The sequence below is a fragment of the Microcaecilia unicolor genome, chromosome 1, assembly GCF_901765095.1.
Source record: "Microcaecilia unicolor chromosome 1, aMicUni1.1, whole genome shotgun sequence".
NCBI lineage: Eukaryota > Metazoa > Chordata > Amphibia > Gymnophiona > Siphonopidae > Microcaecilia > Microcaecilia unicolor.
The window spans coordinates 270,234,385-271,330,097 of NC_044031.1; the positions used below are offsets into that span (position 1 = coordinate 270,234,385).

General features: G+C 43.4%; 4 protein-coding genes and 2 long non-coding RNA genes across 14 annotated transcripts; 3 read left to right on the plus strand and 3 right to left on the minus strand.

Annotated features, from left to right (window-relative positions):
- Positions 1-52,572: 52,572 nt before the first annotated feature.
- ACPP (acid phosphatase, prostate) lies at positions 52,573-150,008 on the plus strand. Of its 2 annotated transcripts, XM_030206490.1 has the most exons (12): positions 52,573-52,792; positions 93,004-93,099; positions 102,211-102,297; positions 107,839-107,991; positions 108,057-108,059; positions 109,129-109,224; positions 115,225-115,320; positions 121,667-121,799; positions 135,902-135,984; positions 136,752-136,858; positions 144,999-145,168; positions 148,808-150,008. In XM_030206490.1, the coding sequence occupies exons 1-12, from the start codon at positions 52,694-52,696 to the stop codon at positions 148,921-148,923; spliced, it is 1,239 nt and encodes a 412-aa protein (XP_030062350.1). In that variant the 5' UTR covers positions 52,573-52,693; the 3' UTR covers positions 148,924-150,008. The 2 variants fall into 2 exon arrangements, with proteins under 2 accessions (XP_030062350.1, XP_030062357.1); XM_030206497.1 differs by lacking the exon at positions 108,057-108,059.
- Positions 150,009-160,733: 10,725 nt separating this feature from the next.
- On the plus strand, positions 160,734-703,491 carry DNAJC13 (DnaJ heat shock protein family (Hsp40) member C13). 5 transcript variants are annotated; one of them, XM_030206535.1, is made up of 58 exons: positions 160,734-160,907; positions 160,993-161,051; positions 173,955-174,035; positions 207,039-207,114; positions 223,546-223,695; positions 226,049-226,090; positions 227,807-228,007; positions 231,744-231,950; positions 232,046-232,141; positions 246,512-246,603; positions 264,434-264,600; positions 266,054-266,133; positions 266,221-266,390; positions 279,254-279,353; positions 286,093-286,200; positions 287,933-288,088; positions 296,534-296,590; positions 310,544-310,665; positions 317,549-317,624; positions 330,519-330,614; positions 339,104-339,247; positions 344,227-344,241; positions 358,313-358,395; positions 374,098-374,251; positions 389,545-389,648; positions 389,753-389,912; positions 395,330-395,392; positions 396,993-397,094; positions 417,574-417,678; positions 420,782-420,984; positions 422,310-422,394; positions 422,745-422,899; positions 430,697-430,742; positions 454,850-455,004; positions 456,568-456,769; positions 467,020-467,135; positions 470,463-470,541; positions 470,711-470,846; positions 478,000-478,181; positions 478,697-478,771; positions 493,009-493,128; positions 501,136-501,315; positions 502,361-502,528; positions 517,591-517,704; positions 530,187-530,303; positions 540,170-540,347; positions 553,813-553,904; positions 556,963-557,062; positions 557,407-557,481; positions 568,717-568,829; positions 576,675-576,844; positions 584,256-584,298; positions 594,918-595,091; positions 602,514-602,693; positions 615,345-615,485; positions 641,424-641,574; positions 643,362-643,454; positions 702,685-703,491. In XM_030206535.1, exons 3-58 carry the CDS (start codon positions 173,968-173,970, stop codon positions 702,780-702,782), a joined length of 6,735 nt encoding a protein of 2,244 aa, XP_030062395.1. In that variant the 5' UTR covers positions 160,734-160,907; positions 160,993-161,051; positions 173,955-173,967; the 3' UTR covers positions 702,783-703,491. The 5 variants fall into 5 exon arrangements, 4 of the variants coding, with proteins under 4 accessions (XP_030062395.1, XP_030062368.1, XP_030062378.1 ...); XM_030206508.1 differs by having other exon boundaries at positions 641,424-641,571; positions 643,357-643,454; XM_030206518.1 differs by lacking the exon at positions 160,993-161,051 and having other exon boundaries at positions 641,424-641,571; positions 643,357-643,454.
- A 7,168-nt stretch (positions 703,492-710,659) lies between these two features.
- TOPBP1 (DNA topoisomerase II binding protein 1) lies at positions 710,660-961,768 on the plus strand. Of its 4 annotated transcripts, none has more exons than XM_030206546.1 (28): positions 710,660-710,710; positions 712,386-712,472; positions 746,250-746,384; positions 757,639-757,782; positions 758,498-758,679; positions 763,902-764,095; positions 768,166-768,345; positions 783,352-783,521; positions 784,022-784,185; positions 801,663-801,904; positions 811,399-811,700; positions 820,243-820,415; positions 834,708-834,919; positions 835,919-836,208; positions 861,131-861,304; positions 861,479-861,588; positions 861,759-861,882; positions 878,815-878,958; positions 879,131-879,245; positions 888,226-888,418; positions 896,310-896,536; positions 898,462-898,625; positions 902,288-902,396; positions 905,259-905,422; positions 938,856-938,996; positions 953,021-953,110; positions 953,300-953,461; positions 960,960-961,768. In XM_030206546.1, exons 2-28 carry the CDS (start codon positions 712,392-712,394, stop codon positions 961,101-961,103), a joined length of 4,530 nt encoding a protein of 1,509 aa, XP_030062406.1. In that variant the 5' UTR covers positions 710,660-710,710; positions 712,386-712,391; the 3' UTR covers positions 961,104-961,768. The 4 variants fall into 4 exon arrangements, with proteins under 4 accessions (XP_030062406.1, XP_030062412.1, XP_030062422.1 ...); XM_030206552.1 differs by having other exon boundaries at positions 835,925-836,208; positions 898,459-898,625; XM_030206562.1 differs by having other exon boundaries at positions 783,427-783,521; positions 898,459-898,625.
- On the minus strand, positions 871,969-884,559 carry LOC115472334. Its single transcript, XR_003942507.1, has 3 exons — positions 884,548-884,559; positions 879,766-879,769; positions 871,969-872,082 (listed from the first exon to the last, which is right to left on the minus strand). It is a non-coding gene; the product is annotated as an uncharacterized LOC115472334 (long non-coding RNA).
- A 31,977-nt stretch (positions 961,769-993,745) lies between the features above and the next one.
- CDV3 (CDV3 homolog) lies at positions 993,746-1,069,162 on the minus strand. Its single transcript, XM_030206587.1, has 5 exons — positions 1,068,539-1,069,162; positions 1,054,917-1,054,993; positions 1,023,953-1,024,089; positions 1,001,445-1,001,601; positions 993,746-994,135 (listed from the first exon to the last, which is right to left on the minus strand). The coding sequence occupies exons 1-5, from the start codon at positions 1,068,749-1,068,751 to the stop codon at positions 994,009-994,011; spliced, it is 711 nt and encodes a 236-aa protein (XP_030062447.1). The 5' UTR covers positions 1,068,752-1,069,162; the 3' UTR covers positions 993,746-994,008.
- A 20,162-nt stretch (positions 1,069,163-1,089,324) lies between these two features.
- Positions 1,089,325-1,090,853, minus strand: LOC115460729. Its single transcript, XR_003940547.1, has 3 exons — positions 1,090,770-1,090,853; positions 1,090,195-1,090,196; positions 1,089,325-1,089,355 (listed from the first exon to the last, which is right to left on the minus strand). It is a non-coding gene; the product is annotated as an uncharacterized LOC115460729 (long non-coding RNA).
- Between the last annotated feature and the right edge of the window lie 4,860 nt (positions 1,090,854-1,095,713).

The window sequence follows — 1,095,713 nt, forward strand, 5'->3', positions numbered from 1 at the left end:
GCTGTAGCACCCCTCTGTAGCGAGCATAAAATATAACTGCATCAGACCACATGTAAATTTTCTAGTAGTTTTATTCAAGGCCAACCCTGCTAGTAGACAGACTAGGCATCTGCCTAGGGTGGCAGAGTTTGGGGGATGGATGGCCAGGCCTGCCCCGTTCCCCTGCAAGCAGATCTCCTGTCGTGGGGGACATAATAGCACTTATGGGCCACACAGTGCTCATTATTCTTTAACTTGGGGCCAGCACAAGAGGAGGTAGCGGGGACGGCAGTGGCCCAGAAACAGAAAGGGAAGGCAGTAGAGATGCTGGACATGGGATGTGGGTAGGGATGAGGAAATGAGATACCAGGCAACTGGGTGGTGTATGGTTGTGAGGCTGAGAAACTTTATCTTTACACCAAAAAGCAGGCATTAGAAAAGGCATGAAAAAGCTGCCCATGGCCTGCATACAACTCTGCAGCACATCACAGCAAGTTACGGGCAGGCCAGGGATGTCTGCTCACCTCACCAAGCTGGGACAATGTGCTTCTTTCTTGCCCCAAACATCAGTATCTTGAATCAAACTCTAAGCTCGCCCTTGCTCCTCTTCTTGGTCCTGTGATTGCATTCCTGATTCTGCCTGTCAGTATCCCTCTAAGCCAGTGTTCTTCATTGCAAGGCTCAGGGGCCAGTGGCAGCCCCCATTGTCTTTAGGTATGGCTCCTTAACTCTTCTCACTTATGACATTCTTTCCCTCGCTTTGTCCACTGTCTCTAGAACAATTGCTGTATTTTCCTTCAGGACTCAGTGAGCTTGAGTTATGCAGCATACAAACTCCCATGCTATTTTTGTGTGACTTTGCAATCAGTGAAGAGGTTTGCACACCACAAGGAACAAGCTCACCAAGAGCCACATGATGAGACAATCCCACCAAGAGCAGACAGCGCATGCTTTTAAGACTCTGGGAAAGGTCAAGGGGCTTTAGCAAACTGGGAGGGGGGAGCTTGAAGGGACTGGGGACAGGATAATGACTACCGACTTGGAAAAGAAGCTGGTGGGAGTTTAGAATGATTGGAACAGAGTTGGGGAGAGTGTGTATTGGGAGAAGGGTATTTTGGAGATTGGAGCAGCTGGACTGGCTACATTACTAGACAGAGCCCCCCCCCCCCCCCCCACCCACCCACCCACACACACACACACCCCTTTATTACACTTTATCCAGCACTAGTCCTGGCTTTCATGTTCTCATGTTGAAGTTCTTTTGCCAATGTGGCCCCTGCCGCTTTTGATATAGTTAATCACAACAAATTAATTGAAATGCTATCTGACTTAGTTTTCATGGCTACAGTGCTTCTGTGGTTTAGTTCATTTCTTTGAATAGACAGTACTCAGTTATGACGGGTGGAATGTTTTCAAGTTCATGTCAACCAATCTGTGGAGTTCCGCTGGGGTCACCGATATCTCCGCTATTGTAATACATATATGAGTTCACTTGGTAGAGTAAAACTTGAGGATGGAATGAAACTACTATCTTACGCAGATGATATTTTCATATTGGTTTCAACTGGATTATCTTAAGATAATTTTTTTACTAAAATCAATTATGGAGGAAATTAAGTGCTGGTCTCTCACTGTTAAGGAGGAGTGGCCTAGTGGTTAGGGTGGTGGACTTTGGTCCTGAGGAACTGAGTTCAATTCCTGGCACAGGCAGCTCCTTGTGACTCTGGGCAAGTCACTTAACCCTCCATTGCCCCATGTAAGCTGCATTGAGCCTGCCATGAGTGGGAAAAAGTGCAAAATGTAACAAAAAATGAAACGCAGACAAAACAAAGGCTTTACGGTTTAGTGTAAATGAGACTAATATTCCAAATTATGTCTCATGTCTGGATGGATCCCAGTTGACTGTAGATTGTAAATCAAGAGTGCTAGGGGTTATCCTAGATTCTACTATGACTATGGGTGCTCAGATTAAAAATCTATCACAAAGGGTCTTTTTTAAGATGAAACAGATACGGCTGGTCCATTCTTATCTTAACCTGAGCCATTTTAAGGTGTTGGTGCAGCTGTTGATCTTCTTGCAACTGGACTTCTGTAATTCTCTGAATGTAGGAATTACAGAAAAAAAACTGCAGAGGTTACAGTTGATCAAGAATACAGCTGCTAGGCTAATTTTTCACAAAGCTAGGTATGATCATGTTTCTCCTTTGCTCGTTAAACTGCATTGGATTCCAAACAGAACAAGAATAATTTTTAAAATATGTTGCTTTGTTTTTAAGATTTCAGAGGGTTTTTGCACATCTGATTTAACTTCATTAGTCACACTATTGTATGAATGCAGAGCACAATGTAACTGTCATATGCTGAGAATTCATTCATTTAGAGGAATCAAATTTAAAAGTTTGCAGGGAAATCTGCATTATTTTGAATAACTAAATATTGGTTTGCACTTCCTGTAGATAATAGAGCATCTTCATCCTATTCTTGTTTCCGGAAATAACTGAAGTCTCATTTATTTTCTAAATTTCTGTTATGAATTGCAGGAACTCTTGTTGTAATGTAGCTATTTGGTAATTATTGTATTTACCTAGTATAGAGTTCTTTTGTTAACCCACTCTGAATCTAGTTTTAGAGAGAGTAGCAGGCTATAAGTACCCATCAACATCATTAAACAGAGAAGACCACTATTCTAAGCTTTACATAGTAGTCTGTGCATGGTCTGGGTCATCATCATTATAGAAGTAGGAGAAGAAGGAATGTTATTAAGTCCAATGCCTTTTCTGGACTGATGAGAAGCAGAGAATGAGGAGTTTAGTTGATGGGGGGAAGAGAAGGGATGGAGTCAGTGGAGCACAAAGAGATGAGTGTGGGATGGGGTTTAGTCTTAGAATAGTAAGAGAAAACGAGTGGGAAGCAATAGGGAGAAGAGAGAGGATGGTAGGGCAGGACGGGGTTGAGGATATAAAAAGAGTTTGGGGGTAGTAGGAGAGAAAGAGAGAAAAGTATAGGATTGGGCAGAAGGAAGACATCTTAAGGTTGAAATTAGTAGATAAAATGTTGTTAGCTGTATTGTTGGATAGTTGATTTAGGGGGCATAATCGAACATCGCCGGCCAAATAGATCGCCGGTGATCTATGTTGGCAGCGGCGCTACAGCTGGCTGGAACCGTATTATCGAAAAAGATGGCCGGCCATCTTTTTTTTCGATAATACGGTTTAGCCCGGCCAAATGCCTTGGAGTTCGCCGGGTTTGAGATGACCGGGTTTGTTTTTCAGTGATAATGGAAAAAAATGCCGGCCATCTCCAACCCGGCGAAATACAAGGCATATGGACGTGGGAGGAGACAGCATTTGTAGCGCACTTGTCCCCCCTGACATGCCAGGACACCAGCTGGGTATCCTAGGGGTCAGTGCGGTGGGCTTCAGAAAAACCTCCCACATGCATAGCTCCCTTACTTTGGGTGCTGAGCCCCCAACCCCCCCTGTTGCAAAATAACTCTCCTCTCGTGTGTCTGGGCAAAAAACTCTTTATTTGGGAGTCAATCCCCTTCTTATATACTCTATGAATATTCATGGATATTACATGTATTATCATTACTATTGGTTACATTTTGCTTACACAACCATGATCATGCATTGCTTACAAGAACAACTCTACATGAACAGCTCGTGAACCTGCTCAGGAATGTACAAACATCACCTGCTATTCTGCTACTTTCTCAGGAAAGAACAAAAACATCACATGCTAGATTCTCAGGAATATACAAAACATCATCTGCTGCCTGTATCCAAATACATTCTATCTACATCTCCACCTTTTTTTTTTTTTTTTTTTTTTTTTTAATGAAATCTCCGTGGTGTGCCAGCTGGAGATGGAGGTGGAGATGTTTGTAATAGCTTATAAACATATTGAGCAGAGTGACGTGTTGGAGCGAATGGACGAGGAAAACATAAAGAAAAAAGGTTAGGAATGCATTGTATACAACAGCAAAAAATAGTGAAAACAAAAATACCAATGACTAAATACTGGATAATAGGGCGGAGCCAGGTCCAAGGGATCCATTGCCACAATTGATCCCATACATCAGAGAGTAGGTTATTATGAATAGTAATATGAGTAGTTAAATTCCGTAGGAAAGCTAATTGTTTGTCAATGGCCTTTGAATTGTCAGATAAATTAAAACAGCACATGTCCTGAAACTCTTCGCAACCATGATGGTTAATTAATAAAAGATAATCAATGGCTGCTCGATTTTGTAAAACTCCATGACGTAATTGCTGTTGCTCAGCATTAAGTAAACTAATAGCAGTGGAGGTTGCATTGATTGATTTAATTGCCCAACAGGCTAATTCACGAATATTTTTTGCATTTGCCGCTGCCAATGCAGGGACACCTATTAATGAAAATGCAAGTGCCAGATATTCAGTTTGACTCAGAAATTTAACATTATCATTGCAATTGGCAGCAAGGGTCATACGCTTGGATCGCATATGTGAGGAGTTAGAAAATAAAATATGTTTACTGGGAAGTACCATAGTGAGTCGACTTAGACAGCATGTAGTACCATCAGATATATTAGCTGGAATATAATTAAAGGTATACATTCCACATGACCAAAACCAGCCAGGGGGTAAATGAGTAAATTTATAAATATATGAAACATTTTCGTAGGAGCTACAATTTAACAAAGTTGGTCCAAAATTAACACAATTTGATCGGGTACAATTAACCATACGAGCACATGTCATATTGATACTAGCTATTTGATTGGTTCTCACATGCATTGCCAAAGTAGGCGGCAACAGGGTTTGTGTTCCCCAATTATGGTATTCATAAGAAGCATTTCGATAGGATGAATTAACAGGAAGCTGTGAATAAAACCAAGTATCATTTTGCATATCTTTAGGATCATGACATACTGGAATCAGGCAAGTTGCCAAAACTTCTCCAACTGCCTTTTGATGAGAAAGACAGAAATCAGTTTGGTTCAGTGAAATTGCAAACGCTTCCCAAATATTTTTTGTGGGAAGTAATTGTGACTGTCCACAAGGTATGTACAAACAACAACACAGTAGAAGCAATGTAATGGAATTAGCATTAAGCGCTGCAATAATAGCCACTACGAAGTTATCATCAGTCTTTTCAATATGAGCTTTTTCTAAAGTCTCTGTAGCTTGTTGACTCAAGGCTTTAATTTGTCCCCAAGTAACAGGAGCATTAGGTTGACGAGTCACTGACCGTTTGCGTGTTTGCATCTGCGGTCCTTGAAGGGTGAGTGTGAAATTGGGAATTGGGTTGTGAAGACCTTGATGCCACGACATGAGGTTTCACCCACTTTGCTGGAATCCACACCGGGCCAGAATCTGTTTGAACAGCAGCGTAACCACGACCCCAGGTAAGGAGAGGCACAGGGGAACTCCACTGATCAGAAGGTAGTTGTCGGTATATGACCAAAGGACGAGATAAAGGTGGGGCAGGAGTACGAAAATGTTGTTCAAATCTGGAAGAAAAAGTTTTTGTAGCAGGATTATTGATGAGATTGAGATGATTCAGTGTGTAAAGGATTTGTGCTAAGCATTCATCAATGCTTACTCTATGACGGAGAATACCGTCTTTTTTTGTAGTCAGATTACTTAAAGCAGTTTTCAGTGTGCGATTAGCACGTTCAACAATAGCTTGACCAGTGGAGTTATAGGGGATACCAAAAAGGTGCTCAATATGCCAGAGGGTCAGGAACTCCTGTAAGGAGGTGGAAGTATAAGCAGGGGCATTGTCTGTCTTGAGAGTTTTAGGAACACCCATAACCGCAAAAGCTTGGAGAAGATGAGAGCGGACATGAGATGTAGTTTCCCCTTTTTGTGCAGTGACCCACAAAAATCCAGAATGAGTATCAACAACCACATGAAGCTTAGACCATTGACCAAAAGGGGGAAAGTGAGTAACGTCCATTTGCCAGAGGCTATTAACTTCCAGACCACGAGGATTAACTCCAGGAAAAAAGGTAGTAGGAGCTGAAAAGGAACATTGTGGACAATTTTTGATAATAGCTCTAGCTTCTTCTAAAGAAATTTGAAACTGGCGAGCTAGGCTAGGTGCATTTTGATGATGAAGTTCATGACTGCAGTGTGCTGTGGAGAAAAAATGAAGATGGCGATCCGCTCGAGCATTCCCTTCAGACAGACCACCAGGAAAAGGTTGATGACTGCGGATATGACCTATAAAGAGAGAAGAAAGGCGATTCTCCAAGTAACCTTGGAGGGTTAACAGTAAAGCATAAAAAGAGGCATCCATTTTGAATGATACATAACTGTCGGGCATGCGACGGACAAGATTAGCACAATATTGACTGTCAACAATAAGATTCAGTGGTTGATCTGAAAATAAAGAAAGAGCCAGGATGATGGCAGCAAGCTCTGAACGTTGAGCAGAGGTTTGTGGAGAGGTAAATTTGACGTGCCATTTGTTCAGATTGTACCAAGTAACCACCCCACGAGTGGGACTACCATCTGTAAAGACGGTGAGAGCAGTAGGGAGTGGACGTAAAGAAATGGGATCATGAAGAGTGATTGGCAAAATGGATGTGCCCTGTATACGAGGGTCTTTAGGATAGTGGCAATCTATAATACCAACATAAGTGGCTAAAATAAATTGCAAGTCGTCGGAGAACTGAATCATTTTTTCCCACTGCCACAAAGAATGAGGAATGATGAGTTTAAGAATGTCGAAACCAGTCATGAATGTTGCTCGCTCTCGAGCTTTAGTAATCAGCAAGGCTAGTTGCTGGGGCCATTGTGTAATAGTAGAATGGAGAGTATTCTGTAAATAGACCCATTCTATCAATTTCGGAGGAGTTGTATCTTGATATAAGACACCAAACGGTTGTCGGTGGGTGGGGTCTTTGAGAACGCAAAAACAAAAAAGGGCAAATGCATCTCGTCTATCTGTCCATTTTGTTTGTAAGATTTGATCCAATTGTGACAGAATTGTTTGTTGCGATGCAGTGAGTGTAATTAATTCAGCAGGTGTTTTATGACCTTTTAATGCGAGAAACAGGGGTTGTAAAAATTCTGTAGGAAGTTTCAAGTAGGGACGTAACCAATTGAGATTTCCTAAAATCTCTTGTAATTGATGTAATGTCGTGGGAGACTGTAAATTGAGATGAGGAGCGACAGGTTGGGCTGCAGCTTTAGTCATACGGAAACCTAGATATAAATAGGGTTCCTTTTCTTGAACCTTCTCTGAGGCAATTGTTAATCCTGAGGAGGCCAAGATAGAAATTAAAGTAGATTTCCAAGAAGGGGGAAGAGTTATCCCTGCAATTAGTATATCATCCATATAATGATATACCAAAAGTTGAGGGAAATAGGCACGAAATGGTTGCAAGGCTTGATGAACATAGTATTGACAAATAGTGGGTGAATTTAACATTCCCTGGGGCAAAACTTTCCAACAATACCTAGTAGTAGGGTGTGCATTATTGTAAACAGGTACAGTAAAAGCAAAGTATTTATAATCTTTTTCCTGGAGAGGAATTGAAAAAAAACAATCCTTCAGATCTATAATAGCTAATTGATAATCATAAGGAATCAAATTAGGATTTGGAATACCACATTGTAACGGGCCCATTGGTTCTAAAATCGCATTAATAGCTCGTAGGTCATGTAAAAATCTCCATTTTCCGGATTTTTTCTTGATCACAAATACCGGAGTATTATATGGAGAATTGGTAGGCTCAATGTGATTTAATTGTAATTGTTCTTCCACCAATTGATGTAAAATCAACAGTTTTTCTCTGGTAATCGGCCACTGCTCTACCCAAACAGGTTTGTCAGTTTTCCATTCCAAAGGAAGAGAAAAAGACATATTTATGAACTGTTAATCAGGTAGGATCAATGATGCATCTAATTGTTCCAAAAGGTCACGACCCCATAAATTAAAGGGTACTTGTAAAATACAGGGCTTAATATGTCCTAGAACCTTGGTATCGTTAGGATATGTAATAGATAACCATTGAGAACTTTGGGAGGCTGACTGAGTTCCCCCTATTCCTGTCACATGTGAAGTATCTTCAATGGGCCATTCCACAGGCCATTGTTTATAAGCTATGACAGAAACATCCGCCCCGGTATCTAATATACCAACAAAGGGCTTTTGTTGCAATAAAAATTGAGCAGTGGGTCGTGCATTAGAAACCGGTTTTAAAACTGCACTTACCTGTCGCGTAGATCCAAAGCCCCCTGTACGAGAGACAGTAGAAGGAATAGGTGCTGTAAAATATGGTAAAATAATTAATTGTGCCCACGAGTCCCCGGGAGAAATTGTTAAAGGTGATGAGGACCATACTTGAATTTTAACAATGCCTGTGTAATCAGCATCAATAACTCCAGGGATAACATGAATACCTGCCTTCGATGCAGAGGAGCGAGGTAATACTAAACCTACAGTAGCCGCTGGAATGGGTCCTTTAAAGGTAGTATTATATACCAAAACTTCATGAGGTAAGATGGCAGTTTTACATTCCGCTGCAATAAGGTCAATTCCTGCACTACCTTGTGTAGCAGTAGTACTATGAGCAAAAGACCCTTGCACTCCCTTTGGACCGAGGTTAGGAGTTAACCCGGAGCAAAGTTTTTTTTTTTGGGGGGTGGCGGTGTGGAATTAATTGGATTAGAGCGACATTGATTGGCCCAATGATATCCTTTTTGACATCGAGGACATTTTCGAGAAGGTCGAGAAGGTCCTTTTGCAAAGTTGGCACCCCCTCCTGGGGCTCTACACTGAGCTCGAAAATGTCCTGGTTTCTTACAATTAAAACACGTCCCCTGTGGCTTATTACCTTTTTGTATAGCTCCTGCTAACAAATTCATAGAATAACCATGAGTCCCCACATCTGCACATGCGCTCAATAAATCTGCTAAAGTAATTCCTGGGCGATGAGCTACAGTCTGCAATGCCTTTTTGCAATCTGAATTTGCATTTTCTTGGGCTAATTTAATCAATAACTCTGTTTGCGCATCAAGATTATCAATTTGCCTAGTTACAGCTTCCTGCAATCGATTAACAAATTGAAGGTAAGATTCGGTTGCACCCTGTTTAATTGATGCAAAAGATTTTGTTGGTTTATTCCCTTCTGGTGTTCTTTTAAATGCTCGCAAGATACAAGTGCCTATGGCTTGAAAACAGGTATCGTTTTGTTGAATTTGCATATCAAGGGTTGAAAATGGTCCCGATCCATAAATTTGATCAGGCACCAAATTAGTCCCAGTGATAAGTTGTGCTGCTTGCTTATATTCATTATCCCACACTACATATTGCGCAGGAGTTAACAGCATACGGAAAAGGTCTTTCCAATCTTTTGGAGTCATTAAGTAACCGTTACTAATCCCTTCTATCATGCCTTGAACAAATGAACTTTTTAAACCTGATTCTACGATAGCTCTACGTAATTCTCTCAAAACTTGATAAGGTAGAGCAGTCCATTCTGCATGATGTGTTTCGTTCCCTGCCTCTATTGTTGTAGTTCTAGTAACTGGGTATAAATTAGGATTAGGTTCCGAATTATCCCATAGATCATCGTTCCAAATGAATTCATCATTTTTTCGTGCTTGCTGTATACCTAATTGAATTAAACTAGGTCGTTCTACGCTCTTTGGTGTTTTGGTAATAATAACGCTATCATTAGCGTTGTTGTTTTGGATATTTTCAATTGGTTTATTAGGGGTAGTAGTAGTAAAGTCAGGAGTTTTGTTTTGCTCTTCCCTTCCCATATCGGTGGCCAGCCGACAAGAAGGAGGAGAAGGTGTAGGTCCAAGAGTCGCGGGAGGTAAAAGAGACCAGGTCTTGCCTGGCAATTTGTTGGATATATTTTCGTTAGTAATGCCTGTCAATCCAGAAGAGAGAATTACTATAGTAGAATATATCTCTCTCCAAGTCAATAATATAGGAGTCGAAACTCTAGGCTCTAAACGAAACTGCTGCCCTATCTTTTCCCATGTTTGAGGATCGAATGATCCCTTCTCTGGATACCAGGGACATTGACAAACTATTTCCTCAATTAAACGCTCTATATCTTTAAGAGTTATTGGATTTCGGGAGGAACCATATCTTTGCGTTATAGTATATAGCTCCTGTGCATGTTGTTTATGTGATGATGTTAAATTTCCCCCCATACTTACAGTGTTCCGTAGAAGGAATGGCGCGCTGACTGTTCCAGTCGTAGTAAGTACGTCACGTTTTCACCGATCACGTCGGGGATCACCAGATGTTGCAAAATAACTCTCCTCTCGTGTGTCTGGGCAAAAAACTCTTTATTTGGGAGTCAATCCCCTTCTTATATACTCTATGAATATTCATGGATATTACATGTATTATCATTACTATTGGTTACATTTTGCTTACACAACCATGATCATGCATTGCTTACAAGAACAACTCTACATGAACAGCTCGTGAACCTGCTCAGGAATGTACAAACATCACCTGCTATTCTGCTACTTTCTCAGGAAAGAACAAAAACATCACATGCTAGATTCTCAGGAATATACAAAACATCATCTGCTGCCTGTATCCAAATACATTCTATCTACACCCCCCCCCCTCCAAAACCCACTACCCACAAATGTACAACACTACCGTATCTATTAGGGGTAAAGGGAGCAACTACATGTGGTTACAGTGGGTTTTGGAGGGCTCCCATTTACCAGCACAAGTGTTAAGGTAGGGGGGGGATGGGCTTGGGTCTGCCTGCCTTAAGTGCACTACGGTACCCACTAAAAGTGCTCCAGGGACCTGCATACACGCAGGCCTCTAGGACTTGTTGCTGCTGTATAACCTTGGCACACCAGTTGATACCTGAAGACTAATCTCTTTGAAAAAGTCCTTTATTTGAATAAGCACGTTTACTCACAGTTAACTGCAAATCAGAGGTTGTGCCCCACTGGCAAAGAGTCTCCCTGGTACTGAGATTAGCAGTAGGTCAGAGCTGGCAGAATGGTGTACAATGCCCTCTTTCAGCCACATTCAAGGTAATAACGTTTCTAACATGGGTGACACATGAAAGGGATCTAAAACTGGCTTACAAAAATGGCCACTACCTCATGGACTACCGGAACCAAAACAGGGTACACTGTGAACCCAGTTAGCAGGGGGAAAAGCATCATGGGAGTAGAGCCCAGTACCCTACACCCACCACAATGCATTGCTGATGTGACTCTGCAGGGCACCTAACAGAAAAGGTGTCACACTCACCCGAGAGCCATATCGCAACCAGGGAAGGGCTGTCGGAGGATACAATACATTCTGCTGTCATGGAGGTGGGTACAGGCTGGCAAAAAAGGTTTTTTGTTTTATTTTTTTTAGTATGGGAGGGGGTTGGTGACCACTGGGGTAGCATGGGGAGGTCATCCCCCATTCCCTTCAGTGGTCATCTGGTCAGTTCCGGCACTTTTTTGAGGCTTGGTCGTGAACATAAAAGGACCAAGTAAACCCGGCGATACCCTGCTTATCGCCGGGTTTTTTTCCATTATCGTCGAAAGCTGGCCATCTGGTAGCCACGCCCATGCCCGCCCATGTCCCGCCTTCGCTTCGCCACCGACACGCCCCTTTGAACTTTGGCCGGCGACGCGATGGGAAAGCAGCGATGTTGGCAAAAAAACCGGCTTTCGATTATACCAATTTGGCCGCTTTTCCAAGATCGCCGGCCATCTCCCGATTTATGTCAGAAAATGGCCGGCGAACACTTTCAAAAATGAGCTGGTTAATCATATATTGATAATGAAAATTACTATGCTGCAGCCAGAATAATAAAACCACTTTTCATACTATTGGCATGGTATTGTGGTATTATGTTGTAAGATTGCATTATATATAACTGCCTATATGTGGGTGCATGGTGGCAAATTGCTGACTGCCCTGTTTGTGATGCCAGTGCTAAATCATGATCAAGAGTAACCTGTACAGAGTTCCAGATACAACTCTGGCTGCCTTGATGGGCAGACTGGGTGGACCATACAAAATCTGCCATTGAGATACGGGCTGCTGTGAAAAAAAGACTGGGGTACTAGGAAACTTAATCTGGACAATTTTTCCTGTTAGACTATTTCAGTTTGGATTTAGAGCATTTCATAGTACTGAATCAGTATTATTAGCCTTGATTTCAGATGCTAAATGCTTTATGGAGAAAGGGGGTTATTTATTGTTACAATTTGATTTAACTGCCACATTTGATAAAGTAGACCATGTGATCTTACTGTATAAATTGAGCTTGATAGGTATTTCTGGCACAGTTCTTCAGCGGTTCAGTGAGATTTTGTCCAACAGACAGTATTCTGTCAAAATGAGTGGTGAATTTTCTGATTCATGGATAATGCCTTATTCAACATCTATATGACTAATATGGATGTTGGCTTTCGTCCTTAGGAATGAACTTTTATTCATATGCAGATCATATTTTGTTGCTTGTACCAGTTTGCAAAAACTGGTCCAAACCATTTCGAAGGTGGTCAGTTGTATTCATAAGATCAAACATTATAGTTCTATGCATGGTTTTAAATTAAATGCAAGACCAAGTTACTCTGGCTAGCATGCAAGGGTAGCATTATCCCCGAGTCTCTTCATTTATTGAAGGATCTCGCTCTCAAAATATATTTAACTTCTAAAATTCTTGGTTCTAAAATTCTTGGTGTCATTGTGGATTCCTCTCTCTCTTTAGAACCCCAGATCAATCATCTAACACAAATTGTTTTCTTTACATCAGTTGAGTTGTATTAGAAAATATTTTGATAAATATAAAGTTACCACTTTAGTGTAGGAATGTATTTTGAGTCACTTGGATTACTGCAATGCTTTGATTATTACAATGTTTTGTATGTTTCTCTTATGTTAAAACTTTGTTTCAAACTATAATTGATACAGAATACAACAGCCAAACTTATTTTGAGGCGGAAAAGATCTGACAGCTCAATAGCTGCTTTAGCTGCTTCACATTGGCTTCCTATCCATTCTAGCTTTTTGTTTAAATAAGCCTGTTTAATTTTTAAAATGTTTGATGGCTCTGCTCCAGAATACTTTTTTTAATTAATTTCTTTTCCGTCGAAAGTTAGGGATCCATTTTGTTTGTTACTCCCTTCTTTTATTGGTATTTGATTTAAACAGATTTTGTAAATGTCCTTTTGCTTTCAGGCACCGCAATTCTGGCTTTTTCTCCCTCAGGATTTGCATGGATCTTCCAGTTATCTTTTAGGAAATGGTTAAAGACATATTTATTTAAATGATTTATGTCTTAATTCTCATTTTTTCTTTACATTCTTTTTTATTTCATTTTTGTTTTCATCTTTAGTTTGTTAAACCACTTTGAACCTCTGTCCAGGGGGAGTTAGCAGTATACTAGGAACATATCATATCACATCACATCACAAAAGAAATGTGAAGTGAAAGAACAGTATCCTTCATAACAGTGGTAACAGAGAAGATGTGGGAAACTACAGGCTGGCAAACCTTACCTCAGTGTCTGGAAAAGTAATGGATAAGCTGCTAAAGTGAAGGAAAGGATAGTGGAGGACAAGAAGGAGAAAGAAGGAATGTAAAGACCAGCATTGCAAGTCTGGAGGGGGGAGTCTCCATTTCACTTTTTGTGTACATGGTTTTTGTGGTCTCCCTATTTTGTATCAGGTGAGGATCTATCCGTGTTCCATATGTGCAACTATGGTGATGGATTGTGCTAGCATGTAGTGTCTGTGTAGGAATATATAACAACAGTACAGCTTGTTCTACTTTCTCAGTAGTAGGTATATCAGTGCTCTAGAGCCCAGTGTAATATTTACAGCATTGTCTTTTCATAGGTGGGTTAGTGCTATTATGTTTTAGTAAATTTCCTCTATAGATTTTGAGTGCCTTCTTGCAGGATTTTTGTGTTACTTTGCAAAGTATCTGGCCCTATTTGAAAGCAGGCTCTTGGCACCCCAATATAAAAATGCTCATGTGGAGGGGCATAATCGAAAGGAATGCCCAGGTTTTGCTGAGGACAACCTCACAAAATGTCTCGATGGAGGGGCGGGGATACCCATAGTATCTAAACAAGATGGACGTCCATCTTTCATTTCGATAATACGGTTGGGGATGCCCAAATCTTGACATTCAGGTCGTCCTTAGAGATGGTCAACCCTAGACTTGGTTGTTTCTGATTTTCGGCGATAATGGAAACCAAGGATACCCATCTCAGAAACGACCAAATGCAAGCCCTTTGGTCATGGGAGGAGCCAGCATTCAGAGTGCACTGGTCCTCCTGACATGCCAGGACACCAACCGGGCACCCTAGGGGGCACTGCAGTGGACTTCATAAATTGCTCCCAGGTACATAGCTCCCCTACCTTGTGTGGTGAGCCCCCCAAATCCCCCCCCCCAAACCCACTACCCACAACTGTACACCACTACCATAGCCCTTACAGGTGAAGGGGGGCACCTAGATGTGGGTACAGTGGGTTTGTGGTGGGTTTTGGAGGGCTCACATTTACCACCACAAGTGTAACAGTTGGGGGGTGGGCCTGGGTCCGCCTGCCTGAAGTGCACTGCACCCACTAAAACTGCTCCAGGGACCTACATACTGCTGTGATGGACCTGAGTATGACATTTGAGGCTGGCACAAAATATTTTTTAAGAATTTTTTTTAGGGTGGAAGGGGGTTAGTGACCACTGGGGGAGTAAGGGGAAGTCATCCCCAATTCCCTTCGGTGGTCATCTGGTCAGTTCAGGCACCTTCTTGTGCCTTGGTCGTAAGAAAAACAGGACTAGGTAAAGTCATCCAAGTGCTCGTCAGGGACGCCCTTTTATTTCCATTATGGGTCGAGGACGTCCATGTGTTAGGCATGCCCAAGTCCTGCCTTCACTACACCTCCGACACGCCCCCGTGAACTTTGGTCGTCCCCATGATGGAAAGCAGTTGGGGACGCCCAAAATCGGCTTTCGATTATTCTGATTTGGGCAACCCTGTGAAGGACGTCCATCTTACGATTTGTGTCGAAAGATGGGTGCCCTCTTTCGAAAATGAGCCTGATAGAGTCACTACAGAAATAAGAACACATCTAATTTTTTAAAAAGTGCCTGGCAGTAGAAGGAATGTGTGCTGCTCCTGAGATGATGATTACAATTTGAATATTTTTTGTATGATGAGTTGTAAGAGGGATACAGAACTGGAGGTGCAAGGTTTATATTCAGATTCTAACCCAGGATGGCAAACTGTGGCCCGCCATTGAATTGGCCCACAAGACCATACAAAATATACAGAAAACAGCCCACAAAAATGTAATTAACCAGAGTTTTGGTGATTTTAAATACTGAATAGCGGCATAGCCACTCTAGGAGTTTCTTTCCATCATTCTTAGTTAAATATTTACCTGTTTATTTGTCACAGGAGGTCTATGGAGCTCTGTGCATTTCCAGTTCCAACATTACTTAATGTTATCACTTTTATCATTTTTATTCATATCTGGAAAAGTCCATAGACCATTATTAAATTGGACTTGGGAGAAAATCCACTATTTCTGGGATAAGCAGCATAAAATGTTTTGTACTTTTTTGGGATCTTGCCAGGTATCAGTGACCTGGATTGGCCACTGTTGGAAACAGGATGCTGGGCTTGATGGACCTTTGGTCTGTCCCAGTATGTACTTATGCTCATCTGTGAGCCACTGGGAATAATACTGACATTTATGCAGCCCACTGTGTATAAAGGTTGCCCACCCCTGTTCTATCCAACCCTGCAGAGAATCCAGATTTCACTCCAACACAGAAGAATTTGTTGAATCAGTTAAAATGGTGGTTTTACCTGGTAGCTGAAACTGGCTGGAGGGGAAGGGTTTCTTTATCTAAAGAAATGCCTGGTATCTTCTGTTGCTAACTTAAAAATGGGGGTGGGAGGAGGGGTATGTGATGTGGTGGATTTGACATTTAGAAATATATTGATTTGGCTTGCCCCCTTCTAAAGCTAACTTATCCCCCTGTTGCTACCCCAAAATATTTCTGTCTAGAGATGCCACTGCAGCAAATGCATGCAATGTGCTATGGAATTTTTCAACACCTGAACATAATCTACCCTCAACCTGCAGCAGGACACAGGAGGGGTGCCTACATCTTTCAGTTTCTAGCTAGTAACTGTTATTTTCTATCCTACAGCAGGCTCTAGTTCATTTTTTTTAACTCACTTTCCTGGTTCATATCCTGCTTGTCTGTTGGCATTTGCTGTGATATTTAAAGTCCTGAATACAAAGTAATAGCCTGTTTTCCAAGACTGGCAGATTAGTCATTTGGGCAATTGTATAACTGGGTAAACCTCCAATTAGGCACTCCAGAGGGTATGTGGTAAAGCTGGAGTCAGACCAATGGTCCATCTAGCCCAGTATCCTGCTTCCAACAGTGGCCAATCCAGGTCACAAGTACCTAACAGAAACCCAATTAGTTGCAACATTCCTTGCTACCAATCCCGGGGGCAAGCAGTGGCTTCTCCATGTCTATCTCAATAACAGACTATGGACTTTTTCTCCAGCAACTTGTCCAAATCTTTTTTAAACCCAGATACCCTAGCCACTGTTAACACATCCTCTGGCAATGAGTTCCAGAGCTTAACTATTCGTTGAGTGAAAAAATATTTCCTCCTATTTGTTTTAAAAGCATGTCCATGTAATTTCATTGAGTGACCCCCAATCTTTGTTCTTTTTGAAAGAGTGAAAAAATCAATTCACTTCTACTTGTTCTATACCACTCAGGATTTTATATACCTCAAACATCTCCCCCCTCAGCCGTCTCTTTTCCAAGCTGAAGAGCCCTAACCTCTTACCGTCGGGTTCGTGTGAGAGCCCTTATCGCCACCTCAATAGGTGGCAGTAAGGGCTCCCTGATGAATGGCCGTGCAGTAAGAGTTCTCTCACCATGTGGCTATTTTTCCCGCAGCTTAGTAAAAGGACCCCTTAGCCAGGTCAATATTCAAAAAGGTTTATGTCTACAGTCTTATCCCAGGACTCGAGAGCCACCAGCAGGTCAAGTTATCAGAAAGGCCCTAATTAATACTCAAGAGAAAGATTTCTATGCCTAGTACCGCCACTATATGCAAATCTCTCTTATGTACAGTGATGTGAAAAAGTTCTTTTCCCTCTCCTAATATTGCACATATGTCACACTGAATGGTTTCTGATCTTTAAACAAAATGAAATATTAAACAAAAGGAACCTGAGGAAACACATAACACAGTTTTTAAATTAGTACTTCATTTATTTAAGAAACCAAGTTAGCCAACACACATATCACGTATGTGGAAAAGTAACCACTCCCTTAGTTACACAACCAACTGACCAAATTTCAATTAATAATTAGATTCAGCTGACTGAGTGGAGGAGTGGCCTAGTGGTTAGGGTGGTGGACTTTGGTCCTGGGGAACTGAGGACCTGAGTTTGATTCCCGGCACAGGCAGCTCCTTGTGACTCTGGGCAAGTCATGTAACCCTCCATTGCCCCATGTAAGCCGCATTGAGCCTGCCATGAGTGGGAAAGCACGGGGTACAAATGTAACAAAAAAAAAAACACAACCAGGCTTGACTACAGCCAGCCCTGTTGAATCTAAACCATACTATATATTGCACCACAAACTTCCTATAAAAACGCTATGCCACAATCAAAAAAAATTGGAGAAGAGATGAGAAAAACATTTGATGAAATATATCAGTCTGGAAAGAGTTATAAAAAGCTCTGAGACTCCACCAAACCACAGTAAGAGCCAAAAAACTGCAGGCCGCTATAGTCTCAGCTATGGTCAGTGTTCATGAATCCTCAATGAGAAAGAGACTAGGCAAAAATGGGATTCATGGGAGAGTGGAAAGACAGAAACCATTACTATCCAATAGCAACATTAATGCTCATCTCACATTTGCAAAAAAAAAAAAAAAAAAGAAAACCCACACACTTGGATGATCCCCAAGCCTTTTGGGATAATATTCTGTGGGTAAACAAGTTTAAAGTGCAGGGGCATAGCTACAGGTGGGCCCAGGCCCACCCAGTTTTGCCTCGGGCCCACCCAGAACAAAGCACAGTCCCTCCTGCAGTTCCAACACCTCTGTGTCTTCCTCACCCTCTCTCCCACCCCTGCCGCAGTGCTTGCACTTGGCTATCAGCGCTGGCTGGCAGCAATTCACAGACACATTGTCCTGTTCCGGGGCCTTCCCTCTGCTGCGCTGATGTAATTTCCTGTTTATGCAAGGCAGGATGCAACAGAGGGAAGGCCCCGGAGCAGGATGCCGCATCTGTGAGTTGCTGCCAGGATGTGCCGATAGCGTTAAATGCAAGTGCTGCAACGGAGATGAGAAAGGGTGAGGAAGATAGTAGGGTGCTGGCCCTGAAAGAGGAGGGGGCAATATCAGGAGCCGTGTTTGAGCTGTCTCTACTAAATGGATTTTAATTGCCACAAAGTGTTCTTGAGGGAGTATCATTCTGTTACTGGCTTGGAACTGGTTATCTCACAGATATCTTGTGTCTTTTTCATCTGCTGCTGCTGCAGCTGATGAAGCTCCAGGGAGGCAGAGATGCTCTGCAGGGTGGTTTTCTTGTTGGAAATAAATAGCAAGGAACATTTTCCATAGAAAGAAAGCAATAGATCTTTAAGCTTATTCTAGGAATTTGCAAATTTTCACTGCTTGGAGTGCAGATATTATGTAAGATAAGAGATGGAGGGGATAATTTTAAATAGGTTGGGTGTCTGAAAAATAGACCACCTAAATGTGCACCTGTTGTAAAGTGGATCCCCCTTTTCAGCGTTGGCAACTCTCCACCACCTGAAGAACACCCTCCAGTACTGCTCCTTCTTTTCTTTCTCAGAACAATGAAGCTTTTTATTGCATAGGAGGGGCTTCCCCCCTTCCCTCAGTTGTGGCACCAAAACACAAAACAAAGCACAGTTATCGTTCACCTTTCTCAAGCCGGTTAGTTTCCCAATCCAGGCTTCCACAGCTGCTTCCTCTCCCTCCCTCCTGGGGAAGAGTAGCAGCAAATAATAAAAAAAAAGAAAAAAATACCCTGTTCAGGTTAGCGGGGTTTTCCAGAACACAGTTCACTTTTAGCCAAGCTTTACCCCACTGCTCAGTTTAGCCAGGCTTTCAAAAAACAGTTCAGTTCTAGCCAAGCTTTCAAAAACACAGCTCAGTGTAGCCAGGCTTTCAAAACACAGTTCAGTTCTAGCCAAGCTTTCAAAACATAGCTCAGTTTAGCCAGGCTTTCAAAACACAGTTCAGTTCTAGCCAAGCTTTCAAAAACACAGCTCAGTGTAGCCAGGCTTTCAAAACACAGTTCAGTTCTAGCCAAGCTTTCAAAACATAGCTCAGTTTAGCCAAGGTTTAAACCACACAGTAATGGCTTTGCGCGGGCTCAAAGCCTAGGGTCCCACCCTCTTGGCCAGTCATACTCCTACCTGACCTCCTCCCGCTTGACCCGGCTTGGCCCCGCTACTTCCTTGGCTTTCGCTGAGCCAGAGCTGAAAAGTCCATCGGCTCTTCCAGGGCGTTCTCCGGTTCAGTCAACTCCATAGGGCAAGGCTCACTCTCTGCCTCTCTCTCCTCAGGAGCCCAATCCATATTCTCTTCACCCCGCCCTTCTCCCAGCTGCTCACCCTTTCTTTCATTAAAGCTCTTTGGTGTCTCTTCTTTCTCCACCCACCTGTTCCACCACCTCTTCCACCAGGTTGGAGAATCAGCCTTATTCCTTCCCCTGCGGCCCCCCCCCCCCCCCTCTGGAGACTCCTGGGAATGCACATAGTTTCTCTTATCCTCAGGTTCCCTTGGGGCATGCTGGGAGTTGTAGTTCCTTATTTCTAGTTCTTTCTTGGGGAATGCCTGCCTATAACGGGGGTATTCTTGCTTAGCCCAGGGTTCCCCTGAGGCATGCGGGGAGTTGTAGTTCCTTATTTCTAGTTCTTTCTTGGGGAATGCCTGCCTATAACGGGGGTATTCTTGCTTAGCCCAGGGTTCCCCTGAGGCATGCGGGGAGTTGTAGTTTCTTGCTCTCCTCTTTTCTTTCTGTTCCCCAGAACTGCCTACATACTCTTTACACTGTATTTTCTAACTGTACAGAAGGAGTTGCATATTTTACAAAACAGGTGTATATCCAGCTCCTCAAAGTATGCATGAACTTGTGAAAAGGGTGCTGGTTCTGTGCGAGTGCACATACTTGCTGCCAAGGATATGTGCAATGGTTGCCAAAAGAGAAGAACATTTCAGGAAGGCCAATTTTGCACCAGGGAAGATTGCCTTCATGCTGGAAGAGGTAATTCAACATTTTAAGAACATAAGAATACACAGACTAGATCAGACCAATGGTCCATCTAGCCCAGTATCCTGTTTCCAACAGTGGCTAATCCAGTTCACAAGTACCTGACAGAAGCCCAATTAGTAGCATCATTCCATGCTACCAATCCCAGGGCAAGCAGTGGCTTCCCCCATGTACATCTCAATAACAGACTATGGACGTTTCTTCCAGGAACTTGTCCAAACATTTTTAAAACCTAGATGCGCTAACTGCCGTTACCACATACTCTGGCAATGAGTTCCAGAGCTTTATTATTTGTTGAGTGAAAAAATATTTCTTCCTATTTGTTTTATCAACCAAAAAAGAGTGAAAAACCAACTCACTTGAAAAAAAAACTGAATAATGGAGGGAAAAGACCTCAGTTGACTGTGGTATCAATCGAATGTCATAATACTCGAACTGCAGTTCACAGTTTCTATCATTGGTCTAAAAAACCTCCAACAAAGCACAAAAACTGTTTATTGTTAATTTTTATAGAAGAAATTGTTGTTAAATTTTGCTGAATTTAATTTGTGACATGATTAATTTGTTCAAACATGTTCTCACAAAAACAACTTTCACATGAAACATAGAAAAAGTGTTGCCTTAAGCTAAGTTCAGCTGTTTAGCAATTGGATGATCCCAGATAATCCCAACAGGGACCCGTTTCACCACTCAGCTTCCTCAGGGAATTAGATTTACTAATTCCATGCTGTCAAGGATTCAAATCCCAGGTTAAAAAAAAAAACATTTTGTATTTAATGTAGGTGGGTTTCTGGGTGGCGGTGGGCTCTGTAGTGTGCAGGACATTTAAAACAAAAGGTTTTATATTTAATGTTGGTGTGCTTTAAGGTGGGGTGGGGATGAGATTAGGAAGGGCAGGGGAGATGCCAGACCATGGGGGTATGGGTAGGGCTTAAGACAGGGCTGATGCTAGGCTAGAGGGAGGGATGAGGGTAGGGTTGGGCTAATGCCTAGCTACAGGATGGATGGTGGGGATCTTGTCATATGTTGAGGTGTTTGCTATTATAGTAGACCTATGTCTGGTCAAGTTTAAGATACAGGATAATGTAACTAAATAAAAATATTGTTTTTTTCCATTAAGTATGTATGTGGTTTATGTTGATGCAATAAATGTATATAATAAACCAGGGACCCACTGGCGAGAGTACTAAATGAGAGAATGGCTACGTCCTAATCAACACAAAAAAACTAAATCAAATTAATATGTATGTGGAATAATCTCAGAGTAAAGTCTCACCCAAGCGAGGCTGCACTAGTGTGTTATATGCATCTAGGGGTGAATAAGCTTCTCAATCATTGATTAACTCCACTTTTTAAAATATTTATATGTGAGCAAACGCCCAGTGCTCTAATTAAACAAAAATCTCACCTTCAAACAGAAATAACCATTCTCTTATGGTCCCCCTTCAGTGACTAAACTCCCACTAGTACCTAATGCTGATACTGTGGAGTTAAACTCCTAATCTTCTTAAACTCAGGCACTTAGCTCATACGGAACGGGTCCACTGTGGTCTCGCTCTTCAGTCCCAGATCCATTTGTATAGTAGCGTCCAAAACTTCCGCCTATACTGCCACTTAAGGTTAGTAGTGTGCACTGGTCCAAGGTATACTCCAAATGCTTAAATCACTCTCACGCGTTGTTGAAAACTTTACAGTCCAAATCATCCACACGCAACCATTCCAAGTTGAAATTTAGCAACCCGTACTCAAACCTCTGCAAGTTCGACTCTGCAGGGTTTCGATTTAACTTCATCAGGAACTCCAGAGATATATAGGTAAAGTCAACCTGGAAAAACGTGCCTCTCCAAGTGCTGAAGTGCAAGTTGATGCAAGGCAGCTGTTGGGCAGACTACTTAGAAATTCATGATCAAGTGCATTCTAGGACATTATTTTGTAGTATCCCAAGAAACACTACTCATACTTATATACATAGTGCCCACCCTTATTAGATCTGGGCCCACCCAAAATGTCAGGTCTGGCTGTCAGGTCTCAAAGCAGCAACTAGGTTTGTGAGCCCTTGGGCCACTGCCAAGGAGCGGCAGTGGCAGGCAAACCCACTCCAACCAGCACTGGGCTAACACACACACAAAGCAGGGACTGCAGACAGGGATAAGCAAAGCAGGAACACACTGGACAAGAACCCTTGGACTGGAACACAGAACTGGAGCAAGGCTTCACCTGCACTTGACCATCCTTCCCCAGGAGTTGAGCCCCTGGGTGCAGACGGCCGGCCAAAACCCTGAGTCCCCCCCTCCCCCGGTGCCAACCACCTTTCCCCAGAGTTTGAGCCCCTGACTGCAGGTAGCCAACAGCAGAGAGAACAAAGTCCAGCACAAAGTCCACAGGGTAAGACCAGGCAGTGAAAATCGTAGATCCAGGGACAGGCAAAGGTCAGTACCAGGCAGCAGTCAATAGCAAGTCCAGAGCCAGGCAAAGGTCAAAACCAGGCAGCGGTCAATAGCAGATCCAGGGACGGGCAAGGGTCGATACCAGGCAGCATTCAATAGCAGGTCCAGAGACAGGCACAGGTCGAAACCAGGCAACGGTCAATAGCAGGTCCAGAGACAGGCAGAGGTTAATACCAGGCAGTGGTCAATAGCAGGTCCAGGGATAGGCAGAGGTCAATACCAGACAGTGGTCAATAGCAGGTCCAGAGACAGGCAAAGGTCAATACCAGGCAGCAGTCAATAGCAGGTCCAGAGACAGGCAGAGCAACTATCCAGCGAACTGAGTAGAAGCCCAAGCACAGAACTGAGGATAGGGCCTAAAATAGCCTACTCCTCTGTTCCTTATTGTCTCATTATTTCTATTCCATTTCTGTATTGGTTATATGTGTATTATTTTCATTAGTGGGGGACCAACATAGCACTCCCTCTTTCTAAATTGTTAAGATAGCCATGCATAATCATCAATTAAGAAATGTATTTCATTTCCAAATAAAAACACACCACTAATTGCCTAATCAGTTTTGAAAAGCAGAAAGCTGAAGCAGAAGGGAGAGGTTCTGAAGTTGCGGGCACAGTGATGTAACCTCTTAGTGTGGAAAGGGCAAAGATGAACCAAAAAGATTTAAACCAGACTGAAATAGCTTTGAAGTTGTTTACCAAAAATTCATTAAACTGACCACAGGAGGCCACTAGTGTGTCAAGAATGAACACGCTTGAAACTATTTACAAAGTACACTCTGCTCCTCAAAAGCTCGTGCCTCAATAAGCAAGTTGGTCTATCTGATTCTATCAATTTTAGCATCCTGGAAAGACTATTTCCTATGGAATTATTAATAAGGTGAGCCAGAGACATGTTTGGAAAAACCAGGTCTCATTAACAGCCAGAAAAATAAAAGCCTTGTTTAAAAAAAAAATCCTAAGGGGCCCTTTTACTATTCATGAAAGAGATTTGCATGCACTGTCTCCACTACATGCAAATCTCTCTCATGAACAGTCATTGTGGATATCCTGAAAAACTGACTGGCTGGGGTGCCTTCAGAACCAGATTTGGAAACCACTGTACTAAGCAGTGGTAAGCACTAATGCATGCTTACCCCACACTAAAAAAAACAGTACCACGGGCAGGGCCGTGCCAATACGGTAAGCGAGGTAAGCATGGCAGGGGGGCGCCGTCATTTGGGGGGCGCCGCCGCACCATGCTTACCTCCTCGCCCTCCCACTCCCATTGCCCAACTGCCCGCACTATCTTCTCTCCTGCAGCAAATCCCTTTTTCTTTTTTTAATACTTTTAATTTTACCTCTGTCCGGCAGCGCAGCGTCAGTGCAGGATGCGGCGCTCCCGGTCTAGCCTTCCCCTTCGCTCATGTTCCGCCTTCTTCTGACATCAGATACTGGGCCAGCATGATCAGAAAAAGAAAGTCACCAGACAACAAAGGTAGAAAAAAATCATTTTATTTTCATTTTAGCGTTTGGAATATGTCCACTTTGAGAATTTACATCTGCTATCTTATTTTGCAATGTATAGCAATTTGTTTGTGGTAAGTGGTGAGCGATCATTTTCACCGGGGGGGGGCGCCAACTGATAGTCTGCAGGGGGGCGCCAGAGACCCTTGGCACGGCCCTGACCACGGGACATGTTCAGGCATTCCAAGGTAGTTCTGATTTTGGTGCATGCCAATCTCATGCTTTGTTTGTGCTCGGAGAGTCACCTCATGCTGTCGATTAGTGTAGAGTTAGCATGTGAGCCCTTCCTGCATATAAAATAGGTGGCAGTAAGGCTCCCACTAATGGACATGTGCTAATTGGGAAATTAGCATGTGGCCATTAATGGAAAAAAATGTGGCTATTTTACTGCCGAGCTAAAAGTGGCCTTAGCGGTTGTCATGTTAGTCCACTTTTAAAGTAATAAATAGAAATTAAAAAAAAAAGAAAGAAAGAAGGAAAAGAAGATGATATCTTTTCTATTGGACTAAGGTTATTTTTGGACTGCCTTCCAAAGGCAGAGACTTCTTCCTCAGATCAGGACAATATGAGCAAAAGATAATAGTATTAAAATGTACCTGAAACATAAAAGCATTCCAATGAGTCTTAAATGAAAAATAGGAGGGGCTGAGCAACAGGGAGATGTGGATGGGTAATCAAAAGGTGACAAAGCAGTATAATTTTATGGGAGTTAATATTCAGTTAGCAGTGTCCCTGGATATTCAATGCTGGGCCATGTCCAGGCACCAGCATCGCATATCCGGCTATACTTAGCCGGAAACTACTTATCTGGTTGTGTGATATTCAGAACTAAACTGGATAAAAAGATAGGACTGTGTTTTATGTGATCCTATTTATTTATTTATTGGGATTTATTTTATTTTTATTTTTTTATTTTTCTTAGTTCCCTCACTTTGGAATTGTCTTCCTAAAGAACTTAGGCTTGAAGATTCTTATACTCATTTTTGTAAAGCTTTAAAAACACATTTCTTTCGAGAGTCATTTGAAAAAAACGCTTAAAATAGAAATAAAGGGAAAAAAACGTTTAGTTTTTTTATTTTTATCAATGTTTTTATGATTATAGCTTGTATGTATAGCTGTATGTGTGTTGATTTTTTTGCAGTGCTTTTCTATCATAAATGGATTTCAGAGTATGTCTATTTATTGTCTTAATGTTATTTTATATTGTAAACCGTTCTGATTTACCTTTGTAATAAGTGACAGTCTAGTAAATAAATAAACGATAAACTGCCTTTATAAAGAGATTCATCCAAGGTAGTGTACAGCAGGTACAATTTAACATCTAACTTACAATTTTGTTACCAACATAACAATACTAAAATAACCAAGAATAAACATAAATACAATAAGTGAGGTAAACTTGAAAACAGTAAATTGAAACCTAATATTAGAACTAACATGAAACAGTATCAAAAATATACACATTTAACAGCACTAGAATTCAAATGCCAGAGATATAATACGATGTAAGCATAATACTAATGAACACCTAATAACTTATACGGTTAACTAATCCGGTTAAATGCTGAACATTGGTACTTAACTGGATACGTGCTGACTCTACCCCCAGACCTGGGCATATTCAGTGGCATTCTCCTGCTAGCCCCGGACTAGCAATTTAAACTGCCAGAAGCCTCTCCTGTCCATTTAAATCACTTTGAATATCGACCCTATGGTTTATAATGTAATAGGAGACTCAAATCTCTATTAAGTCCTGTCTCATTAGTGTCAAAATATTTTATCATCTTCATTTCAAAGGACTTATGTTCTTGCATTGGTTTGAAATGTCATCTCAGTATTCGAAATCCACAGGAAAACAGGAAGAAACCTCTATGGAGAAACAAGACACAACAAGGCGTAGAGGGTGATTCATGACTCTCAAGAAGGGAGTAACCAATGAAAAAGTCTTTATTGAGGCACCAAAGTAACATCTGACATAGATCCATGTTTCTGCGTCCTATAACGGCATTGCTTTGTCCTTGGTTACTGCTTGGCAATACTGTCTTCTGCCCGCAGCTCTTTTTGTGCTTACAAACATATATATTGTTTCAGGTACCATACACAATGCAGTGGCTTCAGAAGTTCTGTGACCCCTGAAGCAGACAGCAAGTCCACCGAAACACGGACCCATGTTGAGTCTTACTTTGGTGCATCAACAAAGACTTTTTCCATCTGTTACTCCCACCTTGAGAGTCTTGAGTCACCCCAACTCTTTGTTGCTTCTTAGTATTCTGTCCATAAGGTCACTGATGCAATGCTCTGGTCTTCAAAAGTGCTCTCCAACAGAGGTGCCATCTTGTTTGCTTTATGGTGCTTGATGTGGCACCTGTATGAGTTGATTCTTATCTTTAGCATCTGGTCCATCTCCCCAATATAGCATCCTTCTTCACATTTTCTGCATTAAATAATATATACAACATGTGAGGAAGGTATTTCTATTTGTCACAATAGTCTCTGTTCTATACATTTTTCAGCCACATAAAAGAATGAATATCTGAAGTTATTCAGGCCAACACATTTTTTCTCATTCTACAAACAAAAAGAAAAGATATTCAGGCCGACTCAGGGAATGTTTGACTCCCAGAATATTAGATAAGCCATACACAGTATGATCAAGATCCATCGAGTCCAGCATCCCACTTTTAATAGTGGCCAAGCCAGGCAACAGGAATCCAGCAAATTCCAAAAGTAGATCTGTTTCTTATAGCTAATTCCCATGCAAAAGAGATGATTTTCCCTTTCCTGAATCTACCCAGGTAATAACATTTTTATGGACTTTTCTTCCAGGAACTTGGTCAAATCTCATTGGAACACTACAGTAGTCACCTTGACCATATCCTCAGACAATGGATTCCACAGCTCTGTATGGTTTGTTTTCATTCTGCTGGTAATTAGTTTCATGGAGTACACTCTTCTTAATATTGCTTGATAGGGGAAACAATCATGATATTTGTAGTTTTGTACTCCATTCTGTTCTATTTGATTTTTTGGCAACTATGCAGTATACACGGCCTACAATTTCAATGTATTATCCACAAAAACTCCAGTGCTGCTCACCTGTCATATATGTTTTCCATAGACAGTGAGATTGATAAGGCAAACAATCCCTCTCATTTTGACAAAAGCTGCCTAACTGTGTTGATTATGGGAACTAGTTGAGGAGCTGAGAAGACCACTGCACATGGGAAGGGCCACGCATGCATAGAACTGTTCACTACAGTTCTGACTCTGAGAGAGGAGTTTCATTCTGTTGCCATCAGATGATGTCATCCACTTGTGTACTTTATCAATCTCATTGTCTATGGAAAACACCTTTTAGAGGTGAGCAACATTGGGTTGTTTTTTTTTTGTTTGTTTTAACTGTTCTTTCACCTCTCCAGGAGCCTGCATGAAATTTCACAGCCTGTTAATGGACTTTGGGGTCCACTTCCAAATTTCTGCCCTGGGCCCCGGACATGTTTAACACTGGCTCTGTATATTCCAAAAGTTGACATATTCCAATCACTAAATAGAAAATAAAATTATTCTTTCTACCTTTGTTGTCTGGTCATTTTATTTTTCTAATCATGTTGTCCTAGCCTCTGTGTTCCTCTATCTTATTTTAACTCTCTATCTTATTGATATTTCTTCTCTCTCCATGTCCACCATCCATCTGCCCTCTGTTTGCCTGTCCTAATCCTCCCCTGTGTCCAGCATCTCACTTCTGTGTCACTGTCCTTACCCTTCCCTTCCAGACAGGGGTGTAGCCAGATACCCAATTTTGGATGGGCCTGGGCCCAAGATGGGGGGTGGGGGGCAGAAGAACTCTGCCTTGCCTCACAAGTGATTTGGTCTCTCACTCTCTCGCCTGCATGCCATATAGAGTCATATTTTCAAAGCACTTAGCCTTCCAAAGTTCCATATGGAACTTTGACTTTGGAAGGCTAAGTGCTTTGAAAATATGCCTCATGGTCTCTCAAACATCCCCCCTTCCTGCATACCTTTTAAGTAGCAGATTTTCACCGGCAGTGAGCAGCAACTAATACACACTACTCATGTTGGCCCCACAGCCTTCCCTCTGATGCAACTTTGTTTCCATATAGGTGGGACTAGATCAGAGGGAAGGCTGTGGGGCCGGTGCGAGCAGTATGTATCAGTCGCTGCTCGCTGCAGGTGAAGATCTGCTATTTACAAGGTATGCAGGAGGGACAGTTGTTGGGAGTTTTCGGCTGGTGGGGCTTGGGGATCCCTGCCAGCAAAATCATAGGTGTGCTGCTTCTGGGTGGGCCTGAACCAAAAGTGGGTGGGCCTGGGCCCACCCGGGCCCACCCTTAGCTACGCCACTGCTTCCAGAATCTCTCCCATTCCTTCCCTCATGGCCAGCATTCCCTCTCTGTGTCTAGTCTCACCCTGCATCCAGAATCTCACCCTGTGCCTACCCTTGTCCAGAAATCCCCTCTCTGCATCATGTCCCTCTTTGTGTCCAGAATTTCCTCATTCCTTTTCTCATGTTCAGTATCCCCTTCTGTGTCCTGTTTCTCCCTGTGTCCAGAATCTCCCCATTCCTTCCCTCGTGTTCAGCAACATTTCTGTCCTTCACTGTGTCCACAATTTCCCCATTCTTTTCCTCATGTTCAGTATCCCCATCTGTGTCCTGTTTCTCCGTGTCCAGAATCTCCCCATGCCTTCCCTCGTGTCCAGCATCACATTTGTCCTTCTCTGTGCACAGAATATCCCCATTCCTTTCCTCATGTTCAGTATCCCCTTCTGTGTCCTGTTTCTCCCTGTGTCCAGAATCTCCCCATTCCTTCCCTCATGTCCAGCATCCCATCTCTATATCCTCTTTCTTCATCACCTGATCCAGCATCTTATCTTTATTTACTTCTTCTCCTGTGTGTCCTTATTCTCCCTCCTTTCCCCTCTCTTTCCCTTGTGCTCTAGCATCCTTTCTCTGGGTTCTTATTTCCCAACTGCCCCTCCCTTAATGTTTCCTCCAAATCTCCCTATCACCCACAGCAGCTCCCTTCCCTTTGGCCCCACCAGTCCCTCACCCATGGCTACCTCTGCACCAAGCCACCCAAAGACCCGTAACATCTCCCTTTCCTGCACTCCCACTGGCCCCACCAGTCCCTCACCCATGGTTGTCATGGGCTGCCCAAAGATCTGTAAAGGTAATATGAAAATCAGAAGGCAATGCAGGACCTCACAGCTTCATACGCACTAACAGCTCTGCCATATCCCATCCCCAAAGAAACAAGAAGCCTGCATCCTAGGGTCCGGATGCTGCAGAACCATCAGTGCACACACGGCTATGGGATGTTCCATGCTGGCTTCTAATTTTCATATTACCTTTGTAGATCCTAGGGCAGCCTGATGTAATCTGCAGTGTCAGCAGAGGAGGGAGAAGGTTGAGAGGGAGCACTCCCTGAGTCCACCAGTCAGCAGAAAATCAGCATTTATAGTGGCCGTTTTTCTCTTCTGACAGCTGCTGGTCTCCTCCTGTGAATATCTGCTAGGCCAGAGGCAAAAGTGGGTGGACTGAACCAACCAGCAGCTACGCCCATGGTTCTTTGTTGAGAGCCTTCTGAATATCACATTCTTTTAACCTTTCTTCTTTATTAGTCTTTGCTAGTAATATGGTATATTTTCCCTGAAAGGATTTGGTAGCATATGTAGCTACAGTCAAGTTGATGAACGGCATGCTGGATTGTTCTTTCTGTATTTGTGAGGTTCATGAGGTGAAACATATGCTCTGTTTTATCCCATGCTTTTTTATAATTTCTCCTGATGTATTCTTTTCTCAGCCTCATATATTGCAATGCCTTCTGTTGTAAGGTGAGAGTATATTTAGGCTTGAGCATGGTGCCCTCTTGTGTTTGCTGAGATTGGCCTAGGAGGTCAGTGTTAATTATTTCAGAAGTCACAGGTTTTTTTTTAAATGCTGACTGCTCCCAGCTGAATTATTTACCTAATTTCAATGCTGGGCCATGTTCAGGCACCAGCATTGAACATCCAGGGCCAAGAGGGCATGTGCTGCCCAATTGATCTTATGTGGGTCCTGGATGATATTTAGCTGGGACCCACATAATATTGCTGTGCTTAATATACCACCACTTCTAGAGAAAGATCACAGCGGTTCACAAAACTAATAAATAAAAATAAGAAAGAAACTCCAAAAAACGGACAGGAAAGATTCAATCAAACAAGAGCAACACACACAAAAAACATGCTTATATTAAATAAAGATAAAATTAAAATTAAAAATGAAATTAAAATCTGCTTCTGAACAGATTGGCTTGGTGACCATCACTAGATTGCATGAGGGGGAAAACCAAAAGCAAGGGTGAAATAGTGCATTTTCAGGAGCATTTTAAAACAAGGAAAAGAAAGGAAAGACAGAGGGAGGTCATTTCACAATTTCAGTGCTAGAATCACAGTTTCGATGATAGAAAAAAGAAGGCAGAGTGACAAGCAGATTCACAAGCGATGAGAATCGAGTGATTGAAGAGCACAGGAAAGTGTGTAAGGGATGACAAAGGATGAAAGATAGGCTGGTGAGACAGAGTGAATTGTTTTATGCGTGAAACAAATAATTTTAAAACAGGGCCAGAATTTAATTGGAAGCCAGTGGAGAGAGATGGTATGAGTGGAGAAACAGAGTCAAATTTTCAAGCCTTGCAAGGAAAGCAGGCAGCTGCATTCTTTAAAGTCTGCACTTACGTGGGCCTGACTGAATATCGCTGAACAACCACCAGGGTGGAGAAACAAGATCTGCTACAGATAGGACAATTCTGAAGCAAAGAAGTAGTGTGATCAACAAGACTCTTCCAAAAATCCAAGGAGACGAAATAAAGAAATATGGTCTTTATTCAATACTAAAGTTGGATTCGACACGGCACCTGCCTTAGGGGTCTAAAACATCACAAATAAAGAAAAATAAATACAATTACATGTAATAAATGTAATAAACATAAAAAGAGAAAAAACTTAAATCTATAAAAGCATTAAAAACATTACATGAATATATATGTATATATATTAATTGGCATATGATTAAAAATAAGAGCTAAGAAGGAGTCATAAATGAGCCAACAGTGATGAAAATAATGTTACAAATGCGTGTATGTGTAGAGATCTAAAAAAAAAGATCAATTATGGATAAAATAACCTGTATATAGTGGTGACTAAAAGGAAGACTATGAAAATATGCAAAAGAGAAATGAAGAGGATCAAGTCTGAAAAAATGTATAAAATATAAGGTTTCAAAATTTTTCAATAACAGCATAGGTGCATAAAGAATAATAAACATACATATAGTTGAAACAATAAAATATATAAAGTATCTTAAAAAGACTGACAATGCTAATAAACAGTTAAAGTCGCATCTGCAACAATGAAGAAACTAGGTAAAAAGGAGAAGGAGAACAACTGAGGTTGATAAAAAAGGTCAAAAAATTCCCATGGTTAAAAAAGTATCACATGCTGAACAGATGGAAGTGGTGGAGAAGAGAAAAGGGCAAATGCGAACAGATGCTAAGGAGAGAGGAAAAAAGGGGAGCGCAATTACTTAGAAGTGCATGGTGTAGTAAAAGCGGGGTAAATTAGGACATAGTCGAAGGGCTACTAGTGCATCAGGTTGCTGAAGAAATGGGAAGAAGGGACAGATATGTCAAAAATAGGGGATACTAATGTCTAAAAAATAGGGGATGGGCAAACAATGCTTTTCTGCAGAAGTGCTGTGAATATACGCTGACAGTTAAAGAAGAACTCTGTAGCGCATAGTGTAAACAACACAGTAGATATAGCATGTGTAGAAGACATCATAGAAAAGGCAACTACAACAGTTGCATGGGCGAAATAAGAATGTGAATGCAACAAGATTAAATAGAACATAATGAGAAAGCTTTGAATGCGCATCATATTTTAGCAAAACGTGTGACAGCTATCTAAACAGGAAACAGAAGAGAACACTATTCTACAAGAATACTGTCAGCTGTATAAACATATGTCAGCAGTAAAACGGGTGCTCTATGACATATAGGACAAACAAAGTGGTGATAGGTAAAAGTGTGTCATGCAGCAAAAAGATATGAAAGCGTTATATCTAAAAGTATGTGACCACAAATCACTAGACTGGGTAAAATATATTAATAGTTGCAACCTGTATACCAATACTCAACCATATACCAACTATTCCTTTAATTGCACTTTATTATATATCACAAGTATATCAAACCTTTAAAATCACATTTCAAAGGTAAAGCAGCTACACCCACACCCACATTCATCCAAACCTTACACCTAACCTATCTAATACATTACCCATGCCTGCCTACAATATTTAAAACGTAGCAGTAAACTCCCCCTCCAGTTGAAAGTTCCTTCATAAAACTTCCTCTCAGAAGTTTCACTAATTGTCCATATTATCAGCCAACACTGTTATTGCTGTTCTTGTTGCTACTTCCGGATGTGTCCTCCTCAACTCCACATTTAGCTGCTGGATACTGACAAATTTCTCTTTAACTTGGCAGGCATTCAGTTGTAACGTCTGGGTCCTTGAAACAGATCTTCACAAATCAAAACCCTTTATCACAGTTTTCCCATACAGGATTTGTGAAGATCTCTTTTACTTGAAACACTCATGTCCCTTAAGAATGTGCCCACGTTGTCTAATGCTCTTTTGAATGTATTTGGACAGATATGGAAACCAGAGAGTACACACTAGGTCTGGTGTTTCTTTAATTTTCATCTGATGAAGTAAGTCATCTCTGTTTTCCATGATGGCTCTATGGTATCCACTTGTAATGTGTCTTCTCGGATAGCTTCTATTTTTAAACCTTTCTTGCATACTGCCTGCTTCGTGATGGTAATCTTCCAAATCTGTGCAAATCCTTCTTAGATGCAAGAATTGACATGGGGTAGATTTTTCTTGAGCGCTGGATGGTGGTAACTGTTATAATGAAGATAGGCATTGAGGTCTGTGGGTTTCCGAAAGAGACTAGTTTTCAAATGATCACCTTCTTTGGTAATAAGGAGTCCAAAAAACTGATCTCCAATGGCTCTTATTAAAACATCAATGACTCAACACGAGCCGTGTTTTGTCCACAAAGGCCTGCCTCAGGAGACTTCTCTCTGGATGTTTCTTAACTCGCTAGCTCTCTAAACCAAACAATGAATAATACACATCTTATGCAACAGAAGGATTCTCTATGCCAAGAACTGTGTCGTACTGACTACAAAAACAGTAAAACTATTGGATGTTTTAATAAGAGCCATTGGATGCTTTAATAAACTTTCTATACTTTGGACATCATCTAGCTTCCATTTTCTTGTAATCTTCACTATGTTTAGTGTAGCTATCTGGACACCAACACTGAATATTGCCAGTGTCCAGATAAGTGCCAGTTCCATCCAGACTCTGTCCCTATAACATCCCTCTCCTGCCCAGAATTCAGATGGGTAGTTAGGGCTCATATTCAGCAGCACTATCCAATTAAATATCAGCAGATAACCCCACACAGGTGATTTAACCAAGCAGGAGCTTATTGTTTTCGGATATATAGTAGCAGATCAGCCCCACTTCAGTCTAGCAGCCTCCATGATGCCTTTGAGAAAAAGATTGTCTTGCTGCACCATATGCCTGGAATAGACTTCCTAAGCCGGTACGTCAAGCTCTATCTCTGGCCGTCTTCAAATCTAAGCTAAAAGCCCACCTTTTTCATGCTGCTTTTAACTCCTAACCCTTATTCACTTGTTCAGAACCCTTATTTTATCATCCTCGCCTTAATATTCCCTTATCTCGTTTGTCCTGTTGGTCTGTCCTAATTAGATTGTAAGCTCTGTCGAGCAGGGACTGTCTCTTCATGTTCAAATGTACAGCGCTGCGTACGTCTAGTAGCGCTATAGAAATGGTAAGTAGTAGTAGTAATTTACGTCTAGATTCTGGAGAACTCTGTGCTCTGCTTTAGGCATCACCACCCATTTTTCATCCGCGTATCACCCTCAGACTAATGGGATGGTAGAGCGGGTCAATCAGATACTCAAGGCCTTTCTACGTATGTATGCAAATAATCGACAGGATGATTGGTCCACATTGCTCCCCAGGGCGGAATTTGCTTATAACAATGGCCTCCACTCCGCCTCTCGAACATCTCCATTTTTTACTGTATATGGACGCCACCCCCAACTACCCCTTCCAATCCCACTGACCCAAGCCTCGCCTCAGCTCCAACAGACCCTCACGGATATCCAGGACATTTGGAGTAAGGTCCAGCATCATCTTCAGCAAGCCATGGCCAAGTATAAGCTTTTCGCAGACTGATGAAGACAGGCTGCGCCGACTTTTCAACCTGGGCAGAAGGTTTGGCTTAGTTCCAAGTACTTGAGACTCCATTTACCCTCTTTCAAGTTCGCTCCCCGGTACACATCCCTAATAAAACAATCTTTATCTTACTTCAAAGGAGTCAGGATTCCGTTCTCACAGATCCTACCCCTGTCGGTCGGTCGAGCATGCGCAGAGCAGCCAAGAGTTATGCTGGCTGCTCTGCGCATGCCAAGGACGTCCTTTATGGACGTCCTTCACTAAATAAACAATCAAACCCCGTGCCTCACAGCTTATCTCTCTCCTCTTTCCCTGAGCTGCCAAGACAAGGAGGAGTGACCCAGCTTCCACCCTTATGCCTGGGGAAGAGGGACCAGCTGTGCACCAAGAGGTGGGGAAGGAGCCGTGGCTAATAAGGAGATGAACCCAACCCTCTCGCGAGTCGCCCGCGCTGGAACAGCAGTGCAGGACCAGACACAGGCTAAATCACTTTAAAAAAGCAACAAAAAAAGGATGTCCCTAATGGGACTTTTTTTCCCCTGCAGATTTTTTGATAGGCGTCCTTCTTGGACGCGTTTTTCTTACGATTATGCCCCTCCTCCAGATCTCTCTCAGCTAATCACAGCGCATTTAGCTGTCACTGGTGTCAACTAAACGCACTGTGATTGGCTGAGAGAGACCTGGAGGAGGGGCATAATTAGGGTTACCATATGGCTCCAGAAAAAGGAGGACGGATTGAGCCAGCCGGGTTTTACTTCCATTGCTTTCAATGGAAAGCAATTGCTTTCAATGGAAGTAATTGAGCCAGCCGGGTTTTACTTCCATTGCTTGAAAGCAATGGAAGTAAAACCCGGCTGGCTCAGTCCGTCCTCCTTTTTCTGGAGCCATATGGTAACCCTAGGCATAATGGAAAGAGACATCCAAATAGTTTTTTGATTTGGACGTCCTCGCATGTCCCGATTCTCTCCGGCGGTGGTCAGTACAGGTCTGGGGGGAAAACGTCCAAGTGCTCGCCAGGGACATCCTTTTTTTTTAATGTTTTCGTGAAGGATGTCCATGTTAGGCAATTTAGAAGGATGGCCCTGACAAGCACTTGGATGTGGCTAGGCAAAGGTTTCCGGCCAGTTGTTTTTTATTTTTTTTGAGTGAAGGATGTCCATAAAGGACATCCCTGATGAGCACTTGGGATGTTTTTTTCCCCAATTTTTTTTTTGGTTAAATTTATAGACGTTTTTAGAGGCGAATAAATCCCGCACAGCCCCAACAAGAGGTACAGACCTCCCGTTAGATTTTCCACGGTTTGGCAATCGGAAAATGGTAGTGCATCTCATTACAATACGATTTCCACACATTATAATACTATTTTGCTCATCTGCATTTCATTTTCGTTAGCTGCTACTGTGATCAGAAAATGGCTCGGAGAAGCCTTTTGTGCATGCCACGGCTTACTACTTGCTCGTTAATGGCTCGCTAAGTTTAGTGCATCTGGCCCCTTGTCTCTCTCCTCTGCCAGATGCCCTTCACATGGAAATTAGTTCTGCAACCTAAAATTCTCCAATTAGCCTCCTTGAACACACTTGTCCTAAACAGTGACTTGCATGACTCACTGTCTTTCAATTACCTGGCCAGAGGAAGGGGGTGGGGTACTTGCTTGTGCTGAACACCAGCACCAAATGGCCTTGTTTATTTCTTTTGTAATCCACAGAAGAAAAAAAGGGGTCTCCACACCTTACCATCTGTAGATTAAAATTAGTCTTTATTAGATATTACCAGCACTGGGACTGCATGGTCTAGGCCTTCACAAGTGCAACTCCACCAACACAGTTGACAATGATAATTTGGAATCTTCCAACACTGTCTGCTATTTAATTAAATGTACCTGGGCTACTTTTACCTTTATTGCAACCTCTCCATCGGTATTCTCTAATTTCACTGTTTTGTTAGCATCCTTTCAAAATACCTCATTCTGAACTACATGCCACTGAGCAACTGTCACCTTTCCACCATATTCTAGTTTAAAAGCTGTTCTATCTCCTTTTTAAACATTAGAACCAGCAGCCAGGTTCCACCCTAGCTAAGGTGGAGCCAGTCCTTTCAGAATAAGCTCCCCCTTCTTCAAAATGCTGTCCAGTTCCTGACAAACCTAAACATCTCTTCCTAGCGCCATTATTTCATCCATGCATTGAGACTCTGAAGCTCTGTCTGTCTCTGGTGGTCCCACCCTTACATTATAATGAAGAGCATCTCTGAAAATGCTAGCCTGGAGGTTCTGGATTTCAACCTAAAAGCTTCCAGAACCTCCCTCCCACACCTACTGATATCACTGGTATCCATGCCTGTCTCCTCCCTATCACTGTCAAATATTATGTAGGTAATGCATGAGGTCTGCCATCTTTGCACCAGACAGGGAAGTTACCAAAGAATCCTCATGTCAGCCACCCACTCAGTTATATACAGTGCCATACTACCCTTCCCTCCTGGGCACAAGCCCTTGAAGATCCATCCTTGGTGTGAGAGAATGCAAGCAGATCCACTGAAGTAAAAGACTGTGAGAGAGTATAGCAAGCATCCCTAGAAACACTCCCTCACTAAGGTTGCAGTTCAGCCACCTTTCAGCAGGTGGCTCTAGTCTGCTGAAACTGAGGCTGTTGGAGAGGCAGGGCTCAGGCCAGGAAAGCATTAAATGCCCTGAGTCAGTGAGAGAGAGAAAGGCCCCACCAGAGAGGTTTTCAAGAGAGAGAGAGAGAGCAGGAACCTGAGTGCAGAGAACTCCCAGAATCCTGTAATTGACAGCAGGTCAAGCTTCAATGAGGCACAAGAAGTATCCTTGAATGTTAACTCACCCTGTGGAGTGTATAAGAGAGAGACTACAAGAGCCTAAGTTAAGAAGAAGTGACTGTATATTTACCCTGTGAAGTCTGTGTCTGGGAAAAGAAGTCTTTATTGAAATGTGGAACCCGTCAGGGACAAGGTTCCAGGATTATGTTTAAGGGACTTTATTGAGAGTGAAAACCCTGTGAGGAAATAGGTCTATTTCCCTTTTTGTACAAAATGAAGCCTTTCCTTTTGACATTGCATTGCCCTCTGTCTGTATTTTATGAGGACTCCATGCCATCCCATCATTCACATTGCCACAAAGACCATGGAGTGGCTTTGAAAACTAAGCTGAAATTTTGGTCTAATGTGCTGTGACTGCCAGAATAGCAAATATCATAGTAGGGATTGTTTGAAAAAGAGTGAAGAACAAACCTGAGAATATCATTATGTAGTTCAATAGGTTCATGGTGAGAAGGCACAGCAAATATTTGCATACACTTCTGTTCACTCTATCTCAAAAAGGATGTAGAAGAACTAGAGAATGTTCAAAAAAGAGCAATAAAATGATAAAAGGGATGGAAGGGAACACTCCCCTTATAGAAGATTGAACAGGGCTCTTCGGCATGGAAAAGAGAAAACAGAAAGAAGATATGAAAAGTTTATAAAATTGTGAATGGGGTGAAACAGTTAAATAGAGAATGGTTGTTTACTCTTTCAAAGAGGGCCCTGCATGAAACTAAGGAGCGGCAGATTGAAATCAAATTGTACAACGTATTTTTCATGAAGTGCATAATTATCGTAAGTTATGGAATCTGACACCAAAGAGTATATCAAGGCGTAGCCTAGTGGTTAGAGCACCAGTCTTAACATCCAGAGGTAGCTGCTTCAAATCCCATTGCTGCTCCTTAACAACCAGAGGTGGCTGGTTCAAGTCCCACTGCTGCTCCTTGTGATCTTGGGCAAGTCACTTAACCCTCCATTGCCTCAGGTACAAAATTAGATTGTGAGCCCTTCAGGGACAGAGAAATACCCAGTGTACCTGAATGTAACTCACCTTGAGCTGCTACTGAAAAAGGTGTGAGCAAAATCCAAAATAAAATAGCAGGTTCAAAAGAGGTTTGGACAAGTTCCTGGAGTAAAAGTCCATTAAAAAATTAGTCAGGGAGACTCATCACTTATCCCTTGAATACAGCTACTTTTTGGGAGATGCCAGGTTCTTGTGATTCAGATTGTACGTGATCAGGGACAGGATACTGGGCTTGCCTGACCTTGTTCTGCTCAGCATAGCTTGCCTTATGTTCTTATGTATAGAGTGGGCTCTTCTTTTGGGTGGGTAGATGGATAGGTTAAATAGTCTCTTTCTGCTGTCATTTCTATGTTTCACATGCCACAGAGTGGCAGTATAATACAAGCGTATGAGTTGTCTAGACAGAACACTCACCATTTTCAGGAGACTCGTACCCAAAGCAAAGGAGGGAGCAGAGGTAAGATAAGTGATATGACTACTGGTAGTGGTCTTGCATGGGACCTCCTTCATTAAATGGTAATTTTCAACCTCCCCTTCAGTATTCAGAAGTGAAGGTTTGAAAGATTAAGAAGGCAATTCTATAATGAACGCCCACATATAGGTGCCGATTGTGCACACTAATTTATAGAATAGGAGCACTTATGCATATGAATGATGTCACAAATTGACATTTATGCTATGTGCTAGGTGCTATTCTATAAAATTATGCTAGTTTCATGGCACATAACAGCCAATGGACTGTACCAGTGAGGGCAGCATGGACATGTGATAGGTGTCCTGTCTAGCAATGTGTGCACCTTATAGAATAGAATCAGATATGCACATTGCAAGGCGCATGCCAGCTAATACCAGCCATTGACCTGGTGTAAGCTGTCGTGCCTAAGTTTTGGTGTGCCGAAGTGGATTTACACTACTATTATGTAACAGGTAGGCAGGCCTTAAAGCTGTTACAGAATTGACATTAAATGTGCTTCTTTGTCACACACCTATATTTAAGTGCCACTTTATAGAACTGACCCCCACAGAATTCTCTTTTCAAAACAGGATGATACATTGAAAGATCACAATGGGTCCCCATGAACAAAATTTCAATTTAAGGGGTAAAGAGTAATTGATTTGATATAATACCAAAGTGGTTTACATTTATTATATGCAGATACTTTCTCTGTTCCTAGTGGCTTCACAATCTAAGTTTTTTGTACCTGGGGTCTTGCCCAGGGTCACAAGAAGCCACAGTGAGAATTGAATGCAGTTCCTCAGGTTCTCAGTCCACTGCCCTATTAGGCCACTTCTCCACTTGCTTAATGCCAGCACTAGGTTTTAACTCAAAGAAGTTTGGGACACACTCATTCTGTATAGGGGCAGTAACCAGCACTGCTTAAGCAGGTCTACCTAGGGAATCAAGTACAGTACTTGCAATACAATGCATCAAAGTATTACCTAAGTAATATGGAAAGCATTGGATTTTATCACAATTCTACAAATTTGTACATTGTCTGTTTTGAAGCCAGAAGGATGGATTAAGTGAATATTTTTCGGAGTTTAGCCCTCTATAGCTCTCCCAAGATCCTCCCCCCCCCCCCCCTTCTAGTGCAGAGACTGGGGTAGGATCCAGCCAATGGGAAGGCTGCACTAGTCACAGGGAAGAAGAATTAAGCTGCAAATGCTTTGGAGACAGAACTAGTAAGTGTCCTTGGGGTGGGAAGAAGGTTGCCAATTCTGCGGGTTTCCCGCAACCCATCACAGGTTTTTTTTAAGCCGCGGGTCGCAGGTAATTGGGCAGTTTTTTACCGCCGCAGTCGTGGGTTGGGCGGTTTTCCTGCGGTGACTTCTATTAGTGGGCACCAGGCTTCTTTTAAATGCCTGAATGCACCTGCGCCCCCATCTTTTGAAATTCCACGCCGACCACCACCACTGTAGGAGGAAACGGAGATGAGACAAGAGGAGCCAGTCTCCGCGTGGGAGGTTGTTGAGAAGGGGTAGGAAAAGAGGAATGGAGGAAGTTTGAGGGGGCTTTTACAGGCTGAGAAAAAGAGCTGGCAGAAAATCCAAGAACTTTTGGTGATGGATGGCACTGACTGAAAGAGCAGCACAGTACCAGAAGAGAGATAAAATGAGTGTGTGTGCTTGCAAAGTGAGATGGCTAGAGTGGAGAGATTCACTGGTATAAATGTACCTGTGCACATACTAAGAAAAGGTAAGTATTCAGCCTGAGAACTTACCAAGCTAACTATAGTTAAGTGGACAAATTTTTTTTTGTTACATTTGTACCCTGCACTTTCCCACTCATGGCAGGCTCAATGTGGCTTACATATTGTATACAGGTACTTATTTGTACCTAGGGCAATGGAGGGTTAAGTGACTTGCCCAGAGTCACAAGGAGCTGCCTGTGCCTGAAGTGGGAATTGAACTCACTTCCTTAGGACCAAAGTCCACCACCCTAACCATTAGGCCACTCCTCCACAATTGACCTCATACTGCCTCCACTCTGCCAATATTCTATCTAAAGCACCAAAGAAAGCTAAATATAATCTTCATTTGCTTCTTCCATGTGTGAAGTTTTTCTCACCAATAAAGCATGTTGTAAATTTATATTTCAGATACATCTCTTGTAAATCTCATTCACTGGGGCAGTCCACCCTTAGCATCTCTGGTTTGTATTAGAGGCAATGAAGAGTGAGAATGACTTGCCTAATTTCCCATGTTCTCAGCCCACTTTTCCAGAGCTAATTTACCCAGTTCCAGCAGGGAGACCTTTTGGCCAGACCTGTTGTTGAATTTACATCCCAATTCAGTGTGCTCTTTGTAGTCCCTGATATTATCCACTGGAATTACTGCTGCAGGTCCCCATAGTGCACTGGGATAGGGTTGTCTGAAATCCAGGACTGGCCTAAAACCTCCTTCCTGGAACTGGGTAACTTGGCAGCTCTTCAAATCTAAGCATAAAACCACTCTGTTTGAAGCATGTGCCTGCCTGGACCCCATACTCACTCATAAATTTAATGCTACCACACCCACAGCAAGACTCTGCACGTTCCCTAATAATTCTGGAGAGGTGAAATGTGAAAGGAATGCAATGAATAAAAATAATGGAAGCGGGAGGGCAAGGAAAGTGAATATGACTTGGGGGGGTGGGGGAAGAAACCAAGTAAATAGAAGTCCATGGTAGGGGGCCTACACATATATCTATTTATTAGGATTTATTTATCACCTTTTTGAAGGAATTCACTCAAGGCAGTAGGGTAAGAATAAATCTATTGACCCCTCTATTTCAGTTAAGCTGAATCAAATCGAAAAACTAATTTATATGAGTGAATCAAATAAAAAAATGTTTGACTAAATTGGACAGCGCTAATATTTACACATTCATGTATGTTTGCCTAAGGCTCAATATAGCGTTAATCTGGTACTGGATGCAAGCATGCTGATAGAGGACCTCTAGCATGAACTGTGGTGAGAGTCTGAGGGAAAATGGCCCAGCCTAATGTGAAATGAACTTAATAAGGTGCAGGAGGCTGACTAGCTGGATTTGCTGTGGGCAGTCAAACAATAGTGAGTATGGATCAGGATAAAGAATTGCGCTGTCTAAATGTATTGGATTAGATTCAGTAAATGCAGGGCTTTTTTTGATGGGGTACTTGGGGAGTACTAAGTACCAGCACCTTTTCCATTGTCTGCTAAAATTGACCCATGGTTCCCAAGTTTTAATGAAAGAGCTCATGCTCTACACACCAATACCCTCATGATCAAAAACAAACGCCGGCGCTAGAGGCTGTTAGCGCCGTACTAGCGCCGGTGTTTGCTACCATCCCATGATTAGAGCCCTCAAGCGCGTGAAACAATGCGTTCGAGGGCTCTTTGCACAAGTAGCATGCAAATGCATGCTAAACAGGACTTAGCGCATTCATCCCCAATGATCAGCGGCCAGCACACCAAAATTTGGGGGTAACTTAGACCAATTCTTCATATCTTATTCAATGGTACATACAATTTGCCTTCAGTTTAGCCACCTATGTACTTATCTTAATTCACTTTGTATTACTTATCTGGTCCCCTCTGTATAGTTCAATTGCACTTGGCCGCTCAGCTACATAGTAAGATATTTCATTCTGTTGTAAGAAGAGCATTATATCATATCTATGTTATTTAAACAATCTAATACGTACCTGCTAAGTGTTTCATTGGTATTATGCTGACATTGTATCATATCTGTTATTTGAATGTTCCTCCATTTTGTTTATTATGGTATTATTTGTATTGTACAGATATTTTTCATATTTCTGTTATATGATTACTCTACAGTGCTGTTAAATATCTGTACTGTTTCAAATTAGTCCTATTACTAGGTTTCAGTTTACCATTTCCAAGTTTACCTCATTGATTATATTTATGTGTATACTTATATTTATGCTTACTATTGTTATGTTGTTAACAAAATTGTAAGTTTTAGTTTAAATTGTACCTGCTATACAGTGGCCTTGGGTGAATCTCTTCATAAAGGCAGTTAATAAATCTCAATAAATAAATGCAACTGGTCAATAATAATGTGGAAATTCAAAATAGCAAGCAGTAACATGATCCATGCTTATAATTAGGGCTATAGGGGTGCCAACAGAGGTATATTGCAAGTGATGGCATATAATAACCCAGAATGAAAATCAGAACAAAACAACACAAAATACTCAGTTACACAGCTTCAAAATTTGTTTTAAACTGCTTAAAAACAAATTCCGGCCAAGTGATGCAGGACTTAATGAACACCACTGTACTGCCTCATTGGGAATCTCTTTGTAGACAATACAATACAATTATTCTTGCATTCCACAAAAGCCTATTAAGGTTCTATGTGGATAACAATAAGAGGAAAACCAAACAGACCTTGGGATGTGCAATATTGCATTAGAATGAACTACATTGAGAACACGCATTTACTTAAAAACTAAAAAAAGTCCATTTGACCTCAGATGAGACCCCTCTAAGACAGAATCTCAAATAAAAACCATGAAATCTGGGGGGGTGTGACAAGATGGCAGCATGACTGCTGATGGCATGAAGCTATTGTCTAGCTAAGCTGCAATAATTCTCTTCGTTTTACCTGTTCTTTGTGCTGCTTTGCTAATTTCTCATACAAATAGGAAAGTTCAAGCCGGGACCTCCTTGCCAATATAGCAGAGGATAATTTGTTACGCCATTGGTACCTCTAGTAGTATGTCTGGAGGTCCTGCTGTAGTAGACGATGTAGGTGTGTTTCCCGCTCTAGGAATGAAAGACTCTTTCACCTCCAGACACCAAACCTCCTTTGTGTCCGGTGGCTGCTCCTACCACGCCTGTGGTGACTCAGGAAGTTAAAGTCACATTACTGAGTCCATCTAAGAAGGGGGCTGGTTTGGAGAAGAAGCTTGCCATGAATTCCATTGAAGAGGTTGGCGGTATATCACTCCCCTCCACGGGGATGACCCTGGATCATATCTGGAGAGGTCTTCAGTCTTTGAACACCACTGTGGCTGAATCTATTGTTGAGGTAAAATCTTTATTGACTAAATTGCAAGAGTTGGCATCTGCTGTGGATAGTATTAAGTTGGATTGTGTTAATCAATTTCAACATTTAAAGGAGGAAATGAAAGCTCTACAGGACTTTAAATCAACCATGGCTAAGGACAAATTGTTTTTGCATAGAAAAATGGAACAGTTGGAAAATTATAATAGGAGATTAAATCTCCACTTGCTTAATTTTCCTAAACCTGCTGGCATGCTCCCTGGTGATTTATTCAGGAAATATTTGATTGAAGTTTTGCATTTTACTTCTGAAAGTATACCTCCTTGGAATAAAATGTACTTCATACCTACTGCCACTAAGAAGCCGGGGAACATTGGATCAGAGGTTGTACAAGCTATAGAAAGTGATTTGCATCTGAACAATTTGTCCGCTGTGTTAGAGGAATCAATATCAGATCAGTGTGCTGCTGCGGCTAGGAAAGCGAATAGAATGTTGGGCGTTATTAGGAAGGGTATGGAGTCCAGGTGTGCGGATGTTATAATGCCGTTGTATCGCTCCATGGTGCGACCGCACCTGGAGTATTGTGTTCAGTACTGGTCTCCGTATCTCAAAAAAGATATAGTAGAATTGGAAAAGGTACAGCGAAGGGCGACGAAAATGATAGTGGGGATGGGACGACTTTCCTATGAAGAGAGGCTGAGAAGGCTAGGGCTTTTCAGCTTGGAGAAGAGACGGCTGAGGGGAGATATGATAGAAGTGTATAAAATAATGAGTGGAATGGATCGGGTGGATGTGAAGCGACTGTTCACGCTATCCAAAAATACTAGGACTAGAGGGCATGAGTTGAAGCTACAGTGTGGTAAATTTAAAACGAATCGGAGAAAATTTTTCTTCACCCAACGTGTAATTAGACTCTGGAATTCGTTGCCGGAGAACGTGGTACGGGCGGTTAGCTTGACGGAGTTTAAAAAGGGGTTAGATAGATTCCTAAAGGACAAGTCCATAGACCGCTATTAAATGGACTTGGAAAAATTCCGCATTTTTAGGTATAACTTGTCTGGAATGTTTTTACGTTTGGGGAGCGTGCCAGGTGCCCTTGACCTGGATTGGCCACTGTCGGTGACAGGATGCTGGGCTAGATGGACCTTTGGTCTTTCCCAGTATGGCACTACTTATGTTACAGAAAGAGCCACCTTGGTAATATCTTTTGTGTTTGAGCAAGATCTTAATCACGTAATGAGACTTTATTTTTGGAATGTTGACCTTGTTCCATGGCCAAAAGATCTGGATTTATCCAGACATTACAAAATAAACTCAAGAAGGATGAAAAGCATTTCTAGCCATGAGACAACATGAGACAAGAGACCAAAGATATTGGGACTTCTTTTCTATTATCATATTCATGCAAGTGTTTGGTTAAATATGGTGGGATTGGATATGTTTGTTTTAGCCAGGAAAAACTACGGTCCTTTCTAGACAAGAAAAGTTCCAGGAAAGAAGATTCAAGTTAAGGTTGAACAATAAGGACCCTGTTTATTAAGGCGCACTTGTGTTTTTAGCTCACGCTAAATGTTAAAGACACTCATAGGAATATATGGGTGTCTTTAGCGTATGCTGTTTAGCACGTGCTAAAAACACTAGCACGCCCTTAGCTCAGCTTAGTAAACAGGGCCCTGAGTATTTACAAGGTGTATTAGTCTATGTTAGGCATTTACCTTAGATCATTTAATAGTACTCTTTTATTTTTCTGTTTCACTCCTCCCAAGTTTTTGAGGTCTAAGAAGAAGTTTTTGAGGTCTAAGAAGGGATATTTCTTCTATTTTTGCAATGACTCCATTATAATTTTTGTCTGCCTCGTAAACATAATTTTATTTATATCTTTAAATGAGTCTTATTGCATATAGATGTTGTTTGCCAATTTTCCTAAACAAGTGGATACTTTTCGATTGTATTTTTGAAAGCTAAAAATAACATTAAAAAAAAAACAGGACATCTGAAACCCTTCCATTAAGAAAGGTATCTTTTAAATAAAAAGGATTTTAAGGCTTTCCTGAATGATAAACAATGACAATTTCTTCTAATATCCAAAGCTTATTCCATGCTGAGGCTTCCTGGTAACTAAAACTCAGCATGAAAACATTTTTGGAATGTTGCCCTTTGGGAGTATGAGATAATGTAATAACATTGAATCCCAGAGACTTGTATTTTGCATCAGAAAGCATATTCGTCCTGTTAAATAGTCAGGTGCCAAACCATACAAAATTTTAAAAGTCATAAAATGAATTCTAGCCTCTATGGGAAGCCAATGCAATTGGATGAAGAACGGAGTAACTCATAATTATAAGCAGAGACATTCAATTGTTCCTCACTGCTTGTTTATATAATATATCACAATTTGATTGTCAACATTAATACAATTTTTTGGCCACCCGCTGCCTTTAGAGCATTCCAGACTGCTCTCAACTCTAAGAAATTTATCTGATGAAGTTTCCACTGGGAAGATGACAGTCCCTAAGTATGTAGCCCAGTTTGGGCGCATCTGTCATGAGTACTAATTGGAATGATGGAATTTGGAAGGAGATTCCTTTCGCCAAATTGGATTAAACTGTCCACAGCTCAGAGAGTCTGAGGATTGCAGTGACAGAAATATCTCAGAACTTGTGAGTGGCCTGAATCCACTGCGTACTCAAGCTTATCTCATCTTGAGACATGTCAACAGAGTTACATGAACTGTTGAGGCCATGCAGCCCAATATCTTTAATATGCTCCTTTTGACTCCTTTGAATTTCCTCTGCTACAGACACTGGAGTGGTGATCATTTGCTGTGGAAGAAAGGCATTTTTGCCCAAGTCATATCTAGAAGAACTCCTATGACTTCCAATTAGTTGGTATGCTTATTTGGAGTTGCTAGGCTTCATCATAAATTATTCAGCACCTGGATAGTGGTGCACACAGATCCCTGAGCTTATTCCTGAGATGTGCTCTAGCCAGTCATCCAGATGGGGAAATACTTATACTTCCAGTTTGTGTAGGCACTTTGTAAAAACTCAAGGAGCTGATTCTAGGCCAAATGGCAGAATCCAGTACTGCAAGTGGTGTTTCCCCATTACAAATCTGAGATGTGTCCTGTGACTGGGCTGAATCTCTGTGTGAGTGTGAGCATTCTTTAGGTCCACAGAGCATAACCAGTCTCCTTTTTACAGTTAGGGAAAGAGGATACCTATTGGAAATCACCTTGCAGTTTTCTTTAACTATATACTTGTTCAGGGACCTTAGATCTAGGATGAAATGAAATCCTTTTATGATCAAAAAATACTTGGAGTAAAATCCATGCCCTCTTTTCCCTGGTGCAATGGGTTCAACTGCATTAGCCACTAAGAGGGAAACTAGCTCCTTGATAAGTATTTCCTGAGGCTGAGAGCTTGACCAAGATGCTCTTGAAGGACAATGATTTCTAGTACCCACTGATTGCAGGTTTTAAGGAGCCAGCAGTTTGCAAAAAACTTGAGCCTCCTTCCTTCTGGAAGTTTGTCTGGTACTGATACTATGATCTTGCAGGGGCTGCCAAAACACTATACCTGGTTTTGGTTGCGGAGCTGGTTGAGTTGTCTGGGCTCTTTGCTTTCAAGACAAGAGCAAAATCCCTATCTTGTCTGGGTAGAACATTCAGTGTACCTGAATGTAACTCACCTTCAGCTAGTACTGAAAAGGTGTGATCAAAATCCAAATAAATAAATAAAATAAATGAGACAAGGGTATCTACACCTGTGTGAGTAATGGGATTGCCTTTATTTTCCATTCCAATACCTCCTAGCAGATAAGGAGCCTGAGTAAGAAGTGGGCTAGGAGAGGGACTTAAGGATATTCACTGTTCCTCAGTGTTAATTTGATGAAAAGACTCTTCATACTTTAATTCATGCTCTGTTTACCTCATATATAGATTATGGTAATGTAGTGTATGCTGGGATTTCTGCTTTTAATTTTAAAAGATTGCAAACAATGCAAAATGCAGGGATAAGGTTTTAGGGGAACTTAAGGAGTTTTGACCATATCACTCCATTGTTTTTGAAATTCCATTGGTTACCAGTTCAATATAGGATATGCTTTTAAATTGTTGATACTGATACACAGAGCATATTATACTCACCAACCAAACTACCTACATTCTCAAGTAATTCCTTATACACATTCTAGAGTATTATGAATTTTACAGGATCATAGGTTAGTTGTATTGCATTTGTCTAGAGGCAAGTGGGAATCAACCCACTTGCCACTTTTTATTGGTTGGCCCCTACATCGATTAATAACCTTCCTTAAGAGATAAGAGGAGAAGGAAGTTTTATTAAGTTTAAGGTGTTAAAAACATATTATTTTGAAGATAGGAGGAAAATATACTGGTTGTTCTGCAAAATATGATTTCATGTTAGATGTAATTTTATATCATGATATGTTTGTGTCTTGTATGAGTGTAATATCTTTCCTATCTGAATTAATGGAGATCTTTTTAATGATTGATTATATTTTTTAATTGTAAACCGCTATGTACTGTATAAGATTGGCAGTATATCAAGTTTAATACAACATAAACTTAAATGGGCCTCAAATGAGAGCATCAAGACTCTGAAGATCTCCAATGTCTTGATGAAGCTTCCTTCCCCAATGTACTAGAGATAAACAATGGTACATAAATCACCGACCCCAAGGATCTTTGAGGTCTTAGTGTCCATGTCTCAAGTATGGGCTGGGTATCTTGATGCTCTAACATTGACAGTATCAAAGCCACAGCATTATGTCAAGCAGAGAATCATTCCATCCACTCATCGAAATTCTTCTTAAGCTGCTCTTCGAAGGCTGCCATCACTGTGTTTTCAGTCTGAGACAGGTTCCCTGGAGTCCTGCATAACTTGCCTGTCCCTCACTATTGAAAATGTGACAGTGAAACAGCACCCCCCCCCCCCACCTCACTGGCAGGACTGTAGATGGAGGACCCCCACTCTGCTTAGAAAGAATAATGATGGCAACCTTGGTGCCTCATTGCTTTCACCATTGTGCTCTGATTTTTGTGCCAATGTTGACTGGTCTTGAGTGCCTGAGCTTTATTATCGAACTGTGGCATTTCTTTTGTTTTATATCTTGTTGTTTTAATTTGTTTTATTTTTATATTGTAAACCATTTTGGTTTGATTACAAGAGAAATGGTATATCACGTGAAATAAATGACAAACGATAATTGAAATTTTGATAATGATACATTCCAGCCTCTGCCTGATGCCCAGCATCATGAGCCCACTACATTGATACAAATGAGGATAAATCCTTCCTTTTAAAAATTTAATACGATATTTATATTCTGCATTAAACCACAGCTAGCTCAGAGTGGATCACAAAAGATAAAGGAAACATACTAAATACAAATTCATAAAAATATATATCATCTTAAAAGAAATTTTAAAACAGAAACAAATATCAGGAATCAGTGGATGTCTATTCCCATGGCTCTATCAGTGCTCTCTCAGTTGAGGGTAATTGATGCTCTCTGTCACTGCCATTGCATCTCCGTGGACCAGGGGTTCTCAACCCAGTCCTAGGGACATACCAAGCCAGTCTGGTTTTCAAGATATCCAAAATGAATATGCATGAGATACATTTCCATGCATTGCCTTCATAGTATGCAAATCTGCGTCATGTATATTCATTGTGGCTATCCAGAAAACCTGACTGGCTTGGCGTATCCTCAGGACTAGATTAAGAACCCCTGCCATGGACCCATGTAGATGGACTCCCCCAAAGCTAGTATCGATGGACCAGACTTAGAGGCACCAAAAATTCATTCACACTGCTTCTTTTAACCCTGAAGAGCTCTCTTTAGCACCTGTGAATACAAGTTACATCAGGAAGTTTCATGCTGTGAACCCAGACCCTACAAGCACCAGTTGTGATTATCCATGATGGATAGGTCTTGCCACACTGGATGCACTTTTTAAAACCTCTTGTGGCCTTTCTCTAGGTAGGACATGTCACTGAAAAATACAGGCACATCAAAATCAAATGACTCAGTTTTGAAAAAGTATCCAACTGGAAAGCCCAGGGCTTGCACTGGAGGCCAGTGTCAGATAAATGCAGAAAAAGAAATAAGCTTAGAACTGGTTGAAAGCCTACTTAAGGTGCTACCAAAGTATTGAGAACTGTACAACAGTGACAGGACTTATGAAAAACAGTAAGGAAAAAAAGGCTGAAAATCTATTAAAGCATGAAAAATGTAAGTCTTGATGTGAACATCTATCAGATCCACAGAAAGGCAGACTGAAGTGGACCCATTTGACAGCAGGTGGGAAATGACATGCATGCATGATTTATGGTTTATTTTGCTTAATATACCCATTCTTCAAAATGTCTCGTAACGGTGCAGTGTACAACTTTAAAAATATTATAATAAACAATAAAAACAGTGCAAAGAAATGCTATTTCAAACAGGAAAGAGGAAAAAGGGAACAAAACGGTCAGCAAACAGTATAGATTTAGATCACTTCTGGGTCAAATATTAAAGGCTTGCTGAAAAAGAAACGTTTTCAAGGTTGATTTAAATTTTTTTAAAAGATGGCTCGATTCTCATATCCAGAGGCATTGAATTCCATAATAATGGGGTGGCAGTAAAGAATGCATGCTGACGGGTTGAAACCAAGTAAACAAGATGGGCAGGGGGTATACATAAACCCCATTGTGAAGACAGCACAGTACTCTAGGGTGAATAGAAGAAGCCAAGTAGGCTGGTGTACCAGTGTCAAGAACCTTGTGTACTAATATAAGAATTTTGAACTGGATACAGAACTGAACAGGGTAATCACTGATGAAGTGGAGTGACACGATCACATCTTATATTATGAGAAAGGATTCTAATGGCTATATATTGTAATGTTTGTAGAAATTTAACTAAGTAATGTGGAAGCACAGCACAGATGATGATGTTGTAGTAGTCAAGCTGAGACATTAAAATGGCATAAAGTATTCTGGGAAGTGTTTCATCCAGATAGGAACAAATGCAATGAAACTGCCGCAATGTCCAAAAACATTTTTTTGACAGAGGAGCAATTTGATTTTAAAATGATAGCTCAACACCTAACAGTATGCCTAGGTATTTAAACTGTGAAACGAGAGTAATGAGGATGTTATTCAAGGTCAGAGCCTCTGAAGGAGAGATATAGGCCAATCTGTGAGCCAAGCAGATACTGTTTTGGATGAATTTAATACTAAAAGATTCTGAAAAGGCCTTTTTGCAATGGAATGTACACATGGTTGAATTTTGGTTAAGTCAATGTTGATCCTTCTAACATTTTCAAGTATGAGAATATCATCTGCATAATAAAAATGCACTGATTCCACAGTCTTGAACAAGCACAGTGAGAGTGCTTAAGAAAACTCTGGAATTTGCTGCCAAAGAATGTGGTAAAGGTGGTTAGCTTAGCGGAGTTTTAAAAAGGTTTGGCCGGTTTCCTAAAGGAAAAGTCCATAGACCATTATTAAATGGGAAAATCCACTATTTCTGGGATAAGCAGTATAAAATGTTTTGTACTTTTTGGGGATCTTGCCAGGTATTTGTGACCTGGATTGGCCACTGTTGGAAACAGGATGTTGGGCTTGATGGACCTTTGGTCTTTCCCATTATGGCAATACTTATGTACTTATGTACTAAAATGTTAAATAGTAGTGGGGCTAAAACCAAGCCCTGCGGGACACCTTATGAGAGAGGATGTTGTCCAGGTTCTGTCTTTCAAGAAAGAAGAAAAGCAGCTAAGGACTGTGCCAGTGATTCCAAAAGATTTTAATCTAGCCAAAAGAATTGAGCAACGACAAGGTCCAATGCCACTGATAGGTCGAGAGAGAGATTACCAGTGCAGTATGTCCGCAATTGAATGTGGAATGGATCTCATTTAGTAATGCTGAGAGAATGGTTTCAGTACTGTGAAAAGGGCAAAAGCCTGACTGGCAAGGATGCAAAATGTTAAGGTTCTCTACATGGTGAAGTAATTGTTGGAAGACTATTCTTTCTGTTCATTTCCAGGGGTTGTCAACCCAGTTCTCGGGACACCCCTAGCCAGTCAGGTTTTGGGGCTATGTACAATGAATATGCATGAGATAAATTTGTATCCTGTGCAGATCTATCTGTGCATATTCATTGTGGGTCTCCTGAAAACCTGACTGGTTAGCTGTGGTTGAGAACCCCTAATTTAGACAGTAAGAGAGGTCGGATATAGGAAGATAGTTTGAAATTGCTGAAGGATCTGGAGCCTATGGTCAGGATTCTTAAAAGCTGCTGGTAATCCAAGCTGGAGTAGCTTTCTTGTGCCAGGTTCCATCAGTAGCATCACCCATCCTACTTGCTATCCTGTTTGTCTTCAAATAAACAGGGTTTTTTTTTTTTGCATAAGGAATGTTTTGTTGATCGGTTAAAACCTAAAATCAGAAGCTTTATTTATAATGCTAATTGTAATGAACTCCAGAGCGATGCCTTCAGTTACTCTGAATAGTTAACCTAAAGTTTCATCACTAGCTTTGTTTGCCATGTTACAGTTCAGGCCAGTAGAGTGAAAAGCCCCGAGGGGTTACTGCATCAGGTCGCTGCATCACATGATCATATTACTCTGTCTCAGAGACGCAATTGAACAAAACTTGTGTTCAGTTGCATAATGGTTGGCTCTGCCTCTCTGTTTCTGCTGTGCCTTTGATGTGCCGGAGCTTTTTAGCTTGTCTGTGTAGTTACAGTACGCAATCCTCCTAACGTCCTGCCGAAATGAAAGTGACAAGTCAGAGTCTGCGCTCAATCCTGCTCCTTCTTTTTCACTTGTTTCATCTAAGTCCTGCAGAGAGAAGACTGAAGTTTGTGGTGTTAGTGAGTACATATAGGAACTCTCATTTACTGCCTTTCGATGATACCACCAGTGTGTTTTCTTTAACTTTTAACTTCCTGTTTGATTAGGGAACAAGGGAAGACCGGGAAAAAAATAAGTATTGTGGTTGCTTTGCTTTACTTGTAATGCGTCAGATCTCAACCTAAAGAATCTGTTTGTCGATTTACTTTCTTTTTAAGTGCTTCACTAAATGCTGTCATTCACATTGGTATGTTGACCTTCTGATATACGCTTCCGCTCCAGATGCACTCTTTAACAAATGAGCTGAGTATCAGTTATGAATGAGGTTGTTACTGGGCAGTCTGTTCCTACAGAATACAAACATTGCCCAACAATAGGCTATAACTTATGGCTGTAAAGGTGTTTATGTTTTTAATCTATATTTTTATTGTACAAGTTTGTTTTAAATTACAAATATGCAAAAGGAACATAACAGGGTCAGACTCTCTAAAAAGATATACAGACTCTATGCCAAATCACAAAATACATAAGTACTTTTTATATTTTTGTTGTCACAGCAGAGAATAAACTCAACATCATAACAACAAAAGTAAACAAATAGAGCGAAATAAAACCTTCCAGAATGTACAAGTCAAGAATCTAATGTTCTTGTGCAAAAACGCTGGTAATAAACAAGACAAGTGGTGATACTGGATAGGGGTTTTAAGATTCATTAACAGAAAAACTAGAGACAATTTACTAAAGTATAATCGAGTCAAGTTTGTTGTCCAATTTACATTATAGTAGGGGCACAGACTTGGCCACAATAATGTGACTAATAGCATTGCTAACGTTATTCCTTCTGCATGTTTGGCGGGAGAATCGCTCGATGCATCATTTATGTTTACCTGCATTTGCAGCTTCAGACGTTGATAACAGACATTGATTGTTCAACCAGGAAAGGTTGATGACTCAATTTTTATCGACCTTGTCTGATCCTAGACCTATATCCTACTTGTGAGAGTAAAAGACTCCTGGTGCAGGCCCTGTTGCCGAAACACAGTCCGTGTCAAGTCAGTTTGAAGAATTTATAATTAAAGATCTCCAGTCATTTTCATCAACTCTGCTGTTGTTCCTTGCTTGCTTGCTGTGTGCAGAGTGTGGACTCTTGTTTATTTGCTTTTGCTCTTAATGTTACAAAACAAGAACGTAAGAGTAGCCATACTGGGTCAGACCAATGGTCCATTTAGCCTAGTATCCTGTTTTCCAAACAATGGCCAAGTCAGGTCACAAATACCTGGCAGAAATCCATTTAGCAGCAATATTCCATGCTACCAATCCTGGGGCAAGCAGTTGCTTCCCCATGTCTGTCTCAATAGCAGAATATGGACTTTTCCTCCAGGAATTTCTCCAAACCTTTTTTAAACCCAGATATGCTAACTGCTGTTACCACATCCTCCAGCAAAGAGTTCCAGAGCTTAACTATTCGTTGAGTGAAAAAATATTTCCTCCTATTTGTTTTAAACATATTTCCATGTGACTTCTTCGAGTGTCCCCTAGTCTTTGTACTTTTGGAACGAGTAAAAGATCAATTTACTTCTACTCACTCTACACCACTCAGGATTTTGTAGACCTTAATCATGTCTCCCCTCATCCATCTATTTTCCAAGCTGAAGAGCCCTAACCTCTTTAGCCTTTCCTCATACGAGAGGAGTTCCATCCCCTTTATCATTTTGGTCACTCTTCTTTGAACCTTTTCTATTTCAACTATATCCTTTTTGAGATACGGTGATCAAAACTGAATGCAATACTCAAGGTGCAGTCATACCATGGAGCAATACAAAGGCATTATAGTATAGTTGGTCTTATTCGCCATCCCTTTCCTAATAATTCCTAGCATCCTGTTTGCTTTTTTGGCCGCCATTGCACACTGAGCAGAAGATTTCAGCATATTATCTACAATGACACCTAGATCTTTTTCTTGAGTGCTGACCCCCAAGGTAGACCCTAGCATCGGGTAACTATGATTCGGATTATTCCTTCCAATGTGCATCACCTTGAATTTATCCACATTAAATTTCATCTGCCATTTGGATGCCCAGTCTTCCAATTTCCTAAGATCTTCCTGCAATATTTCACAGTCCGTGTGTGTTTTAACAACCTTGAATACTTTTATATCATCTGCAAATTTAATCACCTCACTCGTCTTTCCGATTTCCATGTCATTTATAAATATGTTAAATAACACCGGTCCCAAAACAGATCCCTGCGGCACTCCACTGTTCAACCTCCTCCATTAAGAGAGATGACCATTTAACCCTACCCTCTGTTTTCTGTCCAATAACCAATTCCTAATCCACACCAGAACCTTGCCTTGGCACCCAGTCATAATAGCCCTAACAAAATAGCCCCAACAAAAAAACCCTGACAAAACAGCCTTGTAACAAAATAACCCTTGACATTTCACACCCTAACAAAATACCCCTTGACAAAATGGCCCCTCCCATAAAACAACCCTTGACAAAATAGACTGTACACAAAATAGCCCCCTTAACAAAACAGCCCCCTAAGAAAAATAACACATCACAAAAAATATAATAAACTACAACTGAAATCTTCACTGATAAAGACTTCTACCAGCATTCAGTTGCATAAAGCATATATAAATAACTAAAATGCTATAGCTACAAACTGGTATTCATGATCTGCTCTGCTATTTAAAGAAACTATTCTTCCATCAACATGCTAATTAAAAAAAACAATATAGTCATCATTCTCATAGTCTTACCAACCTTATCCTGTTTGGCAAGGTAAGATTATTAGGAAAAAATGCAGTCCCAGATTCTGGGCAGCCTGATTGGGCCCTTTTGTCATGTGGCTAACTTGTCAAGGGTTATATTGCGGGCAGGCCGTTTTGACAGTGGCTGTTATGTCAGGGACTATTATGTCAGGAGTTTTTTTGTTTGGAGCTTTTTTGTTGGGGCTATTTTGTCAGGGCCATTTTGTTGGGACTATTTTGACCAGGTACCCCTTGCCTCCTATCCCATGACTCTTTAATTTTCTCAGGAGTCTCTCATAAGGAACTTTATCAAAAGCTTTCTGAAAATCTAGATACACTACATCAACAGGCTCACCTATATCCACATGTTTATTCACGCCTTCAAAGAAATGAAGCAAATTAGTGAGGCAAGACTTCCCTTGGCTGAACCCATGCTGACTCTGTCCCATTAAACCATGTTTGTCTACGTGTCCTGTAATTTTATTCTTTATAATAGTTTCCACTATTTTGCCCACCACCGACGTCAGGTTTACTGCTCTGTAATTTCCAGGATCACCCCTAGAAGCCCTTTTAAAAATCGGCATCACATTGGCCACCCTCCAATCTTCAGGTACTACGAATGATTTTAACGAAAGGTTACATATTACTAACAGCAGATCAGCAATTTCATGCTTGAGTTCTTTGAGTACCCTTGGTTATTTGCCAAGTGATTTACTACTCTTTAATTTGTCAATTTGGCTCAGTGCATCTTCCAGGTTCACCAAGATTTCTTTCCGTTCCTCCGCATCATCACCCTTGAAAACCATTTCTAGTACAGGCAGATCTCTTACATCTTCTTCCATAAAGACAGAAGCAAAGAATTCATTCTTTGTTATTCCACACCATAGCTTAATGGTTCCCAAACCTATCCTGGGGGGAACTCCAGTCAGTTGGGTTTTCTGGATACTCACACTGAATATATGTGGGAGAAATCTGCATGCAATGGAAGCAGTGCATGCAAATCAATCTCATGAATATCCAATGTAGATTTCCTAAAACCCTGACTGGCCAGGTTACTATAGCTCGTTAGAACAGTTTGTTCCAGTTATGATAAATCTGCATAGTCTGCCTGTCAGACCAAATGAAGCATACGGACTGAGGTTGAAATGTAGCTAAACCTGAAAAGGTGAGCTTTTTCTGTTTTGCCTTAAACCTGCACATGCATTGCTATGTAGTGAGTGGAGGAGTGGCCTAGTGGTTAGGGTGGTGGACTCTGGTCCTGAGGAACTGAGTTCAATTCCCACTTCAGGCACAGGTAGCTCCTTTTGACTCTGGACAAGTCACTTAACTCTCCATTGCCCTAAGTACAAATATAAGTACCTGTATATAATATGTAAGCCACATTGAGCCTGCCATGAGTGGGAAAGTGCAGGGTACAAATGTAACAAAAAAAAAATAAAGGTTGCCTTACATTCTGAAGTCACATTTTCCTATCCTCCTTGCTTAGCAAATGGTGCATATTCCAGATTTAAGATTTTATTTCAGTATTCCTTGGAAGAGAGCTTATGAACCACAATCCAGCTAAATATCTACAAGATTCATGAGGTCTGTTTGCATTCACTGCCTCCATTGTATACAAATAGATCTCATGCAAATTGATGGGGGAAATCCTGACAACCTGACTGGGCTGTGAACCGAGGTTGCCCACCCCTGTCTTAAATCAATCAGATGCTATAGTGGACCTTACAAGGGGGTTGTTGCACCTCTTTCTCAGTGTCAAAAGTTGAGTAACTCTTTGCTTGTGAGAATACTGCAGAAAAGGGGCCATTACTGTCTGAAGCCCACAGTGCTTGGTCTTCCACTGTGGTCCCCAAGCTACATAACCAACCAGATTTGTGCCTTGGGCCCATATGATTCATAATGTGGGCAGTATGCTTCTCTGTGGTTACTGGTACAAATCCTGCTATACAGCTCTAAATCAGAGTTTCCCAACCCAGTCATCAGGACACACTTAGCTGCGTAAGCTAAATGTGCATACACTGCCTCCATTCTACGCAAATCTATATCATGCGTATTCATTGTGGGTATCTGAAGACCTGATTAGGTAGGTATGTCCCAAGGACAGGGATGAAAACCCCTGCCTTGAAGGAGTGGTTCCAGACTGGTCCGCAGGACGACAGTGGCCAGGTATAAGAGGCTTGGGGAGAACCCACGCTGGCAGACAAGAGCAGGAGTTGGACCATTTAGTACTGATAGTAAGGCTGAGGACATGCCAAATACCTGAATAATGACCAAGGTAGGAAGTTGAATTGATTAGCTCCTGTAGTGACAACAGAAGGAGGCACAGAGAAGAGAGTGTAAGACACTATTTTGTGGAAGGGGCAGTAAGAGGACACAGTGTTCCACAGGCACCATCAGCTTTAAAAGTGTGTGTCGTGCACCATCAAAGTCCAGGGAGTTTAGGGTATGAGAAAATGATGCTGTTTGAACTACAGGTGATAGGCAGGGAGGGGGGTCTATATAGGGTTACCATACGTCCAGATTCCACTGGACATGTCCTTCATTTCATGAGACTGTCAGGGGTCTAGCGGTTTTTACCAGCCTGCCCATTTGTCCAGGTCTCTGAGAGGATGGGCTGGCTGACAGATGGGCAGGCGAGCGGGCGGGCAGATGGACAGGCTGACTGGACTGGCTGGTGGACAGGCAGGCCTCAATCTCCCCCACCTGAACCTACTGTAATACACCCTGGTGGTCTAGTGGCCTGCTGCTTCTTTAAAATGGCTGCTGAGACTTCAAGCGACGGACTTGCGAGACTTCTGCGAAAGTCTTGCGAGGCCACCGCTTGAAATCTCAGCAGCAATTTTAAAGAAGTGGTGGCACGGCACAGGCAGGAAAGAGTGGGGTTCCTTACTGCACTAAAGAGGTCCCTAAACCACCAGGGCTGTAAGGAGGTCTGGGAGGGAAGGGAAAAGGGGGAAATGCAGCACAGGAGAAGAGGTCATGCTGCTCATAGATGGGAGGGAAAGGAAAGGAAACGGGGATATGCTGCTCATGGGTGCTTGCTTTTTTGGAAATGTACATATCACAAAATGCCTAGTCACCCGCCTGGGGTTACCCCGTGGCCACTTAGAAGGTCTATCCCCAGCACAGCTCAGATCTGCCTGCACCTGCTGCTTGTGTTCTCCACTAGCACCTTCCTTCCTCCGACTGGGTCACAACCACCTCTGGGTGAGTCTCCTGCTCTCAAATTATCCCCAGTGATTTCTAGGTTACTGGGGCCACACTCCCAGTGGTCCCACACTTCCCAGAAAGCACCCACAGACCCAACACACAAACCACCAGGATTCTTTATCAGTCCAGACAAGCAGGGTGAACAAATGATTATGTTTATTCTCATAAAAATATTGAACAGTGCAATCAACAACAAGTAACTGAAATATGGATCAATTATAACACTAACTAAACATTTGTTTACTTTCTTAAAGTACTTGGGGAGATCAGGCATATAGCTGCTCACCAGTTATCAAATATAATTGTTTTACAGGGCTTTAGCAAATAGCTTTCTCTCTCTCTTCTCTCAGGCTGAAACTGGGGAAGATAACAGTACAATCCAAATGGAAAAAAGCTCCTGGGCCAATCAGAGCCCAGTCAATAAGTTTTAAAAGAAAGCTGGTTACATCACTATAGGCATTTCCTTTATCGGTGTGCTAACTAAAAGAAAAAAAGGTCAGTTCTTTGTAACAGCTTAAAATATAACATGCACCACCTGCTGGTCAAACTAGAGAAATTCACTTCAAAAATTAATAAAGGCAGTTTTACAGGCTTAAAACACACTGTTCTGTCACAGTACATATTTTCTAATTTTGTATTTAACAGAGTACAGAAGAAAATGCATTTGTTACTTCTATCAGTATTTTCACTGCTTATAGAATCTGACTTCTTTGTGGGGGGGGGGGGGCAAGGTGACTGTGTGGCAGGGTGTAGTTCGGAACGCAGGGCTGGGGGCTGATTAGGGGTGGGGCTGAGGTAGGCTGGGGGTAGGGCAGCATTTTATTTTTTTGTGTCCTCTTTCTTGTCTCCGCAAATATGGTAACCCTAGGTCTATAAGCTCTCAACCTTTCTTAATGCCTCTTACATGGTTCTTGGGCATGGGGGATGGGGGGTGTCTCTGAAAATCTCCAAGTGCTGGTCATTCTCTTCTCATTCCCTATAGCTGCCTAAGAAGGGAGAGACTAGAGCAGGAAGCACGGGGGTGTTCTCTGTACAGGCCAACTGAATTTCGGTTTTGGTTAGGGTGCAGAAACTGGCCCCAAATTCTTTTTCTGCCCAGTTTCGGTTTTGACCAAAAGGTTATTCTAATTTTTGGCCATGTTTTCAGTTTCAGCTGAAAATGATCATGTGTTTTGGTGGAAATTGCAAATTTGTGCTTTATCCCATTTGTCTCCCTCTCTCCTGAACAGGAGTTCTCTTTCCTCCTAGACCCCTCCCCTCAAGTGTCTCCTCCCCCTTAACCCCCCTGGGCCTATCTTACAATCTCTGGTGGTCTGGGAGTGTAGCTGGGACAGGAGTGGTCCTCAGTTACTCCTGTTCATTCTGGCTGTGCTCTCAAAATGGCCGCCATGACTGGGGCACCACTCCTGCTCTGACTTTACTACTAGACCACCAGGGATCGTAAGGTAGTCCCTGGGGAGAGAGGTACTCTTTTTTTTTTTGTTGTACAAAAATTACTTCACCAATCCACACAGTTATCACAGTCCACCTTCAACCTTGCCTAACAACTTCCATCTCTCTTCCATTACATAATCTTTGAACACTACTAATTGTAACAGACATCACAGAATGATTATGTCATAACCAAACTCTGTAAGCCACATTGAGCCTGCAAATAGGTGGGAAAATGTGGGATACAAATGCAATAAATAAAAATAAATAAATAAAATCTTGTACCATAGTTTATATGGTAAACTGATTGCTCCAAATAAATGCTTTAGATACAACATTTTAGTAGGAATTTAAATCTTCAAAATTTGGGGTGATAAGCTCCTTAAGAATTAGCCTGTCTTTGGAATTATGACGTCAGCTGTCACTCTGTGTGTGGTGCAAAGTGAGCCACTGTAAGAGCACTGGGTTTTTAGCTTCAATTTCAATAGCTTATGTGTGGAAGCTATTTTGCATGGAGGTAAAATATGGTCTTTCATTATCTGAATTATATTCTGGCTTGGTTACTATCCAGCCGATATTCAAAACGATTAAAGCAGGCAAAAGAGGCTCCTGCCCGCTTAAATCACTTGTCTGTGGCTAACTGCCAATAATCAGTGGCACTTAACTGGTTAGTGCCACTGAATTTTCACTGTTTGTTTGTTTATTTATTTATTTATTTGGATTTTTGCTCATATTGAGTTACATTCAGGTAGCTCAAGGTGAGTTACACACTGGGTATTTCTCTGTCCCTGGAGGGTTCACAATCTAAGTTTGTACCTGTTAGCACCTACATTGAAACTGGCTAATTTGTTGGCATTCCAGGGTGGAGCTGACACTTATGCAGTTAAGAGCCAAGTTAAGAGCATAAGAAAATCGCTTAAATTGGCCCAAATAAATAGCTATTCTATCTTTAAGCAGTTTAGCTTGGGCGGTCAAGGGCTGAATATTGCACTTAACCGCATAAGCTTTAGTGGCCAACCTAGAACTGTGTGGGTGCCCGGACATGGCTGACACTGAATATCTGGAAATACAGCTGGCAGCAGACATAAGAACGCTGACCACCACTGGTTGAGGATTGGTCGGTTTGGGTTTAGCAGAGGAATACAGACTGCAAACTCTGACAGTCCCCAGCGGCCCAACTCTTCAGGAGCAGCATCTTGGGGGGGTGGCTTCACAGCGTTTTACCTCATCACGGTGACGTTCCAAACCTGGCAGTGGCAGCGATTCCCATACGCTGCCCTGCCACTGCTGGCACCTGCCTCTTCCCTTTATTGCGGCAGCCTGAAGTAACTTCCTGTTTCACTCAGGCAGCCGGTGGGTGCCAGCGACGGCAGGGCAGCATATGGGAATCACTGCCAGGTTTGGAACGTCACTGTGATGAAGTAAAACACCCGGAGGGGGGCGGCATCTCAGCCCTGGCAGGGGGGGGGGGCAGCATGCAAACTCCACCTCAGGCAGCATGTTGCCTTGGGCCGGCCCTGCTCATTGGTTCACATTCACACAACCAAACATGAGTTTTCAGTTTCAGCTTTGGTTCAGCTGAAACCAAATGATGATTTTCTGCTGAAGTTTCGATTTTGGCCAAAAGCTTTGAGATAGTTTCAGTGGCAATTTTGGTTATGGCCAAAACTGAAAAAAGCAGTTTCAGTCAGCCTCTAGTTCTCTGCTGAGTGAGTTGCCTAGCAAGCAGAGATGGGTTCTTTACTTTTTAAAAGTACTTAAGTAAAAAGTAAAAGTACTGGCTTCAAAAGTAGTGAAGTAAAAGTAGAAAGTCATCCAAAAAAAAAAAAACCTCATGTAAAAGTAATAAAGTAGAGCTCTTAAAACTACTTTTTTTTTTTTTACTACAAAGTAAAAAGTATTCTGAACAACTTGGACCACAGAATCTAGTATGTTTACAAGCTAACTTCCAGGGGGTCACACAAGGTCCTTCCTAGAAAACAAACAACACCCTGAGCATTGCAGTGGGCAGAACATTAATGCACCTAGTGGAAAACAAAACAGGCTGGATTAGTTTATTAGCGCAAGCCGAACAGAGGTGCAATGGGATTTGTTTATTAGCACAAGCCCAGCAGAGGTGCAATGGGAAGGAGGGAGCAAGACTGCTGCAGGGCCATGGTGGATGGTATGGGAAAGTGCAGCAGGTGTGGTTCAGGCTGGGGAGGCAGCTGAGCCTGACAACAACAAAGAAATAGCCAAATAAAGCTGTTCTGGGCAGGGGTAGAGGGCAGGGACTAGGGTTTCCAGGTAATGTCAGACCCTGGCTTGTATCTAATTGGGTCTGAACTTCTGGTCCAAGCTCAGCTTTTTTAAACTACTTTCCAAATTTTGTACTGTGTTACTAAGTACAAAAGTACAGTTTAATTGTAACTCATTACAAGTAAAAATATTGCAAAAAAAAAAAGTAACATTACAAGTAAAAGTACTGCCAATTGTACTTAAGTACTGTAACAAAGTACAAGTATTATAAAGCACTTTCTCCTCAGGCATTGGGTGCGTTATTGGCATATTATGACGAGGTGATAGAGAGTGGAAGGTTTCCTATTCATGCTAATGCTGCTTTGATTACACTTATACTAAAACCTGGGAAGACGCCTGAGGATGTCAACTCGTACTGTCCAATAATCGCTGCTGAATGTTGTCAAGTTGCTTTCCAGGATACTAGCTGAGCGACTGGCTCACTGTCTCCCCAGATTAATTGGTTCTGAACAGGTAGGATTTGTGCGTAACCACCAACTGGTACACAATGTACATCGACTGTTATTGGCGATGGCTCACTGCCAAGTTACGAAGACGCAGTCCTTGATTGTGAGCTTAGACGCGGACAAGGTCTGTGCCCTGAAGAGCATAGGTACAAATCAAAGTAGGGTATACACAAAAAGTAGCACACATGAGTTGTCTTGTTGGGCAGACTGGATGGACCGTGCAGGTCTTTTTCTGCCGTCATCTACTACTTTGTTACTACCCATCTCTGCTAGCAAGGGGGAGACCCTTAGGTCAGGGAAGATGGATGGTACTGAGGTCAAGCAATCCACAAAAGCAGAGTACACACATCTTCTGGAAACTTTTCCAGTTATAGTCTGGTGTGGAGGAGAGGCCCACACACTTTTTCTTCCTTCTTCCCCCCATCCCCCCCCCCCCCCAACCTTCAAACCAAGGATGACTTCAGCACTAGGCAAACCAGAAGAGGAAACAGTAATCTGCAAGTAATGCAAAGCAGACCACAAAAGCAGAGTACACATCTTTCTACTACTACAATTTATCATTTCTAAAGCGCTACTAGACGTACACAGCGCTGTACACTTGAACATGAAGAGACCGGCTCAGGAAGTCTATTCCAGGCATATGGTGATTTAAAAGGCTTTTATTCCCACTTTAAAACACACAACGCCCAACATGGTCACGTTTCGCCTTCCTAAAGGCTTCGTCAGTTGCTATAACTATTAGGGTCCCAAAGGGCACTTGTACCTAATAGTTGTTATAAATCTAGGAATGGCCCATAACAGGGGCATAGCCAGACAACACATTTTGGGTGGGCCTAGGCAAGAAGTGGGTGGGCACCAAGTGCTCTGGCCCCCCCCCCCCCCCCAAAAAAAAAAAATATATATATATATATCAGCTGGCAGGAAAACGCTTCTTTCCACCTAGGCAGTCTGAAGCGGGCATGACTGAAAACTGAGAATGCACAGGTGCCGGTATCGTGGAAAGTAGTGTTTTCATTACCATCAGGGGGAAGTCTTCAGCTGGCAGAGCTTGGAATCCCCACCAGCTATGGCTAAACATGTGCTACTGTTGGGTGTGCCTGAGACCTTAGTGGGTGGGCCCTGGCCCACCCAGGCCCACCTGTGGCTACGCCCATAATCTCCAGCCTGGGACTGGGTAACTTGGCATCTCTATGTGAGCAGAGGGATGGAGAAAGAAAGGAAGAAATGTTTGGCAGCAGGGTCAGAGTCCTTATACCAAAAGATTTATAATCTAAGATGCTGAGCTGATGAAAAGGAAAGGAAGACACTTATAGCACTGCTGGAAGTATGTGGAGCCTTACAATGTTGGTAAGTACTGAAGTATGAAAAGCCTCTTTCTGAACAGCTTACAGTAAGAAGCAAAGCAGAGCATGAAGGGAAGAAGGAAACAAATGGCTACAGGCTAGGCCTTGGAGAGAGGTGAGACAGTTATAGAGGAGAAAGTGAGAAAAAGCTGTAGACTGGATCAGGCCAGCTGCAAGATCAAAGATAGCTATGGTCTGTGCCCTGAGAATGGCAAGGACAAATCAAACTTGGGTATACATATAAAGTATCACATATCATGTAAAATGAGTTTATCTTGTTGGGCAAACTGGATGGACTATACAGGTCTTTATCTGCCGTCATTTACTATGTTACTGTGATAGGATTGCCACAAATCAGTCCAACAGGCTGATTCAGTTGTGGTTTTGCCCCACTGCATGCATGGATTTGTAGTTCTGATTTGCTCATTCATTGCCCCAAGAAATCAGAACTGCATGCAATTGGAGGGGGGGGGGGGGAGGGAGCAGAGAGAAGATCTGGAGGTTTGGTTGACCTGGGTGAAGTGGCAATCCTAAATAAAAATATTTATTTTGATTATGTGGCTTTGGTTTAGGTTATTCTACATGCGGTTTTAAAAATAGTTATAAATATTTTAGGCAGGGTCATTGACAAGGGTGGCTAAGACAGGCAGTTACCCAGGGCACTGATGTGCCTCCATACTGCCACTGCTGCTACAGAAGCAGTAGCAGCTCCTTTAACTCCTAACACATCTGCTAGAGTGTGACAATGGAGTTCATTTTCAAAAGAGAAAAACATCCAAAAAGTGGCATAAACCTGCATTTGGACATTTTTCTCACAAAAATGTCCAAATTGGTATTTTCAAAAACAATTTTTAGACATTTTTCTATGAAAGCCATCAGAAGTGCGTTCAAAGTTGGGCAAGACATATACATTTGTAACCAGAGGTTAACGTTTTTTACCTGGGGCTTCTGGAGCTTTAATCAGGCTCCAAGGGGGTCCTGGGAGAGTGGTGGGTGGCTCCTGAGCAGTTCTGTTTCCCCATACAGTGGCAGGAGCACTGCTAGGGCTTGCATTTAGTTAAATGAAAGAATCAATTACAAAATTCTAAAGAGCTTAAATTGTGGGAATTTTTTCATACAAGTAAAGTTTAGCGTCTGCTGACACGTATAACTGAAGTTTAATGCCAAAATGAAGTTGTTTAATATTATTTTAAAGCTATATTAAAATTGGGGCGTATAGCTATGCTGTAAGTCATGAGAGCTTGATACTGATAGGCTGCACTACTCCCAGAGAGAACCTGTGTCACAGAACTTTGTTTTTTTTTTTATAGCAAGGTCAGATGGGGAGAGAGGAGGAGCTGAACAAGCAGGAAGTGCTATGTAGGAGCGCGCACAGCAGTGAAGTTACGTCACACTGACATGAACGACCCGGCATTCCAATAGCATAAGCTCTAAGAAATTTTAAAACGGAGCATGTTCAATAATTCCCACCTAATATACAGAATAAATACAGTAGAAACAGATGACAAACCTCAGTTTAGTGAAAATAGAAAATGACAACTTAGGGAGGGTGGGAGGGATGGTATGGCTAGAAAATACAGTAGAAACAGATGACAAACCTCAGTTTAGTGAAAATAGAAAATGACAACTTAGGGAGGGTGGGAGGGATGGTATGGCTAGATCTTCTGTCCATGGAAAACCACCACTACAGGTAAGAAACTATTATTTTTCCATGGACACGATCTAGCCACATCAGTTAAGACTCCCTACATAACAGTATAATGAATAACAAATTAATAAACAATATTTTATATAGAAGAAGTATTAACTGGTACCTGTGTGAGGAGGAGGAGGACAGTTGTCATTTAGGTTGCCTCCTGAAGAATTGTCTGTCCAAAGTTGGAATCAGCAAGAGATGCAACATCTAGACAGTAATGTTTAGTGAATGTATAGACAGATGTCCACGTTGCCGCTCTGCATATGTCAATGAGTGGTGCTCTGTGAAAATATTCAGTCGAAGTAGCCATGGCTCTTAGTCTATGAGCTGGAACATGTGGAATAGATGTTCTTGAATACCTGATTTGTTGTAAAAACTTGAATATAACTTGCATTATATCCAGATCAAGTTAGTTTAGAAACTGGTTGATGATGGTTCGAGATAAAAACAACTGAGAAGGTCTGTTGGAGTAAGCTGTACGTTGCAGATAAATTGATAATGCCCTAGTACAGTCTAGAGTATGGAGACAGCTATCGACGGTAGACTGATGTGGAGGTGGATGAAATACTGGTAGTAAAATAGATTGATTGACATGAAAAGGTGACACAATCTTGGGTAAAAAATTTAGGATGAGGATGTAAAATGGCTTTCTCATGCAAAATCTGAGTGTAAAGCCTGCAATTCTCCAATTCTCTGAGCTGAAGTATTTGAGATTAGAAAAATTGTTTTCCAAGTTAAGAATTGTAAAGATGTAGATAGTAATGGTTCAAATGGAGGATCTATTAGAGCTTCTAGTACTAAGTTCAATTCCCAGACAGTAGGTGGAATCTGAAAGGGAGGTTTTAAATTAAGTAAACCTTTCATGAAGCGCTTAGTAATGGGATATGTGATCACCATAAGACTATCAATAGGGTTATGAAAAACAGAAACAGCTGCTATATGTACCATAAGTGAAAAACAAGCTAATCCAGAATTGGAGAGATGAAGAAAATATTCTAATAAAGTAGAAATAGAACACAAATTTGGGTTAATATTAAGTAGTGTACACCATGATTGAAAACGAGTCCATTTAGTTGAATATGAACGTCTAGTTGATTGTTTCCTTGAAGCTAGCAATGCATTTAGAACTGGTTTAGAAAAAAAATTGAAGAATTTGAAGTGGAAACCAAGGTTGCCTTGGCCAGTATGGAGCTATTAGAATTAGAGTTGCTTTGTCCTGAATCACTTAGGGGGTCTTTTACCAAAGCTTAGCTCGAGTTATCTGCAACAGGGCCCATTTTATTCCTATGGGCCCTGCAGCAAATAACTCGAGCTAAGCTTTAGTAAAAGACCCCCTTAGTTACTTTGCAGTAGAGGTATTGGAGGGAATGCATAATAAAGAGTGTTTGTCCAAGGTATTGCAAATGTGTCTTCTGATATTCTTTTGTGAGTGGGCCACCTGGAACAAAATCTGGGACACTTGTTATTGAGTGGGGATGCAAATAGATTTATTTGAGGTATTCTCCACAGATGAAATTTTTTTTTTAATAACTGTGGTCTTGATGGACCACTTGTGAGAGTGTAATTTCCTGCTTAACGAATCTGCTATTTGGTTGTTGGAGCCTGGAAGATATATCACTTGGATAATGGACTAAAGTGAGAGAACTAGGTTCCATAGCTTGACTGCTTCAGAGCTTAGGTTGAAAGAGCCTAATGGGCTCATTTTCGAAAGAGAAGGACGCACATCTTTCGACATAAATCAGAAACGACCAAGTCTAGGGACGACCATCTCTAAGGATGACCAAATTTCAGGATCTGGGCGTCCCTGACCATATTATCGAAATGAAAGATGGACGTCCATCTTGTTTTGAAAATACGGGTTTCCCCGCCCCTGGATGGGGACGTTTTGTGAGGACGTCCTCATCAAAACTTGGACGTCCCTTTCGATTATGCCCCTTCATGCCTCCTTGCTTGTTGGTATAGACTATTGCTACCTGATTGTCCATCCAAGCTTGTATTATCTGACATCATAGATACTGTTGAAAAGTTCAAACAGCAAATCTGATTGCCCTTGGCTCTAGAAAATTTATGGAATAAATTTTCTCTTAAGAGGTCCACAGTCCTTGTGTTGTATGATCATCTAGATGTGCTCCCCAACTATTTTGGAAGCAGGACATCAGACTCAGAAGCAGAACGAAGCCTTGCGCCAGAAGAAGAGGGCCTCGGCTGGTGGGGGTTGGGGTCCCCCGTCAGCAAAGGTAGGCGGCAGCTACGCCCCTGGTCTGAGCATTTAGTTTTTCTATTCGCTTTGGTCCCAGTGTCTTCTCTTTTATGGTGACTTCTTTCCATTTGATATTTTTTGACTCACCATGTCCACCATCCTCCTGTGTCCTTATGCGTTCTGTCTACCATCTGTAGCCCTGTCCCTATCCTTCCTCCAGTTGCAGCATCAGCCCTCAAAGCATTCCAATCCAGCCCTTAAATTCAGCAGTTTACCCTCCATCCATATTCAGCATTTCTCCTCACTCCCCTCCCCTCCATTCATGTGCATTTACTTCCTGTGTCTTCCCTTTCCTCCATCCATGCCCAGCATTTCTCCTCTCTTCCCTGCCCTCCACTCCATCCATGTCCAGATTTCTCCTCTCTTCCCTCCCCTCCATCCATGTTCCATGTGCATCTCCTTCCTGTCTTCCCTCCCCTCCATCCATCCATGCCCAGCAACTCTCCTCTCTCCCCTGCCCTCCCCTCCATTCATCCATCCATGTCCAGCAACTCTCCTCTCTCCCCTGCCCTCCCCTCCATTCATCCATCCATGTCCAGCAACTCTCCTCTCTCCCCTGCCCTCCCCTCCATTCATCCATTCAAGTCCAGCAACTCTCCTCTCTCCCCTGCCCTCCATCCATATCTAGCAAATCTCCTCTCCCCCTGGCCCCTCTATCCATCCATATCTAGCAAATCTCCTCTCTCCCCTGGCCCCTCCATCCTTCCATATCTAGCAATTCTTGTATCTCCCCTGCCCTCCCCTCCATGTCCAGCGATTTCTCTTCTCTCCCCTGTCCTCCCCTCCCATGCATGTCCAGCAATTCTCCTCTGCCCCTGTACTCCCCTCCATGTCCAGTGACTTCTCCTTTCTCCCCTGTCCTCCCCTCCCATCCATGTCCAATTCTCCTCTGCCCTCCCCTCCCATCCATGTCCAACGATTCTCCTTTGCCCCTGCCCTGTTCTCCCCTCTCATCCATGTCCAGTGACTTGCCCCAGCCCCCCTTTTCAGCCCCCCAGTTCGAGGTGTAACCCAGCCCCACCTGCCTGTTCTCAGCTCCCCGACAGCCCACCATTCCGTTCTTGCCGCAGCCGCCCTGGCGTTTAAACCTGTTATTTTAAGTCACAGCGGCAGTCGCCTCCAGCCTTTCCCTTCCCGTTCAATGTCCCGCCCTTGTGGAAACAGGAAATACCTCATCAGAGGAAGACGGGACACTGAGCGGGAAGTGAAAGACTGGACTCGAGCTGCCACTGCAACTTAAAATAACAGGTTTAAATGCAGGGCGACTGCGTCAGGAATGGAATGGAGGACTGTCGGGGAGTTGAGGGCAGGCTCAGCTGGGGCGGGGTGGAGGCGGAAGATACAATTTGTTCTTGGCTGTATTGGCGGGGCCACATTGGTGGAGAAAGCAGGAGGGGAAGGTCACAACTGGGCTGGGGAGGCTTAGCCTCCCCAAGCCTCTTATACAGGGTGCCTATGCTCGAGGCCTTCTGCTATGCAGGCCCCCCACCCCGACCCCAAGGAGATGTGAGGATTCCACGTCGTCCTCATTGGTGATGGGCATCGAGCGACGGCGAAGAAGCACTGTCACCGATATCCTTCGACACATGGTGTCGGGAGCTCCGGGGCATCGAAGGATTCGGCACCAGAGAAGAATCGGCACTGAGAGGATCTTGCCCCCTCTATACAGGAGGTAACGATGTGTCGGTCTCCTGTCATCCCGGTGCCTACTCCCAAACCTCAGCAGATTCTGCCACCGGCTGTTCCACTGACCCCGCAGCCTTTTCCGATGGCGGCTCTCAACAAGCGCATCCGGGCCCTGCTTCCAGAGCTTCTGGAAGGACTGCTGCATCGGTCTGCTTCAGTGTCGGAGGTGCTTGTGCCTTCTGTACCATCTGCTGCAGTGTCGTCTGGCCCTTCTCCTATGGTGAAGTCTCCATCCTTGGTGCCGCTTGTGGCACCGGTGTTGGCTGCCACCCAGGTCGATTCCCTTTCGACATCAGTGGAGGAAGCTTCGCTGCAGCCAATGTGGGCATTGGCGTCTCGGCATCACTACCGAGGATGTCGATCCTCGGCGTCGAGGCAGGCTCAGTCTTGAAGTTCCCTGGGAAAGGCATTATCCGATACTGAAGAGGAGTGTTTGTGGGAGTCAGAGGGAGATCCCAGATACTTTTCTTCTGATGAGTCGTATGGGATTCCCTCTGAACCTTCCCCTCCATCTGAAAGGAGACTATCTCCTCCAGAGAGTCGGTCCTTGCCTCTTTTGTTTGAGAAATGGCTATGGCCATTCCATTTCCAATGGCGGTTGAGGATGAGCCCAGGGCTGAGATGCTCGAGGTCTTGGACTATCCTTCTCCACCTAAAGAGGCTGTGACAGCTCCTCTGCATAAAGTACTAAAGGAAGTCCTTATGTGGAACTGGTTGTTTCTTCTGTCTGTCCCCATGATCCTGAAAAAAGCTGATTCCCAATCTCGGATCCACAGTGAACCTGGATTGATGAGGTCTCAGTTACCCCACAATTCCATGGTGGTGGACTCCGCCCTCAAAAGAGCCAAGAGTACTAGAGACTATACCTCAGTGCCCCCAGGAAGAGAAGCTAGGACCCTGGATTCTTTTGGGAGGAAGAGGTATCAGGCCGCTATGATTGCCGCCCGAATCCAGTCTTACCAGCTCTTCACGAGCATCCACTTGCGCAACTCAGTGAGGCAGCTGTCTAGTTTGGGTCATGCTCTCCCTCTGGAGCAGTCAAAGCCTTTTTGCCATGTGGTCAAGAAGTAGAAGGTGTGTCATAAATTCCTGGCCAGGAGCGCTTACGAATCTTTTGATGTGGCATCCAGAATCACTGCTCAGGGTATAGGGATGCGCAGACTCTCATGGCTGCATGTCTCTGACCTGGATCATTCAGTCCAGCTGCAGATGGCAGATGTACCTTGCCGGGGGGGAAACCTTTTTGGTGAGAAAGTAGAGGATCTTGTTGATCCCCTGGATGACCGAGGGGTAAAAGGGGCGATCAAGGAAGACAAAGACGTAGCGGAGAGACTGAATGAATTCTTTGCTTCGGTCTTCACCGAGGAAGATTTGGGTGGGATACCGGTGTCGGAAATGGTATTTCAAGCGGACGAGTCGGAGAAACTTACTGACTTCACGGTAAACCTGGAGGACGTAATGGGGCAGTTCGGCAAACTGAAGAATAGCAAATCTCCTGGACCGGATGGTATTCATCCTAGAGTACTGATAGAACTGAAAAACGAGCTTGCGGAGCTACTGCTAGTGATATGCAACTTATCCTTAAAATCGAGCGTGGTACCGGAAGATTGGAAGGTGGCCAATGTAACGCCCATTTTTAAAAAAGGCTCCAGGGGAGATCTGGGAAATTATAGACCGGTGAGTCTGACGTCGGTGCCGGGGAAAATGGTAGAGGCTATTATTAAAAACAAAATTACAGAGCACATCCGAGGACATGGATTACTGAGACCGAGTCAGCATGGCTTTTGTGTGGGGAAATCTTGCCTGACCAATTTACTTCAATTCTTTGAAGGAGTGAACAAACATGTGGACAAAGGGGAGTCGGTTGATATTGTGTATCTGGATTTTCAAAAGGCGTTTGACAAGGTACCTCATGAAAGGCTACAGAGGAAATTGGAGGGTCATGGGATAGGAGGAAATGTCCTATTGTGGATTAAAAACTGGTTGAAGCATAGGAAACAGAGAGTGGGGTTAAATGGGCAGTATTCACAATGGAGAAGGGTAGTTAGTGGGGTTCCTCAGGGGTCCGTGCTAGGACCGCTGCTTTTTAATATATTTATAAATGATTTAGAGATGGGAGTAACTAGCGAGGTAATTAAATTTGCTGATGACACAAAGTTATTCAAAGTCGTTAAATCGCGACAGGATTGTGAAAAATTACAAGAGGACCTTACGAGACTGGGAGACTGGGCAGCTAAATGGCAGATGATGTTTAATGTGAGCAAGTGCAAGGTGATGCATGTGGGAAAAAAGAACCCGAATTATAGCTACGTCATGCAAGGTTCCACGTTAGGAGTTACGGACCAAGAAAGGGATCTGGGTGTCGTCGTCGATAACACACTGAAACCTTCTGCTCAGTGTGCTGCTGCGGCTAAGAAAGCGAATAGAATGTTGGGTATTATTAGGAAAGGTATGGAAAACAGGTGTGAGGATGTTATAATGCCGTTGTATCGCTCCATGGTGCGACCGCACCTTGAGTATTGTGTTCAATTCTGGTCGCCGCATCTCAAGAAAGATATAGTAGAATTGGAAAAGGTGCAGTGAAGGGCGACTAAAATGATAGCGGGGATGGGACGACTTCCCTATGAAGAAAGACTAAGGAGGCTAGGGCTATACAGCTTGGAGAAGAGACGGCTGAGGGGAGACATGATAGAGGTATATAAAATAATGAGTGGAGTGGAACAGGTGGATGTGAAGCGTCTGTTCACGCTTTCCAAAAATACTAGGACTAGGGGGCATGCGATGAAACTACAGTATAGTAAATTTAAAACAAATCGGAGAAAATTTTTCTTCACCCAACGTGTAATTAAACTCTGGAATTCGTTGCCGGAGAAAGTGGTGAAGGCGGTTAGCTTAGCAGAGTTTAAAAAGGGGTTGGACGGATTCCTAAAGGACAAGTCCATAAACCGCTACTAAACGGACTTGGAAAAATCCAAAATTCCAGGAATAACATGTATAGAATGTTTGTACGTTTGGGAAGCTTGCCAGGTGCCCTTGGCCTGGATTGGCCGCTGTCGTGGACAGGATGCTGGGCTCGATGGACCCTTGGTCTTTTCCCAGTATGGCATTACTTATGTACTTATGTAGATCAAGAAGCATAATGATGCTATGGATTCTCTCTCACGCCGGGCACCTTCTGCTACAACCTCCTCATCTAAGAGGTATTTTGGGGGGAAGCGGAGTACTCCCTATTCCTATGCTAGGCGTAGGTATACTCTGGATTCTCGGCAGCCTAAACAGGCTCAGCCCCAGCGTGCTCATTCTCGTCAACAGCGTGTGCCTAAGGCCCCAGCTGCTCCCCAGCAAAAGCAAGGGACAAGCTTTTGACTGGCTCCAATTCAGCATAGTTACTGTAAAAGTGTCCATACCGGATGACTTGCCGGTTGGAGGGAGGTTAATATTTTTTCACCAAAGGTGGCCTCTCATAACCTCCGACCGGTGGGTTCTACAAATAGTCCGGTTAGGATACACACTCAGTCTGGAATCAAACCTCCAAATTGCCCACCGGGGGTTCATTCTTACAGCTCCCAGCACAAGCAGGTACTTGCAGAGGAACTCTCCGCCCTTCTGAAGGCCCATGTGGTCGAACCCGTTCCACCAGGGGAAGAAGAGCTGGAATTCTATTCCAGAACTTCCTTGTGCAGAAGAAAACAGGGGGAGATGCATCCCATCCTAGACCCAAGGGCCGTGAACAAATCCTAATCCAAGAAAAGTTCAGGAAGGTTTCCCTGGGCATCCTTCTCCCCATGATTCAGGAGAACAATTGGCTTTGCTCTCTGAACTTAAACGATGCTTGCACACACATCTCGATACTTCCAGCTCACAGGAAGTACCTTCGATTTCGGCTGGGAACACAGCACTTTTAGTACCGTGTACTGCCCTTAGGCCTGGCGTCTGCGTCCAGAGTGTTTACAAAGCGTCTAGCAGTAGTTGCAGACTGGGAGTGCATGTGTTTCCTTATCTTGATGATTGGTTGGTGAAGAGCACCTCAGAGGAAGGTGATCTGGAGTTCATGCGAATGACTATTCAAGTGCTAGAGCTACTGGGGTTCATAATAAATTATTCCAAGTCCCATCTCACTCCTGTCCAAAGATTGAAATTCATCGGAGCACTGCTGGACATGAAAACAACTCAGGCTTATCTTCACGAGGCAAGGGCAGACAACCTACTGTCCCTGGTGTCCACAGTTCGAGCATCTCAGCAGATCACAACTAGGCAGATGTTGAGACTTTTGGGCCATATGGCCTCCACAGTTCATGTAGTTCCCTTGGCACGTCTACATATGAGTTCAGCTCAATGGTCCCTAGCTTCCCAGTGGTATAAAGCTACGGCGGATCTAGAGGATGTGATCCAGCTGTCCACCGATTTTCGAAATTCTCTTCAGTGGTGGACAATTCTGTCCAATTTGACCATGGGACAACCATTCCAACTTCCTCAGCCACAAAAAGTGCTGACGACTGATGCATCCCTCCTAAAGTGAGGAGCTCATGTAGATAGGCTTCACACTCAAGGAGCCTAGTCCTTCTAGGGAACAGGTCTTCAGATCAGCCTCCTGGAATTATGAGTGATCTGGAACACTCTGAAGGCTTTCAGAGATCGTCTGTCCAACCAAATTATCTTGATTCAAACAGACAATCAGGTTGCAATCTATTACACAAACAAGCAGGGGGGCACCAGATCTTGCCCTCTGTGTCAGGAAGCTGTTCCAATGTGGCTTTGGGCACGCCGTCAGGGTATGTTTCTCCAGCCCACTTATCTGGCAGGTGTAAACAACAGTCTGGCCTACAGGCTGAGCAGAGTAATGCAACCTCACGAGTGGTCACTGAATGTGGGCATAGCCCGCAATATCTTCCGAGCGTGGGGCACCCCCTCGGTGGATCTTTTTGCCACTCAGATCAATCACGAGGTCCCTCAGTTCTGTTCCAAGGTTCAGGCCCACAACTGACTAGCATCAGATGCCTTTCTCCTACATTGGGGAACAGGTCTTCTGTATGCGTATCCTCCCATACCTCCAGTAGGGAAGACTTGGCTGAAACTCAAGCAAAACCACGGAACCATGATACTGATTGCACCCTTCTGGCCGCGTCAGATTTGGTTCCCTCTTCTTCTGTCCTCCAAGGAACCATGGAGATTGAAGTGTTTTCCAACTCTCATCACTCAGAATGAGGGGTCGCTTCTAAATCCCAACCTCCAGTCTCTGGCTCTCACAACCTGAATGTTGAGACCTTAGAATTCGCCTCCTTGGGTCTTTCAGAGGGTGTCTCCAGAGTCTTGCTTGCTTCCAGGAAAGATTCCACAAAGAAGTGTTACTCTTTCAAATGGAGGAGGTTTCCCATCTGGTGTGACAGCAAGGCCCTAGATCTTCTCTCTTGTCCTACACAGACCCAGCTTGAATACCTTCTACACTTGCAAGAGTCTGGTGTCAAGACCAACTCCGTAAGGGTTCACCTCAGTGCAATTAGTGCTTATCATTGGCGTGTAGAGGGTAAGCCTATCTTTGGACAGCCTTTAGTTGTTCGCTTCATGAGAGGTTTGCTTTTGTCAAAGCCCCCTCTCAAACCTCCACCAGTGTCATGGGATCTCAACGTCGTTCTCACCCAGCTGATGAAAGCTCCTTTTGAGCCACTGAATTCCTGCCATGTGAAGTACTTGACCTAGAAGGTCATTTTTTGGTGGCTGTTACTTCAGTTCATAGGGTCAGTGAGCTTCAGGCCCTAGTAGTTGATGCACCTTATACTAAGTTTCATCACAACAGAGTAGTCCTCCGCACGCACCCTAAGTTTCTGCAGAAGGTGGTGTCTGAGTTCCATCTGAACCAGTCAATTGTCTTGCAAACATTTTTTCCACGTCCTCATGCCCACCCTGGCGAAAGCAGTTTGCACACCTTGGATTGCAAGAGAGCATTGGCCTTTTACATGGAGCGGACGAAGCCCTTCAGACAGTCTTCCCAGTTGTTCGTTTCTTTCGATCCCAACAGGAGAGAAGTCGCCATCGGAAAATGCACAATCTCCAATTGGCTAGCAGATTGCATTTCCTTCACTTATGTGCAAACTGGGCTGACTCTGGAGGGCCATGTCATGGCTCATAATGATAGAGCCATAGCTGCGTCGGTGGCTCACTTAAAGTCAGTCTCTATTGAAAAGATTTGCAAGGCTGCAACGTGGTCATCAATCCACACTTTCACATCTCACTACTGCCTTCAGCAGGATACCCGACACGACAGTCGGTTTGGGCAGTCAGTGCTGCAGAATCTGTTTCTGGTTTAGAATCCAACTCCACCCCCCTAGGCCCATTTTTGTTCTGTTCCAGGCTGCACTTTCAGCTAGCTATATATAGTTTCAGGTTAACCTATGTTATGTCCTCGCCATTGTGAGGCCCTAATGACCAATGTTCATTGTTTTGAGTGAGCCTGGATGCTAGGAATACCCCACATGTGAGAACCAGCAGCCTGCTTGTCCTCGGAGAAAGCGAAGGTAGCAGGTATTCTCCGAGGACAGCAGGCTGATTGTTCGCACAAACCCACCCACCTCCCCTTTGGAGTTATTTGTTTATTTCTATGCTTTTTGATTTAACTGAAGGGACACACTCACGCGACGGATGGGAAGTCGTCCGCGCATGCATGGGGCACGCTGCATGCATGCCAGAAGACTCTGGCAAAACTTTTGTGTCGACCCACATGTGAGAACAATCAGCCTGCTGTCCTCAGAGAATACCTCCTGCAGGTAAGTATCTTCACTTTATGTCCTCGCTGTTGCGAGGCCCAATTGACCAATGTTTATTGTTTTGAGTGAGCCTACATGCTAGAGATACCCCACATGTGAGGACAAGCAGCCTGCTTGTCCACGGAGAAAGAGAAGATACTTACCTGTAGCAGGCACTCTCCGAGGACAGCAGACTGATTGTTCTCACAAACCCTCCCACCTCCTCTTCAGAGTTGTTATTTTCTTATGCTTTTTGATTTAACTGAGGAGACACACTCGCGCGACAGGCAAGAAGTCAGTCCACGCATGCGCACCAAAAGACTCTGGCAAAACATTTTTTTATTTTTGCTTTTGCAAAATGCCGATTCCCGGGCCAACGCAGACGTTGACCCACATGTGAGAACAATCAGCCTGCTGTCCTCGGAGAATACCTGCTATAGGTAAGTATCTTCACTATATTAGGCAGGAATTATTGAGCATGCTCAGTTTTAAAATGCTTAGAGCTTATGCTATTGAAATGCCGGGTCAGTCACGTCAGCATGATGTAACTTCACCGGTGTGGCTAGAAGATCTTGTCCATGGAAAACTATGTTCTGCTAGAAAGAAAATTGTACTCTTGCAGGGCAGACTCAGAAAGTAGATTTTAAGCCTGTAACTTAGTCACAGTGACCTTAATTGGATGCAATTAAGAGGCAGTTATATAGCCTCCAATCATAGCTGGTTCTCTCTGAAAGAGGACCAGATCCTGTTCTGAGAGAATTTAAACCAAGAACAGGAGTTAGTTTGCTTCACAGCAAATTCTGATACTATTTCATAGTTCTGTTTGGTTATAACAAAAGAGAGGGAACGAAGTACAAACTAAAGTCCAAACAAAAAAACAGCACTACGGGCCTTTAAAAATGGAACACAGTTCAAGGCTCATTCATTAAAGAACTGTGTTCCATTTTTAAAGGCCCGTGGTGCTGTTTTTTTGATAGGTCTGTTTGGTGAAATAGTTTTTGAAATAGCACAGATCTAAGGACTTGATTTAATATCAAGAGAAAGTAATACCGAAAGACATAAAATTACAGTTTTGCAATGAACACTCATTTTAAACCTGTAACTCAAGTACAGTGACTTTAATTTGGTGTCATTTAAGAGGTGCAGCTATACATAATCCAATTATAGCTGGTTAACTCTGGAAAGAGGACCAAAACCTGTTCTCTAAGAAATTAAGACAAAACCATCCTATATAAAGAATTCATTTGAGTAAGTGTGAAGTCTGAATGCTGGTGTGATATAACTGCAGACCCTGTCAGAAGCTCTTCCTATTAGAACAGGGAAAAGTGAAAAAGATAGGCTTTAATAGAAAGGGATCTTGAATCATCCCTTGATTTTCTTATTCTAGATATTTCACAGTCATTACAAAAATGAGGATTTTATAATGCCTTTGTATCGCTCCATGGTGCAACCGCACCTCGAATATTGTGTTCAATTCTGGTCGCCGCATCTCAAAAAAGATATAGTGGAATTAGAAAAGGTGCAGAGAAGAGCGACGAAAATGATAAAGGGGATGGGACGACTTCCCTGTGAGGAAAGGCTAAAGCGGCTAGGGCTCTTCAGCTTGGAGAAAAGGCGGCTGAGGGGAGATATGATAGAGGTCTATAAAATGAGTGGAGTGGAACAGGTAGATGTTCACGCTTTCCAAAAATACTAGGACTAGGGGGCATGCGATAAAGCTACAATGTAGTAAATTTAAAACGAATCTGAGAAATTTTTCTTCACTCAACGTGTAATTAAACTCTGGAATTCATTGCCAGAGAATGTGGTAAAGGCGGTTAGCTTAGCGGAGTTTAAAAAAAGGTTTGGATGGCTTCCTAAAGGAAAAGTCCATAGACATTAAATGGACTTGGGGGAAATCCACTATTTCTGGAATAAGCAGTATAAAATGTTTTGTACATTTTTGGGATCTTGCCAGATATCTGTGACCTGGATTGGCCACTGTTGGAAACAGGATGCTGGGCTCGATGGACCTTTGGTCTTTCCCAGTATGGCAATACTTATGTACTTATGGAATAGGAAGAAACACCAATAATTGCACACATTGAGGGAGGATAGCTTTTCTTCCGTTTTATTTAAGATTAAAGCTAGAATGTTTGTTTGTTTATTGCACTTGATAAACTGCCTTTCTGAGTAATTAAGGCAATATATAAAAATAAAATTCAATTAGAAATAGAAAAAGAACTGCAATATATCCAAAAGGAAAGAGGGTACAGGGAAAGGCGGGGTGGGGGGGGGGGGGGGGAGGCCGCTGTCAGAATACCTAATTGCAAAGCCGAAAACTAAGTTCCAAATGCAAGTCCAAAGAGATGGGTTTTTAACCTCACTTTGGGGCTGTTTTACTACATTGTGGTAAAAGTGACCCACACTAGTTTGAGCGCATGAAATTGGCATATGCTGGACCATTTTTTACTGCAGCAGGTAAAAAGGCCTTTTTAAAAATGAGGCAGTAACTTGCCGTATGCTAATATTAAAAGTAGCACATGGCTATTTACTGCCTGAGCCCTTACCACCACCTTATCTACTGGACGGTAAGAGCTCACTCGCTACTCGTGCGATAATCAGGCAGCGAGCGGCAATGTGACTGCACTGCCGATTACTGTTGGGAACGCCCCCAGTGGTACAAAATAGAAAATTATTTTCTACCACGGGGAAACTGTATGTGCCAACTTTGGAACTACCGCACCGGGTGCCTGTGCTACCACAGTGGTAGGGTCGATTTGGCACACACTACTGACATGATAGCCCTACTGCAGCTTAGTAAAAGTGTCCCTTTATTTTTGGTGAAGGAACACTCAAAACGAAGTCCCAAAGGGCAGGGTCTAGGCAAAAGAAAGCATGTCGCCAGGTGAATATTAAGTGGGATTGGGAAACAGATGGAACAGACAAGCGGTGATCTTGAGCTGAGTGCAGAGGCCTAGGAAGAGTGTAAGGAGAAATCAAAGCTGCAAGATAAGGCAGAGTTTGAGTATATAATGCCTTATGCACCAATGTCAGAATCTTGTCATGGATACGGAAAATGGCAGGAAGCTAGTGATACTGGCACAAGTACCAAGTAACATGATTAAACTGACTCGTGTGGCAAGGAGACGAATAGCATTGTTTTGAATTAATTGTAATCTCCTTATGAGTTTATTTATTTATTTATTGCATTTGTATCCCACATTTTCCCACCTATTTGCAGGCTCAATGTGGCTTACAGTAATTTGTTATGACGTAGTCATTCCAGGATATCAGATACAATTGGTAGTGTACAAAAATTAAGTAAAGGAAGAGAGAAGGAAGGTGTTAGGCAGGATAGTATAGAAGGTGGACTTTCATAGCTGGGTGGTTAGTGAGGTAGTTTGTGAGGTTATGGGTTCTCTTTGTAGGCCTTGTGGCTATGGGCTCTCTTTGTAGGCCTTGTTGAAGAGATGTGTCTTCAAAGATTTGCGAAAGGCAGTTATTTCGTCAATAGTTTTCAAGGCTGTAGGCAGTGCATTCCACAACTACATGCTCATGTAAGAGAAGGTGGTGGCGTGTGTCAGCTTGTATTTTAGTCCTTTACAGTTTATTTGAAGGCCCAAATAAACCATATTACATAATCAAGCTTAGATAAAAGCAAAGGCACAGAGGAGAGTGTGGCAATCAGAGTTATCCAGGTAATGGAGTGGAGGAGTGGCCTAGTGGTTAGTGCAGTGGACTTTGATCCTGGGGAACTGAGTTCAATTCCCACTGCAGCTCCTTGTGACTCTGGGCAAGTCACTTAACCCTCCATTGCCCCTGGTACAAAATAAGTACCTGAATATATGTAAACCGCTTTGAATGTAGTTGCAGAAATCTCAGAAAGGCGGTATATCAAGTCCCATTTCCCTTTCCCTTTCCCTAATGACAAAGCAAAGGAAAACAGCTTAGGGCTAAAAAGCTCAGCCTAACAACCGAACCCACCTGTTGGTCAAAGGCAAGAGTAGAATCTAATATCACCACCCAAATATCGAAAGGAGGAGACCAAGGGGATCTGTTTTCCAAAAAGTGTGGAAACACTAGAAGGGCTGGAAGGAAGTTTAAGTTGACCAGTGATCCAAGCAACCTGAGACCTGGCTGGGTTAAGAACCAGCCCATGGGAAGAGAGCCAATTTACAGCACAGTGCAAGCATGCTTGGAAAGGTGAGAGATCCAGTGCTGCAGTCATGTGTGGAGGCCATAACTATGTCATCTGTGTACATATAAGCTTTTACTGGAAAAGAGGTATTAGAACAGGTATAATAAGTCCAAGCATGAAGAAATAAGAACTTTAGAGTCAAAACAAATTTTAAAAAAGAAAGAAAAATGAGAAAGCTGGAAAAAAAAAAAGATGTCGGAAAACATAAAACGTATATGGACATTTATTTCTTCTTAAAGCAAAAAAACAAAAAAACAAAAAAACAAGGCTTCTCAGCACACACACAACCTGAAAGACAGTAATACTTACCTGTTTGGTTCTTATAGGGACCTGAAAGAAAGAAAACAAGTTTAAAACAAAAGAATCTCATTTAACTCTTAGATATACAAAGAAGGCTATCATAAAAGAAAGGCTGATACTTATCTGACTATGTTAAGATTTCCTTCAAGGGAAATTGAGTAGTACAAATATAGTTCCTGATGTAAGAAAGGAAATGGAAGTTTAGTGAATGCAAACTGGATCCAGTACTAGATTGCTAAGATTTCATTTTCAAATTTGTGAGCACACTTAATGTTGTAACCTGTTTTCAAACTGTTCAACTGTTACTGGTTTTCTTCACATGAAATATTAAATACAAGTTTGTGCAATAAATACATCTTTTGCACTTTATTTAACCAGTGTCTTTACTATTGCACACATTGCTCAAACGAGATGGAGAGTCTTGCAACACCATTTGATTCTCCATATTACATAACATCCCCAGATTTTCCAGGAAGATCTGGTGTGTTGTCTGCCCCATCTCACTCTATTTACTGAGGCACTGCCCAAGGTAATCAGCTACATAGACTAAAATTTGGTATTTTGGGTAGAGAATAGGTGGAGTGGGTTAGATTAAGTTGACAGGAGAGGCTCCTGGTTGGTTAAAATCATCTGCTGATATTCAGAGCACTTAAACCGTAAACTGAAAGATGACTATTTTGTGGGTGATCTGGGGGCAGAGTCGGCATGTATGCCATTTAGTGCCAATATTCAGCACTTAACCACCTAAGTGACCAAATCAGACCTTATAAAACTCAGTCCTATCTTTATGCAGTGTCCTTAGGCAGTTAAGTGCCGAATATCACACTTAACCACATAAGACCACACAAACTTGGACATAGCCCAGCATTGACTACCCGGGAATAACTCTGGTGGCAGCTAAAAGAACTCTCTCCACCACTGGCTCAATATCTACCCCTTTAATGCCTCCTATTGAAGCACTAAATTATAGAACAGTGCGTATTGCTGTTTTTTGCATCTAACTTTAGGTGCCAGACTTACGCCTACTGAATCCTGGTGTAAATGCTGGCACCCAAGTTAGGTGCACTGAGGCAGTGTTCTATAACTACACATACAACTTTTCAGAATTCCCCTGACACACCCATGGCTACTCTAAGACCCAATGCTCAGAAGCCAACATGAGTGCTAGAGGCCATTAGCGCTGGACTAGTGCCCATGTTTGCCGGCATACCATGCTTGAGGGCCCCCACTATGGGGAATAGCAAGCGCGCTGAGGGATAGCGCATCAAGCATGCAAATACAAGCTGATAAGTTAATTCCCTATTCCTCCCAAATGCTCAGTTGGCAGCATACCAAACAAGGGTGCTCCTCGCGCAGCAAACCCTATGGCAGCTCAAAGCTGGCATTAAGGTTGTGCCAAGCCTTTGGAGAGGAATGGTGAGACTAGTAAGGGTAAGGAATCATTCCCCCACCCCAAAGACATGAGGGCCTGGTGGTCCGGTGGACCCCATACCCACCCCCCAAAAAATAAAACCCTTGTGAAATGGTGGGACTCCTGGCCAGGACACCTCCCCCCCCCCCCCCCCCCCGCAGACTAGCCCCAGTGGTCTAGAAGTACCCTTCCAACTCCCTCCTACCTTGAAGAAGGAGGAGGGACTAGGACTCCATCCCTCCTCCTGCTGGGCATATCCTCAAAATGGTGGCCCCCCTGCCCATTGCACCCTGGGAGTTTCTCCCTTATATGGTAGTTAAAAGCCTGTGCTCATCAGACTGTCTTTCATATCATAATGCACCTTGATGTAAAACAAAGTTTAAACACAGTGGGCCCGATATTCAGACGGACGGCGCTGAGCCCAGATATTCAATGCCGGGCCATTTCCAGTGGCCACCATTGAATATCTGGATTATTTTTGGTTCATTCAAACTTAACCACCAAGCCAATATTCAGCACTAGCCAGTTAAGTTTGAAACAACCAAAGATAAGCCTGGTATTCACATGGCCAAACATGGCTGCAAGGCTCATGCTGAAAATCGACGGATAGCAGGTTATATCACATGATGATATAACCGGCTAGCCACTAACTGCAAATTTTCAGCGGGTCATGGCCGGCCATGTCCCGCTGAAAATTCGCAGTTAGCTGGTTATGGGGCATCTAACTGGCCATGTACTGATCCTGGCTGGTTAAATATTTTTGAATATTGGTGGAGTATTTCTATTGAGTAAGAATGTCTTCCAATGTCACTGTGAATTACTTCTTGGTCCCCGGAATGCAACTCCATGCTAAGTTTCATATTTAATGCATTAAGGGCCTCTTTCACTAAGGTGCGCTAGTGTTTTTAGCACACGTTAATATTTGGGGCAGGCTAAACATTAGAGACGTCCATAGGAATAAATGGACGTTTCTAACGTTTAGTGTGCCAAAAACGTTAGCGCACTTTAGTAAAAGAGGCCCCCAAAGAGTTGAGGGAAGAGTGCCATAGCAGCCAAAGAATATAACTCTGAATTATTAGAAATGTGTCCAAACTACTGATGATGTGTGCTGCTTATTCACACAACAAAGTAATCTGTTTAAATAAACATGACATTACAGCATTCCCAAATATAATCTTTGTGTGCCTTGGATACATTTAATAATTCATTATTAGAACATATTTAGGCTAAACTAGTGTATTCGGTAATTCCTACCAGTTATCAAGAAGTCCAAGAGATCAAGGGTAATCGGGATTGTGGCCATAGTACTTTTTGTGGAACGGTAAAAAAAGCAGCATTTGGAATCTGATTACTCATAAATCATATTCGCTACAGCCATCAACCACTTGAAGTTCATGTTATTTATGTCATATTGATTTCCTTATCCTAAGATTTATATAGGATGAACCATGCAACCTATGAAAGTGCACCTTTCTGGATTACTACTAACACTGTCATGGCCCCTTGGGCCACACATTGCCAGGACTTCAATCATCTTTTCCACACTTACATGGTGTGTCGTATATTATTGACCATGTGCCCATTCCCCTTCGTGTGTGTACGTATGTGAGGGGGGATGAAATTACATTATCAAAATTGCGAAATGTGAACAGTTTGGGATTTTTGAGTCTCATTCTCGAGCCCCTTAAGACTAAATGAAGACATTGAATGGAACTGCATCTTATGATAGCATTCTTGAAGAAGCCTTCTGGGTTCAAGGAAGACATTTAGAGGCATTTTCAGTATGACATCTAAGTCGGACTGTAGACGTTTTGCACTAAATGTCCCGAATCTGAACAGGAAATATAGCCATTTTTGAAACAGCAAAACATCTATCTTTTTTTCTAAAATTACCACATGAAAGATGTTTTTGTGCTCTGTGCATTTATCTTTTTGGTCCATTTTCGGGGAAAAAAAGTCCAAGTGAAAAGCGCAAAAATCAAGCCATTGGGATGTAGGAGGAGCCAGCATTCATAGCAGACTGGCCACACAGACATCCCAGGAGAGAAATTGGGCACCCAAAGAGATACTACTGTGGACTTCCTATTAAAGCTCTGTGAGCTGGTCACCCTTACAGGACCTGGCCAGGGCTGACCCTACTTAGCTTCCTTCACACACAGTCACTGCTGGGCTCTACACTTCTCTGTAATTCACCAGGACTCTGCCTCAAACACAGGGGAGTTCTCTGCCTCCTCTTCTCCTTTCACAAATGTTCCTCAACACCAGGTATAACCAAAGGCTTTATTAGTTGCCATTTAACACAATCTTCATGGCTTATTTCTTCTTTAACTCAAACATTTCTTCTTCAACTCCAACATAACAAAAGGCATTTACTCAGAGTCTTCTAATTAAACCCTTTTCAGACTTAAAGCAGTTCCTCACACTTTCACAGTTTAAACAGCCAAACAAAAGCATTTACTTTTCCTTCTCAGAGGGTAGTGCAACTGTCACCTTTTCAGCAGAGAGCTTCCCCGGTGCTTCCATCTCTCCCCTCCAGCTTTCCACCATTGTCTTAATAAAGCTGCCTGAAAACCTCTCACACCTGGTTCAATTTCCCAATCAACTCCTGGCTTCTCACTCTCCTGCCTAGAGTCCTTCCCCTGACTCTGCTTCCCTTCCTGCTGCAGTGCATTCTGAACTTTGTAGTTTCCTGCCTCCTCACAGCTCCCAGGTACACATCGTACCGTTGCTCCTTTATCTTGTCTGCTGAGCCCTCCAACCCCCTCCCCAACTGCACACCACTACAATAACTCTGATGGGTGAAGGGGCACCTATATGTGGGTACAGTGAGTTTCTGCTGAGTTTTGGAGGGTCACAGTTTCCACCACAAGTGTAACAGGTAGGGGGAGGTATGGGCCTGGGTCCACCTCTTTACAGTGCACTGCACCAACTACTACATTACTGCAGGGACCTGCTTGCTGCTCTAATCGAACTGGCTATAACATTTAAAGCTGTCATAGAAGCATTTCAATTTTACTGATTAATTTATGAGAATAAAGTCCACTGATATTGGGTGAATTGAGAAACTCTGTTGTATACAAAGATTGGCGATTCTTTACTTCTTTTAAAGATACATAAGTTCTATGGGAAGCATTATTTTAATGCCTGGTTGCTGTAGGTTGAGTAGTTCAGGAGATAATGTGAACATAGACAACAAATAATCAAAAATTGTTTTTAAAGAAAAGAAATCACTAGAAAATGTGCGATGACCTTTCTGTGTGTGAAGACTGGGAGACAAAATTCAGAGTAAATATGCAGATAAAACTGCAGGTTGATTACTGCCGCCCCCCTCACATGTGGGTAAATGTATGTGTGCTGACTACAGCATCCTCAGGGAGTTTCATTACTGGCTTCACTGAGTCTCAGTACGGACCTGGAATATGAAACTTCTGTAGGAAAATAGTTTGAAATGGAAGGGGAAGAGAAGAAAGAAAAGAGGGGTAGATATGTGGAATTTCAGGAACTGAGTATGGCAAGATGAGCCCTAGGAGGATCATGGAGGAAAGAGTGTAGAGGCACTCATGTTCTGCTTTCTAAAAATGCATCAAAATGGTAACCCCCCCCCCCCCCCCAAAGGATAAAAAATGAATAAAAAAAAACTAGCAACAGACCTGAATATTCAAACACAACAATATAAAGTAGGAGAGGCCACACTCACAGCCCAAACTAAAGCCATGCACAAAGACTAGCACTTTATGAGGTCCTTTTACAAAGGCGTAATAGCGTTTTTAGTGTGCACTAATGATTAGCGCTCGCTAAGTGCTAGAGATGCCCATAGAAATATATGGGCATCTCTAACGTTTAGTGAGTGCTAAAAACACTAGCGCACCTTTGTAAAAGGACCCCTATATAGGTACTCTCCAATGTGGTGCCAACACTCTTTCTTACCTACACCACTAGAACAATTTGTGAATATGTGTGTTATGGGTTCCCACATGTGCTTCTCAAAGCACTTAAATTTTTGTGATATAAACAATGTTTCATCTAAGTAAGGCTTATCAAAAATCTGTGCTCTTCCGGCTATCTATGCTGAAAACCCATCTTTTCACTGCTGCTTTTGGCTCCTAGCCACTTCTCATTTGCCCTCCCCTTGTTCCTTCCCTCCTTCTCACCCAGTACTTCCCTCACCCGTAACTATCTTGTCTGTCTGTATTACTTAGATTGTAAGCTCTATTGAGCAGGGACTGTCTCTTTGTGTCAGGTGTTCAGCGCTGCGTGCGTCTGGTAGCCTTATACAAATGCTAATAATAATAATAATAGTGTCATTCATATCATAATGTGCCTTACTGTAAAGCATAGTTTAAACATGGTACTTATCTTGAGTGAGAATGTATTCCACTGCTGCTATACATTATTCAGTGGTCCCTAGAACCCGACTCTGTGCTAAGTTTTGTATCTACTGCAAACAAAAAATATAGTTCTGAAGTATTAGAAACATGTCCAGACTGCTGATGGTGTGCGTTCCTTAGTCACATGCCAAAGGAATCTGCTTAAATAAACATGGCGTTGCAGCATTTCCAGTAGTGATTTTAACCATACCCACAGGTGTAGCCATTCACTGTGTAACTTAATCTGCATTCAACCATTTTGCCAGATTTTAATATGCTTGCTGTGAACCATTTTTTACATAGACTACTCTCTGCGATGCAATTAATTTTTCACCTAGAGAAATTCCTCTCTCAGGTTTTGATCAATATGAGATTGCTAATGTAACTATGTCCATTTCTCATTATATTTATTCTGCTTCTTTCCCCACCTGTTCTGGTGGATTCTCACTCACTCATTCCTTCCAGGGCTGCCGAGAAACTGAACCAGGCCTGGGGCAAAATCATCATCACTGCCGCCGTCGCCCCCCCCCCCCCCCAAAAAACACGCACACACACCTCTTGAAGTAGATTGGCTGGCCCTGCCAGCTGCAGGCAGCGCGGTTCCTTCCTCTGCCCAGCATTGCCTGCCCCTGCAGCTGCTTTCCTTAGGCCGCACATGCTCAGCCTCAAAACTGAACGTGTGCGGCCTGAGGGCCCAGCAGCTGCTAGGCAGGCAATGCAAGGGGGGCCCGGAGTTTTCTCTCTCCTGCTCCTGTCGGGACGCAATCACCCGAGTCCTCTCAGAAGCAGGAGAGAGAGAAAGAGACCCCTGCGCCGGGCCCCCCTGGAGGCCTGAGAATTTTGCCCCCCCCCCCTCCCTCTCGGCGGCTACGATGCCTTCCATTCATTGGAATACTTGTCCAGGTGTAATGATGGAGATCAGGAGGAGCATTTTCGACCGGAGATACCCATCTCCGAGGACGGCACCGCGAAGGGGCGGGGCTGACCGTATTTTTGAACGAGATGGCCAGCCATCTTTCGTTTCGATAATACGGTTGAGGCCAGCTAAATGTCAGAGATGGCCGGGCTTGAGATGGCCGGCCTCAGTTTTCGCTAATAATGGAAACCGAGGCCGGCCATCTCAAACCCGGCCAAATCCAAGGCATTTGGTTGTGGGAGGAGCCAGCATTTGTAGTGCACTGGTCCCCCTGACATGCCAGGACACCAACCGGGCACCCTAGGGGGCACTGCAGTGGACTTCAGAAATTGTTCCCAGGTGCATAGCTCCCTTACCTTGGGAGCTCAGCCCCCCAAATCCCCCCCCCAAAACCCACTCCCCACAACTCTACACCATTACCATAGCCCTTATGGGTGAAGGAGGGCACCTACATGTGGGTACAGTGTGTTTTGGGCGGGTTTGGAGGGCTCCCATTTACCACCACAAGTGTAACAGGTGGGGGGGATGGGCCTGGGTTTGCCTGCCTGAAGGCCACTGCACCCACTAAAACTGCTCCAGGGACCTGTATACTGCTGCGATGGACCTGAGTATGACATTTGAGGCTGGTATAGAGGCTGGCAAAAAAGGTTTTAAGTTGTTTTTTTGAGGGTGGGAGGGGTTAATGACCACTGGGGGAGTCAGGGGAGGTGATCCCCGATTCCCTCCGGTGGTCATCTGGTCAGTTCGGGCACTTTTTGGGACTTGGACCTGAAAAAAAAGGGACCAAATAAAGTGGACCAAATTCTCGCCAGGGACGCCCTTCTTTTTTCCATTATCGGGCGAAGCCGGCCATCTCAAAGCACGCCCCAGTCCTGCCTTCGCTACCCTACTGAAACGCCCACTTGAAGTTTGGCCAGCTCCGCGATGGAAAGCAGTTGGCGCCGGCCAAAATCGGCTTTTGATTATACCGATTTGGCCGGCTTTAGGAGATCGCCGGCCATCTCCCAATTTGTGTCGGAAGATGCCCAGCGATCTCCTTCAAAAATAAGCTGGCAGGTGTAGCCATTCACTTTTGTACTTCAGCTGAGTACACCTTGAGGCCTATGATAGCAGTTCTATATGTCTACCTATTTCTATATGATCATACTGCCTTCAGCTCTTGAGATGTACAATTTTTCACATTGATGAACATGGAAGAATTTTCTTGTTCTTTCATCCAGTTTTCCAAGCCTTTATGGGGCCAATCTACAGAGCTGCCAAGTTGCCCATTCCAGGAGGGAGACTTTTTGGCCAGTCCTCATTTTTACCAAACTCATCTTGGTGTATTATGGGACCTGCAGCTCTGATCTCAATGAATAGAATCATGGACTACAAATACTACACTGCTTTGGGATGTAAGTTTAAAACCAGAACCGGACAAAATGTCTCCCTCCTGGAATGGGTAACTTGGCAGCTCTGAATCTATGGCTGTAAAAGCACTGACACTGCAAGCTGATTGATGGCTTGTAACTTATTCAGTGCTGTTAAAGCATGTTTCAGCATCAGTTTCAGTCTCCAGTACTACACCTGCAGATCTTTTCACACAGAGGCCCTTTTACTAAGCTGTGTAGGCACCTATGCACGCCCAACAATTTTGAGTTACCGCCCAGCTACTGCGTGGCCCTTAGGCTAATTTCATTTTTGGCACGCGTCCGCTACGCACAACGGAAAATATTTTTATTTTCTGGTGCGCGGGTGGTAATTGTCATTCTATGCACGTAGACCATTACCGCCCAGTTACCACATGAGACCTTACCACTAGAACAATGGCTGGCAGTAAGGTCTCAGACCCAAAATGGACGCGCGGCAATTTTCATTTTGCCGCACGTTCATTTTCGGACAAAAATTTTGAAAAGGCATTTTTTACAGGTGCGGTGAAAATTATTCTGTGTGCGCCCAAAACACGTGTCTACACTTCAGCAGGCCATTTTTCAGCACGCCTTTGTAAAAGGGTCCCACAGTGATTTGTGATGGATGGATACACCTTTCTCTACTTCTAGATATTTATTTGCTCTTTTATATTACACTCTTCACTCACAGTCATGATTTGTGACTGTTTTCCTTCATTTTCCAAGATTGCCTTAGCATATTTGTCCAGGCCAAATGTCTTTCATGCTCAGTTAATTTGAGAAATTCTTCAGCATTCGCAGTTGTTTCACTAATTGATTATCGTAGTAGCTGTAAAGATGAGCCAATGGATACTGTGTATCTGGATCTTCAGAAGGCATTTGATAAAGTATCTCCTGAGGAAATTTAAAAGTTATGGGATAGTAGGTAATGTCCTATTGTGGTGCAAGATTTGGCTAAAAGATAGATAACAGCAGGGTTAAATGGGCAATAATATGAATGGAGAAGAGTAAATAGAGGGGTTCCCCAGGGGTTTGTGCTGGGACCACTGCTTTTTTACATATTTTTAAATGATCTGAAAATGGGAATAATGAGTTAGGTGATTAAATTTGCTGATGACACAGTTATTTAAATTGCTAAAATCACAAGAGGATTGTGAAAAATTGCAAGAGGACCTTGCTAGGCTGGGCATCCAAATGGCAAATGACTTTTAAAGTGAGCAAGTGCAAAGTGATGCATGTACGGAAGAAGAACCCAAACCATAGCTATGTGATGCAAGGCTCCACATTAGGAATCACCGCCCAGGAAAATGATCTAGGTGTCATAGTTGATGATACTTTGAAACCCTCTGCTCAGTGTGCAGTGGCATCTTAGAAAGCAAAAAGAATGTTAGGTATTATTAGGAAAGTAATAGAAAACAAAAAATGAGAAATGTTATAATACCTTTATCGCTCCACGGTGCAACCGCACCTCAAATGTTGTGTGTAATTCTGGTCACTGCAGAATTAGAAAAAGTACAGAGAAGGGCAACAAAAATGATAAAGGAAGTGGGATGACTTCCCTATGGGGAAAGGCTAAAGTGACTAGGGCTCTTCTTGGAGAAGAGATGGCTGAGGGGAGTTATGATAGAGGTCTATAAAATACTGAGTGGAGTGGAGTGGAGTGGAGTGGAGTGGAATGGGCAGACATAAATCACTTGTTTATTCTTTCCAAAACTACAAGGCCTGAGGCCTCACAATGAAGTTATGAAATAGTACATTTAAAACAATACAGAGAAAATATTTATTCACCCAACATTTAATGAAGCTCTGGAATTCATTGCCAAAAAAAGTGGTAAAACCAGTTAGCAGGGTTTAAAAAAGGTTTGGACAGGTTCCAAAAAAGAAAAGTCCATAAATAACTATTAAGTTGGATATGGGAAAATCCACTGCTTATTTCTGGAATAAGCAGCTTAAAAAATCTGTTTTACTGTTTTAGGATCTTGCCAGGTACTTGTTTTAATTTGTTAAACCACTTAGATGTTCTTGTGCAGATAAGTATTGTATTGCTGATATCTTATCCCATAAAATATGAGATAGATTGAAGTAAATATACTCCATCATTGAGAGAAAGTGTTAGAGAGGTGATGGAAAGGAGGGTACTGTGGGGCACATATGGTGAGCAGGGATAGTAGGGTTCTTGAGGCAAATTAGGGGGAAAGGTAGAGATTCCTTACTGGTGGACCTGGTGTGGTCCTGTTGTTTATTTTGTCTTGGGAAAGGGGGACTACACTCCAGCAGTGCAAACTAGAAAATCCAAAGTGATTGGCCACCTATTAGCAGCTACCAAGTGCTGTACTGCGGCAAAATATAGGTGTGTATATCCTCCATCACTGTTAGAGTGGCTGGACAAAGTGTGAGAAGTGTAGGCATTGGATAGTAATTGTATGCACTAAGAGAAAGCAAGATGAATAACTAATGTGATGCTTTCTGGAATAGTGATAAATTAGAATATAAGCTCCATGAGATGGAGGCACTTAGGTAACAGAAAAGTAGGCCAATGGTCAGCTGACCTACGGATCAAAGCTTGGAAGCCTCAGTAATGTGAAAGGGCTGATAATAGATCCTGAGCTTGGCAAGAAACAATCCTCTAGAAATGAAATAAGATAAACTATAATGTTCTATGCCGGAGCTGCTGTTCATTTTATTTTTCTTTATCATTTTTCTTTTTTTTATCACTATTTGTCTAAAGAAGTGCTCTATAGGTACTGATAAGGATTGATTCTATGTTACAATAAAAAATAAATTGTGAAAATTAGACTCAGGAGCAGCATCAGAAAATATTTCTTCACGGAAAGGGAGATGGATAGATGACAAATCTTCCTAGTGATTTTAGTTTTCAAATATACATAGCAGGGTTGTGGCCATGGTCCCACCACTTTGGATCCAGGCCTACTCAGTCAGTGGCAGGTAGCCTGGGTTAGAAGGAAGAGAACTAGAAGCTGTGTTTACACCCCTACTTCAGGCCCCACCATAAAATCAGTCCTGCCAATGCCCCTGATACATAAGCTATTATGATCTATTCAGCTATTTAAACAGGTAGAAGGTGCAAAACACATACTGTAGGTGATTGTTTGCACATGTATATTATAGATGCAAATTTTCAAAGGGAAACAACATAGATGATTTCCTTTTGAACAATGGCTGCAATATATATAGAATAAAAGACAAACGGCATGACCTTTTCAAAATTGACCCTTTAAGCTATGAGTAGATTAGTGCTAATTGAGAGACCCTTTTACTAAGCAGCGGTAGGGCTAATGCGCGGGTGGCGGGCACAAAAGCGACATTACCGCTGGGGTAGTGTAGGCGCCTGATGGTAATTTGAAGTTGGCGCACGCTGTTTCCCGTGGTAGAAAATATTTTTCTATTTTCTACCAGAGGAGCATTCCCGGCGGTAATTGGCAATGCAGCCACATTGGTGAGCGCTGCATGATTACTGCATAAGTAGCATGTACTGTATGTCCTTACTGCTAGGTTAATGGGTGGTGGTAAAGGCTTAGGCAGTAAATAGCCATGTGCTACTTTTAATTTTGGCTCATGGCCATTTACTGCTCCATTTAAAAAAGCCTTTTTCCCAGCCAGGGTGAAAAATGGCCCAAAGTGCACCAATTTCTCACATTCAAACTGTCGCAAATCGCTTTTTAGCACCGCTTAGTAAAAGGGCCCCTATATGAATTGAACTACTTTCCTTAATAAAAGTGAAATAATATAAACAGGAAGGTTGTATATGTATTTTAATTTATACAACTTTATTTTGGTCAGTTGTATCGCCATGGTGATCGAAGCCCTCTTGAAGCCTATCCGACGGATCCACACAAAGAAGATGCTTGGCCACAGGGATTTGAACAACTTTCACAGGTTTGCCTCTCCTTCCAAATATACTGCCTATGGGCATTTTAAAGGTTTTTAATTCATGTAAATTTGCAGAGATGTTATGGAAAAATTCATAGTTAAAAAAATAAATAAAATGAAGCCAAGAAAATGTAAGGAGTGGCCTAGTGGTTAGGGTGGTGGACTTTAGTCCTGAGGAACTGAGTTCAATTCCCACTTCAGGCACAGGCAGCTCCTTGTGACTCTGGGCAAGTCACTTAACCCTCCATTGCCCCAGGTACAAATAAGTACCTGAATACAATATGTAAGCCGCATTGAGCCTGCCATGAGTGGGAAAGCATGGGGTACAAATGTAACAAAAAAAAAGTAATACTCATCAGTGGCGTTCCTAGCCTGGATGACACCCGGGGCGGATCGCCGATGTGCCCCCCCTGCGAAATGACACCTCCTCCCCTGGCAAAATGACACCCCCCCGGGTGCATGCCACTGGGGGGGGGTGCCGCAGCACACGCCTGTCGGCTCCGAGTTCACTAACTTCGCTCGTTCGCTAACTTTGCTCGTTCGCTGCAGCTCCCTCTGCCCCGGAACAGGAAGTAACCTGTTCCGGGGCAGAGGGAGCTGCAGCAAATGAGCGAAGTTAGCGAACTCGGAGCCGACAGGCGCGCACCGCGGCACCCCCCAGCAGTGTGCACCCGGGGCGGACCGCCCCCACCGCCCCCCCCCCCCCCCCTTGGTACGCCACTGATATTCATGACCTGATCCATCACTCGCTTTCCCATAAGTTTGCATCTATGGGCCAAAGCCTTGAAGATTGATTCAAACTATTTGTGCACCATGTCTTATTCAGCAAAGATAGCTGCATCAGCCCTTCATACTTTTCCAGTGAAAAATGCTTACATGTGCAGCTCTGTACTGAGCACACAAATACATCAAACCTGAAAAACAGACTACTGTAACCATGCAACTAAGGATACTTTGATTAGTATGTGTATGTTGGGGGTTCTGTTAAGCGCACTTTATTTACATAAGTACATAAGTATTGCCATACTGGGACAGACTGAAGGTCCATCAAGCCCAGCATCCTATTTCCAACAGTGGTCAATCCAGTTCACAAGTACCTGGCAAGATCCCTAAAAAATATAATGCATTTTACTCTGCTGATCCTAGAAATAAACAGTGGATTTTCCACAAGTCCATTTTAATAATGGTCTATGGACTTTTCCTTTAGGAACCCATTCACATCTTTTTAAACCCGCTAAGCTAACTACTTTTACTACATTCTCTGGCAACAAATTCCAGAGTTTAATTACACGTTGAGGGAAGAAACATTTTCTCTGATTCATTGTAGCTTCCTTGAGTGCCTCCTAGTCCTAGTATTTTTGGAAAGAGTAAACAAGTAATTCACGTCTACACGTTCCACTCCACTTATTATTTTATAGACTTCTATTATATCTCCCCTCAGCCTTCTTTTCTCCAAACTGAATAACCCTAGCTGCTTTAGTCTTTCCTCATAGGGAAGTCATCCCATCCCCTCTATCATTTTCATCGCCTTTCTCTGTACCTTTTCTAATTCCACTATATCTTTTTTAAGATCCGGTGACCAGAATTGAACACAATATTTGAGGTGCAGTCACACTATGGAGCAATCCAAAGGCATTATAATGTCCTCATTTTTGTTTTCCATTCCTTTTCTAATAATGCCTAACATTCTATTTGCTTTCTTAGCCACCACCGCACACTGAGCAGAGGGTTTCAACTTATCATCAACGACGATGCCTAAATCCCTTTCCTGGTCAGTGACTCCTAATGTGGAACCTTGCATTTATTTATTTACATTCTTATATACTGACAATTATAATAATAAGTTACACACTGCAGTTTATACCCGTAACATGAAATACTATAAGCACTTATTACAGTACCAAAACGAATACAGTACAGTAACAACCCTTTACAACCCAATCTCCAAGCATAACCTGTCAAAATGCCTTATGAAAATAAGCTTTCAACCGCTTTCTAAAAATTATAAAATGAGTTTCTAGTGTAACCAGGTACCTCCAGGTGCAGCCAAGGATAGAACAATCTCCTCCAGCCACAGGCTCCCGGTACAGTCAAGAAATAAATGTCCACCAGCAACTTCAATCTTAAGGACTTTATTCCATGCAGGTTTCTAGTAGACTTGATACACAGTTCCGACAGCAGCATTCACCTTCAATCTTAAGCACATATAAGCCACCTGAAAGTGTGTGGCAAATAGTGCCCTTTAAGCAGTAGGCTATCAGCACATATCAGGATTCAATACAGGCTCACAGTCAGCTCCAGTCTGGGCTCTTTTATCCAGTGCACAATAAACAGTAGTTCAATTCCAAAAAGAAGTGGTTCATTCAATTCATCATCACAGTTAAATCACAAAGCAGCAGTTTCTACCTTCTACTCTCTTTACCTTCAGGAGAGTTCAATACTTTAGGGACTTCTCATACCCAAGGGATTTCACCCTGCATCAGCTTCACTGGTAAATTCAATACTTTAGGGACCTCTCTTACCCAAGGGTTTTCAGCCTGCAACTGCTTCTCTCCTCTGGGACTCCTTCCCACCTGCCTAATCAATCCCTGGCTTCTACTCTCACAACCAATCATTCTCCTTCCATTAGCTTCCCCCACACCCATACCAGTTGAGTTTAGCATTAGACTAATGATGAGCTCCTGCACACAGGGTTTCCTAACTCTCTTTCCCCCTAGTGGCAGCTAATCTACCCATCCTGCCAGCTTACACCCATGTCTTCCCCTATTCCAGCTAGGAGTCCAGTCCGGGTTCTTCATCTCACCCCCTGGCTCCTTGCTTGTATTTCAGATTGAAACTGCCTTAACCCAACTATCCTGGATGTGACTTTATCACACTAGCCATAATCCTACAGGAAGCGCATTCCACCGATCTGCTGCAGCCACTGAAAAAGCTCTGAAACAAAAACACATTGAGCTAAATTCCCTCACTGCGAAACATTCGACATATTGGGAAAGTAGTTCTCACTGGAGAGCATACCTCCATGATCTGTCTTGAAGGTGCATAGGTGCTAAACCCAAATATATGAGGGTTAAATGAGAAGTAATGCCTCCACCTCCATAAGTTTTATTTAAATGAATATTTTTAATTAATAAAAAAACAAAATAATGCTTGAAACTTGCTCTTGTATTACATGCATTTACTTTTCTATGTAGTCGCCACCATTCACCATACATTTCTGCCATCAGTGGACCAGTTTTTGAAAGCCTTCGCAAAATAACTGTACATCTTATCTCTTCAACCAGTTTCTCACAATCCTTTTCACCTCTTCATTCGAATCAAAAAGATTCTCCTGAAGGTATTCCTTCAATTTTGGAAAAAAGATATTGCATAGACTAAGTCTGGGCTGTATGACTCTGAGACCCATTTTTGCAATTGCCTCTGTGGTGTTTTGTGCTGTGTGAGGCCTAGTGTTGTCATTTTGCAACAGAATTCCCTGAAGGTATTCCTTCAATTTTTGGGAAAAAAAGATAGAATTACATGGCACTAAGTCTGGGCTGTACGACTCTGAGACCCATCTGTGCTGCTTTGTTTGTGTAAGGCCTAGTACTGTCATTTTGCAACAGAATTTCCTTCATGTGTTTCGTAACTCTTCTCAATCATTCTTTCAAAGTTTGCAAGGTTGCACTGTAACACTTTGAGAGCCCCTTTTACAAAGGCGCACTAACGTTTTTAGCGCATGTATTAAATATGCGTGCGCTAAACACTAGAGATGCCCATATATTCCTATGTACCACAATTATCTCCCAAACATCCACTCTTTTATAGTCTGTAAGTATAAATTCATATATTCAATCTGCTTTCAAGAATGCACTAAAGAAACTTTTTATTTATATATCTATATGGAGATCATCAGAATCTTCATCAGCAAATCCCTTGCGGGCACAGCGTCCCACATACTTAGGGCGCCGTGTAACTCTTCATAGATCTACCCAATATTATCCATTTTTTCTTTTCTTTCTTTCTCTTCTTTCTTTTAAATATACATAATCTTCACTCAACAATTTAAACAAATCCTGAACTTTTCACTTTTACTTATAAGTAACAAAGTACTTAGCTTTTTAGCAGCAATTTTTGCAAACGAGCCAAACCTCTGCCAACATGGCCAGGTTTCGAAGTTCTTCATCAGGGTAGAGGTTTGCACTTCATCGTCTGCTCTGTAACTACAACAAAAATGACCGCCATATATATTCCTATGGACATTTCTAGCATTTAGCGTGCAGTAAAAACGCTAGTTCGCCTTTGTAAAAGACCCCTTGAGTGATTTTCTGATTGTCCTTTACAAATATGTCAACCTTTCTCATGTGCGACTAGTTTTTTGCTGTCATGGGTTGTCCACTTCATTTTTGGTCACATAAATCAGCTCATCCCAGTCCACAGTCTTTACATTTTTGGCCCAGCAATGCACAGTACTCATATCAACACAGTCATCCCCATAAACAACCTGCATGCATTGATGAATTTCAATTGGAAGGACTCCTCCAACAGTCAGAAATTCTATCATGGCATGTTGCTTAAATCCTACTGACGAATGCTTACTGCATGCTTCCATTTCACAAGCAATAGCAAAGCAGCTTCTTCACATAGACACTTCTCGCCAACTCAGGTCACGGAAAAGATTTCAAAGAACAAGTGAACACATTTAGCGCATTAGTGCTGCTATCTGTTGATAAACTATGATGGAGGCATTGCTTTTCATTTAACCCGCATACCTTAAAACCAAAGTTAATATTTTAAACTGTATTTGGTATACTACAGGGAGTCAATATGATCAGACTTCCTTAATCTGCCCATTAATTTTGCAGCCGTATTCTGGATCAGTCAGTATGCTGATACAATAATCTACCAGAGTCAAAATCCTCAAGTCCTGGAGCTCTAGGTAAGGATGCAGCTGATGTGCTGTCCAAAGATATAAAAAAGGACAGCTGAACAATATTAGCATTATCATTGAGATCTCAAGATTAGACCATATATCTACAGTTTTAACTGCCTCTTTAATCTCAGTCTGTTCAGCCCCCAAATCTAAAACTGTCAACTCATTCCTCACCTTATTCCCAACCCACAGTGCCTCAGTCTTACCCAATCCACCCCCTAAATTGTCATTCACAGGGAACAAAATTTGAACAACACCTTCAAATAAGTAATATTGTACCCCCAACACCTGCAACATTGATCTTGTATTGTAAAAATGCAGAGCAAACATGGCACCTTGCAGCATTCTACTCTTCAGTGACCAAAATAAAGACAATTATCCTTCCACCAACACCTCCTCAGAATGACCAGATTTTATATATATATATATATATATATATATATACATCTAATATATCACCATAACATAACACAGTTCTGGCTCAAAACATGAAACAAATCATCCCTCAACAAGACTAAAACTGTTTACATATATGGAGTTTATGATTTAATATGGGCTTTTTGGGTTTTACATAGTTTTATTATCCACAGGGACTATATTATCTAGATTTTTTTTTCATACTGCAGCTCCTCAGTATCTCTCCTCTCTTATCTCTCCCTACACCCCTCCCCAGAAACACTGTTCATCAGGTAAGTCACTCTTGTCTGTACCCTTCTTCTCCACTACCGTTCCTTCCATCTTGCTGTGTTGTAGGCCTGTAATAGACTTCCTGAGTCGGTGCATCATGCTCCATCCCTAGCTCTATTCAAATCCAGGCTAAAAGTCCACCCTTTTTAGTTTTTAATTCATAACCCCTTATCCACTTGTTCAATACCCATGTTGTTTTAATCATTCCCAGAATAAATGTACTTCCTAATCCCTTATTTTTTAACCTATAAGTGCATTCACTCTGCCGCTCCCCAGTACCTCTCCACTCTTGTCTCTCCCTACGTCCCCCCCCTCGAGTACTCCGTTCTGTAGATAAATCTCTCTTATCTGTCCCCTTTTCCTCTACTGCTAATTCCAGATGTCATTCCTTTTATCTTGCTGCACCTCACGCCTGGAATGGACTTCCCGAGCATGTACATCTAGCCCCGTCTTTGGCCGTTTTCAAGTCCAAACTTAAAGCCCACCTCTTTACCACTGTTTTTGACTCCTAACCACTACTCACTTGCCCTGTCCTTTTATCCTCACCTCTTTATTCCCTTACCCGTAATTGTTCTGTCTCTTTACCTGTCTTATCTAGATTGTAAGCTCTTTGAGCAGGGACTGTCTTTTTTTGTGTATGGTGTACAGCGCTACGTATGCCTTGTAGCGCTATAGAAATGATAAGTAGTAGTAGTAGTATTTGTCCTGTTTTGTCTGTCTTGAATAGATTGTAAGCTCATCTCAGCAGGGACTGTCTGTTACATGTTTGTGTTCAGTGTTGTATTCTTTATTCCTATTACTGTGTAAGCCGCATTGAGCGTGCATTGAGTGGGAAAGCGCGGGATACAAATGTAATAAATAAATAAATAAATAAATGTCTTATAGCACTGTAGAAATGATTAGTAAAAGTAGTAGACTGGTATCCAGTCATTTTTTTGTTAAAACATTTTTTTTTAAATAATAAACCTGTGGGTAGCAGCAACAAAACAAAAGTTATGTATGAAAGTTGAACCGACAAACAATATTTCAGTCTTCTGCCTCCTATCTTCCCCCTCCCAACACCCTTCTACCCCATTCCCCGTAGACATCTGCAAAGAGCACAGAGGGCTCATGTTCTTGTAGCCCCCATAAACTCTCTCCCAACCCAATAATAGCAGCAGGATTGCACAGGCACACAAATATCTAGAAAAGCATGTCTCACAAAATATTCAAGATCAAACCATGCCCTCTTGGATTTAAAGATTGAAGCTAAGACTCCCAAACCAGCAGGAATTGTTTCCTCCTCTTAGGGGATCCCTTGGCATCTCTAGCCTCCCATGTCACCAAAAGATAGAGTTGATTTTTCCGGTGCCAAAAGTTCGGGAGCTCAGGAGACAATCAGTGTTGCAATATGTATTTGCGCACCACCAAACTCATCTTATGAAATAACAAGGTGTTGCCCCTGTGTCTACGGTGATACGCCCCCAGGTTATCTAATAAAAACTGCTCCACTGTACCAGTCACCCCTCCCCCCAAGAGAGGACCTTTGTAGTTTTTAAGGGAAATCCAAAAACCATGGTATCCAGTCATTTTTAAAAACAGATCTCAGTAAAATATATTTAAATTAGGAAATCTACGTTTCCCCTGACTTTATTATTTATTTATTTGTAACATTTATACCCCGCACTTTCCCACTCAATAGCAGGTTCAATGCGGCTTACATAGAAATCATATTAACAAAGTGATATAAAATGGATGTAGCTATGATATTTTAAGTAAAGCGGTACTCGTTTATGTGTGGATAGGTAAGATGGGCAAGAAGGAGGATGGAAGAGTTAGGGGAATGGTAGGTGGGAGCGTATAGGGATTAACATGTAGTTTAGTATGGGAAAATGTTAGGGAGGGATAGGATGGGGGATGTATTAGATAGTGTAGAGAGGGGCAGGAAGAGGGATATAATAAAGGAAAAAATGTGGGGGGCAATATTCAAAGTGATTTCCTTGAATATTGCCTCACCCACCCTCTTCATGGAGAAAAGTATAAATATAATTTTGCTGCAGGAAAAGGAGGCAGGGGCAGGAGGCAGGGCAGATTGGGATAATTATGCATGGGGATTTAATTTTGAAAGCCCTGTACCTGTGTTCTCTCATTTATCCATGCATAATTTTTGTGCCTGTCAGGTATACAGGAAACAGTTTTCGTGCAACAATTAATTTTCATCTCTACAGGAACAAAGCACATGTGGAACTGCAGGCTCCACCTCAGATCCAAAATTGCATTCATTCTGTTTACTGTTTTGGCAAAAAAAAAAAAAAAAAAACGGTGTATATATGACTTTGTGGCAATATTTATAGTACATTTATTTATAACATACAAATCATTTAGGGGCCCTTTTTCTAAAGCTTAGCGTGTGCTAAATGCTAAGAAGCCCATACATACATAGGACCAAATTCTGTATGTGGTGCTGAAAAAAATGTGCACACAATGCTATTCTAGAAACGGATCGGAGTTGGGTGTCGTTTATAGAATAATATTTGGCATCAGGATCCACACCCAATTTTGGGCACAAGGATTTACAACTACTGAAACCTGGTATAAATTCTCATGCCTAAATTAGGTGCAGATCAACCATATTCTGTAACACTACATTCAAATTCCAGGAACACCTCCGAACTGCCCATGCCCCTCCCATGGCTACATTCCCTTTACAAATTCACACATACAACAGTTTACATTATTGCCAATTAGTGCCGATAATTGATTAGCGCCCAATTATCAGAGATGATTGACTCGTTATGTAATTAAATTGCACATGCAAATTGGATCTGTGCCCAAATTTTTGCTTGCAGTTTTCAGTACCATAAATAGAATTAGGTTGATAATGGGCTTTTTAGCACTTAGCGCATGCTAATGTCTGTTAGTGCACAAAGCTTTAGTAAAATGGCCTCTTAATAAAATGTATAAATCAATGTAAAAATACTTTAAAGTCCCTAATAAAAATACACTTACAAAGGATAAAGCCAAAAAACATCACACTAACCCACAATGGACAGTAACATAATCATCATAAGTAATAATTTATCAAGGGACCAAAATGAGCCACTTATCAATCCAATTCAAGCTGAGAGCATCCTATTTAAGGACCAAGGGGAAAAAAGCCATGAATTACTTATCTTTTGTAAGGAAGCCAATGATTGTACAAATTTGAGATTCAGCAGAATGCAGTTCATACAAATGGACCCTGTGTTAAAAAACAAGTACGGTGTCTTGTTTCAGTAAGTTTTATCTTATCGAAAATTTGAAGAAAAAATTGCTGAAAAGAATGAAGAGCCTGTGCTGGTAAGAGGAATTTGTTACCTGGAAATACCATCCATGCCTTTCACAGAACTGATTTTAACTGTACACAAAAGAAAAGCCAGAGAAGGGTTCAGAATTAGTGCGGAGGGTCGCACTACAAAATTATCAGATGGTTAGAAGCATATGACCGTTGTATGTGCACTTCAGATTAACACTTCTGGTCTGCACTTTTTTTCCCACAGATTGGAATGCAACAGCATTATGAACTTGGAAAATTTTTACGGATACGGTACTCAGGATTTCTGAATGACACGTACAATCGACACGAGGCAAGTAAACGATCAGTTCAAAACAGAAAAGCAACTAAAATGCCCTTTGTTTTTGAAACATGTATTATAGTTTTGAAAAATGTATTATAGTTGTTGTATGGAACACTTGGTATGAAGATAAAGGTTTTAAAGAGGCCTTTCACTGCTATTAAAGTGGGTTTAGAGCCAGGGCCAGAGATTCAAAAGCAGATATTCAGATACTGTCTATGAATTTCGAGGAGCGTTAGCCCCCCCCCCCACCCCCCCACAATTCTATAATCTTGTGCACACATTTTTGCTCATAACACACAAACTTGCACATGCAATTAAACTCTGGAACTCATTGCCAGAGAATGTGGTAAAGGCGGTTAGCTTAGTGGGGTTTAAAAAAGGTTTGGATGGCTTCCTAAAGGAAAAGTACATAGACCATTATTAAAATGGACTTGGGGAAATTCCACTGTTTATTTCTGGGATAAGCAGCATAAAATATATTGAGCTTTTTGGGGATCTTGCCAGGTTATTTGTGACCTGAATAGGCCACTTTTGGAAACAGGAGGCTGGACTTGATTGACCTTTGGTCTATCCCAGTGTGGCAATACTTATGTACTGATGTAGGTTATAGATTAGTGCCAGTTATGTGTGTAACTTAATTGATAAATTAGGTGTTAGTTGGCACTAAAAGTAATTGCTTAGAAATGGAGTTAATTGGCACTGTGGCATTAATTTGCACTTAATTATAATTGTATAACCTTAACACTGAAATCCTTTAGCATGTTACTGTGTGTGAGGGGAGGGGTGTTGATACAGGAAGGGCATGGGAGAGTCAGGGGCATGCCTAGCACTTATGCGCTAAGGTTACACAATACTTACATTTACATCTGTAACTGTAACATGTACACACGGACATTTACACCAGCTATTGCCACAGTGTAAGCAGCTGCACCTAAAGTTGGCACATAAATACTGACTTATGCTAGTATTGCATAATAGCAATTACATGCGTGATTGCTGATATAGAATTTGTGCTTCGTGTGTAACATCGCCTAACTTTAGGTGACCTGTACTGAATTACCCCCTATGGCCTGGATTCTATATATGGCGACTAAAGTTACATGCGTAAATTTGGCAGTGGTGCCAAATTGGGTGCGCAACTTAATTAAGTAACAAGCCTGTGATAGTGTGGACTAGCGGCCAGGCATGGACCCTTCACAGAAACAGGCAGAAGACAAGGTAAATCACAAGAAAAGTCTTTATTGTGAACAAAATTTACCAAAAGTCTGTTACTGTCACAGATGCAAGTGGCCTTCATTTCACGGAACTACCTGTCTTCTGCCAAGGCATTCTCCCTTTGCTCCTCTGCAACCCGCGTAAATTTCATTGCCTTCTCCACTTCAGCAAGCAGCTCCTCTGCCTGCTTCTGCCTCATCACACAGGTAACCTGCTCTTGCATCTGGGTAACCTCCTCTGTCTTCTGCTTCAGACAGTTCCTCAGCTCTGTGACCTCCTGTTCTCTGTCACAGTGTAAAGACAGGACTTCCTGGGTCTTTGCCTTCAACTGGGCTCTCAGCCATACATTCTGGCTCTGTGACCACACTCTCTCCTTCTCCAGCTGCTGCTGTCTGTAGCTTAAGGAGATTTCCAAAGCCTGGAGTGGAGATTTCCAAGGCCTGGAGTGGAGATTTCCAAGGCCTGGAGTTCCTCTTTCCAAGGCCTGGAGTTCCTCCAGCCTTGCTTGTATTCCTGTCTCTGCAGGGTCGCTTCCTTGGGACTTGGCACTCAGTTGCCTTATTTCTTCTGCCTGCTGTTCAACGGTTTCACGTAAACCTTTCTGTTCTGCTTCTACATCAGTGCAGATAGACTGTAGCTTCTCCATGTACTCAGTTTTCTCAGCAAGAGCTCTCCTCAGTTCCTCTTTCTCTTTTGCCAGATCCTGCAGCCTGGTACTTAACCTCTACCAGTTGATGTTGGAGGGACTTCTTTTTCTCCCATAGTTGTTTCACATACCCAGTGGCTTGCTGCAACTCATCTGTCAGCATCTGAATATAGGGGTCAGCCTCCTCCAACTCGCTAGCTAGATCCCGCAGTGGGTCCTGAACCTCTACCGGGTGATCCTCAATGTGGTCTCTCTCTTCCCCTGGTTGAGACACCATGGCAGACAACCAGTCCAGATCTTTGATCACTTCCAAACCACAGGAGTGGACTTCCTTCCACTTCTTGGGCTGCATATGAACAGGCACTTAACCTCTACCTGTTGTGCATGACAAGCCCCCTTTCCCTTCTTGGGACTTCTGGACTTGAATTGTAGCTCACTCCCTCAGTCAGGCATCACTCTTCCATGCTGCCCAGCCACTTGTCTTACTTTAAGCTTCCTGCCTTTGTCAAGACACTTAGACGTATTTTCAAAGCACTTAGACTTACAAAGTTCCATAGTAACCTATGGAACTTTGTAAGTCTAAGTGCTTTGAAAATGAGCTCCAAATTTACCTCCTAAAGCCCTTTGACTTCTGGCAGGTCACTTAACTTGCTCCCTCTTGGAGTCTTCATTATCATCCTTCCTCCTGGGCATTTCTCAGCTACCCCAGTAGACTCTCTGCCAGTCACCCCTTGTGACTTTTCCATGGCCCTCTTCTTGACCTTTCTCTGTTCCTCAGCCGTGGCACACTCCCAGGGCTGGTAGTCTGAATTTACAGGGCATTGCTGCATGGCTAACCAGATTTCCTGCCGCTCCTGATCCCAAATGTCCATCCTAGAGTTTTTCTTCTTTAATCCTTAATGCACACTCACTGGTCCCCACCAGTATATACTGCAGTACTGACTTGAAACAGCTACTGCACTCTAGGATTTCCACCTGCTCCTGTTGCAGCTTACAGCACAGCAGCTTCTATCCTCAGCCCACAGCTTGGAGTCTCTTACTCCCTCTGGTCTGTTGTGTATTCAGGAGCTGGCCTTGTATCAGGACACTAAGCTCCACCTCTGGCTGTAACTTCTACTCTAAAATCAAAATTCCTGAACTGCCCCAGCTGCAGCTTCTCTGGCAGCAGTTCAGCCTTTACTGCTTTCTCTGTGCACAATATTTTTCCTTTATGCTTCTTTGCTCTGCAGTCTCCCAGAGCCAGCGTCTCAATAGCAGCTTCTGTTCCAGCTACACTCTTGGATCTGGACTGGCTTTTCCTAGGTGCTCCAGCAGCAGCTCTTCTTTTCACTTTTGCACAGAAGCTTTCTCTGCTTCTGAGCAGCTGGCAAACAGCTGTACTCACTGTGCTTAATTAGGGAAGCCTTCCAGCCCAAACACTTTCTCTCACAGGTACTGCTCACAGGCTATCCCTATACTTCCTTTGCACCAGGTGTATTCAGCAGCTCAATCAAGCTTCCAGCTTTCAGCACTGTGCTGTTTGTAGCTCATTCTGAAGTCACAACACACTTTTTCTCACTGTGCTTTCAACAAGGAACAGCTTCCAAGTACACTTTTAAATCCTTTTCCTTGTACGCTTTTAAACACTTTGTCTCTCTCACTTTGCCAGCTCTCCTGGCTAGGTGTGGCATGCACACAGCCCGACTTCTCTGGCCTCTCCTGGCTAGTCCTCCTCCTGTGAACTCCAAGACAGAGTTTCTTTGCTGCAGTAAAGCACTGCACACTGTTTAAACCCCAGAAAACAAAAACCTGCTTGTCCAACTCTTAATAACTCTTTAGTTTTTCCCTGTCTCTCTAAGGCAGAGCTACTCTCTTTGCCTTTATACAGATATACCCCCCCCCCCCCCACACACACACACACACACACACACACACACACACCTACCTATACCAGAGCTGCCAAGTTACCCATTCCAGGAGGGAGACATTTTGTCCAGTTCTGGTTTTAAACTTACATCCCAAAGCAGTGTAGTATTCGTAGTCCATGATTCTATCCATTGAGGTCAGAACTGCAGGTCCCATAATACACCAAGATGAGTTTGGTAAAAGTTAGGACTGGCCAAAAAGTCTCCCTCCTGGAATGGGTAACTTGGCAGCTCTGCTATACTGAGGCCCCAATCTCTGAAGATTACATGGGTTGTCTCTTCTGACAGAGACAAAAAAAATCTCTAAGCTGCCACCATAATGTGATAGTGTGGACTAGTGACCAGGCATGGATCCTTCAGAGACACAGACAGCCGACATGGTAAACAAAAAGAAAAGTCTTTACTGTGAGCAAATTTACCAAACATTTGTTACTGTCACAGATGCAAGCAGCCTTCATTTCATACAAAAAGAAACTTCCTTGTCTTAGGTATCCTGAGTAAATTCTAATGCACGGATCTCAAGAGGGAGTGTGGCCATAGGAGGGGCATGGGTGGGTCATGGGCGTTCCAAAAAATTATGTACACTTTTATAGAATGTTCCCAATTCGCGCCTAAGTTAGATGCAGGCATTTACACCAGGTTTTAGTTGGCGTAAATGGTCACCCCTAAATTTTAGTCATGAGGACGGGCATTACATATATTCTCTACGCTGTGCTTAAATTTATGCAAGGTATATAGAATAGTGCTAAGTGCATTTTTTTTCCGTGCCAATTTTTTCAGCACCATATATAGAACCTGACCTGATATGGCTAGTCCCACCACCATGACATAATTAGGGCAATTCTGTACAGAAGACACTAACATTTATACTTGCATTATGGAAGTAATTCTATAAAAGTAGGCTAAAGCTAGGCATTAGGATGCTGTGCTCTAAGGTTGCAGCACGACACAACCCCCCCCCCCCCCCCCAGCGCATCACTGTCCGCCTCCCCCTGATGCACCACCTCCAAGACCCCCCCCCCATCCTGGGTGCACGCTGCAAGAGGGGTGCAGGGAGCAGCTGCGTGGCTGTCGGCTCTGATGGTTCCCTGCTCCCTCTGCCCCGGAACAGGAAGTAACAGCAGAGGGAACAGGGATCCAGCGGAGCTGACAGCCGCGTGGCAGCTCCCTGCACCCCTCTTGCAGCATGCACCCGGGGTGGACCACCACCCTGCCCTCAGTACGCCACTGGCGCTAAGTGCAGATTCTGTATTGGTAGTTATGCACGTCATTACCATTCTAGAATACTAGCATTAGTAGGCATTTACCTGCTTACGTTTCGACACTTATTTATTTACATTTTGCTCACACCTTTTTTAGAAGTAGCTCAAGGTGAGTTACATTCAGGTACACTGGATATTTCTCTGTCCCAGAAGGGCTCACAATCTAAGTTTGTACCTGAGGCAATGGAGGGTCAAGTGACTTGCCCAAGATCACAAGGAGCAGCAGCGGGATTTGAAGAGGCCACCTCTGGATTGCAAGACTGGTGCTCTAACCACTAGGCCACTCCTCCACTCCACATGAACACTTATGCCATGTCAAAAGCTGGTGTAACTGCTCACGCCTAAATGCTGCCAATTATGCACATTATTGACAGTATTCTAAAATGTTAGTGCGCAAGTACTTGGTACACACATGCCCCTCCCATGCCCCAGGTTTTCATACATACAGCATAATCATAGACTATAACTCTTACACAAATGTAATGTTGTTTTTGTTTGTTTTCTTTCCAAATACTGATGCCAGGTCTATGTTCAAAGCACAGATTATGACCGAACTCTTATGAGTGCCCAGGCCAACCTGGCAGGACTGTTTCCACCAGTTGATAAGGAGATTTGGAATCCCAACCTCAAATGGCAGCCCATTCCAGTACACACTACACCAGTGTCACAGGATCAGGTTAGTATGTAGGATGTTTACATTACCTCGATGCTTCACCCTGACTTCTTTCTACTCTTCAGCAGTTGGTGGCTCCGAAGCACAAAATGGCAGCTGTGATATCTTACAGTAATCTCGCGAGAATTCAAGGCCACCATTTAGAACCATGGAGCCAGCACGGAAAGTAGCAACTGGGGATAGATGCTGCCAAACTTAATACCCTAGACCACCAGGGCAACATTCGGGCAGGTCTGGGGGTAGGTAGTGGGAGGTTTCAGGAAGGAGGTTTTTTTTTTCTGGTGGAGGCCAGCATGAAAGGAAGGGGCTTTGGCGTGTGAGTTGGAGAACAGGGCCGAATGCGTATATCACACACCAAATGCATGTGACTTGGTATATCTGAGCTTCTATCTTCTGCTCTCCTATGCTGGCAGTTTATTCCACTTTTCAGCAACAGCCCCCTCCTTTATTTCCCCAAACAGTTTGCTCCAGCAACTTCAGTGGCCTTTGCTGACACTGAATGATGAGTTCCAAGAGAATTGGAGGGTATAGTATTCATTGACACTTCCCAGTGGGAAGTGTTAACTAAGGAGTGTGATTCTACAAATAGGTCATCCCTCCTCTACCCCTCCTAGCTTTTTGAGAAGACACCTTTAAACAGCTCGAGAATATGGTTAGTTGATGGAGTAGGATACAGGCTGTTTGCAGAAATCAGCTTTCTGGGGTGTTATAAATATTTTATATAATACCTGTTAAAAAATCTAAAACCATTTTGTAGTTCTTGACAACATTGTTCTGGGGTATCTATGGAATTTTCAGAAACCCAGAACTTGTAAGCATAGCAAAGACGAAGAATGCCTTTGGCTTCCCAGTTTTTATAATACCATTTAGCTTCAGTCTTCCAAATTTCTTACCACTGGCACAAAGTCGATACAAGTCCATATGGAGGAAAATTGGACATGTTGAATATAAAACATTTACAGGTTGATTGTCAAAAGATCTAGGTTTCCTTACTCAAGATGTTACATGCCAAGATTAGTGTAAATAAAAATTTTCCCTACTGAGAGACAAAACGATTTTGAAATTATGCATTTACACAAATTAGAAATTAATCTTTCTTTTCTTCTACCCACCTAACATATCCTTCTTACTCTTTTTCAGTTGCTTCTTCCCTTTCAAAACTGTCCACGTGTTAAGGAACTTTTAAAAGACACGTTGGCATCAAAGGAATTTCAAAACTTACTTCAACCCTACCAGGTAAATGGCAATTGAATACTTGGACAATTCTCTGTTATTCTGAACTTTTAAAACAACATTTCTAAGGTTAGATTCCTAGACAAATATTAGTTATTGAGTAATAGCAGCCCAAATCTCAGGAGTCTAATATTAATGATTGAGCTAAGCCAGTGGTTTAAGGGTTAGAGCCCAGTGTACATTGTATATTTTAATCTGCAGTACATAATGCAAAATACAAACAGACCATAATAGGACACCCGGGCACTCTTTCTGGCTGCTGTGTAGAATGTCTTTAAGTTTTACTTTGGGTGCAGCCTAAATTTGTGTAGGATATCTAGTCAGAAAATGGACATGCAAGTAGGGACACTAAAAATGTCCAGTGTATTTTACATAAGACTCATGAATGCAGAACTATTTGCAGAATACATACAGTGCGTGGGATGGAGGGATAAATATGTGTATTTGGTATGATGCACATAAGAAGAAGCCATCTTATAAAAGGAAGCTTCCAAAAAAGTATGACATCACTCAGGGTTTTGAACATAAAATATCAGATTTTGCCAAGCTGCATGTCCAAGGAAGCCAATCAAGATAAACCATAGAAACTATTGAAGACATTTCAATGGACTTCTGTAGATATGTATTTTACTGTTTTATTATGTATTATGTTACTGATGTACTTTGTTGCTGTTAAAGGTGACCCAAAGCTGTGAGGAATGTGGTACATAAGCCAAAAGCAGAAATAGAAAGAATCAAATTTTTATAAAACTGTATTAATTTTTTATTTTATTTATTTATTTGGATTTATTTACAGTCTTTTTGAAGGAATTCACTCAAGGCGGTGTACAGTAAGAATAGATCAAACATGAGCAATAGGCAATTACAGCAGTAAAAATATTCAACAATACAAAGTGTGGCATACTACACTACTTACAATGTCAACACAATATGTAATAACATTTTAATTGACAGTGAAGGGTATAAGCAAAGATTGAAAATTTAGATAGGTAAGAGAGTAAGAAGAGTTAGAAAGTAAGGTGACTGATCTAAAGAAAGTTGCACATGAGGTCAGAGAGGGTTAAATAATCAATGAATGGTGAAAAAAGAGCTTTTCATTTGACAAAAGAACACTAAATGTCTAGAAAAAAAACTCATTGAGGAGGAGTTACACTGTGTTTCTAAGAATGCTGGCTTTTCTGAAACTCTTCCTTGTATAGCTGCTGTCCACACTATACATGTACATAATTGTCATGTTACTGAATAGACACTCATACTGACACACATGGACATACAGTACTCAGTTGTATATAATGATCACACAAAGGATTGGCAAAACCAGGGTACCCATCCTAGTCTTATGGATATAGCACAACCAGTCACAAACAGAAGGACAAAACCTCCACGGATGGGAAACACCGGATATAAAACAGTTGAGGAACAAAAAAAGAACAACCTCTTGCAGATGGTGTCCAAAATGTTCTAGTCTTCAAAAAGGGAGACCCGACGCGACTCGTATTTCGGCCCAACTGCATCAGGGGTCTAGGAATTCCTATTTTATATAGACATCTGTGTTGCCTTTATAAACAAAACGAAGGGACCCCTTTACTAAGTGATCTAATATTTGCAGTTAATACGGCTTAATACAAAATGTTTACTGCGCACTAGAAGCAGATCTAACACAGCAATTATTGGAGGCACATATAGTACTTTTTTTATTCAGGCTATGTGTTTTATGGTCCCATTAACAGTTAACGAGGGAGCATTTACCGCCTCATATTTAGAAGGTGCTAAGTGCTCCCACATTAACTGTGTCTTGGCCAGACTGGATAATGTTTCCACACCCATTCCTCTCCATTTCCACGCCCTATGAGAAATGCATTAATGTGTGGTTTACCACACAGTAACAGGCAAACCACTGCAAAACTCCATAATGCAATTGCACGTTAGCCTGTTTTTGTACGTTTATCTGCACATTAAGTACCGAATGCGTTTTAGTAAAAGGACCCCATAGTCTGGATTTACAAAGGGGGTCTTTCACTAAACTATGGTAGCTCGCAGTAGAAATCAGCTGGCGGTAAACGCAGAGATACCCATTATATTCCTATGGGAGTCTCGGCATTTACCACGAGCTAAAAACGCTACAGCGGCTTAGTAAAACACACCCAAAGTTATTTATTCATGTTTTGTGTCCAGTGGAAATTATTTGAAGAAATGAACATGTGAATGATCAAATTACAAGTATTAAGATAAGTACTATTTTTTGCCTTATACTGGAATTGGTTTACAGTAGAAGTCCAAAAATCTGGATGCCGGAAATCCGGACCGGCCAAGAATCCAGATTACACATTCTCCCTCCCCACCACCCCCACACATGGTCCTGCATCACTATTTCCATTCCCTGCCTGCTTGCTCTCACTGCCACTCTCACCTGTTCAGAAGTCTTCTGTGCTGTCTCGTCAGCCGCAGCCTTACTCACAGGCTGCCTCCGGCATTCAGTGAGCCTTTCCCCACTCATCCCTCCTGCCCTTCTGAAAACAGGAAGTTGCATCAGAACGGGGTGGGATGGGTCAGAGGGGAAATGCCCGGTGCATTCTGGAGGCAACCTGTGAGTAAGGCTGCCACTGATGTAGCAGCACGGAAGACTTCTGAACATCTGAGAATCACAGTGAGAGCAAGTGGACAGGACCAGGAAAGGGGGGGGGAGATGTCGGACTATGCAGGGATGGAGGGAGAGGCATACCACCGGGGGGGGGGGGAGTATGGTGAAGAGAGGGAGGAGAGACGCTGGATGGGAAAAGAGACACAGAGACACTAGATGTGGAAGAGAGATGCTGGATGGAGAGGAGACACACAGAGAGATGCTGCAAGGGGAGGACAGACTCTGGATGGGGAACACAGATGCTGGAAGGGAAGGAGAGACACTGGATAGGGAAAAGAAATACTAGAAGGGAAGGAGAGATGCTGGATGGAGAAGAGAGATGCTGGAAAATTGCATGGAAACAAAATTTGCCTGTTCATCTCTTTATTCTTCCTTAAATTTGAATTTTAAAAGTACTGCCCGAGAATCCAGAAAATCAAAAAATCCAGACTGACCCAATTCCTGAGCAGCCTGGATTTTTGTACTTGTGCTGTAATTTTTGGGATAAAAGTTATTTGTGTGCCGTGTAAAATATTTGGACCGACTTTTCTGTACGGGACATTTGATTATATTGATGATAGAGCCTTTCTGACATAATGTCTGTGACTCCTCTTTCTTTGACAAATATAGACATTTGTTAATTATATTGAGCTTTATGCTGCTATTACAGTAATGTTTTGAGTCATTTGATTTAAGCCTTTATAAAATAGGCCTAAAATAGAGGGGGGGGGGGGGTTCAAATTTCTCACTTAGAGGGGCATAATCGAAAGGCACTAACCATCTAGATGTCCAGCGCCACAAAAAGTGTATTATTGAAAAAGATGGACAGCCATCTTTCGTTTCGATAATACGGTTGGGGCCGGCCAAATGTCAAAGATGGCCGGCATCGGTTTTCACCCATAATGGAAACTAATGCCTGCGATCTCAAACCCGGCCAAATCCAAGGCATTTGGTCACGGGAGGAGCCAGCATTTGTAGTGTACTGGTCCCCCTCACATGCCAGGACACCAACCGGGCACCCTAGGGGGCACTTCTAAAAATTAAAATAGCTCCCAGGTGCACAGCTCCCTTACCTTGGGTGCTGAACCCCCCAAATACCCCTAAAACCCACTCCCCACAACTCTACACCATTATCATAGCCCTTATGGGTGAATGGGGGCACCTAGATGTGGGTACAGTGGGGGTTTTTTTTTGGGGGGGGGGGGGTTGGAGGGCTCCCATTTACCACCACAAGTGTAACAGGTAGGGGGGATGGGCCTGGGTCCACCTGCCTGATGTGCACTGCACCCACTAAAAACTGCTCCAGGGACTTGCATACTGCTGTCAGGGAGCTGGGTATTACATTTCAGGCTGGTATAAAGGCTGGCAAAAAAGTTTATTTTTGGGTGGGAGGGAGTTGGTGACCACTGGGGAAGTAAGGGGAGGTGATCCCAGATTCCCTCCGGTGGTCATCTGGTCAATTGGGGCACTTTTTTGAGATTGGTCCTGAAAATAAATGGACCAAGTGAAGCCGGCAAAATGCTCGTCAGAGCCCATCCCGCCTTCGCGCCCCCTTGAAGTTTGGCCGGTTCCGCGACAGAACGCAGTTGGCGCCGGATAAAATCGGCTTTTGATTAAACCAATTTGGCTGGGTTCAGGAGATAGCCGGCCATCTCCCGATTTGTGTCGGAAGATGGCTGGCGATCTCTTTCGAAAATAAGCTGGTTAGTCATCCTGTTATAAAATTATCCCCAGCATGTGCACACAGTTATCCCAGGAAAAACAACATTTAGGGGAAAATCTAAGGATATCTTAGAATAACAGCAACTGGAGAAAAAAGTAGTTGAGAGAAAAAAAATATTGATGTTTAAGAATATAAACACAATTCTACAAGCAGTTGTCTACATTTAGCCGTCAATAGTGCGCCTAGTTTATAAGATAGTAGGGCTTATGCGTGTGATGTCAGGTGTTAGAACAAAAGGCCAATAGAGTTCTTTGTATGTAAACTAAATACTTACGCCACCAAAAACAAAGAAAACTGATTTTGCCCTACCACACAGGCTAACTATTGGCAGCATTTCACAAGGTATAAGTGTTTTGTTTACATACAAAGAGCCCTTCTGGCCTTTAGTTCTAAACTCCTGACGCAGGCAGAAATGCCGAAACATGGCACCATGTCGAGTCATAGAGATGTTTTTTACAGCAGTAAACCAGGTTGGATTGGACAGGACCTGACTCCTTTGTTTGTTCATTGGGTTGGAAGTACCGTCAGACACCCTACTCCCTTGTTTTCTCTTGCCTAAAATGAGGTGCCAGTTTATAGAATTTGTTTAGTGGGAAGAGGCTTTTAACATGGATTAATATTAATCAAGAAAATACTTAGCAACAGTGGTGTGCTGGAGCCGGCTCACACCGGCTCGTAAGTGCCAGTTAAAAGTTTTGGCATCTTGCAAGCCGGTTGTTGTGGGAGTGCAAGCTGAGCTGCAGGGTCACAGACTCCCAGCGCATACCTGAAGGCAGCATCCCCGGTGGTCTAGTGGAGTCTTACGGGTAGGAAAGATCCCCAGTCTTTCCTGCCCGCTGCCGGTGCTGACCCTCCTGCACCGCATCACTCTTTAAAAATGGCTGCCAAGACTTCCAGGGGCGGCCTTGCGAGACTTTCGCTGAATTTTAAAGAAGATGCAGGGATCTTTCCTGCCCCGAAGAATCCACTAGACCACCAGGGACGTTGCCTTCAGGTATGCGCTGGGAGTGGGATCCTTCGGCTTGGGAGAGCGGGGAGGAGGTCTGTAATAGGTAGGTGAGGTGAGGTGGGGACTGTAAAAAAAAAAGTTACATTTTTAAAAATGCCGCTGGCTTATACATAGGGATGTACATAGAGGAAGTATAATAAGGGCATAACTTTTCAGAGGTAGAGTAGTAATTTGTTATAAATCGTAATCAGTGTGTTATTTGGAGGGGCTGGTTATAGGGACACTTAACCCTGTTATTGGTGCAGATATTTGTTTTTCTCCTGGTAAAGGGCTACTAAAACAGACATCATGTTGTGGGAGTCAGGTGCTGAACATTCAGAGTTTCTATCTATTTACTTACTTATGACATTTTTTTTTATCCTGCATTAAACATGAATTAGATTGGAACCTGGGAACATTTTTAAAAAGATTTTCCCCAGAGAGAGTAATGCATTGCTTCAACCCCCCCCCCCCCCCCCCCCCCCAGGCTCTCACCCTGGGTATAGCCAGCTCTGCAATTTGGGTGGGGCGCATAGGTGGACCGGGGAGAGACCCTGTTAAAAATTTACCAGCACACCATTGCCTGGCAATTCCATTTATCCAATAAGCCATGAGTCTACAGAAGCAGTTTTGAAAGTGCTAACCTACTTCCTTTGTGTGGTTATTTTTCAGGATGTTTTAAAAAACGTCTCTCATGAAACAGGATACTCTGTTACAGAGCTGACAAGCGGCAAGCTTTGGCTTGTATATGATACTTTACTTTGTGAGGTACAGTATAAAAAAGAAACAACATCCAGATTTCAAGAAACACAACAATTTGAGTATATAAACGTTCCAGGTAATTTGGGGAAATACCGAGACAAACCTTGACTTTTCAAAATTTCCTCCTCCGCACACTGTGGACTAGCTGAATTTTGTTTGAACTTGTTGGCCAGATTAAACTTATCTGATTAAGAGGTGGCACTATGAGCATTTCAAGCATAGTTTTTTTTTTACATAACAATTTAATTTTACAAGCACTAAAATAACTTGCCAGAAATACAGACAAAATAATACAAGAATTATTTCAATCAGGTAATTCTATACTCTTCCTTAGACCACAAAATAGGGAGAGTGAAACAAAACAAGGAGATCAATTAAACAACAGTAAACAAAGAAAACGTGGTATTAACCTGATTATCCCCAGTTATTATGTATCTGAATCATTATTCCACATTGATCGTCTGGTTAGCTTCTTCAAACCCAAAACGGTGTATAGTCAATTTATTTCATTGGAAACATACTTATTGTCCAATATTAGTGGAAATAATACAACTGATTTCATTTTTTCTCTTTTAAAACCAGAAATTATTTAACAATACAAACGCTTGAGTCTCTAATCCAATTCCCACTGATTAAGGTAATCCCAGTTTCACAGGCTTCACTCCTTTTGAATAAATATAGTAAGAGGAATCATTTCAGAGGAAAAAACTTTAGGAGTCATACCCGGAACTCTGGGAAAACAACAATCTCAATATTAATCATCTGTAATAATATTCATTTTGTTCAAATTTTTCTGGTCTATTATCATCTTCAAAATCTTAACCATTTTCTACTCCTGTAGAACTTCATGTGCCGTATCAATTTTTCATTCTCAAAGGATTCGATTAGATTATCCATGTGGCTCACTAATAAGATTATATCTGAAGCAAACTTATTTACTACCACCATTAGGTCCTGGAGCGCCTTCCAGATGATATTCAATGTAACCTCCACGGGAGCCAAAAAATCCAAGCTGATAGCTCTTACAGGTTTAGGAGTGGCACCGCTGACACGGGTTCAGCTGTAAACGACTTCCATTTCAGCATACACTCCTAACTCACTATTCCACTCCTTTGGGCATGGTGGTTAAATGATTCGGGAGCGATGAAGTTGTTTCCAGGTCCAAAAGCGTCGACGCTCCTTCGCCGGCGCTAATCAAAGGACTCACCAACCCAGTCATCTGTGGGCAGCTCATCACGCAGCGGTCCTACACTTGCTGCACAGGGGACAAAACGCTGGCCATCGGCGGCTGACCCCCGATTGTCCCCTTCCTCTCAGTTAAGATAACTGCAAATGCAGAGAGGAAATTTCAAGTAAACAAAGACAGAACTTCAGAGGTCAGCTGGGCCGTTGAGCGTACGAGTTTCAGGTCGCCATCTTTCCACTCTCCCTAGGTGGGGACACTCTTTGTCTGGTTTCTCCTCAGAGGCCTGTCTGATATGGGTAACCCTTCAGCATAGCCCTCTGAGTCATTGAAACACAGAAGCCCCCCCCCCCCCCACCACCACCACCACCACAACCACCACTACAAGGTGGTGTCCCTTCGGAGGGGGCATAGTTTTAATTTAGGTTGGGTAAGTCTGGCCACTGAAATAGCTGTCATCTGGATAAGTTTATTCAGGTAAGTTTAACCCATTATAACCAGAGAACTTTAACCAGACACCAGCCCCCTGAACACTGGATATTGTAAAACTGACTGAAACAATAAATCATTCATCTTATTAGGAAAGCAGTTTATTTGATACTAAATATGACAGAATATATATAGAGAGAGAGATAGATAGATATAGTGAAGGAGTAGCTTAATTTAAGAACAGCAACCTGGGAACCAAATAGACCAGGGTTTGAATCCCACTGACACTCCTTGTGGCCTTGGGCAAGTCACTTAACACTCCATTGCCTCAGGTACAAACATAGGGGTACTTTTACCAAATTGCAGGAAAAGTTGGCCATAGCATGCTCCATAGGCACCCCGTATAAGAGGCTTAGGGAGGTAATAAATAAATAACAAGCTCATTTTCGAAAGAGAAAAATGCCCATATTTCGACCCAAATCGGGAGATGGGCGCCTTTCTCCCATGGGCGCCCAAATCGTTATAATCGAAAGCCGATTTTGGGCGCCTCCAACCAGAGGAACCAACTTATCAAAATTATTTGGGGTGCTAAGCCCAGTAGAAATAACCCCTCCCTGGACACATACAAGGAATTTTCTCAATATTGGGGGTGCTCAAGCACCCACAGCACCCACAGAGTCGGCTCCTATGCCTCCAACTGCAGACTGTTGCAGGAACGGACAAAGATGATGGGGGCGTGTCGGAGGTGTGGTGAAGGCAGGACTGGGGCGTGTTTATCGGCCGAGGAGAGATGGGCGTGCTCGGCCGATAATGGAAAAAAGAAGGGCGCCAGAAGCGAGAATTTGGGTCACTTTGGTACCAGAAGATTGGAGGGTGGCCAGTGTAACACCCATTTTTAAAAAAGGTTCCAGGGGAGATCCAGGAAATTATAGACCGGTGAGTCTGACGTCGGTGCCGGGGAAAATGGTAGAGGCTACTATTAAAAACAAAATTACAGAGCACATCCAAGGACATGGATTACTGAGACCGAGTCAGCACGGCTTTTGTGTGGGGAAAAGGGGAGCTGGTTGATATTGTGTATCTGGATTTTCAAAAGGTGTTTGACAAGATATCTCATGAAAGGCTACAGAGGAAATTGGAGGGTCATGGGATAGAAGGAAAAGTCCTATTGTGGATTAAAAACGGGTTGAAGGATAGGAAACAGAGAGTGGGGTTAAATGGGCAGTATTCACAATGGAGAAGGGTAGTTAGTGGGGTTCCTCAGGGGTCTGTGCTAGGACCGCTGCTTTTTCATATATTTATAAATGATTTAGAGATGGGAATAACTAGTGAGGTAATTAAATTTGCTGATGACACAAAGTTATTCAAAGTCGTTAACTCGCGACAGGATTGTGAAAAATTACAGAAGGACCTTACGAGACTGGGAGACTGGGCGGCTAGATGGCAGATGATGTTTATTGTGAGCAAGTGTAAGGTGATGCATGTGGGAAAAAAGAACCCGAATTATAGCTACGTTAGGAGTTACGGACCAAGAAAGGGATCTGGGTGTCGTCGTTGATAATACACTGAAACCTTCTGCTCAGTGTGTTGCTGCGGCTCGGAAAGCGAATAGAATGTTGGGTATTATTAGGAAAGGTATGGAAAACAGGTGTGAGGATGTTATAATGCCGTTATATTGCTCCATGGTGTGACCGCACCTTGAGTATTGTGTTCAATTCTGGTCGCCGCATCTCAAGAAAGATATAGTAGAACTGGAAAAAATGCAGCGAAGGGCAACTAAAATGATAGCAGGGATGGGATGACTTCCCTATGAAGAAAGACTAAGGAGGCTAGGGCTCTTCAGCTTGGAGAAGAGATGGCTGAGGGGAGACATGATAGAGGTATATAAAATGAGTGGAGTGGAACAGGTGGATGTGAAGCGTCTGTTCACACTTTCCAAAAATACTAGGACTAGGGGGCATGCGATGAAACTACAGTATAGTAAATTTAAAACAAATCGGAGAAAAGTTTTCTTCACCCAACACGTAATTAAACTCTGGAATTCGTTGCCAGAGAACGTGGTGAAGGCGGTTAGCTTGGCAGAGTTTAAAAAGGGATTAGACTGTTTCCTAAAGGACAAGTTCATAAACCGCTACTAAATAGACTTGGGAAAAATCCATAATTCCAGGAATAACATGTATAGAATGTTTGTACGTTTGGGAAGCTTGTCAGGTGCCCTTGGCCTGGATAGGCCGCTGTCATGTATAGGATGCTGGGCTCGATGGACCCTTGGTCTTTTCCCAGTGTGGCATTACTTATGTACTTGTTGGGCAGACTATGTTTATTACTATGTTATGTTACCTTCTGCTCAGTGTGCTGTGGTGGCTTAGAAAGCAAATAGAATGTTATTATTAGGAAAGGAATGGAAAACAAAGAAGAGGATGTTAAAATGCCCTTGTATCACTCCATGATGCGACCGCACCTCAAATATTTTGTTCAATTCTGGTCACCGCATCTCAAAAAAGATATAGTGGAATTAAAAAAGGTGCAGAGAAGGGCGACAAAAATGATAAAAGGGATGGGATGACTTTCCTATGAGGAAAGGCTGAAGCAGCTAGGGCTCTTCAGCTTGGAGAAAAGATGGCAGAGGGGAGATATGATAGAGGTCTATAAAATAATGAGTGGCGTGGAACGGGTAGACATGAAGTGTCTGTTTACTCTTTTCAAAAATACTAGTACTAGGGGTCATGCGATGAAGCTACAAAATAGTAAATTTAAAACGAATCAGAGAAAATTTTTCTTCACTCAACATGTAATTAAACTCTGGAATTCATTGCCAAAGAATGTGGTAAAGGCAGTTACATTAGCAGGGTTTAAAAAAAAGTTTGGACAGCTTCCTAAAGGAAAAGTTCATAGACCGTTATTAAAATGGACTTGTGGAAAATCCACTGCTTATTTCTGGGATAAGCAGCATAGTGGCCTAGTGGTTAGCATGGTGGGCTTTGGTCCTGGGGAACTGGGTTCAATTCCCACTGCAGGCATAGGCAGCTCCTGTGACTCTGGGCAAGTCACTTATCCCTCCATTGCCCCAGGTACAAATAAGTACCTGTATATAATTGTAAGCCGCATTGAACCTGCTATGAGTGGGAAAGCACAGGGTACAAATGTACCAAAAATAAAATGTTTTGTACTTTTAGGGGGATCTTGTCAGGTATTGGATTGGCCTGGATTGGCCACTGTTGGAAACAGGATGCTGGGCTTGATGGACCTTTGGTCTGACCCAGTATGGCAATACTTATGTACTTACTAGTAAAAAAAGGCCCGTTTCGTAAACAAATGAAACGGGCGCTAGCAAGGCTATAGAGAGAGTGAGAGTGTATGTATGTATGTGTGTCTGTGTGTGTGTGACACAGAGAAAGTGTGTGTGTGTGTCTCTGTGTGAAAGAGAGTGTGCACAGGTAGGGTGAAAATGAAGAGACAGCAGTGAAATTTTACATAGGACAGCTGAACCATTTGAGGCATGTTTGTGTGAGAGAGTGTGTATATGTGTGTGGGTGCGTGTGTGTGTGAGATACAGACAGTGTAAGTGTGTGTGTGTACGTGTGTGTGAAAGTGAGTGTGAAAGGGTAGTGTCAAAATGAAGAGACAGCATTATAATTGTACATAGCACAGCACAAACATTTGAGGCAGTTCTTGCCTTATCTCCCCTGCCGCCCCCTCCATACCCAACGATTCGTTCCTTGTCTTCCCTCCCCTCTGTGTCCCGTGTGTATGTGTGTGTGTGAGAGAGAGAGAGAGAGAGAGAGGTGCTAGCAGTCCCTGTGATAGTGGCAGGTCAGTTGCTCATTATAGCCAGTTAAGAGTAAGAGTGTGTGTGTATGTGCTGGTTTTTTTTTCTTCCCTCATATGCCCTCCATGTCCGTTGTTTGTGTGGAGAGCAGAGATCTATATGGTCCTTTTAGCGTTGCTGTTGACGTCGCGTAGCAACTGTTGCTGCTGGTTTTCATTGTTCCGCGATGGGTCTTATGTCACGTTCCGTCGCATAGTAATGGGTTTGCGATGCGATTGGTTGAGTGTCATTGTTCTGTCCTCGACGTCATGACGTTTTACGTGGGGGGCGGGGCCAACACTCATGGGTGAATTCCTGGTTTCACCACCATGCATTTAGAACGTTGGGACTTGTGGAGGCTTCAGAACGTTGGAGGTGTGTTTTATATAGAGAGATGAGTTAACTTGTTAACTTGTTTATTGAAATTATCTGTGATATGTTAATTTAGTTAATTTAGTTGATTACATATGATATTGTAATTTTCCTAGTGTTGTCCTTGCTCTTTTATACATTGTAATCCACATTGATCCAGTTGTGGTTTATAGTGAAATAAAAATTTTATTGTAATTGTAAATTTTTTTCCTCTACTTGTACCCTTTTCTTTTCCTTGCTTTCCTGGCCAATTCATCATTGCAGTTCTTTTCCCCATCTCTGTTTCTTATATTTTATGGATTGTAAACTGCCTTGAAATATTCCTCCTGGGCAGTATATCAAATCTGAATAAACCTGAAACCTGATCTAGGTCCTTATTAAATGAGCGAGGGAATATCTTAATTGTTTGTGTGATTACATTTTGTTGTTTAAAAACAAAATGGAGAATTATCCCTCGTAAAAGAAAACAGCTGCAAATACTGCAGGTATCAGCAAGAGGAAGCAGAGCAAAAATAATAAAACAAGCCAGAAAACAATGTTTATCTGTTTCCCTGATGCAGGATAAACACAACTTTACCTTACCTAATTGGGTGACTCCAGACATTAAAGCAAAGCTACAAAAGCTATCGGAATTCTTTTTGCTGGCACTGTTTGGCCTTTCGAATCAACTGGAGAAATCGAAACTTCAGGGAGGTAAGCAAAAAAATAAAATATTTTTTAAATTTATTTATTCATAAATAAAGTCTTATATCCCACACATTTACAAATTGAGGAGCCCTTTTACTAAGCCACGTAGGTGCCTATGCGTACCCAACATGCACCAATTTGGAACTATTGCCCAGCTACCACGTGGCCCGGGTGGTAATTTCATTTTTTACACGTGCGCCGGAAAATATATTATATTTTCCGGCGCATGGCGTGAACCGAGTAGTAATCGGCATTGTAATGTGCGAGACCTTTCCGCTACGTGAATGGGTGGCGGTAAGGTCTCAGGCTCAAAATGGGCGCATGCCAATTTTCATTTTGCCGCATATCCATTTTCAGCCAAAAAAAAGCCTTTATTGCAGGTGCATTGAAAAATGAGCCTGCGTGCATCCAATACACGCGTCTACACCAGCGCAGGGCATTTTTCAGCGCACCTTAGTAAAAGGACCCCTGAAAAGTTTCTCTCAATTCAGAGCTTCCCAAACATGTCCTGATGAGCCTACAATATTTGGGTTTTTAGGATTATCAATAGTGATCATGTTTACGATAAATTTGCAAAGACCCAGATCTCTGACATGATTTTTCATTGTGGAATCCTGAAAGCCCAAATGGCTGTGAGATCACCAAGACAGATTGGAAGCCTGTTTCTAATTAGTTACTGCCACGTCTGAGAATCTAAATAAATCAGAAGGTGCTGCTGTACTGATCCTCAACAGAACTGTATATAGTTGAGAGAAGCAAAGCTTGACTATATTGGGCAGATTAAGAACAGAAGAAGTTTAAAAGCTGGAACACAGCTTTGATGAAAAGGTAGAAACTTTTATTTCAAGCATATTAAATATAAGGGGTAATATTTAACCAGCGGCAGTCAGCTTTTTATTCTAAATGTCTGCCATCGCTGAATTAGACCTGGACATTTAGCGTTGCCCCTGTTTGATGGGCTGAGATGGCTACCAGGAGTTTCCAAGGTACCGCTTGTATTCAGCAGTGGTACCTGGATAGCTACCTGGTTAACTCAGAAGGACCTTTTTGCTGTCGGGGTCCCACTGCTGAATGTTATCAGTGCCCAATGACTCGCAACTCCACCTCCACTCCAACCCCAGACCACCCTGGCACTGACCGGAAAGTCAGAAAAGATGTTCAGTGTCAGTTAGGTGTGACTGATTATCTGCTCCTGGTCTGGCCAACATGGCTTAACTGGGCAGGAGCCTCTCCTGCCTGGTTAAACTAGGCTGAATATTGACCCCATAATAAATTGGGGAGGTCTTTTTAGAAGGTTTTCACAGCATTTACACATCTAAATAGTGTGTTTACATGTGTCAGACGGTGCAATACATCTACAAACATAGTAACATAGTAGGTGACAGCAGAAAAAGATCTGTACGGTCCATCCAGTCTGCCCAACAAGATAAACTCATATGCGCTACTTTATATGTCTACCTGACCTTGATTTTTATCTACCATTTTCAGGGCACAGACCGTAGAAGTCTGCCCAGTACTAGCCCCGCCTCCCAACCACTAGTGCTGCCACCCAATCTCCGCTAAGCTTCTGAGGATCCATTCCTTCTGAACAGGATTCCTTTATGTTTATCCCACGCATTTTTGAATTCCGTTACCATTTTCATCTCCACCATCTCTCGCGGGAGGGCATTCCAAGTATCCACCACTCTCTCCGTGAAAAAATACTTCCTGACATTTTTCTTGAGTCTGCCTCCCTTCAACCTCCTCAATCTAAGTAGTGTTTTTAGAAGAGCTATTATATGCACATATATGCCCATGGCATACACCATTTTCAGATGGGCATGGTTTAGGTGTGCCTGAAAAGTATACATGTATTTCCTTTCTTGTAAAATCTAAACAGTGGCATTTACACCAGTTCTGAGACGTGTGTTAGCTAAATACGCGTATGGACCTTAAATAAGTATTGTAAGGTCTCCACCACCGGGAGACTCTTGGAAAAGTCTCCTGCACCGGGAGGCTCTTGAGTCCTTCGGCCCTTTAGCTGAGCTGCGTGCTGTAATCCACTGCTAAAGAGCACACAGCAATCCACAAGGTCAGATCATTATACTTTATTGTAATCCCTTTGTGTCAACTGCTCCTCCAAAGGTAGTTCCCACCACAGTATTTCTCAAGAAGCATAGCAGTTCAACAGCATAGTATTCAAAACAAAACAAAACAAAAACCCAAAAGGTTCCAAAATCTCAGCAGTTCATATAAAGCAGTTATGCAAAGCAATTCTTCAAACAAAGTAGCAGGTATGCAAAGTAATTCTCCAAACACGGTAGCTCCAGAAAGGGTTCAAACCCTCCCCCAGCAGTTCATGTCAGCAGTTAGACAAAACAATTCCCCAAACACAGCAGTTCAGAAAGGGTTCAAACTCCCAGCAGTTCATGTATAGCAGTTATGGCCAAAACCACCACTCCTCCTCTCTCACTTTCAAAAGAAATCAACCTAGGGAGAGTGGCAAGGGTCCCTCCCCAACCAGGCCAGCATTATACCCTGACCACCACCCACATGACCCTTCCATGGTAAACCTGTTCTCTCAGCTCCTCTCGTGGAATAGCCACCTTTTCCCTTCTTCTACCAGGCTCTCCTCCCAAGCAGCCCTCTGCTGTTTCACCTCCTTTCCTTCCAGTTTAGTCACAGCAGCAATCTCCATCGGCTCGTCTTGCTCTAGTTCTTCCTCCTTTTCTTCCCCTTGCCAGTCCATAGGTTCCCCCCCGCCCCCCCCCCCCCCCCCCCCCCCCCACACACACCCATTGCTCAGCTGCTCTCCATTTGCTTGATTGGGCAGGTTCAGAATGCCTTCCCTCATCCTGCCTCTCAGAGACAGGTTTTTCCAACTCCCTTCTCTTGCCCTTCTCCTGACCTCCTCTGGGGGCTGTTGGGGATTGAAGTCCCTGTTTCTACCATGGGACCTACACAGGGGCTGCTGGGAATTGTAGTCTTTTCCTTTTCTCCAGTCCCCCAGGGGAAAAGACTCCTTCCTTTCTCTACCCAGTCTCCATCCCTCTCGAGCCTCCTCGTTCCTCCGTGTGCCTTCATTCTCCCTCTCACCCTCACACTCCTCACAGTATATAAGTATTACCATACTGGGACAGACCAAAGGTCCATCAAGCCCAGCATCCTGTTTCCAGAGGAGTGATGGTGGGTCAATAGTGCTTACTTCTCTTGCATTAACACCTCCAAAAAGCAAAGGACTGCCATTGACATGCGCTGCTGGATTTGGCAAAACTCAACATCCAAGGAAAGTTGATTAAGGAGAATAAAACTCTTTATGCTCCTTAATCAACTTTCCTTGGATGTTGAGTTTTGTCAAATCCAGCAGCACATGTCAATGGCAGTCCTTTCACACACAGTACTGGATTCAGTAAATGGTGCAGGGAAAATGTGCTCTCAGCGCCATTCTATAAAAGGCGCTGAAGGCTGAGCACTCATTATAAAATTGTGCCTAGCAGGGATTCCCATATCCAGCTTTGTGCACGAGGACTTACACCAAGTGAAACCTGGTGCAAATCCTGGCGGACAAGTTGGGTGTGGATCCTTGGAATTCTATAACACTACATGCATCTCTTGTGAATGCCCCTAACCCACCCATGCCCTCCCATGCTATGGGGTTTCTGTGGTAGAGAAAGTGCACCAACATGTCCCACTGACAAAAGAACACGACTAAGCAGCTCCTTAGGGCAGACGGGTAGTGAGGGGCTAGGACCTTGTGAAGTCCAGCTTCTGTTCCTTTTGTTTCCCTGTCACAGAAGAGAGGGTAAAAACAGCATACAAGCATAAACTGAAACAGAGAAAAAGCAAACTGGGCCTTCAGGACAGAGATAAGGGTCATCCTTTTAATCTGAAAATGACCCGACCCGGGCCATGTTTCGGCGTACAAACGCCTGCCTCAGGGGTCAGAATGGTTCTTATGTGTTTAATATGGAATAATGGAAATGAACCACAAAGTTAGGACACATTGCCCACTACGTTGTGATTGGCCTATTAATCAAACAGAATGCGGTCTGTGAAAAAAACGCCCAAAATGCCCCCTTTTCAACTGTGCGACTTAGAATTTACGCACATCGCATTACAGAATATGCTTGAACAGTTCTGGATTTTAACTCGCAGCTTAGGTCACGCTATATAGAATTCAGGGGAAACTACATAAATCAAACAAAAACAACACAAGATACATAAACATATACACTGGGGCTGATATTCAGAATGCAGAAGTTAGACCGACTAACTCCTGCAGTCGTCTCTAAACCCAGATATTCAATGCTGGGCCATTTCCGGTGACCGGCATTGAATATCCGGTTTATTTTTGGCCGGTTTAAAGATTACCAGCTAAGACGATATTTAGCACTAGCGAGTTATCTAAACCAGCCAGAGATATCCCACATTGTCATACAGCCAAATGTGGCCGCTAAACCGGCTTTAAAAATTGGTGGACAGCCGGTTATATCGGGCAATATAACCAGCTATCTGCTAGACACTAACCAGAGATAGCCAGCCAGTTATCCCCCACTGAATATCGCCGGATAACCGGCTATGTACCATTTAACCAGCCAGGTGCTGTTCTTGGCCGCTTAAATGGTTTTCAGTATTGGAGGACTGTCTTCAATTGGGCACACAGTTCATCAGTTATAATCCTAAATATTATACAAAGCCAAAGGCTCACTGAAATTAAAAAAAAAAAACAGTTTTCAAGCATTATTTTTAAAACATCACACTTTTAATATTCCTCTTAGTATGGGTATTCTTGGGAATGGGGGTGTAGGGACTTCAGACAAGGGGGTGGGATGCTAGTGATGTTTCATGCGTTGCTTAGCTTCAGTAAAATTTCTCTGATTGATAGCACCGCTGATATTATCTTGTTGTCAAATTCAGAAATTGCATTATATATTGCTTATTGTCCTCCAGGGCTGTTGTGTTCAGATTGTTCTATCTTGTTAGACTTTATTACCTCCCTAAAGATTGATCTCGTACAGTTGTGCATTGTAGGTGATTTTAATATTCCCTATGATCCCACTGCATTTCATTTTATGGAACAGGTTTGTGTACATTTAGGTGCACTGTCTGCTGTAGGCTTTACACAGATAGTTAAGAATGCTACTCATGTGGCAGGGCACATTTTGGATTTATTTTTTCTCACAGACATACTTTCCCTAAGTACTGCCTATAGGCCTACAATCATGCCTCTTTTATAGTCTGTATAACAGATAGATGGCTATTAAATTACATGAGATTGTTGGAAAACAAATAACAAGATAGAGTAAACTTCAGAATATCCAACTATTGTATATTTCCAAGAAAAATTGTTTAAATCATTTAACTAATTTCAATATTTAAATGACCTCAGCGATGTCCGTTGCCATCCTATTTAATGTAATGGCAGCGTTAAACAACATCCATCATCTTCATCGGTCCACTAACACATCGTGTAGACTATTGGATTTTTTAATTTATAAATTTCAAAATGACTTAGCTTTCAAAGAATTTTTAGAGTCCATCTATTTTCGGACTCCGGGGGTCATCGCTGAGGTCATTTAAATATTGAAATTAGTTAAATGATTTAAACAATTTTTCTTGGAAATATACAATAGTTGGATATTCTGAAGTTTACTCTATCTTTTATAGTCTGGCCATTTTTGTATTAGCTTCAAAATTTAAATAACTTGTGGCCTTTGCAGCAAAATTAAGAGAATGGCTCATCTTCAGTCAATAGAAAGCGGGAATACTAGAAACACAGGAGAGGGAATCTGAAGTACATTTACACAAGAGTGAGAAACACTGCCAATTCCTGGAAGTTTTTGCCTATGTGGGTTCTTGCTCATGAAGCTACTAGTTGTACCCGCACTGCTTTTTGGCATCTTTTCACGCTATGAGTACCATATGGCTCTAGAAAAAAAGAGGACATATTGAGCCAGTCCGGGTTTTACTTCCATTGATGGAAGTAAGCTCTGGACTGGCTCAATCTGTTCTCTTTTTTTCTGGAGCCATATGGTAACCCCAAGATTACTACCCTTGACTTAAGGGTTTTTGATACAACTGACACATTTGAACACCACCCGTCTTGTTAGACTCCTGACGCAGGTGGTTTTGCCGAAACATGGACCGTGTCAAGTCTGTTCAATAAAATATTGAGTTGACGCCCCCACTCTCGAAGGCTCCTTGTGCTTTGTTTTTCTTTCTCTCCTCCTCATTCAACGCCAAACTATTAGCTGACAATTGGGCTCCCTGTTTCACAAACATACAGTCCTTAGATATGTCAACAGCTGTCTTATTAAGGAATGATTCTCTCAGTGCCTCTCTTTATTTTGTGGCCCCATTGAAAGAAATGTTCATTCCTCTGTATTCTAAAAACCACCTGAGGTTCAATGCCACACTGTGTGACCTGCGGTATGAACTTAGACTTTAGAAATGCAGCTGGAGGAAGTTGTGAAGGAAGGACTCTCAACTATCTTTGTCTCTCAAGTTGGAACAATACAAATAGACAGTATCCTCAGACATACCTATTATCAGTCTAAGATCAAGGAGGCAATTAACATACCAAGAGGCTGATGCTCAGAAAGCTGGATTTAAGCACACATTTTAAGTGCCCAATGTTCAGAGGGCTCAAGCACCCGTGTTAATTTTGGGTGCTAAAGATGGCTACAAATTACATTAAAATATATTTAAATGGATTCTAATGAGGTCAGTAGGTATTCCCTCCCAATGCTCAAAGAGAAGCACTGCAATGTGCAGAAGCAAATGATGGCCTATAACACCAAAAACTTACCACCAGCTCAGAGGTTGCATAAAAAGTTTTGAGGACAAGATTTCTTGGCAAAATCTCACATTGAACTGCAGGGGAAACAAAAGATGTGCATGTCTCTGCTCAAATCTGAAAGAGAAAGCACATATCGGGGCCTGTTTTCTGTGCTTAAATATGAGCCTTTCAAAAATTTAAAGTGCAAATTTTTTTTGAAAGGCTCATATTAAAAACACAGAAAAACAGATGTGTGCTTGCTCTTCTGGTTTTTGCTGGGCATGTGCACAAGAACCGTGCTTATCGCTAAAGCTTTGTGTGCATGTGCCAAGCGTATTCCTCCCTCTACTTTCGGTTCACTAGTGCACTGCAAATTTATTGCACATATCATTTGCATATGTTTTCCTTTGAGCACCACTTAGCTTTTTTTTTTTTTTGCAATGTTCTTGCGTTGTGGGCTTTAGTGCCCAGCTTTGAACATCGGCCCCCAACAGAATTGTTTCAAATAGTAAGATTTAAACCCAGGATAGGAATCCTTTGTCAGTGTCTGAGAATTTATCCCCTTTGAGGAGAGGACACCCAAGATGGCCAATGGTGCAGATCACTAGGCAGACTGCTCCAGAATACCACTAATATTTTTCCTTTATTTATTTATTTGAAAACTTTTATTCCAAGCAATACAAGCATTCTAGATAGATCACAAATCAAACATACATAATATATCACACAATACCATATATAGAAAACAAAACATCTCATAACATATACAGTACTATACAAAACAGAGGGGCCTGCTCCTCAATCGACTCAATCACCAACCCCTCAAATGCCTGCAAGAAAAAGAAAGTTTTTAATTCTTTTTTAAACTCTTTCAAGTCCTGTATTCTTTTAAACCACAAAGGCAGCATATTCCATAGTAAATGACCCGCAATTTAGAAAATTGAGTTTCTAATTTGACTATCACATGGTCTGAAGGAACTTCCAATAAAGATCTACTCGCTGATCTCAGCAAATGTGGAGGTTGATATACTGTATGTGTTATTTTGCCACTAAGACAGAGGGGGAAAGTTAAATATAATTTACCAAGTATCCCTCCATCAGGACACCCATCGTTACTTCTTTATGGAGTGACTGTGGTGGTTCCTCCCCTGGTGTTCAGGCACAGGGAGAGCAGGAACACCTGGAGGAAACTGTTTCCCTCAGTCCACCTGCTTGTACTCTACCTCAGCCTCTGGCAATTAGCACCCTGGTGCTATTAGGAGCAGCACTAAACCAGCCATCTTTTCAGCTTGAGAGTGCGGATTTTGGAGCTGTGGCTTCCCCTTCTGGAGCCAGCGAGACTCTGGTTGGAAGACCAGGCGGTGAAGGATTGCCTGAAGAGTTAGTATCAGCAACCTCAGGGGTTTCTATTTGGGAGAGTTTGGTACCTTGTTTATCGAGTGGTGGAGGAATACTGAAGAAGCCTGTAGAAATCACTCTAGCTTCGAGATGGAAGGCAATAACCAAGCTGGATAAAACACTGAGTAGCTGATTAGACCAAGTTGAGGATAAAGTTGGCAATTTATCTACTCAGATGACTTCTATGGAACAAGTTAAAGAAGAGGTGGATAGGAGGATCTCTAACATGGAGGAAAGAAATAAAAAGTCTCGGAAAAGTCAGCTTAAGATTTTACATGAATGTGGTGGTATGCAGTGAAAATTGGAATTGTTAGAAAATCAGATACATGTGTGGAACCTATGGGCCCTGTTTACTAAGCAGCATTAAGAGCACGCTAGCATTTTTAATAAGTGCTAAACAGCGCACGCTAAATGCTAAAGACACCCATAGAAATATATGGGTATGTCTAGCATTTAACAGGTAATTTTAGGCTTGCTCTAAAGACGCTAGTGCATCTTAGTAAACAGGGCCCTTATTTTTTAAAATTTCCTAAGACCCGGATGTTATCACCTAGGGAATTGTTTAGAAACTTCATGCTACAGGTATTAAAACTGCTTGCCGAGACATTACTCCCTATTAATAAAACATACTATCTGCTCTCTAAGAAGCAGCATGTATATGAGATTCTGACGGAATAGTGTCCAATGAAGAGGAGGAATTAACAACTCCAGTTACTTTAAACATAACTGAGATATTGGAGTCATCTATGAATGTAGTAGATACTCATGTTACCCTACTTGTGTCTTTTGTTTTTGAAGTGGATAAAAATTTTGTGTTAAAAATGTATTTCAAGAATTGTACAACTTTATTCCTTGGCAAAAAAAAAAATGGTGTTTTCCTGATGTATGCAGAGAGACTCGGGAATGGCAGAAGCTTTTCCTGACTCTATGAGTTCTTCGAGTTAATAGAGAAATTTATCTCCATTTTCCTTCAAAATGTTTGATAAAATTACAGGATGGGTGTTATGCTTTTTATGATCCAGAGCAACTTAAAATTTTTCTAGATAACAGATTTCCTATCAGAATGGAGAAGAGACTCCCATAGAAGCCTCCATTGTACAAACAGGCTAGGTTTGACAAGCATAATGCATAAATCTGCAATCTCAGCCTTTTTTAGTTATATTTTTTCTTGAGACATTATCCCTGCTATAATTTCTGTGGTTTTGTTCCCTTTCTCTTTGGAGACTGAAAGAGGTTTTCAACTCAATGGTTTTTCATAAAAAATTGTACCTTAATATGTATTACTTGTTTGAGTTTGGAACCTATTTACCTGATACAGATGTTCATTTCTTGTTTGTATTATATTAAATTGCTAATTAAAAAAAAAAAAAAAAGATTTTTTCCCCTTTGACTTTTTTTTTTTTTTTTTTTAGCTCATTTGGAACTCAAGCATCTACTGTTGTTATCTCCCTCGATTTTATGCATTCATGGGGGACACTCTTAAAGATTTGTTTAACATATCCTTGCAGACGGGAGAGGTTCCGAAGGATTGGAGAATGGCGGAGGTGGTCCCTCTTCACAAGAGTGGTGATAGGGAAGAAGCTGGAAACTACAGGCCGGTAAGCCTCACTTCGATTATTGGAAAAATAATGGAAGCGATGCTGAAGGAAAGGATAGTGAATTTCCTGGAAGCCAATAAGTTGCAAGATCCGAGACAACATGGTTTTACCAAAGGGAAATCGTGCCAAACGAATCTCATTGAGTTCTTTGATTGGGTGACAGGAGAATTGAATCAAGGACGAGCTATGGACGTAATCTACTTAGATTTCAGCAAAGCTTTTGACATGGTTCCCCACAGGAGGCTCTTAAATAAACTGGAAAGGCTGAAGATAGGACCCGAAGTGGTGAACTGGATTAGGAACTGGTTGACGGACAGAAGCCAGAGGGTGGTGGTGAATGGAATTCGCTCGGAGGAGGGAAAGGTGAGTAGTGGTGTGTCTCAGGGATCGGTGCTGGGACTGATTCTGTTCAATATATTTGTGAGTGACATTGCCGAAGGGTTAGAAGGTAAAGTTTGCCTATTTGCGGATGATACTAAGATTTGCAACAGAATGGACACCCGGGAGGGAGTGGAAAACATGAAAAAGGATCTGAGGAAGCTAGAAGAATGGTCTAAGGTTTGGCAATTAAAATTCAATGCGAAGAAATGCAAAGTGATGCACTTAGGGAATAGAAACCCTCGGGAGATGTATGTGTTAGGCGGGGAGAATCTGATAGGTTCGGACGGGAAGAGGGATCTTGGGGTGATAGTATCTGAGGATCTGAAGGTGACGAAACAGTGTGACAAGGCAGTGGCCGTAGCTAGAAGGTTGTTAGGCTGTATAGAGAGAGGTGTGACCAGCAGAAGAAAGGAGGTGTTGATGCCCCTGTATAAGTCGTTGGTGAGGCCCCACCTAGAGTATTGTGTTCAGTTTTGGAGGCCGTACCTTGCGAAGGATGTAAAAAGAATTGAAGCGGTGCAAAGAAAAGCTACGAGAATGGTAAGGGATTTGCGTTACAAGACGTATGAGGAGAGACTTGATGACCTGAACATGTATACTCTGGAAGAAAGGAGAAACAGGGGTGATATGATACAGACGTTCAAATATTTGAAAAGTATTAATCCGCAAACAAACCTTTTCTGGAGGTGCGAAGGCAGTAGAACGAGAGGACATGAAATGAGATTGAAGGGGGGCAGACTCAAGAAAAATGTCAGGAAGTATTTTTTCACAGAGAGAGTAGTGGATGCTTGGAATGCCCTCCCGCGGGAGGTGGTGGAAATGAAAACGGTAACAGAATTCAAACACGCGTGGGATAAACATAAAGGAATCCTATTCAGAAGGAATGGATCCTAAGGAGCTTAGCCAAGATTAGGTGGCAGAGCCAGCCGGTGGTGGGAGGCGAGGATAGTGCTGGGCAGACTTATACGGTCTGTGCCAGAGCCAGTGGTGGAAGGCGGGGCTGGTGGTTGGGAGGCGGGGATAGTGCTGGACAGACTTATACGGTCTGTGCCCTGAGGAGCACAGCTACAAATCAAAGTAGGGTATACACAAAAAGTAGCACATATGAGTTTGTCTTGTTGGGCAGACTGGATGGACCATGCAGGTCTTTTTCTGCCGTCATTTACTATGTTACTATGTTACTATTTGATTGAGTTATTGAATCAGAGATATATGATATTCTGCATGCTTTCAAGCCTACAATGTATTCTTTACATCTCTACTCTCCTTTTGTGCTTTGACAGATAAAAGATATAGTCTGCCCTGCTTTAACTTCTATCATCAATGCATCCTTACAGATGCTAGATGCATTGAAATTAGCAACCGTTCATCCTTTGTTGAAAGATAGTTCATTGGCTCTTATGTCCATCTTTAATTATTGCACTTTTCTTTTGATCTTATCCAAGGTTATTGAAAAAGGGTAATTTTAGGACAGCTTTGTGAGTATCTAGAGGTTCAGGTTCCAATGGGCCCACAGCACCAAGCTGCTACTGGTGTCAACTCTTGACATTTTGCAATAGGAACTTGACTTGTCCTGTTTGTCTGTCTTGATTAGATTGTAAGCTCTGTCAAGCACGGACTGTCTCTTATGTATTCAGTGTACAGCACTGCTTACGTCTAGTAGTGCTATAGAAATAAGTAGTAGTAGTAATAGTAGTAGCAGTAGTGGACTACTGTCAAAACTTCTTTCTGATTCTGTTCAACATTTCAGCAGCCTTTGATACAATAGACCGCCAGATTCTGTTGAAGCATTTTCACTTGTTTGGCTTCATGGGTAAATCTCTCTTATCTGCACCCTTCTCCTCCACCGCTAATTCCAGACGCCATTCCTTTTATCTTGTTGCACCATATGCCTGGAATAGACTTCCTGAGCCGGTAAGTCAAGCTCTATCTCTGGCCGTCTTCAAATCTAAGCTAAAAGCCCCCCTTTTTGATGCTGCTTTTAACCCTTATTCACTTGTTCAGAACCCTTATTTTATCATCCTCGCTTTAATATTCCCTTATCTCTTGTTTGTCCTGTTTGTCCTAATTAGATTGTAAGCTCTGTCGAGCAGGGACTGTCTCTTCATGTTAAGGTGTACAGCACTGCGTACGTCTAGTAGCGCTATAGAAATGATGAGTAGTAGTAGTAGTAGTAGTAATGTTCTCAGGTGGTTTGAGTCTTTTTTTTTTTTTACTAGTAGGACACACAAAGTGAGAATAGGCGAACAATGCTCACTGCTACAGAACACCTCATTATCTGCTATCCTATTTAATGTTTATCTGGTACCACTCTTCTGGAAATTTAAAGAGCATAATCTTTTTGTTGATGTACCACCTTTCACAACAAATCAAAGCAGAGTACAATACAAAAATTAAAAGCAAAAAGAAAGGAATGCCAATATCAATAGGATAGAGGAAATAAAGGACCTAGGGTACAGAGAAAAAGGGATTAAAAATGGGCAGGGGAAACAGAGAGACAATCGACTGTCTGCTACTACCTGTTGCCTACAAATGATTCTCAAGATGGAAATTTATGTAAACGCCTGAGAAAGAAAATGGGCTTTAAGGAGACAGCAGAAGTGAGGGAACGAAAGTTCAGCTTTCAGAGCAAATGGCAAAGAATTCCAGAGAAAAGGAGCCAAACAAAAAAATGCAGAAGTGCGAGTGGAATTAAGATGGGCACAATGAACAGATGGTTTGAAGAGGTGTAAGTCAAAAGCAGAATGCAGCTCACATGTAGGACAATAAGGAGTAACAAGACTTGCCAGATATGAAGGAGAGCTCAAATGGAGGGCTTTGAAAGTGGTGGTGAATATTATAGTGAGCCAATGATGTTCTTTCATCAATGGCATGACATGATTGCAGCAACAGGTGTAAGAAAGAATACGAACAGTATTCTGTACTCTCTGAAGTTTGCGAAGAGAAATATCAGGAAGACCAGCATAAATGACATTACAGTAGTCCAATTTCATGGCAACCACTGCATAAAGTAATGTAGCGCAGCTTTCATCAGTGAGAAATGAGTGAACAGTGTATCAGATGAAGGGAGCAAAAACATTTTCTAACAGTAGCAGAGATATGGAAAGAAAAAATTAAAGCGCTATCAAAGTGGATTCCAAGGTATTTCATAAATTCTATCAATTGGATGGGAGACCCATCAATGGTAGGAGTGTAAGAAGGATAGGAACAGTGGCCAGTGAGCCAGATTGCTGAGATTTTCTGCTTATTAAGGTGAAGATGATGGGAAAGAAGCTTCCACATCTCCCACCAGCTCTTTTCCAACCACTCCCAAGCCAGGTTACAGGGAAACAGGTTTTCTCTCTCACTCTCTCTCTCTCTCTCTCTCTCTCTCTTTCTCTCTCTACTCTCCATGCCACACTCCCCTCACTTCACATACTCCACTCAGCACAGTCCATTCAGGTCAAGCTTGGGATTGGGTCAAGGTCCAGGATAGAGATCCTGGGCTTTTGGGAAAGATTAAGTGGGGCTTCTCAGTAAGGCTTTACCAGTCCCAGGAGTAAGCGTCCCCAAATATGATTCCTTTCCTGTTAAACTATGACTTTAATACAGGATGTCAGCATAATGAACCAAACAGTCAGACATGTTGGAAAGCTTCCACTGGGGTCAACAAAGAATGCTATAGGGAAGAGGCTAGATGGAGATTAGAAGGCCTGAGAATTATAGTATAATCACTATTTTTTTCTTCTCATTTGCTATGTGAAAAGATGTGTGTGACTAAGTTACAGTTTCAGATACCATCCTGACATTTTATCAATAATGTTGAAATTCTGCTTTTAACACCTTCCAATGCAGTAATGTAAAGTAACATACTAATTTAGCATTAACCATTTCAACTCAGAGATTGTGAATTTGTATTCTAATACATGTGTGCTAGTCCTACAAATCTACCTTCAGGATCATCATCTCTGTGTGTTCTCTCAACTTTTTTGAAGGTGTCATTATGAAAAGCATTCTGAAAAATATCACAGATGCTACAATACCTTCAAATCTACGAAAAATGATTATCTATTCAGCAGTGAGTATCTTAATTTTTTTTTTAATGTTGAATTGCTGAGCATAGTACAAAAACCAGACCCAAAGGTTAAGGTTAAAACTTCTACGCATGCCAGAGTTGGTAGGATCCCAGACACAGAAGGAATGGGAAGAGAGATGACAAGGTCTAAGAGAGGCAATCTCTCCACTTCCCTTTGTACATTTCTTACAACTCTGCCACTAGGTGGACCAGAGTTTGGGAGTCGCAGCTCCTCCCCTTACTGCTGCCACCCTATCTCAGCCTTGAAGTCCTGTAAAGCAATGAGCACAGCACAGGACCTCTGAGCATAAGTGCTTGCTCAAACTCTGCTGGGTCTTGCCCCTTCTGACACTGATGTGGGATGATGTGGGAGAGTTTCTAAACACAAGAGGAGGGGCAAAGAGAATGGGGAGATGCTGGATACGGGGAAAAGGGGAAGAGAGAGAGATGCTGACTATCTTATGGATAGATATGAAAGGAGAGATGTTGAGCACTTGGAGGGTAGGGAGGGAAGGAAAGATGTTGGACTACATTGGGGAGGGGCTGTTTGGCTCTAGGTTTGCTTATGTCATCAAATACCCTTGGGTCAGCTTGCATTCTTCTCCTCTTTTATCCATCAGAAATCATCTCTGAGGGAAAGATCCCTTTCTCTAACAACTGAATTCAGTCAAGATTTGTTCTGTAATCCTTTTCAGTTCCAAAACAAAACATCAGCTAAGCACATATGCAAAACACTCACCTGCTTCATCAGCTGTAACTTGTTTTTTCAGCACGACACAACCATCGGTGGTCTCCAGATGGCACTCGATGTTTCTAATGGACAGTTACCTCCCTATGCTGCCTGCCACTTCTTTGAGCTCCATCAAGAGGAGAATGGGTATGTAATAATCTTTGCTCAGATATGTGCAGTGTTTTTGTTGCAACTATCTCATAATTTTTTTACTGTTTCCTTCTTCATTTCTTTTTCCCTCTCATAATAAAATTTGCTAAGTTAAAGCCAACTGGATGGGAAAGGCTAGAAGGAAAGGGGAGGCCAGTCTGCAGCACTCATTAGGCACTAAAAGAAGAGTTCTATAACTGGGGGTCCCCTTGTAGGTATTTCAGTGTCGCAAGAGGAACACCCATTTACACCAGTTCAGCGACAGGTGTAAACGAGAGCACCTAAGTATGGCATGTAACGCACGTGACTAACAGTATTCTGTAAATTGCATGTGTGTCGGCCTCGCCCATGCCCCTCCCACACTCCATCAATGTGCACTTAGCACTTACATATGTCCTTATGAGCAGACACTTAGTTATAGAAGTGGCTTTCACTTACATATGCTATAAAAACTACCTGTAGGAATAGCTATGTGTGGGATTCTGCTCTATCATTAAGTTCATATATTCTTGGTTTGCTATTAAAGAGAAAAACCACCTGTAAAACATTAGCAGATTAATAAGGATTCTATAACCCCTTCCTGTCTGACCTCAGCATTCATGCCTCTAACCCAAGTGCACTGTGTCTGTGGCTACTGATGTCTCCCTCTGCTGATCTGTGTGAGCCAGTTGAGCTATTCCAGGTATGTGCTCTATCCGGCAGCCTGTACAGGTTGCGTGTTTTGTCACTGATTCACCGGACTCCTCTGCCTGCAGGGGCTGGAGGTAAATACATGAGCCTCATTCAAGTCTGCATGGCTGCTGGAGCCATACAAATGTGCACCTCAGCAGTGTGTGCAAACACACCATGTGCTCATGCTCACCCCACTGATCACTGACTGAAGAGCCCACCACACTGGTGCCTAAGCGTATATTATAGATAAGTAGATTCAAACTATTGTATAATTAAAGACACAATACAAAGGACATGTTTTTATGCAGTAGTTGTAGTTATCAGACTATGAGCTGACATCATTATACAATGTCTATCTTTTTGTAAGTTGACATCTACAGAAAGAACACATATTCCACTTTTGATGTATATATAAAAAAAATTCAACCCAGTTATTTACAGGGTATCTAGGCTGGAAAAGAGACATTCAAAGTTTACAGCGTATTTTACTAAAGGTGTACATCAAAGGGAAGTTATCAACGTGAGCTACTCTTATGCATGTCTAACATCAAATCAAGAATGTGCTAAACACAACAAACTTTGCTTGAACCCAGTGGTGTGCTGGAGCCCGCTCGCACCGGCTCGCAAGAGCCGTTTGTTAATTTTCCTTCCGACTTGCGAGCCAGTTGTTAAACACCGTGAGCCGGCTCTCCTCCCTCCCTCCTTCCCTCCGGATCCGTCCCTCACCGACCTTCGCATTTTTCGGGGCAGGCAGTCTTGCCTGCCCACTACCAGCGCTGATTCTCCCCTGCTGCTGGTTCGCGCTTTAAAAATGGCCACCGAGACTTCCAGAGGCGGCCTCGCGAGACTTCTGCTGAAGTCTCAGTGGCCATTTTGAAGCGTGAACTGGCAGCAGGGGAGAGTCAGCGCTGGTAGTGGGCAGGCAAGACTGCCTGCCCCGAAGAATGCAAAGGACAAGGAGTTGGTGAGGGACCAGATCCGGAGGGAGGGAGGAGAATTCGTGGAACAACTCGGGAGGGGGTGGCAGGGGAGAGAAGGGAGTCGCTGGGCATTTGTGGATGAGGGAAGAGAAGGGTTGCTGGGTATGGGTGCATGCAGGGCAGGGGAGAGGAGGGTCACTGCTGGACATGGGTGGATGGAGGGCAGGGGAAAGGAGGGTCACTGGGTATGGGTGCATGCAGGGCAGGGGAGAGGAGGGTCACTGCTGGACATGGGTGGATGGAGGGCAGGGGAAAGGAGGGTCACTAGGTATGGGTGCATGCAGGGCAGGGGGAGAGAAGGGTCGCTCGACATGGGTGGATGGAGGGCAGGGGAGAGGAGGGGAGAGAGAAAAATGCTGGACATGGATGGAGGGGAGGGGAGAGTGAGGAAGGAGATGAGATGAGGGGAAAGGAAGAGAGGAGAAAAATTGCACATGGATGAAGAAAATAGGCAGAAGCTGAGGACCAGAAATGAAGAAGAAAGGAGGAAAGGAAAGAAATAAATGGAAAGGAAGCCCTGGAAACGGTGTTAAGAGGACAGATAGCAGCAGAATCGGATACTGGGCCAGTGTTTGGAATATGTTCACTTTGAGAATCAGGTGCTCAACATTAAAAGTTTATATTTATTTACTTATTTATGGTATTTTATCGCACATTAAACATGAATTAGATTGGAACCTGGAATCATTTAATTGTTTTTTCCTGGAGTAATGCATTGCCACCCCCCCCCCCCCCCCAGGCTCTCTCCCCGGCTATAGCCAGCTCTGCAATTTGGGGGAGCGCAGAGGGGGACCGGGGAGAGAGCCTGTTAAACATTTACCAGCACACCACTGCTTGAACCCAAGTAAAACCGAGATTCTCTGGTTCTCAAGCACAAGTGGATACATACCTGACATCAAAATCTCTTTTGGGAAGTACGAACTCCCCCAAAAATCACAAGTCAGGAACCTTGGAATACAGTTTCAATAAAGACCTTGTTCAGGAAGACACTCATTGTGAGAGGACTTTTTTGGATCCACTGTTTGTTTTGCCTGTCTTGGGTTCCCCTGTGGAGAGCTCACCTTCTGTGGGCGTTTGCTTTGATACAGTTAGATTCAACACTTACTTTGATTCCCCAAATTCAAGCAACCTTCAAGAGCTGCTTCTACTATTTGCGAGAGCTATGCTGCCTCTTTCCTTACATCGAGAAGGTAAATCTTATCCCAGTTGTGCATGCCATGATAACATCAAAATTGGCTCACAATGGTCTGACTACAAAGGGCCTGCACCAGCTCCAATTGATTCAGAATGCAGCAGCAAGACTCATAGAAGGTTGCAAGCTACGTGACCCTATCACACCATTTTTGCAAAAACTTCACTGGCTACCAGTACAATATAGGGCTAAATTTAAAACACTATCCTGCTTATTTTCGAAGGAGATCGCCGGCTATCTTCCGGCACAAATCGGGAGATGGCCGGTCATCTCCTTAACCCGGCCAAATCGGCTGGCTTCAACTGCGTTCCGTCGCGGGGCCAGCGAAGGTTCAAGGGAGTGTGTCGGTATGGTAGCGAAGGCAGGATGGGGGCAGGACTGGGGCGTGGTTTGAGATGGCCGGCTTCACTCGATAATGGAAAAAATAATGCCGGCCCTGACAAGCATTTGGCCGACTTTACTTGGTCCCTTTTTATTCACGACCAAGCCTCAAAAAGGTGCCCCAACTGACCAGATGACCACCGGAGGGAATCGGGAATGACCTCCCCTTACTCCTCCAGTGGTCACCAACCCCCTCCCACCCCCCAAAAAATTTTTTTTAACATTTTTTTGCCAGCCTCTATGGCAGCCTCAAATGTCATACCCAGCTCCCTGATAGCAGTATGCAGGTCCCTGGCGCAGTATTTAGTGGGTGCAGTGCACTTCAGGCAGGTGGAACCAGGTCCATCCCCCCCCCCTACCCGTTACACTTGTGGTAGTAAATGGGAGCCCTCCAAACCCCCCCAAAACCCACTGTACCCACATGTAGGTGCCCCCCTTCACCCCTACGGACTATGGTAATGATGTACAATTGTGAGGCGTGGGTTTTGGGGGGGATTTTCATTTTGCTGCACATCCATTTTCAGCAAAAAAAAGGCCTTTTTTTTACAGGTGCACTAAAAATGGATCGGTACATGCCCACAACCTGCGCCTACACTACTGTAACCCATTTTCAGCGCGCCTTAGTAAAAGGACCCCTTAATGACACTGCCCCTCAATTCACATTAGTGTTTACAAAACCATCAACCCTAAGTGGATAATTCAAATAATGCCAAACAGCTCATATGAAAAGAAAGGGAAAAGCCTCAGAGGTCCGTGGTAATACAGCACCGTTGCAGACTGGTCTGTGGAATACTCCTTTTGTGTTCAGTAAAAGTTCCCTTTGGGCTGTTCACACTAGACCTTAATCTATCATTGGCAAAAACCCTTTCATCACATTTTTACAATTATACTCAATTTATTCAACCTGAAAGTATTTTCATTTTTTCTATATTTAAAATGTACCAAGACATGCAGCGCACTTATCTGTACCAATGGGGCCCGTTTTTCACCCCCAGGCTTCCACAAGGACATAGTGCTTTAACTGAAGTCCGCCAAGACCCAGAAAGAAAATGGTGGACAAGAGGAGAAGGTCTTCAGCTGGCAGTGTCTGAGAATCCCTGCCAGCTCAAGTATTTATATTTTGCATTCTGGTGGGGTGTGTAGAAAATTTGATGCCCACTTACTTTAGGCTCATGACCCCCTCCCCACCAAATCAGCCACTAAACACAATACATCAACATCTGCAATGCACATATCCCAAAGCTAATATATTCCAGTAAAATTCAAAGTAAAAAAAACTTTTTTCTACCTTTGTTGTCTGGACATTTTATTTTTCCATCTTCTGCCTTCTTGTCTGTCTTCTGCTAAGTCTCTTTCCAGTGTCTGCTGCCTGTTTGTCTTTTGTCCTCTCATAAGAACATAAGAGTAGCAATACTGAGTCAGACCAATGGTCCATCTAACTCAGTATCCTGCTTTCAACTTTGGACAATCCAGATCGCAAGTACATGGCAGAAACCCATTTAGTAGCAACATTTCATGCTGCCAGTCCCAGGACAAGCAGTGGCTTCCCCCATGTCCTTCTCAATAACAGACTATGGACTTGTCCAAACCTTTTTAAAACCCAGATATGCTAACTGCTGTTGCTACATCCTCCGCCAGCGAGTTCCAGAGTTTAACTATTCTTTGAATGAAAAAACATTTTCTCCTATTTGTTTTAAAAGTATTTCCATGTAATTTAATTGAGTATCCCTTAGTCTTTGTACTTTTTGAAAGAAAGAAAAATCAATTCACTTAACCGTTCTACACCACTCAGGATTTTGTAGAAATCAATCATATCCCCCCTCAGCCGTCTCTTTTCCAAGATGAAGAGCCCTAACCTCTTTAGCTTTTCATCAGATGGGAGGAGTTCCATCCCTTTTATCATTTTGGTTGCTTTTTTAAACCTTTTCTAATGCCACTTGAGAATTGGACGCAATACTCAAGGTGAGGTAGCACAATGGAGTGATACAGAGGCATTATAATATTCTTGATCTTATTTTGCATCCCTTTCCTAATAATTCCTAGCATCCTGTTTGCTTGTTTGACCACTGCTGCATACTGGGCAGAAAATTTCAGCATATTGGGCCTTATTCTATAAAGGTTATACTCCTAAATTTATGCTCCTAAAATTTAGGCTCCTAAATTTATGAGCATGATTTATGCTCCTCAATTACAAGTATAATCAATGATCCAAAATAGATTTTGCTCATAATTTAGGATCATAAATTTAGGAGCATAAATAATGCACCTTATTTTATGAGTTTAACTAAAGCCCATTGTCTACAATGACACCTAGATCTTTTTCTTGACTGCTGACTCCTAAGGTGGACCCTAGCATCAGGTAACTATGATTTGGCTTATTCTTCCCAATATGCATCACTTTACATCAGTCCACATTAAATTTCATCTGCCATTTGGATGCCCAGTCTTCCAGTTTCCTAAGGTTTTCCTGCAATTTTTCACAATCTGCATGAGTTTTGACAATTTTGAAGGTTATCAATAGAAATCAAACAAAATAAAACATGGAAAAGAAAATAAGATGATACCTTTTTTATTGGACATAACTTAATACATTTCTTGATTAGCTTTCGAAGGTTGCCCTTCTTCGTCAGATCGGAAATAAGCAAATGTGGTAGCAGATAGTATATATAAGAGAAACATCAAAGCATTACTTTGACAGTCTGACAGAGTGGGAGGGTGGGGGTATGCATGGGGACATCAAAGCATTTCATTGATATTCTAACAGGATGGGTGTTGGTAGGTGATAGGAGGGTGATAAACAGAAATAAACAGAGAAATACAACTTTATGGTTTATAATGGGCTAGAAAACCCAGATCCTTATTAAGTCCTGTCTGTTGGATGTCAAATGGTTTGAATAATTTTGTGTCATCTGCAAATTTAATCACCTCACTCATCATTCCATTTTCCAGATCATTTATAAATATGTTAAATAGCACCAGTCCCAGTACAGATCCATACAGCATGCCACTATTCACTCTCCTCCATTGAGAAAAATGGCCATGTAACCCTACCCTTTGTTTTCTGTCCAATAACCAATTCCTAAGCCACAGAAGAACATTGCCTCCTATCCCATGACTTTTTAATTTTCTCAGGAATCTCTCATGATAAACTAAATCAACCAGCTCACCTTTATCTCTCCAATCTTATTCCATTCCCTCACTATACCTGTCTCTTACATATTGATCTTTCCCTTTCAGCTCTTTCCTCCCTTTTGTCTTTCTGTCCAGTCAAGTTTCATGCTTTCTCACCCTTTTCCTTCTTTTTAAATTTCAGCTATCAACTTTCCATCTCCTTCTCTCATATCCTAGCTCTCTCATTTCCCATCTCATGCCTTCCCCAGCCTCCTATTCCTTTCCATCTACTCCCCATTACCTCATTTCTGCCTCTGCACTCACTACCCCCCTCTCACTCATCTTCTTGCCACCCCACCCCCCTTGGCCTCTCCCACATGGTTCCACCATTTCCAGTGTATCCTTTCCCTCTCTTGTAGCTCAGCATCTCCCTTTCCCACATCACCCCACCCTCATAACCTGACATCTTCCTGTCCTACCTCTCTTCCCTCCCCCTGAGGGTCCATCATCTTTCCTCCTCCCCCCCCCCCCACCATAGTCCAACATTGCTCTCTTTCTTGCTCTTCTTCCTTCTCCCTCCCCTAGATCCAACATCTCGTTCTCTTTCCTTCTTCCCTCCTAACAAATGTTCAACATCTCTCCCTCCCTTCCACCTCCAACATTTCCTCTCTTCTATCCCCAGATCGAACATCTCTCTATCTCCCTGGCTGCTCTCCTATCCAGCATCTCTCCCTCCCTCCCCACCACTCCCGGGTCCAACATCTTTCTCTTTCTTCTCATCTGCCCTCCCATCCAGCATCTCTCCCTCCATCCTTTCCACCCACGGGTCCAACATCTCACCCTTTCCCCTTCCTTCCCTCCATCCCATTGTCCACCATCTCTCTCTTCCCTTCCCCTCTATTCCATAATATCTTCCTCCCCCCTCTGCCCAGTCTACCTTTAAACAGCTCCAGGGGCCCCTCATGGTCCAACATCTCTTCCTCTCCCCCCCTCCCCCCCACAGCCCCTCACCCTCCCAGTCTACCTTAACATGCATTTCTCTTCACATGGGGTTGCCAGGGTGGCAGCAATTCTGATATAGTACCTGCAGCTTCCCTGGAGCTTTCCCTGTGTTGCAATTCACCCAAATGGAAACAGGAAATTGGGTCGGGGGGGGGGGGGGCGGAATGTGACAGAGCGAAAGCTCCAGGGAGGCTGCAGGCAATGTGCCAGAACTGCTGCCACACCAGCAACCTTGTATGAAAAGAAATGCAAGTTAAGGTAGACCAGGAATGTGAGGGGCAGCAGGTGAGATATCGGACCAGGTGAAGGGGAAGAGCTATGAGACCATGGAGGCTCCCCAGAGCTGTGGAGTCCAGGCCTCCCCCCCCCCCCCCCCCCCCGCCCCCAACACCGATCCTGTGCACATACCTAAACACTTACGTTCTGATTTAGAAGTTCTATGCAAAATTATTCTCTAATTTTTATTATCTGCCAGTAGCCAGAGCAAAGTACCGTCATAGCATTGCCCTCATGTACTATAAATTTCCCTCAAATTAACTGAAAATACATTTTATTTTTCAAATGAAGGCTCATGGCATCAGACACCAACCTGGAGAGAAAAAGAGAACAAGAAAGAACAGCTGGATGATTAAAAAAAAAAATACCTGTTCAAATGTTTCCAACTCATTTAAAAAAGTAAACATACAACTACATGAGTAACCCATTTTCTATATTTCCATCCCCGAAGAAAAATCTGTTGCTAGCCTATGAAACCTTGGTTCACTCTAACCTGTTTCTTACTTTTTGTGGTATCTATCAGGCAATACAGCATAGAAATGTTCTACCGGAATGACTCATCGGAGAAGCCCTATGTACTCACTCTGCCAGGTTGTGCCTCTCCCTGTCCTCTGCAGAAGTTTACAGAACTCATTTCCCCAATTATAGTAGAAGACTGGGCTAAAGAATGTGGGATTATAAACAACAGTGAAGGTAATGTAAGATGCAATGTTTATAAAACGTATACATACCTCACCCTCCAGATTCTATATATGCTACTTCGAGTGGCGCATGTAAATTTGGGTGTGCACCCAATTTAGGCATGTGACTTAATTGAATAATAAGCTAATCAACGCTGCTAATTGGGCAACAATTGGCACTAATTGGTAATAATTAAAATTTAAGCACACATCTTTTTAGGCGTATTCTATAAAGAGGTGCGCATAAGTTCTAGTGTATGGACCCAAAAAGGGGGTTTGGCCAAGGGAGGAGCATGGGCAGGTCAGGTGTGTGAACTGACCAGATGACCACTGGAGAGAATCAGGGATCACCTCCCCTTACTCCCCCAGTGGTCACTAACCCCCTCCCACCCTCAAAAAACATCTTTAAAAATATTTTGTGCCAGCCTCTATGCCAGCCTCAAATGTCATACTGTCACGGTTGTGGCCGTGCCCTTACGTTCAGACCTACTGTTTCTCTGTATCTAGCTCTGTGACCTCTCCAGTCTGCTTCATTTCCTGTTGTTGTTCTTCCTGTTAGCCAAGCCTCGCTTTGGTCTCCCTGCTTCTGCTTCTTTTCCTACTTGTGACATCATCAGCCTACTCTTTTATAAGGACCCAGGGAGCTTTCCTACCTTGCCTTTGCAAGAGGTCTCTTAATCTTGTGTTACCTGTTTAGAGCATTTCCCTGCTAGGCTTGGTTCCTGAGAGGCTTGCATCTGAAGGTCTGTTCTGTGTTCTTCTGAGTCTTGTGTTTCAGTGCTTTGCTTTGTTTCTGTGTGTTTGCTTTTTGTACCTTGATCCTGAAAGCCTGGCTCTAGAGCCACACCCTGCCCTTGGTGTCTATATCTGTTTAACTCTACCCTTGGCTCCTGCTTTTAGCCTAGCCCTGCTTTTGACTCTTGCTGTAGTTAAGCTCTGTGTTTAAGCCAAGCTCTGTTCCTGTTTCCCCTGTTCTGTTTCCTGTGTGTGTAGTTCTTGTCTGTTAATTCTGAGAGTCTGTAGAAGCCAGCATTGTCCCTAATTACCTCACTGCTATGCAGCTGGGTCTGCTGCCTCTCAATCTGCCTGGCCTCTCTCTTTCCAGCTGTGGATGATGGTAAGCACATTGCTTCTTTGTTTGGTTGTCTTCCCTTAGTCTGCTTAATCCTTTGCCTGCCATGTTTTTTTCCTGGCACTTGAGCTCTGTTTCTGCCAAGTTCTGCTCCTGCTCTGTGTTTGAGCCAGGTTCTGCTCCTGCTCTATGTTTGACCTAGTTCTGTCCCAGTTCCCTGCTAAGCCAAGTCTCTTTCAGTATCCTGTTCCAACCAAGCCAAGTCCCTTTCAGTATCCTGCTCCAGCCAAGCCCGTTCCAGAATCCGGTTCCAGCCAAGTCAAGCCCATTCCAGAATCCTGTTCCAGCCAAGCCTGCTTGAGAATCCTGAATCCTATTTGAGAATCCTGAATCCTGTTCCAGCCAAGCCTGTTTGATAATCCTGAATCCTGTTTGAGAATCCTGAATCCTGTTCCAGCCAAGCCTGTTTGAGAATCCTGAATCTTGTTCCAGCCAAGCCTATTTGAGAATCCTGAATCCTGTCCCTGCCTTGTTTATTGTCTTGCTTCTGTTATTCTTCTTGCCTAGCTCCTACCCTGTCTTGCCCATCTAGTTGTGCTTTGTCTTGTCTCTATCACTCGAGTCCTGCCCAGATCCAGTCTTTGCCTTGTCCTGCCCTTTTCTGGACCCAGTTTTAATCTACTTCCGTGTTTTGCCTTGTCTTGCCTTGTCCTGTTTGGGTTCCAGTTCTGGCCCTTTGCCTTCTATTCCTTGCCTCATCTAGATCCAGTTCTTGTGTTGTCCATTGTGTTTTGTTACCTCTGTCCTGCCTTGTTGAGTCTGTTAGTTTATCCTAGTCCAGTCTGTTCTGATTCCTGCCTGTGCCAGCCCCAGTGATTTGTCTGCCAAAGCTCCGGTTTGGTCCAAGGGCTCACCATTCCTGACAATTGTGACACATACTCAGGTCCATCACAGCAGTATGCAGGTCCCTTGAGCAGTTTTAGTGGGTGCAGTACACTTCAGGCAGGCGGACACATGCCCATTCCCCCTACCTGTTTCACTTGTGGTGGTAAATGTGAGCCCTCCCAAACCCACCACAAGCCCACTGTACCCACATCTAGGTGCCACCGTTCACCCCTAAGGGCTATGGTAGTGGTATACAGTTGTGGGTAGTGGGTTTTTGGGATGTTTTGGGGGGGCTCAGCACACAAGGTAAGGGAGCTATGTACTTGGGAGCAATTTCTGATGTCCACTGCAGTGCCCCCTAGGGTGCCCGGTTGGTGTCCTGGCATGTCAGGGGGACTGGTGCACTAGAAATGCTGGCTCCTCCCACGACCAAAGGGCTTGCACTTGGTTGTTTCTGAGATGGGCGTCCTTGCTTTCCATTATCGCCGAAAATCAGAAACGACGAAGTCTAGGGATTACCATCTCTAAGGATGATCTAAATGTCAAGATTTGGGCGTCTCCAACCGTATTATCGAAAGTTGGACGTCCATCTTGTTTTGATAATACGGGTTTCCCCGCCCCTCCACCGGGACATTTTGCAAGGACATCCTCAGCAAAACTTGGGCGTCCCTTTCGATTATACCCCTCATAGTCAACCCATTCCCTTCTGAGATCGAAGCTTGACATCAATATCCTGGCTTTATAAAATCAGGATTTGGACGTCCATGCAATATGGACATCTAAATGCTGGTTTTCAGACGTCCAAACCAAGAAAGAGCTTCTAAAATAACCACCATAGGCTCATATGTTGCGTTTAAAAAACAGTTGTAACACGTGTGCAAGTGCCTTGATAGCCTAGACGTTTTGTTATAAAATTACTAAGATTCATTATGTGCCCCTTTTACCAAGCTGCAGCAAAAGGGGGCCTGCGCTGGTATTGTCGCATGTTTTTAATGTGCACCGAGGCCCCCTTTTACCGCAGCAGGTAAAAGGTAGGTCTTTCTTTTCTTCAGGAAATGGCCATATGGCAAGTGAAGCACAGCCATTTTGGGGGAGAACCCTTACCGCTACCCATTGAGGTAGTGGTAAGGGCTCCCGCGCTAACCCGGCAGCAACCAGGCAATGCATGGCACTGCCCGATTACTGCTGGGTACACACTGCCGCTACAAAAATAAAAATATTTTTGTAGCGTCGGATATGACAGCACACTGGGGGTGGGAACTACTGCCAAGCTGCTGCGGTAGCCTGGTTGTACTTCCTTTTTAGCGAGCAGTAAGCCCACGTAGGGCTTACTGCCACTTTGTAAAAGGGCCCCTATGTTTGGTTAAACATTATTGCCTCCCTCTCTGTCTCTCTCTTGTGCCTTTATGGAGTGGAGGAGTGGCCTAGTGGTTAGGGTGGTGGACTTTGGTCCTGGGGAACTGAGGAACTGAGTTTGATTCCCACTTCAGGCACAGGCAGCTCCTTGTGACTCTGGGCAAGTCACTTAACCCTCCATTGCCCCATGTAAGCCACATGGAGCCTGCCATGAGTGGGAAAGGGCAGGGTACAAATGTAACAAAAATAAATAAATAGTGATCTTTTAACTGAAGCACAAGCTTCTTTCTTTCAAGCGTATATAAACTGAATTCTAATTTACGTGTTTATTTTTTCTAGGAGTGATCAAAGGACTGGCTGTAACAGTTGGCTTTCTGGGCCTCGCTGTTATCATACTGCTGTCGCTCTTGTGCTATTTTGTGATCCAGACAAGGAGAACCTACCAAAATATCTAAGCTCACACATGCAGAAAGCAAGCATCATATGATTCGGAGCAACTGTATGGTCATTGTTGCATTTAACTTCTCTTCTGAAGACATGTTTGTGCAACCATATGCAAAAAGACAACGGAAGAACCATTTTCCATAGAAAATAGTCACAATCAAAAATGTGTCAAATTTCAGCACCACATACAATTGAAGCACTGTCAGCCAAATCAAAAAATGGAAACCAGAGTACACAAGAGTCTATGCAATATATATATTTATTAAATATCAGTAAAAGGGCAAAGCTTGTGGTCCACCAGCAGGGCTGTGCACTGCCACACTAAGGGGGTAATATTATAACTTGGTACCTCATCTTAGATGCCCCAGTGCTGCTCACTGAGTGCCAATTCTATAACAGCATCAAGGTGCCAAGATTCCAGTTTACAAGTTAGCATTGGTGCACCTTGTTTTAGGCATGCCCACCTAAACCAGCTCAATGGCAGTTGTAAACAGCCACACTGAAGTAAGCATGCATGTAACTGATAGTATTCTATAAGTTAACATGCATAAGTTGGAGACATGCCCATAGCCCACCCATGCTCCGCCCACATACACACCCCCTTGTAGTTATGCACGATAGCACTTAGGGACGATCTTATAGAATAGCCTTTAGTGCACTTGCGCACATGGTTGATAATTTTGGTGCCTCAGTGCACAGAAGTGGTGCTCAAGGGTAGGCAACAAGTTATAGAATTGCCTTTTAAAGACTCAGGTTTGATTCCCGAGCCTGCCTTTCAATTTTGGGGGGCAATGTCTCCAAATAGATTATTGCCTGAGGCTAGTAGTTCTATGGCTACAGTGTTCATAGCTTTACGTGGGAACAGAGTTCCAGCCATTGCACAATGGTGACACCAACTAGCTAGGACAATGGAGCAGGCATACTGGGTTCCAAAGGGAGCCTTGTTCTGTATCTCCTGGCCAATAGCTGGGCTAGGTAAATTTATAAAAATAGAAACATACCATTAGTTGAGAATTAAGGCATTGTTGCTCAGTAGAGGCTGGTACTGAATGAGCTAAAAGCCCTGGCTAAAAAAAAAATAGGAAACAAAAACACAGTAAAACAAGAGAGAATGAGAACATAAAAAACAACTCACGGAGGTAGAGGTAAAGTGTGAACCCCCATGAGCATACTAAAATGACATCTTCAGAGTAGGGGAGTAGCCTAGTGGTTAAATCACTGGGCTGAAAATCAAGGAAGCCTGATTCAAAACTGCTACTCCTTTTGCTCATGGGCAAGTCACTTAACCCTAATGTAACAAAGAGAGAGAACCAAGTACAAAAAAAGACCAAGCACAAAAAAACAGCACAAAGGGCCTTTAAAAACAAAAGGGAACACAATTTTTTTCATTTAAAAAATCCTTTAATAGTGAATTTTGATTGAAGAAAGACCCGACACGGGCCGTGTTTCGGTGCTACCGCACCTGCATCAGGAGTCACACCAATGACAAAGGAGGATTCAATAGACCAATTTCAAAAGGCTGATGCTTTCCAAAATTCTGTGTGATATAGTCCCTTTGAATGAAATGTAGTGCAAAGCTCACACAGCAGTAGCTCATTTATGCTACTGCTGTGTGAGCTTTGCACTACATTTCATTCGGAGGGAATATATCACACAGAATTTTGGAAAGCATCAGCCTTTTGAAATTGGTCTATTGAATCCTCCTTTGTCATTGGTGTGACCCCTGGTGCAGGTGCGGTGGCACCGAAACACGGCCCGTGTCGGGTCTTTCTTCAATCAAAATTCACTATTAAAGGATTTTTTAAATGAAAAAATTGTGTTCCCTTTTGTTTTTAAAGGCCCTTTGTGCTGTTTTTTTTTGAGCCAAGTCACTTAACCCTCCATTACCTCATGTACAAACTTAGATTGTGAGCCCTCTGGGGACAGCGACATACCTAGTGCATCTGAATGTAACTCAGCTTGAACTGCTACTGAAAAAGATGTGAGCCAAATCCAAATAAATAATTTCTAAAGAGCTTTTTCTGTGGAAAATAAAAAGGTCAATATTCAGCAGGATGGTCTCTGCATGAAGATAAGTGGATTACTCATAGGTAGAGAGATAGAGTGGGCTGTAGCCTGACCAACCTTGACCAGCACCCTGGGTGTCCTGTAGTTTTGCTATAGGAGATGGAGCCAGGTCAAGCAGTGCCAGCAGTAACATTGCCAGTGGCCACCACATCTCTCCCTTTTCCCATGAGCTACGAATCCAGGCATATTATTCCAACAGCAGCAGTGGGAGCACTTTGAGCCACTTCCTCCCCAACATATGGGCTGCAGTATTGCACTAATACACTTTGCACTGTATGATTATAAGAGTGACACTCCAATCCATAAGTAGGGGAAGAGGAGTCAGTTTAAAGAGCTAGTACTGCTGCTGCTGTTATATTAGGATGCATGGATTGGTAGCAAGTGGGAAATGAGAGGGATCTGGGTGTCGTCGTCAATAATACACTGAAACCTTCTGCTCAGTGTGCTGCTGCGGCTAGGAAAGCGAATAGAATGTTGGGTATTATTAGGAAAGGTATGGAAAACAGGTGCGAGGATGTTATGATGCCATTATATCGCTCCATGGTGCGACCAAACCTTGAGTATTGTGTCCAATTCTGGTCGCCGCATCTCACGAAAGATATAGTGGAATTGGAAAAGGTGCAGCGAAGGGCGACTAAAATGATAGCTGGGATGGGACAACTTCCCTATGAAGAAAGACTAAGGAGGCTAGGGCTATACAGCTTGGAGAAGAGACGGCTGAGGGAAGACATGATAGAGGTATATAAAATAATGAGTGGAGTGGAACAGGTGGATGTGAAGCGTCTGTTCACGCTTTCCAAAAATACTAGGACTAGGGGGCATGCAATGAAACTACAGTGTAGTAAATTTAAAACAAATCGGAGAAAAGTTTTCTTCACCCAACGCGTAATTAAACTCTGGAATTCGTTGCCGGAGAATGTGGTGAAGGCGGTTAGCTTGGCAGAGTTTAAAAAAGGGTTAGACGGTTTCCTAAAGGACAAGTCGATACACCGCTACTAAATGGATTTGGGAAAAATCCACAATTCCAGGAATAACATGTATAGAATGTTTGTACATTTGGAAAGCTTGCCAGGTGCCCTTGGCCTAGATTGGCCGCTGTCGTGGACAGGATGCTGGGCTCGATGGACCCTTGGTCTTTTCCCAGTGTGGCATTACTTATGTACTTATAATCGCTGACAGATGTATTGGCAATGAGGCAATATTTAAGGTCAGTGAGCTGCCACAGGATTTATAGGCTATGTACAGAGCCAGCTCAAGAAGTTAGGGCTTTCTCAGCCAACTTTTGCTTTGCACCCACATCTTTGGGACAATCTTATGACAAAAGCCACAAAGTGGAAGAGTGGCCTAGTGGTTAGTGCAGTGGCCTGAGAACCCAGGGAGTTGTGATCAATTCCCATTGCAGTTCTTTGTGACTCTGGGCAAGTCACTTAACCCTCCATTGCCCCAGGTACAAAATAATAAGCATCTGTTTATAATATGTAAACCACTTTGATTGTAACCACAGAAAAGCAGTATATCAAGTCCCATCCCTTCCTGTCCCTTCCTCAAATAGGGTAAATTTACAGCCAGTGTGGTTACCAGCTTAAGTTAAATGCCAACATTGGTGCCTAATTTAATTCATAGATTTAGCATTGTGAGAGGGTTGCGGTGGCGGCGGGGGGGGGGGGGGGTCGGCAACACCGCGCGGCCGAGAAGAGGACTTCAGCTGGCGGGGGTTGGGGTCCCCCGCCAGCAAAGGTACGCGGCGGGAGAGGATTGGTGGCGGGAAGGAGGGGTCGAGAGGGTTGCGGCGCCGGGGGGGGGGGGGCTAAAATGTGCCCTCTCATCTCGGGCTCTGGACTCCCCTCCCGTCCAAGTCTGGCTACTCCCCTGTCTGGAAGTAAGCAACAGGGAGTTACTTTCCTCATTACAATCTGCCAAGCACTTTCAAATAATCCATACAGTCCACTGTTGGAAACAGAATGCTGAACTTGAGGGAGCATTGATCTGACCCAGTGTTGCACTTCTTAAAGACAGCAGACCATGATCAAAATTGGATTTTAGAGGGCAATTTTATAACAAGGCACCTGGAAGAAGCTAAATCTATAAAGGAACTTAAGCACCTAACTTTCCTTTAGATAACACTAACCTAACTGGTTATATATGCACTTAACATTTAAACACGAGTGCTTATGCCAGCCATAGAGCTGGTGTAAGAGTTAGTATTTATATGCTGTAATCAAAAAAAGACTAACAAGCAGGAAACAGACCCGTGTCTAAATCTGTAGTAAATGCATGCCTTGATATAGCGATTTTTTTGCGAAACTGAGGCCTCAGTCGGTGTGTTTGGAACCCATGACACTTCTTCATCTATACCTGCATGCTTAAAAGTTAAGTTCAACTTGTTATTATTAGTTCTTTTGATATGGATCCCCTCCTTTTTTGATTTTGTGGATTCTTTTAGTATCCTTTACCTTTTGAAACACAAGGGTTTTTCTGTCTGTGATGAGAACCCCCTCCGATGTTAGAAGAGCACTATGGCTCTCAATGTGAAGCCTTATATATATATAGGCTGGAGGTTGGGGAATTCTGAGGCTTTTCCCTTTTTGCATTTTCAAATTTAGAACAGATACACTCCACAGAATCTTTAGTGGGATAGATTCAAGTACTTTTTTCTGTGCCACAGCTATTTTGAGAGCTTTTTTCTTTTTTTGATTGTTTAGTAGTATTGCTGTCTTTCGTGGTATAGTACTTATATGCTGGACATATGTGTGTAAATTATACTAGTCTATAAATTGATGTGCACCTGAGTCCCAGGCATGATCCATCTATGTGTATGTTCTCCTTGCAAATACCTGCTATGTTAAGCAGGTACTTGTTGAATTGCAATTAGGCAGAATTTTGGCATTTACGCTTGTATGTATGCACATACATGCATAAATGCTATTATTCTAAACACTTATATGAGTAATGAGTGTGTAGCTGTTAGTGCCTGTGTTATAGAATTCCCCCTTTGGTGCTCGCATTGATGTTGTGTGAAGAATAAGGGACTGTCCTATCCAGGGTAGGCCACTAGATGGCGCTGTTCATAGAAATGGGTGAAAATGTCCAGGAGGAGTCACTAGAGGGATCCTGTAGGGAAATGTACAGGTGGAGGTTGCTAGGACCAAGGAGAGTCCTGGGCTGGAAACAGGGGTAGGTGGCTATGGGCTGGGTCCTGCCTGGAATTAGGGGGAAGAGCCTAAAGGGGTGGAGAAGCTAATTAACCACCTTATACCTGCCTGTGTGGTGAAAGAAAAGCGAGGAGCTGGAGACCTGGCAGCTTGAGGAAGAAGATCCCCTTGAAGGTACTGGCTGAACTCTGTGGACTTTTGAAGCTCTCTGCTGAAAAGGTGACAGCTGCACTACCCTCTGAGACAGAAAAGTAAATGTTTTTGTTTGGGTGTTTGAACTGTGAAAGTTTAAGGAACTGCTTTAAATGTTTGAATTGAAGAAGAAATGTTTAAGTTAAAGAAGGAATAAGTCATGAAGATTATGTTAAATGCCAACTAATAAAACCTTCAGTTATAAGAAGCCTTGTGTTGGTGAACATTTGTGAAAGGGGAAGAGAAGGCAGAGAACTCCCCTGTGTTTGAGGCTGAGTCCTGGCAAATCACCAAGGAGTGTAGAGCCCCACCGTGACTGTGTGTGAAAGAAGCTAAGCAGGGTCAGCCCTGGCCAGGTCCTGGAAGGGTGACCAGCTCAAAGTTGCATAGCTATATTGTAACACCCCAGGAGTACTCATGTGCTGAAGGCTGTCTTGTGGCTCCTGTCCAGCCTCACTCACTCTCAGCCAGGGCTCACTAGTGCTTTGCTCCCGAGAAAGGCTCAGAGACTAGCCTCCTATATGGCCGCCTATAAACTCAGTCTCAATGTTTGGACTTCCCCTTTAACTCAGGGTGACTACCTCATTTACCACCAGTTCGTGGACATGCCTCCCTGCTGTATCCTCTGGTAACAGGTCACTTTTCTGATACCCCTGATGGCCCCCTGTCACCCTTCTTGGGAATATAACCCCGGTTTCTCAGCTTTCATCAATATGCAAATTCACTCTACACCAGATGCAAATCCACTTTATTAGCACCCTGCTCCAGTCTTGTGGGGAATAACTTCTTTCCAGCATATCATTCAACTTCCAGTAATACACAGTTCCATTACTACCAAAACGCATGCCAGGTAAGTACCTTCTTGGTTTTTAGAGGAATCCTTCTCTCTCCACTTCCAGGGGATCTTCTCCAGCAGGCTTCCAGGTCCCCATCTCCTCTCTCCTTCTGTCTTCTTGGAGGGTGGCTAATTATCCTCCCCACCTCTTTAGGCCCCTCCCCCTGGTTCCAGAAAGGTCCAGGCCTAGAACTATCTCCTACTTTCCCTCACCTACTCTGAGAGCTCCCCCTGGTGGCCTCTTCAGGGAAAGGCAGGTCATATACCATGAGCACCCCCTAGCTGTCCCTTCAGGTCATTACTTGGACCTACCCCTTTGGCTCCCTCTAGGGACCAGATCAGGGCATTTTCCAGACTTTTCCTAGGACAGTGCCCTCTGGCGGCCTCCTCAGGGTAGGGCAGTCCTGTGCTTATCACAATATTGAACCTCATGTAATAACTTTCAAAAATGTTCATGGGTTAATACTCACTGTTGTGAAATTTAGCTATAGGATGCAAATGAGCTCCTTGCTCCTCACATCTTGTAGCTAAATTTTGCAGTTATTTTTCATATATTGCCACGACTGGGAACTCCATGTATTCCTGGCTGTGGTTGCATGTTGACAATCTTACAAAAATAAGGCCCATCTTGTGCAATAGTGGTGGGATAGTGGCTTATGCAACCTTCCCTCCCCAGTTCCACTGTGGGGCATAAATAAAAATATATAATGTTTAATGTTTAATTGGTACTTGATATACCACCTTTTCTAAGAAGGTCAAAAACGTTTACAATTACAATGACAATAATAAGAATATAGCACGAAGAGGCTCTTTGAAGCATTGTGAAACATAAATATAGCTCTTAAGCTATAGTTAAATTTTATATCAGAATGGGTTCACAAAGTCTTTTTCACATGCTCATTTTTGCAAAACCCCTTATTAATAAGCTCCTTTGCATGAGTGTGCACCATAGCTTATCATTAATGAGAAACTCTTAAACTTTGTACAAAACAGAAATTGGGTGAAAGTTTACCATTGCAAAGTGTACTTTATGTGAATAATAGCACAATCCTTCTAATTCTATAAAAGTTGTCAAAAATTGCATGCGTAAATTTGGGCACATGCCCAATTTGCATGTGAAATTTAATTAAATAACAAGCTAATTAGCTCCAATAATGAGCTTTTTAACAAGCAATTATTGCCACTAATTAGATTTCATTGGAACTCATGCATGTAAATTTCTATACCTAAATTTTATGCATGAGTTTAAAAAAGGGGCGCAGAAATGGGTCATGGGCAGAACAGGGGCGTTCCTAGCATTGTTATGGAATATGGGGGATATGCGCCAATTTAGGCATGTACATTTGGTGTAAATGGCCACGTCTAAGTGCGGCTTATATAATAGAACCTTTTTTTGGTGCCATTTATAGAATTCACCCCAATACGACTGAAACTTGGGGTTTTTTTTTCTGTTTCCAGGCTTTTTAATAGAAATCTTAAGAGTGGACTAACACGGCTACCACACTCTTCCAGGCTTTTTAAAAAATTTTATTTGCTATTTTTCATGCAGAGCATATTTTTAAAAAGTCACTTAGAACTTTAGTACATGAGCAATGATATAGCATCAGTAGTACATACTGGTGCATATACATTATCAACTTGAAAGCATCTAGCAACAGAACATTTTATAGTGCATCACCAACTTAAGCAGTCAACCTACCTCCTGTACATGAGGGCTATTGACAGCAAAACCAGTTACCTAGTATTGTCCTCATTTGATATGCACTCCTGCTAATCTCATGTAGATTGGCAGGACACTAGTTGTTTTGTACTGGTCCTGAAACAAGTTTCCAGTTATTTGTAGGATACGTCTTTACCAAACAAATCTGAGATTAATAAGATGCTGGGAGAGAAGGCTACATTTTTTTTGTGTAAATCATCTTTATTGAGGTTTTTGTAGCATAAGAAAAACGTACAGAGCCGAATTATAAGCATTACTAACTAGTTATGTTTGCATATAATAAAGAATCATACGGTTCAAACATGAAGCATAAACTATAGAACAAATGGGTAGATGCAAGAAAGATGCATTATGGTACATCGGTAATTGTTGAATGATTGGATAAATAATTATCTAGCTTAAGCCATTTACGCTTACAAGCTGGAGAAATAAACTTCAGAGAAATATCTTCGTATTCCACCATAAAAAAATGGAATTGTCTTTCCAATGTTGTACCTTTAATTTTAATGCTACAGAGATAAGGAAATCAAACAAAGAGGCCCCTTCATCAGAGAGAGAATGTGACACTACAAGAGATTTACAAACAATGGGGTCAGTTTACGAAGCAACGCTAGTGGCTGTCAATGCGCTACTGCCGACATGGCCCATTTAAAGCGAATGGGCCATGTCGACACTAGAGCATGGGCAGCTGCTAGTGCTGCTTAGTAAACTGGAGTGAATGTGTTTAGGTTTCAACTTTTTTACTGATGGTAGAACATAACAAACAGATACTTTTCCCAAAAGGAGAAAGGAAAATGATACAGCATTAGAAAATACAGTATCATTCTGCATCAACCAATTTTAACATTAAACTCCCCCTACCCTTGAGAACCCTCCCCCCTACACCCCTTCACCCCTCTCTATCCCCCTTCTTTCCAAGCCCCCCCTTCCCCTTTGTCCCCCTGGACCTGAGCTCTGATAGTCCAGGTGGGACTACCCCCCCCCCCCACCCATGGAGCCCACTACTATGCAGAGAACACAAAGGGAGACCTGCCCGATCTCCTGGGGATTATAACAAGTTGAGGGGTGTGCCGCGTCCATGAGGGCTCAATCCATTTATGTACGGGTTCCAAGTTTGCATAAACTTTTGCTTCCTTTTCAAGGATCCCCTTGCCTCTCTGGCTTCCCACATCACCAACACATGTATCTGATTTCTCCATTGCCAATAGGCTGGTTGGAGGGAATGTGTTTAAAAGTTAAGAGTTCTGAAAACTTTACAATTTCTTGAATTTTGGTCCAAATATCAAGCCAGAGGGCATTTACATTATTATATTTAAATAGCATATGTTTAAGTGACCATTTTTGCTTGGAACAGGACCAGTACATATGTATCAGTAGAAGAGAGTTTCTTTTAAAAGGTCTGATTGGGGTCCAGTGAGCTCTATGTTGAAGGAAGAACAGAGATTGGGTGATGGAGGGAGAGAGAGGGTCTGGGGCCAAATAGCCAGAAAAGAGATCATTGTTTGTCGGACAATAGTTCACCAGTATCAGCTTCCCAAGCTCTCTGTGAAGCGATACAAAATTGTTTAGAGTAAGTTTGGTGAATCTTGTAAAATAGCGATGTGGAGTAAATGCCAGTATGGTGAGAATCAAGAAGAGATTGAAAGGGAAGAGAAGGAAGTAAAACTTTAACATTGAAGTTAATGTGTTGTAAGGCTCTACGCAATCTGAACCAGTTAAAAAACTGAGAGTCAGGGAGGGAAAAATCTTGTTACAAATGTGTAAACGACTTAAACTCTCCATTAGATATTAATTGAGAAAGGAGCCATCAATTATTTCTATTATGCCAGTGGGGCCAATCAAAGGATTTATTATCAATGTTAATTAAAGGATTATTCCAAATTGGCATATCATAAAGAACATTTGAATTATTAGGGAGATAAAATTTTAATTCTTTAATATTATCAATAGTAGCAGAAATAACTAATAAGGGAGTAACTTTTTTAAGTGCAATCATCTCAGAGAGTAGGTGCAGTGGCGTAGCCAGACCTGACATTTTGGGTGGGCCCAGAGCTAATATGGGTGGGCACTATGTATATAGGTATGAGTAGTGTTTCTTGGGATACTACAAAATAATGCCCTAGAATGCACTTGATCATGAATTTCTAAGTAGTCTGCCCAGCAGCTGCTCTGTATCAATATAAGTAAAGCACACCAGCTTGGGAATTTATAATCATAGAAACTGAAAACACTCAACAATTCCCACAACACTCCACTACTCAGGACTGACTGACTGACACATAAAAAACTCACTCACATAAAGTGGAGGAAAAAGCCTCAGTTATGCCGCTCAGCCTGTACTGGTGTTTTTCTGATTTTTTTTTCAAGCATATACTTGAATGTTATGTTGAAATTCTAAAATAAAACTAAAAAAAAAGAAAAGAAAAGAAATCCAACGCTGTCAAAGAAAGGGCTTTGATGGAAATCTAAGCAAACAACACGTGACAATTATCAAATTGTGGACTGAGACTACTATTGTATGAATGGGTTAGCCAAGTGAATCACAAACCTGGCCCTGGAGGCACCCCAAGCAGTCAGATTTTCAGGATATCCACAATGAATATCCATGTGAGATATTTGCATGCACTGCCTCTACTGCATGCAGATCTCTCTCATTATTTATTCATTGTGGATTTCCTGAAAACCTGACTGCCTGGAGTGCCTCCAGGGCCAGATCTGGGAACCACTGGGTTAGTCAAACTACCATCAGAGGCAGACATGGTCATATAATTAACATTATAACTGTGTTCGCATTTGGACAATAACAGAAAATACTGCTATCAAATCATATTAGGGTGCTTGAAGTCGACTTGGTTAACTTGCTGAATATCAAACAGCTAATAGTTTAAAGGCTAGATTTTGTTTGCTGAACTCATGCTGACTAATTTCCCCTCCACCAGATTTGTTCCTCCTTGATAAAAAAAAAAAAGCTAAGAAATGATTTTATTCAGGTCTTACAACAAGGACATCCCATCAAGCTATGCATCACCATTTGGAAAACATAAATGCCATTCAGCTCCAACTCTTCATTATTCCCAGGACACACACATCTATATATATTATTTGATATCTCTTTTATAAATAGTAGTGCATTTGTATAATATACTGCTGTATTCCACAAAACAAAGGAGCAAGTTACCACAAACCATCGTTCTCTTTTGATCTAGGCACAGTAAAAAAAAAAAAAAAGAGAGATTTTAAATGCTCCCAGGTTTCAACCTAATTCATGTTTAATGTGGGATATAAATGTCATTAATAAGCAAATAAATAAATAAATAGAAACTCTAAATGTTGAGCACCTGATTCTCATAATATGATGTGTGTTTTAGTGACCCTTTACCAGGAGAAAAAAAAAGTCTGCACGAAGACAATACGTGCTAGGGAGACCCTATAACCAGCCCCTCCAAATGACACACTGATTATGATTTATAAGAAATGACTACTCTACCTATGAAAAGTTATTCCGTTATTATACTTCCTCTGTGTACATCCGTATGCTGCACAAGCCGGCATGTTTAAAAATATAAGTGAGAATTAAATAAAAATGCTACCAAAAATTAAGAACGACAACGAGGGTGCAGCTGCTCAGCTCACAGGTTTGCTTCCTTGCTTGCTTTGTTTTGAGTGTACTAGATGACGACTGAGCACGGTGAATGGGAAACAGGGACTTCCCAAATTGGCTTCAACGTTTTGACGTCATCCCGACTCCTGTTCCTTGGGCAGGGTTACCCTGCCTAAGCCCCACCCATTCACCCAGGTCAGTCAGCTCAGCTGACTAAACTCCTGACTCGCGGCGGCTTCGGAGAGGGTATCGGGCGCAGGCGCGCTGTTGTCGCTCCGTCTGAGGAAAGATGGCGGCCTCCAGCGCCAGCTTTTGAGGAACTGAAGGAGGGAGAAACGTGCGAGAGACAGCGTGTAAGCTCCAGTTCCGGGGAGGTGGTGGGCTACCCCTATCACCCGCCTCCTCGCTCCCGGCCACCACCGCTTGCGGTAATTGAGCTATTTTCAGTATTGCCTCTACTCCCTCCCCCCCCCCCCCCGCTTTTCTTCTTATCACCGTTCTCCCCTCCCCCAGGAAGGGAGTAGTAGGACGGGAAAAGCAAAGAGAGCGGGAGAGGCGGCCGCTCGGCTCAGGTAAACAAATATACACGCTCTCTTATCTTTTTCTCTTAGGGGTTCAGCGAGATCCCTCTGCCGGCTGGACTGATGCTTTTTTTCCCGGCAATGTTGTTTTCCCAGATGTTCTTCAGTTCGGGGATAGTAGGAGAGGGAGGTGAAACGTTATCATGGTTTCTTATCCAGTGCGGCTCTTATTAGCTTGGTTCCTGGGTCGGTTTGTGCCATGTTTCAGCTCTTTTTCTTTATCTCTAGGTAGTGCTGTTGCTTCTCGCTCCGTTGCACCACCTATGGAGGTTGAAGACTGTCCTCCCTCCCTCACCGTTATTCGTTTGAATAGCTGTCACTTCTTAGCGAGTGCAGAAAGTTGTTGTTGGCCCTTAACTTTCCTGCCGTCTTTATCGGGCTTGGTCTTCCAGGAGCCCGATTTCTTGTTGACATTGGAATCTGGAACGCTGGGTGCAAAAGAGGGTGTTGCTGACGCTTATAGAAATAGTTAAAACCCAGGAACATTGGGAAAGTTTCAGCTTCATTAAGTAAAAGCTCTCTGAAAAACTGGGGCGTGGAAAGCAGAGAGGCAAGCTAGCCGTTTGACAGATTAGTTAAACCAATGACATCCCATACTGTGAGAACTTACTTTGTGAAAAAAAAAAAAATCAAATTTTGATTTGTTTTAGAATCATGTTTTTCTTATGATCTGAAAATTGGGTTGTGAATGACTAAAGATGGAAAAAATTAGTGTGGTTGTGTGTTAGGCCCATGAACAGGAAAAGCCATAATTTGACAGGGGAAGAGCTGTATCTCAGAACTGACCTCAATAGTTTGCAAGTTTGAAGTAAACGAGAAAGTTGTTGCTCCGGTTTGAAGTCACCAGCTTTATTTTATCTTTTGCTGGAGTAGACAATAACTTTGAAATAGTGACACTAAAAGGTTATTTTTGGATTTGGATATAGTAGTAACTTGAACCAGCAAATAGAAGAGCATTCAGACTTTTAAAATGAAGGATTTGAGCCATTCTTTTCTGCATGGATTGGTAAATATTCAAAAGCACTTACCTGGGTAGCATCACCTGCAGTCTAGATAAGTGCTGCTGACTGAGATATTCAGAGGCATTATGGGGTCTGTTTCATAGTAGCCAGCTCTGTGGGTGCTGAGCTTCTTCATTGTGTCCTTGGAGGGGTAATTTGTTTTGTTTGCCACCCCCTGTCATTTTGAAATGTTGGCACCTATGATCAATTCTATAAAGTCTGCCAAGTTTTAGGTGCATAAATGAAGCACACGGAGTGCAAATTCTATAACTGCAGCTGGGCACCTAGATTCTGTTTTAGAGTTCTAGTGTGAGTTGACATTTACGTTCTGTTAGGCTTGCCCACTTATGTGAATAGGTGTAAATGCATGTGCATAAATGTAACAATTTAATGTGTAAATGCAAATATTCTACATGACAACCATTTCCACATTCTCACGCACCTTCCCCCGTTTACATGCTATGTGACTTGTGCACGCTTACAGTATAGAATAACACAGCACAACACTTATACATGTGAACGTAATGTTCATGTGTAAAAATGCTAGTGTCCTGTAATCTTAATGTGCAAATGGTGCTTACATCTAGGTATATGTGGCTAGGCCTTCAGTGAGACGATTCAGAAGCACTCTGCTCTATGTGGATAATGCCAGGGTAGTCCTGGAACTTATTCGGATAGTGGCAATATTGAGTCTGCTATCCAGATAACATCACAGATCAGTTATCTACATGGTAGACTGAATATTGCCATTATTCAGATGTTCTCATGCTATCTTATGTGGCTATTTAACTCTGATCATTATCTGGATATTTTTTGCCTGCTGCAGTCAGTGTTTAAAACAATTGCTGACTGCAGCAGCTGAATATTGACCCCTTAGTGGTGTGAAGTTCTTTGAAAAATTAAAGGAAGTATTTATTAAGCACTTTTCCCATACACACAAAATGGGAAATAATCTTCAGCAGATAGGGACCATTTGTCTCAGATTGTTGTTATTTTGAGATACTACTAACGTTTAGGGCCTCTTTTACCAAACCGCGCTAGTGATTCTCTTGCGGCAGTGCCAAGGAAGCCCGTTGAAAGTGAATGAGCTTTGTCTGCATTGCAGCACTAGGAATCGCTAGCGTGGTTTAGTAAAAGGTACTCTTAGTTACTATTGAGGAGTCTTAAGAATATTTTAGTTAGCATATATACAGTACATTTTCAAGTCAGTCATATCTCATGCTCTTCGTCCCATTCTAATGTCTGTAGATAAAGGCCTTCTTTAAATATGCTGCTTTCAGACTGACCTAGTGTTTGTATGCTGGGATACAGAGGTGGTACTGGCACAGGAGGAGGGTGTTGAGGGGGAGGGTCTTTTGCTCTGCTTAAGCCAGTGGTTCCCAGCCTGGTCCTGGAGGCACCCCAGCCAGTCAGGTTTTCAGGATACTCACAATGAATATTCATGAGAGAAATTTGCATGCACTGTCTCCACTGCATGCTAGTCTATCTCATGAATATTCATTGTGAATACCCTGAAAACCTGACTGGCTGGGGTGCCTCCAGGACCAGGTTTGGGAACCACTGGCTTAAGCTGTTTTTTTACTGATGTGAATGTTTTTTTTTTTTTTTTTAAGTTCTGATATGCCAGTATAGATAAGGTTTTGAATAAGTATGCTACTTTCTTTGATCTTGGCAATCATTTCTCATTGATTCTACTCCCTTAGTGTAATAATTTCCTATGTTTTTCAAGCTTTCATTTTTTACCGTTTTCTTTAAATGTGAGCTAATAAGCCTACTTTTGTTATTGCTTTGCACATTTTGCAAAGACAAATGGTTGAAATTGACATTCTGCTATTTTGTCTTATTGGGTCAGTTTAATATCAAACTTTCCTCCTCAATAACCACACTGCCTGGACTGCAACAGAGTGGTAGTAAGTATGAGACTAGTGTTTCCTTTCTGATAGTCTGCTATTCTGCTTCCTGCATACCTTTGCCTCTGCTTGTCACGCTCTATCTCTTTGTGCCAGACAGTGTGGGTACTCCCCATACTTCTTGTCAGTCATGAGAGCAGTGTGAGTAAGTCTGTGTAGAATCAAGAGTTGACAGTCCAGTGTTGCTGTGACTTGCTATGCTTTGTTCTTCATCTTCCCTCCTCTTCCTCCTCCTCTCTCAAAAAAAGCCAATTTGATATGAGTTGGAGCGGAGTTTGTGATAGGGAGTTTCAAAAACACAGCTTTAGATAGCTTAAAATTAGGGTGAAAAATTATTATTAAACAATGAAGGATCCTAAACTTGTGTACAAATATAGAAAATGTTTACAATGTTATTTTGCATACTTTCTAGCAGACATGGGCAGACTTATTCCCAGTGTGTTCAGCAAATGTTGGAGAGCTTGTATTGATGATGGATGTGCTCAATAACATAGTCCTGATGATCAGATTGTAGTGAACATGAGAGATTGGATGTCATGTGGCATTTAGTTGGTTTGGTCCAACTTCATGGAATTTATTACAGCAAGAGTTGAAAAAGGAAGCAAATTTTCATTTCTAGAAAGAAGCTTTAAGGCCTGATGGAGTGGGCTAGTCTTAAGCAGGTGTGACAGGGGTAGATGCACAGGGCTCTGCTTTCCTAGGGGCCCCACACTTAACTGAATTAGCTTTGTAACTGATGGCTGACCAAAAGTTAAAATAAATGCCAAGTTACCCAGTTCCAGGCTGTAGATTTTGAGACGGTCCTGGATTTGACCATCCTGTTCTGGTGCATTGTGGGACTTGTACTGCTTTCAATGGGCAGGAACAGGCACTATAAAACCCACAGTGCTTTGGGATATGTTTAAAACCAGGAGTGTCCCAAAATCTCCAGCTTGAAACTGGCAACTTGGCATCTCTGTTAAAGCTTCCTTTCCATCTCTGTCTCCTTATATCCATTCCCCCTTGGTAATTATGAGCCTCGGCACATGCTCTATACTCTGCCCACCACACTGCCTGCCAGCCTTTATGTCTCCTCCCTCTCACGCCCCTTGCCCTTTGGTTTTGCACTCCATGGAGGGATAATGCTGTTTTATTGCCTTTTCAGCTTCCCATCCCTGACACCTCATTTGAAATGTTGGGGCAACAATACAGGTCAACGCAGGGCAGTGCAGTTGCTGAGGCAGGCCCTGAGAGAAGGCATAGGTGGAAAATTAGGTTCTTGAGTTAGATAACTCTAATGGGGGATAGGGCATAGAAGAGGGGCCCTGGGTTATCACTTTTAATCTGCAGTTGTTATAATGGATAATTTAATGTTACTTTTTATTGTACTCCTTCACTGAAGCTTAATTATATCTGACTTTATACAAATATAAATTAAAACAATTCATTCAGCCTGTATTGACAGAAAAGTCTCAGACATCGTATTTCCATATGTATACTTGGGAGTTGTCTCCTGTTCCTTTCTGTCCCCCATTCTCTATTCCTTTAGAGATTTTCTGTACCTTTGTAGTCCATGGTGTGTTCAGTATGTAATTGGAAATGCATATTGGATGCCCTTTTCTTTGAGGTGTGTCTTTTTTGGTACATCCTGTTGACTTTTTTCACGTTTTTTTTCTTTATTATACTTGGCACAGTAAGGATTAGACTCTATATATCACGCCTAAAATTGGTGCCAAAATGAAGTTTGATTTAATTTAGGTGTATTTATAGAATAGGCCTACATTTCTGTATGGTTTATAGAATGCACTGGTCCACACTACTAAATTTAGTTGTAGTCCATTACAACCTGTTGTAAATCCTGATGCCTAAATTGGGTGCGGAGTGGGCGTATTCTATAACAGCGCACATAGTCTTTAGATATGCCCCCTTGCCAACTATGTGACCTAGAATTTACACACACCACGTTACAGAATACGCTTAGCAAGTAGTGAGTGTAAATTCTAATTAATGCCTATTAGTGCTGATAATTGGTTGTTATCCAGTTAGCGCTGATTAGCTTGTTAACCAGTTAGCTTAAATGCGCATTGTTATGGAATATGCTTCGATTTCCACGTGAAAAACTCGGCATGCTATATAGAATCTTTGGGAATGTGTTCTATATTTCTTTATTATACCTGGCATAATACATTCTCAGGTTTAAAAAACAAACAAAAAACCTTTGGCTTAAGAACAGTTGTTTTATGTAACTCAGGGTTGTTCAACCTCAGTCCTCAAGAGCCACAATCCAGTCATGTTTTCAGGATTTCTCCAGTGAAATATACCTGAGATCTATACCTCTATTCAGGAAATCTAGACTGCCCAACTTGACATTTCGTACTTTAGATTGTAAGCTCCTTCGAGCAGGGACTGTCCTTCTTTGTTAACTGTACAGCGCTGCGTAACCCTAGTAGCGCTCTAGAAATGTTAAGTAGTAGTAGTATTTGCATGCATTACCTCCATTGTATTCAAATAGATCTCATGCATATTCATTGGGGAAATCCTGAAAACCCATCTTGAGGAGGGCCGAGGGTGAACTCCCCTGATCTAACTAGTATAGCAGCCTTCAAGTATGGTCTTTCTATTTGACTTGTCAAAGAATAACGCTAGTGGTGGCAAGTATTTCAAGAAAAGGGTGGTTGTAGGGGATGGATAGACATAGGGGGGAAATTTCAAAATTATCGATATTTTCATCATTGCTAAAAATCTGCATTCTTGGATACCTCTGCAAATTGTCTGTCTTCATTATGTTTCATTTTTAATGTTTAAAGACTTATGGGCTGTTCTGTCTTGTGCCTGGAAAATATGCACATTTGGAAATGGAAAATGTGTTCTACAGATGCAATTTATTTACGCAACTCAGGATATATATAGACATCACATTGTTTTTTTTTCCTCAATGCAGTCACTTGTATATCTAAATCATACTTCTTGTTAGTATCCAGAATTTATCCAGCTAATCCTTCTTTTGTTTTGTTTTGATCTGATGGAGTGCTGACTCCTAAAAGCTAGTCAAGAAACATAATAATAGCCTTTTATATTTCTACATATGCTCATTTTTTGGGGGGTAACTTATTTGATAAGTGACTACTTTGAAGGCTTGCTTGCTTTAATCTAGTGATATGCACTTGTGGCCCAGTGTTCAACAATGTATGTAATATGTCCACAAGCTTTGCATTTTTGATTACTATACTGATAAGTATAAAAGTTTGAAAATTTGCACCAAAATTTGCACCAAGATTAGTGCTTCAAACTACATAAAACTGCTGGGTGTTGCTTTCCATATTTATGATTTTCCTTTACAGTAGCATAGTACCTCAGTTATGTTTTGTTTTTAAAGAGAGAGGTTTAATGTCTGTGAGGGAAGGTGAAAGAAACTGTATGTATTATGGGTTTCATGTTGCAGTGTATTGTCGTAGCAATACCGATGACTCAATATGGCAAAACTGAAACTTAAGAGAAGAGGAAGGAAACTTGTTTTTTATTTGAACTTGAGAAAGTTGGAAAATCCATGTATTCTATGTAAAAATGACTTCTCTGGAATCCTGAAGAATGTCAGGATAGGCCACATTTCTCTGCTCTCCCACCATCTCTGTTTTGATGGCCAAGTACCATGCAAAATGTTTGTATAATAATCAAACAGCTTAGGGGAGTCATGAGCTGAGAGAACAGTACACTAGCACAGCTTTTAGGATCCCAGAAAAAAAATTAATTTAACATTTTCAACCTTTTTGAATTTATAAAGCATTTTTTTTTTAGCGTAGATGCTTAATCCATGTTCCTTAGAATCTTGCTTTTGTAAATTTGAGATGAAGCTGTTGAAGCCCAGGACAGTCCTCTGCCACCTGGCCATAGGGAGAGAATAAAAACCTGCTGTAGCACGGGCAGATCTCTGATATTAAGACTGCAGGCATACGGGAAACTGTTACAGCCTGGGGTAGCAATGCTGTAGAGCATTAATCCAGATCAGAGGCAACATAATCGGAAAGAAGCAGAAAAAGTAGAGGGAGATGAGAAAGGAAGTTGCAGAGAAGCTTGAAATTGTATTTGTTTTTAAGCATAAAGAATGGCTTAAGTAAGAATGGAAAGAAAAGTAAATGTTGGCTGGTGGCTATGATTATCTTGTGTGTGTGATTTGGGCCTGTTTAGTAAAGCACAGTTGAACATTTATTATGTGAATCAGCATGCAGTAAATCACGGCATGGTCAACATTTTACCATGCATTGATTTTGTGTGGTAACCACAACAGCAGTGTTGGCAAAGGGATGGAGAATAGACTGTGCTTACACTTAGTCCATGGTAAGTTACCGAGTGCCATTATTGCTGCAGAAAGCATGAGTGAATTGGGTCTTTTACTAAGGTGCGCTAGCGTTTTTAACGAGCGCTAAACGCTAGAGACGCCAAGGTATTCCTATGGGCGTCTCTAGCGTTTAGCGCACACCTATTTTTAACGTGCGCTAAAAACGCTATCGCGCCTTAGTAAAAGACCCCTTTTAATGATGATTTCCCTGGTAGGTTAGTAGTGGGGCGATGCGATCCCTGGACACTCCTGCCCCTTTGCTGGCCTGGGTTCAAATGTCAATTCTGATCCCTTGCGGTTAGTCTTGCAGTACTGCAGTTAAATGTCAAGTTGCCAAATAAGGGCAAGTTCTCCACAGTTTTGAGGAGATGGTGGAAAATTCCTTATTTACTTTTTTATTATGCTCATTTTTGGAAGAATTTGTTTTTATATTTTCCTCTATGCTTCCTACCCTCACTCCAGAATATGTTCTTTTTTTTTTTCTTTTCTCTTCAGCCTGTTCCCTCACCCCTTTATTAGCTTTTATTCCATATAACTTGGTATTCTCTCTGGCCAGGTGCATTTATGATGTCCCTTTCCTGTGGCCTGATTGCATGGGAGGTACCTTGGTTTTCTTTCTCATTGACAGCTTTTTTTTCGCTTGAGTGAGATTCTTCAGGGTTGCTTCTTAGTACATGCGTTCTTGTTAATCATTTGCAAGTCTGACAGTTAAAATCAATTTTTCATTTTGTTCTGTCACGGGGGGGAAGTGAGTGGTTATGGAAGTTTGATAGTGAACTTTGAACCTGGAGAGTTTCCAAGACAAGAGTTAAGATTACTCTCTCCTGCTAATTTTCCTTTTGAACTTGTGCACATCAGTTTGTCATTCTGTACCATAACTGTAACTCATTAATATTGTATTCTACTTTTCCATTTGTGGATATGTTGAGTAGACCAGGCACTAATACAGGTAATTGGGATTTCCATAATAGAGATGATTTATGAAGGGAAATAAAAGAAAATTGAAGTCATTTGTCCACTGCTGAGCTCCTTTTAGCACTCTGAGTTGTTCTCTCCAAGATGCTGTATTATACAGAAGCTAGCCTTCAGCAAAAAGGGTGACATAGTTTCAGTCACACCACAGTCACAAGTCTGTTGTGGTAAGGTTTCTCTGTTTTGCCATGCTGGTTTTCAATCTTCTAACCAGGGTGTGTTCAAGTGATTTAAGACTTTCCACATAGTCCGTTCTTCCATCAGCCTTGCAGGAAACTGTAGTTGTGCTGATACCAATCCTGGTAACAAGATTTCCAAGTCATGGATTTGACTTTCTGTGGTACAACCAAGTGGTTTACATTTTATTATATTCGGGTATTTTCTCTGTCCCTAGTGGGCTCACAATCTTAACCTCCATTGCCTCACGTACAAAACACTTAAGTGATTGATTTGTTCAGAGTTACAAGGTGTTGCAGTAGAAATTGAGCTCAGTTCCCCAGGTTCTCAAGCCCATTGCACTAACCATTAGTCTGCTAATGTGTGTTAGGTCTCTTCACAGGCTGTTTCAGGTATGGATTTATTTATACAGGAGCCTTCTCAAGGCAGCAGAAATCCCGTCAGATGTATTTTGCTATTTTGGGACTTTATGGAGAGTGTCTGGCATGCAAGGTTTTGCCAAGTATAGCATTAATTGTATTGAAATTCATCATGGATGAAAGATTCTCTGCAAATGACACCTTTGAAGAGTTCCATATGGGTAAAAGTAGCTGATTATCAGAGACTCTTTAGAAAATGAGAGTTTTGAATAGGAGGCAGTTTCTTAGTAGGTCAGGTTTTTTCCCAGTGCAAAGATATGAATGGTGGAATGCCTAAGGAATCCTTATTAGGACTAATGGTGTTTACCATATCATTAGAGTAAGGCATGAATGATCAAATTTACAGATAAAGTAAGTATCCAAAGTAGTTCACACTTAAGCAGGCAGTGAGGAACTGCAGAAAGATCTGGGGAATTAGATATAAAAATGGCAGATTTAATTTTATGTGGGCCAGTGCAAAGTGACACATATAGGGAAAATAATACTGACTTGTTGTATAAAATTTAAGGTTTTGTTTTGGGAATCATCACCCAAGAAAAGTATCTTGAATCATTGTGGGCACTGTTGAAATCCTTAGCTTAGTTTGCAATGGCAGTCAAAACATCTATGGAATTTAATCTGGAAATGAATGGAGGGTAAAACAGAATACCAGTGATGCCTCTTTGAACCATGTGATTATGTCTTGTGCAGTTCTGGTTGCCCTGTTTTCAAAATGAAACTGGATAAGATAAGGAGAAGGGTGACAAAAATGATAAAGGGGATGCAACAGCTCCCTTATATGAAAAGCTGAACAGATTAAGTCTCTTCAGCTTGGAAAAGAGTTGACTTCATTTAATATACTACTCGTAAAAGAATCTTAAGTGGCTCACACATTAAAAAGTTATAAAAGAGTAATAAAATAAATAAATGCATAGCAGTAACATACCCTGCCAACTCTACTCTTCTCCATAGTACTTCAGTTGTTTGTCATACAAAATTCCATTCATCATGCAAACACCAAGAAAATAAATTCTATAGACTTGGATCCATATAACAAAAAGGAATCAGTCCATGTAAATACAAGATGAACTGTAGTGGGTGCTGGCAAACTTAATTGAGAGGAACATACTCTAAGAGGGGATAGCTTTATAGTTTGTTAAATAAAGCTGCCTCAGGTCATCTCCACTTGTGGTCCGGTCCAGTTCTTGGGAGCACTCTTAGTTCTGATGGTCCTTGGTCAACCCAGAGGTGGTTGGGTGATTCTCACGCGACCATCTCTGGGCCAAGGGCTCACAAACGTCACAGTAGTAGGGCCAGTTATCCCAATCTACACGCTTGGCATTATCTTAGTTATTTTAAAAAGCAACTAAAAACATTCCTTTTTCAAGATGCTTTTTGACCCCTTAATTTCCGAGGATAATAGCATTGGTGGATATCTGCAGTGATGACTGGTACAAGGACCTTAAAAAGAGGATAACTTTTTTTTTTTTTTTGTGCTTCTTTCTTCTTTGGAAAGATGTAACTTTATTTCTTTTTATTCTGTTTTAAATATGTTAATATAAACCGCTGAGATAAATCTCCAATACAGCGGTATATCAAGTTGAAATTAAACTAATTTATACCTTCAAATAGTATTAGTTTTATGGAGCTTCCCCTTTTCTAACAGCAGATTTTAAACAAATTATAATAGTTTTTTATTTCCTTATTAAATCGAATGTCCCAGGCTGTTATGGGCTTAGGGTTCTGCTGCTGGATTAGTTCTGTATCTTTCAATGTTTGCACCAAAATTTTGAGTTTTGGATTCAGAAAGAACTATCAGTACACACACAGCCAAAATATAACCTAAGTGTCATAATGAGTGACAAATACTGTAAGCCACTGAAGGAGGAGGGTACAGTCTCTCCTGGTTGGGCATTGAGAACCCGAGTCATCTGGACCATTGAAGGGCTCCCCCTCTTGATGACATCGAGAGAGGGTGAACTGCTCTATTAAAGCATGCCATGGGTATGGTGTACAGTGCAGGGGTGTTCCCAAAGGGGTAGGTCTAGCCCCTTTGGTGGACTGTCAGTCTGACTCTTTCCTTTCCTGAATTTGAGTCATTAAAGCTCTGGTGGCAAGCCTCCCCCCCCCCCCCCCCCCCCCCCCGGTACTGCCAGCCAGCTCTCCATTGTTGGAGAGAGATGGGTTTGCCTATCTGATTTTGCCGGCTTTTCAGAGAGGTCTGTGAAAATCTTCCATTCTAGTGTCTCAAATCCTTGCCTGTTCCTGTTTGTGATGCCACATTCTTCTCTGGATATTCTGTCACTGCTAGATTATTCTGTGGAACTTTTCCTACCTCATATCTAGCATGTAGTTACCAAGACAGAGAGGATATATGTAGATCTTCTGTGGTGCAGTTATGTGACTTCACCAAGGAGTACGCTGAGAAATTTAATCTTTCATGTAATTACTAAGACAGAGAGAGGGTATATGTATATCTGTGGTGCAGTTATACGACTTCACCAAGGAGTCTGCTAAGAAATTTAAGTAGAAGATTTAAATAAGCATTTATTTTCGGAACCAAGTTAGTCATTCAAAATACTTAGGACTGTATTTACTTAGGTGCGTTAGTGTTTTCAATGCGTGTTAATGGTTGACGCGCATTAAACTCTAATGTGCTCATTGGAATGTATTGGCGTATTAGCGTTTAATGCGCCTTAACTTTAAAGACGCGTTAAACAAATTTTGACTTTACTAGGTTCTTGGAAAATACCTAGGATACAGTTGCTAATAGAGCTACCCATTTTGTCTCCTTTGTGATGCAACAAGATAAATTACTGGTATTGAAGTCTTATTTCAAGAATGAAGATGCTTTATTTTGTGGTCGTAGTCCAGCTTTTCCCTGTTGTGGCTTGTGCCATTTATGCTCAAAGAAGGGCCTTCCTGCAGTCAAAGCTTCATGTGCTGTTTGCAGAAGGAATCTTTTTAAAAACTTTCCTTGTATGTATCTCATGACTTTCCAGAGGAAGAGCTATGTCTTTGACCCTAGCAATTAGAGGCATTTCTGTGTGAGCATTCTGCATTATGTTCATATTGGAATTTGGTGATAAGCAGAAATTGTAGGAATTATGGATTACTAGTAAAAAAAATGCCCGTTTCTGTGAGAAATGAAACGGGCGCTAGCAAGGTTTTGCTGTCCAGCGACCCTGCTCTCCCCCTACTCCCCTCCAGCCACCCTGCTCTCCCCCTGCCCCCCCTAAGGCCACCCATGTTGTGCGACCGTCCTCTCCTTCTGCCCCTTGCAGCTTCCTATCCCCCTGCCCCCTTGCAGGCACCTTTGTGCAGCGGCGACCCTGCTCTCGCCCTGCCCCTCCAGCAGACACCCATGTCTAGTGACCCTGCTGTCTCACCTGCCCCTCCATCCACTGCGGTTGTTTTTTAGGAAATGTTCGTGGCAGGCAGGAAAGATCCACGTTCCTGCCCGGCCGCGGCTGTAGCTGGCGCTCTGTGATGCCGGTTGCCTGTTGAAAATGGCCGCCGAGGGGCAAGGTGAGATCGTGATTTGTCGAGTGTCATTGCTCCGCTTCGACGTCATCACGTTGTGACGTGAGGGTGGGGCAGACACTCATGGGGAAACCGGATATCTAGACCGCTTCAAACTTCCGGCTGAGGCTTCATTAGAACATTGGAGGTGCCTTTTATATATAGAGATTATGTAGGGGTACCTTATATCGAAGGATTTATCCTTGATTTCTGTGTATTTTTTTAATGTTGCTCTTCTCCATTATTTATTAATTTTTCTTTTTATTTAATGCTTTCGAGTTTATGGTACTTCATAGGTTCTGGGTTTTTTTGTTTTTTTTTTGGGGGGGGGGGGTGGGGTTGTACTTTGTGCATTGTAATGATTTAAAAGTAGTGGTGAAAAAAATAATTCTACAACCAGTTGGAACCTGAATCAGTTGGTGTTAATCAGTAGCCTTCAAAAGTGCAGAGCTCTACATATCTATGATATGTCTTTTTCTTTGCATTCTTCTGAAAATTTAGTCCTAAATGAATATTAAATTGGTCAATAGATGTTATGAACAGGTAACATATTAAAACTTCTAATAAGAGTGAATACTAATTCTGTCTTATGTTAACAGGTCTCTGCACAAAATGAATGTAATTAGGGAAAATAAAGACCTTGCCTGTTACTATACAACAAAACATTCATGGAGGGGAAGGTAAGTGCTTTTTCTTTACTGAAAAGTGAGGTGATCCTCCATTTTTCATATTTATTGGCAATAATTTATAAGATATAATCCATTATATAAAATATGTTCTGTGCTTTTTCTAAATTCTGTGTTGAAACCATGTAACTTAATGTTATCTAGCAAAAGTCAAAATAACATTGTTTATTGTTAACTTTTGACCTTTCAGGCATTTCTAAGTTACTGTATTCACACTGTTAGCTAAGGGCTAAAATTCATACATAATTATTTCAAATACCGATATCTGATTTAAAATTTTTTTTTTACCTGTTTCACATGTTCCCTCTCATAGGATAAAGATCCTTGTATTTTGATTATTCTTTAGGTTAGGAATCTGTTTACAGTATTTTTCATTGCTTGAACACATCCAGGGTAATGTGTAGTAATGTTTTTCTAAATGTACAGTTAGGGGTATATTCAAGAAAGCATGCTGAAAATATGGGTGCTAAGTGCCAATTCTATAACTGCAATTGTGTGGCTTCTTTGTAGTTGTTGAATAGCACCAAAGTGCAGTTAAGTGTGTAGCTACAGATTAGTGCCAGTTAGTCACTTAAGGGATGCTATTGGTACATAAGGCCAATTGGCGTCTTAATTTAACAATTTAAAAGTTAGGCAACTGGCACTATTCTATAACTTGTGTCCAAATGTGCACGCCAGTTGGAAATTTGGGTACGCAACTTTATAGAATTTGGCTCTTAATGAAAATATATAGAGCATTATTTGCTGTCATATTTATCACCACAATCACATTATCTTCTTGTGTGTGCCATTTCAGAAACTCTTCCATATAGCATATAGCGAGACTGGGAGAATGGGCGTGCAAGTGGCAGATGAAGTTCAATGTTGACAAGTGCAAAGTGATGCATGTGGGTAAGAGGAACCCGAATTATAGCTACGTCTTGCAAGGTTCCGCGTTAGGAGTTACGGATCAAGAAAGGGATCTGGGTGTCGTCGTCGATGATACGCTGAAACCTTCTGCTCAGTGTGCTGCTGCGGCTAGGAAAGCGAATAGAATGTTGGGTGTTATTAAGAAGGGTATGGAGTCCAGGTGTGCGGATGTTATAATGCCGTTGTATCGCTCCATGGTGCGACCGCACCTGGAGTATTGTGTTCAGTACTGGTCTCCGTATCTCAAAAAAGATATAGTAGAATTGGAAAAGGTACAGCGAAGGGCGACGAAAATGATAGTGGGGATGGGACGACTTTCCTATGAAGAGAGGCTGAGAAGGCTAGGGCTTTTCAGCTTGGAGAAGAGACGGCTGAGGGGAGATATGATAGAAGTGTATAAAATAATGAGTGGAATGGATCGGGTGGATGTGAAGCGACTGTTCACGCTATCCAAAAATACTAGGACTAGAGGGCATGAGTTGAAGCTACAGTGTGGTAAATTTAAAACGAATCGGAGAAAATTTTTCTTCACCCAACGTGTAATTAGACTCTGGAATTCATTGCCGGAGAACGTGGTACGGGCGGTTAGCTTGACGGAGTTTAAAAAGGGGTTAGATAGATTCCTAAAGGACAAGTCCATAGACCGCTATTAAATGGACTGGAAAAATTCCTCATTTTTAGGTACAACTTGTCTGGAATGTTTTTACGTTTGGGGAGCGTGCCAGGTGCCCTTGACCTGGATTGGCCACTGTCGGTGACAGGATGCTGGGCTAGATGGACCTTTGGTCTTTCCCAGTATGGCACTACTTATGTACTTATGTACTTATGTACTTATAAACACCACTTTGAGGTCTCTGAAGGGTCCCCTGGTTGTCCTGCCTAGTATCTACTATAATAATTTGCACCTCCAACGTTCTGAAGCTGACTTCGTGGCAGACTGCAGTGAAGGGTTCACAACTCTGTAACCATCTCTCTCTGTCCCGCCCTCGCGTCAAAACGTGATGACGTCGAGGGCGGAACAGTGAGAGGGAAGGGAACGCTGCAGAGTTGCTAGGCAAAGGAACGTGACGTCACACGCATGACGGACCTATCAAAGGGAAAGAAACGGTACGACAGCAGCACAAGGCAACCAACCAACAGCCTCAAAGAATCGCGCCACTCACGTGCCCACACTGACATCCTCAAAGAACTACACTGAAGAAGAAGGCTGCATAGCAACCCACAAACAAATGTTACCGTCCCGAACAGCAGCAGCTGAGTCCCAGCCGTCACAGGTCTCTCCCGAGCCAACCAGCCATTCTCTTCTCTCCCCGCCCCCCCCCCCCCCCCAGCCACCCAGTGATTCTCCTCATTCCCCTGATTATCTCCGTTGAAACGGCCGCGTCATTGAAAGCCCTGCCCGTCTGCAGCCTTTCGTTCGAGTTCGTTCCCTCAGAGTCCCACCTTCTGACGTCATTTCCTCTTTCCTCCTTATCCTAATTCTTCAATCTTAACTTCCTCTGCTATTGCAGAGCCACTGATATGTTCCAAGACAGGCTCTACAGGGAAAGGTATTATAGTGTAAGAAATATTTAGGAAACTGCATCAGCCAAAACTTGTTGGATCCAAAAGAAAAACTAATTTTTGGCCATTACTAAGCAGTAACTGCAAAGTGTTTAACACAACTTAGTACAGGGAGGCCTTAGATCTATGCAGCTGTCACTGCAGGCTGTTCCTCAACAATGTCAAGCTTTTTCTATAAAGTTCATCAATGCTGAGCTTGGAAGTCCCGTTCCCCCCGCCACCCCCAGTTGTATGAATGATCATATCCTAATTGTTGGTAGAGAAGGCAAAGTTGCTTTCCTGTAGCAAGTGATCTCCATAAACAGTAGGGTTAGTCAAGCACACAGTCCTTCCCACCTCCCCCAGAGATGCATTAATTCTTGATCTGTGAAACTAACTGAGATGACTGAGGAGGCTTGTGCGCAGCAGTGCTGCCGTTGCTTAGCACTTTAACACTAGTTCTGAGCTGTTGATGGGCTATTCTGTCCCACTGTTGTGTGTTATCACTTGTGCACCTGATTTGATCCTGCTGTCTGTAGAGAACACCTGTTAAGAGATAAGCAGCTTTGCTTTCTTTATTCCCTCTCTTTTTCTGTGATTAGTCTGTTAAGAATAATATTGGGTGAACCTAATGTATGATACCACAGTGCACCTCCAAGGTTGCTAATGTCCTCCCAAGGAATATCTCTAACCACACCCTCTCGAAAGGAATTAACTAGCTAGTCACATACACAAGGACTAACACAATTGGCACATACTGTACAGGACTTGCTTATTTACTTCTGCTCTATCTGAGATTTTCATACACCTTTTCTGACTCCATGTGCAATTTTTATTTGTCACCCTTTTTTTCTGTTTAATTTCTGTTCTCTTACCTGTCTATATATTCCACCTCCGTTAACTATACTGCTTAAGCTGTTTTAATGTGTACTGTGTTGACATTGTAAGTAGCATACTATGAAACTCATTTTCAAAGCATGTAGACATAGAAAGTTACATAGGTTACTGTATAACTTTTTAAAGTCTATGTACTTTGAAAATGAGCACCTGTGCTATAATTGTTTCTCTTATTCTTGTTGTACAATGCCTTGGATGAATTTATTCAAAAAAGTGGTTAATAAAAACAAAAAATGAAGAAAACTTGCATAGCATATTTTGGGTTGAACATTCTTTACTGAGTGATTACATTTTTGTGACTTAAGGCAGATAAAAAGATAGCTAAATGGATAAAATTCAATTTTTACCAACCATATAAATTGCTGATACTTTCTGTGAAATACGGTTGCTTTTAGAGTATGGAGATGGATATATATCATATGCAGTACTCGAGTTCTGAACCTTAACCTCATCTGTATGTATGGGAGGTGAAAGCCCACCTCTTTAACATTGCTTTTGACTCGTAACCACTCGCCTCCACCTACCCTCCTCTCTTCCTTCCCGTTCACATTAATTTGATTTGATTTGCTTACTTTATTTTTGTCTATTAGCTTGTAAGCTCTTTGAGCAGGGACTGTCTTTCTTCTATGTTTGTGCAGCGCTGCGTACGCCTTGTAGCGCTATAGAAATGCTAAATAGTAGTAGTAGTAGAGGTGAAATAAGGTTGAAAGATAATGCTTCAAATACACTTATACATTAAGTTTTATCTACCAAATATTAACTGAATAGTTTAGATGATGATGATCATGATTGTAGGGAGAAGGGGGGTGGTTTGTTATCCCCGTGCTGTTAAGTGCTGCTATTTTAACTTCTTAGGGGGAGGGAGAGAAGCCAAAACAGCGTCCATTCAGTTTGAAATACAAACCTCTTTGGAGGAAATAAGATAGAGGCTACTAATGTTTTGAATGGTGTAAAATGGTTGCTGCTTCATTGCTATATATATATATATATATATATATAGGTGGGAGGCGGGGCTAGTGGTTGGGAGACGGGGATAGTGCTGGACAGACTTATACGGTCTGTGCCCTGAAGAGAACAGGTACAAATCAAAGTAGGGTATACACAAAAAGTAGCACATATGAGTTTGTCTTGTTGGGCAGACTGGATGGACCATGCAGGTCTTTTTCTGCCGTCATTTACTATGTTACTATTTTAGCCGTCAGCATCCCCGGTCATTCAGCCCAGCTGGGAGAGCAGTGCGCCCTCTAGGGACCAAACTGCTGGAGAAAGCTTTAGTTAAGGAGGAAAACTACTCTCCCCAGAAGCCAGTGCAGGGTCAGCTGGACTCCCAGGAGATGGAGGAGGGAATAACGGATTGGGAGATGAGGTCTGATCCTGGAAATTAGTACTACTACTATTCAGCATTTCTATAGCGCTACAAGGCATACGCAGCGCTGCACAAACATAGAAGAAAGACAGTCCCTGCTCAAAGAGCTTACAATCTAATAGACAAAAATAAAGTAATCAAATCAATTAATGTGTACAGGAAGGAGGAGAGGAGGGTAGGTGGAGGCGAGTGGTTACAAGTGGTTACGAATCAAAAGCAATGTTAAAGAGGTGGGCTTTCAGTCTAGATTTAAAGGTGGCCAAGGATGGGGCAAGACGTAGGGGCTCAGGAAGTCTATTCCAGGCGAAGGGTCCAGCGAGACAGAAGGCGCAAAGTCTGGAGTTGGCAGTAGTGGAGAAGGGAACAGATAAGAAGGATTTATCCATGGAGCGTAGTGCACGGGAAGGGGTGTAGGGAAGGATGAGTATGGAGAGATACTGGGGAGCAGCAGAGTGAGTACATTTATAGGTTAGTAGAAGAAGTTTGAACAGGATGCGAAAATGGATAGGGAGCCAGTGAAGCGACTTGAGGAGAGGGGTAGTATGAGTAAAGCGACCCTGGCTGAAGACAAGACGGGCAGCAGAGTTTTGAACCGATTGGAGAGGGGAGAGGTGACTAAGTGGGAGGCCAGCAAGAAGCAGATTGCAATAGTCTGAGGAACAGCTGGGGGAGCTTAGGGAGGAGGAGTATATGGTTTGTGATAAAGAGGAGGTGGAAAAAGAAGGGGAGGAGGAGTGTATGGAAGTGGCTGATTTTGCTCTAACCCGGGCAGACAAGGTAGCTTTTGTGGCCTCAGCATTGCCCTGGCTGTGGAGTTGGGGAACGCTGGAAGTAAAACAGTGGAGAAGAGACTGGAGAGCACAACTTGCTACAGTACTGTCTGCTCACAAAAGGTAGTGCTGTTAAAAGTTAGATTGTTTCTGAGCAGGATTGTGCACTGGAAAACTCAGACTGATTGTGTAAGAGATGATGTGGCATCACCTAATCACCAAAACTGTCTGCTGATAAGATAGTGCTGCTGGAGGTTTGTTGGGATTTGAAGCAGAAAACTGCAGTTGTCAAGGGGAAAATGAGTCTGCAATATGTAAAGATGGGAGGACGACCCATTAGGAGATAGTCGACTGATTGAAGGAGGTGTTTAAGCCAGATTAATCTGGTGTTAAGAGAGCTGGAACAATAAAGAACTTTGATTGTTTTACCGCTGTGAGTGTGCAAGAGTTTCTTAAAATCTACAAGAAGGAGAGAGAGAGGAAAAGTGAGGTGTCTGGCTAGCAAAACTCACGGAAGGCAGTGGAAGCTAAGCAGGGACGAACTTGGCCCCAATTGGAAGGGTGACCTGGTTACAAAAAGAAAAAAAAAATATATATAAGTAGCCAATATGCATATATACGCATATACTGAAATGTGCTTTGTGTTTGTGTTAAAAAAACATTTTTTTTCCTCATTTCACTCACCGTTTGAAGTAGCATATCTCATATTCTTTTGTAAGACAGACTATGAGATATGGTACTTCAAACAGCTACTGAGTTGTGACTACTTTTTTTTAAGTGTTAGTGTCTTTATTGAATTTTAGCATAAACAATGGGAAAAGAAACAGTAACATCAAATAACAAGGAAAAAGAAAAGATCATAAGGACAGCAATCAATAGATAGACTTGCACATACAACACATGAAAATGACAAAGGTATTATAACCGTTCTAGGTAGGAAACCAGGGGAGAAGGTTCTGACCACAGATACATCCAACCAGAGATGGGCTGCTCCATGTAGATGGGCTTCACACCCAAGGTCACTAGTCTGCTCAGCAAATCCACGTTCATATCAGTCTCCTGGAGTTTCATATAGGTTGAATAAATCAAATTCCACCATGAATGGTGGGTTACTTGATCCAGGGGTTTCCAAGATGTAAAAATGACTTTTAAAGCAATAGTAAGCAATGTGTTAAATAATGAACATTCATAATTATTTAAAAGGTGCTTGAACAACAGATCATTAAATAACACATTTGTAAACCATTGGGCCAGAAAGATTAAATAAGCAAGTAATAGTATTCCAAACATCTGTTCAAAACTTCAGTATGCAAGAGCATTCAAAAATCGTGTGTCTAAAAGAGCCTGTCAACTGTTTACAAGACTGAAGGAGCTAGGAGCAGAGTAATCAATAAGATGAGACTTGAGAGGGGTCCAAAAGGATCTGTGAACAAAAAATACATAGATTGTACTATAGAAGAGGATCTGGAGCTTTAAAAAAATAAAACAAAACAAAGAGCTCCAAATTGTCTCCCATTCTGCGTCAGTGATAGGTTGATGGATATCTTCTTCCCCAAATCTATGTAAACGGACACATTTAGTAGGAGACTTATTGGTCTGATGGGGGTCTCTGATCACTCTCTTATTTGGCTACAGCTTGATATTTGGGGGGGGGGGGGGGGTACATCTCAAACTATCTCTGGTTGGAGATTTCCTGCTTATTTGCATAACTTTCTGACCTATTTGTTTCAAATTCCCTCATCTCTGTCCATCTGGCTTGAGTATTCTTCACTCTTCGAGGCAGGATAAACAGGGTGGAGGATTAGCAATCATTTACAAAAGCTTTTCTCCTGACCTTGATTGACTCAGTTGTCACTTCTTCTGGTTTAGAATATATGCTCTGTAAATTTCAATATGATTCAAACATGATTCATAGTAGTATTGGAATTTTGTTGTTTTATAGACCTCCTGGATCCTGGCCTCATATTCAAGAAAATTTATATGAAATATTGTCTTCATGTCTTTCTCAAATTTTTAAGCTTATTATTGTTGGAGATTTGAATCGCCCACTTGAGTTAGATCAAGATGTTAGGGTTATAGATTAAGTCTTTTTTTTTGGGGGGGGGGCTTCATGTAATTTATCACTTGGTTCATGAAAAAGTTCATACTCTTGATGTGACTTTCTTATCCACTTTCCTTGTCTGAAGTTACGTGGACTTCAGTTCCATGGTCTGATCATTTTTTGGCTCAGTTTACTGTAAATATTTGTATGTCTTTTAATTGTGATAAACATATTAAGCCTATTATAAAAAAAAAGAGGGACATAGATCCTGTTGCATGTTAGAATCTGGTATCTGAGAAGACCAATTTTTATCAAACAGATCGTATTGCAATGAAATCTGAGTGGGATCCAGTTATTAAAGATTCTCTGGATACAATGTCTCCTTTGGTATACTGATCTGTTAAGAGATCTAAGAAAACTTGTAGATGTCTTGAAATGATTTGAAGGACTTCTATTCTGCCTTTAACTACTACTACTACTATTTAGCATTTCTATAGCGCTACAAGGCGTACGCAGCGCTGCACAAACATAGAAGAAAGACAGTCCCTGCTCAAAGAGCTTACAATCTAATAGACAAAAAATAAAGTAATCAAATCAATTAATGTGAATGGGAAGGAAGAGAGGAGGATAGGTGGAGGCGAGTGGTTACGAGTCAAAAGCAATCTTAAAGAGGTGGGCTTTCAGTCTAGATTTAAAGGTGGCCAAGGATGGGGCAAGACGTAGGGGCTCAGGAAGTTTATTCCAGGCGTAGGGTGCAGCGAGACAGAAGGCGCGAAGTCTGGAGTTGGCAGTAGCGGAGAAGGGAACAGATAAGAAGGATTTATCCATGGAGCGGAGTGCACGGGAATGGGTGTAGGGAAGGACGAGTATGGAGAGATACTGGGGAGCAGTAGAGTGAGTACATTTATAGGTTAGTAGAAGAAGTTTGAACAGGATGCGAAAATGGATAGGGAGCCAGTGAAGGGTCTTGAGGAGAGGGGTAGTATGAGTAAAGCGACCCTGGCGGAAGATGAGACGGGCAGCAGAGTTTTGAACCGACTGGAGAGGGGAGAGGTGACTAAGTGGGAGGCCAGCAAGAAGCAGATTGCAGTAGTCTAAACGAGAGGTGACAAGGGTGTGGATGAGGGTTTTGGTAGAGTGCTCGGAAAGAAAGGAGCGGATTTTACGGATGTTGTAAAGAAAGAAACGACAGGTCTTGGCAATCTGCTGGATATGAGCAGAGAAGGAGAGAGAAGAGTCAAAGATGACCCCAATGTTTCGAGCTGAGGAGACAGGGAGAATGAGAGAGCCATCAACAGAAATAGAAAACGGGGGGAGCGGGGAGGTGGGTTTGGGGGGGGAAATGAGAAGCTCGGTTTTGGTCATATTTAATTTCAGGTGGCATTGAGACATCCAGACAGCAATGTCAGACAAGCACGCTGAAACTTTGGTTTGGATGCAAGGTGAGATATCAGGGGTAGAAAGGTAGATTTGGGAGTCATCAGCATAGAGATGGTAGGAAAAGCCATGGGATGAGATTAATGAACCAAGGGAAGAAGTGTAGATAGAAAAGAGGAGGGGACCAAGAACAGAACCCTGAGGTACGCCGACAGGCAGAGGATCCACCAGAGTGAACACTAAAGGTGCGGAGGGAGAGGTAGGAAGAGAACCAGGAAAGGACAGAACCCTGGAATCCAAGTGAGGACAGGGTATCGAGAAGTATGCTGTGATCGACAACTAAGAAGCTTCTCATTAGAAGGAATTTGCAACTCATCACAGTCTATGCACTAACAATATTTTTTAAACAAAAATTACAAGAATTTTCATTCAAATTAGTATAAATCACATTCTTTGTCTAAAATAAATGAGTTTTTAGAACTTTTCTAAATAAAATATACGGAGTAATCTGATGAACTTGAACTGGGATACTGTTCAGAGCCTAATACTTTGGAAATCAAAAGAACGCTCTCTAATAAGTTCACAATGAATATTCTTTGTAGATTGAAAGTCTTGACGACATCTTCAGTTTGAGTTTAACCCATCGAAACATTTGCAAATCAAGCATGCGAACTTAAAATAAATTTAGCTATCAATCCTAAACCAGTGCGGTTCATTTAGCAACAGAGAAGCTTCAGAGTATGTCCCTACACCAAATATCAATCTTGCGGAGGTGTTGTGAAGCAATTGAAGCCTCGTTCTAAGCTGCAGATTCAGAGAACAGTAGAGTGAGTTACAATAATCCTAAATGTGGCAATAAAATAGCCTAAGCTATAGTTCTGAAATTTATAGGTCTCGGAGAAGATCTAATAGACCTCAAATGGTGCAGTACAATTAGAAGGAGGATTGGTTATGTGTCCCTTGTGTAGCCAGTTTAAAATGGAACACCCCTTTTGTTCCCAGAATGTTCTCTGATTTACAGCTTTTTAAAGATTTTTCAACACTTCCTGCAACCATTCTTTGTTCACCTGAAAGAATTACTAATGTGTTTTTCTTGGCATTTGAGTAATACATAGTTTGTGTATAGTGTTCGAGTATCTTTTTGTATTGTCCACCAAAATTCTTAGTCATCAGTTTAGTATGATCCAGGCTTGGTTTGAAACTCATAGGGTGGAAAGCACCAGACTTTCCTGAGATGATGTGAATTTAGTTACTTGTGACTCTCTGGAAAAATGTGATTAATGTTGCAGATCCATTCTGAACTTTAATGCTCAATTTCTCAAAAATTACTTTAAGCAATTACGTTTGAATTTCTGTAACTTTCTTATTTTTTCGCATAAAAGGATGATGTTTGGACTGTTGTATTACAAATTGTTTGCTCTAATGGAATTTATTAAACCTCATTCTTTGTTTCTGGTGACTTTAGTCATGTTTTCCCAGAGATGGTCACATTGTTCTTACTTATAGAGGACTATTGCACAGTATTGCAATTCTTAGCTTTGGAGACTCCTCTTGTTCTCAGCAGGTTCCTCCACATTTTTGTAACATGAACTTTTATTGAATTTTCAATTTAGTCTACAAACAAACTTAGTAGAGCTTGTAGAGAGAGAGAGAGGCACAGCTCACATATTTATTTTTCAGGTATCTTCGCATATCTGCATAAAATACAGTAAAGATATTCTGAGAAATATATAAACATTCTAGTTTTGTTAATAATAAAACTTTCCAAACAGCAACTATATGAAAAATAGTTGGGAATGCTAAATAATCATTCACTAGTAACATGCAATGACATGGGGAGCTGGTGGACATGTAACCAGTTAGGACAGAAAATAAGAATATCTACTCGACTCTGTTAAATGCCTTTCAGTGTCTAGCGCAAGAAAAAGCATCTGATTTTCTGAGTGGAAAATTGAAACTGTTGGCCCTTCCCCCAGATCAAAAGTGGGATGCATGGTCTCTCCCAACCCCCTCAACAGAAAGCAGCCCCTGCCCTCCCCAGGCCTGCCTTAGCCCTGGTGGGCTAGTGGCCCAGTCAGGACAGGAGCGATCCCGAGTTGCACCTACCCATGCCAGCTCTGCATTCAAAATGGCTGCTGCATCCTCTTGCGAGACTGGCACTGGAGGTCCCAGCAGCTGTTTTGAGATTGGAGCTGGCATAGGCAGGAGGAGTTGAGGTTTTTGCTGAAAAGTCTTTTTCCCCCTCCAGGCTAGTGTGAGGAAACATAATTTCAGGAGTACCAGCCTCAAAAAAAAATTGAGAGAGCAGATGATGTACTATCAAAATACCCGATCCTCTGGGAGAACTCCCTTTGCATATCTTGTTCCTGATATTTATATTTTTCTAGCTATAATGATTTACATCCTCCCCTGTAAACGTGCTGTTGGAAATTTAGATGATTATTGCCTATTTCATTGGTGTTTTAATGTTTACGTTTTTTGTCAACTAAGGCATTATAAAATTATCAAGATATTTGATACCAAAAGCAAAATAATTCTGTTTTTATACTTTTTACCTGGTGTTATCCCTTATGCTGTCAGACTAGTAGGTGCTTGACAGGACTTCCCAAAGCTGTCCTGAGGACATCACAGACAGTGAGCTTTTTAAGATATCCACAATGCATATGACATGCCTGTTCTAACTCCACTGTGGCAACAGAAACAAGCAGATCAGATATAGAAAATAAACTTTTATTAGTAACATGCAAACCAAGAGATCCCAACACTGACTGTGTTTTGCCCACGAAAGGGCTGCGTCGGGCTTGAAAACATTAAAATATATCAAAAGCATATTAGTAAAAACCATAATAAATAATTTTTAAAAATAATACAACCATAAACTATAAAACCCAATGTAAAACCCACATAAACCATAAAACCAGTGTTGAGCTCTCTTGGTTTGCATGTTACTAATAAGTTTATTTTCTACATCTGATCTGCTTGTTTCTGTTGCCATCTTGGAGTTTGCAGATTGCCCTGTTGCTTTCTTGGACCTACCTCAATTGTGTGCAAATTTCTCCTAAATATTCCTTGTTTTGTATGCTGAAGACCTGACTGGCTGAGGGTTTCCCTGAGTAGGTTTGGGTATCCTTCTATACACATATTAATGCATTAATAAAAAACAACAACGAAATCACCGACTACCGACCAGTAGCATCTATCCCACTGGTAGTCAAACTGATGAAAAGCATGGTAACCAAACAACTTACTGATCACATAAACAAATTCTCAATATTACATGAATCACAATCAGGATTTCGCCCCCTCCACAGCACTGAAACAGTACTAATAACTCTCCTAGCCAAATTCAAGAAGGAAATAGCAACAGGTAAAAGCATACTTCTTCTCCAATTCGACATGTCTAGTGCATTCGACATGGTAAACCATAACATACTACTAAGACTACTAGATTACTTCGGGATTGGCGGAAACATATTTAGTTGGATCAAGGGTTTCCTAACCAATAGAACATACCAAGTGAAGTCAAATTCAAACATATCACAGTGGAAAGCAGACTGTGGAGTACCTCAAGGATCACCACTTTCACCGATTCTCTTCAACCTAATGATGACCCCACTAGCCAAGTCCTTATCCAACCAAGGCCTTAACCCTTTCTTCTGTGCAGATGATGTCACTATATACATTCCTTACAAATATGAACTGACAGAAATCACCACCAAAGTCAAGCTCAGCTTGAACATCATGGATTCATGGGCAAATACATTCCAACTAAAACTCAATACAGAAAAAACACAGTCTCATCCTCTCATCCCAATACAATGCGGAAAACCCCACAAGTATAAGCACACCAGATTACACCCTCCCTGTCTCAGACAGCCTGAAAATCATCGGCGCTACATTGGACCGTAACCTTACACTAGAGAGCCAAGTGAAATCCACAACTAAGAAAATGTTCCAATCAATGTGGAAACTCAAAAGTGTGAAACCATTTTTCCCGAGGGAAACATTTCGCAACTTGATACAATCAATGGTACTAAGCCACGTAGATTACTGCAATGGAATTTATGTGGGATGCAAAGAACAGATCCTAAAGAAACTTCAGACTGCTCAAAACACGGCAGCCAGGCTTATATTTGGCAAAACTCGATTTGAAAGTGCAAAACCCCTACGTGAAAAACTGCACTGGCTCCCAATCAAAGAACGTATTGCTTTCAAAATATGCACCATGGTTCACAAAATTATCTACGGCAAAGCCCCAGGCTACATGACAGACCTCATAGACCTACCAACCAGAAACACATCTGGATCTACATGAACATACCTAAATCTCCACTACCCAAGCTGCAAAGGACTTAAATACAAATCAACTTATGCATCCAGTTTTTCCTACTTGAGCACACAACTGTGGAATGCATTACCAAAAGCCGTGAAAACAACTTACGACCACTTAAACTTCCGGAAATCACTAAAAACTAACCTGTTCAAAAAGGCATACCCTACCGATCCAACTTAAATGCCTGAACTCTGCAACACAACGAAACCAAAGCATGTAATGGCATAACATAACTCTTCCGCTGTACAATTCCCTATGCGTGTGTTCCACATGAACCTTATCCTACCACATCATCACTTTGTATCTGTTCATACCGAAGTCGGCGAACGCCTCTCTGGTACTATGTAAGCCACATTGAACCTGCAAATAGGTGGGAAAATGAGGGATACAAATGTAACAAATAAATTATATATTTTAATAGATTCTGCTAGAGTGCAATGGCAGTACCTACACAGTTACTGAGAGCATGAGCAGCATTCATGAACTTATTTTAAAATGTCTACCTGTTATATTTTAGGTGTTTCCTTCATCTCTAACTGGATTATTTTAGCTGTTGTTTTGTTGCAGGCACTGACAGTGTAAGAGAATTAGAGAAACAAAAAAAGTAGCATAATCAACAGGACACTTCCAAAGAAACCGAGGAAATGAAAAATAAAAAAGTGTTCTTTAATAGTAGATAAGTCTTATCTACTATTAACGAACACTTTTTTCAAAATTATTCTAAGTAATCAGAGTATTCCAGCTAACATGGTTCATAGGCCAAATGTATGGAAATGTCTCTTGAATGTTTACTGTGAATATCTAGACAACTGAATCAGTTCACTTTATTTAAACACCAGCTGAACAGCCTTGTCCTTATGCTCCATACTTTAAAAAGGGGAATGGGATTTGATATATCGCATTTCTGTGTTTACGATCAAAGCAGTTTTACATATTATATGCAGGTACTTATTTTGTACCTGGGGCAATTGAGTATTTCAAATCATGAAGGAAACCTTAATGTGTTTAACTGTTGCTTAATCTTTTTCATATTACTTTTACTTAGTAAATTGTATTTTAGCCCTACATTGTGTCATTTGGACAACTTATACCCCATCTGCTCTTTTATTGCCAGTTCGTGTTGACACTTTTTGTCCTTTTCTTACCCTGCCTTTCGAATTGGTAAATACTGAGAGTCCAGTTCAGCAGGATTTCATGCAGCATGTGAGATTTTCAGCGGATGTATGATTCAGCAAATATCCATCTAATCATTAGAAGAGCCTTTATATAGAAGCACAAACAAGGAAACAAAGATGTTTTGTTTCCAGGCTTGCAGTCTTTCTAGTTTAATATATGAATGTTATCTATAAGTTTTCTTCCTGTGCAATATGTCATGAGGCCTTATTTGCAGCTACTTGGTATGCTCCCTCCTTTTTAAGGTTTTCCTCCTTTCTATTTATTCTAGTCACTACAGTGACAGCCTCAAGCCGAGGCCACAGATTTTCTCCATAGTTTAGCAAATATACACACCGAGACTGATCACTAGGTGTCACCATTATGCTATGGCTGGGGCTCCCTCTTAGAGAGCTGAACAGGGACACCAGGAATCCCTTGGGGATGGAACCAGCTCCATAGATCCCACAGGAATGGATCCAGGTCTGCGGGAATCCTGCTGTCCCCGTTCAGCTCTCTAAGAGTGTCCTGTGGGGTTCCTTTGGAAGCATAGACCAGGTATCCCCCCCCCCCCCCCCCCCCCCCCCGAGCCTCAGGACACCCTCCCTGCACATACCTCTATACACCCTGGTGGACTAGTGGCCTCTTTAGGGCAGGAAAGATTCCCATTCTTTCTCGCTCCACTGCTGCCGATCCAAATGCCTGTCAAGATTTCAAGCAGCAGCCTTGCAAGACTTCCGTGGAAGTCTCGGCAGCCATTCTAAAGAAGCGGCGGCTGCAGTGAGCAGTTCAGTCGCAGCGGGGTAAGAAAGAATGGGGATCTTTTCTGCCCCAAAGAGATCACTAGACCACCAGGGTGTATGGAGGTATCTTTTAGATTGTAAGCTCTTTGAGCAGGGACTGTCCTTCTATGTTTAAATTGTACAGCGCTGCGTAACCCTAGTAGCGCTTTAGAAATGTTAGTTAGTAGTAATATGCGGGCATAAAACAGTGAATTTTTGGTTTGTCATTGGGGTGGTTGCCTGCAGAAATGAAGAGGGAGAGATGGAGAGAATCATATGGGTGGTGGGTGGATTGAATGGATGGATGGAGTCATTCATGGGTGGGAGGGGGCTGTAAAAAAAGATGGATGGGTGAATGGATGGGGGGCGGAAAAAATATTGGGAAGATAGGTGGGAGGGGGCTGTAAAAAATGGATGGAGTGTGGGTGCAGGGAGGGAGGCTGGAAAAAGAGTGGTAAGGGGGACGTACATGGAGGGGGGAAGGGAAAAGGGGAAGTAGAGCACGTGGGATTGAAGGGGATGGGAGGGAAAGGAAAGGTGAACATGCTGCTCATGGATGTTTGCATTTTTGAAAATGTACATCTTTTAAAATTTTGTATTTAGCAGAATACGATGAAAATGCATTTGTTACTTTTACCTCACTGCTAATATAATCTGTATTTTTTTTGAGGGGGGGCTGGGTTGGCCCAGGGATCGAGGAGATTACTTGTGGTGGGACTGGTTAGATTTTTGTCCCCATGCAACTCTTACTCCCTCTCCCCAGGGGCTCTGAACACTTGACAGAAAGGGTTTCAAACTGCAATCCTGGAGGGCCACAAACCATCCTGATTTTCAGGATATCCCCAAGAATAGACACGATATATTTGCAGGCTCTGCCTCCATTGTATACAAAAACCTCTTGTGTAATCATTAGGGGTATCCTAAAAACTTGCCAGGTTTGTGACCCTCCAGGTTTGCACTTTGAAGGTGCTGCAGAGCAGCATGTTTGTTATGTCTTCTCAGGGATGCTCACAAATTTTGAATTGGCAAAGTCAAAGTTCCAACCTAAATACTAATTAAATTTTCTAGCAAGACCTGAAATAAACTGTTAATGCAAAGAAGCCCTGAAATGTCACAAAGTTGAAACACAAACAATTGTGTTTGGAAATTGAAATTGGGACTATCCTAACCCCTTCCCCATCCTGTGTTGCTGCTCATCTTCTGATTTGGGTGTCCTGGCAGATTTGTGTGTATTATGTATTTCTTAGTAAAGCTGAGTTCAAGGTTGCACTGAATATAGGAATGTGAGCTCGTGTATGCTTAGTTCTTGCTTATGGGACAAGGCATGGAAGAAAACCAGTGGAAAGAGACCTTAAGTTCAAAAATGGGCAAGATTGGACAAGGAGTTCCATGGATGTAAAGACTGTTTCTCTCCCCCCCCCCCCCCCCCCTTGCTGAAAAATGGCCCAATGCATTCTATGGGAGAAGCGGTTTCAGTGTTCCTCACTAAACACCTTTCCCCCAACCCAAACTGCTGTTATACCCCATACCTTCTGGGCTGGCTCTTAATGGTTCAGATGTGCATTTCATTTTGTTTGTTATAAGTTTTTCTGTGAAACCTAGTGACTGAGCTGTATAGCTTTCTTAATTGCTGTGTATGGTGACAGTGCCACCTATGGATAACTGCAGCTGGCCCCATGCCAGGAACATTGCTGCCTTGCCAAGAAATCATTAAATGTTCACCAAACAATGCTAACTCATCCAGGGCTTCAGCTGATGCATTGGCGTTAGTAGATTACTGAGACCAGGGTGCCAATGAAAAGTCAACTACTGGTCAGAACCAGTGATAGAAAACCATCAACCCAAAGAAGCAGCTGACACAAGCTGCCTGGAACATCTGAAATATAAAAATAAAAAGAGGCACAGATCTGTTCTCAAAACTACAAAGAGAAAACAAAGCAGATCAGAATAAAAATAAGAAGTATGCTATTAAAACAGTTACCGGACATGCCCACATTTTGCCCTTGGGCTGCGTCAGGGGTAAGAACTAAAAGGGGTTAAAATATACCCCTAAAAGTTAACTTATTACTTAACCAAACTTCTCTAGTCAGTCTGCACTACTCCTCTTTTGGGAAAGCAGCCACGTTGGGTAATCGTTTTAATAGTTGGTGGACATCCCTTTCCGAGGAGGTAACCGTTTTGAGGACAAGGTGGAGGAAGAAGTAAACCTCATCAAAAAGAGAACTGATAACATCAAGTCCCTTTCTCGGGCCACGCCTTCTGCAGCCTTCACTTCTTGGAGGTTTTCAGACAGAGACAGAAAGAGTGCCTACTCTCTTAAAGGAGTAGGTTCACTCCTTCCTCCTGTTCACAGAAACAGGCTGAGTCTCAGAATTCCTATCCTTGGCAGCAGAGGTCCTGAAAGTCTCAAGCAGTTTCCCAATCTAAGCAAGCGATGAGCTTTTGACTGGCTCCATCAGAACAAGCCAGCATCAAAGCACCTGTTCTGGAAGGCCTATTGGTAGGAGGGAGGCTCCCCCCCACCAGAAAGCTGCCCTTTTGTAGCATAAGACCAATGTGTCCTTCAAATAGTCTGGGAGGGTTACACACTCGATTGGCGTCAACCTCCTCTAAGTTGCCCACTGAAAGCAAAACAATTCAGCTCTGAACACCAGGAAGAACTTGCAGAGGAACTCTCCTCCCTTCCAAAGGCCCATGCAGTCCAGATATGTCCCACGTATCTCAGATTTCGAGTAGGGAACACCATTACCAGTGTTTAATCTGTAGAATTTGCATCCCTTCAACTGCCTGAGGGTTTCTCCAGAATCCTGTTGGCTTCCAGGAAAGATTCCACCAAGAAGTGTTATTCTTTTTAAATGGAGGAGGTTTGCTATTTCGTGTAGGAGCAAGGCCCTAAATCTGCTGTCTTGTCCTACACAAAAATTGCTTGTGTACCTTCCCCACCTTAAAGTCTGGTCTGAAAACCAACTCTGTAAGGGTTCATCTGAGTGCCAGTAGCGCCTACTATTCCTTTTGAAGAAGGTAAGCCCATATTCGTTTAGCCTTTAGTTTTTCAATTCATGAGAGGTTTGCAATTGACAAAGCCCCCCCCCCCCCCCTTCTGTCATATCTCTGACTGTGTCATAGGTCCTCAACATTGTCCTCACCCAGCTGATGATAGTTCCTTTTGACCTATTTAATGTCTGTCATCTTTATCTGACCTGGATGGTCTTATGTTTGGTGGCGATTACTTCAGCTTTTGGAGTCAGTAAGCTTCAGGCCCTAGTAGCAGAGTAGTTCTCTGCACACATCCTAAGTTCCTTCCTATAGTGGTGTTGGAGTTCCATCTTAATCGGTCAATTGTTCTTCCAACATTTTTTCCCAAACCTCATGCCCACCCTGGTGAAAGCACTTCACACCTTGGACTGCAAGTGAGCCTTAGCCTTCTGGACTAAGGCCCATAGGTAGGCCACCCAGATTTTTGTTTCTTTTGACCCAAACAGGATGGGGGCAGCCGTTGGTAAACACATCTTATCCAATTGGCTAGCAGACTGCATCTCTTTCACTTATGCCCAGGCAGGGCTGGCTCTAGAGGTTCATATCATGGCTCACAAATCAGAGCCATAGTGGCATTGTTAGCCCACTTGGACAGCATCCATTGAAGAGATTCATAGAGCTGCAACATGGTCTTCGGTCAACACATTCATATTTCACTATTACCTTGAGCAGAATATCCGTCATGACAGCCGGTTTTGTCAGATAGTACTGCAGAATTTGTTTGGCGTCTAGAATCCAATTCCACCCTTTTCGATCCATTCTTTTCTGTTCCAGGCCGCACCTTCACAATAGAACTCTGTTGTTGGTGGTTTTGGTTCTAGTTGGCCTTGCTGTTGCAAGTACCTTTTGACTTTTTTTTTTTTTTTTTTTTGGTGAGCCTGGTAACTAGGGATTCCCACATGTGAGAATCTATGTCCTCCTTGTTCTTGGAGAAAGTGAAGTTACTGACCTGTAGCAGGTGTTCTCCAAGGACAGCAGGACAAGTATTCACATACCCTCCAACTTCCTCCTAAGAGTTGCGTTCTCTCTGCTTTTTTAACCTACAATGAGGCACATGCACAGTTGGGGCATGCCAAAGGTGTCTTAATTTCAGAATTCTGGGCAGTGTCTGCACCAGGGCTTTGTTGATGTCACCCACATGTGAGAATACTTGAACTGCTGTCCTCGGAACATCTGCCACAGGTGAGCAATTTAGTTTCATTGGAATTGTGACTACCTGGTTCAGGTAGCATGCAAATCAAAGTTCTGGACAATGAAGTTTGGATGATGCTAGCTTCCTCAGGTTGGCACACAGAATGCATCAGGTTCACAGTTGACCAAAAGCCTGTGGCTTTTCAACCTATTTTGAGTCAAATGGCTGTGCTTAGATTATTAGGTACTATCCGAATGCACATGGTTGCTGTTGATGTACCAATGGAAGAGAGCACAGATGAAACAAAGGATGAATTCTACCCCCAGCTCCAAACCACATTGGACTCCCTACCACACAGCGATGTGATCATTATTTCAGGAGCCCTGAATGTTCACATCATGGTAAATTGGCAATGGTTGAAGGGCACCGTGGGAAATTTTAGGCATAGAGAACTAAATACAGGTTTGCTATTTGAAGCAGAAAATAGTCTAATCCAGTGGTTCCCAAACCTGGTCCTGGAGGCACCCCCAGCCAGTCAAGTTTTTAGGATATCCACAGTGAACATTCATGAGAGAGAGAGAGAGATTGTATGCACTGCAAGTTTTCAGGATATCCACAATGAATATTCATGAGAGAGGTTTGCATGCGCTGCCTCCAAATCTAATAAATATTCATTGTGGATATCCTGAAAACCTGACTGGCTGGGGTGCCTCCAGGATCAGGTTTGGGAACCACAGGTCTAATCATTACAAACAGTATATTTCATCACCTTGTAAAACAGTAACTTACATGGTATGCATCCAGTAAAAAGGATGCTTCTGTTCTGCACTACGTCATTATACCCAGATGCTCAGGATCTCATTTAGAGACATTCATGTGATGTGCAAAGCAGACTGTGGAACTGATGACCATCTTGTGCATGTGACTGTGCAACTCCGGTTGGAGACTCAGCTGAAGGCATTCTGCAGGGAAGGGTTTCAATTGGCTGATTCTGCCTGCAAGCAACAATTTGTTAGTGTCATCCAACCACTTTGCAATTGTTTTAAGAGGCAGCTACATATCAGTTTACCGTATTCATAAGTGAATTTGCAAAGTTTGTCCTCTGTCAATGCATCTAGGTGTGGATATCAGACAAATGTGAAATAATTGATCAAAGGATATAAATTAGTTGATACAGCCAGCTACTGACAACTTCTCTAAGTCATCTACCTTGTGAAAAGTTTGTTGAAGAACTGTAGGAAATTACACACCAATGAGAATACCAGAAAATTTGCACTGTTCCATGCCATCTGGCAGGCTGTTTTCAGTGTATCAATATCATCTACAACATTTTTTTTTTTTTTTTTAAATTTTTGTTACATTTGTACCCCGCGCTTTCCCACTTATGGCAGGCTCAATGCGGCTTACATGGGGCAATGGAGGGTTTAGTGACTTGCCCAGAGTCACAGGGAGCTGCCTGTGCCTGAAGTGGGAATTGAACTCAGTTCCCCAGGACCAAAGTCCACCACCCTAACCACTAGGCCACTCCTCCAGCTCCAGTGGTGCCTTTGTATGTACTAGCTCTGAACATCTAAACTGATGGAAAGAATATTTGAGCCATTTATATAACCACCAAGCACCAGATGGACTATCAGCTGAGTCACCAAACATCAGTTAAACTTATATCAGAGGAGGTGCCTAGCATTATGAAAATCAAAGTTGCTATAAAACAACTAAAGTAAGGCAAACCAGTGGGATGTGATGAAGTTGCTGTTGAAGCATTGGCATCAGGAAGTGACACACTGCTACAATGACTGCACTCACTAATTCATTTGATTTGGATATCAGAGCAAATAGAAAGCATTTGGAAGCAGGCCATTATAATTCCCAATTTCAAAAAAGACAGCTACAAGTGCAAAAATATTCCATGGAATCAGTCATCTCTTTCTAACTGGAAAAATGTTCATGTGGATAATTCAAAAGCGACTACAAAATCCAAAGAGAACAAATGACCGACAAATAATAGGCTGGATTCTGCTCATACTGGGATGCTGCAACCAGATATTCTCTCTATGAAAAGTCATGGAAGAATGAATTTGATGCAGTAAAAAGCTTGTTTATAGAATTCCTTGATTTTCATAGCAGCATTTGACAATATGCATCGACCTGCTGTATGGAAAGCACTTGCTGCTGAGGGAATGCCTACCCTTGCATAATATGAGTCAACAAGGCGGTCTGCTTTTTAGCCCTCAAGCTGTGGAATGACCTACCACCGTGGATTAGATTAGAATTTGCAAAAAAAAAAAAAAACCCTTTTATTTCCAGCAGACTTTTGGATTTGCTCTTCCTGCCATTGGTTAGGGTTGTGTGAGCTGTGGGTGGCGCTGTAGCATGTTTGTTTTATGTGATTGGATTTGCTCTTCCTGCCATTGGTTAGGGTTGTGTGAGCTGTGGGTGGCGCTGTAGCATGTTTGTTTTATGTGATTGTCTTTACTATTTAGGTTACGATGTAGTTATGTAGTGACTACCTCTGGTATGGATGTTAATACTTTTCTGTTTTCATTATGGAGTTCTTTTACACCAACTTAATCTATATATAAAAAAGGCAAGACCAACGTTCTATGAAGCCTCAAGCCGGAAGTGTGAAGCGCCAGAGATATCCGGTTTCCCCATGAGTGAAGGAAAACAGCATAGCAGGAAATCCCTCTCTCTGTAACAGTGAAGGACTCAGAGGGGGGAGGAGAGAGATGCCCTCACTCCCTCTGTAACACAAACACAGCACAGCAGGAAATTTAACACTGAAGGACTGGACTCGGAGGGGGGAGGGGAGGGAGAGAGGGCAGAGGGCAGGGACACTCCCACATGCACACTCTGAAGAAAACCTTGCTAGCCCCCCGTTTCATTTGCATCAGAAACGGGGCTTTTTTACTAGTATTATAATAATTTTAAAGTAAACCACTATGATCTGACTTGCCAGTAATGGGGTATAGCAAATGTTCAATAAACATAATCATATGGCGCTTACATCAAACCTAGGATGGCTCAAGTAGCAGGATACACATTATTAAAAAAACCCAAAACTATCGGAAGACTTCACTATTTGCTTTGGGTATGCCAGAGATATGTTCTGTTCTCATTGCTCTTCAGCACCTTCCCTTTGGAATTCATTACCAAAACACTTCCACTTAGAAATGTCTTATCCAAAATTTAAAGCTGGTTTAAAAACTCACCTCATCTTTTCTAATTTAATTTGTAGTGCTTCTTTGAAAATTTTTTTGTAAACTGCCATGCAGTATATAAGAACACTAGTAAAAAAAACCCGTTTCTGATGCAAATGAAACGGGGGCTAGCAAGGTTTTCTTCAGAGTGTGCATGTGGGAGTGTGTGTGTCCCTGCCCTCTCTCCCTCCCCCTCCCCCCTCCGAGTCCAGTCCTTCAGTGTTGTTTCCTGCTGTTCTGTGTTTTTGTTACAGAGAGAGTGAGGGCATCTCTCTCCCCTCCCCCCTCTGAGTCCTTCACTGTTTCCTGGGATTTCCTGCTGTGCTGTTTTCCTTCACTCATGGGGAAACCGGATATCTCTGGTGCTTCACACTTCCGGCTGGAGGCTTCAGTGGTGCCTTTTATATATATAGTTCCGGCTGGAGGCTTCAGTGGTGCCTTTTATATATATAGATAGATAAGGATGGCCATACTGGGTCAGACCAATCAGGTCACAAGTACCTGACAGAAACCCAAAAAGTAGCAACATTCCATGCTATCAATCCCAGGGCAAGCAGTGCTTCCCCATGTCTATCTCAATAGCAGACTATGGATTTTCTCCAGAAACTTGTCCAAACCTTTTTTTAAACCCAGATACTCTAAGTGATTTTACCACATCCTCTGGCAGTGAGTTCCAGAGCTTAACTATTTGTTGAGTGAAAAAAATGTTCTTTGTTTTAAAAAGTATTTCCCGTAACTTCATTGTGTCCCCTAGTCTGTACTCCTTGAAAGAGTAAAAAATCAATTCACTTCCACTTATTTTATACAATTCGGAATTTTATAGACCTCAATCATATCTCCCCTCAGCTGTTTCTCTTCCAAGCTGAAGAGCCCTAACTTCTTTAGCTTTTCCTTATATGAGAGGAGTTCTATCCCTTTTATCATTTTGATTGCTCTTTGAACCTTTTTTAATTCCGCAGTATCTTCTTTTGAGTTAATGCGAGCAGAATTGACTGCAGTTCTCAAGGTGAGGTCACATACTGTACACACCGAAATGTGGATATATTGGCCACTAATATTGCCAGCGTACTGTATGGAGCCAAATTGTGAACACTTTTCAGACATCCAAAAACTGGAAACCTACTAAAAGTGTTTCTTCCAATGTATCCTCGGTATTAGTCTAAGGAACTAAGTAAGAAATGAGGCCCTTTGCCAGGAATGCTGCAAGTGGCAAACTTAGCTCATGGAATACCAACAGTGGTGAAATGGTATGGGTACGTTTGCAGAATGGATCCATTACAATATCCACACAGGCTTCTCTAGAGAGTACATCTACTTAGATGGAAAGTTCAAAGAAGCGCATTAATGAAACTTGGATAAAACAAATTTGAAAAACAATGTGCATGCATAGTGACACCTAGTCACTGAGCACTGTTGTTTGCCACTGGTTGCTAGGTGTATTGCTGCATAGTGCTAAAGAAATACAACAGTACATGTTGCTTTGGAATACTGGTACCTTGTGGTTACAACAGTAAATCAATCCTTAGAAATTTTTGTGAGTGACATCTAATGATTTGATATATTCACACTATTCTTTTTAATCCATAGGAATGTTTGAATACCACTTCATTCATACAGTACAATTCCTTTCCTCTCCAGGACAGAGTTGGAAGAAATTTTATCAGCCAAGCTATGCATGCTTTCCCACTTGTAAAAAAAAATAAAATAAGTACATGATTTTTTGGGGTGGGGGGAACCCCCTAGACTTTGTCATCTAATTTTAACAGTGTAATGTAAGCAAATTTGGGTAATTTGTACCAAAATAAGCGTTGGGTAATTACATAGTAACATAGTAGGTGATGGCAGAAAAAGACCTGAACGGTCCATTCAGTCTGCCCAACAAGATAAACTTATATGTATACCTGACCTTGATTTATATCTGCCCCCCCCCCCCCTCCAGCCACCCAGTGATTCTTCTCTCTCCCCTGCCCCCCCCCCCTCCAGGCACCCAGCGATTGTCCTCTCGCCCCTGCTCCCCCTCCAGCCACCCAGCGATAGTCCTCTCTCCCCTGCTCCCCCTCCAGCCACCCAGCGATTCTTCTCGCTCCCCTGCCCCCCTCCAGCCACCCATCAATTCTCCTTATTCCCCTGTTTACCACCGTTGAAGCGGCCGCGTCTTTGAATGCCCTGCCCGTCTGTAGCCTTCCCTTCGACTTCGTTCCCTCTGAGTCCCGCCTGCTGATGTCATTTCCTCTTTCCGCGCGAGCAGGACTCTGAGGGAACGAACTCGAAGGGAAGGCTATAGATGTTGAGGTTGTGCCTCGTGCTGTTTGTGACGAACCCAGAAGTGCGTGACGTCAATTCAGGAGATGGATACAGCGTTAGAGGCAGCACGAACCCTTCAAACTTTCACTGCCACGGAGCCAGCTTCAGAACGTTGTCGGTGCTTTTTATTATTTAGGATTAACTGCCTTTATGAAGAGATTCACTCAAGGCTATGTACAGCAGGTACAGTTTAACATAAAACAACTTTATTAGCAGCATAACAATAGTAAAATGACCAAGTATAAACATAAATACACTTAAGGGCCTCTTTTACAAATCCTCGCTACCAATTCTTGGTGCAGCAAATGAGAGGAAGCCCATTCAATTCCTACGGGCTTCCTCTCATTTGCTGTGTGAGAATCACTAGCGCAGCTTAGTAAAAGAAGCTCTAAATGAGGTGAACTTGAAAATAGAAAATTGAAACTTAATAGGACTGCCATAAAACAGGATAAAAAATATACGCATTTTAACGGCACTGAAATTAAAATAACAGAGATAGGTCAGCATAACGCTAATGAAATATCCAAAAAGCACATGTTAGAACATTGCCAAAAGCTTGAGTTTTGGAGCTCAGCTCCTTAATCATTTCACCTGCCAATGTGCGGTTTTACAAAATCTGCAACTTGTATATATAAGTATCACTACTTGTGTGGAAAACTCAAGAGCAATGTTACTTCTGTTTTATTGAACGTTTTCTTTCGTATGTTGGCTTCTTATTCCTCCTGCCAAATACATATATGATGCAGGCATTTACAGAGCCTTTATTTTTAAGTTTTGTTATGTGCATGGACCTAAACATCTGTTTTACTGCATAGACATTATATGGTGTTAACTTCTCTTTGTTTCACAGCTAAGTCTATTGTATAATAATTTATCAAGATGTGTTATAACTGCGTGTTATATTTATGAAGGAATATATAGGTAATCCTCATTCTTCATTACTTAATAACCAACTTCTCAATTTTCTCTTTAATACTTAAGCAACTTCTCAATTTTGTCTTTAATACTTCAGAAAGAAATACTGGTAGCAAAAAAGAGAACTGGGACAGTTTTGTAAGTTAGGAAATATAGATGTTGACATCTGTGACAGTTTACTGATTTTTGAAAAGCAGCAGCTGTTTTCCAGACAACAACCACCCCTGCAGCATTTTGACTAAAAAATATCATAGTCTGTTTTTAGTCTTCCACAGTGCATTCTAGGTTTACTGAAGCCTGACCGGGTCTGAGCAGCAAAGTATAGCTGTTTTAAATGTGAATGGTTTTCAGGCTGGGGGATAGGGAGGGAAGTTAATTGCTCAAATGTAGATGCCGCAGTAGTAGGTTGAAACCTAAGAGCTCAGATTTTGAGTGACAAGGAAGTTAATTTTCTGCCACAAATATAACCATAATTTTTCTGCTCTTGAGTGGCCAAGTCAAGGAACAGGTTGAAATTTAGACCTGTCTTATACTCTTCTTTTATACAGTATACAGAGTTCAAGGAGGATTACAGCAGTATAAGAGAGAACACTAAATACATACTCCCAGGGGAATTCTACACAGTAACTACAATTCACATGCTTGTGCACCCCCACCTTCCCATACTGATCATGACCTGCCACACCAGTCATACAGCAAGAGGAGGAGAGCTGCTACACATTAGGCTCTGTATTTTTCCCCCCTTCTCCTCCTCTTCCCCATCATCAGCCACTCTGGGCCTGATGGCTAACTTGAACCACATGGCTGTGTAGTGTTCCTTGTGGTTCAGATCAGCAGTCTAATTCTGGGTGGCAGAAGACAGCCTGATGTTTATTCACACCTCCTCTTATTACATGGATAGTGCAGACATATCAAACTGGTATTGTGAACTAGGGGTGAGGGGAACAGAATAAATTGGAAGTTCTGTTGGATGCAGAGGGGAGGGAATGTGTTTGAGGACTGAAGGAAGGGGAGAGAGGGTCCTGCTGGGAGGTAGAGAAGTCTGAGGGTGGGAAGAAAATTGCAAAACAGAGACCATTGGGAGAGGTTTCAGGCGGATGGTGTAGGGATAGAGCTGGGAGTAAAGAGAGGCAAAGAAAGCTGGGGGAATGTGGATAAAGAACTAGTAAGTAGAGCTTGGGGGTTGACCATCCTGGAGAGAGGGAAGGGGAGGGAGATCAACTATAGAGAGGTTCAAGCTAAATTTTAGAGGGGTAGTGTGGAACCTGGAGTGTGAAAAACATTAAAGGATGTTGGGTGGGGGGAGGGGCGCAGATCTTATGGGAGAATTCTCTGTAAACAAATAGCAAAATATTCAGAATTGTATTTAATTTTTCTTTCAAAATTGCTCAAGGAATAAAATCAGACCCTAAGTGTTCTCCCTTTAGCTCAGACTGTTACACTTTTGTAGTAAAATAGAAACTATTTTGTAAATGATATCTCTAGTTTATAATATTTAAAATGAATTAGCAGTCAAGGCGATGCAACTAGAAGGGACAGAATAAGACATCAATAGCCAGACCATGGAAGCACACTCCTAGAGTGGCAAAAGGGATTTGATATACCGCCTTTCTGTAGTACAACCAAAGTGGTTTGCATTTATTAAATGTAGGTACTTTCTCCGTCCCTAGTGAGGTTACACTTTAAGTTTTTGTACTTGGGGCACTGGAGGTTAACTGACTTGCCCAGGATCACAGGGAGCTGCAGTAGGAATTGAACCCAGCTCCCCAGGTTCTTAATCCACTGCACCAGCCATTTGACTGTTACTGGGTGGTCAGTAAAATCAGCCAAGCAGCAGATCCATTCAAAAGGGCTTTGGGAGAACATTGTATAGAGTTCTGCAGTCTGAAGGCAAATTGCCTGAACTGGGTGGTATTCATCCCAGAGTTCTGATGGAACTGAAAAAAGAACTTGCAGAGCTGCTATTAGTAATATGTAATTTATCTTTAAAATCAAGCATGCTACCAGAAGATTGGAGGGTGGCCAATGTAATGCCAGTTTTTAAAAAAGTTCTACAGGTGATCTGGAAAATTATAGAGTGGTGAACCTGAAGTCTGTGACGGGCAAAATGGTAGCGACTATAAAGAACAAAATTACAGAGCATATACATAAGCATGGATTAATGAGACAAAGCCAACATGGATTTAGTCAAGGGAAATTTTACCTCACCAATCTACTACATTTCTTTGAAGGGGTGAATAAACATGTGGCTAAAGGTGAGCCACTCAATATAGAGTATCTGGATTTTCAAAAGGCATTTGACAGAGTACCTCATGAAAGACTCCTGAGGAAATTGGAGAGTCTTGGGAGAGGAGGTAATGGCCTATTGTGGATTAAGAATTGGTTAAAGATAGAAAATAGAGTAGGGTTAAATGGTCAGTATTCTCAATGGAGGAGGGTAGATAGTGGGTTCCGCAGGGGTCAGTGCTAGGCCCACAGCTTTTTAAATATATGTATAAATGATCTAGAGATGGGAGTAACTACTGATTTAATTAAATGTGCTGATGACACATAGGGCCCTGTTTGCTAAGGCGTGCTATGGGTGTCTTAGTGTTAACACATGCAAAAAATGTTAGCACTGCAGTCACTGTCTTATTGAGTGGTATAGCAGACACTCTGGCTTTAAAGTCAATATGGCTAAATTAGAACTTTTAAATGTGACTCTTATCCAGCCTTGGTTCATGAGGTGAAAAACAAATTTCCCTTTGGCTTTATACCACTGATTTCAACTTGAAAGAGGACCATTACCTTGATGTATCGAAGTAAAACATATCATGTTGGGAGATTACCTGAATTTAATCATTTTGGGAATATATTGCTCAGATAAGTGCATGCATTTTAAGTTGAAACACTTATATAGCTGTGATTTATGCAAAAGATTTGAAAAAATGGATCTGTGAAGAAGTTATGGTGGATATTGTTGACCGAGGGTTGTTTAGTGAATTGCTGTTGGAGCTCATTTTCTAGCATCTCTATGCAAGAGTTAAAATATTTGGTTTAAAAGTTGCAAAATCTCATTGTTACTTAGATATTTGGCCAATTTACTTGATGAAGTCAATGCCCGTAGTATTTGAGATGGCTTTATTGTATTGGGAAGAGGATCATTTTTCTTCTGGAACTTTTCCTAAGTCTTTGTCTCAGATTATTTTGACACCTATATTAAAAAAAAAAAAAAAAAAAAATCCTGCAGCCACCAAGAAAGATACGGCTAATTATAGACCAGTGGTGTCTATCCCTTACTTTGTTAATGTAATGGAGGTCGTAGTGATAAGACAAGTAGTGGCTCATTTAGATCAATTTAATTTGTTACATTCATCACAATCAGGATTCCGTGCTGATCACAGCACGGAAACCTTATTGATCTCATTGTTGGATTACATCAGATCCCTTTTAAGTATTCAGAGAGCTCTTATTATGCAATTGGATTTATTGAGCATTTTTGATTTCATTGATCATAAGGTTTTATTGGAAATTCTTGATAATTTTGGTGTCACGGATAATGTTGTGTCCTCGTTTAACGGTTTCTTGACTACTAAGTCGTATTGTGTTAAACTTCAGGATTAAATAATCTGGACACTGGTCAAAACAGTACTACTCACTCCAGTCTGACTAAGCCTATTCCAACAGTTGATCATGGCTCACCGCATCAAAGATGGCTGATATATCGAATTGTATCAAAATAATTTGCTTCCCCCCCCCCCCCAGCACAGTCTGATTAGTTACCATTTTCAGCAACAAAGTTTCAGTACTATGTAGTGGTCTGAAACTGTGTTGTAAAATATGAAGAACTAATAAATAATGCCCGTTTCTGACACTAATGAAATGGGCGCTAGCAAGGTTTTCCTCGGAGTGTGTATGTTTGCGAGAGTGTGTGTGAGAGTGACTGTGTGAGAGAGAGAGTGAATGTGTGAGTGTGTGTGTGTGACAGAGAGAGTGAGTCTGGGTGCGAGTGTGTCTGTGAGAGAGAGAGAGTGTGTCTGTGAGAATGAGAGTGTGCGAGTGCGTATGTGAGACACAGTGACAGAGAGTGTGTGTTTCACACAGATACACTGTGTGTGAGAGAGTGTGTGAGAGACGTGGAGGGGCCTAATCAAACGCGAATGCCTATCTTCATGGGCGTCTATGTCCGAAAACGGGTACGTGAAGAGGAGGGACAGACCGTATTTTCGAAAAAAATGGACGTCTTTTTTTTGTTTCGAAAATACGGTTTGTACGGACCAAATGCCATGGATTTGTTCGTTTCTGAGCTGGGCGTTTATTTATTTTTTTTTTTTTGCGATAATGGAAACTAAAACCGGCCAGCTCAAAAACGTCCTAATCCGAGCCATTTGGTCGTCGGAGGGGCCAGGACACCAACTGGGTACCCTAGAGGTCAGTGCGGTGGACTTCAGAAACAGCTCCCACATGCATAGCTCCCTTACCATGGGTGCTGAGCCCCCAACCCCCTCCCCCAAAACCCACTACCCACAAATGTACAACACTACCATAAATCTTAGGGGTGAAGGGGGCACCTACATGTGGGTACAGTGGGTTTTGGAGGCCTCCCATTTACCAGCACAAGTGTTACAGGTAGGGGGGATGGGCCTGGGTCCGCCTGCCTGAAGTACACTGCGGTACCCACTAAAAGTGCTCCAGGCCTCTAGGACTTGTTGCTGCTGTAGAACCTTGGCACACCAGTTGACACCTGAAGACTAATGTCTCCGAAAACATCCTTTATTGGAATAAGCACGTTTACTCACAGTTAACTGCAGATCAGAGGTTGTGCCCCATTGGCAAAGAGTCTCCCTGGTACTGAGATTAGCAGTAGGTCAGAGCTGGCAGAATGCTGTACAATGCCCACTTTCAGTAACGTGGGTAACACATGAAAGGGAGCTAAAACTGGCTTACAAAAATGGCCACTACCTCATGGACTACCGGAAACAAAACAGGGCACACTCTGACCCAGTAAGCAGAGGGAAAAACACCATGGGAGTAGAGCCTACCAACTACCAACATTGTGAGCATTTAACACAAGCTAGTGGAATCACGGAGCCCAATACCCTACACCCACCACAATGCATTGCTGATGTGACTCTGCAGTGCACATAACAGAAAAGGTGTCACACTCACCCGAGAGCCACATCAGAACCAGGGAAAGGCTGTCAGAGGATAGAACACATTCTGCTGTCATGGAGGTGGGTACGGCATTTGAGGCTGGCATACAGGCTGGGAAAAAAAGTTTGTAAAGTGTTTTTTTTTTGGTGGGAGGGGGTTAGTGACCACTGGGGGAGTCAGGGGAAGTGATCCCTGATTCCCTCCGGTGGTCATCTGGTCAGTTGGGGCACTTTTTTGGGACTTGGACCTGAAAAAAAAAGGGTCCAAATAAAGCGGACCAAATTCTCGTCAAAAACGCCCTTCTTGTTTCGATTATCAGCTAAAGACGCCCATCTCTCCTCGGCCGATAACCACGCCCCAGTCCCGCCTTCACCAAGCCTCCGACATGCCCCCGTCCACTTCGTTCCTGCGACCATGTGCAGTTGAAGACGACCAAAATTGGCTTTCGATTATACCGATTTGTTCGCCCAAAGATGCCCATCTCCCGATTTGGGTCGAAATATGGGCGTCTTTCTCTTTCGAAAATAAGCTGGAGAGCGTGAAAGAGTATGTGTGCGATACACAGACTCTCTGTGAGACCGAGAGAGTGTATGAGGCCGAGTGTGTGTGAAACCGAGAGTGTGTGAGAGTGACTGTGTGACACATAGAGAGTGAATGTGATACAGTGTGAGACATAGTGTGAGAGACTGTGTGAGAGTGAGAGAGAGAAAGACACTGACTGTGAGAGAATGTGTGTGTGTGACAGAGATATCTCCCCCTTCCCTCTGTGGTCCCAGGACCCGCTTCCCCCCTCCCCTCCCCTGTGGTCTCAGGACCCCCTGCCTCTCCCCCCTCCCTCTGCGTGGTTGGCAGCACCATGCGAGTGTGTGTGTATGACAGAGACTGAGACTGGGTGCGAGTGTGCCTGTGTGAGAGAGAGTGTGTGTGATTGTCCTCTCTCCCCTGCCCCCCTCCAGCCACCCAGCAAATCTGCTCTCTTCCTTGCCCCACCTCAAGCCACCCAGCGATCTGCTCTCTTCCCTGCCCCCCCCTCGAGCCACCCTGCGATTCTCCTGTATCCCCTGCCCCCCCTCGAGCCACGCAGCAATTCTCCTCTCTCCCCTGCCCCCCCTTGAGCCACCCTGCGATTCTCCTGTATCCCCTGCCCCCCCTTGAGCCACGCAGCAATTCTCCTCTCTCCCCTGCCCCCCCTCCAGCCACCCAGCGAATCTGCTCTCTCCCTTGCCCCACCTCCAGCCACCCAGCAATCTGCTCTCTTCCCTGTCCCCCCCTCGAGCCACCCTGCGATTCTCCTGTATCCCCTGCCCCCCCTCGAGCCACCCTGCGATTCTCCTGTATCCCCTGCCCCCCCTCGAGCCACGCAGCGATTCTCCTCTCTTCCCTGCCCTCCCCCAGCCACCCAGCGATTCTGCTCTCTCCCCTACCCCCCCCTTTCAGCAACCCAGCGATTCTGCTCTCTCCCCTGCCCCCCCCCCCCCCAGCCACCCAGCGATTGTACTGTGTCCCCAGATAGCTCCGTCGAAGCGGTGGCATTATTGAAAGCCCTGACCGTCCACGGAGTCAGCTTCAGAACGTTGGAGGTGAGTTCGTTACCTCAGTCCTGCCTTCTGATTACCCGCCCTCGATGTCATCACGTTTTGACGCAAGGGCGGGGCAGAGAGAGATGTGACACCGTTACGAACCCTTCACTGAAGCCACGGAGTCAGCTTCAGAACGTTGGAGGTGCTTTTTATTTTAGTAGATGTCAAATTTGCTCAGGTAAGTTGCGTGATTGAGTATTCACAACAGATTCAATAAGTTCAGCAAGCCATGGTATGCTTGCCCACTGGTCTTTAATTTTCAGGCGTAGACAAATCAGCTCCCATTGATTTGAGAATAGGAGCATAATATATGCTCATTTAAGGGGGTATCACCCAGCACAGCCATTAGATTATAGTGTTGCATATGTAATTATTGGTAAGACTGAAAATATTTGTTTGTAATGACTAAAATTAAATTGTACTTTCTCCTGTTTAGTAACTTAGCCAGATGTTTCATTTTCTTGAATTTCAAAAAAGTTGTTTTTTTAATAGCTAAAGTAAATATGCCTTCTTTTGCTTTTTATTCTTCAGGTACAAGCGGATTTTTTCTGTAGGAACCCATGCTATAACTACGTATAATCCTAACACACTGGAAATTACAAACCAGGTGATGTCACAAGCACTTGCATGGTTTAATCAACATCCTATAGCACTGAAATAGATCAGCCAGCATTCTCATAAATGGGAACAGATAGAATTATTTTGTTGGATAATTGTATACTTTGTATTCAATCTTCTGGTTTACATTTTTCAGGATTATACCACTGAATTACATTATACAGTAAAATCTCCCCTCTTCCTCCCTGTGATTTGCATGTTTGTCATTGAGTTGACTAGCTGATGTACAGAAATTTCTTTGAAGATTTAAACATTCGTTCTACTGCCTGGCAATATGCATTGCAATTGTCCACTTCATTTCTGTTGCAAACCATTTTGTGAGATATTACTTTACTGTGTCCATTCCTCTGAGACCAACTGAGATGCTATTTCCTCCAATTATGTTTTTGAATCCTGTAAGATTTTTTTTTTGTAAGGCAGAGGATATATATGTTGGTACCCTGAGCTTTCATGCTTTGATACTTCCTATGTAGTTGACATTGCACATTTAGGGCTAGATTCAGTAAATGGCGCTAAGACATGGGCACCAAAAAAAAAAATCAGTGCTCAATGCAATTCTATAATGGGCACTAAAAAATGAGCACCCATTATAGAGTAGCATGAAGTGCCAATTTGGGCACCAGGATTTACACCTCCTGAAACTAGGTGTAATTCCTGGCACCCAATTTGGGCACAAATCCCTGATATTCTATAACACTGCATGAAATTTTATGAATGCCCATGTACCTCCCATGCCCCTTTTGGGATTACGCTTTATGGGATTTGGGCGCACATTGTTACAGAATAGTGTATAGCAAGATGTGTGCACAAATTCAAAGTTAGTAACAAGTTATTGGCACTAATTGGCTCGTTAGACAACTTTGGCGCACAACTTGTATCGACACCCAAATATCGGGTGTCAGTTTTGGGAGCCATATATAGAATCCAGGGGTTAACACAGAAAATAAACTATATATGAAGGTGAAGGGAGCAAATTTGGGATACTTCCATGCAAACCAAAATACAAAGGAAAAGGCCTTAAAATATACATGTTCAAGTATTGTTGGCATAATCATGTCCAATTAAAAAGATGGCAAATTGGGAATTCATATGTTAGTCACTCTCACACTCAAGCATTGGACATGCTGATTTATGGACCATTATTTAAATTGCTAGGAAAAAAATCCTCAAAATACTGACTTGTAGTTTCCATAGCATCCCACAGATCAATCCAGAGACGAGTGGGTTATGTCCCTCTACCAGCAGGTGGAGATAGAGAACCTCAGAGGTTTACTATATGTGGACCTGTACATCCATCTAACCTCAGCATTCTCTCTGTAGCAGCTTTGCTCCTATTCTGTTCCCTCAGGTTTAGTTGAGCTGCGGCTATTGGCTGGGCTTGGCCACTTTGGGATACACCAGGTCCCTCCCCTGCCCCTTCCCTGTCTGTTTCCTAACAGCATGCTCAAATTCTGCTATATTGCTCGCCTGCTTACAGGTAAACAGTCTCTAGACCCTGGAGTCCTGGCTTCAAACCCTGGTGTTCATGTCACTATTTCACTGGCCTGGCAACAAAGTGCACTTCTGCTAAGAAATAACTGTGCACTGTCTGACAGCAGGGAGTTTTTTATTTCCTGATTCTCTCTCTAAGGAATCAAGGCTATGAGTATTTGTCCGGGAATCTTCATGGTGCCGCTTAGGTGGGAGCGTGGTGTTTGGCGGGCTCGTTGGCTATTTGTTTGCTGGCGGCCACCATTTTGTTTGTATGCTTTGGCAGTGTAATCGTTGTCCTGGACATTTTTTTTTTGGGGGGGGGGGGGGGGGGGTGCGCATGCTCATGCACTTCCCGTCCCGTTCTCCTGGCTTCCCATTGCTTCCCTGTGGCTCATTGGCGTTCATTACAGAAGTTCTGTTGTGGTGTAATTTGTCATTCCCTGGCGCTTCTGTGGATTTGATTTCCCGCACTCCTTCTGTTGTCCTTAGGCATTGCTTCATGTGGAGTCTCAATCTCTTCTTTAGGTGCATCTATTACTGTAATTGGCAATCTTGGGCTGTAAGTACAGGACAGTTCATTCTCTTTATTTTAGTTGTAAGTGTATGGGGAGATGTTCTCTTTAATCTTTGACAGGGATTGGCAGGAGAAGACGGGTCCTGCATCAGTATTTTTGGTTTCCTGGTTATGAGAGCAATCTAGTTCACTCTGATAATAAGGTGAGATACAAGTGAGGTGAAGAGAGAGTTTTGCTCTATACTGCCATTTTATTTTGGATGTCTGAGTGTCCTGATAACATCAATTTCCTTGTCATCAAGCAGATGAAGCCATTACGTATGGGTTGTGTCCATCAACCAGCAGGGGGAGATAGAGAGCACTCAACTTTTCACAGTGCCTCATGGCCAGCTAGCTCCACTGCCTCTTCAGTATTCTCTCTCCCCAAGCAGGGTGGCTTCAGCTTCTTCGAGCTCCATCAAATTCTGCCTGGGGGTGGCTCCTGACTTGCTAGTTGTTAGCCGGGGTGTTAGAGGCTATAGCAGCTTCACTTTGAAGGCACATAGGTCAGCCCTTTCCCTGCCTTACCCATGCCCCCGTGGATGTGGACATATTAGCTTGCTTTTCCCTGTCCTTTCCCACTCAGTGGATGCAGGCACATTGGTTTGCATTTCCCTGCCTTTCCCACTTATCTGAGCCTCCAGAGTGATTTAATTTACCTCTTTTGCCTCTGCTTTCCTCACAGTGTTAAAAAAAAAAAAAAAAGTCGTGTTACGCTTTAGCGCAGTGATCTTGGAAAAGAGGTTTTTCTTGAGATTCTTCTGCAGGACCGGAGCTGTGATACTTGGTCTAGTGAGGTAAGAGTGTTTTCTGGCTCCTCCGGGGTGGGCCCGCGATTGGGACGTTTTTGGTGCGAACTGCCATTTTGAATTTTACCACCGTTTCGGCGATGGCTGCGGAGACTGTAAAGCGCTGTTCTAAATGTGGCAAGCGCAAATCAGCAACGGGGCTCTGTAAATCGTGCTGAACAGACGGTAGAGCTGGCCCGAGCATGGCGAGCGGCGATCTTTTGCGCTCTGAGCTGGCAGCAGACGCCATTTTGGATTTTCCACATGGCGCGGCCTCCGTTGCGACGGAGAGCCCTGAATCCGGGGGAGGGGGGGGGGTCCTCTGAGTGAGGCTAATAATAGAGCTGATAGCCCTGGGCAGGATCCGGGCGGTCAGGGAGCGGTTTTCTCCCTTGATTTTGTTTTAATGCTGCATAGGGCATACATGCTTAAAAGAGCTCTTCCACAGGGATTTTCGGAACCTCTGCCTACCCTCCCCCGGTGGATCCTGACCTTTTGGAGTTGGCGTTGCCTGTTTCTTATCCTCCTGATAAACGCAGAAGGGCTAATTCCCCTTCTGAGTGTGGCGCACCCCCCTTTTCCCCCCCGTGGTCGGGCTGTGAGGATTCTGAGGGGTCTGGCAGAACTTCTTGGGCTGAGGAGCCAGAGTTGGGTGCAGAATTGCCACAGGAGCTTGATGATCCGTCTGCGGTGAGGATTTTCCATTGCGAGGAGCTGCCAGCGCTTATTTCAGATGCCTTACAAGCCCTCTTGATTGAAGATCCTGGGAGTGGCACAGCCTCCTCTGTTAATCCAAGGATGGCTAGTACCAGAAAGCCTGCTCGAGCCTTTCCTTTGCATGACTCCATCCAAGAGCTTATTTCGGCTCAATGGGCTGACCCCGAGGGACCTTTGAAGGTTGCCAGGGCTATGGGGCAATTATACCCTCTGAGTGAGGAACATTTGGCTCGCTTTGCAATGCCTAAAGTGGATGCCCTGGTCACGGCTGTGACAAAGAGAACTACCCTCCCTGTTGAAGGAGGTGTTGCCCTGAAGAATATTCAAGACCGCAGGCTTGATTCAGCTCTGAAGCGGGCCTTTGATTTGGCAGGTCTCACTGTTCGGGCGTCTGCATGCAGTTGTTGTGCTGCTAGAGCCTACCTGGCTTGGTTACAGCAGGCAGTGGAACAGCCCGGTGATGGAGCGGAGACCTTAGAAGTGGCTCCGCGGATGGAGTCGGCCTTGTCCTTTTTGGCTGGCGCCCTTTATGATATGGTCAGAGCTTTAGCTAAACAAATGGCTGTAGCAGTGGCGGCTCGCCGCACTCTTTGGCTACGACATTGGGCGGCGGACATAGCCTCTAAGCAAAGGTTGGTGAAGTTGCCCTTTCAAGGCCTTCTCCTTTTGGTGAGGAGCTGGAAAACATTGTTAAAGGCCTGGGGGATTCCAAACCTCAGCGCTTGTCCGAAGATAGGCCGAAGCCTTCCTCTAAGGGTCAGGCGGTCCGCTCCTCTTACAGACCTCGCTTCCGTGAAGCTAGAAGGTACCGCCCGGGGCGTGCTGCTGGGTTCACTTCTCTTGCCCGCTTTCAGCAGAGAAACTCCTTTCGCTCGGACAAACGTTCCGCAGCTGCCGGTTCAAGACCTGGAGTTCAAGGGCGACCCTCTCAATGATGGTGCGCCGGCCCCTTCCTCGTTTCCTGTCATCGGAGGAAGACTTTCCCTCTTTTTCGAGGAATGGGCCAGAATCTCTGCAGATCAGTGGGTCTTGGACCTGATCAGAGACAGATACCGAATAGAATTCGATGCCCCGGTGAGAGACGTGTTTGTGGAGTCCCGATGCGGTTCTGCCGCCAAACGGGCGGCGGTAGAGGAGACTTTGCACAGTCTGTGCCAGATAGGGGCTGTGACCCCGGTGCCTCCCGCCGAACAAGGTCTAGGCCGCTACTCCATTTACTTTGTGGTGCCACGAAAAGGCGGGTCTTTTCGCCCGATCCTGGACTTAAAAGAACTGAACGTCCTTAAGAGTGTGGCATTTTTACATGGAAACCCTGCGCTCCGTCATTGCGGCGGTACAGCCAGGAGAGTTCCGCACGTCTGGACCTGAAAGAAGCTTATTTGCACATACCAATTTTGCCCCCACACCAGAAGTTTCTGCGGTTTGCGGTGTTGGGAAAACATTTCCAGTTTCGGGCCTTGCCTTTTGGCCTCGCCACAGCTCCCCGAACCTTCTCCAAGGTAATGGTGGTAGTAGCTGCTTTTCTCAGGCGAGAGGGTATCCGGGTTCACCCGTACCTAGATGACTGGCTCATCAGAGCAGACTCAGAAAAAGAGAGTCATCTAACTACAGCCAGAGTGGTTTCAGTCCTTTAATCTCTGGGCTGGGTCGTCAATATGGCCAAAAGTTACCTGACCCCCTCGCAATCTCTAGAATATTTGGGGCCAGGTTCGACATAGCCTCGGGTTATGTGTTTCTTCCCGAGCAAAGGTGGTGCAAGCTTCAGAATCAGGTCCGTCTGCTCCTGAGGATGCCCCGCCCGCGAGCTTGGGACATTGTCCAGCTGTTGGGATTGATGACGGCCACCTTGGAAGTGGTGCCCTGGGCGAGAGCGCACCTGAGACCTCTACAGTATTCTCTACTTCAACAATGGTCTCCAGTATCTCAGAATTATCAGTGCAGACTTTCTTGGCTCCCTGTGGCCTGCCTCAGTATGGAGTGGTGGCTCTTGGACAGCATGTTGCGGCGGGGAATGCCGCTGGCGCTCCCCGATTGGTGCTTAGTGGTGACAGATGCCAGCCTGAAGGGCTGGGGTGCGCGTTGCCAGGGGAAGCATGTCCAGGGTCTGTGGAAGCCCGACGAGTCGGGGTGGTCTATCAACCGCCTGGAATTGAAAGCGGCCTTTCAAGAGACCCTGGAAGGATTGGCGGTCCGAGTGATGTCGGACAACACGACAGCAGTGGCCTACATAAATCGACAAGGCGGCACTCAGTGCAGAGCTCTAGCCGCGCAGGCCGAACAAATTTGCCACTGGGCCGAGCTGCAAATACAGTCCCTGTCAGCAGCTCACATTGCAGGTCAGAGCAACGTGCAAGCCGATTATCTAAGCAGGCATCAGATCGATCCAGCGGAGTGGGAACTAGCAGACGATGTATTCCTGCAGATATGTGCCAAATGGGGCAAGCTAGTGATGGATCTTATGGCGACCAGTTCCAATGCCAAAGTCCCGTGCTTCTTCAGCAAACGGAGGGATCCTCGCTCTGCCAGGTTGGATGCCTTGGCTCAACCCTGGTCCCTGGGCTTGCTATATGTCTTCCCTCCGTGGCCCTTGATAGGGTGCGTGCTCCTGCGGATTCGGCTGCATCCAGGAGAAGTGGTGCTCATCGCCCCGGATTGGCCCAGGAGGCCTTGGTATGCGGACCTCCGACAGATGCTGTTGGAGGCTCCTTTTCCATTACCTTTGGTTCCGCACCTGTTGTCACAGGGTCCGGTGGCCATGGAGGACGCCTGCCGTTTTGGTCTTATGGCTTGGCGATTGAGAGGGCGCAATTGAGAGACAAAGGCTACTCAAATAAGGTAATTTCCACTCTCCTGCAGGCCCGTAAGCGCTCCACTTCCGTGGCTTATGCCAGGATTTGGTGCCAGTTTGAAGTCTGGTGTGTTTCAAGAGCGCTTTCTCCGTTGCGGGCTCCTGTCTCGCCGATTCTGGACTTTTTGCAGGATGGTGTACACAAAGGCTTGGCCAATAATTCCCTGCGGGTGCAAGTGGCAGCATTGGCCTCCCTGCCTGGCAAGATTGAAGGCGTGTTCGTAGCTGCTCATCCAGATGTGGCACGGTTTCTTAGAGGGGTACTTCGGCTCCGTCCTCCCGTGCGGGCACCTTGTCCAGCTTGGAACCTGGGGTTAGTATTGAAGGCCCTTCAGGGGGCTCCCTTTGAACCGCTTCGGTGGGCTTCAGAGAATGATTTGACACTGAAGGCCGTCTTTTTAGTGGCCATTACCTCGGCGAGGCAGGTGTCAGAGCTCCAGGCGCTGTCCTGTAGAGACCCTTTTCTGCAATTATTAGAGTCAGGGGTCACGGTTCGGACCGTGCCTTCCTTCATGCCTAAGATGGTTTCAGCGTTTCACCTAAACCAGCCTGTTTTTCTTCCCTCCTTTGTTGAGGAGGAGTTTCCAGATTCATTTGGGCAGTTGCACCTTTTGGATGTGCGCAGGACTCTGTTGCAGTATCTGCGAATTACAAATTCTTTCAGGACCTCTGATCATCTTTTTGTGCTGTTTGCAGGTCCTCGTAGAGGGTCTTCAGCGTCTAAAGCCACTATTGCCTGTTGGCTCAAAGAAGCTATCTTTTCAGCATATCTGCTGTCAGGCTGGGCTCCGCCTGCAGCCTTTAAGGCACACTCCACAAGAGCGATTTCCTCTTCCTGGGCGGAAACTGGAGCACTATCTCTTCAGGAGATTTGCAGTGCTGCAACATGGGCTTCTAAGCTCTCTTTTGCCCGACATTACAGGCTGGATGTGGCTGCCAGGAGGGATGCGCGTTTTGGAGCACAGGTGCTAGCGCGTGGTGTGGCTTGTTCCCACCCTATTTAGGGATTGCTTTGTTACATCCTATACATAATGGCTTCATCTGCTTGATGACAAGGAAGGGAACATTAGGTTCTTACCTTGGTAATTTTCTTTCCTTTAGTCATAGCAGATGAAGCCATGAGCCCTCCCTGTATGATTGTCTGTATTGTAGTGATTCTGATTTTAGATGCTGTTCTTGTTTCCTGAAGTTATATTTCTTCCTTGGTGAGTCGGAAAACAGTCTTCAGGATTCTTGTTACACTTATAGGAGGATGAGTTCATTCCCTCCAGTTCATGTTTTGGGAGGATGAGTTTATTCCCTCCAGGAGGATGCAAGTATTCCCTCCGTTTATACAAAGTGGAGGACGAGTTTATTCCCTCCAGGAGGATGAGTTCACTCCCTCCGTTTTTGAGTTCATGCCCTTGTTAAGGGGCCATCGTTCGCTGTGAGGAAAGTTCATGTTATTCCCATTGCGGTTTGCCATACTGCTTTGGAAGCTTCAAATACTGAAGAGGCAGTGGAGCTAGCTGGCCATGAGGCACTGTGAAAAGTTGAGTGCTCTCTATCTCCCCCTGCTGGTTGATGGACACAACCCATACGTAACGGCTTCATCTGCTATGAGTAAAGGAAAGAAAATTACCAAGGTAAGAACCTAATTTTCCCATATTATCTCTATTCAACTTTTCACTTGAAAGAATCTGGCCTTTGTTTACGGTGTTGTGTGTGGCTCTTTAGTTCATAACATTCTGCTTTGCATGTTCCAGTGCATTTTGATTTTAACATGTGCTTATTGATATTCATTTCTCATATGTCTTCCTTTATAAATATGGATATGTTAGGATATTGTTCATCTGTTCATAACTTTTAAATATGCACCTATGGTTCTTTTTATTATTGCTATTTGTTTTTACCAAATTTTGCTCCATGTTCATTTTGTATTTTACTTAAGTCTCTTATTTATTTTATTCATGCATATCTTCTATATATAATTTTTTTTTAATGTATACCCTGTTATTCATGTACATTTTTATACATAATGTTTATATATATATATATATATATATATATATATATATATATATATATATATATATGTGTGTGTCTGTGTTTGTGTGTATATATGTATGTGTATATATATATCTTGAATTTTAACTTTATGTATATCCTGATATTGCTGTCACACATCACATCTATTCTTCTGGCATTTTCTATCTCTGTCCCATTTTTACTTTTGTTTTTATTCTTATGGTTTCACTCTTCCTTTTATTTGATTCCTCTTCTCCTCCATAGATGCCGGCTCATATATTCCCTTCCTTCTAGATTTGAATCACGTGCTTCTTACTATATTCTTCTGGTTTTCCTTTTCTGCTGCATGTCACATTTTATTTGCATACACTTCATATGCATCTTCTTTTGTGTACACTCCATATGTATTTTGTGCTTGACATTTGTGGTGTACATTGTTACGTCACCTTTCACCGTATTTTTGGCAGGATTTTTCTCCTTCAGCTTCCTTCACAGAGACGACTGTTTGTTCTGCTCTGCAGGTTTGTACTGTTCTCCTATCTTGCGGTTTTCAGTCATTTCATAGCTCTGATTTATGGTAGGGCACAATTATACTGTTGGCTTGCATTCTGCTTAGTTAATTTCTATCTGGTGGCTCTCATAGGTGTATTGTCATTTTTTCTTATTCATTTTTGTATCATTCTGCCCAGCCTTACAGCACCAAGGATTTTTCACTACATATACTCCTTCACTTCATATAAATATTTATTTATACTACACGCTTTGTTGCGGCTTATCACTCCTACACAGATTTATGTACTTTTTCTCGCTTCCTTTTCCAACAGTGATATGTCGAGTCTTTTTTTATATCTATTTTTTAATTTTTTATATTATGTTTACATTAAGTTACGTGACTCCTGTATTAATGCGTTCACTTTTTTCACTTTTTCAGTTTTTTTCATTTGCTATGTCACCGGTGGCAATACAGCATATGCTGTCTACACATGGTCTGGGTGTACTCCTTTTCTCAGATTCACTAGAATTTTGGCTTTATCACTTTGGGGTTTTATGTATACTGTGGGCGCCCTAGAGGTTTACATAGGTGTGACTGATTTTCTGTGATTCTTGGTTTTGTGCTCTATAGACTTGCTCATCTTACCCTCTCCGGCTTCCGGGTTTGGTTACTTTTGGCGACACAGCATACGCTGCCTACATATGGTCTGGGAGAGCTCCGTTTTTTAGATTCACTAGTATGTTGGTCTTGTCACTTTGGGTCTCTATGCATACCTCGGTGCCCCAGCTCATTACATAGGTATGGCCGACTTTCTGTGACAGCTCATATTGTATTCTGTAGACCCAATCATCCTACCGTCTCCGGCTTCCGATTTTGGTTTGTATCTATGGTTTTCTCATCAATATTTCCTTTCCACAGATATTTGTAATAAGTGTGTGGCAGTTTCAATTTAGTCTCTTGACTAACATGTCGCTCAGCTTCTGTGTGGTATTTTTACCTTGAATGGATGGTTCTATGTACCCCTCTGGTTGATCTGTTCACTTTAGCTAGCCATAACAGGTCGGGTTCTTGTGCCTATAGGGTCAAGTGAGATGGTTTTACACATCCTGTTTATACTTTCTGTTGTACAAGCTGATTATTTTTCTTATTCTTTTTAGTGCATACTTTACCAGTGCATTTTTGATGCCTTTCTATTTGTAACTCTGTGAAGCTGACTTGCTTTGAATTGCTACGATATGTGCCTTTCAGGCTTTTTTATTTATTTATTTATTTATATTTTTCACATCTGCTTCTGCACATTTCATCATGTTCATCAATCCCTTTTACTTTTACTTATATCACATTTAATTTTCACTCCCGATTAATCATGTGTACACTAGTTATGCCTTAAACTTTATTTCCTCACATTTGTTTTACATTTTTACTTTCTCTCATCCCCGTCACTATTTGTTTACAGTTCTTTTTACTCCCTGTTCTGACTTGCAAGTTCTATTTATGTCAATTTTGTCAATTTTTATTTGTCTCATTATGATACATTTCATACAATTTTAATATTTGTGTGTTAATGTTTGTGTTTTTATCTCATTATGTCAATATCCATTTAGACCCCCGAGGAAGGCTTTGTGCCGAAGCATAGCCCGTGTAGGGTCTTGGAGTCTACTTTTTGGCAAATAAACTTTTTGTTGCTTTTACTGCTGTTTGCCTTGGTCATTTGGTACTTGCCTCACTCTCACCCCTGTTGGTGTTGCTTGACTCTTTTGTAAGACCTGTGAGGACCCATTTTTGTGTTTGTTTGGAGATGACTTTTAGCAGTGAAATTGGAGACTGGCATTTCAACTGTTGATTTAGCCCTCGCTTCCCTCCTTTGCTAGTATTTTGTGACCACAGCTGACACAAGATATTTTAAATTTCTCTATGCTGGCAGTGATTACTTCTGGTGCCCAAAGGCCTGGCTTGGGCATTGAGCTTCTGTCATTTGCCTAGCAGCTATGCAACCTGATCATGTCCTGCTTTTAATTTTTTTTCACACGATGCCCTTTCAGGGTATGGCAGTACACATGGTGTTTACTTAGTCAGGCTGCCTGTTGGGGCTTGTTCAGTATCTGTGGTCCCACCCTACTTCGGGACGGCTTTTGTACATCCCACTCATCTCTGGATTAATCTGTGGGATGCTATGGAAAGTAAAATTAGTCCTTACATGATAATTTTCTTTGCATTAGTCCTAACAGATCAATCCAGAGTCCCGCCCTTGGTTGATATTGACTGACTCTTTGGTTTCTCATGGGTTAAAAAAAAAAAAAAGAATTATCAGACTGCAGTTTACCACTTTGGATATTTCCCTCCCGCAGGAGCGGTGGAGGAGGAGCCTACTTGACCTTGATAGAGGCAGGTGAGGACTTCCATGCTGGATTTATTCTTCTTCTTCCATTGCTTTGGTATCGACAATACTGAGGTTAAGATGGATGCAAAGGTCCACATATAGTAAACCTCTGAGGTTCTCTCTATCTCCACTTGCTGGTAGAGGGACATAACTCACTCATCTCTGGATTGATCTGTTGGGACTAAAGGAAAGAAAATTATCATGTAAGGAATAATTTTACCTTACACAGGTGGGGGGATGGAGCTCTACTGGTGAACTAGATATATTTATGCTGATTGAGTTTTACACCTTTTTATAAATTCATCTTGTTAAAACTTCTACGTTGGATGTTTCAGTGACTCTAGATGAGGTCATAATTGATGTCTTTTAAGTATCTGAATAATTCTTCATATTTATATGTTGGAGAAATGTGTTGCAGTACAACTCATATTATTTCCATTGAGCAATGCACTATGTGTGTATTTTGGGGTAGAAGGAGCATAGAATTTAAGGAGTCCTACAAATATCTATGTGCATTCTGTGTTCAAGGAGGTAACTTTATAAATTACCTTTTTTAAAAAAAACCTTTTTTTTTTTACCTTTTTAAAATTGATTACATGGTGATGCAAGTGGGCTGCCTCTTTTAGGAAGAGCCTTAACAGAAAGAACAGACGACCCTTAAATCTTAGAAGTATGTCTTGTAGAAATGCTGTGACCTGGGTGTTTACTCAGCCATATGTTATTTTTCAACAAGAATGCAATTATTTTTTTCCTTTTTGCCCTAGACCAATCCAGACCAATGGGTTGTGTCCCTCTACCAGCAGGGGAGGTGTAGAGGTTTTCAACTGTTCCTGTGACATCACCAGTTTAAAGGCCAGTGCAGGCTGGAATCCTTCAGTATTTACTACATCAGATGGTGAGGTTGGGCTGGTGTAGTAGGAGGAGGGAGAGTACTTGCGGTCAGTGACTCAGATGTTTGGGGAGGCTAAAGTGGGGCAGGGCTAGAGAGGGGCTAGGTCAGGATGGGATAGAGCGTGATATAGCAAGTTTCATTCGTTGAGGTGGCAACACCTGTATCAGCATTGCAGAACATAGCAGGGAAGGACTTCCCTCCCCCCATACCTCTGTTAATAATTCTAATGTGTAAGCTAAACAAACTCAAGAGAATTATCTGCCAAAAAAATAATGTTCTATCTCTCTCCTCCCTCTCAACATCCAACCTTGCCCCTGTCTCTCACCTCCCACCATCATCCGGTCTCTTTCCTCCAATCCTCTATTATATTGTCTTATTTTTCTCTCACCTCATCTTTTTTTCTGTCCCCTCTCCCCCCCCCCCCCCCCCCCGGTCATTCACTCCACTTGCACTTCTGAAGGGGCCGCTACTTAAAAAGAAATAGAATCCACAACCTTCCCCTCTGTTCATCCCACCTGCTCCCTCACTTGCTCACTTTGCCTGCCGGGCTGCCGACTCCCTGAATTGGTAGTTGCAAACCATAGGACCATAGCCCTCTGCATACCACTAGGAGCTCTGTTGATCCCACCCTCCAAAACAGGAAGTTAAATCATAGGGGATGTAACCTGCAGGGCCACTAGTGATGTTCAGAGGGCTATAGTCCTGTGGTTTCTAGTTGTTTGCAGCTACTGAGTCAGGGAGTAGGTGGCCCAGCAGACAAATTGAACAGGTGAGGGAGCGGGTGGGATGCATAGAGGGGAAGGTAGTGATTTCTTGTTGCCTTTCCAGTAGAGCAAGTGGCCACAGGGAGGGGCAGGTAGTGGCTGTGGCTGGGGAGACTTAACCTCCCCAAGCCTTTTATATGGGGTGCCTATAAGTCTCCCCGCTGTGTCATGATGGCAGGTGGCCAAAGATATGATTCTCTGGTGGTTAGGTTATTTAGCAGGAAAGAACTTGGTCATCATATTGAATTGATGCCCACAACTCTCCAAATTCCAGAAGCACCTCAATAGGAAGTCTCAGATGGAAACCCCATTCTAGAGGGCCTTAGAAGTCCATCCAAAGCCTTTCCTGCTTTATAAGACACTCTCATATGGTTTTCTCTGAGTGGGAATTCCCAGTGAGTTTTGCAGTGTATGAGGCTCCCTGGCAAACTCTACCTGCTGCCTCGCAAGGAATTGGAAAAGTTTTCATCTTCGGAAGATGCATTCTGTAGTCACAGTTGTGACCAAGAAGACCACTATACCAGTCGAGAGGTTTAGCACTGAAGGATGCGCACAATAGGAATACGGAGCAACTTCTAAAGCAGGCCTTCTCTTCAACACTGGGTCTACAGGCTTCCGTGTGTGTTTGTAAGGGGGGGAGGTATGTATGCCTGAGTGCCCAGAGGCTGCTTGGCTGGAGTTGGCTGTGGCCATCATAGCAGATATGATCTTTGATCTTATCCACATCTTCACCCACTTGGTGGCCTCATTGGTAGTTGCCCAAAGATGGCTTTGGCTGAGGTGTTGGTTGGCTGATGCATTCATCAAAAAGCAATTTAACTAAGCTTCCCTTTGGTGATGATTTGGAGAAGCTGATTAAGGACTTGTGTGCAGCAGATCCACAGAAGCTCCCAGAAGACCATTCTCATGGGGCTGTTAAAACTTTGGGGCTGTTAAAACTTTGGGCAGCCAGGTCCGATCTAAGGAGGTGGGGCTGCTTTTGTCTCAATAGGTGAGCCATAGGATTAGCCACCAGAGCAGTGCCCCAGAATAGTGTACCTTTTTGAGGAGGGTAAGAGATTCAGGCTCCCCTTCTTAGCAGCCAAGGGTCCAAGATGAGGATCAGAGGTGTATGTACACATAATCATCAGGGTGTCCTCAAGCACTTTTTTTTTTTGCATGATGGGCAGATATTTTCAGTTCAGGGCCATGCTTTTTGGATTTGCCACAGCATCTCAGGTATGCTCCAAAGTCAGGGTAGTCATGGCTGTGCACCTCTGCAAGCACGATCTAAATTCACCCCTCTCTGCACAGCTGGCTGATTCAGGCTGAATTAGAAGTAGTCCAGGGAGGTAGTAGTGGTAAGTCGTTGGAACACTGCAGATGGATGGTAATATTTGGCAAGAGCCACCTGGTGCTAGTGCAGGAGATGGAATACCTTGGAGTGTGGTTCAAGACCAGGCAAAGAATGATGTGTGTTCTGGTACTGTAGGTGTCAAAACTCTAGTCGCAGAAACAAAGTTTATGTACAGGAGGGCTCAAGTCTGGGATTACTTGCAACTTCTGGGGACTATGGTGATCATGCTAGAAGTGGTTCCCTGGGTGCGAGCCAAAATGTGGCCCTTGTTGGGCCCCCAAATCGCGGAACTTTGATGCTCCTCTGGTACTTCAAAAAGCAGCTGTTATAGTGGGACAGTGTGCATGACCTGCTAAAGGGGATCCCACTGGATCCACCTGATTGGGTGGTCCTAACCTCCAACATGAGGTTGGTGGGGTGGGGTGGGGTGTCTATTTTCTTGGCTGGGTGGCACAGAGGCTGTGGTCCATCAACCGGCTGGAAATAAGGGGTAAGGTCCAGGCAGTCTCTGTGCTGCAGATGTAGTTGTGGTCAGGTTTTGAAAGGGGGGATACTTAAGCACATTTGACCCCCCCCCAATCTGGTTTTCCATTTGAAACTCTGAAGCAAGTATCCTTGAGGAATCTCATGCTCAAGATGTTTTTTTTGTAATGGTTGTCTTTTCAGTCAGTAGGATTTCGGACCTCCAAGCTCTCTCTTGCCGAGATCCTTTTTTGTAATTCTCAGATGATGCCATGTTCCTCTGAACTGTACCATTATTTTTGACTAAGGTGGTCTCCCCTTTCCGTGTGAGTAGGGTGGTTTCTTTTTACACGTTTTTGGAGAGGTGAGATGTGGACGCCTTGCAAAAATTAAATAAGTTGGATGTCCATTATAATACCTGAAAGTTATTAATCTCTTTTGGAACTTGGATAGGCTCTTCATTTTTAAAGTATAGGCCTTTGAAGGGGGAGGCCTTAAAAGCCTCTATAGCTCACTTAAGATGACAATTGAATTGATGTATATTCAGTGATGGAAGGTGGTACTAAATGGGCTACAGATCTCAGGCAGCTTCTTCAGCCTTGGCCCAAGCAGTGACTCCATAAGATATTTGTAGGGTGGCGACTTGGTTATTGCTGCATTTCTGCATTTTTTTTCATAAAGCACCTCAACATTAATGTTCTACTAGGCATGACGCGAACTTCAGCAGGGCTGTCTTAAAGGGGAGGGGTCTTGTCTTCCCCAACCCAATAAGGTATTGTTTTTGTATATCCCATTGGTCTGAACTGGTCTAGCAGAATGAAAAGGAAGGTGAAATTTATTCATACTTAATTTCATTTCCTTGAATTTTGCTAGCCAGTCCAGAACCTGCCCTGGAAGACAGCAGAGCTTGGATTCTTTAGACTCTTTTCTGCTCTGTCTAGTAAGTATTTATAACTTTGGTATAGTTGTGTTAGTCGTTTTTGCAGTGGCTTCCCCATGGGGTATCAATTCTGGTATTAAACCTTTTGGCTCTTTGGCAATAGCATATTGAATGGTTTCAATCTGCTCTAGCCCTTATGCCAATGAAATCTGGAACAATTTAGAGTCTCTACCATCTGCTGGTAAGGGGACATAGCCCATTGGTCTGGACTGGTCTGGCAGGACTCAAGCAAAGGAAATTTAGCAGTATGAATACATTTCACCATAGTTGTCTTACTCATGTTACTATATTGGTTTTAGCTTACACATTTGCTTTGGTAGCTCAAGGCAAGTTAAATTCAGGTTCAAAAGGTATTCCCCCATTTCTAGAGTGTTTGCAGTCCATGAAGGGTGGACTGACTTGCCCAAGATCACAGTGAGTTTTAGGGGTATTTGAACCCTGGCTTCTAAGGCTGTTTCTGCAATCACTCTGCTCATTACCCGCATGAAAGAATTTTTGTACTATTAATGACTTGCTCTAACAGAACCATCACATTGATAAAACTGTACCCATAATACTGCCAACCAAGTGACAGAAAGTCAGATGGTACTGTGTCGGTATAGAAGTGCATTTTATAAAAAGGAACATTTTAAAATGTTAACCATTTAGCTGATCTGCAAAATATTTGTCCCTAAGGTCTTTTCTTGGAAGCTAGCCTTACACAGAATGCAAATGTGTGTTTCTTTTTAGTATAAAATATAATTATTTTGTTGTTGTTTTTATTTTAGTGGCCTTATGGAGACATTTGTAGTATCAGCCCTGTTGGAAAGGGACAGGGCATGGAATTCAATCTCACGTTTCGGAAAGGAAGTGGAAAAAAATCTGAAACCCTAAAGTTTTCCACAGAACACAGAACAGAACTACTAACAGAAGCACTGGTGAGATGCTTCTGGAGTTGAGGGAGCTGAAGTCTCAGTTATTTGGAAGTGTCACTGCATGTTTTGTTTATTCCATGCTGTTAGGTTGTACTTTCTGGAAACTATAAGGAGATAATTTTATAAAGTTCCTTGGTGCTCAGATATGTTTGAAAGCATTCTAAATTTTGCATAAATAGTGCTTAGATATACATTAACATGCACAGTGCCAAACCAAGTGTGTATTGTAAATATACCACTTATTTTTGTGTTATGGACCATGAGCTGTGAATTTGCATAGTTGATGGAATAGAGGTGTAAGGGAGCCTCTCACTAAAGATGGTGAGGGTATTCCCAGAGCTAGTACGTTAAAAGAAAAGACACTAGTATTTAGAAAATAAGGGGAAAACAGCAAAATGAGTTCAACAAAAGCAGGCTATAAGCTTTTAAAACAAATAGAAGCAAAAGCTCCTGGTAGAAAAGGGGTGGCATGTGTGAAAAAAACACAAATCTCACAAAACACACTTAAACACCAAAGATATCTTACAGGGCCAACAGGTGCACGACATAAAATTCAGCAGCAGCTGGTGAATTGCTGTTCATCTCTGTTGGGGAGACAGTATATTTTTCTCCAAGTCATAAGAACGTAAGAATAGCTGTACTGGGTCAGACCTATGGTCCATCTATCCCAGTATCCTGCTTCCAACAGTAGCCAATCCAGTCTTGTGGAATAACTTCAAACAGATAAAATCTATAACAAATCCCAAAGGCAATACTACAATTGAAATATGGTAAAAACAAATAGGAAGAAAACATACTGGCTTACATTGCCCTGGATAAAATGGTACTCTCCCCCCACCCCCCATAGCTTATGTTCTAGTGATAGAGATGGTGAAGTGATAGTGCAGACAGTGTGGATGAAGGTAAGACCTGCTGCAGATGAAGGCCATGGTAAACTTATTCATGGACCCACTGAAGTGGGGGAGAAACCACAGAAGTTGATAAAGTTGAAGATTAGCTACAATTAAGTGGACTGTACAGATAATGAAGGGAGACCATACTGCTACCGTTGTGCTGCAAACCCTATATTTAAATCAAGAGGGTATACCAAGAAGGTCCCCAAAAAATAGAGGCGGGGGGATCATTGCCATAGGAAAGCTGCAAAAGCAACCAATGCAAATTTAAGATATCTAATTTTAAAGATCAAATTAATGAACTATGACTACCATCTTAAAACAATTGAGAGCTTCTGAGAAAAGAGAGAAAGAGGACACCTAGACGGAGGCTCCATAAGAAAGGTATATGCAGAGGAATATAAAAGAGCCTTAGAAAGGAACAATGGAGAACAGTGTGGAAAGAGAGAGGATCTGAAAAAAGAGCACCAGAAGAAAGGCTGGTGCACAGGGAGGAGGGCATTTCGAAATAAGTGCAAGAAGGGCTGTAGTAGCCAGAACTTATTTTGTAAAGAAAAAAAAATGCTTTTACTTTGAAAGCAGCCTTATTAGGTAGCTTTCAAAACTGTTAAACAGAAATATTTCCTTAAGAGTGAACAGACACAACAAAACATGGAATCTTAATTATTAGATTATAAGTTTCCACCAAATCATAAATCTTATTTGCTTTAGACTGTAAGTATGTTGAAGTCAGTAACTCTGAAAATAGACAATATGGACTGGTGAACTTGTTCCCATTTTGCTGCTGCTGTTCTCTTAGGAGTCATTTAAATTTTTTTTTGGCCTTGTGGCTTTCTACCTCTTTGGGATTCCAGCTCTCTACCTGTCATCCCCAACTACTTGGATCTTCATGTTCACTATGTTCCCATCTAGCCTAGCTATGTAGCATTGTCCTTGGCTGGCTCCATATACCATAGGCATATTTAGTCTGTTCAGTAAGTGTCACTTCCAAGTGGTAGATTCTTGGGACTCTGTATATTATTTCTGCCACATCTGCAATCCCAACAAAGCAACAAAAAAGAAAAAGGTAAACAAAGCGAAAACTGATGCAGTTTTATTGTGGTCTCAAAAACATGTATATTAAGTTGCTAAAACAGTTTTTGCTTTGGCTGTCCTTTCTTTTGATGTGTTTACTTATATGACTTTTTACTATTTGACTTTTGTGATATGGTTACGTCCAAAATCCTAGTCTACCTCAGGAGCAGAAGCCAAGCATAAAAACTCAAGCTTGGATCTCCCACATTGCAATGCAAAGCACTGATACAGAGCCTTTCAAATGTAATCATCCAGTTGTAGTTTATTATAGTTAAGTTAATTTCAGCCAGACAGATGTATTCCCTGTCCATGAACTTAGAACTTTTGCTTAGGTTATTATCTCACTTAAACTTTGTTCACCAAGTTTTTAATTTAATTTTTTTCCCCAGCGATTCAGAACAGACTTTGCTGAAGGAAAAATCACAGGAAGGGTAAGTATCTTGATTATCTTGTTACAAATAACTTGTCAGTTGCCAAGTTTGGTTTAGGCATGTCGCAGTATTCTATAACTACATGCACAACATTTTGGAAAGCCTGTAACACACCCATGCCCCCTTTTGAGTTACATACCAATATAGTTAGGCTCAATGCCTTATAGAATAGCATGCAGCCAGATGTGCACCCAATTATTGGTAGTTAAGGGCTTGTTACTTAATTTGCATTCATATCTTGAGTGCACAAAATCTGGGTGCCATATATGGAATTCGGTGGTTAGTGTCTTGCTGTCTGGGCAATTATACAAAATCGTAAATGTTTGATTTACTTTTTGGTTAAATATTTCAGAAAAAGCAGACCCTGTGATTAAGGCACTTCATTTTCGGGTTTTGAGTAGTTAACCCTAGAAGCCTAAGAATTCTAGAATCTCTCAGTGAAGTGTTCATCAAATTTTTAAGCATATCAGCGCATTATGTAATTTGACATTTGAGTGTTAGAACACTTTTGCAACCCTGGTGCTGGTTTTGAAGTCTCAGTGTCCCTTGATGTACACTGTACTGCTCTGCAAATAGCTTTGGTTCATTGTAAATTCCTTGTTACCTTATTCAGTGTTCCTTGATCTTGGCTGCCTCAATAGATATAAAATATAGAACCTAATCCAATACATTGATTTGGCTATGAGTAGCTATAATTTTCATGGTAAAAAATGTGAAATTACTTTTACATGATAATTCCTAGGACTTTTTTTTTTTTTTTTTTTTGTAAAGAAGTGAAAAAAGGGGTTTTGTGTAATACCCTGCCTTTGATGGAAGATTAGTAACAAACAGTAGATGAAGCTTGAGTGGGGTGATTTCTGCAGCTCTTGGGAAGGAAGAGGGATGACATTTTAGGCTAGATGCCCTAGCAATGATGCCAGTCCAAGGCTTGCGCCATGAGAATTAGGAGACACACACATTAGCCTATTGCTGCTCTCAGAGAAAGCTAACTGCACCTCTTTAAGGTATAGTTAAGTTCTGTAAGTGTAAATGGATCATGAGATTTATGATGTGTTGAGCTGTTTAACATTAATGTGTTGTCTTATAAGCATTTGTATGTGATGCAGCTTATTAATTTTTGCCATGTGTTGCCTTTGTTTTATGCTATTCATAATGCCTCTCCCCACTGCTGCAAAACATCTCCACAACATAATGCTTTCATCAATTACCATGCTTTACTGTAGAGATGATGTTAGGAGGGTGATTTCTGTGTGTTATGTCACACATCTTAGGATTGAAAACAGTTCCATTTTGGTCTTGTCTTGGATCCCAAAACATTCTCTGACATGTGTACAACGTCTTGTAAGTGTTTCTTTGCAAATGCTATACAGGACAGGCAGAATGAAAACTGCTAGTGTTCCATATATATGTCTTGCATTTGAGATTGAGGAGACGCTTGTATTATAAAGACTTAAAATAGTTAGTGTAATTAATATTTTCTGCTGTGTATTCTTTACTAAAGAAAGGCTTATTCCCATATGTTTGACATGTGCCTTTGAAGATCACTGTGGTAATGTTTAATGATTTCATATAAGGCTGTGAAGTAAAAGTGAGTTGTAATAGCATTTTAATAGTGATGGTTAACTTAAAACTATTTAGCATGAAATGTCACAATCTTACAGCTATACATAAGATGTTTTCTTGCCTTGAAAATAACACTTGCCTCTCATCCATTAGAGATATAACTGTTACAAGCATCACTGGAGTGATTTGAGAAAGTCTGTGATACTTGAAGTGACTCCCGGAGGCATTGATCAGATTGATCCTGGAAATAATCAACTCCTGTGCTCCTATGACTATAGAAACATTGAAGGGTTTACTGAGCTTTCTGATTATCAGGGAGGATTCTGTATACTCTATGGAGGATTTAGTAGATTGGTAAGGAGTTGATTCTTTCAGATAGTTTATCTCTGTCGTGGGTATGAGTTACTAACTGAATTTTGGATAGATTGTAACAAATGTGGATTGTCTCTTGATATCATCCCCCTTTGGCTTTGCTTTAAATATCACGCAGTATGTTTTCTCTCTAAGCAGCCTCTTTCTGCTGTTGCATTTAATTTCTGATGACAGGATAATGATCCAGATTAATATTAAGAGGCAGGAAAATCAGCACAACACTCCAGATTAAGACTTAAGAAGAGAGAAATGACTATCCAGCTTATAATCGAAACTTTTCGCCGGTGATCTTCCGACACAAATCGGGAGATCGCCGGCGATTTCGCAAAAGCGGCTAAAAGCGTATAATCGAAAGCTGGCTTTTTAACAGCATCGCTGCTTTCCCGTCGCCTCGCCGGCGAAAGTTAAAGGGGGCGTGTCGCTGGCGAAGCGAAGGTGGGGCATGGGTGGGCATGGACGTGGCTACCAGATGGCCGGCTTTCGGCGATAATGGAAAAAAAAAAGCGGCATTAAGCGATATTTGGCCGGGTTTACTTGGTCCTTTTATTTTCACGACTAAGTCTCAAAAAGGTGCCCCAACTGACCAGATGACCTCCCCTTACTCCCCCATTGGTCACCAACCCCCTCCCATACTACAAAAGTTAAAATGAAAACCTTTTTGCCAGCCTCAAATCCCGTACCCACCTCCATGACAGCAGAATGTGTTGTATCGTCTGACAGCCTTTCCGTGGTTGCGATGTGGCTCTCGGGTGAGTGTGACACCTTTTCACATCAGTAATGCATTGTGGTGGGTGTAGGGTACTGGGCTATACTCCCATGGTGCTTTCCCCCCCAGCTAACTGGGTCAGAGTGTGCCCTGTTTTGTTTCCGGTAGTCCATGAGGTAGTGGCCATTTTTGTAAGCCAGTTTTAGATCCCTTTCATGTGTTACCCACGTTAGAAAACGTTCTTACCTTGAATGTTGCTGAAAGAGGGCATTGTACAGCATTCTGCCAGCTCGGACCTACTGCTAATCTCAGTATCAGGGAGACTCTTTGCCAGTGGGGCACAACCTCTGATCTGCAATTAACTGTGAGTAAACGTGCTTATTCAAATAAAGCACTTTTTCAAAGACATTAGTCTTCAGGTGTCAACTGCTGTGCCAAGGTTATACAGCAGCAACAAGTCCTAGAGGCCTGAGTGTGTGCAGGTCTCTGGAGCACTTTTAGTGGGTGCACATTTGTGGGTAGGGGATTTGGGGGGGGGGCTCAGCACCCACAGTAAGGGAGCTATGCATGTGGGAGCTGTTTATGAAATCCACCACACTGACCCCTAGGGTGCCCAGTTGGTGTCCTGGCATGTAAGTGCACTACAAATGCTGGCTCCTTCCACGACCAAATGCCTTGGATGTCACTGGGTTGGAGATGGCTGACATTTTTTCCCATTATCGCTGAAAAACAAAACCGGCCATCTCAAACCCAGCGACATCCAAGGCATTTGGCCGGTCTAAATCGTATTATCGAAAAAAAAAAGATGGCCGGCCATCTTTTTGATAATACGGTTCCGGCCAGCTGTTGTGCCACCGCCAAAATAGATCGCCGGCGCCGTTCGATTATTCCCCTCTATATGAAATGAACTTAACCCCTCTCTTTCAGCAGTGACATGTATATAAGTAAAAAGGATTTTAACGTTCATTTGAATTAAAGTATCAAACACACAGTACTCCTCATGTTAGTCAAAGAACATAACATCTGATATTGAAGTAACAATTAAGCCACCTGAACTTTAGAAGGAAACAAGGTCTGGATTTTGAGGTTAAAGTTTTATTGTTAATGATAGATAGGGTTTAATAGCTTTGCTATAACTATAGAATTAGCTTCTCTGCTGTTGTGACTGTTTTCTTGCCCTTTGCTTTTCTTTAAAAAAAATTCTCAAATTTCCCTGCTATTATTTGTCCCAGGTTTCCTTTGCACATAATCTTAAATCAGATTGTACAGGCTGTAATTACTGAAACTGAGCAAGTAGGAAAGAACTTGTAAGGGGTCAGAGCTGAAAATTTCTATCCTGAAATCATAATTCCCAACTTAAATGCTTGAAAATACATGAACATTTATTTTCTACATTAGCCTTTGTTAAAATGGTTTCTTTGCTACCAACTAGTGCTTAGCTAGGTGTGCAAGTGGGGTAGAAATGATAAATTGAGTAAATTAATTCGTTTACATGTTGGGTACAATAATATAATGTCCTTTAGAACTTCCCATATGCTGATTTTGTTTTGGTTAAAAATAATGCTGTGAATTTAATCACTGTTAACTTTCATGGTTAATCTGCAAGTCCTAATGATTAAAATTATTAGCGTACTGATTCCCTGAGCTGAATTGAGCATCTGCCTCCCTCCTGAAGACCCCCCCCCCCCTCCCCTCTTCCTCCATAGACCTCCTGGGCGTACTGTAAAGATCCTGTGGTGGTCTAGGGTGGGGCGAGCAGAAGCGATCCGCAGTTGCTCATGCTAGATCTGGGTACAAAATGGTGGCCAAAACCTCTAGTGGTAGTCTTGTGGTATTACTGCTAATGTCCTACTAATACTACTTATCATTTCTATAGCGCTACTAGACATACGCAGCGCTGCACACTTGAGCATGAAGAGACAGTACCTGTTTGACAGAGCTTACAATCTAATTAGGACAGACAAACAGGACAAATAAGAGATAAGGGAATTACTAAGGTGGGAATGATAAAATATGGGTACTGAACAAGTGAGTAAGGGTTAGGAATTAAAAAGCAGCATCAATGGCCCTTAATTGGCTGTATTGTGAGACTGCTGTTGCAGATCTGTTTCAAACCCAAAGCTGGCACGAGCAGGTATAACTGGGAATGGCTCCTGTCCACCCTATCGTAAACTTCAAGATCATCCTTAATGTAGGTGGATGGGCTCTATAGGGGAGTGAGGAGTGGATGCTTTTGGGGGGGGGGGGTATCTTCAGGTGGGACTGGATACTCTGAGGGTGCTGGCTGGGACAGCGATTAAAAATTTCATTAACTGCAATAGAAATGTTTAAGCAGGTGATTAAAATTTTGGATCAAACAATAGATATAGATAAAAGTAAATTGAATTATAAAAAAAGCAACTAACTAGCTAGTTGTATACACAAGGACCAATACTAGCTCCACATACTGTAGCAGGACTTGCATATCCACTCCTGCACTAGTTGAGATCATTTCATGCACCTTTTCTGATTCCACATGTAATTTTTCCTTCAGTTAGGTAACAGAAGTTGGCTCTTATTTTCTGTCTGTCTGTCCTATATGGTCCACCTGTGCTTTTATACCCTTTGCTGTCTATTAAGATGTTTTAATGTGTATTGTGTTGACATTGTAAGTAGTATACTATGCTATAGTGTGTACTGTTTGAATATGTTTACTGCTGTAATTGTCTATTGCCTATGCCCATTTTATTCTTGTTGTACATCACCTTCTCTGAATTTCTCAAAACAAATCAGTAAATAAAGCCAAATATATTTTTGAAACTCCAATGTAAATGTTTTAGATAACATCAAGTTAAAATGTTGCATGCATGTCTTTTGTGACCTGAGCTTTATTGTAAGAGGAAAATAACTATGAAGTAATTAACTTACTACATGTACATGGATAGTTTTTTTTTTCGTTTTTTTTTTTTTTTTTTTTAAATGCAGCACCAGAAGTATTGATCTACCCCTTTTTTTGTGTGTTTTTTTTTTAAGCACCTGTTTGCTTCTGAACAAAGAGAGGAGATAATCAAAAGTGGAATAGAACATGCAGGCAATTTCATAGGCATCTCCCTGCGGATCAGAAAAGAACCCATAGAGTTTGAACAATATCTATCTGCCCGTTTGGGGAAATACAGCAGTGATGAATCCATTACGTCATTGGCAGAGTTTATTGTTCAGAAGATAACTCCTAGACATTCGGTAAGATTTTCAGCCCTGAAGTACTGTTCTGTTTGGATTCTGAATGAAACCTAAACGCTTTACATTATCTCTTCTCTTTATTTTCATTGTCTTAGGAACCTGTGAAAAGACTACTTGCACTTACGGAAACCTGTTTAGTAGAACGTGATCCAGCCACTTATAATATTGTAACACTGAAACCTTTAGGAGAGGCAAGTGTCAAGCTTTTTATTCTTGGGGATGAGGGAATGTGATCTTTTAGAAGACTAAATGTTGCATAACATAATGTAGGAGTAAGTTAACCAAAAATGATGTGATGTGATGTAGTCTAGCCTGATGACTCGGTGGCAGTGCTTATTGGGTATTAACTGCATTCTGGAGAGATCTAGGGTGGATTCCCAGTTCAATCTTGCACTTTATGGGTTGACTGGGGATGCTGTGGAGGGCAGCATGTGTAGCCTCTGATAGCATGGAATTCAAATAGCAATATATAGTCCAGTATTCTGGAAGGAGCTATGGGCATGGCTCCCTGCAGTAGATTGTCATAGGAATGACTGGACTAAAGTAAGATGGGAAGGGGATATAATGTGGAGGAAATGACATGTTTCAAGAGTTCTGAATGAAATCTCATGATGAAAATTCCAAACCCTGGTTCTGCTTGAGCTTGGAAGCCCAAAGGAATAAGAGGAAGCTGAGTCGCATTTCATAAATATGTTTTTGTTCTCACACGTGCTCAGTTGACAGAAATTTTGAATAAGATCCAACCAAAAATGAAAAGCATTGGTGAGGATTCTTTCTGTGGTGGCTGCATTATTTCTGCATGGACAAGCAGGACTAATAAATACTTGCCTATGGGTGACATCACTGAGGGAGCCCATTGTGAGTAGATGTACACTAGCAATCTTTTAAAACAGGCTTATCCTCGAGGGCTGCAAACAGGCCAAGTTTTCAGGATATCCCTAATGAATATATATTATCATCTACTGAGTATACTCTATTGTTACAATTTTCATTTCTTATTTCAGTAACTTATTTTTTTAAATTGAAAAAAATATTTTATTAAATATTCCAAACAAATATAAAATCCCTTACCTCAATATCAATCATGCACTCCTCGCATTCATACCAAACTAACAATAATATAATTTGCTAATAATCCCTCTGTTACTGGCATTCCACTCACAATGCTTTAATTATTTAACATATTTCTTAAAAAACAAACAAACCTGTATTACTCACTGTAATTCTTCAATCACAGAAAAAAGTTCTTTTTAATTCAGTAGTTCTGCTATATAAAGCACTATTTATCCAAATGAAATACTTAAATACATAAATACCTTACTGCTCCAAAGTTCACTTATATTCAGTGCTTCAGTATCTTCAGACATCTTTCATATAAATTCCTGCTTCCGAGGGCAATCTTGTGTTCTTTAAAAAAGCTTCCTCTGTCACATTTACTAGGCAAAAAACTATCATCTCAATGTATCTTATCTTTCTTTTGCTCCAGATGTCCTTGCATTATTCCTTCGATAATGATTTCGTTTTGCTTGCAGTCACACCCTCCTGTGTTAAACCCAACACAGTCACTGCGTTTCACTAAGTGTCGACAGGGGTTCAACTGTAATAATGCCAAACCTTTTTTCCTTGAACCGCATAACCAAAGCAGACCTCCTTTTGTGCTGAGAGAAATTGCGCCTTGCACACTCAAACGCTGTTTTCTGGTTGTGGAGTTTTTCTCCTTCAGGTGTTTGGAGTGTTGCTCCTTGTCTGGTTGGCGGGAATTGTCTTATTAGGGTCCTGCATGGATCCGCTGCTTCCTGTCTGGAGGGTGTCTTTCCTGCCATTTCGGGAGGGTGAGTCGCTTTGGGATTTTGGGTCTAGTTCTGACTCTGCTCTTGAGTTTGGTTCTGGCGCTGCATTTTGGAGAGTGTCATGTCTTGGTGGTCCTTTCTGTGTTTTTTTTGCAGTCCCACCCCACTTAGGGGACTGCTTTGGTACATCCCACTCGCCTCTGGATTGATCTGTGGGTCGCTATGGATGGTAAAATTAGTCCTTACCTGATAATTTTCTTTCCATAATTAGTCCCAACAAATCAATCCAGAGGCCCGCCCTTTTCTGTTCTTGTCTAAGACATAGTGTGTGAGTGTATGTCATTCCTTTCAGGTCAGGATTCGCCTTACTTTAGAGGTTGCTTTGCATGTTATGAGGATGTTGCTTCAGTGGACGGATGGTACAGGAGGCAGACTGCGGTACCTTGACCACAGGGCCGCTGGTTCTCCGCTCGTTTGTGTCAGAGGCAGGAGTTTGCTACCTGGTGTCCTAGTCTTTTTACTGCTTTGTTATGGATCATACTGAAAATGAAACTGCTGCACAGTACCCTTTATGGCAGAGCTCTGGCATTCTCTCTATCTCCACCTGCTGGTAGAGGGACATAACCCACTCATCTCTGGATTGATCTGTTGAGGCTAATGGAAAGAAAATTATCAGGTAAGGACTAATTTTATCTTCATGAGATCAATTTGCATACAGTGTTCTTTTGGTATGTAAATCTTTCTCATGCATATTCATTGTAGATATCCTGAAAACCTGACAGACTGGCATTTCCCCAAGACAGCTTTGGGAATTACTACATTAGAGTCATAGTGAAAATCTGGTCTGTGGTGCTTAAGGACTGAACTCGGACAAACCTGTTCTAAAAGCTTTTGAGTAGGTCCACAGTGCATACATGCCTATTCCTGCCTGCCACTTCCCTGCAGGACCCCCTTATCTTTTTTGCACACCTAATGGATCATTTCAAAGTTATGGTTACCTCAGAGCTGTATTTTGTTCAGTCCTGTTGGCTGTTATGTGGGTTCGTGTCAGTTATCTCATTCTACTACTACTACTTATCATTTCTGTAGCGCTACAAGACATACGCAGCACTGTACATCATACACAAAAAAGACAGTCCCTGCTCAAAGAGCTTACAATCTATATAAGACAGGTAAACAAGCAGAACAATTAAGGGTAAGGGAATAAAGAGGTGAGGCTAAAAGGACAGGGCAAGTGAGTAGTGGTTAGGAGTCAAAAGCAAGGGTAAAGAGGTGGGCTTTAAGTTTGGGCTTGAAAACGGCCAAAGACGGGGCTAGATGTACATGCTCGGGAAATTTATTCCAGGCGTGAGGTGCAGCAAGATAAAAGGAACGAAGTCTAGAATTAGCAGTAGAGGAGAAGGGGACAGATAAGAGAGATTTATCTACAGAACGGAGTACTCGAGGGGGGGGCGTAGGGAGAGACAAGAGTGGAGAGGTACTTGGGAGCGGTAGAGTGAATGCACTTATAGGTTAATAAGAGAAGTTTAAATTGAATGCGTAAACGGATAGGGAGCCAGTGAAGTGACTTAAGGAGAGGGCTAATATGAGCATAGCGACTTTGGCGGAAAATGAGTCGTGCAGCAGAGTTTTGGACTGATTGAAGAGGAGAGAGATGGCTAAGAGGGAGGCCGGTGAGAAGCAGGTTACAATAATCAAGACGAGAGGTGATTAGAGTGTGGATAAGGGTTCTGGTAGAGTGCTCAGAGATGAAGGGACGGATTTTTCTGATGTTATAGAGAAAGAAACGACAGGTTTTGGCAATCTGCTGAATATGAGTAGAGAAGGAGAGAGAGGAGTCAAAGATGACCCCAAGGTTACGAGCTGATGACACAGGGAGAATTAGAGTGCCATCCACAGAAATAGAGAAAGGGGGGAGAGGAGAGGTAGGTTTAGGGGGAAAAATGAGAAGCTCGGTCTTGGCCATGTTAAGTTAAAGATGACATTGAGACATCCAGTCAGCGATATCAGATAGGCAGGCTGAAACACTGGTCTGGATGCTGGTTGAGATTTCAGGGGTAGAGAGGTAGATTTGGGAGTCATCAGCATAGAGATGGTATTGGAAGCTATGGGATGATATCAGAGAGCAAAGGGAAGAAGTGTAGATGGAGAACAGGAGAGGACCGAGAACAGAACCCTGAGGTACACCGATTGGTAGAGGGATAGAAGTGGAAGAGGATCCACCAGAGTGTACACTAAAGGTGCGAAGCGAGAGGTAGGAGGAGAACCATGAAAGAACAGAGCCCTGGAATCCAGATGAAAACAGCGTATCAAGGAGTAGACTGTGATCAACAGTGTCAAAAGCGGCGGGTAGATTGAGAAGGATGAGGATAGAATAGAGACCTTTGGTTTTGGCCTAGTTAGTTTTATTTCTTAGCTAGGTGCGGGCTGACTATTGGCCTCTAGCTCCTGTCCAGGAAATTTTTGGTCACTGTTCAGTTGTTTGATTTCACTGCAGCTATTTTTCCAGATGAAGCTACATGGGTGGTGGGGAGGTGGGGAGGATCTTCTGTTGGAACATATCAAAAGGTGCTTTTGGTGCAAAAGGACCATATCCAGTATGGATAATCAGTTTGTACCTGCAGTGACTGGGACCCAAGCATGATCCCTTCCATTGTATTCTTTGATCAAAGATGTCAAAGAGGAATTTGTAATGGAGAAAAACAAGTGGAAAAGCTTTTCGGTGATAAGACCTGTCCATTAGCATTGGTCTTATAGGTCCAGGAGCTGCATCAGATGCTGTGGGGATGTGTTGAGTGTCTCTTTCACCTTCAACATTGACCATTTGTAGAGCCCATCAGCTTACCAGCTGATTCCGGTCCCTCTATTGGCACTGAGGGAGCATGATAGAACATCAGGCAGAGGCTGACACATTTCAGCATCGCTCCTAGTTGAAATGTAGAACTGGGGTCACTGGTGTCCTCAAAATGAGGTTTCTCATCTTCCATGCAATTGGAGGAAGAGCAACAGCCTCCACAGACCCAAGACTCTGGTTCCAGTACACCCCAAGTAATTCAGATGGATATGGCAACACCTGCCCATGCCTTTTATTGATGGCGGCCTTCACAGAGCAGCTCATACAGAAATTCGAGGAACAGATGGAGCTCTTCTTGACTTGGCAGTATCTCATAAAGCCTCCTGCTGTGTCATGGGATGTCAACATTGTACTTAACCAAGTGATGAAAGCTCCATTTGAGCCACTAGATACCTGCTATTTGAAGTACCTGTCCTGGAAGGTCATATTTGTGGTGGCAATTAGTTGGGGGCTGAATGATATGCCTTTAAGTGCTTCCTATTCTCCCAGGCCTTCTCAGAAGTCAAAGTTTATGCACTGACTTTTTTTTTTTTTCATGGTATGTATTTGAGAATTGCCTAAAGGTTTTTGTTTTTGTTTTTCTAATGTATTTTATTTTTTTTGTGAATCTGTTTTATGTATAAATCATGTTTATTGATGACTAAAGACAAGAAACAAATATAACAGAAGAAAACGCAATAAAGCAGTCGTCCATTTTTGCATCAAGTATCCCTCCCCCCCCCCCCCCCCCCCCCATATGGTGACGAGCAATAATATAGCAACATTCCGGACATAGAAGGACAATATGAAACTGTACCCCAAGGCCCTTCTGAAATAGGATAAGCACACCAGCCTTCTATTGCACATTGGGGACTCCACCAATGAGCCTACCCACCATTTCTGAAATTTATTATGTTCTACGGAAGGAAAGGTGTGTGTCTCCTGCAGGAGTGCTTTGTCTACCTTTTGTTGCTGAAGGGACTAAAATTGTTTCCCTCTTTATAAGAGAGGTCACCCCCCCCCCTACATTCCAACATATTTTAAGACTAGCCAGGATCACAAATCTAAAAAGATTATGTAACAGTATGCAAGAGTTCAAATGGAGGAGCCATCCCAGCCAGCGACTCCACCGCACAGCCACCAAAACAGTAAAGTCTCAGGACCAGAGACCCTGGTGTGGCAAAGAAAAAAAAATAAAGGAAAGGAATCAAAAAATAAAACAGGATCCAGGGCATAATGATTACCAGTGCCTGAAGACCAATAGGTGTATACAAAGATGCTTGGTAGAAGCCAAGATATAAGCAACATTTGCAAGAGAAAACCCAGCCAAAATACAATGGATAAAATAAAAAGAGAAACACAAATATAATAAATCCACCTCTCCCATCCTTCTGCCCCATAACCTGCCATATTCCCTCCTACCACCCTAGGACCCTCCCACACTGAATTCCCTGTACCCAAAGTCCCATAGACTCAAATCCATGAGTCCAGTTGTTAAGACACCTGCCCCCCCCCCCAACCCCACCCCCAGTTCAAACAATATATCCTGAAGAGAGAGCAAGCATAGAAAAAAAAAAGAAAGTGTTTGTTATGCAAGCTCCACACCCTGATGATCGATAGAGTGGTCTCCCCCAAGATAAGCAGAAAATTCAAACAGTACAATAGGGAAACAGTTGGAATAAGTCCTGTGGGTTGCGTGATGATCACTTACAAACATCCAGGAAACAGACTAGAAATGATGAGGGAGCCCTTCAGTGCCCCAAAACAGGTCGAAATGGCCCTCATGAAAGAATGAGACTAAACAATCTAGCATTCAAAGTCTATCTGAGGTCAAAGACATGCATCCAAAACACTCCCCATAAGGACTTCAAGAATTGTCACTCAAAGGTTACAGCTACGCGATAGTTCTCCTGCAACCAGAAAGCTGTCTCCAGAACAGTTATGATCCTGAGGACTAGTCCCTGGAGGGACCACTAGTAGCAACTAATCCATCTACAAATTGTTGCGCTGCGTCCATGGTTTCAAAGAATTGAACCTGATTATGGCAGTGAACCCATAGACGCGCTGGGTAGAGCAAAGCAAACCTGACTTTAGCTGCAAATAGAGCAGAGCGTATGGGGGCAAATGTTTGCTGCTTAGATGCAACTCCTGCAGAATAATCCTGGAAACAAAGGATCTTCTTGTTTTGGTAAGTTAGTACTTTACTCCTGTCAAGAGCTTGCATTATATTGAGCAGTAGCTTGTGGAGAAAGTTTGCTTCCATGTCGCAAAATTGGGGGCTTTGCAGGTAGGCAGCAGGAGAGGTTCTGACTAGTGTCCTCTTCCTTGCATGGTGTCACGTGACCCCCCTTTTGTTTTTTTTTAAATTATGTACATGTAGAAGTATAAGCCCCTCAACTTTAAGCAGTACACTACTGGCCCTGACTGAGCATGCACCTATTACAGACTACCAATATGCATTGCTGTGTCTTCACGGAAGCAGAGACTTTGAAAGGCCTTGGCATGAACTGTGTACAGACCTTGCTATCCTTCATTGCTAGTACTTGTGCCACAGAAAGAAACCTGTGAAACAGCCACAATTGCTGAGATGGAATGTCAAGGGATATAAAAAGAGAAAAGAATGTGGCAATCAGGACAAATTCGTGGGGAGGGGTCTGAAGGTAGACTAAGGGACCTTACCATTACAAGTCCCTATTGACCATTGTTTTTAAGTGAGCCTGGTAACTAGGGATTCCCAGATGTGAGAATACAACTGGTCTGCTTGTCCATGGAGAAAGTGAAGTTACTTACCTATAGCAGGTGTTCTCAGAGGACAACAGGACAAGTATTCTCACATACTCTCCCTCCTCTCCTAAGTGTTGTATTCTTTATGCTTTTTATCCAACTGTGGGTTCTGAACGACTCAGGCAGGCTGGAAGGCATGCACACGTGCACAGGGGGGACCTGCCGAAGGCTTCTAGAAGTTATATGATGCTTGGCAGTATCTACACAAGGGCTTTGATACCACCCACATGTGAGAATATTTGTCATCCTGTTCTCAAAGAACACCTACTTACAAGTAAGTAACTTTGTTTTACATGTAACAGGTATTTGTTGTGGACAAATAATAATCAGGCACACAATCCCTCAGAGCTGCATTATTTCTTGAGTTACGGAACTGACGAGACAACTGCACACTGGAATGGGCCACATATGCTCAAACTGTACATGGGCAGGATTAAATATGCAGCACAATTATATGTTAGTCATGTACTTGTTGTTATGAATGGTGGTTCAATAAGCACTGGTGTTTGTTATCTTTTAGAATGGTTGTCTTAGTTTGCTTTTCTATCAAATTGATGGAGTTCTTTTATGTTTGCTTTTATTATGATTTTTATATTACTATGTAAACCATTCTGTTTTGTAAACACAATTTGAAACAGTATAGTAAAAAAAAAAAAAGAATAAACGAAACATGGAGATCTGAGTTTTGGGAGAGAGGTTTTGCCCTGGTGACATGCGATGTCTGTTTAATCCTATTCTCCGAGGACAAGCAGGCTGCTTGTTCTCACTGATGGGTGACGTCCACGGCAGCCCCTCCAATCGGAAACTTCTCTAGCAAAGTCCTTTGCTAGTCCTCGCGCGCCCGCGCGCACCGCGCATGCGCGGCCATCTTCCCGCCCGAAACCGGCTCGAGCCGGCCAGTCTTCTTTTGTCCGCACTCGGTACGGTCGTGTTTCGCCATGTCGAGCCCCGGAAAGTCGACCTCGCGCGTCCAAATTTATTTTGACGTGTTCTTTTTCTTCGGAAAAGTCTTTAAAAATGTCGGGAAGTGCTCCGGAAACCCCCTCCCGGGTTTCGGGCCAACCCCTTCCTGTACTTCCAGCTTTTTGCCCCGAAAAGTTTTCTTTCGTCGTCGGGGTAGGCCTCTTTTTGGCCTCGGTCGAGATTTTCTCCCTAAAAAAGTTTTGGTGCTCTTTTTCCGTCATTTCGGATTTTGATTTCGCCGGCGTGATTTTTCCGCCCATGACATCGAAGCCTTCCAGCGGCTTCAAGAAGTGCACCCAGTGCGCCCGGGTAATCTCGCTCACTGATAGACACTCGTCGTGTCTTCAGTGTCTGGGGGCCGAGCACCGCCCTCAGAACTGTAGTCTGTGTTCCCTGCTTCAAAGGCGGACTCAGGTAGCGAGATTAGCCCAGTGGAACGTGTTGTTCTCGGGCTCTTCGTCGGCATCGGCACCGGGATCTTCGAGTGCATCGACGTCGTCAGCGTCCAGACCATCTTCCTCGGCTGCCACTGCATCGAGTGCATCGAGGCATCGGGCCTCTGCATCGGCGCCAAGGTATCGGGCGACTGCATCGACGTCGGTGGTACCGGGACCTCGTCTGCTGATGTCGTCGGACGGTGGTGCATCGTCAGGAGTGCAGGTGAGGGCTGTCCATTCCCCTGCTGGTGGCGGTGAGCCTTCGGGTGGGTCTCCTCCTACCCTGAGGGCTCCTGCGGTACAGCCCCCCCGAGACCGACCTCCTTCGGTCTCGGCCCCGAGGAAGCGACGGCTGGATTCTACGTCCTCCTCGTCGGTGCCAGGGAGCTCCGGTGACATGCTTCGGAAGAAGTCGAAGAAGCATCGACACCGGTCGCCTCCCCGCGTCGGCACCGAGAGCTCTGGGTCGCCGAGGGAGTCGGCACCCAGCAGGCATCGGCACCGAGAGGACCGCTCACCCTCTGTTCAGGAGGTGTCGATGCGCTCCACTCTGGACAGCCCGGAACAGCCTCCTCGCCCGAAACAGGTTCTGACGTCGATGCCTGCATCGACCTCTTTGCCTTTCTCTGCAGCCGCTCTGAACGAGAGCCTCCGGGCCGTTCTCCCAGAGATTCTGGGAGAGCTGTTGCGCCCTACCCCTCCGGTACCGGCGGTGCTTGCGCCTCCGGTACCGTCGAGCGTGGCGCCGGCTGGCCCATCGCCCGGGGTGAGGTCCCCGACGTCGGTACCGCGTGCGGTGCCGACTGCGGCCACCTCCCAGGAGGGCTCCCCGACTACGTCGGCGGAGGGAGCTTCGCCGATGCGGGCGAGGGAGTCTACCTCTCGACGCCCCCATCGTGGACGTGGCTCCACGGAGTCGAGCTCGGCGAGGTTGCAGACACAGGTTCGTGAACTTGTGTCTGACACCGATGGTGAGGCCTCGTGGGAGGAAGAGGAAGACCCCAGATATTTCTCGGACGAGGAGTCTGAGGGTCTTCCTTCTGATCCTACTCCCTCTCCTGAAAGGCAGCTTTCTCCTCCTGAGAGTCTGTCTTTCGCTTCCTTTGTCCGGGAGATGTCTACGGCCATCCCCTTCCCGGTGGTTGTGGAGGACGAGCCCAGGGCTGAAATGTTTGAGCTCCTGGACTATCCTTCTCCACCTAAGGAAGCGTCCACTGTTCCCTTGCACCATGTCCTAAAAAAGACATTGCTTGCGAACTGGACCAAGCCACTAAGTAATCCCCACATTCCCAAGAAGATCGAGTCCCAGTACCGGATCCATGGGGACCCAGAGCTGATGCGCACCCAGTTGCCTCATGACTCTGGAGTTGTGGATTTGGCCCTAAAGAAGGCTAAGAGTTCTAGGGAGCATGCTTCGGCGCCCCCGGGCAAAGACCCTAGAACCTTAGACTCCTTTGAGAGGAAGGCCTACCATTCTTCTATGCTCGTGGCCAAAATTCAGTCGTACCAGCTCTACACGAGCATACATATGCGGAACAATGTGCGGCAGTTGGCGGGCTTGGTTGATGCTCTTCCCCCTGAGCAGGCCAAGCCTTTTCAGGAGGTGGTCAGGCAGCTGAAGGCGTGCAGAAAATTCCTGGCCAGAGGGGTGTATGACACCTTTGATGTTGCGTCCAGGGCCGCTGCTCAAGGTGTGGTGATGCGCAGGCTCTCATGGCTGCGTGCCGCCGACCTGGAGAATAGACTCCAGCAGCGGATTGCGGACTCGCCTTGCCGTGCGGATAACATTTTTGGAGAGAAGGTCGAACAGGTGGTAGAGCATCTCCACCAGCGGGACACCGCATTCGACAAGTTCTCCCGCCGGCAGCCTTCAGCATCTACCTCTACAGGTAGAAGATTTTTTGGGGGAAGGAAGACTGTTCCCTATGCTTCTGGTAAGCGTAGGTACAATCCTCCTTCTCGACAGCCTGCGGCCCAGGCTAAGCCCCAGCGCGCTCGCTCTCGTCAGCAGCGTGCGCCTCAGCAAGGCCCCGCGGCTCCCCAGCAAAAGCAAGGGGCGAGCTTTTGACTGGCTCCAGCAGAGCATAGCCGACATCCAAGTGTCAGTGCCGGGCGACCTGCCAGTCGGGGGGAGGTTGAAAGCTTTTCACCAAAGGTGGCCTCTCATAACCTCCGACCAGTGGGTTCTTCAAATAGTCCGGCAAGGATACACCCTCAATTTGGCCTCAAAACCTCCAAATTGTCCACCGGGAGCTCAGTCTTACAGCTTCCAGCACAAGCAGGTACTTGCAGAGGAACTCTCCGCCCTTCTCAGCGCCAATGCGGTCGAGCCCGTGCCATCCGGGCAAGAAGGGCTGGGATTCTATTCCAGGTACTTCCTTGTGGAAAAGAAAACAGGGGGGATGCGTCCCATCCTAGACCTAAGGGCCCTGAACAAATATCTCGTAAAAGAAAAGTTCAGGATGCTTTCCCTGGGCACCCTTCTCCCCATGATTCAGCAAAACGATTGGCTATGCTCTCTGGACTTGAAGGATGCCTATACACACATCCCGATACTGCCAGCTCACAGACAGTATCTGCTATTTCAGTTGGGCACACGCCACTTCCAGTACTGTGTGCTACCCTTTGGGCTCGCCTCTGCGCCCAGGGTGTTCACAAAGTGCCTAGCTGTGGTAGCAGCGGCACTTCGCAGGCTGGGGGTGCACGTGTTCCCATATCTCGACGATTGGCTGGTGAAGAACACATCCGAGGCAGGAGCCCTGCAGTCCATGCAGATGACTATTCGCCTCCTGGAGCTACTGGGGTTTGTGATAAATTATCCAAAGTCCCATCTTCTCCCAGTGCAGAAACTCGAATTCATAGGAGCTCTGCTGGATTCTCGGATGGCTCGCGCCTACCTCCCAGAGACGAGAGCCAACAACTTGTTGTCCCTCGTCTCGCGGGTGCGAGCATCTCAGCAGATCACAGCTCGGCAGATGTTGAGATTGCTGGGCCACATGGCCTCCACAGTTCATGTGACTCCCATGGCCCGCCTTCACATGAGATCTGCTCAATGGACCCTAGCCTCCCAGTGGTATCAGGCTGCTGGGGGTCTAGAAGACGTGATCCACCTGTCCACGAGTTTTCTCGAATCCCTGAATTGGTGGACAATCTGGTCCAATTTGACTCTGGGACGTCCTTTCCAAATCCCTCAGCCACAAAAAGTGCTGACAACGGATGCATCTCTCCTGGGGTGGGGAGCTCATGTGGATGGGCTTCACACCCAAGGAAGTTGGTCCCTCCAGGAACGCGATCTGCAAATCAATCTTCTGGAGTTGCGAGCGATCTGGAACGCTCTGAAGGCTTTCAGAGATCGGCTGTCCCACCAAATTATCCAAATTCAGACAGACAACCAGGTTGCCATGTATTACGTCAACAAGCAGGGGGGCACCGGATCTCGCCCCCTGTGTCAGGAAGCCGTCAGCATGTGGCTCTGGGCTCGCCGTCACGGCATGGTGCTCCAAGCCACATACCTGGCAGGCGTAAACAACAGTCTGGCCGACAGACTGAGCAGGATTATGCAACCTCACGAGTGGTCGCTCAATTCCCGAGTGGTGCGCCAGATCTTCCAAGTGTGGGGCACCCCCTTGGTGGATCTCTTCGCATCTCGAGCGAACCACAAAGTCCCTCAGTTCTGTTCCAGGCTTCAGGCCCACGGCAGACTGGCATCGGATGCCTTCCTCCTGGACTGGGGGGAGGGCCTGCTGTATGCTTATCCTCCCATTCCTCTGGTGGGGAAGACTTTGTTGAAACTCAAGCAAGACCGAGGCACCATGATTCTGATTGCTCCTTTTTGGCCGCGTCAGATCTGGTTCCCTCTTCTTCTGGAGTTATCCTCAGAAGAACCGTGGAGATTGGAGTGTTTTCCGACCCTCATCACGCAGGACGAAGGGGCTCTTCTGCATCCCAGCCTCCGGTCCCTGGCTCTCACGGCCTGGATGTTGAGAGCGTAGACTTTGCCTCTTTGGGTCTGTCAGAGGGTGTCTCCCGCGTCTTGCTTGCTTCCAGGAAAGATTCCACTAAGAGGAGTTACTTATTTCTATGGAGGAGGTTTGCCGTCTGGTGTGACAGCAAGGCCCTAGCTCCTCGTTCTTGTCCTACACAGACCCTGCTTGAATACCTTCTGCACTTGTCTGAGTCTGGTCTCAAGACCAACTCTGTAAGAGTTCACCTTAGCGCAATCAGTGCATACCATTACCATGTGGAAGGTAAGCCGATCTCGGGACAGCCTTTAGTTGTTCGCTTCATGAGAGGTTTGCTTTTGTCAAAGCCCCCTGTCAAGCCTCCTACAGTGTCATGGGATCTCAATGTCGTTCTCACCCAGCTGATGAAACCTCCTTTTGAGCCACTGAACTCCTGCCATCTGAAGTACTTGACCTGGAAGGTCATTTTCTTGGTGGCAGTTACTTCAGCTCGTAGAGTCAGTGAGCTTGAGGCCCTGGTAGCCCAGGCCCCTTACACCAAATTTCATCATAACAGAGTAGTCCTCCGCACTCACCCTAAGTTCTTGCCAAAGGTCGTGTCGGAGTTCCATCTGAACCAGTCAATTGTCTTGCCAACATTCTTTCCCCGTCCTCATTCCTGCCCTGCTGAACGTCAGCTGCACACATTGGACTGCAATAGAGCATTGGCCTTCTATCTGGAGCGGACACAGCCCCACAGACAGTCCGCCCAATTGTTTGTTTCTTTTGATCCCAATAGGAGGGGAGTGGCTGTAGGGAAACGCACCATATCCAATTGGCTAGCAGATTGCATTTCCTTCACTTACGCCCAGGCGGGGCTGGCTCTTGAGGGTCATGTCACGGCTCATAATGTTAGAGCCATGGCTGCGTCGGTAGCCCACTTGAAGTCAGCCTCTATTGAAGAAATTTGCAAAGCTGCGACGTGGTCATCTGTCCACACATTCACATCTCATTACTGCCTGCAGCAGGATACCCGACGCGACAGTCGGTTCGGGCAGTCAGTTCTTCAGAACCTGTTTGGGCTTTAGGATCCAACTCCACCCCCCGAGGGCCCTGTTTGTTCTGTTCCAGGCTGCACTCTCAGTTAGTTGGTAAATTTTTTTAGGTCAATCTCAGTTATGTCCTCGCCGTTGCGAGGCCCAATTGACCATGGTTGTTGTTTTGAGTGAGCCTGGGGGCTAGGGATACCCCATCAGTGAGAACAAGCAGCCTGCATGTCCTCGGAGAAAGCGAATGCTACATACCTGTAGAAGGTATTCTCCGAGGACAGCAGGCTGATTGTTCTCACAAACCCGCCCGCCTCCCCTTTGGAGTTGTGTCTTCCCTTGAAGTGTATTGTCTTGCTACATACTGGACTGGCCGGCTCGAGCCGGTTTCGGGCGGGAAGACGGCCGCGCATGCGCGGTGCGCGCGGGCGCGCGAGGACTAGCAAAGGACTTTGCTAGAGAAGTTTCCGATTGGAGGGGCTGCCGTGGACGTCACCCATCAGTGAGAACAATCAGCCTGCTGTCCTCGGAGAATACCTTCTACAGGTATGTAGCATTCGCTTTATGGAAAACAACTATTATAGCTAAGCAACTTTCTTTATGCAATTACCAGTGAATCGAAGTTACTAAAGTGCATGACTGCAGCTTTTCACTTGATTAGCAGGAAATTAACTCCATAATTAAAGAACAGATTAGAAAAATGTTAGATTTTCATAGCTGCATTTTTAAAAAATTTGAATGTTGCATTTTTTTTTCTTCTTCTATAGATATTTGCACTTGTAAGTGACTCTGAAAATCCACAGCTTTTTACCATTGAGTTTATTAAAGGGCAGATTCGAAAGTATTCTTCAACAGAAAGGTACTTTTAAATCAAATGCATATTTTTGTAAGCATGGGATCTTCTGAGTGAGTGAACTGCCACATAGTGATTTTTTTGTTTTAAATAGTTGCTCCCATTCTAATGTTTCTTGGTCTTGCTTCTCTCTATTGTAAAATGTCCTTTACTTTTGCAAGCAGTGAGGTAGTTGCTTTTGTCGGCATTTGAAGTTGCTTCTGATTGTTATGCTTGATTATTTGTCTGGTTTTGTTTTCTAACTCAATGTTTTATAAATTGGTGGTCCTTAAATCATTGTTATTAATCACTCTGTTTGAAATATAACATTGATAATGAGTTTTTCTTTTCTTGCCAGGTACTTTGTGACCTGGACTGGCCACTGTTGGAAACAGGATACTGGGCTTGATGGACCTTCGGTCTGTCCCAGTATGGCAGTTCTTATGTTCTTAAATTACCCCTTTCTGGTGTTCCATGGGCTCCTTTTGTGTATTGTTTGAAAGCTAAAGAGATCTGTATTATGGGGAGAAACTTCTAAGTTTTTCATGTGCAACTTTTTGTTTTCTTTTTAAGGGTAATTATGTGTGCATGCTTATGTTGGCTTTCTGTATGTAAATAGAAATATGATTACTTTGACTGGCACACACTTAGTACTCTGGCAAATTAGTTAAGTGACTTAATGATTGGTGCTTAAGTAGCTTGTGGTCTCTAAAAATTGGTTACTGTAGTCTTACATATTGATATTTTCAGCTTTAGCCAAGAAACGTACTGCTAGAGCAAAAGACACATTTTTCTACCCATGAGATTTTCAATGCTTTTGGTTTCTTCCCCCCCCCCCCTACCCCTCCTCATGAGATCATCACAAGTACCCTGTTAAGGATCACAGTGTGTATTGCAGTTTGTGCTCCAGGATGTTGCCTAGGGCCTTAGCATCCACAATACAAGACTCTATCATCTTGGAAAAATTGAAGAAAAAGTCCAAATTTACTTAATTGGTGGTTGCTGGAGGCAGGGAGTTATTGAATAAAGCATGAATGCTTTCAGCACCAAAGCCTTAGAACAGGGACCAAAACTGAGGCATGTTTTGATCTCTCAGCATGCACCCATTATCAGGTTTCAAGTGCTTGAGTACAGAACAGTGGAGAGATGGTGCCAAGGCTTCACTGAAATGGAAAGTCTATTGTTGATAGTGTTCCTGTGCTTAGAAGCTCAAGGGGATTCTAGAGTGGACTCTAGTCCCCACGTCATGGAGGAAAGCTCTACCTTCTGCCAATTCTGTTCTGCATGCCACTGGCTTTCAAAGGGCCAGTATCAAAGTTTTGATTCATTTCAACACATGTTGAAGGACAGCAGCTTTCCTTCTGTGGTCCATTGTGTCTTTAGTTAGGGAATTTTGAGGAGGAACTCTAGGGGCAGCAGTAGCATTTATTGATTACATGAAGTGTGTTGGGCAAAGGCATCGACTAGTTCAGCGCTACTCGGTGTCCAGTGATTTACTTTCTGCTGCCTATCTGTACTGCTGAGTATTGGCATTTAGTGAGCTTCAAACATCAAGAGTTTGTTAGTCTCAAGAAGCTTCTCTCAGATAGTGTTTGACCACATGCTCTGTACTATCAGCAACACTCTGAGACCCCAGGAGTTGACCTTAAGCCCTGAAATTCAGTCAATCCATGGATCCAGTGCAAGCTCATAAATATACACTGAAGGCGCCTCTTGAAAGTTCACAGGAATCCTCTTCAATTCCTCTGCATGCTTCTTTTCCAGGGACAAGGAATAGGTCATTAATTTGACCTCTGGTTTTCACATAGTCAATTCTATTCTATTTGAATTGCAAGTCAGAGAAGAGCGCGGGACACCTTGGTTCAGCATCTGAGAATTAGGATGCTCCAAAAGAGCTATTGGAAATTCCTGTTGATCAAGGATGTGTGCAAGCAAATGAGGAAGATGGCCTCTGTTTGTAGTCCCAGGGAGCAACAAAGGAAGAACAACAAAAATCATATTAAGTGCGACTGAAGGATTCAGCTAGTCTCAGTTGCCATGCTTGTCTGTAGTGGTCATGTCCCTTAAATGTACTAAGAAATATAAGACATGTAGGAAGCAAGTGTCTTGTCTTGAGCTGTGTTAGGAGAAAACATTTTCTGAATGCTATGCAACCGTCTTGCATTGCATCCTTTGAGACTTGTTCAGCCCCATTTTAAATAAATCATAAGCGTAGGCAGGAGTGCGTGTGCAGCAGAAGCAGCCATTTTACAAACATACACATTGAAAACCTAAATGGTGAGAAAACAGCAATTTGCATGTGTAAGTGCTGACATTTATATATGGAAGTTGGTATTCCACAATTTACATGTGTAAATGATAGCACCTTTTTTATTTGTACTCTAAGCTTATAATCTTAGTTTGTATGTGAGGCAATGGACGATTTAGTGACTTGGCCATGACCACAAGGAATCATGCTGAGAGTTAAAGCAGGCTCCACTGGTTCTCAAGCCTCTGTTCTAAAAATTAGGCCACTCCTTGCTTACATGTATATGCCTTCCACTTTGCAAACCTACATGGGTATAATTAACAATAGAGGCCTCAGTCCTTGTTTGTTTTCAAATTAAAGAAGGAAAGAAGCACCATTTAATAAGGGAGAGAGCGCCCTTAATACTTCCTGTTAAGTTGTTGTTTGGACCAGCCCTTGTTACAAACTTACACATGCAAAGGAGCAGTTGTAAATACAGACTTTGATACTTAGGGACATATATGTGCATTCTCTTTCCGAACTGGGGGATTCATGTGTAGATTTTAGCTTGCAGAAGACTTACCAAAACCTCACCCAAATCACTCTTCCATTTTACACATTTTGCACTTGCATACTGTTTTGGAAAGTTGAAAGGTAATAAATTGGAATGAAACAAAACATAGAAAACAGAATAAGGTACCTTTTTTATTGGACTAACATTACATTTTTTTTTATTCGCTTTGAAGGCAATACCTTCAGTTCAGAAATGAGCAAATAATGACATATCATAATATATATGTGAAACATAAAAGCATTCCAATGACAGTCTCATGGGGAAAGGTAGGAGTGGGGGGGTGGGGAGAGAAACAGGGAGAGACGGATAGGTGATAAGGGAGTGACAGAGGCGTATTTTCAAAGCACTTAGACTTACAAAGTTCCATAGTAACCTACTTGTAAGTCTAAGTGCTTTGAAAATGAGCCCCAAAGTAGTATAATTTTATGGTTTATGAAGTGATAGGAAACCCAGATCTTAAGTCCTGTCTGGTGTGTGTCAAAATATATCATCATTTTAACTTCAAAGGTTTAACATTCCTGGATGGTTTTGAAATTTCCCTTTAGTATTCTCACCATAAAGTCATTCATGCAGTGCTCTGGTCTGTCAAAACTGGTGTCCTACAGAGGTGTCACCCTAGTTAGCACTGTAGTGTTTAATGTGGTGCCCATGTAAATTGAGAATTAAGCATTTGGTCTGGTCTCTTCCATATAGCATCCTTCACATTTTTTGCATTGAATAATGTATACTACATTTGAAGATAAGTGTGTAGGATCCCCCTTATTTCCTTGCATTGTTTTATTTCTATTTATTACCTTTAAAAGTGGACTAACACAACTACCAAACCACTTCACTCAGGAAAGTTGAAAGAATTTGCTGATAACTTTTCCTCAATGGGATCAGCAAGAATTTGTTCACTGTTGTGAGAAAGTGAGAAACATAAGAACGTAAGACTTGCCAATCGTCCATCTAGCCCTGTATCCTGTTTCCAAGAGTGGCCAATCCAGGGCACAAGTACCTAGCAGAAACCCAATTAGTAGCAACATTTCATGCTACCAATTCCAGGGCAAGCAGTGACTTTCCCATGTCTGTCTCAATAGCTGACTATGGACTTTTCCTCGAGGAACTTGTTCAAACCTTTTTTAAACTCAGATATGCTAAATGCTTTTACTACATCATCTGGCAAACAGTTCCAGAGCTTAACTAGTCTCTGAGTGAAAAATTTTTTCCTCCTATTTGTTTTAAAATTATTTCCATGTAACTTCATTGAGTGGCCCCTAGTTTTTGTACTTTTTGAAATAGTAAAAAATCTATTTTCTTCTCATTCTACACCACTCAGGATTTTGTAGACATCAATCATATCTCTCCTTAGCAGTCTTTTCCAAGCTGAAGAGCCCTAACCGCTTTAGTCTTTCCTTTATGAGAGGAGTTCCATCCCCTTTATCATTTTGGTCGCTCTTCTTTGAACCTTTTCTAATTCTGTGTCCTTTTTGAGATACGGTGGCCAGAACCGAATGGAATACTGAAGGTGAGATCGCACTATGGAGTGATACAGAGACATTATAGTATTCTCAGTCTTATTTACCATCCATTTCCTAATAATTCTTAGATCCTATTTGCTTGCTTGGCCACCACTGCTACACACTGGGCAGAAGATTTCTGCATATTGTCTACAACGACACCTAGATCTTTTTCTTGGGTGCTGACCCCTAAGGTGTGGGCCCTAGCATCAGGTAACTATAATTTTGATTATTCTTCCCAATGTGCATCACTTTGCATTTGTCCACATCAAATTTCATCTGCCATTTGGATGGCCAGTCTTCCAATTTCCTAAGGTCTTCCTGCAATTTTCACAGTCCACATGTGTTTTAACAACCTTGAATAGTTTTGTGTCATCTGCAAATTTAGTCACCTCACTCACCGTTCTGATTTCCAGATCATTTATAAATTATGCTACATAGCACACTTGGCATACTTGAATACAGACTTTTATGGTACATGCATCTAGCCTTTCTGAGTATATGCAAGAATGTTCTGCCAAAGTATCATGTACTAGGGGGCAGGGGGGGGGGGGTATGGGCTTTAAAAGCTAATTGAACAAATTGAATATTCTGAGATCCTCCACAGAGTGCCTTAGACACTTACCCATACTTCCTTTTTGCTGGTTACCATTGGAGGAGGTCTGGGCATTGAACCTAGCAAGCACTTTATCCATCAGAGACTAAACTTGTAGGGTCCACCTTGCCTATTAGTATTGGCCAATCAATTATGAATTTTCACCAGCAATCAATATTTTAGGGATCTTGGTTGATAGTTCATTATCTTTAGAAAGCCAGAATTCTTTTTTGGTGAAAAAAGCTTTTTTACAATGCAAAAGATAAGATGTGTCTGGAATTACTTTGAAGTAGACGAGTTTAGATTTTTGGTTCAGTCATTTTTGATTTCACAGTTTGGATTACTGCAATCTTATTTATTTGGGCTGCAGTAAAAACCTTTTGAGAAAAATTCAGACAATTCAGAACACAGCTGTTTGCTTAATTTTTGGCCTCAACAAGTTTGACCATATTTCTTCAAGCTATGTTAAACTTCATTGGCTTCCAATTGAAGCTAGAATCATCTGTAAGTTGGCTTGTTTTCTCTTTAAGATATTGTATGGTTTAGCACCCAGTTATTTATATAATCATTTTCAGTTTCCTAATGTGCTGAAGTCTAGACACAACGGTGACATGTATTTTACATTTCCATCAGCGAAAGGAGAAAGATTACATTTATTTGAATTAACTCTAGTATTTCAAGCAGCCAGATATTGAACAATGTTAAAGGTTATATTTCATTCCACCCTATCTTATTTAGACTTCAGAAAGAAAGTCAAAACTCTCCTGTTTCAAAAAATATGTTTTAGACTGTTTCTTGATCTGATTGTTATAATAATCTGTTTATTTCCAGGGGGTTGTCTCTGGCTTCTTAAGATGGTGTTACCCACTTTGAACTGTTGAGGTATTAGCAGGATGTAAGACTATCTATCTATCACAGCAGTAGCATGTCAAAACTTGCCAGTGTGGAGGTAGAAGCTGTAAGTCCTACATGGCTACCCAGTAAAACCCGTGCACTGGTTTATGACTGAATTCAGAGACAATAAACAAAATAACCAGCACTCCCAGCTTATTTTTGAAGGGCCACCTTCTAGGACACAGGCTCGTGTTTTGTGCAGCTTATTAGTCCATTATATCGTCATTGCTCAGAATCTCAAGGATCTACAAGTTATGCCTCTTGGAATGTGCTTCAAATCATACCCTTGTGTGGGATTTTACATATGGCAAACACTAGGAGCTATTCGTCATAAGCTCATTGCAGATCAAGGCAGTTGAATCTGTCTCACTAAGAGAGAGCCAGGAATGATACACCTTACGTTTCATAGACTTAAGGACCATAAACATATATTTCATGAAAACAAAGTTTAAGAGAATTATCCTGGACAATTTTAATACAAGGGAAGTCTTACCTTATCTTTTTCTTTATCTCTTTGAAGGTGTGAATAAACATGTTAATTAAAGGTGAGCCAGCTGATGTAGTGTATTTAGGTTTTCAGAAAGCTATTGACAGAGTTCCTCAGGAAAAACTCCTGAGAAAATGAAAGAATCATGGGATAGGAGGCAATGTTCTGTTGTAGATTAGAAATTGTGATTATTGGTCAGAAAACAGTGGGTAGGGATAAATATCCATTTTTCTCAATGGAGGAGGCTGAATAGTGGAATGCTGCAGGGATCTGTACTGGGACCGGTGCTTTTAACACATTTATAAATGATCTGGAAATTGGAATGACAAGTGAAGTGATTAAATTTGCAAATGACACAAAACTATTCAAAGTTGTTAAAACACATGAGGACTGTGAGGAATTGCAGGAAGACTGGGCAACCAAATTGCAAATGAAATTTGATGTGGACAAATGTAAAGTGATGCACACTGGGAAGAAAAATCTAATTATAGTTACCCGATACTAGGGTCCACCTTGGGGGTCAGCTCTCAAGAAAAAGATCTAGGTGTCAATGTAGACAATATGCTGAAATCTTCTGCTCATTGTACGGTGGCAGCCAAAAAGACAAATGATGCTAGGAATTATTAGTAAAAGGATAATAAATAAGATTGAAAATACTATAATGCCTCTATCATTCCATGGTGCGACCTTACCTTGTGTTCAGTTCTGGTTGCCGTATCTTAAAAAAGATGTAGCGGAATTAGAAAAGGTTCAAAGACTGACCAAAATAATAAAGGGGATGGAACTCCTCTGATATGAGGAAAGGCTAAAGAAGATAGTGTTCTTTGGCTTGGAAAAGAGACAGCTAAGATGGAGATATGATTGAGGTCTGCAAAATCCTGAGTGTTGTAGAACGGGTAAAAGTGAATTGATTTTTTTTTTCAAAAAAATACAAAGACTGGGGGACAATCAATGAAGTTACATGGAAATACTTTAAAAACAAATTGGAAGACATATTTTTTTCACTCAACGAATAGTTAAACTTTGGAACTTGTTGCCAGAGGATATGGTAATAGCAGTTAGAATGTCTGGGTTTGAAAAAGGTTTGGACAAATTTCTGAAAGTCTGTAGTCTACTATTGAGGTAGACATGGGAAGCCACTACTTACCTTGGGATTGGTAGCATGGAATGTTGCTACTCTTTGGGTTTCTGCCAGATACTTGTGACTGGATTGGCCACGATTGGAAATAGGATACTGGGCTAGATAAACCATTGGTATGGCTATTCTTATGTTTTTATGTTCTTCTGTAAGCCTATACCTATTTAGAGATGTGTTGAAATCTCAGGACGTATGTAATACTGTCTTTGGGAAATATCATCTCTTATATGTACATCTTTATAGCTTTGCTTCACCTTAATGGGTGTCCACAAAATATTTTGCTGCTGCTTTAGCATATCTCTGCAAACTGTGTGTCAATGTGTGTTACTGCTTGGTTGACTGACTGTTCAATTTTACATCTCTAACAGGCAGACAAGCATAACATAAGCACTTGAATTACTTGCATTCATCATCAACACTTCCTAATGCAAACTAAGCCTGACACTTAACTGGAGTTCATAGGAAGTCTGTTAGATATGATTAAAGCTCTTACCTTTGTCCCTTTCAGCAGAATTTCAGATCAGCGGAGAGCTCGAGCTCTACATGCGGCTGGACGTGTGAGCTGTGAGCTCCGGAGATTTCTCCTTTAAAACTGTTGTATCTAGATCCAGATCAAGTATAAATATATCAACTAACCTTGTCTAATGGCTTCTCATCGGCAAGGCAAACTTGAGTCGGCTTTTGTTACAAGTTCTGCTACCAAAATAGTGAAACAAGACCTGTTCCCTTTGCCATGGAAAGAGAGAGAGAAGACAAAGATGGCACTGACTCAGCTACCGAGGTTACGACGAAACTGCAGGAAATAATTGCAGTACTGTCAGAAAATGCTTTATCAATAAGAGAGCTCAAAAATGAAATGTCAGTTTTATCTGAGATATACAACAATGGAAAACCGTATATCGGAAACTGAGACCAGGATAAGTGCTCTTGAAGATGACAGCGTCAACAACAGGAAACTTCAAAAGTCCATTCTGGATTTTAAAAATGCAATGGAAGAAAATAACATTTGTTTATTGGGGGTTCCAGAGAAATCTGAGCAAGATAACTTAAATTTTCTGGAAGTTTTAATATAATCTCTGTTATCCTTGTGCTTCACACATGCATTTGAAATTGAAAGAGCTCACTGTGTACCCTCGCGGGCTGCCTCAAATAAAAAATACTCAAGGCCTATTGTGTTAAAACTTCTTCGTTTTTCCCAACTGTTGGATGTTCTTACTGCTGCTAAGTCCAAACAACCACTTCTCTGGAATGACCACAAGATTACAATTACTGGGGATTTTACTAAATCTACTGTTGACAGACGCAAGTGTTTTTTGACGTTTTTTTCAAGGCTCAAATCTTTAAATGCTAAATATGGTCTTTTTTCACTGGCTACCATGAAGATTACTTATTGTAATTTGACAAAAACTTTCTTGGATCCAGCCATGTTAGAAAGATTTCTGGATGAACAACAATCTCAAGGAATGTCTTCTACTTGATCATGCAATGATCTTTATATCTAGATCACAGTATTACTAAGAACAGTGGAGATCTCTGTTGACTTGCATCTCCCTCCACCTTTGCTTCACTTTTGCTCTCGGCCCCTGTCTTCTACCTCAACTGAGGGGCAGGTTTCTCTGTAACCTGATGTTTCTGTTTTGTTATACCCTAGCATTTTTTTTGGCTTATACCCATTAGTGTCTGACTTATGCTTATGATAGCTTACTAGCTGTTACAGATTTTACATATTGCACTATTTTATTTTATTATATGATAATTGTTACTTCTTAATACTTTATCTGCTATAACAAAGGATGTTAACATCTTGTCATAGAATGTTAAGGGGGTATCTCATTCGATAAAGTACAAAATAATTATTACTGTACTTTAAAATAACTTCACCCTGCTGTAGTGTTCCTGCAAGAAACCCATCTCTCTAATATTAAGGCTATAAAGTTAAAACAGGATTAGGTTCAGGACTGTTACTTTTCACCTAATCTAGTCAAGAAAAATGGAGTTGCTATCCTCTCAAAATCTCATCAATATACAGTTCTGTCTCATCTTTTGACACAGAGGGTCGATGGATATTAGTTGTTCGCCAAACAGCGCAACTTAAAATTGCATTACTGAACATATATGCACCTAATGTTGATAATCCTTTTTTTGACAAATTATCCTCTCAATTAGCATTAATAAATGTGGACAGTATAATTTGTGGAGTTTGTGAACCTGCTTCTTGACTCATTACTGGACCACAAATCCAAAGTGATGTATAGACCACTTAAAACCACAGAAACTACGCAGTTTACTAGTTAATTGGAATCTCATTGACTCCTGGAAACTACAACATCCCACAGATTTGGATTATATTTTCGGTTCCACACCTCACGATTCACATTCCAGATTGGACTATTTATTTCTCTCTAAATCCCTGGTGCAGGATATTCAAAGGACAACTATTGAACCAATCCACTTCTCAGATCATACCTGCATTACACTGTCTTTGTGTTTGTCTTCTATTTCTTCTTCACAACGGAGTTGGAGATTTAACTCCCTTTTATTACAAGATATTGCCTTTTGTGAAAATATCATAAAGTGGTCAACTAGTTACTTCTCTACAAATATGACAGATGATGTAAATAAAGCTTACCTTAGGGGCAAAATTATTAAGTATAATTCACATCTTAACAAAACTAGGAGAGGAACTCGTCTTTGGAGAAGGAAATTAAAAGCTTAGAAAATGAATATATAAAACACCCTAATCCATCTGTATTAACTGAATTACAGAAACTAAAATTTTGTTTTAATCAAAAATTGAGTAAATAAGCAGACATTGTTCATTTTTCTCAGCAGGCATCTTACTACCATGGGTCAAATTTGGCAGGTAAAATGCTAGCTCGTTACTTAAAAGAAAAATAGAAACATACTCGTATTGCAGCTATCCTTAAAGACCCAAATACTCTTCTAATAAAGAAGAAAGATATTCTTCAACACTTTGTTGATTTTTATATGGAAATATATGTGTCATAAAAATCCATCTGATAACCAAATTTTCAATTTTTTAGATAGGTTAGAAAAGCCTATACTTCTGTAAAAGACATTGAAAAACTCAACAAACCTATCACTGTTAAGGAAATTGCTGATGCAATTAAATCTCTTAAATCAGGAAAAACTGGCAGTGATGGTTTCTCTGTTGAATATTATAAATATTTCTCTAGCTGTGTCTCCCCAAAATTGCTCACTTTATATGGTCATTTCCAAAATAAGAAAGAGAGCAGGGGATCCTTTTCAGAGGCTAATATAATTATTCTTGAAAAACGTGGCACAGACCCTTTGCTAGCTAAAAACTATAGACTCATATCACTCTTAAATTATGACTGTAAAATCTATGCCAAAATATTGGCTGAAAGATTATCTACAGTAATATGTATGCTTATACATTCTTCACAGGCTGGTTTTGTCACAAATAGATTGGCCTTTGATAATACAAGGATCTTTTCCCATGTTATCTCTTTGGTTCGTAAAATGTCAACACCTGCATGTTTAATATCCTTAGATGCAGAGAAAGCTTTTGACTATATTGAATGGAAATTTTTATTCTCAGGATAACACTGGTTCAACCTAGGTGAAAGTTTTATAAACGTGATAAAAATTCTATATGCTAACCCTACCGCTCGACTTTTTATTAATAGCTCCCTCACTAGACAATTTTCTCTTACACGAGGAACATGACAGGGCTGTCCCTTATCACTGATACTTTTTATTTTAGCTCTTGAACCCTTACTAATAATCATTCGAACTTCATCATTAGTATATGGTATTACGGTTGTGGACTCTACAATCAAACTATCTGCATAAGCAGATGATGTTTTACTGTATAGCTCATCACCAGACATTTCAGTTCCTCATGTTTTCAAAATAATTGAAAGCTTTGGCTCTCTTTCAGGTTACACAATAAATTAGTCCAAAACTGAAATTTTCCCTCTAAATGTCCATTGTGGAAAGGACGATTTCCCTTCTATCCCTATTTGCTGGTGTTCTGCAGAGTTAAAATACTTAGAATTAATTTTTAAATCCTCTCTTTAAGAAACAATAACTGAAAATACTACTAGTGTGTGTAATTTGATAAATTTTTCTCTTCTAAAATGGACCCCACTATTCCTCACTTGGTGGGGAAGACTTGCAGCTATAAAAATGACACGCTCACCTTTAGTTTTCTATGTACTAAAAATGCTTTCTGTGCAGTTTTCTAAGTTCTTTTTTTAATGATGTAGAGAAATCATTCGCTGCATTTCTATAGCAACATAAACCCCCACAAATAGCTCTTAGAAATTAAAAGCAAATAAGGATAAAGGAGGTATTAAATTCCCTGGCTTTGAGGCCTATAGTCAGGCACTTCTATTAAGGGGAGCTGCCTGGTGGATGGTGGAAACTCCTGATGACAATTCACCTCTATGGCTTACAGTAGAACATAAACTATCACATTATTACCTTTGAAAATCAGAATGAGTACCTCTCCTTCATGGCTTTATTCCTCTGATACAAACATACTTGATGACACTATTATTGCCATTAAAAAATTAGATTCCACTCAAAGTTCTATTTTTCATTCTAATTTCATTTCCATTTGGAACAGTTCTAAAATTAGGTTCAACAACTCACCTATTCTTTGGAATTCATGGCTATCATCTGATATTCAATGTGTAGGTGATTTGATGGATGGGACTCATTTAATGTCATTTTCCTCTATACACACCAAATTCTCTATCCCTAATACACAATTTTATCGGTATTTACAACTTAGATCAACCTTGGGTGCCTTTTTGTGTTCTAGTGATGTCTATTATTACCCCAGATATATATACTATTTTGCCTGAAGCATTTCTTAAAGGTAATATTGCCTCTAAATATTACTTATGTTTTCTGTCTTTATATGATCACAACATCGCTTCTTTACAAAAATACTGGTCTGATGCTCTCTCTGTCTCCCTGACTAATCAACAGTGGTCTGATTTTTGGGTAAAGTTTAATAGACCATTGGCTTCAGCACCCATATTGTAATCATTTTTTTTTTATGCATAATGCTATTTGGACACCGGTTCAATTAATGAGATTAAGTAGTGCTTCTAATTTATGTTGGTCCTGTAATTCTACATTAGGTACACTTGACCACATGTTATTTTTGTGTCCAAACTTAATTATTTTGGAATCGGGTTTGAGACAGGATTTCAACGCTATTACACATTCAGATATAGAATTTCGGATGATTGTGTTAAGATCCCTTGGTTGTCAGTTCACTTTGTCTCAAACTCAAAGTATTAGATATTTTATTAGCTATAGCTATTAAAACAATTCTATTGGAATGGAAGGATAACACTAAAGTTTCTTTATTTTTTGGGTGGAACGCTATTTGTCTTATTTACAAATATAAAAGGAAATGGGACTTGATATACCGCCTTTCTGAGGTTTTTGCAACTACATTCAAAGCGGTTTACATATATTCAGGTACTTATTTTGTACCAGGGGCAATGGAGGGTTAAGTGACTTGCCCAGAGTCACAAGAAGTTGCAGTGGGAATCGAACTTAGTTCCCCAGGATCAAAGTCCACTGCAGTAACCACTAGGCTAAGATTGCTGAAAAATCAAATAACATTCATTGCCAATTTTCTCAGTCTGGGAATCTGTTGATCAGTTTTGTTTGCATAATTCTTAGCTGCTTATACTGGATTCTCATCCCTAGGGGCATGTTTACTAAGGTGTGTTAACATTTTTAACGGTCCTGTAAATTTAAGGCGCGTTAAATGCTAATGCGCCTATACATTTCTATGGGCACGTTAGTGTTTAACGCACATAAACCATTTACTTGCGTTAAAAATGCTAATGTGCCAATAGTGCTGCTTAGTAAACCTAGCCCCTACTGTTATCAATCTGGTGTTCCTTTATGATTGTACCCTTAAGCAAGAACAGAACACTTTCTTTAATTGTATATTATAATACCAATTGATATGCTATATTATGTGAAAACTTTAATAAAGATGATTTGAACATAAAGAATTTCAGATCAGTTGTCTGTAGTGGAGAAAACTAATGCAGTTAGCAAGTAGTCTTGACCTTATTGTTCATGTTGGACCTTATGCACTCAACCTACATAGTGCCCATGGTGTATATTCATAAGAGAGATGCCAAATGGAATCAAGTCATTCAATTTTAAGAATACATCATTGTACCAAAGAAGCCCGGACTGTCTTGGTGGCTTTCCAGTTCAAGTCTGAGAACATGTGATATGTCATACAAGGTGGAACCAAGTCTATCGAGCCCAGCATCTTGTCTCTCAGTAGCCAATCCAGTTCCCAGGAACCAAGAAGTTAGACCCATTTCTTATTTGTCACACGTAGAGATAAATGGTGCCTAGCTGACAAAGGGCATAGCTCTCCAAATTGCACCACACTGTGTGGTCCTGATCACAGATGCATCAAAGTTGGACTGTAGACCCTCATCTAAATGCACTATAAATCAACTTTGAGGAGCTAACGGCAATGCACGTCACTCTAAAAGTTTCGCACACATCACATGGCCAAATGGACAGCAAGTTAACAATTTTCTGCTTAAACAAGTGTTATATGCCAGGATGCTGCCAAAATGTGAAACTGGGCTGTCTTGAACAGGACAACACTAAGAAAGATAGAAAATGATGGCTGATAGAGGCCGTATGGCCCATCCAGTCTGCCTATCCACATCATCCACTATCTCTTCCTCCCCTAAGAGATCCCACATGCTTGTCCCACGCTTTCTTGAATTCAGATACAGTCCTCATCTCCACCACCTCCATTGGAGGTCATTTCATACATTCACCACTTTTTCATTAAAGTGTTTCCTTAGATTAGTTCTATCCCCTTTTAACTTCATCTTATGCCCTCTCATTCCAGAGCTTCCTTTCAGTTGAAAGTGACTTTCCTCCTGTGCATTTATACCACGGAGAAATTTAAATTTCTCAATCATATCTCCTCTCTTCTTTCTTGCAAAGTATACATATTGAGGTCTATATCTTTCTGAAGGTTTAGTCTCCAGAATGGTACATAGTACTCTAAATGGGGCCTTACCAGAGATTTATACAGAGGTCTTTTTCCCTCTGACCATTCCTCTACTTATGCAACAAAGCATCCTTCTGGCTTTGGAAGTCACCCTTTGTATCTGTTTGGCCATCATAAGATCATCTGAAACTATCACTTCCAAGTCTCACTCTTCTTTTCAGCACAGAAGTACACCCCCTCCCCAAATGGATCTGCTCCCTTGAGTTTCTTTAATCCAAATACATTACCCTTCATTTTGTAGCATTAAATCTTAGTGGCCAATTTATGGACCATTATTCTAGCTTCATTAGATCTATCCTTATGGTATCTATACCATCAGGGGTATCTACCTATTAGAATTTTGTATCACCCTCAAGGAAGCAAATTTTACCCGACAGCCAACGTAACATCACTCTCAGAGATGTTAAAAAGAGCAGGCCAAGGACCGATCTCTGCATTACACCACTAGTAACCTCCTTTACCACTACTCTCGGTCTTCTTCCACTTAACCAGTTTGTAATCCAGTTAATCACTTTTTGGCCCAGACCATGGGCACCTAGTTTTTATCAGTTGCCTATGTGGAATCATGTCAAAGGCTTTACTAAAATCTAAGTACACCACATTGAACATTTCCTCTAAATCCATCTGTTTGGTCACCCAGTCAAAGAAGTTAACCAGATTAGTCTGACAAGACCTTCCTCTGGTAAAACCATGCTGCCTTGGTCCTACATTCCATTTGATTCCAGAAATCTCCCTGTCCTCTGTTTTTGAAACATGTCCATTAATTTACTCACACCAGAGGTAAGACTTAATTGGCCTGTAGTTCTCAACCTCCTCCTTGCATCCGATTTTTGTAAAGAGGAACAACCCCCACCCTTCAGTCCTCTGGGACAACTCCTGACTCTATAGAAGCATCGAAAAGGTCAGACAGTGGAGTTGTCAGAACTTCACTACATTCCTTCAGTACCCTCGGATGTATCCCATTGCTTTCTCTACCTTTAGTTTAGCTAGCTCCTCACAAACAGAGGCTTCTGAAATTTGGTCAGGGTCTACCACACATCCATTCTTATTAGCATTTGTCTTCTGCAGTCCTACTTCATGGTCCTTCATCTGTGAACACAGAACAGAAATTTGTGGAGAAATTCCGCTTTATCCTTATCAGCTTCTGTGTATTGCTCCCCTTCACCTTAGAGCCTCACAATGCCACTTTTGCACTTCCACCTATCAAATTACATACCTAAAGAATGTCTTGTCACCAAATTTTACCTTATTGGCTATTTCTTCTTCTTATTTGCATCTTTGCTTGCCTGACTACTTTACCAGTTGCTCTTAGCATTTCTAGGTATTATAGCCTGTCATCTTTCTATGATGCCTTATAATTTATGAAGACTAACCTCTTTTCCCTTTTCAAGTACTACATTTGAGAACCAAAGTGGCCATCTTTTCCTCTTACTTTTGTTTACTTTCCTAACAAAAAGGTTTGTTGCCCCTAAAATAGTTCCTTTCAGTTTTGCCACTTATGTAGGAGGCAGAAAAAGATCTTGCAGACAGGTTGAGCCACTAGTCCTCACCAATGATCCCTGAATGAGACAAGTGAACAGCAGCTTCTGTCATGGAAAGCTGCGACTAGGTGGTCAGAAAGCAGATTACTTTTCTTCACTTGAGAAGGGGGCATTGATTTTTGTTTAAAATAGATTTGCTGTTCTATATTTGTATCTGATACCTCATGACACAAACCTTGGAAGAACTTGAAGGTACAGGAGTATGATTTCTCATAGCTCATTACTGGATGAGACAGGTTTGATTTCTGATCATTCTGGATTTATCCATAAGGAAACCAGCCAAGTTGGACATTTTTCCAACTCTGTAATATTGTACAACTAGGATATGTTGCTTCACCTCATTCTCTAGTCCTTCACCCACGCAGCGTGGAAAGAAACCACTCAAAATAGAGCAGGTTTGCTGTCCTACCTAAAAACTGCTTGGATACTTTCTACATATCTCAGTCAGGATTCAAAATTGTTAGGGTATATTTTAGTGCATCTGTCATATATATAATGTAGGAGGAAGTTTGATTTTCTGTACAACCCTTACTTGCACAATTCATGCAGCACTTGCTTCATTTGAAGCCTGTCATGGGACCTCGGTAAAGTTTTAACAGAACCGGTGAAAGCCCTTTTTGAGCCTTTGAAGTTTTGCAGGGTAAAATATCTTACTTAAAATGTTGTTTATTTGGTAATAGTAGTAAATTCAGCCTGCTGAGCTGTAGAATATCTGACAGAAGTAACTTATCCACCTTATGCTAAGTTCAATCATCCTATCATTTTGAGAGAGACCATACAACAACAAAGGCAAATGAACCCATCACAGTTTGGGTGGTAGGAGAGCTATTGTATCTGAAACAAGCTGAAGTTCACCCAGCTATTGTGTCTTAGCTGTAATAAACCTTGGTTTGCTGGCATAAAGCAATCAACATTTAGCACATTGCACATACTTCAAACTTGTTTGAGTATAAGTGGTCTTAGAAATGGATATCATGTTCTATAATTCAGATTCATTACTGCATCAGTAGCCCATCCAAGACTAACTTCTTTAAAAGAGAGTTAAGTTGTAAAGTGGAGTTTTGTTCATATCTCCACGTTCCTTTGTTTAGATATGGACTTTTAGCACAACAGGTCTGAAAGTCCATTCTTCAGACTCTGTGAGGGTGAGACCAGTTCTATCCCCTCTATAGCCTATTTTAGGATGAAGGTTTCTTTCTATTTGAATCTCAATTTTTTTTCAACAATTGTTCCATCCCACTGGCATGTTTGTTTTTGTTTTCCTTTTTGTTAGAGATGACCTTTAGCCAGTAAGTCCTGTGTATTTGGCCACGGACAACTGTTTTCAGAGAAAGTGAAGTTGCTTACCTCTAATGGTTGCTCATTCTGAAGAGCAGTTCACCAGTCACACAAACACCCTTTCTCTTTGTGGAGTTGAGTGTATTAGCTTAAAGATCCGAGGCATGTTGTGTTTCCACAGGAATTGCATATGTTCTGAAAGCTTTCTGTATGTTTTTTTTAGTAGGAAACTCTGGAAATATTTTGCATGGCTGGTGCTGTCAGATGAGGTCACTTGTGTTTGACTGCTAGAACTGCTGTCTTCAGTGAACATCTGTTATAGGTTAGCAACTTTGCTTTTTGTGAGACTTTTAGGTTTACTGTTGTGTATTAGTAGAAAAGTCATAAACTAGAGCCAATTAGATTTGTCTGCAACTTGTCTTAAAATTGTATTTGTGTTTTAAGATTGATTTTAATTATGGATGCTTTAGAATTCATTTGTGTAAGTTTAGTTCTGATTACAGCTTCCTGTGTCAGCATACTGGGAAACACAGCACATTTCTTAATTTTTCTTAGAGATTCCTTGTTGGCTAGCTTGCTGGATGGAGTTAGAGCCTCTGGTAATAGAGATGTCTGTGTAAAAATGATACCAACACAGAGAGGTCAGCGATGGGGACTGATGAGCATGCCCGTAGATGAAGAAGTTGAGAGCCTTCATCTCAAATTCTTAAACACTCCTCCAAGTAAGGACATTTTTGATAGTTTATTGCATGATACTCTAAAGTTGTGTGCAACTTTTGGCTATGTTGAATGTTTCAGTGAATCCGCAAGCAAGCAGAAGCTTGCATAACCTCGTGTGGTACAACATTAAACACAATATCCTTCTGCAAACCTTAATGCATAGTTACTATTTGTAGTTTACAGATTCAAAATAAGAAAATAATTTAGCAAGATTGGACACCCATAGCAAGATTGGACACCCAGTTGATTCATTACAAAAGGCATCTAAGGTATGCAAAAGAAAACCATGACTACCTTGAACGAAGTGCAACAAAAATTGAACTGTTTACCAAAACCACACAAGATTAAATTTGAAGGGAAAAAAAAGTGAAGCATTTGAAGAAAAGAACACTTTGCCAACCATTAAGCACTGAGTGGCTTTATTTTGTTTGGAGTTGTGTGGCAGCCAGTGGCATGGGGCATGCTATGCAGGTGGAAGGAAGAATGGCTTCAACTAAATATCAGTACATCTTAGAGCTAATGCCCAATTTCACTGAAGAAATTGAAGCTGAAAGGAAGTTGATATTTCAGCAAGACAGTGATCCTAAACATACCTTAGCATCAATATGAAGTACTTACAGGAAGAAGAAATGAAGATTTTGGAATAGCCTTCAGGGTCTCTAGACTTGAACATTATTGAAATCTGTGGGGAGATCTCAAACAGAAGTATATGCAGTGAGACGCAATAATTTCTGAGCTAGAAGTTCAAGGAGGAAAATGGGAATAAATTCCAAAAGCAAGGCTAGAATGAAGAAATATTTGGAAGCTGTAATTTTGCTGAAGAAAGCGCTATAAAGTACTGACTGAAAATGAGTTCAAATTTATACAATTGCCACATTCAGTCTTTTTCTATTTTGAATCTGTAAAAAAGAAATATACAAATAATGATTTTGCATTAAAATATGCAGAAGAATGCATCACTACCTTTTGAGTCAGTTGGGGGGGGGGGGGGGGGGGGGGGTAGGGGAGTGGTCGGTGCAAAGGAGCATACCTTGCCTTGGACACCATATCAGCAACTGCCCTGGGTTTCAGGAGGAGATGGTAGCAGTAGCACTTGAGACGTACTCGTATCTGCAGCCACCTCTGGTATAATATGCAAGAGAAGAAGCAAAAAAAGCAAAGGACAGCTGAAAGGCATAGAGAAAGGGAGCGGGCAAAGGAAAGTGGAGAGGGACAGTACATAGAAGAAAGAGGTGTTTAAGAGATATTCTTGTACATTTCCCATGCTACCACATCCTTTAGTGTATGAGAAGAGCAAATATGAGTAGAGGGCAAAGAAAAAGGAAGCAATCAAAAAAGGATCTAGAGATAACTAAGGGATTATATGGGTTTGGGGAAAAAGAGCAGTCTTACACTAACATCTGGTAGGTCAGTTTCATCTAAATCTTTTTTTTTTTTTCTTGTGTTTCTTTACAGATGGCAACTTTGCAGATGCAGTGTTCAGATTCAATGCTAACATTTCCTACAGTGGAGTCTTGCATGCAGTAACACAAGATGTAAGAACCAATTAAGTTTTCTCCACTTTGGTTCCCTTTTGAGATTTTAAAGGTTTAAAAAAAATTAATTCTTTATTTATAAACTAGGGTCTCTTCTCGGAAAACAAAGAGAAATTGATCAATAATGCTATTACATCCTTACTGTCTCAAGAAGGAGACCTCACAGCATCAAGTCTAGAGCTTGAGAGCCAGTTCCAAGCTGTAAGACGATTAGTAGCTTCTAAAGCTGGTTTTCTGGCCTTCACACAGCTGCCGAAGTAAGTAACTTAATCAGTTTTGCATGCTTCAGATCTATCACTTTGCAGGTTTTTTTCTTCATGGCTAAATGGTGGTTATTTGAGTGGAGATGGATAGGTCTACTTTCTGTCATGGGCTGTGCTTTCCCCTCTGCAGCCTTGATCATGAGTTTCCATATCTAGTGACAAAGCTTTTTTTTTTTGTAAAGGACCACAGTGGTCAGTTTAGTAATGATAATCCTTTTACAAAAGCTATTGTGTCAGGATTTTAGACTATAATGTCATAATTTAAATCAGCATAACTGAGTTTTAAATGATTCTGTGTAGATGTGAAGTTGGACTACGTCATGAGAATCTTATAGTGGAACATGCTTTGGCTAATAAGAGTTATAAGCAAGAATTTAACACAAGTAGCTAGCAGGATCCCAAAGTGTAGATAGATTCCGTGGTGGTTATGTCCATGTATATAGGCAGCAGCTTTTCCCAGATCTTCCTGATTAATGATGATTATCCAGGATTTTAACACATCTTCTAGCAATGAATTCCAGAGCTTGATTGTGTTGACTGAAAAAAACAAACATTTTCTTTTATTTGTTTTAAATGCATTACTTAATATCATAGAGTGTATCCTAATCTTTGTACTTTTTTGAAAACTAAAGTACTTATGTACATTTACCCATTCACTCCACTCATGATTTTATAGACCTCTCTATCTCCCCTCAGTTGTCCCCTCAGCAAGCAGAAGTCCTAACCTGTTTAGCCTTCCTTTATAGGGGAGCTGTTCTGCTCATTTTATCATTTTAGTTGCCTGTCTTTGTACCTATTTTAGTTCCACTATATCTTAAGTTTGTGCAACCAAAATTACACATAGTGCTCAAGGTGTGGTTACACCATGAAGTAATAGGCAGATCCATCTTGTATGTGCTGCGCTGAGGTTCTTCTAGCTGTTCCTCCATACCATGGCCTATGTTGGCATTGTGGCAGCTACAGTATAGGAAGATGCAGAATCAGCAGACATTCACTTGCTGTATACTGAGATTCTGAACCTGTTGGCATCCACAATGCATGTGATGTCTATGCTAATGTTTCCAACGTCAGTCCTGGAGTTTCCCCTTGCCAGTTAAATTTTTGGGATATCCACAATGAATATGCATAAGAGATTTGCATACAATGGAGGCAGTGCATACAAATCAATCTCATGTATATTCATTGTGGATATCCTGAAAACCTGACTAGCAGGGGGGCCTCCAGGAACAACCCGGGACATTGCATAGACGTTACATGCACCGTGGAAGTCAACAGGTTCAGAATCTTGGTAAATACCAAGTTGATGTCTGCTGATTCTGTAGAGGTTCCCAGGCCTGAAAAGCTTTTCTTTGCAATGCTTGTTTGAGCCTGAGAATAAGGTACCCAAATGTGGGCTTCAGCAGCACAGAGGATGCAGCAGAAAGGAATTGCTGAGACGAGACAGCACAGTAACCCCTGCACTATGCTACTGTCAATTTCAATGATGCTGCTCTTTCAGTGGTATCAAGCTGTTTTTGTGCAGACAGTGCATTAAGGTGCCTCTCCTGCGCAGATGATGACCAAGGATGGCCAGTGCAGTTGTCTCTGTACATTCTCCTGTTTGCACAAGCAGCACTTCCTTGCTGTACTGCAGAGTCCTGATTTGTGGCTCAGTGCTTACCACTAGGTACTCGTGCTCACTGCCTACATATTCCAGTCTGGCTCTTGTTTCAACTTGCAGTCTTTCCTGCATGGGCTTTTAACAGAGAGATCTGCAGGATCTGCCAACCCCTTAACGTAAGGATCTCCTGCAAGATGGAGCAGATACTGATTCTGGTCCTGCATGCTTGTTCTTACAAGACATAAGTCTACCCTTCAGATAGCCCTTTCCATAATGATCTATATTGTAATTACAGTATCCCCCTTCTCAGTAAACACATTATATACCTGTTTGGGGAAAAGAAACAAGGAGAAGGAAAAAGGAGAATGCTGTTTAGATCTTTAAAGAGCTCTTTTACCAATGCTGACTTTTTATTTTTTAGCTTTAAGGGTTTATGCCTTTTTGGGCTGTTTGTTATGATAGATCTTTCTTTTCCAACATCTCAATCTGTTGAAGAGTAACATGACCCTTGCTTCATCCATTTGCTTTACTTTGTACCTAACCACAATAAGTCAAGTGCTTTTAGTTGAACTGCACTGTGATTAGCAATCTTCTTTAATGCAGGCTGCCGCAAATTTTGACACTACTTAAGACTTGAGCAGCCATAAGCTTGGCAATCATCCAGATGTGCCTGACTGAATTCTGCTTGTCAATGGAAAACCATTGTTGCTTACCTGTAACAGATGTTTTTCCTAGACAATGGAACTGCTTAGGCACACGGTCTCTCCCACCACCCCAAGAGTTGCCAAGTGCTTTGAGCTTTGGAACTAACCAAGTAGATGGGGAGACCACTGTACTCGGGAATGGCAATGTGTTCTCAGAACTTTGCACTAAGTTCTGAGCTCTGGGAGAGCTGTTTGTCCAGGTGATATGTGATGTCGTCCATCCATGTGCCTGATTTCCTGCTGTCTACAGAAAAAACAGTTAAAGGTAAGCAGCAATGCTTTTGTTTGCACACCAGGTGACTCATTTATGTACTGTAGACTCTAAATTACTTTTGCAGAGATTGCAGTCTCATTGGGTGGCTGGTTCTCTACAGGGTTGGCTTAGTTCATTTTTAGAGGGACACTCTTAGTAATTTGGGAGTTAGGCATTATCATTCGTAGAATTAGGATTCAGGGTTCCTCGAGGGTTAGTTTAATCTCCTCTATTTATCTGGTTGGGTATCATCATATTGGTCATAAAGAGTCATATTTCTCGGCTTACTTTATTCAAGTGATATTCAGCTATGGCTACTAGTAATGGATACTCAAGCAATAGCTGCCACTAAGCTGAATAACATGATGATATGGTGGTTTGGTTCAGGGAAAATAATTCAACATTAAATCATGAAATATCTGACTTGTGGTTCAGTAGGTTGGGGAAAAATCTGGAGGTGCTGGTGATTCTTATGGTAGTAGCCAAATGGTAGCGCTTTAGAAATGTTAAATAGTAGTAGTAGTAGTGTATTCTGTATTCAGAATCTGGGTGGTGATCCTGTGGTTCTGGAATCATCTAGAGAGATGCTTTTAGGTCTAGTCCTTAGTGGAATACAGGACTTGCTGCAAGAGATAATGGACCACTTGGCCACAGTGATCAGAAAATGATCATATTTGAGATAACTCGAGTGAAGACACTAAGGAATCAACTTCATTAACATTTAACTTTCAAAAGAGTAGCTGTGGTAATATGAGGAAAATGGTAAAAAAAAAAAAATCTAAAACAAATAACTATAAATCTTGATTTTAAATTAGACATGGGTTCTGTTTAAAAATACGATCTTGGAAGCCCAGATCTATATTCCACACCTTAAAGGTGCAATGAAGGCCAAGTGACAGCTGGCATGGTTGAAATGTCAAAAAATAGAAAAAGGATTTGAATGAAGAAAACAGGAAGCAGTAGAAGCACTGGCAAGATAGACACAAAGTTTTGATAACGAAGTAACAAGATAATTTGAAAAGCTTACCATAGAGCACTGATTTCCAAACCTGGTCCTGGAGGCATTCCAGTCAGTTGGGTTTTCAGGATATATCCACAGTGAATATTCATGTGAAAGATATTCATTATGGATATCCTGAAAACCTGACTGGCTGGGGATGCCTCCAGGACCAGGTTTGAGAATCAGTGCCGTAGAGGCAGAATCTCATAATAAAAGCTTTCAGGTCCATTACAATCAAGAAACCTGTTGAGGAAGTCAGGTAGACCATTAGATCATCATAGAGTAAAAGGAGCCCTCAGGGGAGGACAGGGCGATATCAGGGAGTCTAAATTATTTTTTTATGTCAGTCTTTGAGGAAGGGAGCTACCCATACCAGAAATGGTATTTATAGATGATAATTTGGAGGAACTGTAACAAATCAACAAGCTAGAGAGCAGCAGATCATCTGGGCTGGATGGTATACACCACTTGGCTATTTGGGTTTTCAGGATATCCACAATGAATATGCATGAGAGAAATTTGCATACCGAGAAGGCAGTGTATGCAGAGCTCTCTTTCATATTCATTGTGGATATCCTGAAAAGTGCCCAAAGTAGTCCCTGAGGACTGGGTTGAAAACCATTGCTATACACCACAGCGTACTGAAACTCAAAAATAAAATTGCAGCTCTATTAGTAATCTGTAACCTATTGTTAAAATCACCTTCGACACCTGAAGATTGGAAGGTTGCCAACGTCAAGCGGGCTTTTAAAACTGCAGACCAATGAGCCTGATGTCAGTGCTCAGCAAAATAATAGAAACTAAAGAAAAAATTTTACTGAACACAGTCATATTTTAAGGAGACGTGGAGGGGCATAACTGAAAGGGGTGCCCAAGTTTTCCTGAGCGTCCCGGCGAAGGGGAAAGGAAACCCGTATTATCAAAACAAGATGGGCATCCATCTTTCGTTTCGATAATACGGTCTGGGACTCCCAAATCTTGACTTTTAGGTCGTTCCTAGAGATGGTCGTTCTTAGACTTGGTCGTTTCTGATTTTCGGCGATAATGGAAACTAAGGACACCCATCTCAGAAACCACTAAATGCAAGCCCTTTGGTCGAGGGAGGAGCCAGCATTCATAGTACTCTGGTCCCCCTGACATGCCAGGACACCAACTGGGCACCCTAGGGGGCACTGCAGTGGACTTCAGAAAAAGCTCCCAGGTACATAGCTCCCTTACCTTGTGTGCTGAGCCCCCCCAAAACCCACTCCCCACAACTGTACACCACTACCATAGCCCTTACGGTTGAAGGGGGGCACCTAGATGTGGGTTTGTGGTGGATTTTGGAGGGCTCACATTTACCACTACAAGTGTAACAGGTGGAGGGGGGATGGGCCTGGGTCCGCCTGCCTGAAGTGCACTGCACCCACTAAAACTGCTCCAGGGACCTGCATACCACTGCGATGGACCTGAGGCTGGCATAGAGGCTGGCACAAAATATTTTTAAAGTTCTTTTTTGAGGGTGGGAGGGGGTTAGTGACCACTGGGGGGGGGGTGTAAGGGGAGGTCATCCCGATTCCCTCCAGTGGTCATCTGGTCAGTTCAGGCACCTTTTTGTGGCTTGGTCATAAGAAAAACTGGACCAGGGAAAGTCGTCCAAATGCTTGTCAGGGACGCCCCTTTTTTTTTCCATTATGGGTAGAGGAAGCCCATGTGTTAAGCACGCCCAATTCCCGCCTCCGCTACGCCTCTGACACGCCCCCGTGAACTTTGGTCGTCCCCACGACGGAAGGCAGTTGGGCACACCCAAAATCGGCTTTCGATTATGCTGATTTGGGTGACCCTGTGAGAAAGGACGCCCATCTTCTGATTTGTGTTGAAAGATGGGCGTCCTTCTCTTTCGAAAATAACCCTGAGAGTCAACCTGGATGTAGCCAAGGAAACTCTTGTCTCAGCAATCTATTACAGTTTTTGAAGACATGAATAAACGTGGGTAAAAGTTAGTCAGTTGATATTGTATCTCTGGAGTTCTAGAATACTTTTGACAAAGTTCCTTATGAGAAACTCTTCAGCAAATTAGACAGCCATGAATTAGGAGGCAGTTCCCTGTTGTTGACTTGGGACCTGTTTAAAAGATAGAAAACTGAGTAGGATTAAATGGCCATACTTTCAATGGTAAATAGTGGCCTACCAAAGGGATATGTACTATCTGTACCGAATAGCATATTTTGCTATTTGTCCGAATATGAATAATGGGCATTGAGCTTTAACATAACAAATAAATAATAAAAGAAGCAACGTGAAATCAGATCCTGTTTATTTCAGTAGGATTTAGCACAATGGCGCTCTGGATTATTCGTATGTAGTTTGATTCACTATTCGGACGAATATGAATAATGTATTTGGGGCCAAATCAAATACAAATATTTGGTACAGCCCTAATATATACTGGGCCCAGTGCTTTTTAATGCATTTGTAAATGATCTGGAAATGGGAATGACAAGGTGATTTCCAGATGACATTATTCAAGCTTGTTAAATTACTAGAAGAATGGCAATCCACCATTTTGATTGGTTTGATTTGTGCCAAGGAGAGGCTATATAAATTTTAATAAATATCCAAATGACAGATGAAATTTATTGTGGACAAGTGCAGAGTGATGTACATAGGGAAGAATAGCCTAAATTATAGCTACACTCTTATCTGTACCTTCCTCCACTGCCAGCTCCAGACTGTGTTCTTTCCATCTTACTGTGCTGTATGCTTGGAATAGACTTCATGGGTCAGCATGTTATGCTCTCTCTGGCCTAGTCAAATTCAGGAAGTATAGAAAAACAAGAAGCTGTCCTCAGCACAAAGGATGAACTACAGTGGGTATAGTAAAATAACAAGTATACTTTAATGGATGACCCAACATGTGTTTCAGCTTTAGCTCGCATCACGGGTCTAAATATGTACATGAAAACACATAAATAAAAATATATTAATACATTAGGGGCCCTGTTTACTAAGGTGCACTAGCGTTTTTAGCATACGCTAAAAGCTAGAGACACCCATATTCAGGAGTCCTAGTTGGGAAGTTCATATATTGGCAAGGTTTTAAAAAGGTTTACCAAATAAGTTATTGTCAAACAATCTGAGCAATCATTAGCACAGAGATGCTTCTTTCTTGATCTGCAGCTACCGTATCTGATCTTATTTCTAAAAAGGAACAAATATAAATATTAGGATTAATAATTCCTATCTTAAAGAAGTTATCCGTGACAAAGATGCATTAAAATAAGAGTTTGAAAACATTGACAATGTATGTTAAAAGCTGAGGCAATACATGCTTATAAGCAATAGTAAACTCCATTCTAAAAGTGTTAGCCTTAATATGTGTACAGTACTAAGAGTGAAAATGTTATCGGGACTGCTGGAACCATGGGACCTAAAAAAATTGATGTCAAATTAGCCTGCAAGTTATATACAGACCCATTTTAGACAGGTCATAGAAGTAGGTACTGTGTAGGTCAGTGCATCTCAAGTTTCATCAGTATTTTCAAATAGAATCTGCTGACATTGAGCCTGCTCTAAAATAAAGCAGAAATGGACATTTTAAATGTATATAATATCAACGGCTTCAAAGCTAGCATATAACACGTACCTGGTTATGCTATACCTTAATATAACCTGGTATGCACGGGCATATAACCGGGTATCTTTGCAACCTTAGAAACATAACCAGGTGTTATCTTGACACTGTCAGTGACCAGTTTCTCTTGCTAGTTTGGCATTTGGGTGGGGGGCACACAAACTACTCGGGGATTAAGGGGATAACCAACCCCAATCCCTCCAGTGGAGTGCTGCTCAGTAGCAGCTGTTTACCAACTCGTAAATGTGCTTGATAGCAGGTGTAAATTCTGAGGTCGATCTTATCAGGTTGCTTCACCATGCAACTTTCTACCATCTTGTTTGAGACTGGAAACTGATTATGAGGCCTTTAGAAGTAAGTTGAAAACATTTGACTCTCTTGATTATTCTGATTATATTGTAATTTGTACATTCAGAAACTTCTGTATATTTGTAGAAATGTTCTAGTCTGTCCTTTTGTAATCTGCTTTTGACCATTGTCTTAATTTGCGGAATGGAAATTGATGATTGTGTTTGTATAGACGTTTAATCCCTTCTGAAATGGGGAATAATCTATGAACTCCCCCTTTTCATGGGTTGGAAAATTGATCACTTGTGTGAATCCTAGTGCTGTCATCGTGTTTAGAAAGGCAGCTGTGGTGGTATCTGGTTTTTCAATGTGTAGATTGAAATCTCCCATGATCACCAGCCTAGGGTAATCTAGCGTCACTTGAGTAATCAGGTCTAGGAGTTCTTGCACAGATAATGTGTTATGAGGTGCTTGGTATACCATAAGCATCCAGATTGGTTTCTCCTCTTCAAGCTGGTTTAAAAGAGATTCTGATTCATTAGCTGGGGGATGGAGATTCTGCGCAGTTTGATTGTATAAAGGGCGACCAAAATCATTTAAGGGGATGGATCCACTCATATGTGGAAAGGCTATGGCAGTTGGGGCTCTTCAGGGTAGTGGAGAGATGACCGAGGAAAGATGTGATAGAGGGCTATAAAGTGGAACGGGGAAACACAAATTGTTTCCTTTTCAAAAAGTATAAAGATTAGGGCACACGAAGTAGTATGGTGCATTTAAAACAAATTGGAGAAAATAGTTTTTCATGCAACACATAGTTAAGTTCTGGAATTCATTGCCAGAGACTGTGGTAAAAACAGTTAACGTTGCTGGGTTTAAAAAAAGATTTGGATAAGTTCCTGGAAGAGCAGTCCATAAATTGTTACAATAGACTGCTTATCTTTTGGGTAAGTAGCATGGAATCCTGTTTTTTTGGATCCTGCTAGGTGTTTGTGATCTGGTTAGCTGCTGTTGGAAACATGATGCTGAGTTAGATGGACTTTGGTCTGACCTAGTAGGGCAATTATGTTCATAAGCAAATTTCTGGGGTGGTTTGGGTATCCTTTGCCAATTTATACTTGATCTGTTGTTTCTAGTCTTTTTTGTGGAGATGAAATATAGTAGTTATTATAGTGCATTCTGTAGTAAATAACAAAATTGATTATTGCAATGCTTATATTGAGTTTTTTCAAAATATTTGAGGCATTTACAAATAGACCAAAATACCACAGCAAAACTTCATCAAACAAACCAACCCTCAAGTTTATTGAGCCTCATGGCAGTGCCGACACAGCCCATTCAAAGTGAATGGGCTGCGTCAGCATTAGTGCATGGCAGCCACCAAGGGATCATGTGCCTGGTTGCCTGTATCAGATAGTGATGTGAAAAATACTTACCCTCTCCTAATTTCCCCTATTTTTGTATATATGTAACACTGAATAGTTTCCAATCTTTAAACAAAATGTAATATTAGGCAAACGCAACCTGAGTAAAAATGTAAGTGTTTAAATTATTACTTCACTAGTAAAAAAGGCCCGTTTCCAAAACAAATGAAACGGGCGCTAGCATGTAGTTTTTTTTTTGTTTTGTTTTCTTTTTCTGTTTGATATTAAGGGATATATTTTTTTAAAAAAAGGAAGAGAGTTTTTTTTTTAAGTTGTAAAGTCTGTATGAGCGTTTGTGGTTTTGAGGGGGGGTTGTGGGGGTCTATGGATGTATGCTATTTTTTTTTTTGGGGGGGGGAGGGGTGTTTGTGGGGTAGGGTAGCGTTGTTCTGTATGAGTGTTTGTGGTTTTGAGGGGGGTTGTGGGTGTCTGTGGGTGTGTGTGCCATTTTGTGGGGGGGTGTTTGTAGGGGGGTGTTTGTGGGGTAGGGTTGTTCTGTATGAGTGTTTGTGTTTTTTTGGGGGGGGATTATGGGATTCTGTGGGTGTTTGTAAGAGAGAGATGTAGGTTTTTACTGTTTCAGTTTTTGTATTAAGGGGGTTGGGGGAGGGAGTGTGTGTGTATGAGTGTGAAAGCAAGATGTTGTCTGTCCATGGCAGTGTGTGGCATTTTGGGTGGTGGGCAGTGTGGTTGTATGTATGTGTGTTAGTGAGTGATGCTGATTGTCCATATTAGATGTGGGGTTTTTTTGTGGCTGGTAGGGGGTGATTCTCTGCGTATGAGTGTGATACAGTAATCTTAATTCAGCAGGGCACTCTGATGTGGTATTTGTAGGCACTTGTATTTTTGTTGAAACCAGAGGGATCCGTTGCAGGCAGGCAGTAGGAGTAGATATGGGTTTTTTTTCGAGTGTGGAATGTGGGTGGTGTTCTGTAGGGGGGGACAGGGCTGAGGGCGCATGTGTCTGGAGGTTTCCTTGTAGGCACTGATTTCAGCTGGGCACTCAGGTGGGCTATTATCCGTTTTTATTAGGGGGGGGTCGGGCGCCGTAGGTTTCCGTTTGGGTGTTTTTTTTTTTGGGGGGGGGGGGTTGGTTTGGTTTTAGTGTGGAATGTGGGTGGCGTTCTGTAGGGGGGGCGGGGCTGAGGGCGCATGTGTTTGGAAGTCTCTGTTGTAGGCACTGAACGCCGGCTTGGAGACTCACCGCATGAACAGCTTGCAGAGTAAGGTCCGCGAAGTAGTGGCTTAGTGGCGTTCTTCGTCTGCGCTTTCCTCGCGGTTGGTCCCCGTGCTGGTAACTACCCCCTCCTCAGGAAGGGGCGGGACTCGTGTGTGTTTGTTTGTTTTTTCCTGAACGCCGCTGCATTTTCTTCGCTGTCCCACTCCTGCTCCTCTGCAGCACTGGTCCCATTCAAAGGCTTGGTGGTTTCTAAGTCCATGTGAGTGTTTGGGAGGTGGAACCGTACTTTGTGTGCATCACCTGAGGCACAGCCAATCAGCAGCGCGTGGGCGGGGCAAACACTGATGTTCAAAAAGTGGTCTCTGCCGCCTCACTTTAGAACGTTGGGAAAGTGAGGCTTCATTAGAATGTTGGAGGTGTGTTTTATATAGAGAGATTATAGCCAATGAGCAAATCAATCCAACACCCATATCACCCATGTGGAGAAAGTAACTACCCCCTAAACCTAACTGGTTACATCATTTTAGCAGCAATAATGCTTCCTATAATGCAATATCAGTCTTTCACATCACTATTGGGGACTCTTAGCCCCCTTTCTCTGTAGAACTGCTTTAATTCAGACACATTTTGTAGGTTTTTGTGCAAGAACTGCTCACTTCAGGTCCTGCCACAGCATCTCTATTCAGTTCAAATCAAGACTTTGACTAGGCCAGTCCAGAACTTTAATTTTGTATCTCCTCAGCCATCCAGATATAGACTTGCTTTTGTGTTTTGGATCATTGTCTCACTGCATAACCCAATTGCGCTTCAGCTTACGGATAGGAGACCGGATATTCTCCTTAAGAATTTTCTGGTACAGTGCAGAATTCATGGTTCCTTCAGTAATGGCAAGTTCTCCAGGTCTTGAAGCGACAAAACATCCCCACACATCACACTACCACCGCTATGTTTTGACTGTTTAATTTTATTTCATTTGTTGTCATTTGTATTCTACTATTACCCAAAGTGGATTACAAAATAAAATACATAATTCTCAGTGGAGAAGGGTAGATAGTGTGGTTCCACAGGGGTCTTGGAACCGCTGCTTTTTAACATACTTATAAATGATCTAGAGATGGGAGTAACTAGTGAGGTAATTAAATTTGCTGACGACACAGTTATTCAAAGTTGTTAAATCGCAAGAGGATTGTGAAAAAGTACAAGAGGACCTTACGAGACTAGGAGGCATCCAAATGGCAGATGTCATTTAATGTGAGCAAGTGCATAGTGATGCATGGGGGAAAGAGGAACCCAAACTACAGTTACACGATGCAAGGTTCCACATAGGAGTCACCGATCAGGAAAAGGGATCTAGGTGTCATCGTTGATGCTACGTTGAAACCCTCTGCTCAGTGTGTGACGGTGGCTAAGAAAGCAAATAGAGTGTTGGCTATTGGCATGATGTTCTTACTTTGGAATACTGTGTGCTTTACACCAGATGTAATTTGACCTTTGTTTTTCAGAGTTCCACTTTTGACCAGTTTATCCATTGAACATTCTCCAAAAAGACTTGGGGATCATCCAGGCTTGCTTTTGCAAATGTGTGAAATAAGCATTGATGTTACTTTTGGATAGCAGTAGTCTTTCCACTCTCCCATGAATTTCATTTCTACCCAGTCTTTCTTATTGTGGAGCCATGAACACTGACCTTAGCGATTCTTCTGGGATGTTTTGTGCCCTGTGCCCTTGGAATAAATTTGCAGGCCAGCCATTCCTGGGAAGATTCACCATTGTTTCAGGCCTTCTCCACTTTAAGATAATGGCTGTCACTGTAGTTTGATGGCGTCCTAGAGCTTTAGAAATGGCTTTTTAACCCTTTCTAGACTAATTTCAATAACTATTTTTTGTCTCATCTCTTTTGGAAATCCCTTTGGTTGTGGCATAGCACTCTTGTAGAAACTTTGTTGTGGCTACTTTATTCTTATAGTAAGGTTCAATGTATATTGAGATCAGGGCTGGCTGCAATCAGACCTGGCTATGTTCAATCAAGCTGAATCTAATTATCAATTACATTTGTTCAATTGGTTGATTAAGGGGGGCAGTTACTTTTCTACATGGGTGACATAGGTGTTGGATAACTTTGTTCCTTAAAGAAATGAAATAATTTAAAAACTGTCTTAGTGTTTACTCAGGTTCCTTTAATCTAATATTACGTTTTGTTTAAAGATCAGAAACCATTCTGGAGGGGGTAAATACTTTATCTCAGTGTAGGTCAATATTTTGTTAATATTTAAATTATAGCATGGTGGATCTCCTCATCTTGCCAGTCGTGTTCCAGTTATGAGCTATCTTTATGGTCTTCACAGCTATCTTTACTCCAGGTTATAGGTCTCACCAAAATGCAGGATGGGAATATTTTGGTTATTTTGCTCCATCAATCTGGAACTCTCTTCCATTGGAACTGAGACTAAAATTGAATTGTATGTGCTGGAAAAAAAGGCTTGGTTATTCTGCCTAGCATTGCCTGATATATTAGAAAAAATGATACAAAAGGCTAGTGAGCAATCAAGCATAGGATCAGATTGCTATTGGGAGATGGGCAAGGGTGCTGGATTATGGTGGTTTGCCAGTTTTATTCATATATAGATTGTAGTAAATCTGGTTGTAAGCTGCCCTGTACTGTTCTGCAAAGGGCAGGGAATCAACTGTAATAAATAAATGTAACTAGTCAATTGCTGTCACCAGAGAATATCTGTTAAAGTAAGCAAATTTACTTTGTTTTATTTCATAAATGCATGTCATGTATCTGCCTTTGTAAGGTTTCGGGAGCGTCTAGGAGTAAAGGTGGTGAAAGCTCTAAAGAAGAACAACGATGGAGTCACCCATGCTGCTATTGATATGCTGTGTGCTCTCATGTGTGTAAGTCTGTTTCACTTAAATGTTAGTATGCAAAATAGATGTTTTGCTTTTCTAAAATTTTGGACAGATATATAGGCTTCTCCCTTTAAATATTGCTGTGCATCTCATTCAGTGAACTTCTTCAATAAAGGCAGTAAATAAATCCAAATAAATATCTGTGACAAAATGTTTTATAATGGTGGTGGTTGCTTTTCTCTGAAATTTATTTAGCTCCATAAACAACTGTAAGGCTACTGTTTTAGTTTCTCTACTAAAACTTCACTATCAACCTCTAAGAATTGCACACATCACTGTTTAAGTTGATAAAATAATCTTGTAATGTAAAACTTTCACATCTAGCACATGTTAACCAATTTCTGCTCAGAAACACCTTATATTCACAGCAGTGGCGTAGGAAGGGGGGGGCGGGGGGGCTGTCCGCCCCGGGTGCACGCCGCTGGGGAGTGTCGGCTCCGCACTGGTGCACTGCTCTCTCTGCCCCGGAACAGGTTACTTCCTGTTCCGGGACAGAGAGAGCAGTGAACCAGCACGGAGCCGACAAACCCCAGCAACGTGCAGTTGGGGCGGATCGGCCCTCCCGCCCGTCCCTCTCCGCAGGTATGCGCTCCGGGGGGGGGGGTGCGCTCCAGTGGGAGGAGGGTACGCTGTGCTGCACCCGGGGGGGGGGGGTGCGCAGCGGCGACCCGCCCCGGGTGTCAGCTCCCCTCGCTACGGCTCTGATTCACAGCACATTTTAGAGCGTAATGCATAAATGACCATCTTTAATAGTCACAAAAAATTTGTTAGTATCAAAAAGGCAGAAACAAGGGTGAAAGTGAGGAACATTCCAAATGACCAAGGCAAACAAAGAGTAAGAGCATCTAAAAGTTTATTAGCCAAAGTAAACTGACCCAAAACACCCTACGCGGACCATGTTTTGGCACAGTGCCTTCCTCAGGGGTCAAGATGGTTCAAATAAGTCAGCTTCACAGAGTATGTAAATGGAGAAAGCCATTAAAATACTGGAGCAAAATACGCTTTACAGCAGGGCTCGGGGCTATGCTCAGCATTTACCTTTACAACTGAGCTCTGGATTTTTCTCCTTCCTCACTGCCTCAAAGTATCAAAAAGGTACCAGGCACTTTAGCCAAGGAATATTTATTCCAGAAATTTCAAAACAAACACCGAAGAGACTGAAGTTTCAGATTTCACTGGAAGGATTTACTTGGACATGATTTTGAAACAAACAACTCTGTAATGAATTGCATGATGACTGCTTGATAGTAGCCCATTAGCCATGTGGCAGTTTTGTTTCCTTTTTATCAATGCTAGTACTGTGCAGCACAGCATAGTTATTAGTATGATATTTAGTTTTTGTTAGTCTGGCTCTAAAATGGATCAGCTAACACTGGGATAAGCCCTGCCCAGCCCTGCTTTTAAATAGATGTAATAAATATTTCAGTTAGTGGTGTTATCACTTTTAGCTCAGTCAGAATTCCTGCAGTTCAGTACACAAGCAAATTTGCAAGTGAGAGCAACAATCGGTGTGGACTCTTTTTCTATATCTTGTTTTTCATAGTTAAGATGTTAGCATGTTAACTTTGTTTTTTGTGTTTTTTTTTTTATTGTGATTGCCTTAGCTTGATGCCACTGAAATATATTTAGTGTTTGCAGTGTGGTTGTGATTTTTTTCCCATGTATCTCTTCATTAGAAATGTTCCTTTTTTAACTTATTTTCTGACCTGTAGCTGATAAGCAAGTTAGTGACGACAGGTTTGCCCAAGTGCTACTACTACTACTACTACTACTTATCTCTAAAGTGCTACTAGACGTACGCAGCACTGTACACTTGAGCATGAAGAGACAGTCCCTGCTCGACAGAGCTTACAATCTAATTTGGACAGACAAACAGGACAAACAAGAGATAAGGGAATATTAAAGTGAGGATGATAAAATAAGGGTTATGAACAAGTGAATAAGGGTTAGGAGTTAAAAGGGGGGCTTTTAGCTTAGATTTGAAGACGTCCAGAGATGGAGCTTGATGTACCGGCTCAGGAAGTCTATTCCAGGCATATGGTGCAGCAAGATAAAAGGAACGGAGTCTGGAGTTAGCAGTGGAGGAGAAGGGTGCAGATAAGAGAGATTTACCCAGTGAACGGAGTTCCTGGGGAGGAATGTAGGGAGAGATGAGAGTGGAGAGATACTGAGGAGCTGCAGAGTGAATGCACTTATAGATCAATAAGAGGAGTTTGAACTGTATGTGGAAACGAATAGGAAGCCAGTGAAGTGACTTGAGGAGAGGGCTAATATGAGCATAACGACACTGGCGGAATATTAGTCGTGCAGCAGAATTTTGAACAGATTGAAGAGGAGAGAGATGGTTAAGTGGGAGACCTGTGAGAAGCAAGTTGCAATAGTCTAAGTGCTCTGATAGGATATCCCTCTTGAATTCATGAATTCTTACTAAGAGTGCTTCAAGTATTTGTCAGGTTCACAGCATCTGAATATACAGTTTCGTTGACAGGATGTTATTATGAGCAGTTTGGTACCAGTAGAAGATGTTCCTTACTTTACCTAATCAGTTTATTTTTCTTCTATTCCGCTAATTCCATTTGCATAGTTCAAAGCGGATTACAGAAAGACATTAGAACACAAAGTATCTAGGATGAAACATTTTTAAAGAATATAAGAATCAAAACACACTATTTCCTTTCCATGTATTGAGAAAACCAGCATGGATTAAGTACAGCTCAAAGCTAGCCTTGAAGACAACAAAAAGGAGTTGATAGTGTTTGCAGTGGTGACATTGTGTATGTGTTTGACCTTTGGACTTCCAAAGCACAAACTCTCACAACTTCTGTAACTGAGATGTCTGGCTCATTCTTATGGTAGAATTCACAGTATTTGTAGTATTGTGTCCTGTTTTTATCAATTTCATTGGAGTTGGAGTCGGTTTTAGCTTAGTTACTAGGTTTTGGTTTAAGAAAGAACACTGGCAGAGGAGGAAGCGGCAAGTAAGTGTAGCTTACTATCTGTTGCTAACTGGAGGGCAATGCTCAAGGGTAGGGAGCATATACAGACCTGTCTAGGTGGCAGTAGCCCTGGCCACCTCTCCTCTCCCTACAACTTCTAATAACTAACTTACTAAGCAAAAATGTTCCTTGGGGGAGTGATTTGAACTAGCAGAACTGCAAAGGCTTTTTCTAAACATTTGGGCCTTAGCCCCATGCCAAGTTTTCCAAACCTCCACTGGGTGGAAAGGTTTTTCAACCCTGATCCCACTGTTGCTTTCTTTCTTTGAAACTGTGCCTCATTACCAGTCTCCACCACCTTATTCTCCCCATTTCCCCCTTGCAAAAAAAATTCTAAGCCAATCTCATGTTCCTCTTAGCTTAACCTGTAGTAGATAAAGACGACAGACATGTTTGACAGGATTAAATGAGGTAGACTATATAAGCACTCTCTGAAGCATGGTGTCCAACATACAGCTTGTTGGCCAAATGTGGCATTTTTTTTCTTTAGCACAGACATTATACCTAATTAGCTAGAAAATATGGTTTTGATGTATTAGAGTGGTGGATATGAAGTCACAGTTTCAGAAGAGATTCATACAGTTTGAGTAAGTCATGCTGTAAGCAGCTAGAATATTCATGTGGCCTATATACACGTGGATTTTTGTTCATGTGTCCCACTGATGAAAAAACCTGGACTAATGTGCTCTAAGGATGTATCCTGGCTGACGGCCACAGGGGTTTGATGTTCTTATCCAACCCAGATTTTGCATTCTCCTAGGTACTCTACCATGCTCTATCGCTACACTTTGCAATCTTAAACAGATACCAAATTGTTTGATATAGCTTTCCTGTATCCCTTTAAAAATCAGCAAAAAGAATCAATTTTGGGTACATTTTAAATATTCCTTTTTTGTAGTTTTGGGGGGGAGGGAATTTATTGAACATGCTGTTTTGTGTATCTTGAAGACCTTGATGTTCATGAGGTTTTAGACTCATTTCAGTAATGATTTTGGAGAGGTCATCCCACAAGAGCAGTGTGCTCTCAACATAACGTTCTATCTGCCAAGACCTTGACAAGTGTGACGCAGTCGTGGAGGGGAATAATCGAATGGCGCCAGCCAAATAGATGGCCGGCGCAGCAAAGAGCAGTCCCGAACCGTATTATCGAAAAAGATGGCTGGCCATCTTTCGTTTCGATAATACGGTTGTGGCCGGCCAAATGTCAGAGATGGCCGGGTTTGAGAAGACCGGCCTCTGTTTTCGCCGATAATGGAAACTAAAGCCGGCGATCTCAAACCCAGCCAAATCCAAGGCATTTGGTCATGGAGGGGCCAGCATTTGTAGTGCACTGGTCCCCCTGACATGCCAGGACACAAACCGGGCACCCTAGGGGGGCATTTCTAAAAATAAAAAAAAAAAATAGCTCCCAGGTGCATATCTCCCTTGGGTGCTGAGCCCCCCAAATCCCCCCAAAAACCCACTCCCCACAACTCTACACCATTACTATAGCCCTTATGGGTGAAGCTGGGCACCTAGATGTGGGTACAGTGGGTTTGGGGGGGGGGGGGTTGGTGGGATCCCATTTATCACCACAAGTGTAACAGGTAGGGGGGATGGGCCTGGGTCCACCTGCCTTAAGTGCACTGCACCAACTAAAAGCTGGTCCAGGGGCCTGCATAATGCTGTCAGGGAGCTGGGTATGACATTTCAGGCTGGCAACATTTTTTTTTGGAGGGGGGGGGGGGTTGGTGACCACTGGGGGAATAAGGGGAGGTGATCCCCGATACCATCCGGTGGTCATCTGGTCAATTGGGGCACTTTTTTGAGACTTGATCCTAAAAAAAAAAAATAGACCAAGTGAAGCCGGCGAAATGCTCCTCAGAGCCGGCCTTTTTCCATTATCAGCTGAAGCCGGCCATGTCTTAACAATGCCTCCGTCCCACCTCCCATACCCTTCCAAAACGCCCCCTTTAACTTTGGCCAGCTCTGTGACTGAAAGCAGTTGGAGCCAGCCAAAATCGGCTTTCCATTATACTGATTTTGCTGGCTTCAGGAGATGGCCGGCCATCTCCCGATTTGTGTCGGAAGATGGCCTGCGATCTCTTTCGAAAATAAGCTGGCTAGTATTTTTAGACATTTGTATTGCCTTTGACACTATTAGTCACGCCAGTCAAAGCAATTAAGAGAGAGTGGCCTTACCACCTTAGTTTTAAACTGGTTTGAATCCTTTCTAACCAGTTGAGTTCAGCATGTGAGGCTAGGTGGAATTTTGACTAACTGGATAACCCTTCTTTCAGCATGAAAGAGCAGAGCGCCGTGTGACACTTCTGACATCATTTGGAGTACAATATTGGCTTTATCTTGACAGTAACCAGTATTTCTCGCCAACAGATCATGATACTGATGTTATTTTGGCATTGTCTGACTTTATGATGGCACTCTGGCACCTGTCAACATGTTACTAGCAGCGCTGTGGAGTCGTTACACCAAACCTTCAACTCTGACTCTTACTGATGATATGCTTTAAATTTTTTTGTACTGAATCTAAAGTACTGGTAAATTATATTTACCAGTACTTTAGATCCAGGACAAATATGTGTATATTTAAGTATAAAATGGTAAATTTGAGGAGTAGCCTAATGATTAATGCAGCGGTCTTTGATCCTGGGGAACTGGGCTCTATTCCCACTGCAGCTCCTTATGTCTCTGGGCAAGTCATTTAACCCTCCATTGCCCCAAGTACAAATAAGTACCTGTATATACTATGTGAACCGCTTTGAATGTAGTTGCAAAAAAAAAAAAAAAAGGCGGTATATCAGGTCCCTTTCCCTGTATTATAATTTAAGTTGGTATTGTGAAGCTGGAGTCGGTACATTTTTACTGACTCCGACTTCAGCCAAAATTGCTTCAAACTCTGACTTCACAGCCCTGGTTACTAGAACTAAAAGTTAAAAATATGGAAATAATTTTGATCAGCTGCTTTCCAGTTGTGAACACTCCATCTACAGGTTTTTATGACCATGTTGTAACCATCTCACCTACAGTAAGAAATCTAGGTGGTGTTAGAGTCAATTTTTACTCTGAGATCACAGGTCCAACAGGTTGCTAGGTATACTTATTATAAACTGAAGTTAATACCTTTTGCCTTAACCTGGCAATCTTTGTTCTGGCATCAGGCTAGTATCTTCTAAAATGTAAATATATTTCAACTGCTTTGTTGCATTCATTTGTGTTTGCTACTTAAGCCTATTTCAAGTAAAACAAAATTTGATTTGAGCAGAGAACTGCTTCATAAGGAAATGAAAAAAAATAAAGGTGTTTACTGCTTTAAATGCATGTACAGGTGGCTACAGGAACTTCTTGATCATGACACAAGAACATCAGTGTTAACTGCTGTTCTGTCCTATGTTTGTCATTTCTTTACTTGCAGTGCTATGAGGAAATTATCTTGTGTACACAAAACCCTATTAGTCCAGAACTCAAACTTGTCTTCATGTTTTCCAACTAGCTGGATATTTAGGATATTCACAATGAATATACGTAAATTTGTATCTCGTGCATGTTCATTGCAGTTATTCTGAGAAACTGGTGGAGAGATTTAAGATACTTTGTGTAGCATCCAGACTTTTAGCTAGTGCTAGCTATGTTATGTATTGCTACTGTAATATGAAAATCAATTTTATTAAGAATCATGGAAATTTATTTTTAATGCTGGAATTTGAAGTTACTGAATCTTTCTTTAATAGCCTATGCATGATGACTATGACTTGAGGCAGGAACAACTGAACAAAGCATCCCTTCTTTCTTCAAAAAAGTTTCTGGAAAACCTGCTAGAAAAGTTTAACTCCCATGTGGTAAGTTTTGAAAAGGTATAATATGTTGAGACGAACAGAAAATATGATCTTGTTTTTGTATTTATTTGTACGAGGGTTAAGTAAAAAGTAATGCCTCCACCTCTAACTTTTGTTTCAGTAAAGATATTCTAATGAAAATAATGCTTGAAACTTGCTCTTTATTTACTTTGCTGCATAGTCGCCACCGTTCACCACACACTTTTGCCAACAATGGACACGTTTTTGACAAAGCAGGATTTTTGGCAGTTGCTGTTTTGGGGCTGGCATTTCAGTGCAGCTGTCAGGGTGCAGAACTTCTAGCCTTAATAATTTTGGACACTGGCATTGAAAAGTTCTCACCCCACCCCCAATGTATTGATCTCTGTACTCGCTGCTGCAGCTGGGGGACCTTGATCAGAAGGGGAAATGTGGGCTGCCCTAGGCAGTGCCTGTGAGGGAGGACAGAAAGGCTTCCTGAAGATCCTTCCTTTCTCACAAGCATCACCTAGGGCAGCCCATATTTCCCTTTTGGTTAAGGACCCCTGACTATATCAATGAGCATGCATGGGCCCTTCAGAGTATCGGAGGTCAGTGCATTGTGGGGGTGGGGGTGGTGGGAGAGCTTGTGGATGCCGAAGTCAAATATTCCAGTGCAGGCAAAATTATTGTGGACAAAAGATCTGTGCCCTGGCATCCAAAGCTCACTTAACAAGTTTTGAAAGTCCTTACAAAGAACTGTACATCTTGTTCCCAACCATCTACTCAGCTCTCTCCACCTCATCATTGAACAGATGCCCTCAGAGGTATCCCTTCAGTTTAGGAAAAAGATGTAAATCACATGATACGAAGTTGGGCTGTGTGGCACAGTGGGTAAGACAGCAACAAAAATAGAGAGGTAATATTTTAACACACAAAGTTAAAAAAAAATTATCCACTACAGTTCTTTATTCCAGCGTTATGCAAAAGATACTAAACCAATCACTGTAAATATATATAATGAATACAAAACAAGAAAAATGGGGCTATGGAGGAAAAAAGACCTCAGATTCCACCTTTTCACATTAATAATGTGTTGTACCACTGAGGCCAATACAATCATTGTTCAAACAAACTCCATCTTTTTATAACAAAAATTCAAAAACTTCATATTCAAACAATTCAGTGGAATAAAGAATCAATAAAAGCACAAACATGAGAAAGACCAATATGTGATCATAAAAAGTATAAAGTACTTACCTAAGGTTCAGAAATCTTTTTGCATAACCATCTCCAGTGATTGTATTGACCACAGTGGTATAACACATTGGAGGCATTAGTTTTTCATTTTAACCTTCGTATATAAATGTGTATGTTTTTAATCTGCATAAGTGTGTATCTTTACATTTTCAAACGTAGTCGTGTATCCTGTGGATGCAGATGTAATAGCTTAAAGCGTAATACAGAACTAAATAGGAGTTGTAAATAGGTTGGGATAAGAATCTTCTAGTCTAGATGAAAACTTCTGAAATTAGGCATTAATAATCCAGCAATGTTCTGTATCTATGTCTCCCCCCCCCCCCACCCCCACCCCCCAAAAAAAAAAAATCATTCTCTTTAATAAAACCATTTTCTCTGCAGGGTGAAAGGTTCACACATAAGTTATATTGTTCCTTGCTTCTGGCAAGGCATTGGGACTTTTTCTGGAGAGCAGTTGGGGAGAGAGAAGAAAAGACTGAAAAATGATTAGTGATATGTTGCCTTCTTTTACTTTTAGGATCATGGGACAGGTGCTCTAGTTATTAGTTCTCTTTTGGACTTCCTGACGTTTGCCCTCTGTGCTCCGTATAGTGAGACAACTGAAGGACAGCAGTTTGATATGTTGTTAGAAATGGTAGCTACCAATGGAAGAACTCTCTTCAAACTATTTCAGGTAAGATGCATATTTCTGCTACATTTATTATTATTAAATACTAACCCTCTGTTTACTAAGCCATTTGTCAATGCCGACGCAACCCATTCTAACTGAGTGGACTGTGTCGGCAGCCACTAGCGCAGCTTAGTAATCAGAGGAGTAAGTTTGATGAAAGCATTATTGCTTATTAAAGGCATTTTGTAAAATCTCATCTTTCTTTCAAATACATCTAAATGCTTTGCCTTACGGTGTAAATGAAATGTGCTATTAATTTCTTGACTAAAGTTTTTATTGAAATATATGGATGTTAAATATTTGGTAGAATATTGATTTATTAAAAGGTCTTCCTACAGAAGCAAAACAGGAAAAAATCTTTATAAACATAGCAAATAGCTTATATTTAAACATGCTGACAAGATGGCAGGCACTTGTACACGCTGTGCATAGATATTCTGAGAGCAGAGAAGGTAGAGTTGGGGCAGTTGCAATATACATGCATATTTTATAAAACACAAATGTAAATAAATAGGGCCTTTACAGCAGAGTGCTTGTGGGTGCCTGCTTTATAAAGGGACATAAGTAACCTGTTAAAAAAATTACCCCCCTCCCTAACTGTGGGCTAGATGCACTAAGCTTTCCGAGCTTAAAACGTGGGTTTTAAACTGGTTTTAGCCAGTTTAACGTGCAAGTAATAAACAGGAACATGCACAAAAGGGCATTTTCCTGTCACGGTAGCAGCTAACGAAAACGGAATGCAAATGATTATAATGAGCTGCACTACCGTTGCAAGGCTATTATAATGAGATGCACTACTATTTTCTGATCCCCTCACCGTGGAAAACCTAATGAGAGGTCTGCACCTCTCGTTGGGGCTGCTGTGAGGGAATCGGAAAGGAAAAAGGAAAGAAAAAAAAAACGTCCAACTAGTTCTCAGAAGAGCAGAGCCCCTTATCTGTGAGGGAAGGAAAAAAAAAAAAAGCAAAGTGGTCGTCAGGAGGCATTGAAATCACAGCTTCCCGCGGCCCTGCCCCCCCCCCCCCCCCCCCCTCCGTCTTCTACCGGGCCGGGCCCTCACAGCGCCTCTCACCTCTGTGTGAAGACGCAGCAGCGGGCAACAGCAGATCGCCTCCCTTTGGACTTCCCTTCTTCCTTCCCTGTGTCCCGCCCTCACAGAACTACATCAGACGAGGGTGGGCCAGGGATGGAAGGAGGGAGGCCTGAAGGGAAGCGATCTGCTGTTGCCTGCTGCAGCGCCTTCACATGGAGGTGAGAGGCGCTGTGAGGGCCTGGCCCAGTGGCAGACAGAGGGGGGGGGCCACGACAACAACCCTCGATCTCAGGGGGGGGCAGGGCACGGAGGATGCCGGGAAGCTGTGATTTTAATGCAGGAGTGAGGGGGAGCGGCGACCTCGGGCAGGGGGGGAGGACGGCGGAAGGGAAAATAAAAGGAAAACCAAGTGCTCGTCAGGGATGTCCATAAAGAACGTCCTCCACCCCTCCCCACCCCCGCAATAATAAAAACGTCCTTTTTGGATGTCCTTCACTCAGCTGAGAGACCTGGAACTCTGTGAGCCAATCACAGCGTGTTTTCTTAGCTGAGTGAAGCACGTCCAAAAAGGACATTTTTTGGGGGGTGGAGGGGTGGGAGGACATCCAAAAAGGACGTCTTTTTGGATGGACATCTTCAACTGCACTCTCCTGCTACGATCGAGCCGCATCGATTCTTCCTTTCGGGCGGCACAGAGGCGTATTTGGCATGCGCAGAGCAGCCAGCATAATGCTTGGCTGCTCTGCGCATACTCGACTGGCCGACTGTTTACCGATGGAATAGAGAATTCAAGTGAGCTACAACAAGCAGCTCATTTGTATTCCTTTTCCTTGATGCATGCCCGTTCCTTACTGATTCACTAAGGGAATCGGTAAGGGAAGGGATTTAACGATTTTTTAGTGCATCTTGTCGTGTGTATAGCTCCTTTTGTGTCAACAAGCAAGTGCAATCGAGCAAACAAGTGGGTGCTGATGTTGTACATTGTGGGAAACAGCGGGCCCAGAACTAGGAAAAAGTCTTGAGTATGTACTGTCCTTTCCATGTACAGTGATCCCCTTGGTCCCTTTTTTGTTTTTCAGCTTTGCTGAATGGATGTAAAAAAACAATGCTCTCCCACTTTTATGACTATGGTGAAATGGTGGATTAATTTTAGTTTAAAAATGTATATTCCACTTTTTCAATTTAAATGATTATATGAAGTAGATTGTAGTTTAAAACATAAATTCAAAATAATACAGTAAAACAGAATAGGCATTAAACAAATTATACTTATTCATTAAAACTAATACTTCAAGTACACTCATGTTCATCGTTTTTCCAGCACCTTACCCACCCCATCTTTATCTCTTGCCCCCATTTAATCCTTCTACTCTTCCCTAATGGCTCTAACTGGTAAAACTGTAAATAATCTGGTGCTGCTTTCAACACTGTTGATAGCATATTCCAAAGAACTGAAGCCATCCAAGAAAAACATCTGTGTGGTGTTTTTTTTCTTTTTGTAAACTGTTTATTTAATCAACTTCCATTCTCTCCCTGGGCTACCAATTATAAACCTGACTAGATTGTAGTCTCCTGTTTGGAGCATACTTTTTGATCTTGTCTTTCAGATACTGAGGCTTGAAGCCATGGAATGCTTTAAGAGCTAAACACAAGATTTTAACCTCAATGTGAATTACAATAGGGAGCTAATGAAAGGCCTTTAATAATGGGGAAGCCCTATCCCAGAAAGATACATGAATAACCATCTTAGCAGTGTAATCCTGAATTTGTTGCAATTGACCTAATATTTTCTTTGGTAGTCTCAGATAGTGTTAAAATAGTCTAATTGTGAAAATACTAAGGATTGTGTCATCATTTGAACATCTGTTGCCACAGAATGTTTTTCAGCCAGCTCATTCAAAATATGCTTTTTGTGTTACTTGGTCCACTTGCATTTCCTCTTTCAATTTTTCACAATCCTCTTGCAATTTAACAACTTTGAATAACCTTGTGTCATCAGCAAATGTAATTATCATACTAGTTATGCCCATCTCTAGATCATTTATAAATGTTAAAAAGCAGCGGTCCCAGACCAGACCCATACGAAACCCCACTATCTACCCTTCTCCATTGAGAATACTGACTATTTAACCCTACTCTCTGTTTTCTATCTTTTAACCAGTTTTTAATCCAAAATGGACATTTCTTCCTACTGATGTAGACACAGAAGTCTTTACAGTGACTTGCCTGCTTTTTATTTAAAGACACCCGGTCTACTATGGTTTCTATTCCAACCTCGCTATCGGGGTGTCCTACCTTCCCTATTATGATGGCATCTTTGAAAGATACCTTGTTCCAAACCATACAATTTTGAACGACTTTGGGCCTTCCCTAGATTCTAGTTTAAAAGCTGTTTTATCACCCTTTTTAATGCTGTTGTTGCCAGCAGCCTAGTTCCACCCTGGTTAAGATGGAGGCCATCATTCCAGAATAAGATTGGCTATGCTTTCTGTACTTAAAGGATGCTTATACCCACTGATCCTTCCCTGTCACAGAGGAAGTATCTAAGATTCCAAGTAGGGAAGAACAACTAAGTTTCATGTTCTGCCTTTTGGCATCATATCAACTCCCAGGGTTTTTAAGAAATGCCTTGTAGTAGTCAGTGTCGCTACACAGACTGGGAATTAACATGTTTCCTTACCTGGACAATTGACTGGTAAAGAGCACATCAAAGGAAGGAGCTCAAGAATTTGTGTCCAGAACTATTCGGGTACTGAAGTTGCTTAGGCTGATTATCAACTACCCAAAGTCCCATCTGTTTTTAGTCCAGAGATTGGAATTCATAGAATCCCTGCTAAACACAGTTCAGTCCAGGGCTTTTCTTCCAGACTAGCATGCCAATGCCAGGTCCACTAGAGCCAGCAGTTCACAGTTCGACAGACGTTGAAGTTGTTGTGTCACATGGCCTTCACTGTCCATGTGACACTCGTGGCACATTTCCACTCGAGACCGGCCCGGTGGATCCTAGCTTCCCCAGTGGTTGTGAGCCTCTGGGAACATAGCAATATCATTACCATCATTCCTATAGTGGACAGTTTGGCCCAACCTGACATGGGTACTTCCATTAAAATGAAACTCCTTACATAGTTTCAAAATGTTTAAACATTTAGTATGACCTTTGAAAATGCATTAGTACAGTGGGTTTTCTCTTAGCTAATTCATAATTTCTGTTCAAAGTGTTCGCCTTCAGCCTTGACACATTCACAAAGTCTTTGTCACTGAGTTGTTGGCTCAATGAATTCTGGAATTTCATTAATTAAGAGCTCAACTGTTTTGCAAGCTTGATGCGCTGGAACTCCATTATATTGAAGAATAAAGTACTCAGAAATCTCGCAAATTTCAGGAAGAAGTTTCTGCTGTAGTAGAACGTTTTTGGGTTATTTGGAAAAATGTTGGGGGTCCCTATTTTTCTGGACACCATGTATATTAATAAGCAGGAAGGCATGAGATTGTACCTCTTGTGTCAGGAAGCACTGGGGTTATGGATCTGGGCATCTGAACATGGCATAGTTTTCAGGGTCTCTTACTGGCTGGAAAGAAAAGTATGGCAGACAAACTGAGCAGGGTGATGCAACCGCCCAAATGGTCACTCAACAGGCATAGCCTGAAAGACCTTCCAAGAATGGGGCACCCCCTTGGTAGATTTCTTTGCCACTCATCAAAATAACAAGGTCCCTCAGTACTGCTCCAGACAGATCTCATGGCACACTAACCTCAGATATCTTCCTCCTTCATTGGGAGGCAGGTCTTATGTGTAAACTTCCATACCTCTCATTGCAAAACTCTATTGGAAACTCATCAAGACAAAAGGGTCTGTGATCCTGATCACACATTATTTGCTGAGGTAGATCTGGTTCCCTCTGCTTCTGGACTTGGCCTCCATGGAAAATGGTCTTTTCTGACCCTCATCACTTAAAATGAGTTGTCGCTTCAACATCCCAACCTCCAGAAACTAGATCTCATTGCTTGAATGTGGAGGTTAAAAGTTGACTTTCCACTTGTATGAAGGTGTCTCCCATGTCCTGCTTGCTTCCAGGAAAGATTTCACTAAGGTCATATAATTTTAAATGGAAGAGATTTGCTATCTGATATGTGGACAAGGCTATAGATCCTTTTTCCTATTCTACACACAAACTGCTTGAGTACCTTCTACACGTGTCAGAATCTGGTCTCAAAACCAACTCGGTTGGGGTTAACCTCGGCATGATCGGCACTTAACTATCAGAGTGTAGAAGGAAAGTCCATCTCTGTACAGCCTGTAGTTTGATTCATGAGAGGTTTACTGTTACTTAAGCCCCCAGTCAGACCTCCCACTATCGGCAACACAACGAACTGAAGTACGCTATGGACCCAACACAACTCCACTGCCATATGATTCCGTAATGTGACTGTGCCACATGAACTTTACCTTACCCCTACTCACTATGTATTTGTTCACATCGGAGTCAGCAAAAGCTTCTCCGGTACTATGTAAGCCACGTTGAGTGTGCAAATACAGTAGGTGGGAAAATGTGGGATACAAATGTAATAAATACATAAATAAATGGGACTTCAGGGTCATCCTCACCCAGCTGATGAAAGCTCAATTTGAGTCACTTGATGATTGCCACCTGAAGTTTTTGACCTGGGCCAAATGATGGTGGTCATGTTGGCCTGCAGGATTAGTGAATTTCAGGTTCTAGTGGATGATCCACCTTACATAAGGTTTCATTAGTGAGAGTAGTTCTTTGCATGTATCCTAAATTCCTTTCCAAGGTTGTTTCAAGTCATCTTAACTAGTCAATTGTGCCAATATTCTTCCCCAAACCCCATGCCCATCCTAGTGAAAGTGCACTCCATACCTTGCACTGCAAGAGAGCATTGGCCTTCTGTGTGGAGCAGACAAAGGCCCATAGAAAGTCCACCCAGCTTTTTGTTTGTTTTGACCCCAGTAGGATGGGGACTGCTGTTGGTAAACATACTCTATCCAGTTGGCTAGTGTACTGCATCTCCTTTACTTTTGCCCATGTAGGTCTTACCCTTACAATATCAGAGCCATGGCTGCATCGGTAGCTCACTTGAGATCAGCCTCAGTAAAGATGATTTGCATGACTGCAATGATGTCTTGAGCCCACAGATTTACATCCCACTACTGTTTAGAGCAGAATTCCTGACATGACAGCTTGGGCCATTACATCTATTTTGGGTGTAGAATGCAACTCCATCACCCAGGCCCCTTTGTTTCTGTTCCAGACTGATCCAAAATAATAACCCCCCCCCCCCCCCCCCCCCAAAAAAAAAAAAAAAAGTTTTCAAAAATGTTCTAGCCTTAGCCTGTTTCAGGCCTTGTTCTTCCCCTGTTTGGTTTGTCAGCCTGGTAGCTGTCCTGCTTGTCTCTGGAGAAAGCAAAGTTACTCACCCTTAGCAGATATTCTTGAGGACAATAAGACATGTACTCTCCTACCCGTCCATCTCCTCTAAGAATTATATTCTTTTAGCTATCTTAAGAGATTGTCTGCTCCTGAGCAATGGCAGGTGGAATTTGCACGTGCATGTGTAGTGGCAGCACCAAAAGCTTCCAGAAAGATGTTGGAGGATTGCTCCATGCCAGGCTCTGTCAGATAATGTCACATATGTAGAAGAATGTGTCCTTGTGTTCTTGGAGAACACCTGCTACTGGTGGTGAGTAACTTTGCCTTCTTGCTGTCGATGGAAAGCACTTGTTACAGGTAAGCAGTCCAGCTTATTAAAATTCTCATAGTTCAGTGCACATTTTTGCATGCTATAATTATTTCTACTGTTCTAACCACTAGCCCAGTGTTTCCCAAGTCCAATCCTGGAGTACCCCTTGTCAATCAGATTTTCAGGATATCCATAATGAATATGCACGAACTTGATTTGCATACACTGCCTCAATTATATGTAAATCTTTTTCATGCATATTCATTGTGGATATCCTGAAAACCTGACTGACAAGGGGTACTCCAGGACCGGACTTGGGAAACACTGCACTAGGCTATCACTTGCCTTTGATCCAAACATTGAATGTGTGAAAATGTATTGGAAAGTACTAATTTGGGTTATGGAAAGTGTACAGATTGATTGTTTGTTTCTTTATTCCATTATTTAGCCCATCCTCCCGATAATACCCAGAACGGGTCACAGAGTTACATAATGAGTAAACATAAATTAAGCAAATAGGCTTTTATAGCTCTACAGAACACTAATAAATCATCAAGTAATCTTACAGAGGGAGAGACTTTTACACAACCAGGTCATAAATTAAGAATATGCTCGAACAAGCACACTCAAGCTGGAAAGACCTAGCAGAAGGCAAAAGAAAGTGTCTCTCGCTCTTGAGAATGCCACAAACATCCAGGAACATAGATTGGCAACTTATCAGAGGCATATTTTGGTGCCATTCCATAGAAAACCTTAAATGCTGACCACCAGCATTTTAAAGTTTCCTTTCTCAGTTGGAAGCCAATGCAGAGTAAAGGATTGGTGTAATGTGATCTTGCAAGGCCAAGTTTATCAAAAGATCAGCAGCTGCATTCTGAACACCCTGAAGTCTCCTCAGTCTTATGAGGTAATTCAACAATGTTACAATAATCAGTAGGCGAGATCACACAGTCATAAAGCAGCTGAGCAAAATCAGATACAGCAAAATAAGGATGAATCTTACGAAGTTGGTGTAGATAGTAAAAGGAAGAAGAAACCAATTGTGATTTGATTCTCAAAAGTCAATCCAGAATAAGTCCCAAACTACGTATCTGGTCCTTAGCCACTATATCGGAGGGGAGAATGGACAACTGTCGCTACGAATCCAGAAATTACACAGTAAGAATTTTTAAATTAAGATTATATGATAGTTGTGATTTATTCACTTTACTATTTTTATATGATGTCTCAAGTTAAAACGTGCTTGGGATTTTCTTGCTTTATCCTGCCTTTCTCTTTAAGAAAAGCAGAATTATTCAGCCACTCAAGTGGCTGTCATCATTAAATGGTACTAATGCAGAGCATTTTTCCAAAAAACGTAAATGCTTTTCTAGTCATACATAAGACTTCCCGTGCCTGAAGGGGGAGCAGTGAGGGTATGTGTACACAGAGATCATCTGTTAAATGTTTTCCCTTGTAGAGAAGCAGGACGAGCCTTAGATGGCTATGGATTTGGTCTATTTATCTGTGAAATCCTGAAGGACTAACTGATTAAACGTACTGTAGTGTTGAGGCTTGGTGTCTGTAACTGAAAGCGTTTGCATTTTGTGACACATAAGATGCAAAATATGTTTGTAACTGGTATACTGCTGTCTTTTGAAGACCTTTTTACAGACAAGCAAGTTTACTGTGTTTTGGATCTATTTTACACAATTTATGAATGTTCTTACTTCCAGCACCCTTCCATGGCAATTGTAAAAGGAGCTGGTTTGGTTATGAAGGCCATAATTGAGGTGAGCCTTTCTGTTAATTTTTATTAAAGTGGTTCTGCCTTGAAACTTAAAGCTGAAAAGTTTGTGTATTTTCAATGCGACGTCGGTAATTGGGAAACAGAATGAGAGCTGGGCAGACTTTGACGGTCTACGCCCTGATCATGACTGAATAGATAGGGATGGGCTGGAGTGTAAATTTTAAGGGGCTTCGACGTTAGCTTCAGAACTTAGTACAAGAACAGTACTAGGCAGACTTCTACGCTCTGTGCCCTGAGAAAGGCAAGGACAAATCAAACTTGGGTATACATATAAAGCAATACATACCATGTAAAATGAGTTTATCTTGTTGGGCATACTGGATGGACCGAACAGGTTTTTATCTGCCATCATTTACTATGTTAAATGTTAGATAATGAGATCACTTAGGGCCCTGTTTACTAAGCCTCGCTGTAGGCGTGCTAACTTTTTAGCGTGTGCTAATTGTAGAGACACACATAGGAATATAATGGGTGTCTATCATTAGCATGTGCTAAAATGTTAGCACGCCTACAAGTGCAACTTAGTAAACAGGACCTTTAGTTGAATAATGTCTGATGGCTTTTAAGTCTGCTAGGAGCTTCTTATACTAACATGACTAGCAAACGTTTATTGAAAGAGAAGTATTTTTACCAAATTGAACCATTGGATTTAATAAAATAAACTTTCAGTTTTCAAGCACAATCAAGATTAAATCTGAAGGCAAGATTTGACTTTGGTACCTTTATATCCAGAAATGGGAAATCCTGTTGGACAAATGAGCTATTGATCATAAGGGTCAAGATTCCATTGTAGAACTCTGCATTTTTGCTCAGCCTTGGTCATGAAAAGTCAGCTGCCTAATAGATTTTCTAAATGTTAAGCATCCATAGTTATCCCAGTATGTTTATAAACTGTATTGTAAAATTGGATTCTTACAACAAATTACTTTCTTATGCATTATTCTTTGTTATGTATATTATAATATTTATTGTAAGCCACATTGAACTCAAACTTGTTTGGGATAATGTGGGATATAAATGTCACAAATAAATAAAAGCAGCAATGTTAGAACAGGTGCTGCTAATAAGTATATGTCACAGCACATAGTAATTTAAAGAGGGCATGTTCTGAATTGGCCTTCAAAGTGTATATGTATTTCATATTTTAGAGCAATATACATATATCTCACAAACTTTCACTGCATTTATTATTATATTATTTTATTTTTTTGTACCCGGCACTTTCCCACTCATGGCAGGCTCAATGCGGCTTACATGGGGCAATGGAGGGTGACTTGCCCAGGGTCACAAGGAGCTGCCTGTGCCTGAAGTGGGAATTGAACTCAGTTCCTAAGTTCCCCAGGACTAAAGTCCACCACCCTAACCACTAGGCCACTCCTCCACTAACCTGTTCCAGTCATTGGCTGACTTAATTTAGAATACATTATTGAATAGTCCAGTAGTATTACAAAGACATATATTACTATTTTTGCTTAAAATGAGGATAACGCCTCAAAACACCTTAACGCTTACTTACATTTTAGTGTCTTTCACTGGGGTTGTAATATTCATCATTGGTCTAAAAACCTCATGATATTTTTCTTGTTGCTATTCAAATTTATTTTTATTTATAATTATCACTCATTTTTCTAAAAAAATGTTTATTTTCTTCTTAACTTTATACAAAAAACATTCCTTTCCTTTTTTTCAACAATGACTGTATGTATAACTTATTTCATAATAAAAAAGTCGAGCACTTAACTAACACCTGACGGTGGCCAGACCCATTTCACTTCCACGACTTCCTCAGGGGTTGTGCATCGACGTGTGAAAATTTCCAAAGGATGGTGTCATTTATTGCAATGATCACATTTCATCCTGCTTGTTCAGCTAAATGACATGCACATTCACTTTGGTGTCCTGCTTACCCCTTCACTAATACTGAAAGATCAGGTTTCAGCCATTACTGAAATTGCTTTTTTATAGCTACTATATATTCACCTGCTATGACCATTCTAGTAACAACATCCTCTGTGAATAACTCCTTGTGCATTAGTTGTAAGAAGGAAGAGGCTGTCCTACTCTGGTTAGGCCCCTAGAGGGCGCAGTACCCCTAAAATGTCCAGGGAGAAGGGCTGGGTGAGTCTCAAAAAGGGAGCCAGAAAGGGGAGGTATAGCTGGAGGTCGCTAGGACCGGGGAGAGTCCTGGAGGTGGAAACAGGTACAGCCGGTTAAGGGCTGGGTCCTGTTGGGCCAGTGACTACTTAGTACCCCGCCTGAGGGAGAGGGGGAAAAGGAAGAGAGCTGGCAGCTGAAGAAAAGAGCTAGTAGCTGGAGCTGGGAGCTGGAGATCCCCATGTGAAGTACTGGCTGAGCCCTGTTGGCTGGTGATGAACTGTGTGCAAAGCAAGGAAGCTGGCTGGGGTAAGAAGGCCCTAGATAACCAGGTAGTAGAACTGTGTGTTCTGAAGAGATACTGTGTGTCCAGGAACTGAGTAAAAGGCTGTCGGTCTAGAACAGTGAAGAGGAACTGTGGGTCCGGGGACTGAGTTTGTGTCCGGGGACTGTGGGTCCGGGGACTGAGTTTGTGTCCGGGGACTGTGGGTCCGGGGACTGGGTGTCCGGGGACTATATGTCCGGGGACTGAGTTGGTACTGAGCCCAAATGCCTGTGTGAGAGGGCTCAGGGGGAAGAAATCTATGGATAATGAACTGTGCAAGAAGAAATGTTTAAAATGGAAGATTGCACTGAGTAGGAAGAAATGAAATGGTTAAGCTGGAAGAACTGTTGAAGCTGGTAGCTTGTGAAAGTGTTTTAAGCTAAAAGAAGTGTGCCCCAGAGGCTGGAATAAAGTTGGGTATGAAAATAGCCTGATTGGTGAAACCTGACTGTGTTTGCTTTTTGAGAAGCAGGTCACCCTGAGCAGAAAAGGGTGGTAGATTAATTTGCATAAATCTGCATACTGAGAACCAGCTCACCCTGAGTGAAAGAGGGACCTGGGATCCTGAGGTGGGAACTACACCATCTGCACATTAGCCTCATCATTTTCACATAGTGTACTATAAAATAACATTTTGAAGCTATTTTGACACCTTGCCTCAAAAACCTTTTACAATTAGCTACAGGCGAAACTCTGCAAATTACAATTAAATCTAAAATCTTAGGAGTAATATTTGACTTAAGTTGATCCTTTGATGATCATATTACAGCTCTTGTAAAAAAAATAATTTTCGCTTGTGTCAGCTTAGAGCAGTTTGATGTAGTCTTAGTAAGTGCACAAGTGTTACTAAGATTAGATCGAACTGCTCTGACACAAGCGAAAATAAATTTTGGTCAGTTCCATACTGAGAATGACCAAAGGTCCATCAAGTGCAACATCCTTTTTCTAACAGTGTCCAGGTTACAAGTACCTGGCAAGATCCCAAAACAGTACAATATATTTTATGCTACGTATCCTAGAAATAAGCAGTGGAATTTTCCCATTTCCATCTCTGTGCTAGCTGCAGCCTGTGATCACATCACACCTGTTCTACTATCCCAATGAATGAATGAATGAATGTAGGTTTATACTAGTTCCTGATCTGTTGTAGATTTAGATTTAAGTACTAAATTGTCAAGAACCCCACAGTATCTTACACCCTGTATGTTCAGGTATTTTCCTAGTAGAGCCCTTCAATCCTTGCTTGAGAATCGCTTGTGAATTCCATGACCCAGAAAGCAAGACTCGCTGCTGCCAGAAAAAAATAGTCTTGCTCTGCACCCTATTGCTGGGATTTACTCTAAACCTCCTCCCCTGTTATGGTCATTACTCTGTATCTGTTCCTTAATTCACTACAGTGTGTTCTTGTCTTGGCTTTCTTGAGAGGGAATTTGACTACAACTGATTAGTGTGGTAATTGTGTGTGTTGAATTTAGGAGCCTTCTTGACTCAATATACAGTGGGGGAAATAAGTATTTGATCCCTTGCTGATTTTGTAAGTTTGCCCACTGACAAAGACATGAGCAGCCCATAATTGAAGGGTAGGTTATTGGTAACAGTGAGAGATAACACATCACAAATTAAATCCGGAAAATCACATTGTGGAAAGTATATGAATTTATTTGCATTCTGCAGAGGGAAATAAGTATTTGATCCCTCTGGCAAACAAGACCTAATACTTGGTGGCAAAACCCTTGTTGGCAAGCACAGCGGTCAGACGTCTTCTGTAGTTGATGATGAGGTTTGCACACATGTCAGGAGGAATTTTGGTCCACTCCTCTTTGCAGATCATCTCTAAATCATTAAGAGTTCTGGGCTGTCGCTTGGCAACTCGCATCTTCAGCTCCCTCCATAAGTTTTCAATGGGATTAAGGTCTGGTGACTGGCTAGGCCACTCCATTACCCTAATGTGCTTCTTCCTGAGCCACTCCTTTGTTGCCTTGGCTGTATGTTTTGGGTCATTGTTGTGCTGGAAGACCCAGCCACGACCCATTTTTAAGGCCCTGGCGGAGGGAAGGAGGTTGTCACTCAGAATTGTACGGTACATGGCCCCATCCATTCTCCCATTGATGCGGTGAAGTAGTCCTGTGCCCTTAGCAGAGAAACACCCCCAAAACATAACATTTCCACCTCCATGCTTGACAGTGGGGACGGTGTTCTTTGGGTCATAGGCAGCATTTCTCTTCCTCCAAACACGGCGAGTTGAGTTCATGCCAAAGAGCTCAATTTTTGTCTCATCTGACCACAGCACCTTCTCCCAATCACTCTCGGCATCATCCAGGTGTTCACTGGCAAACTTCAGACGGGCCGTCACATGTGCCTTCCGGAGCAGGGGGACCTTGCGGGCACTGCAGGATTGCAATCCGTTATGTCGTAATGTGTTACCAATGGTTTTCGTGGTGACAGTGGTCCCAGCTGCCTTGAGATCATTGACAAGTTCCCCCCTTGTAGTTGTAGGCTGATTTCTAACCTTCCTCATGATCAAGGATACCCCACGAGGTGAGATTTTGCGTGGAGCCCCAGATCTTTGTCGATTGACAGTCATTTTGTACTTCTTCCATTTTCTTACTATGGCACCAACAGTTGTCTCCTTCTCGCCCAGCGTCTTACTGATGGTTTTGTAGCCCATTCCAGCCTTGTGCAGGTGTATGATCTTGTCCCTGACATCCTTAGACAGCTCCTTGCTCTTGGCCATTTTGTAGAGGTTAGAGTCTGACTGATTCACTGAGTCTGTGGACAGGTGTCTTTCATACAGGTGACCATTGCCGACAGCTGTCTGTCATGCAGGTAACGAGTTGATTTGGAGCATCTACCTGGTCTGTAGGGGCCAGATCTCTTACTGGTTGGTGGGGGATCAAATACTTATTTCCCTCTGCAGAATGCAAATAAATTCATATACTTTCCACAATGTGATTTTCCGGATTTAATTTGTGATGTGCTATCTCTCACTGTTACCAATAACCTACCCTTCAATTATGGGCTGCTCATGTCTTTGTCAGTGGGCAAACTTACAAAATCAGCAAGGGATCAAATACTTATTTCCCCCACTGTATAAGTTCCCCTTCATGTTAATATGTTGTACAGAAGGGGAGGGTCTTAAGATCTTGTACATGAGCACTGTAGTACCCTCTTGGATGGAAGGGGTAGCTCGATATACTCAAGAAGTCCAAATTTTTACCCTGAGCTCATACTTTCTGTCAAGGAAAATGAGCATTTTAACCTATTACCCATTCAGTCTGGAGGAACAGAGATCCTCAACTGGAGACTTTGTCCTTTCATGGAAAAAGATGGGAGTACAGTTGCCACCTCATGTTCAGAAGCTTCCACACAGTTCTATAAAGAGGACTCCAAGTGCTCAGACGTCATGTTCAGAAAACCTTTCTGTGAGGGAAGTTTGGGTCTCACTAGCAGACAGTTTGGTGGTCTAGACCTCAGTGGAAATCAATGCCTTCTTGCAGCTTCAGGTCTAGTTCACTACACATAAGCATCAAGGCAGCCAGCACTGTCAGTGTACTTCATGTTCTGGTGTTGATGTTGCAGCTTCAGGCAGTGAATGAAGCTAAAGAATTGGAGCCTACTTCAATGACAGTGCTGGGAATTGAACCAGGCACTGACACAATGTACTCTGAATCCTTATCTACATATCCTTCTAAAGGACTGCTGGGATTGAGACACTGTGAACTACAGCATGAGTCTGTATTATCCTCTTGCTTCACCTGAGTTGGATCAATGGCTTGAACTAGAACTCTTGGAGGCTACTGCCTCCACATGGGGGTACTTTGATGGAGTGATGGCAGCTCCCAGCATCATGCTCTGAGGACTGATTTAGAAGTTTCTTAGCCTCTGTTCAGTGCCAGAATCTTTTCTTTAGACAGTGCGTCATTGATGGATAGTACCGATGCCCTCTAGTGATATTTCTCACAACAAAGCTAGAGTGATGCGTCACAAAAACTCATTTTAAAAAATGCATGTGAAATAGAAGAGCCCTCAGATTCAATTCATCCATGCAGTGGCTTGTTTTAGAATAACCGCTATTTCGGGTTTCTTACTTCCTTTCATCAGTCATACACCATGTGACAAAATAAAACAAGTGATTCAGATTCACACTTAAAAGTCCAAAAATTATACGCTTTTAACAAATAAATGTTCAAAAATCTCAAAGAACTTATCTGCTGAAAAACACTGCTTTCAAGTGGTGGTAAGTAACTTCTGATTCTTCATCTCAATACCATCTGTAACAAAAGTCCCCCCCCCCCCCCCCCCCCCATGACAACGCCACAGGTTTCGTCTATTGCGACTACTTCAGGGACTCAGGTGGGTCTGCAAGTTCCACTCACTTATACACAAAGAGCGCCCGACAATGGACACCCCTAACTACGGACTCCAACCAAAGCTCCATAGAAGGAATGTTGCCTGCAAATGATGTCAGACCAAAATTTTATTAATTTGGCAGTGAAATGCAACAGCAAAGATGTAATTGCAAATAAAAATGAAAATATAGCATTTGTAAAATGGATTACTAAATGCACAATGCTTAACCATAAAAAATATATACTAATTTACATTAAAATGGGTTGGTAGCCATGTTAGTCCACTCTTAAAGGTTATAAATAGAAATCTAAAGGGGAACATAGTCACCTTTACTTTCTGACAATCTGCCAGAAGAACAACATCATTCCCAAAGAACTCGAGATCAAAATTCCTTACAATTCTGACTACGTAGACAAACTCTGCAAATGCTCTAGTCAGAAACTAAGAAATTAAATTATACATCAACTTTACAAAAAGAAGAAAATGATAAAACCACCAAAAGAAGAAATCATAAGGAATATGCAGGAACTAAATTCCTACCGTATGAGCCAATTGAAGGACCTGCAAGAAATCCAAGCAAATTAAAAAAAAAATATGTATGTGTGTGTATATATATATATATATATGTATGTATGTGTGTGTGTGTGTGCGTGCGTGTGTATATCTACCTATCTATATATCTATATTTATATTTATATATATATATATATATATATATATGTATGTATGTATGTGTGTGTGCGTGCGTGTGTATATCTACCTATCTATATATCTATATTTATATATATATATATATATATATATATATCGTATTTTTTGGACTATAAGACGCACCGGACCATAAGACGCACCTAGGTTTTAGAGGAGGGAAATAGGAAAAATTTTTTTTCCTTTTTCCCAACTCTAAAACCTAGGTGCTCCGGTGCGTCTTGTCCGAATCCCTCCCTCCCTCCAAGTTCGGGATCGCCCTCCCCCCGGCCCTGTCACCAGTTCTCCCTACTCACGCGATCTTCCCTGGTGGTCTAGTGACGTCGGGGCAGGAAAGAGCTTCCTCTTTCCTGCCCAGCGCGCTGCTCTCCATCCTCCTGTATGCATTGCTGCCTGATGGTCTCGGCGAGATTCAAAATGGCCGCCGAGAACTGAAGTCTCGGCGGCCATTTTGAATCTCGCCGAGACCGTCAGGCTGCATACAGGAGGCTTTCCCAAAGTTGTTGAAAGTAGACAGTAAAACAGATACAACCTGAGAGGCTAGAATGATTAGAGTACGTGTTCAGTTGTTATCACCTGACTAACTGAAAGTGCAATAAGCCAATACATTTTTGTTCCTTTATTAAATTAAAAATAAATGTGGTGATTAACTGGATATCCAAACTTCTGCATATGCAACATTCAATTGTAATTTTTTTTCAGTGTGTTAAAAGCAGCAAATATATAGTAATTATGCATTAATGTTTGCACCATATTGATGTTTTTGTTCATTGAAGCATACAGTTTGACCTGGGGTGCTTAAAAATTTGCTTAGAAATATATATACTTCTCCCAATGTATTTGGAGTTTCCGATCAGATACCGCATTCAATTCAAGCTTCTCCTTCTTACCTACAATTGCACTCAGTCTGCTGCCCCTCACTATCTTTCTACCCTCATCTCCCCTTACGTTCCCGGCCGTAACCTCTGTTCACAGGATAAATCCCTCCTCTCAGTACCCTTCTCCACCACCGCCAACTCCAGGCTCCGCTCATTTTGCCTCGCCTCACCCTATGCTTGGAACAACCTTCCTGAGCCCTTACGCCAAGCCCCCTCCCTGCCCATCTTCAAGTCTTTGCTTAAAGCCCACCTCTTCAATGCTGCGTTTGGCACCTAACCCTTACCGTTCAGTGAATCCAGACTGCCCCAACTTGACTGCCCCTATCAGACCGACCGTTGACTTGTCTATTAGATTGTAAGCTCTTTGAGCAGGGACTGTCTCTCTTTGTTAAATTGTACAGCGCTGCGTAACCCTAGTAACGCTCTAGAAATGTTAAGTAGTAGTAGTAGGTGGTCTTATACTTGAGGCCACAATATTCTGGGTAATGGAGATTTAGGTACGAACGAGCTGATCTATGAGAATTCCTAGGTGGCAAGTTGATAAGGGTGTCCATATAAGCTGGGGCTTCACCGTAGATGATTTTATGTACCAGAGTGCAAATTTTAAAAGTGATCCGGTCCTTAACAGGAAGCCAGTGCAGTTTCACACACAGTGGTCTTGAACTTTTGAATCTTGATTTACCATAAATAAGCCTTGCAACTGTATTCTGGGTAGTGTGTAGTTTTTTTAGAAGCATATCTTTGCACCCAGCATATATTCCATTGCAGTAATCAAGGCGGCTTATGACTAGTGATTGAACTAATTTGCGAAATACTTCTCTAGGAAAATAAGGTTTTATACGTTTTAGTTTCCAAAGAGAGAAGAACATTTGTCTGGTTGTAGAGTTCGTTTGTTGCTCCAGTGTTAAGTTTCTATCAACAATCACTCCTAATATTTTTAGTGTCTCAGAGATTGGTAAGGCAGGCTCAGGAGTGATTAATGTTGGGGTCGTGAATCTGTTATAGGGAGAGGAGAGTATAAGGCAATGAGTTTTCTCAGTATTGAGTTTGAATTTAAATGAGTTGGCCCAATCTTGCATGGTGTGCAATCCAAGTCTTATTTCATTGGTTATTTCGCTTAGGTCTTTTTTAAAAGGAATAAAGATTGTGATGTCATCTGCATAAATAAACGGTTTGAGATCAAGTTTGGAAAGGGCTGTGGCCAGAGGAATCAACATTATGTTGAAGAGAGTTGGCGAAAGTGGGGAGCCTTGTGGCACACCACAGTCTGCCTTCCAAAGAGGTGATAAGCTTGAGCTGGAGATCACTTGGTAGGTTCTTGAGGTTAAAAAAACCTTTCAACCATGCTAATACATTTCCACTGGCTCCAAAGTAATCGAGGAGCTGCAGTAGGATGTTATGATTCAACATGTCAAAAGCGCTAGACATGTCGAATTGTAAAAGTGGAATACTCTTTCCTACAGCTATTTCCCTTTTAAAGTTGGACAGTAGTGTGACAAGCATGGACTCAGTACTATGGAGCGGATGGAATCCTTACTGAGACACGCAAAATATTGAACTTGTCCAAATACTCGTTGAGTTGTTTGTTCATCATACACTCCAGTAATTTCACGAAAAGTGGAATAGATGCAATCGGCCGATAGCTGGTAAGATCATGGCTTTTTTTCTTGGCATCTTTGGGAATTGGGGTGAGTAAGATGTTTCCATAGTTTACAGGGAACTTTCCATTACCAAGCATGAAGTTAAAATGTTGCGTCAGATCAGTAAGGAAGCAGGTAGGGGCACATTGGAGTAAGTAGTTTGGGCAAATATCTAGTTTGCAAAATTTCCTTGAAAATCTGCGGAACTCTTGCGTGACAGAATCAACAGAAAGAGGTGTGAAGTGTGAAAATGATCGGTCAACTGGGTGCTCTCCTGTTCCCGGATCCAGGCCACTGATAAAATCACTAACACTTGAATTGTTCTGAGGTAGGGAACTCTAATTTTATGAGTTTTTCTTTGAAAAACGTGGCCCGCTTTGTAGCAGATGGGATATCTTTACTGGTAGATGTGAGCACAGTAGGATCCGTTAATTTGTGAACAAAAAGGTAGAGTTTTTTCATGTCATTGTAATCCGGGCCTATTTTTGTTTTATAGTAGAGTTTTTTAGATTGTATAATTGCATATTTGTACGTTCTCTGAGATTGCTTCCATACATTGAGGTGATGAGTGTCCTGGTGCTTTCTCCAGGCCCTTTCTAGTCTTCTGCTGTTGGTTTTGAGTTTTCTGAGATCATCATTAAACCATGCGGCAGCAACGTTCCTTTTGGTTGTCCTTGTTCTGAAGTGAAGAATCGGAAGTTACCACCACTTGAAAGCAATGTTTTTCAGCAGATAAGTTCTTTGGCATTTTTGAACATTATTAGTTATAAGTGTATAATTTTTGGACTGTTATGCGTGAATTTGAATCACTTGTTTCATTTTGTCACATAGAATATTTGTGATTTATCACGCTAGCTTTGTTGTGAGATTTATTGCAATCTACTGGAGTATTTTTGGGGATATTATAATATTGTTTGCTCTAGCGATGTTTCACAAAGGGTGACGTATTCTTTGATGCATCCCCTGCTGATATGCCTTTATTAAACTTAATTGAACCATAGAGCTGTCTTTTTGCATTTTTCATGGCCACTAAGTCCTCTAGGGCTTATGACACTTAAGAAATCACGAATGGGCCAAAGACAGGTCAGATATCAGTTAGATGTATCAGTAGCAGACCTGATCTTGGTGCACTGCCCATACTAACTGAAGCCACGGGGGACTCTTTTTCTTTTTTTTTTTTTTTCTGAAAAATTAATGAAAAGTGGCCACAGTGAAATCAAATGGCTCTATATTCCAAAGTTGGACTGGCATAGGTTACAATTGCACAAAAATTTTAAGAAACTTAAACTGAAAATTGATCTAGGGTTAACCAGATGGAGGAAGGAAACTGAGGCAATCAAATATATACACACAATAGAAAAAACAAAGATTGTGTTTCAGACACATGCAAATAGCTTCATAGAATAAAAGCAAGAATAAAAAAACACATGGGCTTTATGACAACACCAGCATGCTAAGTCCTGTCTTGTTGGACTACACTGCTGAAACATTTTGTAAATTTCAAGAACTAGTAACATTTTTCAGTGCATTGAGCTCTGTCAATCACCACCACCTATCAGAGAGGACTTCATAACCTGCTTGTCTTCTGAGAAAGTCTGTTCACACTACTCAGAATAAACCCAGATATTAAACTTTCACTCAGTCTTCAGATTTATGTTCTGCAGTTTTAAAAGTTTGGAATTGATTGCGATGAATACAATAATTAACAAGGTAGAAATACAATAATAAACTCACAGCATTGTGGCCATAGAATGTATCAAAAAGGGTGTTTTACACAATTACAATAAATATAGAATGAATACACAGTGAAATAAGCCTACAAGGCAACATGATTTCAGATGTATTGAAACAACATATTGGAAACATGTTGGCTAGGGTAAGCAGAAGTCTAAGGATGCTAGGTTAGGAGTCGCAGGAGGAGACAGGTCTCCAGGTGTTCCTGAAACTCTTGTGACTTGAATTTTGCCCCTGATCCCAAGAGTCTCACTCACCTGCTTCTCAACTCTTCCATTGCCCACACTTGCCAATGTAATGAGCTGTTTTTACTTCAAATTTTCCTGCATGAATTGTACTCTTGATGTAATAAGGCTTTTAGCACAGAGAAATCTGCAGTAAAACCACCATGCTAAAGGGTAGCACGATCAGCATGCAAAAGGCTTGTATGCTGAATAGGAAATGGCTCCTGATGTTAAAAAACAAACAAAAAAGAGGTAGGCAGCTAAGCTTTGGCATAATTGTTTTACTTTTATTATAACCCTGAACTGTTGTATTCTAGTACAGTCAACAGTGGTTCCTACTAGCCTAGATGGGCTCCAAATACCTTCTCGTTCCACATCCCCAACTCATCTTTTGGTTGAGAGGCAGGAGCAATGCCTCCACTGCTACTATTTTGAAAAATGGTTCTTGACCTTTAGTAGTATTTCTGATAGGGTCAGCTACCACCATTTTTCACAATTTTGGCATAGGGAGAGGCCACTAGATACTTCTGTGATACCTGGGAAATATCAGAGAGGTGTCTAGTGAGGGTGCCACAGCTTTGGAGGCTATCTGGTTGAGAGCTTTCCTGTGCCTAGGTGCTCTGGAGCAGATAGAGAGAGTCTCTCTCCCCCGCCACACATTTTCTTTTTTTTCAGATCCCAAAATGTGTTATAAAAGAAAATTGCCCCATCCTCTATTACAAAAAAAACAACAACATACTGTTAACTAGTTCCCCCCCCCCCCCCCCACCTCCTTCAAGCACCCTAGGAGCACCATTCTAAGAGGGGAAAGGAGTAATTCCTAGTTGGTTCTACCCCAGTGATGTCATTTTCCAAAGTGGTGCTGCCTGGCTAATAGCAGTGGTCTCAGTACAACTGCTAGCCTTGACCTCTAATAATAATACTGAGAGATTACCGCTAGAGGGGAGGCAGCACCATTTTGAAAGGTGATACTGATGGGCATGAACAGATCACTCCAGTCTCAAATTGGACTGCCAAATGTGCCTCCCATTGTGGACGAGGGGCCAGTGGAGTTGTGTTTTTTGTTTTGTTTTTTAAATAGGGATGGGGATTTGTTGGGGGAGAGGCAGTTTTTAATATCACATTTTGAGACCAAGTTTGGGGGGAGGGGAGTAGAATTTTTCACCACTAGGCCACCTGGGAGTTTGGCTCAAGGAAAGGAAATTTCTTACTTTAAACTTGACAGCTCCTTTAAGTTCCTCTCTAGAAGCATTGGTTTACAGGTGATATTCCTGGGGAAAAGTTTCTGTCTCTGGAGATTTTCTAATCTTTCATGGAATAGTACAACTAGTGAAGTTTACTGTGAGTTGTGTTATCCTATTTGTATGTGACAGCTGATTTTTTTAAACATGTGCAAAAACCCTAATTATCAGCAAACAATGTGTATTTTTTTCTAATAAATGCGTATTGGGCAGTAACATTATTGCCATAACTTTCTTAGGCATATGCCTCTTAACTTGTAAGCCTTCCAGGGAAAGAGAAATACATGCTGTACCCAGTGGCATACCAAGGTGGGGGCAGTCCGCCCCGGGTGCACGCCGCTGGGGGGGGGGGGGGTGCCGCGCGCCTGTTGGCTCCGCTCGTTCTCTGCTCCCTCTGCCCCGGAATAGGTTACTTTCTGTTCCGGGACAGAGGGAGCAGGGAACGAGCGAAGCCGACAGGCGCGTGGCACCCCCCCCCCCCAGCAGGTAAAAATGCACCGGGGGGGGGGGGGGGGGGCGCATCGGCGATCTGCCCCGGGTGTCAGCCACCCTAGGAACGCCACTGGCTGTTCCTGAAAACTTCTTTGCATTGCCTGTGAAAAGGTGTGAGCTATATGTAAATAAAATCTTTAGTAGGAAAATTATTCATTATGGGTAAGTAATTGCTGAATATGCTACATGAATTGTACATGTTAGGTAAAGCTATGGAAATATAATTGTAGACTTCAATTCTTTTTTTAAGGAAGCAGATAAAGAAATAGCTACAAAAATGCAAGATCTTGCCCTCAGTGAAGGTGCCTTACCTCGTCACTTGCACACTTCTATGTTTACAATAAGTACAGATCAAAGAATGCTCACAAACAGGTAAGTCTGACAAGTAATGTTTTATTTTATTAGCATTTCTTATTTGCATGATAAAGTTGTAGTACTGCTGTATTTTAATTTATTTTCTGTTTAGGGAAGACAGCTCATTTGGGTGCACATTGTAGCCTCTCTTGTATTGAAAGAGAAGCTTATGAGATCAGAAACTGAAGTCAGGTCTGCAGTTTTGGGAGTGCTGAGTGGCTGGGGCAATGAATGTGATTATTATACCTTTTGATGCTTGGGAAGTATTTTATGAAGGTGGTTTTGTGGTAAGAAATGTGTTTGAGAGGCCATGTGCAGAGTCTTTGGTTAAAATCCCAAGTCAGCACTTTGAAACCCAGGGAATGCTGCGCATGAAAACTTATGGCATTAGTTTTAACTGAGCTGGAAAAAGAAGAGAGTGGCTGGCTAGAAAAAAATTCTTCAACATAGTCAAGCATGTGTACAAGGGCAAGACAGTACCTTACCGTTCAGTGAATCCAGTCTGCCCCAATTTGACTGCCCCTATCGGACCGACCGTTCACTTGTCTATTAGATTGTAAGCTCTTTGAGCAGGGACTGTCTCTCTTTGTTAAATTGTACAGCGCTGCGTAACCCTAGTAGCGCTCTAGAAATGTTAAGTAGTAGTAGTAGTAATATACAGTGTGTGTGGATTTTCACAGCAGGTTCCTTGTGGCAAACTTCTGAATTGGTTAACAAGTCTTTGAATAGGAACAGTGCCTATAGGAACTATAGACTAGAACTAGATGATCAGTTTTCCCAGTGGAGAGAGGCAAATGGTGGATTGCTGTAGTGATCTGTACTAGGACTAATGGTGTTTAATTTATAAACACATAATCTGGAAAAGGGAGTAGTGCATGATGTGATTAAATTTGTTCCTGGCACAAAGTTGCTCAAAGTAGTACACACAGCCTAGACTACTGAGTAATTGGAGGAGGACCTTATAAAACTGCACTTTGTGCTGTTGATTCCCTCTGGTCTGCTTACACACAATTTTGAGACATTTTCTGTTCATAACATATGCATTACACACAGAAAATGTTCAGCAAACACACAAAGCCCAATATCTATATTTGTAAACAGCCTTCTTAGTTGAGCTTAGAAAATATTAAATGCAGTAGAACATTCAAGCAAACCATACTTGGATCTTGCCAAGTATTTGTGACCTGGATTGGCCACTGTTGGAAACAGGATGCTGGCTTGATGGACCTTTGGTCTGTTCCAGTGTGGTAATACTTATGTACTTCTGGCCACTGTAAGACATGATGGTCTGCTTGTCTGATACAGTATGGCTAATATTGTTTTATTTGACAGCATTCTTTGTTATATACCCAGCTAACTCCTGAAACATAAAAGGTTTTCCCTAGAAAGTAAGTCCTTGAGGATCATTATTATAACCGGGACTTCTGAGATCTCCCATGAGGCTGCGATAAGGACCACAAAATTCAGAGCTCAGTAGCTTTGTGGTGTTTGTACACATACCTCTCCCCATCCTGTTCTAGCAGGAAGAGGATGCTAAGTCCTGTCTTGTTGGACTACACTGCTGAAACATTTTGTAAATTTCAAGAACTAATAACATTTTTCAGTGCATTGAGCTCTGTCAATCACCACCACCTATCAGAGAGGACTTCATAACCTGCTTGTCTTCTGAGAAAGTCTGTTCACACTACTCAGAATAAACCCAGATATTAAACTTTCACTCAGTCTTCAGATTTATGTTCTGCAGTTTTAAAAGTTTGGAATTGATTGCGATGAATACAATAATTAACAAGGTAGAAATACAATAATAAACTCACAGCATTGTGGCCATAGAATGTATCAAAAAGGGTGTTTTACACAATTACAATAAATATAGAATGAATACACAGTGAAATAAGCCTACAAGGCAACATGATTTCAGATGTATTGAAACAACATATTGGAAACACGTTGGCTAGGGTAAGCAGAAGTCTAAGGATGCTAGTTAGGAGTCGCAGGAGGAGACAGGTCTCCAGGTGTTCCTGAAACTCTTGTGACTTGAATTTTGCCCCTGATCCCAAGAGTCTCACTCACCTGCTTCTCAACTCTTCCATTGCCCACACTTGCCAATGTAATGAGCTGTTTTTACTTCAAATTTTCCTGCATGAATTGTACTCTTGATGTAATAAGGCTTTTAGCACAGAGAAATCTGCAGTAAAACCACCATGCTAAAGGGTAGCACGATCAGCATGCAAAAGGCTTGTATGCTGAATAGGAAATTGCTCCTGATGTTAAAAAACAAACAAAAAAGAGGTAGGCAGGGTTCCTCAGGTTGTACCTTTCTTCTCTTCGACTGTGGATTAGCTGTGTTAGAACAATCCATCCTAGTCATAATTAGTGTGTGGAGGTTTGTGGCCAAATTGTTTTATACCAAAAAGGTACATAAGCTGGACTACACACGAGCATCCAAAAAGAAAATTTTGAATTACAGATGAAAAATTTTGCATTCCACAAGGAGAAGTTAGTTTAGGGATACCCCCAGGTCATGTACTACCTCAGCAGTTCCCAAATCTGTCCTGGGAGTTCCTCAACCGGCCATGTTTTCAGGATATCCACAATGAATATTCATGAAGTTCCCAAATCTGTCCTGGGAGTTCCTCAACCAGTCATGTTTTCAGGATATCCACAATGAATATTCATGAGAGATGTGGAGGCAGTGCATTCAGATCTCTTCATGAATATTCATTGTGGATATTCTGAAAATCTGACTGGCTGGGGAGCCTCCATGACAGGTTTTGGGAACCACTGTTAGTACCTCATTTGGTCCCCCTCTCCCCTACAACCAGTAGGAACCCCAAGTCCCTATTCCTCCTTTGTACTTCTAATTTTATTGGATTCAGTTTCAGTCTAGCTGTGGCTAACCATGTTGCAACTGATGCAGAACAATCATTCAAATCATAAGGCTGCTGACTAATATGTCTCGACACATTTGGCAAATAGAATGTTACGTGTTATTAGGAAAGGAATGGAAAACTCCTTGTTGATTCTGATACTACAGATTGTATTCTCTTGTTACTATGTAAGCTGCATTGAGCCTGCAATAAGCGGGAAAGTGTGGGATACAAATGTAATAAATAAATAAAACAAAAATGAGGATGTTATAATGCCTTTGTATCGCACCATGGGGTGAGGAGCTCATTTAGACAGGCTTCACACTCAAGGTACTTGGTCTAGCCAGGGGAAAGATCTCCACATCAACCTTCTGGAGCTTCGGGCCATTTGGAATGCTCTGAAGGCTTTCAGAGATTGACTGCACAATCAAATTGTACTAATTCAAATAGACAATCAAATTGAGATGTACTACACCAACAAGCAGGAGGGCACCAGATTACACCCTCTTTGTCAATATGCTTTATGGATGTGGCATTGGGCAGTCCAGCATGGAATGCTCTCCAATCTGTTTATCTGGTGTGCAAATTCAACAGTCTGACTGACAGACTGAGCAGGACATGCAACCACACGAATGGTCTATCAACATGGGCATTACCTGCAAGATCTTCCGAATGTGGGGCACCCCCTTGGTAGATCTTTTGCAACTCAGTTCAATCATAAAGTCCCTCAGTTCTGTACCAGGCTCCAGGCCCATGACAGACTAGCATCTGATGCCTTCCTCCTGCATTGGGGGACGGGTCTTCTGTATGTGTATCCTCTCATACCTCTCGTGGGGAAGACTTTGCTGCGTATGCTTTGTAGCGCTATAGAAATGCTAAATAGTAGTAAACTCAAGCAAGTCTGTGAGCGTATGATTCTGATTGCTCCCTACTGGCCCCAGTAGATCTGTTTCCCCTCTTCTTTTGGAGTTATCCTCCAAAGAACCGTGGAGGTTGGAGTGTTTCCTGACCCTCCTCATGTAGAACGAGGAATATGTAGGAGTATTTCCCTGTGTGTCTCACCTTGCGGGCCTTGGCCTGTATAATCCTATGACAGCAAAATGGAGACTGTAAACTCTGACCCACACATCTCTGTGTCAGCAAGAAACAGCTTTGCAGCTTGTGGAAAATTACAGCAGAAGCTCAACACCAAGGACATGCTGTGGGCAAACCAGGCCCCCCTTATCTCCCTGAGAGGCTGGCTCCAGCAAGGCGGGTGAGAAACAGAAAATGCATACCAAAATGTAACAACTTGAAGGTCAAGAACAACGAACTGTTCTTGCCAGGCAGTGAGCTGAGAAAGAACCTGATTGGTTCCTGCAGCCACCGGACCAAGAGGTACGGGGAGAGCGGGAACAAAGAAAGGGTTATTCGAAAGCCTTGGAAGAAGGTGGAGGTGAAAATAAGACCAGTGAGACCTAATAAGGTCCACCCACTGATGAACTGTGTATCTGGAGGAAAGTATCGTGGTTCAGCTGTACCTGCCCTGCGTGACCTGTGACCTCCTTATCTGCTGCAGAGTTCCCTTCCAGCTCTGACTAAGACTCGCTGCTATATCAGCTTGAGTCTGTGAGGTGTCCCGTGCCAGCTCCGAGAGAGAGACGACCCTGAGGTCTCAGCCTGGTGAGAAACACGGTGATTCATTTCCTACTAGTCGGGGGCTAGTTAGTGGTATTTACCTGAGCAGAAGGCTGGTGCCGTTATACTTGTGATCAGGAGAAGCTGCTAATAACTGTACTACCTCGTAACATAGTGTGACTGATCAGTGGTGTAATATTATCTGGTAACCAATAAGAATTAGTGTTTAGTGGTGTGACGTATGAGTGTAATTTTTATCAGCCAGTGATTTTGTATTCAGCCAAAGCTTGCAGAGTTCTATTTTGTATACCTTAGCGATATTTTCTTACCTGATCTACCATAATAAATCTAATATATATATATCAGCCTACAGTCTCAGCTACAGTTCTTTCTAACGGAAGTATTTGGCTAGGTTCCAAGGTTCCCACCCCTAGACATAATTCAGGATTATTTGCTTGCAGATAGTTCTGCTTAGGGGAACCTGGACACAGGTAATTTATTATCTGTGATTTATCCTACAGATCTCTTCTGCATCCTAACCTCCAGTCTCTGGCTCTTACAGCCTGGATGTTGAGACCCTAGTATTTGCTTCCTTGCATCTTAGAGGGTGTTTCCAGGGTCTTGCTGGCTTCCAGTAAAGATTCCACTAAGAGATGTTACTCTTTCAAACGGAGGAGGTTTGCTATCTGGTGTGAGGGCAAGGTCCTAGATCTCATTTCCTGCCCTACAGAGACCCTACTTGAATACCTTCTATGCCTTTCCGAGTCTTACCTTAAGACCAACTCAGTAAGGGTTCATCTCAGTTCAGTTAGTGCTTATCATTGTGTAGAGGGTAAGCCCATCTCTGGACAGCTTCTAGTTGTTCACTTCATGAGAGGTTTGCTTTTGACAAAGCCCCCTGTGAAGCTTCCACTTGTATCATGGGAACTCAAAGCCATTCTCACCCTGCTGATGAAAGCTCCTTGATTCCTGTCATCTGGAGTACTTGACCTCGGCGGTTGTGTTTTTAGTGGCTGTTACTTCAGCTTACAGAGTCAGTAAGCTTCAGGCCCTAGTAGTGGATCACCTTATCCTAAGTTTCAACACAACAGAGTAGTTTTCCACTTGCACCCTAAGTTCCTGCCTAAGGTTGTGTCAAGAGTTCCATCTGAGCCAGTCCATTGTTTTGCCAACATTCTTCCCCTTCCTCATACCTATCCTGGTGAGAGCGCATAGCAAATCTTGGACTGCAAACGAGCATTGGCCTTTTCCTTGGAGTGGACTAGGCCCCACAGATAGTCCATACAGCTTTTTTTTTTTTAACCTAACAGGATGGAGGTCGCCATCAGAAAATGCACCAGTTGGCTAGCAGGTTGCATTTCTTTCACTTATGCCCAGGCGGGCTCGACCTTGAAGGTCATGTCAAGGATCACAATGTCAGAGCTGTGGCTTCATCCATAGCCCAATTGGTCAGCCTGCATTGAAGAAATTTGCAAGGCTGCAATGTGGTCTTCAGTCTGCACATTCACATCTCACTGCTGCCATGAGAAGCATACCTGACGTGACAGTCTGTTTGGCAGACTGTTATGCAGAATTTGTTTGGGGTCTAGAATCTAACTCCACCCTCCCATGCCCATTGTATTCTGTTCCAGGCTGCACACTTGCACAGTTTGTATATAGTTTTCAGGTTAATCTGTGTTCTGATCTCGCCATAGCGAGGTTCTATTGACCAATGGTAGTGGTTTTTAGTGAGCCTGGTAGCTAGGGATTCCCACCTGTGAGAATTATTGGCCTGCTTGTCCTCAGAGAAAGCAAAGGTGCTTACCTATAGCAGATATTCTCCTGTGACAGCAGGTTATATATTCTCACATACCCTCCCACCTCCTGTTGGAGTTGTCTTTTTTGTGGTATGCTACACCATGCATGCACTGTGGGGGCGCTGTGTACTCGATTGAAGCTTTGTAAAGCTTGTTTCAAGCTCTGGACTGGGCTATGCGAACAGCATTAACCACATGTGAGAATATATAGCCTGCTGTCCTCAGAGAATACCTGCTACAGGTAAGTATCTTTGCTAATTATTTAATATGCACATTTTTGCAAATACGCTGTAGAGTTGCCAAAATGTCAGAAACCTTGTTGCAGAGTTCTATAAATCCAGTTGCAGAATCAATCTCTGAGCTGCCATAATAAATTAGGGCTGTGGTTCTCATATGATTGTGATGAAATAAACTATAGTTGCTATTCTTTAGAACTGTTGTGCTTTCCTTTGAAGTGGACAAAGATTAAGCACTTTTACTATTTATTTATGAAAATTCCTTTCAGAATATAACTTATTTTATTGCCAATTCTTATCTATTCGGTTTTCAGCTGAAAAATTGTTAAAGATTTTAACTTGATATTCATATACATATTTCTCTGTGGCTTTTCTTGTCTTTCAGACAGCTAAGTAGACATTTAGTTGGCCTTTGGACAGCAGAAAATACAACTGCAACAAATTTACTGAAACGTATTTTGGTAAGTGAAGGATGAAGGAACAAATGAGATTATTCTAAACTTCATATTTTTCTGCTTGATACTTCAATAGTCCTATGTTTAAAATGAATTTTCTTGTTTGTCTTACCTGATGGCAGTTCCTTACCTTCTTTCAAACTGGTGTTTGGACAATCTTGTTGTGTGTTGGCTATTTTCTGTTAGTACAAGTCATTTAGGATTATTTGGACTCTATTTAGTTGTTTTCTAACTCTTTGCCTGCATAGGACAATTTTCAGTGTTAACCTTTATATAATGCCTTGAAATTAGAGACGAATTCTGAAGTTTAATAGTGAGAGGAGATTGTAATCCAGAATTTCCAAGCTGTCTTTCTTGGAAAAGCTTGTTCACACATAGGAATTAAGGAAAACTGAGTTCTGGAGTCACAATGCATGGATAAGAGAATGGTACAGGAGGAGGGCCTTGTTAGGAATTGGGAAGTATTTTTGTGGAATGGACTTAATCTTAATTAGATCAACTGCCTGCACTAACAAACAAAAAGGATTCTGTGGAGCACATGGTTCAGGGTGCAGTATCTTCTAAGGGTACAACTGAAATAGGGAAATTAGTATCAAACATATAAATGGCGAGTGACCGACTCACTCGCAAATGCGCAGTAGAGACTTCCCTCTCTGTCCCACCCCCGCGTCAATACGTGATGACGGGGGGGGGGGTGCGGGACAGAGAGGGAAACTGCGCCGCCGAGGTTGCTACCGCTCCCCCCCATTCGGAGTCGCCGCCGCCACCCCTCCACCCGGCCCGGGCCCTCTCTTCCCTTCTGAACTTACACATCCATTCGCCGAACCCGGCACGCACATCAGCTGAGCTGCAGTGAGCCCTTCCTTCTTTGCCTGTGGCCCCGCCCTCCTGTGACGTAACGTCAGCGAGGGCGGGACACACACAGGCAGAAAAGGAAGGGGCAGCTCAGCTGATGTGCGTTGCTGCGTTCGGCGAATGGATGTGTAAGTTCAGAAGTGAAGAGAGGGCCCGGGCCAGGTGGAGGGGCGGCGGCGGCGACTTCGAGGGGGGGGAGCGGTGGCGACCTCGCAGGGGGGAGGGGAACGGTGGTGACCGCGCAGGGGGGGAGGGGAACGGTGGTGACCGCGGGGGGAGGAAAACCTCAATACCAGCCCGTTTTTACGGGCTCAACGGCTAGTCCTTATAGAGAGGGTGTGGGAATAGCTGAGTTCATATGGACTTAAATGAAGAACAAACATGAATTATTTCAAATTACCTGAGTCATCTGATAAACGAGTTGTGAAAATAATGAATATAATATGCTAGTAGAGAAGTTTAGAAAATAAAATTAGAGAGGGTATTGCATGTCACTAAATGAAAACATAGAATGGGAATATCAGGCCTGGTGGAAAGAGGACAACCAATGGTAAACTCATACCATGGTTTAAAAAAAAAAAGTCAAAATAGCTAATCAGACTGAACTTGTGGGTTAAAACTATGTTAGGGATGGCTATCATATCAGGATAAAAGTTTTGCAGAAGAAAATTGCACTCTAGAATCTGTATGGATAGAAATCCCATGTGTAATAGGGAAGAGTATAGCAGTAAGGATATGAAGAGAGGAAGTGACATCATTTTCCGGAATGGAAGCTTATTCGCGCAGCTCCGCAGGGGCTATTAAAAATTAAAACAATTCCCGAGACATTGCTAAGCCTGCCAGGGTCGGAGCTGTTGTGGGAGAGGTCCCAGAGTCATGCTGCTGAAAAAGATCTTGGAAAGATTTCGATATTCGGCAGAACAGATTGCGAAACAGAAGCCGGATCCAGCAGTGCCAGGGGTGAGTGTAAAAAAGATGGCATTGATTCCCTCTGACTCAGAGGAGGAACATTGTAATGAAGGCTCAGAGAGCGCTGGAGAGATAACTAAGTCGGATGTGGTGGGCTGGTTCCAGGATTTGAAAGCCGACCTGGCGGGGGTACATAAGGATGTACAAAATACATTGAAGGATATTAAAGCTGAAATCAGAGAATCAGGCACCCGAATAAGCGAGGTGGAGAACGGGATCAGGACTGTTAAAAACGATGTAGGAACGCTTCACATAACTGTGACTACGGATACTATGGAAATACAACAGCTGAAAGAGCAGTTGGAAGACCTGGAAAACAGGTCTTGACGATGCAATTTGAGATTTAAAAGAATTCTGGAAATGGATATTTTCAGTAACTGTGCGGCAGTAATACAAGAGTTTTGCTCGTATTTATTAAACCAAGCTGGCAAGAACCAGAGCGCGCATCGGGCCATGGGCCCCCAACGAGACTCCACCCTGAGGGACATTGTGGTTTGTTTGCAGACTACCCCACCAAGGAGCAGATCCTAGCTAAAGCAAGGCAGCAGAAGGAAATTCTATGGAAAAATTGTAAGATTGGGGTATACCAGGACTTGGCATGGTCTACTCTCCAAAAGTGCAGATCTTTTCGAGAGGTCACGGAGTTCATAAATCCAAGGGGATCCGATATAGGTGGCTATTTCCATTTGCTGTGTGGCTTACTGTGGAAGGGAAATTGCGTAAAGTGAAGACCCCGGATGAAGCATGGACAGCATTGCGGTCCCTGGGATGTATTGGGATTCCTGAATAGACAAAGCAAACGGTGTCCTCTATGATGCCCAGAGCGGATTCGGCATGGCAGCAAGTGGTGGATCGCGGGAAGAAATCATATAGACATGTATCTTGAGGAATGCCCACTATTAAGGATTATCTGACGGCCTTCTAGAACATTGAGCAGATAAGAAGATACCAGAGGGCTGCTTTTGCATGTGAGATTGAAGTAGATTGGGGGGAGGGGTGGAGGACTGTGGAGGGAATTTTGGAGGATAGTAAATGTTTTGAGGTTACGGGGAAGAGCTGAGGGGATGCTAATCATTCTGGAGCATTATTGGAAATGTATATACAGTGGGGGAAATAAGTATTTGATCCCTTGCTGATTTTGTAAGTTTGCCCACTGACAAAGACATGAGCAGCCCATAATTGAAGGGTAGGTTATTGGTAACAGTGAGAGATAGCACATCACAAATTAAATCCGGAAAATCACATTGTGGAAAGTATATGAATTTATTTGCATTCTGCAGAGGGAAATAAGTATTTGATCCCCCACCAACCAGTAAGAGATCTGGCCCCTACAGACCAGGTAGATGCTCCAAATCAACTCGTTACCTGCATGACAGACAGCTGTCGGCAATGGTCACCTGTATGAAAGACACCTGTCCACAGACTCAGTGAATCAGTCAGACTCTAACCTCTACAAAATGGCCAAGAGCAAGGAGCTGTCTAAGGATGTCAGGGACAAGATCATACACCTGCACAAGGCTGGAATGGGCTACAAAACCATCAGTAAGACGCTGGGCGAGAAGGAGACAACTGTTGGTGCCATAGTAAGAAAATGGAAGAAGTACAAATGACTGTCAATCGACAAAGATCTGGGGCTCCACGCAAAATCTCACCTCGTGGGGTATCCTTGATCATGAGGAAGGTTAGAAATCAGCCTACAACTACAAGGGGGGAACTTGTCAATGATCTCAAGGCAGCTGGGACCACTGTCACCACGAAAACCATTGGTAACACATTACGACATAACGGATTGCAATCCTGCAGTGCCCGCAAGGTCCCCCTGCTCCGGAAGGCACATGTGACGGCCCGTCTGAAGTTTGCCAGTGAACACCTGGATGATGCCGAGAGTGATTGGGAGAAGGTGCTGTGGTCAGATGAGACAAAAATTGAGCTCTTTGGCATGAACTCAACTCGCCGTGTTTGGAGGAAGAGAAATGCTGCCTATGACCCAAAGAACACCGTCCCCACTGTCAAGCATGGAGGTGGAAATGTTATGTTTTGGGGGTGTTTCTCTGCTAAGGGCACAGGACTACTTCACCGCATCAATGGGAGAATGGATGGGGCCATGTACCGTACAATTCTGAGTGACAACCTCCTTCCCTCCGCCAGGGCCTTAAAAATGGGTCGTGGCTGGGTCTTCCAGCACGACAATGACCCAAAACATACAGCCAAGGCAACAAAGGAGTGGCTCAGGAAGAAGCACATTAGGGTCATGGAGTGGCCTAGCCAGTCACCAGACCTTAATCCCATTGAAAACTTATGGAGGGAGCTGAAGCTGCGAGTTGCCAAGCGACAGCCCAGAACTCTTAATGATTTAGAGATGATCTGCAAAGAGGAGTGGACCAAAATTCCTCCTGACATGTGTGCAAACCTCATCATCAACTACAGAAGACGTCTGACCGCTGTGCTTGCCAACAAGGGTTTTGCCACCAAGTATTAGGTCTTGTTTGCCAGAGGGATTAAATACTTATTTCCCTCTGCAGAATGCAAATAAATTCATATACTTTCCACAATGTGATTTTCCGGATTTAATTTGTGATGTGCTATCTCTCACTGTTACCAATAACCTACCCTTCAATTATGGGCTGCTCATGTCTTTGTCAGTGGGCAAACTTACAAAATCAGCAAGGGATCAAATACTTATTTCCCCCACTGTACGAATCTAGTAATAGGGATGGGATGATTGGATGAATTGATGGAGAGAGAGGAGGGGGTTGTGTATGTGGGGAGGAAGTAAGGGAAGGATATGTGTAGGGGGGGTCTCGGGAATTGGATTAGGGAGGTTCAAGCCTCCGGGAGAGAGAGTTTACTCCTCTGGGGATGGCTGATCTCACAGGGCTGAGATCAGCAAATGTGAAGGGAAGGGGTGGGTAGGGGTGAGGTTTGGAGTAAGGAGCAGAGTGGGGGACAAGGTCAACAAAAAGGGGTTAATAAGGGGTCTAATTTGGGGAGCATTCTAGGGTAGAAGGGAGGGAGCAGGGGAGGGAAGGGGGAATCACTAACAGTGAGGACTTGGAAAGTAACTGGGCTCAGTAATCAAGGGAAGTGCAGTGTGGTATTTAAGGAGCTAAACAGATCCTTTATCGCCCCACTTCCTTACCTATCCCTATCCTTTCTCTCACACCTCTTCTATCCCATTTACTCCTTGTTCATTTGTCCTGTCACATACCTCCTTGTTGATTCTGATACTACAGATTGTATTCTCTTGTTACTGTGTAAGCCGCATTGAGCTTGCGATAAACGGGAAAGCGCGGGATACAAATGTAATAAAAAGAAACGCATTTGAGACCACATGATGCCCATATGTTACGTCGTAGGCCTTTTTGGGAAGTAATGGTTCATCAAGGGGCAGGAGCTAAATGGACTGGGAGAGTGGCTATCCTAATTAGGCAAAGTTGTGGGTTTGTTATACAGCATCAGTTTAGGGACTCGAGTGGAAGATGTGTGGCCCTGCAAGGAACATTGCAGGGCAAGGAACTTACACTGATCAATTTATATGCCCCGAATACGGGTCAGAGGAGATTTTTTCAAACCCTGTTAGGGGAGATTCAAGGATTTGTAAGAGGACAGATGGTGGTGGGTGGCGATTTTAATGTCGCCCCTGATGCACGTCTAGATCATTCCACCGGGGGTGGGCAGCATAGCGGTCCCAGTCGCAAAGCACTAATGCATTTCTTACGGGCCTTGGAGGTGGTAGATTGTTGGAGATTGCTACATGGAGTGCAACGTAACTACACTTTTTACTTTCATGTGGCCCAATCCTACACTCATATAGATGGATTATGGATCCACCAAAATGCATGGCACATGGTAGAGGAAGCTGACTTTGGGAGCATACAAATCTCGAATCATGCCCCAGTGTGGGTTAGATTTAGTGGGATGGGCCATATCAAGCGGCAGGATTGTTGGAGACTTAATGAATCACTACTTGGGGGATGAGATAGTGCAGGAAGAGATTAAGCTCAATATGCAGGAATTTTGTCAATTTAATGATAATGGGGAAGTCACGGATGGTGTACTATGGGATGCACTGAAGGCTGTGGTGAGGGGGACCCTGATCAAGTGGGGGGCATGAAAGAAATGGGAAAAAGGGCAACATTCATTTACCTTACACACACAACTATTACGCTTAGAAAAACAACATAAACTGAACCCTACACCGCAGATATGGGAAGACCTTAAAAAAGTGAGAGGCGACATAGCGCAACTACAGATGGTGGAAGTAGATTTTATGAGAACTAAGCTTAAGCAGCACTATTTTGAATTTGTCAATAAATCAAATGCCATGTTGGCCCGCTATTTACGGGCTAGGAGAGTGAGGTCTCTTATTCAAAGGATGAGGGACATCAGGGGTGGCTGGCAATATGCTGACTCTGAAATTGCAAAATGTTTTCTGAAGTATTATCAGGATTTATACAGTGCCCCCAATGGTGAATCTGCGGCCAAAATAGCTCGCTACTTGGATCGCATTCCACTAAAAAGCTTAAATGAATCAGAGCACAGCTGGGGGAACCCATTAGACTAGGAGAGGTTTAGGGGATGATAAAAAGGCTCTCAAATGGTAAGGCTCCGGGATTGGATGGCTACTTGGCAAGGTTTTATAAGTGCTTGGTGGAGGAGCTGGAGGACCTGTTGGTAAGGGTGGGTAATGGAGTTCTGGCTGGCAGTGGGATACTGGTCTATGTCTGAGGCTGGTGTGACGGTCCTGCCTAATCCTGGGAAATACCCCACTGTGTGTGGATCATATAGCCCTTTTGTGAATGTTGACGCAAAGATTTTGGCTAACAGATTGGCTAGGGTATAGACCAATCTGGGTTTATCCCAAGGCGGCAGGTGGGGGATAACATCAGGCGTACCCTTCATTTGATTTGGGAAGAGCAATGTTCCATACTCGGAACAGCCCTGTTGGCCATAAATGCAGAAAAGGCTTTTGAACGAGTTAGTTGGACGTTCCTGTGAGAGGTGATGCACCGCATGGGCCTCAGAGATAATTTTGATACTTGGTTGGTGGCCCTGTATGTGGCCCCAAAGGCTTGCCTTAACATTAATGTGGGGTACACATCTTTCTTCCCAATTGGTAGAGGAACTAGGCAGGGATGTCCCTTATCACCCCTTTTATTTGCATTGTATATTGAGCCTTTAGCAGAACTGATACGTCACCATCCAGATATTTGGGGCATTACGGTTGGGAGGGTGGAACATCACATCGTTCTTTTTGCGGACAATGTGCTGCTTTATGTTAAAGACCCCGAACAGACATTACCCACGGCAATGAAGATTCTTCGGGAATTTGAGAGATATGCCAGCTTAAGGGTCAATATGGATAAAAGTGAATTGTTGGGGATTTCTTTAACCCAAATGGAGGAAGGTAGACTGAGAGCAGTGTTTGCTTTTAAATGGGCTTTGAATAGCATTCGCTATTTGGGAATCCAGATCCCCAAGGATCTGGGTAGAGTTTATTGTCTAAATTACGGTAAGATATTAGATCAAATACGGACGGAGTTATCCCAATGGAAGGGATTGTGGATTTCCTGGTGAGGGCGCATGGCAGTAGTGAAGATGAATGTGTTGCCTAGGTTGTTTTTATTTCAATCACTGCCGGTGGTGGTTCCAAGATGGATACTTAAACAATTGCAGGGATCCCTATCACAGTTTATCTGGGGAGGCAAGCATCCCCGCTTGGCAGGAAGGGTTCTGTGGGGGGCTCCTGAACGGGGTGGGAGAGCAATGCCTAATATTGAATGGTATTATCTGGCTGCTCAAATTCAGATGATCATGGATTGGGAGAGGGAAAAAAAAGCCTGCTAGCCAGGTGGAGCAATCTTATTACCCTCATCGATCACTGAGTTCTAGCTTATGGACTACTGAAGGAGTGGGATTAGTATTGGTTGGGATACAGAATCCATTTGTAAGGCATCTGATGGGAGTGTGGGGAGAAGTGTGAAGGAGATGGGGGCAGGTGGACCGGATGTACTCACTTGCTTCTCTGCAGTGGGAGGCAAAATTTGGGGCTGGGAGGGAGAATGCTACATGTGCACGGTGGGAACAAATAGGATTATCGAGTTTTCAGGATGTTAATCAAGGGGGAAGGGGGAAGAATTTTGAAACGTGCTCCATGTATGCTCTCCCTGAGGGAGACTTTTTCTCGTACTTACAAATTCAGCACTATGTAGGAACATTGGGATGGAAGCTGCTTGATGCACCCTCCCTGGCTCCTACCCTGCTAGTTCGCCCTGTTAGATGCTTCTCCCCCTGCTTACTCCTTGTATATTCTTCTAAGTTTTCCTATTCTGTATTTTATTTAATGTTTGTAAGCCACATTGTGCCTGCATGAGTGGGAAAATGTGGGATATAAGTGAACAATAAATAAATAAATAAAGCGAGAGGACCCTCAAAAGATGGAAAGCTTGGAAATGGATCTTGTTGAGGACAGTGCCTAGGCCAATTTCTGTAATATAGAGATATATTAGGGGATGGGATCCTTAGCCATTTAGCTTCCAAGGAGCTTGGGAAACAGATTTAAACTGCAGATTTACTGACCAAGATTGGGAAACAAGGTTCAAAAAGCTTCAATGTGTGTGTTGGTGCAGGAAAATGCTTATAAGGTATTACACACCTGAGCAACTGAAGCGGATGTATCCTGGTACATCCGACGTATGTTGGAGGTGTAGGTCTCAAACAAGTACTTTCCTACATAAATGGTGGACCTGCCCCCGGATAGTCCCGTTCTGGCAGGAAGTTATGAAAGCATTAGTAATTATGATGGGAACATCTTTAGCGTGTAGTCCCTCAGTCTGCCTCTTGGGTTTGCACAACAAGAGGGACTCTTGGGATAAGGGTAAACTGATGCGTTGGGGGCTGGCAGCATCTAAGTGCTTTATAGCGCAGCACTGGAAGAATACGGACCTCCTGATTTTGGGAGATTGGAAGTGCAAGCTGGGACAGTTGATACAGGTGGAACACCTTGCGGCATATCGCAGGGAAGGGCTTTTACGACACAAAGGGGAGTAGAATAGATTTCAACAATGTTTAGCGCGCATTTAATAAGGAGGGCATAAAGAGGTGAGACAGCTCTGATGGAATGGGGGGGAGGTTGAGTGGGGGGAGGGGGATGGGGAGAGGATGTCCTGAAGAACCATGGGGCATTCCCATGATATAGTGGAGCATGGCGGGGGGGGAGGAGAGGGGGATAATAAATAATGATAGCAAGATTAAGGCTGAGGAGCATGTGATGATGATATGTAAAACATGGTGCTGTGACTCATAAACATTCGCCCCTGCGAGGGTAGCAGCGGGAAAGTTGTTCACTTTGTGTATGTTGGAAGATGAAAGTACAATAAAAAAAAATGTTTTAAGTGGAAAAAAAAAAAAAAAAAGAGAATATGAAGAGAAACTTGCTGCAGAGGCTAAAACTCACAGTAACAACTTTTTCAGGTACATCAGAAGCAGAAAACCTGCCAGGGAATCTGAGAGACCATTAGATCACGAAGGAGCAAAAGGGGCACTCAGGGAGGACAAGGCCATAGCGGAGAAATTGAATGAATTCTTTGCTTCTATCTTTACAGAAGAAGATACAAGAGATCTGTCTGTACCGGAAATGGTTTTCAAGGCTGATGTGGAGATAATGAAAGAAATCTCTGTGAACCTGAAAGATGTACTGAGCCAAATTTACAAATTAAAAAGTAGTAAATCACCTGGACCAGATGGCATACATCCAAGGGTACTCAAAGAATTCAAGCATGAAATTGCTGATCTGCTGTTAGTAATACGTAACCTGTCGTTAAAATTGTCTGTAGTACCTGAAGATTGGAGGGTGGCCAATGTCACACTGATTTTTAAAAAGGGTTCTAGGGGTGATCCGGGAAATTATAGACCTGTAATCCTAACGTAGTTGCCAGGCAAAATAATGGAAACTATTATAAAGAATAAAATTACAGAACACATAGACAAACATGGTTTAATGGGACAGAGTCAGCATGGTTTCAGCCGAGGGAAGTCTTGTCTCACCAGTTTGTTTCATTCCTTTGAAGGCATGAATAATGTGGATAAAGGTGAGCCAGTTGATGTAGTGTATCTAGATTTCTCTGAGGACAAGCAGGCTGAGTTGTTCTCATAACTGGGTCGATGTCTGTGTTGGCCCAAGAACCGGCATTTGCATAGCAAAAAACTTTTGCCAGAGCCTTCTGGCGCGCATGCCATGACACACCGCGCATGCACGGACTGATTTCCCGCCTGTCGTGCGACTGCGCTCCTTGGTTTTCTTTCTTCTGCGTGAGGAGCAACAGCGTTTTTCTGTGGCTCCTTTTAGTGCCCAGGAATGAGCCTTCACAGTTCTGAAGCTTTTCTGCTTTGGTTTTTGATTTCACTTTGTTTTTTGTTTTTTTTTAAATCATTTCTTTAAAATTTCTTAGTTTAATTTTTTCCCAGTTTGGAGTTTCCTTTGTTTTTCGCAGCGGCCCTTTTTTGGGCCGCACGGTCGTGTTTCTCTCTTTTTGTGCCTTTTTTCTTGGTACAATTGAGCCATTTGATTTCGCCGGTGCAGTTTTCCCTTCCATGTCATCGAAGACTCCCAGCGGCTTCAAACTTTGTACTTTGTGCAACCAGACCATCTCAGGTACAGATGCACATTCTTTGTGTATCCAGTGCCTTGGGCCCGACCGTAGCCTGGCTCGTTGTGCCCTTTGTCTTCGTATCAAGAAGAGGACACAACTTGCTCGAAAAGCCCAGAGAGAGAAACATTTTGGGGTTCGGTTCGGTCCTTCGACATCAGCATTGGCACCAAAGTCGGCGGAGTCGACATAGACATCAAGGTACGCATCGACGTCAAGACTAGAGGTACGCATGACTGCTGAGAGGCCACGGCACCATTCCCCCTCGACACACGGTGCTGGGAGCTCCGGGGCGTCAAACGATTCGGCACCCGAGAAGCGTCAGCACCGAGAGGACCGCTCCCCGTCCATACAGGAGGTGCCGATGTGTCTGCCTCCTAGCAGTCCAGTTCCTGTTCCCGAGCCTCAACCAGTTCTACCACTGACTGCTCCAGTGGCCCCACAGCCTTTTCTGATGGCGAGTCTCGACAAGTGCATCCGGGCCTTACTTCCAGAGCTTATGGAAGGACTGCTGCACCACAGTGCTTCAACGTCGGGGGTGCTTGCGTCTGCTGTGCCGTCTGCTGCAGCTGTGTCTGGCCTTTCACCTGTGGTGAGGTCCCTGACCTCGGTGCCGCTTGTGGCTCCAGTGTCGACTGCCACCCAGGTGTCATCCCCTCGACATCGCCATCGAAGACATCGAGTGTCGAGGCAGGCTCAGTCTCGGAGATCCCTAAGGGAAGTGCTTTCCGATACTGAGGAGTGCTCGTGGGAGTGAGAGGAAGATCCCAAGTACTTCTCCTCCAATGAGTCCTTTGGGATTCCCTCTGAACCTTCCCCTCCACCTGAAAGGAGACTGTCTCCTCCTGAGAGCCTCTCCTTTTCCTTGTTTGTATGGGAAATGGCTGAGGCCATTCCATTCCCTGCAGGAGAATAAACCCAGGGCTGAGATGCTCGAGGTCCTGGACTACATTTCTCCACCTAAGGAGGCAGTAACGGCTCCTTTGCATAAGGTACTCTGAGAAATCCTTATGCGAAACCAGTCGCTCCCTCTGTCTGGCCCCGTGATCCCTAAGAAGACTGAGTCCCATTATCGGATCCACGGTGGACCTGGGTTGATGAGATCTCAGTTACCCCATAACTCCATGGTGGTGGACTCTGCCCTCAAGAGAGCCAAGAGTACTAGAGACTATGCCTAGGACTTTGGATTCTTTTTGGAGGAAGACATATCAGGCCACTATGCTCGCTGCCCGTATTCAGTCTTACCAGCTCTTCACAAGCATTCACTTGCGGAATCTAGAACCTTGGACTCTTTTGGGAGGAAGACGTATCAGGCCGCTGTGCTCGCTGCCAAGATCCAAACATGCCAGCTCTTCACGAGCGTCCACTTGCAGAACTTGGTGAGGCAACTGCCCAGCTTGGTCAATGCCCTCCCTCCAGAGCAGGCCGAGCCTTTTCGCCAGGTGGTCAGACAGCGTGTTGTAAATTCCTGGCCAGGGGCGCATACGACAGTTTTGATGTAGCATCCAGAATCTCTGTTCAAGTTAAAGCGATTCCTGCTTCTCTGGGCCACTATCTTGAAAATGCTATCGCCCCACCCTGCGCATTACTGGGATGTACTGGGTGGGGCCTAACTACCATATAACTCTTCTAACAATTTTGAATGTAGCCTGTCTCCTCTGTTATATTTTTGTTCTACTCATGGACTATTTTACTTACAGCCTCTTCAGGAATGTTTTCCTTTTCATCTATGATTCTGATTGTTGTAGTAATGTTTAGATATGAAACTTTGCAGAAAAAAACCTATGAGAAATTTTGCATCCAGTTTTTCTGAGACCAGTTTAGGAAACAAACTTTTTTTTTAGGGGGGGGGGGGGGGGGAATAAGGTATGCATTTAGTGCAGAATCAACAGCAAGGACATTTGATGTATTACAAATTTTGTTTCTGTTGGATTAATTTTATCTCCTTTGCAGAGCTAGTGCTATCCCTTACCTTTAGCTGGCTGTAGTACTCGCTTACTAGGAGGTTTTTCATATTTTGTTCCTTTATCTTGATATAAAATTCTCAAACTCTGATTCTGAAATTCATGTTCAATTCATTTATTAGTTAAAAAAGCTTTCTTTTCAATGTGAATAAATCCCAGTAAAATAAGAAATAACAAAGATATTAACACTTTTTTAGGAGCATAGACTGATATATTAGCAATTTAAAATAGGGAACTGTTGAGAAGCAAATTACTAAGAATCACAGGCCTCTTTATCTGGAGATGTATTGTGCAATGATGCCCTGACAGGCCACTTTCAACAAGTTCAAGAAATCAGACCAGTACTGCAGTAAGCCACTACACTGGTTTTAGGATTGTATGGGATGGTTTTGTGGGGTTTCTCTTATTAATTTAGAAAATGTACCACACTTGGACTTAATAAATTTCTTCTGTTTTGGTTTTAGCCTTCAGGTTTGCTGGCATACCTGGATAGCACTGATTCAGTTCCTGAAAAAGATGTTGACCGAATGCATGTTAGAGATAATCTGAAACTTGCAACTGTAAGTAGAATTTAAAAAGAAATGTTGAAATTCTCCCTGTGGAGTTTAATTGTGATATTTAGCTATACACCTTTTCAGAGGGAGAAGAAAAGTCACGGTTTTCTTGTTCAGAATGAACACACATGTATTGTCTAGCAGTCTATAGGCTGTCAGGTTGGCACAGAAAATGATTTGCTGCCTTTGAACACAAACAGGCTTACCATGTCACACAGGTGTCACATAACTATGTGTGGTGCCAAGCATGACAAGATTCCACATTTTTCTGAAAAAGATTTAAAATATTTTTGTGCATAGATGGGATATCCCATGCAGCAGCTAGTTTGTATTAACAACCTCAAAGAAATAAATTAAAGGGGGGGAGTATAGGACGTAGATAGGGAGAAGAACTTATCCCAAGGTGTCAACAAATATAAAGAACATTTTCTTCCAGAGACTTTAAAGATTGCATATAACAGTTGAGACACTTAGAAGAGACTGCACCTAAGATAGGAGAAGATGGTACTCTGGAACTGAAGGTTTCCTAGCCTCCAAAAAATTTCTTAGATGAGCTGGATCAATGAACACAAATGTTTTCCTTCCCCCCCCCCCCCCCCCCCCCCCCCCCCGAGTTTTATAACACACTTACATGGAAACTGCAGTAAATATGTATCTCTTAAGGCTAAGACTTGAAGTTTAAGGGCCAAAAAGGCCTGCCTCCTCATCTGCATAGATCTGGAGAGATCAGGAAATACACAGATTTTTTTGACATAAAAACATCTAATCATTATAGCGGAAATGCAAATGAACGATCCAGACATGGTCTGGTTCTAAGGCAAGCATTGGCAAGAATCTTATCAAATTTACTCAGTATGGATTTCTCCAATGATCTCATTGCAAGCCAGTACTTCTCTAATACAGGTGATGCCTTCTACAAATACACTTCCCACGTGGTTCTGAATACCCTGTCCGAATTTGCATTCTTCCAACACATTCGCCACTGCAGCACTTCTGGCGCCAATGGCATCCTCTCTCAACATAGAGCTGCCCATACTACTGGGCCTGGGAGATGGGCTGGTATTCAGCGTGATGTCAAACACTGCAGGAAAAGGCCCACCTTTGCCCAGCTCCTGTTCACGGCCCAAAGATGCAGCCAGAGTAACAAAGTTCATTAATGTCTGTTGGACCAGGTTTGGCACTGGTTGATCCGCAGCTGGGTATGTTTAACCATAGTTGTCCCTGCACAACCGATCCAAAACTCAGGCGCACAGGAGCAATGCGTTCAAGCCTCTATTCGATCCGCCATCTTCCCGTCCTCTTCTTTCTTTCTTTTTTTTTCCTGCCAGCTGCACTTGGTATGTATTACAGGTTCTGCAGTTGGCTTTTCAGCATTTGTACTTTTGTTCTGGGTTTGGTTACAAACAACCCAAAAAAAATGTAGAGTACAGAAGGAAAAATCATACAATTACATGTAAACTTCTCCAAACTACTAGAAGCCACTTGGTATTCGTGCCCAAACTTTTAAAAAATAATGGAGCAAAATGACCTCAGTGTAGCTTGTTGATGCTATAAAAACATGGGTCTAATTCAAACACCATCATTGGTCCTAAAAAAAAACAAACCAAAAACCTCTATTAATCTGGACAATCTTTATCAATAGTAAATCTGTTAATTTATGATCTTTAACTTTTAACTCACAATCTGTTAATTATATTTTTAATATTTTCAAATATAGTTTTATTTAAGCAGGAAAAAACTTTCAGTTCAGCTTGTTAATTTACAGTTCCACAGTATGTAAAAGAAGGTTTGCAGACAGTCGTACAAAGCCACTTTATTGAACTTTCCTGCAGTGCTGCAAATTCAATTAAGCAATTAAGCGTCCTGACAGAGACTTTTTTTTTTTTGCCCTTTCAGGCTGCCTCAGAGGACTTCAACTATGTAGTTCTATTCTCCACAGCAATATATATATTAATACTTCTTTTTTTTTTTTTTTTTTTTTTTAGCATTTGTCTCACCCTTTCAAGATCAAGTGCAGCATGGCTAATGGTTGAAAAAATGACCGCTAGGGATTGGTCAGAAATTGTAATATTTTCATTTTTTAGTTGTCAGGATTTGGCCTTTACTGTTTGTTTTTGGTGTCCAGCTTAATCAATTTTCAGCAGGAAACAAGATATTGATTAGGCCTCTGGTAGTTTTCTTCTGTAAAGAATGTTATTTCTTTTAATTTTCTCATATCTGTTTTCCTCACCATGTCAAGCAAACCTGCAGTTTCAAATTCTCATCTAAGTGTGTATGGAAGACAGGCTTATAAAGGTGTGCTGCTTTTATCTTGGAATGGGCTACCATACTGATGACTGAAAATTGCTACTACTACTTATTTCTATAGCACTACTACTTATTTCTATAGCACGTACACGCTCCAAACACAAACATGTAGGGGAGAGTCCCTTCTCGATAGAACTTGCAATCTTTTCAAGACAGATAGACAAGCAGGGAAAATAAGGGATTAAGGAATTTCATTAAATGTGGGAATGGTTAAAACATAGTTAATGAGCATGTGTATAAGGAGTTAAAAATAGTTTCAAAAAAGTGGGCTTTTACCTTGGATTTAAGTAGGGCCAGAGGTGGAGCATGACACACACTCAAGCTATTCCAAATGTATAGCACAGCAAGAAACAGTCTAGAACTGGCAGTAAAAGAGAAGGGTACAGATAAGAATGATTTTTCTGGGGAGGGGTGTAGAATGAGATACTGAAGAGCTGTAGAAAGAATGCACTTATCAGTCAGTAAGAGGAGTTTGAACTGTATATCAAAACTGATAAGGAGCTAATGAAGTGACTTGAGAATAGGGGTTATGTGAGTGTAGTGACAGTGGTGGAAGATAAGTCGAGCAGCAGAATTTTGAGCAGATTGAAAGGGAATGAAATGGCTTATTGGGAGACCTGTGAGGAGCAAGTTGTAGTAGTTAAGTGGTAGGGAAGATAGTATGGATGAGTTTTGGTAGTGTGCTCAGAAAGGGATGAATTTTGTTGGTGATACAGAGAAAGAAATGACATGTTTTAGTAGTGTGTTGGATGTGTGCAGAGACAGGAGTCAGATACCCCAAGGTTATGAGCTGAGAAGACAAAGAATGTGAGTGTTATGCAAAGAAATGAGAATGAAGGGAGTAGTGGTTTTAAGGGGAAATATAACAAGCTTAGTCTTGGGCATGCTCAGTTTCAGATGATGGAGGGAGGGTCAGGCAGCAGTGTCAAACAAGCAGGCTGAGATTTGGGCCTGGATTCAAAGACTTTGTTGAAACTCAAGCAAGACTACGGAACCATGATTCTGTTCACGCCGTACTGGCCGCGGCAGATTTGGTCCCCTCTTTTTCTGGAATTGCCCTCCGAAGAACTGTGGAGATTGGAGTGTTTTCTGACCCTCGTTACACAAAACGAAGGGTCTCTTCTACATCCCAACCTCCAGTCTGTGACTCTCACGGCCTGGATGTTGAGAGCCTAGAATTTGCTTCCTTGGGTCTTTCGGAAGGTGTCTTCCGAGTCTTGCTAGCTTCCAGGAAAGATTCCACTAAGAGGTGATATTCTTTTAAATGGAGGAGGTTTCTTTCTGGTGTGACAGCAAGGCCATAGATCCCCTTTCTTGTCCTACACAGACCCTTTTTCAGTACCTTCTACACTTATCAGAGTCTGGTCTCAAGACCAACTCCGTAAGGGTTCACCTTAGTGTAAGTAGTGCTTATCATCAGCATGTAGAAGTTAAGCCTATTTCTGGACAGCCTTTAGTTGCTCACTTCATGAGAGGTTTGCTTTTGTCAAAGCCCCCTTTCAAACCTCCACCGGTGTCATGGGATCTCAACGTTGTTCTTACCCAGTTGATGAAAGCTCCTTTTGAGCCACTGAATTCCTGCCATCTGAAGTATTTGACCTGGAAGGTCGTTTTCTTGGTGGCTGTTACTTCATCTCATAGGGTCAGTGAGCTTCAAGCCTTAGTAGTGAATGCACCTTATACTAAGTTTCATCACAACAGAGTAGTCCTCCATATACACCCTAAGTTCCTGCCGAAGGTGGTTTTGGAGTTCCATCTAATCCAGTCGATTGTCTTGCCAACATTCTTTCCCTGACCTCATGCCCATCCTGGCGAAAGCAGCTTTCACACCTTGGACTGCAAGAGAGCGGACAAAACCCTTCAGACAGTCTGCCCAGCTTCTTGTTTCTTTTGATCCCAACAAGATGGGGGGTCCCCATCAGGGAACGCACCATATCCAATTGGCTGGCAGATTGCATTTCCTTTCCTTATGCCGAGGCTGGGCCGACTTTGGAGGGTCATGTCACGGCTCATAATGTCAGAGCCATGGCTATGTCGGTAGCTCACTTGAAGTCAGCCTCCATTGAAGATATTTGGAAGGCCGTGACGTGGTTTTCAGTCCGCACGTTCACATCTCACTACTTCCTTTGAGCAGGACACCTGACACTACAGTCGGTTTGGGCAGTCAGTCCTGCAGAATCTGTTTGAGGTTTAGAATCCAACTCCAACCTCTTAGGCCCATTTTGTTCTGTTCCAGGCTGCACTCTCATGTAGTTTGTATATAGTTTCATGTTAATCTGCATTAAGTCCTCGCCGTTGCAAGGCCCAGTTGACCAGTGTTTGTTTTGGGTGAGTCTGGATGCTAGGGATTCTCCACTTGTGAGAAGAAGCAAGCCTGCTTGTCCTCGGAGAAAACGAAGATACTTACCTGTAGCAGGTAGTCTCTGAGGACAGCAGGCTTCTTATTCTCACAATCCCACCCACTTCCCCTTGGAGTTGTCATTTTTATGTTTTTATTTGTTATTTTTGTTTTTGTATTAAACTGAGCCAGCGTGTTCGTGCTGCGTGAGGAAAGGCACTCACGCATTTGCACTGGCGCTCTGCTCACACTCCAAAAAGCTCTTGATTTTTCTATGGCATATTTGCCAAACCGGCTTCTACCCACTTGTGAAAATAAGAAGCCTGCTGTCTTCGGAGAATACCTGCTACAGGTAAGTATCTTTGCTTTTCTTACAGTTATTCCGTGCCATCACCTTCCATAAAGACAGAAACGAATAATTCATTCAGTTTCTCCGCTATGATCTTGTCTTCCCTGAATGCCCCTTTTGCTCCTTCGTGATCTAATGGTCCCACAGACTCCCTCGCAGTCTTTCTTCTTCTGATGTACCTGAAAAAGTTGTTACTGTGAGTTTTAGCCTCTTTGGCACGTTTCTCTTCATATTCTCTTTTGACCTTCTTTATTAATGCTTTACATCTGACTTGCCAGTGGTTATGTTGCTTCTTACTTCATTTGTGTACTTTTTCCATTCTTTGAAGGACAATCTTTTGGCTGTAATGGCCTCTTTTACTTCATTTTTTTAACCACGCTTGCTGACGTTTTCTCTTCTTTCCACCTTTGCAAATATGTGGAATGCATCTGGACTGAACTTCCAAGATAATATTTTTGAATAATGTCCACGCCTGATTTCGTGTCCTAACCTTTGCAGCCGATCCTTTTAGTTTCTTTTTAACCATTTTCCTCACTTTGTTATAGGTGCCCTTTTGAAATTTAACTGCAGCAACAGTAGATTTCCTCTGCGGGTTCATCCCAGATAGTAGCTCAAACTTGATCATATTATGATCACTGTTTCCCAGGGGACCCAATACCGCCACCTCTCGCACTGTACCCTGCATGCCCCCAAGGACCAAATACAAAGTGGCTCCCCCCTCTTGTCGGTTCCTGGACAACTGCTCCAAGAAGCAGTCGTTTATTAAATCTAGAAATGTTGACTCCCTGGCACGCCTTGATGTAACCTTTATCCAGTCAATATCGGGGTAATTGAAATCACCCATTATTATAGCATTGCCCAATTTGCCAGCTTTCCTAATATCTATAAACGTTTCTTCATCCGTCTGTTCGTTCTCCACTGTTCAGTGTACATATACAACCTTTAGCATTCATAATCAAGAGTGGGGGATTTTGTTGAATATTGTATACAGGTGATATTCCAGTTTGTTGTGAACTGTGGTGATGTGAAAGTTTTTCCTCTCTCCTGATTTCCCCAATTACATATGTGTCACTAAATGGTTTTTGATTTTTAAACAAGATGCAATATTAGACAAAGGAAACCAGAGTAAATACAACACCATTTTAAAATTACTTCACTTATTTAAGTAACATCGTTATCCACACTCTTGAAAAAGTAACTGCACCCTAAACAAAATGCTTCCTATAATTTAATATCGGTCTTTCACATCGTTGTTCAGGAATCTTAGCCCACTCGTCTTTGCAACAATGCTTTAATTCTGACACATTCTTAAATTTTTGTACATGAACTGCTCGTTTCAGGTCCTGACGCAACATCTCTAATAGGTTCAAGTCGGTACATTAACTGGGTCACTAGGCTGATCCAAATCTTTACTTTTGTTTTTCATTAGCCATTCAGATGTAGACTTACTTTTGTGTTTGGATCATTGTCTTGCTGCATAATCCGATTATGCTTCAGCTCCTAGACAGGTGACCCCATAAGCATTTTCAAGTACAGTGTAGAATTCAGGGTTCATATCTTGTTAAGGATGTAAAAAGAATTGAAGCGGTGCAAAGAAAAGCTACGAGAATGGTATGGGATTTGCGTTACAAGACGTATGAGGAGAGACTTGCGGAGCTGAACATGTATACTCTGGAGGAAAGGAGAACGGTTGATATGATACAGACTTTCAAATATTTGAAAGGTATTAATCTGCAAACGAACCTTTTCCGGAGATGCGAAGGCAGTAGAACGAGAGGACATGAAATGAGATTGAAGGGGGGCAGACTCAAAAAAAATGTCAGGAAGTATTTTTTCACGGAGAGAGTAGTGGATGCTTGGAATGCCTTCCCATGGGAGGTGGTGGAAACGAAAACAGTAACGGAATTCAAACATGCGTGGGATAAACATAAAGGAATCCTGTTCAGAAGGAATGGATCCTAAGGAGCTTAGCCGAGATTGGGTGGCAGAGCCGGTGGCGGGAGGCGGAGATGGTGCTGGGCAGACATATACGGTCTGTGCCAGAGCCGGTGGTGGGAGGCGGGACTGGTGGTTGGGAGCGGGGATAGTGCTGGGCAGACTTATACGGTCTGTGCCCTGAAAAGGACAGGTACAAATCAAGGTAAGGTATACACAAAAAGTAGCACATGTGAGTTTATCTTGTTGGGCAGCCTGGATGGACCGTGCAGGTCTTTTTCTGCCGTCATCTACTATGTTACTATGCTACTAATTCAGGGTTCCTTCAATAATGGCAAGTTTTCCAGGTCCTGAAGCAGTAAAGCATCCCCACACCATCACACTACCACCACCATGGTTGACTGTTGGTATGATGATCTTATTGTGGAATGCTGCGTTTGCTTTATTCCAGATACAATGGGACCTGTGTTTTCCAAAGAGTTCCACTTCTAATTTGTTTGTCCATAGAAAGTTATCCCAAAAGGCATGGGGATTATCCAGGTGTGTTTTTGCAAATTTGAGACAAATATCAATGTTACTCTTGAATAGTGACGTGCCACTCTTTGCCTCAAATTACCCTTTTGTTCCTTGCTACATCTTTATACCAGCTTTGAACTGGCATAAAGATTTAGCCTTGCTATTCTCCCATGAATCTCATTTTTCCCAGTCTTCCTTATTGTGGAGTCATGAACACTGACTTTAGCTGAGACTAGAGAGGGCTGCAGTTCTTTGGATGTTCTGGAAATTTAGTTGACTAATTTTGGTAGGCCAGCCACTTCTGGGAAGATTTTCCACTGTTCCAAGTCTTCTCCATTTGGAGTTAATAGCTCTCACTGCGGTTGGTGAAGTCCCTGAGCTTTAGAAATGGCTTTCCAACCCTTCCAGACTGATTTAATTCAACAACTTTTTTTCATCTCTTCTGTAATTTCCTTTGATCATGGCATAGCATTCTTGTAGAAACTTTTGTTATTTATTGGTAATTTATATAATTTGATTCAGCTGGCTCTGTTGAATCTAAACCTCACTATATATTGAACCTTACCATGAGTGTGAAGAAGTCACCACAAAGTTTCTTCAAGAATACCATGACATGATCAGAGGAACTTCCTGGAGCTTTTAGAAAAGTGGAACTCCTTGGACAACACACATTTATAATTATGTACATAGCTTTAGAAGTACAAAATTATTTGAGAACTTGTTTTGAATGTTACATCAGTGGTTTTGTGTTTTGGAGGTATGGTAATAGCATATAGTAAAAAAAAAAAAATTAATATGACTAATCCAACAAAAATTTGACTATAGCTGAAGTGAGATTTGCATTCAATAAAAGATAAAAAGTATTAGAGGATGTCCATAGATGAGGTTGATTGATTATGATACGTGTTCTTCTAGTTTTATTTATTTCAGAAATTTTCACAGGCAAGCTAATCATTATCTGGGGTAACTTATTTAATCTAACATTACATGATAGCAATCTCTCTTCTTAAATAAAATTGTTCCTTATTGTGTTATGTTCTTATTGTACAGGATCAGTATGGAAAATCTAATAAGGTACCAGAGTGGCAGAGGCTTGCTGGGAAAGCTGCTAAAGAAGTAGAAAAATTTACCAAGGAAAAAATTGATCTGGTGTTGATGCACTGGCGTGACCGAATGGGAATCACTCAGAAAGAGGTAAATAAAATTTTGAATGCATTTTTAACACTTGTAATTACTCACTGTAGCAGCCTTGGCAAACCCAGCCCTTATTTGCTGTGACATTGATTAGTTTAGCAAAGAGATATTATACCCATTCAGGTCAAATGATGATAGGATACAAATAGGTTCTGTTGTTAATAGAATGGTAAAAGTAAAATAGAAAGTCAAATTAAACACTAATTTCAATCCAAAATTAACAAATTACAAAATAGAAATGTATTAAACTGAAACAATAATACATTAATGATAAAAAGCGCACTGAAGTCTATCCCCCTGAGGAGACAGTTTAAAAGCTATTAATGATTTTAAAGAGCGGATACAACCATTGGATACTTTTGTGAGAAAACACTGTTTCTACTATTTGAAGAACTGATTTGATTCAATAAAGTGGTAGTTGCATCTCGGACACTGGAAAGAACTACTGGTGATGTTGAAGGTTCAATTTTGAAAGGATTCTTCAAGAATTATATATGATGGACTAATTTTTGTAGGAGGATATACTTCAGTGCACTTTTTATATTAAATGTATTATTATTTGAGTCTAATAAATTTCTACTTTGTTATTTTTAGATTGAAATTAGTGTTTAATTTGACTTTCTATTTTACATAAGAACGTAAGAGTAGCCATACTGGGTCAGACCAATGGTTCATCTAGCCCAGTATCCTGTTTGCCAGACATTGGCCATGCCAGGTCTCGCGTACCTGGCAGAAACCCAAATCATGGCATCATACTACAAATCCCAGGGCAAGCAGTTGCTTCCCATGTCTGCCTCAATAGCAGACTATGGACTTTTCCTCCAGAAATTTGTCCAAACCTTTTTTTTTAACCCAGATACGCTAACTGCTGTTAACCATATTCTCTGGCAAAGAGTTCCAGAGCTTAACTATTCATTGAGTGAAAAAATATTTCCTCCTATTTGTTTTAAAAGTATTTCCATGTAACATCCTCGAATGTTCCCTAGTCCTTGTACTTTTGTAATGAGTACAAAATCGATTTACTTTTACTTGTTTTACATCACTCAGGATTTTGTAGACCTCAATCATATCTCCCCTCATCCGTCTCTTTTTTAAGCTGAAGAGCCCTAACCTCTTTTGCCTTTCCTCATACGAGAGCAGTTCCATCCCCTTTATCATTTTGGTCACTCTTCTTTGAACCTTTTCTAATTCTGCTGTATTTTTTTTGAGATATGGTGACCAGAACTGAATGCAATACTCAAGGTGCGGATACACCATGGAGCAATACAAAGGCATTATAGTGTTTTTGGTCTTATTCACCATCCTTTTGCTAATAATTCCTAACATCCTTTTTTACTTTTAGTATTATTTGAGAAAGTTATCGGTAGTGTTTAGATTCCTAATTTTGTATTATTGTTAATAGCATGGTAGCCTGACCAAGTTTGCACTTGAAGACTGTTCGTCTATCCTTTCTCCAAGATATTTGAGTTTCCTGTTTGTAAGAGAGTTGCATTTTATAGTTCTGGACAGTAAAAGAAATACCAAAGAATTGCCATAATATCTGAAATTGATCTGACTTTTGTTATGTTTCTATTTCATGTTTTGTAAAGCAGAATCTGTGTTGTTAATTGTGGCAGTACTAATAGAAAAATAGATAATTCACTCTGAAGTCACTATAAGCAAAAATTAATGTTTTCTTAAAACTATTCCCGAGGAAATGGTATGTTTTTAAGTTCCTCCTCTTTCGTTAGTCTTGCCATTATAAATTGGAGTAAACTGTGACTCTGCAGTACTGATTCTTTTCTTAATCTGTTCAAATATCACATTAATAAGTTTGCAGTATGAATAACTGACAGCTCCTCTTGCTTAACCAGTTTTATCTAATTAGGAGGGTATGCTTCTTTGATTCTTACTCAAACCCTATGTAGTCATCACACTGAAATGTGAAGAATGATTATAGCTGAATTAATGGAAGGGAGCTTAAGAAGTAGATTTTTATAAACAGGAAACATATGCTTCAAAGAAGAACTTAAGGTTAACTTACATAAGATAGCAGGATGACAGAACGAGACAAAACTTATAATAGAGTTAACAGTATAGCCAAGAAAGAAGTTAACCTTTTAAATAAACATTCTGCATTTAAACATTGATTACAGTGCCCTGCAAATTTATATTTAAAACAATTCCATCAACTTTTCTAGGCAAAGTACAATACAACATAAAAACCAGTTAAAGATAATAGACAAAAATAAAACTTAAAACAAGATGACATAAAATACAAACAGCAGGTCTGCAGTATATTTAGCCAAAGGCCAAGAAGAAAAAGTTTTTTTTGTAGAAGTCAGAAAAGTCCGTTTCAAGGTGCACCTCAGTAGGCAAGGTATTCCACAGTAATGGTGCTGCAGCAGTAAAAGTCATCCAAAGTATTCCAGATGAACTTGTCCAACAGCCAGAGCTAATAAGAGACCTTGGTTCTGAAACTGTAATACATATGCTGGTTGACAAGCAACCACCGGTTCTTTCTGATGTGTGTGGCTTTTCTTATTCATGTCTACCTAAATTTCTGCTACTTTAGCTTTCCTTTATTACAGTGCATTCCTTTTTGCTTTTTTTATTAGATGTACACCACCATGCTGTTGTCTTAGGAAAGGTGGTATATAGAACCCAATAAACCATAAACCACTGTATCTTTCAAATACTTTGGGAACTCACTTAGTGATTTAAACCAAGATTGCTCAATGTCCTCAAGGGTCGCAACTCAGTTAGGTTTTTCCCTAATTAATATACATGAGATCTGTTTGCATGCACTTCCTACATTGTATTTAAATAGATCTCGTGCATATTTATTGTGGAAATCTTGAAAACCCAACTAGGTTGCGGCTCTTAAGGAGCGACATTGAGCACCTCAGATTTAAACCATCACTACTATCTTGCATTTGATCTATTTCTCTACCGCAGTGCTTCTCAACCCAGTCCTTGGGACACATCCAGCCAATCAGGTTTTTCTGGATATCCACAATGAATATGCAGAGTTGTATAGTAACTAAGTAAAAGTTTTGTCACTTGTAAATAAGTAAGGAAAAATGTGTTACTTTTACCAAAGTAATAATTTCACCAATTTGTATTGCATTTACTCAGTTACATCTGATGCTTGCAGGCAGAAACAGGAAGTTGCGGCAGAGGGAAAATGCTGAGGAAGCCGAAGGCAGCATGTCTGAATCGCTCCCACACCAGAAACCCTCTGTTTAGAAAAAACATTTTTAAGTTAGACCTGGCAGGTGAGGGAGACTCCAGATAGGGGTGGAGAGAAGGAGAAAGACATATTTTGCAGTTCACACCATTTCTGGTGCCCCCAAATGTTGGTGCCCCACTGCCATGCATACCCTGCTTACCGTGTTCCACGGCCCTGTTTGGTGCCTAATGTTATGTGCCATTTCGGTTCAGAAAAGTGTTATAATAGAAGCAAGGTACCAAAATGGACCAAGATTGGCAGATTTGCATGGAACTACACTTGAGCGCCCAGTTATGGAATAGTGCCTAAGCATTTCTGCGCAGATCTTAAAAGGGAGCATAATGATGAGAGGGACATGGGCTGTCAGGTACGTTGCATTAAAACGTGCACAGTGTTGTAGAATTAGGAGGACTGGAATTTACACCATGTTTTAGTTGGTGTAAATCCTCACAGCCAAAACTGGATGTAGATTCTGGCACTATGAGCTGTTCTATAAAGGACGCCCATTTTTTTTTTTGTCACTGACTTTTCAGTGCCATATACTGAATTTAGCTCTTAATGTCCTTGCATCAGTTTTCGAAGATATTCAGAGTTTGCTATCAGACAAAAAAGGTTAGAACAACAACAGACAATGATACCGACTTTGTGAAAGCTGCCTCTGTAATTATACAGCATGATGTGATAATAAAGATGAAAATGCAAGTGATGAGTTAGACAGCACTGTTCCTAAAGTCAAGTTGATCAATCTACAGATGTTGTCAGAAGACATCAGTATTAGTGCAACCTTGCCTGATTGAAGGAACGTTTATCAAACTGAACAATTCACTTTCTGCTAGTGTGGTTGTTGAACCTTTTTAACTGTGCTGAATTAATGATTCACAAATGCAGTTGCACAAGTGACAATTATTTTCAAATTTTAGTTTTATTAAAAGCAATGTGGATTGGATTGTAGAGCAGTAAAGTTATTAGGATAAAAATATTAACAATAGTTGCATTTATTGTAATTGCAGTACAGTAATTTTACTTTTTACTCAAAAAGTATTTAAGCAAGAACTTTTTTACATGAGAATTTTTTAATGTGTTCTTCACTATACTTTTTACACTTTTACTAGGTACTTTGACCTAGTACTTTGCACAACACTGTGAATATGCATGAGAGAGATTTGAATATGCATGAGAGAGATTTGCATACCAAGGAGGCAGTGTATGCAGATCTCCTTCATGCCTGTTTGTTGTGGATATCCTGAAAGCCCAACTGGCTGGGTATGCCCCAAGAACTGGGGTGGGAAGCACTGTTCTACTGGACCTCAGCCTTGTTGTCACATGGCCTTTACATGTTTCGCATTCTGTTGTAAAAAACAAAAATTCAAAATGAATGATTAGAACAATTAATTGAAATATTCACGGAGCAATTAAGAATAAAGAAATAGAAGTGTGAAACCAAGAGAGAGCAGGCTTCAATCTTGAGAGGATAAATGCAAGGAGAGCAAAAGGTTGATCTATTTTTAAATGGAGAAGGCAATGTAAAAGTGCGGAGAAAATCCATACAAGATTTTCATCTTAAATAAGACTCAAAGCCAGATTGTTGGAAGAAAGTGATCAAGGATAAAGGAAGAAAGTTTTGGAATATTTTACATGTCAGATGCTTAGTGTAAGCAAAATTGAAACCGCTGCTGTCCTGAAAATACATTGGCTGCTGTTGTTTAAATTGCTTTCTTAAAATAAATATTCCTTTTTTTTTCTTTTTCCACTTGTCATTCGCAATCAGGACAGAAACAATATGGTGAGTCTTTGTTCAGATTGTGTTGTATTACATTACATTGTTTGCTGTATAGTGCCATCTTTGCTGTTCAGCAACTATGATTGGAATATTTAATTATGTATTATGTATCTATCCCTACTGATACAACATTACAACAGCTGATCATGTGGGAAATGATCATCATGATGATCAGGATGTGGAGGAGTAGCCTAGTGGTTAGTGTAGCAGACTCTGATCCTGGGGAACTGGATTCGATTCCCACTGCAGCTCCTTGTGACTCTGGGCAAGTTACTTAACCCTCCATTGCCCCAGGTACAAATAAGTACCTGTATATATTATGTAAACCGCTTTGAATGTAGTTACAAAAACCACAGGCGGTATATCAAGTCCCATTCCCTTATCCTTAATACCACTTTTGATATAGGTTTAAATTTCAATGAATCAACAAAGCAATTAGCTTCTATATCAACACAGAAACTTAAAGAAATTCAGAGGCACAGAAGGTGAAAATCCACTTTGGCTAGTCAAGCGTTTATTTTAATTTTGTTTGCATTATAAAACAAGCAACATGGAATCAACAAAGCTAGAAAATAGTAAAAACTTGTTCCCTAGAAAATAAGCACGTTTTACAGTATTCTGCAATAGTTACTGTAAAAAAAAAAAAAATATATATATATATATATATATACCATAATTCTCCGAGGACAAGCAGGCTGCTTGTTCTCACTGATGGGTGACGTCCACGGCAGCCCCTCCAATCGGAAACTTCACTAGCAAGTCCTTTGCTAGCCCTCGCGCGCCCGCGCGCACCGCGCATGCGCGGCCGTCTTCCCGCCCGAAACCGGCTCGAGCCGGCCAGTCTTCTTTTGTCCGCACTCGGTACGGTCGTGTTTTCGCCGTGTCGAGCCCCGGAAAGTCGACCTCGCGCGTCCAATTTGTTTGAACGTGTTTTTTTCCTTCGGGAAAGTTTTGTCCTAGTCGGGAAGTGCTCCGGAAACCCCCCGCCGGGTTTCGTGTAAATCCTCCCCGTACTTCCAGCTTTTTTGCCCCGGTAAGTTTTCTTTCGTCGTCGGGGTAGGCCTTTTTTTTCGGCCTCGGTCGAGATTTTTTCTCCCTCTAAATTTGGTGCTTCGAATTTCGCCATTTCGGCTTTTGATTTCGCCGGCGTGATTTTTCCGCCCATGACATCGAAGCCTTCCAGCGGCTTCAAGAAGTGCACCCAGTGCGCCCGGGTTATCTCGCTCACTGATCGACACTCGTCGTGTCTTCAGTGTCTGGGGGCCGAGCACCGCCCTCAGAACTGCAGTCTGTGTTCCCTGCTTCAAAGGCGGACTCAGGTAGCGAGACTAGCCCAGTGGAACGTGTTGTTCTCGGGCTCTTCGTCGGCATCGGCACCGGGATCTTCGAGTGCATCGACGTCGTCAGCGTCCAGACCATCTTCCTCGGCCGCCCCTGCATCGAGTGCATCGAGGCATCGGGCCTCTGCATCGGCGCCGAGACATCGGATAGCTGCATCGACGTCGGTGGTACCAGGACCTCGTCTGCTGATGTCGTCGGACGGTGGTGCATCGGGTGGAGTGCAGGTGAGGGCTGTCCATTCCCCTGCTGGTGGCGGTGAGCCCTCGGGTGGGTCTCCGCCTACCCTGAGGGCTCCTGCGGTACAGCCCCCCCGAGATCGACCTTCTTCAGTCTCGGCCCCGAGGAAGCGACGAGTGGATTCGACGTCCTCCTCGTCGGTGCCGGGGAGCTCCGGTGACATGCTTCGGAAGAAATCGAAGAAGCATCGACACCGGTCTCCTCCCCGTGTCGGCACCGAGAGCTCTGGGTCGCCGAGGGATTCGGCACCCAGCAGGCATCGGCACCGAGAGGACCGCTCACCCCTGTTCAGGAGGTGTCGATGCGCTCCGCTCTGGACAGCCCGGAACAGCCTCCACGCCCGGAACAGGTACTGACGTCGACGCCTGCATCGACCTCTCAGCCTTTCTCTGCAGCCGCTCTAAACGAGAGCATCCGGGCCGTTCTCCCAGAGATTCTGGGAGAGCTGTTGCGCCCTACCCCTCCGGTACCGGCGGTGCTTGCGCCACCGGTACCGTCGAGCGTGGCGCCGGCTGGCCCATCGCCCAGGTTGAGGTCCCCGACGTCGGTACCGCGTTGCGGTACCGACCGCGGCCACCGCCCAGGAAGGCTCCCCGACTACGTCGGCGGAGGGAGCTTCGCCGATGCGGGCGAGGGAGTCTACCTCTCGACGCCCCCATCGTGGACAGGGTTCCACGGAGTCGAGCAGGGCGAGGTTGCAGACACAGGTCCGTGAACTTGTGTCTGACACCGAGGGTGAGGCCTCGTGGGAGGAAGAGGAAGATCCCAGATATTTCTCTGACGAGGAGTCTGGGGGTCTTCCGTCTGATCCCACTCCCTCTCCTGAGAGACAGCTTTCTCCTCCCGAGAGTCTGTCTTTTGCCTCCTTTGTCCGGGAGATGTCTACGGCCATCCCCTTCCCGGTGGTTGTGGAGGACGAGCCCAGGGCTGAAATGTTTGAGCTCCTGGACTATCCTTCTCCACCTAAGGAAGCGTCCACTGTTCCCTTGCACCATGTCCTGAAGAAGACATTGCTTGCGAACTGGACAAAACCATTAACTAATCCCCACATTCCCAAGAAGATCGAGTCCCAGTACCGGATCCATGGGGACCCAGAGCTGATGCGCACTCAGTTGCCTCATGACTCTGGAGTTGTGGATTTGGCCCTAAAGAAGGCTAAGAGTTCTAGGGAACATGCTTCGGCGCCCCCGGGCAAGGACGCTAGAACCTTAGACTCCTTTGGGAGGAAGGCCTACCATTCCTCTATGCTCGTGTCCAAGATCCAGTCTTACCAGCTCTACACGAGCATACACATGCGGAATAATGTGCGGCAGTTGGCGGGCTTGGTTGATGCTCTTCCCCCTGAGCAAGCCAAGCCTTTCAGGAGGTGGTCAGGCAGCTGAAGGCGTGCAGAAATTCCTGGCCAGAGGAGTTTATGACACTTTTGATGTTGCGTCCAGGGCCGCTGCTCAAGGTGTGGTGATGCGCAGGCTCTCATGGCTGCGTGCCGCCGACCTGGAGAATAGAGTCCAGCAGCGGATTACGGACTTGCCTTGCCGTGCGGATAACATTTTTGGCGAAAAAGTCGAGCAGGTGGTAGAGTCTCTCCACCAGCGGGACACCGCATTCGACAAGTTCGCCCGCCGGCAGCCTTCAGCTTCTACCTCTACAGGTAGACGATTTTTCGGGGGAAGGAAGACTGTTCCCTATACTTCTGGCAAGCGTAGGTACAATCCTCCTTCCCGACAGCCTGCGGCCCAGGCTAAGCCCCAGCGCGCTCGCTCTCGTCAGCAGCGTGCGAATCAGCAAGGCCCCGCGGCTCCCCAGCAAAAGCAAGGGGCGAGCTTTTGACTGGCTCCAGCAGAGCATAGCCGACATCCAAGTGTCAGTGCCGGGCGACCTGCCTGTCGGAGGGAGGTTGAAAGCTTTTCACCAAAGGTGGCCTCTTATAACCTCCGATCAGTGGGTTCTCCAAATAGTCCGGCAAGGATACACCCTCAATTTGGCCTCTCAACCTCCAAATTGTCCACCGGGAGCTCAGTCCTACAGCTTCCAGCACAAGCAGGTACTTGCAGAGGAACTCTCCGCCCTTCTCAGCGCCAATGCGGTCGAGCCCGTGCCATCCGGGCAAGAAGGGCTGGGGTTCTATTCCAGGTACTTCCTTGTGGAAAAGAAAACAGGGGGGATGCGTCCCATCCTAGACCTAAGGGCCCTGAACAAATATCTCGTAAAAGAAAAGTTCAGGATGCTTTCCCTGGGCACCCTTCTCCCCATGATTCAGCAAAACGATTGGCTATGCTCTCTGGACTTGAAGGATGCCTACACACACATCCCGATACTGCCAGCTCACAGACAGTATCTGCGATTTCAGCTGGGCGCACGCCACTTCCAGTACTGTGTGCTACCCTTTGGGCTCGCCTCTGCGCCCAGGGTGTTCACAAAGTGCCTAGCTGTGGTAGCAGCGGCGCTTCGCAGGCTGGGGGTGCACGTGTTCCCATATCTCGACGATTGGCTGGTGAAGAACACATCCGAGGCAGGAGCCCTGCAGTCCATGCAGATGACTATTCGCCTCCTGGAGCTACTGGGGTTTGTGATAAATTACCCAAAGTCCCATCTTCTCCCAGTGCAGAAACTCGAATTCATCGGAGCCCTGCTGGATTCTCGGACGGCTCGCGCCTATCTCCCAGAGGCGAGGGCCAACAACTTGTTGTCCCTCGTCTCGCGGGTGCGAGCGTCCCAGCAGATCACAGCTCGGCAGATGTTGAGATTGCTGGGCCACATGGCCTCCACAGTTCATGTGACTCCCATGGCCCGCCTTCACATGAGATCTGCTCAATGGACCCTAGCCTCCCAGTGGTATCAGGCCGCCGGGGGTCTAGAGGACGTGATCCACCTGTCCACGAGTTTTCTCGAATCCCTGTATTGGTGGACGATTTGCTCCAATTTGACTCTGGGACGTCCCTTCCAAATTCCTCAGCCTCAAAAAGTGCTGACCACGGATGCGTCTCTCCTGGGATGGGGAGCTCATGTCGATGGGCTTCACACCCAAGGAAGGTGGTCCCTCCAAGAAAGCGATCTACAGATCAATCTTCTGGAGTTGCGAGCGATCTGGAACGCTCTGAAGGCTTTCAGAGATCGGCTGTCCCACCAAATTATCCAAATTCAGACAGACAATCAGGTTGCCATGTACTATGTCAACAAGCAGGGGGGCACCGGATCTCGCCCCCTGTGTCAGGAAGCCGTCAGCATGTGGCTCTGGGCTCGCCGTCAAGGCATGGTGCTCCAAGCCACATATCTGGCAGGCGTAAACAACAGTCTGGCCGACAGGTTGAGCAGGATTATGCAACCTCACGAGTGGTCGCTCAATTCCCGTGTGGTGCGACAGATCTTCCAGGCGTGGGGCACCCCCCTGGTGGATCTCTTCGCATCTCAAGTGAACCACAAGGTCCCTCAGTTCTGTTCCAGGCTTCAGGCCCACGGCAGACTGGCGTCGGATGCCTTCCTCCTGGATTGGGGGGAAGGTCTGCTGTATGCTTATCCTCCCATTCCTCTGGTGGGGAAGACTTTGTTGAAACTCAAGCAAGACCGAGGCACCATGATTCTGATTGCTCCCTTTTGGCCGCGTCAGATCTGGTTCCCTCTTCTTCTGGAGTTATCCTCCGAAGAACCGTGGAGATTGTTTTCCGACCCTCATCACGCAGGACGAAGGGGCTCTGCTGCATCCCAACCTCCAGTCCCTGGCTCTCACGGCCTGGATGTTGAGGGCGTAGACTTTGCCTCTTTGGGTCTGCCAGAGGGTGTCTCCCGCATCTTGCTTGCTTCCAGGAAAGACTCCACTAAGAGAAGTTACTTCTTTCATTGGAGGAGGTTTGCCGTCTGGTGTGACAGCAAGGCCCTAGATCCTCGCTCTTGTCCTACACAGACCCTGCTTGAATACCTTCTCCACTTGTCTGAGTCTGGTCTGAAGACCAACTCCGTAAGGGTTCACCTTAGTGCAATCAGTGCATACCATTACCAAGTGGAAGGTAAGCCGATCTCAGGACAGCCTTTAGTTGTTCGCTTCATGAGAGGTTTGCTTTTGTCAAAGCCCCCTGTCAAGCCTCCTACAGTGTCATGGGATCTCAATGTCGTTCTCACCCAGCTGATGAAACCTCCTTTCGAGCCACTGAATTCCTGCCATCCGAAGTACTTGACCTGGAAGGTCATTTTCTTGGTGGCAGTTACCTCGGCTCGTAGAGTCAGTGAGCTTCAGGCCCTGGTAGCCCAGGCCCCTTACACCAAATTTCATCACAACAGAGTAGTCCTCCGCACTCACCCTAAGTTTCTGCCAAAGGTTGTGTCGGAGTTCCATCTGAACCAGTCAATTGTCTTGCCAACATTCTTTCCCCGTCCTCATTCCTGCCCTGCTGAACGTCAGCTGCACACATTGGACTGCAAGAGAGCATTGGCCTTCTATCTGGAGCGGACACAGCCCCACAGACAGTCCGCCCAATTGTTTGTTTCTTTTGATCCCAACAAGAGGGGAGTGGCTGTAGGGAAACGCACCATATCCAATTGGCTAGCAGATTGCATTTCCTTCACTTACGCCCAGGCTGGGCTGGCTCTTGAGGGTCATGTCACGGCTCATAATGTTAGAGCCATGGCAGCGTCGGTAGCCCACTTGAAGTCAGCCACCATGGAGGAAATTTGCAAAGCTGCGACGTGGTCATCTGTCCACACATTCACATCTCATTACTGCCTGCAGCAGGATACCCGACGTGACAGTCGGTTCGGGCAGTCAGTTCTTCAGAACCTGTTTGGGCTTTAGGATCCAACTCCACCCCCCGAGGGCCCTGTTTGTTCTGTTCCAGGCTACACTCTCAGTTAGTTGGTAAATTTTTTAGGTCAATCTCAGTTATGTCCTCGCCGTTGCGAGGCCCAATTGACCAATGTTGTTGTTTTGAGTGAGCCTGGGGGCTAGGGATACCCCATCAGTGAGAACAAGCAGCCTGCTTGTCCTCGGAGAAAGCGAATGCTACATACCTGTAGAAGGTATTCTCCGAGGACAGCAGGCTGATTGTTCTCACCAACCCGCCCGCCTCCCCTTTGGAGTTGTGTCTTCCCTTGAAGTGTATTGTCTTGCTACATACTGGACTGGCCGGCTCGAGCCGGTTTCGGGCGGGAAGACGGCCGCGCATGCGCGGTGCGCGCGGGCGCGCGAGGGCTAGCAAAGGACTTGCTAGTGAAGTTTCCGATTGGAGGGGCTGCCGTGGACGTCACCCATCAGTGAGAACAATCAGCCTGCTGTCCTCGGAGAATACCTTCTACAGGTATGTAGCATTCGCTTTAAGGCCAGTATGATAAATACTATGTTGAATGATGACTGTGTCACCATGGTATATATATATGGAAGAATACAGCAAAGAATAACAGTTAACCAAAACAAGGATCAACATTAAAGATATCTAACACTTGTTACTACCTGGGGAGTACAGGAACTTAATTGTTCACAAGTCGTAAACAGGATCTCAGGACAGAGATGTTTTTCCTCTGTACCCCTACACTGAGATTAAAGAAAGATCCAGGACCTCCAGGCTAGATTTGAACTCCAGAACCAATCAGAGCTTAGAGCACCAACCTTTGAAAGTATCTGGCCAATGGTACTAAAAGTTCCCCTTTTATCAAGGCTAAATTGGAAAAGAGAAAGTAATATTTTCTGCAACAGCTTTAAAACTGTAATAAAGTGCCATCTGCTCTCCAATTAGAAGAAATACATTTTCATGAAATTATTTACAATTCACTGGCCAGAAAACCCACTGTTTTGTCACAGCGGGCCTACATCAGAGAGAGGGCTCTGAGCCAGCGCTGAGTAGCGTTCATCAGTCTCTGCCTGCAAAGAAGTAGCGTTTAAAAGGATGGGGGAATGGGATGAAACAGATGATATGAGCAGCGAGGCACATGCTGATGAAATTCAACAACCTCCTGTCACTTTTGCAAGAGCGCTGGAGAGTCTCAACACCGTGCGGGCCTATCTGGAGGTCACTGGATGTCAGTGCTATGACAGTTTTTACCGTCTGGCAGACAATAGGGGCTCATTTTCAAAGCAGTTAGCCTTCCAAAGTTCCTTAGGTTTCTATGGAACTTTGGAAGGCTAAGTGCTTTGAAAATATGCCTGATAGTCTACGGAACTCACAGACACAATAGTGTACAGAGTAGACTGTATACTGTACGTATAATAAACAGTGCTGTACATATGTTTATCAGATGTCAAGCTTCTTTGGGTCACAACGGTTAAGTGCACGCTCCGGTTAACTGCATGTATTTCTTTGGTCCCAGACTCTTGCATAAGCGGATTGCACTGTATATATAATTTAAAAAAAATAATGAAAGACCGTATTTTACCTCCAAGCAAAATAGCCCCCACTCGTGGACCTCAGCTAATGAAAACTTAAACTGAAAGCCACAGTGCTTTTACAGTGGCTAACTTTATGCCACATTTGGAGTGACAGCTGATGTCATATCTCCACAGACACTCTAATTCCTAAGAAGCTCAATTTACTGACTTTAATTCCTGCTAAACTTTTGTATCAAAAAGATTTATTTGAAGCACTTGTTTTACCATATATACCATATATACTACTATATATACTACTATGCAAGATCATAACTACATTACATATTATCGCATTACATATGCAGAGAGTAGCCCCCCACCACTACCAGACTACCTTACAATCAATAGTTGTCTATTGGTATATTCAGGGAAGGCGTGATCACTAGTCACTGTTGCCCATGGCAGCTGTTTTCTCAAAATGGCTCCTGTGACTCTTGCTCAAAATCAATATATAGACACTCTTTCAGCAAAACACACGTCAATGACAAAACAATGAGCTGAAAATTAAACCATATTCTTGTAACTCTTCCTGTGAAATCCAGAAACCAAAGTGGTGATATATTTTCATACTCAGGAATTATTAAAAACTATATTTAAATGGAGGAAAAGACCTCAGATGTCCTGGCTTGGTAGCAAGTGTAATATTTTAGTGCTAGCTGATAGTACACCGCAATCTTGTCATTGGTCAAAAAACCTCCAAATATTAAATTTTTAAATTTGCTATTGTTCACTGTTTAGTTATTTTTTTTATTGTTTTTATTTAATTATATAAAAACCTTCGAAAGCTAATCAAGAAATGTATTAAGTTATGTCCAATAAAAAAGGTATCATCTTATTTTCTTTTCCATGTTTTAATTCTCCATCTCATAATTTATTACAGTTCAATGCAAAAGGCATTTAGCTTGTTTCTTGTACTCAACAGGGCTCTCCATTTCACTCTTATATCAGTCTTTATCAGGGGACTAAGTGCTCTTAGAACCTACAAAAAAATATACAGTGTAATCCATCAGTGCATTCGATGTATGTTACTAACAAAAAAATCATAGTAGAGTATACTCTTTCTCATGCTGTGCCAGTCTTGCGAGATTTCCTCTAGAGGTCATGGCAACCATGTTGACAGAAGAGCTAGCATGGACAAGAGCAACTGGAGATTACTCCTAGACTGTCAGGAATTATAAGATAGGCCTGAGGAGGGCACCTACAGATGGGCAGGGGGGAGAGGCAACTCCTTAGAGAAAAAGGAGAAAAATAGGGCAAAGCACACATTTTTGGCTTCATGGCTGTAGCCTTTCAACCGAAATAGGCAGAAAGGATTTTGGGCCAGTTGTTGTTGTTACATTTGTACCCCGCGCTTTCCCACTCATGGCAGGCTCAATGCGACTTACATGTTGTATACAGGTACTTATTTGTACCTGGGGCAACAGAGGGTTAAGTGACTTGCCCAGAGTCACAAGGAGCTGCCTGAGGTGGGAATTGAACTCAGTTCCTCAGTTCCCCAGGACCAAAGTCCACCACCCTAACCACTAGGCCACTCCTCCACTTTTTGCACCAAAACTAAAATTTGGTCAGCCTCTACAGGAATACATCACAGGGAAGTAAGTCCCTTTAAATCTGGCTGTATACCCATGGAGATACTATAATACTCTGAGTGAAGAGGCAATTTTACAATACTCAGTGCAGCCTTTCAAGATTTAGTTACACAATCTGGAATATAAAGCACTTAAAAATTAAAGTCCTTGGTGCTGATATTCAAAGCAATTTAAGTGGGCTAGAGAGGTCCCTTCCCGCGTAAATTACCTGTCCCCGCCCAACCGCCAGTATTCAGCGGCACTAAACCAGGCTGTGCCACTGAATTATCACCTCTGACTGGCCCCCCAAAAAGTAGACCAGTCAGGGGTGGACTGAGGACATATTGGGGAGGAGCTGCAGATTGTGCGGGTGCTGGCGATATTTGACCGAGGCCTGCATAGTAGAGAATGACACATGGACAAAGTTTGCTCCACCCATGCAGGTTCTATCTCCGTCTCCTCCCCATCCCCGCAGGTTCTGTCTCCATCCCCGCCCCATTTCCGCAGGCCCTGCCCCATCCCCGCTCCTGCTGGCTTTTCTCCAGCCCCGTGGGCTCTGTCCTCATCTGCAGAAGCCTCAAACAATTATGATTTTATATTTAAATCTTTTTATTAAGGTATAAAAGGAACAATATATGCTGTGCAACTGTTATGTATAAATTAGAAATAGAAGACAATAATAACAGCGAGCAGCTATAATAACCCTCCTCACCACCACCCTCTACCCTTCCAACCCCCCAAATAACTGATTTCTACTACCCCAAGGAATCCTAATCCACCCTGTTAAATTGTCCAGGGCTACAAAATACAACCTGTCCTGTATGCCCTAGAGGGGAGAAATATGCCCTATGATGCACTGTTAATGATTTTTTAGTCTGTGGATGAATAAGAAGTCATCAACAATCTCTGGATTCAATCTAGCTCTCCTGTCTTCCACAGTCCTTCCTGCAGTAGAAGATGTCTTCTTAGAAAATGTGCTGGTAGCAGGATGTACAGGATCCCCCCATGCAAATTTTACTAGTTGTGGCTAGCTTTTTCAAAAAAATCAAAATATCGTTGTCTGCATCACTCAAACATAAATAACAGTCCAGTTCATTAACAGGCTTCAAATTGGAAAATGACATAGGGATAAAGTTTGTCCCTGTTCCCCTGGGCTCTGTCCCCATCCCTGCCCTGACCCGACCCTGTGGGATATATCCCTGTCCATGCAATCTCTGTCCCCACCCCATCCCCACAATCTCTTTCCCTATCCCCATCCCAGCAGTTACTGCTGGTCCCCATCCCTGTGTCATTCTGTACCGCATAGCTTAAGAGGGTAAATTTAGGGCTATCTTACACACACCCACATAAACTTTTTTTTTTTTTTAATTGAAGCTCCACTCCTCAGTCCGCGGCCACAAGCCACTCCTTCCCCCGGCCTCCAACACCTCAGTAGTTCATGTAGCCTCCCTTCGGGCCTCCCTTGATCCTTGGTGGTTCAGTGGTGGTCATTGGGGGCAGGAGCACAACTCCCTCATTCATAGTAGTTCATGTAGACCCCCCCCCCCTTGGGCCTACCTTGATCCCAGGTGGTCCAGTGGTGGTCATTGGGGAAAGAGCAGAGTCCCCTCCTCATGCCCCTTGTGGATCAAGGAGGTTGTGCTCCTTCCCCCAGCGACCACAACACGACCACCAGGGATCAAGGTAGACCCGGGGGAGGGCTACCTGAACTACTGAGGAGTTGGGGGTTGAGGCGTTAGGTAGCCACCTAGCTTGTCCACGTGTAGCCCCAAATATTTAGTGCTGGTGCCCATACACGGCCTAGCACTGAATATTGGGGTGCTAATTTTGCTGGTGACGGTAAGCATTTTTTTAAAATGCTGACCGTCGCTGGCTGACTATTTGGGGGGGGGGGGGGGGTTCTCATAACTGGAGATGTTTGTCTTTTTAAATGTTTGGTTTTGTTTAGGAGCTGCTTCCACAATCATTGGTATCTAGTCATATATAGAGCGATATCTGCAAAATAGGAGTTAATTGTACATTGTTTGAAGGCTACACCTGCCATAATTTTAAGAATGTTAACTGACATTTGAAGCTAGTAATTAAAATATTGATTTTATTTCCAGAGGCCACCTGTTTAAGTATAAAGTGTGAAATCTTTAGCTCCAATATATATTTGCTGATTACCTTGTGAAGGAATACTTTAATTGCTTGCATGCTGTATCTCTCTACTGGATGACTATAGGCGCCGCATTCACTTTATTCAAAGCTTAGTGCTGCCTTTTTTATTAAAAAAAAAAAAAAAGTTTCACTTTGAGCACACCTAAATTAGTTAATATGGAATAAGCAAACTTTCAGGATAGTTAGACATCCTTTATAAAAGTAGACATTGATTAAGTACATAAGTAATGCCATACTGGGAAAAGACCAAGGGTCCATCGAGCCCAGCATCCTGTCCACGACAGTGGCCAATCCAGGCCAAGGGCACCTGGCAAGCTTCCCAAACGTACAAACATTCTATACATGTTATTCCTGGAAATAGGAAAGTGGTGTTTGTCTATTTCCTCCGCCCCCCCCCCCCCCCCCCCAAAAAAAAAAAATCATCAACCTTTGCATCCAATAGTGTTTAGCTGACCTTAATATCTGTGAAGTTCCTTCTGATAAATTGGTTGGTAGAAATGGAATTCCTATATATTGAGACCAAGACCATCTTATTGGTGAATGGATGGATTCAGGCCTCCTGACATATTAAAGTGGGATGGGGGGGGGGGGGGGGGAGCAGGGGGCTGTACTGTGTATTCTGGCCCGGTACAAATATGTCTGCCTGTGGGCTGCTGAAGCTCCTACCCCTCTGCTGTTCCTGAGAAAATGTAATGTAGTAAATGCTAGCAGATAGACACAAATAGTACGTTTATTCTGCCCAGTACAATGGTTAGGGTTGTAACTGCTGCTCTGTATAGGTACCCCACTTAAATCATTAGCTGTTTTGAACTGAAGTGCAGCTCCATGCAAGTTTACCCCAATGCTTGTTATCCATTCTCTTGCCATTAGGGGGTCCCCTGTATTTATCCCATATCTTTTTGAATTACATCAGTTTGTCTCCACCACCTACTATGGGAAAGCATTCCAGGCATCTACCACTGTTCACGAAAAAATATTTTGTGGTACTGCTCCTGAGTTTATCTCCTTGCAGCTTCATATTGTGTCCCTTAGTTCTACAGCTTCCTTTCCTTTGGAAAGGGTTTGTCTTGTTTGACAACCTTTTAAGTATTTTTATGCATATATCTTCAGTCCCTATTCTGTGAGATATACATATTTAGGTTCCCAAGTCTCACCTCATGTGTCTTTTGGTACAGACTGCACCATTTCTCTGGAGTGCTTCTAGCTTATATTCTTACTGAGATACTGTATCCTCACCAAGAACCTATTCAGGCAGCATCTTCTCCCTTTTTATTCTGCTAATTACACCTATATACAGTCCAGCATCTCTCTGGCTTTAGGCACAAAGCTTTGCTGTTTTGCTACTGTGAGATTATCTAACACATCACCTCAAGTTGTAACATCTGGTCCATGCACAATACCTCTTCCCTCCCACCACATACCAGGACCTTTGGATATTTCTGTACCCCAAATGCATTATCCTGTACTTGGTTTGCCAAGAATTTCATCAGTCTTTTTTTTTTAGTTCTCATTTCATGTATACCCTCAAGGATATGCACTCTGTTGCTGACCTTTGTGTCTTCCATGAAAAAAAACAATCTTTTCCTCCTTATCCTTCTGGAATATCACAAAAATATTAAACAGAACTGATCACCGAGGCATCCATCTACTCATCTTTCTATACTCTGAGTGAATTTCATTTACCATTCCCTTTGTCACCTGGGGCAGAGCAACTGTGGCAAGCTCCCCAGAAACACTCATAGGTCAGCCTTCAAGGATGGCTATACACAGGGAGTGGTGGGACAGAACTTAAACCAACTTTCAAAACATACTTTACAATCATAAGATTTTTTTTTAAAAGAAAAAAGTGCTCTTAATGAAATTTTCTTTTAATTACCATTATATCAAATGTTTCCTCGCCCCAGACTCTTATTTGCTTGTTTTTTCTACTCATTTGCATTTCGTGTTTTTGTTTCATCCCATCTTGCACCTGTTTCCACAAGGCACCATAAACATAACATATCTTATCCTTGCACTGTCATGACTTTATTCTTTTTTCTGTTCTAATATTGTGTCAGTGTTGCTGTTTTTGCTCATGGTTTTGCTAATTAATGTTTTGCACTATATTCACCTTTTTTTTTTTTTTTTATTAAAGAATTAGTCGTTGAGTGGTTTTCCTTATTTGGAATCAAATATCCATTGTACAAAGAGGTTCTTCTATATCCTTCTCTCCCCCTTTTGCTCCTCTTCCCTCAAGGATTTCCCTTTTAATTCTCTTGTACAAAATAATATTCTATACTGTTGATTTTAAAATAAATTTGAATTTTGGATACCTAGTCAGGATATGGTTGTAATCTGTGACTAATAATCTTATACCATTGCATAGGACAGACTGTTTTACTCCTAAATTTGTCAAGTTATCTTTTTTTCTTTACAGAATATTAACCAAAAGCCTGTCATACTGAGAAAGAGAAGGCAAAGAATAAAGATAGAGTCAAACTGGGATCTTTTCTATTACAAGTAAGGGTTTGGCATACATTTTTATTGATGTGCATTCTCAGGGTTAATAATCTGTTGGGTTACCAGATCAGATTATCCTGGCATTTAACTATAAAAAATGCTTTTGCATAGAGATTTATAAGCTTTATCTGAAAAAAGGGAATGCTAATTCTGCTCATAAGACACCTCTGAAATGTTTGGTCTTTCATTAAACTCAGTCTTGAGAGGGGAGTTTTAGTTTTCAAACTAGAGAGAAGAGGAAATAATAGAGACAAAAGAAACAGTCTCTAGGATTGGAAGGAGTGGAACAATACTGGTAGAACTTCCTTATCAGTATTTTCACATGCTTAAGCTGTTTCTAAAGAAGAAGTAGGAACTAGATTATTCTAAACAGCCTTGGTTCTCTTCACACACACATTTCTTTGCCTCACAGCTTCCCTGTTGAAACCTGAAGCAGAAAAGCCAGGTGCCCTCCTTAAGTCTTTCCCTGGACCCCTATTTAGTACTTCTGTTTCCAAGTTATATTGAAAGCAGACATTCAGAGAGACTGTGTTAGATAATTAAATCTGTTCAGATAGAACCAAAGCTAAAAAGAAAGATTGTCTCTTGTACTTGTGAATGTCTGTTTCCTCATCTGGAAATTTAGAGAGTGAGAGGGAAAGGTAGTACTTTGCTTTTAATATATTTTAAAAACACATGAACCCGTCGCTGTATAATGTTGTTCAAGCTGTATTAGCCACAAGATAATTTTGAACAAGCATCAGATTTACTATGCTTCTATTGGAAGAATCTTCCTTTTTTCCTTTAGCCTACTTTATTGGCCGTTAATATGCAACTAAGGAGCCCCAGCACCTACATAGACATTTCTGGCTTTATCATGTGTATCAGAAAACAAATTGTTATTCTCTTCCATATTCCTTCCTGGGTTTCTCCTCATTTCCTACTTTTCTACCAATAACTTTCTTCACCTATCATCTTCTCACCTTCTCTGTCCTCTTTTCTTTTTGCTCCCTCTTTCCCCTTCCTGCTCTACTGCCTTTTATATTCTGATTCAATTTCATTTGATTTAATTTAACTTAATGTTCCATTGTTCACAATACATCATAGTGGATTAGAGTTAAAAACACAATGCACAGTTCAGTCATAAATGATAGAACAAATTACGTAGGGAACCAGCGCACCTCCACCCTTTGTGTGGTTTCCCCTTGTTCTAGAACAAATTACAGAACATTAAAAACCAAGTACAATAACCACCTACCCTTGCTTGAAGCATTCTTCAAACAATATTGCCTTGAGCAATTTCCTAAGGTGCAAGTAATTAAGGTTTTTTCTCAATACAAGGAAGAGTTTATTCCAAATGTAAAGTCATACTTGGGAAAATAACCTTGCTCGAGTTCATGACAAAATGAATCGTGCACAGAGATAGTAATGGAATGTGCTCTTGCTTTGAGAAATGCAGAAGCTGAGTTAGCTCATAACTTTAAATGATCAGCTAGATATTTGGGGGGTTTATTTCTTATGATTTGGTATACTGCTTTGCAAAGGAAGTATTAAAGTTGTTTAGAAAAATAAGTTAAAATAAAAAAAAGACTTAGATAAACTTTCAGCAGCAGGTGAAAACCCTACTTATGGAAAGAAGCAACAGGAGGAAGGGTAAAACAGTAACAGAATAGTTTAATTCCAATACGATTGACAGTAAGAAGAGACATAAAAGGAAGAGCAAGGATGTCTGTTTCCTGCAGCCAGGAATTGAAAAGGCAGTAACTCAAAAGGTCAGTATTCTAATCAAAATAAGTCATAGCTTTCCTGAAATAACCATGTTTTTATAGCTACTTTGAACTTCTTAGAAGAGCTTTCCTGGCATCCTAGTAGGAAGCAAGTTCCAAAATTTTGGTGCTAGGCAGTTAGTCAGTAGTTTGTTTATTTCTGCTTTATATACTGCCATATTGTCTGTACTAGGTTTCAAAGCGGTTTAGAATACAATAAAATGAGAAAGGAGGAGAGAGAAAAAAAACACTAGTGAGAATCGGAAGCAGAGACTTGAGTGAACAAATGGAGTATGAGTGATTTCTTAAAAGCGGAAAGAATGGGTACATTCCTAATATGAAATGGAAGCTCGCTCCACAGTTTTGGGTCAACATAGTGAAAAGTGGTGGAACGTGAAGAGGTGAGGTGGAGTTCTGAGGGTGACAGCAGTCGGAGGAGATTGGGATTGGCAGTGCGGAGGAAACGGAGGGGAATGTAGGGGATAAGGAGTTTATGGGGGTAGGCAGGGGTGGAAGGCAAACATGATTTGTGAACTAGACTGAGTAGTTTGAAAGTAACAAGCGTGGTGAGTGCAAGCCAATGTTCGAGCTTAAGCGGGGGGGGGGGGGGGGTAATGTGATCAAAATGACATGCATTGTAGAGCATCTTAACTGATTTGGATTGAATGAGCTGTAGGTGCTTGAAAGACTGAAGTGAGATGCCAACATAGAGAGAGTTACAGTACTCAAGAAGAGAGAGAATCAAGGCCAGGATGAGTGGGTGAATAAGAGATTGGAAGGAGAGGGGCATACTGAATGGATATGATGAAGAGAAAAAAATGAGGCACAGATGACTGAGTCAATTTGTGTTTTGAAAGTGAGTTTGTTGTCAAAGATGAAACCTAAGATCTTGGTGGCCTCATTGAAAGGAAGAGGTTGGTTATTAATGAAAGGGAGGTTGGATGAGGAATGGGGCCACGTGGTGGGGAAAAACAGATGGTTTCATGATAGTTTATGAGCTCTCTAATCGATGTACATCTGTACATCGAGCAGGCAGTTTTAAACCAAACTTTTCTTTTCACGGGCAATTGGTGTAGCATTTGCAAACTGGCAAAAACTAGATTGGCTTTTTAAACCCATAAGGTGTGATACCTTAGGCAAACCAATATAGATGGTATTACAGTAATCTAGTTTAATATGTGATTTTATTTAGGTTTGTCTTATCCAAGCATCCCTGTAGTTTAAGGTGTAAAAACAGACTACCACTGAAATTTGCTTTACTCATGAAAGGTGAGTGTCCAGTTGGCACCCCCAGACTTATAATGCTTTCATTTCCTGTAAATGTGCACTCACTAAAAAGGAAGGCTTGGACAGTGTTCTGTTTTTTTCAGACAGTCATAGAATAGTTGATTTCTCTGCGTTCATTTTAAAACTGCTGACCCAACCAATCTATGATGGTATGCAAACATTCCTGCAAATGACCGAGGGCCACATTGGGAGTGAAACATATGTTTATATATCATCTGCAAAACAAATACTCATAGTAACATAGTAGATGATCGCAGATAAAGACCTGCATGGTCCATCCAGTCTGCCTAACATATGAATACTTAGTCTTTAGATGTCCTTGCTGTTTTCAGGGCACAGACCATAGATGTTTGCCTTGCTCTCAAGGTCAAATTTTTCCCTTTAGCTAAAGGTGCCACAGCATTGGTACATAACATAAGCATAAGTACATAAAGCACTGCCATACTGGGAAAGACCAAGGGTCCATCAAGCCTAGCATCCTGTCTCCGACAGCGGCCAGTCCAGGCTTCAAGAACCCGGCAACCCCCCCTCCCCCCCCCCCAAAAAAAAAAAATTAATAATGTTCAATGGACTTTTCCCTCAGGAATCTGTCCAAACCCCCTTTAAATTCCGTAAGGCCAGCTGCTGTCACTACATTCTCCGGCAACCAGTTCCAGAGTAACTGCACGCTGAGTAAAGAAAAACGTTCTCCTATTTGTTTTAAATCTACCATATTCTAGCTTCATCTTGTCCCCTGGTTTTGTTGTTGTTTGAAAGTGTAAACAAACGCTTCACATCTGTCCGCTCTACTCCGGTCATTATCTTGTAGACTTCTATCATAACACCCCTCAGCCGCCTTTTCTCCAAGCTGAAGAGCCATAACCTTCTCAGCCTTTCCTCATAGGGAAGTCATTCCATTCCCTTTATCATTTTTGTCGCCCTTCTCTGCACCTTTTCTAATTCCTTTATATGTTTTTTGAGATGCGGCGACCAGAATTGGACACAGTACTTGAGGTGCGGTCGCACCATGGAGCTATACAACGGCATTATAACATCCTCGTGTTTGTTTTCCATCCCTTTCCTAATAATACTCAACACTCTGTTCACTCTCTTAGCCGCCGCAGCACACTGGGCAGACATATTTTTCATTATTTCTACTTCTCTGTATCCAGGCTTGATACCCCATTCCAGGAAAACTCAAGCAGTGGGTACAGGCTCCCTGGATCTATTGGCTAACACTACCTCCACAGTGCGCCCTGGAAGAATAGCATCATCTGGCACTAACTCTGGTCATAATAAAGTCATGCTAGAGCCAGTGTCCACAAGTCCAGCTACATGGGTCTGATTCACAGTTACTGGGGTGCTGTAGTATTGGGACAACCAATCTACTTCCATGCTTGATGAATGACCAGTAACTTTCTGTGCTGCGGCAACTGTATGTGCCCCCTTTGTGGAACTGAAGCCACCCACAAAAGCCACCAGCTTTGCTGTAGGAACTGGAATGCTTTTTAGTGCAGGCTTGAGATTATCTGGGCAATCCGCTTTGAAATGTCCTGTACATCCACACTGGTAACAAGAATGTTCATGCTTAGTCGTTAGGTTTTTGGGGAACACTGGAGGGCTTCCTGACTGCCTCTGAGGTTGTAGGGATATTTGATTTAGGGCACTGGCTGCCCTTATTTTCCGGCTGCTACGGATAACGATGGCTTCTCTTTGCCAACCAGGGACAGTTAGATATCAGCCAACTCAGCCACCTTCTCTGGAGTTATGGGGCTGGTGATCTTGAACATGTTCCCTCACCTCTGGACGACAACGCTGAAGAAACTGCTCCAGGACCATCAGGCTGTTCTCCAGGTTTTCAACATTGGTTCCAATGAGCCACCGCTGATGCTAGTACCTTAGCTGAGTCACGTATTAGCTGTGAATATCATCTGCCCCCTTTTGAAAGTCCGGAACTTTAGGCTGTAGGTCTCGTGGGTAATGGCATAACGGTTCAACAAAGCTTTGCGCACCTCCTCAAAGTGGGAGCACATCTCCATGGACAGTCCTTGGAATGCCCCAACTGCTCTACCATTGAGCTTTCCTCCCAGATAGCACACCCAGTCTTTCCTGGGAATTTCATTGAAGTGGCAAATTTTTTCAAAGGTAGTTAGATGTCTGTGTCACTTAGGATATCATCAAATTGCGCAAACAAGTTAGGCCCAATCTGGGCTGTGGATCCTACCTCTGGCCTCTGCACATGTGTTGGGCTGGAGCTTTGGATAAGGGCCATTTCCATCTCCAACTTCAGTTTCTGTAGCTGAAACCTCCGCTCCTCACGCCACTGTCGTTCTTAACATTCCTCTCGCTGCTGTTGGTCTAGCCGCTGTTGCTCTACAATGTAGATTGTAGAGCGGCTTGGGGATGCGGGATTGTGGAGCTGGACTTGGGGGTGATTGTGTCTGACGACCTTAAAGCTTTCAAACAGGTAAAAAAAAAAAGTGACTGCCAAAGCCAGAAGGATACTTGGGTGCATAAAGTGAGGCATGACCAGCAGGAAAAAGGAGGTGATAGTGCCATTGTATAAGTTTCTGGTGAGGCCTCATTTGGAGTACTGCTTGCAGTTCTGGAGACCACACCTATGGAAAGATATAAACAGGATGGAGTTGGTCCAGAGGGCGGCTACGAAATTAGTAAGTGGTCTTGATTGCAAAAATTATAGGGACAGGCTTATGAACTTCATGTATACGCTGGAAGAGAGGAGGGAGAGAGGAGACATGATAGAAACATTTAAATATCTCAAGGGCATTTATGTACAGAAAGAGAGCCTTTTTCAAATGAAGGAGAGCTCTGGAATGAGGGGGCATACAACAAAGTTAAGAGGGAATAGGCTTAGGAGTAACCTAAGGAAGTATTTCACAGAAAGGGTGGTGGAGGCGTGGAATGGCCTCCTGGTGGAGATGGTGGAGTCGAGGATTGTTCCAGAATTTAAAAAGGCATGGGATAAGCATGTGGGATCGCTTAGGAACAGGAAGAATTAGGGGTTACAGAGGATGGGCAGACTGGATGGATCATATGGCCTTTATCTGCCGTCATGTTTCTATGTTTCTGTCTGCCAGATCTCAGTGGGTGTACATCCGGCCCTGCCAACTCATGGGCCTCTGCCCATAAGGAATCTGGTCTCCCCCCAGGAGAACTCTACAGGTAGGTCCTACCGCTCCTCCTTGCTGAGGTTATCTGGTCATTCTTGTGTTAGGTCAGGCATATCCAGTGTCTGAGGGCTGCTACCAATTACCATCAGCATGCTGCTAATCTCCTAACACTAAACTGAACAAGAAAGTTACCTCACTGCTGCACTTATTCACTGTGCTCTGTGTCTGGAGGTTACATATTTAAAAAAGAAAAACCCTTTGAACCACTCTGTGGATGGTGACCTTCACTCCACGCCCTGAGCCTGACAGGCATGTATCAGACGCACGCCAAAAATGAAATTACAGCAAGAGCCACGTTGTAGCTGAGTAGTAACTCCATTTTGGCGCTCGTTGGGCTTACGTGTAGAGCCTTATGCGACTTAGTAAAAGGGCCCCTTTGTGTCTCTAAGTGCTTTGAAAATGAGCCCCCTAAAAATTAAAGTAAAAAGGTCATGTTTAGAGAGAACTAAGTAGCAAGTTCCATAAGAAAGGAATAGTATATGAAAACACCTTGCTACTTGTTCTAACTAGCTTTTCCATGTAGTCAATGTAAGTACTTTCAGGTAGTATAGTATTTTAGATTTCTCTGAGGACAAACAGGCTCTAATATTCTTACATGTGGGTCGTCGTCCGCGATGGCCCAGGAGACGGAAGAAACTTCAAAAGCTGTAGAACCTTCCCGAATGTTCCGCTGTGCAAGCCAACCCACCGCACATGCATGGGCGGCTTCCCGCCCACGACGTGAACGTGCAGCTCTCAGTTTTCTTTCCTCCGCGGTTCTACACAGTCGGGTTTTTCTACCACTGTAGTTTTTCGGTCACAGGAGACGACAACATTGCTTATCGCTGTTTCTTTTTCTTTTCACATTATATTAATCCCAAAAATAAAAAAAAGAATTCCTTTATTTTTTTTCCTTAGATTTTCTTCATCCTTTTAAGTTTCCTTTGTTTTCATCGTGGCCGCCTTTTAGGCCGCTCGGTCAGGTCTTGTTCCCTCTTTTTGTGCCTTTTTGATTGGCACCATCAAGCCCTTTGATTTCGCGAACACTATTTTTCCACCCATGTCATCGAAGACTCCCATCTTCCAGCTTCTTGTAAACTGTGTAAGTTGATGAAGAAGCGGACCCAAGTGGCTCGAGAGGCTCAGCTTGAGAAACGTTTTCCTGAGGGTATGGGCGTCGACGTCGATGGAGGCAGCGATGCCGAGAGCACAGGTAATGGCTGCCGACAGACTGCATCGAGCTGGGAGCAGCAAGGCATCGAGTGGGTCTCCACCCATCTCGAGGCCTACTGTTATGCAGGTCCCCCGGGACTGACCTTTGTCAGACCCAGCCTCGAGGAGGCGTGAGGATTCCATGTCTTCCTCTTCGGTACCGAGGAGTGTCAATGATGGGCGTCAAGCGAAGGTTAAGAAGCATCGTCATCGATCTCCTTCCAGACACGGTACCGAGAACTCCAGGGAGCCGAGGGAGTCGGCACCTGAGAGGCGTCGGCGCCAAGAGGACCGCTCACTCTCCTTACAGGAGGTGCTGATGCGTCGGTTGTCTGGCAGCCTGGTACCAGCTCTCGAGCCCCCTCAGATTCTGGCACCAGCCCCACAGCCTTTTCCAATGGCAGCTCTCGATGAGCGCATCCGGGCCCTTCTTCCAGAGCTTCTGGAAGGCTTGCTTTGTCAGTTGGCCTTGGTGTCAGGGGTGCTTGTGCCTCCCGTACCGACTGCAGAGACAGCATCTGGGCCATCACCTGTGAGGGGGTCCCCACCCTTGGTACTGCTTGCCACACAGGTCGACTCCCCCTCGACGTCGGTGGAGGAAGCTCCACCGGAGTCCAGGCAGGGGTCGACTTCTTGACATCCCCCATGAGGTCGTCAATCCTCGAGGTCGAGGCAGGCTCGAGTTCGGGCTGCTCTTAAGGAACTTCCGATACCCAAGAGGAGCGCTCATGGGGAGAAGAGGAAGACCCCAGGTACCTTTCAGAGGAAGAGTCCTGTGGGCTTCCCTCTGATCCTACTCCGCCGATTGAAGTAAGGATATCTCCACCTGAGAGTCTTACTTTTTCATCCTTTGTACGGGAAATGTCTAAGGACATTCCATTTCCTATGGAGGTTCTGGATGAGCCCAGGGCTAAGATGCTCGAGGTCCTGGATTATCCTTCTCCACCTGCAGAGGTTGCAATGGCCCCCCTGCACAATACATTCAGGGAAGTGCTGATGCGGAATTGGTCTTGCCCTCTCACTAATCCAGTAGTCCCTAAGAAGTCTGAGTCCCAGTACAGAGTCCATGGAGAGCCTGTAATGGTGAAAGCCCAACTTCCTCACAATTCCATGGTGGTGGACTCTGCTCTCAGAAGAGCCAAGAGTACTAGAGACTATGCCTCGGTGCCCCCAGGCAGAGAGTCTAGGACCTTGGATTCTTTTGGGAGGAGAATGTATCAGGCCACTATGCTCGCCGCCAAGATCCAGACGTACCAGCTCTACACGAGCGTCCACTTGCGGAACTCGGTAAGGCAACTGTCCAGTTTAGTTGAAGCACTTCCTCCGGAGCTTGCTGAACCTTTTCACCAGATGGTCAGGCAGCAGAAGGCGTGTTGCAAATTCCTGGCCAGGGTGTCTTACAACACTTTTGATGTAGCATCCCGAGTAGCTGCTCAAGGTATAGTGATACGCAGACTCTCATGGCTGTGTGTCTCTGACCTGGATCACAAGACCCAGCAGCGAGTGGCGGATGTTCCTTGCCGGGGGGATAATCTCTTCGGAGAGAAAGTAGAGGATGTGAAAAAGCATCATGATGCCATGGATTCTCTCTCCCGCTGGACGTCTTCTGCTACTGCCTCCTCATCCAGGAGGATTTTTGGAGGGAGGAGGAGTGCTACCTATTCCTATAATAGGCGTAGGTACAATCCTGCCTCTCGGCAGCCGGTCCAGACTCAGTCCCAGCATGCGAGTTCTCGTCAACGCCGTGCGCCTAAGGCTCCTAGGGCTCCCCAGCAAAAGCAAGGGACAGGCTTTTGACTGGCTCCAGTGCAGCATAGCCGCAGTAAAGGTGTCCATGCCGGGCGACTTGCCTGTCAGGGGGAGGTTGATATTTTTTCACCAAGGGTGGCCTCTTATAACCTCCGACAATTGGGTTTTTTAAATAGTCCGGTTAGGATACACACTCAGTCTGGCATCCAAGCCTCCAAATTGCCCACCGGGAGCTCAATCCTTCAGCTCCCAGCACAAGCAGGTACTTGCAGAGGAACTCTCCTCCCTTCTAAAGGCCAATGTGGTTGACCCCGTTCCACCAGGGGAAGAAGGGCTGGGATTCTATTCCAGGTACTTCCTTGTGCAAAAGAAAACAGGGGGGGAATGCGTCCCATCCTAGACCTAAGGGCCCTGAACAAATTCCTATTTCGAGAAAAGTTCAGGATGGTTTCCCTAGGCACCCTTCTTCCCATGATTCAGGAAAATGATTGGCTATGCTCTCTGGACTTAAAGGATGCCTATACTCACATCTCGGTGCTTCCAACTTACAGGCAGTGCCTTTGATTTCGGCTGGGAACTCAGCACTTTCAGTACTGTGTACTGCCCTTTGGCCTAGCATCTGCGGCCAGGGTCTTCACAAAGTGCTTAGCAGTTGTCGCAGCATCGCTACGCAGACTGGGAGTGCATGTGTTCCCTTATCTCGACGATTGGCTGGTGAAGAACACTTCGGAAGCAGGGGCTCTACAGTCCATGCAGATGACTATTCGACTGCTGGAGTTACTGGGGTTTGTAATAAATTATCCCAAGTCCCATCTTGTACCAGTGCAGAAATTGGAGTTCATTGGAGCTCTGTTGGATATACGGACGTCTCGAGCCTATCTTCCCCAGGCAAGGGCAGACAATCTTCTGGCCCTAGTGTCCTTGGCTCGGGCGTCTCAACAGATCACAGCTCGGCAGATGTTGAGACTTTTAGGGCACATGGCCTCCACAGTTCATGTGACTACCATGGCACGCCTACATATGAGATAAGCTCAGTGGACCCTAGCTTCCCAGTGGTGCCAGGCCATAGGGATCTAGAGGATGTTATCCATCTCTCCACCGACTTTTGCGGTTCCCTTCAGTGGTGGACCATTTGATCCAATCAGACCTTGGGACGTCCATTCCAAATTCCTCAGCCACAAAAAGTGCTGACGACGGATGCATCCCTCCTAAGGTGGGGAGCTCATGTAGATGGGCTTCACACTCAGAGAGCTTGGTCCTTTCAGGAGAAGGATTTTCAGATCAACTTCCTGGAATTACTAGCGATCTGGAACGCTTTCAAGGCTTTCAGAGATCGACTGGCCAATCAAATTATTTTAATTCAGACAATCAGGTTGCTATGTATTACACCAACAAACAGGGGGGCACCGGATCTCGCCCTCTGTTTCAGGAAGCCGTCAGGATGTGGCTTTGGGCTCACCACCACGGCATGTTTCTCCAGGCCACATAATTGGCAGGTGTAAACAACAGTCTGGCCGACAGACTGAGCAGGATTATGCAACCTCATGAGTGGTCACTGAACATGGACGTTGTCCGCAAGATCTTCCGAGCATGGGGCACCCCCTTGGTAGATCTTTTTGCCACTCAGATCAATCACAAAGTCCCTCAGTTCTGTTCCAGACTTCAGGCCCACGACAGACTAGCGTCAAATGCCTTTCTCCTACATTGGGGAACAGGCCTTCTATATGCGTATCCTCCCATACCTCTAGTAGGGAAAACTCTGCCGAAACTCAGGCAAGACCACGGAACCATAATTCTGATTGCACCTTTCTGACCCTGTCAGATCTGGTTTCCTCTTCTTCTGGAGTTGTCCTCCGAAGAACCGTGGAGATTGGAGTGTTTTCCGACCCTCATCACTCAGAACGAGGGGTCTCTTCTACATCCCAACCTCCAGTCTCTGGCTCTCACGGCCTGGATGTTGAGAACTTAGAAGTTGCCTCTTTAGGCCTTTCAGAGGGTGTCTCCCGAGTTTTGCTTGCTTCCAGGAAAGATTCCACAAAAAGTGTTATTCTTTTAAATGGAGGAGGTTTCCCGTCTGGTGTGACAGCAAGGCCCTAGATCCTTTTTCTTGCCCTACACGGACCCTGCTTGAATACCTTTTACACTTATCAGAGTCAGGTGTTAAGACTAACTCCGTAAGAGTTCACCTTAGTGCAATTAGTGCTTACCATCAACGTGTAGAAGGTCAGCCTATCTCTGGACAGCCTTTAGTTGTTCGCTTTATGAGAGGTTTGCTTTTGTCAAAGCCCCCTGTCAAACCTCCACCAGTGTCATGGGATCTCAACGTCATTCTCACCCAGCTGATGAAAGCTCCTTTTGAACCACTGCATTCCTGCCATCTGAAGTACTTGACCTGGTTGATGGCTGTTACTTCAGCTCGTAGAGTCAGTGAGCTCCAAGCCTTGGTAGTCCATTCACCTTATATTAAATTTCATCATAACAGAGTAGTCCTCCGCACACTCACCCTAAGATCTTGCCAAAGGTAGTGTTGGAGTTCCATCTGAACCAGTCAATTGTCTTGCCAACTTTTTTTCCCCGTCCTCATACCCGCCCTGGTGAAGACAGGTTGCACACCTTGGACTGTAAGAGAGCATTGGCCTTTTACTTGGAGCGGACAAAGCCCTATCGACAGTCCGCCCAGTTGTTTATTTCTTTTAATCCCAACAGGATGGGAGTTGCCATCGGAAAACGCACCATCTCTAATTGGCTTGCAGATTGCATATCCTTCACTTATGCCCAAGCTGGGCTGACTCTGGAGGATCGTAATGTTAGAGCCATGGCTGCGTCAGTGGCTCACTTGAAGTCAGCCTTCATTGAAGAGATTTGCAAGGCTGCAACGTGGTCATCAGTCCACACATTCACATCTCACTACTGCCTTCAGCAGGATACCCGACGCGACAGTCGGTTTGGGCAGTCAGTGCTGCAGAATCTGTTCAGAGTTTAGAATCCAACTCCACCCTCCTAGGCCCATTTCTGTTTTGTTCCAGGCTGCAGTCTCACTTAGCTGTGTTTCTTTTCAGATCAATCTAAATTATGTCCTCTCCGTTGCGAGGCCCAATTGACCAATGTTCTTTGTTTTGTTTTTGAGTGAGCCTGAGGGCTAGGGATACCCCACATGTAAGAATATTAGAGCCTGCTTGTCCTCGGAGAAAATGAAGATACATACCTGTAGCAGGTATTCTCCGAGGACAGCAGGCTCAATATTCTTACAACCCTCCCTCCTCCCCATTGGAGTTGTTTTCACTTATATTGTTTTGCTTTTTTATAAAACTGAGAGCTGCACGTTTGCGTCGCGGGCGGGAAGCTGCCCACGCATGCACGGTGGGCGGCCCACGCGGCGGAACATTCAGGAAGGTTCTACAGCTTTTGAAGTTTCTTCTGTCTCCTGGGCCGTCGCGGACGACGACCCACATGTAAGAATATTGAGCCTGCTGTCCTCTGAGAATACCTGTTACAGGTATGTATCTTCATTGTACAGACAAATACGTGTGCTTTCACATGCAGAATTCGAAGAGCTACTGACCAACTTGAGCAAAAAAAAAAGTGGGTTGCACTGAAGTTATTTTTTTAAGATTGAGATATATGATCGGATTTGTATATGTCCAACCAAAAAAATCTACCTATCTGTTTGTGGATATTATGTAATTTTATTAATGAATCCTTGAGAAAGACCTATGAAATCTGCATTATAATAATCTAAATAGTTTATCATAATGGATATAGAAAAGTTACTACCTCATTTCTCTCTAGTATTGGTTTCAGCTGATGAAGCTAGTGCTGGTAAGGATGTCTGTTCTGTTGCAGAACTTTGTGTCATCCATGAAAAGACAAATCTTTTCCTTCTAAATCTTCGGCAATATCACTGATAGTCAGTACTTGTGTGTGATTTCCTTCTGAAACCAAGCTCTATTCTGTTCCCCAAAGAAGATTGTTCCTTTATCGTTCTGTCATCCTTCTACACTCTATTTCATGCCATGAAAGCCTTTATTAAATGTCTTTTCTTTCTGAAGTCCAAAATGTTCTGCTTTATTCTGACCCCCAAAGGGAGGCTATTCCAAGGAGTAGGTGCAATTACAGAATAAAAATACAGCATCTTATGGATGCCAAGTGGACTACTACCCATGCTACACATTCCAATGAATTCTGTGAATTCAAATGTACAAACCTTTCAAATCTATATTCCTGTATCTATCTATATCTGTCAGATTTGGAAATGTATACACCTTTGTATATTTTGTGTAATGTGGAATTTCAGAGATGTCTTATGTTTCAGTATTTTAATAAATCCTCTAGTAATATCAAATAGTAGAGTGGGTAAGGACAGTGGCTAAGTGAAAGGGTCTAAGCAGTTTTGAGAAACAATGAAACTCAAAAGCACCGGTATATTAAGTATTCTGTGGAATAGATGTCTTAAGCATTTTTTCTCATGGATACAAACTGGGAAAAAACATTAGTTATATTTGGTCCTATAATAGGCATAGAGGGGCATTTTCGAAATAAACGTCTAAGTCGGAATTTGTACATTTTACAAAGACGTCCAAATTCCGAGGCGGGGAGTAGGTCATTTTCGAAAAAGATGGACGTCCATCTTTTGTGTTCGAAAATACCATGGACTTCCTTGGATTTGGACGTTTTGCGATTTGGACCTCTTTGATTTTCGGCCATTTTCGAAACAAAGACGTCCAAGTTTAAAACATCCAAAGTGAAGCCATTTGGATGTGGGAGGAGCCAGCATTTTTAGTAGACTGGTCCCCCTGACATGCCAGGACAGCATTCGGGCACCCTTAAGGGGCACTGCAGTGGACTTCATAAAATGCTTCCAGGTACACAGCTCCCTTACCTTGTGTGCTGAGCCCCCCAAAACCCACTACCATAGCCCTTACGGGTGAAGGGGGCACCTATATGTGGGTATAGTGGGTTTCTGGTGGGTTTTGGAGGGCTCACAGTTTCCTGCATAAGTGTAACAGGTAGTTGGGGGGGATGGGCCTTGGTCCACCTGTCAGAAATGCATTGCACCTACTACTAAACTACTCCAGGGACCTGCATGCACTGTAATGGACCTGAGTATGACATCTGAGTCTGGCATAAGAGGCTGGCAAATATGTTCTTCATCACAATTTTGGGGGGTGGGAGGGGGTTAGTGACCACTAGGGGAGTAAGGGGAGGTCATCCCTGATTCCCTCCAGTGGTCATCTGGTCATTTCGGGCACCTTTTGTGCCTTATTCGTAAGAAAAAAGAGGTCTAGCTGAAAACGTTGAAGTTTTAGTCCTGGACATCTTTGCTTTGTTCCATTATGGCTCAAAGACGTCCAAGTCTTAGGAACGCCCAAGTCCTGTCTTAAACACGCCTCCAGTACGTCCCCTTGAGATTTGGACGTCCTTGTGATGGACTTTGGAGAAAGACGTCCAGAATACGGTTTCGATTATACCGATTTGGACGTTTCTGTGAGATGGACGTCCAAGTGCTGATTTATGTCACTTTTTGGACATCCATCTCTTTCGAAAATGAGCCTGATATTGGACTAGATTTAGTAAACAGTGCTGAAAAAAAATCTGTGCAGCGCACTATTCCATAAGCAGCACTTAAGTTGGGCACCATTTATAGAATAGCACTTAGAACCAGTTTACATGCCAAATTTGGGGATGAGGATTTACACCAGCGGAAACTTGGTGTGGATCCCTGGTGTTCATTAATACTGTGTGCATCTTTAGTGAATGCCCCTGATCTGCCTGTGCCCTTCCCATGCTCCTTTTGAATTGCATGCTATTAGATTTGTTCATGGATCTTGATAGAATAGTGCTTAGCAATATGCGCGTGCAAATCCAAATTGTTGCCAATGAACTCCAATTATTAACACCCAGTTATTGGCACTAATTGACTCGTTATTCAGTTTAGTTGCATGCATTTCTCAGGTTAGCACATAATTTTGCGTGCCATTTATAAATCCAGGGTATTACACATTCTTACAAAAATTGATGCAGGTATCTGACGGGCAGATAGGTGATCAGCCAAAATTGATAGGTACTTTCTTTCTTTATAGGAAAAGAGTGTGCCATAGTGGCACTGCATAAAAGTGATGTTTTATTTATTTATTTATTTATTGCATTTGTATCCCACATTTTCCCACCTCTTTGCAGGCTCAATGTGGCTTACAATACATCATGGATAGTGGAAATATAATAGAAAATAGGCATTTAGTGTTACAGAGAATTTTTGGCAACATGATAATGATAAGACATGATAGTAGTTTGGCAAGCAGATATCATAAGACATTTCTAACTATGTGTGGAGGATTTATGTTTTGAATTCACCTTGCAAAAAGAGCAGCGTGGGGAAGCTGTTATAGCATGGCTAAGAAATAGAGTGTCCTCTTGGGTGGGACATTTAAAATGACACTCAAATAAGTCACTATTACAGATGTTTTGGGAAGAGAGAGAGAGCTTTCCACAGATAGTGTGGACCCTGCAGTGTCTGTGATCTGATTAAACATGTTTAATGAATTCCTTGATTTTCTTTCCAGATTTCATCAAGATCATGCTCGATCAAACTTGATTTGGAATTTTAAAACCAGAGAAGAACTGAGAGATAATCTGGAAGCAGAAATGAGGGCGTTTAACATTGATAGAGAACTTGGTAGTGCCAATGTGATCTCATGGAATCACCAAGAATTTGAGGTAAACCTTTGTGCATCAGAAATAAGCTCACCTAAGAAAAGGTTGCAAAGTTTTGGGGTTTACTTGTCTCCTCTTCTGTTCTCTAAATAACTATGTTAAGCAGTCATTTAAATCCGGTAAAATTAGCAGATGTGAGTTAATTCATATAATATGCCTCTCTAGTAATAAGTCATCATGCAATAGTCAGACCTCAAAGCTGTATGTCTACTATGTGACTTTTAATTCATGACTGCTAATTTTACTGATTTGAATGACTGATTCACATAGTTACTTAGATCATAAAAGAGGAAATAAGAAACTTGAGGGAAGGGGTAGTATGTGAGGGGTAGAAGGAAGTAGGGGAGAGGAAAGAATGAGGACATCCCTAAGCATATACGGCCCAGCCCCATTATAACACAATCCGTTACAATGCAAATTTGCTTATATAACACAATGCAAGTGTGGCTCCAGATTTAATTAACGTGAAACAATGTAACATCACAAAGCCTAAGCCGCCTCCGCCAACTCAGGGCCGAGCACACCATCTCATGTTAATCATACCTCCCTGGGTTAAAGAAATGTCTGAAATCTCAAACAGAAGTCCAGCAAACCCAAATGGCTAGAGGGGTGTGTTATTTCGCACTTAGCCACCCATCTGGTACCAAACAGCTGACACGCATAGGCAGTACCTAGACTATACATTACTCTCTTTTCTGCATGCTTCCTTGCCCACAACCAAACAAGGCTGAGGACTTTGGAAGATGGGCAAACAGCTGCTTCATATTTACTTATTTACACAATGATCAACATTGGAGGGGAGGAAAGGTTAACAAACTAGAGAAAACATATACATGAAGAGGAAAAGGAACTGTCTGTTGTGTCAGAATAGCGACCAGTCAGGTAATAACCAGCAGCGCCCCCCCCCCCCCCCCCACACCACCACCACCACCACCATGGTGCTTCCATCATGTGAGCATGACCTCTGTGCCTTTTACCTATGAGTTTAGCAAAAATGTATGGATGACGTCCATGTAAGAAGAGATGGCAAAAGCTACTTGCCCAGCAACACCATATCAAAAATACAGCCACGCGATCAAGGTATTATATCAACGTTCAAGATAAACTTCCGAAAGATGCTGATACAGCAAATAATCACAAGTTAGGATTCAGTCACTGTGTTTGTAAAGAAGCTAAACCTAAAAGAAGTTTTTAACATTGATGGTGAAACCTGGGATGTGATCACAAAACTTTGCATTTCTAAATGTTGGAGAAGCCCAACTGGTGCAAGTAGAGTCATGGATAAATCACGGGTAGCCAGTGACAGCGATGAAGAGAGTGACTTTGAAGGCTGGACAGAGGATGGTGCTGCCGCTGAACAGTTTGGAAAGATACACTTCTGAAGGCCTCAAAGAAAATGTTGTGTCCAATGCAGGAACGGGGTTGGAAGCGACATTGATTGGGAGAATGGGCCACTACATAGGAGCACGTGACCGGAAATAATGAGGATGAGGAACTTGAGCTGCCACCTAAGATCACAGAGGCACTTGCAGGTTTGCAAACGGGACTTCTTGATTGAAATCATTAAAAAGAAGCAAAGAGATGCAATGAAACAGTCAACCCTCAATATTTTTGTTTAAAGTAGACTCTAAAGTTCATTTGTTAATGTATGCTTAGATGACACACAGTTCATTTAACAACCATTATTGGTGTGTTATTTACTTTATTTTATGCACAAGATGGTGGTTTGATACTCTCATTTATTCTCATTGGTTGAATAAATACAGAGTGCATTATGTTTTCCCTTTTCTTTTTAATTTTATACAATTGCACAATGCATCAATAAAAGATTGAAACATGATTTATACAGTATTACCATTCTGTAGTGCTGCAATTATCACGTACATGTGAAATTGATAGCAGGTACTTTATAAGTTGAATGCAGAAAAATGGGTTGAAATTTCTAATTTGATCCACATATACCAAGATTTGTTTCTTTGGACCCCAAGCACCTTGTTATAATGGGGTTGAGCTGTATATATATGTATAAGTATGTGTATGTATTTGTGTGTGTATATATATATGTGTGTGTGTTTGTGTATATGTAAAAAATATGTAGATCGACACATTCCCCCAGCATCCCATGCCACTGTACACAATTCTCCACAGCATCTCACACACACCCCTGCCAGATATTTCTGCAAATATATACAATTTTCATACACTGCCAATCACAACATACAGAAACCTTATGTGTCCCTAGTAGTCTGAGCCATACTTTCCAACATCTCTTATCACCAAGTCGTACATGGAGACTGCCTGAATCTGCAAATGGAAGAAGGAGAAATGCATCATTGTGTCATAACTGTGCAGTTCTCAACTTCTTTAACTTTTGAATTTAAATGTGTTGAGTCATTTATTTACAAGACATATCTGTTGAACCGGAAATAGTCTTAAATTTATTTTCTGTAGTTTTTTCACTATGTAGATATTTGAAAATCTTGCTTAAAATTATTTGACATCAAATCATTATTCTGTATAGTGAAAAAATAATCAGTTTTGCCATAAAGTACATATCTATGAAATGATTTATTTAAATGAATGTCTAACAATTTCTCAGGTAGGTTTTGAAGTTTGTCTTTATATGCTGGTTTCATTTTTATTTTCTTGTCTTAATTGGCAGGTTAATATCTTTTGAAAAATTATTGGCATTTGTCTCTCAGTGGAAGAAAAAAGCTTGGCTCTTTTTGGTTATAAAATCTGCTTAATTGTATGTTGAGTAATAATAATAATTATATATATACTAGTATAAAAGGCCCGTTTCGGTAGGCAATGAAACGGGCGCTAGCAAGGTAATCCCCCCCCCCCTGCAGCGTCCTTCCTGTCTCCCCTGCCTCCCCTGCAGCCACCCATCTGGTCTCAGGACCCCCTCCCCACTAACCCTCCTCTGCCCCTGCAGCCACGCATGTGCAGCGGCCCTCCTCTCTCCCCTGCTCCCCCTGCAGCCACCCATGTCCAGCGACTCTCCTCTCCCCCTGCAGCCACCCATGTCCAGCGACCCTCCTCTCCCCTGCCCCCCTGCAGCCACCCATGTCCAACGACCCTCCTCTCCTTTCCCCTTGCCCCACTGTAGCCACCCATATCCAGCGACCCACCTCTCTCCCCTGCCCCCTCCTTCAGCCACCCATGTCCAGTGACCCTCCTCTCCCCCTGACCCCCCTGCAGCGTCCCTTCTGTCTCCCCTGCCCTCCCCTGCAGCCACCCATCTGGTCTCAGGACCCCTCCCTTCTCCCTCTTCCCTGCACCCCCCTGCAGCCGTCCATGTCCAGCGACCCTCCTCTCCCCCTCCAGCCACCCATGTCCAGCGACCCTCCCCTTCCTCCTCGGCACATCACCCAAGCCCCTACCCCCCCCCCCCCTCGGGCACTTCAACCCCCTCGCCACCTGCAGCCGCCAATACTAATGCTGTCCGGCTGCTGCTGCATCTCCTGTTGAGCAGCAGCGGCCGGTACAAAAAGAAAAAAGCCAAAAAAAGATTTTAAACCTGAAACACAGCTCCGTAAACAGCCATCTGGCATTGGCTGTCATCTCTGCAGCCGCTCCTCCTCTCCCCTTTGACGTCGCTGCGCTCCTCCGGGGTCTTCCTGCAGGGGCAGTGACGTGGAGGGGAGAGGAGGAGCGACTGCAGTGACGACAGCCAATGCCAGATGGCTGTCTAAGGAGCCGCGTTTCAGGTTAAAAATCTTTTTTTGGCTTTTTACTTTTTGTACCAGCCGCTGCTTCTCCTGTGGAGAAGCAGCAGCGGCAGGACAGCGTTAGTATTGGCGGCTGCGGGTGGCGAGGGAGTTGATGTGCCCGAGGGGGGGGGGTAGGGGCTTTGGTGATGCGCCGGGGGGAGGTTCTTGGGTGATGCGTCGAGGGGGGGGGGGTAGGGGCTTGGATGTTGCGCCGAGGGGGGGCACTGAGAGCTGATTGGTAGGCAGGGGGAGGAGTAGGGAAACACGCGGAGCGTGTTTCCCTACTCCTCCCCCTGCCTGGCTCGCGGTTTTGCAGGGCAGGGGCTTGGGTGTTGCGCCAAGGGGGGGCACTGACAGCTGTGCTCCGCGTGTTTCCCTACTCCTCCCCTTGCCTTGGAATCAGCTGTCAGTGACATCACTGACAGTGCATTCTAAACTGCCTAGCAGACCACCTCCAAAGGAGCCACGGTACCAAGCACATTAGAACGTTGGAGGTGAGAATTATTATATAGGATATATATATATATTTTTTTTTTCATTTTATTGGCAGAATTAAAGGTTTTCTGTTTCTTTGCAGCACATTGGAAAACACCTGTCTCAACTTTTCTGAGGTCTATAAAATCCATATCAGGACCCCCCTGATTTAAGAACATACACAGAATATAGACAAACTCTCACCTCATATAGAATAAGAAACTGACAAATTAGAAAAAGAAATACACAGACCAAAACTGAAATGGAGCCTCACCTCCCAAAAAAAGTCACTATAAGTACTGCAGTACTCACAAAAAAAGCCATACTTTTCATCCTGTATTTTGTAAAATGCACAAATCATAGATACGCATTTCCCAAAGTTCACATAATCCCTAAATATCTTAAGTGATATTTTTCTTTTCTGTTTTTGAGCATTTTAGTTTTCTAACTGGGTTGGTCTTAGTTTCTTCTCCACTTTACTTTTGTTGGTCGTTTTCTGCATCTTTTCCCTCATCATATTCATTTTCTCCATCTGTCATCTTTTCCTCCTTTACTTCAGAATGACTTCTCCATTTGTTTTCTTTTTCTTTGTCTCTTTAATCGTATCTAGTTTTTAAGCCTCATTTTCCCTCCCCCTCTCAACTTGAAAGTATGTAAGCATCACTGTACTGGAACAGACTTGAAGGTCCATCAATCCCAGTATCTTGTATCCAACAATGACCAATCCAGGTCATTTCTCAACTACAGTACATGCCTGATTCCTGTCTCCTGCTCTCTCTCCCTTTGTCCTTTTATTGCCCCTGTTATCTGTCTTTTTCCTTTCCCATCCTTGTTCCCATTCTTTCAACTTACTTCCTGGTTGCTGACTTCTATCCTCTGTACTCTTTCTTCCCTTTCGAAACCTCAATACCTTCCTTTGATACTCTTTCCTTCATCACTGCTGGCTCCTTCCTTGCCATTTAGCTGTTCCTAGCATCCAGATCCTTTTTTTCTCTTATTGCCTACCAAGCATCTCATTCCTCCTCTTACAGCTTATACCCACCACGCTCATTAAGGTCATCAATGGGTGGTGATTTGCTGGTACCTGTATTGCAGAAATTGTTACTAGAGCTGACAAGACGACATGCTTTTTCTTTCATGTGTCCTGTGGAGTAGAATAGATTGCTATTACAGCTGAAAAGGGAATAAAGTCTGTTGATGTTTAAAAAAAACAACTGAAGGAGCATTTATTATGTTTAGCTTACTACACTTCTGGTTAAGGAGAACTGCTTGGAGTTTTGAACTTGGACTCTTCGGACTGAACTTTTGAGTTTGGATTTTTGAATAGAACTGCTGGACTCAACCTTATTGGGATGTGTTAACTATTTTTTTAAAGCATGTTTTTGCTGTTGTACAGCTATTGTGGGTTTTATTTTTATGTATGTTTTGTTGTACTCTACCTTGGATAAGGGTAAACTAGAAATAATAGATTATACATATTCTAATTCTATTCTATTTTCACATTCTTTCATTCCTTCCACAGTTGTCTGGCATTTTATGCTACTTTTCAACCCTTCCTAGCTCTTCCATGAACATACCCTTTCTCTGTGCCCCCTCTTCACTTTTCCCTCCCCTCCCCCTCATAATTTAGAGGCTCTTTCTACTTCACACCAGCTTAGTCCAGATGCTCCCCCCTTTTCTCTCCAGACTGTTTCCCTTTACAGCCAGTACCTTCTTTCTTCCTTCCTAGAATACTTCCCCCATATTCACATGCCCTATTTCCATTGCTTCTCCCCTCCCCCTTTGTTACCTATTCTAGCAAAGTGCTGATAAGGAAAGCTAAGAGGGACTTCGAAAAAAGATTGCGTTGGAGGCAAAAACACATAATAATTTTTTTTTTAGGTATATTAAAAGCAGGAAGCCGGCAAAAGAATCGGTTGGACCGCTTGATGACTGAGGAGTAAAAGGGGTGATCAGGGAAGCCAAAGCTTTAGCGGAGAGATTAAATGAATTCTTTACTTCAGTGAGGAAGATTTGGGTAGGATACCTGTGCCGGAAATGGTATTCAAAGCTGACGAGTCGGAGAAACTTAATGAATTCTGTATAAACCTGGAGGATGTAATGGGGCAGTTCTACAAACTGAAGAATAGCAAATCTCCTGGACCGGAAGGTATTCATCCCAGAGTACTGATAGAACTGAAAAATGAGCTTGCGGAGCTATTGTTAGTAATATGTAATTTATCCTTAAAATTGAGCGTGGTACTAGAAGATTGGAGGGTGGCCAATGTAACGCCGATTTTTAAAAAAAGGTTCCAGAGGAGATCCAGGGAAATTGTAGACCGGTGAGTCTGACGTCAGTGCCAGGCAAAATGGTAGCGACTATTATTAGGAACAAAATTACGGAGCATATTCAAAAGCATGAATTAATGAGACAAAGTCAACATGGATTTAGTGAAGGAAAATCTTGCCTCACCAATCTACTACATTTCTTTGAAGGAGTGAACAAACATGTGGATAAAGGTGAGCTGGTTGATATTGTGTACCTGGATTTTCAGAAGGCGTTTGACAAAGTGCATCATGAAAGACTCCAGAGGAAATTGGAGAGTCATAGGATAGGAAGTAGTGTTCTATTGTGGATCAAAAACTGGTTAAAAGATAGAAAACAGAGAGTAGGGTTAAATGGTCAGTATTCTCAATGGAGAAGGGTAGTTAGTGGGGTTCCCCAGGGGTCTGTGCTGGCACCGCTGCTTTTTAACATATTTATAAATGACCTAGAGATGGGAGTAACTAGTGAGGTAATTAAATTTGCTGATGACACAAAGTTATTCAAAGCCATTAAATCGCGAGAGGATTGTGAAAAATTACAAGAGGACCTTACGAGACTGGGGGTATAAATGGCAGATGGCGTTTAATGTGAGCAAGTGCAAAGTGATGCATGTGGGAAAGAGGACCCCGAATTATAGCTACGTCATGCAAGGTTCCATGTTAGGAGTCACCTCGAATATTGTGTTCAATTCTGGTCGCCGCATCTCAAAAAAGATATAGTGGAATTAGAAAAGGTGCAGAGAAGGGCATCGAAAATGATAAAGGGGATGGGACAACTTCCTTATGAGGAAAGGCTAAAGCGGCTAGGGCTCTTCAGCTTGGAGAAAAGGCGGCTGAGGGGAGATATGATAGAGGTCTATAAAATAACGAGTGGAGTTGAACGGGTAGATGTGAAGCGTCTGTTTACGCTTTCCAAAAATACTAGGACTAGGGGGCATGCAATGAAGCTACAATGTGGTAGATTTAAAATGAATCTGAGAAGAGAGCATGTAAAGCAGGGTTTGGCAGCTGAGGTGCATGCCCCAGATGTAGAAAGCCCAATGCTGCTCTCGGACACATGTTCTGGCTTTGTCCACGCATTCTACATTTTTGGGCCCAAATGATAGCAGAAATAGAAAGTTACTGGGGCTGCACTATACAGAAGCAGCCACTGATGCTCTTTGATGTACACAAACACAAGAGACCCATACTCCCGGGATTTAAACCTTTTCTGCAGAGGGTGACATATTAGTGGGGGAAAAAGTCATCCTACTTAACTGGAGAGAACAGATGCCACCTTCCATCGGAGTGTGGAGGACACATGTGATCGAAGTACTAAAACTGGAGAGGAGTGAGATTAAGGATCTATCATCAAGCAAGGGCCAAAGTCTGCAACAGATCTGGGAACTTTTTTGGGACACTTTGCAACCCGCAGCTCGAAGCAGAATTCTAAACTAGACAGTACATTTTGCATCTGTGATCTGGATGCCTGTGCTGATGGGAAGGGGGAGGGATTTGGGGGGGGGGGAGTTTAGAGGTTGGGGTGGAGAGGGGGGAGAGTAGCACGGAGGTTTTTATAGTTGTTTGTACCGCAATTTGCCTGTTCAGTATGGCACCTCGTTGTTAATACTAATAAAGATGATTTAAACATAAAATGAATCTGAGAAAATGTTTCTTCACTCAATGTGTAATTAAACTCTGGAATTCGTTGCCAGAGAATGTGGTAAAGGCAGTTAGCTTAGTGGAGTTTAAAAAAGGTTTGGACGGCTTCCTAAAGGAAAAGTCCATAGACCATTATTAAATGGACTTGGGGAAAATGCACTATTTCTGGGATAAGCAGTATAAAATGTTTTGTACTTTTTTGGGATCTTGCCTGGTATTTGTGACCTGAATTGGCCACTATTGGAAACAGGATGCTGGGCTTGATGGACCTTTGGTCTTTCCCAGTATGGCAATACTTATGTACATCCTGAAACCACTTCCTTAGCCCCTTTTATCCTCCCTCTAGGGTCTGACCCTTCTTATGTGTCCCGCCAGATACTCTTTACCACCTCCTCCTTCCCCTCCCAATCTCTTCCTGGGGATATTTGTCTTTCTCCGAGGACAAGCAGGCTGCTTGTTCTCACTGATGGGTTGACGTCCTCGGCAGCCCCCTCCATCGGAAAGTTTACTAGCAAAGGCCTTTGCTAGTCCTCGCGCGCCCATGCGCACCGCGCATGCGCGGCCGTCTTCCCGCCCGAAACCGGCTCGAGCCGGCCAGTCTTCTTTCGTCCGCACTCGGTACGGTCGTGTTACGCCGTTCGTGCCCCAGAGAGTCGACCTTGCGCGTCCTTTTCGACGTGTTTTTGTCCTTTTTTTACCTTGCAAAAGTTCGGGAAGCGCTCCGGTAGTATTCCGGAAGACCCTTTCGGGTTTTCTGCCCTTCCCGTATTTCCAGTTTTTGCCCCGTAAGTTTTCTTTCGTTGTCGGGGTAGGCCTCTTTTGGCCTCGGTCGAGATTTTTCTCCCTCTAAATTTTGGTGCTTCAATTTTCGCCATTTCGGCTTTTGATTTCGCCGGCGTGATTTTTCCGCCCATGACATCGAAGCCTTCCAGCGGCTTCAAGAAGTGCACCCAGTGCGCCCGGGTAATCTCGCTCACTGATAGGCACTCTGCGTGTCTTCAGTGTCTAGGGGCCCAGCACCGCCCTCAGAACTGCAGTCTGTGTTCCCTGTTACAAAGGCGGACTCAGGTAGCGAGATTAGCCCAGTGGAACGTTTTGTTCTCGGGCTCTTCGTCGGCATCGGCACCGGAGGCATCGAGTGCATCGACGTCGTCAGCGTCCGGACCATCTTCCTTGGCTGCCGTTCCATCGACTGCATCGAGGCATCGGACCTCTGCATCGGCGCCGAGGCATCGGGCGACTGTATCGACGTCGGTGGTACCGAGACTTCGTCTGCTGATGTCGTCGGACGGAGGTGCATCGTCAGGAGTGCAGGTGAGGGCTGTCCATTCCCCTGCTGGTGGCGGTGAGCCTTCGGGTGGGTCTCCTCCTACCCTGAGGGCTCCTGCGGTACAGCACCCCCGGGATCGACCCTCTTCGGTCTCGGCCCCGAGGAAGCGACGGATGGATTCTACGTCCTCCTCGTCGGTGCCGGGGAGCTCCGGTGACATGCTTCGGAAGAAGTCGAAGAAGCATCGACACCGGTCTCCTCCCTGTGTCGGCACCGAGAGCTCTGGGTCGCCGAGGGATTCGGCACCCAGCAGGCATCGGCACCGAGAGGACCGCTCACCCTCTGTTCAGGAGGTGTCGATGCGCTCCACTCTGGATAGCCCGGAACAGCCTCCTCGCCCGGAACAGGTTCTGGCGTCGACGCCTGCATCGACTCTGCAGCCGCTCTAAACGAGAGCCTCCGGGCCGTTCTCCCAGAGATTCTGGGAGAGCTGTTGCGCCCTACCCCTCCGGTACCGGCGGTGCTTGCGCCTCCGGTACCGTCGAGCGTGGCGCCGGCTGGCCCATCGCCCAGGTTGAGGTCCCCGACGTCGGTACCGCGTGCAGTGCCGACCGCGGCCACCTCCCAGGAAGGCTCCCCGACTACGTCGGCGGAGGGAGCTTCGCCGATGCGGGCGAGGGAGTCTACCTCTCGACGCCCCCACCGTGGACGGGGTTCCACCGAGTCGAGCAGGGCGAGGTTGCAGACACAGGTCCGTGAACTTGTGTCTGACACCGAGGGTGAGGCCTCGTGGGAGGAAGAGGAGGACCCCAGATATTTCTCTGACGAGGAGTCTGAGGGTCTTCCTTCTGATCCCACTCCCTCTCCTGAAAGACAGCTTTCTCCTCCCGAGAGTCTGTCTTTTGCTTCCTTTGTCCGGGAGATGTCTACGGCCATCCCCTTCCCGGTGGTTGTGGAGGACGAGCCCAGGGCTGAAATGTTTGAGCTCCTGGACTATCCTTCTCCACCTAAGGAAGTGTCCACTGTTCCCTTGCACCATGTCCTGAAAAAGACATTGCTTGCGAACTGGACCAAGCCACTAAGTAATCCCCACATTCCCAAGAAGATCGAGTCCCAGTACCGGATCCATGGGGACCCAGAGCTGATGCGCACCCAGTTGCCTCATGACTCTGGAGTTGTGGATTTGGCCCTAAAGAAGGCTAAGAGTTCTAGGGAGCATGCTTCGGCGCCCCCGGGCAAAGACCCTAGAACCTTAGACTCCTTTGGGAGGAAGGCCTACCATTCTTCTATGCTCGTGGCCAAGATCCAGTCTTACCAGCTCTACACGAGCATACACATGCGGAACAATGTGCGGCAGTTGGCGGGCTTGGTTGATGCTCTTCCCCCTGAGCAAGCCAAGCCTTTTCAGGAGGTGGTCAGGCAGCTGAAGGCGTGCAGAAAATTCCTGGCCAGAGAAGTTTATGACACTTTTGATGTTGCATCCAGGGCCGCTGCTCAAGGTGTGGTGATGCGCAGGCTCTCATGGCTGCGTGCCGCCGACCTGGAGAATAGACTCCAGCAGCGGATTGCGGACTCGCCTTGCCGTGCGGACAACATTTTTGGAGAAAAAGTCGAGCAGGTGGTAGAGTCTCTCCACCAGCGGGACACCGCATTCGACAAGTTCTCCCGCCGGCAGCCTTCAGCCGCTACCTCTACAGGTAGAAGATTTTTCGGGGGAAGGAAGACTGGTCCCTATGCTTCTGGTAAGCGTAGGTACAATCCTCCTTCTCGACAGCCTGCGGCCCAGGCTAAGCCCCAGCGCGCTCGCTCTCGTCAGCAGCGTGCGCCTCAGCAAGGCCCCGCGGCTCCCCAGCAAAAGCAAGGGGCGAGCTTTTGACTGGCTCCAGCAGAGCATAGCCGACATCCAAGTGTCAGTGCCGGGCGACCTGCCAGTCGGGGGGAGGTTGAAAGCTTTTCACCAAAGGTGGCCTCTCATAACCTCCGATCAGTGGGTTCTCCAAATAGTCCGGCAAGGATACACCCTCAATTTGGTCTCAAAACCTCCAAATTGTCCACCGGGAGCTCAGTCTTACAGCTTCCAGCACAAGCAGGTACTTGCAGAGGAACTCTCCGCCCTTCTCAGCGCCAATGCGGTCGAGCCCGTGCCATCCGGGCAAGAAGGGCTGGGATTCTATTCCAGGTACTTCCTTGTGGAAAAGAAAACAGGGGGGATGCGTCCCATCCTAGACCTAAGGGCCCTGAACAAATATCTGGTCAGAGAAAAGTTCAGGATGCTTTCCCTGGGCACGCTTCTCCCCATGATTCAGCAAAACGATTGGCTATGCTCTCTGGACTTGAAGGATGCCTACACACACATCCCGATACTGCCAGCTCACAGACAGTATCTGCGATTTCAGTTGGGCACACGCCACTTCCAGTACTGTGTGCTACCCTTTGGGCTCGCCTCTGCGCCCAGGGTGTTCACAAAGTGCCTAGCTGTGGTAGCAGCGGCACTTCGCAGGCTGGGGGTGCACGTGTTCCCATATCTCGACGATTGGCTGGTGAAGAACACATCCGAGGCAGGAGCCCTGCAGTCCATGCAGATGACTATTCGCCTCCTGGAGCTACTGGGGTTTGTGATAAATTACCCAAAGTCCCATCTTTCCCCAGTGCAGAAACTCGAATTCATAGGAGCCCTGCTGGATTCTCGGACGGCTCGCGCCTATCTCCCAGAGGCGAGAGCCAACAACTTGTTGTCCCTCGTCTCGCGGGTGCGAGCGTCCCAGCAGATCACAGCTCGGCAGATGTTGAGATTGCTGGGCCACATGGCCTCCACAGTTCATGTGACTCCCATGGCCCGCCTTCACATGCGATCTGCTCAATGGACCCCAGCCTCCCAGTGGTATCAGGCCGCTGGGGGACTAGAGGACGTGATCCACCTGTCCACGAGTTTTCTCGAATCCCTGTATTGGTGGACGATTTGCTCCAATTTGACTCTGGGACGTCCCTTCCAAATTCCTCAGCCACAAAAAGTGCTGACCACGGATGCGTCTCTCCTGGGATGGGGAGCTCATGTCGATGGGCTTCACACCCAAGGAAGTTGGTCCCTCCAAGAACGCGATCTACAGATCAATCTTCTGGAGTTACGAGCGATCTGGAACGCTCTGAAGGCTTTCAGAGATCGGCTGTCCCACCAAATTGTCCAAATTCAGACAGACAACCAGGTTGCCATGTACTATGTCAACAAGCAGGGGGGCACCGGATCTCGCCCCCTGTGTCAGGAAGCCGTCAGCATGTGGCTCTGGGCTCGCCGTCTCGGCATGGTGCTCCAAGCCACATATCTGGCAGGCGTAAACAACAGTCTGGCCGACAGGTTGAGCAGGATTATGCAACCTCACGAGTGGTCGCTCAGTTCCAGGGTAGTGCGACAGATCTTCCTAGCGTGGGGCACCCCCTTGGTGGATCTCTTCGCATCTCGAGCGAACCACAAAGTCCCTCAGTTCTGTTCCAGGCTTCAGGCCTCCGGCAGACTAGCATCGGATGCCTTCCTCCTGGATTGGGGGGAGGGCCTGCTGTATGCTTATCCTCCCATCCCTCTGGTGGGGAAGACTTTGTTGAAACTCAAGCAAGACCGAGGCACCATGATTCTGATTGCTCCTTTTTGGCCGCGTCAGATCTGGTTCCCCCTTCTTCTGGAGTTATCCTCCGAAGAACCGTGGAGATTGGAGTGTTTTCCGACCCTCATCACACAGGACGAGGGGGCGCTTCTGCATCCCAACCTCCAGTCTCTGGCTCTCACGGCCTGGATGTTGAGGGCGTAGACTTTGCCTCTTTGGGTCTGTCAGAGGGTGTCTCCCGCATCTTGCTTGCTTCCAGGAAAGACTCCACTAAGAGAAGTTACTTCTTCCATTGGAGGAGGTTTGCCGTCTGGTGTGACAGCAAGGCCCTAGATCCTCGCTCTTGTCCTACACAGACCCTGCTTGAATACCTTCTGCACTTGTCTGAGTCTGGTCTCAAGACCAACTCTGTAAGGGTTCACCTTAGTGCAATCAGTGCATACCATTACCGTGTGGAAGGTAAGCCGATCTCAGGACAGCCTTTAGTTGTTCGCTTCATGAGAGGTTTGCTTTTGTCAAAGCCCCCTGTCAAGCCTCCTACAGTGTCATGGGATCTCAATGTCGTTCTCACCCAGCTGATGAAACCTCCTTTTGAGCCACTGAATTCCTGCCATCTGAAGTACTTGACCTGGAAGGTCATTTTCTTGGTGGCAGTTACTTCGGCTCGTAGAGTCAGTGAGCTTCAGGCCCTGGTAGCCCAGGCCCCTTACACCAAATTTCATCATAACAGAGTAGTCCTCCGCACTCACCCTAAGTTCTTGCCAAAGGTCGTGTCGGAGTTCCATCTGAACCAGTCAATTGTCTTGCCAACATTTTTTCCCCGTCCTCATTCCTGCCCTGCTGAACGTCAGCTGCACACATTGGACTGCAAGAGAGCATTGGCCTTCTACCTGGAGCGGACACAGCCCCACAGACAGTCCGCCCAATTGTTTGTTTCTTTTGATCCCAATAGGAGGGGAGTGGCTGTAGGGAAACGCACCATATCCAATTGGCTAGCAGATTGCATTTCCTTCACTTACGCCCAGGCGGGGCTGGCTCTTGAGGGTCATGTCACGGCTCATAATGTTAGAGCCATGGCTGCGTCGGTAGCCCACTTGAAGTCAGCCTCCATTGAAGAAATTTGCAAAGCTGCGACGTGGTCATCTGTCCACACATTCACATCTCATTACTGCCTGCAGCAGGACACCCGACGCGATAGTCGGTTCGGGCAGTCAGTTCTTCAGAACCTGTTTGGGCTTTAGGATCCAACTCCACCCCCCGAGGGCCCTGTTTGTTCTGTTCCAGGCTGCACTCTCAGTTAGTTGGTAAATTTTTTAGGTCAATCTCATTAATGTCCTCGCCGTTGCGAGGCCCAATTGACCATGGTTCTTGTTTTGAGTGAGCCTGGGGGCTAGGGATACCCCATCAGTGAGAACAAGCAGCCTGCTTGTCCTCGGAGAAAGCGAATGCTACATACCTGTAGAAGGTATTCTCCGAGGACAGCAGGCTGATTGTTCTCACAAACCCGCCCGCCTCCCCTTTGGAGTTGTCTTCCCTTGAAGTGTATTGTCTTGCTACATACTGGACTGGCCGGCTCGAGCCGGTTTCGGGCGGGAAGACGGCCGCGCATGCGCGGTGCGCATGGGCGCGCGAGGACTAGCAAAGGCCTTTGCTAGTAAACTTTCCGATGGAGGGGGCTGCCGAGGACGTCAACCCATCAGTGAGAACAATCAGCCTGCTGTCCTCGGAGAATACCTTCTACAGGTATGTAGCATTCGCTTTCCATTCCTTCCCTTCAGTTATTCTTCCTCTACCTCACTCTCCCTACCTCAACATTTCCCTTTAATGGCACAGCACTATTGCTGTTCAATTCCCCCTTTTCACTCCCATCATTTAGATAATCTCTTTCCCTTCTCACCCTGAATGTAGTGTTTGGAGATCTCTGATTTTATTCTCCTTCCTGGTGCCAAAGTATGTCTGATACCCAAGTTCCAGTATTCCCAGTGGACAGAGGACTTGAAAATTAAGTAAAGCTGAGCTACCATGCCAACCATGTTTTACATTGGGCTTATTTAAATAAATGCATAAAGTGAATAAAATTACTCTCACATACCCACATGCTGATGATAAAATATTGTCTGTACGATGTAATGAAGTTAGCAAAAATATATTGACTGACAGGTGACAGGTCAGCCCTAGTGGATATTTTTTTCTTTGCTGGAGACCAGTATTTGTTTCTGTTGAACAAATTAATGATTAATTTTGTGTATACTGTAAAAATAAATTTTATATATACATTTTTTTTTCTTTCTTTAGGTTAAATATGAGTGCTTAGCAGATGAAATTAAGATAGGAGAGTATTACCTTCGTTTATTATTGGAAGAAGATGATAATGAAGAGAGTGGAGCAATCAAAAGATCGTGAGCCACTTACCTTTGCTATATATATTTTTTGTTGTTGTTGTTGCTGCTTTTTCAGTACTTTGAAGCTTATCTTTGAACTTTGAACATTGATTTTTTTTTAGGTATGAATTTTTCAATGAACTCTATCATCGCTTCCTGCTCACCCCGAAAGTGAATATGAAAAGCTTATGTTTACAAGCTTTGGCCATTGTTTATGGAAGATGTCATGAAGAAATAGGGCCATTTGGGGACACTAGATATATCGTTGGGATGCTAGAAAGAGTAAGAAATTTTTTAAATAAAGAAAAAAAATCAATTTTTGCAGTCACTGAAATTAGAGATGCTTTGTAAAGCTGATCAGACTGACAATAGTAGTAGGGCTGACTTGCTAGAACTAGCTAGGCATTGGGACGTTTAAAAAATATAAAGGAAGCATTATTAAGTTATTGAAATGATGCATGCCTGTATTTATAAAGGTATTTTCAATGGTTTGTATTAATAAGTCTTATTGTAAGATGCAAGAAAGGAGGGCATCTGGAAGATGTTAGTGAACTGGAGGGTTCAAAGGCTTAATATTGAATTATATTAAAGTACAGTATATTATCTGTAACATGTATGTCTCTAAACAAATGAAATATAAACCTAACAATTCTGAGACTAGCAGTGTCGATGATACCATCTAACCAACTTTGATCCTATAGGCTGTGTGCACCTTTTGCTTCAGCCTAGTCAGCAGTTTCCAAAATTTTGTTTTTAATTTTTAAGGTTTAATAATTCTGGTTGAAGCTTTATGCTGTCTGCAGATCCTATTGATTGCTTCCTTGATAAGTGGTGTTTAGGCTTGATAAAAAATTGTGTGTGTTTGATCATCATTTAATAGGACTTTTTTTTTTCTTATGAGAGACAATTTTCACTAAGCTGACTATATAAAAATTTTTCATTTAGGAATAGAAGCTTCCTTCTCTTTGCAAGGCAGGCTCAACGTCAAAATTGTGCAAGGCCCTTTTAGGCATCAACGTACCAAAAAAAACTATTCAAACTCAGCCAAAGCAACTCTCAACCTTTTGACTAAAACATCTTACTACTGTCTGTTGCCTTACAAACCCAGAGGCTGTCCTACCCATGAGATGTCAGGTTCAATTTTTTCTGAAGGCATGGAGGAACATAACAGATTCCTGGGTGCTAAGCATCATCAAATCAGGATATTTCTTCTGTGTTCCTCTGAGAAGACCATTCAGCTGAGTTCAGCCATTGTAGCCCTATGCACGACTTCTCTGAAACGAAGTAAAACTACTTTTTCCAAATCAGTGCAATAGAGCCTGTTAGTTCTCTAGAGAAGAATTGAGGGTTCTGTTCCAGATACTTCCTTTTTATAAAGAAATTGGGTTGACAGTGATCCATTCTGTATTTTGAGGAGCTCAGTTTTGTTCTCCAAAAGGAAAAGTTCAAACACTTTCTGCCACTCTTTTTTGTTTAACTAGAGGGTATTAGCTGTGTTTCCTGTGTCTAAAGGATACTTATGTTCATATCTCCACCTATCCCAGTTGCAGAAAGTTTCAGTTTGACCTTCAGACTGACAATTAAAAATACAGAGTCGTTCATTTCAGTCTGTCTTTGGCAGGATATTCACTGAGGCACTTTTTTTTTTTTTTTTCAAAACACATGGCCATCCCAAAATGATGTCTGTGATTGAACTGTCCAAATCCCAATTTTGCAAAGGCAGATTTAGATGCCCAAATAGTAAGGGGGGGTTGTTTGTGGGCACGTTTTGGGCAGGACTAGAGAGAGCTATAAATCAGGATTTCTAACAGCGATTACCAAAGGGGAGGAATAGTCCAATCCTAAAAAGGGCGTCCTTATTTAGACCACTGTACTCTTAAGCCTAGAATGGAAGGTTGTAGTGAACCATAGGCTGGTCCTCTCTAGAGCTGGCTTGACCAGTTGCAATACAGGATTCTGAAATCTTACAAATCGTGGAGGATATTAGGAAGGGCTGGCTCAAGGGATTGGTGTCCTGACTCCTGAGCCAATTCCAGCCTGCCCATCTGCCTACCCCACATCAGCTCCTAACCACCAACTTTCCCTCCCCACCCCCCACCTGCCTGCAGGCAGATTCCCATCCCATTTGCCTACATATCCTCACTCATCCCAGGGATCCCGGGGGCAGTGTGGACAGGAGCGATCCCCCATTCCCTCCTTCCCCAGCAGCTGCCTTGGGAGCACATTGGGATCAACAAAGAAAGGAAGGGGAGAACAGTGGGGGTTGGTAGAGAGACAAAATAGGAGACTGATGGTATCACCAGTAGGATAACCAGAGTGCTCCTGGGCATTAGGAACAGGATGAACCAGTCCTGGTTTTACTTTCTTTGCATTCAATTAAGGAAGAATCAGGACTGGCTCATTCTATCCCTGATGACCTGGAGCTATTTGAATTAGCTGTTTTGGCTCCTACATCATCCTCCAGGTGAAAAATCAGCCTCTTCTATCCTCTCGCCCCACCAGTGCAGCATTCCCCTTCAAAGTTAAATCTACCTATTTCTCTTCTGCTGCAGTCACTACCATTGCTGTCCACTGCAGCAATCAAGCTGCAATAATAAATGCTGGGGAGCCCATGTACTTGCAAAGGCCCTGCCAGTGAGGGGGAAGGGCCTTCTCAGGCCATAATTTGAGTATGCTAAGGCAGGCCAAAATTGGACCTAATGGAAATAAGTAATTAATCCTCCATTTTCTTAAAACCCCCTCCACTAGTTGTTGGCAGCATTACAGCCAGTCAGATCCCTCTTCTAGATGTCTGTTCTTTAGAATTGGGCACCCCTTGTGGTCTTTGAGAACCTCTTCTCTATGTCCATCCAGTGTTATCAATCCTCAGTACAATTCCATTGTGTTAGAATTCTGAAAACAGGTGCCAGATAATAGTTATGAAAGCCTGGCAGATCCAAACCCTCTTTTCCTTTGCACACTACAGCATCTCAAGGCTAACTCAAGCTTTGGATTTCCTAGTAGCGATTTCTTGATTACTTAAATCATTTTTATGTCATGGAGAAAAGATGTGGAATACAGAGGAGCTGGTTCATCTTCACTACAGATCCTTCCTCCTCTTTGTATTTTCTAGTAAGGTTGACAACAGGGCAGTACAGTTAAGACTGTAGCTTGTAGTTAGATGACAGAAAAATACCAAGTACTTTGTTTGAATGAACCCTATCAAATCTTTAGTTCACTTTCAGCTACATCCCCCAAACAGACAGGGATAATTACTGATTTATTAAGGTTGACCCTGTATCCAGATATTGTATGAAGCAATGCTGGCGGAGAGGATAGAGGTAATGATATTCAACATTAAATTTCAATGTACAGAAAAATCAGAAGAGCAAAAGACCAGATCGAGGACATAAAGGTGGGCATTTGTTTGTGCATGTATTCTGTTATCTCTTATGCAGGCAAGTTGCCGAAACATGTACATAAGTATTGCCATACCGGTAAAGGTTCATCAAGCCCAGCATCCTGTTTCCAACAGTAGCCAATCCAGGTCACAAATACCTGGCAAGAACCCAAAAAAGTACAAAACATTCTATATTGCTTATCCCAGAAATAGTGGATTTTCCCCAAGTCCATTTAATAATGGTCTATGGACTTTTTCTTAAGGAAGCCATCCAAACCGTTTTTAAACTCCACTAAGCTAACTGCCTTTGCCACATTCTCTGGCAACGAATTCCAGAGTTTAATTACATGTTGAGTGAAGAAAAGTTTTCTCCAATTCATTTTAAATTTACTACATTGCAGCTTCATCGCATGCCCCCTAGTCCTAGTATTTTTGGAAAGCGTAAACATGACTGTTCTGTGTCTTCTATAAGTTTAATTTCTATACTTATTTATTTTTATGTAGCACCCACCTTTGTTTCTAGCCTAGATCTGGTCCTTTGCTCTTTTGATTCCTCTTGGTGATCTGAAGAGGTGATATTCTTTCTCTATATTGGTACCAATATAAAGGGCCAACTTTTACTCAATTCCTCCAGCCACCATACCTTTAATGGCCCCAAATCAAAAATCCTCAAACCCAATTTTATGTCTCCAAAGCAATAAAGTATGTATATACACAACAGAGACCAAAAAAATCTTTTCACCACCCTCAATTGTTTTTTGAATTACATTATCTATTTTAAAGGGGCAGTCATAGCTGAAAACAGATTGATATGTAAGATATGCCTCTATGAACTTGTGTAATCATTGCTCCAACTTCATGTTGGACAACTATCCCAAAAGCAGCAGCATTAAGGAGAACAAAGCAATGCTCCCTATTATCAAACACAAATAAATTCATGTGATTAGCCATGATTGCTGTCTTTGGTGTTAGTGTCATGATCCACTCAATGAATGTTTGTATCACACATACCAGAGGGCTTCCTTCATTAAGGACCATTCTGCCAGGGCAGAAGCCACAAACTTTCCTGCCACTTTAGTAGACATTTAATGACTCCTAAATATTTTCTTCTGCCACCATCTGGGACAATTCTGGGATGCCCAACCCCTGGTTTAGACCCTGCCCTTTTGTAGTTACTTAAGGATTGTTCCTTGGACAACAACCAGTAGGAACTCCACTTGCGCTTTTTTAGTGTTTCATTCCCAGGATTCTCTTTTTTTTCCCCTCTATGATTTTAATAAAAATCAGAAAACTTGCAGAAAAATGTTTACATGTACCATTCAGCTTTTGTATTCAGCATTCTATTGGTGCTTTTTTTTTTTTAACCTTAGCATTCTATGGTACTAGGTTATCTAACAATGTAAAACCATCAATAGAATGCTAAGGTTAAAAAAAAAAAAGCAATAGAATGCTGAATACAAAAGCTGAATGGTAGACGTAAACATTTTTCTGCAAGTTTTCTGATTTTTATTAAAATCATAGAGGGGAAAAAAAAAAGAGAGTCCTGGGATTGAAACTTTTAGAAATGGTAATAATCTTTGGAGAAGAGGTCCATTGACTTGAAATGTGTTGGTACCTACTACTTATTTCTGTAGCACTACTAGACGTACACAGCGCTGTACACTGGACATAGTCCTTGCTCGACAGAGCTTACAATCTAATTAGGACAAACAGGACAAATAAGAGATAATGGAATTACTAACGTGGAATGATAAAACATGGATACTGAACAAGTGAGTAAGGGTTACGAGGTAAAAGCATCATCAGAAAGGTGGACTTTTAGCCTAGATTTGAAGACGACCAGAGATGGAGCTTGACATATCGCTTAGGAAGTCTATTCCAGGCATATGGTGTAGCAAGATAAAAAGAATGGAGTCTGGCGTTAGCAGTGGAGGAGAAGGGTGCAGATAAGAGAGATTTACCCAATGAACGGAGTTCCCGGGGAGGAGTGTAGGGAGAGAAGAGTGGAGAGGTACTGAGTTGCTGCAGAGTGAATGCACCTGAAGAGAGCATCCAAGAAGTCGACAGATAATTGTTCTTCCTTTTCTCTCATTACCAGAACAAACCTGAATACTAGTGATGCATAAAATTTTAGAAAGTTTTAACACTTAGCAGAAGCTCATCTTGCGTGCAAAGGTTTGTGACTCATCAGTGAATCTGTTTGGGTGATGTCTGTGAAGAGAGAAAATTATTACAGATAGATCAGTTAGGTAATGTGTTTTATTTCTCAAAGTTCTCATGCACTATTTCCTGAAATGTTTTCTCACCTTTGTTTTAATAGTGTACAGACAGACTTGAGAGGGATCGGTTGATTTTATTCCTAAACAAACTGATTCTCAACAAGGTAGGATAACACTATATTTTCTTCAAAAAATGTACTTTATAAACTGTCATTCAATCACAAAATTCATGTGTTTCATATAAATCTGAATGAGCCAGGTTACCTTCCCTTCACTAGTGGTTCACTGAAAATGTGGATGTTTGTTTATAGAACTAATATAAGGCTCCATGTGTTGCATTTTGTATTAATCTCTCATAGTCATTTAATTTTATTTTGACACAAGGATATCTGTCTGTCTTCTCCATGTATGCCCTATATGCAGCAGACTGTGGTTAAAAAGTATTCAAATAGACATTTCAAGTTCAAAAAATATATATTAATGTTTCTTTATATAATTCTACTAGGTACTTGTAAAATAGTGGGATACAGTTCTACCTAAACATTTGAAAAAAAAATGGATGAAGGAACAGGAAAAAAAAATCAATTGGATCTGAAGTATCAAATGTTGCTGTTTCTTTGCTGCATATATGGCATGCTCTTTGATATTTTATATATGTTTTGTAGAAACTGAGTTGCAGTACCCTTGCTTTGAGGTACTTGAATCATTGACCTTCATCACGTTATGGGATACAGAATATGTCAGTTTTGTTGAATAATATGTTCTACAGTAACAGTTCCCTTTTTTCTTGATTCACCACTATTCATAATGTACATTACAGTGGTTTATAATTAGACATAATTCAAATAGAATTAACAATTATGAATGCACTAATTTATATCAGATGAAATAGTCAAAATCCCCAGAATCTGTCAATCCCCAGAATGAAGATATGTTTATCTAAAAGCTTAAGACCCTTCCTAAAATACTGGCATGAAGATTCTAATTTAAGATTTAAAGGTAATAAAGTCCAAGGAATTAGAGCTTGGTAGGAAAGAGCTTGTGACAAGAAAAAAGACTGATGATTGTTAAGAGAAGTGGAAAGCTGCAAATACAACCAAAATATAAACACAGAAACCTAGGACCAGAATCTCTGTTCTAAAGGCTTGAATTGAAAGAGAATGGAGGGGAATGCCGTATCCCTACTGTAGGCTGAAGTGGACGACTCATCTGGCATGCAGACAGCTTAAATCTCCTTGTTCTTCTAGGAGAACACCAGGCATTCTGTTCCTCTGGCCACCTTGTCTGCAGCCCTGAATTCTGCTTCCTTCAGTGCTGCACAGGAACAGAAAACAAGATGAATGCTTGTATTCCCCATGCTTTGCTGCTTTCTCTATATATGCGACCATGAGCTATTTAGACAGAAAACAGTGACAGCTTCAGCCTAAGCCAGGGGTATAGTGGAATGTTGAAGGAGAATGATGTGGACCCGGGGGGAGAAATGAAAGGCACTTTTAGCACTTATCTAGCTTCTTTGGCCATATGAATCCTCCATGTTCTCACTGGCTGCTTTACCCCGGACACTTGAACATGGTTTGGCTATCTGTGCCTTTGATCCACTAACCCACTGCACTGCATTTCCCTTTACAATTTTAAAACTTAAATGAGCCCTTGAGATGCAAAAGTGTAATTTGCAGATCTAGGGTCAGAAAAAAATGTTCTTTGATCAGAAAAATAGTTTCTTTTATTCTGTCAATTGATGTGTTTTTATTTTTATACATATAGAAAAACGTGAAGGATCTCATGGATTCAAATGGAATTAAAATTCTTGTGGATCTGCTAACACTGGCTCATCTTCATACAAGTAGGGCCACTGTTCCGCTACAAGTATGTGCTGCTTTTTGAACTTTATACTTACTATGCATATGCATTTGAATGGAAAGACATAAGTAGCAGAATAAATAAGTTTCTGTGGTATAGGTGGAGGAGTGTGGTAGCCGTGTTAGTCCACTCTTAAGGTTATCAATAGAAATCAAACAAAATAAAACATGGAAAAGAAAATAAGATGATACCTTTTTTATTGGACATAACTTAATACATTTCTTGATTAGCTTTCGAAGGTTGCCCTTCTTCCTCAGATCGGAAATAAGCAAATGTGCTAGCTGACAGTGTATATAAGTGAAAACATTCAAGCATTACTATGACAGTCTGACAGGGTGGGAGGAGGGGGGTGGGTAGGAAGTATGCATGGGGACATCAAAGCATATCATTGATATTCTAACAGGGTGGGTGTGGATAGGTGAGGGGAAACTAACTGAGGACCCCACACAGGATTACACAAAACAGCTGAAAGACCTTATCAAAACATTTCCTACACAAGCGCAACCTCACCTGAAGAAACTCATACCAAATCAACCTTCCGTGGGCACATTTTACATGCTACCCAAGATCCACAAACTGGGAAACCCTGGCAGACCAATCATATCAGGTATTGGCACACTCACGGAAGAAATATCTGGATTCATAGAGGGAATTCTGAAACCTCTCGTACACAAAACTAACAGCTTCATACAAGACACCACAGACTTTCTGAATAAATTGAAAAATATCAAGCAACTACCACCTAACACCCTTCTGGTCACGATGGATGTAGAATCACTATACAGCAACATTCCACATGCGGATGGCATAGCTGCATGTGGAAGACTCCTAAAAAAATCCACACTGGACCATCAATACTCACCAGAATCTATTACAAAATTAATCAAATTCATTTTAACTCACAACTACTTCCACTTTAACAATGATATCTATCTGCAAATAATGGGCACTGCGATGGGCACCAGGACAGCACCCCAATATGCCAACCTTTTTATGGCTGAGCTGGAAGAGACATTTCTGAATACACACCAGACCAAACCTCTAAAATACTACCGGTACATCGATGACATTTTTATGATTTGGACGGAGGGTGAAGAAACTCTGAAACAATTTTATTCTGCATTCAATACATACCATCCTACAATCAGGTTCAAAATTGACTACTCCCCAGAAAAAGTCAATTTTTTGGACACCACGGTCTCAATCAGTGATGGCTGTATACAAACATCTATATACAAGAAACCCACAGACAGATGTAGCTACCTCCACAACTCCAGCTTCCATCCTTCACATACAAAAAGATCCATCATTTACAGCCAAGCCACAAGATACCACAGTATCTGCTGTGACCCAGGGGACAGAGACAGACACCTTAAAACCCTGACTGAATCCTTCAAACAGAAGGGCTACAACCCCAAAATAATCTCCAAGAATATTGCCTCCTCCCTCAAAACACCCAGGGAGAATCTGCTACAGTACAAAAAGAAAAAATCCACAGACAGAATCCCGCTTGTAGTGACATACAATCCAGAGCTGGAAAAACTGAGGAAAATCATAAGAGATCTACAACATATACTCCAGGAGGATGAATTACTGAAAGAGATATTCCCATCCCCACCAGTACTGGCCTTCCGACAGCCACCCAATTTAAAACACAAGCTAATCAGAAGTAAACTTCCTTCAAAGACTGAAAAGGAACAGAAGGGCACACTTCCCTGTAATTTATCCAGTTGCAAACTATGCCAAAATATTTCACAGGACCCCAAAGTCATCTACAAAGGAAAGATATTCAACATAAAGGGATCTTTCACTTGCTCATCTTCCAATGTGGTATATATCATTCAGTGTAAAAAATGTAACGAAGGATGCTATATTGGAGAAACAGGCCAGATGCTTAAGACAAGATTCAATTTACATAGACATCATATGAACAATACTGGTGCCAGCAGGGTTCCCACGCCTGTTGGTCAACATTTTACAGGACCAGGACACTGTACCAGTGATTTCACAGTGAGAATCCTCAAAGGTAACTTTAAAACCATACAAGAACGTAAGACCTTTGAAGTAAGAATGATTGAATATTTTAACACCCAACAGAAAGGACTTAACAAGGATCTGGGGTTCCTAGCCCAATATAAACCATAAAGCTGTATGTCTCTGTTGATCACCCTCCCCTCCCCTCACCTATCCACACCCACCCTGTTAGAATATCAATGATATGCTTTGATGTCCCCATGCATACTTCCTACCCACCCCCCTCCTCCCACCCTGTCAGACTGTCATAGTAATGCTTGAATGTTTTCACTTATATACACTGTCAGCTAGCACATTTGCTTATTTCCGATCTGAGGAAGAAGGGCAACCTTCGAAAGCTAATCAAGAAATGTATTAAGTTATGTCCAATAAAAAAGGTATCATCTTATTTTCTTTTCCATGTTTTATGTGGTATAGGTGAAAACAGAGAGCATAGATACAATGACTTGTTTGTGAAAGGTTTTCTGCCATTACATGTCTGTAGGAAAAATCCTTGATAAATTAAGTGTCTATATTTGTAAAAGTTTGAGATTGATTTCACCCAAATTATTTTTGACCTGTGGAGGGCAAATAAGCGGAAATAGCTGTAATAAAAAAATTTAGGAGCTACTCAAAAATAATTTGGCAGCTTGAAAATAGACAAAAGCATGGGAGCAGTTGTCACTATAGACACTTCTCTAATACTATGCAATCTGTCCAAGTGATGTGCCCACAAACAACTAAATTTACTAAATACATACATCACTCAGAGTAAAATAGATATCACAGGAGTGAGTAACCATTGTCCTCGAGGGCCAGAACCCAATCAGGTTTTCAAGATTTACACAATGAATATGCATGAGATTGATTTGCATGCAATGGAAACAGGGTTCTGGCCCTTGAGGATCGTGGTTACCCACTCTTGAACTCTCAGGTAAAATCTTCAGCTTTCCATTAATTCACAGGAGTCACCTGTATTATACAGTGTCTCTTTTTTTTCGGAGGACAACTAGATGTTTTACTTGCAGGTCCCAGCTTTTTAAAATTATTTCAGTTTCTTCAGAATTCTCAAATTCAGAGTGCATCAGGCTTAATTTTGTCCTCTTGTTAATTATATTTTTTTTAAGTTAGATTTATTAGCAATTCAAGTTTCATTCACTTTTCATTGATACAGTGGGCCTGTTTGATCCCACTGACTCTTCTGGCATTTCAGTTAATAAACATAAAACCAATCAAATTTAAGACATGTAAACAAATATAAAACTAATACATAGTGAGGGGCATTTCCGATATGATTTCCAAATGGGAAAAAATATTTTTATCGAAAAATGAGCAAAAAAAACCAAACCTAAGTCCAGAATGGAAGACATAAATAAACATTTTCAAATATTCGAAAATACATTTAAAAAATGTTTCCTAAAAGAGAGACTTTTTAAGATAAACGTCTCCGTCAATCGGAAATTGTGCAACGGTAGTAGTGATCTCTGTGCCGAGAAAACAGCAACACTGGCAAACATATGCGACTCAAATCTACTTATTACTACTTCTGTATATCCTACTCAGTGGTAGATTGACTAACTCGGAGTTGGTTGCTGTTATATTTTTATTAGAAGAAAATCTCATAAATGGTCACAAGATGATCTCTTGCTCCCTCACTCGTGGGACTTATTCTGTGCCGGTTTATAATCATCGACAAAACCCCCTACCTCTTTATATCTATATTCGGTCACAAGGAAATGGATAAATTTTTTCTCTTTATCAAATTTTTTTTCTTTTTTTTATTTCTCTTGTGCCGACGTGTCCATTACTATTCACGGCAATTCATGCCCTTATTTATGTTTATATCTACAGCATCCATTATAACAATTCTACTGTTAGGCAGGCTCACAATTATCACTTATCTGTGCTCTTCTGGTGTGCTGCTATATTTTCACACCCTGATAACGAGTTTCTGCTCCCTGATCCTGACACCCCAACAGGTGCCTGTTTCGCTGTTCCAGCTTTGTCAAGGGGACTGCCTGAATATCAGGACTCTGTTGTATCACCTTCTTCTTTCAACTGCCGTCTTGAGGAAGCAAGAGATCATCCTGTGACCATTTATGAGAGAAAACAGCAACAGCAGGACATTCCCTCCATGTGCAAAACGTGCATATACACTTCTGCACCTGGAAGAATGTTCCACATTGTGGACAGAAATGTCACTGTGCAGAGAGCCCAGTTTCTCTATGGAAGAGTCTGGTCTGAGCTTCTGGTCCTACTGTGGGCAGGAGAGAAATATTTAAGCACTACCACCACTACCTGCTACCCCACAATGTCTCCATGAGAGCATCAGGAGCAGCCTGGAAAGGTGAGTGTGAATCAGTACCCCCCCTCCCCCCTAGTATCACATCACCAGACGTGCAATCACCATATCTAGGCAGGTTCAGATACAGTGAGTTCTGAATTAAGACCATCAGGCCCCTTCCCCTCTGCCCATGGCCCATCTCTCCAGAGCAACCCAGAAAATGTTCCCCAAATCCCACAGGGCCCCCTCCACTGACCATTAAATGCAAAAATGAAGGGCTACATGCTGCCCCACACATTTATACTAATAAGGACATTAGCTGCAGCTCACAAAAGTACATGCAACAATCCAAGTACACACCTGCTTTAACCCACTGCCCAACCCCTCCTTTCAGCAACAGTGCATATGCTCCATAGAAGGGGCACCATGCCATCTTCTGTTTCTGTGACCATCTCAGCTCACAAAGCACCTGTGTCTGTGTACTTCATACCCCCTGCCCTCCCTCCCACCCAAAAAAATCTGGCTATTGCCATCCTTCACGGGCTATGTGAGGAGCATTACATGTGTGCACATGTCATTAAAAAAAATATCTATGTCAAGGCAAGAAGCCCCATCACCTGAACTCTGTGTCCACCAACTTGTTGCAGGCAATTTGGCATCTATCATGACCTTGAAGCACTCAGGCGCCAGCACAGGCGCATACGGCGGAAAGACCAGGCCTCATCCGGTGCATGAGGGAGCACCTCAGGGGCCCAACGTAAGTACCCCTGACATTGCACCCCTATAATAGCTGTTTCCTGGATGAAGGCCCGAGAATACAGCTACCCTCATTACTGACAACCCCCATATCCGCTAGAATGTGTGGCAGCCAACCCCAAACCTATAAGATGACATGAAAGGAAATGGGGAGAGGGGAAGGGATGTTGGACAGCAACCACCTGTGACCAATTGAAAAGTGACCAGCATGTCACAGCTACCTAGCACATTGCAGCATCTGTGGAAGGGGAAATACAACAGTACACATGAAGAGCCATAGTGGGAACCAAATCTACATCCCCTGCATTGAGGGTGCACAGCCCTAACTCCTACACTACATATATACCTGACAAAGAAGTGTTCAAGGAAGACAGTACACTAACCATAAAGGGCTGTGAGAGCACAAGTTACCACCCAAATGGCTGGCCTTTCATGCCCCAGAGCTCATACTGATTGTATATATCTTGTGAGGACCAAAGTTATATATGCTGCCCTTTGAAACATCCCTCAAGGCCAGAGGTGGGGGAACTTGAAACCTGTACATGATAAAGGGGTACAAACCACTCTTTACAGAAAGTACTACTCTGTAAACTCCCCCCCCCCCCCCCCCAAGAGCATTCCCGTGAGTTGTTGGGTGATGTGCAGCCCCTGGCATCGGTGAGGGTCCCAAACCAACTAGCATAATTACATCACAGATAGGTGCTCCCAAACCTAGGTTTACCACCTTGCAGTATGTAAACTGCCGTCCTAGCAGAGGTAGCCAGAAGAATGGGAGAATCTAACCAGGTCTCCTGCCATCTCCCAGCCATCTGTAGGCCACATAGGGGACACACACACCCCCACATCCCTGATGACCTATAACAGTGGGCCCATCCCTGCAACAGCGTAGTGGCATACCACCTCCCAGCCAGTGCCTGATCACCCAGGGCCCTTCAGCAGGGCCAGGGTATAGGGAGACAGCCCTCTCAGGGGACAAACAGCTATCATATCATTGGCTCCGGGGTTCACTGCTATGCCATCTTATTGGTGCCACAGATCATAGATGTCCCTCAGGTAACAACCAACAACTCTTCCTGTCCCTGCCTGCCGATAGCTGCTCCACTATGTAAGCTATGTCGGATGTGTTGATCTCAATTGCAAACCTTTTAAACACACAGATCACCCTCCAGCTGCCGACCAGCCTGACTCAAGACAAGCCTGCTGCAAAGAGGGCCTGGGAAAAAGTGATGTTGGACCCTGGGCAGTAGAAGGTGCCTCTCTCCCCACAACAGGGCCACCCCAGTAGCATATGGAGTTAGAGGAGGAGGAGGACCCCTAGAGGGACATACCCCCACTGGAAAGAAAAGAAGTTCTCCGAGGACAAACAGGCTGCTTGTTCTCACATGTGGGTCGACATCCTCGTCGGATCAGGAATCGGATGGCATTTTGCAAGCAAAATATAAAAAAAGGTTTTGCCAGAGTCTTCTGGCGTGCATTCGCGGACTGATTTCCTGCCCATTGCATGAGCACGTTCCTTCAGTTTTCTCTTTGTTGAGGTGTGGTAGAGTTTTTCTGCGCTCCTCTCAGGCCCAGGAAAGAGTCTTCAACACTTTTTTAGCTTTTTGCCTTATTTTTCTTTATTTTATTTTCCAATTCTACAGTTTAAAAAAAAAAAAAAAAGGTTCCCGTAGTTTCCTTTACTTTTGTCCACCTTTTAAAGTTTCCTTTGTTTTCGACCCGCAGTCGGGTTGTTCCTTATTTTTGTGCCTTTTTTCTTTTAACAGGCACAATGCGTCTTTTGATTAAGCCGAAGCCGTTTTTCCTTCCATGTCATCGAAGACACCCAGCGGCTTCAAACATTGTACTCAGTGCAACCAGACCATCTCAGGTACCGATACCCACGTCTGGTATATCCAGTGCCTTGGGCCCGACAATAGCCCAACCGCTTGTAGTCTGTGTCTTCGTATGATGAAACGGACCCAAGCGTCTCGAGAAGCCCAACGAGAAAAGCTCTTTGGGGCTCGGTCCGGTCCTTCGACGTCGACATTGACATTGGTACTGAGGTTGGTGGCGTCGACATGGAAGCATCGACGTCGGGAGCAGAGGTAATGGCTGCTGAAACACCTATTCGCTCTGGGAGCAGTGAGGCATCGAGTAGGTCTCCATCTGCCTTGAGGCCTCCTGCTATGCAGGCCCCCCGGGACCACCCTTCGTCGGGCCCAGCTCCTAAGAGGCATGAGGATTCCACGTCCTCATTGGTATTGAGGAGTCTCAATGACGTGCGTCGAGCGAAGGCAAAGAAGGACTGTTATTGTTCTCCTTCGACACACTGTGCTGGGAGCTCCGCGGTGTCGAGGGAATCGGCACCCGAGAAGCGTCGGCGCCGACAGGATCTCTCCCCCTCTATTCAGGAGGTGCCGATGCGTTGGTCTCCTGGCAGCACGGTACCTGCTCCCGAGCCTCGACAGATTCTGCCACCGGCTCCTTTACCGACCCCACAGCCTTGTCTTGACTAGCGCATCAGGGCCCTGCTTCCAGAACTTCTGGAAGGATTGCTGCGCCAGTCTGCTTCAGTGTCGGGGGTGCTTGCGCCTTCCATAACGTCTGCTGCAGTGGCATCTGGCCCTTCACCTGTGGTGAGGTCCCCAACCTCAGTGCCGCCTGTCACCCAGGTCGACTCCCCTTAGACATCGGTGGAGGAAGCTTCACCGGAGTCCAGGCGGGCTTCGACTTCTCGGCACTGCCATCGAGGACATCATTCCTCGGCGTCGAGGCAGGCTCAGTTTCGGACAGCTCTGAGGGATGTCTTGTCCAATACTGAAGATGAGCGTTCGTGGGAGGAAGAGGAAGATCCCAGGTACTTTTCTTCTGACGAGTCCTATGGGATTCCCTCTGAACCTTCCCCTCCACCAGAAAGGAGACTTTCTCCACCGGAGAGTCTATCCTTTACCTCCTTTGTCTGGGAAATGGCTGTGGCTATTCCCTTCCCTATGGAGGTTGACGTTGAGCCCAGGGCTGAGATGCTCGAGGTCCTGGATTATCCTTCTCCGCCTAGAGAGGCTGCAACGGCTCCTTTGCATAATATATAAGTACATACATAAGTAAAGCCACACTGGGAAAAGGCCAAAGGTCCATCGAGCCCAGCATTCTGTCCACGACAGCGGCCAATCCAGATCAAGGGCACCTGGCAAGCTTCCCAAATGTACAAACATTCTATACATGTTATTCCTAGAATTGTGGATTTTTCCCAAGTCCATTTAGTAGTGGTTTATGGACTTGTTCTTTAGGAAACTGTCTGACCCCTTTTTAAACTCTGCTAAGCTAACCGCCTTCACCACATTCTCTGGCAATGAAATCCAGAGTTTAATTATGCATTGGGTGAAGAAATATTTTCTCAGATTTGTTTTAAATTTACTACACTGTAGTTTCATCGCATGCCCCCTAGTCCTAGTATTTTTGGAAAGCGTGAACAGATGCTTCACATCCACCTGTTCCACTCCACTCAATATTTTATATACCTCTATCATGTCTCCCCCCAGCCGTCTCTTCTCCAAGCTGAAAAGCCCTAGCCTCCTTAGTCTTTCTTCATAGGGAAGTCGTCCCATCCCCGCTATCATTTTAGTCGCCCTTCGCTGCACCTTTTCCAATTCTACTATATCTTTCTTGAGATGCGGCGACCAGAATTGAACACAGTACTCATGGAGCGATACAACGGCATTATAACATCCTCACACCTGTTTTCCATACCTTTCCTAATAATACCCAACATTCTATTCGCTTTCCTAGCTGCAGCAGCACACTGAGCAGAAGGTTTCAGTATATTATCGACGACGACACCCAGATCCCTTTCTTGGTCCGTAACTCCTAACGTGGAACCTTGCATGACGTAGCTATAATTCGGGTTCTTTTTTCCCACATGCATCACCTTGCACTTGCTCACATTAAATGTCATCTGCCATTTAGCCGCCCAGTCTCGTAAGGTCCTTCTGTAATTTTTCACAATCCTGACGCGAGTTAACGACTTTGAATAACTTTGTGTCATCAGCAAATTTAATCACCTCGCTAGTTACTCCCATCTCTAGATCATTTATAAATATGTTAAAAAGCAACGGGCCTAGCACAGACCCCTGAGGAACCCCACTAACTACCCTTCTCCATTGTGAATACTGCCCATTTAACCCTACTCTCTGTTTCCTATCCTTCAACCAGTTTTTAATCCACAATAGGACATTTCCTCCTATCCCATGACACTCCAATTTCCTCTGTAATCTTTCATGAGGTACCTTGTCAAACGCCTTTTGAAAATCCAGATATACAATATCAACCGGCTCCCCTTTGTCCACGTTTGTTTACTCCTTCAGAAAATCGAAGTAAATTGGTCAGGCAGGATTTCCCCACACAAAAACCATGCTGACTTGGTCTCAGTAATCCATGTCCTTGGATGTGCTCTAAAGGAAGTCATTATGCGAAACTGCTCGTTTCCTGGATTGATGAGGTCTCAGCTGCCTCACAATTCCATGGTGGTGGACTCCGCCCTCAAAAGAGCCAAGAGCACTAGGGACTATGCCTCGGCGCCACCAGGTAGAGAATCTAGAACCTTGGACTCTTTTGGGAGAAAGACGTATCAGGCCGCTATGCTTGCTGCCAAGATCCAAACATACCAGCTCTTCACAAGTGTCCACTTGCGGAACTCGGTGAGGCAACTGTCCAGCTTGGTTGATGCACTCCCTCCGGAGCCGGCCGAGCCTTTTCGCCATGTGGTCAGGCAGCAGATGGCGTGTCATAAATTCCTGGCCAGGGGTATGTTCGACACTTTTGATGTAGCATCCAGGGTTGCTGCCCAAGATATAGTGATGCGCAGACTCTCATGGCTGCGTGTCTCTGATCTGGATCATTCAGTCCAGCAGCGGATGGTGGATGTTCCTTGCCAGGGGAATAACCTTTTTGGTGAGAAAGTAGAGGATCTTGTTGACCAGATCAAGAAGCACAATGATGCTATGGATTCTCTCTCCCGCCGGGCGTCTTCTGCTACTACCTCATCTAGGAGGTTTTTTGGAGGGAAGAGGAGTGCTCCCTATTCCTGTGCTAGGCATAGGTACACTCCTGCTTCTCTGCAGCCTGCCCAGGCTCAGTCCCAGCACGTTCATTCTCGTCAACAGCGTGCGCCTAAGGCCACTTTAGCTCCCCAGCAAAAGCAAGGGACGGGCTTTTGACTGGCTCCAGTTCAGCATAGCCTCAGTAAATGTGTCCGTACCGGACGACTTGCCAGTTGGGGGGAGGTTAATGTTTTTTTCACTAAAGGTGGCCTCTTATAACCTCCAACTGGTGGGTTCTTCAAATTGTCCGATTAGGATACACCCTCAATCTGGAATCCAAGCCTCCAAATTGCCCACCGGGAGCTCAGTCCTACAGCTCCCAGCACAAGCAGGTACTTGTAGAGGAACTCTCCGCCCTTCTGGCCCAAGTGGTCGAACCCATTCCACCAGGGGAAGAAGGGCTGGGATTCTATTCCAAGTACTTCCTAGTAAAAAAGAAAACAGGGGGGATACGTCCCATCCTAGACTTAAGGTCCCTGAACAAATTTCATTTTCGAGAAAAGTTCAGGATGGTTTCCCTAGGCACCCTTCTTCCCATGATTCAGGAAAACGATTGGCTGTGCTCTCTGGACTTAAAGGATGTTTACAAACACATCTTGATATTTCCAGCTCACAGGAAGTATCTTCGATTTCAGCTGAGAACACAGCACTTTCAGTACCGTGTACTGCCTTTTGGCCTGGCATCTGCGCCCAGAGTGTTTACAAAATGCCTAGTTGTAGTCACAGTGTCGCTACGCAGGCTGGAAGTGCATGTTTTCCTTATCTCGAAGATTGGCTGGTGAAGAGCACCTCCAAGGAAGGTGCTCTGGAGTCCATATGAATGACTATTCGGTGCTAGAGCTACTGGGGTTCGTCATCAATTATCCCAAGTCCCATCTCACCCCAGTCCAAAAATTGGAATTTATTGGAGCTTTGCTGGATACTCAGACAGCTCGAGCTTATCTTCCCGAGGCAAGGGCAGACAACCTTCTGTCCCCTGGTGTCCATGGTTTGAGCGTCTCAGCAGGTCACAGCTCGGCAAATGTTGAGACTTCTGGGGCACATGGCTTCCACAGTTCATGTAACACCCATGGCACGCCTACATATGAGATCAGCTCAATGGACCCTAGCTTCCCAGTGGTTTGAAGCTGCGGGGAATCTAGAGAATGTAATTCAATGTTCACCAAATTTTGGAATTCTCTTCAGTGGTGGACGATTCGATCCAATTTGACCATGGGGCGACCATTCCAAGTTCCTCAGCCACAAAAAGTGCTGACGACGGATGCATCTCTCCTGGGGTGGGTGCTCATGTAGATGGGCTCCACACTCAGGGAGCCTGGTTCTTTCAAGAAAAAGGTCTGCAGATCAACCTCCTGGAATTAAGAGCGATCTGGAACGCTCTAAAGGCTGTCAGAAATCGGCTGTCCAACCAAATCATTTTAATTCAGACAGACAGTCAGGTTGCCATGTATTATACCAACAAGTAGGGGGGCACCGGATCTCGCCCTCTGTGTCAGGAAGCCGTCCAGATGTGGCTTTGGACTCACCGTCACGGCATGTTTCTCCAAGCCACGTATCTGGCAGGCGTCGACAACAGTGTGGCTGACAGATTGAGCAGGATAATGCAACCTCACGAGTGGTCACTGAACATGGGCGTAGTCCGCAAGATCTTCCGAGCGTGGGGCACCCCCTCGGTGGATCTTTTTGCCACTCAGATCAATCACGAGGTCCCTCAGTTCTGTTCCAGGCTTCAGGCCCACGACAGACTAGCGTCAGATGCTTTTCTTCTGCATTGGGGGACAGGTCTTCTGTATGCATATCCTCCCATACCTCTACTAGGGAAGACTTTACTGAAACTCAAGCAGGACTGCGGAACCATGATCCTGATTGCACCCTTCTGGCCTCATCAGATTTGGTTCTCTCTTCTTCTGGAGTTGTCCTCAGAGGAACCGTGGAGATAGATTGGAATGTTTTCCAACCCTTTTCACCCAGAACAAGGGGTCGCTTCTACATCCCAACCTCCAGTCTCTGGCTCTTACGGCCTGGATGTTGAGAGCTTAGAATTTGCCGCCTCGGGTTTTTCAGAGGGTGTCTCCTGAGTCTTGCTTCCAGAAAAGATTCCACAAAGAGGTGTTACTCTTTCAAATGGAGGAGGTTTGCCATCTGGTGTGACAGCAAGGCCCTAGATCCTCTTTCTTATCCTACACAGACCCTACTTGAATACCTTCTACACTTATCAGAGTCTGGCCTCAAAACCAACTCAGTAAGGGTTCATCTTAGTGCGATTAGTGCCTATCATCGCCGTGTAGAGGGTAAGCCTATCTCTGGACAGCCTTTGGTTGTTCGCTTCATGAGAGGTTTGCTTTTGTCAAAGCCCCCTCTCAAACCTCCACCAGTGTCATGGGATCTCAACGTCGTTCTCACCCAGCTGATGAAAGCTTCTTTTGAGCCACTGAATTCCTGCCATGTGAAGTACTTGACCTGGAAGGTCATTTTTTGGTGGCTGTTACTTCAGTTCATAGGGTCAGTGAGCTTCAGGCCCTAGTAGTTGATGCACCTTATACTAAGTTTCATCACAACAGAGTAGTCCTCCGCACGCACCCTAAGTTTCTGCAGAAGGTGGTGTCTGAGTTCCATCTGAACCAGTCAATTGTCTTGCCAACATTTTTTCCCTGTCCTCATACCCGCCCTGGCAAAAGCAGCTTGCACACCTTGGACTGCAAGAAAGCATTGGCTTTTTACATGGAGCGGACAAAGCCCTTTAGACAGTCCGCCCAGTTCTTTGTTTCTTTCGATCCCAACAGGAGGTGAGTCGCCATCGGAAAACACACAATCTCAAATTGGCTAGCAGATTGCATTTCCTTCACTTATGCCCAAGCTGGGCTGACTCTGGAGGGCCATGTCACGGCTCATAATGTTAGAGCCATGGCTGCATCAGTGGCTCACTTAAAGTCAACCTCCATTGAAGAGATTTGCAAGGCTGCAACGTGGTCATCAGTCCACACATTCACATCTCACTACTGTCTTCAGCAGGATACCCGACGCAACAGTCGGTTTGGGCAGTCGGTGCTGCAGAATCTGTTCGGGGTTTAGAATCCAACTCCACCCTCCTAGACCCATTTTTGTTCTGTTTCAGGCTGCACTTTCAGTTAGTTGTTTATGGTTTCAGGTCAATCTAAGTTATGTCCTCGCCATTGCGAGGCCCAATTGACCAATGTTCATTGTTTTGAGTGAACCTGGTTGCTAGGGATACCCCACATGTGAGAACAAACAGCCTGCTTGTCCTCAGAGAAAGCGAAGAAACTTAACCTGTAGCAGGTATTCTCCAAGGACAGCAGGCTGATTGTTCTCATAATCCTGCCCACCTCCCCTTTGGAGTTATTTGCTTTTCTTTATGCTTTTTGATTTAGCTGAGGGAATGCGCTCATGCGACTGGCGGAAAATCAGTCCGCGCATGTGCGTTGCGCTGCACGCGTGCCAGAAGTCTCTGGCAAAACCTTTTTATATTTTGCTTGCAAAATGCCGTCCGATTCCTGGGCCGATGCGGACATCGACCCACATGTGAGAATAATCAGCCTTCTGTCCTCAGAGAATACCTGCTACAGGTGAGTATCTTCGCTGTACAGATGAAGAACCCACCCCCCCTAGACAGCTAGGCAAGAGGTCACAACAGCTGAGAGGGCGGCATCTAAAATGGTCAGTGGTCTTCTTCAGGCACCTAACGTTAGGTGCTTAAATGGCAGGCGCCCAGGTGTGGGTAAATGGCAGTTAGGCAAACTTACATAGGTGCTATTCTATAAATTTACCGCCTAGGTGTTTTAGTGCCTAACTGCAAAGGAAGCACACATGGGTGGGGCACGGACAGGCACACACTTTGTGCCAGACTCATAGAATGCTGTAACTTGTGCACTAACATTTACACCTGCATTTTACGTGTTGTAAGTGTTGGTGCTTAAAGTTAAGTATCCAAATGCCATTTTAGGCTGTATTCAATAATGGAATCTGGGCATCCAGATGCTGTTATACAATACTGTCTTAGCATACAGATTTTGAGTACCTAGAGGTCAATACTCAGTTGTCAGCGGTGAATGTTTTGCTTTCCACCCATGGTGTTATTTCCAGATATTCAAAGTCGGGACCTGTGCAGGCTTCGGCTTTGAATATCTGGTTATTTTTAAGCCTGCTAGCGCATAACCACTTAAGTTGATATTCATCACTTCAGCGACCATGAGTTACCACATAAAGATAGGACAGACATTTATGTGCTAACCCTGGCCGCTTAAGTGCTGAATATCAGCACTTAAATGGCCAAATGCAGATTCCGCCCTTGGAATGCTCCCAAGATAACTGCTTTGTGTTCGGCACTAACAGCAATATTCAGCAGCACTTAGCTGAATATTAGCGGCTAGCCCCAACCAAGCAATTTAACCAGTCAGTGACCAGCTAAATCTTGTTAAATATTGAGCAGCTAATTTTTAGCACCCTTTATAGAATTGCCCCCAGAATGTATAGGGACATTACACTGATAATTGGGATTCAAAGCCAGTACTGGGAAGACTTCTACAGTCTGTGCCCTGATCGTGGCTGGACAGATTCAGCCAACATGGATTTTCTCAAGAGAAAACTTGCCTCACCAATTTACTACATTTTCTTTGAAGGGATGAATATGCATATGGATAAAGGTGAGCTGGTCAATATTGTGTTATCTGGATTTTAAAAAGGCATTTGACAAAGTACCTTATGAAAAACTTCCTGAGGAAATTAGAAAGTCATGGGACAGGAGGCAATGTCCTATTGTGTAGTAAAAACTGGTTAAAAAAATACAGAAAACAGAGTATGGTTAAATGGCCAATATTCTGAATGGAGAAGGGTAGATACTGAGGTTCCGCAGGTATCTGTGCTAGGACCACTGCTTTTTAACATATTTATAAATGATCTAGAGATGGGAATAAATCGTGAGGTAATTAAATTTGCTGACAACACAAAGTTATTCAAAGTTGTTAAATCACAAGAGGATTGTGAAAAATTGCAAGAGGACCTTAAGAAACTGGGAGATTGGACATCTAAATGGCAGACAATTTTTAGTGTGCATATGGAAAGAGGAAAACAAAGCATAGTTACATAATGTAAGCTTCCACATTAGGAGTCACTACCCAGGAAAAGGATCTAGGTATCATCGTTGGTGATAGTTGAAACCCTCTGCTCAGTGTGTAGCAGCGGCTAAGAAAGCAAATAGAATGTTAGGAATTATTAGGAAAGGATAACAAAACTGAGAATGTTATAATGCTTTTGTATTGCTCCATTGTACAACCGCACCTCAAATACTGTATGTAGTTCTGATCACTGCATCTCAAAAAAGATATAGTGGAATTAGAAAAGGTACAGAGAAGAGTGACAAAAATCAAAAAGGGGATGGGATGACTTCCCTATGAGGAAAGGCTAAAGTGGCTTGGGCTCTTCAGCTTGGAGAAGAGACGGCTGGGGGGAGATTTGATACAGATATATAAAGTACTGAGTGGAGTGGAACAGGTAGGCGTGAATCACTTATTTACTTTTTCCAAAACTACAAGGACTAGGGGGCATGCATAGAAGCTAAGTAGTAAATTTAAAATTAATTGGAGAAAATATTTCTTAGTGAATAATTAAACTTCCGGAATTCGTTGCCAGAGAATGTGGTAAAAGCAGTTAGCAGGTTTTAAAAAAAGGTTTGGATAATTTTCTAAAATGTTTTATTTTTCTTTTTTGTTCATTTTCAGAGGTCTTTATTGAAAGACATGTCAATGGTGGTACAGATTGAAAAACTTACACACCTCCTTGTGTTATTATACAAAACAAGCTTTAAAATTAATAACAGGCATGTCTGCTCCAATTCTATTAATGTTGCAGCCCGCTAGCTCTTTATAAGCTCTTCAAACAATGGCAATATCAAAGGACCTCTATTTACTATTATGGAAGGTTTTGGGTTTGGGGTTTTGGTTTTTTTTACCTTTTTACCCCAAAATTCAATGTATCTCTCTCTCTCTTCCCCCTCCCCCCCGGTCCTACCAGACTAAATACTTCAGGTAATTTATCTCAAGAATCATAACCATTCCAATCCAGTTACTTCTACTGAATATATACAATTAAGAAATGTTAAGTGAATACTAAGCAAACTCACTCCCCAGATTACAGCTACTTACACTACTTCAAGAAAAGTCCCCCGTATTTTCTCCTATTTAGTCAGAATCTGCCTATGCTCAGCTATCAGCTATCAACTACTCCATCTCAAAGATAGTTTGTGGAGTCACTTAATCTGAGACAGATGGTTCACAGATTTTCAACTACTCACTAATGATAATTTAGCTACATTAAGGCTGTATGTCAATAAGGCCTGTTGATGGCAAGACAAATTTGGAGCAGGCCTATTAAGCAGAAGAATCCCAGGATCTCACAGAATGTGATGTTGCAGACATTTCTAAATGCTATAGTGGACTAAAAGTTCTCACTTATGGCAAAGCTAAACAATGTGGCCCATAGTGCCCCATTCCTCCACAAAGACATCAGTAAGACTACACAGATGGATAGATATGGTTAAGTTTTACTAGAATAATATACCAACAGTATAGTACCTTAGTAGTATTCTCCTTTAGGTTAGTTGATTCAAATTCAAATCAAATCAATTCTTGTATTCCACTAATATCTGTTTTCTATGAGTAAAAAGATACAGCGGTTTGAACGGTATTTTGTGTCCAAGTTTTCTTTGGAGAAATCACTGAGTGGAGACTTAGATGATCAATCTGGGAATATGTATGATATGACAAATTCCTAGACCCCTGTTGCAGGCCGGTAGGGCCGAAACATGAGTCGTGTTGGGTCTTATTGTTTCTGAAGATTGTTGTAATAAAGAATTCTTTTGGACACCATCTGCGAGAGGTTCCTTTTTGTTTCTCTGCTACTAGGAGTTAGAAGTCATAATGGGTTGTTATAGAGCAGTCTTTGGGAAGAGAAAGGTTTTTAGCCTCTTCCTGAAGTTGATGTGGTAGTTTTCTGTTCTGATGGGATTAGATAGAGAGTTCCATATTTTGACTCCAAGAATATGGAATAGAGAACTGAAAATCTTCTGATTTCGTTTTGTCTTTTGGAATGGTGATGCTAGCACCAGTTGTCTGTTAGACTAGAACAGACATAGTGAAGTGGTCTTAATCAGCAGTTCAGAGGTGTGAAGCCCTGTAGGATTTGAAAACTAAACAAGCAGCTTTGAACATGAGTTTTTCTGCTATGGGAAGCCAGTGCAGTTTGTTGAGATGAGTTGAAACAGTAGTGTATCTATTTAATCTGTATATAATTGACACGTAATACCAAGAAATAGAATATGACAGTAATCCAAGTAAGTTAGAACTAACATTTGACTAGTAGTGTGAAGGCTTTTTGATTGAAGAATGATTTGACTGGACGTGGCTGTCTCATTTTGAATAGCGTTTTCTTTCATAGCTAGTTAATATGGGAAGAGGTGAGTGAAGAATCGAGCAAAACCTCTGTTACTCTGGTTTCAGATTAAACTATAAAGATTTGACCATTGGTCAAAGATATTGATGATAGGACCTGAACTCCCTGATTTCGGAAGCATGAGACCTTGATTTTTTTGCGCATTCAATTTCAGGTTATTGGTCAGGGCCCAGGTGCTGACAGCATTCATACCATTCACTACAGGCAGTTGGATCTGTGTTTGATGCTGACACTGGTAAGAGAAGCAGGATGTCATCTGCATAGGATAATAGTAGTTCAGGTGTATTGAGGCAAAGAATGACATAAAGAGATTGAACAGGATAGGTGAGAGGGGAGATCCCTGTGGGACCCCGCAGTTAGAAAACCACAAGATGGAAAGTTGGCTGTTTTTCTTGACAATTGCTTTGATTTGAAAGGAATTCGCTGAACCATTTGAACCCAGTCCCTGTTATTCCTATCTGATCCAGGTGTTCAAGTAGCAATGTGTGGTCAGCCGTATCGAACGTGCCGATGTTTCGAATTGGAGAATAATTACTTGGTCACCTTTACATAGGTGTTTGACATATGTAGTTAGAACTAACAGCAGTGTTTCTGTACTATGTGATAATCTGAAGCCAATTTGTGACCAGTGTAAAATAGAAAATTTTTCCAGATATTTATTTATTTTATTCATTTATTTATTGCATTTGTATCCCACATTTTCCCACCTTAGATATAAAGAGGTTTTTTTTTATTTTTTTTACATTTGTACCTCGCACTTTTCCCACTCATGGCAGGCTCAATGCGGCAGGCAATGGAGGGTTAAGTGACTTGCCCAGAGTCACAAGGAGCTGCCTGTGCTGGGAATCGAACTCAGTTCCTCAGTTCCCCAGGACCAAAGTCCACCACCCTAACCACTAGGCCACTCCTCCACTTATGTAAGTTTCTAATACTTTAGTAAAAAGAGGTATTCTTGCCACTGGACGGTAGTTTGCAGTCGAAGTTGCGTCTAGCCCAACTCCCTTCAGTAGTGGAGTGAGAACAATTTTGCCCGTATCAGGAGGAAGAGAGACAGTTTTTAACAGCTCATTGAGATTATCGAGTAACCAGTTTACTGCTTCCATAGGGATGGATTTGAGTAGGTGTTTTGGACATTGATCCAGGGAGCAGTTGGCTTGGGAACATTTCAACAGCATTGATCTTACATCATCAACTGTTAGTAGTTGAAAAGATTCCAATTTTGGTCAGTTTTGAATCATTGGGTTGTAGGATCTCCAGCGATTAGGGCTGAGCTATGGGTTGGACTGTTTTCCTCTGTTGGTGTAGCTTTAGCTAGTTTGGACCTAATTTGGAGGATCTTGTTGGCAAAATGATCAGCTAGGTCTTCTGCGGTGGAAAATGTTTTCTGTGAATGTTCATCCTTATTAGTGGAAACTAGTGTTTTAACTAAACAAATGTTTTTTTTGTTAAGATAATCTTGACTTATTAGGCTGCTATAGTATTGGCGTTTTGAGTCTGCTACCTTCTTTTAGTAGAGTTGGATTAAGGAGTGGTCTGATAAGGAGATCTTAGCTTGAGTGGCTTCCATAACTTTCCATTCAGGGTCCTCTTAATGTTCTTCTGTCTGTCTCTCCTATGTTTACCTATGTGCTACATATACTGGACCATTATCCCTGAGATACCTATTTATTGTTGTTATAAACATTTATATACCAAACAATCCTCACACAAATCCTCTAAAAATGATTCCTCTCTCAGAACCCTTTGTTTAATATCCTTATTAGACAAAGAATGAGCCAACTGGTTGTAGGTGAATAAATCTTGTAAAGACTATTGGAAGGTTTGTGAAAGTGAATCAAAGGAAATGAAGCTTCCTCCTTAGAGTTGGCCCCCAACACTCCAAACCTTTTGTTCTGCTATCTCTTAAAGATTCCAGGGCCCAGTGTAAAAAGGGTTTCATGTGTAATAATAGTATGTTGATGCCCTTAAAAATCACAATCTGATTTTGTGATGTTAATCATGTTTCTTAAGAGATTGGGGTGAAATTGAGTTCAGAGAATATCTAATTATGACAGGATTTTGAAAAAAAAAAATTATAAATTTTATTTTTAAAAATGTATAGCATGCTGTGTCTGTAATAAAATATATCAAACTATTGCTATGTATGATGTAATTTCTTTTTTTTTTAATTTTTCTGTATGATGTAATTTCTTAACAAAATATACTCTCAACATGTTTCTTGTTCCACAGATAATTGCTTTGGGAAGATGTGTCCCTTTCCAAATGATGACAATAAAGAAATGCAAACACATTACAAATGTATATTGTGTCACTTTTTTGCCATAAAGATAGAATACAAATATATGCAAAAGCATCTTTTATAATAAATTTACCCTACATTTATAATAAATTTACCCTACATTTAAAATAAAGAAAATTGTTCTATATTACATTTCCCTGGTAACCGATAAAGGCAACAAAGTGAACAGCAGTGGTGTGCATGTCTTGAAATCACCAGTTTCCTGGTGCCATTTAATCCACAACCAACCAAACATTCTTTTATAGGTCAAAAATGTCTTGCTTAGAAATAAATCAGCAAAATATGGGGCCTTTTTACTAAAGCTTAGCACACACTAACAGGCATTAGTGTATGGTAAGTGCCACATGGCCCTTAGGTGTGAAATAGAACATGCAACATTAGCATGTGCTAAGCTTTAATAGAAGGGCCCCTAAACTCAGAAAATAGATGAAGAAACATTTCAGTCTTTGAATTGTAATGAGAGGGATTTGCGTAATAGCACATAGGCAAAACAAAAACATGATACTTGTTCTGTTGAGTGCAACAGTCTTTAAATTCCATTACACTAAATATAATTTAAAATGTTTTTTGAAACATCTGGCTTGGTGTTTTTAGACCAATGTGATTGAAGCTGCCCCTGATATGAAGCGCGAGAGTGAAAAAGAGTGGTACTTTGGCAACGCTGACAAAGAAAGGAGTGGCCCTTACAGCTTCATAGAGGTATGAAATTTTGTTACTAATGTACATTCTGTTTAAGAGAAATTGCCTGTTTTGAAGCTCGCATAGTTCTCAGAACACCATATAATTTGAATAGTGCACAGATTGCTTATTTATGTTGCTTTTTTATTATGTTAGTACATCAAATTTCATTTTTTTCCATTAAAGTTATGGCTCCTTATGAGCATCAGTAAGTTTTCGTACATTGCAAAGTATATTAAATCATGTAGATTACAAATAAAAGAATTAACCTGTAAATGTATTGAAGAAAATTGTAATTTGACTCTGAGTTATAAAACGTAAGGTCTATTAATACAGTACCATTCATCATTGTGCAGTTTTTGCTCAACTATTACTATTCTCAAGCCTTCCTCCACACACTAGAACATGTGCCAAGTTTAAGAAAAATGTACAGGGCATAGTCATACTACATGCTCACTTAAAGATGAATGCTTGTAACAACAGATCATTGAACAAATGATCATTAATCACTGTATTATCAAAGAAGGCATGACTAATAACAAATATCACCATGTGTAAAACTTTAGCCATATTGTGTTCATTCTCAAACAAAATAAGAGCGCACAATGCAACACTGCATCAAGGGTGCAAATGAAAGATGGCTGTAAAACTAGAAATTTACAAATGTGGTCTCAAGTTCTTCTAGGTTCCTTTGAATTTGATGTTTAAAGACAGCATGCTGTATTTTATTCTTATGTGTGCTATTGACCTCCATGGCCTATCTAAAGAACTTACAGTGTGAAGAGGAGTCACTGCTGTGTCCTGTTCATTATTCATGAAAGAAAGCATGTCATTCAATCAGATAAGGCTTTGGTTTTGAATTTTATTAACGCCTTTCCAAATTGGAGTTTAAGGTTGGTTACAAATTCAGGCACAACTGCCAGATGCCTGCTTCAGAGGTTTTAGATGCCTGCTTCAGAGGTTTTATCATCTGTTTGTACTTGAAAAAGTTGAGGGTTAAGTGATTTTCTATAGGTCACAAGAAGGAGAATTAGGGTTCCAACTCTGGCTTCCCTGGTTCTCAGTCTGCTGTTGCTGCCCATAAAATAGTCCATGCAATTAGCAGTTCACTACTGTGGATCCAAATTGATTATTTCACTAATGCTCATGTGTGTTCGGTTATCTGTGGGCTGTTTTATTTTTTTTTCATCAAATATTGATTCTATGGTAGGAAATGCTTTCTGTATGGTTTTTATAATTTAATGTGTGTTAGGGTGCCCCCCCCCCCCCCAGTTCTGTTTTGACTCATCTTTCCTTTGTTGGCTTGTCATAGGATTCTTGATCTATGCCCAGTAATATCTGGATACATTTTAATCAGAACATTTTTATGGTAGGTTTGAATATCATCTATCAAATACTAGCTCAAAACTTGTAGGAACAACAAATAACAAAGAAAAAAAATATATGTAAATAGGAGCATAGAAACATGACAGCAGATAAAAGGCCATATGACCCATCCAGTCTGCCCAACCTCTGTAACCCCTAACTTTTGCTTTTCCTAAGCGATCTCACATGCTTATCCCATGCCTTTTTAAATTCTGGAACAGTCTTCGTCTCCACAACCTCCACCGGGAGTCTGTTCCACGCCTCCATCGCCCTCTGGACCGACTCCATCCCGTTTATATCTTTCCGTAGGTGCGGTCTCCAGAATTGCACGCAGTACTCTAAATGGGGCCTCACCAGAGACTTGTACAACGGCACTATCACCTTCTTTTTCCTGCTAGTTATACCTCTCTTTATGCACCCAAGCATCCTTCTGGCTTTGACCGTCACTTTTTTTACCTGTTTGGAAGCTTTAAGGTCATGAGACACAATCACCCCCAAGTCCCGCTCTTCCTTCGTACACTGAAGCACTTCACCCCCTATACTGTACCGTTCCCTCGGATTCTTGCGACCCAAGTGCATGCTCAGAAAAAAAGAAAATGTATCAATGGATTAATAGTGAACTCTTCACGTGCTTCTGATGGTGGTCAGCGTTTTGACTGTGATCCGAGTTTCCCTGACGCAGACTGTCGAAACGCTGACTATCATTGGAAGTCGGTGAAGAGTTCACTATTTATCCATGGCTAAGAATTTTCAGCATTTTTTAAACTGTCAAGAAATCTGTTCAATTGACATGCTATTGATGTTTTTTTGAGTTGATATAACTTTGATTTTGTTTGTAAATATGGAAGGTTTCTTGCCCGTTATAGAAAATGCTGGTGCACTGAAGATAGTAGTGGGACTTTTTCCTTTCTATATTTATATATTCAGGGCTGGTTTAACCATTGGACCAAGTAGGGTGCTGGCTATAAAGGGCGCCAAAATCTCTTGCCTCTGACATAACTTGCTTGGTCTGATGGTTAAGCCACCCTCCTGCCACTGGGTCCCGTATACTACCCTCCCTCCTTTGGTCCAGTGTCTCTCCCTCTCTTAGGCCAGCCCTGTGTGTATGTATGTGTATATTTCCTTTTCTTGTAGGACCAAATTAAAAAAAAAAATTTGAGCTAGCAGTTTTTGATAGTTGATATCATGTAGCTCCTCTTTTTGTTTAGATTTGAAAATCAAAGCAGAATACATTTCAGTGGATTAAACAAAGTAGATGTATTTATAGGCATTTATTTTTATGTGTGTTTCCCATTTTAAACTAAAAATGGTTTACAGCAAAAACAAAATGTTTAAAAAATGTACATATTTACTTTTCCAATTATAATGGGATCCTACATTTTGGTTCTAGAAAGCATCATCACTGTTGAGCCAAAATGTTGGTATTTTAATTGAGAAGAAAGTAAATAACTATATCTAATATAGTAGTATGTTTAGATTATATCAAATGTTTGTCTTGAATAGATTGTAAGTGCTACCAAAATGAGATTGTCTTATTTAATAATAATGAATAGTAGTAGTTGATGGGTTCCTTTATGTATGGGGAGCTTCTCTTTGATATCTACTAAGATGAATGCAAGCTGCCTCCCGCCCCACCTACCCCACCATCACTGCTTGTATTTTTTTTTATTTTTTGCCAGTACAAGGGAATGATTTTGGTAGTACTTAATCTTTTGAAACACAAATCAGTCGTCGTCTTTCTTTTTTTCATTTTTTCTAGATGCAAGAATTTTGGGCTCAGGGAGTACTGACTCCTAAAACTCGCTGTTGGGCACAGGGCATGGATGGCTGGCGGCCACTGCAGGTCATTCCTCAGCTTAAATGGTGTTTGATAGCCAGCGGCCAGGCTGTGCTGAACGAGACTGACCTTGCTACGCTTATTCTCAACATGCTGATTACAGTATGTGGATATTTTCCCAGCAGGTAAAGAAAATATATGTTCACCTAATTAAGAACAAATTCCACCTCACATTGAGTTCTAATTGTAATGTCTGTATAGTTTGGTTATCACTAGAACCAGTTTGTATAGTTCCTAAATTATCAAAAATAAAAAGATTTTTTGGGTAATCTATTTAATAGGGTCAGTAATATTTATTTATACAAATGCTCAACAGTCTCACATAGAAATACAGGTTGACATTCAGGTTATTGAAAGAAAACAAAAGGGTGTGTTTATCTCTTCACTGTGTTATATCCTAGATGTACACACACATATTCATTCGTGTGTACTTTATTAACTACAAATAACATTGAATACAAAAGCTTTTTTTTTTTTTTTTTTGGGGGGGGGGGGGGTGTTTGAGGACAGGATGGAATGCGGAAAGACTTGTTCTAAACTAGTAAACTTAAGTTACCTATCTCATATGTAATGCAGATATACAAGCATAGTAAAGTCTGCCTCACAAAGGGCACAACATTGTCCTTCAGCTTTAGTGTCTGTCATAATGTTAAGCTAATAGTGAAGCAACCTTGTAGAGAGTTCTGTTGGAAAAGCATGTGTTTTGCTACAAACTACTCACCATTAACCCTCCCCCTTTCTCTATTTTGGAACACTACAAAAATTTGTATGTAGAAATAACTTCCATTTTCTCTCTGCTTTTCCTCTGGGCATGATGGTACTCACCTTTTGAAATATGTTTAGATCCCAGTAGTCTGTAACGCTTGAAACATCTCTCTTCCTATCATACATTTTTTCTCTGTCTTGCATAACTTTAGCCCTCCCTCTCTTTTCTATATCGCATATATTCATAAATGCACAGTACACACTTTCCATACACATGCAGGCCTTTCTCTTTCAGACTTCTGCATACATGTGAGCCTTCAGTAACTTTTTTCTTTTAATTCCTCTAATTTGAGAGTGTGGCCTCTTTTTTATTTCCTGACAGGGATTAGATTTCTAATTCATCTCTATTTCCATTATGTAAGTGGGCTATGCATTTGGTTTTGAGTATGCTAAAATCAGGCAATGTGGTGACTGAAATGTGGCCGTGTACTTCTGGCTTCATGCCCTTTATATGAGTTGATATCATTTAAGTAGCATGCTCCATATGCATCTGTGGTCCAGTTCCAAATGTTTTTTTCACATTGGGAGAGGAACTCATGTTCAAACTGAGATTGCACAGTTCCTTGCAAGAGCTTAAAAGGACATTTAAAAAAATCTTTTTTAGAAGGTTTGAAGAAAAAGATGTACAATATGATGATTAGGTATCATGTTACTTCTGATTAGCAAAATCCTTTATATTTTTTAGGGATCAAGATAATGCTATTATAAGACCATTACCCAGGGTGAAAAGGCTTCTGTCAGACAACACAAGTCTTCCCCACATCATTCAGGTAAAGCTTTTCACACTCTGGGCAAGTCACTTAACCCTCCATTGCCCCATGTAAGCCGCATTGAGCCTGCCATGAGTGGGAAAGTGCGGGGTACAAATGTAATAAAATAAAAGAAATTTCAAAAGGTTATTTAAAAAAAAAAAAAAAAGTCAGTTTCAAGTAGTTCTTCAGTTCTCTGAAAATTTATTTTGGTCAAAACTATTCTATTTAGTCTGTCAGTTATTTTGTTTTTATCTTTTTCATGATTGAAATTGAATCATATAGTACAGTGTTTCTGCCTTCTGTGTAACTTTTGTTTTGATGAAGTGACTGGGTTTCTAATGCTGTTTCTTTGCCTATTTCTTTCTTAGTTGTTACTGACCTTTGATCCAATCCTTGTTGAGAAGGTTGCAATATTGCTATACCACATCATGCAGGATAACCCACAGTTACCTCGATTTTATCTGACTGGAGTATTCTTTTTTATCATGATGTACACTGGTTCCAATGTGCTTCCTATTGCAAGGTAAAGATATGCTTTATTCAGCATGTACTACCCTGTTAATTATAGCTTGTATTGTATAGTGTGTGGGAATCTGTTTTCTTACAATCCCTTGTGGTCTAGTGGTGTGCTCAGGGCAGAAGTGATCCCCAGTCGTTCTTGCCCCTGTCAGCTCTACTCTGAAGATGCCATTTTGTGAGGAGAGTCTGCATGGGCAGGAGTGACTGGGGATCACTCCTCCCCTGACTATACCACTAGAATGCCATGGATTGTAAGATAGGCCTGAGGGGGGGCCCTTTCCGCTGGGCAGGGAAGAAAGGCAACTTCTGTTGGGAGGAGAGGGGGAGTGAGGAAGATAAAAAGGAGAAAGTATAAATTTTCAGTTTCCACCAGAAACACGGTCTGCTTTGGCCACAACTGAAACCGTGGATTTAACCTTTTGGCCGAAATCGACACCAAGCAGAAAAAGGATTTTGGGCCAGTTTCAGCATCGTAACCAAAACTGAAATGCGGTTGGCCTCTAATTATTACATGGCACGGCCACTCTTAAAATGTATAAGTTGGATATATAAAGTTTTACATGTTTTTTACTGGCATTATTCATATAAGTGCCAACTTCAAAAATCCACATATACTTTTAACAATTAGGCCACCATTTGGGAGGTAATGCACCTAAATTTGGGGGATAATTCTATACAAGGCACCTAAATTTAGGTGCTATGATGCTGCATGATAAGCCTGAATTCTATATTTGGAATAGGTTATGCGCCAGCAGTTACTCATTGCCATTTACACCAGGTCAGTGGCTGGTGTAAATATCTATGATTAAATGTTACAGTTGTGAGTGTAACTGACATGATTCTGGAACAGTGCTTCCCAGCTCTCTCCTGGAGGCACCTTAGGCGTGATCATTTCAGGATTACCACAATGAACATGCATGAGACAAATCTGCATATAATTGGTCTCTGCTATATGCAAATTTCTCATGCATATTCATTATGGTAATCCTGAAAACCTGATTGGCCTGAGGGTGCCTCTGGGAGAGGTTTGGGAACCACTGTTCTAGATGTTCAGTGCATAAATCTTTGCCATGCCCCTAACCCTCCCATGCCCCTCCCTTGTGCATATCCCTCTTGCACTTACACCCGGGCCATAGAACCTTTTGACCTTGCGGCAGCCATTTTTTCCCTCATGTTAACAAGGGTGTCGAGTGGCTTTAAAAAGTGATGCAGTAGGACCATTTCATGCCCAAACCCCCATAACTGGTGTATTCAGTGCTTTGGTCCGGAGCACCAGTATATAGAGTGTAGCCTCTGCCTGTGCATGCAAGCAAGGACCCTTGAAGCCTGCAGAGTCCAGCATGAAAACCTTTTGGTTCTGCATCGAGCATAGCAGGGGATTCAGCACTTGAAGTGGAAGCTGTGTCGGTATCATTGGGTGCACGGATGCAACATTGAGACAGTTGGTACCACGATCATGTATTATTATTATTAACATTTGTATAGCACTACCAGACGCACACATCGCTGAACATCCATCATAGAGAGACAGTCCCTGCTCAGAAGAGCTTACACTCTAAAAAAATAATACAGATAGACAAGACAATTAAGGACAAGGGACGTACTGGGTGAGAAGGAACAAGGGGAGGGCAAATTGAGTAGTGACTAGGAGCCAAAAGCAGTGGTGAAAAGATGGGTTTTTAGCATAGATTTGAAAACAGGTAGAAATGGAGCTTTTACGTACAGGCTCAGGAAGTCTATTCCAGGCATAAGGTGCAGCGAAGGAAAAGGAACGAAGTCTGGAGTTAGCAGTAGAGGAGAAGGGGGTCGATAAGAGAGATTTGTCCAGTGAGCGGAGTTCACGAGGAGAAATGAGAGTGGAGAGGTAATGGGGGGCTGCAGAATGGATGCATTTAAAGGTCAGTAGGAGAAGTTTGAATTGTATGCGGAAGCGGACAGGGAGCCAGTGAAGTGACTTGAGGAGTGGGCTAGTGTGGGTATAACGATTTTGGTGGAAAATAAGTCGTGCTGCCAAATTTTGGACAGACTGGAGAGGAGAGAGATGGCTGAGAGGGAAGACCAGTGAGAAGTAAATTGCAATAATCCAAGCGAGAGGTGACAAGGGTTTGGATAAGGGTTCTGGTAGCGTATTCAGAAAGGAAGGGGCGAATTTTGCTAATGTTGTAGATAAAGAAACGACAGGTTTTAGCAATTTGTTGAATATGTGCAGAGAAGCAGAGAGAGGAATCAAAGATGACTCCAAGGTTATGAGCCGAGGAGACAGGGAGGATGTGAGAGCCATTAACAGAGATAGAGAAAGGGGGAAGAGGGGAGGTGTAAGGACTCTTCGTCCTCTTCATTGGTGCTGTGTGCATTGAGGGACCTGCAGCGTAAAAAACCTAAAAAGCATCCCCCTGCATTGACATCCTCAGTGCACAGGAAGCATCCATGCTGCAGTGACTGCTGTCCTTCTCTCCAACTAATTTCTCATCAAGAGCCTTCAAGGTCTTCGAGATCTCCTACATCTGCACAGGCTATAACTCAGGCTACCTCCACACCACTTTCTCAGCTGGTATCAACACCTACTGTACATGAAGAAATGCAAGCTATGTTCAAGCTCTCAGGGCTACTGCATTTACAGACTATACAGACTTACAGTGTGCTTCCACCAACCACAGCCCAGCTCGTTAATAAATCGGAGGACGGTCACAAGAGAAGTCCTGCACCCTTCTATAAGCTTTAAGAAGCACAACTGTACATGTGCATGACTTCCTGCATCATGCCAGACCTCCTTTCGTCTTTTTCATGGTAGGGAGATACTCTGTTTTCCCTTTTTATTTTTATGCCTTGTCAAAGACCTCATTTTCTCTCCCAGCATCCCTATTAGGTTTTTTTTTTATATCTCTTAAGTTTGTCTTATTTTGCATTTACTTACTGTTGCCTTGTTTTGATCCTTGGTGGTTCAGCCAGGCTTATTTTCAAATTGGTTACTTCTACTGCTGCTATGTTTTTTAGTGCCATGTCTCAGAAGCAGGCTGCCATTGACTTTAAGAAGTGTGGCAAGAACATATCCACTACTACTACTACTTATCATTTCTATAACACTACTAGACGTACGCAGCGCTGTACACTTGAGCATGAAGAGACAGTCCCTGCTCGACAGAGCTTACAATCTAATTATATCCAAAGTGGGTATTTACAATTGGTGCTTGCAGTGTCTTGGGCCAATCATAAGTCCTCTCATTTCCATTTGTGCTCCCTGATGACGAGGAAAGGGATTTATGCCATGAAGAGCAAAGGGAAAGGATCTGTTGCACATCTAAATCTTATCCACAAGCATGGATCCACACAGATGCTGAGGAATTCATTGATACTGAAGGATCATTGAAGTGCCTTTGGGTGTTGATAGAGGCGATTGGGAATGTTGGCCAGTTCCCACCAAAGAAGGAATAGAATTCAGCTGCTTCATCAATCCAAAGACCAGTGCTGTTGAGCAAAGGCACAGAAGCAGCAACATCACTGGAGCATGATGTTGAGCATGGAGATACTGACAATCACTCTATCCTCTAAGAACCCCTAGATAAAGGACTTTTCATCCTCCTCTGTCTCAGAAGAGGTACATCATTCTCCAAAGGGCGGGACTAGTCCACTGATACACCTCAGGTAACTCATGAGTACATAGTCTCTCCAACTGTGCCCTCTTTGTCTTTGGTATCAGCAGTCTTCGAGAAGTTGCTAGATAGCAGAATTCATGAGGACTGCATGGTGACTTGCTTGACATGCTCAGCTTTGGCATTTGCATCTGTACATATATTCATGAAGGCTGTGTTCAAGACACATGCTTGGTTAGAGGTATTTCATCAATGCTGGAGTCTCACAGGCCCTTAGTGTTGGTCAGCATCCCTGGTGTACATTTGCAGTGCATCAGAAAAGAAAGCTTCCCTGAACTGGTGGCACAAACATCCACTGTCAGTGGCTACCGTTACTGAGGCTTTGACATTTAGCATTCCTGAGATTTTGTATATGAGCCTGTGGAGTGTTCTTATGGCTCCACTGGCTTACCTCAGATTCCGCTCCTCCACTGGAATACAGTCTCTCCCGGAGAATCTTTCCTCTACTATGTTAGGGAAATAGTTGATGCCATTCCATTTTAAATTAGAGGAGGAGCCTAGGGCATAAATGTTGGATATCTAATTTTTTTAACTTTTATCCCCCAAGGAAGGTATGACTGTATACATTCAAAAGATTCTGAAGGATGTTCAGATGAGAATTTGAGGTCCCCTCTTTCTGTATCCTTTTAATAAGAAGGCAGACTCAATGTGTAGCATCCAGAATGCTCCTTATTTGAAAAACAGTGTTTTCCAACCACTTTGGTAGTCAAATTTGCTGTCAAGAGTAGTGCCAAAAATTCCATATCCAAGATGGCATTCTAGAGGAAGCTATAACCCTTGAAGCACCAGAATTCTAGTATTTCTTCAGTTTCTAGTCTAGCTGGTATATTGAAGGACAGACCCAGGACTTTTCCTCCTGTTTCTGGAGGTCTGCCTTTCAGCTGATTTTATGGTTTGTCATGCATTTGTCATCAAGTTCTAGGGACAGATCTTCGGGAGTTGCAAAAGATATATTGAGGAGGTCCTGTTCCCCGCCTACCCCTCCTTTGATTGGAGCCTTTCGCACACACCCGAGGAGCAGGCTCCCCTTTTAGATCCTACTGTGCTGAGAACTGCTTGCAGCATGACTGGATGTTATTGGGGATAGTGAGGTATGCAAGGGCAAGTGAAACTGTCACCTGGCATAACGCAACAGGAATTGACCGTGATGTTGGTAGGTATCCACCATGGGGTCAAATTTCCCTTTAAGCACAAAAAGAAAAGGCTTGTTACAGACCAAAAACTGAAAGGTTATGCCAGTGGTCCAACATTGAAACACCCTTTCTTTTCGAAACTCTCACAGACAAGCTCGTTTGTACCTAAATCTGCATTACCCAATCTACAGTGGCTTCAAGTATAAAACCACTTACGCCACCACCTTCTCTTATATTAGCGCACAACTGTGGAATGGTCTACCTAGATTCGTGAAAGTTATCCCTGATCATCCGACCTTCAAAGGATACCTTAAGACCTACTTATTTGGAAAGGTTTACGCTCTTGACCCGCCCCGCACCGCCACCCATTGAATTCTATTTTCTATCCCTATTTTCCCACCTCTGCTATTACTCACTTGTTCCTTTACCTACAATGCCGTTGACTGTTTGAAGATTTGATGTATGCTTCTGTAAATTACTGTAAGCCACATTGGGCCTACCCGTGGGTGGGAAAAAGTGGGATATAAATGCTGTAAAATTTAAAAAAAAATAAAAAATATCTAATATAATAAAACGCACCGTGAACGTTCTGAAGACAACGTTCTGTGAAGCCGGAAGCTTGAAGCCGGAAGCCTGAAGCCCTGAAGCCTGAAGCCTTGAAGCCTTGAAGCCATCTGACGTCACTCCCAGGCTGAGGCTGAAGGGTTCGTGGATTCGTGGTGTGAAGCCTTCAAGCCAGCCAGCCGTCTCTGCCCCGCCCTCGCGACAAAACAAACAAATCCGGAAGCGAAACGTCAGGGAAGGAGGCGGCGCTCTCGACGTCTAGCCTTCCCTTCGCTGTGTTCCGCCTTAAAAAGAAGGCGGAACACAGCGAAGGGAAAGCTAGACGTCGGGAGCGCCGCCTCCTTCCCTGACTCTTCGTTGCCGGAACCACGGAGGTAAATTGAAAAAGAAGAAAAAAAAAACCAAAACGATGCATGGATGCGAAGGGGGGGGGGGGGGGAGAAGAGGGCGGGCCAGGCTGGGACATGGGAGAGAGAGTAGCATGGATGCGACGGGGGGGGCATGGAAGGGCGAGAGGGGACTTGCTGGAAAAGGATGAATGGAGGCGGCAGGGGACAGAGGAGCATGGATGGGTATGGATTGGGAGGGCAGGGCACAGGGAGAGAGGGGAATTACTGGAAATGGATGAAGGGAGGGGGCAGGGGACAGAGGAGCATGGATGGGCATGGATTGGGAGGGCAGGACTCAGGGAGAGAGGGAAATTGCTGGATAGGGAAAAATGGAGGGGCCAGGTGACAGATGAGCATGGATGGGCATGGATTGGAAGGGCAGGACTCAGGGAGAAGGGAATTGCTGGATAGGGATGAATGGAGGGGACAGATGGGCATGGATGGATATGGATTGCAGAGCAGGCCTCAGGCAGAGAGGGGAAATGCTGGATAGGGAAAAATGGAGGGGCCAGGTGACAGAGGAGCATGGATGGGCATGGATTGGAAGGGCAGGACTCAGGGAGAGGGGAATTGCTGGATAGGGATGAATGGAGGGGACAGATGGGCATGGATGGATATGCATTGCAGAGCAGGCCTCAGGCAGAGAGGGGAAATGCTGGATAGGGAAAAATGGAGGGGCCAGGTGACAGAGGAGCATGGATGGGCATGGATTGGAAGGCAGGACTCAGGGAGAGGGGAATTGCTGGATAGGGATGAATGGAGGGGACAGATGGGCATGGATGGATATGGATTGCAGAGCAGGCCTCAGGCAGAGAGGGGAAATGCTGGATAGGGAAAAATGGAGGGGCCAGGTGACAGAGGAGCATGGATGGGCATGGATTGGGAGGGCAGGGCTCAGGGACAGAGGGGAATTGCTGGAAAAGGATGAATGGAGGGGGCAGGGGACAGATGGCCACTTTCACTCTGACTCTCAAACACTCACTCTCACATACACTCTCCCAAACATACACACTCAGAGGAAAACCTTGCTAGCGCCCGTTTCATTTGTGTCAGAAACGGGCCTTTTTTACTAGTATATATATACATATAGAAGTAACCTGTAGCTAAGATATCCTATTTGTGATATTTGTTGTTCTAGGAGAAAGCCTGTAGCAACTGTTCTCTATGGAAAGCAAGATACAGATTCTCATGTTATATTCCTACCACCACTGAGAGTTGTCAGTTCCTGCACCACATGATAAGTCATGTACGTGCGTTGTGGTACCCCTCTAAAGGTTCTGAAGTTTTACTAGGCTGAAGAGGATTTTCCTTTGTGGGCTTCATTGGATGATTCTTTGTGGTTGGGTCTTGTATCCTCCTATTCAAACAGCAACTAATAATTTGATCAGGTTGATTTGATTTGAAACTATTTAGTATATAGTTGTATTTTGTTTGTTCTTTATTGAAATTTTTATTTGCTTGTTTTATTTTGTATTTTCATTTGTGCACCGCCAAGTACCTTAGAACTGTGTAGTTTATAAATATTTTAAATAAGTAAATAAGGTAAGTGACTTGGCCTTCTACTTCTATCTCCTCTCACCCTACCAGCTCCTCCTTTGATGTACTTTACCATTTTGCCAAAGTATGCAAACCTGTGTAATAAAAAATAGGAAGAAATGAGATCTAAGAAAAACTGAACTGACCTGCATCAGTCTGTGAGCATACTGTTATCTGTCTATAGATAGATATAAAAAGACATAACTATGTGTTTTAAGATAATGTAAAAAAGTCGCAAAGGCGTCTAGCCAAAACATGCAAATTTAAGTGTGTTTGTAAATATTGCAGTGAACAGCCTTTTTACAGTAATTTGCCCTTTAACAGTTATGATTACCTTTTGCTGTTCAGTTCTCTCAGGTAGTGGCTGACTCTTTGAAACAGTGACAGAATATCTCAGAAAAATGTAGGCCCTTGCCATGCCACGTGTTTGAAACATATCTTTAAGCTTGTTCTGCTTTACTATATGTAGTTCTTTCTGCAGTAGCACAAGAGTCATACTTTTGATTGAAAACTGTTACTTTTCTTTTAGGTTTCTGAAGTATACCCATTTAAAGCAAGCTTTTAAGTCTGAAGAGGTGCGTACAGATATCCAGTTCTATTATCCAAAATACTTTTTGTGAAGAAACAGTGTGTTGTTAGCCTGTAAAATGTATTGGATATTTTCCTGACTTAAATATGTCTGAAGTGTATTTCTCTTGTTTGGTCAGCAGATGGTGCATATTTATGCTTCTCCGAGGACAAGCAGGCTGCTTGTTCTCACTGATGGGTGATGTCCACGGCAGCCCCTCCAATCGGAAACTTCACTAGCAAAGGCCTTTGCTAGTCCTCGCGTGCCCATGCGCACCGCGCATGCGCGGCCGTCTTCCCGCCCGAAACCGGCTCGTGTTCGTCAGTCTTCTTTTGTCCGCGCTCGGTACGGTCGTGTTTCGCTGTTCGTGCCCCGGAAAGTTGACCTCGCGCGTCGTTTTTTGACTCGTTCTTTAAAAAGAAAATAATAAAGAGAAGAGTGTTTCGGGAGGAGACCTTTGGGTTTTTTTCCCTTCCCGTATTTCGAGTTTTTCGCCCCGGTAAGTTTTCTTTCGTCGTCGGGGTAGGCCTTAGTTAGGCCTCGGTCGAAGTTTTCTTCTCCCTATTTTTGTGGTGCCATTTTCGCCATTTCGAGTTTTGATCTCGCCGGCGTGATTTTTCCGCCCATGACATCGAAGTCTCCCAGCGGCTTCAAGAAGTGCACCCAGTGCGCCCGGGTAATCTCGCTCACTGACAGGCACGCGTCGTGTGTCTGGAGGCTGGGCACCGCCCTCAGGCCTGTAGTCTGTGTTCCCTTTTACAAAAGCGGACTCAGGTAGCGAGGTTAGCCCAGTGGAACATCTTGTTCTCGGGCTCTTCGTCGGCATCGGCACCGGGGGTATCGAGTGCATCGACGTCGTCAGCGCCCGGACCTTCATCCTCGCCCCCGATTGCATCGAGTGCATCGAGGCATCGGCCCTCTGCATCGGGGCGACATCGGAAGGCTGCGTCGGCGTCGGTGGTGTCGAGACCTCCTCGTCTGCTGATGTCGTCAGACGGTGGTGCTTCGTCTGGATTGCAGGTGAGGGCTGTCCATTCCCCTGCTGGTGGCGGTGAGCCTTCGGGTGGGTCTCCCCCTACCTTGAGGGCTCCTGCGGTACAGCCCCCCCGAGACCGACCCTCTTCGGTCTCGGCCCCGAGGAAGAGACGGCTAGATTCTACGTCCTCCTCGTCGGTGCCGGGAAGCGCCGGTGACGTGCTTCGCTCCAAAAAATCGAAGAAGCATCGACACCGGTCCCCTTCCCGTGTCGGCACCGAGAGCTCTGGGTCGCCGAGGGAGTCGGCACCCAGCAGGCATCGGCACCGAGAGGACCGCTCACCCTCTGTCCAAGAGGTGTCGATGCGCTCCACTCTGGACAGCCCGGAACAGCCTCCACGCCCGGAACAGACTCTGACATCGACGCCTGCATCGACTTCCATGCCTTTTTCTGCAGCCACTCTGAACGAGAGTCTCCGGGCCATTCTCCCAGAGATCCTGGGAGAGCTGTTGCGCCCTACCCCTCCGGTACCGGGGGTGCTTGCGCCACCGGTACTGTTAAGTGAGGCGCCGGCTGGCCCATTGCCCGGGGTGAGGTCTCCGACATCGACTGCGGCCGCCTCCCAGGAAGGCTCCCCGACTAGTCGGTGGAGGGAGCTTCGCCGGTGCGGGCGAGGGAGTCTACCTCTCGACGCTCCCGTCGAGCCGGGCACGGTTGCAGACACAGGTTCGTGAACTTGTGTCTGACACCGATGGTGAGGCCTCGTGGGAAGAAGAAGAAGACATCAGATATTTCTCTGACGAGGAGTCTGAGGGTCTTCCTTCTGATCCCACTCCCTCTCCTGAAAGGCAGCTTTCTCCTCCCGAGAGACTGTCTTTCGCTTCCTTTGTCCGGGAGATGTCTACGGCCATCCCCTTCCCGGTGGTTGTGGAGGACGAGCCCAGGGCTGAAATGTTTGAGCTCCTGGACTATCCTTCTCCACCTAAGGAAGCGTCCACAGTACCCATGCATCATGTCCTAAAAAGACATTGCTGGCGAACTGGACCAAGCCATTAACTAATCCCCACATTCCCAAGAAGATCGAGTCCCAGTACCGGATCCATGGGGACCCAGAGCTGATGCGCACTCAGTTGCCTCACGACTCTGGAGTTGTGGATTTGGCCCTAAAGAAGGCCAAGAGTTCTAGGGAGCATGCTTCGGCGCCCCCGGGCAAGGACTCTAGAACCTTGGACTCCTTTGGGAGGAAGGCCTACCATTCTTCTATGCTCGTGGCCAAAATTCAGTCCTACCAGCTCTACACGAGCATACACATGCGGAACAATGTGCGGCAGTTGGCGGGCTTGGTGGATAAGCTCCCCCCTGAGCAAACCAAGCCTTTTCAGGAGGTGGTCAGGCAGCTGAAGGCGTGCAGAAAATTCCTGGCCAGAGGGGTGTATGACACCTTTGATGTTGCGTCCAGGGCCGCTGCTCATGGTGTGGTGATGCGCAGACTCTCATGGCTGTGTGCCTCCGACCTGGAGAATAGAATCCAGCAGCAGATTGCGGACTCGCCTTGCCGTGCGGATAATATTTTTGGAGAGAAAGTCGAACAGGTGGTAGAGCAGCTCCACCAGCGGGACACCGCATTCGACAAGTTCTCCCACCGGCAGCCTTCAGCCTCTACCTCTACAGGTGGAAGATTTTTTGGGGGAAGGAAGACTGTTCCCTACTCTTCTGGCAAGCGTAGGTACAATCCTCCTTCTCGACAGCCTGCGGCCCAGGCTAAGCCCCAGCGCGCTCGCTCTCGTCAGCAGCGTGCGCCTCAGCAAGGCCCCGCGGCTCCCCAGCAAAAGCAAGGGGCGAGCTTTTGACTGGCTCCAGCAGAGCATAGCCGACATCCAAGTGTCAGTGCCGGGCGACCTACCAGTCGGGGGGAGGTTGAAAGCTTTTCACCAAAGGTGGCCTCTCATAACCTCCGATCAGTGGGTTCTCCAAATAGTCCGGCAAGGATACACCCTCAATTTGGCCTCAAAACCTCCAAATTGTCCTCCGGGAGCTCAATCTTACAGCTTCCAACACAAGCAGGTACTTGCAGAGGAACTCTCCGCCCTTCTCAGCGCCAGTGCGGTCGAACCCGTACCATGCGGGCAGGAAGGGCTGGGATTCTATTCCAGGTACTTCCTTGTGGAAAAGAAAACGGGGGATGCGTCCCATCCTAGACCTAAGGGCCCTGAACAAATATCTGGTCAGAGAAAAGTTCAGGATGCTTTCCCTGGGCACCCTTCTCCCCATGATTCAGGAAAACGATTGGCTATGCTCTCTGGACTTGAAGGACGCCTACACGCACATCCCGATACTGCCAGCTCACAGACAGTATCTGCGATTTCAGCTGGGCACACGTCACTTCCAGTACTGTGTGCTACCCTTTGGGCTCGCCTCTGCACTCAGAGTGTTCACAAAGTGCTTGGCTGTAGTAGCAGCGGCACTTCGCAGACTGGGGGTACACGTTTTCCCATATCTCGACGATTGGCTGGTGAAGAACACATCCGAGGCAGGAGCCCTGCAGTCCATGCAGATGACTATTCGCCTCCTGGAGCTACTGGGGTTTGTGATAAATTACCCAAAGTCCCACCTTCTCCCAGTGCAGAAACTCGAATTCATAGCTCTGCTGGATTCTCGGACGGCTCGCGCTTATCTCCCAGAGACGAGAGCCAACAACTTGTTGTCCCTCGTCTCGCGGGTGCGAGCGTCCCAGCAGATCACAGCTCGGCAGATGTTGAGATTGTTGGGCCACATGGCCTCCACAGTTCATGTGACTCCCATGGCCCGCCTTCACATGAGATCTGCTCAATGGACCCTAGCTTCCCAGTGGTTTCAGGCTGCTGGGGATCTAGAGGACGTGATCCACCTGTCCACGAGTTTTCTCAAATCCCTGTATTGGTGGACGATTTGGTCCAATTTGATTCTGGGACGTCCTTTCCAAATTCCTCAGCCACAGAAAGTGCTGACCACGGATGCGTCTCTCCTGGGGTGGGGAGCTCATGTCGATGGGCTTCACACCCAAGGAAGCTGGTCCCTCCAGGAACGCGATCTGCAGATCAATCTTCTGGAGTTACGAGCGATCTGGAATGCTCTGAAGGCTTTCAGAGATCGGCTGTCCCACCAAATTATCCAAATTCAGACAGACAACCAGGTTGCCATGTACTACGTCAACAAGCAGGGGGGCACCGGATCTCGCCCCATGTCAGGAAGCCGTCAGCATGTGGCTCTGGGCTCGCCGTCACAGCATGGTGCTCCAAGCCACGTATCTGGCAGGCGTAAACAACAGTCTGGCCGACAGGTTGAGCAGGATTATGCAACCTCACGAGTGGTCGCTCAATTCCCGTGTGGTGCGACAGATCTTCCAGGTGTGGGTCACCCCCTTGGTAGATCTCTTCGCATCTCGAGCCAACCACAAAGTCCCTCAGTTCTGTTCCAGGCTTCAGGCCCACGGCAGACTGGCATCGGATGCCTTCCTCCTGGACTGGGGGGAGGGTCTGCTGTATGCTTATCCTCCCATCCCTCTGGTGGGGAAGACTTTGTTGAAACTCAAGCAAGACCGAGGCACCATGATTCTGATTGCTCCGTTTTGGCCGCGTCAGATCTGGTTCCCTCTTCTTCTGGAGTTGTCCTCCGAAGAACCGTGGAGATTGGAGTGTTTTCCGACCCTCATCATGCAGGACGAAGGGGCGCTTCTGCATCCCAACCTCCGGTCCCTGGCTCTCACGGCCTGGATGTTGAGAGCGTAGACTTTGCCTCTTTGGGTCTGTCAGAGGGTGTCTCCCGCATCTTGCTTGCTTCCAGGAAAGATTCCACTAAGAGGAGTTACTTCTTTCTATGGAGGAGGTTTGCCATCTGGTGTGACAGCAAGGCCCTAGATCCTCGCTCTTGTCCTACACAGACCCTGCTTGAATACCTTCTGCACCTGTCTGAGTCTGGTCTCAAGACCAACTCTGTAAGGGTTCACCTTAGTGCAATCAGTGCATACCATTACCGTGTAGAAGGTAAGCCGATCTCAGGACAGCCTTTAGTTGTTCGCTTCATGAGAGGTTTGCTTTTGTCAAAGCCCCCTGTCAAGCCTCCTACAGTGTCATGGGATCTCAATGTCGTTCTCACCCAGCTGATGAAACCTCCTTTTGAGCCACTGAATTCCTGCCATCTGAAGTACTTGACCTGAAAGGTCATTTTCTTGGTGGCAGTTACTTCAGCTCGTAGAGTCAGTGAGCTTCAGGCCCTGGTAGCCCAGGCCCCTTACACCAAATTTCATCATAACAGAGTAGTCCTCCGCACTCACCCTAAGTTCTTGCCAAAGGTTGTGTCGGAGTTCCATCTGAACCAGTCAATTGTCTTGCCAACATTCTTTCCCCGTCCTCATTCCTGCCCTGCTGAACGTCAGCTGCACACATTGGACTGCAAGAGAGCATTGGCCTTTTATCGGGAGCGGACACAGCCCAACAGACAGTCCGCCCAATTGTTTGTTTCTTTTGATCCCAACAGGAGGGGAGTGGCTGTGGGGAAACGCACCATATCCAATTGGCTAGCAGATTGCATTTCTTTCACTTACGCCCAGGCTGGGCTGGCTCTTGAGGGTCATGTCACGGCTCATAATGTTAGAGCCATGGCAGCGTCGGTAGCCCACTTGAAGTCAGCCACTATTGAAGAGATTTGCAAAGCTGCAACGTGGTCATCTGTCCACACATTCACATCTCATTACTGCCTGCAGCAGGATACCCGACGCGACAGTCGGTTCGGGCAGTCAGTGCTTCAGAATCTGTTCGGGGTTTAGAATCCAACTCCACCCCCCTAGGCCCATGTTTGTTCTGTTCCAGGCTGCACTTTCAGTTAGTTGGTAAATTTTTTAGGTCAATCTCAGTTATGTCCTCGCCGTTGCGAGGCCCAATTGACCATGGTTGTTGTTTTGAGTGAGCCTGGGGGCTAGGGATACCCCATCAGTGAGAACAAGCAGCCTGCTTGTCCTCGGAGAAAGCGAATGCTACATACCTGTAGAAGGTATTCTCTGAGGACAGCAGGCTGATTGTTCTCACAAACCCGCCCGCCTCCCCTTTGGAGTTGTGTCTTCCCTTGCTTTGTCTTGCTACATATGGGACTGACGAACACGAGCCGGTTCGGGCGGGAAGACGGCCGCGCATGCGCGGTGCGCATGGGCGCGCGAGGACTAGCAAAGGCGTCATCAGTGAGAACAATCAGCCTGCTGTCCTCGGAGAGTACCTTCTACAGGTATGTAGCATTCGCTTTAAAGCTGTTACAGAGGCCTGACTTCTCTTTCTTTTAGTTGGCACACAAATAATAGGAAGTGTTTTGCAGTGTCGTAACCAGTTTTTATTTGAAACTTGACTGTTCTGGGCTTCGATTGCCGTGGAGTTTTGAAATTACCCAGCAGTGACTGGCTGTCACTTCAGTCTTAGCCTGGAAGAAGAGAGAGACATATCTCTTTGCTAAAACTCAGTGAACAAATATAATTCCATATCATCAAGCTGATCAATCCATAGACTGGTGGGTTGTGTCCATCTACCAGCAGGTGGAGATAGAGAGCAAACTTTTGCCTCCCTATATGTGGTCATGTGCTGCCGGAAACTCCTCAGTATGTTCTCTATCTCAGCAGGTGGTGGTCACACACAGCAGCAGCTCTGGCTAGGCCTCCAAGCCTAATCCTTAGGTTTTGTTGAGGCCTGGGGTTGAGGGCTCTTTTGAGCAAGTGCAAACCTGGTGGTGCCAGGTCCCTCCTTTTCTCCCCCCTCCCGCTGGCTCCGTTTAAAAAAAAATAAAATAAAATAAAATTTTTAAACGTCTTTAAAGGCGTTTAATTCGACGTTTCTTTAAACGTTCATTGCAGCTACTCACTGGGACACCAGTTCGTTACAGCTCGGAGCGGCAAGCAGGTAATTTTACCTTTTTATAGCGGGCAGGGGGTTCCCCGATTCTTCTCCTCGTGGCAATGGCGTCGGAGGGCGAGGGCGCAAAGGGTCGCTCCCCGGATCGCTGGAGCGCTTCTAGAGGGGATGCGGGGGTTTTACAACCTGATTCGCCCTTGATGGGTGATAGTTTAGTGACCGATGAATGTCCCGGGCGTTCCTCCGGCGTGGCGGTTTTTTCCCGCCATAAACGCCCATCCCCCGCTCCTCGCCTCCGCCATCTTGGCCGGCCACGCGGCTCGGACGGCTTCTTCGGGGCCGCCCTTGAGGTTGGAGACATTAATGCCATGAACGCCCTTAATTTGGGCGACGGCACAAAAGCGGCTAAAGTTAAGCGCCGTTCTTCACCGCGCGGCTCCTTCACGGAGTTTCGCGCCGGACGCCATTTTGGATGCGCAGCATGTCTCTCCCCCGCTATTGCGAGCGCCGGTTGAGAGTGCGTCTAGGGCTGTTGCCCAGGCTGCGGAAGTGCACAGTCTGGGGGGTTTCTCCCCCGAGTTTGTTTTGCTGCTGCATCAGGCTTTCCTCATGCAAAACGCTGCCCCTGCTCCCTCTTCTGATAAAGAGGTTGAGGTTCCCAGAGGTAAACGCCCTCGGGTTGATTTCCAGGCCTTGGAGGACTTTTGTCTCCTCCGATGTAGATGAGGGCAGCGTGTCTGAGGTCTCCCAACGATCCTTTGCGGATTCCTTGGAGGAGATAGATCCCCGCTCGGATGGAGCGGATGACCCCTCTGCAGCGCGGCTTTTTAGCCCAGAGGATTTGCCCAACCTGTTGTTACAGGCCATGGACACTTTGAAGATTTCCTCTCCGGAGGACGTCTCTCCCTCAGCCCCTGTTGGCTCTGCCATTATGCTGGGGACGAAGCGCCCGCCTAGAACCTTCCACGTGCATGATGCCATGCACACCTTAATTGCGGCTCAATGGGATGTCCCGGAAACGAGCCTTAAAGTGGCTAGGGCTATGTCCCGCCTCTATACTTTGGCTGTGAGTGAACGTGAGGCCTATCTGTGGCCTACCGTGGATTCTTTAATCACTGCGGTGACTAAGAAAACGGCGTTGCCGGTGGAAGGTGGCACGGCCCTAAAGGACGCCCAGGACAGAAGATTGGAGGCGGCCTTAAGGTCGTCCTTTGAGGCAGCTGCTTTAAGTTTGCAGGCCTCAGTTTGCGGCTCCTATGTGGCCAGGGCGTGCCGGACTATGGTGCAGCGGGCTTCCCCCTCAGATCATTCCTTGAGGGCTGATTGGCCGGCCCTGGAATCGGGCTTAGCCTATTTGGCAGACTTGCTGTATGATGTCTGGAGAGCCTCAGCTAAAGGCATGGCTCAGACAGTCTCTGCGCGGCGGTGGCTTTGGCTGAAACATTGGTCTGCTGACCACGCCTCTAAATCCCGCCTGGCTAGATTGCCTTTTAAAGGCAAGCTGCTCTTTGGGGTCGAGCTGGACAAAATCGTGACCGATCTCGGCACGTCTAAGGGCAAGAAATTACCAGAGGTCAGGGCTCGGGTTAGTACTCGTCCCGATACCTCCAGAGGACGGTTGCAGGAAGCCCATCGGTACCGCCCGGGCAAGTCGGGTTCCTCTGCCCCCTCTTCCTTCAAGAGGAATTTCTCCCCCAAGCAGCATTCCTTTCGCAGAGACCGCCGTCCCGGAGGTGCTCCCTCCGGTCCTCCCCCAGGGTCTCGTACCCAATGACGGGGCCTTGGTCCACGCCCCAGTGCAGATTGGAGGACGGCTGTCCTCGTTTCTGGGCGAGTGGACCACTATAACTTCAGACGCGTGGGTGCTGGAAGTCATCAGAGACGGCTACAAGCTAGAGTTCTGCCAACCCTTAAGAGACGGGTTTGTACTCTCTCCCTGCAAGTCTCCAGTCAAGCTGTGGTAGTGCAGCAGACCTTGGACAACCTGATCCGCCTGGGTGCGGTCGTTCCGGTGCCAAAAAATCAGATTGGCATGGGACGTTACTCCATTTACTTTGTGGTTCCAAAGAAAGGAGGTTCTGTCCGGCCTATCCTCGACCTCAAAGGGGTCAATCGGGCCTGGAAAGTGAGGCACTTTCGCATGGAGACTCTCCGCTCTGTTATAGCGGCAGTGAAGGCAGGAGAGTTCTTGGCTTCCTTGGACATCAAGGAAGCGTACCTGCATATTCCCATCTGGCCTCCTCTCCAACGCTTTCTGCGTTTTACAGTCCTGAGACGACACTTCCAGTTCAGAGCCCTCCCTTTCGGGTTGGCTACTGCTCCGCGGACCTTTTCCAAAGTAATGGGGGTCATAGCGGCCTTCCTGCTAAAGGAAGCAGTACAAGTCCATCCTTATCTGGACGACTGGTTGATCCGAGCCCCCTCTTATGCAGAGTGCGGCAAAGCTATGGACCGGGTAGTTGCTCTTTTGAGCTCCCTGGGATGGATCATCAACTGGAAGAAGAGCCAGCTGCGCCCGACTCAGTCCCTGGTGTATCTGGGAGTTCGATTCGACACCCAAGTGGGCAGAGTGTTCCTGCCAGACAATCGGATTGTCAAGCTTCAGGCTCAGGTGGACTAGTTCCTAGTAGCCTCTCCTATTCGGGCTTGGGACTACGTGCAGCTGTTGGGCTCTATGACGGCCACGATGGAAGTAGTGCCCTGGGCCAGGGCTCATATGAGACCACTACAGCTATCTCTGCTGCTGCGCTGGACTCCGATGTCGGAGGATTATGCTGTGCGCCTTCCCTTGGACCCAGCAGTGCGCAAGGCGCTGAGCTGGTGGACGCAGACAGAAAAGTTGTCTGCAGGATTGCCTCTGGTGACCCCGGAGTGGATTGTCGTCACGACAGACGCCTCTTTGATGGGCTGGGGAGCCCACTGCTTGGGAAGGACAGCGCAGGGGCTCTAGTCTCCTGCAGAGGCAAGTGGTCTATCAACCTCCTGGAACTCAGAGCCATTCGGTTGGTGTTATTGGAGTTCATCCCGGTACTGGTGTTGAAGCCTGTACGGGTCCTGTCGGACAATGCCACGGCTGTGGCCTATATCAACCGCCAGGGAGGTACCAAGAGCGCCCCTCTAGCCAGGAGGCTATGAGTCTTTGCCAGTGGGCGGAAGCGAACCTGGAGCAGCTTTCAGCGGCCCACATTGCCGGAGTCATGAATGTCAAGGCGGACTTTCTCAGTCGCCATACCTTGGAGCCCGGAGAGTGGCAACTATCTGCTCAGGCGTTCTTGGACATCACGAAGCGCTGGGGCCAGCCGAGCCTAGATCTGATGGCGTCATCGGCCAATGGCCAAGTGCCGCGCTTTTTCAGCAGAGGACGGGACCCTCGATCCCTGGGAGTAGATGCTCTTCTCCAACAGTGGCCGACACAAGAGCTCCTCTATGTGTTCCCGCCCTGGCCCATGTTGGGCAGGGTGCTAGACCGGGTGGCAAAGCATCCCGGCAGGGTAATCCTGGTGGGTCCGGATTGGCCCAGACGTCCCTGGTATGCGGACTTGTTCAGGCTCTCAGTCTACGATCCTCTGCGGCTGTCAGTGGAGCAGGGCCTGTTACATCAGGGTCCCGTGGTGATGGAGGATCCCTCTCCCTTTGGTCTTACGGCCTGGCTATTGAGCGGCAGCGTCTGAGGAAGAAGGGCTTCTCAGACAAGGTCATCGCCACTATGCTGAGAGCGAGGAAGCGCTCTACTTCTACTGCTTACGCCAGGGTTTGGCATATCTTTGCAGCATGGTGTGAAGCAGGCTCACTTTCTCCCTTCACTGCTCCAATTTCTTCAGTGTTGGCGTTCCTGCAAGAAGGTCTGGAGAAAGGCCTGTCGCTCAGTTCCCTTAAAGTCCAGGTAGCGGCTCTGGCTTGCTTCAGGGGCCGCCTGAAGGGTGCTTCCCTGGCTTCGCAGCCAGATGTGGTGCGCTTTCTCAAGGGAGTTAATCACCTGCGCCCTCCTCTGCACTCAGTGGTGCCTGCGTGGAATCTCAACCTGGTGCTAAGAGCATTGCAGAAGCCGCCTTTGGAACCCTTGTCGATGGCATCTCTGAAAGACCTGACGTTGAAAACAGTCTTTTTGGTGGCTATCACTTCAGCCAGAAGAGTTTCCGAGCTCCAGGCGCTCTCATGTCGAGAGCCTTTTCTGCAGTTCACTGAGGCAGGAGTGACTATTCGCACAGTGCCTGCCTTCCTGCCCAAGATTGGTTCTCGCTTCTATGTGAATCAGCAGCTCTGTCTCCCTTCCTTTCGTAGGGAGGACTACCCAGAGGAGTACTCCGCTCTTGAATATCTAGATGTGAGACGAGTCATCATCAGATACTTGGAAGTGACCAATGATTTCCGGAAATCGGATCATCTGTTTGTCCTGTTTGCAGGTCCTCGTAAGGGTCTGCAGGCTGCTAAGCCTACAGTGGCAAGATGGGTCAAGGAAGCCATTGCAGCGGCTTATGTGGCCGCGGGGAAGGTGCCGCCTATCCAGCTGAAGGCTCACTCCACGAGAGCTCAGGCGGCCTCGATGGCAGAGGCCGGATCCGTCTCCTTGGAAGAGATATGCAAGGCGGCAACGTGGGCTTCGGCTCATACATTCTCCAAGCATTACCGTTTGACTGTGGCTGCACGGGCGGAGGCCCGGTTTGGAGCTTCAGTGTTGAGGTCAGGGATTTCTATGTCCCGCCCTGGGTGAGTACTGCTTCGGTACATCCCACCAGTCTATGGATTGATCAGCTTGATGATATGGAAGGTAAAATTATGTATAATCATACCTGATAATTTTCTTTCCATTAATCATAGCTGATCAATCCATAGCCCCTCCCAGATATCTGTACTGTTTATATTCTGGTTGAATTTTAGGTTCAAGTTTAGCCTTCAGTTACTTCAGGAGGACTTCGTGTTCAAGTTCTTCTTTCACTTGGATTCTTCAAGAGTTGAGACGAGTTTGTGTTACAGTGAGCTGCTGCATTCCTCTCCCCTCCGTTTTACGGGGCTGGATTGAGACATAAATTCTGCCGGCACTCCCTCCCGCTTCGTGCGGCTGTAGGGCAGCTTTGTACCCCTCCCGCTTCGGCGGTGTTAGGGTCAGTCAGCTCCTCCCGCGGTTGCGGTTGCAGGATAAGCCAGATCCCCCCGCATCGGCGGGTGTGGTGTCCCTCCCCCGCTCCGCGGGGATGAGCTGGACGGATTCCCCTCCCCCACTTGTGTGGGGATGAGCTGGGTTAATTCCCCTCCCCCGTTTCGGCGGTGGTGAGCTGGGCAGAGTGTCCCTTCGTGGGTGTAATTCTCTAAGTGCTGAGTCCTGCGGATGGAGCTTTGATATCGACATACTGAGGAGTTTCCGGCAGCACATGACCACATATAGGGAGGCAAAAGTTTGCTCTCTATCTCCACCTGCTGGTAGATGGACACAACCCACCAGTCTATGGATTGATCAGCTATGATTAATGGAAAGAAAATTATCAGGTATGATTATACATAATTTTACCTTCATGATCTTCCCATGTACTGTTTAGACAGTATACAAATGTTTAGTTAGTTTTCTAATGGATCCATTTTTAGTTACTTGTTACTATTTGCTATTTGCACATTTTTTTTGTCCACTGTTCCAAGTTCTGAGAATCAACACATTTGTTTGTTCATTCTGTCTGTCTGGTGGTTTGTGTGTTAGGTCTGTGAGTGCTTTCTGGAAACTGTGGGACCACTGGAAGTGTGACTCCAGTAACCTAGCAATCACTGGGGATAATTTGGGAGCGGGATACTCGCCCAGAGGCAGTTGTGACCCAGTCGATGGAAGGAAGGTGCTAGTGTAGTGCACGAGTAGCAGGTGCAGGCAGACCTGAGCTGTGCTGGGGATAGACCCTCTAAGTGGCTGCGTGGAGGGTTATTTTCGAAATGTCGTCCAAGTATGAATTAGGTCGCCCTCGTGAAGTTGGCCAAAATCAGGTAGGTATAATCGAAAAATAGTATGGACGTCCTTAGACATTCCATTATCGCAGTGCGGGACGCCCATCATCCAGAACCGCCAAAGGACGCCCCCCAACATTCATTCTTGCCAACATTTGTCATATGGTCCTGCGGCGGTTTTACGAGAAAGACGTCCTTATTACTTTGGACTTCTCTGATGTATCTGGTTGTTCCGCAAGTACAGTGCATATAATTGCGGACATCCAGGTACAGGAAATACAAAGAATATTAATGTGCAAAATGCAATAACAAAGACATGTTTCTTGCTGCACTGCTGAAGGACGTGCATCTTACTAGGCCCTCCGAAGGACGTCCCTCTCCAGTGCTGCAAGAAACATGTCTTTGTTACTGTATTTTGCACATTAATATTCTTTATATTTCCCATACCTGGATGTCTGCAATTACATGCACTGCACTTGTGGAACATGCAGCTATGGGGGACTTCCGGTGACGTCACGCTCTGCAATGGCGGTCTGATTGCGGAGCTCCCGTCTTCCAGCCTGAAAACGAGCTAACATATAGAGCAAGCGATCCACAAAACAAGGTGGAAGCTACGAGAGTGAGAGGCGAAAGTCCCGCGACTCGAAAGATGGCGGATACAAAACTTAAAAAGGCAGATTTGACGAACTTTGCTTACCGCCAACGTGAACGTGCGCCAGAGATACAGGCCGGAGAACAAGAAGGCCAAGAGAACGCACCTAGCCCTAGCTCACCGGCTAGCCAGAGAGAGCGGGAAGCTGATGGAGAAAATGAGGTCCCGCCGGACAAATGGGACCAATTAAGCACATGGCTCCAGGATATAAAAAAAGATATAAAAGAGATGCGACAAGATTTTGCGCAACTGAGCGCGGATCTAAGGGAAGAAATCAAAGACTTGGGGAACCGCGTCAATGAGGTAGAAATGGGGCTAGAAGAACATGCAGAAGCCTTAAATAAGGTTGAGAAACATGCGGCAGAACACCAATCAGACATGAAATTCCTAACGGACAAGGTGGAAGACCTTGAAAACAGAAGCCGACGCTCCAATATTAGAGTGCGGTGCCTACCGGAGTTACCAGAATATAATAACTGTGAAAAAGTAGTACAAGCAACAGCAGCCCAACTCCTCTCCACATCTGACCACCCAATAGCCCCAGAAAATATCCGGCTAGAACGAGCACATCGGGCGCTGGGGTCAAGAAAGACAAATACGCCAAAAGATATCGAGGCCTGCTTCTCGGAGTTCAAAGTGAAAGAAGAAGTTATGCACCAAGCTAGAGCGGCCAGCCCAATTACATGGGAGACATACCCCATTGAATTGTTTCAAGACCTAGCGGCTACCACTTTAAAACGGCGTGGAGAACTGCGCCCGCTGACGGAGAAGCTTAGAGCAGAAGGAATAAAATACAGATGGCAACATCCGTTTGCCCTAATATTTTATAAAGAAGGCAAACAACGTAAGGTGACGTCGCTAGAAGAGGCTCATGAATATTTGGGTCTGGAAAAGATGGATAAATCACCGACACCAAAGCCACCATCTGGATTTCAAAGAAATGTCAAACAGAAGTGGCAGCGAGTATCAAAAGGTTGTGGAAGGCTACGGAGACAAGCATCAGATCAGGCAATACTACCAGGGAAAGGCCCGTGAAGAGCATCTATAATTGGAATACAAAAATATCATATGATGCGTTAATAATGTGACAAACTGGAACTGGCTAGAGCATATTAAACAACAAAGATGGATCAAACAAATTGAGCAGGCTGGAAAAGTAAACGGGACCGGAAGTCCACACCATTATAGGCATGATCTCGAATACAACAGAGATGTGCTATATCAGGTCATGGGGAAGGGAGGGAGGGGGGAGGGAGAGGTGGTGTATATATAGTGACTTATTGTTTGATGTTGGGGGATAAAGTGTTCAAATGCGTAACATTTAACGTGCGGGGCCTTAACTCGCCTATGAAGCGCCAATTAACATTCAAAGAAATGGTGCGCTTGAGCGCGGATGTGGTACTCTTACAAGAGACGCACCTGAAAAAAGGTTATGAGAAGTTGGTGTGTCATAAGCGATACCCCACTATATATTTCTCATCTTGCGCAAACAATTCAAAACAGAGGGGGGTGTTAATAGCGTTGTCTGGCGCACTCCCTTGGGAGGTCAGTCAGGTTATAAAAGATGTAGAAGGTAGATTTTTGATAATGTTGGTATCATTATATAATGTTCAATATACAATTGTTAATGTTTATGCACCAAACACGGGACAGGGATTGTTTATAGAAAAAGTAGAACAACAAATACAAAAACACTTGCAAGGTCACCTAATAATGGGTGGAGATTTTAATCTCACGATCCAACCACACTTGGATAACTCCGCAGGCCAGGCAGTATATGCTAAATCAGATAGGAAAATATGGAGGAGATTCATGGCTAGATGGGGCCTGACAGATATATGGAGAGCCAAACATGGTCAAGAAAGAGACTACACATATTACTCTTCTCAATACAAGACATACTCTAGAATAGATGGATGGATGGGAGATGTGATAGTTGCAAATAGAGCACGGGAGACACATATTGAACCCCGCACCTGGTCTGACCATGCCCCAGTGGTGCTTGAGCTATTTGCAGGGACCCGACAGGTGGGTACCAGATATTGGCGGATGGACGAGACGCTCCTATTGGACACTAAAAAATATCCCAGTGATAGAGAAATATATTCTGGAGTATCTGGAATATAATGATGTGGGAGAGATCCACCCACAATTTTTGTGGGAGGGTCTTAAAGCGGTACTCCGAGGGAAATTAATAGCGTTGAGAGCCCATCTGACAAAAGCTCGAGCAGAACAGGAGGATAATATTAGAATAGAATTACGACAGCTTGAACAATAACACAAAAAAGACCCCAAAGATACTAAAGGATTAGCAAAAATACAGGAATTGAGATTAAAGCTGAATGAGCTACAGATGACGGACTTAGCCGTTAAATTGCAAATAGCACAGCAGGAAAATTTTGAGTTTGGAGACAAAGTGGGTAGGCTATTAGCATGCAAACTTAAAAAAATGTCTCAACGCAATTATATAGGGGGTATACAAACGGCAGAAGGGGGCTATGTGTCACAAATAGAACACATACATGAGGCATTTCTTGCTCATTTTACCAATTTATATGAACCAGAACAATCCCCGGAGTTGGCTGAAATAGAGCAATACTTACAGGAGGCGGATCTGCCCCAGATAGGGAGAGGGGGGTCGACCCAATTATCCTCACCCATCACATCGGAGGAGATAATGTGGGCAATAACAGATATGGCAAATGGTAAAGCTCCTGGCCCTGATGGGTTTCCCACAAGATTCTAAAAACTATTTAGTAAACACCTTACACCAGTGTTACAGAAACTATTTAATGCATTAGAGGACTCACAAAAGCTACCAGACACCTGGAGACTGGCAGCGATAACCTTAATATTAAAACCAGGGAAAAACCCGAAGCTATGCAGCTCATACAGACCAATATCACTCTTAAATGTGGATTATAAGATATTCACACAATTCTTAGCTCGAAGGTTACAGAAGCAGCTCCCAGGGGTTATACATACAGATCAGGCGGGATTTATAGAGGGGCGCCAGACCTTTGACAATATAAGGTGTCTAATGCATGTTATTCAACAGGTGAGAGACGACCAGACACCGGCGGTATTGCTATCAATAGACGCAGAAAAAGCGTTCGACCGTGTGGACTGGTCGTTTCTATTTGCAGCACTACAGCGAGTAGGTATTGATGGGAGGTTTCTGGACTGGCTACGATTGCTTTATCAGGCTCCATTGGCCACCATAAAGATCAATGGGACATATACAAAAACATTTAACCTTTGGCGGGGAACCAGACAGGGATGTGCAATATCACCACTACTATTTGCCCTGTCATTAGAACCATTGGCCAATATGATTAGGAAAGATAGAGAGGTGACAGGAGTGATGAGGGGCTTAAGGGAACATAAACTTATGCTGTTTGCCGATGATGTTCTGTTGACAATCTCGAACCCATTGAAATCGGTAGAGAGGATAGTAGAGCATTTGGCAAGATATGGGCAATTATCTGGATTTAAACCCAATCTAGACAAGTCGATCTTCCTTAATCTTACGGTACCGCCTGAGGAACTAGAGGCCCTTAAGGCCGCCTTCCCTTTTGTATGGGCGACAAAATCCATACGATATTTGGGAATACAGGTGACAACACAAATAGAGGGATTATTTGCAGCTAATTTCCCCCAAAAAGTTGAAGAACTATTTAGCGAATTGGACAAATGGGAAGGACTTAATGTTTCCTGGAAAGGGCGCATTAATGCTATTAAAATGATGCTGCTCCCGAAATTGTTGTATCTGTTTATGGCAATTCTGATACCAATCCCCAATAGCTTTTTTGCAAAACTCAATCGCAAAATGTTTGCATATATATGGAAAAAACGCCCACCAAGAGTACAGCGAACTATGATGTACCAATCTTGGGGGAGAGGAGGAATTGGGGGTACCTAACTTTTACTTATACTACCAAGCGGCACAAATTCGTATTTTGGCAGAATGGTCCCCTGGAGCAGCCAAGAAATGGTTACATTGGGAAAGAGCATGGTTGGGTAGGAGAGCAATTGAGGATATCTTATGGATACCAGGGGAGGAAATGGTCCCTATAATTAAACAAATGCCCATTGGACTAAAACATCCAATGTGGACAAGGTATCAAGTGAGGAAGAAGCTTTTCCCTGAGAGGAATTATTATCGGCAAACGGCTATAAGGTGGGCAACAGGATTTTCACTGGGGAGATCGGAGAAGGTATTTGAGGTATGGGCCCAAGCAGGGTTGTGCACACTGGGACAATTATGGAAAGAGGGAAAAATGCTTCAATTCAATGAGCTTCAGGAAGAGTATGGTCTAAAAGAAAGAGACCTCACCTATTACTGTAACTTACGTAGCTTCCTTAAAAAGAAAGCGCAGGATGAGTTAGACCTAGCCGAAACAGCCATGGAAATAGCTATTAGTAGAGGGGGAGGCAGGGGAGGTATAACTCGCATATACTTGGCCCTGCTGGGGCGCACCGACCCACAGGTGCGTTATCAAGCCCAGTGGGAGTAAGCGTTACAGACCACATACACCAACAGAATGGAAAGCAAATTATAAATACTTACTTAAACCATCGCTGGCACAAACAGTGAATGAAAATGGATTTAAAATGTTGTACTGGTGGTACTGTACGCCTGAACGCCTCCATAAAATGTACCCGGGAGTGTCGGGGCAATGTTGGAGGGAATGTGGACAAAGGGGATCATTTTATCACATTTGGTGGACATGCGAGAAAGTAAATGTATATTGGAAGGCTGTAATGGACTTGGTTAATAGAATACTACAGAGGACATATGCATGGAAAGCGGAACACTGCTTGCTTCATATTCCGACCAGCGTCCATACCAAGCTGGCAACACAGGTTGGTGATTCAATATTTTGTGGCTGCAAAATTAGGATTGGCTCGAACGTGGAAGCAAGTAGAGACACCATCCTTACAGATGGTAACCAGGAAAGTAGACTTTCTTTACCAAATGTCCAAGCTAACAGCTATGCGAAGAGGGTCCGTACTATCTTTTAATAAGATTTGGACACTTTATGAACAATATAATGATCACACTCAGTCACCACCTGGGTAGGGAGGGAGGGTAGGATGTGGAATGTTAGGGGGAGGGGGAATTAACAAATGAAAAGCAAATTGTAATTGAAGTTTTGGCTGTTTGTATGCTGTTTATTTGATAATTTCAATAATAAAAAAAAAAATTAAAAAAAAGAACATGCAGCTATGGGAACTATAAGGAACATACATTTTTTATTGTGTATATATGAAGAGGTTCGCACACTTGATAATGATTCAGATAAGAAAGACTCCACACGAGTGAAGACGTACTAATACGAATAAGGCCCCGCACGACGTCCATGCGTCATGGTCGTCCACTTGCTGACCCATCATATATGAGGCCAGGATGTCCACGTGCTGACCCGTCCATATATGGAACTGTATATGTAAGGACGTCCATATAAGGCAATGCACGTTTTCCAACGGTTATTCACTGAGAAACATGGCTCTGAGGCGTGAGCCAAATTTCAGCGATGCTGAAAATTTGTGCCTAGTGCACCTTTGCATGAAGCATTGGCGCATTCTTTTTAGGCACCACCACCAGCCCCACAGGACTGTCTCGATTCAAGCCTAGTGTCAAATAAGAGACAAAGTGGAAAGGTAAGTGTTTGATTCCCCCCCCCCCCCCGGGCTATCAGGGCCCCCTCCTGTAGCTACACATATAAGAGCTCCCTCAGCAATGTAAGCACTAACTGTAGTCTGCACACAAGGTTAATCAGTGATATGTGCACATGCACATTCATTAATAGAATCTATGTACCGCAAAAGAAAACCATTCCCACATCCCTACAATACTGCACACAAACGGTACTCTCTGTCCTCATGCAAATGTTGTGAAAGCGTTAGCCCAAGAAGTTAGTCTGGTCATGCCAGTATTAATTTTGTCTGAGATTTCAGATATGTTGGATTTAAAGGGGATAAATATGGTGACGTCGTCGGCGTAGATGAAGGGATTGAGTCCAAGCTTGGCTAGTAATCTGGCCAGGGGAATCATCATGAGGTTGAAAAGTATCGGGGAAAGAGGAGATTGCTGCGGTACCCCACATTCAGATGACCATGGGGATGAAATTTTTGAAGGCCCATTGACTTGGTAAGATCTTGTTGTAATAAAGCTTTTTATCCAGTTTATGATGCCACCAATCCCAAGTTTGTCCAGAAGTTTGGTTAGGATAGTATGATCAACCATGTCAAAAGCACTGGACAGGTCAAATTGTAGGAGGAGGATATGGTTTCCAAGTGCTATTTCTTGTTTGAATTTGGTTATTAAGGTAAGAAGGACCGTTTCAGTAATATGAGCAGAACGGAGGCCCGACTGTGATTCGTGTAGGATGGAGAATTTCTGAATATATTCGTTGAGTTGCCGAGTCACTCTGTTTCCCATCAATTTTGTGATTAAAGAGATGGAGGCAATTGGACGATAGTTGGTGATATCGTTAGCAGTTTTTTGGAATAGGTTTAAGTAAAATATTGCCATGTCTGGTGGGGAAGGAGCCTCTTTGGAGTAGGAAGTTCAAGTGGGCGGTGAGATCAGATATAAAGCATGTAGGGGTGTCTTTCAAAGGATAGTTGGGACAAGGATCGAGTTGGCAATAAGACCTGGAGAGTTTAGAGATGGTTTTAGTAACTTCTTCAGTGGTAAGGGGAGTAAAGTTAGTCCAATATCTATCAGCTGGTATTTCATCTAATTCAGGGTCCAGTTCATCAAGAAAGGTGTCTACAGTGACATTGTCTTTGGAAATTGATTTACGAAGATTCATTATTTAGTCATTGAAGTATTTTGCTAACTGATCAGCAGAAGGGCGGTTTAAAGGTGATGTTGTTACTGGGTCTGTGTTAAGTAGAGTTTATAATTTGAAATTGTTTTTTTGTATCTGCACCAGAGTTTGTAATTTTTTGTGTATAATAGTCCTTTTGGCGTGTTTGATGGCATATTTATAGTTCCTTTGTGATTGTTTTCATGCATTAAGGTTAGTGCTATTCTTTGATTTGCTCCATGCTTTTTCAAGTCTTCTGGTTTGTGACTTCAAGTTTTTCAATAAGTCATTGAACCACGGTGAAGGGTTATGTTTGTGTAAAGTCTTGGAGTGCAGAGGAGCAATTTTGTCCAGAATCATTCAGCATCTATTATCCCATATAGTAAGGAAGAGGTCTGAGTTAGGTTGTATCGACCAGTTATTAGCATAGATATGTTGCCAGAAATTATCATCATCAATCCGTCCTCTGGTGAAGATTGTTGTAGGGTCATGTGATCTGGACTGGCCCACTTCACTCCATTGTAAGGTTAGGAAAGCTTTGTAATGGTCGGACCAAGGTGTAGGAGACCATTCAATTTTGGATATAGTGAATTTGAGGTTGGTAGAGAACTTATAAGAAATAACATCTAGAGAATGACTCTTGATGTGGGAAGGTTGTACTGGAGGTAAGACAAGGTCACATAGGTCAAGGAGATCCATACAATCTCGGGTGTGAACAGATTTGGAGTCTTCAAGATGTAGGTTGAGGTCACCTAGTAAGGTTATATTAGGATTGTTAATACATGAGTTAGATAAAAAGTCCGTAAAGGTAGAGTGGTTGTGAGTCCAGTTACGGGAGGGGGGGGGTCTGTAAAATAGAATACACGTTAAGTAATCGGAGAGTGTGGCAGTGACGTTTTATTGAAGCAATTTCAAGTTCCAGGGTACAGCTTTCAGAGATGGGTTCAGATGAGATCTGAGGATTAATGCTATGCCTCCTCCGGTTTCCTCTTTTCTAGGCCAATGTAGGATTTTGTATCCAGGAGGACAGAGGTCAAGTATGATGGAGTCCTTAGAGTCACGGATCCATGTTTCTGTAATGAAGAGTAGGTCTAGATTGTCAGACTTAATCCAGTCAGTGATAATTTCTGCTTTATTTACCACCGATCTAGCATTAATATATCCCACACAAACGGATAGATAAGGATGAGTAGCATGAGATGAAGGGCGAATATTTATCTAACTTTGCTGATTTGGGCGTCCCCGACCATATTATCGAAAGGAAAGATGGACACCCATCTTGTTTCGATAATACGGTTCCCCGCCCCTTTGCGGAGCCGTCCTGCAAGGACAGCCCCAGGAAAACTTGGGCACCCCATTCAATTATGCCCCTCTTGGTCTTGAAGTTTCTGTATTGGCCATCAGACAGATTTTGAGCACCATTGCTTGGCTATTCAAAATACTGAACATTCTATGCTGCATGATACCCTTAAGGGGCGAGTCACAAGAACTATTATTTTCCTCTGTCTCCATCAGCTGGTAGAGGGATACAACCCATTGGTCTGATAGGACTAAAGGAAAGAAAGTTATCAGATAAGACCTAACATTTCCATGAAGTATCAGTGTGTTTCAAGGTATAATTTTGTGATGTTTGCATTTGTGGGAATATGAGATTCTGTGAAATTTTACAATAATAGTAGGCTGAAGATCAGTAGAGTGAATCATGTTTGCATTGCAAGGATTTGATTTTACTAGAGAAAAATCAGAGCAGTCATCAACTGAGAAGAGTAGACGCTTGTCAAAGCAATATCGAACTGCAAAAGTATGTGGAAAATAGGTTCAACATTATTCAATGCCGGAGAGTCTGATGCTCATTTTCAAAGCATATTGACATATGAAGTTACATAGTACTTCGTAAGTCTATGTGCTTTGAAAATGAGCCTTTCTATGTAACAAGAAATAATTTATACTTGGGGAGATTGCTTCAGAGCACTAGCTAATATTTATAAGTTTTAAGATATATATTGAATAATTCTCCACCAGTTGCCCTTTAAGACAACAAGATTAACAATTGCAATGAATTAAATGTTGAAATGCAGTATCCTGCGCTGCAAGATTTAAAGCGTGTACCCAGGACACAAAAGACCATCTATTTAGCTTCAGAAAATGTTTATTTAATATACAAATCATGTAAATAATATTGCAAGAGGTAGTTCTTTTAAGAGATCTTACAGATAATCTGTGCTTAAAGTCAGGCAACAGGTTTAAATCAAAGGTTTTTAACTTACAGAAAAGTCTTTGTTATAGGAGCTGAGTGATGAGCCGCATGGTTACAGGAGAGGTCTTCATAGCAGGGAGACAAGTCCCAAGAGAGAGCTGTCTGGAACAGCTTATGTCTTTTATACATTGCAAGTTGCCGGAGGATATGATCACATGAACCTCAGCACTTGCTTCCTGGTTTGCACTGGATAATGCCAAGGCATTATGGTTAATGTAGTCTGTTCACATGATCACATTATAAGTCTTTCCTTTCTGCATGTGTCCTGGCGTCTTCTTGTCTGATAGCTGATGGGAGGGGGCAGGTATACATCTGATGACAGGCAAATGTTTTGTCTGCAGTTGTGTTTAATTTCTGCAGAAGTCTTGATGAGCCTTCAAGTATCCACCTAGTCATGCTTTTGTTATCAGTCCTTGTTAGGTGGGAGGAGAAGGAAGTTTTATCTCTCTTTGGAGCAGTGCCCTTTTGTCTCTGTTAAGTGTTTGTAATTGACTAGTCCTGCTATCAGAAGTTCCCAGGAAAAGGGAGGGGAAAGAGGGGCTTGACATGAAAGCCAGTTTCATTGCTGCAGTTTCAATACGTTTTTAAAGTTGTATTTTTATATTGGTATATCTGATTCAGCATAATCAATAATTATGCTACATATATTTCAATAATCCTGACAATTAAACTGATACCATAACATCTATGTGCACCAGAGAATGAACAGGAAAAAAGTTCTGTTCTATGCTTTCAACTGAGTGTTTAAGAGGTGTTTTTGTTTGCACACTGGAGAGACTGCAAGAAATATTTTGATTTTTTTTGGTGGTGGTGGGGGGGGGGGGGGAGGACTTGAATTTTTATCATCTAGGATGATAAATCATGTGCTGGCAATCTTTGATTCCATCATCCGGTAATTTTAGGCACAGGATTTAACTGCAATGCTGGGTCTCAGCCATATTAAAAAATATAAAAAAGTATTCCCTTGTTTAAATGGAGAATATTCTGTTAGTACCAAATAGCAAGGCTTTTGCAATATCTACACTACTTCCTATGGCTCCTCTCAACTGGCCATTTAGTGTGACAGAGCAACTGATATAAGAACTGAGCAAATGTACTAATGTTAATGTATGAGCATATGATAACTAATTAAGTAAAACAGTAGACGGCCTGCTGTGCTACAGTGGAGGTGAGTCAGATCTAGCTTCATTCTGCTACCAGAAACCCCCTTGCCCATGTCGGAAGCAATATCTGATTTGCAGTTTGCAGTCTGTGTCTGCCTCCCATGGCAATTTTCTTCCTAGTACCCAACTGCTGACATCAACTCCAAGTCAGACTTGCTGTGTTTGAAAGGGTCGGGCCAGCAATTAAACCCTGTCCTTTGCCTTCATTCAAAACAGTAAAAAAAATTCTAATTAAATTTTTTAAGAATTTTAACAAAGCATATTTCATTACATTTCAGTATAAAAGTAAATCATAGCTGTTGCTACTACCTTATCCTGTGTTTCCCTTGACATCAGACAGCAAGGATACTCGTGACATGAGCAACCGAAGCGACATTCAACTATTTTAAGTAAAGTGATCACTCCTAAAGTATCTTGAACTGGAAATGCTAAATGCTTTTCTCCTTTCTATAGACAAAAGGACAAGACCTAGTTCAAAGAAGTATTCTTGGACACATCCTTCCTGAAGCTATGGTGTGCTATTTAGAAAATTATGACTCTGAGAAATTTTCTGAAATTTTTCTTGGTGAATTTGACACACCAGAAGCAATTTGGAGCAGTGAAATGAGGTAAATGTGTATTTGAAAGTCATTGAACTTGAGTTTAACCTATGTTTTCTGTATGATACATTTTTTTTATATTTTATAGCAAACCTCTGGTTTACAGTAAAAGTATTTTGACACTTTGTGTTGAGTAATATTTTTTTGCAGTCTTAAGTTCTGTTCTCTTCTAGTCATATGTTTATATTCCATTATTAGATGTTGTATGGTAGGTTTGGATGAATTATGGTTCATAGTTATGATATGTAAGATCTGTAAACTGAATGGATATTTATATACAGTAGATCCTTGGAGTAAGGGATATCAGGAATAGTGGACAGTGGTGATCCTCCCCCCCTTTCCCCCCAAGGAACCCTCCCTCACAGAGACCACTACAACAGCATATCTCTCTCCTAAAGAGCCTACACTGGAAGAATCAGCTTTCCTTGTAGGACTGATTCTTCCTCTCCCCCCCCCCAACCTTGTAGGCCCCCTCAGGCTTATTTTAACAATGCCTTAGTGGTCTAGGGTAGGGCAAGCAGGAGAGATGCTCACTTGTTCATTTGTGTGCCGTCTCCAACTTCAAAAAGATGGCCACAACTTAGACTGTAGGTAGAATCTAGACTGTAGGAAGTTGGTGGTGGTGGAGGACTGGAAGACAGCTGTAGTCCCAAGATAAATGAACCTCCTCCAAAAAAACAAAAAAGCCACAATAAATTTCTGTGGGAGAAGCAGTTCCAACAGCTGCAGTGTACGTATGCTGATCCACTGTAACATAGTAATTAAGGAACTGCACCTTCAAATTGCCTTCCCTCTCATTTCTTTTCCTAACCATAGACACATAGAAAGCACCAACACATATGCACACTTTACATGTACACACACCAACCCCCCTTCCCACCCCCAAACACACACAAACATGCATGTACATGCAGAGGGGTTTGAAAGAATTCTATGAGCCCTGCCTTGCAAGCTTTCCACACTTGTAAATTGCCATATATATCACTGTTCCACAGTACAACATGGGCAAACCTTTCTTCCAGCTAAAACTCCTACAGTAAGGAAGAATTCAAACCAGATGTACAATACAGTCTCAGTTATCCGATCTTCACTCATCCGACCATCCGGCATATCCGACAGACCCCCGGTGACATCATACAGCTTCTCTTTCTGTTTTCCGATCCTGGGACACTACTTTTACCACAAAACAGCGCTGTTGTGAGCCAAGACCCTGCTTTTACTGCCTTTGTTTTTGTATTGTTTGAGGAGTTACCATTATTTTCCATATTATCTGACTTTTCATTTATCCGATAATGGATCTGCCCCATTTAGATTGGATAATCAAGACTTTACTGTATTAACTTATTGTTAAGCAAATTTTCATTCATAGGTGATTTTGTGGTATTTAAGGTGTGATGTTTTGGTACAAGGAAAAGCTTTTGTGCTTGGAATGTAAGCACATATCTGCAATTCTGCAGGAAACATTTTATGCATAATTGAGATGAGGGTGTTATCTGCTTAAGTGGTTTGATTGGCAGAATGCTTCCATTCACTTATGGTCAGTACTTATGTAACTTCATTTACTATTTACAGGCGTCTCATGATAGAGAAGATAGCAGCTCACCTGGCTGATTTTACCCCTCGCCTTCAAAGCAACACCAGAGCACTTTATCAGTACTGTCCTATCCCAGTTATCGATTATCCCCAATTGGAGAATGAGCTGTTCTGTAATATTTATTACCTGAAACACTTTTGTGATACCTTCCGGTTTCCTGATTGGCCAATTAAAGATCCTGTAAGTCCTATCATTTTTGTTATCTAGTACCACTGCAGGAATAACCTGAGATAATACAGTATCTCAAATAGCACAACCAGGTGAGAGCAGGTCTGGAGTTTGTGTTACATAACATTAGTGGAGCCCTGTGCTATTCCTATTTTCCATTTTCATGTCCAAAAAAGTCTTCATCAAATATTTTAATTTTTACCAACTTTTTAATGAGATTTATGATAAAAGTTGGACAGTTGAGCATATGTTAATTATGAGTTCTTTCATGGCCTGAGAAATTTCATTGTTCAAATACTCGTATTTAATTTGGAGACGTGCAGTTGCATGAGAACATAAATAGCCTTGAGTATAATAACATTTTCTTATGCTTTCTTAACTACTTTTTGATTTTGGAGAAAATGCAAATGAAGGCTCAGAAGGCATGATAACCCAGATTTTCTCATTTTTTATAGACTTTGAAAATACTGAATTTAGTTTATTTAAATATTTGATATACCATCCTTAGAACAATGAACTCATCAGAGCAGTTTATAATACAGTATAAATAAAATAGAAGAAAAGATCCTCTACATCTGATGTCTGAGCAACTACAAATCTATGTAAAAGCACCACCCGGTCCAAACCCCCAAGAATTATTCACTCTCAAAAGCCTGGGAGAAAAGATGGAAGCAACCTTAAAGTGGGGCCTAGGATCTTCACATCTAATTGAGGGAGGTAAAGGATTCCAAAGAAGGGAGGAGGTGACATAAATGAAAGAGTGTTAAGTTATATCAAGACAGGAGAAAGTAGTGTTAATTCTCACACTGCGATTGAAATGGTGTGTATGATAAGGGATCAGTAAATTAAATTTCCTTGTCACAAACAGCAGATGAATCCAGGAACTGGTGGGTTGTGTCCCTCTACCAGCAGGTGGAGATAGAGATAACAGAACTGTTGGGAGTAATAGCAGACGGCCAGCCCCTCTATCAGTTAGTATATCTCTATCTCCAGCAGGTGATGGACGTCTTCTCTCCAGCTCCTGGATTCAAGGCCACTGAGAGTGCTCCTGGTCCGTTGGGCAGTTGAGCTTGGAGGGGGTGCTTGATTGAGGGTGTCAGCTTTGGAGGCATACCTTATTGCAAGGTCCCTGCCTCACCCCATACTTTCTTCTGACAGGTTTCACTGCTCTCTTTTTTCTGCTCTTTCTTCCCTCCTCACTTTAAAAAAAAAAAAAGAGAACCATAGAATTTAATAAAAAAAAAAAAAAGAGCTGAGAGCCTTCGGTGCCTGTCTGACAGATTCTGCTGCTGTCAGAGCCAGAGCGTGTTTCCTTGGCTCCTGCTACCGGTTTAGCGCTTGAGGGGAATCAGCTGGTAAGTGCCGGCCTCGGTGTGTTTTTTTTTTCTCTTAACGGGGCAGTATGGCGGCGGAGACGTCAAACACTGTTCCCGCTATGGGAAGCAGTGTTCGGCAGTGGGAATTTGTAGCGCTGATTGCGCTGAGGGGCCTGGGGCAGAGGGCTGTCTCCAACAGGGAGACGGCGTTTTCCCGCACTGAGTCACGTGGTCCTTGCACCATTTTGCTTAGCGCTGCCGAAGTGGTTCCGGTGGCAGTTCCTGCTCTCCCGCCTTTTCCCTCTGAGGAGGTCTTATCGGGGGGGGGGGGGGGGGGGGTCGGAAACGCTGATTTCTTTGTCGGGTCACAGTCCAATGGCTACTGTGGCCCAGGGGGAAGTGTTCTCCAGAATTTGTTCTTTTGATACATCAGGCCTTTATTTTAAAACAGGCCCCTCCCCCTTTCTACCTCAATTCTCTCCTCTGGACCTTCGGCTGTTCTTGGGGGTGAGAAGGGGCTTTTGGGGTCCCGTCCTGATGACGGGGCAACTCTTAAGAGGAGAAGGACCTCTCCTGGTGATAAGGAGGGGTCTTTGGCTCCAGGCTCGGCGGCTCCGTTGGTCATTGCTCCCTCGGAGGGGTCCTGGAGACAGGCGACTGATGAGGAATTGGAGGAGGTTGACCTTCCTCAGGAACAGGCGGATGATTCCTCTTCAGTCCGTCTTTTCCACAAAGATGAGTTATCTTCTTTCTTTTTGCAAGCCTTAGAGGCTTTAAATATTGAAGACTCAGATGTTGCAGCTGCACAGTCTTTGAATCCTAAGATGGCCAGCACTAGACGTCCGGCTAGGGCTTTTCCAGTGCATGAGGCCATTGACAAGTTGATTTCTGCCCAGTGGTCGGACCCAGATAGCGCTCTGAGGGTTTCCAAGGCCATGTCTATCTGGTCACATCGGTGTGATTGGAGCAGTTAGCCCTCACTAAGGTGGACGCTCTAGTGACTGCGGTTACTAAAAAGACTATTCTGCCATTTGAGGGTGGAGTAGCACTCAAGGATATGCAGGACAGGGGTCTGGAAGCCTCTTTGAAGCGCTCCTTTGAGGTGGCTTTGTTGGCACTTCAGGCTTCCATTTGTAGTTCTTATGCGGCTAGAGAGTTTCTGAGTTGGCTCCACTCCGACCAAGAGCCTCTTCAGGAGACAGATGGGGCCGGGTCTCCGTTTTTTTTCTCAAATGGAGGTAGGTCTGGCTTATTTAGCGGATGCCCTTTATGACTTGGTTTGTTCTTCGGCCAAGCTTATGGCTTTAGCTGTTTCCTCACGGAGGATGTTATGGCTTCGACATTGGTCGGCTGACATGGCCTCCAAACAGGTGCTTATCCGTTTGCCTTTTTGAGGTAAACTGTTGTTAGGGGAGGACTTGGAAAACAAATCCAAGCGCCTCCCTGAAGATAGACCTAAGCCTGCTTCCAAACGGGCCCGCTAAATCGTGTTTTCGGGTTGTGTGCCGTTATCGCCCAGGTTGGGCTTCTGGCTCCTTTCAGTGTCCCCGTTTCTTCAAAGATCTTCCTTTCGCAATGAAAAATGGGCTGCAGGAGCCTCCGGTCATCAGGGAGCCACTCCTCGCACCTCACAATGATGGGGCGCTGACCCATTATTGGGTACAGCAGATAGGAGGGTGGCTTTCTCTGTTTCTCCCAGAGGGGTCAAGATAACCTCAGACCGATGGGTTCTAGACGTGGTGCGGGACGGGTACAAACTGGAATTCAGTGCACCCTTCACAGAATTTTTTCTGGAATCTCGAAGCGGAATGCATTCGAATCAGGTAGCGGTTCTATCCACTTTGCGAGAACTTCTAAGGTTGGGAGCTATAGTGCCCGTCTCACCTCCCAAATTGCGCAAGGGCCGCTATTCCATTTACTTTGTAGTACCCAAAAAGGTGGAGCTTTTCACCCAGTTCTCGATTTAAGGGTCGTGAACAAGTTTCTGCGAGTTCGTCATTTTCGCATGGAGATATTACATGCCATGATTGCGGCAGTCCAGCCGGGAGAGTTCTTGACGGCGCTGGACCTCAAAGAAGCTTGCCTGCACATTCCAATTTGGCAACCGCATCAGAGGTTTCTCAGGTTTGCGATTTTGGGTTGTCACTTCCAGTTTCAAGCACTTCCCTTTGGCCTGGCCATGGCGCCACGCACCTTTTCAAAGGTCATGGTGGTGGTGGTGGCTTTTTTACACAAAGAGAGAATCCGGGTTCATCCTTATCTCAACGACTGGTTGATTCGGTCCAACTCTCCTCAGGAGAGTCGGACTGCCACCTCCAGGGTGATCTCTCTTCTTCAGTCTTTGGGCTGGATTATCAACTCAGAGCCAACTGTGTCCGACTCAGACCTTGGAATACCTAGGGGTGCTCTAAGACACGAAGATAGGGAAGGTCTTCCTTCTTAATGGCCGAAGAATAAAATTGATGGCACAGGTGCATGCCTTGCTGCAGATGCCTCGCCCTTGCATTTGGGACTATGTGCAAGTCCTGGGGTCTATGGCAGCTACCATGGAAGTGGTGCCGTGGGCGAGGGCTCACATTCATTCTCTGCAGTTGTTTCTTCTGAGCAGATGGTCTCCAACTTCTCTGGACTATCAACGGCACCTGCCCTGGACGGATGCTGCCAGGGGAAGCATGTCTTGGTGGATCTGCCCGACCACTTTGCAGAAGGGCATGCCGTTAGCCTCCCTGAATTGGGTGGTGGTCGTGACGGATGCCAGTCTGGTGGGTTTGGGAGCTCATTGTCTACACAGAGTGACTCAGGGGACTTAGACCCCACTCGAGGCGGCGTGGTCCATAAATCATTCGGTGTTGTGAACGGTGGTGAATGCCTTGGCCGATTTTCAGGATCTCCTGGAAGGGAAACCTGTTCAAGTTTTGTCGAACAGTTCAATGATGGTAGCTTACATCAACCAGCAAGGAGGGACTCGCAGTGTGTCTCTAGCGGTGGAGGCATTCCCGTCTCATGGAGTGGGCGGAGACTCATGTTCTTTGCCTTTCAGCGGCTCACATTGCAGACCAGTCCAATGTCCAGGCGGATTTCCTCAGTCGAACTCTGTTGGATGCGGTGGAGTGGACGCTATCAGCGGCTGCATTCAGACTGATTTCTCATTATTGGGGAACTCCAGTGATGGACCTCATGGCCACGGTACAGAACGCCAAGGTGTCCAGATTCTTCTCCCGGAAAAGACAGCCTGAGTCTGCAGGAATCGATTTCCTACTGCAGCCGTGGCCAAAACAGGGGCTACTCTACGTATTTCCTCCTTGGCCTCTGATAGGGAGAGTTCTCCATCGCATCAGTCGTCATCGTGGGCTCGTAGTCACGGTGGCTTCAGACTGGGCCCGAAGGCCGTGGTACGTAGACCTTGTTCAATTGCTATACGACACTCTGCTGCGGCTTCCAGTAACTCCAGATCTACTGCAGCTTCCGGTAACTCCAGATCTACTGTGCCAATGCCCTGTCCAGATGGAAAATCCCTCCTGCTTTGGTCTTATGGCCTGGCTATTGAAAGGAACCGATTTGAGAAATAAAGGGTTTTCGGAACCTGTGATTACCACGCTTCTACAAGCACGGAAACAGTCCACTTTTTATGCTTACGCTAGAGTATGGAAAATCTTTTTCTCGTGGTGTGAGCAGAAGACCGGTTCAGGAAGGTCTTTCTAAGGGTCTCACTTATAATTCTCTGAAAGTGCAAGTAGCAGCTCAAGCTTGCTTTCGAGGTCAAGTAGCCGGGTTCTCCTTAGCAGCTCACCCAAATGTGATACACTTTTTGCGAGGAGCCCTTCATCTTAGTCCGCCTCTTCGGCAACCTTGTCCTCCTTGACGGCTTATCCTGGTGCTCGGTGCTTTGCAAGCGTCTCCGTTTGAGCCTTTACAAAAGGCAACGGATAAGGATCTTGCGCGTAAGGCGGTGTTTTTGGTGGCTATTACCTCAGCTCGGTGCTTTTCTGAACTGCAGGCTTTGTCTTGTAGGGATCCCTTACAATTTTAAGATTTGGGGGTCTCGATTCGGATGGTTCCTTCCTTTCTTCTGAAAGTAGTTTCAGAATTCCATCTCAATCAGACTCTGTTTCTTCCATTGTTTCCGAAAGAGGATTTTCCAGGGGAGTTTGCATCCCTTCACCTCTTGGATGTCCGAAGGGTGCTTTTACATTACCTCCAGGTTACCAGTGAATTTCGGCGATCAGACCACCTCTTTATCCTTTCAGGGCCACGGAGAGGTGAGGCAGCTTCCAAAGCTTCTATAGCGCGTTGGATTAAGGAGGCCATTGGGTCGGTGTATCTGTCACAAGGTCAAGAGCCACCTTTGGCTCTACGAGCTCATTCCACTTGGGCGAAGGCGACGTCCTGGGCGGAGACCTCTACCCTTCATGTGGATGAGATTTGTCGAGCAGCTACTTGGGCTTCTTGTCAGCTTCCTGCCCTTCTTAGGGTAGGCTTTGGTACATCCCACCAGTTCCTGGATTCATCTGCTGTTTGTGACAAGGAAGGTAAAATTAGGTCTTACCTGATAATTTTCTTTCCTTTAGCAACAGCAGATGAATCCAGGATCCCTCCCGTTAGCCGACTACTTTTTTCCGCTACTGTGTTCTTTTTTTTTTTTCTCTAATGCAGATTGACAGCTATTTAAAAAAAAAAAAAAAAAAAACCTGCCTCGGCAGGGATTGTTGGAGCTCAAGTTCCATAGTTACAATTTTCCAGTTGGTTCTCTCTTATTATAGTGAGGATGGTTTCTGAGTTCAAGTTGAGTTTGATTGGCCTACTTCTTCTTTCGAAAGACTTATACTAACTGATAGAGGGGCTGGCCATCTGCTATTACTCCCAACAGTTCTGTTATCTCTATCTCCACCTGCTGGTAGATGGACACAACCCACCAGTTTCTGGATTCATCTGCTGTTGCTAAAGGAAAGAAAATTATAAGGTAAGACCTAATTTTACCATGCTGAAACACCAGGATCTTGAAGTGAACTCTAAAAGGAACTGGGAGCCAGTGAAGGGAAATTAGTGTAGGAGTGAAATAATCCTAGCGTGAGGCCCTAAGGAGCAATTTAGAAGCAGTGTTTTGGAGAAACTAAAGATGCTGCAGTATAATTCATATCAGTAATCAGTGTGGTTAAGAACAAAGACAAAGACCAAAGTCTTAATGTCATTGGTATATAGATAGGACCTAACAGTGTAGAGCAGAATTAAAGGACATCATTATAGCCGTAATATGATTGTCAGTATCAAGAAAGGGTTCAGGTGTATGCCTGACACAGTTATGATTATGAAGGGAAACGTATACACCTTGGAGAGAGGAGACATGTGGCTACCCACATAGCCACTGATACTGAAAGATTGTTTTAAGCCATTTTGGTACAGCCAGGCAACTATGATGTCCAACCTTTGGTCAAGATGACTACTATCGTGGGACACTACCTAGATATCATCTCCAAGGAAATAACAGCTAAGTCTGAGGTCTTGAATCAGAGTCGCCAAGGATACAAAGAGACTAAACAGCACAAGAGTGAGGACCAGCCCAAGTGATACTGATTGGTGACTGGAGTCTTCTAGAAGTCTTACCAATGAAGGTGACAGTGAAAGATTGATCAAATATATAAAAGGGTCAAGAGTCATGGGTTTGATGTACTGCCTTTCTGTAAGTTCAACCAAAACAGTTTACATATCCATCCAGTTGTCCTACTTCCAGGTTAACAGCATGGATAGTTCTACTAAATTGAATACTAAGCTAAGGTCAGGAGAAACTATATTGGCTTTCTTGCCAGCATCCAAGTAACATCTTATGCAACAGGCAGATCATTAAAGTTTCTGTGGAATGTCATGTTTAAACCTTACTTGTGTCTGGTGCAATAAATTAGTCATCCAAGATTTTACATAATTGCACATAAACTAATTTTTCAAGTACTTTTGAATGGGGAGAGTAGAGATTGGCCAATAGCTGGCTAGGTCAAAGGAAGATTTTTTTTTCTTCAGCAAAGGCCATATTTAGACATGTTTCTGTTGAGGTAGTGTAGGAGCAAAACAAACATACAGTAGCTCCTGTGGAACACTGTGGATGCCAATTAGATGTAATGGTAGCACTCAGGATTATTAGGTTACTTCCCCTTTAAGCAAGTCTTGAGTTCTACAGTTCCTGAATAATCCCAACAATCAATGAAACAGACCAATTATTATAAAAGTAAAGGCTGATTTATTTAAAATCAAGTAACAGCCAAAGATAAAAACAGTGGTAGATTAGAATGCTAGGAAGCACAGAGAAATACAACAATCACTTTTTTACGTTATTGTGAAAACACTTATCTTCAGAGTTAAAGACCTTAAGTTTATGCCTCCTGAATTACCCATTAGCAATAACAGAGCTACCACAACTCTGATAGTGGAGAAGTGTTTCCCTCTGACCCTCGGAGAGGCTGCAAGTCCAGAGAGTTTATGCTAGTAGAGGAAGTCTTAAGTGTTGCTGTAATGCAGGGTCAAGTAGTGGAAACCGGTAGGGTCTACGAGCTGCAGTTGCACTGGGGCAAGTATCAGGTCAGATCTGATGAGGTGATCAAATAGCTCTTGGTTCACAGCGGCGCCTCTTTTATACACCTCTGGTAGAGGTCCTATCTGTGGAGATAAGCACTTCACTCTGTTCTGAATATCTATTTTATGTCATTCATGATGCAGTTTTGGGAACCCAGATGCCAATAGTCTTATGATTTCACTTATTTAAGGAACTTGGAGGGTTCTGGCGCCGTAGTAGCTAAAGTTATCTTGCCCTCAGTACTTTGCTTGGAAGAGGTTTCAGAGTCAATACTGGTCAGGAATTGCATCAGCTGAGTGGGCCACAAATAGGTTTTTTGCTAAGGAGCAAATTCAAGTTAAAGTTCACTGTGCTTTAAGGCGCAGTCTGAAGAATAAATTGCAGGAGATTGAGCCAAGCTTTGCATTGCAGCTATGTAAGCAGGGGTCTAAACTCTATAGTAGGAAACCGCCTAAGAAAGACTGCTGTTGACCATGTCCAAGAGAGGGTGCAGAAACCTTATATGAGTAACCTTTACCAATGGGGATAGGAAGAGATCAGCTGAAACTATAGCCTTCATAGTAGCGAGTGTTTTTCTGAATGAGAAAGAGGTGGCGGAAGAAAATAGATCATTTTAAAGAAGCTATTTGTGTATGAAACTCACGTCACTGGCACCACCGATCCACATGCACCAGCAACACCCCATTCTGCCTTGGCTCATATCTCCTCCAAACACTTCCTAATTGCAAAAAGGCCCTTGCCCAACTGACAGTATTCAGCGACATCTTCTTACTCTATCCTGGTCCCCATCTTATTTTATTTTCCTTCTCACCTTTCTTCCTTTTTCCTTCCTTTCATTACCCCAAATATATCTGTATACCTGTGCTTTCTAATCTTCTACCTTAATCCTTCAAAACTGCTTCCCATAACTTGGTGAGCACTAACACTGGACTCCTCTGCTCATCTCCCTCTCCCCCATCCCCCAAAACTACCACTACTGAGGCACCTCTCTCCCCAAAGAAGATTCTGAAGTCAGAGGAAGATGACCACAAGCTAAGTCCCTTTTCTTCTTCCCCCTGCTTTTTACTGCTCTGACCTCCCTTCACGCCCTCCGGTCACTGCTGCTCATTAGCACCAGAGATCTCGCCTGTCATCCTTCTTACCGAGGTTGGATCTGCTAATGCTGCTATCCTTGTCATGTCTAAAGATGTCATGTCCAGATGAATAACCATTCTCTGTTCCACTGCTCTCCAGCCATCTGTTGTTCTGACTGCCAACTAGAAACCTCTGGCTACCCTTGATGATCCTCTGAAGCCTGTGAAGAGACATACACAGCATCCCTTCCAAGAACTCATCTGGCCAGAAAGCCCTTGTCAGACTCGATTTGCCTACTTGGAAATCTCAGCCCTCTGACAGACCAACATAGAGCAATACCTCTGCTAGGCCCAAAATTCTCCAAACTTGCACCTGAAATCCTCAAATCCCCCATGCCAAAGCTACTTTGCCCTCATGTAAGGGTGTGGATCCCCATTGCAGATGGGCCTGCTGACCATAAAACACCGGGACCTAGGAGCTCCCTAAGGATCATGAGGAGGAGTCTGTCGCATCCATCTCCACTTGAAGAAAGAAGTACCTGCTCCCCCATTCCCATTTTCCCCCCAAACTGTATCTCCCTTTGGTAGCCTGGCTCTCCTAACACCAAAAACAGAAATATTTCAATTCACATCTGTACTCCACCCCCATACCACCCAGCACTACCTTGCAGCCCACCCTTCTTGAAAGAAATGATCCCAGTACTCCCTGACTACCTGCTGCCCCCTTCAGACTGCCTAAACTCTGTACCACAACTTTGACTCCACACCTGATCATACCACCTGACAAGCGCAACCTCAACTCCAGAGCCACCTCTACTAGACTTTACCTGCATTGTGCCAAGTGGCTCCAGAGCAGTAGCCCTTTCTCTAAACCAGTGTATGACATTGTGAGACAGATGCCAATACCTCTAAAGGTAAGAGGAATTGCAAAGGCCATCTTAATTAAAAAGCTTGAACTGTAAAGTGAACATTTGTGTTTTGGTGTATATTATTACTTTCCAGATATATGTATAATTTGTTGCTGATAACAGTACAACAGATAGTTCTACCACTGCACAGATTTTAATGACCTTAGTAATATTAGAGTAGAATAAAGGGTAAATATTTAGTGTGATCAATTTAACCATGCTTTGCTTTTCAGTATCATTCTAAAAAATGTAAATAAAAACACTGAAATCCAATCTTTGTACATGTAATTATGTGCTAATGTTCTTTTCCTGTGCTAGAAAGAAATGAATCTATTTTATAGAAGAAATATGTATGTTAATAGGCAGTAATCTGTGAACTAAGAATGTCTGAATATTCTTTGAGGTGAAACTGCTTAAAGATGCGCTTGATGCATGGAAGAAAGAAGTAGAGAAGAAACCCCCTACCATGTCAATAGATGATGCTTATGAAGTTCTTAATCTTCCTAAAGGACAAGGACAGTAAGTGACCATAAGAGTATAACCAAAGAAAAGGACAATTTCTGTTAAGAGCAAAATAAAAATGCAAATTGATGATCTCTGATTTTACTTGAGTAACAATGCCTGGGAGGGAGGATGGTTAAAGGGAATCTAAGCACTTTTGTTTAACTCCATAAATTCAGAAAGGCTGTGTTCCAAAGTGTTACACTGCAATAGTCATTTAAAATAATAATGTAGTAAATGGAGGCAAAGAGAGACCACCATCAGTCCTCCCTAAGATGAGATCTGAGGACTACTATGTGTAGATTCAGTTATGTCATTGGGGTTATTATTGGCCCCAACGGAATCAGACATGAACAGACTGGGAATGTCACAAAAATGGCCGCCTTGAAATTTAAGATGGCTAGTAAAATAAACTGTAATTGGATTTGGATGCTTTGAGGACCTGTGAAGAAATAGTGTGTTTTAAGCCTATAAAATGTATTAGATATTTTCCTGCATTGATTGATCTAAAGTGTATTTATCGTATTTGGCCAGCAGGTGGTGTTTCTTTTGTTATAAAGCTGTTACAAAGAACTAAGTATTTTTTTTTCTTTAGTTTGACACAAACAGGAAGCAAGAAGCAGTATATATTTGAAATCTTGTTGACTGGGCTCTGATTGGCCCAGGAGCTCATCTCATTTGGACTTTACTGGTTTTGAGTTCAGTTTCAGCCATGGAGAAGAGAGAGAGAGCTGTTTGCTGTAAAAAAAAAAAAACAGTTATATTTGATAACCGGTGAACAGCTATATTTATCCAGCTATATATATCCTGATCTCCCAATGTACTTTCTAGGAAGTATGCAAATGTTTAGTTAGTTTTCTAATTGATCTGCAGTTGGCTGCCAAGGGAATATCTGGGAATGGAGTGGATGTTGTGCTGTTCATGGAAGAAAGAGTTTATAAACAGCTTGAGAATCTGAAGGTGGACAGATGGTATACATCCCAGGATACTAAGGGAGCTCAGAGAGGTTCTGCGGGATTGGAGACAAGTAGATGGAGTCCCTCTTCACAAAAGTGGAGACAGGGAAGAAGTGGGAAACTACAGACCAGTAAGTCTCACGTCAATGGTAGGAAAAATAATGGAGTCACTGCTGAAAGAAAGGATAGTTAACTTTCTAGAAGCCAACGGGTTATAGGATCAGAGGCAACATGGCTTTAGCAAAGGAAAATCCTGCCAAACGAATCTGATTGACTTCTTTGACTGGGTGACCAAAGAACTGGATGAAGAGCTTGTGCTAGATGTAATCTACTTGGATTTCAGTAAAGCCTTTGATACGGTCCCCCACAGAAGACTCGTGAATAAGCTGAGAGGGCCAATTCTGTTTAATATATTTGTGAGAGATATTGCTGAAGGGTTGGAAGGAGAGGTTTGCCTTTTTGCAGATGACACGAAGATAGCCAATAGAGTGGATACCCTGGAGGGAGTAGAAACAATGAGAAGAGATCTCCAAACATTAGAAGAATGGTCAAGGGTTTGGCAATTAAAATTTAATCAATGCAATATGTAGGGATCTCTTATAATCAAACAGTTATTTGTTACTGTTTGCTAAATGCACATTTTTTTTGTCTTGTTACTGTTTGCTAAATGCACATTTTTTTTGTCCACTGAGACGCTGCTCTGACGGTTTATGCTTGACTTTGTTTTCAAGGATTATTTAACACTATAGTTCAAAAAGAGACACAGATATTCCCTTTACAATTGGATAGAGTTAAAAATCAACACACGGTGAGAAGACTCCTGACGTAGGCCTGTATGGCCGAAACACAGCTGTGTCGAGTCCCTTTCTCCCTGCTATCCTTTGGCTAATAGTGTTTTAATTTTTTCATGAACAAGTGTCGTCCTTTTCATTTTTTACTTTTTTTTGTATTTGTATTTTTAAATACAAATTTGATATTTTCTTGTTTTTAATTTTTTGATTATTATTATTTTTGTTTTGTTAGTCATCTTCGCTGTTTTGCTTTTTTGTGGGTTTTTTTTGCGAAGACTGGTTTCTTCTGTTTTTTGTACTACTTTTATATATTGGCTTCATATTCAGCATTTTAGTCTGGTGCGTGTGTTGTTTTTTTTTTTAAATAGCCATAATGAATATGTATGAGATGTATATATGCAAATGAATACGCAACTGTGCCAAGCCACACACTTTGCCCCCCTCCCCAAAATGAAAGTCATGCTACGTCCATGCTCCAGCCTACCTCAAATCTATGTTCTTGGTATATAATGTTGCTTGCCACAGTTACACCGCAGGGAATTACATGATTATGTGCTTGCTCAATTTTTTAAATGTAAAGGGCTATATACTTGTCTGTATGAAAATATATCAAAGACAAAAATCATAGCAAGTTGTCAAAACTTAACATGCAGGACAGACACTTATCGCACAGGCACCATACTATATGCAGTGGCAGGTAGCACAGGTGCTCCTCTGCTGTCTGCTACTGCATGCAACATGTTGTAGGCCTGCTGATAAATAAATAAATAACCCACAGAGAGCTATTGTGGTGGTTTACATCCCCCAATATCTCTCTCCCTGATCATAGAATCTGATCCCCCAATCTCCAAATCCCATCCCTCCATTTCCTGATCCATTCCCCATGCCTGTCCTCTTTCCCCCATTTCCCCCATCCTACTGCCATCTGACTTACCATGGGGCCATGGTAAGTAGGATGGAGTGGGAGTGACTCCTTGGTTGTTTCTGGGTTCCAAAATGGTGCTGATGACCCCTAGCAGTAGTCTTGTGGTACTATCACTAGGAGTTGGATATTACTACCAGGGGTGGTCAGTGACATTTTGGAACCCAGAGCCAGATGAAGCAGGAGTGGAGGGGGAGTGCTCCTGCCCCATCCTACTAGCCAACCAGGGATAGCCCTCAGGTAAGTCTTGGGTGGTCTAAATGGGTGGGAGAAGGGTTGTCTGGCAAGCTGTGGGAGAGACTTTGTGAAGGGGAGGGGCTTGGGGATCAGATGGGGGGATGGAATTTTGAGATCGGGGGTGGGGATTGAATGTCCCTCTTGATGTGGCGTTAAGTGCAGCTACAGCTAGCTCATGGTACTGCTTCATGTGCTAGTGGTCAGTCGGCCACTTGTCTGAACTACTCATGTCACACAGGTCCCGCTAGCTGCTTAATGCAGCTTAGTAAAAGGGCCCCTATTATATTCCAAAACTTTGTAAAAAAATATATTAGGTCAGATTTTTTTATTGCAAAGTTTTTCACTTTGACCATTTTCTTATATGTCAAATGATTACAAATTGGATTTCTGAGTTAACAATAATAGATATAGAGTGAAATGTTTTCTCTTCACTTTGCAGGCATGATGAGAGCAAGGTTAGGAAAGCCTACTTTAGACTTGCACAAAAATACCACCCTGACAAGAACCCTGAAGGAAGGGTACGTGATTTTTATGATGATACATAATAAATGTGCTCATCTGAAACTTATCATTGAGAAGAAATCACAAATATAACTTTTATTTCTGTAATGTTGGCAGCAGTAGTAAAGCTTTTTGTTCAGTTCTGTTGCAGAAATATTTACACTGCTCTTTTTCTGTTTTCCATAGGACATGTTTGAAAAAGTGAATAAAGCATATGAGTTCTTGTGTACAAAGTCAGTCAAAATAATGGATGGCCCTGATCCAGAAAATATCATTTTAATTTTGAAAACTCAAAGTATCCTCTTCAACAGGCACAAAGAAGGTAGGAATAGAGACAGAATGATAGATAAGTATATCTTGTTTATATTCAGATTAGTGACATACTCATGTCTTTATATGCAAAGGACATGTAAGTACTTCAGCATGGGGTTAGTGAAAGGATTCACCACCTATGATGCTGATTTCTCCTTTAATTTTTATATTGAAGCTGCAATGTATACTTGTTGCCAAAGTCACGTTTTTAGTAAGCATTCCATTCTTGTCTATAGTTTTAAAATTGTATGTACATAGTATACTGTAGGGTAGGGCAGTAGTTCCCATACATGTCCTGGGTTACACTGTATACAGGTTACACTGTATGCAGATTTATCTCAAATATATTCATTGTGGATATCGTGAACATCTTAAGGTTTGGGAACCACTTCCATATCATCAAGCTGATCAATCCATAGACTGGTGGGTTGTGTCCATCTACCAGCAGGTGGAGATAGAGAGCAAACTTTTGCCTCCCTATATGTGGTCATGTGCTGCCGGAAACTCCTCAGTATGTTCTCTATCTCAGCAGGTGGTGGTCACACACAGCAGCAGCTCTGGCTAGGCCTCCAAGCCTAATTTTTAGGTTTTGTTGAGTGCCTGGGGTTGAGGGCTCTTTTGAGCAAGTGCAAACCTGGTGGTGCCAGGTCCCTCCTTTTCTCCCCCCTCCCGCTGGCTCCGTTTAAAAAAAAAAAAAAAAATTTTGAACGTCCTTAAAGGCGTTTATTTCGACGTTTATTTAAGCGTCTATTGCAGCTACTCACTGGGACACCAGGTCGTTACAGCTCGGAGCGGACAGCAGGTAATTTTACCTTTTTATAGCGGGCAGGGGGTTCCCCGATTCTTCTCCTCGTGGCATATGGCGTCGGAGGGCGAGGGCGCAAAGGGTCGCTCCCCGGATCGCTGGAGCGCTTCTAGAGGGGATGCGGGGGTCTTCAAGCCTGATTCGCCCTTGTTGGGTGACAGTTTCGTGACTGATGTATGTCCCGGTCCTTCCTCCGGCGTGGCGGTTTTTCCCGCCATAAACGCCCATCCCCCGCTCCTCGCCTCCGCCATCTTGGCCGGCCACGCGGCTCGGACGGCTTCTTCTTGGGCCGCCCTTGAGGTTGGAGACATTAATGCCATGAACGCCCTTAATTTGGGCGACGGCACAAAAGCGGCTAAAGTTAAGAGCCGTTCTTCCCGCGCGGCTCCTTCGCGGAGTGTCGCGCCGGACGCCATCTTGGATGCGCAGCATGTCTCTCCCCCGCTCTTGCGAGCGCCGGTTGAGGGTGCGTCTGGGGCTGTTGCCCAGACTGCGGAAGTGCACAGTCTGGGGGGTTTCTCCCCCGAGTTTGTTTTGCTGCTGCATCAGGCCTTCCTCATGCACAACGCTGCCCCTGCTCCCTCGTCTGGTAAAGAGGTTGAGGTTCCCAGAGGTAAACGCCCTCGGGTTGATTCCCAGGCCTTGGAGGAATTTGTCTCCTCCGATGTAGATGAGGGCAGCGTGTCTGAGGTCTCCCAACGGTCCTTTGCGGATTCCTTGGAGGAGACGGATCCCCGCTCGGTTGGAGCGGATGACCCCTCTGCAGCGTGGCTTTTTAGCCCAGAGGATTTGCCCAACCTGTTGCTACAGGCCATGGACACTTTGAAGATTTCCTCTCCGGAGGACGTCTCTCCCTCAGCCCCTGTTGGCTCTGCCATTATGCTGGGGACGAAGCGCCCGCCTAGAACCTTCCATGTGCATGATGCTATGCACACCTTAATTTCGGCTCAATGGGATGTCCCAGAAGCGAGCCTTAAAGTGGCTAGGGCTATGTCCCACCTCTATCCTTTGGCTGTGAGTGAACGTGAGGCCTATCTGTGGCCTACCGTGGATTCTTTAATCACTGCGGTGACTAAGAAAACGGCGTTGCCGGTGGAAGGTGGCACGGCCCTAAAGGACGCCCAAGACAGAAGATTGGAGGCGGCCTTAAGGTCGTCCTACGAGGCTACTGCTTTAAATTTGCAGGCCTCAGTTTGCGGTTCCTATGTGGCCAGGGCGTGCCTGACTATGGTGCGGCGGGCTTCCCCCTCGGATTCTTCCTTGAGGGATGATTGGCCGGCCCTGGAATCGGGCTTGGCCTATTTGGCAGACTTGCTGTATGATGTCTTGAGAGCCTCAGCTAAAGGCATGGCTCAGACAATCTCTGCGCGGCGGTGGCTTTGGCTGAAGCATTGGTCTGCTAACCACGCCTCTAAATCCCACCTGGCTAGATTGCCTTTTAAAGGCAAGCTGCTCTTTGGGGTCGAGCTGGACAAAATCGTGACCGATCTCGGCACATCTAAGGGCAAGAAGTTACCAGAGGTCAGGGCTCGAGCTAGTGCTCGCCCCGGTACCTCCAGAGGACGGTTTCAGGAAGCCCGTCGGTACCGCCCGGGCAGGACGGGCTCTTCTGCCTCCTCTTCCTTTAAGAGGACCTTCTCCCCCAAGCAGCGTTCCTTTCGCAGAGACCGCCGTCCCGGAGGTGCTCCCTCCGGTCCTCCCCCAGGGTCTCGTACCCAATGACGGGGTCTTGGTCCACGCCCCAGTGCAGATTGGAGGACGGCTGTCCTCGTTTCTGGGCGAGTGGACCACAATAACTTCAGTGCTGGAAGTCATCAGAGACGGCTACAAGCTAGAGTTCTGCCGACCCTTAAGAGACGGGTTTGTACTCTCTCCCTGCAAGTCTCCGGTCAAAGCTGTGGCAGTGCAGCAGACCTTGGACAATCTCATCCGCCTGGGGGCGGTCGTTCCGGTGCCAGAAAATCAGCTTGGCAAGGGACGTTACTCCATTTACTTTGTGGTACCAAAGAAAGGAGGTTCTGTCCGGCCTATCCTCGACCTCAAGGGCCTCAAGGGGGTCAATCGGGCCTTGAAAGTTCGGCACTTTCGTATGGAGACTCTCCGCTCTGTTATAGCGGCAGTGAAGGCAGGGGAGTACCTGGCATCCTTGGACATCAAGGAAGCGTACTTGCATATTCCCATCTGGCCTCCTCATCAACGCTTCCTGCGTTTTGCAGTCCTGGGCCGACACTTCCAGTTCAGAGCCCTCCCGTTCGGGTTGGCTACTGCTCCGCGGACCTTCTCCAAAGTAATGGTGGTCATCACGGCCTTCCTGAGGAAGGAAGGAGTACAAGTCCATCCTTATCTGGACGACTGGTTGATCCGAGCCCCCTCTTATGCAGAGTGCGGCAAAGCTGTGAACCGGGTGGTTGCTCCTTTGAGCTCCCTGGGATGGATCATCAACTGGGAGAAAAGCCAGCTGCGCCCCACTCAGTCCCTGGAGTATCTGGGAGTTCGATTCGACACCCAAGTGGGCAGAGTGTTCCTGCCAGACAATCGGATTGTCAAGCTTCAGGCTCAGGTGAACCAGTTCCTAGTAGCCTCTCCTCTTCGGGCTTGGGACTATGTGCAGCTGTTGGGCTCTATGACGGCCACGATGGAAGTAGTGCCCTGGGCCAGGGCTCATATGAGACCACTTCAACTCTCTCTGCTGCAGCGCTGGACTCCGGTGTCGGAGGATTATGCTGTGCGCCTTCCCTTGGGCCCAGCAGTGCGCAAGGCGCTGAGCTGGTGGACGCAGATGGACAAGTTGTCTGCAGGAATGCCTCTGGTGACCCCAGAGTGGATTGTCGTCACGACGGACGCTTCCTTGTCGGGCTGGGGAGCCCACTGCTTGGGAAGGACAGCGCAGGGACTCTGGTCTCCTGCAGAGGCAAAGTGGTCTATCAACCTCCTGGAACTCAGAGCCATTCGGTTGGCGCTTTTGGAGTTCATCCCGGTACTGGCGTTGAAACCGGTACGGGTTCTGTCGGACAATGCCACGGCTGTGGCCTATGTCAACCGCCAGGGAGGTACCAAGAGCGCCCCTCTAGCCAAGGAGGCTATGAATCTATGCCAGTGGGCGGAAGCGAACCTGGAGCAGCTTTCAGCGGCCCACATTGCCGGAGTCATGAATGTCAAGGCGGACTTTCTCAGTCGCCATACCTTGGAGCCCGGAGAGTGGCAGCTATCTGCTCAGGCGTTCTTGGACATCACGAAGCGCTGGGGCCAGCCGAGCCTAGATCTGATGGCGTCATCGGCCAATTGCCAAGTGCCGCGCTTCTTCAGCAGAGGACGGGACCCTCGATCCCTGGGAGTAGATGCTCTTCTCCAACAGTGGCCGACACAAGAGCTTCTCTATGTGTTCCCGCCCTGGCCCATGTTGGGCAGGGTGCTAGACCGGGTGGCAAAGCATCCCGGCAGGGTAATCCTGGTGGGTCCGGATTGGCCCAGACGTCCCTGGTATGCGGACTTGATCAGGCTCTCAGTCGACGATCCTCTGCGACTGCCAGTGGAGCAGGGCCTGTTGCATCAGGGTCCCGTGGTGATGGAGGATCCCTCCCCCTTTGGTCTTACGGCCTGGCTATTGAGCGGCAGCGTCTGAGGAAGAAGGGCTTCTCAGACAAGGTCATCGCCACTATGCTGAGAGCGAGGAAGCGCTCTACTTCTACTGCTTACGCCAGGGTTTGGCGTATCTTTGCAGCGTGGTGTGAAGCAGGCTCACTTTCTCCCTTCACTGCTCCAATTTCTTCAGTGTTGGCGTTCCTGCAAGAAGGCCTAGAGAAAGGCCTGTCGCTCAGTTCCCTTAAAGTCCAGGTAGCGGCTCTGGCTTGCTTCAGGGGCCGCCTGAAGGGTGTTTCCCTGGCTTCGCAGCCAGATGTGGTGCGCTTTCTCAAGGGAGTTAATCACCTGCGCCCTCCTCTGCACTCAGTGGTGCCTGCGTGGAATCTCAACCTGGTGCTAAGAGCATTGCAGAAGCCGCCTTTTGAACCCTTGTCGAGGGCATCTCTGAAAGACCTGACGTTGAAAGCAGTCTTTTTGGTGGCTATCACTTCAGCCAGAAGAGTTTCCGAGCTCCAGGCGCTCTCTTGTCGAGAGCCTTTTCTGCAGTTCACTGAGGCAGGAGTGACTATTCGCACAGTGCCTTCCTTCCTGCCCAAGATTGTTTCTCGATTCCATGTGAATCAGCAGCTCTGTCTCCCTTCCTTTCGTAGGGAGGACTACCCAGAGGAGTACTCTGCTCTTAAATATCTGGATGTGAGACGAGTCATCATCAGATACTTGGAAGTGACCAATGATTTCCGGAAGTCAGATCATCTGTTTGTCCTGTGTGCAGGTCCTCGTAAGGGTCTGCAGGCTGCTAAGCCTACAGTGGCAAGATGGGTCAAGGAAGCCATTGCAGCGGCTTATGTGGCCGCGGGGAAGGTGCCGCCTATCCAGCTGAAGGCTCACTCCACAAGAGCTCAGGCGGCCTCGATGGCAGAGGCCGGATCCGTCTCCTTGGAAGAGATATGCAAGGCGGCAACTTGGGCTTCGGCTCATACATTCTCCAAGCATTACCGTTTGACTGTGGCTGCACGGGCGGAGGCCCGGTTTGGAGCTTCAGTGTTGAGGTCAGGGATTTCAATGTCCCGCCCTGGGTGAGTACTGCTTCGGTACATCCCACCAGTCTATGGATTGATCAGCTTGATGATATGGAAGGTAAAATTATGTATAATCATACCTGATAATTTTCTTTCCATTAATCATAGCTGATCAATCCATAGCCCCTCCCAGATATCTGTACTGTTTTTATTCTGGTTGCATTTCAGGTTCAAGTTTAGTCTTCAGTTACTTCAGAAAGACTTCGTGTTCAAGTTTTTTCACTTGGATTCTTCAAGAGTTAAGACGAGTTTGTGTTACAGTGAGCTGCTGCATTCCTCTCCCCTCCGTTTTACGGGGCTGGATTGAGACTTAAAATTCTGCCGGCACTCCCTCCCGCTTCGTGCGGCTGTAGGGCAGCTTTGTACCCTTCCCGCTTCGGCGGTGTTAGGGTCAGTCAGCTCCTCCCGCGGTTGCGGTTGCAGGATAAGCCAGATCCCCCCGCATCGGCGGGTGTGGTGTCCCTCCCCCGCTCTGCGGGGATGAGCTGGACGGATTCCCCTCCCCCACTTGTGTGGGGATGAGCTGGGTTAATTCCCCTCCCCCGTTTCGGCGGTGGTGAGCTGGGCAGAGTGTCCCTTCGTGGGTGTAATTCTCTAAGTGCTGAGTCCTGCGGATGGAGCTTTGATATCGACATACTGAGGAGTTTCCGGCAGCACATGACCACATATAGGGAGGCAAAAGTTTGCTCTCTATCTCCACCTGCTGGTAGATGGACACAACCCACCAGTCTATGGATTGATCAGCTATGATTAATGGAAAGAAAATTATCAGGTATGATTATACATAATTTTACCTTCTCTAGGTGTACCCATTTGAAGTACAGTAACGTGAGATCTCTCCATATTTTTATTTTATTTGTTACATTTGTATCCCACATTTTCCCACCTATTTGCAGGCTCAATGTGGCCTACATAGTACCGTAAAGACGTTCGCCTAGTCTGGTAGAGAAACAAGTACAAGATGATGTTGTGGTCGGATAAAGGTACATGTGTTTCAGGTACAGTGGGGATCGGAGGGAAGAGTGTAGGCATTTAGGTTGGGTCGGTGGGGTATGCCTTTTTGAATAGGTTGGTTTTTAGTGATTTCCTGAAGTTTAGGTGATCGTAGGTTGTTTTCACAGCTTTTGGCAATGCATTCCATAGTTGTGTACTTATATAGGGGAAGCTGGATGCATAGGTTGTTTTGTATTTAAGTCCTTTGCAGTTTGGGTAGTGAAGGTTTAGGTATGTGCGAGATGATCCGGTTATGTTCCTGTTTGGTAGGTCAATGAGGTTTGTCATGTATCCTGGGGCTTCACTGTAGATAATTTTGTGGACCAGAGTGCAGATTTTGAAGGAGATACGTTCTTTGATTGGAAGCCAGTGTAGTTTTTCTCAGAGGGGTTTGGCACTTTTGAATTGAGTTTTACCAAATATCAGCCTGGCTGCTGTATTTTGATTGGTCTGGAGTTTCTTTGTGAGTTGTTCTTTACATCCCATGTAGATTCTGTTGCAGTAGTCTGCATGGCTTAGTACCATTGATTGCATTAGGTTACGAAATATTTCCCTCTGGGAAAAATGTTTTACACGTTTGTTTCCTCATCTATCTTATAAGTCTCTTTATAATTAAACCAACAAATTATATCTCCCCATCTGTTGCCTCTGCTTCTGAAAGCAAGTATTCTGCTTCTGTTTAGAGTTTTTCTATTATCTTTTAGATTTGCAGCCTTTCAAATATGCAGGCTATCCAATGCTTATTAGGACCATCACTATGGAAACTTCTGATGACCAGCTCTTTTCAAAAGTATCTCTACTCCCTGCTGCTACTGATCTGGCTTTCCACACAGTCAATTGTTCAGCCCTTAATGCAGAGGAGTTAAGGAGGGAGAATGGAATAGAGGTAAAACTAAATGATTAATTTTTATATTTGCATAGTTTTTGACTTTCTAAACCTTTGTATCTTTTGATTACTTTAAAAACTTTAAAAGGGGGTAGCCATGCTAGACTTTTATAACAAATTTGTTATAACAAATATGTTAGAGGTAGGTAGCACTTTATAGACTAACCAATTTATTGAGGCATGAGCTTCTGAGGATATCTGGCAAAGTGGACTGGTTCTTGAAAGCTTACACCTCAAGACTAAGAGGTCATCAGTCTTTGTCAGTTGTTTACTGTTATTACTTCAGCTTTGTTTATTGCATGTCCCTCTTTTGTCATGCTATTTGCACTTACATATTATCTCCCTCTCCTATGGGGGGGATTCCACGTTTAGTTTTGTGATCATGGGTAGTTTCATCTTAACTCTGATATTATTTTAAAGTTTAATAATTTGAGAGTGCTTAAAAATGCAGTAGAGAATTTGTCAGTATTCTGACTTTTAGGGCTGTACAGTCATATAGTGTTGTCTTCTTTTAGGTCTTACAAGAGGCCTTTTCTCGTTGTGTAGCAGTCTTGACCAACTCAAGTAAACCAGATGATATGTGTGTACAGGTAAATACATATATCAGTTTGACAGAACACAATTTTGGGGTGTATTTTTGCTGTACTGAAAAAAATTGAAAAAGAAGAGTGGTATATGTATGAATCCAAGACTATGCATATATATTTCATAAGTAAAAGAAGATAATGTGGCTTCCTGGTCATGAAAAGGTTTTTCATACTCATCATAACTGATGTGGAAATTGAACCTCTATGTTGGTCCAATCACCATTACTTTTATGTCAAACAGGTGGCCTACCCTTTTTGTTGGGCCTAAAAGGAATCAATGGATTAAAGTGAGGAAGAAGGCAACATTTTCATTTCTCAGTCAGATCCTTAGTAATCCTGTCATTGGAACAGTATGAGTGGGGAATAATGTGATGACTCAGGCCTACAATTGTCTTCCTCTAGAGAGAGTTTTGTGTGACTGAGTCTAAATTGGCTCCATGGTATGGTGTAGAACTGCATTCAGTAAAGCAAGAGAAAAGTAGGCAGGAGAGATGCTGGATAAAGTCCAACTTAGACTAAGATAAAGCCAGTTTGCTGGCCTAAATGCAGGCTTACAATATAGCAATTGTATAGGCTAATCTTTACTTGGAATTGGGTCTGTGCTGAATGGCTCTAAGAAGCTTTTTTTTCTGTAGTGTGAAGCCTGGTTGACCCATTTACAGTATGACCTATTTTCTCTACAGTGTGAGCTTGTCCACCAATTTCTTCTTTTGTTAAAAAAGAGATCACGTCTTGCGCACAATTTCCTTCTTCTGTGGTTGATACCACAGTTATCCTGGCATATGGTTGTTAAGTGCTTAGACAGAACTAATCTAACGATAGAGTGAAGGGATGGTTCCGCTTTGTTAGAAGTTTGAACATAAGAATCACCATATTAGGTAAGACCATAGGTCCATCTAGCCCAGTATCTTGCTTCAAACAATAGTTTATTAAAATTTGCTATACTGCCTAGCTTACCAAGATCTCACAGTGTACAACAAAAGCATAATATAAAATAAAAGAATGCCAAAATATGACTCCCAGGGATAAGCAGTGGCTTTCCCCAGATCTGCCATAATGGTTTATGAACTTTACTTCCAGAAACATATCCAAACCTTTTTTATACCTAGCTGTTCTAACTGCTTTTACCATATCCTCTGGCAGTGGGTTCCAGAGCTCAGCTGTTCACTGAACAAAAAATATTTTCTTGCCATTTGTTTAAAAGTATTGCAGTTTATGGTTTATTTAGTCTTGCTATACCGCTCAAACTGACAAGCAGAAATAGGTGGTGTAAAATACATATACATTTTTTCAGAAACGGAAAAGAACTACAATATTGACAGGATAGAAACACATTCACTAAGAGGGATAGAATGTAACCATTATTCAGGCACACACAAGCATAATAGACTAGAGAATAAACCGGCAGGGTTAAAATTAAATCAAATTTATCAGGAATGCAATTTCAGAGGGGAACATTATCACTCACATTTAGAATTGAACATTAAATGCCTGTCCAAAAAGCCACATTTTCAAATCCCTTTTGAATCCTTTTAAAGAGGATATACCATTAAAATTCAGTGGCAGAATGCCTTGTCGTCTCAAGTTGCGCTTTGTTTTGGACCTGGGAGAACTACCCAAAAATCATTGATAGATCGAAGAGCACGAGATGGAGTATAAAGAATTGCTAAGGTAATCTGGGAAACCTACCTTAAATCCTTTGAACATAAGAAATAAAATGTTATACAGAATTCTCTGTTTTCTGGTAACCAGCAATATTTTTTGAACGAGGGAGTAGCATGATCCATTTTCTTTGCATGACATAATAAATTGCCACATTTTCTATTATTTGTAGTTTTTTCAGTAGAGAATGTGAAAGACCGGCATAGATAATATTGCACTAGGCCATCTTTGAAATAAGAAGAGAAAATAAGTCTATGAAAAATATGAACTTCAAACTAACGAAGAAACTGGCCTTGTACAGCTTTGTAACCTATGGAAAAAATGAATGCTTTGAGTCTAGCATGACTCCGAGATACCTAAATGAGTTACAGTTGTAATAGTGGCCCCAAATAAAGAGAGAGTGTTTGGTGGTTGGCGTAAGTGACCCCTGATTCAATATGCTGCCATCTTATCTTTAACACTGTTCTGTAATGGAATAACCATTCTGCTATATGATCTAAGCAGTTCTGAAGAGGACCTAAGGATGGTGAAAGGATCAGTTGGATAAATTAGCAGAATGTCATCTTTGTAGAAATATGCAGATATGCCTTGGTTTTGAATAAGAGCAGCCAGTGGATTCAGGAACAGGTTGAAAAGGAGGGGGGAAGTATAGAGCCTTGAGGAATCCCACAGTGTAAAGGATAAATACCTGATGAGCCCAGATGAGAAACTACTGTAAAATATAGATTTGATAGAAAAGAGGAAAATCAATTCCAAGCAACCCCTGAAATTCCCTTAGATGATAACTGGGAAAGAAGCAAAGTAGGGTGAACCAGATAAAAGTTGCTGATAAATCTAATGATAGTCTTAATAATATCTTCTGTTTATCTAAGTGGGAATGAATTTTACTGAGCAGCAGAGTGAGAACTGTCTCTGTACTAAAGTGGGGTCGAATGCCCGACTGCCTTGGTTTCAGTGCTAAAGACTTTTCTGCAAAAGTTGATAATTGGAGGAAGACACTATCTTTTCAAGGATTTTTGATACATTGGTTGATAATAAGTAGGGATTGCAGGGTCTAATGGTGGCTTTTGTAAGTATGGGGTGAACAATGATCATTTTCCAAGGAATAGGAACTTGCCCAATAGTCAACTATGGTTAATGATTGAAAGCAATGGTGGAAGAAGGTTACTGTGCAACTTAATGACATGCCCCCTAATCATCATACCTTTTGAATGAATAAATAACTGACTCATGTTTACCCATGCCACTCTACTCAGGATTTTGTAGACCACCTCAGCACTCTTCTCCAAGTTGATGAGCCATAACCTCTTAAGCTTTTCCTTAGATGAGTGTTCCATCCCTTTAATCATTTTGGTTGCCCTTATCTGTATCTTTTCTAATTCTGCTATATCATTTTTTACATGCAACAACCAGAGTTGAACACAGTCCCTGTCTTGCCTCTATATGACCCAGTTCGAAGAGACATATGTCTATACCTCACCCTGGTACAGCAAGGTGGTACTTTGGAAGAGGTTTATAGACGACATTATGTTGTTTTGGTGGGGACCCAAGGGAGAGTTGTTAATGTTCATTGACACCTTGAACACGATGGATCCTCATATAAAATTTACGTATTGTGTTGCACAAGATTCTATGGACTTTCTGGACATTAAAGTCATAAGAACAGAAATTGGTGGTTTTTTGATTACAATACATAGAAAACAGACCGACCGGAACACGTTGCTCCACTACACTAATTTTCATCATGGATCCTTGCGTCGTGGGGTTCCGGTCGGCCAGTTTCTTAGATTGAAAAGGCTCTGCTCCACAGTGTCAGACTTTAAGGTTGTGAAGTATAAGGGGTTGTCCTATCCTGGGTAGGCCACTAGATGGCGCTGTTCCCATAGAAATGGGGGAGAATGTCCAGGATGAGTCACTAGAGGGAGCCAGTAGGGGAATGTCCAGGTGGAGGTTGCTAGGACCAAGGAGAGTCCTGGGCTGGAAACAGGTGTGGGTGGTTATGGGCTGGGTCCTGCCTGGAATTAGGGGGAAGAGCCTAAAGGGTGGATAAGCTAATTAACCACCTTATACAGTGGTGGAAATAAGTATTTGATCCCTTGCTGATTTTGTAAGTTTGCCCACTGACAAAGACATGAGCAGCCCATAATTGAAGGGTAGGTTATTGGTAACAGTGAGAGATAGCACATCACAAATTAAATCCGGAAAATCACATTGTGGAAAGTATATGAATTTATTTGCATTCTGCAGAGGGAAATAAGTATTTAATCCCTCTGGCAAACAAGACCTAATACTTGGTGGCAAAACCCTTGTTGGCAAGCACAGCGGTCAGACGTCTTCTGTAGTTGATGATGAGGTTTGCACACATGTCAGGAGGAATTTTGGTCCACTCCTCTTTGCAGATCATCTCTAAATCATTAAGAGTTCTGGGCTGTCGCTTGGCAACTCGCAGCTTCAGCTCCCTCCATAAGTTTTCAATGGGATTAAGGTCTGGTGACTGGCTAGGCCACTCCATGACCCTAATGTGCTTCTTCCTGAGCCACTCCTTTGTTGCCTTGGCTGTATGTTTTGGGTCATTGTCGTGCTGGAAGACCCAGCCACGACCCATTTTTAAGGCCCTGGCGGAGGGAAGGAGGTTGTCACTCAGAATTGTACGGTACATGGCCCCATCCATTCTCCCATTGATGCGGTGAAGTAGTCCTGTGCCCTTAGCAGAGAAACACCCCCAAAACATAACATTTCCACCTCCATGCTTGACAGTGGGGACGGTGTTCTTTGGGTCATAGGCAGCATTTCTCTTCCTCCAAACACGGCGAGTTGAGTTCATGCCAAAGAGCTCAATTTTTGTCTCATCTGACCACAGCACCTTCTCCCAATCACTCTCGGCATCATCCAGGTGTTCACTGGCAAACTTCAGACGGGCCGTCACATGTGCCTTCCGGAGCAGGGGGACCTTGCGGGCACTGCAGGATTGCAATCCGTTATGTCGTAATGTGTTACCAATGGTTTTCGTGGTGACAGTGGTCCCAGCTGCCTTGAGATCATTGACAAGTTCCCCCCTTGTAGTTGTAGGCTGATTTCTAACCTTCCTCATGATCAAGGATACCCCACGAGGTGAGATTTTGCGTGGAGCCCCAGATCTTTGTCGATTGACAGTCATTTTGTACTTCTTCCATTTTCTTACTATGGCACCAACAGTTGTCTCCTTCTCGCCCAGCGTCTTACTGATGGTTTTGTAGCCCATTCCAGCCTTGTGCAGGTGTATGATCTTGTCCCTGACATCCTTAGACAGCTCCTTGCTCTTGGCCATTTTGTAGAGGTTAGAGTCTGACTGATTCACTGAGTCTGTGGACAGGTGTCTTTCATACAGGTGACCATTGCCGACAGCTGTCTGTCATGCAGGTAACGAGTTGATTTGGAGCATCTACCTGGTCTGTAGGGGCCAGATCTCTTACTGGTTGGTGGGGGATCAAATACTTATTTCCCTCTGCAGAATGCAAATAAATTCATATACTTTCCACAATGTGATTTTCCGGATTTAATTTGTGATGTGCTATCTCTCACTGTTACCAATAACCTACCCTTCAATTATGGGCTGCTCATGTCTTTGTCAGTGGGCAAACTTACAAAATCAGCAAGGGATCAAATACTTATTTCCACCACTGTACCTGCCTGTGTGGTGAAAGAGAGGAGAGGAGCTGGAGACCTGGCAGCTGGAGGAAGAAGATCCCCTTGAAGGTACTGGCTGAACTCTGTGGACTTTTGAAGCTCTCTGCTAAAATGGTGACAGCTGCACTACCCTCTGAGAAAGAAAAGTAAATGCTTTTGACTGTTTGAACTGTGAAAGTTTGAGGAACTGCTTTAAATGTTTGAATTGAAGAAGAAATGTTTAAGTTAAAGAAGGAATAAGCCATGAAGATTATGTTAAATGGCAACTAATAAAACCTTTAGTTATAAGAAGCCTGGTGTGGGTGAACATTTGTGGAAGGTGAAGAGGAGGCAGAGAACTCCCCTGTGTTTGAGGCAGAGTCCTGGTGAATACCGAGGAGTGTAGAGCCCAACCGTGACTGTGTGTGAAGGAAGCTAAGCAGGGTCAGCCCTGCAATCAAGAATTATGACTCAGCTATTCTTGCAAAGCGGTTACCCATGAGGGGTCATTAAGAAGGCTTATAATCGTGCTTTATATGCCCATAGAGCATGGCTTTTTCTGCCTAAACAGAGATAGGGGCAGAATACTGCGGCGTGTGTGTTGCCATTTTCCTACTTTGCTCCCAAGATAGGACAGACAATACATAGATTTTGGCATGTGCTTGCTGTGTACCCAGAATTCTCAAAGCAAATGTGGGTGAGTTATTGAAACGAACTACTAGGGAAAAATGGGACAGCCAGCATTCTCCTTGTGGGAGATGCACTTATTGTAAATATGCCCTGGAAACCAAATGGATTGAGATCCCTGGGACCACCAAGAGATTTTATCTGCGTGATAATACGACTTGCACCACTGAAGGAGTAGTTTACTATATAATATGTCCATGTTTGTTATACTATATTGGGCACACCAAACGCCCATTGAAAAATAGATTGGCAGAACATCTTAGCAATCTTAGAATTGAAAAGAAGGATGCTCCACTAGTGTCCCATTGGGCTAAGTATAACCACTCCATTGAGGATGTGTGGTGCTTGGCATTGATCTGTATGTCCCCCTCTACACATGGTGGGGACGTTAGCACGCAACTGTTCAACATGGAACACGGTGGCTCCCAGGGGTCTCAACCAGGAGGTCGAATGGGTGTAAGATTGGTTAATTTTTGACAGCTGTGTAGGGCGGCTGTGTTTAAATAGGGCCTTGACAGGCTGTCCCGGCATTCAAGAGTGGAGGCGGATACTGGCAGCCGCGTTTGGACACTTTCTCCCGAAGGTATGCAGCCACAAAAATGATTACAGAACCAATGAAATGATGATGTGATATTGATTAGGAAGTTTTGAAAGTATGGTTAAGTAGTGGATATTTGCATTGATATAGGTGTCAGGAGGAGTTCCTCCTGAGGAAGGATGATCCGAAATGCGGTCTCGCATCGAGGAGCTATAATCGAGCTGGCTTGTTAAGGGATATGTTAGTGGTCCCAGATGGTAGCGCTCATCAAGCTGAGTAGCGCCGCAACGGATGCCTCTGGTGATGTGCACGTGTGAATAATTACTTGGAGCGGAGAGAATCCACCACACAGGAGTTAGATCATTTGGGCCTGCATACTGTAAAGTGTATCCGCTTCCCTCAGCGGTTGCAGCTCTCCACAACCTGAAGAACACCTTCCAGTACTGCTCCTTTTTCCCTCAGAACAATGAAGCTTTTTTATTGCCTAGGAGGGGCTTCCCTCCATCCCTCAGTTGTGGCACCAAAACACAAAATAAAGCACAGTTATCATTCACCTTTCTCAATCCGGTTAGTTTCCCAGTCCAGGGTTCCACAGCTGCTACCTCTCCCTCCCTCCTGGGGGAGAGTAGCAGCAAATAAAAATAAAAACACAGCTCAGTCCAGCTTGGCTTTCAAAACACAGTTCAATTTTAGCCAAGCTTTCAAAACACAGCTCAGTTTAGCCAGGCTTTCAAAAACACAGTTCAGTTCTAGCCAAGCTTTCAAAACACCGCTCAGTTTAGCCAAGCTTTCAAAACACCGCTCAGTTCTAGCCAAGCTTTCAAAACACAGCTCAGTTTAGCCAGGCTTTCAAAACACAGTTCAGTTCTAGCCAAGCTTTCAAAACACAGCTCAGTTTAGCCAAGCTTTCAAAATACAGCTCAGTTTAGCCAGGCTTTCAAAAACACAGTTCAGGTCTAGCCAAGCTTTCAAAATACAGTTCAGTTCTAGCCAAGCTTTCCAAACACAGCTCAGTTTAGCCAGGCTTTCAAAAACACACAGTAATGGCTTTGCGCGGGCTCAAAGCCTAGGGTGTCCCACCCTCTTGGTCAGTCATACTCCTTCCTGACCTCCTCCCGCTTGACCCGACTTGGCCCCGCTACTTCCTTGGCTTTCGCTCAGCCAGAGCTGAAAAGTCCATCGGCTCTTCCAGGGTGTTCTCCGGTTCAGTCAACTCCATAGGGCAAGGCTCACTCTCTGCCTCTCTCTCCTCAGGAGCCCAATCCATATTCTCCTCGCCCCGCCCTTCTCCCAGCTGCTCACCCTTTCTTTCATTAAAGCTCTTTGGTGGCTCTTCTTTCTCCACCCACCTGTTCCACCAGGTTGGAGAATCAGCCTTATTCCTTCCCCTGCGGCCCTCCTCTGGAGACTCCTGGGAATGCACATAGTTTCTCTTATCCCCGGTCTCCCTTGGGGCATGCTGGGAGTTGTAGTTCTTTATTTCTAGTTTTTTCCTGGGGAATGCCTGCCTATAACGGGGGCATTCTGGCCTATCCCAGGGTTCCTTTGGGGCCTGTCCTACATACTCTTTACAATACGAATAGAAGAAGAATTTCATATATATTATAACGCTGATTGTCAGCGGTACTCAGGACTGGTGGTGATTATTTGTGAAGGATATTAATTTCCAATGCAAGTGTACTATGAACTGTGCACTCAATGTTTAAATCAGTGTGAATTACTCTGATGGATGAAATCTAAAGTATAACCGGAAGGGGGTGGCGGTATGAAAGGTTTGAGTGAGTGAGTTCCGAGGGTACCGTATTGGTTTATGTGTCTGTTGTTGTTTAGACAATAGTATAAGAGGATTACCATACAGGACTCCAAGATGTAAGATCACCGAACATATAAAGAGGAATCCACAGATAAGTGCTCGACTTTACTTTATCTTTGTAAAGCTGCTTTAGAGCACTTCATGAGAATCAGTGAAGGTTTTTATGAACCAAAGAAAATTTGAAGATAGCATTGATATCGTCAATATATTTAAAAAGATTTTTTTGTAAAAAGAGCAAAATTGTTAAAATCTATTTGGAAATAAATTAGAAGTTAAAATTCTTTCCAAGCAAGGTTTTTATGACCAGTGATGAACACCACGCCCCCAGTTAAAGCCGCTGAAAATTGAAAGTAAGCGGCCGGGCGTTTTGAGGTCTTTTCCTTGCTTTTTAGAAATACTTTGTTAAAATCAAACATTATATTTCCATATAAATTTTATTGGATTCCTCTTTATATGTTCTGTTGTTGTTTAAACATTTTGTATTAAAAAATAAGTGCTATAAAATGAATTAGGGTACTGTAGCGTGTAACTTGGATAGTATCTGTACTCTAATATAAGTGGGTTTCCCCCATAGTGGGATAGAGTCATAATGTCAGAGCCATGGCTGCATCGGTAGCCCACTTGTGGTCAGCCTCCATTGAAGAAATTTGCAAGGCTGCAACGTTGTCTTCTGTCCACACATTCACATTACACTACTGCCTAGAGCAGGATACTCAACACAACAGTCAGTTTGGGCAAACAGTGTTGCAGAATCTGTTTGTGGTCTAGAATCCAACTCCACCCTCCTAGACCTGTTTTATTCTGTTCCAGTCTGCACTCATTCAGATTGTATATAGTTTCAGGTTAACCTGTGTTATGTCCTCGCTGTTGCGAGGCCAAATTGATCAATGTTTGTTGTTTTTGGTGAGCCTGGATGCTAGGGATTCCCCACTTGTGAGAATTAATAAGCCTGCTTGTCCTCAGAGATAGCGCAGGTACTACCTGTAGCAGATGTTCTCCGAGGACAGCAGGCTTTATATTCTCACAATCCCTCCCACCTCCCCTTGGAGTTGTCTCCTTTGTAGTTTTTTATTTTTTGCTGTAGTATTAAACTGATGAAACTGCATTCTCACAGCAGGCAGGAAGGCACTCGTGCATGCGCGCTTGAGCATGTCTCGCACTCCACAAAGCTCTCATTAGACTTTTGTAAATTCCAGACCGGGCGCTACAGGTTGGCGTCACCTGCTTGTGAGAATATATAGCCTGCTGTTCTCAGAGAACACCTGCTACAAGTAATACCTGCGGATACTGTGAGTACTCTCTCCCAAGTGAAAAGTCTACCTCCTACAGTACCATCTTGGGTGATAGTTAACCAGCCATAGTGACATTGGAGTCACTTTGGGATATTGTTCATAATATGCACTCTTCTTTGAAGCCATTGATCATGGGGAATTCTAGGGGAATTCTAAGGACATTAAGGTTATTTCAGAGACTGTCTTGCTTCAACCTCAGGTATCTGCCCAGCAGTCCTCTAAAGTGGAGTCTCTAGTTAAAACTTCAGACTTTGGAGAATTTGGGAGTAGCCTTGGTTAAGGATAAGAACTTTCTACATCATCATGTGGAATAACTTGAAAACCAGGTTAGGAGACATAACTTGAGGTTTCTCAATTTTCCCAAGTCACCTTTCATTTCCCCAGTGGATATGGTCAAGAAATATTTGTGAGGTCCAGGGGATGGCAAGTGGCTCATTGCCCCCCATTACTCAAGCTCAGTATATTCCAAGCTCAGGAAGATCAGTGGGAGATTCCTCTCAGAGGCGGGAGGTGAACAATTTGAAGCTCACATCCTTTTTGGAATCTTCCCTGGAAGTAATTACACATAGAACTACTATAGTGGTCACTTTTGCTTTGGGATCTGACACAATGCAGTTTTGAAACTTTCCTTCAGACATTTAGAGACAGTTTTTGGGATCAGAAGTGCGCATATTTTCTGATCTTTCAAGAGAGACACAGATGAGTCAAAAAGCTTTCTTGGCCTAGAATACAGGCTTTAGGAGCCTACTAGGGGTAGGCTTGAGATAGTAATCGGGGGGGAGCAACTGCCTAATTCATTTTTATTTATATTTTTCTCTAATGGTTTATTTCATATATCTTGGATTTTATTTCTTGAATTTGTGGGCATAAGATTAATGTTTAATTTCCTTTAAATATCTGAGATATTTTTCTTTCTCTGTGTTTTCTGGATTATCTCAGTATTATGGAGATATGTAATTTTAAAATTGAATAAAGAAATAATTAAAAAAGGAGTACTTCCCCCCGTCACAGCCATTTTACACTGGCTTCGCATTCTGTTCAGGATTCAATTTAAAGTTTTGTTTACCTTTTAAGAGCCTGCATGGATGGGCCCTGGATATGGCCAACCAAATTAACTGTTTATGTACTTTCTCATTCCCTTTTCCTTAAGATTACAACTTAGTGTGTCTTGTCTGTATGTATTTTCTCATGTTGTGAGAGATCTGCTATAAGAAGACTAAGATTTAAATGTGGATTGAAAAAAACATATTTTTAAAATGGCTTTTGACTGATTTTGTGTGTTCTTGTGTTTATAGGCTGCTGTTATAATTTGAAATTGAGTATGATTTTTGAGATGTATATACATTTTGATTTGCTACGTAGGATGAGCATTATTTGCTTTACTGTAATTTTGAACATTTTTTTATTTATAACCTTTCAAATTTGCAAGCATATTCATACATGAAGAAATAGTACAAAAAAGAAACTTAAATGTAGCCTAATACATTAAGGGGTCCTTTTACTAAGATGCTGTAATAGATTTAGCACACTCTAAATGCAACACAGCCCATTGGCTGCATGGCACTAATTGCACGCTGATTCATTAGCACACGCTAAATCCATTAGCATACCTTAGTGAAAGAACCTCTAAGAAACCAACTAACCTTTACCCTGTGTACTCAGCCACACGGCAATACCGACACGCCCCCACCACTACCAAAAAAACAGGAGAGACTATAAGGAAATTAAGGCTGATGTTCATTAATACATATTTAACAAAGTATCAAAAAGCATTAATGCACCTATAGACAAATCCAGTTTACTGACTAGTTCACACATTCCTCTTACCCACACTTCGGGGCACAGTTATTACTCATCTATTATCAAGAAAAACTCTCAATTGTTCCAGGTCCTAGAAGAAGTAATGATTATTTTGATACAGAATTAAGCATTCACAAGGAAAACATAAAAAAGTGCCAAGGGCCAAAACCTCCTGGCACATCAATAGAAATTGCTCCCCTTCCTCCTGTTTGTCAGCACACACATCAGGAAAATCCCGCACTTCCCACCCAGCAACAGTTTATCATTGTGAAGAAACAATGAATTTTAAGCCTGTAAAATGTATTGGATATTTTCCTTTCTTAAATATGTCTGAAGTGTATTTCTGCTTTTGGCCAACAGATGGTGCATATTTATGCTTAAAGTTGTTACAGAGGACTGACTTCCCTTTCTTTTAGTTGGCACACAGATAATAGGAAGTTCTTTACAGTAATTTAACCAGTTTTTATTTGAAACTTGACTATTCTGGGTTCGAATTGGCCTGGAGTTTTGAAATTACCCAGCAGTGGCTGGCTGTTGCTTCAGTTTCAGTCCAGGAGAAAGAAAGAGAGATCTCTTTGCTGAAGCTCTATGAACAGATATATGCCCTGATCTCACCAGGTACTTTCTAGGAAGTATGCAAATGTTTAGTTAGTTTTCTAATTGATCCGTTTTTCAGTTACTTGTTACTGTTTGCTATTTGCACATTTTTTTTTTGTCCACTATTCTAAGTTCTGAGAATAAACACATTTGTTTGTTCGTTCTGTCATTCTGGACTGATAAAGGATCTTGGTGGTTTCTGTGTTGGGTCTGTGAGTGCTTTCTGGGAACCGTGAGACCACTGGGAGTGTGGCTTCAATAACCTAGAAATCGCTGGGGATAATTTGAGAGTAGGAGACTCGCTCAGTGGGAGAGAGGATGCTAGTGTACAGCACAAGCGGCAGGTGCAGGCAGACCTGAGCTGTGCTGGGGATAGACCCTCTTAGTGGCCACAGGGTAACTCCAGGTGAGTGGCTAGGCATTTTGTGACAGTCATGATTCCTAAAATCGATCCCAAAATAAATGCCACTGAAAGACTAGATATTGGTCTCTAATCTTATGCCTTGTTCATGTATGCTTCTCAGGCAAAAAAGAAAAAGAAATTAGATTTGAGATATTGGTGGGATAGCCTCTTTGGACATATCCAGGACTTCCAGCAAATACCTTCTGAACATTTACATAAGACAGGTGCCAACCAATTTGGGAAAGTTAACAAACTAAAATTCTCAACGTTGTCAGGCCTAACATACATCCTGTAATATCACTAATCTTATGTAAGCCTACTATGCTTTGTTGTAGACCTTCAATCTTTACCAAAACATTGATTCCTTTAGTCTTTTGAATAGTAATATGAAACTTACAATCTTGTGAAGTAACAACATTATCAGATTTGTGTCAAAGTTTTCAAATGCCACCACATCCCAGATGTACTCCAGTATTAGTCTTGCAGGTTTCACTGAAAGAGGTCAGTGGGAGTGTAGGAACAACTAACCCCACTGCAGAATTGGTAAATAAGGCCCTGTCCAAGGATGTAAGTCTTTATTTCACTCACCACTGTTACCAGGGACTGCCCTGCAACCACACCTGATGGCACTGAAACCAAAACCCCTTCCCAAGGCATCTCTGTGTTTCCCAGTGGTTTGTTGTAGAATTTATTTTTTGTTACATTTGTACCCCACGCCTGCCATGAGTGGGAAAGCCTGCCAGTCCCTCATTCAGCTCCAGTAACTCTCAGGCTCTCCTTACCTGTGTTGCCAGTGATTTTACACTGACCTGTATTCCTGCGCCAGGGAAGTATTGATCCTCCAGACTCAACGATACATCAGGCATCAGCAAAGTTGCCTCACTTCCAGTGCTGGATCTGGAGGAACTTGCCATTGCGCAAATCACATGTTGATCTATGGAAGACAGCGTCTGTGAAGAGGACTCAGAGAGAAGTCCTAGTCTTCCCTTTAGACTCCACTATTTTCTCAAGCAAAGGGGGGGGCTTGGGTCAGTGTGGATCTGTCTAAGACACCATCTTGGAGCTTCATTTTACAGTATTTTGAATTGTATATGAATTATATTGTAGTATTTCCTGGACTTGTTATATGTTGCCTTGAACTCTGTCAGTTATGTCACCTCTTTCTGCACCCTTATTTATACAAACACACATATTTCCTATCCCTTGGAGTGTTAGGCATTCTTCTGGATGCAGAGTGTTATATGTATAATTTCTCACAGCCAGAAATTTTACGTGCACTTATGCATTTGAAAAATGACACAGACCGTGACACTATTATCAGATAGGGCATACCTATAAGTCTCTGCTAAATAATGGAGTGGAGGAGTGGCCTAGTGGTTAGGGTGGTGGACTTTGGTCCTGGGGAACTGAGGAAGTGAGTTCAATTCCCGGCACAGGCAGCTCCTCGTGACTCTGGGCAAGTCACTTAACCCTCCATTGCTCCATGTAAGCCGCATTGAGCCTGCCATGAGTGGGAAAGTGCGGGGTACAAATGTAACAAAAAAACAAAAAAATACATGTCTCACTTAACATCAAATCTGTATAATTGCTATGGACGAAAATAACATAGCACTAGTGAGGGTGGAAAGATACTATAGATATGTTTCTGGCTTCCTTTCTTTCATTGTTTCCAGGGTAGATGCTAGCATTTCTTAAGTATGGTAGCCTCTCACAAAATGTTATCTGCCTTGGGACTTGAGAGGAGTATTTTTTAAAGGACATAAGATCATAGGACTAAATCTGTATGGAATATTTTGTTTGCAGGTGTGTGGGCATATATGTAAGTGTTACAGTGTAGCAGCCCAGTTTGAAGAATGCAGAGAGAAGATTACTGAAATGCCAAATATCATCAGGGATCTCTGTCGAGTGCTCTATTATGGCAAGGTAAGAGAAGACTGGAATTTGCAGAAACTTCTTATTGTATTCCTAATACCAATACTGAGGAATCAGATAAAAGGACAGCTAGAATCCTTTCTATTGGTGAAACTCTCGTATAATTCAGATAGCTTTTAAGGTTCTTCATAAGAACAGTGTCCAGACATAGAGGTAACAAATATTGAAACCAGTACTTCAGAGAATGGAATTGGAATATTATGTTGAACTTTTAAGTCATACGTTTAAAATTTTATAAGAAATAATTTAGTATATGATCATGGGTACTTCTCTGAGAAACTTGAATATGCTGAAGACACCCAAACCATTGTTTTATGCAACATTTTTGCTTTTGTTTTTGCCCAATTGTTTCGTCCTTCTGATTTGGATTTCCAGCTGAATCTAAAACAAATCCATTTTGAGCTTTCATTTTTAACTCCTGTGTAACACACAACCATCACAGCATTATGTCTTAGCTAGGGACCACAGACCATAGCTCACTCCATAACCCATTTTTTTTTTGTCCTTGCTAGACCAGTGCAGAACTACAGATTAATAGGTTATGAGCTCCTGCCAACAGGTGAAAACCAATCAATACAGGACATCCCTATATCTCCTGATGGAGCAGAGAAACCAATTTATGCTGAAATTTTTCCAGCAGGGGAGACACCTATACTGGTACAGCAGGGAAGAAGTAAGAAACAGGTGCTGACATCATAGGCACTTGTTGTTCTGATGTCCTGTAGAGCAAGGAGTATAGGGCTCGTGGGTTTAAGCTCAAGAGAGCTAAAAGTCTGTCTCCCCCTCCAATCCCTGTACCTGTGAAAGGATCCTTTGAGTCCAGACAGACCTCTGTTTCAGGGCTCCTGTTCCGTCAAAACTAAAGCTTTAAAAAGAAAAAGGATGAAGATAATAGACGCATTGGGGTTTTGTTGCGGGCACTGGAAACTCCTGAAGTGGGGGTGCCTTGTTGCAGCAGTAGGGCTGCTGCTTCAGTACTTGCTGGCAGACCTGGTGAAGGCTGGCAGCTGCTGATGTGCATCATGGCATCAAGCCACCGATGAGAACCATGCTGAAACGCAGGAGCAGGATTGTTAAGCATTTTTTTTCCAAGGCAAAGTATTTGGAGGCCACATAGGAGAGCACCATGGTAGGACACAGGGGCAGTGAAGTGAATATTAAAAGCAGTGCCAGGAGCATGATGTTCAGTTAAGGTGGGCCATATGCTCAGAGGGGGAATGAGGTAATTTATAAACGCTGGCCTTAGCCTGTGGAGGACCTCCTTTTCAAAGGTGACCAGGGGATCCTTTTCTCATTGATTAGCAACATGACTGGTAGGAAGGAGGTCCAAAACAAGGGCAAAAAATAAGAAAAGATTTATATTCATTTAGAAGCCTTCTTTCTTTTTCTCTATTATGTTTTGGGGGCATGGAGGGGAGAGGGGGAGCTTTTCTCTCCTATGATGTCTTGGACCCAGGACAAGGGCAGATGGTGTGATATATATGGCTACATGAAACAAAGTTTGATGGTAGGCTCCTTTGGTCTCCAATGCTTTGGGGAGTATAGAGGTCCCAGGGGCTCAGCTATGGAAGGACAGTGGGAAGAAAAGTTAGGCAGGTCAGCAGATTAGCCTTGCTCACTTGCTCTAGAATGAGGGGAAGTAGGGGGACAAAGGATTATGGGGCCATACAGTTTTTATTTAAAAGTATTTTTCTGCTGACCCATAAAGCATATTGTCAAAACAAACATTGTAAAATATATTTATATTATTCAGTATAATCAGGTTAAAGCAGACACATGAGTATTAAAATGAATACCTTAAAACTGCAGCATCCCTATTCCAAGAACCAAGATGGAAGTAAAACTATCATTCCAGCTTATTTCAATACAAACTTCAGTTAAACAAAGGCCTGAGGAGGAAAAAAAAAGGTGCACCTTATGCTTCTTCCTAAATGATAATTTACCCTTGGATCTCTTTATAGAGTGCAACGAATTGTATAATGCTTATTCTGCATAGATAATGCTTTTAAGCAAGTATTAGCAGAATGAGACTGTTTAGTTGTGGGTACTCACCCATAAGGTGTGACTAGCTAATCACAGCAATCGAACAAGAATTTACAATTGTATTACTGATTTTAAATAAAAGATACTCATCCAGCTACAGGTAGTCTTACCAGGCCACTTCTTCCTTCAATTTATAATTTTTGTTTTGTTTGTAGCAGATCCCTGCTGCACTTTACTATTCACCCTCCTCCATTTAACCCTACCCTCTGTTTTCTGTTCAATAACCACTTCCTAAGCCACAAAATTGCCTTCTTTCCCATGACTTCTTAATTTTCTCAGGAGTCTCTCATGAGAAACTTTGTCAAAAACTTTCTGAAAATCTAGATACGCTACATGAACTGGCTTACCTTTATCCACATGTTTATTCACGCTGTCAAAGAAATGAAGCAAATTGGTGAGGCAAGATGTCCCTTCGCTGAATCCATGCTGACTCTGTCCCATTAAACCATGTTTATGTATGTGTTCTGTAATTTTATTCTGTATATTTTCCAATATTTTGCCTGGTACTGAAGTCAGGCTTACCAGTCTGTAATTTCACAGATCACCCCGGAACCCTTTTTAAAAATCAGCATTACGTTGGCCACCCTCCAATGTTCAGATACTGTGGACGATTTTAATGACATTTATCACTCTTTAACTTGTCAATTTGGCTCATTACGTCTTCCAGGCTCACTGAGATTTCTTTCAGTTCTTTTACATTGTCACCCTTCAAAACCATTTCCAGTACAGGTAGATATTTTACATCTTCTTCCATAAAGACTGAAGCAAAGAATTCATTCAGTCTCTCCGCTATGGCTTTGTCCTCCCTTAGTGCTCCTTTTGCTCTTTCATGATCTAACAATTCCATGGATTCCCTCACAGGCTTTCTGCTTCTGATATACCTTCAAAAGGTGTTACTATGAGTTTTTGTCTCCGTGGCAGTTTTCACTTTATATTCTGTTTTAGCTGCCTTTATCAGTGCTTTGCATCTAGCTTGACAGTTCTTATGTTGCTTCTTATTTTGTTTATTTGGATCCTTTCCATTCTTTGAAGGATCCTTTTTTGGCTCTAATAGCCTTTTTCGCTTCACCTTTTAACCATGCTGGCTATTTGCTCTTCTTTCCACCGTTGTTAATAATATGTGGAATACATCTGGTCTGGACTTCCACAATGGTATTTTTAAACAACGTCCATGCCTGATTTGAAGTTTTAACCTTTGTGGCCAACCCTTTTAGCTTCTTTTTAACCATTTTCCTCATTTTGTCTTAGTTGCCTTTTTGAAAATTAAATGCTGCTACAATAAATTTCCTTAGTGACCACTCCAGATATCAGCTTAAATTTGATCATGTTCTGATCACTGTTTCCCAGTAGATCCAACACTGTTACCTCTCGTACCATGCCCTGCATTCCACTAAGGACTAGGTCTAAAATAGCTCTCCCTCTACTCAGTTCTTGTACCAGTTGCTAGCACAGCAGTGTCTTGTGCTAGCAGAGATAAGCTGCTAGGAAGATCATGTTGGTGTGGTGGAAATAGTTTCCTCTGTTCAAGGAAACATTGACAATCAGATTTCTCTTGACTTTGGGGAGCATCAACTGATGGACGTTAAATCTGGGAGCAGTGCTGCAGTTCCAGCATCAGTTATAGAAAAAGGTTTGGTAATGCCTTTAGACTCAGTTTGGATGGCTGCATCAGATCTTGGTAAGACTTTGATTCCAGCCTTCAATTCACTAAATTTACAAGTTAAACAAATTGAGGAGCAAGTTAAGAAACATGATGTTGAACATTTATGCCTATTCAGAGACCTCCTCAGCTTTTAACTTGTTCTGATTCAACTGGATTATTGCAACTCGCTATATAATGGTGTGAAACAGTCCTCTTTACAGAGGTTGCAAATCATACAAAATATGGCAGTTAAAGTTCTTGTGAATGCTAGATGATTTGACATGACCCTCCTCTTCTGTTTAGCTAACTTTGGCTGTCTGTCATGTGTTGGGTGCAATTGAAGATGCTTCTCATAACTTACTGAGTACTTATTAAAGTTTCTCTTTCTGTATGCTTCCTTACACCATGTAAGGCCTACTCATAAGTACATAAGTACATAAGTAGTGCCATACTGGGAAAGACCAAAGGTCCATCTAGCCCAGCATCCTGTCACCGACAGTGGCCAATCCAGGTCAAGGGCACCTGGCACGCTCCCCAAACGTAAAAACATTCCAGACAAGTTATACCTAAAATGCGGAATTTTTCCAAGTCCATTTAATAGCGGTCTATGGACTTGTCCTTTAGGAATCTATCTAACCCCTTTTTAAACTCCGTCAAGCTAACCGCCCGTACCACGTTCTCCGGCAACGAATTCCAGAGTCTAATTACACGTTGGGTGAAGAAAAATTTTCTCCGATTCGTTTTAAATTTACCACACTGTAGCTTCAACTCATGCCCTCTAGTCCTAGTATTTTTGGATAGCGTGAACAGTCGCTTCACATCCACCCGATCCATTCCACTCATTATTTTATACACTTCTATCATATCTCCCCTCAGCCGTCTCTTCTCCAAGCTGAAAAGCCCTAGCCTTCTCAGCCTCTCTTCATAGGAAAGTCGTCCCATCCCCACTATCATTTTCGTCGCCCTTCGCTGTACCTTTTCCAATTCTACTATATCTTTTTTGAGATACGGAGACCAGTACTGAACACAATATTCCAGGTGCGGTCGCACCATGGAGCGATACAACGGCATTATAACATCCGCGCACCTGGACTCCATACCCTTCCTAATAACACCCAACATTCTATTCGCTTTCCTAGCCGCAGCAGCACACTGAGCAGAAGGTTTCAGCGTATCATCGACGACGACACCCAGATCCCTTTCTTGATCCGTAACTCCTAACGCGGAACCTTGCAAGACGTAGCTATAATTCGGGTTCCTCTTACCCACATGCATCACTTTGCACTTGTCAACATTGAACTTCATTTGCCACTTGCACGCCCATTCTCCCAGTCTCGCAAGGTCCTCCTGTAATCGTTCACATTCCTCCTGCGACTTGACGACCCTGAATAATTTTGTGTCATCGGCGAATTTAATTACCTCACTAGTTATTCCCATCTCTAGGTCATTTATAAATACATTAAAAAGCAACGGACCCAGCACAGACCCCTGCGGGACCCCACTAACTACCCTCCTCCACTGAGAATACTGGCCACGCAATCCTACTCTCTGCTTCCTATCTTTCAACCAGTTCTTAATCCATAATAATACCATACCTCCGATTCCATGACTCTGCAATTTCTTCAGGAGTCTTTCGTGCGGCACTTTGTCAAACGCCTTCTGAAAATCCAGATATACAATATCAACCGGCTCCCCATTGTCCACATGTTTGCTTACCCCCTCAAAAAAATGCATTAGATTGGTGAGGCAAGACTTCCCTTCACTAAATCCGTGCTGACTTTGTCTCATCAGTCCATGTTTTTGTATATGCTCTGCAATTTTATTCTTAATAATAGCCTCCACCATCTTGCCCGGCACCGACGTCAGACTCACCGGTCTATAATTTCCCGGATCTCCTCTGGAACCCTTCTTAAAAATCGGAGTAACATTGGCTACCCTCCAGTCTTCCGGTACTACACTCAAGACAATCTATTGACCCTTTCATCTCCCACAAGTATTTGTCCTGAAATCACTACAGGGACAGCTCCAGTTGTGGAGCCCTGCTTTGTGGAATAGATTATTGATTACTGAAGCTTAAGCTTCAGGCCTTATATGTCAAATTCAGGATGAGGCTGAAAACTAAAGATGTTTTTTTCCAAGCTATTTTTGTACATTAACCTATTGGAATGACTATCAGAAAGTAAGAAAATTAGTTGTGATAGATAAACAGGACACAATCCATAAAGAATTTTAAAAACTAAACATAACATCGAGATCCAAGATGGCGTCTAGCTGAACGGATGTGCGCCGAGCTCTCTCCTCCCTCCATTGAAACCTGCACACGGAGTTTCGCTTGCCGTTATGGGCAAGCGAAAGGGTAAACCCAGTGCACTTGTCTCCGCGCGCAGGGTGGAACCAGCCCCGTTGCGGCAGATGACTCTGGCAGAGATGGGATTGCTGACGCCGGGAGCTGGCGGTTTCGCTACGGGCGGTCCGGAAAATCTTACAGACCTGAGCGCTGAGGGAGTCTCGTTGAGCCCACCCCCAATGGCTGTATCCCCAAGGCCAGGAGAGAGGCAGGATTCAGCGGTGGAACGGAGCGTGGTATCCGGAAGTCGGTCCCCTGCGCTTGTTTGCGGAGACCCCGCTGCTTCCTCAACGCCAGAAGGAACATCGATGCAGGCAAGTGTATTGCCTGCAGAGAATCTGAATGCGTCCTCTGTCGTGCTGGGAGATTTGAAAAAACCTTCAGCTATTACCCTAGAAGTTTTATGGGAAGCGATACAAGGCCTAAATTCCAACGTACAACAGATTGCCCGAATCCTAACGGGAGAGTTGGCAGAGGTAAAGCAAACTCAAAAAGATATTTCTCTTAAAGTTGCAGAGCACACATCTAAAATGAATGTTTTGGACAATGACTTTAAGGCAGTGAAATCTTCAACAGAAATGTTGATGAAAAGTTTCAACTTTCAGCAGCGTAAAATAGATTTCCTTGAAAACCAAATTCGCATAAATAATCTACGTTTTCTTAATTTTCCTAAATCTCCACTCATCCCAGCACTGGAAATGTTGAGGAAATATGTGCATGAGATACTGGGTGTCCCCTCTGAGGGATTCCCTCCTATTATAAGAGTACAATATATTTCTGGTGCAAGAAAGGGTGATATCCCTCAAAATCCTCAAGCTGCTTTAAATTTAACTGACTTCCTGGAAAGTTCTATGGAGGTCATAACTGAGAGAACCACACTGCTTGCTACATTTGCACTGCAAACAGACCGTAATAACATCTTGAGACTTTATTTTCGCCATATGAACTCCACTTTTCTTGGGTCAAAAATACAGATTTTCCCAGACTTTTCCAAGGACACCCAGAGAAGAAGAAAAGTTTTCCTGTTACTAAAAGAAAGAGTTCTCCGTTTAGGTGGAACTTTTCAATTGAAGTTTCCTTGTAAATGTTTTATTACTATTGAATCTATATCATATATTTTTTTTGACCCAGGAAAATTACAAGAATTTATTACCTCTAAAGAATAATGTTGTAATAGGCACTGTATTAAGCGCTATTCGGCTGCGAATCTTCGCCATCTCTCTCTGTTCACTTAACTTGATTGCTTTTTGATTCTAGTTATTTTCCTAGATCTTGGATCATAATTTGTGGTCGATATAATGTAGGATAATTTCCGTTTTGATTTAAGTTCCTTTAATGTTATCTTGATTGATTTATGTTGTATTGCATAAATGTAAATTTGAAATAAATATAAATAAAATAGAAAGAAAAAAAAAAAAAAAAAAAAAAACTAAACATAACATCTTAAACTTATTTCTTGCTCCTCTAGGGAGCTAATGTATAGATTAAACAATGAGGTGATAGTCATACCGAGATTTATGTAAGATAATTCTTGCAATGGTATTTTGTAGTAATTGAATCCTTAATAATGTTCACAAATACAGAACCTAAAAGTGAAGAAATCTTCTGAACAGTGGTATAGCAATCTATAGGTTATGACTTCCCTGCTCCGAGGGAACAAAGCAACTGTTAAACATAGATGCAAAAATAACCCATCACAGATGTGACTGTTTTCTTGATATGTGTACAGAAAGAGTTTGATTAATAATGTTTCTTTACTAGATATGTATTGTAACCTGCAATAAAACACAAATTTAAAAAAGGGATGCTTAGTACTACCACTGAGACATCAGACCAGCATTGTTTGTGCATGTCAAAGCATGCCTTAATTTATATGATTTAAAAAAAAATTGAGTGTGAAAATATTGTCGTCTTCCCTTATAGTGATAATGATTTTCAATTTGTCTTACTTTCATTTAATTCTTAGAATATCCCACGAGTAGCAGCCATGGCGGTGGAGTGTGTCAGTTCGTTTGCGGTAGACTACTGGCTACAGACACACTTATTTCAAGCTGGAATTCTGTGGTATTTACTTTGCTACCCCTTTAAATATGATTTCACATTAGAAGAAAGTGGTATTCAGAAGAGTGAAGACACCAATCAGCAGGTAAGCTGTTCATGCTCTTGTGTATCTAATTGATGACGTTTATGAACTTTTTTGCAATGTTAATGCTAGGCAGATTGAGGTAGTATTGTACCGTGGTGATGACTTGAATCCTATCTTGTATAACCATTATTTTCTTAGAAATGTTGGTCACAGGAAAAACCTGTCACATTTCCAATAATTGGGGAATCTTAGTTGTACTCTCTTGAGAGACTGTATCCTTATCTGAAAAACACCGCCTATTGTAATAATTTTTACAATCTTTTTTTTTTTTTTCTCAGTATCCTGGTTAGTCACAGTTGGCACTTCCTTGATATGAAAGCTAATTAGTCTATAGCTTGGTGTTCTGCTGCTTTTGCATGTGTTTAGTAGTTCTATAGTAATATGCAGAAGTGTTCTGATGATCCTACTGTAAAAGAATGATGTAAGTGAGAACTGGAACTCGCTGGGAAGATCAGTGTAAGACCAAGAATTTAGAGCTGGGAAAATGCCATGCTTCAGAACATTGTTTCTCAATCCTGGTGTCCTAGACTTTTTTTTTTTTAAGTTTTTGTAATGGGGTACCAGTGCCCAAGGAAAGCTGACAAAATAAAGAAGCTGACTCATGAGGCAAATAGGTGAAATCAACGTGAAAATAGCTTTTTGTTAGGGAATATTGTACTGTGTTCTACACTTTTGTTCATATTTCTCCATTGAAAGAATATGAGCAGCTTTAATTTTTGGCATGTAACTTCTTTTTTTTTTTTTTTTTTTCAAGTTTGTACGTTCCGAACATTAAAGTGGTTACAATCCATGTGGTAATGATGTTCTATAATTTAGATGGGCAGTTCTGATTCTTGAATACCAGACACCTTTACAGGTTTTAGTTCATTTTGCACAAATCTACTTTATATATTCATGTAGTTTGTAGTACTGGGAAACCTTAATTGACTTCTAGTATAGATTATTTATGATGGTCTGGTTTTCTGTTCAGTAAAATAGATATTTTGAATGTATATATAAAATCCAGGTCATTGCTTTTATTTGTGCTTTTTTTTAATATGAATAGGAAGTGGCCAATAGTCTTGCTAAGCTGAGCCTTCTTGCTTTGAGTCGGCTAGGAGGATATCTGTCAGAAGAGCAGGCTACTCCTGAAAACCCAGCAATAAGAAAAAGTTTGGCCAGCATGCTGACACCGTACGTCTCCAGGAAGCTTGTGGTGTCTAGTCCTGCTGAGGTAAAATACTGTGTGTGATTTTAAATTGATGAGAAACACATTCATCTCTGTATATATGACTCTGGCAAATTTTCACACTATTGTTCCATTTTGTAAAAAAAAAAATATTGTGACTTCAGTATACTAATCTATCCACAGATCCCTATTTTCTCTTTAAACATAATGAAAAGGAATGGTCAAATTTCAGCTGTTTTCCTTCGCATTTTCCACCAGTAGGCTTGTTAAACATTTTGCAAACTCCAAATGTATCATCTGAAGCAGTGTTAACAAACGAGGAATAATGGCTTCCTATTGAATGTCATACACTAAAATGGTACTAAATAGAATGTGAATGAAAATTGTGGGTAGGTCCGTAGAAATTAATAAAAGAAGCTTAGCAGAAGTTCATTTTATTTTTAGGTAACAAATTCATAGAATGCATTGTGTTTAATCTGATTTATTAAATTCATTTTTAAAAACAAAATACATGAAAAGATTTAAAACAATCTAAAATGCACATGCCAAACAGAATAATAATCCATTCCCTAATTATAATGGGGCCCTTTTCCTAAGGCACAGTAGGCCTACCGCATTCTAAAAGAACACTATCACAGGATGTGTTGAGGCATCCTTCTTCCTTAATTGTTAGAAAAAGGGGATTGCATAAGCAGCTCTGTTGTATATTTTATGCATTGTTATTGTATAATTTTATTTTCCGAGGACATGCAGGCAGAATAATCCTCACAAGTGGGGTCGGCGATCCGCGCCAGCTGGGAACCGGCATTTGAAATAGCAAAAACGTTTGCTGGAGCTTCTGAGCACGCCATGCATCCAACTGCACCTGCGCCGAGTGCCTTCCCGCCTGCCGCACTGCCATGCTCCTCAGTTACTTTTTTTCTGCATGAGGAGCAGCAGCTGTTTTCCTGGCTCCGCTTCGTCGCCCAGGAGAGCCTTCTGTGCCTTCTTTCGCAACTTTTTGGCCTAAATTTTCTTTTTCCTTTCTTGGGGTCCTTTTACTAAGCTGCATAAGCATCTGTGCATGCCCAACGCACGCCAAATGGAGTTACCGCCCGACTACTGCGTGGCTCTTGCAGTAATTTCATTTTTGTCATGCATCCGAAAAATATTTTTTATTTTTGGACACGCACCAAGTGGCATTTGACGTACGTAGGTCATTACCACCTGGATTCTTTACCGCTAGGTCAACGGCTGGCGGTAAGATCTCAGACCCAAAATGGACATTCGGCAATTTTGATTTTGTCACACATCCATTTTCAGCAAAAAAAAAAGGCCTTTTTCACAGGCGCGCTGAAAAATGGATTGGCATGTGCCCAAAACCCACTCCTACACTACCTCAAGTCATTTTTCAGGGCGCCTTCGTAAAAGGACCTCTGTGTGTTTTAATCCTGTAAAATGTATTGGATATTTTCCTGCATTGATTATGTTCTGAAGTGTATTTCTTCTATTTGGCCAGCAGGTGGTGTTTCTTTGCTGTAAAGCAAGCACGGGTGTTGGAGGCTATTAGCCCCACTAAAAAGAATCTACCCCCAATTCATCTCCCCATCTTAAACCACCCTTTACACCATCCATACCCTATCCCTCACCCTCTATGCAAATCCCAAGATACTTAAAAAAAAAAAAAAAAAAAAAAGATAACCTAATGAGAGGAAAATCCATCCCTCCCCCAAGACAGTCAAATGTCACAGAACACATTTATCAGCAAGAAACAATCTTTAACAGAAACAGTTTCAATGCTCCCGACATCAGGCTGAGACATTGCCCCCCATCGGTAGAGGTCACTTCTGACTGGGTCTCCTGTAGCAAATGTTCCAAAAACTTTTCACTATTTGGTTACAGTCCGTGTGTTCATCATCTTCCGGAATGCCCTTAAATCGTAGATTGTATCTACGAGAGCAGTTTTCCAAGTCCTCTATCTGATCTAGGAGCTCTTGTCGCTGTTGTAAAAAGCTGTGAGTGGAAGTCGGCTGCTCCTGGATCTCACCCTTCATGTTCTCTACACACTCTTCCACGGGCTCTAAATATCCACCAGCGCAGCCTGCACATCAGAGTGCACCTCCATCTCCTTTAGTGCCTTAAACCAGAGCTCCAAATCCTGTAATGTCACTTTGCCATCACCCTCTTACCACTGGGTCCTCATCCTCCAAATCAGTATGGGTGGGCGCCATTTTGGAATGCACCGCTGCTGTAGTGCTCAGCTGCATTCTGGTCACCCTATCCCCTCTGGCTGGGGTGAATTGGAATTTTTCAAGCCTTTTTCTCACAGTCATATCTTAAAAATCCCAGGTGGACACTAAGAAACTGACACAGGGTATACTGAGGAAAATAGGAATTGCAAATTACTCTGCCCCAATGGAGCTGAGATGCTAAACTTCCATCTCCCTCAAATGACGTCACTTCCTCAGCAAAGAATTCACTTAATCTCTTCGCTATGGCCTTTTCTTCCCTGAGTGCCCCTTTTACCCCTCGGTCATCTAGCGGTCCAACTGATTCTTTTACTAGCTTCTTAATATACCTAAAAAAGTTTTTATTATGTGTTTTTGCCTCCAACACAATCTTCTTTTCAGTCACTTTGCATTTGACTTGCAATCCTTATGCTGTTTCCTATTAAATTCAATCTGATCATTCTTCCATTTTCTGAAGGATTTTCTTATAGCTTTATAAGTCTCCTTCTCACTTTTTAACCATGCTGGCTGGCTGTTTGTCCTGCCTTCCTTCATTTTTTAATGCATGGGATATGTCTGATCTGGGCTTCCAGGATGGTATTTTGGAATAGCATCCACGCCTGATGTAAATTTTTGACCATTGCAGCTGCTCTTCTAAGTTTATTTTTTCACCGTTCTCATTTTATCAGTCTTCTTTTTGAAAATTAAATGCTAACGTATTGGATTTACTGTGTGTACTTCTCTAAGTTCCTGATACAGCTAGTATGGATTTTAAGCCCTTTTTGATTCCACTTACAAAAGGATCTATTTGCCCTCGATGGGAAGGTTGGACTGTGTCTGGTTGTAAAGCAAGAAATCTATCATTCCCTACAAACGTTTCAGTGTGCCCACAGTACATATACTTTTTTAGTGTAACTTCTTGCCTCTTTTAATTTTATTCTGTTTTATCTCTTTATTTTTGTATCACCTTAAAATAGCTTACAGCATATACTCTGTTTTGGATTCAAAAGCAAATACAGTTGATTACGTGAGACGTAACTGACGTTTTAACTATGATCTGTGATTTGTTTTGCTCGCATTACCATTGTTTCGACAATTATATTTTATACTCCATTTAGGTAATATATAAAGCATTTTATTGCTTTTCCAATATAATAAAATGCACCTCCAATGTTCTAATCTGGCTGCCTGGGACCGTGGCTCCTTCAGAGTTGGTGAGCTAGTCTCCAAAGTCAGGCTGATGTCACCATTGCCAATATGGCGTGCAACCAGTGGAAAAAAAAACCCTCACAGCTGATCCAACCCCCTCTCCCCAAAACCGCAAATTTGACAGCAACAAAAATAACCAAAACAACAGAAAAGGCACGCGACTGCCTGACGCGCTCAACGTCCACCCTCCACCACAGACATGGACCACAGCCTCCCTACAAAGTTACCGCTGTGCAAGGGAGAATAAAGGAAGAAACCGATGGCCGCCGACCTATTGGACCACAAGTACAGTGCACGAGACAGAGAGACATACAGCGCACGCCCCTCAGCTGTCCCGCGCACTACCTGCCAGAGCTCTGCCGCTGCTAACTTTCAAACCGCACACCCGGGAGCGAGCAGAGGAGGCTTTTGGCAGTCATTCTGCGCTGAGCTGGGAGAAAGGCTTTAGCGGAGTGTCCGAGACCGCCCGCTCTCCCTCCGTCGTTGGTAATGGCGTTGAGGCGCGCGTGTGTGCCTGCTAGCAGGCAGGGGGAGGAGTAGGGACGAATGCGGATCAAGTGCCAGGGAGAGCCGGAGGAGGAGGAAGTGGGTGTGTAGCAGAAACAAGCTGTCACTGAACAGAAACAACAAAAGCTACATTGGCTCAACATCAAAAAACGTATCGGGAGGGAGGGAGGGAGGGAAGCGATGAACCTGGAACTAAGAGGAAGGGAGGGAGAGGGGAACCCTGGAACTGGGAGGGAGGGAAGAACCTGGAACTTGGAGGGAGGGAGGGGTGACCCTGGGGGAGGGGGGCCCACCCTGGCACACACTCTCATTCTCACAAACACTCTCAATCCCACAGACACACTTGCACACAGTCTCACTCTCTGTCACAAACACACACTTGCACATAGGGAGGGAGGGAGGGCACCCTGGCACACACTCTCATTCTCACACACTCACACTCTCTCTCTCTCTCACAGAGGCCCAGATGCACTAAACGTTTTTCATCGTTAAATGAGCCCTTAAGGAAGAATTTCCGATCCTTTCCATGCACTAAAGCCTATTTTTCGACGGTAGTAGCAGCTAACGAAAACGGAATGGAGATGAACAATTAGTGTGAAAACCCCATTGAAACGACATGCACTAACCTTTTCCGATTGCCTTTACGCAGGAAAAAGGCAGGAAAACTAACGAGAGGTCTGGACCTCTCGTTAGGACAGCTCTGTGCCAGGAAAAAGTGTTAAGTGAAAAAATAAACAAACTTTGAGCCAATCCCAGCGCATTAGCAGAGCTAAAAGCGCTGTGATTGGTCCAAAGGACCTCAGAAAACACATAAAAAAATAAAAAAAGGATCGGGAGGGGGCAAGGGCGCTCATCAGGAGCGTCCTGTACGGACGGCCTTGCCCCCCCCCCCCCCCGCTGCTCCCCACTTTCCGCCGCTCCCCCACCCCGAAAAAGCAAACTTCTAGAAGCCCCTGCCCCCCTCCCTTCCTCACTACTCTCTCACCTAAGCTCCGCCTCCCGACATCCTCCGTCCGTGCCCCGCCCCCTTTTGGGGTCGTCGCCGCCATTCCCCTTCCTCTTACCGGGCCCGTGCAGCGCCTCTCTCCTCTGTCCGAAGGCGCTGCACGGGCAAGAAGAAAGCTGAATCAGCTGATGCCTGCCTTCGCGATGGCGCGTCTTTCTCCTGCTGCGCCCGCCCCTGTCTGACGTCAGTAACCTACGTAGGTTACTGACGTCAGACAGGGGCGGGCGCAGCAGGAGAAAGACGCTCTATCGAAGCTAGGCGAAGGCAGGCATCAGCTGATTCAGCTTTCTTCTTGCCCGTGCAGCGCCTTCGGACAGAGGAGAGAGGCGCTGCACGGGCCCGGTAAGAGGAAGGGGGGCCCGATGGAGGAGGGGAATGGCAGCGACGACCCCAAAAGGGGGAGGGGCACGGACGGAGGATGTCGGGAGGCGGAGCTTAGGTGAGAGAGTAGTGAGGAAGGGAGGGGGGCAGGGGTTTCTAGAAGTTTGCTTTTTCGGGGTGGGGGGAGCGGCGGAAAGTGGGGAGCAGCGGGGGGGGGGGGGGTAAGGCCGTCCGTACAGGACGCTCCTGATGAGCGCCCTTGCCCCCTCCCGATCCTTTTTTTATTTTGATTTGGGAGCCATGTGCTTGCGATTTGACTGTGTTTTGAACGTTTCTGGCATGCGCAGAGCAGCCAGCATAACGCTTGGCTGCTTTGCGCATGCTTTACGAGCCGATTACCGACGGGGATTGGTGCATCGTTCTTTCCAATACCGCACCAAACTTTTTGGGGCTGTGTTTTTGGAGCATGCTTCGTTATTTGAAATTCGGTAAAGGTTTTAACATTTCTGATTTTTTTACGTTTGCTTGATGCATCTACCCCAGAGACACTTGCACACAGTCTCACACTCTCTCTGTCACAAACACACACTCGCACTTGGCAGGGAGAGAGGGAGGGGGAGCCGGATGGAGGGAGGGAGTGGGGGCACCCTGGGGGAGGGGGGGCTACCCTGGCACACTCTCATTCCCACACACACTCGCACACAGACTCACTCTCTCTGTCACAAACACACACTCGAACATTGGCAGGGGGGAGGGAGGTGGGGAGGGGGGGTACCCTGGAACACACTCTCATTCTCACACACACTCTCATTCCCACACAATCACACTCTCTCACAGAGACACTTGCACACAGTCTCACACTCTCTGTCACAAACACACACTCGCACCTGGCAGGGAGAGAGTGGGGGGGGGGGGCACCCTGGCACACACTCTCATTCCCACACACACACTGGCACACAGTCTCACTCTCTCTCTGTCACTCACACACTCTCTCAAACATACACACCCCAAGGAACAACCTTGCTAGCTCCCATTTCATTTCTTACAGAAACAGCCCTTTTTTTACTACAACTGATGCGGAACACAGCGTCCCTCCAAAATTACCACTGTGCAGGGCATCGTGCTCAAGTACGGCGTAGCCCTCCCAAAAACCACTGATGTGGACCACAGCCTCCATCCAAAGTTACCACAAAAAAAAAAATTGGACATGGGGAGGGGGTTGGTGCACATGGGGATAGGACAGGGCAACACATGATTTACAATTTAAAAAAGGGGAAAACAAAAACAGAAGAAACTCATGGACCATCTTCCTTATTATACACCCTTCACAATTATTCCTTCTCATTACTGCACTTTTCAATGCACTGTTTGCTTAACAACAATCAACATTTGAATATAACCTTGCTAGCGCCCGTTTCATTACATACAGAAACGGGCCTTTTTTACTAGTATATAAGAAATAGTATTTGTTGTAAATCTACACTTTTACATAGTTTCTTTTTTCACATATATTTATGTATGGATAATGAGATCTTGGGTTCATGTTTTTTACTTATCAGTTTTGAGGTATGGTTCATATTTATTTATATAGACATTTTGTTTGATCTACTTGCAGACTTGTTTTATCAAAGATGTTTTTCTTATACATTTTGTTTTCCTATTAGTACATCCTCTGCATATTTTCACTTTTTTAATGTACATTTTTTTATTTGTATTGTTTAAGGTTCAAGTTTCATTTTTTTTGATTATCCACTTAGGATCAGACCATCAAAGCGGTATACAGTTTAAAATATAACATACATGCATGCATATGTAATTTTATGTGTACATGTTTTTAGACTCCTGAAGCAGGCGGTTACATTGAAACAAAACTCCATGTTGTCTCAATAATGATTCAACAGATATCTTTGTTACCCATTTACAACTGATTATTTATTGTTGGAAGACCCATTGACAACCCTACTCTACACTTCTGCCCCTGCATTACTCAGGCTCTAAATTGCCTGTCTGCTTTATTGCTGCATTCAAAGTACTATGGCTTTGCCCAAACTAATTTGTGATTAAGCTTTTCTAACTACATTTCATGCCACTTCCTCCTTAGTACTTCAAACTTCTTCTTAATTTTATCCTGATCCCCTCTGCTTGTGTTCAGTCTCTAATTGCCTTATCCCCTCATAACAGCCCTCCATGTCTTTACTCTTCTTCCCTTCCTCTCAGAACCACTTTAAACCCATTCCAAAGCATCCCCACTCCCCCATTTTTAGTTGTAACTAAGACACACTTCAGTCACCTTTCCATTGCCTTCCCCTATTGCCTTACCCTTTAGAAGACTGTCATTTAGTTTCCAGAATCTCTGCCCCTGATACTTAGTAATCTACCCTAGCTGCATCCAAATTGGGGCATGATCAGACCAGGTGATAGGTTTCTTTCTTATGCCTTGTATTAGGTTGGGGTTGTGCCTGATGTGGCCACATTTTTGCCCACATGGGCCTCATAAGGGGTCATATAATGTCAGAATGGATACTGCACAGTAAAAGCAGAGCAATGTTCTCAAACTCCTATTCACAAACACACTGTTGCAGTGTTTTTTGCAACAGCATTAAAAGTCTGTATATCAGGTGTAGGTTCACAGTTGAATAAACTTTGTTTGATTTTCCTCTGGTTCTCCAAATTCTTGGTTCTGTTCTTTTATTTTTGCTGCTAATGTTGTAGTACCTGTTTCTGCTTTCCTGTATGCTATGTTGGGGTTGGCCAACATGTAATCTATTCTTGAGTACACTTGATGAACAGTAGAAAATAAGTATAATTCCATTTTTTAGCATGTTGAGATCTCCACTTGTAAAAATTTCAGTAATGCTTTAAACTTAGGTCTTAACTATTATCTCTCTCTCCACTCCCCTTCTGTTTTGCCCGGAGTAGGGTTTAAAGGCAAATTACCCCCCCCCCCCCCCCCCCCCCCCACCTTGACTTTGGTGCTTCCTAGTTGTTATTGCAACCCCTCCTGTCTGAAAACCTATGCTATACTCTGCACACCAAACATTTCTAAATAACTGTGTATTTACTCCCTTATGAAGTAAATCCTTTTCCTTCTGGGGCTCTAAATGCAAGGAATTTTACAGATGTGGAGCATAAATGGTGAGGTATGCAAAAATGCATCTTACTGAATCCAGGACATTAGGTTGTGATGCACATTGGGAAGAAGAATTACCTGATAGGCTCCACCTGTGGGAGTCAGCACCCAAGAAAAAGATCTAGGTGCCATTGTGGACAATACACTGAAATCATGTGCCCAGTGTATGGCGGTGGCCAAAAAAACAAACAAGATTCTAAGAATTATTAGGAAAGGGATGGTAAATAAGAACAAGAATACTATAATGCCTCTATATCACTCCATGGTGCAACCTCACCTTGAGTATTGCATTCAGTTCTGGTCACCATATCTTAAAAAAGATATAGCAGAATTAGAAAAAGTTCAAAGAAGGGCGACCAAAATGATTATGGGGATGGAACTCAGTTCATATGAGGAAAGGCTTAAAGGCTTAGGGTTGTTTCGTTTGAAAAAGACATTTCAGGGGGAAATGATAGAGGTCTACAAAATCCTGAGTGGTGTAGAACAGGTAAACATGAATCGATTTTTTACTCTTTCAAAAAGTCCAAAGACTAGGAGACATGAAGTTTCATGGTAATACTTTCTAAACAAATAGGAGGAAAATATTTTTTTCACTTAACGAATAATTAAGCTCTGGAACTCATTGTCAAAGGATGTGGTAACAGCAGTTTGCATATCTAGGTTTAAACAAGGTTTAGACAACTTCCTGGAGGAAAAGTCCATAGTCTGCTATTGAGGTTAACATGGGAAAAACCACTACTTGTCCCTGGGTTAACATGGGAAAAACCACTACTTGTCCCTGGGATCACTAACATGGAATCTTGGTACTATTTTGGGATTTTGCCAGATACTTGTGACCTGGATTGACCACTGTTGGAAACAAGTTATTGGACTAGATCAGTGATGGGCAACCTTTTGAGCTTGGTGTGTCAAAATTCGCCAAAAAACCGAGCATAACTCGGGAGGTGTGTCACTTCGAGAAAAATCCTGCTACTAGGACCGCCCCCGGCCCCCCCCCCCCACCCGAGATCGCTGCCCACCCGAGGTCGCTGGGCCCCCCCTCCACCCGCTACCGGGCCCAGAACTAACCTTAAAGCCTCCTTTCACGTCGCAGCAAGCAGCAGCAGGGCAGACCTCTCCTCCTTCCTTCTGTGCTCCGCCCTTGCGGACGTTACGTCAGGCGAGGGCGGGACACGGAAGGAAGGAGTGGCCTGCCCTTCTGCTGCTTGCTGCGACATGAAAGGAGGCTTTAAGGTTAGTTTCCGGGAGCGAGGAGGGAGGGCAGACCACACTGCGGCGGCACCGCGTGTCATCGAAAATGGCTACGCGTGTCATAGGTTCGCCATCAGGGGACTAGATGGTCTGACTCAGTATAGCTATTCTTTTATTTTTATGTTACCTTAACGTCTGTACAGGCACTACATTCTGCCACTTATAAATTTGCTGCTTATGCAGTGAACCGTAGACTAAACCTGCTAAAATTGGCATTTGGTCTGTTAAATTGTACAGAGGTTTCAAAGACAGTTCAGATAAAGACCATATTGCTTATCCAGTCTTCCCATCCATGCCATCTACTCTCCCTATCACTCCACCACCTCCACCGGGAGGCCATTCCATAAATTCACCAACTTTTCCATGAAGAAGTATTCCCCTCAGGTTAATTCTGAGTCTATCCCCTTTTACCTCCTTTATCCTGTGCCCCCTTTTTTCAGCAGTTCCTTTCAATTGAAATAGATTTGCCTCCTGAGCATTTATGACGCATAGATATTTAAACGTCTCTATCATATCTCCCCTCTACCGCCTTTCTTCCAGAGTGTATACGTATTGAGATCTTTAAGTCTGCCCCCATACTTTTCATGATGAAGACCACTGACCATTTTAATAGCCGCCCTCTGGACCAATTGCATCCAGTTTATACCCTGATGTTATGCCAAGCTCTGAAATGCAACCAAAAATACTAAACTAGACTGTAAAACACTAAAACCCTAAAAGGCTACACTATTGTTTAAACTGACTTTGCTAAATAAGTAGAGTAATTTAGCAAAAAAAAAAAGACAATGAAATTACCTATTCAAACCCAAGTTTACCTTTTCCCAAGTTTGAATGCAATTTCAAGCAGGTAAAGATACACCAGTGAAGTTTTTGTCCCCTCAGCAGGTCCTCACTCAGCACCTCTTCAGGGTTCTTAACAGTTTATTAAAGAGATATATTTTATCATGTAACAAATGAGTATTAAGATTGTGTTTTAAAGTTCAATAATTACATTTTTAATCATTGTGTTATCTTTATAGTTGACTATTTTTGTTGAAGACCCAAGTTTGCAAAAGGGCAACAATACACTTCAAAGAACAAAATTAGCCACATAATATGCATTCAAATACAGAAGTCACTATTCAAAAAAATATTCTGATGTCATCTGTGCTATAGCAAAATATAACTCTCCACTACTAAGCACATTGTTAGGGATTTTTTCAGGTTTTGTATTTCACATTCATGTACAAATATATTATACAACATAGCACTGATGCCTATTATTAAAATAACAAGAACCCTACATATGAATAACATTACAGATATTATACTGGACCCAAAAACACAAATACGCCATCTCCTACTGGTAAAAAAGAACAAGTGGGACAGCTTCAGACCTCTACACAGAAGCTACGTGCCCACACAATACTGTACCTCAGTCACTTCAAAAAAACATACCTTCATCAAAGTACAGAACAGGATCACAAATCAGAAATAGAGCTATAAAGACAAGAATTGAACTGGGAACCCCAAGAAGTTAAATTAGGCATGTACCACAACAGGGGAGAAATAAAAACAGAAACACATTTCCTCTTATACTGAACATAATACAAAGACATCCACGATGTACATTTCCTAAACTAACATATTTAAATAAATTCAAAATAAAACACTTTTTTCTGCCTTTGTCTATACATATTTCACATCATGTTGATCCTAATTTTTCTTTTCTGCTTTCCTGTCTGTCTTCTCTTTTCGGGAGCTGCTGTCCATTTCTCATTTCTCTCCTCTCCTCTTATCTTATTCCATTCCCTTATTACACCTGTCTCTGATATATTGATCTTTCTATTTTAGCTCTTTCCTCCCTTTCATTTTCTGCCTCTGTCAACCCTAATCCCTTCTATCTTTTCTCTACACCCCATTACTGCATTTTTACATCCTGTGCATATTATTATTCTCTCACTTGTCTCCTTGACAACCCCCCATGAGGACTTCTGCATGGTTCCCCCATTCTCAGTTTTTTCCCTCCCTCTTCCTCCATCCCCCATTTGTTGCCCCCTACCCCACTCTCCCTTCTTCCATTGTAGCCTAACATCAGCATGTTTCTTCCCTCCCCTCTCCCAAAGCATCTCCCTGTATCATTTCTCTCCTGTCCCTCCCATCCCTGTGGCCCAACATCTCTAACTCATCATGTTTCTCCTTCTCTTCCCTCCCTCCCTCCCCTGCCCTTGTGGTCCAATATCTTTCTCCCTCTCTGTTCCCTCCCTCCCTCCCCTCCACTTCTCCAGTCTGTGGCTTTTCACTTTCTTTCTCTCTAATCCTCCCCCATCTACTTTAAACTACATCTTCAAGGAGGTTCCCCAGCAGTAGCAGTAATTCATAGCCACTGTTTGCAGCCTGTTCAGAGCCTCTTTTGTGTCCCATTCTGCCCCTGTGTAAAAAAGGAAGTTGCATCAGAAGGGGGGAGATTGTGGCAGAAGAGAAACTGCAAGCAGTGGCTGTGAATTACTTCCACTGCTAGGGAACATCCTTGGAAGACGCAGCTTAAGGTACATCGGGGAGGGAGGAGAGTGGAAGAAATGCTGGTTCAGAAAGTGGGAGGCACTGGGCCTCCTGGTACTCTCAGTTCTCGGGTAGTGCTCGATTGCCCAAATAGTCACAGTTCACCTCTGCCCATGGCACAGCTGGGGAGCAGCCGTGGCACACTGGTTGAAAAATGCTGGGCTACAAGTCATATTTGAATTTTAAGATGTAAATTACTGGTCTGCTTTCATAGCTATCTGGGCTAACACAAATGGTTAGCAATCATGCATCCGGGGAGGGAGAGGGATGGTGTACTCCTAAGGTCCACTTCTATGATGTCCCAATCTACAACAATCCAAACAAAGACCAATGAGGCCCTCTCTGTTAGGGAGGCTTGTTAGTACCTTACTGAGGCTGGAACGGATGAAATCATTCACGAAAGCAGAGGGGAGAGTGGGGGAGGAGAGTGAGAAGGCTGAGGTTGAAAGGAAACAGTGAAAAATGAAAGTAGCATAATTAAAGACAAAAAAGGAATGACTCAAAATAGGTAGAAAACTGAGATAGAGAAAATGAAAAAAACCAAAACATTCAGATATACACATTTTTTTTTAAAGAAAGGAAACTTGAAAATGTTCATTGCATATAGATTTAATGTATCAAGCATGATATTCACCTGAGATGGATTTCAGTAATCTAAAATAAAAACCTATAAAAGTTACAAAGCAATTTAAATTTAAGATAAGTATCAAAAATTCAAACCATTCCACCCCCCCCCCCCCCCCCCCCCCCCCCCCCCCCCAGTAAAAACACAGTATAATAAAATTATCAACAGGTAAATAGAAAACCATTAAAATACTTGTTGGAAATAAATTAACACTGTACAAAATTTTAAATATCACATTTCTGTGCTAATTTCTAAGGCAATTCTATCCTATAAAGCCAAAACATAACACTGAAATGACTGACCTTTTGTCCGCTCACAGGACAAATCCCTCCTCTCAGCACCCTTCACCACCGCCAACTCCAGGCTCCGCTCATTCTGCCTCGCCTCACCCTATGCTTGGAATCAACTTCCTGAGCCCTTACGCCAAGCCCCCTCCCTACCCATCTTCAAATCCTTGCTCAAAGCCCACCTCTTCAATGTTGCTGTCGGCATCTAACCTTTATACCTTTCAGGAAATCTAGACTGCCCCTATTTGACTGACTGTACATTTGTCCTTTAGATTGTAAGCTCCTTTGAGCAGGGACTGTCCTTCTATGTTAAATTGTACAGCGCTGCGTAACCCTAGTAGCGCTTTAGAAATGTCAAGTAGTAGTATTATGGTATGATAAGAGGGAAGTAAAAAAAGGTTTATGGAGATGATCTTCACACTCAAGTTAGTGTATAGGACTGTATCATTAAATATTCAAGTGCAGTTGCATGAAAACACTTAAAAATCAAATAAATTGTTTTAAATTATGCCCCTTAATATACCTGTAGCCAGTGCAGATCTTTTAACGGTGGGATAGCTTGATCAGTTTTTTGTTTGTTTTGTTTTTTTTACCTTTCATGCTAACTTAGCTGCTATGTTTTGCATTAACTGTGTTAGAATTTAGATAAACCCTTATAACAAATTACAGAAAACAATTTGTCAAAACAAGAGCATGAACTGCTGTTTAGTGTCGGGACTTCCTCTGGCCAGGTCCATGGATGGAACAGCTTGGCTCAAGGGAGGGTAGAGCCATGCAGGTGACGAGCAGGAACGGTTGCGGAGCAGACACAGGCATAAAGCTGGAACTAGGTACTGAGCAGCATCTGGGTATGGAACAGAAACTATGTGTAAAGCAGGTGCTGGGCTCAAAGTGCAATAAAGAATAACTCTGTACTAGGTAGCAAAGAGGACCCGGGTTGAAGTAAATTCAGGTCAGCGTATTGAGAACTGCCTGGCTCTCCTTTAGATATGATCACTGTTACGAAACGCCTAGCACCCATCTGGGGTTACCCTGCGGACACCTGAGGGGTCTACCCAGCACTTCCCAGCCTCGCCTGCACTTGGGCTTGTGCTCAATAGTTGCACCCTCTGCACACCAACTGGGTCCCGCTTGCCTCTGGGCTAGTCTCCCACTCTCAGGTTATTCCCCAGTGATTTCTAGGACACTAGGACCAGGGGTCCCACAGCTCCCAGAAAGCACCCACAGACCAAAAAACACAAACCAGGATTCTTAGTCCAGGACAATAGAGTCAATAAACTAAAAAAGGTTTATTGTCACAGAACTTGAACAGAAAAGGTTGAAATCAGCAAGCAATAACAGGTAACCTGGCTAGTACCTGGGGAGTTTTGGATGTTCAGCACTGCGTGCGTCTGGTAGCGCTATACAAATGTTAATAATAATAATAATAAATGTAACTGCTCACAGGTTCTATCATAGCTGCTCACAGGGTCTCAGTAAAGAGATCTTTCTCTCTTCGCTCCCTGACTGAGACTGGGGAAAATACAGTATCTTCAGGCCCAGGGCATCAATTTTGAAAGTAGCTGCCCAATGGTACTGCAGATTGCCTTTCCATAAGTTGAAACTGAAGAAGATGAAACTCTGCAGCAGCTTTAAAACTCAAAACGTGCCATCTGCTGGCCAATTAGGAGAAACACACTTCATGGAATAATTAATACAGTTTTCAGGCTTAGAAACCCACTGTTTCGTCACAGTCACCGATTAGAAAAATCTTTAGCCCTTGATTGGCAAAATCCTGTGGTGTGTCTGAGCATAACTAGCCCTGGTGATTGAGGGAACCTAACCTGATCTTCTCATGCTGTAGTATAAAGTATATATCATATGCTAACTGTTAATGTAGCTAAATTGTGACCATTTCTGTGGAATTGTTTTTGTTGAAGTTCTAATATTTTTTGAATTTTTTGTTTGGGGTGTGGAATTCACAAATAAAAGTTTGAGACGTTATCATTTTTAAACAAACTTCATTTGTTCCTTTTCATTATAGATCCTCAAGATGCTCAACAGCAACACAGAAAGCCCCTATTTGATTTGGAATAATGGGACCAGAGCTGAGTTGCTAGAATTCCTTGAATCTCAGCAAGAAAGTATGACCAGACGAGTAAGTCAATTCTGTTTGAACTGTAAGCAGTTTGGGAGAGGGGATCAATTCTATGGTAAACTATAGAGCATTTTCATGGAAAGGGAGAGGAAAGCTGAGTTGTACAGCCAAACTCAGTATTTGGATCAAAACCTGATGTAAAGAACAAGGTTTTACATTTCTGCACAAAAGTTTAGAAACCCATAGTCAAATTGTATGTTTGAATCCTTAGTGAACAGAAGCTGCCACAACCTTTGCATGGGGTGGAGGGGCGCCTAGAAGGAAGACAGTGAAAGAAATAGCCTAGAGGAGTGAGCTACCTGCAACGGTAGCCATAGCCAAACATGGCTGTGACACTATCTTTCGGGAGGGGGGGTCTGCTGCCTGCATAATGACGGAGAACAGCTGGATCTATGAAAGATGTTTGAGACAGAAATGTGAGCCTGAGAGCAACCATGCAGAGTCAAGGGAAAATTTTCAGTGTACCAGGCAGTTCTCCTTTGGATGGGAACACTTCAGAGCTGGGCGATAGCCACCCTACCCTGTACCATGGCGAACTGCGCACAAGTTGGAACAGTGCTGTTAGATCTGCTGCATGATTCTGTGGTCTTATCCACGTCTCCTGGCCATCTTCCACCTTGCTCCTTAGGTCTTCAGTTTTCGATCACCCAAGTAGAAAAGGTCTTGGAGGGGAGCCTCAGTGGGTCTTTCTTCTGTTTTACCGACTTTCTCACCTTAGATGCCTAGTGGAGAAAGGAGAACCCGTTACTTTTTGGACCGAAGCTGTCCTGATCTCTTCTTAGATGCTCAATCTCCCGAGTGATTTAGATGGAGCATTTCCTCTTGGTTTAGAGGTGATTGCCTACTCAGAAAATTAAAAACATTTCAGTGGGCTAGACATGGAATTATAAAACAAAGGTGTCAAGCAATGCATGGAGGGTGGTGAGGAAAAGGGGGAAATGCTAGATAAATATTTCTATTAGCTGTCCTGGAAATGACCTCAAATTGCAAGCACAAGCTCATATGAATGAGTATTTCTGAACATTTTTGACAAAGCACCAAAAGAAGGGTTGGTTGACTTGGATCAGCTCCCATCTTGTTGCAAATTGCAGAGTTTTTGACATGTTCTTTCACGACAGTGCTAAGGGCTTTCATTATTAGCCTGTACAGTGCTTCTCCATGGGTTTTTCTTTCACCGATAAGATTGGTTGCAGCAGTGACAGCATTCAGCTGATCAAATCATTACCTTTCAGGTTTAGGAAGCCATTTTCATGTCAGAAAATGGTCAGAGACATGGTTATATCTGTTCAAGGCTCTGAGGATTGAAGTTGCAATGACAGTTCAACAGGATGGTAAGAATAGGAAGAGAGACCTGTACACAGAGGATCCAAGATGGCGACGGTCTGATTTGCGCCAACGGACGTGTTCCAAATTGTGTACCAGCGGACCTGGAAAGAGCTACCTTACCCGTCGTAGAGATGGGAAAGTCAGGGATATTCCCTCTGACCCTGGCGGTAAACCTCTGCTCTCACAGCCGGCGCTCAAACAGTTTGGAATAGCGTCCGGTGCTGGGTTGACTTCTACACCCGCAGCTGGTGTCAGCATCTCGGCGCTGACCGACAGTGGCGACGGGGCTTCCCTTAGCCCTGTTTTTTGTGCAGCGCCCCCCCCCCCCCCCCCCCCCCCCCCCAACCAGGAAGAGAGAGCTCCCAGGCGAGTTCTGCAGCTTCAACCCAAGATGGAGAGGGGAGCAAGCAGGGAGGGAACTTGCTGGCAGCAGAAGGAACAACCGCTGAACGACTGCTGTCCCAGAGAAGAAAACAGCTCTTGTTGTGGATTCTACAATCTTGAGTACCCTGGAACAAGTTGTTCAAGCGTCTCCCCTGGTTTTCAATGAAGGGAAGTTTGAAAAACCTGCTGTAGTGACTTTAGAGTCACTTTGGGATCTGAATTCCACAACTCTCATAGCCTTACAGTCTGCTATTTCAAAGAATAGTGAAACTATTAAAGTTTTGGCTGAGTCTGCACTTAAACAATTGCAAATTAATGAGGTTTGTGCGGTTGAAGTAAAAAACCTCTCTGAAAAAATTGAAAAAATGGACCTTGTGGAATAAACATTAATCAAAGAAAGGAACTTTGCTTCTCGACGCATGGAATATCTGGAAAATCAATTCAAGAGACTTAACCTGCGTATTATAAATTTTCCAAAATCACCAATTCTTTCTCCGGTACAAATGGTTAAGAAATATCTTGTTGATATTTTGGGAATGCCCGAGAACTCATTGCCACCAATTACAAGGGCATATTATATTCAAATTACTGGGCAGGCTCCAGAAAATTTAAACCCTCAAAGTGCAATGAATTTGACGGCCTTCCTGGAATCTTCTTTGGAGGTGGTCACCCAAAGAACTACTTTGTTGGTGACCTTCGCTTTAGAATTAGATAGATAGAGATGCTGTACTCAGACTTTCCTTAAGACACTTAAGTTCTTTTCAGGGCACAGAAGTAAGGGCTCAAAAGTAAGGGTTTTCCCGAATTTGTCTAGGGAAACCGAAAAGCGACGTAAGTCATTTCTTGCTTTGCGTCCTAGGGCAATTGCCCTGGGAGCAAACTTTCTTTTGAAATTTCCTTGTGTGTGTAGGATTTTATTCCACACTAAACAATATCACTTTTTGAACCCAAACAGTTGGATATTTTCTTAAAAGGTAAAAAGAGTTTTGTGAAAATTTAGACCCGAATGTAACACTGTATAGCAGCTTGGAGTAAGCCAACAGGGCACGGCGTGGTCTTTGATTTAATAGAAATGTTTATAAGCTTGGTATTTATAGCTTGAATATTTTTTCTTAATTCTTGGATCATTTTTCCTTTAACTTGTGGACGATAGAAGCTTTTGTTATTTCCTTGTCTTTTTATTTTGTTATGATATTTCATGTATTGTATATTATTATTCTTGAATGAATATTATGTATATTAAAATGCTTATATAAAAAAAAAAAAGAATAGGAAGAGATTTTTCATGGTCCTAGGCTTGATGGAAGCATTTTCATAGGTTCTCTTCAGAGATTACCACTAAATAGTTCTCTGATGCACTTTCCTGAGAATAGCAACTTCAGGCTCGGCTCTTAATCCAACAGGACTGCAGCAGTAGCCTCCATAAGCTCCTTTAATCAGTCAAATAGCTATGCAGGACAAGTAAAAGCAAGGAAGATGTTTAAGCACAATCAGGGATTTGGGGAGCTGGATCCCCTGGAGTGGCTGATTAAGTTTCAGGAGAAGCAATTTCTCTGTCCCAGACTGTGAAGTATATGGGGGTTTCTTTGTCTCCAAACAAAAGCAGTAAACATATTGACTTACTGATTAAACTAATTCCAATATATTTCCTAAAATACTATTATCACTAGTACCTTCCCCTAAAATGTATAAAAATCTACAATAGGTAAGTAGCGTTCTTAATACTGTGAAATGATTGCTTTATACATCCCCCACCATTCCAACCCTGGAACAAGATGGCAGTTACATAACAATCATCGCACCAAAAACTATGCTTAAATAAAAATAATTCGTTTTACTTATCTTTAAAGATGATAAAATTGTCACTGTCAGTGCAACCTATATATTCCTTTACTGTCTCTTGTGTAAATATGTATCAAACAGGTTCCAAGGAAAAAACTCCACCCTCTTTGTGACAAATCTCCGCACGGGCTGATAATAGTCTTGCATCAATTAAGTTCTACTCCAAAAAAAAAAATGAAGAAGAAAAACCCCAAGTTCACAAAAACCAAGTCCACGAAAAATTATTTCCCGCTTGACGAAAACAGTCACTTCTTCTTAATAACAAAATTCTCCTCTTCATTGCAAAATACTCCTACATGATGAGCTCATGAATGATCATTTCAGCTCATGCAGAAAAGCTTCATAGTCTAATAAATCCTTCTTTGTCCCTTATTACAATTTCATTCAAACTGGTACTGAGTCTCAAACTTTCAAGTTCTCAACATTGGCTGTGTTTCACGTTGTGCTTCCTCAGCAGACCATATAACTTCTGTGTCCAGACAAAACTCCAAGACTTCTCAGAATATAACATCTTTCTCAGAAGATGCTCAAATGTACATAGCCAGCATTATCATGGTGCAGCAGAATTTTGTTTGAGCCAGCATTCTTGATACTCTGAAACATAAAAACTGGCAGAAACATTCTTTTGGCTTTAAGGACACAGATGAAGCATATCCTCTTTTTGATCTCGTCAATCCAGCAAAACACCAAGGAGCAAGTTCTTCAAACAAGAGAGAATGGAAGAAGGGGTGTCCTTCAGTTTTGGCTAGACATTTCATTCTTGGAAGAACCCTTTCTATTCTATCTTATACCTTTTGTCATTGAGAGGGTCTGTTTTCATAGGGAAGCTTCTCAGTCCTGATGTAAGTAAACTTCAGTTGGGATAAGTATGGGAGAGGCTTGATAGATATACAAGCAGTAGATGTGCAAGAAAAATGCAGATCACGAAAACAAGGATTTTTTTTTAATATCACAAAGTTTATTAAAAAGCCCAACTTCGCCACATTTCATTCAGCTAGGGGCTGCATCCGGGATTAGTACTGTAACATACCATAAATAGTATAAGTAAGAAATTATAAAATTCTTACTTATACTATTTATGGTATGTTACAGTACTAATCTCCGATGCAGCCCCTATAAAATTATTTAAAAACCGAAATCGTTAAGCAAGTACATATTACACATAAATATCAGTGCATAAAATATAGTGTTAATACTTATAAATCAGTGCAAAGCATAAAGACGTATTATTGAAATGAACCAAAGTGTTAGCTATGTTTGTATGTTAAAATCTTGACAGCCAATAGAATTGTAGATCCCAGTACCATACATGTAAATCCCAGAACCCTTCTAAAAACCCAATATGGTACAACAAAGAGAATTATCAAAGTTGCATTCACTTAAGTGTTTCTTATTTTTCCTTTAATTCTTAAGTTTACAAAAATGTTTATCTTAAAAAAAAATAAATAAATAAAACAGGAGGAGAAGACCTCATTAAGACCTTAACCACTCTCTTGAAACATTCTTGTTTCTACATATGGGGTTTGGTCAAACAACTCATCATTGGTCAGGAAAAACCTCCTGCTGGTCGTTGTTGAACAAACAAAATTCAAACTATTTTATTCTTGCTTTTCAATAATTTAAGTTCAAACAACGGGAATCTAAAAACCATTACTTAGCTTTGAGTAGCTTTGCTTTCAAATGACTGACTCCAAATGATCGTCTGGTGGTTTGTTGTGCTTTAGTCTTATGTGACGCTTAATGCTGCTTGGTGGGGGTCCCAACAGGGACCCGTTTCGCCCTGGCTTCTTCCGGAGACCCCACCTTCATTGACGGTCAATATGAGTAGATTCCCAAAAACGGATATAGCAGTGAGTGCTGTATCTGTACACCTCATCTCTTCATTCTGTTTTCAGTGTTGAAGCAGGTTGTGATATACATCGCATGAAGATTAAGGGGTTTGCCTTGTAATAGCTTAATTGGGTGAAACACATGTCGGCATAGTAACCCCCTGGTTAAAATTCGGATAAGTTATATTTATCAACATATTTATTGATGAACTTGTGCGTTTTGAAAATGTTGATAAAGCATTGAGTCAAAAGAATATGGTATTAAGTGTATAAATAATAAGAATATAAAAATTGTTTGGAAAAAATGTTAAAAATATGGTTTGGATTAATGAAGAGATGAGGTATTTCACCTACTTCCATTGATACATTTCAAAGCTGAAGGCTTAAGTGGAAGTTTTCCTCTGAAGATCCAAATTCACATATTTGTGATGATGATAAAATACCTATTCATACCCATTCCAACAAATCAGGATGACTTTTAGTCTCTGTAATAATTGTGGAGCTTTAGTTTCAAGGCCAATCATCTGGAAACTTAAGGCTTGTCCTATCTGTAATCAGCTCGCTAGTTTAAAACAAGAGCTCAGTAAATTAAAGCAGGAATTAGATGCACTTAAAGCAACTTCTAAGACTGCACAAAATCAAACCAAATTCACACCACTGCCTCAAAGGATAAAACCACCTAAGAATACATGGTTCACAGTAGGCTCAGGCAGACTTCGTCATGTGACACAAAGGCATACACCCTCACAAGTGTTACCCCTACAGAATTCTTTTGCTCCATTAAAGCAATGTGAGGTTCCTAAAAATAGAACTGAGCCAGAAGAAACAGCAAAAGCAAAATAAATTAAGGTGGAACAAAAAGATATGGAGGGACCCAAAGACAAAAGACACCAAAATATCAAATGTTGAAACACATACCAGGAAATGTAAATGTAAATGGAAAGTGATGTCCACAAATGCTCGCAGTCTTGGCAACAAAGTTCATGACCTTCAAGCCCTGATGTTGGAGGCAGACTTAGACATTGTTACAATCACAGAGACATGGCTCAATTGTTCCCATGAATGGGATACAAACATACCAGGCTATAATCTATTTAGGAAGGATAGAGAGGGTCGTAAAGGTGGAGGAGTAGCTCTATATGTGAGAAATGATATCACAGCAACCAAAATGACAGGGACCCTGGGGTAAGGAAGAAGCGATATGGATCACCTTAAAAAGAGATGATAGAACCTCTGTCCACATGGGTGTTGTCTACAGACCTCCAACACAATTGGAAGAATTAGATAAAGACCCGATCGCAGATATTCAAAAGTTGGGAAAGAAGAGAGAGGTGCTGTTGCTGGGAGATTTCAATCTGCCGGATGTAGATTGGAAGGTTCCATCTGCGGAATCGGAAAGAAGTAGAGAGATCGTGGATGCTTTCCAAAGTGCTGTGCTCAGACAAATGGTCATGGAACCCACGAGGGAGGGAGTGACGCTGGATGTGGTGCTCACAAATGCAGATAGCGTGTCAAATGTCTGAGTGGGTGCCCACCTGGGCGGCAGTGACCATCAAATGGTTTGGTTTGATATGACGGCTGAAGAGGAGGGTGGCTACTCAAAACTCAAAGTCCTGGATTTCAAGCATGCTGACTTTAGTAAAATAGGGGGAATACCTAAGGAAGGAGCTGATGGGCTGGGAGGACATACGAGAAGTGGAAGGACAGTGGGCCAGACTGAAAGAAGCTATAAATAGGGCCACAAACCTTTATGTAAGGAAAGTAAATAAAAGCAAGAGAAAAAGGAAACCGCTATGGTTCTCCAAGCAAGTGGCTGAGAGAATAAAGGCTAAAGAGTTGGCGTTCCAGAAATACAGAAAAACTCAAGACGAGGAACACGGGGAGGAATACCGGAGGAAACTGAAAGAAGCCAAGAGAGAGGTACGTCTGACGAAAGCGGAAGAACAAATGGCTAGAAAGGTAAGGAGGGGTGACAAAAATTTCTTCAGGTATATTAGTGAAAGGAGAATGACTAAAAAGAGAATTGTGAGACTAAAAGATACTGCAAACCGCTATGTAGATAATGATGAAGAAAAGGCAAATTTGTTAAATAGATGCCTTTGTTCTGTTTTTACTGAAGAAAATCTGGGAGAAGGACCGCGATGGACTGGCAAAAGTTCATTTGAGAATGGAGTGGATATAGCACCATTCACGGAAGAGAGTGTGTATCAACAACTAGAAAAACTAAAGGTGGACAAAGCCATGGGACCGGATGGGATCCACCCCAGGGTATTGAGGGAGCTCAGAGAGGTTCTGGCGGGTCCTCTTAAAGATTTCTTTAATAAATCCTTAGAAATGGGAGAGGTTCCGAGGGATTGGAGAACGGCGGAGGTGGTCCCTCTTCACAAAAGTGGTGATAGGGAAGAAGCTGGAAACTACAGGCCGGTAAGCCTCACTTCGATTATTGGAAAAGTAATGGAAGTGATGCTGAAGGAAAGGATAGTGAATTTCCTGGAAGAAAATGAGTTGCAAGATCCGAGACAATATGGTTTTACCGAAGGGAAATCGTGCCAAACGAATCTCATTGAATTCTTTGATTGGGTGACCGGAGAATTGAACCGTGGATGTGCTATAGACGTAATTTACTTAGATTTCAGCAAGGCTTTTGACATGGTTCCCCACAGGAGGCTCTTAAATAAACTGGATGGGCTGAAGATAGGACCCAAAGTGGTGAACTGGATTAGGAACTGGTTGCCGGACAGGCGCCAGAGGGTGGTGGTGAATGGAGTTCGTTCGGAGGAGGGAAAGGTGAGTAGTGGAGTGCCTCAGGGATCGGTGCTGGGGCCGATTCTGTTCAATATATTTGTGAGTGACATTGCCGAAGGGTTAGAAGGTAAAGTTTGCCTATTTGCAGATGATACTAAGATTTGTAACACAGTGGACACCCCGGAGGGAGTGGAAAACATGAAAAAGGATCTGAAAAAGCTAGAAGAATGGTCTAAGGTTTGGCAATTAAAATTCAATGCGAAGAAATGCAAAGCGATGCACTTAGGGAGTAGAAATCCAAGAGAGGCATATGTGTTAGGCGGTGAGAGTCTGCTAGGTACGGATGGGGAGAGGGATCTTGGGGTGATAGTATCTGAGGATCTGAAGGTGATGAAACAGTGTGACAAGGCGGTGGCCGTAGCTAGAAGGTTACTAGGCTGTATAGAGAGAGGTGTGATCAGCAGAAGAAAAGAGGTGTTGATGCCCCTGTACAAGTCGTTGGTGAGGCCCCACCTGGAGTATTGTGTTCAGTTTTGGAGGCCGTATCTTGCTAAGGATGTAAAAAGAATTGAAGCGGTGCAAAGAAAAGCTACGAGGATGGAATGGGATTTGCGTTACAAGATGTATGAGGAGAGACTTGCGGACCTGAACATGTATACCCTGGAGGAAAGGAAGAACAGGGGTGATATAAAACAGACATTCAAATATTTGAAAGGTATTAATCCGCGAACAAACCTTTTCCGGAGATGGGAAGGCGGTAGAACGAGAGGGCATGAAATGAGATTGAAGGGGGGCAGACTCAAGAAGACTGTCAGGAAGTATTTTTTCACAGAGAGAGTGGTGGATGCTTGGAATGCCCTCCCGCGGGAGGTGGTGGAGATGAAAATGATAACGGAATTCAAACATGCATGGGATAAACATAAAGGAATCCTGTGCAGAAGGAAGGGATCCTCAGGAGCTTAGCCTAGAATGGGTGGCAGAGCTGGTGGTTGGGAGGCGGGGCTAGTGCTGGGCAGACTTATACGGTCTGTGCCGGGGCTGGTGGCTGGGCAGCGGGGATAGTACTGGGCAGACTTATACGGTCTGTGCCAGAGCTGGTGGTGGAAGGCGGGGTTGGTGGTTGGGAGGTGGGGATAGGGCTGGCCAGACTTATACGGTCTGTGCCCTGAAGAGGACAGTACAAATAAAAAAGTACACATATGAATTTATCTTCTTGGGCAGACTGGATGGACCGTGCAGGTCTTTTTCTGCCGTCATCTACTATGTTACTATGGATTCCCCATGTCTATCCCAATAGTTCGTTGCCAGAGAATGTGGTAAAGGCGGTTAACTTAGCGGGGTTTTTAAAAGTTTTGGACGGCTTCCTAAAGGAAAAGTCCATAGACCATTATTAAATGGACTTGGGGAAAATCCACTATTTCTGGGATAAGCAGTATAAAATGTTTTGTACTTTTTTGGGATCTTGCCAGGTATTTGTGACCTGGATTGGCAACTGTTGGAAACAGGATGTTGGGCTTGATGGACCTTTGATCTTTCCCAGTATGGCAATACTTATGTAAAATGGACTTGGGGAAAATCCACTGCTTACTTCTGGGATAAGCAGCTTAAAATGTTTTGTACTTAGTGCTGGGCAGACTTATACGGTCTGTGCCAGAGCCGGTGGTTGGGAGGCAGGGGTAGTGCTGGGCAGACTTGTACGGTCTGTGCCCTGAAAATTACAGATACAAATCAAGGTAAGGTATAAACAAAAAGTAGCACATATGAGTTTATCTTGTTGGGCTGACTGGATGGACCGTGCAGGTCTTTTTCTGCCGTCATCTACTATGTTACTATGTTTTGATTTTATTTATTTTTAGCTTGTTACAGGGATAGATACCAGATTTACAGTTAGATAAGTGTTTGAGATGGAAGACTCTCCCTGTGACTGGATGGACTGTCTTTATTTATTTATTGCATTTGTATCCCACATTTTCCCACCAATTTGCAGGCTCAATGTGGCTAACATTGTTCTGTCATGGCAGTCACCATTACAGAGTAAAAGATACAATTAGTATTACATAAAGAACATGGGTGACATAATAGAATTAAGCAATCAGTATATGCAAAGGTCGTATTCGGAATAATAGATAAAGCGTTAATGCGATACAGTTCTTATGATGGATCGTTGGAGTATGTTTTGTTGAGGATATAAGTCTTCAGTGATTTCTGAAAGATGATTAGATCACATATTGTTTATATTAACATTTCAAACTGAGCAGTTTCTACAAGGATAATGCCCTGTCACAGATGGGGTTCTTGAATTCTCCTTGCTACAGAATGTAGAGGAAACCAGTAAATCTTTAAGTTTTTACTTCTGCTATAAACAACAAGTAGGTTACTGTTAGAGAAACATTTAATATCGGTTACCATGTGCCAGTGTTTTTTTTTTTCAGAACTTGTACAATGTACAAGTACCTAGGAAACTTATTAAATTCAATAGTGCACACTGTTTTCTCTGTTGCTTTCTTATCCATAGTATTTAGTAGTTCTGCCTATTCTTATTTAATGGTCTTTTAAAACTCTCTCATACACAAGACTTTGGATAACCTCTTTCAGAGAAACTTCCTTTCATCTCTACAGCTTTTTCAACAAAATCTGATCTGTATGTTCTAGTCTTCTTAGTCTCAAAATTTGACTATATGGTAAATTGTTTTTAGGGCACGACTGGCAGCTATCAAAGTGTAAACGTTTACTAACGTCAGTAGGCTTTCTGTAAATAGTGTTCAATTTATCTTCTTGTTCTTAATTAAAATGTCTAAAAATGTAATCTTCTTGTTACGTAGTCAAGTTTGAACTTCAAATTTTGATGTAAGCTATTGACCCATTGGTGTAATGTCTCTTTGGTTCCATTCCAAATTATGAAAATATCAATATGCCTTTTCCAGGTCATAAGATGTGTGTAGTCCCGTCCCTTGCCCCTGGGGAGGGAAAAACACTTCAGCACTAGTGGCTTGAATAAGAGAGACAATCAGACTTAGATTTGGCGCAACCAGTACAAATCTTTATTGGTATTTCACTAAGCCAATACAAAATAATTGTTCTCTCTGGAGCAGGTTGTCACCCAGTAGCCAGATGCACAGATTGAATACAAAATCTGCTCAGCACAACTTTCTCACTTTTTATTTATATACTGTTGTAAGTTTCATTTCTCCTAAATCATGTGATTTCTCCTAAACTAACTTGTGATCTTATATGGATTTTCCTGTTTTCTTCCATTACACAATATAGTAATAGTCTGTTATTTTTCATATGTATTCAAAAATGGGAATTTCCTCTATTCTGTCATCCTCTCCTGCTTGTGTTCACATGCACACTTAGTGGCCATTGGCTAATCCCTTATCAGTAAAGCGTGATCCCAGCATGCAAAACCATGTAGCAAACAAGTAGTATAAAACACCTGATGTCCTATCTGACAGGAACAACTTCTTCTTTAGAGGGTCCTTAGTCTCTCTTCACCATCAAGGTTATATCCATGTGTTTCTGCCTCAGTTCCTCCTAAGTGTCTCCTTGACATGTAATATGTACTTTCCATTTACTGATCAAGCACTCTGCTTGCATGTAGCTGCAGAGAGAAACTAAAATTATGCTGATGACAGCAAATCTAGGAAATCTGAGGGCTAGCAGGGCCATCTTACAGGCCTAGTATAGGAAGGAATATACAGATGATTTAAGTAAGGATGTTTGCTCTTCAAAGTTTACCATGTACAGATTGGATATTGAAGAGACCATAGTGCGTCCCTTTGATTTGTTGGTAAAAGACACTGTCAAAACAGAAATAATTTTCTTGTAATGCAAACTGTGCCAAAATTATTAAAAATTCAGTAGATATCCTTTTGAAAGGTCTTTCTCTCAAGAGGACCTGCCTAACAATTTCAAGTGCTTCTGGCTGTGGAATATTGGTATATAGGGAGTTCACATCCATGGTGACTAGCAGAAAGTTATCATAGAATTTTACTTGATCCATATCACTAGAGTCACACATGTAAAATGGAATGGACAGGACTATGGGACTCAGAAACTTATCAATGAATGGAAAGTGGTTACAGTATGGAGCCAATTCCAGAGCTATATGTCTGCCAGGCGGTCAAGTGAATGACTCATGTATTTTCAGTAGCATGTAGATAACAGGAATTTTAGTTTAATCTACTTTCAAAAAAAAAAATCACATTCCTTCCTAGTAATATAGTTATCTTTCAGTGCTAAGCTATGGAACTGTATCTTGTGCATATAGTAAGGAATCAGTTCTCACTTTTCATTGCATTTCAAAAATGTTTAATTTATAAACTAACTTTATTTTAAAAATACTTTATAAAACAGGGTGATTGTGATAAAAGCTATGGATCGGAATTTGTTTTCGGTGACCATGCCAAGGAATTAATTGTGGGAGAAATTTTTGTACGTGTGTACAATGAACAGCCTACATTCCAGTTAGAGGTAAGTCTACTAAGTTGTTGCAAAGCTATTATCCATCATTTTGTTCAAAGTGTATTTATGAAAGAAAAACTATTCCTGATTGTTTTAGTGCTGTACTTTGAGCACAAACTTAACTGCTTGTCAAATATTAAAACAAAACCAAATAGCTTTATTTAAAAAATAGAGCTTTTTGACAGGCCTATGTTCACCTCAGTATAGTATTGTCCCCCTACCTACCCCAGTACTCATTTTCAGATTTTATACTCGTGCCAAAGAGAAACTTAACAGCGTGCTTATTTTACACCGCTAATTTTCAAAGAGAAACTAACAGTGTAAAGTACATACATTAAAAGTACCATTGTGTCTTTGCACCTTCTATCTGTATAGGATTAATTAGAATATCTCAATGAGGGTTGAAGGAGAGGGGGTTGAATTTCATTTCATTGTTAGACAAGTAAAGGATTAGCAATTGAGATAGAAACAGTGGCCAGCTGTGTAATGTTCTTATTAGGTATTTGATATACCGCCTATGTCGGAGCAATTAAAGCAGTTTACAAAGTTACTAAATAAAAATGCATCGGAAAAGACTTACAGTTGTCAATAGGAAAGCTGAAGAATGGGGGTAGGGTAGAGAACAGTCAGTGAAAAGTTTGCTACTGTGCCCAGTGCCGCCCTCTCTCCCCACCCCCCTCAATGACCCAGGAAAATTAGTGAGCCTTCAATAGTTCAGTGAAGTGAGCAGGGCCTTACACTAGAGAGTGGGAGCAGCGAAGAAAAAGGCTAAGTGCCAAGTAGATTCTAGGCGTGCACAGTGGTCGGAGGGGATAGTGAGGCAATTCCAATACAGAGGACTTGATGGAATATATGGGGTAATTAGAGAGGCCAGGTAAAGAGGATCCCCAGTATAGAGAGGCTTATGGGATAATGTTAAATCCTTATGCTGCGTTACAAAGAATTTCGTGGGTCAATGATGGTGAGCTAGGAGTGGTCTAACACGATTTGGTACGGCAAGCATGAATTAGAAGTCTGATGGAGGTGTTCTGCACCAAACAGAGTCTTTCCAAAAGGTAAGTGAGGAGGTTGACATAGAAAATGCAGTAGTCAAGGCGGGATGTTACAATGGCATAGAGAGAGGTTGCACAAGAAGCCTCACGTAAGTACTTACTGATAGGTCAGAAAAGACAGAGTACCAGGAAGCTGGTTCTGACCACCGATGTTATCTGGGCACCGTAAGAAAGCTCAACATCCAGAGTTAACCCCTAGGTATTTAAAATACTCCAAAAGCATTAAAAGCGTACCCCTTAAAGATGGTGACAGAGAAGGGTGCAAAGGTCGTCCAGTGATCCCAGATGCGACTGTTTTAGCTGGATTAAGTAGAAGATGATGGTTTTGCAGCCAGGTAATGTAGTGACATAATAGATGTGACTGCAGATTCCTTGTCCATCCAGTCTGCCTAACAAGATAAACTCATGGCATAAGGTATGATGTGATACTAGATATGTATACTTGATCTTGATTTGTCCTTGCCATTTTCAGGGCACAGACTGTAGAAGTCTGCATGACACTGCCCTTGTTCTCCAACTTTTGAAGTCGTCAAAGCCCCACTCCACTCCATCCAAATCTGCCCAGCCATGATCAAGGCACAGACTTTAGAAGTCTGCCCGGCACTGGCCTTTTTCTCCAGCTTCTCAAGCTGAATATGTTCAGCCATGATCAGGGCACAGACCATAGAAGTTTGTCCAGCACTAGCTTTGCTTCCCAATTACTGGTGGTGTCAGCGGAGTTAAGACAGGACTCAAGGGCGGCAAAATTTGGGTTGTAAGAGAATGGATAGCAGGAGGATATCATTGGCATGAAAAACAAAAATAAAGAAAAAAATAGTAAAGAGCAGTGGTAGGTTCTTGGATTAGAGAGGCGAGGGGGCTCGGGAAAACATTAAAAAGGAGAAAGCACTCTGAATGCTATATTTTTTGGATTTCATAGCACTAGCCTTCACTAGTAACTAGGGGGGAGGGGGGTTTGTTATCAGGGAAGGAGGGATGGGGAAAAGCGGGGGGAAACTTTGTTGGGGGGTTTTTTGTTTTTTTTTTGTTTCATGCTATACAAGCTTTACATATGTGATGTATGGTTGACATGTGGATGTTGTTTACATACTATTGTTAAAAAACTTTAATAAACAAAAAAAAAAAAAAAAGGAAAAAGCACTAAACCCTAAGAGACGCCACATGTAAGTGGGAAAGGATCAAACTTGGAGAAAGGAAGTGAGACTATAAAGGCCTGATTGGAGAGGAAAGAGGTGAACCATTGGATAGCTATTTATTTGTGACATTTATACCCCACATTTCCCTGCACAATTTCAAGTTCAATGTGGCAAAAAAGTCATTACAAAATATGAATTAAAATACATAAACCCACATATATCACTAAGGAAAGAATCGTAAATATATAAAGAATTCAATAATGAAACATAGTGGGGAGAATGAAGGGGGGAGATTAGGCACCAGGATCAATTGACAGAAAATTTTTGAAAAGGAAAGATTTCAAAAACTTACGAAAAACCAAGTAATCCTGTTTTTCCACCATTAAGTACCTTGGTATAAAAAAGTAGCTGAATATATAGATTTATAAACTACTTCCTTACAGGTAGGAAAATAAAGATGGGGGTAGTCTCTTGCACCTAAGATTGAATTGCAAGAAGGCAAAGTAACAAGGGGCAGCATATAGTCAGGGGCAATACCATACAAAATCTGAAATATGAGAGCATAGAGTTTGAATGACTATTCCATGCGCAATATTAGTTATCTTGCCAACCACTATAAAACACAGCATCATACAACCTTGTAAATGTAATTGAATCAATGCAATCTCTAACAACTGTTAAATGTAAGCCACATTGAACCGAAACTAATTTTTGGATAATTGTGGGATACAAGTATGAATAAATAAAATGAGTACAATCCTAGTCCTAATGGGAAGTCAATGCAAATGTATCAGCAGGAGTAGCCCTCTCAAAGTGTGGTACATGCATGAAAAATCTAGCCGCAGTATTCTGGGCAGTTTGTAGTTTCCTTAAGATACATTCTTTACACCCTGCATAATTACAATAAGCAAGTTGGGTCATGACGAGATTGGACAAGTAATCTGAAAATATCAATTGAAAAAAGGGCCTAATACACTTCAGCTTCCAAAGTAATTTAAAAGATTTAGTAACCACGACACATGAGGTTAAGTGCCTATCAACAACCCCTAATATTTTTTGAGTGGACTCCAAAGGAAAAGAAATACAGTCAGTGCTAAAATTCCTGCAGAGATCATGGACAAACAGATTAGTTATTACCAAAAATTTAGTCTTCTCACAATTTAATTTTAGTCTGAATTCAGAGGCCCAGGATTCCATTAAATCAAGGCCAGTTTTAATCCTATATAGAATTCCCTGGATGTCATCTCGAAAATGGATGTAAATGGTAACAAAATCCACATAGATAAAAGGATGGAATCCCAGTCTCTTCCTAGCAGAGCCATCATGACATTAAATAATATTAGAGATAGGGGTGAGCCTTGAGACATACCACAATTTGTAGACCAAGTTGATGATAATGTGCCCAACATTTTTACTCTGTGAGACCTAGACTTTAGGAAGCAAGCTGTTCTCACAAATCCCAAACTGGTCTAGTAAATTTAACAAAATGATCAGCCTACAACACAGGAAGGGGCGGCATTGTTGCCAGGAGATGGCCCTCCTAATTGTTGCTATTTTCAGCTCAAAGTGGGAAGCCAGCTGTTGCACTGTAGGCGTAATCAAATTAGTAACTATGACCTGTTTGGTGGAAAAGACTCTGTGCACCAACTGATCGAGTTTGTGAATAATTAAATTAATGCCCCTAATCTGTATATTTCAGTATATTAAAAGCAGGAAGCCGGCAAAAGAATCGGTTGGGCCGCTGGATGACCGAGGGGTAAAAGGGGCGATCAAGGAAGACAAAGACGTAGCGGAGAGACTGAATGAATTCTTTGCTTCGGTCTTCACCGAGGAAGATTTGGGTGGGATACCGGTGTCGGGAATGGCATTTCAAGTGGACGAGTCGGAGAAACTTACTGACTTCACGGTAAACCTGGAGGACGTAATGGGGCAGTTCGGCAAACTGAAGAGTAGCAAATCTCCTGGACCGGATGGTATTCATCCTAGAGTACTGATAGAACTGAAAAATGAGCTTGCGGAGCTACTGCTAGTGATATGCAACTTATCCTTAAAATTGAGCGTGGTACCGGAAGATTGGAGGGTGGCCAATGTAACGCCCATTTTTAAAAAAGGCTCCAGGGGAGATCCGGGAAATTATAGACCGGCGAGTCTGACGTCAGTGCCGGAGAAAATGGTAGAGGCTATTATTAAAAACAAAATTACAGAGCACATCTGAGGACATGGATTACTGAGACCGAGTCAGCACGGCTTTTGTGTGGGGAAATCTTGCCTGACCAATTTACTTTAATTCTTTGAAGGAGTAAACAAACATGTGGACAAAGGGGAGCCGGTTGATATTGTGTATCTGGATTTTCAAAAGGCGTTTGACAAGGTACCTCAAGAAAGGCTACAGAGGAAATTGAAGGGTCATGGGATAGGAGGAAATGTCCTATTGTGGATTAAAAACTGGTTGAAGGATAGGAAACAGAGAGTGGGGTTAAATGGGCAGTATTCACAATGGAGAAGGGTAGTTAGTGGGGTTTCTCAGGGGGGGTCTGTGCTAGGACCGCTGCTTTTTAATATATTTATAAATGATTTAGAGATGGGAGTAACTAGCGAGGTAATTAAATTTGCTGATGACACAAAGTTATTCAAAGTCGTTAACTCGCGACAGGATTGTGAAAAATTACAAGAGGACCTTACGAGACTGGGAGACTGGGCGGCTAAATGGCAGATGACGTTTAATGTGAGCAAGTGCAAGGTGATGCATGTGGGAAAAAAGAACCCGAATTATAGCTACGTCATGCAAGGTTCCACGTTAGGAGTTACAGACTAAGAAAGGGATCTGGGTGTCGTCGTCGATAACACACTGAAACCTTCTGCTCAGTGTGCTGCTGCGGCTCGGAAAGCGAATAGAATGTTGGGTATTATTAGGAAAGGTATGGAAAACAGGTGTGAGGATGTTATAATGCCGTTGTATCGCTCCATGGTGCGACCGCACCTTGAGTATTGTGTTCAATTCTGGTCGCCGCATCTCAAGAAAGATATAGTAGAATTGGAAAAGGTGCAGCGAAGGGCGACTAAAATGATAGCGAGGATGGGACGACTTCCCTATGAAGAAAGACTAAGGAGGCCAGGGCTATTCAGCTGGAGAAGAGACGGCTGAGGGGAGACATGATAGAGGTATATAAAATAATGAGTGGAGTGGAACAGGTGGATGTGAAGCGTCTGTTCATGCTTTCCAAAAATACTAGGACTAGGGGGCATGCGATGAAACTACAGTGTAGTAAATTTAAAACAAATCGGAGAAAATATTTCTTCACCCAACGTGTAATTAAACTCTGGAATTCATTGCCGGAAAATGTGGTGAAGGCGGTTAGCTTAGCAGAGTTTAAAAAGGGGTTGGACGGTTTCCTAAAGGACAAGTCCATAAACCGCTACTAAACGGACTTGGAAAAATCCAAAATCCCAGGAATAACATGTATTAAATGTTTGTATGTTTGGGAAGCTTGCCAGGTGCCCTTGGCCTGGATTGGCCGCTGTCGTGGACAAGATGCTGGGCTCGATGGACCCTTGGTCTTTTCCCAGTATGGCATTACTTATGTACTTATGTTCAACAAAATGCCTCATCTTAGCCTCCTGAATTTTATCTTTGTAATCCCTAACAGCTCTTCTCCAAAGCAGTCTATTAACATCTGATCTACTTTTCGACCACTGCCTTTCAAGCTTTCTACAGTGTCTCTTGAGAGAGAGAGAAGGGATTGGTCAAACCAATGAAACACTGCGAGTGAGTTAAGGTTTAATTTTAAGGGGGGCTAAGACATCCAGAATACGTTTGCAGTATCCATTCCACTGAACTAAACAAATTTGCAGACGCTGGCAATGGGAGCAGTGGACTATTGAATACACTGGCCCAGAAAGCAACAATATATATTTTGCCCCTGGACTTGCAAAAAGAAGAGCTGGCACAGCTCCAATAAAGAGTAAACTCAAGTTTTGCATAGTCAGACCAGGGTACATGCGACCAACCTGGGTCACCTAAATAGAAAATACCATCATTTGCCCTCTGATATGCTAGTAGGTCCAAAAGGTGACCTCCAGTATGAGAAGAAGCTGACATAGTATGGATTATACTAATACCTATAGCAGAAAGTCTGGAGAAAAGTAGGGAGTGATCAGTGAGATCAAAGGCAACACTCAGATTAAAAAAAAAAGAACCAGCACTGCAATGTCAGTATTATTATTATTATTATTATTAGCATTTGTATAACAGTGATATTATAGTCTCTGTGCTGTGGCCCAGCCTGGAGCCAGATTGCCATGGGTGGAGGATATTGATGGCTTCCAACATGTTGGAGTTGTGAATAAACAATTTTCTCAGTTTGTGCAACAAATGGGAGATTAGAGATAGGACAGTATCTACTGAGCAAGGAGGCAGCAAAGTGAGATTTCTTGAGCACTGGGCTAATATAGGTGGCTTTCTGAAGTGGGGGAATTAAACCAGTAGCTATACTGTTGGTGGCCATGGAGACATATAAAGGGAGAAGTGAATGGGAGGCAATCTTTAGCCGAGAAGAAGGAAAAGGATCCATGCAGCAGGTAGTCAGTCTAGAAGTATGGACCAGTCTAATGAAAGAGGTAAGCACAGGAATATTGAAACTTGACCATGTAGAGGAGAGTGAAGGAGACAGAAAGTTATCCAAGGAGCCAGACTGCAAATCTGCATGCTGGGGAGAAGCAGAAAGAGCAGATGTTGTAGTAGAAAGTTATGAATGGAGGGTTGAAATTTTAGAAATAAAATAGCTACCAAAGTTGGCAGCTGAGAGATTCACAGGAACAATCTCAGAAGGACTAGTAGAAGAAAGTGTGATGGAGCTGACGCTTCAGTAGGCAGAGGTTACCCTAGTACCAGGTTTTCTGGCATACCAAAGAGGGCAACTTAGAGATGGGGTTGCAGACTGTACATCTGAACAAAGTGTGGCATTCCAAAGAACTGCTTGATCAGACAAAGGGATGGAAACAAAATCTGCTGGGAACAAAGAATGGAGGGGGGGGGGGGACAAGCGAGTAGGGCCAGAGGAAGGGGACCTAGAAGAAATGTGACACTGAGAGATAGAATGCACAGGGACATACAGAAGAGAAAGAGGGCAATAATAAGGAGATCAAGAGTTTGGCAGTGAAGAGAGGTTAGATATTGCGGGGCTCTGATCGCTGAGTAAGAATGGGATCAAGAGTGTGGCCCACTACATGAATGGAGAAAGGATTATGTTGGGAGAAATAAATATCAGAAAGCAAGGAGAGAAAATGTCTATTCAGAGTTCTAATATCCAGTGTACCTGAATGTAGCTCACCTTGAGCTACTACTGAAAAAGGTGTGAGCAAAATCTAAATAAATAAATAGTGGGGTCATCAATGTGATGAGAATTATCTCCAAGAATTAACAGATTAGGAAAATGAATGACAGCATCAGAAATACTACTACTATAAATCATTTCTATAGCAACTGGAATAAAGTATTCTGTAGCTCTGTATCTAGTAAAAGGGGGTGGGGAGAGGAGGCATAAAGCAAGAGAAAGTGAATAGGAATCTAAGTCAAGCAAAGGAGGAGTAATTCAGGGTAGGAGAGTGAATAAGAGCTGAACTCAGTGATAGGAAAATAGGATGGGGCGAGGAGGGCCATGTCTCCAGCTCTTTTGTTAGATGTTTTACAAGCTAAGCAAGTAGAAGTCAAACATTGAGATATTGATTCCTCACCAGGATAGGGCCAGGTCTCTGAGACACAGTATAGAGTAAGATCGGGAAGAGTCTATCATGTACAAAAGCAGTTAGACCAAAGGGAACAGCAGTTGAGGAAAGAAGGGATAATTGACAAGGTCTGGAGAGCAGGTGGGGAGGCAAAATGTGGAACAGAGAAAGAGCAAGGAGTAAGAGTTCTCATCGGACAAGCAGGTGATGGTAGGGACAGTGGCCATCAAGGAGATGAGAAAGAGGAAAAGAAGCATATTTTGAACGCCAGTCAGGCCTAGGGGGATGGGGTGTGTGTAAAAAGGAAGCTCAAGATATTCATAGGGTGATTAAAAGGAAATATGTTGTCACCCCAAGGAGCACTACCTAAAAATAGTAGTAGCGTGTGATAATGCCTACGTGCATCTAATGGACTAGGGAGTTAGACTAAGCAAGATTACTAATCACGAAGATTACCTCTTTCATTAGACTGGTCCATACTTCTAGACTGACTACCTGCTGAATAATTCTGCTTAAGCTTGAAAGAATACACTTTAGTTATGTGACAGATATACTCAATAACGATGTGGCTTATAGATCACATAACGCCTAAAATGAAGAGACAAATGATACCTATGTTCCTGCAATAAGTATGGGGTTAAAAGAAGGTAAGCATTCCTTCCTTGAGAGCAACAGAGCTCTCGGTTTATCCGAGTTTACATCAGGTTGGTAGAAAGCCAAATCTGTGATTTAAAATTGTTTGTTAAACAAGGCTGTATCTTGTGGAGAATTCAAAATAAGAGCAGTAAGGATGTGAATATCATCCATGTAAACAAGAAGTTAATTCAAGAGACTGGATGATAGCAACAAGTGATACCATAAAGATTTTGAAAAGAATGGGAGCCAGGATCAAACCATGAGGGACCCCGCAGACGAGGGGATCTATCTGTGTAAATGTCTTAGAAAATTGCTTTTTATTAGAAGATTTGAATGCTGCTATGGAAAGTCAAACTTTCATGTCAGTCATCAGCCTTGCTTGACAGATCAACATTAAGAATTACTGGCTTCCCCCAATGGAAACATTTGTGTATATTTAATCTTTTATTTCTTTATTTAATAATGGGCTTCATATTCTCTTCAGCAGAATTAAGATTACTACCTTGGATAAAGGTCTGAGATTGGGCTTGGAGAGATCATAATTGAGTTAATAAGTACCATTTCCTGTGACTGTGATTATAATAGGAAATAAAAATGACTTTGCAGTATGTTGTTTATGGTTAATATCAGAATCAATGAAAATGCGAAGTATTGAGTTCTTTTGGAATATCTTTTTGTTTTTCAGCAAATATAATTCATTTATGCCATCACCTTAATTGTTTATACATTTAAATATCAGGAAAGAAATACTTTAATCATGTTACTTTGGCTCAATCTGTCACGATATACATCATTTAATTAATATAAGCCATTGATTTGAAATATGGCTTTTAACATTGCACAGCCATCACTTCAGTTTTATAAAAGGAAATAATCGAAAATCAAATTCTCTGTTACTGGGAATGTCCTCCTTCATGCAGATGATATAACCGTGTGAAGGGTAAATGCCAATTGCCATATCTAGAGTTGGGAAGACATTTCATTGTTGCACAATTGACATCCTCTGTATTGCCATATAGAGAGAGCTGTTAAAAGAAGATTGAACTTGATAGAATGTATGTTGTCTTTTAACCTGTGTAACAATGATTTGATTTCTAATGCAATTCCTTGAATTGAAAGTGTCCTCCCTTTTTAGTATATATTACTAGATCAGTTTTTGTTCATTTTAATTTCCAGAAGTGAATCGGTTCCAAATATGCTAGCTCATTTTTTATTTTACATTTAGATTTCATATCTTAGTTCCTGATCTCTGTCAGAAATTTTAAAATACGTACATTTTTGTGACTTGTCTAGTTACATGCTTAAAGTTATCTTTTCATTGGCATAGTTTCCAAAGGCATTTGCTGCTAGTCTTTTGGATTACATTGGATCCCAAGCACAATACCTCCACACATTGATGGCCATCACTCAGACTGGAAAAGTAGAGTCTGAACAACATGGAGACCGACTGCGAAGGGTAGAAATGGCCTTGGAGGCTTTAAGAAATGTCATTAAATATAACCCAGGTAGGATTTATATCCCTTTTCTATTAGAAACCTCTACATTAAAGAATCTTGTTATGAAAAAAGCATGGGATGAATTAAATTGTTATAAATGTGGGATGAATTTGCTATATTAATTTATCTTTTGGAGAATGTAACCATTTTATACGAACTTTGTTATACAGATGATTCTTAAAAAGACCCACTATATCTTTATGAACCATGCAATCTAGATCTTATAGAGAGTGATTTTCACTATGATTAAAATTTAATTTTCTTTAATATTAATCTTTAATGAAGTTATACAGTTAAGAAAGGGAGTTGGAAACAGCAGACATCAAACATTGTATAAGTATATCAACATAAATATAGAATAGAAATAGAATATGAGAACTAACTATAGATGTCTTTTACTAAGCCGCGGTTGCATTTTAAGCTCATGGTAGAGAAGTGTGGTAGCCGTGTTAGTCCACTCTTAAAGTTTATCAATAGAAATCAAACAAAATAAAACATGGAAAAGAAAATAAGATGATACCTTTTTTATTGGACATAACTTAATACATTAAATGTATTAAGTTATGTCCAATAAAAAAGGTATCATCTTATTTTCTTTTCCATGTTTTATTTTGTTTGATTTCTATTGATAAGCTCATGGTAGAAATCAGCTGGCAGTAAATGCCAAGACGCCCATTATATTCCTATGGGCATTTTGGCGTTTGCCGCCGGCTGATTTCTACCGCAAGCTAAAAATGCTACCACAACTTAGTAAAAGATCCCCTATAACTTTAATATAGAAGCTGATACATGTGTAATCTTAATAGTTTTGATTAGGTATTTTTCAGATCTATTAAACTCAATTTTAAACACATAAGGAGGCAAGAACTAACCTGCCAACACTGGACTCAACACAGTGCCAGGAAACAAAGTATTTTAAAATAGGTGTTTCACTGGAAGTGGTTTTATGCTCCTTTTATGTAACGGAAAAATTCAGAGAGGGGTTAGTTTATCCTTCTTTTTCATACTGTTCTTGTGTTCTATAAACTTTTGCTGACCCCTGATGCAACTTTAGTAGGTGAAACGTGGCCATGTCAGGCATATTTTTATTAATAAACTTTAGAACTCCTATGGGGTCCTTTTACTAAGGTGCACCGAAAAGTGGCCTGCGCTGGTGTAGATGCGTGTACTGGACACGCACAGGTTAATTTTTCAGCACACCTGCGAAACAGGCCCTTTTTATTGGCTGAAAATGGACGTTCAGCAAAATGAAAATTGGCATGCATCCATTTTGGGCCTGAGACTTTACCGCCACCTATTGACTTAGCGGTAAGGTCTCGCGCGTTAACCAGGTGGTAATCGTCAGTGCATGTACAGTGCCGATTACCGCCTGGTTAGTTCTGCGCACTAGAAATTTTCCGGCACACATACTACTACTACTACTACTACTGTTTATCATTTCTATAGCGCTACAAGGCATATGCAGTGTTGTACACCATGCACAAAAAAGACATAGTGGGGGCGCATTAAAAAATGAAATTATTGCCTGGACCATGCGGTAGCAGAGCAGTAGTTCCAAATTGGCATGCGTTGGGCACGCCTAGGCGCCTATACGGCTTAGTAAAAGAACCCCTATGTTTCTTGGTTCTGTCTGTTGCTTTCGGAAACAGTTTTAGCAAACATTATTTTTATATATGTTTGCTTGTATATTTTGAGTTAGTATACTGTGCATTTGGTATTCAGTTAAATTAGGGATTTTTAGATGATTGGTTACTAGCAATATAGTCTGTTCAAACTAAGTACTTATAGGGCTTTTTGAAGAGTTTATAAACAGTAAAATTGTACGTTTATTTTTCAGTTAAATAGGTGTCTTTGAAGGGTGCCAAATATTAGTGTTTTGAGTTTTTGTGTTATAAGCAATATTTCAGAATTCATTTTTGGTGGATTCAATTTAACATTTAATTCTCAGTACTCACAATTTACTACCCCATGCTCTTGCTTGACCCCTGGATCTTTGTCCACCTTGTCTAAATATTTTTCACCCTTCCTGTGACTGTCTCTGGATGTCTGTCTTATTGTCCATGGGTCTTTATCATCTTCCCCCATGACTCATGTACAAGTTTAAAAAAAAAAAAAAAGCAAACTTGTAAGCCTGTGTTTTTTAAAATAATTTTGGGGGTCTTTTACTAAAGCTTAGCTCTCTTTATCTGCAGCAGGGCCCATATTATCCCTATGGACCCTGCTGCAGCTCTGTTGTATGTTTTATGCATTGTTATTATACAATTTTATTATCTTGTTTTACTTAAAGCGCTCTGAGCTTTTGGTTGGAGCAGTATAATTTGTTCTCATGTGAAAAGCAGCTGCATGCTGTCTCATTAAGAGGCCCTGTTAATTGAAGGTGCCAAGCCACAGAAGGACAGACAGCAGCAGAGCTCTGCTGGCTTAATGTTTCCTGTTTAGTTAATGGCCAAATCCACTGCCATTTGAGTTGGAAACCAAAGGAGAGCCCAGGGCATTCCAGGTAGATCATGTCAGGTTACCTGGATGTTCTAAAAGAATTGGTGGCAGTGCTATACTCCAATGTGGCCACTAAATATGTCTAGACAGTTGAAATATTTGACTGGCCCTAATTGCCACATTAGTTTGTAGTGTTTGCGAAGAAGGGCAACCTTCGAAAGCTAATCAAGAAATATATTAAGTTATGTCCAATAAAAAAGGTATCATCTTATTTTCTTTTCCATGTTTTATTTTGTTTGATTTCTATTGATAACCTTAAGAGTGGACTAACACGGCTACCACACCTCTCTCCCTAAAATATACTAAGAAGTTTAAGATGCATGCATCAGTTTTCTTCCAAAAAAACACTTTAAGAATGCTATACGTCATTCCTGCATAGCATTCTGTCAAACCTGTATAGTCCAGCACATGCACACCACTTTGGAAAGGGCACAAGAATTAAGTGACCACTTTCCTCCAAAAATTCCAAATGAATTCTTTTAGCTGATGATTGAACAAAAGGAAAATGAATATTATGTGCTCACCATTTGATGCTTATGAAACAGCACTGAAGGTCTGTCCAGGCCCTAAAAATAATAACTGCAGATTCAAAATGAAACCATGAAGGATAGACTCACTATTGTACCTTGTACTAGAGTGAATCTCTTTGGATGTTGTGAAGGACTACCGCATAATGCTTTAAGAATTTAAGAAAAACCATGCTGAGTCAGACCAAGGTTGATAAAGCCTAGAATCCTTTCTCCAGCAGTGACTAGTCTGACTCATTTCCAGAGATAAGCAATGACTCTCCTAAGTCTACCTGTCTAATAAATTTTTATAGACTTTCCTCCAGGAGTTTGTCCAAACTCTTTTGAATCCCCACTGTTACTCCCCGCTTTGACTATGACCTCTGGCAACAGATTCTACATCTTTTTTCCTAGAATTTGCTTTCAATTTGTTTGCCATTAATTTCATGACATATCCTCTTGTTTGAAAGATTTAAATAAGTGTTCCCTATTTGACCATTCCACTTCACTCATTTTAATTTCTATCATATCCCCCATGAACTCTCTCTTTTCCATAATGACAAGCCCTAACCCATTTAGCCTTGCTTCATAAGGGAGGTGTTCTATCCCCCTTTAGAGTTTTTACTGCCCTTCTTTGATCCTTTTCTAGTCCCGCTATATCCTTTTTGAGATGGAGTAACCAGAACTGCAGCATACTGTACGGAGGCATAAATAGAGAGTTCTGCTCTCTATTCCTTTTTAAATAATCTCCTGACATTGTATTTGCTTTTTTAGTAACTACAATACCCTGGGCTGAAAATTTCAATGTGTTGTCAATGAATGCAAGATCTTTCTTGGGTGGTGATTCCTAACTCAGAGCCTAGCATTTTCTACCTATATTTGGGATTATTTTTCCCTATGTGCATCACCTTGTAGCTCTTCATTATGAGGCTGGAAGAGATTCAGTAGGTTGCCTTAGGTGTGTAGTGTGGCACCAAGATCAGAATTCAGGTTAGTTGTAGGGTTGGACAGTAGGTTTGAGGAAGGTGGAAAGTAGGTAGACCATGTGTTTTTGAAACCTCTATTTAGAACTTAGGGAGTAGTATGTAGTACCGAGTTGTCCAGTGATAGAAGCAAAGCGCTATTCACATGTATACATTCTGTGACAGCGTTTAAAACCAAGGATGATGTGCCTTTGGCTTCTGAGGGCTTTTCTCCAAATAATAATACATTATATCACAGTAGTTTTGAATGTTATGAGCTAGGGTCAGCATCTATCAGTATTAGATTACATTTTATTAACTCTAGCTGAGACTACATTTATTGTCTGTGTTCTTTACCGAGCAGACTCTCCATGGTGATAGTTGGAATACTTTCCCCTGTTTGTTTCCAGGGAGTTTGGAGATCTGGGAGAAGAGTAAGAAAGTAAAGCCATTGTATGTTGTTTGGACCTGATAATGGATAGGGTATTTATGCAAGTGCAGTAATTAGAGGAGGAAGGAGGCTGAAGACTACCTTTTTTTTTCAGTATTTCCAGCTTCGCTACTTTGTGATGCAAGCAGAAAACTGGAAGGGCATAAGGAAGAAGATGTGTGTGTGTGTTTATATAATGGGAGCGTTTTAAGGACCTGCTCTCTAGAATCTATAAGGGAGTAAGCAAGCTGTACAAGGTTAATAACCCACCGCATGTGGGGGCATGGAATGGTGGTTATATAACACACTAGGGGATGGTTTATAGGCATGCCCTTCTTGCCTCTAAAAGGAAGCTGAACAGAAAAGACTAGAAAAATGCAAGCCTTTCTGGCAAAGGGAAAACACTTGAGTTCAGTTTGTCTCTTTTATAATAATGCTAAAATTTATTAAAGTAAATAATTGGTTACAATAAAAATTCTTTTATCCCAGTATTACAGAAAATTGAATTCTTATTTATATTGGTCCAAATTTCAGTATAAGGAAAATAAAATCAATCTCTCTCTCTCTCTCTCTCCTTCGGAAGCTGTCGGACTACTGCAGCTTAGTTTGTCCAATCACTTAACGCCTTATATTTTCTCTCTTACTTATCTGGTATTCTTCAGCTCTAACCTCTAAGGTCACCTTCACTTAATTCTATTTCTTTGGTATTTTTCTCAAATATTCATCATTTTCCCTTTGCCCTCTTTACCTATCACACTTTATGGTCCTCCATTGAAAATGTCCCTGTCTTATGTTAAAAGCCTGTTTGACACAAACAGACACTTTTTAAAGTGTATAGCCCATTACGAGGGTTAAGCAAGCCTGTCTATAGTCTTTGAGAAGACCAAGACACAAGCTAGCTAATTGCCCTACTAAATAAGAAAAAGGAATGTTATACAAAGCTGACGGATTTGAAAAACCACACAGCTCTATACAGGGAAGAGGAGTGAAAGTGATACATAAGTATGGGCAGTGCTGTTCTATATCAAAAACTTGTAAGTAGTTGCAATATAAACTAATGTGTGGGAAGTACTGGACTTCAGTTCACTCATCTAGGTTGGTAGGCATAGTTCGGAAGAATGTTGTAGAGAGTGTGGGGAGTTAGTACTTTTTTCTACATGTGGTGGGATTTCAGGGTAATTCTGGTCTTCTGGAGGGGAGCACTGCCACAGAGATCCCTGCATCTATCTGTTAGGACTGATGAGGGGAAATCAAGGGTATGAAGGGAAAAGAAGGTTACTAAGGATGCTTCTGGTGGCAAAGTGCTGGAGAGAAAGGAAGGACCATCACTGGTTGAATGGCTTATGAAAGCATGGGAGTTGATATGTTCTAGTAAACTGGGAGTGGAGGAGTGGCCTAGTGGTTAGAGCACCAGTCTTGCAATCCAGAGGTGGCCAATTGAAATCCAACTGCTGCTCCTTGTCATCTTAGGCAAGTCACTTTACCCTCCATTGCCTCGGGTAGGAACTTAGATTGTGAGCCCTCCTGGGACAGAGAAATATCCAGTGTATCTGAATGTAACTCACCTTGAGCTACTACTGAAAAAGGTGTGAGCAAAATCTAAATAAATAAAAAATATGTTGAAGTGGAAATGAGAAATTTGTGGCAATATGGGCTCCTCTATGTCTTCATGAGTACTCAGATTGGGGAAGCGAGATGATGGTGTGAATGTGAAGTTGAGCATGCATATGTCTACTTCTGTAGTTGAGATGATTTGTATATGAAGTTTGATAACTGTTGTTGGTGACAGCTGTTTAAGTATTGTTATTGGATGATCGCTTCTAAGAGTGATATCTGTGATTACTGATCCAGTTTGAGGATGGGACGTAGAAATGGGCAGGGACATATTGAAGAATAAATGTCTGTATTGGTGGGGAGAGGTGAAGATCATGATTGTTTTTCATTTATTTATTTAAAAATCTTTATATAACCTATCCTTGGGCCAAGCCTATTCAAAAACCAAAGTAACAAAACAAGTATTGATTCACATTAAAAGAAAAGAGATAAAACTGAGCAGCAAGAAGCAGAAACTACTTCAGCCTTATCTAACCAAGAGCCAGACAGGCTCACCTTTCAAATCTTCAGTACCAAGGCCTATAACAGAGTTAAGAATTAGAATAACAGTTGAACCTTTAAACAGAAGGAAGTAGAAGTGGTTTTAATCCTTTTCAAAAAGACTACAACGAAAACTCACCTTCCATGTTCACAGATAATTTTTTCCACAATTCCACTGCAGTTACTCTAAAGACCTTCCTATACCAAATCTTTTTTTTTTCATTACATCTTTATTATGATAAACTAACAGATTTCTCTGAGAAGACTGTAAAGGGCAATTTGGAGTATGTTGATGTATTCACTCAAAAGGGAGAATAGGAGTCTGGGTTTTTAGTACTTAAAACGTCAAAACTAATAATTTAATAATAGAACGTACTCTAACTGGAAGCCAGTGTAAAACCTATGATAGAGATAACTAACTTTCATTCCCTCCTTGACCAGTGAAGTATCTGGCAAAGGCATTTTGAACACCCTTAAGTTTCCAGCTAATTTGCCTACCAAACCTATGTGCAATCAATTGCAGTATTTGGGGGAAAAATTTAAATCAACTGAAGCACGGTTGTAAACAAATTTACTGTAGTTCTAACAATGGGTGTAACTTTTTCACTATGCCAGAGGAAAGGTATGCATGGAAGAGGGAGAAGCAACAGGATAAAACGGGGAGAAAACGAGCGTATCTCCCACTTTGTTTCTTATATTCTTTAAGTTGTACACATGTATGCTGGAGCTTTTATGGTGAAAGTACAGTGGTTTAATATAGTCACTCTTTTGGTTAATCAAAAAAAAAAGTTAGAGTACTTAGAGGGGCATAATCGAACGGAAATGTCTATCTCCATGGGCGTTTATCTCCGAGAATGGGTCCATGAAGGGGCGGACCAAACCGAACCGTATTTTCAAAAAAAATAGACGTCCATGTTTTATTCGACAATTTGTGAGCTGGGCGTTTTTGCTTTTCAGCGATAATGGAAAATGAAAGCGCCCGGCTCAAAAACGAATAAATCCAAGGCATTTGCTCGTGGGAGGGGCCAGGATTCGTAGTGCACTGGTCCCCCTCACATGCCAGGACACCAACCGGGCACCCTAGGGGGCACTTTTACAAAAACAAAAAAAAAGGTAAAAGAGCTCCCAGGTGCATAGCACCCTTCCCTTGTGCGTTGAGCCCCCCAAACCCCCCTCAAAACCCACTGCCCACAAGTCTACACCATTACTATAGCCCTAAGGGGTGAAGGGGGGCACCTACATGTGGGTACAGTGGGTTTGGGGGGGTTGGACGACTAAGCATTAAGCAGCACAATTGTAACAGGTAGGGGGGGGATGGGCCTGGGTCCACCTGCCTGAAGTCCACTGCACCCCCTAACAACTGCTCCAGGGACCTGCATACTGCTGCCAGGGAGGTGGGTATGACATTTGAGGGTGAAAATAAAAAGTTGTGAAACATTTTTTGTGGTGGGAGGGGGTTAGTGACCACTGGGGGAGTCAGGGGAGGTCATCCCCGATTCCCTCTGGTGGTAATCTGGTCATTTAGGGCACTTTTTGGGGCCTTATTCGTGAAAAAACAGGGTCCAGGAAAAGTGCCCTAAATTCTAGCTACAAACGCATACTTTTTTTCCATTATCGGCAAAAGGCGCCCATCTCTGTTCGGGTGATAACCATGCCCCAGTCCCGCCTTCACCACGCCTCCGACATGCCCCCATCAACTTTGTACGCTTCCGCAATGGAGTGCAGTTGAAAACGTCCAAGTTCGGCTTTCGATTAAACTGTGTTATTCGTTTTTGTGAGATAAACGTCCATCTCCCGATTTAGGTCGGAACTTGGGCGTTTTTCTCGTTCGATTATAAGCAGGTTAGTCTTTCATTGTGTTTAATTTATTAGCTTTCCAAATTTACCATTTTACTGTCTGTCGCTTTATCCTGTCCAGGTGGACAGTAGTATACTGCGCCACTAGTACACTCCTCCCCTTCACACGTGGAATTTCCATAAAGATTCACCATTGCATTTTGGTTTCTATGTAACCCTTTACATGTTTGACTCTGTGCCATCCTTAATATAGGGTGCTACTCCTCCACCAATTTGATCTACAATGTCATTTCAGTGAAATTTGTACCCTGATATCAGTGTCCCATTAGTTGCCCTCTTTCCACCGGGTCTCCGAGATGCTTTCTATGTCTACTCTTCATTTACTGCCATACATTCTAAGTCTTCCATCTTATTTTTTTTTTAATTTCTGGCAGTTGCATACAGAGATTATAAGTATTCTTTTCATTTGTGTTTACAACTACATAGTTGTTGACAGAGTAATTTGAAATCATTTGTGTCTTTTGGGTGTTTGTTTAAATATTCCTGTGCTACTTCAGCTGGTAGCATAACCTCTCTGTTGGAAATTCTGACTCCTGCATTTAGTAGTATCTCTTGAAAATACCTTTTGCCAAATCATGCACTTCTGAACTACTTCAGCTTTTCCCCAGTTTCTAGTTTAAAAACTTTTTTTTCCAAAATCAGAATTTAAATATACAGTCCTTAACCCCAACCATATTCCCATGCAAACATACAGCAAGGTCACATCACAAAATAGCAAGGAACACCAGCTATCCACCCCCCTCCACCAACAATTAAAAAAAAACCCTATATTGGTCACTCAGTGATCTCATAATAAAAAATAACTTTGCAATTGCTATAATTAAGAATTTGGCTACGTGCCAACTTTGTCAAGTTGACCAGAAAGTTCCCAGGTTTGGCAAAAACAAGTGCCAGGTACAGAATCCAGATTTTCTACTGAGTGGCGTTCCATAGAAGCTTGTTTAGTCATTAAGGCTCTCCATTGACAAACTAATAGAGTGTCCACTAAGAGTCATTTTTGCAGGATAGACTTTGTCCCAATAAGAGCCGCACATTTCACAAAAGCCACATCGTATTTAGCAAACAGAGAAAGGGGCCAAGGAGTCCAACGGGTTGGCCACATGGTAGCCCAAGTGAGTCCAAAAGCCCGTGTACTTGGGCATGTTCAAAACTGATGGACTAAGATCACCATAGGGTGACCACATTTTAAGCAGGGGTAATTTGCACTTGTAGCTCCAATGTCCATTTCTGCGCCAATATCGTGATGTCATGAAAAAGCAGACAGTCCAGTAGACATTGATGATGATAATGAAGAGGAACTTGCTGTTGCACCTCCAAACTATGCCTGCTATTATCTCGTGTGTAGCCACCATGAGTGCAGCACTTTGTAGTGAGCAAACATAATGTTGCAGCTGTAAATAGGGGAAAATATCTGTGCTATCAAAGTGATGATCTGATTGCATCGCAGGCAGCATAGCTGTTCATAACCCTATTGTCACTGACTAAATGAAATATATAACAAATACCTTGTTGCTGCCACTTGCGAAAGTGAGCCACTGACATAACTGGCATAAAATTGCCATTCTGGGCCTTCAGGATGGAGATAAAAGCAGTCGTTTTTATTCTGAAAATGACCTGACACGGGCTGTGTTTTGGCGTACAAATGCCTGCCTCAGGGGTCAAAAGTCCTTATGGATATAATCACAGAAAGTTGGAAAAAAACAAACAGTCAAGGTATATAGTTGGGCCTGCACTGCTTTGTCCCTGAATGTGTTCTGTATATACCTTGCTTCATGCTTCAGCTCCTCCAAGTTTGTGGTTTATTAAAATTGTATATACCACCTTTCTTTGAGTTTAAAAAATAAAAACGTGATTCGCAACAATTAAAAACACAAATTACAGTGGAAAAGAACTCCAAAATTCAGATAGACCAGAGAAAAAAGAAGAGAAGAAAAACCAAACAGAGAAAAGTTGCATGCGCTGACAGCCAGTCTCAGAGTCCGCCCTGTGTGCCAAATTGAATAAATGAATCTTTAATGCTTTCTTAAATTCAGGGAAGGAGGACTCAAATTGTACTCCTGGAGGTAGAAAATTACAGAGAAAAGGATCTAGAAAGAAGAAAGCTCAATTCCTGATGAACTCCAGATGCACTGAAGAGACTGGTCTGGAGAACCAGGTATCTCCCCTTAGAAGACCGCAGAAAGTGAGACGTTATGAATTAGATCAGAAGAGAGGCCAAACAGGGAGAACAATCAGGGTAAATAGCTTTATGAAACAGAGAGCAAATTTTAAACTGACTACAATACAAAACCTTAAGCCAGTGATATTGCATAAGCAAGCGAGTTACATGATTGAATTTAGGTGCTCGAGAGAGAATCTTGTACACGTAGTAGAAGGTGGAGAAGGGGTGCAGGGTTGTATTTTGAAGTCTCTGAAGGTATTTAAGAAGATAAGAAGGAAGACCAGCATAAATAACATTGACATAGTTTGTGCGATAACACTGTTGCATAAAGCAAAGTGACCTGCACTGAAGGGTCAAGAAGATTGCAAATGGAGCAAAATTGGTACAAGGCGCAGAAATATTGCCTGGGAATCAAAAGAGGGTGCTTGGTCTTTGATGACATCTAAGTATTTAAGAGACTCAAGTAATTGGAATAGATTTACTAGCTAGTGAGGACATGGATGACCATCTAGAAGAGAGGCCAGTAATCCAGCAGGCAGTAAACTTTGAGGGATTGAGAACTAATCAATTGGTTGACAACCATGTAGAAATGTCATCTAAATAGGACTATAAAGAAGAAAGATTATGAGAGAATGGTTGAGCAGGAGCAACCAGAAGAATTTCGTCAGCGTATTAGTAAGCAGAAATACCATGTGGCTGAACTAATGATGTTAGGGGGCTTAAGAAAATGTTAAAAAGGAAAGGAAATAATGCCTAACCCTGTGGGATTTCAGTAAAGTGGGCAGGGTAAGGATTGTAAGGTTGGAGTATAAACTGCAAAGATAGAAAGAAGCAAATCATTTTAAAACTGTTCCAGAGAGTCTAAAATCTGATAGCCATGAAAAGAGCAATGAGTGGTCTACTAGATCAAAAAGATGGCGGAAAGGTCCAAAGAAGACTGGTGATGAGTGTTTTGGTGTTATAGTCAGGGTGAAAACTGGATTGTTGAGGGTGCTACTCAGGCTTCCAGAGATCAGAGTCATTCTCTGAGAGCCTGGAGCTCTTTGCACTGAGCTCATAGATATGACCCCTCAGCAGCTGACAAATAATACTACATGAGGCACTCGGGTGCTAGATACTGGATAGACCCCATCTCCATGCAGAACTGCTGTCTTCTGTTTAGTATTGGTGGAATTGTTTAATTAAAGTTACTAAAGGAGTGGAGATGCTTAAATTAATAGGTATATTTTATGTCACTTCACAGTGAATTGTAAAGGACCTAAAATTAATTGACTTATGTCTTAAGACCTATCACCTTCAAATACCAGAGCTGGAAACCAAGGAAAATGCTTCTAGGGTCCAGCTCATTCTGGGTAGCAATATGGCTTCAAATCTTGCCTATATGAAGGGGAAGGCTCTAAGCTCTTTGCCATTACCTCATCAGATTCAGGGAGAGTTTGTGGCTCCGTCAGGAGAAGGTAACTTTTATCTCTAGTTCTAGTTCTAATAGACTTTTTTTAGGAGGTTGAGATTTTATTTTGAAATTGGTACCCATTGTAATTTTCAAAGATAAGGTCTTTCAGCTCCTGTTACATGACTACAAATCATGCCTATTGAAATTTCTTCCAAATCACATGCCCAGAAGTGCGTTGACTTTCAAAAGTTACCAGGGCATGTTAGAGAAATATCCATCTTGGAGATCAAAATAGTTATGTCCTGGAACCATGAGAGAAAATGGAGGTAATCAGAAGAGGTTTGAGAAGCAGTGGACTTTTCAGAACCTTACCAATATTACTCAATAGTTTGGATATTGCGTGTTTGGCTCCATGACTGTCTACTGTCATTTTTTTTCTAGTGTCACCCAAGTTCTGTCTTCTGTAAATGGTGCACCATCTACTCCACTACCATAATCATCAAGCTTTCTACTATCCATGAATATCAATTAAATATTTACATACATTTTTCCTTTGATCTCTCCACATGTTTTTCTGTTTCTCCTCCAAAGCTTAACAGTTCTGCTTCCAGACTCCCATTTTTTTAATGACATGCTTGAAACGTTATACACTATGGAGGCATTCTTTAACTCTAGAACTTGCTCACCAGGGAAGAAATGTGATCACTATATACATCTGTCAGCTCTCCATGTCTCCCAGTTGATTTTTATTCTTAATTATTTTTGAATATATCTTTAATTATTCTTTCATATTGAATATATAGTATATAGAGGATGTTGTGTAGATTAGTGGAATAAAACTGCTTTAATCCTTTTTGAATTATATTTTAGAAAGTAGAACATGAAAAATGAATAAGGGTGTGAAGATTTTTGCAATGTGTTGTATATATTTTCCATCTTACTTTGTTCTCGTGACAGAAGGTATTATTTTATGTTCTCAGTCCATGAGTCATTTTATGTCACTTCTGGGAGAGTCTGAGATTAAAGAATGAGTAATAGAAACAAACTGGGTTTGAGTAGGATAATTTAGCTTAATTTTAGGTAGAAGGTTGAACTTGCCTGTACATAGCCACTGTGAAAGAATGTGTTTCATGATAAAGTTAGGGTTATTTAGGGTTATTCAGGGAAGGGGAGGTATCCTGAATAGACTTCCGGAGTTGGTACTTCGTGCTCTGTCTCTAGCTCAATTCAAATCCAGACTAAAAGCCCACCTTTTAGAAGCTGCTTTTAAACTCTTAACCCCATACTCACATGTTCACTACCCATGTTGCTTTAATCATTCCCATAAAAAAAATGTAACTCCCTAATCCCTTATTTGTCCTGTTTCATTCTTGAACAGTTTGTAAGCTCTATTGAGAAGAAACTGTCTCTTAACATGTTTGTGTACAGTGCTGTGTACATCTAGTAGCGCTATAGGAATTAGTAGTAATAGAAGGGAGTGGAGAGGGCATGTTATATAATATTGTAAGTATGTGTGATCAATCATAAAACATGCAGCTATTTATGAAAAGTAATGTGCATTTCTTTGCTCCATAGGTTCAGAGACAGAATGCATTGGTCACTTCAAGTTGTTGTTCTCCCTTCTACGAGTACATGGTGCTGGTAAAGTACAGCAATTGGCTTTAGAGGTAAAAACATCACGTGGTCAGCTTTTTTTTGCTAGTGAATGTCACAGGAATATATAGCATTAGTGGTATCTGTATAGAACAACTAAATTAAAATGTATCTTAACTTGATTATGATTCATAGCAATTACAGTTCCTACACAGGAAATGCATGACTCGTTTTGTTAATTGTACAGCATTATGTATGTTGCTCACACAGTAATAGCTTAATTTTTATTATTATTATTATTTATTACATTTGTACCCCGCGCTTTCCCACACAATGCTGGCTCAATGCGGCATACATAGTAATTTGAAATACAAAGTTAAGAATAGAATTTTGTTTTTTAACTCCTAGAACCATTATTGTTTCGAATCTGTAGAAAATTACCTAACATATCCTTAAGTCTAAATTGCATATTGTAAGGTCTCCACCACCGGGAGACTCTCTTGGAAAAGTCTCCTGCACCGAGAGACTCTTGAGTCCCTTGGCCCTTTAGCTGAGCTGTGTTCTGTAATCCACTGCTAAAGAGCACACAGCAATCCACAAGGTCAGATCATTTTACTTTATTGTAATCCCTTTGTGTCAACAGCTCCTCCAAAGGTAGTTCACACCACAGCATTTCTCAAGAAGCATAGCAGTTCAACAGCATAGTATTCAAAACAAAAACAAAAGGTTCCAAAATCTCAGCAGTTCATATAAAGCAGTTATGCAAAGCAATTCTTCAAACAAAGTAGTTCAAAAAGGGTTCAAACTCCCAGCAGTTCATGTATAGCAGTTATGCAAAGTAATTCTCCAAACACGGTAGATCAAAAATGATTCAAACTCCCCAGCAGTTCATGTAAGCAGTTATGCAAAACAATTCCCCAAACACAGCAGTTCAGAAAGGGTTCAAACACCCAGCAGTTCAAAAAGGGTTCAAACACCCAGCAGTTCATGTATAGCAGTTATGCCCAAAACCACCACTCCTCCTCTCTCCCTTTCAAAAGAAATCAACGTAGGGAGAGTGGCAAGGGTCCCTCCCCAACCAGTCCAGCATTATACCCTGACCACCACCCGCATGACCCTTCTGTGATAAACCTGTTCTCTCAGCTCCCCTCGTGGGATAGCCACCTTTTCCCTTCTACCAGGCTCTCCTCCCAAGCAGCCCTCTGCCGTTTCATCTCCTTTCCTTCCAGTTTAGTCAGAGCAGCAATCTCCATCGGCTCCTCTTGCTCTAGTTCTTCCTCCTTTTCTTCCCCTTGCCAGTCCATAGGTCCCCCCCCCCCCCCCGCCCCCCCCCACACCCATTGCTCAGCTGCTCTCCATTTGCTTGATTGGGCAGGTTCAGAACTCCTTCCCTCATCCTGGCTCTCAGAGAGAGGTTTTTCCAACTCCCTTCTCTTGCCCTTCTCCTGACCTCCTCTGGGGGCTGTTGGGGATTGAAGTCCCTGTTTCTACCATGGGACCTACTCAGGTGTTGCTGGGAATTGTAGTCTTTTCCTTTTCTCCAATCCCCCAGGGGAAAAGACTCCTTCCTTTCTCTAACTAGTCTCCCTCCCTCTCGAGCCTCCTCATTCCTCCATGTGCCTTCATTGATTTTCCCTCTCACTCTCATATTCCTCACAATATATACTCACTTTATTAAAAAAGAAAATTTGCTAGATACACACATGCGCACACACAAGTTGGCTCCAAGGAAACTTGGATTTTATGCTTTTTTTTTTTTTCAGTGTTACTATTTTATTATAGAATTTCTTGATTTTGGCTACCAGAGAGCTCTACACATAGCTGGTTTTCTGAATATCCAAAATTGATTCATGAGGTTTAGTTGCATACGCTTAGTCTAGAAACCAAGTTAATCTGTGTAATTTGATAAATGTGTTTGTGATTTTTCAGAACTTGATTTATTATTTATGCAATACCAGCCAGGGCCCAAACAATTACCTAAAACAAGTGTAAAGAAAGACAATAAAGTTTAATGTATACATCAGGGCTCCAGAAGGTCCCTGGTTCAGTTCCCCCTGTTGATACTTTGCTGTCTTGATAGAATGCTTGTCAGGAACTGAGGAGTAACCTAGTGGTCAGTGCAGCGTCCTGAGCACCTGGGGGGGACTGGGTTTGATTCCCACTTCAGCTCCTTGTGACTCTGGGCAAATCACTCAACCCTCCATTGCCCCAGGTACAAAATAAGTACCTATATATAGTATGTAAACCACTTTGACTGTAACCACAGAAAGGCAGTATTATCAAGTCCCATCCCCCTGTCTGGTTCAACTGAATCTGAGGATACTGGAAAGGTCCCCTTCACAGCTGTGGTGACATCTAGTGGCTGGATTCAGGGCCTATGATTGTAGGGTTCCAGAAACAGCTCTGGTACATGGTAGCCCAGGACTCTCACTGTAATGATCAGACAGATTATGGTGGATGAGGGATATAAAGTAGGTGAAAGTCCATAGTTATTTATAGATCAAGGTTTATGGTTCTAGATCCAAATCTTAGTTCCAGTTGAAATGAAAGTATAAAGAAATGGAAGGAAACAGCTGGTTCAACAATAAAAGTGTATATCTTTCATTTATTTTTCTTAATCTCAAAATATGCTCACTGTGAAATTCCATTATATATACAATTAAAGCAAAATGATCTCGCAGCCATCAGCACTCCTGACTAACCATATCAACTCCAGTCATTTCAATTCACCTGTTCATTAACAATAATCTTAAATCTTATACAAGATGCATGGTTTGTTCACATGCATCTTATTTCAAAGTCCATTTTCATTTCCTTTCCTATAAGGAATTTAATTTATGAAATCCATTTCCAGGTAATTGATAAGGGTTTAGTAATGTTATCTCTGGCAGGAGCAATATTTAGTACATTAATAGAATTTATATAGTGCCTTACACTCTGGCGCTTCTCTTGTGAGCTTCTATGTTGGAATTCCCATCTTCATTACTACCTTTATTTTTTCCTGGGGTCATACTAAAATATTTCAGTAAATTTGCATATATTCCACCTAGCTTATAGAATATCAATGATATTTTAATATTTAGACAGATATTGATAATGTGTTTTATGCTACCTTTATGTTTAATATTACAGGTAGTGAATATAGTAACCAGCAATCAGGAGTGTGTTATCAATATTGCAGAGTCTATGGTTCTCCCTAACCTTTTGGCTCTTCTTCATTCACTGCCTACAAGTAAGTATTGAAGTGCTAATTGAATAACTATTCATTCCAGGTCTATTGAAATATGAATTCATTTGCTATGGTGGAGTAAAAGACACAGAGAATTTTAATAGGCTATTTTCATGTACTTAAAACAAAGTTGAATCTACTTGACCTGTTTAAACATCTGGGTTTTATCAATAAGGATTTTAAATGTAAGCAATAATAACATAATTTGCAATTGGAATAAAAGATTTAGCCGAATTATATCTGTAAGAATACATTTACTGTATTACAGCATGTTAATACATTTGCAATTGGAATACATATTCTAATGTTTTAAAAATAAAATATATCTTTTCCATTGTTCTGGGCAGGCCGTCAACTTGTTCTCGAAACACTTCATGCCTTGACATCCAATACAAAGATCATTAAAGAAGCCATGGCAAAAGGTACTGACAGTCTAAAATATTTGCCTTAATTCAGTATACTAAAATCACATTTTTTAAAATCTGTGTAAATGCTCTTGAATTTTTTGTACATTGGTAAGCTGAACATTGTGTGATTATAAAGTGGTAACTGGGGCATTTATAGCAGTGATACTTTGTTTGATAGCCTTTTATGACAGTCCTTAACTGACATTTATACTCGGTTGAAAAAAGTAGAATGCATCTACTTTGAAGAGAAACAAAAATATTTTCAGAGCCTGTAGTTATCATTTGTTTCCATGGGATAATTTCATTTCATCCGGGCACAAATGTCAATGGAAGAACATTACAGCACAAAAGGATAATAAAAATACATATAGTTTTCATAACTGGCTAAAATTCATACAGAGTATGACTTGCTTGTCTGCAGAACTCAGCACTTTAGGGGAAGTTGCTTGTAAGTATGGTTTATTTAGAATATATCAGACTGAATCCAGTTTTGTAATGTTTAGTTTCTTCCTTTTTCCTTTTTTTTTTTTTTTTTTTTTTTTAATATATTTGTTGTAGTCTTTTCATCCATTTGAGTTTTTCTAAGACGAGAAGAATAACACTCCCTCCATCTTCTAAGCATTGGTGTTCTTTATTATAAATTTTATTTTTATTTTACTGCAATTTCAAAATCATATATTCAAGATTCAATATGTATATGAATAAAGGGCATAGGAAACTAACCAAAACCACAGTCCTATCAAATCAAAAAAGTATCAATCTTTCTCTGAGGACAAACAGGCATGATTGATTGATTCAACACATTTATATCCCGCATTATCCCACTTAGTTGCAGGCTCATTGTGGCTTACACAATACCATAGAGGTAGGCTCCAGTTCAATAATACAAATACATAGTACAGTAATTTAATTTTGTTACATTTGTACCCCGCACTTTCCCACTCATGGCAGGCTCAATGCGGCTTACATGGGGCAATGGAGGGTTAAGTGACTTGCCCAGAGTCACAAGGAGCTGCCTGTGCCTGAAGTAGGAATCGAACTCAGTTCCCCAGGACCAAAGTCCACCACTCTAACCACTAGGCCACTCCTAAGCATGTAGCAAACATCAGTATAAAACATCAAGGAAATAAAGAGGGGGTAGTTATAGAAGTCTTCTAGTACAGTCCATATTTTGCTGTGTTGCAGGAAGTAGGAAGTTAATTTGGATCAGGGGGGTAGGCCTTCTTAAACAAGTTGGTTTTCAATAGTTTCCTGAAGTTAAGATGGTTATGGATAGATCTCACGGTTTTGGGCAAAGCGTTCCACAGTTGTGTACTTATGTAAGAAAAGCTGGATGCATAAGTTGATTTGTATCGAAGTCCATTGCAGTCTGGATAATGCAGATTTAAATAAGTTTGGGATAGGCTGGTACTGTTTCAGGGTGGTAATTTTATGAGGTCCAACTTGATATTCTCACATGTGGGTGACATCATCCACGGAGCCCAGTGCGGACACTGCCATAGTGCATGGTCACTTTTAAAAAATTTTGAAGCGGTGTCCTCACTCACATCAGTGGGTTCCTTCGCCTTCCCACCCAACAACTTGAGCGAGGGATCAGCAGTCTAGTATTTTCCACAGAGTTGAAAGGTTGGACTTCTAATCACTTCTCACTTTTCTATTTGATTCCTTTCCTTTTTGGGGGGGACATTTGTTTCCTCACGTTTTTTTCTTTTTCTTTTAATCAATTTGATTTTTCAAATTATTTTTCATTTTTCCTTTTTTCGACCTTTAAGGCGTCTGAGCCGTTCCTTTGGCTGGAAAGCCTAGACTCCTTTTGGGTACAGAATTACTTGAGCTCCCTAGGCCACCAAACCTTTTAACCTTGCATCGATCATTTTTCCCTTCATGTCAGCGAGGGTGCTGAGTGGCTTTAAAAAGTGTACTCTATGGAATAGGATCATTTCAGGCACAGACCCCCACTTAACTGGTGTGTTCAGTGCTTGGGTCTGGAGCACTGGGACATACAGTGTGACCTCTGTCTGCACATGCAAATGAGGACACTTAAAGCCCACAGAGTCCAGTGTGAAAAGCTTTTTGGTTCTGAATTGGCATTGAGTATGGCAGGGGATTCGGCACTCGACACAGTACCTGTGTCTGCATCAACATCGGTGCACCGAAATAACTACTGGAATGTTTGATGTTGGACTCAGAATTGCGACTGTGTAAGGACTCCACATTCTCCTTGTCAGTGCCACGTTCCTCGAGGGAGCAGCATAAAGAACTCTAAGAAGCATCGCCATTATTGTTCTTCCAGGCACTCTCCCAACATCTCCCCTGCATTAACATCCTGGATGCATGGGAAGCGTCCATGCTGCAGTAACCGCTCTCCTTCTCTACATCTTTTCTCATCGAGAGCCTTCAAGGTCCTTGAGATCTCCTACGCCTGAACAGGCTATAATTCGGGCTGTGTCTACACTGATTTCTCAGTTGGTACAGATGCCTACTCTACAGGAGGAAATCTGGACTATGCTCAAAGAGGACCTCTCAAGGCAATTGCATATGCTTACAATGTGCTTGCGCTAGCCTCTGCTCAGCCTGTGGATACATCGGAGAGACTGTCATGGGAGAGATCCCATACATGACTCAGACCTCTCCTGGGAGATGGAACAGGACTTCTCAGCTGAGGAGTCCTATGGCATCCCATCTGACCACCTCCACCTGAGAGATGTAAGTGTCCTCCAGAAAGTGAATCCTTTCCTGGCTTTGTCCATGAGATGGCCCAAGCCATATCCTTCAAATTCGAGATGGAGGAGGAACCTCTTTGAAGTTCTAGATATGACTCTCCTCCTAAAGAAGGAATCGCTGTTCTACTTCATACAGTCATGAGGAATACGCTGATCAAAAACAGGAGGCTCCATTAACAGTTCAAATTGCTCCAAAAAATTGATATAATGTACAGGATACAGAAATGCACTGGGTTTGAAAAAACAGTTATCCCATCATTCCTTAGTTGCGGAATGTGCTTTGAAGCGTACTTGCAATGCAAGATCTCATGCTTTTGCACTTCCTGGTAGATTTAGATGTCGAGCAGGGACTCTCTCTTCATGTTTAAGTGTACAGCACTGCATACATCTAGTAGCTCTATAGAAATTATAAGTAGTAATAGAAATGATGAGTAGTAGAAGCTAGAACATTAGATTCTTTTGGCAGGAGAACATTTCAAGCCTGTGCTAACCAACCAACCAACCATATTAGAGTATCAACTTTATTAGTCTATAATACAGATTACTCTTTCCTTTGCAGACTCCCTTCCTCCTGAAAAGGCTGATGAGCTCCTCAAACTTCCCAGGAAACTTTTAGATTGTTGCAAATATCTAGCAAGACCGGCCTTTGATGTCTTTGACGCCTTTGACGTCTCTTCTCGAATCTCCACCTTAGGAGTGACAATACGACGTCTTTCCTGGCTCAGAGTTTCCGACCTCGAATCTACTATCCAGGAGTGTCTAGCAGATGTCCCTTGTTGTGGAAACAACTTATTCAGTGTATTCCATTAGTGACTCTGCTGTTTAGTCATCCTAATTGCTGTTAACGTTTTATCCTTATTCTACTGCTAAATTCATGTGCTGTATCTCTTAACTTTTGTAATTCATGGAAGCCACATTGTGTCTGCATTTGTGGGAAAATGTGGGGTAGAAATGAACCGTAAATAAATAAGGTCAAGGAAGTGACCAATCTAATTAAAAAGCATACAGATACTATTAAAATTGTCCACAGATTTACGAGAGTCTTTTGGCACTCTAATTGCTATACATCTAAGCGTTGTTATGCTCTCACTCCTACTTCACGTCCACGCTCATGTCTATGACAGCAGTGGGGACAGAAGTCACAGACCACTTCTATGACTAAATAATAACCCAGTTTGACTCCATCCTAGAGAACATTGCCACTGCCCAGCTGTCCATGCCAAGCAACCTACCACTAGGAGACTCATCCTCTTTCAGCAGAGGTGACCGTTCATAACTTCGGACCATTGGGTACTATGTATCATCAAGCACAATTCTCCCTGCACACAGAAGGTTCCTGCGCTTCCACTGTGGGACTCTGCATTATCAATACAGGGTCTTGCCATTCGGCTTGGCTTCGGCTCCTCTTCACAAAATGCCTGACCGTGGTTCCTGCAGCACTCTGCAAGTGGGGCACACACGTCTTTTCCACACCAAAAATACAGAACATAGCAGAACCAAATTGAAATAATCTCACTCCAAAAATATGGTCCAACTATTACAACAAGAAATGGTGATTCCAAAATGTAACTACTTAAAATAGCCTAAAATATGGAGGAGAAAGACCTCAACAAACAGGACGGGAGGTATAATATCACTCTGCTGTAATTACCGGTTCCATTTATAATCATTGGTCTAAAAAAAAATATTTATTTATTTGTTGCATTTGTATCCCACATTTTCCCACCTGTTTGCAGGCTCAATGTGGCTTACATTGTGCCGGAGTGGCGATCGCCGTTTCCGGATTGAGAAATACAAAGTGATATTGCATTAGCATTCATAAATGATAGGTAAATTACAAAGTAGTTTTGCATTAAAGTTCATAAATGATAGAGTAGATTATAGAGTAAGTTAGACAATCAAATATGGAAAGTTCATTTTCTGCATGTGAAGTAGATTGGTAGTGAGTAATGCATAACGTTCCTTAGTGGCTGCATAAATGAAGCAGTCAGGTGTAGAGAGGTCGGATTTGTCTAGTTTTGGTTGAGTTTCGTTTTCTAGTATTTAGGATGGATCATTGTGGTATGCTTTTTTGAACAGGTTGATTTTCAGTAGTTTTTGGAAAATTGCTAGGTCGTGCGTTATTTTTATAACATTTGGTAGTGTGTTCCATAGTTGCGTGGTTATGTAGGAGAAACTGGACGCATATGTTGACTTGTATTTAAGTCCTTTGCAACTGGGGTAGTGAATATTCAAGAATGTATGTGCTGACCTTTTTGTGTTCCGGGTTGGCAGGTCTATGAGATCTGACATATAGATTGGGGCTTCACCATGAACGATTTTATGGACTAGGGTGCAGATTTTGAATGCAATTCGTTCTTTTAGTGGGAGCCAATGTAATTTTTCTCTTAGGGGTTTGGCGCTTTCGTATTTCGTTTTCCAAATATGAGTCTGGCTGCTGTGTTTTGGGCAGTTTGGAGTTTCTTAATGGTTTTTTCTTTGCATTCGGCATAGATGGCATTGCAGTAATCTAGATGGCTTAACACCATTGATTGCACCAGGCTGCAGAATATTTCCTTTGGGAAGAAAGGTTTTACTCTTTTGAGTTTCCACATTGAGTGGAACATTTTCTTTGTTGTGTTTTTTGCATGGTTTTCTATTGTGAGATTTCAGTCTATTGTAACTCCAAGAATTTTCAGGTTGTCCGAAACCGGAAGGGTGTAGTCTGGGGTGTTTATGGTGGTGGTTTTGTTTGTGTTATATTGTGAGGAGAGGATGAGACATTGTGTTTTTTCTGCACTGAGCTTTAGTTGGAATGCATCTGCCCATGAATTCATTAATTGGAGGCTGTGCTTGTTTTCATTTGTGATTTCTGTTATGTCATGTTTGAATGGGATGTAGATCATGACATCGTCTGCGTAAATGTAAGGATTGAGGCCTTGGTTGGATAGCGATTTGGCCAGAGGAATCATCATTAGGTTAAAAAGGGTTGGTGAGAGCGGTGGTACTTCGCATTCAGGTTTCCATGGTGATGATGTGTTTGAATTTGATATCACTTGGTATGTTCTTGCGATTAGGAAGCCAGTGATCCATCTAAGTACGCTTCCTCCAATCCCGAAGTATTCTAGGATGTTCAGTAGTATTTTGTGGCTGACCATGTCGAACGCACTGGACATGTCAAATTGTAGGAGAAGTACACTGTTGCCAGTTGCAGTTATTTGTTTGAATTTGGTTAGAAGAGTAATTAGTACTGTTTCAGTGCTGTGGTTGGCTTGAAATCCTGATTGTGATTCATATAGTATTGAGAATTTGTTTAAATAATCAGTAAGTTGCTTGGTTACCATACTTTCCATTAGTTTGACTGCCAGGGGGATGGATGCTACCGGGCGGTAGTTGGTTATGTCATTTGCTTTTTTCTTTGAGTCTTTAGGTATTGGGGTAAGTAGTATATTTCCTTGGTCCTTAGGGAAGAATCCTTGTTGTAACATGTAGTTGATATGTGACATTAGGTCTGTTATGAAGCGCTGAGGTGCGGATTTTATTAGGTTACTAGTAAAAAAAAAAAGGTCCGTTTCGGTGATCAATGAAATGGGCGCTAGAAAGATATTTGATTTCTGCAGTGATTGTGTTGAAAGTGGTTTATTTTATAGTTGTGTTGGTAATGGATATTTTACATTTTTGTGTTATCTGCCATTTCATTTGTTTGTTTTTTTGTTGTTGTTGTACTGTTTGTTGTTTTGTTATTGTGTTTATAAGTCATTAAGTTTTTTTTTAGTTGTATAAAATTGGAGTGCGAGGGCGTGTATGCTGTAGTAATGTTGTGGATGGGGTGCTGTCTGGATGTGTGTGGGGTTTTTTGTTTGTTTGTTTTACAGTTGCAGTTCTGTTGTGTTTTTTGTTGGCCTGGGCGTTGGGGGCATATGTTGTGGATGGGTCTTGTGATATTTGATTCTGCTTCTGTGTGTTTGTGACACAGAGAGTGTGTATGTTTTACAGAGAGTGTTTGTGTGTGTGTGAAAGTAAGAGAGGGTGGAGTAGACTGGTAATGCTGTTTTTGTTGTTGTTTGTTATGTTGTTTGTGTGTCTCAGAATGGAAAGGGTGGGTGGGTTGTTGAGCTGACAGTGTTTTGGTGTAAGAGGGGGAGAAGGGTGGTTCTATATTTAGGGTGAGAGTGAGTGTGTGCTGTGGTTTTTTTTTTTTGTTTTGCCTGTGTGTTAAGGGCAGTGCCTGCATTTTTCTTTTCTTCTTTACTGCTTCGTTGGGAGGGTGCCGTGATTTTGAAGATGTAGGAGGACTTCTGAACTGATGTTTGGAAGGATGGGGGTCTGTAGGCGCTCAGGCGTTTGCTGACGGGAGGGTGGTGATGATGTGTTTTCTTAATGGGGTAGGTTGATTTCTGAACTAATGTGTTAATGGGTGGGTGTTGTTTCTCCACTGACATGTTAAACAGAGGCCGATAAAAGTCTCGCTACAGCTTGCTTGTTAACCCTTACTTTCCACAGATCCATGTGGGGCTAATACAGCAGCTAGAATTCTCTCTCTGCTCTGAAAACTAACACAACCTCCCTTGTATGCCTGTGGGTTTCTTTTCTACTGCTTGAACAGGGTCTTGGAGTAGCAAGAGCATCTGGAATGGTGCGTGTTACTTAACAGATTCTCATGTTTACAGACCTGCTGCTTTGATTTACTGTGTGTGTATTCGGGAGGGTGGAGATAATCTGTTTTCTTAATGGGGACTCGGGAGGTAGTCGTTCGGGGAGGAGGTGGAGTGCGGTGTGTGGAAGTAATCTGTTTTCTTAAGGACTCTGCTGCTGTGCTGTGATTAGGCACAGTCCTTTGTGACGCAACCGTAGATGCAATACGTCATCATGTCAGCAGATGGAAACATGAGCACAGAATGCTTCAAGGTTTTTGTCCACGCTGCCAGCTTCAGAACGTTGGAGGTGCGTTTTATTATATAGGATTGGGACATATGTCCAGTTTGCAATGGGATTTGGCGAATCTGTTGATTGCTAGGGTGATGGTTTCATCGGTTAGTGGATCGAAGTTTGTCCAGATTTGGTCTGCTGGGTATTCATCTTGGATTGGGTCCAGACCGTCAATGAATTTTTCGTGGTCGGTGGTATCAAGTGGTAACGTGAGTCGTAGTTTTATAATTTTCTCATTGAAGTATTTAGCAAGGTTGGCTGCTGATGGGATATCTGTGTTGGTTGTGGTAACCGGTGTGGTGTCTAGTAGTTTGTTCACGAATTGGAAAAGTTTATGCGTGTCTTTGTAGTCTGGTCAAAATTTATTTTTCTTCTCTTTTAATTTTTTTAATCTTTTGACTTCAATCAACTGACTCAATGTGGCTTATGCTCCTATCAAACAAGCACTGAACAGTTCAAACTGTTTTATTGGAAACAAAGAAAACATTTATCTTGATCATTGTCCCAACAGGACACTTTTTTACCCAATGTTTGGGTTTCATCAGGGGTTGCTGATTCAAAGAAGAGTGCCTTCAATGTCTCAACAAAAATGCCCACCATTCGGTACAGCGTATTGTTCATGCAATCTTTAGTGCCACCTCATAATGATTTGTGCCGAGCTTATTACAACCTGAGATAACAGATATCCAGTCAAGATATTTTTTCTTACTAATCTAAAAAATAATTGTAAACATGTACTCAGTTATTCTGGAATTACTTGTTTATTGATTTCCAAATGAAGCTGCAGTTCACAGCAGGCACACAAATAACCAAAATGGCACTGGTGCCTAAATAGATGCCAGCACATTGTGTAACAGCATATTACGGACATCTACTTCCATCTAGTGGTAAGGTCCAATATTGCAGAACAAAACACACTCCAATCAGTTGAACCTTAAGGTTCCAAAGAGTTGTTTGTGTATCCAGTATACTTCTCTTTGCTGTAAATGATTTTGTCTGGCCCCATCCCTTATGTTACTACTACTACTACTTGACATTTCTAAAGCGCTGCTAGGGTTATGCAGCGCTGTACAATTTAACATAGAAAGACAATCCCTGCTCAAAGAGCTTACAATCTAAAGGACAAATGAACAGTCAGTCCGATAGGGGCCGTCAAATTGGGCAGTCTGGATTTCCTGAAAGGTAAGAGTTAGGTGCCGAAAGCAGCACTGAAGAGGTGGGCTTTCAGCAAAGACTTGAATATGGGTAGGGAGGGGGCTTGGCGTAAGGGCTCAGGAAGGTTGTTCCAAGCATAGGGTGAGGTGAGGCTGAATGAGCGGAGCCTGGAGTTGGCGGTGGTGGAGAAGGGCACTGAGAGGAGGGATTTGTCTTGTGAGCGGAGGTTTCGGGTGGGAACGTAAGGGGAGATGAGGGTAGAGAGGTCGTGAGGGGCAGCAGACTGAGTGCATTTGTAGGTAAGAAGGAGGAGCTTGAACTGAATGCGGTATCTGATTGGAAGCCAGTGAAGTGACCTGAGGAGGGGGGTGATATGAGTATAATGGTTCTGGCGGAATATAAGACGTGCGGCAGAGTTCTGAACAGATTGAAGGGGGGATAGATGGCTAAGTGGGAGGCCGGTGAGGAGTCTCTATTTTCTTAGGTATTCATTGAAACCTGCATTTTGACCAGGTATACCTAAATTTCTGTTAGGAAATGTAAATGTGAGATAATAAATTCAATATTCTGTTTATAAGCTTTAGCCTGTGTTCATATGATTGACAAATATATAGTCTTTGCAACTTATGTTCGTGTGTTTGTCATATGGCAGTGGTTCCCAAACCTGGTCCTGGAGGCACGCCTAGCCAGTCAGGTTTCGGGATATCCATAATGAGTATTCATGAGAGAGATTTGCATGCAGTGGAGGCAGTGCATGCAAATATCTCATGAATATTTATTGTGGATATCCCAAAAACCTGACTGGGGTCCCTCCAGGACCAGGTTTGGGAACCATTGTCATATGTCATTACTTTCCTTTGTTTAGATGTCTTCATCATAATGCTCGTTTAAACATTTAAGTGTAAGTCTTCAGTCCATTTGTTTTACCTCAAAACAGTCTAGAGGCTGACTGAGTTTCAGTTACAGTTACAGAGCCTCTCTTACAATCCATGGCAGTCTATAGGTATAGTCAGAGCAGGAGTGATCCCCAGTTTCTCCTAACCAAGTTGTTTGTACTCTCAGAATGGCTGCCATGACCTCTCTTGGCAATCTCATGATATTGCCACAAGAGGTCATGGCAACCTTTTTGAGAGTAGAGCTGACATGAGCAAGTGCAATTGGGGAGCTGCCCTGACTACACCACTAAACCACCAGGGTTTATAAGGTAGTCTAGGAGAAGGGCTACTCTTTGCATTTGTGTGTGTGTGTAATGTGAATTTGGAATGATAAACTTAAGAATTAGTCTCTCTGTGGAGATATATCAGCTATCACTCCAAATGTGGCACAAAGTCAGCCATTATAAAACTACTGTGACTTTTAGTTTTTCATTAGCTGAGATCCAGGTGTACGGAGAATTATTTTGCTTGGAGGTAAAATATGGTCTTTCATTATTAAAATTATTATATATATATTCTGACGAATACTTGTGATGTTTAGAAGCTAGATTCTATGAGAGAGGAATCTGCAGTGATATTTTTTCAAGCACAAGTACTAGTCAGCTTATAGTTTTAATAGGAAAATGGTATTACATTGAAATCAAGTTTATATATTAGAAAGTAATTTGAGAAATGGATTGTTCTTGACTGTAATTTTTCATAGCATGTAGTCCTTGCATCCTTTTTTATTCTGGATTATGCATCATGCAGGTATAATGTCCACAGTGCGGACTAGTGTCTGGAATCATTTATCCTATTTTAGGAAGATATATCATGCTTGTCCTTAGTTTTATAACTAAATATAAAATGGGAAACATCTCAAATGCTTTTTCTTGCTACTTTCTCTTGCTACTTATCCAAACTCTTGCACAGTTTGGGTAAACATAAAAAGATGGAAATCATGATTTTTTTATATATATAAATTTTTTTTTTTTACATGTTATTACAAAGGTCCTGTCTCAGTTGATATTTAACTACATCTGCATTGACTTGGGAACCTAAACGTGCCAGACTTGTTGAGGAGTCCTTGTTAAAATGACTCTCCCAGTTGTCGGTCTCTGCTTGCAGTTCCTGGGACTAGAGGATAATAATTTCCTGTAGGTTTAAGAGAGGGCTGTCAACTGCAAGATCTGACAATCCCCAGAATGGGCCTCATCGGTTCACATTCACACAGCCAATCTTTTTTGGTTTTTGGTTTCGGCTTCTACTGAAACTAAGGGAAATTTTCAGCTGAAACTGAAAAAAGTCGTTTTGGTTGACCTCTAAACAGTCTCAAATAAATTTAATCGCAAAAATCCAGTTCTTTTCATCACTCAGTATCATATTATGAAGGCAGTCAAATTAAATTCTTTTAGAACCCATGCAGAGCTCTTTTGTTTATTATTGAGTGCTTACTGTGGAGTGTTTGCTTCATGTTTTTATCTCAGATGAGCACACACTGATCTTGTCTAATGTTGACTCACTATATGTCTTCAATACCAAATTCACAGGTGCTTTAATTTACTTACTGGATATGTTCTGCAACTCAAGCCATCCGCAGGTCCGGTCTCAGACAGCGGAGCTTTTTGCCAAAATGACTGCAGATAAGCTAGTTGGTCCAAAGGTAAGCAAAAAAATGAAATCTGGCAAATCATCTGCTGCACCATTGAATAAATGAGAAGAAATGAGTTTCCTGAGAAGCATCATTATTAGACAGTATTTTCTATTGAGCACATTCCTTTAAAATTCTGTATGCAATGTTCGATTTCTGAATTATGATTGTTATATAAGTAGCAGTGATCTTAATTTTCATAGGAAAATGTTATGTTTTTAAAAACGTTTGAGAGTATTACTTTGAAAATGTTGCATAAAATATTTGCCTAAGGTTGTGTCTGAGGTCGTCTGAACCAGTCGATTTTTCTGCCAACATTCTTTCTCAAGCCTCATGTCCATCCTGGCGAAAGCGCACTGCGAGCATTGGCCTTTTACTTGGAGCGGACATGGCCCTACAGACAGTCCACCCAGCTTTTTGTTTCTTTTGATCCCAACAGGATGGGAGGTCACCATCAGGAAATGCACAATCTCTAATTGACTGGCAGATTGCATTTCTTTCACTTAGTCAGGCTTTGGTGACGAGGGTTATGTCAAGGCTCACAATGTCAGAGCTATGGTGGCGTCGGTAGCCCACTTGAGGTCAGCCTCCATTGAAGAGATTTGCAAAGCTGCAATGTGGTCTTCATTCCACACATTCATATCTCACTACTGCCTTGAGTAAGATACCTGACATGATGGTCTGTTTGGACAGACAGTGCTGCAGAATTTGTTTGAGGTCTAGAATCCAACTCCACCCCCCCCCCCCCCCCCCCCCCCCCCCCCAGGCCTGTTTTGTTCTGTTCCAGGCGTCACTCTCACACAGTTGTATATAGTTTCAAGTTAATTCATATTTTGACCTCCCTGTTGCAATGTTGTTTTCGGTGAGCCTGATAGCTAGGGATTCTCACATGTGAGAATATGGCCTGCTTGTCCTCGGAGAAAGTGAAGATACTTACCTGTAGCAGGTATTCTTTGAGGACAATAGGCCATTAATTCTCATATACCCTCCCACCTTCCCTTGGAGGTTCCATGCTATAGTAATGTACTGCTGGTCCCGCGCTCTTGTGGCAGGAGGGAAGGCACTCGCGCATGCATGGTAAGGATGCTTTTTAATGCTCCGCACAGGGCGACGTGTATGATGTCACCCACATGTGAGAATGAATGGCTTGCTGTCCTTGGAGAACGCCTGCTTACAGGTAAGTATCTTCGCTTTATAGTATCTGTGTGTTTTTTAATTAGGTTGGCCACTTCCTCGACTTTATCACCAAACAAATTATTTCCACAACAAGGGACGTCTGCTAGACTATCCTGGACAGCAGATTCGAGGTCGGAGACTCTAAACTAGGAAAGACACCGCATTTCTACCCCTAAAGCGGAAATGTGTGAAGAGACATCAAAGGCTTTCTTTTCCAGATATTTACGACAATAGAAGTTTGCTGTGAAGCTTATGGAACTCATCAGCCTTCTCAGGGGAAAGAGTTCTTGAAAGGATAGGATACTCTGTATTAGAGATTTCAAGTAAATTGTGGAATAAAGTTGATAATCTAATATGCAACTGGATAACATTGAAGCCTGAAATGTTTTTCTGCCAAAGAGTCCAGTGTTCTAGCTCCTTTGCCCGGAGGAGCAGAAGCATGAGATCTCGCACTGCAAGTGCATTTTAAAGCAGATTCCACAACTAGGGAATGATGAGGTAACTTGAGTTTTCTCAAACCCAGTGGATTTCTGTATCCTGTACATTGTATCAATTTTCTTTGGAGCAAATTGAACTGTCAGTGGAGTCTCCCAATTTTTGGGATCAGTGATTCCTTCTCTAGGAGAAGTTATAATCTAGATTCTCAGAGTTTTGAAGGAGTTTCTTCCTCTGCCTCTAATTTGAAAGGTATGGCTTGAGCCATGTAATGAACAAAACCAGGAAAGGATGTACTTCAAGGTCCATACAATGATCCATAAAATCATATCAGGAGAATCCCCTACCTATATGAACAACTTGATAGACCTCCCAATTAGAAACAGGTCAACGTCATCACGAACGTATCTCAATTTACACCTTCCCAACTGCAAAGGTGTCAACTACAAAACCTACTATGCATCCAGTGTCTCTTTTTTGGGTAGTCAACTTTGGAATGGTCTACCAAGACCCATCCGAGCAATTAACAACTATTTACCATTCAAGAAAATGCTAAAGTCCCATTTTTTCAAGCAAGCTTACCCTAATGAACCAACTTAATTCTACCAGCCCACCTACACTACTCCTGCTCTGAAGATGACACTGACTTTGACACCAATTGCATCTCTGACCTTATTTTCAAATCCCCTTATACTCAATCTCCAATCTTCTCTTCTCCATCCTTTTATACCATATCCCTCCCAATCTCCTTCCCTTTTACCCATCCTTTCCTTGTCTACCTCCCCTGTTCCAATTCATATACTCTTGGGCACTGTTGCCATTATGTTTATTACAGTTTATAATATTCTTCTTGCATGTCCTTTGTAATGCTTTTTTTTTACTGTGTAAGCCGCACTGAACCTGCTGTATGTGGGAAAGCGCGGGGTACAAGTGTAATACATAAATAAATATACTTTCTGGAGAAGACCTACATCTCAGGTGACGGAGAAGGATCAGATGGGATATAAGACTTCTCAGCTGAGAGGTCCTGTGGGTCCTGATCTGTCTCCCAGGAGAAGTCTGAGTCTCACTCTTCAAAGTACAGTTCTTGGGAAGTACTTGGAAGAGAGTGTCGACTAGAACGTTGGCTCTGCGTTGACGTTCGTCGAGGTAGATGAGTCTCTGAGGTTTGAGAAAGTTGCTCTGCTGATGTTGACGCTTGCTTCAGTTGGGTTTCTGCTGCCCCCAATGTTCGGTACTGAGCCAGCATGCGGGACCTCTCCCATGACTGTCTCTGTTGTATCGACAGACTGGGCTCAGGCTGTCAAAAGCACCCTGTAAACCTGTGTAGACTGTGAATGTAGTAGCCCTGAGAGCTCCTCCTTGAGCATAGCCCGGATTTCATTTTGTAGAATAGGCTACAGTACTGGCTGAGAAAACGGTATGAACACAGCCTGAGTTATAGTCTGTGCAGGCATAAAAGAAAGGCTCTCGATGAGAAATTAGTTGGACAGAAGGAAAGCGGTCACTGTGGCATGGATGCTTCCCATGCATCGAGGGTGTTGGTAGAGTACCTGCAGGTAGAACGATGGTGATGCTGCTTAGGTTTTTTTTAATGCTGCAGGTCCCTCAATGCACATAGCACCAACCAGGAAGATGCAGAGACATTATGTGTTTGTGGTACCAAGTCCGATGTCAGTCTTGATATGATGTTGTGCACCCTATATTGATGCCGATGCAGGCTCCTTGTTGAGTGCCGAATCCCCTGCCATGCTTGATGAGGATGTCGATGCAGAACCAAAATGTTTTTCACACTGCACTCTGTGGGCTTTAAGGGCCCTCGCTTGCATGCGCAGGCAGAGGTTACACTGTATTTCCCAGTGCTCCAGACCTAAGCACTGAACATACCAGTTATGGGTGTCTGTGCCTGAAATATTCCTATTGCATCGAGTGCACTTCTTAAAGCCATTCAGCACTGTCTTTGACATGGAGGGAAAAACAGCTAGCGCAACCTAACATTGGGGCATGCTAGGAAGGTAAAATTTCTTGACGAAATGAATGACTGCTTTATGGAGCAGCTGGTACAGGAGCCGACGAGAGGAGGAAAAATTCTACACCTAGTCCTTAGTGGAGCGCATGATCTGGTGCGGATGGTAATGGTGGTGGGGCCGCTTGGTAACAGTGATCATAATATGATCAGATTTGATATTAGGTTTGGAGTAAGTATAAACAAGAAATCCAATACGTTTGTGCTTAACTTTCAAAAGGGAGATTGATAAAATGAGAAGAATGGTGAAAACAAAACTTAGAGGAGCGGCTGCGAGGGTCAAAAATTTACACCAGGGGTGGATTCAGTTCAAAAATTCCATCCCGGAAGCCCAGGCCAAATATATTTCATGTATTAAAAAAGAAGGGAGGAAGACCAAACAACAGCCGGCATGGTTAAAAAGTGAGGTGAAGGAAGCTATTAGAGCTAAAAGAAAATCCTTCAGAAAATGGAATAAGGAACCAACTGAAAATAATAAGAAACGGCATAAGGAATGTCAAGCCAAATGCAAAGCCCTGATAAGGAAGGCAAAGAGGGACTTAGAAAAAAAGATTGCGGATTGCGTTGGAGGCAAAAACACATAGAGGCATATTTTCAAAGCACTTTGGGAGGCTAAGTTCCATAGGTTTCTATGGAACTTTGGGAGGCTAAGTGCTTTGAAAATGAGCCTGATAGTAACATTTTTTTTTTAGGTATATTAAAAGCAAGAAGCCGGCAAAAGAATCAGTTGGTCCACTAGATGACCAAGAGGTAAAAGAAGTGATCAGGGAAGACAAAATCATAGCAGAGAGATTAAATGAATTTTTTGCTTCGGTCTTCACTGAGAAAGATTTGGGAGAGATACCGCTGTCAGAAATAGTATTCAATGCTGACGAGTCAGAGAAACTGAATGAAATCTCTATAAACCTAGAGGATGCAATTTGACAAATTGAAGAGTAGCAAATCTCCTGGACCGGATGGTATTCATCCCAAAGTACTGATAGAATTGAAACATGAACTGGCAGAACTATTGTTAGTAATATGTAATTTATCTTTAAAATCGAGTGTGGTACCGGAAGATTGGAGGGTAGCCCATGTAATGCTAATATTTAAAAAAGGATCCCGAGGGGATCCGGGAAATTATAGACCAGTGAGCCTGACGTCAGTGCCGGGCAAAATGGTTGAGACTGTTATAAAGAAATTACAGAGCATATTCAAAAGCATGGATTAATCAGACAAAGCCAATGTGGATTTAGTGAAGGGAAATCTTGCCTCACCAATCTATTAACATTTCTTTGAAAGGGTGAAAAAACATGTGGATAAAGGCGAGCCGGTTGATATTGTGTATCTGGATTTTCAAAAGGTGTTTGACAAAGTACCTCACGAAAGACTCCAGAACAAATTGAAGAGTCCTGGGATAGGAGGTAGTGGCCTATTGTGGATTAAGAACTAGTTAAATGATAGAAAACAGAGTAGGGTTAAAGGGTAGATAGTGGGGTTCCCCAGGGCTCTGTGCTGGGACTGCTGCTTTTTAACATATTTATAAATGACCTAGAGATGGGAGTAACTAGTGAGGTAATTAAATTTGCTGACGACATAAAGTTATTCAAAGTCGTTAAATCGCAAGAGGATTGTGAAAAATTACAAGAGGACCTCATGAGACTGGGAGACTGGGCGTCTAAATGGCAGATGATGTTTAATGTGAGCAAGTGCAAAGTGATGCATGTGGGAAAGAGGAACCCGAACTATAGCTATGTAATGCAAGGTTCCACGTTAGGAGTCACGGACCAAGAAAGGAATCTCAGCGTCGTCGTTGATATGTTGAAATCCTCTTCTCAGTGTGCGATGGCGGCTAAGAAAGCAAATAGAATGTTAGGTATTATTAGGAAAGGAATGGAAAACAAAAGTGAGGACGTTACAGTGCCTTTGTATCGGTCCATGGTGCAACCGCACCTCGAATATTGTGTTCAATTCTGGTCGCCGCATCTCAGAAAAGATATAGTGGAATTAGAAAAGGTACAGAAAAGGGCAACGAAAACGGTAAAGGGAATGGGGCGACTTCCTTATGAGGAAAGGCTGAAGTGGCTAGGGCTCTTCAGCTTAGAGAAAAGTCAGCTGAGGGGAGATATGATAGACGTCTATAAAATAATGAGTGGAGTGGGTAGATGTGAATCGTTTCTTTACTCTTTCAAAAAACTACTAGGACTAGGGGGCATGCGATGAAGCTACAAAGTAGTAAATTTAATACAAATCAGAGAAAAGTTTTCTTCACTCACTGTGTAATTAAACTCTGGAGTTCGTTGTCAGAGAATGTGGTAAAGGCGGTTAGCTTAGCGGGGTTTAAAAAAGGTCTGGACAGCTTCCTAAAGGAAAAGTCCATAGACCATTATTAAAATTGACTTGGGGAAAATCCACTGCTTATTTCTTTGATAAGAAGCATAAAATGTATTGAACTTTTTCGGGATCTTGCCAGGTATTTGTGACCTGGATTGGCTACTGTTGGAAACAAAATGCTGGGCTTGATGGAACATTTATTGCCAATGATAGGAAGGTATTCTGTAGCAGTATAACAGGTAGATTTCCAGTGATTGCCCTTTCATATGCTCAACATGCAGATACTTAAATGTACCAGAATCCAAGTTACAACAGATAAAACCAATAAGAATGCAGACATGCCATGTCTCACATGCAACTGAAGATGGTCATGCATTGCTGCCACATAGAATCAGATTTAAGCAGCTACCATCTCCTTTCAACTTCCAGTGAAGTCCTTGTTTCAATGATCAATCCCATGCAGAATGGGCCGAGAAGTCAGCAGACTCTGGCTAGGTACATCCAAATGGAAAACCTCTGGGTTTGGCAGCACAAACACATTTGATATGAGAACAGAGCTGAGGGAAGAGATGTGTTAGAGAGAAGCCATACAGCAGAAGATCCTGAGATAAGAAAATTTATGAGTGGGAGACTTTTTCATCAGAGGAATTGACTTGGCAGGACTGAAGGAAGGCAAACTGAAATGCATACTTGGATCCTCTGCTAGCCAGAATATAAATTGCAATCTTAGTATTACTGGGCTAGAAAGAGTAGAAAGGCAGCATTGATGTCCAGCCCACAGAGAAGTAAATGATGTGGCTAGAAACTAAGCAACTATGCTACAGGATGTTAGAACCCAGTGCTGAATATTATTTAGTAACTTATATTTCACTTCTTCCTGACGCCTCACTGAATTTGCCTCATCACTTCCTATATATTTTATGATGTATTTTTTAAATGTAACTAATTTATTTCTTTTCTTTTATGTTTATGTTGTAAGCCACAATGAACCTGAGTTTTACTTGGACAATGTGAGATAGAGATTCAAATGCATGCTGGACAGTGCTTACCATTCCTCCCCAATGGTCTGCAAACCCTAATGCCAGCTCCGTGCTGGCATAGGATTTGCCGTGGGCCCGCTGATCATTGGGGAGGAATATGTTTACCATGCATTTGCATGCTACTTGTGGTAAGATTCATCCGCTCGTGAGCTCTGACCATGGGGCAGTAGGAAACGCAGGCGCTAATATGGTGCTAATAGCCTCTAGCACCTGCGTTTATTTCTGATCATCAGCCCATTAATTATTCTGTCTACAGGCCCTTCCCTCAGATATCACAAAGAAATGGTTTTAGAGTAACTATGATCTATATTATTGGAAACTTACCAGGTGTAGCAAATATTAACAGAAAGAAAGGCAAGATAGTAAAGGCAGTGTGGGGGGGGGGGGGGGGGGGGGGGAGAGAGAATTCCAGTTTATTTAGGGAGAAATGAAAAATCTCTTTATTAAAACTCCATGTATGATGACAAATTAGCTGATTAATTACATTCATCCAGTGATACCACTACCTTGATTTATATTTGATTAGAAGTTGGTATAATTATCTTCACTGCTGTTATAAATTGATGTCCTGTGTGTTTTGTGGTGATTTTATGTTAAAATAAAGAGGTCTGTGCTCCTTTCCTGCCAGTTGTTTTTGATTGCAAATCTTAACGGGCAAAAAATAAACCAGTCTTTCCTGCATATAACATCTTCATTATGTGCCTGTGGGAATAATCTTTCAAAAGCTAGGGTGAGCACCTGTGAACTCAATAGCTATTTCACTTTGAAAAGCCATGTGTAAAATATGTTGCCCTATAAGCGCTAATATGAGGAAGTTGTATATGCGAGAAAAAAACTTATGCTGTTTGTTCTTATGAATTCATGTAGGTTAGAATTACACTGATGAAATTTCTGCCTGGTGTTTTCATGGATGCCATGAGAGACAGTCCTGAAGCTGCTGTACACATTTTTGAAGGAACACATGAAAATCCAGAGTTAATCTGGAATGAGAACTCCAGAGAGAAGGTCTCTACAACAGTTCGAGAAATGATGTTGGAGTAAGTAGAGAGATATGTGGTTCTTCTTTTCCCTATATCCATTTAATATCTTAAGAATAATTCTTGTTTAGTACAAGTACTTTGCAACAAAGTAAAGTTAAATGCTTTGCAGAGCACTAAAGAGTTTGCACATACAGACTCTTTTTTTGCTTCGTTAACAGCATAGTAGGACATAGTCTGCACCTGTTTTTTCATATGAAATTGAAATTGTTTCTTCACTTGAAATTGCCTCAGAATCAATCATATAAATTTGCTTGACCACCTAAATGTAGTTCTGTTTTACAGACCACCAGGAAATTGGCATGAGTGCCAAACACACCTTATGGACTTTATATCGAACACTTGTCTCTAACTCCAACCTTCTTATATAGTAGGGGATATCAATCTTCACCTGGAAGATCCTAACTCAACTAATGTGTGTGAATGTAAGGATTTCTTCCAATTATGGGATCTCTACTGGCCAAATATGCAATCAACCCATATTAAAGGACTCACACTAGATATCTTTACATACAAATTCTCAGATTTAAACACAAGTTAGAAGGTTAGAACGAGCTTGGAATAAAAAGAAAGACAACTCCACACTCAGTGCCTGGAAACAACTTCAAAGAAAATACAAATATACTATTAGACATACCAGAAGATCATATTACAAAACTAAAATTGGTCCAGATTACAAGGATACACATAAACATTTCCATCTTGTGAACAAATTATTAGATACTACATCAATTACTTCAAACAGCACAGACACCCCATCAGCAGATAATCTTGCAAAATACTTGAGAAAATTATAAAGTTACGACTCACGTTACCAGTTAATACCATCAACTACGTAAAATTCCTCAACTGTCAACCCAATCCCTGGTGAACATCCAGCTGATCGAACGTGGACTGACTTCGATACACTCTTGGATGATAGTGAGGCTCATTTTCAAAGCACTTAGCCTCCCAAAGTTCCATAGAAACCTATGGAACTTAGCCTCCCAAAGTGCTTTGAAAATATGCCTCACTATCTCCCAAGCGATCAAAAGATTCGCCAAGTCCCACTGCAAACTTGACATTTGTCCTAACAACCTTATAAAATCCGCCCCTCAACAATTCATGTCAGACCTCATGATGCATCTGAATTATATGTTACAAAATGGACTCTTCCCAAAGGATAAATGTAATATTTTACTCACCCCCATACCTAAGGACTCAAAGAAAAGCACAAGTGACTTAACCAACTATCGACCAGCAGCATCTATCCCTCTGGTAACCAAACTAATGGAAGGTATAGTGTCCAAGCAACTCACCGACTACTTAAGTAAATTCTCAATTCTTCATGACTCTCAATCAGGATTTCGGTCTAACCACAGCACCGAAACAGTTCTAATTACTCTTCTAACCAAATTTAAACAAGCAATTGCAACTGGCAATAATATACTTCTACAATTTGACATGTCCAGTGCATTCGACATGGTAAGCCATATAATATTAAACATCCTTGAATACTTCGGAGTTGGAGGTAATGTTCTTAGTTGATTTAGAAGCTTCCTAACCACAAGAACATACCAAGTGAAATCTAATTCGAATACGTCAGCTCCATGGATACCTGAATATGGAGTCCCCCAAGGATCTCTACTCTCACCAACCCTCTTTAACCTAATGATGACACCCTTGGCCAAATCGCTATCAAATCAAGGCCTCAATCCATACATATGCGCAGATGACGTCATGATTTACATCCCATTCAAACTTGATTTAAAGGAAATCACTGATGACATCAACCACAGCTTCCAAATCATGCATTCATGGGCGGATGCATTTCAATTAAAACTTAATGCAGAAAAAACACAATGTCTTATACTTTCATCACAGCATAACACAAGTATATTCATCACTATAACCACACCAAACTTTTCCCTTCCTGTTTCAGACACCCTGAAAATTCTTGGAGTTACCATTGATTGAAATCTCACACTTGAAAGCCATGTGAAGAATACAACTAAGAAGATGTTCCATTCAATGTGGAGACTCAAAAGAGTAAAACCCTTCTTCCCAAGGGACACTTTTACCTACCTGGTACAAGCAATGGTGCTAAGTCATCTAGATTACTGTAATGCACTTTATGCTGGCTGTAAAGAGCAAATCATCAAGAAACTTCAAACAGCCCAAAACACTGCAGCCAGACTAATATTTGGAAAAACAAAATACGAAAGTGCCAAACCCCTTAGAGAAAAGCTACACTGGCTTCCACTTAAAGAACGTATTGCGTTCAAGGTCTGCACTCTGGTTCATAAAATCATTCATGTAGACGCCCCGGCCTACATGCTAGAACTTATTGACTTGCCACCCAGAAATGCTAAAAGATCAGCACGCACATTCCTAAATCTTCACTTCCCCAGCTGTAAAGGTCTAAAATACAGAATTACACATGCGTCCAGCTTTTCCTACATGAACACACAACTGTGGAACGCATTGCCACTGGACCTGAAAACAATATATGACCTATTCAACTTTCGTAAATCACTAAAGACTTATTTCTTCAACAAGGCATACCACAATGATCCATAATTAAAAATTGTATCACATCACCACTCACCAGATGTTCTATGTTTTCTCTCTATACCTGATTGTTTAATTCTATCATCCATGTTCTTTATGTATTACCAATTCAGTGTAGATGCTTTCATCAGATTGAAAGGACCATGCAAATTACAGGCTTGTGGTGGGCCAGGCCAGAGCGGTTAACAGTTGATGTGAGGAGAAATTGACAGAGGAATTCATAAGATATATATTGCAGGAAAACTTAAGCTCACACATTTTCAGTAGTAGCTCTTTGCAGGGTGCATTCAGGTATCCTAAGTATTTAGCACTTCATAGCATAGGTATAAGGGCTGTGGGTGTTTGAGCACCTCCTGTATTGAAAAAGAACTTCTTCATTCTTTTCAGGAAAGGGTAATTTTGTGTTGGATTTAGTACCCAAAATCATCTTGGAAAGCTGGCTCATACTTTTCATAGTCAATAAAGTTAGTCAGGGCCCCCAGATTGCTAATAATTTGCACCTACTTCTGTATAATTTGCTTTTTGTCTGAGGCAATGGAATCCCAAAGTGTAGTTCTGCTGCTGCACTCATTATTCTGCTGCACACTGCTGCTTCAAGCCTTAGAGTAACTATTTATTTGTCTACTCCCCTCCACACTACTATTGCAGCTGTCACTGCTAATGTGCGCTCTTCTTCCACCCTTTGTTTTCCCACCCCTTTCAACTGACAGGTGTTTCTCCCTGCAGCCACCACTCCAACAAACATATTCTTCATCAACACCTTGTACCATGCAGTCTTCCCACACCTCCCATATTGTCACAGTGTGCTCTCCCTAGACCCATTCCATTGCAGGGTGAAACACTACCTAGTTGGAATCACTTGAAGACTGCAACAGTACCAGTGGGAGGTCTCTTGTGTACCTTCTACCAGGCTGCACTTCAGGATGAGGGTTAAAGTAACTGGGGGAGAGTCCGTCTGGAGGGGTAGCTAGGGTGAGAAATTCTGGTCTGGAAGGGGGGCCTGTACTACTTCCAGGGGGCATCAAGGACTTGGTAGAAGGTGGGGTCTTGATAGTATAAGAAGTTATGCTTGTTTGGAGAAGGGGAATTAAATCTATAATGTGAGCCGGCTCTTATCATTTTGAAGTAACATGGAGGATTTCACAAGGCAGCATTTACACTAAATAGTTAACACCTAATCTGAGTTGATGTGTTAACCTTTAGGTTTTAGAAGAGCCACAATAAGTAACATGCCACCATGGCCAGGCATTTGCTAATTTACAATTGATATCATCTCATGTGCATGCAGGTATGCACTAATTAGTCCATTGAACACAGATCCCTAGTGCATAATCTATTATGTTTTGGGGCCCCTAAATGGCCATGACATTACTTTAGGCCTCCTAAGTTTAAGAGTGAATAGAACCACATAGTGGAAGGGAGCAGAGGAGGAGATGAGTGGGAAAAGGTAGAGGAAAAATATTGTGAAAAAAATCAGCAAGTTTCAGGGAGAGACTGGGAAGGAAAAGATGTATAGGAGCGGAGAAGATGGAGGTGGGCAAGGTGAACACAGCCTGTAGGGTAGTAAGAAACACAGCAGATAAGCAAAAATGTGATGGCTGAGTAGGAAGACACAGGGAAAAGAAAACAATGTCAAGTAAAACAAAAATGGAGATAGGAAAAGAGAACAAATGATCCAGATACACATACACAATACTTTCAAGACTGGGTTGGTTTTTTTGGTGTTTTTTTTTTTTTTTTTGAGAGCTTTGATAGAACAGTGTGTTTTTTAAACCAGTAAAACTGCCTTAGGGGTCCTTTAACCAAGCTGCGGGAAAAGGGCCCTGTTCTGGCTGTGGGGGTCATTTTTTCCCATGTACCAGGGCCCTTTTTACCACAGCAGGTAAAAAGACCCCAGATACACACGGCCACCACCCATTGAGTTGGTGATAAGGGCTCCCACGCTACCCTGGCAGTAACTGGGCAGGTCACAGCGATGCCCGATTACTGCTGGGTTACCGACATGCAAGCCATTTCCGGGGGTTTTCTTTTTCCCCCAGAAATGGCACATGCTCAAGGTGGGACTACCAGCGGCGGCCGCATTGGGTCAGCTGTAGTCTCAGAAGAGCGAAGCTGTAAAAGGGCCCCTTAATTCATGAAGTGTATTTCTCTAGTTTGGCCAGCAGGTGGTGCATGTTTATTTTAAAGCTGCTGCAGAACCAAGGCTGTTTTCTTTGTTTAAACCTTTGGAAAGGCAGTCTGCAGTATACTTTCAGAACTTGTTGTTCTGGGCTCTGATTGGCCCAGGAGCTCAATTTTTACCCCAGCCTTAGCCAGGGGTGAACAAACGTGAATAAAGGTGAGCCGGTTGATATTGTGTATCTGGATTTTCAGAAGGCGCTTGACAAACGTACCTTATGAAAGACTCCAAAGGAAATTAGAGAGTCATGGGATAGGAGGTAGTGTTCTCTTGTGGATTAAAAACTGGTTAAAAGATAGAAATCAGAGAGTAGAGTTAAATGGTCAGTATTCTCAATGGAGAAAGGGTAGTTAGTGGGGTTCCCCAGGGGTCTGTGCTTGGACCGCTGCTTTTGAAAATATTTATAAATGACCTAGAGATGGGAGTAACTAGTGAGGTAATTAAATTTGCTGATGACACAAAGTTATTCAAAGTCGTTAAATCACGGGAGGATTGTGAAAAATTACAAGAGGACCTTATGAGACTGGGCGTCTAAATGGCAGATGACGTTTAATGTGAGCAAGTGCAAAGTGATGCATATGGGAAAGAGGAATCCAAATTATAGCTATGTCATGCAAGGTTCCACGTTAGGAGTCACAGACAAGAAAGGGATCTAGGTGTCGTCGTTGATGATACGTTGATACCTCCTTCTGAGTGTGCTGCTGCTGCTGTTAAGAAAGCAAATAGAATGTTAGGTATTATTAGGAAAGGAATGGAAAACAAAAATGAGAATGTTATAATGCCTTTGTATCGCTCCATGGTGCAACCGCACCTCGAATATTGTGTTCAGTTCTGGTCGCCGCATCTCCAAAAAGATATAGTGGAATTAGAAAAGGTGCAGAGATGATAAAGGGGATGGGACAACTTCCCTATGAGGAAAGGCTAAAGCGGGTAGGGCTCTTCAGCTTAGAGAAAAGGCGGCTGAAAGGAGATATGATAGAGGTCTATAAAATAATGAGTGGCGTTGAACGGGTAGATGTGAAACGTCTGTTTACGCTTTCCAAAAATAGTAGGACTAGGTGGCATGCGATGAAACTACAATATAGTAAATTTAAAACGAATCGGAAAACCTTTTCTTCACTCAACGTGTAATTAAACTCTGGAATTCGTTGCCAGAGAATGTGGTAAAGGCGGTTAGCTTAGCGGAGTTTTAAAAAGGTTCGGACGGCTTCCTAAAGGAAAAGTCCATAGACCATTATTCAATGGACTTAGACCATTATTAAATGGTCTTGGGGAAATCCACTATTTCTGGGATAAGCAGTATAAAATGTTTTGTACTTTTTTGGGATCTTGCCAGGTATTTGTGACCTGGCTTAGCCACTGTTAGAAACAGGATGCTGGGCTTGATGGACCTTTGGTCTTTCCCAGTATGGCAATACTTATGTAATGTAGGAAGAAGAGAGAGTAGGATCTCTTTGCTGAGGCTCTGTGAACAGTTATATGTCCTGATCTTCCCAGGTACTACTTAGATAGTAAACAAATGTTTAGATAGTGTTATAATTGATCCATATTTCAGTTACCTGTTGTTGTTTTGCTGATTGCACTTTTTCTGTTTCACTGTTCAATTTTTCAGACAATAAACCTGTTTAGTTTGTTGACTTTGTTGTTTGGACTGATAAAGAATCCTGGTAGTTTGTATGTTGGATCTGTGAGTGCTTTCTGGGAACTGTGAGGCCACTGGGAGTGTGACCTCCAGTAACCTAGAAATTACTAGGGATAATTTGAGAGCGGGAGGCGGTTGTGACCCAGTCGATGGGAGGAGGGTGCTACAGTAGAGCACAAGTGGCAGGTGCAGGCAGACCTGAGCTGTGCTGGGGATAGACCCGCTAAGTGGCCACGGGGTAGCCCCAGGCAGGTGAATAGGCATTTCGTGACAAGCGTTATTTAAAATTTGAAAGCTTTTTGCTTTAAATTGATTTTTTAAATCAATTTAAACAGGTCTTAAATCTTCTTACGTAGGGTTAAAGTAAAAGATCAACTGAAATACCCAGCATACATATATAGTCTTAATTCATAATATATTCTTTAAAGCAAACTCCTCATAATTGTGCACAAATCAATATTGTAAGTGTAAGTGTTGACTGTCTACTTAATATAAGATGTATGATTCTTGTTATTATTTAAGGGAATCCTCTGAAGTGATAAATTTAAAGTGAACACAAACTACCCATTGCTGCTTTTATCTTCATCGACCTTCCCAAAGGGATAAAATATTCCACATACTGTACTTCTAGGGCATCAAATTTCTTATATTTCTTGTGTTGAAAATTCTTACATTTTTTTAATCTATGTATTTTCTCATAACACCGCTTGTTCTCAGTACATCAATCATTTCTTGTGAAACTATTTAAGTACTTAGCTTTTCAACATTCTGCACTTCATTCCATAATGCTCGGATCAGCCGCCAAAAGATATTAATTAATATAAAATATGTACATTTGCTGCCAAATTTTATACTGCCACAGGATTGCCCAACACCAAGAATCTGCTATAGGAAATTGGAGATTTTGGTGCTAGTATATTCAGAATTGAAGGGGATGATGGTTTACTGTTCTTTGATCAGCAACAATCTTTATGTTGTATACTTGAAGATTACAAAATGATTTTGCTTATAAACAGTGTTTTATTTTCTTTTTTTGACAGGCACTTTAAACAGCAGGCAGAGAACCCTGACATAAATTGGAAGGTAACAAACCAAACATGGTCTGGGGTGGGGGAGACAGATTTTGCTGCTTTTTTTTCGTTCTTTTCTACCCTGTTTAAAATAGTACTTTCTGTAAAATGTACAGGGTGCTCATTGCTGCTAACCTTTACTGTGGTGCTATCACAAAAACTTGACTGCTGAAGTAACATCCTCAACATATAACTTTCCATGTCAGTTTCATTCAAAACAGCTAGAAAAGTACTATGAGCCCTTCAGAGCAAAAGTAGGCCATGTCCACTTTTTGCATTATTTCAGCTATGCACTGATGCGTATTGAAGAAAAATTGGCCCATGTCCATACCTAACTAGTTCTGCCATCAGATGGCAGAATTGGTTAGGTATGGACATGGCTTGATTTTTCTTTTAAGTCTTTAGGCCATAGAGACTATGAATTAGTGTACAGCTGAAATAATGCAAAAAAGTCGACATTCTGCTTTAGCTCTGAAGGGCTCAAATATTAATGTGTTTTTTTTGTCTCTGTATGTTATATTATTAGCCCTTGAAGTAGTCTGTTGGGATAGTTCACTGTTTTGAGGTATGAAGCACATGATGATTGCTAAATGGACCAACATCTTTAAATAAGAAGTGTTAGCCAGAGGTTTACTCTGCTCTTATCTGGGCTCCATTGGATGATGATACCCACTTGTGAGGACTGGTATCCTGTCCCCAGAGAGAGCAGCTGAGTATGTATCTTAACTAAGGAACTTTGATTAACTTTTTTTTGGATGTGCAACTTCTCTGTACCTGGATAACAGGATAACTTTAGGACAGCTATTTACCTGCTCATTTATTAGGGGTGGGAAGGCAAGAAATATGTTTTGTTTATTTTCCTGTCACAGCTTTTTTGTTTTGATTTTACATACTTTTGTTTCATAGCAATTTTGTAAGACGTGGCTGTAGCTGCTGACCCCCTTTCCCCCCACCTAAAAAAATCAGGCTGTGAAAAACCACCCCAAGCCCTCTGATCATAACTTGAACCTCTGATGACAACCCGCACCCCAGACTCCTATTGACAACCCTCCCCCTCCCAAGTGGCAGCTGATTCGCTCTTGCACTTAGGGATATTGGCGGTATAATGTGAGAGCAAGAACAGTCTCCCTTCACTTCCATCCCCATGACACTGAATCAAAGGTATCTGTAGTCTCTGAACAGCTGGAATCTTGGAAGCAGAAGATACTAAAACAAAGGTAGGTATAACCTGGAATGGAATACAAGGAATTGGAGTCTTGGAAACAGAAATGCAGCTTAAGGCAGTAGAAATTTTTGGATCAGTCGAAGACACTCCAGTAATATAAAAGTAATGGTGAATTTCACACAAGGATTCAGGATTCAAGAATAGTATGGTACTCCAAGACACATACCTGATGGGGAAAGACAAGGGCCTGGTGGACAGGCTGAGCAGGGTGATGCAACCGCACGAGTGGTCCTCTACTGCTCTAGGCTCAGATCGCACGGCAGGCTAGCGTTGGATGTCTTCCTCCAATTGAGAGAAAGGCTTTCTGTATATGTATCCTCCATTCCCTCTAATAGGGAAAACTCTGCTGAAACTCAAGCAGGACTGGGGGAACCACGATTCTCATCATGCCTTACTATCCAAGGCAGATCTGGTGTTCTCTGCTTCTGGAGTTGTCCTCTAAAGAACCTTGGAGAATGGACTGTTTTCTAACACTCCTCAATCAGAACAAGTGGTCTCTAGTCCCTGGTCCTCACATCTTTGATGTTGAGAGCGTAGAATTTGCATCCCTTCAACTGCCTGAGGGTGTCTTCAGAGTCCTACTGACCTCCAGCAAAGATTCCACCAAGAGGTGCTATACTTGTACATGGAAGAGATTTGCCATCTGGTGTGAGGGCAAGGCCCTAGATCCTATCTTGTCTACATAAAAATTGTTTCTACATCTCTCCGAGTCTGGTTTAAAAACCAACTCTGGATGGTGGGGGTGTATTGAGTCACACAGGGAGCTCCTGCAGGTTTCTTGATTATTTTTTGCCTTATGGCTCCAAAACACCAAGGTAAAGTTCCAGCTGGCTTGGCTGTAGAAAGTTTTGCAGGGTTGGCTCAGCAGAACATCAAACACTATGCCCAACCTCTTCGGAGTGATTTCCTGGGCCAGTCCTCTGCTACAGTTGTCACTGGTGGAGCATCGGCGCTGTTTGGAGGATGAGGTAGTTCTAGTCCAGGTTCTCATCCCATCCTTGGTGCTCCAAGTGATACCAGAAGTGGTTCTTTCTCTCTTCCCCCACACTAGAGCTCCGTTGGTGATGTCACCCACATTTGAGAATACTTGTCCTGCTGTCCTTTGAGAACACCTGCTACAAGTGAGTAACTTCACTTTATCCATGTAGCAGCAGCTTTAGAAAATTGCCCCCAAATGGTTGCTAGGATTACTATAATGAAGCCCTGGAAAGCAAATGTCTTTCATTTTGAAAATTTTGGATGCCATCTGTAATTTGAGTTATTTGTAGGTGCTGTTTAATAAATCATAACCACTATCTCCTTCTGTTCTTTTCTTACCATTTTTCTGTTTTCTCTCCATGGTTCATTCATTTTATAATATTAAATATTTGTCTTTAACTTGTTATATCAAAGTTGAAAAAGATGTCCAGTGTATGACCGTTTTTAGAGACACAAGCTTTGCAAGCAGTTATATATGCTCTTTTGCTAAGTCTGTTGGACTGTTGCAATGTATTTAGGGATTACTGGAAAACTGCTTAAACAGCTGCAAACAATTCAGAATGCAGCTTCCAGGTTGCTTATGAGAAAAATGCTAGCCCTATCCTTATAGAACTTCATTAGCTACCAGTTAGGGAATGCTATTTAAGTTGATGGTCTTGATTTTAAAAATATTATATTATCTAATACCGATCCATCTATTGAGGATTATTCATCACTGTGAACCATCCTGCACACTTACATCTTCATCTCAGATATTACTAGAAACCCCAAATTTAGCTTCTTGTCCAAGAAGAAATAACACTTAAAGCCAGCTCTACTATATATGTGACCTAATGTACTCTTCCATTGCAATTTTGGATACAAGAAGTGATAGAGTGTTGAGCGTGATCCGCCGCATTGTGAGCATCTCTTTGCTGGATTTGGTACTTCATGCAGTCATGGAGCTTCTAAGCCCCCCTTCTTTCCTGAGTTGTTTGTTCTTGTTTTGGGGGGGGGGGGGGTTGTTTTTTTGTTTTCAGTTCTTTCATTTCTTGCAGCTGCAGGACAATGAACATTTCTAAGTTGTGATAGAGGTACCCTGCACAACTCTGTTTTCAGTTATATCTTTTTTTTTTTTTGACGGTGGATACTGGGCATATTATGACAGAATAGCGTGGTTCTGCATATTTCATTTTTATTTTCAGATCTGATATCTTTGAAGCTTCAGGACAATGAACTTCTCTGTGCCGAATTAGGGTGGCTCTGGGTCTTTTGTATTTTATTTTTTTCCTGCAGGATATTGGCTGTACCTATGATGTAATAGAGTTCTTCTGCATATTATTCTGACTTCAGTTCATTATTGATGTTACAAGTCATTGGTTACAGTTATGGTAGTTATTAAACTTGCAAACAATAGACATCTCTTTGCTATAAAAGGGCTGTTATGCATTATTATTCTGCAGCTTTCGATACCATTGATCATACTATTTTGTTGAATCGATCGGATTATCCGGCTTTGTGCTATGTTGGTTTAAATCTTTCTTGAAAGATAGAAAGTTCTGTGTATTCGAAGGAACAGAGAAATCGGAGTTTTTGTCATATTCGACAGGAGTCCCGCAGAGCTCCTGTCTTTCAGCAGTGTTATTTAATCTTTTTCTTCTACCTTTATGCACATTGTTGAGATGTCTGAGGGTGCAATACAAGTTGTATGCTGATGACAAACAGTTTGTATTGCCTGTTGAGAACTCTTTTGAAGACACTTTTGTTAAACTGAGATTTTATCTTAGTGTAATGGATGGAGGGAAATAGTTTGAAATTGATCATTTTGAAAACGCAAATTCTTTTCCTTTCTGGTACAAAAGGAGTAAATTGTCCTAAAATTTTTAACATGGACTCTGTTAATATCCCCGTTGTCCATCAGATTAGAAATTTGGGGGTGCAACTTGACACTATATTTTCTATGAAAAATCAGGTTGGAAATATAATAGCAAAGGTATTTTATAAATCAATGATTGTACAGCGTATTAGATCACTGGTTTCTGCTGAAAACTTTCGTAAAATTGTCCAGTCTGTAGTTTGCCCATTGTTAGATTATTGTAATGGTTTGTTAATGGGGATTACCAGTAATATGCTGAAGGCATTGGAAGTTGTTCAAAATGCTATAGCTCGAGTGATCAAAAGAGGTTTTCGCTATGATCATGTTACTCCAATCTTGAAATCACTGCACTGGCTCTCTGTAAAATTTCATATTGAACATAAATTTTATTGTTTTTAAAATATTGAATGGTAGTATTTCACCAACTCTCAGTGCCACTCTTAAGATGTTATCAACCTGCTCGCTCTCTGAGATCATCTCAGAAACAGCTACTCGATGTGTCTTCATTTCATTAGGTTTATTTAGAAGAATGTAGATCATCTATTTTTTTACATTAAATGTCCAAAATTATGGAATTCATTGCCCATTGAACTTCATTTAATACAGAATATGGATCAGTTTAGGAAAGGGAAATGGGACTTGATATATCGCCTTTCTGAGGTTTTTGCAACTATATTCAAAGCGGTTTACATATATTCAGGAACTTATTTTGTACCAGGAGCAATGGAGGGTTAAGTGACTTGCCCAGAGTCACAAGGAGCTGCAGTGGGAATCGAACTCAGCTCCCCAAGATCAAAGTCCACTGCACTAACCACTAGGCTACTCCTCCAACCTCCAAAAAGCTTTAAAAACTCATTTATTCTTTCAGCCTTTTGATGCCACTGATGTATGATATTTTAATATCATGTAAATTTAATTTGCTGTATGTTGTATTTTAATATAGCAATCTTTGTATAGTTTGTTGAGCAAAGAAATAATTTTATTGTTTTGTCTTTTTATTTTGTATGTACTTTTGTTCCCTGTTTAGACTATTATAGATATAGCGGGTTATAAATAAAGTTTTATTATTATTTGTTTATTTGACAGTTGCAGGAATACAGTTGTAAATATGATGTAATGGTACTATTTTGCACATTCTTTTGCTCTCAGTTATGTTACGTATTGATGTTATAGGTCCAGAGATATGTGTATGAGGTGATACACATATCTCTGGACCTATAACATCAATAGGTAACATAACAGAGCAAATGAATGTGCAAAATAGTTCCATTACATCATACCCTCAAACTATGAGGTGATAGTGCTGTTAAGCATATTTCTATTTTCAATTATGATATTTATTGACAGTGCATAGACGTCTCTGTGCTGTAATAGGGCTATAGGACTACTAGTTACTTTCTTAGTCTTCTCATACTGTACCCTTGCTGATGCTGCTCAGCCTATAAGCCCTGTGTCGCACAGGCTATCTGATTTAGCAATACTTTTCTTTATTGGTTTTCTATACCTTGCCCTTGGCCTGATGTTCTTTGTCCGAGGCTAGTATGAGTATCGGGGGTCTCTGTTTTTCCCTTTCTTTTGGGACACTGATGGGAAGAGGTTGGCCTTGGCCTTGGCCTGGGTTAGAGTAATTGTTTTACACTGCAGGTTCAATGCATAGTTTCAGACGCTATAGTAGGCTGGGTGGCAGTTTTAGGTAGGTAGTGGATAGACACAATTTTGGAATCTCTCTGACGGGTGGAGTGGGGAGGGTGGTTGGTAAGTGATCTGCGACAAAATTATTTCCAGCCTGGGAGGAGATATTTGAAAGTTCTTTATAAATAAAAAACTGAATATCTTCTCCCAGACTGGAAATCATTTTGTCGCCCTCTGCTCCTGTGTTGTTTCCCTTTGACATCTTGTGGAGGGTGTATCCCGTCTCTGCTTTTTTACACCTTGGTAAGTGACCTGCCCCATTTATGGGGCTCATTGAGATTTCTCATGGGGGATTTTGGGATAGGGTGCTTAGGTGGGGGAAGGGGACAGGGGCTGAGGTGGGAAGAGTTTAGTTGGGAAACATGGGAACGATGTTGGGGAGCATTTTTTCATTAGAGGAGTTGGATAGTGCCATGGCTACTAAGACCTTTTGATTGAGGTTGTGGGGAATTGTGTTTGGTGTGTTGAAGTATGCCTCCAATGGTTGGACTTCTGCTGATCTAGGGCAATATTTCGGTCTGGGACGGTCCTCTTGGGCTTTTCTTTTGTTAGCTTTGTTTCATTTTACCACACATGCTGGTTTTTCTGAATGAAAATTGTAACTTGGAATGTGGGCGTTTTTAATTCTCCAATTAAGCTGTCGATTTTGCAGCATTTGCAGCGGCAAAAAGCGGATATTGCCTTTTTACAGGAAACCCATCTAACAGATGCGGAACATCTCAAATTAAAATGCTTGGTGGATGGGGGACTGTGTGGCAGCCGTGCACAACAAAAAAAGGGTGGGGTGTCTGTTTCATTAAGGGTTGGAGCCAAACTCTGTACTTTGATTTCTGATCCCAATAGTCGATACATTATTTGCCAAGCGACTATAGACAATGCAGTGTGTAGGTTTCTTATCACTATGATAAAAATTTTAATCGTACCTTACAATCCATTTTTCTTAATAGAGATGCTTTACATACTCTGATTGGAGGAGACTTCAGTGCAATCTGAGATCCTGCAGTGGATAAAAGGGGGTCAAGTTACTGTAAGAGGTTTACCTGCTATGTGTCACTTGTTAGATTTTGGTAGATGTTTGGCGGGTGTTACACCCTACTGAGAGGGACTTCATTCATCTTTCGAGGGCACACTACTCAATCTCGTATTGATTTATTAGTATCTACTAGCTTATTAACTTCTATAGGTAAAGCTACGATTGGCCCATATGCGGTTTCGGACCATGCTTTGGTCTGGATGGATTGGCGGCTTCCCTCTCGAGGAGTGGAGTGGAGGATATACCTGATCTTTTTTTGGCAGGCCTCTATAAGGATCCAAAGTTTAGAGACCATCTCCTATTATGTTGGCGTTCTTATAAATCTACAACCCAGACACATGAGCAGACTCCTCTCCTTTATTGGAAGGCGGCAAAAGCTGCACTACAGGGTGAGATAATCATTTATCAGAGCTCGCTTAAGAAAAGTAAGGATAGGGAATTACTTCACCTGAAACGCCCATCTGGTCTATTGCGAAAGTGTAATGGAGTTTCTCACGATGCTTTTGATAAACAACGACTTATGGAAACTCAAATGGCCATGACTGAAATGATCCATCAAAGACCTTGTAAATACCAATCCTTTTATAGATATTGTTTATACAAGCATGGTAATACAGCTAGCAAACTACTTGCTAGGTTGGTCAATACTAAATCTGGTCCCAAAAAAATCTTTTAACAAATCACAAAAAATCAGGAAGAACAAATCCACAAACCAAGTTAAACCTTAAACTCACTATATTAAACTTGGGTTCAAAATAATTTATCTTTTTTTATTTTTATGTATGCACTTTAAAAAAATACTATAAAGTGTTTTAAATTATTTTAAATGTGCTCAGACCATACCGTTTACACCCATTATATCCCCAAGAGGAATATGTGGTGGTGTCACAATGGAACCATCATTGCACATATGATGTTCCACCGCCTAATATTTGTGTATGTACATACAGCTGAGCCCAAGTAGATCTTAATCACCGGTGTATGCGTATATTTATAATACATATGTATAGGTCATAAACTACTCACATTAAATATTGCTAGACTTGAGCTCAAACCTCCACCCATAAATTATGGTGCTTTCCTTATTACCATCTAGTACATGGATAATAAAACATACCATTCAACATTTGTTTGAACCTAAAGGAGGTAAATGTTAATTCATGACACCCTGATCTCACTTCCCCCACATATCTTACATAAACCAACCCACAATGCGATATACACCCATATTCACATAATTATTTCACTTCCCTTGGGGTATATTGTGCTCGTGCTTGTGCTTCATTAAAATCACATATCATTCATCCATTCCAATCTTGCCATCAAAATAACTGCTCCCTTTAACTCTGGCCAAGTTTCAAAAGTCTTCATCAGAAAGGGAAACTAAAGATAGGAAAACACTCTTTTACAAACATACCACACTTACAGGGTGAAGTGTACACTCACAATGCTTCAAACAAACTCACTGTATTAGAACAAAATAACTCACAATACTAATCTTTTAAACCAATTTACAGGCATCACAAATACCCCGGGTAGGATCGCCTCTGGAACCCTTCCTCACTCCACGGAGAGCGTCTGACATCACGCTCCCATGCTCCTTAAGTACCTGAATTAGTGCAGCTCTGACCTTAGCATTTACCAGCTGAAAACAACTGGCATGGAAAATTTTAGTTCAGCAATTGGGGGAGCATCCTTTGATCACTGATGTATTGTCTATCCGAGGCAATGTTGCCTTTGCTCCTGACTTGGAAAATGTGGCCTTTCTAGCTTAGGAAAATGTGGGGGTTACTCTATTGGAACATATTATTGCAGGAGACAGGTCCCTATTGTCCCTTGAGGCCCTTCAGTTGCACACAGGAGCCCAGTGGGAAAATACATTTGCTTACTGTCAGCTCAAACATATCTTCTCTTTAGATTGGCAATTTCTTGGTCTGTGAATAGGGGCCAAATTGAGATTTTATTTCAGAGGATGAGGTCTCAATTTCGGGGTTACATAATGCGCTTGTCAAGTTGGATGCTGTCAAAGATATGGGAGAAGTTAGACATAGGTGGAAACAGGATACTGGGCAGAGCCTGGAGGACTGGGAAATGCTTAATAATCTTAAAGGTCTTCCGGTTCTTACTGCTAATGCAGATCTCAGGGAATGCTATTTTTGCACATATTTTACCCAGCTCTATATATCTGTCTAGATACAGGCCCCTATATGTGGTAAATGCTTGTGTTCTGGTAATACTTTCTTTCACTCCTTTTGGGCTTGCCCTAAGGTTGGACAATTTTGGACTGCTATTGTCTGATACATGTCTATTCTTACTGGCAGAACTCTTTTATACTTGTGACTTTGCTTTTAGATAAGGCAGGAGCTCTCAGAGGGAACTCTAGGTGTGGGACACTACTGATTCGTAAGCTTTGCTTAGTGGCCCATAAATGCCTTTTGCAGTATTGGACAGTTGATGAACTGCCAGCGTATTGGCAGTGGAGGAATCAAGTCCATCAACTACTTGTATGGGAAGCTTGGGAAGCGTGCATTCTTTTTGACACAAAAAAATGTTTCATGATGATTTGGGATAAATACATTCAGCACATGACATCTTTTATTGTATTTTGTCCATAAAAGTGGTGTAAACCCTTGTGATGATGACCTAGCAGCACAATTATGGCTCTTATTTTAGAAGCATCCCCTTCTCTAAATGACATTTAAATGTTTGTAGAGGCCCAGAAGTCTAAATGCCATTTCAGAACAGGGGCTATTAATTTAAATTTTGCTTACACCTTTTTCAGTAGTAGCTCAAGGTGAGTTACATTCAGGTACACTGGGCATTTCCCTGTCCATGGAGGGCTCACAATCTAAGTTTGTACCTGACTTGCCCAAGATCACAGGGAGCAGCAGTGAGATTTGAACTGGGCACCTCTGGATGTCAAGGCTGGTGCTGTAACCACTAGGCCACTCCTCCATTCCATTCAGATGAGGAGAAGCTGAGTTCGTCCAGTAGTGGCAAGGGGGTTTGAGGGGAGTGGTCTGGGTGAGACTGCAATAGAGACATGCATTCCCTTTTTCATATAGGGAATCCACATTTGAGTTTGCATCTGCTGTTAGGCATGTCTCAATGCCTGCTATAGGGGCAGCGTAAATCCCAATGTGCCTGGTCTCCATGATGCCAGAGGGATTCACACACCCTGGGGCCTAAGATTCACCAAAATGGCCTTTAGGTTACAAGCCCCCTCCCCCCCAACCACCTCGACCCTAGGCTTACTAGGGGTCCCTAGTATTCAGTGGACAGGAGCAGTTCTCACTCGCTGCTGCCTCATGACTACTTGGTCTCCAGAATGGTTGCCAAGATCTTTAGTGATAATGTGTGGGCCTTCATATTGGGAAGGGGCTGTATAATGTGGGGGGTCTGGGCTTTCATGCTAGTGGGGGGGGGGGATCGATTGATGTGGGGAGTCTTGGTTTTCATGTTGGAGAGGCTGCCAAAAGGATGAGCATGTTAATCGGAGGAGGGGAGCGCTGATGCTAGGTTCAGGGAGCAGCAATTTTAGAAAGCTGCTACATGGGGAGGAGTATGTTTATTTTTCTCTCATACAGCTCTCTGAAATTGCTGTTCCCTCTGATGTGGAGGGCTTGAACATGCAGCCGTGCTCATATTTTACAAGAGACTTTACGTTTAGCAGAGCCTCTTGTAAGATAATATGGGAATTCCACACGCCCTGATGTTGATGTTTGAATTCCCCTCTACATGCCCTTTCTAAAATGCCATTCTATGTATACTGTATTTTTGTATCACTGTGAGAAATCTGTTGATTATCTAGCTGTGAAATCACAAGCGTCTTTCCCTTTGTTCCCTCAGTTGCCTGATGAATTTACAGTGGTTTACGGTGAAGCACAAGGAGAACTTTCTGTAGGTGGAGTCTTCTTGAGGATCTTTATTGCCCAACCAGCATGGGTCCTGCGTAAACCTAGAGAATTTCTTGTTGCACTTTTAGAGAAGTTCACAGAACTTCTGGAGAAGAATAACCCTCATGTAAGATTATCTCTTTTTTTAGACATTTTTCTGCCATCTCTCCAACATAGTAGGGCTAGGGATTTTAATTCATATTGTGCTAAACAGCAGTACCGGTAATAGTATTTTTAGCTATGTAAGAGGAATAGTCTGTGTGTATGATTATGTATAAGTGTAGATATCAGACAGAAACAAAAAAAGGCAAAGATCTGCCACAGAAATGGCAAATCAAAAGAAAAAAAGCAGATCAAAAAAGACAAAAAAATAGAACAGGAGGGTAACAGAAGAAGTGGTTTATTACAAGTTACCCGACGTGGCCACGTTTCGCCCTCAGGCTGCGTCAGGGGTAAAAAAAAACTACAAAATAAAAATACATAATGAGTAAAACATAAACTTCACCATTGTATATTTGATAATAAAACATATCTAAAAACACTATCACATCATATAAAATAAAAACAGATCAAATCTAAAAACATAATACAATAAAATATAACATCAAATCAATATCAGTTAAAAACATTCAGATTAAATATGCATGCAATAAAATAATAATTTTAATACAAGACATGATATCAACACAAAATATAATAATATCAACACTAAATGTATATCAATAGAACTGCATCGGACAGATAGGTGGAGATATACAACACTAAAATAACTAAATGACCATACATACTAAATATCACCTACCTAATAGGGGTAAAAAGCAAAGTGAGCCCCTAAAAGTAGTCCTACAACCACCTAAAAATACAAAATAAATAAATAAAATCTCACAATGCTTGGCCTCAATTGCCGTCTTTTAAGCACATTCAATGATCTAAAAATATTGAAATTAATATTCACTTAGTTAAAAAGTGAGAATCAGTGGGTTTCCATGTTCTAATAGATAGCAACTCAAATCAATAGAAATTGATACAAAGTACCTAAAAACATCATACTGTTCTATGACAATCACATGTATCCTGATGATGATATCATTCAAAAGAACTCCACAGTGGCCATGGAAAAAAAAAAAAAAAATTGTGCTGTTGCCATTAGAAAAAACTTTGTAATGGATGTAGCAATACTGATTCAGAAGCGCTCAGCCAAACTCACAGAATCCAGTGCTTTATGTTGCTATTTAAATGGGTGGATATCCATACATAAACCCTAATGATTTTATCATTAGAAAGAATTTAGCAATCCCACTCAGCACAACTGGCATGTAATGCAGTGTTCTTTACTGACACTTGAATAGGTAGATATACAATCATCTGTTTCAATCATAACTGTGGCAACATCCTAAACCCCCTCTAAGTATTGAAGCTAACAGCACTAAGCTGATCAGATTACACAAACTTCAATAAAACAGACATGGAGCAACAAGCAACTGGCTTAGAAAAAATAACTGACTTAGAATTTGCACTGACAAAACATATTTAAAGCAAGCCAAACTGTTTAAACAATACACACCACCATCTAAATTCCATATGGAGTATCTTATATCTTACCTTACATAAGTGCTTCCCAAGCTTACTCAGCAAACTTCACAATGCTATGTTGACTGGCAGCATTATAACAAACACTCTGATTAGTCCTTTAAATATCCCCTTTGAGAGTTCAAAGGTCAAAGAAAATTCTAGAACAAGAACCCACTAATCCAAATAAAAGTGTATATAAAATACTATGGACATCTCAAAAACAGATAAGTAAAAGTAAAAATGGAAAACACAAAAATGGAAAAAACAAAAAAACTTTAAGAAACAGAGATAATTATTTTTGAAAAATCTGTCATGTGACATTTCCAGGCAAAGGATATGTGAAGACTTACAATTTGAGTAATGTTTTAACTGATATATTTCTCCTGTACCATGGGTGCAATGGTAGCACCTTCATTAGCTAATCTGTTTATGGCATGTTTTGAAGAGAAATTCTTGCAGAATAATAATTTCACAGAGAATATTATGCTTTGGCGAAGATACATTGATGATATTTTTGTGGTCTGGGCTGGTAGTGAATCACAGTTGATGGATTTTTTCAAATGGCTTAATACAAGAGATAGCAATTTGAAATTTCAGATTAATTTCAGTAGAGAGGAAATTTCATTTTTAGATATTAAAATTCAGTTGGAATCCGGTAGATTTATTACCTCACTATATAGAAAACCTACTGATAAGAACAAATTCCTACATTTTGATAGCTGTCATAGTCATGCCTTAAAGTGTAATCTTCCTTACAGCCAATTTTTAAGAGTAAAAAAATTATGTTCAGAGGATCGTGATTGTAAAGGGCAAATAGGAGAAATGGCTTATAGATTCACGCAAAGAGGCTATCCTGTAAAATATATTGAAAAGGGTATAGCAAGAGCAAAACAGGTCCATAGAAAAGACCTTTTGCAGAATAAGGAAAAGAAACATAATGACCAAAAGGTTATTTGCACTTTATATTATGATTATCTATCCTCTGATATCATTAAAATATTAAGATCTCATTGGCCATTGATCCAGAACATTCCATCTTTTGCAAATAAAGAATTGATGATTGCATACAAAAGAAATAAGAATTTGAAGGATTTTTTGTCACCATCAGCATTACCAGTCCCACTTCATAAGGATAGAGTAAGGGGTCATTACCCATGCTTAAATTGTTCCGTTTGTCCAGTCAATTTGAAAACAAAATGTTTTGAACACCCTGTTACAGGAGAAATATATCAGTTAAAACATTACTCAAATTGTAAGACTTCACAAGTAATATATGCAGCAATTTGCCCATGCGGGCTTATTTACATTGGTAAAACTATAAGAGCATTTAATAAGCGCATCTTAGAACATAAAAGCGCAATAAAGAGAGAGGTATTAGATAAACCTTTAGTGGCACACATGTGTGAATTTAAACATGATTTTAACCAGTTAAGATTTTTAGTTCTTTTAAGAATATATTCAAATTGGAGAGGTGGAGATGTGAACCTATTGCAAGCTGAACAACGTTTGATTTATAGATTTAAGACTGTTAAACCTTTTGGGTTGAATCAAGAAACTGATCTCTCAGTGTTTTTATAGTACTACCAGCAGATTGCCATTATGTACTGCTCAATCCAATGTTTGACCAAATCAGCCACCTGGTGGTCAGTATATGTTACTACATGTCTCCAATGCTTGTTCCATATCCTTTGCCTGGAAATGTCACATGACAGATTTTTTAAAAATAATTATCTCTGTTTCTTAAAGTTTTTTTGTTTTTTCCATTTTTACTTTTACTTATCTGTTTTTGAGATGTCCATAGTATTTTATATACACTTTTATTTGGATTAGTGGGTTCTTGTTCTAGAATTTTCTTTGACCTTTGAACTCTCAAAGGGGATATTTAAAGGACTAATCAGAGTGTTTGTTATAATGCTGCCAGTCAACATAGCATTGTGAAGTTTGCTGAGTAAGCTTGGGAAGCACTTATGTAAGGTAAGATATAAGATACTCCATATGGAATTTAGATGGTGGTGTGTATTGTTTAAACAGTTTGGCTTGCTTTAAATATGTTTTGTCAGTGCAAATTCTAAGTCAGTTATTTTTTCTAAGCCAGTTGCTTGTTGCTCCATGTCTGTTTTATTGAAGTTTGTGTAATCTGATCAGCTTAGTGCTGTTAGCTTCAATACTTAGAGGGGGTTTAGGATGTTGCCACAGTTATGATTGAAACAGATGATTGTATATCTACCTATTCAAGTGTCAGTAAAGAACACTGCATTACATGCCAGTTGTGCTGAGTGGGATTGCTAAATTCTTTCTAATGATAAAATCATTAGGGTTTATGTATGGATATCCACCCATTTAAATAGCAACATAAAGCACTGGATTGCCTGTGAGTTTGGCTGAGCGCTTCTGAATCAGTATTGCTACATCCATTACAAAGTTTTTTCTAATGGCAACAGCACAATTTTTTTTTTTTTTTCCATGGCCACTGTGGAGTTCTTTTGAATGATATCATCATCAGGATACATGTGATTGTCATAGAACAGTATGATGTTTTTAGGTACTTTGTATCAATTTCTATTGATTTGAGTTGCTATCTATTAGAACATGGAAACCCACTGATTCTCACTTTTTAACTAAGTGAATATTAATTTCAATATTTTTAGATCATTGAATGTGCTTAAAAGACGGCAATTGAGGCCAAGCATTGTGAGATTTTATTTATTTATTTTGTATTTTTAGGTGGTTGTAGGACTACTTTTAGGGGCTCACTTTGCTTTTTACCCCTATTAGGTAGGTGATATTTAGTATGTATGGTCATTTAGTTATTTTAGTGTTGTATATCTCCACCTATCTGTCCGATGCAGTTCTATTGATATACATTTAGTGTTGATATTATTATATTTTGTGTTGATATCATGTCTTGTATTAAAATTATTATTTTATTGCATGCATATTTAATCTGAATGTTTTTAACTGATATTGATTTGATGTTATATTTTATTGTATTATGTTTTTAGATTTGATCTGTTTTTATTTTATATGATGTGATAGTGTTTTTAGATATGTTTTATTATCAAATATACAATGGTGAAGTTTATGTTTTACTCATTATGTATTTTTATTTTGTAGTTTTTTTACCCCTGACGCAGCCTGAGGGCGAAACGTGGCCACGTCGGGTAACTTGTAATAAACCACTTCTTCTGTTACCCTCCTGTTCTATTTTTTTGTCTTTTTTGATCTGCTTTTTTTTTTTTGATTAGGTGTAGATATCTACATAAGTAGCATCACTTACTGTATCATAGATAATTACATATATTTTTTTCTTTCTTACATCAGTTACTTTTTATTTTGCAGATATTATTGCAGTAAACAGTAATAACATTTGAAAGTAGTTATTGTAAGCACTGTGTATACTCATTCCTTAAACTGAAAAATTAAAAAGTTTGAGTTATCTCTTTAAAAGTTAGTTTTCTTTCCATCTAAACACATTAGTCCGTATTGCCCAATTAACAGGATTCTCCCATTTGTTTCTTTCTGGTCTCATTTATTTGGAGCTAGCATCCTTCCTGTCTCATCAGCTCGTAACCTTGGGGTCATCTTCGACTCCTCCTCCCTCCTTCTCTGCACATATTCAACAGACTGCTAAAACCTGTAGTTTCTTTCTCTATAATATCAGCAAAATTCACCCTTCCCTTTCTGAGCACACTACCAGAACCCTCATCAACGCTCTTATTACCTCTCGCTTAGACTATTGCAACTTGCTTCTCACAGGTCTCCCACTTAGCCATCTCTCTCCTCTTCAATCTGTTCAAATTCTGCTGCACAACTAATATTCCGCCAGGGTCGTTATGCTCATATTAGCCCTCTCCTCAAGTCACTTCACTGGCTTCCCATCTGTTTCCGCATACAGTTCAAACTCCTCTTATTGACCTATAAGTGCATTCACTCTGCAGCTCCTCAGTACCTCTCCACTCTCATCTCTCCCTACATTCTTCCCCGGGAACTCCGTTCACTGGGTAAATCTCTCTTATCTGCACCCTTCTCCTCCACCGCTGACTCCGTTCCTTTTATCTTGCTGCACCATATGCCTGGAATAGACTTCCTGAGCCGGTACGTCAAGCTCCATCTCTGGCCGTCTTCAAATCTAAGCTAAAAGCCCACCTTTTTGATGCTGCTTTTAACTCCTAACCCGTATTCACTTTGTTCAGAACCCTTATTTTATCATCCTCACCTTAATATTCCCTTATCTCTTGTTTGTCCTGTTTGTCCTAATTAGATTGTAAGCTCTGTCGAACAGGGACTGTCTCTTCATGTTCAAGTGTACAGCGCTGCGTACGTCTAGTAGCGCTATAGAAATGATAAGTAGTAGTAGTAGGATGCGGTCAGTGAGTTGTTACAGATACTTACTTTGCATGGGAAGAAACTACTACTGTCTGAATGTGTACTAGCAGTAAAACCTAGTAGAACAGAAGATACTAAATCTTGTCATGTCAATATTAAATAAGCCAGCAAGCAGGGGTTATCTAAATAAAACAACCCAGATTTTAGCTGAATGTTTTACACCTCTGGATAAAAGTTCCGCTATCTGTAGCATTGTTTCCACCAGGCTTTTGGCTATTTAGGAAGGCAGGGAAGGTGAAAAAAACATAGCAAGTAAGCAGCTCCCTAGTCCCCTCAGTGGTAGCCAATTTATTTCCTTTTTGCCCCCAAGGATTAAAAGAAAGAAAGTCAAAGACAACAACCCTGCCTCCATTCCCTACCTTTTAAGTGTTTCCCACATTCCTATATTCCTAGCTTCTCTGTCCTCCCCCCTCCCCTCAATCCCCAAAGGTGGTCCTGAAGCCTAGCAGGAAGAGGAGAAGCTTTTGCTGGGCTGAATATTAGTGACAATTTAACAGTCACCTCAGCTCTACTAGCACTTAATATTCATTTGGTCACTTTACCAGACCACTGATTGGTCCCTTCACTGAAAGATGTCAGTGGAAAAAAAACAATATCCCTGTAGAACTAAGTTGGGAATGTTTATAATAGATAACATGCTGGGGAGAACCCAGACCCGTCCTGCTTTTGGAAAAACAGGAAGTTGCTTCAGAAGGGGCGGAACGGGTCAGAGAAAAGTCCTGGTGCAAGCCACAAGCAGCATATGAGTATCGCTGGCGCTGGCACTGCCGGAGCAATGACTTGAAGACTGAGAGAGCTATATAGAACTGCAAGTGGGGCCCGGAAGGGAGAGGTACCAGGCTGTGCATGCGGGGGTAGGAGGAAGGAGGGAGGAAAAAGCTGTGCAGCACAGTTAATTAGCTGCGATTAATTTTTTGAACTGCGACTAGTAATATATGTATGACTACTACTAATAATCATTTCTATAGTGCTACTGGACGTACACAGAACTGTATACATTATATGCAGGTACTTTCTTTGTCCCTAGAGGACTAACAATCTAAGTTTTTTTTTTTTTGTTTGTTTGTTTTTTTGTACCTGGAGCAATGGAAGGTTGAGTGACTTGTCCAAGATCACAAGAAGCTGCAGTGAGAATCAAACCCAGGTTGCCAGGATCAAAGCCCTGCACTAACCATTAGGCTACTCTTCCACTCCATTAAATAAATAACATACAAGGTGGAGGGGAGGCTAATATTGCGTGGTTGGTTGTGCCAAATCCTTTGGATTCTGCTTTGTAGACCCCAACAATCCCATCTTACAGGAAAATGTCTTAAACTGTTTCACTTGCCCTGCCAAAAACCCAACAATTACTCCATACAGGTTAACTGCCTAGAATATGCATTTACTTTTTTTTCCAAACATCACATGAAGGTTGAACTAAAGATCTGCTAGAAACTGTAGTGAGAGTGTTAACTCTAAAATGTCCATCAGTATACAAAGATATAAGGTATTGAAGGGTGTTTTTCTTTTTCTTTGAGGGGGGAGTTCTATTTGTGTGATTTTGGAAACCTATCAGTTGTATGTAATAAAGCCAGATATTTTGTTTTCACAGGGTGAGACCTTGGAAACTGTAACAACAGCAGTAGTATGTCTTTTGAATGCACAGCCTCAACTAGCAGATCAAGTTCCACCATTGGGTCACCTTCCCAAGATCATCCAGGGCATGAACCATAAGAACAATGCCATTCCAAAATGTGCTATTCGTGTTATACACACGTTGTCCGACAATGAGGTATTGCATTTCTCTGAAGTACAAACCATCATAGAGGAGGGTTTTTTTTTTGTTTGTTTGTTTTTTAAATGTCATTGTGGTGTTTAGTAACTATGGGGGTTAACACATGATGCGGCTATCTACTGTTAACCAGATTCTTCAGCAGCCAAGCATTTTCTGGCTTTTTATATTTTTCTCTAAAGTTGTTTTGGTTTGAGATATTCTGTTACTTGTATTATGTTACTGTGCATTTGTTGCACACATTCTTCTTTTTTGCCCTCTTTTACTCCAATCTATTTAAGAACCATTGTATTTTAGTTACTGAACTGTAAAAGGTCTCTGGCTTCTCTACTGGCTTTTAATAAATAAAGGATGATGGATTGCTTCCAGTCCAGACACAGACCCTAGACCCTTAAAAACCCACCTAACTTAGAGTGGCTTTTCCTATGGAACCCTGCCTAATTCATAGCCTATCTCTTTCAATTAAGTGTCTTTCATGTTTTCTCATTGTTATAAAATTGCTCTATATCCATTCAAATAATCAAAATGTCTGTTATTCAATGTAATAGGTGTTATGCCTCAATTCTAAGGGAATCAGTTTGGAGACTTAAAGGTTCCCTGTTTTCTCTGCTTTGAGAAAACAGCTGACCCAACTGAGGGAAGATTAGCTGTACTAATAGGAGCCTCACCCAGGATTCAGTAAGAAACTTATCTACTCTCTTTCGCAAAGACCCAAACAACCCAGAAAATAAATGGAGTACTCCCACTCCCCTACTACTACTAATCATTTGTATAGTGCTACTAAGTGTACGCAGCACTGTACACATATGCAGGTACTTTCTCTGTCCCTAGTGGGCTCACATTCTAAGTTTTTGTACCTGGGGCAATGGAGGGTTAAATGACTTGCCCAAGGTCACAAGGAGCTGTAGTGGGAATTGAACCCAGTTTGCCAGGATCTCAGCCCACTGCACTAACCATTAAGCTACTCCTCCACTCCCCTTAAAGATATCCCTGAATATAATGCTTTCTCTGCTTTGGAATATGAGGAGGCTCCAGGAATAAAGTCTGAAGTGAGTTCAGTAAATAAATGGATTACACTGTGTTCTGGCAAGGTATGACCTGTTACACAGAAACACCCACTTCCCCAAAAGGAAACACTTGAATAATGCCTTCTCTGCCTTGGAGAATGAGGATGCTCCAGGAATAAAATCTGAAGTGAGTTCAGTGAATATAAGTGACACCCAATGCATCCAGTTTACCAGATGTTCCTTAGACAGTGTCACGAGAGCTCAAAATAAAAAAATAAAAAAAAGCTAATACTGATGGGAGATTGCATTATTAGAGGAATCAACTTGGGATCACAATTCAAGAGACAATAGAAAAAGGTCAAATGCCTCCTGGTATTCTTGGCTAGCCGGAACAAAAATCAAATTTAGTGGCATCAGAGAAGAAAGTAAGGACTGTAAAACTAATATTAATATTCTCTAAGAGAAAAACTTCATTGGCTACCACTCAAAGAACGAATCGAGTTCAAGATCTGCACAACCGTCCACAAAATCATCCACGCAGACGCCCCACTCTATATGTTAAACCTAGTGGACCTACCACCTAGAAACACCAAAAGATCGGCCCGCAAATTCCTCAATCTGAACTTCCCCAGCTGCAAAGGAATTAAATACAAACAGTCATACGCTACCACTTTTGCGTATAAAAGCACATAAATCTGGAACGAATTACCCATGGCCCTGAAAAATATGGACAACCTAACCAGCTTTCGCAAATCTTTGAAGGCACACCTCTTCAACAAAGCCTACGAAAGACATCCTTAATAAATCATTCCTCAAATCACTCAGGCGCATTAAAAACCTTTCTAGCACTTTGCATCTAATTCATCTACTTTCAGATTATGTATTTAAAATCATGTAATGACCTTGCATCTAATTCATTTACTTTCAGCTTATGTATTTAAGATCATGTAATGACTGCATAATAACAACACTCTGTAAGCCACATTGAGCCTGCAAAAAGGTAGGATAATGTAGGGTACAAATGCAATAAATAATAATAATAATATTAATTTCCATCTGGGACAAATGACCTAGCTAGAAACAGCGCATCTGCTGTACAAAGACTTCCAAATTTTGGGGAGAGAGACTTAAAACCATTGTCAATGCTGTAGCATTTTCAGAAGTTCTGCCTGTTAATTGTAAGGGAGATAAGAGGCTACAATGCTCAACCAGCTTCAACACTTGACTCCAAACCTGGTAAACATGAAGGGTTTAGATAGCTAGATGACTGGGGCAATAGAACAAGATGCTATACTGCAATGGACTACATCTTTCTGTTGCACGCAAAAAGGATCCTAACTGATCTGGAAGCCCTGATGGTGGACATGGACATTGTGGCCATTTAGGAGACATGGTTAGGTGAGTCTTATAAATGTGATATCACCATTTTTAACTTATTCAGGAAGGATAGAGATGTCAACAGTGAAGGAGTAGCTCTCTATATAAAAGACAAAGCAGCTGAAATGCAGGTGGTGTGGAGAAAAGAGAAAGCCCTGTGGATTGTGTTGGAAAGAGGAGATAGTTCTCTTATCCATACTGGTGTGTAGTCTACAGACCTCCAACTCAAACAGAAGAACTGGACAGAGACTTGATCGATGATATTTCAAAGGTGGGAATAAAAGGGGAGGGTGTTGTTGATACTGGGTGACTTTAATCCACTGGATGTTGATTGGAGTATCCCATTTGCAAATTTAGAAATAAGTAGAAAGACAGTGGATGCCCTACAAGGGGCTTTGTGTAGATATATGGTGAGGGAACCCACTAGGAAAGATTTGTTGCTGGTTTTAATACTCATGAATGGAGATTCTCCGAGGACAAGCAGGCTGCTTGTTCTCACTGATGGGTGACGTCCTCGGCAGCCCCTCCAATCGGAATCTTCCTAGCAAAGTCCTTTGCTAGTCCTCGCGCGCACCGCGCATGCGCGGCCGTCTTCCCGCCCGAAACCGGCTCGAGCCGGCCAGTCTTCTTTCGTCCGCACTCGGTACGGCTGTGTTTTTGTCGTGTCGAGCCCCGGAGAGTCGACCTCGCGCGTCCGTTATCTAAATCGACGTGTTTTTTTCTTCGGAAAAGTTTCTTTTCGTTCGGAAAGTGCTCCGGAAAACCCCTTGGGTTTCGTTTGCCCCTTCCCGTATTTCCAGTTTTTGCCCCGGTAAGTTTTCTTTCGTTGTCGGGGTAGGCCTCTTTTCGGCCTCGGTCGAGATTTTTCTCCCTTAAAGTTTTGGTGCTCCAAATTCGTCATTTCGGATTTTGACTTCACCGGCGTGATTTTTCCGCCCATGACATCGAAGCCTTCCAGCGGCTTCAAGAAGTGCACCCAGTGCGCCCGGGTAATCTCGCTCACTGATAGGCACTCTTCGTGTCTTCAGTGTCTGGGGGCCGAGCACCGTCCCCAGAACTGTAGTCTGTGTTCCCTCTTACAAAGGCGGACTCAAGTAGCGAGATTGGCCCAGTGGAACGTTTTGTTCTCGGGCTCTTCGTCGGCATCGGCACCGGGGTCATCGTGTGCATCGACGTCATCAGCGTCCAGACCTTCTTCCTTGGCTGCCAGTGCATCGAGTGCATCGAGGCATCGGCCCTCTGCATCGGCGCCGAGACATCGGATAGCTGCATCGACGTCGGTGGTACCGGGACCTCGTCTCCTGATGTCGTCGGACGGTGGTGCATCGAGTGGAGTGCAGGTGAGGGCTGTCCATTCCCCTGCTGGTGGCGGTGAGCCCTCGGGTGGGTCTCCTCCTACCCTGAGGGCTCCTGCGGTACAGCCCCCCCGAGACCGACCTCCTTCGGCCCCGAGGAAGCGACGGCTGGATTCTACGTCCTCCTCGTCGGTGCCGGGGAGCTCCGGTGACATGCTTCGGAAGAAGTCGAAGAAGCATCGACACCGGTCCCCTCCCCGCGTCGGCACCGAGAGCTCTGGGTCGCCGAGGGAGTCGGCACCCAGCAGGCATCGGCACCGAGAGGACCGCTCACCCTCTGTTCAGGAGGTGTCGATGCGCTCCACTCTGGACAGCCCGGAACAGCCTCCACGCCCGGAACAGGTTCTGACGTCGACGCCTGCATCGACCTCCATGCCTTTCTCTACAGCCGCTCTGAACGAGAGCCTCCGGGCCGTTCTCCCAGAGATTCTGGGAGAGCTGTTGCGCCCTACCCCTCCGGTACCGGCGGTGCTTGCGCCTCCGGTACCGTCGAGCGTGGCGCCGGCTGGCCCATCGCCCGGGGTGAGGTCCCCGACGTCGGTACCGCGTGCGGTGCCGACTGCGGCCACCTCCCAGGAGGGCTCCCCGACTACGTCGGCGGAGGGAGCTTCGCCGATGCGGGCGAGGGAGTCTACCTCTCGACGCCCCCATCGTGGACGTGGCTCCACGGAGTCGAGCCGGGCACGGTTGCAGACGCAGGTCCGTGAACTTGTGTCTGACACCGAGGGTGAGGCCTCGTGGGAGGAAGAAGAAGACCCCAGATATTTCTCTGACGAGGAGTCTGAGGGTCTACCTTCTGATCCCACTCCCTCTCCTGAAAGACAGCTTTCTCCTCCCGAGAGTCTGTCTTTTGCTTCCTTTGTCCGGGAGATGTCTACGGCCATCCCCTTCCCGGTGGTTGTGGAGGACGAACCCAGGGCTGAAATATTTGAGCTCCTGGATTATCCTTCTCCACCTAAGGAAGCGTCCACTGTTCCCCTGCACCATGTCCTCAAAAAGACATTGCTGGCGAACTGGACCAAGCCTTTAACTAATCCCCACATCCCCAAGAAGATCGAGTCCCAGTACCGGATCCATGGGGACCCAGAGCTGATGCGCACCCAGTTGCCTCACGACTCTGGAGTTGTGGATCTGGCCCTAAAGAAGGCTAAGAGTTCTAGGGAGCATGCTTCGGCGCCCCCGGGCAAAGACTCTAGAACCTTAGACTCCTTTGGGAGGAAGGCCTACCATTCTTCTATGCTCGTGGCCAAAATTCAGTCTTACCAGCTCTACACGAGCATACACATGCGGAATAATGTGCGACAGTTGGCGGGCTTGGTTGATGCTCTTCCCCCTGAGCAAGCCAAGCCTTTTCAGGAGGTGGTCAGGCAGCTGAAGGCGTGCAGAAAATTCCTGGCCAGAGGAGTTTATGACACTTTTGATGTTGCGTCCAGGGCCGCTGCTCAAGGTGTGGTGATGCGCAGGCTCTCATGGCTGCGTGCCGCCGACCTGGAGAATAGACTCCAGCAGCGGATTGCGGACTCGCCTTGCCGTGCGGACAACATTTTTGGAGAAAAAGTCGAGCAGGTGGTAGAGTCTGTCCACCAGCGGGACACCGCATTCGACAAGTTCTCCCGCCGGCAGCCTTCAGCTTCTACCTCTACAGGTAGACGATTTTTCGGGGGAAGGAAGACTGTTCCCTATACTTCTGGTAAGCGTAGGTACAATCCTCCTTCCCGACAGCCTGCGGCCCAGGCTAAGCCCCAGCGCGCTCGCTCTCGTCAGCAGCGTGCGCCTCAGCAAGGCCCCGCGGCTCCCCAGCAAAAGCAAGGGGCGAGCTTTTGACTGGCTCCAGCAGAGCATAGCCGACATCCAAGTGTCAGTGTCGGGCGACCTGCCAGTTGGAGGGAGGTTGGAAGCTTTTCACCAAAGGTGGCCTTCCATAACCTCCGATCAGTGGGTTCTGCAAATAGTCCGGCAAGGATACACCCTCAATTTGGCCTCCAAACCTCCAAATTGTCCACCGGGAGCTCAGTCTTACAGCTTCCAGCACAAGCAGGTACTTGCAGAGGAACTCTCCGCCCTTCTCAGCGCCAATGCGGTCGAGCCCGTGCCATCCGGGCAAGAAGGGCTGGGATTCTATTCCAGGTACTTCCTTGTGGAAAAGAAAACAGGGGGGATGCGTCCCATCCTAGACCTAAGGGCCCTGAACAAATATCTCGTAAAAGAAAAGTTCAGGATGCTTTCCCTGGGCACCCTTCTCCCCATGATTCAGCAAAACGATTGGCTATGCTCTCTGGACTTAAAGGATGCCTACACACACATCCCGATACTGCCAGCTCACAGACAGTATCTGCGATTTCAGTTGGGCACACGCCACTTCCAGTACTGTGTGCTACCCTTTGGGCTCGCCTCTGCGCCCAGGGTGTTCACAAAGTGCCTAGCTGTAGTAGCAGCGGCACTTCGCAGGCTGGGGGTGCATGTGTTCCCATATCTCGACGATTGGCTGGTGAAGAACACATCCGAGGCAGGAGCCCTGCAGTCCATGCAGATGACTATTCGCCTCCTGGAGCTACTGGGGTTTGTGATAAATTACCCAAAGTCCCATCTTCTCCCAGTACAGAAACTCGAATTCATAGGAGCTCTGCTGGATTCTCGGACGGCCCGCGCCTATCTCCCAGAGACGAGAGCCAACAACTTGTTGTCCCTCGTCTCGCGGGTGCGAGCGTCCCAGCAGATCACAGCTCGGCAGATGTTGAGATTGCTGGGCCACATGGCCTCCACAGTCCATGTGACTCCCATGGCCCGTCTTCACATGAGATCTGCTCAATGGACCCTAGCCTCCCAGTGGTTTCAGGCTGCTGGGGGTCTAGAAGACGTGATCCACCTGTCCACGAGTTTTCTCGAATCCCTGTATTGGTGGACAATCTGGTCCAATTTGACTCTGGGACGTCCTTTCCAAATTCCTCAGCCACAAAAGGTGCTGACAACGGATGCGTCTCTCCTGGGATGGGGAGCTCATGTCGATGGGCTTCACACCCAAGGAAGCTGGTCCCTCCAGGAATGCGGTCTACAGATCAATCTCCTGGAGTTGCGAGCGATCTGGAACGCTCTGAAGGCTTTCAGAGATCGGCTGTCCCATCAAATTATCCAAATTCAGACAGACAACCAGGTTGCCATGTACTATGTCAACAAGCAGGGAGGCACCGGATCTCGCCCCCTGTGTCAGGAAGCCGTCAGCATGTGGCTCTGGGCTCGCCGTCTCGGCATGGTGCTCCAAGCCACATATCTGGCAGGCGTAAACAACAGTCTGGCCGACAGATTGAGCAGGATTATGCAACCTCACGAGTGGTCGCTCAACTCCAGTGTGGTGCGCCAGATCTTCCAAGCGTGGGGCACCCCCTTGGTGGATCTCTTCGCATCTCGGGTGAACCACAAAGTCCCTCAGTTCTGTTCCAGGCTTCAGGCCCCCGGCAGACTGGCATCGGATGCCTTCCTCCTGGATTGGGGGGAAGGCCTGCTGTATGGTTATCCTCCCATTCCTCTGGTGGGGAAGACTTTGTTGAAACTCAAACAAGACCGAGGCACCATGATTCTGATTGCTCCTTTTTGGCCGCGTCAGATCTGGTTCCCTCTTCTTCTGGAGTTATCCTCCGAAGAACCGTGGAGATTGGAGTGTTTTCCGACCCTCATCACGCAGAACGAAGGGGCTCTTCTGCATCCCAGCCTCCGGTCCCTGGCTCTCACGGCCTGGATGTTGAGAGCGTAGACTTTGCCTCTTTGGGTCTGTCAGAGGGTGTCTCCCGCGTCTTGCTTGCTTCCAGGAAAGATTCCACCAAGAGGAGTTACTTCTTTCTGTGGAGGAGGTTTGCCGTCTGGTGTGACAGCAAGGCCCTAGCTCCTCGCTCTTGTCCTACACAGACCCTGCTTGAATACCTTCTGCACTTGTCTGAGTCTGGTCTCAAGACCAACTCTGTCAGAGTTCACCTTAGCGCAATCAGTGCATACCATTACCATGTGGAAGGTAAGCCGATCTCGGGACAGCCTTTAGTTGTTCGCTTCATGAGAGGTTTGCTTTTGTCAAAGCCCCCTGTCAAGCCTCCTACAGTGTCATGGGATCTCAATGTCGTTCTCACCCAGCTGATGAAACCTCCTTTTGAGCCACTGAATTCCTGCCATCTGAGGTACTTGACCTGGAAGGTCATTTTCTTGGTGGCAGTTACTTCAGCTCGTAGAGTCAGTGAGCTTCAGGCCCTGGTAGCCCAGGCCCCTTACACCAAATTTCATCATAACAGAGTAGTCCTCCGCACTCACCCTAAGTTCTTGCCAAAGGTCGTGTCGGAGTTCCATCTGAACCAGTCAATTGTCTTGCCAACATTTTTTCCCCGTCCTCATTCCTGCCCTGCTGAACGTCAGCTGCACACATTGGACTGCAAGAGAGCATTGGCCTTCTACCTGGAGCGGACACAGCCCCACAGACAGTCCGCCCAATTGTTTGTTTCTTTTGATCCCAATAGGAGGGGAGCGGCTGTAGGGAAACGCACCATATCCAATTGGCTAGCAGATTGCATTTCCTTCACTTACGCCCAGGCGGGGCTGGCTCTTGAGGGTCATGTCACGGCTCATAATGTTAGAGCCATGGCTGCGTCGGTAGCCCACTTGAAGTCAGCCTCTATTGAAGAAATTTGCAAAGCTGCGACGTGGTCATCTGTCCACACATTCACATCTCATTACTGCCTGCAGCAGGATACCCGACGCGACAGTCGGTTCGGGCAGTCAGTTCTTCAGAACCTGTTTGGGCTTTAGGATCCAACTCCACCCCCCGAGGGCCCTGTTTGTTCTGTTCCAGGCTGCACTCTCAGTTAGTTGGTAAATTTTTTAGGTCAATCTCAGTTATGTCCTCGCCGTTGCGAGGCCCAATTGACCATGGTTGTTGTTTTGAGTGAGCCTGGGGGCTAGGGATACCCCATCAGTGAGAACAAGCAGCCTGCTTGTCCTCGGAGAAAGCGAATGCTACATACCTGTAGAAGGTATTCTCCGAGGACAGCAGGCTGATTGTTCTCACAAACCCGCCCGCCTCCCCTTTGGAGTTGTGTCTTCCCTTGAAGTGTATTGTCTTGCTACATACTGGACTGGCCGGCTCGAGCCGGTTTCGGGCGGGAAGACGGCCGCGCATGCGCGGTGCGCGCGGGCGCGCGAGGACTAGCAAAGGACTTTGCTAGGAAGATTCCGATTGGAGGGGCTGCCGAGGACGTCACCCATCAGTGAGAACAATCAGCCTGCTGTCCTCGGAGAATACCTTCTACAGGTATGTAGCATTCGCTGTATCCCCCCTATATTCAGCGGCAACTGACCAGGCAGAATCACACTTATCCTTGTTAAATGCCAAAAAAATGACTATCCGCCAATATTCAGTTATACGTGGCTGGCCATGTACCACTGTGGATAGCTGGTTATATTGAGCGGCTATCTGCCGATTTTTAAAATTTGCTCGGCCAGATTTGGCCACGTGCAACCCGGTCTCCATTTAACTGGTCAGAGCTGAATATCAACTTGGCCAGTTAAATTCTGACCATCCAAAGATAAACCAGATATTCAGTGCTGGTCACGGGAAATGGCCCGGCATTGAATATCGGGCCTCAGCGCCCACCACAGAATTTAGCTGGTCTAACTCCCGCGGTCTGAAATCAGTCTCTAAGTGTCTAATATCCAAGTGGGCACCCACATTGGGAGGGGGCAATGATCACTGTACAATATGATTTGATATAAGAGCTAAAATGGAGTCTGCTCACACCAAACTTGAAGTCCTGGATTTCCAAACACTCAAACCAGCAAAATGGAGAAATGCTGGAAGTGGAAGCTGGGCAGGGTGGGAGGGGATAAAGGAAGAAGGACAGCGGACCAAACTGATAGGGACTATAAAAAGGCAATGTATTTTTATATAAGGAATATAAGTAAGAGGAAAAGGAAACTGATGTGGTTCTCCAAAGAGGTGACTGCAACAATAAAGGGGGGGGGAAAGGTAGCATTCACAACATATAGAAGATCACAAAAAGAGGAACAGAGATATAGAAAGAAATTAGGATAGCAAAAGCACAAGCAGAATGGAACAAATGGCAAAAGGTATAAATAGTTATTTCAAGTATGTTAGTGAAAATGATGAAGGACAGAGGTGGAATTATGAGATGCAAAGATACTGTTGATAGGAATGAGGGAAAAGCAAAATTGCTCAATTATTACAGTACTTGTGCTTTGGTATTCATGGAAGGAAAACTTGGCAAAGGTCCACAGATGTTTGACAAACATACATATGGGGATAGCATCGTTCACAGAAGAAAGTGTTTATGAACAACTTGCAAAACTGAATGTGAACAATACCATGTCGCTAATGATATACATCCCAGCATACTGAGGGAGGTTAGAGAGGTTTTAGCAGGCCATCTAAAGCATGTGCTTAATAGATCCTTAAAAATTGGAAAACTGCCACAGTATTTGAGAATGATGTGGTTCCTATTCACAAAGGCGATAACAGAGAAGAGGTGAGAAACTACAGACCAATGAGTGGTGGGAAAAGTAATGGAGGCACTGCTGAAGGAAAAAATAGTTAACTTTCTACAATCCAATGAGTTATAAGATTGGAGGCAACATGACTTTACCTAAGGCAAATCGTATCAATCCTGATTTATTGACTAGTTGACAAAAGAACTGGTTTGAGGGCATGCGCTGGATATGGTCTGTTTCAGCAGATGCTTTGATACTGTTCCTCATAGGAAACAAGAGAAGCCAGTTTTTGTATTGCAGGTACAGGAATGTGGAACCAGCTTCCTTTAGGGGGAAGGGAAATCGGATTTCATATACCACCTTCTGTGTTTTTTGCAACTACATTCAAAGTGGTTTACATAGCATATATAGAGGCATATTTTCAAAGCACTTAGCCTTCCAAAGTTCCATAGAAACCTATGGAACTTTGGAAGGCTAAGTGCTTTGAAAATATGCCTCATAGGTACTTATTTGTACCTGGGGCAATGGAGGGTTAAGTGACTTGCCCAGAGTCACAAGAAGCTGCAGTGGGAATCTAACCCAGTTTCCCAGGATTAAAATCCTCTGTACTAACTGCTAGGCTGCTCCTTCAAGTGAGAAAAACACAGATATATTTATTAAAAGAAAAAGTCATTGAAAGGATACCTGTTTGCTTGGGCCTTTGATGTATCAACATGATATCTGTATCTGGTGAGATGGAAAGATGTGATATCTTTCCTTACATGGTTAGATAGGAAGTTGTAGGACTATTGCAGCACTTGTGACTTTCCAGGTACTATTAACTGTATTGATATATTATGTGTGATATTTTATTTCAGTTCTAATTTTTGTATGATTTTTTTTTTTTTTTTGCAATCTACTTTGGTCCAAGTGGAATACAAGTTAATAAAACCATAAATAAACTGGCTTGAGGTCAGGACCCAGGGAGATAAATTAGATCAGAAATTGATTGACAAGTGGCATAGGGGGTGGTAAATGGAATTTGCTCAAAAGATACAAAGTTGAGTAGTGGAGTACCTCAGGGGATCTGTCCTCAGGCTGATTCTTTTCAATATCTTTGTGAGCAAAATTGGTAAAGGGTTAGAAGGAAAAGTAAGCATTTGGCAGCGGGGTGGAGTGGAATGCATGAGAAATTATCTACAAAAGTTAGAAGCTTGGGCTAATGCTTGGCAGTAGAGCTTTGATTTGAATAAATGTAGGATGATACATTTGGAGTGCAGAAAACCAAGGGAGCTGAAGGGGGTGAAATGCTGATATGCACAGATTAGGAAATAGACCTTGGGGTTGATAATATGTGAGAATCTCTATATGGCGAAACAAAGCCCACATTGAGAGGCATAACCAGCAGAAAAAAGGAGGTGGTGAGATTGCATTTGGAGTACTGTGTTCTGTTTTGGAGGCCATAACTTACTGAAGAAATAGATCTTATTGAAGAAATAGTGTATGGGAAGTTGGAAAAAAAGTTTAATTGGTCATTTCAATGGCAGTCATTTAATACCATTTTTCTCTTCCTTTTGAGAGAATGATAGGATTTAATAGGTTAAAATCAGTATTGTATTATGATAATGGAAGCCTAATTACACAGTAGTGTTTCATACACACTCACTAGAGGCTAATAGTCTTTTGATTCTGAATTCAGCAGGTAAAAATAACATTACCCAGCAAAGTCTAACCATATAATGGTAGATTCAAGTCAGAATTCCCTTCAGCAATATAAATAAAGGTCCAGGTCATTTCCTCTGCCAATATTAGAGAATGTGTATCCTTTTAGTTAAAGGAATAATTACTCTCCCATGCAATATTTTAAATAAATTTTACTTTATTTCAAAATTTCATTCATTCTCTAATTCATTTATTAATCCAGAAAGCTTTAAGCTGCTGAAGTACCAAGCTTTTGTGCCACTTAGAAATATACAAACATTTGCGGGGCCCTGTTCGCCCCCCTCCCCACCGAACTTATGGTTTCAGATAAGGTGAAGCCGAAAAGCCAATGAAGTGGTAGTATCGCTCTGAGAAGCATGAAACCAAAGAGTGAGGAAGTGCCAGAGGGAGGAGATGTTAAGGGCTGGCTAGTGGTGCCTTGAGTAGAGTATAGAATGTCAGTACTGAGGAGCATGATTACCAAGGGGGAAGGAAAGAAGGAGATGGAAAGGAAAAAGATGATTTAACTTTTGGTCAGCCACCAGTTGCAAAGTTGGCTCGGTTAAGTGTGGGGCCCTCTGCGGCTGCCACTGTCGCCCTTGCTTAAGACTGACCCTGAAAGTATGCAGGAGAAGTGTTGTGTTTTAACTACAACTTTGTAATCATACACAGTATAGCTTGAACTAAAATACTGGACTGTCTTATGGAACAATGTTCACTTAAGTATGAATATGTGTTTGCTTTGCATTTAGTTCTGTGTTCGAGCAGTGGCATCCTTGGAAACCATTAGCCCACTGATGACTGGCATGAAGAAACGAATAGACATGATTGGTTTAGCCTGCGAAGCACTTAATAGAATGTTTCAGAAGGAGCAAACAGAATTAGTTGCCCAAGTAAGCAAACCGGTGATTGTATTCTTATTCTCTTACAACAGCTTAATAAATAAGCAACACTAAGATCATTTTTTCTGTATTCTATTAGTGTGCTAGTAGTATTTTTTTAGTTCATAGTATAGATAACTCTATTTGAATTAAAATCTTGATGTTTTTGTAAGTTGAACTTAATTTTATTGGTGTTACTGTTATACTTGGTATAAATGCCAGCATCCACATTTCCAAGGGAGCACCAAATTCTATAACCACGCACATAGAAATAGAAATGCCCATGTCACACTGACTTTTCAGATGTGCACAGTAGGATTTAAGTGGACTACGTTATGGAATATGCTTAGCGAGTACTGCACAGAAATTTTAGTGTCTCTAATTGCTTGTTAACATCCAGTGCTGATTGGCTAGTTAAGCAATTAGGTTACATACATTATATGGAATACGCCTAGATTTCTGCATGCTATATAGAATCTGGGAGTATATGCAGGTATTTTCTTTGTCCCTAGTGTGCTCACAATCTAAGTTTTTGTGGCTTGGACAAAGGAGGGTTTACATTTCTTACCCAGACTCACAAGGAGTTGTAGAATTAATCCCACTTTCCCAGGATCTTAGCCCTCTGCATTAACCATTAGGCTACTTCTCCAGGTAGTCAGTAACATGTTACATATAGTTCAAATGGCCATTTTCACAGGTTGGGATAAAGGACTGGATGGATGTCACAAATGCACACTGCGGTGTGTCCAGTTACTGAATACTGGCCATGATGCTCCCTTGTGTGCAAGTGCTGTTGTTTGCACCTAAACTTCCGGAAATCGCTAAAAACTTACCTTTTCATAAAGGCATACCCTACTGACCCTACTTAAATACCTGAACCCAGCAACACTACGAAACCAAAGATCGTAATGGACATAACGTAACTCTTCCTCTATATGATTGCCTAAGATACTGTATGTATTCCACATGAACCTTATTCTACCATAACATCACTATGTAATTTTTTAAACCGGAACTGGCGAACGCCGTTACAGTACTATGTAAGCCACATTGAGCCTGCAAATAGGTGGGAAAATGTGGGATACAAATGTAACAAATAAATAAAAATACTGGAGTATATTTATAACGCTAGGATTTCAATAGTGGATATGCCTGGAATCTTCTTTTAGAATCCCCTTGCTGACCTTTGTACAAATGTTTAAAAATGCACCATGGGAGTTTAATGTATATCTAATTGAATTAGTTCTAGCCACAATGCATGATCTGCACACCCACAATAGTTAATTTGTAATACATTTTTCTTCTCCATAATTGCTTAAATTTCTGTATATGTTGTCTTGTATCATTATTTTCTTGTTTTCATGATTTATTTCTCACTATCCTATAAAAAGGATAGTGAGACAGTTTTCTGTTACCAAAAACAATGTTTTAATATTTTGTCTAGGACCGCTCGTCAATTAAAAGTTTTAATCACATGATCGATTGTGATCACAATTTTTGATTGCTCGATTAATCGCATAAAGCATCCTCACTCACAGTTCCTCCTGTTCAGTACAAAATATAGACAGCAAGAAGTAAATTCTTAGAACTGATATGTTTCAATTACAAAACTGAACATAAAATCACTTTTCTTACCTTTGTGGTCTGGTGATTTTATTTTTCTAATCATCTTCTTCCCTGTCTCTGTGCTCTGAACTCTGTTTCCAAGACCTCCTGTCCATTCACTATGTCTTTTCTCTCCTCCTTTCTTCTTCACTCCCTGCCCTATATCCATCTTTCATGTCCTACTTTCTTCCATTTTTCTGCATCCTTCTCATGTCCAGAAAAGAAATAACCACCACCACAGAGTCCCCACCAACAGCAGAGCAACTGGCTACTTTTTTCGAACAAAAAATAGTTAAAATCAAAGAAGGAGTACTCAAATTAAAAATCAACCATCAAGATATTTACGAAAAACAGTCAGACATACGTACAGGAATAGCCACCAACAGAATCTGGTCTTCCTTCCATCTACCAACCAATGACACAGTAAAACATTACCTCCTAAAATATTCAACCTCACAATGCATACTAGATCCTTGTCTTAATTACCTTATGAAGGAAGCTCCTAATATATTCATTAATCTGCTTTAGCAGCATATCTCCTTACTACTATTCCATGGCACTTTCCCTGATAATAAAGGTTCTATTATCCTAACACCAAAAACAATTCAATCACCATAACTGATGTAACAAACTACAGACCAGTAGTCTCCATTCCTATGATGATAAAGGCGATGGAAGGAATAGTAGCAGCACAAACTATGGACTACCTTTCACATTTCTCCCTACTACACAAATCACAATCAGGTTTTAGACTATACTATAATACTGAGACTGTGTCCTTACTACCCTAGTATCAAATCTCAGAAAAGAAATTAGCATAGGGTCTACAATCTTAATAATGCAGTTCAATATGTCTAGCGCATTCGATATAGTAGATCATAATATCCTACTAAACATACTAGACAACTTTGGCATGTGTGGCACAGTCCACAAATGATTTCAAGGATTCCTGAAATCAAGATCTTACAAAGTGAAAATGAAAGAAACCTTATCCTCTCCTTGGTCACTGAATTGTGGCGTCCCTTAGATTGTAAGCGCTCTATTAGATTGTAAGCTCTTTGAGCAGGGACTGTCTTTCTTCTATGTTTGTGCAGCGCTGCGTACGCCTTGTAGCGCTATAGAAATGCTAAATAGTAGTAGTACTCTCCACTGTCACCCATTCTGTTTATATGCTGATGATGTTACCATATACATAACCTTCAAAAAGAACATTCAAGACATCTTACAAAAGGCAAAACTTGGCTTAAGTTTGATGGAAACCTGGGCCTCAGAATCCAAACTAAAGCTAAATAAAGAAAAAACTAAATTCATGGTCATTACCAACCTATTTGACCAAAATGACTACAGCAGTTTCACAATTGACAACACTTAATTCGCCATTGACAATAATCTGAAAATTCTAGGTATAATTATAGATAAACATTTAACTTTTGATACTTAAGTTTCCTCAGTAATCACAAAATCTTTCAGGTCTCTTTGGAAACTAAAAAGGATCAGACCCTATTTCTCATCAGAAACATTGGTACAATCATTAACATTATCCCAATTTGATTATTGTAATGCCATATATGCTGGCTGTAAGAAGTGCCTGTTGAAAAAACTCCAAACAGCTCAAAACATTGCAGCCAGGTTCATATACAAAATCTCTCATTTTGAAAGTGCCTCCCCTTTATTAATCATACACTGGCTTCCCATCAAAGTGAGAATCACCTTCAAATTATGTACCTTTATCTTTCAAATACTAAATGGCACAGCTCCAGACTATATGGTACCATTAATACATTTACCTCAAAGAAACACTAAATATGAGGCAAGAAACTATCTCAGACTACACCTCCCAAATTTCAAAAAAATGATCTACGAAACTGTCCACTCTGTAGACTTCACTTACCTAGAAACCAAATAGTGGAACTCCTTACCACCCAAAATAAGAAATACACAGGAATATAGTGGATTCCGCAAAATCCTCAAATCTTTCCTATTCAAACAAACCCTCACAAAACAGCCATATTTCAAACAACTAATTATTACCTGAATTGGTTATTATTCTATTAATTACTACTACTACTACTCATTGCAATTTCTCATTCATAATAGATTTTCTAAATATTAAAGTTCTGTAGTTATCCCAGTACGTTTATGATACTGTATTGTAAAATTGGATTCTTACAACAAATTACTTTCTTATGCATTATTCTTTGTTATGTATCCTATACTGTTTATTGTAGGCCACATTGAACTCAAACTTGTGTGGGATAATGTGGAATATAAATGTCACAAATAAAATGTCTGTCTAGTTTCCAACTCTTCCCTTTCCCTCCATCCATGGGCTGCAACTACTTCCTTCTCTCATCTTCCTTTCCCTGCAATCTATGCATTTCCTCTCTCTTTCCTTCTCCTACCTTCTGTTCATGTCCACCATCCTCCTCCTTCCTTTTTTACTTTTTCATCTCCCATTTCCACATCTATCCCTCTTTTCTCCTGCCATCCAGCCTCACCCCTTTTTCTCCCTGTTTTCCCTCTTTCCCCAGCCATCCTGCATTGCTCCTCTCTCCATCATCCAACATCAACCCATCTCCCTCTTTCCTCTCACCATCCTGCATCACCTTTCTGTCTCTCTCCCCCCCACTGTTCAGTATCACCCATCTCTTCCCTCTCATACACCATCACCATCCAACATTACTCTCTCTCGGTCCCGCCCCCAACCATCTACCCCAATTCCACCCCCAACCATCTACCAACCATCACTCCGTCTCTCCTCCTTTCCCCACCACCACTACCAAAGAACAAAACCATCACCCCTCACCGCCCCACCTCTCTTTTTCTCTCTCTTTCTCTCCACCCCACCCATCTATTAATACCTTGTCTCCCCTATATCCTGCATTGCCCCATCTTTTCCCCTCCCCATAGTGTGCACTACCCCGTCTCACCTCATCCCCATATCCTGAGTTGCCCTGTCTCTTCCCCCAACTCCCATATCCAGCTTTGCCCCGTCTTGTCTCCCTGTCATCTCCCCCTTCCACTGGCTTACTCATTTTAGATGGTCTGGAGCTTGTGTGCCGATCCCTTGCATCTCTCTTCACCGTGGCTGTAGTGGCAGCAAGCAAAAGACAGGTACAGGGACGTTCTCCTTTGCTTGCTGCCGCTGACTCTGCTGTTTCTGGGTCCAGCAGAGCCAGCGGCAGCACACAGAGGGAAATGTCCCTGCACCTTTTTTTTGCTTGCTGCCGCTACAGCCACAGTGAAGAGAGAAGCAGGGAATCAGCACACAGGCTCCAGACCATGTAAAATTAGTAAGCCAGTGGGAAGGGGAGAGGACAGGGAGACAAGATGGGGCAAAGCTGGATTCAGGGGATGGGGAGACAGAGGAATGCATTAACTGCGTTAAAATTTTTAACACTAGTTAAGCGTTTAGCGCGTTAACTGCGTTATTAACTCATTAAATGTACAGCCCTAATTTTGTCTGTTGGTTTTCTTTATGTCTCACCTTTTCTATTATAATTGGAGCATAGCTCTTAGCTAGGTAAAGTTATCAGTATGAATTATTCTCTGAGGACAAGCAGGCATAATATTCTCACGTGAGTGATGTCATCCATGGAGCCACGGTGCGGACACTGACAAGTGTACTGTCACTAAATCTTTGAGGCAGTGCCCTCACCGCGTAGGCACTGGTGCTTTCCCACCCAATGCTCGAGCATGAGACCAGCATATCGTTTTTCACAGAGAAGAAAGGTTCACTTTTTAATCTCTCCTTAGCATGTCAAACTTTTGCCTTTTTGGTGCCTTCCCTTTTTCAGGACATTTTTTCTTCATATTCTGATTTTTTCAGTATTAAGTTATTCAAATTATGCATTTTTTACAATTTTATTTTCAATTTTCAGCCTTGTGGGACCTCTAACCCCTTCTCTTGCCCTGGAAGCATCAACTGTTTTCAGATACTCAACTACTCGAGCTCCTCCCCAGGCCATTGAGCGTTTTGACCTAGCATCGGCCATTTGTCCCTCCATTGTCAAAGAGAGTGCCAAGTGGTTTTAAGAAGTGTACAGTGGGGGAAATAAGTATTTGATCCCTTGCTGATTTTGTAAGTTTGCCCACTGACAAAGACATGAGCAGCCCATAATTGAAGGGTAGGTTATTGGTAACAGTGAGAGATAGCACATCACAAATTAAATCCGGAAAATCACATTGTGGAAAGTATATGAATTTATTTGCATTCTGCAGAGGGAAATAAGTATTTGATCCCCCACCAACCAGTAAGAGATCTGGCCCCTACAGACCAGGTAGATGCTCCAAATCAACTCGTTACCTGCATGACAGACAGCTGTCGGCAATGGTCACCTGTATGAAAGACACCTGTCCACAGACTCAGTGAATCAGTCAGACTCTAACCTCTACAAAATGGCCAAGAGCAAGGAGCTGTCTAAGGATGTCAGGGACAAGATCATACACCTGCACAAGGCTGGAATGGGCTACAAAACCATCAGTAAGACGCTGGGCGAGAAGGAGACAACTGTTGGTGCCATAGTAAGAAAATGGAAGAAGTACAAAATGACTGTCAATCGACAAAGATCTGGGGCTCCACGCAAAATCTCACCTCGTGGGGTATCCTTGATCATGAGGAAGGTTAGAAATCAGCCTACAACTACAAGGGGGGAACTTGTCAATGATCTCAAGGCAGCTGGGACCACTGTCACCACGAAAACCATTGGTAACACATTACGACATAACGGATTGCAATCCTGCAGTGCCCGCAAGGTCCCCCTGCTCCGGAAGGCACATGTGACGGCCCGTCTGAAGTTTGCCAGTGAACACCTGGATGATGCCGAGAGTGATTGGGAGAAGGTGCTGTGGTCAGATGAGACAAAAATTGAGCTCTTTGGCATGAACTCAACTCGCCGTGTTTGGAGGAAGAGAAATGCTGCCTATGACCCAAAGAACACCGTCCCCACTGTCAAGCATGGAGGTGGAAATGTTATGTTTTGGGGGTGTTTCTCTGCTAAGGGCACAGGACTACTTCACCGCATCAATGGGAGAATGGATGGGGCCATGTACCGTACAATTCTGAGTGACAACCTCCTTCCCTCCGCCAGGGCCTTAAAAATGGGTCGTGGCTGGGTCTTCCAGCACGACAATGACCCAAAACATACAGCCAAGGCAACAAAGGAGTGGCTCAGGAAGAAGCACATTAGGGTCATGGAGTGGCCTAGCCAGTCACCAGACCTTAATCCCATTGAAAACTTATGGAGGGAGCTGAAGCTGCGAGTTGCCAAGCGACAGCCCAGAACTCTTAATGATTTAGAGATGATCTGCAAAGAGGAGTGGACCAAAATTCCTCCTGACATGTGTGCAAACCTCATCATCAACTACAGAAGACGTCTGACCGCTGTGCTTGCCAACAAGGGTTTTGCCACCAAGTATTAGGTCTTGTTTGCCAGAGGGATTAAATACTTATTTCCCTCTGCAGAATGCAAATAAATTCATATACTTTCCACAATGTGATTTTCCGGATTTAATTTGTGATGTGCTATCTCTCACTGTTACCAATAACCTACCCTTCAATTATGGGCTGCTCATGTCTTTGTCAGTGGGCAAACTTACAAAATCAGCAAGGGATCAAATACTTATTTCCCCCACTGTATGCAATTCAATAAGACTATTTCAGGCATAGACACCACCCCCCAATAACTGGTATGCTCAGTGTTTAGGTCCAGAGCCCCGGGACATGCAATGTAGCCTCTGCCTGCTCATAAAGTGAGAGGACCCTTAAAGCCTACAGTGTCCAGCAAGAAAACCTTTTGGTTCTGCATTGATGACGGCATCCGCATCGAGCTTGGCAGGGGATTCAGTACTCGATGCGGAACCTGCATCGGCATTTGCATAGACATCGGGTGCACCCATGCAGCATCAAGAAGGTCCAACATTGGACTCGCTGCATACCCGTAAGGACTCTACGTCCTTGTCATCGGTGCTTTGAGCATGAAGGGACCTGCAGCATAAAAAAACCTAAGAAGCATCGCCATTGTTCTCCCTCCAGGCACTCTGCTCATACTTCCTCTACATCAACGTCCTAAATGCATGGGATGCATCCATGCCTCATTGACCAGTTTCCTCCTCCCCAGCTCATTTCTTATTCGGAAGCATTTTAGGTCTTTGAGATTTCTTACGTCTGCACAGGCTATAACTTGGGCTGTGTCCACACCACTTTCTCAACTGATACCGACGCCTGCTCTTCACTAGGAAATAGTGGAACTTTCAGGACTACTGCTTTCGCAGTCTATACAGGCTTACAGAGTGCTTGCGCCAGGCTCAGCCCAGCCTGTCGATGCACCAGAGACAGTCACAGGAGAGGTTCTGCACACTGACTCGGTGTTGACCATCTGGTGCCGCACAGACATTGCCAGAGGAACTTTCTGCAACCTCAGAGACTCATCTGCCTTGATGTAGAGGTGACGTTCTAATCGTCATTCTCTTCCAAGTACTTCCCATGAACAGTACATTGAAGAATCGGACTCGGACACCTCGTAGGAGATGGATGAAGACCCACAGGACCTCTCAGCTGAGTAGACCTATGGTATTCCATCTGAATTCAATTACCCCAATATTGACTGGGTAATTGTAACATCAGGGCTTGCTAGGGAGTTAAAATTCCTTGATGAAATCAAGGACTTCTTTATGGAGCAGCTGGTAGAGGAGCCAAGAAGAGGAGGAAAATTTCTAGACCTAGTCCTTGGTGGAGCACATGATCTGGTGCAGGAAGTAATGCTGCTGGGGCCGCTTGGTATCAATGAGCATAATATCAGATTTGATATCTGCTTTGGAGTAAGAACACACAGGAAATCCAATACATTAGCATTTAACTTTCAAAAAGGACTATGATAAAATGAGAAGAACAATGAAAAACATTTAGAGGATCAGCTGCAAAAGTAAAAAATTTACATCAGGCATGGTTGCTGTTCCAAAATACCATCCTGGAAGCCGAGGCCAAATATATTCCATGTATTAAAAAAAGAGGAAGGAAGACCAAATGACAGCTATCATGGTTAAAAAGTGAGATGAAGAAAGCTAAAAGAAACGCCTTCAGAAAATGGAAGAAGGATCCAACTAAAATAATAAGAAACAGCATAAGGAATGGCAAGTCAAATGCAAAGCGCTGATAAGGAAGGCAAAGAGGGACTACAGATTAAATGAATTCTTTGTTTCGGTGTTCACTGAGGAGGATTTGGGAGAAATATCAGTGCCAGGAATAGTATTCAAAGCTGACGAGTCAGAGAAACTGAATGAAATCTCTATAAACCTGGAGGATGTAATGGCACAATTTGACAAATTGAAGAGTAGCAAATCTCTTGGACCGGATAGTATTCATCCCAGAGTACTGATAGAATTGAAAAATGAACTTGCGGGAACTACTGTTAGTAATATCTAATTTATCTTTAAAATCAAGGTTGGAGGGTAGCCAATGTAATGCCGATTTTTTTGTTTTAAAAAGGTTCCAGAGGAGATCCGGGAAATTATAGACCAGTGAGCCTGACGTCGGTGCCAGGCAAAATGGTAGAGGCTATTATAAAGCGCATTAATAGAGAGCATATTCAAAAGCATAGATTTAGTGGGAAATCTTGCCTCACCAATCTATAACATTTCTTTGAAGGAGTGAAAAACATGTGGATAAAGGTGAGCCAGTCGATATTGTGTGTCTGGATTTTCAAAAAGTGGTTGACAAAGTACCTCATGAAAGACTCCAGAGGAAATTGGAGAGTCATGGGATAGGAGGTAGTGTCCTATTGTGGATTAAAAACTGGTTAAAAGATAGAAAACAGAAGAGTAGGATTATATGGTCAGTTTTCTCAATAGAGAAGGGTAGATAGTGGGGTTCCTCAGGGGTATGTGGTAGGACCTCTGCTTTTTTTAACATATTTATAAATGATCTGGGGGGGGGTCACATGATGCTTTATAGCTGAGCGGACGTCTCATACCTCTGTTCCACTCCTGCCACTTTAAAATCCTTTGAATAGCCTGCTTGTATCCCCCTGAACCGGCTTTGTTTTTCATCAATTGGGTGCTGTCGTCTTAGGGGCTTTTTTTGAGGAGTTTTCTGAGCCCAGACTCGCATCTGGAGGGTGGTATGCCAGTGAAGACCCCACGGGCAGAAAGAAACTGCATGCAGATCCCAAGTCCCAAGATGGAGACACCACAAGCATGCCCCTCCGTGGTAACCTTGCCAGCAGAGACAATTCGAGAGATCACTCAGCAGATAACAGCGGTTCTTGATGAAAGACTAAGCTTCAGGCTTCCGTAGACCATATTAAAGAGTCACTGGAGAGACACGGAACTCAATTGCAACAAGCTGAAGACCGCATATCGCGCCAATAAGACCAAACAGAAGTCACAGATGCAAGGATCACAACGCTGGAGTCTCAGTGCCGGCAGCTAGTGCAACAACTTGATAATCAGAAAAATCACGGTAGGTGCAACAACTTCAGAATCATAGGCTTACCTGAGTCTGTGAAGGATAAAGAACTCTAGGATTTTGTTGAGAGATGGTTGCTGTGTCAGCTGTGCATGGAGCTTCTAGACAACATAATGCGCGTTGAATGGGTCTATATTGTGAGTGTTTCATGTGAGGGAGAGCAGCAACTACGGCCAGTTCTGGCTTGGGTCCTTAATTATGTAGAGAAGGACTTATTATTACAAGCATTTCAAATAAATTGACCTGTGGACTTTAAGGGTCATAAGATCCTGCTCTTTCAGGATTATTCAGCTTGCGTCTCTGAGCAAAGGAAGCAAATGGGTCAATAGTGTAAGTGCCTCTTTGACAAGGGTGTGCACTTTGCACTGCTGTATCCAGCAAAAGTTTGTGTCCTGTATGAGAACAAAACTTTTTTCTTTACTGATCCTAAGGAACTGTGCACATTCGTGGGCAAGCTACCGTGAGTCTACTGTGGATCACTGATCTGAGGGCACATTCTGCTTTCTGAGTGATGCTTGCAGTGTGCTATGTGTACTTGGATTACAAGTTCATCTTGTGTTTTCGTTCTGAGGTCTGAGGACTCTTGGGCTCTTATGTTTAAGATATGGATGGTGCTGTTATTTCTTCATGTATTTGGTTTTGTTTTTTTTCCTTTGCTGGCATAATTTGGAATTGTCACCTGCTGGAGGAATAGTCAGAGGCCCCCTGACGGGATGGATTTTATTTTTAGTGTATGTTTTCTATTGGGAACATCTTTTGGAATCCGCTTACTTTGGGAGAATCCTTTGGGGTGGGGAGTCTCTGATGCCCTGGCTTTTTGCTTCCATTATTGCCGGCTGGCAGGCATCACTTTCACTGTGTTCATATTGGGAGACTGAAACTGTTCTTTATGTTTACTTTAGGGGAGTGTTTTTATGATCATGGATGTGGGGTGGCAGGAGGCGGGGGAGTTGGTGGTTGGAAGGAGGGGTGCTATATATGGTGAGAAGTTGTTTGGTGCATGTGTGGTTCTTGCAGGGGGTTTTCTGTTGGGTCTAGGGGGAATAGAGAGATTGTGTTGTGTGGGACTTGGGAGGAGTATTTTAATTTATTTATTTATTTAACACATTTATATCCCACATTTTCCCACTTAGATGCAGGCTCAATGTGGCTTACACAATACCAAAGAGGCAGGTTCCAGTTCGATAAAATACAAATACACAATAATCAACTTGAAAGAAACATAAGTATAGAACAACAATTAAATAAAGAGGGGGGTGGTGATAGAAATCCAATATGGTCCATAGTTTTTCTGTGTCGCAGGAAGTAGAAAGTTAATTTGGGTCAGGGGGATAGGTCTTCTTAAACAGGTTGGTTTTCAGTAATTTCCTGAAGTTGAGGTGGTTATGAATAGATTTCAAGGTTTTGGGCAAACTGTTTACAGTTGTGTACTTATGTAGGAAAAGCTGGATGCATAAGCTGATTTGTATCTAAGACCATTTCAGTCTGGATAATGCAAATTTAATTGAGTACGGGATAGGCTGGTACTGTTTCTGGGTGGTAGATTTATGAGGTTTAACATATATCCAGGAACTTCGCCGTAAATAATCATGTGTACCAGAGTGCAGACCTTGAAGGCAATACGTTCCATGGTGGGAAGCCAGTGCAGTTTTTCACGAAGGGGTTTTGCACTTTCAAATTTTGATTTTCCGAATATTAGTCTAGCTGCTGTATTCTGTGCAGTCTGAAGTTTCTAAGATCTGTGCTGTTTCATCCAATTCTATTATGGGGGTTTAAGAAGCTCACTCGGGGGGGGGGGGGGGGGGGGGGGTTCTTATTTGGAGTGTGATTGATGATGTCCCACTTTTTCCATGGTTGCCTGGGAGGCTCAGCTGGGAAGCCACCTGGACACGGCCTTGTTTTCAGTTATTCTTGATAGTTTCACCCTTTCCATGGTTGGGAATTGTATTCCTAAATGTGGATGGAATCCATTCACCCATAAAACGCACTAAGATTCTGCAAATGCTTAAAAGGCAACACACTGATGTAGCACTGCTACAAGAAACCCATTTGGGGAGACTTTAGCATCTTAAGCTGAAAAGGGATTGGGTGGGTGACATTTTATTATGCTGCTTATAACAGCAGGCAGCGGGGTGTAGCCATATTAATATGGAAAAATGTAGCTTTTAATTACTACGCGTAAATTATATCAAGACCCAGACAGCTGCTATGTGGTAGTAGTGGGGTTACTGCAGGGAGTTAAAGTGGCCATATGCAACATTTATGTGCCTAACATTTACTCACACAATTTTTTCCACCCAGCCTGTCTAATGACCTTTGGTGACTATCCTCTAATTTTAGGGGGTGGCTTCAATATCAGCAGTGACCCCATGATAGACTGCAACCCTCCAAAGAAACCCTCTAGGGATCACAATGGGCGAGGAGTTAATTTCCTTACCCAGGAACTTGAAGTTATCGATATTTGGCGGCTCTTTCATATGGAGGAGCATATTTATACTTTTTTTTTCTCACCTACGTGGGGGTCCACACATGCTTAGATTATATCCTTTTGTCTCATACTTTGATTCGCAAAGTTGATCGAACAGGAATAGGGGTGCCAGATGTCTAAGATCTCTCACCAGCATGCATTGACTTACGATGGGGTGAGGTAGCTGACGCATGAACCCAACTCTCTATCAGGACCGTGAATTCCATGCATATCTACAACAGGGGTGGATAGATTGTGTGGCTGAAAATGATATTCGATCAGTGGGGCCATGAATCTATTGGGAGGCAGCTAAAGCTGTTCTCTGAGATAATGTTGCGTTCTCGAGGGCCTTGGCATCCTGTCAGGTCCTCGAGGCAGGACTGGAGTTCGTGAGCCCTTGGGCCACTGCCGAGGAGCGGCAGCGGCAGGCAAGACCACCTTGGAACTGGATACCCCCAAGAGCAGTACTGGAACTCTGGACTGGAGTAGTACAAGGCAGGCAACTAGAACAGATGAAACAGGAAGAGCTTCACCTGCACTTAGCCACCGTTCCTCCGGAGTTGAGCTCCGAAGTGCAGGTGGCTGGCAGGACTTGCAGGATAAGGCAGGAACTGAAGATCCAGAGGACCCACCCTGGGTCTGGGATACACGAGGGAGACCAGACTAGGAACGAAACTCAGACAGTGTGCTGCTGCACAGCCACTAGCAAGACCCAGAAGACAGACCAAGGAACACAAGGCGTACAGAAGCTAGCAGGAGCAAGGACTAGGGCAGCAACACACTAGGCAGAACGGGGATCTGGGAATACCCACAGGGTAAACCCTCTAGCTAGGTGGAGACAGGATACAGGAATAATCACCCAGGAAAACACACTAGCCAGACAGATACAGGATTCAGGATATACCCGCAGGATATACAAGCAGGGTAGGCACACAGGCTAGGCAAGGCAGGACTCAGGGTAAAGAGAGCAACCCAGGAATAACAGGCCAAGGGTCTTGGGGCAGACAGGAGAACAGACAGAGTAAACCAGGACAAAGGCTTCACCCCAACCCAGGGTAAGCCAGGGACAGAGGCTTCACCCCAACACAGGGTAAGCCAGGAACAGAGGCTTCACCCCAACACAGGGTAAGCCTGGAGCAGAGGCTTCACCCCAAACCCAGGGTAAGCCAGGAACAGAGACTTCACACCAAACCCAGGGTAAGCCAGGGACAGAGGCTTCACCCCAACACAGGGTAAGCCAGGAACAGAAGCTTCACCCCAACACAGGGTAAGCCTGGAGCAGAGGCTTCACCCCAAACCCAGGGTAAGCCAGGAACAGAGGCTTCACCCCAAACCCCCAGGGTAAGCCAGGAAGGACCCACAGTCCACAGACAGAGGCTTCACCCCAACTCAGGGTAAGCCAGGAAGGACCGCAGTCCACAGACAGACAGTGTCAGGGAAGACCCCCCACGGAAGGACAACAGAGACACAGAAAGAAGCTGGGCCGGAACCCAGAGAGAGGCTAAGCAGTAGTGCAGCAGACACTTACTAACCTGACCTGGCCTAAGAGCATAACACTTATGCAAAGGCCCAGTGCAAGCACAGCACTTCCTTATGAAGGCTCTCACTGATGAGTCACCAGCAGCAGGACAGAAGCAGGAAGTACACTGACCCCAAAGAGAGGCTTGACACACACAGGAAGTGAGCCCACAGGAAAGACAAGCAGGAGCCATCTTGGAAGCTGGCACAGAGCCGGTGGCAGCCATCTTAGATGCTGGCTCCCTAGAGAGGCATAGCCCACACAGGTGAGGTCTAGTGAAGCAATCAGCACAGAGACTAGAGACAAGACAAACACAGACAGAAGCCAGCAGAGCTGCTGACCCCCAGAAAGAAGGTAAGGCTGAGGGTGGTCACGGCCACAGACGTGACAGATAAATCATTTCTTATACTGCATCCATACATAAACGCAGGGAGCAAGACCTTCGTGACTTAGCGGTTAAAGTGAGAGATTCGCGGAGGCTATTTATTCTCGGTCCCTCAGAGCACACCTCCTCCCTGAACTATACAAATACCATTTGCATCAATGGGGTAAACAAGACTGGAAAGCTACTTGCCTCCTTGGTGAAACAGAGATCAGCAAAAAGTTATATTAGCAAAATTAGGGATGCTACCGGGGTCTCTCACACCCACATCGATGCAATAAATTGGAAATTTGTTCACGTCTATTCCAATCTTTACGAAAGGAGATCTTTCTCTACCATGGGCTGTGCAGAATTCTTTGTCAACTTAATCTGCCTTCCTTGACATTGGAACAGACGGCATGTCTCATTGCACTTTTGAAGGGGCAGGAAGTGCAAAGGGTTGTCAGAAGATTGAAACTGGCTAAGGTGCCAGGACCAGATGATCTGGGTACTGAGTACCATAAAATTTTACAGGACCTTCTGGTACCTTCGTTTGTCTCCATGTATGGCGATCTGTGGGAGACCCAGGTCATGGGTCCCTCATTGAACTATGTCTATATCACGGTCCTTCCAAAGCTGGGGAAGGATGTGAAGTCAGTGGGTTCTTACCGCCCAATCTCATTTCTCAATCAGGATGTCAAAATCATGGTGGCAGTGTTGGCATCTAGGTTCAACGAGTTTCTTCCCCAGCTGGTCCACCAGGATCAGGTGGGCTTTGTACCAGGTAGATTTGCTTCTGCTAACATCCTATAGGTTAGTCACATTCTTCTTGAGGGGAGTAATCGTTCAGGGAATGCAATTTTGGAAAGTCTGGACGCAGAGAAGGCCTTCGATAACATAGTGTGGGACTATTTGTTCCAGGTAATGTATTGGTTTGCCATCCGGGTTGCATTTTTGGTTTGGATAAGGGTTCTTTATACCATTCCCACAGCCCGAATAATTCTTAATGATACCCTCACCGAGGTGCTTTCTCTGGGTAGGGGGACCAGACAGAGTTGTCCTTTATCTCCCCTTTTATTCGTTCTTACGTTAGAACCTCTAGCCGCACGTATTCACCAACGCCCAGCTTTGAAGGGTGTCGCTATGAGGGGGCATGAATACTGTATAAATCTATTTGCGGACGATATGCTTTTATTGCTTGATAACGCGTCATCTAGCCTTGCATAGACTGTCATTTGAGAGTTTGGGTTTTTTGCTTAGCATTAACTTTGGGAAGTCAGAGGCATTACCTATAACCCGCCCCTGCATCTGTACTACCTCACCTAACTTTCCTCTGACCTGGGCCAATATGGGTATTAAGTATCTCGGAGTACACCTCAGTGCAGACTATGAATGGGTCTATAAGAAGAATGTAACTGTGAAATTGGAACCAGTGAAACAGCTTTTTACCCGTTGGAATGGTTTCCCGGTGAATTTTCTGGGACATGTAGCATTGGTTAAAATGGTTTTATTACCTAAGCTGCTTTATCCCTTGCACATGATTCCTCTCTGGGTGAATAGGCAGAAAGATGACATGTACTGTAGCATAATCAGTTCCTTTATTTGACACTGTAAGAGACCTAGAATCTCTTTTGTTAAATTGACTCATAACAGGATCCGAGGGGGGCGTTGTTTACCGATTTGAGGGCTTACAATGCCACTGCTCTCCTTTGGATACACGAGTTTCACTCAAGGACTGGTATATTTGCTCCCATTGACTTCTGGAATAGTTCGTAATGTTAGAGTCTCGACGGCACCGGGGATTGAGGGAGGTCAAGGGGAATCATTTTGTTGGTGCATTGAGGAAAGCTTGGGCATGGTGGAGGAGCCGTGGGGGGGGGGGGGGCAAAGGGATGAGTCCTTTTTTGACTGGAAGAAAGGAGGGTTTCAATATTTAGGACATGTGCGGCTGTTGGGGGGGGGTGAGGGCTTCCCATTTTTTGATCAAATCAAGCGTACGTGAAATGTCCCCAGCTCATTTTTTTTTGCCTACCTTCAAACAAGAGATTATATCCTTGCTGCCGAACGACATGGGAAGGCTCCGGTGGCTTTCACACAGATCGGATTTTTTTTACATCTGCCTCCTACATTGAATAAGTTATCCCAATGGTATCAGCTAATTAAATAAAATGCTACCAACAATAAAGAACAACAACATAGATGCAGCAGCTCAGAGGTTTGCTTGCTTTGTTTTGCATATATGGGGATGACAGCTGTGTGGGAAAGGGAAAACTCAGACTGACCTAAATGGTTTCAGCGTTTTGACGTCACTTCATCTCCTGTCTATTAAACCTCCTTTCTTGGTACTAAGAATTATTGATAACTGACTGCTAACATTGTATCTGTTGCCACCATCCACTCCAAAATGGCATCCCATGCATCCACCACCCTTTATGTAGAAAATAGCAGCTATAGATATTGTTCTCCGAGGACAAGCAGGCTGCTTGTTCTCACGACTGGGTGACGTCCGCGGCAGCCCCCCACCAACCGGAAATAAGCTTCGCGGGACGGTCGACACGCAGGGCACGCCCACCGCGCATGCGCGGCCGTCTTCCCGCCCGTGCGCGACCGCTCCCGCCAGTTACTTTTTTTCCGCGACTGAGAGAGTTGTGTTTTCCCCTCTCTCTCGTTTCAGCCGCCGGATTTTTTCGACCGCGTTTACGCGGATCGTCGCTTTTGGCCTGTTCGGCCTCTTCTTCTTCTTCTTTCTCTTTTATTAAAAAAAAAAAAAAAAAAAAAGAATTTTGCGCGTGTGGAGCACGCGCTCCTTCTTTTCCCTCGCTTTCTAGCGGGACGCCTCGTTGCGGCCTAGTGGCCGCTCGGGTCGGTTTTCAGTTTTCGTGGTGTGATTTTAGCCACCATTGCCGACTTTGACTTCGCCGACGCGATTTTTCCGTCGATGTCCTCGAAGGTCCCGAGTGGATTTAAAAAGTGTGGTCGCTGCGGCAGTCCGATCTCGCAGACCGACACCCACGCTTGGTGCCTCCAGTGCCTCGGGCCGGAGCACAATCTCAAGTCGTGCGTTTTGTGTCTCGGTCTCCGGAAACGGACTCAGGTTGCGAGGCAAGTTCTGCGGGACCGTCTTTTTGGAACTTGCGCCGGCCCCTCGACGTCGACCCTCGACGGCATCGGTATCGAAGACCGGTTCTTCGGTACCGGTATCGATGCCCGAGACATCGGCACCGATGGCAGCGACCCCAGGAGAACAGGTCCCGTCGGCCCGCCGGTCCGCCGGCGAGAGTGGGGTAGAGAGGACCGCGTGGGCAGTCGGCCCCGGTCACTCCCTCAACTCGTGAGCCACGGACCGAACCCTGTCGGACCCGGTACCCCGAGACCGAGGGGGATCGACCTCCTCCTCCTCCATGCCCTCCGGCACCGGTGACGTGCACCGGAAAAAAGACAAGAAGCGCCGTCACCGGGAGCCCTCGGTGCACCCTGAAGAGGAGTCGACGCCGAAGCGTCATCGCAGAGAGGAGAGATCTCCGTCGGTGGTGGAGGTACCGACGCGTCGGGGTTCCGGCACCTCGGTGCCGTCTCCTGGCCCCCAGCAGCTTCCGGCACCGACACCCTTACCGGCCCCACCGCCTTTCCCGGCAGCGGGCCTGGACGAGTGCCTCAGAGCCATCCTTCCGGGGATCCTGGAAGGGCTGATGCGCCAGGCTGTGCCGGCGCCGGGGGTGCTTGCGCCCTCGGCGCCGATGACTGTGGCGCCGGCGAGCTCTAGCCCGGCGCCGGGGCAGTCGACACCGCCGCCGCTTGCGGTGCCGGTCTCGACAGCCACGCAGGTGGAGTCCCCGTCGACGTCGATGGAGGGAGCTCCGTCCCCGCCGGCGCGGGAGTCCACCGCTCGACGACACCGAGACCTCGGTGCCTCGACGTCGAGCCGGGCCCGGTACCGGACGCAGCTACATGAGCTAATGTCCGATACCGAGGATGAGGACTCGTGGGGGGAAGAGGAGGACCCGAGATATTTCTCCTCAGAGGAGTCTACGGGCCTTCCCTCGGACCCCACGCCGTCACCGGAGAGGAAGCTCTCACCTCCTGAGAGTCTCTCCTTTGCCTCCTTTGTGCGGGATATGTCTATAAGCATTCCCTTTCCCGTGGTCTCTGTGGAAGAGCCGAGGGCCGAGATGCTCGAGGTCCTCGACTATCCATCACCACCTAGAGAGTCCTCCACGGTACCGCTGCACAATGTCCTGAAGGAGACGCTGCTCCGGAACTGGGTGCGACCACTAACTAATCCCACCATTCCCAAGAAAGCAGAGTCCCAGTACAGGATCCACTCTGACCCAGAGCTCATGCGGCCCCAGTTGCCCCATGACTCAGCGGTCGTGGATTCTGCTCTCAAGAGGGCACGGAGTTCGAGGGATACCGCCTCGGCGCCCCCGGGGCGGGAGTCTCGCACTCTGGACTCATTTGGGAGGAAGGCCTACCAATCCTCCATGCTCGTGACCCGCATCCAATCTTACCTGCTCTATATGAGCATCCACATGCGGACCAATGTGCAACAGCTGGCGGACCTGGTCGATAAGCTCCCGCCGGAGCAGTCCAGGCCTTATCAGGAGGTGGTCAGGCAGCTGAAGGCGTGCAGAAAGTTCCTGTCCAGGGGGATTTTTGACACCTGTGACGTGGCATCTCGTGCTGCGGCCCAAGGTATAGTGATGCGCAGGCTCTCATGGCTGCGTGCCTCTGACCTGGACAACCGCACCCAGCAGAGACTGGCTGACGTCCCTTGCCGGGGGGATAACATTTTCGGTGAGAAGGTCGAGCAGATGGTGGACCAACTGCATCAGCGGGAAACCGCTCTCGACAAGCTCTCCCACCGGGCGCCTTCAGCACCCGCCCCCACGGGTGGGCGTTTTTCCCGGGCACGGCAGGCTGCACCCTATTCTTTTGCAAAGCGTAGGTGCAACCAGCCGGCCCGAAGGCCTCGCCAGGCACAGGGACAGCCCCAGCGCGCTCGTTCTCGTCAACAGCGTGCGCCTAAGCAGCCCCCTGCGCCTCCACAGCAAAAGCCGGGGACGGGCTTTTGACTGGATCCACGGGAACATAGCCGCCCTACAAGTGTCCGTACCGGACGATCTGCCGGTCGGAGGGAGGTTAAAATTTTTTCACCAAAGGTGGCCTCTCATAACCTCCGACCAGTGGGTTCTCCAAATAGTGCGGTGCGGATACGCCCTGAATTTGGCCTCCCTGCCTCCAAATTGTCCTTCGGGAGCTCAGTCTTTCAGCTCCCTTCACAAGCAGGTACTTGCAGAGGAACTCTCCGCCCTTCTCAGCGCCAATGCGGTCGAGCCCGTACCACCCGGGCAGGAAGGGCAGGGATTCTATTCCAGGTACTTCCTTGTGGAAAAGAAAACAGGGGGGATGCGTCCCATCCTAGACCTGAGAGGCCTGAACAAATTCCTGGTCAAAGAAAAGTTCAGGATGCTTTCCTTGGGCACCCTTCTGCCAATGATTCAGGAAAACGATTGGCTATGTTCCCTGGATTTAAAGGACGCATACACTCACATCCCGATACTGCCAGCTCACAGACAGTATCTCAGATTCCGCCTGGGCGCACGGCACTTTCAGTATTGTGTGCTGCCCTTTGGGCTCGCCTCTGCCCCACGAGTGTTTACAAAGTGCCTCGTGGTGGTGGCGGCGTATCTCCGCAAGCTGGGAGTGCACGTGTTCCCATATCTCGACGATTGGCTGGTCAAGAGCACCTCGGAGGCAGGAGCCCTCCGGTCCATGCAGTGCACTATTCAACTTCTGGAGCTGCTGGGGTTTGTGATAAATTACCCAAAGTCCCATCTCCAGCCTACTCAGTCTCTGGAATTCATAGGAGCGCTGCTGAATACCCAGACGGCTCAGGCCTACCTTCCCGAAGCGAGGGCTACCAATCTCTTGGCCCTGGCTTCGCAGACCAGAGCGTCTCAGCAGATCACAGCTCGGCAGATGTTGAGACTTCTGGGTCATATGGCCTCCACAGTTCATGTGACTCCCATGGCTCGTCTTCACATGAGATCTGCTCAATGGACCCTAGCTTCCCAGTGGTTTCAAGCCACCGGGAATCTAGAAGATGTCATCCGCCTCTCCACCAGTTGCCGCACTTCACTGCTCTGGTGGACCATCCGGACCAATTTGACCCTGGGACGTCCATTCCAAATTCCGCAGCCCACGAAAGTGCTGACGACGGATGCATCTCGCCTGGGGTGGGGAGCCCATGTCGATGGGCTCCACACTCAGGGTCTGTGGTCCCTCCAGGAAAAGGATCTGCAGATCAACCTCCTGGAGCTCCGAGCGATCTGGAACGCACTGAAGGCTTTCAGAGATCGGCTGTCCTGTCAAATTATCCAAATTCGGACAGACAATCAGGTTGCAATGTATTACGTCACAAGCAGGGGGGCACCGATCTCGCCCCCTGTGCCAGGAGGCCGTCGGGATGTGGCGTTGGGCGTGTCGGTTCGGCATGCTCCTCCAAGCCACGTACCTGGCAGGCGTAAACAACAGTCTGGGCCGACGACTGAGCAGAGTCATGCAACCGCACGAGTGGTCGCTCCATGCCAGAGTGGTACGCAAGATCTTCCGAGCGTGGGGCACCCCCTCGGTGGACCTTTTCGCCTCTCAGACCAACCACAAGCTGCCTCTGTTCTGTTCCAGACTTCAGGCACACGGCAGGCTAGCGATCGGATGCCTTTCTCCTCCATTGGGGACCGCCTCCTGTATGCTTATCCTCCCATACCTTTGGTGGGGAAGACCTTACTGAATCTCAAGCAAGACCGCGGCACCATGATTCTGATCGCGCCCTTTGGCCCCGTCAGATCTGGTTCCCTCTTCTTCTGGAGTTGTCCTCCGAAGAACCGTGGAGATTGGAGTGTTTTCCGACTCTCATTTCGCAGAACGACGGAGCGTTGCTGCACCCCAACCTCCAGTCTCTGGCTCTCACGGCCTGGATGTTGAGGGCGTAGACTTCACTGCGTTGGGTCTGTCTGAGGGTGTCTCCCGGGTCTTGCTTGCCTCTAGGAAGGATTCCACTAAAAAGAGTTACTTTTTCAAGTGGAGGAGGTTTGTCGTGTGGTGTGAGAGCATGGCCCTAGAACCTCGTTCTTGCCCTGCACAGAACCTGCTTGAATACCTTCTGCACTTATCAGAGTCTGGCCTCAAGACCAACTCAGTAAGGAATCACCTTAGTGCGATTAGTGCTTACCATTATCGTGTGGAAGGAAAAGCCATCTCTGGAGAGCCTTTAGTCGTTCGATTCATGAGAGGCTTGCTTTGTCAAAGCCCCCTATCAAGCCTCCTGTTGTGTCATGGATCTCAACGTCGTCCTCACCCAGCTGATGAAACCTCCTTTGAGCCACTGAATACCTGCCATCTGAAGTACTTGACCTGGAAGGTCATTTCTTGGTGGCAGTTACGTCAGCTCGTAGGGTCAGTGAGCTTCAAGCCCTAGTAGCTCATGCTCCATATACCAAATTTCATCACAACAGAGTAGTGCTCCGCACCCACCCAAAGTTCCTGCCGAAGGTGGTGTCGGAGTTCCATCTTAACCAGTCAATTGTCTTGCCAACATTCTTCCCCAGGCCGCATACCCGCCCTGCTGAACGTCAGTTGCACACATTGGACTGCAAGAGAGCATTGGCCTTCTACTTGGAGCGGACACAGCCCCACAGACAGTCCGCCCAATTGTTTGTTTCTTTCGACCCTAACAGGCTAGGGGTCGCTGTCGGGAAACGCACCATCTCCAATTGGCTAGCAGATTGCATTTCCTTCACTTACGCCCAGGCTGGGCTGACTCTTGAGGGTCATGTCACGGCTCATAGTGTTAGAGCCATGGCAGCGTCAGTGGCCCACTTGAAGTCAGCCACTATTGAAGAGATTTGCAAGGCTGCGACGTGGTCATCTGTCCACACATTCACATCACATTACTGCCTCCAGCAGGATACCCGACGCGACAGTCGGTTCGGGCAGTCGGTGCTGCAGAATCTGTTTGGGGTGTAAATCCAACTCCACCCTCCAGGACCCGAATTTATTCTGGTCAGGCTGCACTCTCAGTTAGTTGTTCTTCGTAGGTCAATTTCTGTTGTTTCCTCGCCGTTGCGAGGTTCAATTGACCTGGGTTCTTGTTTTGAGTGAGCCTGAGAGCTAGGGATACCCAGTCGTGAGAACAAGCAGCCTGCTTGTCCTCGGAGAAAGGGTATGATACATACCTGTAGCAGTTGTTCTCCGAGGACAGCAGGCTGATTGTTCTCACCTTCCCTCCCTCCTCCCCTTTGGAGTTGTGTATTTCATATTTTTTGCTAGTCATTCAACTGGCGGGAGCGGTCGCGCACGGGCGGGAAGACGGCCGCGCATGCGCGGATGGGCGTGCCCTGCGTGTCGACCGTCCCGCGAAGCTTATTTCCGGTTGGTGGGGCTGCCGCGGACGTCACCCAGTCGTGAGAACAATCAGCCTGCTGTCCTCGGAGGAACAACTGCTACAGGTATGTATCATACCCTATTCACTGTGATAGTGTTAGGAAATTGCACCTTTCAAACTCCCCTCCACTCTCATTATTTCTTTATCATGCAGAAATGGAGAGCCAATACAGTGCACTCCATTTAAGTGCACGTCGGATATGTGCATGCTCTGTTTAACTGCATGCCATATTTCGGTCCTGTTTTTGGCACCATCAATTTCTATGGGGACAGACTTTGGTTTAGAGCACCACTGATAAGTGCAAGATTCGCTTATATGCATGGTTCAAGACCGCTCCTCTGCGGGAAAGACTCCACATAAGCACGCGCATGGAATATGGAAGCCGATTGGTGCGTGACCACCAATGAGATTTCAAATTTACTGCCTCTTTAACTGCCACAGGCAAAAATAGCGAAAGAATGTTGTTAGGGCGTACATCGGGGTCATCGTCGTGGCGGAACTGTAAGACTTAACACTGGCTGAACGAATAGAAGTTCTTAAAAATTAGAAAACAAACAAAATCAAGAATCTATTGCTAAAGAATATGGTGTCATCCCCAGTCAAATTTCACGTGTCTGAAGCAGAAAAACCAGCTTCTGGAAGACTGGCAAAACAATACAAATCCATAATGAAAATGGGCGGAAAAGCTGAGGAGGTAGAAGATGCTCTTTTTCGGTGGTTTTCCTCGAGTCAGGAGCAGACAGTTTCCTGTCAGTGGTCCACGGCTTATGGAGAAAGCTAACCAGCTAGCTGAAAGTCTTGGACTAACTGAATTCAAAGCCACTGTTGGATGGTTAGAAAGATGAAGGAGAGGAGCAGCATAACATTCAAGAAACAGCATGGTGAGAAACAAGACGCTGATGACTTTGGTGCTGAAAATTGGGTAGTTTCAGTTCTTCCTACCATTTTGAACGAGTTGCACCTCGTGACATTTCAATGCTGACGAAACCCGGTCTCTACTGGCGAGTGATTTCTGATGGAACACTTGCATTCAAACATGCCGACTGACGATCCTCCTTTGCTGTAATATGGATGGGAGTGAGAAGTTGGAACCCCTCGTCATAGGAAAGAGCAAACAGCCTCATTGCTTCAAGAAACTTAAGCGACTTCTTGTGTCATACGAGGCTAACGCAAATTCATGGATGACTGGGGAAATTTGGAAGCAGTGGCTAAAGAAGTTAGACACTAGAATGCGGGCACAAAAGCATCAGATTTTGCTGCTTTGTGATAATTGTGCTGCACACAGGGATGATGTCAGGCTGTCTAACGTCAAGGTGGTCTTCATGCCACCAAACACTACCTCTCTGATCCAACCTATGGATCAGGGCATAATAGCCAATTTCAAACAACATTATCGGGCTCTTGTGCTGTGTCGTCTGATGAGCGTTATGGATGACCAGACTGGCAAGGATAAATGTGCTGTTGAAATGGCTCGTAATCTATCACTGTTGGATTCCCTACATATGCAGAAAGAAGCCTGGAATGATGTTACACAGGCAACCATTGTGAACTGCTACAAGTGGGCAAGCTTTGTTAAGGATATCGAGAGAGATGAAACAGATGCAGCTGTTGCAAACGCGTCAGATGAAAAGGTTATTGACATCCCTTACTGAAGAGGAGTTCCATCGCTGTTGATTACGATCTACAAACAGCTGAAGACAGCACTGATGTCGAGATATGAGCCTACACGCAGGCAATAACGGCTGATGATGGAACAGATGACGAAATGAACAGCGAGGCACATGCTGACGAAATTCAACAACCTCCTCCTGTCACTTTTGCAAGAGCGCTGGAGAGTCTCAACACCGTGCGGGCCTATCTGGAGGCCACTGGATGTCAGTGCTATGACAGTTTTTACCATCTGGCAGACGTAGCCTATGGAACTGACAGACCCAAGATTGTACAGAGGATTGTACTGATTACTTCAAGCAAGCCTAATGTCAGTTAACTGAGACTGTATACTGTACGTATAATATAAACAGTACTGTGCATATGTTATCAGATGTCAAGCTTTTAGGGTCACAACGGTTAACTGGTTAACTGCATGCATTTCTTTGGTCCCAGACCCTTGCACTTAAGCAGATTGCATTGTATATACATATATACATGCACATATACTCACAAAACACAAACAAACCACATAGTTTTCTACTGGTTGTTGTGTGTGGCCACCTAAAGGTGGGAAAGACATTGGTACCCTGTGACTAAATTATAAATTCATGCTTTGAAATCAGTTGACAGTCGTAGCTAATGGTTAGATATTACATGTTTTCATTTTATTATTTTTCTTTCTAAACCCACAGGAAAAATTCATTAAGCCATACTATGCATATATGCTTTTCCCACTTGTCTTCTATGAGTTATAACTCTTCCTATTCATCACAGCATCCCTCTGACTCTGGCTGTCACCTTTTTGGACTCCTCTATTACATGAAATCATCAAATATCCCCCAGGTCTATTGAATTTCTCCACCCAAATGAATAACTACATTTTTTTGTGTTGAAACTTAGCTGCCAGGTAGCTAACAATGTCTCAAACCTTTTTAGATCATTTCTCTTACCATCAGCTTTCTCAAATGTGTCCACTGTTGCATATCTTAGTGTCATTTACAGAAAGAAAAATTTCTCCTTGTACCCCTCTTTGCAAATGGTATGAACCTGAAAGAGGTGCTAGAGAAAACTGACTGACTGACTAAGGTCTAGATTTAGTAAGGTACGTTAATGTGGTTTAATATACCTATTTGTTAGTAGATTTATTTATTTATAGATAAACCCCATTGTCAATAATAGAACTTGTGTTAAATAATGCATATTAAAATGTTAAAGCACAGTAGTAATTCTTGCCTTAAGTATTAATAAATCTTTGTGAATAAATGGTATTCACCTGAGAGGTCTGAAGATGCTTAAATATGAAATTGCAGATTTTATGATTAATCTGGAACCTGTCATTAAAGTCTACCACTGAAGAATGGAGGGTAGCTGATGTAATCTATCAAACTTTGCAATAACTTTAGGAACCGCATTTATATAATGTGTTAAATTTAATTTTTAGGCTTTGAAAGCAGATTTAGTTCCTTATTTGTTGAAGTTACTAGAAGGCCATGGGCTTGAAAATCTGGAAAGTCCTGCAGCTACAAAGGCTCAAATTGTTAAAACGCTTAAGTCTATGACTCGAAGCCTCCAGTTTGGAGAGCAGGTAAGCCTTCATTGATTTGCATTATAATTTAGCCGATGTATTCAACCATTGACTTGTCGAGCATTGTGACGTCTCTTGCCAAAAAACAAAAAGTTGATAATGCAGAGCACCATCTGAAGGCCAATCCAGAGTTTATATGATGTATTTTATGAAAGTGAACAGAACTCTTATTTTTGGGGCCAAGAACCTCCTCATAGGTTTTGACATCCAGTCCATTAAGAACCATTTGCTGCTATTACTGATGGATTTAGCTCATGCCTTTTCAGTAGCAGCTCAAGGCAAGTTACTTTTAGGTACAGTACAATATTTTCCTGTCCTCAGTGCTTACAGTCTTGTTTGTACTGGAGGCAGTAGAGAGTTAAGTGACTTGCCCAAGGTCACAAGAAATGTCAGTAGGATTTGAACCCCGGCTTCCCTCATTCTCAACCCACTACTCTAACCATTAGGTTACTTCTCTGCTCCTGAGTTCTGAAACAGTTATCACAAATCTTCATTTGCAGCTAGTATATTGGACTGTATACTTGTGCTTTTAATCCGTCCAGTAATTGTTAGTGTTGAGTGATGGAGAATGGACTTTTCCTGCACTCCTTCCTCTTAAAAATATAAGGTTACTTTGCAATAAACTAAGAACACTTTGGAAGTTCATTGCTTTTTGTATAGATTGCTTTTATTTACACTTTGAGCAAGAACTGAAGCAGACACGGTCTATAATTATATAATCTTTTAATTGCAAAATCCCTCATACATTTACTGATACCCAGTGAAATTCACCAGAGGAGCCTGTTCTCTCCCATTGTCTCTCGTAAGTCATCTCTTCACAGCCTGACCACATTATCCTCTGTTTTGCATATTTGGCTCTCCTACCCCAGCTCTAGCCCTAATCCTGATACAACAGTCAACCTAGGTTTCTCTTCCTCATCTCCCTCCAGAGCAGCTCTGTCACACACTCTCCACTTCCCCCAGCCCTAGGAGTCATACTCATTCTGTCCCTTCTCTGTGGCCCTCAGTGTCCCTCGTACTGTGAGGCCATCAAATCTAACAGATGTCTATTGCTCTAAGGGTCTCCTTCTCCTGTGGCCTCTCTGGCACAACCCACAGAATACAGGGCTGTCTCCTCCCCTGGTTGCACATACTTCCAACTATGGTAAATTCCTTGGAAGCCAGTGCCAGGGCAGTGTGTGCATGTGCACAGCTCCCTCTAGCAACAGACAGTAGATCCTTAGCACTATTACATATATAGTTTAGATCTAACAAGTTCTGTTTTTAATGCAATTTTCATCTGAGCCTCTGTATATCGGGCATAGCCAGACTTCGGCGGGAGGGGGGGTCCAGAGCCTGAGGTGAGGGGGCACATTTTATCCCCCGCCCCCCCCCCCCCCCCGCCATTGCCAACCCCGCCGCCACTAACTTTGCCCCTCTCTCCCCCCACCTCCCCCCCCCCCCCCCGCCAACGACCCTCTGGGCCCCACTTCCGCCGCCAACCCGCCGTCGCCTACCTTTGTCAGAAACAGAAAGAAACCTTTTGCGGAAAGAAGAGGATCTCGGCTGGTGGGGGTTGGGGTCCCCTGCCAGCAAAGGCAGGCGACGTCGGGAGGGGGGGTCGAGAGGGTCGTTGGCAGGGGGGTGCAGGGCCAAATCTATGGGGGCCCAGGCCCCCCAGGCCACACGTAGCTATGCCACTGCTGTCTATTCGAAATAATGTCAACATTTTTAAGATGACATATTTTCTATGAACATTTTAGTAATCTAGAAATACTTTGCATTTTAAAGCCTCTCTTCCTGTTTTTAGATAATGAATCCTGTCACGATCTTCTGTTTGGAGTGCCTTTAAAGATCAGAAACATGACTTGTTCATTTCTGATTCTACAACAGCAGGATACCTCACTGGTGAGCAGCTTGTTTATTATTTCAAGATCAACCCAGAACAGTGATTTGTATTTCTAGTTTTCCGGCTTGCAGGATGCCTTTTAGATACTTGGTGGTGCTCAGATGTTAGTCAGCTTTACTTTATTTTATTATCTTCAAGATACATAAGACCAGTGGTGTGCTGGAATAATTTTAATAACAGGCTCTCTGGGCATAGCCAGCTGTACAATTTGGGGGGGAGGGGGCCTGGGGTGGACTAGAGGGGGCAATGCATTCCTCACTTTCCCCTTCCCCCCCATGCGGGCACGCTAGGCATACCTTTGCTGGCAGGGATGCCAACCATGTTTCTCTTTTGATCTAGGTACAGGAGAAAAAAAAGATTTTAAATGCTCCCAGGTTTCAACCTAATTCATGTTTAAAGTGGGATATAAATGTCACAAATAAGTAAATATATAGATAGAAACTCTGGATGTTGAGCACCTGATTCTCATAACATGATGCCTGTTTTAATGGCCCTTTACCAGGAGGAAAAAATCTCTGCACGGAGGGTTCCTATAACCAGCCCTCTTCACTGCGATCTTCAAACTTTGCAGTATGCAGTTGCAATGCTGGCAGTTTTTAGAACAGACCTTCCTCTGGCCAGTCCCAGGGTCCTTCCTCTGACTGTTAATATGTGGCCTGGCTTCAGACCTACCACTGGAATAGTGGTGGGCTAAGCTACACAGGCTAGAGCAACAGGAAAAGTACTGACTAGGCCAAATACAAGCTAATGATATCATATTTGAGAATCTGCAAAAAGCAGGTCTGAACAATGGGTCTTAACACAACCAGGTACAACTTTCTAATTGAATATAGCACCTATAATGACAGAATAATGGGTTAAAGGATTAAAATGAGGTTCATAAAATGGGATTTATTTTCCATAAGATGGCACACAGATCATGAGATGTTATGAAAGGTATTACAAAAGAAAGATGTGAAACTGGTATCTTAACAGAAAGATATTTTGGTAAAAAAACAAAATGTTCGAAAAACATGTTGACATCTACGGAAGTGTGGAAACTCTAGAAATAGATAGAACGGAAGAGAGTTGGGTACAGATGTACATCTGGCCGGATACGAAAGTATGATCTCAGAAATTGAGAAATATTAGAAAAAAAAGGTACCTCACAATAGACTTCTATTGGGATTTGTGGCTATAAAAGGGATAAGATTTTGATAGAGAATTGGAGTCCTCCCCAACGCTTCTTCTCGGACGGCAGGGCCCTGTGCTGTTGAACCCAGAATCTGTTTGATGTCTGTACTTTGAAAAAACTTGGTAAGAATAAAACCTTCTCTCTGAAAGCTATCTCTGTCTTATTTTCAAGTATTCTTCACCTTTCATTGATACTACAAACTAAGCCACACACACAACTAACACTCAATGTCTATATAAATTACTGTTGCATTTTAATAGAATACATTTAACTACATAGATGACCAATGATTCACTTAGATCCTGATGGACTGAAGGCCATGGTCATGGACAGTATCCTAGACTTACGCCTTCTGGTATCTACACAAGAGACATATCACTGGGATGGAATATCAAAAGGATTTAGGCAGGCGGCCCAACACGTAGTGGAAGCGCAGGCCCTTAGTCCCTGGAGTAGGGTATTCCTGGGGCGCAAAGAGGGCCCCTAAAATTTACATTTGGTGACCCCGTCTGGAAGCTTTTGTGGCTAAACAGGTGAAAGGGAAAAAAACAAATTAAAACATGTGATTTTTACACCAAGAACTTCTAATGATACGGCATGAAACATACATACTAATCAGTGACTGAAATGATATGTCTAAATGATGACAAACAGAACAGCTGCAGCATTAGAAGGAAAGAGAAGGTGGGTTGGGTTATAAAGAACCAACAGGAAATAACTGAAGAAGTGAAGCAAGGCTGTATTCTCATGGCACACAGCCATCATCTTCTCAACCGGAAAGGTAAAACATATTTTATATACATATCTATTAAGGTAAAAGCAAAGAAATGCTTCTATATAGTACATAATACTTCTACTATCATATAGGTAATAAAAGGGGTTATCAAGCTCTTAATGTAACAATAAACCATTGTAAATTCAAGTAACTTTCTGTGTTGGATCCGAGTTCACAATGCTGTCGAGTAAAAACAGAAAACTTGTTATAAAGACTTACACAATTTAATTCTTTATGGAACCATATCATTTAAAGTGATTGTCATTCTCAGGACGTGGAAATATTCATTAAGAAACATTATAACATAACTCATTACTGCAAGTGTTTAAAATAAGCCAGTCCAAGTTGTATGCACTCGGAGGACGAAAACCACAATGCAAGCGAGGAAGTGCAGCATTTCCTGTAGATAACGTTATAATATAGTCAGGCTCACCGGTTATTGAAATTATCAAAAGCATCCTTAAAATGAGACTTAAATATGAGGACAATTTATAATTCTGACAATCTAGGAACTAGTGCCCAAAGGTGGGCTGGAGATTTGTTGACGGAGGTAACAGAAGAAATATTGCACAATTTTATCATCTCGATCCAAAAATCCTCCATTTTTACCAGATATTGGGAAATGCAATATAAATTTGCCTTAAGACTATACATCTCCCCGGACAGGGCGAAGAGGGCCGGCTTTGGAGGAAATGGAGTCTGCCCATGGTGTGGACAGTCTTTGGCCAAACTCGCCCACATGTTTTGGTACTGCCAACATATTTTGCAACTGTGGACGCAAATTTTGAGAGAGACCAAGAGATATTGGGGACGTACAGCACAGAGACACCCTTTGATGCTCCTTGGAGAATATAAGTATGTCAAGCCAGCTCCACCGGGTTTCCTAGCTTTTCTACAGAGAGCGATGCTGATGGGAAAGAGAGTAATCCTGCAACACTGGCGCGATACTAGAGCCCCCACAATCGGATCCTGGAGAATAGAAATGATTGAACTTTGAAATTAGAGAGACGAAGTTATCAAGATCTGTCGACGGAGGAGGGCAAGAGGTTTCAGAGAATATGGGAGAACTTCTGGGACACGCTACAACCCTTGGCAAGAAGCAAGATTTTAAATTAGAGGGGCTGAGGAAGAGACTCTACCTGACCATTTGATAATCAGCTTGTGTGGGGGGAGGGGAAGGGGGGGACGCACTATTGGGAGGGAGGGAGGGAGAGATTGTTGGGGGGGAGTAGGGAGGGGAATAAAGGGAAAATACTGGACTTCGGCAAAGTAATACTAGTTGCTTGTTGTATTAGGATTTCATAGATCACAAACCAAGATTGTATTCTGTCAAGCATTGTATGTTAATAAAAAAGATTTAACCATAATTCTGACAATCTATAATACTGTTCAAAACCAGGATTCAAAAACCCATGTTTCCTGGAGATAAAGTCAAACCATTAACTAACACGATAGTACGGTGCTGGGGCTGTAACTTATATTTCTTTTAAACGAGTACGCCATTAAAACAGAGCACAAGAAACCAGAACTATATGAGTATCGGAAATGCAAAGTATATGAGAATCTTACCTAGAGGGTGAATAAGATCTCCTCATATTTAGCGCAGTATAACACAAACAGTAAAATGTCCATATATAGTACAAGCAATAGAAGCTGATGGGCGGGGACAGCATAACGCCTAGCTTATAACAAGAGCAGGAAATAATCTATATAGTGTCTAAACAGCAAACTGTAAAGATATGTTTCCTAATTATGTCACAATAAAGCCCCATTTCAAACTGCAAATTCAGGAAAACCTCAGCAATTATATATGAAATTATACACCGCTTGGGAGAAAGGACATCGGCTGGCATTGTCAACAACAGGAAACCTTAAAATAAAAGTGAATTCAGATTACACAAGCTAGAAATGACCAAAAGCAAATGTCAAATAGGAAAATAAATGACAAACCTTAAGCATTATTAATTAAAAGTATAACATTGTCCCAAAACAAATTGTAAATTAAAAGGGTGTGATAAAAGCTACTAGGACAAGTACAAATTTAAAATTACAACTGTAAAAGGAGAAGAAAAAGCATTAATCAGACCGGAAGATGGCCGTATAGTTTGACAGCCAGCCATAAGTTATAGTATAAAGCACTGACAATACATGAAGGAGAAGAGCATGCTTCTGAAGTCCAGATAGCTTAGAAAAACAAATCACAGAGCCGGGGGACAGGAGAATGCTGTATAATGGACAAGAGATCTTTTGCAAGGAAAAAGTATAGGTGGAAGTGAGATAAATTTAAAAGTCTTACAACCGAGGCTGTGACAGGAGAAAGTGAGTACAGGAAAAAGAGGTGGCAAATTCACTCAGAGAAGCAGTAACAACGGGAGCTTAAGGCAGACAACTGTCAGGATTAGTACAGGACTTTTGGGACTTTTAGCAAAGACAAAATACAAAGGTATATAGTGAGTATGGCAGAAAGGTTCCGAAAGTGGCAGAGACGGGGTCTATGCAGCAAAAAGTAAACCCGGAAGCATCTAAAGTGGCTGCGGGGAACAGAGACATAATACAGACCGGGACTTCTCAAGCGGAGATTTCTAATGTCATGAAAGTGTGGTTTATCAAGTATACAACTGTATGACAGGAAGGAAGGGGGGGCAGAAAGAGTTATCAGAGCGGAAGATGGTGACAGTCTGTCAAAAGTAATGGCACAAATCATTTACAGCGCACGAACGGACAGCAAGCAAGCATGAGACGCACTTGCAAAATAGAGACACCGGCTGTAAGTTTGAAAGCATAGTTCAGAAAACACACAAACCAGAATGCATTGTAAGGAGAGATATAAGATTTTAGGGAAAAGAAAGAACACATGAGCAACAGAGAGGGATGACAAAGAATTTAAGGAACATAGCCTAGAAAGACACAGGGAGGACAGGGACATAAGACACGAAATGTCAAGGCGTTAGGCTAAGAATAGCCAGCATAAGACCGCTAATGACAATCGTGGTGAAATAAGAAAAAAAACAGTCAGCATCTGCTAGACGTGGTCTCCCAGCCTAGAACCTAGATGTCACTCGTACCCTTACACACACCAAACACTCAAAAGGGACAGTGTATAGGTGATGAATAAAAGAAAAGATATAAGGACAGTTATCAGATGGACAGAATCAGAAAAGGACAGGAACAGAGAAACAGGTGTGTCAGTCCAGCGCAGGAGAATAAGCCGTGCAGGGAACAGAGGAAGAAGGCAGAAAAATAGAAAGGGAACAGAGGAGGAAGACAGAAAAATAGAAGAGTAGTTGAAGGAGGGGTGAGAAAAAGAACGGACAGAATAGCAGTGCCCAGTACCCCTCAAATGGGCAATGTCCGTGAGAGGCAGGAAAAGAAAAGTAAAGGCAGAGAAAGGACATCATAGAGATATAAAAAAAAAGAAATGAAGAGGTGGTCCAGGGAGCTTAGGGGGGGAAATATGAGAGAAAAAAAAGAAGAAAGGAAAATAGGGTGACAGAAAGAAAGCATTGAACGCACAGATTAAGGTATCCCCTCTTGCGTTCAAATGGCGGGCAGGAAGGGCAGCTGGAGTGGTCAGCGATCGGGAGTCACCAAATGTTAATTTTAGGGGCCCTCTTTGCGCCCCAGGAATACCCTACTCCAGGGACTAAGGGCCTGCGCTTCCACTACGTGTTGGGCCGCCTGCCTAAATCCTTTTGATATTCCATCCCAGTGATATGTCTCTTGTGTAGATACCAGAAGGCGTAAGTCTAGGATACTGTCCATGACCATGGCCTTCAGTCCATCAGGATCTAAGTGAATCATTGGTCATCTATGTAGTTAAATGTATTCTATTAAAATGCAACAGTAATTTATATAGACATTGAGTGTTAGTTGTGTGTGTGGCTTAGTTTGTAGTATCAATGAAAGATGAAGAATACTTGAAAATAAAGACAGAGATAGCTTTCAGAGAGAAGGTTTTATTCTTACCAAGTTTTTTCAAAGTACAGACATCAAACAGATTCTGGGTTCAACAGCACAGGGCCCTGCCGTCCGAGAAGAAGCGTTGGGGAGGACTCCAATTCTCTATCAAAATCTTATCCCTTTTATAGCCACAAATTCCAATAGAAGTCTATTGTGAGGTACCTTTTTTTTCTAATATTTCTCAATTTCTGAGATCATACTTTCGTATCCGGCCAGATGTACATCTGTACCCAACTCTCTTCCGTTCTATCTATTTCTAGAGTTTCCACACTTCCGTAGATGTCAACATGTTTTTCTCTTCTGCCAGAACATCTTATTTTTAGCATATCAGTTTCACTTCCTCTTATCATCTTATGATCTAAGTTTGATCTTATAGAAAGACAAACTCCATTTTAATAAGTGCTACATTCAATTTGTACCTGATTTTGTTAACCTACTAATGGCCTTATAGATGAGTCTTATCAGGCCTAGTCAGTGCTTTTCAGCTGTACAAAGCTATGTAGCTTGGCCCACCACTATTCCAGTGGATAGATCTTAAACTAGAACGCATATTAACTTGCAGGAAAAGCAAGTCCTTGCTCAGCCAGTCATAGATTTTTAAACCAAGCTGGTATTTTTACAGCCTGAGTCCTAAAATCTGGCCTTCCACCCTTCCGGTGGGCATCCAGTGAGGGCCTCTTGCTGTAGTATAATTATACATTCCCCACTTGTCACCCCCCTCTGGAGAGGGGTGACACAAAGCTCGTCAAGCTTGTCATCATCCATTCCAGAAGGTGGCAAGCTATCAAACGAGAGGGGGAGTTTTGGTCTTACAAATTGTTAGAAGGTATGGTGCAAGATAGGAAACTTCATCCTCAGGTGATATATTATTTGGGCATATGGAATTCCCTTTATATTACCCAACCCCTTGGGCCTTAATCTTGATGTTACCCCTCTTGAGGCTTACTCAAACCTGTAGTGAGAGAGGTTTTATGAATGGGACAAATCCATGAGTTCATCTACAAAATCTCATGAAGTATAGGTATGTGGGTAATAGCAATTTAAGGTGGATCGTACTAATAAACACTTTCAGGTCTTTCTATGGCTTCTATTATATCTGTTGCATAGCGCATGGGGAGATAATCTAATGTATCTATCTCAGTAGTCTTGGGAAGGAATAGTGGTTTTGATTAAGCATTGTTATGGTGGCTCAACAAATGTATGGTTAGTACTCTGATTGCAGGCTGTTTTAGGTTGTAGGTATTCAGAATCCTTAAATAAGTATGAGGTTGTCTTATACAGCAAAAAGGGTCAATCCTAGGAAAATTTATATTAACAAAGGTCATGCATGGATCTTGACATATGCATAATGACCTGGAAGTATGGGAAGCATTTTATATATCCGTTACCCCACTTGGAGCCCAGTCAAACCTACAAAAAGACATGCAGCTTAAGTAAGCTTAAGTAAGCCTACACCAAAGTTATACTATTGCATAACAGGTTGATACTAACAGGGTTTACACCTACATTATGATATCTTAGCCAGTATTAGGGTTTGATGTTACCCTTGTATCTGAGCAATATCAACTTCAATTACATAAACAGAAATAACGGGAAAACTGTTAGAAAAGCAATTAGAACAATAAAGGAAATAATAGGAAAATAAAAATAAAACCTTTTCAATATCTAGACAGGATTACTGCTAAACTGAAAATAAAACAAAATATGAATCTATAATGTCCATAAACAGCAACAGTAATTCTCAAATTAAGTATCAGTTCTGAATTCTCTTTCATCGATCATGGTTGAGGCGGTGGAAGCGTTGAAGAATCTGGACGGAGATCTGGGTTTTCAGGCTGGCCTGCTGAAGGAAGTGACCGGTCTTGAGATGGTTAGGCTGGTAACATCTGGTTCTACGGCTGAGTAAACCCGTATATCTTTCACATGCACCCAAGACTTGTGGTCCAGTAGTTTGCAAGGTGTAAAGATTATTGCCACAACCTTGGGGGATCTTACATCATTTGGGCCTGGATAGATCTTGAAGACGTACTTGTGGTGTACAAACTTGGATCTTTCCATGTCTTTATTCTAGGCATGCACCATCATAATTAGTCCATCAAGAGTCAGAGGCTGGCAAAGGAATAAGCAAAATGACTGTATGCCTGAATGATACATTGCTATATCTTGGTGGGCATAATCAGCGTAAACTGAATAAGCAAAAATAATATATAGATGTCAAGAGACATGAAAGACAATGTAAACATGGAGAAAACAGTGCTAATTAAGTGCAAAAGCAAAAGCGAAACCATAAGGGTTCAATAATGAAAAGCCAATTTACATAAATAGCAATAGTATATATGAAATTATATCTCCTGATTGGTAGGGGTCAGAGCTTCAACTTCAACCCTCTTAATACTAGGAATTGGGATTTGCATAATATATCCCCACTTCTGGCTTGCATAATGTGCAAGACAGATTGGTAATCATTACGAAGACATGATCAAATAACAATGGTTAAGTATATGGAACAAAAGAAAAGGGTACCAAAAAAACAATAAAAATTAAAATTTAGAGACGATGTTGATTGTTCAAGTTATTGAGGTATGGAGGGTCAGGAATATGGTGCACCAAAATAGTCAACAGGCACGGGCAATGCGTTGCAATCTATCGCCAGTAGGTATGAAATCTTCACCTGCGATGACTAACATTCACCAAGGGTTGAGCCCTCAGCTGCAGGAGGCCAGCAGGACTTACGAGCTAGATGATTCAGAAAGAAGGGTAGCTTAGGAAATAGTCATAATCAGAGCAGAAGTCTAATGTGCAGGAATTTAAAACTCATAACTAGTCCAGGTGATGGAAGTATCTTCTGGAATCACGGTCGCTGTCTGTTGCTTGAATCACAACCCACCCCTCCTCCTTATCTTGTGGTTCCTACTAGTGACGTTCCTCCTCCCACGAATAATACTACCTTAGCCACTCCAAATATCACCGTCCCAGCTACTCGTCCTCCCAGATAGCTCTTCATCCCAAAGTAGCTATCAATATATGTCCCACAACAGACCAGATAACCAGCCTTCTCCACCTGATTCTCCCCCACCGTCGCCTTTAAATTTAGATGAACACTTAATCCCCGAACCCCCAGAGTTCCTTTTTGATCCAAGAGAATTAATACATCCCCATTGGGACCCAGCTCCAGAAGACGATCCCAATTGGGACCCCTTCACACGATATCAAACATTGTGTGAATCCCTATTTGAGAGTTGGACACTAGGTCCTAGTCGAACGGTCACACACACTCTGGTACTGTTTGGAGGAACCTTAGGTTTACAAGTTGAACAAACCGACGACCTCCTCATAAGACCAGAAACTGGTGACGTTGTAGATTTTTGGTTAATCACCTACGCTGTACTGGGCACTGACTGGATACCCTTCCTGTTCCTTAGAGAGGTTGGATTGGGACCTTTGGAAGTATATAGCCTTTTCGAAATCCCAGACCCTACTGAAAGAGGAGCTATTAGAATTTACCCACCCTACCCAATTTCTTCCTAATGATATATCAAGCATTGGTATACGTAGGAATATTAATTATAGCAATTGCAGTTCTGGTTAAGACCCTAGGATTAATTTTGTTACTCATTTTCATTACCCGCCAATTGCCTTTGGTACAGTCCAAATCTTACATTTAACCATGAAAACTACCAACATGAAGTGCCTAGCCCTTCTGTTGTGTGTGCTCACCATGCCTATGGTACAAGGAACAAAGCATCTAGAAAGTTTTCTGCAACAGTTTATTACCACCCCTGAAATAACATTACCCACAACTGAGAACACGACCACAATCACCCTTGATGTGTGTGCTTACACAATGTGTGGGGAACATCCTGTACAGCAATATTTGTCAGCCTTTGAGGTATACCTGTGTCCCTTCTCCAATTGTGGAAGTTGGGCACAAGTATGGTGGTACACAGGTTCATGGATTCCCTACTCAGGTAGCGAAATTCCAGATCTCAAAAAGAGCATTTCCATTATGAAATTGCGAGTGACTGGCCTCTGTTCAATGACCAAATGTAATCAAGTGGCTATCACTTTCAGAGGAGTAACGGCTGTTACATACAGAACTTATTCCTTAGGAATTGATGCCTCAGGTAGAGACCCTGTTGGGAAATTTATGATTGTTCCACCCCCAACCCAACCAGAAAATAATCCTTTGATGCCAACAAAAATCCCAGAAGTAAAGATTCCTTACCAGATTGTGCCGATTAATAATTCTAAAGATTTAGTGGCACTAGAAACAGGATTTGGAGAGACAAACCTGTGGCTCGAATGGGCACTTTATACTACAAAGAGTTTGAATGTCTCTAATTGTTATTTTTGTGCCCATGCAAGAGCAGAACCAACTGTAGTTCCCTTTCCTTTAGATCAGAACAATGATCCAGATGGTTTTTGGTGTATGTTAGAGTTATTACAAATGAAAGATGATATCAACCAGACTTGTCAACATCTTGACGAGCACCACCCCTACTTACCCCCTCGGCTGAGGGTTCCACCCGCATTCAGGATTCCACATCCTGCTACCAGATATCATACATGTCTGGAACGATATGGGGTGAAGAATACACGGTTTCTAGGAAATTTGACCAATTGTAATACAACCCTAGAGAAAAAGACTCTACGAAATCTAAATCTCACAGACTTTTCACAAGCTAGAGCAGACATATGGTGGTACTGTGGAACCCACACTATCTACCATACACTCCACAGGAGTTGGACAGGCAGATGTGCCTTAGTCAAATTGGTAATTCCAATTATAATAGCATCTTTGCTCCCTCCTCATAGCAGCTCTTCCTCACGAGTGAAGAGAAATGCAATGCCTGGATCTTTTGATGACCGGGTCTATATAGATGCAATTGGAGTTCCAAGAGGGGTTCCTGATGAGTTCAAAGCCAGAAACCAAATAGCTGCAGGATTCGAATCAGCTTTCTTTTGGTGGGCTACTATAAATAAAAATTTAGACTGGATTAACTATATATATTACAACCAGCAGAGATTTGTGAACTACACTAGAGATGCAGTTCAAGGAATTGCAACACAATTAGACGCCACCAGCAGGATGACGTTGGAAAACAGATTAGTGCTTGACCAACTTCTGGCAGCAGAGGGCGGAGTGTGCCGGAAAATAGGTACACAGTGTTGCACCTTTATCCCCAACAATACTGCTCCAGATGGATCAATCACCAGAGCTTTGGAAGGCTTAACCTCACTGTCACAAGAATTGGCAGAGAACTCTGGTGTTGACACATCCTGGACTGGTTGGATGGATAGAGCTTTTGGTAAATGGAAGACATTTATCATTTCAGCAGCCACTACTATAATTATAGTGGTAGCAATTTTTGTATTAGTAGGATGTTGCATAATCCCTTGTGCTAGAGGCTTAGTAGAACGCTTAATTGAAACTGCAATAATGAAAAAGACAACAGCAGGACAATATGCCCTGTACGAAAATCTCCTTCCCAACACCACAGGAGATAACACATTGGACTATCTCCCTCTGAGAAGGACCAATCGCTATACAAATGCTAGAGACACTAGAGAGATGTCTGCAACTGTATAATCAGGTAATAGCACACAGGGATACAATATAACCCTATAAAGCTTTATAAGATGATGTGATACATGAGCAAAATGTCTACATAATCAATGCAAATCTATGCAAATGTATACTCAAGAAATAATCTGCATATAACCAAAGAATTTATGATTGATAACAGTATTTACTCACATAGGTAAGAATAAGTTAGAACCTGCATATTAATGGGTTGAATTAAAAATATTATTATAGTAATTATAAGTTTTTGTATAACCACAGATATAGATAAGAAGTATTGAAATAATTGAAGTGGTGCCAAGATGGTAATTTCAAACCAAAAACAAATTTGACTGTACCAGTTAACCGTAAGACTCTGAAAATTTGATGGCCTTATAGGATACCTTCTGGAATGGATGGTACCATGGTGTATTTACCCTGGTGTCACCCTATGGGATAGGGTGAAGAGGGGAATGTTAATATGTGGCCTGGCTTCAGACCTACCACTGGAATAGTGGTGGGCTAAGCTACACAGGCTAGAGCAACAGGAAAAGTACTGACTAGGCCAAATAACAAGCTAATGATATCATATTTGAGAATCTGCAAAAAGCAGGTCTGAACAATGGGTCTTAACACAACCAGGTACAACTTTCTAATTGAATATAGCACCTATAATGACAGAATAATGGGTTAAAGGATTAAAATGAGGTTCATAAAATGGGATTTATTTTCCATAAGATGGCACACAGATCATGAGATGTTATGAAAGGTATTACAAAAGAAAGATGTGAAACTGGTATCTTAACAGAAAGATATTTTGGTAAAAAAACAAAATGTTCGAAAAACATGTTGACATCTACGGAAGTGTGGAAACTCTAGAAATAGATAGAACGGAAGAGAGTTGGGTACAGATGTACATCTGGCCGGATACGAAAGTATGATCTCAGAAATTGAGAAATATTAGAAAAAAAAGGTACCTCACAATAGACTTCTATTGGGATTTGTGGCTATAAAAGGGATAAGATTTTGATAGAGAATTGGAGTCCTCCCCAACGCTTCTTCTCGGACGGCAGGGCCCTGTGCTGTTGAACCCAGAATCTGTTTGATGTCTGTACTTTGAAAAAACTTGGTAAGAATAAAACCTTCTCTCTGAAAGCTATCTCTGTCTTTATTTTCAAGTATTCTTCATCTTTCATTGATACTACAAACTAAGCCACACACACAACTAACACTCAATGTCTATATAAATTACTGTTGCATTTTAATAGAATACATTTAACTACATAGATGACCAATGATTCACTTAGATCCTGATGGACTGAAGGCCATGGTCATGGACAGTATCCTAGACTTACGCCTTCTGGTATCTACACAAGAGACATATCACTGGGATGGAATATCAAAAGGATTTAGGCAGGCGGCCCAACACGTAGTGGAAGCGCAGGCCCTTAGTCCCTGGAGTAGGGTATTCCTGGGGCGCAAAGAGGGCCCCTAAAATTTACATGACGCAACTTCCTTTTGCTGTGCAGGAGGGACGTGGAAGAAGGAAAGTCTTGCAATTGCCAGAGGAAGGCCTGTTCTAAAAGCTGCCAGCAACGCAAACTTGAAAGAATCAGCATGAAGAGGAGAGAGAGGTCTGAGGGGTGGATGGAGAAAGGTCAGAGAAGAGATTAGACCCAACGGAGAGGGGAGACAGGCTGCACATGTGTGGGAGGGAGAGAAGATGGGGAAGACAGGCTGCACATATCTGGGAGGGAAGAGGGGAGACAGGCTGCATTTGTGTGGGAGGGAAGGGGGAGACAGGATGCATGTGTGTGGGAGGGAAGGGAAAAGTGGAAACAGGCTACCCATGTGTGGGAGGGAAGGGGAGGCAGGCTAAACATGTGGAAGGGAAGGGGAGGTAGCATGCACATGTGTGGGAGGGAAGGGAAGAAAGGGAGACAGGCTGCACATGTGTCTGAGGGAAGGAAAGAGGGGTCAAGCTGCACATATGTGGGAGAGAAGGGAAGAGGGGAGAGAGGCTGCACATGGGTGGGAGGGAAAGGAAGAGGGGAGACAGGCTGAACATGTGTGGGAGGGAAGGGGAGGCAGGCCGCACATATTTGGGAAGTAAGGGAAGAGAGGGAGACAAGTTGTGGGAGGGAAAGGGAGACAGGCTGTTCATGTGTGGGAAGGAAGGGAAGAGGGGGAGACCGGCTGCACATGTGTGGGAGGGAAGGGAAGAGGGGAGACAGGCTGCACATGAAGGGAAGAGACAGGGAAAGTAAGATTAGATTTGAGAAGGAGACAGAGAAATTAAAGAAAGCTGAAAGTGAAAGATGAGAACCAAACAGGGCAGGAAGTTAGAAAAGAAATTGCAAATGGAAGGGAAGCCTTGGAGAAACAGAGTTAAGAGCACAGACAGAGGAAAGCAGAGCTAAAGATTGGAAAAAAGATGATTGGAATAATAAAATCACCAGACTATAAAGGTAGAAAAAATGATTTTATTTTCAGTTTAGTGACTGAATTATATTGGTATTGAGAATTTACATCTGTTGGCTTTATTTGCACTGTACAGGAGGTCATACTTTTCTTTCTCTTCCTCTGGTGTTGCACAACATGCAGAGTCTGGTATCTCTGTTTTCCATTTTTGTCTGCATATTTTTTGCAGTTCTCTATTTTGTATCAGGTGAGAGTCATGTTCTGCATCTGCAACTAAGGTGAAGGAGTCTGCTGGTATGTGGTGTCTGTGCAGGAGTCTGTAGCAGTCAATCTTGTTCCAGTTTCCCAGTAGCAGTTGTATTGGTGCTGTAATGTATTTCAGTAGCATAATTAAATGAAACGACTACTTCAGAAGGTTACATGTGTGGGTGGGGATGGAATGGATCTTAGTGGGGACAGGTCAGTATGGGTTAGATTCCAGTGGTGTGCCTTGACAATTTTTGTGCCATGTAAGTGTGCCGTGAGATGAAAAAGGTTGAAAATCACTGCTGTAAGGGTATAAATATATCTCAGTGTAATTAATGCTTACCATCTCTGAGTAGGAGGTAAGCCCATCTCTGTACAGCCTCTAGTTGTTCATTTTATGAGAGGTTTGCTATTGACACAGCCCCCCCTTCCCACCCCCCACCCCCGTCAAACCTCCCACTGTGTCATGGAATCTCAATGTTGTTCTCACAGTGCTGAGGAAAGCTCTATTTGCCACCAAACACACAACTTTCCAGGTCACATACTTCAGATGATAGGAGTCGAGGCAGCTCACTCACTTCAGTTCACAGAGTCAGTAAGCTTCCGGCCGTAGTAGCTGATCCACCTTACTCTATGTTTCATCATAATAGAGTAGTTCTTCACTCGCACACACCCCAAGTTCCTTCCTAAAGTGATGTCGGAGTTCCATCTTAACCAGTCAATTGTTCTGCCAACATTTTTCCCAAAACCACATGCCCATCCTGGCAATAGTGTACTGCATACCTTAGACTGCAAGCGAGCCTTACCCTTCTATCTGGAGCGGGCTAAAAGCCACAGACAGTCCACCAAGCTTTTTGTTTCTTTTGACCCAAATAGGATGGAGATGGCCTATTGTCCTAGGAAAACATCTGCTACAGGTGAGTTAACTTAGCTTTATGTTGTAGCTAAAACAGTTACTCTTTCTCTTCCCTTTCCATCATTGCTGGGACAAGACAGATAAGCAAGCCAGAGAGATTTGTCTGAAAGGGAAGGGAGTAGGGGAAGGCCAATTAAATTCCAACAAACTGCAGAGGTGAATAAGCAAACATAAAGTAATATTTATTAACAGACCAAAAAACAATGATGATAAAAATTTTCTAAAGCCAATAAAATACATAAAAAAAATACAAAAACAGATTGCCTGATTCAATTAAATACACACAAAAAATTGCAATACACATAAAAATGTTACTAGACTATGTCTGACTTGTATAAAAGCAATTCTCCGAGGACAAGCAGGCTGCTTGTTCTCACTGATGGGTGACGTCCACGGCAGCCCCTCCAATCGGAAACTTCACTAGCAAAGTCCTTTGCTAGCCCTCGCGCGCCCGCGCGCACCGCGCATGCGCGGCCGTCTTCCCGCCCGAAACCGGCTCGAGCCGGCCAGTCTTCTTTTGTCCGCACTCGGTACGGTCGTGTTTTCGCCGTGTCGAGCCCCGGAAAGTCGACCTCGCGCGTCCATTTGTTTGAACGTGTTTTTTTCCTTCGGGAAAGCGTTGTCCTAGTCGGGAAGTGCTCCGGAAACCCCCCGCCGGGTTTCGTGTAAATCCTCCCCGTACTTCCAGCTTTTTTGCCCCGGTAAGTTTTCTTTCGTCGTCGGGGTAGGCCTCTTTTCGGCCTCGGTCGAGATTTTTTCTCCCTCTAAATTTGGTGCTTCAAATTTCGCCATTTCGGCTTTTGATTTCGCCGGCGTGATTTTTCCGCCCATGACATCGAAGCCTTCCAGCGGCTTCAAGAAGTGCACCCAGTGCGCCCGGGTTATCTCGCTCACTGATCGACACTCGTCGTGTCTTCAGTGTCTGGGGGCCGAGCACCGCCCTCAGAACTGCAGTCTGTGTTCCCTGCTTCAAAGGCGGACTCAGGTAGCGAGACTAGCCCAGTGGAACGTGTTGTTCTCGGGCTCTTCGTCGGCATCGGCACCGGGATCTTCGAGTGCATCGACGTCGTCAGCGTCCAGACCATCTTCCTCGGCCGCCCCTGCATCGAGTGCATCGAGGCATCGGGCCTCTGCATCGGCGCCGAGACATCGGATAGCTGCATCGACGTCGGTGGTACCAGGACCTCGTCTGCTGATGTCGTCGGACGGTGGTGCATCGGGTGGAGTGCAGGTGAGGGCTGTCCATTCCCCTGCTGGTGGCGGTGAGCCCTCGGGTGGGTCTCCGCCTACCCTGAGGGCTCCTGCGGTACAGCCCCCCCGAGATCGACCTTCTTCAGTCTCGGCCCCGAGGAAGCGACGAGTGGATTCGACGTCCTCCTCGTCGGTGCCGGGGAGCTCCGGTGACATGCTTCGGAAGAAATCGAAGAAGCATCGACACCGGTCTCCTCCCCGTGTCGGCACCGAGAGCTCTGGGTCGCCGAGGGATTCGGCACCCAGCAGACATCGGCACCGAGAGGACCGCTCACCCTCTGTTCAGGAGGTGTCGATGCGCTCCGCTCTGGACAGCCCGGAACAGCCTCCACGCCCGGAACAGGTACTGACGTCGACGCCTGCATCGACCTCTCAGCCTTTCTCTGCAGCCGCTCTAAACGAGAGCCTCCGGGCCGTTCTCCCAGAGATTCTGGGAGAGCTGTTGCGCCCTACCCCTCCGGTACCGGCGGTGCTTGCGCCACCGGTACCGTCGAGCGTGGCGCCGGCTGGCCCATCGCCCAGGTTGAGGTCCCCGACGTCGGTACCGCGTGCGGTACCGACCGCGGCCACCTCCCAGGAAGGCTCCCCGACTACGTCGGCGGAGGGAGCTTCGCCGATGCGGGCGAGGGAGTCTACCTCTCGACGCCCCCATCGTGGACGGGGTTCCACGGAGTCGAGCAGGGCGAGGTTGCAGACACAGGTCCGTGAACTTGTGTCTGACACCGAGGGTGAGGCCTCGTGGGAGGAAGAGGAAGATCCCAGATATTTCTCTGACGAGGAGTCTGGGGGTCTTCCGTCTGATCCCACTCCCTCTCCTGAGAGACAGCTTTCTCCTCCCGAGAGTCTGTCTTTTGCCTCCTTTGTCCGGGAGATGTCTACGGCCATCCCCTTCCCGGTGGTTGTGGAGGACGAGCCCAGGGCTGAAATGTTTGAGCTCCTGGACTATCCTTCTCCACCTAAGGAAGCGTCCACTGTTCCCTTGCACCATGTCCTGAAGAAGACATTGCTTGCGAACTGGACCAAACCATTAACTAATCCCCACATTCCCAAGAAAATCGAGTCCCAGTACCGGATCCATGGGGACCCAGAGCTGATGCGCACTCAGTTGCCTCATGACTCTGGAGTTGTGGATTTGGCCCTAAAGAAGGCTAAGAGTTCTAGGGAACATGCTTCGGCGCCCCCGGGCAAGGACGCTAGAACCTTAGACTCCTTTGGGAGGAAGGCCTACCATTCCTCTATGCTCGTGTCCAAGATCCAGTCTTACCAGCTCTACACGAGCATACACATGCGGAATAATGTGCGGCAGTTGGCGGGCTTGGTTGATGCTCTTCCCCCTGAGCAAGCCAAGCCTTTTCAGGAGGTGGTCAGGCAGCTGAAGGCGTGCAGAAAATTCCTGGCCAGAGGAGTTTATGACACTTTTGATGTTGCGTCCAGGGCCGCTGCTCAAGGTGTGGTGATGCGCAGGCTCTCATGGCTGCGTGCCGCCGACCTGGAGAATAGAATCCAGCAGCGGATTACGGACTTGCCTTGCCGTGCGGATAACATTTTTGGCGAAAAAGTCGAGCAGGTGGTAGAGTCTCTCCACCAGCGGGACACCGCATTCGACAAGTTCGCCCGCCGGCAGCCTTCAGCTTCTACCTCTACAGGTAGACGATTTTTTCGGGGGAAGGAAGACTGTTCCCTATACTTCTGGCAAGCGTAGGTACAATCCTCCTTCCCGACAGCCTGCGGCCCAGGCTAAGCCCCAGCGCGCTCGCTCTCGTCAGCAGCGTGCGAATCAGCAAGGCCCCGCGGCTCCCCAGCAAAAGCAAGGGGCGAGCTTTTGACTGGCTCCAGCAGAGCATAGCCGACATCCAAGTGTCAGTGCCGGGCGACCTGCCTGTCGGAGGGAGGTTGAAAGCTTTTCACCAAAGGTGGCCTCTTATAACCTCCGATCAGTGGGTTCTCCAAATAGTCCGGCAAGGATACACCCTCAATTTGGCCTCTCAACCTCCAAATTGTCCACCGGGAGCTCAGTCCTACAGCTTCCAGCACAAGCAGGTACTTGCAGAGGAACTCTCCGCCCTTCTCAGCGCCAATGCGGTCGAGCCCGTGCCATCCGGGCAAGAAGGGCTGGGGTTCTATTCCAGGTACTTCCTTGTGGAAAAGAAAACAGGGGGGATGCGTCCCATCCTAGACCTAAGGGCCCTGAACAAATATCTCGTAAAAGAAAAGTTCAGGATGCTTTCCCTGGGCACCCTTCTCCCCATGATTCAGCAAAACGATTGGCTATGCTCTCTGGACTTGAAGGATGCCTACACACACATCCCGATACTGCCAGCTCACAGACAGTATCTGCGATTTCAGCTGGGCGCACGCCACCTCCAGTACTGTGTGCTACCCTTTGGGCTCGCCTCTGCGCCCAGGGTGTTCACAAAGTGCCTAGCTGTGGTAGCAGCGGCGCTTCGCAGGCTGGGGGTGCACGTGTTCCCATATCTCGACGATTGGCTGGTGAAGAACACATCCGAGGCAGGAGCCCTGCAGTCCATGCAGATGACTATTCGCCTCCTGGAGCTACTGGGGTTTGTGATAAATTACCCAAAGTCCCATCTTCTCCCAGTGCAGAAACTCGAATTCATCGGAGCCCTGCTGGATTCTCGGACGGCTCGCGCCTATCTCCCAGAGGCGAGGGCCAACAACTTGTTGTCCCTCGTCTCGCGGGTGCGAGCGTCCCAGCAGATCACAGCTCGGCAGATGTTGAGATTGCTGGGCCACATGGCCTCCACAGTTCATGTGACTCCCATGGCCCGCCTTCACATGAGATCTGCTCAATGGACCCTAGCCTCCCAGTGGTATCAGGCTGCCGGGGGTCTAGAGGACGTGATCCACCTGTCCACGAGTTTTCTCGAATCCCTGTATTGGTGGACGATTTGCTCCAATTTGACTCTGGGACGTCCCTTCCAAATTCCTCAGCCACAAAAAGTGCTGACCACGGATGCGTCTCTCCTGGGATGGGGAGCTCATGTCGATGGGCTTCACACCCAAGGAAGGTGGTCCCTCCAAGAAAGCGATCTACAGATCAATCTTCTGGAGTTGCGAGCGATCTGGAACGCTCTGAAGGCTTTCAGAGATCGGCTGTCCCACCAAATTATCCAAATTCAGACAGACAATCAGGTTACCATGTACTATGTCAACAAGCAGGGGGGCACCGGATCTCGCCCCCTGTGTCAGGAAGCCGTCAGCATGTGGCTCTGGGCTCGCCGTCAAGGCATGGTGCTCCAAGCCACATATCTGGCAGGCGTAAACAACAGTCTGGCCGACAGGTTGAGCAGGATTATGCAACCTCACGAGTGGTCGCTCAATTCCCGTGTGGTGCGACAGATCTTCCAGGCGTGGGGCACCCCCCTGGTGGATCTCTTCGCATCTCAAGTGAACCACAAGGTCCCTCAGTTCTGTTCCAGGCTTCAGGCCCACGGCAGACTGGCGTCGGATGCCTTCCTCCTGGATTGGGGGGAAGGTCTGCTGTATGCTTATCCTCCCATTCCTCTGGTGGGGAAGACTTTGTTGAAACTCAAGCAAGACCGAGGCACCATGATTCTGATTGCTCCCTTTTGGCCGCGTCAGATCTGGTTCCCTCTTCTTCTGGAGTTATCCTCCGAAGAACCGTGGAGATTGGAGTGTTTTCCGACCCTCATCACGCAGGACGAAGGGGCTCTGCTGCACCCCAACCTCCAGTCCCTGGCTCTCACGGCCTGGATGTTGAGGGCGTAGACTTTGCCTCTTTGGGTCTGCCAGAGGGTGTCTCCCGCATCTTGCTTGCTTCCAGGAAAGACTCCACTAAGAGAAGTTACTTCTTTCATTGGAGGAGGTTTGCCGTCTGGTGTGACAGCAAGGCCCTAGATCCTCGCTCTTGTCCTACACAGACCCTGCTTGAATACCTTCTCCACTTGTCTGAGTCTGGTCTGAAGACCAACTCCGTAAGGGTTCACCTTAGTGCAATCAGTGCATACCATTACCAAGTGGAAGGTAAGCCGATCTCAGGACAGCCTTTAGTTGTTCGCTTCATGAGAGGTTTGCTTTTGTCAAAGCCCCCTGTCAAGCCTCCTACAGTGTCATGGGATCTCAATGTCGTTCTCACCCAGCTGATGAAACCTCCTTTCGAGCCACTGAATTCCTGCCATCCGAAGTACTTGACCTGGAAGGTCATTTTCTTGGTGGCAGTTACCTCGGCTCGTAGAGTCAGTGAGCTTCAGGCCCTGGTAGCCCAGGCCCCTTACACCAAATTTCATCACAACAGAGTAGTCCTCCGCACTCACCCTAAGTTTCTGCCAAAGGTTGTGTCGGAGTTCCATCTGAACCAGTCAATTGTCTTGCCAACATTCTTTCCCCGTCCTCATTCCTGCCCTGCTGAACGTCAGCTGCACACATTGGACTGCAAGAGAGCATTGGCCTTCTATCTGGAGCGGACACAGCCCCACAGACAGTCCGCCCAATTGTTTGTTTCTTTTGATCCCAACAAGAGGGGAGTGGCTGTAGGGAAACGCACCATATCCAATTGGCTAGCAGATTGCATTTCCTTCACTTACGCCCAGGCTGGGCTGGCTCTTGAGGGTCATGTCACGGCTCATAATGTTAGAGCCATGGCAGCGTCGGTAGCCCACTTGAAGTCAGCCACCATGGAGGAAATTTGCAAAGCTGCGACGTGGTCATCTGTCCACACATTCACATCTCATTACTGCCTGCAGCAGGATACCCGACGTGACAGTCGGTTCGGGCAGTCAGTTCTTCAGAACCTGTTTGGGCTTTAGGATCCAACTCCACCCCCCGAGGGCCCTGTTTGTTCTGTTCCAGGCTACACTCTCAGTTAGTTGGTAAATTTTTTAGGTCAATCTCAGTTATGTCCTCGCCGTTGCGAGGCCCAATTGACCAATGTTGTTGTTTCGAGTGAGCCTGGGGGCTAGGGATACCCCATCAGTGAGAACAAGCAGCCTGCTTGTCCTCGGAGAAAGCGAATGCTACATACCTGTAGAAGGTATTCTCCGAGGACAGCAGGCTGATTGTTCTCACAAACCCGCCCGCCTCCCCTTTGGAGTTGTGTCTTCCCTTGAAGTGTATTGTCTTGCTACATACTGGACTGGCCGGCTCGAGCCGGTTTCGGGCGGGAAGACGGCCGCGCATGCGCGGTGCGCGCGGGCGCGCGAGGGCTAGCAAAGGACTTTGCTAGTGAAGTTTCCGATTGGAGGGGCTGCCGTGGACGTCACCCATCAGTGAGAACAATCAGCCTGCTGTCCTCGGAGAATACCTTCTACAGGTATGTAGCATTCGCTATATTGTCCAAGAATCAACATGTGTTGAACAAAAAGGCAGAACAATCTGCAAGTACTTCAATGGTTAACAAATACGGTCTTGACTAGATCTTGTGGCTCTGAGGCAAGCGTTTACCACTGAAACACAAATTTGGTCCAGTCTAGCAACATTTTTATGTATATTGCTATTATAAGGAACAAAATTACAGCATATACATAAGCATGGATTAATGAGACAAAACCAGTGTGGATTTATTTGAGGGAAATCTTGCCTCACCCAATCTACTACATTTCTTTGAAGGGGTGAATAAACATGTGGTTAAAGGTGAGCCGGTTGATATTGTATATCTGGATTTTCAAAAGGCATTTGACAAAGTACCTCATGAAAGATTCCTGAGGAAATTAGAAAGTCATAGGATAGGAGGTAATGTCCTATTGTGGATTAAAAACTGGTTAAAAGATAAAAACAGAGAATAGGGTTAAATGGTCAGTATTCTAAGAACAAAGTGTTGCCATACTGGGACAGACCGAAGGTCCATCAAGCCTAGCATCCTACTTCCAACAGTGGAAATAAGCAGTGGATTTTCCCCAAGTCCATCTTAATAATGGCTTATGGATTTTTCTTTTAGGAAGCTATCCAAAACCTTTTTAAACCCCACTAAGCTAACTGCTTTTACTACGTTCTCTGGCAAATAAGTCCAGAGTTTAATCACACATTTTTTGAGATGCGGTGAACAGAATTACACACAGTATTTGAGGTGTCGCATCATGGAGCGATACAAAGGCATTATAACATCTTCATTTTTGTTTTCCATTCCTTTCCTAATAAAACCTAGCATTCTGTTTGCTTTCTTAGCCACCATCGCACACTGAGCAGAGGGTTTCAGCATATAATCAATGATGACACCTAGATCCCTTTCATGATGACACCTAGATCCCTTTCCTGGTCGGTGACTCCTCCTAATGTGGAACCTTGCATGACGTAGCTATAATTCAGGTTCCTCTTTCCAACATGCATCACTTTGCACGTGCTCACATTAAATGTCATCTGCCATTTGGATGCCCAGTTTTTCAGTCTCTTATGGTCTTCTTGTAATTTTTCACAATCCTCTGGCAATTTGACAACTTTGAATAACTTTGTGTCATCAGCGAATTTAATTACCTCACTAGTAATTCCCATCTCTAGATCATTTATAAATATGTTAAAAAGCAACCGTCCCTGCACAGACCCCTGGGGAACCTTTTCCATTGAGAATACTGACCATTTAACCCTACCTTCTGTTGTCTATCTTTTAACCAGTTTTTAATCCACAATAAAACACTTATCCCATGACTCACCAATTTCCTCTGGAGTCTTTCATGAGGTACTTGTCAAATGCCTTTTCAAAATCCAAATACAGAATACTCACCTTTATCCACATGTTTGTTCACCCCTTCAAAGAAATGTAGTAGATTGGTGAATCAATATTTCCCTTCACTAAATTCATGTTGGCTTTGTCTCATCATGCTTTTGAATATTGTCTGTAATTTTGTTCTTTATAATAGTCCACCATTTTGCCTAGCACTGACATCAGGCTCACCAATCTATAATTTCCCGGATCATCTCTGGAGCCTTTTTTAAAAACGGCATTAAATTGGCCACCCTCCAATCTTCTGGTACCATGCTTGATTTAAAAAATAAATTACATATTATTAACAACTAGTAAAAAAAGGCTCGTTTCTGACACAATTGAAACGGGCGCTAGCAAGGTTTTCCTCGGAGCAGGGTCAGTCTTAGCAAGTGCGGGGCCCTATGCAGACCAATTTGGTGGGGCCCCATCCTAGCTCCGCCCCCACTGTAGCCCCACCCCCACCCTAGCTCCACCCAATTGATAAGATTAGAACATTTTTTTATTTATGAAATTTCAAATAAAGACAAATGAAGCTAAACTTGTACAAAAAAACTGATTGAAATAATAAGCACAATGCTATCTTGAAACCTCCCCTCCCCAGAAATTATTCAGTTTAAGTCCACTACAATTAGTAGTTCCAATTCTCATAACAAAGGAGAATAAAGGAAAAATATTAAGAAAAGATTCAGTACTTTCAAATTCCCCTATTACTCTGTAACCCATATATGCAATAAAATAAAAATGAAATAAAAAGATATACAATAAAATAAAGTGATGTGTAAAATATGATGTACAATATAAAAACATACAGACCACCAATGTATTAAAATTGTTTTAAAAATATATACCACAACTCTCTAACTCAAGAAGACTCCGATTCTGTCATCCATAATTGTCTGACAACACACAGAAAAAAAATAAGTAAAAATAAAATAGACACCATTAATACCTTATACACCAATATACCAGCCATACGGAAAATGCAGACCGTCAACAATATGAAGCTAGCAAGGGATCATAATATCACAATTCTCATGTAGAGCCACAAAACACCCTTTTAGAGGTAGTGTGTCATGATTTAGGCTCTACACCCTTTCTGATGTTTGGTGCCACCTTAGTAAGGCCAACACACAATCTTTCCACTGCAAAACACTATACACAAACTTGTGCAAAAACACACTCATAAACTTAACAAACCATAAACAGCACTAATTCCAAGGACAGGACGAGCTACAACCTTATGCGTGGCGTGGAAAGGCAACTGTAATTACACTGGGCTCTAAAACACCAGTGCACAACCTAGTGGAAAAACAAAAACAAAAAGGGCTGCAAACTATACACTAGCAGAATACTGCACCTTTCTTGATCACACCTGAAAAACACATGAAGGCAAAATACTGAACTGGAAAGTTACCTCAAGAAGTCAGACTCAGCATGTAGCAATACTACAAAAATTGAAACTTACATGCAAAATATCACAGACGCAGATTTCCAAAAACTGACATATTCCAATTAATAAATCCTGAATAAAATAGTTTTTTCTACCTTTGTTGTCTGGTGATTTTGTTTTTCTGATCATGCTGGCTCAGTATCCGATTGTGCTGCTATCTGTCCTCTTAACTCCGTTTCCAGGGCTTCCTTTCCATTTATTTCTTTACTTTCTGCCTTTCTTCTTCATTTCTTGCCCTACATCTGTAAGTAAAAGCTGGGTCCTCCGCAGACTTCTGTCCAATGGATCCAGCTTCTGCCTATTTTCTATAACCATGTGCACTTTTTCTCCTCTCTTCCTTTTCCTTCACCTCATCTCCTTCCTCACTCTTCCCTCGCCTCCATCCATGTCCAGCGTTTCTTCTTTCTCCTCCATCCACCCATGTCCAGCGACCCTCCTCTCCCCCCTGCCATCCATCTATGTCCAGCAGCTCCCCCTGTCCCCTCTGCCCTCCCCTGCCATCCACCTATGTCCAGCGACCCTCCTGTCCTCCCTGCCATCCACCTATGTCCAGAAACCCCCCTCCCCTGCCATCCACCTATGTCCAGAAACCCCCCTCCGCTCCATCCACCCATGTCCAGCGACCCTCCTGTCCCCCAAGCCCTCCCCTGCCAACTGCCATCCACCTATGTCCAGAAACCCCCCTCCCCTGCCATCTACCCATGTCCAGCGACCCTCCTGCCCTCCCCTGCCATCCACCTATGTCCAGAAACCCCCCTCCCCTGCCATCTACCCATATCCAGCGACCCTCCTGTCCTCCCTGCCCTCCCCTGCCATCCACCTATGTCCAGAAACCCCTCTCCCCTGCCATCCACCCATGTCCAGTGACCCTCCTGTCCCCCCTGCCATCCATCTATGTCCAGCAACTCCCCCTGTCCTCTCTGCACTCCCCTGCCATCCACCTATGTCCAGCGACCCTCCTGTCCTCCCTGCCCTCCCCTGCCATCCACCTATGTCCAGCGACCCTCCTGTCCTCCCTGCCCTCCCCTGCCATCCACCTATGTCCAGAAACCCCCTCCCCTGCCCATCCACCCATGTCCAGCGACCCTCCTGTCCCCCCTGCCATCCATCTATGTCCAGCGACCCTCCTGTCCCCCCTGCCATCCATCTATGTCCAGCAACTCCCCCTGTCCTCCTTGCCCGCCCCTGCCATCCACCTATGTCCAGAAACACCCCTCCCCTGCCATCCACCTATGTCCAGCGACCTTCCTGTCCCCCCTGTCAAGTGTCATCCACCTATGTCCAGTAACCCCCCGTCCTCCACCCATGTCCAGCGACGCAATTCTCCTCGTTCCCCTGCTCCCCCTCCCTCCAGCCACCTGAGCCCCCCCTCCCGTCTGAGCCCCCCCTCCCCGACCCGCCAAACGACCCTCTTCTGCCACCCAACCTGGCCGGCACCTCACCTGACCCAGCATTTTTAAAAAATCTCCAAGCGGCGGTGCCTGCGTCTGAGTAAAAAAAAAAAACGCTTTGAAGTTCGTCCGTCGGCCAGCCTTCCCTCATGTCCCGCCCTCTGATGTAACTTCCGCAAGGGCGGGACATGAGGGAAGGCCGACGGACGAACTTCGAAGCAGTTTTTCTTCTTTTACTCAGACGCAGGCACCGCCGCTTGGAGATTTTTTTTAAATGCTGGGTCAGGTGAGGTGCCGGCCGGGTCGGGTGGCAGAAGGAGGGTCGTTTGGCGGGTCGGGGAGGGGGGGCTCAGGTGGCTGGAGGGAGGGGGAGCAGGGGAACGAGGAGAGTCGCGTCGTTGGACATGGGTGGAGGGCAGGCAAGCAGCGCGGGGCCCTATGCGGCCGCCTCGGTCACCTCTGCCTAAGACCGGCCCTGCCTCGGAGTGTGTATGTTTGAGAGAGTGTGTGTGAGAGTGACTCTGTGAGAGAGAGAGAGAGTGAATCTGCGAGTGTGTGTGTGTGACAGAGAGAGTGAGACTGGGTGCAAGAGTGTGTGTGCCTGGGGCCCCTCCCTTTCACCCAGTTCCAGTGTCCCCCCTTCCTCCATGTTCCAGGGTCGTCATTCCCCCTCCCTCCCTCCGAGTTCCAGGGTCGTCCCCCCATTTTTTTTTTTTTTTTTAGTTTTTGTACAGGTGGTGCATTTCCCCCCTCCTCCCCTCTCATCCCCTCCTCCAAGTTCCAGACTCCCTTCCCTCCGAATTCCAGACCCCCCTCTGACTTCCAGACCCCTCCCGCTCTCCGAGTTCCAGATCCCACCTCCCTGCCTCCCTCCCTCTGATTTGCAGACCCCCCTCCCTCTCTCCGAGTTCCAGACCCACCTCCCTGCCTCTCTCCCTCTGATTTGCAGACCCCCCTTCCTCCGATTTCCCGACCCCCCCTCGCAGTTCCTGACCCCTGGACCCCCCTGCTATGACCCTCGAGCCCCCCTTCCCGCTGCCAACCCTGGGGGCTTCGGAACCCATCTGTGAAGAAAGTTACAGACACAGGCAGGCAGACACATAGAACGTTGGGGATGAGAATTATATAGGATGCGTCATAATGGGTCTAGTGACATCAGCTAGGGCTTCGGAGCCCATCTGTGAAGAAAGTTACGGACACAGGCAGACGCATAGAATGTTGGAGGTGAGAATTATTATATAGAATAGTTCTGCAAGTTCATTTTTCAATTCTGTCATTACTCTGGGATAAATACCATCCGGTCCAGGCGATTTGCTACTCTTTCATTTGTCAGATTGCCCCATTACATCCTCCAGGTTTATAGAGATTTCATTCAGTTTTTCTGACTTGTCAGCTTTGAATACCATTTCTGGCACCGGTATCTCTCTCAAATCTTCCTCAGTGAAGAGCAAAGCAAAGAATTCATTTAATCTGTCCGCTATGACTTTGTCTTCCCTGAGTGCCCCTTTTTCCCCTCAGTCATCTAGCGGTCCAACTGATTCTTTTGCTGGCTGCTTGCTTCTAATATACCTAAAAAAGTTTTTACTATGTGTTTTTGCCTCAATGCAATCTTGTTTTCAAAGTCCCTCTTTGCCTTCATTATCAGCGCTTTGCATTTGACTTGACATTCCTTATGCTGTTCCTTATTATTTTCAGTCGGATCCTTCTTCCATTTTCTGAAGGATTTTGTTTTAGCTCTAATAGCTTCCTTCACCTCACTTTTTAACCATGCCATCTGTCATTCAGCCTCCCTTCCTCCTTTTTTAATATAATGAATATAACTGGCCTGGGCTTCCAAGATGGTATTTTTTTAACAGCATCCATGCCTGATGTAAATTTTTGACCTTCGCTGCTGCTCCTCTGAGTTGTTTGTTTTTTTTCACCGTTCTTCTCATTTTATCATAGTCTCCTTTTTTGAAAGTTAAATGCTAACGTATTGGATTTCCTGTATGTACTTACTCCAGAGCTGATATCAAATCTGATCATATTATGATCACTGTTATCAAGCGGCCTCAGCACCGTTACCTCCTGCACCAGATCATGCGCTCCACTAATGACTAGGTCTATAATTTTTCCTCCTCTTGTTGGCTCCTGTACCAGCTGCTCCATAAAGCAGTCCTTAATTTCGTCAAGGAAGTTTACCTCCCTAGCATGCCCTGATGTTACATTTACCCAGTCAATATCAGGGTAATTGAAGTCACCCATTATTATTGTGTTCCCCAGTTTGTTAGTCTCCCTAATTTCTGATAACATTTCTAAATTTGTCCATTCTGGCCAGGTGGATGGTAGTACATTCATTCCATAGGGATTCCAAGAAGTGTTTTATGTCCTGCAGAATTTTCAATCTATTTTATTCAAGGCCCACCTTACCATACAGTGCTACCCATCTACCAATTTGATCCACCCTATCACTACGATATAATTTGTACCCTGGTATGACAGTATCCCACTGGTGTCCTCCTTCCACCAGGTCTCAGAGATACCTATTATATCTATTATATCTAATTTTTCATTCTCCTATCTTATTTTTTATGCTTCTGGTATTTGCATATAGACATTTCAAACTATGTTTGTTGTTCCTATTTACATCTTGCTGAGCAGCTGACTGTGATAATTTGCAATCTTTTGTCTGCTTTTTATTTAAAGATACCTGGACCACTGTGGTTTCTATTGCAACCTCGATATAGGGATACCCTGTTTTCCCTGTTTTGGTGATATCTTTGAAAGATATCATGTGCTTTTGACTGACTTTCAGCCTTCCCCCAGTTTCTAGTTTAAAAGCTGCTCTATCTCTTTTTAAATCACAGTGTCAGCAGCCTGGTCTCACCCTGGTTAAGGTGAAACCCATCATTCTGGAATAGGCTCCCCCTTCCCCAGAATGTTGCCCAGTTCCTTACAAATCTAAAACCTTCCTCCCTGTACCATTGCCTCATTCACGCATTGAGACTCTGGAGCTCTGCCTGTCTCTTGGGCCCTGCAAGGAAAAGAGTAGATAGTGGGGTTCTCCAGGCATCTGTGCTGGGACTGATTTAGAGATGGAAGTAACTAGTGAGGTAATTAAATTTGCTGATGACACAAAGAAATATTGTCAGCTTTGCCTACATATTCTTTCACTTACATAGAGTGATCACAAGTGCTATTTTGGTTAAATTCTTCTCAGATTTGAAGAAAATGTGAAGAAAAATCAAGCAGCATGCAAATGGCATTCAGTACTTCAGCTTGTTGTTTATTATTCTATCCAGTGTAAACAACCGTATGCTTCTCTGTAGTTTTTGTGCACTATTAAATGAAGATAATTTACTCGTAGAAACTAGGGGAAGACTATTTAAAAAAAAAATCTCTAAATGCTTCCAGCTAGCAATTTCAACTCAGAAAACATTATTAAGAAATTAAAATTACATGACACTGTTTTAAGTAAAGGCAAGGTCTGGAAGATGAAGAAAAATCACTGAACTGCGAGAAAACTGATTAGGTCTGAAAAAGAAAAAGCACAGATCACTCCAAATTACCTGCTAAATTTAGCCTGCACTATAATAGTTGTCCTTAGTACAGAGGAGTTTCAGAATTCTCTAGGCCATGGGAGAATTGTCTTTTACCTTTTTTTAATGTTCTCAGCATAAAAATCATTGAGAAGTACACACAAGAAAAACTTGATAAATGTAAAACTTTCTGCAACTGAACTGTTTGGATACAACCACACATATATTTGGAGAAAAATGAATGAAGCATTTTAAGAATGGAATACCTTACCAATGGTTAAGTATTGGGGCAATCTACAGTATTATGTTTTGGAGTTGTATGGCAGGCACTAGCACAGGAAATGTTATGCAGGTGAAAGGAAGAATGGATTCAATAATATGTCCTAGAAGCACCATACCTCACAGTCATTGAAGTAACTGAGGGTGAAAAGAGGTTAGATATTACAGTAAGACAATGATTCAAAGCCTACCTCAAAATCAACCTCAAAGTACTTCACAGAAAATAAAAATGAAGGTTTAAATAGCTTTTACCATGCCCAGACATGAATATTATTGAAAATCTGTGGAGAGATCTTAAATATGCAATTCATGCAAGGAAACCTTCAAATATTTCTCATCAAGAAAAGTTCTGCAAGGAAGAGTGATAAAAATTTATTTTTCTTAAAGTCAGAAGAGACAGACTCTTAGCTGGCTATAGGAAATGCTTGAAAACTATTTCTGCCAAAAGAAGCATTACAAAGTACTAACTTAAATGATGCATCTGCCATTTTCACTGATTCTTAGTTTGAATATGTAAAAAAAATAAAATTGCAAATTCAGTAATTATGTATTAAAATTTGCAGAAAAATGTTTATTTATTACATTTGTATCCCACATTTTCCCACCTATTTGCAGGCTCAATGTGGTTTACATAATACCGTAAAGGCGATCGCCAAGTTCGGTATGGAAACAAATACAATTTGATATTAGGGTCGGGTAAGGTTGATATATTCAGGTACATAGGGATCGAAGATAGGAAGGAATATATAATGTCCAATACAATCTATGGTTTTGCTGTGTTGCAGAGTTGAGGCATCTAAGTTAGGTCGGTGGGGAGTTCTTTTCTGAATAAGAAGGTCTTTAATGATCTCCTGAAGTTTAGATAGTCGTAGATTGTTTTCACAGTCTTTGGCAGTGCATTCCACAATTCTGTGCCTATGTTGGAGAACTTGGATGCATAGGTTAATTTGTAGCTGAGTCCTTTGCAGCTTGGGTAGTGGAGATTCAGGTAGGTACGTGATGCTCTGGTTCTGTTTCTGGTTGGGAGATCGATCAGGTCGACCATATATCCTGGGACTTCACCGTAGATAATCTCGTGGACCAAGGTGCAGATTTTGAAGGTGATACGTTCCTTGATTGGGAGCCAATGCAGTTTTTCTCAAAGGGGTTTGGCACTTTCAAAACGTGTTTTACCGAATATCAGCCTGGCTGCTGTGTTTTGGGCTGTGTGGAGTTTCTTTGTGAGTTGTTCTTTACATCACGCATATATTCCATTGCAGTAATCCACGTGGCTCATTACCACTGATTGTATCAGGTTGCGGAATATTTCTCTCGGAAGACAGGTTTTATACGTTTAAGTTTCCACATTGAATGAAACATTTTCTTTATAGTGGAGTTTACTTGGCTCTCGAGTATAAGATTGCGATCAATTGTAACGCCTAGTATGTCGATGTTAATTTTCAGCAAAACATCTAAGAAATAATTTGAGTTGTCTAATGGAGATGCTTAAAATTGTCTATTCAATAGCAAGCACTGCTGAATATACTGTAGACATTTTAGCTTCTACGTATAAGTTGGATGTATAAATGCCAAATATTGGTACTACAGTACTTCTAAGCTACGCACAAAAGCAGTGAATATTCACCTTTTATATATAGCTCATATATGTGGCCTGGATGCACCATTTTATACCTGGTTTTTACTGCATCTAGCCAGATATATAAGTTTAGCTTAAAAGTTGATATATCGCCCTTTAAATTTGGTGAAGACACATCATGGCAGTTTACAAGTAACAAATAATATACAGAAGGAAAGGAAACTTAAAATCAATTAAAAAGAAGAAAAAGAATTTACAACTATGTGCTCCACACTTCTGAGATGTGGTCTAGCCATAAGGACTCCTGCATTCACTAATAACAAATTAAATAAGTGGGTCTTTTATGCTGATTCGAAACAAGTGCGATTAGGTTCATCCCTCAAATGATTGGGGAATGAATTCCCCTCTAGATGCCTATAGTAAGAAAATGCTGCTCACATGGTAAGTATCCAAACAGTGAGCAGTAGGGGGAGGAGATGACACATGAGGAATAAGCAAATCAGATGGATAAGAGATTCCAGTACGCAATACTTTATAAGAACCAATTTTAAATTTCAACCTATTTTGTATTAACTATTGCAGTTCATATAGAGTGGAAGTAATTTGATCATATCTATTGTACCAGTGACTAATCTAGCAGCTTCTTTTCTAAAGGCACTGTAATCCATGGAGGGAAGACTGGGATAAGCCAAAGTAAAGGGAATTAAAGTAATCCAAACAGTTTAAAAAATATAGCAAAAAACAGTGTTTTTAGGTCATCCAATGGGGGGGAAAAAAACAATTGATACAGAGAAAGTAATACTGAGACAGAAGGGGGAGGCAAAAGAGACAGGGAATGTAGTACTAGGATGGGGGGGAATGAGACAAAGGATGTAGTACTGAGAGGGAGGAGAGCAAAGAGTGAGAGAAAGATGCAGTACTGAGAGGGAGGGGGCAAAGAGCGAGAGATGCAGTACTGGAATGGAGGGGGGCAAATGAGACTGAGAATGTAGTACTGAGATGGAGGGGGCAAGGGGTGAGCGAGAGATGTAGTACTGAAAGGGAGGGGGCAAAGGGTGTGCAAGAGATGTAGTACTAGGAGGGAGGGCAGGGGGACAAAGGGTGAGCAAGAGATGCAGTCCTGGAAGGGAGGAGAGCGGAAGAGGCAGGGAATGTCGACCTTCAAGGGTGGAGCGGAGGGGAAATGCCAAGAATGGTGGAACCATGTGGAAGGAGGCCATGGAAGGGCTGTCAAAGAAATGAGTGAGAGGAGGGTAGTGAGTACAGATGGTAGAAATGTGATAATGAGAAGTAGATAAAAGAGAAGAAGACACTGATGAAGGAGTGAGATGGGAAATGGAAGAGCTAGGGAGATAACAGCAAAAGATTGGAAGTTGCTAGGTAGATGAAAACTCAAAGAAGAGTGAGAGTTTGAAATCTGAATATACAGAGAAGCTGAAAGGAAGCGAGGAGAGAGCTTTAAGGAAAAAATCAGTATGTCAGAGATAGGTATAGTGAGGGAATGGAACAAGGCAAGGAGGAGAGAGGCCACTGGAAACAGAATTTGCAGAAGACAGAGGGGAATGTAAAAAAGAGAAACTGACCAACATGATAATAAAATAAAACATCCAGACAACAAAGGTAGAAAAAAAGTGTTTGCTTGAATTTATAAACTTTTGTTATTCCTTAAGTAGGTGTGTTGATTTAGGGCCTAGTATAATATTCAAAGTTTACTTCTGGGGGAATTGTACACAGGGAACCGAAGACAGAAAATTAGTCAGGTTTGAGATGCCCTCCCTTTGTAGCACACATCCACAGAGTGCTCATAGAACTCCAGCCCCAACTGGCTTACCCTGTTGTTCCGGATCATATGGCATAAGAAAGAAGTAAGCAGCTGCACATCAGACCACTTCCTCCTCTGCTGGCCTGGGCCCACTGCTTATTTGAACCACATGGGATTCTATACAGCTATACAGTTCAAATAAGCAATTGGGCGCAGGCCAGCAGAGGAGAAGAAAGTGGTCTGATGCGCAGCTACTTGCGTGTACCTTAATGCCACATGGTCTAAGAGGAAGGCACATTAAGGTGGGAGGCAAGGAGAGAAGGTAGAGATAGAGGGCTAAGGGGAGAGAGAGAACTCTGAGGGGGGCAGAGAAAGCTGGGGGAAGGGCAAGGTTTCACGGGGAAAGCGGTGAGAAAAAGATGGGGAGGATGGAACCTGGAGAATTATATTACCTGGGAAGCAGAAAGTTAAGAGTGGTCTGGCCTTATGATTGGGGAAATTTTGCACAAAAAAATTACAAATAAAGAATGCAGAATTTAAAAAATATTGTGTGCAGAGTTTTTCATTTTGTACTGAATTCCCCCAGGAGTAATAGGGTTTTCGCTGTTTGTCTCATAGCATTAGTGCTACTGTTGTATTGCATGTTTACTAAATGTATGTAGAGTTTGGATTTTCTTTAGGTTTTATATTTCACAATGTGCTTGTAGTAGAGAGATTTTATGTTGCTATTGCTCAGATGGCATGAGAATAAAAAAAAATATTTGTGTGCGAGTGTAGTGCAGCTTCCACGGAGAAGTGTCCTAGTTATGCTCTGTACCTATTTTGGGTGGGGAGTTTGGACTTCCTGTTTACATTTAACTAAGAATTGCTATACTGTGTCAAACTAAAGGTCCGTGGGGGTCATTTATGCATTGTCAAGGGGACAATGCTTGTACATGTGGTGTATCTCAACTGGAAAAAGTTTAAAATCTTTGCCCTGGAGCCTCAGCAGCATTTAGGATGGGCCACTTGACATTTATGAACTTGGGGAGGGGTAAGAGACCCTTACCCACCAATACTCTTGCCAACTGCTCCTTTCAACTGGCCTGGTGCCATGAAATCCAATGCAAAGTGGGGCAGTCCAGCTGCTCTGGCTGCTGGCACCACATAGCTACTAAAATCATGTCTAATACAGGAAGTACTTGTTCTCTGCTTTGCACTCCTGCACAATTCTGGTGGCCAGAGTGGCTGGAGTGGAGAAAGATGCTCCCTGCTCTGCAGTGAATTTTAGTGATGCTGGGCAGGTGGGATATGGGAGCTAGGGGCTTGGAGATGAGTCTTATACAGGGATGGGAGAAGAATGTTGGTGGTGGGAGAAGAAAAAGGACATGTTATTGGAGGGAGGAAGAAACATGAACATATGCAGGGGAAGATGATGATGGAAGGGCACAGAAGAATGCTGGGGTTAAGATGGAAGAAAGAGTAAATAAATATTGGAGAAGGACATGAGTGGATGGGAGAAGAGGCAGGCACCATGGTTGCTAGGGAGAGGGAGGAAAGCCACAGAGAGTGTGTGGGATAAAAGAAGGTGACATAAGTGAGAGAGGATGGAAATAGAGGAGGCAAAAGGAGAAATGGGAGCCTAAATAAGGGGGTAAGACACAGAGGCGTAGCCAGGTTTTGATCTCAGGGGGAGCAGACTTTTATAAAATAGGCGAGGGTTGGGGTCAGCTAGACAGCAGTGTCTGTGTTGTTGCTCAAGGGCTGTTGTGGGCACTGATTAATACAGGCACTGTTGCATCCTGCCTACAAGGAAACAGTATGTTACATCAGGAGGCAGGATGCAGAAGAGGTCCCTGGACTGTCCAGAGCAGGCAACCTGTCTTCTTAACTACCTAGCACACACATTTATTCCACTGCTAGACACCTTGTTAACATTATAGTAGCCATACTGGGTCAGACCAATGGTCCATCTAGCCCATAATCCTGTTTCCAACAATAGCCAACCCAGGTCACAAGCACCTGGCAGAAACCCAAATTGTGACAACGTTCCACGATAACAATCTAATACAGAATAGGGAGCCACAAATGAAAAAAAAAAACCCAACAAAAATTGAAATAGAGACCCCCTCCTCTCTGCCCAAGGAAAACTCTATAAACAGTGCAATACTGGTAAAAAAAGAAACAGAAATACATTTTCTCTTGTACTTTGCAAAATAAAATTTGAAAAAAATGTACCATTTACAAAACAGGTATTTGTATTTTCAAATGTAAGCCACATTTAATCCGACTTTGCTTGGGATAATGTGTGATATAAATGTGTAAAAAAAAAAATAATCCTTTATCCTCCACTTTTTAAGATGCTGCCTATCCTGCTGGATAGTGATGGCACAAGGAAAGCAAGTTTGGTCCAGTGAAGACTAACTCAAAATAACCTGTTCCTTAGATGGGCCCTAGTATTACCATTATTAAAAACGCGACCATACCATGCCTCTGTGGCTATGTTCCACTAATGTTAAATGATTAACTGGATTTCTTGAAAGGATTATATAAACGTAGGATGCAAGACTAGGGACACAAATTTACATTTATTAATTCAATATCACAATTCCTCATGCACAGCCACAAAACAACTTTTTAGGATGGATAGTGTTCCTTTTATTATTGACCAGATAGAGATAAGAGTTTTCAGTTTTGGCACAGTCATCACAAGCAAAAAATATAAGAAAACCAATGGACTGCATTAGGGGCTTACAGCCCATTTATGTTTAAACAAAAGATCTGATGAAACAAAATATTTCTTTTTATTTTGACATAAAACCACTTGCCCCTGAAACACGTTCAAAACAGAATAATCCATTTGTGTATCTAAAAGAAAGTTCTCCAAAATAGATGATGTGAATCCATATGCCCCAATGAAAGGAGTTTAATTCTACTTCCATTTAATTTCAATATATTCTATCACCTATAAAACAGCAGGCTTCCCAAGGCAGATTACAACAGCAGTTAAGATGAACCCATCAGGAAACAGGATATCCTCACTGAAATCTGGACATCTGTATTGTATAGAACAAGAACAGTGAAGAAAAATGAGCTCAACCTATAGAGTTTATAATTGCAGTTTCTACCGTCTACAATATTTTTTGAAGCTGTTTTAGCGATACTCAATTGTTATTTTTTTTCTCCTCCCACTTTTAAGCACTGCCTATCTAACTGAAACAGCTTTAGACTTGCTACAGATGGACCAACAATAAAAAATGACAAGGTGGAGGCAGCAGCTCATAAGTTTGTTTGCTTTGTTTTGAGTGAACGGCAATGACGGTTGCGCGGGGGAGTGGAAACAGGTTAACCAAACCGGCTTCTTTGCTTACAATGGACTTCCACTCATTAAAACCTCCTTGGGCAGCTCTTTCTCCCTTCTCCACCCCCTCCCCGAGTCTTACATCTTTCATGTTTTGCCCACAGCCCCTCTACAGTCCACGTAGTAATTTTCAGTGCCCTGAAGCGTTCTCCGTCCGGCACCGGCGATTCAGATAGCCTTCTTGCCAGCGTCGGGGCCTATCAGGCGCGTCCCGCCTACTGTAATGCAATGTCCTGTTTTCCACAGAGGTGGGATACGCCTGAGGAGAGGGCCTGACGCTGGCAAGAAGGCTGACTATCTGAATTGACTGTGCCGGATGGAGAACGCTTCAGAGCTGTAAAAACGGCCACGCGGATGGGAGAGGCAGAAGAGACTGGAGAAGCTTGCAAGGGAGGGAAGAGGACAGACGTTGAGAACGATATTGGCATGTGGCGGCGGCACATAGGCGCCATTTTTTCTAAAAGTCTGCTCCCCCTGCGCCCCCTTTAGCTGCGCCACTGGTAAGACTTAAGAAAGGGACTGCAGTTCGGGAGGCAGTGAATAATAACGAGGAAGATGCAGGGGTATTTAGGAGGTGAGAAGTAGTTTGTTGAGGCTGGGAGGGCAATGGATACAGAGGGTGGAAATGGGAGACCAGAAAGTGGATGAAATTCAGAGAATAGGAGGCTGGGGAAGGAATGAGAGGTGTGAATGGAAGAAGGGAGGAAAGTGTAGGAAGTGGAAAGCTGAGCGAGGGTTGGGAGTGGGCTGGAGAAATAATGGAGCCAGACAAAAGGGATGAACACAAAATGAGTATTTATTTAAAGGGAAAGGGAAATGGGACTTGATATACCGCCTTTCTGAGGTTTTTGCAACTACATTCAAAGCGGTTTACATATATTCAGGTACTTATTTTGTACCAAGGGAAGGGAGGGTTAAGTGACTTGCCCAGAGTCACAAGGAGTTGCAGTGGGAATCGAACTCAGTTCCCCAGGATCAAAGTCCACCTCACTAACCACTAGGCTACTCCTCCACTCCAAGAACTCCCCGGGGCCTGTTCCTTTACAGGGCCCAAGACATAGCGTGGGTAAACCTCTGCGATTTAGGAAACAGTTATTAACCAGGCCTCTCTAGCGGCAGGCCTAACACAAGTTGTGACTGCCGGGGTTGCCACGCCCCAAACACAGCCTATAGTTCTTGTTTTCCCTCTGAGGTCCATGTCTGGCGCCAGACCTCAGCAAAGCTTGAGAGTCATAACAAAAGTACAAAGTTGGCTTACCTCAGCCAGGTCATAGCAAGTAGATGTATTCAGTCAGGGCAAAGACTGGGGCTTCTATTCTTCCTTCCCTGGGCCTTCTTATCCTCAGCCTGGGTCTGTCTTCTATACTATCTATGGGCTCCACCCCTCCTAGCTCACCTCCTCCTGGGTTGGGTTTCGTGCTCTTAAGATGGTCCAGGCTATTTTAGGGACTTTTCTTAAGGAAGAGAGGCAGTGTTCTATAGACTTCCTAACATACCCTCCCCATCAGCTGAGCACCTGCCATTTCAGGGTCCACTTCCCAGGACAAAAAGTCCGCATTAGTATGCCCGATGCTGAACCCGATAGCAAAATGGTTAGAGGCTGAGAAACCATTGCATTACACGTGCATTGGACTCCTTATATCATAGTAACATAGTAGATGACGGCAGAAAAAGACCTGCACGGTCCATCCAGTCTGCCCAACAAGATATCAAGCTATCCACTGCAGGGGCTGATGGACGGTGACCAACAGGAATTTTCAGCCCAGCAGATAGATAGTACTGGAACATCTGTAGGGCCCACTTTTGACTGCGAGAGCTTCCTTCTCAATCACTGCATAGTTTTTTTCTCTTGGGAATAGTTTCTGGCTGATGTATGCCACTGAGTGGTCTTCCCCAGTCACTTCCTGGGCCAGAACAGCTCCCAGCCCAACCTCTGAGGCATCAGTCTGTACAATAAAGGGTCAGTTAAAATCCAGGTTGACCAGCACCAGTTCTGAATAGGTAGTCCTCTTCATCATTTGGAAGGCCACATCCAATTCTTCAGTCCAGTGTACCTTCTCAGGGGATGACCTGCAGGAAGCAGGTTATTGATTCTGCTTTCTTAGCAAATCCAAGGATGAACCAGCAGTAATAACACACAATCCCAAGGAAAGCTCATACTTGCTTCTTTATTTGGGGTATCAGTACCCTGGTGATCGCTTCTACCTTCCAGATCTAGGGTCTCACTTGTCCTTTTCCGACTGAGTACCCCAGATACCGAACTTCTTGTCCTCCCAAGAAACACTTTTTGGGGTTCGCTATAAACCCAGCGGTCCTATCCAGTACTGCTTCTACTTGGATAAGATGGGACCTCCAAGCTTTTACTGTAGACGACAATGAAATCTAGGTAGGCAGCTGCATAGCTGCCATGCGGTCTAAGTAGGCGATCAGCATGGTGTTGGAAGGTAGCTGGGGCTCCATGAAGGCCAAACAGGAGCACCATTAATTGAAACAGACCCTGGCTGTCGAAGTCTGTCTTTTCCTTAGCGGCTGGGGTAAGAGGCCCCTGCCAATATCCTTTGGTCAGGTCTAGAGTCAAAATGAATCTGGCCCCTCCTAGTCGCTCAATGAGTTCATCCATCCTAGGCATTGGATAGGCCTCTAGTTTAGACACAGCATTCACTTTTCAAAAATCGATGCAAAACCAGATGCTCCCATCTGGTTTAGGTACCAATGTCCTAATATACCAGGTAAGATATTTCTTCAAAATAATTTTTATACTTTTATTTCCAAAAATATATAATAAAGAAAAATAAGAATAATTATGATATGCTCAGAAATCATATGTGACTGACTGAACTGAAACAAATCTACTCATCACTGTCATCTATCATTGCTCTTCATAAGTCCTTGCATCGCCTTCTTAATGCGTTTCAATAGTTACTGACAGTATCACATACTTGTCTTGCAATACAATCTCAAAAGGACTTATAAACTCCACGGAGTCTTTTTTTAATGATAGATGTAGGACGGCAAATCTCCTCTAGTTCATACACCGTGTCAGGACTCAGATCCAAATTTCACCACCCGTCAGTTGCTTCTTCAGAGGATAACTGCAACCAAAAACTTTAAATCAATGTACTATCAAGATTACTAAACTTCAATTCTTTAAACAAATGCCATGACATACAGAACTGGCGCATACTCATCTAATTCAAAATCGCGCCAAGGGAAACAAAACGCCATGCCTCTTTTTGAACTATATTCAAACTGGCTCGCACATGCAGAGTAAGGACTTCATAATGAAAACCATTCAACATCTTTATTTAACCCATTAGGAGTCATTGTGTTCCATTCGAAAATGAATCACTTTCCTTATTCAATAATACTTCTGCAATATTGCCCCCTCTATGATTCTGGAGGACAAATAGTATTGTAAATCTTAAGTCCCTCATATGTTTCATCAAGTGCCAATGTTCTACTAATGGCGCCTCCTTCCGCATCTGCCTGATATTATTCAAATGTTCTCCAATTCGAACCTTAATCTTTCGCGTAGTTTGACTAATATAATATTTTTCACAGGGATATTTCATGCAATATACAACTCCAGATATCATAATCTGTATATCTTTTCAAGTAAAAATATTTATTTTGTCCAGGAATCGGTATTTGTGTTGTAATCCATGCCAAATCACAGTAACTGCAATGACCACAAGCATGATGTCCCACCGGAACTTCTGATTGATTCAAATGGTTAGGAGTTAAAACTGTGCTTATGAGTTTATCACACAGGTTCGTGCTTCTCTTATATGCAAAATGAGGCATACAATTTAATTGAGGGTAATATTGAAAAATTGACCAGTGCTTAGATAAAATCCATTTGATGTCAAAAACCATGTAGAGTATAGTAAAACACAAGTTAGTTTTGAATCAACAGTATTGGATCTAGATAATAATAGCCATTCCCGTTCTGCATATAATGCCTTCTTATAAGCCCTCTTCACTACGTGATGGGGATATCCTCGATCAAAAAATCTTTGACACATACTCCCAGCTTGAATGTTAAATTCATCTACCGTAGTACGTAATCTCCGCAACCGGAGAAACTGTCCAGTTGGAACATTATACTGTATCTTAAGTACCTCGGATGAAAACTGTGGTAGTGAATTAATGAATTACAGTCAGTTCCCTTACGTTATATAGTAGTGTCAAAATGCCCCTGTCAGATTATTTGATATCCAAAAAGGAGATACAATGAGCATTAATAGTTGTTGTAAATTTGATGTTTGGATCACATTGATTAATCCACTTTACAAATTCTTCCAATAAAACCTTATCACCAGTCCAAACAAAAAAAAAAAAAGTCATCTATGAATCGTTTCCAAAATAGCATATGCTGAAAATATAAAGATGTTTATAAATGTTTTCTCAAACCAATCCATAAACAAGCTACTGATGGGGCTACTGTTGAACCCATGGCCACCCCCTTAATTTATAAATAAAATTGTTCCAAAAACTTGAAGTAATTTTTTAACACTAATTTCATAAGAGAGACTAAAAATTCAGCTTATCTGATGAAATATCCAGACTCTGCAAGTTATCTGAGGTAATTCGAATTGCTTTAGTGTGTGATATATTAGTATAAAGGGCAGAAACGTCTATTGTGACTAAAAGATTTTTTTGATTTTCATCTAACTGATACTGTTGTAATTGTGTCAACAAATGAGCAGAATCCCTTTCAAATGATTGTAATATCGGTACTAGTGGCTGAAGAAAAGAGTCCAAATAACAAGACAGTGGTTCCAACAAAAACCAATGCCCTTGACTATTGGACGTCCCAGAGAATTGATTAACATATCAATACAAAGGGGATGCTCAATTACTTGTGGACTTCTCAATAACTCCCAATTTTAACATTTCGGCGACCTCCTTCGCCACTGCTTGCTGTGGGGCTTCTGGGATTCGATAGGGGCGCTGCCGGACTGCCACTCCTGGTTCGATGATAATATCATGGGTTGCAAGTTGGGTCCGGCCTGGTCCTTCGAAAACGCATCTTCAATCTGGTGCATCAACCGCTCCAGATCAGCCCTCTATGAGTCAGAGAGAGCTGGTTACCAAATGGGAGTTGATTGGGTTCAGAGTCTGTCAGGACCTGCAGCCCAAAGTCATCTATAGATGCCAAATTTTTAATTTATGTTACATCCTAGACATGAGATCTAGATTCTTGCTGTAGTCCGCTTTGAACTATACAAATGGAACTAGCAGACTATAAGAAATCTAACTGTAATCTTCGGCCACAAACTTCCTCAGCATCTATTCAAAAATTTTTTTTTTTTTTTTTATTTACAAATTATCAATTTTAAATTCCAAGAATAAATCTTGATACAGAAAAGAAAAGTAATGTTAAACATTAATATATATCACATAACAAAAGAGGAAATATTGTATTATTACATCTTTAGTCCACAATTGACTGAGGGAACAAAACACAATTCCTAGGAAAAAGAACACAATTTGCATACTATTCAGAAAATATTAGGAGGCTAGAAAGGAGTATTCAGGATTATCTTCAAATTGATTACGGAGTAGATGTAACTACTGCTCTTGGCTGTGAAAGTGGAGTTACAACAGTCTTGGAATCCAAGAATGAAGTTAAATGTGTTGGATCAAAAAATACATATTTCACTGAATTAATTTCAGTACACATTTACAGGGGAAATTCAACCAGAAGAGACCTCCTAGTTGCATCACTCATGGATGAAGTTTAAGGAAAAGTTGACGCTTCTGTTGAGTTAATTTAGAAACATCTGGAAACATTCTAATCTTACAATTCAGGAAAAGCTCTTCTCTATGATGGAAAAATTGTTTCAAAATCCAGTCTCTATCAGGTTGTAATACAAAAGTCACTATTAAAGTTGTGGGCTTAATACCCAAATTATCATCTTCAAGTACCTGGGTAAGGTTTAAAGTCTCAAAAGATACTTCAGACGCTTCAGCCACAGGTTGTTCAGTAGTTCTCTTTTCATAAGGCAATAGGTAATAAATTTTAGAGATTGGAGGATAAGCTTGTTCCGGAACCTTCAATATCTCAGACAAATATTTTTTAAATGTTATAAGAGGAGCAGTTAAAGGTTGTTTCGGAAAATTTATTAAACTTACTGTTTATACCTCTGTTGATTTTTCCAGTTTTTCAATCTAATTTTGAAGCAACAAATTCTCTTTAATCATATTTGTTTGTATTTGTTGGAGAGTTTGAACATCCTTAGCATTAATTTCAATATTTTTGTCCATTGTTGAAATGTTATTCTCCAATATAATTGCTTTCTATGATTGAATCTGAGTTTGTTGAAATACTGATAGTAATTTTTGAGAGAAAGATGCTTCTAAACCCACTAAAGCTTCCCAAATAGTGTCCAGAGTAATAGTATCTGGTTAAATAGGCAAAAGAGACTTATTTAGTGAAATGGAATCTATCTTGGAACCATCAAGAGTTTGGTCCTCCCTTGCTACGATGGATACACCAAGAGCGTCCGCTCCAATCTGTTCCACACTCATCTGTGCAGAAGTGCTCGTCAGTCTGCCGTCAGAGGCTGACCCCGCTCCAGGAAGCACATCCGCCTCTTCGGGACGTAGTGTTCCCTGCACAGGCCTCTGTTCGTCTGCCGGCATGGGCGGCGGTTCCCATAATTCAGGGCTCAATGATGTTTCAGCTTCAAGCTGGGGGAGTGGGTCGCTTCTCAGAGCTCCCGCCAGCAGTGAAGACGACAGCCCCGGTATCAATCCTGGAATGGCAAAGCGATCCATAGGACCCACCGGCATCGCTGCAGGGCAAAGCGGGGCCAACGCGCTGTTTCAAAATTTTATTGAAACACTCCACCAAGCCGTCTTCCTGTGGGTGATACACTGAGGTCTATAAAGTCCTTCACCTTGAACAAGGCACACACTTACTTCATCACCCTGGATATGAAGGTAATACCTTAGTCCGTCAATATCTCTGCTAGCATCCCTATCCAGGAGAAGACTTCCCACAGCACATTAGGTATGGTGGTGATTTTTATGTTGCTTAATGCAATAGCCTCTGGATAGCAAGTAGTATAATCCAGAATTACCAGGATATAGTTAGCTATCCATAGCTATCAGTTTAAATGGAGTGTCCAAAAAAGAAGAAAATACAATTTAAAAAAAAGCTATGGGGGGTGAGAGATGACCCTGGGGGGGAAGGGGGGAAGACCTAGGAGAGAGTTGTCCTCAAGTGGGAATTGGACTGCATCATAATGGCATTACAAAAACAGGAAGGAAATCCATCATCCATGGAAAACACTTATCTTTCAATGGATCTTCATGTAATTCCCAAGGCAGGGGATGAGAGCAAAGTGCCAGATGAATACCTCTTTTACTCAAGGAATGCACAGGTCATCACTTAGTTAGCAATAAATAAGGGGCCCTTTTACTAAAGCCACATGGCACTTAGCAAAAGCTAATGTCCATTAGCATGCACTAAGGTTTAGTAATATTGAAAACTAAAAAATCCTGATTGTGGGCAGCAGAACTCCTAGGAAGGAGAAACAAAGATGCATTTCCTTCAGTATGGAACAAAATATAAGAAATGCACATTTTCAAAGCGGATGTTATCTTTCTTTAAATTCCAAAAATAAATGTGTTTACATCCTTGTTGTGTGACCATTTTCCTTTTCTAAGTGGGTTGATTCTGGTCTCTTTTTACCACTTCCTTTTGTTGCTTTTCTTCAAGTCCCTTTCCCAGGATCTCATTTCTATTTTCCATTTCTTCTCTGTCTTCTTCCATATACCTAACTCTGACGATTATCCTTCTGCTTCACTTGTGTCTCCATATCTCTCATCTACCTGCAACTGGATTTCATTCTTCCTCCATCTCACAATCTCCTCTTTCACATACTTATCAGTGTGAGGGGGTCTACAGAACCCTGCCCCGTCTCCCTTAAGAAAAGTCCCTCTGATAGCCTGGACCACCTTAAGAGCAGTCCCTCCAATAACCTGGACCACCTTAAGAGCAGTCCCTCCAATAGCCTGGACCACCTTAAGAGCGCACAACCCACCCCAAGAGGAGGTAAGCTGGGAGGAGCAGAGCATGGGAGTGTGGAAGACTGAGCCAGGCTGAGGATAAAGGAGGCCCAGGGAAGGAAGAACAGAATCCCCAGTCTTTGCCTTGATTGAATACGTCTAGTTGCTACGACCTGGCTGAGGTAAGCCAACTTTGTACTTTTGTTAAGACCTGCAAGCTTTGCTGAGGTCTGGCTGAAGTCAGACCTGGACCTTAGAGGGAAAATAAGATGTGTTTGGGGCGTGGCAACCCCAGCAGTCACAACTTGTGTTAGGCCTGCCACTAGAGGCTTACTTAATAACTGTGCTTCCTAAACTGCACAGATTTACCCACACTATGTCTCGGGCCCTGTGCAGGAACAGGTCCAGGGAGTTCCTTAAATAAATACTTATTTTGTATTCATCCCTTTTGTCCGGCTGCGTTATTTCTCTGACCCACTCCCAACCCTTGCTCAGGGTCTCATATGTTGTGGCAGTGGTGGGATACGGAGCTTGGCCCACCTAAGGAAGCCAGATCTGTGAACTATCAACAAGAACACAGGGACAGCAGGCAAAAGCGGTTAGCCTTGCCCTAGTTACGGGGGGACATATGGTTAGTACCAAATAGGCAGGCTTTTATTTTGTTTACTAGTACACTGTGCAGTCTGAGCCGCTAACAGCCAAAAGATGGAAGGGCTACTCCAGGCCTTGGTGGAGGGCCAGCAGTGACAGCAGGAGATCCTGCAACAGCAGCAGCAACAACAACAGCAGTTTATGCAGGTGCATCTTGAACAGCAGCAGCAACAACAACAGATACAGCAATAGGTGTTGCAGAAACTCGTAGAGCTACAACAGAGCTTGCAGGCCAAGCAGGGATAGCTGCCCAGGCACCCAACTTGTCAGCGACCCCTCCAGTTTCCATATTAAAGAAAATGGTACCAGAAGATGAACCGGACTATTTTATGACCAACTTCGAGAGACCCGCCTGCATTACTGGTTGCCAGAGGCGTCCTGGACAGCTTATCTGGGCAATTTACTGACAGGTAGCAGACAGACTGTGTTTGAGGATGTGAATCCCCCTGGGACAGCCACCTATAAAGAGGTGAAAGCAGCCATCCTGGAGAGGGCGAGCTACACCCCAGAGGCCTATCGGCAGCAGTTCTGGAAGGGTTCCCCACAAGCCAAAGAAAACCCTCGGGGTTTCTTTTACCAGCTCAGGAAGGTCACCTGGAAATGGCTGCAACCGGAAGGAAAGACAGGTCTGGAGATCACAAGAATTGTCCTCCTGGAGCAGTGGATGTGACAGCACCAAAACTGATCCCAGAGAGTGCATTAGAAGCATCCAAAGCCTTCTACTAGGTACAGCCAGAGTCATCATTGAACTTAGAAAAAAAATTATGTTTACTGTAAACTAAGAATTCCCATGAATTTTTCTTTTATTTTTGAAGAAGGGAGGAAGAAATGAGGGTGCAGTTTCCGTCTGCTCCTTTTTACTTCCAGCTGAATGAAAACTGTCCCCTTGGGATATGATACTGTGAGTTTTCATTTGCAATTATCTGGAGATTTGTCTATCTGATATCTCTTCCTAGTTTATTTAGCCTATTCCTCGACCAAGGGCAATGCAAAAGGTCTCCTTCCGAAATCCAGCCATTAGGTGTTAATACTGCATGAGGACCAGGATTTTTTTAACCAGCTGTGCAAGCCACATCTGCAGCATCCCAGCCCCATTGAGCCCAGGGAGCAGAAAACCAGACTTGGGAATCTGCATGATGGTGTACAGCACTGCCACTGACCTGCTATTTTGTTTTGTTTTACCCTCAGTGACATGAAGATATGATGATATATAGGAACTTGTCTTTCCACAAATAAAAGGAGACAACTTAATTGTATGCATAGTTTTATATTCAACATTTGTTGGCTCTTGTGACACAGGGGCCATAATAGTATAACTCAGACACATGACAACTGCACCATTTATTGTACAAATGCAACATAAAATAAAAAGTTTTAACTGTAGAAGTCCCATGTATTAAGTACTTCTTGGCCACTTTTGCTTCTGGCAGGGAAATGGGGCAGTTCAGATAGTTTTATTCAACAGAACATATTATATAACCTGTCAACATAAATAAGTAATAGTATTTAATATATTCTGCATTATATCATTTCCTGTGAACTGGATATCTGAAAGCCGCTGACATCTTCAAACAAAAGTAGTCTTCTGGCTCTGCAGCATAGCATGTCTTTCAAACCATCCCAGGTTTAGAAGTAGTAAAAGAAATCACCTTCAGAAAAGACAAGTTCTCTGTTGATCCTATTCAGAGTAGTAATATACTTCATATCCTGTAAATGCTTAACACTTTGTGTACTGGCCAGAATCTAGTATTTTAATGTGTATACTCTCAATGTTTATGGTGTATTAGTCAATTCTTCTTGTCCTCCTCATTTGTCTGAAAACCCAAGATACACAATATGCCACCGTGTACTAGTTATTAGGAGGTGGTAGTGTCAGACTCCAAAACAATTGGTCCTTTGATACATATGTTCAATCCTAGCAGCTGATGTGGGTAACATGCTATACAGAATTTTCAAAATGGTTCTAGTTATCTCACTTTATTAATACAGTCATTAAATATTGTCCAGTTGTTGCACTGTCAATAACCATTGTCAATTGCAGAAATGGGAGGAATAAGTTTTATCCTCCTTTATTAACACTGACTGTTGCTTTCCCCCTTCATCTAACTGCTTTGCTGACTGCACTTGCCTTACAACTTCCCTTGCTTCTTATTTCTTCCCCCCCTCAGGTGTCTCTCCTTCCCTTCTAACTGGCAGCAGTCCCCTTCACCTCAGAAGTGGGCTTTAGATCTGCTCTGCCAGCAGCTTGTTAACTTCTGTGTAGCTCTCTACAGCAGGTAGATATCATTTTGCTAAACTGCATGTTACATTTGCTGCATGTCTGTGCCTAGAGCTATTCCCTATTTGCATGCTTTGATTAAAGGCCTACTTTTCCTTGCCCTTTACCACAAAAGCAATTAAAAATCAATACATTCTAAATACTATTTGATATGTAAAGCTGCTCTCTTGATGAACTAGAATGTAAATTAACTTTTGAGAGAAACATTGAAAACATGATTCAGGAATCAAAAAGGGATCTTTAATGAATCCTTTTATTGTAGAATTAGTTTAGATGCATGGTAGGAGCCCATTTGAAAACTCTGTGTGTGACCTGTAATTTTGTTATAGTGTGTTCCATATAATTTTGCCTTGCTGGTGTGAAGTATGGCTTATTCATGTAGATGAAGATTGTAAAAGAGATGTCTCCACCAGAAGCATAGCTAGGTTTTGATGTCAGGGGGAGCAAACGTTTTGTATAATAGGCACCGGTGCAAGGCCGAAAGGCCGATGTGCATAGGTGCCATTTCATTCAAAATCCGTTTGGGGGAGCAGCTCCTCTCCTTGTACCCCCCCCCCCCCCCCAGCTATGCCTCTGGTCTCCACAACAACTGGCCTTTTACAGAGACTAGTTTTTACTGATACTAGGCTCTAGCTTAGAAAAAGAAAGATATTCATGATATCAGAAGGAGAATTAACCTCTACTCATGTTTGTAATTTACATATCTAGAGAATCTTAACAAGGTACAGATAAATATCTAATTCTTCTAGCAAGGAGGTCTTTATACCATGCTAGCATAATGAACCAAATGGATTTATGGTCTCATGATCATCAGTCCCAAAACTGGAACTTTGTTCTTTTCAATTAAAAAAAAAACATTGTTTAGCTACATATAAGCTAGTACTGGAGAAAACACCAGGCAAGTACATCTACAAATTATCTAAACCTAGATCAAGCATATCTCAGGGAGAAATGCTAAACTAAGGGCTCCTTTTATAAGGAGTGGAACAGGTGGATGTGAAGCGTCTGTTCACGCTTTCCAAAAATACTAGGACTAGGGGGCATGCGATTAAACTACAGTGTAGTAAATTTAAAACAAATCGGAGAAAATTTTTCTTCACCCAACGTGTAATTAAACTCTGGAATTCATTGCCGGAAAATGTGGTGAAGGCGGTTAGCTTAGCAGAGTTTAAAAAGGGGTTGGACGGTTTCCTAAAGGACAAGTCCATAAACCGCTACTAAACGGACTTGGAAAAATCCAAAATCCCAGGAATAACATGTATAGAATGTTTGTACGTTTGGGAAGCTTGCCAGGTGCCCTTGGCCTGGATTGGCCGCTGTCGTGGACAAGATGCTGGGCTCAATGGACCCTTGGTCTTTTCCCATTATGGCATTACTTATGTACTTATGTAAAGTGACGCTACTGATTAGCGGTGCGCTGAATGCAAAGACTCCCATTCAATTCCCGTAGGCTTCTTTGCATTCAGCACACGCTAATTGCTAGCACTGCTTTGTAAAAGGAGCCCTAAAACTCCTGTTTAAGCCAAATGATTAAAACATATGTGCAAGAAAGCATTTGTTCCAACATGCTCTAGCAGCCTGAAAACTTCTAAACAAAAGATTATAGATAAAAATGGGGGACATACATCCACTATTTGTACTATTTACACTTGTATGTTTGTGTATATTATTTAAAAAACATTTTTTTCAATAAAAATTAAGTAAAATAATAGTTCAAAATCTAGTTTGGCGATTAAGGAATCCTCAGGTTTGGGTTTTTTTTTTTTGTTTTTGTTTTTTTTTTTGGGGGGGGGGGGTGTTTGTTTTTAAGGACTCCAGTGTAATTCTGAAAGCTACAGATCAATGAGCATGATGCTTACCTAGCTAAGCTGGTTTTGGTTGGGTTGTGTGCAAAATAGAACTAAATGGAACTGGGGCTTCTAAAGTGATCTGCACTGCCCTGTGGATCGACCAGACAAAAGAACACATCAACATATGTCCACTTAGCAACCACCTGGTGGTTTTGAGGCTTTGCAAGCCATATGTGACATCGAAAAAACGAGCCTGATGTCAGTGCCAGGAAAACTAGAAATGACTAAAAATAGAATTGCTGGTCATATGGATAGGAGTGCAGTTAACCTCCTGGCTGCTCCTTGGAATTGGGGTAATTGTTGCCTCCTGCCCCCAGTGGCTATAGGGGAGAAGGGTCTCTTTCAATAGCTGTAAACTGCAGTATGCTTGACAGGACACACGCCCTTGGATGTTGCATTAGTCAACTGGCCTAAAATAAGGCTACAAATTCAGTGACTGATACAAGAATGGGACAGAGTTCTTGTGGCCATGTGGCTTACCCCTAGGCAGTTGCCCATTCTGCCTACTAGAATAAATATAATTTAAAGAGGAAGAGCCAACATGGATATAGCAAAAGTAAGTTGTGACTCAGTGTTGGAATTCTTTGGCTGTATAAATGTGTCAGGATTTTTGTAACACATTTAGCAGAGTCCATCATGAAAGACTCCTGAGAAAAAAATGGGATAGAAGGCAATGTTCTGTTGGTGGATTGGGAACTGGTTAAAGGCAGGGCCGCTGAGAGACTGGGCCGGGCCCGGGGCGCCCCCCCCCCCCCCCCCCCCCCCGAGGTCGCCGCCACTCCCCCCTCCGTCCGCCACCGGGCCGGGCCCCCTGCATTGAAATCACAGCGCCTCTCACCTCCGTATGAAAGCGCTGCAAGCAGCAGGGCAGCAGATTGCCTCCCTTCGGCCCTCCTTCCCTCCTTGTGTCCCACCCTCACGGAAGTTACGTCAGATGAGGGTGGGGCACAGGGAGAGAAGGAGGCCCGAAGGGAGGCAATCTGCTGCCCTGCTGCTTGCAGCGCTTTCACACAGAGGTGAGAGGCGCTGTGATTTCAATGCAGGGGGCCCGGCCCAGTGGCAGACGATCGAAAATGGAAGGCGGGAGGGACTGCAGTGCCAAGCCCCCCTTGGAGGCCCGGGGAATTTTGCCCCCACCCCCACCCCTTGGCGGCTAGGGTTAAAGGATAGGAGGTTCAAAAGAAACAAGAGCAGCACCATATCAACCAGTGGCTGTATATATGAATAATTTTGACAAAGCAACTTCTGACAGCGGTATGAATCTGTTGTCCAAATATTTAGATATCACCATTAAGGCCTAACATGTTTTTGGCATATCAATGCCTGCATTAGTTCCTGCTTCAGGGGCAGATTTGAATCAAAAACACAGTGAGCTCCCTCAGCTCAGTGTGCACTGTTTCAAATACCACCAGATTTGATTCAAAACTTGTTAATAAAGTTATTTATATCTATGGTCACTGGTTAATATTGTGCTGCTCTTGTCTTTTAGATCTTCTACTCATTGCAGCCTCTTGCTGGTATAAAGAATAGGAAGCAAATATGACCATTTTAATGCCTTTTCTATGCAGAAATGTGCAGCTATAAAAGTGCACATGCCATATACACATAATTGGACTTTGTGGAGATATTGGCAGGACTTAGGTTAGAGAGATTTGTATTTATGGGCATACTTAAGTACATGTGTAAAATAGCACAGAAAATGTATGCATGATAAAGAGCAGGTGTAAATGTTAACACAAATTCCCTGAGATAATTCCCACATGGAGGTACTTACATACTTTAGTTTTTTAAATCTGCCTGTTCCTTCAGAGGATAAAGTATGTATGTAATATTTACACATAGGCCCAGTTACAAAATACTGCCAAGAACAGGACATAAGAATAGCCATATTGGGTCAGACCAATGGTTCATCTAGCACAGTATCCTGTTTCTAATAGTGGCCAATCCAGGTCACAAGTACCTGGCAGAAACCCAAATAGCAACATTCCATGCTACCAATCCCAGGACAAGCAGTGGCTCCCCCATGTCTGTCTCAATAGCAGACTATGGACTTTTCCTCCAGGAACTTGTACAACATTTTTTAAACCCAGGTACACTAACCGCTGTTACTAATCCTCCGGCAAAGAGTTCCAGAGCTTAACTATCTGAGTGAAAAAACCATTTCCTCCTATTTGTTTTAAAAGTATTTCCATTAGTGTCCCCTAGAAGCCCTTTTACTAAGCCGCAACAAAAATTGGCCTGCGGCAGTGCAAGTGCGTTTTTTGGACGTGCACCGGGCCAGTTTTTGCCCCACCCTGGAAAAGGACCTTTTTTTAAGGGGCTGGAAAATGGATATGCAGCAAAATAAAAAACAGCATGCATCCATTTTCGGCCTGAGACCTTACCGCCACCCATTGACTTAGCTGTAAGGTCTCAAGCGCTACCCGGGCGGTAGGTGTGCAGCGAGCGTACACTGTCATTTACCACTGAGTAAGCGCCACATGGTAGAAATATTTTCTACCACATGTTTTTGACGTGCGCCAAATTCAGAATTATCACCTGGGGCACACGGTAGCTGGGCAGTAATTCTGATTTGGCACATACTGGATACACGTAGGTCCTTACGCACCTCTTTGTAAAAGGGCCCCCTAGTCTTTGTACTCATTTTGAAAGAGTAAAAAATCGATTAACTTCTATTCATTCTACACCACTCAGGATTTTGTAGAATTAAATTATCTCTCTTCAGCCGTCTCTCTTCTAAGCTGAAGAGCCCTAACTTCTATAGCCTTTCCTCATATGAGAGGAGTTCCATCCTCTTTATTATTTGCTCACTCCTCTTTGAACCTTTTCTAATTCCACTATATCTTTTTTAAGATATGATGACCAGAACTGAACGCAATACTCAAGGTGAGGTCACACTATGGAGTGATACAGAGGCATTATAGTATTCTCTGTCTTATTTACCATCTCTTTCCTAATAATTCCTAGCAGACTGTTTGTTTTTTGGCTGCTGCCACACACTGGGCAGAAGATTTCAGCGTATTGTCTACAACACCACCTAGATCTTTATCTTAGGTGCTGACCCCAAAAGTGGACCCTAGCATCAGGTAACTGATTTAGATTGTTCTTCCCAATGTGCATCACTTTGCATTTGTCCACATTAAATTTCATCTGCCATTTGGATGCCCAGTCTTCCAATTCCTAAAGTCTTCCTGCAATTTTTCACAGTCCACATATGTTTAAGTCCACATATGTTTTAACAACCTTGAAGAGTTTTGTGTCATCTGCAAATTTTATCACCTCACTTGTCATTCCGTTTTCCAGATCATTTATAAATATGTTAAATAGTATCGGTCCCTGTAGCCACTCCACTATTAACCCTCCTCCACTGAGAGAAATGGCCATTTAACCTTACCCTCTGTTTTCTGTCCAGTAACCAATTCCTAATCCACAACAGAACATTGCCTCCTATTTCATGACTCTTTGATTTTCTCAGGAGGAGCTTTGTCAAAAGCTCTATGAAAATCTAGACACGCTACATCAACTGGCTCACTTTTATCAACATGTTCACGCCCTCAAAGAAATGAAGCAAATGGGTGAAGCAAGACTTCCCTTGGCTGAAACCATGCTGACTGTCCCATTAAAATATGTTTGTCTGCGTGCTCTGTAATTTTGTTCTTTATAATAGGTTCCACTATTTTACCCAGCACTGACGTCAGGCTTACTGGTCTGTAATTCCCCGGACACCCCTGGAACCTTTTTTTTTTAAATCAGCCACCCTCCAATCTTCAGGTACTATGGATGATTTTTAACATGTTACAGATTGCTAACAGCAGATCGGGAATTTCATGTTTGAGTTCCTTCAGTACCATTGGATGTATGCCATCCAGTAAAGATGATTTACTACTCTTTAATTTGTCTATTTGGCTCAGTAAGTTTTTCAGGTTCACCAAGATAGCTTTCAATTCCTCTGCATCATCACCCTTGAAAACCATTTCTGGTACTGGTAGATTTTACATCTTCTTCTGTTAAAGACCGAAGCAAAGAATTCATTCAGTTTCTCCGCTATGGCCTTGTCCTCCCTGAGTGCCCCTTTTGCTCCTTTATGATCTAAGGGTCCCACAGATTCCCTCGTAGGCTTTCTGCTTCTGATGTACCTGAAAAAGTTGTAACTGAGTTTTTGCTTCTGTAGCAAGTTTCTCTTCATATTCTCTTTTAGCTTTCTTTATCAATGCTTTGCATCTAATTTGCCAGTGCTATGTTGGTTCTTATTTTCTTCATTTAGATTCTTTTTCCATTCTTTGAAGAATGTTCTTTTGGCTCTAGTAGCCTCTTTCACTTCACCTTTTAATCATGCCATCTGTCGTTTATCTTCTTTCCACCTTTGTTAAATACATGGAGTGCATCTTGTCTGAGTTTCCAAGATGGTATTTTTAAACAATGTTCATTCCTGATTTAATGTCCTAACCTTTGCAACCAATCCTTTAGCTACTTTTTAACCATTTCCCTCATTTTATCGTAGTCACCCTTTTGAAAATTAAATGCTGCTACCTTAGATTTCCTTTGTGGCTTTATTCCAGAAAGTAGCTCAAACTTGATCATGTTATGATCACTGTTTCCCATTGGGTCCAACACCATTAACTCTCGTACTATGCCCTGCATTCCATTAAGGACTAGATCTAAAATGGCTACCCCTCTTGTCAGTTCCTGAATCAGTTGCTCCAAGAAGCAATCATTTATTACATCTAGGAATTTTATCTCCATGGCACTCCCTGATGTAACGTTTATCTAGTCAATATTGGTGTTATACTGTTGCCCAATATTTATTTATTCAGAACATTTATACCCCGCTTTATATCACTTAAAGTAGCCTCAAAGCGGCTTACAATGAACTGAGGAAACAATTACAATGACAGTAGAGAGGGTAGAAAGGATCAGAGGAAGAACGGAAGGGAAAATGCACTGAAAGACTTTGGCCAGATCAGAGGAGATACAAGTACAATGAAATCAGAAATTGATTAGATAGAAACAAAGAAACAGAGAAAAATAGACAATAAGGAAAGGTGGAAAAGTCCAAAATGGTCCATAAATATGTTGGTAGGAAGGACTTCAGGTGATATTTTGAGGCCGAGGTGTAGACTGAACCCCCTTTTGCTGCCTGTGCCAGTCTTTGATGGTAGAGAAGGTTTTAATTCAGTTGGATTGAACAGTGGCAACCGGCCATCCAACAGTGGTAGGATGAGATGAGAGCGACCGAACAGGCCAAGTCGAAAAAGCAGGCTGCAGAAGAAGTTGAAAGCTGCTCCTCAACCGTCCGCACCAGCTCATCAGACGATGGATGCAGCTACCAGGCGACGCAGTTTCAAAAGGCCCAACGGCCCAACCACAACGATCAACGGATGATGAACAGGCCTGGGGCAAATGGGCGGCAGGCTGAGTGCCTATAGGTGCAACCAAAATGTGACAGCAGTAGTAAGCGGCCTGAAGAGAAGAAGAGGAAACCAGAGGCAAACGGCAGCAGCTGGAGACTGTCATCGCTCGACCGAACAGCTGATCACGCGCAATGAAGGCGGGGCCCAGGATGCCAACGGGCCCGGCGACAACACCGCCAAGGAGTAGGGACATTAGTACGCCTGGTTCAGAGGCTGCCTCAGTGATCTCATACTCAAGCTGTTCAGGCTCTGACTTGCAGATAAGCTGCAGGGAGATGGTTCGAGACCTGGATTTGCATGAGTTTTCTGCATCACGACGTTGAGAAGGGGTTGGGTTTCTAGCATTAATGCGCCTGCCACAAGTGCCCCGGGAAGCTTTGGCTTTGGATCTTTATCTGGTGACTCTTTTTCCACAGAGCTGGTTATGCAGTTTAGTTGGTCCCCTTGGCTCTGCACTGCTGCCGTGTTATGGGCCAGTTCTTGGGTCACGCAACCCTCCTCCTGTACCACCACCCCGTGCTTTATTCCCGCTGACAAGATTGCGGCTCCACAGCCACCAGGGCTCCTCCTGCGACACGGACACACGACCTTCCTGCGACGGGACTGCAACGTTAAGCGCAGCTTACGAATCCCGCGCTGTGCCTGACAGCACCCACTGCCCTTCTCCTCCAGCAGCAGCACTTCCTCGCTCGAGTCCGCAGCAGATGAATTTCCCCTCGGTGCTGCGGGCCTGAGCTCCATCCCTCCCGGCATCGGCCTCCCTCAGTATGCCAGCTTTCCTAATTTCTATAAACATTTCTTCATCTGTCAAGAAACAAATTTGCAGCTCCAAATTCGTCAGGATTTGATTCTGCTTGGGAGACCCCAATGGATTTCTAGTCCATCGCCTTAACCACTCGGCCCTGACTACCACCTAAACTGATACTAATCATTTCTATAGCGCTACTAGATGTACACATTATATGCAGGTACTTTCTCTGTCCATAGAGGACTCACAATCTAAGTTTTTGTACCTGAGACAATGGAGAGTTAAGTGAGTTGCCCAAGGTCACACGGAGCTATTGTGGGAATCGAACCCAGGTCACCAGGATCAAAGCTCACTACACTAACCATTGGGCTACTCCTCCACTCCATATTTCTTAGTGGAAAGTGATAAGTAATGGAATTTCCGTGGGACCAGTCTTGTTCCACATATTCACTAATGATCTGAAAAAAGAATTAAAGAATATGATCAAATTTGTAGAAGAAACAAAGGCCCCGGTGTGAGTGAAAACCTGTGCTAATATTTAGTGTGAATTTTCATTTGCTCATGGTTAGAAAAAAAATGAGTTAACCAATGCAGTAAGCTAATGATATGCGGATGCTTCAGGTATTTTAAACAATCTATGCTATAAAAAAAGGAACACTTTTGCACATTTGTTGTACTGGGGTGTGCATGAAAAATCATACCGAAGTTAACTGTTTAAAAGAAATGGAGGAAGAAACACAGGAGAGGGAATCTGAAGTACACTCACAAAAGAATGAAAACCAAGCCTGCGTCGGGAGTCTATCAATATTGATAATGTTCAAATATGTCAATTTAATCCAAAACCCTCTGGCAGAGGTAGTAGTCTCAGAGCAATGAAAAGACGCCAAAAGCAGCGCGGGTACAACAAGGAGCTTCATGAGCATAAACTCAAACAAGTAAAAGCTGTGGGTTTTATGCTCACAATGCTCCTTGTTGTACCTGCGCTGCTTTTGGCGTCTTTTCATTGTTCTGAGACTACTACCTCTGACATAGAGGATGTTTGGTTCAATTGACATATTTGAACATCATCAGTATTGATAGACCACTGACGCAAGCAGTTTCGCTGAAACACCGACTGTGTCAGGTCTATTCAATAAAATATTGAGTTGACATCTCCACTCTTGAAGGCTCTTTGTGCTTCTTGATTTTTGATAAAAGAAATGGAGGACTAGTAGACCTAATGAAAGGGGGGGGGGCCAATAAGCCCTTTTGAGAGGACCTGGGGGGACTCAAGCATGGTGGCTCCTGAAGCCTGTCTCAGCCACCCTCATTTAAAATATAAGATCCTGGCACCCTGCCCCACCTCTAGTCCCATGTCGGGGGTAGCAGTGATTTCCCACTTGCTCCTGCACCAGAAATGCTGTTTTAGAAAAAAGCAGAACCTGATACCTAGCAGTACACTGAAACATACCACTAGGGGTCAGCCTGACAAATAAGAGCTTGAGGGAGGGTGGAAAAGAGGAGTGGAGAGAGAGAAAACATATTTGAAACATTATTTTTCAAGTTTTCTCGTCTTCCCCCCTGCCTCCAAAGCTCTTCATATCTCTAGTCCCTATCTCAGAAAAGGTACAGGGAACAATAATAAAAATGGGAATGAAATTGCTCTTGTATTAAAAAAAAAAAACCATGAATGGATAGGAATTGCCAGCTTGGAAAAGACTTCCAGTGAGAAGTTTATAAAATTGAGTGTTACGGAACAAATAGTACAAAGATTATGGAGATGCTTCATGAAACCCAACTGGTGGCATATTGAAAGCCACATATAAGAAAGCATTTTTTTTAAATCTAAGCACAGTTAAATTGTGGGGTTTGTTGTCAGATTTGTAGCCAAGCCCAAATGTATACAAGTTTCAAAAAAGGTGTGCACAATTGTTTGGATGAGTGATCTTTTAAAATCTATTAGCCAGTTAGTACTGGGGAATGCAGCTTCTTATTGCTGGGCATGAACTAAAAGAAAAAGATCTCTTCAAAATGTGGTGGGTATTTGTTCCAGGTAGCCTCGACTGGTCACAGAAGTTTCTGGGTTCTTTTGGCCATTGGTCTAACACATTATGGCCATTGCTATGATCTTACAATCCATTTAAACCAGGGGTTCTCAACCCAGTCCTCGGGACACACATAGCCAGTCAGGTTTTCAGGATACTCTAAATGAATATGCATGAGATAAATTCGCATACAGTGGATCCGCATTCAAATCTGTCTTGTGCATATTCATTGTGGATATCATGAAAACCTGATTGGCTAGGTGTGTCACGAGGATTGGGTTGAGAATCCCTGATTTAGACTATTAGACTGGAATCATTTTAATTATAATTTAGTTTCTCCAGAGATGAGCAAGCCATGCATATCCTGGAATTCATCTGATGGAGTCCAGGTCAGAGCAATATAAGCAAAGCTTTAAAAAAATATTCTACTGAGCACGTGTGGCACATTGTCATCCAACGAATCTACATCTATTTTTTTTCCCATGGAGCCCAGAGGTTGTGACATGAGACAGAACCATTTTTATTATTATTATTTCATGTTTGTTACCAGATTCTCTCACCTCTTAGAAAGATCTAGTTAGGTTTGGTTTTTTTTTCATACAGTTCCTACAAGTACAAGTTTTCTTGCACCAGTCTCAATGCATCTTTCAGTATCGAGGAGTTTGATTTTGCTATGGCTATTTTTGTCCAGTTGCCCAAAATGAAGAAGGCCAGTAATGTCAAGAAATTAATATATGCCGTATCTTAGTCCTAGGTACAACATTTTCTGGCTATTCCCTCTGCCAGCACATGATAGCTAGGAGTCATCAAGACATATGGAAAGGCTCTTTTGCTCACTCAGATCCAATCCAGGTCTGTTGGTATTGGAGCACCAGTTACACCAGATGTTGATAGTGCATTCATATAGAGGAAGCATTGTTTGTCCTTGTTATCCAACCAAGATGTTTTACGTTAGTTTAGTTTATTTAAAATTGATAATCATCAGAGTGGTATGTGATAAAATTGTAAAGAGTAAAAAGAAATACTGACTCAGAGAGTAAAAGACAAAAGCAAAAATTGAAAATTGCAACTGTTTTAGGTCTTGTTTGATGCATCCAAAGGATTCTGCTGCCCTGACACCAAAATGGAGCATTGAGCAAACGTAAAGTGACAATGACAACAGTCCTTGTTGGTGCCTATTGCAGTTAGGGCTGCCATATCACCTGCTAAACATCCCCGCAGAGAAGATTTTACTTCCTCCTATACCTGTGGAGCATGCAAACATTCTTCAGGGCCTAGTTCACAGCCACCAATATACCTCAAGTGGTCCAAGAGGGATGTTAACATTCCTACTGCTTCTCATGCATCTTCAAGATCAGCAGTATTTGATGAGGAGTTGAAGAAGAAAATCCAAGAACTGCTGGGCTTAGTGGTTAGAGAAGCAGGTTGTGAACAAGGGCTCAAATCTCATGTCGTTCAATGATACGTTCTGTGACCTTGGGCAAGGCATTTTATCTGTAATTGCCTCATGCACAATTTAGATTGTAAGCCCACTTAGGGAAATACAATGTAGTTCCTGCTGTATAGAACATAAACTATATCCCAACCCAAACCCTGGTTGCATATTCTGAAATACTGCTGTGCCCTGGCAATTCAGTTTTCTTGTTTCCTAATTTTTCCTCATAGCAGTTTTACCATTATTCCCTCTTCCTTTGGTTTTCTTGTTCAGGATAGAACTCAGCAAAACAATATTTGTGATTTTAATAGATTGCTTATGTTAAGGACAACTTTATGTTATATATTATCTGTGCTTTATGTATTATCTTTACATTCTAATTTGTTTCATTTTACTGTAAGAATGGAAACTGCATACTGATGTGCAAAAAAAACATGCAGTGTACAAGAGCCCTATTCTCTCAGGTTGGATGATTTTCAAAACTAACAATGTATGTTTATCTCCATGTTAACTAGGTCCTGGAGTTGCTGGCTACCTAACTGCAGGGACCACATCCACAGTAATGCCCAGTGTACCACCACCAGTCGACCACGAAGTTGGAGATCTTGGTTAGCAGATCCTGCGGATCTACCAATGAAGATTTGAAAAGACAGAACGATTAAAGGGGTGGAGCAAGAATAGTCCTCCTTCAGTGACTGAAATGGGACATTTTTCCTGCCTTTCACAATAGTGTTATTCCTTTTCTATGAATATATTTTTATTTAGAAGAAGTCAAAGTGATTCTAATAGTTTCACAGTGTAATATAAAATGACTCTGTGGATCAGCCTAAATATGTACACGAGTATTTTTCTTGTTGTACATAAGCACATTTAGTTCCTTTTGTATTTGTTTACAGGACTGTGAATTGAAAAAAAACCCCACTTTTCTAATTTTTTAATTTTTTTTCTTAATTGGCACTATTGTGGAGTTGAAGACATTTTAAATGTATTGGACTAAATCACTCAACTTGCATTTGAAGGGCATTTTTTTTCTTCTTGTCTGAAATGGTTGGCATCATTAACCATAACTTCCTCAGTGTGGCTCAGTTCCAGGTCATCATTCTCCTTTATTATTTACGAGCATCATCTTTCCTGAGAGCAGACCTCTGTAGGGACATTTGTATGTACAGTATAACTGGCTTTACCAAATAAAAGAAGAGCTTCTGCAAAAGAAACACCATCTCAACATGCTATGTAAGAACCTAGTGCAATTGTGAAATGTTCTATATTACCCAATATATAAAACTTTCTATATTGGATGTACATTATAAAGATCATTCATATGTGTACATAAAATTAAAAAAATAATAATAATGAAAGGAGTTTGACAGCCTTATTAATTGTACAGAATACAGATACTCAGCTTTGGTGATGTTAAATCTGTGCTCCATTGAAGAAGAAAGGGGGATCTATTCCCTTAACAGAAGAAAAATCCTTCCCTTTGTTAAGGAAGTTGCTGCTGTAGCTCCTACAGTATACAAATACATTAAAGAGAGATATGCTGCTCCTAGAGTTTAGTCTAATGAGCAGATGACAGGCTGCTTTAGTGAATCAAGGATCTTTCCTGCTAAAGTCTAAAGGAAAGGACAGTGAGAAGAATGGTTATGGGTCCAGGATGAAGATTCAGGTAGTACTGTTTGCTTCAGCTGGTTGAAGTGAATTGCATACAAACATTGCTTCTATACGTAGCATGCAGGAAAATGTACACCCATAATATTCTGTTATCTTTATCGTCTTCTGATTTTAACAGATGGCTAATTAAGCATAAAAGGTATCAAATTGGTTCTGCAAATTTATAACTAGGTATAAAATATAATACTGTTACAGATTATGTGACCCAAGATTATCTAGGCATAAAGCCTATTCACCTATTGCAGGACAAAGATCAAAGGACTCCCCCTGCCCCCACTTCAAAGCAATTTTCTACAAAGGTCTGAGGAGTGAACCTTTTTTTTTTTTCCTTTGACTTTCTGGCTCTTGAAACAATGCAGTCTGTTCCCCTCACCCCACCCCCTTTGTAGAAATAATACAGTGGTACCCAAACCTTCTCAGGTCAGGGTGCCCCTAGGCTAAACATTTCCTCTCAGGTCTCCCCACTGCTGATTCTGGTATTGAGTCCTACCTTTACTTATTGATTTATTGCATTTGTATCCCACATTTTCCCACCTATTTGCAGGCTCAATATGGCTTACGTTGCTCTGCCCTGGCTATTGTCATGGCAGACTAGAAATATAATTAATAACATAAGAATATGAGTAACATAATGGAATAAAACATTAGGTATAACAAGATTGATAATGAAATAACAATTAAAACAGTAATGTATTAGAGTTCAGGTGATGGGTCGTTATGATATGTTCTATTGAAGAGATAGGTCTTCAGTGATTTCCGAAAATTGATAAGGTCACTTTGTTGGCAGGGATGCCCAAGCCCCACCAGCTGAAGTCCACTGCCCAAGGCCCAAGCTCCAGAGCAAATTGGTGGTATGCTTCAGCCACTGATGCTGGCATTCCCACACATGCCGTCCTTCTCCCCCCCTTTTCTATCCAGTGTCTGCCTTCTACTCTCCCTCCATCTAGTGTACCCTCCTCCTCCCATTGACCACCATCTCTCTCTCCCTCCCTTGTGCCCCAGGACCAACATCTCAAGCAGCAACTCTCCCTTCCGCCCCTCCTCCATCATGTCCAACATTTCTCATTCCCCTCCACCCCTATGTCAACATTTCTCCCACTCTCACCCCTCTCTCCTCTCCATGCAGCATCTACTCCACCCCATATACAAGATTTTCCCCTTTCTCATCCTCACCATCCCTTTGCTGCATATCTTCCTCCCTCCCCCTCCACCCCATGCAGCACCTCTCCTTCCCTCACCACTCCTTTGCTGCATCTCTTCCTTCCACCCCCAGCAATTCTGCCCCACTCCCCCCCCCCATGCAACATCTCTTCTTCCCTCCCCACCCACAACTCTCCCTTTTGCTTCAGTGGGTTCCCAATAGTGGCATTGGTTCCTACATGCTACCTGCCACTAACCTAGAAGCCTCCTCTCTGCCATATCCTGCCCCTGGGTTAGTGGTAGGTAGCATGTAGGAATCACTGCCCCTGCCAGGAACCTTTCTACTGCTGCTCCTCACCCTCTGGTGGTTGGGGGGGGGGGGGAGACGGGTGGGCAGGATTCACTGCTCCCTTGCAGCCTTCTGCCTCCTAAACCTGCGGCATGGCAGGGCCCAGGATTCACTGCAGCCGTACATGTATCTCCCAGCTTCCTCAGCAGCACCCTTGTGATTTTGCCGCGGCGCACAGTTTGGGAAGCGCTGAAATAGTACACAAACTTCATTCCCAAATGTTTTGCCAAAGTTATATAAATAATTCATAATTTACTATATAAACAAAGCAAATTTGAAAAACTGTGAAACTAAATTGCATTTCCCATAAGCCCTGTGTTTAATACCCATAGAATTGATGTAAGTTAAAGTATGACAAAATCTCTCAATCAAATTCATATCTTTTATTTTTTTTAAATGCGTGGTTTCACTTTCAAAGGACAACTTGGGTAAAGAATACAAAACTCTTACTATTTTTCTCTCTCGAAGACTTCAAACATAAGAATCTGTCACTTCCATATAACACAATAGTAAACAAGAAGGCCATTCTAAACAGACATAATTACATTAGTATAAAATTCAAGTTAAACCAGACCCACGTTCTCACACATGCATTCCAATATGCCCACAGTAGCTGGAATTTAATAGTTCTGTATTACGCAAAGCAAATTCCCAAACTATTATTGAACTTTTAAATGTGGCACACACTGATTATAATGATAAACAGCCATCACCTATGCCTAAAATAATTTATTCCTCTCCTAGAAAGTTTAGGGGCTCTTTTACTAAGCTGTGTTAAGTACTAACTTGCACCTATTGCAGGAAAAAATGGAGTGCCATGGGACGCACTACAGCATTACGCGGTGTTTTGAGAATGTACGAGAGGCATGTTAGGGGTAGAGTGGGTATTCCTATGGTAAACATTTAGCGCACAGAAAATGCAGGAGCCCTTACTGCCTACAAAATAGGTGCTGGTAAGTGCCCCTGTTGTAGGTTTTTTTTTTTTTTTTTAATGGATGCAAGCTAATGGCATTCTTCTGCAAGAGACTTCTGTCTGATCTCATTGCACCTAAAAGGGTCTCATTATTCTCTCATTGAGATGGCACAATCTGACAATACATGTTAGAGATCTTTTTTTCCTCTCTCTGGGGGGAGAGAGAGGATCGCCTTACTGTCCATCCAGTTAGGGGGAGCTTGGGATCCTGGATGAGCCCTCAGTTTGTCAAAAAAATAAATAAATTAAGCACATCTTTCCCAGGTGCAAGTTTCTGCTTTATTCATATGCATGCTTGTATATAGAGACACTGCAGGCGAAGTCCCCATGTAGTCTCTAAATGTACAGAGTCAAAAACTGTTTCTATACATTAAAAAAAAAAGATACACTGTGTTCGCCACAATTAATTACAGACATTCCTATGTTATCACTTTATTTCAGGCTTTGAGAAAAGACAGTTGTTCCCATAACATACTCAGGTCTTCCTTTCTAATATAATTATTGACTTTGAGTTTGGTTCTTTGCTGACTAAAACTGAGAACAATGTATTTATCTCTAGCTTACAAATTAAACTTTGCTTTACCTATAAAACTGTAGCTTAAATTCATATTTATATATCAAAGCTAAATCTTACAGGCACTGAAGAAATTGAAGTTGAAAAAGCTAGGCACAGACATAATTTACGGAGTGTGAATACCCGTTCCAAAGCAGTCCCGCCACCAAGACCCTGACACAGTGAGACGAAACACTGGCCATTGTTGGCTTGGGGCAAGGGGAGAGAAGGAACGAGTCGGAATCATTGAATACCCTTGTGCAAGCAGTTTCAAAAAATAAGTGTTCTTTTGAACTATAGATTCAGATTAACACCGGGTTGAGTAGCTCCTTTGAGTACCATAGTGAGAGAGAAATCTTTAATAATCTACAGATTGAGATACATTGTGTGAAAGAGATTAGATTACCACACAGTTTTGAAGGTTTTGGCCAATGATGAACAGAGGATCATTATAGATCCGTTTTAGCTCCGATCAGTGCTTTTTTTTTGTAGAAAAAAAAGGTGCTGGTACTCATTGTGGGCGGAGTCACTACATATGACTCCACCCCTATTATAACCACACCCCTTATACCAGCCATAGCGAATATAAACAGACATCATTAAACATATTATACTAGTATAGGAGAAAAAATAATGTGATATTTTTTTCATTATAAATAATTTCTGTAAGCTGTTACAGCTCCAGTATACCCAGTGCAAAATAAGACAGCAGATGTAAATTCTCAAATTAGACATATTTCAGACACTAAAATGAAAATAAAAGGATTTTTTCTACCTTTGTTGTCTGGTGACTTTGTTTTTCTGATCATGCTGGCTCAGTATCCGATTATGCTGCTATCTGTCCTCTTAACTCCATTTCCAGGGCTTCCTTTCCATTTATTTCTTACTTTCCGCCTTTCTTCTTCATTTCTTGCCCTACATCCGTAAGTAAAAGCTGGGTCCTCCGCAGACTTGACTGTCCAGTGGATCCAGCTTCTGCCTATTTTCTTCATCCATGTGCAGTTTTTCTCGTCTCTTCCTTTTCCCTCACCTCATCTCCTTCCTCACTCTTCCCTCGCCTCCATCCATGTCCAGCATTTCTTCTGTCTCCTCCATCCACCCATGTCTAGCAGCCCTCCTCTCCCCTCCCCTCCATCCACCCACCCATGTCCAGCAACCCTCCTCTCTCCCCTGCCCTCCCCTCCATCCACCCACCCATGTCCAGCATTTCTTCTCTCTCCCTTCCCTCTCCTCCATCCACCCATGTCCAGCAACCCTCCTCTCCCTCCTGCCCTCCCCTCCATCCACCCATGTCCAGCAACCCTCCTCTCCCCCTGCCCTCCCCTCCATCCACCCATGTCCAGCATTTCTTCTCTCTCCCTTCCCTCTCTTCCATCCACCCATGTCCAGCAACCCTCCTCTGCCCTCTGCCCTCTCCTCAATCCTCCCATGTCCAGCAACCCTCCTCTCCCCCCTGCCCTCCCCTCCATCCACCCATGTCCAGCATTTCTTCTCTCTCCCTTTCCTCTCCTCCATCCACCCATGTCCAGCAACCCCCTCCCCTCCATCCACCCATGTCCAGTGACCCTCCTCTGCCCCTGCCCTCTCCTCCATCCACCCATGTCCAGCAACCCTCATCTCCCCCCTGCCCTCCCCTCCATCCACCCACCCATGTCTAGCAAACCCCCTCCCCTCCATCCACCCATGTCCAGTGACCCTCCTGCCCTCTGCCATCCACCTATGTCCAGAAAACCCCCTCCCCTCCATCCACCAATGTCCAGCGACCCTCCAGTCCCCCCTGCCATCCACCCATGTCCAGCGACTCTCCTCGTTCCCCTGCTCCCCCTCCCTCCAGCCACCCATATCCATCTGAGCCCCCCTCCCATCTGAGCCCCCCTCCCCGACCCAGTCCCCACCTGCCTAACAGCTCCGTGCCGCCAGACGACCCTCTTCTGCCACCCGACCCGGCCAGCACCTGACCCAGCATTTTAAAAAAATCTACGAAGCGGCAGCAAGGTGCTTTGCATCTGAGAGTAAAAGAAGGAAAATCACTTCGTCGGCTGGCCTTCCCTCACTGTGTCCCGCCCTTGCGGAAGTTACATCAGAACTGTCGGGTGGCAGAAGGGTCGTCTGGCGGCACGGAGTACGCGGAGGGACCCTGTAGGCTAGCTCGGGAGAGGGAGGGAGGAGAGCCGGCTCCAGCACAACGTCGGACCTACAAAAAAGGTGCCGGTAGCATACCGGCACAAAAAAAAGCACTGGCTCCGATAGATAATCACATCTAGGAGCTCTATGAGGCCTTTTTTCCTTCCATATAGAACGATGTTATGTTTGAATACTATTAATTAATTGATCAGTGGAAATAAAGACAAGTGACAGTATCTATATATTGCACTGTACAGGAGGAAATGTGAGCAGGCGCTTTATACGATTAAGCGTGTGATCAAAAGTTTTAATCATAATTAATCATGCAATTAAACCTTTTTAATCAATGAACAGCCCTAGTTAATATATTTCATGCTTTTCTAATTGTTATGTAAGCCGTATTGAACCTGAGTTCTACTTGGGCTAATGTGGGATATAAATGTCATAAAAAATTAAGAAATAAATAATCCAATCCATTGGTTTTCTTCTATTTTGTCCTTGTGATGACTTATACTGTGCCAAAACTGTTTCTGACTTTATTTGTTTTGGACTGCTTTGGGTCCTACTGATCTGTACATCTGCTGTCTGGAATTTTGGAAGATGGAAAAGAGACAGAATAATAGAATTCAGTAACATCCAAAATGTATTCATTAACGTCATAATTGTGTTCACATTTGAGTAATAATTAAGAAAATGCTGTTAAAAATGAATTGAAGAAGAAATATATATTACAGAACTGGAAAATGTTGGTATATTGAGACTGGTTCTGGACTTCTGCACGAAAGTAGCTTTGCCCACAGTATTGAATACCTCTCTTTTAAATAGTAGTAACAAACAATATTAAGTGTATTTTTATAATATACCATTGCATTCCACAAAACAAAAGGAGCAAGTTCTCACAAACCATCTTTCTCTTTTATATAGGCACAGGAAAAAAAAAGATTTTAAATGCTCCCAGGTTTCAACTTAATTCCTGTTTGTGGGATATAAATGGAACAAGGTAAAAACCAGATTACCAGGATTTCGCGGAGGTCCATAGGAATCCATTAAAATCCATGTATGAAGGCCGGAGTCCTGGAAATCCGGATATATCTGGGAAATAAGTTTTTAATTTTTTTTCCCAGGCGCTAAATCGTAATCAATATGTAATTTGGAGGGGTGGGTTATAGGGACACCCTAGCATGCAGAGATTTTTTTTTCTCTCCTGGTAAACGGGCACTAAAATAGACATCATGTTATGAGGTGCTCAACATTCAGAATTTCTATTTATGTATTTACTTATGACATTAATAACAAATGACTACTCAACCTATGAAAGGTTGTTCTGTTATTATAGTTTCTCTGTGTATATCCGTAAGCTGCAAGCTGGCATGTCTGAAAATATAAGTGATGAAATAAAAATGCTACCAATAATAAAGGACGACAACGTGGATATAGCAGCTCATAAGTGTGTAAGCTTTTTGTTTTGAGTGTACGCAGAACAACGGCTGCGGGAGGAAGAGGAAACATAGATTAACCTAAGTGGCTTCAACGTTTTGATGTCATGCTGTCTCCTGTTCGCAATCAAACCTCCTTGCAAATTGCAATCAATAGATGGCGATCTCAGAATGAGGCTTGGAACACATACAGTGCAAGAGACGGCAGTCGCATTCGCGCATGGGCTTACGTCAGTACTTCCGGGAGAGATCCCGCGCGCGAGCCACTGAATGAGTAAAGGAATAAGCCAAGCGGGTAAGAGCGGGCTTGTTGGTGATACTGAACTTCTTGTAAACCTGCCGCACATTCTGTCCAGCTTTGAACGTCTAATGTACACTTACCGTGAGACTATCCAGTTCCTCTGCCCCGGACAAGCACCGCAGTACTATCCCACTATGGTACTGCTTTCTCCTTCGTTCTTCTACAACCCAACAGTATTTAATATACGTCGCGGCACTATCTTCCACACACATTGTTGTCTTCCAGCACCCTTTCCTCACGCTGGCCTAGTCTCCTATCTCACACTACATCACTCATGACAGCTATGACAGTATCTCGCCCTGTCCCACTTCTCCCCTTGTGTTATCCAAACTGTATACACAATGTAGGTCGGTACCATCCTTTCACATATTCAGACCACATCTCTGTTATCACTAATTTGCATCTATGATATCTTATTTCCTATATTATCCTGGTTTTGCTTGGATTAAATGGGCTTCTGTAACACTTTGTTGCCCATGGGGTGGGGTGGGGTGGGGTTGGGGGGCTTCAGAAATCCAGTCAGGCTGTGGGGGGGGGGAGTGAGGGTATGTGTGGAGGAGTTTCAGGGGCAGAATATGTGATATTGGATTTCAGGGTATGAGTGAGTGTGTGGGAGTGGGGAAACATGTGGGTCTGTAGGGGGGTATCTGGATTGCAAGACTGGTGCTCATACCACTAGGCCACTTCTCCACTATTATCTAAGATAATAGGAATGTTTGGGGAGGGGTAGTGGGGACTGTTAGTCCCTATCACGTTTTTTCCAATTTCAAGTATGGTCAGCCCCCTAGCAGGCAACCCGCAGCTTTTTTGTTGGCGCATTCAGTGGTAGCTATGCCACTACATGTGATCCCATGTTAATATATTGGCATGAATCGCACATATAGTGTGACAGTGCCAGTCATCCTTTTCTCCTATACAAGATCAGATTATACATGCATCTCCCCCTGCTATCTTAACATATACGTGCCATTCTTTGTAATTGTTCTGCATATATACACAGTGGTGCTATGCCTTCCCTCATACCATCTCACATATTCTGCCAGAGGCTTTCATCTAGTGCTCCTGAACAGCAAGAGATTTTGGTTTATCTTGATATGCCATCTGGAGTTCATGAGTGATATGAAGATGTGGATAAAAATATTGATTATGGCTCAGTCCATTGACTCATCAAGCAGGTCCCAGGCTGGATCTTCTGCTCCCTGGGTTGACTGTGGAGGCAGAGTTCACAGGTCGTGGGGGAAGAGAATCCGAGTCATCGCTCAAAGATGGCACTTAATGACAGATTTTAAGGCCCATGGCTGCACAGTTCTGGAAAGAGCCCTTTTGCATGCATCCTTGACCCAGGACTAGACTAGTGGGAGCTGGAGAAAAAAAAGGGGAGGGGGGAAAATACCGGGTACTAGCAAATGAAGGCTTAATGTTGGCAGGATCTTAAACCTTTATCCCATTGTAGCTGGAGGCACTGAAGAGCGGGCAGAAAACACTGTGTCTAAAATAAAACAGATGTACTGGATTGACATAAAGTTTCTAAGCCATATTCTTCCACTTAGTATGAAATAGTCTGTGTTCAAATAAGATAATGAATTCTAGAATAATGTGAATGTACTGCAGATAAATAGTTGCACAATTTGTTGTTCATGGGTTTGTTTGTTTGTTTTTTTTCTTTTAGCTAAAGATGTCTACAAATACAGATCCCTTTTATGTAAAGTTTGTGAAGTCTTCAGAAAATACTGAATTCTTTTTTAAAGCACTTGAGGTAAGACCTTATGCTGTCAGCTGTATTGTAAGAGCTCATTGCTCTGTTTCTCTGATCTAATTATAAAGGACACATGTTGGAAGAGTCAGTGGGGGATGTGTAAAGATAAGCCAAATCACTGCCCTACCATTGGGGCACTCTTGGTGTTCACTTGTGGGGGATAGCAGAACGAAACTTTTCATGACGGTGGGCCTTTGCTCAAGGTCTGCTAAATCCCATTCCCCTCAGCAGGAAAATTACATCAGAAGGGGCAAGATCTGGCAGGCTATGAGCGTGCACATTGCTTAATGGCCCTCTGCACTGCCTTCACTTTGACGATGCAGGTTTGGCTGAGTTAGCTCAGGTGTAGGATGGAGGTAGGGTGCTAAGGGCAGTGGTGGCAGGAGAAAGGGAAGAGGGAGGGAGATGCTGGACACCTTGAGGAGGAGGAACAGTAGGGAAAGAGATATTTGCTGGACATTGGGGGGGAGATTGAACACTGGGAAGGGGAGATGCCCTCCCCATCCTTCCCGGGTCTCCAGCATCTCCTCTTGCCCTCCCCATCCTTCCCGGGTCTCCAGCATCTCCTCTTGCCCTCCCCATGCTTCCCGGGTCTCCAGCATCTCCTCTTGCCCTCCCCATCCTTCCCGGGTCTCCAGCATCTCCTCTTGCCCTCCCCATCCTTCCCGGGTCTCCAGCATCTCGTCTTGCCATCCCCGTCCTCCCCGGGTCTCCAGCATTTTCTTTTACCCTCTCGGTCCTCCTCAGGCCTCCAGCAAGACGGGGTTAAGGGTACTGTTTTGGATCGGTTTATTTCTTATTTTGAAGGATGTTTTATGACTGTGAGAGTCAATGGACGCAGTTCCACTGTGTACCCATTTGCCTATGGGTATCCCTTAAGCATCAGCTTTGTCAGCGCTCTTGTTTACTCTGACTCCTCTGTGCTGAGGGCCTTGAATGTATCTTATAGGCTATATGCTGATGACATGCAATTTTATTTTTTGTTTGATAGTACCTTTGGCCATGTTTTGGAGAGGTTGAATGATTAGAAAAAAAAAAGTCTCTGAATGGATGTCTGAATAGATTGTCTTTGAATGTGCTTAAGAAGCAGAATATTTTATGTATTTTTATTAGGATTTATTTACCACCTTTATGAAGGAATTCAGTCAAGGCAGTGTACAGCAAGAACAACTGAAACATGATCTATAGACAATTACAGCAGTAAAAATATTCAAACAAATTATAATGTAGCATAGTATGCTGCATTATAATGTCAACACAATAAAACATTTTGATAGCATAGGGTGTAAGCAAAGATGAAATGTAGGATAGATAAGATAGGAGTAAGAAAATAAGGGTCTAATTTTGAAAAAGTTACAAGTGAGATCAGAAAGGTGCTTGAATATTATCTTAGCTAGGGTAGGAGTGGATAAACATATACTGCTATAGTATTTGCAGCTAATGTAATTCTTTGTGTATATGTGACTAGCAAGTTAGTTACTCCTTTCATTAAAGGCGTGGTTGAAGAGCCAAGCTTTCACCTGCTTCCTGAAGTAGAGATAGTCTTGTGTTAAGCAAAACCTTTCAGGGAGTGCATTCCAGAGTGTGGGGGTTACTCCAGAGAAGGTTGATTGTGGGTATTGCTTCATGTGGTGTCCTTTGGAGAGGGTGTGGTTAGGGATTCTCCTTGGGAGGACCTTAGCGACCTTGATGGTGTGTAGAGGGAGATCTTGTTCCTCAAGTACTCTAGGCCATTTTCTTTAAGGGCTTTCGAGGTTAGACATAGAGTTTTAAATTTGGCCCTGTATTGTACTGACAGCCAGTGATGTTTTTGCAAAAATGGTATGATGTGGTCACATCACTTACAACCTTCTATTAGTCTTGCTGCAGCATTCTGAATCAATTGGCGCTGATGCAGACCCTTTGTAGTCAGACCAGTGTAGAGTGCATTACAGTAATCCAGTCAATGTTATCATGGCATGCAGAACTGAGACAAGGCTTGTGAGGAGACAGGCAGCGTAGTTGTCGTGAGTGATAGAAGCTGTTCTTGTGTTAAGAGGAATGTTGATCCTTCTCTAACACCTTTTAGTTTTATTTATTTATTTAATGCATCTGTATCCCACATTTTCCCACCTATTTGCAGGCTCAGTGTGGCTTACAATACATTGTGAATGATGGAAATACAATTTGTTAAAGTACGATTATGAGTTACATTGTGAAGAGTTATGGGAAGACAAAGTCAAAACATCATTTGGGGAATAGAACAATGGAATGTAACAATGGGGAAATGATAGGGCGAAAAACAATAGCAAGAGAACATTAGGGTATACAATTTTATCTGTGGGTAGAGTTTTAAGTGTGGTGAAAATATGGGGGGAGAGAATTCAGAAGAGAGTGTGTATTGATGCATTTCTATTAGTGTGTATGGACTTCATGTGTTTTAATCCTTGCAATAAATTTTCTCAAAGAGATGAGTTTTCAATAGTTTGCGGAAGTCGGTTAGTTCGTAGATTGTTCTCAGGTTGCGTGGTAATGTATTCCAGAATTGCGTGCTCATATAAGAGAAGGTTGAAGCATGCAGTACTTTGTATTTTATGCCTTTGCACTTAGGGAAGTGGAGATCGAGGAAAGTTCGGGATGATCTTTTAGCGTTTCTGGGTGGCAGGTCTGTTAAATCAGACATGTATGCAGGGGCTTCACCGTGAATGATTTTGTGAACTAAGGTGCATACTTTAAAGGTGATACGTTCCTTGAGTGGGAGCCAGTGTAGTTTCTCACGTAAGTTGTATGTCAGGATCAGATAATTCTACTGCAAGCTAAAAGTTTAGGGATTGCTTTGGATAGACAGCTTACAATGCAGGATCAGATTACTGCAGTGATAAAATCATTTTTTATCAGATAAATTTATTAAGTAAAATAAAGCCAATGATCTCCCCATACCACCAGAGATGTCACAACAATTGTACAGAGTTTACTGTTTTCTAAAATTGATTTATTGCAATGCATTATATCTGGGGATTGCTCACACCCATCTGAAAACTTTACAGTTGATTCAAAATTCTGCTGTGAGGCCAGTGACTTGGGTGCCTGAGGAGCAACATATTAGTCCTTTGTTACAAAGACTGCATTGATTACCAGCACTGATTTGGATTTTATTTAAAGTTTTGGTGTTAATTCATGGTGTGTTTTTTTTTTTTAATACCGTGAGTTGCTTTATTATCTGTTTCAATCTTTGCAGCTGTATCTATCAGCTTGCGAAGCTGTAGAGATCTGATGGGTTTGGGGGGAGAACTGCTTTGTGTGCCGCTACTGTATAGAATACATCGTGCTGATACAAGGGAAGCATCGTTTTTTGGTTGTAGGTCCTCTGTATTAGAATAAACTGCCTGTTGCTTTGAGGCATTTACGTGAGATTACAGCCTTTTGGAAACGACTCATCACATTTTTTATGCAGGCCTGTGGTGTATAAATGCAGAATTTATTTTAATTTGCTGGCAGTTGGTTTATTGGCATGTCTAGTAGGATATTTTGGTTTATATTTGTTGTATTAATATGAATGTTTTTATTGTACTGCTTAGGTTAGAAGCAGATAATAAATGACTAAATGCTTTTTTTAAAATAATACTTACCAATTTTATAGGACTACTGGACATATGCAGTGCTGTTCAGTGGTGATAAGTATTCAGGTACAGTATGTCCTTACTCCAGAGAGTTTACAATCTAAGGGGGTCTTTTACTAAGCCTCAATAGAAATCAGCTGGTGGTAAATGCCAAGGTGCCCGTAGGAATATAATGGGTGTCTTGGCGTTTACCAGCAGCTGATTTCTACCACGAACTAAAAATGCTACTATAGCTTAGTGAAAGACCCCCTAAGTGTGTATCTAAAGCAGTGGGAGATAATGACAAGTGGAGAGCTGGGAGTCTGAGACAGAAGCAGGATTCAGATTTTGATTTCCTTGAGTCTCGGTGCACTCCGCTAACCAATAGGCTACTTCATAGCCTCTATGCTTTAGAAGGCACCATTTGTTGTAATCAACAGGACAAGAAAAGAATTTGGATTTTTGTTGTCATGTAGTGCAGTTCTTTTCAACCCAGTCTTTGGGGCACACCCAGCCAGTCAGATTTTCAGGGTATCCATAATGAATATGCATAAGATAGATTTGCATGCCATGTCTCTTTTCTTAAGTATGCTAAAACCCAGCTCTTTATCAAACATCTCATATTAGTATCGCTCTTCATGAGCACAGGTACCAATAATCATCACTCAGCACCTCAGCAGCAACTTGTTGCACATAGAGAGCTCACTATGATTTGCTGACATCGTCATTATTCCATCAATTTCTAACTTTAATTTTTTGCAATTTTATCTTTTTTTAATCAAAACTTTTAAATATCAAAACTTCTTAAAATGTTGCTATGAAAAGCACTTATCTTTCAAAAATGTAAGCCGCTATAAGGACCCCAGCAAATATGGTCCATGTTTTGCCTCCACTGCATCAAGACTTGGTCCTCATAAAGCTTCTGTCTTGTAATACTTCACCCTAAGTGATGATTATTGGTACCTGCTGAGAAGTTGTGTACTTTTAAATTGCCTTATCATTTGAAGGTGCCTCCTGTCTTACACATATGCACTGTGAATATCCTGAAAACTTATCTCATTTCTATTTGCTGAGTCTGGAGATTGTGCCAATAAGGTTGATGCAGAAAATTGGAATCAAGTTGAGCAGCCTATAGTACTCCGCACACGGACCATGGAATCTCCTAATAACTCTGAAAGCAATTGCCATGATGTCTGTTTTCTTCTGTGTTGGTGATATTAGTCTTTTTTTGTTTGTTTTATATTTTATTTATTGAATTTACGATTTATTACAAGTACAAAACTTGAAATAGAAAAAGATGATTATAAGTCAAAATACAGAAAGAAAATAAAGTATTACATATTTAGTTTGAAATATTGATCTATTCACTCATCTTTAGTCCACAATTTGGAGGCATTACTCAATACTCAAGGCAACTTAAAACATAATATACGTATTAACCTATATCAGGAAAAAAAGGCGGCTGAGAGGAAGTCCCAGGAGTAGTATACTTATTACGGAGTTGAAGTTGTTATGGGCCTTGGCTGTATCATAGAAGACTTAGCCAGCTTAGCCTCCAAAAAAGAATTTAATTGTTTTGATTCAAAGAAAACATATTTAATGGAATTTAACTTTAGGACACATTTACAGGGAAAGTTCAACCAAAATAAAGCGCCTAATTGCTTTGCTTTCGGACGCAATTTAAGGAACTCTTGTCTTTTGTGTTGTCTTAGAGACATCCGGATACATTCTTATTTTACAATCCAGGAAATTTTGATTTTTATGAAGAAAATATTGTTTAAGTATCCAGTCTCTGTCGAGCTGTAATATGAAAGTTACTTTAAGCTTTGCTGTTGTCAATCCCACTTTGTCGTCTAATTCATATCTAAAGTTTCTACGAGAGCATGTTCTGAAACATCTAGTCTCTCACCATGTTGTAATTCTTTCTTTACAAAAGATGGTATATAATAGATTTTAGATACTGGGGGATGAGACTGTTCAGGAATTTGCAAGACCTCTGTTAGATATTTGTTAAAAGTTAACAGAGGTGAGATAGAGATTTGCTGTGGAAAATTTATTAACCTAAGGGTATTTGAACGTTGAAAGTTTTCCAAAATTTCAATTTTATTTTGCAGGAAAAGATTTTCTTTTATAAGATTAACTTGAATCTGTTGACAATGTTGTATTGTCTTGCAATTAGTTTCAATTTCTTTACCCATTGTTTCTAATTTTGTATCCAATGTTGGTATTTTTTCAGACACAGAGTTAAATTGTTGATTTAAAGATATGAACTTTTGAGAGAAAGGAGCTTCAAGACCGATCAAGGCTTCCCATATATTGTCCAAAGTTATTTTTTCCGGTTTATGAGGCAAAAAGGACTTAATTCTGTAGTGGAATTCACCGCTGGCTGTTTTAATAGATAAAAGATTTCCCCCAAGATCACTTCCTCCTTGTCCTGCTCCTGCCGTTTGCACCGCGGGGAGAGTCAGAGTCTCTGGCCTTGAGTCTGAGCCCGTGCCCAGAGACCCCGTCGATTCCTGTGCGTCCGGCATCTCCTGAGCCGCTCTTGAGGTCAGCGGCGGCATAGGAGGTGGAGTTCTCGCATCGGGACTAAACGATGTCTCATCTTCAGGTCGGAAGAGTGGCAAACCTCTCACCAAACTCTTCGACAATGAAGTAGAACCTGACAAGAAGCGGTCCATCGTCCCCACCCCAGGCAGGACTGGTGTAGCGGGACTGGCACGTCTGCCTCTCCTTTTTGGCATTTTAATCTAGGTAACAGCGTTTTTCAGTTTTTAAGGGAGAGGTGAACCCGGAGCAACTTCTTACACTTCTCACTCGGTCGCCATCTTGCCTCTGATATTAGTCTTATTTTGAGATTGAATTTCATGACAAATGTGAAATGGAAAGGAAATACGATTATCTGAAGTTAATGGATGCAAGAGGAGTGAGTTTGCTATGACATAAAGGTTGGCAGTGAGAAATGGCCAAAGAAACTGACCTTTCAAGGTGGCCTGTGACAAGTTTCTCTTTCACCCAGATAATAGCAACATTGATTGGGGCATATGGCCTCCCAGACATCCTCCTTTCTCATGGTGTTGATTTGACAAAGTTCCTCATGAGAGACTCCTGAGAAAATTAGAGTCATGGGATAGGAGGCAATGTCCTTTTGTGGATCAGGAATTGGTTATTGGACAGAAAACAGAGGGTAGGGTTACATGGCTATTTCTCTAAATGAAGGAGGCTGAATAGTTGAGTGCCGCAGGAATCTGTACTGGGACCAGTGCTATTTAGCATATTTATAAATGATCTGGAAATCGGAATGACAAGTGAGGTGGTTAAATTTGCAAATAACACAAAACTATTGAAGGTTGTTAAATCACATGCAGACTGAAAAATTTCAGGAAGACCTTAGGAAAGTGGAAGACTGAGCATTCAAATGGCAGATGAAATTTAATGTAGAAAAATGCAAAATGATGCACATTGAGAAGAATAATCAAATCATACTTACCTAGGATCCACCTTTGGGTTCAGCATCCAAGAAAAAGATCTAGATGTCTTTGTAGACAATGTTCTGAAATCTTCTGCCCTGTGTGCAGTGGCGGCCAAAAAAGCAAACATGATGCTAGGATTATTTTGGAAAGGGATGCCAAATAAGACCAAGAATACTATATTGCCTCGTATCGCTCCATGGTGCAACGTCACCTTGAATATTGCATTCAATTCTGATCGCCTTATCTCAAAAAAGATACAGCAGAATTAGAAAAGCTTCAAAGAAGAGTGACCAAAATGATAAAGGGGATGGGACGCCTCTCACATGAGGAAAGGCTAAAGAAGTTAGGGCTCTTCAGATTGGAAAAGAGACGGCTGAGGAGAGATATGATTGAGATCTACAAAATCCTGATTGGTGTAAAATGAGTAGAAGTGAATCAGTTTTTCACTCTTAAAAAGTGCAAAGACTAGGGGCCACGCAATGAAGTTACATGGGAATACTTTTAAAACAAATGGGAGGAAATATTTTTTCACTCATAGTTAAGCTCTGGAACTCGTTGGTGGAGGATGGTAACAATGGTTAGCATATATGAGTTAAAAAAAAGGTTTGGATAAGTTCCTGGAGGAAAGTCCATAATCTGCTGTTGAGGCAGACATGGGGAAGCCACTGCTTGTCCTGGGATTGGTAGCATGGAATGTTGCTGTCATCTGGATTTTCTGCCAGGTATTTGTGACCTGGATTGGCCACTGTTGGAAACAGGATACTGGGCTAGATGGACCGTTGGTCTGACCCAATATGGCTATTCTTATGTTCTTAGTAACTGGTGGCCAGACTGATGGGACGCCTTGGTTCCAGGACCCTGGCATTGAAATCTGCATGTAAAGGAAATGCTGCAGCAGAGCTGACCCCATCAAAGGTAACAGCTGTTCTTGTTTCTGTTTTGTGGAGGGCTGTGGAGTTGATACACCAAACATTTGACTCCAGCACAAACTCCCCTATTTTTCTACAGTCTGACTGTGACTCCTATTGATATTAATCTTTAAAGTTTTTTGTTCTGGATCTAAACTACTGATAAATATATAACTTATAAAATAATAAATGAATTATATAATGCATACTTTTATTTTGAAGCTGAAGTCGCTGTTAACAGATTGCTTCTGACTCCACATACCTAGAATCTACAGAAACAAGTGGTTTCTGCCATCAGCAGCAAGAAACCAAAGAAGGTAAGAACTTTTATGCAGACAATTGTTATAGCTTTCTCCTTGGTCTTACAAACTCAAAATTTCTCCCAGGATTTCTGAACCCTGAATTCTGAACTTGTGAAAGGATTCCTGCAGGTGTATAAAAAACAACCACCAAATATGGATGTACTAGCTCACTCCATTTGTGACCAGGCTGAGAACGTCACCTTTGCTGCCCTGTTGTACCTATATCTAGATTTGTATGCAAAGCTGCAAAAAATATGTCAGCAGTGGGGGCAAGTTGGTTTTGAGTGACGTGTTTTCACAGGTATATTCTTTGGCAGATGGCATTAGGATATGGATGCTGGAAATGAAACAGAAGTTTCTGGTGACAAAGGAAAATGTTCCAGGGTGACAGAGAGAGCCTGGAAACAAACAATGCAAATCTAGAGACTCTTTTAAAGCAATGCATAGAGAAGATCCCTTTGTAACTCAGGTTTTTGTCTCCAAGAGAACACATGAGAAGTGTCTCTTCTGATAGCTCTGAAGTACCGATGGCAACATCCCTTTGCCCTCTCTTTTTAGGGAAGCTACAATGGGCGTGCACGCTTGGGACCAGAGCGATTTTCCCCGAGGTAGATCCTCCATCTACATCACAGGGTCAAGTTTCTGGAGCTAACACTCAAGTGGGGAGCGATCATCGTGTCCTCGACGGATGCGAGTTAAATGAGGCAAAGGCCACCTCACTATAAAACAATCAGGGACTTAAATAACCCAGCGGAATGGTACCTGATTTATTCATCAAGTTAACTCATAGTGTTTTATACAGTTTTGGAGATTTCTTATTTCTCTATATTTGCTTGTCCTTTGGAGTCGGGATTAGTTGGGATTATATGGTTTTGTAAGGCTGTAATATGTTTAAGACGGGCTATTTTATTTGGCGACCTCTCTCTGTTAGCTTTATTGAGACCATTGTGGCATGCCTACTGGTGCCTAGGGTAATGGGAGATGGGAGGGGGAACTGGGGTATAGAAGGGGTTATGTTACAGTGGGGGATTAATTGAGCTGTTACCGAGAAGCATTGTGGTCCTGGGAGCATGTGACAGTGTATCAATTGGATTTTTTATTGTGCTATTTCTTTTTCTTTGAATGTGTTTAGTGAACTGTATGTCACTCAGTGTGTGAGGTCTTAATACATCCATTAAGCGCAAATTACTGTATAAGTAGGCGAAACGGTCGAGGGCTGATATTTTATTTATATAAGAGACCCATCTGCTTAAAAAATATGAATATTGGCTTAATAACAGTTATTATTCACAGAATTATCTTGCCTCTAATTATATTTGCCCTAAGACAGCAAGTGTAGGCATTCTCTTAAGAAAGGAACATCCTTAACAGGTATACAAAAGTATTTTTAATAAAGAGGGCTGGCATATTTTACTCACCATAGACTTGAGAGGGGCTGTGTACACTTTGTTGAATGTATAGGCTCCCAATCGAGTACAGGGTGAATTTTTTTTGAACAGCTATCCTCCTTGTTGACCAGACATGTAGAGGGTGAGTTGCTGATTGGTGGAGACTTTAACCTAACCCTGCAATCGATAACAGTTATTACAGTTTCTTATGCTATAACTGATAAGCAAATACTTCAGAGATTTGTTACTCAGTGGGGTGTAGTCGACTTATGGAGAGTTACACATGGGACAGAAAGGGATTGCACTTATTATTACTCTGCAGTATATGACTCGCACTCTCGTATAGACTTGTGGATGGTGGATACCTTGGTTTACTTGCGAGCCCATCTAGCAAATATTCATGTGTGCACATGGTCAGATCATGTCCCTATCACATTCAGTTTTGGGGGGATGGAGGTATTTACCCCCTCCCTCCCTCAGTGGATGGAAATTTCCCAGTAATTTATTGGATGAGCCAACTTACATTCAACAGATTGAGTAAGAGCTGCAGGAATTTCTTAGCTTTAATGATACTCCCGAGATATCTCCAGGTGTGCTGTGGGAAAGTTTGAAGGTGGTCTTGTGGGGGAAAATTATTTCTTTACAAACTTATATTATTAAATCTACTAAACAGCAAGAATCTGACCTTAGGCAACTTATAGAGTATCTGGAGGGTTTAAGAAAGCAACATCAAGCTACCCCCATGCAACTAGCGGCATTACATAAAGCTCGGCTGAAACTCTCTTCCATAGAACTTAATAGTATACAAGAGCAAATGCAGCGTACGTCACAAGAATGTTATGAATTTAATAATAGGGCAAGCCGGTTTATAGCATATAAATTAAAACGAGCAATTTATCGTAATTCTATTAGCTCTTTGGTGACTCATAATGGGCAGCTCTGTACACAGATTGAAGATATCCAGGGGGAATTTTTAGCTTACTACCAGCAGCTTATACACACCTGAGGAGACTCGTCTGTAGAGGATATTCACTCCTTCTTGGAGGGGATCGATTTACCTGCTTTATCGCTCATGGAGCAGGATACAGTGTCGGCCCCTATTACACTCGATGAGATCCTGTGAGTGATTGAGAGCTTACCTAATGGAAAAACACCTGGCCTGGACAGTTATAGCAACCGTTTTTACAAATGTTTTAAGAAAATATTAGCCTCACTTTTGGTCAGAGTTTGTAACTCTATAGTTAATGGTACAACCTTGCCACTTTCTTAGAGATTGATGGGGGACACAGTGCTACTTAAGCCTAATAAAGATCCCCAGAGGTGTGGCTTCTATCAGCCTATTTCACTTCTGGGAACAAATTATAAAATTTTCAGAAAAATATTGGCAAAACGGCTACAAGTGGTACTCCCACGTTTAGTTCATGCTGATCAGGCTGGCTTTGTTCATAATAGACAGACCTTTGATAATACCAGGTTGGCATTGCATCTGATCAGTAGGGACATGATCAAGGTGATCCTGTAGTGCTATTATCACTAGACTAGTAAAAAAAGGCTCCTTTCTCAAACAAATGAAACGGGCGCTAGCAAGGTTATCATGTAAGGCGATTATATATTTTTAAGGGAACTGTTAGGAGAAATGTGCTGTGATGATAAGGAATAATTGGGAAGGGTGTATAATGAGTAATATGCTCCAGGGGTATGAGATGCAGATTGTTTTCTCTATGTATTTTTGTTTTTATCTGTCTTTTGTTGTGATTTTTATTTATAGTAATTTTTTAAAAGATAGAGTACGCAGAAATTGAAAAAGTGTTATTACAAATATAATGGTTGTTTACATTTGCAAGATTTCTTTATAAACAATATTTTCAGTGAAAACTTTGTTTCCTTGTTCAGGACCATCTATGACTTTTACAATTGCATCAGAAGAGTTTCAAACTCGTGAAAATGCTACATATAGTTGCCCATGTGTAAATACTGGTTCTGGGAGGAAAATGCCAACTTTTTCAAATGTTTGTCCTTGTGTTTTGTTAATTGTCATTGAAAAGCCAATTTCACAGGAAATTGTTTTTGACGTAATGTAAATGGGAGGTCAGTGTTAGATGGTGCTAGTTCAATACGTGGGATAAAAACTACTCCCTGCAGTTGACCCAGTGATTACTTGACTAATAATGAAGGTAGGTTTCAAGTCTTTGACTATTAAGCGAGTTCCGTTACATAAACCTCGCTTGGTATTTAAATTCCTGAGTAGGATAATTATGGCTCCAATTTTTAAATGCTGTTTATGGCAAGGTATGTCAGTTGGAGTTTGTTCATGAAGGAACTCTACAGGATATAACTGATGTTCCTCATCTTTGGAGTCATGAATGGAGTCCGAATGTAAATAAGTAACTGTCTCACCTTCTAAAATATTTAGAACGACCTCATCTTGTCTACATGTGCATTTTTTGGGCAAAGAATAGCCTTTTTAGCAAAGTTGAAAACACTATCTGCAGTAATTTTTTCTCCAAAAACAGCATTAACTATATCGCCGTGACAAATGTGCATCTGCGGGGTTTCGATAATATCTTTAAAATCGTCTGGACATGTAAGATTTCCGTCAGCTAAAGTAATAAGCCAGTTGTTGAAATCTGGGTCTACAGAGCAGACATTGTTGTTTAATTTGAGTATTTCAAATTGTTTCCATAGTTTATTTAATGTGAGCTCGATCACCGTGTGGTACCACTGGTAGAGTTTGTCGAAAATCTCCACCAAGGAGAATAACTTTACCGCCAAATGGTTTCTGATTATTCATGATGCCTTTGAGGAGTCTGTCTACAGCAGTAAGTGCTATACTGAGTGCCATAGTTGATTCATCCCAAATATGGATTTTAGCATCTCTAATGAGTGTATCGTTTGATGTTAATCTGATACTTGATGTTGATGTTTCCAATAGAGGCACGGGTAACTTAAACTGTGAATGATAAATTTGTCCTCCTGGAAGGAGATTTGCAGCAATTCCTGTAGAAGCAACAGGTAGTGCAATTCCTCCATCTCCTCGGATGGTGCTCAGGATAGTGTTATACGTATAAGTTTTTCCACTTTCACCAGGACCATCTAGGAAGAAGCACGTGTGGGTTATGTTGTTTGTATTGCAGGCAGAAACTATAGTATGAAATGCTTCTCTTTGTTCATTATTTAGTTTTTCTAGCATTTGTTGAGCTTTACGCTTTTCATCTCCAATGTTGAAGGCAAGTTTAGGATCTTCTATTCTGTGGATGACTGTTGGTAAACCAAAGTGTAAAAGGTTTTTGCCATGTGTAGTCAGAACGGCTTGGATTTTCTGAAGGCACAATTGTTCACAAACGAAGCAATCACCTTGGCAACCATGGATGTGTTGAAAATCTTGTATCATAGTAAGTTTGTATTTTTGGAAAATTTGGAAAGCATTTGATGGTACAGCAAAAACACAAATGTATGCAAAAAGGTGTCTGATTTCCTGTGGCATGTTGCATGTGACTGCATCGTCTAAGGTGTTCTCCCACAGAGCTTCATCGTCAATGAGCCCCATTTTCTTGGCTGCATCTTGAAATGTATTATAAAGAATACGTTCAACTGTTTTTAAGTCTTCAAATGACTTAGCCCCTGGTTGGTGTAGTAGAATTAGCCTTAAACAGTAACGCTCAGGGTCTGCTGAAAAATTAACTGCATACGTTCTCCCAATTGTTTTGTCATGTTGTGCTTTTCTGCGTTTCCACTTTTGTTCTCTTTTGTCGAAAGTATAGTACATAGGAATATCTATGTACAAAATGGTCTTTAGAGGATTCTCTTCTGCATTAAGTTTAAACCACGCTGTTAAGTGGTGTCCCTTGTTCTGGCTGTTTGTTCTGCAGCCTCAGCTTCGTGAGGGTGAAAAACAATGCTTTGTTGATCTGGTAAGTGTACTTCCAGTCTCTGGATAGTATATGATTGGTGATGCATTTCAAAGCTGTTTAATCACCATGCAGCTTCAGGAGAACTAACATATCTAGAGTCAGTAAACGTTTTAATTTCATCATGTTGTAAAGTTTGGTGCTCTGTAATAACCACATTTGCACAATCATGTCCTTTATAGACATATTTAAACTGGTACTTGACACTTTTAATAGATGCAGATACTTCCACGTTTATATGGGAATTGTACTTCAAAAATAAGAAAGGGTTATAAGGGACTACCCAAGTGTTATTAATGAATTTTCCATTTAAGAGTGTACCGACGCCATTATCCCTCCTGCGGTATTTAGGATATCTGTCACAGTTCTCAATACTTTCATTTTGGAATGGTTTTGGCAACTGTTTAGAGCACTTCCCATAAAGCATGCAGGGAAAATTTAAGTTATATGTGTTGTTTGCATATATCGTGTAGTAACTCTTTTAGTTTTAAATGAAACACCCTTGCCAATAAGTGAGGTCGAAACTCTGGTGCCTGACCTTTTTTTTAGATTTTGAGTAATTTCTTCCCATCTTGGGTTGCAGGTCATAGTAATGAACAGATCTGGCTTGCCATATTTGCAAACTATTGCCATAGCATCCTGATAATTTTGATGCATATTTCTTGGGCTGCAGGCAAATGATGGTAAAATAAATGCCTGGCCAGGTGTAAATCCTCCATTTGCAGCTTCATTTGCAAGGTGGTCCATTAACCCACTCTTAACAGTTTTTGATTTTGTCAAATATAATTTAGTCTGTTTGCACTGTTTTAATATATGCATCAACAAAATATTGTTGCGTTAGTTTTCCTGCACTAAGAAAAGGATTGAATTCATCTCTTATTGCCAAACGGTACCCATAGTACTGCATTTGCGTAACTCTTACTCTTGGGTTGTTTGATTTGCAACGGAGGTGCATTATGAATTTTGGTTGTTTAGACAAAGGAATATGTATCCCCCAGCTCTGATCTCCATATGGAAAGAGTAATGGATATACCATTGGTTCTAGATTGGGGTCCAAAAAACTGATTATCTCAGTTTTGTTTTCTTCATTTGGCTTGTTTGATAGTGTAATATCAGATCTCTATGTAAGGGAGGTTCCCCATCTGTATTTTGAAAAATGAAAGCCACCTCATTGGCTCTAGGGGCATTGTATCGTCTTTGATCGTTTTCGCGATCTTGAACAATGGCCATTGAAACTGTTGGAGGTTCTATTCTTCGTCATTGAGCTTCACATATGCGTTCATTTTCTACTTCGTAAAGCATCTTGCATGCGTCTGCAAATGGATTTTCCCGTGCCATAAAATCGCTTAATTGTGTCATTAATGTATGGTTGATGTGTGCATTCGGGGAGATTCGTAGTCTCTGAATGACTGCTTGATCAGGATCAAGAATATATAATTGAGCAAATTGTTTTTTTTATTGTCATTTTGAGAATGTCTATGGTAAATAGTACCATTAATTCGAAAACAATAAGGGCCATATCCAGATGGGGCTGCAATGTTAGCTCCCATTGGCGCATTAATTCGAAAACAATAAGGGCCATATCCAGATGGGGCTGCAATGTTAGCTCCCATTGGCGCAAAAGCAAAGGAACTATTAATGGACCTAATCTATATAAATAAAATCCCCCCTCAGACGTTCTGAAGCTCACTCCATCTGTCCTGAACTCCTGTCCTCCTGGTAGGCTAGGCTATTCGGACTACTCACCCTCAGTCTCAGCCACGCCCATCTAGGCCGTAGACCACGCCCCATCTGCACATAAAAAGCACCCTCAACGTTCTAAAGCACACTCTGAGGCTTCAACAGTTCGTATGTTCGAAGCTCTGTAACCATTTTTAAGCACACTACATCTCTGCCCCGCCATGACCTATCAGAGAAGGGAGGAGTGTCACAGCTGCACCGCTCTGACCTATCAAAGGGAACTGAAACAGGAAAAGGGAGGAGCGTCACACCGAATGACGGACCTATCAGAGGGAAGTCAAATAGAAGAAGGGAGGAGCGTCAGAGGCCAAGGGGACGGCCGTATCTACATCTCATAGGTTTCCTTGCTTTCTTTTCAGTGTATTGCAGCTGCAGCCACTTAGGTAAGTCTAGCAAGCCTGTCAGCTACTGAATACAGAAAGCAAAAGATAGCATGTGGGAACTTGCTCCATTTTGTTCTCTGGAATGCAGTGATTATTATACAAATGGTCTTGCTTTCATTATTTTGGTAGGGGCTGCCTTCATGACTGTCCACAGTCCCCCCCAGTCCTGACACCTGACAGGGGGGACAGGGAAGGACACTCACTGTCTCACATATGCACTCGCACACACTCATTCTCACATACACACACGCTCTCTCACACACTCATTCTCACATACACACACGCTCTCTCACAGACACACTCACACCCACTCTCTGTCACACACACACTTGCACATTCTCACTCTCACACAGTCACTCTCACAGACACTCTCTCAAACATACACACTCCGCGCAAAACCTTGCTAGCGCCCGTTTCATTTCAGCCAGAAACGGGCCTTTTTTACTAGTGTTTTGTAAAAAATTCTTAGAATATTGATGTTCCCCAGAGAGAAGCTGTTGTATTAATTCATTGTACCTAATTCCTGGAAGTTGTACTTTGCCCTTACTACAGCATTGTGTAAATAGGTTGTCAGAAGGTGTTTCATTGTGAAAATGTTTGGCATTGCAAAATATACAGACTGCGTTCAATAGTATTGAGTTTCATTCTCATTGACAGTTTGTTATTGCAATTCCTATGGTTGTTGTTCTATACTGTGCTGTCACTGTATCAGTTCTTCTTGCTTTATTTTGTGCTGTGTCACAGGGTATTTTCTTTTGTTGCAGATTTGCAACTCTTTTCCATTTGAAATCTGTTATATTTTGTGTAGTCGTTCTTCGTTGCTTGTCTGTCATTTGTACAAGTCTTTGCCATTCTAAATCTTTTCGTCTTTGTCTGGTTGTTCGTCTCTGTTTCTCTGTCATTTGTTTAATTCTGTCTCATTCTAAATATGCTCTCCTTTTTCTCTTTGTTGCTCCTTGTTCATCTGTAATTTTTTCAAATCTTTTGCATTGTATAGCAGTGCGCCTTTTTCTTTGTGTTTGTCTCTGTTCGCCCGTCATTTCAGCAATTCTGTGCCTTTCTAAATCGGCGTTTCGTTGTCTGTTGTTGCATTTTCCTCATCAGTCATCTTTTATATCCTGGACCTTTTCCTTGCAGTGGCTTGTTGACTTTCATGTGCCTTTTCATCTTCACTCAGAACTGTATGCCTTTTTCGTTGTGCTTCAGCTCTTTTCCGTTTACCTTCAACCTGCTCCTCAGCAGTTAGTGTTCTTTTTCGAGTCATGTGATGTGCACCACGTTGGAGTGTGTCTTTGCTTGTTGTTTGTGAGCTACAATACGTTGGAGTGTTCTTCTGCTTCTCCTCTGTGCCTCGCCCTCCCCTCCATGTGCTGCAATTCTTCCCTCCCCTTTCATCCCCTCTGATGCAATCCATGCGCAGCGATTGTTCCTATGCCCTTCCCTCCCCTCTGTCTCCAGCAATTGTGGCCTGTACATGATGTGCACCGATTCTCCTATGTCCTCCCCTCCCCTTGCCTCCCATGCTGTCCATATCCTGTGATTCACCTGTGTGTGAGAGAGAGAGAGTGTGTGACAGTGAGTTCACTCTCTGTCTGTTCTTTCTCCTTTTCTTTTTTAGATATTATCTTTATTTTTCAGATATATATGAATCCCTTGTCTAAGTAAGCAATAATTGTGCTGTCCGTCCCAGACTTCGCCTGTCATGTTGTGTAACTAAGCAATTGATGTGCTGTGTCGTCCGCTGGGTACCTCGGGGTTCTCTGGCTGCCTAACGTCAGCTCAGCTCACCTCCAGCGTTCTCTTCCCTCTCATTGTTCCTCCCTCTGACGTCATTACATCTTGACGCGAGGGCGAGGCAGTGAGGGGGAATGTAACGCTGGAGGCTGCTGTCCTTTGCCTCTCAGTCTCGTGCCATTGCTCAGTCCGCTCGCCTGCTTCCCGCCACCCTGCTGAGTACCTCGGGGTTCGATGGCTGCCTAACCTCAGCTGGCCTCCAGCATTCCCTTCCCTCTCATTGTTCCGCCTTCTGACGTCATTTCATCTTGACACGAGGGCGTGGCAGTGAGGGAATGGAATGCTGGAGGCTGCTGTTCTGCGCATCTCCGTTTCGCACCTTGGCTCATGGCGCTCGCCGGCTTCCCACCACCCTGCTGAGTACCTCGGGGTTCGCTGGCTGCCTAAATTGTACTTTGGGGTTCGCTGGCTGGCTTGTTGTCTGTGTTGGTAACATCCCCTGACGTCAGCTCAGCTGGCCTTCAGCGTTCCCTTCCCTCTGATTGTTCCGCCCTCTGACATTTTACGTTTTGACGCGAGGGCGGGGCAGTGAGGGGGAATGGAACACTGGAGACTGGCTGACGTCATCAGATGTTACGAACCCAGGCAGCCAGACAGCGATGGAATGTTGGAGGTGCAAATTATTATATAGGATGTGGAGAAGGCCTTCGACTGGGTCATGGCCATACTTATTTGAAATTTTGAAAAACATAGGGTTATTGGGGCCTTCTCTGCATCGTATTCAGGCACTATATAGTCACCCTTTAGCTCAGATAACAATTAGTGGAGCCTATACATCTTCCTTTGATTTGTTTCGGGATACAACAGGACTGTGCTTTATTGCCACTACTTTTTGCCCTTTCGATGGAGCCTTTGGCCTGTAGTTCATGCCTCCCCATTACTTAGAGGGATCCAGGTTGGAGGTTATGATACTAGAATTATCTTATTTGCTGCTGATGGTGTTCTTCTTGCATTAGCTGATCCGTAAGCTTCAGTGTCAGCCATCATGACTATCTTAGACTCTTACAGTAAAGTTTCGGGGTTTAAAACTAATCTTCAGAAATCTGAAATCCTTCCTTTAGGTGTTTCACCGGAATTAATAGCTTCCATGCAGTTTGAGTTTCCATTTCAGTGGGCTCGGCAGTCTATTCGTTATTTGGAGATCAGTTTGGCACCCACTTTGGATGCACTGTATCAGTTGAACTTCCCACCTAAGCTGCAGGAATTGTCAGAGCTAGATAGATGGGAGGGCTTACAGTTGTCCTTGGTGGGGAGGATAGTAACTGTTAAGATGACCTTACTGCCTAAATTGTTTATTTATTCATGGCTTTGCCTATAACTATCAGGTCATTTTTTTGATCTGTTGTAAAAGTCTTCCGCAATGAAACGGAATGTTCTTTATCAATCTAAGAAAGATGGGGGAATGAGAGTACCTAATTTTGAGTTCTATTATACTGCAGGTCTCCTTCAAACTATACCAGTATGGCAAAGGGGGACTCTAAACCGTGGCAAATATAAATTATCCATGACAATGTGGCTTGCTAGTGGAATGAATTTGATGAGGTAGAAGATTATGAGCAGAGGTTCGAGTGGATGGATATTTTAACAAAAATAAAAAATAAAAATGATTATTTCCAAATTAAAGTGTATTATTACATTTTAATCAATAAAATAATTGATAATTTAAAAAGAAACACATGGCCATGTTTTGCCCCTGGGCTGTATGAGGGGTCCAAACACTGCAAAAAGAAAGGAAGATAAAATGTGTTTCAAGATCCACATGTATCAAAAACATACCTCTTATTAAATAAATTCATATTGTGGGACATCAACCAATTTGTAAACTATATGTCATCACAGTCACAAAACCAGATTATATAAAAAGAAAGAAATTAATTATGTCACGACCCGGGTGAGCCCAAGGAGAGCTTGGACTACGATCTGTTTATTGTCCCATAGAAGAGTGACAGGGAGAGTACAGAGGGAGGTCGGATCAACTCGGAAGGACCTAGGGACATCTCCCCCACAACTCCTAGGTCTAGAAGTGTTCACTGTTTCCTGGGACATCACTTAGCATAATGTTCCAGGTCTGCACAGTATAAACAGAGGTTTTGCGCTCTCTGTCACCTTTTCCTCCGAAAGTCGAGAGTGTCCTATTTGAATGGGGACTTCTTCCTCCAGGGAGGCAGGAGAAGATGGCATCTGTGAGCTCCTGCAACTAGGGCATTGACCATGTAAATTGGCATTTACTTTCATGTTCCTTAGCCCTCTCTTGAAAGCAGATGTCCACCTAGATTCATAGGGAAACCAGGTCATCCAAACTGGTGGGAAGATTCCATCCCGCCAGTTCATCCTTAATGAAACTCTCCAAGCCCTACCCTAAGATGGCCACCTGGGACTCCTGATTCCATTGCAGTTTAGAAACCAGGGTCCGGAATGGAATGGCATACTGGCCCACAGGATCCCTTGTCATAGACACAGGAGCTCAGAAGCTAAGAAGCTACAGAGGAATGCAAGGAAGGCAGCCAGCCAAGTTGGATATAAGTGGTCATTCTGCTCCCACAGGGGAGATGCCCAAGGCAGTGATTTCCCAGAAAGGAGAGAGACAATAAAGGTAATCTTGACTTGATCCGAGGGAAAGAGAGAGCAGTAGTTCAAAGTTCATCAAACACTGGTTAATAAATCCTCGGCACGCTTTGGGGTTCTCATCAAAGTATGGTGGTGCCGAGGGTTGAGGCTGAAACACCGGGTAACCTGGAGGTGGCGCTGCTGGAGTGGATCCTGGAGGTGGGTTCGGATCAGGAGGATCTGAGGTTTGCATCGTCCAAGTTGAGCACAGACCCCCTGAAGGGTTTCCATAATCTACCAAAGTTGAGTCGGTTGCTGCTGGACCTCATGGGTGAGGTCCTGGAGACACTGGAGCTGGTCCATGTGGTTGGTGATCTCCTGAACAAAATTAGAAAGTTGCTGAAGCTGGAGCAGCTGCAAGATGGGTGACTCACCCAAGCTCATGCCTTTTTCAGTCTGTCATGACCCGAGGGCTGGCTAGGCCCCAACTGGCGGCGGGTGAGACACCTGGGCAAGGCAGGAAGCAGGGCAGGAACAAGACTGGAATATGGAGCAGGGCTAGAACAAGACACAGGAGGAACAAGAGACAAACTGGAACAAGGCTGCAATACACACTAGAGAAACTCTAGGAGACCTGTTGCAAAGGCACTGTCTGGGAGACAGGGACTTCCTTAAATACTACCAAACATGAAGTGTTACCATCAGCCAGCGCCCTCTTGCAGAGCTATAAAGAAAGTGCTGGGTTTCTAGAAAGATCCTTCTTGTCACAGAATGCTTCTGGAGACCACAGAGAACAGGTGAGGGGCATGACAGATACTTTTCATTCCTCTTATCTTTACCAATCAAGCTACTTTGGATGTAATCACTTTTATTTTCATATTTTTTCTCCTATAATACCTATCTTACTAGTTTATCTAGATCTCGCTTACAAGTGAGTTGCCTTGTTTTACAGGGACAAGCTTGCCTTAATATAGCTGCTCATCACCTCTCTCTTATTTCTTCTCACACCCCTGGTGACTTGGGTGAGCTTTTACAGCAATTTCAGAGGTTGGAAAGTAAGACCAATGATGGGCAGACTTCTATGGTCTGGATCCCGTAAATGACAAAAACAGATCAGGATCAAGGCTGGAGTGGGCTTTGACGGCAACTCCAGTAGTTGGGAAGGTAGGACCAGAAACAGGCAGACCTCTGCGGTCTGTGCCTCAAAATTGGCAGGAAGAGACAGAGATTAAGTATACCAGTGTTTAATCATGAAGTATTGGAATCTATGCAGAGTGCTAGATTCAACTCTGGTCACCGTGTTGGGCAAACTGGATGGACCGTGCAGATCTGTAACTGCTGATCATTTACTACGTTACTAAGGCAAGTCGCTTTTAGCTCTGTTCTCCTTCACTGCCAACTCCTAGAATTGCAGTTTCTCCTTAGCTATGCTGTACACTTAGAGTAGTCTTCCTGAGTTGCTGTATCAGGTTCTCTCTCTCTGGTATTCTTCAAGTCCAGTTGAAAAGCCCACCTCTTTTAAGCTACTTTTCCTTTTCATTCACTAGATCAGTCCAGAATTGATCGATTATAACCACCAACCAGCAGATGAAGACAGAGCCTAACAAGTTGTGTGCTTCATTCTATAAGAGATACTATGTAGAGAATGACACGGGAGTGGGTAATTGCGGTAAACCGCAGTAATCTGCAGTAAAAACCGCAGGAATGGGGAAATTTTTTCAATGTTTTACCGTGGTTGCAAAAAAAAGGTTATTTCCCCGCCTCGCAGGAGCAGTAATAACCCCTGCACCCACAGTAAAACAGACGCCTACCATTTTCTTGTCCTCCCTTCCTTCCTTTCAAGTCCGGTGTCGTTCGCTTGCTCTCCCTCCCCCGCCGTTGTCTGGTCCTGTATTGCACTCTCCCTCCCCCTCTGCAAGCTCCAGTGTCACTCCTGCACCTCTCCGCTGTGCTCCCGTTGCAGCCTTACCATCTTCCGGGCTGCCGGTAGCATTAGCAATGTAAGCACGCTGCCTTCGCGCTGCCCGGAAGCCTTCTCTCTGTTGCGACTTCCTGTTTCCGCTCGCTGCAGAGAGAAGGCTTTTGGCGTATGAAAGCAGCGTGCTTAATTGCTAACGCTGCCGGCAGCCCGGAAGATGGTAAGGCTGCAGCGGGAGCACAGCGGAGAGGTGCAGGAGTGACACCAGAGTTTGCAGGGTGGGGGGAGGGAGAATGCGATACAGGACCCGATGGTGGCAGCGGCGGGGAGGGGGGTGGGAGAGCGAGCAACACCATACCCTGTGGGAATGGAGGGAGGGTGAGTGACCCCGACCCTGTGGGGGGGGGGGAGGCAGGACGATTGGGAGAGTAACACTGAACTTGGGAGGGGGAGGGAGGGAAAGTGACACAAGACTTTGTGGGGAGGGGGGAGTGAAAGCGACACCAGACTTCGTGGGGGGTGGGCGGGGTGGTATGGTGGGAAAGCAACACCAGACTTTGTGGAGGTGGAGAGGGAGGGAAAGTGACACCGGACTTTGGAGGGAGGGAGGAAGAGTTTCACGACCTTGCAAGGGGGAAGAGAAAGGAAGGCAATGGGTTATAGGGCCTTGGAAGCAAGGGAATGAAAGAGAGAAATGGATGGAGCTGGGGACTGATAGGGTGATGAGATCCAGTGGAGGGTAGATGAGGGCTAATAGGATGGGAAAGAGGGCTAAGGAAGTGGGTGAAAAAAGATAGGGGTTTAGGAGACTGGATATTAAGTGAGAGACAGAGGGAGCAATGGTAAAAGCTAGTAGGTAGATGAGAAGTGAAACAGAGACTAAGGTGAGAGAAAGGGGGATAAACACAAATAAGGGTGAGGGACATGATAGGTCATTGCCAGACAAATGTAGAGAAGGAAAAGACAAAGCCAAGATGAGAGAGAAGAAATGGAATCGCCAACGTGGAAAAGAATTTAGAGAAGATGAACACGTGGAAAGTGGAAAAGAGACTGGGACCATCCCAATTAGAAAAATAAAGTGCTTGGACAACAAAGGTAGAAAAGAAATATTTTTATTTAATACTTTTTAAGGACTGAGATGTGCCTGCTTTGTGAAATGTACGTCTTTTCTATTTTTGTATTTTGCAGAGTGCAGGAGAAAATACATGTCTGTTTCTCTTTTACCACTGTTTACCTGGCTTTCTTGAGGGAGATCTCTGTTTCAGTTTTTCTGTGGTTCCCTGTTTTGTATAATGAGAAAAGAATCAAATATGCTTGGAGTTGTAGAATGATTAGAAAAATCAGTGCTCATTATTGCTTGTTATGTGAATGAATATTCCATCACTGTTTCATTATTGCTTGCCAGACCAGTCCAGTATTATTACATTTTAAGGGCATTTGTTTTAATTTGTGTACGCAGTCCTTGCATGCACATGATTTTGCTTTTTAAACCCAAAGATAAATCTTAAGTGTGATTAAACAGCGAGGCTTCTGTGGATAGGGACAGAGGTTGTGGGGACTGGGCGGGGATGGGGATAGAGTTCGCGGGGACGGGGACAAACTTTGTCCCTGCATCATTCTCTAGTACTATGCAGCTCTAGCAACCTAGTATGTCCCCAGCAGATGGTGATGGATGCTGTTTGGTGAAGGCTCCTGAGCCCAGTTGGAGAATTGGTCACCCAGTGGAGTGAAGGAAGGATCTGTGACCAGCTGCAGGTGGTTGTGGGGACTATCCAGAGGAGAATGGGTCCCTTCCCTGACCAGATGGGCCCGCTTGTGAGGGGGTTCTGGCTGTTCTTGGCCCTCTCTTCTCTACTTTGGCCCTGCTTTTCTTGTCCTTTGCTTTCTATTTCTTTCTTTTTTTCCCTTTGAGCCCCAGAGGTAGATATTCAAGAGGCTAGCCTAAAATAAGCAAAAACTAAACAAAAACAAAAAACCCAGAAGGGGGCCTTATTGGCATGGAGGTGCTGTTTGATCCCTTGCCAGGAGAGCCTGTTGCAGCAGGAGGGAGCTTTGCAGCTACCAGAGGGTGAGTGTGTCCTGCCCCCTCCCTCCCCTGAGGAAATTGCACTGGGAGCCGCCTTGGTTGGCTTCACTGTGGGAGGGAAGAGGCTTTTTCTATAGCTTCACTGTGGGAGGGAAGAGGCTTTTTCTACAGAGTAGGCTCACCAAGCTGGCTGCAGACAGCAGGGCTCCGTTCCAGGAGAAGCACTGGCTGAGGTGGGTCAAACCTAATCTCCATGGTGGGAGTGCTCAGAACATTCTGAGCATCAGCAGAAACAGTTAAGTGCAGCCACGGTAGTAGAAGCACATGTGATGCTTGTCAGGATAACCCTTGGGATCAGGGGCAGGTGGATCAGGTCTTGACCAAGCGATGAAGACAAGAAGCATGGGGAAGCCACTGTTTTATCTTTCTCCAGTTCCAAGGCACCTTATGTACTTATGAAGTAGCCCTTCTCCTATACTAGCCCAGAAGGGTGTTCTTGGATGTGTTTATTGGAGTTTAGCAGATCCAGGGGCTTCAGCTGCATAGACCATGGAGATAGTGGCTCCAAGTTTGTTTTATTGCTCCATAGAGCCTTTATGCTCAAGCAGTCTCGAGGCAGTGTGGACCAAGGCCCAGCACAGCCAGTGGTGCTGAGGAGGCCTTCCAGGCTAATAGATCATGCTGGGAGAACTGGGAGTCACAGTCCTTACCCTTCAAGGGAGACGAGAACGAGAAGAGGAATAGTCTGGCCAGTGGGGCGCTCTTGAAGGTCTTTTGTGGAGGAGGGAGGAGTTGCTTATGATGGAGGGGTGTGAGCCTCTATTAGGCTCCTCTGGAGGGAGACACCGGGCAGTATGATTGCACAAGCCATAGAAACCCTCAACCTTTCAGAAGCTGCAGCGTGAGGCTCCAGAGTTTGCCAGTAGAGAATGACACTGGGATGGGGACCCACAGTAACCGCAGGGATTGGGGACGGGGACAGGGACAGAGCGCACGGGGATGGGGTGGGAAATGGGACAGATCCCATGGGGGCGGGGATGGGGACAGAGCCCGTGAGGCTGGGGACAAACTTTGTCCCTGTGTCACTTTCTACTTTGAAGCCTATTAATGAACTGGACTGTTATTTATGTTTGTTTGATGCAGAAAACAATATTTTTATTTTTTGGAAAAACAAGCAAACATGCTGGCCACAGCTAGCAAAATTTGCATGGGGGGATCCTGTACACCCTGCTACCAGCACATTTTCTAAGAAGACATCTTCTATTGCAGGAGGGACTGTGGAAGACAGGAGAGCTAGACTTAATTTTGAGATTGTTGATGACTTGTTTATCCACAGATTAAAAAAATCATAACAGTGCTTCATAGGACATCCAGCATTTCCACCTTAGTGGACACAGGATCAGGATCCATGTGAGACACAGGCTGTGCCCCTATATCGACAGCAGAATGTTTTGGCTTAGATTTATAACACCTATTACTTGGCAGTGGTATTTGATTCTTGGTGTCATGCCTGCACATGGTACCTACGTGTTCTGTTACAGTAGCCTTGCATTTCTAGCCATGACGTTGATTTAGAATAACAACCTTGTTATTCTAGTACACTGAGAATCTTGTCAGCAGTCTTTGTTTGTATGCAAGGTTGAGGTTTTGGAGATGGAAAGTCTGCATCTGCATATGAAAGTTAGGTTATTGATGCTGGAAAGTGCTATGTATTATATTCCCATGTATCTTTGTTATTGGAGCACACATATAGTGCTTCATAGTGCTAGTTTTGCTCCTACTGATTGGAACGTCCAATCAGCAGAATTGTAAATAAGTAGAGAGATCGTAGATGCCTGTCAAAGTGCTTTGCTTAGATAAATGGTGACAGAACCTGTGAGGGAAGATGTGCCACTACATCTAGTGCTCACAAATGGAGAAAGTTTACAACGTTCTGGTGGGTGCCCATCTAGGCAATACTGATCATCACACGATATGGTTTGATATGTGTGAAAGTGGATTTCAGACGCACAAAACTCAGTGTATTGAATTTCATACATACTGATTTTGGTAAAATTGGGGAGTGCCTGAAGAAGGAACTGACAGCATGGTGGGTAGGCATAGGAGAAGTGGAAAGGCAGTGGTCCAAGCTGAAAGCTGCTATGAATATGGCAACAGATCTTTATATAAGGAAAGTAAACAAAAACAAGAGAAACAGGAAGCCTATATGGTTCTTCAAACGTGGCTGAAAAAATAAGGGCAAAAGAGACGGCATTCATGAAGTACAGAAGAATGCAACAAGAGGATCATGGAAAAGATTACCGGATTAAACTCAAAGAAATGAAGAGGGAAATACGGCTAGCAAAAGCACAGGTGGAAGAAAAAATAGCTGAAGATGTAAAAAGAAGTGACAACCTTTTCAGATAAACTGGGGAAAGGAGAAAACTGTTCTCTGCATCTTTCAGACTTACAATTCCATTTCTAGCCTATGTGATGAGGATAAAGCGAATGTGCTCAATAAATACTTCTCTTTGGTGTTCATGGAGGAAAATTCTGGAGAAGGACTGCAGTTGGCTGCTGAAGGTATATCTGAGAATGGAGTGGGTATTGCACCATTCACAGAAGAAAGCTGTCATGAAACACCTGGCCACTCACCTGGGGCTAATCCTGCGGCCACTTAGAGGGTCTATCCCCAGCACAGCTCAGGTCACCAAGCAGCCTTCTCCCATCAACTGGGTCCCAACTGCCTCTGGGCAAGTCTCTTGCACTCTAATTATCCCTAGTGATTTCTAGATTAATGGGGTCCACACTCCCAGTGGTCCCACAGTTCTTAGAAAGCATTCACAGACCTAACATACAAACCACCAGGATTCGTAGTCAGTCCAGACAAGCAGAGTCAGTAAACTAAAAAATTTATTGTCATAAAAAATATCAAACAGTGAACTAAACTATAAAAACAGATGGAAAATAACAGGCAAATAACAAGTAACTGAATAAGAATCAATTATAAAGCTATCTAAACATCTTAGCACTACCTGGATAGTGCCTGGGAAGTACAGGAAATGTAGCTGCCTACTGGTTAGAGACTATAACTGCTCACAGGGCCTCAGTAAAGAGGTGTTTCTCTCTCTAGTTCCAAACTGACATCAGAGAAAAATCCAGTTTCCATACTGAATTTGAGCTCCTGGGCCAATCAGAGCCCAGAACGACATTTTTAAAAAGTAGCTGGCCACATACTTCTGTTTACTTCTTCTCTGTGTAAACTAAAGAGGGAACAGCTTTAAACATGAAACGTATACTGCTGCACTCGTTCACTGTGCTCTCTGTCTGGAGGTTAAGTACATAAGTATTGCCATACTGGGAAAGACCAAAGGTCCATCGAGCCCAGCATCCTGTTTCCAACAGTGGCCAATCCAGGTCACAAATACCTGGCAAGATCCCAAAAATGTACAACACATTTTATACTGCTTATCCCAGAAATAGTGGATTTTCCCCAAGTCCATTTAATAACGGTCTATGGACTTTTCCTTTAGGAAGCCGTCCAAACCTTTTTTTAAACTCCGCTAAGCTAACAGCCTTTACCACATTCTCTGGCAACGAATTCCAGAGTTTAATTACACGTTGAGTGAAGAAACTTTTTCTCTGAATCGTTTTAAATTTACTACATTGTAGCTTCATCGCATGCCCCCTAGTCCTAGTATTTTTGGAAAGCGTGAACAGACGCTTCACATCTACCCATTCAACTCCACTCATTAAAAGAAACCTCTGAACAACTCAATGGATGGTGACCCTCAGTGGACTGCTGGTGCTGTGTCTCCTGCACGCCAGAGTGTTCCTTTGGTCCGGTGGTTCACACAGTCCTCTGCTGCTTCCGGCATTGGCATCCCCTAGGTGCGTGCGCAGGGGATCTTCTTTTAAAGATCCTGTGGCAGAAACTGGATGGGAGGCCCGCTGTTGACCTCATCTGCTGGGGTCCTTATTAGGGACCTTAGAATTCGGGGACCTTAGAATTCTTCACCTCTGTCTTTGTTACAGGTCTTTAGGAGCTGTGTTTCATCTTGCCTTGCCTTGTCTACAAGTTCCAGCCTTGCCTGCTGTGTCTTCAGTTTTCAGCCTTGCCTGCTGTGTCTTCTAATTCCTGCCTTGCCTTGCCTACAAGTTCCTGCCTTGCCTGCCGTGTATTCTGATTCCAGCCCAGCCTTGTCTCCAGCCCCAGCCCTAGCCCAGCCCTGTCTTCTATTCCAGTCTTGCCTTGTCCTGCTTTGTCTTGTTTAGGTCCAGTTCTTGCCTTGCCTTGTCTTGTCAGGATCTAGTTCTTGCTTTGTTTGCCTTGTCTGGATCTAGTTCTTGCCAGTTCTAGCCTTGTCTGCCTTTTCCTGCCTATCCTTGTCTGCTTTGTCTTTAGTCAAACCCTGCCTGCCTTGCCCAGTGCTTTGCCTAGCCCAAGTGACTCGCCTGCCGCTAGCCGGCTACGGTCCAAGTGCTCACTTCCTCTGAGTTCATGACAGATTGCAAAGGCCTTGAGCTCCAACGAGTCCTCTGTGTTGGGAAATCAAGGATGTCGTGGATCTCCTAGTGGGTAGGAGGATTTCCCAGAGAAGACTTGTTCGCATTCTGCTTTCAAGATTCAGGCCTTGGCTGGAAATCTACCTAAGGAATATCTTAAAGCTTTGGTGTCATGTACCGTGCCCAAAGAACTGGACCATGGGTACATGGTCCAGGACATATCAGGTTTCAGAAGGGCCTGGGGTTCCTAGGACAACTCATGGAAGTGTTCTAATCTTGTTCCTGTGTTCCTGAGAAAGTGCTATCATCTGTCTTCCAAGATACTCTACCCTGGATCAAGGGGAGGAGGCCCTTTGAGGAGGGGGTACTGTCGTGGCTCTGCCATGCCTCCTTGCAGATGCACCTGCTGCTCAGTCAGTCTCTGTGGCTTCTGGGCATCGGACTGGTTCTCTACCTTGTCCAGTTCTAGCCTTCTAGTCTTATCTGCCTTGTCCTGCCTAGCCTTTTCTGCCTTGTCCAGTTCTAACCTTGTCTGCCTTGTCCAGTTCTAGCCTTGACTTTAGTCTAGCCCTGTTTGCCTTCCCTAGTGCTTTGCTTAGCCCGAGTGACTCTCCTGCCGCAACTGATTCCTGGCTACGGCCCAGGGGCTCACTTCCCTTGGGCACGTGACATACTGATTCCATAAGCACAAAGGAATCCTTTATGGAAAGAAAATGGAACCAAATAAACATAGTAGTGCTTAGATGGCAATTCCGGTAATTGGGAAACAAAGCCAGTGCTGGGCAGATGTCTACGGTGTGTGCCCTGAAAATGGCAAGGACAAATCAAGATCAAGTATATATATGAAGCATATTAGTTTATCTTGTTGGGCAGTCCGGATGGACTATACAGGTCGTTATCTGCTGACATCTATGGAACTATGTAGGAATATCCACCTCTTGGGTGGAGTCACAGTCAGTTGCTTTGCCAGACATTAATAGGATCACATCATGGTCCTCCCTTCGTTCCTTTTGGAAGTATTATAGATTGGGTGTCTGCCTATAGGGCCGCAGTACTGGTGGCCAGGGTTTTGGCTTCCTACCCCAGATGAGGATTGCTTTGCTACATCCCCTCAGTTCTGGACTGGTCTGGTGGACAAAAAGGAAGGTTAAATTTGGTCTTATCTGCTAATTTTCTTTTCCTTGAGTCCAGTCAAACCAGTCCAGAAACCCTCCTTTTCTATTGTGTTATGGCTAAAATTCTGGGCAGCTCCTTCTTATGGATGCACTCGGCTGGGTGTGGGGAGCTGTGGAACCTTCCAGGCTTTACTGCGGCAATCTCTCCTTTTATGGCGGTTTAGGCAGGGGTTGTTGATTTTCATTCTCTGCTTTGTTATAAGAATACTGGGTTACTACTACTATTACCTATTTCTATAGTACTACTAGACGTGCACAGCACTGTACACTGGACATGAAGAGACAGCCCCTGCTCAACAGAGCTTACAATCTAATTAGGACAGTCAAACAGGACAAATAAGGAATAATGGAATTACTATGGTGGGAATGATAAAACATGGATAATGAACAAGTAAGTAAGGGTTAGAAGTTAAAAGCTGCATCAAAAAGGTAGGCTTTTGGCCTAGATTTGAAGATGGCCAGAGATGGAGCTTGACATAAAATCTCAGGAAGTCTATTTTTTATTTATTTATTTATTTGTAACACTTGTACCCCACATTTTCCCACCTGTTTGCAGGCTCAATGTGGCTTACATAGTACCGTAGAGGCGATCGCCAATAACGGTATGAACAAATACAAAGTGAAGTTGTGGTAGAGTAAAGTTCGTGCATGACAGTCAGATTTAGGAATCATAAGGAGGAAGAGGTCATTTATGTCCAATCGAGTTTTGGTTTTGTTGTGTTGCAGAGTTGAGGCATTTAAGTTGGGTTGTTCGAGTATGCCTTTTTGAACAGGTAAGTTTTTAGTAGTTTCCAGAAGTTTATGTGGTCATATGTTGTTTTCAAGGCATTTGGTAGTGCGTTCCTTAATTGTGTGCTTATATAGGAGAAGCCGGATGCGTAGGTTGATTTGTATTTGAGTCCTTTGCAGCTTGGGTAGTGGAGATTTAGGTATGTTCGTGTTGATCTTGTTGTATTTTTGATTGGGAGGTCTGTGAGGTCTGACGTATCCCAGGGCTTCAGCATTGATGATTTTGTGAACGAGGGTGCAGATTTTGAATGCAATACATTCTTTGATTGGGAGCCAGTGTAGTTTTTCTCATAGAGGTTTTGCGCTTTTGAATCTTGTTTTCCATATATGAGTCTGGCTGCTGTGTTTTGGGCAGTTTGGAGTTTCTTTATGATTTGTTCTTTGCATCCAGCATAGATTCCATTGCAGTAGTCTAGGTGGCTTAGTACCATTGATTGTACCAATTTGCGAAATGTTTCTCTCGGGAAGAATGGTTTCACTCTTCTGAGTTTCTACATAGAGTGGAACATTTTCTTTGTTGTGCCTTTCGCTTGCTTTCAAGTGTGAGATTTTGATCGATTATAACTCCGAGCATTTTCAGGCTATCTGAGATAGGGAGGGTGTAGTCTGGGGTGGATATGTTGGAGGGTATGTTTGTGTTATATTGGGATGACAGGATTAGACAGTGTTTTTTCGGTGTTTAGTTTTAGTTGAAATGTGTTCACCCATGAGTTCATGATGTTCAAGCTGAGTGTGATTTCTTTGGTGATTTCTGTTAGGTCATGTCTGTAAGGGCTATGGTGCAGCAAGATAAAAGGAACGGAGTCTGGAGTTAGCAGTGGGAGGAGAAGGGGGCAGATAAGAGAGATTCACCCAGTGAACAGAGTTCCTGGGGAGGAGTGTAGGGAGATATAAGAGTGGAGAGGTACTGAGGAGCTGTATAGTGAATGCACTTGTAAGTCAATAAGAGGAGTTTGAACTGTATGCGGAAATGGATAGGGAGCCATTGAAGTGACTTGAGAGGGCGAATATGAGCATAGCGTCACTGGTGCAAATCATGCAGCAGAATTTTGAACAGATTGAAGAGGAGAGAGATGGCTTAGTTGGAGACCTGTGAGAAGCAAGTTGCAATAGTCTAAGTGAGAGGTGATAAGAATGTGAATAAGGGTTCTGGTAGTGTGCTCAGAAAGGAAAGGACGAATTGTGGTGATATTATAGAGAAAGAAATGACAAGTTTTAGCAGTCTGTTGAATATATGCAGAGGAGAGACAGGAGTCGAAGATGACCCCAAGGTGACAGGGAGGATGAGAGTGTTATCCACAGAGACAGAATGGGGGAAGAGGGAGAGGTTGGTTTAGGAGGAAAGATACTATACAGTGCCCCTTATAGACTGGAGTGAACAACTTGTTAAGTTCTGTCTCCATCTGCTGGTTGGTGTGCAATAACCCCTGTCAGTTCTGGAGTGGTCTGACTAGACTTGAGGAAAGAAAATTAGCAGGTAATTTCCTTTTTTCATTTGTTCCATCTGTTCCCTTTCTCCTTCCCCCATTTTGGTGGACTTATAATAGCTAGCCATGTTAATTTGATTTCTTTTTATAATTAAAAAAAGAAAATAGAGAAAATTAGCAGGTAAGACCAAAGTTTTCCTTAAATCTTAGCTCTGGTTTTGTTGGTTTTAACTATTTTCTTAATTGTTATTCTCATAATCTTTTGTCCTGTTTGTTGGCTTCATTAGATTGTACCTTCTATTGAGAAGGGACTGTGTTTGTTTTGTATGTTTAAATATACTGCTGCCTACATCTATTAGCACTATATTTGTGTGTTTAGATTTCTCTCCTACCTCAATGTACTGATACTTCTCAAGGCAGATTACCACTAAATAATACATAATGATAGACATGTTTAGTAGTATTAGTACTCACAGAGCTGCCAAGGGAGGGAGATTTTTAGTACATGCCCCAGCCACGCCCACTCTGTCAGCTCCACCCACTCTGGCTTGGCTCCGCGCATGACCTCATGTCATCTTGAATTTCTTTTGATGTAGTCATAGAAAAAAAAATGATTCTAAATGCTCCCAGGTTTCAACCCAATTCATGTTTAATGTGTGATATAAATTATATAAATAAATAAATAGAAACTCTGAATGTTGAGCACCTATTCTCATAACATGATGTCTGTTTTATAGGCCATTTACCTTGAGAAAAAAAAATCTCTGCACAAATATAACAGTGCTAGGGTGTCCCTGTAACCAGATCCTCCAAATGATACACTGATTACACTTTCTAACAAATGACTACTCTACCTATGAAAAGTTATTCCCTTATTATACTTCCTCTGTGTACATCTGTATACTGCACAAGCCAGCAATGTTTGAAAATCTAAGTGAGATAAATAAAAAAAAAAAATGATACCAACAATATAAGAATGACAACGTGTATGCAGCAGCTCAGAGGTTACCGTTTGTTTACTTTGTGTTGAAGGAGAAACAGACTGTCTCCCTCCATGATGCAGCCTCTGCAGCAACCGCAAAAAAAAAAAAAAGCAAACACGGGGCTGCAGCAGCCTTCAGGCATGCGCTGTCGACTCTGTTGGTCCTCGGCCCCTGTTGACGTCAAATTCGAGTTCCGGCAGGGGCCGAGGACCGGCAGAACTGACAGCGCATGCGTGAGGGCAGTGATTTGGCTCCGTGTTTGCTTTTTTTTTTTTTCTGCCGCTGCTGCATTGGGAGACGGAGCAGCAGCAGCGGCAGTAAGGAAAACCGATTCCATCTCAGCGAGAGACTTTCCCACTTTGGCAGGAATGCGGGAGACTTGGCAGGTCTGTACCCAGTGGCAGGGTACTAATACTACTAAACATGTCAATCATTACTCTAACTACAGGTTCTTAGTGTTTGCCAAAATGCCAAGAACTCAGTCTCGGTCTATCATTACTCTAACTACGGGTTCTTAGTCTCGGCCAAAATGCCAGAAAGCAGAGCGCAATCCACTAGTGCCAAGTGCTGAAAGTTATTCTTACATTATATCCTTACCTCCCCCACTCTGATGCACAGTTGATCTGGTTCTCCCTCCATAGAGAAGAAGTGTTCATGCCATTTGCTCAGCTTACTCAGCTGCCTTGTCAGAGTCTTGAGTACCAGCCTACCTGTCTCTCAGGTTGTCATGGACTAATGTCTGGGGGAACGGTGATTGCTGACTTCCAGGGTAAGTAAGTCAGTGTGAACATGGAGACCACAGTTCTATGCTAATTCCATGAAACAGTTATCTGTACTCAGCCATGTGTGTAAACTAGCACCATTTCATAAACCAGTGAACCTTTTCCTATATGCAGTCATATACATATCTGACAAGGGTATGAAATTGCTCTTATTTTCTCATTTTCTTGCAGGCAATCCAACAGTTTCAGTCTGATGAATTTCTTCAGACTATTGACGAAGAAACAGTTCTCAAAATGAAAGAGAGAGACAAATCGCTCTACATATGTGACCCTTTTAGTGGCAGGGCATTCAATCACCTAAACAAGGTTTGCTATTGGTGAAAGTAACTTATTTTTCCTTCTTTGCTTTCTCCTTCCTTATAAGGCTTCTTTTCTGTATTCCTTGCCTTCAGAGATGCATCATGTCCAGCCTCCAGAATATTCCTTATTTATTTCTTGGGATTTATTAACTGCCTTTATGAAGAGATTCACCCAATTCAGTGTACAGCAGATACAGTTTAAAATAAAACTTACAATTTTGTTAACAGCATAACAGTAAATAACCAAGAATAAATATAAATACAATAAATGAGGTAAATTTGAAAACAGTAAATTGAAACCTAATGATAGAACTACCGTGAAACGGTATAAAAAATGTACACATTAAAGAGCACTGGAATTCAAATACCAGAGATATAATACAATGTTAGCATAATACTAATGATATACCTAATAAACATGCATTAGAACATTCAACTAGCATAGATATGATGCTAAAGACTTTCTACAATATGACTTACCATATAGCTGATGTCACTCACAGCCTCTCTCATATAAGTAACAAATTTTTAGGTGAGCAGAGATGAGTGGCATTAAGCATTAGAAATGGTAGCTCAATACAATCCAGCAATTTATCTGTTAACCTCTTTACAGTATGATACAAAAACACTGTAGCTGTGAAATTGAATCCAATAATATCAAAACTGTTGCCATCAAATTAGTTTTTTTTTTCATAATACCATATTGCATTTTAAGGTTCAGTCTAGCTGCCATTGCTTGACAGCCATTTGGGTTTCTAATGATATCATTTGATAAAGCTTCCATGTTAGTCAACTTGAATGAGCAGATATAAATCCAATAGAAAGATATCACCTATGATATTGTTTCTGTTGATGTTTATTTATACTTCAAATCAAAAAAGGACTCTACCACTCAGGTCAAAAGAACAACGTTCAATATCTATTAAGTGGATCTTTATAACGTGAAACTCATTCGTTCATATGATGGAGGAAAGCCTCTGTTTCCCCAGGTCACTGTCTGAAATATCATGTGACACACATGGACTGGACTCTTCATTGGCTCAAAAACTCTGTGGTTTTAATTAACATAATTCTTTAATTCATTTTTTTAATAATCTTTTACTATGTTTTCAAAGCCTTACAACATAAACCACTTATCTTTTGTTTTCTGACGGGATCCCGTTTCGCTATATCAGCTTTATCAAGGTAAACCTCGTGCTTATGCCTTCTTGAGTTTTTAGCATCTGTAAGGTAAATGAGATCACATTAAAATGGCTAACATCCTTATTTATTTTATTATCAAGCTGTGCAGTGTGCTGTTGAAACCACTCAATCCTATTCAAAACCGCCAAAATACGGTAGCTCCTTCTGTTATGATAACTTACTTATTCAGGAGTAGCGTCTCTTACCCTCCCTGTTGTAAAAACCCATTTAAAGATGACACCCTTTTATGCGGACGCTCATTAATTCAGGAATGACGCTGTCTATTGACAATTTAAAGGAGGGGAGGAACCACCTCTCATTCTTTTAAAGAGACATGATGCGATTGTGTCCCAAAAATCCTCAACACCTTAAAAAAAGGTTGCCCATTGTATGGTTGTGTTAAAGGGACTGCAGCCTGTAGATACAGCGTTGTAATTGTAAAAGACGTTTGTTTCTATGTCCCCCTCTACTGCTGGTCTTAACTTGATCTATCACGAAGCAGCGTAATTGTAAAAATTCATGTTTGACTGTGTTACAATGTGCTTTCAGAGGTGCCCAGATTTGCTGTCTTTTTATACAAGACTTATGTTCTGTCATACGAGTGTGTAAACTTCGTGTGGTTTTACCCACGTAAAACTTATTACAAGGGCACTGTATTAAATAGACAACAAAGTCAGATCCACAATTGGTGCTAGACCTTATAGAATAGGTTTTTTTTATCTACTGAATTAACAAGTTCTGCTCCTTCCCTGGTAATGTTGCAAGTGCTGCAACTGCCACACTTAAAATGTCCCTTTCTAGTGGCTGTGTCTTGGCTCTGTCTCAACATCGCAGGACTGAGTATTTCCTTTAAATTTGGCCCCCTTGAAAAGGCTATACGTAATTTGCTGGCGATAAATGTAGGATGGGATGTTATGATGTCCCAATTTTTCTTAATGATGTTGCCCACCTCTTCTCCTCCCTTAGTGTATTTTAAGACGAATGTTTCCACGTCTCCGTCTTTCTGGTTATCATTATCCCCTCTGTCTAAAAGTAGATATTCCCTGGTGCTGTATTTGGCTATGGTGTATGCTGTACACAGTGGGTCTTCAGAGGGAACCAGTTTTTTAGAAGACAGACGACCGAGACGAGGAAGAGGACGTGGAAGGAGAAATTTGAACACCCAAGGAGTCACCCAAAACCGCCCGTGGACGCGTACACAGAGGGAAAAAAATCAGTGGTAATAAATTTATCAAACTACAATTTGACCCCCTCTGATCATTCCCTCCTAACTAAAGGTTTGTCTTTCGTACCAACTAACAATTTCAATGAGTTTCAGTTCAATATTGATCTTGAAAGATTCATCAGACGGTTGCAGTTGAAATTGTTCTTCGATAAAAAAGAAGCAAGTTTTGATAGATCAAGAGTGTATCCTAAATCCTCCTGGATTCCCCCGATTCCATTAGACCCTGTAATTAAGATCTTTAAAAAGATGGTGACATGTGAAGTATTAAGGAGAGGTCGGAAGCTCAGATTCACGGACAATTTGTCCAGAGATGAACGTGCTTCCCTGAAAACATTAAAAGACAATGATCAAATAGTCATCAAGAAAGCCGACAAGGGTGGCGCAGTCACTGTACAAAACCGGAAGGACTACACACATGAGATAGAATCTCAATTGTCTAAACAAGGAGTGTATGAACTCTTAGATCACAATCCCACTCTTGTTTTACAAACAAGGATTAAAAGTATCACCCAATTTGGTTTTACTGAAGGGTTTCTGACAAAAAAGAATTTATATTTTTGAACACAGATCATCCTCTAATCCCGGTCATGTACAGTCTTCCCAAAATACACAACAGACTGCGAAATCCATATTATCTTCATGTGGTTCAATATTAGAGCCTCTATCAGAATATGTAGACCATTTCTTAAAACCATTGGTCAGTGCAACTCCGTCATACATATGAGATACCACACATTTTCTTACAGTTTTGGAGAAAGCAAACATTTCTTCCACAAATAGGACAGTACACATCTATACTGCAAGAGGAAGCATTGGCAGTTTTACATAAAACACTGGACAAAAGGCCACGACTGATGGAGGTTCCAATGGATTTTTTGATGCAGTTGCCACAATGGCACTGAAAGAAAATCATTTTCTTTTTCAAGATAAATTATACCTCCAGACTTCAGGTACAGCAATGGGTGCCGCATTTGCACCATCAGTGGCCAATTTGTACATGAATGATTATGAAGATAAATGGCTGAAAGTATGTCCTCAACACAATGACATTCTTCTATGGCTAAGATACATTGATGAGGTGTTAATGATTTTTGGGGGGGGGGGGGGGGGGCAACACCATAAGTTTGAAGTCTTTTGTGGAATGACTCAATAATTGTAACACAGCGATACAGTTCACTTTTGAATGTTCATATACTAACATCCATTTTCTAGATGTTAACATAGAAAGAACAGAAAATAGATGGAAGACTAGTGTGTTCAAGAAAGCAACTGACAGGAACACATTGCTACAATATTGCAGCAGCCATCTCAAAACGCTTAAGAACAGTTTACCATACTCGCAATTCTTGAGATACAGGAGAAATTGCACTGACTTGAAAGATTTTAAATTACAAGCAAAGCAATTAAGCAGGGATTTGGAAGACAGAGGCTATCCCACAGGAGTGGCGCGTACAGCATACACCAGAGCCAAATACAGCACCAGGGAATATCTACTTTTAGACAGAAGGGATAATGATAATCAGAAAGATGGAGACGTGGAAACATTCGTCTTAAAATACACTAAGGGAGGAGAAGAGGTGGACAACATCATTAAGAAAAATTGGGACATCATAACATCCCATCCTACATTTATCGCCAGCAAATTACGTATAGCCTTTTCAAGGGGGCCAAATTTAAAGGAAATACTCAGACCTGCGATGTTGAGACAGAGCCAAGACACAGCCACTAGAAAGTGACATTTTAAATATGGCAGTTGCAGCACTTGCAACATTATCAGGGAAGGAGCAGAATTTGTTAATTCAATAGATCAAAAAATCTGTTCTATAAGGTCTAGCACCAATTGTAGATCTGACTTTGTTGTCTATTTAATACAGTGCCCTTGTAATAAGTTTTACGTGGGTAAAACCACACGAAGTTTACACACTCGTATGACAGAACATAAGTCCTGTATAAAAAGACAGCAAATCGGGACACCTCTGAAAGCACATTGTAACACAGTCAAACATGAATTTTTACAATTACGTTGCTTCGTGATAGATCAAGTTAAGACCAGCAGTAGAGGGGGACATAGAAACAAACGTCTTTTACAATTAGAACAACGTTGTATCTACAGGCTGCAGTCCCTTGAACCTCATGGGTTGAACACAACCATACAATGGGCAACCTTTTTTTAAGGTGTTGAGGCTTTTTGGGACATAATCGCATCATGTCTCTTTAAAAGAATGAGGGGTGGTTCCTCCCCTTTAAATTGTCAGTCGACAGCGTCATTCCTGAATTAATGAGCGTCCACATAAAAGAGCGCCATCTTTAAATGGGTTTTTTCAGCAGCGAGGGTAAGAGACGCTACTCCTGAATAAGTAAGTTATCATAACAGAAGGAGCTTCATAATTTTGTTGATTTTGAATAGGATTGACTGGTTTCAATAGCACACTACACAGCTTGATAATAAAATGAATAAGGATGTTAGCCATTTTAATGTGATCTCATTTACCTTACAGATACTAAAAACTCAAGAAGGCATAAGCACAAGGTTTACCTTGATAAAGCTGATATACAGTATTTTTTAAATTTTATTTATTTTTGTTACATTTGTACCCCGCGCTTTCCCACTCATGGTAGGCTCAATGCGGCAGGCAATGGAGGGTTAAGTGACTTGCCCAGAGTCACAAGGAGCTGCCTGTGCCGGGAATCGAACTCAGTTCCCCAGGACCAAAGTCCACCACCCTAACCACTAGGCCACTCCTCCACTCGAAATGGGACCCTGTCGGAAAACAAAAGATAAGTGCTTTATGCTGTAAGGCTTTGAAAACATAGTAAAAAATTCTAAAATAACTAATTAAAGAATTATGTTAATTAAAACCACGGAGGTTTTGAGCCAATGAAGAGTCCAGTCCATGTGTGTCACATGATATTTCAGGCAGTGACCTGGGGCAAACAGAGGCTTTCCTCCAACATATGAACAAATGAGTTTCACGTTATAAAGATCCACTTAATAGATATTGAATGATGTTTATTTATAAACTTGTAGAGAAGTTATGAGAAAATGTCATTGCAATCGTAACACCTGTTCCCCAGCCCCACCCCTCCCCCTTTACTCCTCCCCATGTCTGCTAATCCAGATGTTTTCTGAGAGATGGATTATTAAGTTACAGCTGTAGATCCTGATGGGAGTGTGAAATTTTGGGGGGCATAAGATGTCTTAGTTTCATTTCTCTAGGGTTTGTTTTGGTGGGGTTACAGTTCTCATTTTTCACATTCTAGTGCATGATGCCATAGAAACAAAGTTCTTGATTTATGGTTTTCTTTGCTCATAGTGCAGGTTTGCTGCATGATTATAGGTTCCAGGACAACCTATTACTGTCATTTTCCTGACCATTTCAATAGTACAAAGACTGTTGTTAAGTCAGTGTTTGAGAAAATCATTTTGTGGAGGAAGTGACGTCAGCGTCAGAGATGGACGCCTGATCCCGGAGCTCCGCTAGTGCGACGGTGAAAAGGTGCAGAAACCCTGAAAATCCGACCTCCACACACGTAAATAGCAGCCAGTACAGGCTCATGGCGACCCGGAAAAAACTAGATAAGTTTAAATACACGGCGGAGAAGCGCGACGGGGCGCCGAGTTCTAGCGCCCCGCAGCACATGACACACGCCAAAATGGCCGCCGCGGACTCCGAGTTGGAGACGGAGGGCCCAATGGAGCATCCAGAGAGCGACACGGAGATCACTAAAAGCGGAGATGTCAGCTGTTCGCAAGACGATTAAGGATGCAGTTACCGATTTGCAGAAAGACATGCGGGAAATCGGTCATCGAGTGGAGCAGGCAGAGGAGGAGCTGGAGCACGTGGGGAGCGAGGTACAAGAGTTAAAGTCCGAACTTCAATCCTGAAAGAAGACAAGGCTAAAATGGAGCTAGACCTGGAGGACTTGGAAAATAGATCCAGGCGTAGTAACCTTAGATTTAACGGTATACCGGACACTGATCAAAATATAGACTGTGCTAAAATCATCAGAGAAATCTGTGCTATTATCCTGGGAGAGGATGGAGAGGCTCAGCAAGACCAAGGTGATTCTGTAATTCAGTTTGATAGAGTACATAGAAGCTTGGGACCCAGGAAGACCTCCTAAACCCGGGACATAGTGGACTGTTTCTCAAACTATGCAATAAAGGATATGATTTGGAGAAAAGCAAGAGCCAAGGGTGAGGTCCTCTGGGAAAACCAGAAAATGTTGATATTTCAAGACCTTGCAGTAGGCACGCTCCAAAGGAGAAGGGCGTTCAAAGAGCTTACACAATACCTTCAGCAATCCAACATTAAATATAGATGGACATTTCCATTTGGCTTGCAATTCACAGTTGGAGGTCAATCCCGGAGGGTGTCGCGGTTGGGAGAGGCGTGGTCTATACTGAAGGAGCTGGGCTGCAAGGACCTGCCACCAGAAGCCTCTGGAATAGCCTCTACAACTACAAATTCGACACGAATGGAACATGCATGGCATAAAGTGGGATCCAGAAAGGAGTCAGTGTTCCGGGGATCTCCAAAACGGAGTGGGACTTGAACACAAGACCGTGAGAACATGCTGAAAACCATATAGTATTAATTATGTGGACAGTTGGTTGAATATGTTGCTGTTAGGCGACAGTTTAATGTTGTTCCTGCTATGGTGTTACTGTGTTTTATGCTGGCTAGCAGTCCTGTTAAGGGGATGGGTTAAATGGCAGGAGGGAGAGATAAGGAATGGTAAAAAGTCATTTGCAGCTGGGTTTCTAAGATGAAGTTTAAAGGTAGTCTGCTCTGGCGAGGAGTTACTTCCTCAGAACCATCAGCTGGCAGGTTTTCTACCAGCTAATTTGGGGGGGGGGGAGTGGGAGGGGGGTAAGGGGCTAATAGTGGGCACATGGAATGTCAATGGGTTGAATTCACCATCAAAACGCAGTCTTGTATTCAGGGAGGTGCAGCGGCTACATTGGGACATAGTAATGCTACAAGAAACACACGTTAGGCGCAGGGACTCTCACTTACTTAAACACCGGGCTTTTGCATCCTGTATAGAACATTTTGATAAAAGGGGAGGAAAAGTAGGAGGATTAGTAATCTATGTTCGGAAGGGTATACCATTCATAATCGATGACACCTATAGAGATGACTTAGGCAGATGTTTGGCTGTAAAGGGACTTTTATTTGGTAAGCCAGTGACCATTGTGAATATATATGCACCGAATGTGGGGCAGGGGATTTCTTTGATAGGGTGGCAGGGGAGCTTTCCCAATTTCCACAAGGTAATATGATTTTTGGAGGTGACTTTAATACATGTATGTCAACAGTGGACCACTCAAAAGGAGGGGGGAGTGTAAACATGGCCCATAGTAAAAAGCTGAAAAATCTGACTTCCCAATTAGACTTAGTAGAAGTTTGGAGGCTTAGACATCCAGGCCAAAAGAAATACACATTTTTCTCTCACTCACAGACCACATACACTAGAATAGATATGATTTGGTGCAGTCGTACACTCTGGGATAGTGTATTAGATTCTGACATTGGCTCCATTCAGATTTCCGACCATGCTCCAGTGGATCTTGAGCTGAAGGGGTTGCGGGAGGAAGATCGGCTCCTCTTCTGGAGGCTGAACGAGTCGTTATTAGGGGATCACAGAGTTTGTGCGGATGTTCGAAAAGTGATCCAGGATTATTGCACCATTAATGATAAGGGGGAGGTATCTGATGGAACTTTGTGGGATGCGTTGAAGGTGGTGGTACGAGGGCATCTTATAAAGTGGGGGGCCCGTAGAAAGCATGCAAGGGAAACAGCAGAACTGAAATTGAGATCTAGCTTAGTTCACTTGGAAAGACAACATCAGGAGGGGGGGTCCGCACAAACGTTGCAAGAACTACGGGCATGCCGAATGGAACTGGAAAAATTACAGGTAGAGCGGGTGGAATTTATGAGGAAACTTCTCCAACATAAATTTTATGAATATAGTAATAAGTCAGGGAAAATGTTGGCTAACTGCCTTAGGGCTCGGCAGAGATCTTATACCATTATGAAAATTAAAGGCCCAGGGGACCAGATGTATTACAGAGATAGAGAAATTAGAGATCAATTTGTTACTTTTTATACAGAGTTATATAAAAGAGAATTAGGGGTGGAAGCGGAAGAGATTCGTCGGAGTTTAGAGGGACTTGGGCTGTCAAAATTGACTAGTGAAGAGAGCAGGAAGCTAGAAGCTCCGTTTCGTCTTGATGAAATTATAGGGGTCATCAAGAATCTTAAGGGGGGCAAGGCCCCAGGGATGGATGGTTGCTAAATTTTACAAACTTTTTGGGGGGGAAGTGGGCCCTTTGTTGATGAGAGTGGGTAATGCCTGTTTTGGGGGTCAGTCATTGCCTATTAGTATGTACGAGGTGGGAATATCTTTGATATTAAAGCCAGGGAGGGACCCAGCTGTATGTGGTTCCTATAGACCAATCTCGTTAATCAACTTAGATATAAAAATCTTATCCAAAGTACTGGCAGATCGGTTGGGCGTGATATTGCCAAAATTAATACATACTGACCAATCTGGATTTGTTAAGGGCCGACAAGTGGCGGATAACATACGCCGAACGCTGCATGTCATATGGGAGGCTAAGAGACAGGCTGTACCGGTTGCTTTACTGAGTACAGATGCAGAAAAAGCATTTGATAGGGTAGAGTGGCCCTATCTTTGGGAAGTTATGGAACATATGGGGGTTGGGAATGGTCTGAGGGGATGGCTTAGCAGATTTTATGAAAGACCTATAGCGCGATTAAAGATCAATGGTGGGTACACGTCGACTTTCCAGATAGAACGCGGGACCCGACAGGGCTGCCCATTGTCTCCGTTGCTTTTCGCGCTATATATAGAGCCGCTAGCGCAAAAGATTCGAGAATCCGCAGATGTAAAAGGGATAGTAATTGGGACTGTTGAACACAAATTAGCCCTATTTGCGGACGACGTGTTATTCTTTGTGGGAAGCCCTGCATTGACCGTCCCAAACTTGATGGTGGAGTTAGAGGAGTATGGGAGGCTGTCAGGCTTTAAGATAAATTATGATAAATCTGAATTGATGGGGGTTTCCATCACACAATCACGAATGCAAGAGATCATGCAGGGGTTCTCGTTCCGAGTGCGGCCAGATAAGATTCAATACCTGGGGGTCAGGATCCCTATAAAGATCTCACAATTATTTAATCTGAATTATATACCATTATTTCAGCAAGTGCGAGCAGATTTGGGAGCATGGATGGGGAAATGGTTATCCTGGTGGGGGCGGATAGCAGTTGTTCGCATGAATATCCTACCCCGTGTGCTTTTCTTATTTCAAACATTACCAATAACAGTGCCCAAGGGGGAGTTGGAAAACTTGCAGAGAGTTCTTATGAGATTCATTTGGGAGGGTAAAACACCGAGGCAAAGCAGAAAGCTGTTATGGAAGTCGGTGGAATTGGGGGGACGAGGGGTTCCGAACCTAAAATGGTATTACTGGGCCGCTCAGTTAAAGTTTATTTCAGCATGGAGGTAGGACAGGCCCTCAGTGGTGGCCCATCTTGATCAGTCCATGGTGCCTAATCATTGTTTAAAATCAATCCTCTGGGCCTCACTTCCACGTAGGATATATACCACATTGACTTCCAATCCATTCGTAAGACATCTTTTGACATTATGGGCATCGCTTCGACCCAAATTGTGGCAGACTAGGCTCACATCCACCTATGCGCATATAGGGGGGGAACCAGGGTTTCAAATAGGGGTGGGTCATCCAGTGGCGAAGAGATGGGCAGGGAACGGGTTAATTTGTTTTAGAGATCTACTGGATGATGGGCATATGGTATCCTTTGAAGAGCTTAAGGAGCAAAATGGGATTTTAGACTCCGATAATTTTTTCTACTTACAGGTTAAACATTATATACAAACACAAGGGTGGTTGAAGACAGATCCGGAGGAGTATGAGGGTCTGGAGAACTTATGGGGCTCTCTGGGGAAAATGAAAGGTACCATCTCTGTATTGTATAGATTTTTAAGGGGTAGGACTTTTGAGAAATGTCCTTATATGCTTCAGTGGGAACGGGACTTACAAAAGGAATTTACAGCACACGAATGGAAGGCGATCATAGTTGAAGTCAACAAAGCTTCAACCTGTGTGTTGATAAAGGAAAATGCATTTAAAATCCTGTCTAGATGGTATTATACCCCACACAGATTGCATGCTATGTTTCCGGGGTCTTCACAATGGTGTTGGAGATGTGGAGATGAGGAGGGCACCTTCCTACATATCTGGTGGTCTTGTGCAAAAATACAGGTCTTCTGGGAAAATGTTGCAGCAAAGATAGCAGCCCATACGGGGAAGCCATTCCCGTGCGAACCTCAGGGGTGCCTACTTGGAGTGGGTAATAGACGGGGAGCTAAGTGGCAGAGCCGGTTTAAAAGAATGTGCCTAGCAGCGGCAAAGTGCGTAATAGCGAAGCAATGGAAGCAGCTGGAGGCACCCTCGGAGGGGGACTGGATTATAAAGTTATCTTTGATTGGTGAAATGGAGAAACTCACGGACAAAAGATTGGGACGTTACAGTGAAACTTCAGCGTTATGGACTCAATATAGAGACTTAACCCAAATGACATAAAGCAAACGTTGACATTGCTAGAAGGGGGGGAGGGGGGAAGGGATTTTTGACTTTGTAAGTGCATGATTGTTTGATAAATATTCTGTTTGTCGCTATAAAAATGAATAAAAAAATTTCAAAGTTAAAAAAAAAAAAGAAAATCATTTTGTTGGACTTTGATATGGATACTTCCCTTACTGACATTATTGATATGTTTTTTTTTCTTTTACATTTTAGCTTGGCTGTAGAATTGTTGGCCCCCAGGCTGTCATATTCTGTATGCAGCAGCAGCGATGTGTTCCCAGGGCAGATCATCCTGTGTATAACATGACTATGGCAGACATCACAATATCTTGCACTAGTCTGGACAAGGAAACTAGGGTAATGTTATATTTTGTATAGTTATACCAGATGTATGCAGTCTTGTACAAAGTTGCATAATGGAGAGTTCCTACTCCGTGATGGACTATCTCAGACTTCAAATTGATTGCATTAACACTCCTATATCATTTAGCCCAACAAACAATACTAATCAATAATGGCTTAATGCATATAAATCTCAGGACAAAGGCACAAATTAACTGGGTAAATCTTGGCAATTTTGAAGTCCATTGTTATATATATATATATATATATATATATATATATATATATATAGATTATATTATATTTATATATATTTAGACACCTGTGAAATCTTCTCCCTCCTCCCCCTCCCAAGTATTGAAACTTTGCAGTTAGCATCACTTTCCTAACTTTTTCCTGGACAGTTATTCAGGTACTGGTGCTGAATATTGACGGTGCTTGAATAACTTCTGACTCCACCCTCAGACAGCCCCAGCACTAAGCAGATAGTGCTGGAGTGGTTAGTAAAGATTTTCAGCAGCATTCAGGTGTGGCCCTAGTAAGCAGCACTTGTTGGCAAGGAGCTGCTCTTACCTGGATAAGTTCTGCTGAATATTGGGCCTGTAGATCTTGTATTATATCTTTTTGATGTTTAAAAAACTAAACTCCAGGAGTACGATAGCAGTCTGATTCCTCCTTATTGATATTATACACTGGCTTATCTTTTCTTATTTTCCCTTTTTGTCTCAAGGAAGAAGTTCATAAATATGTACAGATGATGGGTGGTCGTGTGTACAGAGATCTCAATGTGTCAGTAACTCACCTAATAGCTGGAGAAGTTGGCAGCAAGAAATATTTAGTAGCTGCTAGTCTGAAGAAACCCATTTTGCTTCCTTCATGGGTTAGGGCTCTGTGGGAGAGGTCACAGAAGAGGTAAAGAGCTTTATCCAGTAGCATGAAATCATTTATATTAGAAGCCTTCTTATTTCTTGTATAGAGAAGGTATGATTATAGTTTCTAATATAATGCTTGTTTTCTGAAATATGGAGAAATTTTGTGTTACTGTTAATATCCTTTCCTTGAGTCCTTGTATATCAGTCCAGATATATGGGTTCATGCTACTGTACCAGCAGATGAGGACAGAAAATGGCTTTTCCAATGACTTTATCACTAATATAGAGAGTGGTGCAACCCTCAAACTTGCTATAAGATTGTCAAAGCTGAATTTAAATAACACAAAAAAGGTCAAATACAAATAGCACAAAAACAACCCAAAAGAATACCAAAAAATTCCAAATTCCTCTGAAAGGATAAAGAAGGGATCTTCAGTGACAATGTACTAAGATTGAGGGAAGCTCCCTTTTCAGCCTTCTTGGGAGGTTACTGGACTGGTCTAGCAGGATTCAAAAAAGAAAAGGGGGTGGGGGTGGGAATTAACAGGTCAGGCCACATTTCTCATTCCTTGTCATCCTGCTAGACCAGTTCAGATGCATGGGAATTATCCAAGCTTTGACACCAGTTGCGTGGAAGCTAAGGCTGCCTGGTGGACTACCTTCCCTAAAGTAGAATCCACTCTAACTTGAACAATCAAACCTTTTGGGCTTCACAATGGAATTAGGAGAAGACCAGGTAGACACCCTTCAAATATTCTCTGATGAGACTGACCTAGATTCAGCCCATAGTGAATCCTAGGCCCTCACAGAATGTGCCTGAAGACCTGCCAGCACTAGAATTCTCTTCAGATTATATGCAGATTAATTTGCCTCCTTAATCCAACAAGACAGAGGTGACATGGAAGCAGCTTCCCCCTTCCATGTTCTGTAGAACAGCATGATCAACCTATCCAGTTTGTGAAACGGTTTGTCACCTTCAGATAGTATGAGCAAGATGCTGTGGATAATCCAGTAGATGAAACAGCCATGGGCTTCTCCCCTCTTCCCCTTTTGAAAAGGCTGGAAGACAAATCACCTGATATGAATGAAAGACACCATCTTTGGCACAAAGGAAAGTACGAGACCAAGAGAAAAACTAAGATAGTGATCCCTGCATAGGAGCACCAGCAACTCTGAGATACGCCTAATGGAACAAATAGCCACTAGGAATGCTAATTTAGGGATAAATCTTTCCACATCACATGCTTTAATGACTCAAAGGGCTCTACCACAAATGTGTTCAAGACCAAATTGAGGGGGATTGACCCTGCTTAACTCTGCAAAGATGATGAGCAATGTCTGGGTGAACCACATAGGAACTGCCCTGCATCCTTCCTCTATACTACTACTACTTATCATTTCTATAGTGCTACTAGACATATGGAGCGCTGTACACTGGACATAGACAGTCCCTGCTTGACAGAGCCTATAATCTAATTAGGACAGACAAACAGGACAAATAAGAGATAAGGGAATTACTAAGATGGGAATGATAAAACATGGATAATGAACAGTTAGTTAGGTGTTAAAAGCAGCATCAAAAAGGTGGGCTTTTAGCCTAGATTTGAAGACGGCCAGAGATGGAGCTTGCTGTACCGGCTTAGTAAGTCTATTCCAAGTTTATGGTGCAGCAAGATAAAAGGAACGGAGTCAGCAGTGGAGGAGAAGGGGGCAGATAAGAGAGATTTACCCAGTGAATGGAGTTCCCAGGGAGGAGTGTAGGGAGATATAAGAGTGAAGAGGTACTGAGGATCTGTAGAGTGAATGCATTTGTAAGTCAATAAGAGGAGTTTGAACTGTATGTGGAAATGGATAGGGAGCCAATGAAGTGACTTGAGGAAAGGGCTAATATGAGTATAGCGACACTGGTGGAATATAAGTCATGCAGCAGAATTTTAAACAGATTGAAGAGGAGAGAGATGGCTAACTGGGAGACCTGAGAAGCAAGTTGCAATAGTCTGAGCAAGAGGTGATAAGAGTGTTGATAAGGGTTCTGGTAGTGTGCTCAGGAAGGAAAGGATGAATTTTAGTGATGATATAGAGGAAGAAATGACAAGTTTGAGCAGTCTGTTGAATTTGTGCAGAGAAGGAATATAATAAAGGGCTGTAATCTTCACCTTCAGTGAGTAGAGCCAAGCCCTGTTGCAGAAAGGTCAAGATAACGGAAACATCAGCTCACCAAGGAGAAAGTGTTACTGATACTAGGTCTTAGACAACCACTACACCTACACATACTTCAGGGCAGTGGAGTTCCTGTGTGCCTTGAGTATCAAAATAATGCTGAACAGTACCTTTTTATATAAAGCTGGTGCCTCTCAAGAGCTGAGCCGTAGATGACTAGCTGAGGATGTTCTATTCTCTGAAGTATTGAACCAATGAGAGGCCCCAGTGGGAACACATACAAGACCCATCTGAGGACACTGTTGAATGAGGATGTCAATGCCAGTAGGGCTGAGCTCCCTCCTGTGACTGAAGAACTTGAGGACTTTGACATTCTGATGTGTCACCATCAAGCCCTTGATCAGAAGTCCCCAACATTTCACTATCAGCTGGAAACCTGGTCATACAGCAACCACTCTCCGGGATCTAAGGTATTTCTGTTGAAAAAATCTGCCTAGACGTTTCCACGCATTCTGTGTCGGTCACTGACATTTCCTCCGAATTGCACTCCAACTCTTGGATCAGCATTGTCTGACACATTCCCTTTCACAAGTGGAAGGAATCGCAGCAATATGAAACAAATAGCCCTGGCCTCCAAACTGTTGACAGACTAAGAGGATTGCTAAGGTGACTAAAGACTTTATGCCACCTGTCCCTGGCGGTGGGTTCCATCCTATCAGACTCAAGTCCACAGTCACAACCAACCAACAGCCACCAGACCAAAACTGTGAGGCTTTCACCTAAATAAAGCCCTACATCTGAGGAGACCGACAAGATAAAAGGGACCACTAAGGGCACCCAATAAACAATGGGATAGCAGCTAAGTATCAAACCACTGTGATATAAACTATATCCTGAAACGGAGAGATTCACTAATATTAAAACAAGGGTGTGGTAAACCTTGAGTTCAAACCCAATAGAAAGAACAAAATGGGTTTCAGTGTGAACAAGTAATCATCAGTTGTCAGTTAAACCACCATCCTATCCTTTTTTTGTATTTTTATTGTTTTGTTTGTCTTATTTACTATATAACAAAACAGAGGAGAGAGAGAGCCACCAAATGGACAAAAAAAAAACCCCTCCACTCAAAGTCCAAAGAAATAAAAAAACAAACAAACCCCAAAAACAAAACATTGTAGAAGCCTCATGTGAGCTCATGCCCAAGGTATCAACTCCCAGGTTTGCAGTCATTGATACCAGCAGCTGGAGATGATCCCAAGTCCGGGAAGCTGACTTATAGCAAAACTCGTCACCTAGAGGAACTGCTTACTCATTGTGTCCCTGAGTCAGAAAGACCTTGCCAACCTTGGTATTGAAATGTGAATCAAGATAATTGAGGGACTGAGAGGGAGTTAGACTATTTTTGGCTTAGTTTGTTATCTAGGTCTCTCCTGGACTTGAACCACCCATGCATGGCTGTCTTGCTGTCCTCCTCCAACTTGACTTGAAACATCCAATTATTCCGTTAAGAATGTAGGCCCCCAACAACAGAGACCTGCCAAATAAAAGCTGCTCCCCTAGGTCCCTCTCTACTACGGAAAAGTTCCAGAGTTCCCAGACTCCTGTGGCTCGAAGTGGCCCACCTTTAATATGGGTGCCATTCCTACTAGCATGCAATCCCTGGTTGGGGGGCATTTGATCAACCTACTTGACTAAACTCCCATAGACAGAAGAAAGCTGAAGGTTTGCTTTCTCCATATTTCCTAGTCCCTCCCAATCAAGTCCTAGACAACAAAAGTGCTGGCTCCCACAAATGCCATACCACCACCCACAATTAATCATAATGTTTGTCACCCCTGTTATTAACATCCTCATTCCCCACAGAATGGTACCCAGAGCCACAAGTACTCCTCTCCATCTGGTGCTGCTCAGCCATGGCTCTAAATATTGCCCTTCCTCTGTCTGCAGTCCTTTCGTCTCGTGTTTTTATTCCTCAAAAGAACATTTTTAGCTACCCCTACAGAGAAGGGAGCCGGGTGGCAGAGAGGTACCTGAATATGGAGAGGGAGAAGCACAGATCTGCCATACCTTCAGCTAGCTGCCCAATCCACAAATGTGACAGGACCACATTAGCTGCCAGGCCAAACTCCATCAGGGTAAGGACATCTTGGCCAGTGACCTGGAAGCACTTTGAAGGGACTGTGCTCAGTGGGCAAAATGGTCCACAGACTGATCTCCTTCTTAGACAGGTTCTGCTCCACCATAAAGCACAGATCACAGCCCATCTCTCAGAGGGGCCTAGACAGCTGCACTAGTCTTAGATGTACCATTATCTGTTGGAAACAGAGCATTGTCAGGTTCAAGGGCTGCAATTAATGTTTCCTCTAAGGAGTGGCCTGGTGCATGCAAATTGTTTTGTGTGTGAGCAACAAATTTTAAAAACCAACAATTTTTGAGCGCCAGTATTAGCAATGCATTTCTGTATATAGCACAAAAAAAAAAAAAATTTTGTGAGCAACCATGTAAAATTTGTGAGCGACCCTCCAAAAATGTATTAGAAATCGCTCATGTGCTCTGCTTAGAGGGGAACATTGACTGCAACACTCCTAGTGATGTCACTGGAAAGAAACATGTTATCTGTCTTCATCTGTTGGCTGTTTGTATGAACCTATGCATCTGCTCTAGCAGAATGATAGAGAAATATATTATTAAGCATATGGCAAAGTTGAGAGCTTAAATTTTTAAGGCTCAGATTTAAACTTCAGAATGCCTAGGCCTCATTTTTATTTTTCAGACTTGGAATGACATGGCAAAGTAGGGTATATAATTTTTGTGATAGTACCAGTGATTGAAAAAAGAACATGGGAAGTACCTTTTGGGGCTATCTATATACAATCACAAGAGGTCACTGATGGTTAATAACATGCAGAGACTCTGGGTAAAGAAATGTTGTAGCTGAGATTAAAGAGGTAAATTGCCTTTCATCAGCAGATATGGACAGATAACGGACCTTAGAGGAACAGGTTGATTAGAATATTCTTCCATGTGTGGCAAACTCAGAATATATATGTGAGCACATGTTGGGGAAGCCTTGTAGTATTTGTTTTCTCTTTTCTCCTACAGTATGATTAGCGGCGCAGACATAAAAATGGAAGAGTACCTCTGCCCTTTGTTTCTTGGCTGCACCATCTGCGTGACAGGTGTAAGCAGTGTGGCCAGGAAGGAAATTCAGCGTCTCACCTGTGAGAATGGAGGACAATATACAGGGCAGCTCAAGATGAATGAATGCACCCACCTCATTGTGCAAGATCCAAAAGGTAAAAATCTCTTTTCTTAAGAAAGCCAAAGTGATACTAATTCAGCAGTATTATATGAATCCTTATTGAGCTGGACTATCCTTATCTTGATTTTAGGGATTTGGAAAGCATCACATTATTGTTTTCTATTTGTAATTTATACACAACAGTTGCATAGCATATTGTTCCTTTTTATACTTTAATAAAAAGATTTAAATATAAAATCATAATTGTTTGAGGCTTATGCGGATTAGGACAGAGCCTATGGGGCCGGGACGGGGACAGGTACAGAACCTGCTGGGACAGGACAGGGATGGAGACAGGGCCTGCGGGGACGGGGCGGGGATGGAGAGAACCTGCGGGGATGGGGTAGGGACAGAGACAGAACCCACAGAGACAGGGCGGTGATGGGGACAAGCTTTGTACCCGTGTCATTCCCTAGATCAGAGTTTGTGTGGTTGTGTGTAGTTTTATAGATGGTTTCTCAGACAACAGTGGTCAGCCCACACAGGCTGGCATGATGCTATAACTCGACCTGTATGGGAGGTGAGACATGCAGCAGCTTTTTTGAGGCAATGCTAAAAGCCAACCTGGAGTGAGAAACAAGAGGAAAGAGGCGAGGCTTGGAGGGGGGGGGGGGGGGGTTGCATGAACTTTTAGCATTTTAAAAATATGCAACAGCCAAAAATATGTTTGGAATGCACTGATATAAGCACAAACTAACGTAATAAATCTAAACTAGGCAAAATATACAAAGAATTCAACAGGTCTAAAAGCAAATGAAAAATAAGTAGTAAGCAATACACAATTGTTGCCAGTCTAAAGTTAGAAAAAAGAAACTCCAAGCCAGATTACCCTTTTATGTCAAAATTTCATAAATCTTGGTCCCTCCATCCAGTACAATTAATTGGTCTCATCCCTCTAGGTCTGCTATAGTCCCAAACTACCAGAAACCCTCTTGCTTCTAGAATCATGCCTCAAGAAACAACTAGGACTTCACCTTGTTCCTTAAGCCAAAATGCTTTGTCAGATGAGGGGAATTATCTCAAGGAGCTTTGGCCTTCACCTGTGCCTTCTTCCCGTTATGAAATGTCGGAGCACAAAGTTTTTACCCTAGGCTAAGTCTTTGCTGTCGTACCACGTCATTCTGTTCCTTAAATAAAAAAGGCCTTCTTCCCCTCAGAACTTGGATGCTTAGGAGCTGACTCAGATTTGCCTCACTGATGTTATCTAGATGCACTGTGGCCCTATTTAAGAACTTGGGACCTGCATGCTTAAAGGGGCAGACTGTGCCCTTAGCAGTTTTTTTTGGAGCAGTGTGGAGTCTTGAGTGTATCCACAGACATCTCCATAACTCTGATTGGATTTATTATTGGTAACTAGTAACTGTGAATACATTATAAAAAGAATGAAAACATTAGGCATTGAAAATACATCTAGGGCAAGGAATCTGTAGTTTCTGAATTTTCCCTGCACCCTGATATTTTACTAAGTATTTACTTTAAAAAAATACCTATAGTGATATCTAAATGTGTATAATCGTTTACCAAACTGCGCTAGTGATTCCTAGCATGGTAATGCTGACAAAGTCCATTCACTTTCTGTGGTCTTTGTTGGCATTGCTGCAAGGAAATCGCTAGTGTGGTTTGGTAAAAGAGGCCCTAAGTTAACTCTGATTGTAAATAAGACAGGGGGAGATGGGGGTGTTTAATCTCCATTGAATAGCCTACATTTCTTGATTCTCAGGATTTTATTTCTGACCAGTCTTTCTTGGATGAGAATGTGACCAACAAAGATGAGGTTTTAGTATTGAAAGCTTATTTTCAAAATAAGGGCCTTCCATTTTGTGGACTGAAATTGTAGATTTTTCTGGATATTGCAAGAGCAACACAAGTTAGACAGAAAGTATTTTGGCGTTTTGAAGTTGCAAGCGGTAGTGTTGCAGGAATTACCACTATTGTTAGCAGAATCTGTGGTACTTCAGGAGTCAAACATCACACACCAGAATGAGAGAAAAGTCTTCTTTATTTGCCAGCAAACAAAGTAGGACATCAGCTCTAGGTCTTTCCTTCTCTTCAGCTTTCTGTGTCTTGTGTCCTTCTCGTCTCAGCTCCTTCTCTTCTCGTCTTCTGAGCTCTCTGGATCCTGCGTCTCCTGTCTGTCCTCTAACGTAAGCTGCTTCTGCTCTCCTTTATATAGGGTCCTAAGCCCTTCTGGCCCCCCTTTCTCACCAGATGGTAAAGAATAGATTGATTACCCTGTCTTGAACTAATTATCTCTATACATTTACTCCAAAATATCAGTTACATAGGTTTGAGATATTTCCTAAACTGACCTATGACCTGGGGCCTCTCAAACTAGACAATGTGGCACCTATCTCCTGCATTTTATTATTAAATTCTCATATTCCCAGTCATAGCTTAAACTGCTAACTGGACTCTGGCATTCATTAAGGGGCCAAGGGGCCAGTCTTGCTTAATGGCACACAGACATGGTTTGTTATTACTTTCAGAAGACCAGTCCTACACTTAGTTATAATCCATCAAGGAATTTCCCTGACCTCTTTCACCTAGCTTCCTACACAGAACTAGCTAGGACTGTGGATAATTCAAACCAGATGATGACCTCTTAAACTGCAGACAAAGCTCACTTGAAAATCAGACACTGGATTGAAAAGATATTTTACATAGAGAAATAGAACTTATTAATTAAACAGAATAAAACATATTCTAAAATAAGCAGAAATCAGAATTCCTTATAAGACAAAATCTAAATCATCTAGAATTATTTAAACAGCATTCAGCCTACTCTATCTCCTTCTAAACAGCGTCGAGATTATCCAGTATGCCTTACTCAGAATGGCATCCAGATGTGGTAAATAATACCCATGAACAATCCATCACTCAAAAAGGGACAAAGAAAGTTTCATTTCTCTCTGACCTTTCTAACCTCTAGTCTAGCAAAAGCTAGACATTTAACTAATTAAAACCAGATGGCATTCTACCACTTTCCAGGACTGAACCAAACTTAAACAAATATGATTTCTCTGTCCAAGCTGCCTCAATAGCATTAGGGGATTCTTTTTATTTGGAATTCTTGAAAATGTTTGGTGTCACTTGAGGGACATTAGGGGAGGTGGTTAAGAAGATTTGATTGTTTAAAGGCTTGGTTGTGGGAAGAAAAGAAATATTTCTTTAATTATCTTCTCGTTCTTTTGGAGTATTGGTTTGCTTTTCACTATATGGGATGGGGTGTTTGCTTAGATTGTGATGTGTTGGTACTATTGCTTGTTATAGATTATGTGACACATTTGCTCATCTGTTGTGATAAGTTTTATTAATCTTTTTAAAAAATCAATGCAAAGGTTTTGAAGTTGACTGGGACATTAATCAGAAGCCAATAAAATAAATGAAGTAATGGTGTTGGACTGGCCCGCTTTGGATGGTTTTGGTTTTTTTCTGTAGTCTACATATGAGACCCACAAGTAGACCATTAAAATAATCCAGATATCGAATGACATATCCATACATAATCAAAGTAAATACTCCCTGTCTCAAAAGGGATAGAATTTAGTAATTAGTCATAAATTTTAAAAAGCATTTTGTATTACTAAGGAAATATGACCCTCCAGATTAAAAAAAAATAAAACAATGAATAAATGTGTAACCAATGACATGCATAGTACAGTTATTATCTACCAAAGTACCAGGCGATTTCTACTTATCAGTATCTTTTGACCATTTAAAGGTTCTAGGAAAGAGCAATTTTTTTAATGCCATCGGTTCACATTACGTAACTTTTCATTGTTGGTGTTATAATTAGAAATAGTGCAAGGTCCACATACAGAGCCGATAGAGAGCAGGAGTAGCATAACATTTATGATGGTCTTTTCAGTGGCTGTTAACTTTGTGTTTTGAGGAGTGAATGTCCTTTGTCCAGTTACCAGGACTCTGTCCATTTGTTTCCAGGAAAAATCAGTTAAAACAAAAAGTAAAATACAAAATAGAAGGTCTAATGGTGTGATATATTTTTAATAATTGCTCAGCGTGCTGTTGCTTGTTGATGGACATTAGATTTGGTATTTCAAATAGGCCAGAAATACGAGTGTGCCAAAAAATGGAACGTACACTGTGTGTCCATACAGTGGTTTTTTGACAGTATCGAGAGAGGATTTTGCCAAGATGAATCTATGTACATGCCAGAAAATTTGACTGAAACAAAGAGCATGCCAGGTACATCAACTCCCACAAGTGATTCCGGCAAACCAGATTGTAAGTATTGCATTCCACAGAAGCGTTGTTTTTTTAAATCTTAATTCATTTTTCTCTCTTTCATGGGCAGTTGCTCGAAGCAATTCAAGCTCCTTGGTGGCATAAGGAAGGGTGGGGGGGAGGGGTCATGGATTTGATATACTGCCTTTCTGAGATATAACCAGAGCGGTTTGTTTATTAAATGCAGGTACTTTCTGTGTCCTTAGTAGGCTTACAATTTAAATTGTTATATGTGGGGGCAATGAGAGTGTTAACTGACTTGCCCAGGATCACAAGGACCCAAAGTGGGAACTGAACCCAGTTCCTCAGGTTCTCAGCCCACTTTGGCTTCTGAGCCTTGCTGGCTTCGTAATAAGTTTATTTCTAGCTGCTAGAAACTTAAACTTTTCTGACCTTACAGGAAATCAGCACTTAGGAAATACTAGGAGGTCTTCAGGTCCTTTTTCTCTTTTCCCCTCCTACCCTGAGAGGAGTGTGGATTTGAGCTGCCTCCACAGTATTCATCTGTGACTAACTCCTGGTCCAGTTTCTTGGCTGGAAACCAGTTGAGTATGGGAAGTGTTTTACTAGAGATGATTAAAAATCAGAGGACAACACTTGTGCAGGGGCTGGTGTTGGGCTCCCTGAGAGTTCATTTGGCTGCTCTTTCCAGTTTCCCTGGCTTTGCCTGGTGTTCTGTTTTATGAGAGGAGTGGTGAATTTGCCCCCCCCCCCCCCACCACCCATACGTTCCTCCTTTCCCTCGTGGGACCTTAATCTGGTTCTCAAAATGCTTGCCAAGGCTCCATTTGAGCCTCTGCACTCAGCCTCCATTAAAGACATCACTCTCAAGACAGTCTTTCTGGTTGTCATTGCCTCAGCTCGAAGAGTTTCTGAGCTGCAGGCTCTTTCTTGTCGGGATCCATATCTCTCCATTGCAGAGGATTCAGTTTCTCTTCACACGGTCCCTTCCTTTCTCCCTAAGGTGGTTTCTCTGTTCCATGTGTGAATCAGGAAGTTTGCCCTTAGTAGTGGAGTGCTGTATTCCTGCTGACCGGAGGACACCGCTATGGTACCCGAAGGAGACAAACAATTTTCGCCTCTCCAGTCACCTCTTTGTTCTGTTATATGGCCCTAGAAGGGATCAGTCCAAAAGCAAAAACCAAACAAAAGGGAATCCACAAAATATGTAAAAAAAGAAAACATGCTAAAAGCAAAACAATACAGGAATGAAGCAATTAATACAAACTCATAATGATAAATTTATGTGAAAAGAATGGTGACTCTCGGTTATCTAAGCTGTGACGCCCACGTGTTTAAAGCTTACTTAGGCAACAAGAACTCTGAGCCCTCTATTTCAGGCTCTTACATTTGGTGCCCAGATACATCCTTGAGTTCACCATTCACGTGTGTGTACAAACTTGATTAAATATAAGTGAAAACATCCCCAATACAAAAGAAATTGTCCCCAAAAGAATATTAAGACTCCAAAATGCAAAAATGACAAAAGTTCAGTACAAAAAGTTACTTATCTGAAAATCAACAGACTGGTAGTGAAAACTCTCCAACTGGAGTAACTTTTTTAGTGACTGTGATGTTGTATTGGACTTTTATATGGTGTGAAAACCCACCCAGCGCATCCCAGGATACACTGGGCAGGGCTGGGCGCTGCCATTTTGCAGGCAGCATCGAAGGACGAGGAGGGAGGCCACCTCCGTCCAACTCAAGGTAGGGGGTGGGGGGATTGACAGGGCCCACTGGACCACCAGGGACTTCTTGCTAATGCTGGGGGGGGGGGGGGGAGGTTGGGGCTGGAGACCCATCGGATCTCCATCCCCCCCTGAACCTGTGTCGGGGGGGGTTGGGGGGACCAGAGGTCCACCGGACCTCCAGTCCCCTGTCGCTGGGGGGGGGGGGGGGTTGTCGGTTGCCCACTGGGCCACCAGGGACCTCTTAGAAATGCTGGGGGGGGGGGGGGTTGGGGGTGGTGGTTGGGGGGACGGAAGGTCTGCCGGACCTCCAGCCCCCATTTTGCCTTGCTTGGCCAGGGGTAGTTGGGGTCCCGTGGACCTCCAGCCCCTGTGTTTGACAGGTCTGGGCTTTTGACAGCCTAGACCTGTCAAACAAGCGCATGCTCAGGCACAATCCTCCCGCACTTCTACCCCATGATCAGAGACAATTGCGTGCTTAAATTTGCATGTCATTATCTCTGATCATAGGTCCAATAACGCCCCATGCTGTTCCAGCACTATTTTTAGAGCGCTATTTGGAACAGTGCGGGGCTTTTGATCATCTGCTTGCTGGTGCCTCGGGGCCTGAAGACCCACTCCAAATTGGCTGAGGTGGTGGCTCCTGAAGAGAGGCAGCATGTTCATTGCTCCATTTTTCAAGCACTACAGATTGGACATGTCGGCCAGGGTCCGTTTGGACTTTGGCAGGGCTGTCAATGAGGGGGCTTTGTTTTTCTCTGCCCAGTAGATCTGCTTTGGTACATCCCACTTCTGTAGATAGACTCTAAGGAAGGAGAAATTATGTCTTACCTGATAATTTTATTTCCTTTAGTCAGCTATACTGTTCTGCAGCCTACCGTTGGAAGACTTGGGCCCAGGACTCTGGGTATGCTTTGCGCTTTCCCTTTCAGTGTTTAAAAAACAAAATGAGAAATGTCAAACACCATGTGTTATGATTTATAGCAATAAGAGTTCCCATGAGATTGCTATATACTGGAGTATGCAGGGTAGCGAGTGCCATTCTGTGGTGTTATGCTCACTTGATTCTCTTTGAAGTTGCAGTTGTTGATGGGGCATGGGTGCATTATAAAAAGGGATATTCTGCTTCTTTGGCAGAAGCATACTGGATCTTTCCATAGAGCACCACCAGCTAATACTGGTGAGGTCACTGGAAAGCTCAGCTTTTTTCTCTACTTCCATCTGCTGGTAGGAGAGGATATCACCCACTTGTGCAGAGCAGTGTAAAGGAAAGAAAATGATCAGGTAAGACATAATTTCTCCATATACTCTATCTTTGCTTATGTTGGATTAATGTACATTGAATATCTGGTGCTTTAAATACTCTCTGGTGTGATGGTTTCAGATGCAGATTTCCTCCCTGCTGTTTTCAATGCAGTACTTAATATCATGGCGCTTTCCCTTTTTTTCTGATTGAATAATTTCTCCTTTCAGTTGTTCGTGAGGAAATTATTTCACAGTGTGATGGCGATGTCTTTCTCTTTGCCTCCTTCCTACCAAAAGAAAAATCTGTGGCAGTCTGGCTTGTCCTCATATTAAAATGTTTTTTCTTAATGAGGGTGGTATTATTAGACTTTATAGCAGATGCTTCACGGCATGCAGTTGTCCCTTGTGCATAGCTGTGGGCTCAGGAGTATCTGCCACGATTTGGTTTCTCGTGCGCTTGTAATATGTCTTTTATTATTGAGCATATTTAGAGTTCCCATATTATTTTGTTACGCTCCCAATATTATATACTTTTCCATTTGGAGTGCCTGAATCCCCGCAGTTTTTTTTATGGAGAGCTATTACTTAAAAAAAAAATAACCTACAAGTTTTTCTCACTTCATTTGTGGAAATTCTTTTTGGTTTGCATACTCAGAATTTTATTTCTTTTGACTTTTGCAGGGCTTTCTGTCTACAAAACTCTATATCGGCAGTGAAGGTATTCTTTCTTTCAACACCTTTACGGAGGAGTTTTGCATAGAGTCTAGATTGGTGCTGTCAGCTCAATGTTTCTATCAGAAGTTTTAGTCACTATTCTTTTGGGACATGCTTCATCATTGCCACATCACTGATGGTCTGCAATGTGAATCCCTAGGCTGGTTGCCAATGTCCCAGGTCTTCATGAGCGAGGCCAATCATGTACCTCTGACAGTGGCAGTGTGATTCCAAATGCAGAAGAGGGTGTGTCCTGTACATGCTTCATGATGCATCCCTTCTCCCCCTCTCACCATTACATGTGCCTTGCCATATACCTGGAGTTGTCTTGGTGCAGATTATCCTCCATGTGCAAGGTAACATTGCCTTTTGGAGTGGATGGTGCATGAAGGTTGGCTTGTGATCATGTGTATGCCACATAAGGAACATATATTGTCCTTTGCTAATACATGACTACTTTGTGAGGCTGTCATTATCTCCTGTGTAGCCGCTCATCCCAGATACGGCCATGCACATAATAACATCTTAGAGTGATGTGGTTTGTGGTCCTGAATGCAGGCAGGGAGAGATGGTTTACATCCTGGCTATCCACCATGACGCAGTTTGGATTGGATACAACAGCAACAGCAGCATGAGGGTGAGGCCAGGTGATTTGACAGAGATGATGTAAGCAGTGGTGGTATGTGTTTATAGATCCATACCTCTCTGTTGCAGCCAATTTCTGATGTGCACAAACAAGAAGGGATTGGTCCTCCGGATGGCCCTGTAATGGCTCTTGAGTGCCTTTATGGCCTTGATGATGTCAAATATTCTGTAAGATAGGAGGGAGATGGCACAAGCTTTATTCTGGTGTTGCTGCAGATGTCTATGCAACACCTCCACTGTTTCATGATCTCCTTGTATAGGGATCACTGCTGGGTATCCCCCAGATCCATGGGGTTAGTAGGTGGTATATGAGCCAGGGCTGTGTGTATTATAGAGATCTGCATGGGAATCCCGCGGGGATCCCCTCAAAGTCCACGGGACTTCCGTGGGGATAGATGCAGGTCCTGTGAGTTTCTGCGGAAGCATAGTACCAGGCTAGCCTGTCATTTCCTTATGTGTCTAAACTAGCTTAGTAATTATAATAGCACTAACAAATTAAAGGATGTGGTCGACAGCATTGAAATCCCCATAAGCACTGATGCCTCGATGATCAGAAGCAAACACGGACGCTAGAGGATAGTAGTGCCGTAATTGCGCCCATGTTTGATCCTGCCCGATGATCAGAGCCGGCAAGTGTGTGTAACAATGCGGTCACCAGCTCTGAATGCAGTGAGCATACAAATGCATGCTAACTAGGGCAATACCTATTCCTCCCCAATGCTCAGCGGGCAGTGCGCCAAACATGGGGGAGGGAGTTGGGGGATCAGCTCAGAGCTGGTGTTAGGATTTGCGGATCATTAGGGAGGAATGGGGAGCCCTGCCCAGCATGCATTTGCATGCTTGCAGGCTCCCCCTCCCCCAACAGCAATCAAGGCCCTTGTGGCCTGGTGCCCCCCCAAACCACACCCAGTCACCCCCTCTGACATGAGGGCCTAGGGGACCGGAAGTCCAGTGGAACTCCAGCCCCTCTAATCCCCCCCCAACACTCAAAAAAGAATCCTTGGTGGCCCGAGTGGGCTGCCATCCCAACCCCCATCCTTCCTGATGGTCTAGTGGACTCCTCCCACCCATACCTTTCTGATGGAGGAAGGAGTAGCATACTTTCTCCTCATCCAGCACCGCCTTCAAAATGGCGGCGCCCTGACCACTGCATCCTGGGATGCACTGGGTGGGACTTCCCAACCATATAAATGGAGGAGTAGCCTAATGGCTTTGATCCTGACGACCTGGGTTCGATTCCCACTGCAGATCCTTGTGACTTTGGGTAAGTCACTTAACCCTCCATTGCCTCAGGTATAAAAACTTACATTGTGAGCCCTCTAAGGACAGAGAAAGTACCTGCTTATAGTGTGTACAGGGCTGCGTATGTCTAGTAGTGCTATATAAATTATTATTAGTAGTAGTAGTAGTAGTTTTTCGCTTATATATGGTAGGGAACCCCCACCCAGCACATACCAGGATGCACTGGACAGGGTAGGACACTGCCATTTTCACATTCCCTTCTCATCCAGTGCCGCCTTCAAAATGATGGTGCCCTGCCCAGTGCATCCTGGGATGTGCTGGGTGGGGCTTCCCTACCATATAAGGGAGAAACTCCCTTATATGGTTGGGAAGTCCCACTCAGCGTATCCGAGGGTGCACTGGGCAGGGCACTGCCATTTTGAAGGTGGCGCTGGATGAGGAGAGAGTGTGCTATTCCCTCCTCCATCAGAGAGGTTTGGGGGGGGGGGCTCTGCTAGGCCATCAGGCAGAATGGGGGTTGGGGTAGCAGCCCACTTGGGCCACTAGAGATTCTTTTTGGGTATTGGGGGGGGGGGTTAGGGGCTGGAGATCCATTGGACTTCCAGCCCCCCCCCCCCCCCCGTTCCCTTGTGTTGGGGGGGGTCAGGAGACTGGTGGTCCACCGGACCTGTCTTGGGGGTGGGGTGGGAGCTTGGGGTGGTGGCTGGCGGAGGTCTGGGGGTCCCACAGACCTCCAGCTCCTCATTTGACAGGTCCGGGCTTTGGGTGGCCTGTCAAAGAGTGCCGCACTTTTCCCCATGATCAGAGCTAATAGCGCACCTATATTTGCATTGTATTAGCTCTGATCATAGGGGATCCCCATGCTGTTCAGGCGCTATTTTTAGAGCACTGTTTGGAACATCATAAGTACATAAGTACATAAGTACATAAGTAGTGCCATACTGGGAAAGACCAAAGGTCCATCTAGCCCAGCATCCTGTCACCGACAGTGGCCAATCCAGGTCAAGGGCACCTGGCACGCTCCCCAAACGTAAAAACATTCCAGACAAGTTGTACCTAAAAATGAGGAATTTTTCCAGTCCATTTAATAGCGGTCTATGGACTTGTCCTTTAGGAATCTATCTAACCCCTTTTTAAACTCCGTCAAGCTAACCGCCCGTACCACGTTCTCCGGCAATGAATTCCAGAGTCTAATTACACGTTGGGTGAAGAAAAATTTTCTCCGATTCGTTTTAAATTTACCACACTGTAGCTTCAACTCATGCCCTCTAGTCCTAGTATTTTTGGATAGCGTGAACAGTCGCTTCACATCCACCCGATCCATTCCACTCATTATTTTATACACTTCTATCATATCTCCCCTCAGCCGTCTCTTCTCCAAGCTGAAAAGCCCTAGCCTTCTCAGCCTCTCTTCATAGGAAAGTCGTCCCATCCCCACTATCATTTTCGTCGCCCTTCGCTGTACCTTTTCCAATTCTACTATATCTCTGGGCTTCTGATCATCTGACTCTGAGAGAGGACGTTATCAACATAGACTACTTTAAGTTGGGTTATTTTACCACAAGTCGGGTTATTTTAGTACAGGGGACAGGTGTTGATGGAAGAGATTACTTGTCGGGATGGGTGAGAATTGATTAGGTTCCAGTGGGGACAGGCAGTTACGGGTTAGATTCCAGTGGGGATGGGCGAGGACAGGTGAAATTTCCCCGGTCAACTCTCTAGTGCTTTATGAGATGATGCTTCCTGCTGATGGAGCATGCAGCCCATGAGTGACACTTGTGGTAGCACATGTAGAGTTTTGGTCTGGGGGGAGTGTGGCTTGGTGGCCTGTAAATTGTTGGCGGTCGGCCCAGAGCAGTGTACATGTGCTGTCAACATCTTGTTAACTATGTGGCTTTGCAGGGTCTCACATAAGTGGGATGGGTGTGGGGGCTTGTTAGCAGTGTAGGTCCTTACTTTGCCGAATCTTCTAGACCTCCTCCCAGACCCATCTTGTTGATGCTTGTGGGACCTTCCTCCTGCCCTTCCTAAAGAGGTGTTCCTCGTTTTTGAGCATGAGGAGAGACAGGCGGTCGCTCTCTCTATCAGAGAAATTCCACTCCCTCCTGGCATCCATCTTGCCTGTGCATTTCTCAGGTCCTAATAGTGGGCACTGTATATACTTAGGGACATGGCCCATGTGCATATTGCTATGGATCCTACCTTACGGCTGCTCTGGCCATTGCCAGGAAAAGCCATCTTGTCATGCAGATCTCAACATTTACCGCTGCTACTGGAGTTTGGACAGATAATGCTGTATGGCTAGCTCTTCATGTGTGTGGTCACTGTATGGATAGCACTGCATGTTTATCACCTCTGTATGGCTAGCGTTGCACATTTATTGCTACCATCAGATCCCAGCTACACATTTTTCCCCTGCAGGCACTAAACGGGCAGCTTCAACAGCTAGGGGTCCTTAAAGCCGCCGAGTACTGAATGTGTAGGGGCCAGACATGCACATGTTTTGCCTTTGTGGACCTGTTTACTGCATGTTTGGCTGTTTTATGCTCAATATGGATTTGCAGGTATACTGGTAGCTGTGTTTTGTGAGATTCACTTCTATCTTCTATATGTCTTTGCCAAGGGACGGAGATATGTCAATTTTACTTGGCAATACCTGGCAGAACAAGGAGCGGTTCCCTACAAGAAGACAAAATGGAGAAGTAAGGAAGAGAGATAGACCAAACCAACAAAATGATCTCCAGAGGTTGATTGTAGTAAAATATACATTTATTGAGAAACCAGATACAACAGACTCAACATGGTTCATATTTCAGCAAACATTGCCTGCTTCAGGAGTCACAGATCTATAAAAATGGACTTTTATAATCATGGATAATTTACAGACCGGTGTTGAGTCTGTTGTATCTGGTTTCTCAATAAATTTATACTTTACTACAGTCAACCTCTGGAGATCAATTTTACTTGGCATACATACGCAGTGCCCTGGTCTTGTGAAATGCGTCCCATATTCTGCACGTTTTCACAAACAGGTTAATATTTAATACCCAATGCCAATACATCTCCTGTATACCGCTGTATCCCCATATTAGGGTCCGATGCAGTTTACATCAGATGGAGTAAAATACAACATAATGTCATTTATACATCATTAAAATTCAAATTAACTTCAAATGCACAAAAGAAGAACCAAAGACCTGTATATTATCTACTTATTATTAAATAAAAAAAGTTTTAATTTTTTTATGAAGGGCAAAATAATTTATCTCAGTTCTAATATTCAGAGGAAGAGAGTTCCAGAATGAAGCTGCAGATAAAAGAAAATATAGTATCAGCCATCATTATTAAAATAGATGTAAGACCATAAATTGCCTGAAATATACAAACAGACTTAAACAAAATTATTTTCCAAACTAGAAGCCAATGCAGGATAGCTAGAAAAGATGAAATGCTATCAGGTTTTTTTTCAATTTGAAAATTAGGCTAGCTGGGGTATTTTGGATAAGTTGAAGTTTCCTTAATAATTTAGCTGAAATACCCAAATACAACAAGCACACATCCACAACCTAACTAAAATAGTGCTGTACATGTAAACCTCTTTGGTTGTATTACAGAAAAGCAGTGTATCAAACGTATGATCTTTATGTCCCATATGTATTTTTTTTTTGTTTTGTTACATTTGTACCCCGCGCTTTCCCACTCATGGCAGGCTCAATGCGGCTTACATGAGGCAATGGAGGGTTAAGTGACTTGCCCAGAGTCACAAGGAGCTGCCTGTGCCTGAAGTGGGAATCGAACTCAGTTCCTCAGTTCCCCAGGACCAAAGTCCACCACCCTAACCACTAGGCCACTCCTCCAACTCACTTTTTATGTTATTTTTGTTACATTTATATGGAGTTAAGAAGGCTCTATTCCATATCATCAAGCTGATCAATCCATAGACTGGTGGGTTGTGTCCATCTACCAGCAGGTGGAGATAGAGAGCAAACTTTTGCCTCCCTATATGTGGTCATGTGCTGCCGGAAACTCCCCAGTATGTTCTCTATCTCAGCAGGTGGTGGTCACACACAGCAGCAGCTCTGGCTAGGCCTCCAAGCCTAATTCTTAGGTTTTGTTGAGTGCCTGGGGTTGAGGGCTCTTTTGAGCAAGTGCAAACCTGGTGGTGCCAGGTCCCTCCTTTTCTCCCCCCTCCCGCTGGCTCCGTTAAAAAAAAAAAAAAAAAATTTTGAACGTCCTTAAAGGCGTGTTTTTCGACGTTTATTTAAACGTCTATTGCAGCTACTCACTGGGACACCAGGTCGTTACAGCTCGGAGCGGCAAGCAGGTAATTTTTACCTTTTTATAGCGGGCAGGGGGTTCCCCGATTCTTCTCCTCGTGGCATATGGCGTCGGAGGGCGAGGGCGCAAAGAGTCGCTCCCCGGATCGCTTGAGCGCTTCTAGAGGGGATGCGGGGGGTCTTAAAGCCTGATTCGCCCTTGTTGGGTGACAGTTTCGTGACCTATGAATGTCCCGGTCCTTCCTCCGGCGTGGCAGTTTTTCCCGCCATAAACGCCCATCCCCCGCTCCTCACCTCCGCCATCTTGGCCGGCCACGCGGCTCGGACGGCTTCTTCTTGGGCCGCCCTTGAGGTTGGAGACATTAATGCCATGAACGCCCTTAATTTGGGCGACGGCACAAAAGCGGCTAAAGTTAAGCGCCGTTCTTCCCGCGCGGCTCCTTCGCGGAGTGTCGCGCTGGACGCCATTTTGGATGCGCAGCATGTCTCTCCCCCGCTCTTGCGAGCGCCGGTTGAGGGTGCGTCTAGGGCTGTAGCCCAGGCTGCGGAAGTGCACAGTCTGGGGGGTTTCTCCCCCGAGTTTGTTTTGCTGCTGCATCAGGCCTTCCTTATGCAAAACGCTGCCCCTGCTCCCTCGTCTGGTAAAGAGGTTGAGGTTCCCAGAGGTAAACGCCCTCGGGTTGATTCCCAGGCCTTGGAGGACTTTGTCTCCTCCGATGTAGATGAGGGCAGCGTATCTGAGTTCTCCCAACGGTCCTTTGCGGATTCCTTGGAGGAGACGGATCCCCGCTCGGATGGAGCGGATGACCCCTCTGCAGCGCGGCTTTTTAGCTCAGAGGATTTGCCCAACCTGTTGATACAGGCCATGGACACTTTGAAGATTTCCTCTCCGGAGGACGTCTCTCCCTCAGCCCCTGTTGGCTCTGCCATTATGCTGGGGACGAAGCGCCCACCTAGAACCTTCCACGTGCATGATGCCATCCACACCTTAATTTCGGCTCAATGGGATGTCCCTGAAGCGAGCCTTAAAGTGGCTAGGGCTATGTCCCGCCTCTATCCTTTGACTGAAAGTGAACGTGAGGCCTATCTGTGGCCTACCGTGGATTCTTTAATCACTGCGGTGACTAAGAAAACGGCGTTGCCGGTGGAAGGTGGCACGGCCCTAAAGGACGCCCAAGACAGAAGATTGGAGGCGGCCTTAAGGTCGTCCTTTGAGGCGGCTGCTTTAAGTTTGCAGGCCTCAGTTTGCGGCTCCTATGTGGCCAGGGCGTGCCTGACTATGGTGCAGCGGGCTTCCCCCTCGGATCATTCCTTGAGGGCTGATTGGCCGGCCCTGGAATCGGGCTTAGCCTATTTGGCAGACTTGCTGTATGATGTCTTGAGGGCCTCAGCTAAAGGCATGGCTCAGACAATCTCTGCGCGGCGGTGGCTTTGGCTGAAACATTAGTCTGCTGACCACGCCTCTAAATCCCGCCTGGCTAGATTGCCTTTTAAAGGCAAGCTGCTCTTTGGGGTCGAGCTGGACAAAATCGTGACCGATCTCGGCACGTCTAAGGGCAAGAAGTTACCAGAGGTCAGGGCTCGGGCTAGTACTCGTCCCGGTACCTCCAGAGGACGGTTTCAGGAAGCCCGTCGGTACCGCCCGGGCAGGTCGGGTTCCTCTGCCCCCTCTTCCTTTAAGAGGAATTTCTCCCACAAGCAGCATTCCTTTCGCAGAGACCGCCGTCCCGGAGGTGCTCCCTCCGGTCCTCCCCCAGGGTCTTGTGCCCAATGACGGGGCCTTGGTCCACGCCCCAGTGCAGATTGGAGGACGGCTGTCCTCGTTTCTGGGCGAGTGGACCACAATAACTTCAGACGCTTGGGTGCTGGAAGTCATCAGAGACGGCTACAAGCTAGAGTTCTGCCGACCCTTAAGAGACGGGTTTGTACTCTCTCCCTGCAAGTCTCCGGTCAAAGCTGTGACAGTGCAGCAGACTTTGGACAATCTGATCCGCCTGGGTGCGGTCGTTCCGGTGCCAGAAAGTCAGCTTGGCAAGGGGCGTTACTCCATTTACTTTGTGGTACCAAAGAAAGGAGGTTCTGTCCGGCCTATCCTCGACCTCAAAGGGGTCAATCGGGCCTTGAAAGTGCGGCACTTTCGCATGGAGACTCTCCGCTCTGTTATAGCGGCAGTGAAGGCAGGGGAGTACCTGGCATCCTTGGTCATCAAGGAAGCGTACTTGCATATTCCCATCTGGCCTCCTCATCAACGCTTTCTGCGTTTTGCAGTCCTGGGCCGACACTTCCAGTTCAGAGCCCTCCCGTTCGGGTTGGCTACTGCTCCGCGGACCTTTTCCAAAGTAATGGTGGTCATCGCAGCCTTCCTGCGAAAGGAAGGAGTACAAGTCCATCCTTATCTGGACGACTGGTTGATCCGAGCCCCCTCTTATGCAGAGTGCGGCAAAGCTGTGGACCGGGTAGTTGCTCTTTTGAGCTCCCTGGGATGGATCATCAACTGGGAGAAAAGCCAGCTGCGCCCGACTCAGTCCCTGGAGTATCTGGGAGTTCGATTCGACACCCAAGTGGGCAGAGTGTTCCTGCCAGACAATCGGATTGGCAAGCTTCAGGCTCAGGTGGACCAGTTCCTAGTAGCCTCTCCTCTTCGGGCTTGGGACTATGTGCAGCTGTTGGGCTCTATGACGGCCACGATGGAAGTAGTGCCCTGGGCCAGGGCTCATATGAGACCACTACAACAATCTCTGCTGCAGCGCTGGACTCCGATGTCGGAGGATTATGCTGTGCGCCTTCCCTTGGACCCAGCAGTGCGCAAGGCGCTGAGCTGGTGGATGCAGACAGACAAGTTGTCTGCGGGAATGCCTCTGGTGACCCCGGAGTGGATTGTCGTCACGATGGACGCCTCTTTGTCGGGCTGGGGAGCCCACTGCTTGGGAAGGACAGCGCAGGGGCTCTGGTCTCCTGCAGAGGCAAAGTGGTCTATCAACCTCCTGGAACTCAGAGCCATTCGGTTGGCGCTTTTGGAGTTCATCCCGGTACTGGTGTTGAAGCCGGTAAGGGTCCTGTCGGACAATGCCACGGCTGTGGCCTATGTCAACCGCCAGGGAGGTACCAAGAGCGCCCCTCTAGCCAAGGAGGCTATGAATCTATGCCAGTGGGCAGAAGCGAACCTGGAGCAGCTGTCAGCGGCCCACATTGCCGGAGTCATGAATGTCAAGGCGGACTTTCTCAGTCGCCATACCTTGGAGCCCGGAGAGTGGCAGCTATCTGCTCAGGCGTTCTTGGACATCACGAAGCGCTGGGGCCAGCCGAGCCTAGATCTGATGGCGTCATCGGCCAAGTGCCGCGCTTTTTCAGCAGAGGACGGGACCCTCGATCCCTGGGAGTAGATGCTCTTCTCCAACAGTGGCCGACTCAAGAGCTTCTCTATGTGTTCCCGCCCTGGCCCATGTTGGGCAGGGTGCTAGACCGGGTGGCAAAGCATCCCGGCAGGGTAATCCTGGTGGGTCCGGATTGGCCCAGACGTCCCTGGTATGCGGACTTGATCAGGCTCTCAGTCGACGATCCTCTGCGGCTGCCAGTGGAGCAGGGCCTGTTACATCAGGGTCCCGTGGTGATGGAGGATCCCTCCCCCTTTGGTCTTACGGCCTGGCTATTGAGCGGCAGCGTCTGAGAAAGAAGGGCTTCTCAGACAAGGTCATCGCCACTATGCTGAGAGCGAGGAAGCGCTCTACTTCTACTGCTTACGCCAGGGTTTGGCGTATATTTGCAGCGTGGTGTGAAGCAGGCTCACTTTCTCCCTTCACTGCTCCAATTTCTTCAGTGTTGGCGTTCCTGCAAGAAGGTCTGGAGAAAGGCCTGTCACTCAGTTCCCTTAAAGTCCAGGTAGCGGCTCTGGCTTGCTTCAGGGGCCGCCTGAAGGGTGCTTCCCTGGCTTCGCAGCCAGATGTGGTGCGCTTTCTCAAGGGAGTTAATCACCTGCACCCTCCTCTGCACTCAGTGGTGCCTGCGTGGAATCTCAACCTGGTGCTAAGAGCATTGCAGAAGCCGCCTTTTGAACCCTTGTCGAGGGCATCTCTGAAAGACCTGACGTTGAAAGCAGTCTTTTTGGTGGCTATCACTTCAGCCAGAAGAGTTTCCGAGCTCCAGGCGCTCTCATGTCGAGAGCCCTTTCTGCAGTTCACTGAGGCAGGAGTGACTATTCGCACAGTGCCTTCCTTCCTGCCCAAGATTGTTTCTCGCTTCCATGTGAATCAGCAGCTCTGTCTCCCTTCCTTTCGTAGGGAGGACTACCCAGAGGAATACTCTGCTCTCAAATATCTGGATGTGAGACGAGTCATCATCAGATACTTGGAAGTGACCAATGAGTTCCGGAAATCGGATCATCTGTTTGTCCTGTTTGCAGGTCCTCGTAAGGGTCTGCAGGCTGCTAAGCCTACAGTGGCAAGATGGGTCAAGGAAGCCATTGCAGCGGCTTATGTGGCCGCGGGGAAGGTGCCGCCTATCCAGCTGAAGGCTCACTCCACTAGAGCTCAGGCGGTCTCGATGGCAGAGCCCGGGTCCGTCTCCTTGGAAGAGATATGCAAGGCGGCAACTTGGGCTTCGGCTCATACATTCTCCAAGCATTACCGCTTGACTGTGGCTGCACGGGCGGAGGCCCGGTTTGGAGCTTCAGTGTTGAGGTCAGGGATTTCAATGTCCCGCCCTGGGTGAGTACTGCTTCGGTACATCCCACCAGTCTATGGATTGATCAGCTTGATGATATGGAAGGTAAAATTATGTATCATACCTGATAATTTTCTTTCCATTAATCATAGCTGATCAATCCATAGCCCCTCCCAGATATCTGTACTGTTTTTATTCTGGTTGCATTTCAGGTTCAAGTTTAGCTTTGATATCGACATACTGAGGAGTTTCCGGCAGCACATGACCACATATAGGGAGGCAAAAGTTTGCTCTCTATCTCCACCTGCTGGTAGATGGACACAACCCACCAGTCTATGGATTGATCAGCTATGATTAATGGAAAGAAAATTATCAGGTATGATACATAATTTTACCTTACTGATGGACATTGACAACTCTCCCTCAACCTTATCTCTCCAAAAATATAATAATGGTTTAAAAAAACCCAGAATGGAGCCAGTTTAAATTGGCAGATGGACTAGTGTACTTGATGTTTATCATTTTTGTATTTGCAGGTCACACACTGTCAGATGTGAGTCATATATCCAACATTAGCATGAGCTGTATTAATGAATCTGTGTTCAACTCAGTAATGAGCAGCAAGCTGGAGCCTCCCCCTGACAACCTAGAGATGCTGGATGTGAGCGGTTTTCAAGCACCGGAGGATTTATTAGATGGTTGTCGTGTGAGTACACAATCTTAGTAATGATGATTTTTCTTTACTTACTTTTAAGTACTGTGTATAAATAGATGCAGGATGCCAGATTTTACTGGTAAAGCGAAGAGCAGTCACTTACTGTTAGGAATTAGTGAAGTGTGGAATTTTACTATTTTAGATGTTTAAATTTATAAAACCGAAGGAAAATCTTTGCAGTCTGAGCAGTACTTGGTTTAAATTACATTTTCTTTTCACTGTCCAGAGGACAAATAATCTCAAGGTTCAGATCAGTAGGACAAGAAGACAGTTCAGCACATAGGTGCCTTTCTTTTGGTTGCTGAAAATGGGAATCTGACATGAGATGGAGGAAGTCTAGGTCAACACTTGCTACTTTTATTCCAATGCTAACAGCTTCTGTAATGGCTGCCAACCACCCATTTTCTGAAATGGGATAGTAGACCTCAATCATCAAACACCCATTTTTTGACAGACTCCTCTTCTTTGATCATATTTCTTTCCTTTTGCAGATTTATCTGTGTGGTTTTAGTGGCAGGAAGCTGGATAAACTGAGAAGGTTGATTAACTGTGGAGGTGGCGTTCGTTTTAATCAGCTCACTGAGGATGTGACACATATCATTGTGGGAGAGTATGATGAAGACCTGAAGCAGTTCATGCACAGGACAGCACACAGGTTCTTTCTTCCTTCTGTAGCTTTTGCATTATGAACCCAATAAGCTAGTGACTACTGGGTACAAAGTTTTGCTTGCCAGCATATAATTTACATAATGTGACAACCACAGGCTAATTTACATGCTAAAGGAGCCTTTTCTGCTTTGGTAAAAAGTCTTGACTTGTAAAATGGACAGATTTGCTGCAGCAGAATTCCAATATTCATTTAAATGAAAATTTAATTGTGATTTGCAAAGAGTGGGGCACCATTAGGAAAATAAAGTATGTTTACTTGATAATTCCTCTTGAACAAATATGGAAAATTGGGTAACCAGAGACTATATGGTACAATAGTTTTGCCTCTTCCTGTTCCACTGTCAGATGAGGTGTTGGAGCAGTCACGTTTGGGAAAGAGAGATTCTGTAACATAGAATGTAATGATGTAGTTATTGCTTTTTGTCCACCAGAACACCTCAGTATCAGTATACAGAGAACGAGTCGTGAGCCTTGCTCTTTATAGGGTGCTGTGCAGCCACCACATCTCTGTATTCTCTGCCTCCAGCAATAGTAGAAGGGCATACTGTGCAGTGTTTTGCTCTAAATGTGACTACACTTAGAGGGACATCCAGTGTGTAGCTGGTGGCCGTCACACATTTGGGGGATACCTGGAGGAGTCCAGGCCTCTGCCCTTGTTCTCTGCTGAGATTTTTAAAAATTCTACTTAGCATAGGGTATCCACAGTTTCCTTTGGCACTTGAATTTTGTTGGGAAAGAGCCGAGTTTCAGTATGCCAGATTATTGGGGTGAGCTTTGAATATTTCCAAAATAAATTTGAGTTTTCCTATAAATCCAGTTAAAATATCTACATGGTAAAAGTTCCTTATCAGTCATGCCAGAGTAGTCCAGATGAGTGGATTCTGGACTAGTCTGGCAGGACTCAAAGAAAGGAAGGTATCTCAAGGAAAGGAAATTTCCCCTTCCTTATCTTCCATGCCAGACCAGTCGAGAATCTATTCATCTTGACTGGTCTGGCAGAATTCAAGGGAAGAAAATTATCAGGTGTCCAAATTTCCCCTTATGGGTATAATGAAATTAATACAGTGATTCAAATCACTAAGAGAAGGTTGGCCATCAGTACATATCCCTTTACCAGGGACATGTTTCTTCTTTTCTTCCGAGAGTAACAACCTAAAGTGTAAGTATCTTCTACAGAGATGGCTAACAAAGATGTTAAATATCTTCCTTTGGTCCTAGTAAAAGCTTTATGTATTTCTTTTCTTGGATTCCCCCCCCCCCCACCCCCCATTTTTAGTTTGACTTTTTCTGGTTACTCCCTCTTAGGTCTCGGGTTACTATGCTGTGTTCATTTGTGTCTAATGCCTGTTTAATATCCAGAGATCTCTTTCTTGCTGGTCAGCCAGTAGAAGCTCACTTCCATAACAGAAGGAATAGGATGCAGATTGGATAAATGTGATTCTCTGTGCATTTCATTATTTGATTTTCTTTAGCCACCGCCTCCTCCTCCTCCTCCTCCTCCTCCTCCTCCTCCTCCAGTGAGCTTTCCAGTATATATACTGGAGTAAATATGTTGGCATAAAGACTGAAACAAAATATTGAGAGTGAAAGTGGAGGGTAGTTTATATCAAGTATCGCACAGAACTGAAAAAGAGAATAGAGCCTGACTGAAACCAAATCTGCGACTGAAATTGGCCGCTTTGTTTCAGCAGAAACCAAAACCGTTAATGAAACTGTCCCCCACTCCTTTCCTCACACCGGACCCAAAAAGCCCCTGTGGCAGTTTTGGCAGCCGTTACATTGGGAGCAGCAACACAGGGCAGAAACAAGTAGGATTCATTCCTGCCCCCAAAGAGGCCACTAAACCACCACAGCTTCCTAAGGTAGTTCCGTGGATTTGGGGGGAGTGAGTTTCGGGTTTGTCTGGTTTTGGTGCCAAAACTGAGACTGAAATTTAGTCGGCCTCTAAAGGAGAAGAGGATATTTAGATTATCTGCTGGAAGTTTGCGCCATTACAAAAGGTTTCAAAGAAATTGGCTCATAAAAGTATACTTAACTGAGGTAAGGGGGCATAGGACAGACGTAATTATCTATCAAGATTCTTTCTCTGGGGAACAGACCGATCTCAGTTCTGAAAAGTGTCTCATTAGCAGGGCTGTCAAAATTCTGAATGCCTAGCACCTGACTAGGAAAAAAATACTAGGGTCAGACACCACTGCTGTTGGAGTTTTAGACCAGAGAAAGATACAACATTTCAAGGCTTCCCCAACAACTGAGAAGTGTGGAAGAGGAGCAGTTGGAGAGCAGGGAAGAAGTTGGAAGACAGAGGAGAGAAGTGTTCCAGGAAGCATGGGAAGAAGCCAGTACATCAAACTCCATCTCTGGCCGTCTTCAAATCTAAGCTAAAAGCCCACCTTTTTGATGCTGCTTTTAACTCCTAACCCTTATTCACTTGTACAGAACCCTTATTTTATCATCCTCACTTTAATATTCCCTTATCTCTTGTTTGTCCTGTTTGTTTGGCCTAATTACATAGTAACATAGTAGATGATGGCAGAAAAAGACCTGCATGGTCCATCCAGTCTGCCCACAAGATAAATTCATATGTGTATACCTTACCTTGATTTGTACCTGTCTTTTTCAGGGCATAGACTGTATAAGTCTGGCCAGCAGGATTCCCCACCTCCCAACCACCAGTCCCGCCTCCCATCACCAGCTCTGGCACAGACCATATAAGTCTGCCCTCCACTATCCTCGCCTCCCAATCACCAACCCCTCTTCCCCCCACCTGCTCCGCCATCCAATTTCGGCTAAGCTTCTGAGGATCCATTCCTTCTGCACAGGATTCCTTTATGTATATCTCATGCATGTTTGAATTCCGTTACCGTTTTCATCTCCACCATCTCCCGCGGGAAGGCATTCCAAGCATCCACCACCCTCTCTGTGAAAAAATACTTCCTGACATCTTTCCTGAGTCTGCCCCCCTTCAATCTCATTTCATGTCCTCTGGTTCTACCGCCTTCCCATCTCCGGAAAAGATTTGTTTGCGGATTAATACCTTTCAAATATTTGAACGTCTGTATCATATCACCCCTGTTCCTCCTTTCCTCCAGGGTATTCATGTTCAGGTCCGCAAGTCTCTCTTCATACGTCTTGGAACGCAAATGCCATACCATTCTCGTAGTTTTTCTTTGCACCGCTTCCAATTTTTTAACATCCTTCGCAAGGTACGGCCTCCAAAACTGAACACAATACTCCAGGTGGGGCCTCACCAACGACTTGTACAGGGGCATCAACACTTCCTTTCTTCTGCTGATCACACCTCTCTCTATACAACCTAGCAAACTTCTCGCTACGGCCACCACCGTGTCACACTGTTTCGTTGCCTTCAGATCCTCGGATACTATCACCCCAAGATCCCTCTCCCCCTCAGTACCTATCAGACTCTCACCGCCTAACACATAAGTCTCCCGTGGGTTTCTACTCCCTAAGTGCATCACTTTGCATTTCTTCGCATTGAATTTTAATTGCCAAACCTTAGACCATTCTTCTAGCTTCCTCAGATCCTTTTTCATGCTTTCCACTCCCTCCCGGGTGTCCACTCTGTTGCAAATCTTAGTATCATCCGCAAATAGGCAAACTTTACCTTCTAACCCTTCGGCAATGTCACTCACAAATATGTTGAACAGAATCGGCTCCAGCACCGATCCCTGAGGCACTGCACTACTCACCTTTCCCTCCTCCGAGCGAACTCCATTTACCACCACCCTCTGTCGTCTGTCCGTCAACCAGTTCCTAATCCAGTTCACCACTTCGGGACCTATCTTCAGCCCATCGAGTTTATTTAAGAGCCTCCTGTGGGGAACCGTGTCAAAAGCTTTGCTAAAATCTAAGTAGATTATGTCTATAGCATGTCGATGATTCAGTTCTCCAGTTACCCAATCAATGAATTCAGTGAGGTTCGTTTGGCATGATTTCCCTCTGGTAAAACCATGTTGTCTCGGATCTTGCAACTTATTGGCTTCCAGGAAATTCACATCCTTTCCTTCAGCATCGCTTCCATTACTTTTCCAATAACTGAAGTGAGGCTTACCGGCCTGTAGTTTCCAGCTTCTTCCCTATCACCACTTTTGTGAAGAGGGACCACATCCGCCGTTCTCCAATCCCTCGGAACCTCTCCCGTATCGAAGGATTTATTAAATAAATCTTTAAGAGGACTTGCCAGAACCTCTCTGAGCTCCCTCAATATTCTGGGGTGGATCCCGTCCGGTCCCATGGCTTTGTCCACCTTTAGCTTTCAAAGTTGTTGATACACACTCTCTTCCGAGAACGGTGCTCTAGCCACTCCATTCTCAGGTGTACTTTTGCCAGTCCCTTGTGGTCCTTCTCCAGGATTGTCTTCAGTGAAAACAGAACAAAAGTATCTATTTAGCAAATTGGCTTTTTCTTCATCATTATCTACATAGCGTTTCGCTGTATCTTTTAGTCTCACAATTCCCTTTTTAGTCATTCTCCTTTCACTTATATACCAGAGGAGAGAAGTGTTCCAGGAAGCATGGGAAGAAGCCAGTACGTCAAACTCCATCTCTGGCCGTCTTCAAATCTAAGCTAAAAGCCCACCTTTTTGATGCTGCTTTTAACTCCTAACCCTTATTCACTTGTTCAGAACCCTTATTTTATCATCCTCACTTTAATATTCCCTTATCTCTTGTTTGTCTGTCCTAATTAGATTGTAAGCTCTGTCGAGTAGGGACTGTCTCTTCATATTCAAGTGTACAGCGCTGCATACGTCTAGTAGCGCTATAGAAATGATAAGTAGTAGTAGTAAGTTGGGTAGAGTGGGCAGGAGAGTGCTTGGATGCAGGGGAAGAAGCTGCAAGGTTAGCTGGGTTGTGGGGGAAATCCTGGAGGTCGGTGAAAGGAGGGAAATATGAAAAGGCAATAAAATGTCTGTTGGAGAGGGAGGGGAGGGCAAAGCAAACAAAGAAAAGGGAGGAAAATAATTCAACACAACTAAAATATGAAGGAAAACTATTTTCTCTGAGTACAAGCAGGATGATATATTCCAACAAAGCCTGTGCAGGAATGCACACCAGCTTGTTGACAACTTTTTAGAGTGTTGCACTTTTTATATGCGGGATCTAGTCAGTCTTGTAGTTTCTGGCATCTCCTGTAAGTGCTAATTTTTGCTGGTTTTTGGCTGATTCTGTTTAAGTCCTGTTACATGGATCTTCCCTGTCTCTGTAGTTTTCCTTTTGTTATGGTTTTTGGCATGTATTTTTTATTTCTTTTCTGCAGTCCGTTTAGGCCATAGGCACCCAGCCAGGTATATTTTTGTTGAAATTGGGTTGTTTGATTTTGCTGCGGCTATTTTTTCCAATATGTCCCATACTAAAGCTCCTAGTGGCTTTAAGCAGTATTCCAGGTGTAACAGGATCATATCTATCATAATTAGTACCTCCAATGCCTGGGACCTGATCATCTTGTAATCTCTGTACCCAGATGTCAAAGAGAGGTATCAAAAGTCACGAAAAGCAGTGCAAAAATCTTTTTGGCGCTCAGAAATCTGGTTCATCGATAGAAGCGCTGTCTCTGTGGCTCTAAGACCCAGATCAGACATTGGGGATACATTGACATTGAGTATCTCGACCTCCCTCGACATTAAGTAATGATAGATGCCATCAGGATCAGGATTCCTCCATTTCCTCCCCCCTCCAAGGAAGATTTGTCCTCCTCTTCATCAGCACCAAGGGACGTTGATGAGAAACAATTGGAGGCCACGGCGCACCATCATTGATCCTTTTGAAAGCACGGTGCCAAGAGAATTGAGGCACCAAGTATGCTAGTGCCCTCAGCGAACCCTCAATGTGAGGACTGCTCATCCTCTTTGACATTGGAGGGGGTGCACCAGCTTCCAAGGAGCTGAGACAGCATCCGATACACCTCAGGTGTTTCTGGAGCATGTGACCACACCGACTGAGTCCCAGCCTTTGTCAGTGGCAGTCCTTGAGGAGTGACTCACAGGAAGAATCGCTTGTTTCTTTGCCCAACAAGAAGCTTTGGGTTTTGAGGGCATCAGGCCTGAGGTGATGCAGCCTGTGTTCGAGTCCCACGTACTGCCTGACAAGACTGGGGACCCCAGTGGAATCGGGGTCAGCACACATTTCACTGGTGTAGTCTTCAGTCCTTTAGGGGGAGGAAGCCTCTCCAGCGCACGAGAAGTCTTCAGTTCCTCAAACCCCCAGGCCCAAGCCTGATAAGGAGGTCAGTAGATCAAAGCAGGCAGAGACTCAGATGTTTTCTAAAGAATACTTTTATGAATCTGGATCTGAGCGCTCCTGAGCATCTGAGGAGGAACCAGAGGTCATCTGAGAGGGGAACTCCCGTGGTCTGCCCTCAGATCTCCTCCCCACCACATGTGAGGAGAAAGTCTCCTCCAGAGGAGCTCTCAGGGACGTGGCTAAATCTGGTCACAAAAACAATGGGGAGTTCATCCCATCCTAGACCTGAAGGCCCTGAACAAATATCTAGCCACAGAAAAGTTCATAATGGTTTCCTTAGGCATACTACTTCCCATGATTCAAAAGGAGATTAGCTATGCTCTCAGGACTTAAAAGATGCATACAGTGGGGGAAATAAGTATTTGATCCCTTGCTGATTTTGTAAGTTTGCCCACTGACAAAGACATGAGCAGCCCATAATTGAAGGGTAGGTTATTGGTAACAGTGAGAGATAGCACATCACAAATTAAATCCGGAAAATCACATTGTGGAAAGTATATGAATTTATTTGCATTCTGCAGAGGGAAATAAGTATTTGATCCCCCACCAACCAGTAAGAGATCTGGCCCCTACAGACCAGGTAGATGCTCCAAATCAACTCGTTACCTGCATGACAGACAGCTGTCGGCAATGGTCACCTGTATGAAAGACACCTGTCCACAGACTCAGTGAATCAGTCAGACTCTAACCTCTACAAAATGGCCAAGAGCAAGGAGCTGTCTAAGGATGTCAGGGACAAGATCATACACCTGCACAAGGCTGGAATGGGCTACAAAACCATCAGTAAGACGCTGGGCGAGAAGGAGACAACTGTTGGTGCCATAGTAAGAAAATGGAAGAAGTACAAAATGACTGTCAATCGACAAAGATCTGGGGCTCCACGCAAAATCTCACCTCGTGGGGTATCCTTGATCATGAGGAAGGTTAGAAATCAGCCTACAACTACAAGGGGGGAACTTGTCAATGATCTCAAGGCAGCTGGGACCACTGTCACCACGAAAACCATTGGTAACACATTACGACATAACGGATTGCAATCCTGCAGTGCCCGCAAGGTCCCCCTGCTCCGGAAGGCACATGTGACGGCCCGTCTGAAGTTTGCCAGTGAACACCTGGATGATGCCGAGAGTGATTGGGAGAAGGTGCTGTGGTCAGATGAGACAAAAATTGAGCTCTTTGGCATGAACTCAACTCGCCGTGTTTGGAGGAAGAGAAATGCTGCCTATGACCCAAAGAACACCGTCCCCACTGTCAAGCATGGAGGTGGAAATGTTATGTTTTGGGGGTGTTTCTCTGCTAAGGGCACAGGACTACTTCACCGCATCAATGGGAGAATGGATGGGGCCATGTACCGTACAATTCTGAGTGACAACCTCCTTCCCTCCGCCAGGGCCTTAAAAATGGGTCGTGGCTGGGTCTTCCAGCACGACAATGACCCAAAACATACAGCCAAGGCAACAAAGGAGTGGCTCAGGAAGAAGCACATTAGGGTCATGGAGTGGCCTAGCCAGTCACCAGACCTTAATCCCATTGAAAACTTATGGAGGGAGCTGAAGCTGCGAGTTGCCAAGCGACAGCCCAGAACTCTTAATGATTTAGAGATGATCTGCAAAGAGGAGTGGACCAAAATTCCTCCTGACATGTGTGCAAACCTCATCATCAACTACAGAAGACATCTGACCGCTGTGCTTGCCAACAAGGGTTTTGCCACCAAGTATTAGGTCTTGTTTGCCAGAGGGATTAAATACTTATTTCCCTCTGCAGAATGCAAATAAATTCATATACTTTCCACAATGTGATTTTCCGGATTTAATTTGTGATGTGCTATCTCTCACTGTTACCAATAACCTACCCTTCAATTATGGGCTGCTCATGTCTTTGTCAGTGGGCAAACTTACAAAATCAGCAAGGGATCAAATACTTATTTCCCCCACTGTATATCCACATAAAGATACATTCAAGTCACTGGAAATATCTAGGATTCATAGTAGGGAAGCACCACTTCAAGTATTACGTGCTGCCATTTGGCCTCATGTCAGCACCAAGAATGTTCACAAAGTGCTTGTCAGTTATCGCTGTATCTCTATGTAAACTGGGGATAGGTGTGCTTCCTTACCTAGATGAATGGTTAGTTAAGTGCGCATCAGATGAATGAGCAAAAGAATCAATGTGCATGACCATTTGGGGTTCTGGAGCTACAAGAGTTCATCATGAACTACCACAAATCATAGCTAAGCCCATCAAAGATATAAAGTTCATAAGAGCCCTACTAGACATGACTCAAGCCTGCACATTTCTTCCACAGCAGCATATCGATGCTGTAGTTTCAGTAGTTACAGAAATGCACCAAAGATGGCAGGTATTAGCTCACCAGATGTTGAGAATGTTGGGACATATGGACTTCGTCAGTGTAACTCCTTGGTATGCCCCTGGAGGGTCTGTTTTAGCACTTCCCAGGCCCTCTTGCACCTGTGCACCTGCTCCTACACTGGTATACCTTCCACCCATCTACTGTCTGGGTCCTGCTCGCCTCTGGGCGAGTCTCCCACCCACAAGTTATTCCCCCGGTGTTTTCTAAGGACACTGGGGCCACAATCCCAGAGGTCCCACAGTTCCTAGAAAACACCCACAGTCCAAGAACACAAACCACTAGGATTCTTAATCCAGGACAACAGAGCTAACAAACCATTAGGTTTATTATCATAAAAGAAGTAGAATGGTGAAAAGGTATAAACAGCAAACAATAACAGGTGAAATAAGAGGAATTAACATTAAAACTAACTAAGCACTTTCTTACTATCTAAGTAGTACCTGGGGAGTTCAGGAAAAATAACGGCTCGTAGGATTTGAACAGGGTCTCTGTGCGGAGGTCTTCACTCTCCACACTTCCACTCAGAGACTGGAGAATTCCAGCATCTTCTGGCTGGATGTTGCATTTCAGGGCCAATCAGGGACCAAAGCATTAGGACTGAGGGGTTTCTGGCCAATGGCACTGCAGGTTACTCTTCCCCAGGGGTTTCCTCTTTCCCTCAGGGAAGGAAAGCTAAGAAGTAAACAGATCTCTGCTACTGTAATAATGCACAGGAAAGACACCACCTGCTGGCCAAACAAGGGAAACACACTGAAAGAGAAAATGTCATAAAAATAGTAATACAAATTACAAGCATGAAAATTCCCTACTCCGCTACAGCCTCAATTTGAGTCAACTCAATGGACCCAGGACAGTGGTAATTTTCAGGATGTCATCTCTGTCTCGTCTCTTCTCAAGGAGTCTATATCTTGGTGGATAGTTCAGTCAAATCTGGGAAAGGAATACCCTTCAAATTTCTTCAGTTCAAAAGATCTTAATGACCATCCCACGGTGGAGAGCTCATGAAGATGGGTTCCATTCTCAAGTTCTGTGGTCTTCTCAGGAAAATCTTCAGGAGTATAGAATGCTGTAAAGGCTTTCAGAGATGAGCTAGAAAATCAAATCACCTGAATTCAAACAGACAGGTTGAAATATATTACATAACAGGGGAAGGGGGGGACAGATCATTTTTTATTGTGTCAAGAAACTGGATGTGGAAATGGGCCATATCGCAATGGATGTCACTCAAGGCCATATACGTGACAGGGAAAGACAACTAGATCTAGAACTAATTGATCTTTCAGAGTTATGGCATTCCTTATAGCCTCTGGTGTACATAAGTACCTAAGTGTTGCCATACTGAGACAGACCAAAGTTCCATCAAGCCCAGCATCCTGTTTCCAACAGTGGCCAATCCAGATTACAAGTACCTGGCAAGATCCCAAAACAATACAATGCATTTTATGCTGCTTATCCTAGAAATAAGCAGTGGATTTTCCTCAAGTCCATCTTAATCATAGCTTATGGACTTTTCTTTTAGAAAGCTAGCCAACCCTTTTCTAAATCCTGCTAAGCTAGCTGCTTTTACCACATTCTTTGGCAACAAGTTCCAGAGTTTAATTACACATTGAGAGAAGAAATATTTTCTCTGATTTGTTTTAAATTTACTACTTTGTCCACTCATTATTTTAGATACCTCTGTCATATCACCCCTTAGCCATCTTTTCTCCAAGCTGAAGAGCCCTAGCCACTTTAGCCTTTCCTCATAGGGAAGTCGTCCCATCCCCTTTACCATTTTCGTCACCCTTCTCTGTACTTTTTCTGATTCCACTGTATATTTTTTGAGATGTGACCAGAATTGCACACAGTATTCGAGGTGCGGTTGCACCATGGAGCGATACAAAGGCATTATATTGTCCTCGTTGTTTTTCATTCCTTTCCTAATAATACCTAAGATTCTATTTGCTCTCTTAGCCTGCTCAGTGTGCCGCCACCGCACACTGAACAGAGGATTTCAATGTATTATCATCAGTGACACCTAGATACCTTTCCTGGTCGGTGACTCCTAATGTGGAACCTTACATCATGTAACTATAGTTCGGGTTCCTCTTTCCCACATGCATCACTTTGCACCTGCTCACATTAAACGTCATCTTCCATTTGGATGCCCAGTCTCATAAGGTCTTCTTGTAATTGTTCACAATCCTCATGTGATTTAACAACTTTGAATATCTTTGTGTCGTCAGTAAATTTAACTACCTCACTAGTTACTCCCATCTCTAGATCATTCATAAATATGTTAAAAAACAGCAGTCCCAGCACAGACCCCTGGGGAACTCCACTATCTACCCTTCTCCATTGAGAATACTGACCATTTAAACCTACTATCTGTTTTCTATCTTTTAACCAGTTTTTAATCCACAATAGAACGCTACCTCCTGTCTCATGGCTCTCTAATTTCCTCTGGAATCTTTTATGAGGTACTTCAAATGCCTTTTGAAAATCCAGATACAATAGTATCTACCAGCTCACCTTTATCCATGTTTGTTCACCCCTTCAAAGAAATGCAATGAATTGGTGAGGCAAGATTTCCCTTCACTAAACCCATGTTGGTGTTGTCTCATTAATCCATGCTTTTGAATATACTCTGTAATTTTGTTCTTTATAATAGTTTCTACCATTTTGCCAGGCACCGACATCAGACTCACCAGTTTATAGTTTCCTGGATCACTTCTAGAGCCTTTTAAATAAATTGGCGTACATTGGCCACACTCCAATCTTCCGGTACCATGCTTGATTTTAAGGATAAATTAGATATTACTAACAGTAGCTCTGCAAGTTTATTTTTCAATTCTATCAGTACTCTGGAATGAATACCATTTGGTCCAGGTGATTTGCTGCTCTTCAGTTTGTCAAATTGCTCCATTACATCTTCCAGGTTTACAGAGAATTCATTCAGTTTCTGTGACTTGTCAGCTTTCAATACCATTTCTGGCACCAGTATCTCTCCCAAATCTTCCTCGGTGAACACCGAAGCAAAGAATTCATTTACTCTCTCTGCTATTGCTTTGTCTTCCCTATATGCCCTTTTACCCCTCAGTCATCTAGCAGTCCAACTGATTCTTTTGCCGGCTTCTTGCTTTTAATATACCTAAAAAGGTTTTTACTATGCGTTTTTACCTCTAACGCAGTCCTTTTTTCAGTCCCTCTTTGCCTTCCTTATCATTTTGCATTTACTTGCCATTCCTTATGCTGTTTCTTATTATTTTCAGTTGGATCCGTCTTCCATTTTCTGAAGGATATTTTTTTTACTCGAATAGCCTCCTTCATCTCACATTTTAACCAAGTAAGGCTGTCGTTCGGCCTTACTTCCTCCTTTTTTAATATATGGAATATAACTGGCCTGGGCTTCTAGGATGGTATTTTTGAACAGCATCCCCACCTGGTGTAAATTTTTGACCTTCACAGCTGTTCCTTAAATTTTTTTTTTTTTCACCGTTCTAATTTTATCATAGCCTACTTTTTTGAAAGTTAAATGCTAATTGTGTGCTCTTACTTTAGAGCTTATATCAAAGCTAATCATATTAGGATCATAGTTATCAAGCTGCTCCAGCACCATTACCTCCTGCACCAGATCATGCGCTCCACTAAGGACTAGGTCTAGAATTTTTCCTCCTCTTGTTGGCTCCTATTTGATCTGCTCCATATAGCAGTCCTTGATTTCGTCAATAAATTTTGCCTTCCTAGCATGCCCTGATGTTACATCTACCCAGTTAATATCTTGGTAATTGAAATCACCCATTATTGTTGTGTTCCCCAGTTTGTTAGCCTCCCTGATTTCTGATAACATTTCTACATCTGTCAGTTCATTCTGACCAGGTGGACAGTAGTAAACTCCTATCACTATCCTTTTCCTCTTTACACATGGAATTTCAATCCATAGGGATTCCAAGACGTGTTTTGTGTCCTGCAGAATTTTCAGTCTATTTGATTCAAGGTCCTCCTTAACATACAGTGCTACCCCTCCACCAATTCCATCCACCCTATTACTATGATATAATTTGAAGCCTGGTATGACAGTGTCCCACTGGTTATTCTACCTCCGCCAGGTCTCAGAAATGCCTATTATATCTAATTTTTCATTTAGTGTACTATATTCTAACTCTCCCATCTTGTATCTTAGGCTTCTGGCATTTGCATATAGACATTTCAAACTGTTTGTTCCTATTTACATCTTGTTGAGCAGTTGGCAATGATAATTTGCAATCTTTTGTCTGCGTTTTTATTTAAAGACACCTGGTCTACTGTCCTTTCTGTTACAGGCTCACTATTGGAATACCCTGTCTTCCCTGTTTTGGTGATATCTTTGAAAGATACCTGTGAAGTAACAGTGCATTTTAAGCCTGTAAAATGTATTGGGTATTTTCCTGCATTGGTTATGTTCTGAAGTGTATTTCTCTTAATTGGCCAGCAGGTGGCGTTTCTTTGCTGTAAAGCTGTTACAGAGAATTTAGTGTTTTTTTTCTTTATTTTGACACAAACAGGGAGCAAGAAGCAAATATATATTTTGAAATCTTGTTTACTGGGCTCTGATTGGGCCAGGAGCTCATCTCATTTGGACTTGACTGGTTTTGAGTTCAGTTTCAGCCCGGGAGGAAAGAGAGAGAGAGAGCTCTTTGCTGAAGCCCTTTAAAAACAGTTATATTTGATAACTGGTGAACTGCTATATATGTCCTCATCTCCCTTGTTACTTCCTATGAAGTATGCAAATGTTTAGTTGGTTTTCTAATTGATTCATTTTTCAGTTACTTGTTACTGTTTGCTAAGTGCACATTTTTTGTCCACTGTTCCAAGTTCTGAGAGTAAACACATTTGTTTTTCTGCCTGTCTGGACTGATAAACAAATCCTGGTGGTTTGTGTGTTAGGTCGGTGAGTGCTTTCTGGTTACTGTGGGACCCCTGGGAGGGTGGCTCCAGTAACCTAGAAATCACTGGGGATAATTTGAGAGTGGGAGACTCACCCAGAGGCGGTTGTGACCCAGTCGGTGGGAGGAGGGTTCTAGTATAGAGCACGAGTGGCAGGTGCAGATAGAACTGTGCTGTGCTGGGGATAGACCCTCTAAGTGGCCATGGGGTAACTGCAGGCGGATGGCTAGGTGTTTCGTGAAAATACCTTGTTCTGAACCATGCGCTTTTGAACGACTGTCGGCCTTCCCCCAGTTTCTAGATTAAAAGCTTCTCTATCTCCTTTTTAAATGCCGATACCAGCAGCCTGGTCCCACCCTGGTTAAGGTTGAGCCCATCACTCCGGAATAGGCTCCCCCTTCTCCAGAATGTTGTCCAGTTCCTTACAAATCTAAAAACCTCCTCCCTGCACCATCCCCTCATCCACACATTGAGACTCCGGAGCTCTGCCTGTCTCTTGGGCCCTGCGCATGGAACAGGGAGCACTTAGGAAAATGCTAACTTAGAGGTTCTGGATTTGAGCTTTCTACCTAAGAGCCTATATTTGGCTTTGTGAACCTCCCTCCCATATTTTTCTATGTCATTGGTACCCACATGTACCAAGACAGCTGGCTTTTTCCCAGCATTGTCTAAAATTCTATCTAGGTGACGTTCGCACCAGGCAGGCAAGTGCCCAGGCAGTTCATATATCCACCAGCCACCCAGCTATCTACATGCTTAATAATTGAATCACCAGCTACAACAGCCATCCTAACCCTTCCTTCCTGGGCAGAAGCTCCTGGAGACACATCCTTGGTGCGAGAGGATATTGTATCTCCTGGTGGGCCGGTCCTGGCTACCTGATTGCTTCCAGCTTCACCAGGGTGATGCTGTCCTTTTGAAGACCTCCCTCCTCTAAGACAGCACAGGGGCTGCCAGACTGGAGGTGGGACTTCTCTACAACGTCCCTATAGGTCTCGGCTATGTACCTTTCTGTCTCTCTCAACTTCAAGTTTGTTGCTCTAGCCTCAAGAGAACGGATTTGTTCTCTGAGAGCTAGGAGCTCTTTGCATCGAGCACACACATATAAACTCTCACCAACTGGGAGATAATCGTACATGTGACACTTGGTGCAAAAGACTGGTTAGCACCTCTATTGCTGCTAGACTGTTGTCTGCATCTTGGTATTATAGAGTTGTTTAATTAAATTTCTTAAAGTACTAGGGTTATCAGATGAATATAGAGTCTTAAGATTATATGGTATAATATGTCATTTATTTAGTGTTTGCTTCTAGGAAATTAAATATAATTAAAACTCTAATGAAAATTCTCCTCTTGTTGTCCTATTTAGAATAATTAACTATAAATGAAGAGGTCAGCTATGGGTGGGTGGGAGCTGGGGGTTGTGGGTGGGAATGAGGACTGAACTAGGCCCTGCTGTGCCTTCTAAAGTCTACAGTGGGGGAAATAAGTATTTGATCCCTTGCTGATTTTGTAAGTTTGCCCACTGACAAAGACATGAGCAGCCCATAATTGAAGGGTAGGTTATTGGTAACAGTGAGAGATAGCACATCACAAATTAAATCCGGAAAATCACATTGTGGAAAGTATATGAATTTATTTGCATTCTGCAGAGGGAAATAAGTATTTAATCCCTCTGGCAAACAAGACCTAATACTTGGTGGCAAAACCCTTGTTGGCAAGCACAGCGGTCAGACGTCTTCTGTAGTTGATGATGAGGTTTGCACACATGTCAGGAGGAATTTTGGTCCACTCCTCTTTGCAGATCATCTCTAAATCATTAAGAGTTCTGGGCTGTCGCTTGGCAACTCGCAGCTTCAGCTCCCTCCATAAGTTTTCAATGGGATTAAGGTCTGGTGACTGGCTAGGCCACTCCATGACCCTAATGTGCTTCTTCCTGAGCCACTCCTTTGTTGCCTTGGCTGTATGTTTTGGGTCATTGTCGTGCTGGAAGACCCAGCCACGACCCATTTTTAAGGCCCTGGCGGAGGGAAGGAGGTTGTCACTCAGAATTGTACGGTACATGGCCCCATCCATTCTCCCATTGATGCGGTGAAGTAGTCCTGTGCCCTTAGCAGAGAAACACCCCCAAAACATAACATTTCCACCTCCATGCTTGACAGTGGGGACGGTGTTCTTTGGGTCATAGGCAGCATTTCTCTTCCTCCAAACACGGCGAGTTGAGTTCATGCCAAAGAGCTCAATTTTTGTCTCATCTGACCACAGCACCTTCTCCCAATCACTCTCGGCATCATCCAGGTGTTCACTGGCAAACTTCAGACGGGCCGTCACATGTGCCTTCCGGAGCAGGGGGACCTTGCGGGCACTGCAGGATTGCAATCCGTTATGTCGTAATGTGTTACCAATGGTTTTCGTGGTGACAGTGGTCCCAGCTGCCTTGAGATCATTGACAAGTTCCCCCCTTGTAGTTGTAGGCTGATTTCTAACCTTCCTCATGATCAAGGATACCCCACGAGGTGAGATTTTGCGTGGAGCCCCAGATCTTTGTCGATTGACAGTCATTTTGTACTTCTTCCATTTTCTTACTATGGCACCAACAGTTGTCTCCTTCTCGCCCAGCGTCTTACTGATGGTTTTGTAGCCCATTCCAGCCTTGTGCAGGTGTATGATCTTGTCCCTGACATCCTTAGACAGCTCCTTGCTCTTGGCCATTTTGTAGAGGTTAGAGTCTGACTGATTCACTGAGTCTGTGGACAGGTGTCTTTCATACAGGTGACCATTGCCGACAGCTGTCTGTCATGCAGGTAACGAGTTGATTTGGAGCATCTACCTGGTCTGTAGGGGCCAGATCTCTTACTGGTTGGTGGGGGATCAAATACTTATTTCCCTCTGCAGAATGCAAATAAATTCATATACTTTCCACAATGTGATTTTCCGGATTTAATTTGTGATGTGCTATCTCTCACTGTTACCAATAACCTACCCTTCAATTATGGGCTGCTCATGTCTTTGTCAGTGGGCAAACTTACAAAATCAGCAAGGGATCAAATACTTATTTCCACCACTGTATCTGTTAATGTTGTGGCAGAAAATTCAAGTTTTAAAATTTAGCTGTGTATATCAATAATGTACAATTCCTCTTTTAAACCCAATCTTTAAATTACGAAACACAGAGCAAAATAATGTCACTTAGCCAAAGAAATGTCCTCTTCTAGAACTTCTCAGTCTAATGAGCATAGTTCCACATTCATCTGAACTGTTAGGTACTCAGATCTCTTAGAAGTCCCTTCTCCAGCACTTAAAATCATTGCCGATATGGCAAGGTTGTGTTCCCTCAGATTAGTAGAACTCACCTAGGCCAATCTCTGCCATTCTGTTAGCTGTCTCAGCAGGCATGCTGCCCAGCGTAATTTGCAACATAGGTGCATCAGCGGGGTTAATATTTTTCACACCCAGCATGGTACTGGAAGGAGCACCTGTACATCAGGAATAAGAGTTACCTCTAGATCCAGCTAGAAAATTGCTCAAAGGTCCCCAGTAGCAGAAAAAAACACAGGCACCATTTTATAAATAAGAAAAGGCATAGTAGAGTCCTGAAGGGAGGTTGCAGGCTCTGTGATATAAAGGTTCCCTTCCTTTCACTATATTGAGGAAAATATAACAAAAGTAAAGAAAAAGGTGAGGCTGAAATACCATCAGAGCACATGCTGCAGGCTGCTATAGGGTTACCGTTATCTTGGAAACCCCTAAAATAAAAATTGAAGAGCAGTAAAATAGACATATAGCTCCTTCCCTGAAAATGCAAGCAGGTTGAGAAAAAAAGCAGGAAAAGTAGAAAGCATACCAAAACAATTTTACAGTAAAGTTTGAATCTTAATGTTGATGTGAATCTTTAATGTCTCATCTCTCTGTAATTTTCCTTTGGAGGCCTCACGTGGTATCAGTAAGATGGTTGTTGGGATGCTTCTCTCAAGGCTGCTTTCTTCCTGAGGAGCGGTATTACCATGCCAGCTACCTGCCAGCGGAAGTGCCAGCACCAGCCATCCCTAATCCTGGCCTGCAGAAAATGAATGGAACTCTGCCTGAGAGAGAACCTGTGAACCCCACAAGGCATCAGCTAGCAGATGAAGAACTGTTGTCGCAGTATATGGAAAATGATACTACATTAAGTAAGTGTTGATTCACTCTTAGACCGTTAAGAATAAAAAAAAAAAAAAAAAAGGCTGAATGTCTTGAATGTATTAGAATGGAACCTCAAAACCAAATCACAATACAAATATGTGATATCATCTGTCACTGAAGATGAAGCATCTAGATATTTTCACTGGAACTGTTGTTCTCTGAGGACAAGTAGGCCTATAATTCTCACATGTGGGTAACACGGGTCTGTTTTGCTGGTCTAGAGCTTGTAACAAACTTAAAACATGTCTTAAGTACCTGAATATATGTAAACCGCTTTGAATGTAGTTGCAAAAACCTCAGAAATACCGGTATATCAAGTCCCATTTCCCTTTCAGCATGAGATGCGCTCCACCGCACATGCACGAGTGCCTTCCCACCTGCTACAGAGAGTGGGACCAGCAGTTCTCTTTTCTTCGGTAAGAAGAGGACACGTTTATTCCCACTCCTCACAGCTGGTTCAGCATGGTCTTTTTTTTTGCCTTCCTTTTGTTTTTTTGTTTTTTTAATTTACCTCTCTTTTCTTCATTTTATTCTCTCCCCATATCTTATTAGATTATTTTTTGCCTCTTTTTAAAGTTTACTTTATTTTACCATGCTTGCTAGGCTGCATTTAGGCCCGAGCTCCAGTTGGTTTATTCCCTTTTCTTTTTCCTGGTGCTTTTTCCTTTTTAGCACGGTTGAGTCATTTGATTTAGTCATGGCTGTTTCTCCTTTCATGTCATCGAAGGTTCCCAGTGGCTTCAAGCGCTGTACCTGGGTGCAGCCGGACCATCTCTGGCAAAGACACCCATTCTTGGTGTCTGCAGTGTTTGGGCCTGATCTTAACTGTCTTCATTTGAAAAAGAGAACACAGCTGGCCAGAAAGGCTCAGTGAGAGAAGATTTTTGGAGCCAGGTCCCAAGCCTTGATGTCAGCATTGGTGTCTTTGGCATCGACATTGGCATCTGGTGTTGCATTGGGTGCATCGGTCCATGTGGCTGCGAGACCTTTGCACACTGGGAGTGACCATGAATCAAATATGTTTCCACTTGCCTCGACACCGGCCACTATGCAAGTCCCCAGGACCAATCGTCATCGGACCAGACCCTGAGGCAACGTAAGGACTCAACATTGTCTTCTTCAGCACTGGGGAGCATCGATGCCAGGCATTGGAAGAAATCAGCATCAATCCCCCTCGACGCATAGTGCCATGAGCTCCGGAGGACCAAGGATTTCACCGTCCCCAAGAAGTGTTGGTGCCAGGAGGACCGCTCCCCCTCATTACAGGAGGCACCTACTTCTACCCTGCAGATTCAACAGCCTGCTTTTACACCGGCACCCCAGCATTTCCTAATGGACATCTCTGGGCCTTGCTCCCTGAGCTTTGGCAGGGTTCTTGCAGAGTACATTGCATCTGAGGTGCATGCTCCAACCATGTTTCTTGCTTCAGTCTTGCATTGTCACTAGCCTGTGGTAAGGTCTCTGATGCTGATGCCACTTTTGGTCTCGGCATCGACTGCCACCAGTGTTGGCACCCACAGAGCCGGCTCCTATGTCCACATCATCAGGGGTGTCTGCCATAAGAACATAAGCATTGCCATACTGTAATAGATCAAAGGTCCATCAAGTCCAGTATCCTGTTTCCAACAGTGGTCAATCCAGGTCGCAAGTACGTGGCAAGATCCCAAAACAATACAATATATTTTATGCTGCTTATTCTAAAAATAAGCAGTGGATTTTCCCCAAGCCCATCTTAATCATGGCTTATGGACTTTTCTTTTAGAAAGCTATCCAAACCTTTTTTTAAACCCCGCTAAGCTAACCATTTTACCACATTCTCTGGTACCGAATTCCAGAGTTTAATTACACGTTGAGTGAAGAAACATTTTCTCCAATTTGTTTTAAATTTACTACTTAGTAAGTTCATTGCATGCCCCCTAGTCCTAGTATTTTTGGAAAGCGTAAACAGATGCTTCATGTCTACCCATTCGATTCCACTCATTTTATAGACCTCTATCATATCTCCCCTTAGCTGTCTTTTCTCCAAGCTGAAGAGCCATAGCCGCTTTAGCCTTTCCTCATAGGGAAGTCGTCCCATCCCCTTTATCATTTTCTTCACCCTTCTCTGCACCTTTTCTAATTCCACTGTATCTTTTTATAGATGCGGTGACCAGAATTGAACACAGTATTCGAGGTGTCAGGAGGGGACGAGTTTGTGTGCTCCTGGTTAGCTGATTGGAGACTAGGTGGGACTGGCTGTAAATCCTGGTGGAGACTTTTAATTTGTTCTCGTCATCGATATACCAGACAGCAAGAGTTAGAACTAGTTAGCTGTGCTGCATTCTTGCACCAGGAACACTTTGTTTGATATGACTTTTCCAGGAAACCAGGCAGAGCACGACACAGTGTCAGAAAGTTGTGGAAGACATACCCTCCAGGCAATATCTTATTCACTTAGTTATGCACTGTTCTCCCTTGTTGCATTGGTGGGCGACTCTAAGACAAGGTGTACCAGACTATAGCATCCCACCCCTAATAGTCTCCAAAGTTTAGTGTCACGCTACAGTGAATGAACATGAAATTAAACAGAAAATTTAATATAAAAACAGTTCCAGAGAGGCCTCAAGTACTTATTTCTGTGATACTTTGTAACCCATACTTTGTAAGCCGCACTGAACCTGCCATCGAGCGGGAAAGAGCGGGGTATAAATGCAACAAATAAATAAGTTAAGCCTGCACGTTCTGTCCCAAGCGGCGCATGCCAAATATCATTTCAATTATAGTCGAATGTCAGATTCTATCTTACTCCCCAATTTTTGTGAGTACCTCAAGCAAAATTGTGTTCTTTTTCACCAAGTCATCAGATGTTTAAGCTCTTTCATAGTATTTACTCTCACATTGTGTGGTGTCCAGTTGGAAGTAAGCCTTTCCATGGCTTTACTTTGTAGCTGGGGTTCCCCCCTTACCCTGGTGTACTGAGTAGTTGTCCACTCTGTGTTGTTACCAACTGTCTGGAACGTAGGTCACTTTCCTTCTTCCGCCCTCGTGTAATAAAGGTTAGGATTCATATTTTATGATGATGTGACCTTTCTGATTTACAGTCTCTATACTAATTACGAACTCCTGTGTCGCTGCAAGGGTCTCAAATGATTGCCAGCGCCATTTACATTAACTTTCAACGTCGCCGGATAAGTCAGCATGAAGCAGTAATGTTTCTCATGTAATATGGCGCATAGCAGTGTAAAGCACTGTCATCTTTCTTGCAGCAAGATTGAGTAGTCTTGAAATATTTTTATGGGTTCCCCAATGTATTGTAAGGTATCTCTCTAGCCTGTATCCCCGGAATGTCTCTTCTTTGTGCACCTAATTATGTACTTATATGAGCACTACTCAGGGCCTTCGTCTACCATCTTGTTGTCTCCCAGTGCAATGGACCCTCTCCAAGCACAAGGACCCCAGGCTGTCCGACAGTGCATATTCCTTTGAAATCCATTTTTCTGCTTCGGAGGCAATAACTCTGTTCTCCACTGTTTCAGGAATCCCTCTGATCCTCAAGTTTTGTCGGCGGGACCTATTTTCAAGGTTCTCCAACTTCTCCGCATGTTCTTTAATGCGCTTTTTGAGGGCTGTGACTAGTACAGAGGTTTGTGGGACCTGGTCCTCGAACGTCGACACTCTCGCCTCTAATTCTCCTGCCCGGCGCATGGTATCTGCCAAAAGTGTCTCCATACTGGATAATTGTTTGAGTATTTGGCCGAACTTAGGTTCCAGTGCCTTCTCCACTGCTGTCGTTAGTTGTTCCTGCTGAGGTTCTGTAAATATAGGTGCCAGCGGGGAAAGCTCATCTGTTTTGGAGTCGGCTGCTTTTTTCTTTTCCCTCGCTTGCCGCTGTCCTTCGCTCACCATTTCTCCCTGAAGTGCACAAATGTATCTGTCCATGTGTCCCAGGGTATAGTAAATATTAATTCCAATTCATTCAGCGAGGATTTCTGATTTGATATTTCCACATCCAATGCAGAGGGCTCCCTGAGAGGAAAACACATCCTTATCATCTCACAGCATCATGTGATCTCTCTTAACATATTTATAAATGATCTAGAAATCAGAACGATGAGTGAAGTGATTAAATTTACAGATGATACAAAACTATTCAAAGTTGTCAAATTACATGCGGATGGTGAAAAATTGCAAGAAGACCTTAGGAAACTGGAAGATTGGACATCCAAATGGCAGGTGAAATTTAATATGGACAAATGCAAAGTGATCCACATTGGGAAGAATAATCTGAATCATAGTTACCTGATGCTAGGGTCCACCTTGGGAGTCAGCACTCAAGAAAAAGATCTAGGTGTCATTGTAGACAATATGCTGAAATCTTCTGTTCATTTGGTGCGGAAGCCAAAAAAAAACAAACAGGATTCTAGGAATTTTTAGGAATAGAATGCAAAATAAGACCAAGAATATTATTATGCCTCTGTATTGCTCCATGGTGCAACCTCACCTTGAGTATTGCATTCAGTTCTGGTCGCTGTATCTCAAAAAAGATATAGCGGAATTAGAAAAGGTTCAAAGAAGAGTAACCAAAATGATAAAGGGGCTGGAACTCCTCCCATATGAGGAAAGGCTCTTCCGCTTGCAAGGGGTATATGATTGCGGTCTATAAAATCCTAAGTGTTGTAGAACGGGTGAAAGTAAATCGATTTTTCACTCTTTCAAAAAGTACAAAGACCAGGGGACACTCAGTGAAATTATTTTTTTCACTCAAAGAATAGTTAAGCTCCGGAACTCATTGCCGTAGGATGTGGTAACAGTGATTAGCATATCTGGGTTTAAAAAAGATTTGTAAGAGTTCCTGGAGGAAAAGTCCACAGTCTGTTATTGAGATGGACATGGGGGAAGCCACTGCTTGCCCTGGGGTTGGTAGCATGGAATGTTGCTACTAATTGGGTTTCTGTCAAATGTTTGTGACCTGGATTGGGCATCTCTGATGTGTACCCCTGCCCCCCAAAAAAGAAAGACAAGTTAACCCTTTTAATTCACACAGAAGCTTTAGAGGCTGAATAGAGAGCATGCACACGCATCCTAAAATTAGGAGGGATCTCAACCTTCTCTAGGGTCATGTCTTACAGACTAGCATTCAAGGACCAGCGCCTATCACTAGTATCAGAAACAATTGGTGGAAGAACAACAGTACAAGGCACATGATCCGAGAATGTCAATACCCGCTGGACAGCATAAAGAGCAAAAAGAGCCATCTAAAAAAATATAATCTATACGAGAGTATAGCTTATGAGGAGGAGAATATAAAATGTAATCCTTCCTCCATGGTGTAGCCCTCTCTAAGCATCAAAGACCCCCAGCTCCTGCACAAGGTCTCCCAGGGGCTGAGAATTATGCAGCACACCACCTGCCTAACCCCCGGTGGTATCTAAAGTAAGATTGATTGGGGTATTAAAATCTCCACCAAGAATTAACTTACCCACTTGAAAAAGGATCAGGCAAGGTGCTAAAGACTGAAAAAAGAAAGGTAGTGATGAACATTTGGGGCATAAACATTGGCCAAAGTAAAATCCATCATACCCACCTGCAAGTGCACAAACAAATAACTCCCAAAGTGACCCTGGACTTTTAAGTTTCTGAGCCCTTCACATCCCTTTGTACCAAAATAGCTGCCCCACCCTTCCTGGTGTCAGTAAGTTCAGAGACAAACATAATAACTGGATACTGGCTACAGCAAAGAAACTTTTCATGCTCCAGTTTAAAGTGAGTCTTCTGCAAAAAAACAAAGGAAGAGCTTGAGCGGTGCAGCTCCACATAGAGCTGCTGGTTATTGACCGACGAATTCAAGTCCATCACATTAAGAATCAAAATGGAGAGAACGGACATTTGCTGGAGAGAAAAGACAGACATATAATACCCACTGTTGGGAACAATATCACATTAAATCCTTCTATCTAAGGAGCCTACACATGTTAGAAACAAACCAACCTCCCCTACCCAGACAGAAAAAGGACCTTCCACCCTCCCTACCCCATAATAGAGAACCAGCCAAACCCTCACTAAAATATGAGGTCTTCAGAGGTTCATGAAGCACCCACCGAAGCCCTCCCCACAAAAACCTACGAATAACACATCTATCAAACACACAAATAACGTCACAGGCATTCATACCTCTTCCCCCCCCCCCCCCCCCAACACTCTCCTCAAGAAACAGCTAAGAACAAATGCCAGCAGCCTTACACATATGAAGAGAAACATGAGGAAGACTTCAAGAAAAAACAAAACACTGGTCACATAAACAAACCAGGTAGATTTAGAAAAATAGCAGCAACCCAGAATTGCACATAAGAGTTCAGAGTCCCAAAGATTGCTTGTGACCTCTTTTACTCTTGTCAGATATACGCTGCCATTGAAATGCTTTTTTTGTTTGTTTTTTTGTTACATTTGTACCCCGCGCTTTTCCACTCATGGCAGGCTCAATGCGGCTTACATGGGGCAATGGAGGGTTAAGGGACTTGCCCAGAGTCACAAGGAGCTGCCTGTGCCTGAAGTGGGAATCGAACTCGGTTCCTCAGTTCCCCAGGACCAAAGTCCACCACCCTAACCACTAGGCCACTCCTCCACTCCTTTCAATCATTTAATAATTCCCAAAACGATGTGATTATGCAATTCACATTCAAATAACAAGAAAATCACTTTACATGAGAATATGAGGAAACAATAAGTACTATTTTCCGTCCACTATAGAAAGAAAAAGAAGGAAGATTCCAAGAAAAGGAAAAAAAGAACAAAATATTAGATTGTTATTACACAATTGCTACCTCTAAGTTCAGACTTCTGCCTGCTATGTAGGAGGGCATGTAACAGTCACTTCAACTCTAGCATCTAAGAAATCTTTAAGCTGTTTAGGGTCTACAAATTGAAATTGTTTGCCCTCAAGCAATACAATGCATATACAAGGAAAACGTTGAACAAAATTTGCTTTCAAGGCTACTAATCTAGGATGCAGTTCCAAAAAAGCCCTACATCTAGCTTGTGTCGGCCTAGAAAGATCAGGAAAAATCCTAACCTTGGAGCCCATAAACAGTTCATCTAAATGCCTCAAGGAAAGACTTAACACTGCGTTCCGATCCGGTTCCAGCGCAAAAGTGACTAACATTGTAGTCCTATGGGTAATCACATCCAATGAACTTTCCAGGAAGGAAGTAAGGTTCATTTCTTAACCCATTTCTCGTCTAGGGGGATCTCCCATTGTCCCTCTGATATTCCAGATGTAATGGGCCCGAGTTATGGGAGGCAATGAATCTTTGTCCATTCCCAGAATGTCAATCATGTATTTTTTCACCATGTCAATTGGAGGAATTAAAGGAGACTTGGGGAAATTAAGGAGCCGAAGGTTAAGTCTCCGAGACTGATTTTCAAGGTATTCCAATCGTTTATGCAAAATGTTATTATCCTTAACCAGAGCGGATTCCAAAAACCCCATTTCTTGAATTTTAGTATCCACTTTTTCAATCTTAGAGGACTGCTGTGCTGTCACCTGTGCCTGTATAAAAACTGCTTCTGAAAGAGTTTTAATATCGTCAGTATTTTCTTTTAACATACTTTGCATGGAGGAGTGAGTGTTATATACCATATCCCACAGTGACTCAAGTGTCACAACAGAGGGCTTGCTTATTCCACCTGATGGTAAAAGGGAATGTGGTGGGGTCTCAGTACGAGAGAGCTTATTAACAATATCTTGCGGCAGTACCTTTAAGGCCAAGTCGGCCGAAAACACAGGGTCCGAGGTCCCACTCAAATTCGCCGCTGGCCTCCCCTTTGTCAGCTCCAAATTGACCTCTTCAGTATCGGATACTGGCTGGGCTGCAGTGAATAATTCACTTCCTGGCTGTGGTGGATCCCTGCGGTCTCCGGGGCTCAAAGAAACCCTGTCTCCGCTTCCTATCGACGTCGGCGCATCGACAGTTGCAGAAGGAGTCGACGTGCATAGAGGTCCCGGTGGCGTCCTGGGAAACTGCAAAGTCAATTGCTTTAATGCTGACAAGGACCCAGGAGCCAAGGGAAGCTCCCTTACTTTCCCCCTCCGTTTTCCCATTGTGAACGACGGGACGAGGGACCCGCAAGAAGCAACAAACCACAGCGTCTCCAGGGAGCTTACTCAGGTGCGTGTAAACAAAGTGCCATCTTGGAATCCACTCCCCCCTCCACTCCTTTCAAACGGGAAGCTGGTGTTAGCGCCACAGAGGAGGAAGCAGCAGTAGGCTCAGGAACCTGCGCAATGCCCTCATCATGAAGAATTTTTCAAGCTTCTTCCAAGGAACAAACATGATGCCGTTTTCCAGTCACACCAAAGCATAAACTGAAGGGGAAGACCCACCAGTATCTGATCTTTTCCTTATTTACACAGTCCAAAATCAGCTTCATTTCATGCCTCTTAGCCGAGGTGTAAGAAGAGACACCTTGATAAACTTGTATAGAAACATTTTGAAACTTCAGTTCCGTTCTCTGATGTGCCTTCTGCAAAATTTGCTCCTTAAAAGAGTACTTGGCAAAGCGCACTATATCATCATGAGGGCGGTTCTGTACTCCCGATCCAAGAGCCCGATGCACTCTTTCTGTTTCCATGGGGCTCTGCATTCCGGTATCTAAAAGCAGTTATCTGCATAGCTCCTGTACAATCACTAAAACATTTTCAGCCCCATCAGGCTCTAGAACATCCCAGAACCAGAAATTCTTTGTCCGGCCCCGATTCTCCAAATCGGCAAGCTTAAATTGTAACTCCTCTGTATGGAGCTTGAGTGCAACCGTCTGAACACGTGCTTCAGCAAGAGCCTCTGCATACCCATCCACTTTACTCTCAATGCCCTCCACTTGCATTCCCAGTTCCCTCATATCAGCATGTATAATGTCAATTTTGTCCAATATGGCCACTCACCGCCTTCAATTTTTGTCGCAAATTACCCATATAGCGTTTCAGCTCCCTGGCCAAGTCCCAGTCTCCTCCCATGCTCTCTTCTCTCAGAGACGACAGCCTCAGAATTGCATGGAATCCCATGTGAAGAAAATTCAGGGTATCACAATACCTTATTGCATGAACGGGAAGCAGAGTGGCATTGTTCACCCAATTCAGACACTGTATGCTTGAAGCCATTAGCAGTCTTAATCAGGCGCTTGGGGAGGTAAGGAGTCAAGTTTTAGTTCTCTTGGTTGATATAGCCAGTTTGTATGTGTGGTTTGAGGAGCTCTCAGATTGAGTGGCCATCCAGGATCCTGTTTTTTGATCATCTTTGTTTCATGGCGGTGTGTGACTGCAAGATGCATTCACGCTTTCCTCTGATACTACAAGATTTGCGTTTCATTTCTGCACACCCTGGGTGTTAAATGGGTTACCGTGTGCCATAATAGTGATGTCTCTTCAGCAACCTTGCATACTGTAACATGTTACATTTGAATCCTGTCTGAAGTTTGCTTATAGTAAAGTATATTTTTTCTCTCCTAGTTGATGCTGGAAACTGTAGTGTGGCCAACTATGAGGACAACACTACTCGAAGCACACATGCAACCCTTCTGTCTTCTAACAGTCCAGGCACTGCAGTTGAAGGAGGTTTATTAAGTATGCGGAGTTTCCTGATTCTGGGCTTTGTTGAAGAGGATGAGTCTTGCATTGCAGATATCATAAAGAAAAATGGGGGAAAGGTTTTGTTGCCTCAAAAACAGACCATTACAGACTATGCTGTGGTCCCTTTGCTGGGCTGTAATGTGGAACCAACTGTAGGAAAAGTCGTCACTAACACATGGCTGGTAAGGATGAAGAGCAGGAGGATGTTATAGCTATATAAAAAAAATGAAATAGGGCATTTCTAGTAAGAAGAATCTCTTTTTGATTGCTTTGCTTACACCTAGATGTTTAAAGGGTATTTTGCCCACTGCCTTGTCTTCCTGTAGCTGTTTCATTTCACATCCCTCCTTTATAGCTCTTCTTTTGTATTGGTCTTTGCTACTGGTTAAGTGGGTTCTTTTCTGCCATTTGTTTTTATTTATGTCAAAACTACTGATGCCATTAAGTCTTCCACGGTTATTTTGTCGCAATTACAAATTATTCAGCAGCATTACAAATATTGACACATGTTTCTTTTTGTTTTTCCCTGTTATTCTGTGACTACCCAAATCCTTTAATCTGGGTAAATTTAATTAAAATAATCCAAGTAATTATTAAACATTTATAAACGTATAATTAAAACATTTTTGTGTGCTCAGAAAAGTGTATTGTGCTCATATTCACTGCTGGAAAGGTGACCATTTTCTATCATAGCATACCAACAGTTCTGTCCAAAAATAGCAAATTAAAGTTGATGATACTTAAGGTGTGCTGTTTCAGCAATGGGAGATAGTACTTATGAATATACATGAAATAGATTTGTGTATAATAAAGACAATACAAGCAAATCTATCTTATTCATATTTATTGTGGATATCTTGAAAACCTAATTATTTGGGTTGAGAAGCACTGTATTAGGCCATATATTGCTGATAACACTGATGGTCTAATGTGTCATTTTGGTTCTCCGAGGACAAGCAGGCTGCTTGTTCTCACGATTGGATCGAAGTCCACGTCGGCCCAGGATTGGAAGTTTTTGCTAGCAAAATCTAAAAAAATCTTCCAGAGTCTTCTGGTGCACGAACCGGTTTCCCGCCCGTCACGTAAGTCCCTCAGTGCTTTTTTCTCCGCGTCTGATACGGCTTTCGTTTTCGCTGTGTTCCTCTCGGCCCAGGAAGAGTCTGTTCGCGATTGTTTATTTTTTTCTTCTTCTTTTCTTCGTCTTCCTACAAAATTAAAAAAAAAAAAAAAAACTAGAGTAGTTCCTTTATTTCTTAGTTTTAGTCACTACTTTTAAGTTTCTTTTCTTTTCGCCGCAGCCGTTTTTTTAGGCTGCACGGTCGGGTTGTTTCCCTTTTTGTGCCTATTTAATTGGCATAATCGCGTCCTTTAATTTCACAGACGCCGTTTTTCCGTCCATGTCATCGAGGACACCCAGTGGCTTTAAGCGTTGTACTCGGTGCAACCGGACCATCTCGGGTACCGACCCCCATGTGTGGTGTCTCCAGTGCCTTGGGCCCGATCATCTTCCAGCTGCTTGTAAGCTGTGCCTTTTGATGAAAAAACGGACCCAACTGTCTCGGGAGGCTCAACAAGAAAAACTTTTTGCGGATCGGTCCGGTCCTTCGACGACAGCATCAGTACCAAAGTCGTCGATGTCGAGGGAAGCATAGACTTCGAGAGCACAGGTAATGGCTGCCGAACGACCACATCGCACTGGGAGCAGCGAGGCATCGAGTGGGTCTCCACCTGTCTCAAGGCCTACTGCTATGCAGGCCCCCCAGGACCGCCCTTTGTAGGACCCGGCCCTGAGGAGGCGTGAAGATTCCACGTCCTCTTCGGTATCGAGGAGTCTCGATGACGGGCGTCGAGCGAAGGCTAAGAAGCACCGTCATCGATCTCCTTCCATGTGCGGTACCGAGAGCTCCAGGGAGCCGAGGGTTTCGGCACCCGAGAAGCGTCGGCGCCGAGAGGAACGGTCACCCTCTGTACAGGAGGTGCCGATGCTCGGTCCTCTGGCAGCCTGGTACCAACTCTCGAGCCCCCACAGATTCTGCCACCGGCTCCTGCACCGGCCCCGCAGCCTTTTCCGATGGCGGCTCTCGACGAGCGCATCAGGGCCCTTCTTCCAGAGCTTCTGGAGGGATTGCTGCGCCAGTCTGCCATGGTGCCAGGGGTGCTTGCGCCTTCTGCACCGTCGGTTGAAGTGGCATCTGGTCCTTCGCCTGTGGTGAGGTCCCCGACGTGGGTGCTGCTTGCGGCATCGACGTCGGCTGCCACCCGGTTCGACTCTCCGATGTCGGCGGAGGAATCTTTGCCGCAGTCCAGGCAGGGGTTGACTTCTTGACATCCCCCTCGAGGCCATCGATCCTTGACGTCGAGACAGGCTTGAGTTCGGGCTGCTCTTAGAGAGCTTGATACTGAGGATGAGCGTTCATGGGAGGAAGAGGAAGATCCCAGATACTTTTCTAAAGAAGAGTCCTATCGGGTCCCCTCTGATCCTTCTCCGCCCATTGAGAGAAGGGTGTCTCCGCCTGAGAATCTTTCTTTTTCCCTCCTTTGTTCGGGAAATATCTAAGGATATTCCCTTCCCTATGGAGGTTGTGGATGAGCCCAGGGTCGAGATGCTCGAGGTCTTGGATTATCCTTCTCCACCTATAGAGGTTGCAACGGCTTCTTTGTATAACACACTCAGGGAAGTTCTTATGTGAAACTGGTCGTTCCCTCTCTATAATCCAGTGGTCCCCAAAAAAGCTGAGTCCCAGTACAGAATCCATGGAGAACTGGTAATGGTGAAGTCTCAACTACCTCACAATTCCATGGTGGTGGATTCTGCTCTCAGGAGAGCCAAGAGTACTAGGGACTATGCCTCGGCACCCCCAGGCAGAGAGTCTAGGACCTTGGATTCTTTTGGGGCAAAGACGTATCAGGCTGCTATGCTCGCAGCCAAGATTCAAACATACCAGCTCTACACGTGCATCCACTTGCGGAACTCGGTGAGACAACTGTCTAGTTTGGTTGAAGCGCTTACCCCGGAGCTCGCCGAACCTTTTCACCAGGTGGTCAAGCAGCAGAAGACGTGTCAAAAATTCCTGGCCAGGGGTACTTACAACACTTTTGATGTGGCATCCCGAGCAGCTGCTCAAGGTATAGTGATGCGCAGACTCTCATGGCTGCGCGTCTCTGACCTGGATCATAAGACCCAGCAGCAAATGGCGGATGTTCCTTGCTGGGGGGGATAACCTATTTGGCAAAAAAGTAGAGGATGTGGTCGATCAGATCAAGAAGCTCCATGATGCTATGGATTCTCTCTCCTGCCGGGCGTCTTCTGCTACCACCTCCTCATCTAAGAGGTTTTTTGGAGGGAAGAGGAGTGCTCCCTATTCCTATAATAGGCGTAGGTACACTCCTACTTCTCTGCAGCCTACTCAGGCTCTCAGTCCCATTGCGCTTGTTCCCGTCAACGGCATGCGCCTAAGATCCCTGCGGCTCCCCAGCAAAAGCAAGAGACTGGCGTTTGACTGGCTCCAGTGCAGCATAGCCTCAGAAAGTGTCCGTGCTGGACGACTTGCCGGTTGAGGGGAGGTTGATATTTTTTTCACCAAAGGTGGCCTCTCATAACCTCAGATCGATGGGTTTTTCAAATAGTCCGCTCAGGATACACACTCAATCTGGAATCCAAACCTCCAAATTGCCCACCGGGAGCTCATTCTTACAGTTCTCAGCACAAGCAGTTACTTGTAGAGGAACTCTCCGCCCTTCTAAAGGCCAGTGCGGTCGAACCCGTTCCACCAGGGGAGGAAGGGCTGGATTCTGTTCCAGGTACTTCCTTGTGTAAAAGAAAACAGGGAGGATGCGTCCCATCCTAGACCTAAGGGCCCTGAACAAATTCCTATTCCGAGAAAAGTTCAGGATGGTTTCCCCGGGCACCCTTCTTCCCATGATTCAGGAAAACGATTGGCTATGCTCTCTGGACTTAAAAGATGCCTATACCCATATCTCGATACTCCCAGCTCACAGGAAGTATCTTCGATTTCGTTTGGGAACTCGGCACTTTCAGTACTGTGTACAGCTCTTTGGTCTCGCATCTGCGTCCAGGGTTTTCACAAAGTGCCTGGCAGTTGTCGCAGCATCGCTACGCAGACTGGGAGTGCATGTGTTCCCTTATCTCAACGATTGGTGAAGAGCACCTTGGAAGCAGGCGCTCTACAGTCCATTTGGATGAGTATTCGAGTGCTAGAGCTACTGGGGTTCGTGATCAATTATCCGAAGTCCCATCTAGTCCCGGTTCAAAAATTGGAGTTCATTGGAGCTCTATTGGACACCCGGACGTCTCGAGCTTATCTTCCCCAGGCAAGGGCAGACAGTCTCCTAGCCCTCATGTCCATGGCTCAAGTGTCTCAACAGATCACAGCTTGGCAGATGTTGAGACTCTTAGGACACATGACCTCCACAGTTCATGTAACTCCCATGGCACGTCTACATATGAGATCAGCTTAATGGACCCTAGCTTCTCAGTGGTGTCAGGCCACAGGGGATCTAGAGGATGCGACTAAAATGATAGCGGGGATGGGACGACTTCCCTATGAAGAAAGACTAAGGAGGCTAGGGCTTTTCAGCTTGGAGAAGAGACGGCTGAGGGGAGACATGATAGAGGTATACAAAATATTGAGTGGAGTGGAACCAGGTGGATGTGAAGCGTCTGTTCACGCTTTCCAAAAATACTAGGACTAGGGGGCATGCGATGAAACTACAGTGTAGTAAATTTAAAACAAATCGGAGAAAATATTTCTTCACCCAACGCGTAATTAAACTCTGGAATTCGTTGCCGGAGAACGTGGTGAAGGCAGTTAGCTTAGCAGAGTTTAAAAAGGGGTTAGACGGTTTCCTAAACCACTACTAAATGGACTTGGGAAAAATCCACAATTCCAGGAATAACATGTATAGAATGTTTGTACGTTTGGGAAGCTCGCCAGGTGCCCTTGGCCTGGATTGGCCGCTGTCGTGGACAGGCACCTGGCCTCGATGGACCTTTGGTATTTTCCCAGTGTGGCATTACTTATGTACTTATCTATCCACAGACTTTTGTAGTTCTCTTCAGTGGTGGACCATTCAATCCAATTTGACCTTGGGACGTCCTTTCCAAATTCCTCAACCACAAAAAGTGTTGACGACGGATGCATCCTTCCTGGGGTGGGGAACTCATGTAGATTTGCTTCACATTCAGGGAGCTTGGTCTTTTCCGGAAAAGGGTCTTCAGATCAACCTCCTGGAATTACGAGCGATCTGGAACGCTCTCAAGGCTTTCAGAGATTGGCTGTCCAACCAAATCATTCTAATTCAGACAGACAATCAGGTTGCTATGTATTACACCAACAAGCAGGGGGGCACCGAATCTCGTCTTCTGTGTCTGGACTCCGTCCGGATGTTGTTTTGGGTGCGCCGTCATGGCATGTTTCTCCAAGCTACATATCTGGCAGGCATAAACAACAGTCTTGGCCGACAGGTTGAGCAGGATCATGCAACCTCATGAGTGGTCGCTAAACATGGGCGTTGTCCACAAGATCTTCCAAGCATGGGACACCCCCTCAGTGGATCTTTTTGCCACTCAGATCAATCGCAAGGTCCCTCAGTTCTGTTCCAGGCTTCAGGCCCACAACATACTAGTGTCAGATACCTTTCTCCTACACTGGGGGACAGGCCTTCTGTATGCGTATCCTCCCATACCTCTAGTAGGGAAGACTTTGCTGAAACTCAAGCAAGACCGGGGAACAATGATCCTGATTGCTTCTTTTTGGCCTCGTCAGATCTGGTTCCCTCTTCTTCTGGAATTGTCCTCCGAAGAACCGTGGAGATTGGAGTGTTTTCCGACCCTCATCACTCAGAATGAGGGGTCGCTTCTACATCCCAACCTCCAGTCTCTGGTTCTCATGGCCTGGATGTTGAGAGCTTAGAAATTGCCTCTTTAGGCCTCTCAGAGGGTGTCTCCTGAGTCTTGCTTGCTTCCCGGAAAGATTCCACGAAAAAGTGTTATTCTTTCAAATGGAGGAGGTTTGCCGTCTGGTGTGACAGCAAGGCCCTAGATCCGTTTTCTTGTCCTACATGGACCATGCTTGAATACCTTCTACACTTATCAGAGTCTGGTCTGAAGACCAACTCCATAAGAGTTCACCTTAGTGCAATTAGTGCTTACCATCAACGTGTAGAGGGTAAGCCTATCTCGGACAGCCTTTAGTTGTTCGCTTCATGAGAGGTTTGCTTTTGTCAAAGCCCCCTGTCAGACTTCCACCAGTGTCATGGGATCTCAATGTTGTTCCCACCTAGCTGATGAAAGCTCCTTTTGAGCCACTGAATTCGTGCCATCTGAAGTACTTGACCTGGAAGGTCGTTTTCTTGGTGGCTGTTACTTCAGCTCGTAGAGTCAGTGAGCTCCAAGCCCTGGTAGTGCATGCACCTTATCAAACATATAAAATGCGAGTGACCATACTCACCCGCAAATGCGCAGTAGAGACTTCCCTCTCTGTCCCGCCCCCGCATCAATACGTGATGATGAGGGCGGGACAGAGAGGGAAACTGTGTGAAGGGGAGGGAGGGAACCGCTTCAACCCCCCGAGGTCACCGCTACCGCTCCCCCCACCCGGAGTCGCCGCCGCCTCCCCCCCTCCACCCGGCCCGGGCCCTCTCTTTGCTATTGAACTTACATCGCCGAAAACGCAGCAGGACAGATCAGCTGAGCTCCCGTCGGCCTTCCTTCCCTGCCTGTGTCCTGCCCTCGCCGACGTTACGTCACACGAGGGCGGGACACAGGCAGAGAAGGAAGGCCGACGGCAGCTCAGCTGATCTGCCCTGCTGCATTTTCGGTGATGTAAGTTCAATAGCGAAGAGAGGGCCCGGGCCAGGTGGAGGGGGGCAGCAGCGACTCCGGGGGGGGGGGGGGGGGACCGGTAGCGGCGATCTTGGGGGGGGGGGGAAGGGGAGGGCAGGGCAGGAGAAATGCTGGACATGGGAGGTATCAGAAGGAGGGAAGCCTTGGAGCTGGGAGGGAGGGACGGACGGAGGGGGGCCTTGGAGCTGGGAGGGAGGGACAGAGGGCCTTGCAGCTGGCAGGGAAGGAGGTGGGCCTTGGAGCTGGGAGGGAGGGATAGATGGGGGCCTTCGAGCTGGCTGGGAGGGAGGGACAGAGGGGGTCCCTTGGAGCTGGGACGGCATGGGGCCCTTGGAGCTGGGAGGGCAGGCAGGGGGCCTTGGAGCTGGGAGGGGGGGAGGGGGGCCCTTGGAGCTGGGATGGGGGGAAGGAACGGAGGGGGGCCTTTGGAGCTGGGAGGGAATGGGGCCTTGGAACTGGGAGGGGAGGGCAGGGGGCCTTGCAGCGGTGAGGTGGGGGGAGGGGGCTCTGCAGTGGCGGGGGGGGGGCCCTAGAAAACCCCCATACCAATACTTGCCCCTTTTAACGGGTTTAACGGCTAGTATCATCATGACAGAGTAGTCCTCCGCACTCACCCTACGTTCTTGCCAAAGGTGGTGTCGGAGTTCCATCTGAACCAGTCAATTGTCTTGCCAACATTTTTTCCCCGTCCTCATACCCGCTCTGGTGAAGACAAGTTGCACACCTTGGACTGTAAGAGAGCATTGGCCTTTTACGTGGAGCGGACAAAGCCCTATAGACAGTCCGCCCAGTTGTTTGTTTCTTTCAATCCCAACAGGAGGGGAGTCGCTATCGGAAAACGCACAATCTCCAGTTGGCTAGCAGATTGCATTTCCTTCACTTATGCCCAAGCTGGGCTGACTCTAGAGGGCCATGTCATGGCTCATAATGTCAGAGCCATGGCTGCGTCAGTGGCTCACTTGAAGTCAGCTTCTATTGAAGAGATTTGCAAGGCTGCAACGTGGTCATCAGTCCACACATTCACATCTCACTACTGCCTTCATCAGGATACCCGACACGACAGTCGGTTTGGGCAGTCGGTGCTGCAGAATTTGTTCGTGGTTTAGAATCCAACTCCACCCTCCTAGGCCCATTTTTGTTCTGTTCCAGGCTGCACTCTCAGTTGTATTTCTTTTCAGGTCGATCTCTGTTATGTCCTCGCCATTGCGAGGCCCAATTGACCAATGTTCATTGTTTTGAGTGAGCTTGGGTGCTAGGGATACCACAGTCGTGAGAACAAGCAGCCTGCTTGTCCTCGGAAAAAGCGAAGATACATACCTGTAGCAGGTATTCTCCTAGGACAGCAGGCTGATTGTTCTCACAAACCCGCCCTCCTCCCCTTTGAAGTTGTTTGTTGTTCTCCTCTTGCTTTTGGACTACACTGAGGGACTTACGCGACGGGCGGGAAACCGGTCCGCGCCTGTGCCGCTTGCGTGCCAGAAGACTCTGGAAGATTTTTTGAGATTTTGCTAGCAAAAACTTCCGATCCTGGGCTGATGTGGACGTCGACCCAATCGTGAGAACAATCAGCCTGCTGTCCTCGGAGAATACCTGCTACAGTTATCTATCTTCGCTTTTTTGATTAAGTATCTCTGAAGCATGAGTGGTGCTCACCTACTGTTGAACTATGGTGGCCAGATAATATTTTATGGCAACCAGTGACACCTGGTTACTAAATTTTAACTGTTACTGTTTTTAAGGATGATTCTTAGTGGAGTGTTTTAACAAACTAATTTTACCTGATCCTTTCTCATACATTTACCAGTGTCCCCCATTCCTCTAATCTTCAAGTATCTTGCTTAATTTATTATTTTTTTAAGGGTATGTGCATAGAACTTGAGCAGCTTTTGGACCCCCAATTGAATCCCCTTTTTACACCCCTAACTTTGGTGGAAGGAAGCACTCCACTGGAAGACTGTGTGCTTTCTGTCAGTCAGTTTGCTGGTGCAGAGAGAGATTCACTGGTGTACTTGGCAAGCCTGCTTGGAGCACGGTATGTTACATTGACTTGTTGGTTTATTTTATTTTTATTTATTTGTTTATTTATTTGCAAATAGCTGTTGCTGAATGTTCAAGGAATAAGAAAAATAATCCATGGCAAACAAGATCCTACCTCAGACTTTTACGTCTACTTACTTCATTTGCAGATGTCTGATTTTACTATGACATAGTATGAGCCACATGTTTGGCTAAGACTTTGTTTTTGAGAACTTTTTTGTGTACTTGTAGGAGTCATTGTTTTGATAAGTGCTCATAAAACTTTAAGTGTAAAACTTGTATGAGTACTGTAAGGTTGCCCAAACCTGGTCTGATCCCACAAGCAGTAGGGTTTTCATTGTTCATGTTCACCTTTATTTGATATACCGCCAAAGGGACCTACCATCACAGCAGTTTACAATAATTAAAAAATATCCTCAGGAAGAGCATAGCAAGAAAAGAACTACAAATTCAGTAGTAAAGAAGAAAAAGTGAAATAGCATAATTGTCACAAAAGAGAGCAAAAGCAATAAAGAACTGTAACAGAGGATGCAGACTCTGTGCTTCAACATGGGCCCCCAGCAGGATAAAAAGACAAAGGAGATTCTGAAAATCCAACAGACTGTGGGGTGAACAAGTTTGGGAAGTCATGTAAGTAGTATATTGGCCATGGTTGTGGTTATAAAATGAAACACATTTTGAGCTTTCCAGTCTATGTCTATGTTCTCTGTGTCTAAATTGAGTTTATCTTGCTTTCTCCATGGATCTGGGTCCTCATATATGCTCTGTCCCACTGCAGGTGAATACCAATAAAAATCCAAATTTCCTTTTCATTGTAGCCAGACCAATCCAGAACAATATGGGTTATGCCTGTCAGCCGGCAGGTGGAGACAGGGATCTTAGAGCTATGAGCTCTGCCTTATTAGAAAAACTGTGCAGCCACAACTCGTCAGTATTAGTTGGAGGTGTACATTCTGTGCAGCTGTGTACTAGGCTGATAAGGTAGCTCCTGGGCCTAGCTGAGATGGACAAAGAGGAATCAGGGCTGCATACCTCAGGGAATGCCTGGAGATGTCCAGGTCCCTCCCCTGTTGTACTAGCCGAGCACCTCAGTGGTTGATTTGATCCTCTCATTCAGTTTAAAAAAAAAATATATATATATATATATATATATGATTGGCTTACATTTTTCCACGCAGAGCCTCAGAGGTACTCTTAAGCGGCTAAAGGAGTATTTAGTAAGGAGGGAGCTCCTGAATTTTCTCCCCATCATTCCCTGCCCCCTCCTCCACCATTCTGGTAATTTTCTGGGGGCAATTTCTCCAAGTGGGTTAGTTTTGCGCATACCATTTTAGGAATGAACCTCACTCCTAAGTCAGGGCTTTTGGAGTATGATCTCAGTCTCTCAAATTTACTGCTAATGCTTGCAGCAGTACTGGCGTTGTGCCAAGGAGAACTTCTTTCTGAAGTTCATAACATGTTGTCACGATGGTGACTGTTTCCTTGTCTGTGCTCACCTCGCCCTCTGGTGGCTGGAACCAGTGGCTGTTGTGGACTGTCACACGTTCCAGACTTTAGCCCAGTCCGGGCCGAATCTTCCGGGCTGCCAGACTTGCTTCTCTTGTTTGTGCCTGCATAGCACCTGTAGCTGCCTTGTGATTCCTGCAGCTGAACTTCAGCTGCTGATGAGCTTTATTAACCACCTGGAAACTTCTGTGTTTGCCTTTGCATTGTCTAAGGTCCCTGGTATGTTGGTGTGCTCTGTGCACTTCTGCCTAGTCCAGTTTCTAGTCTGAGTTCCTTGTCTGGTTCTAGTTAGTTTGTGTTTAGTTTAGCTTTGGTTTTATTGCTTAGTTCCTAGTCTTGTTTCTGGTCTGTATTCCTTGTCTAGTTCTTGGTTGTCTGTGTTTCTTTCTTAGTGGCTGCTTGGCAGCTTTCAGTCCTTGTTCTTGAGCCTGTCTGTTTTCTACCTAGTGTGGTATTGTTTGTCTGTCTGAGAGTCCTAGTCTAGTATTCTGCCTAGCCTCCCTTGTGTATTCTAGACCCTGTGTATATCCTGTTGGTATCCAGTTCCTGCCCTGTCCTGTAAGTCCTGCCGGCCGCCTGCACTCAGGGGCTCAACTCCTGGGGAACGGCGGTCAAGCGCAGGTGAAGTCTAGTTGTTCCTGCTCTGCCTGTTCCAGCTTGTTTGCCTCAGTTGCAACTCCAGTCCGGGGTTCCAGTCCTGTTCGGCCTTGTCTCTGGTTTGGGGGTGGTTTTGCCTGCCACTGCCACTCCATGGCAGTGGTCCAAGGGCTCACAAACCCAGTGTTTCCGTGAGAAGCCTAACACATGTATAGGCAATTTATCTGGGTGTGCTTGAAAGTTTTTTTAATCAAGCCTGTGATACCCAAAACGATGGGAAATATTTCTGTATCTTTCTGCCACATTTTCTCAGTACTTGAGGATCTTCCCTCTGTCCACGTGATTCACCGAGTAATTGCTTGGGACCAACACTTCTATAATTAATGCATTTCTGATGTTTTTCTCTTTTACCATTATATCTGGTTTTCTGGCATCCAGCTTTTTTATCAGTCAGGATGGGGTTGTCCCAGGTGATCATAACCTCTTTGTTTTCCACAATGCTTACAGAGTTTCCAATGAATGAGACATGCCACCTTGTTGTATTTTTCTGTATAAACATTTTCTGCCATCAGCATTCATAGCCAGCCACAAGATGAGTAACTGTTTTTCTCCGAGGACAAGCAGGCTGCTTGTTCTCACTGATGGGTGACGTCCACGGCAGCCCCTCCAATCGGAATCTTCACTAGCAAAGTCCTTTGCTAGCCCTCGCGCGCCGATGCGCACCGCGCATGCGCGGCCGTCTTCCCGCCCGAAACCGGCTTGAGCCGGCCAGTCTTCTTTCGTCCGCACTCGGTACGGTCGTGTTTTCGCCGTGTCGAGCCCCGGAAAGTCGACCTCGCGCGTCCTTTTTTCGACGTGTTTTTTCTTCGGAAAATCCTTTAAAACTGTTCGGGAAGTGCTCCGGAAGCCCCCTCGGGTTTTGTTTTGCCCCTTCCCGTATTTTCAGATTTTGCCCCGGTAAGTTTTCTTTCGTCGTCGGGGTAGGCCTCTTTTCGGCCTCGGTCGAGATTTTTCTCCCTCAAAGTTTTGGTGCTCATTTTCGCCATTTCGGCTTTTGATTTCGCCGGCGTGATTTTTCCGCCCATGACATCGAAGCCTTCCAGCGGCTTCAAGAAGTGCACCCAGTGCGCCCGGGTAATCTCGCTCACTGACAGGCACGCATCGTGTCTTCAGTGTCTGGGGGCCGAGCACCGCCCTCAGGCCTGTAGTCTGTGTTCCCTCTTGCAAAGGCGGACTCAGGTAGCGAGATTGGCCCAGTGGAACGTTTTGTTCTCGGGCTCTTCGTCGGCATCGGCACCGGGGGTATCGAGTGCATCAACGTCTTCAGCGTCCAGAGCTTCATCCTCGGCCGCCAGTGCATCGAGGCATCGGCCCTCTGCATCGGCGCCGAGACATCGGATAGCTGCATCGACGTCGGTGGTACCGGGACCTCGTCTGCTGATGTCGTCGGACGGTGGTGCATCGTCTGGAGTGCAGGTGAGGGCTGTCCATTCCCCTGCTGGTGGCGGTGAGCCTTCGGGTGGGTCTCCCCCTACCCTGAGGGCTCCTGCGGTACAGCCCCCCCGAGACCGACCTCCTTCGGCCTCGGCCCCGAGGAAGCGACGGCTGGATTCTACGTCCTCCTCGTCGGTACCGGGAAGCTCCGGTGACATGCTTCGTTCCAAGAAGTCGAAGAAGCATCGTCACCGGTCCCCTTCCCGTGTCGGTACCGAGAGCTCTGGGTCGCCGAGGGAGTCGGCACCCAGCAGGCATCGGCACCGAGAGGACCGCTCACCCTCTGTTCAGGAGGTGTCGATGCGCTCCACTCTGGACAGCCCGGAACAGCCTCCACGCCCGGAACAGGTTCTGACGTCGACGCCTGCATTGACTTCCATGCCTTTCTCTGCAGCCGCTCTGAACGAGAGCCTCCGGGCCGTTCTCCCAGAGATCCTGGGGGAGCTGTTGCGCCCTACCCCTCCGGTACCGGCGGTGCTTGCGCCACCGGTACCGTCGAGCATGGCGCCGGCTGGCCCATCGCCCGAGGTGAGGTCTCCGGCGTCGGTGCCGGCTGCCGTCGCCTCCCAGGAAGGCTCCCCGACTACGTCGGCGGAGGGAGCTTCGCCGATGCGGGCGAGGGAGTCTACCTCTCGACGCCCCCATCGTGGACGTGGCTCCACGGAGTCGAGTCGGGCACGGTTGCAGACACAGGTTTGTGAACTTGTGTCTGACACCGAGGGTGAGGCCTCGTGGGAAGAGGAAGAAGACCCCAGATATTTCTCTGACGAGGAGTCTGAGGGTCTTTCTTCCGATCCCACTCCCTCTCCTGAAAGACAGCTTTCTCCTCCTGAGAGTCTGTCTTTCGCTTCCTTTGTCCGGGAGATGTCTACGGCCATCCCCTTCCCGGTGGTTGTGGAGGACGAGCCCAGGGCTGAAATGTTTGAGCTCCTGGACTATCCTTCTCCACCTAAGGAAGCGTCCACTGTTCCCTTGCACCATGTCCTAAAAAAGACATTGCTTGCGAACTGGACAAAACCTTTAACTAATCCCCACATCCTCAAGAAGATCGAGTCCCAGTACCGGATCCATGGGGACCCAGATCTGATGCGCACCCAGTTGCCTCATGATTCTGGAGTTGTGGATCTGGCCCTAAAGAAGGCTAAGAGTTCTAGGGAGCATGCTTCGGCGCCCCCGGGCAAGGACTCTAGAACCTTAGACTCCTTTGGGAGGAAGGCCTACCATTCTTCTATGCTCGTGGCCAAAATCCAGTCTTACCAGCTCTACACGAGCATACACATGCGGAACAATGTGCGGCAGTTGGCGGGCTTGGTTGATGCTCTTCCCCCTGAGCAAGCCAAGCCTTTTCAGGAGGTGGTCAGGCAGCTGAAGGCGTGCAGAAAATTCCTGGCCAGAGGGGTGTATGACACCTTTGATGTTGCGTCCAGGGCCGCTGCTCAAGGTGTGGTGATGCGCAGGCTCTCATGGCTGCGTGCCTCCGACCTGGAGAATAGAATCCAGCAGCGGATTGCGGACTCGCCTTGCCGTGCGGATAACATTTTTGGAGAGAAAGTCGAACAGGTGGTAGAGCAGCTCCACCAGCGGGACACCGCATTCGACAAGTTCTCCCGCCGGCAGCCTTCAGCTTCTACCTCTACAGGTAGACGACTCTTCGGGGGAAGGAAGACTGTTCCCTACTCTTCTGGTAAGCGTAGGTACAATCCTCCTTCTCGACAGCCTGCGGCCCAGGCTAAGCCCCAGCGCGCTCGCTCTCGTCAGCAGCGTGCGACTCAGCAAGGCCCCTCGGCTCCCCAGCAAAAGCAAGGGGCGAGCTTTTGACTGGCTCCAGCAGAGCATAGCCGACATCCAAGTGTCCGTGCCGGGCGACCTGCCAGTCGGAGGGAGGTTGAAAGCTTTTCACCAAAGGTGGCCTCTCATAACCTCCGATCAGTGGGTTCTCCAAATAGTCCGGCAAGGATACACCCTCAATTTGGCCTCAAAACCTCCAAATTGTCCACCGGGAGCTCAGTCTTACAGCTTCCAGCACAAGCAGGTACTTGCAGAGGAACTCTCCGCCCTTCTCAGCGCCAATGCGGTCGAGCCCGTGCCATCCGGGCAAGAAGGGCTGGGATTCTATTCCAGGTACTTCCTTGTGGAAAAGAAAACAGGGGGGATGCGTCCCATCCTAGACCTAAGGGCCCTGAACAAATATCTGGTCAAAGAAAAGTTCAGGATGCTTCCCCTGGGCACCCTACTTCCCATGATTCAGGAAAACGATTGGCTATGCTCTCTGGACTTGAAGGATGCCTACACACACATCCCGATACTGCCAGCTCACAGATAGTATCTGCGATTTCAGCTGGGCACACGTCACTTCCAGTACTGTGTGCTACCCTTTGGGCTCGCCTCTGCGCCCAGGGTGTTCACAAAGTGCTTGGCTGTAGTAGCAGCAGCACTTCGCAGGCTGGGGGTGCACATGTTCCCATATCTCGACGATTGGCTGGTGAAGAACACATCCGAGGCAGGAGCCCTGCAGTCCATGCAGATGACTATTCGCCTCCTGGAGCTACTGGGGTTTGTGATAAATTACCCAAAGTCCCATCTTCTCCCGGCGCAGAAACTCAAATTCATAGGAGCTCTGCTGGATTCTCGGACGGCTCGTACCTATCTCCCAGAGGCGAGAGCCAACATCTTGTTGTCCCTCGTCTCGCGGGTGCGAGCGTCCCAGCAGATCACAGCTCGGCAGATGTTGAGATTGCTGGGCCACATGGCCTCCACAGTTCATGTGACTCCCATGGCCCGCCTTCACATGAGATCTGCTCAATGGACCCTAGCTTCCCAGTGGTTTCAGGCTGCTGGGGATCTAGAAGACGTGATCCACCTGTCCACGAGTTTTCTCGAATCCCTGTATTGGTGGACGATTTGGTCCAATTTGACTCTGGGACGTCCTTTCCAAATTCCTCAGCCACAAAAAGTGCTGACCACGGATGCGTCTCTCCTGGGATGGGGAGCTCATGTCGATGGGCTTCACACCCAAGGAAGCTGGTCCCTCCAGGAACGCGATCTACAGATCAATCTTCTGGAGTTGCGAGCGATCTGGAACGCTCTGAAGGCTTTCAGAGATCGGCAGTCCCATCAAATCATCCAAATTCAGACAGACAACCAGGTTGCCATGTACTACGTCAACAAGCAGGGGGGCACCGGATCTCGCCCCCTGTGTCAGGAAGCCGTCAGCATGTGGCTCTGGGCTCGCCGTCACGGCATGGGGCTCCAAGCTACATATCTGGCAGGCGTAAACAACAGTCTGGCCGACAGGTTGAGCAGGATTATGCAACCTCACGAGTGGTCGCTCAACTCCCGAGTGGTGCGCCAGATCTTCCAAGTGTGGGGCACCCCCTTGGTGGATCTCTTCGCATCTTGAGCCAACCACAAAGTCCCTCAGTTCTGTTCCAGGCTTCAGGCCCACGGCAGACTGGCATCGGATGCCTTCCTCCTGGATTGGGGGGAGGGCTTGCTGTATGCTTATCCTCCCATACCTCTGGTGGGGAAGACTTTGTTGAAACTCAAGCAAGACCGAGGCACCATGATTCTGATTGCTCCTTTTTGGCCGCGTCAGATCTGGTTCCCTCTTCTTCTGGAGTTGTCCTCCGAAGAACCGTGGAGATTGGAGTGTTTTCCGACTCTCATCACGCAGGACGAAGGGGCTCTTCTGCATCCCAACCTCCGGTCCCTGGCTCTCACGGCCTGGATGTTGAGAGCGTAGACTTTGCCTCGTTGGGTCTGTCAGAGGGTGTCTCCCATATCTTGCTTGCTTCCAGGAAAGATTCCACTAAGAGGAGTTACTTCTTTCTATGGAGGAGGTTTGCCGTCTGGTGTGACAGCAAGGCCCTAGATCCTCGCTCTTGTCCTACACAGACCCTGCTTGAATACCTTCTGCACTTGTCTGAGTCTGGTCTCAAGACCAACTCTGTAAGAGTTCACCTTAGTGCAATCAGTGCATACCATTACCATGTGGAAGGTAAGCCGATCTCAGGACAGCCTTTAGTTGTTCGCTTCATGAGAGGTTTGCTTTTGTCAAAGCCCCCTGTCAAGCCTCCTACAGTGTCATGGGATCTCAATGTCGTTCTCACCCAGCTGATGAAACCTCCTTTTGAGCCACTGAATTCCTGCCATCTGAAGTACTTGACCTGGAAGGTCATTTTCTTGGTAGCAGTTACTTCAGCTCGTAGAGTCAGTGAGCTTGAGGCCCTGGTAGCCCAGGCCCCTTACACCAAATTTCATCACAACAGAGTAGTCCTCCGCACTCACCCTAAGTTCCTGCCAAAGGTTGTGTCGGAGTTCCATCTGAACCAGTCAATTGTCTTGCCAACATTCTTTCCCCGTCCTCATTCCTGCCCTGCTGAACGTCAGCTGCACACATTGGACTGCAAGAGAGCATTGGCCTTCTATCTGGAGCGGACACAGCCCAACAGACAGTCCGCCCAATTGTTTGTTTCTTTTGATCCCAATAGGAGGGGAGTGGCTGTGGGGAAACGCACCATATCCAATTGGCTAGCAGATTGCATTTCCTTCACTTACGCCCAGGCGGGGCTGGCTCTTGAGGGTCATGTCACGGCTCATAATGTTAGAGCCATGGCTGCGTCGGTAGCCCACTTGAAGTCAGCCTCCATTGAAGAAATTTGCAAAGCTGCGACATGGTCATCTGTCCACACATTCACATCTCATTACTGCCTGCAGCAGGATACCCGACGCGACAGTCGGTTTGGGCAGTCAGTTCTTCAGAACCTGTTTGGGCTTTAGGATCCAACTCCACCCCCCAAGGGCCCTGTTTGTTCTGTTCCAGGCTGCACTCTCAGTTAGTTGGTAAATTTTTTTAGGTCAATCTCAGTTATGTCCTCGCCGTTGCGAGGCCCAATTGACCATGGTTGTTGTTTTGAGTGAGCCTGGGGGCTAGGGATACCCCATCAGTGAGAACAAGCAGCCTGCTTGTCCTCAGAGAAAGCGAATGCTACATACCTGTAGAAGGTATTCTCCGAGGACAGCAGGCTGATTGTTCTCACAAACCCGCCCGCCTCCCCTTTGGAGTTGTGTCTTCCCTGGTTTTTGTCTTGCTACACATGAGATTGGCCGGCTCAAGCCGGTTTCGGGCGGGAAGACGGCCGCGCATGCGCAGTGCGCATCGGCACGCGAGGGCTAGCAAAGGACTTTGCTAGTGAAGATTCCGATTGGAGGGGCTGCCGTGGACGTCACCCATCAGTGAGAACAATCAGCCTGCTGTCCTCGGAGAATACCTTCTACAGGTATGTAGCATTCGCTCTAACTGTTTCTTACAGAATCTACAGATGTCTGTTGCACCTTTTTTTTTTTTTTAGTGTTTGCTGTGAACCATCTTGCCCGTAATCAACTGTCCTTGGCTGCAACTTTCATTCACCTGTCCTTAACCATTAATGTGTCCGATATTGATTCACAAATGGTTCTTGAAGTAACAGTTTGTATTTCCCACTGTACTTCTGCATTTGCCATTTGTTGTTTCTCCCCTGCTGATCCAAGTTCCTGAAGAGTTTTTTCTCTTCTTTGCAAATTCTGTTGCTTCTTTCCTTTTTGATACTGATGGATTTTCACCCATTCTTTCTACTCATCGGAATGCTTGTCCAAGTTTAATTGTGGAAATTTTCTTTCATATTAACACCTTTTGTTTATTGGGATCTGATGAAGCCATTAGATAAGTCTGAAGGCCTATTTCTGTAAGACCCATCCCTCCTTCAGATCTAGGAATGTACAATCTAGGCAGACATTGATTCTTATAGATGTCCTTGTGGGCATGGAGGAGTTTTCTTGTTTGCACATCTAGTTTTCAAGGTCTTTAAGAGGCTAGTCTACAATACCAAATCTATATGAGAGTGCAGGAAGTGCCAGTTGATTAATAACCTATATCTTCAACATCAGTTGTAGTTTCCTATAATATTCTTTACTGATTCTTTTTCTCTTAGCTATTTTTTGATTGTTGTTCCTTCCTACACGCCTAGATATTTATATACACCTTCCTTTTCAAGTTCATTTATCTCACAGTCATTGGTCAGAGAGATATTTTCAGTTTTACTCAACTTTCCCCTAAGAAAAGTCACCTTAGCACATTTGTCCAGCCCGTATGTCATCTTGATATTGTTATGATTCTGCTGGATAGGCAGGGGGATGTTTGGGACTCGCTCCTGATTGGCTTCTCAGGGGCTGAGCCAGCAGACGTCAGAAGCCTGATCCATTTAAGCTTCCTTTCCCTGCAATCCTTGCTTTAGCATTGATTGCTTTGTTTGCTCAGCTGAAGCCAGCCTGTGCTTGGGCGCTTGTGTTTCCGTTGGAGTTTAGCCTTTCTCCTCGGTGCTTCTTTATTCTGTGTGTGTGTGCTGGGCTTTCACAGCAGGATCTTGATTGCCTCACTTCACTACACCTGGTCTGCTTTCTGCTTCTATAACGTTGTGCTGTCTGTGGTAAGCTTGTGTCTTGTATTGTTCCTATTTGTTTGTTAAGTTCTCTCTCTGTGTTCCCTTTGTTGTGCTGAGCTTTGGCTCTGTTCCCTGGGGTTCTGCCACTGTTTGGCAGTCCCCCTGCCCTAGTAGTTTGCTCCTGTTTGTTTGTTTTAGTTCTCTTTGTTTGCTGAATCTATCTCCTGTTCCCGGTGAGCAGTGCTCCTTTTCTGTGTGTGTGTCAAGACAGCTTCCTCTGTTTGCTTACACCTCCCTTTACCTTGTGTGCTGTGTGGCACTGCCCTGTATATTCTTATAGCAGTTCCCTTTTCCCTTGTGTGTTGTGGGGCCAGCTTTGTGTATTCTTATAGGTAGTTTCCCTGTATCTTTGTATGCTGTAGGTGCAGCCTAGTTCCCTTGAGTGCTTTGTGGCACAGCCTAGTGTATTCCTATGAGTGGTTTCCCTTTTCCCTTGAGTGCCTAGTGGCACACCTTAGAGTAATCCTTGAGTGCTGAATGGTTCAGCCTAGAGTGTATTCCTGTAGTTGGTTCCCTTTTTTCCCTTGAGTGCTGTATGATACAGCCTAGAGTGTTCCCTTCTGGGGCTTCCTGTAGTCTTCATCGCCCTGTGGCACAGCCTTGTGGATACCTTTAGAGGCTTCTGCCTCTCACCCCTTCCCTTGTGTCTCTACCCTGCACTGTGTGCGCTGCTTGTGCTCCAGTTCCGTGGGGAACCCTTTGTTGTTCTTTCTCTCTTCCCAGAGTGTGAATGGGTTCCCTAGACTCTGCGCGAGTGGGTTCCCAATCGGCCATGAGGCCCGCCTGAATGCTCTCCCATTTTCTGGTGGTGCCTGTTGGCTGTTGTGTGTGTGCAGGGCTTGCTGGCTGGGGTGGTGCATAGGGCCTGTTCCGTCTACCTTGGGCCTTGGCCAAAATCCTATACTAGGCCTGGGCTCAAGGGCTCACGTCCCGAATAACATAACATCTGAAAAGTTTTTCACGACTCGAAGTTGTTCCACTAATTGCTGGTCACTAGAACTGTAGAGTTTCAGGTCATCTGCAAACAGTAAATGTGATGTAACCACTGGATTGTTGGACTCTTTTGGAGTAAGGCTAAAACCATAGCTGCTTATGCTCTACATTAGCACCCTCCTCCGACTGACAGGGTCATAACCGCCTTTGGGTGAGTCTCCCGCTCTCAAATTATCCCTAGTGATTTCTAGGTTACTAGGGCCACACTCCCAGTGGTCCCACAGTTCCCAGAAAGCACTCACAGACCCAACACACAAACCACCAGGATTCTGTATCAGTCCAGACAGGCAGAGGCAATAAACAATTGTTTATTGTCTTAAAATATATTGAACAATGAACAAAAAACGTGCAATCAGCAGACAATAACAGGTAACTGAAAAATGGATCAATTATAACACTAACTAAACATTTGTTTACTTCCTAGAAATTACCTGGGGCGATCAGGACACATAGCTGCTCACCAGTTATCAAATATAACTGTTTTACAGGGCTTCAGCAAAGAGCTCTCTCTCTCTTCTCTTGGGCTGATACTGGGGCAAAGGCCAGTACAATTCAAATCAAAAAAAGCTCCTGGGCCAGTCAGAGTCTAGTCAACAACATTTTTAAAAAGCTGGTTACATCACTACAGACATTTCCTTTATTTGTGTTAACTAAAGAAGGGAAAGGTCAGTTTCTTTGTAACAGCTTAAAACATAACATGCATCACCTGCTGGCCAAACTAGAGAAATGCTCTTCAGGAATTAATAAAGGCAATTCTACAGGTTTAAAATACACTGTTCTGTCACAGTCCAGATCTCATGCGGGGGGGGGGGAGGAGGGGAAGATGCCAGACCGAGAGCGAAACACCCTCTTCTGATCTAGAGATGGGAGTAATTAGTGAGGTAATTAAATTTGCTGACGACACAAAGTTATTCGAAGTTGTTAAATCGCAAGAGGATTGTGAAAAATTACAAGAGGACCTTACGAGACTGGGCATCTAAATGGCAGATGACGTTTAATGTAAGGAAGTGCAAAGTGATGCATGAGGGAAAGAGGAACCGGACTATAGCTACATTAGGAGTCACCAACCAAGAAAGAGATTGTGGTGTCATTGTTGATATGTTGCAACCCTCTGTTCAGTGTGCTGCGGCGGCTAAGAAAGCAAATAGAATGTTAGGTATTATTAGGAAAGGAATGGAAAACAAAAGTTATAATGCCCTTGTATCAGTCCATGGTGCGACCACACCTCGAATATTGTGTTCAATTCTGGTCACCACATCTCAAATATTGTGTTCAATTCTGGTCACAACAACAATTCTGGTCACCACATCTCAGAAAGATATATTGGAATTAGAAAAGGTAGAGAGAAGGGCGACGAAAATGATAAAGGGGATGGGGCGACTTCCCTATGAGGAAAGACTGAAGTGTCTAGGGCTTTTCAGCTTGGTGAAAAGACGGCTGAGGGGAGATATGATAGAGGTCTATAAAATAATGAGTGGAGTGGAACGGGTGAATCATTTGGTTACTCTTTCCAAAAATACTATGACTAGGGGGCATGCGATGAAGCTACAAATTTAATGCGAATCAGAGAAAATGTTTCTTCACTCAATATGTAATTAAACACTGGAATTCGTTGCCAGAGAATGTAGGCGGTTAGCTTAGCGGAGTTTAAAAAAGGTCTGGACGGCTTCCTAAAGGAAAAGTCCATAGACCATTATTAAATTGACTTGGGAAAAATTCAGTGCTTATTTTTGGGATAAGCAGCATAAAATGTGTTGAACTTTTTCGGGATCTTGCCAGGTATTTGTGACCTGGATTGGCCACTGTTGGTAACAGGCTTGATGGACCCTTTGAGGCATATTTTCAAAGCACTTAGCCTTCCAAAGTTCCATAGGTTTCTATATGCCTCTTTGTCTCTCCCAGTGTGGCAATACTTATGTACTAACCCTAAGCAGATAAGAGCTAGAAGTTACAAAGGATCTGATAGTCTCACTATGTTGCAGAATCTTAGATATGCCCTATCATATAATGAAGTACCTTCCATTTTAACATATTTAAAATCATTTTCTTATCCAACTTCCTGAAAACTTTGCTTACAATGGCAATAGTGTAGAATATTAAACAATCTTAAAAACATACAATAAAATATGGTTGTATAATTCATAGGAGCATAACACCATAAGATAAAATTGCAATGTATAAGAAATATAATATGGTTAGTTTGCCTATCTGTCACAGTGCCCATTTTATTCCTATAAGCCCTGTGGCAGATACTTTGCACTAATGCCCTTAACGTGCACTAATCGTTAGTAAATGGCCACCAGTACATTTCATTTCTGTAATATTGACTTTGATAGGCACAGACTCAAGTGATTGTGAATGGGACAACAGCATGCAAAGAAAGGGCATGCAGGATTGGATGACGAGGAACAGCAGGAAGTTCTCCAAGAAAATGTGAATGTCATAAAAGATTTAGCTATGTTTTTCAGTAATCTGTTTAGCTTTGAATCCGTGATGGTAACTAGAGCTAAACTATCAGACTATAACTCCTTTTAGTAGGTTTGTGGCAGTTCAAATATTTACTGGCAAATATAAATTTACTGTTTTGGGAATTTCTATTCAGAATGGCTTTTGGATAAGGTATATAAATACTTGAATGGTTCACAGTAGGAAATATTTACATGGGATGGTATCCCCTGCGTTTGTGAGATAATGTTTGTCTCATAGGAGCCCTTATTAGTAGAGTTTGTACTGGAACACTAAAAGTCAGGATGTGTGACTGCTGATTTATTGAATCATTCTTGCTAAATAAAATTGAACAAAATAGCACATCAGTTTACAAAAAGTTTTTTAAAAATGCTGTTCATTTCCAGCTATTGTTTGATCCATCTCGGACATCAAAGTACTCCCCAAGTTGTAAACATTTTTACCAGATTAAATAATTGTATGATAACGTTGAGGAGCAGTCTGAGCATTTCTTGAATGGTTCCGTGACACAAACTGTAATGTACTTTATAACAGCTATATCCAAGTTTAATGTGTACCTAGTTTTCTAGTACCATTTTTAAAATGCTTCCAGGTATACACAGCACTCTATATGTACATAATAGAGTAAATTTGTGCTCCACAGGGCTTACAATCTAGTCATGACAAACATATTTAACAAGCAAGAGATTCTACGAGAGTTTCTGCTGGTTAGCATTGTTTTTAGGATTTTATTTTCATGTGTTTAATTTCAGAGTACAAGATTTTTTTGTGCGCAAAGCAAATCCAAAGAAAGACATGTTTGCCAGCACTCACCTAGTGCTAAAAGAACCAGAAGGTTCCAAATACGAGGCTGCCAAAAAGTGGAACTTGCCTGCGGTAACTATGGCCTGGCTTTTGCAATGTGCTAGAACCGGGAAGAAAGCAGATGAATGCCACTTCCTTGTTGAAGAAGCATCTGCTAAAGGTATTTTTTCCCTTATATGATAAATGGGTTGCACTGCAGTGCCTTAAGAGATGTTTTGTATGGTAAAGCTCTCAACAGGGGCTCTTTTAGGCACTAACACACACCTAACACAGCTTGAAATGATGTGCTCGGGCATCCTGTGGTGTCATTTTAGCACGCACTAATGCACATGCTAACATTTTGTTTCTATTCTTTTTTTTTGTTTGTTTTTTTTGAGAGGTTATGTCGAGGAGTTCCTTTGCTAATCAGCACAGTTATGTTATTGTGCACTATCTGGTTAGTATGAGATTGTCGTGTAAGCCATTACTATCTACAAAATGGGTGGCAGTAAGTGCTCACCCAGTAATTTTTATTAACGGATGTGCGCTAATGGCAACATTAGCTCGTGATCATTAATACAAAAAATGGAAAATCGGCCATTCTTAGCACTTCGGCAAAAATGAACTTTGTGCCTGGGAAAAACTCTTGCTAGGGTGTACTAAGGCCACTTTTTGCCACAACTCAGTAAAAGCACTCCACAGTTTAGGAGTTCATATACACTGGCGTCTTTTATATTTAAAAGATTTTTCCAGCAAATGTATGGCTGGTGTTTAAGAAGCTAAATTGACTGCATTGAAAACAGAAGTACTTTATTTATCCACAGACATAATTACCTGATGAGCCTTACTTTGCCCCCTTTTTGTTTTTTTCACTGTGTTCTTCTGTGGAAGGAACTCTTCTAGGGGGTGGGAGGATAATCTAGTCATGGCATTTGAAGCTGAAGGGTGCCAATTAGTGCTTAGAATAATATCAGGTTTAGTGCTGTGAACAAGATGCATTGTTTCATTCATGTGCATAAAGATATGATTGAGCATTAAAGAACTGGTAACTGGAGAGAAATCCATAGAGGAAAAACAGTGAAATAATAGCAAAAATATTATCTATACCTACAGAGAGCATAGACTGAGCATTTTATCAAGGCCATAAATAAGGCAACTTTGTTACATTTTTTTTTTCAAGCCAAAGAACAAAGATTGATAAATCAGAAGTGCAAAGCAGACACAGTTACATGTGGAGCACCATCAGACCATTGTAACACACCTCCTGAAGTCCCAAGAAAACCAGCTGTAACTCCTTTGGATATAAACCGGTTCCAGAGCAAAGCATTCCAGTCTGTCATCTCTCGGCATAAGAATCCAACCCCAGGAGTAGTAGAAAGGCCACTTCAGAAAGAACCTTCTCTGCACCTTGATACACCATCAAAATTTCTTGCTAAAGATAAACTTTTCAAGCCTTCTTTTGACGTGAAGGTAAATTGGCAAAGGTACTTTTGGTCTTCTAGTAAATGGTGGTAGAGTACTGTCGCAGACTGGCCCTTCTAGGTTAGCTGTCTTGGCCAGGAACTCAGCAATAACCTCCCTGTTCCAAAAATGAGGCAGGACACTAGTGTACTGTTTACATGCTTTATTTAGAACTTTAAGTTCCTGTTTAACCATGGGTTTCTAATGAACAGCTTTCTACAACTACCATATAGCTCCCTTGCACAGCTCAATCCAGAGTGCAATTACAAATAGGCAATAAAGTTTCCTTCTGTTTAGCTTGTCTATCTGTTGTTCAGACTACTTTAAATGCAAACTTAAAGGTTTTTGCACAAATTAATCCAAAGTGAATGTCCCAAACAGACAATAAAGTTCCATAAGCACAGCTGTTTTGCCATTTTGACAGGGAAATTATTCACTTGGGCTACCATTAAGACATATTATTTTACCGTTAACCCCTTTTATTAGCAAATAGATCTCATTTCATAAAATGGGACTTGGGCTAAAATAGCACATCTTAACAGTAGCGCACATTGATAACTACACTGCTTACTCTGTCAGTTCTTTAACTGCAGGTATTGGCATGTCTGTTTTTACATATTACAGACCTTAGCCTTGATGTAAACCTAACCGGGAGGTTATTTCACCTGGGACCCTAGTCAATAACATTCCCAGCCACATATATCCCTGTAGCACAACTTGAAACAAGGGTGTATTTCTAATGGCACTGCAGTTACCTCTTCCAGCTTGTCATCTTTTTCCCAACCTAGACTGCCCAGTACTTTCAAGTATCATATGAATGCTTCTCTTTGTCTTCTAATCATGTCCTTGTCACACAGCAAACACATTACTGTTTTGTCAGTTTCCCAGGTGCTCATAATTTGTTAATCCAAAACTTGTAACAACACATCAAGTTCCTGCCACATTTTAGTCTGACAACTAAACCTTAAACATTCATACATTCATACCTCTGTATTTCCCTCCTGAAACCATCCTGTAGCTTTGCATCTCTTGTCCTTCTGCCCCTTCTCTATCTGTTTTCTATGCAGTCTTAGCTTTCCTTCTCTTCACCCTCAGACTGCTAATTGGTTTCAGGTGCTGAAATATCTTCACCTGTGTTGTAAACCTCTGCTGCTTTCTCACTACAGTGTACGTCTTCCAGACTTCTTCTCTCCATTATGTACTCACTTCTGTTAGTTTAGGACTCTGATTACACCTCTCAGCATACCCATAAGTTCACTTCTTCCGGGACTCTCCTTTTCCTCTCTGGATCTCCTCCAGCACCAGACTGATATATAACTAGAGAGACACCTGGTGTATTTCAGTACTCTGCTGAAACTATTATACTTTTTTTTTTTTTTTTTAATGTTTATTGACGTCAGTGCAGCAGGAACAAATTCAAAGTGTAACACGTTACACAACAGTTCACTTGTGGTACCCAAAATGCTTCAACTAAAACAGTCATGAGATGAAACGATCCCATTCTAACACAACAGTTGTCATGAAAAACATTCCCATACTGACTTTTTGTTATTTTATATATAGATAGATGTACTCTAAACCGATTCCCATAACTCACTCAACCAATTCTAAGCAACATCCTAACTAGCAAAACACCATACATACCTACATACATACCCCCCTATCCCCTCTGCCCTCCCTATCACACCTCCCTCCCCTCAGTCTTGTAATATCTGGAAATCTGGGGACAAAAGCTCGCCAAAAGTCTTTGCCATAGAAGGACGTATTGCCTGCTATCCACGTTAGGCGATTTTCTGTGAATCATACACCCATAGTTAGCCACATCTGTCATTTTGGCCACCCAGCATGAGGCTGGCACAGGATCCTCACCTGTCCAGAACTGTAAGATCATTTTTTTAACTACCAAAGTTGACATGTAAAGAAATCTTCTTTGCGGCGCGGAAAAACCTTGAGCAATCAAATCAGACTGCTCCCCCAGCAGCAGCGCAGCATATGACCATTCCACTGTTGACTGCAATACCCTGTTAAGAACCTGGAAAGCCTTGTTCCATATAGTTAATTTTGGGCATTCCAAAAAGGATTGCAAAAGATTGTCAATCCCTGCCTGACATTTAAGACACAAATCTGAATCCCACATCTTCAGTTTTGCTCCCCTTTCCCGGGTAATATAAGTTCTGTGTAAAATTTTATATTGAGTTTCTTGCAAATCTGCGGCCTTAACCATTTTGTAAAGTGTCGTAAACAGATTGTAAAATTGTGGACTGGAGTACTGTGTTCCTAATTCTGCATTCCACCGATAAAGAATACTCTCAATCCCACCCTCTGAACTGGTCATTTTTACCAACTTGTACCAAGTGGAGAGTCTATTCCCAGCCTATGACATGGCCTAGACCACCCGGTCCAAGCTACTATATGTCCATGCCTCCCCGTGTTACACCTTTACCTGCTGCCAATAATGCCTTGCCTGCATGTAGTGTAACATGTGAGTATTTGGTATTTGCCAGTGCTCTTTCGCCTGGGAAAAAGATGTAAAACTGTCTTCACTCGTACTGCACCCCCACCTTGCCCACTGTTGGAATGCCGAAGGGCCCACACCAGCCGGAAAATCCACACTTGCCACAAAGCACAAAAAAGGAGACACATTAGGGCTGCGTGCCTGGTGGGTGCGCCACCAGCTCGAAGCAGTATGCAAGGGTCTAAGATAACTTTGTGCCCAAACCGGGGGGGGGGGGGGGGTGCCTGTATTAAATTTATAAACGAATATGGGGAACACCATCTCTCCCACCATTTATCCGGGGTGAACTTTGACTGCCCGCTGATCCCTTCAAAAACGATTCTCAAATCCTGCCACATTGTACAGGTGTAGGTCCGGCAGGTTAAGTCCTCCTTGCTCCCTGCTTAAAATTAACGTTGGGTGTCCTATACATGACACCTTTTGCCTCCATATAAAAGCCCGCAGTACAGAACAAAATGTTCATCTTGTCTTTTGATCCAAATAAGCATCGTCTGTAAAGGATATAACAATTTAGGGAGTAAGATCATCTTAGCCAACGCTACTCGACCAAACAAGGAGATCGGTAAATCCTTCCACCTTAAACACAGTGGCTTGATCTTATCTATCTGATCCAGTATATTACGCCTGTACACCACATCCGGATTTGTGCTAAGATAAATACCTAGATATCGCATTGGGTGCTGCACCGGAGGGATAGACAAGCTTGCAAACCGAGGGATGTGATAACTACCCGACAGGGGGAGGAGTTCGGACTTGTCGGACTTAGGCCTGATATAACTCCAAACTCATTAACCATGGTTAATGCTTCCCCTAGATGTGAGGGGGCATCTGCAAGGTAGAGCAGAATATCATCAGCGAATAAGTTGATACGGATCTCTTGCCTTCCTACTTGAAGACCTCGGATCTTATCACTGTGGCGCAATTTAATTGCAAGTGGTTCTATAGCTAGCAAAAACAACAATGGGAACAGAGGGCACCCCTGTCTGGTATCCCTCTGTAAGTTGAAACTCTGTCAGTTTGTTGTTAACCAATAATCTCGCCTGTGTTCGAGTGTATAAAACCTGAATCTAGTCAACAAACCAACTCTGTAGCCCATACTTCTCCATAACCCAGAAGAGATATTGCCACGAGATACTGTCAAACGCTTTCTCCATGTCCAACCCCTTGATGGCTTCTGTCTTCCCCTTCCCTCGATATGTGTGTATTGCTGCTAAAGCCCGGCTAAGGTTCATAGAGGCGTACCTGCCTGGAACAAAACCCACCTGATCCTCATGTATAACACTGGGAAGAAAATTATTCATCCGACGCACTAGAATAGCTGCTAGGAGTTTGACATCCTGGTTAAGCAAGGAAATTGAGCGGTACAAACCCTCTTGGGTGGGATCCTTCCCCGGTTTGGGCAACAATATTATGTGGGCTAGATTCTGGTGGAGGTCTACCCCTCCTGATGCTAAGCTGTTATACAAATCGGCCAGTGGCCGAACCACCATATCCGACAGAATTCTGTAGTACTCTGGAGCAAAACCATCTGGGCCTGGGGCTTTCGTCAACTTTAAAGCCTTAATTCCCAATCTGATATCCTTTGCAGAGACGGGCCTACTTAAAGTCTGTACCTGGTCCATGGTAAACCGAGGGACCGATAAATCCCGAAAAAAGGCATCCCTTTTTTCTGTATCTAAATGTCTTGCCTCATATCACTAACTACCGTCCAGTAGCATCTATCCCGCTGGTAATCAAACTGATGGAAAGCTTGGTAACCAAACAACTTATCGATTACATAAACAAATTCTCAATACTACATGAATCTCAATCAGGATTCTACCCCCTCCACAGCACTGAAAGAGTACTAATCACTCTTCTAGCCAAATTCAAGCAGGAAATAGCAACAGGCAAAAGCATCCTTCTCTTCCAATTCAGCATGTCTAGTGCATTCAACATGGTAAACCATAATATACTACTAAGACTACTAGACTACTTCGGGATTGGTGGAAATATACTTAGCTTGATCAAGGGTTTCCTGACCATGAGAACATATCAAGTGAAATTAAACTCAAACATATCATCATCGTGGAAAGCAGACTGCGGAGTACCTCAAGGATCACCATTATCACCAATCCTCTTCAACCTAATGATGACCCCACTAGCCAAGACCTTATCCAACCAAGGCCTCAACCCTTTCATCTATGCAGACGATATCACAATATACATTCCATATAAACACAAACTGACAGAAATCACCAACGAAATCAAGCTCAGTTTGAACATCATGGAATCTTGTGCTAATGCATTTCAACTAAAACTCAGAGAAAAAACACAATGCCTCATCCTCTCATCCCAGTACAACGCGGACAACCCCACAAATATCAACACCCCAGACTACACCCTCTCTATCTCAGACAACCTGAAAATGCTCGGCATCACACTAGACCGCATCAACACTAGAGAGCCAAGTGAAATCCACAGCAAAGAAAATGTTCTACTCAATGTGGAAACTCAAACGCGTGAAACCATTCTCCTGAGGGAAACATTTCGTAACCTGACACAATCAATGGTACTAAGCCACTTAGACTACTGTAATGGAATTTATGTGGGATGCAAAGAAAAAATCCTAAAGAAGCTTCAGACAGCCCAAAACACAGCAGCCAGACTTATATTTGTAAAAAACACGATTTGAAAGCGCTAAACCTCTCGGAGGAAAACTACATTGGCTCCCAATCAAAGAATGTATTGCCTTCAAGATCTGCACCTTGGTCCACAAAATTATTTACGGTGACGCCCCGGGATAAATGACAGACCTTATTGACCTACCAACCAGAAACACATCTAAATCAACACGAACATATCTAAATCTGCATTACCTAAGCTGCAAAGGTCTTAAATACAAATCCACTTACATATCCAGCTTTTCCTACATAAGCACACAACTGTGGAGCGCATTACCAACAGCCGTGAAAACAACGTACGATAACCTAAACTTCAGAAAATTACTAAAGACTAACCTGTTTGAGAAGGCATACCCTACCGACCCAACCTAAATGACTGATCTCGGCAACACAACAAAAGCAAAGCAAGTAATGGCCATAACACATCCATTCCACTGACTGTTCACATGAACTTCTTATTACCACAACATCACTTTGTATTTGTTCACACCGGAGACTATAAACGCACCTCCAGTACTATGTAAGCCACATTGAGCCTGCAAATAGGTGGGAAAATGTGGGATACAAATGTGACAAATAAATAAATAGATATAGTGATTGGTAATATTGGATGAACTGAGATTGTATTTGGGATTCTTTGTGAAATCGCCTCCCAGACCCATCCTTGATGTAAGTAATAACCTGTCGTTTCTTATAAGGGTGCACTAAATTGGCCATAGGTTTCCCCGCCTTGCTACCCCACTTAAACAATTTGAATATTTGGTAATAAATATCTCTTTCTGCCCGACTGGTGAACAGCTGATCATTCTGGCATCTTAGCTCCATCATAGCATCTTTGGAGGGCTTATCCAACCGGTACATATGTTGCGTGCGAAGGGATTGGTATTCTTGTGATGGCTGTAATAACTCCACCTCTAGCTTTTTCTTCTTACTAGATGTATATGCCAATATGTATCCCTTTAGCACTACTTTTGAGGCTTCCCAGAAAGTTACAGGTCCCACGTCTGGGGTCTCATTGATCGATTGGAAATCCAGCCATTTTTCCCTCAAGTATGTTCGAAATGCGGAACCTTTGTACAAAGAGAGCGAGAATTTCCACACCCTCTCTGTCAAATATGCTGTGTAAGATATAGCAAGTGATCTTGCAGAGTGGTCTGATAGGGAGTTGTCAATAACCCGAACCTCCTTGGCTACTGAGAAAAGGGAATGTGATATAAGGAAATAATCTATTCTAGAGTAAGTGTTATGCGGGTGGGAATAGAATGTAAATTCTATGTCGTGTGGGTGTAATAATCTCCATATATCCACTGTCCCCAGCTGATGTATGATAAAGTTGATACCCTTGCCCTCAATGGCCCTTCCCCTTGGTTTAGCAGGTTTACAATCAACGGTGGGGTCAGCACAAGTGTTAAAGTCCCCCCTCCCCAGAACGAGTTGGTACTCCGAGTGTGATGTCAGTTTAGCCACTATTTCAGAAAAGAATTTATGGCTGTATGCATTAGGGCCATACAGATTACAAAAGCCTAGTTTGCGACCCCATAGTTCACTTAGCATTATAACATATCTACCTTCTCTATCTTGAATTATTTTGTGAATGTAGATCGGAAGTTGTTTATGAATTAATATAGCCACCCCCCATTTCCTGGTGTTATAAGAAGAGCTAACCACCTCCTCCACCCAGCCCTTTTTCAACTTTGCTTGCTCAGTGCTGGACAAGTGAGTTTCCTGCAAAAAAGCAATGTCAGCCTTTTCGGACTTCAACCATGCTAATATTTTTGTGCGTTTAACAGGAGAGTGTATGCCATCCACATTAAGAGATATAAATTTTAGATTAACCATGGCAAGTAAACAGACCTATGTTAAGTATGACATACTCCCTTTCCGTCCCACAGGCCTCCCAGCTGAGCCTGCTGGACTTTTTCAAGCCTGGTACAACAACCCCCAGTAGAAAACAACGTGATTTCCAGACTGCGTTACCCACCCCCTCCTCCCCTCTTACGATAGCGATCACTACAGCTACCCCATGTTCCCCCCATTCATACTCTCTCTCCCACTCATGCATATCATTCATATCTGCCCCAACCCTTCCCTCTCCCCCTTATGAACCCTGTCCTCCCTCTGAAGTTGCGCTTCCATCATCCCCCCTCCCCGAACAACACAGCAAAAATTAATTCACCCCGCACCCTCTCTGCCCTCTTAATATAAAAATTATTCCTCCCCAAGTAGTTTTCCCAGACACTTTAAACATCACCCCTAGAAACAGACTTCCAAAAAACTAAAAGTTCTTATGACCCTCTGTGGTAGATATCCCAAGCAAGAGATCAATGGAATCCACATCCGTAGAACCCCCCTTAAGCTTTCTGGGTGGGATACTATCCAGAAAGAGAAAAAACAAAACAACACAGCATGGTGGATTTGGCCTGATCACTTAAACAGATGTTACCTTCACTCAGCAGGCTCACTTTGTCCTTCTTTATTAAGACTGTCCAGGAAGGCCTGAGCCACCGAGACTTCCGAGAACAGGACCGATTTCCCTGCATGCCAAATCCTGAGTTTAGCTGGGTACTTAAGCGAGAAACGAATACCTTTTCTGAGCAATGAAGTGCATGTTGGTGCCATGGCTCTGCGCATTTGTGCTACCCCGGCTGAGTAGTAATTAAGCATTAACAGTCAGTGACCTTCATATTCCAATGGCGACTTCTTAGAACGGAAAGCTTTCAGCAATTGTTCCTTTTCTTGCCAATTTATGTAATGTGCGATGGCTGTACGCGGTTTACTGTCGCACTGTCCTCGCAATCCAATCCGATGTGCACAGTCACATTGCATTCCATTTGTACAGCCTTCTATGACTAGCTGTTCTGGCAGCCATGTGCTGAAAAACTGGTATAGCTCCCTGTCCCTGTCCTGGACTGATTCAGGCAGACCAATGACCCGAACGTTGTTTCGACGGTTCCTATTCTCTTTCTCCTCCAAGCGCTCATGGAGGGCTGTTGCCTCTTTTTGTAAATCCGCAATCTGCGACGCCATGCCACGTGTTGCATCCTCCTGCTCCGACACACGCTGTTCCACTTCTACAATTCTCCGGGTCTGAGTATCAAATTTCTCACATCTCCTCCACCACTGTCTGTATTTTATTTAACCGGTCTTCCAGCGCCGTTGCCACTGTCTGTGAGATCTCCCTGGCCCAGTCTCTGCTCTGTCGCCTGCTGAGACTCTTGGCCCGCCGCCATCTTAGTTGTTTTCAGTGGGAGAGCTTTTTTGTGTTTTAGGCCTCTCTGGCTCCTCGTGGGCATGCCTTCTCCCAAAACGCTCTCTCTCAGACGCTCATCTATGCCCGAGCACTGCCCAAAAGTATAATTAGCAGGTATTTGCAGAGATACGACGGAGCTCACTTTCTTGCTGCCGTTCAGGTAGCAGGCATCACGTGCCCCGCCCCCCCCCCCCCGAAACTATTATACTAATAGTGTTTTGTTTTGTTTTTTTAATGTATTTAGAAGGTTCAGTTGATTCTGTGTTGTCTGGTTGGTTAGACAATTCAGAATTAATTTCCTAGGTGCCCTGTTTCATGAACTTAACTGTTTGCGTAAGAGGAATATGTAAACCAAAGGTTTACATATTATATACAGGTACTTCCTCAGTCCCTAGTGGGCTCACAATGTTTTTGTGCCCAGGGCAATGCAGGGGGTCACAAGAAGCTGCAGTGGGAGTTGAACCAGTTTGGAATGTTCGCGATAGCATCTTCGTTTTGAAAAAATAGATATTATCAACCCCAAACACTGTTAAACGTTTTTTGGCTTAAATCTGTAATAATTCGTTCCAGACTGTGTTTTTATTTTTCTTTAAAGAAAGTGAATGGCCTCTTTAGATGAAAGCCTTTGCTAGTGTTCTGTTGATTATATAATACTAGAGGGAAAATGTTAACTTGTAGAAACAAATAGAGCCTTTAAAGTGTCTTTGGATGCTGTACCCAGCCTGTTAATTCTGTTACTGTAGCCTTCCTTATTGAAATATTTAACAAAAATGCAATGAATGGAAATAAAAAAAAAAAAAAAAAGGAAGATAAAGTAATACCTTTTTTTATTGGACTAACAATACATTTTTTGACTAGCTTTCAAAGGTAATACCACCTTCTTTGGGTCAGAAATGAGAAAAGATGACAACTATCAGAATATATAAGGGAAAGGTACGGTTGGGAGGCGAGAAACAGGGAGAGAGGAATGGGTGATCAGTGAATGGCAACGTTGTATAATTTTATGGTTTATAATATGATAGGAAACTAAGTCCTTTTCTGTCTGGTGGATGTCAAAAATATTATTTTAACTTCAAAGTATTATGTTCCTGGATTGTTTAAATTTCCTGTCACTGGAAGGTATTGCCTTTGAAAGCTAGTCAAAAGAATGTATTAAGTTAGTCCAATAAAAAAAGGCATCATTTTATCGTCCCTTTTTTGAGGGGGGGGGGGGGTTGTTTTCTATTAATAACCTTTAAAATTGGAATAGCACAGCTACCCACACCATTTTATGACAAAAATGCAAAATGGGGGAAGCCCTTATTTTGCTCCAGCTCCTCTATCGCAGGTCCAAGAGTATCAGAGGTTGTGTTAGATCCTAGATAAACAGACACTTTTAGTTCAGAAACAATTGCGTACTGATAAAACTGATCTCAACTCAATGAGCTAATATTTTTAAATGGAAGCTTTGTCTTTTTAGTTTACTACATTGACATTCATATCCCGTAACTCTCTCTCTTTCTTGAATCCACAAGGATGCTGTTGCCCTGCAGTCAAAAGTTGTAAATCCATGAATCTGTGGTTCTGTCTATGAGTAGAATGTGCTGCACAGCTCCCACTCCCTCCCTCCCCTTTTGACCCCCCTCCCAGACCCACCCATTGGCAGCAGCCAACTTCACTAGCCTACCGTGTTGTTGGTGACTAGTGGGGGCAGGAATGGTTCCCACTCACACGTGCTCCATCAGAATGGCTGCTGGGACCTTGAATGGCAGTCTCATGAGACTTCCACTGGAGGTTGTGGTAACCATTTTGAGATTGGAGCTAGTACGGCAGGAGTAATCAGAGGTCGGGTCAAATTCAGGTTCGGTTTCTGGTCATTTCATTTCACTTTTGTTTCTTTGAGGAGAGGTATTTGGTGGTTTGCTTTGTTACAGAAATACTGGATGCTGACAGGCTGCACAGGTCCTTATGTAGAGTGATATTATCAAACCAGTGGTTCTTGGTTGTCTTCTGCTGGCAGGAGAGGGTAAATCTACATGACTGGACTGGTTTGGAGGGACTCAAGGTGTCACGATCTTACCATGACTTCCGGCGCACCGTGGGGCTGTGCCTCTGGGAGCATCTTTGAGGCCCACTGTGGCAAGCTCCTGCATGGATGCCCTGCTGTGACATCAGATGCGCCTACAGAGACTTAAACCCCTCTGTCTTCCTCTTTGGTGCTGTTCATCAATAGCCACCCTCTGCGCTTCCAGTTCTGTGGGTCCTGAGACGCCTTCATCTTCCAGCTACGCTTTCTGCCTGTGTAGGTTCCAGCTGCGCTTTCTGCCTGTGTGGATTCCAGCTACGTTCTCTGTGTGGGTTCCAGCTATGCTGTTTGTGTGGGTTCCTGAGAAGCTTGCCGCTTTTGTGTATGAGTGGGTTTCAGTTACACCATTGTCTTTGGTCTTTGTGGGTTCCTGAGACGCTTGCCATTTCTGTGTACGAGTAGGTTCCAGTTATGCCATCGGAAAACAAAAATGAAGACGTTATAATACCTTTGTATCGGTCCGTGGTGAGACTGCACCTCGAATATTGTGTTCAATTCTGGTCATCGCATCTGAAAAAGGATATAGTGGAATTAGAAAAGGTGCAGAGAAGGGTGATGAAAATGATAAAGGGGATGGGACAACTTCCCTATGAGGAAAGGCTAAAGCGGCAAGGGCTCCAGCTTGGAGAAAAGACGGCTGAGGGGAGATATGATAGAGGTCTATAAAATAATGAGTGGAGTGGAACAGGTAGACATGAAGCGTCTGTTTACTCTTTTCAAAAATACTAGGACTAGGGGGGCATGCAATGAAGCTGCAAAGTATTAAATTTAAAACGAATTGGAGAAAGTTTTCTTCACTCATCATGTAATTAAACTCTGGAATTCGTTGCCAGAGAATGTGGTAAAGGCAGTTAGCTTAGCAGGGTTTAAAAAAAGGTTTGGCCAACTTCCTAAAGGAAAAGTCCATAGACCATTATTAAAATGGACTTGGGAAAAATCCACTGCTTATTTCTGAGCTAAGCAGCATAAAATGCGTTGTACTTTTTGGGGGAGCTTGCCAGGTATTTGTGACTTGGATTGGCCACTGTTGCAAACAGTATGCTGGGCTTGATGAACCTTTGGTCTGTCCCAATATGGCAATACTTATCTACTTCTGTCTTTGTCTGAGTGGGTTCCAGTTACACCATTGTTGTTTGTCTGAGTGGTTTCCAGTTACACTATTGTCTTTTGTCTGTGTGGGTTCCTGAGAAGCTTGCCGCTTCTTTGTATGAGTGGGTTTCAGTTATGCCATTGTCTTTTGCCTGTGTGGGTTCCTGATAAGCTTGCCGCTTCTTTGTATGAGTGGGTTCCAGTTACGCCATTGTCTTTTGTCTGAGTAGGTTCCTCAGAAGCTTGTCACTTCTGTGTATGATTGGGCTCCACTTACACTTTCGCCCCTTGTGTGGGTTCCTGAGAAGCTTTCTGCTTCTGTGTATGAGTGGGTTTCTGAGAAGCTTTCCGCTTCTTTTTATGAATGGGTTCCAGTTACGCCATTGTCTTTTGTCTGTGTGGGTTCCTGAGAACCTTCCACTTCTGTGTATGAGTGGGTTCCAGTTACGCTTTTGTGCCTTGCATAGGTTTTTGAGAAGCTTTCCACTTCTGTGTATGAGTGGGTTTCTGAGAAGCTTTCTGTGTCTGAGTGGGTTCCAGTTACACTATTGCCCTTTACCTGACTAGCCACTGCTTCACTCTGGGAATACATTCCTGTGTAGCCGCCTGTGCCACTCTGTGAGTCATGTGACCTTGTTTCCTGATTTACGCCCTGCGTACACCTGTCTTCTGGTTGTCTTCTGACCCTGAGGCAAAACAGTTCTCTTTGTGTGGTTGGCCTGAATTGTAGTTTACTACGACCAAGGACTCATAATCCACAAACAGATTAGCTAGCTGCCCCAGGGATTTTAGTGGCAGTATAGGCAGCCACGGCACTTGGCTTAAGCATACATCCCCCAACAGAGCTTGTGTGGGGCTACTCTGGAGAAGACTCACTTGCAGGTATCACATCGTTTAGTACTGTATAAGGCTTGTTAACAATTTTCATCAAATTAAAGATTAAAGTGAATGAATGCTTCTATGAGCCAGAGAGACACAAGTTGGGTTCATCATTAATACGTGCAAGTGAAAGAGATGCACAGAGTGATCTTGTGAGAGATTCTAGGCATTCATATAGTAACAGCAAATAAAGACCTGCATGGTTCATCCGGTCTGCGGAACAAGGCGGGTTAAGTGACTTGCCCAGAGTCACAAGGAGCTGCCTGTGCCTGCAGTGGGAATCGAACCCAGTTCCCCAGGACCAAAGTCCCCCACTCTAACCACTAGGCCACTCCTCCACTGTAAACAAATATAGGAGCTTGGGTAGCACCATCATCTTGATCACATGGACTCTGTCAAGCCAGGTAGCCTGCACATGTTCCTAGTGGTCCAGGTCCTCCCATAGGGTCTTGAACAGCGGGGGGAAATTAGCCTCATACAATATCCTATGATCTGCTGATAATTGGACCCCTAGATAGCATATAATGTGTTGGGCCCAACAAAAAGTATACTGGATCCATGTCTTATCCTCATCCCTGAGAGTGAGATTCAAAATTTCAGACTTATCCCTGTTAGTTTTGAACCCTGAAATTTTCCCATACTCCTCTAAAGCGCATACCACCCCAGTCGATGACTCTCACGGGTGAGCCAGAGTTAATAGGACATCATCATCATTAGTCTGTACCCCACCCCCACCCCCACACACACTCAGTGCCCTGGATCAGATCACTCTGCTGAACAAATTGAGTAAATGGCTCCATAGCCAAAGCAAATAAGAGTGGAGAGAGCACGCAACCCGGCCTCGTGCCTCGTGCCAACCCAAAGCTATCAATGTAGGTCCCATTAATGTGCAGGTGAACTATAGGGTTCAGATAGAGTAACTTAATCTAATCTAAGTATTGCTCTGATATTCCTAGCTTCGAAGGTCCTGAACAAATAAACCTAAGACACCCTATCAAAGGCTTTCTCAGCACCGATGCCCAACACCAATGCTGAACCTAGCCTGCCTTGCTTGACAAATTACATTAAGAACTCATCTAATATTGTCAGATGTTTGCCAGCCAGCCAGGTATAAAACCAGCTTGATCATCCCATTCCAGGCTTGCCATATAAGCCTGGGGACACTGCGTCAGGATTTTAGTAAAAATGTTGTATTCAGTGTTCAGGAGCGAGATAGGACCTACAAGACCCACAATACTTGGGGCCCAGTTTCAAAATCAAGGTAATCCCTGCTTGATGTCATCAGTGGAGCAATTCCACCCCCGCCCACCAGTTATTTAAAACTGCACCTAAAGTTAGCCAGAGAAATGATTTTCCCCCTCTGAACTGCCTTCATACCCTCCCAACGTACCTGGGGATCTGTATCTTCCAACTGGTTAAACTGGAAATATTCCCGCATGTCTTTCTCTAACTATGTAACATTCTGGGGGGAAATCCACTATTTCTGGGATAAGCAATATAAAATGTTTTGTACTTTTTTGGGATCTTAACCAGGTATTTGTGACCTGGATTAGCACTGTTGAAAATAGGATGCTGGGCTTGATGGACCTTTGGTCTTTCCCAGTATAGCAATACTTATGTACATTCAGCAAAAAAAGGCTCCATAACCAGAGCACAGAGGAAAGGAGATAACGGGCACCCTTGCCGCATGCCCCTCCCTAATTCAAAGCTGCCAATATAGGCTCCATTGATTTTTAAACGGGCTAGTGGCTAGCCGCTTCACATAGGCCTGTCCCACTCCTATTTTCTCCAATACAGGGAACATAAACCCCCATTGGATCCAGTCGAATGCTTTTTCAGCATTAACCGCAATCAAAATGGAAGATACATGCCCTTATTTTGTGCCACCCAGATTAAGTTCAGGATCTTTGACAAAGGACATGTGTGAGACTCAGTCTCTGGGAAGGACTTAAAGTAGTGCACTTTTTCAGCACTCTTTTTGAAATGGATTTCCTGTTTAAATATCTCTCCCAAGGACAGTCATTTAATTTCACCATATAAGAAACTCCGTTTGATAGGAGAGTTCAGCCCCTTAATGTTGAGGAAGACGTGAATTGCTTGTTTATTCTTTCCAAAAATACTAGGAGTAGAGTCATTCCGTGTCAAGTGGACCAGGGGTCCCCACCTCACCATCCCAGATTTTGATGAAATTTGGTACATAGTTTCTTTATGATAAAAAACTAAGCTGTGCAAAATTTTAGTTCAAAAGACTAAAAATTGGAGGTTCTAGGGGACCTCAAGTAAAGGGTTGCAAAATGTTGCCTGAGCAAAAATGACATTTTGGGCCAACTTCCAGAAGCTGTAAAACTGGAAGTTTTAGTAGTACAAGGGGGATATTTGGAGAACCTGCACTACTTTTAGGGCTTAATGAACTGGCAAAACCCCATGTTCCTAGTCCTCTTACTTTTTGAATGGTTTAGGCTCAAACGTTGCCAAAAAAACGGCAAAAATCAATTTACAGCGATGTTGAGGCTGCTGTAGTTTCTAAACTAGTTGGCCTTTCAGGTTGATTTTTGGTAGGTGTACTAAATGCAGGGCTGTAATGAGGCATTCCAATTTGCAGCACTTTCCTTCAAGTGGTTGAAAAATTATAAGCGTTCAAAGTTGGTATAAAAAGCATTTTTGCCCATTTTGGGCTATCTTTGATGCCCTTGATCTCCAGTGGGACAGCTTCAATATTCTTTCTTTTAGCACCATTAGAAAGAGCAGATTTCCTTCTATCAGAATATGTAGTTTTCATTTTGGAGTCTCATCATATAAGGATTGCAAAAATGCCCTCAAATGTTTGCGGGCAGCAGCCTGTGATTTCTTCACTACACCCTTGATACAAGTGTAGTAAAAGTGATTCTTCTTTCAAAAAGCACCAATTTTTTAAAATAAAGAACACATTATGTTATAAAACTGTATTCAAGAAAACTAAAAAACAGGAATGTTTTTTAGGATGTGGAAAGATGAGGCCAGGTTTCATGACAGGTTTAAAGAAAACTGCAGTCAGTTAGGATGACCGACTTGGCCAATTATGATTGGTGGACCCTGTTGCAAGGCGTCTGAGTGTCTGTTGCTGGTGTTTCTTCACCCTTGCTACAGTTTGACATCTTAGTGAACTGTAGGCATCAAAGTAAGCCTAGCAACAGACACTCAGGAGCCAGGAGGTACCAGAAGCATACAATTGGGCAATGAAACAAACAATTCTGCCTTGCAACAGGGTTCACCAATCATAATTGGCCAAGTCTAACTGGCTAAAGAAGTTTTCTTTAAATATTATGTTATAAAACTGTGTTCAAGTAAACTAAAAATAGGGTGGAAACCATTGTATACATACTTCTTGTTGAAGAAACTCGCACCTGCACCGACAGGCTCATTTATATTGAATTAAATGCCACAAATGAAGATATTAATCACTTTAGACTGAAGTAAAATTTTACCCATTGAAAACCTGATTGCAAGAATAAACGCGTTTGTTGAACTGATGCTAATGGTCATCAATGGATCCAGAAAGATCAGATGAATTTCCACTTTGCTCAGTTGGCTGTTCAAGTACATCAGAGTGTCATTTACTGACATACAATAAAAATAAAGGTTTGAAATTAATTGAAGAGCTTCTGCCTGATCAACAGAAGTTGTTACAAGAGCATTCTGGTCAACTTTTCTATGCTGGATCAACTATTTGCCTTCATCATGAATCCTTACTGTTGAAAAAGTTTGAATTTTTGCAAAGAACCTGCTGTAACCCATTTTCCAAAGGTGGTCATAATGCAAAAAGGGGCTTAAGAGTGCTGGATGACACACTAGCAGCCCAGCTAAAGGCCTTAACAAGCAAAATATTTGTGCCGGGTCAGAAACTATGTCCATCTTGTCGAAAAGACGTCAGTAACAGAGCTGCTGATTCTTTATCATCATCAACAGCAGCAGATGATGAACACAGTGACATTTCTGGCAAGTTGAACACAAGTTTGACATCTCTTGGTTTTTCTCCATTAAAGTTCAAAAAAGTCAGCAAGCGTGATGTACGAGGCTACACCAAGCGCAAAATCAGGCGAGTGCAAAATACTTTGAGAGTCATCATCTTGCAGTTGCTGGTGGCTTAGACATTCTACCAGTCAGAAATGTGACAAATGTTCTGATTATGATGACCTGCTAAACGAGTTGAAAAACAAAGTCCAAGTTTCAGCAAATCATGCAGAAAAACTGCAAATACTAACTTTAGCACCAAACAGCTGGTCTATTGAAAGAACTGCCTCAGAATTCATGGTTTCAACTAGAATGGTTAAAAAAGCAAGAAATCTGAAATCAGTTTGTGGAATTCTGGCAAAACCAGACAAGAAGAAAGGTAAAGTTTTACCAGAAGAAACAGAAAAAAAAAAATTCTTGGCTTTTTTGAAGATGATGAATTCAGTAGACTGTGCCTAGGGAAAAAAGATTTTGTCTCTGTCAGAACTGGCACTGAAAAAATTCAAATGCGAAAGCACTTGCTGCTTAGCAATCTAAAAGAAATGTATGTTGCATATCGTACTCGAAATGGGCCAGAAGTGGGTTTTTCCAAATTTTGTGAGCTAAGGCCAAAATGGTGTGTCACTGTTGGCTCATCTGGTATGCATTCAGTGTGTGTTTGTGTCATTCATCAAAATGTGAAGCTTATGCTTGCTGGAAGCCATCTGCTGAACGAAGATTACAAAGCACTGATGGCTAAAACTGTGTGCAATTTGGAATGCAAAGAATGCATGCTTCACAGGTGTGAAATATGTCCAGGGATGTGCTTGAAAATTACCTGACAGAAGTGTTCATTGATGCTGACCCAGGTGAAACAATCGAGTTTAAGCAGTGGGTTCATACAGATCGCACCACACTGGAGACCAAACAAATGTATGTTGATGATTTTGTATCTGAGCTTGCATTGAAAGTTTCAAACCTGTCAATTCACCATTACATTTCCAAACATCAGACACAATACTTAAAGAAAACCTAAATCCTTGTGAAATTGTTGTTCTGTTGGACTTTGCTGAAAACTACTCCTTTATTGTCCAAGATGCTGTTCAAGGTTTCCACTGGGAAAACAGTCAAGCTACACTGCATCCATTTGTTGGGTACTTCCGTGATGCTTCAAGTGAAATTCAGTGCATAAGTGTTTGCATAATAAGTGACAGCTTGCGGCATGATGCAGTTGCTGTACATGCATTCTTGGAAAAATTAATCGCGTTCTTGAAAAGCAAAATTGGAGAAATAAAATATGTAACATACTTTAGTGATGGCTCAGCTGCACAATACAAGAACTTCAAAAACTTTGCCAACTTGTGCTATCATCAAACAGAATTTGGAATAAGTGCACAGTGGAATTTCTTTGGCAGAAGCCATGGCAAGTCACCATGTGATGCCATAGGTGGTACAACAAAGCGACTAGCTGCTCAGGCTAGTTTGCAACGACCTAAAAATAGCCAAATTCTCACAGCACAAGGCTTGTTTGAATTTTGTGATCAAAAAATAAATAAAATCAAGTTCTTTTTTGTTTCCAAGGATGAAATTGAATCTTCAAGATCTGCACAAGAGGAAAGATTCAGTAAAGCTTCCACAGTTGCTGGAACTAAATCACCAGTTTATTCCCATTGACTTGAACCAAATTTCAGTCAGTAGAATGTCAAATGATTCCTCCTCATTTGTTGTCAAACTTTGTCAGTCGGATGACCCAGTGAGTGTACCTGGCATAAATGTGTCTCAACTTCAGCCTGGGCAGTATGTTGCCTGTGTTTATGACAACAAATGGTGGATTGGCAATGTCTGTGACACATCATTTGAAGAACATGATGCCTTGGTCAACTTTATGCATCCATGCGGGCCTGCACGATCATTTCATTGGCCTAGCAGAAGAGATTCTTGTTGGATTTCTGAACAGCATATTCTAGCAGTTCTTCCAGTACCAGCAACTACACACTTGGACGACAGTATACATTTCCAGAAACAGCAGTGAAACTTATCAGTGAAAAATTCTTGTCACTTCAGCACTGAGGTTTTACTTGGGAACCATTAAGACACCCCCATTAGGCTTGAGAAACTAGGCAAAGACAACCAAATGAGGCTTGGGAACCTCAAGTAAGATGCCCACCTTCAGGCTTGGGAACCTGTGCCAAGTGGCTGGACTTGCCTTGCTATCGGGCGTGACCTCTTGGCGATGAGGTTGCCACTTCCTATTGAATTGGTAGTGGCATAGCCACCATGGACCAACGCATGCTTAAAGCAACTGAGTGACTTATACAGCAGTTAGAAACATTGATGGGCCCTATATCCGTTTCATCTATCATTCAACAATACTGGCCAAAAAACACTTTTTTTGCAATCCTTATATGGAGAGACTCCAAATTGAAAACTACATATTCTGATAGAAGGAAATCTGCTCTTTCTAATGGTGCTAAAAGAAAGAATATTGAAGCTGTCCCACTGGAGATCAAGGGCATCAAAGATAGCCCAAAATGGGCAAAAATGCTTTTTATACCAACTTTGAACGCTTATAATTTTTCAACCACTTGAAGGAAAGTGCTGCAAATTGGAATGCCTCATTACAGCCCTGCATTTAGTACACCTACCAAAAATCAACCTGAAAGGCCAACTAGTTTAGAAACTACAGCAGCCTCAACATCACTGTAAATTGATTTTTGCCGTTTTTTTGGCAAAGTTTGAGCCTAAACCATTCAAAAAGTAAGAGGACTAGGAACATGGGGTTTTGCCAGTTCATTAAGCCCTAAAAGTAGTGCAGGTTCTCCAAATATCCCCCTTGTACTACTAAAACTTCCAGTTTTACAGCTTCTGGAATTTGGCCCAAAATGTCATTTTTGCTCAGGCGACATTTTGCAACCCTTTACTTGAGGTCCCCTAGAACCTCCAATTTTTAGTCTTTTGAACTAAAGTTTTGCACAGCTTAGTTTTTTATCATAAAGAAACTATGTACCAAATTTCATCAAAATCTGAGATGGTGAGGTGGGGACGACCTTTAAAATTGGTCCACTTGACACGGAATGACTCAGTAGGCAACACACAATGAAGCTACTAAGTAGTAAATTTAAAACAAATTGGAGAAATATTTCTTCACTCAACGAGTAATTAAACTCTGGAATTTGTTGCCAGAGAATGTGGTAAAAGCAGTAGCTTAGCAAAGTTTAAAAAAGGTTTGGATAATTTCTTAAAAGAAAAGTCCATAAGCCATTATTAGGATGGACTTGGGAAAATCCACTACTTATTCCCAGGATAAGCAGCATAAAATTTGTTTTACTGTTTTGGGATCTTGCCAGGCACTTGTGACCTAGATTGGCCACTGTTGGAAACAGGATGCTGGACTTGATGGACATTCGGTCTGCCCCAGTATGGCAACAATTATGTTCTTATTGTAGTAAATGAGTTTCAAAGCTGTACAAAGGTTTAACATACAGGCTAAACCCCTTGGTAATGTGGAACATGAAAGATAAATCAACAGTCTCCCTTTGGCCTTTCTGCCCCATACCCTCCCCCTAACACATCCCTCTTAAACTTTCCCTGTCTGGCCCTCTCTCCCATAGCCATTGGAGTAGAATCTCATGGGAAGCAGTACCCGTCAGCCCCCGGGCTGGCAGTGGTACCAAGGACATTAAAGGATATATTCATTGCCCCTTAACATATTAGTCCATCTGCTTTTGTATCGTTATATTACCCTCCTCCTCCAGTTCCCCTAAAGTCTTAATCTTGTTATAACTTATATTAACCAGTAGATGTCAAGTATAAATTACTAACAATTGAGAAAAATATAAACAAGAAGATGTATCCACATCTGGTAAACATAGAAGCTTGGGCTAGGATCCAAATCGCGATGCCCAATTCCTTCATAGAGCCATATTGTTCCATATTGCTCAGTCATGTAGATGCTTATCTGCCCGCTGGTTCTTTCTCTGAAGCCGAATGTGACAAACGCCTGACACATCTATCCCGAACAACTTGTTGCCATCCTGATGATTTTAGGAGTGCACGTTGCTTGGCAAGCTCACTTTTGATATCTTGAGGCAGATTCTCCACTCATCTGCTGCAAAGCTTTCCACACTACCACTGGAGTATGCACTTTCTTCGTAACCTTGTTGATGGTGAAAATGAAACAAAAGAGAACCCCAATTTGTATTTAAAATCTGCAGCATTAAGAAAGGCTGTCACCCCTTTGAATTCTCTTCTGCACTATAATGTTGTTGCAGCTAAGTCATGACAGAATTTTAATTTTATTGCTTTCCATTGAATTGGGCCCATCTTTCAGGCCACAGCTGATATTTTCTCTTTTATAGTATAATCGTGAAAACATACAGTTATATCTCTGCATAGGTTGTCCCTTGTAGCCCCGAAGGATCTGTGCACTCTATCAACTTTTATTGGCATTTCTGGTCCATGGACAATTCTGAGGAGGTTAACAGGAATTTAGCAATGTCCTGACTACTGTGCAGTCTTTATAGGGTTCATCTTCAGGTACTCCCCTTATCCTGATATTACACCACCTTGAACGGTTCTCCATGTTTACGACCTGGTCCCAGAGTGCTCTCAAGTCAGTGCCTTGTGATTCATAAAATGAGCACAGACTCTCCACATGATGATCACACTGTGTTACTCTGTTCTCCATTTAGTCCTTCTTGGTGCCCAGATCACTAACCTCTTTCTTGATGTGTGCTAAAGCGTCTTTCATATCTTGACACACTAATTGAAATTCAGTTTTAAGCTCTGTTATCCATTTGTGCAATTTACGCTGGGTAAATGTGTCCCTCGCTCCATCAGAACCTGAGACTGAGTCATTTTCCACCTCTGTCTAGTGCCACCATCATGGCCTCGTTGCATGGTTTTTATATTCTGTTTTTTTCATGCTGAGAAATAGAAATCCTGGGGTGAGAAGGGGGAGAAGATGTCTTTATATAGTGTGTTACATTGGGGTATGGGAGGGTTACTTTGTATGTTTTATATTTCTCTAATAAAAATTTAGGAGAAATCCTGCCTGGTTTGGATTTCTTTTGAGTCGCCATCTGTTCCTCTGCATTGGCAATCTTCACTTCCCCCAACTTCCTGCACCGCATGGTTCAAGTCTCTGCAGAGCCCGATCGCCAAAGAGGAGGAGTTTGAGGCAGCGCTGAGGATAGGGAGGTAGGCTGGCATGGCGCTACACTAATGTGGGAACCCTGGAGGACTTGTGTCCATCCCACAGAATTCCCGTAGACCTTGTGGGCATCCCCGCAGGAGTCTCATGGCCCTGGAGGGGGATCCCCGTCAGATTCCCTCAAACCCTATTCCTGTGCATCTCTGTAGTGGACAAGCCAAAACTCTCAGTTTGTCCACCTATGCTAATTAGGATGCAATTCAGTTTCTGAGTGCTCTATCACTTTCAACACTCAGGAAATTATCTAAACAACTCCTGGACGGGTTAGTCCTCCCCTGCCACCTCCCATGTAGTCTTCTCTGTCTAGCTACAACCGCCCAAGCAGGGTTCCAGATGTTCACCCTAACTGTGTTAGTGGGGACTAGACCCAATTTGTCCTTCTGCACAATCTGGTGGTGATGCCTCTTTGGGGTTAGGGGTTCCCCTTGCCTTGTGATGGGACATACAACCCATCACAATGATAATAGGGTCATGGAAGCAAAGGTGGGCGTGCTCTGGGAATATGTCAAGATGGTGGTAAGAGGATTATTTGTGACATGGGGGGGGGGGGGGGTAATAAAAAATAAAAAAGAAACAAGCTAGAAAGTGAACAAGCTATACTAGATCAGATCTGGGTGGTGGAGGCAGAACATCTTCGATCTCAACTTAAGCAACTTTATGTTGACCATATTACTTACAAAATGCTATTGGTGCAGCAACAATTATTATGAATATGGGGACAAACCAGGGCCTTTGCTTAAAAAAAAAATTGAAACAAAGAGGGGCATTTTTGGAAGAATGTTCAAGTCAGAACTGGAATGTCCTACTTATAACATCCAAAAAAAAGTGCATCTCGTATCCATTTTAAAACATTGAAAACATTGAGATTTCCTGTTCAAAAATACATGAGAAGGACGTTCTTGTGCTGAAAATGTCCAAAATGAACAGTCATTTTCCAAAATGAAACGGCCAAAATATGAACAGCAAAAATGTTTGTCATCATTTGTACAAAAATGACCACACAGGCATCCTTGCAGAGCAGTGAAGTAGACTTTAAACAACGGGACCCAGGTATAAATCCCACCTTAATTCTGTTACATGTTGTTATGAGCCCTTCAGAAAAGCACTACAATAACCTTCATTCTTGCGGGTGTCTTATAAATTCAGGTACAGTAGGTATTTCAAAGTTCCAAGAGAGCTCACATATTTGTACACCTGGGTCCTATTGTTCAATGTCCACTGCACTGACCACTAGGCTACTACTTACATTTGCTTGCTGCTCTATTAGGAATGGCTTTTAATACCTGAAGCTGTCAGAGCCTAATTTCCACTGTCACTTCTTAGGGAAGGGGTCAATAACCACAGGGAGATTAAGGAGGGGCCATGCCTTCATCCCTCTGCTGGTTGGCTGCTCTATTAGGAATTAGTGGTGTACCTAGGTTGGCTGCCGTCCGGGGAAGGTTGCCCCTATGCCCCCCTCTCAGTGCATCACCCATCTCCCTCTCCTCCAAATTGCATCATCCTTACCACCTGGGGGTGTACAGAGCAGTCGCATGGCTGTCGGATCCACCGGTCCCCTTTCCTGAAACAGGAATTAATGACAGAGGGGGCAGGGAACCAGCGGAGCCAACAGCCACGCAAATGCTCCGTGCACCCCCCTTGCTGCCTGCACCTGGGTTGGACGGCCTCCACTGCCCCATCCTTGGTACGCTACTTAGAAATGGCTTTTAATAACTGAATCTGTTATAGAGCCTGGTTTCCACTGTCACTTCTTAGGGAACTGAGAAGGGGTCAGTAACCACTGGGAGATTAAGGAGGGGTCACGCCTTCATCCCTCCGCTGGTCGGCTGCTCACTCAGGGCGCCTTTTTGTATCCTGGATGTGATTAAAACAGGTCTAGATAGGAAGTCTTTTTTTTTTTTTTTGCCTTGGACGTTTCTTCCCGTTCCATTATCTTTGAAAGACGGCCTAATTTTGGGCCCACCCTAGTCCTGCCCAAAACATGTCTTCAACACGCCCTCTTGCTATTTGGATGAACTGCAGTGTAAAATGTCCAGATTCTGCCTTTAAAGAAATTACTATTTGGACATTTTTGGTAGATTGACTTTTTTGGGCCATTTTGAAATGTCCATCAGCTTTGAAAATGGACACCAAAGAGTGCAGACTGCCACTATTTTAAAAATTAAAGGAACAAAAGATAGAGTGCAACATCCAGGCTCAGTTTACTGAGTTTAAAAAAATTGCATAGCTAAGATCACAGTATAAAAGCTGAGCCCATAGAAAGGTATTTGATGGGACTCCATTTGCTGGAGCTGCCTCAGGATGCAAAGAATAAAATATAGAGGCAGGTATAACACCAGGAGAGGTTTGGCAGACATGTTTATGTTGATTAAAATTTTCTGAATCGCTTTTTTAAATGGGTACATCAAAGCAATGTACATTATAAATAAAAACTATCAGTAAGAAAGGAATGCTAGTACCTAACAGTAAAGAGCACACTCATATCAAGATCACACTCAGAATACAAGCAAACATATATAGCTGTGTACTGGATTGCAAGGTAATGTCCAGTTTTCCAGGCAACTTTTCTAATTTAAGAATGCGCACTAGAACACAAATAGATTTTTTTTTTAATGGTCTTGAATTTCTTAAGGGATTGTTGCGACCTGATATCTAAGGGTAAGCTATTTCATAAAAATGGGGTCATAAAATAAAAAGCACGCCTATTCTGACCTCCCAATAGGCCTATTGGGGTTAGAGAGAACCAATCTAAAATCATTCAAAGAGTACAAATAGCATAAGGGAATATATGGAATAGTCAATGTCACTAAACAGTTTGGTAAGTCAGTATGAATCACCTTGAAAGCTAAAGTAAGATTGAATCCTAAAGCAAATTGGAAGCCAATGAAGTCTTTAAAAAAGAAAGGTAACGTGGACCCTCCGGTTAGCTGGACCGCATACTGGGGGGGTGGGTATGTGAGAGAAATACTGGGGAGAGACTGTATAGCACGATTAATTGTATTATCAGTAATTTCATTTTTTTAATTCATGACTAATAAATAACACATTTACAATGATGTTAACTGCATTTAACATGCATCTCTAATTTTAAAGAGTTATATTTTCCTTAACAGCATATGCTTACATTGATGACAGTTTGAATTGGCACATATTTCTTTTACATTTTGAATTATTTTGCCCATTTGAACAGGCGCACATGCTTTGAGAAGGCAGACAAATTTTTCGGTGTCTTAAGAATCAGGTGATATCTCTGCTTTGGTGGCATGACGAGTATCTCTTATTTTTTTAGGATGCTCTGGCAGCTTTAGAAACCCCTGGAGATCCAAGTCAGCGGACAAGAAAACTGAGTACCCCTTTGTCAGAAGTCATAGGCAGGAATTTGAAACTGGCACTGGCAAGTAGCTCTCGTCAGGCAGCAGCTCTCACCGCCAGCCCTCAGCTGAAAACTCCACATCAAGAAGGGGTATGTGGGGCTGTTTGTAAAGTACTGTAAATAAAGTTGAAGATGCTGAAACACTTACAGTTAATACACTGTCCACTGCTGATTTCTGCTTAGCTTTGCAATTTTAATTTTGAAGGGACGAGGCTGCAGTGCAACTAGAATTTCTTTTCTTCCTGCTTTTTTATTATTAAACAGGAAGAAGAAAGCAAACCTCTTGTTGACGTTGTGCTCTGTGTCAGTAAGAAACTCAGTAAGAAGCAAGGAGATTTGAACGGTATTGCAGCTTCTCTTGGAGCAGATTATAGGTATTACAAAGAATGCTTCATAGTACTTAATCATTCAAATTCTTTATATATGTGTCTCTTTTATCAACTGTTCTATCTGTGAACCTTGGAGACTCTTTCCTGTGAATGAGAGCATAAATATCCTGAATAATAAACATGATCCCATGTTATGTATGTTTCTGTTCCTGTAGGTGGTGTTTTGATGAAACTGTAACTCATTTCATCTACCAGGGAAAGCAGAATGACAACAACCGAGAGTATAAATCTGTTAAAGAGCGGGGAATACACATCGTATCTGAGCACTGGCTTTTGGCGGTACGTGTGAAAGTTATTTATGTTCCCTTCCTCAGAAAACATAAGGGACACTTCTCTGAAGACTGTATCACCCATTGTATATTGAGTGATGTTATTTACCAGCACAGACAACATTTTGTAGAGTGGCCCTGCTTACATGCCTAGGGTTGCTTTATCATGCTTGACTGAATAGACCTTCACCCACCCCCCACCCCTTGGGAACATCAGTTTACCTGTATTGCTTGACTTTTTAACAGATTTTCTGTGTTTTGGCTGCTTTTGTAGTCAGTGTGTCTCAAAAATCTTTTTTCATGACACCACTAGCTCAATAAGTTTTGTGGTAATTTAAGTTTTCTTATTTTTTTGTGAACATTAGGCTGTGACCCTGGCAGATACCCAGTAATAGATTTTCTTCATACTGTCATCTTTCTAAGTGAAAACTTCTTCTCTTGTTTTGCCTCATCTGTTTTTCAAAGCATGTTGACCTGTGCTTTGTTTTATCTCATGTGTCTGTGGGTTGTGTCATCTTTGGTTTTGTTTTCTTATGTATTTTATGATTATATTTAGTCCTTGTATTTCTGTGATTATTATTATTGATTTGTTTTAATGTTAGGATTTTTCCTGTTGAATATTTATGTACATTACCATGTGCCATTGAATAGGAGGATTATAAATCTAAGTAATAAGTTCAGACACAAGTGCAAACAGAAGATGACAATCACGTATCATAAGTAGCTGCTTCAGCTGCTTGGGTAAGCATCGTGATTCAACCCTTTGTAGTGTCTGCTCAAGGATGTCACTAAGGGCAATTGGTTTCTGCAAAGTGAAACAATGGTCTTATCTTGAAGTGATAGCACAAGAGCCAAAGGAGTATGGATCTGCATCATCTCCAGGTGACATGAAAGTATGGAAAGGAAATATCAAATCCTTCAGCACCAAAGCCAAAAAGTAGACCCAAAGACAAGAGCAATTTAGCTCTCCCAATTCACATCAAGCATTGGTCTTGGAACATTTGAGCACAGCGCTCAGGATTGAGCAGAGGCATTGAAGCAACTGCCCCAGTCCCCAGTGATGCATAGCTCTGACAGATAGGGGATCCCGGAGTCTGCACTTCAACCTTCAGAGGCTGTGCTTGGTGGTAATCTCTATTTCCCATCGAGAGCAATCACCATAGCAGTCTCTGGAGTCCCAGCACACATTTAGAGATTATGAAAGTTAGCTCACCCACTGAAGCCCATTATATCTTTAGTTCAGCACTATTTGAGAAGAAACTCTGGATGAGAATTACAGAGGCACTTACTTTACAGATGAAAATTTTAAAAGCAATAGGCATTGACTAGGTACTGCTCAGAGCATCTAACAGTCTATTGCTGCTTCCCCTTTGGCACCTTCCCCCGTCTTACCAACATGGAGCTCTTGACATCAGGCTTTTTGTTTGATGCAGAGTGGACTGAGTCAGAGCTGAATGGGCTCATAGTAGAGTTTCAGCAGTCCCTTGAAGCTGGCCTCAGTAGTTGACCTGCAATACAGAAGGGCAGTCAGTTCATAAGTCAGTGCTCAGGATTTCAGAAGCTTCCTCTAGAGTAAATTCAAGAAAAATGTAAGAGTACATTTAGAAAAAGAAATAAAAACACAGAATAACATCTTCAAATATTAGCGCACATCACTAACTCCCCCTCCCCCAACAAATCCACCCATCCTATAGAGTTAAAGGGAAAAATCCACACATAGACAAAATAAGAAAATAAAACTTCTCCCTTGATAGATCATTAAGCATTTGCACAGAAAACAAAGAAAGAAACTAGCCCCCAGAGCCAACCCTGGTGTTTTTCGCTGTAAAAATAATCATCTACATGCCTGAGTAATTTTATTCACATTAGGGAATAGATCAGTCTTCTAACCATAGAAAAGGAACATCTTTTTTTTTCCATTTAATATTTATTACTTTATCAATATCTACATCCATATAAGAAGTAATATAAAAGCAGCAAAGAAGGAAAAAGTCACCACATCAACAAAATGCAATCCATTTCAGTAAACCTATACAGTCCGCAATATTGGGGGAATTATGGGAGGAAGTACTTAACACATGTAAAATGGTGATAATATTCTTTCTATTACAATAATAAGGTCTCTCAACTGTCTTTCCTAAATATTTTTAAAGATGTCAGATGGTCAAACTGTGTGAACTTTACTGGTCAGTGCACCTGACTCTTCATTGGTCCCAGTTTTTTGTGCAAACGTCAAACTTCTTCAAACTTTATGCTTTAATAATAAGTTTCAAATCGCTTTTCTTAAATCTTTTCAGCAGAGCAAAGTGTTCAGGTAACCTTCCGACATGATCATGTTTTGCATTAAATGCTTCAGGGTAGATGTTCCTGTAAAATTAATATTATCAGTGCCTGACCTGTAAATAATTTTTTCAGGAGTCCTTTTACAAAGGTGCGCTGGCATTTTTAGTGCGCGCTAAAAATAAGCACATGCCAAATGTTAGTTACCCATATATTTCTATTGGTGTTGCTAGCATTTAGCATGTATTAATGATTAGAGCTCCTTAAAACCACTAGCGTGCCTTTGTAAAAGACCCCCTTAGTGTTTTGGCATAAAATTCAACAATAAAATCATATTTAACCAAATTAATCCAACCTTTTCACAGCTCAAGCCTTCATATTCACCAACAATCTTCATTTTAAAATTGCACCGGAGTGACCTAGTGATTAGTGCAGTGGACTTTGATTCTGGGGAACTGGGTTCAATTCCCACTGCAGCTCCTTGTGACTCTAGGCAAGTCACTTAACCCTTCATTGCCCCAGGTATAAATAAGTACCTGTATATAACATGTAAACCGCTTTGAATGTAGTTGCAAAAACCACAGAAAGCCAGTGTGTCAAGTACCATTCCCTTTCCCTTTCCCTTCCTACAGTTTATATGAGGGTCAGTTGATTACATCATCCAGTACAATCCAACTGACATCATCCAGCTTTGATACAGTCCTTAATGTTATAGATGTTACTATAAAGCATGTTTAGGATACCATGAGCAACATAATGAGATGCAAATGCATGCAGAACACCTTATTATTATGTAAATCGTATAATACAGCTTGGGATGAACACCGCAAGCTGTGTTTTTCCTGCCTGGGAGCATTGAACTGCTAACACCTGGTCTTATGATCCTGGGCACCTCCCCCGCCCCAGCACCTGAAGACACATTAATGTTAACAGTCAAGGACATATATCCCACACTCCCCTGTAGGCCCCCTGGGCCTACTGTAAGAGATCACTGGTGGTCTAAAGTAGGGTAGGAAGGAGAGATCCTCATACCCTCCTGCCCATGCAGGTGACAGATTCAAAATGTCAGGTGCAACCCCTAGCATCTTTGCCCTTATATGGGCAAAGCTCCTAGCAGTAGTACTGCAGACTATTGCTAATGGTCACAGCGGCCATTTTGAACCCATCACTGGCATGAGCAGGAGTGCTGTGGATTGCTCCTGCCTACCCTACTCTGAACCACCAGGAATCTCTTACAGTAGCCCTGGGTGGGCCTACAGGGGGGCTGAGAGGGTGTTTTGGAGGGAGGAGATACAGGTCTTTGTCAATAGGGTTTGTGGCAGGGCTTGGCTGGCAGCATCAATGTGTTGTTGGGGGGGGGGGGGGTGAGGGGAAAGCCACCTCTTTATTCCTGCACCAGCCCCTTTAAGATATGCTCCCTGGGAGCAAAGATAAAACTTAGAAAAATTAATTACATGTAGATTCCTTCTCGGTACATTTTCAAGAAACTCCACTTTATTTTGAAGCAACTGATGACCCTTCATCAAACCAGCATTGCTATCCTGAGGAGAGATAACCTTTTGCTTAGTCACATCAACCTTCTACGTAAGTATTGCCATACTGGGAAAGACCAAAGGTCCATCAAGCCCAGCATCCTGTTTCCAACAGTGGCTAAGCCAGGTCACAAATACCTGGCAAGATCCCAAAAAGTACAAAACATTTTATACTGCTTATCCCAGAAATAGTGGATTTTCCCCAAGTCCATTTAATAATGGTCTATGGACTTTTCCTTTAGGAAGTTGTCCAAACCTTTGTTAAACTGCGCTAAGCTAATCACCTTTACCACATTCTCTGGCAATGAATTCCAGAGTTTAATTACACTTTGAGTGAAGAAAACTTTTCTCCTGTGATTAATTATTCATCCAGTTAATATCAAGATCAAGAATGGGTACTATTTCTTCCAACACTCACTTAGCATGCATGCTCCACTAATCAGATTCTATAATGTCATATCATATATGGTTTTTATACTCACGCGAATTATACCATAATCATAGGCTCTTGAGCTGTAGTTTATATTGTATCATACAAGCTTGAGTACATAACCTTAACATGTTAACTTGTTGTTATGTCATAATTGCTTATTTTACTTTGTGATAAAATCAATAAAAATAATTGAACTAAAAAAAAAAAGAAAACTTTTCTCTGATTTGTTTTAAATTTACTACATTGTAGCTTCATCGCATGCCCCCTAGTCCTAGTATTTTTAGCTTCATCGCATGCCCCCTAGTCCAAGTATTTTTGGAAAGCATAAACAGATGCTTCACATCTACCCGTTCAACTCCACTCATCATTTTATAGACCTCTATCATATCTCCCCTCAGCCGCCTTTTCTCCAAGCTGAAGAGCCCTAGGCGCTTCAGCCTTTCCTCATAGGGAAGTCGTCCCATCCCCTTTATCATTTTCGTCGTCCTTCTCTGCACCTTTTCTAATTCCACTATATCTTTTTTGAGATGTGGCGACCAGAATTGAACACAGTATTCAAGGTGCAGTCGAACCACGGAGCGATACAAAGGCATTACAACATCCTCACTTTTGTTTTCCATTCCTTTCCTAATAATACCTAACATTCTATTTGCTTTCTTTGCCGCAGCAGCACACTGAGCAGAGGGTTTCAACGTATCATCAACGACGACACCTAGATCCCTTTCTTGGTCCGTGACTCCTAACGTGGAACCTTGCATGACATAGCTATAATTCGGGTTCCTCTTCCCACATGCATCACTTTGCACTTGCTCACATTAAACGTCATCTGCCATTTAGACTCCCAGTCTCATAAGGCCCTCTTGTAATTTTTCACAATCCTCCCGTGATTTAACGACTTTGAATAACTTTATGTCAACAGCAAATTTAATTACCTCACTAGTTACTCCCATCTCTAGATCATTTATAAATATGTTAAAAAGTCCCAGCACAGACTCCTGGGGAACCGCACTAACTACCCTTCTCCATTGAGAATACTGACCATTTTTATTTGTTACATGTGTACCCCGCGCTTTCCCACTCATGGCAGGCTCAATGCGGCTTACATGGGGCAATGGAAGGTTAAGTGACTTGCCCAGAGTCACAAGGAGTTGCTCTCTGTTTTCTATCTTTTAACCAGTTTTTAATCCACAGTAGAACACTACCACCTATCCCATGACTCTCCAATTTCTTCTGGAGTCTTTCATGAGGTACTTTGTCAAATGCCTTCTGGAAATCCAGATACACAATATCAACCGGCTCCCCTTTATCCACATGTTTGTTCACCCCTTCAAAGAAATGTAGTAGATTGGTGAGGCAAGATTTCCCGTCACTAAATCCATGTTGACTTTCTCATTAATCCATGTTTTGAATATGCTCTGTAATTTTGTTCTTAATAATAGTCTCTACCATTTTGCCCGGCACCGACGTCAGACTCACCGGTCTATAATTTTCCGGATCTCCTCTGGAACCTTTTTAAAAAATCGGCGTTACATTGGCCACCCTCCAATCTTTCAGTACCATGCTCGATTTTAAGGATAAATTACATATTACTAACAATAGCTCCGCAAGCTCATTTTTCATTTCTATCAGTACTCTGGGATGAATACCATCCGGTCCAGGAGATTTGCTACTCTTCAGTTTGTAGAACTGCCATATTACATCCTCCAGGATTACAGAGAATTCATTATGTTTCTCCGACTTGTCAGCTTCGAATACCATTTCTGGCACCGGTACCCCACCTGAATCTTTCTCGGTGAAGACTGAAGCAATGCATTCATTTAATCTCTCCGCTACAGCTTTGTCTTCCCTGATCGCCCCTTTTACTCCTTGGTCAGCTAGCGGTCCAACCAATTCTTTTGCAGGCTTCCTGCTTTTAATATACCTAAAAAATTTTTTACTATGTGTTTTTGCCTCCAACGCAATCTTTTTTTCGAAGTCTCTCTTAGCCTTCCTTATCAGCACTTTGCATTTGAATTAACATTCCTTATGTTGTTTCTTATTATTTTCAGTTGGTTCCTTCTTCCATTTTCTGAAGGATTTTCATTTAGCTCTAATAGCTTCCTTCACCTCACTTTTTAACCACGGTGCTGTCATTTGGTCTTCTGATCTCCTTTTTTAATACGCGGAATATATTTGACCTGGGCTTCCAGGATGGTGTTTTTGAACAGCATCCACGCCTGATGTAAATTTTTGATCCTCGCAGCCGCTCCTCTAAGTTTTTTTTTTCACCGTTCTTCTCATTTTATCATAATCTGCTTTGTTAAAATTAAACGCTAACGTATTTATTTATTTGTTTGTTAACATTTGTACTCCACATTTTCCCACCTATTTGCAGGCTCAGTGTGGCTTACATAGCTCCGTGGGGCGAAAGCCTTCTCCGGTCAATAAACAAATATAAAGCAATGTATTACAAATGAAATAGTATACTTACTTCAAAGTGGAGTGGAGTGGAGGAGTGGCCTAGTGGTTAGGGTGGTGGACTTTGGTCCTGGGGAACTGAGGAACTGAGTTCGATTCCCGGCACAGGCAGCTCCTTGTGACTCGGGGCAAGTCACTTAACCCTCCATTGCCCCCTGTAAGCCGCATTGAGCCTGCCATGGGTGGGAAAGTGCGGGGTACAAATGTAACAAAAAAAAAAAATATATATATATCAAATGCGATCATATTATGATCACTGTTATCAAGTGGCTCCCCAGCACCATTACCTCCCGCACCATATCATGCGCTCCACTAAGGACTAGGTCTAGAATTTTTCCTTCTCTCGTCGGCTCCTGTACCAGCTGCTCCATAAAGCTTTCCTTGATTACATCAAGGCATTTTATCTCCCTAGCGTGCCCCGATGTTATATTTACCCAGTCAATATCAGGGTAATTGAAATCATCCGTTATTATTGTGTTGCCCAGATTGTTTGCTTCCCTAATTTCCTTTAACATTTCTGCATCCGTCTGTTCATCCTGGCCAGGCGGACGGTAGTACACTCCTATCACTATCCTTTTCTCCTTTACACACGGAATTTCAATCCACAGTGATTCCAAGAAGTGTTTTGTTTCCTGCAGAATTTTCAATCTATTTGATTCAAGGCGCTCCTTAATATACAATGCTACCCCTCCACCAATTCGATCCACCCTGTCACTGCAATATAATTTGTACCTCGGTATGACAGTGTCCCACTTGTTATCCTCCTTCCACCGGGTCTCAGAGATGCCTATTATATCTAATTTTTCATTTAGTGCTATATATTCTAACTCTTCCATCTTATTTCTTAGGCTCCTGGCATTCGCATATAGACATTTCAAACAATGTTTGTTGTTCCTATTTACATCATGGTTAGTACTTGACAGTATTAATTTGCAATCTTTTGTCTGATTTTTATTTTTATTTAAGGACACCTGATCTACTACGGTCTCCTTTGTAACCTCACTATCAGGATACCCTATCTTCCCTGTTTTGGTGATTTCTTTGAAAGATACCTTATCCCGAACCATGCGCTTTTGAACGACTGTCAGCCTTCCGCCCTGTTTCTAGTTTAAATCTGCTCTATCTCCTTTTTAAATGCCGATGCCAGCAGCCTGGTCCCACCCTAGTAAGGTGGAGCCCATCCTTTCAGAATAGGCTCCCCCTTCCCCAGAAGGTTGCCCAATTCCTAACAAATGTAAAACCCTCCTCCCTGCACCATCGGCTCATCCACTCATTGAGACTCCGGAGCTCTGCCTTTCTCTTGGGCCCTGCGCGTGGAACGGATAGCATTTAAGAAAATTTTACCCTAGAGGATCTGGATTTGAGCTTTCTATCTAAGAGCCTAAATTTGGCTTCCAGTACCTCTCTTCCACATTTTCCTATGTCATTGGTACCCACATGTACCAAGACAACCTGCTCCACCCCAGCACTATCTAAATTCCTATCTAGGTGACGCGTGTGGTCCGCCACCTTCGCACCAGGCAGGCAAGTCACCAGGTGATCCTCACGTCCACCAGCCACCCAGCTATCTATATGCCTAATGATTGAATCACCAACTACAACAGCTGTCCTAACCTTTCCCTCCCGGACAGCACTTGGAGACATATCCTCGGTACGAGAGGATAGTACATCCCCTGGTGGGCAGGTCCTGGCTACAGAAGTACTTCCTACTTCACCAGGGTGATGCTCTCCTAGGAGACCTCCCTCCTCCAAGGTAGCACAGGGGCTACCAGACTGGAGGTGGGACTTCTCTACAACATCCCTGTAGGTATTCTCTATGTATCTCTCTGTCTCCCTCAGCTCCACCAAGTCTGCTACTCTAGCCTCAAGAGAATGGACACGTTCTCTGAGAGCTAGGAGCTCTTTGCATCGGGCACACACATATGACATCTCACCAACTGGGAGGTAATCATACATGTGACACTCAATGCAAAAGACTGGATAGCACCCCTCTCGCTGCTGAACTGCTGACTCCATCTTAGTGTTTTTGAGTTTTTCAGTAATTTAAAACTTGCTACAGTATTAAGGATATTAGCCTAATAGTCTTTTAGTTTATGTAGTGTATTGTATGATTTATTTAGTGTTTCCTTCTTAGATGGTAATGAAATGTATTTAAACTCTGTAAGAGCACTCCTTGCTTGTTACCCTAATTATTTTGCCTATCACTAACCTAAAATTCCTCCTTTAAACCCCAATCTTTAAGTTCCCAAAGCACAAAGCAAAATAGTGTTCACTTACCAGAGAAATGTCCTCTTCTTTCGGAACTTCTCAGAAAGAAAGTTTAGTTTGGCCTTTCCTCTTTATATAGTTTTGAATCTAAGGGTCCTTTTTTAAACAGGCTCTTTGAAGCTGACTCAGCAACCTATGCAAGTATTCTACTTGCCCACACCTTAATTAACACTTAATTGAGGTCACTGGATGTGCTACCTCTCCAGCAGCCAAGGAACAAAAAATAACTGCCTTTTAGAACAAGAGTTTTTGGCTGTTTAGTTTCTACCTCTAGAAAAGGTTTCAGTTTAAAACTATGGGAAAAATGCCAATTTCTAGAGAAAATTTCTGTTTAAAACTATGGGGAAAGGGTTTGTATACTATGGCAACTAGTTAATAATGCTTGCTTTCCTTTTTTCTCTCTCTCTCTCTCTCTCTCTCTTTATTCCCCCCTTAATACTAAACTAGGTCCTGCTTGCTTTTCCCTCTCTCTCTCTTTTTATTCCCCCTTAATACTAAACTAGATCCTGCAGTGCCTGCTATATTCTATCTGTTAATGCTGTGGTACCAAGTTTTTAAAACTAAGTGGAAAAGACTATGGAGATTAGTTGATAAAATTTGCTCTTTATATTTTTATTTTGCCTATCACTAACCTACAATTCCCACTGCAGCTCCTTGTGACTCTGGGCAAGTCACTTAACCCTCCATTGCCCCTGGTACAAAATAAGTACCTGAATATATGTAAACCGCTTTGAATGTAGTTGCAAAAAACCTCAGAAAGGCGGTATATCATGTCCCATTTCCCTTTCCCTCCTTTAAACCCCAATCTTTAAGTTCCCAAAGCACAAGCAAGATAGTGTTCACTTACCAGAGAAATGTCCTCTTCTCTTGGAACTTCTCAGAAAGAAAGTTTAGTGGGACCTTTCCTCTTTATATAGTTTTGAATCTAAGGGGCCTTTTTTTTTAAACAGGCTCTTTGAAGCTGACTCAGTAACCTATGCAGATATTCTACTTCCCCACACCTTAATTAACACTTAATTGAGGTCGCTGGTGTGCTACCTCTCCAGCAGCCAAGGAACAGAAAATAACTGCCTTTTAGAACAAGAGTTTTTGGCTGTTTAGTTTTTATCTCTAGAAAAGGTTTCAGTTTAAAACTATGGGAAAAATGCCTATTTCTAGAGAAAATTTCAGTTTAAAACTATGGGGAAAGGGTTTGTATACTATGGCAACTAATTAACAATGCTTGCTTTTCTTTCTCTCTCTCTCTCTCTGTCTCTCTCTCTCTCTCTCTCTCTCTCTTTATTCCCCCCTTAATACTAAACTAGGTCCTGCTTGCTTTTCCCTCTCTCTCTCTCCCTTTTTAATCCCCCTTAATACTAAACTAGATCCTGCAGTGCCTGCTAGATTCTATCTGTTAATGCTGTGGTATACAGTTTTTAAAACTAAGTGGAAAAGACTATGGAGATTAGTTGATAAAATTTGCTTTTTATATTTTTATTTTGCCTATCACTAACCTACATTTCCTCCTTCAAACCCCAGTCTTTAAGTTCCCAAAGCACAATAGTGTTCACTTACCAGAGAAATGTCTTCTTCTCTCGGAACTTCTGATTAATGTATATTAAGCGAGCTTCAGCGTTACAAAGTTCCTTGATAAATTTTAAAGATCACTGGATCTGGACCACTAATTGAGCAATTTGTTTAGAGACCAAAGTCATTGCCTCCTATAAACTTCCAAAGTAAGCATCTGAAGCTTCATAGTAGGCAAAGTACACACACAAAAAAAAAAATTAGGCAGTTCAAGAGATGACTTGCCTTCCAGAGAGATCTGTAGGTCTTCTCTTCAATACTCATGACCCAGCATCAGTATTGACTACTCCTGGGATCCACCCTTCTTAGATGCCACGCTCTCCCTGGCAGGAACCATTGATGAACTACAGAACTGCAACAATGTTTCATCCAGTGTCACAAGACTCTAACTACTGACCTAATTGAAGCACAACCTGTACCCTCCCATATTGCTTTTTAACACCAAGGCTGGCTCCAGAGGAGAAAGTATTGCTTGGGGCTAAGAGATCGGTTTTAGCAAAGTATACACGTTGATGCCTTGAGCTTTCTTGCTAGATGTATGTCAGTTTTGATACACCAATCAATCTGTGGTGAATCTTCTCATATTTATCATAATGTATTTATTTAGAATAGATATTATAATAAAACTAGTAAAAAAGGCCCGTTTCTGAGAGCAATGAAACGGGCGCTAGCAAGGAATTCATCGAAGTGTGTATGTTTGAGAGTGAGTGTGCAAGTGTGTGTATGTGAGAGAGTGAGACTGTCTGTGTGAGAGTGTGTGTTCGAGACAGAGAGTGTGCTGCAGGGGTCCCCCCTCCGTGTGTTGGCGTCCTTTCCGCTCCCCCCCCTGTGTTTCCTTTTCCCATATCCTTCTCGTCCCCCTCCCCCCTCCCAGCCTCAGGGTCGTTCCCCCCCCCCCCCCCCGGCCTGCAGGATCGTGGGCCCTCTGGCGGCGTTTTTCTGCATCGTAGTGTGTATGTTTGAGAGAGAGAGTGTGTGAGAGAGAGTGAATGTGCGAGTGTGTGTGTGACAGAGTGAGTGTGTTTGTGGAGTGTTTGTGCGAGAGTGTTTGTGTGTGAGGGAATCCCAGCTTCAGGGTGTTGGCCCCCCCCCCCCCCCCCCCCCGGCCTTTCAGGATGGTAGTCCCTCCGTCGGCCGGCGTTTTTCCCCCTCCCCCCTTCCTGCCCTCCCCCTTCCCTCCTCGCAGGTTCAGGTTCGAGTGCCCCCCCCCTTCCAGTGCCTTTCAGGGTCGTGGCGCTCCCTCCGACTGAAGCTGTCTCCCTTCCTGGCACGTTCAGGCAGGCTGGCTCCCTGCTTGTGTCCGACGTTCAGGCTGCCTGCCTGCGTCGCTCCCTCCGTGTCTCTGAGTTTGTGCGGGGCAATGGGAGTCCTGCGGAGTTGGGAAATGGCTGGCGAGGGGCAAGGGGAGTCAGATCGCGTGTCGCCGATGCTTGCGTCTCCGCCTGCCTCCCTCCGACGTTGTGCGGGCGATGTTAGTCCTCCGGAGGAGGGAAATGTCCGCCGAGGGTCAGAGGGAGATGGCGTTTGGCCGATTGTCATAGCGCCGCCCTCGACGTCATGACGTTATGACGCGAGGGTAGACCAGACACTCCAGGCCAAACCGGATATCTCTGGCGCCTCAAGTTTCCGGCTTGAGGCTTCATGGAACGTTGGAGGTGCCTTTTATTATAATAAAATATTAGTGAAAGTCCTCAGACTTCTTGATTCGCTGATAACCAGAAATTCAATCTTTGCAGCAAACTCAGGGTTTATAACAAAGTTCTTCCCAATCGTCTAATAAGCCAATCAATTTATAAAATGTTCACTTATCTGAATGAAATTCCTGATGACGGATACTTTTGTATTCCTTTGATACTGCTGAGACAACACTAAAGCAATTGCTGCAACTGTGACGTGATGTGCTAACTTGCAAAACTTGTCCAGTATCCATCCATTATCAGTCACCAAAATATATAGATATTTCCATCGCAGCTTTGATACAACACTTTAATAAAAAGGCTTCTAAGGTTGTTTTTTTTTGTTTTGTTTTTTTTACTTATCACACCAATCTTTGGTGGTCTAATCTGCCCTAAAGGGGGCCTAAAAGGTTAAGATGTATGCCATAATGTATTAAAATGCACAAACACTAGTAATATCAGCCAAGATAAATGTCAATATAAAAATAGCTACAAATTGTGATATGTGAGATTGTTTCTTTGCACTCATAATTGTGTGTGAAGGAGAGGTACTCAGATAAATGTTTTACTAAAGTATGACACCTTATGATGGGTCATATCTTGTGTTTGGTGTACAGCGCTGGGTATGCCTTGTAGCGCTATAGAAATGATAAATAGTAGTAGTAGTCATATATGGTGACAATTAAAATATCTTTCATATAGTCCTCTCTCCTGTGAGTATGTGAATGTGTAAATACTGTTGCTGTCCAATTTAGTCAAAGATTTTTCGATTTGATTAGCTTATGTGCATTGGTTTTTTGATTTGATTCAGCTTAATTGAAATAGAGGGGCCAATACACACACACACCTACACACATGCAGTGATATACTGCAGCAGGACATGTTTATCCACTTCTACCCTAGCTGAGATAATATTTAATCACCTCTCTGACCTGATGTGCAACTTTCTTTAAATTAGTCCCCTTATTTTCTAACTCCCCTTACTTGCTTTCCTATCTATATCTTTCATCTTTGCTTATACCCCACGCTATCTGTTAAAATGTTTTATTATGTATTGTGTGACATTATAAGTAGTATATTATGTCATACTTTGTATTGTTGTTTGAATATTTCTACTGCTGTATTTGTCTATTACCTATGTTTGATTTATTCTTACTGTACACCGCCTTGAGTGAATTCCTTCAAGAAGGTGGTAAATAAATCCTAATAAATAGCTAAAATATATAAATAAATAATTCTGCAAACTGCACCCAGAGCTTCCAAGTTCCCCAGTTCCAGGAAAAAGATTTTAGGCCAGTCCTGGATTTCTGCCATCCTCACCATAGTGTAACTCTTCATTATTTGGCACACTCAGAATATCATTATTTTCAAACATCATCTTTGCATTAAGCCCCTTGCTATTCTTTAATAGAAAGAGTTCTATCAACGTTATATCAAAGACAATAGCAACTATGCCCTAATTTATTGGTACTTCTCCTACCTCCAAACAATATATTCCATCCCATTTATTTATTTATGTATGTATGACATATCCCAAATTATTCCAAAACTAGTTCAGTTTCTGTATGGCTTACATTGAACGGAATCAATTAATAATACAGTTCCTAGTTTACATTGAACATATGAAATATAGAAATCAAGTTATCCAGGTTATTAGCAATATAATTAAGGAAACATTGAAACAGACAATGAAAAACAATGAACTTGTGGAACTATTGTTAGTAATATGTAATTTATCCTTAAAATCAAGCATGGTACCGGAAGATTGAAGGGTGGCCAATGTAACACCGATTTTTTAAAAAGGTTCCAGAGAAGATATGGGAAATTATAGACCGGTGAGCCTGATGTAGGTGCCTGTCAGAATGGTAGAGACTATTATAAAGACTAAAATTGCAGAGCACATTCAAAAGCATGGATTAATGAAACAATGCCAACATGGGTTTAGTAAAGGGAAATCTAGCCTTACCAGTCTATTACATTTCTTTGAAGGGGTGAACCGATTGATATTGTGTATCTGGATTTTCAAAAGGCGTTTGACAAATTACCTCATGAAAGACTCTAGAAAAAATTGGAGAGTCATGGGATAGGAGACAGTGTCCTATTGTGGATTAAAACTGCTTAAAAGATGGAAAATAGAGTAGGGTTAAATGGTCAGTATTCTCAATGGAGAAGGGTAGATAGTTGGGTTCCCCAGGGGTCTGTGCTAGAGATGGGAGTAACTAGCGAGGTAATTAAATTTGCTGACTACACAAAGTTATTCAAAGCTGTTAAATCTCAAGAGGATTGTGAAAAATTACATGAGGACCTTATGAGACTGGGAGACTGGGCATTTAAATGGCAGATGACGTTTAATGTGAGCAAGTGCAAAGTGATGCATGTAGGAAAGAGGAACCTGAATTATAGCTAAGTAATGCAAGGTTCCACATTAGGTGTCACCGACCAGGAAAGGGATCTAGGCGTCACCTTGGGTGATAATGTTGAAACGCTATGCTCAGTGTGCGGCGGTGGCTAAGAGCAAATAGAATGTTAGGTATTATTAGGAAAGGAATAGATAACAAAAATGGGGACTTCATAATGCCTTTGTATCTCTTAATGGTGCAACTGCACCTTGAATATTGTGTTCAATTCTGGTCACCGCATCTCAAAAAAGATATAGTGGAATTAGAAAAGGTACAGAGAAAGGCAACAAAAATGATAAAGGGAATGGGATTTTATTTTATTTATTTTTTGTTACATTTGTACCCCGTGCTTTCCCACTCATGGCAGGCTCAGGCAACAAAAATGATAAAGGGGATGGGATTTTATTTAATTTATGTTACATTTGTACCCCGCGCTTTCCCACTCATGGCAGGCTCAATGCGGGATGACTTCCGTATGAGGAAATGCTAAAGCGGGTAGGGCTCTTCGGCTTGGAGAAAAGACAGCTGAGGGGAGATATGATAGAGCTCTATAAAATAATGAGTTTTAAAAAGGTTTAGACAAGTTCCTGGAGGAATGGTTCGTAGTCTGCTATTGAGACAGACATGGGGAAGTCACTGCTTGCCCTGAGATTGTGGAATCTTGCTACTATTTGGGTTTCTGCTAGGTACTTATGACTTTGATTGGCCACTGTTGGAAGCAGAATACTGGGCTAGACGGACCATTGGTCTAACCCAGTATGGCTATTTTTATGTTCTTATGTCCCTGTGCACACCTCTAGTGTACATGCTTAGCACAAACTTTCAACCAGCCAGAACATTTACAGATTTTAAGCAATCATTACTATTTATGGGTTGTTGTTATTTTAATCACTCCTCAGTCTCTCTTGCACACCTTTTCCAAACCTATTCTCTTTAATTTTGAACAAGCTCACCCTGAATTAAGAGTTCTTCCCGCTCCAGGAACGTATATAGCACTGGCTGTATTCTCTCAAGCAATTTCAACACAGCCACAGTCTGTTCATCTTACTTCCCATGAAGCTAGCAATAGCAAGAGTGCTATGGAACTGATGAGACTAAAGTAACAAGAAACACTGGAAACCCACTGGCAAACAATAATACAATCCAAGAAACAAGTGGGAAAAAACTTTTTAAATAACCAACACATTGGCATTGGTAGCTACAGTGCACTTTTTTCCCCACTTGTTTCTTGGACTGACGAGACTAACCCATAGATAAGATGATCCTGGTTTATTGATTGGATTTTGAAGTGATGCATTTGGGAAAGAGGAACGAACTATAGCAAGATTCCACATTAGGAGTCGCGAACCAGGAAAGTGATCTAGCTGTCATTGTTGATGATATGTTGACACCCTCTTCACTGTGTGTGCCGCGGCTAAAAAAGCAAATAGAATGTTAGATATTATTAGGAAAGGAATGGAAAACAAAAATGAAGACATTATAATGCCTTTGGTATCGCTCAATGGTGCAACCGCACCTCGAATACTGTGTGCAGTTCTGGTCACCGCATCTCAAAAAAGATACAGTAGAATTAGAAAAGGTGCAGAGAAGGGTGACGAAAATGATAAAGGGGATGGGATGCCTTCCCTATGAGGAAAGGCTAAAGTGGCTAGGGCTCTTCAGCTGGAGAAAAGATGGCTGAGAGGGAGATATGATAATGTATAAAATGTATGGAGTGGAACAGGTAGACGTGAATCGCTTGTTTACGCTTTCCAAAAATACTAGGACTAGGGGACACACAATGAAGCTGCAAAGTATTAAATTTAAAACAAATCGGAGAAAATATTTCGTCACTCAACGTGTAATTAAGCTCTGGAATTCGTTGCGAGAGAATGTGGTAAAAGCAGTTAGCTTAGTGGGGTTTAAAAAGGGTTTGGATATCTTTCTAAAAGAAAAGTACATAAGCCATTATTAAAATGGAGAAAATCCACTGCTTATTTCTAGGATAAGCAGCATAAAATATACTGTTTTGGAGTCTTGCCAGGTTCTTGTGACCTGAATTGGCCACTGTTGGAAACAGGATGCGGGCTTCATGGACCTTTGGTCTGTCCCAGTATGGCAACGCTTATGTTCTTATGTCATGTGCAATGCTATGTGAAATTGTTTATGAAGAATCAAGGTGCATTGATTACTTACAGTGTACATTATTTTTACTACATGCTGGCTTTAATTTTAAAATACAAACAGCAGTTTATCTTGATGGGCTTAGTACTTGCATCTCTGTAGCAGTTTATACAGTCAGGTTCTCTGCAATCTATTTTGTCAATTTATATCAAACCTCTTGATATTTAGTGTGCAGAAGAAAAGAGGCGACTTCCTGAATCTCAATATCCTCCCACTTACAACCCCAAGATGAGCCTGGATATCAGTTCGGTGCAAGATGCCAGACCCAACACTAGACTTATATCTACTGCCAAGGCAGCAAAGCATTCACAGGTATGACAGCAAGGATTTATAGCTAATAGCAGCATCTATGGCACCATTTCAATCCAGTTTTGTACCTAAGAAAATGAATGTACAAACTTTCTTATTTAGTCAGTATAATTGTAAAATATTTAGTGTCTCTATCTTTTAAGATGTTACCACAAGCTTTATATGTTTCAAATAGCTTCTTAGCATTTCACTGGAAGCAGACAAGGAGTCAAATGATGTGGCTACAGACCAGTTACAGGAGCCAGACATAAATGGAGAAGAATCGAGTGCAGCGAGCAACGTCAAAGGAGGTAAGTCTAGTAGTACCTGTATCATCTGAAAAGAAATAGGAAGTGTCTATTACCTTTTAAGTGCAAATAGCAGATAGAAATGCAATGAGTTAAGTACTTCGTTCAAACTCTTTTTTATTATTTGGCTGAAGTTGAATTGTTTTGCAGCTTTTCTTTGACAAGGTGTATTATTGAAAGTTATGAAACAAATAGAAATTCTGCACAACTGAAGATAGAATTTTGTACCATTAAAAATAGAAAAAAGGGGTTTTGACTGATGAAAGAAATACAAGCCTCAGGAGGAGCATTGCCAGCTCACCACAGATGTCTGAGGTTTTTTCCCCCAATAAAAAAATAATAAATATAAATGATAGTAAGTAGAACAGTATCACATAGTGGTGTGACTGTGTGATCTTATTTTGGACACTTTGCATTTGACTTTTGTTTGTAACAGACTCTTAGCAAAGTAGATTCTCTAGTTTGTCTTAGGAAAATAATTGCATTCACTAGAAACGCAGTGGTACAAGATGTATAAAACAACTGTTCTGCATGTATCAAGCAGAAGAGAATTGAGATTGTTGTGTACTTTCATGCCAAGCATTTGTATTTCTTTTTATTCTCACTTGTTGCGTCCTAGCCTGCTTTAGACCAACAGTGCAGCAGAGGCCAAAGCCATGTGTTGCTAAAAAGACACATAGAGCTAGAACCAGAAGTGGCACTGCCATCCTTATGGCTGCAGCTAATTACAGCTGAAGAAAATTGACATTTATATAATTCCATTTATGTCACTGCTACAGTAATGGTTGAGACCATTTGCAAACGTAATAGAATGAACAGTCCATAAACTCAATGTCAAAGTAAAAATCAATATTTATTTAAACTCTGTTTTATTAAGGAACATGCACATACAACAAATCAACTTAAATACTACTGTTCAAAGCCAACAGCCATGACAATAATTTCTCTCCAGTTAAAAATATTAAAAATAATAAACCAATCCCCTGAAACAGTAAAATTAAAATTATCCACATCTGCACTTCTCCAAATGCTCTTAGCTATATTCTAATCCAGTGGTTCTCAAGCAGAGTATCAGGACACATTGGTGTGTCACTAAACATTTGACACCAAACTTATGCTTTCCTGTGTGGCAGGTTAGGGAGAGTTGATAACCTAGAAATCAGGTGCTTGAAATCTCCCTAACTAGTTCTTTCTTCTGCCACCAGCCCCAAATGGAATTATTGCAGGTCTCCAGTCAACCACCACACCCTCTCCTTCTTGTAATTACCATCATTGCTTCTGTATGTCCCTTGTATTATTGTTATCAGCAATGAAATGATATATTTTGGCAACAGATATACAACAACGAATGGGCAGCACAAATGGGCTCGATACACTATCACCTAAACTGGGATAAAAGATGCAGAAGTATATTAGACGATATAGCACTACTACAAACAAGAACCTCACATAGACACAACTCGATACCATGGTATAACGAAGAACTGAAAAAACTAAAAGCACAAACCAGGTGGCTTGAACGAGCATGGACAAAAATAAAGGACGCACACACATACAACGCATGGAAACAAATGCAAAGAAAATACAATTATGCAATAAGACAAACTAAAAGGTCTTACTACAAAACCAAGATAGGGCCAGACTACAAAGACACGCATAAATTATACCAACTTGTGAAGAAATTACTAGATACCACATTGGTTACCACAACCAACACAGGCGCACCATCTGCAGACAAACTCACTAAATATTTCAACAACAAAATTGCAAACCTACACACTACTACCACAGAACACCACTGACATCGAAAAATTCATGGACTGCATGGACCCAATCCTTGGAGAATACCCAGCAGACCGAATCTGGATAAACGTCGCCTTCCTCACCGAAGAAATCGTAGCACAAGCGATCAACAGGTTCGCCAAATCCCATTGCAAACTGGACACATGCCCCAACTACCTAATAAAATCAGCCCCTCAACGCTTCATAGTAGACCTCACATCACACCTAAACTACATGCTACAATATGGACTCTTTCCTAAGGACAAAGGAAATATGCTACTCACCCCAATACCTAAAGATCCAAAGAAAAAAGCAAATGAAGACTGAATCTGGATAAACTTAGCCTTCCTCACCGAAGAAATCGTAGCGCAAGCGATCAACAGGTTCGCCAAATCCCATTGCAAACTGGACACATGCCCCAACTACCTAATAAAATCAGCCCCTCAATGCTTCATAGTAGACCTCACATCACACCTAAACTACGTGCTACCACATTGACTCTTTCCTAAGGACAAAGGCAATATACTACTCACCCCAATACCTAAAGATCCAAAGAAAAAAGCAAATGAAATCAACTATCGCCCGGTAGCATCCATCCCCCTGGTAGTCAAAGTGTTGGAAAGCATGGTAACCAAGCAACTTGCCGACTACTTAAATTCTCAATATTACATGAATCACAATCAAATTTTGCTCCAACCACAGCACTGAAACAGTAATAATTACTCTCCTAATCAAATTCAAACAAGAAATTGCAACAGGCAAAAGTGTACTCTTACTCCGATTCGATATGTCTAGTGCGTTTGATATGGTAAACCATAAAATACTACTAAACATCCTAGAATATTTTGGGATTGGGGGAAGGGTACTTAGCTGGGTCAAGGGATTCCTTACCACAAGAACTTACCAAGTGATATCAAACTCGAATATATCATCACCATGGAAACCAGAATGTGGAGTACCCTAAGGCTCACCACTATCGCCGACCCTCTTTAACCTAATGATGACCCCACTTGCCAAATCCCTATCCAACCAAGGCCTAAACCCCTACATCTACGCAGGTGATGTCACGATATACATCCCGTTTAAACACGATCTAACAGAAATCACAAACAAAATCGAACTCAGCCTGCAAATTATGAACTCATGGGCAGACGCATTTCAATTAAAACTCAATGCAGAAAAAACACATTAGTACGTAAGTACATAAGTACTGCCAAATCTGGGAAAGACCAAAGGTCCATCGAGCCGAGCATCCTGTTTTCAACAGTGGCCAATTCAGGTCATAAATACCTGGCAAGATCCCAAAAATGTACAACACATTTTATACTGCTTATCCCAGAAATAGTGGATTTTCCCCAGTCCATTTAATAATGGTCTATGGACTTTTCCTTTAGGAAGCCGTCCAAACCTTTTAAAAACTCCGCTAAGCTAACCGCCTTTACCACATTCTCTGGCAACGAATTCCGGAGTTAAATTACACGTTGAATGAAGAAACATTTTCTCCGATTCGTTTTAAATTTACTACATTGTAGCTTTATCGCATGCCCCCTAGACCTAGTATTTTTGGAAAGTGTGAACAAACACTTCACATCTACCCGTTCAACTCCACTCATTATTTTATAGACCTCTATCATATCTCCCCTCAGCCGCCTTTTCTCCAAGCTGAAGAGCCCTAGGCGCTTTAGCCTTTCCTCATAGGGAAGTCGTCCCATCCCCTTTATCATTTTCGTCGCTCTTCTGTATCTTTTTTGAGATGCGGCGACCAGAACTGAACACAATATTCGATGTGCGGTCAAACCATAGTGCGATACAAAGGCATTATAACATCCTCATTTTTGTTTTCCATTCCTTTCCTAATAATACCTAACATTCTATTTGCTTTCTTAGCCGCAGCAGCCCATTGAGCAGAAGGTTTCAACGTATCATCGACGACGACACCTACAGTGGGGGAAATAAGTATTTGATCCCTTGCTGATTTTGTAAGTTTGCCCACTGACAAAGACATGAGCAGCCCATAATTGAAGGGTAGGTTATTGGTAACAGTGAGAGATAGCACATCACAAATTAAATCCGGAAAATCACATTGTGGAAAGTATATGAATTTATTTGCATTCTGCAGAGGGAAATAAGTATTTGATCCCTCTGGCAAACAAGACCTAATACTTGGTGGCAAAACCCTTGTTGGCAAGCACAGCGGTCAGACGTCTTCTGTAGTTGATGATGAGGTTTGCACACATGTCAGGAGGAATTTTGGTCCACTCCTCTTTGCAGATCATCTCTAAATCATTAAGAGTTCTGGGCTGTCGCTTGGCAACTCGCAGCTTCAGCTCCCTCCATAAGTTTTCAATGGGATTAAGGTCTGGTGACTGGCTAGGCCACTCCATGACCCTAATGTGCTTCTTCCTGAGCCACTCCTTTGTTGCCTTGGCTGTATGTTTTGGGTCATTGTCGTGCTGGAAGACCCAGCCACGACCCATTTTTAAGGCCCTGGCGGAGGGAAGGAGGTTGTCACTCAGAATTGTACGGTACATGGCCCCATCCATTCTCCCATTGATGCGGTGAAGTAGTCCTGTGCCCTTAGCAGAGAAACACCCCCAAAACATAACATTTCCGCCTCCATGCTTGACAGTGGGGACGGTGTTCTTTGTTTGGGTCATAGGCAGCATTTCTCTTCCTCCAAACACGGCGAGTTGAGTTCATGCCAAAGAGCTCAATTTTTGTCTCATCTGACCACAGCACCTTCTCCCAATCACTCTCGGCATCATCCAGGTGTTCACTGGCAAACTTCAGACGGGCCGTCACATGTGCCTTCCGGAGCAGGGGGACCTTGCGGGCACTGCAGGATTGCAATCCGTTATGTCGTAATGTGTTACCAATGGTTTTCGTGGTGACAGTGGTCCCAGCTGCCTTGAGATCATTGACAAGTTCCCCCCTTGTAGTTGTAGGCTGATTTCTAACCTTCCTCATGATCAAGGATACCCCACGAGGTGAGATTTTGCGTGGAGCCCCAGATCTTTGTCGATTGACAGTCATTTTGTACTTCTTCCATTTTCTTACTATGGCACCAACAGTTGTCTCCTTCTCGCCCAGCGTCTTACTGATGGTTTTGTAGCCCATTCCAGCCTTGTGCAGGTGTATGATCTTGTCCCTGACATCCTTAGACAGCTCCTTGCTCTTGGCCATTTTGTAGAGGTTAGAGTCTGACTGATTCACTGAGTCTGTGGACAGGTGTCTTTCATACAGGTGACCATTGCCGACAGCTGTCTGTCATGCAGGTAACGAGTTGATTTGGAGCATCTACCTGGTCTGTAGGGGCCAGATCTCTTACTGGTTGGTGGGGGATCAAATACTTATTTCCCTCTGCAGAATGCAAATAAATTCATATACTTTCCACAATGTGATTTTCCGGATTTAATTTGTGATGTGCTATCTCTCACTGTTACCAATAACCTACCCTTCAATTATGGGCTGCTCATGTCTTTGTCAGTGGGCAAACTTACAAAATCAGCAAGGGATCAAATACTTATTTCCCCCACTGTAGATCCCTTTCTTGGTCCGTGACTCCTAACGTGGAACCTTGCATGACATAGCTATAATTCGGGTTCCTCTTTCCCACATGCATCACTTTGCACTTGCTCACATTAAACGTCATCTGCCATTTAGACGCCCAGTCTCCTAGTCTCGTAAGGTCCTCTTGTAATTTTTCACAATCCTCCCGCGATTAACGACTTTGAATAACTTTGTGTCATCAGCAAATTTAATTACCTCACTAGTTACTCCCATCTCTAGGTCATTTATAAATATGTTAAAAAGCAGCGGTCCCAGCACAGACTCCTGGGGAACCGCGCTAACTACCCTTCTCCATTGAGAATACTGTCCATTTAATCCTACTCTCTGTTTTCTATCTTTTAACCAGTTTTTAATCCACAATAGAACACTACCTCCTATCCCATGACTCTCCAATTTCCTCTGGAGTCTTTCATAAGGTACTTGGTCAAACACCTTATGAAAATCCAGATACACAATATCAACCGGCTCTCCTTTATCCACATGTTTGTTCACCCCTTCAAAGAAATGTAGTAGATTGGTGAGGCAAGATTTCCCTTCACTAAATCCATGTTGACTTTGTCTCATTAATCCATGCTTTTGAATATGCTCTGTAATTTTGTTCTTAATAATAGTCTCTACCATTTTGCCTGGCACCGACTTCAGACTCACTGGTCTATAATTTCCCAGATCTCCTCTGGAAAAAAATCGGCGTTACATTGGCCACCCTCTAATCTTCCGGTACCACGCTCGATTTTAAGGATAAATTACATATTTCTAACAATAGCTCCGCAAGCTCCTTTTTCAGTTCTATCAGTACTCTGGGATGAATACCATCCGGTCCAGGAGATTTGCTACTCTTCAGTTTGTAGAACTGTCCTATTACATCCTCCAGGTTTACAGAGAATTCATTAAGTTTCTCCGACTTCTCAGCTTTGAATACCATTTCCAGTACCAGTGTCCCACCCAAATCTTCCTTGGTGAAGACCGAAGCAAAGAATTCATTTAATCTCTCCGCTATGGCTTTGTCTTCCCTGATCGCCCCTTTTACTCCTCGGTCATCTAGCGGTCCAACTGATTCTTTTGCCGGCTTCCTGCTTTTAATATACCTAAAAAAAGTTTTACTATGTGTTTTTGCCTCCAGCACAATCTTTTTTTCAAAGTCCCTCTTAGCATTCTTTATCAGCGCTTTGCATTTGACTTGACATTCCTTATGCCGTTTATTATTTTCAGTCAGTTCCTTCTTCCATTTTCTGAAGGATTTTCTTTTAGCTCTAATAGCTTCCTTCACCTCACTTTTTAACCATGCCAGCTGTCGTTTGGTCTTCCGTCCTCCTTTTTTAATACGCGGAATATATTTGGCCTGGGCTTCCAGGATGGTGTTTTTGAACAGCATCCACGCCTGATTTAATTTTTGACCCTCACTGTTGCTCCTCGTTTTCTTTTCACCGTTCTTCTTATTTTATCATAGTCTCCTTTTTTAAAGTTAAACGCTAAAGTATTTGATTTCCTATGTTTACTTACTTCAAAGCTAATATCAAATCCGATCATATTATGATCACTGTTATCAAGCGGCCCCAGCACCATTACCTCCCGCACCAGATCATGCGCTCCACTAAGGACTAGGTCTAGAATTTTTCCTTCACTCGTTGGCTCCTGTACCAGCTGCTCCATAAAGCTGACCATGATTTCATCAAAGAATTTTACCTCCCTAGCGTGTCCTGATGTTACATTTACCCAGTCAATACCGGGGTAATTGAAATCACCCATTATTATTGTGTTGCCCATTATCTCATCATATCATCACAATACAATACGTACAAACCCACCAGTATAAAATTCTTGGAGTCACCATTGACCGAAACGTTACACTAGAAAGCCAAGCGAAAATTACAACAAAGAAAATGTTCCACTCAATGTGGAAACTCAAACGAGTAAAACCTTTCTTCCTGAGGGAAATATTCCGCAGCCTGGTACAATCAATGATGCTAAGTCACCTAGACTACTGCATTGCAATCTATGCCGGATGTAAAGAACAAATTATGAAGAAACTTCAAACTGCCCAAAACACCGCAGCCAGACTCATATTTGGAAAAACGAGATACGGAAGCGCCAAACCCCTACGTGAAAAACTGCATTGGCTCCCAATCAAAGAACGAATCACGTTCAAAATCTGTACCCTGGTTCACAAAATTATTCACGGCGAGGCCCCGATCTACATGGCAGACCTCATAGACTTACCGACCAGAAACACAAACAGGTCAGCACGCACATTCCTAAATCTCCACTACCCAAGCTGCAAAGGACTAAAATACAAATCAACATATGCATCCAGCTTCTCCTATATAAGCACACAAATATGGAATGCACTACCAAAGATCACGAAAACAATGCATGACCTAACAACCTTTCGGAAATCATTAAATACCAATCTGTTCAAGAAGGCATACCACAACAGTCCAACCTAAACACCCGAACCCTGCAACACAACGAAACTTGTACCAGAACAGGACACTTAATTCTACCTCCTCAACTACCTAATGACACTCTGTTACTCATGAACTTTAACGCAATTACCACTTTGTATTTCTGACACCGGAATGGCGTTCGCAATCACGGTACTATGTAAGCCACATTGAGCCTGCAAATAGGTGGGAACATGTGGGATACAAATGCAATAAATAAATAAATATATAGGAAGAGGGGTTTAAAAAATTTGTTAAATTATAGTATTCAGTGTGTCAATCAGGTGAACAGTGTGTGTCAGGTATGTCACAACAGAAGAAAAGTCGAGAACCACTGTTCTAATCCTTGCCAAATAATATCTTCCCCAAAACTGTGAATCTTATTGACCTTAGACTAACCGACCTGAACATGTATTCCTTGGAGGAAAAGAGAAACAGGGGTGACATGATACCAACTTTCAGATATTTGAAAGGTATTAATCCGCATACGAACCTTTTCCGGAGACGGGAAGGTGGTAGAACTAGAGGACATGAATTGAGGTTGCAGGGGGGCAGACTCAGGAGTAATGTCAGGAAGTATTTTTTCATGGAGAGGGTGGTGGATACGTGGAATGCCCTCCTGCGGGAGGTGGTGAAAATGAAAACGATAATGGAATTCAAACATGCGTGGGATAAACACAAAGGAATCCTGTTTAGAAGGAATGGATCTATGGAATCTTAGCGGACATTGGGTGGCGACGCCGGTATTTGGAGAATAAAACCGGTGCAGGGCGGACTTCTACGGTTTGTGCCCTGAGAAAAGCAGAGACAAATCAAACTCAAATATACATATAAAGTATTACATACCATGTAAATGAGTTTATCTTGTTGGGCAGACTGGATGGACCGTTCAGGTCTATCTGCCGTCATTAACTATGTTACTATGTAGAGAGAGAAAGGGAAAAATGTATGCTTATCACGTTTCACACCATAGGTTCCAGTTTTTGTGAAACTCTTGTACAAAATGAGTGAACATTTTATGTAGATACATGTTGTGGCTATTAAAAATGTCTTTAGTTATTTAATACTAAATTTTGTTTTTTACTTTTCTCAGTTTTGAGCCTTATAGAAATAGAGAGTACCATTGGTTTTAAAAAAAAGTCTGTTAAACAGTTCTAAGATATATTATTTTAGCTCTCTCTTTTACTAAGCATTAACACAGACTCTGGAAATGAGAGAGAACTTCCAACGGCAGCTGCAGGAGCTCATGTCTGCCACCTCAGTGGTAAACCCGCATGGACAAAGAGGATCCCTATCAAGGGCTGGGTTTGAAAATTCTCCTTCAACACCTGACAGCACACGTTCTACTCGTAGTGGTCGCAGTAGAGTCTTAGAAGCTCTCAGGTATGAGATGCCCGGGAACCAGATTTTGAAGCTGGCAGTAAAACTGGCCAGGATATATTGTGGTAGTTCTATTGCTAGTGTGTGGAACTGAGCAAACCTACTTGGTCTAGGACAGATAAGAAAAAAACAGCTTTGGAAGCAATGTTCCCTCTAAGCTGGGTAGAAGTCCTTCAACCGCATACCTACCATTGGGGTGGGGGAGGGCAATGCTTCAATATTGTGCTTTCAATTAGTAGGACCAGGTAGGTCTTCTGGAGTTCTGCAAAAGTTGCATGTCCCTTGCTATTGAAAATGTGATATTGAAACAACATTGCCGCTGGCAGGAATGTAGGTGGAGGACTCCTGCACAGCTTAGAGGGAACATTGTTTGGAAGCTATCCTACTTTTCTACGCTCGCATTCAGATTGCATGGCCCTTAAAAATAGGTCAAAATCTGACTTGCAGAAGGTATTTGTATTAATTTTCTAAGACTATTATTTTACATGAATTCTCTGTTTCAGTGGCAAACCTACCAAACATCCTTATCACGCAAGTAAACCTGACAGAATATCTAATATAAACTATATGCAAATGTGACATACTTGGGAAAGTCCTCATTATATTTTGAGTGGTTTCTTTGAACAATACAGTATGCTTGTAGTTTAAATCATAACATATCTAATATAAACTATATGCAAATGTGACATACTTGGGAAAGTCTTCATTATATTTTGAGTGGTTTCTTTGAACAATACAGTATGCTTGTAGTTTAAATCATAACATTTAGAAAAAGGATATAGTTTCCAGAGTTTCTCCCATTTTACATCTTAGTTTCTGTTAACCCTGCATTCAAGGTGCATAATCCTTCTTCCTGGCTGCACGATTCTTCCTTTCATTACAGTTTCAGTGACAGGAGAGTACTGACATTCTCGATCCTTTGGGGGGGGAACTTGCTCACATGAGCTTTCTTTACTGCTTAACCTAGCACCATGCCTCAGTTCACAGAATGAGTTGGAGCTCCTTTGCCGGATCTAATTTTGTTTTCAACAAGTGCGTATACATTTATGGGTGGATGGTTGGTGTCTGACTGACCATGGGCTAGTTGTCCTGGTCAAACCTGTTTCTTTTTCCGTTTATGTCTTTTAAGAGTCTAGGTTCAACCTCTCTCGGCTCTGTAATCCTTTTTCTCTGAGGACGAGCAGGACAGTCTTCTTACATGTGGGTGACCTCATCCACACAGCCACAGTGTGGATGCTGCCCAACGTACTGATCTTTCTAGAAGCCTTTGGCAGACGCAACCGCACATGCACATGTGCCTTCCCACTCACCGCTTTGTGGATTTATTTATTTATTTATTTATTTGCTGCATTTGTATCCCACATTTTCCCACCTCTTTGCAGGCTCAATGGTGCTTTCATTATGCCATAATGGTGATCGCCATTTCCGGAACGAGAAGTACAGAATATTATTGCAATTAAAGTACAGAAAATAAAGTAAATTAGAAGTAAATAGATATACAATTCAATTCAGGTATTTGAGATCAAGGGTAATGTATAATGTACAGTAATGACAATGTAATTAAAGTAACCAAATAAAAGAGTTCAATGTTAACATGTTCTGGTAAAGTTTTGATGTCAGGTCATTATGAAGGATCTTTTTGATAGGTCTCTTTGAACAGATTAGTCTTTAGTAATTTCCGGAAGGCTGCCAGATTGTGTGTTGTTTTTATGGCATTCGGCAGTGCATTCCATAGTTGCGTACAGATGTAGGAGAAGCTAGATGCATATATTGATTTATATTTAAGATTTTATTTTATTTATTTTATTTTATATTTATTGATTTTATGAAAGAGAATGTCAGGTGAAGACGTGTTTCTTCAGTCACATGGCTGTTTTTATCCTCACAGAATTTTCTTTGCTTTCCTGCTTTTTTCACGTGAGTAGCGCAGGACCATTTTTTTGTTGCTTCTTTTTAGTAGTTCCTGTTTATTCTTTTAATCTTTTTTGGTATTTGATCTTGCTGCAGCCATTTTCCCCATTATGTCCTAGAAACCTTCCAGTGGATTTAAGTGGTGCAATTCATTTCTGTGACTAGCCCTCATGACGTGTGCCTAACCTTCATGGGCCCTGACCATAAGTCCTCTTACTGTTCTCTTTGAGCTCAAATGCAGAAAAGAACATAGAAAAGTCGAGAGGCCCTGCGTGAGTGACTTTGGCATGCCAAAATCTGGTCCATTGACATTGGTATTGAAGGTCCCTATGACTTCAGGAGCTGCATCGGACACTGTAGATGCATTGACATCAAGGAGGCCTCCCCCTGCCTCAACACCGGACACTGAAAATGCACACTCTGGTCAAGTATCATCAGACCCAACATAGAGGACTCGCGAGGATTCCACATCGTTCTCATCGGCACTGAAGGACCCCGATGCTGGACATTGAATGAAGATGAAGAAGGATCAGCATTAGTCATGCATCCAATGATCTGAGGCAAGCACATACTTGGACATCTCATGAGTACTTCGCTGAGTCTGATACAGATTGCTCTATGGGGTCTGATGTGGAACCAGAGGAGCCCTCGGTGGAGGAATCCCTTAGTTTGCTTTAAGATTTTTCTCCACCCCAGGAAAGGAGAAAATCTCCCCCAGAGGAGTTCTTTCTTTTCAGTTTTTTGAGAGAGATGGTCAAGGCCATCCCCTTTTAATTTGGAGATTGAGGGTGAGATCAGGGCCAAAATGTTGGACGTCCTTGATTACAGTTCTCCTCCAAAGCAGGCTGTGACAGTACCCATGCACAGCCTTCTTTAGACTGCACGGATGATGAATTGGGAGACACCTCTCACTGTACAGACTGAACTGAAGAAGGTAGACTCTATACAGTCCAAAAGGCGCCCGAATTTGAGAAGCAACAGCTTTCGTACCATTCTGTGGTAGTCAAATCTGCCCTCAAAAGAGCCAGAAACTCGAGGACCCATGCCTTGGCTCCCCTAGGCAGGGATGCTCATACTCTAGAGACTTTTGAGAAGAAGATGTTCCACGGCTCAATACTCATTTCCCACATCCAGTCCTACCAAGTGTATATGAACATTTACTTGAAGTCGGTGCACAGTGTGATGGAGTTTTTGAATACCCTACCTCCAGAGAAGGCCGCTGAACTCTATCAGCTAGTAGCCAAGCAGGAGGAGTTTCAGACACACATGGTTAGAGCAACCTATGATGCTTTTGCGGCTTCCAGACTGTCTACATTAGGTATTGGCATGCACAGCTGTCATGGCTGTGTGTCTCGGACCTAGAGCCAACAGTTCAAGAAAGGTTGGCAGACATCCCTTGTCGAGGAGATAACTTTTGGGGGGAAGAGGTGGCAGACTTCATAAAGCAAAGGACTGATACCATCGGGCCCCTTCTTGGCCCACTCCTTCTTCAGCCTCCACTTCTCTGAGGTTTTTGTGCAGAAGTTGAAAGCATGCCTACTATTCTCAAAGGTATAGGTTTGTCTCACTCTGCCCAGCAGGCCCACGTCCCACTTTCCTCTCCTTGGCAGCAGCGGGCCCAAAAGCCCCAGACAGATCCAGGAGACCTGTTAGGAGAGAGACTGAATTTTTTCCAAGAAAGGTGGCCTCTTATAACCTCAGATCAGTGGGTCCTGCAAATAGTCTGGGAGGGTTACACCTTCAATTGGTGTCAATCTCCTTGAAATTGCCAACCAAGAGCATCAAAGCTCAGCTCTTAGCACGAGGAAAAGGAACATAATAGTGAAAGGGAAATGGGACTTGATATACCGCCTTTCTGAGGTTTTTTGCAACTACATTCAAAGCGGTTTACATATATTCAGGTACTTATTTTGTACCAGGGGCAATGGAGGGTTAAGTGACTTGCCCAGAGTCACAAGGAGCTGCAGTGGGAATCGAACTCAGTTCCCCAGGATCAAAGTCCACTGCACTAACCACTAGGCTACTCCTCCGCTCAGCCGGTTTTGGTCATAAGTTCTGCAGAATTTGTTTGGAGTCTACAACCACACTCCTAGGCCCATTGTATTCTGTTCCAGGCTTGCCATTGCAAGTCTCTGTTGACCATTGTTTGATGTTTTCGGTGAGCCTGGTAGCTAGGGATTCCCACATGTGAGAAGATTAAGTCCTGCTTATCTTTGGAGAAAGAGAAGTTACTCACCTGTAGCAGATGTTCTCCAGGGACAGCAGGACATATGTTCTCACATACCTTTTTATGCTTTTAATCCAACTGCAGGACCTGCATGAGTTGTGTGGGCAGGAAGGTATGCATGCTCAGGCCTGCCGAAGGTTTCTGGAAGGATCAGTATGCTGGGCAACATCCACACCAGGGTTCCATGGATGACATCATTCACATGTGAGAATATATGTTCTGCTGTTCTGTGAGAACACCTGTTTACAGGTGAGTGACTTTGCTTTATCATATCAATCTATCTGTCTGTCTTTATATTTATCTAGCAAAAATAAACTGCTGGAACACACAGGTTGAAATTTAGGTTAAATAATATTCTCCAGGACAAGCAGCACTGTGAATCCAGGACCCCAGCAATTTTTTCTAGAAGGGTTTGGGCCATCTTGCTGTGAATATTTGCCTTTTCTTGCCTTCTGCTGTCATGCAAACCTTAATGAGTCTAATCTTTTCCACAGACCAGTCAGATCTATTTTTTATCACGGTCACATCAGCACCTCCAAATTTTATTTTTGCTTCAAAGTCTGCAAGTCCTTTCACTATTGCATAGCCTTTTGTGTATACCCCATTGTTCCTTTCTCAGAGTTTTTGCCAAATTAATTTTTATTCTTTTTTTTTTTTTTTTTTTTTGCATCATCTCAGTTTTGGCCATTTTTTGGCCTTGAGCTCCTGGTCAGGGTATTTTTGTCACCATAAAATCATTTGATTTTGCTGTGGCTATTTTTCAGACAAAATATTCTAAAAGAAGACCCTCAGCTTCAAGAGGTTTTCCAGTGGAACAGGACCTCTTCCTCCTCGTCCTACTACTACTACTCCTACTAATTATTTCTGTAGCGCTATTACACATACTCATCATTGTACACATTATATGCAGGTACTTTCTCTATCCCTAATGGGCTCACAATCTGATATTTTTTTTTGTACCTGGGGCAATAGAAGATTAAGTGACTTGCCCAGAGTCACAAGGAGTTATAGTGGGAATTGAACCCAGCTCCACAGGATCTCAGTCCACTGTGCTAACAATTAGGCTACTCTTCCACTCTGTTATGGATACCTATTTTTGTGCCTGTAATGCCTCGGACCCACCCACGGTTCCTCTCGTATTCTCTGTACACAAATGTTAGAAAGAGGGATTCATGGTAGAGAAAAGTTGAAAAGCTTTTTGGTGATAAAACTGGTTCATAGGCATCATAAACATTGGTCTTCATGGGTCCAGGACCTGCACTGGACGCTAGTGGTGCAATGACATCGAGAGTATCCTGTCACCCTCATCATCAAGCATTCATTAAGCCCGCTGGGAGTGGTCACAGTCTGATTTCTGCCTGAAGAAGTGGAAGAATTCGACCTTGTCTTCAGTGCCAAGGGGGCACAATGCAGGATATTGGGCAGAGGCTGAGGTGTATCGTCATTGCTCTCCATTGAAACATGGCACCGGGGTCCTTGAAACGCCCTTGATGTGAAGACTGCTTATCCTCTCTGTCATTGGAGAGGGCACGCTAGTCTCTACAGACCTGTGACCTCGGTTCTGGTCCTCCTCAGGAGGATGTAGCCACTCCTACTGTGATGTTCGCACCTTTGTTGAAGGCACCTTTTGAGGAGCAGCTTATGCAGAAGTTCAAGGAGCACAAGAATTGCGTCTTCGCTGAATGCAATGCTGCAGCTTCAATATTGTTGATGTCAAGAGCGGGGGTGATCCAACCAATATTGAAGATCCATGCCCTACCTGAAAGAAAGGCCTTGATGCCAAAGCCTGGAGGAGGCTTGGAATCTAAGTCGGCTGCACTGGTGTCCATTTCCAGTCCATTGGGGAAAGAAGCTTCACCAAGGCGTTGGGAATTCTTGGTGTTTGGATGCTGTAGGAGACCTGATCGCTATTGTCAGTAGGGCGAGACAGACAGAAACTTGGACTTCACCAGCTGATTTTGTCTGGGAGTCTGCTTCTGGAAGTCTGATGAGGAACCAGGAAACGTCTCAGAGGAGGGCCACTCATCTCCCTTTAGACCCTTCCCTGCCACATGAGTGATGAAATCCTGACAAAGGAACTTTCTTTCGTTGATTTTATATGGGAAATGGCTCAGGCTGTACCATTTCAGTTTGAGACCGAGGAAGAGCACAAAACAGAAGCATGGGATATCCTCCAATTCTTCACTCACCCTAAGGAAGCTGAGACAGTGCCCATTCTCAAAATCCTAAAGAATGTACAGATGTTAATGTGAGAGAAACCCAGCTCTGTATCTTCTATTAATAAGAAGGTCAATTCTTTGTATAGAGTCCAGAAGTCCCTGGAATTTGAGAAGCAGCAGCTTCCTTACCATTCCATGGTAGTTGAATCTGCTGTCAAAAGAGCAAAGAGTTCGAAGACTCACTCCTCAGTGCCCTCTGGGAGGGAGGCTCAGACATTGGAATCTTTTGGGAAGAGGTTGTTTCAGAATACTATGTTCTTGTCCTGCATAGCATCTTATCAGCTTTTCATGGGCATGTACTTGTAGGACATAGTACGAAGTGTTGTGGAGTTTAGGGCACTGTTCCAGTGATAAGTCTGAGGAGCTCTGTTCGCTACAAGCTGGAGGGGAAGGAGTGTGGAAAATACATATTTCTGGGCTATTTTATGATTTTTTTTCCAAAACAGCATTGAGAACTATGGGAATTGGCACCCGCAGACTCACCTGGCTGCACGCCTCAGACCTTAAACAAAATGTGCAGGAAAAGCTTGCTGACATGCTGTGCCATGGAGAGAATCTCTTCAGAGATAAGGTTCTAAGACACAGTTACTCTCATTAAGTGACATCCTTAAAACCCTCCCCACGCCCACCTCTGACCTAGCCTCCTCGTTCAGAAGCTATCAGAGTAGAGGGCAATGGAGACTCTATTGCTTTCATAGGCATGGGTATCCTCCACCCTCTCACTTCTCCCACTCTTGATAAGAGCGCCAGAGATTCTAGTGTGACATAGCCCTTATAAAAGAGTGGTTTTGTGCACCCATCCAAAGTTTCTTCCAAAGTTTGTCAGAGTTTCACCTTGGGGAAGAAAAAAATATATGAAATACGCATGTATATTTATGCTTGTATTTCATATATGCATCCTTTGAATTGTCATAATCACGATGGACTAGTTTGACTTTTATTTATACTTTTCTCATATAAATTGTCTGTTTATAAAAATATTAATATCTTTTCAGTTCCAGGCTGCCTTAAAAAAGAAAAGAATGATAAAACAGCCTGTTGCCACCCAGAACACTGGTTGCGATGCCACATGTTGTGGTATTCCTCTTTTTTCTCTTTTGAAGGCACTCTGCAGCTAGGGATTCCCATATGTGAAGATTCACAGTCCTGCTTTCCTCAGACAAAGCAAAGTCACTTACCTGTAGGAGGTGCCCTCCAAGGACAGCAGGACTTGAATCCTCACAACCCTCCCACCTCCCCAAGATGTTGCATTCCTCTAGCTAGTAGTAGACTGAGAAGGTCCAGTGTGACAGCAGCAGGCAAAATCAGGTGCGCGTGTGCAATGAGATAACCCAAATGCATCTAGAAAAATTTACTGGGATACTGTTTCCCACATCAGACTTTGTCGGTGATGTCACCCATGTGTGAGGATTCAAGTCCTGCTGTCCTTAGAGAACACCTGCTCTGCAGGTAAGTAACTTGTTTTACATTAATAATAAAATTGCCTAGGCACATTATGATTTACTTTTTGACTAATAGGTGAGTGACTTTCCCTCAGGCAGGCCCAGCATCCAGTTCTGGACATGAATACAGAGCCATCGCAGAATGAGCAGATAATTTGGGATGATCCCACAGCAAGAGAAGAGAGAGCTCGACTCGCCAACAACTTGCAGTGGCCAAACAGCCCTTCCCAGTGCTCTGAACAGCTGCCCACTGACAGGGATATAGGCAAGGAAAATGCTCAGCAGAAGGAATCCTTGACAGACTCTGAAATTGCTGAACTGGGTAATTAATGCAACAGAAAAGCCCATATCTGATATTTTTCTTACTAATGTTACAGTGCTAAGGAAATTATGCTGAGTTACTGAGAAGAATTTAAAGTGGAACAGAAAAGATTCTAAGCTTAACCACTTTCAGAGACATCTATACTACTACTACTACTTAGCATTTCTATAGCGCTGCCAGGGTTACGCAGCGCTGTACAAGTTTAAACACGGGGAGGGACAGTCCCTGCTCAAGAGAGCTTACAATCTATGACAGATAAAACATGAGGAAAGACAGGAGACTGTGAATTTGCTTAAACAAAACACATATAGAAAGCATATACATAAGTACATAAGTAATGCCACACTGGGAAAAGACCAAGGGTCCATCAAGCCCAGCATCCTGTCCACGACAGCGGCCAATCCAGGCCAAGGGCACCTGGCAAGCTTCCCAAACGTACAAACATTCTATACATGTTATTCCTGGAATTGTGGATTTTTCCCAAGTCCATTTAGTAGTGATTTATGGACTTGTCCTTTAGGAAACCGTCTAACCCCTTTTTAAACTCTGCCAAGCTAGCCGCCTTCACCACGTTCTCCAGCAATGAATTCCAGAGTTTAATTATGCGTTGGGTGAAGAAAAGGTTTCTCCGATTTGTTTTAAATTTACTACACTGTAGTTTCATTGCATGCCCCCTAGTCCTAGTATTTTTGGAAAGTGTGAACAGACGCTTCACAGCCACCTGTTCCACTCCACTCATTATTTTATATACCCCTATCATATCTCCCCTCAGCCGTCTCTTCTCCAAACTGAAAAGCCCTAGCTTCCTTAGTCTTTCTTCATAGGGAAGTCGTCCCATCCCCGCTATCATTTTAGTCACCCTTCGCTGCACCTTTTCCAATTCTACTATATCTTTCTTGAGATGCGGCGACCAGAATTGAACACAATACTCAAGGTGCGGTCGCACCGTGGAGCGATACAACGGCATTATAACATCCTCACACCTGTTTTCCATACCTTTCCTAATAATACCCAACATTCTATTCGCTTTCCTAGCCGCAGCAGCACACTGAGCAGAAGGTTTCAGTGTATTATTGACGACAACACCCAGATCCCTTACTTGGTCAGTAACTCCTAATGTGGAACCTTGCATGACGTAGCTATAATTCGGGTTCTTTTTTCCCCACATGCATCACCTTGCACTTGCTCACATTAAATGTCATCTGCCATTTAGCCGCCCAGTCTCGTAAGGTCCTTCTGTAATTTTTCACAATCCTGTCGCGAGTTAACAACTTTAACTTTGTGTCATCAACAAATTTAATTACCTTGCTAGTTACTCCCATCTCTAAATCATTTATAAATATATTAAAAAGCAGCGGTCATAGCACAGACCCCTGAGGAACCCCACTAACTACCCTTCTCCATTTTGAATACTGCCAATGGAGAACAATCAGAAAAATTCAGAAAGATTACGTGCTGGAATACATTCACAGAAAATTTATTTTTCCTTATCACCTTTGAAAGTCTATTTTAAGACTTCCTTTGCAAAACAGGTTGAGTCATTCCAGCTTGTATTTTGACTTTGATTAGAACCAGCTTTCTCATTTGCAACGTGCCATGTAACTGTGCATGACTAGAATGGTTTAAACTGCTGTTCATTGTCTTGAACTGTTCCTTGCAATGCAACACAGGGAATATCGCTTTGTATTAAAATTGACCATCTGAGCTTATTCTTTACCTTTAAAGTAACTGCTGTGATGGAAAATTCTATGTTTGACTACTGCTTTGAACATACTATTTTTGTATTTGTGGTTAATATGTTAATTTTATGTTAATGATTTTATTGGGTTTTTTTTAAACAGCATAGAATTGTGAAATAGAGCGGTCTATAAATGTTTTAAATAAATACATTATAATTGTTGCAAATGACTTATTCTCCACAGCAGCATGTGATGCTGAAAGCACACTTATAACTAAGTGTCCAGCATTTCCAGTTAATAGAGATCCAGAAACACCAGTTAAAGATGAGCAACTCATCCCTACACCACAAGCACCAAGTATTGCCTTTCCTCTAGCCAATCCTCCTGTGGCTCCTCCACCTAAAGAAAAGGTTTGTTAAACTCTATTAACCCTAAACTCTTGCTTTAATGTTTTCTTACTATACTTGTTTGGCAGTGCTTACACCCATGTGTTTTTATACTAGAAATGGGAAAAGAGTGTAGGAAATTTAAATAACTTTTTCTTTAGTCCAGTCCAGTACAGCATCTGTGGGCTGTGACTGTCAACCATGAGTTGGGAGACAGACCAAAGACCTCTGAGCTCTGCCCTATAAGAGCAATATGCAGCCTTAGGTCTTCAGTATTTCTCTGACTCCAGCAGTTAGTGATAGGCAAACTGCGCAGCTTCTAGACTGTTCATGAAGGGAAACTTCTGGGTCAGTTGGAGAACTGGGACCCACTTGAGCAAGAGGTGCTCCCCTAGCTGACATCTACTAAGTTAAAAAAAAATTAGTAGTACATTTATTTGGCTGGAATTGAAGGGACATCTCAGAGAACTTTGAGAATTTCTCCCCATCACCCTTTCTTTCCAATTTGGAATGATAGGTTTTTTCCCTTTCTCTATTAAAAAAAAATTTTAAAAGAGAGAAGGCACAGAAATTTTAGAACACTGGAAGGAACTTCCCCTACTGTAGAGCTTCTTTAATTGTAAGTCTGGGGGATTCATTTAAAATCTTAGGGGGGGGGGTCCTTCTTCTGTCAGTTGAGCCCAAGGGAGCTTGGGCAGATGGCTGCATTTTTAATTGAAGGGAAGAGCGATGTTGAAGTACCACAGTAGGGTTGTGTACTTGAGAAGATGCATGGGTTCACTGAGCCATGGAAGCCCCATGAGAGCCTATCAAGTGCTACGAACATAACTGATGGAGCCCAACTCCAACCAAGATGCCTATCTACGGTGAAACATGGACCATGTTGAGAACACAAGGAAATGAGAACATAAGGATTAAGGATACTATTCAAGATGGATTATATATAGTAACATAGTAAATGACGGCAGAAAAAGACCTGCACGGTCCATCCAGTCTGCCCAACAAGATAAACTCATATGTGCTACTTTTTGTGTATACCTTACCTTGATTTGTACCTGTCCTTTTCAGGGCACAGACCGTGTAAGTCTGTAATCACATAATTTAATCACATAAAGGCGTTACACTAAAATCAACATCGATTTGCAACAATATACCATTGCACCAGGAATAAATCACCATTTAAAGCTAAGTGGAATTGTTTATAATTTGACTGCCTAATATTGAAGTAAGGACTGGTTTGTGGACCATGAGATGTATGACAGACAATGAGCTGTGATAGACAGAGATGGACAGTGGTGCTGTGATGGTGGATTGGTTGTATTACATATCAAATGACTCCGGTCAGTGTAATGCACCAAAACCTGAGCACTCATCACAATATTTATTATATATTTAGTTTTTGAATTGCTAGTTGCCAGCACTGACCCCTGAGGTACTCCACTACATCACCTTCCTTTCCTCCGAGCAGATTCCATTTACCACCACCCTCTGAAACCAGTTTCCTATCCAGTTCACCACTTTGGGTGTAAGTTCAGTCCTCTCAGCTTATTTATGAGTCTTCTGTGAGGGACCGTATCAAAGGCTTTGATGAAATCCAAGTAGATTACATCGAGCGCATGTCCTTCAGTTCTTTGGTCACCCAGTCAAAGAAGTCAATAAGATTCATTTGGTAAGATTTTCCTTTGGTAAAGCCATATTGCCTCAGATCCTGTAACCTGTTTGCATCTAGAAAGTTAACTATCCTTTCCTTCAGCAGTAACTCCATTATTTTTCCTACCACCAACGTGAGGCTTACCAAATTGTAGCTTTCCACTTCTTCCCTGTCTCCGCTTTTGTGAAGAGGGACCATATCAGCTTGTCTGCAGTCCCGAGGAACTTTTCCCATCTCTAAAGATCTATTGAATAAATGTTTAAGAAGTCCCGCCAGGACTTCTGTGAGCTCCCTCAGTATCCTGGGATTTATCCCATCTGGCCCCATAGCTTTGTCCACTTTCAGATTCTCAAACATTTAAAAAATCGTTTTCTTCCGTGAACAGCACAGTATCCACTCCATTCCCAGATATTCCCTTGTCAGCCGACTGTGGTCCTTCTCCAGGATTTTCTTCTGTCAACACCAAAGAGAAGTATTTGTATGGTGCATTCGCTTTATCCTCATCACTCTCCACATAGCCATTCTCAGCATCTTTCAGTCTACCAATTGCATTCCTATCTTTTCTCCTTTCCCCAATATATCTGAAAAAGGTCTTGTCACCTCTCTTAACATATTTAGCCATTTTTTCTTCCGCCTGCGCTTTCGCTAGCTGTATTTACCTCTTCGCTTCTTTGAGTTTAATCCAATAAACTTTTCTGTAGTCTTCTTGTTGCGTTCTTCAGTATTTCTTGAACTAAGCCTCTTTTGCCCTTATTTTTTCAGCCACTTGTTTGGAGAACCATATAGGCTTCCTGTTTCTCTTGTTTTTGTTTTCTTTCCTTGCATAAAGATCCATTTATAGCAGCTTTCTGCTTGGACCACTGTGCTTCCACTTCACCTGTGCCTACCCATGCCGTCAGTTCCTCCTTCAGGTATTCCCCCATTTTACCAAAATCAGTACTTCTGAAATCCAGTACTGTGAGTTTTATATGTCCGCCCTCCGCTCTTGCTCTTATATAAAACCATATCGTGTGATGATCATTATTACATAGGTGGGCACCCACACGAACATTGGAAACACTTCCTCCATTTGTGAGCACTAGATCCAAATTCAGACTTAGACGTCATATCCAAAAATGCTCCTCGTGCATTTGACTTGCCCAAGGTCACAAGGAAATGCAGTGGGAATCGCACCCATGTTGCCAGGATCAAAGCCCACTGCACTAACCATTAAGCCTTCCTCCTCTATTTTGGACGTTTTTTTGTTTAAAAATGGACCAAAAAAATAAAACGTCCAAATCACCAAACATTTTTCCAAATAGGATTTTCAAAAGGGAAAGATAGAGGGGTTTTTTTTGTTGAAAATGACCTACTTTCCTGTTCTGAATTTGGACGTTTTTGTAAAACATCCAAATTCAGACTTAGATGTCATATCGAAAATGCCCCTGTATGTATTTCAATTGATGATGAAAGACCAAGGAATCACTGGAAGTTTTCACAGAAGGGGGCAGTGAATTCAACATATTGGTTTGCCAGTCTCCTTAATTTTATTATGTAGAGAAACTGGAAGCTGCTGCGGGTAAATTCCCAAATAAAAAGTCAGCATTTCAGACCTGACAAGAGCGAGCTGGGTTTTTTTTTTCCCAGTGTGTTCTCTCCTTTAATTCTGCCACCTAGGATAGTATGCCCAGTCAACCAAGGCCCATCCTAAGGCTGCAGGCCCACTAGCCTGAGGAATGGAGGGACACTGTCTCTGAGACGTGTGACACATATTTGCTGGCAAGCGTCTCTATAGTAGCAGCAGTTGCCTTCTCTCCCTGAGCCTAAGCTTATCATCAGTGCGTCACTGTGAATATTCATGCCAAGGTCAAAAGGGTGGCATTTTGTTTGAAGAATATACACAAATCTGCTGAATTGCTGCCTCCTTCTTTCAGATCAATATGTATTGCATCCCAAATGCCAGAAGGCTTCTATATGATGTAACATGGTACATACAAAGCAAATAAGCAAGCTTATAAAACACAAGGAGTGCTTAAAAATATATTTTTAATTTTAGGTTATTGAAGCAGAGGAAGACAAAGAACCAGAAAAACAGTACAGGTTCCAGCTGTCATCTCTGAACCCACAGGAGAGAATTGACTACTGCCATCTGATTGAAGAACTAGGTGCCCAGACTTGAAAATGCTTATGTTAAATGCTTACCGGTATATTCTTTTGCTGTGCTGCGTTCCTTTTTTGGAGGACAGGGAAGGATAGCATTACTTGCTTTTGATGATCATGCATACGTTTCTTGTACATAATTTCTTTCTCCATTACTCGTGTCTGTGTGAGCAGAGTGGTGGAAAATATAAATAAAACAGTACTCACAAGAAAGAGTCCCTGAGAGAATGGGCTTTCTTGTGAATTCTGACTTGTTTCTATTTTCCACCAGTCTGCTTTTATCCTCGGTTGTAGTGGTTGGTCTCTGTCTCTCCCTTGTTACCTTCATATTGTCAGAATTGCCAAGCTTACCTGTATGTCATTGTGAGATATTACTCCAGTTTCAGGGGCGTAGCCAGACCTCACGGTGGGAGGGGGGCCAAAGCCCGAGCTGCCCCGCCGCTGGCCCTTCCTTCCGCCTCGCAGTTTCCCTGCCCTGCCGCTCCCCACCCACTGTTGCAGCAAATACCTTGACTGGCGGGGGTCACCAACCCCTGCCAGCTGAAGTGTTTTCCATCGCTGGTCTCCGGCGCTGCTGTGTTGCCTGCCCTGCTCTGTTTTCCCCTCATGTCCTGCACGCTTCTTTTAGTGAAATTGAGCATGCTCAGTTTCACTAAAAGGAGCGTGCCAGACGTGAGGGGAAGACAGAGCAGGGCAGACAACGCAACACTTCAGCTAGCGGGGTTTGGGGATCCCCACCAGCAAAACCAGGGGCTCAGAGGAAATGTTGGGGGGGCCTAGGCCCCCGTGACCCCACGTAGCTACGCCACTGCTGCAGTAGTCCTTTAAAACTCCCATTTCAACTATATGTTGAAAGAAATTAAGGACTGCAATGCACTGAAACATGGACAAGCAACAAACAGAATGCATTAGGATGGGAGTGGACTATTATCTCATGGTGGCAACCCTCATTGTGTTAGCCATAGATTATGTGTTTAATTTAAATTTTAGAATCTATACTTGTGATTCACTGTATCCAGTGTTGTTTGTTACTGCTTATCAGTTTTTAAATGTGTCCTTAAGAGCCACCCAGTTTACTATGCTTTCTACACAGGAAGCCTGGGTTTGTTTCTCATGCCCTGGAGGGTGAGGGGGGGGGGGGGGGGGGGGATTTGTCATCTCACACCAGTACCACATAGTGTCCAGGCTCAGAGTACACAGGGGTCAGATATGAGGAACTACAGTCTATGGCTCCTGGCCAGTGCTTATCACAATGATGACTGGGTAGATGGTAGAGGAGATCAAATTGGGTTGGGGAGAGGGGAAATAGAATGACAACCCATGAAGCTGTCAATGAAGGTATATTGTTTCATTTATTTATTTCAGTTGATTTCAGGCTCTACCACCAGGCTCCAAGCAGATTAGAATGTAAAAACAAACATTCAAAACTATAAAGCTATAGCAATCATTCCTCTAAGCCTCTCCTCCTTTACTCGTGGCTCGATGATCAAAGGTAAATCCAGGCACTAGAGGCCACTAACGCCCGCATTTACCTGCACCCCTATGATCATCAAGCAAACAGCGCCCAAACGATGCAATAGCGCAGAGCTCATTTAAATTAGATTTAAATGAGCTCTGCTTGTATTCCGCCCCTATGATCAGAGAATAGTGCTCTGATCGTAGGGTCAAAATAGTTCCTTAACCCTACGTGTTAAGTTAAGACTTTGTTCCCGTCCCCTGCCCCCCCCCCCCCCATCAGAGTCAGCCCAGGCTGCCACCATGTCCCTAGGGTCCATAGGACCTTCGGACCCACCTCCCAAAGCAAGGCCCTGATGCTCTAGTGCCCACCCAAGCATCCCCCCCCCCCGGACGATGACACGGGGGGCTGGAGGTCCAGCGGATCTCCAGCCCCGTGACTCCCCTCCCCTCCTGGCATGAGGGGCTGGAGGTCCTGTGGGTCGCCATCTCCTCTAACTCCCTCACACCCAAAACAATATACCCAGTGGCCCAAGTGGGCTGCCGATGCAACCCCCAACCCTCCCTGGTGATCTAGTGGGAAACTCGCCTGCCCCGCCCCCCGCCTCCCCCCCGTACCTCCTGGGTTATGCTGGGCAGGGCTTCACTACCATATAAGGGAATTTTCTCTCTTATATGGTAGTGAAGTCCCACCCAGCGCATCGCCATTTTTGAAGGCAGCGCTGGAAAGAAGAGGGAGTGCTATTCCCTCCTCCACTGCTGATGTATGGGGGGCAGGTGGGTTTGCAACTAGACCAACAGGAAGGGCTTGCGTTGTCAGCCTACTTGGGCGACCAGGTATATTTTTTGGGTGTGTGGAGTAGTTATGGGGGGCCGGAGATTCACCGGACTGCCAGCCGGAGGGCTTACCCCTGTGTCGCCATCCCGGAGAGGTTGTGGGTGCTTGGGGGGCACTAAGCTACCAGGGCTTTGCTTTGGGAGGGGGGTCTGGGGATCTCATGATCCTCCAGTCCCTGAACGCATGATGACCAGTGCTAATAATGCACATAAATTTGCATGTTATTAGCGTTGATAATTGAGGAATTAATTCCCCGCGCTGTTCCGGTGCTAGTTTTAGGGCGCTGTTTCGGAACAGTGCAGGGAATTAATCATCAGGGCCTCATAAAAGTAAGCAATAATCACCACATATTGCCCCTGACAGCCTATTCCCATGCAAAAAAAATTCTTGGCTATCCTGATGTGCTGAACTTGGAGACAATCCCTCCTCCCCTGAAGACGCAGAAGGAAATCACCAGGCCACTAAATAAATACTTTTTAAAAATACCCTTCAGTTATTTCAGAAGTGATTATTTCATTGAAGAGTGGACCTAGAAAAACATGTAAACTAAATATTTGACTTTCTATGCTTTAAGGTGGGGTGGTGCTGGAAAAGCAGTGCTTTGATCCAAGCTGTACACACATCATTGTTGGGCATCCTCTCCGAAATGAAAAGTATTTGGCCTCAATGGCAGCTGGAAAATGGGTGCTTCATCGCTCCTACCTAGAGTCCTGCAGAGCAGTTGGACACTTTGTACAGGTATGAAGAACTATTATTATTATTATTAGATCTTCACAGTCATCAAAGCAAAATACCCTAAAAATATCCTTGTGAACTTTAAAACAAACTGAACTATCCTGTGAAGCTACAGGTAGCTGTAAAATACATGCAGGGGATTGTGACTTTTGTTCTCATTTGGATGAATCTGATCACTATTCAGTTCATAACTTAGTCAGTTTCTCGCTTCTATTTTTTATCAACTTAATCATAGAGTGCAACATGAAAGCCCAATGAGTGTGCTATAAGATTCAAAAGAATGGCTTTGTGGAATTTATCCCTGGGGAACAAGATCATTCCTCACAACTTGCACTTACTTTTGTTTGAAATTTCCTGTCTCTGGCTGAGAATGGATTGTTGAGGATGAAATAATAAGTTTGTGTATTATGTATTTGATATATCGCCTTTCATTCTAGACAGCAAGGCGATACACAATTTAAAATCAATAAAAATAAGATCTGCTAGAAATTCTCTATTTGTTTGTCGCACTGTTTAATTGTATTATCTCACATGTATAAGTGGAGCAGTCCAACTAGATAGCAGGATAAAAAGATTGATTCTTTCATGTAATGGATATTTTCTGTAGACAGCAAGATTGATCGGGTATGCAAGTGGGTGACATCTGATGGCGCTGGAACAGACAGCTCTAAAATTCAAGCATGCATGACCCTTCCCACATGCAGTGGTCTCTTCAGTGTTTCACTTATGCCCCAATGATGAGAAGCAAACGCGGGCACTAGAGGCCATTACCACTGGACTAGCACCCGTGTTTGCCTGCGCTGCAGGATCAGAGCTGGTGAGTGTGTGAAACAATGCCCTTGCTGGCTCTGATCACAAATTGCATGCAAATGCTTGCAAACGAGGGTCTCCGGCATTCCTCTCTAATGATCATTGGGCAGTGCACTAAAGGGCGCTTCTTCCGCTGCAAACCCTATGAGCTGGCATTAGGGTTTGCCAGCAAGGGGGGAATGGGGGAGATCCACTGAAGAGGTTTGACATTTCCAGGGATTTTCTCCCAGACCTGTCAAACCTAAGCCTTCCGGCCCCCCTCCCTAAATATAAGGGCTGGAGGTCTGGTGGATCTCCAGACCCCCCCCCCCCCCCAAAAAAAAAACACTAAAGAACTCTGGTTGTCCAGTAGGATCGCTGTTCCCCCCTCCCCCCCACACACACCTCCCCCCAAACACTGATAAAAATGGCCTGGTGGTCCAGTGAGACTGCTAGCCCTCCCTCCCGGCGGCCAAACTTGTCCATAGTTGGAGGAGGGAGGGACTACCACTCCCTCCCTCCTCTTTGGGTGCCTCCTCAAAATGTTGGCTCCCTTCCCTGCCCGGTGCATCCTGGGATGTGCTGCGTGGGACTTAACCCTTATATGGAAGTTAAACCCGTCCAGCACATCCCAGGATGGATAGGGCATGGCGCTGCAATTTTGAGGAGGCACCCGAAAAGGAGAGAGGGAGTGCTAGTCTCTCCTTTTTCCAGCTATGGACAAGGAAGGTCGCGGAGGGGGTAGGGGGGGGTCTACTGGGAAGGACGGAGGGAGGAAGGGAGGGGAGGGCTAGTGGTCCCATTGGACCACCAGGCCATTTTTTTCAATGTTGTGGGAGAGGAGAAGTAGTGGTCCAACTGGACCATCAGGGTTCTTTAGTGTTTGGAGGGTGGGGCACCTGGAGGACCAGCAGACCTCCAGGCCATGTGTTTAGGGAGGAGTGGATGGGCTTAGGTTTGACAGGTCTGGGAGAAAATCCCGAAACTGTCAAACTTCTTCAGTGGGTCTCCCTCATTCCTCCCTTGCTGGCAAACCCTAACGCTAAAGAAGGATGCAGTTCTCAGGATACCAAAAACTAGATGCATATAATTCTCCATTCTTCAGCGTGACACACCTCCCCCCTCCCCACCCTAAACACACACGCTTTCTAAGGGGTCCATACTACACCTAGGCTTTACTGATAATATAGAATGCCCAATCTACCCACCCTATCAGATTAACTGTTCACTAGCCCTCTAGATTGTTCTCTTGTCTTTTAGATTGTAAGCTCTTTGAGCAGGGACTGTCTTTCTCTGTTTAAATTGTACAGCGCTGCGTAACCCTAGTAGCGCTTTAGAAATGCTAGTAGTAGTAGTAGATATCAACATGCATCTTAATAGCAATAAGTTGTGGTTTTTTTTCTTTTGTACAAATCTTTCTTATCCCTTAAACTCTTTTACATTCTATGGACTTGGGGTCTTGGGGGTTGTATTTTATTCCTCCTCATTCTCCCCTTTTCTGGCTTGAGATATATTTCTGGTGGATATATTCAGATTAGCTAAACATGACTATAGAATAAATAATACAAGTAAACATATATTACTCTGGAGTAGGTGTTCAAGGACCATGTCTTACTGGTGCATATGCAAAAAAAACCCCAATTACAATTATTTGAAAGCAGCAATACAATTTTACACATGTCTAACCTAACCAGTTTCCTGCCCTCCCAAGAGTCCACCATTCATAAGACAACAGGTACCATAGTAGATGACGGCAGAAAAAAAGACCTGCATGGTCCATCCAGTCTGCCCAACAAGACAACTCATGTGTGCTACTTTTTGTGTATACCCTACTTTGATTTGTACCTGTGCTCTTCAGAGCACAGACCGTATAAGTCTGGCCAGCACTATCCCCGCCTCCCACCACCGGCTCTGGCACAGACAGTATAAGTCTGGCCAGCACTATCCCCGCCTCCCACCACCGGCTCTGGCACAGACCATATAAGTCTGCCCAGCACTATCCCTGCCTCCCACCACCGGCTCTGGCACAGACCGTATAAGTCTGCCCAGCACTATCCCTGACTCCCAACCACCAGCCCCGCCTCCCACCACCGGCTCTGGCACAGACCGTATAAGTCTGCCCAGCACTATCCCTGCCTCCCAACCTCCAGTCCCGCCTCCCACCACTGGCTCTGGCACAGACCATATAAGTCTGCCCAGCACTATCCCCGCCTCCCAACCTCCAGCCCCGCCTCCCACTACCGGCTCTGCTATCCAATCTTGGTTAAGCTCCTGAGGATCTATTCCTTCTGAACAGGATTCCTTTATGTTTATCCCACGCATGTTTGAATTCCGTTACCGTTTTCATCTCCACCACCTCCCGCGGGAGGGCATTCCAAGCATCCACCACTCTCTTCGTGAAGAAATACTTCCTGACATTTTTCTTGAGTCTGCTCCCCTTCAATCTCATTTCATGTCCTCTCGTTCTACTGCCTTCGTATCTCCGGAAAAGGTTCGTTTGCGGATTAATACCTTTCAAAAGAAGAAGAGGAAACCAAATCTGACGTGGCCAGAAAGGTGCTATCAGGATCATGGTTCCGCAGTCTTGCTTGAGTTTCAGCAAAGTCTTCCCTACTAGAGGTATGGGAGGATACGAATACAGAAGGCCTGTTCCCCAATGCAGGAGAAAGGCATCTGATGCTAGTCTGTCGTGGGCCTGAAGCCTGGAACAGAACTGAGGGACCTTGTGATTGATCTGAGTGGCAAAAAGATCCATCGAGGGGGTGCCCCATGCTCAGAAGATCTTGCGGACTACGCCCATGTTCAGAGACCACTCATGAGGTTGCATTATCCTGCTCAGGTATATGTACACAGTGGACAGTTTTGATCTCTCTGGGTTTCTGGAGGCATTGGATCCTGTGATATCTAAAGCAACTTTGATTGCTTCCTTTGCCTTATAACCAGATAAAAACTGGGTCCTATGATTGTATTTTTGGCATAAGAATGATCTTTTCTTGCATCACAGGGTTTTGATATTTCCTGACCTCTGTAGAGCCATTCAGCTTAAGTGAAAAGCCTTTTTGACTCTTAAGCCACAGTTTGGGGCACTTGGACGGTTGTTTTTTTCCTACAGTTTCCATGTAAATGTTTTGTAAAGTTTGAAGCTCAGACATTTATACTTGTAGACTCTGATCAATTTAAGAATTTGCTGGAAGCACAGAAACTTCATACTCCCATATTGGTATCTACTCCATCCTCTGATGTGAATGAAAAGGCTTGGTTAATTGGTGCCAGTATATTAATAACAAGTTTCCTTAATTTTCCTTGATCTAGTTAAAAGAATCTCCTGTTTAACTAGTATCATCTGTACTTCTCCCCTTTATTCTTAGTTTTCCTTATTACCTAAGTCTGATTTGATTTAATATATCTTATAACTGATTTGAAAACTTGGTACCTTGAGACGCCTGTTGATAAGTTGAGATCAAGAATTAGTCTGAATGTACCTTCCTTCTTCAGCGTAACGAAGATAGAATTGACACTATCACTTTTAACTGAACTAACCTGTCCAATGCTGAACTGCCACTATCTTTTGATGTGAATGACAAGGCAAATCCAGAAAGGCCTTTGGAAGAGGTCACGCAAACTCCAGCACATAGCTATCTCAAATACTTTTGATCACCCAAGCACCTGTAGTTATTTGGGCCCACTTCTGGTAAATCAACTTTAAACAACCTCCTACTGAAAGAACCAGAGGGCAGGTCTGCAAACCTTCATAAGAACGAAAGCTTTGCCATACTGGGAGAGACCAAAGGTTCATCAAGCCCACTAACCTGTTTCCAACAGTGGCCAATCAAGGTTACAAGTACCTGGCAAGATCAGGAACAGTAAAAGAGATTTTATGCTGCTTATACTAGAAATAAGCAGTGGATTTTTCCAAGTCCATCTTAATAATGGCTTATTGATCCAAAGAAATTACAGAAATTTATTAATTCTAAAGAAGACGGAAGAGATGTTTCCTTGGTTGCTCCCATTAGTTAAAATAATGCTGTATATTGGCTAGCCAGTGTTAGTTGTTCTTCACTACTCCATTGATTTTCATTCTTTTTCTACTTTGTTTCTTTTTTCCTTGTATCTGGATCTAAATAATGTGGACAAAGTTAAAGGATAATTTCCTAAATGTGTTATTTTCCTTTTTCTCGGTAATTCAGAAATTGCTGAACATGTTTGTTTATTATATGAATGTATAAGTAAAATTTGTAAATACAAAATAAAAAAAAAATACATTGTTCTCATTTCCAACAAAGTAGCACTGGAGTTATCCATAAAAGAAGACTTCTGTCTAAGACATACTCTAGCAGCATAATCTCTACATACTTCCATTTGACCTGCCAAAACCAAAACTTCATGTCTGCTTCAATGAGAACTTTATTCTGCAGTCCTGAGGGTCCTTCAAAACTGCACCATCTTCAGCTATAATTGTGGTCTTTTTAGTCATCACTGAGACAACCACATCTACCGTAGGAAGCTTAAACTTGTCTGCCTGCTGGATAAAGGCAGGATAGTCTATCCATGGATCATCTGACCCAAAAACCAGCATTTGGAACTTCCAATTCTGCTGCAATAATATAATCTACTACCCGAAGAATAGGAAAGGATTTTGAAGATTTCTTGATTCTGTCTAATAGAGAATCCTGCACTCACTCGCTGGCAGTGGGACAATCTATGGAAATCTTCAAAATAGACAACACCTGTGAAATTAACGCTGCCAAGTCATCTTTGCAAAAAAGATGTACCACCAACAGGTCCTCTCCAGGCAAGATGACATCTTCCTCAGAAAGGAGCTTCTCTTCTAAATCAAACTGTTGTTTAGAGGCTTTATCCATAGCCTCCTCTGTCAGAAGAGAAGTCACCAATGCTTGTTCCTCATGATCCTCCACTGGATCCAATCTAGGACATTTGCTAGAAACGTCTGCTGTAACATTGGAAACACTGAATCCTGTCAGAAAGCCTAAGGAAGCATCCTTGTCCATACAAAAAACCCTAGGCCATAAAAGTTCAAACTCTGGTGTGAAATTATGCCTAATGTTTGAGCTCTGAGACTTATTGGCATGGGCTACATCCGAATATGTGTATGCAGAGGGAAGCAGCTGCAGTGGCTCCTCACTGACTGAGACTGCTGATGGTGCATCAAATATTTGCAGCAGTTCTTACCAAAGTTGGGTCGACCACCACCTCAAGTAAACTAATCTTTGCTTCCTCTCAGCCTGAGGAATCACCATACTGATCCTCCTACGCTATCCACAGACCACTGGGGGAAAGATTCTTGACTTTGTCATAGCAGACTCAGCATTTCCCAGCTGAAGCAGCTGACTGACATGTCCCACAAACCACACAGTCCTTGCTCTTCTCTGGCTGTTCTCCCATAGTACACAACAGCTTAAAGAGGCATATGCCAAACCTTCAACTTGGTGACTAAATTAAAAATCATATATAGACTTGTATATATGTATGATGCGATATCTTATTTTCCGTAATTTTATTTTTTATTTTACTTTTATTATTTTTATTTTATTATATTTTCAAAAAATGGAGAAAAAAGACCTCATCAGTCCCAGCATGACGATATTCTTATTCAATTTCTCAATCGATTTAATCGTATGCTTGTTCTAGGACTCCATTATAATCCTCGGTCTTAAAAAACTCCACCTCTTCTTTTAATGTTATTAAAGTTATTCAATTTCAATGTTCAATTTCAGGTTCAATATTATAATCGTGATTGTTTTCAACAACAAATTCAACACTTATGTTACTTAGCTTTTTGCTCTGCCCTACGGGGCTCTCCGTTTCGCTATATATTATATTAATTGCTTCATCAGGGGGCCAAGTAACGAATGGCAAATCACAATCTTATGTCATGGCGTCTCCTACTCATATAACACCGGTAGTGATTATAATGGAGTCCTAGAACAAGCAGACGATTAAATCGATTGAGAAATTGAATAAGAATATCGTCATGCTGGGACTGATGAGGTCTTTTTTCTCCATTTTTTGAAAATATAATAAAATAAAAATAATAAAAGTAAAATAAAAAATAAAATTACGGAAAATAAGATATCGCATCATACATATATACAAGTCTATATATAGTTTATGAGGTATTCAACTTGTTATTAGACTACACAGTTTAGTTTTGTTGAAACCAAGCCCAGAGTTTTTAAATTAAAAATCACACAGCGCACAAGCTGTTACCCAAGAGGAAACAAAAGAATACAGAGAGAAAATTCAACTGCTTAAAGGCAAGCTATACTGTGTGTTCTCTTTATCCCTTTTTTTTTTTTAATACGCAAGGCTATAAATATGGCAGCACCAATACTAGCCTTGCTACATCAGACACTTGCCTGTTTCGATTTACTCTGTGTAACTTTTCATTTTTTAAAAATCGCTAAGAATACATGCGCTATCAGACCATGACCAGCTGCACAGGATATTAACCATACCACTTGCTGGAGACTGAGAAATACTGGCTGGCTTGCTAGGGGACTGCACAGGATTCTGAAGGGATGACATCATAGCTCATTAGTTCTCAGTCTCTACCTGCTGGTAGGAATGCATAACCCAGGTGTTTGGACTGGTTGGTTATCAACAGTAAGCCTCCTTCAAGTGTAACTACACTGTTAATCAGTCACACCCGGAAAGAGAAAATCCATAATCTTATAAGGAAGCAGGCAATGCAGATTAATTACTAAAAGCAAAACGTACTACTACTACTACTACTATTTAGCATTTCCTTAGCGCTACAAGGCATACGCAGCGCTGCACAAACATAGAAGAAAGACAGTCCCTGCTCAAAGAGCTTACAATCTAGTAGACAAAAAATAAAGTAATCAAATCAATTAATGTGTACAGGAAGGAGGAGAGGAGGGTAGGTGGAGGCGAGTGGTTACAAGTGGTTACGAGTCAAAAGCAATATTAAACAGGTGGGCTTTCAGTCTAGATTTAAAGGTGGCCAAGGATGGGGCAAGACGTAGGGGCTCAGGAAGTTTATTCCAGGCGTAGGGTGCAGCGAGGTAGAAGGCGCGAAGTCTGGAGTTGGCAGTAGTGGAGAAGGGAACAGATAAGAAGGATTTATCCATGGAGCGGAGTGCACGGGAAGGGGTGTAGGGAAGGACGAGTGTGGAGAGATACTGGGGAGCAGCAGAGTGAGTACATTTATAGGTTAGTAGAAGAAGTTTGAACAGGATACGAAAACGGATAGGGAGCAAGTGAAGCGACTTGAGGAGAGGGGTAGTATGAGTAAAGCCCAGGCTTCCATTCCCTTCCATCTTTAATCTATTCTCCATGACCATATTTCTACACTCTGTAATCACTATTCTCCGAGGACAAGCAGGCTGCTTGTTCTCACTGATGGGTGACGTCCACGGCAGCCCCCTCCAACCGGAATCTTCACTAGCAAAGGCCTTTGCTAGTCCTCGCGCGCCCATGCGCACCGCGCATGCGCGGCCGTCTTCCCGCCCGAACCGGCTCGTGTTCGTCAGTCTTCTTTTGTCCGCGCTCGGTACGGTCGTGTTGCGCCGTTCGTGCCCCGGGAAGTCGACCTCGCGCGTCCTTTCGACGTGTTTTTTTCTTCGGAAATTGTTCTAAAATTCCTTGGGAAGTGTTCCGGAAGACCTCTTCGGTTTTTCTCCCTTCCCGTATTTTCAGATTTTGCCCCGGTAAGTTTTCTTTCGTTGTCGGGGTAGGCCTCATTTAGGCCTAGGTCGAAATTTTTCCTCCTAAAATTTTTCTGGTGCTAAATCTTCGTCATTTCGACTTTTGATTTCGCTGGCGTGATTTTTCCGCCCATGACATCGAAGCCTTCCAGCGGCTTCAAGAAGTGCACCCAGTGCGCCCGGGTAATCTCGCTCACTGACAGGCACTCGTCGTGTCTTCAGTGTCTGGGGGCCGAGCACCGCCCTCAAGCCTGTAGTCTGTGTTCCCTTTTACAAAAGCGGACTCAGGTAGCGAGATTGGCCCAGTGGAACGTTTTGTTCTCGGGCTCTTCGTCGGCATCGGCACCGGGAGTATCGAGGGCATCGACGTCGTCAGCGTCCAGGTCTTCTCCCTCGGCCGCCAGTGTATCGGGTGCATCGAGGCATCGGACCTCTGCATCGGCGCCGAGGCATCGGGCGACTGCATCGATGTCGGTGGTACCGGGACCTCATCTGCTGATGTCGTCGGACGGTGGTGCCTCGTCTGGAGTGCAGGTGAGGGCTGTCCACTCCCCTGCTGGTGGCGGTGAGCCTTCGGGTGGGTCTCCCCCCATCCTGAGGGCTCCTGCGGTACAGCCCCCCCGAGACCGACCTCCTTCGGTCTTGGCCCTGAGGAAGAGACGGCTGGATTCTACGTCCTCCTCGTCGGTGCCGGGAAGCTCCGGTGACATGCTTCGGAAGAAGTCGAAGAAGCATCGACACCGGTCCCCTTCCCGCGTCGGCACCGAGAGCTCTGGGTCGCCGAGGGAGTCGGCACACAGCAGGCATCGGCACCGAGAGGACCGCTCACCCTCTGTTCAAGAGGTGTCGATGCGCTCCACTCTGGACAGCCCGGAACAGCCTCCACGCCCGGAACAGGTTCTGACGTCGACGCCTGCATCGACCTCCATGCCTTTCTCCGCAGCCGCTCTGAACGAGAGCCTCCGGGCCGTTCTTCCAGAGATTCTGGGAGAGCTGTTGCGCCCTACCCCTCCGGTACCGGCGGTGCTTGCGCCACCGGTACCGTCGAGCGTGGCGCCGGCTGGCCCATCGCCCGGGGTGAGGTCCCCGACGTCGGTGCCGCGTGCGGTACCGACTGCGGCCACCTCCCAGGAGGGCTCCCCGACTACGTCGGCGGAGGGAGCTTCGCCGATGCGGGCGAGGGAGTCCACCTCTCGACGCCCCCATCGTGGACGTGGCTCCACGGAGTCGAGCCGGGCGCGGTTGCAGACACAGGTTCGTGAGCTTGTGTCTGACACCGAGGGTGAGGCCTCGTGGGAAGAAGAGGAAGACATCAGATATTTCTCTGACGAGGAGTCTGAGGGTCTTCCTTCTGATCCCACTCCCTCTCCTGAAAGACAGCTTTCTCCGCCCGAGAGTCTGTCTTTCGCTTCCTTTGTCCGGGAGATGTCTACGGCCATCCCCTTCCCGGTGGTTGTGGAGGACGAGCCCAGAGCTGAAATGTTTGAGCTCCTGGACTATCCTTCTCCACCTAAGGAAGCGTCCACAGTACCCATGCACCATGTCCTCAAAAAGACATTGCTGGCGAACTGGACCAAGCCATTAAGTAATCCCCACATCCCCAAGAAGATTGAGTCCCAGTACCGAATCCATGGGGACCCAGAGCTGATGCGCACCCAGTTGCCTCATGACTCTGGAGTTGTGGATTTGGCCCTAAAGAAGGCTAAGAGTTCTAGGGAGCATGCTTCGGCGCCCCCGGGCAAGGACTCTAGAACCTTAGACTCCTTTGGGAGGAAGGCCTACCATTCCTCTATGCTCGTGGCCAAAATTCAGTCTTACCAGCTCTACACGAGCATACATATGCGGAACAATGTGCGGCAGTTGGCGGGCTTGGTTGATGCTCTTCCCCTGAGCAAGCCAAGCCTTTTCAGGAGGTGGTCAGGCAGCTGAAGGCGTGCAGAAAATTCCTGGCCAGAGGGGTGTATGACACCTTTGATGTTGCGTCCAGGGCCGCTGCTCAAGGTGTGGTGATGCGCAGGCTCTCATGGCTGCGTGCCTCCGACCTGGAGAATAGACTCCAGCAGCGGATTGCGGACTCGCCTTGCCGTGCGGATAACATTTTTGGAGAGAAGGTCGAGCAGGTGGTAGAGCATCTCCACCAGCGGGACACCGCATTCGACAAGTTCTCCCGCCGGCAGCCTTCAGCATCTACCTCTACAGGTAGAAGATTTTTCGGGGGAAGGAAGACTGTTCCCTACTCTTCTGGCAAGCGTAGGTACAATCCTCCTTCTCGACAGCCTGCGGCCCAGGCTAAGCCCCAGCGCGCTCGCTCTCGTCAGCAGCGTGCGCCTCAGCAAGGCCCCTCGGCTCCCCAGCAAAAGCAAGGGGCGAGCTTTTGACTGGCTCCAGCAGAGCATAGCCGAAGTCCAAGTGTCAGTGCCGGGCGACCTGCCAGTCGGGGGGAGGTTGAAAGCTTTTCACCAAAGGTGGCCTCTCATAACCTCCGATCAGTGGGTTCTTCAAATAGTCCGGCAAGGATACACCCTCAATTTGGCCTCCAAACCTCCAAATTGTCCTCCGGGAGCTCAGTCTTCCAGCTTCCAGCACAAGCAGGTACTTGCAGAGGAACTCTCCGCCCTTCTCAGCGCCAATGCGGTCGAGCCCGTGCCATCCGGGCAGGAAGGGCTGGGATTCTATTCCAGGTACTTCCTTGTGGAAAAGAAAACAGGGGGGGATGCGTCCCATCCTAGACCTAAGGGACCTGAACAAATATCTCATAAAAGAAAAGTTCAGGATGCTTTCCCTGGGCACCCTTCTTCCCATGATTCAGGAAAAAGATTGGCTATGCTCTCTGGACTTGAAGGATGCCTACACGCACATCCCGATACTGCCAGCTCACAGACAGTATCTGCGATTTCAGCTGGGCACACGTCACTTCCAGTACTGTGTGCTACCCTTTGGGCTCACCTCTGCGCCCAGGGTGTTCACAAAGTGCTTGGCTGTGGTAGCAGCGGCACTTCGCAGGCTGGGGGTGCACGTGTTCCCATATCTCGACGATTGGCTGGTAAAGAACACATCCGAGGCAGGAGCCCTGCAGTCCATGCAGATGACTATTCGCCTCCTGGAGCTACTGGGGTTTGTGATAAATTATCCAAAGTCCCATCTTTTCCCAGTGCAGAAACTCGAATTCATAGGAGCTCTGCTGGATTCTCGGATGGCTCGCGCCTATCTTCCAGAGACGAGAGCCAACAACTTGTTGTCCCTCGTCTCGCGGGTGCGAGCGTCCCCAAAGATCACAGCTCGGCAGATGTTGAGATTGCTGGGCCACATGGCCTCCACAGTTCATGTGACTCCCATGGCCCGCCTTCACATGAGATCTGCTCAATGGACCCTAGCCTCCCAGTGGTATCAGGCTGCTGGGGGTCTAGAAGACGTGATCCACCTGTCCACGAGTTTTCTCAAATCCCTGTATTGGTGGACGATTTGGTCCAATTTGACTCTGGGACGTCCTTTCCAAATTCCTCAGCCACAAAAAGTGCTGACAACGGATGCGTCTCTCCTGGGATGGGGAGCTCATGTCGATGGGCTTCACACCCAAGGAAGCTGGTCCCTCCAGGAACGCGATCTGCAGATCAATCTTCTGGAGTTACGAGCGATCTGGAACGCTCTGAAGGCTTTCAGAGATCGGCTGTCCCACCAAATTATCCAAATTCAGACAGACAACCAGGTTGCCATGTATTACGTCAACAAGCAGGGGGGCACCGGATCTCGCCCCCTGTGTCAGGAAGCCGTCAGCATGTGGCTCTGGGCTCGCCGTCACGGCATGGTGCTCCAAGCCACATATCTGGCAGGCGTAAACAACAGTCTGGCCGACAGATTGAGCAGGATTATGCAACCTCACGAGTGGTCGCTCAATTCTCGTGTAGTGCGACAGATCTTCCAGGTGTGGGGCACCCCCTTGGTGGATCTCTTCGCATCTCGAGCCAACCACAAAGTCCCTCAGTTCTGTTCCAGGCTTCAGGCCCACGGCAGACTGGCATCGGATGCCTTCCTCCTGGACTGGGGGGAGGGTCTGCTGTATGCTTATCCTCCCATACCTCTGGTGGGGAAGACTTTGTTGAAACTCAAGCAAGACCGAGGCACCATGATTCTGATTGCTCCTTTTTGGCCGCGTCAGATCTGGTTCCCTCTTCTTCTGGAGTTGTCCTCCGAAGAACCGTGGAGATTGGAGTGTTTTCCGACCCTCATCACACAGGACGAAGGGGCGCTTCTGCATCCCAGCCTCCGGTCCCTGGCTCTCACGGCCTGGATGTTGAGAGCGTAGACTTTGCCTCTTTGGGTCTGTCAGAGGGTGTCTCCCGCATCTTGCTTGCTTCCAGGAAAGATTCCACTAAGAGGAGTTACTTCTTTCTATGGAGGAGGTTTGCCGTCTGGTGTGACAGCAAGGCCCTAGATCCTCGCTCTTGTCCTACACAGACCCTGCTTGAATACCTTCTGCACTTGTCTGAGTCTGGTCTCAAGACCAACTCCGTAAGGGTTCACCTTAGTGCAATCAGTGCATACCATTACTGTGTGGAAGGTAAGCCGATCTCAGGACAGCCTTTAGTTGTTCGCTTCATGAGAGGTTTGCTTTTGTCAAAGCTCCCTGTCAAGCCTCCTACAGTGTCATGGGATCTCAATGTTCTCACCCAGCTGATGAAACCTCCTTTTGAGCCACTGAATTCCTGCCATCTGAAGTACTTGACCTGGAAGGTCATTTTCTTGGTGGCAGTTACTTCAGCTCGTAGAGTCAGTGAGCTTCAGGCCCTGGTAGCCCAGGCCCCTTACACCAAATTTCATCATAACAGAGTAGTCCTCCGCACTCACCCTAAGTTCTTGCCAAAGGTTGTGTCGGAGTTCCATCTGAACCAGTCAATTGTCTTGCCAACATTCTTTCCCCGTCCTCATTCCTGCCCTGCTGAACGTCAGCTGCACACATTGGACTGCAAGAGAGCATTGGCCTTCTATCTGGAGCGGACACAGCCCAACAGACAGTCCGCCCAATTGTTTGTTTCTTTTGATCCCAATAGGAGGGGAGTGGCTGTGGGGAAACGCACCATATCCAATTGGCTAGCAGATTGCATTTCCTTCACTTACGCCCAGGCTGGGCTGGCTCTTGAGGGTCATGTCACGGCTCATAATGTTAGAGCCATGGCTGCGTCGGTAGCCCACTTGAAGTCAGCCACCATTGAAGAGATTTGCAAAGCTGCGACGTGGTCATCTGTCCACACATTCACATCTCATTACTGCCTGCAGCAGGATACCCGACGCGACAGTCGGTTCTGGCAGTCAGTTCTTCAGAACCTGTTCGGGGTTTAGAATCCAACTCCACCCCCCTAGGCCCATTTTTATTCTGTTCCAGGCTACACGCTCAGTTAGTTGGTAAATTTTTTAGGTCAATCTCAGTTATGTCCTCGCCGTTGCGAGGCCCAATTGACCATGGTTGTTGTTTTGAGTGAGCCTGGGGGCTAGGGATACCCCATCAGTGAGAACAAGCAGCCTGCTTGTCCTCGGTGAAAGCGAATACTACATACCTGTAGAAGGTATTCTCCGAGGACAGCAGGCTGATTGTTCTCACAAACCCGCCCGCCTCCCCTTTGGAGTTGTGTCTTCCCTTGTATTTGTCTTGCTACATACTGGACTGACGAACACGAGCCGGTTCGGGCAGGAAGACGGCCTCGCATGCGCGGTGCGCATGGGCGCGCGAGGACTAGCAAAGGCCTTTGCTAGTGAAGATTCCGGTTGGAGGGGGCTGCCGTGGACGTCACCCATCAGTGAGAACAATCAGCCTGCTGTCCTCGGAGAATACCTTCTACAGGTATGTAGCATTCGCTTCCTCTCATGCAATTACAGATTATTTAAATCCTAACATCCAGATACTACAAGGCAGCTACTTATTTATATATTACTGATCAGCAATGAATTGACTTGTTTGACTGGTTTGTTTAAATTAGTCTGTTCAGTACTGATTCTCTTCAGGAGGAAAGGCGTGTCATCAAAACCCTATAATGTCAATTTAGTGCCTTGTTTATTTAACTCGCTCTGTAAATTCTCTTCTGCTTTAAATCAAAAACTTCAGTGCCTTGTCTAAGTTAAATTAGAAAACCATCCTTTTTTTCTAGTTGTAGATAACACATTTGGACACTTTCCAGACTCCTGCTTTAAATTATATCAGATGTAAGTAAGTCACTAATTTACAATACATATTTGAGAATAGGGACTGTATAAGCACATTTCCCTCAAATCATTTCTAATTAATATATACCAATGGAAATGACATCACCTAAAGCATGAAAAGATCTCGCTAAACAAAATCAAATTTGAACTTTGTATTCCAATGTATAAACTGCATAACAAATAATGCTTGATTTCACCTACTGTCAGTTCTACTCAGTTCATGACGTACTTCTTGCCACACTGTCCTCATTTGGGTTCCAGGGCTCTGTCCTCTCCTGGTTCTCCTCCTATCTCTCCCACCACACCTTCAGAGTTCACTCTTATGGATCTTCCTCCACCCCTATCCCCCTATCTGTTGGTGTTCCCCAGGGATCTGTCCTTGGACCCCTTCTCTTCTCAATCTACACCTCTTCCCTGGGCTCCCTGATCTCATCTCATGGTTTCCAGTATCATCTCTATGCTTATGAAACCCAGCTGTATCTCTCCACACCAGACATCACCACAGAGACCCAGGCAAAGGTATCAGCCTGCTTATCCGACATTGCTGCCTGGATGTCCAACCGCCACCTGAAACTGAACATGTCCAAGACCGAGCTCATCGTCTTTCCACCAAAACTCACGTCTCCTCTTCCTCCACTTTCTATCTCAGTTGATAACACCCTCATCCTCCCCGTCTCATCTGCCCGCAACCTCGGAGTCATCTTTGACTCCTCCCTCTCCTTCTCTGCGCATATCCAGCAGATAGCCAAGACCTGCTGCTTCTTCCTCTTTAACATCAGCAAAATTCGCCCTTTCCTCCCTGAACACACCACCCGAACTCTCGTCCACGCTCTCATTACCTCTCGCCTTGACTACTGCAACTTACTCCTCACCGGCCTCCCACTTAGCCATCTATCCCTCCTTCAATCTGTTCAGAACTCTGCTGCACATCTCATATTCCGCCAGAACCGATATACTCATATCACCCCTCTCCTCAGGTCACTTCACTGGCTTCCAATCAGATACCGCATTCAATTCAAGCTTCTCCTTCTTACCTACAAATGCACTCAGTCTGCTGCCCCTCACTACCTTTCTACCCTCATCTCCCCTTCCGTTCCCGCCCGTAACCTCCGTTCACAGGACAAATCCCTCCTCTCTGTACCCTTCTCCACCACCGCCAACTCCAGGCTCCGCTCATTCTGCCTCGCCTCACCCTATGCTTGGAACAACCTTCCTGAGCCCTTACGCCAAGCCCCCTCCCTGCCCATCTTCAAGTCTTTGCTTAAAACCCACCTCTTCAATGCTGCATTCGGCACCTAACTCTTACCGCTCAGTAAATCCAGTCTGCCCCAATTTGACCGCCCCTATCGGACTGACCGTTCACTTGTCTCTTAGATTGTAAGCTCTTTGAGCAGGGACCGTCCCTCTATGTTAAATTGTACAGCGCTGCGTAACCCTAGTAGCGCTTTAGAAATGTTAAGTAGTAGTAGTAGTAATTTCTCAGAAATAGTTAAGGAATATACTTGGATAAAGGCCACAAAAACTCGTATGTTTCATTAAAATTTTGACCCACTACGCCAAAACAGTTGAAATCTTAACATTCCTGACTAGCATGTTACTTAACAAGCAGATTCATTCAAAATAAATACAGCGAACATATACAAAATTGCATTACTTATAAAACTTGAGTTATTACCCACACACACATTTACACACTATGCTAATGTACTCATGGCAGCATAATTTCAGCAGCTCATTGAAACAATTATTGATTTATTTGCTTGTTTTTGGATTTACTTAAGTTGCAATTTTTGTGCTGCAATCTCTATGTATGCTGGAAGTGGCTTCATACCAAAAGCTTCCAAGATGGATAATTTTCCCTCCAGCATTCACAGGAATAAAGGTTACATAAGTGCGTCAGATAGGAGTGCATTTCTTTGTCCTGTAAGGGAGTCAGTATGTTTGTTTATTAGTATTTGATAAACTGCGCCATCTGGCTCACAGGTTGGAGAGGCATACAGTCCATTAAAAAACAGAATAAAGAAAAGGAACAACACTTACCAACAGGAAAGCAAGATCTCATGCACACTTTACACAACTGAAATTAAAATAAAATAAAAATGAAAACATCTTTTAAAAGGTGAACCCCATAAGGTATCAACTCTGTAAAAGTAAATACAGTTCTCCTTAAAAGCACTCCTTCACTAGGCCACATTAAAGGTATGGTAGCTAGGCTGCTGAGTCAGGAGGGCAGGGCTCAGGCAGAGAGCAGGTTAAACTCCCTAGCCTGGGAACAGAACAAGGAGATCAGAAGTAGGTTAGGGAGAATGGGTGCTCCAAGAGAGATTCCAAGCCCAGAAGGCATGCCTGATGCAGCAGGAAGGGGTCCTCCAGCAGAGTTCCTAGCCTGCGATCACATTGTTTGAAGGCAGGTCAAAGTAGGAGGTTTATATTGTGAAGTATTTACCCAGTCTGTGAATGCAGTGTTTGGATATGGATCAAGGTGAGAAGATTGCAGAGAGCAAGTGAAATATTGGAAGTTGGACCTGCTGGGTGTGGACACTGTGAGTATTAAGTGTTGTTGGTAACACTTAATACTCTTTAGGGAACCTGAGAGAGTAAAGTTCTTTTTTGTGTGAAATGGCGTTCCATTTGAACCATGCTTATGTTTGCATATCAGATCTGTGACAATGACAGACTTGGTATCTCTTGATTCATAATAAAGACTCTTTTTTTCTGGTTTACTTGTGTCTGCTGCTTGTATCTATGAAGGCTCCTTGCCTGGCCACTATCCATGTACCACACTCCCCTTTAGAAAGTAACTCCACAGGAAAACAAGCAGGTGGAATCAAGGTCTTTTTTGTCACCACTGAGACAACCACATCTACCTTAGGAAGTTAAAACTTGTCTGCCAGCTGGATAAAAGCAGGATAGTCTATCCATGGATCTATCAGCAGCTGTTTTTTCTCTTCCCCCCCCCCCCCCCCCCTCCTCGTGAGAGGTAGACATCCTGCTGGCAGAGACATCTCTGATCTCATTGCACCTGGAAGGATTTTATACCGTTTTAAACGGGCAAAACACATTTAAACTTAAAAGCTACTAAAATATTTATACGAGAGAGAGGGCTGAGAAAGAAGCATGTTAGAGAGAACAGTATTCACTACTGCCAGACATTTTACTGGTACCAGGAAACAATGTTCTTTAAGTCTAAGGTTGTTTTTCTTAAATTAGAGGCATATAAGTAAATCTGAGGCAAACTTCTTAATATCATACCAATCTGACTGTTGTTCCATTAATTGGGGATTAAACAGGGTTAAAGTCAACTAAGGATTTCAAACCAACCTAGTAATTATTAGGATCCTTTAAATAAGACAATTTTTCTTCTCTTTCCTCTTTTTTCCTTTCATTTTTTTCCCTTTGTCTCTGTAAGAGATTCCTGGCACTTTTTACTCAAGTGTGCTTTTCTATATAAAAGTACCTTATACTGGGAACCTCCTGTCCCAGCCTTCTAAAATACCACAGGATTTTTGTCTCCATGTATCAAGTGGGTAACTCAGTTCATACATTTTCACCTGGCCACAGTCACATTCTTTTATCTGACTTTGGAAAACACCACATTCAAACAAGGATATGATTAGTTTCAAGGGCCAAGACAAGCTTACTTAATTCACTCATCCTGAGGCTGGTGGGTTCTTAAGCATCTATTCTAGGAGCCACAAGTTGCCAATCCTGTTTGTATCAAAAGTCTCCCCACTCCATGACCACCCTACTGCCTAGATTTATTATTGAGGAACTATTAACTAGCTTTCAAAGTCTCCTTGAAGGACTAATTTGTGTCTACATGAACCTTCTTTCACAGAGCGCTCACACTATGTTTACTCAATTCACACAAGTAAGACAGACACCCCACTCTAACCAGTCTTATGCTGAATTCACTGTGGCTATTTGAACTCAATTCACTCCATCCTCATACACTTCTCTCTCTTTATTCTATTCCTTAACTTCTGGTCTGTACAAAGTAGTATTTCCCCTTATCTTTTTAAGGTCTACTTCACAGATATCTAAAATGGGTCTAGATCGTGTGAGCCTCTGCAACAAGGAAGCAGCCAGTCCTTCCCTGTGCCTCTCTGTTAATGATTTTAGAGGGTTGCTCACCCTAGGAGAGTGTTTCCCAAGTCTGTTCTGGAGTACTCCCTTGCCAGTCAGGTTTTCAGGATATTCACAATGCATATACATGAAAGAAATTTCCATACAATAGAGGCAGTGTATGCAAATCAATCTCATGCATAATCATTATGGATGTCCTGAAAACCTGACTGGCAAGGGGGTACTGCAGGACTGACTTTCGCTGCCTTAGGATACATCAAGGGAGTCATTGAGGAGACTATCAGCCTCTGCATGATCATGACCTTGGGATCTGGATGCTCGATTCATGAATTGTGGAAAAAAATAATCATACCTTTGTAATCAGGACATATCGTGCAGAATTTTGGAACATCACAGAATTCTAAGGAGAAAGAGTGATCAATCAGATAGCCCAAATTATACCTATTTCTTTCAGAATGCAGTTTATAAAAACTTTTTTCACTAATGCAGCAAGTTTCTTTATTCTAGCATTCTCATAACTTGTAAGTGCCCAAGCAACTAGCTGGTAGCTATTTGTTTATTAATTGATAATGAATGAGGCATAATATTCATGTAAACTTATAAATTTCGAGCATACGAAAATCCAGACGCATATAATTATCCACTCTTCAGTGATCCCTCCCGCTTTCTCAGAATTCCATACTACACCTGGGCTTTACTGATACCAGCAAGTTCTCACTTCATGAATCATAAACTGCAGTAACAATTTTTTTTCTTTTACACAGATCGGTTTGTTTTGTCTTTTACTGTCTTCCATTTTCTGAATCTGGAGTCTTTATTATTGCTCACTTTGCTCTCCTTATTAGGGGCTGGTACTTCCTTCATCTCTTCAGTATTTCTCTGGCTGCAGCAGATGGTGTAAACATGTGGCCTGGTACAACAAATAATGAGTTGGCTACTTCCAGAAAGGCTCTAGGCCCAGATTCCCAGTGGAGCATAGATTGAGCCCAAGGAGCGCTATTACTACTACTACTACTACTATTTAGCATTTCTATAGCGCTACAAGGCATACGCAGCGCTGCACAAACATAGAAGAAAGACAGTCCCTGCTCAAAGAGCTTACAATCTAATAGACAAAAAATAAAAAATAAGCAAATCAAATCAATTAATGTGAACGGGAAGGAAGAGAGGAGGGTAGGTGGAGGCGAGTGGTTACAAGTGGTTACGAGTCAAAGGCAATGTTAAAGAGGTGGGCTTTCAGTCTAGATTTAAAGTTGGCCAAGGATGGGGCAAGACGTAGGGGCTCAGGAAGTTTATTCCAGGCGTAGGGTGCAGCGAGACAGAAGGCGCGAAGTCTGGAGTTGGCAGTAGTGGAGAAGGGAACAGATAAGAAGGATTTATCCATGGAGCGGAGCGCTATGAGCAGCAATCCTTTGGGGCTGATTTCTCTCCCTACCCTGTGTGAAGAGACTCAGGGCCCAATGTACTAAAGTCTCTGGAAAGAACCAGTTGCTATTTCCACCACAATAAAAATTACCATGGTGGAAATAGCGAGCAATTCTCAAAATAAATCTCATGAAAATGAGCTGTACAGACATTTATTGTGCAGCTTGGTAGGGAAAGCAGCAGGGCATGCACAGAGCATCCACCCGCTAAGCGTGGTTGCTCTGCACATGCTCAGAACAGTGTGTGCTACACATGGCTTTCATACATGCATACAAGCTGCGTGAATGAAAGCTGTGTATAGAGAGAAGAGCAACGCAAGAATTTGTGGAGGAAAAAAGTTTTTTTTGCTATAAAGGGAAGATTTCAGCTCTCGCAGCTTTGTGGCTTGCAAAGAGGAGTTCTAGGTGCTGCCCTGCCCAAGGGCGAATTCTCATTGCAAGCAAGGAAGCAGGAGCGGCAGAGGAGAGAGGGAGGTAGAAGAGAGTTCTATCTTCTTGCCACACTCTGGGCTCCTAAGTCCTCTGCTCTCTGGAGTTTTAGCCCCCCTCCCCTGGCTTTTTTGTCACCCAACATTTTAGATCGCTTGAGCTTTGCTCTCCTTTTTAGTCCCTGCTGCTGCTTGCCTTGTCCGGCGACCAGAACTAAGCGCAATAATCAAGGTGAGGTCGCACCATGGAGCGATACAGAGGCATTATAGTATTTTTGGTCTTATTCACCATCCCTTTCCTAATAATTCCTAGCATCCTGTTTGCTTTTTTGGCTGCCGCCACACATTCAAGATTTCAGCGCATTATCTTCAACGACACCTAGATCTTTTTCTTGGGTGCTGACCCCCAAGGTAGACCCCAGCGTACCCCCACTGAATGCCAAACCTTTTGATGAACACCCAGAAAAATGTGCAGGAGTGCATGCTATTTTCCTGGCGTGTGCAGTGAGAGCACCGATTTTACAAAGTTTAAATGTAAACAAAAATGCAGTCCAATGCTAGAAAGTTACATTTTGCCATTCCATTGTGGGCTTCTGGATGCAGTAAAGGGATAGTGGACCTGTATTCCATCGCCAACTATTTTTAACCTAATGATGATTCCCTTGGCAAAACTTCTATCAAACCACAACCTCAACCCTTACATATATATGCAGATGATGTAACGATATTTATCCCTTTCAAACAAGACATTAATGAAATCTCCAATGAAATCAACCAAAGTCTACACATCATGAATACCTGGGCAGATGCATTCCGATTGAAACTGAATGCAGAAAAAACTCAATGCCTCATACTTACCTCCCAATACAACACGAAGAAATTTACCGCTATTACCACACCTAAACTAAATCTGCCAATCTCAGAAACTCTAAAACTCCTTGGAGTCACTATCGACCGCCACCTAACACTCGAAACTCACGCGAACAACACAACCAAAAAGATGTTCTACTCCATGTGGAAACTGAAAAGAATAAAACCATTCTTTCCAAGATCTGTCTTCCGCAGCCTACTGCAATCACTCGTACTCAGTCATCTGGACTACTGCAACTCACTATATGCAGGCTGCAAAGAACAAATACTGAGGAAACTTCAAACAGCCCAGAATACAGCAGCCAGACTCATCTTCGGAAAACCAAAATACGAAAGTGCAAAACCCTTACGTGAGAAACTGCACTGGCTCCCACTCAGGGAACGTATCACCTTTAAAGTATGTACCTTGGTCCACAAGATCATTCATGGTGAGGCCCCTGCATACATGTCTGACTTAATAGACCTGCCACCCAGAAATGCCAAAAGATCATCCCGAACTTTCCTCAATCTCCACTTCCCTAAGTGCAAAGGCATAAAATACAAAGCACTGCATGCCTCAACCTTCTCTTACACAAGCACGAAATTCTGGAATACACTACCACGCAACCTGAAAATGATTTATGAATTAACCCACTTCCACAAACTATTGAAAACTCACCTCTTCGAGAAAAGCTATGGCAAGAATCAAAACATATGAAGTCCTTTACGCACTAACAGAGATAGGGCAATACACTCTCTTCTGATCTCTCTTCCCCTTATTCTCACCACACTTAAAACTCTACCCACAGATGGAACTGTTATACCCTAATGTTCTCTCGCCATTGTTCTATCGCCGATCACTTCCCCATTGTTACATTCTACTGTTCCATTCCCAAACTATGTTTGACTTTGACTTGTTTTCCCAAAATATCTTTGACTTCGACTGTCTTCCCATAACTCTTCTCAATATAACCCATAACCATATTGTAACCAATGTAATTCCATGACTCACAATGTATTGTAAGCCACACTGAACCCGCAAATAGGTGGGAAAATGTGGGATACAAATGCAATAAATAAATAAGGGAGTCGATGATGATCACATCCTCTCTCCTGGACACCGCCTGACAAGCATAGCACCCATGTTCAAAACACTGCCACTTTGGGGGTTCTAAAATGGTAAAATGATGACATGTTCATTAGAGCTCTCAATAAGTGCTAAAGGACTTTTTTTCTTCAGTTATTTGCCTAGACATGCTGAAGCAGAGGGGAAAGGTAAAGGCTCCCCCACCTATCCTGACACTGACTTCAGTTGCAGTTCAGTGTTCTGTTTGGGACTTTGCAGTTTCCACCAGGCAAGCAAATTTGGGCGTTCTTGCTGTGGAGGGCTGTTCAGGGAGCAGCCCTTCCTTAAGTAGCGATGCGTCGCTGAGCCCTGTTTCACCTAACCCACTGCCAGCCATCTGAGCCTTCGAACTGGCTTGTCAGCGAACTGCGGAAGTGACCCCGCCTAACACTATGGGGGATGGGCGCAGATGAGAAGCCCTTTTAGAGGAACAATTGAGTCAGCTGCAAGCAGTTACCCTGCCTACTTTGGCAACCATCGAACCGCTAAACCTGGCTACCAGAGAAGTGGCAGAAAGTGTTGCAGTGGGAACTATGGTACCATTGGTTCCTGAGGTAACTTAAGCCCTACTTGCAGTTCCTCCATTGGTAAGGCCCATGGAAATCGCTATGGATGAGATGTGAGCCGCAGTGGAATTGATTCATAAGGTAGTTTGCTCTTTGCTCAGTTTCTGTCTCAAACTGCTGCTAAAGTCACACACAGTTGAAAATTAGTCTAGTTCTTCGGTACAAAGTTGAACGTGAGTTTTAAGGTGTTTCAAGAAGTTCAAACATCTTTAGTATTCAATAAAACTGTGATACATAGGAAAATTGAGAGCATAGAAAATGCTGCAAGACATCTGAATATTAGGCTTTTGAATTTCCTGCAAGTTTATTCAGTTTCTCTTAAAGGCTTGTTCTATTGATACTTGAAGGTGGTATTGATATTTCTAGAGACTACTTTACCACCTTTGAATAATGTTATTATATTCCAATGATGAATCAAGAAACAAGGGGTGCTCCATCATCTGGAACATCTTTAGATGTTACGGGGATATTAGAGTCATTGAGAGACTTTGTTATTAAAAGAACCACTTTGTTAGTATCCTTTGTTTTTGTCCAGGATAAAGATTGTCATTCATTTATTTTTATTTATTTATTAACATTTAGAATTTAAACAAGAATACCTTGTTTTAGAAATACAGCAAAATTCTTAACATAAGAAAAACTTATTTTTCGTCAATCTTAATTAAGAAGAAAATATTTAAAAAAAAATACTTCTATCATTAGAAATACGGAGAAAAATAAGTCACAAGGTACAAATTATTATGCTTCCTTAGACCCCAAATACCGGAGGGCTTTATGAATAGAGAAGATTTTGCAAGAACAATGTTTACTAAACAATGCAGCGTTTCCTTGAATTAATCCTCATCGAGGAAGCAGTGAGGAAGCGTTCGATGTTCGGCTGGGTCGGGTTGGAGGTTGAGGAGCACGGGGGCACCATTCTCACCGCCGCTTTGCGTTTAGTATGCGGCATTTGAATAGGAAAAATCGTTTGCCCTCTCCAGCTTCTCAAGAGCGTTTCACTCAGTGTCCGACTTCGCTGCCATCTTGACACGCCCTATAGATTATATCTTCTCTAAGTCGTTCATTTATATTTACGTTACCAGAATTCAGAATTCCTTGGTTTAAAAATATGCATAATTCCTAATATTTGCAAAAAAAAAAATAAAAAACCCACCAAGAAAGAAGGAAACAGTACCTCATTATGCAACAAGAAATTCTCTTAATGGGTGCAAGATTTTAATACATTTTGCATGTAAAAATTCATGATTCAGTTACAAGAGGCGTCTTTTGTTTTCTATGAATCATCTCTGCTGCGTACCTTTATTTAGAGTAGATCTGCTAGTGCCTCAAGTGTAGTACCTAGGGGGTTTTGTAGGGAGGTTTGTGAGATTATGCTTGCTCAAAGTCAGTTTAAATTTCCTAATTCGTTGGTATATTTGTTTACCCACTCTCTGGGGTTATTCCTCCCCCCCCCCCCCCCCCCCATATTATGGAATACTAGTAAAAAAGGCCCGTTTCAAAACGCAATGAAACGGGTGCTAGCAGGGTAAATTCCCACCCATCCTCCCTCCCTGCCGAGTTCCATACCCCCTCCCTTCCTCCCTCCCTCTCAACCTCCCTCCGTCCCTCTGTTTCTCCCTCCCGAGTTGCAGACCCCCTCCCTCCCAGTTCAAGGCCCCCTTCACGCCCCTCCCACTGAGTTGCAGACTCCCCCTCCCTCCGATTTGAATCCCCCCTTCGCGTTACTCTCTGCCCCCCCTCCCATGGTGTGACCCTCTGGACACCACCCTTTCCTCCGGAAAACCTCCCCCGAAGCCTCTGCGTACCTCTGCTGACGGAGGCGAACTTCTCTTCTCGGCTCCTTGTTGAATGAGCATCTGTTGAAGTTTCTGTTTGTGCGTCTGATGTCAGACATATGCACAGAGACTTGGACAGATACTCGTTCATCAAGCCACGCCCCGCAGGCGAGAAGAGAAGTTCGTCTCCGGCAGCAGAGGTAGGCGAAGGCTTCGGGGGAGGTTTTTCGGAGGAAAGGGTAGTGTCCAGAGTGTCGCGGCAGGGGGATCTAGGGGGTAGTAACGCAGAGGAGGTGTGTTCCAATCGGAGGGGGGGGGGGAGTGTGTAACTCGTTGGTAGGGGCGTGACGGGCCTTGAAGTGGAAGGGATGGAGGAAGTGAGTGACGTGTGTGGGTGGGGGCGGGTGTGTGGATGACTGTCTGTGTTCCGCCCTCGACATCATCACGTTTGATGCGAGGGCGGGGCACAGAGACATGGTGAGTTGGATGGCTTCACCACCATGAATTAACGAACCCTTCAGGGAGTGTGCTGATGGCTTCAGAATGTTGAGGGTGCATTTTATTATAGTAGATAATTTCCTTGTGTAGTGTTTATAATTTCCCTAAAGTTGTGTTATTTTGTTTGGAAATTTTCTAAATGAAAAATATATATTGTCTTGGTTGATAATTGTAGAAGTCAATTTAAAAAAAAAGAAAAGAATTTTCTTCTTGATCCCTAGAGGTAGTCTCATAATACCAAGGGCAGGGGGAAACCTCTATGACAGCCTCTACTTCTCCTTGCTTAGTCTCATAATACGACCACTAAGGATGGAGAGGCACCATTTTTAATCCCACACTGGGCAGAGCAGTAGCAATTGGGAATTGTTTCAGCTTCCTAAGCAATCAACAAGTCAATTTCCAGCGGGGGAGGAGGTTGAAATTCTGTATTTGTTGTTGGGGAGAGGGGAGCATGATTCCCACCACTGGCTTAGGGCCCACTATCTCATTGTTACATCCAGGAACCCACAATATTTCTGTCTGCAGGAATGCATAACTTTCTGTCTTTTGCTCCCCAGTAAACCACTAGGGGAAACACCTAGTAATGTCCAAGGGACATTGGTGGGGGGAGGAGAAAGGGAATGTCCAAGGGAATGGGAGATGCTGTACCTGGGTGAGAATGGTGTCTGGGGAGGTGTCAGGGAGTGCTTTAATTGTGTTGGGGATGGGAGAAAGGCTGGAGGGCCTGTAATTGTTTGCGGTTGCATCAGATGGGGGGGGGGGGGGGGGGCAATGTTCCATTGGCCTTTGCACCTGCCCCATCAAGCTGGCATTTGTGCATGCCTTGGACAGGTGCAAAATCAACATACATATTTTAAAATCTAGATTCAACTTTTCATTGTTAAATGGGAAGGCCACATCTAGTTTTTTTTAATACACTCAATCTAGGCCCCCTCTCAGTTGCTGTGTCAGGTGGGTAATTCATGGTAAATGACAGTTTTATTAAATCACCATTTATATGTATGGATTTCATGTGTAGGCAATCCATGCACTGTGCTATTTACACATATGGATGCTTCTAAAATAAAGACTGTTATAAGGTAGAACAGTGGTCCTTGTGGTGTCCACAGTCTCCTTAACTTCATCACCAGAAAGTAGGTATCCAGCACATGGAATGTCTTCTAACTTTGAACATTCTCACGGAGGACAGATGGGACACAGTCATGGAAGATTTCTGGAGGCAATAGAAGTTGAGGTTCTGGAAGATGTATCATATGTATATAAGAAGGTTATACACTCTCTGATCCAAGATGGCGACGGTGCGAGTAGCTTAGCCGGCCAAGCTCAGGACTCTGCAACAGTTGACTCTAGCGTGAGCGCGCCTTACCCGTTGTTTTGATGGGGAAGAGGAGAGGCAAAGTCCGGGAGGCTCCCCATGTCCCGGGCGGAACGCCCCAGCTACACCAGACGAAACTGGAGCGATTCGGAGTATTATCCGGTCCCGAAATGGCATCTACTCCTTCTGCCGGAGCCGGCATCTCGACGCTGGACGACAGTGTAGAGAGGGCTTCCCTGAGCCCCGTCGAACGTGCGGCGCCACCTCAACCCGGAAGAGTTACTCTCACTGCAAGCCCTGCTGCCATACCTCGTGGAGGAGAAGTGGACGAACAGGGAGGGAGCCTGCAGGAGAGATCATCTGGTGCCGACAACTTGGGAAGACCGGGTTTGACAACGGCTCACGTGTTGCCTAAAACAGTGAGTACCCTGGATCAAGTTTTAAAGGCCCCTCTACCGGATTTTTCTATGGGGAGAGTATTGAAACCTGCCGTAGTGACTTTAGAGTCACTGTGGGACTTAACTTCTACGACCCAATCTGCACTACAAACTTTAATCCTTAAAAATATGGAGTCAATTAAAGTTCTTTCAGAGACTGCGTTAAAGCAGATACAAGCTAGTGAAATCCAGGCCTCTGAGGTTAAAAGACTGTCTGAAAAAACTGAAAAGCTTGAACTTGTGGAACAGACGTTAGTTAAAGACAAGTGCTTTACTCAAAGACGCTTGAAATATTTAGAAAATCAATCAAGAGACTAACTTTACGGTTTATAAATTTTCCTCGGTCCCCTTTGATTCTTCCAATTCAAATGGTTAAAAAATATCTAATAGAGACTCTGGGAAACATGTAAACATGAGAATTTATCCATATGTTCAGCAAATAATTGACCCTATACAATTCCATTAAATTAGTCAAAAAAGGAATACTAGCCACCGGCCCAAAGTTAGAGGGTATACGATCTTAATCTGCACCCTTGGGCAGCTTCTCGAAACATCTCTATAAGAACTGTTTATCTAGCTTGCAACAGAATGCTGTAGCAGACAAATTGAGCAGAGTTCTTCAGCCTTATGAATGGTCCCTCAGTATGTCTGTAGCGCGTTGAATATTCCAGCAGTGTGGAACCCCAACGATAGACCTCTTTGCTTCTCCTCAGAACAAGCTTCCCTGCTTTTGTTCCAGACTCTATGTTCCCAATTGCGTAGCCCCAGATGCCTTCTTCCTCCACTGGGGAACAGATCTTCTATACGCCTTTCCCCTGCTGTCTGTGGTAGGGAAAACTTCTCAAACTATGTCGAGACCAAGGAACTATGATTCCTATTGCTTCCTACTGGCCACATCAAATTTGGTTCCCTCTTAAAGTTATCGTCCAGAGATCCATTGAGATTAGATCTCTTTCCATTCCTAATAACACAGATTGAGGGGCCCCCTCCTCCATCAAGACCCCCACTCTTTAGCTTTGACGGCTTGGTTTTTGATGACATAGACTTACATTCCTTAAACCTTTCAGAAAGAGTCTCTAGTTGGCCTCAGGAAACCTTTTACACAAAAGTGTTCCCGTTTCAAGTGGAGAAGATTTTCCCTCTGAGGTGTACAGCCAGAGCACTGAACCCTGATATGTGCTTGTCTTGAAATGCCTAGGGCCCATCTGTGGCCACCTAAAGGGTCTGTCCAAGCACTGCTCAGGTCTGCTACCACCTGCACACGTGTTCTACACTGGCATACCCTTCCACCTGCCTGCTGGGTCCCATTTGCCTCTGGGCGAGTCTCTCATCTGCAAGTTATTTTCCCAGTGGTTTCTAAGGACACTGGGGCCATAATCCCAGGAGTTCCACAGTTCCCAGAAAGCACCCACAGACCAAAAGACGAACCCCCAGGATTCTTAGTCCAGGACAGCAGAGTCAATAAACTAATAAGGTTTATTGTCAGGAAAGTGAACTGTAAGAGGAAAAAATGGTGAAAATATAGCAACAATAACAGGTAAATCAAACAGGTATCAATATTAAAACTAACTAAACATTTGTTTACTACCTGAGTAGTACCTGAAGAGTTCAAGAAATATAGCTACTCATGGGTTATAAAATATAATTGCTCACAGGGCCTCAGTGAAGAGATCTTTCTCTTCTTCCTATCTGAGACTACCTCACAGCTTAGGCGGGAAAAAACTGTCACTTCTGTAACAGCTTTACAAGACAATCACCATCTGCTGGCCAAATAAGGTAAATGCTCTAGGGAACAAATGTCATACATTTCATTTAAGAAATTAGAGACATAAATCCCCTGTTTTGTCACATTGCTCTTTTCCTACCCTTATGGCGTACCTCCTCCATCTTTCTAATTCTGGACTCTACTAACTTAGTCAGAGTACATTTGAGTACTATTAGCGCTTTTCACTAGAGTTAAGCCAATTTCCGTTCATCCCTTGATAATTAGATTCATGAAAGGTTTATTTCATACCAAACCTCCTATCAAACCACCTCTGGTATCGTAATATGTCAATATCATCCTCACAGCTGTCATTGAAACCTCCATTTGAACCACTTCATTCTTGTTCTCTGAAGTTCTTTACATATAAGGTAGTGTTCTTTCTGCCAGAAGAGTCAGTGAACTTCAAGCCTTTGTGGCAGACCCTGCTTACACAAAGTTCTACCACAACAGGCTTGTGCTGTGCTCCAAACCCACTCCAAAATCCTTCCTAAAGTTTTATTGGAGTTCCACCTCAATTAGTCCATTCCTATCTTCTTCCCTAAGTCACACTGTCATCCTGGAGAAGCAGCACTGCATACTTTAGGCTGCAAACATGCTGTAGCATATTATCTGGAGCATCTAAAACCTCATAAGTAGAGGGTTGCACGGTGACAGAAATCTAACCTGTCCTCAACGCAAGTAATCTCATCTCGGCCCCTGGCTCACCCAGCCCCGCTCCTGCTGGACCACACTGCAGCCACCTTTGCCTCCCTCCCCCCCCCCCCCCCCCCCCGAAAGCCAGATTCTATAAGCAGTAAAAATACCAGAAAAGGTAACATAAATAATTTTCTTCCATACTCTGCTAAATACAAAATTAAAAAAGATACACATGTTCAAAAAAGCAAACATCCATGAGCGGCATATCTATCCCCTTGTATCCCCATCTGCTCTATTTCCCCTTTTCCCTTCCCCCCCCCCCCCACCTCATGTACATCCCCCTTACCAATCATTTTTTTTCTCTCCTCCCTGCATCCACACTCCCTCCACCCCTTTTACAGCCCCCTCCTACCCACCCAAACACGCACAACTCCATCTATCCACCTTCCCTCCAGTCCTGGGTGCCTTCCCCAGACATACCTTAGTGTACATACCATATCTTTCAAGTTCTTAATATCATGAGAGAAATTAGTAGTTTTTCATATGTATTCCTTTCACTACAACTGATCTACAAGAAAATACAAACTTTCTGTCATGTGAAGTGGATTAAGGATAGGGCTATGAAGAATCGATTGCTGCAGCAAGAGTGGTATTCTTTTTAATGTCAGAAAAAGTGGATGAACAGAAGGAAGTCTCGGCAGCCATTTAAAGAAGCAGTGGCAGTGAGAAGATCAGCGGTAGTGTGCATATTTCCTGCCCCAAAGAGGCCACTAGACCACCTGGGTGTATTGAGATACGTTCGGGGAGGGCACCCTGAGGCTCGGGGGAGAGAAGGCATAGCTCAGCTCGCCTACACTTCCACGGGAACCCCGCATGACCTGGGTCCATCCCCACGAATCCCTGTGGTAAACACAGTATTTCTGCTATCCCCATTCCCGTGCAGCTCTCTAATATGAAGTACTCCCAGCTTTTTTGTATCCTTTGACCCTAACAGATTAGGGATTCCCATCACCAAACGTACTCTCTCTACTTGGCTGGTTGACTGTATCTCCTGCTCATAAGCTCAGTCTGGGCTGATTCTTCATGGCTGTGTCACTGCTGACAATGTAAGAGCCACGGCGCCTTCAGTAGCCCACTTCTGCTCTGTCTCCATTGAAGAAATTTGCAAGGTGGCAACGTAGTTTTCTATCCACACCTTCACTGCTGTCTAGAGCAGTATTCTAGGTGGGATAGCCGGTTTGGTCAACAGTCCTGCAGAATATTTTTACTACTTAAAAGTCAACTCCACCCACCTGCCCTTTTTGCCTGCCAGACTCACTTTCTTCTTAGTTACCTTCACATATATTGTGAACCTGGTAGCTGTTGAGTCCCACGTGAGGATACTATGCCTGCTTGTCTTTGGAGAAAGCAAAGCTACTTACCTATAGCAGGTGTTCTCCAAGGACAGCATGAAAATATTCTCACATACCTGCTGTCCCCTAAGAACTTGGAGTTGTTTTCTTAGCTTTAGTATTGTACTGCTAGTCCCACACTCGAGCATCGGGCAGGAAAGTACTACTACTACTATTTATCATTTCTATAGCACTACAAGGCATACGCAGCGCTGTACACCATACACAAAAAAAAGACAGTCCCTGCTCAAAGAACTTACAATCTAGATAAGACAGGCAGACAGACAGAACAATTAAGGGTAAGGAAATAAAGAGGTGAGGATAAAAGGACAGGGCAAGTGAGCAGTGGTTAGGAGTCAAAAGCAGTGGTAAAGAGGTGGGCTTTAAGTTTGGACGAAAACGACCAAAGAGGGGGCTAGACATACAGGCTTGGGAAGTTTATTCCAGGTGTGAGGTGCAGCAAGATAAAAGGAATGGAGTCTGGAATTAGCAGTAGAGGAGAAGGGGACAGATAAGAGAGATGTATCAACAGAACGGAGTACCCGAGGGGGGGCGTAGGGAGAGACAAGAGTGGAGAGGTACTGGGGAGCAGCAGAGTGAATGCACTTATAGGTCAATAAGAGAAGTTTGAATTGAATGCGGAAATGGATAGGGAGCCAGTGAAGTGACTTAAGGAGAGGGCTAATGTGAGCATAGCGACTTTGGCGGAAAATGAGTCGCGCAACAGAGTTTTGGACTGATTGAAGAGGAGAGAGATGGCTAAGAGGGAGGCCGGTAAGAAGCAGGTTACAATAAGACGAGAGGTGATTAGAGTGTGGATAAGGGTTCTGGTAGAGTGCTCAGAGATGAAGGGACGGATTTTGCTGATGTTATAGAGAAAGAAATGACAGGTTTTGGCAATCTACTGAATGTGAACAGAGAAGGAGAGAGAGGAGTCAAAGATGACCCCAAGGTTATGAGCAGATGAGACAGGGAGAATGAGAGTGCCATCCACAGAAATAGAGAAAGGGGGGGGGGAGAGGAGAGTTAGGTTTAGGGGGAAAGATGAGAAGCTCGGTTTTGGCCATGTTAAGTTTCAGATGACGTTGAGACATCCAGGCAGCGATATCAGATAGGCAGGCTGAAACTTTGGTCTGGATGCTGGATGAGATTTCAGGGGTAGAGGTAGATTTGGGAGTCTACCCAAATCTATATAAAGTACCCTTATATGCGCAGTGGGTACCTGCTTCAAACTTTTAAAGTAACAGTGCACTATGGCAGTGTCTGCACCGGGCTCCATGGATCATATCACCTACATGTGAGAGTATATGCCTGCTGTCCACACCTGCTACCGATGAGTTTGCTTTCCTTCTATTTGATTTAAAAGTATTTTGCTGCCTACAATGTCTGAACGCTATCTCTTTGGACCCTTTTTCCTTGCCTGATGACATTTTAAATAGAAAGGTGCTTCAGGCAATTACAAAAACCAGAAATATTTGCTCCATCACACTGTACCACTATCCATATAATGAAAGGCACTTTTTATGTACATTGCTTGATCTAATGTACCATGTCAGGCATCTTACTTGGTAATAGACTATACTTTCATTCTTCTGTACTAGCCTATTCCCTGTTAAAGGCCAAAGTATTTGCACATATTATGACATAAGAACATAACAGTTGCCATACTGGATCAGACCAGTGGTCCATCTAGCCCAGTATCCTGTTTTCCAAACAGTGGCCAAGCCATTGTTACCATGTTGAGATGATTCTATTTCTTGTTTTACCAGTGACGTCTAATTGCAATACCTGTCAGGTTTTAATTAGTAGGCCTTTCTTTATTACTCCTTCTGTGGAGTGTCAAATGATTTTTTTTTCAAGGTGGTGATTAGCCTGTGTTATAAACTATTGTGGTTTTTCTGTGTTATGTCTGATTGTAAAACAAATCTCAGATGCCTTTATTTTATATTGATTTTTTTTGCCTACTTTTCATTCAAAGTAAAAGATAAATTATGAGGCTACTCTGGGCATTATGTATCCATAATAACTTTTGTGTTTTAGTGTCGTAGCCACAGCGAACTTTCAGAACATGACAAAGGTATTTATTTAGATCTACAGATGTATGTGTCATTCGAGCAAGTATGCTGCTTTATTTGTAGGTAGGATTTCTTATGTTTTTTTTTTTTTTTTGTAGTTGTTAATGATGGGATCCTGATCAAAGCATTAATAACACTACCTAAATAGAAATAGTCTTTATTAAATTGGCTTTAATGTTGTCCTGGAAAGGAACCCATACTCAGTTTTGAAGGATAAACTGTGAAAAATAGAAACTAAATGTATCCAAGACAACAGCTTCAAAATCAGCCCAAACCAGATAAAAGGCCTTGTTTTTTTTGTTTGTTTGTTTTTTTTGTTAATGGTCACCTTTATAGATGTGCTTCTAGCTTCCCCTAGCTTGTAAATAAAATGTATGAACCTTCTTGCTCCAGGAGGAAGACTATGAATGGGGAAGTAATTCCATACTCAATGTCTTGACTGGAATCAATGCACAGCAGAAGAAGTTAGCAGTTGCAGCGATGAGATGGAGAAAAAAGCTCCAGAAGAGAAAACAAGAAGCTGACAGTGTGGAGGTGCATCTTACTGGTGTTTTAAAAGGACAATTTCATTTTTCTTTGTTTCAGAAAACATCTAAAATAGGTCTCTTTCCTGGCATTTCCTGTGTTTTATTGTTCTAGTCTCTAAAAACTGTATAGATAGAAGACAGTTTTCAAAGGATTTTACCTGGGTAACTGAGGGGGCTGGTGTAGAAAATTTGCTATGGGTTTTTCTGGTTGAGCAATGCAGGAAGGGTTTCAGTGCAAGTGTTAAGTTGCGTGGAAACCCTTACCACAGACTGTATTAAAATGCATGGTAATGCGGTCATTACAAATTCTGCAATCAGATCTGGGACTGCCTAGAAGGGTTGGTTTAGAGGAATGGGAGTCTAGTGGCACCCCCTCTTTCATTCCAAACTAACCACCCATCCCCAGATTGCTTTCTGCAATGCCCCCCTCTTTCCCCCAATATTAAAAGGAAAAAAGTGCTTGGTAGTCTAGTGACCCCTCCCTTTCTCCCGATGGTATAACTCATATTTGGAAAAAATAAACCTTGCCCGTGTAGTCTAGTGCCCAACCCCCCCCCCCCCCCCCCCCCCCCAGACCTTCTTTCCTAAAGAAGTTTGTGTTGTGTAGTGGCTGGCACCCATCCTGACCCAACTTGATTTAACTTTAAAAAAAAAAAAAAAAACCTCCCTGATGTCTAGTGGAACCTACCCCCCCCCCCTCACCATACAACCCCTTACCCAGGCCCTTCAGACCCTGTTCTACCTTAAATGAGGTAGGAGCAATACCCACTTGCTCATGCTTCAGGTGCTATCATCTTCAAAATGGTGGTGCCCTAGCCTCATATGGCAGACAGGCCCTGCCTGGTGCATCCTAGGCACTGCCGACAGGAGCCATGGGTATTTCCATATCATCATGCTGATCAATCCATAGACTGGTGGGTTGTGTCCATCTACCAGCAGGTGGAGATAGAGAGCAAACTTTTGCCTCCCTATATGTGGTCATGTGCTGCCGGAAACTCCTCAGTATGTTCTCTATCTCAGCAGGTGGTGGTCACACACAGCAGCAGCTCTGGCTAGGCCTCCAAGCCTAATTTTTAGGTTTTGTTGAGTGCCTGGGGTTGAGGGCTCTTCTTGAGCAAGTGCAAACCTGGTGGCGCCAGGTCCCTCCTTTTCTCCCCCCTCCCGCTGGCTCCGTTAAAAAAAAAAAAAAAAAAAATTTTGAACGTCCTTAAAGGCGTTTATTTCTACGTTTATTTAAACGTTATTGCAGCTACTCACTGGGACACCAGGTCGTTACAGCTCGGAGCGGAAAGCAGGTAATTTTTACCTTTTCATAGCGGGCAGGGGGTTCCCCGATTGATCTCCACGTGGCCTATGGCGTCGGAGGCCGAGGGCGCAAAGAGTCGCTCCCCGGATCGCTTGGGCGCTTCTAGAGGGGATGCGGGGGCCTTAAAGTCTGATTCGCCCTTGTTGGGTGACAGTTTCATGACCGATGAGTGCCCCGGTCCTTCCTCCGGTGTGGCGGCTTTTCCCGCCATAAACGCCCATCCCCCGCTGCTCGCCTCCGCCATCTTGGCCGGCCACGCGGCTCGGACGGCTTCTTCTTGGACCGCCCTTGAGGTAGGAGACATTAATGCCATGAACGCCCTTAATTTGGGCGACGGCACAAAAGCGGCTAAAGTTAAGCGCCGTTCTTCCCGCGCGGCTCCTTCGCGGAGTGTCGCGCCGGACGCCATCTTGGATGCGCAGCATGTCTCTCCCCCGCTCTTGCGAGCGCCGGTTGAGAGTGCGTCTAGGGCTGTAGCCCAGGCGGCGGAAGTGCACAGTCTGGGGGGTTTCTCCCCCGAGTTTGTTTTGCTGCTGCATCAGGCCTTCCTTATGCAAAACGCTGCCCCTGCTCCCTCGTCTGGTAAAGAGGTTGAGGTTCCCGGAGGTAAACGCCCTCGGGTTGATTCCCAGGCCTTGGAGGACTTTGTCTCCTCCGATGTAGATGAGGGCAGTGTATCTGAGTTCTCCCAACGGTCCTTTGCGGATTCCTTGGAGGAGACTGATCCCCGCTCGGATGGAGCGGATGACCCCTCTGCAGCGCGGCTCTTTAGCTCAGAGGATTTGCCCAACCTGTTAGTGCAGGCCATGGGCATTTTGAAGATTTCCTCTTCGGAGGACGTCTCTCCCTCAGCCCCTGTTGGCTCTGCCATTATGCTGGGGACGAAGCGCCCGCCTAGAACCTTCCACGTGCATGATGCCATGCACACCTTAATTTCGGCTCAATGGGATGTCCCGGAAGCGAGCCTTAAAGTGGCTAGGGCTATGTCCCGCCTCTATCCTTTGCCTGAAAGTGAATGTGAGGCCTATCTGTGGCCTACCGTGGATTCTTTAAGCACTGCGGTGACTAAGAAAACGGCGTTGCCGGTGGAAGGTGGCACGGCCCTAAAGGACGCCCAAGACAGAAGATTGGAGGCGGCCTTAAGGTCGTCCTTTGAGGCGGCTGCTTTAAGTTTGCAGGCCTCAGTTTGCGGCTCCTATGTGGCCAGGGCGTGCCTGACTATGGTGAAGCGGGCTTCCCCCTCGGATCATTCCTTGAGGGCTGATTGGCCGGCCCTGGAATCGGGCTTAGCCTATTTGGCAGACTTGCTGTATGATGTCTTGAGGGCCTCGGCTAAAGGCATGGCTCAGACAATCTCAGCGCGGCGGTGGCTTTGGCTGAAGCATTGGTCTGCTGACCACGCCTCTAAATCCCGCCTGGCTAGGTTGCCTTTTAAAGGCAAGCTGCTCTTTGGGGTCGAGCTGGACAAAATCGTGACCGATCTCGGCACGTCTAAGGCGAGAAGTTACCAGAGGTCAGGGCTCGGGCTAGTACTCGCCCCGGTACCTCCAGAGGACGGTTTCAGGAAGCCCGTCGGTACCGCCCGGGCAGGTCGGGCTCCTCTGCCCCCTCTTCCTTCAAGAGGAACTTCTCCCCCAAGCAGCATTCCTTTCGCAGAGACCGCCGTCCCGGAGGTGCTCCCTCCGGTCCTCCCCCAGGGTCTCGTACCCAATGACGGGGCCTTGGTCCACGCCCCAGTGCAGATTGGAGGACGGCTGTCCTCGTTTCTGGGCGAGTGGACCACAATAACTTCAGACGCTTGGGTGCTAGAAGTCATCAGAGACGGCTACAAGCTAGAGTTCTGCCGACCCTTAAGAGACGGGTTTGTACTTTCTCCCTGCAAGTCTCCGGTCAAAGCTGTGGCAGTGCAGCAGACCTTGGACAATCTGATCCGCCTGGGTGCGGTCGTTCCGGTGCCAGAAAATCAGCTTGGCAAGGGGCGTTACTCCATTTACTTTGTGGTACCAAAGAAAGGAGGTTCTGTACGGCCTATCCTCGACCTCAAAGGGTCAATCGGGCCTTGAAAGTTCGGCACTTTCGCATGGAGACTCTCCGCTCTGTTATAGCGGCAGTGAAGGCAGGGGAGTACCTGGCATCCTTGGACATCAAGGAAGCGTACTTGCATATTCCCATCTGGCCTCCTCATCAACGCTTTCTGCGTTTTGCAGTCCTGGGCCGACACTTCCAGTTCAGAGCCCTCCCGTTCGGGTTGGCTACTGCTCCGCGGACCTTCTCCAAAGTAATGGTGGTCATCGCGGCCTTCTTGAGGAAGGAAGGAGTACAAGTCCATCCTTATCTGGACGACTGGTTGATCCGAGCCCCCTCTTATGCAGAGTGCGGCAATGCTGTGAACCGGGTGGTTGCTCTTTTGAGCTCCCTGGGATGGATCATCAACTGGGAGAAGAGCCAGCTGCGCCCAACTCAGTCCCTGGAGTATCTGGGAGTTCGATTCGACACCCAAGTGGGCAGAGTGTTCCTGCCAGACAATCGGATTGTCAAACTTCAGGCTCAGGTGGACCAGTTCCTAGTAGCCTCTCCTCTTCGGGCTTGGGACTATGTGCAGCTGTTGGGCTCTATGACGGCCACGATGGAAGTAGTGCCCTGGGCCAGGGCTCATATGAGAGCACTACAACACTCTCTGCTGCAGCGCTGGACTCCGATGTCGGAGGATTATGCTGTGCGCCTTCCCTTGGACCCAGCAGTGCGCAAGGCGCTGAGCTGGTGGATGCAGACAGACAAGTTGTCTGCGGGAATGCCTCTGGTGACCCCGGAGTGGATTGTCGTCACGACGGACGCCTCTTTGTCGGGCTGGGGAGCCCACTGCTTGGGAAGGACAGCGCAGGGGCTCTGGTCTCCTGCAGAGGCAAGTGGTCTATCAACCTCCTGGAACTCAGAGCCATTCGGTTGGCGCTTTTGGAGTTCATCCCGGTACTGGCGTTGAAGCCAGTACGGGTCCTGTCGGACAATGCCACAGCTGTGGCCTATGTCAACCGCCAGGGAGGTACCAAGAGCGCCCCTCTAGCCAAGGAGGCCATGAATCTATGCCAGTGGGCGGAAGCGAACCTGGAACAGCTGTCAGCGGCCCACATTGCCGGAGTCATGAATGTCAAGGTGGACTTTCTCAGTCGCCATACCTTGGAGCCCGGAGAGTGGCAGCTATCTGCTCAGGCGTTCTTGGACATACGAAGCGCTGGGGCCAGCCGAGCCTAGATCTGATGGCGTCATCGGCCAATTGCCAAGTGCCACACTTTTTCAGCAGAGGACGGGACCCTCGATCCCTGGGAGTAGATGCTCTTCTCCAACTGTGGCCGACACAAGAGCTTCTCTATGTGTTCCCGCCCTGGCCCATGCTGGGCAGGGTGCTAGACCGGGTGGCAAAGCATCCGGGCCGGATAATCCTGGTGGGTCCGGATTGGCCCAGACGTCCCGGTATGCGGACTTGATCAGGCTCTCAGTCGACGATCCTCTGCGGCTGCCAGTGGAGCAGGGCCTGTTAAATCAGGGTCCCGTGGTGATGGAGGATCCCTCCCCCTTTGGTCCTACGGCCTGGCTATTGAGCGGCAGCGTCTGAGAAAGAAGGGCTTCTCAGACAAGGTCATCGCCACTATGCTGAGAGCGAGGAAGCGCTCTACTTCTACTGCTTACGCCAGGGTTTGGCGTATCTTTGCAGCGTGGTGTGAAGCAGGCTCACTTTCTCCCTTCACTGCTCCAATTTCTTCAGTGTTGGCGTTCCTGCAAGAAGGTCTGGAGAAAGGCCTGTCGCTCAGTTCCCTTAAAGTCCAGGTAGCGGCTCTGGCTTGCTTCAGGGGGCCGCCTGAAGGGTGTTTCCCTGGCTTCGCAGCCAGATGTGGTGCGCTTTCTCAAGGGAGTTAATCACCTGCGCCCTCCTCTGCACTCAGTGGTGCCTGCGTGGAATCTCAACCTGGTGCTAAGAGCATTGCAGAAGCCGCCTTTTGAACCCTTGTCGAGGGCATCTCTGAAAGACCTGACGTTGAAAGCAGTCTTTTTGGTGGCTATCACTTCAGCCAGAAGAGTTTCCGAGCTCCAGGCACTCTCATGTTGAGAGCCTTTTCTGCAGTTCACTGAGGCAGGAGTGACTATTCGCACAGTGCCTTCCTTCCTGCCCAAGATTGTTTCTCGCTTCCATGTGAATCAGCAGCTCTGTCTCCCTTCCTTTCGTAGGGAGGACTACCCAGAGGAATACTCTGCTCTCAAATATCTGGATGTGAGACGTGTCATCATCAGATACTTGGAAGTGACCAATGATTTCCGGAAATCGGATCATCTGTTTGTCCTGTTTGCAGGTCCGCGTAAGGGTCTGCAGGCTGCTAAGCCTACAGTGGCAAGATGGGTCAAGGAAGCCATTGCAGCGGCTTATGTGACCGCGGGGAAGGTGCCGCCTATCCAGCTGAAGGCTCACTCCACTAGAGCTCAGGCAGCCTCTATGGCAGAGGCCGGGTCCGTCTCCTGGAAGAGATTTGCAAGGTGGCAACTTGGCTTCGGCCCATACCTTCTCCAGGCATTACCGCTTGACTGTGGCTGCTCGGGCGGAGGCCCGGTTTGGAGCTTCAGTGTTGCGGTCAGGGATTTCAATGTCCCGCCCTGGGTGAGTACTGCTTCGGTACATCCCACCAGTCTATGGATTGATCAGCATGATGATATGGAAGGTAAAATTATGTATCATACCTGATAATTTTCTTTCCATTAATCATAGCTGATCAATCCATAGTCCCTCCTAGATATCTGTATTGGTTATATTCTGGTTGCATTTCAGGTTCAAGTTTAGTCTTCAGTTCCTGTTCAGGAGGACTTCATGTTCAAGTTTTTTCACTTGGATTCTTCAAGAGTTGAGACGAGTTTGTGTTACAGTGAGCTGCTGCATTCCTCTCCCCTCCGTTTTACGGGGCTGGATTGAGACTTAAATTCTGCCGGCACTCCCTCCCGCTTCGTGCGGCTGTAGGGCAGCTTTGTACCCCTCCCGCTTCGGCGGTGTTAGGGTCAGTCAGCTCCTCCCGCGGTTGCGGTTGCAGGATAAGCCAGATCCCCCCGCATCGGCGGGGTGGTGTCCCTCCCCCGCTCCGCGGGGATGAGCTGGACGGATTCCCCTCCCCCACTTGTGTGGGGATGAGCTGGGTTAATTCCCCTCCCCCGTTTCGGCGGTGGTGAGCTGGGCAGAGTGTCCCTTTGTGGGTGTAATTCTCTAAGTGCTGAGTCCTGCGGATGGAGCTTTGATATCGACATACTGAGGAGTTTCCGGCAGCACATGACCACATATAGGGAGGCAAAAGTTTGCTCTCTATCTCCACCTGCTGGTAGATGGACACAACCCACCAGTCTATGGATTGATCAGCTATGATTAATGGAAAGAAAATTATCAGGTATGATACATAATTTTACCTTAAGTTAGAGGAGAGCCTGGACAAGGAGTCATGGGGTGGGTGCTACTAGATACTAGGAAGGGGGTTTTTTTCAGGTCAGAGTGGGTGGGTACCAGCCATTAGGCACCAAGGATTTTTGGAAAGAAAGGGGAGGACGGGGGCCTTTAGACTACCAGGGTAAGTTTTTAAAAATATTTGGGAAAAGGAGTCCACTAGACTACCAGGGCAAATTTCTTAATTTCCAAAATATCACAGGGGGGGGGGGGGGGGGTCAAGCAAAAGGGGAGGAGATCGGGGCCAATGACAGCTGGCAAATGTATTTATTTAATTTTAGTTTTTATTGAAGGAGTTTTAATAGAACAAGCAATCAATATTTTAACAGCTATAAAACATGCTAAACAATAATATTGCTACCCTGTCTCATCCCTTCCCTCTCCCTTCCCCTCCCCCATTTCCATCTCAGCACAACACATAATCCAGATACTGGCCCTCTCAGGTCCCTAAAGAGGTCTGCAGTTCCATCTATAAAGTCAAATAGGTGGTGCAATTAGCTGTGGGGCATTGAGGTCCACCCCAGAGCGGGATCTCCAAATGGTATATCTATCCCATTGTTTATGGAATTTCAAAATTTGACCGGTTCGTAGGGCTGTTACGCAGGGTCTGTGCTGGGACCGCTGCTTTTTTATCTAGATATGGGAATAACTAGTGAGGTAATTAAATTTGCCAACGACACAAAGTTATTCAAAGTTGTTAAATCGCGAGAGGATTGTGAAAAATTGCAAGATGATCTTACGAGACTGGGAGACTGGGCGTCTGAATGGCAGATGATGTTTAATGTAAGCAAGTGCAAAATGATGCATGTGGGAAAGAGGAACCCGAACTATAGGTATTTGTGATGCATGTGGGAAAGAGGAACCCGAACTATAGCTACGTGATGCAAGGACCCACTTTAGGAGTCACCGACCAGGAAAAGGATCTAGGAGTCATTATTGATGATACTTTGAAACCCTCTGCTCAGTGTGCTGCGGCAGCAAAGAAAGCAAATAGAATGTTAGGTATTATTAGGAAAGGAATAGAAAATAAAAACGAGGATGTTATATTGCCTTTTTATCGCTCCATGGTGCGACTACACCTTGAATACTGTGTGCAATTCTGGTCGCCGCATCTCAAAAAAGGTATAGTGGAATTAGAAAAGGTATAGAGAGGGGCGGCAAAAATGATAAAGGGGATGAGATGACTTCCCTATGAAGAAAGGCTGAAACAGCTTAGGCTGTTCAGCTTGGAGAAAAGACGGCTGAGGGGAGATATGATAGAGGTATATAAAATACTGAGTGGAGTGGAATGGGTAGATGTGAATCAGTTGTTTACTCTTTCCAAAAATAGTAGGACTAGGGGGCATGCAGTGAAGCTACAAAGTAGTAAGTTTAAAACGATTCAGAGAAAATATTTCTTCACTGAACGTGTAATTAAACTCTGGAATTTGTTGCCAGAGAATGTAGTAAAAGCAGTTAGCTTAGCGGGGTTTAAAAAAGCTTTGGATAACTTTCTAAAAGAAAAGTCCATAAACCATTATTAAAATGGACTTGGGAAAATCCACTGCTTATTTCTGGGATAAGCAGCATAAATGTATTGTACTGTGACCTGGATTGGCTACTGTTGGAAATAGGATACTGGGCTTGATGGACCTTCGGTCTGTCTCAGTATGGCAACACTTATGTACTTATGATAGATGCCTTCTCCCAACTCTTCAAATCATGACTGACTCCCAAATCCCGTTCCCACCAATGGGTATATCTCAAAATAGGGGCTTGATATAATATAATGCAGCATATAAGCGAGAGACACAACCTCTAGAATTCCCACCTTGAAGTGCACACTCCAAAGTTGTGTCCTCACTGTTAGTTCCTCCCTAGCCCTGTGATGGATATAATCCCGTATCCGCCAGTAATGAACTTGTGGTGTGCTGGTATGCCAAAATCTTCCTGGAGGTCTTAAAGGATACAATCGCCCCTTCCTCCTAGATTTGTCCTAGTTGGGTAAGGCCTTGCCACTCCCAAAATTTGTATGTATTGTCGTCTGTCCCGAGGGGGAAGCCCAGGGCAGCACGAATCACAATTTGACGAAAATATTTTCTCCCTGGGAAGAATTTTTTCCTGATGGCATACCAGGTTTGTAATGGATAATGCTATGCACTGCTGGCGGGGCCCTCCTAAGGAGTGCTAACAACTGCGATCGTGATAGCCAGAGAAACAAACTAAATTGCCTAAATCCCAGTCAATACTGCTGTATCCGGAGCCAAGACTTTTTGTAGTCAGTGATTCACTCCACAAGCAGCCTTAATTGTGCCGCTTGAAAGTTGAGGAAAAAATTGGGAACTCCCATGCTTCCTTTGAGCTTAGGGTTACTGTTCCATATAAACCTTTGGTTAGTGATGAAAAAAATTGTTTGGGGCTAGCCAGTGGCATGCTAGAAATAATATAAAAGTTTGGGCAGAATCATCATTTTTATTGCATGCACCTTCCCCAACCATGATAGTTCTAAACCCTCCCAGCGCTCTAGCTCAAGGAATAATATCCATGCCTTGAGGGGGAAGTTAGCTTCATATAAGCCCTGCAGGGTAGGTGTGAGATTAATTCCTAGGTATCGATGAAATCGTGTAAGTCCATCGAAAGGCGAATTGGTGCTGCATATCGGGAGCCAGACAGAGACCCATGATCTCTGCTTTGGCCTTATTGACCTGAAAGCCAGAAACTTGCCCATATTGATGTAGCTTTGTACCACCTACGGAAGGGAATGATCGGGTCCATTAGTGTGAGTAATATATCAGCAGCAAAAAGCAGCAGCTTACATTCTTCAGTACCCATGGAGACACCTCCAGATATCTGGTTGGGCTCGAAGCATCAGAGCCAACAGCTCAATGGTAAGTGCAAATAGCAGTGGTGAAAGCGCACAATCCTGATGTGTTCCTCGGCGCAGAGGGAATGTTTCATAATGGGTTCCATTGATCTGTATAGAAGCCAATGATTTACATACAAGAGTCAAAGCCAAGAGACAAATTGTTCTGTAAAACCCATGTGATCTAAAACCGAGAACATGAAGGGCCAATGCACCCGTCAAACGCTTTTTCAGCATCTAAAGAAAGCATTAGCATGGGTTGTTGCGTGGTATTCACCTCATGTATCAAATGAAGAGCCCTTCTGATGCTATCAAATGTGTGGCGTCCGGAAATGAAACCAGCTTGGTCTTCATGTAGGTATTTCATTATCTGTTGAAGTCTTCTAGCTAGTATTTTGGTAAACAGCTTATAATCCAATCCCAACAACGATATCGGTTGATACGACCCACAAACCTGAAGGTTCTTTCCCAGTTTCAACAAAATGGTGATATTTGCTAATCACCAAGAATATGGCATTCTGCCTTTATTTCCAGTTCATTAAAGCTTGGACCAAAATTGGGGCAAGAATCTTGCCATAGCATTTGTAGAATTTGTTTGTAAAGCCTTCAGGCCCTAGGGCCTTCCCATTAGGCAAATCTTGTATTGCCCAGGTGACCTCATCTAGAGTGATAGGTTGGGATTGGTTGTCCCTTTGAGACTGTGAGATCCTGTGCAGATGAATCTGATCCAGATAATCCAAGATCTCACATGTTGTAGGGAAGATATCAGGTTGGTATGAACTTTTTTTGAAGCTGAGCAAAGCTGACCTAATATCCTCTACCTTCGTACAGCACTGCCCAGCTTCATCTAGAATAGTAAAAATGTGATTTCTGGTTGAGTGTTTTTTAAGTTAAATGCTAAAAGCCACAGGCTTTATTGCCAAATTCAAAGTAAGTTTGTTGAACCCATAGAAGGTGCTTCGCTATCTCAGCCAATTGAAGCTCATTAAGTTCTAATCACACCCGAAGGATATGTTCTGGAATTTGAGAGGAATGAGGGTTCTGTAACGCCTGTGTGGTGAGGTTGGAAAGTTCGGTATGTAATTTCCGAGTCTGAGCTCTTGTTTGCCGACGTAAGTAAGCCTGTAGTGCAATCACTTTCCCTCGGATAACAGCCTTGAGGCCCTCCCACAATATCCCTGAAGAGACTTCTCCATTATCATTAGTGGCTATATATTCCTATAGGTCTTTTTCTGTGCATGTGATATTGGAAGGATCCAGCAGCAGTTTATCATCAAAACACCACTGTGGAAATGGAGGGAAGACTACAACCAGTTCCAACACCATTGTTAGTGGAGCATGGTCAGACCGGGTTCTAGGTTGAATTTGTATCTTGAATACATGTTGTTATATTAGGACTCCCCAACCAAAGATCTGTGCGCAAGTGTGAGTTGTGGACAGCTGAGTAATACGTGTAGCTACGCATCAAGGGGTTTAAATGTCACCATAAATCAAGCAATTGCCATTTGCCTATAAAATTGTGCAACTGGGTAGGTCCGAACGAGAGTACATCACTCTTGCTGTGGAGTTATTCAAAGCTGGGAGTAAGGTAAGGTTAAAGTCACCTCCAACCAGTAAAGTGCCTTCTATATGCCTGGAGAGGACCGCTGACAGCTTATCAAGAAAAGTTCCTTGTTGATCATTGGAAGCATATACATTTAACAGGGATAGTACCTCCACCCCCATCTGAAACACTAAGAGTGAATGTATATCACCCACCTCGGTCTCGAGAGATGCGCTTCACCTGTCAGGGGCATCTCAAGGAGAGTGCTATCAGAATCCCCCTCTTTTTTTTTTGTTAGTGTGGCTTGATGCAAAGGAGATATGTGAGAGTCACCTATGGTGACTTAAGTGCTTATGTGCGGGGAGCAGATGTGTCTCCTTTATAAAAGATAAAAATGTAAATACCACACAGATCAAAAAATAATGCTCACTGATATTGATATCATCAAAACCCAAATTTTCAATTCCGTAGTGTCTATATTCAATGGGGGGGAAAGTCTCAACTACTGCGGCAACAACTCATAATCATTGGTTGCACGCAGAAAGAAGTCATCATCGACTGAACCCCCCCCCCCCCCATAGATTATATCTTAATATTTAAATTCTTTTTTAAATTCTTTTAAATCAGTTCATGCATCACCTCCTCAATCACAGTCTTTCATAGAGTTAAAAAATTCAGATAAACGAGCACACTTATCTTTGTGATATACACTCCAGCTTGCAAGTTGATTCCGATGGTCCCGTTTCGGTATTCTTCCTCAGGGAACCATACCGCAAGACATCTGTTAGTAGTTAATCTTCATGCTGGAGAACTCGTCCTTTATAAAAGACACATCATCCTGTAGATTCTGTATCTATTTAAATATTAGCTGCCTTGTCATAGGTGAATTTAACCCCTTAACATTAAGGGTGAGAAATGTAAGAGCACTCATCTGCTCCCGAATGATCCCATTTTTTTTTGTTACATTTGTACCCCGCGCTTTCCCACTCATGGCAGGCTCAATGCGGCTTACATGGGGCAGTGGAGGGTTAAGTGACTTGCCCAGAGTCACAAGGAGCTGCCTGTGCCTGAAGTGGGAATTGAACTCAGTTCCTTAGCTCCCCAGGATCAAAGTCCACCATCCTAACCACTAGGCCACTCCTCCACTTCTAAAATATATGAGGGTCTCATTACCATTTAAGAAGCCTGAGAGCATCCAACGTCCCCATTAGGTAGTACAGAAATCTCCTTCCCTTTCCTGCCCACTTAGACTCACCCCCTACCTGAAACATGACACTCCTACTACTTTGGTGCGAGGATGTCTAAGGAGGACGTGACCCTTCCCTGGCAATAGAAGAAAACTATGAAACTTACAAATCACACACGTCTATTATGAAAGAGAGAAGAAGGCAAAACAAGTTCAAGTAGTCCAGTCTCATGTTGAGGGGACACCAGAGGCTCTCAGGAACTAGCCCTGAATAAAGCATTGCTGTTAAATCTGGAGGACCAAGTCACAGTAAATATCTTAGTATTCTGCAGTTCCTTACGATTTAGCTAGTGGGCCTTGATGTTTTAAAGCAGTATCAGAAAGTTGCAGCTGTACGCATCCCTTGCCGTTTGTGATTGCCTGCCAATGGGGGTCACAATGCTCTCGATGTCACAGGCCGTTGTTTAGATGGTTCCACCATATTGAGGGCATCATCCAGAAAGATCTCGTTAGCTTCCAAAGCCTTGTGCACCTGATGGAGCTTTCCATCCTTGTAAAATCATAATGCAAACGGGTGGCCCCATTTGTATCGAATACCCTGAGAGTGAAGGTGTTGTGTGGTAGGTTTCAGTTTTACTCTCCTTTTCAATGTGGCCATGGCTAGGTCTTGATAAAGTTCTATCTATGGGATAAGTGTCCCATTTAAAGTTATCCGTCACGCACGAGGCATGCATAACCTTTTCCTTTAGTTTGCAGTTGGAAAAACATGCAATTAGATCTCCGTCCTAACAGAAGTATCTCCATTGTCATGAGAAAAAGTAAATCCTATAGTTTTGATTACTGAAGGATGTGCTAATTCCCAGTTGTTGTTTTTTTTTTATTTTAATTTTTTCACATTCCTACTACATGTGATGAAATGAATGTACTAGTTGACAACCTCTCCAGCATACATTAAGTTTTTTTTCTGGTAAACTTTTATGTAAAATTTGATGTTAGTACAGCTAAAGTATCTATTTGCAATTACATGTCCTCCTTACATAAACAATTTCTTGGTGCTCTTAGGGTGCTGCTACCAATTCTTGCTAATGGCCACAATCAAAGTTTTTGCCATAATAATTGTTTGCCTCTCTCTCCCTCAGCCATGCTGCTTCTCTCTCTCATATCCTCTTATTGTTATGCCACTTTTTTTTTCTTTTTTTTTCATTTTTTTTAATGGTTCCTCCATCCTCTTTCCCTGACTTCTTTGCTCCTACCCCTTTGATTCTTTCCCCTTTCTGAACATTCCTTTTTGCCCCACTGTTTTGTTCCTTTTCACCTGCTCTTCTTTCTCCCCCTTCCCTGACCTTGCAGTTAGTTCTTCTGATAGCCAGAAACACCAAAACAGTGTTTTCATTGTTCACTCTTCCTCCTTCCAACCTGCAAGAGCTGAGCCCTCTCAGCTTGGGTCATTAATCACAAAAGACTTCCCCCTTTCCAGTTACACCGGAAGTGATCTCTCCGACCCTTGTAAACTGGCTTCCAGTGGCAAACCACATCCTGTTTCTAGCCCAATAAGCCAGCTTCTCATTGCAGCCTGTGGCTGCAAAACATTACACCAGTGGATGTTCTTATGTAGTACAAATATACAAGGTAAGGTATGATTTTTGTGATCAGCTGAATACTTTCTTTTGTGGCTTCTTTACAGGGGGCATTTAGTGGCTGGAAAGTGGTTTTAAATGTTGACCAAACCAAAGAAGCAGGATTCAAACGCCTCCTGCAGTCAGGTGGAGCACAGGTATGCTAGTTTTAGATCATATGAAAATCAATCTGTATGCATATGTCACAAACCAAAAAACTTGTCTTGCATTACATTGTACTTTTTGAAATAAGTGACAAAATTGCCTTTTTTTCAGTACATCTTGTTTGAGGAAAGTAAGATAGATTTGTAATGTATGCTACTGATTATTGTTTATTTTCTTTATAGGTGCTTCTAGGCCATCACGCATCCCTCTTTAAAGAAGCCACTCACCTTTTTGCTGACTTTAGTAAACTGAACCAACTGATGCCAGAGTTAATGTGGCAGAGGCAACTGAACAAGGGGGTGAACTGCCTAAAACCAGAATATATTGCTGAATACCTCATGCAGGTGCCTCATTTAGATATATATCTAAGCATTATGGCTTATCAAAGTGAAGATAATGAATGTTTTTATTTGTATTGCTGTTTTGCTAAAAGTGCTGTGTAGAGGGTGTAAATAATGAGAGCACCAAGTTCCCTAAGTACTCATAACATTGTTATCACATGGTCTTTAAGGTTGTGGGTACCTTTCTGGTTGGCAGGGAATGTCTGCAGAAAAGGAAAAATTAGGTCTTACTAATTCACTTTCCTTGAGGACACCAGCCAGTCCAGATAAGTGGACTTATGCTCCCCTACTAGCAAATAAACTATAAACTTTTGTAAGAATGATGTACTGGCCCTTATTGCCAGCCCATCCTTGTTGTTTGAAGGAAGGGCTGGCAATAAGGACAGTTTCTGTCCTATGGCAAGAGAGCCTGGAGCTCCAGTATCCTTCTGGCCAAACAAATGGTCACCAGAAATGCCACCTTGAACATAAGATCCTTAGTTGCCCCTATAAGATTTGATCTTTAGGATTGTTAGGGTCCCAAGCAGGAACTGGCATTCACCTGGAGGAGGGGGAGATAAAGTTGCTTAACCCTTTAAAAATGCTGCTTATCAGAGTGAGCTACTGCGCCAGATTCAAAGATTCTCCACACTAGAAGATACACTAGGGATGTTTAATCTTTTTCTTGTTTGTAGGAAAGTAGGTATGACCTTCACTGCATAACCATCTTCACCATGACCTTTCAGAGTCAGGTCTTAAGACAAATGGAGACAGACATGAGATTGAGGTAGACCTGGGGAAACCACTACTTGCCCTGGGCTTGGTAGCATGGAATGTTTCTACTATTTGGGTTTCTGCCAGGTGCTTGTGACCTGGATTGGTCCCTGTTAGAAACAAGATGCTGGGCTAGATGGACCATTGGCCTGACCCAGTATGGCTATTCTTTTATTCTTAGGTCTGCCATCCAAACTGAAACCCTATGCCAGAAGGTCTCTAGCTCTCAGCCAGCCTCAGTAGTTCTCCTGCCAAGACATGCATGTGGACTGTGTTTTATGGCCGCCTGAGCGAATTTGGAGCTAGATCGTCTCTATCCTTTGTAGGACCCTACCTATGAGTAGCAATGGTGGGAATATTAAAATTGAAGAAGGGCAGCGTGAAGGGAGCCAGTCTCATCAAAAAGCTGAAGCCAATTTGATTTGCTGGAAAGTATATCAGTTTCTGATCATGGTCTTTTTAAAGACCATCTAACAATATATGTAGCTGTTTAGATCCATTTACTAGACAATCAATTGTAAGGTTCCAGCTGATTTGCTGTTTGCATCCAGAACTGCTATGCTCCCTGCCCGCACATCAATCGCTAAGACGGAAATGACATCATCAGCCGTCCCTGTTGGGTACCCTTTATTAGTTTTCACTTAGTGGCACAAGCCGCGGGTGAGCGCCGAAGGAGCACAGCATAAGGAGCAGGTCATGCTCATTTGTACGCTCCTTCGGACACACCAAGGATGGCCCGAGGATAATCTCCACAATATGCACCCTGTTTTGGGGGCAACTACATCCACTGCTCTATTCATTTTTTCATCAAATTCCAACATATGGGGCCGTTGCCCCCCCTCCTGCTCCATCGCAATTTACGTCTTCACAGGTAAAACACCTAATCTCTTCCTCATATTTCCTGCTCCATAACTAGTTCTTCTCCTCCCCTTCTCTCACTTTAGTAGTAGGATTATTTAATTGTCGCTCTTTACGCAATAAATATAGTTTGATAAATGACCTAATCATAACCCACAAACTCTCTGACTGAAACTTGGCTTTCAGATACTGACTCTTCTTATTTAAATCAAGCCACTCTTCCAGGATATGCTAACTTCTCTTGTAATTGTACTTCAGAGCCGTGGAGGAGGCTCTGCTGTGATTTATGCTACCAGTGTTTCTCTATCTGCTCTACTGATTCATTCCCCCTAGCTGATTCACTACATTTCCAGGTTAATGCTACTGCTAGATTTTTTTACTTATATATCTTCCCCCTCCTCCTACAACAACATCATGGAATTACTTATGAACCTTCTGGACAGACTATTCATTAATACTAATTACCCTGTTATCCTTGGGGATTTAACATTATCACATAGATGACCCCCATGCACCTTTCTCACAAGATTGCAGTAGGTTATGTTCTGACCTGAATCTTACACAGCATGTAAAGGGACCCACATACCGGGGTGGGCATACCATTGACCTCGATTTTACTTCTACTCTAACAGATCACTTATTACAATTCCACAGATCATACACTGTTCCCTGGTCAGATCATTCACTCATAACGTTTCAGTACACCACAGCGCCCCCCCCCCCCCCCCCCCCAACTACAAACCTAATCATATATTTACCACTTCTAGAGATCTCTCTAAACTTACTGGTTCAACACTACTTGAACACTCAGCTCTTGATCTAGAAAATTTTACTATAAAGCCATTAGCAGACCAGGTAACATCTTGGAACAGTTCTTACAAAATGCCTATGAATTCATTGCACCATTACAAACGGAAAAAATGCACATCTATCTGTCATTCAGAACCATGGTTCTCTGCAACACTTGGCAGCATAAGCGCCAACTACACCAGGTGGAGAGATGATGGCATTGATCCCGTACCTCACAACGGCTTATGGCCTATAGAATTCTTGCTGATTCTTATTTTTAAAAAAACCCTTTCTACGACAAAAAAAAAAGTACTACATGGAAAATTTATGAGGCTCCCAACACAGCGATCATTTATAAAACCCTTAAAACACTCAACACATATTTTACTCCTTCACAATGTTCTGTATCTCCTTTACCCAAGGCAGACTCACTGGCATCACATTCAAAAACAAAGTTATCTCTCTGCAGTCTATTCAATTAAATCCCAATTTTAACTCTATACAACCTGTAATGGCTTCTACTCAAACAACCATTACTACTTCCAGTTCTACAACCACTTCAGTTCCTTGCAGCTACACTATCGAAGCTGCATATCCCTACAGTATCTGAGTTCAAATGGACCTTTTCCACAATGCACATTACTACAGCCCTAACAAGTCCTGTGCCTTCAACTTTAATTAAGAAATTCTTGTCTACATTATTCTGTTTGTCTATTCTGTTGTAAGTGATTCTCTTGCATCAGGTCACGTGCCAAAAGATTTGAAATTAGCAATAATGCATCCAATAATTAAAGATAAAAAGGATTATCTCTAGACCCCACCAATTATCACCCAATGACAAACTTAACTTTTCTTTCAAAAATTATTGAAAATACTGTTTTTTTTCTCAACTTTCAGAATTTATAGCCAATATTATGTTTTGCACCCTAATCAGACTGGCTTTTGATGCTATCACAGTACAGAAACGGCATTGCTAGGCATCACCACTCTTATTCGCACCCATTTGGATAAATCAAGACAGTTCTGATTTGCTAGACCTCTCCACAGCCTTTGACCTGATAGATCATCCCCTTCTTCTCCAAAGATTACAAGACATAGGATTAACAGATCTAGCACTGGATTGATTCACTTCCCTTTTGGAAAATAGACACTACGCAGTTCATGCAAATAATACCACTTCTGACCCATTTACAGTTGATTCCGGTGTTCTCCAAGGATCAATATTTCTCCAATATTTTTCTTTCACCTCTTCTAATACTAAGCCAGAATTTGGGTCTGCATATGTTTGTATATGCAGATGATATCCAATCCTCTATCCTTTCTGTACCATGGAGCAACAAGAAATTATTTGGAGACCTGGTAGAAGGAAGGTACCAAGTGGGACACTGTCTTACCAGGGTACAAATTATATCACAGTGATAGGCTGGATCGAATTGGTGGAGGGGTAGCATTATATGTTAAGAAGAGCCTTAAATCAAATAGACTAAAATTTCTGCAGGACATGAAACACATCATAGGATGTCTATGGATAGAAATTCCATGTGTAAAAGGGAAAAGGATAGTGATAGGAGTATACTACCTTCCACCTGGCCAGGATGAACAGACTGATGCAGAAATGTTATCAGAAATTAGGGAGGCTAATAAACTGGGCAACACAATAATAATGAGTGATTTCAATTACTTCGATATTGACTAGGTAAATGTAACATCAGTGCAGGCAAGGGAGGTAAACTTTCTTGATGAAATCAACGACTGCTTTATGGAGCAGCTGGTTCAGGAACCAACAAGAGGGGACAAAAATTCTAGACCTAGTCCTTAATTGAGTGCATGGTCTGGTGCAGGAGTGTAATGGTGCTGGGGCTGCTTGATAAACGTGATTATTTATTTATTAGGATTTATTTACCGCCTTTTTGAAGGCAGTGTATAATATGATCAGATTTGATATCAGCTCTGGAATAAGTACACACAGAAAATCCAATACGTTTTACCTTTCAAAAAGGAGACTATGATAAAATGAGAAGAACAGAAAAAAAAAAAAACTTAGAGGAGCAAAAGCAAAGGTCAAAAATTTATATCAGGAATGGATGCTGTTCAAAAATACCATCCTGGAAGCCCAGACCAGACATATTCCATACATTCAAAAAGGAAGAAGGAAGGGCAAATGACAGCCAGCGTGGTTAAATAGTGAGGTGATGTACGCTATTAGAGCTATAGAAAATCCTTCAGAAAATAGAAGGATCCGACTGAAATAAATAGGAAACAACATAAGGAATGGTAAGGCAAATTCAAAGCACTGATAAGGAAGGCAAAGAGAAACTTTGAAAAGAAGATTGCGTTGAAGGCAAAAACACAGATTAATAACTTTTTTAGATACCTTAGAAGCAAGAAGCTGGCAAAAGAATCGGATGACAGAGGGATTAAAGAGAGATTAAATTGCTTTGGTCTTCACCGAAGAAGATATGGAAGAGATACCAATGTCAGAAATGGAATTCAATGCTGATGAGTCAGAGAAACTGAATCAAATCTCTGTAAACATGGAAGATGTAATGCAGCAATTTGACAAATTGAAGAGTAGCAAATTGCCTAGAGCAGATGGTATACATCCCAGAGTACTGATAGAATTGAAAAATGAACTTACAGAGCTATTGTTAGTAATATGTAATTTATCTTTAAATTAAGCACAGTACCAGAAGATTGGAGGGTGGCCAATGTAACACCAATTTTTAAAAAGGGTTCCAGGGGTGATCTGGGAAATTATAGACCAGTGAGCCTGACGTCAGTGCTGGGCAAAATGATAGAGACTATTATAAAGAACAAAATTACAGAGCATATTCATAAGCAAGGATTAATGAGACATAGCCAACATGGATTTAGTCAAGGAAATCTTACCTCACCAATGTACTACATTTCTTTGAAGGGGTGAATAAGCACGTGGATAAAGGTGAGCCGGTCGATATTGTGTATCTGGATTTTCAAAAGGCATTTGACAAAGTACCTCATGAAAGACTCCTGAGGAAATTAGAAAGTTATGGGATATGAGGCAATGACCTATTGTGGATTATAAACTGGTTAAAAAATAGAAAGCAGAGTATTGTTAAATGGTCAGTATTCTCAGTGGAGCATGGTAGAAAACAGAGTATTGTTAAATGATCAGTATTCTCAATGAATCATGGTAGATAGTGGGTTCCAGGGGTCTATGCTGGGACCACTGCCTTTTAACATATTTACAAATGATCTAGAGATGGGAATAACTAGTCAGGTAATTACATTTGCTGATGACACAGATATTCAAAGTTGTTAAATCACAAGAGGATTGTGGAAAATTTCAAGAGGACCTTACGAGACTGGGCATTCAAATGGCAGGTGACTTTTAATGTGAGCAAGTGCAAAGTGATGTATGTGGGAAAGAGGAACCCAAACCATAGTTTACGTGATGCAAGGTTCCACATTAGGAGTCTCACCACCTAGGAAAAGGATCTAGTTGTCATCATTGATGATATGTTGAAACTCTCTACTCAATGTGCAGCAGCGGCTAAGAAAGCAAATAGAACGTTAGGAATTGTTAGGAAAGAAATGGAAAACAAAAACTGAGAATGTTGTAATGCCTTTGTAGGGCTCCATGGTGTGACCGCACCTTGAATACTGTGTACAGATCTGGTCACCGTATCTAAAAAAAGATATAGTGGAATTGCATATGTCTTGTAGCGCTATAGAAATGATAAGCAGTAGTAGTAGGAAAAGGTACAGAGAAAGGTGACGAAAATAATAAAAGGGATGGGATGACTTCCCTATGAGGAAAGGCTAAAGTGGCTAGGGCTCTTCAGCTTGGAGAAGAGATGGCTGAGGGGGAGATATGATAGGTATATAAAATACTGAGTGGAAACAGGTAGATGTGAATCACTTGTTATTCCTTCCAAAAATACTAGGACTAGGGGACACACAAGCTACTAATTAGTCAATTTAAAATTGAATCAGAGAAAATATTTCTTCACTCAATGAGTAATTAAACTGTGGATTCTTTAGTAGAGAATGTGGTAAAAGCAGCTAGCTCAGCAGGGTTGAAAAAGGGTTTGGATAATTTCCTAAAAAAAGTCTATAAGCCATTATTAAGATGAACTTGGGAAAATCCACTGCATATTCTAGGACGAGCAGCATAAAATCTGTTTTACTGTTCTGGGATCTTGCCAGGTACTTGTGATCTGGATTGGTCACTATTGGAAACAGGATACTGGGCTTTATGGACCTTCAGTCGGTCCCAGTATGGTAATGCTTATGTTCTGAAGGCAGTGGTGCCTTGAAACATTATTGTCCTCTACCAGTTGAAACCTCACTGGCATTTCAACCTTGTGGTTGAAAAGATGGCATTTTAGTTTTGGGTGGCAAACAGGAATGACAGCCTGAGGCACCACCACACACTTCCTCCTCTCAGTGGCCTGGATCAGCAGCAGTAGGGGGGAGATGTAAAAAGGATTAGCTTTCAAGGGGGATGGTGAGAAGTGTATTGTGCAGATGGGGATCAGCAGCGGGGGAGCAGAGAGGGATTGAAAAAGGAGCAGAGGTGGCTATAGGGGTGTAAGGAGGAGCAGCAGTACCAGAACCAGGAGAGAATCTCCTCTTTTTCCACAGTTTGTCCATTATCTGAACAGCCCCCCCCCCCCCCCAAAAAAAAAAAAAAAATTCTGAGCCTCTCTCTCTTTATATTCCTCCATCCTCAGCTTTCCACCCTCCCTATTTTCAGAAGGTACTTCCTTCACTCAGCCCTAGTCTCTGAGAGTATCTCCCTCCCTTTCCTGTCTACAGTTTTGCAAATCTAAGACTGAGATTATAAGGACACAAAAGCAAGGGCAGAAAACTACTTTATCTTTATTTTACAAAATACATATATATCTTCTAATACGTATAACAAGGCCAATTGATGTAAATATGTCACATAATTGCTACATAATCAGTGCCTGAGCACCACAGTAAACTGGGTACCATGCTAACAACTCAACAAGACTGGGCTTTAGAATGATTTGCGTTATCCTTTTTTTCTTCTGAAGTGTGAATGATTGCAACAATAAGCTTGACAAGTAACAGTGACATTTTTTTTTCTCATAAGGAGCCACCACCTCCTATGGATAGTTTCTGTCTACTGGAAGCAGTTCCTTATCTTCAGAACAGGAGAGAACTGGGACCAGGAGTATCATGCAAGAGAAAAACTTCTGGGGATATACAAGAACTAAAACGGCCCAGAATGCACTGAAAAGGATTAGAACTTCAGACAAATCCAAACTTTGTGTAGGAAGAGAGAGGCAGACAACCATTTACTAAAAAGCTGGAATTCCATTAACACTTGAATTACTTGAGAGAAAAATTTTACAATACCCACTGAAGTACAGAGTTTCTAGGACCTTCTCGATCTCTGGTGTGTAGTAGGTGCAACCGAGCAACATCCATTCCTATCTTGCAATGGTTCAGGCCATTTTGTAGAGAGTTCTGAAAATCTACTTTTAAACCATATATTATTTGTTAAGTGTGCCAAAGTTGCCTTAATAACTGCCATTAAAAGGAATTGTTTTGCGGTATTGTTCATGATCCTGTGAGGAATTTTAGCCTGACAGTTTTGTTCTCTCTGCTTGGGTAGTGGTGCTAGAACTACTATCCAGAAAGGTTGCCCTCTGAGCCTTCATAACCCAGCCATTAGAGTGCTGTCCTTGACCAAGACCATGACTCCTGGGACCTAGTATATGTGCAGCTCTTCCACCCAAGAGACTGTGTGTCCTGCTTTAAGAACAGAATCTAGATTCTGCAAGACTGTGATTTGTTCCTCGGAGGAATTGTAACAGATTCTAAGTTGTTCCTTTTATGTTTTTTTATAAATTAAAAAAAAAAGCAGCAGTTTGTAAAATAAATGTAAACAAGACTATTGTAAACACAGCTTCCCCCCCCCCCCCCCCCCCCAATTTTCTTTCTGTTTACATTTTCTTGCTCTATGTCTAAGATTATTACAGTATCATTTGCTAATTTTGTGTCATTGAAAAAAGACTGCTTGTGTTGGAATTTCCCTTTCTGGATTTATAGATTTAAAAAAAGTAGTTCTTGTTAAAGGCATAGCTTTCCTCACTAATTGAAACTAGTCCATCTAACCTCTTACTCAGGCTATGATAAAGTTGCAACTTTAGAACCTCTGTGGTATATTGTATCCAGAACAAGTCTAACGTTTTCTAAAGCGCTCTTCAAAAAGGGTGTTTTATTGTGGGTAATTATAAGAGTGAGAAAGAACAGGAGTTTTTTTTCTTTATATACAGCTAAATTTAAATTAGCAGTTTAATGGTGGCCTTCCTTAGTATGTAACAATGATAGAAGCAGGGAATACTGTATCACCAGCAAACCTAGACAGTCATCTGGGGAGCTATAATTTTGTGTGTGTGTGGGGGGCAGCCAAAGATCAAATTGAGTCTGCCAGGTGAAACAGTAGGAACCTGTGCTGTAGACCCTGCGGCTTGCTCTTTCCTCAAAAGCCCACATTGTGACAGTGTTCAAACTGTGTGGCTGCTGGGCCAACACTTCCTGATGTGTTGGCCCAGTGTCAGCTCATTTAAATGTGCTTGTGATGGTGGTCATTTGAGGAAGAGCTACAAGTAAATTGAGCGGGGGGGGGGGGGGGGGGGGGGTGGCAGTGGGGTGATTGTAAATCTGGTTTGCCTAGGGTGTCTTGTAACTTTGCGCCAATTCTGGATGGAAATGGTCAAGCAAAGAGTTCACCAACGCTATTTCAAAATGAACATTTACAACAGCTGTTCTTAGGTATGAGAGCCGGAAGCCTTTTGATTACCTAGGACTTTCTGAATGCTTATCGTCCCATCCTATTTATGCTTCATTGTGGAATCCTTTAAATCATAGTAAGGAATCAATACTACTGAGTAAAATACTGAACAATTTAACATAATAAATGATGGTAGATGAAGACCTGTATGGTCCATCCAGGTCATTCAACAGTTTGCCACAACAAAGTTTACTTAGACAGTGTTATGTAAAGTTAATATACACAACAATGTGCCATTATATCCCTCACCATACTATGCCTAATTATGAGGTGGGTTAGCCTCAGGAGGCACAGTTACAATACCTGAAAGCTGCTATTTTTCCTATGACTTTCTTAGCAAAAGTATTTTCAAATGTGTGGTGGCCAGTTTTAAAGGACTTGGACCCAATTTCCTTATGTAAATATCATTTTGGTAAGAATGAGATCCAGAGCCTCCAGTTCCAGCATTTAGTGACGTTTCCAGACTTGCTAAGGAAAAAGGTCACAAACTTTCCCTACCATGGAACAGTCTTCATTGGGCATCCTGAGCAACATGTTGCATTAGACTAGTTTTCAAATTCAGTTCTCAAATCAGGTTGTCAGAACATAGAAAAAAAAAGGCTAATTAACCAGCCAATTCATAATCCAAAGGATATAGCACACTCTAACACTCAGTCTACCCGTGCTGAAGTTTGTGTATATCCATCTGCACCTGCCTTATAAATGGCACCACTGAATGTGCATAAGTGGTGTTCAAGTTGGTCCTGTTTACTGGTGTAACCCCACAGAACAGCTTTGCATTGCACCTCCCAGAATAAACATAATCTTGCCTGTGCTGGTACTCTGTATAAATGACTTGTATAATGAGCACTTGATCTCTTACAAAACAGCTAAACCTTTCAGTTATTTTAACTAATTACAGCTGTTATGCACATGAATGGCAATTCTATAACAGGGTGCTTACATTTATGTTCCATTTGTGTGTGTAAAATGTGATGCTAGCACTTTTGTGAGTAAAAGTATACTTACAGTCATGGGTGTAGTTTGGGGCAGGGGGGCATTGCCCCCCCCCCCCCCCCCCCAAAATGACTTAGTCTTACCTTGCAGTAAACAGCCTGTGCCGCTGCATCATCGGAATAAATTCAGCATCGGAGGAAGGCTTGCAGTTGCAGAGGGTCGGGTTGCCTTTTTTTCTTTGGTTGCTACTTTCAGCTCCTCCCCCAACTCCCGAGTTCCCCCCCCCCCCCCCCCCCCCCACTTACCCCCTACTGGCTGCTGGCTGTCCATGTCAGAGAAGTGAGATCAAACATTTATTGCACCCATCTACCTCCCGCCCTTAACCATGTGTGGAACAAGAATGTCCTGACTGGTCCTCTAAACTGTTACATTTTACACCTCTATGTGCCATGAGCAGCAGGTGCTATTTTGTGGGTTAAAGTTAGGCAATGAGAGAGGACTGGCTAATTTTTTGTTTGTGCCTGGCTGGAGCAAATAAAAAAAATCAAATTAAAAGGATCACATCCATCCCAGTGTCATCCTTCGGAGAAGAAGTAAGGTTGTGAATGTTCTGCCTTCTCTAAACTTGCTCAGCACCTGCCTGACCCCCCCCCCCCCCCCTCTCAAGTCCCAACCAAAGCCTCGCCAGACTAGGGACCCACTGATTGATGCTGTCTGTGTGTGCCTTGCCGTCGTGTTCCTCCTTTGCTGTGCTGTTTCCTCTCTGTCTCACTCATGTACCGCAAGCCACGGAGAAAGAGTCAAATTGGGTGGGCTTATTAACTACATAAGGCAGTTGAGCCCACTCAATTTGACTCTCCCATGCTGCATCTTCCCATCTTATTTTTTCATCTGTGCGCCCCATTCACTATGCCTCACAGTCCCTTCTCGCCCCCCCCCCCCCTCCCTTTCGCAACACCAGTTCACCCGGGGAGCCTTGCAAGGCTGAAAGGCTCCTCCTCTCTCTGGCGGCGCCTGCCAGCCTTAGTCCACTCCCACTCCAACTAGTGTGAAGTGTGCATCACCATGGCACTGCGTACCCACGTCGATGAGGCTCCACTGTCATAGTTGCTCTGCCCCGCCTCCCCAACAGCGTTGGCAATAATGGTGGAGAGGAAGAGAGAGTGCTGGGTAAGGAGGAAGGAAGGGAGAAAGAGCTGGCTTGATATCTCATACATATTCATTAAGGTTATTCCCAGAAAAAGCCAGCTCTGTCTCCCTCCCTTCCTCCATATTAGCATATTCATTTGCATATATATTTGCAAATGAATATGCTAATAAGCTCCACCCCATCCTTTGCCCCCCCCCCCCCCCCCCCAATGAGTCAAACTACGCCCATGCTTACAGTATATATGTGGTATAGCATGTAAATGCAAAGTTGGGGGTAGGGGTACATTCTTACATGTGTAACTTACAAAATACTGTAAGTTACATGCACCCTTGCTGCATTTACGCCAGGTCTATGACTGGTCTAAGTGCAGGCACTTAAATGTTAGTATTTTATAATAGAGTCTGAGCATCCAGATGTTTATAGCACAGACTCTCACCATATGGCACTGAGGCACCTAAATAGAGCTGCCCACTTATAGAATAGCCCCCATGGAGGCTGATACTATTAGAGGTTTCAATGGACTGAACTTTTTTCAGAACTCTACAGATTCTTGGGACGGAAAGGGAGGGTACTAGATAGAAGAACAGAGGAAGGGCTAAGATGTCTAGATTTTAGCCTTCCAGGTGTACAGCTGCTCCTCCCTTGTGAATTCAGCCAGTACTGTAGTACCACTACAGGAGGTCTAGTAATTAGTGCAAGCAAATACTACTTGTGTCACAGAAGCTTGATACCATTGTGCTTCTGCAGAGGCAGTGCGACAGTCTATACTGGTAAACTGTACAAAAGCAGTGGCAATCTAGCTTATCCTGTTGCTTCAGCAGCATAATGGACTTCCAGGTCTCCTCATCAGCTATGAATCTGCGCCTGTCACTTATCTGGTAAGTGCTCCATGATTCAATGCATCATTATGCCAGTATCAAATTCCATACCTGGAGGGTAGGTGAGAAGTGGCATACAAGAGAGACTGGGTAGTATTAAGCAGTAGAGAGTTGCCTCCTACTGCCTATCTCATCAACTTTATTTGCTTTCTTGGTCTGGTAGCAGGAGACAGATTATCTCACTCTGTATAGGCAGTAGGCTCCAAGGCTGCCTACTCAGCTCTAACACAGCCCTCTGGTTTGAATAATACAGGACCCTGACAATTTTGTGCTAGTTACTACTGTGAAAATTAGTGTCCTCTGTAACAGTGGAATTATCCAGCAGTTAATCATAATTGATGAGACAAGAAGCACTGATAAGTCTTTATTATAAGTACTTGCTGGAATTAGCACAATAAAACATTGGACAATGTTTGTGTCTGTTCTTGCGGCCAGCGGAGTCCAATCAGGCCAGCAATACTATGCAGACAAACCCTCTCAACTGTACCTAAGAAACTCTGACAGGTGGATTAAATCCTTTAAAACAAATACCAAAGAACAGAACCAAGGGAAGCTTCCTTTGGGGGAAAAACACAAGTTTATTCTATTTTCCTAAGATTAGGAAAAATAAGGAATAAATATAGATACAGTATAGAATAGAAAAGAAGAACATATACAGAACATGAAATCTACAAATGAAAAGTGGGAACAGGACATCCTTCCAAACTCCCTGGCTTAGGAGCCAAAAGAGATGTACACTGCCCAACCTCCTATCTGGCAGAGAAATACTATATAGGATTACTTTTCCCTTTCAATACATGGAGCACAAGAAGGAGGGAGGGTTTCCTCACCCCCTTAATTAGCATCTTACAGTCAGGCAGGATCTCCTGACAATAAAGAAATATATAGCATCTGTTATATTTCCTTTGAAGATGCATTTGGTCTGTTGTCCAAATGTTTTAGACCATTATACCTCTTCTACTCATTTTTACAGCTTTTCTCACACAAGAATATATTACTCAGAACCTTGACCTTTGTATTTCCCCTATTCTAAAAGAGGAGACAAAAGTTAACTACTGCTTCCTTATAGAGTGCTATAGAGGTGTTAGGGTTTCTCTTGCTATTGACTCCAAGGATAGTGTTTTGATCGAATTGTTCTAGGCAGAGAAGGAAATAAGGGTTACCTGGTCTTCCTCTCATGGTTGTAAAAAAAAGTAATTCTCTCCTGGATAGTAGCCTTACTTCAAAGGGCATGGAAAGAATTCTGTCTGCTGACCATATTCAATGGGAGAGATTGTGGTAATCAGAGCAAGAGGAGGAGTAGAGTGTACTTGCTGGCCAGCAGGCTGTTCCCAAGATTAGAAGAAACCTTCATTTCTCTCTGTCCAACATATGAGACATTAATTTCTGTACATTAAATAATTGGAGGCTTCCACCTTCTACAACAACACTCATTCACTGAAACGTGGACTTTACACTGTGTTTCAGCCTGGCCTTCAACTGGAGTTCTTAATAAATATGAAAAAATATAACAAATTCAGCTCTATACTGTAAAACAAAGAAAACCATAAAACAATGAAATGGAAAGCTCATAAAGACTGATGCCTTTGAGTAAAACAAATAAAATTGAAAATTAATACAAATAAAACAAAGTACCATGTGCATAGTAGACTAACCTAATAAGAAAAAACAATTAAAAGGGGCAGAGGAATAAAATATGTGATAAAAACATGAAACTATAGGGCAGAGGACTTCCAGTTTGGAGATGGTGGAGTAAAGACGGAGGTCAGAGAGGCTCCTGCCTAATTAATCTTACTTATTGGCGATATTCCCTCAAACTCCAAATACGAGCATGTTTCTCAACTTCCCCCTGCTTGGCATATACCTTCGGAAGTGGGGCTTCACAGCTCGGATGGAATCCAGACTGGTAAGAAACTGATGCCAGAAAAGCCACGTTGTGGACTCCAAGATGGTGGATGTGCCTGCATGCCCTCGCCACCTGCTGAAATAATGGGTGGCTGAAATCATAGTGGAGGTCAGTGCGGCACTTGAAGTATCTATGGGGAAACAATTTCAAAAAGTCATAGATAAATTGGTCCAGATGAAAGTCAAATTTTACCACTCTGAACAAGGATGTCCAGGCACTGCCGCAGCAGGCTAGTGCCGTGGATGAAGCAGTGCATAGTCTGGAAAACATCCCCAAAACATGTGTCCCATTATGTAGTCTAGAAAACAAATTAGAGGACGGAGAATCATTCCAGGAGGAACAATCTCCATTTGGTGGGACTCTGAGTCCATCCTGGACAAGGATCTTTGCTTCTCCTTGGAACTGTGCCTTACAGAATCACTACAGTTAACACAGGTTGCAGGCCTCCTCCGGATAGAAACAGTACACCAGTTGGGAGCCCGTAAAAAAACAGCTGACGCCTAGGGTGGTGGTATTTAAAATTTTAAAATATGCACATAAACTGAAATCTTCCAAGCGCTAACGAGTGGTTCTAAGCATGACAGGTCTGATAGCCTTTGTTTCCAAGATTATTCGGCAGCAGTCTCCATGGCCAGGCAAGCCTTTTCTCCAATCTGCTCAAAATGGTTCAATGATGAATAAAATTTACACTGGCATTTCCAGCTGAGAATAAATCACAATGGTACTACATCGTATTTGAATCAGCTGTTGAAGCCCCACAGTATATGGATCGCATTTCATCTTTTCTTCCTCTGTGGACATTTTTTTTAACATCTTTGGGAGACGTTTGTGTAATGAACAGACCTGGTGGCCGGTGAGACTACCAGAAAGGCACACCTCCTCTGCAGCCTGGACGTTGACTCTATATATTGTACTGGGACCGACCTTCTATTGCATTTACTACACTCGACAGAATTATGGCTCTAGAAGGAGTTTGTCCAGTCAAAACAGGTTTGAGAAACATCCAGGGTAAAATGCTACGACCCAGGTTATCAGCTGGATTGATCCAAAGGTTGTACTGAACCAATATATTTATGAGACTCTGAGGTCCCCTATGGGGAGTTGTAGAAGGTCTGTCAGAACTCCTTGATTTTACTCACTCGCTCCAGGGACCCTAATATGCCTCCCCATTGTCAGAGGATTCAATGCCACAAAGGAACATTTGACTTCAGTGCTGCAAGTTGATGGGGGTTCAGCAGTACTAAGGGAATTTTTGCATATGAGAGAAGTGGGACCTCTCAAACAAAGGTATACCTATGAGGGTGTACTTTAGATTAGGGGAAGTGCAGGGGTGGTGAGGGTACAGCTTTCAAGAGAGAAATATAATGATGTATACATATAGAGGGTTTTTTTTTTAACACCAGGAATGGTGGTTGTATGTGTGGATGGAACCCCTGGGACATGTTCGCCTCTGGGTGGATTTGGGGTGGGGGGGGTATGGCCCTGCATGGGAGGCCTTTTCCCCTTTATATGTTTTTGTACTGCAACTTAGAGATTACTGTAATTTCTACAAGTAAAAGATAAGTCCTATTAGACTTTCCACATGGAGTGTGTGGTGTGGGGGGGGGGGGGGGGGGGCACGTTACCTCTCCTATAAAGCACCAAAAGATATTGCAATTTTTTACAGTTACCAAATGATATAGTTATGCTTCAGGAAACCCACCTCTCCTCAGAGGAAAATAAAAATTTTGTAAGTGTTGAGTGGGTTCCTTAGTTGAATCTCCTGCCAGTCACAGGAATGCTGGGGTTCTGATCTTATTTCAGAAATCTTTAGGTATACAGATTCATTCAGTACTGCGGGGCCCAGAGGGTAGGTTTGTGCTAGTTCATGTAACTGTTAATAAGCAGCCTCTGGTCCTGTGCAATGCATATGCAACTAACAATTATGATAAACCTTTTTTTAGCTAAAGTAATTAATGTCCTCCTCTCTCATTATTGTAGGAAGTGATTTCAATATGGTTTATGGTCCTGTCATGGACCATTCCCACCCATCAGGGGATTTATGTATCTGCCCGGCCAGAGGCCTGCCCCTACTCTGCACTACATTGGGTTTGTTGGATTCCTGGAAAGTATTCCATGCAGCTGACCAGGACTATACTCATCTCTCAAGGGCGCACTCCAAACATGGATCGATTATATCCTAGTTTCTCAATCCATTTTTTCACAATTGCAAGCCTCTGAAATAGGGCCGTATGGTATTTCTGACTTATGATATGGATCTCAATGGATTCTGCCCCGCCTGGAGACCAGAACTTACCGCTAGCAATTTCCTATTGACCTATGTAGGGATACTAAGTTTCACTTCTTTCTGATTCATAATTGGAAAGAGTTTATCGACCACAATGCCACCCATATCACAACCTATTCTTTTTTTTTGAGACACAGCCAAGGCAGTGCTTAGGGGGGAAATTATTACTTATGCAGCTCATAAAAAGAGAATGATGGGTAGAGAAATCTTACAATTCGAAAGACAAGTGAGTAGTGATAGGATTGCATTTGGAGCCACCAAATCTTCCACTGCCCATGCAACACTCATGGCTTCACAAGCAGCCCCAATACTCTCATCCACCAATGAATGGTTAAATATCTGATGTACTACAAATACAAACGCCATCTCTATGGGAAGAAAAGTGGGAAACTATTGACTCATTTGCTGAAAACACATTGTGGTTCCAAAAGGGTGCTACAGCTGAAGAGAGATGGTGGTTCGAAAACTTCCTCTGATGCAGAAATCACAACCATTTTTAAAAGCTTTTTTGAATGCCTATATACTGCGCCAGAAGAAAATGATCTAGATGGGACAATGTATTTTGACAAAATTCAACTTCCGCATGAAGAACTGCTTAATGCCCCCTTCACAGATGGCAAACTGGTCTTGGCCCTCCAGAGAAGTGCGTTAAGCAAAGCACCAGGACTGGACGGCTTTTGGGATGAATTTTATAAAATCCTGCTTGACCATATCACACCTACATTGTTATTTCTCACACATGATCACTCACAAAGTTCTTCCAGATTCCTTCCAAACAGCACAAATGATTGTCCTTTTGAAACCCTGGCAAAAGCTCTTGTTCGCCACATTTGTACAGGCCAATCTCCTTACTTAATTTTGAAGCTAAACTATTTGCCAAGATCTTGGCTAATTGACTGGTCAAAATACTGCCATATTTAATGAATAGCGCACAGGTAGGATTTGTCAGAGAGCAGACAGCCACTAAAAATATCTGCCTTATTTGGCTTCTTTAGAGGGAGTTCAATCATGCAAGCTCTCTTCACTTTTGTTCAGCTTCGATGTTGAAAAGGCCTGGATTATGTTTCTTGAAATTTTCTTTTTCAAACATTACAGGCCTATGGAAGCATGGGGGCTTTCCTTGATACGGTGAAAATTTTATACTCCAGAGGCACTGATGTAGGTTAATGGTCTGTGTTCTCAGTACTTTCCAATTCGACGAGGTACAAGGCAAGGCTGCCCTCTATCACCACTCCTTTTTGTCTTGGCTTTAGAGCCGTTGGTAAGAGATGTTTTATCAGATCCAGGACGTACCTTTTAGATCTTCAGTATTTAATATCTCGGCTTTTGCAGACATTTTAGTTCATCTGACGAACCCCCAACACTTTTTGATTGATACCCTGAAGACAGTTTTCCAGGAACATGGAGATTTTTCAGGTTTCACCTTAATCACCAAAAATCTTTGGCTTCTTCGGATAGGGTGAGGTAAGACTGGGTAGGCTCTTTGCCTCTACGCTGGGCCCAACATTCCTTCCATTACCTCGAGATTTGCTTATTGCTATCTCCAGCTGAATTATAAATTCAAAAAAACAAAACCACGATAAGGGAATATGTAAAATATAACACAAAATAAAACATTCCACAGACAAGTTATGTGTGCTGTTTTAGAATTTGGGGAATCCACACAGCATTTACACCAGGTTTTAATTGGCCTATATTGTCACACCTAACAGGAGGATGTAGATCCTGGCATTAGGTGCTATCCTCTCATCCATCCACACCCCAGTAACTGACACAGTGCTCCCAGCAATGGGCTCTGCTCTTCCGATTGCCAACAGCCTGCGGCTTTTAGGAGTGCATCTGGACACACACCTCCAGTTGGACAACCATGTGCACTTGGTCTCCAAAAATATGTTTCACGCCATGTGAAGGCTCCAGCGCATCAGATACTTCCTTACTAGAGATTTGTTCTGCACACTTGTCCACTGGCTTGTCCTCTCCCACTTGGACTATTGCAGCGGAATTTATGCGGGCTGCCAGGCCTCACTGTTGAAAAAGTTCCAGACAGTTCAGAACACTGCTGCAAGACTCATCCTAAGAGGACGACGCTTTGTACATGCCGAACCCTTGCATTTCAAATTACACTGGCTGCCTGTACAAGAGCCCATTGCCTTTAAGCTCTGCTCCTTGACCCATAAAATCATCTAAGGGGCTGCCCCAGATTACATGCACCCCTTGATCGACCTTCCGCCCAGAAATGCCAATCCTGCTGCTCATTCCTATCTCCATCTGCACTTCCCGAACTGTAAGGGTGTCAGGTACAAGAGGATCTTCACCTCGTCCTTCCGCTATTGGAGTCCTAAGCACTGGAATGCACTCCTGCAATACCTTAAAACCCAAGCGGACCACTCCCTCTACAAGAAGTTGTTAAAGTCCTATTACTTTGCCAAGACTTACTCCCCACTTTTCACCGTGACTGATGCACTCTCCTTGCCCCTAACCCTGTTAGATGCTTTTCATCCTGCCTCCTCCTTGTATACTTTTCTAAGTTTCCTATTTTGTGATTTTATTTAACTTTTTGTAAGCCACATTGTGCCTGCATGTGTGGGAAAATGTGAGATATAAGCAAACCATAAATAAATAAATTCCATATATGGCACCTATCAGTTAGTCCTACTGTGGACCAGGATACTTTTTCTGTGGACTTACATGTTGGGGTAGCTTAGGGTTATATTTCCTCTTGTGCAAGCCATGCCTGTCACTTGGGCACAACAATCAAACAGACATTTGTCTATGTTGACTGAATCACTGGGGGTTCCTTTCAATTTGGGGGAGGTTTCAGGTCACAGTCTCAACTGTGCTGTAAGGTGTCTCTTCAGTGAAGAGGCTGGAGGTTAGCTTGGTAATATAGTGTAATGTTTAGCACTGCAACACTGGAAACTATTGACTGGAGTTCAAGTCCCACTGTAGCAACTAGTCATCATACACATCTCACTCAAGTTAGCCCTCAGCCTCTCCTGAGGCAGAGGTTTTTCGTTGTAGCACAGGCCCATCCCATGAAGAAATGTGTGTTTTAGGAAACACAGACTGTTTAATGTGACTTCTGGGGGTGGGAGCTGTCCTGTGAGAGGTCTCTAATAGAACCATCTGCAGTAAAAGTTTGCCATACTGAAGTTTTCTGTTTATAAGGAGACTAAAGTTGTGAGGAAGGTTGAGTCTTAGGCACATGATACTACCTTGTTCTCCAATTACTATAGTACATCATTCCTCCTGTCTCCTCCTCCACATTAGCTTATTTCCAGAGCATACCATGTCCATATAAGTAAATCTCATCCTCTGCCCTCCTAGTAGCTCTTTGCGGATGACTGAGACAGTAGGCTATGTAGTAGATGAGGTAGTGTAGTGGTTAGGACAGTTAACTTATCAGTTAGGGGTTATGGGTTCAAATCGCACTAGTGGTACCTTGTACTAGGGTCACAGCTGACATAACATTAAGAATACCAAACGTAATTCTGGGTATTCAATAAGAAACGGTTTCAAATTACAAAATTGGTAAATATAACAAACCTTCATGAAAATTGTAAAGCAAAAATTTTTTTTTATCTCATTACTCATATTGTATACATAATTATTTTTTATGCAAAATCCAATAAAGTATATAAATATTTATTTGTTGTGCTCAGATTTTTTTGGTGTATTGCTGTGGACTGATCAAACACCAACATTTGCCTATATGCGTGATCACAATCTAGGTGAGATATTGGCATCTGTCAATCCAGGACTGTTTCTATATCTGAGATAAAAGGTCATAGAAGCCGTGGCAGATGTGTTTATTGCCAGCACGCCTGGCAAACTATGAGTCACTAATCCCTGGACGAATAAACCATTTTTCTTGAATAAGTCTACAGATTGTAATTCATCTCAAGTAGTCTATGGTATAGTGTGCCCATGTACTAATGGTACATAGGGCACACCAGTAGACGGATTAAACAGAGGATTGGGGAACATCTGAGTAATTTAAGAAACAGCAAACATGAAGCTCCACTTGTGGATCACTGGCTACAGGCACATCATGACATCAAAGATTTAAAATTTGTTGTGCTTTTTCAGATTGTTTTACCTTTAGGTGGAGATGTCTTTCGTTTGTTACTTCAGAAAGAGCAAGAATTTATTTTTCGATGGCGAACAGTGGCCCCTAGTGGCCTGAATAGAGAAATAGAATGGCAAGCTCTCATTTAATCTTTTTCCCGCCGTTTGAAAACAGCTGATGCCTGACATATATTCTGCGCATGTGTGGGCGTTCGGGAGTAGGTTTGTGAACCGGACAGGGTGGGGCTCTTCCCTGGTTCTGCTGAACAGTGAGTTATATTTTGGATTTTCTGTTGTAAGAGGAGTATATTTTACATTTTAAGTTTTGTATGGCTATTCTACACTTATTTTTAGATGTGAAATGAAGTGCTGGTTTTATACAATCTCTAACCTGTATTTCAGATCAGTTCCCCTGAAGACGCCATTAGTTTGGCGAAACATGGCCCTTGTAGGGAACTAAAATTGCTGAACTGTGATTTCTTTGTTCTTAAATTCTGCACGGAATGATTCTTTGAAAAAAGTATTGCAGTGGACAAGAACTTTGCAGGAAGAAGATCTCCACTTAAGCTAAGTAGCTGTTATTTGATTTTTTTGAACATCAGTTTTTAATATCTCTCTTGGACTTTGCCATCTATTGAATATTATTACTATTAGGATGGAGGTAGGATGTGCTATGATGTAAAGGTGGTGTCCCTGCAAAGCTTGGATTTTCAGTCCACAGCAATACACCAAAAAAACTGAGCACAACAAATAAATATTATATACTTTATTGGATTTTGCATAAAAAATAATTATGTATACAATATGAGTAATGAGATAAAAAATTTTTTTGCTTTACAATTTTCATGAAGGTTTCAGTTATATTTACCAATAACATTAAGAATGACTGCTAGGACTTAGGCTCTGACATATTTGATGCCAAGAATGAATCAAAATGTACTTCGAAAAAGTCTCAGATTTTCACCAAAGGCTCTTGTCCCAAGTCCAGATTTGCGGGCTTCATATATCCATAATGAGTCTTTTTTGCTGGTTAATCAATCAAGTTGTAAACCATTGCATGTGATGAGCGTCAATCCGGGTTAGGGCATGGCTGCTGGAGACACCAATAGCGCGTCCGCCTCCAAACAATCACAACAGATCTTGGTTCTCCATGCGAGACCACATTTCATTTCTAACTTCCTCAGGAGAACCATGTTCCACAACCCATTGGGCTGTTTTCCAAACCTACACAGTCAGGAAATGACGACACCTTTGGTGAAAATCAGAGACTTTTTTGAAGCACATTCATAAGGGGGAATCCCATGGTTGTGCAATATAATTGAGCTCAGATGATTTATATCTATTGATAGGGTTTTCCAAGGAAATGTATGGCATTATGTTAAATAATGAAAACACCAGTTATGCATGTGTGTAAGTGAGACAGAGGGGGAGGGGTTGTTTGGAATACTGGGGGCACTTTGTGTTACATTGCAAGTTGGTTTATATCTAGGTATTAGAGAAATAAAAGTTATTTATAAAGCTGAGTGTTTACCTTAGAAACCGTGAGTATATGGTGGCTATATTGTTAATTGCCAAACCGTAGACCATTCTTCTAGCTTCTGTAGATCCTTTTTCATGTTTTCCACTCCCTCCCGGGTGTCCATTCTGTTACAAATCTTAGTATCATCCGCAAAAAGGCAAACTTTACCTTCTCACCTCACAAATTCCCTTATCCCTTCTGTGTCCCATTTGTCTTCATTAGAGCGCAAGCTCTGTCAAGCAGGGACTATCTTATATGTTCAGTGTACAGCACTGCATATGACTAGTAGCACTGTAGAAGTAGTAGTAATAATAATAATAGACTACACCTCTGTGAATAGCTGTAAAAGGAGCTGAAGCCTAGTGCTTTGCGGGGGCATGCTCTGCCAGTCCACAACGAGTCACCACAACCCTGGCCTTTCTGGCAACAGCAGGAATCATGCAGCCAGCTATTACATACATCACCCTCTGTCTGACTGCCTTTTTGAAAAGGGACAACTTTGTATCCATTTCATCATGGTTGAGGCAGAACAGCAAGAAACCACAACTGCACTTTATGAGTTTACCCAATTCCTCTCTGTTCTGGGGGATTAACTGCCCTTGGACCACCTGCAGCCAGTGAGCCAGAATACTGAAATAGAAGGTCCTCCACTCCCTGAACATGCAGGTTGTCTGTAATGCAGTACTAGAGATTACTGATATGTGTGCTAGCTTTCCCAGATCCTACCACAATGTCTATGTCCTGTCACACTCTTGACTACAACTCTCTCTTTGTTCCATAGGTGTGACACCAGTGGTCAGGAGGATGACTGACTACACTTGTAGGAACTGCCAACACAAAAACCAACGTGTGTGTACCTTTTCTAACACCTCTCCTCAATGCAGGGGACTGTGCCTATCTCCTTCTGATCTGGATGATGAGCCTTATAAGGAACCCCCACGGCCCAATCAAACATATAAACGGCGAGTGACCGTACTCACTCGCAAATGCGCAGTAGAGACCTTCTCTGCCCGCCCCACGTCAATACGTGATGACGGGGGGGGGGGGGGGCGGAACACAGAGGGTCTGTACTGCGCATTGCTGAGGGAGGGACACCGCCATCTAACGCTCCCCCCACCCGAGTCGCCGCCACCACCCACCTTCTACCCGGTCAGGCCCTCGCTCCACTATTGAAACAGCGAGGGTCCGGGAACGCAGCACTGAGCTCTGCTGAGCTGCCGACATCGCCCTTCCTTCTTCTCTCCTGCCTCTGTCCCGCCCTCGACGTTACGTCATACTAGGGCGGGACAGGCAGAGAAGAACAACGAAGGCCGACGTCGGCAGCTCAGCAGAGCTCAGTGCTGCGTTCCCGGGACCCTCGCTGTTTCAATAGCGGAGCGAGGGCCCGGCCGGGTGGAAGGTGACGGCTCGGTGGGGGGGGGGGGGGGCGCGAACTCGGAGGGGGAGGGGTAGCGGCAAACTCGGCAGTGGGGCGGGCCTTTCAACCACCCCTATAATAGCCCGTTTTTACGGGCTCAAAGTCTAGTAAGGACAGATACAACAGAGTGGAAACTGTTATAAAGAATAAAATTAAAGAACACAAACATGGTTTAATGGGACAGAGTCAGCATCATTTCAGCCAAGGGAAGTCTTGTCTTAGCAATCTGCTTCATTTCTTTGAAGGCATAATAAAGGTGAGTTTAATGCCGTAGATCTAGATTTTCAGAAGCTTTTGACAAAGTGTTCCTGTGAAAGTAAGTAATCATGGATAGGTGGACAATATTCTAATATGGATAGCAATTAGTTCTTGGTCAGAAAAACAGAGCTGTTTCGTACATTGCAAAACCACTAGTGCTTAAACAATAACTTGCCAGACAGTACATCCCTGCGGATGCTGTATTTTAATGGGCAATAAAGCTGACACAGATGACAAAGCAACACTGAAGGATGTAGAGACTACAGAAATGGTTTTAAAGGGTGACAAGCAGAGGAACTAAAAAAAATCTTGGCCTAGGAAGGTGGTGTTGGATTCTAAACCCCAGACAGATTCTGCAGCACTGGACTGCCCAAACTATTCACAGCAGGTATCCTGCTCAAGGCAGTAATGAGATGTGAATGTGTGAAGACCACATCATAGCTTTGTAATCTTCTATGGAGGCTGACTTCAAGTGGGCTACCGATGCAGCCATGGCTCTGACATTATGAGCCATGACATGGCCCTCTAAGGTCAACCCAGCCTGGGAATAAGTGAAGGAATGCAATCTGCTAGCCAATTGGAAATGGTGCATTTACCAATGGCGCTCCCCTGCTGTTGGGATCAAAGAACAAACAACTGAGGCGGACTGTCTGAATGGCTTCGCTCTATGTAAAGGCCAATGCTCTCTTGCACTCCAAGGTGTGCAAGCTGCTTTCGTCAAGGTGGGCATGAGGATGGGGAAAAAATTCTGGCAAGACAACTGACTGGTTCAGATGAATCTCCGACACCACCTTTGGCAGGAACTTAGGGTGCATGCACAGGACTACTCTGTTGTGATGAACTTAGTATAAGGTGCATCCACAACTAAGGTCTGATGCTTACTGACCCTACAAGCTGAAGTAACAGCTACCAAAAAACCTACCTTCCAACTCAAGTACTGTAGATGGCAGGAATTCAGTGGCTCAAAAGGAGCTTTCATCAACTAGGTGAGGATGACGTTGAGATCCCATGACACTAGTGGAGGTTTGACAGAAGGCTTTGACAAAAGCAACCTTTCATGAAGCGAACTAAAGGCTGTCCAAAGATAGTGCATATCAGCAGCATGTAGAAGGTAAGCCTAAATGCACTTAGGGAACCCTTATGGAGTTGGTCTTGAGACCAGATTCTGATAAGTGTAGAAGGTATTCTAGCAGGGTCTGTGTAGGACAAGAAAAGGGAATCTATGGCCTTGCTGTCACCCCAGACGGCAAATACTCCTCCATTTAAAAGAATAACACCTCTTAGTGGAATCTTTCCTGGAAGCCAGCAAGACGCGGGAGACACCCTTTGAAAGAGCCCGGGAGGCAAATTCTAGGCTCTCAACATCCAGGCTGTGAGAACCAAAGACTGGAGGTTCGGATGTAGAAGAGAGCCCTCTTTTCTATGTGATGTGGTCAGAAAACACTCCATCTCCACGTTCTTTGGAGACAACCCCAGAGAGGGAACCATATCTCACATGGCCAGTAGGGTGCAATCAGACTCATGGTTCCACTGTCTTGCTCGAGTTTCAACAAAGTTAAGAACATAAGCACCGCCATAGTGGGAAAGACCAAGGGTCCATCAAGTCCAGCATCCTGTCTCCAATAGTGGCCAATCCAGGCTTCAAAGAACCCAGCAAAACCCATTAAAAAATTTTAATTTTCCCTCAGGAATCTGTCGAAACCCCCTTTAAACTCTGTAAGGGCAGCTGCTGTCACTACATTTTCCGGCAACCCAGTTCCAGAGTCCAACTACACACTGAGTAAAGAAAATCTTTCTCCTGTTTGTTTTAAATCTGCCATATTCTAGCTTCATCTTGTGTCCCCTGGTTCTATTGTTGTTTGAAAGTGTAAACAAACGCTTCACGTCTGTCCGCTCTACTCCGCTCATTATCTTGTAGACTTCTATCATATCACCCCTCAGCCGCCTTTTCTCCAAGCTGAAGAGCCCTAACCTTCTCAGTCTTTCCTCGTAAGGAAGTTGTTCCATCCCTTTTATCATTTTCATCGCCCTTCTCTGCACCTTCTCCAATTCCTTTATATCTTTTTTTGAGATGCGGCAACCAGAATTGGACACAATACTTGAGGTATGATAGCACCCTGGAGCGATACAACAGCATTATAACATTCTTGTGTTTTCCATCCCTTTCCTAATAATACCCAACATTCTGTGCACTTTCTTAGCCGCCGCAGCACACGGAGCAGAAGTTTTTAACGTCTTATCCACGATGACTCCCAGATCCATGTCTAGGTATGTGACTCCTAACGCGCAACCTTGCATGACACAGCTGTAATTCGGGTTCCTTTTACTCACATGCATCACTTTGCACTTGTCAACATTGAACTTCATCTGCCACTTGGACACCCAATCCCCCAGTCTCGCAAGGTCCTCCTGTAATCTTTCACACTCCTCCCTGCAACTTGATGACCCTGAATAATTTAGTGTCATCTGCAAATTTAATTACCTCACTAGTTACTCTCATCTCTAGGTCATTTATAAATGTTAAGTAGAGGAGTGTGGTAGCCGTGTTAGTTCCTAGCCATTATAAACCATAAAGCTGTATGTCTCTGTTGATCACCCTCCCCTCACCTATCCACACCCATCCTGTTAGAATATCAATGATCTGCTTTGATGTCCCCATGCATACTTCCTACCCACCCCCCTCCTCCCACCCTGTCAGACTGTCATAGTAATGCTTGAATGTTTTCACTTATATACACTGTCAGCTAGCACATTTGCTTTATTTCCGATCTGAGGAAGAAGGGCAACCTTCGAAAGCTAATCAAGAAATGTATTAAGTTATGTCCACTAAAAAAGGTCTCTTATTTTCTTTTCCATGTTTTATTTTGTTTGATTTCTATTGATAAATATGTTAAAAAGCAGTGGTCCCAGCACAGACCCCTGCGGGGACCCCACTAACTACCTTTCTCCATGAGAACACTCACCATTCAATCCTACTCTTTGCTTCCTATCTTTCAACCAGTTCCTAATCCATAGTAATACCCTACCTCCAATCCCATGACTCTCCAGTTTCCTCTGGGAGTCTTTCATGAGGCACTTTGTCAAACGCCTTCTGAAAATCCAGATACCAATATCCACCAGCTCCCCATTGTCCACGTTTGTTCACCCCCCTCAAAAAAACTGCAGTAGATTGGTGAGGCAAGGTTTCCCTTCACTAAATCCGTGTTGACTAGGTCTCATCAGCCCATGTTTTTGTATGTGCTCTGTAATTTATTCTTAATAGCCTCTACCATTTTGCCCGGTATCGACATCACTCACTGGTCTATAATTTCCCGGATCTCCTCTGAAACCTTTTAAAAAAAAAATCGGCGTAACATTGGCTACCCTCCAGTCTTCCGCTACCACACCTGATTTTAGTGATAGATTGCATATTACTAACAGTAGCTCCACAAGTTCATTTTTCAGTTCTATTAATACTCTGGATGAATACCATCCGGTCCTGGTGATGTACTACTCTTCAGTTTATAGAACTGACCCAATACATCCTCCAAGTTTACAGAGAATTTGTTTAGTTTCTCCGACTCACCTGCTTCAAATACCCTTTCCGGCACCGGTATCCCATCCAAATCCTCCTCGGTGAAGACCGAAGCAAAGAATTTAATTTCTCTGCTACGGCTTTGTCTTCCCTGATCGCCCCTTTAAACACCATTTTTGTCCAACGGCCCAACCGATTCTTTAGCAGGCTTCCTGCTTTTAATGTATTTAAAAAAATTTTTACTATGTATTTTCGCTTCTAACGCTAAATTTTTTTCAAAGTCTTTTTTTTGCCCTCCTTATCTCCGCTTTACATTTGGCTTGGCATTCCTTATGTTTTATCTTATTTTCAGTTGGTTCTCTTCTCCACTTTCTGAAGGATTGTTTTTTGCTCTAATGGCTTCCTTTACCTTACTGTTTAGCCACGCCAGCTGACGTTTGGTCTTTTTTCCTCTAATACACGGAATATATTTCTCCTGTACCTCTAGGATGGTGTTTCTGAACAGCATCCATGCCTGATGCAAGATTTTTACCCTGTGAGCTGCTCCTTTCAGTCTTTTTTTCACCGTTTTTCTCATTCTATCGTAATCACCTTTTCTAAAGTTAAACGCTAGTGTATTTGATTTCCCTAAGTTCACTTACTTCAATGCCAATATCAAAACTGATCATATTATGATCACTGTTATCAAGTGGCCCTCACACTGTTACCCCCCGAACTAGATCATGAGCTCCACTAAGGCCTTGTCTAGTATGTTTCCTTCTCTTGTCGGCTAGTGAACCAGCTGTTCCATGAAGCTGTCCTTGATTTCATCAAGAAATTTTATCTCCCTGGCGTGTACCAATGTTACATTAACCCAGTCTATATCCAGATAATTGAAATCACCCATTTTTACTACATTGCCCATTTTATTTGCTTCCCTAAATTTCCTTTGACATTGCTGCGTCCATCTGCTCGTCCTGGCCAGGCGGACGGTAGTACACTCCTATCACCATTTCTCCCCCTTTTAAGTGGAATTTCGATCCACAAAGATTCCAATAGTGGTTTTGTATCCTGCAATATTTGCAGCCTGAGTCAAGGTTCTCATTAATATACAGTGCTACCCCTCCTCTGATCCTATCTACCCTATCACTATGATATAATTTGTAGCCCGGTATCACTGTGTCCCACTAGAGGTATGGGACGATATGCATACAGAAGGCCTGTTCCTCAGTGGTAGGAAAAAAAGGTATCTGATGTTAGTCTGTGGTGGGCCTGAAGTCTGGAAACAGAACTGAAGGACTTTGTGGTTGTGCTTGAGTGGCAAAAAGACCCACCAAGGGGGTTCCCCACGCTCGGAAGATCTTGCAGGCTATGCCAATATTCAGAGACCATTCGTGAGGTTGCATTATCCTGCTCAGTCTGTGGTTTACGCCTGCCAGATAAGTGGGTTGAAGACAGTGTGCTCAGAACCATAGCTGGATGGCTTCCTGACAGAGGGCAAGATCGGGTGCCCCCCTGCTTGTTGGTGTAGTACATTGCAACCTGATTGTTTGAATCAAGATAATTTGGACAGACAACTGATCTCTGAAAGCCTTTAGAGCATTCCAGATCGCTCGGAGCAGCAGGAGGTTGATCTGAAGATGTTTCCCCGAGGGGGGGGAGGGGGGACTAGGCTCCCCAAGTGTGAAGCCCATCTACATGAGCCCCTCACCCCAGGAGAGATGCATCATCAACCCTTTTGTGGAATTTGAAATGGAAGCCCCTAAGTCAGGTTGGACCGAATTGTCCAAACTGAAGAGAGCACATCAGCTCGGGGGACACTCGGATGACATCTAGGCTCCCCGTAGCTTGATACCACTGAGAAGCCAGGGTCCACTGAGCAGATCCCACGTGAAGCCGTGCCATGGCTGTAATACTGTGGAAGCCATGTGGCCCACTGAGCACATCCCACGGCTCTAATACTGTGGAAGCCATGTGGCCCACTGAGCAGATTTCACGTGAAGACGTGCCATGGCTATAATACTGTGGAAGCCATGTGGCCCAACAACCTCAACAGCTGCCGAGCTGCGACTTGTGGTCTGAACCTTGGACGCGAGGGACAGCAGGTTGTCTGCATGCAGTTCCAGGAGATAGGCTCAAACAGTCTGCATATCAAGCAGGGCTCATCTGAATTCCAATTGTTGGATAGGGAAGAGCTGAGACTTGGGGTAGTTTATTACGAACCCCAGTAGCTTGTGCACTGAATAGTCTTCCGCATGGACTCCCAAGCACCGTCCTCCAAGGTGCGCCTCACCAGCCAATCATCAAGGTAAGGGAACACATGCACTCCCAATCTGTTTAGCGATGCTGCAACCACCACTAGACATTTGGTAAATACCCTGGCAGCTGCCGTGAGGCCAAAAGGCAACACGCAGTACTGAAAATGATGTGTTCCCAACCAAAAGTGAAGATACTTCCTGTGAGCTGGAAGTATCGGGATATGTGTATATGCATTCTTCAAGTCCAGAGAGCATAGACAATTGTTTTTCTGAATCATGGGAAGAAGGGTGCCTAGGGAAACCATCCTGAACTTTTCTCAAACCTACTCCTCCTCCTCCTCATTTCTATAGCACTACTAGACGTATGCAGCACCGTACCCAGGACTTTGTTCAGGGCTCTTAGGTCTAGGATGAGACCGCATCCCTCCTGTCTTTTTTTCTGCACAAGGAAGTACATGGACTACAATACCTGCCTTTCTTCACCCAGTTGAAACAGGTTTAACCACATGGGCCTTTAGAAGGGCAGGGAGTTCCTCTGCAAGTACCTGCTTCCGTTGAGAGCTGAATAAATGAGCACTTGGTGGACAATTTGGAGGTTTGGAGACCAGATTGAGGGTGTATCCTAACCAGACTATTTTAAGAACCCACCTTTGGTAAAAATATTAACCTCCCCCACCCGGTAAGTCATCCGGCATGGCCACTTTATGGTGGCTATGCTCTGCTGGAGTCAGTCAAAAGCCTGTCCCTTGCTTTTGCTGGGGAGCAGCTGGGGCCTTAGGCGCACGCAGTTAACGAGAATGAGCGTGCTGGGTGTAGCCTAAGCAAGCTGGCGGGCTATCGGGACATACCTACGCCTAGAATAGGCGTAAGAAGTACCCTGGGACGAACCAAAATAGCTCCTGGATGAGGAGGTGGTAGCAGAAGGAACCTGGCGGGAGACAGAAGACATAGCATTGGTATGCTTCTTGATCTGGTCTGAATAAAGGCCTCCAAGAGCTCTGGGAGCAAGGTCCAGAGTCGCTCATCGACAGCTGCCATCGGAAAAGGCTGTGAAGCCAGTGTGGGCTCAGGTTGCCTAATTGTCTGGGGTATAGGAGCAGGATCTCAGCTAGTGGGAGACATACATATCGGCACCACTTGAATGGAGGGGGAGTGATCCTCCTGGCATCGATGCTTCTCGGGTGCCGGATCCCTCGGCGTCCCAGAGCTCCCAGCACCATGCGCAGGAGATCGGTGTTGGTGCTTCTTTGCCTTCGCCCGATGCACCTCACCAAAACTACTTGGTGCCGACAGGACAATGTGGAATCCTCATGTCTTCTCGGGGTTGGGTCAGATGACAGTCAGTCCCAGGGGGCCTGCACGCCTTGAGACAGGTGGAGACCCACTCAACACCTCACTACTACCAGTGTCCCTCGGTCTTGCAGCGGCAGCTATCCCTACCGTGACTCCCAATGTTGATGCCTCCATCAACAAAGCCCTTGATGCAGACGCCGCTGGACCAGACTAAGCTCCAAAAAGGTTTCTCTGAGCCTCTTGGGAAATTGCATACTTTTCTTATGTGAAGACAAAGGATGCAATTTGCCGGGCTATGGTCCGATCAGAGGCACTGGATTCACCAAGAATGTGTATCAGAACATGAGATGGTCCGGTTGCACCGAGTAAAACGCTTGAACCCACTGGTAGCCTTCGATGACATGGAAGGGAAGACGGCTTCAGTGAAATTATCTCAACTGTGCCTATGAAAAAAATAAAGGCACAAAAAATAGGGATTACCCGACTGAGCAAGCCTAAGTGCGGCCCACGACAGAAAAATAAAGAAAACTTAAATGTGGGCCAAAAAGTAAGAAAAATAAGGAAACTTTTTTTGAAAAAGAAAAATTGACGAAAAAACTTAGCTGAAAGGCACTGACAGTCAAAGGTTCTTTCCTGGCAGTTAGAACACCGCTTCTCACGCGGGGGGGAAAAAACGAATTGATGAGCACATTCGTGCAACAGGCAGCAAGGCATTCTATGCATGAGCGGTGCGGCACACACACCAGAAGGCTCTAGCAAAATTTGTTTTACTTTGCTATGGAATTTGCTAGTTCCTGGGCTGACTCGGATTGTTGACCACTTATGAGAATTACTCCGCCTGCTTGTCCTCGGAGAACTAACGGTCCCACAGACTCCTTCACAGGCTTCTGCTTCTTATGTACCTGAAAAAGGTGTAACCGAGCTTATCTCCACAGCAGTTTTCTTCATATTCTTTTAGCCTTTATCAACGATGTGCATCTAGCTCAGGGTTGTCTAACCTCAGTCCTCAAATGCTGCAATCCAGTCAGATTTTCAGAATTTCCCCAATGAATATGTATGACATTACATGCACTGCCTCCATTGTATGCAATAGATCTCATGCCTATTCATTGAGGGAATCCTAAAAATCCGATCTAGCAAGGGCCAAGGTTGGACATCCTGATCTAGCTTGATAGTGCTTATTTTCTTCACTCAGATCCGTTCTTTGAAGGACGCTCTTTGGCTCTAATAGTCTTTCATTCATCTTTAATCATGCTGGCTGTCATTTGCTCTTCTTTCTGCCTTTAATATGTGAAATACATCTGTCTTTAAAATTTTTAAATCCATGCCCGACCTTTGCAGCTGACCCTTTTAGCTTTAACCATTTCCTTCATTTTGTTGTAGTCACCCTTTCGAACATTAAATGCTGCTACTGTAGATTTCCTTGGTGACTTGACTCCAGATAGCTCAAATTTAATGTTGCCATTTCCTAGAGGAAATAACACCATTACCTCTCATACCATGCCCTGCATTCCACTAAGAATTACATCTAAGAACTACATCTAAAATAGTTCCCCCTCGTCTGTTCTTGCCTGCTTGTCCTCAAAGACTTTATTATAAATTATACACTCATAATGTGCTCAAGGTGATGTACTGCAAGTTATTTAAGTATACTCCTGGGGGAATTTTATGCAACTGCATAGTGCAGTATTTGCGCAGAATTCTCCAGCCCCAGTGAATGAACAAAATTCTGAAAAACAGCCACCATTCAGTCTCTCTCCCCCAATCCTGCAGGGACTGCATGACAGGAGGAGGAAGTGACCACATCCTCCTATTCTAACGAGATCTCTGTGGGGGAGGAGAACAGGCATCAGCTGCTCCAACTGTGCTATAGGGGTGGGCAGACAAAGCAGAATGTGCCATGTGGATTGGTGAGGAACCAGAGCAAGGCAAGTGTCCATGACACGGAAGAAGCAGAACAAGGTGAGTGTTCCATGGAGTGTGTGGGGTGTGAGAACAGCAACAGAGTAAGGTAGGAGTATGCCACTGGGATTTGGAGGGGGGCAGAGAAAGCAAAAGATGCACCATGGAGATGGGAGAGGCAGCAGAGAAATCAGAGCGAGTGCTACTGATGTGGGGGGTGATCCAGCAGCGTATGCTATAAGGAGGTGGGGGGAAGAGATACATTGATAGCTAGAGAAAAAAAAAGAAAGATTGAGAGGTGTAGTGTATGCTTCTTTTGGGGGGGGGGGGGGGGGGGGGGGAAGAGAGTAATGAAAAAATTGTAAGCTTACGCAACACACTACCTCAGAACACCACCGACATTGAAAACGTCCTTAATGAATTAGACCCAGCCATTGGAGAATACCCAGCAGATCGGACCTGGTTAAACTTCGCCCTCGTTACCGTCGAAACAGTTACCCTAGCGATTAGTAGGTTTTCCAACACTCACTGTAAAATAGATACCTGTCCCAGCTACCTAATGAAATCTGCCCACGACCGCTTCATAGCGGACCTCACATCCCACCTAAATTACATACTTCAGGCAAGGCCTCTTCCCTAAGGAAAATGGCAATATCCTACTCATCCAAATAGCAAAAGATACCAAGATAAAAAACAAACGAAATCACTAACTACCGTCCAGTAGTATCTATCCAGTTGGTGGTCAAACTGATGGAAAGCATGGTAACCAAACAACTTAGATTACAAACAAATTCTCAATATTACACGAATCACAGTCAGGCATTCACCCGCTCCACAGCACAGAAACAGTATTACTCACTCTTCTAGCCAAATTCAAGCAGGAAATAGCAACAGGCAAAAACAGCCTTCTCCTCCAATTCGACACGTCTGGTGCATTCGACATGGTAAACCATAATATATTAATAAGATTACTAGATAAGTTCGGGATTAGTGGAAACATACCTAACTAGATCAAGGGCTTCCTAACCACAAGAACATATCACGTAAAATCAAATTCAAACATATCACCGTGGAAAGCAGACTGTGGAGTACCGCAAGATCACCGCTATCACAGATACTATTCAACTTAATGATGACCCCACTTGCCAAGTCCTTATCCAACCATGGCCTTAACACTTTCATATATGCAGACGATGCCACAATATACATTCCTTACAAAACCAAACTGACAGAAATCACCAACGAAATCAAGCTCTGCCTGAACATCATGGATTCATGGGCAAATGCATTTCAACTAAAACTACGAAAATACTCATTGTTTCATCCTCTCATCCCAACACAGCACGGACATCCCCACAAGTATCAACACTCCAGATCACACCCTTCCTATCTCAGACAGCTTGAAAATCCTCGGCGTTACAATGGACCGTAACTTAACATTAGAGAGCCAAGTGGCATCTACAACAAAGAATGTTCCACTCAATGTGGAAACTCAAATGTGTGAAGCAATTCTTCCTGAGGGAAACGTTTTGCAACCTGATACAATCAATGGTACTAAGCCACTTAGATTACTGCAATGGAATTTATGCGGGACGTAAAGAACAAACCTTAAAGAAACTTCAGACCGCTCAAAACACGGTAGCTAGGCTTATATTTGGTAAAACGCAATTTGAAAGTGCAAAACCCCTCCGCGAAAAATTACACTGGCTCCCAATCAAAGAACGCATCGCCTTCAAAATCTGCACCCTGGTTCAAAAAATCTGCGGAGAAGCCCCGAGTTACATGACAGACTTGATCGACTTACCAATTATAAATACATCCGAATCAACAAGATCTTATCTAAATCTGTACTACCCAAGCTGCAAAGGACTTAAATACAAAACTTATGCATCTAGTTTTTCCTACACAAGCACACAACTGTGGAACGCATTACCAAAAGCCTTGAAAGCGACATACGACCACCTAAAATTCCGGAAATCACTAAAAACCAACCTGTTTAAAAAGGCATACCCTACCGATCTAACTTAAATGCCTAATCTCTGCAACACAACCAAACTAAAGCATGTAATGCACATAACACAACTCTTCCGTTCTCCAATTCCCTAATGTGGCTGTGCCACATGAAGTTGATTTACTACATCACCACCCTGTATTTGTTCACACCGGATCCTGCAAAGGCCTCTCCGGTACTATGTAAGCCACACTGAGCCTACAAACAGGTGGGAAAATGTGGGATATAAATGTAACAAACAAATAAATAAGTCAGGATGTGTGCCTGGGGGGGGGGGGGGGGGGGGGGGGGGGAAGGCGTGTTGACAGAATGAGAGGTTGGGGTATTGCATGCAGAAGACTTTGGGGGCACACATTATTAGGGGTCTTGTTTGGAGTTAAGAGAACTGCAGTTGGAGTGAGAAATGGAACTGGGCAGGTTAGAGCCTGAGGAAGGAAAAGGCAGGAGGGGGTTTCAGGCCTTAGGATAGGAAAATTCTGTGCAAACATGACAAATAATGCAGAATATTCTGATATTAAATGAAGAATTCCTCAGAAGTAGTAGGGAAGGAATGGCAAGAGGCTACTGCTGTGTCTATTGCTCACCCACCTACAGTGTTATCTGGCAATACAGGCTCTAGAATGTGGTTGCTGGGGCAATGGGGAAAGCTAAAGCTGCTGAGTGGGTTGGTGAGAGTGCACCCACTTACCTACTCCAGAAGCTGCAGTCTTAGTCTTTCTTCGATGTCCACCTGCCCCCGGTACACCCACCCCAAACAACCACAGCCTAAAGCCTCTCTCCATTACCTATTCAGCCACTCCAGCAGTAGCCTCTGAATACCTCTCCCCCTCAATAGTCTCTTTAAACATTTAAATTGATCCAACCATCAAGGCTGCTGGAGAATCTTCTCAATAACAATGCTCCTTATGGGCTACATCAGTAGTTACTAGCTCTTCAAACATACTCCTGATCAAGGCAGCTCCACACGGGCTGCCTTTTCAGGGTGGATCTCTCTCGCTGCCATCAAGACAGCTCCACACCTATGCTCTCTCTCTTCCTCCACTGTAGCAGTTTCTTTCTCTTCCACAAACCCCCATAGCAGTCTCCTAATGATCACCCCATAACTAAAATTTCTCCATACCTCTTCAGATTTCTCTGCTATAGCTGCACCACATACATCCAGTGCACTCTCCCTCCCTCCTCAAAGCACACAGATTTAGATTTTTTATAACCCGTTCTTATTCAGAGCGAGGTACAATATACACACTTAAAAATACAAAATCATCAAACATTACAGAACAAAATATGTTATAGCACACCACAGTTCATAAATAGGCAACCAGAATGTCCAAAGCAGAGCCTTATACTTTACTATCAATGTCATAAAAAGCCAGACACATTAAGAGCACCTTTAAATGACACTTAAAAGTGACCAAATTTGTCTCATTTCAATCCAGCTGACAGCTGGTTCCATTCAAAAGACCCAGCAACACAAAGTTCCTCTTCTAGTTATTTCCAGACAAAATTGATTCATAGCAGGCAGAACCAAATTCCCAGCATTCGTTGACCCCAACTGTCTCTGTGGAACAAAAGCTGAATAGCATTCTTTAAATACATAGCAGAATCAAGAAACGAAACATGATGAAATATCAGCAGTTTAAATTTCAACCTAAACACAACCGGCAGCCATCTCAACTGCTTAAGTAAGCTGAAACACTGTCATATTTCAGCAAACCAAAAACAAAATTTACTGCAGAATTCTGCACAATATGCAAATGAACACAAACAGCATGCAACCCCAAATATATAACATAATATGCGAGGCTGGATAACACCATGGCCTCCACCACCCTCTCAAAATCCACAACTGGAAGCAAATGATGCAACCTACTCAAAAAGATATCACATACACCCAGTGCTCTCCTTTCATCCCTCGCCCCTAAACAGACATCTACACTCCCCCCACCCCCCTCTCTCCAGAGCATAGACACCCAGTACAACCTCCTTTCATCCCCCCAAGTGCACATGGACATTCACCTTTTGCTCTCCCCTGCTCCCTCCCCAGCACACATTCACCTTGCTCCCTTGCTGACCCCCCCCCCCCCCCCCCCCCCAAGCACTGGTCAGAAGTAGAAGAGCAGCTCATATCAGGTCACATCACATCCTCTGCCTCTTCCATTTTGGCATGGAATGTAAATTTGAACCCTGTAGAACCAAAGGAGGAAGCTGTGACCTGACACGAGACGCTCTTTCCTTCACTCCGATCAGCGCTGGTGGGGGGGTTCTGTGTGCGCATGTGCATGCCTCTGTTCACATGCAGGTTTAGAGGTGGTGGTAAGAGGTACTGAACTGCTTTTTTCCCTTTCCCTCAGCTCCAGCGAAGTACCCATATGCTCAGGGCTGCAGAACCTAGGTGCCAGGTCCTATTTTCTTTAGCCACCATGGCCTATAACAGAACCATGAAGAAAATATTTTTAAACTAGTCAAACTAGTTAATAAAAAAGCAGTTTGAAATTCATAGGAGAGAAACCTCATTAATAAGCCTACAATTTTTCTTCTATCCCAATCCATTTCACCAAAGCACAGAACAAACGTTCCTTTTCCCTTAGAACTCCCTCCTTACCAACAGTAGGTAGTAAATGCAGTACCTGCCAATGGTGAACCCATTCAACTGGTTCAGAGTCCCAGGATCACAAGTCAGGCTCAGCTTGTGACACTCATGTTGGGCAATCTTACCACCGTACTCTGTTGAAACCAGAGTACCCATTTCCCACTATCCCAAATGGAGGGGGCAGATGCTAATGAGAATGGAGAAGCAAAGTGTACATTAATCTGTTAGCCCTCTGAACACTGCCCATTCTTTCCCCAGCATTTGAAACTATCAAAAAGGACCAGGCACAGCCCTCTCCATCTCCACCCAAAAACTTTTTACACAAGAGTGTAATCCAACCCTATTTAGCCCTGCATGTGAAGTTTGGGAACTCTTAGTATAGGGGACACAGGGGAAAACAATCACTGCCACCAGCACAGCTGTCCCACCTCAGCCTTCTCAAATACGGAGTAGGGAAGAAAAAAAAAAAGTGCACATTAGGAACCTCTGCTCTGGGTTTTCAGGCAAGCCAAAATAAATACGTATGAGAAGAGGTAAAGCATACAGATCCCAAACATTTTCACTGTAGATCTCTTGAAACTCCAACTGGCTGGGTATATCCCAGGACTGATAGCATGGAATGTTGCTACTAATTGGGTTTCTGTCAAGTTCTTGTGATCTGGCTTGGCTACTGTTTGGAAACAAGATACTAGGCTAGATGGACCACTGGTCTGACCCAGTATATCACTCTTATGATCTTAAGGACTTAGCTGAAAACCAGTAGCCTAGGGCATTAAGGGACCTCAAAGTTCTTAGAGCCTACTGTCTTAACTTTGCTTCTTTAGAAGCAGGTATGGTCCCAAAAGGGATAAAAACAGGTTCAAGTAGAAAAGGAAAGCCAGGAATTACCCAAGATGACAATGACATGGGATGAACTCAATGGCTCATATTTTGAGTTCATTTTTCTAATTGTGAATCAACCAACAGATCACCGATACACCATGTGATCTTGGGAAAGTCACATAACTCTCCATTGCTTCAGGTACAGACTGACTACATGGAACTTTCTCCTGTGCCTGAATGAATGTAACTCACCTTGAGCTACTACAGCAAAAGGGGAGCTAAATAAAAATACTAAATAAATACCAATACATCAGTGTATATATACACAGCATTTCCAAGTGTCTGGAAAATGTCATGTTAAGACAGTAGCACTTTCATGCCTTAAAAATAAGCTGAGCCAGTATTGATACACATTTGCATTTTATTGAACTTAAGAGTTACAGAGGGCTTTTCTGCTCAAACCCATGCCAGTAACACCCTTACCCCAATTCCCCCACCCCCTCCCCCACATACACACAAAGAAAATATAATGAAGAGTCTCCTCTTCCCATTATACAGGACATTAAAAATTCTTGATTTAGGAGTTTTAATTTTATAACCTTTTAAAAATGTTTTAAACAAGAACTGGAGTTAAAAATGTGTTCAAGGTCTTTAAAGCTCCAGCTATGTCATTAAAAATGAAGCTTCTATAGCTTAACCACATTTTCAACAGCCATTTGAAACCACTTTAATTTCAGTTCTCACAAAACACTTTATGATGGCAGAGATTCATACTTTCAGGAAAACAATGTTTGGAACTTGGTTTCAAATTTAGATCTAAATGCTACTAAGACTTCATTTTTGGGAACTAGAACATATTAAACATTTTCTGCCCCTCTACTGTATGTCTCAGTCTCTCCATCTTTGTAATTACTTTTCCACCAGATATTTTAAACCATGCAATCACTTCTATACCATAAAAGTGCCAGTGCTGTTTCATATATTGCATTGTCAAATGATTAATAGAGATGCGAGACTCAGCCCTGCCCCAAGACTTCTCTGTAGAAACCAAACTCACACCTAATTGGAAGTGTGACAGATTATCTACACAATATTTTATTTCACTTCTTGCCGAGGTCTTAACATCCTGGTACAGCATTATTGTGGACAGCATTTTCAGTTTATTCATAACCATAAGAAAAGGGTATAAACTGTTCACAAAATATCCATGTGGGGCTTGGCTGCACACACAAGTGTGGTTACTAGCTGGTATTTTCCATTGTCATAATGAATAATCCCCCTTCCCCTAAAAAATCCTTATCACCTTCCTGCCCTAAACAGTGTGCAAAGACCAAGAGGAAAAAATATGACAGGCTTTATTTTAAGTCTACGGCTACTAACAGTCACTCTGGAAAACTTATCTAGGAAAAATAGGAGGGAAAAGGAGGGGGGAAAAAAACAAAAAAGCAAAACAACTAACTTTTGTACTTCATAGTATCTCTGAACAATGCCCGTCTATGAAACAGTCTTACTATCTTTATACATTTCCTTATACATTAACTCTATATTGGCAAGCTCTGTTTCTCTCCCATGGCACTGGCACCTGTTCTCTGAAGCATACAGGGCAGTTATTTCCAGCCCCTTGGAAATGGAAAGATCAGATTAAAAATTGCATCATTATGGTAAACTGTATCTCTCAATTATGCTGAACAGATGTTTCACATTACATCAACTGAATACTTGAAACTCTTCAAAAATCACAAGATGACAGATCTATGAACACAGGAAATTAAAAAAGCAAAACCTAAGCAAACCAATGTGAACCTTTGACCTATTTTGTATAGGAATTGGACTTATTTTTTCTCTGTATACAGCTGTCTAAAAGGTAAACAAAACTACAGCTCTGCACTATTTGCTTGAACACAAGATGAAACAGCACATTTTGAAAAAAAGGGATATGCTTCAGGCAGAGTTGGTAAGAGAAAAAAAAAAAACAAAAACTCACGTAAGGACAGGTCACAGGACAGCATTTAGTAAGGTCACTTAAACCTGTCATTTAAAGCAGATCAGACCCTTAACCACTGACTGTTTCAGCAGGATTTCTTAGATGTCCAGGAGTGCTGGTTTTAAGGTTTCACTGATCACATACATTACCATGTAGAAACACCCGTCATGTTCTGTTTCCAGAAAGTCGTGGATTTGCAACAGTGTCCACCATGAGTGCAGCAAATCAGAGGTAGTCAACCCAGATAAAGGCTCAGTAATCTGAACATAAGAGACTTGAAATGACCACTAGCTGCAGTTTTTTTTGTTTTTTTTTTTTTTTTAACACAGTACAATTAACACTGGTGAATCTTGTTCAAGCATTTTCTGCCACATCTTCTACCCCGTATCCAGTGCAGATGAAAAACAGTTACTTATGTTTCCATGATACAGGAGATCCAATTAATGGGTCAGTCTGTACACTTGCTGTAAGACACGTTCAGAAAATGCTATGTTCATGGCCAATAGCTGTAGTTTAGTTACCTTAGAAGGGTTATCAAGATAGCATTCCTTAAGGATAGTGTTTGTGGCTTTATTGCTCCCCTAGTACAGCATACTGGTTGTCTAGCTGAAGTTGAAGCGACTGGTTTTTGGAAGCTTCGTCTCTACCTCTATTTTTGTGTCTTACTACTTCAAATGTCTTCTCCATTTCTTTATCTCTACAGGAGAAAAAAAAATTAAATTAGTGCAAAAATCTCACACTGTCTGGAAGGAATCAATCCTTTTCCTCTTATCATGACTACTGGAACTTTTAAGTGCTATACCAATTCACTACTTCATATGATGCATTTCTTGAATCTCAGGCCAGAAGTAGAGTTTGAGAACCTGGTAGTCTTGAACAATGTCCTAACAAAAAAAATGTAACCAGTCCTTTCATTGAGAGCATATCTTAAGACCAACAAAATCTGTGTAAACACATTGTGTGTGTGATGTGTTGGTTACAGAAACGAAAGCTATCAAGGCCACCATTTCTTGATACAGCACTGGTATGTTTGGATGCGTTTCTATACATCTACAGAAAAGCACAAGTTAGAACTGGTATTTCAGCCTATAGGTGTTTTTTTTTTTTTTTTTGGGGGGGGCGGGGAGGGGGGAAGATTCCAAGGATCCCTACACCAACTATGCATTAACTTTCTTCAACTACACACATTTCAATTTGAGAGCAAAATTTGCTATTCAATATATCAGAATCTAATTTCCAAATAGAAAAAGCGAAGATACTTACCTGTAGCAGGTATTCTCTGAGGACAGCAGGCTGATTGTTCTCACACGTCGGTCGGCGTCCACGGCGGCCCAGGAACAGAGATTTTTCCAGCAAAAATCCATAGAGCTTTGCAACAGCTTCTGGAGCGCGGGGCACTCGTACCCCGCATGTGTGGCCATCTTCCCGCCCGTGCGTGTCCGTTCCCGCCTTAGTTAAACCAAAAAGCAAATAAAGAACAACAACTCCAAAAAGAGGTGGGTGGGTTGGTGAGAACAATCAGCCTGCTGTCCTCGGAGAATACCTGCTACAGGTAAGTATCTTCGTGTTCTCAGAGGACAAACAGGCTGCTTGTTCTCACATGTGGGGTATCCCTAGCCCCCAGGCTCACTCAAAACAACAAAAGGTGGTCAATTGGGCCTAACAATGGCGAGGACATAAAAGACTGACCTACGAAGAAACATCTGAGAGTGCAGTCTGGAACAGAATAAAAATGGGCCTGGGGGGGGGGGGGGGGGGGGGGGGGGGGTGGAGTTGGATTCTAAACCCCGAACAGATTCTGCAGCACCGACTGCCCAAACCAACTGTCGCGTCGGTAATCCTGCTGAAGGAAGTAATGAGATGTGAATGTGTGGACAGATGACCACGTCACAACCTTGCAAATCTCTTTAATAGTGGCTGACTTCAAGTGAGCCACCGACGCTGCCATGGCTCTATGAGCCGTGACATGACCCTCAAGAGTCAGCCCAGCTTGGGCATAAGGGAAGGAAATGCAATCTGCTAGCCAATTAGAAATGCTGCGTTTCCCAACAGCAACTCCCCTTCTGTTGGGATCGAAAGAAAAACATTTGGGCGGACTGTCTGAAGGAGCTTGTCCACTCCACATAGAAGGCTAATGCTCTCTTGCAGTCCAATGTGTGCAACTGACGTTCAGCAGGGCAGGTATGAGGACAGGGAAAAAATGTTGGCAAGACAATTGACTGGTTCAGATGGAACTTAGACACCACCTTCGGCAAGAACTTAGGGTGAGTGCGGAGGACTACTCTGTTGTGATGAAACTCACCGACTAAGAGCTGAAGTAACGGCCACCAAGAAAATGACCTTCCAGGTCAAATAGTTCAGATGGCAGGAATTCAGTGGCTCAAAAGGAAGCTTCATCAGCTGGGTGAGAACAACGTTGAGATCCCACGACACTGGAGGAGGTTTGACAGGGGGCTTTGACAAAAGCAAACCTCTCATGAAGCGAACAACTAAAGGCTGTCCAGAGATAGGCTTACCTTCTACACGATAATGAAAAGCACTAATTGCACTAAGATGAACCCTTACAGAAGCGAGCGAGCGACATGTCTCTCTCTCTGTTACTATTTCTCATAACAAAGCAGAAGAAAAACAGAATTATAACATTTCTCCTTCCCCACAGGGAAAAGTGCTAAACCAAGAACTGCAAACACGTAAACCGCTTACAACAGTCCATCTAAACTATAACTCCAACAAAGAGAACTAACCGATAGGAACCGCAAGAAAAGCAGGGTGGGCTTCTGGATTCATCTGCTGCGACTAAAGGAAAGAAATTTATCAGGTAAGAAATAATTTTTCCTTCCATAGCGTCAGCAGCAGATGAAACCAGAGACTTGTGGGATGTAGCAAAGCAATTCTGAAATAGGGTGGGCACCTAAAGCTCCTGCAGATAGCACCAATACGCCAAAAGATGCATCCGACCAAGCAGATATATCCAAACGGTAGTGGTCTGGTGAAGATATGCAAGGAAGGCCATGTCGCTGCTCTACATATTTCCTCCAGGGAGAACAGACAGGTTTCCGCCCAAGAAGTCATGACACCGCTCGGGTAGGAGCCCAGAATTCAGCCAGAAGCGATTTACCAGCTAGTAAATATGTGGACGTGATAACCTCCTTGACCTAGCGAGCTAGTGTGGTTTTGGAATATGCATTACCTTTTTGAGGTCTCGAACAAAGTACAAACAATGATCTGACCAACGGAACTTGTTGGTCACTTCCAAACAGTGTAAGAGCAATTGGCGAATATCAAGGAACCCGGAAGAAAAGGTTGAGATGAAAGGCAGAAACCACCTTAGGAAGGAAAGATAGAACTGTGTGCCCCGTCACCCCTTCAGGAGAAATCCAGAGTATCTCGAAAGGAGTGTGGAGTTCCGAAACCCTGCTTGGACACACACCTGGATCTCTAATTAAAACTAGGCTGCCCTGGACGATAGCCCCTGGTATCTTTTAAAACAAGGGCGAGCCCGATCCAATCGGAAAGAACATTTAGACATGTCCTCAGGAAGGCACCGAGTCTGAGTCACCCAGATGTTTCACCAACTTCAACAGCTTGCCATTAAAAGGGAGCTTAAGCAGCCGCTGTCTGAAGCTGCATCTGCTGCCCAGTGGCACAACTACAGCTAACAGGCTGTGAACATCAAGACATGTGCTTGGTCGACACCCAAATCAAGCCAGCCCTGTCTCCACATCTGGCAATTCAGGAGGAGGTTGACTGTTGGACTTCTGGAAGGAATATGAAATCTGTTGCACCCAGCTAAGGCACACCCCAGCAGTGAGAATGAGATAACTTCTGAATTGTCAGAGGAAGGCTGCGCTGAATCCACCAGTTGAGGCTGAGTTTGGCTTGGAGGGTCCAAGAGAGATGGAGACCAACAGCTGAGAAGGAACCCCTCAAGTGGTCTAATGTGGAATCTGGCCCATGGAAGAATGTCAAAGATAGAGGCAGTTGCACCAAGATCATGAACATATTCCCAGACCCCAGGATCTGGTAGGGAAAGCAGAACTTGACTTGGGTGTGAATCTTTGGCTGATGAGGAACAGGAAGAAAATGTCTTCCCTAAGCCTATGTCAAATATATCACTCCCAGATACACCAAGATTTGTGTTGGAAACAACAGTCTCTTGGTGAAACTACCAATCCTCAGGAGTGAAGAGCAGCTATCTTGGATGAAACTTGCAGACTCTCTTGAAAGGAAGAGTCGCAAATCAGCCAATCGAGAGGTATGGATGAACCTGCAATCCATCCTTGCGAAGGAAGGCTGCCACTACTACCATGACCTTGAAAAAATGTTTTTGGTGATGTGAAAAGGCTGAATGACGGTCATAAATGATGTTCTCCAAGGATTGCAAATCACAAATCTTCTGTGGGACAGTGAAATGGGAATATGAAAGCACGCTTCCTTGGGATCCAGGGAGGTTAGAAACTCTCCCTGCTGTACTGAAACTATTACAGACTGCAATGTTCCCATTGTGAAATGTTGAACTTTTAATATTCTGACTTTTTTTGAAGTCCAAACTCAGGTAGAAGGAAGCTCCATTCTTTGGAACTACAAAGTAAATGGAATAACTTCCCATTCCCCAATTGCAACTGGGGACAGTGCAATGGGAGAACTCCCGTTTGTAACCTTGCTTTAGAATTTCCAAAACACATTGGTCTGAGGTAATTTTGGTCCACTCCTCATGGAACCTGCAGAGGAGTTCTGCTATTATTAAACCCAAGGAGCGAACTGAGACCCCATCACTGGGAGATGCAGAAGGCATTGGTAGACCTGGAGTTTGAAGCAGAGTTCTTTCTGGCAGAATGAAAGACGGCTTGTCTTTGTTGAAGTAGCAACCCTGAAAGTTACATATGCCGAAACCTAAGATGAGAGAGGATTTAAAAGAATCTTTAGACTTGTCCTCTGGCAATCTCAGAGACTGGAAGTCCCCTAGGTCTTTACTCAAGTTCTCTAGATCTTCTCCAAACAAAGTTTACTAATGCCTAAGCCAGAGCTATCTTCTTGCTGAGGGGGTCAAGAATGGCTTGTGTGGCTGTGCAGTAGAACTGGCTGCTCAGAGCTAGCCAGTGTAGCTGAGAGCCAGAGCTAGATGGTGTAGCAGAATATGGCTGTGTGTACTGTGAGAAATGTGTAAATATATTGCTTTTTCACTTAAGCTATATATTCTATCTTTGCAATTATGTTATGCCCTGGTAGAAAGGAACTCTTTAGGGGTAAAGGTATAACTATATTTGTGTAGGCCCTAACAGACCACATTATGGCTTTCTAAATTACTAAACAAAGGAACTGTGTTAGTTTAGAGAGACATGTGCAAATTGATAAGGATGCTGAGACAGGAGGAGAAAGAAGCAAGCCCAAACTGCTGAGACAGAGATGTATGAAAGTTTCAAGGACAGGCCTTAGAGCTGAAATAAAATGTAACCAGGCATGAGACCATGAAACTGTGAAACTATGAACAAAGGGAATAGAAGAAAAGGGGGTTGGTGGGGGAAAGGTGAAGCATACCATGTATGCAACTACTAATGCAGAGTTTTCACATGAAGGCTTGAAGATAAGAAAATGTAAACTCAGCAGAACTAACAATGAATAGAGGCTCTGTCTATGGAAAATTTTCAGAAGGGACTGTCATATGATAACCAGCACTGATGTAATAGGGGGTAAATGTGATCAATATCCAATGAGAAACTTAGGGGCAGACACCTAATGTAACCAGAAAGAAAGAGTATATAAACTGTAAAAATTAAGGAAGGGTGTGCCTGCTTGCTTTCAGAGACACCCATTCTTTCAAGAGTGTATTCTGAAATAAGTTAAGACTTGTCTCACCAAGTTTGCTTTTGTAAGTTCTTTTTTTACAGGTTCTCAGGTTATCTGGGAGCTATTTATAACAGTACCATTGTGCACTATTGATGGCAAGGTGCAGTGGGACTTGAACCAGCAACTTCAAGATCTCCGTGCTCACTCTCAGCTGGTTGTTTTAACCATTAAACTATTCCTGTACACTGAAGTAGCTATGCAATAATCCCTAGCTGTCCAATACAATGAAAAGATGCAAAAGTGCAATAGAATAGCATAAAGGTAGTGGTGCCACTGGTACATAATAGTTTTGGCCAGTGCCACTGTGCAATTACAAAGTAGAACAGCTGTGGTAAACCAACATAGCTAACCTTTAAAACTGTAGTGTAGTGTTAGCTGTCCCAGCCATGTAATGAACTAGTTGTCAAGGCAAGCAAAATGGAGGAGTGAAGTAAAATATGCCCCATTTGAAAGAGCTGAGTTCCAGAGCTTTTAATATGATGCACAAACCAGTCTTGAACCTGTGACCTTCAGGCTGAAAGCCAGCTACCTTTCAGAATAAAGCTATTTTGCTATTAACACTGCACCTGGAGAAAATGCCCCCATTAACTTTAGCCGCTTTGTGCCGTCGCCCAAATTAAGGGCGTTCATGGCATTAATGTCACCAACCTCAAGGGCGGCCCAAGAAGAAGCCGTCCGAGCCGCGTGGCCCGCCAAGATGGCGGAGGCGAGGAGCGGGGGATGGGCGTTTATGGCGGGAAAAATCCAACAAGGGCGAATCAGGCTTTAAGACCCCCGCATCCCCTCTAGAAGCGCCCAAGCGATCCGGGGAGTGACTCTTTACGCCCTTGCCCTCCGACGCCATATGCCACATGGAGATAAATCGGGGAACCCGCTATAAAAAGGTAAAAATTACCTGCTGTCCGCTCCGAGCTGTAACGACCTGGTGTCCCAGTGAGTAGCTGCAATAAACGTTTAAATAAACGTCGAAATAAACGCCTTTAAGGACGTTCAAAATTTTTTCTTTTTTTTTTTTTTTCAACGGAGCCAGCGGGAGGGGGGAGAAAAGGAGGGACCTGGCACCACCAGGTTTGCACTTGCTCAAAAGAGCCCTCAACCCCAGGCACTCAACAAAACCTAAAAATTAGGCTTGGAGGCCTAGCCAGAGCTGCTGCTGTGTGCGACCACCACCTGCTGAGATAGAGAACATACTGAGGAGTTTCCGGCAGCACATGACCACATATAGGGAGGCATAAGTTTGCTCTCTATCTCCACCTGCTGGTAGATGGACACAACCCACCAGTCTATGGATTGATCAGCTTGATGATATGGAAGGAGCCATTGCACTAAGCCTGACTAAGTAAACTTTCTAAAAGTATATAGAGTTCTGGTAAGAAAAAGAAAGTTCCACAAAAGAAGTGAAGAAAACTTTCTGGGTGTTAAAGTAAGTGCCCTCTGTGAAAAAAACTGAGGGGACTAAAAGTTCTTGAAATGAAAGGTATCTAAGAATATGAGAACACTAAATAGGCCCTTTCAGAGGAACTAACACACGTGGTGCAGCGCCCTGATGCTGTTTACTGGCTCCCAAACACCAACTCTAGAACTAGAAGTAACTCTTAACTCACCACAGACAGAATGACCCTTTGGTGACTGCTGCCACTAACAAAGGAGAAATTAGACCTTACCTGCTAATTTGCTTTCCTTTAATCCCTCCCCGACCGGCCCAGGTCCCTCAGTGAGAAAGGAGGAAGGGCTGGAGAGGGGAGAAGGGGAGGGGAGCGCCTGGGGCGACCAGGTGTATCCCCTAAAGGTGGCACCGCTCAGCCACACACCCCAAAGTTCTACTGAATTGAGAGACCCAGAACAGAAACCACCATCAGTTGAGACCAGGAGCATATGAGACCATCCATCTGCCTGCTGGAGATAGAGAATACTAACTGACCAGGGAGCATTCCATCCTATAAGACACTGCAGTTCAGCGCTCTCTATCTCCACCTGCTGGTAGATGGTTACAACGTACAAGTCTCTGGATTTAATGCTGCTGAATTCATTTGCTCAAAAACGAACTTTTGAAGGATGCTTAACTCAAACTAAAGACAGAAAAAAAAAAAAAAAAAGTTAACCAGTTTTAAGCTTACTCAGGACATTCAAATGTCATGTACAGAATGGCTCCTACTTACTTCCGGGATTCTATATGCTTGGCAGTGGATTGCAGTGATGGAAACTGTGTATCGCTGTAGATTTCTGGTGGTCCTGGTGGTTTCCGTGTTGTGCTTACTCTGGCTCCAGGAGGCCTATACACACCACTTGGCTGCACCGGCTCTGGGGTATCTATAACTACAGTAAGAACAAAATTGCAATTTCATCATTCAACACATTACAGTAATGTTTGTCAGACAAGTGACAAGCAGTAAGTTTAACAAAAACTGGAACAGCAATTAAAGCCCAAATTAAAAACAGATCTGGGACATGGCCGTGCAATTTTCCTTTGTACCCCAGGCAACCTTCAGTTTTTAATCTTTAATACGCTACCATTCGGCACAATCTAAAACCAGTCATGCCACTGCTGCATGTATGCGGGTTAAATGAAAAGTAATGCCTCCACCTCCAGAACTTGTTTAAATGAAAATATTGTAATGAACACTGAAAATAATGCTAGAAACTTGCTCTTCACAAGTATTCACTTATCTACACAGTCATTTGCCACACATTTCTGCCAACAATGGACAAGTTTTTGAAAGCATTATGAAAGAACTGCACATCTTGCCTCATCAGCCAGTTGCTCTCAGTCCTTTCCACCTCTTCATGCAACTTAACAGATACCTCTGAAGATATTCCTCCGACTTTGGAAGGAGATGGAAGTCACATGGCGCAAAGTCTGGGATGTATGGTGGATGGGGTAAGACACACCCATCTTTGCAACTGCCTTTGTGGTCTTCCAAACGGGTTATTTTTGTCTATACCATGACAGTAATAAACCTCACACCTAAGCCAAGGTATGTGGAGTATGATCTCAGTCGTACTTGCATTGTGCTAAAGAGCTTCTTTCTGGAGTTCATAAGATGCAATAGTTACAGGCAACTTATCCAGGTGGCATGGAAGTTTTCTAATCAAGCCTGTGACACCCAAACGATGTGGCAGAAAGATGGGAAAATTAGGTTCTTACCTTGGTAATTTTCTTTCCTTTAGTCATAGCAGATGAAGCCATTAAGTATGGGTTGTGTCCATCAACCAGCAGGGGGAGATAGAGAGCACTCAAATTTCATAGTGCCACATGGTCAGCTAGCTCCACTGCCTCTTCAGTATTTGAAGCTTCCAAAGCAGTATAAAACTGCAATGGGAATAACATGAACTTTCCTCACAGCGAACGATGGCCCCATAACAAGGGCATGAACTCAAAAGGAGGGAATAAACACATCCTCCTGGAGGGAATAAACTCGTCCTCCTCTTTGTATTTGTGGAGGAAATACACACATCCTCCTGGAGGGAATGAACTCAACCTCCTACACATGAACTGGAGGGAATGAACTCATCCTCCTATAAGTGAACAAGAATCTTGAAGACTGTTTTCCAACTTTCTCCCAAGGAAGGATTAGAACTTCAGGAAACAACAGAACCTGAAACAGATTCACATCATACAGACAATCATACAGGGAGGGCTCATGGCTTCATCTGCTATGACTAAAGGAAAGAAAATTACCAAGGTAAGAACCTAATTTTCCCTTCTTTGTCATCAAGCAGATGAAGCCATTACGTATGGGATGTATCAAAGCAATCCCTTTATAGGGTGGGAACAAGTCACACCAAGCGCTAGCACTTGTGCTCCAAAACGCGGATCCCTCCTAGCAGCCACATCCAGCCTGTAATGTCGGGCAAAGGAGAGCTTCGAAGCCCATGTTGCTGCACTGCAAATCTCATGAAGAGAGTGCTCCAGTTTCAGCCCAAGAGGAAGAAATCGCTCTTGTAAAATGCGCCTTAAAGGGTACAGGCGGAGGCCGGCCAGCAAGCAGATAAGCTGAAAAGATAGCTTCTTTGAGCCAGCGGGCTATAGTGGCTTTAGACGCTGGAGACCCTCTGCGAGAACCTGATAGTAAAACAAACAAATGATCAGAGGTCCTGAAAGAATTAGTAACTCGCAGATACTGCAACAGAGTCCTGCGCACATCCAACAGGTGCAACTGCCCAAAGGATTCTGGAAACTCCTCCTTAACAAAGAGGGTAGAAAAATAGGCTGGTTTAGGTGAAACGCTGAAACCACCTTAGGCATGAAGGAAGGCACGGTACGAACCGTGACCCCGGACTCTGAAAATTGCAGAAATGGGTCTCGACAGGACAGCGCCTGGAGTCCTGACACTAGTCTCGCCGAAGTAATGGCCACCAGAAAAACAGCCTTTAGTGTCAAATCTTTCTCTGAAGCTCGCCGTAGCGGCTCAAAAGGAGAACCCTGCAGAGCCTTCAAAACTAGCCCCAGGTTCCAAGCTGGACAAGGTGCCCGCACGGGAGGACGGAGCCAAAGCACCCCTGTAAGAAACCGTGCCACATCTGGATGAGCAGCTAAAGACACGCCTGCAACCTTACCATGAAGGGAGGCCAATGCTGCCACTTGCACCCACAGGGAATTATAGACCAAGCCTTTTTGTACACCATCCTGCAAAAAGTCCAGAATCGGCGAGACAGGAGCCCGCATGGGTGTGATCGCTTCTGAAACACACCAAGCCTCAAACTGGCGCATGATCCTGGCATAAGCCACGGAAGTGGACCGCTTGCGGGCCTGCAGGAGAGTGGAAATAACATTATTGGAATAGCCTTTGCCTCTCAATTGCACCCTCTCAATAGCCATGCCGTAAGACCAAAATGGCAGGCGTCCTCCATGGCCACCGGTCCCTGCGACAACAGGTTCGGTACCAGAGGTAAAGGAAGGGGAGCCTCCACTAGCATCTGTCAGAGGTCCACATACCAAGGCCCCCTGGTTCAATCCGGGGCGATGAGAACCACTTCTCCTGGGTGAAGCCGAATCCGCAGGAGCACACGCCCTATCAAGGGCCACGGAAGGAACACATACCAGAGGCCCAGAGGCCAGGGTTGAGCCAAGGCATCCAACCCGGCTGAGCGAGGATCTCTCCGTCTGCTGAAAAGCACGGGACTTTGGCAGTTGAGCTTGTCGCCATAAGATCCATTACGGGCTTGCTCCATTTTGCACATATTTGCAGGAATACTTCGTCTGCCAGTTCCCATTCCGCTGGATCGATTTGATGCCTGCTTAGATAATCGGCTTGCACGTTGTTCTGACCTGCAAAGTGAGCTGCCGACAGAAACTGTAGATGCAGCTCGGCCAAGTGGCAAATCTGTTCGGCCTGCACGGCCAGCGCTCTGCACTAGTGCCGCCTTGTCGGTTTATGTAGGCCACTGTTGTCGTGTTGTCCGACATCACTGACAGCCAATCCTTCCAGGGTCACTTGAAAGGCCAGAAGCGCCTGAAACACTGCTTTCAACTCTAGGCGATTGGACCACTCCGACTCATCGGGTGTCCAAAGACCCTGGGCATGCTTCCCCTTGCAATGTGCGCCCCAGCCCTTCAGCCTGGCATCTGTCACCACTAGGCACCAATCGGGGAGTGCCAGCGGCATTCCTCGCCGCAGCATGCTGTCTGAGAGCCACCACTCCATGTTGAGTCAGGCCGCAGGGAGCCAAGAGAGTCTGCATTGATAATCCTGAGATACTGGAGACCATCGTTGAAGCAGGGAATACTGCAGAGGTCTCAGGTGTGGCTCTCTCAGCCCAGGGCCACCAAATCCAAGGTGGCCGTCATCGATCCCACAGCTGGACAATGTCCCAAGCTCACGGGCAGGGCATCCTCAGGAGCAGACGGATCTGATTCTGAAGCTTGCACCGCCTTTGCTCGGGTAGGAATACATATCCCGAGTCTGTGTCAAACCGTGCCCCCAAATATTCTAGAGATGGCGAGGGGGTCAGGTGACTTTTGGCTACATTGACGACCCAGCCCAGAGATTGCAGTACTAAGATCACTCTGGCTGTAGCTTGACGGCTCTCTGTTGCGGAGTCCGCTCTGATGAGCCAGTCGTCTAGGTACGGGTGAACCCGGATACCTTCTCGCCTGAGAAAAGCAGCTACTACAACCATTACCTTGGAAAAGGTTCAGAGAGCTGTGGCGAGGCCAAAAGGCAAGGCCCGAAACTGGAAATGTTTTCCCATCACTGCAAACCGCAGAAACTTCTGGTGTGGGGGCCAAATTGGAATGTGCAAGTAAGCTTCTTTCAGGTCCAAAGACATGAGAAACTCTCCTGGCTGTACCGCCGCACTGGAGCGCAGGGTTTCCATGTGAAAATGCCGCACTCTTAGGGACTTGTTTAATTCTTTTAAGTTCAGAATAGGGTGAAAAGACCCACCTTTTCGCGGCACCACAAAGTAAATGGAGTAGCGGCCGCAGCCGAAATCGGCGGGAGGCACCGGGGGAAACCGCCCCAATGTGAATCAAGCCTTGTAAGGTCTCCTCTACTGCCGCCCGTTTGACAGCAGAACCGCATCGGGACTCCACAAACACGTCTCTTATCGGGGCATCGAATTCTATTCGGTATCCTTGTCTGATCAGGTCCAAGACCCACTGATCTGAGGTAATCTTGGCCCACTTCTCGAGAAAGAGGGCAAGACGTCCTCCTATAACAGGAATGGAGGAGAGGGTCGCCCTTGAACTCCAGGTCTTGAGCCTGCTGCTGCGGAACGTTTGTCCGAGCGAAAGGAGTTCCTCTGCTGAAAAACCGGCTACGAGAAGTGGACCCAGCAGAACGCCCCAGGCGGTACCTTCTAGCTTCATGGAAGCGAGGTCTATAAGAGGAGTGAACCGCCTGACCCTTGGAGGGAGGCCGCAGCCTATCCTCGGGTAAGCGCTTCACAATTTTCTCCAACTCCTCACCAAACAGGAGAAGGCCTTGAAAGGGCAACTTCACCAACCTTTGCTTAGAGGCCATGTCCGCCGCCCAATGCCGTAGCCACAGAAGACGGCGAGCCGCCACTGCTACAGCCATCTGTTTAGCCGAAGCTCTGACAATATCATAAAGGGCGTCAGCCAAAAAGGACAAGGCCGACTCCATTCGCGGAGCCACTTCAGACAAGGGCTCCGCTCCATCACCGGGCTGTTCCACTGCCTGTTGCAACCATGCCAAGCAGGCTCCAGCAGCATAACAACTGCATGCAGACGCCCGAATAGTAAGACCAGCAATTTCAAAGGACCGTTTAAGTGCTGATTCCAGTCTACGGTCTTGCATGTCCTTCAGGGCAACACCTCCTTCAACCGGGAGGGCAGTTCTCTTTGTCACAGCTGTGACTAGGGCATCCACCTTAGGCATTGCAAAGCGAGCCAAATGCTCCTCACTCAAAGGGTATAATTGCCCCATAGCCCTGGAAACTTTCAAAGGTCCTTCGGGGTCAGCCCATTGAGCTGAAATAAGCTTTTGGATGGAGTCATGCAAAGGAAAGGCTTGAGCAGGCTCTTTGGTACTTGCCATCCTCGGACTTCCAGAGGAGGCCATGCCACTCCCAGGATCTTCAATAGAGAGGACCTGTAAGAATCTGAAATAAGCGCTGGCAGCTCCTCACTGTGGAAAATCCTCACCGCGGACGGATCATCTGGATCCAGTGGCCCTTCTGCACCTTCCTCTGGTTCCTCTGGCCACGAGGGCCTGCCAGACCCCTCAGAGTCACCACATCCCGGCCATGGGGGGGGGGGGGGGGGGGAGGAAGGGGGGTGCGCCACTCTCTGAAGGGGAATTTACCCTTCTGCGCTTCTCTTGCGGCCAGCTATCAGGGAAAAACGCCTCAGAGGGCAATCCCAGGCCTGCATCCACCGGAGGAGCAGTAAGGGGGGCCGTAGAAAACCCCTGTGGCTGAGCTCTTTTAAGCATATATGCATTATGAAGCAATAATACAAAGTCAGGGGAGAAAAACTCGCCCTGGGCACCCGGTTCCAGTCTGGGGCTAGTAGCTCTTTGGCCAGCCTCAATTCGAGGGCCCCCTCCGGTCTCCAGACCCTCCGCCTCAGTGGGGGTCACGCCATGTGGTGCTTTCAAAATGGCGCCCGCTGCCAGCTCCACCGAGCAGGAAGAATCATCACTCGCCATGCTCGGGCCGGCTCTTACGCCTGAACAGCACGTTTTACAGAGCCCCGCTGCTGATCTGCGCTTGCCACACTTGAAACAGTGCTTAACACTCTCTGCAGCCATCGCCGAAAAATGGCGGAAAATTCAAAATGGCGGCTTCGCGCCAAAAACGTCCCGATCGCGGGCCCTCCCTGGAGGAGTCAGAAAACACTCTTACCTCACTGGACCGAGTATACAAGCTCCGGTCACGCTGTAGAAACTGAAGAAAACCTCTTGCTTTTTTTTTTATTTTTTAAACGCTGTGAGGAAAGTAGAGAAAACAGCAAAAGAGGCAATCAAATCAACTACGGAGGTACAGAACAGTGGGAAAGGCAGGAAAAGGCGAACCAATGTGCCTGCATCCACCAAGCATAGAGTGGGAAAGAGCAGGGAAAAGTGAAACTAATGTGCTCACATCCACTGGGGGGATGGGTAAGGCAGGGAAAGGGCTAACCTATGTGCCTTTAAAGTGAAGCTGCTATAGCCTCTAACACCCCGGCTAACAACTGGCAAGCCAGGAGCCACCCCCAGGCAGATTTTTTAAGGAGCTTGATCAAGCTGCAACCACCCTGCTTGGGGAGATAGAGAATACTGAAGAGGCAGTGGAGCTAGCTGACCATGTGGCACTGTGAAATTTGAGTGCTCTCTATCTCCCCCTGCTGGTTGATGGACACAACCCATACGTAATGGCTTCATCTGCTTGATGACAAGGAAACAAATATTTCCTATTTTGTCTCGAACTGTATTTTTTGGCTCAACTGTCCTAGACCCAGGTTGACATTTTGTGCTGTGTGCGAGGCCTAGCGTCAAGTTGCAACAGAATTTCCTTCTGAACTCTTAATCATTCTTTCAAAAAGTTTTCAAGGTAGCAATGTAACACAGAATGATCCTTCAACTGTCGTCCACACGAGAAGGACTGATGAACTCTTAAGACTCATCCATTACTGTCATGTGTCACCCATTTTTTTTTTATCACTAAATCAGTCCTTCCTGGTCAAACAAGTTTACATTTTTTGGCTCAGCAACACACAGCACTTACATCAGTCCTTCCTGGTCAAACAAGTTTACATTTTTTGGCTCAGCAACACACAGCACTTACATCAGTCATCACCATAAACAACCGGAATGCGATTGTGAATTTCATCTAGACCGGTGATGGCGAACCTATGGCACGCGTGCCAGAGAGGGCACGCGGAGCCCTTTCTGTTGGCATGCGCGCCGCCGGTCACCTCACCCGAAACTTAGCCCTCCCACCCACAGTCAAGCATTCCTCCCTCCCACCACCAGCCCGGCCTCCATCCCTCCCTCCGAACCCGAAGCGTTATCAGCATCAGCAGTGAAAAGCGTGCTGCTGGTTCGTCGCGTCTTCAGCCTTCCGTCTCTCAAGCTCTCTGGTCCCGCCCTCATTTCCTGTTAGGGCGGGACCAGAGAGCTTGAGAGACGGAAGGCTGAAGACGCACCGAACCAGCAGCTACTGCTGATGCTGACGCCGCCTACTCGGACAAGGAAGACTCTTAAATTTCTTCGAGTTCGGAGGAAGGGAGGGATGGCGGGCTGGTGCCGGGTGGGAGGGAGGAATGCTTGACGCCGGGTGGGTGGGAGGGTGCCCTGGTGCACGCCAGGTGGGAAGGAGGGGAGCGAGGCCTGGTGCTTGGGTGGGAGCGAGGCCTGGTGCTTGGGTGGGAGTGCATGGCAGGCAGGCTTGGGTGGGAGTGCTGGGTGGGTGCATGGCCTGGTGCTTGGGTGGGAGGGAGGCAGGCATGGTGCTGGGTGGGAGGGAGGGAGGCTGGACATGGATGGAGGGCAAGAAATGAAGAAGAAAGGAGGAAAGTAAAGAAATAAATGGAAAGGAAGCCCTGGAAACAGAGTTAAGAGAACAGATAGCAGCAGAATCAGCGACAAGGACCAATATGGATAGAAAAACAAAATCACCCGACAACAAGGGTAGAAAAAAATCATTTTATTTTCATTTTAGTGTTTGGAATATGTCCAATTTGAGAATTTACATCTGCTGTCTTATTTTGCACTGAGTATACTGGAGCTGTAATAACTTACAGAAATGATTTATAATGAAAGAAAATCATGTTATTTTTTTCTCCTATACTAGTATAATATTTTCAATGATGTCTGTTTATATGCGCCATGGCTGGTGTAAGGGGGTGTGGCTATCATGGGGTGGAGTCATATGTGGTGACCCCCCCATAATGAGTACCGGCACTTCGCGATGAGTAATTAGATTTTGGGTTGCTGTTTGGGCACTCGGTCTCTGAAAGGTTCGCCATCACTGATCTAGACTCCTCCTTCAGTCAGAAATTCTATCACAGCACACTGCTTAAATCGCACAGAGTGCTCACTGCATGCTGCTATTTCACATGCAATGGCAAAGCAGCCCCTTCATACACTTCTAACCAATTGAGGTGAAGGAAGAAATTTCAAAGAAGTAAATACATGCAGCATGTCCACTGCTGCCATCTGTTGATGAATTACGCAGGTGGAGGCTTTTCATTTAATCATATTTAATGTGTCTAATCTGACCTGCAAAACTTGAACAAAACATTTTATCTACTTTAGAATAAAATCTACAAAACAAGTAGTCTGTTTTGGCAAAATCTGAAACTCAGATCCCCAGGTAAAACATCTTATTCAGCACACTTGGTCCTTCACATAATGAAGCCTCCCACGTTTAGTCATACCTATTTGCTTTCTTTAGTTAGACTCTACCATCCTAGACAAGCAGGTATTCCCCTCCAGTCAGTAGATGGAGGCAGAGACACTGATCTTTCCCCAGAGACAACCACCAGTATAATCTGCTGGTGCTCAGTGGAAAGCTCGTGTGCCTCTACCAAAGAATATACCAGAACACACACACATGCCCCATAAACTACGGTATTTCCTTTAGACCCAAAGGATTAGTCCATACTTAAGGGTTGTGCCCATCTATCTGCAGACAGAGGGCAAATTAGAACTTTGCCACATAAGACTGCTGTGCACTATGTTCCATTCAGTATTCGAATAGCCAAGCAGTAAGAAATTAATAGAAAGAAATAAAACTCCTGCCTCTAATATTTTTAGAAACTATGAAGAACAAAAACCCTAACCTTGTGCCTAACAATAAATCAATCCCACCCCCCACACACACACAAGAGAGACAGATGGGATCTGGAATAATCCTTTGGGACTAAAAAAAAAAAAAAAATTAAGAACTAATTTTTTCCTTCCTAAGTGTCTTAAAAGGATTAGTCCATACTTGTGGGATACATAAAAGCATTCAAGTTACGAGGGAACACGATGACCCTTCCTCAAGAACAGAAGCTCCAAAGAAAGCTTATGCCCTAGCTGAAGATAATGCTTAGAAAATGTATGAAATGTGCTATTGCAGCCCTACAAATTTCATCTACATAAACAGTGTGGACTTCTGCAAAAGAAGCAGCAGGTGCATTGCCAATTTAGGGAGAAGGAGCCTGATCCCAAAGTGTGTGTGTGTGTGTGGGGGGGGGGCGCACTTTTGCCCCACCTCACCATTGCAGCAGGAGTAGGGGCGGAGAGCAACGGTGAGGTGGGGCAAAAGACTGGCAGGGGTCTCCAATCCCCACCAGCAAAAGTCTTCCTCCAGTAACTTTTTCCCATCACTTTGCTTACTCTGCTTCTCCCCCACGACCCCTAGTGTGCATGCTCAATTTCAGTAAAACCGAGCATGAGTGCATGGTTGGGGGGGCGGGGGGGGGGGGGGGGGGGGGTGGAGAATGAAGAAGGGCAGGCAGTGCAGCAGCGATCATCACTGTTACCACATCCTCTGGCAACGAATTCCAGAGCTTATTTGTCGAATAAAAAAAATATTTTGTACTTTTGTTTCAAAGTGTATTTTCATATAATTTCATTGAGTGTCCCCTGGTATTTGTACTTCTGAAAGAATGAAAAATTGATTCAATTCTAGGCATTCTACACCACTCAGGATGTTACATAGTAACATAGTAAATGATGACAGACAAAGACCTGAATGGTCCATCCAAGTCTGCCCAACAGTCACACTCATTATCAACTCAAGATTTAAATCAACAATGAAGGGTAGTTAGTGGGGTTCACCAGGGGTCTGTGCTGGGACCGCTGATTTTTAACATATTTATAAATGACCTAGACATGGGAGAAACTAGCGAGCTAATTAAATTTGCTGACAAAATTATTCAAAGTTCTTAAACTGCGAGAGGATTGTGAAAAATTACAAGAGGACCTTACGAGACTGGGCGACCAAATGGCAGATGACATTTAATGTGAGCAAGTGCAATGTGATGCATGTGGGGAAAGAGGAACCTGAATTATAGCTACATCATGCAAGGTTCCACATTAGGAGTCACTGACCAAAAAAGGGATCTAGGGGTCGTTGCTGATATCTTGAAACCTTCTGCTGTGTGCTGCGGCGGCTAAGAAAGCAAATAGGATGTTAGGTATTGTTAGGAAAAGAATGGAAAACAAAAATGAGGATGTTATAATGCCTTTGTAATACAATCTTTATCCCCAAGGGCTCGTAGCTTTATACGAAAATTCCCTATAAAGAGTATTGTTATCCCCGTTTTTTTTTTTTTGGGGGGGGGGGGGGGGGATGAGTAGGGAAGAATGGGTGAGGGTCTTATAGTTTTGAATTGCATCTGGGAGTACATGTTTACCATGTTTTGCATGTACAATACATATAAGGGAAGGGTGGGTATTAAAACTTGTGAAAAGCTTGATGACAGATTATTTTGTTTGGTCTTTACTGGGCACAGTTATGTATATGAATCTTCATAAACATGTATATTTTTGAATGTGTTTGTTCTGATTTGTCATCAATAAAATTGTTGAAACATAATGCTTTTGTATCGCTCCATGCTGCGATCGCACCTTGAATATTGTGTTCAATTCTGGTCACCGTATCTTAAAAAAGATATAATGGAATTAGAAAAGGTGCAGAGAAGGGCGACAAAAATGATAAAGGGGATGGGACGACTTTCCTACAAGGAAAGGCTAAAGCGGCTAGGGTTCTTCAGCTTGGAGAAAAGACGGCTGAGGGGAGATATGATAGAGGTCTATAAAACGAGTGGAGTGGAAAGAGTAGACGTGAAGCGTCTGTTTACTCTTTTCAAAAAATAGTAGGACTAGGGGGCATTCGATGAAGCTACAAAGTAATAAATGTTAAAAGAATATGAAAATTTTTCGTCACTCACCGTGTAATTAAACCCTGGAATTTGTTGCCAGAGAATGTGGTAAAAGCAGTTAGCTTAGCGAGGTTTTGACTCCCCTCCTTATTCTCTTTCTGCTGGGTTCACCAGGGGATTTGATACCTCGGTGTTTGACTTTTTTGCTATCCTGGTGTGGTTTGGGATATTTACCGGGATCTGGACTGCTGGGATTTTCTAAATTTGTCTTGGTTTGGCCACACTGAAAATGAACGTCCTGCCCCGCATGATTTATTTGTTTCAAATTTTACCTTTGTGACTATCTAGTAGCTTCTTATCGGGCTTGCAGGAGCACCTGATTCAGTTTATTTGGAATAAGAGACCCCATCTTCTGTGATATTTTCTATATCGGGATCAGAGGGGTACTACAAAGCTGTTCAAACTGGTGTTCCTCTTGAGTGGTTTTGGGCACAGTCCTATAAGCTTTGGGTTCATATGGAGCAATTTCTTTTGGGTCCTTGATTGCTGTAAGCCACACTGAACCCAAACTGCACCTTGAATATTGTGTTCAATTCTGGTCGCTGCATCTCAAACAAGATATAGTGGAATTAGAAAAGGTATAGAGAAGGGTGACAAAAGTGATAAATGGGATGGGACAACTTCCATGAGGAAAAGCTGAAGCAGCTAGGGCTCTTCAGCTTGGAGAAAAGACGGCTGAGGGGACATATGATCGATGTCTATAAAATGAGTGGAGTGGAATGGTTAGACGTGAATTGCTTACTCTTTCCAAAAATACTAGGACTAAGGGGCATGCGATGAAGCTTCAAAGAAGTAAACTTAAAATGAATGAGAAAATTTTTCTTCACTCAACGTGTAATTAAAGTCTGGAATTTGTTGCCAGAGAATGTGGTAAAGGCAGTTAGCTTAGTGGGGTTTAAAAATGGTTTGGACAGCTTTCTAAAGGAAAAGTCCATAGACCATTATTAAAATGACTTGGGGGAAACCCAATGCTTATTTCTGGGATAAGCAGTGTAAAATGTATTGAACCTTTTTGGGATCTTGCCAGGTATTTGTGACCTGGATTGGCCACTGTTGGAAACAGGATTCTGGGCTTGATGGATCTTTGGTCTGTCCCAATGTGGCAATACTTATGTACTTATGGGGTACAAATGGCATAAAAACGTGGCTTCCTCAAAAACTTCAATGCCAAAGGTGCGTTATCCCTCTATTTCTACTACTCTTTTCTATTGGAATGCCCTGTTTGGAAAACCAGACCTGGTTAATGCACTTTACTCCTATAACATATAACCCATTTTTTCCTCTTGGTCCCTTTACACGTTGGGTTTCTTTGGGGTTGGGCATCTAGGATAAGCTCCGATGAGGATCAGTTGGTTCCTTTTTCCACATCTGTTGACAAATTACCTCTTTTGCCCACCAAGGTGTACTCATATTCAATTAAGACATTTTTTGACTGCATCCTCCAAAGGGCAGCAGATATTGTGAGATGAGTCCTTCCTTGAAGATTTTTGTGAGAACCCAAAGGGTACCAGGGGTTTGATTTCTTGTTTATTAATACCAAGGGAAAGCCTCCCACCCTTATACTTTACATCGTACTAACTGGCAATCTGAACTGGGGGTTTCTCTTGAGGATGACAACTGGAATATTATGGAAAAAGCTCCTTTGAATGTTTCTGTATCAATACCTTTTAAACCAAATGCTGTAAAATTTTTATATCATTGGTATCTCACTCCAGCCCAACTTATGTTTCCAGGCTCCTCCACTTTGTGCTGGAGGGGTTGTGGTGTTTTGGGTACGATGGGTCATATATGGTGGAGTTGTGTTAAAGTCTGGGGCCTATTGGAACGCTGTCCAACATCAGTTACGATGGTTGGCAAGACCCATTCCATGGTCTCCAACTATTTTTCTGTTGCTGAAGAAGCCTCCAGGCCACAATGATGGTTGGCAGGACCCATTCCATGCTCTCCAGCTATTTTTCTGTTTCTAAAGAAGCCTCCGGGCCTCACTCAATATCAATCTTTATTTGTGCCACATGCCACGTGTGCAGCTTGAGTGAACCCAGCAGCCCATGGTACCTTCCTTGGTGAAATGAGTGATCAAGTTATTGTATATCTGTGGTATAGAACATTTGTTGGCAGTTTGCAACTACATCTTGGCTAAATAGGAACACATTTGATCCCCCTTTCTTGACTGTTCTTTATGATGTGTCTTTCTGTTATTTTATACTTGGGTTCTTTGGAGGGTAAGCGGGGACACTTAGGGGTGGAGAGTACACGGTTGTCTATCTTACGCTTGAGGGATGACGCTGTTATCTGTTCTTGTATTAGCTGGGGGTGTAGAGGGGAGTAACTAGATAAAACTCTTAAAATGAGTTTTAATATTCCTACTGCTTATCCAGAGTCAGTTTCTCTGTGACTTTTTTGCTTGATGGACTTACTTCTGTTGTATTGTCTTTTTTCATCCTGTTCTAATGTTTTTTGGTGCATATTTCAATAAAGACTCCAAAATTTAAAAAAAAAAAAAAAAATATATATATATATATATATATATTTTTTTTTTTTAAAGAAAGTAAAGGAACCCCAAGAGTCCCAGTAGCCACAATGTTCTGAGAAAGGGTCTCTAGTTGGGGTGTACAGTCCTAAGAAAAAAAAATTATGACTATGTTCCATCTTCCTTAGCATCTGGGCCGTACCATCCTGGACAAATGGGATGCACCCAAGCAGACTCATTGGGTTGGGGAAGACAAGGCTCCCTGAACAGGCTTAAGGTAGCACATCCAGTCTGAAATGCTTCACAAAAGAAATGGAGAGAGACAGCCATGTCACTTTCTGAGAGATGTCCTGGGGAGCCTGCCCAGCCGTCAGCCCAGGTCACCTGTGCCTGAGTATCCTCAATCTGACAGGCACTCCTGCTCCTGCAAATGTAAGCAGCTTCAATGGACTGCCTTGATCCAATGCAAAATGGAAGCCTTGGAAATCAACTGGCCCACCCCCAAAGGCCACAGAAGCGAACAAAAAGATGTCCCAAGAGGTGAAACTCGTTTGTCTCTAAGTATCTTAAGATAACACTGAGAATTTCCAGCTTGTGAAGCCTCTTGGCGGAAGAGCCGGAACCCCCATTCACAAAGGCAAGCAGGCAAACAGACCTCATGGCTCAAAAAGAAGGGGGAAGATCACCTTGGAAAGAAAGGTGGGAGGACACAAACATCTGAAGGCGAGATGGGGTCCCCGGAAAACAGAACCTGAATCTCAGACACCCTCCTGAAAATATTGCAAAGAAAAATGTTTTCAAAGTGAGGTCCTTCAATTGGGACTGACTTCAGAGGCGGAGGACCAGAGAGAACATTCTGTACTAAATTCGAGTCCCAAGAGGGAAGAATGGCTGGACAGGGATGTGCAAATGAGTGACTCCTTTCAAGAGGTGAACAATGTCCTCATGAGAGAAGAGAAAAGTCTAGATCTTGCCATGAAAATAGGACAGCACCGCCAGCTGAACATTCAGAGTCACAAGGATATACTACAGAGTCATCAGGCACTGGCCATGTCAGCTCTAGGGCACAACTTTGCTCAACCACCTACTTTTAGGACCCACTGATCCAAGGTGATACAGGTCCCACATTGTTGAAGAGGGACAACCTACCCCTACACAAGCCACTGAGGGGCCTGACACACTCTCATGGGTAGTTCTGGGCCCCCCAGCACTGAAGAGTCTCAAGTCCTTTGTCCTTCTGGGGAATTGAAAGGAACCCAGCTTTTAGGACCCGAAGATGAAACTGCCAGATGCATGTTTGACCAGAAACACCACCCTCAGCCACCAAAGGCCACTGGGAGCTCTTCTGATTATATATAGGCAGCTGGAGAAGACAAATCTCATGTCCTTAAACAACTTCTCCAAATCCACCAAAATGCAATCACCCCTAAAAGGGCAACTGGATGAGAAACGTTTTAGAGCCTGTATCTGCAGCCCAATGGGTGAAGCCAGAGCCAACCCTGGCCTACAACTGCTGAGGCCACTGAAAGAAGAGGCACTCCAGGTCATACAGGATGTCAGTTAAGACAGCAGCTCCTGACTTCAAGCACGATACCTCAGGTGATTCAGACAGCCGAGAGTAGATTAAATGGCCATTCTTCTTAGTGGAGGGTAAATAGTGGTGTGCCGCAGGGGATCTGTACTGGGACCAGTGTTAACATTTATAAATGATCTGCAAATCGAACAGCAAGTGTGGTGATTAAGTTTTCAAATGACAAACTATTCAAAGTTGTTAAAACAATGTTGACACTGAAAAATTGCAGGAAAACCTTAGGAAACTGGAAGGCTGGATACCCAAATGGCAGATAAACATTTAATGTGGACAAATGCAAAGTGATGCACATTGGGAAGAATAATCCAAAATGATAGTTATTTGATGCTAGAGTCTACCTTAGGAGTCAGAACCCAAGAAAATGTCTAGGTGTTATAGACAATATGCTGAAAAATTCTGCCCAGTGTGAGGAGGCGGCCAAAAAAAAAAAGTATACAGTATGCTAAGAATTATTAGGAAAGGAACTGAAAATAAATATATTGCCTTTCGCTCTATGGTGTGACCTCACCTTGAGTACTGCTTGCAATTCTGGTCACCATATCTCAAGATTCAGTGGAATTAGAAAAGGTTCAAATAAGGGCGAACAAAATGATAAAAAGGGAATGGAACTCCTCTCACATGAGGAAAGGCTAAAGAGGTTAGGGCTCTTCAGCATGTGAAAAAGAGATGGCTGGGGAGATATTTTAGAGTGATACAAAATGTACAGTGACTCTAGGAAGCAAAGCTTCAAAATAATGTGCTTAGAAGTGGAGAAAACCCTCAGAAACCTGGGACAGACAGTCGCAGGTTTAGAGCGAGGTTACTGATATCAAAAGTAACACCCGCCCAGATTCTATCATTGGGTGTAAAAACTCCACTGCTTGCTTATTAGAATTTTTTCAAGATTTTATCAAACACTTTTACTCTATCTAAAGGTATGATTCTTAATTGCTGAACTAAACTTCCAGCATTACTTCGCTTAATAACAAAAGTAAAGCACTCTTATCTTTGTGTTCGACGGGGGCCACCTCCGTTTCACCCCAACATCAAGGCTTCATCAGGAACAAAGCGCTAGATCATGATGCTGAAAATCTACAAAAATGATCAGATTAAAAATTAAACTTAAGCAGAAAAGAATCAAAAAATGCAAAAAGTGCACACTGACAGTCACACTTGGATCCGCTTACAGCTAAACGGAGCACCATGCATTTCAAAATGGCTTCTCAGCGTCATCTATGGGTCACCTGATAATTATAGAGTTCTAAATTGACTTGCAATCATGATTAACTGATAAGCTAATAAAAAACATGCCAGTCAATAGAACTGTTAAGGCCATTAGGTTCCAATGAATCTAAATCAAAGATCCACCGAGCCTCTCGTCTCTGCAATCTTAACTTACGATCACCACCTCTATTTGATGCATCAATTCTATCAATTATATAGCATTGAAGGTCTTCAAATTTATGATTTTTCTCAATGCAATGTTCTACCATGAGCTCTTTTACAACTTGTCTACGAATGTTTGATCGATGTTACAATATTCTAACTTTTAACATTCTAGTGGTCATTCCCACATAAGATTTCTCACAGGGACAACTGATTATATAAACGACGTGATCTGACAAGCAATTAGTAAAATGGCGCAAGGCATAATATTTTTTTGTCTTTGGATTATATATTTGACTGACTTGCTTGGTAATGGAGCAAATTTGACAGAGGCCACATTTAAAATGACCATACAGTTGTTTTGCATCTTTTCTTCTCACAATTCTAAGGTCTGCCGGGCTAATCATCTCTTTCATATTATTACACCTTGCATATGCAATACGTAAATTGACATTCTTAAAGGCAGGGATCGATTGTATGATTTCCCATCTATTCCTAATTAGTCTAGCTAGATGTGGACTAGCCTCATTATATTGCATAACCATAGTGAACATCTCTTCATTGTCCTTATCTTTAGTAGTGGTGGACAGAAGCAACTCTCTGCTGTTAAATTTGGCTCTGCGATAGGCTTTTTTAAGTATTGTTCTAGAATAGCCTCTATCAGCCAAATCACCAATTAAATTCTTTGCTTGTTGTTTGAAGGTGGAAAAGTCTGTGCAGATGCGTCTCAGTCTCAACATTTGAGATAAAGGAAGGCTGTTCTTCAGTTGTGCTGGATGGCAACTGCAATTATGAAGGAATGTGTTTCTATCCGTGTTCTTATAGACCTTTGTGACAAAACGAACCAGTCTCACTTCTACGTCTAGATAATGAATCAATTCTGTAGAATGTTGCTCTGTGAATTGAATATCACTATTACAACTGTTGAGCCACGTCATAAAGTTATTAAGCTCTAAAAGAGAGCCTCCCCATAACATAAAGACATCATCGATATAACGCCACCATGTGATGATTTCAGAAAAAGGAGATTGGTCAATCCATTCTCTCTCAAATTCTGACATATAAAGATTTGCGATGGAGGGAGCAAATGTAGCCCCCATCGCAACTTCACTGGTCTGCAAGTAAAATTTGTTGTTAAACAGAAAATAGTTTTCTTTCATTGCAATCCTTGCGAGAGTTAATAAAAACTCAGTTGGAATCTGGTGTGGTCTCTCTTTTTTGTCAAGTATGTTCTGTATTGTATGCAAAGCGTCTTCTTGAGGGATCGATGTATATAAAGAGCAGACATCAAGGGTGACCATTATTATTTGATGCTGCTCCAGATCAACTTCACCTAATTTGCATAAAAAGTGTGTGCTGTCCCTGATGTATGATGATTGTTTAGGAACTTCAGTCTTTAAAAAAATATCAACAAATGATGACAACGGCTCTAAGACAGAATTTCTTCCTGACAGGATAGGTCTGCCTGGGGGATTGATCAGCTGTTTGTGTACTTTTGGCAGAAAATACATCACTGGGACAACAGGATTTTCTTTACACAAAAATTTTTTGTCTTTTAATGTGATGATGCCCTGATTTAATGCTGTATTCGTGACTCGTTTAATTAATGATTGCAGCCTTTTCGTGGGATTCAATGTTAGCTTCTTATAAGACTCCAAATCATTCAATTGTCTAAGTCCTTCGTTGATGTAATCACTGCGATTGAGTAATACAACTGCACCTCCCTTGTCTGCTCTTTTTGTGATAATATTTTCATCATTTTGTAATGTTTTTAATGCAATCATTTCTTCTTTAGATAAATTGAATCGTTTGTGAGAAAATTGTCTATTCTTTATTTTTAACATTTCCAAATCTTGTATTAGCATGGTTTTAAAGGTGGTTAGAGCTGGAGCTGGTGGAATGGGGGGCTTCCAAATAGATTTCGGTTTAATAATCGTGCGATCATAGATCTCAGCACGTTCATGAAAATATTATGCCTTGCGCCATTTTACTAATTGCTTGTCAGATCACGTCGTTTATGTAATCAGTTGTCCCTGTGAGAAATCTTATGTGGGAATGACCACTAGAATGTTAAAAGTTAGAATATTGGAACATCGATCAAACATTCGTAGACAAGTTGTAAAAGAGCCCATGGTAGAACATTGCATTGAGAAAAATCAAATTTGAAGACCTTCAATGCTATATAATTGATAGAATTGATGCATCAAATAGAGGTGGTGATCGTAAGTTAAGATTGCAGAGACGAGAGGCTCGGTGGATCTTTGATTTAGATTCATTGGAACCTAATGGCCTTAACAGTTCTATTGACTGGCGTACTTTTTATTAGCTTATTAGTAATCATGATTGCAAGTCAATTTAGAACTCTATAATTATCAGGTGACCCATAGATGACGCTGAGACGCCATTTTGAAATGCATGGTGCTCCGTTTAGCTGTAAGCGGATCCAAGTGTGACTGTGTCAGTGTGCACTTTTTGCATTTTTTGATTCTTTTCTGCTTAAGTTTAATTTTTAATCTGATCATTTTTGTAGATTTTCAGCATCATGATCTAGCGCTTTGTTCCTGATGAAGCCTTGATGTTGGGGTGAAACGGAGGTGGCCCCCGTCGAACACAAAGATAAGAGTGCTTTACTTTTGTTATTAAGCGAAGTAATGCTGGAAGTTTAATAGTTCAGCAATTAAGAATCATACCTTTAGAGTAAAAGTGTTTGATAAAATCTTGAAAAAATTCTAATAAGCAAGCAGTGGAGTTTTTACACCCAATGATAGAATCTGGGCGGGTGTTACTTTTGATATCAGTAACCTCGCTCTAAACCTGCGTCTGTCCCAGGTTTCTGAGGGTTTTCTCCACTTCTAAGCACATTATTTTGAAGCTTTGCTTCCTAGAGTCACTGTACATTTTGTATCACATTACGAGCCTTCAGACTCTAGACGATACTGCAACATTGTAGTCTTTGAGATATTTTAGAGGTCTACAAAATCCTGAGTGATGTATAATGGGTAAAAGTAAATCAATTTTTTTTTTAAGTAAAAAAGACTAGGGGACACAAAGTTACACGGTAATACTTCCAAAACAAATAGGAGGAAATTTTTTTCACTCATTATCAGAGGATGTGGTTACAACAGTCAGCATATCAGAGTTTAAAAAGGGTTTAGACAAGTTTCTGGAGTAAAACGTCCATAGTCTGCTATTGAGATAGAATCCAGCTGGGGCTGATCTGTAGTTGGTGCAAGTACCCTCGATGCCCAAGGGGATTGTAACTGCAGCAACTGGGCCAGCTCCTCCCTTAGCTCGGAACCGCTCATCAAAAGTAGGCATTGGAAAGGCGGAAGAGCCAGAGAGGCAGCTTAAGAAGGTGTTGATGCTGAACCAGAAGTGGTGACCTCACTGCTCAGAGCGGGAGAGCTTCTCAGGTACCATGTTGCTGATGCTCCATAGCTCCCAGCACCGTGTGTCGATAAGGACTGATGCTTATGCTTCTTGCAAACCTTTCGTGCCACTGAGGACGATGAAGAACTGGTACACGCCCTCTGTGCTGGATCTGATGCTGACCAGTCCCAGGGCCTACTCTCAGCGCCTGATATCGAGAGGTGGAGATCCTTCTCAATGCCGGTGCACTCCCAGCGGTAGATGAAGTCTTAACAGCCATTGAGGTTGATGCTTCCAGTGCCGATGTTGACATTTCAACTTTCAAGGAGCCAAAGTCTCTTTTGATGAACCTGACAACCTCAACTGCATGTGCAAACACAGAAGTTAAGCTCATGTTTAGATCCAAGTTACCCGATACACCAATTGTGCTTGCCTGTCATGGAAAACACCCGATTACATTAGGCGCATCTTTTGAAGCCAATTGGGGGGGGGGGGGGGGGGGGGGGGGTCATCTTGGACATTGAGAAAAGAATCACAGCCAAATTAAACTCAATTGTCAGCAGTAAAAAAGGACGCGTTCAAACTGATGTCGATGCTCCGGCCTAAGAGTGCCTAAGGAAACTAAGCCGAAAACACAATAAAAGGGAAAAGAATAAAAATTATGAGCAAGGGTAAAAACTAAAAATACCCACACAGGAAGGCACTATAGATTAAAGAAAATCTCACACTGAATAAACCATGACGGCGCGTCCCTCCTGCTCTGCGGAAAAACAAAAGAACAAGGGACCCGCACACATGCAGTGGGATGCTGGCTAAGTTCTGCAATAACCTCGCAAGTCAGCATCCACACCAGGCTGTCAGACATCACCCAGCTGTGAGAATACAGCTAGTCTATTAGGTGTATGATCTTATTTGGTATGGTAAATTCATTCCTAAACTTAAAAAAAAAACTTGCAAAAATTGAGAAAAAGTATACTCCTATACATAAAAAAAAAAGGTAGTCTCAAAGCTCCCAGAGGTATTTTCACTGCATCACAATTAACCTCTCATTCCAGAGTCACCAGTATTATCATAGGTTTCATCTAACCTAAGGAAAAAAAAAAAAAAAGAACAGCAGAAAAAGTTCAGGTGTCTTTCCAATCTGGAGAAAACCAGCTGTACAAAAACAAAACAAACAACTCCAAGGTTAGAATTATAAAGTATATCACTTGTAGAATTTCTCAATTTAGCTCAAAACATTCCTATTTTGGTGTTTCATCATCTGGTAGCTACCCATGTATTCTTTTGCCCGCATTCTCAAGGGTAATAATTCTAAAACAAATATATCAAGAGCATCTCTGCCCTCATTTGAAAAAAAATAAAATTGCTACAATTCTGGTGGCCCGAGACAAGGCCCTTAATTCTTAGTGAGGCACTGTATGTTCAAAGTTGTTCTGCATGTATAAACTAAGGCGTCTATATTCTTCTGATCAACTGTTGAGAATACTGCCTGATAAAGAGGTGCTGTTGGATGAACCTCAAGAGCATCTGTTATTAGATCTAGGCAGTGAAATGTCATTCCCAAAGGATTATAAGAGACTTTCTGCAACAAGCTCAAAGCGCTGCTCTTTCAGGAGACCTTTGTAACAATCAAGTAATGTTATAGTCAGTCATTTAATACAATTTCATTCCATGAGAACTTATTTTTCTGTCTTATATTTTGTATTTGCTTTTAATAGTTTTATGATTAGTAGAATATAAAATTGCCCCAAATATATGCTTGACAGGAATTGATGCTCGGCAGGAAGAGGTAGAATGTAAATGTACACTCTATGGAACACGTGAATAGGAAGACTCCTCCAGGCAACCACAAGCTCTTGAAATAGGCCCCAGCACAAGCCACTTGATTGTTCCACACAGGCTTAAGGTGATAGCACAACAGCAAGAACAGCACTAGTTTCTCAGAAAGGGAGAGTGCTGGGACAAGTATGTTGCAGGTGTAACTTCTAAGTCTTATGTGGATCTTCTCTATTTCACACCCAAAATTTTAATGAGGTTAGTAACATTTGTGAGGTGAAGTTTTAAAAGCAAGACCATGAAGCATTATATTGCTGAAAATAGAACTGACCACACACACACATATAGTAGGATTGGACAGAATTCCATGAGCTATGTTCCATATGCTTAACCCACTTGTACCATTACATTATACCAAAAACCCTCATAACTGATTACCACATCTAATAAATGAGGAAATCTTAGTTATGAAATATGAAAAAAAATTGGACTGCAAAATTATAGATTATTCCTTTTAAGAGAAAACTACCTTTTTGTACTATAAAAACTCTCCCATAAATTCACTAAAGCAGACATTGTAAGGCCTTGGTCTTCACTCAGTCTGAAAAGCACAAACATCAGGTTTTCAGGATAATGTATGCAAGTCTATCATACATATTCAATAAGGACACTAAACCTGACCCATTAGCATCCCTCCAGGACTGGGACTGAAAACAAAGAATATTAGAGGAATACGTTCTCAATTCTATTTAGAGAGAGTGATAAGTTTAATTACCAACAGCTGCAGGTGCTGGAGCAGGAGCTGCCTTGTTCCATGGGCCAGATGATTTCTCAGTGCTACCACTCCCAGTCTCTTCCCAGTCACCACCTTCTTGTTCTCTCTTTTCATTTTCATCTTCCTCCTTTTCGTTGCTAAGGATTCAAAGAAACTACATTTAAATACACTTGTTCACATTTTATGACCACCAATTTTTGTTAAAGTGTGGTATCATCAAAACTTAACACAGTAACATAGTAGATGACTTAAGTAAGAAGCACTTAACATCTCACCCACTGGAGACCATCTGGGCAGCTTATAATGTGTGTTATTACCTATCAACTAAAATTAGAAAATGAAGTACAACCATGATAGGAAAAAAGAAGGAAAGCAATGGCTGTGTCTAGAGATTTCTAGGCCCACCTGTGCATCATATGAAAATCCAAACAGCTAGCGGGTGGTACTGGACAGCCCAATCTGCATATAATGGGGCAAACTGAAAGCATCAAAGAAACAAATCTTAAGGTCTACCTTGATCTTTCTAAATATAAAATGGTAAAGCATTCCAACATATACGGCCAGAAACAAAAATACTTCGAGCTGTATCTAAATGGATTTGATGAAAAGTTGGCACTTCCTGAACTGTGTGTTCTTCACAACACAATTGGTTGGAAGGTACATATAGTATTAATAGCCTACAAAGAAACAGCTGACTAGAATGAAGAAGGTAAAATTATGTATCATACCTGATAATTTTCTTTCCATTAATCATAGCAGATCAATCCATAGACTGGTGGGTTGTGTCCATCTACCAGCAGGTGGAGATAGAGAGCAAACTTTTGCCTCCCTATATGTGGTCATGTGCTGCCGGAAACTCCTCAGTATGTCGATATCAAAGCTCCATCCGCAGGACTCAGCACTTAGAGAATTACACCCACGAAGGGACACTCTGCCCAGCTCACCACCGCCGAAACGGGGGAGGGGAATTAACCCAGCTCATCCCCACACAAGTGGGGGAGGGGAATCCGTCCAGCTCATCCCCGCGGAGCGGGGGAGGGACACCACACCCGCCGATGCGGGGGGATCTGGCTTATCCTGCAACCGCAACCGCGGGAGGAGCTGACTGATCCTAACACCGCCGAAGCGGGAGGGGTACAAAGCTGCCCTACAGCCGCACGAAGCGGGAGGGAGTGCCGGCAGAATTTAAATCTCAATCCAGCCCCGTAAAACGGAGGGGAGAGGAATGCAGCAGCTCACTGTAACACAAACTCGTCTCAACTCTTGAAGAATCCAAGTGAAAAAACTTGAACACGAAGTCTTTCTGAAGTAACTGAAGACTAAACTTGAACCTGAAATGCAAACAGAATAAAAACAGTACAGATATCTGGGAGGGGCTATGGATTGATCAGCTATGATTAATGGAAAGAAAATTATCAGGTATGATACATAATTTTACCTTCCACATCATCAAGCTGATCAATCCATAGACTGGTGGGATGTACCGAAGCAGTACTCAACCAGGGCGGGACATTGAAATCCCCGACCTCAACACTGAAGCTCCAAACCGGGCCTCCGCCCGTGCAGCCACAGTCAAGCGGTAATGCTTGGAGAATGTATGAGCCGAAGCCCAAGTTGCCGCCTTGCATATCTCTTCCAAGGAGACGGACCCGGCCTCTGCCATCGAGGCCGCCTGAGCTCTAGTGGAGTGAGCCTTCAGCTGGATAGGCGGCACCTTCCCCGTGGCCACATAAGCCGCTGCAATGGCTTCCTTGACCCATCTTGCCACTGTAGGCTTAGCAGCCTGCAGACCCTTACGAGGACCTGCAAACAGGACAAACAGATGATCCGATTTCCGGAAATCATTGGTCACTTCCAAGTATCTGATGATGACTCGTCTCACATCCAGATATTTAAGAGCAGAGTACTCCTCTGGGTAGTCCTCCCTAAGAAAGGAAGGGAGACAGAGCTGCTGATTCACATGGAAGCGAGAAAATCTTGGGCAGGAAGGAAGGCACTGTGCGAATAGTCACTCCTGCCTCAGTGAACTGCAGAAAGGGCTCTCGACATGAGAGCGCCTGGAGCTCGGAAACTCTTCTGGCTGAAGTGATAGCCACCAAAAAGACTGCTTTCAACGTCAGGTCTTTCAGAGATGCCCTCGACAAGGGTTCAAAAGGCGGCTTCTGCAATGCTCTTAGCACCAGGTTGAGATTCCACGCAGGCACCACTGAGTGCAGAGGAGGGCGCAGGTGATTAACTCCCTTGAGAAAGCGCACCACATCTGGCTGCGAAGGCATGGAAGCACCCTTCAGGCGGCCCCTGAAGCAAGCCAGAGCCGCTACCTGGACTTTAAGGGAACTGAGCGACAGGCCTTTCTCCAGACCGTCTTGCAGGAACGCCAACACTGAAGAAATTGGAGCAGTGAAGGGAGAAAGAGAGCCTGCTTCACACCACGCTGCAAATATACGCCAAACCCTGGCGTAAGCAGTAGAAATAGAGCGCTTCCTCGCTCTCAGCATAGTGGCGATGACCTTGTCTGAGAAGCCCTTCTTTCTCAGACGCTGCCGCTCAATAGCCAGGCCGTAAGACCAAAGGGGGAGGGATCCTCCATCACCACGGGACCCTGATGTAACAGGCCCTGCTCCACTGGCAGCCGCAGAGGATCGTCGACAGAGCCTGATCAAGTCTGCATACCAGGGACGTCTGGGCCAATCCGGACCCACCAGGATTACCCTGCCGGGATACTTTGCCACCCGGTCTAGCACCCTGCCCAACATGGGCCAGGGCGGGAACACATAGAGAAGCTCTTGAGTCGACCACTGTTGGAGAAGAGCATCTACTCCCAGGGATCGAGGGTCCCGTCCTCTGCTGAAAAAGCGCGGCACTTGGCAATTGGCCGATGACGCCATCAGATCTAGGCTCGGCTGGCCCCAGTGCTTCGTGATGTCCAAGAACGCCTGAGCAGATAGCTGCCACTCTCCGGGCTCCAAGGTATGGCGACTGAGAAAGTCCGCCTTGACATTCATGACTCCGGCAATGTGGGCCGCTGACAGCTGCTCCAGGTTCGCTTCTGCCCACTGGCATAGATTCATAGCCTCCTTGGCTAGAGGGGCGCTCTTGGTACCTCCCTGGCGGTTGACATAGGCCACAGCCGTGGCATTGTCCGACAGGACCCGTACCGGCTTCAACACCAGTACCGGGATGAACTCCAAAAGCGCCAACCGAATGGCTCTGAGTTCCAGGAGGTTGATAGACCACTTTGCCTCTGCAGGAGACCAGAGCCCCTGCGCTGTCCTTCCCAAGCAGTGGGCTCCCCAGCCCGACAAAGAGGCGTCCGTCGTGACGACAATTTGTCGGGGTCACCAGAGGCATTCCCGCAGACAACTTGTCTGTCTGCATCCACCAGCTCAGCGCCTTGCGCACTGCTGGGTCCAAGGGAAGGCGCACAGCATAATCCTCCGACATCGGAGTCCAGCGCTGCAGCAGAGATTGTTGTAGTGGTCTCATATGAGCCCTGGCCCAGGGCACTACTTCCATCGTGGCTGTCAGAGCCCAACAGCTGCACATAGTCCCAAGCCCGAAGAGGAGAGGCTACTAGGAACTGGTCCACCTGAGCCTGAAGCTTGACAATCCGATTGTCTGGCAGGAACACTCTGCCCACTTGGGTGTCGAATCGAACTCCCAGATACTCCAGGGACTGAGTCGGGCGCAGCTGGCTTTTCTCCCAGTTGATGATCCATCCCAGGGAGCTCAAAAGAGCAACTACCCGGTCCACAGCTTTGCCGCACTCCGCATAAGAGGGGACTCGGATCAACCAGTCGTCCAGATAAGGATGGACTTGTACTCCTTCCTTTCGCAGGAAGGCCGCGATGACCACCATTACTTTGGAAAAGGTCCGCGGAGCAGTAGCCAACCCGAACGGGAGGGCTCTGAACTGGAAGTGTCGGCCCAGGACTGCAAAACGCAGAAAGCGTTGATGAGGAGGCCAGATGGGAATATGCAAGTACGCTTCCTTGATGTCCAAGGATGCCAGGTACTCCCCTGCCTTCACTGCCGCTATAACAGAGCGGAGAGTCTCCATGCGAAAGTGCCGCACTTTCAAGGCCCGATTGACCCCTTTGAGGTCGAGGATAGGCCGGACAGAACCTCCTTTCTTTGGTACCACAAAGTAAATGGAGTAACGCCCCTTGCCACGCTGACTTTCTGGCACCGGAACGACCGCCCCCAGGCGGATCAGATTGTCCAAAGTCTGCTGCACTGCCACAGCTTTGACCGGAGACTTGCAGGGAGAGAGTACAAACCCGTCTCTTAAGGGTCAGCAGAACTCTAGCTTGTAGCCGTCTCTGATGACTTCCAGCACCCAAGCGTCTGAAGTTATGGTGGTCCACTCGCCCAGAAACGAGGACAGCTGTCCTCCAATCTGCACTGGGGCGTGGACCAAGGCCCCGTCATTGGGTACGAGACCCTGGGGGAGGACCAGAGGGAGCACCTCCGGGACGGCGGTCTCTGCGAAAGGAATGCTGCTTGGGGGAGAAATTCCTCTTAAAGGAAGAGGGGGCAGAGGAACCCGACCTGCCCGGGCGGTACCGACGGGCTTCCTGAAACCGTCCTCTGGAGGTACCGGGACGAGTACTAGCCCGAGCCCTGACCTCTGGTAACTTCTTGCCCTTAGACGTGCCGAGATTGGACACGATTTTGTCCAGCTCGACCCCAAAGAGCAGCTTGCCTTTAAAAGGCAATCTAGCCAGGCGGGATTTAGAGGCGTGGTCAGCAGACCAATGTTTCAGCCAAAGCCACCGCCGCGCAGAGATTGTCTGAGCCATGCCCTTAGCTGAGGCCCTCAAGACATCATACAGCAAGTCTGCCAAATAGGCTAAGCCCGATTCCAGGGCCGGCCAATCAGCCCTCAAGGAATGATCCGAGGGGGAAGCCCGCTGCACCATAGTCAGGCACGCCCTGGCCACATAGGAGCCGCAAACTGAGGCCTGCAAACTTAAAGCAGCCGCCTCAAAGGACGACCTTAAGGCCGCCTCCAATCTCCTTTCTTGGGCGTCCTTTAGGGCCGTGCCACCTTCCACCGGCAACGCCGTTTTCTTAGTCACCGCAGTGATTAAAGAATCCACGGTAGGCCACAGATAGGCCTCACGTTCACTTTCAGTCAAAGGATAGAGGCGGGACATAGCCCTAGCCACTTTAAGGCTCGCTTCCGGGACATCCCATTGAGCCGCAATTAAGGTGTGCATGGCATCATGCACGTGGAAGGTTCTAGGCGGGCGCTTCGTCCCCAGCATAATGGCAGAGCCAACAGGGGCTGAGGGAGAGACGTCCTCCGGAGAGGAAATCTTCAAAGTGTCCATGGCCTGTATCAACAGATTGGGCAAATCCTCTGAGCTAAAAAGCCGCACTGCAGAGGGGTCATCCGCTCCATCCGAGCGGGGATCCGTCTCCTCCAAGGAATCCGCAAAGGACCGTTGGGAGAACTCACATACGCTGCCCTCATCTACATCGGAGGAGACAAAGTCCTCCAAGGCCTGGGAATCAACCCGAGGGCGTTTACCTCTGGAAACCTCAACCTCTTTACCAGACGAGGGAGCAGGGTCAGCGTTTTGCATAAGGAAGGCCTGATGCAGCAGCAAAACAAACTCGGGGGAGAAACCCCCCAGACTGTGCACTTCCGCAGCCTGGGCTACAGCCCTAGACGCACCCTCAACCGGCGCTCGCAAGAGCGGGGGAGAGACATGCTGCGCATCCAAAATGGCGTCCGGCGCGACACTCCGCGAAGGAGCCGCGCGGGAAGAACGGCGCTTAACTTTAGCCGCTTTTGTGCCGTCGCCCAAATTAAGGGCGTTCATGGCATTAATGTCTCCAACCTCAAGGGTGGCCCAAGAAGAAGCCGTCCGAGCCGCGTGGCCGGCCAAGATGGCGGAGGCGAGGAGCGGGGGATGGGCGTTTATGGCGGGAAAAACCGCCACGCCGGATGAAGGACCGGGACATTCATCGGTCACGAAACTGTCACCCAACAAGGGCGAATCAGGCTTTAAGACCCCCGCATCCCCTCTAGAAGCGCTCAAGCGATCCGGGGAGCGACTCTTTGCGCCCTCGCCCTCCGACGCCATATGCCACGAGGAGAAGAATCGGGGAACCCCCTGCCCGCTATAAAAAGGTAAAAATTACCTGCTTGCCGCTCCGAGCTGTAACGACCTGGTGTCCTAGTGAGTAGCTGCAATAAACGTTTAAATAAACGTCGAAATAAACGCCTTTAAGGACGTTCAAAATTTTTTTTTTTTTTCTTTTTTCAACGGAGCCAGCGGGAGGGGGAAGAAAAGGAGGGACCTGGCACCACCAGGTTTGCACTTGCTCAAAAGAGCCCTCAACCCCAGGCACTCAACAAAACCTAAGAATTAGGCTTGGAGGCCTAGCCAGAGCTGCTGCTGTGTGTGACCACCACCTGCTGAGATAGAGAACTTACAGAGGAGTTTCCGGCAGCACATGACCACATATAGGGAGGCAAAAGTTTGCTCTCTATCTCCACCTGCTGGTAGATGGACACAACCCACCAGTCTATGGATTGATCAGCTTGATATGGAATTTTATATTATCCTATATGGGTAAACAAGAATTCTTAAGTAATAGTGTAACAATCATATTTTCTTTCCCCCATGCAGAAAATTACAATTAGTCCAAATAGTTGCAATTAAACACTAGATGTCAGATAGTCTCAGACCTTGAAGCAATGCATTACAATAGTCCAACTGACTAATAACAAATGAGTGTACTAGAACTGGTAATGAATCCTGGTGAAAGATGTACGAGTGGATCACCTGCAGTTTGAAAAAAATGTCTAATAACTGAAGGAATACGAGCCTGACATCCAGTTTCACTATCTAGTATGACACCCAGAATTTTCACAGGGGAGACAATAGGAACCGGGAAACCAGTTAAAAGAATAGGCAGAATGGGTGCTGATGGGTCATTCACAGTAAATGAGAGCTTTAGATATATAAGGATTGAGTTCCACCCTATTGTCCTTGAGTCAGTCTGCAATGATACAAAGTTTGTCATTAAAAAGATCATTTCTGTCCTGGCCACACATGGTGCCAGGAAGATATTAAACACACAAACTTTGGTACATGCTTTGGTCATCAGCACTTTAGATTAATGGAATGCTTTATATCGGATGACCCAAGCTCTCAGATAGTGTGTCTTTAAAACATTCAGAATAGTGCAACTAAGCTGATCATTTGAGCCACCCCCCCCCCCCCCAAACGCTTGATCATGTGACACCCTTGCTTAAACAAGAGCACTGGATACTGATCTCTTTGTATTACATATACAATTATTATTGGCTACACTGGCTATCAATTATTATTGGCTACACTGGTTATCTGCTTTTTCTATTGTGAAATCTGATACTGTACTCAGTAGAATTCTAAGATTCAGCCAACAGTTGCTTATACCTACTTTCAGATAATAAAATACAATCATATTTGAAATAACAATCATATCTGAAATAACGTTTTCAGTGTGGTTGCTCCTAGACAATGGAACGCTCTTCCAATCCAGTTAAGTTCTGAACTGTGCTTAAAAAGATTCCAGTCAGGATTAAAAACATTTTTATTTAAGGAACCATTCCCAGCTTCGTTACAGGAAACATCCTTACTAGATATTTAGCACAGCTTGGACCAGTGATAGACCAGGGGAGCCCAGCAGTATGGCACTTCATTACTAATAGGAAAGTATAGAAAGAAAAATTGTTCCTTTTCCTTTATATATAATTTAAATATATAAACAAAAGGCATTTGATGGACAGTATAGTAAAACAATAAAATTGAGGAACTTGAGAATTTTTTATGATTTAGAAAATAAAAAGGACAAGCATACACTTGTTTTAAGATAACAGAGTATAAACAATATAAAGGAAAAACATCCACCAGGATATTAAATACAGGAAAAAAAGTATTCTCTATCAGACCACCATAAAGAGGGGGCAAAGGCAGACAATAAGAAGAGTATCTTTATGAAAGTGAAATATAAAGAAAGACTTAACACAACCTAACCCAACTAATCAAGGAGATGGCATAGACATCCTCATGTCCAAACACCCCCCTCCCTTCAGCTGATCAGGAGCAAAGAAGGTATATTTGACTCCAAGATAATGTATACACACACTTACTAGGGTAACTCAGCAAAAAGGTAGCACCAAATTCTATAGCTTGTCATCACATCTCTCAACATCTTCTGTGAAATGTTCCAAAAAAAAAAAAAAAAAAAAAAAAAAGTCCAACTTTTAAAAAAAGGCCTTATTAAATATGAGGACTATGGTCCAAGGAATATTGTGTTTTCTACCAAATATTCCTTCAATATATCAGAGCCAGGATATGAAAATGTAACAAACAGATTTAATCTCCTATTAACGTCTTCCAAATGTTCAATTTTCTTACGAACCATTATTTTATCTTTAACCAAACCATCACTTAGTTTTTACATCCACTTTGTGATTTCTTGAATGTATCGTAACCAGTCTTAGTAGTTTCCACACTTTTAATTCAGAATATCAATCCCAATCCTGGTCCACCACATCAGCTCTCATCCTATTTGTGCAGGTCAAACAGTGATGTCTCCAATCTAATTTCTGTTCCTCTCCTCTGATTTTCTCATGTGCTCTGTGGAATGCCCGCTCTGTCTGCAAGAAACTTTCCTACATCCACAACCTCTTTATCTCTTGTACTCTCCATCTGCTTGCCCCGAGTCTTGGCTTTTGTCCTGAAGACTCTGCTTCAGCTGTGGCCTGTGTCATGGAGGTCACCTTTTCTCCCATACTCCTCGCCCGATTGGCCGCAGAGCTGGTGTTGGGATACAACTCTCAACCTCCTATAGATTTCAACCTCTTCTTCCACCTCAGTTTCGCTGCTTTTCTTCCTTCGAAGTCCACTCCATCTATCTATTCACTCCTCTACCTTTGATGCCTGACTTTCCTTCATCTCCTTCCCTCATTCTTGGGGATTTTAACATTCATGCTTAATGATCCATCTGACACTTACACTTCTCAGTTTCTCACTAACACCCTTTCAATCTTTTAACTGTGCTCCACTACCCCCACTCACCAGAACGGCCACTGTCTTGATCTTTTCTTCTGAAACTGCTCACTCTCCAGGTTCTGTGTCTTAGCTCTTCCCCTCTTTGACCATCATTTGATAACTTTCACACTTAAACAACCCCCCCCCCCCACCACCCCCGGTCCAATCCCAACCAATACATTTAGGAATCTTCAGACTATTGACCCTTCTACTCTGTCCTCCAGTGTTTCAAATCTCTTCTCAACCACAATGTTATCCAAGTCTGTCAATGAGATTGTCTCTTCCTATAATACTATTCTCTCCTCTACTCAGGATACTCTTGCTCCTCCCATTCTGTAAGGCGTACCAAACCTCAGCCTCGGCTGAGCTCTAGAATCCACTACTTATTCCTGTGCCCACGCTGCCAAACGCCTTTGGCTGAAATACCGTGCCCATGACGACTTCATACATTTCAAATTCTTGCTGACCTCCTTCCAGTCTGCTCTTTTACTTGCCAACCAGGACTACTACAACCTGCTAACAATTTCTCTTGGCCCAAAACCTCAACGTCTCTTTGCCACATTGAACTCTCTCCTCAAAGTGCCTTCACCTCCAACTCCCCCTTTCTCCTCAGACTCTGGATGAATACTTCCATGATAAAGTTCACAAGATTAAACTTGAATTCTCAACCAACTCACCTCCACCTCTCCTTCCCTTAGTCCATTCTCTCAACCAAGTAACCTCCACCTCTCCTTCCCTTAGTCCATTCTCTCAACCCTCCAACTCGTCTCCTTTTCTGAAATCACTGAAGAGGAAACTGCACATTTTCTTTCCTCCTCGAAACTACCTACCTGTTCCTCCAATCCTATTCCTACCCATCTACTTAGAACTCTCTCTCCTACTGTCATCCCGTTTATCTGTCATATCCTCAATCTTTCACTTTCCACTGCAACTGTTCATGATGCCTTCAAACATGCCGTAGTCACACCATTCCTTAAAAAACCTTCATTAGACCCAATCTGTCCTTCCAACTGTCGCCCCCATCTCCTTCCTCCCTTTCCTATCCAAGATACTTGAACATGCTGTTCACCGCCATTAGTCTTGACTTTCTTTCATCGCAAGCTATTCTTGATCCACTTCAATCTGGCTTTTGCCCTCTTCATTCAACTGAAACAATGCTTGCTAAAGTCTCCAATGACCCGTTCCTGGCCAGATCCAAAGGTCTCTATTCTATCCTCATCCTTCTCAATCCATCTGCTGCTTTTGACACTGTTGATCACAGCCTACTCCTTAATACACTATCCTCACTTGGATTTTAGGGCTCTGTTCTTTCCTTGTTTCCGTCTTCTCTCTTCCATAGTACTTTTAGTATATACTCTGGTGGATCCTCCTCCACTTCTATCCGACTATCAGTTAGTGTACCTCAAGGATCTGCTAACTCCAGACTCCATTCCTTTTATATCTTACTGCACCATATGCCTGGAATAGACATCATGAGCAGGTAAGTCAAACTCCATCTCTGGCCGTCTTCAAATCTAGGCTAAAAGCCCACCTTTTTGATGCTGCCTTTAACTCCTAACCCTTATTTGTTCAGTATCACGTTTTACCATTCCCACCATAGTAATTCCCTTATCTCTTATTTGTCCTGTGTCTATCATAATTAGATTGTAAGCTCTGTCGAGTAGGGACTGTCTCTATGTCCACTGTACAGCTGCGAACGTCTAGTAGCGCTATAGAAATGATTAGTACTAGTAGTAAAATAAGACTGAGGCAGAATCATACCAGACAACTCAAAGGCTTCAGCTGTTTGAATTATTTGGCGTGAGACTGCTCCATTGTCTAGCATTTCACACTATTGTTCTTTAGACATCACATGACTTACTTTATTCTGACTTTACTAACCTGATCACAGTAACCCTGCCATAAGTAAGACTGGCAGCTTCAGAGACTCCTGAGGAAGGACCTGCGGCTAAAACAATTCATGTAGGGCAGTGGTTCCCAAACTGTACGACGCAGCAAACTCTCAGAGTTTGCATCAGAGAGGGCCGGACGCAGCAGACTGGGAAGGCCCCTTAGTGTCTGTGTGAATTGTGGACAGCCTGAAAATGTAAGCTGCAAGCACTGCAGCAGCAGCGATCCTGCACCTAAAATAACATCCTCCTTACCATTCGATTTGTCCAGTGCATTTGACATGGTGAACCATAATATTCTATCCAAACTACTGGACAAACTTGGAATCGGCGGTAATATCATAAACTGGATAAAAGGATTCATCACATCAAGATCTTACCAAGTTAAATCAACCTTGACCTTCTCATCTCCCTGCTCACCAAACTGCGGTGTACCTCAAGGATCACCTCTATCCCCGATACTCTTCAATCTCATGATGATCCCCCTAGCCAAAGCTCTATTCAGACAGTCTCAATCCTTTCATTTTTGCTGATGACGTCACCATATTCATTTCCTTCAAGTCTGATTTAACAGAAATCTCCAACAAAATATCCACGGGCATGAACATCTTAACCTCTTGGGCCAACGCCTTTATGATGAAACTGAATAAAGAGAAAACACAATGCCTAATCCTCTCATCTCAATAATCCGTGCTCCTCCCAACTAAACACCTCCGACATCACAATCCCTATTCCTGAAAATCCTTGGAGTGACAGACTCTTGTTCGAAAACCACACCAAATCCACTGCAAAGAAAATGTTCAACATGATGTGGATACTCAAACGCACAAAACCTTATCTCCCCCCGATTACATTCCTGAACTTGGTGCAATCCACAGTACTTCCCATGTCGACTCTTGAAATAGTATTTTCTTAGGCTGCAAGACCCATATCCTAAAGAAACGTCAGACTGCCCAAAATACGGCTTTGGCAAATCACCTTTTGAGTGAGCAACACCTCTTCGTAAAAAACTTCATTGGTTTCCTATCAAAGAACGAATCAACTTTAAGGTCCACACATTAATACACAAGATTATCCAAGATGAATCTCCGGACTATATGCTTAATCTGATTGACCTCCCAGCCAGGAACATGTCTGAAGTTTCACAAACTTACCTCAATCTGCATTACCCCAATTACAAAGGACTCAAGTACAAAACCTATTATGGATCCAATTTCACCTTCCTAGGCAGCCAACTCTGGAATGCCCTCCCCAGATCTATCTGATCAATCTGCAAATATCTACCATTCACGAAAGCACTGAAAACCCACCTGATCATACAAACCTATCCAAATGACCCAGACTAATTCTTACAAACCCATCTACCCACCACATACCTAGACGACTACGATATTGACCCAGACTATATCTCCCATCTTTCTCACTTCTCCATTACCTATCTTTACTTACTTATCCCTTTTATTATTCTGCTAGTCTTTTAATTTATACTTTAACAATATGCTGTATTCCCTATTAATATATAGGCAGCATTGAACCTGCTTTAAGTGGGAAAGCACGGGATACAAAGGTAATAAATAAATAATAAAAGAAGGAAGGTAGCCAGCGATCCTGGATTTAGAGAACACAAGGTGTGTCATAGGCAGTAAGTGAAGTATTCCGAACAGCCTTTTTCTTCCATTAAAGGGTACTAAAGGAGAAGGTCGAAGACTCGGGCCCTTTTACTAAATGGCACCAAGCCAACCGCAGGCTTACCGTATAGCAAGCTATACTGCCGGCCAATAAGGGCGCTAGTGGTAGTTCATTTTTTATTTATTGCATTTGTATCCCACATTATCCCACATCTTTGCAGGCTCAATGTGGCTTACAATACATCATGAGTAGTGGAAATATAATAAAAATAGACATTTAGTGTTACAGAAAAATCTCTGGCAATATGATAATGAACAGTCATGATAGTACTATAACAAGCAGATATTATAAGGCAGTTCTAACTATATGTAGAAGAGTTATGTATATTCACATTGGTTGATCTTTGTGGTAAACCTTGTTAAAGAGATGAGTCTTCAGTAGTTTGCGGAAGTTCATCCCCAGCGCAAGGGAAAATAGGTCCCTTTTACCACAGCAATTACCTGGCAATAATCAGGTAGCACTACGAGCTGCCCAGTTACTGCCAGGTTAGTGCGTGAGCCCTTATCGCCACCTCAATGGGTGGCAGTAAGTGCGATCTTTTTACTGCATGGCCATTTCTTTTTTTGGCCTTTTTACTCGCTGCACTAAGAAAGGCCTCATCATGCAGCAAAAACAGTCGCCGCTGCTAGTGCAGGGACCCTTTTACTGCAGCTTAGTCAAAAGAGCCTCTCAATGTGAGTCGTTTGTTAACAGCCTGAAAATCCCTACATGTAAATGTTTTATTAGGGGACCAATTAAGAACAAATACTTAAAAGAAAATGTAATTAAGTGATGATCCATCCAAGGCTGAGGCCAATAAAAGTGAACCTAAAGAATTAAATGTCACTGAACAGATTTCAAAGGATAGAAATTACAGTTTAAACTACAGGGTACCATTGTCCCATGGCAACAGGTACTGCAATTGTAGGGGCCCTTCTACAAAAATGTTAAAAATGGGCTTAGCATGTTTTAATACAGACTTTCCCTGCATGTTAAGCCCATTTTTAATGCAGCAGTAAAAGAAATTGTGTCTTACCTGAATTTTCTTTCCTTTAGTCAGCTACACTGTTCTGAACAAATGGATATTATCCTCTCCTACCAGCAGATGGAGGCACAGAAAAAACAAAAACAAAAAACCTACCGAGTTGTACCAGCAACCTCACTAGAATGAGCTGGGTGCTCCCTAGAAAGCTCCAATATGCATCTGCCAAAATAGCAGAAGGTCCCCTTTGGTAACACACCCATGCCCCAACCACCACTTCAACAGCAATGAACAGCAGCCAAGCATACCACCACAGAGTGACACTCGCAATCCTGCATACTTTGGATTATTTCAAAACGGGATACCGTATTGCTGGAAGTTTTAACTTCACTTTTTGTTGTTTTTAAAACAGACTAAAAAGGAAATTGCAGAGCTCACCTAGGAGTCCCAGGCCCAAGTCTTCTGAAGGCAGGTTGCAGAACAGCATAGCTGACTAAAGTAAAGAAAGAATTTTTTCTTCCAGCTCCCGTTCTGCTTCGGTACATCCAATTGTGCAGATCTGCTGGGCAGGTGAAGACCAAGGCCCCCCACACACACACTCCATGATGACTCTGCCAAAGTCTGAACAGATCCTGACCACCATGTCAAAACTGAATGGAGCGATGACCAGGTCACCGACCTACAACTTTATTCAGGAACCACTGTCTGGGCTTCTGCTCAAGATGAGGCCCGAGCCTGTGTGGACTGGGCCTTCAGGCCCCGAGGCACCAGACAATTCTTACAAATTTAGGCACTCTCAAGAGCCACCTCACAATGGAGCCCATGGAAAAGAACAAAGAGGTAAAAATTGTCTCCTTCAAGTACCATAGCAGTGTCCTCTAGACATCCAACCTGCAGAAGCACAGCCCACCTTCAAAAAAAGGACAAAGGGAAAATTAGGTTCTTACCTTGGTAATTTTCTTTCCTTTAGTCATAGCAGATGAAGCCATTACGTATGGGTTATGTCCATCAACCAGCAGGGGAGATAGAGAGCACTCAAACTTTCACAGTGTCCTCTTGGCCAGCTAGCTCCACTGCCTCTTCAGTATTTGAAGCTTCCAAAGCAGTATGGCAAACCGCAATGGGAATCACAAGAGCTTTCCTCACAGCAAACGATGGCCCATCACAAGGGCATGAACTCATAAAGGAGGGAATGCACATCCTCCTGGAGGGAATAAACTCATCCTCCTTATTGTATAAGTGGAGGGGAACACACGCGCCTCCTGGAGGGAATCACACATCCTCCCAACACACTGGAGGGAATGAACTCATCCTCCTATTTATAGAACTGGAGGAGAACACGCACCTCCTGGAGAGAATCAACACATTCTCCAAAACATGCTGGAGGGAATGAACACATCCTCCTAAATGTAAACTGAACATGAATCCTGAAGATTGTTTTCCAACTTTCTCCCAAGGAAGGAACTTCAGGAAATTAGAACAGAACCTGAAAAACAGATTCACAGAATACAATCATACAGGGAGGGCTCATGGCTTCATCTGCTATGACTAAAGGAAAGAAAATTACCAAGGTAAGAACCTAATTTTCCCTTCCTTGTCATCAAGCAGATGAAGCCATTACGTATGGGATGTAACAAAGCAATCCCTAGATAGGGTGGGAACAAGCCACACCACGCGCTAGCACTTGTGCACCAAAACGCGCATCCCTCCTGGCAGCCACATCCAGCCTGTAATGTCGGGCAAAGGAGAGCTTAGAAGCCCATGTTGCTGCACTGCATATCTCTTGAAGAGAGAGTGCTCCAGTTTCAACCCAAGAGGAAGAAATCGCTCTAGTAGAATGTGCCTTAAAGGCTACAGGCGGAACCCTGCCGGCCAGCAGATAAGCTGAAAAGATAGTTTCTTTGAGCCAGCGGGCAATAGTGGCCTTAGACGCTGGAGACCCTCTGCGAGAACCGGATAGCAAAACAGATGATCAGAAGTCCTGAAAGAGTTAGTAACTCGCAGATACTGCAGCAGAGTCCTGCGCACATCCAAAAGGTGCAGCTGCCCAAAAGATTCTGGAAACTCTTCCTCTGAAAAAGAGGGCAAGAAAATAGGCTGGTTTAAGTGAAAGGCTGAAACCACCTTAGGCATAAAGGAAGGCACGGTCCGAACCGTGACTCCGGACTCTGAAAATTGCAGAAATGGGTCTCGACAGGACAGCGCCTGGAGTCCTGACACCAGTCTCGCCGAAGTAATGGCCACCAGAAAAACAGCCTTTAGTGTCAAATCTTTCTCTGAAGCTCGCCGTAGCGGCTCAAAAGGAGAACCCTGCAGAGCCTTCAAAACTAGCCCCAGGTTCCAAGCTGGACAAGGTGCCCGCACGGGAGGACGGAGCCAAAGCACCCCTCTAAGAAACCGTGCCACATCTGGATGAGCAGCTAAAGACACGCCTGCAACCTTACCATGAAGGGAGGCCAATGCTGCCACTTGCACCCACAGGGAATTATAGACCAAGCCTTTTTGTACACCATCCTGCAAAAAGTCCAGAATCGGCGAGACAGGAGCCCGCATGGGTGTGATCGCTTTTGAAACACACCAAGCCTCAAACTGGCGCATGATCCTGGCATAAGCCACGGAAGTGGACCGCTTGCGGGCCTGCAGGAGAGTGGAAATAACATTATTGGAATAGCCTTTGCCTCTCAATTGCACCCTCTCAATAGCCATGCCGTAAGACCAAAATGGCAGGCGTCCTCCATGGCCACCGGTCCCTGCGACAACAGGTTCGGTACCAGAGGTAAAGGAAGGGGAGCCTCCACTAGCATCTGTCAGAGGTCCACATACCAAGGCCCCCTGATTCAATCCGGGGCGATGAGAACCACTTCTCCTGGGTGAAGCCGAATCCGCAGGAGCACACGCCCTATCAAGGGCCATGGGGGAAACACATAAAGTAGACCCGGAGGCCAGGGTTGAGCCAAGGCATCCAACCCCGCCGAGCGAGGATCTCTCCGTCTGCTGAAGAAGCACGGGACTTTGGTATTGGCACTTGTCGCCATTAGATCCATCACGGGCTTGCCCCATTTGGCACAGATCTGCAGGAATACTTCGTCTGCCAGATTCCATTCTGCTGGATCGATCTGATGCCTGCTCAGATAATCGGCCTGCACATTGCTCTGACCTGCAATATGAGCTGCCGACAGACACTGAAGATGCAGCTCGGCCCAGTGGCAAATCAGTTCGGCCTGCGCGGCTAGTGCTCTACACCTTGTTCCGCCTTGTCGATTTATATAGGCCACCATTGTCGTGTTGTCCGACATCACTCTGACAGCCAATCCTTCAAGGGACACTTGAAAGGCCAGAAGCGCCTGAAACACCGCTTTCAACTCTAGGCGGTTGAAGGACCACTCCGACTCCTCGGGTGTCCATAGACCCTGGGCATGCTTCCCCTTGCAGTGTGCGCCCCAGCCCTTCAGGCTGGCATCTGTTACCACTAGGCACCAAACGGGGAGCGTCAGCGGCTCCTCGCCGCAGCATGCTGTCCGAGAGCCACCATTCCATGTTGAGACGGGCCGCAGGGAGCCAAGTAAGTCTGCATTGGTAATCCTGAGAAATAGGAGACCATCTCCGGAGTAGGGAATACTGTAGAGGTCTCAGGTGCGCTCTCGCCCAGGGTACCACTTCCATCGTGGCTGTCATCGATCCCAGCAGCTGGACAATGTCCCAAGCTCGCGGGCGGGGCATCCTCAGGAGCAGACGGACCTGATTCTGAAGCTTGCACCGCCTTGGCTTGGGTAGGAACACATAGCCCGAGACTGTGTCGAACCTGGCCCCCAAAAACTCTAGAGATTGTGAAGGGGACAGGTGACTTTTGGCCATATTGACGACCCAGCCTAGAGATTGCAGTACTGAGACCACTCTGGCTGTAGCTTGTAAGCTCTGTTGCAGAGTCTGCTCTGATGAGCCAGTCGTCTAGGTACGGGTGAACCCTGATACCTTCTCGCCTGAGAAAAGCAGCTACTACCACCATTACCTTCGAAAAGGTTCGGGGAGCTGTGGCGAGGCCAAAAGGCAAGGCCCTGAACTGGAAATGTTTTCCCAACACCGCAAACCTCAGAAACTTCTGGTGCGGGGGCCAAATCGGTATGTGCAAGTAAGCTTCTTTCAGGTCTAGAGACATGAGAAACTCTCCTGGCTGAACCGCCGCAATGACGGAGCGCAGGGATTCCATGTGGAAATGCCGCACTCTCAGGGACTTGTTCACTTAAGTCCAGAATAGGGCGAAAGGACCCACCTTTTCGCGGCACCACAAAGTAGATGGAGTATCGGCCGCAGCCTTGCTCGGCGGGAGGCACCGGGGTCACTGCCCCTAACTGAATCAGACCTTGTAAAGTCTCCTCCACCGCCGCCCGTTTGACGGCAGAACCGCATCGGGACTCCACAAACACATCTCTTACTACTATTACTACTATTTAGCATTTCTATAGCGCTACAAGGCATCTTACTGGGGCGTTGAATTCTATTCTGTAACCATCTCTGATCAAGTCCAGAACCCACTGATCTGAGGAAATCTTGGCCCACTCCTCGACAAAGAGGGAAAGCCGTCCTCCGATGACAGGCATCGAGGAGAGGGCCGGCGCATCATCATCGAGAGGGTCGCCCCTGAACTCCTGGTCTTGAGCCACCGGCTGCGGAACGCTTGTCCGAGCGAAAGGAGTTCCTCTGCTGACCACGGGCACGTGAAGTGAACCCAGCAGAACGCCCCGGGCGGTACCTTCTAGCTTCACGGAAGCGAGGTCTGTACAAGGAGTGGACCGCCTGGCCCTTAGAGGAAGGCCTCTGCCTATCTTCGGGCAAGCGCTGGGGTTTTGGATCACCCAGGCCTTTCACAATTTTCTCTAACTCCTCACCAAATAGGAGAAGTCCTTGAAAAGGCAACTTCACCAACCTTTGCTTAGAGGCCATGTCCGCTGCCCAGTGTTGTAGCCACAGACGACGGCAAGCCGCCACTGCTACTGCCATTTGTTTAGCCGAAGCTCTGAAAAGGTCATAAAGGGCATCAGCCAGAAAGGACAAGGCCACCTCCATCCGCGGAGCCACATCCAAGAAGGGCTCCGCTCCATCTCCGGGCTGAGCCACTGCCTGTTGCAGCCAAGCTAGGCAGGCTCTCACAGCATAACAGCTGCATGCAGACGCCCGAACAGTGAGACCTGCATTTTCAAAGGACCGTTTCAACGCTGTTTCCAGCCTACGGTCTTGAACATCCTCTTCAGGGCAACACCTCCTTCAACAGGGAGGGTAGTTCTCTTTGTCACCGCAGTGACTAGGGCATCCACTGTAGGCATTTGAAAACGAGCCATATGTCCCTCACGCAGAGGGTATAACTGCCCCATAGCCCTGGAAACTCTCAAAGGTCCCTCGGGGTCAGCCCACTGAGCCGAAACAAGCTCTAGGATGGAGTCATGCAAAGGGAAGGCCGGAGCAGCTTTCTTGGTACTAGCCATCCTGGGATTACACGAGGAGGCCATGCCACTGTCAGGATCTTCAATCGAGAGGGCCTGCAGGGTATCTGAAATAAGCGCTGGCAGCTCATCACGGTGGAAAATCCTCACCGCGGAGGGATCATCCAGATCCTGTGGTAAATCCGCACCTGACTCTGGTTCCTCAGACCAAGAACGTCTGTCAGAGTTCTCCGAATCCTCACACCCCGACCACGGGGGGGAAAAAGGTGCACCACAATCTGAAGGGGAATTAATCCTTCTGCGCTTATCTTTAGGCCAAGCATCCGGGAAAAAAGCCTCACTGGGCAGTCCCAGGCCAGAATCCATCGGGGGGGGGGGGGGGGGGGGGGGGGGGGCAATCAGAGGAGCATCAGGCGACCCTTGAGAGGGGGCTCTTTTCATCATGTATGCTTTATGCAGCAAAAGCACAAAATCCGGGGAGAAAATCTCACCCTGGGCACCCAAATCCTGTCCGGTGCTAGCCACTCCTGAAATAACCTCATCTCGAGGTGCCCCACCCGGCTCAGGTCTCTCCATGTCCACGGAGGCCGCGCCATGCGGTGTAAGCAAAATGGCGCCCGCTGCCAGCTCAGAGCGGGAAGAAACATCGCTCGCCATGCTCAGGCCGGCTCCTACGCCAATACAGCACGATTTACAGAGCCCTGCTGCTGATTTGCGCTTGCCACAAGTGGAACAGCGCTTTAAATTGTCCGCAGCCATCGCCGAAAAACGGCGGTAAAATCCAAAATGGCGGTTCGCGCCAAAATCGCCCCGATCGCGGGCCCACTCCGGAGTAGTTGGAAAACACTCTTACCTCAAAGGATCTAGTGTACAACTACGATCCTGCTGAAAATCAGGTCAAAAACCTCTGTTCCAGCGTCTCTGCGTTTAAAAACGCGACACGACTTTTTTTTTTTTTTTTTTAAGCTGTGAGGAAAGCAGAGGTATTGAAGACTCCGGAGGCTCAGATGAGTGGGAAAGGCAGGGAAAGGGCGAACCTATATGCCTGCATCCACTGTTGGTGGGTAAGGACAGGGAAAGCAAGGCAATATGTCCACATCCACAGAGGTATGGGTAAGGCAGGGAAAGGGCTAACCTATGTGCCTTTAAAGTGAAGCTGCTATAGCCTCCAACACCCCGGTTAACAACTAGCAAGCCAGGAACCACCTCCCGGCAGATTTTTCTGGAGCTCGAACAAGGTGCAGCCACCCTGCTAAGGGAGACAGAGAATACTGGAGGCAGTGGAGCTAGCTGGCCAAGAGGGCACTGTGAAAGTTTGAGTGCTCTCTATCTCCCCTGCTGGTTGATGGACGTAACCCATACGTAATGGCTTCATCTGCTTGATGACAAGGAAATTCCTGATTCACATGGAATTAAGAGACCAGCTTAGGGAGAAAGGAAGGAACCTTGCAAAGAGAAACTGAACCCTCCACAATGGCGATATGGGTCCTCACAAGACTGTGTGCCTGCAGCTGGGAATCTCTTCAAGCCAAGGTGATGGCGACCAGAAAAACTGTCTTGAGAGGTTGGTCTTTAACGGAAGCCAACTAAAAAGGCCCAAACAGAGCCTCGGCCAGTACTCTGAAAACAAGATTGAGGTCTCACGAGGGTAAGGAGGATGTGTAGGGGAACACAAATGTGTCAAGCCTCTCAGGAAACAGGACACCTCCCCATGCAAAGTCAGGGAGGTGCCTTTCACCTAACCCCGAAAACTGGAACAGAGCAGCCACCCTGATCCAGTCCCTGCTGCAAGAATTCTAGATTATCAGGATACCTGAGCCCTCCAAAGAGATTGAAACCTGGTGTGCGGGATGGTCTGTAAAACCTTCCATACCCTGACATAAGCCAGAGACGTGGAGGACTTCCAAGAGTGAAAATTGTGTTTCTCTAAGCGCCTCTGCTCAATGGCCAGACCATGAGCCAGAAAGAAGGCCCTGACCTTTGGGCAAGGGAAGAGGGTCACTGACAAAAAAAATACTATTCCCTGCACCCAGAAATATTTGCTTTTTCTTTTTAAATGCCTGGAAGCTGCAGGGGAGCCAGGGAAGAGAAGGACACAATAGGGAAAGTAGGCAAGGGAGGGTGGAAGGACGGGGACCTGCAGGACTGAACCAAAATACTCATAGTGGATGCTAAGTTGCATGACAGGAGGCAGTGGTGCCAAGCTCTATGCTTGACAAGGGCCTGGATAACCTAAGAGCAGCAAGCTATGCAGCCACAGCCAGCAGAGTGGGGAGCTACATAGTAACATAGTAGATGACGGCAGAAAAAGACCTGCATGGTCCATCCAGTCTGCCCAACAAGATAAACTCATGTGTGTATACCTTACCTTGATTTGTATCTGCCTTTTTCAGGGCACAGACCGTACAAGTCTGCACAGCAGTATTTCCCGCCTCCCAACCACCAGTCCCGCCTCCCATCACCGGTTCTGGCACAGACCGTATAAGTCTACCCTCCACTATCCTCGCCTCCCAACCACCAACCTCTCTTCCCCCACCTGCTCCGCCACCCAATTTTGGCTAAGCTTTTGAGGATCCATTCCTATTGCACAGGATTCCTTTATGCATATCCCACGCATGTTTGAATTCAGTTACCGTTTTCATCTCCACCACCTCCCGCGGGAGGGCATTCCAAGCATCCACCACCCTCTCCGTGAAAAAATACTTCCTGACATCTTTTTTGAGTCTGCCCCCTTCAATCTCACTTCATGTCCTCTCGTTCTACCGCCTTCCCATCTCCGGAAAAGATTTTTTTGCGGATTAATACCTTTCAAGTATTTGAACGTCTGTATCATATCACCCCTGTTCCTCCTTTCCTCCAGGGTATACATGTTCAGGTCAGCAAGTCTCTGCTCATACGTCTTGGAACGCAAATGCCATACCATTCTCGTAGTTTTTCTTTGCACCGCTTCCATTTTTTTTTTTTTAACATCCTTCGCAAGGTATGGCCTCCAAAACTGAACACAATACTCCAGGTGGGGCCTCACCAACGACTTGTACAGGGGCATTAACACTTCCTTTCTTCTGCTGATCACACCTCTCTCTATACAGCCTAGCAACCTTCTCGCTACAGCCACCGCCTTGTCACACTGTTTCGTCGCCTTCAGATCCTCGAATACTATCACCCCAAGATCCCTCTTCCCCTCAGTACATATCAGACTCTCACCGCCTAACACATAAGTCTCTCGTGGGTTTCTACTCCCTAAATGCATCACTTTGCATTTCTTCGCATTGAATTTTAATTGCCAAACCTTAGACCATTCTTCTAGCTTCCTCAGATCCCTTTTCATGCTTTCCACTCCCTCCCGGGTGTCCACTCTGTTGCAAATCTTAGTATCATCCGCAAATAGGCAAACCTTACCTTCTAACCCTTCGGCAATGTCACTCACAAATATATTGAACAGAATCGGTCCCAGCACCGATCCCTGAGGCACTCCACTACTCACCTTTCCCTCCTCCGAGCGAACTCCATTTACCACCACCCTCTGGCGTCTGTCCGTCAACCAGTTCCTAATCCAGTTCACCACTTCGGGACCTATCTTCAGACCATCTAGTTTATTTAAGAGCCTCCTGTGGGGAACCGTGTCAAAAGCTTTGCTAAAATCTAAGTAGATTACGTCTATAGCACGTCGAAGATTCAATTCTCCAGTTACCCAAAGAATTCAATGAGATTCGTTTGGCACGATTTCCCTCTGGTAAAACCATGTTGTCTCGGATCTTGCAACTTGTTGGCTTCTAGGAAATTCACTATCCTTTCCTTCAGCATGGCTTCCATTACTTTTCCAATAACCGAAGTGAGGCTTACCGGCCTGTAGTTTCCAGCTTCTTCCCTATCACCACTTTTGTGAAGAGGGACCACCTCCGCCGTTCTCCAGTCCCTCGGAACCTCTCCCGTCTCCATGGATTTATTAAACAAATCTTTTAGAGGACCCGCCAGATCCTCTCTGAGCTCCCTCAATATTCTGGGGTGGATCCCGTCCAGGCCCATGGTTTTGTCCACCTTTAGCTTTCCAAGTTGTTGATACACACTCTTCCGTGAACGGTGCTATATCCATTCCATTCTCGGGTGTACTTTTGCCAGTCCCTCGCGGTCCTTCTCCAAGATTTTCTTCAGTGAAAACCGAAGTATATTTAGCAAATTGGCTTTTTCTTCATCATTATCTACATAGCGGTTCGCTGTATCTTTTAGTTTCACAATTCCCTTTTTAGTCCTTCTTTCACTAATACACCTGAAGAACGTTTTGTCGCCCCTCCTTACATTTCTAGCCATTGCGCCTTTGCCAGACGTACTTCTCTCTTGGCTTCTTTCAGTTTCATCCGGTATTCCTCCCCGTGTTCCTCTTCTTGAGATTTTCTATATTTCTGGAACGCTAACTCTTTAGCCTTTATTTTCTCAGCCACTTGCTTGGAGAACCATATCGGTTTCCTTTTTCTCTTGCTTTTATTTACTCTCCTTACATAAAGGTTCGTGGCCCTATTACTTCTTTCAGCCTGGACCACTGCCCTTCCACTTCATGTTCGTCCTCCCAGCCCATCATCTCCTGCCTCAGGTATTCCCCCATTTTACTAAAGTCAACACGCTTCAAATCCAGGACTTTGAGTTTAGAGTGGCCGCCCTCCACTTCAGCCGTTATATCAAACCAAACCGTTTGATGGTCACTGCTTCCCAGGTGTGCACCCACTCGGACATTTGACACACTATCCCCATTTGTGAGCACCAGATCCAGCATCGCTCCCTCCCTCGTGGGTTCCGTCACCATCTGTCTGAGCAGAGCACTTTGGAAAGCATCCACGATCTCTCTACTTCTTTCCGATTTGGCAGCCGGAACCTTCCAATCTACATCCGGCAGATTGAAATCTCCCATCAACAGAACCTCTTTTTTCTTTCCTAATTTTTGAATATCTGCGATCAGATCTTTATCTAGTTCCTCTAATTGTGTCGGGGGTGTGTAGACAACACCCACGTGGACAGAGGTTCTATCCTCTCTATTTAAGGTGATCCATATCGCTTCTTCTTTTCCCCAGGTCCCTGTCATTTCAGTTGCTAGGTCAGAAAAAGGAGCATCAGACAGCATGACCTACCATCTACCAAGGTACAGAAAATACTGCATCTTTCCAGGGAGCACCACCAGCTAATACTGGCAAGGTCAGCGGTAAAACTTTTTTTTCTCTACCTCCATCCACTGATAAGAGGGGCTAACACCCACTTGTGCAGCTCCCTCCTATTTAGGAGGCACCAAGTGTTCCCACCTTAACCAGTTAGGATTAGCATGCACTAACTCTAGCTGGTTAACACTTCTACATCTATTCTCTGCCCATGACAATATTAATTTTTTTTTAAATGAGTACTGTACACGTTAAAGTCTTTTGCAGTAATTTGTCCATTTGCATACGCTAATGCCATGGTCAGCCTTTTCTTACACACTATGCTTGCGTTAGGGCTTAGGTATTTGGAAGGGGTCCTTTTACTAAAGTGCACTAAAGCTGACAGGACTCTCCGATACAGGATAAGGTATTGAAAAAAGCAAGATGAAATTGCATGGATATAAAAAACAAAACACCAAGATTTGGTGTATGTATGAACAATGGTGACACAAACATGGGTTCTGAAAAGATGATAAATGAGGCAAGGTGGGACTGTAGGGATATTTTCCTGCTCTCTCACCTTTGCTGGACTGAAGCCTATCCAAGCCTGAACAATCTTTTACCAACTAATATGGATTCTACAGCCTCTGCCCTGAACACATTTGAAACCATCAGAACCAGCTTTCTACAAAGGAAAATTACTGCTTGGCATACCCATGACATGTTCACTGCTAACTAGCCTCCAGTATCTCCTGGCAACAGCGAAGGAGCTTACCTCACAGAAGACAAATGTCTACGGGAGTATATGTGAAATCAAGAGGGAGGTTGCTACCATCAGTCTCATGACTATATTCTTTGCTGCTATAACAAAGTCTTGCATTGTGCACCATGAATTCTGCTGGACAGAAGTACACTGTTTGTGATTGGTTCATAGGTATCACTTGACCCAGAAAGATACCAATGTTGAACTGAAGAGGAGGAAAGAAGGTAGAAGCAGCAGAATAGAAGACTTGTTGGTGGACAGATTGTTCTGAGAGGTGGTAGAGTGATTTTTCTAAACACATCAGTGAACTGAATTCCTTGTGAAAAGGCTGATTAGGGCTGCAGAGGAACTGACCTTAAAACTGTGTGATCAGTATACAGAGTAAAGATCTTGGATTTTATTTCTGAGCCGAGATAGACTCACAGAGAATTCTGCTACAGTCTCAACGGAGGAATCCGATTCTTCACCCCACTGAAAGTCTGCAATAAGGACTGTAGGGTAAGAGGAAGCAGGATTTACATAGTAAATGACGGCAGATAAAGACCTGTACGGTCCATTCTGTCTGCCCAACAAGAAACTCATTTACATGGTATGTGATACTTTATATGTATACCAAATAAATATATACATATACACACACACAAACACAGTGCACATCAGATAAGCACATGCTCTGTTTAACTGCATGTCGTACTTCAATCCCTTTTTTGGCACCATCAATTTCTATGGGGACAAACATCAGTTTAGTGCACCACAAGTGCAAGATTCGCTTATATGCATGGTTCAAGACCACTCCTCTGCAAGAAACACTCTGCATAAGCTCGCGCAAGGAATATGGAAGCCGATTGGCGCATGACAACCAACGAGATTTCAAATTTACCATCCTTTAACTGCCACAGGCAGAATAAGCGAAAGAATGTTGTTAAGAGTGTACACTGGGGTCGTCATCATCACAACTATAAGACTAACAGTGCTGAACGAATAGAAGTTCTTAAAAAATTAGAAAAAGTCAAGCATCTATTGCTAAAGAATATGTTGTCAATCCCAGTCAAATTTCACGTGTCTTGAAGCAGAAAGATCAGCTTCTGGAAGACTGGCAGAACAATACAAATCCACAACGGAAACTAAAACAGGTTGGAAAAGCTGAGGAAGTAGAAGATGCTCTTCTTCGGTGGTTCTCTCGAGTCAGGAGCAGACAGTTTCCTGTCAGTGGTACACTGCTTATGGAGAAAGCTAACTAGCTAGCTGAAAGTCTTGGACTAACTGAATTCAAAGCCACTGTTGGAAGGTTGGAAAGATGGAAGGAGAGGAACAGCATAAAATTCAAGAAACAGCATGTGAGGAACAAGACGCTGATTACTTTGGTGCTGAAAATTGGGTTGTTTCAGTTCTTCCTACCATCTTGAACAAGTTTGCACCTCGTGACATTTTCAATGCTGACGAAAACGGTCTCTACTGGCGAGCGATTCCTGATGGAACACTTGCATTCAAACATGCCGAAACTACTGGTGGTAAAAACGTCGAACAGACTGACGATCCTCCTTTGCCATAGTTCATGGTATAGTTAGTCCACTGTTTCGTCAGAGGATTTGTGGTCTAGTAGGATGATAATCTTTCATCAGAATATATTAGTGTAATTTCTTTTAATTTCCTTAAGATATTAGTGGTGTGATCATATATCTACTGAGCCTGCAAATAGGTGGGAAAATGTGGGATACAAATGTAACAAATAAATAAAATATCTTACAATCTATTGGTGAAATATACTTGTGCACTGTAAAAATTTTGTAACTTGCTTTACAATCTATAATAATATTTTTGTTACATTTGTACCCCACGCTTTCCCACTCAAGGCAGGCTTAATGCGGCTTACATATTGTATACAGGTACTTATTTGTACCTGGGGCAATGGAGGGTTAAGTGACTTGCCCAGAGTCGCAAGGAGCTGCCTGTGCCTGAAGTGGGAATCAAACTCAGTTCCTCAGTTCCAAAGTGCACCAACCTAACCACTAGGCCACTCCTCCACTAATATATTACCATTTGTGGCATTTTTCCTTTCATTGGTAGTCTGGCAGAAACCCAAGGCCAAATAAGAGGTACACATCCCCTAGAAATGTGTCCACAGTAATTGCTATTTAGTAATTTTCTGCCAGCCCAAGTACCTTAGCCTACAGAATAGGGGCTCATCCTATTGTTTACATAATAGGGACGTCTCCTACTGTTTCAACAGGACCTCTGATGAAGGAGGTTTATAGCTGTCTAGCAGGTACTTATAAGGCGATGATTGAGTAGTTTTGTAGAGGGGTGGGGAGTGGAGATTCTTAAAAGATATGGAAACTTTTAGTACATTTTTTTTATATACTTTGCACATGAATATATTTTGAAGTTTAATGAAATACAATCACCTTCTTACTGGGTGAATGTTGTCTGGTTTTTTTTTTTTTGGGGGGGGGGGGGGGGGGGGGGGGGGGAGAGTATTAGAGGCCTGGATGTATATTTGCTTGTTTTGGGCTGACAGTTTCTCTTACTAGTTTGATTGAGAAAGTAGAGTAATGATCCTCTTAATGGGTTTGTTTGGTTATAGATATGTATCTTAGATATCATTGTAACAAGTGTAAAAATGTAAATTACAAAAACATAAGCAGGGTCAACAGCCAAGACAGCAAAGATGTAAATTTTAAACTCATGGCAAATTATCAGGACAAGTTTTCAATTATCTTTTAATAACAAATATTGAGGACTGGAGCCAGTCTTACAAAAAAAAAAAAAATTATATATATATATATATATATATAAAGAGAGAGAAAGAGATTTTACACACAAACATTCTCTCTCTCCTCAGAAATCAAATTAAAGTTTTAAGTGTTGTATTTTTCAGAAGGAAAAGCCTCAGACCCCATAACCTGCACTCTCAGTGCCTTGAGTATCTTTTCAATCATCAGTATAAAAACCTTCTATAAAACATGATACTCTTTAATGTCTTAATATTCACTTTTCAGATGCTATAACCCATGAATTAGTGAACAGTTTCACTTATCTTTGAAGTGTTCCACAACCCGTGCTCAAATGGTCCAGCCGACAGTGGCCAATGTTTTACACTGAACACACCACTGCTTCAGGGAACCAGCCGATCTTGAAAGCCTTTAGATCATTAAATGTGAAGCCAAGTCTCCCGAGTGGACCAGCAACCTGATGAAGCACATCTACATAACAACCCCATCCCAGGCTGGATGCACCCGTGGCCAGTATTTTCTTGGGAGGAGGATTTTGGAACGAAAGTCTCCAAATCAAATTGGATCATGTTGTCCACCAGAGAAGGAAATGCCGTAATTCTGGGGTGACTAACATCCTTCAGATTCTCTGTGGCTTGACATCACTGGGAAGCCACAGCCCACTGGGCACCCCACAAATGGAGGCGTGCCATGTGTGTGACATCTACCAAGCTGTGAACTGCTGAGAAGCTGACAAGTGATGGAAATGAACACATCAGCCCTTACTTGAAGGCAGAAAGCCTGAACTGTGTCTAGCAGGACTCCAACATAATCAATTGGCTGCACTGAGAGCAGGTGGAACTCAGTTAATCATGTCCTTTAGATTGTAAGCTCCTTTGAGCAGGGACTGTCCTTCTTTGTTAGATTGTACAGCGCTGCGTAACCCTGGTAGCGCTTTAGAAATGTTAAATAGTAGTAGTAGTAGTAGAAGAACCCTAGTAGCTCCAACACATGAACAGTTCTCTGCAATGATTCTTGAGCACCTTGTTTTGATGTGCTCTTTACCAGCCAATCATCCAGATTGGGAGTTCCCCAGTCTCTACAGCAATGCTGTGACTACTGTAAGCTGTTCTGTAAACACTCTGAGCAGATGAGAGGCCAAATGGCAGAACAAAGTACTGGTAGTGGTGCTTTCCTACTTGAAAACAGATACCTCTGGTGACTTGGAAGTTTATCTAGATGTGGGTGTAAGAATCCTTTAACTCATCCTGAACTTCTTTTGACCAGGTATTTGTTCATGGCCTTTATATCTAAGATGGGACAAAATCACCCTGCCTTTTAGGGCAGGGGTATAAATCTTTGGAGTAGAATCCCTTCTTTCCCTGGTGAATGGGTTCGACTACATCAGCCTTAAAAAGGGAAGAGTTACTCTGCAAGCACTACCTGATGCTGAGAGCAGTCTTGAATCCCTCCAAACTGCACACCAACTGAGGGTATAACCCATCTGACTTTTAAGTATCTACCAATCTGAGGTTACAAGGTGCCACCTTTCTTGGAAAAAACAATAAAAAAAACCTCAGCCTTCCTCCAACAGGTAGGTCATCAGGGACAGGTACTTTTATTATAACTATGCTCTGTTGGAGCCAGTCAAAAGCTCATTCCCTGCTTAGGTTGGGGAGTTGATTGAGACTGCTGGACACTGGGTAATGCCAGAGCTTGCAGGGAAGGGCGCGTTGAGGAAATGAACTCATGCCTTTGAGAATAGCAGGAACCCTTCCAACTGCCACCCAAAATCTTCTCAGAAGTGGAGGCTTAAGAAAGCTGGGGCATGGGTTCCTGAGCTTCTGGCTCTTGAGAAACTATTCGCTATGGAATGGTGCAGAAGCCGGGGCTTCTCAAACCCAGAAGCCTTCTGGACTCTATACATGGAGTCCACCTCTGCACAGTGAGTTGGTCTCCCAATTATTCATCTGTGCAGTCTTAATGATACTGTAGACAGGCACTGTCAACTTCAATGGTGGGGGGGGGGGGGGGGGGGTCATAATCAAGGACATTCAAAATCACAGCCCTGGGTTTGTCCTTCATCTCCAACTTAAATGGAATGGCCTCCACCAAAAAAAGTTCCTGAAGGAGACTTCCTGCTTTCCTGTGGTGGATAGAGGTCTGAAGGTAGACCAAGGGATCCCTCATCCGATAGGTCTTCTGGTTCCACATCAGAAACCCCCCCCCCCCCCCCCCCCCCCCCCCCCGGAGTGATTCAACTCCAACTCAGCAATAGTCCTCATGGGATGTCAGAATCTAAGCCTTCCTCTGTCCACTGTGTGAGAGCACCAATTTATGGATTCCTTGCTAGACTCTGGGATTGCTTCCTTCCTCAAAAGGCTGGAAAGTGCACCACATTGGTTGGTCTAGTTCTGATTACAGATGAGGCGCCGGCGTTGAACACCTGACAGGCATGGGTCCCCAGGACAGGCAGGTAGCAAGAAATGGACAATTATGACCTAAAGTCAAGGAATACCACACAAACTGCCTTTTGTCTGTGTTTCAGCAATAGAATCAGCAGGCCAGAAAAGTGTTGGAGGAGTGGCCTAGTGGTTAGGGTGGTGGACTTTGGTCCTGGGGAACTGAGGAACTGAGTTCGATTCCCACTTCAGGCACAGGCATCTCCTTGTGACTCTGGGCAAGTCACTTAACCCTCCATTGCCCCATGTAAGCTGCATTGAGCCTGCCATGAGTGGGAAAGCGCGGGGTACAAATGTAACAAAAAAAAAATAGCTCTGTGAGCCATGACACACACTACCAGAAGTTTTTCATCCATTTGGATACAGAAAGTGAAAGTGCCTTGGTGCTTTGTAGCTTTTACTACATGAGACGTGGGGTAAGGAATAATATATTGTAGAGGAATATATTCGAGTTATTCCCCAAGTTTTCCACGTCATCACTGTGACCCCTGACGCAGGTGCTAGTCACCGAAACACGGCCCGTGTCGGGTCTTTTTGTCAAGGCTCATTCATTAAAGAACTGTGTTCCATTTTTAAAGGCCCGTGGTGTTGTTTTTTTTGTTTGGACTTTAATTTGTACTTCGTTCCCTCTCTTTTGTTTTATACACACTACCAGAAGAACAGACCAACCACCAGGGAAGCCAGGCCCCATTAGTTGAACAATGATAGGCTTTTCTACCAGCATAAACAATATTTACAGTACTATTTGTATTTTAATTTCTTATATAGATTCTTACAGACTAGTTGCTTCCACCAACACAAAAGATTTAAATCAATTCAGAACCCACACATATACCTACTTAAGGTGGTGGATGTAAAAGATGAAGTCTTACCTTATCTGTAAAGACTGAATTCTAAGACCGCTATAGTCAACCTCTTTTTGTTCAAATTCCTTCCATTCATCATCTTCCTAAAACATAAACAGTAGAAAATCAAGAAGCTTCACAAAAAGCATAAAAATAATGTAAATGAAATATTGCTGTACTGAAATTGTCACTCGTCTTAAATCAGTTTACAAGTTCCAAGGGGTCGACAATCAGAAGCAAATGCAGGCACTAGAGGCTATTGGCGCTATACTAACGCCCACATTTACTCCTGCCACATCAGAGCCAGTGAGCGCATGAAATGCGTCAGCTCTGACCACTAGCATGGAAATGAATGGTAAACAGGGCATTAACCATTCTTACCCAACGTTCAGCAGGAAGCATGCCAAACAAGTGTGCTGCCACCATGGCAAACCCTATGCTAGGAGCTGGTGTTAGGGTTTGCAGAGCTCTGTCCAGCATGAATCTGCATCCCAGCAGGCCTCCACAAAGATTTGACCCAACCTCCTTGGTTTAGTGCCCCCCATACCTTGACATGACAGAAGGAGTAACACTTCCTCCTCCCTCCAGCACTGCCTTCAAAATGGCGATGCACTGGATGGGGCTTCCCTACCATATAAGGATGCACTGCCATTTTGGAGGCGGCGCTGCAAGGAGTGCTACTCCCTCCTCTGTCATTGCCAGGTTGGGGGTGTTCAGGGGCCCAGGGTGGGTGCACTAGACCACCTGTGGACCTCCAGCCCCTTGCATTGGTAATGATTTGACAGGTCTGGGGTTTTGGTTTTGTTTTTTTGACAGCCCAGACCTGTCAAAAAACTTCTGTGGGAGGATTGTGCCTTGGGTGCATGCTCAGGCACAATCCTCCTACAGAAGTACCCCCAAGGTCAAAACTAATAGCACACATAAATTTGCATGCTATTACCTTTGATTATAGGGGCATTATTTCCCCATGCTGTTACGGCACTAATTTTATAGTACTGTTTGGAACAGCGTGGGGAAATTGATCATTGGGGCCTCAAAAAATAGTATCTGTTCTACCTTTTGGAAACCCACTCAAATCTTAAATACAATTAACTACTTGATTCTCATCTTCATCAAAAGCATGAACCTCTGGAGATGGTGATAGAGAAAAAAAACAAATTTAACAAGTATGGATATAATTTAAAGATACACACATTTCAAACACCAAACTGCAAAAAGAAAAAAAAAACCAGCAACTAAGGGAGAATAGGAAATGTGCCATACACTGCTATTTTGGCAAAAAGTAGTTTTACTGAATGACTCTACAATCTCTCTCAAATCCCTTCACCAAGAATAGCCCAAAGGAGGCAGAGAGCAAAGTGTAAAAATAGTTAATTCTGTAACTCATCCTGGTTGGCTCTACAATCCAAAGAATATAATCCCAAAGTACCATGCAACTCTTGGCTGCTTCTGGTCTTTGCACCCTTTCCCTAGCAGCTCTCTAAAGGTGGGTAACATTATCCCTTAAACACCGCTTCCTAAGCTAAAAAGCCAGGAACTTGCCTGCATTATTTAGCCTGCTCTAAATAGGTCTAGTTCTATTATGGTCCTTGAAAATTCTGCCCATCCAAGGTATTCTTGGTCCCTTGTGCATATAAGATTCTGATTTCTAATAAAAGTTTTTATTAGAATCTACAGAGTTACCTGCAAGTGAATGTCAGGTTTCTTTACATTTAGGAAATCCAGTTTAGCAGCCATTCCTGACAGTAGCCTATATTACTTTCATATTGGGGGGGGGGGGGGGGGGGGGGGAGAACACGCAACAAATAATTATTGTACGTATTTATGGTTTTCCAAGCTTCATAATATACTGAACTATTGAATGTTGTATTTGCTTATACTTTTTTTTTTTTTTTTTTTTAAATACTAGAACAAGAGGTAGGTACATGGACAGCAAGTAAGATGAACACAAAGGACCCTGAAAGTAATTCCAAGAGAGATTTATTCTCTTAATATGCACTCTTGATGCAAGGTAACCATGTTTTACCTAAAAAGACTAGAATGAGCATGGAACAAAAAGAAAAACGACTCCACACTCAACGCCTGGAAACTACAACGAAAATACAAATACATCATAAGACAAACAAAGATTATATTACAAAAATAAAATTGGATTAGATTATAAGGACACACAAACTCTTCCAACTCGTGAGCAAATTACTAGATACTACATCGGCGATCTCTAACAACACAGACACACCGGCAGCGGAAGACCTTGTGAAATACTTCAACGAGAAAATTATAAAATTACGACTTAAAATACCTGCCAATACCATCGACTACACTAAACTACTCGACTGTCTAGACCCTAATCCTGGTGAATACCCAGCGGACAGAACCTGGACCAATTTCGACACACTATCGGATGATACCATCTCCCAAATGCTCAAAAGGTTCGCCAAGTCTCATTGTAAACTGGACATATGTCCCAACAACCTAATAAAAACGGCACCTCAACAGTTCATATCCGACCTCACGGAGCACCTGAACTACATGTTACAAATCGGATTCTTCCCACAGGACAAAGGAAATATCTCACCCCAATACCCAAAGATGCAAAGAAAAGTACAAGTGACTTAACCAACTACCGTCCAGTAGCATCTATTCCACTGATAAGCAAAGTAACAGAAGGTATAGTGACCAAACAGCTAACTACTTAAAACAAATTTTCAATACTCCATGACTCTCAATCAGGATTCCGATCCAACCACAGCACCGAAACAGTTCTAGTTACCCTCATGTCAAAATTTAAACAAGCGATCGCAACCGGCAAAAACATTCTTCTACAATTCGATATGTCCAGCGCCTTAGATATGGTTGATAATGGAATACTACTACACATCCTTGAATACTTCGGAATTGGAGGTAACGTTCTCAATTGGTTCAAAGGCTTCCTAACCACACGATCATACCAAGTGGTATCTAACTCGAATACCTCAGCCACATGGACACCTGAATGCGGAGTCCCCCAGGGATCTCCTCTCTCGCCGACCCTCTTCAACCTAATGATGACACCCTTGGCCAACCAAAATCTCAACCCATATATATATGTATGCAGATGACGTAATGATCTACATCCCGTTCAAAAATGATTTAAAGGAAATTTCTAACGACATAAACCAAAGCTTCCATATCATGCATTCATGGGCAGATACATTCCAGCTGAAACTCAATGCAGAAAAAAAACACAATGCCTTATAATCACCTCACAACATAACACGAACAAATTCACCAATATAAACACACCAGACTTGTCCCTTCCTGTCTCGGACACATTGAAAATCCTTGGAGTCACCATTGACCGATATATTACACTTGAAAATCATGCGAAAAATACAACCAAGAAGACGTTCCACTCAATGTGGAAACTAAAAAGAATAAGACCTTTCGTAACCTGGTACAATCATTAGTGCTTAGTAACCTAGACTACTGCAATGCACTATACGTCGGATGTAAAGAACAAATCAAAAACTCCAAACCACCCAGAACACCACAGCCAGACGAGTCATTCCGTGTCAAGTGTACCAGGGGTCCCCACCTCACCATCTCAGATTTTGATGAAATTTGGTACATAGTTTATAATAAAAAACTAAGCTGTGCAAAATTTTAGTTCAAAAGACTAAAAATTGGAGGTTCTAGGGGACCTCAAGTAAAGGGTTGCAAAATGTCGCCTGAGCAAAAATGACATTTTGGGCCAACTTCCAGAAGCTGTAAAACTGCTGTAAAACTGGAAGTTTTAGTAGTACATGGGGGATATTTGGAGAACCTGCACTACCTTTTAGGGCTTAATGAACTGGCAAAACCCCATGTTCCTAGTCCTCTTACTTTTTGAATGGTTTAGGCTCAAACTTTGCCAAAAAAAAAAACGGCAAAAATCAATTTACAGCGATGTTGAGGCTGCTGTAGTTTCTAAACTAGTTGGCCTTTCAGGTTGATTTTTGGTAGGTGTACTAAATGCACGGCTGTAATGAGGCATTCCAATTTGCAGCACTTTCCTTCAAGTGGTTGAAAACTTATAAGCGTTCAAAGTTGGTATAAAAAGCATTTGTGCCCATTTTGGGCTATCTTTGATGCCCTTGATCTCCAGTGGGACAGCTTCAATATTCTTTCTTTTAGCACCATTGGAAAGAGCATATTTCCTTCTATCAGAATATGTAGTTTTCATTTTGGAGTCTCATCATATAAGGATTGCAAAAATGCCCTCAAATGTTTGCGGGCAGCAGCCTGTGATTTCTTCACTACACCCTTGATACAAGTGTAGTAAAAGTGATTCTTCTTTCAAAAAGCACCAATTTTTTAAAATAAAGAACACATTATGTTATAAAACTGTATTCAAGAAAACTAAAAAAACAGGAATGTTTTTTAGGATGTGGAAGGATGAGGCCAGGTTTCATAACAGGTTTAAAGAAAACTGCAGTCAGTTAGGATGACCGACTTGGCCAATTATGATTGGTGGACCTTGTTGCAAGGCGTCTGAGTGTCTGTTGCTGGTGTTTCTTCACCCTTGCTACAGGTTGACCTCTTAGTGAACTGTAGGCATCAAAGTAAGCCTAGCAACAGACACTCAGGAGCCAGGAGGTACCAGAAGCATACAATTGGGCAATGAAACAAACAATTCTGCCTTGCAACAGGGTTCACCAATCATAATTGGCCAATTCTAACTGGCTAAAGAAGTTTTCTTTAAACAGTATATTATAAAACTGTGTTCAAGTAAACTAAAAAAACAGGGTGGAAACCACTGTATACATACTTCTTGTTGAAGAAACTCGCACCTGCACCGACAGGCTCATTTATATTGAATTAAATGCCACAAATGAAGATATTAATCACTTTAGACTGAAGTAAAATTTTACCCATTGAAAACCTGATTGCAAGAATAAATGCGTTTGTTGAACTGATGCTAAATGGGTCATCAATGGATCCAGAAAGATCAGATGAATTTCCACTTTGCTCAGTTGGCTGTTCAAGTACATCAGAGTGTCATTTACTGACATACAATAAAAATAAAGGTTTGAAATTAATTGAAGAGCTTCTGCCTGATCAACAGAAGTTGTTACAAGAGCATTCTGGTCAACTTTTCTATGCTGGATCAACTATTTGCCTTCATCATGAATCCTTACTGTTGAAAAAGTTTGAATTTTTGCAAAGAACCTGCTGTAACCCATTTTCCAAAGGTGGTCATAATGCAAAAAGGGGCTTAAGAGTGCTGGATGACACACTAACAGCCCAGCTAAAGGCCTTAACAAGCAAAATATTTGTGCCGGGTCAGAAACTATGTCCATCTTGTCGAAAAGACGTCAGTAACAGAGCTGCTGATTCTTTATCATCATCAACAGCAGCAGATGATGAACACAGTGACATTTCTGGCAAGTTGAACACAAGTTTGACATCTCTTGGTTTTTCTCCATTAAAAGTTCAAAAAAAAGTCAGCAAGCGTGATGTACGAGGCTACACCAAGCGCAAAATCAGGCGAGTGCAAAATACTTTGAGTCATCATCTTGCAGTTGCTGGTGGCTTAGACCTTCTACCAGTCAGAAATGTGACAAATGTTCCGATTATGATGACCTGCTAAACGAGTTGAAAAACAAAGTCCAAGTTTCAGCAAATCATGCAGAAAAACTGCAAATACTAACTTTAGCACCAAACAGCTGGTCTATTGAAAGAACTGCCTCAGAATTCATGGTTTCAACTAGAATGGTTAAAAAAGCAAGAAATCTGAAATCAGTTTGTGGAATTCTGGCAAAACTACTACTACTACTATTTAGCATTTCTATAACGCTACAAGGCGTACGCAGCGCTGCACAAACCAGACAAGAAGAAAGGTAAAGTTTTACCAGAAGAAACAGAAAAAAAAATTCTTGGCTTTTTTGAAGATGATGAATTCAGTAGACTGTGCCCAGGGAAAAAAGATTTTGTCTCTGTCAGAATTGGCACTGAAAAAATTCAAATGCAAAAGCGCTTGCTGCTTAGCAATCTAAAAGAAATGTATGTTGCATATCGTACTCGAAATGGGCCAGAAGTGGGTTTTTCCAAATTTTGTGAGCTAAGGCCAAAATGGTGTGTCACTGTTGGCTCATCTGGTATGCATTCAGTGTGTGTTTGTGTCATTCATCAAAATGTGAAGCTTATGCTTGCTGGAAGCCATCTGCTGAATGAAGATTACAAAGCACTGATGGCTAAAACTGTGTGCAATTTGGAATGCAAAGAATGCATGCTTCACAGGTGTGAAATATGTCCAGGTAAAGATGTGCTTGAAAATTACCTGACAGAAGTGTTCAGTGATGCTGACCCAGGTGAAACAATCGAGTTTAAGCAGTGGGTTCATACAGATCGCACCACACTGGAGACCAAACAGATGTAAATTGATGATTTTGTATCTGAGCTTGCATTGAAAGTTTCAAACCTGTCAATTCACCATTACATTTCCAAACATCAGACACAATACTTAAAAACTGTTAAAGAAAACCTAAATCCTTGTGAAATTGTTGTTCTCTTGGACTTTGTTGAAAACTACTCCTTTATTGTCCAAGATGCTGTTCAAGGTTTCCACTGGGAAAACAGTCAAGCTACACTGCATCCATTTGTTGTGTACTTCCGTGATGCTTCAAGTGAAATTCAGTGCACAAGTGTTTGCATAATAAGTGACAGCTTGCGGCATGATGCAGTTGCTGTACATGCATTCTTGGAAAAATTAATCGCGTTCTTGAAAAGCAAAATTGGAGAAATAAAATATGTAACACTTTAGTGATGGCTCAGCTGCACAATACAAGAACTTCAAAAACTTTGCCAACTTGTGCTATCAAACAGAATTTAGAATAAGTGCACAGTGGAATTTCTTTGGCAGAAGCCATGGCAAGTCACCACCATGTGATGCCATAGGTGGTACAACAAAGCGACTAGCTGCTCAGGCTAGTTTGCAACGACCTAAAAATAGTCAAATTCTCACAGCACAAGGCTTGTTTGAATTTTGTGATCAAAAAATAAATAAAATCAAGTTCATTTTTGTTTCCAAGGATGAAATTGAATCTTCAAGATCTGCCCAAGAGGAAAGATTCAGTAAAGCTTCCACAGTTGCTGGAACTCGTGAAAATCACCAGTTTATTCCCATTGACTTGAACCAAATTTCAGTCAGTAGAGTGTCAAATGATTCCTCCTCATTTGTTGTCAACCTTTGTCAGTCAGATGACCCAGTGAGCGTACCTGGCATAAATGTGTCTCAACTTCAGCCTGGGCAGTAAGTTGCCTGTGTTTATGACAACAAATGGTGGATTGGCAATGTCTGTGACACATCATTTGAAGAACATGATGCCTTGGTCAACTTTATGCATCCATGCGGGCCTGCACGATCATTTCATTGGCCTAGCAGAAGAGATTCTTGTTGGATTTCTGAACAGCATATTCTAGCAGTTCTTCCAGTACCAGCAACTACAGCACTTGGACGACAGTATACATTTCCAGAAACAGCAGTGAAACTTATCAGTGAAAAATTCTTGTCACTTCAGCACTGAGGTTTTACTTGGGAACCATTAAGACACCCCCATTAGGCTTGAGAAACTAGGCAAAGACAACCAAATGAGGCTTGGGAACCTCAAGTAAGATGCCCACCTTCAGGCTTGGGAACCTGTGCCAAGTGGCTGGACTTGCCTGGCTATCGGGCATGACCTCTTGGCGATGAGGTTGCCACTTCCTATTGAATTGGTAGTGGCGTAGCCACCATGGATCAACGCATGCTTAAAGCAACTGAGTGACTTATACAGCAATTAGAAATATCGATGGGCCCTATATCCGTTTCATCTATCATTCAACAATACTGGCCAAAAAACACTTTTTTTGCAATCCTTATATGATGAGACTCCAAATTGAAAACTACATATTCTGATAGAAAGAAATCTGCTCTTTCTAATGGTGCTAAAAGAAAGAATATTGAAGCTGTCCCACTGGAGATCAAGGGCATCAAAGATAGCCCAAAAAGGGGAAAAATGCTTTTTATACCAACTTTGAACGCTTATAATTTTTCAACCACTTGAAGGAAAGTGCTGCAAATTGGAATGCCTCATTACAGCCGTGCATTTAGTACACCTACCAAAAATCAACCTGAAAGGCTAACTAGTTTAGCAACTACAGCAGCCTCAACATCGCTGTAAATTGATTTTTGCCGTTTTTTTGGCAAAGTTTGAGCCTATACCATTCAAAAAGTAAGAGGACTAGGAACATGGGGTTTTGCCAGTTCATTAAGCCCTAAAAGTAGTGCAGGTTCTCCAAATATCCCCCTTGTACTACTAAAACTTCCAGTTTTACAGCTTCTGGAAGTTGGCCCAAAATGTTATTTTTGCTCAGGTGACATTTTGCAACCCTTTACTTGAGGTCCCCTAGAACCTCCAATTTTTAGTCTTTTGAACTAAAATTTTGCACAGCTTAAGTTTTTTATCATAAAGAGACTATGTACCAAATTTCATCAAAATCTGAGATGGTGAGGTGGGGACGACCTTTAAAATTGGTCCACTTGACACGGAATGACAGACTCATATTCGGTAAAACAAAATATGAAAGTGCTACATCCTTAAGGGAAAAACTACATTGGCTTCCACTCAAAGAACGTATGGCGTTCAAAGTATGCTCTCTAACTCATAAAATCATTCGTGGAGAGACCCCAGCCTACATGTTAGACCTGATAGACTTCTGACACCCAGAAATGCTAAAAGCTCTTCTTGAACATTCCTCAACCTCCACTTCCCCAGCTGTAAAGGTCTCAAATACAAACTAATGCACGCGTCAAACTTTTCTTACCCAAGTACACAAATATGGAACGCACTACCGCGCAATGTAAAAGCCATCTGGGAACAAACAAACTTTCGCAAATCCTTAAAGACCCACCTCTTCAACAAGGCATACCACAAAGATCAGCAGATATAATTACAACTCATCGCCACCATGCTTATATCAGAAATAAGTGCTTATTTTATACTACTGAAAAAGGCCCATTTCTGACTGTAATGAAACAGGCGCTAGCAAGGTTGTCCTCGGAGTGTGTATGTTTGAGAGTGTGTGCTATAGTGACTGTGTGAGTGTGTGTGATTGAGTGAGTGAGACTGGGTGCGAGTGTGTCCATGAGAGAGAGTGTGTGTGTGAATTTTCCTCGGAGTGTATATGTTTGAGAGAGTGTGTGTGAGTGTGACTGTGTGAGTGAGAGAGAGTGAATGTGCGAGTGTTTGTGTGTGTGATACAGAGAGAGTGAGACTGGGTGTGTCCATGAGAGAGACTGTGTGTTTGAGAATTTTCCTTGGAGTGTGTATGTTTAAGAGTGTGTGTGAGAGTGACTGTGTGAGTGAGAGAGAGTGAGAGAGTGAATGTGCGAGTGTGTGTGTGTGTGATAGAGTGAGACTGGGTGCGAGTGTGTCCATGAGAGAAAGTGTGTGTGAGAGAATCCGAGTGTGTGCCAGGAGCCCCTCCCTCCGAGTTCCAGGCTCATCCCCCCTCCCTTCTTCCGAGTTCCAGGGTCCCTTCCAGTTTCTTGGTCCCCCCAACCTCTCTCACAGTTTCAGGGTCCTCAACCCAAAATCCTTTTGTCCTTTACCTGTTAAGACACAGTTTATCCTGTAGAAACAGCTTTAGATGTGTTTCAGATGTAAGAAGGAAATAAACCGACAATGTGGATGAGCAGATCCTAGGTGTGCTTGGTTTGAGTGTATGTGAATGACGGCTGTGTTGGGGTAGGAAACTGAGATTAACCAAAGGGCTTCCTTGCTTAGAGTGTAGTGAATTTGCGTTCTGCAGCATTGCCGGAGTCGTAGTGGAGAGGGAGGGCGGCAGAACGTTGTGTGTGAGGCTGTTGGAGGGTGGGTGAGGGTGACTGTGGGATGGGGGCGGGGTCCAACGGCGATTTACTTTTGGCTTCTAATGACGGCTGCGTTGCAATGGGGAGTTGAAGCAGAGAGGGGTTGGAGGGTGTAGCAACTTTGGGGAGGGGTTGGAGGGTGGAGCACTGGGTGTTTTGACCTCGGGGGGGGGGGGGGTGGTTGGAGGGGGGAGCGGTTGCAACTTGTGGGGGGGGGGGGGGTTTATTGTTTGCAACTTGGGGGGGTGAGGGGTGGTGACTTTGGCGGTGTTTTTGTGCGGCGCTGCTTTTTTTTTTTCCTGACGGAGGGGGTGGGGTGAGCTGCGGCGAGGACCCGTTTGGGGGGGGACGTGGAGATCGGAGCAGTGGGTGGTGCTACTCGGGAGGGAGCGGAGGGTGGAACACTGTGTTGTGACTTTGGGGGTGGGGGGGGGGGGGCGGGAGCGGTGGCAACATGTGGGGGTGGAGGGTGGTAGTGTTGGCAACTTGGGGGTGTAGGGGTGAGGGGTGTTGACTATGTGGGTGTGCGGCGGTTTTCTTTTTTTGTATGTGACTGAGGGGTGGTGGTGAGCGGCGGTGAGGACTGTCCAGCAATCTATTTTTTTTTTTGGGGGGGGGGGGGGGAGTGGATGGTGGAACAGTGGGTGGTGTGACTCTGGGGAGAGGGTGGAGCAGGGTGTTGTTACCTCGGGGGTGGGGGGGTGGGTTGAGGGGGGGAGCGGTGGCAACATGTGGTGTTTGCAACGTGTGCACATGGTGGTGAATCCCTCATTCGTCCTTGAGTGTTGGCTCCGCCCTCGTGTTGACGCTGAGGGCGGAGCGATACGATTGGTTGAGTGCCACTGTTCTGCCCTCGACGTCATCACGTTTGACGTAAGGGCGGGGCCAGCACTCATGGACGAATGGGGGTTTTACCACCATGCATTTAGAATGTTGGGACTTGTGGAGGCGCGTTTTATATATATAGATTCTTTACAATGTTATTCACACCTTACCTAAATCAGAAATGTATTCTGTATCCAAATGCTTGACTATATTCTTGATCATGTTATTCATGACCTGTATGCAACAATAACTTATCTCAATCTTTATTTACCAAAGCGACTTACTGTAAGCCACATTGAGCCTGCAAATAGGTAGGAAAATGTGAGATACAAATGCAATAAAAAATAAACAACAAGATTGCATCAGGGGTCGTTTTACACTTCCTGATATCATCTAGATAGTGTCAGAGTCTTGTGCTTTAACAAAAACCACTATACACCATTGTTCTTGTCTCAGTAATAACCATAGGAGCCAACGTTTCAAAATTATTGGGGGAGCTCAAGCACATACATGGAATTTTCTCAATATTGGGGGTGCTCAAACCCACAGAGTCAGCTCTACTACTACTACTAAACATTTCTAAAGCGCTACTAGGGTTACGCAGCGCTGTACAATTTAACATGGAAGGACAGTCCCTGCTCAAGGAGCTTACAATCTAAAAAGACAGGTGTACAATCTAAAGACAAGTGTAGAGTCCGTCTGGTAGGTAATACTATATTTCATGAGAGGTTAGGTGCCGAACGCGGCATTGAAGAGGTGAGTTTTAAGCAGAGATTTGAAAATGGGTAGGGAGGGAGCTTGGCGTAGGGGTTGAGGAAGATTGTTCCAGGCAAAGGGTGAGGCAAGGCAGAATGAGCGGAGCCTGGAGTTGGCACTGGTGGAGAAGGGAACTGACAGGAGGGATTTGTCCTGTGAGCGGAGGTTACGGGCGGGGACATAGGGGGAGATGAGGGTAGAGAGGTAGTGAGGAGCCGCAGACCGGGTGCATTTGTAGGTAAGGAGGAGAAGCTTGAATTGTATGCGGTATCTGATCGGAAGCCAGTGAAGTGACTTGAGGAGAGGAGTGATGTGAGTATATCGGTTCTGGCGGAATATAAGACGTGCGGCAGCGTTCTGAACAGATTGAAGAGGGGATAGATGGCTACGTGGGAGGCCGGTGAGGAGTAGGTTGCAGCAGTCAAGGCGAGAGGTAATGAGAGCATGGACGAGAGTTCGTGTGGTTTGCTCAGATAGGAAAGGGCGAATTTTGCTGATGTTGAAGAGGAAAAAGCGACAGGTCTTGGCAGTCTGTTGGATATGCGCAGAGAAGGAGAGGGAGGAGTCAAAGATGACTCAGAGGTTGCGGGCAGATGGGACGGGGAGGATGAGGGTGTTGTCAACTGAGATGGAGAGTGGAGGAAGAGGAGAGGTGGGTTTAGGTGGAAAGACGAGGAGCTCGGTTTTGGACATGTTCAGCTTCAGGTGGCGGTTGGACATCCAGGCAGCAATGTTGGATAAGCAGGCCGATACCTTGGCCTGGGTCTCCGCGGTGATGTCTGGTGTGGAGAGGTATAGCTGGGTGTCATCAGCATAAAGATGATACTGAAAACCATGAGATGAGATCAGTGAGCCTAGGGATGAGGTGTAGATTGAGAAGAGAAGGGGTCCAAGGACAGATCCCTGGGGAACTCCAACAGATAGTGGGATGGGAGTGGAGGAAGATCCATGAGAGTGTACTCTGAAGGTGCGGTGGGAGAGATAAGAGGAGAACCAGGAGAGGACAGAGCCTTGGAACCCAAAAGAGGACAATGTGGTAAGAAGTAAATCATGATTGACAGTGTCAAACGCAGCGGATAGATAGAGCAGGATGAGGATGGAATAGTGGCCTCTGGATTTGGCAGGTGTGGCAGCTCTTAAGGTGGAAATGTTACTAGATCCAGCTTTTATGGTAATAACCAGATATTGTTGAGTGTTTTAACAAAACATAACCAAACCAATGGGGAACTCCAATTGTGCCGGTGAGCATGAATCTGTCGTTGCAACCTTACAGAAAGCTGCAAGTCAGGTAGTTCTGAAGGTGGAATGCAAAAGATGCAGCTTTGAAGCTACTCACAGGGACAACTTCTTTAAGATGGGTAAAAATCCGGATCCCAAAGAATATGCAGGTGTGGCAGCTCTTAAGGTGGAAATGTTACTAGATCCAGCTTTTACTTTAAGTTTTTCCCTGTGCGTGCAACAAATTTACACGAACCCTAATGTCTTTGAAAGGATCTGCTAAAGTGTTTAAAAAAAAAGGGATTGCATAGTTAGAACAGCACATGTATTTGGCACCACAACGTTTTCCCTTCCTAACGAAAGGCATTGGATTTACGGTATAAGCAGCACTACATGCAGGTGCCGGGAAAAGTGAATACTCAAAATATCTGTGGAAGGCGACTAAGCCACTGTCCTCAGCGTACAGCAATTAGACATGAGCAATAGTTCTCTTAAAGCTCTCCTTCAAACCATGCCCAGATGAAAAGTTTGTGGCGTTACTATAACTTGGAGTATGTGTAAATACCGCTTGGGGAAAGTTTTCTGAGAACACACGTATACTTCCGCTGTAAAATATAAGATCTACCTATGGTCTGAAAGCTCAAAGCACCCCCAGATCGTGCCTCCTTCAAACTTCTAGTGCCTTATATATATATAATATAAAAAGTGGCTAAACACGTATAAAGTCATTGGCAAATACTGCTTTACACGTGGAAGCGGCAGCTAACTGCACGCTTAGAACACGTTCGGCACACTCTACCAAGAAAAATTATAACTCTAGCACTTGCCACCCGGTACCACTCGCTTCTCTCTCCCCTCCCCCCTCCCCGAATTCTGGGGCCTAACTTATGAGCTAGAACTAATGCGCATTAAGCGGCGAGGTTGGCACTGTGGGGACCCGCTCTCCACATTGCGCGCACCCCCTCTCCGTCCTCACCTTCTCCTGCTGCGTGTCCGGGTTGTCATTCTTTACAGATTTCTCCTTCCGGGCCACTTTACTGCTCTGCTTTCCGGGCAGGATGGGGCCTTCAGGCGGCCGACTCCCAGCTGGGCTGCGGCCGGCCCCACCACCTCCCCCTTTCTCTTTCTTTTTCTTCTTGTCCCTCTTGGCGAAGAAGTCGTCCAGGCTCCTTTCCTCGGGCTCAGCCATAACTCCCTTCGCACTTTCCGTCTTCCACCGCCGAACACCACAGGCACGCGCCTCTCACCGGGCCCACCCCCAACTACGATAGAAAAAGAAATATAGTTTATACCGCACGTCGTCCGACGAAATCAGAATATGTGGTGCCTTTTTTTTTTTTGCCCCTTCCTTTCTTTTTAACCTCCCCTCCCAGGGGCCGGTCTACAATTGGTACAGTCCGTCACAAGAGCGCTCGCTCCAGTAACTAGTCGGTACGCAGCTGAGTTTAACACGTTACAACGTTCGCTGGAAGTTCTATACCGCGTGACAACAATGTCACCGGCGTTACCACACACGCACGGTCAAGAAGAGACTACTGCCTTAACGTGGTACTTTTGGTAACGAAAGGGCGTTGCCAGAGTGCGTGTGCGCAGGCGCAATGGTGCGACGCAAACCGGCACTCGGCATAGGAGGAGTAGGAGAGAGAACAAGCCAACCGCGCGCGAGGAATAACCTGTACGGCCAATAAAAGCTTTTGAGAGGAGGTGTACGATTGTTGGTGACGTCACTTCTGATTTTAATCTATCTACGTATCTTATGACGTGACACGACGCGAATATTAATAGCACCTAAGCTTGGTTGAGAAAGCGCTGTTGTATTATACTATGAATGTGTGGAGAAAGGTAGGGTGATGGTAACTAGTATAGCGTTTGTAGTGATGCGGTGTGACTCTGCTTTTGCTAGGCATGTTTCCATGGGCGTGGTGGTTAAACTTTTACTACAGTGTATTTTGTGGTAGTTGGAGGTGGATAGGTTTTTCATGGTTCCTATTTAACACTTTACTGTAATGGAAGGAGAGGTATTAGACAAAAAGTAACAACTGATACAAGTATATGGGTAACTAACTATAGAAGAAAGTACTGGCAGGGTAAGGATGTGCTTGTGCCAGACCCCAATTGTAATGCAGAATGGGAGCTGCGCAAGCATCTCTTCAGCAGTGAGGTTACTTGGACCCCTTAATATTATTACACCTATTATCATTGCTGGAGTTCTGGGAGAAGATAAAAGGTAGCTTGGAGCTGTAGTAGAGTAAACTCGATGCAGAGAAATAAGGTAAAATGTAGATCTCTTAAATCTACTCAGCCTCTTTAAATCCAGCCGCTTTTTGTTTTGGCTGCTGCAGGTAAAGGCAAGGCAACGGAGAGCGTGAGAAGTAGGGTAACAATCACAGTAATGCTGGAAGGGAAAGTTGCATAGTCAAAGTTTAGATATAGAAGCAGAGAAAGTTCAGTAGAAAACTTTTGAGAATGTAGTATTCTTTTAACTTAAAATCTGCAAAAATCTTTGAATAAAGAAACAGACTTAAAAGTTTTAAGTCTGTTTCTTTATTCAAAGATTTTTGCAGAGTATAAACTAGAAACAGCAATGTAGAACTTCAAACTGAAAGCCTTGTTGAAAGGTCACCATTTATCTGTGAATATATATATCTTGTTGAATTTCTTTGCTAGATAAGCTTCAGATTTATATGTGGTGCACACTAAATTCCACCATTGATTATAATGAGTATTGGATAAATTCTTCCATGATTTTATAACAATTTTTGTGTTAATGTATCCTGAAAACAAAGAGATTTCAAAAAGATCATTTTAAACAGCAAATCACACTTTATAGGAAGGATTCTATGGATGGTATCCCAAACCGAGATCCAATACGTCTGAAGATGAGTACATTCAAGTAAAATGTTTCATGGATCCCATTGCTTTGTCACAAGACCAGCATTTTTTAGATAAGGATTAATCAGATGTGATCTGATGTGGGTCCAAATAGCTCTATGCACTTGAAAAACATGGTATTTGCAGACCTAGATGTACTTATTTTAATACACTAAAAAAGTGCCAGTCTTTTATCATGAAATAGTCAGTATCTTCCTCCCAAGCTTTTTTAAGGTTTGATTGTAGAATCTTGTAAAAATAGGATGCTTGTGGCCATAATCTCTTTACGGTAAGAGTAAGGAAGGAGTGGCAGGAAGATTGGAGCATGTAGCATATGGTATCTGAAGCCATTGTTAAAAAGCAGTATCAGGAAGGCTGAATTGGGATTTTAAATTGGCTATTGATTTCCATTTATGGGATTCAAAATCAAATAAGGCAGTAATATCCCAAATACCTGCTTTTTGCCAATGAGACCATGATACTTTCTTGTTACACATCAAAATATTGGGATTAAACCAAAGAGTATTGTAGAGATTGAGGCCAAGGAGTATCCAAACATCGGAGTGGAGGAGTGGCCTAGTGGTTAGGGTGGTGGACTTTGGTCCTGGGGAACTGAGGAACTGAGTTCGATTCCCGGCACAGGCAGCTCCTTGTGACTCTGGGCAAGTCACTTAATCCTCCATTGCCCCCCGCATTGAGCCTGCCATGAGTGGGAAAGCGCGGGGTACAAATGTAACATAAATAAATAAAATCTAGTTCTTAAGGAGGTTGTAAGTAATTTTAACAATAGGATTAGAAATGAAACAAGGAGGTAGAGCTATACCTGGAGATTTAGACAAAGGGATGGGATGCAATAAAGCTTTCTTCAATTTGTAACAGTCTTTGAGAAGTAGTATTGTTTGAAATCAAATTTGAGCCATATTGCACCCTGGCATAGTTTCAAGGCCTTATGGTAAAATAAAAGGTCAGCAAATGCTACTCTGCCAGCCGATCTAGGAGCTTTTAGTTTGGATAATGATTTTCTAGGTGGTTTACCAGCCCAGAGAAATTTGGACATGACTTTTTTTCTAGTGAGGTATAAAAGGAAATTGGAAATAAAATAGGAAACATATTGAGAAGATGATATATTCAATGACCATTTTCAAAGAATCCAGACGGCCCCACCATGAAAGGTGAAGTGGTGACCAAGGGGCCAAGGTATGATTCACTTCGTCTATAAATCTGTCCATGTTAATATTCTCTGAGGAGGTAATTTGTCTGTCAAAATACACACCCAAGTATTTAATAGACGTGGTAACCCATTTAAATGGGCAGTTGGGAATGGAGGAGTGGCCTAGTGGTTAAGGTGGTGGACTTTGGTCCTGGGGAACTGAGTTCAATTCCCACTTCAGGCACAGGCAGCTCCTTGTGACTCTGAGCAAGTCACTTAACCCTCCATTGCCCCATGTAAGCCGCATTGAGCCTGCCATGAGTGGGAAAGCACGGGGTACAAATGTAACTAAAATAAAATAAATGGAATACAGAGATCATTAAGTGGCATAAGCTCTGTCTTATCCCAATTTACTTCATAACCAGAAATGGAGGAGAAGACAGACAATTTGAGTGAGAGTAGGTAATTATTGTTGAGGATTAGATAAGTATAGTAAGATGTCATCAGCATAAGCTGATAGTTTAAACTCTAAATGCTTAAACTGAATACCAAGGATCTTGCCTAATTTTGGCAAGAAGTGGCTCCAGGGCTAAATTAAATAATAATGGGAAGATGGAACAACCCCGTCGAGTTCCTTTTTGTAATATAAAAGAGTCGGACAACTTTCCATTTGCTAAAATGTTTGCTGAGAGGGAGGAAAATAAAAATCGAATAATTTGAATAAAAGAGTCCGGGAAACCAAAGTAACATAAAATAAGTATCTCCACCAGATCGAAGACCTTTTCAGCATCTATGGCAACTGCCACGATAGGATCAGACTTCGAACGGGCAAAGTGGAGAAGATGTCAAAAAAATTCTAGTCTGACCCAAACCTGCTCTTTAAAAAGCCAACTTGGTCTGGATGGATGAGAGGGACTATCACTTGTTCCAGCCTAGTGACCAGTAATCTTGGTAAAAATCTTGTAACCTAAATTTAAAAAGAATATAGGACGATAATTCTGAACCAGTTGTGGGTCACAATTGGTTTCAGTAGGACAACAGTGGCTTCTAAGATGTGACCCAAATGAAAACTATTAGATATGAGATCTTGAAAATATAAGTTCAATTTGGGAACAAGTAATGCAGCAAAGAATTTAAAAAATTACGCTGGCAACTTGTCTGGGCCTGGTGTTTTGGCAGAGCTAGTGATTTGATAGCCAAGAATTTCTTCCGGTTTAATGTCCCGTGCCAAGATGGAAATAGCAGTAGGGTCAAGACGAGGAAGGTTCACTGAGTGAGAAATGGCATCATCTGAAGCAGAAGATTCAGAGATATATAGTTTGGAGTAGAAGTCTTGAAAGCATTCAGGATATCTGAGGATGAAGTTGACAGGGAACCAGAGGAAATCTTGATTCTGGCGATTCGTTGTTTAATTCTTCTACCTTTAATGTAATTAGCCAGGAGTTTACCTGTCTTATTAACCAATTCGTAATAGATCTTTGCTTGAAATGAATGGCATTTGCTATTTGGCTCAAAATGTGATTGTATTTAAATTTGAGTTTATATAGTTGGGAGAAGGAATTGGTAGTAGTTTTTGAATAAAGTAGATTCTAATACATGGATTTCTTTTTCTCCAATAATAGTTCCAGATCTTGTTTCTTCTGTAAAGCACTGTATTGACTCACTCCTTATCCATGCCGTATAGGATTCCCAGATAATGGAGTAGCGTAAGTTTGGTGAAGTATTACGTTGAAAGAAATCTTCCAATAGAGCCTTGATATGGGCTATAAGTTTGTCATCAGATAGGAATTGTGAGGTTCATTCTCCAGCAACAGTGATTTGAGGTATCAGGAGACCAGTTTAGGACACACGACACTGCTGTGTGGACACAATAATGTCATGGATCTTGGAGGATTTAAGGAAGGAGACAATATCTTTAGAGCCAAAAAAATAGTCTAGTCTGGAAAATGTAAGATGTGGAGAGGAACAGAGTATTCTCTGTCCATCGGGTGTAGAAGTTGCCAAAGGTCAGACTGGACATATTCCTGCATAAGGGAGGTAAAAATGGCTCTGGATTTCAGTTTCGTAGGGCGACAATTTGATGTTCTCTGTCCATTGGGTGTAGAAGTTACCAAAGGTCGGACCAGCCATATTCCTGCATAAGGGATGTAAATATGGCTCCGGATTTCAGTTTCGTAGGGCGACAGTTCGATGTTCTACTAATGAATGGGTCCATTGGAAAATTAAAATCTCCTATAAAGTATTTGAAGAGCAGGAAATGTTGTTTCCAGAGATTAATGAATGGAAAAACCAGGATCATCTGTGTTTGGGGCATAAACGTTGAATAGAATAATGAGTTTACCCATAATTGTGCCTTCTAGATAAAACCATTGACTGTCGGGATCGTAGAAGTCACAATGAAACCCTATCATTTTACGAATAAGGGTAATGACCTTTTTTTTTTTTTTTTTTTGCCTTTTGCAGGGGCAGCATAGCAATATTTGAAATAGTTTCCAGTGAAGTTTTTGCTTCAACTTCAGATATGTGATTCTTAGCCTTAAGACATTTTAAGATAAAGTAAATAGGTAATGCCTTTAACATTCAGGGTGACAAAGCGTGAATCAGGCATCTAGAAGAGCAATCCAGGGAGCTGAAATACAGAATGACACGGGGACAAAGTTTGTCCTCATCCCTGCCCCTTCCCCTCAGGTTCCGTCCCTGTCCTGTCCCCATGGGCTCTGTCCTCATCTGCAGAAGCCTCAAACAATTATGATCTTATATTTAAATCTTTTTATTAAAGTATAAAAAGGAACAATATGCTGTGCAATTGTTGTGTATAAATTACAAATAGAAAACAATAACAGTGAGCAGCTATAATAACCCTCCTCACCACCACCCTCTACCCTTCCAACCCCAACAATAGCTGATTTCTACTACCCCAAGGAATCCTAATCTGCCCTGTTAAAATGTTCAGGGGTACAAATACAATCCGTTCTGTATGCCCCAGAGGGGAGAAATATGCCCTATGAAGTACTGTTATGATTTTTTAATCTGTGGATGAATAAGAAGTCATCAACAATCTCAGGATTCAGTCTAGTTCTTCTGTCTTCCACACTCCTTCCTGCAATAGAAGACGTGCTGGTAGCAAAATGTACAGGATCCCCCCCATACAAATTTTGCTAGCTGTGGCCAGCATGTTTGCTGCTTGTTCCAAAAAATCAAAATATCGTTGTCTGCATCACTCAAACATAAATAACAGTCCAGTTCATTAACTGGCTTTAAAGTAGAAAATGACACAGGGACAAAGTTTGGCCTCGTCCCCATCCTCATGTCATTCTCTAAGCTGAAAGAGATATATTCATGAGAATTCTGGAAAGTCTGCAGGGTAGACCTCAATATCAAGGCAGGGAACAAAAAAACAGTTATAACAAGTATAACTAGAACACATAATTGAAGATTGGGGTCATGGTCAACCATGAAGTTCGCGTAAGAGCAAAAGTAGTGACATTTTAAGAGAAAATTATATGTAGAAAATGGAAAACAGTAGTTAATATGTGATCTTTAGAAGAAAGTCACTTCATAGGCTCAGATTGTACATCCAAAAAAGAACACAAGGACTCGGGGGGGGGGGGGGGGGTTGTCAAAAACTTTGTAATTTTCATTTTAGCTGGATGTAGTAGTCCATATTACACTCCTATTGACTTCAGTTTAGGGTGCATATCCAAAAAGCTCTTGTGAGCATGTGCAGTGGTTTTTGTGAGATCGGGAGTAAAAATCATTTTCTTCCTTTAGAATTCCAGTAACTTTTTGGATCAAGCAGATTTCAATGTCTGAAGCACATGATTGAAGTGAAGGAGCCATAAAATCACTGAGTGCGTGACTTTCAGATCTTTGAGAGGGCGAGACGGTGTGCTATGTTGAGGGTGGAACTCGACACCCAGGACTTGTGGAAGAAGAGTTTTTGTAGAAATTAAATTAAATCTTTACCTTCACAAGATTCAGGTAACCCAATTACGTGAATGTTGTTTCTACGCATTCTATTCGCTAAGTCCACAATTTCAAAATGCATTGCATCCATTTTTAGAAAGCGCTGTTGAAAAGACAAGGTTTGTGTGTCATGAGCTGTCATGCATTCCTCCAGAGACTCTAGGTATAAATTATATTTAGAGAGAAGGGAAGACATCTCGGATATTTCTGGCTTGATTTCTGAAGTACTAGTTAGGTTTTGTTGCATTAACTCACGGAGGATCTTAATATCTTCAGCTATGGAGTCAGAGAGAGTAGTTGGTGGCAAAGCTGTTGTCTCTGGAGTTGAAGGATCAGTTTTGGATCTCTTGGCAGAATACACTGTATATGCATGATCATTTTTAACCGATCTAGTTGCCATAATCAAAATGAGCATTAAGAGACTGTATGCACAGTTTGTAGGGGCTGATGTATCTATGTTTAGTCACTGGGAAGTGCTGCTCAATCACGCGTCCATCTTGGAACAGAGCATGTGAAGTCCCCCAGAATGTAGTGTTCTAAATGGGTGAGGAAATAGTAGATTTTGGCAGGGCTTGATTTCTGGGCATATGCAGTGGGATGGTGTGGACTACTGGTGCCATGGCCCTAGTATTAATTTGCCCAACACAGCATCAGTAATTAGAGAAGTGGGGGGGGGGGGGGGGTGCAGGGGCAGGGATGGAAATTGGTTTGTTTGGTCCCTTCCCCTATTTCTGGGGGACTATCTTGGAATGCAGTTTTTTCAGCAATTTGTAAAGAGGAGGGGAGGGGTGAGCCTGGAGAACAGCACTGGACCCTGACTTTGCTGTTTGCCTGTATTCTGGTGCTTCTGCCCCTGGCCTGCCTGCCCCTTAGTTCCATTTTCTATTTGTATACAAGTTTAAGGCCTGAATTTCTGTGGTATTATATAGATATATAAATTACACATTTTTTTAGCATTTTAAACGTGAATAGAGAAGGAAAGAGAAGCCAAAGCTGGTTCTCTCAGCCCACAACCATGGGGTAAAGTAGAATGGTGTTATTCACTGAGACAGAAATATGTAGAAGGCAGAGTGAGTTTGAGAGAAAATGTAAGAAGTTCAGTCTCGGTTAAGCTGGGAGAGAAGCATTATTGTACCAACCAGTTTAGAGTTTGACGTGAAAAGGAGCCAGAGGCTTAAGAGGAGAGGAGAACTGTAGTAGGCGGTTCCAAGATCTATTATTTATTTAATTTATTTATTTATTTGTTGCATTTGTATCCCACATTTTCCCACCTATTTGCAGGATCAATGTGGCTTACATAGTACCGGAGAGGCGTTTGCAGACTCCGATATGAACAAATACAAAGTGATGTTGTGGTAAGATAACGTTCATGTGGAACAGTCAGCGGAAGAGTTGTGTTTTGTCCATTACGTACTTTACTTTTGTTGTGTTGCAGAGATCAGGCATTTAAGTTGGATCTGCGGGGTATGCCTTTTTAAACAGGTCAGTCTTTAGTGATTTCCGGAAGTTTAGGTGGTCGTACATTGTTTTCAAGGCTTTTGGTAATGCGTTCCACAGTTGTGTGCTTATGTAGGAAAAACTGGATGCGTAAGTTGATTTGTATTTAAGTCCTTTGCAGCTTTGGTAGTGCAGATTTAGATATGTTCGTGTTGATTTGGATGTGTTTCTGGTTGGTCTGTCATGTATCTCAGGGCTTCACCGTAGGTAATTAGGTGACATGGGTAGTGAAGCTGTGGCACCAGGGGGAGGCATAACTGATCAGAGGTTTCAAAGGGGGAAAGGGAAGGAGAGCTGCAAAGTGGAAGATGCTGTGGCATCTGAAGCCTGAAGGAAAGAGGGATATGGAGCTGTAGAGCATCTGGAGTAGAAAATTGGTGAGCAAGTCTGAGGCCTGTCAGTGAGAGCTGTGGAGATAAGGAATCAGTAGAAGATTCATATAGATCTGAGGCCTACCAAAGAGAACTGTGGAGCTAGCTGGAGAGTAGCATGCTGGTCTATAGAAATGAGCTTCAGAAGCTGCTGACTTCTGGAGAGTGACACACACTGATACTACTTCTCACAGATGCACATACGTTATCCCATCCCACCCTCATACACGTGTATGCCAACATCCCTTCTCACCCATCCCATATAAAAGTTCAATATGCCTTTACTACTACTAATCGTTTCTATAGTGCTACTAGACATAGGCATACTGGAGGACAAGGGCTATGACTAAGTCTCTTTACACATCTGTCATCCAGAATGACTGCTTGTGTGGCACAACTGTTTGCCCTTCTTGTTTGGCTTACTGTATTCTAATGTCTTCTATCTTCATGCCACTTAGTCCAGCTTTTTCATCGTACATGATTTCTGTTTGTGCCTTTGGCCTGTGTGTGTGTACTATCGGATTCCTTCATTTCTGTTCTGTTACCTGCAAAGAAAAAGCATAGACTGACAGAGTTGTACTGTTCATTGTTATATCTAAGCTTTTTTTTTCAGTGTAAACTAAATTTTACTGATTTGCACCCCAGTGTTGGTCATTGTTGATCTTTTGCTACTGAGGAAGGAGATTTTGGCCTCCAAAAGCTAGTTCAATCAAAATGTATCCCTTTATTTTCTATTTTGGTTTTATCGCCCTCATTTTGTAGCTCAGCATGGATGATTTTTTTTTGGTCCTGCGGAATGTGTGACAGACCTAGCTTTGTCTCACTCCTCTCGTGCCTCCTTCCACATCCTGAGTACACTCCATAGTCCTTGTTGGCACAGGAGGAGAGACTGAACAATGCTTCTGACAACTTGATTCATGGTAGGCAGGTCTACAAGAATAATATCTACTAAAACGAATCCTGATATTTACCTTAAAAATATATTTTTATGCACCCCCCCCCCCCCCCCCCCCCCCCCACATTTTTGTTGCTGTAAACTCTCAGGGAAAAATGAAAATGTTTTTGTTTAATCTTGATATCCCACCATATTCCAAATAGGGTCAAGGTGACTCACTAATACAAAACAAAGCTTTTAGAAAGAGAACACCATTAAAATATAAGATAGAGACATCATACATAAGGCTCATTCAAAACAATTTAACAGCAAATAGAAATTCTTAGCCATAAATGCAAATTGACATACAGGCTAGTTAGGCTTTACTAAGGGCAATTTTGTCCCAAATGCTAGTTCGAAAAAGTATGCTTAAGCAAAGACTTAAACTTCAGGAAGGAAAGTTCAAGACGTAAGTATGATGGTAAGCTATTCCAAAGTGAAGGAGCTATGAAAAAATACACAGAGTGCTGAGTAGACTCATAGCGAGCAACTTTTATATATTGGAATCGAGCGAATGCAACAATCGAGAGGGAGTATATGGAATTGTGATTAATGATAAATAGGAAGGACGGTTCTGATGAAGGGCTGGATAAAGAATTTTTATATGAACATCTAAAACAGACTAGAAGCCACTGCCACTGGATAAATTAGAGGAGGTACATTATCATAGCACTTGGCTTTGCACAGAAAACAACGAAGAAGAAAGGCGGAAATGCCACAGAAAACCAAATTACAGTAGTCCATAAGTGAAATGACAAAGGCATGAATTAATGTATGTAATGATATGAAGTCCAGAAAATGACTGATAGAACGAATGCGATGAAGCCATGAAAATGAATGATTATTCAAAAGCACATACAGTGGGGGAAATAAGTATTTGATCCCTTGCTGATTTTGTAAGTTTGCCCACTGACAAAGACATGAGCAGCCCATAATTGAAGGGTAGGTTATTGGTAACAGTGAGAGATAGCACATCACAAATTAAATCCGGAAAATCACATTGTGGAAAGTATATGAATTTATTTGCATTCTGCAGAGGGAAATAAGTATTTAATCCCTCTGGCAAACAAGATCTAATACTTGGTGGCAAAACCCTTGTTGGCAAGCACAGCGGTCAGACGTCTTCTGTAGTTGATGATGAGGTTTGCACACATGTCAGGAGGAATTTTGGTCCACTCCTCTTTGCAGATCATCTCTAAATCATTAAGAGTTCTGGGCTGTCGCTTGGCAACTCGCAGCTTCAGCTCCCTCCATAAGTTTTCAATGGGATTAAGGTCTGGTGACTGGCTAGGCCACTCCATGACCCTAATGTGCTTCTTCCTGAGCCACTCCTTTGTTGCCTTGGCTGTATGTTTTGGGTCATTGTCGTGCTGGAAGACCCAGCCACGACCCATTTTTAAGGCCCTGGCGGAGGGAAGGAGGTTGTCACTCAGAATTGTACGGTACATGGCCCCATCCATTCTCCCATTGATGCGGTGAAGTAGTCCTGTGCCCTTAGCAGAGAAACACCCCCAAAACATAACATTTCCACCTCCATGCTTGACAGTGGGGACGGTGTTCTTTGGGTCATAGGCAGCATTTCTCTTCCTCCAAACATGGCGAGTTGAGTTCATGCCAAAGAGCTCAATTTTTGTCTCATCTGACCACAGCACCTTCTCCCAATCACTCTCGGCATCATCCAGGTGTTCACTGGCAAACTTCAGACGGGCCGTCACATGTGCCTTCCGGAGCAGGGGGACCTTGCGGGCACTGCAGGATTGCAATCCGTTATGTCGTAATGTGTTACCAATGGTTTTCGTGGTGACAGTGGTCCCAGCTGCCTTGAGATCATTGACAAGTTCCCCCCTTGTAGTTGTAGGCTGATTTCTAACCTTCCTCATGATCAAGGATACCCCACGAGGTGAGATTTTGCGTGGAGCCCCAGATCTTTGTCGATTGACAGTCATTTTGTACTTCTTCCATTTTCTTACTATGGCACCAACAGTTGTCTCCTTCTCGCCCAGCGTCTTACTGATGGTTTTGTAGCCCATTCCAGCCTTGTGCAGGTGTATGATCTTGTCCCTGACATCCTTAGACAGCTCCTTGCTCTTGGCCATTTTGTAGAGGTTAGAGTCTGACTGATTCACTGAGTCTGTGGACAGGTGTCTTTCATACAGGTGACCATTGCCGACAGCTGTCTGTCATGCAGGTAACGAGTTGATTTGGAGCATCTACCTGGTCTGTAGGGGCCAGATCTCTTACTGGTTGGTGGGGGATCAAATACTTATTTCCCTCTGCAGAATGCAAATAAATTCATATACTTTCCACAATGTGATTTTCCGGATTTAATTTGTGATGTGCTATCTCTCACTGTTACCAATAACCTACCCTTCAATTATGGGCTGCTCATGTCTTTGTCAGTGGGCAAACTTACAAAATCAGCAAGGGATCAAATACTTATTTCCCCCACTGTATGTAGCCGTCATTGGGGGCAAAGTGTGAGTCAAGGAAAAACATTAAACACATCGTTGCCAGCTGAAAGTTTCCCTTTATTAAGAGACTGGCCAATGGAAGTCAATAAATACAGTACACATACAGCACAGCATGGCACCATAATTCTGACTTCAACCTTTCATCAGGCTGTGTGCCTTTTTTGTATAATTTACAAGCAAAGGAACACTTCTGATTTTTAATTAAAAATAGAAAGGCTGTTAGTGGTTAGTGCAGCGGACTTTGATGCAGGGGAACTGGGTTCAATTCTCACTGCAACTCGTGACTCGGGGCAAGTCACTTAACCCTCCATTGCTCCAGGTACACATAGGTACCTGTATATACCATGTAAACCACTTTGAATGTAGTTGCAAAAACCACAGGCAGTATTTCAAGTCCCCTTTCCCTTCTCAATTCTCCCATACACTATTTCTTTCTCACACAGTAGAGGATATTTTCTGTAATTAACCCTTGCATTACTTAGGGACACTAGGACCTAAATTCAATTTCACATGCAAGTTCTTTTTCTTTAAAATTGTATGCATCTGGCCAAAATGTATCTCTTTCTAAATACTAGAAGCAACCAGGGGCCTTCTGGAGGCAGGGCAAAAATTATATTTAGAAAGCAGCAATATTCTGCTGCTGCCTGGATACATTTATCTGTTTTAAGGGGACCACACAAATAGCAGTACTATCTTAAATGGATGAGTAGTTAGGCTGCATATGCAGCAGCCCTAGCTCAAAGGGCTACTGAATATCAAGTATAAAAATAAGCAAATAAATCATTTGCTTACCTTTAGGTTGTAGTCATAGGTCTGAATAGCGCTCTTGGTGGTCATTTTACTAAGTTGTGATAAAGTGGCCTTAGTGTGCCCTTTCACAGGTTTTTCTCACTTGCTAAGGCCATCCTTACTACAGCAGAAAATGGCTTTCATATTTTTTATTTTTTTTACATTAATGGCCATGTGCTCATGTTGCCATTAACACGTGACCATTAAAAAGAATTACCACGTGAGCACCTATTTTGTAGGTGTTAAGGGCTCATGCAGTAATCCTGCACTAACCAGTTAGTCTGCAGTAATGCGGATGTGCTAATTAGTTCAGGAATGCCAACTGTTTGTCCCCTCCAAACATGCCCTTCCAGTGCACGCCAGTTCGAAACATCGCAGGATTCCTGAGTGAGTCCTGGAACTTAGTAAAAGAATCCCTTGGTGTATGTTTCATCTTCATTGCATTCTACATTCTTATTTTTTGTTCATATGTGTAATTGTCTTCTCTTTTTCTGCTTTCTTCCTTTGTGCTTGAGCATACAGACAATTCAGCTGCCTCTGTAGGGACCTTGAGCCCTTCAGTTTAGGGTTGCATACATTTTTTCAGGGGTTTAGCCTGGAATGGAAGAGAGTATTCCCTTTTCTAGGTATTGCATCTGCTGCATTTTTTGCCTTCTCTTGCTCTCCTTGCCTTGTGTGGTCCCCATACAGTCTTGTCTTTGGAATTCTATCACTAACAAAACTGTCCAGGACTAAAACTAAGACGTTTTGAGCTAGACCTGTTTTTATAACAAATAAGGCCCAAAAGGGTGCCCTAAATGACCAGATGACCACTGGAGGGAATTGGGGGGGGGGGGGGTGATACCCCCCCCCCCCCCACAAAAAAATGTGAATAAAAATGATTTCCCAGCCTCATATGTTAGAGGCAGGTCTATTAGAGCAGCATGCAGGTCCATGGAGTAGTGTAGTGGTCATTGCACCATGGAGTGGGGGACTGTATCACCCTGTACTTGTCACATATGTGGTGGAAACTGTGAGCCCTCCAAAACTCACCAGAAACCCACTGTACCACATATAGGTGCCCCTTCAACATAAGGGCTATTGTAGGTTTTGGGGGGCTCAGCAGAGAAAATAAGGGCGCAACGGTGAGATGTGTACCTGTGAGCATGTTTTTGAAGTCCATTGCAGTGCCCCCTAGGGTGCCCAATTTATCTCCATGGATGTCTGGGGGGATCAGTCTACCAAAAATACTGGCCCCTTCTATATCCCCAATGGCTTGATTTTCACTTGGACGTCTTGCTTTTTGGTCCATTTTCAAAAAAAAAAAAAAAAAACCCAAAGCATAAAAAACCTTGTTAGAAACAGTATTTTCAAAAACAAAAGATAAGACGTTTTTTGAAAATTACCTTCTTTTCTATTCAGATTTTGGACGTTTTTAGCAAAACGTCCAAAGTCAGACTTAAGATTTCATATTGAAAATGCCCCTCCATGCCATACTTTATATTATTTGAATATTTTTACTTCTGTAATTGTCTATTGCTTATGTTTGATTTATTCTTACTGTGCACAGCCTTAAGTGAATTCTTTCAAAAAGGTGGTAAATAAGTCCTAATAAATAAATAGACAAGGGATGAACACATACCCCTTCATAGTAAAAGAGGTTTGGCTCAAAACAGTGGTAAAACAGGTTTGTTTGTTTTTTAATGCTTGTAAAAAGACAAGGAGGCAGGGCCATGGAGTTTGGGTGGAGTCAGTAAAAATGTACTGTGACTCCAGCTTCAAAATAAATGTACCATATATTATAATGTAAGTTTTTTTCATTTTGATAAAAATGATTTTTATTCTACATGATCTTTATTATACCACAACATCACTTTGTACTTGTTCATACCGGAATTGGCTACCGCCATTACGGTACTACGTAAATAGGTGGGAAAATGTGGGATGCAAATGTAACAAATTTTATACTTATGTATGCTCTGGATCTAATGGTAAATATAAGTTATATTTACCAGTACTTTAGGCTTTACATTTTTTTTGTCCTGGATCTAATCAGTAGGAGTTGGAGTTGGTTTGGTGGGCCGACTCCACAGCCCTGCAGAGAAATAGCATGTATGGAGCTGCAGTCTTAACCCTAACCACTTTACTGGGCAGAGAAGATGGGCCATTTCTCTCTTTATCTGATATCTAATGTGATACTTATCTATTTTCTCTTTCAGTCTCACCACGACACACTGTCTATACTCTTCCAGGATAAGAGAGAAGCAGTAGTTGGTGCCCAAGAGGAGGCCTCTTCAGCCTATAGTCAGGGTGCACAGGGACTTATCACCTCCTCCCACAGCAAAACTATAATAATTGGTATTTTTTTTTTCTACAGATATAAATTATGTGTAATTTATTTTTTACTAACTTTGATGTTCTCTGTCTTTATGTTGTGTGTATAGGTTCTGTGGCATATAAGCAGGCTTGCTCTGGCTAAAAGTGTGATACCTCCTGGACCGGATGGTATTCATCCCAGAGTACTGATAGAACTGAAAAATGAACTTGCAGAACTATTGTTAGTAATATGTAATTTATCCTTTAAAATTGAGCGTGGTACCGGAAGATTGGATGGTGGCCAATGTAATGCCGATTTTAAAAAAAAAGGTTCCAGAGGAGATCCGGGAAATTATAGACCAGTGAGTCTGACGTTGGTGCCGGGCAAAATGGTAGAGACTATTATGAAGAACAAAATTACAGAGCATATTCAAAAGCATGGCTTAATGAGACAAAGCCAACATAGATTTAGTGAAGGGAAATCTTGCCTCACCAATCTTACATTTCTTTGAAGGGGTGAACCAACATGTGGCTAAAGGTGAACTGGTTGACCTTGAGGCATATTTTCAAAGCACTTTGGGAGGCTAAGTTCCATAGGTTTCTATGGAACTTTGGGAGGCTTTGAAAATGAGCCCCATTGTGTATCTGGATTTTCAGAAGGCATTTGACAAAGTACCTCATGAAAGACTCTAGAGGAAACTGGAGAGTCATGGGTTAGGAGGTACTGTCCTATTGTGGATTAAAAACTGGTTAAAAGATAGAAAATGGAGAGTAGGGTTAAATGATCAGTATTCTCAATGGAGAAGGGTAGTTAGTGGGTTCCCCAGGGGTCTGTGCTGGGACCGCTGCTTTTTAACATACTTATAAATGACCTAGAGATGGGAGCAACTAGTGAGGTAATTAAATTTGCTGATGACACCACAGGAGGATTGTGAAAAGTTACAAGGACTTTACGAGACTGGGCGTCTAAATGGCAGATGACGTTTAATGTGAGCAAGTACCAAGTGATACATGTGGGAAAGAGGAACCCGAATTATAGCTACGTCATGCAAGATTCCACGTTAGGAGTCACGGACCAAGAAAGGGATCTAGGTGTCGTCGTTGATACGTTGATACCTTCTGCTGCAGCTAAGAAAACAAATAAAATGTTAGGTATTATTAGGAATGGAAAACAAAAATGAGGACGTTATAATGCCTTTGTATCGCTCCATGGTGCAACTGCACCTCGAATATTGTGTTCAATTCTGGTCGCCGTATCTCAAAAAGATATAGTGGAATTAGAAAAGGTGCAGAGAAGGGTGACGAAAATGATAAAGGGGATGGGACAACATCCCTATGAGGAAAGGCTAAAGCGGCTAGGGTTGTTCAGCTTGGAGAAAAGACGGCTGAGGAGTGATATGATAGAGGTCTATAAAATAATGTGTGGAGTGGAATGGATAGATGTGAAGCATCTGTTTTACACTTTCTAAAAATACTAGGACTAGGGGGCATGCGATGAAGCTACAAAGTAGTAAATTTAAAATGAATCTGAGAAACTTTTTCTTAGCTCAACGTGTAATTAAACTGTGGAATTCATTGCCAGAGAATGTGGTAAAGGCGGTTAGCTTACCAGAGTTTAAAAAAGATTTGGATAGCTTCCTAAAGAACAAGTCCATAGCCATTATTAAATTAGACTTGGGGAAAATCCACTATTTCTGGGATAAGTAGCATAAAATGTCTTATACTTTTTTGGGAACTTGCCAGGTATTTGTGACCTGGATTGGCCACTATTGGAAACAGGATGCTGGGCTTGATGGACCTTTGGTCTATCCCAGTATGGCAGTACTTATGTACCACTGTGCTGGAAATTGAAGGCCAGTGAGTGAGGTTTTTCTCACAGGGCCCCAGCTATGTCTAAACCAGCTCTGGCAGATGTACATTTCAAAAACTTACATATTCCAATCAGTAAATAAAAATGAAATTCATCATGTTACTGCTACTAGGGTTACGCAGCGCTGTACAATTAAACAAAGAAGGACAGTCCCTTCTCAAAGGAGCTTACAATCTAAAGGGCGAAATGTCAAGTTGGGGCAGTCTAGAATTCGTCAATAGAGGTAAATGGTTATGTGCCGAAGGTGACATTGAAGAGGTGGGCGTTGAGTAAGGATTTGATGATGGGCAAGGAGGGGGCTTGGCGTATGGGCTCAGGGAGTTTATTCCAAGCATAGGGTGAGGCGAGGCAGAAAGGGCAGAGCCTGGAGTTGGCAGTGGTGGAGAAGGGTACTGAGAGGAGGGATTTGACCTGTGAGCGGAGGTTACGGGTAGGAACGTAGGGGGAGATGAGAGGTAGTGAGGGGCTGCAGATCGAGTGCATTTGTAGGTAAGTAGGAGAAGCTTGAATTGTATGCGGTACCTGATTGGAAGCCAGTGAAGTGACTTGAGGAGAGGGGTGATATGGGCATATCAGTCCAGACGGAAGATAAGACGTGCAGCAGAGTTCTGAACGGATTGAAGGGGGGATAGATGGCTAAGTGGGAGGCCAGTGAGGAGTAGGTTGCAGTAGTCAAGGTGAGAGGTAATGAGAGAGTGGATGATAGTTCGGGTGGTGTGTTCAGAGAGGAAAGGGTGAATTTTGCTGATGTTATAGAGAGAGAAGCGACAGGTCTTGGCTGTCTGCTGGATATGTGCAGAGAAGGAGAGGGAGGAAAGGGTGAATTTTGCTGATGTTATAGAGAGAGAAGCGACAGGTCTTGGCTGTCTGCTGGATATGTGCAGAGAAGGAGAGGGAGGAGTCGAAGATGACTCCGAGGTTGCGGGCAGATGAGACGGGGAGGATGAGGGTGTTATCAACTGAGAGAGAGAGTGGAGGGAGAGGAGAAGTAGGTTTGGGTGGAAAGGTAATAAGCTCGGTCTTGGCCATGTTTAGTTTCAGGTGGCGGTTGGACATCCAGGCAGCAATGTCAGATAAGCAGGCCGAAACTTTGGCCTGGGTTTCCGCAGTGATGTCTGGTGTAGAGAGAGAGAGCTGGGTGTTGTCAGCATAAAGATGATATTGGAAACCATGAGATGAGATCAGCGAGCCCAGGGAAGAGGTGTAGATTGAAAAATGAAGGGATCCAAGGACAGATCCCTGAGGAACAGAGAGCGGGATGGGGGTGGAGGAAGATCCATGAGAATGGTACGGTGGGAGAGATAGGAGGAGAACCAGGAGAGGACAGAGCCCTGGAACCCAAATGAGGATAGTGTGGCGAGAAGTAAGTTGTGATTGACAGTGTCAAAAGTGGCGGATAGGTCGAGGAGGATGGAGTAATGACCTTTGGATTTGGCAAGGAACAGGTCATTACAGACACTGCCGTTTCTGTCGAGTGTAGAGGGCGAAAACCGGATTGAAGCGGATAGAGGATGGCATGAGAGGAGTCCCAGTCTCTGGTTTCTGCTTTTCTTCTGTCTTCTAACTCTTGCCAGGGTCTCTTGGTCCATTTGGTATTTTTTCTCTCTCCATGTCTATCGCCCAGTCTAATATTTCCCTTGTCCCTTGCCCTATCCCCTGTCCAGCATCATCCCTCTGTATTTCTATTTTTCTCCATGTCCAGCATATCTCCCTCTCCCCTCCCTTTCCTCATCAGGAATTTCATCAAAGGACCCTCTTCTCCTGCCTTTTGACACCTCCCTCCCCCCCCCCCCCCCCCCCCCGGGCTCCCATTTCTCATGAGTCCACTATCTATCTCTTCTTCCTTCCCTTACAGATTCCAGCATCATTTAATTTCCTTCTCTCTTCTCCCCTCTTCCCCCCGTGTTTCCCTCCTTTTCCCTGCAGGTCCCGCATTCTCTAGCTCTCCTTCCCACTCTCCTGGTATGGCATCCCTCTCCCATGGTTTGGCCATCTCTCTCCCACTTCCCTCCCAGTTTGGCAGTTGTCACTTGCTCCCTTCAATGTGCTGGTGGTCTTTAAGCTCGGCTATCCGCGGCTGAGAAACGCTATTCTCGATCCTTGGTTAGAGTTCCGGCTGAGCTTCCCTTGCTCCTGCGGGGTGGACATTCCTGTGCTGCTCCATGCTCATTGGTCCTCTGTCCCACGCCACGAGGTCGGGCCTGGCTTGGAGGTGTTTTTTCGCCAAGGATTGGCGCGTCTGCCCAAGACCCATCGGCAGACACTCATCTAGTGGGGTGCTGGAGCTGCTGTCCACCTTTGGAGAAAAATGTGATACTCCTTGAGGAAACTATTGGTGAAACTAGGATCCCTGTCAGGGTTTTTGGATAATTGGACTATGAGCACCCTCACTTGTGATCATCATTGACCATCTGTTCCAGCCTGCATCAGTTCAGCCTGCACTATCCTTCCAGCCTGCTCCATCTGCAGCTTAAAATCCAATCCTGCAACCTCTACTCCTTTGTTCCAGCCTGCAGCCTTGCTGCCTCAACTCTGTTTGTGACTGTTAGCTAACTGTCTAGCTATCTAACTGTCTACTATTATTGGCTATTCTACTACTGCATATGCATTACCCTGAATTGTATTATCTTGTATTATTGGCTATTACCTCTAATGCCTATACCATCCCCCTCCTAATTGCTCTGAGCCTATCTGAACCTCCACCCCCTTCAGCTTATTCTGAGCATTTCTGTACCATAATCTGCTATTCTCATGGCTCCTGTACACCTGCTGTTCTTGGCACGATCCCTTCCCAATCTGTTTCTCCTTATGAACCCACTTCCCACCGTAGGAACACATTCTTTCCTCTGTATTCATCACCTCTATCCCTGTGCTCACCATCTCTTTTCCACCCCCTTCTTCACAGCTCTCAACCTTCAACACTTTCTTCCTTCCTTCCATTCACCCCTCGCCTTTTTACCTGAATTCATCTCGCCTTCGTCGCTGTCGTCATACCTCTCCTACTCTCCTACTCCTTCTCCTGTTCTCCGCTGGTGACATTAATCCCAATCCTCGCCCCCCACATCAGCCCTCATCCTATTTGTGCAGGCCTTACCATGATACCTCCAATCTTATTTCAATTCCTCTCCCCCCCCCCCCCCCACACACACTTCTCTGCCCTTCTCTTGTGCTCTATGGAACGCCCGCTCTGTCTGCAACAAACTCTCCTACATCCATGATCTCTTTATCTCTCATACCCTTCATCTGCTTGCCCTAACTGAATCCTGGATTTACCCTGAAGACTCTGCTTCAGTTACAGCTCTATGTCAAGGAGGTTATCTCTCCTCCCATACTCGCTCAGTTGGCCGCAGAGGCAGTGTCAGGCTACTACTCTCACCCTCCTGTAAATTTCAATCCATTCTTCCACTTCAGTCTCACTGCTTTTCTTCCTTCGAAGTCCACTAAATCCATCTATTCGCTCCTCTACCTCTCCGGGTTGCAGTCATTTATCGACCCCCTGCTAAATCCCCCTCTTCCTTTCTCACTGATTTTGATGCCTGGCTCTCCTTCTTTCTTGAACCTTCATCTCCTTCCCTCATTCTTGGGGATTTTAACTTTCATGTTAATGACCCCTCTAACTCTTATACTTTTCAATTTCTTGCCTTAACATCCTCCTTCAATCTTCAACTGTGCTCCACCGTCCCTATTCACCAGAATGGCCACTGTCTTGATCTTGTATTCTTCTCCAACTGCTCACTCTCCAATTTCCTTGCCTCAACTCTTCCCCTATCTGACCATCATCTTTAACTTTCACACTTAGACACCCTCCTCAGTCCCGTCCTATTCTAACCAACAGATTTAGGAATCTACAGGCTATTAACCCTTCTACCCTGTCCTCCAGTATCTCTAATCTTTTCTCTATTGCTATATCAACCAAATCCGTCAATAAGGCTGTCTCTTCCTATAATACTACTCTGGACACTCTCGCTCCTCCCGTGTCTCGTCCTTTAAAACGTACCAAACCCCAGCCTTGGCTGACCCCTACTATCTGCTACCTACGCTCTTGTGCCCGCTCTGCTGAATGCCTTTTGCTTAAATCTCGTGACCATGCTGACTTCATACACTTCAAATTCTTGCTGACCTCCTTCCAATCTGCTCTCCAAATTGCCAAACAGGATTATTATATCCAATTGACTAACTCTATTGGTTCGAACCCTCAATGTCTCTTTGCCACGCTAAACTCTCTCCTCAAAGTGCCTTCTCCTCCAACTCCCCTTCACTTTCTCCCCAGACTTTGGCTGATTACTTTCACAATAAGGGTCACAAGATTAAACTTGAATTCACAACCAGCTCTCCTCCACCCCCTCTTCCCTTAGTCCACTCTCTCAACCCTCTCACCCCTGTCCCCTTTTCCGAAATCACTGAAGAAGAAACTTTACTTCTTCTTTCATCCTCAAAACTAACCACCTGCCCCACTGACCCTATCCCCACTTATCTACTCAACACTATCTCTCCTGCTGTCACCCCTTTCATCTGTCATATCCTCAATCTGTCACTGTCCACTGCGACTGTCCCTGATGCGTTCAAACATGCCGTAGTCACCCCACGCCTCAAAAATCTTCTCTGGATACTACCTCTCCTTCCAACTATCGCCCCATCTCCCTCCTCCCTTTCTTATCCAAGATACTAGAACTTGCTGGCCACCGTCACTGCCTCAACTTTCTTTCTTCTCAAGCTATTCTTGATCCACTCCAATCTGGCTTTTGCCCCCTTCATTCAACTGAAACAGCACTTGCTAAAGTCTCCAATGATCTATTCCTGGCTAAATCCAAAGGGCTCTATTCTATCCTCACCCTTCTCGATCTTTCTGCTGCATTTGACACTGTTGATCACAGCCTACTCCTTGGCACACTGTCCTCACTTGGATTTCAGAAATCTGCTCTTTCCTGGTTTTCTTCTTATCTCTCCCATCGCACTTTTAGTGTATACTTACCTCAGGGCTCTGTCTTGGGACAGGGATGCTAATGATCCATCTGACTCTTATGCTGCTTAGTCTCTTGCTTTAACAACCTCTTTCAATCTTCAACTGTTCTCCACTACCCCTACTCACCAGAATGGCCACTGTCTTGATCTTATCTTCTTCAACTGCTCACCTCCAGTTTCTGTGCCTCAGCTCTTCCCCTCTCTGGCCATCATCTGATAACTTTCACACTTAAACATCCTCCCCCCCCCCCCCCCCCCCCCCCCCCCCAGTCCCGTCCAATCTCCACCAATACATTTAGGAATCTTCAGGCTATTGATTCTTCTACTCTGGCCTCCAGTGTTTCTTGTCAACCACTATGTTATCCAAGTCTGTCAATGAGGCTGTCTCTTCCTATAATACTATTCTCTCAGCTCCTCTGGATACTCACTTCTCCCATTCTCCATTCTGTAAGGTGTACCAAACCCCAACCTTGGCCGACCACTACCTTCAATCCTGTGCCTGATCTGCTGAATGCCTTTGGCTGAAATCCCATGCTGACTTCATACATTTCAGATTCTTGCTGACCTCATTCCAGTCTGCTCTTTCACTTGCCAAGCAGGACTACTTCATGCAGTTGACAAACTCTTGGATCTAACTCTCAGCATCTCTTTGCCACATTGAACTCTCTCCTCAAAGTGCCTTCACATCCAACTCCCCCTTCACTTTCTCCCTAGATTCTGGCTGAGTACTTTCATGATAAGGTTCACAAGATTAACCTTGAATTCTTAACCAAGTCACCTCCACCTCTCCTTCCCTCAGTGCATTCTCTCAACCCTTCTTCAATCCCTGCCTCCTTTTCTGAAATCACTGAGGAGGAAACTGCACATTTTCTTTCTTCCTCCAAACTACCTGTTCCTCTGATCCTGTTCCCACCCATCTACTTAGCACTATCTCTCCTACTGTCATCCCTTCTACCTGTCATATTCTCAATCTTTCACTTTCCACTGCAACTGTTCCTGATGCCTTCAAACATGCCATAGTTACACCTTCTCAAAAACCCTTTATTGGACCCAAACTGTCCTTCCAACTATTGCCCCATCTCCCTCCTCCCTTTCCTATCCAAGCTACTTGAACGTGCTGTTCACCACTGTTGTCTTGACTTTCTTTCATCTCAAGCTATTCTTGATCCAGTTCAATCTGGCTTTTGCCCTCTTTATTCAACTGAAACAGCCCTTCCTAAAGTCTCCAATGACCTGTTCCTGGCCAGATCCAAATGTCTCTATTCTATCCTATCCTTCTCGATCTGCTGCTTTTGACTGTTGATCACTGCCTACTCCTTGATACGCTGTCCTCACTTGGATTTCAGGGCTCTTCATTCCAGGTTTTCTTCTTCTCTCCCATCGCACTTTTAGTGTATACTTACCTCAGGGCTCTGTCTTGGGACCTCTTCTTGTCTCCATCTATACTTCTTCCTTTGTTACTCTGATCTCATCCCATGGTTTTCAGTATCACCTTTATGCTGATGACTCCCAGATCTACCTCTCCACACCAGAAATCTCATCCAAAATTTCAGCAGGAATCCTGACCCAAGTATCAGTCTGCCTGTCTGACATTGCTGGCTGGATGTCTCACCACCATCTGAAACTAAACATGACCAAGACTGAACTTCTTATTTTTTTCCCCCTAACCCCCCCCCCCCCCCACCCCCATTCTCTATCTCTGTGGATAACACTCTCATCCTCCCTGTCTCAGCAGCTCGTAACCTTGGGGTTATTTTTGACTCCTATCTCTTTCTCTGCACCTATCCAACAGACTGCTAAAACCTGTCGTTTCTTTCTCTAGAATATCACCAAAACTCATCCTTTCCTGAGCACTCTACCGAAACCATTATCCACACTCTTATCACCTCTTAGACTATTGCAACTTGCTTTTGATAGGTGTCTCAGTAAGCCATATCTGTCTCCTTCAATCTGTTCAAAATTCTGCTGCACAACTTATATTCAGCCAGTGTTACAATGCTCCTATAACCCTCTTCTCAAGTCACTTCATTGACTCCCTATCCATTCCCGTACACAGTTCAAAATCCACTTATTGACTTACAAGTGCATTCACTCTGCTGCTCCTCAGTACCTCTCCACCCTTATCTCTTCCTACACTTCTACCCAGGAACTCTGTTTATTGGGTGTAAATATCTCTTATCTGTATTTTTCTCCTCCACTGCCACCTCCAGACTCTGTTCCTTTTATCTTGCTGCACCATACACCTGGAATAGACTTCCTGAGCCTGTTCATCAAGCTCCATCTCTGGCTGTCTTCAAATCTTTTTGATGCTGCTTTTAACTTCTCCTATTTGCTTGTACTATACCCATATCTGTTTTATCATTCCCACCATAGTAATTCCCTTAGCCGTTATTTGTCCTGACTAGACTGTGAGCTCTTTGGAGCAGGGACTGTCTCTTCATGTTCAAGTGTACAGTGCTGCGTATGTGTAGTAGTGTTACTTCTTGTATCACCAATGCTCATAGATGGAATTTACAATAAAGAATTGAGAAGAAGTATTGGAATAGCGCTGGCCTGTTCTTTCTGATGATGTTTGTTGAGCCCCCACATTGAGATTCCATCTACTGTTTTGAAATTGATCCAAGAAAGAAGACCTGCAGCTTGGCAAGGGCATGCTGAAACCAGAACCAACCACATCAAAGAAGTTTGTCATTGCCCCACTGCTATTTTCATCCTAATGAGGTTTAGCTTAGGAAAACAGCTGTTTGTATCTGTCTCGTGGTAATGCTGGAGCATAGTCATTGTAAACTGTCTGGCTGTCACATTGTTTGGGGCTATTTCTTGTCTCAGCAACCTATTTCAGCTAAATCCAGCTGCTGTGGCCATTTCAAATGATATCAGCAGTGCATTTTATCATTAGTGGTATACTTACCATTCCTTTTCACCTCAGTTGGAATTTACACCATGAATGTTTCCTGTATTAGGAACAGAACTAAGCTATTGTTTTGTTCAGTTGAGGGGCGATTTTCAAACTGTGTACAGTGGGAGAACTGTGAAGTAGTAGCCTAGTGGTTAGTGCAGTGGACTTTGATCCTGGGGCATTGAGTTTGAATCTCTATGCAGCTCCTTGTGACTCCGGGCAAGTCACTTAACCCTCTGTTGCCCAAGGTGTACAAATAAGTACCTGTATATAATATGTAAACTGCTTTGAATGTAGTTGTGAAAAAACAAACAAACAGAGAAAGGCAGTATATCAAGTTCCTTTACCTGTGAACCTTGCACCAGTTTTCAAAACAAAAGTCATATTTGCTTCCACTTTGAAACTTTTGGTAGGGACAAAGCGTGTGCGGTCCCTTGCTACTATTTCTTGCTGGAAATGTCTAGAAAGCAATCTTATAAACAGGTGTTACCTTGTAAAATAGCACCTAGTGTACACAGGCTCCTACCTCTAAGTGCCAAAATACCTAACTGGAAGGGGGAGCAACCATGTTCGCGGAGCATGGGCAGGCCATGGCTGCGTCTCCCAGTTACGGGCACAGTTTAGTGCATCATTGGTGCGATCAAATGCATCAACTTATGCCTGCCGTTGACATGGTATAAGAGGGTGTGCCTAAACATGGGCATGCCAATGCCAACTTACATGAGTATTCTATAACGGAATCTTGGCACTGAGATGCCATTATAGAATTAGCGTTAAACACACAGTTCAATTTATAGAATTGCTGCCATAATGTACGAGAAGATTTCTGCATGCAGTTCATGAGAGTAATTTGATAATAGGGCATCTATGTTAATAGGTAAGAAGGGATCTATTTTTTTTTTTTTTTTTTGCCTATTTTGTAAAAAACATAGGCTTCTGCGTGTCTTCATAAATCGTGCCTAGATTGTGGGCACTGACATTTGCACTTGCTCAAGAGCAGGCCTACACGCATATAAAATATGAATGTGAGACAACAGGGATGTAAGTTAAGTGCTTTAAGTTGGAGCCCTGCATATGACCAGCGCTTCACCTTGCAAATATGCACTATGTAAGTTAAGCGGATATTTGCAGAATATTAGCATTTATTATAAGATACTTGTGAAGTTTATGCTCAAACAGTTATACCTGCTCTTGAGTCATTTTGCACATATAGTCAAGGCACAGGGTCCTATGTGTCTTTAGAAAATAGTGTTTAAATAGGTGCCTCCTTGATCTCTTCACCTAGGCACCTGTTATACAATTATACCTTCCACGTGTCTACAAAGGGTGAGTTATAAAATTACTCAATTATATGAATGTGTGGAGTGAAATACAATATAAATCAGAAAATCACCAAATGATCTGTTTCAAAAAACCTGCAAAACATAAGCAGAAAGACTAATATAAAAAAAATTAATGGGGGGAAAAAAATGCAGTATGCCACTCAAACTTTACAATAGAAACAGGAGTGAATATTCACAGCAGTGCTTAAAAAAAAATGCACAACTGTCAATCATAAATCAAATGTAAGTCCCAGTCTTGTTGCTGCTTAAACCATAGCAGTATTTTTGCAGAACAGTATACAATAATTTCTTTCCAAAAGTAGCAGTACATTTTTAATAAACAGCCATTACTTAACTTATCAGCACTGCTACATAAGTACATAAGTGTTGCCATACTGGGACAGACCAAAGGTCCATCAGTCCCAGTATCCTGTTTCCAACAGTGACCAATCCAGGTCACAAGTACTTGGCAAGATCCCAAAACAGTACAATACATTTTATGCTGCTTATCCCAGAACTAAGCAGTGGATTTTCCCAAGTCCATTTTAATAATGGCTTATGGACTTTTCTGTTAGGAAGTCATCCAAACCTTTTTTAAACCTTGCTAAGCTAACTGCTTTTACCACATTCTCTGGCCGTGAATTCCAGAATTTAATTACATGCTGAGTGAAGAAATATTTTCTCCGATTTGTTTTAAACGTACTACTTTGTAGCTTCATTGCATGCCCCCTTGTCCTAGTATTTTTGGAAAGAG

Excerpts from the sequence above, each read along its gene's own strand:
- TOPBP1 (XM_030206546.1), top strand. The coding sequence starts at position 712,392 with ATGTCTACAAATACAGATCCCTTTTATGTAAAGTTTGTGAAGTCTTCA. Across the intron at positions 879,246-888,225 it reads AGCGAGCAACGTCAAAGGAG|CATTAACACAGACTCTGGAA; the intron begins GTAAGTCTAGTA and ends TCTTTTACTAAG. Across the intron at positions 888,419-896,309 it reads AGAGTCTTAGAAGCTCTCAG|GCAGGCCCAGCATCCAGTTC; the intron begins GTATGAGATGCC and ends ACTTTCCCTCAG.
- ACPP (XM_030206490.1), top strand. The coding sequence starts at position 52,694 with ATGAAAGTGACAAGTCAGAGTCTGCGCTCAATCCTGCTCCTTCTTTTT. Across the intron at positions 93,100-102,210 it reads GATTTGAACAACTTTCACAG|ATTGGAATGCAACAGCATTA; the intron begins GTTTGCCTCTCC and ends TTTTTCCCACAG. Across the intron at positions 136,859-144,998 it reads CTCCATCAAGAGGAGAATGG|GCAATACAGCATAGAAATGT; the intron begins GTATGTAATAAT and ends GGTATCTATCAG.
- DNAJC13 (XM_030206535.1), top strand. The coding sequence starts at position 173,968 with ATGAATGTAATTAGGGAAAATAAAGACCTTGCCTGTTACTATACAACA. Across the intron at positions 330,615-339,103 it reads ATAATCTGAAACTTGCAACT|GATCAGTATGGAAAATCTAA; the intron begins GTAAGTAGAATT and ends CTTATTGTACAG. Across the intron at positions 553,905-556,962 it reads TACAGCAATTGGCTTTAGAG|GTAGTGAATATAGTAACCAG; the intron begins GTAAAAACATCA and ends TTAATATTACAG.
- CDV3 (XM_030206587.1), bottom strand. The coding sequence starts at position 1,068,751 with ATGGCTGAGCCCGAGGAAAGGAGCCTGGACGACTTCTTCGCCAAGAGG. Across the intron at positions 1,024,090-1,054,916 it reads ATTCAGTCTTTACAGATAAG|CAACGAAAAGGAGGAAGATG; the intron begins GTAAGACTTCAT and ends TTGAATCCTTAG. Across the intron at positions 1,001,602-1,023,952 it reads TCCAGCACCTGCAGCTGTTG|TTATAGATACCCCAGAGCCG; the intron begins GTAATTAAACTT and ends TTCTTACTGTAG.